The 845110-nt window shown below is 44.6% G+C and overlaps 3 protein-coding genes and 1 long non-coding RNA gene across 24 annotated transcripts; 1 reads left to right on the top strand and 3 right to left on the bottom strand.

Moving 5' to 3' along the window:
- Positions 1-39856: 39856 nt before the first annotated feature.
- Positions 39857-129541, bottom strand: LRRC69 (leucine rich repeat containing 69). Of its 4 annotated transcripts, none has more exons than XM_029591659.1 (6): positions 129360-129541; positions 120720-120846; positions 90737-90809; positions 73749-73780; positions 69808-69879; positions 39857-39932 (listed from the first exon to the last, which is right to left on the bottom strand). In XM_029591659.1, exons 1-6 carry the CDS (start codon positions 129534-129536, stop codon positions 39898-39900), a joined length of 516 nt encoding a protein of 171 aa, XP_029447519.1. In that variant the 5' UTR covers positions 129537-129541; the 3' UTR covers positions 39857-39897. The 4 variants fall into 4 exon arrangements, with proteins under 4 accessions (XP_029447519.1, XP_029447515.1, XP_029447516.1 ...); XM_029591655.1 differs by lacking the exon at positions 39857-39932 and adding an exon at positions 52498-53203 and having other exon boundaries at positions 73585-73780; XM_029591658.1 differs by lacking the exon at positions 39857-39932 and adding an exon at positions 52999-53203.
- A 6262-nt stretch (positions 129542-135803) lies between these two features.
- OTUD6B (OTU domain containing 6B) lies at positions 135804-217325 on the bottom strand. Of its 3 annotated transcripts, none has more exons than XM_029591652.1 (7): positions 217149-217325; positions 195719-195873; positions 182367-182462; positions 172022-172334; positions 145110-145171; positions 142484-142590; positions 135804-137640 (listed from the first exon to the last, which is right to left on the bottom strand). In XM_029591652.1, the coding sequence occupies exons 1-7, from the start codon at positions 217213-217215 to the stop codon at positions 137559-137561; spliced, it is 882 nt and encodes a 293-aa protein (XP_029447512.1). In that variant the 5' UTR covers positions 217216-217325; the 3' UTR covers positions 135804-137558. The 3 variants fall into 3 exon arrangements, with proteins under 3 accessions (XP_029447512.1, XP_029447514.1, XP_029447513.1); XM_029591654.1 differs by having other exon boundaries at positions 217145-217264; XM_029591653.1 differs by lacking the exon at positions 217149-217325 and adding an exon at positions 217030-217057.
- On the bottom strand, positions 173799-176260 carry LOC115085523. The gene is made up of 2 exons (XR_003854874.1): positions 173931-176260; positions 173799-173831 (listed from the first exon to the last, which is right to left on the bottom strand). It is a non-coding gene; the product is annotated as an uncharacterized LOC115085523 (long non-coding RNA).
- A 30899-nt stretch (positions 217326-248224) lies between the features above and the next one.
- PIP4P2 (phosphatidylinositol-4,5-bisphosphate 4-phosphatase 2) lies at positions 248225-818066 on the top strand. Of its 16 annotated transcripts, none has more exons than XM_029591637.1 (13): positions 248225-248452; positions 261403-261551; positions 286262-286368; positions 336020-336143; positions 352616-352668; positions 404196-404286; positions 502126-502228; positions 510484-510537; positions 539283-539362; positions 622873-622957; positions 654760-654866; positions 705200-705241; positions 817561-818066. In XM_029591637.1, exons 1-13 carry the CDS (start codon positions 248347-248349, stop codon positions 817567-817569), a joined length of 1110 nt encoding a protein of 369 aa, XP_029447497.1. In that variant the 5' UTR covers positions 248225-248346; the 3' UTR covers positions 817570-818066. The 16 variants fall into 16 exon arrangements, 15 of the variants coding, with proteins under 15 accessions (XP_029447497.1, XP_029447495.1, XP_029447499.1 ...); XM_029591635.1 differs by lacking the exon at positions 817561-818066 and adding an exon at positions 798997-799540; XM_029591639.1 differs by lacking the exon at positions 817561-818066 and adding an exon at positions 760149-760524 and having other exon boundaries at positions 654760-654862.
- The last annotated feature ends 27044 nt before the right edge of the window (positions 818067-845110 follow it).

Raw genomic sequence — 845110 nt, 5'->3', positions numbered from 1 at the left:
AAGATTTAGTTAGAAGACTATATCATCAATGTGGGGAGAGATATAATAGTAATATTGTGGGTTTACAGCTCCCCCATGTGGGGGATCTGTCCTTCTAGCTTATATTGTCTGACCACCATTTTGCCTTGTAGATTCCCTATTTTTTTTTATAGCGGCAGAATGTATTAGCTGTTCTCTGATTTTTCTATTAATTGAGTAGGTGCCTCCATGGAGCATTTTAGTTGGATGGGAGTTTCTTTCTATCCTCTGAATCCATACTGTATTCTCAAATGGATGTATTTAAGTTTGGAGTGACCAGTAATTTGGGACTTAGTTAATTTAACTTCTGCTCCACCATCAAATGGGAGAGGTTCCCTTCATGCAAGAGGGACCTGAGATCATCAAGATCCAAGGAGAAGGATGACTTTCAGCTATCCTGGTGAAAAGAAGGTTGGAGGAGAGAAAATGAATTGGAATAGACTGACAGAAGGGCCCAGGAATATCTACTAGAGATTTAAAGAAGAGGCGCAAAAGGTATCACCTTGACACTGAAAGGAGATGACAAGAAGGACTTGTGCCATACAGGTACATGTGGACACTAAGGAGTGTGAGAAGACAATGTGGAGAAGGTAGGAGACAAAAGTCTGTTAAAAGCTATTAGTGTAGTTGCATTTAAAAATGGTTTGGACAAGTTGCTGGAGGAAAAGTCCATAAACCATTATTAAGATGGAGTTACATATATCCACTGCTTATTCTTGGGATAAGCAGCTTGGAATCTATCTATCCCTTGGGTCCTGCCAGGTACTTCTGGTCTGGATTGGCCACCGTTGGAAACAGAATACAGGGCTTGATAGCGTGAGGTCCGCCACCTTCGCACCAGGTAGGCATGTTACCAGGCGATCCTCACACCCACCAGCTACCCAGCTAACTACATTCCTAGTAATCAAATCACCAACTATGACTGCCTACCTAACCCTTCCCTCCTGGGCAGTAGGCCTTGGAGACACATCCTTGGTGCGAAAGGACAATGCATCACCTGGAGAGCAGCTCCTTGCTCCAGGATCCTTTCCTGCTGCACCAGGTTGATGCTCTCTGATCATGAGACCTTCTTCCTCCAAGGCAGCACCAGGGCTGCCAGTCTGAAGTTGGGACTTGGCTACTATGTCCCTGAAGGTCTTATCTATATACCTTTCTGTCTGCCTCAGCTCCTCCAGGTCTGCCACTCTAACCTCCAGAGATCAGACTCATTCTCTGAGAGACAAGAGCTCTTTGCATCACGTGCACATGTACAATTTCTCACCAGCGGGTAAAAAAAATCATACATGTGACACTCGATGCAAAAGACTGGGAAGCCCCCCTCTTGCTGCTGGACTGCAGCCTTCATCTCAAATTTGTTCAGTTCCTAGTTAAGTTTTAGGTTGCTATGGGAGTAGGTATGTGTCTAATTAACATCCTTTAAATGTATTAGTGAATTCACTATATGTCTGGTAGTGGCCTACAGGGGAATGATCAAACTCTCAATAAAGTTTTTTTTGTTGTTATTTTTTTTTTTTTTTTGTGAAAGAGGCACCTGCCTATAAATTAAAGGATGAGCTAGAGGTGGGAGGGTTGGGAAATACAAAAGGTCTAACTTCAGTTAGTCAGCCAGAGTGACTCACTGCTCTCTTGATTAACAAATTTTGGTACCTAATCAAACCAAATCACACTACCTTAACACCTTTCCAAAGTGAGTGCTGAACTTTTCAACCTTTTTACTTAGGTATACACTGCTTCTAGCTTATTTCTAGCTTCTGGCTACTTTTTATTTTAATATACAAACACTCTAACTTCTGCTTATTAGCTGCCTTACAGACTATTAAAAATAAACATAATAACTACTGTGTATTAGCTGTCTTACCGACTGACTGTTTAAAAATTCAAACAGTCTAACTTCAGTTTATTCCCTGCCTTACTGACTATTAAAAGCACAAAAGCACAAACACACTAAATAATATTCCCCAATAGTTAACTTCGTCCCAATACTTTTAAAAAAGAAAATTTCCCAAGCAAAAACTTACTGATTCCTTTCAACCACTAGCAAGATGATCCTCTCCTTTGTGTGAGATCATCCTTAGCAACATATATATATAAACCTAAGCCAGTAGAGAGAGGTGGGAGCCAGTCTGCTGAAGTCTGCCTGATCCCAGGCAACAGAGGCCTCATCACTGTCTGCTCTTGGGCAGTGGGAAATCTCTATCCTACACAATTTCCTGACTTCTCCTCAGTGGTCATACAGTAGCTGACACGGTGGTAGAGAAATTTGCAAGTAGATGACATATTGGATGAAGTTTCAGACCTTAAAAGGCTTAGGTTTTGAGTTCCTGTTAAGTGGAGTAAGCACACAAGTTAGGGGCCCAAAGTAATATCTTGTGGTGTGATTAGTGTCACTTCACCTAACACCATACAAGATTTACATGTACACTATGAACTCTCTTGGTCAAGGTCTTGCAGCTGCACATTTTGGCTCCCTAGAGATGACCAACTAGGGTTATATGTACTTTTCAAGTATATTTCTGACTCTAGATTTATGTGATGACAGCATTCAGTCCTAGTTCCAGAGAGAAGTCCCATTGCTTGATCAGAGGTGATATAGCTCACCAAGGAAGAGTCCAATGGTTTGTTATAGCTGCACTATGACAGTCTCATACCTATACAACCTGTTGGGCAGCAACAGTACCTCTAGCCAAGTATTTCTATACCTATTCTACTGGACAGTATATGGAGGTAAACACTAGCTAGATAGTGGCCGTCTCACATTCATGCCTATTTACCCAAGAGTTAGCTAAGAGTATGCTGTCTAGAGAAGGCTAAAGGAGCCACTTGGGATGCTCCACATCCTGTTTAGCTCATATCTTCCTTGGAAACTTTCTTCCTTGAGCTTTCAGTTTCATGGCCTAGGCCATATGGTCTTGCATGTAAGAAATGTGCCTAGTTGGAATAGCCAATGGCACTTTAGCATGCAAGGTCATGTGGGACCCAAACCTTTTACCATTAAGACAAAAAATACACAATGAAAAGACACAAGCAGAAAGTGGAGTTTCAAAACATGTGACCACTTTATTAAACAATTGCAGTAAATATAATCAAAGGACATCAATGTCTTTGATAATCACATTCTGCAAGAACAAAGAGATCAAATAGTACATGACATTGTAACTGAAATAACTTGCACATACATAGTTACAAATGACAACATGACATATATAGTAAAAAAAATCTTATCCAACAGCAAAATCATGATTACAACAAAGAACATAGAAAGTGGTGATGCCAACTGTAATGTTAGAACTGATCTCAGCACATCTATGTAATGGTAAGAGAAGGCCCAGATGGTCTGTGTTGAAAGAGTGACTCAGGGGACAGCCTAAGGGCCAAGCTAGCAGACTTCAAGAAGAGGGCCCAGAAGGTCCACACCAAATGGATATTGGGGCAGAGCTGCACAAGAGAGACACATGAAATCATATGCACATAATGGGTGCTTACCTTTTGGAAGCATTACCTGAGCATCCAAGTAATGTGTATCTAGTATGTGCATCCATTATGCGCATCACGAGTCTGGACATGTATGTACTGTATGTCCAGTATGTGCATCACAGATCCATAGAAACTGGACATCCATATACTATGCATCCAATATGTGTATCCATTATATGCATTGCAGGTTTGTAGAAATTGTACATCCATGTAACGTGCATCCAGTATGTGCATTTGCAGGGCTCTTAGAGACTGGACATCTATATAAGGCAGCCCTGTGATGAGCGTGTGTGGTCCTCTGCTTTCTGTGCACTGAGGAGCGAAGTGGTGGAGGAGATGGGGGTGAAATGAATGCATGCACAACTTTGACAGGGGCTTCTGTATGCTGGATGAGGGGACACACACCTCTGACAGAGGATTGTGATTGGGTGAGGGGACGCACACCTTGGGTGAAGGCATGCATACTTTTGATGGGGGCTGGTGAGGGTGAGGGGATTTATACCTTTAAGAGGGGCTTTTGCAGAGATGAGGGAGTGGACACACACCTTGAGGGAGGGGACATCCACCTTTGCTGGGGGCTTGTGTAGGGATAAGGAGGTGCACACATTTGATGAGGGCTTTTGCGAGGGTGAGAGAACACACACCTTTGACAGAGACTTGTGAGGGGGTGATGGGATGCACACATTGGGTGAAGGGACACATACTTTTGATGAGGGCTTGTAACTGGGTGAAGCGTGAGGGGAAAAACACCTTGGGAGAGGATATGCACATCTTTAATGGGGGCTTGTGCGGGGACACCCACCTTTGATGGGTGCTTGGTCGAGGGTGAGGGGACACCCACCTTTGATGGGGGCTTGGGTAAGGGGGATGCACACCTTGAGTGAGAGGACGCACAACTTTAGGGTCTTGTGCAGGGATGAGGGGGTGAGAGGATGTTCACTTTTGATGGGGACTTGTGAGTGGGTGAGGGGAGGACACCTTGGATGAGGGGACACACACAAAAAAGCAATCACATCATCACATACACTACTCCTGCCCAATCCCTTAGGGTGTGCAACATACAGTGGCATTAAAATACCCCCCCCCTTCCCCTTCCAGGGCATAAACCATGGCGCAATTGACATCCATCATTTTTCCATTGCGTATCTCTCTCCTACCTCCCCAGACACAACCTTGTATGCATGTAACACAAGTGCTACTAGGATCTTGTACTGAGTCACACATCCCTCCCTCCATCCCACCCTGCTCACAAGAGCTTGCCAAAGCAAAGCTATAAGTAGCTGACACTCCCCCTTCCCCTCACATTGCTGATCCTTCCAGTAGAACTTTGAACTTACCTAGCAACTAGCCTTCACAGTATTTTCCCTTGGTAAAATCGCACCTAAGCATGGACTGAAAGAGGATGTACAAATTGTGGCAGCTCCCAGAAAATCTTGAGATGATGCTCAGAATCTTAAGATGTGCATTGCACATGACCTGGACATTCATAGAGTAGAAGTTTTTTCTGTTTTGGAATGCCATATCCCCCAATGATGAAGGGGTGAGAGTAATATGGGTGCAGTGTATAGCACCAATTACATTTGGCATCCCAACAATGTCATAAAACCCACACCTGATCTTATAGAGTTGACTTACTGCTATGGATATTTGATATAGTCCTTCATGCATTTCATCAGTGATTGTAGAACTTGACCAAAGAGCCTCAAGAATGAGGACAGGTGCATCCCACCAACTATGCCAACTGCATTTTGGAAACTTCCAGTGGCAAAAAAAAAAATGTAAAGCATCGAGCAGTTTCACCAACCCAGGTATAACATGATTGCGAGATGAGAAGGGGTCTATGTCATTATGCAAGTGCTCATAAAGGCACAAAATTGCCCTTATGCTTAAATGGTATCTTCGCACCATATCAGTCTCTGGCATTCCAGAGTGTTGCCCATGATTGAAATATACAATGCCTACAGGGTCTCCAGATTATGGCTCTAGCCTGTACTGCATGGTCCTCTCTCATTTTCTCTCTCATTTTCTCTTCACCAGTAGTCCTCCTCTCTCCTTCTTCTCTGGCTGTCCTTATTCTCACTTGCACACACAAGTGATAGCTCAACAGAATAAAGGAGGGCAGATAAACCATCTTGAAAATGCCTAGGAAGCCTTCACTAGCCTTGGCTGCTAGATTGTGAGTAAAGTTTACTCCCACAGACAGAACTGGAGTTAAATTTTGTACATTAAAAAGTGTGCTTTGGAGCCCAGCTAATGTCTTCATTTACATGGAATTTAAATGTGATGGGCGCTACCCAGTATGCATTTGTTTGCACACTCATTATGTACGCGTTAATCTCCTTATTACATTGAATGCTATGAATGAACACCAAAATGCGCATCCAACTACAAGTAGATCTGTGCACTAGGCTGGGTGCACTTTATTGCATTGGCCCAAGAATGCCTTGTTTAGAGTGGATAATGAATCTTCAGATATACATTAAACTTCTCTCATATACTTCTTTACAAGTTTTCTAGGGCCAATTAAAGGAAATCTGGGGAAGTTGAGAATCCACAAATTCAAACTCCTCCATCTGATTTCAAATATTTACACCTTTCTATGAATAGCAAACCTATCCTAAACAAAAACAGCTTTAAACTCTTGAAAAGCTCAAGACTGAGATTCCAACTCCTTGATCTTCCCATCATGGCCAATAGCAGAACTTTCAACAGAAGAGATTTGTCCTTTAACATTTTCCAGAGACCGATCAAAATCAGCCATTCTTTTATTCACGGCTAGTTCAAGCTTTATTATCATGTGCCAAATATCCTTAAGACTAATATCTGAAAATCTCACTAGGGTTGAAGTCCAAGAAACATCCAGGGAACTCCTGGAGACTGGAGATGCAACATTTCCTCCCCAAGTTCTCTTCCTCCACTGACAGTGAAGGCGGTGTCCACCTGCCACAGATCATGGGATCTTGCTGTTCTCTTCCCCTGCCCCTCCAGTGGGAAAACTGCAGCCATCACAAGAGCACCAACAGCTTTTCATGACTCTTTTGCAATGCCAGCAACTAGTCCATCCTCCGCAATTCCAGGTGCTCCAATGACCATACCACCACTACCAGAGCCTGGAGCTGAGGGGAGGTAAGTGGCATTCGAGGCTAAGTGTATTCTCTGCCTCAAGTCAGTCTGGTATCATCTCTCTACCAGCACTGGCAATGAGGAAGCTGCCCAAGCGTCTGGGCTCCCAAACTTCTCCCAAAAGTTGTGGAATGGTTCTCTGGGTAGGGGAAGGGATGATGGGGGAACCCCTCCTTAATTGACCCTTCCATTTTACCATAATAAAGAATTAGAGGGGAAAATACTACCAGAACTTAAGAGAGAACAGAAGCGTTCTTAGATTCTCCCTTTTTGATCTTTCTGAGCTCTGAGATAACTATCCATCTCAGCATTGTCAGATGACATCACCATAATAAAAGAAGAATTGCCATGTTGGGTCAGACCAAGGTCCATCAAGGTCAATATCCTGTCTCTGACAGTGGCAATCCCAGGGATAGCAATAATTTTCTTTAGTCTACTTGACTAATATGTAGCTGATATTTATCAGGCTTTTCTATGGAGAAAGGCCAACTCCATAACTTAATGACCTGCATATTTCACTTATAGTCTTATTTGCAGTCTAGGATTGGTCTAATATCACATCAACAGATACATATATAAATTTAGTCACAGGAAGTTGCTAAAAACTTAGACGTCATCATCAGTGGGTGACTCCATCTTATGTAACATTTTTTTAAATTCAGTTCTATGGGGCATTACCAATAAAATATATAATAGCTGTATATTAGATGAATAGAATATTCTCACTTTTTACCCCTGAGGCAAGGTTTTCCAAGAATTTGTTGTTTATCCTGCTCCTTCCCCCTTTTATCTCACCACATAGTAAAGGTAACTGACAATAAAACTTTTATTTAATACACAAATCATAATACAATCTCTTTATATTTGCATGTGTATTTGATTTAGCAGATGAATAGTAGAGAATAGTAGATGCCTCAGAAACTAGAGATACGGGTAATAACATTTGTCATGTTCATTCTTAATTTTTTTACTTTACCACTTGTAAAAGTGTGAGAATAATAATTTTACATTTAAAATAAATGTCTAAATTTAAAAAATATAGTCACTTTGTAAGTTTTGATATCTTTAATTGGAACAACAATTTTTATACCTAGATGTCAATGGTGCAGCATGGTTGTCATGCCATAAACCTCCTTTTTATCACTTTTCTTCTCCCACTCTCGGGTGTCTCTTTCCTCCAACCAGTTAGCATGACAGTAGTACTTTTAAATACATCCAAATTACTAAGTTTCAGCCTTGAGATACCAGCAGCACCTATGCATTCTCACAGGACCTTATTAAATAGTGCAATTGCTATTAACATTACATGGCTCAAACTAAGCAAAATGAGTCTTGCAGCCCAGGCAAGTCAGTGCATATAAGAGCTTTGATCTTCTGCTAGGTGGGTAGAGATGCAGCTCAAGTGGGGCACAATACTAGCTCCACTTAAGGGTGGGCATGTATTTGATCCCTCAAACTTTATCTCCTCTTTCTAATTTCTGCCTTTCCTCATTTTATAACCTAACTCTTCAAGTTTGTAGATCCCTGTGTATCATCTACACACCTGAAGATATAGCATTGATACTCTTATATGTTATCAATTAGGGCTTTATAGATCCCTTCTTCAGAACAAAGAAAATGGATTTTATACTTTAAAGTATAATTTTCAAAAGTGTGTGCATTGGACATATAAACAGAAATACAGATGTTCAACCAGATCAGATAGACAGAAGTTATTTTCAAGACACTGGTTAAGCATCCATGTAGAATTAAATAGCTTAAGTTACACATCCAAAAATGTGATTGATTTAAAGAAAAGGCCATGTGAATAGATGCACAGAGATAATTTTCAATATGTTAGACGTCTAAATTGAATATAAGTTATTTCAATGGGGATTGCAAACATCCCCATTTAAGTATCTAATTTAATATTCAGATGAAGTTTTGACAGATCTTCTACTAATTGAAAATCAGTTTTCTGTGTGCATAACTTAAAATACCTAAAAGCCCACTCAGGTGCACAACAGATTATCTTAGAAAATATATGCTATGCATACTGTTAATACGCTACAATTTATATATATATTGTTGGGATCCCCGGCCGCGAGGGGTCCGCATTCAGGTCCCCTCACCTCAGCCCTCTCCGTCGCCACTCCTCGCCATTGACATCTCCTCCAGCCTGCTCTCGCAGTGCCCCAAAAGCCGCTGACGCCGGGACCTCTTGGTCGCCTCCCTAGGCACACTCTCACACCGAGTCACAGCATTTAAAGGGCCGGCGGCAGGAAAGTTCCTTGCAGCCCGGAGAAATGACGTCAGACTAGGCGGGTATTTAAACCCTGCCTGGCCGCTTCCACCTTGCCTTAGCAATGGGTCCTGTTCTTCAGAGAGTGTGAGTTGTCTGCGTTCTGATCCCAGCGTTCCTGATTCCTGCCTTGCCTACTGTTCCTGACTCCTGGTTCCAGTGCTCCCATTCCTAGCTTCCGTTACCTTCTCTCCCCTCGGATTGCATTCTCAGATTTGACCCTCTGCCTGATAATTCGACTCTCCTTGACCTCCGCCTGCCTTGACCCTCTGCCTGGTATTCAACTCTGCTGGTTTGCCGCCTGCCCTGACCTCTGGCCTGTCTCTGGTTCCTCTCGTCAGCTACCTACTTCTCTCCATGGTTCGCCCGACACTGCTTCAGCCTCTCATCTTCTGTCGCTCTTGGATGGCAAGGCGCTGTCTTGGGCCTCTCCTCTCTGGAAGCGAGGCAATCCCTTACTCCAGGACCTTCCACGAGTTGTCCAAATCTTCAAGTAGGTTTTTGATGAGCCTAGGTGGCAGTCTATGGCAGCTTCTGAGCTTCTCCACCTTCACCAGGGGTTGTACCCGTTGTCGGATTATGCAGTGGAGTTCCACACCCTAGCCTCTGAACTGGGTTGGTGCAAGGACAGCCTTTGGAGTATTTTTCTAGAAGGGTTGTCCTCCAGAATTAAGTACGAACTGGCTGCCCGGGACCTACTGGACGATTTAGAGGCCCTGATTGACCTTGCTGGCCGGGTGGACTGAAGATTTTTATTTATTTATTTTATTTATTGATTTTTTAAGTTTTTATATACCGCGAATTGGTCAGGGTCTGGCCGTCTAGGCGGTTTACAGTAGAAACATACATAATTTAAAAAACAAACAGTATACATTCCTTTACACACATTTTTACATTCATTTCATTCCTCAATACTCCCGGCTGGTAGCACCCCTCACAGCACTCACCAGGAAGGGGGCCAACCCCAAACAATGGCCACCTGAGGCAATAACAGCCTTCAAAGACTTGAAACATACTTTTCTCCAAGACACATGCCTGCGACATCCTGACCCCTCACGCCCCTTTGTGGTAGAAGTGAATGACTCCAACACAGCTGTGGGAGCAGTCTTGAGCTAGTACTCGGAGAAGGAGGCCCTGTTAACATGTTCTTATTTCTCCAGGAAGTGCACATCTGCCAAGAAGAATTACAGCATTGGAGACAAGGAATCCTGGCCATCAAGATGGCATTCGAGGAATGGCAGCAGTGGCTCGAATGGGCAAAACACCCCATCACAGTCTTCACTAACCACAAGAATCTAGAATACCTGAGCCTCACCCAGCACCTGAACCCCCGCCAAGCCCGTTGGTCACTATTCTTTAGAAGATTCAACTTTTCCCTCTGCTACCAATCAGCCTCCAAAAATACTTGGGCTGATACTCTCTCTAGAGCCTTCGAGACAGAGGATTTACCATCAGCTCCTCAGTATATCATCGACCCGATGAAAGTTGTTCTAGCTGTCATGCAGGGAAGACGGTGGTGCCCCTTTGACTCCAACAGAAAGTCTTGACCTGGGCTCATGACTCCTTCATTGCTGGTCACCCAGGAAGAGCTTGGACGCTGGAGTTGTTGCGACGCTATTACTGGTGGCCCCAAGAAGAACGGGATGTCAGAGTCTACGTTGATTCCTGTCCAACTTGTGCCCAACAGAAACCCCTAGCTGGGGAACCATGGGGCCCTCTCCAATCACTATCTGTCCCTAAAGAACCATGGCCCCATCTCTTCACGGACTTCGTGGTAGACTTTCCACCTTCAAATGGCCACCATATCATCTGGGTGGTCACAGATAGATTTTTGAAGATGACCCACTTCATCTCTCTCCCTAAGCACCAGAGTTGCCCTCAGCACCAGAGTTGGCCCACCTGTTTACCCAGCATATCTTTCTGCTACATGGCCTCCCATTGCACATAGCATTGGACCACTGGGTTCAGTTCACAGCCAACATTTGGCACTCCTTGTGTAAGAAGTTTGAGATCCAGCTTGACTTTGCTACAGCATACCACCTGCAGGGCAACGGCCAAGTTGAACTCAACCAAAATTTAAAAACCTTCCTTCATGCCTTTGTGAATAGCAGAAAGGATGACTGGGCCTCCCTACTTCCCTGGGCCAAGTACTCACACAATTTTCACACCCATTCGGCGATTGGCTCTTCACCTTTTCTGGTGGTCTATGGTAGGCAACCGTCTCCGCCACTTCCCATGCCTCTTTTGGTGCCTTCTCTGGCAGCACAGCTTACCGCTCAACAACTGCTCACCCTTTGGACCCGCACACAGGTCCACCTTCAACGGGTGACTGAGGAAGCAAAAAGTATGGCCAATAAGCATCAGTGTCCATGTCTCTTTTCAACCCTGGAGACCGGGTGTGGCTTAGCACCCGCAACATTCATCTGCGAGTACCTTCAATGAGGCTGGCCACCTGATATATTGGTACCTTTCCCATCACTGAATGAATTGGCCTGGTTACCTAGCACCTGAAGCTGCCTTCTTCTTTAAGGATACACAACACATTTCATGTGTCAGTTCTTAAGCCTCTAGTGTCCTCCTGGCCAGGATGAGAGCCTCCTGAACCCCAAGACTTGTCAGCGGATGACATAGTCTATCAAGTAAAAGAAATACTGGATGTACGATGCCATCACAGAAGGTGGGAATACTTGATTGCTTGGGAGGGGTTTGCCCCGATGAAAACATTTGGCAGACCGCCTCCAACATACTCGATAAGACACTTCTCCATCAGTTTCACACCTAACATTCCTGAGAAACCTGGGCATTATAAGAGGGGTTGTAAAGGGGGGGTACTGTTGGGATCTTGGGACGCGCAGGTCCGCGTCTGGGTCCCCTCACCTCTGCTGGCTGGAGGCGGCTCAGCCCTCTCCGTCACCACTCCCCACTGCCATCTCCTCTGGCCTGCTCTTGTGGCACCCCAAAAGCCGCTGATGCCAGGGACCTCATGGCCACCTCCCTAGGTGCGTGCATGCGAAAGTCACAGCATTTAAAGAGCCAGTGTCGGGAAAGTTCCCAGTGACCCGGAGAGATAACATTAGGCTAGGCAGGTATTTAAACCCTGCCTGGCTGCTTCCACCTTGCTTCAGCATTGGGTTCTGCTCTTCAGAGAGTGTGAGTTGTCTGCATTCTGGATCCCAGCATTCCTGATTCCTGCCTTGCCTTCTGTTCCTGACTCCTGGCTCCAGTGCTCTCATTCCTAGCTTCTGTCACCTGCTTTGCTTCTCTTCCCTCGGATTGGATTCTCAGACTTGACCCTCTGCCTGGTAATTCATCTCTGCTTGACCTCTGCCTGCCTTGACCCTCTGCCAGGTATTTGACTCTGCTGGTTCTCCACCTGCCCTGACCTCTGGCCTTTCTCTGGTTCCTCTCATCAGCTGCCTGCCTCAATCCCTGGTTTGCTCGACGTTGCTTCAGCATCTCGTCTTCTGGCTTCACGCTTGAGAAACCTGCGCTTAAGTCCTGTCGGCCCTGGTACCCAAGGGCTCAACCTGCGGGGAATGAGGGCTGGTATAGGAGAAGGTCCTGTTGGGTCTTCTCTCCCTGAGCTACCTCCTAATGATGAGGACCAATGGGGGCCCTCCCCTGGGGTAGTGACAACTTTGTCTTGACTCAAGGGTCCACTTTCCTAACATATATATATATTTATGAAGACAATCAGCAGAGGGATGTTAATAGGGATGTGCATTCAACAAAATCGTTGAAATTGTCTAATTCATCCTAGACGAATGCACATCCCTATTAACATCCCTCTGCTGATTGTCTTCATAAATATATACATAACTGTGGTAGAGTATATGATAGAAAGCCTCAGACTGCCTTAACGGACCGGCTCCAGCTATCTGGCCCGGTCTACCTTAAGACAGACAGGAAAGAGATCCTCGAATGGGGGTGTTTCCCTGAGGTAAGGGATACAAAGGTGAGGCCCTGAGAAAGGTAGAGAGGCCCCAGGGAGAAGAAGGAAGCTGTAATGGAGTGCTGTGCTCTTTTGGAAAAACTGTTCTTGCATTGTCAGTCTGCTGAGGTAAGCAGCCATTTTGATTCTGTCTTGCTCAACTTTTTGTAATTAAACTGTTGAAAAGCAGAACAGACTCCAGTCTAGTCTGTTCTCCGACTTTCTCCTGTCTTAGACCTCTCCAAGGGCATCACATATGGTGGCAGAAGCGGGATTACCTGTTCTAAGCATCTGCACAGACACTAGGAAAAAAAAATATTTTTTTTTTGAGGCCTGGCTGCAACGGCAGCCACACAGGATTTTTTTGTTGTTGTTTGTTGGTACCGGCTAAGGAGAGAAGTTCCGCCAGAGGGAGAGAACAGAAGAAGTGAGTTACAGCTGGTGAAGCAGGCTTTTCTTTTGTTTGGAAGAAGGGGAAAGGTTTCCGGTCTTGAAGGGGCAAGAGCTCAGAATAGCCTCTGTAGGAACCTCCCTGAAAAATGGAGCAGCTACTGCAAGCCCTGGTGGAGGGACAACAACAGCTCTGGGCAGCCGCTCAGACCCAGTATGCACAGTACCAGCAGCTACTGCAACAATTGCAGCAACACCTGGAAGCCCAAGCACAGCTTAATGGCCAATTACTACGAAGGACACCAGTGCCAGGGACCAATGGGGTACACACCGGAACGGAACAGAGTCCAACCCCACCAACACTGGAAATTCGGCTGACAAAGATGGGGCCCCAAGATGACCCGGAAGCATTCCTGGTCACCTTTGAGAGGATTGCGGAGCCCATGGCCTACCCTAGGTACCAGTGGGCCATGAGAGTGGCCCACTGTTAACCGGTGAGGCCCAGGCCGCATACTGGGCCCTTAACAACCAGCAAGCCCAAGACTATCAGGAGGTCAAGGCTGCCATACTTGATAAGACTCTTTAGACAGTCCCAGTCTATCAGAAAAATTTCTGGGGCTTAACCTTTACATCAGGAGAGAGACCCAGTGTTCTGGCTCAGAATTTAAAGGACGGGTGCTGGCGGTGGCTAAACCTGATAATAAAAGGGGAGTGGAAGTCGCAGAGGCTGTCGTGGCAGAACAGTTTTTGGACGTTCTCCCCTCCCGAGTGCGTGAATGGGTACGGAGACAGACAGCAGTGACCCTGAAGGATGTGGTTTCCCTAGTAGAGCGTTATTTGGAATCTGCAGACACAGGCCATGGGCCTACTCCAGCAGAGAAGAATTCCCGAGTAAAGGGCTTGGAGAAAGGAAGGAGAGAATTGAGGGGCAGAACCCTAAGCCGCTATATCAGCCAAGAAGTGGAGAGTCTCCCTACCTCACAAGACCCCAATAACGCATTAGAAGGGCCTGAGGATGGAAGGAGTAAACATCCAACTGTGGAGAGAGGGGGCATTTTGCTCGGGACTGCTATCGAGTAGAGGATGAATTGATGGACGTCAATTTGGTGGCCCCTCACGCCTGCTCGTTTGTGGACATTCCCCGCTCGGGGTTTTCAACCTTCATGGTTCCGGTGGAGCTAGATGGTGACCCGACCCAAGCCTTAGTAGACTCGGGAAGTGCAAAAACTCTCATTCAGAGGGAACTGGTCAAAAGAACACAGACTGATTATGAACAGACAGTAACCCTCGCTTGCATACATGGAGACCAGAGACAATACCTGACCAGTCAGGTCCTGTTGAAGACTCCAGTGGGACAAACTACAGTAGAAGTGGGCGTGCTCCCCTGGATACCATATCCAGTGATACTGGGACGAGATTATCCAGTTGGGACTCTTTGGGCCCGGCTCATGAGGGGCCCAGATGACTTCAGCTGGACTGACAGCCGACTTCAGCTAGACTGACAGCCAACTTCAGCTGGACTGACAGCCAACCCCAAGAAATTTAAATTAGGGGGTCAAGAAGTACAATATCTGGGATATTCCCTTGGGAAAGGAAAAGTCCACCTGCAGGCGTGGAAAATAGAAGCAATTACCCGAGTCCACATACAAAGAGTAAGGTGAGAGCCTTTTTAGGTCTTATCGGTTACTATCGATGGTTCATACCAAACTTTTCAGAAAAAGCAGAGCCCCTCACATGCCTGTTACAAAAGAAAGCCCCAGAGAAGGTTAGATGATCTGCAGAGGCGGAGGAAGCCTTCCAGGATTTAAAGAAAGACATATGCTCGGAACCTGTTCTGCTAAGTCCAGACTTTACTAAGCCCTTTATAGTACAGACAGACACATCAGAGGTGGGGCTAGGAGCCATCCTCACACAAGAAAAAGAAGACGAAGAGCATCCAATAGCCTTCATTAGCAGGAAGCTACTACCCCGAGAGAGATGCTAATTCAACGATAGAAAAAGAGGCCTTAGCTGTCAAATGAGCCTTGGAGGCTTTTCGTTATTCATGCTGGTAACAGATCACCAACCCCTTGTCTGGGTCTCTCAGAATAAGGAGTCCAATGGACGAGTAATGAGGTGGTTTCTGGCATTCCAACCATTTGACTTCAAAGTTTGACACAGAGCAGTGAAGGCAAATATTAATGCAGACTTCTTTCTAGGGAAGTCTCCCTTGTATAGGCAGGAGCTCAACTAAGGAAGATTGAGCTGAGGGGGAGGGAATGTGAAAAGAAAGCTTCAGACTGCCTAAACGGACCAGCTCCAGCTATCTGGCCGGGTCCACCTTAAGACAGACAGGAAAAGGATCCTCGGGTGGGGGCATTTCCCTGAGGTAAGGGATACAAAGGTGAGGCCCTAAGAGAGTTAGAGGCCCCAGGGAGAAGAAGGAAGCTGTAATGGAGTGCTGTACTCTTTTGGAAAAACTGTTCTTGCATTGTCAGTCTGCTGAGGTAAGCATCCATTTTGATTCTGTCTTGCTGAACTTTTTGTAATTAAACTGTTGAAAAGCAGAACAGACTCCAGTCTGGTCTGTTCTCCAACCTTCTCCTGTCTTAGACCGCTCCAAGGGCATTACAATAACATTGAAATATTAGCACACACTAACCCCGAAATTCGGGGTGGCAGAAAAAAAAAGGCCCGAACCGCAGGAAACCGAAATTTCCCGCGGTGGGCCAATAATGAAGGCGAATGAAAAGGTTCGGCTGAAGCACATCACTAGATGTTAATGAGCTTAGCAGCAAGGAGGACTGGAGAAAAGTCTCTCAGGAGGAACTAGCATATATTGATCCAATAAAAAATAACATAACGTCTAAAATATTCTATCTTCCTGGACAACAAAAAGATTTAGAAAATGATAACTTCAACAATTTGCAATTTACCGAGACATTTCAAATAATTTTACCACTATACTTTCAAAACTCAGCTCTGAAGGCTGATAAAGAACAAAGCAATAGTTAATTAAAATTGAGCACAGCTTGATTATTTCTTTAAAGTTAATTCTTATCTTAATATTTGCTTTAGAATTCAATAACAGACTAGACACTAAATAATTAAACAATCATTGGAAGCAATGAAAATAAAAAAAATACTCTGAATTCCTGGAGTATGTTGATAATGTTTCAAAGCACTGCAATGGCAAAGTATTCCTCTTTCTGCTCTCTATAGCAATTGTATGAGCAAAGGAGAACTTTCACGGGTAAGATGCATACATCCCCATACCACAACAATGTCCTCATTTTCTAAAAATAAATAAATAAATAAAGTGGATGAAAAATGCAATAAAGAAAACATTTCTAATAATTACTGCATCTTTTTATCTTTAAACAAATATGAAACAGTGTAAGTGACACAAGGGTTAGAACATAAGAAGTTGCCATACTGGGTCAGACCAAGGGTCCATCAAGCCCAGCTTCCTGTTTCCAACAGTGGCCAAAACTAGGACACAAGTACCTGGCAAATACCCAAGCAGTAAATAAATCCCATGCTAGTAATACCAGAAATAAGCAGTGGTTATATACTTAATAGTCTGAGCATTTGAAACCTAGCAACAAAGGTATTTCAAAAGAAAAAAATTAATAGCTACTATCTGAGTGATATAGCTTAAATGGCATTCTTCACTACTAAAGAATGCCATTTAAGTAAAAATAAAAATCTTGTTAATCTATATATACGATATGCTTAGGCAGCATCTGTCTGTTGGAGTCTGGCAGGGTGCGTATATGTACCCCACCAATTATGACCAACCTTAGCTACTGCTCAGTACAGCTCAGGCCTTAGTACAGCTGGTGGGGTATATGTGTGCTCTAGTGCTAATGTTCACACCACAGCTGTTCATAAATTTACTGGGCTGCAGTAACAGCAGCGGGAGCATGAGTACTGGCTCCTGATGCTCTCCAGCTCCTCTCTGTCACAGCAGTAGCAGGAGCTCCCTCAACATGTTCATGCTGATCTCTCTGGTCCATCGCAGTGTTAGCTCGATGACCGGTGTGGTGGCAGGCGGTTAACAGCAGCACTCCAGCCACTATCACTCTTCATGTTCCTGCCTCTTCTTTTTGCTGCTACCCTCTCTGTCCCACCAGCCTTGGCGATGGGGCTGCAGCACAAGAAGATTAGTAATGGCAAGTCAAGCTGGAGAGGAAGATTGAGAATGTGCTTGGACTGGAGAAAAGTGATCAGAATGTGCTAGAGTCAGGTTAAGAAGGGTGGATCAGGAGTGTACTGGGGCTGGGGCTGGAGCTGGGGCGGGGGGTCATGGTATGCTCGGGTCATGCTAGAGAAGGTGGTCAGAGTATGCAGGGGATGGGCTAAGGAGGGAGTAAAGAGTGCTGGGGGAAAGAATGTGCTGTGGTGTGGGGACTAGATTGCTGGGATTGGACTGGGGAGTGGACAGTCAAACTGTGTTGGGTATGGAGAGGAGAGGGGGGCACAGAAAGGCTAGGTCGGGCTGGGGAGGAGAGGATCACAGTCTGTTGAGTCCGGGCTGAGGAGGGGAGGGTTAGGAGTGCAATGTGGTTGGGATGGAGAAGGGATGTGTATTGGGAGTGTTCTAGGGTCAGAAGTATGCTGGGATTCGGTTAAGAAGGGAGAGCAGCAGTATGCTGGGGTAGGGCTGAGCAGGAGAAATAGAGGAGTCCTGGGATCGGGCTGGAACAGGGGATTTGGGTATTCTGGGGAGGAGGTGGCAGATTCTTCTGCTGCTGGGCTAGTGATGGGGGACAGGATTGCTAGGGTTGGGCTGATGAGAGCATCAGAGTGTGCTGGGTCAGACTGGGGAGGGTGAAGGGAGTACTGGACTCGTGCTGGGGAGGGGGATCAGAATGTGGTGGAGTCAGGTTGAAAAGAGTGGAATGGAGTGCTGGAGATGGACTGGGGAGGAGGACAGGGAATAGGGGCCGCTGAGGAATTTCTGCAGGTTTCAGCTAGTAAAGTATAACCTAGTTCAAAAACAGGTCAATAAAAACTGTTGCAGTGAGCTATTTACTTCGTAGCATAGTAAATGATGGCAGAAAAAGACACAAGTGGGTCATTCAATCTGCCCAGCAAGTTGCCTAGGGTAATAACTGCCGCTCAAAGCATTTTATCCCAGTGGGAGCACTGAGAGGAGGGGATTACCTTGCTGGTGGCTGAAAGGAATCAGTAAGTTTTTGCTTGGGACATTGTCTTTTTTAAAAGTATTGGGGCAAAGTTAAATATTTGGGAATATAATTTAGTGTGTTTGTACTTTTAATAGTCAGTAAGGCAGCGAATAAATATAGAGGAGGACAGAGATGTGAAAGACCTTTTAGAAATCTGGTTACCAAAGGAACACATGGAACTGGCAGGCCTACAAAAGGATGGTGGTAAGTTACAATTGCACTTAGGTACACTCTAATGGAGTTAGATTTTAAGCCTGAATTTAAAATATGTAGAAGGTATTGTATTAATGTGGGAACTTCACAAAAAATGGCATCTGGCTTAAGAGTGTTTGCGTGTTCTGTACTACTACCGACCGTGTGATTTTTGTAACTTCATTTCACAATTAGCATTGTGTGTTAATAATAAACATACTATTATGCAAAGAATACATGTAAGAAAGTATGACATTAAATGTAAATATAAAGTATGAAACAGTCTTGGAAGATAGAAGGTGGAGATGAAGGTTGGTTTGTTTGGCTTATCCTTCAAGCAAAAACATTTTCCACTACCCCTACCTTTATACAGTATGTAACAGTATTGACTATATAGACCACAGGTAGGCAACTCCAACCCTCAAGTGCCACAAACAGATCTGGTTTTCAGGATATCCACAATGAATATGCAAGAGATATTTGCATACACTGCCTCTGTTGTATGCAAATATATTCAACACATAGATAAGCTAGAAACCCAAATACATGAACAATATACACCATGTATTACAGAATTTTTTGCTCATTAAAAAGCTCATTCAAAAAACATTTTTTGCTCATTCAAAAAGCATGACATACTACTTTGGATGATCACATTAACTTTTATTACACTAAGCATACTAAAATATTATACAAAAGACCTATGATTATACTAACGGTATACAAAAACCTCTGCTAATTAGCATGGACAAGTGTGCCTTTCTATGAGGTCTTTTTGAATGAGCAAAAAATTCTGTAATACACGGTGTATATTGTTCATGTATTTGGGTTTCTAGCTTATCTATGTGTTGAATGTTCATTTGGCTATTACCCTCCTTCAAATATTTTTTGAGAGAACAGTTATACCTTTGTATGCAGATATATCTTAAGCATATTCATTGTGGATATCCTGAAAACCAGACTTGTTTGTGGCACTTGAGAAATGGAGTTCCCTACCCTGATATAAACAATGACGCTAAAAGAATGTGAACTTAGTAGTAAAAATGTTAGATTATATGTTATCTAATATGTTCCTGGATTAATTGGTTTGTATTGTTCTAAGTTCAGGACAATCTCCCCTCAAAAAGAAAAAAAGATTCTCCAGAGAATCAGTCATTCTAGGAGCCCATTAGATCTAATCCCTTCCAGATTCATCTGTAACCTAAAGTACAACCTAGCCCTCTAATACAAAGCTCTCTTCCAAGCTCACTCAAAAAGGCTATCATCAGACATCCTAAAGAAACTTGACACTGATCCTAAAATAACTGAAAAACTATTGTCCAGTCTCCAGCCTTCCCTTCCTGTCCATAGTGACGGAAAAAGTAGTTTACCTCAAACTCTTAGACTTTATAGATGAGTACAATATTCTACACAACCTCCAATCTGGCATTAGGAAAAGTTATGGAACAGAATCTGTCCTGTTAGCGATCACCAACAATATCTGTTACGAGCGCGCGCGGGCGCGGTCGTCTCGGGCGGGTGGTGAGCCCTTGGGCCACGGCAGGACCCCAGGAGGAGCCCAAGGCCACACCGTGGGAGGTGAGCTGAGCAGGCATGGTGAGCCAGGCAGGCAGGAACAGAAACAGGGAGTCCGGCCCTCAGCCGGACCTGCATGCCCATGGTAGCCAACACGGGGAAGTTGACTAGTGAACGGTCCTCCGACTGTTCCCGGCCCTTTCGGACCCGCCGCAGGGAACGGCAATGGGCAGCAGGCCGGACAGAGGCGAGGGCAGACAGAGTCCTTAAACTGAAGACATCAGACGGGGCAGAAGCAGGCTGAAGCAAGACGGAGACATCAGGGCAAGGGCTGAAGCGAGACACAGGAAAGGTCCAGGCGAGCAGGAACTCCGATGCTGGGATACTCACATCCGAAGCCCCCTCGGCTGGCAGAAGCTCAAGAGCCCGTGGGACGAATCCCTCCTGTTGGCCACTCCAGGGCCCAACAGGACAGAAGGCTCAGGAACCAGGTCAAGGCAGAGACAGGAAGACATCCGGGCAAGGGCTGAAGCAGACACTGGAGACAAGGCTGGACGGGAACATTGCACTGTCCATCAGGGCGCCCTACTCAGCCCACCCGTGGGACTGAGTCGCGGACCACCCTGTCCCAGACGCGCCCTACACAGCCCAGGAAGGCTGGTCGCGGACCACGCTGAGAAGGAGGGTGCGGGGAAGACCCAGGCGCACAGGAACTCCGATGCTGGGATACTCACATCCGAAGTCCATACGGCTGGCAGAAACAGGAGCGGACATCAGGCAAAGACACTGGACAAGGAACCAAGGAAGACCTGGATCAGCACGGTTACAGCCAACTGTAAGGCCTGATCGAAGGCCCTGAGGAACTGACAAGCAAGTCCTTAAATACTGGAGGTTACAGGCAACTCCCTGGGAGGAGTTAGTCAGGACCGCCCACCGCTGGTCCTATAAGTCAGGTGGAGAGCTGCGGGCCAGCCCCTAGGAGAAGGGCGTCGCCAAACAGGAAGTCCAAACGCTGAGGCTTGCAAGCCACAGGCATGCCTCAGGAGCAGCTAGGCCTCTCAGGCCCTGGAGCAAGTCCTGGATGATGCGCAGGCGAGGCCCTGGCTTCAGAGCGGCCTCCAGAGGAAGGTAAGAGACCTCCTGCAGCGCAGCAGCAGGGGGGATCGCAACAATATCTACCTTCAAGTGGATCAAGGTTGTGACTCCCTCCTAGTCCTTGATCTCTTAGCTGCCTTCAGTACTGTTGATAATCAGCTCCTGATTCAGTGTTTAAAGGACACTGGTATCAATGGCACTGCTTAAAGTGGTTTGAATCATTCCTTTCTAAGAGAACATAATCAGTTATATGGGCTAATAAACCATCCAAACCTAGAGATCTAATTTGTGGAGTGCCTTACTGCTCAGTCCTCTCTCTCTCTCATCTTTTTCAATGTTTACATGCATCTGATCTGTGACCTAATCCAGTCCTAAAACACTGAATGCCACCTGTTTGCGAACAACATCCAACTCTGCATCAAAATGGAATCTGACCAAAAATCATCGATTATCAATTTCAATAACTGTCTTACAGCGGTAGACAAATGGTTTAGTAAACACAAACGTAAACGAAACTCTTCAAAATCTGAAGTCCTCTGGCTCAGCCTCCAAGGTCAACCACTACAATCACTTCCTTCACTAACAGGAACCTCCATATATCTTAAGGAACAAGTACAAAGCCTAAGGGTTCAACTCAAACAAAACCTTACAATGGAAACTCACATCACTAACATGTAAGGTCCTCTTTCATATATCTGCATCAGGTCCACCAACTCTGCAATTTCTATGATAAAAGCAATCTTACTACAATAACCCATGTGTTAATCACCTGCTAAATCGACTACTGCAATAGTCGATTTCAATACAGTACAAAGCACCTCCAACTTCTACAAAGTACTGCTGCTAGAATTTTGGTAAGTTCCAAAGCATCAACTGCTCTCCTTTGTTTTCAAATGCTTGAACAAACAGGCCCCTGCATAACTCTCCTACAACTCATCTCGTACATGCCCTCAAGAGAATTGCAGTCCTCCCAAATGGCTCTTTTTCTTTGTTTGTCCCCCTCCCCCCCCTACAGTTGCCCCCAGCCTCTGCCACATTGTCCTGCACAAGACATTGAGCATTCAGCTGTTATGCTACAAACATTTCAAACAAAGTACCACTAACCCAGCGCCTTGGGCCATGCTACCTTAAGTTCAGGAAAAAAGTCAAGGCATGATTTCCGGCCAGGCCTTCCCCACAAAGACCCACAATCTCCAGGCCTAACTATCTGAACTCTCAATTAGGGACTTTAAGCTATACACAAATGCGTTTCCATTGCTGGTTCCTAATGATACTCTAATTGTAAATTCTCTTATATAACTTTGTTATAATCTGTCTTGAGACCATTCTTGGAAAAAGGAAGAATATTTATTATTTATAATGGCCCCTCCAGGCACATTACCAGTGAGGCCTAGGTGGCTCATTTATCAGCTAGTGCAAAGTAGGTTAGTAAGCAGGAGAAGGCACCATTCTGTACAGCCCGTCCCTTTAAGAATGCTGGATTGGCCATCCCCTTTGAGAGGAGTTAAAAGCAGCTCTCTCTTGAGAGCTCTGTGGGCAGTGTGGTTGAGTTTTGAGATTTGGAGGAAGTCTGGAGATTTTTTCCCTGATTTGGATTTTTGGCCTTCCTGGGGACTTGGCTCCATCTAGCCTGTGGTCCTTAGGGTGGGTCGGGGACTGCACTCCTATATCCCATTCCTTAGGTGCAGGGTGGTTTGTCCAGGGTTGTTTTGTGGATTTGAAGATTTTTATTTGTAATAAGACTGCGAAACCATAGGGTGTTTGCTCGGGGAGAGGGGTTGGGGAAACCTCTTCTTGAGGGACCCTGGCTAGGGAAGACCTACCCCACTCTGACCTTCCAAGGCAGCAGAGGAATAGTGGTGACCTGCTGCAGCGTCTTCTGATGTTTAGAATCCATTTTGGGGGTAAAATATTTTTTGGTTGATAGATCTGGGAGGAAGTGTTCAGCTGCCCTTCTTCCTGCTCATTGGAAGGAACATCTAGAGTTGCTTGCTCCTGAGAGGATCCCTTCTATCAGGGATGTGATAAAGTGAGAGAAGGATGAAGAACAGACAACTAACTGCGAGTAAAGAGCCATTTGAGACCTGTGAGGACACTCCTCTGGTGTCTTCATCCCTGAGGAGAGAGAGGGGATTTGGACCCTCTGTGCAGAGACAGTATTTTTCACCTTTTACCAGTTCTGGAAGGCGTTATCCTGCCCAGCCAAGAGTATCATGCCCACCTGGAACTCCACTTAGCCAAGCCCTGGAAGGTGAATGTTTCCCTGGCCCTGGTAACTGAGACCCATGCACAGTTTGAGGGGAAAGACTGTATTCTGAGAATTGCTGTGGTGCTGAGGACTTTGTTATTTGTGCCATTATTCTATCTTATTACCTATCAGTAAAGACTTTATTTGTGGACACTAAACCAAAGCTCCTGCATGGTTATTGGCACTTACTGCGCCTACAATGGGAAAATTCAGTGTGCCTCCCCAGGGAATAGAGTACCCCAGCACGCCTGTCACTCTGGGCCTTGAAAGATAAGTCCTTCCCCCACCATCAAAGAATCCTGACTCTGGGGGAAAGAGACTGTGATAGAGCTAGCCAGGACAGGAGTAGTTCCAGCTCTGAAGAGACAATAAATACTTTTATGACCCGATCGGTACCCAGCAGTTACCCAGAGATGGGGGTTACATGTCTATAAATACATAAATAAAATGGCTGAACTGTTAGGTGGAAATGTTAGTTGGATGGTGCAAAGGAGAGTATACAGCAGTGTGAATGCTCAAGAAAGAATTGTTATGTAATACTGTTATAAGTAATCAGTATGGGTGAGTCCTGTTTGCTAGTTTAGCAGTATGCCAATACTTTAGGTGTCTTGTGCTATCCATGTAGCCCAAGGGATCCAAAGCCCTGCGGATACATGTTGTTTGAGGATATTAGACACATAAATAAGGGAAAGAGTTCCATAGATATGGAAATTATGGGGTCCATTTTCTGTTGCTGTGTGGCTTGACTAGTTAACCAGATAAACATATCTGGCTAATTAGCAGGGTATATTCAGTGGCGTGCTTGTGCCGCTGAATATACCCGGCTATCTTAAAGTTAGCCAGTTATGTCTAACTGATTAACTTTAGGACAGCCCTATGGACCAACCAGAGTTAGCCGCAATTTAAGCCACTTAACTCCACTCCTCCTTGGAACGCCACTTACCTACCCATGGAACACCCCCTTTTTATCTGGCTACATTCTAGCCAGGTAAGCCATTTAGACAGATAACTATTATGTTTTCCATCTAAATGGCTTTTGAATATGGACCTCTATGTGAAATGTGACTGAATTAATGTGAAAAGAGCAAAGATACAAATAAAATTAAAATTACATCTAGAACAGCCTAAGAAAGATGGTGTGAATGTTTCAGGCCAGTGGTTCCTAAACCTGACCTGAGGGACCTCATAGCCAGTGAGCTTTCAGGATAGCCATGATGAATGTACATGAGATACATCTGTATAATATTGAGGCAGTACATGCAAATCTATTTCATGCACATTCATCATGGCTACTCTGAAAATCAGACTGGCTAGGGTTTTCTGAAGACTGATTTGGAAACCAATGCTATAGAACAATGAAGGCATTTGGATAGGCCAGGAAATATTTACAAAGTGATTGCTGTGATCTCTGCTGAACAAAGCTGTGCTATTAAAAGTTTCTTGGGCATGTTATAATTCAAAAAAAATAAACGGGTTTGTTCAAGCTGGCTTTCTTATTTTACCAAGTGTACATCTGTTTTAAAAATATAAATGTGAATTCCATAGGAAGTAAGGGGAGTTATGTGGCTGCAGCAGTATTCAGTACTAGAATTACTTCTGCCAGATTTATTCAAGTCTGCAGGCTACTGGAGGTGAATAGATGTGTGTATGTATTTGGGTGAAGATTAGTTTGTAAACAGAATTTAAACCATGACAAATATTTTCTTTTTTTTCCCCAAGAATCTATCAAAATTGTTGCATCACTAAATTTACAATTTGTATATTTTCCACTATTCTCCTTCCAAAGGCCAAAATTAAGTGAATTGAACCCATACTCTATTAGAAGCCTTGTTTACTAGTTTTGTGTACACTCAGACATATAAATAAACCAATTATATATTAACAATATACAGGAAAGCACCTTTTATCTGAAATAGTCAGAATTGAGGCCATTTTGGATAATAGGTATTCCTGGAAAATGGGAGTTCACCCCATGATCCAAATCGATCCTACCCCCAGCTCAAACATACCCAGCCAGTGGCTCAGCTCTTCTCCAACCTGTTCCTTTAATGCCTCTCCCTTCTACATGGTTTACAATCTCATTTGAATTGTTAGAACCGTGCAACGCTCAACAGATGATCTATGGAGCATCATGCAGTTCAAACAGTTTGAGCTGAAACTGTAAATAATGTAGGAGGGAGAAGCAACAAAGAAGCGGGTTTGAGAAGCAGCAAGTGGTGATAAAGGTGAGGGAAGGTTGGGCTGGGCCACGGAAGGGTGGGAGGAGAAAGAGAGGAGCAGGAAGCTCTGGGGAGGTTAGAGGAAAGAGGCAAAGAGGCAAAGAAAGCAGATGCATAATTCCAGATAAGTTTTTCTAGATAAAGGAACATAAACTCCCTTATTCAGAAAAGATTGTAGTTCCTAGGCTGTGTTTCCTTATCTAAAAAAGATTTAAATATATATATATATATAGTAGAATGCTTCTATAATGAACACAATTATACATGAAAACTGGTCCAGTATTGTGGGCACACAATGCATTAGAGCAAAAAGCTACACGCCATTCAAAAAATCCAACTTCCTTCTGCTCTAGACATGAAAGCTGAGTGCACTGAAGAAGCTGTACGAAGCAGTTAGTAGAGTATTAGAAGATGAGTACTGAAATGCAGGCAGAAGGAAAAGCTTATATTAACAGGTGCAAAGGTGTGTCGTCTAAAACCATCAATATGAAATTGCTTTCTGATTTATATAACTCAAGGTTATATTACTACGCAGAGAATCTATATAGGTATGAAGAACTCAGTTACCTTTCTCATATCCATAAACTTCACACATTCCAGCCACCCAGTTAGAAATTCTTGTCCACAAGAAACACACACATTTTTATAAGAAAGAATGCGCCTCACTTCGGGATACTGTCTGATGGCGATGCGTAGAAAGGTCTGCCTCTTTTTCAATTCTTTGAGAATAAATCTTGCAGTCATCTCCTACAATATTTAGAAAAACACAATTAAGGTGATTATCATCATTCTACAATAAAATGTTCAATTAAGTATATTTTTTAATAATTTACTTACTCCCTGGTTTTGAAATATTAATAGTTAAATGTTATGTTCAATTTGGGGCTATATACTATATGGTGTTAATGCACATAAAATGAACATGCTAGCAAAGTTTTAACAGTAACTCAGATATATTCCCACATTTTTGCATTAAAATGTAAATAAGCTGATTAATATACAAAATTATGCTAATAAGTCCATTTAAATTTCACAGATCACATTACTGCACAAATCCACATTAATGTATTCATTAACATGCATTTTTAGAACACATGACAGTAGAGTTGTCACGGAGTGTGAGCCCTTGGGCTCTGGTGTGGTTGACGCAGCCTAGCAGGTGAACCCACTAAGCTCACACCAACAGCAGGCAGACCCGTTCAGTTATGATGGCTTGGCTTCACCTATACCAACCCCCTTTCTCTGTTGGTTGAGCCTTTGGGTGCTGGGGATTGACGGTCCCAAGGTGAGTGGTCAGGTGGCAATGAGAAACAAGCCAAGGTCAGGGCAGGCAGAGATCAAGCAAGGTCAGAATCCAAGAATCAGTTAGACAGGGAAAAGACAGAGAAGACAAGGATGAGGACAGACAAGACAGTCAAGATAATAAGGACAAGGATAGGCAAGACGTGGACTGGAACAGAGCAAGGATAAGCAAGGCAGGGAGGAGAGGAGCTGGAATGAAGACAGGCAGGAAGGCAAGGCAAAATGAGGCAAGGCTGGGCAAGACAAGACGAGGAGCAAGAGGCAGGACAGCAACCGCTACTGAAGGCTAGAAGAAGGCAGGAGACTTGTTGCAAAGGCACTGGCTAGGAACGTGGATTGCAAACTGGCTAAAAGACAGGAAATAGAGAGTAAGAACATAAGAACATAAGAAAATGCCATACTGGGTCAGACCAAGGGTCCATCAAGCCCAGCATCCTGTTTTCAACAGTGGCCAATCCAGGCCATAAGAACCTGGCAAGTACCCAAAAACTAAGTCTATTCCATGTAACCATTGCTAATGGCAGTGGCTATTCTCTAAGTGAACTTAATACCAGGTAATGGACTTCTCCTCCAAGATCTTATCCAATCCTTTTTTAAACACAGCTATACTAACTGCACTAACCACATTCTCTGGCAACAAATTCCAGAGTTTAATTGTGCGTTGAGTAAAAAAGAACTTTCTCCGATTAGTTTTAAATGTGCCTCATGCTAACTTCATGGATTGCCCCCTAGTCTTTCTACTATCCGAAAGAGTAAATAACCGATTCACATCTATCCATTCTAGACCTCTCATGATTTTAAACACCTCTATCATATCCCCCCTCAGTCATCTCTTCTCCAAGCTGAAAAGTCCTAACCTCTTTAATCTTTCCTCATAGGGGAGTTGTTCCATTCCCCTTATCATTTTGGTAGCCCTTCTCTGTACCTTCTCCATCGCAATTATATCTTTTTTGAGATGCGGCGACCAGAATTGTACACAGTATTCAAGGTGCGGTCTCACCATGGAGCGATACAGAGGCATTATGACATTTTCCGTTTTATTCACCATTCCTTTTCTAATAATTCCCAACATTCTGTTTGCTTTTTTGACTGCCGCAGCACACTGCACCGACGATTTCAATGTAGGATTAAATGGACAATTTTCTCAGTGGAAGGGAGTGGACAGTGGAGTGCCTCAGAGATCTGTATTGGAACCCTTACTTTTCAATATATTTATAAATGATCTGGAAAGAAATACGACAAGTGAGGTAATCAAATTTGCAGATGACACAAAATTGTTCAGAGTAGTTAAATCACAAGCAGATTGTGATAAATTGCAGGAAGACCTTGTGAGACTGGAAAATTGGGCATCCAAATGGCAGATGAAATTTAATGTGGATAAGTGCAAGGTGATGCATATAGGGAAAAATAACCCATGCTATAATTACACAATGTTGGGTTCCATATTAGGTGCTACAACCCAAGAAAGAGATCTAGACATCATAGTGGATAACACATTGAAATCGTCGGTTCAGTGTGCTGCGGCAGTCAAAAAAGCAAACAGAATGTTGGGAATTATTAGAAAGGGAATGGTGAATAAAACGAAAAATATCATAATGCCTCTGTATCGCTCCATGGTGAGACCACACCTTGAATACTGTGTATAATTCTGGTTGCCACATCTCAAAAAAGATATAATTGCGATGGTGAAGGTACAGAGAAGGGCTACCAAAATGATAAGGGGAATGGAACAGCTCCCCTATGAGGAATAAAGGGGTTAGGACTTTTCAGCTTGGAGAAGAGACGGCTGAGGGGGGGATATGATAGAGGTGTTTAAAATCATGAGAGGTCTAGAATCGGCTATTTACTCTTTCGGATAGTAGAAAGACTGGGGGCACTCCATGAAGTTAGCATGGGGCACATTTAAAACTAATCGGAGAAAGTTATTTTTTATTCAACACACAATTAAACTCTGGAATTTGTTGCCAGAGGATGTGGTTAGTGCAGTTAGTATAGCTGTGTTTAAAAAAGGATTGGATAAGTTCTTGGAGGAGAAGTCCATAAAGTCAAGAGGCCGTCAATGAAGAGTGGGTGGCTCGCCAGAATGATGGCTACTGCCTGGAGATAATACCCTTATTCAATAAACATACACATGGTTACTGTGACTCCAACATCGCTCTAAGCTTCAACAGCAAGAGGAAATGTGGGAAAAAGGATTTGCACTCACAAAGCGGGGAGTAGCTGGCTTGTTACGGCGGTTACTACCCCAAACCAAATAAGCCTGATACTTCACTTTCAATGCATATCCAGCATAGCTCTCTGCTTCAACGGCAGGGGAGAAGAAAAACTGATACTTCACGCATATCCAGCATAGCTCTCTGCTTCAACGGCAGGGGAGAAGAAAAACTGATACTTCACGCATATCCAGCATAGCTCTCTGCTTCAACGGCATGAGAGAAGAAAAACTGATACTTCACGCATATCCAGCATAGCTCTCTGCTTCAACGGCAGGGAAGAAGAAAAACTGATACTTCACGCATATCCAGCATAGCTCTCTGCTTCAACGGCAGGGGAGAAGAAAAACTGATACTTCACGCATATCCAGCATAGCTCTCTGTTTCAACGGCAGGGGAGAAGAAAAACTGATACTTCACGCATATCCAGCATAGCTCTCTGCTTCAACGGCAGGGGAGAAGAAAAACTGATACTTCACGCATATCCAGCATAGCTCTCTGCTTCAACGGCAGGGGAGAAGAAAAACTGATACTTCACGCATATCCAGCATAGCTCTCTGCTTCAACGGCAGGGGAGAAGAAAAACTGATACTTCACGCATATCCAGCATAGCTCTCTGCTTCAACGGCAGGGGAGAAGAAAAACTGATACTTCACGCATATCCAGCATAGCTCTCTGCTTCAACGGCAGGGGAGAAGAAAAACTGATACTTCACGCATATCCAGCATAGCTCTCTGCTTCAACGGCAGGGGAGAAGTAAAACTAATAGTTCACGCATATCCAGCATAGCTCTCTGCTTCAACGGCAGGGGAGAAGAAAAACAACCAACAAGGGCTGAATAACATAGTCTGGGTAAAACGAATAAGCATGGGTGTATTGCTTATTGTGGCGGTTACTACCCCTGCTACCCCTAACTAATCAAGCTTGATATTTCACTCGGATGCAGCTCCATCACTGCTCTCTACATTAATGGCGGGGGTGGAAGGGAAATAGAACCAAAGAGCTAAGAGAAACAGATAAGTATGAGAAAAAATGTGTGAAGCTTGCTCGGCAGACTGGATGGGCCGTTTGGTCTTCTTCTGCCGTCATTTCCATGTTTCTAGGTTTCTATAAGTCCATTACCTGCTATTAAGTTCACTTAGCCACTGCCATTAGCAATGGTAACATGGAATAGACTTAGTTTTTGGGTATTTGCCAGGTTCTTATGGCCTGGATTGGCCACTGTTGGAAACAGGATGCTGGGCTTGATGGACCCTTGGTCTGACCCAGTATGGTATTTTCTTATGTTCTTATGTTCTTATGATCCACTATCACCCAAATCATCAAACAGCCACTGAAGACAGGAATGACCATGACAATGTCCTGGCCATGTAGGTCCACAGCTTGTCAGGAACTAGCAACAGCTATAACAGCCCCCAAGTGTGGGCATGTGATGGCTTACTGACTGTGAAACTGGGGCAAGACTCAATGTAGTACCGGATATCCTGGAAAACCTGGGCTACCAGTAGTGGCAAGAGAATAATTCTAGGGTCTTCTTGGTACCTATGTGACCAGCTAGGGGGAAGACATGTGCCCATTGAAGAACCTTCTCCCTAAAACTCTGAGGGACCACTGTCTTCCCGAGAGGAGCAGAGATTGCTGCTGCAGCCATAATTCATGCTGGATCAATGATGTGACAGGGTGATTCCGGAATAGCAGAGGCTTCAAAAGTCCAGGAGAGAGCATCTGTGTACCTGTTCTTTTCTTCAAGTTGATACCTGAGTTCAAAGTCAAAGCGGTTAATAAACAAAGACCATCTTGCCTGCTGAGGATTTAACCTCTGTGCTTGCTGAAGGTATTGAAGATTTTTGTGGTCCATGGAAATAATGACTGGGTGAGAGGCTCCTTCTAGAAGATACCACCACTCTTCTAAGGCAAGTTTAATGGCTAGGAGTTCTCTGTTGCCAATGGTGTAGTTCTTCTCTGCTGGTGAGAATTTTTTTGAAAAGAAGAAACAGAGTATAAGTGTCCCATTGTCATTGTGCTGGAAAAGGACAGCCCCCACTCTGATCTGTCTACTACCATGGTAAAGGGTTTTTGGGGATCCAGGTGCTGTAACCATGGTGCTCCAAATAAGGCTGCCTTGAGATGCTCAAAGGCTTGAATCACTGATTCTGGCAAATTCTTGTTGTCCATTCCCTTTTTAGTAAGTGAGGTGAGAGGTGCTGCCAGGGTAGAGAAATGACATATAAACTGCTGGTAGTAGTTTGTGAAGCCCTGGAACCTCTGTAGAGCCTTAAGATCCACTGGTCTGGTCCAGTCCTGTATGGATTTTAGTTTCTCAGGGTCCATGCAGAGGCCATCTTGCAAGATGATAAACCCTAAGAAGGGTAATTCTTTCTGCTCAAATAGACATTTCTCTATCTTAGCATACAGTTGATTTTCGTGGAGTCTCTGAAGCATCATTCTTATGTGCACTCGATGCTGGGGAAGTGACTGAGAGAAAATGAGAATGTCATCCAAATAGACTAGCACACAGGACAGGAGGAGGTCCCTGAAAATCTCATTTACCATGTGATGGAATACAGCAGGAGCATTGCAAAGGCCAAATGGGAAACTTCATTGAGAAAATTTCATAGTGGCAGTCCCATGTATTGAAAGATGTCTTCCATTCATCTCCCGAATGTGGATAAGATTGTTTGCACTCTGGATATCCAGCTTAGTAAAAATCTTTGCTCCCTGCAGATGGTGAAAGAGTTCTGATACGCAGAGCAATTTGTACCAATTTTTATTTGTAATGATGTTTAAGCCTCAGAAATCCATACAAGGGCGGAGAGACCTATCCTTCTTCCTCAACAAGAAAAATCCCACTCCTGCCGGGGAAGAGGAAAGTCGAATTAACACTTGTTGCAGATTCTCCTGGATATATGCTGACATGGCCTCAATTTTTGTCAGTACAAGGTCAATGGCATAGTCGTTTGACCTAGTGGAGGCAATGTTTCCATCTGCTTTTTGCTGAAGACATCTGCAAAGATGGCATACTGTGGAAGAAGTCCTGAGAGAAGTGGCCCAGGAGTTTCTAGCAATGGGCATAGGTGGGGAAATGGTAAGCAGACAGTCCTGTCTACACTGAAGTCCCAACAAAACATTTCCAAAGTCTGCCAGTCAATTATAGGATTGCGCTTGACCAGCCACAGCAGATTCAGGATGACTGGGTTTATTGCCCTCAGAAGAACAAAGAAAAGCCAGTCTTTATGTAGAGCTCCAATATGCAGAGTTAGCAGGATGGTCATTAATATCATGCGACCGGGAAGTAGCTGTCCATAGACTGAGAAAACCCTGATCGGGGCACCAATGGCACCACCGGAAGGTTGTGTTGTCACACTAAGGTTTCCTCAATGAAATAACTGCCAGGTTCTTGTGACTCGGGTAATTGCCAGGGTAATTGCCAGGTTCTTGTGGCTTGGTTTGCCTGGATAATTGCCAGGATCTTGTGGCTTGGTTTGGCCTCTGTTGGAAACAGGATGCTGGGCTTGATGGACCCTTGGTCTGACCCAGCATGGCAATTTCTTATGTTCTTAAGTTTCCCATGACTCCAGAGTTCGGAAAGGCATCCACAATTATTTCTATGGTATCCTGTGTCCGTATAATGGGAAATAACAGCTAGGGAGAAGATGGAGTATGGCCTAGGGTAGCCTCTTCAGTCCACTGTAGGCCCTGAGATTTCCAGATTTTTCAGGGCATCGTGTCACAAAGTGCTTCTGGTTGGCACAATAGTGACATAGGTTGAGATGACGATGTCTCTGCTTCTCTTCATCAGTCAGTTGGGCTCTGCCCAGCAACATGGCATCATCAGCCATCAAGATAGGGGTAGGTTCCTTATTGGAGGGCGCTGGAACCGAGATGCCAATTTTATGTGGCGCCAATAGGCCTCCTTCTTCCTGGTGTAGTTCCCTGCTTCCACCGGCCCTGCTGCTATGTGGATTGGGCGACACACATTCACACTGCAGGTGACACACTAACGTGTCACGACACACAGTTTGGAAAGCTCTGCTCTAGTGCAACTATATCTTTTTTGAGATGCGGTAACCAGAATTGCACACAGTATTCAAGATGTGGTCTCCTCATGGAGCAATACAGAGGCATTATGACATCCATTGTTTTATTTGCCATTCCCTTCTTAATAATTCCTAACATTCTGTTTGCTTTTTTGATCACAACAGCACACTGAGCTGACGATTTCAATGTATTATCCACTATGATGCCTAGATCTCATTCTTGGGTGGTAACTCCTAAGATAGAACCTAACATTGTGTAACTACAGCAAGGGTTATTTTTCCCTATATGCATCACTTTACACTTGTCCATGTTAAATTTCATTTCCCATTTGGAAGCCCAATCTTCCAGTCTCGCAAGGTCCTCCTGCAATTAATCACAATCCGCTTGAGATTTAACTTCTCTGCATAATTTTGTGTCATCCACAAATTTGATCACCTCACTCATTGTACCCCTTTCCAGATCATTTATAAATATATTAAAAAGCACCGGTCCAAGTACAGATCCCTGAGGCACTCCACTGTTTACTTTTTTCCACTGTGAAAACCGACCATTTAATCTTACTCTCTGTTTCCTGTCTTCTAACCAGTTTGCAATCCACAAAAGGACATTGCCTCCTATCCCATGACTTTTTATTTTCTTAGAAACCTCTCATACTGGACTTTGTCAAATGCCTTCTGAAAATCCAAATACACCATATCTACTGGTTCATCTTTATCCACATATTTATTCACCCCTTCAAAAAAATGTAGGAGATTTGTGAGGCAAAACTTCCCCTGGGTAAATCCATGCTGGCTGTGTCCCATTAAACCATGTCTATCTAAATGTTTTGTGATTTTATTCTATATAACAGTTTCCACAATTTTTCCAAGCACTGAAGTCACCGTGATTTGGTTTAGTTGATCTGAATCATCACCCATGAAAGCCTTCTCCTAAACAGGTATCTCTCCAACATCCTCTTCAATAAACACCGAAGGAAAGAAATCGTTTAATCTTTCCACAATGGCTTTATCTTCTCTAGGTGCCCCTTTAACCCCTTGATCATCCAACAGGCCAACCGACTCTCTCACAGGCTTTCTGCTTCAGATATATTTTTTAAAGTTTTTAATGTGAGTTTTTGCCTCTCTGGACAAATTCTTTTCAAATTCTCTCTTAGCCTATTTTATCAATGTCTTACATTTAACTTGCCAATGCTTATGCTTAATCCTATTTTCCTCTGATGGCTCCTTCTTACAATTTTTGAATGAAGATCTTTTGGCTATAGTAGCCTCTTTCACCTCAACTTTTAACCATTCCTTTAATCGTTTTGCCTTCCTTATACCTTTCTTAATGCGTGGAATACTTCTGGACTGTGCTTCTAGGATGATATATATATATATATATATATATATATATATATACATTTTTTCTTTAATTTATGAATTTTCAAGGATACTATTCCAAGAATACACTTGAAAAGGTAATGCATATAACAAAGGAAAATTACATTGGAGAAAAAATAATATAGAAAGAAAAATATGTCCACACCTGTTACACACTTTTTACCTCTATAGATGCACCGTTCAGTTTTTTTCTATTTTTCTCATTTTATTGAAGTTTCCCTTTTGAAAGTTTAGCACTAAACCCATATATTTATTTACTGTCCCCCTTCCAATCATTAATTCAAATTGGATCATATTATGATCAATATTGCCAAGTTTCCCCACCACCAATACCTCTTTCACCAAATCATGTGGTCCACTGAGAATTAGATCTAGAATTGCTCCCTTTCTCATTGGTTTCTGAAACAATTGTTCCATAAAACTGTCATTTATTCCATCCAGTAACTTTATTTCTCTAGCATGCCCTGATGTTTCACTTACCCAATCAATACTGGGGTAATTAAAATCTCCCATTATTACTGCACTACCAGTTTGGTTAGCTTCTGTAATTTCTCTTAGCATTTCACTGTCCGTCTCATCATTTTGGCCAGGGGAATGGTAGTTTACTTCTATCACTACACTCTTCCCCAACATACAAGGGATTTCTATCCATAAAGATTCAATTATGCATTTAGTCTCATGCAGGATGTTTATCCTATCGGACTCTATGTCATCCCAGACATAAAGCGCCATCCTGCCACCAAGATGCTCCTCTCTATCATTATGATGTAATTTATACCCCGGTATAGCACTATCCCATTGGTTATCCTCTTTCCACCTTTGTCTGAGATGCCAATTAAATCTATGTCATCATTCGCTGCTATACACTCTAATTCTCCCATTTTACTTCTTAGACTTCTGGCATTAGCATACAAACATTTCAAAGTGTGGGGGGTTTTTGTATTTACATTCTGGTTTTCAGTTGACAGGGATAAATTGGAATCTTTTAGCTCAGGTGAGTTTTTAATTATAGGAACTTGGACTACTTTTCTTATTATTGAAACCTCTCTGTTGGGATGCCCTAACTCTAATGCTTCATACAGCAATGAGGTTTAAGAAAGCTCTACCCTTGAACTTTAATGGTGTTCTGGGTCCAGGGTCTCCCCTCTTTTCCACTGCCTAATATAAAGGAAATTTTTAAACTTAGGGTAACCCTGTTACTGGTTAAATTGGTTTATTCCAGTAACCTTGTACAAAATGCAATAATGATCTACCCAGGTCTACTAAGCATGCTCCAATAGGAGGCAGTCTAACTGGAGCGAGATTTCTGCTGAGAGCTTAAGAAGTTAGATGGATGCAGCAATTATGATGAAGCCCAGAGAATCCTGCTTCCTGTAGAGTAAACTGAAGTTCTAGAGATTTTAATGACACCTATCTTAAATTGAATTCTCCAGTCTGCAGGTCTCGATTATAGTATCTTGATATGCGAGTACTGAGGACTTTTGAAACACCAATGGGTGCTGAATAACTCGGCATTGACAGCAGATGAACTCAGTGGCAACAGGATAGTAGACATTATTAGAAAAGGAATAGAAAATAAAACAGGATATCATAATGCCTCTGCATCGATCCATACTACGACTGCACCTTGAGTATTGTGTGCAGTTCTTTGCAACAAGTAGGTATGAAATAGCCATAACACATGGGTGACATTATCTCATGGTGCCAACATGGATCTAGTTCTCAGATCTCAATAATGACTTTACTGAGCACTCGCAAGAGAATGCACGCATGCTGCTTCATAATCCCCTTAGTCTTACTTGAACCAAACTACCAGACAGACGCATCCCAGTCTCTTAAATTTTTTCATTTTTGGCCTTGTGAAATCTTTCACTGCCACATTGCTTTTCCAATTTTTTTTGCTGCTGCCTTGGCACCCCCTTTAAGAACTTTTAAGTTATTAAAAAAAAGTTAATTGTAAACAGAAAATCACAAAGAAATGTCGAAGGTGAAGCCGAAGACCAAGAAACCTGTGGCAAATGGGTTTTAAAGCCATCTGTGGGTGCTGGATATCCATCATGGATTCCCATTCCATTTGCTATCAGTGCTTGGGCCCTGGATTATTACTGTTTCACCTGCTACAGGGTGCAGCACTACCATGCCTGGAAAATGAAGGCCCTAAGTATACACAGATACTACAGGTGGTTCAGAGAAAGACGACCCAATGCTGTAGGCTCTAGAGGAGAGTATAGAAAAGGGGATAGGAAAGAGACATCTGAAAGGTATTCATGGTGGCAAAAGAGGCAAAGCTTTATAACAGAAGATAAGTTGTAGAACTAGTTGATTTTGATGTGAACTCCAAGGAGGAAGACTCAGCCTGTATTAGGAAATATTTTTTTATAGAAAGGATGGTGGATGCTTAGAATGCTCTTTCAGAAGAGGTGATAGAGACAAAAATAGTATTAGAATTCAAAAAAGTGGTTTAAACCATTAAAAAAATGGTTTAAACAACAAACTTTGTCATTAGCTGCCATCACCTTCACAGTGTTAACACTATCACTTACCACTCAAATTACATTTAATCGGACTCAATCTTGTAACCTTGTAAATAATTTGCCGTAAGTTATATCCCCCTCTTCTCACCTCTAACTCCCAGTTATTTATTTCCCTGTTTTATTGTAACTGTCACTCTCCTTACAATGCTCTTGTTACAGTTGTTTGAGTTATCTCTTTTCTTGCACACTTTGTTAAATGTAAACCGGTTTGATGTGATCCATGTCATGAAAGCCGGTATAGTAAAAATAATAAATAAATAAACAAATAGATAAATAAATAAATAAAAAAGTATGGAATAAACTTCAAGGATCCATACTGGCAAGAGGATGGAAATAATGCACTTTGGAGTAATCTGCATAGAGCGGCAGTTATACCCCTACACAGCAGTGGTTGATAATATCAGGACTTCAAGAATTGATGGGGGTCACCTTCAAGGAGTGGCATTTACAATTCTAAACATCAGTGGTACGATTACATCAGAGCTACATGAAAGCATGGGGAAGCTAACTCTGTGATGAAATTTGTTCATGCTTGGGACAGATATGAGAGGAAGCTTGATGGAATCCTGACACAGGAATAGAAGGCTCTGGAAAAGGGAAAGACAAGCAAGATGATTAAATTTGCAGATAACACAAAATTATTCAAAGTTGTTAAAACAGCAGCGAATTATGAGGGATTGCAGAGGGATCTTGTGAGACTAGGAGATTAGGAAACTGAATGGCAAATGAAATTTAATGTGAAAAAGTTCAAAGTGATGCACATAGGGAAAAATCATCTAAACTATAAGTACTCAATGCTGAGTTCTGTATTGGGAGCCATCACCCAGGAAAAGGATCTTGAGACCTTGTGGACAAAAAGTTGAAATCCTTGGCGCAGTGTGTAGCAATGGTCAAAAAAAGCAAATAGAATGTTAGAAATGATCTGAAAAAGAATTGAGAATAAAATGGAAAATATCATATTGCCTTTGTATCAAGCCATGCTGCAACCACACCTTGAGTATTCTGTACTGCTCTGGTCACCCCGTCTTAAAAAAAAACCATAGAGGTTCTAGGAAAGGTACAGAGGGTAAGAAAAATGATAAAGGGGATAGAACAGCTCTATTGTGATGAATCTATACAAGCTAGAGTTCTTCAGCTTGAAAAGAGACAGCTGAAAAGGAACATGATAGAAGTTTATAAAATCATGAATTGAATGGAGCGGGTAAATAAAGGGCAATTATTTACCCTTTCAAATAGTAAACAAGGGACACTCCATGAAACAATCAGCAGATTTTAAACAGATTGTAGCAAATATTTTTTCACTAAGGGGTAGATTTTCATACAGGGCGCCCTCGCGTACTTTTGTAAGCGCATCAGGCGCAAACAAAAGTACGCTGGATTTTAGTAGATACGCACGGAGCCGCGCGTATCTGCTAAAATCCTGGATCGGCGCGCGCAAGGCTACCGATTTCATGTAGCCGGCGAGCGCCGAGCCGCGCAGCCTACCTCCGTTCCCTCCGAGGCCTCTCCGAAATCGGAGCGGCCTCGGAGGGAATTCGCTAACGCCCTCCCCTCACCTTCCCCTCCCTTCCTCTACCTAACCCACCCCCCCGGCCCTGTCTAAACCCCCCCCCCCCCACCTTTGTTGGGGGATTTACGCCTCCCAGAGGGAGAAGTAAATCCCTGCGCGCCAGCGGCCCGCTGGCGCGCCTAGACACGACCCGGGGGCGGTTCCGGAGGGCACAGCCACGCCCCCGGACCGCCCCGGGCCGAAACCACGCCCCTGAAACGCCGCCGACACGCCCCGAAAACACCGTGCCAATCGGCCCCGCCCCGACACGCCCCCTCGGAAAACCCCGGGACTTATGCGAGTCCCGGGGCTCTGCGCGCGCCGGCAGGCCTATGTAAAATAGGCGCGCAAGCCCTGCTCGCGTAAATCCGGGCGGATTTACGCGAGCAGGGCTCTTAAAATCCGCCCCTAAGAGCACAATCAAGCTGTTGCCAGTGAACGTGATCAAGGTGATAAGCATAGCAGGGTTAAAAAAAAGGTTTGGACAAATTCTTGGAGGAAAAGTCCATAATACATTATTAGCCAGCTAGACTAAAGAATGTTATTGCTATATCTTAGAGTAAGTAATGGGAAACAGATCTACTTTATGGGATCTGCCAGGTACTGGATTGGCCACTGTTAGAGACAGGATGAAGGACTCAATGCACCTTGGGCTGACTTAGCATGGCATTTCCTGTGTTCAAATGTATTTTTTGATACATTGCCCTTTTTTCACACAGTATTTGTATTTTGTACTGGCACTTTAATGTCTGTTAGGAAACTGTGATAATATAGTGCTTTATTCCTTTTTTTACTGGACCAACGTAAGACTAATCCATTTTTTGAGACTACGTAGTTTTGGAAGCTCATGAATGACATCTTTGGATTATTTTTAGGATGGTACAGTTATAAAAGGTATTACAACCTACCAAGAATCCAGTTTTCTCCAGTACTAATACAATCAGCTACTAGACCTTGTTTGTAAAATTATTTTTAAATAAACATTTTTCAGTGACAATGAACATGACTATAAATAAGATATTGGGTCTTTGGAAAGTAGAGCATACAATACTATCTGTCAGTGTGGTGCCCTTAAAAAAAAAAACAGCACAGGAGCCCATTGATTTCAGTGAGACCTGTATTTTGTGTTACAGAGTTTGTATGTCATAAACTATTTACCATAAGAGATAAAACTTCAGCACTATGGGTAGAAACAGCTGGCATTTTTTTTAAGAGTGGATTTGCTTCATAGTAAAACTCCATTAGTGGAAGATCCTCTATCTTTTTACAGAGAAAACAAACAAAAGCACATTAATACAAGGAGAAGCAATAAAACAATTAAGTCAATCTTGTTGGCTTCACTTGCTAGCACTTTAGTTTTGATCAATAGTTTTGCAATGTATTATTATAAAGGCATAGAAACATGGAAACATGACAGCAGAAAAATGACCTTATGGCTCGTCCAGTCTGCCCTCCATCCAATTAATTTAGCACTATAATTCTTATCACTTCCTTAGAGATCCCCTGTATTTATCCCATGCTTTCTTAAATGCAGATAATGTTTTTGTCTCCATCACTTCCACTGGGAGGCTGCTCTACACATCCACCACCCTCTCTGTAAAGAAATATTTCCTAAGATTACTCCTGAGTCTATCCCCTTTCAACCATCTCATGCCCCATCATGCTAGAGCCTCCTTTCCATTGAAAAAGGCTCACCTCCTGTGCATGGAATGCTTTGAGATATTTGAATGTCTCTATCATATCTCCCCTATCTCATCTTTCTGCCAGGGAATACATGTTTAGATCTTTAAGTCTATTCCTATGTGCTTTAGAACGAAGATCACTGACTATTTTAGTAGCCATCTTCTGGACCGACTTCATCCTATTTATATCCTTTTGAAGGTGCAGTTTCCAGAATTGTACACAGTATTCCAAGAAAGGTCTTATCAAGGACCTATACAGGGGCAAAGTCACCTCCCTTTTCCTGCTGATCATTCCTCTCCCTATTATGAATGAAGTCAGATTTTGACCATTTATTTATTTATTTATTTTATTTAGAAACTTTTATATACCGGTATTAGTGGGGACATCATACCGGTTCACATATTAACAAAAGATTTAGAAGTACATTTCAACAGGGGAGGCGAACTGGGCAGGGGGTTAACCTAGAGCAGTAGGGAAAATAGATTAAACAACAAGAGGTCATAACAAGAAGACAACAATGTACATTGTGATTAGATTCCTTAATATAAGGAAAAGGGCGGTCACCTAGGGGGTATGAGCAATAGAGGGAAGGGAGGGTCTATTCTGTGTAGGCCCTGTTTAATCTGAAGAAGCCAAATAACTCCCTTTATGAAGGTTTTTTGGTTGAACCCTGCTCATTTTCTATTGATTCTGTCATCTTAACATGAACGTCCCAGACCTTGAAAATATGCTGTTGGTGTAGTAAAATGTTTGAAGACATAGGGAAGGTAATTTTCAAAGGCATTTCCATGGTAATACACTGTGGAAATGTCCTTTTATAAAACCGACTGCCTACATATGTGTGTCTTGTATGTGCATGAATTTACTGGCAGTCAGCATAGGTGTTCCCAAGGTAGAGATTTGCACTTATATGCATACTTTTACATTTCCAAAAGTATGTGTGTAAATTTTCCTTGAAAAAATCAGTGCACAATTAGCAGATATAAATTTGTATGGGTAGTTTGGATAGCATAATTTAAAAATTGGTGCAACATGTTTCTAAGAATAATAATAATCTTATGTTTGAAAATGCAACTTGGAAGCCCTGTGTAATCTGAAGAAGCCAAATAACTTCCTTTATGAAGGATTTTAGGTTGAACCCTGATCTCTGGCATATATTATTAGCTTTGATGTAAGCTAAGCCATTAGCTAACATTTGCATTTTAACATGTGTTAGACAAAGGCATTAAAGCTCACACCCATTTGTACATAGACCTCTAAATCTGGCCCAGATGTCATAATATCTCTTTTTGGGACAATGATTTTTCAGGTTCTTTTTGAGAATACTGTACCCAAGCACAAATGTCTGTCAGGCAAATGTGTCTCTTCTAAGCTATGTGGCTGAAAGTGAGCTCAGTAGAGACTGAAATTAATCACTGATATACTCACATTGATGATTAAAATGGAAACATTTTAAATCATTTAGGCCTGGATTTATTTAAATGCACTAAATATCGCATGCAATAGGAAAATGGATGTTTTATGGTAATAGGCTGTTTAGTGCAAACTTGCTTACACTTTGCAATAATTGCCAGAATTGTTGTATTTCCTACCTACAGAGGAGAGAAAGAGAAAGAGAGAGAGAGCACCTAGCCATAATGCCTGCTCCCTAGATAGGTTTTTATATCCCTATGAGAGGCCCACCTAGTAACTCGAGGTGAGGTTTAGGTATTAGTGTAGGGGGTTTGGGGCCACTTTGACATTCAATGTGAGACGTACGAACAGAATAGTGGTCTCTTGTGAAAATTTGATGACCTTCGGAGAGAGGAAACTCACCCAAAGAAGAGTGCAATGTTCTCTCCACCTAGCTTGATGGACTCTCTACCTGGATACCTGTTTTCATGTTACTTGTCAAGCGCATCTTAAGCGTAGTTTCTCATTTATTGTAAACCGATGTGATATCCCTGATGAATGTCGGTATATAAAACCCTTAAATAAAATAAATAAATAAATAAAATAAACCCCCTACACTGATACCTAAACCTCACCTCGACTTACTAAGTGGGCCTCCCATAAGGATACAAATACCTATCTAGGGAGCAGACATTATGGCTAGTCTCTCTCTCTCCTACTGAAATAGGCCTTTCAGGAGACATTACAGAATGGCCTAACACTACTGAAAAAGGTGCAGCTAAAATTGGCATTAAAGCTGTGCAATACAGCAAGCCCCTAACTCCCCCTCTTTTTCAGATTTATATCGCATGCATTAAGCCTTAACACATGCAAAAACACCTTAGCACATTTTGATAAATGACCTCCTAAGTGATGTCCTTTCTGAAGAGATAAAGTAGTGTGGTTGCAATGTGTAAAGGAGTATACAGGAGAAAACGCCTTAAAGGTCCAGATCCAGAGATCTGGCCCAGTCTACCTTAAGCCTAAAACAGCAGGGAATCCTAGTCCAGGCAGAGGTCCCTGGGAAGGCATATGATTAGACAGGCTCAGGAGGAAACAGGAGGCCCAGGGGAGAGAAGGAAGCCTAGAGAAAAAAAAACATACTGAACTGTAAGTTGTAATACTACCTTTGTATTGTGGAACTTGAAGAATAACAGCTGCTTTTGTTTGTTTTATTGTCACTAATAAAGAAGTTTATGCAAGATTTCTGCTAGAGTCCATCCTTAATCTTTCTTCTGGTTATTCTAAGTCCACTCATGGTACCACACAATCGGGCTGATACAGTACAGTGCACTCCGATGGAGCGCACTGTTAACCCGCCATTGGATGCGTGTTTTTGACGCGCTAGAGTTACCCCTTATTCAGTAAGGGGCCGAAAATGCGCTTCCAATCCCCCAAACCTAATAGCGCCCGCAACATGCAAATGCATGTTGATGGCCCTATTAGGTATTCCTGCGCAATTCAGAAAACAAAATGTGCAGCCATGCCGTACATTTTGCTTTCAGAAATTAGTAGGGATGTGCAGACAAAAAGTTTGCGTTCATAAGTTGATAAGTTGAAGGTGAGGGTCGATTTCGTTCAAAATGGACATATGGAGAATCCCATAAGTTGAGGGTCTGTCCATACGTTCACCGGTTCCCTAAATAAAAATTTAAGCCCCTCACCCTCCTTAATCTCCCCCCAAGACTTACCAAAACTCCCTGGTGGTCCAGCAGGGAGTCAGGAAGCCATCGCTGTTTTCCTTTGCGAGGAGCACGTGATGTCGGCGTCATGTCGGAGTGACGCGGACGTCACGTGTTTCTCCGCGCCGGGACCCCAGTTGGACCCAACCGGAACTTTTGGCCAGCTTGGGGGGGCCTCCCCAAGCTGGCCAAAAGTTCCGGTTGGGTCCAACGGGGGTCCAACAGGGGTCCCGGAGCGGAGGCGCGGAGAAACACGTGACGTCGGCGTCACTTGCTCCTCGCAAAGGAAAACAGCGATGGCTTCTTGACTCCCCGCTGGACCACCAGGGAGTTTTGGTAAGTCTTGGGGGGGTCAGGAGGGTGGGGGTTTAAGTGTTTATTTAGGTTCAACGTATTCAACGTAGCTATGTTGAATAAGTTGAAAATGTGATGCGTTGCGCATCATCACTTTTTTTAAGTTAAAAAAAAAAAAAGTTGCGTTTTACATATGCGTTCAAAACGAATGCACACCCCTAGAAATTAGCAATGTTTCTCAGGCTCACAGCAGTCCCACTGGCCAGTTCTCTCCAGCGGGAGGAACTCTCTCCAGGTGCACTCCCCAGGGAATCCTCTCTATGACCCCTGTCATTCACCAGCACTGCTTTTCTGTGCACCCTCCAACTTAATATCATGGCGATATTAAGTCGGAGGTCCCGAAGCGTAAAAAAAGTAAAAGAAAAAAAAAATTTGAAGTCAGCCCACGGCTGTCGGGTCGAAAACCGGACGCTCAATTTTGCCGGCGTCTGGTTTCCGAGCCCATGGCTGTCAGCGGGCTCGAGAACCGACGCAGGCAAAATTGAGCGCCGGCTGTCAAACCCGCTGACAACCGCCGCTCCGGTCCAAAAGGAGGCACTAGGGATGCGCTAGTGTCCCTAGCGCCTCCTTTTGCCTGTTTTTACCGCCGGGCCTCATTTAAATACAGAATCACGCACACAGGAGAGTGGCCTGTGCGTTCGCCCGCTCTCCCGCAGACTTTATTCTATCGGCCCGAATGTTAGTCCAGAAAGAAATGACATACTTTATAAATGGCGGATAACACTTATCTGGCTAAGTTACAAGAATATTCAGTGATACAGCTATGCCACTGAATATCCACAAAGAAAACAATACTTAGCCGGATAAGTGTTATCCGGCTATCTGGCTACATCTAGATATGCTCAATAGCAGGACTAGACTTAGCCGGTTAATTTATCTAAGTATCAGTCAGACTAGTTTACAGTCAGTGAAAATTAGGGATGTGAATCGTTTTTGAACGATTTAAAATTATCGTCAGATAATTTTAAAATCGTCCAAAATCGTTAAAGTGCACGATACAATACAAATGCCCTCGATTTATCGTCAGGGGCATTTGTATTGTATCGTTAAATAGGGCGCGGGAAAACCGGCACACCAAAAAAACCCTAAAACCCACCCCGAACCTTTAAAACAAATCCCCCACCCTCCCGAACCCCCCCAAAATGTTTTAAATTACCTGGGGTCCAGTTGGGGGGGGGGGGGGGGGTTCCCCAACGCGATCTCCAGCTCTCTGGCCACGGCTGCGTTGAGAAATGGCGCCGGTGGCCCTTTGCCCTTATCATGTGACAGGGCAAAGGTAGCACTGGCACCATTTTGAAGATTGGCAATACGGCCTGCGTGCAGGAGGTCGCTCCCGGACCCCTGCTGGACTTTTGGCAAGTCTTGTGGGGGTCAGGAGGCCCCCCCAAGCTGGCCAAAAGTCCCTGGGGGTCCAGCGGATGTCCGGGGGCGATCTCCTGCACGCGTGACGCCGGGAGCCAGGAACCAAAATGGCGCCGGCGCTACCTTTGCCCTGTCACATGATAAGGGCAAAGGGCCACCGGCGCCATTTCTCAATGCAGCCGTGGCCAGAAAGCTGGAGATCGCGTTGGGACCCCCCCACTGGACCCCAGGTAATTTAAAACATTTTGGGGGGGGTTCGGGAGGGTGGGGGATTTGTTTTAAAGGTTCGGGGTGGGTTTTAGGGGTTTTTTGGTGTGCCGGTTTTCCCGCCCTCTCCCGATTTACGATTTTTAACTATTTTTTTAAAAATAAAAAACACGACGATAAGATTTCCCTCCCCCCCCCCCAGCCAAAATCGATCGTTAAGACGATCGATCACACGATTCACACCCCTAGTGAAAATGACAAGAATCAACAGATGAACAGAGGGAGACCTTGAGGTCAGACAGAAGAGTTCCAAATGATAAGAATTCAAACTTGCTAAAGTGGTTTTCCTGTTGTATGAAAGTAAAGGTCTTTTATGTGGTTTAGACAGCACCATTTCTGGTTGCCAAGGATGTCATTGGTGGGATGTTTTCTCATCAGAGCAGTCTTCCATGATGTATGGAGTGTTGTGCTGGTTTGTGTGGTGCTGAAAAATGGATTTTGCAGAGAGACACACTGTTTAGGATGTAAATCTGTACTTTGTATTTAAAACAAATATATTGTATTTTTTAGACTCTTGTGCATGTAATAATAATAAGGATAATTGACTTGATATTGTACTCTGACACAGGAAGAATGAAAGTTTTTGGTGTGACACTGTCCTGCCAAGAAAACAGCATGAAAGGCCAAGTGGCCTTAAGGACAGGCTGCAGAACATGTTAGGGGCACCGGCCACGGAGGCTCGCAGCCGGCTCCCTCCTCTTACCGGCATTATGCCAGCATTCCCCTGGCTACTGGCGTTGTGGTCTCGGCAGGAAGCTGCGGAGGATGCGCTGCCTCTGCGCCACCCGTCCTCCTCAGACGCAGCCCTCCAGCATGGCACGGCCGGCTGCAGCTCCTCCTACCAGCTGCCTTAGACACACGCACGCTTCCTCCCTCCCTTTAAAGGGACAGCAGCAGGCACTGCCCCTAGCTTCCATTTCCGGTCCTGGGCTATATCTAGGCAAGGCCTGCCCTCAGACCTTGCTTTGGCTTCTCCTGGCTCTCCTTCTCTTCAGTTTTCCCTGGACCCCTGTCTTCTCGCTGGATTCACTGGATTTGGATCCCTGCCTGACCTTTTGGACCTTGAATTTCGCCACCTGACCTGACCCTCGCCTGACCACTGAACCACGAGTATTGCTGCCTGACCTGACCCTTGCCTGTCTACTGGACCAAGAGTATCACCTCCTGACCAGATCTTTGCCTGACCACTGGACCATGAGTATCTCCGTCTGTCCTGACCCTCGCCTGACCACTGGATTATGAGCACCGCTGCCAGCACTGACCTCTGCCTGGCTTCTGGACCACAAGACTACCTGTGCCTGAGACCCTACGTAAGTCCAGCCAGCCCCGGCAGCCAAGGGCTCAACCTGCGGCAAACGAGGGCTGGTAGTGGTGAAGGTTCCTCGGGGTCTCAGTCTCAAGACTCACCAGCTGACAGAGGGAACCTGTGGGGCTTCTCCCCATAGGTGGCGTCAACTCCCCCTCGGCCCAAGGATCCACTACCATAACAGAACATTTATAACATTACTGGAGAAGTGTACAAATCAAAAGTTTGTTTGGGTGTAGTAATACTGACACAGAGGATTAATGCTACAATTTACACAAAATGGGAATAAAGGATTAAAATTGCCACTATAGAAGATAATGGAAGCTGCATATCTAGCAACTCCATAGAAATTATATGTGGTAGCTGCATGGCTGCCGCTAGGGACCTTCCAGAATTAAAACAGCTTGGAGTAGCACCAAATATATTTGTAACTGCTAGAAGTATTTCTGGGGGTGAACAGAAGTATGCTGGCAGGTATGTGGAAGAGAAGAGGGTGTGAATGATTTATCAGGCTTGGACTGCTCGCTGAGGTAAACCAAAATTTTAATAGACTAAAATTTGAGGAGGGGATGATGGATCATTGTGGGGCTGAAACAAGGAAATAAGAGCAAAGAGCATAGAGAAAGGTGAACAGCTGAGTCTCCCAGAGCAGCAGCACCTATAGTTTTTATAAGTATCTTTTACAACAGTTGCTACTTGGGAAAATCTAAATATCTCTATCTATTTGCCCTCCAAAAGACACATTTCTTTTTTTTTTTTTTTTTTGGCATCCACTTTTGTTTTATTACTTATACACATTATCCTTGTCAATGCCTATAAGTATACACTGATTAAAATCACATATTTCACACTGCAAAGAGAGTGACAATGTTGAACAGGAAAAAGACGACACATTTCTTGGGGGGTGAATTGCATCCTTGGTAGGGTTAACAGCAAGGATCTACTCCTATTTTCTTAGTTGAATAGGCTCTTCCCTTTCAGTCCTCCATTCCCTCTCTCTTACTCCAACCCCCTTTCAGTTTTCTATCTCCTCCTCCTTTCTCTCTTGTTCTCCTTTCTCTTTGCCTATTCCCCCATCTCCCTGTTTCATGCTCCATTTTCCCCTCCTCAACCTTCAGTCTATTTCTTTTTTTTTTACCTCAGTAAATGGACCAAACCTGAGTCTCCCAGAGTAGCAGAACCCATTGAGGCACAGTGTTGGTGAACAAGCAGCGCTGAAACTGGGAAGAGATGATGAATTTGAAAAGAATAAAAGGTCTGAGGGACCGCCCCTCCTCCGACGTCATCGCTCACGGAACTGATCCGTTAAAAGCGCCAAGCCAGCAGGCGCCGCGTGCCGTGCGACAAAGGGGCATTCCCCTTTGTGCACCCCTTCGTGCATCCCCTAGTTTTAAATATTCCCCTTGTTATCTTTTATCCCTTGTTAACAATTTCTTCTTTATAATTATTTTACATTTCTGACAAAGGTAATGTATGCTTTTTAGTATAATTTGTTGATTGTTCTATGTAACACTCACAGGCGAAGTTATGTTTTATTGTAAACCAGTGTGATTTGTATTTTATACAGGAATGTCGGTATATAAAAGTTAAAAATAAATAAATAAATAAATGTAAATTGCTTTGAAAATTGTTCTCCATATGTGGGTAAAAGGCATTTATCTGCATTAATTGGCATGACAGTCTAAAAATCTGCCCTCTCTCAATGCAGTTAAAGGCAATGCAAGGATTTTCAGCTGCACTAGAGAAGACCTTCATAGGGGCATGTTTAAGGCAGGAGATGAAAAGTGTGTGCAGTAGATGACGTTTTTAAATATTCACACATACTCTTCCAGCAAAAATCTAGCCCCAGAAAAGGCATATGCAAATTCCACATACACTTTGTGCTTGCCACAAGTTTCAAAGCAAAAATACATAGGTACTTTTGCTTTGAAAACTGGTGCAAAGCTTGAAGGTAAAAGAATGTGTGACTTTGTCCCACAATTGAATGAGTTGCTACAATTGGATGTGTTGCTACAGGGACAGCGAACACATATGCTCATTCCTTGTCCCCACAGGATGCTCTGCCTGTTCTTTGCTGCTACTGCTGCTCCAGGAGACCCAACAGTGGATCTGGCAGGCAAACCAGACTGCTCAAATAGACCAGGTGTCCAGAAAACTTGAGCTGTCACCTATACTTGCTCATACCTGACTGTGTAGCACGAGGTATGGAAAACAACTTAGCAAATGGGCAATCATTATGCATTTTCTTTGTATAACTACATATTACAATATGTTTTCAGCTATAGGTTATTTTTAAAATGAAAGCCCATGCAAAGTAATACATTATCTTAGCAAGAAAGCATTTTAGGAAGCAGAATCTACAATATGGTGTTGTTACAGTTCTGCTGAAGCATAAGACATCAGAGGTTCCACAATACAATAAAGCTTTCCAAAAGTCAAATATCATAAACAAAAAATATTTATGATGAAAGAATTTATAATTAATTATCCTCACAAGAATAAAACAGGGCAATTTAACACTGTGATCATATTAATTAAAATACCTTGGGATGTCACATTTTCTTTTAATAATTTATTATGAAAAATCTCTTTGAATACCTTATTTATAGTATGTGAGTATTGTATAACATATATGTCATATTAGTTTGGTTAAATAGCTGAAATCCTTTATTTATATAAAGAAAGAAAAGAAAGGTTAGTTACCTTTAACTGTTGTCCTCTGAAAATAGTATCCTAATAGAGTCACATTAATAAGTCACATGACCTGTTCCATGCCAATTTGTAAGCACTTCTCTCAAGCTTTGGAATTTTCTGAAAGTTTATGTACAACTGTGTATTGTTAGTTATTGGAACTGACTGTCCATTTTACAGTTTGAAAAGAAGGAAAATTGACAACTCTCAAGAGTGAAGGAGAGTGTATTGTGTATGTGATTCTGCTGGGATAGCATCTTCAGAGGACATATGCTTGCAAATAATTATCCTTTCTAAAAAGATAATCATTAATAATAGAATCACATTGATAGGAATAGCTAGTAAGGGCCTTATTTTCTAAGGCTATTTCGCGCCCAATAACTATACTTTCTATGGTGCGATCACTGCCGGCTAGCGCAGGACCGCCCCCCCCCCCCCCCCCCGTTTCGGCCCCCCGCCCCTCATTACCGCATTTTTCTAAAGTATCGCAGGCCTGCGATACTTTAGAAAATGAGGCCCTAAGTGTTGTCTGCTATTGGCAAAAAAAAAGAAAATAGTGCCAATGGACCAAAAACCTAATAGAAACAAAAGGAAAACAAATTTTGTGCATGTTTTATTACTTTTTGTTTACTTTTTTTTACTTATTACCATTGTTGTCTATAGAACAGACAACAATGGTAATAAGCCAGCATAAATGGCCATAATTAGGGATTATTCTAGGAACAACCCTAGTATAACCATCCAGTGAATCTAGAGTCCCAGTGCTTGTTGGTATTTAGATAACAGTGTTTGGAGAATGTATGAACTGAACTCCAGGTTCTAGTCTGATAAATTCCATTAATGGAATTTATGGTTTATCTGACATTTAAACCAGATAAAATAAGGCCCAAGATTATGTAAAGAGAGCAGAATGCCATACTTCTTTTGAGCTGGATAATAATTTTTATTGTAGCAGCATAAAATATATAATAGTTTTACATATGGATATTGTTTTAGGTTTCTGGTTTAACAGAGTAAATCACTCTTGTTACAAAGGTTATGAAACAGATTGTATGGCGAGCCTGAAGTTAACTTGTACTTCTCAAACGCACTGCCAGTAAACTACCCAGCTTAAACTAGTAATTTAGTCATAGGCAAGGATGAGCTCCAGAAGTGCTCCAGAATTAATGGAGCAGGGCTAGAATGAGCAGGGCACCCAGTCTTGAAGATGAGGTTTAAGCTTCATGAAAAGTCTCAGGTACCAAGTTCACGGGTGCAGGGCCGGCGCAAGGGGATTGGGCACCGTAGGCACCTTCAGCCTTGTGCCGCCCCCTGCCGTGCGCCCCCAGCCCCGCCCCTGGTCACAGCCCCGACTCCTCCCCCCCAAAAGAAAACTTACAAAATACCTGGTGGTCCAGGTGGGGGCCCGGGAGCGATCTGCCGCTTCCGGGGCCTCGGCTGCCACTAGGCAAAATGGCGCCGGTGGCCTTTAGCCCTACCATGTGACAGGGGCCAATCAATGGCACCGGTAGCCCCTGTCACATGGTAGGGGTTAAAGGCCACCGGCGCCATTTTGGTTAATGGCAGCCGAGGCCCTGGGAGCAGCAGATCGCTCCCGGGCCCTCCGCTGGACCACAAGGGGGGCGTCGGGAGGGTGGCACAGTGAGCGGAGGCTGGCAGAATTTTGAAAGGGCACTTTTTGCCCTTTCAAAATTCTGTCACCTGCCGCGGCACCCCCTAAATCGTGGCACCCTAGGCACAGGCCTAGCTCGCCTAGTTGTTCTTCCGGCCCTGCACAGGTGTGAAGTTAGTGTGAATGGCAGCAAGCAGTGCTGCACAGAACTGCATCCAGAGGTTTTTTTCTCTTCTCAGGACTTCATACATATGCATGTACATATGATCCAAAACTTAATATTGATTGGCTGTTACCACAATCCACTGGCATAGGATTGGTGGGTTTCCAATATGACTTCATCTTAGTTGGCACTAATATGCATATTCTCACAGTGATGCTGGCATGAGTCAGAAGACGTATGATGAACAATAGTGAGCCTCATAATTAGATATAAAGTTTGTCAAGGCCGAAAACTCAGCAAGTTTGTGCTTGGTAGTACCAGCTAAACTGTAAGATGACAGATTGTTCAAAATGAAGAAATATCTCCTCAGTGTAGTTCTCAAAGGCATTCACATTAAAACTGTAGGGGTCCTCATGTGACTGGACTTCCATCTGCTGTTGCTCAGGCCTGCAGAGTATGTTTCAGTTGCACCTCATTTTTAGAGTGACATCACTACACTTTCCTCCTTTTAATATGGGCTGCACAGCAAAAGACACATCTCTTAAACCTAACTAGCAAGTATAACTGTACAAGTTGAACTAAGAGTAACACAAAGTAAAAATGGTCAAGGAAAATTAAGCATAATAAATAGAAATGTATATTGAAATAATGGATGCTCTAATATAGCATCATAAGACAAAATGTGAACCTATTGATGAATATATTCAAAAATATGTAATAAAAATAATCATGCATGAATAAAAATGAGTAAATATTTCACTTAACATATGACTATATAAAAAATAAAAATAAAAATGTTTAGTGTGAGCTAATGGTCTTCTGATGGTCTTCGGAGTAAGGAAACTCACTCCAAGATGAGATTTGGACAATGTTCTCTCAAACTAGCTTGTTGTTGCCCAGGTAGAGTGTCCATCAAGCTAGTTTGAGAGAACATTGTCCAAATCTCATCTTGGAGTGAGTTTCCTTACTCCGAAGGCCATCAAATCTTCACAAGAGACCACTGTTCTGTTCGTACGTCTCATGTTGAATGTGAAAGCGGCCCACAACCCCCTACACTCATACCTAATCCCCACCTCGAGTTACTAGGTGGGCCTCTCATAGGGATACAAATACCTGTCTAGGGAGTAGACATTATAGCAAGTCTCTCTCTCTCTCTCTCTCTCTCTCTCTCTCTCTCTCTCTCTCTCTCTCTCTCTCCTCTCTCTCTCTCTCTCTCTCTCCTCTCTCTCTCTCCTCTCTCTCTCTCTCTCTCTCTCTCTCTCTCTCTCTCTCTCTCTCTCCTACACTAACACTGTGGCTGTTTCGCTGCACATGATAACTCTTTCCTAGTTTACATATGCTCCACCCCCTGAATACAAAATTAGAAATTCGCAAATTGCATTAACGCGATTTGCAGAATTATCTCCTGTGGTAACTCCTTGGAAAATGACCCCCTAAGAGTACTTAAGACATCAGGTAAATTACAACTCAGTAAGTTTAGCTTCCACTAAATCCTGCATATGCAGAGGGACAGAAGCAGAATATTTCTGCCCAGGGGAAGTCATGGTCCTAAACTTTCTATTCAGAAAGAACAATATAATGTACTATGTAAAAGAAAGAATGCAAAAAGTAGGAAGGGCACATGTCAAAACATAATCAGTCTGTAAAATGTCCACATAATGAGAATCATGGTAGTCTGATCTGCATGAAATCTTGGTCCACAGTCAATTCAATAGTGTAGAAGTCTTTAAAATCCAACAAATAACCTAAATCTCCACTAAATTTGATTGCATGTCTCCAAAATACATCCAGGATTTCTATCTCAGAGGGGACAGGATCTGGCTCCAGATGATACAAGGATATCTGTGACTGAGTTATTAGGAACCCAGGGGTATTGTCCATCACAATTCCTGCAGAAGGACCAGGTTCATTCAGTTTGGCCATCTTGACTCCTGTTAGGAGCAGCATCAGGAAAATGACCTTCATGGTTAGGTTTTCCACCTGTAAAAGAAAAACAAACCAGGCTATGCCTTGGTTAGTATCCATCATTTCCAGAAAATATTATTGGCTAAGAAACCTGCTAGGATGACAGTCAAAGCTGATTAATGTGGACATATTTAAGAACATCTTCACCTTTAGAGTCTCTTAATTTGGATGCAACAGATGAAGCTTTGCCCACAATTGAAAATGGATCTTTCCAGCTAGGTAAATATTTACTTTCATTTTCCTTATCCTTGCCAAAATTGTATTAAAATACTTTATCATCAATTTTGTACTCTTGAGAGGTAATCCTGAGATCACAGTAGGCTTTTCTACCTCTGCAGGACATTTCCTAGTTCTTTTGAGCAAAGGCACTCTGCAGATCTTGCCTTAGGTGAACAACATATTCATGTGCAGTTGTTGCACTTGCTTGATTAATGTCTTGGGTACTGTAAAGAAGATGCATAGTTATTCTTCTCCCTGTCATTTCAAATGGTGACACTCCTATAAAATTATGTGAATTAGCTCACAGACATCAGGATCTGTAGCACTTGGGCCACAAATGTCAGTCAGTTCACAGTCATGAAAATCAGTAGCAAAGAAGCTGTTGTACTAATATAAATTCATTTGTTGAGTTTTCTAGAACATAAGAACATAAGAAATTGCCATAGGGTCCATCAAGCCCAGCATCCTGTTTCCAACAGTGGCTAATCCAGGCTACAAGTACCCACAAACTAATTAGATCCCATGCTACTGATACCAGTGATAGAAAGCCCTTCTCAAAGTCAACTTGATTGATAGCAGTTAATGAACTTCGCCTCCAAGAATTTATCCAAACCCTTTTTAAACCCAGCTACACTGTTCAGTGGACCCCTAGCTGAGACAAGGTTGACGCTACCTCCAGCAGATGGGCCTTGTAGGTCCTCGAAGATGGTTGCGGGAGAGAAGACCCAGCAGGACCTTCACCTATACCAGCCCACGTTCCCCACAGGTTGAACCCTTGGGTACCGGGGTCGGCTGGACTTAGGCACAGGTCTCGCAAAGACGACAATCCCAGAAGACAGGAGGCAGAAGCAACATGAGACGTACTAGAGGTCAGGGCAGGCAGTGGACAAGAGGAACCGGGCACAGTCCAAGAGTCGGGGCAGGCGGCAGACAGGGAGAGCGGGAGAACAGGCAGATGGTCAGGGCAGGCAAGGCAGAATCCAAGAATGAAGCAGGGTCAAAGCCAGGAGAGCAGTCGAGGGGGCAAGGAGCAAGGGCAAGAACCAGGAACAGGAATCAGGAAACGGGAGCAGGAATCAGGAATGCAGGAACCAGGTACAGGATTCAGAAACCGGGAATGGGAATCAGGAACCAGAACAGACAACTCGCACTCTGAAAAGAGTAGGATCCATTGCTGAGGCGAGGACCTAGTGGTCAAGCAAGGGTTAAATAGTCCCCTGTCCTGACGTCATCGATTAGGGCCGCAGGAGGGCTTTTCTGCCGCTGGCCCTTTAAAAGCCTCTAAGGCTCACGCACGTATGCCTGGGGGGGGCTGGTGTAGCGTCAGCAGTGGTGTGGCTGGCTGAGACGGGCAGCAAAAAGGAATGGCCCAATGGGGACCGGGAGCCCCACACAGGCCAGAGGTGTGCCAGAGTGGCTTCCCCAGGGCCTGAGGTGAGGGATGCTGGTCGCAGCCTCCTGCAGCTGGTGAACGCAACATACACTAACTGCACTAACCATGTCCTCTGGCAACAAATTCCAGAGCTTAATTGTGCGTTACGTGAAAAAGAATTTTCTACAATTAGTTTTAAATGTTCTAACTTCATGGAGTGCCCCCTAGTCCTTCTATTATCTGAAACAGTAAATAACCAATTCACATCTATCTGCTCTAGATCTCTCATGATTTTAAAGACCTCTATCATATCTCCCCTCAGTCATCTCTTCTCCAAGCTGAACAGCCCTATCCTCCTTAGCCTTTCCTCATAGGGAAGCAGTTCCATCCCCTTTATCATTTTGGTCGCCCTTCTCTGTACCTTCTCCAGTGCAACTATATATTTTTGAGATGCGGTGACCAGAATTGTACACAGTACTTAAAAGTCTTAAGGTGCAGTCTCACCATGGAGTGATAGAGGCATTATTACATTTTCCATTTTATTCTCAGATTCATCTATCAGCTACACAAACATTAGCTTCTGAAATCTGATTGTTTATCAGTTCCTCAAACCCAGAGAAAGGATGATTCTGAGGAATCTCAATGGCATTTGCTATCTCCTCTGAGATATGTTATGCCTATAGTTTTGACAACTTTGTGGAATCAGCTGTTTCATGAAGTGGAATTTCTGTTTTGTCAAGCTCCCTTAACAATAACAGATAGTCCTTTTCTATTTGGACCTGAGAAGATTTATCTTCATAAGGCCAGATGAATTGTAGTATGATAATGCCTTTAGGAATCTCATCTACAGGAATTTCAGATTTGATAGGGTACAAGTCTATGACTAGTAAATTCAACTCCAGGTTAGGAAATGATTCTCCAAACAAACCCCAAGAGATTTGTCTCTACTTATAGTTACTTCTTCTGAATCACAGAAACAAAAATGATGGAAGAAGAAGACCAAACGGCCCATCCTTTCTGCCCAGCAAGCTTTCACACTTTTTTCTTTTTCTCATACTTATCTGTTACCCTTGGCCCTTATTAGTAACTTTTTGGCTTTAGTTGCCTTCCACCCCCGCCATTGATGTAGAGAGCAGTGCTGGAGCTGCATCTAAGTGAAGTATCAGGCTTAATTGATTCAGGGTTGTAACCGCCATAACAAGCAAGCTACATCCATAATTATTTGTTTACCAAGACTATGTAATTCAGTCCTTGTTGGTTGTTGCCTGAATATAAATCCTCATTTCCTCTTTCCCACCTGCCGTTGAAGCAGAGAGCTATACTGGATATGCATTGAAAGTGAAGTATCAGCCTTTCCCCCCTGCCGTTGAAGCAGAGAGCTATGCTGGATATGCATTGAAAGAGAAGTATCAGACTTATTTGGTTTGGGGTAGTAACCGCCGCAACAAGCAAGCTACTCCCCGTTTTTTTTTTGTGAATGCAAATCTTTTTTACCACATTTCCTCTTGCTGTTGAAGCATAGAGCAATGCTGGAGTCACATTGACAGTGAGTATGTTTATTGAAAAAGGATATTATCTCCAGGTAGTAGCACAGGTGCAAGACTGTGCTAGTTACTTCCACATAGGTTTGTTTGTGTGTGCCATGCCCTAACTCAAAGTGAGAGTTGGGGGGTGATGAAATATAATAGATTCAGTTGCCCTTTTGCTATTTGAACCCCCAAGAGGGTAATCTTGTACTCTTCTGCATACACAAACATCAGCGGGACTCATTATCTTACAAATTTGAGGAATAGTTTGCTCTGATTTTAGAGACTGGTAAACATCAGGGAAGTCCTTGGGGTTACCTTCCATAGGACTCCAAAGGATAAAATTTGCCAAATCTACATAGGCTCCTAGTCTGATAAGGCAATATGAGCCAAGATAAAGTGGTAATTTTAGGTTTCTCAAGAATGAGAAATTGTGTGGAAAACTTTTATCACTCAACTTTAATGTAATCTTGGCATTTTGTCTTGGTATTGGTCTGTTTAACAGATTCCAGTACCATTTGGCTTTTGAGTTGGCAAAAGAAGGACTCACTAATTAGTGAATGATCACTGTTCAATAAGAGATAGGACCTAATCAGGAGATTGTAGCCTATGTGTACACAGAATGTTTCCTCTCTCCCAGTGTATATCAGTGAGTTTCCTGGGGAGTGTTAGATGAGAATCTTTAAGCCTAGGTTTCTTTACCTGGTGAACCTCTGGTGTCCCTTTGCTCTGGTCACACTGGGCAGGTAGCTCCTTCATGAATATCTTCAGTCTGTCAGCACATAGAGCAATGTTACTTAATAGATCTTTTTGATCAAGATAATATTCTCCTTTACCTTTGCTTTTTCTCCAGATCCTTCACAGTGGAGCTCCAGGAGATGAGGATCTGCTGACCTCTGAAAATTAATTCTGATAGAAGTGTCCTTAAGTTCAGCAAAACAAAAACCTTTAACCTTCCACCCCTTGCCAAACTTTGGCATAAAGAATAAGGGGCTTGACCCAAGTCTAAATGATTTTCTGGACATGGTCCCAAGATAAGAAAAAAATTTTTACAAGTTCATTTCCAAGTAAGAATTCTTCTCCTTAACTCTGGGTAATGATTACTGGATGTCGCAGAGTCAATTTTCCGATCTTAATCGTGAGTCGCATCTTCCTGGTGGTTTTAATAGACTGTCCCCCATCTACTGTTAGGGATTGGTTACAGGGAGTTACCCTGCTTGTAACCTTCCCCCCTACAAAAATATTCAGTCTCTAAAAAAGGCTGTGAGTAATCAATGAGACTTCTGAAGCTGAATCCATAAGGTCCTCACAGGGGAATACTCCCTGTAATTTAATGAGAGTAGTATATCTTTGTCCCAGAGGCTTAAATGTACCCCCAAAATATGTGTGCTTCTTGATACGAGTCTAAAGTTGGAACAGTGATCTCACTCAAAAGAGTTTCATTTAGGACTGCTGACAATCATTTCAAGTTTTCTAGACATAAGATAATTTGGTTCACAGGAAGATGATACCTGTGAACAAGATAAAGAATCAATTAGTCACTCCTCATCACTAGAAGATGAAGGGAATTTGACCTTTTCCACTTTCAAGTTGTTTAGCATTGAGCCAGTCCGAGGCTTAGAAGTTCTGGCTTGGCTTTTCTGGGATCCTTTAGCTGTAGTAAAAGAATTTGCAGAACCTTTGGCAGCTAAAAGGGCAGATAGATTATAACCTTAAGTTAGGAGAAAAGGAAATCCAGATCTCTCAGAATTGGCACAAAATCTCATTTTCCCTCAGGATTTTACAGATTTACCACTTGAAAATAAGGTCTCAAAATGGAATCACATATTGAAGGAGTCATATGACCATGTGGCCACTCTGTCTTTTCAAGTGCAAAAATTCTTAGTGGATTTCACATGGTTTCACTCTGGATTAAAAATCCTGAAGCAACAGACCACATTTGGATGAAATGATGAAAATATAAAAACTACACAGAGTGTAGTTCTTTAAAATAGTAGTAATACTTCTTTAAAATAGTATTTAATATTATTTATCAGAAATTAAGCAGGTTAGAAGAGATTTCAAGAAAGCTCTTAGGGCCTCATTTTCCAAGCAGTTTACCGCGTGCGATAAATTCGCAAATCGCGCTAACAGCCGTTAACGCGATTTGCGAATGCAAATTAGTAATTTGGTAGTCAGGGGGCGGAGTTGGGGCGGAGCATATGTAAAACGGGAACCAGTTTATCGTGTGCGGCGAGAGAGAGAGAGAGAGAGAGAGAGAGAGAGAGAGAGAGAGAGAGAGAGAGAGAGAGAGAGAGAGAGAGAGAGAGAGAGAGAGAGAGAGAGACTTGCTATAGTACCTCCTCCTCCCTAGACAGGTATTTGTATCTCTATGGGAGGCCCACCTAGTAACTCGAGGTGGGGATTAGGTATGAGTGTAGGGGGTTGGGGGCCCCTTTGACATTCTACGTGATACCTACGAACAGAACAGTGGTCTCTTGTGAAGATTTGATGGCCTTTGGAGTGAGGAAACTCACTCCAAGATGAGATTTGGGCAATGTTCTCTCCACCTAGCTTGTTGTTGCCCAGGTAGAGAGTCCATCAAGCTAGGTGGAGAGAACATTGCCCAATTCTCATCTTGGAGTGAGTTTTCTCACTCCGAAGGCCATCAAATCTTCACAAGAGACCACTGTTCTGTTCGTAGGTATCACGTAGAATGTCAAAGGGGCCCCCAACCCCCTACACTCATACCTAATCCCCACCTCGAGTTACTAGGTGGGCCTCCCATAGGGATACAAATACCTGTCTAGGGATGTGTGAGAGATTGGGAGCTGGTGTGTGTGAAAAAGGGATTGTATGTGAGGGTGCTTGTTTGTTTGTAAGAGAGCCTGTGTGAGGTTGTGTGTATGTGTAAGAAAGAGCCTGTGTGAAGGGATGTGTGTATGTGAAAGAGAGGGTGTCTAGTGTAGGGGGTGGTGAGTAAGAAAGGGAGCCAGTGTGCAGAATTGTGTGAGAGAGACATAGGTAGCCTGTGTGCAGCTGTATGCGTGAGAGAGAAAGGGAGCCTGTGTAGGGGTGTTTGCAAGAGAGAGGGAGCCTGTATGAAGGGTTATGTGTGTGCATGAGAGAGATGAAGGGAGCCTTATCAGGGAGGGGTATGTGTACTAGAGAGAGGGAACCTGTGTATGTGTGTGAGAGAGAGAAGGGGACAGAGGGAGCCTGTTTGAGAGGAAGTAATAAGAGAAGGGTCAAACTCTGGGAGTGAAGAGAGTGGAAGGGATACAGCCTAGAGAGGGAGGAAAGAGATAGTGGCAGGTGGAGGAGCTGGGGCCTGAGAGGGCAAAGTGAAAGGAGACTGACCAGAGGAGTAGGGAGAGAGGGTGGAAGAAACAATTACAGTGAACTTATTCAATGTATATTACCCATTGACGATACAATTGAGAAAACATTAAACATAGCGAACATGTATCTAGACATTATCAAACAACTATTAAATCAAATGGAGCTAGTAATTAATATAGAGAAGACAGAATTCCTTCATTTAGAAAGAAAAAAAAACATGGAGATCTCACACAACCCAATCACACTCAATAACAACAACCAAATAATACTTGCAGAGAAAGACGGAATCTAGGAGTAATAATAGACACAGAACTAAGCTTAAAACAACATATATCCATAAAAGTAAAGGAAGGATACGCCAAACTCATGGTCCTCAGAAAACTTAAACCACTTCTAACAACCGCCAACTTTCGATCAGTACTACAAGCGCTAATATTTGCAAGCACTGATTATTGCAATACCCTTCTACTAGGTTTACCATACACCTCCATAAGACCACTACAAATATTGCAGAACACGGCTGCAAGAGTATTAACTGGAAAAAGGAAAAGAGACCACATTACGGAAACACTGGCTGAGTTGCACTGGCTTCCCATTGAACAAAGAATACAGTACAAAACACTATGCACCATACACAAATTAATACACAACGAAAACGCAGACTGGCTTAACACAGCCCTTCGCGTACACATCCCCAACAGAAATCTAAGATCAGCCAACAAAGCACTTCTAACTATTCCATCAGTCAAAACAGCAAGACTAACCCAGGTAAGAGAAAGGGCGTTATCCTTAGCGGGACCCATACTATGGAACTCCATGCCATTGGAATTAAGACTACAAAGAGAAAACAAAACATTTAGAAAAAATCTAAAAACTTGGCTATTTAAACAAGCCTTTCAAAAAGAGAAGGGAGAATAGAATCCAGGGAAATGCAAGGTTCAAACCAGGGAAGTGTAAGGTACAAAATACCCAAAAAAACAGTAATCACTAAGGGTGTATGTTTTTTTTAATAGAATTCATCAGTAAAGGATAAGTTACATTTATAGAATGAGTCCTAGACTCAAAACTGCTATAGAATTGACCTGGACATGACAGTGTTCACACTCATTTAACAACTAACATTGATCAAAAACTATGTTACCAAACCTTATGGCACCTGTGTAAACTGATAGATTTTAATAGCATTACTTTTTGTGCCTTACTGTAAACTGTTGTGATGGTACCCACCTTAACGACGGTACTGAAAAAGATTTAAATAAATAAATAAACTTCTAGAGAAATTCTGCTGAAAATATTTAAAATTCTGCATCTTTAAGTAATAACATTTTTCTGAATTACATTTTAAATTAATTACTTAAAGACTGTCATGTATATTGTGTTATTTTGACCAACATAAAATATGCAGAATTTTGCAGAATTTTAAAAATGTTTGTGCAGAATTCCCCCCAGGAGTAATTAACAAAACAAGCTTATTTAAAATGCTTTGAAAATCACATTGAAAATCATCAAAACCCACGCCTGATTTTCCAGGTAACAAAGTTTGGAATAAAATGGAATTGATTTCAAATACCATTTTAAAAATCTAATATAAAAATTGAAATTGGGGGTCTGTTCGTGAAGCTGAGAGGACAACTAGCTGCCCTGGTTCCAGTCATTGGGAGCGAAAACGCTTGCTAATTACCAGCTTAATGCGAGCAGTGAGTAGCAGAGAGGCTAACACCATCAGCTGTGCCCGAGACTGACGTCATCACCAGGAGACCGGGTTTAAAACCCGAGAGACGCCGGCATACCAGTGGGGTCTGGTCGTGAAGCTGAGAGGACAACTAGCTGCCCTGGTTCCAGTCATTGGGAGCGAAAACGCTTGCTAATTACCAGCTTAATGCGAGCAGTGAGTAGCAGAGAGGCTAACACCATCAGCTGTGCCCGAGACTGACGTCATCACCAGGAGACCGGGTTTAAAACCCGAGAGACGCCGGCATACCTGTGGGGTCTGGTCGTGAAGCTGAGAGGACAACTAGCTGCCCTGGTTCCAGTCATTGGGAGCGAAAACGCTTGCTAATTACCAGCTTAATGCGAGCAGTGAGTAGCAGAGAGGCTAACACCATCAGCTGAGCCCGAGACTGACGTCATCACCAGGAGACCGGGTTTAAAACCCGAGAGACGCCGGCATACCAGTGGGGTCTGGTCGTGAAGCTGAGAGGGCAACTAGCTGCCCTGGTTCCAGTCATTGGGAGCGAAAACGCTTGCTAATTACCAGCTTAATGCGAGCAGTGAGTAGCAGAGAGGCTAACACCATCAGCTGTGCCCGAGACTGACGTCATCACCAGGAGACCGGGTTTAAAACCCGAGAGACGCCGGCATACCAGTGGGGTCTGGTCGTGAAGCTGAGAGGACAACTAGCTGCCCTGGTTCCAGTCATTGGGAGCGAAAACGCTTGCTAATTACCAGCTTAATGCGAGCAGTGAGTAGCAGAGAGGCTAACACCATCAGCTGTGCCCGAGACTGACGTCATCACCAGGAGACCGGGTTTAAAACCCGAGAGACGCCGGCATACCAGTGGGGTCTGGTCGTGAAGCTGAGAGGGCAACTAGCTGCCCTGGTTCCAGTCATTGGGAGTGAAAACGCTTGCTAATTACCAGCTTAATGCGAGCAGTGAGTAGCAGAGAGGCTAACACCATCAGCTGTGCCCGAGACTGACGTCATCACCAGGAGACCGGGTTTAAATCCCGAGAGACGCCGGCATACCAGTGGGGTCTGGTCGTGAAGCTGAGAGGACAACTAGCTGCCCTGGTTCCAGTCATTGGGAGTGAAAACGCTTGCTAATTACCAGCTTAATGCGAGCAGTGAGTAGCAGAGAGGCTAACACCATCAGCTGTGCCCGAGACTGACGTCATCACCAGGAGACCGGGTTTAAAACCAGAGAGACGCCGGCGCGTAGCCGACGCCGGCGCGTTGCCTAAGCCGCGCGCGCCTTCGGCACGCACGGCTTAGACCGGCTTTGACTGGACTTTGGCTGGACTGAGGCCGGGTTTTGATTCGGAGTACAGAAGAGGAATTGGACCCCCTTAAGACCTAATGGGTCAGAAAAGGAAGGCTAAGTTTACAACATCATCACCTTCTACGACTAGAAGTGGCCCTATGGATGCCCACGTGAGTCGGCAGGGACTGCCAGCAATGGACAATTTGCGAGACTCGTTTGAAGCCTCGCTTAGTCCAGGCAATCAGCCCACCCCCCTCCAACCACAAACAAGTCCGTTAGAAGTCCAGCAGGACGGGAAGGATTCATCACACGTGAGTGCAACGAATTTGCAGGAAGTGAGAGATGAGCCTGAACCCTCTTTGGGCCTCAAAAGTGTTTCAATTGAGGCACGAGAAGAGAATCTTACTGTGACTCTTGGTAATACTCAGATTAATTCTGTAGATCCTACCAAGGTAACTCTATCGGACTTGTGGAGGGTTCTGGTAAAGCTAGATTTGAATTTGACTCAGGTTAACTCATCTCTCTCATCATTAGTAAATGTTAATAGAGTGTCAATTGTGGAGCAGGGTAAGAAATTGAGCTCAGTAGAAACTACACTTAATGAATTGTCTGAAAAAGTTAATGGTACACAAAACATGGGGAATGCATTGGTTAGGGATAATACCTCTATACATTTTGAATTGGAAAACCTGGAAAATATGTTAAAGGTTAAAAATCTAAGATTGGTTAACTTTCCTATTACAAGGTTATTATCTCCAACAGAGATGTTGGTTAAGTATTTAAAAGAAATTCTTATGTATGAAGATAAAGATATCCCAGGCATCTCCAAGATATTTTATTTTTCATTTCGGAAAAATAATGTAGTAGGTGAAGAAAATAGCTTAGGTATCACCACCTTTTTAGAAGAATCTATAGACATCATTAATAGTAGAGCTACACTCTTTCTATCCTTTATGGCTGAGAGAGATAAGGAGATTATGCTTGAGAAATTTTTCAGGAATAAAGATATACAGTTTTGTGGTCAAAAGATATATATGTTCCCTGACGTTGCTAGGGTAACACAAATCCGCAGGAAGCAATTTTTGATACTGAAAAGTAAGACTCTAGAAATTGGGGCAACTTTTTATTTGAAATACCCATCTAGATGTTTTATTAATTTCAAGGGTAAGAAATTCAGTTTCAATGAGCCTCTGCAGTTAGAACATTTTCTGAAAGATAAATCTAGTCTAGCAAATAACCAAGTATCAAACATGGGTGAGGCTATAGAATTGAATGAATGAAGTTTGTCTTCTCATATCTTGATTGTTATGAGTAAAAGTATTATTACTATACAGACCCCCCTTATTATTAGTTCCTAATTTGAAAACATTTTTTTGGTAAATTTTAGTTAAAGTATATTTGGGAATGTTATGGTTTTCAAAGAAAGGATTGCCTAATTGTGAAGTAACATGTTTTATGTTAAATATTTGTTAAAAATCTCAATAAAGATATAAATTATAAAAAAAATTGAAATTAACATTTCTCCCACTAAAACACCAAACAGTATAGCAGAGTTCCAGATTTAATCAGACAATTCTCTAACTTCTGAGTTTCCCAGAAAAAAAATTTCACTTACAAAGTGAATGGCATATTTACCAAACGATATATGGCTGTGCTCTGTATGGCTTAATCCTGAGCTTGCCTGCTTTTACTTGATCAATCTTTTAAACCAATTCTTTATTCACCTGTCACTGGATAGTGTAATTATGCTTGCTTTTAAAAGTCAAACATTCAAAGTGTAATTAATTCTGATTATTCCTAATATCCTGACAAGCAGACCCAATCTGTAAGGGATTTTAGTCTTACATGGATTATCTGATTGTTAAGATTTTGCCTGCTATGCAGCCTCATCCTACTCTGCTGCAATGATGTTTTCCCACCAGCAGAGGCTTCCAGTGAGCTTAGCTTCCAGCCTTGCCAAGCTCTTTTTCTCAGCTTGTATTGTGCCCAAATCTCAGCCCTATGTAAACCTGCTTTGCTATTGTCTTCGCATGGTATCACTCTTGGTTCCATGTCCTGGCCCCTATTCCTTGTCTTGCACTGGGCATTGGACCTTCCTGCCTTGTGGCCTTCAGGCCTTCTTGCCTTTGGGCCTTCCTGCCTTTTTGCTCTTTGCCTTGCAGGTTTTGGCCTTCTTGCTCTATGCCATGCCTTGTCTTGTGGCCTTCCAGCCTTCTTTCTCCAGATGCCTCTTTGCACTACCTTGAGGCATCTGGGCCTATTCTGCGGTGTGCGAATGTCCTCAGTCATTTCTCTTCCAACTAAGAAGTATCCGTTTTGATTCCGTTTTTGAGATAAACCACATGTACTTTAACTTCCCTGCCTTTCCCTCCCAAGTTCTATAATTTGTAAGACTCTCAGTTTCTTTTGACCTGCTTTAAAATAGCCGATTATTTCTCCGCCGCAGTGCATCTGCCAAACAAAGATACAGACATCCTTATACGCATCATGGGAGACTTAATAAAATTATGATCTGAAGGAAAGCTTCCAGGGTGACACTGGAAAGGTTAACTTAACCTATGAAGTTTGTTCCATTTTGCATACAGTGTAACTACAAACTCTTAATGTACGTATTGCATTCCTATAGGCATTATTGGACACGGTTTTCTGTATTTCTTTTATTTAAAGACCAGAAGCTCTTTGGTTTGAATAAAGTGACTTGCATTGCGCTTAAAGCAGTCCTTTCTAGGAGAAAGTAACAGAGGGAAAGTATTTTTTAGTTTGTTAGCTAAAATCTCTATTACATCCAATTCTGTGTGTACAATTCTGGTCGCCACATCTCAAAAAAGATATAGTTGCGATGGAGAAGGTACAGAGAAGGGCAACCAAAATGATAAAGGGGATGGAACAGTTCCCCTATGAGGAAAGGTTGAAGAGGTTAGGGTTGTTCAGCTTGGAGAAGAGATGGCTGAGGGGGGATATGATAGAGGTCTTTAAGATCATGAGAGGTCTTGAATGAGTAGATGTGACTCTGTTATTTACATTTTCGAATAATAGGACTAGGGGGCATTCCATGAAGTTAGCAAGTAACACATTTAAGACTAATCGGAGAAAATTCTTTTTCACTCAACGCACAATAAAGCTCTGGAATTTGTTGCCAGAGGATGTGGTTAGTGCAATTAGTGTAGTTGGGTTCAAAAAAGGATTGGATACTTTCTTGGAGGAGAAGTCCATTAACGGCTATTAATCAAGTTTACTGAGGGGTAGATTTTAAAAAGCATTTACTCGAGCAAAACTGGTTTTTGCTCGAGTAAATACACTTTACTCAAGTAAGTGGGCTTTTCAAAATTGCTACAATATATGCCATTGAATTGTCCATAGGATTTACTCAAGTAAGTGCACTTTACTCGAGTAAATAGCTTTTGAAAATTGCTAAGATAGTAAGTCACATTTACATGCGTAACTCCTTTGAAAATGACCCCCTTAGGGAATAGCCACTGCTATTAATTGCATCAGTAGCATGGGATCTCCTTAGTGTTTGGGTAATTGCCAGGTTCTTGTAGCCTGGTTTGGCCTCTGTTGGAAACAGGATGCTGGGCTTGATAGACTCTTGGTCTGACCCAGCATGGCAATTTCTAATGTTCTTATGTTGTCTTGTGGCCTTCCAGCCTTCTTTCTACTTGCCCTACCTTGAGGCATCTGGGCCTATTCTGCATTGTATCCTGAGGCCTTCAAGTTTACTCTGTCTCGTATCCTGCCTTAGTAGCCTAAGGGCTTCGTGGCTTGTTGCCTTTGGACTTCTATGTTCTTTATTGAGAGTTATCCCTGTCTACCTTGTCTACCTCCTGCCCTAGTCTGCCTTGTTTGGTCTTGTCCTTGGTTAGTCTTGTCATGCCCTGCTAGTCCTGTCTGTTCCAGTATCCTGTCCAGTCCTTGCCTTACCTCAGTCAGTATATTGTCTAATTCCAGGTCCTGCCCAGTATCCAGTCTTGATGTGTCTTTTCCAGCCTGCCAAGCCCTGCCTGCCTCATCCAAGCCTTGTCTTCAGCCCTGCCTGTACAGCCTTATCTATTTAGCCATGCCTGTTCAGCATTGCCTTGCCTGCCCAGCCATGTCTGTTTAGCTGTGCTGTTCTCCTAGCCTTGCTTGCCTAGCCTTTTCTGTTTAGCTGATCATGTTCAGCACTGCCTTGCCTAGTCTGGTTCCAGCCTGAAGTTTAAGCTGTGTAGATTACTGGCAATGTATTTGAGAAGTGTAAGATAGCTTTGGGCTGAACATAGTCTGTTTCATAAGCATTGTAATAAGAGTGATTTACTCTTTTAAACCAGAAACGTAATACAATAGCTATCATATATAAAACCATTGAATATTTCATGCTGCTACAATATGCAGATAAAAACTAAAATGGAAATGCCAAGAAGCTAGACTACAGTGTTACAATGGAAAAACAGAACCACCATTCCTCATAAAACAATAAAATCAAGAAACATAAGGCATCAATTATAATAGTAGAATCATATTCATAAAAGAATAAATATTTTAAAACTACTGACAAATAGAACATCTATTAAAGTCATATACATTTTTTAAAAATTTCTCAAGTACCATTAAAATATTTCAAAACAGCACACATCAAATAACACCCAATAATTAAACCTAATGAGGATTTTAAAAAGCCCCTGCTGGCAATACATAGGAACTTGATTTCCAGTCACCCTGAAATTGTCAAAGATTAGGGGGCTACCCAAACTTTATCCTCTCTTGCTCATACATGCACTCACATGTTCATTCTCTTTCACACATACATACATGCTCTCATACCCACACACTCTCATACACAAGTTCTAAGTCCCCCCCCCACAAAGAACACAAAAGCTTTTACTCCCCCGGGTTAGCTCAGGTGGTTAGAGCATGGTACTAACAGCACAACAGTCAGGGGTTCAACTCCCATATTGGCCAACTTCTTACATTGAAATTGTTGACACAGTGTGCTGTCACAATTAAAAAAACAAACAGAATATTAGGAATTAAGAAGGGAATGTAAAATAAAACAGAGGACTACACCACTAATACTGTATGCAATTCTGGTCACGGCATCTCAAAAAGGATATAGCTGCACTGGAGAAACTACAGAGAAGGGTGACCAAAATGATAAGAGGCATGGAATGGCTACCCAATGAGGAAAGGCTAAAGAAGTTGGGGCTGTTCAGTTTGGAGATGAGACAACTGAGGGGGGATATGATAGAAGTCTACAAAATCATGAAAGGACTTGAATAAGTTAATGTGGATTGGCTATTTACTCTCTCAGATAATAGAAAGACCAGGGATACTCCATGAAGTTAGCAAGTAGCTCATTTAAAACAAATCAAAGAAAATTCTTTTTCACTCAGCACATAGTTAAGCTCTGAAATTCATTGACAGAGAATGTGGTTACAGCAGTTATTGTAACTGGGTTTAAAAAAAAGTTTGGATAAGTTACTAGAAGATAAATCCATAAACTGCTATGTCGGTAATTAATAAGCAATAGTAGCTTGTGATCTATCTAATGTTTGGGTACTTGCCAGGTACTTATGACTTGGATTGGACATTGTTGGAAACAGGATACTGGGCTTGATGGACACTTAGTCTGACCCAGTATGGCATATCTTATGTTCTCTCACACACAAAGACAGATCCCAGGCAGGCACACATTCTCCCTCACACACACAATCCCCCAAGCAGGCATTCTCTCTCACACACACACACACACACACAGACAGACCCCCAAGCAAGCACTCATTCTCTGACACGTACAGACAGATCCCCAGGCAGGCACCCATTCTCTCATACACACATGCACACAAGCTTCTATTCATACACATATACACTGGAGGCAGGCCCCCTCTCTTTGTTTTGCTAGCAGCTTCAGAGCCTCTCTCGTTCCTGTAGCCGCTGTCACTGCTGCTGGGTGGCAGTTGGGGAGGAGCCAATCGCTCGATGCTGCTTCAGGCACTGAAGCCTGTTCTGCTGCCTTCTCTTCTGTGCAAGCCCCATGATATAAAAAATTGGTGGGACTAGCACTTCCTCCTTGCTGATCTTATGCATCGTGAGATCAGCTAGAGAAAATACTCTCGTGAGTTCTAATTCCACGGGCCTGCAAAGACAGAAGGATGTCCTTCTCTGCTCAGCCAACAATGGGATGAGGTCCACTGGCTAGCTGCATGGTCTCTGTTTTTCTGGCCACAGGTGAGATTGGGTCCTCTGGCAGCCACATGCACCTTCCCCCATGGTACAACATTCACGGCCCCCTGGAAGCTTGTTCTCGGCCCCCCCAGGGGTGCACCCCCCCCCCCCTTGTGCACCCCTGAAATAAATCATGAAATCATTTCAACTTACAGTGTTAACACTGAACATAACAGATTGGTAAACCTGCTGACCAGTATGATTCTACCTCTGGTCATATGGAGCTGATTCATGTGATTCTGAGAATAAACCCACTGACTCCTCATTCTACCAGAAGACTTTCATGAGACTTATGAGCAGTCAAAGGCAGAACTTTCTGCACATTATTTTCTGTTCACCATTTTTTAATCGGTTTGTGCAACATGAAGGTGCTTCTAAAATTGCTTAACAGTTCCTGCTAGCATAGTACAGCTTACAGTCTTTTTCTGCCGTCATATTCTTTATTTCTTTATAAAGCTATTTCAGAACAATATACTGATTTGCACCAAAAGTTTCATCTGTATCAAGTATTTAACAATTACTCTTTGGGACTTGTTAAATCAAAGACTAAATCTACTCAAGGCAAGTAGACAAAGAAATAGTAAATGAAATTTAATAGGACAAGTATATTGTAATGTTATTGGGTAACAGTAATATATAGGAGGAGTATATTTTGAATTGGATAGACATACGCCGGGTTGCGCGAACAAATCTACACCCACTCGTATGTCTGAAAATAGCTTTGAAAATTACCCTCAAAATGAATGATCAAAACTTTCATATTTTGGGTCTCCAGTGATGTCATAGGAAGCAGTTAATTTCACCATCATGAAATATGAACTAGTAAAACACAGAAGGAAATAGGGTCACCCAAAATTGATGTTATGAAGTGAAAAATAATGATAATTCACTCTCTTTCAAATTTTAAGTTTTCTACAGGTACACATTGGTAATGTTAACTACCTTCTCCAAATAAGTATGATGTTCTTCTTAGATAAGGCAAAGCAATGGGCATACTTACTCCAGCCGGGAAAATTTGAATTTGGTTCCCTGCTACGTCTAACAATTTTAAGTTTTTCATTTTGCATAGTTTCTACATGAAATGGAAGAACATCGTTAGCATAAGAAAGCTTTCTAGTAGTGTACATTTTTAGAATGTTACTTATTTAACATATATGCCTCAGACTAACATAATAGAGTCAACGTTTATCTAGGAAAACACTTTCCACACAATACATAACAAGGGCAATGTTCCAACCGCTTGCATTGCTGCAAAGTCCATGGATACACTTTATACCTGTGGACTTTGCACCCATTCTCACAGTGAACCTATGTGCATTTTCACTTTCAAAATTGCCCCAGTGACAAACTATCTGCAGATATTTGTACCTGTTTCTTCTGCAGGTAATTTCCATGTAAAAGTAAAGCAAGCAAATGTGAAAATGTAATCTACATGCGATTTTCCTCCCCCACCCTAAACAAACTCCAGGGAATGTGAATAAAAATACACAAGTTATGGAACCTACGCAAACTTGTAGTCGGATTATGGCTGGGCAATTTTTAGACAGCCTTTTAACCTGAGTAAATTGATATTTGCCTGCCTAAAAGTATTCTTACAATTGCCTTCAACGGGGGCTAAGTTTGGGCAACTGATATAGATGCAAGTCTGTAGGTATGTTTGTATCTGTGTATCTTATAGATGATTTTCAGTGGGAATTTACGAAGGCAATTTCCCTTTGAAAACTAGGCAAAAGATAAGTGGGTTTAAAATAAACTGGACTTTGCATCTACAATATCTATGGGTCAAATGCACATGGGTTAAATGAAAATCAAATCGACATGCAAATTTTTCCTCCTCAACCCATCTGCCCCAACCCTCTAGCATGGTCCATTTTTGACACAGCTACATCTAAGCTGCATATGAGGAATACAATTTTCATCCTGGAGAATCTAAGTAATAACTCCTTCATTTTTCCTCTATATTACATCCCTTTAAGAGGGTCAATAAGATAATGCTAGAATACTTTCTAAATATTCCATAGATTCACAAACTAAGGGGGTATTTTTCAAGCTGCGATAGCCCATTATTGCGATAACGCCCTAACGCACAAGATAATGGGCTTATCGTGGCGGTAAAATTAAAATTAGGGGAAGGGGTGGAGTTTGGGAGGATTTAGGGAGGGGTTTAGGGAAATAGAGTAGCAGCACCGCTGCCGGCGATAATGTTTTGGACATTATCGCTGGCAGTAGCGCGGGAAATAGCACCACCTTTTACGGTGGCGCTATGCCCGCGATAGTGCGTAGCACGGCCGCACCGCGGCAGGCAAAACCGCACCGCTGCGGTGTGGCCGGCTGCAGGCTATTGCCCGACCGCCCCCTTCTTCACTCCCCCACCCCCCTTTACTGCCGTGTTCATCATTCTGCAAGGAATGAGGAATCCTGGCCTAAAGCAGTAACATAATCTAACAGAAGAAAATATTTCAGAGATGTATGATGCTACGGTCTTGCAGCAAGTTCCATAAAATTCAGCATTAGCAGTGTTGAACAATCACTCCAGTGCTAAAAGGCATCCTTGAACATGCGAGACCTGTCTCACAGCACATATTAACTTATGCAAGGGCAATAAAGTCGAGTAGTTCTAACAGTCTAGGTCTAAATGATGTGGGAGAGCTAAACATATTTAAGCGAAAACGTAAATATTTTTTCTGATTATCACAAAACTTAAAGATGGAACTCAATACACTGTCTTATATAACAAATTATGCTATCTTTTCACTGCCACTGACTATTAAGTTTATTAAAATTAATGTACTATTAAGTTTATTCAAATTTAAAAAGTTACTTTACTATCAAGTTTGTTAAAATTACTTATATGCAAGGAAACAGAGGCATTTGACTGGTGAATACCTTTGTTTACACTTAAAGCTATACCTAGCATTTTTAGTACAGTGTCCATTACAATTCCAAAATCATCACAAAGGCAAACTCACAGGGTCATTCATTAAGTCGCATTAGGGCCCTATTGCCCGCGATAAATGCCATAACGCATGCGATAAATAATGCATCACAACATGTGCATGCAAATTTTTAAAATTTAGGCAAAAGGGAGGAGTTTGGGTAGAGTTTATAAAAATGAGGGATGTTTTAATGTTGCATGTGAAAAATTGCAAATCCCATTTTGAGCAGTGAGGGAGGGGGACAGGAGGGAGGAGAGAGAGAGCACCTCTGGGGTGATGCACATATTAGTCAACTATTCATACCACTGTCATCTAGTAACTTGGGGTGAGGTTTCGGTGGTAGTCCAGGGTTTGGGGGGCGGTTTTACATGCACAGAGGTATGAACAGCACAGTACACATCAGTGAAGCTTCGATGTGATTTAGAGTGAGAAAAGGTACATAAAGGGATCGGAGAGCAGAACTTAAGCCTGCACACATGTATGCATAGAAGTGAATTTGCACAGGAATTATGCCTGTATCATAGCAATTTTCAAAAGCTCATTTATGCATGTAAAGTCTTGAAAATGACCTCCATACTTTTTTGAATAAATAATATAAGCCTTTATGTACCTTTTCTCACTCCAAATCACATCAAAGCTTCACTGATGTGTACTCTGCTGTTCATACCTCTGTGCATGTAAAACCGCCCCCAAACCCTAGACCACCACCGAAACCTCACCCCGAGTTACTAGTTGACCCTCCTACAGTGATATAAATACTTGACTAATATGGATGTTCTCTCTCTCTCCCTCCCTCCTGCCTGAAACAAAAGTTGTGCTAAATGTTGCAAATCTTGGTTCAGGCATAATGCGTTATTGCGAGTTTTACAGCCCTAACGAGATTTGATAAATACCCCTGTTAGTGAGCTGAAGATTAATTGGTATATATTGATAACTAGACACCTGTGGTTTTATGGATTTGTTCTTTCTAGTCTATAAGAAAGATTTTATTAAAATATTTTCTTTAAAGACTTTACATTAAAGAGTTTTCAAAGGAGTTATGCATGTAAAAGTAGCATACAGTATATCTGGGCATTTTTAAAAAGTCCATTTTCATGCATAAAATCTTTTCAAAATTCAGTCCTTTCGAGAGAAATTTCAAAGGAGTTATGTGTGTAAAAGTAGCAATTTTCAAAAGCCATTTATGCATGTAAAATGTTTTGAAAATTCAGCCCCAAGATTTTACAAGTAGTTTTGCATCTTTATGTTCTCAGCATATATTATTGTTCTTAGTTTCATACAATGTCAGATTATATTAGAAATTAATTTTACAAGTCTATGTTTTATAACATTTAAATACCATAATATTGACTTTTAGAGTAAGAGGCATTGTGCTAGTTCCATGGGTCAGGCCATAGCACTAAAGGCTTTAGCACAGCAGAATTCTGTTCGAGTCTGCTGTCCAGTGAAACTGCTAGGGTCAGTTGTGCCATGGAGGTTATGCACCTAAGCCTGAAGAGGGAGGGAAGAATTGTTAGAGGGGACGTCCCTTCAGCCCTCAGGCCTCAAAAGGGTATTGGAGCCACTTGGGTATGCCATCTGGGCTAGAAGATTTAAAATGAGATTTTTTTTTTTAAGCGGTATGAAACCACAAAATGACATCTATTTTATTTTGAGGTGATTTAATCTGAACACTTATTTAACTCGTAAGCAAGACAGTGCCACTGACGTCATGATGCCAGAGATTTCAGGATAGCATTATAATAAACGCCCTGTATTGCTGCTTTGAACTTTGTTTTAGCATTTAAAACGCCTGGTTACTGCTAAGGAATCACCATTTGACTTATAAGCATGTCACTTACTTCTGGAAGCATTGGTAGCTGATTTCTGGCCAAGCAGAGTATTTGGAGGTTGGTCATATGTACAATTTCTTCAGGCAAATACATAAGCTGATTGTTAGCTAAATGGAGCTCATATATATTTTTCAGGAGACTAATTTCTTTAGGAATACTTTTTAGCTGATTACCATTTAAAGTCAGATGCTGAAGATTGCTTAACCTGAAATGTTGAAACAAGCAGGTCAATATACATTTCTGCAAAGTTCTAACACAGTTACAGAAAGCCATTTGTACTGATATAGTACAATTTCTCTGTCAAGTTGAAACCTCTTGAACTGAATATATACTCTCAAAGCGTGAATATTTGATGGTTTACTAACAATCTACAATCAACAGCATAAGTTTATAGGGACCTCAAAAACTGGATATTCACAACTAAAGTGCTGATAGCAATGTATGCACATAGAGGCCAATTTTCAAAGGTTTCAGGGCTAGTGTACTAAAGTACATTAAGGCAAATGCACCATTACAGGCATTAAATATGTTTTAAAGTACCATACATTAAATGCAGAATCAGCAAAAACATCAAGTGGAAATGAGACTCACACTGGTGTGTAAAACAACTAAAGAAAGTGTGTGAGAGATATATTATCTATATAGGGTACCATTCAAAATACAGGTGCTTCTAATACCAACTTTTGATATATGGACTCTTTCCAGCACAGTGATGAACTGAAAGATGTTGCCTGTATTAAAGCATCTGATAGATTTATATTGAACTTGAACATTACAACTTACATTCATATTTGAAAGAATTATTGGGATATTAGAAGCACCCGTATTTTGAATGGATACCCTATATTGATAATATATCTCACACTCTCTTTGGTTATAAAGCTCATTAACATGTTTAATGCACATTAATGCTGCATCAGTATTATATAAATGTAGAATTAATCTGGACTAATGTGATGAAAATATGAATGAGCTGTGTTGCATATAAATTCATCCAAAGCAGCACATTAGAGTTAAAATGGGTTTAATGCAAACTATATTAACACAATTTGCATTAAAACACTGCCTCCACCCCTAACCCCCCCCCCCCAAATAAAACAAAAATATCTTCTAACCCCCCCTCCCCCAATAAAACAAAAATGTTACTATATCCCTTTGAGGTACATTTTTGTTATACCCTCCAGGGGGGATAACAAAAGGCCTGATGTGGACTATAATCATCCCTGCGGCTCTTCCTTGCTACACACCCCCTCCCCCCTCCATGAGTCAAGGGTTCCTCTGGGCCTTCCTCCACCACCCCAATGTAAAAGAATGATCCATCTGGGCTTTTCCCCACACTGCCTCCACATGATCAAATGGCCCCTCAGGGACATCACCCCCAACCTTCAGTTTCTATTAAGGTCCCCTTTGGGTGAATGAAGCTCTTTGGGTATGACAAAATTAGATTAATTGGGACAGATGATTAAAATCACATGAGGCTCTCAGGTTCCTAGCCCAAGTTACTTAAACTACACTTCTCTTACTGGATTCAACACCAGATTTATTCTTAAACTACAGGGTTATTTATTTTATTTTATTTTATTTATTTTCTACTTAGAATCCACCCTTCCATAATTTATATATTCAGGGCAGATAGCTGATAAAATGGAAAGTTAAAGCAACAGAATGAAATACTTTCAAATCAATAATCATAAAAGCCTCAAGATTATATTATAATATGCATAGAACAATTCAATAAATTGTATTTCAAACAGAAAATACCTAAAAATAGTTGAACAGAAATAAGCCACAAAGTTACCCTATCATTTCTGCACTAGCCATACAGGCTAATAAGTACTTTAATTAAAATCTGAAGTAAAAAGCTCTGCTTTCACTATTTTAAAAAGCAGTAAACACAGGATTTGCCACATGCTATTAGGTACAGTGTTCCATAGAACTGGTGCCATTACAAATAAGACATCTCTTGGTATTTTCTAGTTTTCTTCCTTTCATTATCTGAACCCAAAGTGTATAGGACCAATTAAATCCCTTACTATCTAAATATGCCAACCACAGTGTGCTACACAGCAGCCAACATCCCCCCCCCCCCCCCCCCCCCCCTACCTCTTTTGATGTATCTTATAGCTCTGTCTAACAGCCCTTGCCAACTCATTCTTTTATAGGTGCAGTGCCCAGGATTTCCTGTGGGTGCACACTGATGACATCATCACCACTCTCCTATAAAAGGAAGCTCACTACTGAATCATTGCCTAGGTAATAGATTTTGGTTTTGTGTGGTCCTCTGCATTGCTGGCTTTATCCAGTGAGGCAACCTGATCACTGCCTTGACCTGTTGTTTGCCTCTTGATTGTGTTTGTACTCTACCTGTCCTGATCTTGGCCTGCCTCCTAATATTGCATGAACTCTGCCTGCCTTGACCCTGCCTGTCTGACCTTACTTCTATCTCCTGATTCTGTTCTGGTGTCTTGGTTCTGCCTGTTGGCTACTGTCAGTTCATCCCCTAGTCTGTGACACTATCTAAACTATCCCTAGCAATACAACCAGCCTAGAATTTAGTAGTTTGCAGACTATACCTGAAGGCAGCTCCACTGAGGCTCCTTTGGATTGGTCAGCAGTGCACTATAAAAGCAGGCTGTGCATGAGGAGCAGTATGGCTTTTGGTTTGGCATTCTGAGTTGAAATTTTGGGTAGTAGTAGACTGTGGATGAGGTCACCAATTTAGGCTCCATGGCTTGTACTATGGGAAGCACATTCTGTGCTTGCCAGTATCTCAATAGGTCTGGAAAGGACTGTCAGAGAGTGAAGAGAAGATCTGAGAGGTTTGCTTGTGTTTTGTGATTTTATTTGATTTTATTTTAGATCCTGAGCCAGCCTAAGGATGATACACCCCCTGCCTTGGAAGGTCAGGAAGGTACTGTGACTCCCTCTGTCCAGCCAAAAAAGGGACAGCAGTGTCCAGTCTGAGAAGAAAAGAGAAGATTTTTGGTAGAGACTTTATTCTAGTATTTTGGCGGGAATTCTTTTTGCTACCAATTCTTGCCCACTTAGAGAAGGAGTAGACTTTTTGAACTTTGACCATCTTTTTGGGAATTTCCTATCTAAAGCCCCAGTTTACCTTTAGAAAAAGAGATATGGAGATCCCAGCCCTACTAGGACTCTACTTTCTAGCACTAAAGAGGGTGAGGTTTTTCCTAGTACTTGCCATCCAAAGGGACACTGACTCAGCTAACTAAAGTAAGAGGCAGTTTGGGACTGTTTTTGTATGAAGATTATCTGGAGAATTTTTGTTGTGAATTGTCCTTTAAGTAACTTTAGTTGCAGTAAATTTGTGTAGAAGACCCAATCAGTGTGTGCAGTGTCTTGCTTCAAAGTCGGAGGAGCCGTAAAGCAAGGACATCCTAAGTGTGAGTACATCTGTGACAGCAACCAAAATGACAGTGTGACCTAGTCCCCACCTCTGAGCCTAGGGTCCTGCAGGTTCTCTTCCTCCCTGCCAGAAGAACCCTAGCACCCAGGTGGCCAAAGGAGAACTGGAAAATAAGAGTGGTCCCAGGGACAACTTTATGTCCCTGCATTCTGTGAGGTCCCTGAAACAGGGGGGTTACATAAGTTGGCACATGAAAATAGATCTGAGGGCATGCACAGGGTAGATTCAGATGACCGTGAGAAGGGTTTTTCATCATTTTTATGGGTTTGGAGATTATGATGAAAAACTGCAAAAATCCCCAAGATGGCGCCACTCGTGCCTTGGGACAGATTGGTGGAAAAAATTGCACCAAAAGATATAGAAAACTTGTGGTGTGCAGGCATGTAAACTAAAATAGTCTGTTAACACTGTTCATCTGTTGTGGGTTAACCAAAATAAACACTTCATATCAGCAGTTTAAGAAAGATCTTTAATTAAAATATGTAATATTCCAAAAAAGTACAAGATTACCAGCAAGACAATTCAGAAGCAGTCTTGGAGAATATTGTTTCACAATAGATTACATTCAATTTACACACCAAAGAGCTGGTTTGTTTGCTTTCATAACATTTTCCTAATTGGTAGACATTAACATAACTTCATTTTAATAGGACAGCATTATAATTTTATCTCATATATATTAATGAGTGAGACTCTTGGAAATCATGTGATTTCTTATAAATTGAGCCCAGAAGGCAGAAATGAAATTTAAGGCTGAATTCGACAAACTAATTGACTTTTGGCCTATATTTGAGCATTCAGTATGTTCTTTCATGTCACAAACCTTATATCAAATAAGCCTGATATCAAATAAGCCTGATATCAAATAAGCCTGATACTTCACTTTCAATGCATATACAGCATAGTTCTCTGATTCAACGGCAGGGGAGAAGAAAAACTGATACTTCACACATCCAGCAGAGCTCTCTGCTTCAACGGCAGGGGAGAAGAAAAGAGGGTTCGCACTCACAAAGCGGGGAGTAGCTGGCTTGTTACGGCGGTTACTACCCCAAACCAAATGGGCCTGATACTTCACTTTCGATGCACATCCAGCATGGCTCTATGCTTCAACGGCATGGGAGAAGACTTATACGTCACGCATATCCAGCATAGCTCCCTGCTTCAACGGCAGGGGAGAAGAAAAACAACCAATAAGGGCTAATAACATAGTCTGGGTAAAACAAATAAGCATGGGTGCAGCTTGCTTATTGCGGCGGCTACTACCCCAAACTAATCAAGCTAGATATTTCACTTGGATGCAGCTCCATCACTGCTCTCTACATTAAAGGTGGGGATGGAAGGGAAATAGAACCAAGAGCTAAGAGAAACAGATAAGTATGAGAGAAAATATGTGTGAAGCTTGCTGGGCAGACTAGATGGGCCATTTGGTCTTCTTCTGCCGTCATTTCTATGTTTCTATTAGTTTTCACAAGTCTCACCAGTATGATTTTCATAGTGCAGTAATGACAGGAAAACCTATTCAAAGCACCCTAACACAGCCATTCAGCAGTAATGTGAGTTAAGGATCCAGAACAATAAGCATGAAAAGAGCAGGCATTGCAGGCATGGACCCTTGGGCTGAGGTGGAGTTGGAGCAACCTGCAGGGAAGAGCTCTGCAGATCCTCACATTGGTTGGTGGAGCTGGCAGTAGTAGAGGCCCAACTGGAGCTTCACCAATACTAGCCCATGTACTCTTAGGTTGAACCCTTGGATGCCAGGGCTAGCTAGGCTTAGGCATGGGCCTCTGCGAAGGTGAAGATCTGATGAGAGAAGAAGTTGCAGGCTAGGGTTGGGCGGAGGAGGTGTACAGGTGGAGATGGTGTTCGAGCAGTCATTGGAGGTAGGTGGATGCAAGCAAGGTCAATATCCAGGCAGTGGTCAGTGACAGGCAGAGGGCAATCACAGTTATTAAGTAGACCAAGGTCAAACCAGGGAGATCTGTCCGAAGAACACAGAAGATTGAAAACCAGATCATAAGGAAGAAAGGAACTGAAGACTAACCACAGATGAAAAACAGGAGCTGAAGACTGACCACGGAAAACGAGACAGGAACTGAAGACCAAGACCATGAACCCAGGAGCAAAGGCTGGAGCACAAGAACAATGGACGGGAACACAGGAACAAGGAGCTGGAAATAGGAATGCTGAGGCAATACACACTTTGGAGAAGTCGAACTATTGCCGAGGCACTGGAGCAAAAGCTGGAATGGCCTTACATACTCTAGGGCTGTGATCTTTTCATCGAGCACCACCGGATAGATTCCTGCCACAGGCCTTTTAAGGGAAATCAGGTTGGGTGTGCATGCGCCCAGGGGGGCCCAGGGAGGCAGCGGCTTCGGAGGCAGAGAGTGAGCACTGGCCTATTGCCAGTCGGGAGCCAGGGCTGCGCCGTCATTGGCCAGAATGCTGGGGTTCGGCGAGACGCAGCATTCAGTTGCGCACCCGTTTGAGGGACTACTCTGCCACCTTCGGAGAACATGCCGGACTTGGGGCTGGAAGTAAGGATGATGCTCTGGGGGCAATACACCCCTCTTAGACTACCTCCCTAAAGGCCTTGGTTTCTTGGAGTGTGCGGCAAGAAATTCCTTCAAGAGATTTGCATCCAGAATATTGGAGTTGGGCTCCCAAGTATTCTCAAGACTGTACCCTTTCCAAGAGATGAGGTAATCCCATTTTTTGCCCCAATGCCTGGAATCCAGGATTTCATTTACCTCATATATGGTGTTAACTTCTGAGGTCACTTCTTGAGGGGCAAGAGAGAATCAGGGGTTTCAGCAGTGATACGTGAAATACGTTGCGAATGCCCAAAGCAGGAGGTAGCCATAGTTGGTAAGTCACAGGTCCAAGTTGGCATAAAACTATGAATGGTCCTATGTACCGAGGAGCAAATCTCATGGAAGACATTCGCAGTCGGATGTGACGAGTACTTAACCACACCTTCTCACCAACTGTGAACTGTGGTGCAGGTCTGTGAAGAATATTAGTAGCTCCCTTGGTCTTTTTGTCCACTTCTTGGAGCATCTTGTTAGTATGGGTCCAGAGGCCCTGGAATTCCTGGGCGAACAGTTGGGCTGCAGGTGTGAGGGAACTATTAAGAGCAGCAGCAGATGAGGCAAGGGTTGGTTCCCATAGACTATCTGGAACGGTGAGGAGCCTGTGGCCATACAGGCATGGGAGCTGAGTGAGAACTTCGCCCAGGGCAGTAGAGGAGCCCAATTCTCCTGGCATTTAGTAGCATGGGATTTGAGGAAGGTCTAAAGAGTGTGATTAATCTGTTCAGATTGGCCATTCCCATGGGGTGGTATACAGTTGTGAAATCCAGGGAAATGCCAAATTTCTTGCACAGTGAGCACCAATATCTGGCCATGAAATGAGCACCTTGGCCTGACACAATGTGTTTAGGTAGCTCACGTAGCCATAAGAACAACTCTGGAGTCGAAGGAAGGCCAAGGAGTGGAATGAAGTGGGCCATTTTGGAGAAGTGGTTGACTACGACCCAAATGATAGTGAAGCCATTACAGAGGAGAAGGTCCACTATGAAGTCAATAGACAAATGGGTCCAGGGTTTCTTGGGGGCTGGCAATGACTGTAACAGCCCCCAGGGTCAATCCGACAAGGGTTTCTGCTCTGCCCAGGTGGGACAGGAATTCACGTAAGCTCAGACATCTCGTTGAATCTGAAGCCACCAATAATACTATTGAAGTAGGGCAAGAGTCTGACCGTGACCAGGGTAACCTGCAACACGGGAGTCATGGGACCATTTCAGTACCTTTTCTCTGAGTTTGCGTGGAACAACCATCTTCCCTGGTGAGATGGTCAAGATGTAGGCTAAGAGGATCTTAGCCAGAACAGTGAAGTGCGTGGGGGGTTCCAGAGTGTCTTAAGTCTGGAAAAAGCATGAAAGTACATCTGCCCGGGCACTTTTGAGTGCAGGTCGGAATCTGAGCTTGAAACCACAACACGTGCAAAAAATAAGGATCAGTGGGCCTGTTGGGCATTTAAGAACATAAGAAATTGCCATACCGGGTCAGACCAAGGATCCATCAAGCCCAGCATCCTGTTTTCAACAGTGGCCAAACCAGGCTACAAGAACCTGGCAAGTACCCAAACACTAAGAAGATCTCATCTTACTGCTGCCAGTAGAAGCAGAGGCTATTCCCGAAGTCAGCTTGTTTGATAGCAGTTAATGGACTTCTCCTCCAAGAACTTATCTAAAAATTTTTAAACCCAGCTACATTAACTGCACTAACCACATCCTCTGGCAATAAATTCCAGAGCTTAATTGTGCGTTGAGTGAAAAAGAATTTTCTCCGATTAGTTTTAAATGTGTTACTTTCTAACTTCATGGGGTGCCCCCTAGTCCTTCTATTATCCGAAAATGTAAATAACCAATTCACATCTACCAGTTCTAGACCTCTCATGATTTTAAAGACCTCTATCATATCCCCCATCTGCCATCTTTTTTCCAAGCTGAACAGCCCTAACTGTTGTGAACCTGCCCGCGAGGAGCGTGGGCAGGTCCCCTACCTTCGCAGCCAGTCGAGCCACTGACTCCGTTCACACCCGCTCAGCTGATCACGGCCAGTCGGGCCGCTGTCGTGGCTTCCTCTATGGCGCAGAGCCCGCGTTCCTCTTCTGCCCTGCGAGGCAAGGCTGCGCCACTGGTCCTCCCTCATGGCTGGGACCGCCGTTGCCGCTCCTGTGTGCTCCGACACGGCTGGAGCTGCTCCTGAGGTCCTCGGACAGCAGGGAGCAACCCTCGCCAATGCCGCAGTCCTTTCCCAGCAGGGAAGCCGTCCCTGCCGGTTCCTGCAGCCTTCCTGCTCTTTCTTCTGCTTCAGTCTTCGCGGCATGGAGCCGCTCCTGCAGCCTGCCTTTCGTCCATCTTCTTTGCAGGGCTGCTCCCGCTGCCTGCCTCGTCCTTCAGGCCTTCCACGTGGCTGAGAAGACGCCACAAATGATCCTGCCCTTCCTGGATTTCCCTAGGCATGGGCCCATGCCTCTCTTCTGTATTGCAAGGGCCAGCCAGATGTGACCCTCTGCTAGCTCCTCCCCGGGCGTTGTCCTCTTCAGCCCTACAAAAGGGCCCAGCTTTCATTCCAGCTTTGCCTTCGCAAGGAGTTAGACACTCCTGGGATCTTCCTGTCCTTTGCTCCAGGAGTCTCGCTGTTCCATCACTTCTTCAAGGTCCTGTGTTTCCTGTTCTTCATTGGAGCTCCTTGTCTTGTCCTGATGACCATGATCCAGTCCAGATGTCCTCCAGATGTTCCTGATGTCCACGGTCAGTCTTGTTGTCTGTCTTACAGTTCCTGAAATCTGTGTTCCAGTCCAGATGTCCGTCTCTTGTTCCTGATATCTGTGATCCAGTCCAGCTGTCCTGAACCCCTGGTTCCTCGTTGCCACCTTTCCTGGTGTGCCATGTCGTGGTCCGTGACCCAGCCCCATGGGCGGGCTGAGTAGGGCACCTCATGCCACTCTGCCTTCCTCATTACTGCAGCTCAAGCCTCCGGGAGACTTCCACTTGAATCCTTGTCTCTGGTCTACGGAGTTCCTTGCGCCTGCTCCGCCCATGCTAAAGACTCTGCCAGAACCTGTGCCGTTCAGCATGGTCCACGACGAGCCACTGGCGGCTGTGTAGGGCGTGCCCCGGTGCAGGCCTCTACAGTTTCTGCAACCTGCCTTTCTCAGTTACTCCACATCTCGTCTAGAAGCTACTTTGAGTCCAGCGTGGTCTGCGACCAGTCCTGCGAGTGGGCTGTGTAGGGCGCACTGCGTCACAGTCTCAACCCAGTACTTTTCTTGACTCTCCTGAATACCTTGAACCTTGCTTGACTCTTCTGAATACCTTGAACCTTGCTTGACCTTTCTGATTACCTTAAATCTTCCAAGTACCTTGTTCCTGAGTCTTTGTCTGTGAATTCAAGTATCGTGCTCCTGAGTCCTCGTCCAAGTAACTACATCTTCGCCTGAGCCCTCGTCCAAGAAGCTACATCTTTGCCTGAGTCTTCGTCTGAATCTTCATGTTCCAGTCTTCATTTGACCCTGGCCTCCATCTGGCCTGCCGCTTCTTGCCGTTACCCAGCGGCAGGTCCGAAAGAGCTTGGAATGATCGGAGGACTGTTCATAAGACCACCATTGCGTTGTTGGTCTTCCCGAAGTGTGCAGGTCTGGTGGAGGGTCAGTTCCTACAGTCATCCTTGTCTTCGCTCCAGCCTTGTGCCTGCTGTGGATTCCATCACCTATCTTCACTCCAGCCTCACTCCTGTCCAGCCCATGCTCGGGCAAGCTTCACCTGCCTCGGTACCTCTTCGAGTTTCTCTGGGGTCGAGCCGTGGCACAAGGACACAGAATCCCCTGGAAAGTGGAACCGCTCTCCCAGCTTATCAACATTCTAAGAGGCTTTGATAGCGGTAAACACTATATTCTAATAATGCTCGACCTATCGGCAGCCTTCGACACAGTTAACCACAAAATATTACTAAATAGTAGAGATGTGAATCGGAACTGATATCGGATCCGATTCTGGTTCCGATTCACATCTATAGAGATGTGAATCGGAACTGAAATCGGATCCGATTCTGGTTCCGATTCACATCTCTACTAAATAGACTAGAAGAAATCGGACTACAAGGCAAAACATTAAATTGGTTCAGCTCATATCTAAAAAACAGGTTTTTCCAAGTTCAGATCACTATTGCCTAGTGGCCTCACCACTGTTACCTCTCTCACAAATCCTGCATTCCACTAGAAACTAGTAAACCAGACATCAGTCTGGCAAGAGTGGCCATTGCTAGTACCAGTCTTTATCTACCAGTGGGTCTGGAAGAATCAATTGCTGAGTCAGAGTGTCTGGTTATTTTACCTCAGAAGTTGGCTGTAGTTAATCTTAGTTGGATGTACTATGATAGGGGCTGCTGAATGTGTAGAATGTCACATGTTTCAGAAGCCACAGCCTATGGCCCTGCAATGTCATTGATGCTGCACCAATATGTTCCTGTAGGCCAATGCGGGTACCATCCTGGCCCCACCAGTGTATCTCTAATCGTACCTAGTGAGTGCCTTAGAGCAGGGTAGAGTGGGAATGCATAGTGGACCCTCCTCCCCAATAAAGCCTGATCTTCACCTGCCTGACTACTCCATCATCTCTCTGGGAGACCTCCAGAGGCCCACCTAAGTCCAGGCGGTCCGGGTACCCAAGGGCTCAACCTGCGGAAACCCCGGACTGTGATTGGTGAAGCTCCAGCTTGCCTCTGTCTCCTTGTGAGCTCCGCCTCCTGGTAGCAGATGCTCTCTGGGTCTGACCAGAGGGTAGTACCAACTCTGCGCCAGGCCAAGGGTCCACCTCCAGTGCAACACTGAGTCTACCCATTTTCACCCTCATCTCATGACCCCTCATTCTACAGCCTATTTTCCATTGAAAAATGTTCTCCTCCTATGCATGGAAACCTTTGAGATATTTGAATGTCTCTATCATATCTCCCCTATCTTGCCTTTCCTCTAAGGTACACATGTTTAGATCTTTAAGTCTATCCCCATATGCTTTAGAATGAAGACCATAGACCATTTTAGTAGCCATCCTCTGGACTGACTCCATCCTGTTTATTTCCTTTTGAAAGTGCGATCTCCAGAATTGTACACAGTATTCCAAGTGAGGTCTCACCGGGGGGTAATATCACCTCCCTTTTCCTGCTGACCATTTTTATCGCTATGCAGCCAAGCATCTATTTGGCTTTTACTGTCACTTTATCCATTTGTTTGGCCACCTTAAGATCATCAGATACAATTACCCCCCAGAACTCGCTCTTCCTTTGTGCTTAGAAGAATTTAATCTCTACTACTGTACCTTTCCCTTGGGTTTTTGCATCCTAAATTCATTACTCTGCATTTTTTAGCATTAAATTTTAGCTGCCAGACTTTAGACCATTCTCAAGCTTCGCTAGATCGCTCCTCATGTTTTCCACTCCTTTCTGTAACAGATTTTGGTATCATCGGCAAAAAGACAAACCTTTCCTGACAACCCTGCCATTATGTTGCTCACAAAAATGTTGAAAAGAATTGATCCAAAGATCGATCCATGAGGCACACTACTAGTAACAACCCCCTCCTCAGAGAAAACTCCATTTACTACTATCCTTTGTCACCTCCCACTCAGCCAGTTTCTAACCCTGCCAGTCACTCTAGGATCCATACTAAGGGCGCAAAATTTATTTATAATTCTTTGTGCAGAACCATGTCAAAGATATTGCTGAAATCCAAGTACACTATGTCTTAGGGATGTGAATCGTGTCCTCGATCGTCTTAACGATCGATTTCGGCTGGGAGGGGGAGGGAATCGTATTGTTGCCGTTTGGGGGGGTAAAATATCGTGAAAAATCGTTAAAAATCGTTTAAAATCGAAAAATCGAAAAACCGGCACATTAAAACCCCCTAAAACCCACCCCCCGACCCTTTAAATTAAATCCCCCACCCAAATAACTTAAATAACCTGCGGGTCCAGCGGCGGTCCGGATCGGCAGCGGTCCGGAACGGGCTCCTGCTCCTGAATCTTGTCGTCTTCAGCCGGCGCCATTTTCCAAAATGGCGCCGAAAAATGGTGGCGGCCATAGATGAAAAAGATTGGACGGCAGGAGGTCCTTCCGGACCCCCGCTGGACTTTTGGCAAGTCTCGTGGGGGTCAGGAGGCCCCCCACAAGCTGGCCAAAAGTTCCTGGAGGTCCAGCGGGGGTCAGGGAGCGATTTCCCGCCGCGAATCGTTTTCGTACGGAAAATGGCGCCGGCAGGAGATCGACTGCAGGAGGTCGTTCAGCGAGGCGCCGGAACCCTCGCTGAACGACCTCCTGCAGTCGATCTCCTGCCGGCGCCATTTTCCGTACGAAAACGATTTGCGGCGGGAAATCGCTCCCTGACCCCCGCTGGACCTCCAGGAACTTTTGGCCAGCTTGTGGGGGGCCTCCTGACCCCCACGAGACTTGCCAAAAGTCCAGCGGGGGTCCGGAAGGACCTCCTGCCGTCCAATCTTTTTCGTCTATGGCCGCCGCCATTTTTCGGCGCCATTTTGGAAAATGGCGCCGGCTGAAGACGACAAGATTCAGGAGCAGGAGCCCGTTCTGGACCGCTGCCGTTCCGGACCGCCGCTGGACCCGCAGGTTATTTAAGTTATTGGGGGGGGGGTTCGGGAGGGTGGGGGATTTAATTTAAAGGGTCGGGGGTGGGTTTTAGGGGGTTTTAGTGTGCCGGCTCACGATTCTAACGATTTATAACGATAAATCGTTAGAATCTGTATTGTATTGTGTTCCATAACGGTTTAAGACGATATTAAAATTATCGGACGATAATTTTAATCGTCCTAAAACGATTCACATCCCTACTATGTCTATTAAAACTTACCTAGCAAACTAAAGGGGAGCAACAAAACCATTGAGCCCCATGACGAACAAACCTGCAAATTTTTGCTGAAACAAAGTACAGCACAAGCAGAAGAGTGAAAAACCATGATCAGTGGACTCCACAGAAAAGAAGAGACTGAAGGGGCCCCCATGTGGTTCAGATGTATGGTATAGTGGCATCCTGGGCATGCCCAGTAAGACATAATCAAAGTTCTAGATACATTAATAAAAAAGTTCCAGACTGGGTTCCATTGCATGATGTCACCTTCATCTGAGGAGTGCCATCCTGCTTATCCTTGAAGCAAGTGAGACACAGAGAATAGTTAGACAAGCAAAAGATAAAAACAGAGGAGAACAAAGAAGTTGTGATCACCTGGAATATTTCCATTTCAACTGATAAAAAGTATGATGCTGGAAAACCAGACAAACTGGTAAAGCTAGTTTGCTTACCATAAACAGTGTTTTCTTTAGAATGAGTTAGTCATTACATATAGGTGATGTTATTCAGCAGCACTGAATGAACTTCTCTCTCCAAGCTAGGAGAGCTTTGAGCTCTCCTGAGCATGTGTGGGAGTTCCTGCAGGGGTGTTGCATCCTGAGTCTCCTCAGATTATACTAGAGCTAATCTAACTATGTAACTGATTCTCCAAGGAGGTAGGTGGGTATTTCATAGCTAATTCATCCTGCTATCTATGGATAACACCATTTACGATAAGCAAACTTGCGTTTTCCTTCGATAAGCAGGCTGGATTAGCCATTATTACATGGGGCGTCCCAAGCTGATGGTTGCAGCAGAGCATTACTTAGTAAGCATCCTGGCCATTACAGTGGAGAGTGGAATACAGCGAGAACAGGTTTTGTAAAACTGCTTGTCCAAATTTATTGTCAGTCTTTGAAAAGTTTTTAAGACAGTAGTGGGATGTAAAGGTGTGAATGGAAGACCAAGTTACATTTTTGCAGATATCTTCAATAGGTGCTTCTCAAAGATAAGCAATGGTAGCAGCCATTGCTTTCACTTGAAGATTTTTCACAGAATCTGTGCCATGCTGTCCTGCCAAGGCATAACAGTGCTGCATGTACTCAGCCAGCCAGTCTTTTGGAGGTCATATCAAATGAACTGCTGAGAGATTTTACAAGTTTGTTTCTTAAAATATGCTAAGGCCCTTTTGCAGTACAGCATATGTAGGACTTTTTCACCTTCATGTGCATGGGTCCTAGGAAAAAAGGGAAGCAATACGATGAAGTGATTATTATGGAAAGCTGAGACTACTTTCAGGAGAAACTTCAGTTGAGTACAGATATCCACCCTGTTGTGGAGAAACTGCATACATGGAGGAAAGTGGATGAGAGCTTGGAATTCACTGACTTTCCTAGCTGAAGTCACTGCAAAGTGGAATACTACCTTCCGTGTTAAGTACTTTAGAGAAGCTCACACCAATGGCTCAAAGGGAGGTTTCAATAGTTGGGAAAGGATCACAATGAGATCCTATGGAACAGGTGGCTTGACATGTCATAGACCTTTCATGAAACAAAATTATTAGTGGATGAGTACAGATTGGTTTGGTGTCCACTTGAGTATGGTAAGCTGCTACTGTTATGTGAAGGGAGGCCTTGAGAGGCCTTTGCAAACTGTTATGTACACGCAGGCTTTGGCTAGATGTAGCAAGAGATGCCATGAGCAGCTGCTGCGCGAGAATAGGAGATGTGTGCCCTTCGACCTCGGTGAACCCAGAGAGGAGCTCTGGGGAACATCAAGGCTGGTGAGACAGATCCGTGTCTGGATCGAAGCCAAGCCCAGGCCCCTGCCAACCTGCATACCTCAGTGAGACCAACTACCCTTGGTTGGTCTCTGAATGGTCCTCCGACTACTCCAAGCCCTTTCAGACCTGCCGCTGGGAACGGCAATGGCAGCAGGCCAGACAGGAGACGAGAGTGGAGGAAGGCTCTGGAACATGAAGACTGAGACAGGAGACTTGGGGCGTGCAGACTCAGATGAGAAGCTTGGGATGTGAAGACTCAGATGAGAACCTTGAGCATGAAGACTCAGGATCAAGGTTCAGGACAAAGTCAAGTACTAGGTTGAGGTAGCGACGCAGTGCGCCCTACACAGCCCACAGCCCATGGGCTGGTCGCAGACCACGCTTGAGTGCAAAGCAGACTCCAGACGAATACGTGGTAGTTGAAGCCGGAACATGGCGAAGATTCAGTAGAAGCCTGTACCAAGACGCGCCCTACACAGCCACCCATGGCTGGTCATGGACCACGCTAGAATAGCACAGGTTCAGTCAGAGTCTTAGGCATGGAAGGAGCAGCCACCAGAACATCCGAGGGCCGAGACAATTTCCAGGGTAAGGGACCAAGATGAGACTTGGCTTCGAGCATAGGGTAGGGGGCCAAGACGAAACTTGGCTTTAGGCATGAAACATGGGACCAAGACGAGACTTGGCTTCAAGTGAAGATGACCATCTGGAAACTAGTGCTGCGAACAAGAAAGCAGGCTCATGCCACGCGGTGACGAGACATGACGTAACTCGCCAGAGAAGGTAGCAATGAGGAACCAAGGATCCAGGAAGCAGAAGCAGAGACAAGGCATCAGGAAGGAACATCAGGAAGACCACAAGACATCAGGAAGACAAAGGATAATCCAGAAGAGACCAGGAACATGAAGAACAATGAGGGATCCCATGAAGAACAGGAAATACCAGCAGGAGCGAAGATGAGAAGTCCTTGAGATGAACTAACTCCTTGCAAAGGCAACTAAGGACTGGAAGCTGGGCCCTTATATAGGGCTGAAGATCAGGAACGCCCTGGGAGGAGTCCAGGTGGGGCCCATGGCATTTCCAGCCATGGCCCTTTAAATCTCTGAAGGAGATGTGGCCCGCGCCTTAGGAAGCAGGAAACAGGAAATGCAGCACCACGGTCAGCGGCCCTGCACAGACGCTGACGATGGAGGAGCAGGGCTGGGCCGAGGAGCAGGCCCCGATGTCAGCAGTGGCTCCTGCTGCTGCAGGAAGGATCAAGGGCAGCTCCAGCCGCCAGGAAAGCCCAGGGACTGCGGCCTCCGGGCCGCAAGGCTGAAGAGAGTGTCGGCGGTGTTCCGGCCGCGAGAGGGGCCCGCTAACAGTGACTCCATGCCGCGCTGAAGGATGCTGAAGTCTGTGGCTCCCTGCCATGGTGAAGAAAGGCTGACTGCGGATCCATGCCGCGGAGGTAGTCGGCAGCTCCGTGTCGCGATGGTAAGCACAGTGTCATAACAGCTATAGAGCTGAGGAGCACTCACACCGAAGAGGTGGCAAGGCCTGAACCAGAAATGTGTCAACAAGTATTTCAGCAGGTGCTTAGGGTTGCAAAAATATATGTCCAGAGAATTTTATTGACACCATTTAGAATACCTATTCCATTTGAAGGCATAGTTTCATCTAGTTGAAAGTTTTCTAGATGATATTAATATGTCCACAGTCTCTGTAGTTAAGTGGAGATCAGCAATCACTGAGCACTCAACGTAATAGAAATATTCAAATATTTTCCATAGAAAAAGAATTTAAAGGAAAATAATTATTACATGAAGCTGGAGGGATGAAGGGTCAAGGAAATATGAGAAATACTTATTTACAGAGGGTGGTTAATGCATGGAATAATCTATCATCAGAGGGAATGAAAACCAATATAATGACAGAATTCAAGCATATTTGATACAGAAAGAAGAATGGTAGGCACAGAGTCAGAATCTTATAGTATTGCAAACAATCCACTCTTTACTCCTTCAAGAGCAGAGACAAGGGGAAAGCTAATAAGATAAAAAGGGACAGATAAAGGAATTATGAACAACACTGCAAGCCACAGGGTGGCTGGATTGGTACCCACAAGATAAAATTCCTCATAAACCAACTGGGTTGATGCCAGCAGGTTGGTAGGGGACGGACATCATCCCACAAAGTAATCGGACCTAGGCTGTAGATGTGCAGGCAACAGCCTCACTAGTTTGGATAGTTGTTTAGATTACTATAAAGCTTAGTGGTAGGATGTAAGCATGAGGGTGCTGGATAAAATATAGGAACTTGTATACTCATCTGTCCAGGATGGTGAAGAACCAAACAGGAAGACAATAAAACTGATCTGGGTAAAAGGGATACCTTACAAGTGGTCAAGTGTCTACAGCTAGCAACTGTATATATCCTTAGCAGTATAAACTGAAATAACTGGGTAGACTAGATGGGCCAATTGGTCTTTATCTACCTCCATATTACTAGATGCAAAAATACTTCACAGTAAAAATGACAGATTAAATAAAATGTGCAAAGAGAGTTACCTGTGAATCTCTGGAGGAATATATTTAATCTTGTTGTTGTTCAGATTGAGGATTATCAAATTTTCTAATCCATCTGTTGAAAGAAAAAAAATTTCCAGTGGAAAAGTATACACGCTTTACACTTCTAATTGTTAAATAGCCCTATATTTGAAATATGTATTATTGATTTTAACACACTTTTAAACCAAACTGCTTACAATATACAATATTGGTGGTGCATAATTGCACAGAAGGCCATTTTCAAAGGGTTTAGGTGACTAACTTTAAGAGTTAGGCTCCTAAATTTGAGCTTTTGAAAATTTATTACAGATGAGTGTCTAAATTTAGGCTCCTAGTTTCACTAGGCTCTGAAATTTAGTATCCTAGAAAATGGGTGCCTATGAGGGAGATAAAGTTAGGTGCTTAATACTGATTCTCAGAATTATGCACCTAATTTATGAGCCTAAATCTAGGCAAATAAATAGCAGGATTAAACTTAGGCTATCAATTCCTAGGTGAGGAAAGGTGAGAAATCTAAAATTTAATTAAATTTAAAATGAAAGATGCATCAGTTAGATACAATGATAGATCATTTCAGTATTATCAGAACTATAAAAAATGTTTCTCTCAGTTTTAAAGTAAAATTAGCCTTAATCAATTGTAACGTATGCCATTTGGAGCTCTCTAGCAGATAAAGATGAGGAGCCATAGACCATGCCCACAAAAGCTAGGATTGGCTGAAGTTCAGAGAAGAAGCTTTGCTGCATTGTTGCCAACCTCGCTTATTTACCGCGAGATTGGGCTTTTTGGAGTCATTCGCGGGTTTTTTTTCCGATTCGCTGGTTGCTTTTAATTGGGCTATTTTTTCTGCCAGTCGCGGTTTTTTTGGGCTTGTTGGGCGGGACTTCTGCTCTGAATCATGTTACAGTGATTGGCTGCTGCTGCTGCGATGAAGCCTGTCCATAGCAGGTGCACCCTATCCCTATATTGCAGCAGTAAGCCAATCAGAGCAGAGCTGCAAGCCTTGTTGATGCACACCACACGAGCACATTTTGTGGGCAGACCCAGCCAGCACAGCATCGCACGTGGGCAGACCTGGAACGGGAAGGCCAGCAGCACAGCATTGGAGCACAGCAGCAAGCAACAGCAAAGGAATCTTCAGACTGTGCAGTTACAGCCAGGTATCAGGAGGGGAGGAATTAGTATGTTGGGAGTGGGGAATGAGAGTGTGGGGGCCAGAGATGTGCTCAGAGGGGGTAGGGAGTGGGGAATGAGAGTGTGGGGGCCAGAGATGTGCTCGGAGGGGGTAGGGAGGGGGAATGAGAGTGTGGGGGCCAGAGATGTGTTCGGAGGGGGGGGGAGTGGGGAATGAGAGTGTGGGGGCCAGAGATGTGCTCGGAGGGGGTAGAGAGGGGGGAATGAGAGTGTGGGGGCCAGAGATGTGCTCGGAGGGGGTAGGGAGGGGGGAATGAGAGTATGGGGGCCAGAGATGTGCTCGGAGGGGGTAGTGAGGGGGGAATGAGAGTATGGGGGCCAGAGATATGTTCGGAGGTGGGGGGGGGAGAAGGGAATGAGTATGTGGAGGCCAGAGATATGCTCGGTGGGGGGAATCAGTGTGTGAGGGGCCAGAGATGTGCTCGGAGGGGTTAGGGAGGGGGGAATGAGAGTGTGGGGGCCAGAGATGTGCTTGGAGAGGGGTGGGGAGTGGGGAATGAGAGTGTGGGGACCAGAGATGTGCTCGGAGGGGGTAGGGAGTGGGGAATGAGAGTGTGGGGACCAGAGATGTGCTCGGAGGGGGTAGGGAGTGGGGAATGAGAGTGTGGGGGCCAGAGATGTGCTCGGAGGGGGTAGGGAGGGGGGAATGAGAGTGTGGGGGCCAGAGATGTGCTCGGAGGGGGTAGTGAGGGGGTAATGAGAGTATGGGGGCCAGAGATGTGTTCGGAGGGGGGGGGGGGAGAAGGGAATGAGTATGTGGGGGCCAGAGATATGCTCGGCGGGGGAAATCAGTGTGTGAGGGGCCAGAGATGTGCTCGGAGGGGTTAGGGAGGGGGAATGAGAGTGTGGGGGCCAGAGATGTGCTTGGAGAGGGGTGGGGAGAGGGGAACAAGTATGTGAGGGCCAGAGATGTGCTCGGAGGGTGTGGGGAGGGAGGAATGAGTGTGAGGGGCCAGGGATGTGCTCGGAGGGTGTGGGGAGGGGGGAATCAGTGTGTGGGGGGCCAGGGATGTGCTCGGAGGGCGTGGGGAGGGGTGAATCAGTATGTGGGGGGGCAGGGATGTGCTCGGAGAGCGTGGGGAGGGGGGAATCAGTATGTGGGGGGTCAGGGATGTGCTCGGAGGGTGTGGGGAGGGGGGAATCAGTGTGTGAGGGGGCCAGGGATGTGCTCGGAGGGCGTGGGGAGGGGGGAATCAGTGTGTGGGGACCAGGGATGTGCTTGGAGGGGAGAATGAGCATGAGGGAATTTGCTGTACCAGCTTCTTGCCAGGTAGTAATATGCTGAAGCGATTCAACGAAAATATGTATCGTGACAATGCTGACAATATAAAGAATGAAGAACTGGCTGTTATCACTAATTGTCAGACCTTGTTTTAGTTAACTGTGAGAGCTACAACAATTTATTACAATAAAGTCAGCTGTTTTGAGTGCATGACAAAAGTATTTCAAGTGTTAAATGCTATAAAAAATAAAAAAAAAGTTTCAATCTCACGTGTTTTGGGCTTTTTTTGGGCATGTTTTTTGGGGAAAAAAAGTGCTTGTTCTTTCATGAAAACCTGGCAACCTTGCTTTGCTGGGAACAAGGAAGTTCCCAGCAACTGAAAGGTTACTGAGACATGCTATAGTACCCAGATCGTGAACTGGACCTGGTTGTGAGTTCTGTGAACTGATTCTGCGTATGTACTACAAACTTGAAAGTAAAATCTCTACACTATTATGAGTCATTTGAAGCACTTGGACTTGTTTCTGAGAAACTGTAAACTATTCATACTTCATGTGCTATGGGAGCTTGCATTAAGTTTTGAATCTCTGTGGTGAAAGGAACCTGTATATCTGTTTGTGATAATCCTGTTGTGTGAATAAAGCCACGGATTGGAACCTGAAAGAAATTGTGGTTTACATACACTCAAGCTCAGAACCTAATAGAAACTCTTCTTTGAGAGCCTTCAAATCACAAGTCATTAAAATGGATGGAAAGGGGGGCAGAGAATACTAGAGAGCTGTAGAGAAAAATGGATGTATGGGGTCAATTTTCAACAAATGATCAATTTCTAAATTAGGAGCTCATTTTCAAAAGAGTTACACATATAAATGTAACATACTATTGTAGCACCTTTTACACACTTAGCTGTAACTTTCAAAAGGGAGTGCAGGCACACATATAAAATGGCCTCGACTCTGGGGACAAACCAACACAGATATGTAAAGCATGCGTGCACATGGCCTGTTAAGTCTGGAGGATCACGGGATGACCCCGCGAACCATTTTACTCACTCCCAATGCTGCTGGACCTGTTGTGCGGCTAAGACGTCGCCTCAGTCCACCAACTCCACTCAGTGTGGCACAGGCTGCTGCCAGCTGCCACTCACCCAACTTCCCTTAGGTGCTTGTGCACCTGACGGTCCCACTCTTAAAGGGATTGCAGCAGGAGCTCAATTGCGGCCCCCTCTGTTGCTTCTTGGGAGGAGCCTTTTGTAGAGAGGACCAGGTGATGTCATCAAACACCTCAGGTATAATTCTCCTGATGTGCCTTGTCCCTCAGTGCGTGTTGCCTTCATTCCTGTTTACCAGCATTCCTGCTCCTGCTCCTGTGTTCCTGTCTTGTTCTTGCCTTCTTTCCCTGCTTTTGATTTCCTGTCCGCCTTGCTCCATCCTTGTCTGATTGCCCAGCTGTGCTTACAGTTGTCTTTGCCTTTGTCTTCATCCTTGTCTTTATCTTGTTTTTCCTTGTCTTCCCTTGGATTAACCTCCCAGATTCTGACCTTTATTTTCGATGTTGACCTCCCTTGATTGCAGCCTGAACCAGATCTTATGCCTTGGATCTGACTTCACCCTTTCTGCTGCCTGCTCTGACCTCTGGTCTGCCTCCGATATCTCCTATCTGCTGCCTGCCCCGACTTCTGGCCTGTCTCTGGTTTCTCCTGACTGCCACCAGCCCTGATCTCAGTCTGTCACTGGACTCTCATCTACCCGACTGCCCTAAGGACCCAGCTACGTTGTGCCAGCACCCAAAGGCTCAGCCTGCCAGGGAGGCAGCTGGTATAGGTGAAGCTCCAGTTGTCTTGTCATAGAGTGTATTCAGCTGTTGGCGTGTGCCAACCACACCACAGCCCTAAGGGCCCACCAATACTGAGCTCACTACATAGCCTAGGCACATGTATTTGTGTGCTTAATTGTAAGACTGTGCGTGCCAGCCGTGTAAGTTGGCTTATGGATACGCAACTGCCTGTATTTTAAAACAGATGCGCATCCAGACGAGGACCAGTTTCACCAGTTCATCCAGTATTCTCATAGGTCCTTCCAACCCCCCTGGGTATACAGCCTTCAGGTCCCCTAGTTATGCCAGATCCCTCACAGATGCCTGTATTTTTTTTAACTTACACTTCCTTGATAGTAGAAGTAAAGTTACGTGGCACTGGACCTGGGCATGCGCCCAGACATGTAGTTACTTGTGTGCACATCTCTTGGCCCCGCCTCAGAATGTCCACGCTCCCCCAACACCACGCCTCTTCTTCTAATGTGAGATGTGCACGCATCTGCCAGCTTTATAAAATAGGGTGGACACTCATTAGTGCTAGATGTGCACCCATCTCCCAATTTCAGCGAACTTCCAGCTTTTAAAATTCACCTCTTAAAGTGCACTTAAGCATGTAAAATTTATTGACAATTCAATGGCATATATTGTAGCAATTTTCAAAAGTCCATTTATAAGGGTAAAGTGCATTTATACAGGTTAAATCCAGTTTTAAGCATGTAATTTTGAAAATTATCCTAAGTTGCTTAAATTTCGGTCCAAATTTTAGCTGGAAATTCACCTAGGCCTCTCAGTTTAGGTGCTCTTCCCTAATCAGTTTTCAAAGGGGCTGATTTAGATGCCTTTTAAAACTGATCCATGTGTGGTCTTCTGCACCAAAGTCGCATTTTGTGCTTTTTTAACATAAGTCTGGTAGTGGTCAGGTGATGAAAGTTTGATACTGACACAGTCATATATGTGAGTACTGAAAAAAAACCCAGGAACATGCTGGCTGAGGTTGGAAGATTTAAAGAGAAGAACATGGATCTGCAGTAGAGAAGTCCAGGACAGTGAGCCTGGAGCAACTGGTGAGAGCAGAAGGCAAATTTATACTGAGAAGGAAAGCAGTGATTGTCTTTATCTAACCTGATCTTGCTTTGTAGGAGAGGCCCAGCAACTGTGTCTGGACCCATTCTGGGAAGTGCTACCTATTATTACTGCCATTTCGGAAGGAAGGGGGAGAACCAGGATTGTTGCCACGTAGCTACATTTCAAGTATTTTTTAACTTTGGGGGAGTGGCAGTCCTGAGTTGAGATGGGGATCATCCCTGACCCCCCATTCAACTTCCCATTTTTGCAGTGCAACTTTTTTTTTCTGGCTACCTTTTAAGGCAATGGTGGTCCCTGGAGGCTAGGGCCGCCATCACAAATCAGAGCCACTAGGTGTGTTCTTTTGCCCCGCGATGTTTGGCCATAAGACAAACGAACACGCCATAGACCTGCAATCTTTTTTCGGGGAGGGGCCCCATTACTGCGGTAACTTTGCCCTGCGATAGTGGGACCCCTCCCATGAAAAAAAAATCGTGGCTCGATGCATCTAGGCCTAAGTTAGCCGAATAACTTTAGACCTGCTTCAGAGCAAGTCTAAAGTTATCTGGTCTTGTGAGGATAACTTCCTACTTAACTGATATCTGGACTCCCCAGCTATAATCCTTGGAAATTTTAATTTATATGTAGACAACTCTACACGCTCAACCAACTGCGAAGCTTTCCTAACTGCCATGTCAGCCTTGGGATTCAAGCAATTAATCAACAAACCCACCCACAAAGCGGGCCATACGCTGGATCTCATCTTTGTGAACTCAGGCATCTCACCTACAGCACAACCAGCGTGCAAACAAGTTCCCTGGTCAGACCACGCACTAATCTCCATCACCATTTCCCTGGCACAACCGAGCAACAAACACTTCCCCCTACCATCATTTCTTTATAGGAAATCCTGCTCCACTGAACTCCTCAGCAAACATTTAGCCCTAGAACTCCCCCTCATTGATGTCTCCACCCCCAACTCTGCCCTCCACTCTTGGTCCAACATAACAGAAACAGCAGCAAACAAACTCTGCCCACTGACTACAAAAAAACTCAAACACAATGCGTCCAAAAGACAACCATGGTTTAACGAGGAACTGCGAAAACTCAAACATCACCTACGACAGAAAGAAAGAAAATGGCATAAAGCTCCATCATCGACCACCCTCTCGGATTATAAATTCGCCCTCCACTTATACATGAGCTCTACATTAAAAACAAAAAGAGACTTCTATGCTCACAAGATTCATAACCTCATCTTTGACTCCAAAGCCCTTTTTGCCTACGTTTCTAATTTAACAAAAATCAATGCTCCCGACATTTCATTCGACCAAGCTCAACCAAAAGCAGATGAGTTGGCCCTCTTCTTCAGCAAAAAAGTCACCAACCTTCTTACACAGCTGACACCTAATACACTCCCACCTTCCAGCACATATTTCCTCCCCAACAAAGACATTTCTCTCCAATTTTTCTAACCCATTACAACTTCAGAGATCCAAACAGTTCTAAAGAAAATAAAACCATCTTCACATCCATTTGACCAAATCCAGACCAAACTGCTTCTGCAAATCCCTGATACAATCTCCAAAGCGCTGGCGGACATTATAAATTGTTCCTTAGCCCAGGGAATCTACCCAGACGACCTTAAAATGGCCTCCATCAAACCTCTCCTAAAGAAACCGAACATGAATCCCAACGATCCAAACAGTTTCCGTCCGATCTCCAACCTCCCATTCATAGCCAAAGTCATGGAAAAACTAGTTAACACACAATTATCGGACTACATTGAAGATCGCCAAATTCTGTTCCCTAATCAATATGGATTCCGTAAAGCATTAAGTACCGAATCTCTACTCATCTCCCTTACAGACTACCTCCTCATCGGCCTCGATAAAGGTAATGCCTTCTTACTGATCCTACTGGACCTCTCGGCTGCATTCAATACTGTTAACCACTCCATCCTACTAAATCAGCTGACGAATATCGGCATAACAGGAACAGCACTGGCTTGGGGAACAGAGGCTACAAAGTCAAAATACACAATAAAGAATCTCACTGTTATCCTTCCTCACTAGGGGTTCCTCAGGGCTCCTTCCTCTCACCCACACTCTTTAACGTCTACCTTCTCCGACTCTCAGCTCGATACTGTAAAGTGCGGCTGGAGATTCCCCGTCTGTAACTTGCTGTGGGCGCACAATTCGGACGCATAAGGCGATCCTGCGATACAGTCTCCAGTTTCACGCGTCCTTAGCGCTTCTTGAAACCGACGCGTAACCCTTTCCACACCTGGCATGTATATGATATGTTAATGAACGAATTAGCTATTTAATGAACGAATTAGCTATTTCCTCCGATACTGTGACGCGCGCTCCGATTATCTCCTTTCTAACCTGCTATTTTGCCGCGTCCTTAACCTGTTAGTTTACCGCCTACCCTCTACCTGGCGTTAGTGTAGTGTTCGAACAGTTACATACCGGACTGCACCATGGACGACCTGCTTGTTTTTGCTCTGGCGCTATTTATCATTCGGTGGAGATGAAGATATGCTCGACTGAGCCGGCGGGCGCGCGTTTATCCAGGCAGTGGCGGTGGGAGCCGGCGGGCGTGCGTTCATCCGGCGAGCTGTCATCGAGGCGGAAGCCGGCGGGCGGGCGTGCTGTCATTGAGGCGGGAGCCGGCGGGCGGGTGGGCGCGCGTACATCCAGGCAGCGGCGGGAGCCGGCGGGCGCGCGTTTATCCAGGCGGCGGCGGTGGGAGCTGGCGGGCGCGCGTTTGTCCAGGCGGCAGCGGTGGGAGCTGGCGGGCGCGCGTTCATCCAGGCGGCAGCGGGAGCCGGCGGGCGGGCGCGCGTTCATCCAGGCTGCGGCGGCGGGAGCCGGCGGGCGTGCGTTCATCCAGGCGGAGGGAGCCGGCGGCGAAAGCGGCCTCCAGCAACCCCTGCCGGCAGTGAATGAATGCACGCCTGTGTACGCCCGTGCAATTTCGGCGCTCAAGGCAGGGCATTAGAGAACGCCGACGTCACGTGCCGTGACGTCAAACGTCGTGACGTCACACCTTGAGCGCCGAAATTGCACGGGCATACACAGGCGTGCATTCATTCACTGCCGGCGGGGGTTGCTGGAGGCCACTTTCGCCACCGGCTCCCTCCACCTGGATGAACGCACGCCCGCCGGCTCCCACCGCCGCCGCTGCTTTCTTGGCTGCAAATGCTAGGCATTATCAGTAAAGAAAACATCCCAGTTCTGCTCCCACTGTTGAATGTGTTGCTGTGGATGCAAAGTGTTTTTTTGTTTTTACAGAATTGGAGGTGCTGGATAACTATTGTCATCCCATCCTATTCTGTAGAATTTTGGGTTAATGATATACCCCATATTTCACTGTCATATAGTAGAATTGGTTGAATGATATGCAATGAAATAACTGTAATAGTAGTTTTACTGGGGTTTGAAACTGATCAGGGGTTTCTTTATTGCACAGAAGATCCTCAGAGCTTTTTCTTGTGGTTATAACAACACTGAGGCTGGTGGCACCTTCTAGACTAAGATTTATTAAGGCATATGTTTTCAAGAGTCCACTTCATCAGATGCATCAGTGGTCTCTAGTCCTTGAAAGCGTACACCTCAATTAATCTATACAGTGCCATCAGCCTCTGTGTTGTTTTTGTTACTACATATTAACAGAGTTACCTCTCTGGAAGTTTTTTTACAGTATCTTTGTGGCCGACTTATAGCTCCCAGATGCATTTATGCATAGTCCAGGGTGTGCTTTATTTATGGCATAGTTAGGTAAAATTTAAAGTGATGTTGGAGATGTTTTGTTGTTTTCTGGTAAATCATCAGTTTTCTCTTTTTAAGATTCACTTTAGGACATACAATTTATAATAGGTTTCTAGGAAACTTAGGATCCTCTGCAGACCTTCTGAAGTAGGGGATAAAGTTATCAGATCTTCTGCATGCATCAAATTTTTGATATCTGATTGATTTAGTTTCGATCCTATTAAGGATCCTTGGACTGAGGTGGTGCTGGCACAACCTGCAAGAAGGAGCCCTGCAGGTCATCACCATCGCCAGGTAGACTCAGACGAGGCAGAGGCCCAGCTGGAGCTTCACCTTTACCAGTCCACGTTCCCCTTAGTTGAGTATTTGGGTGCAGGGACTGGCATGTTTTAGGTGGGGCCTCTGCTGAAGGCAGCAAGATTCATCGTAGGGTAGATGGATTGGGGAAGACGGAGGTCAGGTGTAACCGGCTGAAGTCGATGGCAGGTGGCAGACAAGTATATCCAGAGGAAGACAGTGGTCAGTGGCAGGCAGAGATCAATGTATCTGAGATCAACCAAGGTCAAACCAGGTATCTGTCTGAAGGGAAAAGCGAAACATATAGGCAGGGTAGGAAGGCATGGAGAAGAATAGGCAAGAGATGAGGGAGACACTGAAGAACTGAAGAGATGAAGACAAGGATGCTGGACGAAGAACTGAAGAAAGACGCAGGAACTGAAGACAGATGCAGGAACAACTAGAACTACTTGGAAGTAAGTGAACTGTTGCTGAGGCAAGTTGCTGTTTGGGAGCTGCCCTTTTATAGGCAGCACTGGTGATGTCATCTTCAGGGGCCACGGGGCTTTTCCCGCTGTGTTCCTTTTAAGGACCGAAGGAAGATATGTGCATACACCTAGGGGAAGGCACAGCATGCTACAGTTGGTGGTGGCCTGCTGCATCATAGCCAGTGGCTTTCTGCCCCACCGGGGATTGGCGCCTTGCTGTGTGGTGGCCAAACGGGGCTTCTGCATGCCAAGCGATGGCATGGCTGGCCTGGGGCTGGAGTAAGGATGGCGGTTCGCAGGGTTAGCCTGCGGATCGACAAACACAACAGTACCCTCCCTCTTAAACCCCTTCCTTGAGACTTTGGGTCTCTTGGGGGTACCATTGGTGAAATTCTTTAAGAAGGTTCTTGACCAAGATATTGGAAGCTGGTTCCCAGGAATTTTCTTCTGGTCTGTAGTTCTTCCATGAGAACTCCCTCTGACAGTCCAATACTTCTTCAACTTCGTATATAGTATCTTCCTCGATAGGTACATTCTGAGGTTTGGGTAGTGCCCTAGAGTGCCATGAGAGAACCACAGCTTTGAGGAGTGCTACATGGAAGACATTATGAATTTTTTGTGTCAGTGGTAATTTTAATCGATAGGTGACTGGTCCCAGATGCCGGAATATAGAAAAAGATCTGATGTAGCACAGGGTCAGAAACATGGAAGGAAGTCACAAGCGTAAATGCCGTGTGTTTAATCAGACCTTCTCTCCAATTTTGAACTGAGGGTCTGGTCTCCTATGGGCATCTTTGGTCCTCTTTGGTCAGTCTGTGGCTCTTTCAATCAGGTGATTAATTCATTCCCATAATTCATGCAATTCTTGTGCAGAGAATTGAGTTGCTAGTGACTGTGTTGTCATGGGTAGTGGTAGTGGGGGCAAGGGTTGCTTCCCATAGACCAGCTGAAAAGGAGAAGATCTGGTGGCTGCGTTGATGTGGGAATTGCAAGAAAATTCGGCCTATGGTAGAAGGGTGGTGCAGTTATCCTGGAGCTCATTAACATACAAGTGGAGGAAGGATTTGAGGGTGCAATTGCTACGCTCTGCTTGTCTGTTCCATTGGAGATGGTAGTCTGTGGTGAATTCAAACATAATGCCAAATTTCCTGCAGAGGAAACGCCAAAAGTGAGCAGTGAACTGGAATCCTCTGTCAGACAGTGTGTGTTTGGATAAGCCATGTAGGCAGAAGATGTGGAGCATGAAGAGGCACGTTAGCTTTTCTATCAATGGGAGTCCCAGTAGGGGAAGAGAGTGCACCATATTAGAGAATCAGTCTAGCACCACCGAAATCATGGTGGTGCCATTTGACAGTGGGAGGTCGACAATGAAATCCGTGGCAGGTGGGTGCAGGGTTCCCTGGGGGCTGACAATGGCTGTAACAGCCCTCAGGGTTGGCCATGCAGTGCTATTCACTGTGCATAGGTAAGGCACGAGTCAACATTTGCCTTGATATCCGGCTTTATCTTGGGCTACCAACAGTATCATTGAAACAACTCAATGGTTCATGCCCGCCCAGGATGACCTGCGACACGAGAGTCATGGGCCCATTTTAACACTTTATCATGGAGTCTGGAGGGACAATCACTGTGGTTGCCAATAGTATCCTGGCAGGGTCGATGATGTGTCTTAGATGTTCAGGTTCATCCTCCATCTGGAAAGAGCGAGAGGGCATTTGCCCTCAGATTCTTGAGAGCAGGTTGGTACCTCAGTTCGAAATCAAAGCAGGCAAAGAACAAGGTCCATTGGGCCTGCTTTGCATTGAGCCGCTGAGCTTGTGCAAGTGTTCAAAGCTTTTGTGGTTGGTATATATTGTGATTCGGTGTTGAGCTCCCTGAAGAAGGTGACGCCATTCCTTGAGGGCTAATTTAACCGCCAGAAGCTCTCAGTCTCTGATACTGTAGTTACGCTTTGCTGGGGACAATGTTTTAGAAAAGGAGGAACATGGGTGGAGGACTCCCTCTGGTGAATGCTGGCTAAGAACAGCCCCTATGCCCAGTGACGAGGCATCAACCTATAGAACGAAAGTCATGTAGGGTCCAGTTGGCGCAGGCATGGCTCATTGGTGAAGACATTCTTTAATTTCTAAAAGGCATCTAGAGCTTCAGGTGGCCAGTCTTTGGTGTTGGCACCCTTGCAGATAAGAGCCATGAGTGGTGCTGCCATGGAGGAGTAGTTTGGGATAAACTGACAATAATAATTCACAAATCCCAAGAATCTCTGTAGAGCTCAAAGCCCCTCGGGGTAAGGCGAGTCCCTGATGGCCTTTACTTTGGCGTGCAGAATCCATCTCTAAAACTATGTACCCCAAGAAGGGGAATTCCTCTTGCTCAAAAAGACACTTTTCCAACTTGGCGTAAAGGTTGCTCTTGCGTTGTTATTGGCGGAAGAGGCGGACATTTCGCGGTGGGAGCCCAGCTTGTGAAAAGATTAAGATGTCATCTAACTATATGACCACACAGGAGTAGGGAAGGTCACAAAAAATCTCATTGACCATTTTTTGGAAAACAGCAGGTGCATTGCAGAGCCCAAATGGCATAACTACGTATTCGTAGAGTCCATCCTGGGTGTTAAACACTTTTTTCCACTCGTCTCCAGCCTTGATATATGTGAGGATATATGCCCCCCTGAGGTCCGGCTTGGTGAATATCTTAGCTTCTTGTAGATGATCAAAACGTTCTGTTATTAAGGGTAATGGATACCGGTCATTCTTGGTGATGGTGTTCAGGCCATGATAATAGATGCACGACCTGAGGGAGTCACCATTTTTTCCAACAAAGAAGAATCCAGCGCCTGCTGCGGACAAAGACAAGCTAATAAATCTGCATTCCAGGTTCACTGGATATAGTCTGTCATAGCCTGGGTCTCAGGTTGGACAGTGGGTAAACCTGGCTGTGTTGATTTTTGCTTTCTGGGAGTAGTTCAATGCCACAGTTATATGGATGGGGTGGTGGGAGGATTTTGGCTTTCTACTTTGAACAGACGTCTTGGAAATCTGAGTACTATGGAGGGCACCTAGGACATGCCACTTTCATATTCCAAGAGGGTTTAATATGCTTCAAGCAGGAGTCCAAACAGTTGCAGCCCCAACAGGCAAGTTGCAGGGTAAACCAGTCGAACTGTGGTTGATGCCTCTGGAGCCAAGGTAGGCTCAAAATGATAGCATGAATGGCTCTGGAGATTACATGCAGGCTGAGCTTCTCCAGATGTAGGAAGCCAGTGTGCAAGGTCATTGGTGCTGTTATTAGCGTGACTCAACCAGGAAGAGGGTTCCATAAATGGATGAGATGACTAACGGAGCAGCCATACTGACCATTGGAATCAAGAGTTGTTCGACAAATTCCTTAAGGATGAAATTCTTTATGCTTTAGTGGTGAAGCATATGAAATGTAGCTCTAGGATCATGGGGACCAGTAGTTGGGAAATGGGAATGGTAATGGCCTAGGGTCATTTTTCCCACTAGGTGCAGAAGTTTCTTGACCTCGGGGGACATTGAGCCAACAAGTGCCCTTAGCCCACATAATACAGTCAAAGACCCTGCTGCCTGCGGCAAAGCCTTTCTTCCTGGGATAAGTAATATGGGTTCTTCTATAGTGGATGAAGTGGGTAGTGGAGTGGTCAGAGACAGAAGGGATTCTGAAACCTTGGTGCCAAGGCAACACTCCTTCTCCCAGACTCTTTGTTGTTGCCAGTGATCTATTTTCTTAGTCAGGGATCTAAGTCCCTCCAATGAGATGGGAAAGTCTCGGGCAGCAAGCTCATCCTCAATCCTGGGTGCAATGCCTTCAAAGAAAATAGTGATCAGTGAGTCTTCTCTCCAGTTCAATTCAGATGCTATGGTCCAACATGAGATGGTGTAATCTGCCAGTATTTTAGAGCTTTGGCATAAATAAAGTAAGTTGGAGGCCATTATTTTTGCCTAGCCTGGTTCTTCAAATACAAGCTTGAATTGTTCTAAACATTGTTGCAGATTGAGGAGAAGTGGGTCACCCCTCTCCCAGAGGGAAGATGCCCAAGCCAAGACAGGGCCATCATGCAGAGTTAGTATATGAGTAGTCTTCGCCTGGTCTTTCGGGAATAATGGAGCCTACAACTGGAAGTGCATGTGGCACTGATTCAAGAACCCATGGCAATGCTTGGGGTCTCCAGTGTACCGGGGTGGAACTGGTAACTGGGGAAGTGGCTGATGAATGAATTCTAGAGGTGGCAGTGCAGGTACAAATAGTGAAGGCACTGCCGCATTGGTTAGCGTGATCAGCTAGGTGGCCAGTTGGTGCATGGTCGCATTCAGGAGCCCCAAGGTCTGCTGCTGATCCTGTAGCCAGTGGGCAAAGCCCGGGATGACCTGCAGGGAACTCAAGCCCACTGAGATCATGGCCTCAGCAACCTGTTCCATTCATGGACCGAGACAGAGTTGACACAACCTGCAGGGAGAAGCCCTGCAGATCCCCAGCGTCAGCAGGCGGACCCAAACGAAGCAGAGACTCAATTAGAGCTTTGCCTTTACCAGCCCTCATTCCCCTCGGGTTGAGTCTTTGGGTACAGGGGCCAGCAGGTCTTAAGTGGGGCCTCTGCTGAAGGCAGTGAGATTCACTGTAGGGTAGCTGGATCAGAGAAGACAGAGATCAGGCATATCTGGTGACAGGCTGAGTTCGGTGGAAGGCGGCATACAAGAGTATCCAGAGGCAGGCAGTGGTCAGTGGCAGGCAGAAATCAATGTGTCTGCGATCAGGCAGAAGTCAAACCAGGTATCTGACTGAAGGGAAAGGCAGGATGGATAGGCAGGGCAGGAAGGTGTGGAGAAGAACAAGTGGGAGACAAGGGAGCCACTGAAGAACTGAAGACAAGGATGCTGGATGCAGGAGCAACTCGCAGGAGCAACTTGCAGGAGCAACTCGCACTACTTGGAAGCAGGTGACCTGTTGCTAAAGCGAGTTTCTGTTTGGGAGCTGTCCTTGTATAGGGCAGCATGCATGCACCTAGGGGAAGATGCAGTGCGCTAGAGTCAGTGTTGTCCCACTGTGTCATAGCCAGCGGCCTCCTGCGTGGCAGCCTGACGGCACTTCCCTACACTGATAGCATGGCTGGCTCAGGGCTGAAAGTAAAGACGGTGGTTCATGGGTTTACCCGCAGACCGCCGAACACAATAGATAATACAATGACTGCATCCTTGTCTTGCTACTTGTTTCTGCCTGAAGCTGTCTGCAGGTTGTATACTTTACTTGAAAGCTGATAGATGAATGAATTCATAGATATAGAGCATAATTTCTAAAGATGGGAAAATCTGCGGGTACTTTTTACCTGTATACTTTCTACAAATTTTCACGCATTCATTTGCTTTGAAAATTTTTGGAGACTACATGAAAAAACTCCCCTGTACAATTTTACATCTGCGAATGGCATACCGTAACTTGAGCATGTGGATTTGCACAGATATTTTAAATTTAAATTATACACATAAATACAAATGCTGCCCTCTGAAATGCCTTTTTTTGCAGGTACAATAGTATGTGTAAATCAAATTATGTGCAGATCTTTTGCCTATAGGGACCACCAAATTTTCTAACAAGCTATTCACATGCATAAAATTGCCAATATTTTCCCTCAAAAAAATATTGTTAATCAAGGTCTGCAGCATTAGGATGTGCTCAGTAATGTGGTGCTTGGGGAGCAACCCAATGCCAACTTATTTTTCATTATAAATGGAAGTACTCTTCTATTGAGGATGCTACAGAATAGTTTACTAATATTGCTGCCGATACAAATCTCTTTATAATTATTTGGACTTGTGGTTTTCTCCATATTTGTAGATTGGTGTAATAAACCCTTCTGAGCATATGTCCGGGAAATGTCCAAAATTTCACTGCTGTGTTTGAACATCTTGTTTAGTAATTTATCAGGAATACATACAGTACCTTTCTGCATTTAAGTATCAGGAGGGAAGTCTAATGATGTTTGGCAATCTCTGATTACACTTTACATCAAGTTTAGTTTCTCTTGGATGAGACCTGTAGGTCTGATTGTTGCGCAGGAGATGGACCCTTGGGCCGAGGTGGGGTTGACGCTATCTGTAGGGGAGGCCCTACGGGTCCCCATCGTCAGCAGGCAGAGTGGGCTGACTGACTGAGGTCAGCTGGAGCTTCGCCATTATCAGCCCTCGTTCCCCGCAGGTTGAGCCTTTGGGTACCGGGGCCGGCTGGAGTTAGGTGGGCTTTCATCTGTGGTCGTCGATAAGAAGATGGAGAGGTCAACCCAGGGACAGCAACAGTGGAACTGAAGAGTCTGTACTAGATGAGGTGGAGTCCCAGAGACCTGGGCGCCAATACGAACAAGAGTCAGGCAGGGGGCGCCCGAGCAAGAGCAGGCGAAGCCTGAAAGGCCAAGTCCAGGACTAAGACTGTAGAGGCGTCGTAGAACAGGCTGAAGTCAGGGCAGGTGGCAATCAAGGAGCAGTGGCAAGGCTGAAGTCGTCCAGGAGAGAAGCAATGGCGTGGTCAGACAAAGAGGTCAGGACTAGGAGATGATCGGTAGCATGGTCGGACGAAGCAGAGGTTTGGACTAGGAGATGATCAGTAGCGTGGTCGGACGAAGCAGAGGTCTGGACTAGGAGATGATCAGTAGCGTGGTCGGACGAAGCAGAGGTCTGGACTAGGAGATGATCAGTAGCGTGGTCAGACGAAGCAAAGGTCTGGACTAGGAGAAGATCAGCGCAGTTAGGCAAAGCAGTGGTCGGGTCCAGGAGAAGATCAATGGCGTAGTCAGGCAAAGCAGTGATCGGGTCCAGGAGAAGATCAGTTACGTAGTCGGGCAAAGCAGTGGTCGGGTCCAGGAGATCAGTCCATAGGGATAAGCACGAAGCACAGGAATGGAGAAGACGAAACCAGGAACAGGAACACGAGGGAATCAACAGGAGGTAACTAAGTACACGTCCAGCGTGGAGACCTGTTGCAAAGGCAACTAACAGGAGTTGAGCCCAGCCTTATATACCGGAGCTTCAATGACGTCATCATCCGGGGCCGCGGCTAGGTTTCCGCCGCGGGCCTTCATAAAGAACTGAGATGCGCGTGCGCCTAGGGAGAGGCGCGGCACTGAACGGCGGCGTCTCTCCGCGGACCATGCGGAGAGGCCCGCCACGGAGCACAGGAGTCCGTCTTGGAAACAGGAGCGCCAGGGATGGCCCAAGGACAGAGACGGTGACACACAGCCGCGTGGAAAGTGGAGCCAGACGCTGGAGTAGGCAGCAAAGGATAAGAGGGCCTGGCCGCGGGCGTGCCGTAGCCGGCACACGCAACACTGATAACTTTATAGAGGTGCTGGTATTGTGCTGTCCAGATTTTACTGTTCTAGAGTTAAATTAGATTTCATTTTGCATTTTAGATTCTGGTAAAATTGTTATCTATAGCCGCCTTGATTTAAGATAGTTGTTTTGTTCATACACACTGCCTTTATCTGTCAGAGGGTAGAATTATACTACTATGATGTGTTGGTAGTTGCTGTGTGAATCTTCCCTAAGGAGCTCTATGTGCTTCGGGTTGAAGAATTTACCCACCTAAGGCTTTTATAGTCCCTATCCAACTAGAAGACTACGTTAGATATGTTTTGTTTGGGAGGGTTTCTTATTCTTGATCTAATGATTATCAGTTTTCTTGTTGCTCTGTGAAAAATTGCATTTAAATCTCTTACTGCTGTGAGGTGGATGTAGTTTTTAAATCAGAAAATTAATTTGGTTTTGTATTAATTAGAATTTTAGGGTTCTTTGATATATTTCCATAAAACTGGATCTTAAAACTGGCAATAAAAATAGGGTATCTCAAATTCTTTGTCAAGCTATTCAAGTTTTCCAAGATCTGCAAGATATCACAGAGATTGTGGGGAGTGCAATTCTCTATTGGGTACCCAAAAAAAATGATTTATCAGCAGAAGGCTTTTTAATTTATTTTTTTTTACTCTGATCAAGTTACAGCTATTATTAGTGCTAGGCCATAAAGAAGGCAGTAGAGCCAGTGAAGCAGTATGGAGCTAAAGGATGCACCGTTCCTCTCTTTCTCAGCCCATGCTTGGCCACAGCTCGCTCCTCATTTTCCTCACCTCAGTCTCCACTCCCTCTGCCTAGAAACCCAGCCAGCTAGAAAGGAGCAATAGGGCTTCAAATCTGCTGCTATAGATTCCCCTTCCCATGCAAACCTTCACTTCCTCACCAATAGGCCTATGCAATAATATGCGCACAAAAAACATATGAGTGCCCGTTTACCTAATGCATCTACATCCTCTGTGCACCTGATGCAATATTCTAATGAGAGAAATCGAAGCAGCATAAAAAAAGGGCGCACCAGAGAGAAATGTGTGTTTCTCGCACTGGGCAGACAGACTGCATTGGGCAGATGTCTGTCTGCATTGGGCAGACTGCATTGGGCAGACAGACATCTAAATTGTGCATTCCTAGCAAAAATGCATCGTTTACATGGTTACAGAAATCTGCAATGCCTTTTGTTTATCAAAACAAAATACTCATTCACTTTTTTTAAGGTATCCATTAGCTAATCATCATGCTCTGTGCCATTAATCCCTATATACATTTTTTTTTATTTTTTGTTCTAACCCCAAACAGCTATACTAATCTCTCTAAACAACCCTACTGTACAAAGGGGCATCATTATCGCAATTCAGAGGACCACATTTTGTTTCTCATGAACCCTTGACTGCGAGTAAACTTTACTGCACTTCCAGAGCTGGAGTTAATTTTCCAGCATAAAAAATGGTGTGTTGGGCGCCCAGCCTTTGGCCGTACTTTCCTGCATCAGGCGGTATTAGCTAATGTCTTTGTTTTATGCAGTTTAAATGTGATGGGTGCTATCCGATATGCTGTGGTTAGAGCACACATTTTAGACACGCTAATCTCCTTACTGCATAGGACACTATTATTGTACGTCCGAAACACACACCCAACCCATGAGCTAGGCTGGGCACATCTTATCGCCTCAGCCTGGATGCTGGCCCCACATCTCACTGCCTGCGAAATGCAGAGGAAGCTACAGAGGGTTCTGTCCATACAGGGCCTGGCAGCAACAGTAGCATTTTAACAATATAAATGCCATGCTAGGTCAGATCAATGGTCCACCGAGCCCAGCATCCTGTCTCTGACAGTAGCCAGTTCATATCATCTTGAAATACCTGGCAAATAGCAACAGGAAAATCCCTTCCATATTGCTCACTTTCAGAAGTCAGAGACGGAGACCCTCAAGTCTGTCTGACTAATAATTGTTTATAGTTCTGTCCTCCAGAAACTTATTCAAATCATTTTTAAATTCATCTATAATACTAGCCTTGCAGATATTCTCTGGCAATAAATTCCACAGCTAAATAGTAAGTTGACTGAAAATACTTTCTTAAATTTGTTTTAAATCCTCTACTAGTTAGTTTCATGGAGTTTCCCCAGTCCAAGTACTATTTAATAGAATTAAAAACTAGTTCCTTATTAACCTGTTTCCATGCCAAACATAATTTCATAAACCTCTATCATATCTCCTCTTAGTCGCCTCTTCTCCAAGCTGAAGAAACCTATCCTGTTTGGCCACCCTGTAATCATTTTTGTTTCCCTTCTCTATACTCTTTCTAGTTCTATTTTCTTAGATGTGGTCACACCATGGATCGATTCACAAGCATTTTTATATTCCCAGTTTTGTTTTCTATTCCTTCATGAATAATTCCTAATATTCTACTTGCTTTTCTGGCCGTCAGTAGACACTAAGCTGAGGATTTCAATTTATCAGTTCACAATGCACACAACTCCTAATATGGAACCCAACATATTGTGCACATAAGATTATTTTTCATTTCATTTTTTTTCATTTATTAAAATGTATTTATCGGTTAACACATACAGCCATAGCGATGTACAAAGAAAAAAAAGCATTCATAATAAAACATATAAAAATGTAAAAACTTCACAATATCTCAAGCAGCCACATTACATAAGAACATAAGAATATAAGAAATTGCCATGCTGGGTCAGGCCAAGGGTCCATCAAGCCCAGCATCCTCTTTCCAACAGAGACCAAACCAGGCCACAAGAACCTGGCAAGTATACAAACACGAAGAAGATCCCATGCTACTGATGCCAGTAATAGCAGAGGCCATTCCCTAAGTCAACTTATGGACTACACTAACTGCACTAACCACATCCTCTGGCAACAAATTCCAGAGCTTAATTGTGCGTTGAGTGAAAGAATTTTCTCCGATTAGTCTTAAATGTGCTACTTTCTAACTTCATGGAATGCCCCCTAGTCCTTCTATTATCCGAAAGTGTAAATAACCGATTCACATCTACTCGTTCAAGACCTCTCATGATTTTAAAGACCTCTATCATATCCCCCCTAAGCCGTCTCTTCTCCAAGCTGAACAGCCCTAACCTCTTCAGCCTTTACTCATAGGGGAACTGATGCATCCCCTTTATCGTTTTGGTCACCTTTCTTTGTACCTTCTCCATCGCAACTATATCTTTTTTTAGATGCAGCAACCAGAATTGCACACAGTATTCAAGGTGCAGTCTCACCATGGAGCGATATAGAGGCATTATAACATTTTCCGTTTTATTAACCATTCCCTTCCTAATAATTCCTAACATTCTGTTTGCTTTTTTGACTGCTGCAGCACACTGAGCTGACGATTTCAAAGTATTATCCACTATGATGCCTAGATCTTTTTCCTGGGTGGTAGCTCCTAATATGGAACCTACAGCAAGGGTTATTTTTCCCTATTGCAACACCTTGCACTTGTCCACATTAAACTTCATCTGCCATTGGATGCCCAATCTTCCAGTCTCACAAGGTCCTCCTATAATGTATCACAATTTGCTTGTGATTTAACTACTCTGAATAATTTTGTATCATCCGCAAATTTGATTACCTCCCTCTCTGTATTCCTTTCCAGATCATTTATAAATATATTGAAAAGCACCGGTCCAAGTACAGATCCCTGAGGCACTCCACTGTTTACCCTTTTCCACTGAAAAAATTGACCATTTAATCCTACTCTCTGTTTCCTGTCTTTTAACCAGTTTGCAATCCACAAAAGGACATCTTCTCCTATCTCATGACTTTTTAGTTTTCTTAGACGCCTCTCATGAGGGACTTTGTCAAATGCCTTCTGAAAATCCAAATGCACAACATCTACCGGTTCACCTTTATCCACATGTTTATTAATCCCTTCAAAAAAATGAAGCTGATTTGTTAGGCAATAATTCCCTTGGGTAAATCCATGTTGACTGTCTTCCATTAAACTGTCTTTCTATATGCTCTATGATTTTGAAATTTAGAATAGTTTCCACTATTTTTCCCGGCAATGAAGTCAGGCTCACTGGTCTATAGTTTCCCAGATCACCCCTGGAGCCCTTTTTAAATATTGGGGTCACATTGGCCACCCTCCAGTCTTCAGGTACAATGGATGATTTTAATGATAGGTTACAACTTTTAACCAATACATCAGAAATATCATTTTTTAGTTCTTTCAGTACCCTAGGATGCATACCATCCGGTCCAGGTGATTTGCTACTTTTTAGTTTGTCAATCTGGCCTACTCCATCTTCCAGGTTCACAATGATTTGGTTCAGTTCATCTGTCTCATCACCTTTGAAAACCATCTCCGGAACTGGTATCTCACCAACATCCTCATTAGTAAACACGGAAGCAAAGAATTCATTTAGTCTTTCTGCAATGGCCTTATCTTTCCTAAGAGCCCCTTTAACCCCTCGGTCATCTAACGTTCCAAATGACTCCCTCACAGGTTTCTTGCTTCGGATATATTTTTTAAAGTTCTTTTATTATGAGTTTTTTGCCTTTTCGGCCAACTTAATTTCAAATTCTCTCTTCAACTGTCTTATCAATGTTTTACACTTAACTTGACAATGCTTATGCTTTTTCCTATTTTCTTCAGATGGATCCATCTTCCAATTTTTGAAAGATTTTTTTTGGCTAAAATAGCCTCTTTCACCTCTCCTTTTAACCATGCTGGTAATCATTTTGCCTTCCTTCCACCTTTCTAAATGTGTGGAATACATCTGGATTGCGTGTCTAGGATTGTATTTTCAAACAATGTCCGTGCCTGTTGAACACTTTTAACCTTTGCAGCTACATCTTTCAGTTTTTTTCTAACTATTTTCCTCCTTTTATCAAAGTTTCCCTTTAGAAAATTTAGTGTTAGAGCTGTAGATTTACTTATTGTCCCCCTTCCAGTCATTAGTTGAAATTTGATCATGATATGATCATATTGCCAAGTGGCCCCACCACCATTACCTCTCTCACCAAATCCTGTGTTCCACTAAGAATTAAATCTAAAATAGCTCCCTCTCACTTTATGTCTCTAGCAAGTCCTGATGTTATATTTACCCAATCAATATTGGGGTAATTGAAATCTTCCATTATTTCTGCACTGCCAAAATGGTTAGCTTCCCTGATTTCTCTTAGCATTTCATCATCTGTCTGATCATTTTGTCCAGGTGGACGGTAGTATATTCCTATCACTATACTCTTACCCAACACACATGGGATTTCTACCCATATAGATTCTACTGAGCATTTAGTCTCTTGTATGATCTTTATCCTGTTGGACTCTACACCCTCTCAGACATAAAGTGCCTCACCCCTCCCTATAATTGCAATATAATTTGTAGAGATGTGATTCGGCCGAACCTTTTGGTTCAGCCTTCGTTATCGGCCTGCCGCGGGAAATTTTGTTTCCCGCGGTTCAGGCCGATTTCTTTTTGGCTGTCCCAATCCGGAAAAAAAAAAAACCACCCCAACCCTTCAGATTTAATTAATTACAATCCCCCATCCTCCCAATCCCCCCAAAACTTGTCTAAAGTCCCTGGTGGTCCAGCAGGGGTCCCGGAAGCAATCTCCCGCTCTCGGGCCGTCGGCTGCCAGTAAACAAAATGGCACCGATGGCCCTTTGCGATTACCATGTGACAGGGGCTATCGGTGCCATTGGCCGGCCTCTGTCACATGGTAGAAGCAATGGACGGCCAGCGCCATCTTAAAAAATAGCATGGGCACTAAGTTAGAAAGTTAGAAAAAAATTGACAGATGCAGCTGCAAAGGTTAAAAGTGTTCAACAGGCATGGACATTGTTTAAAAATACAATCCTAGATGCGCAGTCCACATGTATTCCACGCATTAAGAAGCTATTTTAGCCAAAAGATCCTTTCGGAAAAGTCTCCCCCTTCCCCAAAGGTTTCCCCAGTTCCTTACAAAACTGAATCCCTCTTCCCTGCACTGTCGTCTCATCCACTCATTGAAACTCTGGAACTCTGCCTGCCTCTGGGGACCTGCACATGGGAGAGTCAATACTGAAGTTCTTAATCAAATGACTGATTTAACAAAAATCTTTTTAGAAGGAGTCAAAACATTTTTATACATTCCGACATTCTGAGTTACATGGGTAAGGAATTCCAGAATATAGGTTCTGCAACCGAAAAGGCAGACTCCCTTATTCTCATAAGGCAAGCAAGTTTGACCAAAGGCATATCAACCAGTCCTCTTTGAGAAGATCTCAGTTGATGAGGCGGTTCATATATTTTTAGTAAAGCATTTTTCTTTATGTACACCACTTTGCTCTTTATTTATTTACTTATTTATCTATATTTGATTACTTGTGAAATCAGAGTATCCATCACAGTGAAATACATTAAAACAAATTACAATATACATAAAACATAATAAAAAACTAAAAACAGACTATAAAATAAACATTTAAAATAACATTCTAAGTATTACAGTAGAATCCCACTTGTCCACATTAAGGGCCTTATTTTCTAAGGCTATCGCAGGCTTGCGCTAACAGCGCAAGCCTGCGATAGCTAGCGAAGGTAGCGCACACCTGCACTACCTACATCGGGGCAGAGTCAGCCCCGGAAGAGGAGGAGGCGGGGCATCACCGGGGCCGACTCTGCGAGGACGGCGCGGACAGCGAAAAGGTAAGGAGCCTTTTTGCTGCCTATTTCGTGCCCAATAACTACACCTTCTATGGTGTGGTTATTGGGCGCGATGCCGGCAGCGATCACACCGCGGAGGTGCGATCGCTGCCAGCTAGCGCAGGTCCCCCCCCCCCCCCCCCCGTTTTGGCCCTCCTCCCCTCATTACCTCATTTTTCTAAAGTACCGCAGGCCTGCAATACTTTAAAAAATGAGGCCCTAAATTTCATATAGCATTTAGATGCCCAAGTGCCCAGTCTCACAAGGTCCTCCTGCAATTCCTTATAATTTGCTCATCTACAAATTTGATCACCTCACTCACTGCTCTCTTTTCCAGATAATTTATAAATATGGTAACACTAATCCCAGTATAGATCCCTAGGATATTCCTGTCTCTCCATTGTGAAAAATGACCATTTAGACCTACTCTCTGTTTCCTATCTTTTAATCATTACCAATCCATAATAGGACACTGCCTCCTATTGTTACAGATTACCTGTGGAATGCCTGCAGTTTCATATTTGAGCTCTTTCTGAATTCTGGGGTTAAAACCATCAAAAGGGAAACTTTGATAAAATGAGAAAAATAGAAAAAAACTGAAAGGAGCAGCTACAAAGGTAAAAAGTGTGAAATAGGCGTGGTCATTTGTTAAAAAAGGCAAAGAAGGCAAAACGATTACCAGCATGTTTAAAGGGGAGGTGAAAGAAGCTATTTTAGCCAAAAGATCTTCATTCAAAAATTGGAAGAAGGATCCAACAGAAGAAAATAGGATAATGCATAAGCGTTGGCAAGTTAAATGTAAGACATTGATAAGACAGGCTAAGAGAGAATTTGAAAAGAAGTTGGCCATAGAGGCAAAAACTCACAGTAAAGTCTTTTTTAAATATATCAGAAGCAGAAAGCCTGTGAGGGAGTCAGTTGGACCGTTAGATGATCGAGGGGTTAAAGGGACACTTAGAAAAGATAAGGCCATCGCGGAAAGATTAAATTATTTTTTTGCTTCAGTGTTTACTGAAGAGGATGTTGGGGAGGTACCCATACCGGAGAAGTTTTCATGGGTAATGATTCAGATGGACTGAACCAAATCACGGTGAACCTAGAAGATGTGGTAGGCCTGATTGACAAACTGAAGAGTAGTAAATCACCTAGATCAGATGGTATACGCCCCAGAGTTCTGAAGGAACTCAAAAATGAAATTTCAGACCTATTAGTAAAAATTTGTAACCTATCTTTAAAATCATCCATTGTACCTGAAGACTGGAGGATAGCTAATGTAACCCCAATATTTAAAAAGGGCTCTAGGGGCTCACATGATGTGGTGTAGCTGAACAGACGTGCACTGGCTCAGCTCCGGGCACCATCCGTTTACAACACCTACTTGCTGCCTCCCGTAGACGCTGGACAACCCTATAATTGCAGCATAGTAGAGGTACATGTCTATAGATAAATATATGTTAAAATTGCAGACTGCTATACCCTTGAGAGGGGGTAAAAAAGAAAAAGAAAAGAACAGAGAAGCCCCTGACAAAATTGCGCCGGTGAAAGGCCTCACTACACCTTCTACTACTTCGAGTGACCCCTCGAGCTCACCCGTGAGAGAAACCACCAGCGATTTAATAGCACAGGTCACAGCAGCAGTGGTGAACGCGCTTGACTCGAGGTTTTTGGGTTTTTGCCAGGTTCTTATGGCCTAGATTGGCCACTGTTGGAAACAGGATGCTGGGCTTGATGGACCCTTGGTCTGACCCAGTATGGCATTTTCTTATGTTCTTATGTTTACCGACTTAGCCTCACAATTTCAACAGCTGAAACAATCTATTGTTGACCTCCCGCCATGACTAAAACATGCCGAATAACGTATTACTAACCTGGGGGAGGCTTGCTGGAAACTATTGAAGAACCAAACCTAATAACTTTTCTAGAAACATGGCTCCTGGAGGTGCTGTCACTCCCGGATTTGGAAGGGAAACTGCATAGAGAGAGCGCACCGTTTAGGTCGACGGCAGGAGGGAGAACAAAGACCACGGCTGGCCATCACCAGACTGCTAAACTGGACACACAAAAATAAAATAATGCAAGCTTCCTGCTCCGCTAAGGACTTGGCATATGAAGCGAAACTAGTGCGGCTCTTTCAAGATTTTTCAGCCCAGCTTTCCCAGAAGAGAAAACTTTTCAGCCCACTCTGCTCCGACCTGTACTGCCGGAATATTAAATTCCAGCTACAATACCCTGCAAACTTAAAAATTTGGCATGCTGGGTCGGTCCACCTTTTTAAAAATCTATCGGAGGCAAAGTCATTTGCGAACGGACTTACAGGAAACTGAGCAATGGAAACAAAGACAGTAATGGATTCTCTACAGTTTTGTTTTGTTTTTTGACACACAGCGTTTATGATGGCGGTTTCACAATACCAGTTAAATAGTCTTTATTACCAATCATTGGAGTTAGACGTTCACAAACTTAAGAGACTGTTAATCCTTGTTCATTCTAGTTCGGAATTACAAGTTAACTAAGGTCCCAACAGTGATTCAAAATTCCATAAATGCCTGAGTTAAACCGAAGAGATGACGTCAAGATGTTATTTAACTATGCAGAACGCACATTGCCGTCAGCACTGACCACGGAACAACATGGCATACAACAGTATCTGAAGAAAGACCGGAGGACGGGCTGAAGACGGGGAACACCAGACAACCTACCAGGGCAGAAAGACTCTTGACCCTTTCTGGCTGTGGCCACGTCAGCGGCATGATTATGAGACAGATAGAAAGACTTGAGAAATTTCATGCGACGCACGAGGAGTGCCGACTATAATGGATTTGTGGCGTTTTTCTTCATTATCTTTTGTCTTCTCATGGGACATGTTAACAATGTACAGATTTGTTTGCAACTCATATGGGATGGTGCCTGGACACATCCCTTCGTGATCCTTGCCTTTCCTTGTTATTCTAGGAAAGCCCTTTGATTTAGGTTCCCAGGAAATGGGAGGGAATGAAGGGAGGGCGGAAGGGGGGGGGGGGGTAGAGGGAAAGTATCAGTTAGTAATCTAGCTCAATCAGTAAGTTTGGGTGTACAATGCACAGTTATGATTGTCTTTATGGTTTTCAAGGTTTCAACAAGAGACAAGGAAAAATGGGCCAGATCAAGGCTGGGGAGCCTAGGCTGGGGGGCTCTTGAGCTGATAAATATGATACACAATCAAATGTACAATAACTTTTCTATGCCAAACTCATGACACCTAATACATTACGACTAGCAAGCCTGAACATGAATGGGCTAGGTAACCCTGTAAAAAGAGCAACACCTACGCAGAAACAAAATTGATGTTGCATGCTTACAAGAGACACATTTGTCAGCGGCCGAGAGCAAGAAACTTTCATGAGATTGGGTAGGACAAGTTTATTATTCCCAAGCTAAAGGGAAAAAAGCAGGGGTGGCAATATTGCTCCATAAATCCCTAAATTGTAAATTGAATTCAGAGATAGCGGACCCAGAAGGTAGATACTCCATTCTCAGAGGCAGACTAAATGGTAAAGATATAACTCTTTGTAATGTATACAGACCAAACGCTGTGTCAACCACTTTTTTTCACCAACTAGCAGGTCAAATATTGAAATCTTTGCAGGGATGGCTTATTATAGCAGGAGACATCAATATGGTGTTTGACCCAAATTTGGATAGGTCAACCTCCCCTGGTATAAAATGACTAAATACTACTCCAATATGTTTAGCTAAATTTTGTAAAAATCTGCAACTAATGGATTTTTGGAGGAATTTACACCCTGAGGAGAGGGACAAATGGTGACACTTCCCCACTTATATGAAGGATAATGCGGTTTTTCAGAGATTTCTGCTAGACAAGTGGTCTCTTTTCAGTGAAACTAATGCACAACATAAGGATAACCCACTTTTGTTTTGGGAGACCAGTAAAGTGATAATGTGAGGAGAAATAATCTCATTCCTACGGGCTAGAAACAAGAAATTGAATTCTAAAATATTACAATTAGAAACGGCTTTAAGCCAGGCCAAGAAGCAGATGATTCACACACCGTCCACTACCATGAGACACACCTATCATTCAATACTGGGAGAATTACAAGGATATTTGCAACAAAGGGCTATGAAAGGTTTCCAGTTTGCTGAACATAATTTCTTCCGATTTGGGAACCGGACAGGGAAATTGCTAGCAAACATGGTAAGAGCACTACATAGCAGAACTTACATTGAAAAGCTGAGGAACCCACAAGGTTCATGGGCCACATGGGAAGCAGAGATTGGGGAAACTCTGCGCTCCTTTTATGCTACATTATACTCTGAAGACAGGGTGGGGGGGCAAGCAGCGGAGGATCAATTCTTCCAACAGTTGAAACTACCTCAACTCACACCTCAGCAAGTAGAAATTCTCAACAGGCCAATCACCCCTTCTGAAATAATTAGTGTAATCAAAGCAAGTAAAATAGGCAAGGCCCCTGAACCAGACGGGTTCTCATATGACTACTTTAAGATCCTATGCAATAAACTTTCGGAACCTTTATGTACATTCTGCCAGGAAGGCTTAACAACTGGGGTATTCCCATCTGACTTTAACAAAGCATACATCACAGTTTTACCCAAACCTGGCAAAAACAAAACAGAGGCAGCGTCATACAGAAGCACACTGGGATCACAGCAGACAGCAGACTAATGGAGTCAGAGACAGGATAAGGTTGGGGTAGACAGCTAGCATGGGTGTCAGATCCAGGCAAGGGTCAGGTCCAGGCAAGGGTCAAGCCAAGAGTGGACAAAGACATACTGAAGACTCTAGAGAAGATGAATACGATAAGGTGAGGCTGGACAAGGTGAGCTGGATGAGGAAAGCAGGAGAAGACAAGACTGTGCGAGGCAAGACAAGATGAGGTAAGGCTGGATAAGGCAAGGAAGGATGATGCAAGGTACCAGGAACATAGAACAATAGGAACCATGAATGCAGGACACCAAGAACTAGAGCAACATGCATTGCAAGGCAGGAGACCCATTGCTGAGGTGTTGAGGCTTAAGAAGGAGCCTGGATAACATCATCGGAGGGTGCCAGTATCTTTTATCTTTATCTTTATTAACATTTCTATACTGCACTCTGCCATGGCTCAGAGCAGTTCACATCTTAAAAGCTTTCAATGGCAGGGGAATGAAGAAAAGAGGATTTATATTCAAACAACCAACAAGGACTGAATTGCACAGGCTGAGTAAACAAGCATGGGAGTAGCTTGCTTATTACGGTGGTTACTACCCCAAACCAATTAGCTAGATACTACACTTAGATGCAGCTCCAGCACTGCTATCTACATCGATGGCGGGGGTGGAAGGGAAATAGAACCAAAATGTTACTTAAAAGGGACATGAGTAACAGATAAGTATGAAAAAATAAGTGTGAAAGCTTACTGGGCAGACTGGATGGGCCGTTTGGTCTTCTTCTGCCGATTTTTCTATGTTTCTATAAATAGCAAGAATTCCTGCCATGCAACACACACACGCGCGTCTCAGGAGGTTTGCTGCAAGGGCAGCATGACAGCAGCGTTTCAACTGCGAAGATGGGCTCGCTTGTGTCAGCAACTATTACTGATGAGTGCAGAGGTTCATGGGGCTCTCCTGTGAGCCAAGAATCCTAACAAGTTGGAGGGAGAGGATCCAAGATCAAAGCTCGAATTGGGCTAGAAAGCTTATGTTTACTGTGCCCTAAAATTTCTGTTGGCAGCCCTGCTCATATCAATGTTTTTTCTTCTGAGTCCTCGATTCTCACTTCAGAGAATTATTCAGTTGGTTTCTTAGTTATTTTCACTATACGAAATCTAGAGAATGTTGTCAATACTGAGGGTTTATTCTTCAGAATTAATTCTTTAATTGTATTTACGTCTGGGCTTGTATATTGCTTGACTGACTACCAGTTTTGTATTAAGTTATTTTCTCTATTTTGCCTTCTTGTCTCCATCTAGCCTGTGCTCTTACATTTCTATTTTGGAATCTAATTTTATTTTTTGAGCAGACGAAAGATAGATTTTAACTTAATTTATGTTTAATAAATACTTTGTTTACGAATTTAAAAAAAAAACATATATATATATATATATATAAACTAGGAAAATAAAAATAACAAAAAAGACTTACCAAATATTTTGGTTGATATTGTGGTTATCTTATTTCCAAACATGAAAAGCTTCTGCAATGATCTGAAATTTTTCAGCTCTTCTGGAACTTCTTCAAAGACATTGTTTCCCAAATGTAATTCTGTCAACTAAAAAAAAAATGCATACAATAAATATTTATACCCATTAAACTAAAAATTCAAAGGATTTTCTCTTAAGCAGAAATGGTTTTAAAAAATTGATATTTCATTTATTAAGCTGTGAAAAATTAGATAAACTGACTCACTAGACCAACAGGATATTCTCTCAAACAACAGAGTGAAGTGCATAGTGGTAGTTCCCCTTACTAGTATTACTTCTACTGTTACTAGTTATCTTTTCTATAACACTATTAGATATATGCACAGCTGTACAGATGTTTATAAAAGGTGACATCAGCATGCTAGTTGCTCTCTGCTTCCATCTGCTGTTCTGTGGTGTTTACAATCTAGTCAAGACACACAACACAAATATGAGGCTTCAGGAAATGTATTTATTATAGTAAATATGGAGAAGAACTAGGGTCCAAGATTTAAAGGCAACCTTAAAAAGGTGGGATTTTAAGCAGGTATACATCCTAGGGATGTACAGGGGAAAAAATGTATTTTTGGTTTTTTTGTTCGTTTTCAGGAAGTTTTTATACCATTAATTTTGGTTCATGGATTGCTTGATTCATTTCATTCGTGTGAAAAAAAATGAATCAAGCAATTCAAAAAACCCCCCAAAATGGCCATAAAATATGAAAATAAGCCCTCCCTCTCAACTTAATGGAAAAACACCGGGGCCAGGATCCCCCACTGCCCCCACTTAGCTGGTCCAATGGAGATCTGCCATCTTGGACTAGGCCAAAGCCTCGGACTTGCAACCCAACCCGGAGGCCGGGTCCTAATGCAGGGGCCTAAGTCCGAACCCAAACCCAACACCAAGGCCTTGGCACAGGGTCAGGACCATGTCTTGGAGTCCAGGCCTGGGAGCCCCTCTTCAGGCATCCTTTCTTTCTTCAGCCCGCAGCACAATAACACCATCTACTGGGGTTGCACTGTAGTTAATTAACTCCAGCGCATTCACCCCAGCGGACGGCGCCATTTTGATGAACAGCAATTTCCATATATTGCCCTGGCATTGGGACCTGATATCTGGGTCGGGTCATAGCATCGGGCTGGCGTCAAATTCCGTCCTTCAGGTCGAGTTGCAGTCTCAGGCCTGGGTCCGGGCCTAGATCCCAACATCGGGGCCTAGCCTTCATCGGATACCACACGGATCAGGTAAGTTTTTGTTTTTTTAGTTTAATTTTCGGGGGTCATGCTCAGGCCTAGGCTGCGGCCTCTGCTTTGGCCCTCGAACTAGGCCCAAATCATTAGTTTAAATGAAACAAACGAATAAGGTTCATTTCATACAGGGCCCCCCAATTCATTTTGGGGCCCCATGAATGAAATGAATTAGCCTTATTTGTCACATTTTACAGTTTCGTTTTAAACAAATGTACATCCCTAATACATCCCAGAGTACTAAAAGAACTGAAAAATTAAATTGCGGACCTACTGTTGGTAATATGTAAACTATCATTGAAGTCAGCTACAGTATCTGAAGATTGGAGCATGGCCAATGTAATGCCATTTTTTTTAAATCCCAGGGGTGAGCTGGGAAACTACAGAGCAGTGAGCCTGATGTCAGAGCTGGGAAAAAACAAAATTATTGAGCATATAGATAGACATAGTTTAATAGGACAAAGTCAATAAGGATTTAGCCAAGGGAAGTCTTGTTTCACCAATTTACTATATTTTTGAAGGAATGAATAAACATGTGGATAAAGGTGAGCCAGTTGATTATATTGTTTCTGGATTTTCAGAACGTTTTTGACAAAGTACCTCATGAGAAACTCTTGAGGAAATTAAAAAGTCATAGGATAGGAGATTCAATCTTGCAGCATCCCAGAAAAAAACAAACAAAAAAAATCCCCAAGAACACACCCTAGCTAAAAAAAAAAAAAGAACCACAAAACAAAACAAAAGAACCAGACACTACACCAAAAATACATCTGTCCTCTTGGCATATCAGATATCTTCACTGAGAAATCTAGTTAATCAGACTCAGACTAATGTTACAACTACATGAAAGAAGAAAACTAGAACTGCACATTGATGGTGTAGAACTTTCACATATGGTTATTTTACTTCAGTGACTAGTTAAAAGATAGAAAACAGAGAGTGGGGTTATAGGTGAATGAATAGTGGAGTGCTCCAGGGACCTGTACTAGGATTGCTGCTTTTTAACATATTCATAAATGACCTAGATATGGGAACAACGTGTGAGGTAATCAAATTTGCTGATGACACAAAATTATTCAAAGTTGTTAAATCACAAGAGTATTGTGAAAAATTTCAAGAGGACCTTGCAAGACTGAGAGACTGGGCATCCAAATAGCAGATGACATTTAATGTGGACAAGTGCAAAGTGATACATATAGGGAAGAGCAACTCAAGGTTGCATTGTGTAGCAAGGTTCACTAAGTGGAACACAATGCAAGGTTCCACTTAGGGAGTCACCACCCAGGAAAAGGATCGAGGCATCATCGTGGATAATATGTTGAAATCTACTGTTCAGTGTGTGGTGGAATCCAAGAAAGCAAACAGAATGCTAGGAATTATTAAGAAAGGAATGAAGAATAAAACAGAGAATGTCATAATACCTTTGTATTGCTCTATGGTGCGATCACAACTGATTTGCATTTACCCATTCCACTCCACTCGTTATTTTATAGACCTCTATCACATCTCCCCTCTCAGACATCTCTTCTCTAAACTGAAAAGCCCTAACCTCTTTAGCCTTTCTCCATAGGAGAATCGCTCTATGCACTTTATGATTTTTGTTGCCCTTTTCTGTACCTTTTCTAATTTTGCTATGTCTTTTATGAAATGTAGTGAACAGAACTGCACACAACACTCAGGGAGGATAACTTTCAAACAAATGCACATGGTGGCATATATGTGCGTATATGGTCGGGAGCAGATATATGCAAGTATTTTATAACCCGTGCGAATGATATATGTGAGTTTTATAAATTATGCATATCTCTACCCGCAACATATGCAGGCTTATATGTGAATACATGGAATGCATTAAAATCACGTACATCAATGCATTGAATGTATGTACTTTTCCTACCTATTTTAAGAATATATATGCATATATTTGACACATGAAAGTAGGACTTAATCAAACAAGTCCCAATTTACACATTGTAATGAAGCACAACCCGGTCTGAAGCAGGAAAACTGAGTTGGAGTAAGAAAGGGAGAACCAAGACCCGGGTTAGACAGCAGAGGGCCTATTTTCAGACCATACAAAAATTGCCCGGGAGAGGGGCACCAGCCCACTCTCCCAGACAGCAGAGGGCACTTGAAGGTCTGAAGAGAACTGCAACTCCCAGGTTTACAGAGGCACAACTCGACCTCGGGCCAGAGAAGAGGAAGAGCAGGCAGCTGAGCAGAGCTGCAGTGAATCAGACACACCTGAGCCAATGGCCATAGAGGATGAAGGCGTGCCTGGTTCAGGGGCCTGAAAAGCAGAGCTCTTCAGAGCAAGAGGAGGAGATAGACATAGATCCCCTAACAGAGGAGTCCTCAGATTCCAGCATGGAAACAGAGTGAGTGACATTGTTGGGGGAAGGGTGGATTTAAAGTGTTGTGAAGAATGTTTTTCTTTAGTTAAGTTACACTGTGTTTTTCTAATTGTTTGGCTTGAGAAGGCTGCAACCTGAGTTGGGGCGGGTTGTACAACTCCCAGGCAGGGCGGTTATTTTGCTGAGAAAGCCAGACAGTGTAGCCTTGTGGAAAAGGGAGTTTTTCCACAAGGTTTTTCTGACCCACCGGGGTTTATTAGCAAGAACTTTATAAAAGAGACTGATATGTTTTGACCACAAACTGTTGTTTTGTGTTTGTACATGGGAAACTTGGCGGGACTGTGAGCCAGGTTGTTCCCTGGTTTAAGGACAGGCCATACGGAGGCCGGGAGACCCGAGGCGGGGCCTGGCAGAATCCAGGGCTGCTGGGATCAGCAACAGAGAATCCCTGAAAAGGCAAGAATAGAGGACCACACGGTGCTGGACTACCCATTCGGGAGTGACGTTGGAGATGACCCACCACAACATATAAGTGAGCCAATTTTAAAACATTTGCACATAAATTAAATGAATCAGTTTGCCCATTCTTTGTTCATGTCATCAAGGCCTTCCTAGTTCTTCAGCCTGAACTCCCCCCAGCTCACCCAGACCTCCCACCTTGTCAGTACTACACAATAAACGTACTTAATATCATGCCAGTTAACTAGCAGGAGTATAAATATGCAAGTAGGTTGCAAATGTACGTGTGTCTTTTAAAATAGCAACCTAAATGCCTAAGTGTTGGCCTCTCTCTGAAACGCCCCAAGACTGCCCCTTTTTTATAGGCGTATATGTGCTCATGAAAGTGAAAATACATGTGTATTTTTTACTTTTATAAAATACATGAATACATCTTAGTTACGTGTGAATATGCTAATTTTTACATGCATAAAATTTACCCCAAAGTGCTGTTGCACCATGGATCGATACAGAGGACTTACAATATCTTCCATATTAATTTCCATTTCTTTCCTAATAATACCTAACATTCTATTTACGTTTTTGATTGCTTTGCACCTTGAGCTGAGGTTTTCAAAACTTGTCCACAGTGACTCCAAGAGCCTTTTCCTGAATGTTGATGCCTACTGTATAACCCAGCAGGGTACACTTGTCTACATTAAATGTCATCTGCTATTTAGATACCCAATCCTCCAATCTGGCAAGGTCCTCTTGTAAGCCCTCAATTGGCTTGTGATGTAACAATTTTGAATAATTGTGTATCATATGCAGATTTGATCACCTCACACATCATTCCATGTTTTAGATAATCTATAAATACATTAAAAAGCATTGATCCCAGTACAGGTCCCCGGGGCACTCCACAAATTACCTTTCTCCACTGAAAGAAATGACCATTCAGTCCTACTCTGTTTCCTATCTTTTAACCAGCTACCAATCCACAATAGGACATTGCCTCCTATCCTATGACTAATTTCCTGATGAGCCTCTTATTAGGGACTTTGTCAAATGCCTTTTGAAAATCTAGATACATTATATCAACCAACTCACCCTTGTCCACATGTTTATTAACCCCTTCAAAAAAATCTAATAAATTTATAAGACAAGACTTCTCTTTGTTAAACCTTGTTGGCTCTGCTCCATTAATCTGTTGACTATTCAGATAGCAAGCAATTTTGTTCTTCACAACACCTACTATTTTGCCTAGCACCAACATAAAGTTCACCAGTCTGTAATTTTCCAGATTAACCCTGGAACCCGTTTTAAATATGGATGTTTTTTTGGCCAACCTCTAATCCTCAGGTACCATAACTGATTGTAATAATAAGCTAAAGATTATTAGTAAGCATTCTATAATTTCATTTTTTTTCAGAACTCTAGGGTGTATACCATCTGGTCCCAATGACTTGCTATTCTTTAGTTTGTCAGTTTGCTCTATTATATCTTTTCAACACACTGTGATTTGCTTCATTTTCTCTGAATCATCACCCTCCCCGATACTCTTCTCAGTAAAGCCCGAAGCAAAGAATTAATTTACTTGTTCTGCTGGCCTTCTCTTCTCTGAATGTCCCTTTTATCCCCCAGTCATCTAGCAATCCAATCGACTCCCTCACAGGCTTTCTATTTCAAATATACTTGAAAATGTTTCTCTCTGGTAAGCTTTTTTCAAAGTCTCTTTTAGCTTGCTGTTGTGAACGATGTGAGAGTGAGCCCCTCTTGCTGTGGCGCAATTGATGCAACCTCAAGGGCAGGATGAATGAGTCTTGGCATGACAAAGTCCAAAAGGCTGTGACTACGGTCAGATCTGAATAGCTGGACAAGGCTAGAGACCAGACAAGGCTGAAGAACCAAGCTGAAACTGGAAACAGACATGGAACAAGGCTGAGGCTAAGGCTGAAGACAACGCTATGGCTGAACCTGAAGACTTGACAGAGGCAAGGCTGTGGCTGAAGACAAGCTGAAGGCTGAAAACTGGGGCAAGGCTGAAGACTGAGGACTGGAGCAAGGCTGAAGACTGTGGTGGAGCAAGGCTGAAAACTGAAGACAGGAACCAAGCCAAAGACTAGGAACAAAATGATCTTCTTGCTGAGACAAGGCTGGAAGGTCTGAAGAGCCCTTTTATAGGGTGAGAAGCAAAGATGTCATCTGAGGGCGCTGCAAGCTTTTCCTGCTGCGGGCCCTTTAAATGGATCATGTCATGCACGTGCACGCTCAGGAAGGACGGCATCTGCTGTGCCTTGGCAACATCCAGCTGCTTGAGACTACTGGTGGCGTTCGGGTTGAGTGAAGCTGCTCGCAGGGCCATCCCGCGAATGGTAAATGTAACACTTGCCTTATTAATGCTTTACGTATAACTTGCCAGTGCTTATGCTCTCTCCCATTTTCTTCATTTGGATCTGCTTTCCAGTATTTGAAAGATGCCCTTTGACTTTAATAGCGTCTTTCACCTCAACATTTAACCATGTGGGGAGTCATTAGGTCTTCTTTCTACCTTTTATAATTCATAGAATCCATCTAGTTAGGGCCAGATTAAGGCCAACTAATGCCCTAAGTACAGCCCAACATTGGTGCCTCCTCGGCCCTTCCATTGCTTAACTGACAAGACATTAAGACAATAAGTGCTGAAGGTGAAATAAGAGATTAAAAATGTAGTTATCTTCCAGGTCATCCCCCAGGCCAGACTCCACAACTATATTAAATATGAACTTTAAAAAAAATGTTATTTATTTAACACTAAATAACAGTAAGCAATATAAGCAAATTATTTGCTTATATCTATGGGCAACAGAAAAAATAAAAATTTTCAACACTCTGCGGTGCCCCCTTCCCTTGATGCCCTATGCACATGCTTATTTTGCTTCATGGTTAATCCAGGGCTGCATCTAGTCGGGGTTCCAAGATGGTGTTTCCAAATAGCATCAATGTCTAACCTTCCCAACTGCTTCTTTTAGGTTTTTTATAATTTTCTGTCTCCTTGTTTAAAGTTAAATGCTACTGCAGTAGTTTCCTTTAATGTCCTCTCTTCAGTGATTACATTTTGATTTGTTTATTGTCACTATTACCAACCAACTCCATCAACATTACCTCTTGCACATCATCCTACATCACAGTGAGGATTAAATCTAGGGTATTCCCCACCTCTTGTCAGCTCCAGTTCCATCTACTCCATGAAGCAGTCATTTATAGCATTTAAAAATGTTACTTTCCTAGCATGTCCCAACAAGACATTCACCCATTCAATATTGGGGTAATTGAAATCTTCCAGTATTATTGTGTTGGCTAATTTGTAAGCTTTAACTGTGTCTCTTCATCCTGGATGGTGCTATATCCCTACAGCTATACTCTTCCCCATCACACAGAGATTTTCTCTCCATCAAGATTCCAGAGTGCATTTTGTTTCCTGCATGACTTTTATCCTGTTTTGACTCTATGCCATTCTTAACATATAGCCAGGGGCGGATTCCCGCTGACGACTGGCCCTGGGATTCGCCACCCAGGAGATACCACATGGTCTGCTGAGCGCGGCTCTGTCACAGCAGTGCTCGGCAGACCACGTGACTAGAGAGACCGGCCCACCGGGGGATGCCCAATCCCCCTATAGGGCAATCCGCCCCTGCATATAGCACTATCCCTTCACCAATTTGAATTGGCCTATTGTTTCAATATAATAGTATCACAATGTTTCATTATCCTCCTTCCACCATGTCTCTGAGCTACCTATTATGTCTACATCTTGGTTCAGTGCCATACAGTCTAAATCTCCAATCTTATTTTTTAGATTTCTAGCATTTGCAAGCAGACAATTCAAAGTATGATTTTTAATTGTGTTAACAGCCTGCCTAGCAATTGAAATGAGACGGTTTATTTTATTATAAAAGGTGAAAAAATAACAATATGAGCACAAACCCCAGAAAATACAAATCGTGGCAAACTCAGCTAAGCTAACAATTCTCAGGGAAATACATACTTTAAAAAGTCTCTCTTGCCCTGCTAAAAGGCATATCTGTTTGTTTTTTTTTAAGCAGCACAATTGTGTTTCCAAGCAGGAGATCTAATCAACTCCCCTACTCCTGGGGTTAAGATTTATTCTGCATGTCCCTAGAGATAGGCGGGAGAAATCAAAACGTTTTACAGCGATTTTCAGCGATCATGCGGCAAGGAGAAGCTCAGAGAGTAATTATGGGCCCCCAAGAGACTCCCTGCAGCCTTCGGTATTTCCATGGCAGAGATTGGGGAGTGAGCGGAGAGAGGGATCTTTACGATGGGTCTCTGATAAACGCCCTGGGGAAACTCAAACTCTAGAAGACTCGAAGAAAAAGAGAAACAATTATGGGCTCCCTTATTTTGTCAGTTAAAATGCCACCTTGTTCTAGAATGAGAGCGTTTGCTATTTGTTTTACAGTTTATTCAAGATCATGTCCTTCGGCTCTTAGGCCCCCTGATCCCCAGACTGAGCCTGGAGCGGGAAAGGAGGGAGCGAAGGGGGCTCTGCCGGACACTCACGTTGCTCAGTCCCGCCAGCTCTGGCGGCAGCTTGGCGATGCGGTTGTTCTGCAGCCGGAGCGAAGTGAGCAGGTTTAGCTTGGCCACGGATGGCGGCACGCGCTGCAACTTCCTCCCGTCCAGGTTCAAGATGCGGGCCTGGCCCCTGATAGCCGGTAGCACTTGGAGTTCAACCATGCCGAGCGTCGACGTCGGTCTCCATGGAAACAGCAGAACGCCTCCCAGGCAGGAAACAAGCCGGCGGCATAGCAACGGAGACAGCTGCCAGTGGGTGCCTGAGACCCGCATGTACCTGTTTGTTTACAGTATTTATGGAGCGCATGTGTTTTCCCGCCAGCAAGGAGCCCTAGATAAAACTGACAATTGCCCCTTTGCAAACAAAGGGCCTGATTCATCGAGGCATTTCCCATAGACAAAGAATGGGAGAAATGCTTTAGCGAATCAGGCCCAGGGAACGGAACGTAATTCGCCGCAGGCACAGAGCAGAGCTCCTGGCTCTTCTATGTACAGAGCCAAGGAGTTGCGAGGAGCACCAGCTGACACAGGGGAGGGTTTTACCACGCACAGCTCCACCACACAAACCATGACAGATTAAGTGTGCTGACTTTTAAGTGTTGAGTTATTAGTTTACTGTTAATTTAGAGGCAATTAGGTCTGTAGGTGGGGGCTGGGACACTAGAGGAAGGATCCCTGCACCTAATAGAGAGAAAACAGGGCGAGGGACTACTCTAGAAGAGGTTGGGAGGAACAGCCAGTAACAGGACCGTGAGTGGCATCTGTACCCAGGAAGGGCCTGAGCACCGTGACAAGTGAAAGCGTGCGCTATGGTGCAGTCGCTTTCAGCTAGACTGAACCGGCATCCCCAGGGCTGTGAGGAAGTGCAACATTAAGAAACCAAAAAGTATCTTGTGTTTCAAGGCAACACAGAACCCAAGCTCTGAGTAGCAGAGTTCTCTGCAGAGGTCTTGCTCGTTATGAAATTTTGTATACAAAACACAGTTGTTAGACACTTCCTGCATAAACCCTCCTTTGTTACGTTACCACTTAATCCATAGCTTCAGGGATAGGAGGTGGACAAGAACACAAACACATTACTAATTCTGTCTTGTCTATTAGATCCATTAATTTATTTTTAAAATGTTATTTCTGCTAACATCTTTATTAGGGATAATCCATGTTTTGTATTCATAGGATTAACATAGTAACATTTTCTTTAGTAAAAGCAAAGCCGTCTTTAGGCTGGCATAGGGCCTGGCCTGATAATAAAATGCAGAGATGCTCATTTATTTTACTAGGTATGTCTCTTCCTCTAATTCCTTGCTCTCACCTCCTTTCTCCTTTCCTCTCTTACCCCTCTGTCTCCTCAGATTCTGAGAACTATTAGTATGATAATTTGTACAGGTGCTGCCATAGTAATATATGCAGTGGTTAAATGATAAAATTAGAGAAAAAATATGTAGCCTTTTCCTTTATCTTCACAATTGAGCAAAGGTCATGCTGAGGGGGGCTACAGCCCCAGGGTTTGTTAGGAACAGGGGAAGGAAGCAAAGCTTCAGTGCCCTTAAATAGACACACACACGTCACTCCAGGGATTGGTGTTTCAACAAAATAAATCTGGAAAAAAATTGATAAAAAGCACACTTTTTAGGCAATGAATCAGTATCTTCCATATCACTTGCATTAGCCTCACACTTTCAGGATTCCTTGTTCTTGCTGGCAAGGACTCCTTCTGGAATGGGTTATAGGGATTTCTAGACTATTAAGGGCACTTCTTTCTATACCTTATTTCCTTGAATCTGAATTGGTTTCACTTTAAACTGTCTCCTTTTTCTCTCCCATGAGTGCAGCACAGGATGGGTGCTCTCATTTTTACTCTTCTTCAAGGTAGTAGCTTGACACAGGTGCACCAACTGGGTAAGCAAGTGAACCACCACCTGCCACCAAAATGTGCAGTGAGCTGCTGCAGGCTCCCAAAACCCTTTCAAGAGAACAAAAAATCAGCAAAAGTAGGATTTTCTCCACACTGGAGACAAACCCTAGGAGTGCAAGCTATCTTCCCAATCAGTAGGAAAAGTCACCCTTTTACTTGGTCTGTGACCTCCCCAAAATATCCAGGAAGAGCTCATAAGCTGTTTCTTTTCCAACAAGTGGCTGTTTCTAGGACATATGTAGATCAAACAGTGCTACTGTCCCTCCTGCAAATCCTGCTTCCTCTCCTCTGATGCTAGAGGGGTAACCATACTATTTAATGGAATTAAATAGTATGGTTACCCTTCCAGGAGGCGTTTTGGTAAATGGGTCAGGCCCTCTCCATACACAACCCCGACATGCCCTTTATAAAACAGACATGTTGCTTACTAAGTATGAATAGTGGGCCTTTATAAACATGTAACATTTATAGCAAAATAACAGTGCAAAGTACAGAAAGGACAATTCCCAGGTTCTGATGTTAGTTAGTGTTGTCTTTATTCAGATTACATTTTGGGCAAATGCAACATTTTATTGCTATTTCTCCCAGGATTATACAGTTTTTCTGCTTTTCTTTTATGAAAATATATTTTTTGTAAGCTTTTGGAATGTGCATCTCATATCTTTGAATTTTTTTTTTTAAGAGTACAGGAGAAAATGCATTTCTGCTTCCATTCGCATGCCTGGAAACCTTTGAGTGCTCACTCTGAAATTAGGGGGGGGAAGTGTTGGGAGAAAACATTGCCACTGTGTGACAAAACAATAGGTTAGTCAGACACTAGAAATGTGTGGGCAGGGCACACACCCCAGACATGGCTGCACAGATCCTTTTCTCTTCTCCCCTTTTGCTGTAGACCTTTCTTTCCTCTTCCCTATGTAATGCTCCCTTAACTGCTTTCCTGGGTCTGGTATTGAGTGAGCAGGAGCTTAGGGCAGACTCCATCAGGCTTCACATTCTTGGCACCTGGTGCTTCCACTTGGGAAAGATGGTGTTAATGGTTGGGATTTCCTTCTCTTCACCCCAGGAAAACAGATGGAACTGTGAACAAAGCTGGCCATATCTACAAATATATACAGGCTTATTAGACTATATGATTATATACATTTCTAAATGAATATATACATCACTAATAGGATATCAAACAGCACACTTATCTGCTCCTAGTTATTAGTCTCAGGCCATATGCATTTCTGCAAGATAGCAAGAACATTTAATATTTTACTATTTGGGGTTGTTGGTCCCCACAGCATATCACCATATAGAACAGGAGGGACCTTTTGCATTCCTGCTTAATCAAGTATTATTATTCCCCTTTTATCCAGGATCCAACTGGTTTGGTGGGTAGTGCTGGTCAGGGGAAAGGTCCATTGTGTCTAAACATCTCCTCTGCTCCACTTCCATCCTGCTGACAGGTCCTTGTCCCCTTGACTCTACCCTTCTGGGGGACCCAGCTCCGCCTCCTGGTCCACGTCCACCTGGGGGATCCAACTCTGCCTTCTGTTCCGCCACAGGGGACCCAACATCAGTGCCTGAGTTGCTGTTGGAGTCTCCTTCCTCGTGGAGACCCAAGGGCACCTCCCAATCTGCCACTAGGATCCCCGTCCTACGGGGGGAGGGGAACCAAACTTCACCTCCAGATCCATTGCTGTCCTTTCGCACTTCCTCCTAAGTATGAGGATTTTCTCTTGCTTGGGTTTACAGCTCCACTAGGCTCAAGGTTTGCTTATGACTCGGTGATAGAGGCTCTCAGCAGTCTCAGTTTTAGCCCATGGCTAATCATTTGCTGATACCCAGCCTGGAGTGATCACCTCCTCTCAGCCAAAAAGCCAAGACCCAGGTAAGATTTTTTTCTGTTGTCTTGAAAACTAGGTACCCAAGGCTTCTGCCACCCCTTGTTAGTCAGGGTGAGAATCTGTTTGATTCCTAGGACTATTTTTCAGTACAATTCTTTCATAAATCTCTGTCAGAGTTCTGCAATGTAGGGCTTTTTCAAAGTTCTGTAACTTAGGATTTTGCCTTCCTTTGTTTTTAAAGTGATGTTTCACTCTAAGTTACCAGTAGTAGTCAAGGGGACTATGACATGCAAATCCCCTACCTGTGTCTCTGACTCTTCTATACTATGGTCATTTAAGCACTTTGGCAACTTTTTCAATCTCACTCCAGTTTTCCTGGGTTGGCTCATAGGTTTCTGCAGTACTTTTTTTTTCCGCACGCCGATATTGCATTGGCCCCTCCGAGCGCATTCCTCAGCATTCCAGTTGCACTGTGCCGTTTCTGCTGCCTAGAGATTTGGCCCAGATAAGGTGGAGCCCCAGTAAGTTCCTTTAAAACACAGGGTCTGTGGATGAAACCCAGTGAGTTCCCAGGTACATGTATTTGTGCAGTATTGCACAAATAGATCTATTTGTGCAGTATTGCACTGCATGCTTACTACTTACTTTAGTGTGCTTTCATAAACCCCATGTAGGGACTGCTAGTGATCTAGGAATGCTGTATGGAGGTTGTGGGGTTCTGAAAGAGCCTGCTAGCAGATTTCCTGACTCTGTACAGCAGTAGTTTTCAAACTTTTTTCTTGGCATCCAATGGAAGGGGAAACAAAAACATCTCTATGACCCAAACAATGTCATCTTCTAACTTGAGTTTTCACAAAATAAAGACAAAGGGCAACACCTGCTTGCTGTAATCACTTCATGTCAAGCAATAACTAACATTAGAGACTGGCATCACTTGTAAACCATTTTAAAACACACTGTACAGTATGGTAAAAAAAATTCAGGTTTGAGCAGCTTTTGATGTTGTTGACCATGATCTTTTACTCTTGAGGCTAAAAGCCTGAAGCTAGGGGATATGCTCACTGCTGGTTTAATGCTTTCTCTTCGATATAACCAGTTGTAGCACCTGGGAAGGCACAACTTCTAAATCGGTTGGGTTACGTTGTGGGTTGCTGCAGGGTTCCATAGTCACTCCTGTGTTTTAGTCCTTATTTTCTTATCATCCTGCTAGACAAGTCCAGAAAAGTGGATTTTACTCCACCTAACAGCTGATGGAGATGGAGGACACACCTTTTCCATGACATCATCAGTGGCTATAAGGGAGATGCAGACTAGGCATTTGCCAGTAGTCTCTGGCTCCAGCTATTGGTGGACAGCTGTAAGTTGGTGGGCAACCAAGCCAGAACCTATGTTAGACCTTGGCTTTGTTGAGCATATTGTATTTCGCCCTTGTTGACCAGAGCTCCCAGCGACCTTCCTGTTTGAGCAAAGCCTCTGGGTTGATCCCAAGTTCCCTGATGCTCCTGGATGATCCCCTTGCAGGCAGTTCCTAGGCCTCTTGGACCTTAAGGAAACGTCCTTGCTCTGGAGAGACAGGAGAGATATGCTCAGGCATAGCAACCTCCTTTCAATTCTCCTCTCTTGCCTCCAGCCAACTCTGGTTAAAATTGAAAAAAGAAAAATGGGTACAAAAAAGTTGAAGTACATCAATGGCACGATCAGCCACTGGGTGAAAGGAGCCTCTTTTCCTCCAGGGTTATGCTGTACAGTGGCCAGCTGCACTCTATCTCCAGGCTGGCCCCAAAAGCAACCACTTACTGTGGTGGAACAGTGAGCCGGCCTAAGGCCCTCTTATTGTCAGGGCTGACTGAAGAATGTAGTGTGAAAAACCTCTCTGGGAAAGGGCCAAGTCCCTGCCTAACTTTTTATTTTATTTTTTTGTGAATGAAGATTTAAAGCAACAGACAAGCAGAAAGATTTCTTTCCAAAACACAGCACAGCTGGGGGGGAAGGCTGAATTCCAAACCCAACCCCCCTTTTTTTTTTTTTTTGAGAGAAATTCCTCCTTCCTCTCCCCTCCCCCCAACAGATTCTAACAAGCCCCTTTGGGACTGTGAACCTTGCTGGCCTGGCTCCAGCTTACATCAGAAATTCTGGAATCCTGCTGCACCACCAGCGAGTCCTACCATCTGCTGGAGGCACAGTATTCTGGAGTTTCTCTGTGTTGCACCAGCCCGCTATAATGACAATGATGTCAAGGACTAAGTCTTTGAGCTCTGCCTCCTTCTGCTGATAGGAGGGACATAACCAACCTGTATGGACTCTCTGGACTGGTGTAGCAACATGAAATGGAATACACTTTCACCATAAAAGCAAGCAGAAGGCAAAATCAATTCTTTAGTTATATTCCTACATTTTTATCCCTGGAAAATAGCACAAATTAGGAACCAGTTTCCATATAAATAGAAATAAAGGTCAATGACAAGTTTAGGTACTGCTTTTTGGGACTGGTTTTGGAGAGCTCTGCTCCCTTCATTCCAGTCTCTGCAGGGACCTGATGAAGGGAGAGCAGCTTTCCAAATCCACTCACAAATATATAGAATCAGTCCAATAAAATGGTGTCACCTACAATGACTTTTTTGGTCTTTATTTCTACATTTGCAAGTAAACTTACAAGCCAACCATAACACTTTTATAGAAATAGACTATTTTAGAATCCTTTATTTTTTTTGTGCCAAATGTTATACAGTATCTGGAGCAAAAACATGTTCATTATTTTCTTCACTTTTTCTTGCTTTGTACATGTTGCAAAAATCTTAAATTAGAGAGATTGTAAGGCTGAGGAGACATACTGGTGAGAATGTGTCCTTTGCTCCTTCTGAACTAATAGATTGTGGGTCCCAAAGAAACATACACATTCTCTCAGTATTATACAGGGACACTACATGCAAAACCTAACAATCTAGTAACATAGCAGCACAGTGATACGTAGCCAGGCCTCCCAATCTTCTCACTTTACAGCTACTGATTGAAATTCACTTCTGTTTCATTCTTCCCCATTAAGAAATGGTACAAAAGTGCAAGTGACTAAGTGAGAGCATGAAAATAAAGCAGGAACAAAATCAAGTGAGAAAAAATAGAAAAAAGCATAGCTCTCATTTTTAGGAAGTACTTGAGCTGCTTTTCTATACAAGTGTCCACATTAAAGAGCAAAAAAAGTTATAGGTCAGATTATTAGATTGAAAGATTCAAAACTTTGTGCTGAACACAAATAGGAAAAATACAAATGGAAAAGTGACCCCCCCCAAAAAAAATAAATACTATAAAAGGAGGGGCTGGGGTCCTGATTAAGGATCACCTCAGAATCTGACGAAGCACAAAAGGCAAAAACAATTCCCCAATTCATTCCTATCGGTATTCTAATGATTAGCAATGACCTGTTCCCTGCCCACAAAGTGTTACCCAAATGCAATTGCTTTGCAAACTGCTTTACAAAAGTTCATTCTGTTTTAATGGGCGGTAAACCAAACCACCTCACAGTGCCTACCAACACCTGGCACTGCATCAAAGCTTAATGCAGCTTCCACTTTGCTGGCACCTTTTTAATATTCATGATTCACTGACTGAATGCACAGAATGGTAACTTGTCAAGACGCACAAAGCCACTGTGTTGACTCTGGTAGGCCATTGTAGAAATCAGCGTGGCTCATCATGGAATCCAGTAGCAATGCCCCAACACTTGCAGCCTTCCACTGCTATTTCCAAAATTATTAAAACCTACCATATTAGTACATAAAGAGGAGTGGGGGGAAAAAAAAAAAAAGGAGCATTTTTTGTTTTTCAGGCTACAAAATGATTTAGCTGCAGAGGCATGAAGGGACTGTGTTGTCATGACCATTAGGTGGCAATCCTGAAGAAGCAGCACACATTGATACTGCTCAGTCATTTAAATGCTAAATGTCGCCACTGTTTATTATCAGAAAAAGCCTGACAAAACAGAGCTCATCAAAAGTTAGCCCCGGCCATTTTTTTTCTTTTACAAACAGAAAGTCTGCAGGCAAATCAAGAACAAAGTTCTCCTAGGTAAGGAGAATGTTTTCTTCATCACTGCATTTTTCTTCCATTTTGTACTGAAAAGCCTCAGTAATTAAATACTAATTTTAATCATGTCATAATAGATCAATTCCTGGGGTAAGCAGATTGTCTCTGTTGATGATACAATTCCATTTATGTTCTACATTTCACAAAAGTATTTTTTTATGGCATGATTACTAACACATGGTCTAAAAGACACACAAGCCAAAAGGTAATTTTTCTAATTTCCAATATATAGTCAAACCTTTTCAATATTTTTTTCTGAACACAAAAGTCTCTCAATAGTAACTTCCTGTTTCTGATCATCACCGTGACAAAAAACTTCAAAGTGTTTCTCATAAGCTAATCAAATAACATCAACTACTAGCCAATGTCAGTAGCTGTGTCCTCAAGGCATTCCACAGAATTATAATGCTCTCCTAATCCATAAGCATGGCGCATATACCTAAAAAGAAACAAGATAAGAATGAAAACAATGCTTATACATTGATTTTCTAGTGTTTTTCAAGTTTCAGCTTCCTGAAAATTACTTCACCTTTATTAGATAGAGGTCATTTTCAAAAGGATGGGGATCAAGTTCATGCTGTACCTTCTTAGCAAGTTTATAACCATCTGTTATCTTTTGCGAATAGCCCAACAGATTGAACCATTGCTATAATATTTTCAGCTCTGGTTAAGAAGCACTAAAAATATAGAATCTCTCAACCAATAAATAGATTAATTGTATTTCCTAATAATTATTAGACTCTTAAAGCATAAGGGGGTTGTCTTCATTCCTACATATCACCATTTTATTTCCCACAAAGTCAGGCTGACCGGTTTGAGTTTCTGTAGTGCATAATGTCCTGGTATATTTAGAACTCAATTTAAAAAACTTTCATGCATCCATCGATAACTGTCCATAATTAGGTTCTATTTGCAAAAAGGTTTGACAAAGAAAATCTGTAATAATATTCCTTATCTTCACAAGTTCTATGTATCTTAACTCACTCAACACATCTTACATGTAAGGGCATTACAGAAACCTATTGAGAGTTATTGGATGTTTCAGGGCATGAAATTACAGGTCCAGCTACACAAATAAAAAAAAAAATTGCTCTACAGACTTTTCCACAGAGATTAGCAGAGGGGAGGGGGCAAGAAATGCATGCAATATTTCCTAGTAGATGTGATAGTGCCTCAAACTACCTTTAAGCAAAGCCAGAAGAATGCTGGGATGCATAGAGAGGAATATCGAGTAAGAAAAGGGAAGTGATTATCCCCTTGTACAGATCCTTGGTGAGGCCACACCTGGAGTACTGTGTTCAGTTCTGGAGACCGTATCTACAAAGAGACAAGGACAAGATGGAAGCGGTACAGAGAAGGGCGACCAGGAAGGTGGAGGGTCTTCATAGGATGACATACGAGGAGAGATTGAAGAATCTAAATATGTACTCCCTGGAGGAAAGGAGGAGCAGGGGTGATATGATTCAGACTTTCAGATACATGAAAAACTTTAATGATCCAAAGACAACGACAAACCTTTTCCGTCAGAAAAAAAATCAGCAGAACCAGAGGTCACGAGCTGAGGCTCCAGGGAGGAAGACTAAGAACCAATGTCAGGAAGTATTTCTTCACGGAAAGGGTGGTGGATGCCTGGAATGCCCTTCCGGAGGAAGTGGTGAAGTCTAAAACTGTGAACGACTTCAAAGGGGCGTGGGATAAACATTGTGGATCCATCAAGTCTAGAGGGCGTGAATAAAGTGGAGACATTGAAACACTGCACGGAGCGGCAGTAGCCACAGAGGCATTCACGGAGCGGGATGCCAGTGGCCAGTAGTTGGTGTTCCACCTTCACGGAGCGGAAGGATGGAGGGCTGCTATTTCCAAAAAAAAAAAAAATAAAACAAAACAAAAAAATAAAAACAGGGGTGGGTAAGAGTATGGGGCAAGCGGGTGGCCTGCTTGTTACAGCGGTCGCTACCCCTAATTGAGCTGGATGTCACTTGGATGCAGATACAGAGCTGCTCTCTAAATTGGGTGGAGGGGAATTAGGGCTGGAGGGTACTGGAAGCCAATAGTAACAGGTGGGAGAGAGAAAAAGGGAAAAAAAAATGGATAAAGTGCGTAGCTTGCTGGGCAGACTTGATGGGCCGTTTGGTCTTCTGCTGCCGTCATTTCTATGTTTCTATATGTAAGGTGCATTGACGCAAGACGCAATTTGCCAGAAAAATTAATACTCTGCTTCCTTGTTCTCCTAGATTTTCATTCTGTCTTCCTGCTGCTTCCTCTCCAAAGTCCTCTTCCCCTTCATTTCCTCCAATAGATTCTCTGACCGATCTCAGCCTCATTTGTGCTCCTTTTCATTCCTGTTCTACCCTGAACTGGAACATTTCCATTCTGCAGCACTGAAGAGCCCCAGACCCTCCTCCTCCTGAGCCCGAAGTATAATAAGGTGTGTGTTAAAACTGTGTGCTGAAATTCAGTGTACAGTTAACACACACACTAGAAAATAATTGAACTTCTGCTGTAGTAAGCTAATGCATCAGGCATTAAAGAAAAAGGCACATTAACCTAAAAATAAAAAATGCATGCATAAAAATGATTCATGTGGGTCCTGTGCTTGAGATTAATGTGAAGAAACTGATTTGTGCATGTAAACCATAATGCTTTCAGTAGCATCGAATTTCCATGTGAGGGAGGCAATCCAATAGGCACAGGTCTATGCACAAACCTCACTGAATTTGGAGTAAAGCATGTACACCAAAAAAGTACACTCAGTTGGGATAACGCTGTGTGCTCTGCTGAGCGCATCTTATTTCATCGGGTCCTTTTTCTTTGCTTTTACTCCTTGTTCTCTCTCCAACCCAGTTGCAGATTTACTCACTTAGGCCCACCTCTGTTACTTAGAATCCTTCTGTAATTTTTTTTCATCAAAATAAAGTGGTTCCCGTATTTTCTGTGTTTGTCTCTGTCTATGTATGTATGTATGTCTGCACTTGCTCCTTTCAGCAACTTGAAAAGAAACAAAAGGGGGCCTGAGCCACTGGCTACCTGGTGGATACCCTTTACATATTCCATATATATATTATGTTCAAATCCCATTACTATTCCTTGTGATCTTGGCAAGTCACTTTACCCTCCACTGCCTCAGATACAAGTTTAGACCATATCTGGGGATAGGGAGATACTGAAAGTACTTGAATGCAATTTGCTTTGATATGCCAAAAGGCAGAATATAAAAAAAAATCTAAAATACAAATAAATAAAACCAATATTGAAGCTACCATATAGTGTCAAAGGATAGTTAAAGAAAACTTTTGAAAAGCCTTTAAAATTATTTACACATTCACCAGTATGCTAATTCCTTGGATCTGCAAGAATTTAAGCATGAGAACTGGGAGTTCCTCCAGGATCGTTTTGACTTATAAGACATCAGCCATCACACTCAAAGACAAACCCTGCTTCAATTTACAAATGTACTATGGGGCTGGCAACAGGAACTGGAGTTAGTGGCTCTCCCATCTCAATATTTAAAATATTTTTCCAGGATCCGTACCATTACTACTAATGTAGGCCTGCAGGAAATGTACTATAAGTTTCTCATGCAGATCATATGTATCTCGTAAACAAGCATGTGTTTGAAGGCTTTGCCAATCAGAGCGTTACCTGAAGTGTCAGACAGACTAGAGTTAATCAGGACACCAGCTTTGGTCATGCTCCATTGTTAAGAATTTTTGGGGTAAAGTGCAGCAGGAGTGTTTATACCTTTAGAAGGCCAGACTTTCTTTTGGATACTCTACATCAAATAGCCTTTAAAGATAAATTTATGAGGTTGTGGTTTAGAAAAGTGTTGTTGCTGACAAAGCAGGCCATCCTGCAGAAGTGGTTGTCTCCCAAAATTCTTATACAGCTGCGTCTTGCCATCCATCAATATATTATGAAACTACATGTCAAAAAAACCTGATGTGATAATTAAGCAAAAAAGTTTCTTAAAAGCTTGGGACTCTTATTTGCAATCGCTACCTCACTGGGTGAGAAGTCTAAATGTAAATACAGCACAGCGAGAGAGATGAGTCGGTTTTATAATTCTTGCCTGCCTTATGGTTTTACCTGCAAAGTGTTAGAGGGAGGGAGGGTGAGGTTAGGGGTGTTTATATTTCATGTATCACGTGTATCTGATTTGGTTTGTGGAATTGGGAAGGGTCACACCTACATATAATTGTTATAATGCATCAATTCTGTATTAAACAAATAAAAAGATTTGAAGTAAAAAAACTAACACTAAACAAAAATAAGAGGGTAAGTATCATGGGAGTTGGGTAAGACAATAAGTGTAGCTTTAGTCTTTAAAAAGACTATCTGAAGATTTCAGTGCTGCCCTGTATGGGTCCAGTTCTCTGGACTAAGCAAGTTGGCTCAGCTTATGATAGAACTGGCCAGAATTAAAGAGGCTTTTTCAGAATACCCAAACTTTTGCAAGTCTTCTTGTCTTCTCCCACACCCTCAAAGGATCCACAGGACTAGAAAGAAATGGATTACTGTAGGTAATGTCATTACAGAATGCCTTTACAGCATTAGCAGTAGGAAAAATGCTAACAAAGGTATCTGAAGTGAGCATAGAACTGATGGAAGAAAACCAGCAGAGTTAAACATTTGCCACCTAACACTTTCTTCCTTCAGGGTGATAATACATGAAAGCAATTGCATCCTCTTCCTGTCCTGTTGCTTTTAAAGAGCAACTAAAAAGATCAAAGGGAGGAGGTGGCCACAGAATTCCTACACAGAATCTCAATATAAAAATTGTTCTGACATTCCTCACAGAGGCTAAATTGGATGGGCAAACTTCTTAAAGCAACCAAGCAGATACTGGCAAAACTTGGAGATCTGCAGAAATCAACCAATGAGATCACTCAGTGCTCCACAGGTTTTTGCAGATCTTCCAAAATCCATGGCATGATTCGAGTTCAAACTGAATTGTTTCACATACCCCTAACGGCTACTACTATTAGATATGTTCACAATTTGCTCAAGTGCAATGGGCATGTCAAATTGGGTCTCAACAGTCAAAAGGGATCTGTTTTTAAAGCTGTACAATATTCATGAGATATTTGCATACAGAAATTCTAGCTCAAGGCTAGTGAACATATTTCTGCTATCCTAAAACTAGGCCTGATGCGACCCTCAAGAAATGCAGTTTAGCACTTCTACTTAAAAGTTAAAAAAAACAAAATATGAACTCCCTCATTCTCTATGGCAAAGTACCCTCTTAAAAGAAATCTGCATAAAAGAGTAACATTTTTACTTACACAAGTATGATAGGTTTGCTTGAATATTCCTCTCCAACAACAATGGGAGAAGAATCAGCTTGTACTACTTCAATTGGAGTTTGTAAAATGTGCGAGAGCGCTCTCAGCTGTGAGAGAGAAGACATCAGCATTTGAAGAGGCTGAGGTGCATATTGTAGCCTTTCATCAGTCATACTATTGTACATTCTTCCAAGGAATTACTAAGAGGATCCTGCTAGGTATTTGTGATCTGGATTGGCCACTGCTGGAAACAGGATACTGGGCTTGATGGACCTTTGGTCTGAACCAATATGGCTGTTTTTATGATGTGTGTGTAATTTTTACCAAACTCAGCCATATCTCTTCAGACCTTCCACTACTAAAAGAAAAACTGGCACCAGTTCATTCCTCAGCCAAAGCAGACATTTATGCCAGCTACGCAGTGACCTGGCATAAATGTCACCCACATTGCATTACAAAATGCAATACGGGTGGGTATGTGGCTGCAGAGCCAACTGCTATAATCCCTAGGTCTATATAATCTCACTATAACCACCATCAACCTGCATTTTACTCAAACCATAAATTAGATTTGACTTTTATTTTGTCATTTAGAATAGTACACAGAGGTGGTGGGATTATGAGATTTCATGAGTACCCACCCCTCAAGATTAGTGATCTTTATTGTTTTGGTCCAGTTCTCCAATATTACATCCTCAGCAGAATAATACTGCTGCAAGAAAAAACTCTATTCAATTTTATGATGAAATTAATGCCCCTGTAAAATACTATTAGCTATACATTTTAAATTATCTGGCACACACCCACTCAAAAACATACCACCCCTTCCCCTCACTCCCTGCACCAACACCACTTCCCTACTGCTGCCAACCCTGGCTTTAAATGTGGCAAATTTGCTGCCTCTGAGGGAAAAAGCAGCAGCCAAGTCCTGCAGTACCAATCCCAGACTTTTTAAATTTTAAATTTATAGCCAAGTATTTATTCAGCAACACTAAGATGCACAAAAACTTCAGATAAGGCTTCAGATCATTTTATTTTTGAAAAGGAAAAGTTCAACAAGAAGGTGAAATCATTTAGTTAAAAAATGTGTTTCTGAATGCAGCAAATATGCCTGTATAATCCCATTTTCTTCTTCTATATAAGAAAGTAAGTGATTTCACCAAACAAATCTGTTTATATAGCTGTGTTTACTAACACACACAAGGATACAGGTACTAATAGCAGAAAGCAATTTCATGAGATTCTGAGGCTGCACCCATCCTGCTCAGGTAGTAAAATACAGGCCAAAGCTCTCCATGCCATACCAGTTAGACAGTGAAACTTCCATCCTTTAAAAACATATGCACCCCCTGCGAAACACATCATTCTCATTCTGTAGCCAGCTCACTGCTACTGGAGAAATTACTTACCTGATAATTTCATTTTCTTTGGTGTAGACAGATAGTGTCACAACTTGTGGCAAAGGTACATTTCCTAGCACGTAGCCAGATGGACTCAGGACCAATGGATTATATGCTCCCCTGCTAGCAGATGGAGATGGAGTCAGGTTTCAAAGCTGATGTCACCCTGCAGTGACCTCACCCCACTGGGAAGCTCACTTCCCCTTACCCTGACAGGATCGGGAACGACGTCAGTATGGCGCACCGCGCAAGGAGACCGGAGGAAGCCTTACTGAAACCCCTCAGTCTCTGAATCGGAAGGAATCCTCTTCGCTCTCTTTTTTTTTTTTTTTTTTTTTTACACTTACCTGGGCTCAGTGCTTACCGACTGAGTACAGAGACTGTCTCCGGCTGCGAGGGGAGAGGGCTTTCACCATCACTACCTCGTTCGGCTTCCCGCATCCGCTGCCTTTCAGCTGCTTCAGCAGGAATGTCCATGCTGGGAACAGACTACGGGACCAAGGCACACCTCGGAGGGATCTCGGAAATCACCTCAGGAATTCTCAACTGGGGGAGGGATCTTTAGGTATCACCAAAGGAAGGCGGGGCTCAGTCTTTCTCCAATTTAAAAGTAGAATTTCTTCTTCTAAAAAAGGGTACAGCGATCCCAATAGGGAAAGCACGACATCTGCTGGAGATGGAGAGATACTGAAGGGCTGAGGTCACTGCAGGGGTGTATCTAGGTTGATGTCCGTTTTGAAGCCTGACTCAGTCTCCATCTGCTAGCAGGGGAGCATATAACCCATGGGTCCTGAGTCCATCTGGCTACATGCTAGGAAATGTACCTTTGCCACAAGTTGTGACACTATGTACTGGTCAATATGCCACTCTCTCAGTGCAACTAATCAATCTTCAAGTCTGCAAGTTTCCTAAAAGTCTCACAATATCCCTACATCAACCACAGCACACCAACAAGGATGACAACTAGTGGCTACCCTATAGCAAGGAGGGTCAAAGCTTACTGTTGACAAGTGAGGAGGTGGAAGAGGTTTAGAGCTCATTAGGGGCAATTTTAAGCTGCCCATTACAATTACAGGTCCAGGAGGGCACTGGAGAATGTTTAAAGAACAGGTGGCCTAGGGCACAGATCTCCATCTGCTGAATGTCCTCTTCACTTTAAAAGAAAGGGTAAAGCAAGGCAAATTTTACATAACTGACTAAAGATAAAACTCCAACATCTGACTTACCTCTAGCTGACCTCCCCATGCAGGTGTACTCACAATGTCATCACAGTATTTTTCAAATTCCTCTACAAAAAAAAAAAAAAAATCATAATGGATGAGCACACTAGTCAGTAATCTTTCCACCAGTTCAATGTGCTGAGAAGCCAGATATTGGGATTTTCAGGTTTACAGAACAAATAAAAACCTAGGGGTTCATTTTCAGTATTGCCCCTAAAAGCAGAGTAGTACAAGTAATTGGGGGCACACACAAAACCAACTCAATTTCCAAACAGAATACATACACAAATTGACCGACAGGCGGACTGCTATGTGGCTAAATATATGCACATAACTTTACCTGTTGTAAAACAGGGTGCAAAATTCTGAGCATAAATAGCATGCCATCCGCGTACATCACTCTTATTTTAAGTTATGCATGTAAATCTTAATATGTGCCCAAAAAACTTATTTGTGCATGTAATGAAATCATATGCTTACTTCTTGGGCAGCTGAAAATCCACATGGAGTGCATAGGTCCAAGTTATGCATCTAACTCCTTACTTTACGTTCCTAAATCCAGACTATGCTTTTGCACATTTGCTCCCTAATGACTAGAAGTTTTCAACATTAATTGGATCGGAGCTACATCAGGGACCTTTACATCCCCAATTACCCACTTGTACACCTGAGGCCTGGCATTGGACCTAAGAACTGGAACTGAACTAAATTCAAACAGCAAAGCCAAAATCTGACACAGATTAATTGCACACTTACAGGCTGTGTGTTAGCATCTTTCAGAAATGAATTGGGCTAAATAAATCCTCTTTAGTTAGCAAATCTGAAATTTTTGAATGACTAATCAAATTTGAAAAATAACTATAATATCCATTAGTAGGAAGAGTCAACAGTCCAGTAAGTAATATAGCAAGTTTTGAGCTCACCCTCCACCCCTTTTGGTTCTGAATTGAAGACAATTGATTGCAAACTTAACTCTACAATGGTATTTCTTCTAGATGGAAACAATACAGGAAAGGAGATAAGGAGGAGGAAAAGAAAGTCCTCAGTGTGTCAAAATCCAGGAGAACAGAGGTGGTTAGTAGGAGACCACAATGTAAAAACTATTCCTCAATGTAAAAACTATTGAGAATGTCGGTATATATATAAAAAAAAAAAAAGAATGTCGGTATATAAAAATTTCGGTATATAAAAAAAGAGAATGTCTGTATATAAAAAAAAAAAAGACCACAATGTAAAAACTATTCCACAATGTAAAAACTATTGAGAATGTCGGTATATAAAAAAAAAAAAAAAAATCCTAAATAAATAAATATTCATTCATTTAGAAGGTACTTATATTCCACTTTATCCAGGATCCTGTCCAGCATACATTACAATAAAACATATATATTTATAAATAACAAATTAAAAAAAAAAAAGAAGAAAACAAATCCAAACACAAGAACTATATACATCCTAAAACAGAACAGAATAATCCTACCATTATAATCCTTTGATCTTCTTTCTAAAACTCAGTCAGAATGTATGTATATGAATATGTATGTCTGTGTGTAAGGGGGGTCACATTCTCTGCTTCAGGGAGCCTGGGATAATTCTCCCAAAGTGAGGACATTAATCTCAGTTGGGTCATGGGCTGGTGGCAGCTAAACTGCAAGGCCAAACTGAGTGCAGGACAAACACAAGTACTTCAAAAAACCCACTCTCCACATCCAAAATCATGCTCCAAAAAGAAAAGATAGTTTATGAAAGTATCTTCAGTTGTTATGGGGGGGGAGTACAGCTTTCAGCTTCAAGGCAAACCCAGTAAGACTTTTCTCTCAACTTCCCAGACAGTCTCAAACAACTTGTGCTCCAGTCTATATACACCAGAGCACACTGTTTAAAATCTCTTCTCAAACCCAGCAAATCTCAGTGTGAATCGGATTGGCTGCAAGCTACTCACTTCCCCTTGTTGCAGGAGGAAACGGGAGACTTTCAAACCTGTTTCCAGGATTCAACCAGGCACAGGGTTTTCTTTTCTGGTCCCTTCACAGTTCCTTTCCTTTCCAGTACGTTTTAACTCTTAAGTACAATTTCCAGATCCTCCTGTTGGAAGCATCGCTGCCAAACTCTCTTTTTTTCCCCCTTCAACCCCCTGGAGAGGGTTCCAGCTGCTGCCTTCTCCTCACACGGTGACTGGGGGAGCCCCCACCCTTGCTCTGAGCAGGATTATATTTCTTTTTCAAAACCCAGCCCCCTAGGGCCTGAACTAATCTGTGTCAAGAGATTCACAGCCACCTGGTGACTAACAGATAACCTTTTACTAGCTGGCACCTTCCCTCCTCTTCTGCACCAGTGTTGCCAGATGGGCGGTTTTCACACCCAATTGGGCTACTTTTCAATTAGCTTGTGCAGGAAAGTTTTTCATTTTTTCAGCTGCGGGGTTTTGGGCTACCTTTTTTTTTTTTTTTTTTTTTTTTTTTTAACTTGGGAGTTTTTTTTGGCATCTTCCGTCTGGTCTCCGGAAGCGCTTTTGCTGACACATTACCAGCTACTGCCTGGCTTTTTGGCTGGCATCTTTCCTGCCGATACTATTAGTATTTTTTATTTTAGGACTGTGCTGTGCCACACTGACTGAATGCTACTGGGGGAAATGGGACAGTTAATAGGCTGCTGGTGGAACTTGATTCGTACACTCACAATGGCATGAACCGTAACTAATGGTAGTGTGAATGACGAGCGTGCCACTGTGGCTGTAGTCACAGAAACATAGGTGTAACGTGGGGATGCCCCCACCACCAAATGCTCTACAAGCTAGTACTGAATCAGCTCCCCTTTCCATCCCCTCCTAAATGCTCTTCCTACCTGGTGGGCTCCCTTCCCGCAACTGGGCAATCAAACTACACCTATGCATTTAAACTTACTCAGTAAAGTTACTGAATCTCTCAGATCTTGTGCACTATATCAGGGAAGCTGGTTTTAGTTGCTGAAATTCAATACTATTTTAGTTTGTGCAGAATTACAAAAGGTCCATAGGTCACAAGGTTTGGAGATATGCCCATGCTTTTGAAAGGCAGAACAACGGTCCTGGAGATGTGAAGCAAAAAAAAAAAAAAGTTTTTAGTGCAGTTATAGCTTATTGGAAGTATAGAGAAATTGCTTAGTGTATTAAATGACATCTTCACACTAACTTAAAGCTAGTCACAGACGTATTTAATCCATTAAAAAGGTATTGACTTGTTTGCTTATCTTTTTTTCTTATTAACGAAATATAATCTCCTGTACACTATAATTAGGGACCATCGTTTGCACGTGTATGCTGATTTCTGCATTCCCCCCACCCCTCTTGATCTTTAAGAGCAAAAGAGAAAACTCCAGCAGAGAGAAAGGAAGCAGTCCACTATCTTCTCTCAGACAACCTAGATTTCTAGGCGTTTCTAGCCTTGTCTTTAAACTTTTTATATCTATAAGTATTTTTGTCAATTTGTCTGCAAGCAATGCAGGATTTTGAATAGAATCTTATATAATTAATTTTTTTGTTTTTGCAATTTTTTTTGTTTTGTGCTACGTTTGGGCTAGATTTTGTGATTGATTGGGCAATAAAAATGTTTGGCATCTGGCAACATTGTTTTGCACTCTCTAGGACAGTGGTTCTCAACCTTTTTTTGGCCGGGACACACCTGACAGATGGTTCTCACATGCGTGACACTGAACATGTGATCGTCACGGGGCTAAATGTAAACCTGCACTCTGCATCCACAGGAATCCCCTCAACCCCCCAGCAATGAGTGCAGAGCAGATCTAGGGCATTATCCGGTACAACTCACCATACATAAAAAAGATATTCTGGTTCTGATGACATCCCAGTAAAAGCAAAACAAACTCCTTTTACTACCAGCCAAAATAGCCTTCCTTTTGAAAAGACAGTAATTTACCACTAATGCATATCCTATTGAGAAAACACAACAAATAAGATTGATACAAATGCCTATATGCTAGTTAAATATCTCACCTCGGTCACACACCCTTCACCAAGTACAGAAAAAACACAAATTATAAATAAGGAGACAGAAACTGGATTGGAAAACCAAAAAAGCCACTCTGCATGCAGTGGGAACCTGGAGAAATGGAAAGAGAAATATAGCACCCAACAGACTCTCAGGATTAGCAATAATGCACACAAACTAACCCACACAAAGTTACACCTGTATTATGGAACACACTCAACCAGTAACAAACCCTATCTAAGAAATACAACTATTAAACCAGACCCTAAACACTAATACATTTCCTATTGGGAAACAGAATAAGCCAAGCTGCTATAGAGCCCCACACAGAAATAATTGTAAAGCTATACTGAAAATGTTACAAAACAGCTGCTGAACAGAATAATATCCAACAATTAAAAACTCATAAAAAATTATTAAAACATGTCCAAATATCAATAAAATATTTCAAAACAGCAGACATCGCATAATACCCAATAATTAAAATGGCAGTCAATCAAGAAAAATAAATTTAAAAAGCCATCTTTACTTACCCTCTCCAGCAACTCTCCTACTCCTTTCCCTTCCAGGCCAATAGCACTCACCAGAAGCAGCAAGGGCTGCTGAAGCTCTGTCCTCACAGTCCTCTTCCTCAGCACCCATAACCAGTCACAATCACACACACAGTCAGTGTCACACACAGTCAGTGTCACTCACACACACACACCTCAATTAGACCCCATGACCCTTCTCAGTCTCTTTCACACCAGTCATCTTCCTGACTAGTCTTTCTCTCACACAAACACATCACCTCCATGACCAGTCTTCTCTCAGTCAATCAACACATGCTCTCTTATATACAAGCTCTCACCCAGGCACTCACTCACACCCACAAACTCACCAAAAACGTCTTCTTTCTTCACTGCAGGGATAGGCTCCAGTTCCGCAGCAGCTTTACTCCGGCGGGCCTTCTTTTTTCGCCATCACGGGGTTGGGCTCCTGTGATTGCCTCGGTCGGGGTCGGGTTTCCTCTTCGCTGCCACGGGTATGGGCTCCCGTGGCGGCCTTGCTTCGTCGGGGTTCGACACTGCCATTCCTCCCACCCCACCCCCAGGCTATCCGATGCCTGCCTCACCGGTCAATCAAAGGCTTCCTCCCTTCTTCCTACTCCCACTGGCAGGTAGAAGGGAGGAGGCTTCTGATTGGGCAGTGGGGGTAGGAAGAAAGGAAGCTTCCAACTGGCTCGCGGGGGCTGGACAAAGGGAGAGGGAAAGTACAATGGGGCAGTGGGACAGCGGGAGACGCAACACACCTGGAATTGATATAATAGAACCTAGGAATTAATTCTAACTCGGCACTTTAAGGTCTTAACTCTTAACTAAAAGACCTAGTTTAGCTGCAAGATTTTGTTTGTAAACATTTTTTCGCCCTTCCTTTCACTATTAGACAATGAAAGACCTGAGCTAAAATGGGCATGGTTTTAAAAAAAACCCCTCAGAGCAGTGTAATACTGACTTTGTACAGATTTTGTTTACAAAGATTTTTAAGAAGGACGCATGTTGAATTGCATGTCCATTTTTAAAAGGGGCATTTCCCTGGCAATTTAGCTGGGGCAAGAAATGGCATTAAATCTTTACCGTGGACCAGGCAGCAGACAGATCTTAACTGTGCCTGGCCAGCCACATCACCAAAGACTGAGACTCTTCACTTTACCTTGATACCACAGTTAAAACAGGAAGCCCTACACAGAGGTGTGTCATATTCAATGGCTTGCAAAAGTTATTTGTTCCCCTAAAACAGTCAGCAGATTTGTGTGGATTACAAATGGCACACGGATTGTTCCAGATCGTATGTTTAATGCAAACCAGAATGCTCTTAAAGTAAATTTGCAAAGTCACAATTCATAATTTCTCCACATTTTTTGTAACATAAAATTAAAAACTGAAAGATGATGCTTGTATAAGTATTCAATCCCCCCAAACTAGTTCCTGGTAGAACCACCTTTTGCTGCAACAACAGCTTTAAGTCTGTTGGGGTAAGTTTCTACCAGCTTTGTACGCCGTTTGGGAGTGATTTTTGCCCATTCTTCATGGCAGATTTGCTCCGGGTTGCTCTGGTTGGTTGGATGATGCTTATGGACTGCAATTTTCAAATAGTGCCACAGATTCCTGACTGGATTGAGATCTGGACCATGATTTAGCCATTGTAGAACATTCACCTTTTTATTGTTCAACCACTCCTGTGTTGCTTTGGCCTTGTGCTTGGGATCATTGCCCTGCTGAAAGATGAACTTGCTCACAAGTTTTAGTTTTTTAGCAGACTGAAGCAGGTTGTCTTGCAGTATATCTCCCTGTATGTTGCACAATCCACGTGTCCTTCAATTTTAACAAGATGCCCTGTCTTTACTGAGAAAACACAGAGGTAGGCGATCTATGATACCGGCAGGTAAACACAAAAAAAATAGATGCCTGGATCTTTTTCCAACACTTTATTGATGCAGAGACGTGTCAAATAAAAATCGCCCGACTCAGGCCGAGTTTCGCAGCTTTACAGCCGCTGCCTCAGGGGCTACAAATAGAGTAAACAATCATAAATCAATAAATATTGTTATTAAGATCTCATAAATATTTAAAAAGAATTTTATATAAATGAATAAATATCCTTTATAAACATTATAAAGATCTAAAATCAAAAAATAGAAATGTGATAAAAATACATAAACAAGAAAAACATTTCTAAAAAATAAACAGATAAAAGGTGACAGACACGTAAGAGTCATACTTAAACAATTAAAACCAAATGTCATTTACCTCCACTCTTCTAATCAGTTAGCTGTTTCATCCAATCAATTAGTATGCCAGCAGTACAAGATCAACTAGAAAAAATTGTTAAATCTATGCATCATATTAAAATAAAATATAAGCATGTGGCGAAATAATTTTTTTATACATATATTGATTTTAACATTTATGTGGCAAAAAATTTTTTTGTGGCTATAATGATTATACAAATTAATTTTGTGATCAGATGGCTCATACTCATATTAATGCTTGATGGAATAGAGTTATTCAAGCATAATACTTAACCTATCAAACATGGTAATTAAATAACAATCAATGGCAAAATTAAATTTTGGCAGAATAGGATTTTAAAAAGCTGTACCAGTAAAGCACGGACTAAAAATTAACACTAAGATAGTCTTTAATTTGTACATAATTCTTTCTAAGCTGCACCTCATATTCATTCAAATTACTTCTTAAGAGGTAGTGCCTTATATATAACAAAAAATTTATTCGTAAACTAAAAATTGTAGATTTTTTTGCAAATAAAGAAACAGAATATCACTGATATATCACTGATATCTCAGTGATCAAAAAACCAAGTAATTGGATACCACCTGGAAATTCAAATCCTGCAATACAAACCTTTGAAATGCTTATTCTAGAAAAAATTAGAAAGATTGAAGATACAACACATAAAAAAAGATTTTTTAATGTAACTAAGAAAGAAAAAAACGCATGGGGAAAACTAAAAGGATATTTATTCATTTATATAAAATTCTTTTTAAATATTTATGAGATCTTAATAACAATATTTATTGATTTATGATTGTTTACTCTATTTGTAGCCCCTGAGGCAGCGGCTGTAAAGCTGCGAAACTCGGCCTGAGTCGGGCGATTTTATTTGACACGTCTCTGCATCAATAAAGTGTTGGAAAAAGATCCAGGCATCTATTTTTTTGTGTTTACCAGTCTTTACTGAGGAAAAGCATCCCTACAATATAATGCTGCCACCCCCATACTTGATTGTTCGGAATGCTGAGGAATGGGCAGTGTTAGGTTTGCACCACACATAGCATTTCTAATTTTTGCCAAAAAGTTACATTTTTGTCTCATCTCAAAAAACCTTATCCCATATTTTAGCTGGGTCACCGATGCTTTCTGGCAAACTTCAGATGTGCTTTGATGTGGTTTTTCTTCTGTAACACTGGGCAACAATGAAAGTGTTACTGACCTAAAAATGTCCTACTCTGTAGTATCTTGATGTGCTGAACATGAATATGACCATGAAAAGTTTTTATTGGCTCTCGTTTTGAAGATATTTAATATAGTTCACTTTCTATGTTTAGTCATGTAAATTTATCCAGGACTGTAAATAAGCCTAGAATGATGTAATATTGCATCATATTGCATAATACCATCATGCACACATCATCCAGAGTTTATTACATCATTTTCTGCAATGCAGTTCTACTGCCATGCTGCTGCTGAGTAAGCTGACGTCAGCAGTGTACTATATGAAGCCCAGTCAGAAAGGGTGAGCATTTGAAATATTCATGCTGGCTGACTACTGCTGGACACTCCGCAGAGATGCTCCCGAACAGGTGTACAAGAGACAAGCAAAGAAATCTAAGACGTAGTCTATGACTTCATTTTTCAAACAGTATTAACCATAGGTCTCCTACTATTGACATACAATTCAAGATGTAATTATATTATTGCATATTACAAAAAAACTAGAGCCAATTTTGCATTTTCACAGTCACATTCATGTTTAGCACATGGAAATGTATAAGAATTGACTAATTTCATTTCCGTAACATGACTTTTGTGAAAATTTGCTGCCCAGTGTAATGGCTTCTTTCTAGCCGCCCTCCCATGCAGTCCCACTTGTATGCAGAGCTCACAATATGATTGACTGGTGCCACTGAACTCTGTAGCTCCTTCGATTATTGGCCTCTATGTGGCTTCCCTCGCAAGTCTCCTCCTTGCTCAGATGCTGAGTTTTGGGGAAAGGCCTTGTCTAGGCAGCGTCTGGGTGGTATGATGCAGCTTCCATTTCCTCACAATTGATCAAACAGTGCTCACTGGGATATCCAAACACTTGGATATTTTGCAGCCTTTTCCTATCTTGTGCATGTCTATAATTTATCTTTAATTTCCTTAGAATCCTCTTTGGTCTTCATTTTCACAGCTTTCCTTTAGATTCACAGTCTGATCAATGGTACTGGAATTAGGATGTCTTATCCAGAAAAGCTGATTTTTTTTTTTTTTTTAATGATTCACAGGTACAGGCCAATTATAAGCCAATTGTTAGGGCAATATCTTTCATCTGGGTTAATTTGGAGCTTCCACAACCCAGGGGAAGCAGCATTTTTCAGTTTTTAATTTTATTTTACAAAAAAAATGCAGAGAAATAATGAATTGTGACTTTGAAAATTTATTTTAAGAGCATACTGGTTTGCAATAAACATAGTCTGGAACAATCTGTGCAAGTGACATTTGTAATCCACACAAATCTGACTTAGGGGGTTGAATACTTTTGCAAGCCACTGTATATACAGTATATATATTTTTTCTGTCTGCCTGTGCGCAAATCTCCATAAACATTCAACCTTCAGCAACTAAGTTTTTAGTCTAGGTAAATCTATATAAAAGACAGAAACCAGAGTAAGATTTTCCCAGGATCGAACTGAAAACTGGGGGCAAATAAATAAATCACTTTCTGCTGCCAGAAGATGGCAGTATCTTATAAGAGAGGATACCAATACCCTGTGACCACTGTTGAGTATTGCAGTCTGCAGAGGCAGATGGATAAAGTTCAAGAAATCAGTGATGTGAGAAAAAGAGCCTCATAAGAATTGCTCAGTTATTCTTTTTTCTGTGGTTATACTGAATTACCCAAAATTATTTTGCTGGTAGCTCAAATTCCTATGCACTAAAAAGTAGCAGAAGTATAAAAATGAAATGGGGTGAGGGTGGTATGGGAGTACCGGATCTGAGTAGTTATGTGGTGGCGGCAAATTCACGCTTGGTCCGAGATTGGATTTCTGGAGATTCTACCTTTCTTAACCTTGTGGCAGAACAAACGCTGGTGGATCCCATAGATATCCGATTTATACTGATGTGTCCTGGTAAGGAACTGACCACTGCTATTAAACAGAACCCCCTTATAACACCTCTCCGACAAGCCTGGCAACATCTGACAAAATATCTCGGTCTTCCTGTATGTAATGCGTTTCTGATGCCTATTAGGGGTAATCCACATTTTACTCCAGGATCTCAGAATAGAGTGTTTCAGGAATGGCAGCAAAAGGGTATAACCATGTTGGGTCATGTTACGGACGAATCCGGGGTTCTCTTCCCTTTTGAGACCTTCCAAATGTTATATGGTTTGCGGGATAATCATTTATTTGGTTATTTGCAGATCCGTCATTATTTTCACTCACTTCCTGCATCTTGTAAAGTTTTAGGCCACCTTCAGGCTCTTGAGCGGTTTTTTCAATTGGGTAAATCCTATGGCCCCTCACTTTCAGACTATTATAAGGTACTTACTAAAGATTTTGCCCCCGAAGCTTGTATTCGAGCGACGGAACGCTGGAATAGGGATGGGTTGTTTCAGGTGCCTCCTGGAGTTTTTAAGGCGTCGATGCGTACGTCTATAACTATTAATAGTAATATGTATTATAGAGAAATGCAAGTCAAACTGTTATATAGAGCCTATATTACACCACAAATCGCCTTTCATGCGCACCTTGTACAGAATGCATCCTGTCCAAAATGTTCGTGTATTAAGGGGACGCTGTCCCATGTTTTTTGGGAATGCTCGGGAACCCATTCTTATTGGGAGAAGATTGTGCGCTATCTAAGTGGGTTGTTAGATGTAAACTTGCCAGTGTCCCCATATATGATTCTATTTGATTGTATCCCCCGACCCTTGATTAAGGGCCAGGAACTTAAATGGTTTATTCGTAAAGCCTTTGCAGTAGGGAAAAAAATTGTTCTGCTTAATTGGAAAGAAACCACGAATCCCTCTTTCTGGACGTGGCGCATACATCTCCATCACCTAATGCAACTAGAAAGCTTAGCTTCTCAGACGGACCCGCAAAGACGAAGACGCTTTCTCCGTATTTGGAATGGATATATACAGGCATTACCACATCGAGCTCGAAGTTTGATTCTCAACTCTTGAATGGACCAAATAGACAAGGAAGTCATCACTCGTGTGTTCTTACCTGTGATATTTATGGACATGAACTGGGACTTGCATAAGGGGGGTGGGTAAAAGGGAAACCTGTTCAATTTTCTGTTACTGATATTGTGGTTTGGAGTTGGGATATCGAAGAAACTACATATTGCTAACTCCCGATGTATTGTTGAAACATTTCCATAATAAAAATTATTTACAAAAAAAAAAAAAAAGTAGCAGAAGTAACTAGATCACTCCAAATATTATTGTGCTTTGTTTGTAGCTCTCTTGCGTCCTCTGTAGGTCCTATTGCTACACCACTTTTGTTATCGCACCATAGCTCTTACATTACACTTTCTGTAATATACTATGGAAACTCTTAATTTGCCTGAAAACTTTCTTCAGCTGGTCATGTACTGATGGCTGCCAGGGACTGAAGAGACAGAATATAATGACTGATAAGGATCGCAAAGTGCAATACCTAGAGACCCCAGCTGATTCTCAACTTCTTCACTGCTTGGTGTTGGAGCATCCCCTGTTCTTATCCCATGCTTCCACCATGAAGAAATATTTTCTCATGCTTCTCCCAAGTCTACCATCTTTCAGTCTCCTACAGAAAAGAGCAGTGCCATAAGGCCTTTCATAAATGTGGGAGGAGAAGCTTTCCAAACCTCTTAATTTTAAACTATTTCTGCTTAAGAATTCCATTATCTCTGGAGAATATTCATGTTGGTGCCTTTTTCCTCCAGTCTAGCAATATCCTTCCGCTCTTTTGAGTCTCCAGCTCAATCAGAACCAGTCGTTGTTGGTGTTCTATTTTATAACCCTTCCTTTGCAATTACTTGGTTATGGGAGTAGGGAGTTGTCTCTATTTTATCTCTCTTCCCAACTTAATTAGCTCAGCACTTGCCACAAGAAGTCTTTGGCCCTGGATCACAAACCATGCCTCCATTGGAACGCTGATCCTCAATCTGGCCAATAGGTATCACTGTTAGAAGGGATTCTCCCATCCCAAGCTGGCAAGGAAAGCAGAGTTCTAGCCAGGGAGTTGAAGCCCACTCTTTTGCATGACACTGTGCAGCACCTCCAACTGAGCCACTCAGCTGGTCCATGTTGCTGCTTTAAAAATAGTATCACAGCCTGCAAAAAAAGAGGTCTTGTTTTCTACAGGACCAATGTGGCTACTAGAATTCAGGCCCTCAAGAAGAGGAATAAATGAATGATAGTTTTAATTGCTAGTTGAAATATTTTATCTTGCTACACCAGTCCAGGCTTTATAGGTGGATTATTTTCCCCTTCCAGTAGATTGAGGCAGAGCACATTGGCTTTTCATGAGATGATATCGCCACTACATAGAGCTAGTACAGCACAGAAAAATCTAGTATCGTTCAGCAGGATCTAGAAGGGCACTGATGCAGGCTTTGGGCCAGGCTACTGGTATACTCAGGAGTGGAAACCCACACTCCAGGGGTTCCCAGACCCAATGATGAATAGGTCAAACCCCGGGGAGGAGGCAGTGAGGACTTCTCTTTAAAAAAAAAAAAAAAAAAAAAAAGAAAGAAGTGCTTTTGAGTGTTTCTCATGCTGAGGAAAAAAATCTTCCTTTCCTTCTGCCCCAAAGCCTTGGTTTAAAAATAAACATGTATCCAGGGCAGAGGAGAAACAACCTGCTCCCAACTGAATTCATTAAGTGCCTGCAGAGGGAAGGACAAGGGTTGATCACAGCAGTTCTCTCTTTGTGCCACTCAGCTGCTCATTAAGAATGTTGCAGACACTGCAGGGCTTGTGGCTGCCAGCACGCAACTAATGCTGCAGGGCTCTCTGTTCCCAATGCATTAAAGTGGGGGAGGTCCTGCTGTTACTAGATGAACTACTTTCCTTGTGGAGGGCAGTATCGCCCTTAAAGATCCTCAGGATAGAAAGATTGAGCCCCCTTTGAAGCATCTATTTTCTTTCACAGCCGTAGCCGACAATATCCATTGGTGGCAGCTTTTGCACTGGACTCAGAAGCTCCCAGAAGACGAGAATGAGAGTAGTATGGAGTTGGCAGCGGCCTTTGGCCAATGCCTATCTTCTTTGGATTACTTTAAGGTCAGTGGCATCATAATTGGACTCCATATTCTTGGTCTGAATCTCACTTGAGCAAGTGTCTATTTAAGGGGGACACTTCTATTTGGTAAGCATTTAGAGCAGTTAGTTAAGTACCTGGGGGATCCTAAGCAACAGAGAGTTCCTGAGAACCAAACTCATTTGTTCTATAGGCTCCAGAGCTCAGGCTCAGTTTTGAGACTCCAGATGATATAGACTAGGCAGGCAGTCAACTTCTTATTCCTCAGAGAAGCACAAACGTCAAGAGTATGGGATCAGTCCTTTCGTGCCTTTCAAAAGTCCAGACATAACTCAGCGCCTCCTCAAGATCCAGTTCGTCCTCTCAAAGAAGTGTGGTGGATTCACTCCCTAGTTCTTCCAGTATGTGGGCATCTACAGCAGTTTTACCAGGAGTGGGCTCAAATAACTTTAGATAAGTGGGTGTTAGATGTAGTTACACCGTGAAGCTTGTTACGCCTATTCCCAATGCCTTTATGGTCTCTCTCTGGGCTTCACTAACAATCAAAAGGCTATCTGAGAAACTCTAGAGAGGCTTCAGTTGCTGCGGGGGTAGTTCATGTCCCTTTCCTGAGCAGAATTAAGCCAATGCTCATTCTATTTTGTGGTCCCTCAACTCAGATGGAGCCTTCAGGCCTAGTCTCGATCTGAAGGAAGTAAACAGAAGCCTCTGAGTTTCTCATTTCAGGATGGAGACTTCTCTCCATGCTGATGGCAGTCCCAAGGTGGGAGCATTAATCATTAGGGATGTGCAATCGTTTTTCCCGAATTAGGCAATGTCAACGAAATTATCTAATTCAGAATGGTTCGGGAGAACCGAAAAAAGATTGATTTTTTCTGAAATTTCAGAAAAAAATCATTTTTGAGTTAGTGTGCGCTAACTCCTGTTAGCGCACACTAACTCTGCCAGGTTAGCACGCACTAAGTCTCGATAGTGCGCACTAACCTGAAAATTGGGGCCCCTGAAAAAAAAAAACCACAAAACAAACCACGGGAAAAACGAAATTCTCGTGGGGGAGAGGGGGCCGAAACAAAGCCAGACACGAAATTTTTACCCAAAGCACATCTCTATTAATCATCTCTAAACTTTGCAAAAGCATTTTTTCATATTCTAATCAGGCAAGAAGATCAAGAGTACCTTAGTTTTTTGTTCTAAGTAATATTTCCAATTCAGAGTGCTCCCTTTTAGGTTGGCCACAGCTTGTCGAACCTTTACCAAAGTCATTGTAATAGTGTGGCATTCCTGAGACAAGATTGGGGGTCATGGTTCATCCTTATCAGGATGATTGGTTGAGCAAGGCCAAGTCTTTCAAGCAAATAGTTCAAACATCCAAAAGAGTGGTCCAAGTTTTATAAGGCTTAGGTTGAGAGGTGAACTTTGTGAAAAGCATGCTTCACCTGTGTCAGTCAGCCTTTGGATTATCTGAGAGTGCATTTTGATTCTGTTGGGCCATGTGTGTTTCTCTGCAGACACGGTGGTCAAGCTGATCCAGTAGATACAAATATTTCTTGCTCTTACAGCCCTGAGAACTTGGGCTTATCTTCAGCTTCTCAGTTCCGTGGCAGCCACTCTTCTCTATTGCCATTGTCCAGAGCTCATATGTGGCTTCTTCAGTCTTCTTCCTGTCTCGTTGGTTGTCTCAGTCCCAGGATTACAAGATCTGATTTCCTTTCCATTGTTGGTGAAGAACAATCTTCATTGGTGGATGGGTCCCTCAGAACCTTTTATGAGGGGTCAGTCTATCAACTCCCTCCTGAATTTTGGTCACAACAGACGCAATTTCTCAGGCTGGAGGGGCTCATTGTCTGGGTCAAGTGATCCATGGCCTATGGACTCAAGAGGAGACCATTTGGTCCATCAACAGATTGGAAACCAGGGCAATCAGATCGGTCTGGTGACATTTTCTCCCCTTGCTTAGGGGAAAAGCAGTTGGAATGTTTTCAGTCAATAAGCAGGGCTGAATTAGCCATGATCTGTGGATGATGTCATCAGGTGGCACTGAACAGAGCTGTCTATCCAAGATAGTAGAGCTTTGAGCTCTACGCATTGCCTCAATCTCCTCAGTCTGTTTTTGTCCGCAATTCACATGGATGGCTCATCCATCTCTTATTGTGGTTCTCTGAAAAAGACTCTTAAGAGCCAACAGCTGTGGAGAAAAGCTTTTTCTTTTAATTTAAAAGCTATAAAATAATATAAGGCTTTATGGAGAGACTGGCAGAGTGCTATGCAAAGCACCAGTATAAAACTCTCAAATGATTTCACTGATAAGACAATATATAGGACTTTACACTTGTTTCTTTCCACTCCTAAACTAGGTTATATAATTGTCAACATTTCTATGATTGGCTTTCTACCATAAACGATTAATCTGAATTGCCACGTTAATTTGCTCACACTCTCCATGTTGATTAATCCTTGCTTTGAATGCAAATGTTATTTCGGGGCTTGTTACTAGCTACAGTCTCTGCATGACCTTGATGTGATCTAAATATCCTTCTGTAATCCTGTGCTCCAGATTTGTTCTGTTAATACAGTATTCCTATCTAGCCTCTCTCCTTCTGTGGTGTCTGTCTGTGCAGTAAAAACTAAAGTAAGTGTGTCATGCTATTTTTGTTAGTAATTATGAAGTTACTTATGATCAAAAATAAAACACTTAGGAAAACAAGAATAATGACTTCTTTTGTGACATGTTAGAAAGTGTTTCATTGCCTCTTCACCACTTTTCATCACAAGTTATGGGGCTCTGTACACCCACAACACTCTCCCTTAAAATTTCTCCTCCTTAGGCTACATCTCATCTTTGTTTTTTTTGGTGACTCTCCAATAACACTTTTCAGTGCTATTTTACATCTTAAAAAATAAATAAATAAATGGAGAAAAACAAAAGGGAAAAGTTCTCTGAGAAACTTCTGGAGCCTTCCCAATGGCCTCCAAGAAAATAATCAGTGGCTTTAAATCCTGCTCGTGTGACTAAATCACAGATGTTACTTCTGCCTGGGTCCAGACCATGCACAAACTGCTCTGCATGTGGTCTCAAAGATCCCAGCGCTCCGGAGCAGCCAAAATAGTCAGCTTGAGGGCCAGGATCAAGAGCAGGTCAGCTTCCAGAAATCATTACTCTTCCTCTTCTTCAAAAAGCAGCAGAAGTATATCTTCAGGTGTTGCTTCATCACATCATGAAGACCCAGACTGGGGCATATCGACTCCCACCAGGCATAAGTCCATGAAGTTGGTCAAAGTGTCTCCCAAAGCAAAACACACAGACTCCTCAATGCACTTAGCACTAGTGCTGCTTGTGCCATCTCAAAAGAGAAAAATTGACACAGTATACACAAAGAGGTTGCACAGAAGAATGCACTGGGTCCTTCGAAGAAATAGACACGTTATGCTGCATCAAACAAATCAAGGCAAGAATCATCAGTGCATGTAGGCACTTAACACATGGGACATTGGTGCACTCGTTGCAAAGGTGTGAACATTGCATCGATGAAATCGATGCATTCTGCATCGGGAAAATCTACGCACAGTGCACAGAGATATGCACCGAAGTAATCAATGCATCTTGTACCAAAGCAACCCTTGACGCATGTTGAATCAAAGCATTCAACACTTCCTTCATTGAAGTTACCGACAAAATCTACTACAAAGTACTCAACGCAAGCATTAATGCAAGACACTGCTGAATTGATGCATGCATAGCAGGAGACACTCCATATCAGTTCTGATGTGCTAAACCTCTCCCATTTGTTAACTTGCTCTACATCTTCTAGGACAGTGGTCCCCAACCCTGTCCTGGGGGCCCACCAGCCATTCGGGTTTTCAGGATATCCACAATGAATATGCATGAGAGAAAATTTGCATGCACTGCCTCCATAACATGCAAATTTTCTCTCATGCATATTCATTGTAGGTATCCTGAAAACCCGACTGGCTGGTGGGCCCCCAGGACAGGGTTGGGGACCACTGTTCTAGGAGACCCAAAGGAGACCAGTATTTCCCAGTACTTCCAGTCCACCCTGGGGAATGTTGTGTGTAAGACATCTTAAAAGCCGCTTTACCTACCTAATTATATGTGGCATATGAAGCTTCTTTAGCAGAGGCCAGACTACAGCTTCCATCTGCCATCACCAGAGCTTTGTTGATCTCCCACCTTCTGACCCAGGGTCTCCATCTAAAATCTCCAGATACCATATGCTCCATCCCTCCATTGCCTTACAATCCCTCCATGAAACTGTTTTAGTATCAGATGAAGGTGCTCCACCACTAACACCAGTGCAGAGATCTCAACAGGCCATGGGGCAAATAACTGACATGGTAGGAGATTTTTTTTTGCCTCCTTTGTACTGGAACCCAAACAGCCATCATTCCCACTGGCATACCCAATCATTCCTTTCTCGCCTCAGATAGTAATGTCAGGTACCCCACCATTACCAATGTCATCTTCTTCAGGACGTAGGAGATATACCTCCAGCGAACAACCTCCATCTACTTCAGTTCCCTCAAGACTTGTCAGCCCCTCCACAGTACTCCTGGTGAAACGTTTATTCTACAGAGGAGTCCCCTGGCAGCTCCCTTCTGATCTGCCTCCAGGGATGCCAGATCACACTTCTCCAGAGTATATGACATACTCCAAGTTTGTGGAGAAGATGGGAACAATACTAAACGTAGTGGTACGCAAGGACCCAGACTCCAGAGAAGATGTCAGGGGAACATTAAAAATCTTGGCCATTCCGGTAGTCTTCTGCCTTGCCAACTCACACAGTGCTAGAAGTGCTCATGAAAATGTGGGAAAGTCCTTACTCGGGTATTATTGCTACCCATAAGCTGGATCATAAATTCTATTTGCTCTTGTCTTCTTTATGTCCTTTTACTTGTGGTTTATTCATTCTTTCCATTTAGGGACAGGCATCTCGAGGAAGGCGGCTTTCCTCCCCACACTTTTTTAGGGAGATTTTCTTGTTTAAAATTCAGTACTTTGTAATAAGAATACTTGATCTTTTTGTACTGCACCACCTCTTAATAGTGGTGATGATGCCATGTGAAAACCCTCCATCTGCTGGAAGGGGGAAATAACCCACCTGTAAGGACTGGACTGGAGTAGCATGATTCATGGAAAGAATTTCTCCAATTTTTCTATACTAATTATTTTAGTTTTCTTATACTGTATATACCAACATAAAAATAACTTAAGGCCAGCTGATGGCAACAATGCCAAATGGAAGACTTGAGTATGTCTCCCATCCCAGCTTCTGCTCTTTCTGCCAGCTGGGGAAAGTCACAACAGTGAGACCTATTGCTCATACACATTCTGTGGCTTCTGGCTAAGGATGATCAATGAACTAATTGGACTAGACTGGTGAGAACTTAAAATCATGATTTCCTGTTGCATTCTACACCTGTGTAATCAGTATGATCCTCGCAGCAAGCATTGTTACAGGTTCCACCATCATCTGAGATTAAGCACGAGTTTACTTGTCACTCTGCTTTTGTATTTTGCCCCTTTGTGCAAGTTTAACTGGGTTCAGTATGCAATATCGTCTCTACGCTGATGATATTCAGTTTTTTTGGGTTTTTTTGTTTAACCAGTGGTTTCTAAAACTTGGCTGAGATACTTGATTTGGTTTCAATTTGCTTGTCAGGGGTGAAACAATGGCTAATGCACAACAGGTTGACTTTAAATTTAAAGAAAATGAAAATCATGATTCTGCAGAGAGCAAATTGAATGTACCTTTGTATTTTACTTTTTGACAATCAGGCTATTCCGACTGTATCATGTGCCAAGAGCCTTGGTTGATGTTAGATATGAACTTATGTATAGTATGTCTGCTCAACGTAAGGCTATTAGTTACACTTGAGGAATTCTCTAAAACCATTGTTGAATGATTATGAATTCAGGTTGGTTGTACAGGCCATAAAATTTACAATCTTTAGACTACTTTAATGCCCTGTTATTTGAGCTTACAAAAAAATGCTTTATGTGCCCTTCAGATCTTACAGAATCTGGCCACCTGTTTGATATTTGGGTTGAGCAGAAGGGTTCTCATCTCTCCTGTGTTGGAAGAGCTCCACTGGATTCCTATTGAGCAGAGAATACAATTTAAAATTGTTTTACCGATACATAAGATGTTAAATGTGGACTCTCTGCCATGGATTAATCTGATGTTACACATTTATACCCTCACAAATTCCTTATGATCATAGCAGAGAGGTCTTCTCAATATATGATCTATCTGTTCTGTCCATTTGTTGGAAATATGGGAGAGGACTTTCTCAGTTGCTGCCCTGCTCTTTGGAACTTGTGAATCTTTGAATACACAAAAACTTAGGTTATTAAAAACCTCTTTATTCTTGCAAGCTTTAATGGCTGATTTTGTGTGCTTTGCAGTTTTCCTAAGCAGATTCTAGAAATAGCTAAATATGTTTTGATTGGAATGATTAGCTGTTTGATGTTTGTTTTAATTTATGAATGTAAGCTGCTCAGAGCTGTGTATTTTATAGCATACAAATCTCTTAATAAATATAAATAAATAGTAGGTAGAATGTAGACATCCACTCAGGGCTTCTGACCCAGCCTTGAGGAAAAGGTTAAAGGCCTGAATCTTCATGAAGATCTTTCCTGATAAACTTGTTTATTCAGTATATTAGATAAATGTTCTGCTTTTCAAAAATTTTCATTTTACTGTATTTGTATTATTGTAGTACTGTTTCTTTTTGTGTTAAAGAAAAAAATATTTTTTTTGGCCAGGACCTGGTGTTGAAAAGCTGCAGAGTTTCCATTTTAGCTGAGCCAGTAGCAGGCAGGAGTGTCGCAGTAGTTCCATTAAGGTCATCAGCGTGTCCAAACCTCTCCTTTAAGACTCAGTGAGCATACAATGCACAGCCTAATGCATGTGCCAAAGGGGCACAAACCCTTGTGAGCCCCATGGGTGTTCCGAAAGTCTGCTGCACCTGTAATTCTTTACTGGTTTTGGATGAGCAAGTACTGTTTGTGGTTTTTACACCATAATTAGGGATTCCATTGTATCTATTTAAAGCTAGCGAGGGTTCAAAGAGATTCAAATTTGTCATCCTAATTTGCAATCCGTTTTCACTGTGTAAAACTTGTATGATCAGAGGATATACTGAAATTATGTATTGTCATATGCATTTAGTATTATAAAAAGCAGATGTTTAATAATGTGCGTGACCATATGTGTTTAGATTTTTTTTTATTAGAACTATACTGATGCATTTAAATAGTGTTGGAAATGATTTGTGCAAAACCATAAAGATTTTCATACAATTTACGTATGGTAGTGCATAAACTTAAATTTATGTAGAATGAACATTTTAGGTCCATATTTGCTCATTTAAATTTGTTTGAGACTTAATAAAGAATTTTTACTTATCAATATAGCAGAGTTGCTTACCTGTAACAGGTGTTCTTCTAGGACAGCAGGATGTTAGTCCTCACACAAGGGTGACATCATCAGATGGAGCCTGGCACAGAAAACTTCTGTCAAAGTTTCTAGAACTTTGACTAGGCACACTGAGCATGCCCAGCATGCCACTATCCACCCATCCATGCGGGGTCCCCCTTCAGTCTTGTAAGATAGAATTATGAAAAAATAAAATAAACCTAGTAAAAGCCTCAACTCCACGGGGTGGCGGGCGGGTTTCCTGAGGACTAACATCCTGTTGTCCTAGGAGAACACCTGTTACAGGTAAGCAACTCTGCTTCCTCCTAGGACAAGCAGGATGGTGGTCCTCACACATGGGTGAATACCAAGCTGCAGGCTGCTCCCAAACTTATATAGATCCACAAAACCCGAACCTGGCGCTAACAGGCACAACTGAGGTGGTGTGGAAAAACTAGGGAGAAGCCAGCCCCGAAAAAGTGGGCCCTAGGCAGGAAGAGTTAGGTTGTTTCTTACTGAAAGAAGTTCTTCAGGACAGCTTGACTAAAGCTGCTGTCCCTATGGCCATCTCTATCCAAACAGTAATGGGACGCGAATGTGTGGAGGGAATTCCACATTGCAGCCTTGCAGATGTCGGCCACAGGAACTGCATGCAGATAGGCTACCGAAGCCGCCGTGGCATGAACAGAATGAGCCTTCATATGCCCGTCTGCGATTAGCAGAAGGAAATACAATCCGCCAGCCAGTTGGATAACGTGTGCTTGGTGACCTCAACTCCCAATCTATTCTTATCGAAGGAGACGACGACGAGTTGCATGGACCATCGGTGGCCTGCTGTTCTCTTCAGATAAAAAGCCAAGGATCTTTTGCAGTCCAGGTTGTGCAGAGCCCGCTCACCGTGGTGAGAATGCAGCCTGGGCAAAAAGGTAGGCAGGACAATTGACTGGTTGAGATGAAAATCAGTCAGTCACCACCTTAGGCAGGAACTTAGGGTGGGTACGAAGCACCACCCTGTCATGGAAAAATGTTGTGTAAGTTGGATATGCTACCAATGCTGAAGCTCACCGACTCTGCGTGCCGAAGTAATTGTAATCAAGAAGATAACCTTCCATTTCAAGTACTTCAACTCGCAGGAATGCAGTGGCTCGAAGGAATCACGCATGAGATGAGCCAGAACTAGGTTAAAATCCCAGGACACAACAGGAGGCTGCAGAGGAGATTTCAGCTGAAGCAAACCCTGCATGAACCGGCTCACCACAAGATGCATGGAAATAGGCGAACCATCCACCACATGGTGGTAGGCCCCGATAGCTCTGAAGTGCACTCTGACCAAGTTGGCTTTCAGACCAGCATCAGAAAGAGATAATACACAGTCCAACAACTTGGGAGTAGGACAAGAGAATGGATCCAAGCTATGACTCGCACCAAATGGAGAATCTCCTCCACTTCAAAGTGTATGATTCCAGATGGGTGGCTTTCGAGGAGCTACCAGGACCCAAGACACATCCTCAGAGAGGTCAAGGGGCCGCAGGACTAACCTCTCAATATCCAGGCTGTCAGAGACAGTGCCCAGAGATTGGGATGGTGCAACCTGCCTCGATCCTGTGTGATCAGGTCAGGGGAGGCCCCTAGACTGATCAGTTTCCTGTCGGAGAGGTCCTGAAGGACTGGTAACCAAACCTGTCTCAGCCACTGGGGGACCACAAGAATCATGGTCTCCCCGTCCTGCGGAGCTTCAAGAGAGTCTTCAACACCAGCAGAAGTGGAGAATATGCATACAGAAGGTCCTTGTCCCAATGGTGGGCAAAGGCATCTTAGGCTGGTCTCCCGGGTCCCCAGTGAAGGGAGCAGAAATTGCTTACCTTGTGGTTGTAGGGGGAGGCAAAGAGATCTAGGTCTGGTTCCCCTCAGAGGTGGAAAAGGTGATTTGCCACAATCTGGTCCAGGGACCACTCATGGAGGTGGATGCTCAACTCAGGCGATAAGTCACCACATTCTCTGACCCTGCTAGGTACACAGTCCGGAGAAGAATTCCCTTGGACTGGGCCCAGGACCAAAGTTTGGACAGCCTTCTGGCAGAGGAGCAATCCAGTACCTCTCTGCTTATTGATGTACCACATCGCTATCTGGTTGTCCATCTGGACCAGGACTGCTCGACTGGATAGGCAATCTTGGAATGCCCAACGTGCATACTTGATCGTCCAAAGTTCCAGGAAGTTGATCTGGCATGAAACCTCCTGGGACGACCAGCATGTGTGTGTGTGTATGGAGGCTGTCCCCAGCCTAGGGTGGAAGCATCAGTAGTGAGCACAACCTGGCACGGAGGGGTCTGAAAGGGAACCCTCTGCTCCAGGTTGGGGAGAATTTCCCACCAGGACAAGGAGACCTGGAGGGGTGGTGTGATGCGCACCATACACCTAGGTCCAGGGAGGCCTGGCACCACTGTGACCGAAGAGTCCATTGGGCTCTCCACATGTGCAAGCGGGCCAAGGGGGTGACATGGACAGAGCAGCTATGTTACCCAACAAATGAAGCATAAAGCAGGCTGGCAGTGTCTGCTGGAGTGGACCCAAGTTTGCCAGAGACACTAGAGCAAGCACTTGGTCATGGGGTAGGAAAGCCCAGCCTTGGGTCATATCCAGGCGGGCCCCAATGAAGTCCAACTGAGTCGATGGAAAAAGATGGGACTTCGGGTAGTTGTTGACAAACCAGAGGGATTCCAGCACCTATATGGTCAAGCTGAGGAAATGAAGTGCCCCATTTGCGTGTGGCCACCTTGACCAGCCAATTGTCCAAGTAGGAGAAGATGTGCACTCCTAGTCAACCAAGGAGTGCACCCACGACTGCCAAGCGCTTGGTGAAGACACATGGGGCTGTGGCCAGGAAGTGATTGTTGCCTACCAGGAATCGTAGGTACTTCCTTTGACCGGGAGAGATTCTTATGTGGGCAAAGGTGTCCTTTAGTTCAAGGGAGCAGAGCCAGTCCCCTCTTTGCAGGAGGGGGAAATCAGTGTGCCCAAGCGAGATCATCTTGAACTTTTCCCTTCATAGATGTTTGTTCAAGGCCCTCAGGTCTAAGGTGGGGCATAACCCCCCTGTTTTCTTTGGAATCAGGAAGTATTTGGAGTAGAATCCCAGTCCTTGTTGACCTTGCAGAACAGGTTCTACTGCTCACGCCATTAACAGGGCGGACAGCTCCGTCCAAAGAACCTCCTAATGTGGCGTCTGGCCCCACGACGAACAAGGGGGGGCGTCCAACAGGACACTCAAGAAATTTAACAGATACCTTCAACAAATGATGAACAGGACCCATTGCTCCAATGTGATCTGTGGCCATCGGTCCTGGAAGGACTGCAGCTGACATCCGACCAGGACTGGTCCCCTCGGGACCGGTGCAAACCCTGTGGCAGGGCGTTGCTGAGGAGCTGGTTGAGGTCTGGGAGTCTGCTGTTGTCGAGAGCGGCCCTAGAATTCCCTCACAGCACACAAGTACACGGGGCCAGAGGATAATATTTCCTCTAGCGATAAAAGGACCTTCTGCTGCTGACGTGAGGACTTCCGGGCCGAGGATGGAGGGTCCAAAGTGCTGGCAGAGAGATGCTGGAGGGTTTCATGCCACAGTATCCTGGCAACTTGTCCCCAAACAAGTTCTCCCCTGTTTAGGGCAGGTCAGCAAGCTTGTCTTGGACTTCTGGTTGGAGGTCCGATGCTTGGAGCCATGCCAGCCTATGGGCACCAATGCCCACTGCTGCCATCCGAGCTGCAGTCTAGAAAACATCATAGGTGGAACGCACCTCATGTTTGCCCACTTGAAGCCCTGATGGGCAATGGCCAGAAGGGCTTCCTGCTGTTGCTGAGGAAGGCATTCAGCTACCTCCTGGACCTGCTTCCAAAGGTTGAAAGTGTACTGGTTCATATAAAGCTGGTAGTAGGCGATGCGAGCGATCAAAATCAAGCCCTGATAGACCTTCCTACCCAGGGCATCTGCAGCCCAGTGTTCCTGCCCCGGAAGCGCAGAAGCGTGGGTATGGGAGCGTTTAGCTTTTTTGAGGGCAGACTCCACCACCACCGACTGTTGTGGGAGCTGGCACCTCTCAAAACCTAAGGCCAGCTGGACAAGGTAGAGTGTGTCTGCCTTACGGTTCACCGGCGATAAGGAGACCAGGTACTCCCTGAGGAGCAACTCTTTGAAAATATCAAAATGGGGATAGCAAGCGTCTTATTTGGGGCATCTACGAACCGGAGAACCTTCAGCATCTTGTGATGGGCATCGTCCTCCTCCAGAAGCTGGAAGGGCTCAGATTCAGCCATGGCCCACACAAAGCCCACAAAGGTCAGATCCTCTGGCGGGGATCTACGCCTCTTACCTGAAAGAGATGGATGCAAGGGGATGTCACCAGAGTCCTGCGAGGAAGACTTCGATGTATCATTCCCCCCCCCCCCCCAAGAGATCATACGGGGTTTCCTTCTCACTGAAGTCCCCTGGGGCTCCCCAAGGAGGGTCCCTGCCTGAGATCCCCAGCTTCGGAACCAAAGGCACCGATGGAACCAGGAACACAGAGGTCCCTAAGAGACTGGAAACCGGACCGGGCAAGAATGTGCATGGTACCGGCACAGATGGTGCCCCGGACAGGAGGCATCTTCCTCTTCCGAGGAACCCATAATGGGGATGACTCTGGATGGAGGAGGATTCGGCGGTCGCTGAGGCATCAAGAGACCCCCCCAAGTGCCAGTGGCAGCTGCATGGGCAGGACGCCCAAGAGGACGTTGAGTCACTCCAGCAGCAGCCCTAGCATTGCAGGGGCAGGCTCAGACTCCTAGGGCACCAGCAGAGCTGGCAGCTTGATGCCCTGAAGGGCACAGAGCACCACTTGTTGCACCCTGCGGTCCACCTTCTCCTGGAAGTCCGCCGAGGCAAAGACAGAGGGAGGAGGATCAGGACGTCACCGGAGCCTCCCCAGAACCTCAGAGAGGCTCGGTACACAGCACTGATGTTGGTGGGGAACGCCCAGGACTCCTGGGTATGATGGAGGTTGAATCCTCCTCTCCACAGGGTTGCTTTGGGACAGCATGGTGAACCCTGGTGCTGCCCCAAGCATGGCAGCAGGTGATGTCATTGGTGCCAATGCTTCTGAGGTTTCCCATGGAGCTCAGCCCGGTCTTTCCCCGGTGCCAAGGATGGAGATGATCCTGAGGTCCTGGAGTGTAACGACGCTGAAGGTGGCCTATCTCCGGCCCTGTGCTTATGAGAAGTCGCCGGAAGAGGAGTGGGCACAGAGGGAAGCAGCTCCATCAGTTCCCCATGGTCCTTGGGAGTAGAGGCGCCAGATGCTGGAGTCAAAGGGTCAGATTTTCTAGACCAGATGTGTTTTTCCATTTTATCAAGCCAAGCCCGACAACCCTGGGGGGGGGGGGGGGGGTCATTTGGTCGTAAAGGCGACACCCCTGGACATCATGCGATGCCCCCCAGGCAGAGGATGCAGACGTCATGCGGATCCATGACAGACATGGTCCGCGGACACTGGGGGACATTGGCAAAAACCCGATGATGCCATAAAAAAGAGCCAGCGAGAGGTCGATGACTGGCGGATACCAAGAAAAAAGAAAAAATGACCACGCAGCACTGAACTACCGACAGGGGAAGGGGGACCCAGCACAGAAAAGTACTGAGAATAGTACAGAGAAAAGACACTAAGAGCAGAGCTCCAAAAACCTGTGAGGCAAACAGCTCCATGGATAATAAGCGACTGAAGGGGTCCCCCACATGGATGTGTGGCATGCTGTGAATGCTCAGTGTGCCCAGTCAAAGTTCTAGAAACTTTGACAGAAGTTTCTGTGCCGGGCTCAATCTGATGATGTCACCCATGTGTGAGGACTACCATCCTGCTTGTCCTAGGAGAATGAACATTAGTGCTTTCCTTCCTTTGTGTGTTCAAACTGTGACAGAGTCTGGGGATTCTGAATACATCTTACCAACCATCTTGTGGCCCACAGACAGGACAACTATGCTGGAATGCAAACTGCGAGGGATTGTCCACAATGATTACTATCTGTATATCTAGTCACAAATCCAATTACAACGACCCCCACATATCAGCAAGTTTGGAATCTTTCTGCAAGAACATGTCCTTTTTGACAACTCAAAGCTAACACTGCAGAAAGTCCTGCAGTGCTTCATTTAATATGTACGTACAACTGTATACTTTGTTTTTGCACAAGACCAATTTCATGTAAATGCAAAAAACCCCAAAAAAACCCACAGCTCTTCAATTCCTCAAAAAACAGATTTTTTTTTTTTTTTTACGAGTGTGTAGAAATGGTGAAGTCCTCAATAAATTCACAAGATAGAAAGAAGATTTGCTCAGACAGTAGCTATAAGGAGCTGCCTGAAATGACCACTGCAGGTTTACAATGTTACAGACTGCAGCAATAAGCCACAATACCTCTTTAGCTTGTTCGACAACCATCATCAAGCCTCACCTGGTGTGTACATGTTCCCTGTGTTGGGATTGATTAAAAATGGCAGGAAATCCTCAGCATGACCACGCATATACTGTGCAGTTTGACTCCTCAGCTGTGCCAGTGTCAAGATGCTGCCACGCTTCTTCAGCTGGTCCTCAACAGCTCGGTACATGCAGTGTCCATCAGAGGGAACCTGTTTGATCTGTAGCCCCCTGCCAACCAGCATTTGGCCCAGCTTTTGATTTTCTAGGTGCCTGACTCCTGAGAGATTCTCTATTTCGGCCTCCGCTATCCGTTCTTCTCTTTCCTTTTCCAAAGCAGCTTTCTTGTCCTAGAGGTTAGAAACAGAAATAAAATATTAACTGGTTTATCCAAGAGTTTGTGAGGTAAAATAAGCCGTACTACATCACAGGTCACACCTACCCACAAGCCAAGCAAGGTTACCAGGCTTTCATGTATATCATGTGCGCAGACATGCACACAGCTTGTACATCTCATTCCCTTGTCTCATGAATAAAAGTGATCTTTAACTGCAAGCTATTTTACAAATTTGTCTTGTTTTTCTTTTTTTTATCCTGCCATTTTTTAATTGTAATCCATAAGGTCCATATTCAGAAGCACTTAGCCGGATAACTCAGAAGTTATCCAGTTAAATGAATATTTGGAAACGTATGCAGCTAGAATTTAACCGGTTAAGTTAGGAGCATTCCAGGGATGTAACTGGAAGGAGTTGACTTAGCTGTATAACTTATCTGGCTAGCTCTTCGTCACCTGTTGATCTGTCCTAAAGTTAGCCAGATAAACTTATCCAACTAACATTAAGATAGCTGGATATATTCAGCAGCACGGCTGCACCACTGTACATAAGGGCTAAGTTAGCCGGATAAGTAGGGGGGGCTGAAATTATCCAGGTTTTGTTATATTTTTAATGATTTTGTTTTAGATATGAGAATTTGGTACCTTGTTTAAATTGTGATCTTTGCACATCACTTTGGGCAACAGTTTTATCTGTAAAGCGATCAGAAATGCTATTAAGTTTATCCTCCTAACTAGCCGAGCCACACAACGGCTGAACATGGAAATCCAAATGTCTGCCTGTTTTATGGTTTGCTTATACAAGTTCTCTGTCTTTCATATGGCACCCCTGAACCCTCTCAGGACATTGATATGAATATAAATACCCTGCTACTGGATGCACTGAAAGACAGCACTGCTTGTAAAACACATAGACAGTTATCGGTTCTGAATTGCTCCAGGCATATGAAAAGAGTTTCTAGTACATAAAGGATAAATTTGTCAAAAAAACAAACAAACCCCACACCCAAATCATTTTAATTCTGTTTTTTTTTCTTTGCTTCCATTTTCCTTTCTCCCTTTGTCTTAGGACAAAATAACAAAAACCTTATGACTAGATGGAGTAAGGGCAACAAACTCTGGTAGCACCCCTTTCGGGTATCTGTGCTGTCACTCATGATGCAGCTTCTGCCACTTGTGCAGAGAGCTAAGAGTCCAGGATTTCCTCATCTGTAAGCCGACTGTTTTAGTGGGTCATTGTATCTTTTTTTATTCGATTTATATTCCACCTTTCGGCACTTCAAAGCGGATTACGTTCAAGTACTTTAAGTATTTCCCTGTCCCCACTAGACTTACGATCTAAGTTTGTACTCGAGACAATGGAAGGTGAAGTGACTTGCTCAGGGTCATCTTGTCTTACTCTTAGTATTTGGGTAATTGCCAGGTTCTTGTGGCCTGGTTTGGCCTCTGCTGGAAACAGGATGCTGGGCTTGATGGACCCTTGGTCTGACTCAGCATGGCAATTTCTTATATTCTGGAAGTGGAATGTGAATTGTGCATCAGTGTTTCATGACATGAAATGCTTCCAAGACTCCATCATTGGTGGATAACAGACCTGAATAATGAGCCTTACTTTTTTTTTTTTTTGCTTTTTCTGGTTGTGCAGTTTCCACCACATACGCATCCAGGACCTGTGGCAACCTCCAGCCCTGCCATATGCACAGCCAGTGCGCACAAAGAAATGTAAAAATCTTCAGAAACTTTGAAGCCATGTGAAAATCCAGTTTGCTCAGGAAAAAAACATGGACATTTTGGCAAATATATAAACACAATACTTATTTTATTAGATTCATATTTACTTTACTATTTTAAGAATGTAAAATGCATTATGTATAGATTAGCACACAAATTTGCAAGAGTTAGTACAGTCATAGTTGGTGATTAAATTATTAAAACTGTAGATGGCTTGGTGGCTGGTGGCTGTGAGAATCACTTGGTTATTTACTTGCCTGGAGCTTAGGTGGTGGACCTCATGTGTCACCTAGACAGGATTTTAGACAGTGCTAGGGAGAAGCCGGCTGTCGAACATGTTGGCACCAATGACACAGAAAGGTGTGGGAGGGAGGTTCTGGAAGCAAAATTTAGGCTTTTAGGTCAAAAACTGAAATCCAGAACCTCCAGGGTAATATTCTCGGAAATGCTCCAGAACCCCGAGCTAGGCAGAGCTCCGGAGTCTCACTACAAGGAAGACAACTTTAGTTTTGTTAGGAACTAGGCAACATTTTGGGGAACGGGGAGAGCCTTTTTCAAAAGGATGGGTTCTAGCTTAGAGTGGAACCAGGCTGCTGGCACTAACCTTTAAAAATGAGATTAATCATCTTTTAAACTAGAACATGGGGGAAAACCAACAGTCTTAGCAGTGCATGGCTCAGAAGGAGGTATTTCCAAAGGATACTAAAGAAACGGGGGGGGGGGGGGGGGGGGAGGGGAGGGGAGTTAGAGCATCCCAATAAAAACAAAAAGTAGTTCATGTGCCTTTAAGTAAAGAACAGACTGAATTAAAATATTCCAAATTACCCTTGTTAACTGCTAGGAAAGTTGTATAGACAAATAAAAATCTTACCTGAAATGTCAGTACGCTATCAGAAATTTAAAAAGTAAAATGGGAGGATTAGAATATATAGCACTGAATGAAGAGGAAGACATAACTGGCATCTCAGAGACCTCGGGGAAGAAGGATAACCAATGGACAGTGCTATACCAGGGTGCAAATTATATCGCAAGGATAGGGTGGAAAAACCTGGTAAGGGGGTGGCGCTTTATGTCCATCAGGATAAAGGTCCTGCCGGAGAATAAAACGCACAGTAGAATCTTTCCGAGCTGAAATTCCATGTGTGATAAGGAAGAACATAGCAGTGATGAAATGCAAACAAATTAAGGAAGTTATACATTTGGTATCACAGCAATAATGGGAGATTTCAATTACCTCAATATTGGCAGGGTAAATGCTAGGGAGATAAAGTTTCTAGGTGTAATAAATGACTGCTTAATGGAGCAGCTAGTCTGGGAAGTGACGAGAGAGGCAGCCATTTGAGACTTAATTCTTAGTGGAACACAGGATTTGGTGCAAGTAGTAAAACGTAGTGTGGCCGCTCAGCAACAGTGATCATAATGCAATCAAATTTGACTTAATGACTGGAGGGAGGACATTAAGTAAATCTAGTGCTCTAAACATTTAATTTTCAGAACAGACTGATAAAACAATTAGAAAAAGCTAAAAAGGGCAGCTACAAAAGTTAAGAGTTTATATCAGGCAGGGACATTGTTTAAAAATACCATCTTGGAAGCCCAAACCAGATCTATTTCATCCATCAGAAAAGGTGGAAGGAAGGCCAAACGACTGCGAACATGGTTAAAATGGTAAGTTAGAGGCTATTTTATACAAATGAACTTTTTTTAAAAACTGGAAAAAGGACCTAACTGAAGAAAAAAATAGGGAAAAAAATGTATAAGCATTGGCAAGCTAAACATAAAACATTGACAAGACAGGGAAAAAGAAAATTTGAAAAGAAGCTGGTCATGGAGACAAAAACTCTTAATAAAAAAAAGCTTTTTAAAATAAATCTGTAGCAGAACGTCTGATAAAGAGTAGGTTGGACCATTAGCAATTGAGGAGTTAAGCACTTAAGGAAGAAAAGGTCATAGTGGAAAGACTACATGTTCTTTGATTCGGAGTTTACTGAAGATGTTGAGGAGATACCCATGCCAGAAATGGTATTTAATGGTGATGATTCAGAAAAAAACAAACAAATCCTGATGAACCTGGATTATGTAAGAAGGGCAGACTGACTAACTAGAGCAGCAAATCATCTGGATCAGATGGTTTAAACAGAGTTCTGAAAGAACTCAAAAATGAAATTGCAGATCTATTAATAATAATTTGCAATCTATCATTAAAATTGTCTTTTGTAGCTGAAGATTGGAGGGTGGCCAATGTGACACCAATCTTTAAAAAAGGGTTATCCAGGAAACTACAGACTGATGAGCCTCACTTCAGTGCCAGGAAACATCATAGAAACTATTCTAAAGAACAAAATCACAGAGCATATAGAAAGACATGGTTTCATGGGACACAGCCAGCTTGGATTGACATAAAAGACATCCTTCCTCATCAATCTGCTACATTTTTTTTGAAGGGGTTAATAAACATGTGAATAATAGTGAGTCAATGGATATAGTATATTTGGATTTTCAGAAGGCATTTAACAAAGTCCCCTATGAGAGACTCCAGAGAAGAATAAAAAGTCATGGGATAGAATGCAATGTACAATTATGGATTGGAAACTGGTTAAAATATAGGAGAGAGTAGGACTAAATGGCCAAGTTTTTTCAGTGGAGAAAGGTAAACAGTTGAATGTCTCAGGAATATGAACTGGGATCAGTGTTGCAACCGTCGCTGCCCGACGTCTCCACTCCGCCTTCCTTACCTCCTCAGCGACTCCCTCTTACTCAAGTGGAAGGTTGGCTGCCACGGCGTCTTCTGCCAACTCCCTCCGGCATCCCCAGAACGGCTCGACGCTGCACACCGCCATGATCCCAGCAGCCTTAGGGCACGCGTAGCACCAACTGAAGTCCCAGCAATGGCGCGAACCTCAGGGGCGTCCCCCTGAGATGAAGTCATCTTCACCGGATACTTAAGGTCTCCGAAAACGCTAACGTATAGAGTTAGCATGGAGTTGAATACGTACAAGGAGTTCTAGGACGTCGGGTTCTCTCCAAGCTACTCTGCCTCCTCGGACTTACCAGGGGTACCTGCTCCTCGGGGGCCTCGCTTTCTCTTTGCTTTTCAGATCACAGTCTGGAATTGGTATTTGCTCCTCGAGGGCCCTCGTTCCCCGACTCACTTCTGAATACCATCTCTGCCAGGAAGTCATCGCTGCCTACACCACCAGTGAGCTACCATCTCTCTCTCAGAGCTTTCCCTGGAACTCGCTCCTCAAGGGCCTAATCCATTCCAGCTCCTGGGCTGCTTCAAGAGACTATGGTGTGAGTGTTACCATCAAGGCTCTGTTCCTGAACTCTGCATACCCTGCCTACTCACTATATTCAGTTTCTCTACAGCTCAGTTATCCAGGATCGCTGTTCCAGTATCTGAGGGACTACAGCTCAGCCGGGCACTTCAAGCTCACTACTGCCACCTCTGGTAGTTCAATATACTGTTTAATAAAAGTACTAGTGTGTGTCTGTCTCCATACTCTGAGCCTGACCGATGGTCCCTCTCGAGATCTTCCCCCAGGGGCTTGGTCATCTGCCACCAGCCCAAGGATCCACCCACAACTACCACGAACACTAACAATCAGTGATTTTGAATATTTTTATAAATTATCTGGAAACAGGAATGACCACTGAGGTGATCAAATTTGCCGATGACAAAATTATTCTGAGTTGTTAAATCACAAACAGATTGTGAGCAATTGCAGGAGGACCTTGTGAGACTTAGACTGAGCATTCAAATGGCAGATGAAATTTAATGTGGACAAATAGTGATGCACATGGGGAAAAGTAACGCACACTGTAGTTACACGATGTTAGGTTACATGTTAGGAGTTACAACCAAGGAAAAGTATCTGGTGCATCACCGTGGACAATACTTTGAAATCTTTGACTTGGTGTGTATCTGCAATAAAAACAGCAAATATTAGGAGGATAAATCCATAAACTGCTATGTCGGTAATTAATAAGCAATAGTAGCTTGTGATCTATCTAATTTTTGGGTACTTGCCAGGAACTTGACTTGGATTGGCCACTGTTGGAAATAGGATACTGGACTTGATGGACCCTTGGTCTGACCCAGTGTGGCATATCTTATGTTTTTATGTTCTTATATTATATTATATTATGAGTAGCCTAGTGGTTAGAGCAGCAGACTACGAACTGGGGAGACCAGGATTCATGTCCTTGTGACCTTGGGCAAGTCACTTTACCCTCCACTGCCTCAGGTACAAACTTAGATTGTAAGCCCTCTGGGGATAGGTAATTACAGTACCTGAATGTAATCCGCTTTGAAGTACCAAAAAGTGGAATATAAAAATCTACATAAATATTAGAAAAGGAATGGAGAATTTCAAAATACCTTTGTATTGCTCCATGTTGAAACTAAACCTAGAATTCTGACTGCAATTCCGGTCACCACAACTCAAAAGATAGTTGAACTGGAAACAGTACAGAGAAGGGCGACCAAAATGATCAAGGGGATGGAATGGTCCCTTATGAGGAAAGGCTAAAGAGGTTAGGGCTGTTCAGCTTGAAAAAGAGATGGCTGAAAAGGGATATGATAAGAGGTCTATAAAATCATGAGTTGAATAAGAATGGGTAAATATAAATCAGTTATTTATTCTTTCAAAAAATTCAAAAAACTACGGGATACCCTGAAGTTAGTAAGTAGCATATTTAAAACAAACTGGAGAAAATTCATTTTCACTCCTCACACAATTAAACTCTGGAATTCACTGACAGAGAATATTAAAAAGGCAGTTAGCATAGCTGGGTTTAAAAATAGGATTTAGACAAATTCCTGGAGAAGTCCATAAACTGTTATTAACTATATAAACTTGGGGAAAGGACACTACTTATCCCTGGGTATTAGTAACATACAATCTATCTACTGTTTGAGTTCCTGCCAGGTACTTGTAACCTGGACTGGCCACTGTTGGAAACAAGATACTAGGCTTGAGGGTCCCTTGGTCTGACCCAATATGTAAATTATGTTATCTATAATATTTAGTATATTTATTAAATTAAAAAATATAAATGCCTTAGTTCAGTTGCTTAAATTCAATTAAAACATTTACAAATAATGTATAATTCATTTTAGAAATGGAGCTACAAGATGCTGCACTCTAAGATATCTGGGCATATCAATTTTTATCAACATCTGAAATACAAAAAAAAAGTTTAAAAGAGAAACTATGAATATTTTAATGAACATAGGATATGCCATATTGGGTCATAGGATATGCCAATCTGGCTCAGATCAAGGGTCCATCAAGGCTAGCATCCTTTTTCCAACAGTGGCCAATCCGAGTCACAAGTACCTGGCAAGTACCCAAACATTAGATAAATCACAAGCTACTATTGCTTATTAAATACCATAATAGCAGTTTATGGATTTTTCCTCTAGTTACTTATCCAAACCTTTTTTTTAAACCCAGTTACACTAACTGCTGTAACCATATCTGCTGGCAATGAATTCCAGAGCTTAACTATGCACTGAATGAAAAATAATTTTCTTCAATTGTTTGTTTTAAGTGAGCTACTTGCTAACTTCATGGAGTGCCCTCTGCTCCTTCTATTATCTGAGAGTGTAAATAACCGGTTTACATTAACTTGTTCAAGTTCTTCCATGATTTTGTAGACTTCTATCATATCCCCCCCTCAGTTGTCACTTCTCCAAACGGAACAGCCCTAACTTCTTTAGCCTTTCCTCATAGGGCACCGTTCCATGCCCCTTATTTTGGTCACTCTTCTCTGCACTTTCTCCAGTGTAGCTATATCCTTTTTGAGATGTGGGACCAGAATTGCACACAGTATTCAACAGAGGCATGACGACATCCTCCGTTTTATTTGCCATTCCCTTTCTAATATTCTGTTTGCTTTTTTGATCGTCCCAGCACACTGGGCCGATGATTTCAAATGCACTATCCACTATGATATCTAAATTTCGTTCCTGGGTGGTAATTCCTAAGATAAAACCTAACATTGTGTAACTACAGCAAGGGATTTTTTTCCCTATATGCATCACTTTGCACTTGCCCATGTTAAATTTCATCTGCCATTTGGAAGCCCAATTTTCCAGTCTCATAAGGTCCTCCTGCAATTCATCACAAACCGCTTGAGATTTAACTACTCTGCATAATTTTGTGTCATCTGCAAATTTGATCTCCTCACTCGTCGCACCCCTTTCCAGATCATTTATAAATATATTAAAAAGCACCAGTCCAAGTACAGATCCCTGAGGCACTCCACTATTTACCTTTTTTCACTGTGAAAACTGAAGATTTAATCCTACTCTCTGTTTCCTGTCTTTTAATCAGCTTGCAATCCACAAAAAGACATCACCTCCTATCCCATGACTTTTTAGTTCTCTTAGAAGCCTCTCATGCGGGACTTTGTCGAATGCCTTCTGAAAATCCAAATACACCACATCTACTGGTTCACCTTTGTCCATTTTTATTCACCCTTTCAAAAAAAAAAATATAGAAGATTTGTGAGGCAAGACTTCCCTTGGGTAAGTCCATGCTGGCTGTGTCCCATCAAACCATGTCTATCTTAATGTTTAGTGATTTTATTCTTTACAACAGTTTCCACGATTTTTCCTGGCACTGAAGTCAGGCTCACTGGTCTCTAGTTTCCCGGATCACCCCTGGATCCCTTTTTAAATATAGGGGTTACATTGGCCATCTTCCAATCTTCAGGAACATCGGATGATTTTAATGATAGGTTACAAATTAATTGAAACAGGTCTGAAATTTTATTTTTTAGTTCTTTCAGAACCCTGGGGTGTATTCTAACCAGTCCAGGCAATTTACTACTCTTCAGCTGGTCAATTAGGCATTTTCTACAGGATTTCTTTTCTTGCTTGCTCTCTTAGCCACAGGCTGCCTTTGACAAACTGGAATCTTGACCCAGCGGCAAGAAAAGGAGGATGATTGGAGATCATCTTCTGCTCTAGATTTGCCCACTATTATAAATGTTTGTAGGAAGGGTGTAGGGGAAAAGAAATGAAGATAATGAGGACTTGCAGAGTGAATGCATTTATAAGCAAATATTAGAAGCTTGAAGTCTATGTGGAAATGGACAAGAAGTCAATGTAGTAACTTGAAAAGAGGTTGCATAATCATAGCAACACTGAAGGAAGATAAGTTGTGCAGTTAGAATTTGAATAGACTGCTGTAGGGAAAGATGGTTTAATGGAAGGCCCATGAGTAGCAAGTTGTAGTAGTCTAAGCAGGAGGTGATAAGATAGCGGATGAGCTTTTTGATAGCATGTTCAGAAAGGAAGGGATGAATTTTAGTAATGTTAGAAAGGAAGAAAGAAGACACTTTAGCAATGTTTGGATGTGTTTAGAGAAGGAGTCAGAGGCATCAAAAAGTACCTCAAGATTATAAGCAGAGAAACTTGGGAGGATGAGAGCACCATCCACACAGGCAGAAAAAAAAGGAGGGAAGAGAGGACGTGTATTTGGAGAGGAAAATACAAAATTTCAGTCTTGGCCATGTTAAGTTTAAGGTGGCAGCAGGACATCTAGGTAGTAATGTCACACAAGCAGACAGATTTTGAACTGGATTATCAGTAAAATTACTGCCATAGAGGTAGATCTAGGCAAACAGGAAGCAGTGACACCAGCTCCCAACCTATACAGAGAGGATCTTGCTGGAAATACCACCGAAATAGCAACTGATGGACAAAGCAGATGAAAGTATTTTTTCTGATTTGTTTTGCAGGCCTCTGCAGCCAGAACCTGTGGCAACCCCTAGCGTTGCCACACTACTATTACTAAAGATTTATACAAGGTGTTTGCAGCGCTTTACAGACGCACAGAAGAGGCATTCCCTGCTTGATGGAGCTTACAAACTGGTTGACAGATATTGAGGACAAACCATCTGGTTGTAGCTTATGTGATTATACGGATGACAGCCTCTGTGCAGTTGGTTCTACTGCTTCAACTTCCCAGAAGCCTGTCCTGAACAACTCCCCAGAAGGAGTCCTGAACAAAAGCTTCTCAGGCATATAAAAAAGATCGGTGCTTATGTTCAGAAAAATCTGCCATAAGATGTACCAGCACTTTCAAGAAGTGTCATTTTTAAAAGTATAGGTTACACGTTTTTTCTTAAAAAGCACAGATCACTTTTATCCTCTGAGAACCATGACTTGTGTAGCAAAGATTCACTAACATATTCCTGTTAGAGCTCACTGGGACATTGTGTATTCCAGCTTCTCAAAATTATAACAGAGTAAAAAACCAGTGCTCCTTTGAATTGCCAATGAGCATTGAAAATGCTGTCATACCCGCCTCTTTTGAGCTTTTGTTAGCCGGGACTGCTGAACTGGTTTCTCATTATCTTCAAACTCCAATTTCTCAATCCCATTAGCAACAGATTCCACCTAAAAAGAGAACACAAAAGTTAAAGATATGCAGAAACTAAACCTCATATGGCACACACTCAAATGTTTCCCAAAGGTATTTCAGGTTGTGTTTTAAATAGAGGCAAATCAAAAGTTGGTGCTCTCTAGCCCTCCTGATTCTGTAAGCATTTGTTTTTCTGAACCCCTCTCACACCCTGGAAGCAGTCACATCACCTGATCTTCAAGCACAGACAGATCACCAATGCCCTCTGGTGGCTCACAGGGGAACTGTGCACATCTTCCCAGCTTTCTACCCTGCTAACTTACAGGGTCATTCATCAAAACACGTTCGGCATCGTGTTGCGTGACGTGAATGCAAATTTTTAAAATTTAGTCAAAGGGCAGGAGATTAGGTGGGGTTTATGAAAATGAGGGGCATTGATGCTGCATGCGATAGCGTAATACCAGAAATAACAACTACACCTTTTTTCCTGGCATTAAGCTGTGCGATATGCCCGAATCTGCATTCGCGATAAATAACGTGAATACTGTTTCAGGCATTTTCGGGCAGGGAGAGGGGGAGGGAGAGAGACATACAGACTCTGGGGTGGCATGCATAAAATTGTTGTCATTTATTTATACCACTATGGGAAAGTCATCTAGTAATTAGAGGTGAGGTTTGGTGGTGGACTAGGGTTTGGGGGCCAATTTTACATGTACAGTCAGACCTATGAACAGCATAGTACACCTCAGTGAAGACTAGATGTGATTTTGAATGAGGAAAGATATCAAAGATGAGATTTCTAGTCTTCACTGAGGTGTACTGTGATGTTCGTACATCTGACTGTGCATGTAAAACTGGCCCCCAAACCCTAGAACCCCACCAAAACCTTGAGTTACTAGATGAGTTTCTAGATGACCCTCCTATAGTGGTATAAATAGTTAACTAATATGAGAGCCTTAGAAAGTCTCTCTATCTCTGAGCAACCCAAAATAAGAAAATGCCATTACTCATACAAAATTTATAGCATTTTGATGAATCTAGGACTTAATGAATATAACAGGGTCACAAACAAGTACTGAAAGGTCCTCCTGAGCTAGGTAGAGCAAATCTTTATAAACTCAGTCAATTTGTTTTTTAATAGAGTTTGCAAATAAAGTAAAATCAGCACATAATAAAATCATACTGTAATCTTAAAAGCAAAAGAAAAACTCCCTACATGAGAAAACAGTATCATGCTCCAACTTTAAAATAGCAGAACCTCGTAAGTCATATCCCAAAACAAAGGCAAAATGGCTTACTGCACCCTCCAGGACTTTATGGTTCTTTCCTCTGCATTTGAAATTTTAAAGTATTTTTATTTTCTGGTCAGTCCCACAAAAGTCTCAGGCTACAACATTTCTTCTTCTTCTGCCCTGTGCATCAATAACAGTCCAAGTTCTCTGCTGGGATCCTTACTACCTTCCCGACTAAGAACTTCATTTCACAGTGCAGAAGAGGAAGTCGGCTGCAGCCTGGACAACCTGAAAAGTGCTGTAGTAGTTAACTTTAAACGAGAACTGCAAACAATATTCTTAAACATATTCTTCTGCTAATTCTGAGAATTGTGGGCATAAAGTTGCTGGCTGAAGTACTTGACTAGACAGCTACAGGATCACTGCACGTCTTGTTTAAAATCCGACCAAAAGCAGAGGTTTCGGCTGTGTCAAAGAAAAAATTAATTTTTCCACTCAGCATGGAAGAAAAAAACAAAAAAAAGACTAAAGGCATACATCTTTGGGCTCCTTGCAATTCATTTGTTGGTGGTTATCTCCTTTCCATACTCATTAAGTTACAGTATGAATGTAAAAATATATTAAAATGTCATCCATCTCTCAGACTCATGAAAAATGTTATTGTTGATATTTTTAAAGGGCAAAAATAGCCTCTAATTAATGACCTACACTTTTGATACAATATATTTACTAAGAAAATTTTTAGAGAGGGAAGTGAAATGTTTCATAAAACTCTCAATGCATTACTGGCTTGTAATGCTATGATTATTTTTTAATCATGAACTTTCCACCTCCAACCTTAAGAATCTTTTTTATGTGAATGAAATGTGCGCTGTGAATTTTAAGATCATATATGATAATTTGTTAGACTGTGAGATGATCTTATTTATATTCAAAAATACTCTTCTGATTAATGTCCATATCACCAACACAATACCGACTTATAACAAGGCCTTGTTTCTGACCGTGACAGGTCATCTTTACCGGCGTGTTTGCGGAAGATACACGCCGGTAAAGATGATGGAATAATGTGAAGCATAATTGCTCGGATATTTTTAAAAAAAATTTCGACTTGTAATTTAGAGTGTTGGGGAAGAACATCTTCAATGGAAGTTAACATCGGTCCAGAAAGACGCCAACAGTAGCTTTATACAACGCTACATTCTTCGGGAAACCACAGTCTGATGACGGCTCAAAAAGACGCCACAGTAGAAAACCTTAACTCAAGATAAGTAAATTCTGACTATTTATTGATACAGTGGATATCCCCTGAGGAAAGACCTGTCACGGTCAGAAACAAGGCCTTGTCGGGTGGATTACAAATTGTACAGATTATAAGTCGGTATTGTGTTGGTGATAGGGACATTAATCAGAAGAGTATTTTTGAATATAAATAAGATCATCTCACAGTCTAACAAATTATCATATATGATCTTAAAATTCACAGCGCACATTTCATTCACATAAAAAAGATTCTTAAGGTTGGAGGTGGAAAGTTCATGATTAAAAAATAATCATAGCATTACAAGCCAGTAATGCATTGAGAGTTTTATGAAACATTTCACTTCCCTCTCTAAAAATTTTCTTAGTAAATATATTGTATCAAAAGTGTAGGTCATTAATTAGAGGCTATTTTTGCCCTTTAAAAATATCAACAATAACATTGTAGAGAAATTCATTGGCCATTTGTCATGAGTTGGAAGTGATTTGCAGAGAACGTGTCCATTAGAGATTTTTTGGTGCATGGGATATTTTGATCCATCTCTCAGAAGCACTGGTGAAGCCCAGGGAGGATTTCACTATTCCTAGCATCAGGGTGTTTCTACCACGGCAGTGCAGAATCTGGCAGGGAGTGAGAAAAGAAGAGACTCGTGCATTTTTAGTCTATCAATTGTATAGAACTAGCAAAAAACCTTCAGTTAGACTTTTGAAGGAGATTTACAAACACAAAATGGAAAGAACCTTGTAGAAAATGGAAACCCCCCCCCTTCCAATTTTGATTTCCTCGTGCACGCTCTTTGGGCCTTTTTGCTCCTGGCTTCAATAAATACAAATTTGCCCTATCTTCAACCTTCAACCAGAGATCCAAAATGACATACAACAGAATCCTTACATCATGTGACAAGGTATATGCAACTCTACTGCACCTCTACGCCATCCCTATAAGAGACCCCTCAGGTCACCACATACTAGCATTCTGCTTTCACCTTACCATCCATGGACCCTTTCTGCAGTTCTGTCCATACTTCTTGTAATGCATAATCCTTAAATTAAAAAACCCCTATAATTTTTATAATTCTAATAACTGTTCAACCTGAATATTTCTGTGTTACAGAGACATGGCTTTCTGCTCAAGATACCCTTATACTTAAATCAGTGTTGTCCCCCAATTATACCTACATTTTTCAACCTAGGGGTACAAAAAGAGGACATTGTTTTTTGTTTTTTTTTTTTAAAAACACCTCAACTTCTCAAAGACTGATGTTTCAGTTTCACAGCCTTGTAAGGTTCTTTCACTGGCTTCTATTTCCAATGTCTGTCATATATTGTCCACCAGCCCTTCTCTCTCAATTTCTCAGCGATCATGGAGTTGCTTGCTTGTATTAAAGTGGACCTGTCTAAAGCCATTATCCTCCAGGATTTCAATTTACATGTGGATCAGGTTCCACAATCCGGCATGTGAAGCTTTCTTAGAGGCTATGGCCACCTGCAGGTGGGAGCAAATAGTCAACTCTCCCACTTCATAGAGCCAGGCACACTCCTGACCTTATCTTTGTAAACCCCCTGGTATTTCCAAATAAGAGTAAACTTTAAAATCTATGCAGATGATATAGGTTTTTATTCCATACAACCATTCCTGGTCTAATACGCTGACTTTTGTCACCCTTTGTATTAAATCCATTAACTCTTGGCTCTCACATAACCGTCTCAAACTAAATACCTCAAAAACTAAAATTTTCCATCTTTCTATGATTCCTTTGTCCTCATGCCGCTCCCCATCTCACCACTGATAATCATTCCATTGCGATTTCCACCAAGGCATATAACCTAGGTAGGTGTTTTACTCGACTCTGATCTCTCAATGACTCACCATATCTCATCTGTGGTAAACTCTTTTCTATAAAATTCACCTCTTAAAGCATCTAAAACCTCTGCTATTTTACAATGATTTTCACCTAGTTCTCCAAGCACTGATATTTACTGGACTTGACTATTGTAATGCCTTATTTTTAGGCTTACCTGATTTCTTCTCTTCATCCGCTACAGCTAGTACAGAATGCTGCAGCCCGAATTCTCTCCGGCTCAAGAATTAGAGACCACATTACTCCTGTTCTTTACTCCCTACATTGGCTTCTCATTCCCTTACGCATACACTATAAAACTCTTGGCCTCATTCCTAACTTCATTTACAATCCCCTCAGTTATCTGGCAATGTGCCCTCCTCCAGCTTTACCAACCCTCGAGACAGCTACGTTGCACAAACAAGTGTCTTCTTGACGTCCCCACCGTACGTCTAGCCAGACTTGACCTCACTAGACGTCATACTTTTTCTGTTTCCGGCCCTTGCTTGTGGAACTCCCTCCCTAACCAACGCAGACTTCTAACTAACATCAAAGACTTCAAGAAACCGTTAAGACTTAACTATTTATGACTGCCTATAAACAACCTCCATCTATCTTTGTCCCCCCTCCTTTTTTCTCCCACGCCCCTCTCCTTTTCCCTTCTATGTCTCATCAAATTTTTAAGCTTTTTAACCTTTTTTTAACTTATAATTATATTAGTTTGTGATTTATTATGTATGTTAATATGTAAACTGCTTAAAGACTGGACCCTGATGTGTTTCAGGAAAAATTGCTTCCTCAGCTTGAAATTTCTGCAGAATCCTCTCTAGTGTCTTTAATATATCTATAGGACCGATCCCTATCATATTTTCAGGGCTAGCTTCCTCAAACTATGCTGAGACCTTTACAAATGATTCAGAATGCAGCAGCAGGGGTGCTCACAGGAGTCTTATTATACAACCTCTAATCCTTACATTGGCTTCTATTTCAAACCCGCATTTCATACAAACTAGCAGTGACAATTCATAATTTACTACATAATATTAACTCTCCCTAGATCACTGCCATGCTGAAAGTTTACACCCCTTCACACACACACTCCAGTCATCCAACCAAAATCTCAATATCCCATCATCCTTCGTATATTTGGCAGAGAAACACGATAGGGCATTTTCCTCTGCAGGCCCTGTTTTAAAGAATTCCCAGCCTCGTGAAATACGTAATATCCAATATTTGAAGGCCTTTAAGAAAGCCCTCAAAATGTCTCTCTTCAAGAGGGTATCTGAGTGTTTTACTTAGACTGCTTACCTTCTCTGTCCTTTTTTCTCTCGCTTAGAAGCAGATCTCCTTCTTCAGCTCATCCATTGTGATGTGCTTTATGTTTGTTAATTTTATTATACTCTTGTTTTTGTGTTATATCGTGTTTTATGTATGTTCACTTTGTACCTTGCCCCAAACTATTGAAGGCCACGGGCAAAAACTATTTTAAACTAAATATACACATATCTCTAAGAATATAAGAACTGCCATATTGGGTTTCCAAGGGTCCATCAAGCCCTGTATCCCATTTCCTAATAGTGGCCAATCCAGCACCAAGTACCTGGCAGGATCCCAAATAGTAGATAGATTCCATGTTGCTTATACTCAGGGATAAGAAGTGACTTTCCTCAAGTTTACCTGGCTAATAATTTTTAGATTTTTCCTCCAGGAACTTGTCCAAACTTTTTCTAAATTCAGCTATGTTAATTGCCTTTACAATATCCTCAGGTAATGAATTCCAGAGTTTAATTGTGCATTGCATGAAAAAATATTTTCTCCAATTTGTTTTAAATGTGCTTTTTTATAACTTCATGAAGTGTCTCCGAGCAAGTTTGCTTACTGTAAACAGTGTTTTCCACAGATAGCAGGATGAATTAGCCATGCTTTCTGGGTTGATGCCCTCTGGAAGCAACGAACAGACTTCTCTCTCATAGCTAGTAGAGCTTTTTGCTCTACTGAGCATGTGCGGCAGTTCCCTGTAGTCTCTTTTGTCTATACCAAAGCTAAATAGAGTAAGACCAAACTGAACTTCAGGGAGGTTGGTGCGTCACTCATGGCTAAATCATCCTGCTGTCTTCGGAGAACACAGTTTATGGTAAGTGTTAAAGACCAGCTCCCCAAAGGGGAGGAGTTAGTAATCTGTTATGAATCTGGATGCTGGATACCTCCGTTGAAGGAGGAGTTAACAAGCTATAAATGATCACCCCGCCAGTGGGGCAAAGCAGCACTCTGTATGGATCTTACTAAGGAGTAGCAATCTGTTAATGCTCTGCTCTTCCAGAGGGAAGGAGTAGCAACTGTTATGCCTTGTTCCTGTAGAAGATGAACCAGCAACCTGTATGATTCCCACGGGGAGATAGCTATCCGATATGGGTCAGCTTCCTCAGAGAGAGGAGTGATGGTCTGATGTGGGTTGGCTCCCACAGAGTGGTAGATGATGATACTGCTCTTATTAGTATAGGAATAACACTTAGTAGAAATAGTGAATCCCTGGGCCGATGGTAGTTGACAGCGCCCTCAAGTAGAGATCCTGAGAGGGACCACCGGCTAGGCTGGAGTATTGAGACAAACACAGATAGTTCTTTATTAGACTGGAATTAGAACCACCAGAGGTGGCAGTACTGAGTTGATATGCCCGGCAGGGCTGAAGTCCCTCTGATACTGGAATCACGATCTGAGTTGTTGAGCTGTAAGTAGAGACCCTGCTTTGTGTTGAACCAAACACAGAGGTACTCCAGTGACTGCAATGGCTGAAGACTGCTCTTGGCCAAGTTTATCACCCAACCTAGTTCCTGCAACAAATAAATCACTTTGAGTGAGATTCCAAGGCTCTCTTCCAGACTCTTGGCCTGAATCAGTCAGTCAATCATCTAAGTATGGGTGTACCAGAATGCCATCCTCTCTCAGCTCTGGCGCCACTACCACCATAATCTTGGGAAAAAGTTCTAGGTACTGTGGACAACCCAAAAGGTAGTGCTCGAAACTGATAATGATGCCCCCAAACTGCAAAATGCAGAAATTGCTGCTCTAGCCGGATGGGAATATAAAGGTATACCTTGGACAAGTCCAGAGACGTCAGAAACTTCCCCGACTGTACTGCCATTATTACTGAGCACAAGGTTTCCATACAAAAATGAGTCACTCACAAATGACGGTTGACCCCTTTCAGATCTAGGATGGAACGAAAAGAGCCCTCCTTCTTGGGTATAACAAAATAAATGGAATATCAGCCCATATTTTCTTGAGACTTGGGTACTGGAACCACAGCCCGTAGTGAGGAGTCTCGAAAACGTGCACTCCACTGCCTGTCTCTGCTGCAGAGAGAGACACTGTGAGAATGTCTTGAGGAACACTGAGAAACTCCAGCTCATAGCCATCTCTTATCACCTCCAGTACCCACTGATCTAACGTGATCTCGACCTACCTCCGATAAAAAAAGAGACTTCCTATCTCCTGCTCCTGGGGGTGGGTCGGCACACCTTCATTGAGAGGCTCGGGGGCTCCACTACCCCAACCTGCGTCCCATCTGGAATGCCTGGGACGGAAGGACTGAGTTCTCTGAAAAGTCACTCCTCTGTAGGGTCAAAAAACATCTGAACCCCCTATTGAGACCTCCCATGCTGGAGAAGCGTGGCGCCCGTTAGTTATCCTCTGGTAACCAAGGAACCTGAGACTCACCTCATTTATTAGCCATTTTCTCCAGCTCATTCCCAAACAAGAGTGGGCCTTTAAAGGGTAACTTCATAAGGTTAGACTTCGAGGTAGTATCAACCGACCAATTTTTCAGCCATAGCTGACACCCAGCCACTATTACTGAAACCACCCCGCTGGCCAAAATGCAGACCAAATCGCAGTCCACATATGCCAAAAAGGCAACTGCTGGCTCCATCACTGCCCTGGAATTCATACCAGATTCATCGACTGAACGAGAGAGAAGTAAATAAGACCGAGCCACCAGGGAACAACAGGAAGCTACCTGCAAATTCATTGCCATTCCACAGGGATAGTCGTCCACTTGGTAACGGCACACACAAGCACATCCACCATCAGAAAGCGCAATTGCTCTCTCGCAGCTGGATCCAGGGGGTACAGTCCTTGCAAGACTCGTCCCCCTTTAAAATTTGCTTCTGGAGCTCCCCATTCAAGATCAATTAATTCTTGAATGGCCTCCATAATAGGGAAGAAACAAGAGGCTTTACGCAAAGAAATCAAAATGGGATCTTTCTTTGGCTTGGACATGAATTCCATCCTCTGAACTCCCAGCATCATCAAATGTCTGGGAAATCAGAGCTGTTACAGTTCCTAACCCCCAGGATTTGGGAGGCTTAAGATCCAAGAGCATCCTGAAAAAGTGAGGACCAGAGTTGATTAGTGGAAAAGGGAAGTTAGTCCCACAATCCTTCTGTATCGTGAAGATTATTTTGTCTATTCTAAGTAGTGGAGTTTCAGGCTATAGTCAGAAGAAGCTCTGTCAAGCTTGGGATCTGCTTCAGAGTTGCTGCTTAATGAAATTCAGCAGAAGCTCATCTGTATCTTGTTCAGGAGAGTTTTTCAAGATCTCACCTGCTACAACTCAATGATCTGTACACCACTGAATAGGTACCAATTCAAGCAAAGTTCCAGAGGGGACCAACTCAGTATATTTTGAGGGAATTTTGGGGGAAAGGATTCCCTAGTGCAAAGGATTTCTGTGACTATATCTATTGACTGTGTTTAGATTTTGATTTCTGCATAGATTGCACTAGACCCAGTGTACTATCTGCCAAATTGTTCATCTGCATCAAGTACCTTAGTAAACAGATTCATTTTGGAACAACTCAGCCTGGGGTGGTCAAGAAATGTTTATACTGGGAGATGCCAGAAAGATTCCACAAGCCTAAGGGCCTTGAAAGAATTCTCTTTCATTCTTGTTGGGAAAGGACCTAGGGAGTATTAGATGTTTAATTGACTGACTAATCCCCAAAGTGGTTAAGGCAACTAGTGTAGCTGGGTTTAAAGAAAGGTTTGGAGGAGAAATCCATAAACTGCTATTAATCAATAGGGAATTGCCAATGCTTGTTGACAGCATTAGTAGCGTGGAATCTATTTAATGTTTGGGTACTTGCCAGGGTCTTGTGACTTGGATTGGCCACTGCTGGAGACAGGATACTGGGCTTGATGGACCCTTGGTCTGACCCAATATGGCATATCTTATGATCTCTATGAAAGAAACGTAACAAAGTTCTATATGGCTCCAATCCCAGAGGAATTTCCCCATCCTCCAGGGAGTAAGGATCAGCTTCATCATCCGTGCCATCTGCTCCCTATCAGGGAGTCATGCTCGCAGATCTTGGCTTACTCAGACACTTACCTGCAGCACCAGGCATGTGGGCATCCGCAGCTTGTGATCCTGATCTGTCAAGACTGGTCGGGGACTGCACCTGAAGAAAAGACTTGTGCCCACTGAACTACACTCCCCCACTGACGAACCAGTCCCAAAATCAGGCAACACCCCTGGCAACTCTTTTTCCATTCCCACACTATGCTAGGAAGAATCGGGCTTAGCAAAAATCAGACAGAGGTAATTGTCTCTGAGCCTCCAAACAGTGTTGACACAAGTTAGAGGGAATGCCAGGCTTGGATGCCCGAATATAACAAACAACACATAGGGCAAGGCGCTACGGGTGCCATCAGTCTGTCAATATGCCCTAACAGGCATCTGATGATAGTGCGCCCAAAATTTAGACTCCTAAAGATTAGGCACGTAACACTGTGCCTTGATCAGCGCACAAATTGAGCTCCTACCAGCACGCTCAGATAGCGCGCACACGTAAGTGTGTGCGTGTGAGTGCGCTCAGAACTAGGCACCCAGTAGGCACTCCTATGCGCCTAACTAGGCATAGGGGCGCATAGGAGCGCCAACTGGGTGCACAAGCACGAACTGATGGAATTGAAGAAGGCAGTCTTGTGCGCAAAGAAATGTGTAAAATCAGTTCCGCAGCCTACTACACAGTGAAAAAGACAAGCCTGAGAGTGAGGCCTAGCCCAAAAAGGCCGCGCAACCCATCAAGCTGCCCACTTCCCCATAGCAACTCTGGAGGCGGGGACGACTGTTGGATCTGCACGCTGAGCACAGAGACGGGGGGGGGGGGGGGGAAAGGAGGAGGAGGAGGAGGAAACCCTACTTAATGCCCTCTCTCTTTTTTTTTTTTTTTTAAATTACTCTTTACCTGAGCTCAGACCTTCCCGGCTCAGTACAAGGTCAGTCTCCATATGTGGGGGGAGAGGGCAAGGACTTTCACTGCCGCGCTCGGCCTCCTGTACCCGCTTGCCTTTCAGCTGTTTTTATTTTTACAGCTAAATCCACGCTGGTTGAAACACCAGCTACTGGACCAAGGAACTCATCTGAGGGAAGGAGCCAAAGAAATCACCTCAGGAATTCTCAACCGAGGAAGGCACCATAAGGTATCACCACATGAGAGCAGGGCAAATAATTCTTCCCTTCTCCTTTGAAAAATTATTTTTCTTTTAAGCAATTCCCAGAAGGGAGGTGCACGTCCACCATCTTCTGGAGACTGAGAATACTGACGGGCTGATGTCACTGCATGGGTATATATACCGCGATGTCAGCTTTGCCCCATCTCCACCTGCTGGTAGAGGTGCATAACCCACGGGTTCTGGATTCACCTGTCTGAATGCTAAGAAAGTCTATAATTTTATGTTTCCTTAGAATGCTCTTTGAACTTCATTTTCACAATCTGACCAATGGTGCTGGAATTAGGGGATCTTATAACCAGAAAAGCTGACCTTTTTTTAAATGAGTCATAGGTAGAGACCAATTGTTAGCCAATATCTTCATCTGTGTAAACTTTGAGCTTCTACAGCACAGGGATTGAATACTTTGTAAGCAGCATTTTTCAGTTTTTAATTTAATTTTACAAAAAATGCAGAGAAGTAATGAATCATGATTTTTAAAATTTACTTTAAGAACACACTGGTCCACCACAAACATACTGTCTGGAACAATGTGAGTGTCATTTGTAATCCAACAAATCTGCTGACTTTTTAGGGGGTTGAATACTTTTGTAAGCCATTGTATGTTGCCTTAATGTAACCCCGAGATAAGTCTGGCTGCTGAATTTTGGATTAGGTGAAGAGAATGAAGATATTAATTGGAAGACCTAAAAACAGCGCAAAGCAGTAGTCCAATGAAGAAAGAATGAGAGACTCTGTGACCAATTTACCTAGCTGTCTAGGTTTACAGTCTTGAAGGATGATATATCAGTATGAGAAGAGTGCCCAAGAACAGACTATTTATTTATTTAAAATCTTTTCTATACCGTCATTAAGCGGACGCCATCACAACGGTTCACAATAGGCCACATAACTACATGTTGCATAAAATGTCTTAAATTATAACAACTAAACAGGTGCCATCAAAATACTGTAACAGTTTCATAAGCAGCATTACTTGGTGGGTGTTATAAGTCATGTCCAGTTTTCTCTGTCTCAGCTATAGAGGATTGATGATAAACTTGCCAGAGTCTATTCACACCCACACTCCTCTGCTAACTCCACAGCCCTACAGCAATGTGGCTTACAGAATAATAATGGCTAAAGTTTGTCCTCAAATTCCCAAGGAACTATGTGTATTCAATGAGTAAAACAAACTTAACAGCCTCATCCCTGGTCTCTTTCTTTAACTCCTCGTGTACATTTCATTAATAGCAGCTGCCCAACAGAGCCACAGGAATTGTGGTCTGTCACATGCTATAATAAATAAATAAATAAATAAATATAAGCGACATGCCATGTACCCAGAGGCACAGAGATAAAGGATCAGGAGAGTGCTCCGTACAAGTAACATCAATGCTCTGCTGTCCATCTGCTTGGAGTTCTCCACTGCGCAACAAGTCTCTAATGAGGGCTCTGCTCAGCCTCAGCCCTTCTAAGGAAGAGCTCCTATGGTTAGCCAGTGACAACACAGAAAGAACACCAGATCATTAAACAAAGCTTAAAATATGGAAGAAATAGTCTTGAAATACAAATGTCAAATAAATAAGGTTTTAAGAAAGCCTGGAAATCTCAGCACTCTCTCTTTCGACAGATTCATCCCAATCTATTCCAGTTCATCTTGAGGAAAATAAGATTTAAGTATTGCAAATCAATTTACAAAGTCCTAAGTCACTGTGGTTAGATATGAAATAGTTAATACTCGTCAACACAGTGCTGTGAATCTTAGTATCTCAAGTTTATAGATCTGAGCTCATTTCTCCCACTTCCATAGGAGATGTCTCCTCTGCTGACTTAACCCCTCCTCTTGCTTTCCTTAAATCTTTTAAGAATGCCAAAGTTTTAGGGAAGAACATTTCATATGCCTTATCACATGCTAAGTACAGCTCCATGTTACGGCAGTGCCCTGGTTGTATTCAGATTCTGTCTAAAAACTCACTTTTTTTGAGACTGGTTTTAAAACGAAACCCTCAGACTCTAACAGATGCCTTCTCACTTTGAACAAGTTTACTAGAAATGTATGCCTTGTCTCTCTCTCTCAAGTAGACCGTAAGCTCCATAGAGAAGGGACTGACCCATATGTGTACTTGTATAGCGCTGCTTATATTTATTTATTTATTTTTAATTTTTATATACCGATGTTCCTGTAAAGAATACATATCGCACCGGTTTACAAGGAACTGAACAGTCGCCTCCAGGGCGGAAATACATTAAAACAGTCGCCTCAAGGCAGAATACATTGACACAAGTATACAGGAAAACTATTAAAGAGAACTTTCATAAACTCAATTAAATGTAACTGGGAACCATAAATCAGGAACATATGTACAGAGGTAGGTATATCGTCTGTCGCTTCACAAGATTTTAGCTCTAAATAGCACTAAAGATATATTTAGTAGTAATAAAGCACCCAGTCGGGTGTGATACCTCTGTCTCCTGAGATGCTTCTAGCTTCAGCTGTTCCACCTCTTGACTGTGTCTCTCATCCATTTCTGCCTCAAGTCTGGCAACATCTTCTGTAAGCTGCTTTCTCCTCTTCTTGTCGTTCTTTGGTACAGCATTTTTCATTCCCTGAATTTTGGCTAAAAAGACATATCACAAAAGATGAAAATCAAACTAAAATGTGTTTCTTTAACAAGAAACGCATATTGAACAATCAATTAGTTACCACACTATAATTGAATTGATTTAGCTAACTTTCAGGCCGATACAGTACAGTGCGCTTCAGGTTTGGAGCCCAGGTTTGGACGCACGTTTTCGACACACTAGCTTTACCCCTTATACAGTAAGGGGTAATAGCGCGTCGAAAACGCGCGTCCAACCCCCCCCCCCCCCCCCCCCCCGAAACCAATAGCGTCCGCAACATGCAAATGCATGTTGATGGTCCTATTAGTTATTCCCGCGCAATACAGAAAATAAAATGTGCAGCCACGTCGCACATTTTACTTTCAGAAATTAACACCTGCCCAAAGGCCGGCACCGGGGAAGTGTACAGAAAAGCAGAAAAAACTGCTTTTCTGTACACCCTCTGACTTAATATCATAGCGATATTAAGTCGGAGGCCCCAAAAATAAAAAAAAAAAGTAAAAATTAAAAAAAAATAAATTTTTAAATCGGCCTGCGGGTTGGAAGTCGGACGCTCAATTATGCCAGCGTCCATTTTCCAAACCCGTGGCTGTCAGTGGGTTTGAGAACCGACGCCGGCAAAATTGAGCGTCGTCTGTCAAACCCGTTGACAGCCGCCGCTCCTTTTACCACGGGCCTTAATTTACATAGACCACCCTCCTGAATCGCATGCCCAGGAGAGTGGCCTGTGCGCGCCCTGGGAGAGCGGGTGCTTGCCAGCTCTCCCGCGCGTTTTTCTGTATCAGCCTGTTTATAAAGTTCTGTTGCTTTGTAAACGCCATTCTGCCTTTCATTCATTCATTCATTCAAGGCAGTTACCAAAGGAAAGAAGAGGATACTGCTCTTTTTATCTATTACAGCTGAAAAATGAACACTCATGGAAAAATGCCCTGGATGTTAGAAAGGAAGGTGTGGTGGCGCTTTATGTCTGGAGGACATAGAGTCCAACAGAATAAAGATCATACAAGACACTAAACGCACAGTAGAATATATATGGGTAGAAATCCTGTGTGTCTTGGGTAAGAGTATAGTGATACTACCGGCCACTTGGCCAAAATGATGAGACTGATGATGACATGCTAAGAGAAATCAGGGAAGCTAACTAATTTGGCAGTGCAGTAATAATGGGAGATTTCAATTACCCCAATATTGACTGGGTAAATGTAAGATCAGGACATTCTAGAGACAAATTTTCTGGATGGAATAAATGACTGATTCATGGAACAATTGGTTTAGGAATTGATGAGAGAATGCAGGATTTGGTGAGAGCGTTAACTGTGGTGGGGGTCACCTGGCAATAGTGATAATAATGATCAAATTTGAACTAATGACTGGAAGGGGGACAAGATGTAAATCTACAGCTCTAACACTAAGTATTCAAAAAGGTAACTGATAAAATGAGGAAAATAGTTAGAAAAAACTGAAAGGTGCAGCTACAAAGGTTAAACGTGTACAACAGATGCAGACAAATGTTTAAAATAGCATCCAGATGTATTCCACACATTAAGAAAGGTGGAAGGCAGATCAAACGATTACTGGCATGGTTAAAAGGTGAGGTGAAAGACTATTTTAGGTAAGAAAAAATATTCTTAAAAAATTGGAAGAAGGATCCATCTGAAAAAAATAGGAAAAAGCATAAGCATTATTAAATTAAGTGTAAAAAATTGATAAGGCAGGATAAGAGAGAATTTGAAATGAAGTTGGCCGTAGAGGCAAAAACTCATAATGACAAACTGAAGAGTGGTAAATCACCTGGATCAGATGGTATACACCCCAGGATTCTGAAAGAACACAAAAAGAGAAGTTACTACTTACCTGATAATTTTCTTTGCTTTAGTAAGGGCAGATCAACCCCAACAAGTGGATTATGCACCACTTCCAGCAGATAAAGACAGAGCAAAACCTGACATCATGGCTTTATAGTCCCTCCCTGACATCAACCTGCCGGTATTCTGTGGAAAAGCCAAACTGTGGATAAAACCGATTATACTTGAACATCATCATTAACAGCCAACCATTCATGCTTCTCAACCGACAAGAACACTAAGCTCAGCCAAAAGAAGGAACATATCTAGCAAACATAGGACCTAAAGGAGCCACTTACCAGTTTTCAACAACGAACAAGAAACATTCTGCATAGTTCGCCCGAGAAAGGCTAAGCACAATTCAAACAAACATCGGCAGACAAGAGCATTCTGGGATTGACCTGCCCTTACTAAAGTAAAGGAAATTATCAGGAAAGTAGTAACTTTTCCTTCCTTAGTGTTCAGGCAGGTCAATCCCAATGCGTGGCTTGTACCAAAAGGGCGGAAGGCTACCAGAGGTCCAGTCAATACTGCTCGCGCAAAACGCAGGGTCCTCTCAAGCCCTAACATTCAAGCAGTAATGTTTGGAGAAAGTGTGCAAAGATGACCATGTCGCCGCTTGGCAAATTTCAGCAGGTAATAACAAATGAAGTTCCACCCATGATACCGCCTGAGCCCTCGTGGAATGCAGTCTGATCTGTTTCGTTAAGGCAACCTCAGCAGCCACACAGGCTGCCATCATAACTTCCTTAACCCAGTGGGCAATATATAGAAACATAAAAATGATGGCAGAAAAGGACCAAATGGTCCATCTAGTCTGCCCAGCAAGCTTATGGTAGTAACTGCTGGCCATACAAGCCACTTTTATAATTATCAGTTTCCCAGACTGTCAAAGTCAGGGCCCTTGTTGGTTGCTGTCTGAGTCCAATTCCCTGTCACCTCTTGTCATTGAAGCAGAGAGCAATGCTGGAGTTGCATCAACAGCATTAAGGCTTATTGGTTAAGGGTAGTAACTGCCATATTAGCAAGTTACTCGTATACTTGTTTTCCCAGACTGTGCACTTCAATGTCCTTATTGGTTCAACGTCCTTGTTTTTTGCTGCCTGAATCTAAATACCCTTTTCCTCTTTTACTCCTGCCGTTGAAGCAGAGAACAATGATGGAGTTGCATCAACAGCATAAAGGCTTATTGGTTAAGGGTAGTAACCGCCACACCAGCAAGTTACCTCCATGCACTCTTCTTCATTCCAATCTTCTAGCCTTAAGGGATTCACAGCGTTTATCCCATGCCCCTTTGAAACCTTTTATTGCTTTTGTCTTCACCACCTCCTCCGGAAGGGCATGCTAGGCATCCACCACCCTTTCTGTGAAGAAATATTTCCTGACATTGGTTCTGAGTCGTACTCCCTGTAGTTTCATTTCATGACCCCTAGTTCTTCTGACTTCTTTCCAAAGGAAAAGGTTTGTCGATGATTGTGCATCATTCAAACAGTTCAGGTATCTGATGGTTTGTATCATGTCTCCCCTGCACCTCCTCTCCTCCAGGGTATATTTAGGACCTTCAACCTCTCTTCTTAAGTCATTTGATGGAGACCCACCACCATTTTAGTTGCCCTTCTCTGGACTGCCTTCACCCTGTCTTTGTCCCTTTTGAGATATTGTCTCGAGAACTGAAAACAGTACTCCAGGTGAGGCCTCACCAAGGACTGTACAAGGGGATTATCACCTTTTTCTTACAGGTTATTCCTCTCTTAATGTAGACCAGCATTATTCTGGCTTTTGCTATCACCTTGTCTCACTGCTTCTCCATCTTCAGATCACTCAACACTATCACCCCAAGGTTTCTCTCTTGTCCCATCCTTCACACCCCCCATCCCCCAATCACATACAGCTCTTTTGGATTGCCACACCCCAAATGCATGACTCTGCATTTCTTGGCACTGAATCCCAGCTGCCATATCTTCGCCCATCGTTCAAGCTTCCTTAAATCCAAGTAAATCACATCAAGCACTCTTCACTGATCCAATTCTATAGTCACCCAATCAAAAAAAAAAATCAATCAGATTTGTCTAACAGGACCTTCCCCTGGTGAATCCATGCTGTCTAGATCGAACAACCCACTGGATTGTAGATAGTTCAACTATCCTTTCCTTCAGCAGAGTCTCCATTATTTTTCCATCATCAAGGTGAGGCTAACCGGCCTGTAATTTCCAGCCTCCTCTCTGCTCCCACACTTCTGAAGCAGGACCACCATCATTTTTCTCTGTCTCTATCTGCTGGCAGGAGGAGAATGTAACCCATTTGTCTAGACTGGTCTGGCAGGACTAAAAGAAAGGACATTACCAGGTATGTTTAAATGTCACCTCTTTCTGTAAGCACCAAAAAGGGAGAAATTGCTTTATAAATCATGTTCGGCACATCAGGTCTCTGAGCTGCAGGATCTTTCCTGCCATGAGCCTTTTCTCTGTATGACTCTGGGTGCAATTCAACTTTGGACTGTGCCCTCCTTTTTACCCAAAGTGGTTTCAGACTTTCATTTGAGTCTACCTGTGCTTTGTAATACATTTATAAATGATCTGGAAAGGGGTACGACGAGTGAGGTAATCAAATTTGCAGATAACACAAAATGATGCAGAGTATGTAAATCTCAAGCGGATTGTGATCAATTGCAGGACCACCTTGTGAGACTAGAAGACTGGGTTTCCAAATGGCAGATGAAATTTAATGTGGACAAGGGCAAGGTGATGCAAGGGAAAAATAGCCCTTGCTGTAGTTACACGATGTTAGATTCTATCTTAGGAGTTACCACCCAAAGAAAGAGATCTAGGCATCATAGTGGATAATACATTGAAATCTTCAGCTCAGTGTCTGTGGCAGGCAAAAAAAGCAAATAATGTTAGGAATTATTAGAAAGGGATTGGCAAATAAAACAGTGGATGTTATAATGCCTTTATCGCTTCATGAAGAGACCGAACCTTGAATACTGTAATTCTGATCACTGCATCTCAAAAAAAAAAAAAAATAGTTGCACTGCAGAAAATACAGAGAAGGGCGACCAAAATAATAAGGGGCATGGAATGGCTCACCTATGAGGAAAGGCTAAAGAAGTTAGGGGTGTTCAGATTGGAGAAGAGATGGCTGAAGGGGGATGATAGAGGTCTATAAAATCATGAGAGGACTAGAACAGGTACATGTGAATCAGTTATTTATCCTTTCAGATAATACAAGGACTAGGGGGCACTCCATGAAGTTAGCAGGTAGCACATTTAAAACAAATTGGAGAAAATTATTTTACTCAATGCACAATTAACCTCTGGAATTTGTTGCCAGAGAATGTGGTTAGGGCAGTTAGTTTAGCTGGGTTTAAAAAAGGTTTGGATAAGTTCCTGGAAGAGAAGTCCATTAACTGCTATTAATCAAGCTGATTTAGGAAATAGTCACTGCTATTACTGGCATGAGTAGCATGGGATCTACTTAAAATTTGGGTACTTGCCAGGTACTTGTAACCTGGATTGGCCACTGTTGGAAACAGGATGCTGGACTTGATGGACCCTTGGTCTGACCCAGTATGGCAACTTCTTACATTAACAGGATGGCGATGAGGCAGATGGAACAGCAGCACTGCAACATACAAGTGCCAGGGGCTCCCAGATTCAGAGCACCAACTGTACTCTGTGCCTGTGAAGAAATGGTTTATGCATCTGACACATACCTTATTCCCCACAATCTGCAACAGATATTTCAACTGAAAACTGGCATTTCCTGCCCTTTAGAAGCATGCTTCATCAGTGGAAAGTGCTTATTGTGCTATTACCATGTTGATAGATCTGCTGTCCATATGTATGTACTGGAGTCCTCTCTGTGGATGGATTTGGCTGAAATCTGGCAGAAGTCCCTCTGACTCAGGTTCCATCTCTCCTATCAAATTTCATTCACAACAATCCATGGAGATCCATCATGCTTGAATTTATAGGGGCACAAATGTATCTTTTTGCCACGTTGCAAACTTGCATTTTTTATGCTTATTTCATCAGCGTTTATAAAGTAATTTCTCCCTTTTGGTGCTTACAAAAAGAGGTGACATTTAAACATACCTGGTAACTTCCTTTCCTTTAGTCCTGCCAGACCAGTCCAGACAAATGGGTTACATTCTCCTCCTGCCAGCAGATAGAGACAGAGAAAAAAAAAATCTCAAGTTGACATCACTACCCCTATAAAGTTCTGGTGCTGCCTTCAGCTTTTCAGTATCCTATGTCAAAACTAAGACAACCAACGGCAATTGTTTGTTTTGATTTCCAAATCATCACTACAAGCAAAACCCAATAAAACCAAAAAGCTTCACTCCATGGTTAACCTAGGAATAAGAATTCCCATACCAAGCTCACAATTAGGCCAGCTACCTTCAGAGTGGGCAACATACTCGCTGTTAGATTTCTGAACCTATAGTACTGAGAGCCTTGGATCACTGTAGCTTACTTGTGCTGGTTCTCGATTGGTCTGGCAGAACTAAAGAAAAGGAAATTAATAGGTAAGTGTACATTTCCATGGCAGACCAGTTCATACAAGTGGAACATACCAAAGCTCTACCCAGACCAGGCAGGAAGAAGCCACAATAGCTCTCAGGACTCCTGTGTCCAAGACATAGCCTCTCCCAGCCTGCACACCCACACTGAGGTGCTTAGAAGCAGGGATACAAGAGCGCTGCCCTGCCCTTATCTTCTGGAAAGAGATTCTGACTCTGCTGTTGATGGTGACACTGGCCCTCTGAGACCTGCAAACTCTTGCCAGAGCAGGTGAATGTACTCCTCGCCTTGATTATTTATTTTAAAATTTCTTACCTGCACCCGCCATGGTTCAGGGCAGAGAACAAAACATACATACATAATAAAACCTTAAAACAAAAATTATAAACAGTAAATAAAAACAATATACATATACCAACATAAAGTACAATAGGCTGTTAAACTACTTCCTTCAGAAAAATAAACTCAGTCCAGAGTGTCAGAAATTAGACTGAAATCTCAAATGCCTCCATAATTTGAAATGACTTAAGAACTTTCTAGGAAACTTCTGCCTCACTAATGCTCTGAACCTGGGTTGGTAAAGTATTCCAAAATACAAGGTCAGCGATGGAGAATGCCCTCTCATGAATTTCTCTTAAGTGTGCCTCACGAATAGGGGGAATGTGAAGAAAATTTTTACTGAAAGAACAGAGGTCACAACGGAGCATTAATTGGAAAGTGGAATTAATCCATGGGATACTGACCTTTGTTAATAAATTAAATATAACAGCTACTTTATATTGAATGTGCCAATGTACCAGGAGCCAGTGAAGCGACTGCAAGATGGGAGTGACGTGATCTCTGGGGCCTATACCTGTTAAAATCCAAGTAGCGGCATTGTGTATCCACTGAAAAGGGCATAGAGTGTTAGCGGGAAGGCCTAAAAGGAGTGAACTGCAATAATCTACATTAGAGAAAAATCAAATACTGGAGCATAGTCCTAAAGTCAGAGGGTTCAGATGGCATAATAACCAAAGTTTAGCAAAAGACAACTAAATAACAGAATTAATATGTGGTCACATGGAAAACAATGACTCTAAAATCATTCCTAGGCTCCGGATGGTTGAAGAAATTGGAATAGTGTCCATCAAAAGTGAAAACAGATGGATTATCTGTGAGGGGAAATCTGCTAAGAGTCAGAATTTCCTTCTTAACATTAAGAGGCGATTGTGACACAGCCAGCTTTGCACTGAGGACAGAGAAACGGTGGCAAAGCAAAATATAGCTGACCAGGATGCTTTTGATGAAAAGAAGATCTATACATCGTTATCATACAGCTTATATGAACACTCAGTGTAGCAAGCAATCTGCAAAGGGGTGTTATATAGATATTGAGTAAAGCCCCTTGAGGGACCCCTGTGCACATTGCTTGCCAAAAAGATGTTTCAGACAATATACTAACCTGCTGTTTTCTGTCAAAGAAATAGGATTGCAACCAACTGAGAACCCTTCCTCCAATCCCAGCTTTGGCAAGAAAGGAACGTAAAACAAGATTAAATGCAGCCATGATATCCAGTGAAATTAACATGCAACCAGTGCCAGAGAAGAAACCTTGATAAATGGTGTCAAAGCTGGAAAGGAGAAGGGTTTCTGTATTATGATGTTGGCAAAAGCTGAACTGATACTGGTCAAGTATATTATAGTAATCCAAAAAATCAATTTGTGTACAGCACTCTCTCACAGCTTTGCCAAAAATGAAAGAGATGATATATGGTGTAAGCTAGAGAATTTGCTGGAATCAGCAAACACTTTCTTTAAAATGAGATGTACAGATGTGAGTTTGAGACAAAATGTACCTCGCCTGTCGATAAAGATAAATTTACAACTCTAGTTGTGACATCTTCAGTCAGCTTCAGAAACCATTGTGCTTTAAAAGGACATGTTAATTGACCAAAGACTTATCCAAGAAGAAACTGGTCACTCAAGCCACATAGTGCCTTGGATAATGTGGCATAGAAAAGAGTAAATAAATAAAATAAGTTTTAATGGTCACCTACAACAGTTGTGAAGTACCCGTCCCTTTCTCGGCCTACATCTCCTGACTTTCTCACTATCATAAGTGAAAAAAGCCATTTGAAACAGAAGTGAAAACACCACCCTCCAAAAACTGGAGCATATTGAGTACAGAGATATCCTTTCCTTTATAATAACCAAAGGCAGTCTAGGAAAGAGTTTGCTGAAAGCCTTTTTCTCCCCTTTTCTTTTTAGGATCCTGTTATACTAGGGAAAACGGCCCAAAACTGTTGCCCTAGGTGTCCTGTCAGTAGCACCTGCTTTTGGAGCCACTAAGGGAAAAATAATCACTGGGGACCTGGTGCAGCAGGGAAGGTGTCAGTAATCTCTTTGCCCAAGCTGAAGGATACAGATTCCCCTTGAACTCAACAAAATATAATGATTTACAAATCAAACAGAAACAGGAGAGAGTGTAATTTCTGCTCCCCCTACCTGGGCTACCTTTTATTTGTGCCTCTCAAGTGAAACGGGAGCAAAGGAAGAGAATCCGCTACTTACTTTTTTATTCTTTGTTCTCTTTACTTATTTCCATTATATTCCAAACTAACTTTTTTTTGTCCCCCAGTCATTTCTCGGAGTGGGTTCTGGACTGGCCTGTCAGGACTCAAGGGAAGACAATTAGCACAAAGAAAAATTGGTTCTTACCTGCTAATTTTCCTTCCTGTAGTATCACAGATCAGTCCCGACTCCTAGGTTTTGCCTCCCTTCCAGCAGATGGAGACAGAGAAAGTTTTGCTGACACTAGCATATAACCTGGTGTGCTACCTGCAGTCACTCAGTATTGACCTGTACCCAAGCCAAAATACCACTGAACATAAACCATCACATTCCCTATAAATACGTCCCCCTGAACACGCAGTAGGATATGAAACCACACAATGGAAACTATCCCCTTCAACCATAAAAAACTGGAAAATAACAAAACCTGTGCCATTCTTCAGTCTATTTACAGCAACAGACTGAGCGGACTCTCCAATCCTTTTTCACCGTAATGGAGCAGGACTCTGGACTGATCTATGGTACTACAGGAATGAAAATTAGCAGGTAAGCACAGATTTCTTTTCCATGTCCAGACTCCTGGGATGTACCCAAGCTTCCTTAACCAGGGTGGGACTATGAGAGTCCCGCTCAAAGTGCAATTTCACCATAGCCCATGGCATCCAGAGCCTGAACATCCAAATGATAATGCCTACCAAACGTGTGCAAAGAATTCCAAGTAGCTACCCTACAAATCTCTTGTGGTGACACTTGCTGACATTCGGCCCAGGATGCCAACTACAACAGAGTAGAATGAGCTCTCAATCCCTCAGGGAGCATGCAACCCTGACATAAGTACACCAAACAGATAGCTTCCTTCAGCCACTGTGCTATGGTGGACTTTGGCAGCCACTTGGACTCTGAGGGAATTAAAGGCCAACCCCTTTATCAACCCTTGCTGCAAGAAGGACAAAATGTGCATGACTGACACACGAGTAGGGTCAATCCCCTGCTGAACGCACCACGCCTCAAAAACTTTCCAAACCTGCACATAGGCCAGAGAAGTTGAGGACTTTCTAGCTTGCAACAGAGTGGAGATAATATCCTTGAGGTGATATTTGGCCCTTAGACACTGCCTCTTCAAAAGCCAAGTTGCAAGTCAAAAGCGAGCCGCCTGATCTAAAAATGAGTCCTTGGCGCAATAGGTTGGGCAGATGGGTGACCGCAGTGGTCCGTCTACCGTGAGATTGATCAAATCTGCAAACCAGGGACATTGAGGACACTCCAGGACAACTAGAATCACCTCCCCCGGATGAACCTCTATTCGCTGGAGAACCTTGCCCACTAGTGGCCATGGCAGAAAAACGTACAGGAGAATTCCTGTTGGCCATGGGAGTACCAATTCTTTGACCCCTTCAGCTCCACATTCTCTTCTGCGACTGAAGAATTGCAAAGCTTTGGCATCTGCTTGAATTGCAGTTAGATCCATACAGGAGTCGCCTTACTTGTGATGGATAAGCCACATCGTTTCCTCCAACAACTCCCATTCCCTGGGATCTAGCTGACGATGACTGAGAAAATTGGACGACCCTGGCAGAGTGCGCCCGTAATACTCTCTATTTTTACACAGTTTTGGGATATAGCGGGCTTTCGCATTAATTTTTCCAAGTCAGAAGCATTGGCCCTACATTCACGGCTTCCACAGACGTGGCCTGGCTCCTTCCCCTTCAAATGGGCACCTGGGAAACTAAAATATTTAGGAGTATGGATCCCCAGAGAATTGGATAAGCTCTATGAGTGTAACATATGTGAAACCTTGGCATCCTTGGGACGATAGTTGCAGGCCTGGCAGTCTCTTCCCCTCAATTTTTCAGGGCGTTGTGCTCTAGTTAAAATGCTTTGCTAGGCTGAAATCCTGCCCCAGCGGGTGTGGAGGTAGTAGTGGTGGCTGTGGTCTTAAAAAGATGACAGAGTCTTTGCTGAAGACGTGGTTTGCTGACTTTGTGAACCTTGCCCTCTTGGGCGACCTCTCCTTTGTTGTATCTGATGTTGCTGTTGTTGACCACATTGTGGTTGGCTATAATTTTGAGGTCGATACAATTGGTATTGTCACATCGGTCTAAGTTGGTAAGACTGCTTTCGTAGTGGGGTTATAGTATTTCCTTTGTGGAGGGTACATTGGTTGAATCAGGGACTGGACAGCCATTGCTTGTTCTTTTAGACTGACCAAAGTCTCCTGAAACTTATCCCCAAATAGGTTATCAGCTTTGCAGGGCAGATTTATTTATTTTATTTTATTTATTTAGGGCTTTTTTATACCGACATTCATGATACAAATCATATCATATCGGTTTACAAGAAACAATGGTGCAAAAACATTATTATTATTTATTATTATTTATAGATTTTTCTATACCGGGGTACGTAAATAACATCACCTCGGTTTACATTCAAACAGTAATTCAGCATTGCGCTTTACAATATAACAAGGTAACTAAACGAAAAACAATACAGTATATAACTTTATATTAATAGAATATCAGCAATATATGAGAGATTGTGGCAGTTAGGAAGAGTAGTTGAGGATTCAGATCATTGATAGTAGGCTTTTTTAAATAGCCAGGTTTTAAGGTTTTGTTTAAATTTTTTGTGACAGAGTTCCTGGCGTAATTCAGAGGGCATGGTGTTCCATATTGTTGATCCAGCAATTAACAATTAACATTAACATCAACATGAACAATAGGCGAAGAGAGAACAAAGTGAACAAAAGTTACAATAAAACAGGGGCACATGAACTGGGAGGAGGAAGAGCCAGAGTCAAGGCTAACTCAGAAATAAATATCTAGTCATATATTCAGGATTATAATAATAACAACATGTACTCAGGATTGAATAATATCAAATATATAAATAATATCATATACTTAGGGCTGTAATAATATATGTTCCTAACTAAATAGTGTCAGTTCATAAAACTCGGGACTAATTAATGTATAGTCAGAAGCCATGTCAGGGATGGGGTACGTCAACTGGAAGACCATGGCGAGTTATTGTAGTTGGGGCGGTCATAGATCAGGGAAGGCTTGTAGAAATAGCCATGTCTTGAGTTTCTTTCTGAATGTCAGCATGCAAGGTTCTTGTCTAAGGTCTGGGGGCATAGTGTTCCAGATGGTTGGAGCCACTGTCGAGAAGGCTCGATCTTTGGTGGATGAGAGATGTGTGGATTTGGCAGGGGGGGGGGGTGTGTGTGTGTGTGTGTAGCGAGCCCTTGTATGCTTCTCTGATGGGTCTAGAAGAGAAGTGCAGCGTGAGTGGGTAGTGTATATCGATGGGTGTTCTGTTGTAAATGGTTTTATGGATGATGGTGAGACACTTGTGTAGAATTCTAAAGTTTACTGGGAGCCAATGCAGGTTTTTTTAGGATGGGTGTGATGTGGTCTCTTCTGTTGGAGTTTGTTAAAATTCTAGCGACCAAATTTTGTAGCATCTGAAGCTGTTTGGTGGAAGAGGTGGGAAGGCCTAGCAGAATGGAATTGCAGTAACCTAATTTAGAGAATATAATGGCCTGGAGTACCGATCTGAAGTCTTGAAAGTACAGTAGCGGTTTGAGTCTTTTTAGTACCTGAAATTTGAAGAAGCAGTTTTTGGTTGTGTTGGTGATGAACTTTTTTAGATTTAGCTGGTTATCAATTATAACTCAGAGGTCTCTTGCTTGGCTGACCAGGGTGTTTGTGTGACTTGAATGTATGTTATCATTGTGGTTGAGAGATATAAGGAGCATTTCTGTCTTAGACGTGTTAAGAACAAGGTTTAAGGTAGTAAGGAGGTCGTTGATATCTTGGAGGCAGTTGTCCCAGAACTTCAGTGTTTTTGTGAGGGATTTGGTTATTGGGATCAGGATGTGGACATCGTCGGCGTAGAGATAGTGCTTGAGTTTAAGATTCGTAAGCAGCTGGCAAAGGGGAAGAAGGTATAGGTTGAATAGTGTAGGAGACAGAGAGGAGCCCTGTGGAACACCTGTTGTGGTGTTGATGAGCGGAGATTCCTTATTATTAATCTTTACTTTGTAGCCTCTGTTCGTGAGAAAGGAGTCGAACCATTTGAAGGCCGGACCTGTTATCCCAATGTCCGAAAGTCGTTTAAGGAGAGTGGAGTGATTCACCGTGTCGAATGCTGCCGAGATGTCGAGGAGTATTAGAAGGAAGGAGTGACCGGAGTCCATACCCATGATGAGATGACCTGTGAGGGAGATAGGTGCTTAGAGCTTTGCAAAATCCATATTGCGATGAGTGGAGGATGTTGTGATCTTCCAGGTATTCTGATAATTGGCTGTTGACTATTTTTTCTATGATCTTTGCCAGAAAAGGTAGGTTGGAAATGGGGCGGAAGTTGTTGTTGAGTTCTCTAGGATCTAGATTTGCTTTCTTAAGAAGGGGTTTGAGGGTGGCAATTTTTAGGACATCCGGGAAGATTCCTTGAGATAGTGAGCAGTTTATGATGTCGACTAGGTACTTGGAGATGGAGTCTAGCACCGATAGAAGAAGCTTGGTTGGGATTTGGTCGAGAGGGTTTCATTTTCTTTATAAGGGATTCGATTTCCAGAGCAGAGGTGAGCTCAAATGAATCCAGTGAGGGTCTGGAATTTGAGAGGGGGGGGGGGGGGGCCTGGAGATGTGAGTGGAAGTAGAATTGACAGGCAGGAGAGTTAGTAAGTTAGATATTTTGTTGTGGAAAAAAACTGCCAATTCGTTTGCTTTTGCTTGCACTTGTTCGTCTGGGATGCATGGGGTAGCATAGTGAGCTCTGATACATAGGAGAATAGGGCCTTAGGATCAAAGACGAGGTCATGTATTCTGTGACCGTAGAAATCTTTTTTCGCTCGGTGATTGGCGTTTCTGTATATGTGTAAGGTTGATTTGTATGCATTCAGTGTGCTCGGGCACGGGGTCTTGCGCCATTTGTTTTCTCTTTGTCTAAGTTCTCTGAGTTCATCAGAGAACCATGGTTGTTTCCTATTAGGCGTCTGTTTGATTCTTCTGGCTGCCCGAGGGCATACTTTGTTCGCTATTGATTCTGTGATACTAAGCCATGAGCGGAGTGCTGAGTTAGGGTCAGAGACTTCTAGTTTGTGTAGTTCCTTTGTTAGATGCTCGCTGAGGACCTCTGAGGAGCAAGATCTCCTGTAGTGAACTGTAGATTGAGTGGGTTGTGCTTTGGGGTTTTCCTTGCTTGTGAGGGTGATGGTAATCAGCGAGTGGTCAGACCAGGGAACTGGTGTGCATTCCAGGGGGTAGAGGGTGAAAAACTGGAGTTGATAAAGATGAGGTCAAGTATATGCCCTGCTTTATGGGTGGGCTTGTTGATGATTTGTGTGAAGCCCATGGCCTTGAGAGAGGTGAGGAATGCTTCGCAGTTAGTAGAGAGCGGGATTGAATCGACATGGAGGTTGAAGTCCCCTAATATCAAAGCGGGGGCATCTAGGTTGACATGTTTGGCTATGATTTCAACAATGGGGGAGGCGCCTGTGTCCAGGAGACCAGGTGGGGCGTAGATAAGGAGGATTTGTAGATGGTCGGATTTAAACAGGCCTAGTTCTAATTTAGACGCTGACTTAATAGGTTGAAGGGAAAGCCTGAGTTCCTTTTTGGCTGCTAGGAGCAAGCCGCCGCCTCTTTTTTTCTGTCTGGGAAGAGAGAAGATGTCAAATTGATGAGAAGGTAGTTGGTTTGTCAGGGCTGCATCGGTCGGTTTAAGCCAGGTTTCTGTTATGGCACAGATGTCTGGGTTTGCGTCTAGGAGATAATAATTTAGAATGTGTGATTTTTTTTGTGATCGATTGAGCGTTAAAAAGAGATACTGAGAGTAGTGCAAGACCCAGTAGTTGGGTGAGAGGCGAGACCATGATCGGGATAAGGGATCTAGTGGTGTGTGTCCGGAATAATGTGAGAGATTTTTCCCTGGTAAGGGTGCTGTGGTGGAGGATGGGTATCCTTGTGTCATGTTCCACTTGTATTCAGGCTGGACGGGCTTGGATGAGCGTCTGTTTGTTGGAACGAAGGGGTTAGGGTGGGAATCCTGTGGAGTTGAAATAGGGAATGTGAGTAGCTGGGTGTCCTGGTGGACTGGGAGAGGCTATAAGAGGATTGCGTGTCCTTATTCTGAGAGGCTGGATAATTGAGGGGCGTCCTTCTGCTGAGAGGGGAGGATGAATGAATATTGATAGAGCTTCCGACTGCTGAGGGGTGAGCGTCTGTCTGCTGAGTGAGGGAGGTGAGTGATGGGTGGGTGTCCATCTGTAGATGTTATCTGTCAGTCTGTCAAGTGAGTCCGTTGCGTGTCCGTCTGCTGCGTGGGTCCACTGGTTGTCCATCTGTAGAGGGAGTCTGCAGAGTGTCGATCTGCTAAGTGAAGGAGCAAGGATGAGTGAATGCAGACTGTTTGTATGATGAAGAGATCTGGAGTGGCTGAGTCTGTGGGTGCAAGACTGTGCTGACAGTATGGAAGGATGGGTGCCCTGCTGGGTGTTGCTCCGGTGCGCACGAAGGGGCGCACAAAGGGGCAGGCGCAAATAGTGATTTCCGTGATTGCAAGTTCTTTAATTGCGTGTCCTGCTGTCCTGCTTGTTTATGCGTCAGATTTGCGAGCTTTGAGTGGACATCCTCGCGAATGGCACTTGACCGAAGTCATGCAAGCCTTCTCGCCGCTATGGCCGATGCCGAGATTCGGGATGAAGATTCAAACGATTCATAAATCGTGCGTAGAAGGTACCTAATTGCCTTCCTCTAAATCTTGAATCGGGTTGCTGGACTCATTCAAAAGATGTTCTGAGTCAGGTAGAATGGTCTTCATTTTCTGTACACACTCAAAAAGATATTGAACAATATAAAACTGATGTTGCTGAATGCAGGCAGACAGCATTGCCCCCTGAAAAGACTTCCTTGCGAATTCATCGAGAAGTTTTTGTTCTCTACCCAGCGGTACTGATGCGTGTAATTTGGATCTTTTGGCTCTCTGCATCGCTGATTCTACCACCAGCGAGGAGTGAGGAAGTTGCTTGCCAGAGTAAAAAGGAGATTGTCTCATTCTGAATTTCAAGTCTGTTTTCCTGGATACAGGTGGAATCGAGAATGGAGTCTCCCAAGATTTTTCGAGGACTGAGTCTAAGACCTTATGCGAAGGTAGAGACATGGGCTCAGCTGGTACGTCAAATATTTTGAGTAATCCTAAGGTCTCTGCCCTTGGATCAGGCGTCTTTTGAATCTCACGGTGCAACATCAATCCTACCTTCTCTAGGAATTTCGGGTAGGATAAATTTTCCGGTGGAGAGTATGGCTCGGAGGGGTACTCTGGAGGATCATATGGAAATCCAGTGGATGACAATGGGAACGTTTGGGGGGGAATTAGGTTATGTAATGTATAGAGGCTCACGCTCAGGTGGTCATTGGACTGACCGTGGAGGAGTTGGATCTTTTGGAGGCGTTGTCGTCACTTCTCCTGGGGAGGAGAGTGTGGAACAATGTTGTGGTTCACTTCCAGCTGGGGAGGTAGGTAATGCAAACGTCGATTGCATGACCTCAAAGAAGTCAGACAGCGCTGATGAAACTTAACGCTGCCTTCGTTTGTGTCGGTATTTGTGGATTTGAGGCCGTTTTAAAACTTCGAGGTGGTGTTTGTGTACGAGGTGGGATAGCCTCTATCCTCTCAGTATGTTGTGAGTGTAACTCATGGGTAACTCTCTCCCTTTTCTTCTTACGCTGAGGTTCCTGTGAAATGTTGTCACTTACGACATGTCTGGAAGTGGATGAAACATTCGAACCTACTCTTATAAAAGAACATGACGACCTTGAAGAAGAGTGTGACGTGACCCGCACATATTCCTCTTCTGAGTGTAATGGATCACTCGGGGGAGTGGTGTCTCCCTGATGGTGATTTTTCTTGATGCATCCTCGTCGGGTTGCTCGATGTGGTCGACGCAGGAGTTGTTTGTTGTTTCCCTTGGGAAGCAAATAGTGATTTCCGTGATTGCGGGTTCTTTAATTGCATGTCCTGCTTGTTTATGCGTCAGGAAGTTTTCTTTACATGCGTCGAACCCGACACTCTGTGTCGATGTCGACGCTCCATGCATCATTCCTGATGCATTATGCAGCACTCTTGATGTTTCCTGCACCGATCCCGACTCATGCGCCGATGTCGAAGAGACGTGCACCAATTCAGACGCTTCATGCATCGATCTTGAATCAGACTGCGCTGACTCTGACTCTTTAGATGCTGATCCCGGTGCTGCTTGTATTGAGCTACGTTTTAGCTTTGTTGCTTCGTGTGATGTTTTTTGCGATGCTTTTTACCCAGCCATCGACTGTTTTTGTCCCGAGAGGAGCATCTCCGATGCAGTCGACGCTGGTGGGTTGTCGGTATCCCGAGGCATGGATGGGTCCCTATGCCTTTTTGAGGCCTTTGCTTGTTGGCCTTTTTCATGTTTGTGGCTGACATAACCTCCAGTCCTGGATCTTCTGAGCTCGCTGCCGCTGAGCTCTCGGCGACATTCAGCTGCAGTTGTGGGCATGAGGCCTGAACGTATTGAGGCCCCAAGCATCGATAACAGAGATCATGTCCATCGGTGATGGACATGATCTTTCCACACAAACATTTCTTAAAACCCAAAGGCCTAGGACGCGACATTTTTCAATTATGCTGAGGAGAAAACGAAACCCCGCGTGCGATCCCATGCGCGGAAAGAACAGACTGAGGAGAATCTGTTCTTCTGTGCGGGAAGGCACGCGCAGCCGCACAGAGCAAAGCTCTGTATTCTACTAGTGAAGCTCCACCTCCTGGGCCCTGATGGACAGTTCCCATGACAGCATGGCTAATTCAGCCCTGCCATCAACGGGAAACCAAGTTTCACCATATGGTTCCAGGCATCATAGACGGTGAGACCTGGGGTGAAATTTCCAGTTTTTTGCATGAATAGATTGCTAGCCCTGTTCTAAAGAATTAGAAACACATATGGTTACAGGCAACACTACAAAATCTGGCAAGCTGGGGCAAGAACATTGTATGCAGCACAAGTTCAAAGCCTTCTTCTTCAGAATATAGAATTGGCAGCAATTACAAGGCCAGAACTACCCATGCTTCCTACCTACTGCAATACCAGAGTCAGATCATCCTTGACCTCCAGCTTTACCCTTAGTTTCCCACTGAAGATTCTCTCTTCCTCTCCCTTACCACTCTGTATTCCAATACCTTATTTAAATAATTTATAGCATACTGATACATAATTCTCTTATTTACCCCAACTACCTCCAATGGTAGGCTTCTCCATGCACCTACCAGCTTTTCTGACATGAGAGATCCTTTCATTTATAAACATGATATGTTTTACATGTTCAGAAGTTATAGGTTTGTTGCATGAGACACAATGATAATGTCACTGTGTTTATTCCAAAGTGAGTTGTCTCCTAGTCATTGTGCTGCCACCATACAGAATGTTAGTTTGGCCCTACCTACGACATGGGCTTTATACAAGCTACTGAGGAAACCAAGAGGATTCAAAGAAGGGCTAGCAAGCTCTTTAGAGACAGAAAGCATTTATCATACTGTGTGACATGCAGGAATTGTATACTGTGGAAAAGAGAGGAGGAACATAAGCAACACACCATTGACTGAAAGAAGCCAAGGCTGTAGCTCAGAACCTTTTCAAGGTTTCCCACATTCTGAAAACAAGATGTCATTCTTTATGTATAAATTCAGTATCAAATCCCAAAAGACATTTTTCAACTAAGAGCAGCAAAGGGCTGGAACAATCACATTCACAAACAGTTGAGGCATCTCCATGCAAGACATTTCCATAAAAACTATGCCATCAAAACATCAATGAATATACATTTGAACAGAATGCCCTTAAGTAGAATCTCTGTGTATGCATCGCTATCTGCTATCACTTTTGACTAGCCCTAGGCTGTGGCACTGGGATGTTTTACGCAATGCTAGAATTTTCTCCTCTTGACGTCTGCAATTTGGTTTGAAGCTGATTAATTTCATTTGCTTTCAGATTAGAGCTAAAATAATTGAATGCGAATCCACATTAAATAGATCTTCCCCAGTCTGCTTCCTGTGCTGTTGACCACAATATATACCATACAGATGACCAGATTTCAACAGCAGCATCATTACCCACATTTCTACATAATCTTGTTTTATTCTAAAGAATGGAAAACTCCAGCAGGAGCCGATCATTTGCAAGTTCCAGAAAGCTCTGACAATAGAACCCCTTGAACTTGGTAGCTGAAGCAACATCTAAAAATAAGTTGAGAAAACAATTTTGTTTTATGGTGTCAGATGTTTTTGCTGTCAGCTTGAGACATTTGAGGGCCAGATAATGATTATGTGGTTGAACTGGTTATTGTGGGGGTTACCAAGTGTTAAGAAAGTAAGCTTATGAAATGTCTATGTACAGAAGGCACAATCACTCATTGGCCACTGTGCTTAAAAACATGACCATTTTTCCATTTTGTGTCTCCATAAGACTTTTCCCCAACAGTGCTGCTGGAGACAGAGTAAGACTGAGGGACTGTGGGTGGCACCTTGGTATATATGCCAGGCTTGTTTGAAAAAACTTCTCTGTCTCCATCTGCTGGAAGAGAGGCAAAACACAGGTATCTGGACTGATCCGGGTACGTACAGGGAAATACATGTTCCCCTTACTCATCTCAATGCCCACCCAAAACTCTACAAGGAAACAGACTGAGGATGCTACCAAATGTACATCAGCCATCACACAAGAACAACTAGTGGCCAGACTTTGGAGTACATACATACCAGGTTCTGGAAGGATCTGCAGACCAGAACCCCAGCTGAGAGTGCTATGATAACTAGACTACAAAGGAGTCATAGGGTTAAAAACAAATAGGAGCAAACCCCAGATAGGTGAAGCCTTGTATTATTATAGTCTAATAGGGGGTGGTTCTGACTGAACTGAAAACTCAAGCAAACAGAAGGAAACTGCCAAGCCAAAAAAAAATTTTTTTTGCAACATACTATGGACCCAATTCACTGAGGCTTTTCTCCCATTCTGTATCTATAGCAAACAACTTTGATGACTCAGGTCCTATAAAAAGAAAGGCAACAAAGCATCCACAATTTCCATTGCACTCAATGTGAAACTACCGTACTTCAGTCTCAATGCTGAATTTTCATCTGATGCATTGCTTTTACCTAACATGGCCCAGCAGTATTATCCTGCACTTCTACACTTTCAGCTCAATTGAAATAAGCTTCTATCAGGGATATATCACAAGGAACCATCATCTGCAGCTACCTGTAACTTTCCCCTCTTTTCAATCCTCTCCCAACTAGCCCAGGCATCACAGGGCAAGCCCTCTTTTGAGGCACATGTTGCAAATTACTTACGAACCATGCACAAGGGCACTCAGAGCTACTGTGCATTACTACTTAGCCATAGTTGGAAACCCCACACTGCCTTTGCAGCATCCAGAGCCAGATGAGAAGCAGAAGACTGGCCCAGGGTCCAACTCAGGTGTACTAAATAGCAGCACTGTTACACCCTTAGCACACATGGATTTCTATAGGGCAGACTCCACATAGGTTTACCAACTAGTTTTAATTTTAGAACATGCTGAGCCAGTCCTGATTTTATCTCATTACGACTAGCAACTCCAGGCAAGTTTTTAATAACCCTCATGGCTGCTGTGTGTCTCTTCTCCACCAAAACTCCAACCCTCACCTCTTTTAGCTGGTTTAGGAAACTGGGACAACAACAGAAACAATAGTCAGAGCAGATCCTGTGAGATGATACTTGTTTACAGGCCCTGCAGCATTCCTATCCCTTGGCCTTGCACTAAATTTCCTTCCCAATATTGCTGAGTGAGCAACTATATAAAAGCAGGACTTGATCATCCTCTCTGTAAGTCCAGCTTCAGAAGGCTCAGATCTGTTGACCACGGCTCGGGTTTGGCTACTGAAAGCATGGATTTGTAATTATTTTCTTAAGGACATCAATCGGAAAATCAGACTTACAAAGCTAAACATGCAATCGAACAAAGCCAGAACTGAATTGTTTGTTTGGCTGGCCTGGGACGAGAGAGTAACCCTAGGCTCAGAGCACATCAGATGTGGTCTGTCACTCATTACCAAATGCTGGGGAGGTAGCAAAACTATGAAGGAAACGGGAACTAACTTAGGTTTGTCAGTTAGCTTCATTTCGGCTGATCCACGCCTAGTTTCACCCCAATGCACTAACCCTGGTTGGTCATGGGCAACGAGGTAAATCCAGACTCAGATTAACCGAAATAGAATCAGCTGGCAACCCCGCTTGGGCCAATAAGGATGAAACCGAAAAAGCGCTCGCTCCGCACCGACCCTGCAGCTCCTTCCGTTCCCGGCGATGCCGCTTCAGCAGCTTTTCCTCCACCGTATCTTCCTCCATGGCCCAGCGTATAGCTGGGCACTTCCACGTTTACTCCCTCATCTCTTAGCCCGTTTCGCCATTGGCCGCTTTTACGTCTGCCCTCTCAGCTCGCTGCGCCATTGGCCGCTTTCACGTCTGTCACCTCACCTCTCACCTCGCTGCGTCATTGGCCCTGGAGCGGCGCTTCCTTGTGACGTCATGTCACGGCGCCGCTGTCTGCTAGAGTCGCGTGCATTTGTCGTGCAATTCCCAGTTTCCTACTGTGAAATAGGCATTAAAGCAGCGCTTTTCTTGCTTTGGAGCGATGAAAGACAATTATTTCTGGGGGAGCTTTACTGTAGTGATTTTCAATGATGTAGTGAGGAGCTGGTATTCATCACCTGCCCAGACCCATCCGAAAGAGAAAAATGCAATCCTCTTTTTGTCCTATGTGGGGAAGAGTATTCCTTGCATTTTTAAGTAAAGTAATATGGTTGCTGTGCGTTTGTTAAAGTAGTTTGATTAGCATGATAGTCCATTTGGATGCACAAATAAAGGTTAACAAATAAATATATGTATATAAAAAGTGCTAGCTTTTTATTCCACTAACTTAATACGTTTATTTTTAGTGCCACTAGATGTCCCTAGGTCCCTACCATAGGAATGTATTAGCTAGAGAGGAGAGATCACTTAGCAGCACCTCCCCCAGAGGCTGTCTGAGGTAGGTGAACTCTTCCCCTAAAAGTTGGGGCTAGAAGTAGGTTAGGGGTAGTATTTTTGGTTGGCGTTTGAGAAGAGAGGAGCTTTTGGGTTTTGTTTTTATATATATATAGTGAGGCCTGTCCCCTCACTGGGTATACTTTTGAAAGAAAAGTCCTTTCTAGGCACTCCTTGCTTGTTAAAGATAAACCTCAGGTTCAGAACAGAGACTTTATTTAAGAAGATGTTCGCTTTATGAATTTTCTGAAGTGCAACTAGCCATCTCTCTGTATCTGGAGGCCAAGGACCTGCTAGCTCCATTCTAGATCAGAGAAGGACTACAGTGACAGTAGCACCCCAGATGAGTTTTTCAGACAGTTGAGTGAAGTGTTATCTCTTTTTGTTTGAGAGGAGGTTTATATCACTCCTTTCCAGAAACTGGGCTATATAGCCTGCCTCTGGCAATTACAGACCTTTCCCTTGAAAAGGTCTCAGGACTGAACTTGGAGAAGAAAGGGAGAAGACGAAACTTGGAAGCCCATGATGGGATCCCCCCCCCACCCCCAGGTGCAGACTGGGTGAAAGAAAAACAAACTTGGCCTCAGGTAGGCGTTTTCTATGTTCTAAAGAGTAGGAGTTTCCCAAGAGTCTAGGCATCTTATGCAGTCAGTTAGGAGTGGTAAGAAGTGTCCCAAAGAATCTGAGCTCAAACACTTACCCCAAGGAAATTGGACCTTCAGTTGTAAATTCATCCTTTTATTGATGATTGGACATTTATTTAATTTTTCCACAATCAGTAAAGTTTATTTGAACACCCAGCACTGTGTCCAGCTCAGTCTGTCCTTGCTGCACTGTATCATCACACCTTCAGAGTTTATAGAGAGACGAACACACATAGGGAAAAATACACCACTGTCTGGGCCAAGAAGACTGCCTTCACTCCCCCCCCCCCCCTGAAAGAACCCACCTCTTGGAGAATATCAGAAGGTAACAATATAATAAAGACATCCCAGAAAACTTAAATTCTTTGGTCCTGAATTTAAAAAGCATTTACTTGCTTAAAACTGGGTTTTACATGAGTAAATGGGCTTTTGAAAATTGCTACAACATATGCCATTGAATTATCCATAGGATTTGCTCGTGTAAGTGCACTTTGCATGTGCAAATGGCTTTTGAAAATTGCTATGAAAGTAGTTACATGTGTAAATCCTTTTGAAAATTCACCTGGTTAAAACACTACAGTTAAAAGCCTCCCAGGATCATTGACCAGCAGAAATGCTATTCAAATAGTCAATGTGATCAAAAAAGAAAGCAAAGACTCTAAAGTTGATATTATCATCCATCTGGGAACCAACGATCTTGCTAGAAACAGCATCCAAGCGGTACAGAGAGATTTCCAGTCTCTAGCGAAGCAGATTAGTCACATGGCGACAACCATTGCCTTTTCAGAAGATTTACTTGTTCATGGAAAGGAGAAGGAGAGGCTAAGTCATATTAATAACTTCAATGTATGGATCAAATCCTGGTGTAAGGTACAAAATTTTGGATTTATTCGGGGCTGGGGCCGTATATGGAACAGTAAAAAGCTCTTTGTCAAAGATGGCTTACATCTGTCTGTGTAACAGTGACGACAATGGGAATCGGATGATGAAAACAAGCCCTTTATTAAAATGCCCGACTCTGGCCGAGTTTCGCTCCCTTGCACAGAGCTGCCTCAGGGGCAACTAAAAATGGACATACAAATAATTAAAACACATACATATAAAAAAAAAAAATTACATGTATATAAAACTGACAATGATCATACATTCACTCAAAATATGTGTAATAAAACAATCCTGTTTAGAAAAACATAAAACCAAAATAACTACATATGTATGTGTATAAGAATATGTATGTACTTATGGATGCAATAAATTAAATGACAACATAAATATATGGCAGACATAAAATTAATACAAAACTAAATAGCAAGGTTATGCTAAGAGATTGGAGGTGGTGACTTTGGGTCATGGATGTATGAAAATATAAACAGTGGAGTCAATATTAGTTGTGAATTGAATTGTAAAGTAATATGCAATGCTTACTTCATTTATCCAGGACTTGATTTAGTCAATGTGGAAGATATCACATTGATTATGCCTAATTAAATAAACAAAAAAAATTAGAAAGATATTTAAACCAAAAACAAAAAGAACCAAAAATAAAGAAATAATACATCCTAAGGGAATTCGGATATGAAAAATAAAGAAAAATAAAAAATAAACAATGAAAAATTGAGGATGACTGATAAGAATGGCAGATGTATAAAGATAATATATAGAAAACTTAATGGGGTCTACCTTCAGCGCAGATGAATTCTCACTCAAACAAATAGACTTTCTCTTATCACCATAGCATTGCTACGTGATACCAGCGTTGGAGTCAAAAAACGTTCCGTACATAACAACTATATTGAACAAGAAATACAATAATGTTAATTGTGCATGTTCAACGCATTTAGATTGTTTAAATTAATGTCCTGCTATTGAATACGCCAATATGTATAATGTCACTCATAACCTTGCAGTGACTAGCATACTATGGATGATCACAAAGACCGGCTTGTTTCTGTTTTTTAACTGTTGACTGTGGTTGCAGGTAACTCTCAATTTAAAATTACTAACTCGCTATAAACTCAATGGGCCTCATTTTCAAAGGAGTTTACCGCGCGCGATAAATTCGCAAATCGCAATAACGGCTGTTATCGCGATTTGCGAATGCAAATTTGTCAGGGGGCGGAGCATATGCAAAGCTATCGTGTGCGGCGAAACAGCCGCAGTGTTAGCGCGGCTCCTATCGTGGATAATAGCTACAACCCTGAGAATTGCGTTACGGGGCCACTAAAGGGTTATCGCGGTCCACGATGGGGGGGGGGGGGGGAGAGAGAGAGAGAGAGAGAGTTTGAAAATTCCAAACACAGATAGAATCTTCAAGCTTAATCATTTGAGCAATTGTAAAAGCTCAGGCGTTATATACGTGGCCATATGTCCCTGCAACAAATGGTATATAGGCAAAACCATCAGACAGTTTAATCGTAGGATTATTGAACATAAGAGCGCAATCAACAGACTAAAAGAAGGTAAACCGATGGTAGCACATTGCAGCGACACAGGTCACAAATTCACCGATTTTAAGTTTTGTGTGATACAAAAAATGAGTGCCAATTGGAGAGGTGGTGATTTGAATAGTGCACTCCTCAGGAATGAACAGAAATTCATTTATGAATTCAACACGATGACACCATTTGGTCTTAATAGTGAATTAGATTTGGGAGTGTGTCTGTAAAAACTTTGTGTCATTGTTTTTTATCTTTTTTAATGTATTTTTTAGGAGTCAATATGGTTATTAAAATATTATGTACATGTTTATTCATTTTACAAATGATTTTATCTTGATTTTTTATTTCATCATTTTTCAATGTTTTATTTATCTTTTTATTTTTATTTTACAATTTTTTTACAGTTTTGATTCTTTGATTCTTCGGGTCGTCATCATACATTGGTGACCAGTTCATATTTATTTATTTATTTATTTATTTATTTATTTTTTTACATACAGTTATTTTCAAGTTACATATTTTGAGATTATGGTATAAAACACATTGTGATTTAATAGAAGTCTTTAAAGGGTCACCAATACAGGTTCCTTCAGAGTTGTGCAGTTATTTGATCTTATTCTGTATGTTTTGATTGTATCCTTGAACCAAAAATACAGTATATATTATGATTTTGACCAACATTTACAAACACCAGTTAATTTACAGATCGGTGGTATAGCATACATTACCTTTGTGATCAAAATTTAATAGATAACAGTGGTTTGATTTTTATGATTTTGGCGCGAAAATTCGCTCAAATATCGCGAGACTCTGTATAAGTAACGCTATTTGCGGCGTCTTTTTCTCCTGACTAGCTGAAAGACGGCTCGTTTTTTCGAATGTAAGTACAGCTCCTGCACATTACAACCAGTCAGCTCCTAAATATCTTTTTTAAGTATCTATACAGTTGGTTTGCTTTGGCAGTTAGCAAATTAGCCGGCTCTGTTTACAGTATGGATTTTCAAGTTGTTTATATAGCTCTGCAAGTATTGTGTTTATAGTGAGTCAGTAATTTTAAATTAGCCGGCTCTGTTCACAGTATGAATTTTTAAGTTATTTATATAGTTCTGCAAACATTGAGTTTATAGCGAGTTAGTAATTTTAAATTGAGAGTTACATGCAACCACAGTCAACAGTTAAAAAATAGAAACAAGCCGGTCTTTGTGATCATCCATAGTATGCTAGTCACTGCAAGGTTATGAGTGACATTATACATATTGGCGTATTCAATAGCAGGACATTAATTTAAACAATCTAAGTGCGTTGAACATGCACAATTAACATTATTGTATTTCTTGTTCAATATAGTTGTTATGTACGGAACGTTTTTTGACTCCAACGCTGGTATCACGTAGCAATGCTATGGTGATAAGAGAAAGTCTATTTGTTTGAGTGAGAATTCATCTGCGCTGAAGGTAGACCCCATTAAGTTTTCTATATATTATCTTTATACATCTGCCATTCTTATCAGTCATCCTCAATTTTTCATTGTTTATTTTTTATTTTTTATTTTTCTTTATTTTTCATATCCGAATTCCCTTAGGATGTATTATTTTTTTATTTTTGGTTCTTTTTGTTTTTGGTTTAAATATCTTTCTAATTTTTTTCATTTATTTAATTAGGCATAATCAATGTGATATCTTCCACATTGACTAAATCAAGTCCCGGATAAATGAAGTAAGCATTGCATATTACTTTACAATTCAATTCACAACTAATATTGACTCCACTGTTTATATTTTCATACATCCATGACACAAAGTCACCACCTCCAATCTCTTAGCATAACCTTGCTATTTAGTTTTGTATTAATTTTATGTCTGCCATATATTTATGTTGTCATTTAATTTATTGCATCCATAAGTACATACATATTCTTATACACATACATATGTAGTTATTTTGGTTTTATGTTTTTCTAAACAGGATTGTTTTATGACACATTTTGAGTGAATGTATGATCATTGTCAGTTTTATATACATGTAATTTTTTTTTTTATATGTATGTGTTTTAATTATTTGTATGTCCATTTTTAGTTGCCCCTGAGGCAGCTCTGTGCAAGGGAGCGAAACTCGGCCAGAGTCGGGCATTTTAATAAAGGGCTTGTTTTCATCATCCGATTCCCATTGTCGTCACTGTTACACAGCTCACTGGATCGGCTACCGCTTTGTTTTTTGGGTCCGTCCCTATTACATCTGTCTGTGGCAGGAAAAAGGATCCTAAGAGAATTCAAATCCTATGTCATAAGGCATTTATAAATAAAATTTAAACTAGATGCTGGGGGTGGCCGTAAGAAATTAGAATGTCACCCCCCCAAATTCAAATGCAAGGAAAAGGGTGAAGCGAATAACAAAACTCAACTAAATAAGACACAAAAGGAGTCCAGGAAAAGCAGTAACCTGAATGAGAAAAGCTGGAAAGCTATGAGCACAAATGCTCGTAGTTTGGGCAATAAAATCCCAGATCTGCATGCCCTAATGGAGGAGGCGGATTTGGACGTTGTTGCTGTCACGGAATCTCATGATTGGGATATGGCAATACCAGGCTATAACTTGTTAAGGAAGGACAGAGAGGACAGGAAAGGGGGAGGAGTGGCTCTGTAGGTATTGTAGGTATTTCCCTATCCCCTGGGGATAGGGAAATACCTACAATACCTGAATGCAAACCAATGTGATATCTCAGATTGAATGTCAGTATATAATAAATATATATATGTATAAAATTAATGGAATAGGATGAGGCAGGTTTCATACACTTTCTGTAACATGCCTTCTACACAGAATACTGTGGATAAGAACATGCCATACTGGGTCAGACCAAGGGTCCAGCATCCTGTTTCCAACAGTGGCCAATCATAAACCAACCTCCTTCCTACCCTTGAATATTTTTGAAATTTTTATGTGAATCAAAATTGTGTATTGTGCACTTTAATATCGGCTGAACAGCTCAGTCTTCACTTACGTTTTTGAATATTCAACGCTCTCAGCATCTATTTGCAATAAACCACTTTTAACGCTCTCAGCATCTGTTTATCATATGCCATTTATATATATATCTTAAATGTGGTTATTATTTTACATAAAATTCCCGATCAACATAGTTTTGTTAATTGCCTCCCGACATGGCCATGTTTCGATCAAACCAACTTTCTTCGTCAGGGGAGTCTCTATTCATTCTCCTCACCGTCGGGACATCTTGTTTCATTCGAATGGCGTCTTGTGCTGATATCATCCCCGTTTCTCTTTCTCCTTTTAAACTAATCAACTGATCCAAATTGTACCAATGGGGAGAAACGTAACCTATGTCTATGCGTATATGTCCAATGGTTCATCTTGATTCTCAATACCGTGAGAGTAGCTTCGTTGCACTGCTCCTTTAAAACAGCTGGGAGATACTTCCTTCTTTTAAATCAATGATGCCCACTCTATATCTTTGTTTAATCCCCCGGGGGTTATGGGCTTAAGTTTAAAGATCCAGCTTTGGTCGCGGAAATTTAAAACCTTTTTCAAATCACCTCCTTGAATACTTTCTTCAGCTGAATCAATTACTGTCCATCGGAGATCATCAAAAAAAATTTTCTTTTCCATACAGTGTTCTACGATCGGGGCTTCAATCATCTTAGTATTTAATCGCGACTTGTGTTCGATGAACCTAGTTTTCATTGTCCTGGAAGTCCGACCTATATAATTTTTAGGGCAAGGGCACTGTACTATATACACAACGTTTTTAGACAAACAGTTCATCTCACTCCTTCTTTTAACCCTGTACCCTGTTATCGGATCTTCCCATTCTGATCCCTCAATCGTCAATTTGCACATGTCCAAGTCCTGTTCCTGCATCCTAGTACCTGCTCGTCTTGTTCCTGTGTTCGTCTGTACGTTTCCCCAGGTAGTACCTCTGGACTGTCTAACTGGTACTGACCTCAGCTCGTCCCTTGACCTGCCTGCCTGCCTGCCGCCTGCCTCAAGACCTCAGCTCGTCCCTTGACCTGCCTGTCTGCCTGCCGCCTGCCTCAAGACCTCAGCTCATCCCTTGACCTGCCTGCTGCCTGCCTTCCGACTTCGGCCTGCCTGTGACCTCGTCTGACCTCCGGTATCTGACCCCTGCCTTGTTGACCATCCCATGGACTGACCTCTGGACTCTTACCTTTGCTCGCCTGATTTTGTCCCTAGATTCTGGCTCTGTTCCTTGCCTTGTCATCACCTATGCTGTTCCAGTCCTCCTTGCTCCATCGGACCTCTAGTCTCGAACCCGATCACGCTCTCCCTGTGTCTGTGGGCACGCCGGACTTCTACTCTCCCAGGAGACCCTGCGAGGCCCACTTAAGTCCAAGCAGCCCGGGTTCCTACGGGCTCCTACGGCGGGACCTCGGGCTTCCAGTGGTGAAGCTCATCCGAACCTCTGTCTCCTCCAGTGCTCCGCCCCTTGGGGGCAGTTCCCTATCAGGAGGTGTCTCTCCACTGCCCCAGGACAAGGGTCCACCTCCGAGCGTAACATGTGTTAATACAGTTGCAGGAGTTTATGGACAAGCATGAGTTACTGAATCAATTTCAGTTTGACTTTCAACAAGGCTTAATTCAGAAACATTACCTCTTTTAAGCCTTGCTGTCTACCATAGAGATTTGAAAGCGGGAAAAGATATTCATTGGTGTTCCTGGGCATATCAGTTGTGTTTTACGCTTTAAACTAGAATTTACTTTTGAAGCGGTTATTGGACCTAGGAGTGCATAGTACCAGATAAAAATTATTGAAATCTTATTTAACAGATCATGTACAGCAGAATAGGGTCAAAGACTTGTGTTTATTATGGTATCCCTTGAAAATAGGGGTACACCAGAGATCTACATTAATTGCAACTCTATTTCACATAGAGTTGGGTCTACTGTGGTTGCAGAAGCACCAACCCCAGTTTAAGTGGTTCACGATGGAACCTGTCCATTGGGGGCTGGGATGCACGACTTCCTGTCTAAAGTCGGAAGAGCCTCCAAGTTCTCTGCTTGTGGCCACCACCATGCCAAACCTCCACACCCCTGACAAGAGGTCGCAAGAGACCCAAACTGTCTCCTTGGCCCTCCAGAAGGATATTCTACAACTAGTCTTTGCTCAGTTGAAGGATCAGTTGGTCCAAGAGAGATTGGAACATGAGGACCGGAAGAAGGAGCATAACCGAGAGATGGAAAAGATCACATCCCTACTAAGCAACAAAGATGAAGAGATACAAACTCTGAATACCCTTCTGTTACAGGAGAAGGGCAAGAGACAGAGATCCATTTCTGCCTGTCAGGCCCTTGAGGGAATGGAGGATCTTCATCCCACTACAGTAGAGCCCAACCTCCCTTCCTGCTATCGGAAGGGTCTCTCACCCTCGACAGGGAGGGTTCAGTCCCCGGAATTGCATGAACTAGGGGACCAAACCAATCTGTTGGTTGCGGGATCCTCCACTCAAGTCTTCCCTGGAGCTGGTACCCCCACTAACGCGGGGCCTCAAGAGGGGGCCCGTGAGTTACCCCATTGGACCGCTCCATTGGGCCCTGAAGTCCTGGTCCTGCAAGGTGGGCACCCCGTGTCCCGGTACAGGGATTGACGTTCGGCGTGCTGCGCTGCCACGCACGCCGGGGCTGGTGCAGTGCGTGGCTCTTCTCATAAGGGCGTCCCTTATGCGGGCCGCCCTCGGCTCTCTCTACCCTTCCCCCCATTTGGCGTGCACAAGGGACAGCCTGGCCTCTTAAAGGGCCAACAGCAGGGGGATGGGCCCTGAAGTCCATGGCCCTTACTGATGACCTCATCAAGCCTGGGACTATTTAAAGCCAGGTCCTGCCTTCAGTCAGGGCCTTGGCAACAGGTCCTTCTCTCTGAGTATATGTTCCTGCTTGTTCTTGTGTTCCTGCCCGCTCCTGAGTTCCTACCTGCTCCTCGCCCGTGATTCTGCTGTTCCTGGCTCCCTGTTCCTTGGATGGTCTTCTCTGTTTCGACTCTGGCTTGGCTTCTTGGTTTCTCCGTGTCTGCTGCCCGTCCTGACCTTTGGCTTGTTTCCGGATTCTCTGAGTCTGCTGCCTGCCCTGACCCCTGGCCTGGTTCCGCATCCAGCCTGCTCTCCGCTTGCCCTGACTTCTGGACTACCCATGGTGCTTCTGTCCTCAGCCTGCCTCGACCCGGACTTCCTGACACTGTCTCTTCCTCTGGACCACCCTGCACCGGGAGACCCCAGCCTAAGTCCTGCCGGCCCCGGCACCCAAGGGCTCAACCTGAGGGGAACGGGGTTGGTATAGGTGAAGCTCCTGCTGAGTCTTCTGGACCTGTACTGCCTCCCGGCTATGAAGACCTCTAGGAGCCGTCTCTCGGGGATGTTACCAGCGCTCGTGCCGGCTCAAGGGTCCACAGATCTAACACTGAGTAACTGTTCTTTAATATATCAGATCTCATGACTTGTTTCTTGGTCCAGGCAGGCTAAGAAAAATGGCATATTTATTCTCAGAACTTATAGGTCTTATATTAAATAATTACCCCTATCATTCATCAAAATGTTATGGAGTTAACGCAAGTGATAATGCGCTAACATGTGCATTAACGCCATAAGGCATGCGAAAACTATGGTAACGCACAGTGCAAATGCAAATTTTTGGGGTGGGCAGGATCGGGGAGGAGTTTTGGGTGGGAATTAGTTAAATTAGGGGCAATATTGCACGGTTTTAACACCGGAAATAATTACACCTTTTTTCTTGGCGTTAGGCTGCGCAATATGCCCAAAATGGCCATAACGCAATTTGCCATACATTTTTTTAATTGCATTTTGGCCATTTCTGGGCTTGGATGGGGGAGGAAGAGAGAGATAGCCTCTGGGGAGAGCCTCTCTGTGTGCATCTATAGGAGGGCCACCTAATAGGTCGAGGTGAGGTGGTGGTGGTGGTTTAGGGTTTAGGGGCCAGTTTTGCATGTAGAGTGAGACGTACGAACAGCACAGTACACCTTGGTAAAGATTTGATGTCATTTGGAGTGAAGAAAGTCTCAAAAAGATGAAATTTTGTACTATGTTATCTCACCCTAGCTTGATGGTACTCTGTTATAGAGCCCCTAAACCACCACCAAAACCTCACCTCGAGCTATTAGGTGGCCCTTCTATAGAGATATAAAAACTTCCGTACTATGAGGTCCTCTCTTTCTATCTCTCAGCAGTAAGTTCCCACATGATGCAGAAACTCAAAAATTCCCATAAACATGCCCCTTTTCCTTATCATGGGTATTATCAATGCATTAGTAACACTTTTTGATGAATCTAGGGGTACACTAGTAATATTAGTGATAGTAATATTAGTAAATCTCTTCTCCGCTAATTTCTATTGCAGTACAAAGTGTTATGACCGTCGGTTGCAGATGGCTGCGACCGCTCTTACTCACTTCATTGCTGCCGCCCTCTCTTCCCTGGGTAAACTCGTGGCTGTGGCTAGCCACTTCCGACGCACATGGCCCTGTTCCTGGACCCCACAGGGCGGCAGGAACGCCACCGACCGCCATGTCTCCTCCGGGCCTTCCTAAGCACGCGCACGCGCGCTCCTTGGCCCTCCTTTAAGGACGCCAGGGTGGGAACCTCAGGGGCGTCTCCTCCTGATGACATCACTAGCCCTGGACTCTTAAGCACCACCAGGGCCTGGCTCTAATCGACTTGGCAACGAGTTCCTTCATTGCTAAATCGTGCTGATCTCTCTTCGGATGCTGGTTCCTGTATCCTGCACCTCCTGGCATGAGACACTCTCGGGTACCCGCTCCTCGGGGGCTTATTCCTGTCTCTGACTATCCACTCCTCGGAGGGTCCTGCACCTCGAATGCTGCCTGCCAGCTTTCCTGCTCCTTGGGGTCACTTCTGAAACTACTCTACTCGTGGAGACTCAGCGTTGGTGTACCTCGCTCTACGGGCCATTGCCATACTACTCTGCTTCGTGGAGATTCAGCATTGGTGTAGCCCGCTCTGCAGACCATTGTCTCACTGTTCTGCTTCGTGGAGATTCAGCATAGGTGTACCCTGCTCTGCAGACCATTGCCTCACTGTTCTGCTTCGTGGAGATTCAGCATAGGTGTACCCTGCTCTGCGGGCCATTGCCTTACTACTCTGCTCCATGGAGACTCAGCATCGGTGTAACCCGCTCTGCAGGCCATTGCCTTTATGTATATGACTGTGCCATGCTCCCTGCTCCTCGGGGCAGCGCCTCATGTACTTTAGTGACTGTGCTATGCTTCCCCATTCTTCGGGGTAGCGCCTTGTGTACTTCAAGTGACTACGCCACGCTCCCCGTTCCTTGGGGTAGCACCCTGCTCCTACTTCTGAGACTGTGCCCGCACTGCCCTGCTCATCGGGGTAGTGCCCACGTGCATTGCTAGAGACCCCTGGGCTTCCCCGCTCCTCGAGTAAACCTATGTCATTCCTGCTCTGCTGACTCACCCCGTGGCGCTGCCCCCTGGGGTTGATCCCTCAGCACTTCTCCATACCCTGCCATGCATTCCCCGCTCCTCGGGGCCTGCTCTGCACTTCACCACTAGGAGGGCCTACTCTGGCATTCGTATCCACACCCCAGTCTCCTGCTCTCTCCGTACTCCTTGGGCTGTGTCACCTGCTGCTACAGACCTCGCCTCCCAATGGTGAGGCCCAGTGGGGCTCCTCCCTGTGGGTGGTACCACCTCTTACCTCGGGTCAAGGGCCCACAAACTCACGGATCCTAACACAAAGTTCTTCACGTAAACTAAATAACTCTTTCAAATAATTTCCCACATTTACATTGGCTCCCAGTTCTATAGTATATCAGGTTTAAGATACTCATATTAGCCTAGAAGATTTTGAATGCCAAAGTATCAATTAGAATTAGTACTTCATTAAGAATGTGTATTCTATCACATCCAAGATCTCAAGGGAAAAACCTACTGGAGGTACCATGTTTATGATTGATGTGCTTGTGCAAAATTAGGGAGAGGACATTTGTGGCAGCAGATTCTAATATATAGAATGTACTACCTGACGATCATAGAATAGAGCTATGAAGATTTTTAAGAAATGAGTGAAAGTACTAATGTTTGCACAGGCTTTTAGGAGCCAATTATATAATTTTCCATTTTACACAGGCATGACAGTGGAGGATGCCAACTAATGAGCAGGGTATTTAGTTTTGAATGGAAGGTTTTGTCTGATATATATTTTGTTTATGTCTGTACAATTGTGTGAATGTTCATTGTACCTCACCTAGAATATAACATAGCATTGGTAACAAATTATTTCAAATAAATAAATAAAACACAAGTTTCTGGATGATTTTTTTAGGAAGCATCATTAGTCAACAAGAGTGTGGGGGTTACAGTTTAATTCTGTTAGCTCAGGAAAGAATCACTTTGAGTTTCTTGTTTGATTTTACAGTGTAATTAGTAATACATTTGATGAATCAGATGCACTTCACTTAAGAAATCCCAGAAGACTTCCTTGTCAATATCTTTATTCCAGTTCCCAAAATCCACAAAGCACTGGAGTGTGGAGACTATAGGACAGTAAGTTTGATATCACATACATCTAAGATACTTTAGCAGGTCATGAAAAATAGAATCATGCTAATTGCTGAACAGCATCTAGATGAGACATACCCAGAACAGGAACAAGAGATGGTATTTGCTTGTTATGAGTGATTAGTGCTACCAATTTTCTGAGTTCCCAAAAGAAGACACTTTCCAAAAATGAGCTCACACAACACTATGCATACATATTTTTTATTTAACAAGTGCAACTTATGCTTAATTGTTAAGGTTTCATCTACAAAAAGCACATTTTTACATCTAATACCCAACAGGTACAATACAAATATTTATAAATAACCAGTACATAAATTAATCTTAGACAAAGAGCAAGTGGAGCGGAATGGTGGCTGAGAGGTGACGACCAGGCCCATAAAACATTGGATGCTGGGTTTGAGGCTCCCCTGGGGATTATCCCAACCTATCCCATCCATATGTGCGTCTTCCTGTGTCTTGATCCCTAGAAAATTGTCCCAGTGTGTTAAGAAAAAAAAAACCCCAAATATGCTGATAAAGTACATGTATTGAGTCTGTTTTATCCTGGATTGCTTTTTGTGCTTATGCATATTTGTCTTGTGAGCGCATCCCTTGCAGCAGTGCTTGATTGTGAAGTACCCATGAAAATTTTGCAGAAAGTGTCTCTGAAGGTGGACTGCTCTTGCTGAATCATTTTAGTGCATGCACACTCAAGCTGTTTTGTCTGGCTTTGAATCAAACGAAAAAGAGCACACTATATTCTCATTGTGAGAGGGGAACAGCAAAGAACTGTCGGGCCGATTCAGTAAAGTCCGCGGTTTACTGTATTTAAATGAGGCCCGGTGGTAGAAACAGGCAAAAGGAGGCACTAGGGACGCACCTCCTTTTGGCCTGGAGCGGCAGCTGTCAGCAGGTTTGACAGCCGACGCTCAATTTTGCTGGCGTTGGTTCTCGAGCCCGCTGACAGCCACGGGCTCGGAAACCGGATGCCGGCAAAATTGAGGGTCCGGTTTTCAACCCGACAGCCGCAGGCTGACTTCAAATGTTTTTTTTTTACCCTTCAGGATCTCCGACTTAATATCGCCACTTTCCCGGTGCCCGAAGAAATTAGCGCCTACCTTTGGGTAGGCGCTAATTTCTGAAAGCAAAATGTGCGGCTTGGTTGCACATTTTGTTTTCTGAATCGCGCGAGAATACCTAATAGGGCCATCAACATGCATTTGCATGTTGAGGGTGCTATTAGGTTCGGCGGGTTGGACGCGCGTTTTCGGCCAGGGAGGGCTGCGCACAGATAAGTTTTTACTTCATATAATAAAAAAAGAGAAAGGAACTGTTTTAGTCAGGATTCTTTCTACTGGATTTTCCTCCTTGATGTTTGACGTCTATTGCTCATATCTAGGGGGAGTTCTGTGAGGTGTGGAGGCAGCTTAGGCACAGCAGGTTAGGTCTCACTCTCAAGCTTCTCCTTCCTAATGGATGGTAGGCTGCGGCGGTTAATTTGTGTGTTGGCGGGTGCCTGCATGCATCCTTTTACATCTAGATCCACATCTCCTGTTGGGTGCATGTTGCTGAGCAATTTTCTGGACACACATCTTGTGCATCTAGTCTGGGCACACTTGTTCGCGTGTTTCTAGGCGTCCTTTCTAGATGCACATTTTGTGTGTCTAATTGGGCGCTTGTCTATACGTGTGTATTGAGCGCATATCAACCTTGGAGCTAACGACAAAGAACTGTAAGCGCTTAGCTATTTGTGCTACATGCCACATCAGGGCGATCCAGCCAGAGCTTTCTGCAAGCCTATATTAGCGCTGCCTGGATGCTTGTGGGGATTTGCCTCCTACTGATTTTGCCAGCACTGGTCCATCCCCATGGTCTGAGAGGAGTGAGAACGGAGGGGGGTGTCCCCTCCTTCGGTTGATCCACTGGCTGAGATCTTCAAGGGAGACTCGCTCTCAGGATGTCAGGTTTGGGCCATCTTCCTTTTCCTGGATGGAATTTTTCCAGGGAAAACAAACCTTTCTACAGGGGCATCTGACTGAGTTGGCAATACCTGCTCCTTTAGGTTTGCGTGTTTGGTGTTCCCCTGTGTCTGCCACCATAGGCAAAGGCCGTAGCACAGCACATCCTGAAAATGTTCGAATGGCTGTGGATCAAGGTAACACTGATGATGATTGTGGTGGCTCCCCTATTGAGGAAAGGGAGATTCCCCCAGATTTGGAGCCACATAGGACTCTTTTCTGTTTCTTTCACAGAGATGAGTTGCCAAACCTGATCTCTCAGACTTTGAAGACCCTCTGAGTGGCTGGGGGGTGACTCTTCTAGTGTGCAGAAGAAGGACCCCATATTGGTCACTCTATGCAAGGCTTCATGTTTCTTTCCCCTCTTGAATGTGATTCAAGAGTTGATTGACCTTGAATGGAGTGAGCCAGAGGTGAGCTTTAAAAGCGGGCGTGCCTTGAATCCGAAGGCTAGAGAGCAGTTGCGTTTCCTGAAGGTGGATGCTTTGGTGTGTTTGTTACTAAGTGAACCACCATCCCATTGGAAGGAGAAGAGGTTCTTAAGGATGCTCAGGATAAGAGAATTGAGGCTATCCTTAAGCAAGCCTGTGAGGTAGTGACAATGAATTTGCAAATTGCTTCTTGTTGTGCCCTGGTGGCTCAAGCTATCTTGCATCTTTCTCAAGACTCTGGCAGCACCATTTTAGATGGCAGGTCACCATTACCAGTTTCAGGCCTTGCCTTTCGGGCTTGCCACTATGCCCAGGACCTTGTCCAAGGTCATTGTGGTGGTAGTGGCAGCCTTGCACAAAGACGGAATTCTGATTCACTGGTATCTGGATGACTGGTTGATTCGAGCCAAGAGCGTGAGTTTCCGGGATTCTCGCAAGGTAGCTACAGGAGCTAGGCTGGGTGGTAAACCTGGCCAAGAGCAGTTTGCAACTGTCTCAGACTCTGGAGTATCTTGGTGTTTGCTTTGATATGAAGCAGGGCAAATTATTTCTGCCAGAGAATCGAATCCAAAAGTTGATTGCTCGAGTCTGAACCCTGACAAATAGAATGTGCTTGACAGTAGAGATGTGCATCGTTTTTTGTGTTCGTGTCGTTCTTCGTTTTTCGGCCGCCATGGAAAATGTCGTTTTTTTTCGGTTCGGGTCTTTTTTTTCGCGAAAAATCGATTTTTAGTTAGTGCGCGCTAACTCCCCGTTAGCGCGCGCTAACAAAAACCGTTAGATTTTGTTATTTTTTGTTACTTTTTGTCAGTGCGCACTAACGGGAGTTAGCGCGCGCTAACGGGGAGTTAGCGCGCACTAATCGGAAAAATGAATTTTTGCGAAAAAATGGGAAAATCCAGATTTTTTTCGGGCTCCCTGAAACATGCCGAATTGGACAATTTCGTTGCAATTTTCCAATTCGGCAAAAACGAATGGACATCTCTACTTGACAGTGTCGTCTTATATACAGGTCCTGGGATTGATGGCTGCTGCATTGGAAGCAGTTCCCTGGGCAAGATCATATTTGTGACCTCTTCAATGCACGTTACTTTCCAGATGGAACTCCCAGTTGCGGGACTACATCGTGAAGATTCTACTATTGGAGGTAAGGACTCAGTTGCAATGGTGGTTGCAAGTAGATCATCTCAGAAAGGGAGTTTCTTTGGAGATGCCGGATTGGTTGGTGCTCACAACAGAAGCGAGCTTTCTGGGTTGGGGGGCTCACTGTCAGGAGTTGATCGTGCAAGTTTGCTGGAATGTGAGCGGCAGTGGAGCATCAACTGATTGGAAGCATGGGCGGTTCGGCTAGCATGCTTGCTGTTTGCCGAGCATCTAGAGGCTTGGGCAGTCCGGTTAAGTCAGTGAGACGATGGTGATCTACATCATGGTGGAACCAAGAGTCAGCAGGTTTCGGAGACAGATAGATACGCTCATGGTATGGGCAGAGGAACGTCTTCTAGGCATATCCGCCTCTCACATTGCCAGAAAGGACAATATCAGAGCAGACTTCCTCAGGAGGAGAATCTTGGACCCAGGAATATGGTAGCTGGCAGATGAAGTCTTTTAGCTCCTTGTAGTGCACTGGGATTGCCCGTATCTAGATTTTCTGGCGACCTCAGACAACGCAAAAGTTCAACAGTTTTTCAGTCACGGACAGGTCCCAAAAGCACTGGGTGTTGACGCTTTCATTCGCTGTATGCATTCCTGCCCTGGCCTCTGATAGGCAGGATCATTCAGAAGATTGCTAGCCAAACCAACACCACCCTTTTGGTGGCTTCGGATTGAGCCCATTGGCCATAGTATTGTCAATTTGCAGCATCTGCTGGTGGGCAGTCCCCTCAGGCTACTGCCTCGGAAGGATCTGTTGCAGCAGGGACCCATTCTACATGACGATCCAGGTCTGTTTTGTCTTAGGATTTGGCCATTGAAAGGGCTCGGCTGCCATGATTTCCACTTTGCTTCGGGCCAGGAAATTTTCTCTATCTCTGGCCTGTGTTAGAGTTTGGAGAGTTTGAGGCCTGTTGTACTGGGTGAGGTTTTCAGTCTCTCAAGGTGAATATTCCCTTAATTTTGGAATTTTTACAGGATGGATTGCTTAAAGGGACTGGCCCTTATCACCTTGAAGGTTCAAGTGGCAGCCCTCGCTTGTTATAGGGGCGAGTTAATGATGGCCTTTGCTTCCCGTATGGATGTGTTCCAGTTCTTGAAAGGAGTTAAGTATCTTCGTCCTCCCTTCTGGTTACCGGTGCCTCTGTGGGACCTTAAACTGGTCTTCAGTTTCTTGGCGGGTCCTACCTCTCCTTGCGGCTACTTACCTTGAAGACAGTTTTTTTCACGGCAATATGTTCAGCATGTTGGATTTCTGAGCTGCAGGCTCTTTCGTGCCATGAGCTGTTTCTGTGTGTGACTCCAGGAACAGTACAAAATAGACTGTACCTTCCTTTTTGCCAAAAGTGGGTTTGGAGTTTCGTTTGAATCAGTCTATTTCTCTGCCCACCCTCAACAGGGATAGAAATGAGAGTACTGTCTTTTGCGTACCTTGGATGTCAAGCAGCATGATGCGGTACTTGGAGGATACTACATCTGTGAGGAAGTTTGATTGACTGTGTTCCATGGTGGAGGCAAACAGGGTGAGCCACTGAGACAAGCAACTATAGCCTGTTGGGTTAAGGAAGTCATCACAGCTGCCTATGTGGATGCCGAGATTCCTTTGCCTAAGCAAGTAAGAGCTGTTGTGATCAATGGACTAGTGGACCCTTGGGCCGGCCTACAGGAGACTTGGGAAGGACTTCACTGGTCTCGACTGAACAGGCCGGGAGGCAGACCTCTGGTGGACAGGTGGAGATGGTTTCACCGTGGAAGCTGGTACTCCCCCGGGAGGAGCCCTTGGGACTTAGGAGATTCACCCTGGAAGTCGGAGCCCCCCCGGGAGGAGCCCGTAGGGACCCGACCGCTGGAACTTAGGCGAGGCTCGGAGCTGGACCTAGGATAGGTACGACAGCCAATGCAATGGAAGCAGGCGAGTTCCAGGCTTGGACAAGGCAGGCAGGAATCTGGCTTGAGCTGTAGACAGGCAGGAAACCAGCTTGGGCTGTAGACAGGCAGGAACCCAACTTGGGCTGTAGACAGGCAGGATCCTGGCTTGGGCTGTAGACAGGAAGGAAACCAGCTTGGGCTGTAGACAGGCAGGAAACCATACCAGAGAGCAAGGTGAGTACCAGCACGACAGGCAGGCAGATAGGAATGGAGTGGCTAGAACGCTAGCGGACTCCGGGGCTCGAGGCAACGGGGGACCGAGGGAACCCTGTTGCAAGGCCCTGATCAGGTGTCCGCGGTGTCCCTAAATATGCCGCGGCGTCTGATGTCAGACCGGTGGTGGAGCCACCCTCGGGCGGGAAACTGCCTAGAAAAATGTCCATGATGTCAGCTTTATTCTAGTGCCATCTGCTGGTAGATGTGCATAACCCACTTGTGTGGATCGACCTGCCTTTCTTAGAGGAAAGAAAATTCAGATAAATAGTACTTTCTCCTTTGTTGCCGAGTCATCTGTTTGTTTCACTCCCTATTCACATTCCCTGAAATTATTTTTTCTAAAATGAGCATTTATCTTGATATGATTGGGAAGTGCAGGTGAGAAAGATTAACCTTCTTGGTGGAGGATGGTGCTTTGATTTACCAAGGCCTTAGTTTATACTATAAAGAAGCTATACTCAGGGTAGTGAAATTCTGCTTCTGAGACTGTCACTAGGTGAGGTGATTCTCCTCTGAGCAGGATGCAGTGAAGGCTGGATCGATAATTTGCTTGATTGGGCTGATGAGGCAATCAAAGACCTTCCTTTCCTTACCCCAATGCATAGTTTGTGGAAAGCAGCCAAGAAAAAACTGGATGCAGGAAATTATATTTTTGTCTAATAAAACTGAACATTCCTTTCCCTTCTATCATGGAGAATATGTGGGTTGGTATAATAAGTTGAAAGAAAAAGGAATATAGAGAAAACATTTCTTTGGAGGGATCTGTCTCCTATTTTTCCAGTATTTTCAGTTAAGATATGTTGTAATCTATTTAGTTAGGATGGACAATAAAACTATCACAACTTCCCAGAACAAATCACAGAACATTCATAAAAAACATACAATGCAAACTCACAAAACACTAGCATATTAATCCATAACCCCATTTGTGTCTCCCCCTAGATTTAAATGTCCAAGCCTATTCTAAATGGGGGTGTGAGGAAGAGGAGGGGGTGGCATGTTAAAAATATATTAAGGACACTGCAGAAATTGAAGAGGTGCTTATTTGTAATCCAGATGCACAAAGGTTTAATGAAGCCCACATAGGATGGTGTAAGAGATGGGGATGGGGTGGGGCAAGGGGCTGGCCAGTGCCTATTGATGTCAATGTTGGGGCACCCAAAAAATTCAGTTCTGGCTTTACCCCTGGTTGGAGAACTTGTGAAGAGGTTGCTGGGAATGAGGAAGCATCTTCAGCAACAAGATGGCTGCCCACCTTCTTACCACGGAACTTTGGTCCTGCATTCTGTGAACTTGCCTTGCCTGCCTGCGATCTTATTTGCCTTGCACTTGGACTGGGTTTACCAGTCCACATTAACAATGGGTCCGCAACAGTTTTAACCCTGCTTAAGGCTAGCGTGCTGCTGTTCCTGAGTTTTGATGCCCACCCCTCCCCAAAACAACCCAAGCTATAGCCACAGTGAAGAGCAGACCATGGGACACATTATCAGTGAGAACATCCTTATAAGACTAGTTGGAGGACTGAGTGACTTGGCCACTGTAGTGGCAGCATGGCTCGGTCACCAAATATCTGCAAAATCAATAAATATAGGTTCAAAGTTAAAGCTATTCTCTGGAGTTAACTCTTTTCTTACAAGTACTCACTGAGCATATATAAGAGGCACTGTTTTCTGCATAAAAACATAAGAAATTGCCATGCTGGGTCAGACCAAGGGTCCATCAAGTCCAGCATCCTGTTTCCAACAGAGGCCAAACCAGGCCACAAGAACCTGGCAAGTACCCAAATTCCAAGAAGATCCCATGCTACTGCTGCCAGTAATAGCAGAGGCCATTCCCTAAGTCAGCTTGATTAATAGCAGTTAATGGAATTCTCCTCCAAGAACTTATCCAAACCTTTTTCAAACCCAGCTACACTAACTGCACTAACCATATCCTCTGGCAACGAATTCCAGAGCTTAATTGTGCATGGATTTCCAACAATTTGAGTACAGCAATGGACTGGATCATAATATGGCCATGTGGGAAATTATTTTAAGCAGGAATTAGTTTGCGCAAGAGTAGAAAGGAGCGAAGCAGAGGAATCACTGATATTATTAGTGTAAATATTTGATATAAGGCCTATAATTTCTGAGAATAAATATGCCATTTTTTTCTTAGCCTGTTTGTAACAAAATACAAGTCCTGAGATCAGATATATTGAAAGAGCAGTTACTCAGAAAGGCTACCTGTGCAGATATCTGAGGAAAACAGGACATTAGTCTCTAGGCCACACCTAGCTGTGCGTCGCTGATGCAGTAACGGACAGCTGGGGCCCGAGAACACATGGAGTGGTCCAGAGAAAAAACTAGGACAAAGCTCAGCAGAATCAACATAAAAAGACCTACTTCAAATTAACTGTTTGAAATCAGAAAACCAACAGCTCAGAGGAAAAGCATTTTGAACATTACCAGTAGCTAATGAAGTGACCGATGAGTTGTTGCTGATTTTATAACACATTGTGTTTCCAGATTTTCCAAAATATTTCACATCAGGAACTGTGAAGAAAGTATTTTGGGTAGATATTCTTTAATGCAAGCTTGTATGCCTTTATTGCTTATTCTCGGACTTATAAGAAAACTTCTATACTTGTAAATAAGTGTGTTGTGTTTTCTTTGACATATAACCTTCCAATCAGCCACCGCCTTTTACAGGTCAGTAAGGCATGGTTCAAAAGACAGGCGTCCATTACAGCCCAACAGCTCACTCCTGACTGCATAACAAAAATAAATTGCACTAGGAAAGGCTGCCAGTTGTTTTGGGTCATCTGGACCTTCTTTTTGAAGTTAAGAGGATTCTCATAGTCTACACATGCTTCAAACTGGAAGCATATATGGGTCAATACTGAATGATTTGCAGTCCCCTTCACTTACTCAGTCTACTATCTTCCTTAGAATGTAATATTTATGGAAACATTTTACCTAATATAGATGTTTATGAAGGATTATAATTGTTTGTTTAATACCTGCTTTACCTTATATTTGTGAACCTCAATATGGGGCAGATTTTCAAAGCCTTACGTGCGAAGGGGGGGTTACGTGCGCCGGGCCTATTTTATAAAGGCCCGGTGACGCATGTAAAGCCCCAGGACACGTCTAAGTCCTGGGGCTTCAAAAAAGGGGCGGGGCCAGAGGTGCATGTTATAAAATCGGGCGTCCATGTGTGCGCGCTGGGTAGTGCACGCACATGGACGCCCGCTCGTAGCTTTTAAAATTTACCCCTATATTTTTATTGTATTAGAGCTGGTTCACAACCAGAACTGTTTTTTATTTAAGAATCATGCTTTCTCACCCTCCTTTCCAGTTCAGATGTGCCAAGTATAGCCGATCTAAATTCACTTAAATGGCCAGCATTTGGGGCGTGTGACCCACACAGCTGCCTCTGCCCTCTCCTTCCCACTCCCTTCCATCTCATGTCTACAAGCAGGAGACTCAGGAACACTCTGCCGGAGGAAAGAGGTTGCTGTCTGTGCTGATAGTTGAAGGATGAGGGGGGATGCTGGGCCCTGTGGACAGGGGAAAGAGAGCAGGACAGAGGGGATTCTGGTGCTGGACAGAGAGTAAAGGAAATGTTTATGGGAGGGAAGGAGAGATGGATTTACTGTGCTGGAGTCAGTGCTGCTGCTGAAGAAGAGAGTGCTGTACCCGAGCTGCTGCCAAGGGGGGGCAGTGCAAGGGAACCAATTTCAGTTTTCACACAGGTTGCCAATTAGTCTACAGCCCATCCTGTTCACTTATTTATTTATTTAGGATTTTTATATACCGACCTTCTCAATACAAGTATCAAATCAGGTCGGTTTCCATAGAACAAAACTGTCGCGGTTAAGGCGTTACAATAAACAGAGTTTCTGAACATAAGAACATAAATAAATATTACATAGACAACAATAACTCGTCAAAATAACGTGAATAAATATAGGGAATGGCTAAAAAAGGGGTAGTGTAACTTGGGATATACAGTTAACAGAAAACTGTGTTGATGGGCAAAAACATGAGTAATGCATGTTTTACCTATACACTTTCAAGTTTAGTGCACACATTTCTTTTTTATCCTAGCAGCCAATGAATTTTACTTTAATTTTAAATCATTTTAGCCTTGTATTTAATGCTGTTACAAAAACGGGGTTGGGAGCAGCCTAATACTAGGTACTTACATAAAGTAGCATCAACTGAAAAGCTAACTGTTCTAGTTAATTTACTGCAGAACAGAAGAAGCCAAGCACATCAAACAGAAAACCATTAACTAAAGCATGGTAAAAAAAACAAAACAAAACCCCCCCAGAAAAGGCCTTCAGGCCCAACAACAGATTTTTCATCAGGGTTCCCCCCCCCCAAGGTGTCTGCTGACAGTTGCACCACGAATCTTGACCTACTTGACGGTTTCTGTATTATTTTAATAGGTCCTTCAGAACTGCTTTCTAGTACAAATTCAAGAAACTTTATTGGCATGACAAACTGTACATGTATTTATTTATTTATAAATTGCCAAAGTTATATATAAAAGTAGTTAAATTAAAGGAAAAGGAGATAAAACTTGCATACTACTGAAAATAACAGTAAAATAAAATCGCAAACCAAGCATATTGAAAAAATTGTTTATTGAAACATTTTTATATTCTGCTCATATAATAAAATCATGTTGAGCGGATTACAGACAAAAACATTAATCGTTAACATAATCTTAAAACAAAAACATTAAGGGCCGGATTTTAATATCTACGCTCGCGCATGTTATAAAATCTGGGGTCGGCGCGTGCAAGGGGGTGCACACATGTGCACCTTGCGCGCGCTGAGCACTAGGGGAGCCCCGATGGCTTTCCCCATTCCCTCCGAGGCCCGGAGCGGCCTCGGAGGGAACTTTCCTTCCGCCCCCCCCCCCTCCCCTATCTAACCCGCCTCCCAGCCCTACCTTTTTTTCTTATTTATGCCTGCCTCTGGGCAGGCGTAGATTGTGCGCGCCGGCCAAGTGCCGGTGCACGATCCCCAGGCCCAGCAGCAGTGGAGAGGCCTCTGGCCACACCCCGCCCCTGGACCACCCCGCCCATTTTTTCAAGCCCTGGGACTTATATGCGTCCCGGGGCTTGGGCGTGTCGCTGGGCCTATGGAAAATAGGCTCGGCGCACGTAACCCCCCTGCGCGCGTAAATCCGGGCTTTTAAAATCTGCCCCTAAAGCATTAAGAATACTGCAAATACATGGTGCTATCAAAACATTACACATGTCCAAAGGCTTCGCTGAAAAGAACAGCTTTAAGCGCTTTCCTAAAAAAAATTTATATCCTGAATATGCCTCAACTCCTCCGGCCAGGGCCTGACTCCTGGTTTCATGCAACCATGCTACACTTGCTACTGGGTCCTCTAAAAGATGTTGACCTAAAGAGCACAAAGTCCTAGATGCATTATATGAATTAAACATACTTTTTTTTTTCCATTTTTTCTTTATTGAAGAATTTCTCAAAATTTAACAAAGCTCCGGTGGAGCGCACACTTAACCCGCATTTGGACGCGCGTTTTCGACGAGCTAGCTTTAACCCTTATTCAGTAAGGGGTAATAGCGTGTCGAAAACGCGCGTCCAACCCCCCCGAAACTAATAGCGCCCACAACATGCAAATGCATGTTGATGGCCCTATTAGTTATTCCTGCGCGTTACAGAAAGTAAAATGTGCAGCCAAGCCGCACATGTTAATTTCTGCCGGCGCCGGGGAAGTGCACAGAAAAGCAGTAAAAACTGCTTTTCTGTGCACCCTCCGACTTAATATCATGGCGATATTAAGTCAGAGACCCCCAAAATAATAAAAGTGTAAAAATTAAAAAAAAAAAAAAAAATTAAAAATCGGTCCGCAGGTCGGAAGACGGACGCTCAATTATGCCGGCGTCCGTTTTCCGAACCCGTGGCTGTCAGCGGGTTTGAGAACCGACGCCAGCAAAATTGAGCGTCTGCTGTCAAACCCGCTGACAGCCGCCGCTCCTGTCAAAAAGGAGGCGCTAGGGACGCGCTAGTATCCCTAGCGCCTCCTTTTACCGCGGGCCCTAATTTGCATAGGCCACCCTCCTGAATCGCACACCCAGGAGAGTGGCCTGTGCGCGCGCTTGCCCACTCTCCCGCGCATTTTTCTGAATCGGCCTGTATATCAGTAATCACACATGGAACATCCCGGTTTAAATATTTAAGACCCGTCTACATTATTAGCAGGAACTGGTGTTCTAACATTCAAAAATTCACGAAGTTGTTCAGGGGCAAAGAATCTATAGGAATTACTTTGATACTTAATTATACATTTACATGGATAAGGTAAAGTATAACCAGCTCCTAAGTTATTGACTTCTGAGTGCATATTCAGGAAAGCTTTCCTTCGCAATTGCATGGGTCTAGCTAGATCAGGGTATATTCGAACCTTGTCCCCCATGAAAGCTGTTTCTAAATTCCTAAAATAATTTCTCATGACCAAGCTTAAATCTTGTTCAGTAAAAAAAGAAACAAGTAAAACAGATCTATCAAGCAGTTCAACATCAGAACCTTCCAAATATTCAGACAAATTAGTAATATTACCCCTTTCCAATTGTATATCAGATTGTGGCACTCTTTGCCTATGAGTAAGAAAAACAATCTTCCTAATTGAAGGAATAGAATCAGAGGAAATTTTTAACACATCAGACATTTATTTTTTTAAAGTAATCAAAGGTATTTCTCCAAGAACTTTGGGAAAATTAAGTAACCTCAAGTTCAAATGCTTTACAGAATTTTCAAGTGTTTCAAGTCTTCTCGATGTATATGTGCAGTCACGCATTATTGCTGATTTAGAAGAATGTAGATTTTCACATCCTCTCCAATGGTTTCTTTTAAAAAATGTTCCCTATTTGAACTGGTATACCTCATAAGAGGAAGGGTAAAGTGAGGGTCTACCCTACCGAACCCTCCACCCCTTCAGACCAGCGAACTATCTACCAATATGCGGTTTCTACCCCGGAGTTGAGGGCATCCACTCCCACTGGCGATGCAGTGAGAGGAGCGCAACTGTCGCCGGGAGAAGTTTCTCTGACCTGCTCCTGACCTGCGTCAACCGCTGTTGGCTTCTCTCTCTGATAGCGCCAGCGTTGCTGGGACGCCCTGCGAATGCACAGTTTTGCTTTCCCAGCCGGATGGGGTCACCGACAGATTACCGGAGTTGGAGGCAAGCCTGGATGGAACCCCAGTTCGGAGGACCCTTGGAGAGAGAGGAGGTATGGTTGGAAACGCTCCTCTTGTTTCGCCGCTGGAGAGCGCGGGTGCATGTGGATCCGCTCCCCCAGCTTTACTATCTGCGAACCCCAAGTTAGAGATTATAAAACCGACGGTTGTAACTTTGGAGTCCCTCTGGGATCTCATTGCAGGAATGGTGTTGATGTTCAATGATCATTGTCAGTGCCCAGATCAAGTATCAGGAAAATTGGACTTAGTCGCTCAAGACCCCTAGTGTATTCTTCAAGAGCATGCTTTATCTCTTAAACATACACCAAACCTGGCGCATGTCCAAGCGAAGGGACAAGCAAAGGGACACAGCCCTTTGCTGGCAGCCCACCACCAGCAGGCTCGCTTGCAGGTCGCTACCTTTAGCGACCCGAAGGCCCTCTGATGTCGGCATTGTGGGAGCTTGGCGGAGCTACCTGAATGCACTCTCAACAAAGGAAGCAGGTAACTCCAGGACTTTGGGAGAAACTGCTTAGTGCAATAATAGCAGCATGGATAACAGTATTAGCAGCAAAAACAGTTACTGCAGGACTCCCAGCTGACTTCATTTAGTGGTCTGATGGCCCTTTTTCAGATTTTATGGTAGTCCAAGGGCACAAAAAAGAATTTCTCTTGGGGCTATCTCCTTTGCCACTTCCCTAATTTTAACAAGTCCCAAGAAGTGGATTCTTTCTATGGAGGAAAGACTTATCCTTTAAGGCCCAGGCAAAGAACGGGAATCCTCCCTGAGGTGTGTTACTTTCCCCTTTGGTGATGTTAGAAATGTAGAAATAGGACACAATATTGGTATTCAAAAGAAACTTTACTTTGATTTGCAGAAATTAAATGTCCAATCAACATGTTACTTCTCTTATTTCACATCTGTGTTCATTCTGGGTCATACATAGTGAACTCTCTCTTCTTCAGTCTGTGCAGGTCTCTTCAGTACTACTCTCCGGGAACAGCTCATCCCCTTTTCTTGTCTGTGGGGCAAGGGTCCCAGCCAGGAAGGGAAACCTAGTGAGGGGAGTCCCCTCATACCTGCAATCTAACAGAGTCCCAGATGTTTCCAGCTTGTGTCCTGTGTTCCCCGGGGTGGAGATTGAGGTCTCTAATTGATCCTGAACTCTTATCTTCTGGATGCCTTCTGTGTTTTGACCTCTTAGGGAAGTGGTCCCCAACCCTGTCCTGGGGGCCCACCAGCCAGTCAGGTTTTCAGGATATCCACAATGAATATGCATGAGAGAAAATTTGCATGCACTGCCTCCACAACATGCACATTTTCTCTCATACATATTCATTGTGGATATCCTGAAAACCCGACTGGCTGGTGGGCCCCCAGGACAGGGTTGGGGACCACTGTCTTAGAGGCTAAAGGTCTTACCCTCCTCACTAAAACACAACTCTCAAAAATCCAAACTTCACCACCGGGTGAGGAGTCACTGTTGTTCTCTCACTGGCTAGAAAGGAATAACCAGGTCTTCTCCCTCCTGCCCTGTGGTATGGGGGTTGCCTCACCAGCAGGAATAGGATTCACCCAGGCACAAACAAAATCCTGAAACATGTTCTTACTAAAGTCCTTGCTATTCTCAGGAAGGGATAGCTCCTACCAGACAAGGGGTGTACTGGAATTGGGCAGTCTCCCAACCAAACACAGCACAGGAGCGAAAACCAGCTTCTAGCTCAGGGGTCAGGAACCTTTTTGGCTGAGAGAGCCATAAACGCCACATATTTTAAAATGTAATTCCATGAGAGCCATACAATATGTTTAAAACTAAATACAAGTAAATGTGTGCATTTTATGTAAGATCACACTTTTAAAGTACAATAAGTCTCTGAAAATATTACACCAGGCCTTAAGACACCAATACATCTCCTATTAGGAAAACGGACCAAGTCAGGCTGCTATAGAGTCCTACACAGAAACTACACGCCAGCAGAAAACCTCACCTGAATCACGTGCTGTCCCTCACCTAACATAGAATAAAGAGACCAAAACGCATAACAAGAAGCATGCAGAAAAAACTGAATTGGAAACTGCAACAAGCCAGAGTCTCTGTATGCAGTGTAACAAAGGAAAAAAGAAACATCACCCATCCTTATAAAACAAATCAAGAAATATAAAATCATCAGCAGTAAAACTGTACTAACAAAAAGAACATATTTCGAAACAGCTGATGAGTGGAATATCTAATAATTAAAAACTCATATAAAACATTTCCAGATACCAACAAAATATTTCAAAATAGCAGACACAAAGATCCAGTAATGAAAAATAATAAGGATACAAAATTTTTTTTGCTCTGCATACCTGGGAACGTTTGATATCCAGGTGTCCTGAGTTTGTTCTGAATTAGCAGGAGGTGGGGTGGTTTGCTTGGAACTTTCTCCTCTCTCAGTCACATACCAGCGCTCTCTCTCACACTGGCTCTCAATGACACACCTATACACACATGCTCTCAGTACTCACATATACACGTTTTTTCTCTCTCACTTATATAGGCTCTTAATTACACATTTACACACATGCTGTCTATCTTTTCACGCTTACACACACACACAGGCTTTCAATCACATAAATACATGCTGTCTTTTTCTCTCACACACAGACTCTCATTCACATGCTTACAAACATGTCCTCTCTTTCTCTCATTTACACACAGGCTCTCAATCACATACTCACATGCTCCCTCACCTAAATCAGCTCTCAATCACACACAGACACACATGGTCTCTCTCTCTCATTTAAACACAGGCTCTCAATCACATACTCACATGCTCCATCTCCTAAACCAGCTCTCAATCACACACAGACATACATGCTCTCTCTCTTACTTATACACACAGGCTCTTAATCATACATACACATGATTTCTCTCACACACAAAGGATCTCAATCATACACACATACTCTTTCACACAAACAGGTTTTCAATCACAAACTTACACATACAGGTTCTCAATGGTAAACGCACATTCATGCTCTCTCTCTCACAGGCAGGCTCTCAATCACAGACATACTCTCTTTCACATGTACAGGCTCTCAATCATTCACATACATGCAATCTCTCACTCACACACACAGGATCTCAAACACACATGCTTGCTCGCTCATTCACTCTCTCTCTCCCCCACCCCGGGAACTCGTGGCAGCAGCAGCTTCCTCCCAACGCTAACCTCCTTCATTTTCAGCCCTCGCGAAGGCGGAGTCCCATCGGCCGCGGTTGAAACTCTTCATTTTCCTCCGAGCCGCGCTGCAGTCTTCTTCCCGTCGGACACTAGCGTGGCCTTCCCGCGCAGGCACCCGATGACTCCAGCGCAGGCACCCGGCTGACACCCGATAACTCCCGCGCAGGCACCCGATGACTCCAGCGCAGGCACCCGGCTGGCACCCGATAACTCCCGCGCAGGCACCCGATGACTCCAGCGCAGGCACCCGGCTGACACCCGATAACTCCCGCGCAGGCACCCGATGACTCCAGCGCAGGCACCCGGCTGGCACCCGATAACTCCCGCGCAGGCACCCGATGACTCCAGCGCAGGCACCCGGATGACACCCGATGACTCCCGCGCAGGCACCCGGATGACTCCAGTCAGCGGCACCGGCGTGCTCTCTTCCCCTCCCCCCCCGGCCCAGAAGAGGAAGTGGTGTGGTCTCTTCTTCCCGCGCAGGCACCCGATGCTCTCCACTTCCTCTTCCGGGCCGCGTGGGGGGGGGGGGGGGAAGAGAGCACGCCGGTGCCGCGGACTCCAGCTGTCCTGCCGCGTTCCGCCCGGGCTGACAGCATTTTAAGCCCGGGCGGCGGAGGACCGGGGAGCAGCTGGGTCAGCGGGGAACCGCGAAGTGTGGCGACTGTCTGCAAGCCAGATGCAGCCCTCAAAAGAGCCATATCTGGCTCGCGAGCCATGGGTTCCCGACCCCTGTTCTAGCTCAACAAAAACCAAAAACAAACTGACCACGGTCACTAAGGTTCCTACCCCCAATTCTGGACAAGGACTGAACCATTGCAGGCACCCTCAGGGGAAGGTGCTGCAAGGAATGGTCTGCATCTTCTAGCTGTTAACTACCAGGCAGGGATCTAGGGCCACACATGGAAACACCCACCTTGCGCAAAATATTCTGATCTGCAATATAGAAGCCAAGGAAAGTTGAAATATGCTAATAAAATACGATCTTACCCAAGGATAAGTGCAGATGTGGGACTGGGGCACATTTTACCTAGGGTCTCGGCTGCCGATGGACAGCAATTCACTGCAATTAGAAGACAAGATGTTATCGCAACTGATGTTTATATGCTTTCACTGCCTGCGAAAAGCATTTATTGCCCGTGGATTATACACTAAATCAGTTCTTAACCCTAGAGCCACGATCCAATCCCAATGTGTGCGGGTTGCCAGAAAAAAAAAAAAAGGATCTGAAAGTTCTGCTCCAGCAGAGTTTCGGAAGGGCTATGCCCGCAATAAAGGTCTGCTGAGTCCGGCAGGGCGGATCGGTCCTTGGGGGCTGGAAGCTCCGGCGCATTTTATTGGCACAGCAACGGAGACATTCTCTTGTGGAGGGCAGGAAGTCCAGCGCCTTCCTGTCCTTCTCGGGCTGGCCGCAGCTTTCTCCGCACATTTTCTTCTGCCACGCGCGCATAGCAGAAGCCTCACGCCCAGTCCACGAAAGAGAGCGCGGGCGCCGCCTGGCGGGGGGGAGGGGAGGCGGTGGACAGCGGGAGGACGGCCCGTGCTGCGAGAGAGCGCCGCCTGGCGGGGGAGCAGCGGAGGCACAGCCCTCTCCCTCTCGCTCCCCCACCTCTCTCCTGCCGCCGCCGCCGCAGTCATGGCTGCGGATGGAGCGGACGAACGCTCTCCCTTACTCTCGGCATCCGGTTCGGGCAGTGTGACCCCGTCAGCGCCTCCCTACATCACCGAGAGCAACCTCCGAGGTAAGGAAGAGGCGGCGATGGTCGGCCCTTAGGTAGCTAGGTGTGTGTGTGAGTGACCGCTGCACCCCCTCCGCTTTGTATATCTCGGGAAGCGGAGGACGCCCGGCGGCTCCCCGGGCCCCGAGCTGCTGCTGGGCAACAATTCTTCGTTGCCCAGCCCGGCGCTGTGAGGTGACCAGAGGCTTTCTCCCCTCGTTGCTGCTGATCTTGTGTGTGTTCCCTTTCGCACTGAAAAACCTTTCTCTCACCGTTTTCTGCTGAATCAGGGCGTCCCGCTCCTATCCTGAATCAGTGGAGCCGCGGGGGCCCCCATGACCAATGATTTAAAACGAATGAACACGTTTGAAATCCCAATCGTATTGGTCTCAAGAAAAATAAGAGGTTTGAGAGGTGGTGACATGTCTTACTGGAGCCACGGAAAGAAGCTGTACTAGATGTTATTTCAGGGCCTCAGAGGTGCTTTTCTCAGATGTTGTTCCTTCTGAACAAGATCCAGAAAGGTACCACGTAATAACATGTACATCTCATTTCTTTTTTGCTGGGGTAATAAAATATGTGACATTTCTAAAGCAGTCTTTAATTTTCAATAAAACTGATATGAGAACTTACTGGTATGAAAAGAGAAATTTTGCTTGTGCTGCAGTGACTGTGGTGCATAGGTTGCTATATATCAATTCAAAGGGGTCTTTTAAAAATGAAATCCCATGAATAGGCCAATATGAAAAAGTCTTCCGTTTAACAATGAGACAGGAAGTTAATTATTTGAAATTTCCCAAGTTGGTTATGTTATGCTTGTTTCTTGAGGCATTTGCTTGTCCAACTTCTTTGAATTTTACTTTAAATGTATATTCCACCTCTCATGACTGGTCAGCCACTTCAGAGCAGATTATATTCGGATACTGTAGGTATTTTCCTGTTTCCAAAGGACTTGCCTCTTAAGGGGTCATGTACGAGTCTGGGTTAGGGCTTTACCACGTGATAAACATCTTATTGCAGAAAGGTTGGTATTTATTTAAAATATCCTGTATTATCTCCTCTTCCCACCAAAAAAAACCTGGTGCTCTGCTGGTATTGAAAGGAACTGATTTCGAACAAATGAGCTCATTGCAAGTTAAATTAATGGAAATCAAATAACATGGACTGTCTCAAAACTTGTGAGCTGCACTATTTGATTGAAAGTTAGTTGCAGCTCATGAGATGTAGCTAACTCTCGGGCTGATACAGTAAAGTCCGCGGGAGAGCGGGCGACCAGGCAACTCTCCTGTGCGCGCGATTCTGTATTTAAATGAGGCCCGGCGGTAAAAACAGGCAAAAGGAGGCGCTAGGGACATTAGCGCGTCCCTAGCACCTCCTTTTGGACCGGAGCGGCAGCTGTCAGCGGGTTTGACAGCCAACGTTCAATTTTGCCGACGTCTGTTCTCGAGCCTGCTGACAGCCACGGGCTCGGAAACCGGACGCCGGCAAAATTGAGCGTCTGGTTTTCGACCTGACAGCCGCGGGCAGACTTCAAATTTTTTTTTCTTTTTTTACTTTTTTTACTCTTCGGGACCTCCAACTTAATATCGCCATGATATTAAGTCGGAGGGTGCACAGAAAAGCAGTTACAGAGCACCCTCTAGGTTTGTGCGACTTGGTAAAGAGAGTGTAAGAGGGCAACCATAACTCTATATATCTACCACTCAGGCTGATACAGAACGGTGCGCTCAGCCGAGCGCACCGTTTAGCCCCCGTTTGGCTGCGCATTTTCGATGGGCTCTTGTTACCCCCTTATACTGAAAGGGGTAATAGCGCGTGGAAAACGTGCAGCCCCCCCCCGAAACTAATAGCGCTCATCACATCCAAATGCATGTTGATGAGCCTATTAGTTATTCACCCAAAATACAGAAAGTAAATTCAGAAATTAACATTAATTTCAGACAGTACCTGGCAAATGTACAGAAAAGCAGAAAAAAATGATATTAAGTCGGAGGCTGCCCCCCCCCCCAAAAAAAAAACTTCTAAAAAAAAAAAAAATCTGCCCACAGGTTGGAAAACGGACATTCAACTTTGCCGGCGTCCGTTTTCCGAACCCGTGGCTGTCAGCGGGTTCGACAACCGACGCCAATAAAATGAAGCTTCGGCTGTCAGACCCACTGACAGCTGCACCCTTAGAGCCTCCTTATTAGCGCGGGCCCTAATTTAAATAAAGAATCACGCGCCCAGGAGAGCGGGCTCTTGCCTCGGAGCGCCGGCTCTCCCGGGGACTTTATTGAATGGGCCTGACTGTCAGAGGGGCACATTCCACTCAGGGTGGGGTTTGTGGGGAGCGGTGTTAGGTGCCACAAACCCTTGCACTGGCCCTGATCCCAATGCTCCCAGTCTGAGGCTTATGTGACCCTGGAGTCATTCCCTCCCCCACTTCCCAGTGGGCTGTAAACATCGGTGGGAGTCTACTGAGACAAAACCCCCAACAGCCCATCCCTATGGCTGCCTTGGAAGATAAATATCTTCCTGCCCCCCCCCCACCCCTTTGTCCAAAAATACAGCATTTTCTCTTTGGTCCCACAATCTTTCCAGGCCCCTTCAGGAGCCTCCCTCCCCCGTGCACTTAGTTATCTTTGGAGGTCTAGTGTTGAATACTGGAGCTCTCCTTTGCTCTGGGGGTTCTGGCCTTTTGTTGTAAGTGCACCAAGAAAGGGGTGCTGTATTCTTTTGACAAAGGGGATGAGATTAAGTTAAAAGACTTTTTTTTTTTTTTTATTTATACTTTTTGGCTGCCTCAGAGGGTGGCCGAGGAGGGAGGATCGCAATAGACCCCCCCCACTGGTTTTTACCGCTGGGGGGGGGGGATTCCATGACCATATCGACCCCTTTAAAAAAATGGTGGTCCTTGGGCCGCAGTTGCATGGTGCTGAGTTAGATCAGCTAAGCCACAGTATTTTTTCCAACAGCATTTTACTTGGTACCACAGCTTAGCGAATCCAGTTGTATTTTTCCTTCCAGGGAAATTACCATGGTATAGTAAATAGAACCCCCTAAGTTTGTACCTGAGGCAATAGATGGTGAAATGATGTACCCAAGATCACAAAGAGCATTAGTGGGACTGCAGCCTGCTGCTTCAACCATTAGTCTACCTGATTTGAGCAAGCTCTATGGTTGTATGAATTTGATTGGTTAGGGGACAGATGGGAGATTAATGTCTGCTGATAGAAGAATATGGATGGGGTAGGTAATTCTGTGTATATCTGGGGACTATGTTTAAAATGATTTTGTAGTAGTTGCAGGGGATGAGATTTTAATTTGTCATATTTATGTGGGTAAATGTAAGGATATCATTTTAAAATTTAATGTCTAGTGACTAGTTGGAATTAGATGGCATGTCAAGTTCAATTATAAATAAACATCTCCGAGTCAGTATAACTTTCTAATCATTTTTGTATAACTTCCATTTTAAAGGGCGCTTGTATAAAACATGTAGGCACAAGTCACAGATACCAGTGTCACTCAGCTAGAATAATTGGCCCAGAAAGAAAAACAAAATTATTTCCAAACAATGCCAAAGTGCAAAAAGACAGTGAGAGAAAAGACAAATTCCTGAGAGATTCATTAATAAGAATATATATATTTTGTATGTCTTTTCTTTCACTCTGGGCAGACTAGATGGGCCTTACAGTCCTTATCTGCCATCAGATTCTGTGGGGAAAATTAAAATGTGGTTTGAGAAATTATTTTCTTGGGCTCGTACAGGAAATACATGAGTGGAGCTGCTGGTTTAAATTCTGAATGGTCTTGGTGCCTCACAGTTACTGCAGAGGACGAAAGATTAAAGTGGAAAAGGGGCAATCAAATGACAATTTTCCATTCTGTCGAGTAAATATTTATAAAAATAAAGATTACCCAGGTTAATATTTCTGATGTGTGAATAAATTGTCCATTTGAATTTTTTAAAATTGTCACAGGACATCACAAAATTCAGCCTGTGATTTGCTTGTGTGCAATCCTTCCAATGCCTGTTCCCTGTACGTACCCAGATCAGTCCAGACAGCTGGGTTTTGTCTCCCTTCCAGCAGATGGGGTGAATGCTCTGGTCCTCCCTTGGATGTTCTGCTTTACATGTTTCCTTGGTGGCTGCGGATCAGCAAGGTGTTGTGACTTGTGGCGGTACACCGAGGGGACGTAATTCTCATTGCCCCAGAGTGGCCGAGGTGGCCGTGGTTTGTGGACCTGATCAACCTAGCGGTGGATGGTTCCTTACGGTTTCCGATCCTGAAACTCCCCCGGAGGATCCGATGCTAGAGCATGCTTGGGGGTTGAATGCCCTGCTGATGGGGAAAGACCGGACAGGACCACAAACCTTGGATACCCTAGCAATGTCTGGAGCTGTGGACTTATTGGGGACCGGGGGCATAGCCCCTCTAACTGCGGCTGCCTGATCCTCTTAAAAGCCCCGAAGGAGACCTGTTTGAGGCGTCGCTACTTGATTGCCCAGCCTTGAAAACTCTGTGCAAAAAATCGGAGGAAAGAGAGGAGGAGGAGTCAGAGCCCGCTCCAACCTCCCCCCTTCGACGAAAAATCTCCAATGGCTGTGCCATGGCCCCCCCGGGGGTCTCTGTCTGCAGAGATAAGGGGGGGGGGATTGCCCCTTCCCCTCCACAGACCGTGCTGGAGTTTCACGTGCCCAGGAGAAGTTGATGGGAGCGCATTAGGAAAAGGGCTCTTAACATTGAGCGTCCTTTTTCTACACACAAATATTGTATCCTACCCAAGGAGAAGCAGACACCACACCATATCCAGAAGGCACCTCACAGTGACAGCTTTACAAACTCCTTCCACTGTCAGACCTGTTGTAAAAAAGACACTCAAAATTTATACTGCGAATTTATCATAATGTAATAGTCGGAACTCCAAGAAGATGTGGTAGACCTGATTGACAAACTGAAGAGTACTAAATCACCTGGACCGGTATACACCGGTCAGACCTATTAGTAAAAATTTGTAACCTGTCATTAAAATCATCCATTGTAGATGAAGACTGGAGGATAGCTAATGTAACCCCCATATTTAAAAAGGGCTCCAGGGGCAATCCTGGAAACTACAGACAAGTTAGCCTGACTTCAGTGCCAGGAAAAATAGTGGAAAGTATTCTAAACATCAAAATCACAGAACATATAGAAAGACATGGTTTAATGGAACAAAGTCAGCATGGCATTACCCAAGGCAAGTCTTGCCTCACAAATCTGCTTCACGTTTTTGAAGGAGTTAATACACATGTGGATAAAGGTGAACCTGTAGATGTAGTGTACTTGGATTTTCAGAAGGCATTTGACAAAGTTCCTCATGAGAGGCTTCTAGGAAAAATAAAAAGTCATGGGATAGGTGGCGATGTCCTTTCGTGGATTACAAACTGGCTAAAAGACAGGAAACAGAGAGTAGGATTAAATGGACATTTCCTAGCATGTAGCAGTTTGGACTCAGGACCAAAGGGTATAGTGTTGCCATGGTTATAGGCGCGAAAACCCTTATGTGCTCCGACACGTCTGAGATGTGCGTGCGGGTTGTGCGCACAGATGTGCGTCTAAGTCGCAGATATGCGCACAGCCCGATAGGCGCGCGATGCGTATATATCTTATGCGCACGTCCCTTGTGCGTGTACTTTATGCACACATGTATTTTGTGCGCCTAGCTGGCCTTGTGCACCCGGATCGAGAAGGCGGACAGAGCGGTGAATAGGGCCAATATGGCGACGGCGACCACGCGGCGACCATGTGGGAGGACCTTTGAAACTAAGCGGCACAGGTCCCGGCCGGCGACCTGTGCGACTCCTCGAACCTCGGAGACTGGAGTCTATGCTGAAGATTTTTACCTTACCTTGTCTTCGGCGCTTCCCGGTTTCGTCCCGGGCGGTCTCCGGCTGCGGGGGGAGAGGGCAAATACCTTCACCGCCATGCTCGAGGGTGCACCCGCTGCCTCTCAGCTGCACCCGAGATCGGGGGCTAGGTCCTCACTGCGATTCGGCCGCCAGACCGAGGCTCACCTCCGAGGGACCACGGAAATCACCTCGAGAATTCTCAACTGGGGGAGGGACCCGACTGTATCACTGCAGGAGAGCGGGGCTCGTCTTCAGGTAAGTTTTCTTCCGACTTTGGGTTTTCTCCGTTGAATTTTGTTCTAACGCTGTGAGAGCATGCAGATAGTCCCTAACTGCAATGGAGATGGAAAATACTGAAGAGCTGCATTTCCTGCAGGGGTATATGTACTAGGGGCTGACGTCAGATTGAAATCTGATCTGTCTCCAACTGCTATCAGGAGTACCCTATACCCATTGGTCCTGAGTCCATCTGTCTACACGCTAGGAAAACGAAATTATCAGGTAAGTAATTTCTCCAATTTTCTCAGTGGAAAGGTGTGGGCAGTGGAGTGCCTCAGGGATCTGTATTGGGACCCTTACTTTTCAATATATTTATAAATGATCTGGAAAGAAATATGAAAAGTGAGGTAATCAAATTTGCAGATGATACAAAATTGTTCAGAGTAGTTAAATCACAAGCAGATTGTGATAAATTGCAGGAAGGCCTTGTGAGGCTGGAAAATTGGGCATCAAAATGGCAGATGAAATTTAATGTGGACAAGTGCAAGGTGATGCATATAGGGAAAAATAACCCATGCTATAGTTACACAATGTTAGGTTCAATATTAGGTGCTACTACCCAAGAAAGAGATCTAGGCGTCATAGTGGATAACACATTGAAATCGTCGGTTCAGTGTGCTGCGGCAGTCAAAAAAGCAAACAGAATGTTGGGAATTACTAGAAAGGGAATGGTGAATACAACGGAAAATGTCATAATGCCTCTGTATCGCTCCATTGTGAGACTGCACCTTGAGTACTGTGTACAATTCTGGTCGCCACATCTAAAAAAAGATATAATTGCGATGGAGAAGGTACAGAGAAGGGCGACCAAAATGATAAAGGGGAATGGAACAGCTCCCCTATGAGGAAAGACTAAAGAGGTTAGGACTTTTCAGCTTGGAGAAGAGATGGCTAAGGGGGGATATGATAGAGGTGTTTAAAATCATGAAAGGTCTAGAATGGGTAGATGTGAATTGGTTTTTTTACTCTTTCGGATAATAGAAAGACTAGGGGGCACTCCATGAAGTTAGCATGTGGCACATTTAAAATTAATCGGAGAAAGTTCTTTTTTACTCAACGCACAATTAAACTCTGGAATTTGTTGCCAGAGGATGTGGTTAGTGCAGTTAGTATAGCAGTGTTTAAAAAAGGATTGGATACGTTCTTGGAGGAGAAGTCCATTACCTGCTATTAATTAAGTTGTTTTAGATAATAACCACTGCTATTATTAGTAACGGTAACATGGAATAGACTTAGTTTTTGGGTACTTGCCAGGTTCTTATGGCCTGGATTGGCCACTGTTGGAAACAGGATGCTGGGCTTGATGGACCCTTGGTCTGACCCAGTATGGCATGTTCTTAACTCAAACAAGAACTCTTAACTGTTGAAAAGCAGCACTGTAAATATTGCATTGGGTCCCAGATTCTCCAAGGACAAGTAGAATGGTAGTCCTCACACATGGGTGACATCATCAGATGGAGCCCATGCATCCATGTAGAGTCCCTCTTCAGTTTCTTCTTTTCCGCAGAGCTGTGAGCCTTGTGATTGATCGAGCTGTTAAAAAGTTTGGCTTTTTGGCCTAGTGGAAAACTTCTTTTTCACATTTATATGATTTTTTTTCTCTTTTTTTCGAAACCGGGTCCCTCTTGGTGCCTTTCCATAGTGTTCCCAGTTAAGGTTTTTGACGTTTTCAGGTAAATTTACTTTCGTGAGCGATTTCCCCCGTGGTGGCAGTGCCTCGGTGCCCGTTAGTCATTGATGCCCACCGCTACTGTACTGTTCTTCGGCCCTTTGTTTCTCTCTGTCATGGCCACATCCAGTTTCTGTCAATGTCCCCAGTGCTCGCGGACCATGTCTATCACCAATCCGCATGAAGTCTGCATCTTCTGCCTGAGGGTATTGCATGACATCCGAGGTTGCCGCTTGTACAACCAGATGACCCCGAAGGGATGTCGGCTTTGACTTGACAAGACGGAGCACCTCTTCAGGTTGAAGAAGTCTGATCCATCAATGCTGGCATTGGCATAAAAATACTTTCGAGCCACACCGGTGGACACCTCACATTTGTCATTGGTGGAACCATTGGTTCTGTCAAGGTTGCTGGTAGATGAGGCGCGGGAGACTGACTACTGTCAATTTCCTCTGGATCGAGGATGCCAGGTTCATCGTCTTTGACCTCAGCACCAGTAAAAGACAGGGCTGAGCATCGTCACTGGACCCTGTTGATGCACGGTGCTGGGCTCGGGGATGCACCGGCTTGTGCTGTGATGCCCCCGAACCGAACGCGCGGCAAGGAGCGCCAATCCTCCAGTGATGTCAGAAGTCAGCGATGGTCTCCACCAGTCCTGGTGCCAGTTGCCGATCCCCCTCGAGGGTCTGAGGAAGATCTGGCTACCCCTCCTTCCTCCCAGTTAGTGTTGGCATCGGCAATATTCAAGAAGGAACTGGAGCGTCGAGTCCAGCTGGCAGTGGAGCGGCCGAGGCAGGGCCACGGTCCTGTGGCATCGACGGAGCTGGTACCGTTAATTCTCATACTGCTTCTGGAGATGCTCACAGTGTGCTCATCAGTGCCTTACCGACCCAGCGGGTGTTGGTTCCTGGTGGGACACTGGGGCTGCCTCCTACCGATATGGTGGTCGTCGCCGGTTCCTCTGAGGAGGAAGCTCCACAGAGGCCGGCGGAATCACCGAGGCCTATAGCCCCCTATCCAGTTCCATTGGTGCCTGCACCTCTGGACGCTGGCTGAGCACCTAGGCCCCATTCCCTGTGACATACAGTGAGGATGAGGGTCTCTATGACCCTTTGGGGGATGATCAGATGGAGTCTTCCTCCGAGGACTCTGATGGTATCCCGTCAGACTCGTCTCCTCCAGAGGAGCGAAGGACTTAACCTTCACATAACCAAACCTTCGCAGGTTTTGTGAAATTGATGGCAGAGGCCATCCTGTTCCAGCCGTTGACGGAAGAGGATGCCAGGCACAAGATGCTTGAAATCCTTCAAATTATGGAGTCTCCTAAGGAGATTGTGGCGGTCTCAGTACACAAGATCCTTTTGAAGTTGCTGCTGAGGATTTGGGAACACCTCTTCACAGTGTCTCCTGTCAATAAGAAGGCATTCAGGGTTTATCCCATCCAGAAGGCTATCGGATTCGAAAAGCATCAGTTGCCCCACCAGTCGGTGGTTGTCAAATCTGCCCTTAAGAGGGCCAAGCGCTCTCGGACCCATTCCTGCATCGCTGCCTAACAGCTCTTCATTAGCCAATATTTGCAGGACCTCTGGAAGCATGTGAAGGAGGTGGCTGAGCAGCTGCCTCAACAGCAGCAAGACACCCTCATGTCGCTGGTGCATAAGGGTTTGGAGTGCAGAATACATGAGATCCATGCGGCCTACAATGTTTTCAAGATGGCAACGAGAGTCTCTGCAGCGGGAGTCAGCGCCTGCAGAATGGCATGACTGGGCCTCGGATCTCTGACCGGAGGTACAGTAACAACTCGCTGACCTGCTGTGTACAGGAGAGAATATCTTCAGAGATAGGGTGAAGGACGCTGTGGCCCAACTTCGGGACTATCATTAGACCCTCCAACAACGCTCTGCCAGTACTCTGGACCCATCCTCCTCTTCCAGGAGGCCATCAAGGCAGGGGCAAAGGAAATCCTTTCGCCAAAGAAAGTACTGTCCTATTCCTCCTTGATCCCGTCAACATCCGATCTCTCGTGGCCATCCCAGGCAGCAGAAAGCTCCCAGGCTCCAGCCAACCCAGTCAAAACCTAGGGGTGGGGTTTTGACTGGGCCGCAGAGGGCATCAGCCAGTCGCCTGTACTCTGGGTGATGGACCCTCCGGTCAAGGGCAGGCTGCAGTTCTTCACAAACCAGTGGCCCAGTGTAACCTCGTACCAGAGGGTTCTGTCCATCATCCATCAGGAGTACCAATTAAATTTATTGGGTGACCCACCAAATTTCCCTCAATGCCCGTATTGGGGGCCGGTAGTGCATCAGGAAGTGCTGTTAGCAGAGCTCTCCTCCCTTGTAACGGCCAAAGCAGTCGAGCCCGTTCCACCACAGTAAAAGAGGGTGGGGATTTTATTCCAGGTACTTCCTGATTTCAAAGAGAACAGGAGGACTTCGTCCTATCCTAGACCTGAGGGCCTTGAACAAATTTCTAAAAAGAGAAAAGTTCCAGATGGTTTCCCTGGGCACATGTTGAGGTTTTTGGGCCACATGGCTGCGATCATCCATGTTTGTTCCTTGGTATGATTACACATGCACAGAGCACAATGGACCCTGAAGTCTCAGTGGTGCAAGCCACATAGAGCCTCCAAGATCGCATCCAAGTCACTCCATCCCTCTGGCACTCCTTGTCCTGGTGGCAGGTACTTTCCAATCTGGAACAGGGAATCTCCTTTTGGAGTCTTCCCACTCAAATTGTATTAACCATGGATGCATGTACCTTGGGGTGGGGAGCTCACATGGATGGGCTCGACATCCAGGGCTTATGGTCCGCTCAGGAACGTTCATGTTAAATTAACTTCTGGAGCTCTGGGCGATCAGGTAAGTGCTATGGGCTTTCAGAGATCGGCTGTCCAACAAAGTTGACCTGATCCAGTCAGACAACTAAGTAGCAATGTGGTACGCCAACAAGCAGGGGGGGGGGCATGGGATTGTACCTCCTTTGTCAGGAAATAGTCCAGATCTGGTCGTGGGCCCTGTCTCGTGGGATGGTGCTCAGGGCCATGTATCTGGCCGGGGTAGAGAACATGGTAGCAGACAGGCTGTGTTGAGCCTTCCAACCCTACGAGTGGTCACTGGACCAGGAAGTAGTGAATCAGGTTGCCGTCTCTGGGGAAACCCAGACGGAGATCTGTTCACGTCCCCCTGCAACAGGAAGGTGCCTAAGTTCTGCCCCTTGCACAGATCAGATGGCAAGCCAGTGTCGGATGCCTTCGCCCACCATTGGGGCACAGGTCTTCTGTATGCGTATCCTCCTGATTCCATTAGTGGTGAAGACTCTCTTGAAGCTTTGCGCAGACAGAAGGACTATAATTCTCATAGCCCCTCATTGGTCTAGACAGGTCTGGTTTCCAGTCCTTCTGGAGTTGTCCATCTGGAGACTAATCATTTTGGATACTTCCCTAGATCTCATCACGCAGGATCAGAGCAGGCTGCGGCATTCCAAACTTCAGAACTTCAGAACAACCAATAAGGGCTGTATAACATAGTCTGAGTAAAACAAATAAGCATGGGTGTAGCTTGCTTATTGCGGCGGTTACTACCCCTACTATCCCTAACTTATCAAGCTAGATATTTCACTTGGATGCAGCTCCATCACTGCTTTCTACATTAATGGTGGGGGTGGAAGGGGAATAGAACCAAGAGCTAAGAGAAACAGATAAGTATGAGAGAAAAAAGTGTGTGAAGCTTGCTGGGCAGACTGGATGGGCCGTTTGGTCTTCTGCCGTCATTTCTATGTTTCTATATGTTGCACTTAGCCTGGATGTTGAGAGGTTAATTCTGCAGCCGCTCAATTTTTCGGAAGTTATGTCTCTGGTCCTGGTGGCTTCTAGAAAGCCTTCCACTAGAAAACCCTACGGACTGAAGTGGAGGAGGTTTTCTGTGTGGTGTGAGCAGAGGTTCCTAGATATGTTCTCCTGCCCCACACAAAAACTGCTTGATTATCTTCTACACCTATTGGAGGCTGACTTAAAGACCACTTCCGTTAGGGTCCAACTTAGTGCGATTGGCGCTTACCACCACGGTGTAGATTGTATGCCATCTCTATATAGCCTATAATTGGATGTTTTATGCGGGGTCTGCTTCAGTTGTAGGCCTCTCGCTGTGTCTTGGGACCTTAGTATGGATTTAGCTCAGCTGTTGAAAGCTCCTTTTGAACCACTCTGCACCTGTGACCTGAAATACCTGACCCGGAAGGTCATTTTTTTGGTGGCGGTCGCTTCAGTGCGCATGCACTTTAATTGCAGATCTGACCAAAGATGATAAACAGTCACATTTCATTAAAAAGGTCTTTAGCTGGAGAAGATATTGGTGAGTTGCTTGGTTCAAAAGAAATGAGACTGTGTGTGAGTAGTCGGAGACAGGATTTTTTTTTTTTTTAGCTTCCTTCATTCAGTATGTCCCTATCTTAAGAGACCAAAATTCATGTTTGCCCATAGGTGAACAGGATACACTAAATACACAATTGCATACGGAATTAACATTTTTTTCTCTTCGTGGGCATAGAATTGTTCATACCTTCTCTAAAGGGAAACCTTTCATACCTAGTAATCCTCTTGAATGTCCTTTCTTTTCACAGAGTTACATTGAAAGTGGGAGGGGGGGATGCAAGTGTTGGAGCTAGTGTGAACTGTAATGGTTCTGAGACTTGTACAGGGCTTGTTTACTGGTTTGGAGCTGTGAGATTCTCTACTAGCTCTACAGTTGGTGATGCCTGCATTTTCACCTGCAGCCAGCAGCATGCCTAGCAGTTCCTGCATTTGAACTCAGCTCTGGTTCACTAAGCAGCTACTGAGATGCTTCGTTTTCTCTGCATGTGATGCTTTGCAATGATGGCTGAGTCAGTTTGTATACTATCTGTGAATTCGTTCTCATGCTGTTACTTTAGTTTGTAATTATACATTTCTGTTAATATTGTAGTTGGATGCACTATCAGAATATGCTAGGGAATGCATTTATTGTAATATACTTTTTTTTTTTTTTTTTTCCCCAGGAATAGCTGTCAGACTGTGCCAAGAGATTGTTTTTTGGACTGTTTGACTATTGCAGCATTTGTGCATGTAGGTGAAGTATACTGCTCTGTTAGTTTTACTTACATTTAGCATTATCTTCACAGCCGAACTGCCTCCTCCATATACAGCCATTGCCAGTCCTGATGCAAGCGGTGTTCCTGTGATAAACTGCAGGGTGTGTCAGTCTCTTATCAATTTGGATGGCAAGCTTCACCAGCATGTGGTTAAATGTACAGTCTGCAGTGAAGCTACGGTAAGTCCATCCCACATTAAACAAGACTTTGGATATTGCACAGAAAGTCATTCTTACCCAGTCAAGGGACACCAGTAAGAATGCTACTGGTATTGTTAATAAAGCCAGAAGTGTACTGGAATGGAAATGCAGCCAATGGGCTCTGGTGCGCCTTGGGGACCTTCAAGAAAGCTGCTTATTTTCAGTAGTGTGCGTTTGCAGTAAGTTTTCTGTCATTTCTCAAATTTGTGTCCTTGTTACAGTTGAATATGAAGGGCACAGCAATTTCCAGTGAAAAGGGCAAAAGACTGTGAGATATCAAATAATGCCAAATCTTTTTTTTTTTACTGCAACTTTCTTTCATATGGGGCAGACTGCAATTTCATATCAAAGTGGCAGTACCACAGACAGGCTCCAGATCTGGAATTACTTTTATTTTCCTATTAATTACTGATTTATTCCTATTTATTACTAACATATGTCACACACAGTTTCTTTTCTCAAGTAGCTATTGAAAAATTCAGCAAACTAAATCTAGTTTGAAATCAATAACTTGTTTTCCCTCTGTCGACAGGTAGGGCTGAATTAGCAGTGACATGTGGACAATGTAATCCGATGGCACCTTCTCTCCTAGCTCATAGAGCTTTTGCTCTGCTGAGCATGCGCGGACCTCGTGAGCCCCTCAATCTTTTTTTTCTCCAAGCCTTGTATAGACATATCCTCTCTTTCTCTATTGTTTTTGGTACTTTGTAGTTACTTTTTTCATCTTGATTCTTTTTGTTTTCCCAGCAGTACCTCAACAGCACTTTTCAATGCTACCAAACAAAAAAAAGTTATTGCAAGAGCTATCAGGTCTGACCCCAAAAATTGCATATATGGCCGGAAGATATCTGTCACCAATTGTCATGACATTTGCTATAAATACCTGGGATCAGCCCACAATCCAGCTAATATTTATGACTGTGGCTGGATGTCACAGAGGAACAGGGCCTGGAAGATGGAAGAACTTCACAAGTTGGAGAAAAGTTGAAATCATTCCTCCTCTCAGAGCAGGACCTCTTTGGGCTTCTTCCGTGCCAAGTTGCGCAGGAGCGCCTTGAGCAAAGCTCCTCTTTCTGCTGTGCCGGTTTCATGATCCACCACACCAGCAGGGTCGAGGAAAGCATGGAAACGCAGTGAACAAGGGCCTGTAAGACCTTTGCAGGCCACACAGGGCTTGTTGGCGCATAAGAAAAAGAAGTGCCATGTATCAGCCAACAGCACAGTCAATGCTGCCAAAGCTGAGGCCAGGATCAGTACTGTTTGTACTCCCGGTGCCATCGATACACTGGGCCTCAATGACACACCAAGCTCCGGCACCGTTGGAACGCCAGGCCTCGAGCCTTATTTCATCATTGACGTTTCAGGCTTTGATTCAGCCGATTCAGCTGTTCTCTGAGTTCCTGTCCAGGCAGGAGGTCCATGAAATTTGGTCTGACCACTGGGCATTGATGGAGGTCCAAACAGCAAAGGATTCCAGTATTGATTTTCCCCCCCTCACCCCTGTGAGGCGGGGGGCACCAGAGTGTTCCTGTGAGGAGGAGAGCTCATCCTTCCCATGCTACTGGGAACCCCACGAGCCTCCATACCTAGGAACTTTTGATTTCCGATTACCCTGAGATTATTGTGGGGGTACATGGGCTGGTGGGGAAGGAGCGTGTATGTGCACGATCTTTCTTTCATACTCATATTTTCATTCACACACATACATGCTTATTCTCCACACACGCTTTCTGTTAAGTGTTCATTCTCACAAACACTCCCTTACATGCTCACTCATTCACTTCTTTCTCTCTTCTATACACACTTGAATAGTTACTTTTACTTCTGTCTCTCTTTCACACTCACCCAATCATTTTCTTCTCCCCAAACTCACTAACGATAGCTGTCTCATTCTTCCTCCTTCCCTCAAACCCACAATCCAAAACAGCCTCCTCTCTCTTCCCAAAGCCACTAACCATAGCAGCCTCCTCCTTCCTTCCCTGAAGCCACCAACCATAGCCGCCTCTTCCTTCCTCTCCCTGAATTCAACCATGCCTCCTTCCTCACCCTGAGCCCACCAACCATGCCACTTTCCTCTCCCTGAACCACCAACTATAGCAGCTTCTTCCTTCCTCCTCCTGAACCAAATTATAGCAGCCGCCTTCTTCCTCCCTCTCTCAAACCCACCAACTATAGCAGCCTCCTCCTTCCCTGATCCCACCAATCATAGCAGCCGCTTCCTTCCTCCCCCCCGAACCCACCAACTAAAGTAGCCTCCTCCTTCTCTCCACTACCGAAGCTACCAACCATAGCAGCCTCTTCCTTTCTTTACCCCAAACCCACCAACCATGCTTCCTTCTTTTCCCTGAACCTACCAACCATAGAAGCTTCCTCATGCCCCAAACTCATCAATCATAGCAGATTCCTCCTTCCTCTTCTCCCAAACCTACCAACAATAGCAGCTTCCTTCTTTCTCTTCCGCTGAATCCACCAACTACAGCAGCCCCCTTCTTCCTCCCACCTCTCAAACTCACTAACCATAGCAGCCTTCTCCTTTTCCCCGAACCCTCCATCCATAGCAGCCTCCTCCTTCCTTCTCTCCTGGACCCACCAATCATAGTAGCTTCCTTCCTTTACCCTTGCCCAAACCCACCAATTATAGCAGCCTTCTTTTTCCTCCCTTCCCCATTGCCATGGAACAGCACCCTTTTCCATCAGACCCATGCAACCAACTGATTACCTTCTCCTTCAGCTGCTGGGAGTTAATGCTGTTTTGCTTCCTCTTTTACTGTTTGGGCCTGACACTTCTTTTCCTCCTGCCCATGTGACCCAGCTGATTGCTTCTGCAGCAGAACCTGAAGTTTTTTGGTGTTGGCCCGGAGACCCGGCAAGTACTTTAGAATTTCAGAGTCCTGGGGCAAATCTGGAGAGTTTCAGGTATGCTAGTCTCCACGAGCCCAAGTTAATCTTCACCTCTGGTATTCTGAATAACATAACCTCTCCTCCTGCTTGCCAGCATGCTCTGGCAGGGCAGTCTCCAAGAAAGAGAGGGAGAGGTTTAGCATGAGCCTGGGTAGTCAGCACTGCTGATTACCAATGGTGCCATGCCCAGACAGTTGCCAGAGTACCGGTGATCATTGACACTGGGTGTGGAGCCCAGCACAGCCATGCACCATCTCACGCTGAGCTCCAAAGAGTGCAGTTGACGCTAGGGGTGCCACTGATCACCATGGGTTCTGTCGATGCCATGGACTAAAATCATGAGTGCCATCGAGTTCTTTGGATGCTGCTGATAACTGTGGGCACATCAGATGCTGTCGACAATGTCAAGCGCCGTCTGCACCATTGTGGTGTCAGGCCATCAAAGCCAAGCACGATCAGGCACCACTGAGCATCACCAGTCCTGGATGCCATTGAGCGGTGCTGGTAGCCATTGGGTACTGTTCACCAGGGACGCCACTGTGTGCCATCCAGTGACATTGAGTGCTTAGCGCCATTGGGCACAGTAGGGCACTGAGAGCCAATGGGATTAGTGGGGTTGAAATCTGCAGTGTGTGATGGGCACAGTCAGCTCATTCGCAAAGCACTGTCCTAGGCACTAGCAGAGTCTATGATGCTCACATCATAGTATGCACATTAGAGCATGCTGTGGCTTGGGCGTAGATGTCAATGCCAACGCTAAACCAGTGACTGGTGCTGCGATATTGTATGCACCTGTGCAAGATTGAGCACTGCTACACTGGGTTGATGTTCAGCTTTGCTGTGACACTGTTAGTAATTGTTTTTAAACTTTAAAATGGTGATTCTCCATGTTTTCTGAGGAACAGTACTACCTGGTATACTCCTTCTAGAACCTTGTGCTCTGAAGGAATGTGCCAGTTACAGATCCCCTCAGTTCACGTGTATAAGTTTGAGTCAACTAGGTCTAGAGCTTTTTCAAGTTCTGTAGTAACTGCATGGAACAAGTTGCCTGTTAAAGTGAGGGAGATGAAGGATTTAAAGCAATTTAGAAAACAGATTAAAGTGCTATACTTTGAGGAGGCCAGTCGGTGATTGAACTGATTACATAAGAATTGTTTGTCAACATTTTTGTTACACTTATTTTAGCTATATAACTTGGAATTAAGTGATTTTTTTTTTTAGGATTATTTTATAGTGTTTATATATATGATGCAGTATGTGTGATAATTTTATAAATGTAATTATATTATCTGCTCTGGACAAATTGTCTTGGGAAGCAGGGGAATATAAGATGTTTTAAATAAAATAAATAAATGTGCGCTACTTAGTGACAGGTGTATTGAGATGTCTCTGGGGTGGCTAGTAGGCCTTCAGCTGAGCGCCTGATTACAGGTTCCCTATGGGGAGCTAGGAATGGAAAGGAAATGGAAAAGAAAGATTGGCTAGACCACTATCCTGGTCCTGGTGAGCTCCTTTCTGTTGGTAGCAACAAAGGGTTAGTCACCACCTGCTCGCTCTATTGCCAGTAGAGCACTGTGGTGAACAGGGAGCAGGCCCTCCTACCCCTTTTCATTTTTCCACCATCGGGAGCTGTTCCTCACTCTCATACAGGGAGTAACATGTCCACTGGATTAGAGGTTCTTAGCCCTGATCATGCTGTTGCCACAGGATTACCTTCAGGTATTCAGGGTAGGGGAGAGGGGGAATGAGTTTTAACTAAAACCAAAGTATCTGCTGTTCCTAATCATTCTTTGAGATGCAGATTAGCAGCTTCTCAGCATTGCCATGTCAAATAACTTACATCGCAGGTAGCAAAACAGGGTTTGGTTGCATATATGCTGGTGCTTCCCCTGTAAGAGTTGAGAACTTAGTCCTGTCCTGAATGCAAGTGCATGATTTATGGCCTGTTAGAGGAAACCTTAATATATTCTCCCCTTGGCGTACTACTCCTTTATCAGGAGAGGGGGATGTTCCTATCCTCCTTTCTCCTGGTGAATTTGCTTCCGGCTAGTTGCTTTCTATCTGATCCATCTTATTTATTTAGATTTTTATATTCCCTATCCCCAGAGGGTTTACAATCTAAGGTTGTAGAAGAGGCAATGGAGGGTTAAGTGACTTGCCCAAGGAGCAACAGTGGGACTTGAACCCTGGTCTCCTGGGCTACTCCTCCACTCCAGTATTGTGCTGGATTCATGGACTTATCTGGGGAGAAGAACTCACACCGCTACTATAGTGCAGGCACACATTCTGCAGGTCACAAGATATGCAGGGGTCTATTGCAAGATCTGGCAATTCACAGTATTAGCAACAGATTCTCTCTAGCAGGAATCCTGCTTTCAAGAAGTGCATTTCAAATACGTGAAGAACATGAACATATAGCTTTGCAGCCGTTCAAGACGAATTAGTGTCATGTTTGGTTTGTACCCTGACCCTTAAGGGCTGGATGGTTCCACCTGCTCCGCATCTTGAATGACATCTATATATTCAGCCATGAGGTACATACTGTCCTGCTGGCTATTTTGTTCTAAAATAGTCTAGTATGAATAGCTCGATCTGGGGATCCGCTCAAGATGACGCCAGCTGAGCGGATGGCGTGAGTCTGGCTCCGTTTGACTCTACTTTTGTACTACTTTTTCCTGTAGCAATGCCGCGTTCAGCACACAAAAGATGAGCGAAGGAAAGAGCTAACCCCGTGGTTCCTCCGGATTTCATACATTCAGGACCGATGGACGCACATGTACTGCGGATGACAAAATCGGGTGAATTGTCCTTGGAGGTAGGGGCTGAAACGGCTTTAGCTGCCCTCTCTCTGGACTCCCTAACATCTCTTTCCCCGATTGACAGACAACCTCCGGCAAACCCGGCTGTTACCAGAGATTGCAATCATCTTTTTCCTTGGAGAAGGATAAGGATACATTACTGGGAAAATTCTTTAAGAATAAGGATTTGCAATTCTGTGGCCAAAAAATTTATGTGTTTCCGGATGTATCTAGACCTACGCAAATACATAGAAGACACTTCCTTATGTTAAAGAACAAGACCCTGGACATTGGAGCTACTTTTTATTTAAAATTTCCTTCAAAATGTTTTGTCAATTACCAGGGTAAAAAGTTCTCTTTTAATGAGCCATCACACCTGGAGAATTTCTTGAGGGATAAAACCAGTCTAGGAAGGAATCCAAAAGTGTCAGAAGTATCGGTTAAAGAGAATTAAATAGAAATCACTCCTTCTTAAGGTTAGGTTATTATTTTTGTGTTTATTTCCTAGTTATTTAGGATCCCCCACATTATAGATTCACATGAGACATATTGAGTATGTTTAGCTTATTGGATTAATGTATTATGAATGCCTCTCATTGTGATTACTTATATTATGTGAAATATACATTTTTTGTATTATGTTTAAATTTGGAAAATCTGAATAAAGAAATAATTATAAAAAAAAAAATGAAGAGCCACAGCCTGTGCAGGGATTCCACAGTGGACTGATGCGGTGACACCTTACTCCTGAAAATGGGAATCTAGCCACGCGGTGGCAGGTTACCTCGTCAGGCTGGGGACCGCCCTAGTACACTTTGGTCACCAAAAACAATAGGGAATCCAGGCTTCCCTATCTGCCCACACGGGCTTCGCCTAGTACAAGATGCTTCCCTCTTCCCAGAGACGAAAAGACTATCGTATAATTTCCTTGTATCCTGCATACAACGAGGACCACTCAGAGACGAAGCTCGAATGGGATCGGTATTGCACTTAGGGCCTTGATGGAGACCGTGTGACGCTTGCCTGGTTTTTCCACCCATTGGGAAGCTAACGCCTATGGACATACATGAGACCTGCTGTCAGGAAGGGTGATCCTTCTTTCACCCGAAGCGCTCCTGCTAGAATCAAACATTGGGGAGGTTGTAGGTCACATCAACATACCTGAACCTACCGATTCGGAAGTATGGTGTAGGGGGGTCTTCCGGTAAGTACCCTGCCTGGAAGGACTACCTTGGCAATTGCGCCAAGAACACAAGGTGGAGGGAGAACACGGATCGAAACTTCTCTGCTACCCAGGAGGCGTGTAGAAGATTTTCTCCCCCATGCCGAGCAAAAAGGGCAATGGCATCGGACAGGGCGCGTCAGTGCCATCGCAGCCTATCATCTCCTCAGGATGACTCCCTGGTGTCATATCTAGCTTTGAACTCCAGATTACCGAAGGATCCTCCAGCTACGCCAGCCCTCAAGGAGAGTGACTCAACCCAGGTTTCTGCTATATGCATCGTTGGACAGCTGTCACCAGGACATCGTGCCAGAGGGAAGTCCGTCCAGGTTGTCCTCAGTTTAGGAAAGAAGCTCAGTGACCAACGGGCGCTTATCTGCTGCTTCATCGTACCTCGAATCTTGCTGCGACAGGGCAGCGCTATGAACGTGTCCTTGCCCTTCCTGGGGTTTTCTCGGCTCTCCGTCAGGCGGTAACTGTGCTAACTGTCTCCCGGAGCCGCTTAAGGCAGACGCAGAAGGTGACTTTACATGTTGGATCCCAAATCTGCCCAACCTACTGTGACTGCTGCGTACACTCTTGAGTCTAGCACTCCCAGCTGGGGCGTCCTTCAAGGTGAAGTGCCCGGGCTCCAGGCCCTAGTGCATCCTGTCTTGCTCCAGCAAACATAAAGCATTCTGATACTGCGCCTAGACCATCAAGACAGAGCAGTTGCGGCATCCATCGCACTATGAGGGATGCGCTCATCATGGTCATTCACAAGCCGTCATGCGACCATTGTTGCATGCCTTACATATTACATCACTACTGATCTGCTGCAGAGGGCCGCAGAGGGTAGAGAGGATCAACCCATCCTCTGTCAAGGACAAGCGAGAGACTGTCTGCGACCACGGGTCAGGTTGATCGCGTCATTGGAAACTGGAAGAGGCGGTACACTGCCCCCAGGGGGCGCCGATGTTCCAACCTTCCAGCTTGGGACTCCCCAAAGTCATAGCTAATTCACAGGCTGATACAGTACAGTGCGCTCCGGCGGAGCGCACTGTTAACCCGCAATTGGACGCGCGTTTTCGATGCGCTAGCTTTACCCCTTATTCAGTAAGGGGTAATAGCGCGTCGAAAACGCGACGCGCTAGCTTTACCACTTATTCAGTAAGGGGTAATAGCGCGTCGAAAACGCACGTCCAACCCCCCCCCCCCCCCCCCCCCCCGAACCTAATAGCGCCCGCAACATGCAAGTGCATGTTGATGGCCCTATTAGGTATTCCCGCGCGATTCAGAAAGCAAAATGTGCAGCCAAACCGCACATTTTACTTTCAGAAATTAGCGCCTACCCATAGGTAGGCGCTAATTTCTCCGGGCACCGGGAAAATGCACAGATATTAAGTCAGAGGTCCCAAAAGTTAAAAAAAAAGTTAAAAAAAAATTTTTTTAAATTGGCTCTCGGTTTGAAAACCGGACGCTCAATTTTGCTGGTTTCCGAACCCGTGGCTGTCAGCGGGTTTGAGAACCGACGCCGGCAAAATTGAGCATCTGCTGTCAAACCCGCTGACCGCTGCCGATCCTGTCCAAAAAGAGGTGCTAGGGATGCGCTAGTGTCCCTAGCGCCTCTTTTTGCCACTGGCCCTCATTTGAATATAGAATCGCACGCACAGGAGAGTGGCCTGTGTGCGTGCCGGGAGAGCGGGGGTTTGCCAGCTCTCCCGCAACTTTTACTGTATCGGCTCGTCACTCTGCTTATCTGCGGAAAAGAACAAGTTTGCTTACTGTAGATGATGTTTTCCGTGGATAGCAGGACAAATTAGCCATGTAATTCCTGCCTGCCTCCCTAGAAAGTCTCCTATTAGACTCCGTCCAGAGCTTGGAGGGGCAGGATGGGAGTCACATGGGAGATACTCCCACACGGGCACATAGAGCACATCTCTGTGTGCTTTGAGAAAGCTCCGCCACCTAGATGACTGGAGGACGTTCCCGAAAGTCATGGCTAATTCATCCTGCTATCTACGAAAAAAACTGTTTACGGTAAGCAAACTTGCTCTTCTCAGTAGACAGCAGGATGAATTAGTCATGCTTAATATCCACCTGTCTCTCTGGAGAGACAACTAGTTAGCTAAAGTTAAACTCTGCAATCAACTGAGGGGCTCACGAGACAGTGCATACACAGGAACTCCCTCACATGCTCAGTAGAGCAAAAGTTCTGTGACCTAGGAAAGAAGAGTCCATTTGACACTATCAGACATCATGTGCATGTGTCATAGCTAATTTCATCCTGCGCTCTATGGAGAACCCGGTTTATTGTAAGCAGACTTGCTTTGTTTGTTTACTACAGCTATCCCAACTGCTTTCCTGCTGTGCCATCTTGAGTTAAACAGTTTCTGCTTCTTCTCTCTGACCTTTTGTCCTAGCTCCTTGATTTCCATAGTTCTTTTACTTGTTTCCCTACTTGCTGTTCTCCTCAGACAGTCCTTTAACCTATTTCTCCATATGGTCTGATGCTGGTACCTTTACCTTTTGTTCCATGGCTTTGTTTCCAAAACCAGGAGGAACTTTGCTGCCTTTGTGATGTCTTCTGCTGACTGTCTTCCTCTCCTCAGTCCTTTTGATAAATTTTCTCACTCACTTTTTTCCTCTTATTCTGCCTGGTCCCACAGCCATTCCTCCACAGAGTCCATACATGTTTCTTCCTCTTGTGACTGTTCACCCCATTTGGTCCCATTTTTCTGTTTTTCTCATCTTCTTTTATTCTCAGTCCCTTATCCACAAAGTCTCTTGGTTTGTTTCTGCAGTTCATTCTTACACCGCCACTCTGCTGTTCTCCTATATTCTTGCTGAACTTCTCTCTTGCCTGCTTCTTTTGCATTCTTTTCTGTCTTAATGCGTCTTTGTTTTCTTTCTTGTGCTGACTGCACCTTAGCTTTCACTTCATAATGACAAGGTTCTCATTAATGTACATATTTTGCATTTGGATCTGAAAAATATGTCTGGGGATGTAGAACTTAAAATAAATAAAAAAAAAAAAAAGATAAACCAAGAAACCATATGCTTCTCAGAGGACAAGCAAGATGGTAGTCCTCACACATGGGTGACATCAGTAGATGGAGCCCCAGTGCAGAAAACTTATGTCACTGTTTCTAGAACTATGACTAGATACACTGAGCATGTCCAGCATACCCTATACCCTCTTAAGTCTCTTCTTTTCCGCACATTGAGCTCATTTTGGCTGGTTTTAGCCTTGTGGAAAACTATTTAGCTCTTCGTGTTTTTGCAGTTTTTTTCCTTTGATTCTGTCGCCAAGTCCCTCTCTGTGTCTTCCCATAGTGTGTCTAGTAGGTTTTCGGCGATATGGGTAAGTTTTTTTTTTCTTTCGCGTTCGATTTCCCCCTGTAGTGGCAGTGCCTCAGTGCCTGCCGGCAATCGCCACCCGCTGCCATTGCTTTCGACTTTGCGGGCCCTTTTGTTTCGCCCCATCATGGCCACGTCCAGTTTTCACCGATGCCCCCCTGCCTAAGGACCATGTCTCTCACTGATCTTCATGAGGTATGTATCCTCTGCCTGGAAGCATTGCATGGCATCCAGTGTTGCTGCTTATTGCCCCCAGATGACCCCAACTCGACAAGATGAATCAGCTCTTCGGGTCGAGGAAGTCCAAGCCATCGTCTTTGGTGGCATCGTCATTGAGGGACCTTGGAACTGCACCGATGGACACCACGCCATCGACATCAGTGGGACCATCAGTTTGTTGATGCCGCTTGATAGGGTGCCAGAGACTGGCCATTGTCGATCTCTGAGCCAAGGACTCTGGGTTTGTTGTCTTCAATTTTAGCACCGGGGAAAGACCAGGCCAAGCATCAAAGGAAGACTAAGAAGCATAGGCATCATTCTCCATTGATGCATGGTGCTGGGGGCGGGGATGCACTGGCTTTTGCCGCAATGTTCCTGAAGCGACCCCATGGCAAAGAGAGCCTGTTCTCTATTGGGGCTGGGAGTCTGCGACTGTCTCCACCGGTCCTGATGCCAGTTGCTAATTCCTCTCACAGGTCTGAAAAAGATCTGGCCACCCCTCCTTCCTCCCGGTCAGAATTTGCAATGGCAATGTTTGAGGAGGAGCTGAAGTGCTAAGTCCAGCTGGTGGTGGAGTGGGCACTGCAGGGCCTTGGACCTTTTGCACCAATGGTACCAGACCTGGTGCCGCCCGTCTTCATACTGCTTCTGGAGAAGCTCAAAGTGCTCATTGGTGTGTTACTGATCCAGCTGGCGCCTGTTCCCAGGACAGCATCGGTGCCCAGCGGGGCACCAAGGCCTTCCCCTACCAATTCGGTGGTCGTTGCCGGTTCCTCAGAGGAGGAAGCTCCCCTGAGTCCGGCAGAGATGCAGAGTCCTGTAGGCCCCATCCATTTTTACCAGTGCCTGCACCTCTGGATGAAGGCCGAGCACCTAGGGCTCCATCCCCTGTAGCATATAATGAAGATGAGGGTCCCTATGACCCCTGGAGGGATGATCTGATTGAGTCCTTTGAGGACTTGGATGGTCTCCCGTCAGACCCTTCTCCTTCAGATGAATGAAGGAAGTCCCAGCTGAGGACTTGACCTTTGCAGGGTTTGTGAGGGTGATAGTGGAGGCCATCCCATTTCAACTTTTGACAGAGGAGGATACCAGGCACAAAATGCTTGAGATCCTCCAGTTCATGGAGCTTCCTGCGGAGATCATGGCAGCCCCGGTACACGATATCCTTAAGGAGTTGTTTCTGAGAATATGGGAGCACCCCCTCACAGTCCCTCCCATGAACAAGAAGGTGGATGGGGTCTACCTCGTCCAGAAGGCTGCCAGATTCGATAAACATCAGCTGCCTCACCATTCTGAGATGGCTGAATCCGCTCTCAAGAGGGCCAAGCGCTCTCAGACCATCTCCTTTGTGCCCCCGTGGAAGGACCACAGAGTGATAAATGCTCTTGGGAGGAAGGTGTTCCAAAGTGCCATGCTTACTGCTGCATCATTGCCTACCACCTCTATATGAATCAGTACTCGCGGGACATCTGGAAGCAGGTGCTGGAGGTGACTGAGCAGCTACTTCAACAGCAACAGGACACCCTCGTATCACTGGTGCACAAGGGTCTGGAGTGTGGGAAAAATGTGGTCCATGTGACTTACGATGTTTTCAAAATGGCATAGTCTCTGCAGCAGGAATCAGCTCTCGCAGAATGGCATGGCTGTAGACTTCGGATCTCTGAGCAGGACTTGCTGATGTGCCATGCACTGGAGAGAATCTCTTCAGAGATAGGGTGAGGGATGCTGTGGCCCAACTTCGAGACCAACATGAGACCCTCCAACAACTCCCTGCCAGTACTCCAGACCCTTCCTCTTCATCCAGGAGGCCGAGATCAGGGCCAAGGAAGTCTTTCTTTTGCCAGAGGAAGTACTATCCTCCACCTCCTTACTCCTGTCAACACCAATTTCAAAATGATTTCCCTGGGCACTTTGATCCCCCTTTTGCAAAAAGGGGGCTGGCTATGCTCCCTCAGCCTAAAGGACTCATACACTCATATCGAGATCTTCCCAGGACACAGGAAGTATCTCTGATGTGTGGTGGAAGCACAGCCCTTCTAGTACCAAGTGTTGCTGTTCGGGCTCACATTCATCCCAAGGGTCTTCACAAAATGCCTGGCCGTGGTGGCAGGGCACCTCTGCAGACTGGGTGTGCATGTCTTCCTGTATCTGAACGATTGGCTGGTCAAGAGCATATTTCAGGCAGAGGCTGTCAGGTCCATGTCCTTGACCATTTGGGTTCGTTCTCAACTACCGAAAGTCCCATCTCAGCCCGTTACCTTAGTTGGACTTTATAGGAACTCTGCTAGACATGGTTCAGGCCAAGACCTTTCCGCCCTGCCAGAGGGGCGTCGTCTTGGAGACCATTGCAGCAGAGATTTAACAGAACCAGCAGGTGTCATCCTGGCACATGTTGAGGCATTTGGGTTATATGGCCATAACTGTCCATGTTGCTCCCTTGGCACGTTTACACATATGCAGAGCCCAGTGGACCCTGAGGTCACAGTGGCGCCAGGCCACTCAGAGACTATAGGATTGCATACGAGTTACCCCATCTCTCCGGGACTCATTGTCCTAATGGGGGGGGTACTTTCCAATCTGGATCAGGGGATCTTGTTTCAGAATCTCCCCACTCAAATTGTCCTAACCACGGATGCATCTACCCTGGGGGAGCCCAGACGTAGATCTGTTTGTGTCCCCTTGCAACAGGAAGGAGCCTCGGATCTGCTATCTGTACAGCTCCAGGCAATCGGGTATGTGCTATGGGCTTTCAGAGATCAGCTGTCCAAAAAAGTTGTCCTGATCCAGACCGACAACCAGGTAGCCATGTGGTATGTCATCAAGCAGGGAGGCACAGGATTGTACCTCCTGTATCAGGAAGCTGTCCATATCTAGTCATAGGCCGTGTCCCACGGATGGTGCTCAGGGCCATCTACCTGGCCGGGATGGAAAACATGTTAGGGGCAGGCTGAGTCAAGCCTTCAGACTCCACAAGTGGTCCTTGGAACCAGGAGATAGTGAATCGAATATTCTGCCTCTGGGGGAGCCCAGACGTAGGTCTGTTCATGTCCTCTTGCAATAGGAAGGTGCCTTGGTTCTGCTCTCTGTGTAGCTCATTCGCCAAACCAGCCTCAGATGCCCTTGCCCGACATTGGGGCAAGGGTCTTCTGTATGCGTATCCTCCAATTCTCTTAATGGCAAAGACTTTTGAAGCTTCGAGGACAGAGGGACTATGATCCTCAAGGCCCTCAATGACCAATACAGGTCTGGTTTTCACTCCTACGGGTGTTGTCTATCTGGAAATCGATGAGTCTGGGAACTTCTCCAGATCTCATCACTCAAGAACAATGCAGGCTGTGGAAGCCCAACTTCTAGGCCCTGTCACTCCCAGCCTGGATGTTGAGAGGTTGATTCTGCAGCCGCTTCTCAGGTCCTGTTGGCTACTAGAAAGTCCTACAGACTGAAGTAGAGGAAGTTTTCTATGTGGTATAAGCAGAAGGCCTTAGAACCGTTAGTGCCCCACACAAAAACTGCTTGATTACCCTTCTAAACATATCAGATGCTGTATTGAAAACCAAATCCATTAGAGGTCATCTGTGCAATTGGCACATACCATCATGGTGTAGATCAGTGGTTCTCAACCTTTTTCCCATCATGACACACCTGACAGACCATGCTCACATGTGTGACACAATGCTCATTACATTTCATTTCCATTCATGCTCTCTCTCACACACAGGCTCTCAATCACACACACACTCTCTTTCACATATACAGGCTTCAATCATTCACATACATGCTGTCACACACACACAGCACCTGTGATCTGAAGTACCTGACCTGGAATGTCATATTTTTGGGGGCGATTATTTCAGCGTGCAGGGTCAGCAAGCTTTAGGTTTTAGTGACTTATCCACCTTATATTACATTTTATCACGACAGGGTGGTCTTGCGTACGCACCCTAAGTTACTGCCTAAGGTGGTGATAAATTTCCATCTTAACCAGTCAATCATCCTGCCAATATTCTTTCCCAGGCCCCATTTGCATCAAGGCAAATGAGCACTGCATAGTTTGGACTGCAAGCGAGCCTTAGCTTTCTGTCTGGAGCAGACAAAACCCCATAGACAATTCACCCATTTGTTTCTTTTGATAAGAATAGGTTGGCTGTTACCGTTGCCAAACAAACAATATCCAATTTGCTAGCAGATGGCATCTCTTTCTGATATGTCCAGGCAGGACTGCATCTTGTGGGTCAAGTCCAGGCTCATTCTGTCAGAGCCATGGCAGCATCTGTGGCCCACTTGTGAACAGTTCCCGTGGAGATCTGCAAGGCTGCGACATGGAGTTCTCTCCACACATTCACATCACATTAATCTTTGGATAGGGATGGTCAATGCGACAGTAGTTCGACCAATCTATCCTTCATTACCTGTTTGAGGTGTAGAACCCAACTCTTCCAACCTAGGGCCCGTTGTTTGGGTTCAGGCTGTCTCCTCCACCCGTTACCAACAGCTCTGATGATGTGCCAGTTGGCACCTGGTTAGATGTCTGTTGTTCCCCTTTTTTGTTTGGGAGCAGCCTGTAGCTAGGTATTCACCCATATGTGAGGACTACCATCCTGCTTTTCCTCCGAGAAAGCAGAGTTGCTTATTTGTAACAGGTTTTCTCCAAGGACAGCAGGATGTTAGTCCTCATGAAAACCACCCCTTAGATTTGGGTTTCTCCTATTTTTTATTTTCATCGTAATTCTATGTTGAGACTCCCACGTGGACACATGGTATAGGGCAGCTGAGCACGCTCAGTGTGCCTAGTTAAAGTTCTAGAAACTTTGACATAAATTTTCTGCATTGGGGCTCCATCTGATGATGTCACCCTCGGAGAACACCTGTTACAGGTAAGCAACTCTATCTGTAGACTACCAACCAGATGAAAACAAATGTCACATACTGGCCATGTTGCTCAGTTGAGACTAAAGAAGCCCCTTTTGCTCAAAAAGTAAAAAAAAAAAAAAAAATCACTTCCAATGACACAAGACTGATTCCTATCAAAATATGATGAGCGCTTCAGATTCTGCTAATAGGTGTTGGCAGACATGGAAAAAAGGACATTATAGTTTCAAATAAGGACTCCCCAGGCACAGCTCAATGTTAAATAATGATCCTGCAGGTGTACCATTAAGTAATGAACTCCAACCTCCATTTAATGTTAAATTAGTTGTGATGGAGGAATCATTATTTGATATTAGGATGAGATAGAGGAGTTAGTTCATATGACACTATGCTTAGAGAAGGCACAGTGCTCCATAGGTTGTCATTTGACATTAGAATTGTGACTGAGGAGTGATCATTTCACTCTAAACAAAGGTACAGAAACGTGATGAAAAGCATACCAAAACCAGCCAAAATGATAAGAGAATTAAAAACTAACTGAAAGAGGGACAACTTTATAAAACTCCACTCAGACAATGTTCTTAGTGTAAGCACTATAGAAAGTACATATATCAGAGCTATCAAGATCGCATAGCCCAACATAGCCTGCATCCTCATATCAAAGTTATTTCAAGATATGTATTTACTCTTTGTAGCATGCAAGTTTTGTGTATGGACCTAAAATATTTCTGCAGTCCTAAAAGCTTTTGATAGACCCCTAAAGGCTAAGTTAGTACATTTGTAGAATATGCAGCAGTGAAGGCAGTACCGTAAATTCTGAACCTTGGTTGTTATTTCCTAGTGTGTAGCCAGATGGACTCAGGACCAATGGGTTATGTGCTCCTCTGCTAGCAAATGGAGATGGAGTCAAGTTTCAAAGCTGACGTCACCCTAGATATACCCCTGCAGTGACTTCAGCCATTCAGTATCTCTCCATCTCCTAGCAGATGTGGATGTGCTATTCCCACACCAGCAGTGGTGTTTAGTGGGCTTGCATCACTAGTTTGAAGAAGAAATTTAAATTTACAGTACCTCTAAATTGGGAGAAAGATCAAGCCCTGCTCTTCTGTGGTGATACCTAAAGGTCCTTCCACCGGTTGAAAATTCCTGAGGTGATCTCCGAGATCCCTCAGAGGTGTGTCTTGGTCTGGTAGCTGGTTCCTGGTGTGGAATTTGCTGCTGAAGCAGCTGAAAGGCAACGGGTGCAGGAAGCCGAGTGTGGCGGTGACGGCTTAAGCCCTCTCCCCCTGCAGCTGGAGACAGTCTCTGTTCGCAGCTGGTAAGCGCTGAGCTCAGGTAAGTAGAGAAGAACTCCTCCTATTCAGAGATATGGAAGGGCTTCGGTAAGTCTTTCCTCTGGTCTCTTTGCTTGGCGCACCGTACCGATGTCGTTCCCGATCCCATTAGGGCAAGGGAAGGGGGTTTCCGAGTGGGTTGAGTGGTCGCCCCCCCTCCCCCAATGGGGTAGGCCCCGCTTCAGGCTCGGTGGGTACTCCATGTGGCTGGCTGCGGTGGTGCCATCTTGCGCGCAGTTTGGTGCAGCACCATTGTCCCCCCATTCTCTGTCGGTACGCGCAGTGCTGGCTGGCCCTTTGTGCGCGCACAACTATGCACATAACCACGCGCAAAAACAGACATACATTAGCGCACAACCAAACTCTTAGACTTACATGCGTCAAGGCTCGAGAGGCTCTAACCGGCTGAATGCACAAGCTACAGAGTACTATGGCTCCGGCAACAAAGAAGCACAAGTGACACTCCCTTTGTGCTGCCTGCTATATTAGGGCTGCATAGTTTGACCTAGAATTGTGAGGAAGCCCAGGGAGGGCTGGATTCTCAGAACTTTTCCAAGTCCGACCCCTCCCAGTTGGAGGATGGATCAGCCATGACGTTATCTGGTAGCACCCCGGACCTGAGCAGTTCCGGGGCTGTATGCTCCCCGGGAGAGGGCAGTTAAGCGGACCTTACTCTAGTTCCTCCTGGGCTAAGTATGGACCTGGCGACCTTTTTTTGGTTGGAATTCTTTCAGGGCCTTCAAACCTTTGTTCAGGCGCAGTCAGCAACTGCCCCTTCCTGGTCTGTGCCCCAGCTGGGAAGGCCTTGCCCTCCCATCTCTTTCAGCATGCCTTGCCTCACCAAGGGTATACCCGACAGGGACCCAGACACCACGGACAATGAAGGGGATGTGGACTCATTGGAGGACGGGGAAATCCCTCCAGGCCTGGAGCCATACCTGACCATGCTACGGTTTTTCCACAGAGATGAATTACCGGCTCTGGTCTCCCAGACCCTGAAGACACTGGAAGTTCCTGTCGGAACCAAAGAAGAATCCCATCCTGGTGTCTCTACGGAAAGCCTCTTGCTATTTCCTGAAGCTGGAAGCCATCCAGGAGTTAACTGACCTGGAATAGGACGCCCAGAAGCCAGTTTTAAAGGAGGTCAGGTCTTGGAGGCTTTGTACCCTCTGGACTCGGCGGTCAAAGAATGCCTGCGTTTCCTGAAAGTGGACGCCCTAGTCTGCGCCGTCTCGAAGCGAGCAACTATCCCAGTAGAGGGAGGAGCAGCCTTGAAGGATGCTCACAATAGGCAGTTGGAATCCATCCTTAAGCAAGCCTTTGAAGTGACAGCAATAACACTGCAGATCGCTTCCTGTTGTGCCCTGGTGGCTCATTCGTGTTTGCTTCTCTCTCTCGAGAGGCATATAGCTCAGGGGCACATCCCAGAGAGGCGATCGAGCCCGCTGCGGCCTTCCTAGTGGATGCAAGCTCGGACCTAGTGCGTACTTCGGCCAGAGGAGTAGCCTTAGTGGTGGCGGCCAGAAGACAGCTATGGTTGCGAAATTGATCAGTGGACACGATCTCTAAAGCAAACCTCACAAAGATGCCCTTTAAGCAGTGGTCCTCAATCCTGCCCTGGGGGCCCACCAGCCAGTCGGGTTTTCAGGATATCCACAATGAATATGCATGAGAGAAAATTTGCATGTTATGGAGGTAGTGCATGCAAATTTTCTCTCATGCATATTCATTGTGGATATCCTGAAAACCCGACTGGCTGGTGGGCCCTCAGGACAGGGTTTGGGACCACTGCTTTAAGGGATCCCTCCTATTCAGAAGCGAATTGGAAAAACTAGTCAGTAAGTGGGGTGAATCTCCAGTGCCGTGGCTACTGGATGATAAGAAAAAGAGGTTGCAGCACCCCTCACCCAGGGGCTCCTAGTGCTTACGGCCCTCAGAAACTCATCATTTTAGACATCTCGGACCTCGGGAAGGTATCAGTCCTTTCGGAGCAGACAACCAAAAAGAGGAACGGGTTTGGGCTTAGGTTCGATCCGAGCTTCCCAATGAAGTTTGGCTGACCCATCCACAGGACGAGGAGATAGAAGCGGGATAGTTGGCCCCCTAACAGCGGTGGGTTGAGATTACATCGGACAAATGGGTACTGAACATCATACGAGAAGGATATGCTCTGGAAATTTCGCTGCATCCCTCGGGACATGTTCATGATGTCTCCTTGCCACTCCCAGCACAAAAAACTGGCAGTGGAATCCACATTGATAAAGCTCCTCAGTCTGAGGTCTATAACCTCAGTACCTACATCCCAAGTAAATAAGGGGCAATATTCAATTTATTTCATCATACCCAAGGAGGAGGGTTCATTCTGACCCATCCTGGATCTCAAAAGCGTCAATCATCATCTGTGGATAATTCACTTCCGCATGGAAACTCTTTGCTCCGTCATAATGGTTGTACAACCAGGAGGGTTCTTACCTTCCTGGACCTCTCGGAGGCCTACCTTCATATTCCAATCCTCAAGACCACTGGCATTTCCTACGCTTTGCGGTACTGGGCTGCCATTATCAGTTCCGGGCGTTGCCCTTTGGCCTGGCAACTGCCCTCAGAACATTCTCCAAAATCATGGTGGCCACGGCGGCGGCGGCACTCAGGAAAGAAGGGACCCTGGTGCACCCTTACTTAGATGACTGGCTGATTCGGGCGAAGTCATTGGAAGAGTGTCTCCAGGTGACCAGCAGGGTTAGGTCCCTCCTACAGGAACTCTGTTGGGTTGTGAACATGGACAAGAGCAGTTTCAAACCCTCCAAGTCCTTAGAGTACCTGGGAGTAGGGTTCAACACCAAGCAGGACAGGTTTTCCTCCCTTCCTCGAGGATAAGGAAGCTGATGTACCAAGTGCGTCGGTTGACTAACACAATGCACCCCAGGGTGTGGAACTATCTCCAGATCCTTGGCCTGATGGCATCAACCCTGGAAGTAGTACCGTGGGCGAGGGCACACATGTGGCCACTCCAACGATCCCTGCTGTCACATTGGAATCCACTGTCTCAAGACTACTCGATTCGCCTTCACCTACCGATGGAAGTATGTTCTCTGCTCCAGTGGTGGCTACATTCCTGTAGCCACCACTGGAGCCATCTAAGCAAGGGTGTAAGCCTGTCCCCACCAAACTGGATAGTCCTCATGACGGACGCGAGTCTCTGAAGGTGGGGACCTCACTATCAAGAATTGACAACTCAGGGACGATGGACCAAGGAAGAGGCACGCTGGAACATAAACCGCCTGGAAGCACGAGCGATCAGATTAGCATGACTGCAGTTCAGCCACAGGCTCCAGGGGCAGGCAGTCCATGTAATGTCGGACAACGCAACAACGGTAGGCTACATCAACCGCCAGGGAGGAAACAAAAGCCACCAAGTGTCTCTGGAGATAGACCCCCTTATGGAATGGGCGGAGTTAAATCTACAAGGGATTTCGGCCTCCCACATTACGGGAAAGACAACGTCAGAGCAGACTTTCTCAGCAGGGAGAGTCTGGATCCAGGGGAATGGGCATTGTCGACCAGAACCTTCCAGCTCCTAGTAGATCACTGGGGCCTCCCATCCATCGACCTACTGGCTACATCTCACAATGCAAAAGTCCCCCAATTCTTCAGTCGCAGATGAGATCAATGCTCCCAAGGGATTGACACCCTTGTCCAGACCTGGCCAGAGGAGGACTTACTGTACGCCTTCCCTCCGTGGCCTCTGCTGGGCAAGATCATCCGCAAGATCGAACACCATAGAGAATTAGTCCTTCTGGTGGACCCTGATTGGCCCAGACGCCCATGATGCGCAGACATGCGGAGGCTTCTTGTGGAGAGCCTCCCACCACACAGGGACCTTCACCAACAAGGTCAGACTCTTCACAAGGATCCAACTTGATTTTGTCTTACAGTGTGGGCCTTGAGAGGGCTTGCCTGACGAAGCATGGATATTTGGCGACTGTAATCACCACCTTGCTCCTCGCATGGACGTTCTCAACATCCCTGGCATACGTATGGATCTGTAGAATATTTGGGGCCTGAAGCAAGGAACGTGGGGTGCCCCCATGAATGACCAAAATCCCCATGATTCTGGAATTTTTACAGGATGGCCTGAACAAAGGATTGTCCCTCAACCCCTTCAAGGTCCAGGTGGCAGTTCTCTCCTGTTTCAGGGGTGAAGTGAATGGAACCTGCCTGTCGACGCATCAGGACTTGGCCCATTTTCTAAAAGGGGTTAAACACCTCTGACCACCCTTAAAGTGTCCATCCCCCTATGGAACCTCAATCTAGTATTGGACCTTTTAGCAGGACCTTCCTTTCGGCCACTGCACAGTCTGTCTCTACGCCTGTTAACACTGAAGACTGTATTCTTGGTGGCGATATGCATCTCTGAACTATAGGTGCTGTCATGTCGGGAGCCGTTCTTTCAATTTACTCCAGGAACAGTACAGCTTTGTACCGTCCCTTCCTTCTTACCAAAGGTAGTCTCCTCAACCAGTCCCGGACATGAAAGACTACCGCCTCCTACGCCACTTAAATGTCAGTAGGCTTTTAGTACGGTATCTGGAAGGTTCAGAACCTTGTTTAGACAGACCGCTTGTTTATTCTTCACAGGGGAAGAAAACAAGGCGAAGTGGCTGGGTGAGCTACCAAAGCTCACTGGATCAAGGAAGTGATCATGGGAGCTTATGTAAGGACAGGGAAGCCTTTACCCCTTCAGGTTAAAGCTCATTCGACCAGGGCCCAGGCAGTATCCTGGGCGGAAGCTAAGCTACTGTTTCCCATCGACATCTGTCGAGCAGCGACGTGGTCCTCCTTACACACCTTCTCCAGGTTCTATCATCTGGACGTCCAGGCCCGAGAGGACGCAGCCTTTGTGAGGGTGGTGCTAACTGGACTGCGGGCAGCCTCCCACCCTGTTCGGGAGTAGCTTTTGTATGTCCCAGTGGTCCTGAGTTCATCTGGCTACACACTAGGAAATAGAGAAATTACTTACCTGATTATTTTGTTTTCCTTAGTGTAGACAGATGGACTCAGCATCCTGCCCACGGCTGCTCATGAACTGTACCACGGAATCACCCATGAGGTGAATCTCGATTCCATGAGGTTACGGGTAAGCTGTCGCCCTATCCCTAGATCAGGGCATCTATAGTATTGCTGGGATTCAGCGCTTATGTTTGGTTGAGTACAGTTGTGGTCTCCAGTTTTTTAATCAAGTTTTTAATCAATTATTAAGTTGTATCCAAATTCTAATCTAGTTTTTCAATAGTATGTCCACAATGGCTTTTAAAGAGAATACTGAATGGCTGAGGTCACTGCAGGGGTATATCTAGGGTGATGTCAGCTTTTAAACCTGACTCTGTCTCCATCTGCTAGCAGGGGAGCACATAACCCATTGGTCCTGTGTCCATCTGGCTATACTAAGGAAAACTAAGTTATCAGGTAAGTAATTTGTCCATTTTGCACTTGGCGATGAAGGTGGGAGCGACTAAAACAAAAGTCCAGGTTGCATCCCTTAATATAACACATATTTATGGCTTCTGATCATAGGTGTTTATGAATTGCAAATTTAGAGGTTTATAGGTGTTTATCAGGATTTTCACTGCGTGACTTAAAATTTTTGGCACATTTTTAGGTGCATTCAGTTTAATAAGGTGCATATCAATTTATTTTAAAATGTTTACATGCCGTGTTGCATGGTGTATGTATGTGGCTAGGGTGGGAGTGAAAGCAAGTGTGTATCTGGCTGAGGGGAAGGGTGTAACATTTGGCTTGTCACAGGACAACCCTGCAAGTGGCCTCATTCACTCCAGTACATCCCTAGCCTCACCTGTGACAAATCACTGCCATCACAATTCCCCGAAGCCAGCCACCCCACTCTACCATGTGGCCCCTTAGGCGAACATGTGTGCCGCCTGCCGCATTAAGCGGACCCCGCAGCGGGAACTTCAGTGGCAGCACTTTGTGATGACAGTGTGGCTGGGAATTGAAACCTCAGCCACACTCCCAGCTGGTGCCTCAGCAATAGGTCCTCCTGCCATGCTTTGCTGCCTGCATTACATGTTGTCTCTTCATTCCAGTCCTGCCTGCCTTGTTCCAGTCCTGCTCCTTGTCTTGTCCTTGCTCCTGCCCTGCTTCCCTGCCTTGTCTCCCTGTCCTCTCCTGGTCCATTTCTTTGCCTTCCTTTCTTTCTGTCTGCCTCTTGGATCTTGCCCACTGCCTGGATACCAGGATATCAATGTGCATGCTCTCTGCTTGCCCTGACTTTTGCCTGGATACCAACATTGCCTAATCTTCGCCTACCCTGACAATTGCCTGGATATCGATGTTGCCTGATCTCTTTGTGCTCTGACCACTGCCTGGATACAGACATGCCTGCTCTTCACCTGCCCTGACCTTGGCCTGGTTACTGACTCTGCCTGACTGCGCTCTACAGGACTCTCGCCTAATTCCTGCCAACCTCAGAACCCAAGAGCTCAACCTGGGGGGGGAAGAGGCTGGTACAGGTGAAGCTTAGTTCTTGTCCCTGCTTGAGCATGGCTGCCTGTTGTTGGGTACCTAGCTGGTTCACCAGCCGGGCAGTATCAATCTTGCCACAGCCCAAAGGACTCTCACACCATGACAAGGTGTCTGTGTAGAGGAGGTGGGGATGGTAGGAATAGGGGTGGCAGTCTGTGTATCCATTCTCTGTCTCTCACAAGTACACACGTTAATTCTCTCACATACTCCTTTCATACACACACCTATGCTCTCACTCACATACTCTCTCACACATAGGCATTCACTTGCCAACAGGTTCTCACTCTCTCGACCTCCCCCTCTCTTTGGGCCATGGCAGGATGGGTCTGCTGCGGACTCAGCAGACCTCTCTTTGGGCTGCTGCAGGATGGGGTCTATTGCTGATCTGCTGGGCCTCTCTTTGTTCTGTGGCAGGCCCTTCAGGTCTTTAGGCCTTCAGGTCCAATGAGAGACCCCTTCAGGTCTCTCGTTGGACCCACTCTGATGATGTCATCCAGCTGCTGCAAGTTGCTTTTTCTTGATTACAGCGGCCGGTTGACTATGTCAGAGCACCTGCACAATAGGCCTATTTTGTAGATTTTTCTATTTAAAAACAAAAAAACCCCCAGTTTTCCCATCGGGGGTGTTTTATAGGGGTTTTTAGGTTTTGACTGAAAATCAGAAGTCCTAATTATATTCTTATTGTAGCCAACCACCAGCATGCATGACCACCATGCAGTGTGCTGTGGTGGGCTGTGTGGAATAAACTTGGATTGTATATGCCTAAAAGCCAAGTTTTATTACATCACGAAAGTGATCCATGCCCTGCTTTGCAGTCTTCATTTGGAAGAAAGATGTTGGCCATGGTTCAGTGTATAGCATTGGAAGTATCTAACTATAAAGATTGTGCACTGTATACAGTAAGAATTTATAGAGCAAGATAAGATTAAACTAGTAATGAACACAAGCTGTCCAGGCACAAGAGCTAAGGGAGTTCCTTGCCCCAGAGACCTTAAAAGTGCAACATGACCTATTTTAAGTTAAATTGTAAACTAGGAAAAGTGTTTAATATTAGCACCTCTGTATGCTTAAAAGGAATTGATTTTTAACAGTTTGCCAAGGGTGCCACTGTGAAAGACACATTAACTTAACATTGGTAACTTGTTTTTTTTTCCAGAGCTTGAATCTAAATAGACATAAGGCATGCTAATTCTGTCATTAATATTACACCATATGCTCAGTGTGTCTCTTCACTGAAACCATCTGCTACTGCAACTCAGTTGTACCAAATACTTTGTTTTTGAAAGAACAAACATGAAACATGTTTTATCCTTCATATTTTTATCCAAATCATATGGCTTTTGTCCAGCATTTCTTTTAACAGATAAATGGCAAGTTACTTGAAGCTAATATCAGAATGTAAAAGTACTCTGACATTTTTAAGTTTGCTATGCAGCATTTACTGTATTATGTTTTTGTCTTTAGCCAATCAAAAACCCTCCTTCAGGGAAGAAGTATGTTAGATGTCCTTGTAATTGTCTTCTTATCTGTAAGGACACATCACGACGAATAGGATGTCCAAGACCTAACTGGTAGGTACTAAATCTACCTTAATTTTAGTACTTTTACTGTTTTTGTGTGACTTATTAAGCTCACTTACTGAAAGCAGAGTTTCAGGCATCAACCATTTTAACTAAATGTTGCCAGATAAAGATTTACTGACCCATCTAATCTGCCCAGCTATTTGGTCCACGCTTCTAAGGATATGTCCCAATGGCCAGCCGTAGAAGCTTGAACACTTGTAGGTTAGTGCTTTTTATCCAAATCAATTTTTATTGCCTTTGTTTGATTCTTAGCCATCCTGAATAGATTAACATACAGTTTCCAATACTTAATCCAATATCCAGGCCCTCCCCTGCAATCCATATTTTAACGCCAAGCTTTGTAGTAATCTAAACCACTACCAAAAGTAGTGAGGCTATTGACTAAGCATTTGGCTGACTAAGTCCCTGTGGCCTTGCTAAATGGTACTGGGCCACCACCAATCTGCTGGCATTGACCTACTTGGTTTCTGAGGAGTTATAGCCTGCTGCTTTTGACTTATCTACTCATGGTCTGCAGTGTTATTAGGTTGCACTTTCTTTATTTGTTCCTCATCAAATTGTTGGAAGATACCCGCCACCATTAGTGTATTACATTGACCCAGGTGGTTTCTGGGAAGATCTGTCCTGCTGGCTCCAGCCTGACTACCCTATGACTTGTAGTGTGATTAAATTTTGCCTCTTATATTTTTCTTACCTCACCCATTGCCTCTGCTCTCAAGGGTGTGAAGGATGGGTTGTTTGCAATATTGCAACTTCCTAACACTATTCTGACCTCTATATTTGCCTCAGGCATGCTTGAATTCTGTTACAGTACTAATTTTCTCCTGGTAGATTATTCCAGATTTCTATCACCTTCTCAGTAACAAAGCATTTTCTCATGTTTTCTCTGAACCATCCTCTAACTTCATATCATGAACCCATTGTCCTTAAAATGCCTTTTTTCTAGAAAATTTCACCTTCTTGTAATCTGTTGAAACCTATCAAATATTTGAATGTTTCTATCATCTTTACCTTTTTCCTTGCTTTCCTCCAGCATATACATTTTGATTGTGTTAACCCTTTCATTGTAGCGTGTGTGGAAGTTCCTATATTGAGGTGGCCAGCCTTTCACACATCAAGCCACACAATCAGAATTTACAGTAGCAGACTCACCATAACTTTCACGAGGGGGAAGGAGAAGGCCAGCTCTCTCTCTGGCACGCACACACACTCACTCACCCACTCCATCCTCTTTCATACACACACATATTGTTACATATATAGAACACAAAGAGACCCTCACCAATTAGCAGGGGAAGATGAGAGGGATTGTTGTATACAAACTTTTTCCTATCACAAACCCACACATTCTCTGACACACACATGTTCTTATTCTGTCATATGCTGTCACACACATGTATTCTTTCATTCGTTCACACATGCAAATTTAAACACATACACATGCTCTTTTCATTTGTTTCCCCAGCTGAAGGCAAAAGGAGGAGCAGCAGCAACAGCCTCCTCCATCCTCCATGGCTCACCAGACTCTGCCTTTTCTAACAACTAGGCCCCGCTACCCCTCCTGTGCCTCACTGCCAGGGGTCGAAGGCCGTGCTTTTTCTCTGGCCCCTGAGTGCTGGGGGAGGTTGATGCTGCTTCAGTCTGGGCAGGCCATTTTGCTTCTGACTGCAGAGGGAGGTTAAGGACAATACTGCTTCTTCCAGACCCCTCACTGGCCGTGCTGCTCCTCCTGCTCCAGACTGCCAGGAATGGGGTGTGGGAAATCCATGCGGCTTCTGTAACGCAAGCCGTGCTGCTTCTGACTGCAACAGGGGGCACAATGTTCTTTTTTTCTAGCCTGGTTGACTGCGCCATTTTTCCTTCTGAACATGTTGGGGTCTGATGTCTTCTTCAGGCTGCTGTTTTTTCTCCTGCTCTTGATGATAGGAGAAGAGTGGGGAGGAGTTGCTGCTGGCAACCAGAAGGTTAATTTATTTTGTTGGCCCACTCCATTCTGACTCCTGTGAGTGTGGCGATCCTCACCCTTCATAGCAGCTGGTACGGGCTGAAGTTGTAAGTTTACAGCTTCCGCCAGATTCAACTACTGAGAAGCGAAAGGATCGCTGCTTGTAGGAGGCAGACAACACAGCTGCATCGGCAGTTGGGAGCCACAATGTAATCCCAATGAGCTGCATGCAGCTCGCAAAACACCAGTTGGTCACCCCTGTCCTATATCATTTTAGTAGTCCTTCTCTGAACCGCTTCCATCCTTTCAATGCCCTTACAAAAATATGGCCTTCAGGTCTGCAAGGAGAGACTTTCTCTAGTATCCTATTCAAGGACAATATTACATCCCTGTTCCTACTGATGTTTCTTCTGCTTATGTACTGGAGCATGCTGTCTGCTTTCCCGTTTTATTACATTGACTGTTTACCTTCATGTCATCTGAGATGATTAATTCTAGTTCTCTTTTTTAACAGTTTGCAATTATTGTCTTTTTAAATGATATATAGTTGATGGATTTTTTTTCCATCCCATGTGCATAATTTTATATATTATAGCACCAGGGCCGGTGCAAGGGTATTTGGCATCCTAGACAAACCCCACAGCCTGCTGCTCCTCTCCCAGCCTCCCCACACACAATTACAAATTATGCATTTATAATAACAGATTTTATATGAAAAGGACATTTTGAGGTAAAAATATCACTTACATGGATATTATATTTACATGCACTACTGTGATGCCAACCAGAAAACCCTACAATATTAAATCTAGTATAATCCAACATAAGGAGGCATCTATTAATCTATTACTTTTTAATCAAAATCCTACAAAGCTCACATTAAATACAAATAAATACATGTGCAATAAATGTCTTACATTGTAACACATCAATACTTCTTAATTCACCAACATTGTATAATTCCTTTTTCCTAGCATGTAGCAGATGGACTCAGGACCAATGGGTATAGTGTACTCCTGTTAGCAGTTGGAGACGGATCAGATTTCAATCTGATGTCAGCCCCTAGTACATATACCCCTGCAGGAAGTGCAGCTCTTCTGTATTCTCGAAAAGCATTGTGGATATATGTGTGACTGACTGATTGATTAACTTCATAATTTGGTTAACTTGAATAACTTCATAACTTGGTTAAACGTTCAAACTTGATTAACTTGAACTGGTTGATTGACTATAGCTGGAGACCGCCAGTGTACTCAACTGGAAAGCGTCGACATCCGGCAGGGTGGATGCCCTAGGTAAATGAAAACACTAAGGAAAACGAAATTATCAGGTAAGTAATTTCTCCATTACATGTCCGATTTAAAAATACATCAATCACGGGGGGGTGCTGTTGCGCATCGGATGGAAGCGGTTGCCTGAGATTTGAGCTCCGCTCCCCACAAGCTGTTAAACCCCAGTTATCGCTGATTTTTGCCTCTAATTCGACCCCCTTTTCAGTCAGGAGCTGTAGTCAAGCTGACTGCTAGCCGTGCCATGACCTCGAAACGCAAGACCGCAGATTTGCGGCAATTTTCTTATGAAAAGCTATAGACTAATCCGGGCCTAGACGCAGAAGATCAGGTGGCGCTCGAGTTGGACGCGGCAGGCGCAGCCATTGGGGACTCCGACCACGCCGCCGGGCAAGACTTACGCACGAACCCGGAACCGCTTACTAGGGAAGAAATTCGGGACTGGTTTGTAACACTGAGAGCCAACATGCGTCAAAACAAATCGGACATCATGGCGGCGACGATATAGATATTCGGGTCGAAGGCCATGGAGAGGCTATTAATCTACTGAATACCCGGCAGACAAATTTATCTACCGATGTAGCGACTCTAATAGAAAAAATTGAAGACCTCGAGAATAGAGGCAGGTGGTGCAATCTGGTATTCGTGGGGTGCCTGACACCGCGGAGTATGAAGACGCGCTTACCACGGCACAACAAATTTGCTCCTACATCCTCTCTCTTACCAAACAGGCCACCAACGAGCAGGCCCCGCAGCCTTCGGAGATCCGTCTGGAAAGGGCACATCGAGCCTTAAGGCCTCGACGAGACCAGCATCCCAGAGACCTTGTCATCTGCTTTCACAGCTTCCTCCAGAAAATGCAGGTCTCAGAGGCGGCGAGAAGGCTAAAGGAAGTGCGGTGGCACAATCATGAGTTGGCTATATAGCAAGACCTTGCACCCTCCACCTTAAAGAAGCGCTTTGACCGCCGAGAAGTGACCTCCAGCCTCCGGGAGTTGTCCATTCGCTACAGGTGGACATTTCCATTTGGATTACAATTTTAAGCACAGGGAGTCACCTATGGTCTCAAAACCCTCGCAGAAGTGGTGGAGGCATTCAAACAGGCGCAGGTCGTTACCTTCCAGGCCCCGAAGACGGCGGGGCCCTCTTCCAAGATGGATATCGCACCGCGCTGTCAGCGTGCTGCTAAGGGCGGCAGGCGTCTCAGACGTCAGTCAGAAGCTCCTCCATCAACTATAACAGATCAAGGATGAGGACTCTTTGTCCCTATGAAACTGGGTGGAGATTTTCTCTTTTTCCGGTCCCTCATGCGGCTTTCTGATTTTCCTACCAGTTGCGGGTTGATTTTTCTATGCTAACTTGTTATACTGCTTTATTGTACAGTTGCTCAGCTTTTATACCGGGTTAACTGGGGTTTGTTCAATATGCCTTAAGAAATGTTATATATTCTCTTGTGGTGGGGGTGAGCCACAGGGTGTTTGGGCTCCGATGTGTACACCCCGTTGGAGTGTGCTTTTCCGCAGGGAACTGGCGGAATGCTCTTGGTCTAAAGGGGAAGACAACTGGATTTTCTGTCACTCTCATGGAGACATTGTTGGGGTTTTCTTAACTTAGCTAGCAAGGGTCTTTATTTTGACTGCCTAGTTGGATGATGGGCAGGGCTGGAAAGTGAATATAACTTCCTGAAATTTGATGGCTTCTAGAATCGTTTCCCTTAATGTAAAGGGGCTCAATACCCCCCGCAAGCGCCTTTTATTGAAGAGGGAACTGCAGAGTCAGGGGGCCACTATAGCTTATGTACAGGAGACCCATGTGCGCAAGCACCACGAATGCCTCCTTAATTTCCCTTCTTACTCCAACTCCTATTGGGCTGCTAGCACCAAATTGTCTCGCTATGCAGGTGTGGGTATTCTCATTTCCAATCCCCTGGTTCACGAGGTCTTGGACAAATGTTTTGACCCATGTGGCAGATATTCTTCTTAAATTGAGGGTGGGCACCTGTGTACTTACTCTGCTTAATGTGTACTTCCCGAATACCGCCCAACTCCCATTCCTACAGGAAATTGATCAGATATTGTCTAAGCATGGTGAGGGTGAACTAATAGTAGGAGGTGACTTTAATGCGGTGAGGGACCCCTCCCTAGATAGCACGTCTCGGAGTGTTGCCACTTCTGGGATGCGGAAAGAGTGGCATTCTTTTCTGAGCAGGTGGTGCCTAGTGGATGTTTGGCGGCAATGATACTCACACTCCCGCTCTTATACTTTTTTCTCCTCACCGCACGGCCCGTACTCCCGAATTGATTATATATTTATCTCTTCTCATCTCCAGAATGCTGTTTATGAGGCGGGTATAGAGGCTATGACGTGGTCTGACCACGCTCCTGTATGGATAAAGGTATGCCTTGGGGAGCGAGACAAGGGCTTCAAGCCCTGGCGCTTAAACGATAGTCTGTTAAAAGACAAGGCGTTTGCGAACAGTATAACTGTACAACTTCAGGAATACTTTTGTTCCAATGCAAGAGACGATATACACCTCACGACTTTATGGGACTGCTCCAAAGCAGTAGTTAGGGGTGTGTTTATAGCTCGGGCGGCTTATTGTAACAGGGAGCGGGAGAAAGAATGCTCCTTCCTTTTGGCCGAGGTTATCCTCCTGACTCAAAAACATGTGGCTGATAGCTCCAACTCCACTTACCAACGATTACTTAGGGCAAAAGATGCCTTGCGCTCCCTAGACGATACAGCCATTAGTCACCATCTCCTCATGTTGAAGCAACAGTTTTTTGCAGGTGGCAATAAAGCTGGACGGTACTTAGCCCAGAAACTCAAGGCTGCTCGTTCGCAGACCTTGGTAGCTAAAATTCATAACGCACACGGTTCTCTTGTAACAACCTCCGAGGAGATCCGTGAATCTTTCACTGCTTTCTATGCTAAGCTTTATATGGGGGACCAGTGTATTACGGAATCTGCTATTAGTACCTACTTGGATGCCGTCCTCTTGCCAACCATTACTCCAGACCAGCAGGCATTTTTAGATAGGCCTATAGAGACCTCTGAGGTTCTAGAGGCCATTAAAAACCTAAAACCAGGTAAAGCACCAGGGCTCTATGAGTTTACTGGGTCATATTATCGTAGCTTTGCCTCTACCATTGTAGAACCCCTTACTAACATGTTTAAGTCTCTCCGAAACGACGACTGGATCGCTCAAAATAATACTGCAGGGATATCGGTTATAGCTAAGCCGGGGTGTGACTCTACTCAATGTGGGTCTTATAGACCCATTTCTCTGATCAACATAGACCTGAAAATCCTGGCCCGGGTGATGGCTGCCCGTTTAAATGGGGTCCTCCCAAATCTTGTCCACTCTGACCAAGTAGGCTTTGTACCCAGCCGGCTTGTAGCTGACAATGTTAGAAGGATAGTTGATATTATTGATTATGTCCATCATACCCACACACCTGCTGTGCTTCTCTCCCTGGATGCGGAAAAGGCGTTTGACTTAGTTCATTGGCCCTTCCTATTTCAGACGCTACACCGTATGTCCTTTGGTACCTATTTTATTCAGTGGGTGGTGAAATTATACGATCACCACCAGGCACGGGTAAAGGCTAATGGAAACTATGGGGCTCCCTTCGAGATCGGCCGGGGCACATGGCAGGGGTGTCTGCTCTCACCCTTGCTCTTTGCGTATTTCTGGAGCCCTTTACCACCAGGGTTGGGCACACGGAATCCATCGCAGGTATTCGGGCGGGAGGCCATCATTTCAAAATCTCCCTGTTTGCTGATGATGATATGCTCACCCTCATGGACCCTTCAACTTCTCTATCTGGCATAATGCAAGAGCTTAAACAATTTACAGCGGTGTCTGGCCTCAAAGTAAATTATGATAAGTCGGAAATCCTTAACCTTACTCTACCAGAGGCGGATGCACAAACTCTCCGGAGCCAATATCCCTTTAAGTGGGCTAAGGGTGCTTTAAAGTATTTGGGAGTACGTGTCGGGGCCCGATCCGACCAATTATTTCAGCTAAATTACACCCCTCTTATACAGTCCTTAAAGGGGGATTTTGATAGATGGACCCATCACACCCACTCGTGGCTTGGGCATATCGCTATTGTCAAAATGAATATTTTGCCACGTTTTCTTTACTTTTTTACCACCATTCCCATTTATATACATCCCTGTATTCTTAAGCATTGGCAACAAATTAAATTTGGGTTCATTTGGCGCAAACGGCCACCGAGAGTAGCCCGTACCACCCTATACTTGCCAAAAAACAGAGGTGGTTTAAGTGTTCTCAACTTAAGCTGGTATTTTAGCACTGCGCAGCTGCGTGCTTTGGTAGTGCTACATAGAACACAGGAGGTACCTCTATGGGTGCTGTTAGAACAAGCTGTGATTGGCAATATGCCACTCTCGGCCTTGCCCTGGCAACCCCAATCTACTTGGGGGTTCTTCCTGTAATACCCAATAGCACTGCAAACTACACTCAGAGTATGGTCTCATTGGAAACCCATACTGGTCAGTAAGGAGGACCATATGTTACTGACATCTCTTTACTAACTCTGTCCTGCCCTCTACTCCCCATTCCACAGCGGTTCAGGCATGGGTTAAAGCGGGTATTACCGTTTAGAGCAGGTACAAATACAGGGTACTCCTATGTCCAGAGCTGACCTTGGCCGCCATTATGGCATGCCAAATGTTGTTTTCCTAGCGTGTAGCAGATGGACTCAGAACGAATGGGTATAGTGTGCTCGTGCTAGCAGTTGGAGACAGATCTGACGTCAGCACGTAGTACATATACCCCTGCAGGAAGTGCAGAAGCCCAGTAATTTCCGTCTCCAAAGCAGTTTGGAGCTACCTCACGCTCGCTGAGCGTTCTTCCAAATTCTAACGATTAAATTCATAGAAGAATCCTACCTGAAGACGAGCCCCGCACTCCTGCGGTGATACCCTCGGGTCCCTCCCCCAGTGATTTCCGTGGTCCCTCGGTCCGGTGGCCGAATCGCGGCAGGGACCTAGCCCCCGAGTGAGAAGGGCTTGGGCGCGGCATAGAGGCAGCCTCGGTCCCGATCCGTTCGCAGTGAGGACTTGGCCCCCGAGCGAGACGAGTTCGGGCGCGGCTTAGAGGCAGCGGGTGCACTTCCTCGAGCGTGGCGGTGACGGTAATCACCCTCTCCCCCCGCAGCCGGAGACCGCCCGGGTTGCAGCCAGGAAGCGCCGAAGATCAGGTAAGGCGTACATCTTTACTTTGCTGGTCTCCGAAGAGCGAGGATTAGCGGGGTCTGCCTACGTGGAAGCCCGCCATTTTGCCTGCCTGCTCGCTGCCATCTCCCTGGTTTGCCGCCTCGATCTGGTGTTCAGACCAGATTAAGCGCACTGGCAACGGGCGCGTATGTTAGGCGCCCGAAAGTAGATAGGCGCACGATGATGGGCGCATGTTGATAGGCGCACGTTGATAGGCGCACATTACTCGGCGCATACTGTCGGCTGGGAGCGCACCGGCGCATAGAGATAACAGACGCGATGGAGCGTATGAGAGCCCATGCGTCCACAGAGCCGGCACCTCCAGAATCAGGCATAAGAGCTCTAGGCCTCTGCTCAGCATGCCAACTCAGAGCCACACAGAGCGAGGAAGCAGACTCCCTATGTGCCCAATGTGAGGAGGCCCTGGGAGTTCCAGGCCAGGGCCGGTCCCAGCCCAGATTAATTGCCGGTTCCTCAGGGAACACCCCGGACCTAGCAGGCCGAGGTGAGCAGCCGGGGAACCCTAGAGACCTGGTGCCCCTAAGGCTAGACCCTGCTTCGCTCTCCTGGGTGGAATTATTCAAAGGGATTTATGCCTTTGACAAAATGCAGTCTGATCCCCGAACGGACCCATATGTACCGGATGACCCTGCCCCTGGACCCTCTCGACCTAGGCACGGCCACCCGCCACCCGGAAGCCCCTCTTATGGGGATTCAGATTGCTCTGAGGAAGAAGGCGAGCTCCCCGAGCAAGGAGAACTTCCCTCGGGGATAGAGCCGTATCGAACCATGAGACGCTTCTTTCTTAAGGAGGATCTCCCAGACCTGGTCTCTCAATGCCTGTCTGAGCTGGCTATCCCGGGCCAAGGCACCCCAGGGGAACCTAGAATGAACCCCCTGCTAGAGGGCCTTCGTCAAACGGCTCACCATTTTCCCCTCCTTCAAGCAGCACAGCAGCTAATCGATCTGGAGTGGAATGCGCCGGAGGCCTCATTCAAAGGGGGTCGGGCCTTGTCTAGCATGTACCCCTTGGACCCGGCAACCAAGGAGCTGCTGGCATGCCCCAAGGTAAACGCCATAGTTTGCGCAATTGTGAAGCGCACCACCATTCCAGTGGAGGGAGGGGCGGCCCTCAAGGATGCACATGACCGGCGCCTGGACGCCATTCTGAAACAAGCCTTCGAGGTAGCAGCCATGTCCCTACGAATCGCGACCTGCTGCACCGTGGTGACGCGTTCCTGTTTATCACAAGCCAGGAACAACACCCCGGGAGAAGAAATGGAATCAGCTCTCTCATTCGTCACTGACGCTGCCTCCGACTTAGTTCATATGGCAGCCAAGGGAGTGTCATCCTCAGTGGCAGCCAGGAGACAGCTCTGGCTACGAAATTGGTCGGCCGACTCCTCCTCCAAGACACGCCTTACAAGAATGCCCTTTAAGGGATCCCTCCTGTTCGGCAGCGACCTCGAGAAACTGGCTAACAAATGGGGCGCCTCTCCATTACCCCGTCTACCAGAAGACAAGTCAAGGAGGAACCAGCGCCCTTTTCCTAGGCCATCCAGAGGTAGAAGCTCTCAACGCTTCAACCCCTATAGGACTAGCTACCAAGCACCTCGTTCTCAGACCAGGGACCAGGCACAGCAAGAGGGGAACCGGCCGCACCCCACAATGAGAATCAGCCGACCCATCTGGGGGAAGAAGCCATAGGGGGCAGGCTAACCCTATTCTACCACAGATGGGTCGAGATTACTTCGGACCAGTGGGTCCTCGCCATCATCCGAGAAGGGTATTACCTGGACTTCCTTCATCCCCCTCCGGACAAGTTTGTTGAATCTCCTTGTCCGCCCCTCAAGAGGGCGGCACTGGAATCTACCTTGTGGAGGCTCCTGTCCCTAAAAGCCATAATTCCAGTGCCTGCATGGGAGATAAATTCTGGGCATTACTCCATTTATTTCATCGTACCCAAGAAGGGGGGCACCTTCAGACCCATCCTGGACCTCAAGTCAGTCAACCGGCACTTAAGGGTCCCAGGATTTTGCATGGAAACTCTGCGGTCAGTCCGAAGTGCAATACAGCCAGGGGAGTATCTCACATCCCTGGATCTGTCAGAGGCCTACTTGCATATCCCAATCCATCGGGATCACCAGCGCTGCTTACGCTTCAAAGTCCTGAAACAACACTTTCAGTTCCGGGCTTTACCCTTTGGGTTAGCCACCGCGCCGCGGACCTTTACCAAGGTAATAGTAGTGGTGGCGGCGTCCCTCAGGAAGGAAGGAATTCTCGTCCATCCCTACCTAGATGATTGGCTGATCAGGGCAAAGTCACCGGAGGAGAGCCACCGGGCAACCAACAGTTATATCTCTTCTGGAAAGCCGAGGATGGGTAGTCAACACAAACAAGAGTTCCCTACAGCCTTCGCAGTCGCTGGAATACCTAGGAGTCTGATTTAACACCCAGGGAGACAAAGTCAGCCTGACCTCCAAAAGGAGATCAAAACTCCGGAATCGTTTAAACACTCTGCTGAGCACCACCCGGCCCACAGCTTGGGATTACCTACAGGTCCTCGGCCTCATGGCGTCCACTCTGGAAGTGGTACCATGGGCACGGGCTCATATGAGACCGTTACAACGCGCCCTCCTATCTCGGTGGAGCCCACGATTCCAGAACTACACCGTGCATCTACCTCTACTGGCCAGAGTACGGAATCAGTTATGGTGGTGGCTGCAGCCTGGCCACACGAGCCGGGGGGTCAAAAATGTCCTCCCCAACCTGGACCCTGCTCACTACAGATGCCAGCCTGAGCGGCTGGGGAGCACACTGCGAAGAGCTAACCGCCCAAGGGAGGTGGAACAGAGAAGAGTCGGGGTGGAACATCAACCGACTAGAGGCACGGGCAGTCAGGTTAGCCTGCTTGCGATTTGCCCACAGACTTCGAAACAGAGCAGTCAGAGTGATGTCGGACAATGCCACCATGGTGGCATACATCAACCGACAGGGCGGAACCAGAAGCCAACAGGTATCCTTAGAAATAGCCCCCCCTGATGGCTTGGGCGGAAGCGAATCTCCAGGACATCTCCGCCGTCCACATCGCCGGGAAGGACAACACCACGGCAGACTTCCTCAGCAGAGAAAGCCTAAATCCGGGGGAATGGCAGCTGTCATCCACGGCCTTCCAGATGATTGTGGATCAGTGGGGGACGCCAGGCTTGGACCTACTAGCGGACAGGTCCAACGCTCAAGTACCCAGATACTTCAGTCGCAGGCGAGATCCTCTATCCCATGGGATCGACGCCCTGGTGCAGCCATGGCCTCAGGGGATCCTGCTATATGCCTTTCCCCCATGGCCCCTGCTGGGCGCCATTATACACAGGATTCAGCGGCACAGAGGCCTAGTTCTTCTGGTGGCCCCAGACTGGCCAAGAAGACCCTGGTACACAGACATGAGAAGACTACTGGCAGGGGATCCTCTACCCCTGCCCCTTCACAGGAACCTGCTGCGACAAGGTCCCATCCTCCACGAGGATCCAGCTCAATTCTCCCTTACGGTCTGGCCATTGAGAGGGCTCGACTGAGGAAAAGGGGATACTCGGGGTCGGTAATAGATACACTCCTCCGAGCACGCAGGTTCTCCACATAACTAACTTATATAAAGATCTGGAGAGTATTTGAAGCCTGGTGCGAAACTCGCAGCACCAATCCACATGCCGCTAAAATCCCCATCATTTTGGATTTCCTGCAAGATGGGCTTCAGAAGGGTCTGTCCCTCAATTCAATCAAGGTTCAGGTGGCAGCGCTATCCTGCTACGGCCCCAGGTGTGACGGCAACAGCATGGCCACACACCCAGACGTTTCACGTTTCCTGAAAGGAGTCAAACACATTCGCCCGCCACTGAAATGGCCAGTGCCCCTGTGGAACCTCAACCTAGTTTTGGAATTCCTAGCAGGACCCACCTTCAAACCCCTCCGAGGCCTGTCCCTCCATTTGTTAACCTTGAAGATGGTTTTCTTGCTGGCCATATGCTCAGCATGCCGCATCTCAGAGATACAAGCGCTGTCCTGCCGCGATCCATTTCTCAGAATCACTCCAGGGGCTATCCATCTTCGCACTGTTCCTTCCTTCTTACCCAAAGTAGTCTCACACTTCCACCTCAACCAAACCATATCCTTGCCAACCATGGAAGGGTTGAAGAAATCGGAAGCAGTTCGAATACTGCGTCATCTCGACATCGGCAGGCTGCTGTCCAGATACCTGGAAATGTCGGAAACAGTACGAAAGACGGACCACCTGTTCATCCTTCACAGTGGGAAGAGGCAAGGAGAAGCGGCCTCACGGGCGACTATTGCTCGCTGGATCAAAGAAGTTATCAAGGCGGCCTACGTAGAAGCGGGAAAACCACCACCTCTACAGGTCAAGGCTCACTCTACCAGAGCACAAGCGGCCTCCTGGGCAGAAACTAGGATGCTGTCGCCTGCAGAGATATGTAGAGCGGCAACCTGGTCCTCCCTCCATACCTTCTCCAGATTCTACTGTCTGGACGTCCAGGCCAGGGAGGACACAGCATTTGCAAGGGCAATCCTAAACGGACCTCAGGCAGCCTCCGACCTTGTCCGGGAGTAGCTTTTGTACATTCCATTCGTTCTGAGTCCATCTGCTACACCCTAGGAAATGGAGAGATTACTTACCTGATAATCTCGTTTTCCTTAGTGTAGGCAGATGGACTCAGCATCCCGCCCGGCTGCCGATATATATATATATATATATATATATATATATATAGGGATTCACCGTTTTAAGGTAAGCCATGTTTCCTTACATAGTGCATCCACCCTGCCGGGTGTCGACGCCTTCCGGTTGAGAACACTGGCGGTCTCCAGCTACTGTCAATCGGTCAGGTTAATCATGTTCAGTTAATCGGTCAGTCACACATATATCCATAATGCTTTGCAAGGAAGATTACTGGGCTTCTGCACTTCCTGCAGGGGTATATGTACTACGTGCTGACGTCAGCTCCTTCTCCAACTGCTAGCATGAGCACACTATACCCATTCGTTCTGAGTCCATCTGCCTACACTAAGGAAAACGAGATTATCAGGTAAGTAATCTCTCCATTTTTTTCTGTATGCCAAAGTTTATCACTTCCTCAACCGAGCTACTAGGACTGGATCCCTTAAACTCACTGGGTCTCTGTTTGAAAATTGTCTGAATGCTCGCAATATGAGGGGTGTTATTTCTAAGATTTATGCACTTCTTAATGGCAGGTCCCAGAGTCCATTTCACCAACAGCTAGCGTGGGCCTCTGACTTTGAGCGGCATATTACAGACCAGGAATGGGATGATGTATTTACGATTGCTCATAAGTGTTCTATATCAGTTGGCTTACAAGAAAATTGGTATAAGATGTGTTATAGATGGCACTACCTGCCTGTTAGATTGCATCATTTTAAACCGTCCATTCCCAAGCATTGTTGGAGGGGGTGCGGGGAACCTGGTACCTATTACCATATACGGTGGCAATGCCCATGACTCACTTAGTATTGGCTCTTAATTACTACCTGGTTATCGCACGTTCTTGGCGTACCTATGATTGTCAAGCCTTGGCATACTCTTCTGACATTGCCCATAGAAGACTTAAATAAAGACCAACAACGCTTTGCACAACAGGTCTTTATTGCGGCTCGCACAGAAAGCAAATGTTGCTTACCTGATGTAACAGGTGTTCTCACAGGACAGCAGGATGTTAGTCCTCACAAATGGGTGACATCGAGGATGGAGCCCTGTACGGAAAACTTTTCTGTCAAAGTTTCAACAAGCTTTGACTGACACTGGCACACTGGGTGCACTGAGCATGCCCAGCCTGCAATTATCCCTGTGAGCCACAGGTGTCTCCCTCAGTCTCGTCTTATAGCTAAAAAGCGCAAGCGAAACTAAAATAAAAGTATACAGACCCAACTCCGCGGGGTGGCGGGCGGGTTTCGTGAGGACTAACATCCTGCTGTCCTGTGAGAACACCTGTTACATCAGGTAAGCAACATTTGCTTTCTCACAGGACAAGCAGGATGGTAGTCCTCACAAATGGGTGAGTACCGAGCTGAGGATGCCCGGGAATGCACCAGATACACCGCAGATGCGCAAAGGCGTAACAACTGAGGTGGAAATGGGAACGGAGGGCATCCGCAACACCATAATGGGTTCGTGGAAGGATGTTGGGTAGTGAATTGAAAAAAGTAAGAGTAGGCGGACTGGCCAAACATGGAGCATGCCGGCTAGTCAAATGTAAGCAATAATAGGCTGCGAAGGTATGGAGAGGACTCCAGGCTGCAACCTGATAAAAAAATACAAGCAGCAGTAACCAAAGGGAAGCTGTTAAGGCTAAGACGGACACAACAGTATGTGGATACCCACAGTGTTGTAGTGAAATGTCTGCTTGTTGGTAGGAAAGGAAATATAGACCACTTAATCAGAAGGATTAGGTCTGTGTGGCCACTGGAAGTAGCAGCTTGACCCTTGCATGAAGGAAAGAGTCAAGTGGAATTCACATGGAATGCAGTGCAATGTAGATAGAATGTAAGCGCAGCATTACTGTCCATGAATGTGGAAAACCCAGTCTCTCCCTAGGGCGAGAGAGAGAGGTTAGGAAAAATTAATAGAGTATTTCCTGAGGAACGGAGATACAACATCTACCTGAAAAGGATAGAAAGTTGAATGCGTAGAACTACTCAGTGGCAGAGGAACGGAGTCAGGTGAGTATGGAAAGAGTGCATAACTCACGGACCCTGCTGGCAGGAATGACATTAAGAGGGAAAGAAGTTCCCTTGCCAAACTGTGGAAGAGAGGAATGGAAAGGCTCAAACGTAGAATGTATGAGACTTATAAGGAGAATATATATGTTCATTCCGTGATTAGAGAAATAGAGGCGGCTTGATCAGTGGATAATCCATGGTAAGCCGACTCAGAGAGGATTACCGAAAACGGGAACCCAACTCCCAAAACGATACACCTCCTAAGAGAAAGGTGTATCTATGTGGAGGATGTCTGGAGAACAGAATCCGAGGGAGTAAGAAAAAATGGTGGAAAAGTAAAAGGGGTAATACCTCTTTTTTTTTTTTTTTTTTTTTTTAGCGTCAGGAGGTAAAGCCTGCCATATTAAACGGCAAGATTTATGTTTAGAAGGTTTTGTGACGCTACCAGAACCTAAGAACATCAGTAAGTCTATGATTTGGGACTGACTGGTGAGGGAATAAAAGGTTACTGATATGATGGATTGAGAAGTATGGGAAGCATACTGATCTCAGTCAGGGAGTGGGGAAAAGAATACTGAACCCCATCCCAGTTCAACATTAGAAGAATGCTGGCTACGAGAGGCAGCAGAAGAGATATATTGAAGAGGCCTTTGATGGAAGAAAAGGCATCTAAGGGAACGCATAGGAAACATGTGTAGGGAGCAGAACCTGTGCATCGTATGGAATGATGCAGACGCAGAGGAAAGTTTAGTTAAACTCAGCGTTAAAAGATTTGCCCTGTACACATGTAATTGAGACCATTCGAGAGGATAGAACCTACGTGGAGAAGGTCAGATAGAGCGTTCATTAAATCTCTTAGATATGTGGCCCAAAGACGCATGAAGTGAACAAGGGCCAAGGGTAGAGCTGCGCAGCTGTCTAGCAGAGCAGCTAAGAGGTTGTGCGTGCTTATGAGTTGGAAAGCACATTGTCCCTATGCTGTCTGTCTGTATGCACAAAGAATTGTTGCAAAAGCAGTATTGGAAGGCATAAGGGCATAACTCATGGGTGCAACGTCCAGGAAGTTTATGAGAAACTATGCTGGAGTGCAATAGATGCATAATGGGTTGACAGCTTTCAGGAGAAACTTTATAACCCTAAGGAATTGCGAGCATGAGTCGAAGGAGACTAGGTCCTAGTTCGAACTGGGATAAGAATCAGGGACGAAAGCAATGAAACCACTTAGGTCCATTGAGTATAGAATGTCACTGAATATAACCCATAGCAGTTTTGAATTATGAGAAAAAATGCATAGTGGGAAGAAACCCCATAGCCCAACCATGAAAAGTTGAAAGGTTGAGGTTATGGAAAATATGCGCAGGGACATATAACAATGTATCAGAATGTCTGTGCGCATGCTGGACAAGAGGGTCTTAAGACTGTGGTGTCCAGAAGTGTTACAGAAGGGATTTATGGCAGTGACAGTAATCCCAGTTAGTAAATGTATAGTGAGTCCTGAAAAAAGTGAGAGCTTTTTGCATGTACTGAAAGGAAAGTGAATGATGTTACACTCCGCAGAGAAAACAGCATTCACCAACAGTGATGCAAGAGACAGTTCACTTACCGAAGCTGGTGCCGGCGGCAGAGCTTGGGGTTGTAATGTTGACTCACCATAAAGCACATAGAAACATTAAAATAATGTACTTACTGCAGTATGGAGTGATGGTAACCAAAGATACCATTGTACCTGTGACGTCTAAAGAAAGTTGGATTTTCTTAGGTCCAGGATGTGCGGAGAGTAACTATTTTCTGTTAAAAGAAAGAATAGTGCAATTAAAACTCCCCAACCCCCCTCCCTTCTCCCCTCTGCACTTCGTAGCGCCTGGGGGAGTGTACCGGGACTTTGGTACAAGGTGGGGTGGCCGCTCTGATATCTGACCAGATGGGAGACCAAGAGGTGTCCCAATGGAGGATATCATGTAGGCTCCTGCAGGTGTGTGAGCGGTAAGTGGTACCCGCATTTCTGTATGCTGTACAAGGAGACACTGAGACCTGTGGCCAGGCCTCAAGGTGGACTTGTACATGGGGCAATGGTTGCTGAATCTCATGTTTAGCAGATCAGCCAATGCAGCTGGACCTTGGTTGGGAGGGAACCAAGAGTCAGAGCATTGGTCGGCACAGGGACTTGTTACTGACAAGAGAAGAAGCCCTGCTGCAATCCCAAGAAGATAGAGGGGTTCTCCTGATATTGTGGCTAACATAGCTAACATAGTGATATGTGACACTAATACAGTTCTAAAAGGCACATGACCCAGAACTTTTCGAACCACGGTCCGAATGGGAGAACACAACTCTATGGGAATGCCGCCGAAGCGGGTACTTACCATCCGACGTGGATCGCCGCAAGACGAGCCGGTGAAGATTGTTGACCCCGACGGTCTCCGGAGTCCTCGAGGGTAAGGCCGGGGACGTAAACGTCCATCTCGCTCTGAAACCCGGTATGGTGGCACAGGTACAGAGGAGACAGGCCAGGCGTGAGTGGCGTTTAGACTGCTAAGTGTAACAGATGGCCATAGTCCCACACCACTTGACGGTGGGGCACGCCAGGAACAGAGGAGCCCTAACGGAACTCATGTTCCCTCCCTCGTCACAGCGGCTCGATGTGTCGTGACGCCAATGCAGAAGCTGTCGGACCTGGATCCGGAAGTTCTGGATCACCAAGGACTGCCAAAACTGTAGGAACAGTGCTGATGGCAGTGGTGATGTCGCTCTGCCCGAGCGTTGTCCAGCCTGGAGAAGGATGGCACCGATGTGCTGGATGGCGTCAGCGGCGGACGATCACGATGTCGGCGATGATGGGTGCCACGGTGCTCGGCCCGGTCTTTCCCCAGCGCCGAGATGGAAGCCCTCGTCGTCCTGGAAGGCGATCGATGACGAACTGTCAGCACGCCTGCTCTGCTCCTGACACAATGGAGTGTCTTAAGCTAATACGGGGCTTAAAAAAGAACCCAAAGCGTGGAGCAATGTGAGGAGGCGAGGGTATTATGTGGCGGTGCTATGTCGGTATTGACGATATTGAAGGCAACCTAAGGGGCTTCGAGGATATCATCAAAATGGGTATGAAAAATCGTCGATGACTGGCCAGGAGAATGATGACAGTGACGGGCACTGACAGCAGTGGCATAGGTATCTTTGAAACGATGTGGAATCGAATAATCGAAAAACATTGCCGTTATTGAAAAAGATACCGGCATCGACTGAGTCGAATCAATAGGGCGTCAAGGACACCGAAGGAAAACGGAGGTGTCGAGGGCATCGATGCATGGAGGCGGGCATTTATGCCGTTTGTGGCATGGCCACGGGCATCAACTATAGGGCCACAGACGTTGACGGTATCGATTTGGACAGACTCAGATTTCCAAGTGTACATGGCATCGGTGCCCCAGACACGTGTGTCGGTGGCATCGATATGGACACGTATGGAATCGATGGCATGGATCTCCCAGTCGATGAATTCCATCCCGGCATCAACGCCAGTCCTGGAATCGGCATGGGCATCGATGCCAGCCATAAGGCTGGCATTGGCATCAACGCCCATCCACGGAATCGAGCCGGCATGGATATCCACCGATGGGATCCACCTGGGCATCGAATTTCACCGATGGGAGCAGCCTGGCATCGACTGCCCTCGATGGATGCATTCTAACATAGATGCCCATGGATGAAACACCTGGGCATCGGTGTCCATCGATGCAAAAGGACCCGGCACCGATGCCATCGACGGACGGCCATCCGGCACCAATGCCATCGACGGACAAGCCATCCGGCACCGATGTCCATCGATGGGGACCATCCGGCACCGATGTCCACCGATGGGGACCATCCGGCACCGATGCCCACCGACGAATCGATGTGGCACCGATGCCCCCCGATGGAAAGGGCTGGACATCGGTGGGGAGGATGGGGCATCGATGGCATCCCCAAAAGGGGGGGGTGGCATCGATGAAGTGACCCTGGGATCGTTAAAAAGTGTCTCGGGCAGCGGTGGCGGCGACCCGAGTATGCATGGCAGTGACTAACAGCGTGTGCGTCAATGGCATGCATCCGGGTAGGGACGGCACCGAGGAAGCCCAAGGAAAAAAAACAGTGCGTAGGAGGAAAAAGCCTGGTAGCACTGAAAAGCAAAAAACATGGATAAAGGCATCAGGGCACCGTGGGGGGAGGGGCGCTGATGACATATAAAAGCCCAGGGCGGTTTAGGCGGGTCCCGGTGTAGCGATAGGGTATCGACTGCGTGAGGGTACCAGGGAACGAAGGACTTGAAGCTACAGAGGTCCTAAGTTAAGGAAAAAATCCCTACCCCACTAGCATAAGCAAGCAGAGTGTCACAGAGATACTCGCAAGCTGTTTAAAGCTAACTGAAAAATGGGGGAAGGGAAGGCTTCAGTCAGTTAACAGCCTTAAGATAGTGACAGGAACCGACCGAAAAATAAGAATTAGTACTCACCGAGCGTCGTAAAAACGTACGCGGAGGGAGACCTGTGCAGGGAAAAGTGTTTTTTGAAGTGAAAAGTTAAGTGTTTCCATGAGGTAATTAGTTAAAAAATCCTCACAGAGCTCCAACCGCTATGCTGACTGCAGAGCGGAAAAAAGAAGACTGAGGGAGACACCTGTGGCTCACAGGGATAATTGCAGGCTGGGCATGCTCAGTGCACCCAGTGTGCCAGTGTCAGTCAAAGCTTGTTGAAACTTTGACAGAAAAGTTTTCCGTACAGGGCTCCATCCTCGATGTCACCCATTTGTGAGGACTACCATCCTGCTTGTCCTGTGAGAAATTGCTTTACATTGGAAAAGGAGTACTATACCTAGCCTGGCTCAAGTCCACGCCAGACTGCATAATTATTACCAGCTGGAACGGCTCACAGCCGTGCACCATAATCGTTTAGAGGCTTTTCATAAATCGTGGGACCCTTACCAACGGTGGTTAGACACTTACCAGTAGTTGCATAACCAACTACAGTGCATGCTGTATGTGGGATATATCTTACCAACGCAATTCTTTGTGTTCGTTGTCCACGACTCTTGGTCATTCCCGGAGGGGATCCTTTATTTCCACTCCTGCTTGCTACAATCAGGTACGCCTCCCTGCCCTTTAGGATTCCTCCTACCTGTTTTCATGTGGGACTGTTGCCATTAACAGCTCCTATGCCCATATTATCCAACCCATGTTAGTCTCCAATGTCTCATTGTCTGCTTACCAAGCCTATTTTGCATCTCAATTATTCTGTCCCACTTGTGTACTCCTTTGACTCCTATTATTCTATACCAGTTGCATTGGGAGGGGGAGGGGGTGGGCTTACGGAATTGGTTACTTATATCGGAAAAATGGAACAGATGTTGTTCATCTATTGCGCAATTATGCCATGCTTTGAATTTGGTGTGTTTACAGTTCATTGTATACTCATAACCTGTTTTACTTGTGTTCTAATAAAAATCTTTATACAAAAAAAAAAATACATCAATCACACCCCCATACATATCACATTCACTCACCCCATTCAAAATATAAAACCATATTTTTACACTGAAATAATACAAATTACATTCTTTAATACAAATTGAATTCCCTAATACAAACTAAATTCCCAAGTATAAAACAAATTGGCTTCCCTAATTAAATTCCCTAATACACAATGAATTCTTGACATAGGATCCTCGATGTTTCGAGTCTAAACGTGTCAATTAATTTAAATGTATACCCTTTTTGATGAAACTATTCTTAAAGTACGTTAATATTTGCTCAGAAACATTGTATCAGCATCTGTTATGCTCTGTTATAATGTAACTACTTCAGGGGAATATTAAATCTTCAGTTAATGTCCAGTGTATGCCCTTTTTATAGAACTTTGCTTGAAACGCTTCAGTGTTCATGCACAATTAAATGAATTATGCTCAAAATCTTGATAGCCAGAAGTCAAACCATCTTCATAAATATTCAATTGTATAGCTTATGGCAGTATTTGTATTTCAAATCTTCATCATGTTATTTCCATATGGTGACATCACTTTGTCTACCATTGTTCTGACTTCTCAATACTACAACAAACCACCTTACTCTGATAGTCAAAATCCAAACCATCTTCATAAATACTCAATTGTATTACTTATAGTAGTGTCCTATTCAAATCTTTATCACATCGTCTCTCTCGATAATGCAACAAACCGTCTTATACCACTAAATACACCAGCAAAATCTGATTCACAGGACTGTTCCAATTCAACATTGAACATGTCATACAAAACTCACTGCATAACTGTCCACTGTAACACTGCTAATACTAGCTGAATAGACTGAGTTACAGCAGGCTGTCTCACTTGCACTTTCTCCTATATGCACAGGGATACATATTTAGTAGGACGTTTAGTAGACAAGTTATCCGGCTAAAGTTGGCCAGATAGCTTGTCCTGTATATTCAATGGGATAAAGGTCTCACTGAATATCCCTGATTAAAGTTATCTAACTAAGCATAGCCAGATAACTTTAAACATAACCAAATATTCTTTTGAATATCGCCGGTTATTTGGCTATAGTTAGCCATATAACTTTAGACGTAACCAGATATATTCAAAAAAGAATATATCCGGTTAAGTAAGCTTCCATTTAAAAAAAAACAAAACACAAAAAACAAACAAACAAAAAAAAATCACGGCCTGTCCCTTGCTTCCCTACCACCCGAGTTGCAAAGGCCTGAAGGGGCCAAACTTGCCACTCCCAGAAAACGGCGCATGCTTCCATCATACTTGGCTAGCAAGGGCAGAGGTGTCAGCAGAAGCTCCGGACCCGGATTGCGGTAGGATGCTACCTCAGTCCTGGAGACCAACTTCAAATAAAGATACAGGGCAGGGGGAGGAGGGCAGAAGGGAAAGGGTTGATTGGGGGGAATCTGGAGCCTGCGGGATTTAATTTTTTTAAGTATAAGGGGAGGGGAGGTGGGACTCCTGGTCCCAATAATTTTTTTTGTTAACATTAAATGGGGGAGGTCACGTGATGTGGTATAGCTGAACAGACGCGTTTTGATTCAGCTCCGGGCACCATTCATTCCTCATCTGAAAATTACATCTTTTACAACACCTGAACACTGAACAAACGGATCCTGCACAAAGGTAGATGTCCATAGATAAATATATATTAAAATCGAATACTGCTGTGCCCTTGAGGGGGGTGAAAAAGAAAAAAACAGATGTCCAAGCTAAAATGGCACCGACACCCAGTCGACAGACCCCTCCTCCCACAAAGAATGACTCACCGAAATCACCCTCACAAGTACCCCCGAATGAATGGACTGAACAAATAACAGCAGCGGTCATGAGCGCCTTAGACTCCCGTTTCTCAGACCTGACAAACGAGTTTCAGGAACTCAAACAAACAATTGCGGATCTCCCGCCAAGAATCGAGCAGGCTGAATTACGTATCTCAACCTTGGAAGACGAAAAATAGCACTCGAAAAAACAGCGCGAGATAACATGGAAAAATTAGACGACATAGAAAACAGGGCAAGACGTAATAATATTAGACTTACTGCCCTACCTGAGTCTATTAAAGAACAAACACTGTCTCACTTCTTAGAAAAATGGCTGCCCAACGTATTAGAACTCCCTGAGCTTGAAGGGAAGCTGTGCATAGAAAGAGCACACAGGTTGGGGAGACGCAGAGAGAGTGATCAACGGCCACGCCTGGTAATCGCACGCTTCCTGAACTGGGCCCAAAAACAAAGAATAACGCAGGCAGCGAGATCAAAAAAAGAACTCACATACCAAGGAGCGCAAGTCCGAATCTTCCAGGACTTCTCTACACAGCTTTCGCTAAAACGGAAAACTTATAGTTCACACTGCACGGACCTTTACAAACAGAACATAAAATTCCAACTACAGTACCCCGCTACTCTAAAAATTTGGTACGCAGAAAAGGCTCATTTTTTCAAAGATGTTTCAGAGGCAAAAACTTTCGCTGACAGTATAACAGGGGACTGAGTTCCAATTCACAGCAAGCTAAGGATCAGTAAGTTTCTCTCTTTTTCACGGATGTATCAGACTGGTCGGAGGTAACCGATCAGTGGTACCTGGTCAACTCTAATGATTTAATTTTAATTGGTTGTTTGGAGTTTCAGACTTTCATTGATAGTTTGTTTGTTAAACCATGAACCAGAACTAACACAATGAGTGGACTATGGCGGAGCCTTACAGGTGAATAGCGCTGATAGTAACCCACCATGGTAAAGAGGGTGGCCATGTGGTGTCAGCATATATATCTCTGCAAGATGGGAGTTGAAGCATTACCACGCTGGATTAAAGAGTTTTGAATGGCACAGTGGACAGGCTTAGCCAGAACGAAAGTTACATAACTAGTTATTTTTCTTCAGTAAACTGAAGTTATCAAGAGAAGTTTTGCTCCACTAAGAGAACGGTGTCTCTTTTTTTTTTTAGTTTATCGTCTCACTTTCACTATTCCCTTGACTGAGGGTTATGATGTTTGTTTACCGATCAGGGAAAAAATTTAATTGAATGGATGGTGCCCGGTCACATTTCTTTCGTGACACTTTCCTTCCTTTGATTGTAAGGGAGGATAGCTTCGGGGAAATTTTGGGGGGATTGGATGGATTGGGGAGGGGGATGGGAGAGTAAAGGGGGGATTGAAGAACAGATTGAGGAGAATGGGGAATGGGAGGGTGGGCAGGGCAACCAAATAACGGTATGGTATGATCTTAGATGCCTAATACAACAGACTGTAATAATATGGTTCTTCATTACCTCTGTTTTGCAATGTTTTCTCACTGGGCTGGTCCTAACAGAGAGGATGCCAGGCTGGGGGCATTCCTCTTTTATATGGTTTATAATGTTTTCTATAACTTGCTTTACTACTTTGACATGTCTAAACTAATATCATGGAATGTTAATGGCTTGGGAACACCAATAAAAAGGAAAAAGGTGTTATCCCATCTCAAACACTTAAAAGCCGAAATAGCCTGCTTGCAGGAAACCCACCTTACAGACATAGAGAGTCAAAAACTACACAGGGAGTGGGTGAATAATGTGTTTATGCTGCAGCGGTACACAGGAAAGCAGGGGTAGCAATTTTAATCAATAAATCCGCTAATTTTCAAGTTATAAGAAGCATACCAGATCCCGCCGGGCATTATATCTTATTAATAGGAATGTGGAACAATACACTAACTACTATATGTAACATATATGCTCCAAATGACTATTCACATGAATTCTTTGTTCATATGACTAGTCTGTTACATACACACGGACAGGGCATGGTATATGTAGTAGGTGATCTTAACTGTGTTCAAGATCCCTCTATTGATAAGTCTCCCCCTCAAGTAATGAACACAGGAAAGACTAAGAAGGGCATAACTTACCTGTGTCATCACCTAGGCTTAATAGATGTGTGGCGCACGCTACACCCAAGTGAAAAAGATTACACTCATGTTTCAAGGTCTCATGGTACGTTATCACGTATTGATTACATTTTAATCTCTCAAGCCCAATTTTTTTAGCATAGCCGAGGCAAATATTGAACCACAAGCTATCTCAGATCATGCCCCGATCTCGCTTACCTTACTGTCTCACACACATACTCATAAAACACAGCTATGACGATTTCCTAGTTTTTAAAAAAATGATAAATTCCAGGCTGCATCACGAGAAAAATGGAAAGACTATGCAAAGAACAACCACGAACACATAGACAACCCCCAACGTTTTTGGGAAACGAGGAAGGCTGTGCTCCATGGTGAGATTATAGCATATGTCCACTTTCGTAACAAACAACTCAATCAGAATATTCTCCAATTAGAGACTCTACTCCAACAAGCTGATTCGGCATAATACAGATAGTCACCAGAAAGAGTATAATAGTTTACTAGGTCGCTTGAACACTATTAAACACACGAGCGCACCACTACTTACAGAAAGGGGAGCACAACCTATTTCGGTTTGGTAACAAACCTGGGAGACTAATGGCAAATTTAATAAAGACTAGACGACAACGATCGTTTATTGCTTCCCTGAAAGCCCAATCCGGTGAGATCACAAACAAAGAAAAAGAAATCTGTGAAATCTTCCGACAGTATTACAGTACATTATATAAGCCAGGCCTGCCCAGCGAACCAATTGAAAAAGAATCGTCCTTTCATGATAGTTCCATACCGACACTGACGGCCTCCCAACTTGCTTTTCTGAACAGACCCATACAGAATTATGAAGTGCTGCAGACTATTTCAGCCACTAAAACAGGGAAATCTCCAGGCCCAGATGGACTTTCATATGATTTCTATAAAATACTTCAAGTCCATATTAGCATGCCTCTAACTAACTATTACACTGTTGGACTGAAACAGGAACAATTTCCCGTTTCATTCAATGAAGCGCACATCACAGTCCTTCCCAAACCTGGCAAAGACTTACAGCAACCTTCCTCCTATAGGCCAATTTCCTTACTGAATTGCGATTTTAAAATTCTAACAAAAATCCTGGCCGAACGTTTGAATGTTCTACTCCCTGCTCTGGCATCACACCATCAAACTGGGTTTGTTAAAGGGAGGAAACCAACGCGAATATAATTAAACTCATCACAGCTCAACACATATGTCAACATCAGGATATTCCGGCCTTAGCCATAGGGTTTGACTCAGAAAAGGCGTTTGACCAAGTGGCCTGGCCGTATTTATACTCTGTCTTACAACGTTTTGGCATTCGGGGCGATTTTCTCCATTACATATCCTTGCTTTACAATAACCCGACAGCACGTATACTAGCCAATGGTTGCCTCTCGGATGTGGTTCAGATAAAGAGGGGAGTCCGACAAGGTTGTCTGCTGTCACCCCTTTTATATATTCTCTATATTGATCCACTTTTAAGAAAAATAGATGCCTGCCGAGAGGTAAAAGAATTCGGGGGACTCACCGAAATTTTTAAAATAGCCGCTTTTGCAGACTATCTTTTAGTATTTATTACACAACCTTTACGCTCACTCCCAGTAGTATTGGAACTGCTAGAAGATTTTGGCTATTTCTCAGGCCTCAAAATAAACCATGATAAATCCGAGGTCATAGATGTCACCGGGTATGTACATACAGCCTGGTCAGGCACCTTCCCCCTCCGCTGGGTGACGAGTAGTCTCAAATACTTGGGTGTACAAATCCCTTCTAATATAAACCATCTGTATAAAGCTAACATACAACCTTTAGTGGCAAAAACCCTAACCACATTACAGAGATGGATATCACTACCCCTGTCCCTGATGGGCCATATACAGCTATTTAAAATGATACTGCTTCCTCAATGGTTGTATGTACTACAGTTAGCACCACTTTGGATCACAAAACATGACCATATTCAAATTCGCAAAGCTTTTAGATTATTTCTTTGGAGGGGAAAAAAGGCCAGAATACCCTTAACCATACTGTCTCGCCCTAAAGATCAAGGGGGGCTGGACTGCCCGGACTTGGCTATATACAACTTAGCTTGTAGTCTTAGACACGTGCGGGATTGGTTGTTCGCCACATTAACTTTCACCCCATATAAACTCCTCCTTGAATGTACGGGGTATCTTCCCTGAACCCCTTATTACAGCTTGATACATTACAGATTCCCCACTATCTCAGAGCGCAGGAACTTCTCCACACAAGTCGGAAGGCATGGTTTATGTTATGTAAACTTGGGAAGATCCCGAGCTGGATAACGCCTCTTCTCACCATTACTGGACATGTCCTTTTTCCACCTGGCAAGGGGAAGGGGGTCTTATTTTTATATCAGACCTATCAGACAGGGTAACGAGAGATGTTCTCCCTTTTCAAAAGCTTCAACAACGTTTTGTCATACCGACTACAGACTATTACGCCTACCTCCAAGTTCACCACTTTATCCGAACATTGCAACCTAGCTTAGCGGTAACGATAGAAACTCAGAAGCTTAGTGATTTAATACAGACGGGGAAAAATAAAAAACCTACTACATCTTACTATTATAAAGAGCTCATTGGCTTAGAGGATACACGTGTCCTCGGTCAACTCTATGCCAGATGGGCGGAATGGTCCCTATTTTCCTTAACACACACTGAATTTGAACAATGTTTTAAGGATTTGCCACTAGTGTTGGAAAATGCTCTGTTGCGTGAAACCAGTTATAGATTTCTTTGGCAGAGTTACATTACCCCTTTACAAGCGAAGCAAATGCGGATAACACAATCTAAACACTGCACAAAATGCCTAAGCGAAGACAGTAATTTTTATCATTGTTTCTGGGAATGTAGAGTAATATCCCATTTTTGGGTCCTGATTCGTGGTGCCTGTCAAAAATTTTTTTTAAAGTTTTTACCATTAGACCCAACATTATGGTTATTTGGACTGGATCCTGCAGATTACTTACACTTAACCTCACCAGAACGATTGTTTATTTTATTTATTTATTTATTTAAGTGTTTTTATATACCGGGATACGTTGGGAACATCATCTCGGTTCACAGATAACTAAAACTGCAACAGGCTTTACAAAGGCGAGTCTCATGGGGAAAAAAGTTATTCTGGCTAATTGGTTAAATGCAGGAAATCCCAGTTATGAGCATTGGTTTCACCACATGCTGCATCTCTGCTCCTTGGAACATGTTATTTCAAACGATGCCATGCCAAAGAGATCTATAAATACAAAGTTGATATGGTCTGCTTTTATACGCTACCTAGCTCCTCTCACAGGCAACATCCAGGACCCTTGGAGCATAGAATCGACTTCCACGACTGCTGCAGCCATGCAGGATGCACCAGCAGAGCACTGAACACCTTTGATATCAAGGATCATACACTCTGAGACATTTTATAGGGAGGAAGGGAAAGAGGGGAGGGGGGGAAAAATACAGGTGAACTGATGTTAATGTTACTTCAGTTGTTGTAATGTATGCATTTAAACCAATAAAAACAGTTTAAAAACAAAACAAAACACATTAAGTGGACCGTTTTGGGGAGGGTGGGGGTGGCAAGTTGGGCCCCCTTAGGGCCTTTGCAACTCAGGTGGGAGGACAGGCCGCAGTGATTTTTTTTTTTTTTTTTAAATGGAGCCTTACTTAACCTGATGTATTCCTTTTTGATTATATCAGGTTATGTCTAAAGTTATGACCACATGAGGCTGCTGCTTCAAAGCAGATCTAAAGTTATGTGGCTAACTTAGCCAGATATACCCGATATTCGGTTATGTTAGCCGAATAATGGGACCCCTTCCCAGAAGACCCACAAAATGCCCCTTTTATATCTGGCTAAATTATAGCTGGATAACAACATATTGTTGTGTCCGGTGCCCGACGCCCTCTCTCCACCCTCCTTACCTCTCTGGCGCCTCCCGCTCCGTCCGCGGGAAGATTGGCTGCTGCGGCATCCATTTGCCGAGGACCCTTGGGCGTTCCCGGACCGGCTCGACGCTGTAATCGCCATGTTCCCTGGAGGCCTAGGGACGCACGCGCGGCCCCGATTGAAGTACCGGCGATGGCGTGAACCTCGGGGGCGTCCCCCCGAAGATGACGTCACCCGCGACGGATATTTAAGGCCTTGGAATTTGCTAACACATCGAGTTAGCAAGGACATGGATTGACAACGGACTCGCTTTGTCTGTCTAAGCTACTCTGCCTCCTCGGACTTACCAGAGGTACCCGCTCCTCGGGGGCCTCGCTCTCTCCTTGTTTTTTCAGATGACAGTCTGGAACTGGTACTCGCTCCTTGAGGGCCCTCATCCCAGACTTACTTCGTATACTCTTCTGCCTGGAAGTCTTCACTGCCAACTATCTCAGCTACATCAGTGAGTTACCATCATTCTCTCTGAGCTTTCCCTGGAACCAAGTACTCGCTCCTTGAGGCCTATACTTTCCAGCTCCTGGGCTTCATTGGGACATTGTGTGAGTGTTACATCTGCATAACCTGCCTACTCACTATATCTCAGTCTTTCTTCAGCTCAGCCTCCAGGGATCGCTGTTCAGTATCTGAGGGACTACAGCCCAGCCAGGCTTGCCATCTCACTACTGCCATCTCTGGTGGTTCAGTATATTGTCTAATAAAGAACTAGTGTGTGTTTGTCTCCTAACTCTGAGCCTCACCTGTGGTCCCTCTCGGGATCATTCCCCAGGGGCGTGGTCATCTGCCATTGGTCCAAGGATCCACCCTCAACTATCTGATTGCTCCTCCCATCAGGCATCAGATCAATAAGAGATTGCTAACTCCTCACGGAGAATAATAACACATATCTGGCTATAATTTATCTCCCTTTTATATCTGGTTATAATATAGCTGGCTAAGAAGCTCAATATGCCATATAACTCATTTAGTCGGATAACTTGTGAGTTATCCGTCTTAATGGCTTTTAAATATGAACCTCTCAGACCTTCTCTCTTGTTCTCACACTCTTGCTCTGTCTCTCACACACACACACATTTGCTCTCTCATTATGTACATTCACATACACTTATGCATTAGGGATGTGCATTCATCGGTCAATTAATTTCATTTGTTTCGGTGGTATGCGCGTATCATGAATGGAGAGTAGGCATGCAAAATTGATGATATGCACATATTCTCCTTCCTTAGTGTTCAAGTAGGTCAATCCCAACGAGTGGTTATGCACCTCTACCAGCAGATGGAGACAGAGAAAAAACTGATGTCACAGCTTTATAGTCCCGCCCTGACAACCTGCCACTATTCTCCGTCTCCAGCAGATGGTGGACATGATTTCCCTTCAAAGAATTGCCTGTGATTTAAAAAAAAAAAAAAAAGGGAGAAAGAAAAAAAAAGTTGGAAAGGAGATCTCTGTCACACTGCTTGCCTCCTGAGGTGATACCATGTGGTGCCTCCCTCAGTAGAGTGCCTCAGTCCGGTAGTCTTGACTGGCATGGGCCTAAATTTCTATTATCAGTTGCAGGCTGAGAGAGGCTTTGCAATAAAGGCTTTAGCCCTCTCCTCCCACAGCTGGGAGCCGTTCCTGCTCTCAGCCAGGGAAGGCTGAGCTCAGGTAAAAGTTTTTAACTTAAAAAAAAAAAAAAAAAAAGACAGGAAGACATCATGAGAAGGGTCTGTTTCCACTGTGTTTGGCTGCCTCGCTCATGTCTCTGGGGAGTTCTGTGACGTGAGGAGAGAGTGCAGGTATGGCGGGTTGAGCAGCCATTTGGCTAGGCCCCACTTCCAGGCTTCTACCATTTTGGTGGATTGTACTTTCACAAGCTTTTTTCTGCAGACTGTTGGCCTGCACGTTTGTGTCCGGGTGTGCATCCATTCTTGTTTGTGCGTGCAATTAGGTGTTCTTCCTTCTGGTCGCATATCTTGTGAGCTCAGTTTAGGTGTCGGTCCTGGGCATCCAGTTTGGGCATCATTTGGATGAGTGGTCTAGGTGTGTGGGCTTGCACGTGCATTTTTTATGTATCCATATTAGATGCGCTTGTACGCGCAGGAAAGCTAGGTATAAGCTTTTATTGGGCTGTGCGCTTATACCATGGCGCCTGTGGCAAAGAAATCTAAGCACCTATCTATGTATGCTGCTTGCCCCATCAGAGCCATTCAGTAGAGCTTTCTTTAAGCCTGTATCAGCACTGCCTGAATGCTCTGGGAGATTTGCCTCCTTCCAATTTTGCCGATGATGGTCCATCTCTTCGGTCTGAGGGGAGTGGGACAGCGTGAGACACTGCAAGGGTATCTCCTCCTTTGATTGCTCCGCAGGTCAAGTCCTCAGGGGATTCTGGTTCATGGGATGTCAGGTTCAGACCTGTAGGGTCTGGAATGGACCTGGCCTCCTTTTCCTGGGTGGAATTCTTCCAGGGATTGCAGACATTTTTACAGGGCCAGTCTGCTGAAATGGCAGTTCCTACTAAGGTAGGTCCAGGTGCTCAGAGTGCTCCTCTGCCTGTCTCCATGGTCAAGTGCCATAGCCCAGTACGGTCTGACAGAGCTCGAATGCAGGTAGATCAGAATGATACCAATAACGGTGGGCGTGCCCTGTGAGGCAGGAGATATTCCCCCTATATATGGAGCCATATAGAAGTAAAAGCAACATTACCATCGCTGTTGATTCTGAAAGCAGTGATCTCCATTCCCAAACTGCAGCAAAATATGGGCCAATATTCCATTAATTTTGTCGTGTCCAAAAAGGAAGGCTCGTTTTGGCCCATACTGGATCTCAAGGGCGTCAACAGACATCTACGAGTCACGCATTTCAGGATGGAAAAGGTGCACTCTGTCATAATGGTGGTTTAAGCAGGGGAGTACCTCACGTCCCTGGATATGACGAAGGCGTATCTGAATATTCTCATCTGGTAGGATCATCAGGCGGTGCCTCCAATTTGCCATCCTGGATTGTCATTACCAGTTTCAGGCTTTGCCTTTTAGACTAGCCACGGTGCCCAGGACCTTTTCCAATGTCATGGTAGTGGTAGTGGCGGCCCTTCGCAATGAGGGCATCCTAGTTCACCCTTATCCGGATGACTGGTTGATTCATGCCAATACGTTGGAAGAGAGTCTTCGTGTCTCCTGCAGGTTGGTTTCCTTGCTGTAGGAACTAGACTGGGTGGTGAATCTGGCCAAGAGCAACCTACAGCTGTCTCAGACCCTGGAGTATCTCGGGGTTCGATTCGATATAAGGCAGAGCAGAGAGTTTCTGCCAGAATCTCGTGGATGCTGCAAGTCCGATCCCTGAGGAACTCTTATCTATAGGTCCTGGGGTTGATGCCTGCCACATTAGAAGTGGTTCCCTGGGCAAAAGCATATATGTGCCCTCTTCAGCACACCTTGCTCTCCCAATAGATTCTTCAGTCGCAGAGCTGTGCAGTGAGGCTGCATCTTCCGTTAAGAAGTGAAATCCAAGTTGGACTGGTGGTTACAAGTGGACCATCTCAGGAAGGTAATTTCTCTGATGACGCCAGATTGTTGGTGCTCACAACAGATGAGCTTCCGGGCCTGGGGGAATCACTGTCAGGAATTGGTGATGCGAGAGTGCTAGAAAGCAATAGTGCAGCAATGGAACATCAACAAACTGGAGGCATGAGCGGTTCAGTTGACGTGCTCAAGCAGTCAGGATAATGTCCAACAATGAAACAACGGTGGCCTACATCAATCATCAAGGTGGAATCAAGAGTTGACAGGTGTCGCAGTAGATAGATGCACTCATGGTATGGACAGAGCAGCATCTCCTAAGCATATCTACCTTTCACATTGCTGGAAAGGACAATATCAGAGCTGACTTCGTCTGTGGGAGAAGCTTGGACCTAGGAGAATGGGAGGTGGCGGAAGAGGTCTTTCAGCTCCTGGTGGACTACTGGGGCCTACTGGATCTGAACCTGTTGGTGAACTTCAAGAATGCAGAATTTCCACTCTTCTTCAGTTTCAGGTGAGACCCAAAAGCGATGAGCATAGATGCTCTCATTCAGAATTGGCCACATGGCGCCCTGCTGTATATGTTCCCGCCTTGGCCTTTGATAGGCAGGCTGGTAAAGAAGATTGCAAGTCAAACCAACACCTTCCTTTTAGTGGCTCCGGATTGGGCTCGAAGGCCGTGGTACACCGATCTTCAGAGACTTCTGGTGGACAGTCCCCTCTGGCTACCGGCTTGGACGGATCTGTTAAGTCAGGGGTCCATTCTACACAAGTATCTGGGTGCGGTTCTGTCTTATGGTTTGGCCATTAAAAGGGCTTGGCTTTTGAAGCACTGTTATTTGCCTTCTATAATTTCCACTCTTGTTTGGGCCCATAAACGTTCTACTTCTCTAGCCTATGTTAGAGTTTGGAGGGTCTTTGAGGCCTAGTGTACTGGGCGAGGTACTCAACCACTCAAGGTGGATATTCCTTTGATTTTGGAATTTTTACAAGACAGCTTGCTTAAGGGGTCTAGCCCTTAATACTCTGAAGGTTCAAGTTGCAGCTCTGGCTTGTTACAGAGGAAGAGTCAATGTCTTCCCATCCAGTTGTGTCCCATTTCTTGTGTGGGACACAACTGGATGGATCCCACAAAGACACAGAAGAGTGTCTTTGTGGGATCTAAACTTTGTGGTTGAGGTCTTGGCAGGTCCAACCTTTTGACAGCTGCGTACTCTTTCCTGGTGGCTGCTTACTTTGAAGACAGTTTTTCTGATAGCAATCTGTTCAGCTCATCAGCTCTTTCCTGCCGTGAGCCTTTTCTCTGAGTGACTCAGGGTGTGGTTCAGCTTCAGGCTGCCCCTTCCTTTTTGCCCAAAGTGGTTTCGGACTTTCATTTGAATGAATCAGTCCATTTCTCTGCTTGCCTTGAACAAGGACAGAGATGAAACTGCGTACTGCCTTTTGCATTCTTTGGACGTCAAGCATCATTTACTGTGCTATTTGGAAGTAACTAAGACTGGAAGTCTGATCGCCTATTTGTGCTGCATAGTGGAGGTAAACAGGGAGCTCCAGCGACACGGACAACGATTGCCCGCTGGGTTAAGGAAGTCATTACGGCAGCCTACGTGCCTGCTGAAGTTGCCTTACTGAAGCAAAGACCACATTCCAGAAGGGCTCAGGCGGTATCATGAGCAGAGCTTTGTTTATTGTTGCCTGCTGAAATTTGCTAAGTGGTGACAATCATCTTTGCACACCTTCTCCAAGCATTACCGCTTGGATGTTAGGGCTAGGGAGGATGCTGCTTTTGCGTGGGTGGTTGTGTCTGGGCCGCTGGCAGTCTCCTGCTCTTTTTGGGATTAGCTTTTGTGCATCCCATTCATTGGGATTGACCTATCCGAATGTTAAGGAAGGAGAAATTACTACTTACCTGGGATTGAGTTACCCTTGGTGAAGGGTAGCTCAATCCCAGACCCACACTCGGCTGCTGGATTTGTATTTTTTGGTTAGCCTTCTTAGGACGAGGGTTGCAGAGTATGATTCCCGCTCTTCGTTGATAACTGGTAAGTAGCTTCTTTAGCTCTGAGTTTGCTGGATGTGTTCCTGTTGTTGAGAAACACAAATGGTTGCCTGATACTAATAATGTTCAAGTTTAATCAGGTTTGTCCCCAGTTTGGCTTTTCCAGAGAATACTGGTGGGCTGATGTCAGGACAGGACAATATAACCGTGTCGTCAGCTTTTGCTTTATCTCCATCTGCTGGCAGAGGTGTATAACCACTTACTGGGATTGACTTTCCCTTCATTAAAGGAAATTATCAGGTGAAGCAGAGTTGCTTACCTGTAACAGGTGTTCTCCCAGGACAGCAGGATGTTAGTCCTCACATATGGGTGATCTCATGAGATGGAACCCTGTCACGGAACACTTTTGTCAAAGTTTCTAGAACTTTGACTTGCACACTGAGCATGCCACGAACCCTGTAGCCACCAGGGGTCCCCCTTCAGTCTCATTTGTAGCAAAGGTACTAGCGAAAAATAAAATATGAAAAACGGTAACGAACCCAACTCCGCGGGGTGGTGGGTGGGTTTCATGAGGACTAACATCCTGCTGTCCTGGGAGAACACCTGTTACAGGTAAGCAGCTCTTTCTCCCAGGACAAGCAGGATGGTAGTCCTCACTTATGGGTGAATAGCAAGCTATAGGCTGAGTCATATGAATGAGGCCAAGGAGTACACAACATGTGCAACAGGCACAACAACTAGGGTGCTGTTGGCAAGGATGAGGCAGCCTGAAATTCAGTGGGTCGAGGTAGGACGAGTTGTGTTTCTACACTAGGAACAAATTCCTTAGGACAGACTGGCCAAAGCCAGAATCCTGTTGTCCAGCCTTTTTTTAGACAGTAGTGAGCTGCGAAGGTGTGGAGAGAGCTCCATATCACAGCCCTGCAGATGTCGGCAGTCGGTACTGAATGGTAGTGTGCTACTGACGTTGCCATTGCTCTGACGGAGTGTGCCTTCACTCGTCCCTTTAGTGGAAGGCCTGCTTGCTGGTAGCAGAATGCAATGCAGTCTGCTAACCAGTTTGATAGTGTTTGCTTGCCCACCGTATTCCCAAGTTTGTTTTTATCAAAAGATACAAAGAGTTCGGTGGACTTCCTGTGGGCTGTAGTGCAGTTTCAGTAAAATGCAAGAGCACACTTACAGTCCAAAGTGTGCAGGGCTCACTCACCCGGGTGAGCATGAGACCTTGGAAAGAAAGTGGGCAAGACGATGGACTGATTTAAATGGAAATCAGTTACCACCTTAGGCAGGAATTTAGGGTGAGTGCGAAGAACCACCCTGTCATGGAGGAACCTTGTGTAGGGTGAGTACGTCACAAGGGCCTGTAACTCACCCTGCGAGCAGACGTGATGGCTACTAGGAAAAGTACTTTCCATGTAAGGTATCTGAGTTCGCAGGAGTGCAAGGGTTCAAAAGGAGTGTGCATGAGCCATGCCAGGACAACATTGAGGTCCCATGCCACGACCAGTGGCCGCAGAGGAGGCTTAAGCTGTAATAAACCTCTCATGAAGCGACTTACCAGGGGTTGAGCCATTATCGGGGCAACCCTATTCCTTGATGGTAAGCAGACATGGCACTAAGGTGCACTCGGATAGATGACGTCTGGAGGCCAGATTCCGAGAGGTGCCAGAGATAATCTAACAGACTCGATATGGGGCAAGAAAAGGGATGCAAGCCCTTCTGTGTGTACCACAAGGTAAATCTCTTCCATTTAGAGCGGTAGGATTTCCGCGTGGAAGGCTTCCATGAAGCTATGAGGACTTGAGAAACGTTACTTGAAAGGTTGAGTGGTTGTAGTATCAACCTTTCAGCATCCAGGCAGTCAGAGATGCCAGCGTGTCTGGTGGCAGAGGAGTCGGTAAGGCACTGATGAGCGTATCGAGGCGCTCAAGAAGTGGTGCAAACATTGAGGGAGCTGGTTCCGGGACTGTTATGGGGGCTGGCGCCGGTGGCAAAAGGAAGCCTCGTAAGGCTTTCAGCACTACCTTTTGGACCATGCGATCCAATTCCTCCCAGGAATCTGGCATGGGTGGCACGGCTACTGGGGTAGGAGGCAGGCTAGGTGTCACTGGAGCTTCCACGGGGGCCCGTGGAGGCTCTGTGCCCTGCACCAGTAGGGAACACCTAGGGGTCCTGGGTCCAGAGGAGGATGGGGGCTCCTCTCCCCGGGCCCTCTTCGCAGGCGGCTCGATGGAAGCCTATGCCACTGCAGTATCGGTGCTGGTACCAGTTGGGGACGCCCAGTGCCGGTATCTATGTTTCCCTCGGTGCTCGGTCCGGTCTTTCCCCAGCACCGAGGATGATGTCCTCGATGGAGTCAGTGACGGACAGTCACCCTGTCCACGATGCTCCTGACGAATAGTCTCCGAGGTGAATGGACCCTCCACGGTCGGTGGCGCTTGAACTGGCATTGATGGAGCAGTGCGTTTTGAAGCAAACAACTGCTCCATTTTGTCCAGGCAAGCGTGACAGCCTTTGGGGGTCATTTGTGTGCAACTAGGACATCGATGGTCGTCGTGCGAGGGGCCTAAGCACAAAACACAGACTTCATGCGGGTCCGTTATGGACATGGTCCTCTGACACTTGGGGCATTTTCTAAACCCGGTCGCCATGTCAAATTGGCGGGCGTGCCGTCGGTGACCATCGGGCACCGAAGCGGTAAGCTGCCGGGAACAGACCACAAGTACCGGAAAACACACTTAACGAGCGTCGGAGGGAAAGGAGCGCAATAGGGGACCCCAGTGAGAGATTTTTAAGAAGATAAACTTCAAATATTTCCGTGAGGAAAGTTGTGAGAAATTTCTCACAGAGCTCCTAAACCACGAGGCAACTGCTTAGCGGAAAAAAAGAGACTGAAGGGGACCCTTGGTGGCTACAGGGTTAGTGGCATGCTCAGTGTGCCAGTCAAAGTTCTATAAACTTTGACAAAAATGTTCCGTGACAGGGCTCCATCTGGTGATGTCACCCATATATGAGTACTACCATCCTGCTTATCCTGGGAGAAGTAGTAATTTCTCCATTCACAAGATATACCACGTCTGCAGGAACAAATGAAATGAATCGACCAACGAATGCACATTCCTAATATGCACTTGAACATAAGATATGCCATACTGGGTCAGACCAAGGGTCCATCAAGCCCAGTATCCGGTTTCCAATAGTGGCCAATCCAAGTTACAAGTACCTGGCAAGTAGCTAAACATTAGATAAATCACAAGCTACTATTGCTTATTAATTACAGCAATAGCAGTTTATGGATTTTTCCTAGAGGAAGTTATCCACACTTTTTTTAAACCCATTTACCCTAACTGCTATAACCACATCCTCTGCAATGAATTCCAGAGCTTAACTATGCGCTGAGTGAAAAATAATTTTCTTTGATTTGTTTTAAATGAGCTACTTGCTAACTTCATGGAATGCCCCCTGGTCCCTCTATTATCTGAGAGAGTAAATGACCGATTTACATTAACTTGTTCAAGTCCTTTCATGATTTTGTACTCTTCTATCATATCCCCCTCAGTCGTATCTTCTCCAAACTGAACAGCCCTAACTTCTTTAGCCTTTCCTCATAGGGCAGCCATTCCACGCCCCTTATTTTGGTCACCCTTCTCTGCACTTTCTCCAGTGCAGCTATATCCTTTTTGAGATTTGGTGACCAGAACTGCACACAGTATTCAAGGTGCAGTCTTACCATGGAGTGATATAGAGGCATTATGACATCCTCAGTTTTATTTGCCATTGCCTTCCTTATAATTCTTAACATTCTGTTTGCTTTTTTGATCGCCACAGCACACTGAGCAAATGATTTCAATGTATTATCCACTATGACACCTAGATCTCTTTCCTGGGTGGTAACTCCTAAGATCGAACCTAACATTATGTAACTACAGCAAGGGTCATTCCCTCCCACATGCATCACTTTGTACCCGTCGTGCCAAACCCCATCCCCCACCTGGAAGCCCAATCCTCCCGCCCCGCGAGGACCCCCTGCAACCCACCACAATCTGCTTGAAATTTAACTACTCTGCATGTGGATTCTGAAGAATTGCAGGAGGACCTCCTTGCACATGCTCTCGCTCACACATATACACCCATTCTCTTTTTCCCACCATGGAAGGTGCAGGCAGCAGCCGCCTCTTCCTTGGGTCCCCATGGCATCAGGACGCTTCCTCTCTTTCCCTTTTATGGGGTTAGGATGAAAGAAAAGAAATAGATGCCTGTAGTCTTAAAACAATCCTTTATTGCAGTGGAGACACAAGGGTAGCCCGACTCTGGCCGAGTTTCGCCGTTTCAAAACAGCTGCCTCAGGGGCTAAAAACATAAATAAAAGCTTTGAGAATAAGAATAAAATAATATAAATGACATCATCAATAATTGTATAGTTATTTGAATCAATCAATCACATTTTAGTGAATCAGTCATTTAAAAGTTAGATAAAAAAGCCAAGGTGACATATAGAGGATAAATACACTAAAAAGATGGATTTGTAACAAACCAAGTGAATTTGTACATAGCCTCACGGTAGAATAAATTGCATAAAAACAAAATCCAGAATATTGATAAAAACATCAACATTACCTTACAATAATCTTCTTGAATTCATTAGTTATATATCGACTATGAATATAGTGTGATCATATAAAGAGCTGTATGATCTCTTATGTTGCGTCTGTAATGGTGCAGAAAAAAGATGACAATATCACATGATGTATTATACATTAAAGTTGAACATTAATCAAGATATTGTGAACATTAACTGTACATATCAATGTATCTTTGTTAATATAAATAAATATATCACTTAATGTTGTGTGTGGTTAAACTGTACTCTAATAAAATTATTGTTATAATATGTCTTACTGATGTATTTATATAAAATATTGAGCTTAAAAACTATAAAGGTGAAACAAATTAAGAAACTGTGGGAATAAAAATAATTGTTTAGAATCTCTGTGCTATGTGAAGATCTGTGATGTATGTGTATGTGGACATTATAAAATAGTGTATGATAAAAATATTAATTAAGACGAATATGGATGAAAAAAAGCAATACAAACTGGGGAGAACAACTCCTCGTACATGTGTGGATACAACAAATGCACATCCCTATAATATAAAAACTTTTAAGACATGAGTGCTTTGCTGATGGAGTCTGATCATAAAAAAACATATGAAATGAATAATGAAATAAAACCATTACATTCCTTTTTTATAGACCCATAAAGGAAATTGTGATCTTAGTAAACAATGTTCAAACATGCTAAATATAATTGTTTAGAATCTCTGTGCTATGTGAAGATCTGTGATGTATGTGTATGTGGACATTATAAAATAGTGTATGATAAAAATATTAATTAAGACGAATATGGATGCTAAATATAAGTCCTCCTGCTAGTCTCTGGCCCCTGCACAGAATTATGACCACTTCCTTTTCCGGTCCCCATGGGCAGGAAGGAGGAGGCCTAATTCCCACCAGGAACAATTGGTGTATTTCTTTCAAATCTGAGCAGGACCAGTGAAAGCACTAGACTACCGCCCCCAAACTTGTAGTATTCTAGGCAGCCACGTAGTTTGCCTAGTGCTTCCACTGGCCCTGTGCAGCACTCAATCTCATTTTCCTAGCCTTGACCTTTCTTCCAATGTTTTCAAATCCTCTCATTTTTTTTCATTTCTTCCAGTGTGTCTGCTCTATTACAGATTTTTGTAACCTTTGCAAATTAACAGTTTTCCCTGATGTCCCTCTGCAATGTTACTAGTAAAGATATTGAAAAGAACCAATCTGAGCACTGAACCACTGGTGACACCTCCCAGGCATATGGCAGTACTCTTCCTTCCTGATCAGAGGCCTACCACTTTTCCATTCATCCTCGCTTATCAGGGAGAGACAGCTCTGGAAAAATTGATGATTGGGATAACTACCATCCTATATCTAATTTGGCTTTTCTCTCAACAGTACTTGAAAAAGCTGTACTACCTCAATTAGTAAATCATTTGGCAGATCTAAATATTCTCTTTCCAAATCAATTAGGATTTAGGAAATATCATTCTACTGAGACTCTTCTCTCTTTAATGGATTCTGTTTTACGGGGTTTTGATTCTGGTGAATCTTATTTCTTTGTTTTAATTGACTTAACAGCAGCTTTTGATATGGTCTATCATACTTTTACTTCATCAGCTGATTAATATTGGGATTGATGGCAGTGTTCTCAAATGGTTTTCTTCTTTCTTATATAAGAGGTCTTTTCAGGTTAAATTTGGTAATCACATATTTGATACTTTTTATATTGATACTGGTGTTCATCAGGGTTAATCTCTTTCGGCTACCTTAATCAACATTTACATGCTTCCTTGATGTAAATTACTGGCAGGTTTAGGGATTTTCTTTTTGTATGTTGATGATATACAGTTTTATATTTTATTTACTAAATCAATTGAACATACAATTTCACTGATTTCAATTTATATGAAGGCTATTCAGCAAGTTTTGTCTCATCTTAAACTTACATTAAATCCTAACAAGACTGAAATTATTTGGTTAAGTAGAAATCTTTCTATGGCTAAACCACTGGCTTTCGATTTGGGTATGTTTAAAGTTACTCTTTATGATCAAGTACGCAATCTTGGTATGCACAATTAGATGAAGATGTCATCATGAAAAAGCATATTAGTAAACTAGTTAATTTAGGTTATGCTAAATTGCGCATATTTCATCGTTTGAAACCTCGATTGTCCTTTGAGGATTTTCGCATCATATTGCAGACTCTCATTTTTTTCAAACTAACCCCTAGCTTCATCAAAATGCTATAGTATTGCATGCATAATGCCCATGGTGCGTGTTTAGGGTAATTTTTAGAGTTGGTGCGGTAAAGTTTTTACGCCCTCCGATACTTCTATTTCGCAGCTCACGAAGTGCAGAGAGACTGAGAGCGCAAGCCTATTTATAAGACCCTCATAATAGTCAACTATTTATATCTCTATAGGAAGGCCAGCTAATAGCTCGAGGTGAGGTTTTGGTAGTGGTTTAGGGGCCAGTTTTACATACAGAGTGAGACGTAAGAACAGCACAGTACACATCGGTGAAGATTTGAAGTCATTTGGAGTGAGGAAAGTCTCACAAAAATGAGATTTCTACTTTGTTCTCTCGCCCTAGCTTGATGGACTCCAGGGTACCAACAAGCTAGGGTGAGATAACATAGTAGAAATGTCATCTTTGTGAGACTTTCCTCACTCCAAATGACTTCAAATCTTCACTGAAGTGTACTGTGCTGTTCCTACATTTCTGCATGTAAAACTGGCCCCTAAAATCTAAACCAGCATCAACACCTCACCTCGAGCTATTAGCTGGCCCTCCTATAGTCATAAATAGTTGAATTCTGTGAAGGCCTCGCTAGATGCTTGCTGTCTCTCGTCTCTCCTCTCTACTCCACTCCTCCCTCTCAAGCCCAGAAATGCCTGAAATGCAATTTGCAAAATGTATCGCGAATTGCGTTTTGGCCGTTTCGTGCGTATCGCACAGCTTAACGCCAGGAAAAAAGGTGTAGTTATTTCCGGCGTTAAAACCATGTGATAGCATGCGTTATGCTATGGCATGATGTGATATTGCCCCTCATTTTAATTAATCCTGGCCAAACCTCTCCCTAATCCCGCCCCTTCCAAAAATTTGCATTCACACCGTGCAATAGTGCTGTTAATGCACGCAATAACGCATTAATGCATACGATAATGCCATAACTCATTTTGCTGAATGACCCTATAAGACTGTTGTAACTCTTTACTACTTGATCTTCCTGAAAATATATTAAAACCTTTGCAATTATTACAAAATGCCTCAGCTAGACTGTTAGTAGGAACTAAGAAATTTGATCATATCACACCCTCATTTATCTCATTGCAGTGGTTACCAGTGTAATTTAGAATCAACCTAATAAATGAAGGTTGACCGACGTGCCGCAAATGCGCAGTAGAGAGCAGCTCTACTGCGCATGTGCGGGCGAGCACGTAGGTCTTAGGCAGCGTAAGGAAAAAAAAAACATGGTGGCGGCGGGCGGCGGCAGCGGCCAGTAGCGAGGGAGGGAGGAGAGAGGGAGAGGGAGGGACTGAGAGGGAGGGAGGGACTGGGAGGGAGGGACTGAATGAGGGGGAGGGACTGGGAGGGAGGGACTGAGTGAGAGAGGGGGGGGGAGGGACTGGGAGGGAGGGACTGAGTGAGAGAGAGGGAGGGAGGGACTGAGTGAGGGAGGGAGGGAGGTGTGGGTGAGTGTGTGGGAGGGAGGTAGGGGGTGGGGAAGAGTGAGGGGAGAGGGAGAATGAGGGAGAGGTGAGAGACAGGGATGTGAGTAAGTGGAAGGGGGAGAGGGAGAATGAGGGAGAGGTGAGAGACAGGGATGTGAGTAAGTGGAAGGGTAAGAAGTTGTGGAGCAGAGAAAAAGGGAGTGGAGGAGGGCTGAGAGGGTGGGGAGTGACTGAGGGAAGGGGAGAGAGGTGGGAGTGACTGAGGGAAGGGGAGGGAGGTGAGAGTGAGGGGAAGAAGGCAGTGGGAGACAGAGGGTGAGTAAGACTGTGGAGGAAAGGGGAGGAGTGAACGAGGGGAAGGGGGAGAGAGGGAGAAAAAGTGTAGAAGGGTGCTGTGTTAGAAAATGGACTGAAAACAAAATGTAATGTAGCCCGTTTTAACGGGCTTAACGGCTTGTTTACTATAAAGTATTAACTGTAATATTCAAAATTATTCACTTAAGTGATATTGGTTTTCATTGCTTTACATCGATATACTCCTCTATGAGTAATACTGTCTCAAAATAAAGGGCTTTTAGTTGTTCCAACAGTAATGAGTGCATATTTTACGCAAGTAAGAGATCGTGTGTTTTCCATAGCTGGACCTAAGCTCTGGAACTCACTACCTGAAATGTTGCATATGATAACAGTCAGAAAGATTTAAATGTGAGCTAAAAACATGGCTGTTTAAAAATTGCATATGATCCTATTTAAAGGTGAGAGAGTGAGATATGTATTGAACTACGAATGATGAGAGATAATCTTGGATTAGAAGCATGAAGGATAAAATGTAATGATTTTTTAATCATGATGTAGTAGTTGATATTTTTATTGTATTTGCTATATTTTAATAAATTTGTATTTTATGTTTTAATTTTGACTTAATCTAATGTTATTTTGTAAACAGTTGTGATCTTGACATGAATGACGGCATATAAAATATTTAAATAAATAAATAAGACGACTATACTAGTTACTACTCCTTTTGACTTAAATGTTCATTTTGGATCTATTTGCTGGCAACTTCATGGCTTCCATACTCTCTCCTTCAGCATCTGTGGTGATGTGGGGAACATGGGTGGAGTTGGCAGCAGCCATCTAGTGAACAAACTCCTTGTCTTAGGGTGTCGTGGATGGGTTTGGAGATGCCAGTAATTGATCAGCTAGTAACCTTTTCTTCATCATTGCTGCTTCCAGGGAGTCATCTGCTGTTGTGATGGTCATCTTAGTGGTTTCTGTCTCAGTTGTCAGATGGTTTAGAGATTCCTCTTGTATGCCTCCTGATTTCTTGAGTAGATGGTCCTCACTGACATCTGCTTTCCTTTTCTTGATTCTTGGCAGTTCCTCTAGTCACTAGCTGGTCCTTTTGAAATTTCTTGTATATGCTTCTTTGCGGACATATTTAGGTTTGTTACTATGGTGTATTTGCCTTCTTTCCAAGATGTGGGAACAGCTCCATTTCTGAAAGTAAAGGGATGGGCCCATAGGGCAAGGTTCCCACATCCATTATTCTGGTTTGCGATGCAGTATGAACATATCATTTTTCCTTTTATGGACAGGGCCTGTACATTTGTCTACTGCTGCCACAGAAGCTACACATAGTAACTTCTTTGCAGTCCTTTGTTTCATCTAGTTTCTGCAGATCTTTGTTGAACATTCCTTCACCTAGTGTCGGAGGATACCACATCCCCTGTAGGCTTGAGGCTGGCCCAGCGATCTCTCTACAAAAAAGATTCTTGGTAGATGCTGGAATCTATCCTTTCCACTTGGGTCTACTCGCTGATGACTGATTGACTGAGGAAGGTGATCAAATCTTTCCCAGGGATGTCCAGGCCCTGGAGTCTGATAGTGGCACAGATGGGGCAACATCGAAGCTTTCACAAAGTTTGTCTGAATACCGCAGACCCACAGGCATTGCTTATATTATTCCCTTCACCTACAGTATATCAGTTATACCCGAAATATTAGGGACTGTTTTTCATAACGGGGCAGGCACACCTGAAATTCCCATCCCTAATCAATGATGGGTCGTTTACTATATAAGAGGAAGAAGGGTGAGTGGATGGGAGGGACTGTATACTTAGAAAATTTCTGCTGCAGAGCTAGAAACAACAGTATGTACTAAAGAAAAGACTGTAAATGTACAGTGCAAGCAGTTACCCAAACTGTAGGTGATTTCTTTTCAAAAACTGAGCAGAAATTGGAATCCAGAACTCCCAGACAGCAAGAAGGAGAGTAACCTAGTGGCTAGAGAAGTGGGGCTGAGATCCAGGGAAGCCAAGGTTCAAATCCCACTTTTCCTGCTGTTTTTTGTAGTCTGATATATTTATAATCCACTATTCCAAAACAAATTTCCAACATACATTTACTTATACAATTATAGACCATCTATCAACATATTTATGTGGTTTACAATAACAGTAAATTATAAAACAAATTAACAATATCACAAAATATAATTAAAACCAACCTTGAAAAGTATCTTTAATTAGTGAAAACAAGCAAAAATGTAAGGTAATGCTTAGGGGCTATTCCATGAACATAACCAAATGTTCCTGGTCACATAAAGCACATTAGGTAGATAAAAAGAGTTAATGAACATAAAAATGGCATAATACATAAGTAGATAAAATCATGCTATCATTTAACAATAAAAAGCCATGTTTTCAGATGGCATCAGACCAAAAGATAATCCATCTCCTGATTTATAAATTCTGAAAATCGTTTCACAAGTAAAGAGCGATTTCAGAAAATGCTCTATATCTAGTTCTAACTAGCCTCATTCGCGACAGAGGAGTAATTAATCAGTCCTTTTGTGATGGCCTCAGGAAGCTGGCAAGATCATCATCTTAAGTGGTCCCCAGGGCCAAATTTAACAGTATGACACTCTTAAGCAGAAGGTCGGGGGCCAGGGAGTCCCAGTTTTTGGGTGCCTTCAGAATTTGTTGCCCTAGGCAAGTGCCTATTCCTAAATCCAGCCCTGGTGGTCCCTTGAAAATCAGTGAAGGGTTTTAAATTTAGCACAATTAATCATAGGTGGCTAGTGCAGTTGCTTTCATAGTGGGGTTGCTCTTTTTTTTTTTTTTTTAATTTTAGTCTTGGGGGAATTCTGCGCTACTGCGGAGCACAGAATTCCCCCCTGCACAGAATTGCCAAATTCTGCCAGAAAATGGCAGAGGAGACCCCAGCATGCTGCGAACGGAGTGTGCGAAGATGAAGGCCCTGGCGCTCTGCTTGCGGCGAAGATGAAGGCCCCCTCGTGCCACGCTCCGCTTGCAGCGAAGATGAAGGCCCCGGTAAGAGTGAATGTGTGTGTGTGTGAGAGAGAGAGAGCATGGGAGGTGAGAGGGGGAAATTATGCTCAAAATATTTAAAATTCTGCATCTCTATGAAATAATTTTTCTGTATTAATTTAAAATGTAATTACTTAGATTCATGTAAATTGTGTTATTTTGACTAATATAATTTGCAGAATTTTGTATAATTTTAAGTTTTTGTGCGCAGAATTCCCCCAGGAGTAATATTTTTACCAAGTAAAGCCTGCACATTGGCATTTTGTCCTGTTTGTGACCTATACTGTAATGTTTTTGGTAACCCCTAGTATAGGACGTCGCAATAGTTCAAGTTACTCAAAAATTAATACCCACATGAACGGTTTTAGGTCATGTAAATCTAAAAATGACCCAGTAATAGTTTTACATATGCAGCTCTAGAAGTTGCAGTTATTTGAGTTCAAAGCTAAAGGTTAAATCAACTAAAAACTGATCTTAGGTATGTCACTTCATCCTACTTTACCTCAGGTACTAATTTAAGGCCTGATTTACTCAGGCTTTTCTCCCATTCTATAGGGTGATATCTCCTGTTTACCAATGATGCACTGGTTATGAATTTTAATAGCCATGCATAGGATAAATGCTGACAGGTCCAGAATCTGCTATAGGAGAACGACTTTTACCCAGGTGAACTTTAAACTGCCTTGCATCAGTGGAAACTAAAGACTTTGTTCCAAGCAGTATTAGAGGCCTTGTTTCAGGCAGTATTGGAGGTCTTATCAGATGTTCTTATTTGCTGTTCCTGTGCAAATAAAGAAGCCATACAGAGAGACAGTACTACTTAAGATCTTAAGTAGATGTCAGGGACATTCAAAAAAAGAGCAACCTGAGACAATGTTGACACTCTGACACAGCTTGGTATGACCACCTGACAGTTTCTTCCCCAAAGAACTTGGGGGGGGGGGGGGGGAAGGGACCTGCCAATGTGGAAGCACCCTCCCCCCCCATAAAAAATAAAAGGGAGAAAAGACCTGCAATGAGGCAAGAGACCCTCCACCCACCGCGAGGGTATGCATGAGCTTTTGCATATTTATCAGTGGAGAAGTATAAGATGGGGGGAGGGGGGTCAGGAGACTTAAAGGAGTGCAGTTCCAAAAAGAGAAGTTCAGTTCCGGAAAGAAAAGTGGGTTTGGTTCCAGAAAAGAAAAGAACCTCCTGGCAGAGCGACCCGGAAGCCAAAAAAGGGAGCAGTGAGGTCCGGCACGGACCCCCAGAGGAAGAGGAGTCCCAAATCCTGAATGCAAAACCGGGGAGAAAACCCTGAGCGCGAGAACCTATGCCAAGGTTTCCCTGGAAGCAAAAGGAGGGTCTGAAGCCGGCCAGATCTCCCTAGCCCGAAGGGTGAGAACCAGCCCTGCCAGCCAGTCCAGGAAGTAAGCCTCTCCCCTGCCCATGCTCTCCAGCACTCCAGCCAGAACCTGCTTCGGAGGTGAACCGCCTGAACATTGGAATCAAAGGTAAGTAAGTTAGCCACAAGTCTTCATATCAAAGCACGCTAAGGTTTACGGCATGTTTTGTTACCACCCATTGTACAGAATTTTCTTTAGAGAAAACTGGTGCTTAGTAGCCAGGATGTTAAAGATAGGAATTATTATTATTTTCTAAATGCTATGTCTTGCCAAATCTGATAAATAAAAGTCTATTTCAGAGGAGCATACACATTGTCTTTTACCTGACTTATGATCACAAGGAAGCTGGGAGGACAACTGGCAGTGTCCTAACAGACAGATCCCTGCACCCCCCAACCGGCCTACAATTTTGTGTCTTATGGGGAAAAATGCTTAGTAAATGAGGCCCCTAGACTATAAGCCCTCTGAGACAGGGACCTACCTTTTGTACCTGAATTATATCTTGCTTTGCATACTAGTTAGGAAAGGTAAGTAACACAATCCATATTAAGCATTTTAAGAACCATTTTATGAAACTAAACAACACTGCAGAAAAATCTGTCTTCCATCTAAGAACATTTTCAAGTGGGGTAGGTGGGTATATTATACATTCAGAAGGAGAAACAGCAAAAGCACTGTGAGCACCTGTGTATTTTTCAGCTTAGTGAAATAGTTTTTTTTGTTTAGCAAACTTTTTTTTTCTCCTGTTACTTGTCTGTTTGAGGAGAACAGTGGAATACGAACCAGTTATTGCTACAGAATAAACTTTTAAATGCAACACAAGCTCCTTATTAAGCAATCACATCTTAATAGCATTTAGAGAAACACTATTGGAATTGGTACAGTGAAAACCTATACATTGCTGATGATTAGGGTTGAATTTAGACAAGCTTTTTGTAGTTTTTTTATCACTGCCCACCATTGGTGCCTCTTTCTTCCATCTTTTCCCATTGTAACTCTTCTCCCCTGTTTTGTCTCCTTAGCTTTCCTCTGTTCCTCTTTCCCACTCCTCGCTTAATTGCCACTGTCTGGCTCCCTTAGGCTTCCTTCCTGACAGCCTGCAGAAATACCTTAGAACATTCTGGTGATCGACAGGGGAATAGAAATGAATATTACTAATTTTATCTTGCTTCTTGTTAGGGGTAGGCTAATGCCTTCAGCATGCCACCAGTGGGGAAAACCATTGCTTCCTTTGCTGGACCAGTGCTGATCCAATGCAAACCATAGTAGACTCTGCTCTTCACTTTGTTAGACTTGTTTTATTTATAACCTGATGCAGCAGCAAAGATCACAAATGGAATCAGCATAGTTGGTCATCCTGCTTACCCAATTTCTGCTGAGCTGCTAACGACTTGGTGGCTTCTTTGCTACTGCACCACATAGTAACATTTCATAGCAAATGATGGAAGATAAAGACCAAAATGGCAAATCCAGTCTGCCCAGTAAGTTGTTTAGGGTTGTAATTGTCACTCTGTGCAAGTTAATCTCTCACCGCCTTGCATAGGATTGAAGCTGCTGCTCTATACAGGTTACTCCAGTACTTCATTTCCATCCTCTTGTACTAGGGATCCTCTAAGGCCAATACACAGCCGCTCTCTGGCTGAATGAGTTAGCAGGATAAATTTATCTGGCTAAGCTGGTCGATATTTAGCGATACAGCCATGCCAACTGAATATGCTCTGCTATCATTAGCCAGATAAGTTTATACAGCTAGCCATAGGACAGCCAAATAGCTGTCCTATACTTACCCAGCTAATTAAGCTGGATAAGGCTGAATACTGGCATTTAGCCAGCTAAGTAGCTCCGCCACAGAATGTCTCTGTCACACACATCACTTATCCAGCTGTTTAGCCAGATAAACAGTAAGCAGGCTAAGTGGCAACCTCTGATCACAGCCAAATATTCAGAGAGTGCCATTTAGCCAGCTAAGTCAAAACATAACTAAGTGGCGCTGAATATTGATCTCTTTCCATTTATCCCACCACATTTGAATTCCAATATTATTTTTCTGTTCACCACCTCCTGTGGGACAGCAGTCCAGTCATCCACCACCCTTTCTGTGAAAAAAATATTTTCTGACATTCCTGAGTCTTACCCCACTAGAGTTATAAGTCATTGAGAAAATGAATTTGAACTTTCATGCCATGATTTCATCCAGGCTCCTTCAGTGCTCTTCTCTTACAGTGTAATGAAAGGCTGCCAGCTTTTCTTAAGATCTGAGAGGAACCATGGCTTCATTTATACTTAAAATTAAACAAAATATCAGTTGCAGTTTAATTTGTTTCTAAACTGAGGTGCCTTTCCTTTTTTGACTCCTTGCATGAAATTCTTGAGCAAAACTTTCCTATGCATGGAAGCTATAAATTATATTCACAATTTTACGCCATTCCCTTGTGCCCCTGGAATGTACTGGATGCATAGCCACACAAAGTCCTTTTCCCCTCCAAGCCCCTAAATCATCATCTGAGGCGCATAATGGATTAAAATATATTCTCTTACTCCCCATAGTAGACGGATTATTAATCTTGGCCCAGTGATGCTGATTCCAGAAGAACAGCCAGCCCAGCCTGCCCTTCCAGTTCAGGCAGAAGGTACCAGAGTAGTGTGTGGGCACTGTGGAAATACATTTCTGGTAAGTAATCAGTCTGTATTAAAACATTGGCTACCAAAATATTGCCTTAGACTCCAACACTGATACCCCTTGAAATCAACTTATCCCCCCCCCCCCCCCCCCCGCAATCTCACCATGAACCTTTGTACAAAGTTCTCTTTGTTTTCACAAATATTATGCTTATTTTGAACTGTTGTGGCACTCTTTTTCTGAGTAGCCTGTTTCCTATGTACTTCTAATCTGCGTTCTCACAGTTCCTATTTCTCCATCCCCACCACCCTGTTTTATGTAATTTCCAAGCTTTATGTTTTGTTGATGTAAACCGATATGATGTCCCCACTAATATCGGTATAGAAATTCAAATAAATAAAATAAATAAACTGATATAAAGTGGAATCTTTCATGTACATTGATTCTTCCTGTTTATAATAATGCTTTGCAAAACCTCTGAGCTAAGATGGGCCAGGGGAAATAAAATTAATTAATTCCTTGGAAGGCTAAAAATTGAGAAACAGCAAGTGACCAAGGTCCTGATTTGTTAGGGCTTTTCTCCCAATCTTAGTCTATGAAGGAAAAAAAAAGCTTAGTAAACCTGGATCCAAAAGAATCGTGTGAAGCTTTTATCATCCTTGCAAAAGATTTAAAATCCCATGCAAAGGAAATACCATTGACATGCTAAAAGAAGTAGGGAGTCTTGGGGATTAATAGTTGGTGTAGGTGTAATGTATATGTTTTAATCTGCATAAACAAACATGAAATATTTTATTGTATCAGCTCTCTTCCATTTATTTAATACTTTATTTTTCTTAACCTGGCAACTTCCTCCAACTCTTTTGGAACCATGAACCTTAAATTAGTGTAATCTTTGCAGTGACAGGCCTCAGCCAGGGTCTAGGCACCAGCCTTCTTCCGGAACCCTGCAATCATGAGTCCTAAATCTTTGTATCTCAGTGGCTTTATTTTATCCCCAACATTTAAGGCTACTATTCCACATTGCTCCTGTTCTGTCTGAAGAGAGTATATTTTGATATGATCACTTTCCAGCACTGATTTTCACCAATCTGTGACTCAATGACTAGAACCACATTAGTGTCCTTTTCCACCATGGCAGCTTCTAAGTAGATGATTTTGTTAGATACTCTGCCAATGTACATGACTATCTAAGATTTTGTTTTCCTACCAGCACCTCTTTTCTTTCCTATCAGTTCGTTTCTCTGAGAACAAGCAGGATGGCAGCCTTAACAAGTGGATGACATCAGCCGAGAAATCTGGCCCAGAACTTTTGTATCTATTTTCCTAGAGCTTTGTGTTCTATTGGGCATGTGCAGGCTGGCATTATGCTGCACATCCATGCAGAGGCTACTCAGTCCCTTCTTATGAACTTTTTATTCTACTTGTTTTGGAGTTTTTTCTGTGAAAAATCAGACAGGAATAGTTTGTTATGAGGCCCTGTAGTCTTTTTCTCCTTCCTTAATGTCCCTAGATAGGTTTCTCGTTCATTTTTTTTCTAAATTTCCATTACATTGTCGCTCCTGGTCGGTGCATTGCCCACTGGCAGTAATCAAATTTGATTTTGCTTCCTTGTTTTTTTGTCCAGTTTTTGGAAAAACTGTCAATGACTTCAAAAAATGCCCCCTATGACACAGGGTCATGTCTATCATGGACTCCTTGATAGATGTGACCTATGCGAGAGGCATCGCATGGTGCCCTAGGGCAGCGTTGATGTGTTATAATGACACCTAGAGGAAGCCAGAACTGCATAGAGCCCATGGAGAAGCACTTTGGCACCATGAGTCCAACCCATCAACATCAAGGGAACCAGAAGCTGCACTGAATGCAGGTGGTGCATCAAGCTTCTTTGACATTGAGAAGAACTGCAGAGCAGACCATCATCTGGATTTCCTATCCAAAGAAGGCCAAGAGTTCACCATCTTCGGCTCCAAAATGTTCCAATGCCAGGCATCGAGTGACGGTGATGAAGTATTGATATGTCTCCAGTTGTGGACATTGCTTGGAACAGGGGAATTCTGGCTGTGAAGCTCCCAAAGTGTTCCTGCAGAGAGAAGAGCTCATTCTCTAAGCATTCCTGGGAATTGTAACAATATCCAAGGGTCCTGGTACCTCTGGTTTCTCATGAAGACTGGCCTCCCCTCCTGGGTTGGCATTGGCAATCTTTGAGTAGCAGCTGGACAGGAGAATCCAGCAGGCCTTGGACAAGGCCTTTTGGATCACTGGTGCCTCTGCCTCAAGTGCACTGATGTCGATACAGACAGATGTCCAACCGCTGCTGGAATCCATGCAGCTGCCTAACAGCCTGGCACAGACACTGGTGCCGATGCTAGTCCTCAGGGAGAAATTGACAGTTTATCTGTTTATAACAGTTTATAACCCGCCCAATTATTAGACCACTGTTCCAAGTGGTTTATATCATCAACATACACAATAAAACAAAAAACATCATAAAAACAGACAAAGCTCCATGAAAACGTATCCAAAAGCTTCACAAAACAGATGAGCCTTTACCTGCTTATGAAAGATGCTATAATCCTGTAACTGCCTGATTTTCTCGGGAGAGCATTCCACAAACGTGCTATACAAAAAAAAAGCCTGTTTCTTGGAGTCTCACCTTTGCTGCACTTGTGCATATACACCACTGTCTTTAGGTAATCATGGCCCTCACCCCGCAAAGCCCTAAAACTCAATGATAAAACTGTAAATGTAATTCTCTGATTTATTTATTTAAAGCTTTTCTATACCGTCGTTTAGTAATGTACCGTCACAACGGTTTACATCTAGGCACGAAATATGTCTGGTTTTTAAGTTATCCAAAGGGTGCCAATATTATACGGTTACATAGTTCAATAATATACTCTACATGAGAAGTGGGTTGGAGCTACTATTTATCTGATTATTGGGATAATCATGTATGTGTATACTGTTTCAAACTAATATTTAATTATGAGTAAAAATAATAAAATAATCAATGGTGCTTTCTATAGGTGACTTTCAGCTATATGTATTTGTTGATTATTCAGCGACCTCACTGTGAAATGCTTTTTTGTAGAGCCAGGTTTTTAAACTTTTTTTTGAAGAGTTTTAATTCTTTCATTAGCCTTAACTCGAGTGGTAATGTATTCCATAATAATGGTCCTGCCAAAGATAATGCTCTCTCTCTAACTTGTCAACTTTGCTTTTTTGACTGAGGGTATGGTTAGTAGTGCTTTATTGGCAGACCTGAGATTTCTTTGAGGGACATGCAGTCATAGTGCAGTGTTTAGCCAGTCGGCATTTTCGTCATTTATTAGTTTATGAATTGTGCATAGAGTTTTGAATTGCACTCTTTGTTCTATTGGGAGCCAGTGTAAATCCGCAAGTGTTTGGGTGATATGATCTCTTCTGCCTTTTCCAGTAAGTATTCTGGCAGCTGAGTTCTGTAGTATTTGCAGTGGTCTGATAGTAGTATATGGTAATCCTAGGAACAGTGTGTTACAATAGTCCGTGCTAGCAAATATTAGTGCTTGAAGTACTGTACGAAAGTGTTCTTGAGTTGGTTTAAGTCTTCTAAGGACCATTAATTTGGCGTAGCCTTCTCTAACTTTCAGTTATATGTGTTGCTTAAGGCTGAATTCTGTGTCTATAATTACCCCTAGGTTTCTAGCCTTATCAGTTAGCTCCACTGATTTATCGTTTTTAAGTTTGATGGGATTTTGAATTTTTACAATGTTTTTTCATTCAAGGTGGATAAATTCCGTTTTTTCTATGTTAATTACTGGTTCCATTTGGTTTAATAGTTGTTTTATTATGTCTAGGTACAACATTGCAAAATTCAGTGTTTTCTCAATTGATTCTTCAACTGGTAGAATTAGTTGAATGTCGTCAGCATATATGAAGTGTGTGATACCCAGCCCTGGCAGAGTGGGGGCATGTAAATGTTAAATAGAGTCGCTGAGAGTGCTGATCCCTGGGGGACTCCTGTTTTTAGGTCGATTTTGTCTGATATTGTGTTTTTTATCTGTACCTGATAAGATCTATTTGTAAGATAGGATGTGAACCATTCAATTGTTTTCTTTTGTAATCCAATTTCTTCCAGTCTTTTTAATAGTATGTTATGGTTTACTGTGTCGAATGCTGCGGACAGATCTAGTAGTATCAAGATGTAGTGTTTTCCGCTATCAAATCCGCGTAGTACGTTATCAGTTAGAGATATTAGTAATGTTTCGGTGCTATAGTGTTTTCTGAAACCATGTTGTGATGGATAGAGTATGTTACTGTTGTCTAGATGTTCTGCTAGTTGCTTTTGTACTGCCTTTTCAATTAATTTCGCGATCATAGGCAAGTTTGAAACAGGTCTATAGTTACTTAAGATGCTTGGGTCACTGTTTTTCTTTTTTAGAATTGGTTTAATTATTGCATTTTTCAGTGAATCTGGCATTACTCCTTCAGTGAGTGATAGATTAATTATTTTGGCTAAAGTGTAGGAGGTTATATCGGTTAGTTTTTTTATATCTGTTGTGGGAATGGTGTCAATTGTAGGTGGAGCAGGGTTCAACTTTTTTTATCATGGATTCTACTTCGGATTGTGATACCTCATCAAATGTGGAGAATTGTGTCATCTCTTTTTTGCATTTTGATTTCCTGTTTAGTTAGGATCGGAATCTTAGCTCTAAGGTTTGAGATTTTGTCTGAGAAATAGTGTGCTAAGTCGTTGCATTTGTTTTCTTGTGGGGTTTGGGGCATATCTGCTTTATCATTGGTAAGATTATTAACTATGTTGAATAGTGTTCTTGGGTTATTTGAGAATTTTTCAATTTTTGAACTAAAGAATTGTTTTTTTTTGCGTCAAGAATTACTTTTTTGTAATAGGCTAGTTGTTTCCTAAATTTGGTTAAATTCTCTGCTGATTTGTCTTTTCCACCTTTTTTCTTTTTTTCTCAGATTTTGTTTGATTTCCTTTATTTTTTCGTTAAACCAAGGGTTTTTTTGTTTGGGCTCATGTGTTTGCTTAGTTCTTGTGGGGTTAATGTTGTCTGCCAGTTTACTTGTGTTTGTTAGCCATTCTGTTGTTGCGTCTATACAGTTTTTGTGATTAAAGTTTATTAGAATTTCTTCTAATTTGTTTTTTAATATGTCGTGGTTAAAGGGGGGGGGGGGGTGATATTTAAATTCTAGGGGTTCATTGTTCAGTATTTCTTTTGGTTTTCTGAATTTGATATCAGACTGGATTAGAAAGTGATCAGACCAAGGAATTTGATTATAGCTAGAATTGATGTGGTCAAGGAAGTTATTGTTGATGTATGTTAGGTCAAGTGAGTGTCCTGCTTTGTGTGTGGGTTTATCTGTAATTAAAGTGAACCCTAGTGCTTCCATCATATCGTTTAGTGTCTGGCATGTATTTGATAATGGAAACACGTTCATGTGAAGGTTAAAATCTCCCATTATGATGGTTGGTTTTGATGTGTTTAGGTTTATTGTTAAATATTCTATTAATGGGGATATGTTTAGGTCAAGTAGGCTGGGAGGGCAGTAGATAACGCATATTTGAGTGTGTTCGGTGTCAAAGTACAATTTCATGATTTATAGGGGGTGTTGTTGGAATCACTTTACATTTGAATTGTTTTTCAATAATTAGAGCTATGCCGCCTCCATGCTTATTTATCCTTGGAATTGAGAATGTCATAGTTTCTGTGTGCTATATGGTTCTTAATGGTAATGTCCGATTTTTTTTAGCCATGTTTCAGTAATAGCTATGAAATTTGGTTTAATGTTATATAGTAAGTCTGTAATTATTGGGAATTTCTTTGTTATAGATTGAGCATTTACTAGAATGAAAGTTAGTGTTAATAGTTCATTTAGGCTTAGTGTGGTTGGATTTTTGGTTGTCTTTACTTTAATGAGATTATTCCGGTTGATTTTTTTTTATCAATTGATTTGAAGCTTTCTTTTGTTTTATGTAAATAGTTGTGCCTGTTGCTGTACTTACCTTTGTTGGTGCATGTTTCTATGAGTTGAGCTGTTGATTCATCCCATCCTTTTAATGATTCCATCCTGTCTTGATTCTGGTGCGTGTTTCCAAGGGTTTTTCCTTTGATTTTACCTTAGGCGTACGAAGGGGCATGCCCCTTTGTACCCCCTTTGGCGCGCGGCGCCTCTGGTCCAGGCCTCCTTTTAACTCCCCTCCCAACGCAGCTTCCAGCGTCAGCAGCGTCGGTCAGGGGGCGGGGCTTGATGACTCTTCCGGTCCGGATGCGTCGTCTGTGGGAGAAAGAGAGACAGGGAAAAAAGACAAAAAAACCAGGTCACAGAGCGGCGATTTCTTAAGTGGGCCTCTGGGTCTTCATGAGGCAGCAGGTAGTCACCTTGTGCCTCTGGAGAGATATGGCTTCTTAAGGGAACCCCAGCAGCAGTTGTGCATCAGTATTTAATACTAATTGCAACGCCCTAAGATGACAACATGGTAAACCCACATAAAGTGCATTACAATAATTCTAGGTCGAAAAAACAAATTTTTGTATCACCCTAAAATCATTCTTTTAACAGACGCAATTTCCGAAGTTTATAAAAACTAGCATGCACAACTGTCAGCAGCTGTTCTCAAAAGGAGAACACATTGTCTACAAATACTCCCAAATTATTTACCTAGATCTAATGGGAAGGGCCTGATCCTCTAAAACTCTATGGGGGGTACATTATTAACAGTGTTCCAAGAGATGTAGAGGATCTCAGTTTTGGAGACATCCAACATTAAACCGTTCTGGTGCATCCAGTCTTTCACTTTTTTTTCAGTACAATCTGTATTTGGGAAAAGACCTCACTTACATCCCTCTTAATCTTATTTTTCATGGCATCTGCATATGCCATGAAAAATACACTCAAATATTGTAACATACAGCAGAACGGAAGAAGATATAAATTAAAAAGAATAGGCAACAGAGAAGAACCTTGGGGAACAACTGTCACCAGCAAGGTCCATAAAGAACTATTGCTATCAGTGCAAACCTGTTGACAACGGTCCTCCAAAAAAAGAAGAAAACCAACAGGAAACTACACCCCCAATCTCACCTCTTCTAACAGTCTATTTAATATTTTGTGTGACAGAGTCAAAGGCAGAGGATATATCAAGTAGTACAATTATCACATCCTGCCTCTGATATAACATACGTAACACATAGTCCAAGACAGAGACTAACCATCTCAGTTCCCTGACCTTTCCTAATTCCACATTAATCAGATTTTATATAAGATTCAAACTCAATATAATCCACTAATTGAGCCAATACCAGCCTCTCAATTACCTTACCTAAGGGAGGGAGAATTGTAATGGGACAATAACTCGCTGGTTCATTGGGGGGTAAACGGGGACCCTTAAGGATAGGACGCACTATACCTCTCTTGAATTGAGATGTCATCAAACCCTTTTCTAAAGACCGGTTAACTAATGTAGTTAGAAATGATAACATTTCATCCCCTAAACTACTCAGAACCCAAAGAGGGCACAAATCCAAGGGACTAAAAGAGGACCTCAAAGCTGCTGCAGCTTCAGTAGAAGCAACTCTCTCAAAGTTAATCCACCTTTTTTACAACTAACTCCCCCAACAGTAGAGTGCTGATCTAAATCAAATTTCACTTGAATCTTCTTCAATTTTTCATAACAATAGTTTGGAAAGACATTACAAGCTACCAATTCTATACTATCCTTGTCCTCAAAAGGCTCAAATAATCGGGAGTCAATACAAAATATCTGAGGATGGTTTATGGATACTTGGAGCTGCCTAATAAAATAACCCTTCTGGTTATTTTCTAGTTCCTCACCCCAATAGTAACCCAAAATCGTTGGGAGTATAGTGCCCCCCCCATCCCCAAAGGTATGAAAAAAAATCATTGGTAATTCGTGGAACTCCCCCCAATGCCCTGCTACACACCCAAACCTCCAAAAATTGTAGAGGATCCTACGATAGGGCTTGGGGTGCCCTCTAGCCCTAGGCCTGGTCGGTGCCATTTTGGCACAGACCTGACCCTGTCCCAGTCAAATTAGGGCAAGGTCCAGTGATTGGACCTAGGCCCCAGTGGGGAGGGCGTGGGGAGTTCTACTAACTACCACTGATGTTTTTGTTCATACATTTGGGGGTTCATACATTTGGGGGATATAGTGCCCCAAAATCATTGGGGCACTATATCCCCAATGATTTTGGGTTACTATTGGGGCGTAGTGACAGTCTTTATGTATTTGGAAAGGGAGAGTGGGAGCCCAATTTCTTTATTGATGACAGGTTTGGGGGGTGGGGAGCTGTTGGCATATGTGGACTTTAATCTTTTTTTTCACTTCTGGGTGTTGTGCGGCCTTGGGTTGAGCCAGGAGTCAACCTTGACCCCCATTACACTTAATTTTTTGCCATGGCATTTCATTTTTTTAAAGCATGGCCCTTTAAATCTAATGCGGGAGCCTTAGGACCCACATTAAAATCCCGGGGCTCCAATGATAGATTTAACATTTACCTGGGAGATGTTAATTTATTGTGACTGACTACTTTCTTAATCGGCCACAATAAAAAAAGAATAACTTTACGTTTATAATATGTATCCTGTTATATCCTTAATTCACATTTGTTAAGAGAATACCTTTTAAATCTTGTAAACCGTTGTGATGGCTTCACTGAATGACTGTATATAAAACTCAACAAATAAATAAATAAATAAATAATTAACATAGAATTACCTGTTAATTAGTTGCTTTGCATGGATTTGCAAAATTCATGCATGCAAATTGTAATAGGGGAGGGAATCTGGACAGTGCCATACTAAATATCACGTATTAGAGCCCTATTGCAGTTTGATGTATCTCCCACTGAGTTTGTACCTGAGGCCACGGCGGGTAATGTAGAGATTACTTACCTGATAATCTCGTTTTCCTTAGTGTATGCAGATGGACTCAGAACAAATGGGTATAGCGTGCTCGTGCCAGCAGTAGGAGAAGGATCTGACGTCAGCACGGGTACATATACCCCGCAGGAAGTGCAGCAATTCAGTAATATTCCTTGCAAAAGCTTTATGAATATATGTGTGACTGACCGATTGATTAAGGGAACATGATTACTCTGACCGATTGATAGTAGCTGGAGACCGTCAGTGTTCTCAACTGGAAGGCGTCGACACCCGGTAGGGTGGATGCCCTATATAAGAAAACATGGCTTACCGTGAGTCGGTAAATCCCATGTATACCGGCAGCCGGGCGGGATGCTGAGTCCATCTGCATACACTAAGGAAAACGAGATTATCAGGTAAGTAATCTCTACATTTCCTAGCGTGTAGCAGATGGACTCAGAACAAATGGGATGTACAAAAGCTACTCCAGGACTGGGTGGGAGGCTGCCCGAGGTCCGTTTAGGATTGCCCTCGCAAATGCTGTGTCCTCCCTAGCCTGGACGTCCAGACGGTAGAATCTGGAGAAGGTATGGAGGGAGGACCACGTTGCCGCTTTACATATCTCTGCCGGCGACAGCATCCTAGTTTCTGCCCATGAGGCCTCCTGCGCTCTGGTAGAGTGAGCCTTGACCCGTAGAGGTGGTGGTTTTCCCGCTTCTACGTAGGCCGCCTTAATAACTTCTTTGATCCAGCGGGCGATGGTTGCTCGTGAGGCCGCTTCCCCTTGCGTCTTCCCGCTGTGAAGGACGAACAGGTGGTCCATCTTTCGTACTGCTTCTGACATTTCCAGGTATCTGAACAGCAGCCTGCCGATGTCGAGATGGCGCAGTCTTCGACCTTCTTCGGACTTCAAACCTTCCGTGGTTGGCAAGGATATGGTTTGGTTGAGGTGGAAGTGTGAGACTACTTTGGGTAAGAAGGAAAGAACAGTGTGAAGATGGATAGCCCCTGGAGTGATTCTGAGAAACGGATCGCGGCAGGACAGCGCTTGTAGCTCGGAGATGCGGCGTGCTGAGCATACGGCCAGCAAGAACACCATCTTCAAGGTTAACAAACGGAGGGCCAGGCCTTGGAGGGGTCTGAAGGCGAGTCCCGCTAGGAATTCCAAGACTAGATTGAGGTTCCACAGGGGCACCGGCCACTTCAGTGGCGGCGAATGTGTTTGACTCCTTTCAGGAAACGTGAAACTTCTGGGTATGTGGCAATGCTATTGCCGGCACTCCTGGGGCCGTAGCAGGATAGCGCTGCCACCTGAACCTTGATTGAACTGAGGGACAGACCCTTCTGAAGTCCATCTTGCAGGAAATCCAGAATGATGGGGATTTTAGCTGCATGCGGATTGGTGCTGCGAGTTTCGCATCAGGCTTTAAATACTCTCCAGATCCTTATATAAGTTAGTGATGTGGAGAACTTGCGTGCTCGGAGGAGTGTGTCTATTACAGGCCCCGAGTATCCCCTTTTCTTCAGTCGAGCCCTTTCAATTGCCAGACCGTAAGAGAGAATTGAGCTGGATTCTCGTGGAGGATGGGACCTTGTCTCAGCAGGTCCCTGTGTGGAGGCAGGGGTAGTGGATTCCCTGCCAGTAGTTTTCTCATGTCTGCGTACCAGGATCTTCTTGGCCAGTCCGGGGCCACTAGAAGAACTAGGCCTTTGTGCCGCTGAATCTTGTGTATAATGGCGCCCAGCAGGGGCCATGGAGGAAAAGCATATAGCAGGATCCCCTGAGGCCATGGATGTACTAGAGCGTCGATCCCGTGGGAGAGAGGATCTCGTCTGTGACTGAAGTATCTGGGTACTTGAGCATTGGACCTGTCCGTTAGTAGGTCCATGCCCGGAGTCCCCCACTGATTCACAATCATCTGGAAAGCTGTGGGAGACAGCTGCCATTCCCCCGGGTTTAGGCTTTCTCTGCTGAGGAAGTCTGCCGTGGTGTTGTCCTTCCCAGCGATGTGGACGGCGGAGATGTCCTGAAGATTCGCCTCCACCCAAGCCATCAGGGGGGCTATTTCTAAGGATATCTGTCTGCTTCTGGTTCCGCCCTGTCGGTTGATGTATGCCACCGTGGTGGCGTTGTCCGACATCACTCTGACTGCTCTGTTTCGAAGTCTGTGGGCAAATCACAGGCATGCTAACCTGAGTGCCCATGCCTCTAGTCGGTTGATGTTCCACCCCGACTCTTCTGTGTTCCACCGCCCCTGGGCGGTGAGCTCTTCGCAGTGGGCTCCCCGACTCTTCTGTGTTCCACCGCCCCTGGGCGGTGAGCTCTTCGCAGTGGGCTCCCCAGCCGCTGAGGCTGGCATGTGTAGTGAGCAAGGTCCAGGTTGGGGAGGACATCCTTGACCCCCGGCTCATGTGGCCGGGCTGCAGCCACCACCGTAACTGATTCCATACTCTGGCCGGTAGAAGTAGATGCACGGTGTAGTTCTGTAATTGTGGGCGCCACCGAGATAGGACGACGCGCTGTAATGGTCTCATATGGGCCTGTGCCCGTGGTATCACTTCCAGAGTGGAGGCCATTAGGCCGAGGACCTGTAGGTAATCCAAAGCTGTGGGCCGAGCGGTGCTTAGCAGATTCTGCAAGCGATTCCGGAGTTTCGATTTCCTTTTGGAGGTCAAGCTGATCTTGTCTTCCCGGGTGTCGAATCGGACACCTAGGTATTCCAGCGACTGCGAAGGCTGTAAGGAACTCTTGTGTAGGTTGACTACCCATCCCAGGCTTTCCAGAAGAGATATAACTCTGTTGGGTGCCTGGTGGCTCTCCTCCGGCGACTTTGCCCTGATCAGCCTGCCCCCTATGGCCTCTCCCCCCAGATGGGTCGGCTGATTCTCATTGTGGGGTGCGACCGGGACCCGATCCCGAGCCGGTTCCCCTCTTCTTGGTGCCTGGTCCGAAAGGACTGGTTCCTGGTCTGAGAACAAGGTGCTTGGTAGCGAGCCCTGTAAGAATTGAAGCGTTGAGAGCTTCTACCTCTGGATGGTCTAGGAAAAGGGCGCTGGGTCCTCCTTGACCTGTCTTCGGGTAGACGGGGTAACGGAGATACGCCCCATTTATTGGCCAATTTCTCGAGGTCGCTGCCGAACAGGAGGGATCCCTTAAAAGGGCATTCTTGTAAGGCGCGTCTTGGAGGAGGAGTCGGCCGACCAATTTCGTAGCCAGAGGTGTCTTCTGGCTGCCACTGAGGATGACACTCCTTTGGCTGCCGTACGAACTAGGTCGGAGGCCACGTCAGTGAGGAACGAGAGGGCTGATTCCATTTCTTCTCCCTGGGTGTTGTTCCAGGCTTGTGATAAGCAGGAGCGCGTCACCACGGTGCAGCAGGTCGCAATTCTTAGGGACATGACTGCCACCTCAAAGGCTTGTTTCAGAATGGCGTCCATGCGCCGGTCATGTGCATCCTTGAGGGCCGCCCCTCCCTCCACCGGAATGGTGGTGCGCTTCACAATTGCGCTGACTATGGCGTCTACCATCGGGCACGCCAGCAGCTCCTTGGTTGCAGGGTCTAGGGGGTACATGCTAGACAAAGCCCAACTCCCTTGAATGAAGCCTCCGGCGCATTCCACTCCAGATCGATTAACTGTTGTGCCGCTTGTAGAAGGGGAAAATGGGGAGCCGTTTGGCACAGGCTCTCTAGCAGGGGGTTCATCCTAGGTTCCCCTGGGGTGCCCTGGCCCGGGATAGCCAGCTCCGACAGGCATTGAGAGACCAGGTCTGGAAGATCCTCTTTAGGAAAGAAGCGTCTCATGGTTCGATACGGTTCTATCCCCGAGGGAAGTTCTCCCTCCTCGGGGGGTTCGCCATCTTCCTCAGAGTAATCAGAGTCCCCATAAGTGGGGCTTCCGGGTGGTGGGTGGCCGTGCCTAGGTCTTGAGGGTCCCGGGGCAGGGTCATCTGGTACGTATGGGTCCGGTCGGGGATCAGACTGCATCTTGACGAAGGCATGAATCCCCTTAAATAATTCCACCCAGGAAAGTGAAGCAGGTTTTAGTTGCAGGGGCCCCAGGTCCGTGGGGTTCCCTGTCTGCTCACCATGGCCTGCTAGGTTCGGGGTGTTCCCTGAGGAACTGGCAGTCAAACTGGACTGTGACCGGCCCTGGCCTGGAACTCCCAGGGCCTCCTCACATTGGGCACATAGGGAGTCTGCTTCCTCGCTCTGTGTGGCTCTGAGGTGGCATGCTGAGCAGAGGCCTAGAGCTCTTATGCCTGATTCTGGAGGTGCCGGCTCTGCGGCCGCAGGGGCTCTCATACGCTCCATAGCGTCTGATCCCTTATCAACATGCGCTGATCAATGTGCGCCTATAAATGAGCGCCTATGAATCTATCCACGTGCGCCTAGGAATATGCGCCTAGGAATGTGCGCCTATCCACGTGCACCTAGGAACGTGCGCCTATGAACTTGCTTATCAGCGTGCGCCTAGTAACATGCGCCTATAAATATGACGCGCGCCTATAAACTTGCTTATCAGCGTGCGTCTAGTAACGCGCGCCTATAAACTTGCTTATCAGCGTGCGCCTATGACAAGCGCCTATAAACATGCTTATCAGCGTGCGCCTAGCTACGTGCACCTACCAGCATGCGCTTACAATGCGCATAGCAATGTGCGCCTATCATACGCGCCTGTCGCCCCGTGGTGCTCGAGGCGGCGAACCAGAGCGGATGGTGACGGCGAGCAGGCAGGCAAGATGGCTACCTCCTTGGCGGGCTGCCACGTAGGCAGACCCTGCGAATCCTCGCTCTTCGGAGACCAGTAAAGTAAAGATATACGCCTTACCTGATCTTCGGCGCTTCCCGGCTGCGACCCGGGCGGTCTCCGGCTGTGGGGGGAGAGGGTAAGTACCGTCACCGCCACGCTCGAGGAATTGCCCCCGCTGCCTCTATGCCACGCCCGAACTCGTCTCGCTCGGGGGCTAAGTCCTCACCGGGACCGAGGCTGCGTCTAAGCCACGCCCGAGCCCTTCTCACTCGGGGGCTAGGTCCCTGCCGCGCCGAGGCGCTTACCTCCGAGGGACCACGGAAATCACCTCGGGAAACTCAACTGGGGGAGGAACCAGAGGGTATCCCGCAGGAGTGGGGGGCTTGTCTTGAGGTAGGATTTCTGCAAGAATTTAGTTGATAATTTGGAAAAACGCTCAGCGAGCGTAAGGTAGCTCCAAACTGCTTTGGAGACGGAAATTACTGAATTGCTGCACTTCCTGCGGGGTATATGTACCCGTGCTGACGTCAGATCAGTCTCCAACTGCTGGCACGAGCACGCTATACCCATTTGTTCTGAGTCCATCTGCTACACGCTAGGAAAAGTGACTTGCCCAAAGTCACAAAGAGCAACAGTGGGATTTGAATGCTGGTTTCCCTGGTTCATAGCCCACTGCTCTAACCACTAGGCTACTTTTCCTTTCTGGGAGGAGGATGAAACTAGTAACAAAATGGTGGACATTCTCCAATTGAGAGAGCCTCGTAAGAAGACTGGCATTCCTAGTACTTGAGAGATCCTTCAGGAGATGCAGATGGGATGTGGGAGAACTGCCTCTGTGTGGTTCTAGTGAACAAGAATTCATAAGTTTTTTTTTATCTTGTCCAGAAGGCTCCTGGATTTGATAAAGGCAGCTCTCAAGGGGGCCAGGAATTCTATGGACTCATTTGTTGGTGCCCCTGGGGAAGGATTCTAGAATCCTGGGCACTTGTGGGAGAAAGGTTTTCCAGCAAGCAATGCTTGATGCCTTTATAGGCTAGTACATGTGGGACCTGCTGGAGGTGGCTGAATAGTTTCCTCCGAAGCAGCCCAATGACATCCAGTAATTTAGACGATAAGGAAATACAGTGTGAAAAACATGTGATCTGGTTGACCTTTACATAAGATATGCCATACTGGGTCAGTCCAAGGGTCCATCAAGCCCAGAATCCTGTTTCCAGCAGTGGCCAATCCAAGTCACAGATACCTTTGATGTTTTTGAGACAGTATTGAGAGTCTCTGCCATGGGGATTGGTGCCCACAAACTCACCTGGCTGTGGGTCTCCACCTCCGACGTGAGGGCCAGGAAAGACTCGCTGACATGTCATGCATTGGAGAGAATCATTTTCAGAGATAGGGTCAAGGAAGCGGTGGCATAGATTAGAAAACACTGTGCAATGCTTCAGTAGCTCTCCTGTAAGGAGAGCTACTGGTTTTGTATGTTTGTATGAGTCAGAGAGTGTATTTGGGAAAGAATATATGTATCATCATAACTGAGCCTATGTACATGTTCTGTGTGATGGAAGTTGTGAATGTGTGTGTATAAGTGGTGGAGATGAGGACTATGAATTCAAAAGAGCGTGAGGGAATGGTAGGGATTATAGAACTGAGCAATGGTGTAGATGGGCAGACTAGATAGGCCATATGGTCTTTTTCTGCCATCATGTTTCCAAGTGTTTAAGTCTGTATTGGGAATGCTGTGGTTGTGTATGTTGGTCTGAAGTTGTATATGGGAGCTTCTACTTACATGAGCCTGAGGCAGTGATTTGCTTGCAAAAATGTTCTGTTCTAAAAGTATCCATCTGATATGCCAGCAAACGTACGTGTGTGTGTGTATACTGTCCTCTAATTCCTGGAATTTGGGTAGGGGTTTGCACTTATGTGCATATTTTCTGCACTGTGTAAAGCACGGTGGCAAAAAACTGTGCAGAAAAAGTATGTGGTTAATTTTGATGGGATAATTTCCAAAGCTAACTTATGATACATACAGTTCACTTTGAAAATTGATGTAAATTAGGCTCATACTTAATTTTGTAACAGCCCATATACATTTTCCATTATCTTCTAAGAGGGTAATTTTCAAATTGTTTGGATGCTTAAAACTAGGTTTTATGTTCATAAATGGACTTTTGAAAATTGCTATGAGATATGTAAATTATTTTGAAATTACCCTCTGTTTGACTGTGATTTGGCTGTGAAATGTTTGTCTGTAAAGGAGAATAAACAAAAACAGACTTTGAAAGATAAGATGAAACAGTGGTAAAATTGAAAACAAGACACTTAAAGATAAAAACATGATGAAGAGATATAGAAACAAAGTAGGTGATCTCCTTCAGTAGAATGGAAATAAGCCTGATTTTAATAAAACGGCTGAAAAAATGTATAATAAATACCTTTAAGTTTTCAATATATTTTTGTAGCTATTCTATATGCAGTGTGTGTTCTGTGCATTTGTCTTGAATCGCTGCCATAGCCCCTCATATTTTATAGTAGTTTTGCCCTCTTCCCCCCAGTGATAAAAACTGGATATTGTAGTAGTTGTAGTGTTCCAGTCATGCTGCTATTCCTAGGACTGAAAAGTTGCTTTCATTCTGTTACGCAGACAGAACTTGTGTGATGTCAGTCTCCTAACTGTGGAGCAAGTCATGGGAAATTCTCTTCCATGGAAATCCCCATCCAGGGCGTCAAAAGGGCTTCCCATTTACGGAAGCAAGCATGGGTGGATTGGATTGAAGCCTGAGAATCAAAACTGTTTTAGCAGTGATCCCCCTGGTGACATTTAAAATGATGCAAAATAAACATTTTCTCAGGGCAGAATGTTTTCCTCTTTTTCTTTTCTTTTACAGTGGATGGAATTAAGGTTCAACACGCTGGCAAAATGCCCACACTGCAAAAAAATGTAAGTTCCCTTTTAAAATGTATTTGAATGCTTTAAAGTGCTCGAACCCACTAAGCCTGCCTACAGAGATGTAAGGGTTTCTGTTTTATTTCTCCTAATATATATTGCAAAAAACAGAGCAGCGTCTACCTGGCAAGGTTATTTTTAAGTTTAAAATTGCTTGACTTGTTAGCCATATTGATGTGGGTCCACATTTTTATGGGGGGGGGGGGGAAGAGGCAGTCTCTTCAAATGGGTTTATTTTGCATATACCTTGACTGAAATGAACCTCATTCATTAGCCAGAGTATATTAAGAATGATCTTAATCTCTTGTATTTACTGCTAATGTCCTTCTTAGTTCTTGCGTTGTGCCAAAAAGAGCCTCTTTCTAGAGTTCATAGGATATAATCTGTATAGGCAACATATTAAAGTGTGCTTGGAAATTCTTAATCAGACCAGTGGCACCCAATTTAATTTGGGAGTATTTCTGTATCTTTCTGCCACAGTCTCTTGGTCTCTGATTGCATCTCTTGGTATTTAAGGATCTTTGCTTTTTCCATACAATCGAGAGTAGTTGCTGGGTACTGACTGCTCCTTGTGGGACCCTTTGTTTTCAGTTTAAACTGATTTTTACCAAAATGCTCATGGGCTTTGTGAAAACTGTTTTCCGCAGTTAAGCAGGCTGAATTAGCCATGTTTAATGTTTAAAACTTTTTTCTCTCGCTCCTGTGCATCTGCATGGCAGATTCCCGCTCGAGTGAACTCTCTCCCTCAGTCTTATTTCTTCCTGCAACGGTGACTGTAGTGGTTCATTTTCTCTCCACAAACTTTTTAATTTTCTCTCTCTTTTTCTTCACTTCAGTGAGCCCCCAAAGGCACTTTTTAGTGCCAAAATGGCGCCGAAGCGGTCAGGATTAAAATTTTGCCAATGCGGCAAAATAACATCGCTCACTGATGGGCACACATTATGTTACATTTGTTTGGGGCCCGATCACGATCAAAGGGCCTGACAGGAATGTGGACGGATGTCTCCTCGGGCACAGCAGCAGAGAGCCGCAACAATTGCCAGATTAAGAGACCCAGGTGAGGGTACTTCAGGCATGTACACCCCCAGCCAGACTCACTCCTCTCTGGGTAAGCAGCCCCATAAGCCACCATATAGAAGAAGGCAGATTCACTGGAACCCAGTAAAAAACAAAAATTGGGATCAAAAGTGCATAAAAAGCACTCTCGCTCCCATTCATCTACCTATGCGCCGCAGCGTCAGAGACCTCCAGTCTGTGTTTATTGCATTGACTGAAGTGTCAAAGTGACACAGAGATCCTGTGTCAGTTGTGTCAGTCGACACTCAGAAACTGCATCGGAGCCCGGCTGCGCCGAATACAGAAGAGTCATCCAAAGCAGGCGCATCGTTCGATGCTCAGTGCGTTGACTTCTGTGTCGAAGTACGACTCCGCATTCAACCTTGACGCATGGCACCTCAAAGACTACGACACACTCGACGCAAAATGTCAAAGGTCCGATGGATTCATCAGGAGGGAGCCTCCCAGATAGTCCATGGTGCCCATCTTCTTCAAAATGTCTGTCTCCACATACAGGATGTTTAAATTCACCTCCCACTAAAAAAAGGAAGAGAGCGTCTGATTTTACCAGCAAGGCATTGCATGCAGCAGCCTCTCAATCCTTATCTCAAATCACAGGTATTCTTCAAACGTTCGACACTTTAGTGTCTTTCCAGAATTTACTTCCTCTGTCCAGTCCTTCTGGTGAAGAGAGTCTGTGGAATTACTAAAATCACCCTCACCTAATATACAACTTAAGAAGGACAAGCGCAGACTGAGTGCAAGTCCAATCACAGATCCAAGAGAAGGATCATCTCATTCTTCTCCATCTTCTCCAGAATCATCCATAAGCATACCATTGATCCCTCCAGAAGAACAACCAAAGCCATTGTTACCTCCAGAAGATCTTTATCATCCTAAATTTATAGAAAAAGTGGGTACCCACCTTGAATCTGGAAACCAAGAAACTTTCAGATCCAAGGGCAGAGGTCCATGATCTGCTAAAGATCTTTGACATGCCTATGGAGCCAACAGCCTTACCCTCCCATCTGGTTTTGGACGGAGTGATGGAAAAGGTGTGGGAATCCCCCTTCTCAGGCCTGACTACATCCAAAAAGACAGACCTGAAATTTAGGATGCAGAAGTCGAAGTTCTACTCTTCTACCAATTTGCCACATGCATCCATTGTTGTCAAATCAGCAATGAAGAAGGCTAGGAGGTCGAGGTTGTATTCCAATACCCCTCCAACAAAAGATAGCTGTTATCTGGATGACTTTGAGAAAATAGTTTTTCAGGGATCAATGCTTAACACAAAGATCCAATAACATCAATTTTATATTGTGCAGTATTTATATGAATGTCTGCAAAAAGTAAAACATGATTCCCAGCAGCCAGATACTGAATCCCATCAAAAACGGCATTTCGGATATGGAAGAAGTGCTCCACCACCTTCTCCGCACAATCTATGAAGGCTTTAACATCTCTGCTAGAACTTCAGCAGTGGCTATCACAGCCCACAGAATGGCCTGGCTTAGAGCGAGCGCAATACAAGAAGTCCATGACAAATTGGCGGATCTTCCATGTAAGGGTAATACCCTATCCGGGGAAAAACTAAAAGACATAGTTGAAAGACCAAAGTGTAGCAGTGTCCTCATTAACATTACTTCATGATCATTCAACAAGGCATTATCACCCTCCTTTCAGGAAACTTTTATCCTAGACGCCCTTACTAGCCATACGGCTCCTATAAATCTCCACCATACCAGGCAAGATCACAACCGGCTGCATTTGCATCTCGCGGTAGAAACATCTCAAAGTTCAGCAACCAGTAGCCCAAAAAACCCAGCAGTCTTTTTGAGCAAGCCCAGGCCACGGCTAACAATACCTGTAGGGGGCTGGCTCCAGTCATTTTTTTCGCGAATGGAGCCGGATCACATCAGATCTTTGGGTGCTAAACATAATAAAAAATGGTTATCAAGTAAAATTCCGCTCAATGCCAAGTCTTCCACGGCTAATTCCATCCAAGCGGAAAGCAGAGGAGGTTCAAATTTTGCTACAAGAAATTCAATTGCTACGCAAAACATGCGATTCAGATTCTACCACCTCATTTGCAGGGACGAGGGTTCTATTCCAGTATTTCCTCATTCCCAAGAAAAGTGGAGGCCTACATCCAATCCTGGACCTTCAGTCTCTAAATTGATTTATTCAAAGGGAAAAATTCAAGATGTCTTTCCTGAAAACCATTTTGCCTTTTCTGCAACCCAAGGATTGGATGTGCTCTCTCGACCTAGATGCATACACACACATCCAGATACACCCTACTTTCTGGCGTTACCTTTGTTTCCAAGTCAATGCCCAACATTATCAGTACAAAGTCCTTCCATTTATTCTCTCTTCGGCACCCATGGTATTTACCAAATGCTTAGCAGTAGCCATGGCCCATCTTCGAAAATAGGGAATAAAGCTTTTACCTTACCTAGATGACTGGCTGATTGTAGCAAAAACTCCATAACTTCTAAATCTGCACCAAATTCAAACCATTACTTGTCTACAAGAATTGGGGTTTATCGTCAACCAAGAAAAGTCACACCTTGTTCCATCTCAAACCCTGCAATTCACAGGAGCAATATTAAACACACTCCTCTGCAAAGCCTTTCTACCACAGGACAGAATTTGTACTTTAAAGAACTGGCCTCGTCACTAAAAAGTCTCTCTTGGCCCACAACCAGGCAAATCCTAAAGGTGTTGGGACACATGGCGGCAGCCATGTATGTAGTGCCTCATACTAAACTCCATATGCAACTTCTACAGTGGGGCCTGAAGACCCAATGGTCACAGCACTTGCATCCCATGTCAAGATGTCTAACCTTAAATCACGCGATGCTGTGCAATCTAAACTGGTGGCTGCGTCCCGGAACATTACATTTGGGAACTCCATTTTGAAACCAAGATCTCCAAATAGTAATGACCACAGATGCCTCCACAAAAGGTTGGGAGAGGGGGGGGCATGTTTTGAACTTCAAAACGCAAGGCCTTTGGTCTAACAACGAAAGGACTCTACAAATCAATCTGCTGGAGTTACGAGCCATTAGATTGGCGGTTCAAACCTTCTCCCACATTCTTCAAGGCAAGACAGTCATGGTATACACGGACAATAGAGTAGCCATGTTCTACATAAACAAAGGAGGAGGTCAGGTTCCAAGATTCTGTGCAGGGAAGCAGTATTATAGAATGAGCCCTGACTCACAATATACATCTCCAAGCGACATATCTGCCAGGAATAACAAATACAGAGGCAGACTGCCTCAGCAGAGTATTTCACCCCCACGAGTGGGAACTTCACCAAGAAGTAGCTCTATCTCTTTTTTGAAAATGGGAAGTCCCAAAGCTACACCTTTATGAAACCAAACAGAACACAAAACTTCAAAACTTCTGCTCCCTTTACTCAAGCAAACAAGAAACAGCTGAAGACACTTTTCTGCTCAATTGGACAAACGAACTGCTGTATGCCTTTCCGCCGATCCCATTGCTACCTCATGTACTCCAGAAGTGCATAGCAGACGAATCAGATCTCATCCTCATAGCTCCAGCTTGGCCAAGACAGCCATGGTACGCATATCTCATTCATCTCTCCATACATCCACCGATTCTTCTTCCACACAGGCTGGACTTACTAACACACGACACAGGGTCACTCATCCACCCATGCAAGACTCCCTACACTTGACAGCATGGAGATTAAGGAAATTCATATCTCCTGCAGAAAGTTATCCACAAGGAAGAATTATGCAGCTAAATGGAGAAGATATCGCCAATGGTGTACATCAGTGGATCTTAACCCTTTTCACTCCTCACCAGAATAGTTACTTAAATACCTACGTTTTATATGTCTCTGGTTTAGCAGTTTCCTCCATAAGGTTGCATCTTAGCGCCATAGCAGCCTCAATTCAAGGAGCCTCTATATCTACTCACCCCCTTGTGTCTTGCTTCATGAAAGGTGCTCTGAAACTCAGGCAGTCAGTTACAAAACCTGCAATAACTTGGGACTTAAATGTGGTTTTGGAAGTGTTAATGCTCCCACCATTTGAACTAATGAAAACCTCTGCGGTAAAATGTCTTACTTGGAAAGTATTGTTTTTAGTAGAATAACCTCGGCTCGACGAGTAAGTGAACTTCAAGTGCTGCTTCATTATCCACCTTACCTACAATTTTACCATGACAAGGTCACATTACATACTCATCCATCCTTCCTCCCGAAAGTAGTGTCGGCGTTGCACCTGAATCAAACCATCACTTTACCAACCTTTCCAAGGCCACACTCAAATAGTGAGAGGCCCTCCTACACATGCTGGACTGTAAAAGAGCATTAGCTTATTATAAGCAAAAGGACTGACGCTCCACAGACACACTCAACTTTTTCTGTCCTTCAATCCAAATGCCCCAAGACTACTAGTGTCAAAACAAACACTTTCCAACTGGCTTACACAATGCATCAACTTCTGTTATTCGACAAACACTCTACAACTATTTGACAGCCAAAGCTCACCAGATACGAGCAATGTCCTCTTCAATAGCACACCTTAGGGAAGTCCCTATAGAAGAAATTTGTAGAGTAGCAACATGGTCTTCGCTTCATACCTTTACTTCATATTACTGCCGTCAACATCACACAGTCTGACGTGCTGTTGGGACAGAAAATCCTACGTCACGCAACGAACAAAAAAAAAAAACTCCACTTTGTAAGGATACATTTATATACATATACACACACACACATACATTTATATGCATACATTTATATATATACTTTTTTTTTTTTTAATCAGGAAGTATCCTATGCTCAGTCTGCCAACGCTAGGGACTCTCAGGTAGCATGGCTAATTCAGCCTGTTTATGTACAGAAAAAGGCAAGTTTGCTTACTATAAACTGGGTTTTCCATGGATAGCAGGATGAATTAGCCATGCGTTCCCACTCACCTCCCTGGACAGTTTTTTCCTCTTGTATTCCTTATTTAATTCTTATCTCTTGCTCCAGTTTTTCTTGCTATCTTATAGTCAGAGAGAGAGTTCAGTGGTGCGGAAATCCACCGCGCAGGTGCACAGGAGCTAGAGAAGAAAGTTTTAAACATTCTGAGAGAAGTCCCACTCCGGGCCGCCAGGGGGTGCACCCAGACGGCATAACTAATTCATCCTGCTATCCACGGAAAACACAGTTTATGGTAAGCAAACCTGCTTTTCTGTTTGCACAAATGTTCACTCTAATTTTGTCACACTTATCATGCAGAATTTTGTTTTGCTCCTGCGGAATTTGTGACTGGCAAATTCTAGTCCTGATACTAAGTTATCCTCCCACACACTCCATTCTGATTCCCTAGTCCTCATTTCCCATCCCTATCACTTTCACCCCACAGCCAACATATGAGGATTTGCTGAGTGGTGCCTCATGCCAAAATGAGCCCTCATATATATCCCAGAGAAACGAGTCAGTTTTTGCATTGATTTTCTCCTGTTTTTGTCATTGTGATGAATGCTGATGAATTCCCAGGAAAGATAAAACAAAACCTGAAGTGCCTTGCTTGTCAGTTAAAAATCTATATTTAATCCAACCCTTTGTGAAGGAGATAAATGTCTGTGTAATGTAATCCAGGACCCACAATGGGAAGGTAATTGTAAAGTAACAAGGGGATAAATACCAGCTCTCATAATGGTCCACAGAACATGCACAAGTCTAGTCAGAAAAGATACTGTGCTCTCTTTATCTAGATAAAATTACAAGCATAACTGTATCAGAGTATATTTAGACGTGTGTGTGTGTGTGTGTGTGTAATTCCCATTGTGTGCAGGAAAAGTTACACATCTAACTTCCCTCAATTTTTTTTTTAGCCACTCTGAGTATTAACCTCATTGTGAATAGATGTGACTGTCTAACTTCCCTGCACTTTAAGGAGCTGAATTTTCAACGCCATCATGTGCATAAAACATGGATTTATGCATATAAATAATTTGTAAAATTGCCTCTGCTTTGTTTGTAAAAACATGCCACAGAGGGCTGGGCTCAGGTGAACATTTTCCTTATTTTAAAAAAAAAAAATATCATAGGCTAGCCTGCTCAAGTCTCTGGGGAGTTCCGTGAGCTGAGGAGGCAGACCAGGCATGGTGGGTTGAGAGCCTTGTGGCTAGGTACCGCTTGCAGGCTTCTCCCTTTTTGGTATACATGATAGGCTGCAAGGTCTTTGTGTGCATTTTTTGTGCCACTTACGGCACGCGCCTTTGTGTCCGTTTGTGCGACCTGCTTAGGCACTTTGGTTTACTGGGTGCCCAGATTGTGCGGGTATACATGTGCACACACTTTTTAGGCACCCATTTTGGGCGCATATTGCAGGTGTGAGCTTTCACAGTTTTGCTTAATTATAACCATGGCACCCGCGGTGAGGAAGCCTAAGCGCTTATCTATTGTGCTGCATGCCACAGCTTTCTTTAAGCCTATATCAGCACTGTCTGGATGCTCAGGGCGATTTACCCCCTTCTGATTTTGCTTGCGGTGGTTGATCTCATTCTGTGGGAACTGGGACTGAGGGTGATACAACGAGAGTATCCCCTCTGTTGGTTGATCCATGGGCCAAGTCATCATGAGCCACTAGCTCTCAGGATGTCAGGTTTGAGTGTGTGGGTCCTGGAAGGGGCCCATCCTCTCTTCCTGGGTAGAATTCTTCTAGGGTTGGTAGACATTTCTACAGGGGCAGTCTAATGAATCGTCAGTGCCTAGTAAGGTTGGTTCATGTGTTCCAAGTTATCCTCCGCTTGACTCCATGGCCAAGCGCCGTGGCACAATGCAGCCTGAATAAACTCAAATGTAGGTGAATTAAACCTATACCGATGATGTTGATGGTGACTGAGAACTTTTCCTACCTTTGGATCCAAATTGATCTCTACTCTTTCTTTCTTAGAGATGAGTTGCAGAGTTTGGTCTCTCAGGTATTGAAGATCCTCAGAGCAGCTGGGATTGACTCCGTGCGAAAGTAGAATAAAGTTCCTATTTTGGTCACTCTACGCAAGGCTTCTTGTTTCTTTACCCTCTGGCTTGCACTCCAGGAGTGGACTTCAGGAATGAAGTGTGCCAGGGGCGTCTTTTATAGGAGGACATATCTTGGTGGGTTTATACCCCTTGGATCCGCAGTCCAGAGAGTGGTTGCATTTCCCTAGGGTGGATTCCTTGGTATGTTCTCTCTCGAACCATACCACCATCCCGTTAGAGGGAGGTGCAGCACTGAAGGATGCTCAGGATTGGAGGATTGAGACTATCCTAAAGCATTTAAGGCGTTTTCAGCCTTATAGGGGAGGTTCTTCCCAGAGGTCCCATGTCTTCCACAAATCTGTCCTTTTGCCCATGAGGACCTCGAAACAATACAGACTCCAGAGGTGGAGCCCCTCAGTCTTCCAATGAAGGTTGTCAGGTTCACCTCTTGGTTCCCGAATTAGGCGGCATCTATCCCGTTTTTACCACAGATGGATCCAGATTACTTCAGATCAATGTATTCTCAAAGCTTTTTGTAATGGGTATTCTCTAGAATTTCTTCAGATCAATGTATTCTCAAAGCTTTTTGTAATGGGTATTCTGTAGAACTTCTTCATATTCCTTCAGATGCCTTCATGGTCTCTCTATTTAACTCCCCTCAGCAGAGGGTAATCCTTTCCAGTTTCAGGCCTTGCCTTTTTTCCTAGGTCATGGTGGCGGTAGCGGCGACTCTACAAGGAGGACATTCTAGTTCACCCCTATCTGGACAACTGGTTGATTCAAACCAAAACCACGGAAGACAGTCTTCTCACTTCCCACAGGGTGGTTCCTTGCTACAGGAACTAGGCTCAGGGTTGAATCTGGCCTAGAATAATTTGCAGCCATCTCGGACCTTGGAGTATCTTGGGGTTCGGTTTGAGACAAGGTGGGGCAGAGTATTCCTGCAGCAGTCTCAGTTCCACATACTGATGCTACGAGTTCAATCCCTGAAGAACCCTGTTTGTCCGACCTTGGGTCTTATCTACAGTTCCCTGTAGTTGCCGCATGAGAAGTAGTTCCCTGGGAGAGGGCACATATGCGCCCCTTGATCTCCTTTTGGAGTCCGCAGTTAAACTATGCGATGAGGCTGTGTCTTCCGTTAGAGGTGAGATCCTAGTTGGACTGGTGGTTACAGGCGGGTCATGTTAGGAAAGGAATTTCCTGGACCCTGGCGGATTAGATGGTACTCATGATAGATGTGAGCCTTTGGGACTGTGAGGGCTTACTCTCAGGAGTTGATACTGCAGGGGCACTGAAACATCAACAGACTGGAAGCATGAACAGTTTGGTAACGTGCCGGTGATTCGCCGAGCGGCTAGAGCAGCTTCTGCTAAGTATAGCCGCCATCTCATAGCCAGAAAGAACAACTTCAGAGCCGATTCCTCATCAGAAGAACCTTGAACTTAGGAGAATGGGAGCTGGCAGATGAGGCCTTTCTGCTCCTGGTGAACCGCTAGGGCCTATCGGATCTGTGTCTGTCTGTGACCTGTGTGCAAAGGTTCCACACTTTTTCAGTCGCAGGCGGGACCCAAAAGCGATGTGCATCGATGTTCTTTTTCAGGAGTGGCCATGCTATATCCTGTTGTATACGTTTCCTCCTGGCCTCTGATAGGCAGTTTGGTCCAGAAGGTTTACATATCAAACCAACACTGTCCTTTTACTGGTTCCGGACTGGGTTTGAAGGCTGTAGTACACTGATCTTCATAGACTTCTGGTTGACAGTCCCCTCGGGCTATTGTCGCTGATGGACCTTTATGTCAGGGGCTCATTCTGCAAGAGGATCTGGGGTGATTCTGTGTTGAGGCCTGGTGTTCTGAATGAGGTACTTAACTGCTCAAGGTGGATATTCCTTTGATTCTGGAATTTTTACAGGATGGCATGCTTAAGGGTTTGGCCCTTAGCCCCTTGAAGTTTCAAGTCACAGCCCTGGCTTGTTATAGGGGAAGAATCGTTTGAGGACCTCACTCAGAACACCAGGCCTCAGTGAATATGCAGGAGATAATTTGCATGTACTGCCTCCATTGTATGCATATCTGTCTCTTACCTATTCACTGGCAATATCCTCAAAACCCGACTGGCTAGGGGTTACTCCAGGGTAGGGTTAAAATTCCTGGGTTTCTATAGCCTGGGATTGCAAAAAATTAAGAGTCCAATACACTTCTTCATTGATTTTGACTAAGATTTTTTTTTAATTTATAAATTTTATTAGAAAGCAATAAAACATTCCAGAACCAAACATTTTCCATTGAAAAGAAATAGCAACAGGTACAAACCTATTATTGAAAATTGTAACAGTACCACCAAACAATACACTCTGTAATACAATATACATAGTTGTGATTTATAAAATGAATGGCATGAAAATAAACAATTACTGCTATAACTTGTCTGGATATTGCTTCTTTTACACATCAATTTTTCAATATTGATTTCCTTACCCACCCTCCCTCCCAGCTTCTGAAACAAGAAGATAACATGTGGGAAATAGCCTTAGTAGCCCAATGTATCCTTGGGATGATAGTTCATATTTAATCAATGAGGGTGTGCATGAGTGTGAATTAGGTAATCATGGTTGAGCCGTTACGGAAGAAAGCCATCTCTCGTATCCCGACCAAGTTTGAGTGAAACGAGCTATAGTCCTGTGTTTGTATGCTGTGATTTTCCCCAAGGTGTGCATAGTGAGTACTCGTGATTGGATACAGTGCAATGTGGGTTTTTGGGTACTTGCCGGGTTCTTATGGCCTGGATTGGCCACTGTTGGAAACAGGATGCTGGGCTTGATGGACCTTTGGTCTGACCCAGTATGGTATGTTCTTATGAACACACCAGGGTCTTTCCAATATTTTGCTATGGAACATCTGGATGCTGTGACCACATATTTAATGAAACTATTTTGTGCCTTATCACAACCTTGGATCTCTTGATTCAAAAGAGCTTGTGGGGCAGTGAGAGCCCCTGGCACCCTGATGACAGAAGTAAGCCAGTCCGAAACCTGCTGCCATACAAATTGAATTTTGGCACAGGCCCAAAGGTGGAAAAAAATGCCCCTGCCATCACATAATTTCCAGCATAAATTTGGTGTCCCTGGAAACATATGTTGTAATTTTTCTGGGGTGATATACCAGCGAAAAAACAATTTATATCCATTCTCAATATGACTAGCAGAGATCAATCCTTTCCCCAGTTGCGTAAAAATCTGCTTCCAATCCTCCTCAACATGCGCATTGCATATCCCGTTCCCATCATGCTTTGATATGGGCTTGTTCTAACTTAAAGCCACCGTTCAGGAGTAAATAAATCTTAGAAATAGTTTTGATTTTGTCTGCATGTCTACACAGACTTTTAGCCAAAAGATCTTCATTCAAAAATTGGAAGAAGGATCCAACAGAAGAAAATAGGATAAAGCATAAACATTGGCAAGTTAAATGTAAGACATTGATAAGACAGGCTAAGAGAGAATTTGAAAAGAAGTTGGCTGTAGAGGCAAAAACTCACAGTAAAACTTTTTAAAATATATCCGAAGCAGAAAGCCTGTGAGGGAGTCAGTTGGACCGTTAGATGATCGAGGGGTTAAAGGGGCACTTAGAGAAGATAAGGCCATCGCGGAAAGATTAAATGATTTCTTTGCTTCGGTGTTTACTGAAGAGGATGTTGGGGAGGTACCCGTAATGGAGAAGGTTTTCATGGGTAATGATTCAGATGGACTGAATCAAATCACGGTGAACCTAGAAGATGTGGTAGGCCTGATTGACAAACTGAAGAGTAGTAAATCACCTGGACCGGATGGTATACACCCCAGAGTTCTGAAGGAACTAAAAAATGAAATTTCAGACCTATTAGTAAACATTTGTAACTTATCATTAAAATCATCCATTGTACCTGAAGACTGGAGGATAGCAAATGTAACCCCAATATTTAAAAAGGGCTCCAGGGGCGATCCGGGAAACTACAGACCGGTTAGCCTGACTTCAGTGCCAGGAAAAATAGTGGAAAGTGTTCTAAACATCAAAATCACAGAACATATAGAAAGACATGGTTTAATGGAACAAAGTCAGCATGGCTTTACCCAGGGCAAGTCTTGCCTCACAAATCTGCTTCACTTTTTTGAAGGAGTTAATAAACATGTGGATAAAGGTGAACCGGTAGATATAGTATACTTGGATTTTCAGAAGGCGTTTGACAAAGTTCCTCATGAGAGGCTTCTAGGAAAGTAAAAAGTCATGGGATAGGTGGTGATGTCCTTTCGTGGATTGCAAACTGGCTAAAAGACAGGAAACAGAGAGTAGGATTAAATGGGCAATTTTCTCAGTGGAAGGGAGTGGACAGTGGAGTGCCTCAGGGATCTGTATTGGGACCCTTACTGTTCAATATATTTATAAATGATCTGGAAAGAAATACGACGAGTGAGATAATCAAATTTGCAGATGACACAAAATTGTTCAGAGTAGTTAAATCACAAGCAGATTGTGATAAATTGCAGGAAGACCTTGTGAGACTGGAAAATTGGGCATCCAAATGGCAGATGAAATTTAATGTGGATAAGTGCAAGGTGATGCATATAGGGAAAAATAACCCATGCTATAATTACACGATGTTGGGTTCCATATTAGGTGCTACAACCCAAGAAAGAGATCTCAGTGTCATAGTGGATAACACATTGAAATCGTCGGTTCAGTGTGCTGCGGCAGTCAAAAAAGCAAACAGAATGTTGGGAATTATTAGAAAAGGAATGATGAATAAAACGGAAAATGTCATAATGCCTCTGTATCGCTCCATGGTGAGACCGCACCTTGAATACTGTGTACAATTCTGGTCGCCGCATCTCAAAAAAGATATAATTGCGATGGAGAAGGTACAGAGAAGGGCTACCAAAATGATAAGGGGAATGGAACAACTCCCCTATGAGGAAAGACTAAAGAGGTTAGGACTTTTCAGCTTGGAGAAGAGACGACTGAGGGGGGATATGATAGAGGTGTTTAAAATCATGAGAGGTCTAGAACAGGTAGATGTGAATCGGTTATTTACTCTTTCGGATAGTAGAAAGACTAGGGGACACTCCATGAAGTTAGCATGGGGCACATTTAAAACTAATCGGAGAAAGTTCTTTTTTACTCAACGCACAATTAAACTCTGGAATTTGTTGCCAGAGAATGTGGTTCGTGCAGTTAGTATAGCTGTGTTTAAAAAAGGATTGGATAAGTTCTTGGAGGAGAAGTCCATTACCTGCTATTAAGTTCACTTAGAGAATAGCCACTGCCATTAGCAATGGTTACATGGAATAGACTTAGTTTTTGGGTACTTGCCAGGTTCTTATGGCCTGGATTGGCCACTGTTGGAAACAGGATGCTGGGCTTGATGGACCCTTGGTCTGACCCAGTATGGCATTTTCTTATGTTCTTATGTTTTATTTTTAAGATTGGGAGAAAGGGGATATCATCGGCTCTAGGCACAGCTGGCTAGATTTAGATGCCTATCACTGAAAATCAGTGCTAGGCTTCTAAAGTCCCTTCTCTGCTTTATCACCACCCCTCTGTGGCCGCTTACATTTTAGCCACCTAAATTTAGGTGTCTTGTGAAATCTAGAACCACAACCCTAATTTGTAAAGGGGCTAATTGAGGTGCCTAACCGTTTTTGACTTGTAAGCTGTTTACACAGGCTTTGAATTTTGTGATCATATTTTTCCAAGATACATTTATTAAAGAAAGCTTTTTCAGAAAACTAAATGCTTCTGGAAATTATTATATTGTTCAGGAACATGTGCAATGTATTGAAATAGCAGATGGGTTGAGCTATCAGCAGTTTGAAACTTCTAAATGTTAAAGCCATTATCAGAGCTTCAGCTCTTGCCACTGTCCATTAGCTTGCCTTCTGTAAGCACTCTGCAGTGTCAATTCATGGACAAAAGTCACTGAAGAGTCAAAATAGATAGAGGAATGTGCTAAGCAAGGTGGAAAGAGTCAATGTTAAGCTCTTATCTATGCTTCAGCCTTTGCTAAGTATTGTAGCACATCTGCTGTCAGATTATGCTGCTTTTTGCAGAGCTTTGAAAACATGGAAGCCAATATTAAAAAAAAGCTCTGAATGGCTGACCTCTCTGACTAAAGCTAGACAGATAAATTATCCTGAATATTCAGCAGGTTGCTGACAGTGGCGTAGCCAGAATTGATTTTTTGGGTGGGCACAAGGTTAACATGGGTGGGCTGTAGGCATGCAGGTCTACTAGTTGTTTTTTTTACTGATAAATAATGCCAAATTATGCAGCATAGCATTCACATCTACGCCTAAGTATGAGGTTTACTTAATGATACAAACATAATTCACGGTGATTTGTGGTACTTTAGCCTTCTTATTATTACGATTTTATACACGGCTCCTACCTGTCCATAAATTTTGAGAGAGAGGTTGTGTTGCTTATATTTAAATTGCTAACATCTCAAAATATAGATATATATTTTTACCTTTGTTGTCTGATCTTTGTATTTTTCTAATCAGTTGGTCCTGGTCTCTTTTTCCCATTTTTTCCCTTATAGCTCATTTCCTAATTCCTTTTCAGTGTCTTTCTTCTATTACTGTCTTCTTCCCTTCCACACACACACACATACACGCTTTCTCTCACAGACCTCCTCTCACACATATCTCCAAATAAAAGTTATTGGCTACTCCTTGCCTAATTACTTATCACCGAACTGGCCATCTTTTGAATATTGCTGCTTAGGTTGTAGTCAGGTAACTTTAGACTTAACCAAATATATTCAAAAGGAAAGAACTGATTAAGTCGTTTAGTAGAAAGGAAACAAAAAAAAAGTGAGGTGTGGGCTTGTGACCCGATTCCCTTAACCCCATTCAGAGTTTAAAATAGCGGCCCTACCAGGCCAAGCCCCCAACCCTTCCAAAGTTGATTTAAAAAATAAAAATGCAGCATCATTCACCAGCTTCCCCATCCCATCCCTGGCTCTGCAAATTTTGAAAAGAATGCCCCTTCCTCTCCCTCTGTCCCCTCAACCCTAACCCTTTCTGGCACCTTTAAAAACTCTTCTGCTGAGATCATGCTGCTGGTCAAGCAATCCCAAGATGTTTGCAGCATTGTTGTGACAGCAGTGCTGCAAGCATTGCATCACTGAATATCCCAACCAATGGGCCGATACAGTAAAGTCCGCGGGAGAGCGGGCAAATGCCCACTCTCCCGGCGCGCGATTCAGTATTCAAATTAGGGCCGGCGGTAAAAAGAGGCGCTAGGGACACTAGCACATCCCTGGCGCCTCTTTTTGGACAGGAGCAGTGGCTGTCAGTGGGTTTGACAGCCGACACTCAATTTTGCCGGCGTCTGTTCTCAAACCCGCCGGCAAAATTGAGCGTCCAGTTTTCGAGCCATGGGCCGACTTCATTTTTTTTTTTTTTTTTTAACTTTTTGTAACTTTCTGGACCTCCGACTTAATAGCGCCATGATATTAAGTTGGAGGGTGCACAGAAAAGCAGTCTTTACTGCTTTTCTGTGCACTTTCCCGGTGCCCGGAGAAATTAGCGCCTACCTTTGGGTAGGCGCTAATTCTGAAAGTAAAATGTGCGGCTTGGCTGCACATTTTCCTTTCTAAATCGCGCGGGAATACCTAATAGGGCCATCAACATGCATTTGCATGTTTATTTTATTTTATTTTGGGTTTTTTTTTTTTTTTTTGTTGCGGGCGCTATTAGGTTTGTTGCGGGCGCTATTAGGTTTGGGGGGGTTGGACGCGCATTTTCGACCCCTTACTGAATAAGGGGTAAACATTAGCACGTCGAAAACGCGCGTCTAATCGCGGGTTAACAGTGCGCTCCTCTGGAACGCCCTGTACTGTATCGGCCTGTGTTAGCTGGATAGTATCCACGTTTCATGGAGAAAGCAGAAGTTGCTTACCTGTAACAGGTGTTCTCACAGGACAGCAGGATGTTAGTCCTCACATATGGGTGACATCACAGGATGGAGCCCAATCACGGAACACTTTTCTCAAAGTTTCTAGAACTTTGACTGGCACCTACTGGGCATGCCCAGGATGGCACTAACCCTGCAACCAGTCTTGTTTAAAAGCTATAGTAAGTGCCAAAAAATAAAATAAGAAAAATGTAACGAACCCAACACCGCTGGGTGGCTGGCGGGTTTCATGAGGACTAACATCCTGTTGTCCTGTGAGAACACTTACTACAGCTAAGCAACGTCTGCTTTCTCACAGGACAAGCAGGATGGTAGTCCTCACATATGGGTGAGTACAGAGCTGAGGATGTCCGAGAAATGCACCAAATGTACCCAAGATGTGCAATAGGCAAAAGGACTGGGGTGGAATTTGGTAGAGGGCATCCTGAACCCTAACGGGTAGGTGGAAGGGTGTTGGTACATCAAGTTGCAAATAGGTTGCACAAGACAGATTGGCCGAAGATGGAATCTTGTCTTCCAGCCTTGTCTAAACAATAATGGGCTGTAAAGGTATGGAGAGAACTCCAGGTAGCAGCCCTAAAAATATCAGGAAGCGGCACCGAGCGTAGGTGCGCTACTGAAGTTGCTATGGCCCTGACAGAGTGTGCTTTAACACGGTCTTGAAGTGGAATGCCTGCTTGCTGATAGCAAAAGGATATGTAGTCCGCTAACCAGGAGGAGAGAGGTCTGCTTACCCACAGGTTGACCCAGTCTGATGGGATGGAAAGAAAAAGTTGGGTGGATTTTCTGTGGGTAGCTGTACGGTCTAGATAGAATGCTAGAGCCCGTTTACAGTCAAGGGTATGCAGAGCCTGTTCTCCTGGATTGGAATGGGGCCTGGGAAAGAAGGTGGGTAGTATAATGGATTGATTAATGTGAAACTCAGATACTACCTTAGGCAAAAACTTAGGGTGAGTGCGGAGTACTACCCAGTCGTGCAGAAGTTTAGTGTAAGGTGGGTAGGTAACTAGGGCCTGTAACTCACTAACTCTGCGAGCGGATGTGATTGCCAAAAGAAAAATCACTTTTCATGTGAGATAGCGAAGATCACAGGATTGGAGAGGCTCGAATAGTGGTTTCATGAGCCGACCCAAAACCAGGTTGAGGTCCCAAGAAGAGGCCGGAGGGCGCAGTGGAGGTTTGAGGTGGAGCAAGCCCTTCAGAAAATGTGTTACCAGGGGTTGTATTGAAATGGGAACATCCCCAACACATTTATGGAAGGCAGCTACTGCACTGACATGCATCCTGATGGAAGAAGTTTTTAGACCTGATTCTGACAAGTGCCAGAGATAGTCTAGAAATTTCGTGGTGGAACAAGGGAAAGGATCAAGGGACAGGGAAGAACACTATGACTGAAAGCTGTTTCATTTGTAAAAATAAGATTTTCTTGTGGAAGGCTTTCGTGAAGCAATCAAGACACGGAAAACTGGCTCTGAAAGGTTGAGTGGCTGAAGAATTAACCTTTCAACATCCAGGCAGTCAGGGGGACAAGGCCTGAAGATTGGGGTGGCGTAGGCACCCGTCGTTCTGAGTGATCAGAAGTGGGTCCTTCCCCAGGGGAATGTGCCTGCGAATGGAGAGGACCTGAAGAATCAGAAACCACACTTGGCGTGGCCAGTGAGGGGCCATCAGGATCATGCTTCCCTTGTCCTGACGTAACTTCACGAGAGTCTTTGAGAGAAGTGGAGAGAATGCATATAGGAGACCGAATGCCCATGAGAGGGAGAACACATCTCTTGGTAGTGAGTGTTGGCTGCGAGTGAGAGAGCAAAAGTTCTCTACTTTGCGGTTTTGAGGTGACGCAAAGAGGTCTATGTGAGGGTAACCTCAACGTTGTAATATTGAGTCCGCTGCTGTGGGGTTGAGGTACCACTCGTGTGGTTGAAAGGTGCGACTCAGCTTGTCTGCCAACACATTGTCCACTCCCGGCAAGTAGGTGGCCTTGAGGTACATCGAATGGGAAAGGGCCTCCGCCCATATCTGTGCAGCTTCCTGACAGGAGGTAGGAGCCCATTCCTCCTTGTTTGTTGATGTACCACATGGCCACCTGGTTGTCTGTCTGAATCAGGATGACCTGGTTGGAAAGGCGATCCTGAAACACCCTGAGAGCATATCAGATTGCTCGTAGTTCCAGGAAATTTATTTCGTGTTTGGCATCCTCTGGAGACCAGGTGCCTTGAGTTTGCAGATTGGCAAATGTGCTCCGCAGCTGAGGTTGGAGGCATCGGTTATAAGGGTTATTTGAGGATCTGGAGCCTGGAAAGGAAGGCCTTGGAGGAGATTGGACTGATTTTTCCACCAAGCCAGAGACAGGCGAAGCGGGTTGGTGATGTGGACAACGGCTGACAGTGGTTAAGATGATTGAATCCACTGTGACCTTAGAGTCCACTGCATGACTCTCATGGCAAGACGAGCCATTGGAGTGACATGTACCGAGGATGCCATGTGTCCTAGCAAAACTAGGAAGTGATGTGCAGTTGAGCATTGTCGAGACTGCAGTTGATGGGCGAGAGAAGTGAGAGTGAGAGCTCGTTCTCAAGGAAGAAATGCTTTTGCTTTGAAGGTGTCCAAGTCTGCTCCTATGAATGACTGGGTTTGTGATGGGACTAAGCTGGACTTTGGGTAATTGATGAGAAACCCTAGGGAAATCAGAGTATGCAACGTGAGACGTAGGGACAGAGCAGCTTGCTGGGTGGGAGCCCTGATCAACCAGTCGTCGAGGTAGGGGTAGATGTGGACACCTTGAGTCCTGAGGAATGCTGCTACTACTACGAGGCACTTGGTGAAGACTCGTGGTGCAGATGCCAGGCCGAATGGTAGCACTCTGTATTGATAGTGCTTTGGACCTACCAGGAATCGCAGAAATTTGCGATGAGACGGAATTATTGCGATGTATGTGTAAATATCCTGGAGGTCTAGAGAGCAGAGCCAGTCTTCCCTTTGCAGAAGGGGAAGGAGGGAACCCAAGGTTACCATCTTGAACTTTTCTCTTTGTAGGTACTTGTTTAAGGTGCGAAGGTCTAGTATTGGGCGAACACCACCTAACTTTTTTGGGATTAGAAAGTACTGAGGATAGAAGCAGAGGCCCTGTTGGGAGTAGGGCACTGGTTCTATTGATCTGGATCGGAGGAGGAGGGAGACTTCCTGATCCAGGAGTTGTGAGTGATCGGATGCTCCTCTCGTCAGCCGAGGTGGGGAGTCTGGCGGAATGGCAAGAAAGTTGAGATAACCTTGAGTGATTATGGCAAGAACCCATTGGTTTGAGGTGATTGTGTGCCAGATGTTGCTGAAGTGGCACAATCGACCTCCCTCTGGTACATGCAGTAGTGGAGGCTGAATGCTGCTCTCTAGGAAAGAGTCAAAAACCAGATGCTGAGGAGTTTGTCTGTGTTTTTTGCCTGCGAGGTTGCCTGGACTGGCCTTTCTGGTAAGGCTTAGTAGAGCGACCTTTGGAGGGTGGAGGATATGATTTCCTTTGGTGGTAGAAAGACTTTTTGGGATCCTTTCTGAATGTTTGCTTAGCAGGATATTCAGAAGGCAACAAGGAGAGTTGGCGAAGAGCCTCATGGTGAACTTTGAGCTGTGCCACTGCTTGCTGTATCTGTTCACCAAAAAGATTGTCACCAGTGCAAGGCAAGTCGGATAGTCTGTCCTGGACCTCAGGTCGTAGGTCCGAAGACTTTAGCCATGCCTACCTCCTCGCAGAAATAGCTGTTGCTGATACCCTGGAAGCGGTGTCAAAAATGTCATATGCTGATCTTATTTCATGTTTTCCTGCTTCTAATCCTTTTTGAGCCAGGGCATGTAATTGCTCTTGAAACTGCTGAAGTAGGGACTCAGCAAAGTCCTGCATTTGCTTAAAGAGGACCCTGTTGTACTGGGTCATATAGAGTTGGTAAGAGGCAATGCGGGATATAAGACACGCTGTTGTACTGGGTCATATAGAGTTGGTAAGAGGCAATGCGGGATATAAGACACGCTGACCTATGGCATCCAGGAACTTTTGCTTTTTCCCTGGAGGGAAAGAAGAGTCAGGCTTGGAGCGTCGGGCTTTCTTTTGGGCTGACTCAACCATCACTGAATGGTGATCCAATTAGGTTTTTTGGAAACCTGGAGTTGACTGGACTAGGTATGTGGTGTTCGCTTTTCGGTTAATTGGTGCCACCGAACCAGGATGCTCCCAATTCCTCTTTAGAAGATCCAAGAGGACATCATGGATAGGAATAGAGGTGATTTCTTTAGGAGCATCCAGAAATTGCAGAAGTTCCATCGTCTGAAGTTGGAATGGAACCAATTCAGACATTTCCTTAAAAAAATTAATGAAGGACAAGTCCTCTGGGGGAGAACGCTTCCTGCTTTCAGTAGGGAGAGGGTGGTGATGGTAAGTCATCGGTATCCTGGGTCGAGTCATCGGTCCATGTATCATAGGTTTCATCACCAGCATCCCTAGGATTCTTAGAGGGACGGAATGTTGGTATTCCTGAAGGTCTTGGTTGAGGCACTGGAGGCATCGATGGAGGCACCAAGGGCATCGATGGACGGATCGGGGGCACAGATGGTAGCAAAGACGCTATCGGTGACATAGATGACTGAGGCATCGGTAGGACTCCTGATGGAGGAAGGAATAACTGTGTTTCTCCTTCTTCTGTCGATGAGAGAGGAATTGGGGAGGAGGGCACCAGGCCAATCTGTGCTCCCGGATCCATCGGAGGAAAAATGGCAAGCAGCACTTCCATCCTCGTCAGTAGCGGTGCCAGCGCTACAGGAATCGGATCGGTAGCCGGTTCAGGAATCGGCACCAGCATCGGAGGAATCTTGAAGCTTTGCATCGCTCTACTGATGGCCTCTTGAATCATCTGATCCAATTCCTCTCGGAAACCTGGAGCGTGAAGCCCCGATGCCGGAGGCGGAGGCATAGCCGGAGGGACCACTGTTGGAGGTGGAATCGCGGCTCTTATCACCTGTCCAGGTGAAGGTTGCCTCAGTGACCTGGACCCAGATAGGGACGGTGCCTTTTCTGGACGGGCTTTCTTCGGCAGCGGCTCACAGTGGCGACGTCGAGGGCTAGCCTGTGTTGATGGGCTGAGACCTAACAATGTCTATGCTTTTCCCGATCTCCTCGGTCCTTTTCCTGAGGAGGAACAGAGGGGGGGTGGGGTCGATGGCCGCGGAGTCGTCGATGCTGGTCGGACACCGGTCGGTGCATGATACTGGCGCGACGTAGACTGTGTCGGCTCAGACGACGTCGAGGCTATGGACGGCGTCGGGGTTTGTGACCGAAAGAGAAGTTCCATCTTCTCCCTTCTAGCCTTGCGACCTTTTGGTGTCATAAGGGCACATTTGGTGCAAATAAGGACATCATGCTCGCTCCCTAAGCACATTACACAGACCTTGTGAGTGTCGGTAATGGACATTGTGCGAGTGCAGTCGGGGCATCGACGGAACCCCGACACCATAGCCTCTGAAAAAATTTAGCCGCGGTGCGGTAGACGGCCAGTAGGGCCGAACCCAACGGGAATCGACCAGAATCAGGTAAAAACCCTTACCGGACCACCAAAGTAAAAAAATTCAATAGGGGGACCCCTGTGGGGTATTAAATTATGAAGTAATTCCGTGAGGAAAATTCATGTCAGGAATCTCTGTAGAGCTCCTTAACCTGTGTGGCTACTGCTGCGCGGAAAAAAGACGACTGAAGGGGGACCCCTGCTGGTTGCAGGGTTAGTGCCATCCTGGGCATGCCCAGTAGGTGCCAGTCAAAGTTCTAGAAACTTTGACAAAAGTGTTCCGTGATTGGGCTCCATCCTGTGATGTCACCCATATGTGAGGACTACCATCCTGCTTGTCCTGTGAGAAATCTTGTTCCTGAAGAACAAGAGAAAAAGTTTGTGTACTAGAAATTCCTGTATGGCATTAATATATGTCTCTAATCTGTAAAAAAACAAAAACAGCACAGTTTAGGATGTGTCAGATTTTTACATGTAGTAAGTACGTCAGTTTAGTATTTTAAGGTCATACATCCAGCTTTTGATGAATGAATTTTTTAAATCTTTCTTATATGTTATAGATTTGAGTTTAAGGTTCAAGTATGAAAGAGAAATTTGACCATGCAATTGAAACAATATTTAAGGAAGACTGTATAGATATCCTGATAGGCCTGTATTATTGGTACATGTAAGCCATCAGATTGATATTAGTATGTAATGGCTGCTAGAATTACTGCTGTGTATGTTTTGTTTTATGGCTTATTTTGATATATCACTATTATACACCAGGAGTGTTTACAGAAAGGTATGGAAGAAGAAATAAATTATTATATGGAGGATTTAAGTTTGAATGGAATGTCATTGCATTCTTGGTAAGAGAGAAAGCTGATGAAGAAAGTGTTACTAGATATGGAGCAAATATATTTTAGATGGAACAGGTAAGCATAGCTTAAAAATAAAACAAAGCTGGAAAAAGAAATTAAAACATACATAAATATCTTAAATCGGGATATCTGTGCTAAACTCCCATCATTTCCTCTTGTAAATTTGTATTTTAATAGCAGTATAAATCGTGCTACATTAAAAGTTTCTTCTAAAATACAGAACATTGCATACATAATAGCTAACTAGCTGGCTGTGAGCTCTAGTTTTATCTAATGATAAATAAATGTGGTTACCAACTACTTAACATAAAATATGCTCTACTCCTTGGGATCCTGCCAGGTTCTTGTGACTTGGCTTGGCGACTGTTGGAAACAGGATACTGGGCTTTATGGATCTTTGGTCTTGGCTCATTATGTTTTTTTTTTTTAATCAAAATACTTTTTATTAATAATATTAGACAGGTAGGCAGCGGAGGCATCTAACAACAACGTCATAAACAATATAGTCAAAAACAGCAAAATTGTATCACCAAGAAAATGAGATACAGGTACTCCCGACTGCTGCCCCACCCAACATTCCTTTTATTTGTATTATAAGGGTAAAACCCCTAGCTCCCCCATCCCCGTCCCCCCACTCCAAAATGTATCCCAGACACACCACAGACAACCCCCATTCCCACTAACCCCATACTCCCTCCCCCCCATTTAACCAAACCAGTCTGATGTGTAACCATTGAGACGAAGTCCATCTTGTACTGCCTTAGAAAAATTAGAGACACAGGTATCCCAGCACTGACAGTAAGCCTTGTCTGGTTTCTGATGGCCAGCCAAAAAGTCCAAACGCTCCAATTGTACCATGGAAGCCATACGATTAACCCAAGCAGAGAAGGGCGGATGGGACATCGGCTCCAGCCAATCGCCAGGACCGTACGGCATTGCCAGCAGGATAGCAATTCTCTCAAATTTGGCCTTCGATCGGCCGCCAGGCGTGGAGGTAGGTGCGGAGCCACACAAGAGCACCGCCTCTGTAGAGCGTAAGGTAAGTCCTGTACAAGCACCAATCACCGCCAAAACAGCCACCCAAAATGATTGAAGAGATAAACAAGAAAACAGCCGGTGGGGCAGGGTGCCATCCACCATGCCACATTTTATACATAGTGGAGTGGAAGCCAGTCGCATCTGAAACCTGCGAACATCATCACAATATATGCAGTGTAGGATTTTAAAGTGCACTTCTCGAAGACTAATGTCAGGGATCAGCCGGTGTAGAGAAGTAAAAGAAGTGAGGAGCTGAGTCCCAGAAACATGAGAATCCAAAGCCTTAGACCAACGTTTGGCCAGGTGGGGTGTCCGATCCGTAACACGCAGTCGCTGTCCCAACGTTTTCCATCCAGTAATAGTATTGGTAAGATAGGCAGTGCCAAAAAAAGTGTCCGCAAACTTAAGTTCCGCCGTGAGTATATCAGAGGCCCAGGCGAAGGACTGCAAGTAGTGCCGGGCCTGAAGAAAAGCATAAAACTGCTTTGACGAGATCTGGTATAAACGCTGCAACATAGCAAAGTCCAGCAGATGGCCAGAAGCAGGATTGTACAAGTGATATGCAACTAAAATCCCCTTCTTCGCCCAGGATTGAAAAATAGCACCACTGTCCCGTCCTGGTAAAAAGTCCACATTGTGTACAAAAGGAAGCAACAGAGACCGAACCCCCGACAGATGGTTGAACCTATGCCACCACCTCCAAGCCCGTATACATGGATATAGCAACACAGTAGGGTAGGGTATACTGCTGCGCACTCCAGCACACAACTGGATTATACTCAAGGGTGAGTTAGGGGCTGACATGCAGGCTAACATCCCTGCTGCGCATAACTGGAAGGATCCCGTAAGCCATTCCATTGTATAATGTGGCAAGCCACATTATACAAACGAAAATCTGGGTTATTAAGCCCCCCCTCCCCCCGCTCGCTCGGTAGTTCCAGGGTTGGGTAAGCTAGCCTCGCACAGGCCCCCTTCCAAAGAAACTTCTGGATACAAGAGCGCCGAACGTCACTCCCCATCATCCAACAAGGCACCATGTGCAGCAAGTAAAGACGTTTTGGCACCAACACCATTTTAACCAAGGCGCAGCGGCCAAAGAGAGACAATGGGAGGGGGGTCCATGTGATCAACTGTGCCCTCAACTTAGTTAAACAGGACGATATATTCAGAGTATATAGGTGCTTTAAGTTCCGTGGGACCCACACCCCCAAATATTTGATTTTGGCAGGTGCCCAGTCGAATGGAAAGGAGCCCACCCAGGTAGTAGGTAAGTGTACATTCAGAGCTAGGGCCTCCGACTTAGCATAATTAATATGGAGGCCTGCCACGCTTTGGAATTGATCGAACAATTGGACTATAACCGGTACGCTAGTGTGCGGTTTGCCAACAAATAAAATGTCATCGGCAAAAAGCGCCACTTTTATAAGGGGTGACCTCCCACACTGATACCGCTGAAATTTTTCCCCCCCGTAGCCGAATGGCCAGTGGTTCTAAAGCTAAAACAAAAAGCAGGGGGGAGAGAGGGCAACCCTGCCTCACCCCACATTGTATGGAAAAGGCCTCTGTTGGCGTCCCATTGAGCAGTATAGTGGCACTCAGATTGGAATAAAGTGTTTTTATCCATTGTAGATAGGGACCAGAGAGGCCGTATTTTTCTAATGCCCAGAACATATACTCCCAAGCCAACGCGTCGCACGCCTTCTCAGCATCTAAGCTCAAAATCAGTGCTTCCGCCTGGGCTTGATAGCTGAGGGCTGCAATAAGACGGCGTATGTTACGCACCCCTTGACGGCCCATCACAAACTCTGTCTGATCCTCATGAATCAAATTAGATAATAGGGCTTGCAATCGGGCTGCTAGAACCGAGGCCAGGATCTTAATATCCACATTAATCAATGAAATGGGACGATAGGATCCAACCTCCAAAGGATCCCTCCCTGGCTTGTGTAGGACTACAATGACAGATTGGTTGGCAGCCTCTGAAAGAGGAGCATTATCCAGTAAACCAGTAAAATAAGCCTGCAATGGGGCGAGGAGAGGGATCCTCAATATTTTGTAGTATTCAGAATTGAACCCATCCTGCCCCGCTGCTTTACCGAGTTTTAAACCCTGGATCACTGAGTATATTTCCTGGGTAGTAATCGGGCGGTTAAGGACCATCAATTCCTCCGGCGATATGCTCGGCCAGGACAGCCCTTGAAACAATGTCTCAGCCATCGCTGCATCCATAGGTTTATTACCATATAACTGGGTATAATACTCAATAAATCGAGCCGCAATCGCAGTTGGGCCAGTCTGATGAATGCCTTGGCCATCCCTAATACCTGTCACTGATGTTTTCACCCCCCTCGGGCGTATCAAATGCGACATTAAGCGGCTAGCCCGATTCCCGTACTTATAAAGCTGGTAACGGTAATACCGAAGGGATTTGGAAGCTCGTAAATATAATAGACTATTTAAGGTGTCCCTGGCAGTTTCCAGGGAGACCTTTGCTTCCGGCGTCAGAGTCACCATATGAGCACTCTGAGCTGCCTTCAAAATCTCAGTAAGTCTAAGGATTTCGGCATTTCGTTGTCTGTTTTTTTTTTAGCCACATAGGCGATAATGACTCCCCGCCTTCCCAAAACGACCCAGGGTGAACATCTGGGGTACTATTATGCATCACATAGTTCTCCCAACAATCCTGCAGGTATTTATGGAACTCCTTATCTAAGTAAAGATCTGGCCTCATACGCCAGGAGAACGGGGGACGAGGATCTTGTCCCCACTGTAAGGTTACAGTGATCGGAGCATGATCCGATAGGGATATAGTCCCTATAGTAGCCTCAGTAAGCCTGGGGAAGCACTGATCAGAGACCAACAAATAATCCAACCGGGAATATGTACTGTGGGGGCTCGAAAAAAAAAAAAAAAGGTATACCGTATTTTTCGCTCCATAAGACGCACTTTTTTTCCCCCAAAGGTGGGGGGAAAATGTATGTGCGTCTTATGGAGCGAATATAAAAAAAAAACCAAACAAAAATCTAACAAACACCCCCCCCCCCCGACTCCCCCAAGACCTGCCGAATTAATTTCCTGCAACCCCCCACCCTCCTGACCCCCCCAAGACCTGCCAAACGTCCCTGGTGGTCCAGCGGGGGTCCAGGAGCGGTCCGGGAACGATCTCCTGGGCGTGAGCCGTCGGCTGCCAGTAAACAAAATGGCGCCGACGGCCCTATGCCCTCACTATGTCACTGAGACCGACCGCTGCTATTGGTCGGTCTCAGTGACATAGTGAGGGCATAGGGCCGTCGGCGCCATTTTGTTTACTGGCAGCCGACGGCCCTATGCCCTCACTATGTCACTGAGACCGACCAATAGCAGCGGTCGGTCTCAGTGACATAGTGAGGGCATAGGGCCGTCGGCGCCATTTTGTTTACTGGCAGCCGACGGCTCACGCCCAGGAGATCGTTCCCGGACCGCTCCTGGACCCCCGCTGGACCACCAGGGACGTTTGGCAGGTCTTGGGGGGGTCAGGGGGGTGGGGGGTTGCAGGAAATTAATTCGGCAGGTCTTGGGGGGGTCAGGAGGGTGGGGGGTTGCAGGAAATTAATTCGGCAGGTCTTGGGGGGGTCAGGGGGGGTGGAGGTTGTTAATTTAAAGGGTTGGGATGGGGGGGGGTTTGGGGTTTGGGGGTTCCCACAGAAAGAAAAATTTTCTGATCTGGGGAGTGGACCGAAATGGCCCTCCCCAGACCCGAAAACAAAATGGGGAGAAAAAAAAAAACTATGCACTCCCCTAATTTGCTCCATAAGACGCCCAGACGCAGAGCCGGTTTAGCACAATTTTTTTTTTTTTAAATTTTCCCCCTCTGAATCCTAGGTGCGTCTTATGGTCAGGTGCGTCTTATGGAGCGAAAAATACGGTAATTTTTTTCTTGAGGATGAAGGACCCGCCAAACATCTAAAAGGTGTAATTCACTACAAAGGAGGTTGATCCCCATATTCAGGTCAGATGCCGATGTAGATTTGGGGGGACTAATATCTAAATGTTTGGCTCCAATATTAAAATCACCACCCCGTATTAAACTATAGTCAGAGAAATCCAATAATAATCAAAGCAGAGTAGCAAAAAACCCAGGAGAGTAGACATTGGGGGCATACACGTTACAAAAAACAAGTTTTTGCTGATAGAGGGTACCGGCCACAATAACATAGTGCCCCTTCTCATCCTGACAGAGTCGCGTAAGCTGAAAAGGCAGCGCTTTATGAACTAGGATGGCAACTCCCCTCTGACGCCGATTGTATGAGGAGTAGTAGCATTGGCCAACCCAATCCCTCCGTAGTTTAGCATGTTCGCTATCTCCTAAATGGATTTCTTGTAGATATACCACCTGCGCTTTCATGCGCTTAAAAAGCGCATTTAATTTAGTACGCTTTATCGGGGAGTGAATGCCATCTACTTTCAAAGAAAGGATTTTAACCTGTGCCATAGCACATGACAGGAGTCCCAAAGATATGGAGCCCGTTAAGGCCCCGTAGAGCAAAACTTGTACCGACCCCCGGGGCCTCCCAGCCTAAGCCTCGGGGTAGAGAGAACCATCAGTGGTACACAACTGAGTGTCAATTCACCTGAATCGCTAAGTACAAGGCCCCCCCCCCCCCCCGTCTAACACACATATCCCCATACATGCCACAGCCACACAAACACCCACCCCAATATACCCTTAACCAAGTTACCACCTCTGTTCCAAGAGGTCCAGGTGCCCTAGCCGACCGAATGCCTATGCTAGGGACCATCCACCCCCAGCCCTGCTCCCCCCCTCCCTCCCCAGCCAGTGACAAACATTCCTTATCAACAACCCAGTTAAGGCAAAACAGTAAAACAGAACAGGTAAAACAGAACCAAACAGTATGCAAGTGAATCTGGTAGTAATGAGAGAGATAAACCCAAATAAGTCCAAAGGATGCAGGGCACATCATGCAGCGAAATTACAAACTGTGTCTCTAACCCCACACAGCCACTTGGCGATGAATATTGGCAGCCGCCCTGTCCAGAACTGACCCCAGGTGAATATATAGTACACTCTCCTTACAAAACACCACCACCTCTGAAGAAAATGTACTGTAAGGGTCAGGGTCAGGCTGGGCGACAGAAAAGTCAATGAAGAAAACCATCTAGCCGAAAATATCCACGGCTTGCGGCAGGTAAACCACGCGGAGAGATAGCAACCCTTCCCCGTGCACGCACAACTCTTCAATCCGCCCCTGCAGGCGATAGAGATGTAAGAAATCTGTCTGCTTCTTCCTTAGAAGTGATGAATAGAGTTTGATTGCCATGTTGAACTCTGAGCTTTGCGGGATACAATAAGGCAAACCGAATGCCCCTCTTATGGAGCGTCGTGCAGGCAGGGGCCATTAATTTCCGGTGTGCCGCCGTTCCTGCAGAAAAATCATTAAATAATAGCAACCGATGACTGGTGTGCTCCAGGACTTCCTTTCGGCGGTAGGCTCTCAGAAGCTGGATTTTATGATCCCAATTTAGGATCCTGGCCATGACCGGGGAGGTTATCACCGCCATTTTGGCCACATGCGGTCGGCGGTCAGTTTTGCCCCTGGTGCCGGTCTTGCGCATCCCCCGCAGTACTGCGCACAGCCGCGGGTGCAGGGACCTTTCTTGTCACTAGCCAGGAGCACGAGAGGCACGAGCGAGGGACGAAAATCAGATATATTAAAGGTATTGAAGAGCGGGGCCGTGGAGCTCAATCCCCCTGCTTCCGCCTCGTCTACGTCATCGCCGGTAGTCCGACTCATTATGTTCTTATGACCTCTTTATGGACCTTTGGTCTGACTGTTCTTATGATCTCTATTTATTCACTCATGGAGATGCCTGTTATTTGAAAGGGAATCTGTGTTCTGTACTACATTGCCAAAATTGGTTATTAACCAGGGACAATGATCTACTGAGAGGAGGGGCGATGGGGCAATCTGCCCCGGGTGATAGCCAGAAGGGGGTGCCATCAAGAGACCCCGAGCTGAGGTCACCAGCATGCAGTGACCAAAATGTGAAGAACCCTCAACCCCTGATCAGCGGAGAAGAAATAGGATATCTGGCGAGCTGCAAGCAGAGCCTATCCCGCTCATGGCTGAGGAGTGGCGACACCCGGAAGGCCATGAGCATAGCCCATCTTGCTCACATTCAAGGAGTGAGGACATCCGGCGGACCACGAGCAGAGCACATTCCGCTTCCAGCCAAGGTATGGTGACACCCAGAAGTCTATGAGTGGAGCCAATCCCACACGTGGCCGAGGAGTGGCAACAGAAGGAAGTGGGCTGCAGGCATGTAGGAGCAGGAAGCAGAGCATCAGCAGCACTTGCGGCCCATGAGACGTCTTGAGCAGCCAATTGCATGCATAGGGGCCACTTTCCCACGTGCGATGCGTCTGTCTGACAGCTGGAGGCTGGAGCAGGAGCCGCGGTCATCGCCGATGTCCTGAGGGGGGGGGCTGCGGCGTAAGGAGAGGAGGAGAGAAGATGCAACTTACTCCAGCCAGCCCCCACTTCAGCAGCTCCCCTTCGGCAGCCCCCCCTACGGCGGAGACAGCAGTGTAAAGCGAGACAGACCTTCGGCGGAGATGGCACTGTAAAGCGAGACAGACCGCGGCGCAAGGAGAGGAGGAGAGAGAAGACGCAACTTACTCCAGCCAGCCCTCCTCCGGACAGCGGCTCCTCTGCCTCCCAGCTGCCGGCGAAGATAGACGCCCGAACGGGTAGGCCCCTCGTGCAATTTGACCTCAAGGCGTGACGTCGCATGCCGTGACGCCAAACGTTGTGACGTCACGCCTTGAGGTCAAATTGCACGAGGGGCCTACCCATTCAGGCGTCTATCTTCGCCGGCAGCTGGGAGGCAGAGGAGCCGCTGTCCGGAGGAGGGCTGGCTGGAGTAAGTTGCGTCTTCTCTCTCCTCCTCTCCTTGCGCCATGGTCTGTCTCGCTTTACACTGCCGTCTCCGCCAAAGGGGAGCTGCCGAAGTGGGGCCGCATTGGATTTTTTTTTTCGCTTTTTTTTTTGCTTCTGGAGGAGGGAGAGGACTGGGGCTACCCCGGAGACCGGCACCCATGGACGCGACCAGGGCAGGTGAGCGGGGGCTGGGGGAAAGTTTGCTGCTTACCCTTACTCCTGCCTCTATCGCAGGGGTAGGGGTAGGCGGTAAACTAACAGGTTAAACGCACGGCAAATCGGCAGGGAAAAAAAAGCGATAGTCGGCGCGTGCGTCACAGTATCGGAGGGAATAGCTAATTCATTCATTAAATAGCTAATTCGTTCATTTACATATCATTTACATGCTGCGTGCGGGAAAGGTTACGGGTCGGTTTCAAGAAGTGCTAAGGACGCGTGAAACTGGAGACTGTATCGCAGGATCGCCTTACGCGTCCCAATTGTGCGCCCACAGCGAGTTAATCTCCAACCGCACCTTACAGTATCGAGCTGTATGTGAGGTATTCTGCTAGCACGTAGTTTTTGTATAGGGATTGTAGCTGCCTGATTTATTTTGTTTTCCTAATAGGAGGTGTATTGGTATTTTAGGGCCCAGTGTAATATTTCCAGTATTGTTTTTTTTATAAGTAAAGTTGCTGCTGTTTGAGTGCTGGCAATTAGTATCAACCAGCATATCACCTCTCTCCCTCCCCCCCCCCCCCCCCCCCCCGGTTGTGTGTTTTTAAGGAGCCTGCCTGGGTTGTGTGTGAAGAAAGTTTGTGCTGCCCCACTAAACCATGACAAGCTCAACATGACTGGAAATCAAAAGTTTGCAGGTATGAGGAGTATTTCCATCCTTATTAGTTTTAAATTATTCGGTGTCTGTATCTACCATTTTTAAATATTTTATTGATGTTTGGAAAATTTTGTATGAGCTCTTAATTACTGGATATTATTGTATTTGTTAGCTTGTTGGAAATATTCTTATTATTAGTATGATTTTACTAGTTTTGAAGTGAGAACTATGAATGAGGACAACCAGAGATCGCTGGAGGGAGGGGTACAAAATACTTTAGTATGCCATTGACCAGGAGCAAGATTTGCTAAGACTTTTCTCTCATTTTATGTCTGTGGGGAAAAAAAAGTGTTCACAAGTAATGGGACCCCTGGTTCTCAACATAAGAAATTGCCATGCTGTGTCAGACCAAGGGTCCTTCAAGCCCAGCATCCTGTTTCCAACAGAGGCCAAACCAGGCCACAAGAACCTGGCAATTACCCAAACACTAAGAAGATCCCATGCTACTGATGCAATTAATCACTAACCAACCTCTTTCCCTTTTCAACAATTCACCAACTCGAGCGTACAAGGGAATCCTTGTGCGGTGGTAATCTTGTACGGAGGTATTTGATGAGGATAACCGATTTGCAGTTATCCTTTCTTTTACCTCCATCTATTATTCTTTTTATTAAGGTCAAAAATATTTTTTAAGTGCTATTTCGTGCATTTTTTCTTAAAATCCCTTCTCCCCTGCTGCTTTTCCGACCCACTGCTAGTCTTTCGTCATACTTATCAAGGTCATCGCCTTTGTTGATTTCTCATGGGTACGGAGCTGCTTGTCCTCCATGAGAAATCAACAAAGGCGATGACCTTGATAAGTATGACGAAAGACTAGCAGTGGGTCGGAAAAGCAGCAGGGGAGAAGGGATTTTAAGAAAAAATGCACGAAAGAGCACTTAAAAAATATTTTTGACCTTAATAAAAGAATAATAGACGAGGTAAAAGAAAGGATAACTGCAAATCTGTTATCCTCATCAAATACCTCCGTACAAGATTACCACCGCACAAGGATTCCCTTGTACGCTCGAGTTGGTGAACTGATGCAATTAATAGCAGTGGCTATTCCCTAACAGGTCGATACAGTAAGGTCGAGGTAGAAACAGTGAGGTAGTGTCAGGCGCACCCTTCCTCCCCGCACGCACAGTTCTCTTCACTAACTCCCCGATACTCTCCTCTAATCGCATGCAAATGCATGCCGCGGCTTTAAAGCGTTAGGGAAGGGTTATGCCCGCGTAACCCATTTTACTGTATAGGCGCTTAATACAGCGCCTATACAGTAACCTGGGTGCGCTGGTACCTGTCATTTCAAATGACATTTGAAATGACAGGCACCAGGAAGTGTAAAAATCAAAATTTTTAAATACCTGTCGGAGGGCCGCGTGGGTCCAGGCAGCCGGCGGGATCCGGGGGGCCGGTGGTCGCGTGTTAAATCTAGGCCGCGGGCGGGTGGGCGCCTGTTCCAGGCGGCGGCGGGGGGACACGCGTTAGTTCGAGACGGCCGGCGGGTGGTCGCGTGTTAAATCTAGGCCGGGTCCGCACAGGCGCGCATTCATTCAGTGCCGGTGGGGGCTGCCTCCGGCAGCTCCCACCGGCACTGAATGAATGCGCGCCTGTGCGACCCCTGCGATTCGGCGCTCATGGCGTGACGTCACGGCATGTGACTGCCTTGAGCGCCGAATCGCAGGGGTCGCACAGGCGCGCATTCATTCATCCAGGCGGAGGAGCCGGTGGCGAAAGCAGCCGGCTCCTCCGCCTGGATGAATGAATTCATTCACTGCCGGTGGGGGCTGCCTCGGCAGCCCCCACCGGCAGTGAATGAATTCGGCGCTGAAATTCGGCGCTGAAGGCAGTCACATGCCGTGACGTCACGCCTTGAGCGCCGAATCGCAGGGGTCGCACAGGCGCGCATTCATTCACTGCCGGTGGGGGCTGCCTCCAGCCCCCACCGGCAGTGAATGAATGCGCGCCTGTGCGGACCCGGCCTAGATTTAACACGCGGCCGCCCGCCGGCCGTCTCGAACTAACGCGTGTCCCCCCGCCGCTGCTGCCGCCGCCGCCTGGAACAGGCGCCCACCCGCCCGCAGCCTAGATTTAACACGCGACCACCCGGCTCCCGCCGCCGCCAGCCGCCTGCACCCACACGGCCCTCCGACAGGTATTTAAAAATTTTTATTTTTTCTTCTGACAGGTTTTATGTGTCCCACATCATTACATTTTCTCGATCATCTCTGTATCGCTTTTTTTTAAAATTGTGTTTTATTGTTTTTGAGTGTCTTAAGCGGTGTCAATGGATTTGTTACTAGACTCACAGTCCTAACTCCTACTAGGGGGAGGCGGTAAACTAACACGTTACGGCCGCGGCAAAACAGTGCGTTACTAATGAGAGAACCTGAGTGCCCGTTACGGTATCGGAGGGGAATAGCTAATTCCTTCATTATACAGCTAATTCGTTCATTTACATGCCGGGTGCGGGAAGGGTTACGCGTCTGTTTTAAGAAGCGCTACGGACGCGCAAAACTGGAGACTGTATCGCTGGTTTGCCTTACGCGTCCGAATTGTGCGCAGCGAGCTCGTTACAGACGAGAAATCTTCAACTGAACTTTACTGTATCGAGCTGTAAGTAAACTTGATTAATAGCTGTTAATGGACTTCTCCTGCAAGAAATTATCCAAACCTTTTTTGAACCCAGCTACTCTAACTGCACTAACCACATCCTCTGGCAACAAATTACAGAGCTTTATTGTGCGTTGAGTGAAAAATAATTTTCTCTGATTAGTCTTAAATGTGCTACTTGCTACCTTTATGGAATGCCCTCTTGGGATAGTATTAAGATCACAAAATTAACTTTTTCCAAGAACAATGTTAACTGTGGGAATTTTCTCACATACTTAAAACATTTGATAGTAATGCAAATCACAAGCAAAAGATAGCAGCTTAAGCCAGTTGATTTACAATAGAAAGAATGTGCAAGACAGCCTGTCACACACAAAGCATGTGAGAGCTTGTTGTACTGCTTAAACTCCTGCAGCATTCTGTCTTATGACTGCCATTCGTGTATAGTGTTTTTTTTTCCTTTTTACACATATACAGTATTAGAATGAAAGCAAGTTTGCTTACCGTAAACGGTGTTTCCGTAGATAGCAGGATGAATTAGCCATGCTGTCATGGGATCTGTCCGTCAGGCCCAGAAGGCGGAGCTTGATAAAGCAGAGATTAGACTTTTAGTCCCTCTGCGGCTGCGCGTGGTTTCCCGCGCAGGAACAACAGAATCACCTCAGTCTGTAATTAAGCTGTAAAGTCAAAGACGTAGTGACTGCCAGGGAGGAGGGTGGGTCAGCATGGCTAATTCATCCTGCTATCTACGGAAACACCGTTTACGGTAAGCAAACTTGCTTTTCCCGTCGATAGCAGGGCTGAATTAGCCATGCTGTCATGGGAGTCCAAAGCATGAATCACGTTAGTCGTTTGCTATTGCAGTACGTGATTCGGACGATGTGGCAGTCACTGTAAAATCAGGTGATAAAGAGTTCAACACTGCTCGTCCAACCTTAGCATCTTGTGAGGTTTGTTGATCGAGGCAATAGTGCGAAGTAAAGGTATGCAGTGATGTCCATGTGGCCGCTTTGCAAATGTCTGCAGGCTGGACACTACTGAGATGTGCCCAAGAAGTAGACCAAGCTCGTACTTGGTGGGCGGTAGGTGTAGAAGACAAAGGGAATTCATGAGTCTTATAACAATATTGAATACATTGGACAATCCAACTAGAAATGGTTCTTTTGGAAACCGGTAGACCCGGTGCTTTAGGATCGTAGGAGAGGAATAACTGTGAGGGTCTGGAAACAGTCTGAGTTCTAGACAGGTAACACTAACACTCGTTTACAGTCCAAGGTGTGAAGAGGAGGGAAATAATGTAGGAAGTTCAATGGTTTGGTTGATATGAAAAGAGGAAAACACCTTCGGTAAAAAAGATGGGTGTGTTCGGAGAACTACCTTTTGAGGAAAAAACTGCAAGTAGGGAAAATAGTGTACTAGTGCTTGTAATTCACTTACACGTCGTGCGGAAGTAACAGCCACCAGAAAAACCACCTTCCAGGTTAAGTATTTGGGGTGGGCCTCATCCAGCGGTTCAAAGGGAGGTAGCATGAGACGCTCCAAAATAGTGTTGATGTCCCACGGCACTGTTGGCTTAGAGACAGGTGGGCGGAGTCGATACAGTCCTTTAATGAAGCGTGAAAGGAGTGGATGTGTAGAAATAGAGGCATTGTTACATAGTCCATGGTAAGCTGAGATTGCACTTAGGTGGACACGAATTGAGGATGCTGCTAATCCAGCGTCAAAAAGTGTACATAAGTAATCAAGTAATTTCTCTGGAGGACAAGTGATTGGTTGCAAACTGTGCTTAGTACACCAAAGAGAGTAGCGATGCCATTTATAATGATAGTTTCGTCTGGTGGATAATTTTCTGGATTCTAACAAAATCAATTGAGCACGGTTGGAGATGCTGTAATCGATTAAAGTGCTCCGTTCAAGAGCCATGCTGTCAAATGAAGAGAGGCATGCATGGGGTGTAGTAACGTCCCTTGATCTTGAATTAAGAGATCTGGACGTCGTGGAAGTGGAATCGGCGGTTCCTGCGATAGGCGGAGGAGAAAACTGTACCATGGTTGACGAGGCCACGCGGGGGCAATGAGGATTAAGGAGGCTTTGTCCTCCATGCATTTCTGTATTGTTCTTGATATAAGAGGAATTGGAGGAAAGGCATACAGTAGATCCCGCGACCAAGACAGTAGGAAAGCGTCTTGGGCTTCTCTGTGGAGACTGGGTCGTATGGAGCAGAAACGAGGGAGTTGTGTATTGTTCTCCGTCGCGAAGAGATCGATTATTGGGGTTCCCCACTGATTGAATACATGTTGGGCGACTTCCTCCTGGAGTGTCCATTCGTGAGGATGGAAAATGTGGCTTAATCTGTCCGCTCTCACATTGTCCACTCCGGGAAGGTAGGTGGCTTGCAGATGAATGCAGTGAAGATGTGCATGCTGGTATATTAATAGGGTTTCCTTGCACAGGGGCCAGGATCCTGTTCCTCCCTGCTTGTTGACATAAAACACGGCCACTTGGTTGTCCGTATAAATCATCACTCTGCGACCTTTTAAATAAGGTTGAAAGGTGAGAAGCGCTCTCCTGATCGCTCTGAGTTCCAATAAGTTGATCTGTAGTATTTGTTCGGCAGGACTCCAGAGACCTTGTGTCTCGTAGATGTCCAGATGGGCTCCCCAGCCCTTTCTTGAGGCGTCCGTTGTCAGGACTAAGTCGTGATTCGGAGTGCGAAATAGAGCTCCCTTGGAAAGAACAGTGGGTTTCATCCACCACGAGATGTCTTGCTGCATTGCTGCAGTAATTGTGATCATGTGAGTCAATGGTTGAATATGTTGTTTCCATTGACGTTTTAATCCCCATTGAAGTCGTCTCATATGGAGCCTGGTGTTGGATACTGTAAAATTGGCTGCTGCCATGTGTCCCAATACAACTAACAAGTGTCTCGCGGTCGTAGTCTGACTTCTGTGAAGATGTTGAAGAAGAGGTTGCAACAGGAGCTGTCTTTCCTTTGGAAGGTAAGCTCTGCATCGTGTGGTGTCGAGATGGGCTCCTATGAATATTAACTGTTTTGTGGGTTGGAGATGGGATTTTGTGAAATTGATGACCAACCCCAATTCTTGTAGACAGTTGATGATTAGGTGAAGATGGTCCAGCAACATTTCTCTTGATTGAGCTACTATCAACCAATCGTCGAGATACGGAAAAATTGTCATGCCTTGTTTGCGAAGATAAGCCACCACTACTACCATGCATTTGGTAAAGACTCTGGGGGCCGCAGATAGACCGAAGGGAAGAACTCGGTACTGGTAATGAATGTTCTGGTATGTGAAGCATAGGTATTTCCAGGAGTTGGAATGGATTGGAATGTGGGTATAGGCATCTTTGAGATCGATGGAGCACATCCAATCGTTGGGTTGTAGTAGGGGGAGGATGGTCTTCAAAGACACCATCTTGAATTTTTCCCTTACTAGGAATTTGTTGAGCTCTCTCAAGTCTAGTATGGGGCGTTGTCCCCCCGTTTTCTTTGGCACAAGGAAGTAAGGGGAATAAAATCCTTTGTTGACTTGGGTTTGCGATAATTTGTGAATGGCTTTTACTTGAAGAAGGGATGAAATTTCCGATTGTATCTGATTCTGGAAATTTGTGTACTGATGTGGGGGAAAAAAGGGAAGGTTCGGTTTGTGAAGAAACTGTAACTGGTAACCTGTTTGGACTATCTGTAACACCCAGTGGTCGGATGTTATGTTTTGCCATTTTGGGAAGCATGCTTGAATCTTTCCTGGAGGAGCATGGAGAGCAAGTGGTGGCTGTGGACTCAAAAAGACTGAGCTGGTTTAGCAGCAGTCGTTAAGCTTTGTTGTTGCGGCCGTTGGGCACGGGCCCTACCTCGACGTGATGTTTGAGACTGTTGGGGTTGTTGTTGCGGTCTCTGGTAATTAGAATAAGTTGGAGGTCGATATGGTTGATAGGACCGATAAGGTCTTCGACCATAACTCGAACGTCGATTAGTAGGGTAACTACGTCTAGGAAACTGAGACGATGTCGATGATTGCAGTGACTGAACTGCCATAGCCTCGTCTTTGAGTTTTCCCACGGTTTCCTGTAGTTTCGTTCCAAAAAGATTGTCTCCAATACATGGGAGATTAGCCAATTTATGATGGACATCCTCTCGGATCGAACTTGAACGAAGCCACGCCGTACGTCGGGCTGCGATGGAAACTGCGGATGCCCTTGAGGAGTTTTCCATTCCCTCATAAATGGAACGGAGAAGATGTCTTGTACACTCTTCCATATCATGTAATGTTTGTGGGGAATTTGTAGCTGACGATGATAGAAGACCCTTAGTTGCCTGAATACAATCATAAAGGTATTGAACCATATAAAATTGATGGTTCAAAATTCGGGTTGTCAACATAGAATTTTGAAAAATTTTACGTCCGACTTCGTCCAAATATCTGTTATCCTTATTTGGGGGATACGAAGAATGTGACCTCATTTTCTTAAATCGCTGCATAGCGGACTCTACCACAATGGAATCATGTGGAAGCTGTGGTAGGGAATAGGGCGCTTCCTTCTTCATCCTAAATTTTAAGTCAGATTTTCGCGAAACCGCTGTGATAGATTGAGGTGTCTCCCACGACTTTAGAAGTACTTGGTGAAGGAGTTCATGCGGTGGAATAGAAAGTGGTTCACCTGGTGCATCAAAAATACGAAGAAGACCTAGGGTGTCAGCACGTGGGTCTGCTTCTTTTTGTAGTGGCAATTTTAGGATCTGACCCATCTTTTCTAAGAACCGGGGATATGTAAGATCTTCCGGTGGGGAATATGGTTCCGCCGGTTGTTCCATAGGATCCGAAGGAAAACCCGTTGAAGAGGACGGGGAGAGGGATGGTGACGGTGAGTGAGAATCCCGAAAAGTATGCTCGCTTAGTGCAGGCGAGATATGATGCGCTGAATCAGGAGATAGTGGTTGTGTTTGCTTCGTAGAACGTAGCTTTGGTAATGTATCACCCATATCCTGTAGACTGTCTTGAGGAGGCATGGTAAAAGTGGACTCCATAGTCTCGAAGAACCCAGATAGGGATTGAGAAAGCTGGAAAAAAGCTTCCTTCGCCGTTTCCGGCATTTGTGGTCGCTGAACAGTCTGGGTATGAAGTTGCGGTGAAGGAGATTGAGGCGCAGGAGTATGGGATCTACTTTTTGAGTATGAGCGATGAGAAGGTGATCTAGAACTGGATGTCCTTGTAATCGGATTAGACTGGTAAGACGAAACTGATGATGCGTGTTGCACTCGTTTAGATTTATTAGATGTCGGCGGACTGCCGGAAGAACGATGAGTATGTAGACGTTCTCGTTGTCTATGAGCTCGGGTATGTGAATCATGCCGTTTCTGACGTTTGTGAGATGAGGATTCACAAGTAGGATGGGAGCTAGATGAAGCTGTAGAATGTGAGGACTGATGTTTCCTTTTTCGGTGAACCAATACTGATTGAACACCTAGCGTCAACTCCCCCCGATGTGACTTTCCCGAAAGGGAATAATATTCTTTTGGTCGCCGTGTGCTTTCTTGAACCTTTTGTGTAGTAGAAAAAGCTTTTGGCTGTGACCCTGTAGGCTCTAAAATATCCATGGGTACTGTAGATGTGCCTACATTCACTGGCTCGTGGATAGAAGAGCCCTGAAGAAGTTTCTGCGCAGAAGTAGGGTGTTGCGTCTGCTGCGCAGAATCCGAATGCTGCGCCGGTTGCGCAAGCTGCGCAGTAGAAGATATATGTAGCTGCGCCGTGGTTTGTTGAGGCGCCGACTGCGCTGGCGTGGACTGCGCGGCGGTCTGCGCCGCAGACGATCTTTGTGGCGCCACTGGCGCAGATGAAGTCGCCTGCGCAGAAGGCAGTGTTGTCAACAGCGCAACAGAATGATGTGCTGCGCCGGTAAGATCCACCATCGGCGCCAATTGCGCAGAGAAGGGGCGCTCAGATGAGTGCGCAGCAGAATGCCTGCGCGGTTTTATCGCCTTTTTTCGGTGCTGCGCCGAAGTAGAGGGCGGAGTGTGTTCCTGCGCCTTAGTATGGCGCGTATGCTCATGCACAGATTTAGAGGAATGCAAAGTCCGCTGTGCGCCGTGCTTGGCATGCTTAGAGGAGTGCGGTTCTCGAAGAGGAGACCTACCCCTTTTACAGTCAGAGCCCTGACTTTTTTCGGAAAGGTTTCCACAGGACGTTGGTCTCTTTTTCTGATGATGATCTTTTTTCACCGGTCCCGGTGAAGACTGCACTTCAGAAGGATCCGAAGTTGTTAAAAGTTCCTGAATGCGGTAGGCTCTTTGTTTTTGTGCTCTTGGTGACATTTTGGCACAGAACTCGCATTCTTTAATTTTGTGATTAATTCCAAGACAGCGATAACAGCGGTCATGACCGTCTGTTTTCGCCATAACTCTGCCACATCGGCAGCGTTTAAATCCTGATTTGGACATTTTGAAGAGAAAAAAAAAAAAAGCTCCGCGTGCGTTCTTTCGCGCGGAAAAACAGACTGAGGTGATTCTGTTGTTCCTGCGCGGGAAACCACGCGCAGCCGCAGAGGGACTAAAAGTCTAATCTCTGCTTTATCAAGCTCCGCCTTCTGGGCCTGACGGACAGATCCCATGACAGCATGGCTAATTCAGCCCTGCTATCGACGGGAAAAATGCAGCATTAGCCCTCATGCGAACAGGACTCTGAGCCTTTTTCATGTCATAGGAAAGCAGAAAAGATGAAATAGTTTGGTGATTTCTGGCAAGCTATATCCCAAATTGTTTTGCAACTGCAGAAAGACATAGGTAAAAAGCCAGTATCATTTCTGGACTGGAAAAGCTGCAATTTATTTTATGCCTTGGTAGTTTAGGGAGGAGGTAGCTATATAAAAATGTTGAGGCATGGGCTGGTGGCTCAGTGGTACTTGTTCCTGTTGTGATCTGAATCAGGTCTTCTGTGTCCTGGGTTGACCAGAGCTGGGGATGCAGTGTTCACCACCCCAAGAAGGGAGAGTGTCATGGTCATTGCTTAGGGGTGACACTTAGTGGCTGGATTCAGGACCCATGATTGCAGGGTTCTGGAAGGAGCCAGGTTGCTTCTCTCCCACCACTTGACTGTCATTGAAATAGGCAGACTAGGTATCGGGCCGATACAGTAAGGTGCATTAGTGCCCGCCGCACGCACAGTTCGGATCACCTACGCTTGATACTGTATTTAAATGGCATGCAAATGCAAGCCGCGTCCATGAAGCGCAATCCATTTTACTGTATAGGCGTATAGTGCCTATACAGTATCCTGGGTGCGCTGGTACCTGTCATTTCAAATGACATTTGAAATGACAGGTACCAGGAAGTGGATGGTTCTCCTACTGACCCTGCTGCCTTGAGTGCCCGGCACCAGCAAGCCCAGCAGCCGGCGATCGGAGGCAGGGAGCGCAAAGCAGCACCCTCCTTCGGACGGACAAGAGAGACGAAATTTCACAGTCCCAAACCAAACCAACCCAATCCAAGCCAAGCCCCAGCAGAGAGACACGAAATTTAGCCACCTAGTCCCAAACCAATCCAATCCACAGAAAAAAAATGCTTCTCGCACTTAGCCGCCCAGTCCCAAACCAAACCAACCCAATCCAAGCCCCAGCAGAGAGAGACTAAATTTCACAGTCTCAAACTTTCCCCCAGCCCCCGCTCACCTGCCCTGGCCGCGGCCACGCAAGCCCCCAGCAGCAGCAGTAGAAGGGCGGCGAGAGAGAGCGGCTTCAGCAGCCCTGCTGGCTAAAGTGAATACGTGTACGCCTGTACGTCCAATATGGGCGCTCAAGGCAGCGAAGGCGCATGAGGCATGCGCCTTCGCTGCCTTGAGCGCCCATATTGGACGTACAGGCGTACACGTATTCACTTTAGCCAGCAGGGCTGCTGAAGCCGCTCTCTCTCGCCGCCCTTCTACTGCTGCTGCTGGGGGCTTGCGTGGCCGCGGCCAGGGCAGGTGAGCGGGGGCTGGGGGAAAGTTTGGGACTGAAATTTAGTCTCTCTCTGCTGGGGATTGGATTGGGTTGGTTTGGTTTGGGACTGGGCGGGTAAGTGCGAGAAGCATTTTGTTTTCTGTGGATTGGGTTGGTTTGATTTGGGACTGGGCGGGTAAGTGCGAGAAGCATTTGTTTTCTGTGGATTGGGTTGGTTTGGGACTGGGCGGCTAAGTTCACCACACTAACGCAAGGGTCAGGGTAGGCGGTAAATTAATAGGTTAAAGACGCGGCAAGATAGCAGGTTAAAAAGGCGATAGTCGGGGCGCACTTTACTGTATGGGAGGGAATAGTTAATCAGATCGTTTACATACATATACATGCCGCGGGCGGAAAGGGATACGTGTCGAGTTAAAGAAGCGGTAAGGATCGGTAAAAACAGATAGTAAATTGCGGGTTAGACTTACGCGGCGAAATTGTGAGTACACAGCGGGTTAGAAATGGGGTAATTACGGCCGCGCTTTACTGTATCGGCCTTTATGTTGGCAGGAACATTTCCCATGTAGTTATAAATGAAAGCACTTAGCACCAGATCCCTGCCCTAGTTCTGACTGAGCTAGAAATATAAAGGAGCAAGAGGAAATTGCCAGGTCAAAAGAATGTTGAGGAGAAACGTGAGAGAGGTTAAGAATGGGGAAGCTGTGTGCCAAGCCCTATGATAAGCAAATGGTTGTGATATACAAAAGAGAAAAGAGGAACAGTTAAAAACGAAAGTCAGAACAAAACCAGGACCCCATTTTCTAAAGAGAGCTTTGGGATGCAGTATTGATCTAACTAATAAATGTAAGATGATAGAGTAATTTAGGGGTTATTTTAGATATATCCTTTATCCATGCTAGACATGCCAATCCTCCTTTTACCACATTGCATGCAGGGAGTTGTAGTTTTGCTTTTCTAAGGATCTGCACTATAGCAGTCAGAACTACACGTCCCTGCATGCAGTGGAATAAAAGGACTGGATCAACCAGTCCTGAAAATCTGGAGCCAGTTGGCATCCCTAATCTGTCCATGACCGCTTTAAAGCTGTTGTTAAATTCTTCCTACTACGCAGGTTAAAACCTCTATTAGAACAGGATACTTTCCATACTACATCAGACATTGATATTTCCTTCCCTTCATTACTGCAATGCTCTGTTTGTTAGTCTACCAAACAACTCTTCGAGCCTTGCAGTTAACCCAGATGCCACAGCACACATTCTGCCAGGAGTTAGTCTCTATAGTCATATCACACCAATTCTCCAGTCCCTTCACTGGTGTGTGAAATATGATAGCCTACTTAATACTTATGCTTTTGAACAACTCAGAGTTTGTAGATAAATTATCTGCTTTACATTTATTGACCATCTTGCTGCTTAAGGTCAGTCAATAAGGGACTGCTTGAAGCGCCATCTATAGAGCTTGCTCATATCTTGTGGAGACATGGGACCGGGCTTTCTCAGTGGTAGGGCCTTTCTTGTGGAACTTGCACCCAGAAGAAATCAGACTGACAATAGATAAGGCAAGATTCAAGAAATTACTAAAAACTTGCCTTTTTCAGGAAGCATTTAATATTAAGCCTTGATATATCCAGTATACCAGAATTTGGCTGATTTGTAGAAAACTGACAAGCTGTTAATAATCAAATATTTCATAACCAGCCTAACCAAATTCAAAATAATCTTGTTGAAGGCCCACCTCCCATAGTGTCCAAAGGGTTGATAAGATCTCCATGGTTACTTCACTCATAGTCCAATCAGAAGCTTGCAGAAGCCACCCATTCAGTGCAATCACAAGTAGAAGAAAGCAGCTTAAGTGAGTTGATCTACTAATCCTGCATTTACGGTATTAGTTATAATATAGGAGCTAGTTCCAAGTCTAGAAAGCACTGTACCAGGATCCACAAAAATCCCCCTTCTGTAAGCATCTTTACTAGCACCCAGTCTGCATCAAGGAATCTGGCACTCACTGTACCATGACTGCATCTTTCCACATGAAAAAATGGTCCAATGGACCTAGTGAAGCAGTTTGCTTTGGTGTCTACCAATGGAAGCATTCTTGTTCAGTGTTTATGCGTAAACATATCTCATCTTCACTAAAGTAAGTATGGAAGAGCCAACATAACAAGCCAAACAAGTTAGAAATACCAAAAAACAAACAAACAAAAAAAAGAAGATAGACATGAACACTTTAGGCAGCAAGTGCAATCTTGCCCTCTTCTCTCCCCCTTCATATTATATAATTTTAATAGTGAATTGGTGTTTGACAATTGGGAAATACTGAAAGGTGTGGATATTTAATCCAAGAAAGTTGTTTACAGAAGCAAATCAAATGCCAAAGCAAGTTGTTTTTTTTTTTGTAAGACTATGAATCATGTCATGAGCTTTTAATTCTCCCAAGATTTATTTAAACTTTGTTGCATGCTTTGTCATGGTTGAGGTGGTGAATTATTATATTCCCATAGGCTATTTTGAAGAAGGCATGTTTATAAATTTGTTTAAGCTGACTTTTCACTATGGTAAAATTAAAGATTTCTGAATGGGTGTTAAATCTTTTGAGGGAGAGTTGGTTATCAATGAAGATGCCTAGGTTTTTTGCGTGTTGTGTGGTGGGGATTGGGGGGGGATGGCATTGTGTTGGGAGGAAGTGAAGGAGTTGTGTTGGGGTGTAATTATCATGAACTCTGTTTTGGAGGTGTTGGGTGCAAGGCTGAGGTTGGTAAGCAGGTTGTTAATAGCGAAGAGGGAGGTTTCCCAGGTTTTGATAACCTTAGGTAGGGAGTCAGTAATGGGAATAACGATTTGCACGTCATCTGCATATATGAAGTGTGTAAGACCTAGCTCGGAGAGTAGGTGGCAGAGGGGCAGAAGGTAAATGTTGAATAGGGTAGAGGAAGGTTGGTTTGGAGTCGTGGTTGCCTATTCTAACTTTGTATTGTCTATTTTTTAAATAGGATGTGAACCAGTGGAGAGGTGTTCCTGAAATGCCTATTTCAGAGAGACGATCAAGTAGGATATTGTGGCTTATGGTGCCAAAGGCCGAGGATATGTCTAGGAGTGCAAGTATGTATGAGTGGCCTTTATCCAGTCCTTTGAGTAGGTAGTCTGAGTGAGAGGAGGAGGGTTTCGGTATTGAAATACTTTCGGAAACCAAATTGTGATGGGAAAAGGATATTGTTAATTTCTAAATAATCAGTTAGTTGTAGGTCAACTACTTTATCTAGTACTTTTGATAGGAATGGTAGGTTGGAGATTGGGCGGTAGTTAGTAAGTTCTATAGGGTCGAGCTTCGGTTTCTTTAGAATAGGTTTGACCAAAGCTTGTTTTAGTGAGGTGGGAACATGTCCCAGGATGATTGACCGATTGATGATATCAGCTAAGGGTTGTGATATTGTGTCAGGGATGGAGAGAAGGTATTTAGTGGGAATAGTATCAGATGGGTGATGAGGGTTTCATTTTCTTAAGGAGTGATTCGATTTCGGAGGGAGCAGTAGTCTCAAAGGAGTTTAGGGAGGCATGAGGGTTTTTTGGGGGGGCTTTAGTGAGTGATGAGGCTATAGGAAAACAGGTCATGATTTTTGCTATTTTATCGTGGAAAAATTGTGCTAAGTCCTCGCATTTTGTAGTGGCTTCTTCATTGGGCATGGATGAGGGGGAGGTTTTGGTTAGATCAGTGACGAAGTCGAATAGTGCTTTGGGGTTGAAGTGTAAGTTATGGATGCGTTGGGCATGGTAGTCTCGCTTGGTTTTGAGGATGTTTTCACGGTAGATGTGTAGGGTGTATTTGTATTTAGCGAGTTGTGTAGGGGATGGATCTTTGCACCAGTTCCTTTCCTGTTTTCTAAGGTTGCGCTTCAGTGTTTTTAATTCTGGGGTGTACCAGGGTTTCTTGGTGTTACGAGAGCGGTTTATTTTCTTAGATTGTAATGGGCAGAGTTTGTTAGCAATGTTGCTAGTGAGGTGGTTCTAGGTTGAGAGAGCAGAATCTGCGTCAGTTAGGTCCAGTTTATCGAGGTCATTGGTGAAGGCTGTGATAAGGTCGTCTCTGGAACAGGGCTTTCTGAAGTGTATGGTTTTGTATTTGGAGGTTGGTTCAGGGAATGTAGTTTTGTTTATAGTACAATTTTCTTTGATGAGTGAATGGTCAGACCAGGGTACTGGGGTGCAGGAGGGGAGTGTGTGCGTATGAGATTGTTTGTGAAGATGAGATCCAGGGTGTGCCCTGCTCTGGGTGTAGGACAGGTAATTATTTGGGTGAAACCCATCGCCTGGAGTGAGGTTAAGAAGGCATCACATGTGGAAGGGAGGGGGATGGCATCTACATGTAAATTGAAATCCCCAAGAATAATGGCTGGTATGTCCATTGATATGTTTTTGGCTATGCACTCAATGGGGGGGGGGGGGGGGAAGATGAGTTTGTGTCCAGGAGGGGTACAGACTAAGCAAATTTGTATTTGCCGGGATTTGAAAAGCCTGATTTCGAATTTGGGAGCAGATCTGATAGCGTGGGGCATCAGTTTTAGATCTTTTTTTGCGGCGAGTAGGAGACCTCCTCCTTTTTTTTTTGGGTCTTGGTTGGGGAAAATGTCATGTGTGTGCAAAGGGAGTTGGTTCAATAGAACTGTCGGTTTCTTTGAGCCATGTCTCGGTTATGGTACATATATCAGGTTTATCATCCAGTAGTATGTCATTGAGTAAGAGGTTTTTTTTTTTTTTTAACAATAGATTGGGCGTTGAAGAGGATGAGGGTGAAAGCTGTGAGGCCGATGAGTTGTGTGAACGGGGTGAGCATGATTGGTAGCAGATGGCTCTAGTGGGTGTAATGGTGTGAGGTGTATAGCTTTTGGGTTAGTAATAGTGGTGTTTGATAGTAGGTATTGTGTGTATCAGCATATTTGGTTAAGGGGAGGTGTATGGTTATTGCAGGTGAGAGAAATGTATTAAGCGGGAGATTTGCTGGAGCGGGTTAATGTAACAGTGTTTTTGGGGTGGACTGTGAGCAAGGGGTGTTGGAGAGCGTGGACTGGACGTATGTCAGTAAGGAGTGGGAGGGGGGGGAGGTGACATTGAAAATAGGTAATGGTGCTGAGATTTGCGGATGATTGAGATGGAAGGTGTGAGGGTGATGAGAATGGGTCGAAGCTAAGGGGCGCAGCAAGGGGCAGGCTCCTTAGGCGTGCGACGCCAGAGGTCAGCGCCTACTTTTAAAGGGTCCTGTCAGCAGCGGGTGATGATGTTGTCCGGGGGGGCATGTTCTCCAGGCAGACGGTGTTGCAGGCAGCAGGTAGGCCTGAGTCGTTCTCGGGTCAGATGCAGGAAGGGAGGCACCCTGACCCCGGTGGGTCGGCGCCACTCGCGCAGGTGCGGCTGTCTCAGGGGACGGTGCAGCGAAAGGAGCTAGCAGAGATCAGCGCCTACTTTTAAAGGGTCCCGTCGGCCGCGGGTGATGACGTTGTCTGGAGGGCATGTTCTCCGGGCAGGCGGCATTGCAGGCAGCAAGAAGGCCTGAGTCGTTCTCAGGTCGGATGTGGGAAGAACCGCTCACGGGTAAGGCACCCTGATGCTGGTATCTGTTGGACAATAATTGATGAGTCAACTAAGACCCCCCACTTATCACTACATCCTCCTATTAATTCACTGATTCAAACATTTTGTTTTGTCTGCTGTGTTCATTAAAGCCTCTCCTTTGCTATTCTGATTTTTGCACTGTTATGCTATCTTTGATTTTGTCCTCATTTCGCAATGTACTGTTTTTTGGTCTTCCAAATTCCTATTTAAAGGCCTTACAACTGATCCAAACTTTGGCTACTTGATTAATCTCTACTTCTCCACTAGTGAACATCTCTCGCCTGTTTTGGCTGCTTTACATTGGTTACCAGCCACATGGCTGGTGAAATTCAAAATCCTTACCTTGATCTTGCTTCTACCTTGTATAATCTCCACAGTGTGTAAATATCAGCTAATCCACTCAGAATGTTACAGATTCTGTGTCTGAAGTATGTCTGGCTGGTCAAGTCCAGGGAGTGGATTTTTATCCATTTTATGGAACTTGCCTGAGGAAATTGGGGCTGAAAATGACCATTTCACAAAACTCCTTAAATCTCTCTTTACGTTGGCATTCTCCCCTTGATATATGCTCTGTTGCACTGGCATGGGTACTGGTATCTGTTGGACAATAATAGAAAAACATCATAAGCTGCTTATCTTGTTTTAATAGTTTTGTTTTAAGTCTTAGTCAACCCTTTATTATGTATGTTGTAATCTACTGAGGTTTGTGGATCGGCAGAATTTAAATTCTTAAATAAAATAAAATAAAATACATTGGAAGCCTTGTGGAATACTCAGTGTAATAGACTACTTGTCCTCCTTTCTATTGCAGATGTTTGCATCACATTAAAATATATGGTTATTAGTTTGAGTGTGAAACTAGAAATGCAGTTATCCATGTCCGCTCAGATTTTAGTGTTAATGCAAAGGACTATTTTTGTCCTTTAAGCAAATCCATCAGGTTGAATCTTTTTTGGAAAAAAACCAGCAATAATTTTCCCTCATTGGTGATATGTTCCTCCCAGTTGGAGGTTCTGGATTCCATGAATAAGACCATTTGACTCCTACAGTATCTGGGTTTTCTGATAAACTTCACCAAATCGAACCTCACTCCTGTCCAGAGAATTCAATTCATACTTCTGTCCAAAGAATTGAATTCATAGGAGCATAGATTCATGTCGGGTCTGAGCATTCCTCCCAAGCGAAAGGGTGACAGTGCCCGTCCTTGCAGCAGGATCAGGTTCTAGCAAGATCAGTCTTAATCATCCTGGGATACAGGGCAGCAGCAAATTTACTCAACTGCATATGAAAGACATACAATGGGGTCTTTATGTCAATGGGACCAGCTAAGGCAACAGTGGCCCACCACATCAGGGTGTCAGCCAGGATAAAGGCAGCTGTTCAGTGGTGGTTGAAGCTATTGATACTAGGATATGGGATTCTGTCTACTGATGCCTCCACCAGAGGGTGGGAAGCTCATATAGACATGACAAACTCAGAGGGGTCATGGTCCTTAATAGAGAGACATCTTCAGATCAACTTCCTGGAGCTATGTGCCATTGAGTATGTGTTGAAAGCTTTCTCTCACTTTCTTGCAGGAGTGAGAATTGTGGAGATTTTTATCTTTCCTTCTGATTTGCTCCACAATAAAAAGGCAAATCTATAGCAGTACAATATGTTACCACTTTTATTTTAAGCTGTATAATATGTTACATGAAAAAGTTCACATTTCAACCAAACTCTGTGGATGTTCCTAAAATTCAACATATATAATCAGGCTTATATACTGTTTATTTCTACAAAATCATGGTTCAGCAAAATATTTGATTGACTAATCCCAGTTTCACTTCTGCATTTTGCTTCAATAGAACATCTTAGATATCTTAGATCATGACCAGATAACAGGTCAACATGATTCAGGGCCTGACTGCAATTACAAGCACAGCACATTTTTGCTACCATAAAGGATTACACATCATTATATCTATTTTCTACCAATTATTTTTTATCTTTGTTCTAGAGCCAAAAATCTAATAGTATAATCTTAAACAAATTTGTTACATATTTTATTCTTAATATAATCTAAAATAGTGTTCATAGCAAGAATCAGTAAACAATATTATAAGTTGGATTGAACTATATTGAACAGAGATACAATAAAACCTCTGACTTGGTCAGAATCTTGATTCAAGCAGACAATTAGTTGCCATATTCCATGCGAAAAAGCAAGAGGGAACAGGCTCCTTTGCCCTTGTTGAGAAGCTCTCAGGATCTGGATGTGGGCTGTCCACAACAGAGTTAATCTACAAGTGACATACCTTCAGAATCCCAAACCAGTCTGGTAGACCATCTTAGTCTAATCATACTTCCTCATGCGTGGTCACTGGATCAGCAGTTGGAAAGTTTTGCTCTGTGCTTCCAAGCAGGTTAAGCTTAGCTCCTGCCACTTTTCTGCTGCTCTGGGATGCAGTGTATCTATATGCATATCCTAATCCCAAGGACAGTCTAGAAAGTGCTTCAAGACCTTGCAAGAATGATTCTCATTGCTCTGGCATGGCCAAGACAAGTGTGGTTCCCTTATCTAGTGTAGTTGTCCAAGCATACTCCAGTTCACTGGGCATGTACCCATCCCTCATTATTCAGGAGGATATTAGTCTCTGCCTTGTGAATCTGACCTTTCTAGTTCTCATGGAATGAATGTTGAATGCACAGTAATTTCCTCCCTGATCCTTCCTAAAGAAGTGGAAGATATTTTGATCTCAGCAAGAAAGGCTTAGAGTTTCAAATGGAAGAGATTGTCAGCCTGATGCCAATCTGGATTTCTGGACCCATTTGCTTGTAGGCTCAGGGACATAAGAGCATAAGAAATTGCCATGCTGGGTCAGACCAAGGGTCCATCAAGCCCAGCATCCTGTTTCCAACAGAGGCCAAACCAGGCTACAAGAACCTGGCAAGTAGCCAAACACTAAGAAGATCCCATGCTACTGATGCCAGTAATGGAGGCCATTCCCTAAGTCAGCATGATTAATAGCAGTTAATGGACTTCTCTTCCAAGAACTTATCCAAACCTTTTTTACACCCAGCTACACTAACTGCACTAACCACATTCTCTGGCAAAAAATTCCAGAGCTTAATTGTGCGTTGAGTGAAAATGAATTTTCTCCAATTAGTCTTAAATGTGCTACTTGCTAACTTCATGGAGTGCCCCCTCGTCCTGCTGTACTATTTGTTTGCCTTTTTTCATTGGGACTCAGCACATCCTCCACTGCAGCACCACTGCAGTATACCATCAACAGGTGAAAGTTGCTCCAATTTCTACTCATCCTTTGGTATCCAAGTTTATGAAAGGATTGTGGCACACGACTTGCAGTGCGCCTTCAGATCTTAACATTTTCATCCAACTTAGAAAGCTTCCATTTGAATTTTTGGAGTAGGTTCCTTTTAAGGTTTTTCACATGGAAGTTAGTGTTTCTAGTGGCAGACATGTTTGCCTGATAGGTCAGTGAGTTACAAGCATCTGAACACGCCTCTGATTTCCACAGTCTGTGGTCTTTGTCATCCATCAACGTTACTGAATATAAGTTCGTACTGATTAAACAATGGTTGGGAGATTACGACTGATATACTGGACAGAAATAGAGAATACAACTTGGCAGCTCTCTTCCATGCAAGGACATGGACAACTTTTTGGGAGGATTTGACTGATATTATTCATGACATTAATCCTAAGCATTTGATAATACTACAGAACTTCATTTTCAGGGATGATCTCTATGTCACATTAAAAAAAAACCCTTTAATAGCAAAGTAGCACATGCCAATGCTCAATCTTTTAGTCTATTTAAAAAATCTCACATAGTTCTTACCATTTATTAAATGTAGACATGACTAGTCACATGCTGCCATACTTAGTTATGTGTAGTTCAAGGCTTTCAATAAAGATACTTTATTCTGCATGCAAATTAACTTAAAATTTTTAATTTTTCTTGAGGCCCAGATATAAACCTGTTAGCTTTTGTAGTTAGTGTAGAATCAGTTATTGACTTATTACTGTTTTTCTTTGTACTAGACAAGGTATTAGAAAGTCTCAGCCAAAATAGAAATGGTGTGATTGATAACGTATTATTGTTTTGCAGTTCTTCTGTAGGTAGTGCCCTTCCACGTAGACGCTGCTGTGCATACATTACGATTGGAATGATATTTATCTTTGTTGGCGTTGGTCTAACTGTGAGTACTATCATTTTTACATTTTCTTTTGAATGAGGACTTTAGCTATTACACAAACTGGGGCAACAAATAAGTTCCGCCAAGAATCAGTGATTTGAGTTGGATAGTCTGAACTCCCACTTTTTGACTTATTTTCTTTCAGTTAGCAAGAGCAGGCTGGCTGTTGAGTTACACCAGCATCTCTAAACATATGTGAACCAAATAATGGGAGGTACACCTTGATAACTCAGATTAAAGATTCTTCCCTTCTAGTTCCCTGGGGTTAGTGATGCTTCTCAAACATGTGAGATCGTTTCCAATTCAGAGACATACAAAAATTATTACTTGAGTTATTGGTTGGGCATATAAAGCTTTATTATAAAAATAATCAGATTTTTTTAAAAACTGTTATTTATATATTGCAAGCCTACTAAATTATAAGCATGTACTTAAAATACTATACAATTAAATTTCTGACAAAATTGATTTTTTTTTCTATTTGGGCTTAGTTCACATTTTTTTTTGGGGGGGGGGGGGAGATTTTATAACCATGCAAAAGTTACACCTCTTTTTAAAGTGGACTTACCTGCATAAGTGTGCTTTGAAAGTTATGCAATCATTTATATCTACTAAAACATCTGCAAACATTTACCATGAAAAATTTCCATGCATCCTTTGAAAATCCAAAAGTATGCATGCAAGTGCAAACCCCTCTCCAACTCCATGCATCCCCTTCCCCTGGAACGCCCTCTGCTCAGTTCAGGTAACTTACACATGAATAGGACATACGTACTTAAGTTTAGCACATATTGGGTAGGTAATTTTTTGAAACATTTCTGTGTCTGAAACACTTTTTTCTCTGAAGACAAACAGGAAAGCAGTCCTCACACTTGGGTGATATCATCTGATGGAGCTAGGCACAGAGGTACTATGTCAAAGTTTCTAGAAATTTGACTGAGCTTCACTGGGCATGCCCAAGGCATGCTATTATGCCATGTTCGGGGGTCCCTCAGTCTCTTCTCGCTCTCTCTTTTTCAAATCTTTTAGTATCATATTTTTCATGCTTTTTCTTTCAAATTTTAGCTGCATCATGGGGTCCTGAGGTTTCTTCCTTTGTCATTCCCTAGGTCACCGCTTCTCAACCGGTGTGACGCGTGTCACTAAACACGGGCAGGTGTGTTGCATCTCCCGGTGTCCCATTGCCCTGTTGTACTTTCATAAAAACATAAGAAATTGCCATGCTGGGTCAGACCAAGGTCCATCAAGCCTAGCATCCTGTTTCGAACAGAGGCCAAACCAGGCCACAAGAACCTGGCAATTACCCAAACACTAAGAAGATCCCATGCTACTGATGTAATTAATAGCAGTGGCTATTCCCCAAGTAAACTTGATTAATAGCCGTTAATGGACTTCTCCTCCAAGAACTTATCCAAACCTTTTTTGAACCCAGCTACACTAACTGCACTAATCACATCCTCAGACAACAAATTCCAGAGCTTTATTGTGCGTTGAGTGAAAAAGAATTTTCTCCGATTAGTCTTAAATGTGCTACTTGCTAACTTCATGGAATGCCCCCTAGTCCTTCTATTATTCGAAAGTTTAAATAACCGAGTCACATCTACTCATTCAAGACCTCTCATGATCTTAAAGACCTCTATCATATCCCCCTCAGCCGTCTCTTCTCCAAGCTGAACAGCCCTAACCTCTTCAGCCTTTCCTTATAGGGGAGCTGTTCTATCCCCTTTAACCTTTTTGGTTGTCCTTCTCTGTACCTTCTCCCTTCTTCTCTGTACCTTCTCCCTTTTTCCAGCCCCCACGGGCCAATCGGAAGTCTCTTCCCTTCTACCTGCCAGTGGGAGTAGGAAGAAGAGAGGAAGCCTTTGATTGGCCGGTGAGGCAGGCATTGCATAGCCCGGGGGTGGGAGGAATGGCAGTGTCGAACCCCGACGAAGCAAGGCTGCCATGGGAGCCCATCCCCGTGGCAGCGAAGAGGAAAACCCGACCCTGTCGAAGCAAGGCCACCACGGGAGTCCATCCCTGTTGCGGCGAAAAAATAAGGCCTGCCGGAGAAAAGCCGCGGCAGAACTGGAGCCCATCCTTGCAGTGAAGGAAGAAGAGGTTTTTGGTGAGAGCTTGTGTGTGTGTGGATGTGAATGGAAGCCTGGGTGAGAGCTGGTGTGCATAGGTGCAAGAGCATTTGTGTGTGATTGAGAGCTTGCATAGAAGAGAGCATAAGTGTGATTGAGAGAGAGACTGGTCAGGAAGATGAGAGACCGAGACTGGTCGTGGGGTCTAATTGGGAGTGTGTGTGTGTGAGTGTGAGTGTGTGTGTGTGTGTGTGTGGGGGGGGGGGGGGGAGGGAGTGAGTGAGAGAGAGAGACTGGTTGTGGGCGCTAAGGAAGAGGACTGTGAGGACAGAGCTTCAGCAGCCCTTGCTGCTTCTGGTGAGTGCTATTGGCCTGGAAGGGAAACGAGTAGGAGAGTTACTGGAGAGGGTAAGAAAAGGTTGCTTTTAAATTTTATTTTTCTTGACAGACTGCCATTTTAATTATTGGGTATTATACAATGTCTACTGTTTTGAAATATTTTATTGATATTTGGACATGTTTTAATAATTTTTACAAGTTTTTAATTGTTGTATATTATTCTGTTCAGCAGCTGTTTTGTAACATTTTTAGTATAGCTTTACAATTATTTCTGTGTGGGGCTCTATAGCAGCATGGCTTATTCTGTTTTCCCAATAGGAAATGTATTAGTGTTTAGGGTCTGGTTTAATAGTTGTATTTCTTAGATAGGGGTTGTTACTGGTTGAGTGTATTCCATAATACAGGTGTAACTTTGTGCAGGTTAGTTTGTGTGATCCAAATCCTGAGAGTCTGTTAGGTGCTATATTTCTTTTTCCATTTCTCCAGGTTCGCACTGCATGCAGAGTGGCTTTTTTGGTTTTCCATTCCCGTTTGTCTCCATATTTATTATTTGTGGTTTTTCTGTAGTTGGTGAAGGTCAGTTCTGGGTGTGTGACAGAGGTGAGGTATTTTACTAGCATGTAGGCATTTGAATCAATCTTATTTGTTGTGTTTTTTCAATAGGATATGCATTAGTAGTAAATTACTGTCTTTTCATAAGGAAGGCTATTGCGCCTGGTAGTAAAGGAAGTTTGTTTTGCTTTTACTGAGATGTCATCAGAACCAGAATATCTTTTTTATATGGTGAGTTGTACAGGGTAATGCCCTAGATCTGCTCTGCACTCATTGCTGGGGGTTGAGGGGATTCCTGTGGATGCAGAGTGCATGTTTAGATTTAGACCCGTGATGGTCACATGTTCGGTGTCACACATGTGAGAACCATCTATCAGGTGTGTCCTGGCCAAAAAAAGGTTGAGAACCACTGCCCTAGGTAATGATTTTAGATGGTTTTCTAAGTTTCCGTTCGTTGAGTTCCTCAGGGTAGTGGGGCCATCAGTGCCTGCTAACTATTGATTCTCTGCCACCATCAAATTCAATTTTGTGTCCCTTTTTCTTTGTTACATCATGTCTAGTAGATTCTAGTGGTGCCCTCGATGCAGCTGGGCCTTGTCTATTATGGACTGCCATAATAAATGTATCCTGTTTTTAAGGGGCATTGCACAATGTCCATGGGCATCGCAAGTGGAGTGAAATGAGCCCACAAAGATGCCAGTCCTGGTTGGATCTCCTGAAACATCTGTTCGGGCACTGGAAAACTGATGCATTGGCGGATTCAACACCATAAGATCTCAGACCTACACCGCTGGTAGGAGGACCATTGACATCAAGGGAGCCATCAGTTCTCTCAACATATGTGATGTTTGGGCAGTAGCATGCGGTGACATTCTAAACCGGGGATTCAATAAATGTACAGAATCTCCTTTACTCCCCTAGCATAATCATTTTCTTTTCCCATTCCCCCCATACACCCTGGCATAATTGCCTAGTTTTCCCTCCTCCCCAACCTTCCTGATCTAATCTCCTAACTTTCCCCACCGAAGCTTTTGGATTACCTGTTCCACCTCTCTGAATCTGGTCTGCAGACCATGTCGGTGAGGGTTCACCTTAGTGCCATTGGGGCATTACATCAGGGTAGGAATGGTACCTCCATTTCCACCCATAAGCCTGTGGGGCAGTTCATGAAAGACATGTTGCAATTTAAGCCCCCCACTCAACCACTAGCAGTCTCCTGGGACCTCAACATCGTTCTATCTCAACTCATGAAGCCTCTGAGCCATTGCGGTCCTGTGACCTGAAGTACCTATTCTGGAAGGTCATCTTCTTGGACGCAGTTACTTTGGCGCGCAGGGTGAGTGAACTGCAAGCGCTTGCGTTGTACCCTCCCCCTATACAAAATTTTTCATGATAATCTGGTCTTGCGCATGCACCTGAAGTTCCTTCCTAAGGTGGTCATGGAGTTCCATCTCAATTCATTGTGTTGCCTTCCTTTTTGCCAAGACCGCATGCTCACCAGAGTAAAAGGGCTCTCTGCACACTCTGGATTGTAAAAGGGCTCTGGCCTTTTACTTGGAATGGACAGCACCTCACTGCCTAGCCACGCAACTTTTTGTCTCCTTCGACAAAAACAGATTGGGGGTCGCTATGGCTAAGCAGACCTTATCCCACTGGCTTGCGGTTTGTATTACCTTCTGCTATGCTCAAGTAGGCTTACAGTTTGAAGGTCACGTCAAGGCTCATTCTGTCTGAGCCATGTCAGACTCAGTGGCTCACTTGCGTGCAGTCCCCATTCATGAGATTTGCAGAGTGGCTACCTGGATTTCCCTCCACATGTTCGCCTTGCATTATTGCAAAGCGAACATGTGGAGGGACAGTCACTTTGAACAGTCCGTCCTACATAATCTTTCACTTATGAATACCCAACTTTACTTCTGTGGACCCTATCCTTGGGTGCAGGCCTGCTCCCCTAATTATCACAGCTCGAGTTGTTGGGCACGTTGGCACCTGTTCTATGCTGCACCTGTTGGGAGCGGCCTGGTGCTACATAATCACCCATGTGTGAGGACTAACATCCTATTGTCCTTGGAGAACACCTGTTACAGGTAAGCAACTCTGCTTTCGCCTAGGACAAGCAGATGGTAGTCCTCACACATGGGTGAATCCCCAGCTACAGGCTGTTCCTGAACAACAAGCAAGACTAACAGGCACCCAACCAGGTGCCAATAGGCACAACAACACAGGTGCTGTTGGTAACAGCCGGAAACAGTCTGAACCCAAAGGGCCCTAGGCAGGAAGACTTGGGTTCTACGGCTGGAATAGATTCTGGAGGGCAGACTGGTTGAAGCTGCTATTGTGTCAGCCATCCCTGTCCAAACAGTAGTGAGCAGCAAAAGTGTGGAGGGAACTCCACATTGCAGATCTTAGACACAGGGACCGCCCTTAGGTGGGCCACTGAAGCCGCCATGGCTCTGATAGAATGTGCCTTGACATGACCTCCAAGTTGAAGTTCCACTTGCGCATAGCAGAAGGAACATAAGAACATAAGAAAATGCCATACTGGGTCAGACCAAGGGTCCATCAAGCCCAGGATCCTGTTTCCAACAGTGGCCAATCCAGGCCATAAGAACCTGGCAAGTACCCAAAACCTAAGTCTATTCCATGTTACCACTGCTAATGGCAGTGGCTATTCTCTAAGTGAACTTAATAGCAGGTAATGGACTTCTCCTCCAAGAACTTATCCAATCCTTTTTTAAACACAGCTATACTAACTGCACTAACCACATTCTCTGGCAACAAATTCCAGAGCTTAATTGTGCGTTCAGTAAAAAAGAACTTTCTCCGATTAGTTTTAAATGTGCCCCATGCTAACTTCATGGAATGCCCCCTAGTCTTTCTACTATCCGAAAGAATAAATAACCGATTCACATCTACCCGTTCTAGACCTCTCATGATTTTAAACACCTCTATCATATCCCCCCTCAGTCGTCTCTTCTCCAAGCTGAAAAGTCCTAACCTCTTTAGTCTTTCCTCATAGGGGAGTTGTTCCATTCCCCTTATCATTTTGGTAGCCCTTCTCTGTACCTTCTCCATCGCAATTATATCTTTTTTGAGATGCGGCGACCAGAATTGTACACAGTATTCAAGGTGCGGTCTCACCATGGAGCGATACAGAGGCATTATGACATTTTCAGTTTCATTCACCATTCCTTTTCTAATAATTCTCAACATTCTGTTTGCTTTTTTGACTGCCGCAGCACACTGTACCGACGATTTCAATGTGTTATCCACTATGACACCTAGATCTCTTTCATGGGTGGTAGCACCTAATATGGAACCTAACATTGTGTAACTATAGCATGGGTTATTTTTCCCTATATGCATCACCTTGCACTTATCCACATTAAATTTCATCTGCCATTTGGATGCCCAATTTTCCAGTCTCACAAGGTCTTCCTGCAATTTATCACAATCTGCTTGTGATTTAACTACTCTGAACAATTTTGTGTCATCTGCAAATTTGATTATCTCACTCGTCGTATTTCTTTCCAGATCATTTATAAATATATTGAACAGTAAGGGTCCCAATACAGATCCCTGAGGCACCACTGTCCACTCCCTTCCACTGAGAAAATTGCCCATTTAATCCTACTCTGTTTCCTGTCTTTTAGCCAGTTTGCAATCCACGAAAGGACATCGCCACCTATCCCATGACTTTTTACTTTTCCTAAAAGCCTCTCATGAGGAACTTTGTCAAACGCTTTCTGAAAATCCAAGTATACTATATCTACCGGTTCACCTTTATCCACGTTTATTAACTCCTTCAAAAAAGTGAAGCAGATTTGTGAGGCAAGACTTGCCCTGGGTAAAGCCATGCTGATGCAATCTGCCAGCCAATTAGGGTTTGCTTGGCAACCACAGCACCCAATCTGTTCTTATCAAATGAGATGAAGAGTTGTGTGCACTGGCTGTGGCCTGCTGTCCGCTCCAGGTAGAAGGTCAGGGCTCTTTTGTAGTCCAAGCTGTGCAGTGCCCATTTGCCTTGGTGCGAATGAGGCCTAGGAAAATAGGTGGGGAGGACGATCGACTGGTTTAGATGGAAATCAGTCACCACCTTAGGCAGGAATTTAGGTTGTGTACGGGGAACTACACTATCATGAAAGAACATTGTGTATGGTGGGTAAGTCACCAACACCTGAAACTCACTGACCCTGTGCGCCAAAGTCACCTTGACCAAAATCACATGGGTCAGTACTTCAGGTCACAGGTACGCAGTGGCTCAAGCTTTCTTGGCTCAAAAGGACCCTTCATGAGTTGAGCCAACACCACATTAAGGTCCAGGACACAACAGGAGGACGCAGAGGAGGCTTCAATTGATGCAGACCTCGCATAAAGCGCCCCACTGTGGGTTGCGCAGAGATGGGCAAACCATCCACCCCCTGCTGATAGGCACCAATGGCACTCAGGTGTACCCTGATGGAGTTGGTTTTGTGTAATTTGTTAGTGTCATTAAAAGTAGCTTAACTGTGCTGCTTCAATAATACACAGAGGTCCAACTTTAATACAAAACAATTTAAGTTTATTTAATATTAAAAGCCAATCTTATGAGACCTCTGGTAGACAGAGTAAGAAAGCTCTCCTGCGTGTCTGTCTCCCCGTTTGTAAGTCAGTGCTGACTTTCATAGATAAAACATACATTGATCCCTAGTAGAACTGCATAGAGTATCAGGTACCACGTGTGTCCAGATCATACCATCTATGGCTAAGCCTCCCTGGTCCCCCCCTCCCACCTTAAGATCCAATTAGGCCTAGCAGAGACCCATATGTCTGATGATTAGTTTCAGTAGGCCACGTGTCTAATGATGGCTATCAATCATTCTAGTAGTTCTTAGCAGTTTTTTGTTCTGTCACTTCTGTGCACTCCTGTGCAAGTCGTTTGATCAGACTCCTAATCTTATGGGAATATCCAGTTACACTGGCTCGAGACAGTAGAGACAGGGTTCTGTGAGTACATAGCTTGGTCCATATGTTGGTTGTGACCTTATGATCCTTCATCATATCTGGCTAGGTCTGAATTCATTCCAGATGTCTCGCAGTAGCCATTCCAGTTCAGGTCAGTCTGAGTTCCTTCATAACCAGAGTCTGTTTGAGTTAGGCTAAGGCAGCAAAGGATTCTGGGTAAGTGAGCCAAAGGCCTGAGCCAAAGTCTTCATGTTAGGCTGCCCATATATCATTTCCCTCTTGTGCTACTTCAAATGGCAAAAGTGGCACACCAAAGCATCAAAGACGATGACAGCAGACAGTCTAGGGCAAATAGGCCTATAGGTGTGTATTCTAGCCACTAACCTTTGGTTTGTGTTGGGTGTGTCAAGCATGTGTCCCTCTAGATCCCTAAATTAGGTACGTGATACTCACAGTTTCAAGCAGTCTTCAGATAGCAAATGGCAGCAGTAAGGCTGAAGTTACAATAAAAGTCAGTCAGCTCTGTAGTTGAATTGTAAATACAACTAGATTATCATAACATTAATCTCAAGCTTCAGTTTGCATTTACATACATATCAAAAGAACAAGGTAAAAAAAGAAAATTATTCCTTACTTGCTAATTTTCGTTCCTGTAATACCATGGATCATTCCAGACGGTGGGTTATGTCCCCTGTCCAGCAGATGGAGTCAGAACACAAAATTCCCAGGGGAGGACCCATATAACCACGCCTCCCCTGTAACAGCTCTCAGTAACTAGACTAACAAAGTCCAAAAGAGAGAGACCAAAAACAGTGGGATCAAGTAATCAAAGAAGGAATTGAAATAACTGCTGTCCAAATAAACAGCAACTAAATTCTGAACAGTGAACTTGCGAACAGCAGTGCATGAACAAAAAAGATGCACAGTATTCGAAATACAGAGTAAAAGATTGTTAAGACAGGTAAGCACGGATGTCCCACAAGCAAACCCCCAAACCAAGGGAGGGTGTCTGGAATGATCCATGGTATTACAGGAACGAAAATTAGCAGGTAAGGAATAATTTTCTTTTCCCTGTACATACCAGGATCATTCCAGACGGTGGGATGTACCAAAGCTTTCCCATCACGGGTGGGCCGCAGACAGCCCTGCTCGTATTACCTTGTCTCCAAGCTGACCGCCCGACGGAGCACCGACGTCCAGGCGATAATGTCTCGCAAAAGTATGGATCGACTTCCAGGTGGCCGCCCTACAAATCTCCTGAGTGGAGACGGAGGAGCTCTCCGCCCAAGATGTCGCCTGGGCTCGAAGAGAATGAGCCTTGACAACCAGTGGAGGGGACTTACCTAAGCCAAGGTACGCCGCTATGATCGCTCCCTTCAACCACCGCGCTTATAGATTGTTTGGAGGCCATGCAACCCTCCGGGGTCCGGACCAGAGAATAAACAGATGATCGGAGAGCCGAAAATCATTAGTCACCTCCAGATAGCGTATCAGAGACCGCCGTACATCCAGTCTACGCAGGTCTCCAGACTCAGAAGAGGCAAAAGATGGTAATTCCACCGATTGGTTGAGGTGGAATGCCGAAACCACTTTAGGGAGAAAAGAAGGAACCTTCCTCAGCGAAACCCCTTCAGGCGTGAAACGAAGGTATGGTTCACGACAGGATAGGGCCTGCAGCTCGGAAATACGTCTTGCTGAACCGATTGCCATGAGAAAAATGGTCTTGAGAGTGACGTCCTTGATGGTAGCCGAGCTTAGAGGTTCGAACGGCGAACCACAGAGGACTCGGAGCACCAGATTCAGATTCCATGACGGACAAGGTGGGCAAATCGGAGGCTTCAAGTGTTTCACTCCTTTAAGGAAACGGGAGACGTCTGGATGCGAGGACAGAAACTCCTTATTTCCACTGCGAAGAAAAGCCCCCAAGGCCGCCACCTGAACTCGAAGAGAATTGTAAGCAAGACCCAAATCCAAACCTGCCTGCAAGAAGGAAAGGACTTGTGGCACCGAGGCCTGCATGGGAAGAATGTCATTCGCTCCACACCAATACTCAAAGACCTTCCAGACTCGAACATAGGTAACAGAGGTGGACATCTTACGTGCTTTCAGTAGCGTTGAAATAACTGGCTCCTGATAACCGCGCCTCCTCAACTGACGCCTCTCAAAAGCCTGGCCGCAAGACAGAAGCGATCTGCCTCCTTGAAAAATATTGGTCCCTGGCGTAGAAGACATGGCAGCTGACCGAGACGAAGGGAACCCTCCACCGTCAAATTGCGCAGATCCGCGAACCACGGTCGTCTGGGCCACTCTGGCGCCACAAGGATCACCAGCCCTTGGTGTGCCTATATCCTGCAGATGACCTTGCCCACTAGGGGCCACGGTGGGAAAACATATAGGAGACAGTGGTGCGGCCAGGGCATGACTAGCGCGTCCACGCCCTCGGCGCCGCGCTCCTGCCTGCGGCTGAAGAAGCGGGCGGCCTTTGCATTTCCGGCGGTTGCCATTAGGTCTAAGTGCGGTGTCCCCCATCGCCATACTATTATCCGCATCGCCTGCTGCGAGAGTTCCCACTCTCCGGGATCCAAGTTTTGTCGGCTGAGAAGGTCCGCCTGTACGTTGTCCACTCCCGCTATATGCGAGGCCGCTAGTCGGTGGAGGTGAAGCTCTGCCCACTCCATCAATTTGTCGGTTTCCAGAGAGACCAACAGACTTCTCGTGCCTCCCTGGCGATTGATGTACGCCACTGTAGTCGCATTGCCCGATAGCACCCTGACTGCTTGATGGCGTACTATGGGGAAGAAACCCTGTAACGCCAGACGGACCGCCCTGGTCTCCAAGCGGTTGATGGGCCACTTCGACTGTTCCTCTGCCCATCGACCCTGGGTTGAGCTGTCCCGACAGACCGCTCCCCAGCCTGTGAGGCTGGCGTCTGTGGTGATAATCACCCAATTCGGGTCCTCCAGCGACACCCCCTGAGCCAGGTGACGCGGTTCCAGCCACCAATGGAGACTGATGAAGGTTCCTCTCGGAATCGGAAGGATTGCCTGGAAATCTCTCGACACCGGCTGCCACCGGGAGAGTAGGGATCTCTGCAGAGGCCTCAGATGCGCAAATGCCCAAGGAACCAGATCGATGGTCGAGGCCATGGTCCCCAGTACCTGCAGGTAGTCCCAGGCAGTGGGCATCTCGAGTGCCATAAATCCTTGAATCTGCTGACGCAGAGAATGAACTCTGTCCGGATGCAGAAAAACCCTGGCATTCTTGGTGTCTAAGTGAGCTCCCAGAAAATCCAACGACTGGGACGGGACCAGGCTGCTCTTGGTGAAGTTGACAATCCATCCCAGAGATTGGAGAAGTTGTACCACTCTGTCGACTGCGAGGATACACTGCGCTTGTGACTTTGCACGGATGAGCCAATCGTCTAGGTAAGGATGCATAAGGATGCCTTCCTTGCGCAAGGTTGCCGCCACTACCACCATGATCTTCGCGAAAACCCGTGGAGCTGTGGCCAGGACAAAGGGAAGAGCGCGAAATTGGAAGTGTTGACCCAAAATTTTGAAGCATAGGTAACGCTGATGAGCTTGACAAATTGGTATGTGGAGATACACCTCCGTGAGATCCAACGAAGCTAAGAATTCTCCCGGATGAACTGCTGCTAACACCGAACGGAGTGTCTCCATGCGGAAAAGAGGGACCGGTTGACCTGCTTGAGATCCAGGATAGGACGAAAAGTACCTTCCTTCTTGGGAACCACAAAGTAGATTGAATAATGCCTCCGGCCCAGGTCGGCGGCTAGCACCGGCACTATGGCCCCCAATTGAAGGAGACGATCGAGGGTCTGCCGCATGGCTCCCTGTTTGATTAAGGACCCGCAAGGGGAAAACAGGAACCAGTCCCGAGGAGTGCAAACAAAATCCAAAGCGTAACCGCGTCTTAGAATATCCAGAACCCATTGATCCGACGTGATTTGGACCCACTCTTCGTAGAAGAGAGCAAGGCGACCCCCCAGTCAAGGGACCACCTCGCGGGAGCATCTGGCATCATTGGGTAGATTTAGCGGATGTACCAGCACCCTGCGCTTCTTTACCCTGGCGGCACCCACGCAAGGACTGGTTCCAGGAGTGCGAACGAGAAGAGGGAGCCCGAGGTGGCTGTTGCCTCTGAGGACGCGCTCTCCACTGGTTACGATAATGGTTTCTGGAGTAATTATATGATCTTGACGAACGGGGGTCGATCTTCGGGCAACTTGTGCACCACATTCTCATTAAGGGACTTGATGATCTGATCCAAGTCTTCACCAAAAAGATACCTACTCTTAAAAGGAAGGGACCCCAAACGTGTCTTAGAAGAGGCATCAGCCGACCAATTGCGAAGCCAAAGGAGCAGACGCTCTGAGACCGCCGCCACCATGGTTCGGGCTAGGACCCTTAAAAGATCATATAAAGCATCCGCTCCATAGGCAACCACGGCTTCCAGTCTGTCCGCCTGGTGAGCCTCAGCGTCTGGTAAGGACTGGGAGGTGAGAAGCTGCTGCACCCACCAAAGACCTGCTCGCTGTGCGAGGGAACTGCAGATAGCTGCCCGCATCCCTAAGGCCGAGACCTCAAAGATACGCTTGAGGTAAACCTCCAGCTTCCGATCCTGCATATCCTTCAACGCCGTCCCTCCAGTGCCAGGAATAGTGGTATGCTTTGTGACCGCTGATACCGCAGAATCTACGGCGGGAACTTTGAGAATTTCCAAAAAATCGGCCGGCAGAGGATACAATTTTTCCATGGCTCTACCGACCCTAAGATTGGCCTCCGGGGAATCCCATTCCTGAGTGATCAACTGCAAGATCTTGTGATGAGTGGGAAAAGACTTGGCTAGAGGCCGCAGTCCTGCTAGGAGGGGGTCCCCCTTCTTGAGAGCCGGGTCAGGCCCCACCGGTTCCGGAGGGGGATCAATATCCATTTCGTGGAGGATGTAGAGAATGAGGTCATCTAACTCCGCCGCTTGGAAGATGCGGAGGACCCTAGGGTCGTCACCCTCCACCTGGGCCGCCAAGGTGGGGTTGTCCACGTCGGGGTCCTGGGATTGTCCTTCCCCCGACGAAGTCTGTATTATCGATGGTGTCCCGGTAGGTCCACGAGATGTCCCCGCTCCCCTGCCTACTAAAGGGGGGCGAGCCTGAGGGAGGGTCCCACCCAGGAGGGGGGCAGGACATGGTATCTTGGGGGGAGAGGGTCCCGAAGGTCGTGTCTTTGCTCTGAAGAAAAGCCCTGTGCATCAGGACTATGAATTCAGGAGAAAAGGCCTGGCATCCTGAGGGGTCACCCCCCGGGGGATCCCCCCTCTGCGTAAGGGTCCAAAACGGGTCTAGAAGTGGGGAACGGATTATCCGTGTCCTCCTCAGAAAGTGCAGCATCAGAATCTTGCAACAAAATGGCCGCCGTTCCCACGTTGAGAGGGAACGGGGCCTGGCGCTTCCTTCCCACGCGGTCTGCAGCTCGAACGTCCCTGCTAGTAACTGGCGCACATTCCCCCTCGGGGAAACAGCCTGAGCACAGACTCTCTTCAGAAAATAATCCGGCCCTGTCGGAGCCCTCACAAGGTGCCGCAGACTGCATTGCCGCAGGGAGAGAGAGAGAGAGAGGTGGGGGGGAGGCTCTACAGGTGGCTCGCGCCTAAAATGAGCGCCGACCTGGCAACGGACGCTTGCCGCGGTCCCCCACCGACCTAAAGAAGAACTGACGGGGAATTACCCTCCCGACAGCAGGCGGCCCCGGGAATGGTGCTTCGCGGGGCCGCAGGTCAGGACGTCGGTCGCTCCCCAAAAGGGAGGGGGGAAAACCTGGGTCAGGAGGGAGAGGTCGGCGCTACCGACTTTCACCTCAGAGAGCCGAATGGAGTCCAAAAATTGCAGTCTTCTGCTGAAAAAGGAAGATGAAACAAAAATACACTTACCCCAACTGAGTCCTCAGTGAGGAAAATGAGAAAAGAAAGAAAGAAAACAGGCAACAGCCTGTCAGCAAGTCACCAGGCTAGAGAGCGATGAGCCAGCATCAGCGGAGAGCTCTCCCCCTGCTGTAAGAGGAGCCTTAGCAAAGTGACCTAAACTGTAAATATAAAATTTCCTTTTTTTTAAAAAAAAAAAACAAAAAAAAAAAACTTGATCCCCCTGAGGAGGTAGCCCTAAGCTAACAAGCTGGGGACCACAAGTCCCCTGCTTACATCTGCTGGAGTCAGAACGTTACTGAGAGCTGTTACAGGGGAGGCGTGGTTATATGGGTCCTCACCTGGGAATTTTGTGTTCTGACTCCATCTGCTGGACAGGGGACATAACCCACCGTCTGGAATGATCCTGGTATGTACAGGGAACTAAACACTGGCAGAAGGAAGAAATTATTCTTGAAGGGCACAGAGAAAGTAAGAGGTAGTCCATTGTAGTGGGCACAGAAAAAGAAAGAAGACATAGAATAGTAGAATGGGAAAAACGTTTAAATCACATATAGTATGTTGTAGAGCAAAGCACTACATAGTGCTGGAGCCAAGATAAGGATGAAAAGAACAGTGAGCAGTTAGTTATGCAAAAAGATATAGTAATAGACTAGTTGCATAGCACTATGACAGTAGGCCTCATCTCTGCAAGGAAATCAATCTCATAATAAACACAAAGGCCACACTACCAAGAAACATTAGTGAGAGGGTGTAAACAAACTCTAGATAAAACCTAATAGGTAGTGTTACAGGAAGACATGTTCAAAAAGGGTTTCAGGAAAGAAATCAGAGTAAAAAGGGAATAGACTATTGAGATATCAAAGACCAGCAAAGTGATTACCATAGTTGCAGGCTGCAGAAGAATAAAAGACTGCTTGTGCAGAGGCACCAAGGCAAGTGAGAGAATGCTAGAAATAGCTTACAGCAATAGAACGGCATGTGTTTAACATATGCTGGTGTGGTACAAATATATATACATACATATATATATATCCCTCTTGAACCTTGAGTTATCACTAAAACTGCAGAATACACAAATAAGAAAAGGAAGATCCAGAGAAAACATTTGATCCACACTGAAACGTATCACACTCTAAAATGGCAAGCAGTGGGATATGGTATTTGAGTAGTGTGATCAAAACAGCTTTCATAGATAAAGATAAAGGACAACATAGTACATAATCATTTAGCTGATTCAGCAAAGAAATGTATATAAATATCAGAAGTTCTAAAACTGGAAAATGCTATAAAATTTGGGATGTACAAACTAATAAAAATGGCATCACTTCAGATAATGTCATTAACTTAACCTAAGCAGATATTAACTAGGAATATCATAAAGAATAATTTTGTGGCAATCAGTTATGTCAGAAGCCTCAGAAAACAAAAGGAACCAGTTAAAACATAAAGATCAGGTATATATTGTAAGCATGTCAGTCCATATAGTACGTGATGACTTCTGTGGCAAAGGATAATTTCTGCAATCAGTGAGTATACAGTTCTCCTTAGTAGGGTGCCGTGCTGAAATAAAGCAGAGCCTTTTAACTCATTGTTAGGTGAGATACATATGGGACAGATTAAAGCCTAATATAAAAGCAGAAGAAATCAAATCAATCAGTAAGAAAATTCCATCATTTCATGGACTCCCTGCATCTACACCCCTCGATCCCACTAACCACCTCCTTGCGGGGGCTCGCGCGGTCGGCGCAGCCCAGTCGGGGCAGGAGCCCATTCACCAGCCCAAGTGGTGAGCCAGTAGGGAAATGGAGAGAAAAAAGAAAATAAAAGAATCACAACTCTAAAGCAGCAGAAACCACGTGATGAGTCACGCCGCTCCCACTCTAACCCAGCCGGCCTATCCCGAGGCGGCAGAAGGCCCTTTAAATCTCCGGAGCTTCCCGGGGCGTCGCGCACCGGGCATCGCGTGCCCGAAGGAGCGCGACCTAAGGGGCCTGCCCCTTAGTGCGCCCCAGGACAGGGGCCCTCTAAGCCCACTGCAACCTCTACCTAATCCTTCCACTACTATACTGGATCCACGTCCTACATTTCTCCACTCTCTTCTAGCCTCTCTTAGCACCCATCTCCTCCAGCAAGTGTCCAGCAGTCATCTCGTCCAGCAATCATCCAAATTATTCCAAAAAAAAAAAAATCACCATGCTACAAACGTACCCCATCCCTATTATCTCACACTCATTCCTTCACAGAGATAAACAACCCGCGCACAATCTTCAACGCTCAAAGAGATCACTTATTCCCATCCTGATCTCTCCTTTAACCAAATTCCTGGGTCTCTCATTAATCTCCCTAACTCTTCTCAACTCCCAATCCCTCTCAAAAAAAATCACACTTGCTCAACGACCACCTCCTGGACACCCAACCTGATATCTGTGCTATCACCGAAACATGGCTGCAAAACACAGATACAGCTCTAAGCAACCAATTACCAATACAACACGACGACATCTTCTCTCTACCTAGACTAAAAAAGAGGGGGAGGAATATTGTTAGCCGCAAAAAAAAGAACTGAGACTATCCCATCAAGACTTTAAATCGACAACTAAACTAGAAATTGGATTATTCAAATCCAATCAGCTACAAATATGTTTAATATATGCCCCCCCTGGGCTCCTAGAATCTGACCCTTCTCCTCTTATCGAAATCACTGCCAAACACATCAATACGGACTCCCCAGCTATCATTTTAGGAGACTTCAACATCCATGTTGACTCCCCCTCTCCCACCTCCAACTGTGAAGCCCTCCTATCCTCGTTCCAGGCCATGGGATTCAAACAAATTATAAACAAACCCACTCATAAAGCTGGCCACACTTTGGACCTCATATTCATAAATGAATCCATCTCGCCCACAACCCCCCCACCTGCACCCCCATCCCCTGGTCAGATCACTCGCTGATAGCTACGGAATTAGCAATAAGGAAAAAAACGAATCCCATCATCCCCAAATCTACTATCCATTTCAGAAAACCATGTTCCATGGACGCCCTCAGCAGCAGCCTTGCCAAGGACCTAACTAACATGGACCTCTCCAACGCCGACACTGCTATGACCTCCTGGCTAAACATCACGCGCTCAGTAGCAAATAAATTCTGCCCCATGTCATCCAAAGAAATCAATCCAGCCCGTCCGAACAAAAAACCTTGGTTCTCAACAGAATTGAAAAAGCTCAAACAAGACCTTCAACATAAAGAACAACGCTGGTGTAAGGACCCTTCCTCTACCTCCCAGGCTTCTTATAAAACTGCCATGAACCAATACAGGATCACCATTCTACGTACTAAGAGAGACTTTTACGCCAAAAAAATTCATAGCTATCTGTACGACCCAAAAACTTTATTTTCTTATGTCGTAGCCCTCACTACTCCTGTACCTCCAATCATCCCAGAAGAAGCAGGCCAAAATAAGTCCTCGGAATTGGCCTTATTCTTCGATAGCAAAATCAAACACTTACTCGCACCTCTGAGCACATCAAACACCAGGCCTCCACCTGGCCTTAACCCTTCCCCCGTCAACCACAAACCGATACTAGAATCATTTGAACTCACTTCCTCCCTGGAAATCGAATCTATAATTAAGAAAATGAAGCCTTAAAGTCACATCCTACAGACCAAATACCCACCAAACTCTTACTTACCATCCCTAAACACCATAGCCAAACCACTGGCTGACATCATAAATTGCGCTCTCACTCAAGGATCTGTCCCGGACTCATTGAAAACTGCTTCTCTAAAACCCTTACTAAAAAAACCTAACCTGGATCCAGCCAACCCGGTAAACTTCCGCCCCATTGCCAACTTACCATTTATCGCCAAACTAATGGAAAAACTGGTCAACAACCGACTCACAGATTACCTTGACTCCCATAACATTCTCTACCCCTCTTAATTCGGTTTCCGGAAACGCTTAAACACGGAATCACTCTTACTCTCATTAACAGACAACATCCTGATGGGTCTTGACAAAGGCCAATCCTACCTACTGGCTCTTCGACATTTCAGCAGCGTTTGACACAGTTAATCATTCAATCCTCATCAACAGGTTGGCGGAAATCGGCATCACAGGCTCTGCACTCAGCTGGTTCAAATCCTTCCTCCTCAACAGGCACTACAAAGTTAGAATAAACAATAAAGAATCCCACCCCGTCCCTTCCAATCAAGGAGTTCTCCAGGGTTCCTCACTATCCCCTACCCTGTTTAATATCTATCTGCTACCCCTATGCCAGCTACTAGAAAGTCTCAACCTTACACACTTTATATACGCTGATGACGTGCAGATCCTAATCCCCATCTCGGATCCCCCCTCCAGTACCCTAAACTTCTGGAACAATTGCCTGCACTCCATCAACCTCCTATTCTCTAGTCTCAATCTGGTTCTTAATAAGTCCAAAACAGAGCTCCTCGTCATCTCTCCCAACGATAATAACACCCTTGTCTGCAACCCAACCATACCATCAGTAAGCCAGGTGAGAGACATCGGTGCCATTCTGGACACCAGAATGAACGTCAAAAAGTTCATTAACACTACAAAGGAATGCTTCTATAAGCTACATGTTTTAAAACAGCTAAGACCTCTCCTTCACTTTCATGACTACCGTTCAGTTCTCCAAGCCATACTGTTTTCAAAGATTGACTACTGCAATGCGCTACTGCTCGGCCTCCCCTCCTCCACAACTGAACGACTACAGATGCTGCAAAACGCCACAGCCAGGATCCTTACAAATTCTCGTCGTAAGGACCACATCATACTGATACTTAAAAACCTACCCTGGCTTCCCATCCACTACAGAATCCTGTTCAAGACACTGACTCATCAACCACAAAACCATCTATCATCACTCCTCACTCCAACTCTCATTCCTACTCGAATTCCATTCTTTCACAAGACCAATCAGATCCGCATACAAAGGATCTCTCCAGGCGCCCCCAAACAAAGCCTCCATTCACAACTCCATTCAGAAACGAGCACTGTCCACCGCTGGACCACATCAATGGAATTCACTACCCTTGGACCTATGCCAGGAACAATGCCATCTCTCCTTTAGAAAGAAACTGAAAACTTGGCTGTTCTCTCAAGCCTTCCCCTGAAGGGACACTCCCCAACTAGCAATGATCCTGAAGGGACACTCCCCAACTAGCAAAGACCCTCACACCTTTCCCATATCTCCCTTCCCTCTTCGCCTGGATCCTATAACCTTCTCCCCTGCCCCTGCTCCCTTTTCGGCCCCTGTCCTCCCTCGCCCTTTCCTGATGCCTCCGCTGACCCTTATTCTAAGGGAATTGTTATGCTCGAACTGCTTATTCAAATTAGCTGCTAAATCAGCTCCCCACGCTAATCGATTGTTTTTTGCTATTTTGCATTACTTCTTAGTAGCGCTATGTTAAACTAATTCTTTCTCTCTTTATTGTCCTGAATTGTACACCCTGTTTATTGTAACTTTCTTTCTTCTAGTTAATGGTTTTCCCCTGGTTTTGATGTAAACCGGTACGATAAGACTTTGTTTTGAGCATCAGTATATTAAAAGAATTTAAATAAAATAAATAATAAATCTATTAATCCCTACATCTGCATAATAATATTTACACATTATGTCAAAGCAGCATGCAATGGTCCAAACCACAAACAAATTAAATACTCAGGCAATACATAAAAACATTTCAATGAACCGGTTACATAATGCATGCATTCATTCTTCATTCTCAATATCACACAAATGACACATAACAGACAACAGTTAAAATTTTGACAAACATTTAAGCTCAATTAAAATAAAAAATTAGGAAAAAGTACTTAAAAAATTAAAAAATGATTGAAAAATAATTGAATCGATTAAAAAATAAAACAAAAATCCGGATTGAAATTAAAATTAAAATAGATCTATTTAAAAATGCAAAGGAATCAAACTGGAAAAAACTAGAATTGTCTTCTCCCATGGGACAGAGAATGATGTGCTGTGCTTCTTCTTACCCTGGAAAGAAATCTAGCATATGACAATATCATGATTAAAATTAACATTACAGTTTCCTTACAACTCAGCAGTCTGATATACATTGATTCAGCAAAAAAAACAGTCAAAGCCACTTTCCTGTCTCTAGCATTCCACCTCTAGGAGGCGCTGTCCCCTGTGATAAGAGCTACTTCCATTTACAAATCTAAAACCTCTTTTTTTTTTCCTATACTATGAACTCCTAACTCAATTTCTAAAAGGGAAACTTGAAACAGACAACTTTGTACTTGGTTAAAATTTAGTTTATGTCCTTCCTATACTAACATGCTCCATAGAGTTCATACTACCAGATCCTGTAAATATCATAAATAACAGTGGGAGTCTGAAAGTCTGCAAAATAAAAGGACGGTCTTTATGTTATAACAGAGAGCAATTAATTCCCTACTGTGTACAACCCTGGGCACACATTAATATGCATTAGCCAAGATCTGACATATGAGGGATTTCCCTTTTTGTCTCACAATCTATTTCTCCTTTCGAATATTGTTTAAACATTCCACAATACAAACGTTCAATACCTGAATTCCCATCAAAATAAACAACCTAATTCATTCCCTTTCTTCTAGCTCACCATCCCTCTTGCATCTTCAAACTTACCAAAACCATAAAAACAATTTACTGTATCCAAATTAATTTACAGTATCCAAATTCTGACAACAGTAACTCAGCAAGTCATTTTAAAAGCAAACCCACAGTGCAGATTTTCTTTTAAATGCAACTGTCTCACATTTTTTTTCTACTCTGACAAATTTCCCGCCAAACAGCAATCTGCATATTCACTCTTACACTGTAATGCATAGTTAACTTACTGACAAAGCACTTTACACATCCGCATCCAGCATAAGAATAAGTCTCAATTCCCTCTTTAACATTACTATGTCACCACTCATGCCATAATATTCGCTTCCACCTACTGTCCGACAACTTTCAGTAATAACATTTCACTTTCTGCATTCCCGGTACTGACAAGATAAAGATTAAACGAAACTAAATTACTAACTCAAAGCTTAATAGCTGTTAATTCCTTGCCAATCTGTTTTTTCTTTTTCTGCACTCGCTCTCTCTCTGCGCTACACTGAAGAACCCCTACGGCTCTGGTAAAACAAAGGTCCAGATGTTAGATTAGTGCTTTCAGTGTAAAATTATTTAGCAAGAGGCATTTTACACAATATCTTAACATATAGAAATAGATTCTCACAGACAGAGAAGAATGGGATTCATCTGTTAGATGGAATTTGTTTTAACCACATATGTTTGTAATTATTAAGCAAGTAACACAGGAATCCAACGAGCATGTTAGCCTGCTTTAGAACAATAAAGCTGTTTTTACCTTCCTTCAAGAGAGCACAGACAAAAGCAAATTTTTTTTAAGCAAACCACAACCAAAATCCTCTTTCTGTAAACAACACCTTCACTATAGTTAACTCCGCAGCTCCCAGCACCATGTAACTTGAAACTGCTGTGGAGCCACGCTTCTGAGCATGCAGTCTGAGGACAAAAGACAGACTGTTGCTGTCTAACCCTCTGTATACTGAAAGTTTACTGAACACAAAATGAACCTGAAAGACGCTGAATAAGTTACCATGAAGTATACTACAAATAATCTAAACAACCCCACAACAAAAGCAAAATAAACAGGGTACTTTTATTTACAAAGGACCAAAGAAAATCTAGCTTACTAACTAAACAAGTATAATTACAAGGTATAAAATACTTACCCACACCGAACACAGATCTGTCGTTTGCCATCTTCTGGGATTTACTGCTGATGAATCAGCCCTCCACAACTTGTGGGAATTGCCATATTCCCTGGACCAAATGTGGCCAGGTATCTAGGAAAACTTCCTAGGAATTACTGTTGAATAATCAGCCATCCAGAAAATCTTCTGGGAATAACTATATTCGGACTAGAGCCGGGTATCAATTCTGAATAATCAGACATCCAGACCTCTTGATCTGGGAAAACTTTCTTTGGACTGAGCCAATCTGTCCGGAAACGAGGATTGGGTCTGAGCTGCCAGCAGCGCACACACCACCCTCAATAAAATACAATGGCCTCAGCCATGCTTGTCCCATCTGGGGTGCCAAATGTGTAATTTGTTAGTGCCATTAAAAGCAGCTTAACTGTGCTGCTTCAATAATACATAGAGGTCCAACTTTAATACAAAACAATTTAAGTTTATTTAATATTAAAAGCCAATCTTATGAGACCTCTGGTAGACAGAGCGAGAAAGCTCTCCTGCGTGTCTGTCTCCCCGTTTGTAAGTCAGTGCTGACTTTTATAGATAAAACATACAATGATCCCTAACAGAACTGCATAGAGTATCAGGTACCACATGTGTCCAGATCGTATGATCTATGGCTAAGCCTCCCTGGTCCCCCCTCCCACCTTAAGATCCAATTAGGCCTAGCAGAGACCCACATGTCTGATGATTAGTTTCAGTAGGCCACGTGTCTAATGATGGCTATCAATCATTCTAGTAGTTCTTAGCAGTTTTTTGTTCTGTCACTTCTGTGCACTCCTGTGCAAGTCGCTTGATCAGACTCCTAATCTTATGGGAATATCCAGTTACACTGGCTCGAGACAGTAGAGACAGGATTCTGTGAGAATATAGCTTGGTCCATATGTTGGTTGTGACCTTATGACCCTTCATCATATCTGGCTAGGTCTGAATTCATTCCAGATGTCTCACAGTAGCCATTCCAGCTCAGGTCAGTCTGAGTTCCTTCATATCCAGAGTCTGTTTAAGTTAGGCTAAGGCAGCAAAGGATTCTGGGTAAGTGAACCAAAGGCCTGAGCCAAAGTCTTTATGTTAGGCTGCCCATATATCAGTTTTCAAGCCAGCATCTGACAGGTGTGGCAGATAGTCAAGCAGTTTTGGTATACAGCAGAATGGATCCAACACAACACTTTCACCACATGGCAAACCTCCTCCACTTCAGACCATAAGGCTTCCTGGAGGCTACCAGGACCCGTGAAACCTCATCCAACAAGGGGCTGCATAACTAGCCTTTCAACATCCAGGCCGTTAGGGACAACGCCCTTATGTTGGGATGGTGCAGCCTGCCCTGATCCTGCGCGACAAGGTCAGGGGAGGTCCCCAGACCGATCATAAGAACATGCCATACTGGGTCAGATCAAGGGTCCATCAAGTCCAGCATCCTGGTTCCAACAATGGCCAATCCAGGCCATAAGAACCTGGCAAGTACCCAAAAACTAAGTTTATTCATAGAAACATAGAAGTGACAGCAGAAGACGACCATACGGCACATCCAGTCTGCCCAGCAAGCTTTCACAGTTCTTTTTCTCATAAATATCTGTTACTCTGACCGCTGAGGTCAGGGCCCTTATTGGTAACTTTTTGGTTCCAATTTTCCTTCCACCCCTGCCATTGAATTAGAGAGCAGTGCTGGAGCTGCATAAAAGTGGAGTATCAAGCCTAATTGCTTAGGGGTAGTAACTGCCGCAATAAGCAATCTACTCCCACACTTATTTGTTTACCCAGCCTGTGCAATTTAGTCCTTCTTGTTTGTCTTAATATAAATCCTCTTTTCTTCATGCCCCCTTGCCGTTGAAGCAGTGAGCTGTGCTTTATATGTATTCAAAGTGAAGTATTGGTTCGGGGTAATAACCGCCGCAACAAGCAAGCTACTCCCACGCTTATTTGTGAATGCAAATCCTTTGTCCCACATTTCCTCTTGCCGTTGAAGCATAGAGGAATGTTGGAGTCATATTAACCATCTGTATGTTTATTGAATAAGGGTATTAATCACCAGGAAGTCGCCGTCATTCCTGCAAGCCACCCCCATGCCTCTTCTTTTCATTCACATCCTCGAGACTTTATGGATCCACAGTGTTTATCCCACGCCCCTTTGAAATTCTTCACAGTTTTAGTCTTCACCACTCCCTCCGGAAGGGCATTCCAGGCATCTACCACCCTCTCCGTGGTTCTCAGTCTAGCTCCCTCTCTTGTAGGCTCCATTATAATTTGTTTGAACAGAGCCACTTGCAGGGCATCCACTATCTCTCTACTAGTGTTAGATTCCTCAGAAGGGATTCTCCAGTTTACATCCGGTAGATTAAAATCTCCAACAATCACCACTTCTCCCTTCTTACTCATCTTTTGGATGTCTTCAATCAGATCTCTGTCTAGTACTTCCATTTGATTTGGAGGCCTGTAAACCACGCCAATAAAAACGGATGTCCCATAAAGCTTCTTCTTTGCCCCATCTTCGCTGCAGCTTGGATGCTTGGATATTGTTTTTGACATGAAGAGCCACTCCTCCCCCTTTTCTGTCCTTTCTTAACTTATATCCCGGTATGGTAGTATCCCAATAATGTGAATCCATGAACCACGTCTCCATGACAGCAACAATGTCCAAGTCCGCCTCCACTATTAGGGCTTGCAGGTCTGGGATTTTATTGCCCAAACTACAAGCATTTGTGGACATAGCTTTTCAGCTGTTCTGGTACAGGTTAATGCTTTTCTTGGCCTCACTGTGGGACTTATTTAGCTGCCTTTTGTTATCCACTTTGCCTTTTTTTTTTAAATTGTATTTGTATTTGTAATTGGGGGGTGACATTCTAATTTCCTACTGACACTGACTGACTGAATAGCATTTCTGCTGGCCGATGATCCTGGGAGGCTTTTAACTGTAGTGTTTCTCTCGCTGAGAGTTCCCAGATTAGTGCCTCTGATGACAGAGTCACCCAGCATAGTGAGATTTTTCTTTTGGTTACTGATTGTATTATGGAATTTCTGTATGCATTGGGTTTCTTCTCTCTTTTCAGATAAGACTTCAATCTCTTTCTCAAGAACTTCAGTATTTAATACAGAGAAGGCATTTTGTACTGTGTCATTTGATACAGTGTGTGTCTCCGCATCACAGGTCTAATTCTACCAGAGCCCACTGTAATCCCGTTGTTTTTTGAGTTCCTTAATGCCCTGTGTGAGTGGGTGGGTGGACTTGTGGGCTGCACAGCTGTCAAGAACTAGTGTCTGTGGGTCACAGGTCTTATCCTACCTGAGCCCACTGTAAACCTTTTTTCCTTGACTTTTGGTTTTTCTGTAGTAATGGGGAATTAATTCCTGAATAATGAATAATGAAAAGTGGGTGAAACTTTCTTTATTGCATCTAATTCAGCTTTAACTTCAGCCAGCTCCTTTTTCAAGGAAGAGAGTTCTGAGCAAATGGGGCAAGCCCTAAGTTTCCAGATGATTTCCCTCAGAATAAAGGCTTCACAATAGTTACATTGGATAGTCCTCATTTTGGTAAATTTATTTGATGGATAACACCTAAGGAAATACCAATTTACTAATTTATCTTGTTGCCAATTATGTATTTAGGCAGTTAACCCTTGGTCAAGGTTGTTCTCAGGACTCTGTATCTGCAATTGAGTTTGATAAGACCCTCCCCCTGATTGGCTTACTAAGTTAAACGTTTACTTTGTTGGACACAAGAAGCTTTAGCGCTTCCTGTCTCCTGGCTAAGCACAGCCCAAAGTATCAGATTGACTCCTGGGACAAAATAGCACACTTTCAGGTTTCGATAGCAAATCTGCCCTTTACTAACAGTACAAGGCACAAACTTTGGCAAATAGACAGCTCTATTACATTAAAGCACAGGTAAATAAAATTGCACTTAGATTCAGCAGAGGTTCTGGTTACTTAGAATCCCATGTTACTGTTGCTAGTAATAGCAGTGGTAATTTTCTAAGTCAACTTAATTAATAGCAGGATCGGGTCCCTGTTGGAGAGATCCCACTGGAGTGGGAACCAGATCTGCCTTGGCCAATGGGGAGCTTGTTCTATGCTGCACCTGTTGGGAGCGGCCTGGAGCTACATAATTACCCATGTGTTAGGACCACCATCCTGCTTGTCTTTGGAGAAAGCAGAGTTGCTTACCTGTAACAGGTGTTCTCCAAGGACAGCAGGATGTTAGTCCTCCCGAAACCTGCTTGCCACCCCGCAGAGTTGGTTTTTCTCTCGATTTATTTGGACTAACGTCCTACTGTCCTTGGAGAACACCTGTTACAAGTAAGTAACTCTGCTTTGTTCCAGGCCAAGTAGGATGGTAGTCCTCACAGATGGGGGAATACCAAGCTGCAGGCTGCCCCCGGAACACACTGGGCCAACAGTCACCCAATAACGGGAGGCAGTCTGAACCACATATTGGTCCCTAGGCAGGGAGAGTTGTGTTATCACACTTGAAATAGGTTACGGAGGACAGACTGGTCGAAAACGCTGTCATGTCGACCATCCTTGTCCAGACAGTAGTGGGCTGTGAACGTGTGAAGGGAACTCCACATCGCAGCCTTGCAGATTTCAGAAATTGGGACTGCACGGAAGTGGGCCACTGATGCTGCCTTGGTCCTCACTGAGTACGCTATTACTTGGCCTCCAAGCGGAAGGCTGCTTGCTCATAGCAGAAAGCGATACAGTCCACCAACCAATTAGACAGAGTCTGCTTGCCCACCGCAACCCCAAGTCTATTTTTGTCAAAGGAGACGAAGAGTTGGGTGGACTGCCTCTGGGCTGCAGTGCGCTTCAGGTAAAAAGCGAGAGCACGCTTGCAGTCCAGGGTGTGCAGAGCCCGCTCACCTGGTTGGGAGTGTGGCCTCAGAAAGAAGGTGGGCAATACAATGGACAGATTCAGATGGAAGTCAGTCACCACCTTAGGCAGAAACTTGGGGTGAGTGCGCAACACCACCCTGTCGAGGAAGAACCTCATATAAAGGCAGATAGGTCACCAGAGCCTGCAGCTCACTGACCCTGTGAGCGGAAGTAATTTCCACCAGGAAGAGAACCTTCTAGGTGAGGTGTTTGAGCCTATGTGCTCCTGCAAGTTTAAACGGAGACAGCATGAGCTGAGCTAGCACTAGGCTGAGGTCCTAGGCCACAATAGGAGGACGCAGTGGAAGCTTCAATTAAAGTAAGCCTCTCATGAAGTGCCCAATAAGGGCTGCACCAAGATCGGAGTGTCACTCACTCCTCAGTGGTAGGTGCTGATGGCACTCAGGTGGACCTGGACTGAAGTAGTTTGCAACCCCGACTCTGAGAGATGCCATAGATAGTCCAGGAGCTGAGGGTCGAGACCCTGCTCTGCACACCAGACAGAGAACCTCCTCCACTTCAACTGGTAGGACTTCCATATGGAAGGCTTATGAGAAGCTATCAGGACTTGTAAGACATTGTCTGAAAGGTTGAGGGACCGTAACACTAGCCTTTCAACATCCAGGCCGTGAGGCCAACGACCGGAGGTTCAGGTGGCACAGCTTGCCCTGATCCTGTGTAATGAGGTCGGGAGAGGTGCCCAGGTGTATGGGCTCCTGGACCAACAGGTCGTGCAGGATCGGAAACCAGACCTGTCGCGGCCAATGCAGGGCTATCAGGATCATCGAGCCTGTGTCCTGTTGGAGCTTCACAAGGGTCTTGCCTATGAGTGGAATCGAAGGATATGCGTACAGGAGACCTGCACTTCAGGATTGGGCAAAGGCATCCATGGCTGGTTCCCTGTCCTCCCTGCACAGGGTGTAGAAACGACTCACTTTGTGGTTCTGAGGGGATGCGAAGAGATCCATGTCCGGCAGACATCACCTGCAAAACATCTTGTCCGCCATGGAGGGATTGAGGGACCACTCGTGGGGGTGGAATGTCCGACTGAGGCGGTCCGCCACCACATTCTCCGTCCCTGCCAGGTATGCTGCTCGCAGGAGCATGGCCCGTGATAGGTCCCAGGCCCAAATCTATGCTGCTTCCTGGCAGAGGACATAGAAGCCTGTGCTCCCTTTTTTGTTTACGTACCACATGGCCACTTGGTTGTCCGTCTGTATCAAGACAACCTTGTGGGACAGGCAGTGTTGGAACGCATAGAAGGCATACCGTATCGCCCGGAGTTCCAGGAAATTTATTTGGCATCTCGCGTTGAGCTTCGACCACACACCCTGTGTGCGGAGGCCATTGACATGGGCACCCCAGCTGATGTTGAGGCATCTGTGGTAAGGATCACCTGAGCAGGAAAGGGCTAAAATGGAAGTCCCATGCTCAGGTTGGCTTCTTGTGCCCACCAGGCAAGGGAGACCTGGAGTGGCTTGATTATCCAGACCAGTGCAGAGAGTTCCTGAGAGGCTTGGTGCCACTGGGAACCTAAGGTCCACTGCATTATTCTCATGGCCAGACAAGCCATTGGTGTGAAGTGCACCAATGCTTTCATGTGGCCCAGCAGCAGCAAAAGCAGGCAAGCAGAGGCCGTCCGGCAACGAATGGACCAGGCAAGGCTCGCCAGGGTTGCCACCTGATTGCTGGGGAGGAATGCCCTGGCCACCGTGGTGACCAGGTCTGCTCCAATGAAGCTGAGGTGGTGAGACGTCGTCATCTGGGATTTTGGATAATTGATGAGAAACCCCAATGACTAGAGCACTCAGACTGTTCCCTGTAGAGCCTCAGAGGGCTTCCTCCCTCGAGGAACTCCTGGTGAGTCAGTCATCCAGATATGGGAACACATGCACCTTGTGGCGCAGATGTGCTCCCACCATCGCCAAGCACTTGGTGAAGACCCAGGGTACAGAGGCAAGGCCGAAGGGTAGAACCTTGAGTATTGAAAACTCCGCTGGCCTACCACGAGGTACAGGAATTTCCGCTGAGGTGGAAATATGGCAATGTGTGCAAGGGCTTCTTGCAAATCGAGAGCAGAACAGATCCCCCTGATGAAGAAGTGGGATTAAGGTGCCCAATGAGACCATCTTGAACCGCTCTCACTTCAGGAACTTGTTTAAGGCTCGGAGGTCAAGGATGGGAGGGATGCCACCTGTTCTCTTTGAATGAGAAAGTACCTGGAGTAGATCCCCCGGCCTTGTTGGGCGCAGGGAACCAGTTTGACGGCTTTTGACTGCAACAGGGCCAAGAGTTCCAACTCTAGGGTCGTCACATACGCCAGAGGCCTCACCCTGGTGAGGGAGGGGAGTCTGTCAGGATGCTGAGAAGGTTTAGGCAATAGCCCTGTTTCACGATGGTTAACATCCATCGGTCGGTGGTGATGGGGGCCCAGCAGTTTTCAAACAGGCATAGCCGGCCCCCAACCGGTGGATCAGGACCTGTGGGCACTGGGGTTAGACTACTGCTCTCTCTGTGCCAGTCAAAATCCCACCACAGGGCCGGGCTGAGCCAGAGGCACCTGCTATTGGCGTGTGTGGCCCTTTGGGGTAGTCCGAGCCGGATGAGCTTATGATTCCGGAGGACAATATCTCTGTTGCTTATAGAAAGGTTTCCTAGAGTCTTGACGCAGCGCCCAATGGGCCAGAGGTGCTAGCAGACAGCTCCCTCAGGGTTTCGTGGGCCACCACATCCCGAATCTTATCTCTGAACAGGTTTTGCCCTGTGCATGGGAGGTTGGCCAGCTTCTCCTGGACTTCAGGGCAAAGGTCGGAGACTTTAAGCCAGGCCCAGTGACGGGCACTAATAGCGGCCGCCGTTACCCTTGCCAACTTCTCAAATACATCGTAGGCCGCTCGTACTTCATGCTTGCCAGCCTCAAACCCCTTCTGCACAATGGACTCCAAGCTTTCTTGGAACTGCTGCGGGAGACATTCAGCGAGCTTCTCTACCTGCTTCCAGAGGGTTACGGTTGAACTGATTCATGCACAACTGATAAGCTGCTATTCTGGCAGTGAACATTGCCCCCTGGAAGACTTTGCGGCCTAGGGCATCCAAGGCCCTTTGATCCTTCCCTGGAGGAACAGAGGAGTGATTGTGGGCCCTTTTGGCCTTCTTGAGAGCTGACTCCAATAAGATGGACTGGTGTGGGAGCTGGCTCTTCTGGAAAACCAGGGCCTGTTGCACTAAATAAATGGCTGGTCCGTCTTCCAGTTGACTGGAGCGACAGAGCCTGGGTGCTCCCAAAACCAGTAGAGGAGCTCAAGGAGGACCTCATGTACCGGGACAGCCACCACCTCCTTCGGGACGTCAATGAATTGGAGGACTTCCGACATTTTATGGCGGGTGTCCTCTTCGGTCAGAAGCTGAAATGATATAGCCATCGCCCGAAAAAAAACAAACTGGTGAAGGACAAATCATTGGGGGGCAAGCAGCGTTTCTAGTCCAGAGGTGAAGGCTCTGACAGGAGATCAGAGGCCTCTGAGGAAAACTCTGAGGAATCATCGCCTCATGGGTTATAAAGGTGCCTCCTCCTCACCACCAACCCATATGGGTTAAGGAGGAAGGCTGAATCTGGGGTACTGGCATCGATGACCTGTCAGGGGGCCTCTGTGTCTGCTACACAGGCAATGAGGGCACAGAGACCATTGAGGGTCTCTGTGGACCTAGGTGCTCCGGGGCACCCGATGGCCCTGCCTCAGTGGCAGGCGCAGAGCCACATCCTCCTCAGAGGAACCTGGGATCAGGATAGCATTGGAGGGTGGAACCAGTGATGGATGGGGCACAGGAGTACCTCGGGGCATCAGCAAAGTACAGAGCAGCACGTCCAGCCTCTCCAGTAAGGGTGCCAACATTGAGGGTACTGTATGGGGGCTGGTGCCGGTGGTTGCTTGAGGCCTCGGAACACTGCCTGCTGGACCACACGGTCCAACTCTTCCCGAAATTCGGCATAGTGAGTGCCAGTGAGGGAGGAGAAGGCAGATGGCGTAACTGGGGCCTCCACAGGGGTGTGTGGAGGTTCTGTACCAGACACAGATCAGTGGGGAACGCCCTGGGCTCCTGGGCCTGGAGGAGGACAGGGCCTCCTTACCTTGGGGCTGCTACAGAGGGGGTTCGGCTGAAGCCGGTGCCCCTCTGGTATCGGTGCCGGCACCGTGTGGCAATGACCTTTGGTGCCTGTGTTTCTCTCTGTGCTTGGCCCGGTCCTTCTCCGGCGCCGAGGAAGACTATCCTGAGGCCTTGGATTGGCCCAACATCGGTTAGGGGCGATCCCCCGCACCTTTTTCATCACTGCGGGACACAGGGGGCAACATCCCTGAGTCAGAACGATCCCCCGGGCTCAATGTCCCCAGAACTAGAGTCGATGGAGCCAATTGTCGGGAACCGAACAAATGCTCCATCTTATCCAGGCGAGCCCACCGGCCTTTTGGAGTCATCTGGGTGCAACTGGGGCACATCATGGGAAGGCCCCAGGCAGAGGACGCAAACATCATGCAGGTTCATGATGGACATGGACCGCGGACACTGGGGGGCACTTCTGGAAGCCATCGAAAAAAGGACTACGTGTGGCTGGTGCCCATGGGGAGGCAGACACTTGAGCACTGACCACAACAACTCAGAAAATGTACCTACCAAATACGGGAGGAACAGACTTGCGAAGGGGGACCCCGTAGCGGGAATTACTGGTGAAGAACGAAGAATTTCTTCTGTGTAGGAAAAAAGTTGAACTCCAAAAACCTGCAAGGCAACAGCACCGCGGAAAAAAAGGAGACTGAAGGGGGACCCCGCGTGGCTGTGGGGATAGTGGCATGCTCAGTGTGCCAGTCAAAGTTTCTAGAAACTTTGAGAAAAGTATTCCGGGCCAGGCTCCATCTGATGTCACCCATCTGTGAGGACTACCATCCTGCTTGTCCTGGGAGAAAGATTTCAATGTGGGCATATGCATCCTTGAGATTGAGAGAGCAAAGCTAGTCACCCCTCTTTGTAGGAGAGGAATCAGAGTGCCCATTTTGAACTTTTCTCTTTTTAGGAACCGGTGCAAACCTCTCAGGTCCAGAATAGGGCAGAGTCCCCCTGTTCTCCTTGGAATCAGGTCATAGACTGGAGCCCCCTCTCCCTTGTTGCCACAACAGGACGTGTTCAACTGCCCTGGCCTTTACGAGGGCAGAGAATTCCATTAAGACTATTTCCTGATGTGAGGACTGACCCCAAGAGGGGCTTGGGGGAGTGTCCACGGGAACACCCAGAAAGTTGAGTTGATACCCTCAACAAATGATGGACAGGACCCAGCAGTCTGAGGTGACACTGGGCCAGTAGTCCAAGAAGAACCGTAGCCAGCTTCTGACCAGAGGGCCCAGTGACGAGGGTATGGCCGATAGGCTAAACCGCAAAGCAGGGCTGGACTGGAGTGTCGGCTGAGACAGCCCCTAGAGATCCCCCATTAAGCATGGGTATGGGGGGCCAGAGGGTGATATTTCTTTTGGCAGTAAAAAGGGCTCCACGAGCCCTGTCGAGAGGACTTCCTGGCAGAGGACAGTGGGTCCAAAGAACTGGCCGACAGATGCTGGAGGGTCTCAGGGTGATCCTTCAACTGAGTAACATCATCTTTCACCTTGTCACCAAAAAGGTTCTTGCCAGAGCATGGGAGGTCCGCAAGCTTCTCCTGGACCACTGGCCAGACATCAGAGGGTTGGAGCCAGACCATCCTGTGGGCACCAATGCCCACCATTGCCACCTTAGCAGATGATCCGAACACATCGGCAGTGGAGTGCACCTTGTGCTTGCCACATTCCAAACCTTGCTGGACAAGAGCCATAAAAGCATCCTGTTGCTGCTGGGACAGATGCTCTGATAACTCCTGGACTTGTTTCCAGAGGTTCTGAGAGTACTGCGTCATATACAACTGGTAGGAAGCAATGCAGGAGATCAATATGGTGCCCTGGAATACTTTCCTGCCCAGCGCAGCCAGTGCTGTGTGTTCTTGGCCTGGAGGGGTAGAGGCATGGGTACAGGAACTCTTGACCTTCTTGAGCGCACACTCAGACTGATGTGGGAGTTGCCGCCTCTCAACCCCAAGGCTTGCTGTACCAGATAGACAGCATCAGCCTTCCTATTTACCGGAGGCATGGGAATGGGGTGTCCCCAAATTTTAAGGAGTAACTTCTTAAAGGTATCATATATGGAACAGCTGCTACCTCCTTAAGGGCATCAACAAACTGGAGAACCTCCATCATCTTCTGCCTGGCATCCTTTTCCATCAGAAGCTGGAATGGAATGGTTTCTGCCATGGCCCAGACAAACCCCGCGAAGGTCAAGTCCTCAGGCAGGGACCGGAGCCACTTCTCTGAAGACAGTTCCGAGGGAGGATCCTCCAAGTTGTCAGCCAAGAACTCAGAGATAGCCCCCATGGGTCTTATGGGGCATCATCTTCACTGAGCTCACCCAGAGACATCAATGGAGTGCCCCTGCCTAGGCCCCTCCATTTACGCACAGTGGATACCGCAGGCACAGAGGCCCCCAAAGGACCTGGAACTGGACTAGGGAATGCCTGTCTTGAACCAAGGGCCTCGGCAGTGCTGCAGGCAGCGCAGGGCCTGCCTCCTCGGAGGAACCTACAAAGGGAATCACACCGCATGGAGGAGGCAACGGTGGCCACCAGGGCATCAATGGACATCGAGGCGCTCCAGCAGTGGTGCCAATCTAGAACCTTCCTAAGCTGCAAATAGTAAATGTGGGAATTCAGGCTAAGATCATAATACTGAGTAAGTATATTTAAAGTCTGAAATCCAGAATCCCCCCCAAATGCAAATCCCCCCAATGCAAATTTTAAGACAGGAGAAAAAGTTTGTTCTGAGATAGTGGGATTTTCATAAATAGGAGATACAGCCTCATTCTCTCAACTTAAATGTAGGTTGACATGCCTTGTGTATGCAAGGATAGAGTTAGCTCTACACACCCTATGACTATGAAAAGAGTCTGATGGCAAAAAAGAAAGCACTGATAGGTTAACTGCATCCGCTTGCTCTTTGTTCCCCCCAATGTGAACAAGAGACATAATGATCACAAAGCCACACTTTTAGACAGCCCTGTCGTAACTTTGCAACTTGGGCAGAGCCATACCACTCTACCTCTTAGTCAACCAAAGCTGGCTAAACTTAATTCCGGTTTGCTTATGCTGTTAAATTTACCTGTCAATTAAGCTTTGCAAATCAACAAATACCATAGCTGATATAAACAAAGAATGGGTGGAAATAGATCCAAAGCTTTGGTAGCATATTTATTTTTAATCAGGATAATCCGGCCCGCCCAAGAGATAGTTAGATTTCCCCAAGCCAACAAGTCCTACTTGATCTTACCAAGTAAGATGCCATAAATTTTTGAAAAGAGATCCCAAAAATTCCTGATGATAAAAATTCTCTTTATCATTTGCATAAAGAGAGATCTTATGTTCCTGCCCTCCAAGCCAAATTCTTGAATATCAGGATTTGTCTAATGGCTGCTGTTAAAGGTTCACTTGCTAAGTCAGAAATAGTGGAGATAGCAGGTATCCTTGCCTAGTACCATGCATTATATTACTGTATGAAGAGACAAAGCTATTAACTAGCATACATGCCCTGGGTTTTCATAAATAGTTTTGATCCAAGAAACAAACCTGTGAAGTATGCTAGTATGCCCTAAAACTTCAAATAAGAAAGGCCAGGCCAGCAGATCAAAGGCTTTTTCAACATCTAATGCGACCAGAGCTGAAATACCTTTTATCCTAGTCACATGAAATATGTTAAACAATCTTCTAGAATTAGAGTTAGACACCCCATCCTTAACAAATCCTGTTTGATCGCTGTGAATCAAGTCAGACAAAACCAATTTCAAGTGTAGATGCAAGACCTTGGCCAGAATTTTAATAATCGAATTTGAGAGATATAGGCTGGTATGAACTACAGCCTGAGCATCTTTGTCCTTTTTCTGTATAAGAGATAGTGTCATTTGCCATATCTCCAAGAGATTATCTCATCTTCTCTGACACTAAAAAGAGAAATGGAGCGATCTAGGGCAGAAAGTTTTTCAAAAATTCCATATGGTATCCATCTGGCCTGGACATTTCCCACCTTTGAACATTTTAACAGCTGTGTGAATTTCCTGCATTGAAATCAGAGCAAACAGCTGATCTTTCTGAGTGTCTTGCAATTTAGGTAAGCCTAGCCGATTCAGAAATTCCTTTGTCATCTGTTTTGACTACAGCGGAATCTTTGTAGAGATCAGAAAAATATTGGATAAAGGCGCTTTTGATTGCTAATGGATTGGAAGTACTGTTTCCAGATGACTTCCTTATTCGGAATATATTGGATCTACAAACCCTTTTCCTAATAGCACTGGCCAGCAAAATGGGTACAGCCATTGCACGAAGACGTTCCTCAGGTTTTAGCCTTTTTGCAAAGCAGGTTAGCAAAGGGATTGGCCTATAATTCCCTCCGAATTCAGGTGGCAAGCTTAGGTTGTCTTTGAGGTAAGCTTCAGGGAAGTCCGTTGGCATCTCATCTGGATGTCATGCGTTTTCTGAAGGGGGTGACGCATCTGTGTCCTCTGATCCGGAAGATGTGTCCACCCTGAAACCTTAATCCGGTCTTTTGAGTTCTTTGTGGTCCTCCATTTGACCTGATTAGAAGGGCTTTGTTGAAGGATCTTAGCTTGAAGTTTGTTTTCTTGGTTGCCATTTGCTCAGCTAGCAGGATATCAGAGCTTTAAGCGTTATCATATAGACACCGTTTTCTATGCTTTTCAGAAGATGGTGTATCGTTACATACGGTTCCTTCCTTTTTATCCAAGGTTTCCTCATTTCATCTCAACCAGACAGTGGAGCTGCCTGCCTTCCTAAATTTGTCACCCGATACTTCACTTGCGAGGGAACTTCACTTATTGGATGTGCAGCGAATTCTCTTGCGATATCTTAAGTTGACGAATGCCTTTTGAAAGTCAGATAATCTCTTTGTCCTGTTCGGTGGAACAAAGAAGGGAAATGAAGCTTCCAAGAGCACGAGTGCAAGATGGCTGAAGCAGGCAATATGTTCAGCCTATATATATATGTAAGGGTCGGTCTATTCCGGAGGGATTGTGAGCGCATTTTACTAGGGCGCAGGCAACCTCCTGGGCAGAGTATCAACTGATTTCTCCACAGGAAATTGTTGAGCAGTGACATGGTCTTCACTTCATAATTTTATGTTACCGAATGGATGTGTGGGCGCCAGAGGAGTCTGCATTTGGGGAGAGTGTGTTGCGCGTGGGTCTTTCAAGTTCCCAGCCCAGTATAGAGGGGCTTGGGTACATCCCACTTGTCTGGACTGATCAGGGTACGAACAGGAAAGGAAAACTGGTTATCTGCTAATTTTCGTTCCTGGAATACCACAACTCAGTCCAGAGACCCCATCCCTGTTTGGCTTTATTGAAAGACTTCCTCACTTCTGGATGTTGCTAAGGCAGTTAGTAATGATATGCAGATTTACTAAGATTGTATATAGGTTATGCCGTAGAATGCTAATTATAATCCTTGTTTTGAGGCAGGGGTCCTAGTTTAAGGGAGCTCCAACCTTTGAGTTTCTACTCACCCAGAGTTATTTGGGTTTATTGGATTGGACATCCAGGTTTGGCTACAGGTCATACTGAAGGACTGTAGATGGCACACTCTTATGTAGCAATGCCTGAAAAGTTTTTATTCTCTGCCTCCATCTGCTGGTAGGGATGCAAAATCCACTTGTCTGGACTGATCTGTGGTATTCCAGAAATGAAAATTAGTAAGTAAGCCAATTTTCCAGTCCTTCTCGCCAGGGTGATGATACCTCTAAATATCAATAAGACTGAAGGTATCAGTTAAATCTCTGGTACATGAGGAAAGAGTAGGCCTGACTTTGGTCAATGAAATCTTGTCTGTTGAAGGGTTAGGACAGATGTTCCCAGTCACCTCCTACACAGAGAGATTCAAATCCAAAAAGGGCAATTTCCTCAGTTATAGTGTTAAAGAACTCCAGCTGATCAGAATTTGAGCCATATACATTAAACAATGTGAATTTAGCTGAGCATAATGAACATTTGAAAATAACATATCTCCCCTTCAAGTATCCATTTGCAATCTGGGCATCTGTAGAGGCAAGGTTTTGTGAGACCACATACTCTATTCCTAGGGTTGTAGGAGTAGTATTAACCCCCCCCCCACCAGACACACAACCCAACTAGTTTTTAATTCCTCATGCTCTTTATTAGTAAGATAGGTTTCCTGCAGCATCAAAATTTGGACCTTTTTTCTTTGAGCAAACTGCAAAATATATTTCCATTTGATAGGAGATGTCCCTCTGACATTTAAAGATACACGGTTAACAGAAACTCTTACAGAGACAAGTAAAGCAGTGTTAAAAAAATAGAATATTCACATGAAATATACCATATGTGAAACTATCAGTAATCAAAGAATGCCTTTTAGTGAAAGGGACCATAACTTCACCGTGAAAACACATAACCTTCCCATATCACACAAGCACCTCATAGTGTAATCGATTAATTTCATAAGCATGCCTTTTGCTCCAGATATATGGAAGTTTAAACATTAACCTCAAGCCAAACAGACTAACCCACTCAACCCCTTCTACCAACATTCCCTAATGTAATCTGAAACCATACCCTCCCCACCATATTAACAATTATAGTTCCATCTCATACATTTTACAGCACTGCTCACAGGTTTTACATGATCGCACATATACATTTTTCTTCGTGCTGTGTATAGAAATGGAATGCTAATGCTGGCACTCAAAATTTGTTGGATTTAAAAAAAACAAAACTTGCTCACATGAAAAAAAATTTGCACACCCCTAATCATTCCTTGGAGGGAGCAGAACAACCCCAATTAACAGTAACAGCCCATAACATCTCAAGTACGCTTGCTATCGGGACCTCAAGGGTGAGCTAGCCTCAGATAGGAACCCTCAACCCCAAATCAGCCACCCATCCCTCTCCTTCATATCAAACTCCTAGAAAATCCAAACATTTTATACCTAATCCTTGAACTCCCAGATCCTCTCCCCCCCCCCACCCCACCCTTTGTTTCCAAGCCAAAACAGCAACCACTCAGTACAAATCCAGTACAGTGCAGCAAAAACAAAGAAAGATCAATGGAAATTTTTTTTTTAAAAATTAATCAAAAGCCCAACAAATATCAACTGTAGGAATTTGTTTTTGCCATCTGTTGGGAATGAGAGAGTAAGGTACTCTGACACAATATCTATGACATAATTTATTGTGACATCATGGTAATATACGTTATTTACAGAAACGTTGTTTACATACCACGATTGCATATGCCATCCAGCACCCTTCGTGTCATCAGCCTTGTATCGAGGAGTTGTCAGGTCAGCAAAGGCGAGAAGGGTGTTTTCAGTGTCCAGCACTCTATACGTCTATAGAGGCAATATCTCCTACTCCCGCCGGACACTGGAAAGTCCTGCTCTTTTATACCGTGCCGTAAACAAGTGTGCATGCGAGAGACAAATAATTGATCACTATCCCCCCATGTTATGTATCAACAGTTGCTACTACTCAGTCGGCTTCGTCCTGTCCCTGGCATGTAGGGGTTGATCAGACCACCGTATTCCTGACAGGGAGCCAGAAAGCTGAGCTGCACAACCTGTTTAACAAGAACATGTTTATCCTACACCATCCCTCCGACACATATAGTATAGTCCGGATGCTGCAAATAGCTCCCATCTTCAAATGGCAGAAAAAACTCTGCAAAACAACCACAGCTGAGCAGCAGGAACAAGCTGTTGAGATATCCATCCCAGTGAAAAAGATAAACATATCCAAAGTCCCAGCAATTTGCTGATTTCCCCCCCCCCCCACGAGTGACCAATTACAAAAGTGCAATCTAAGAAGCCACAGTAGGCCCAAACTACTTAGTTGGAGTCAGTATAGCACTGCAGAAGCATAATCTGGATCGGTTGGATCTTCTCGAGCACCAAGTGTAGGAGATAAACAGGGTCAGCAAATGTGCAGGCAATGACACAAAAACTAAATATAAGAAAAGAAAAAAGCATCGTGCTGGCAAGCCAGAAGAAAAGAATTCAAGTGCACAGAGTGCGTAAATCCAGACTTCCAGCGAAGTACAGTGTAATGTCCAATTCCATTACTGCCAAGTCAGTGCGATCCTCTGTAACCGCAGGATACTTAAATCTCCAAATTAGGCCTCAGCCATATGTCCTGTCTGCCGCTCATGCAACCATGAACCGGACCCTCCTTGTTTGTTTATGCAAAACATCGCCACTTTGTTGTCCGTGTAGATCATCACTCTGCGACCTTGTAGATGGGACTGGAACGCTTGAAGGGCGTTTCTGATCGCCCGAAGCTCCAATAGGTTGATCTGCAAGTGTTGTTCGGACGGGGACCATAGACCTTGAGTTTCTAGGAGGTCTAGGTGGGCTCCCCAACCCTTGTGAGATGCATCTCTGGTTAGGACTGCATTGTGAGGAGGTGGGTTGAACAATGCTCCCTTGGAGAGGGTAGATTTTATGAGCCACCAACTGATGTCCTGTGCCATCTCGGCAGTGAGTAGTAGGCGGTTGTGCAATGGTTGCGAATATTGATTCCATTTTGTCTTCAGTCCCCACTGTAGACGACGCATATGAAGTCTGGTATTGGGTACCATGAAAATGGTGGCTGCCATATGATCCAATACTGTTAATATTTGACGTGCTGTCGGTTTGTGTGTGTGAAGAAGAATTCGAAGGAGGAGACGCATTTCGGTAGAAATGCTCTGTGAGATATCGTGTCTAGTCGAGCTCCAATGAATTGAAGAATTTGAGTGGGTTCCAAGTTGGATTTTTGATAATTGATTATTAAACCCAGATTGTTCAGACACTCTATCAACTGTTGAAGGTGTTGTATCAACACTTGTGGGGTTGACGCTACTATGAGCCAGTCGTCCAGATATGGAAAGATTGTCATTCTTCTGACGTAAGTGAGCCACCACTACTACCATAAACTTGGTAAAGACTCTGGGCGTCACCGAGAGTCCAAAGGGGAGAACTTTGTATTGGTAATGTTGTTGCTTGTTTTGAAAGCACAGGTAATGCCACGAGGATGGGTGGATGGGAATATATGTATAGGCATCCTTCAAGTCTATTGAGCACATCCAATCGTTTGTTTGTAGCAAAGGAAGAATGGACTTTAGGGACACCATTTTGAACTTCTCCTTGACCAGATACTTGTTTAATCCTGGAGATCCAGGATTGGACGAAGTCCTCCCGATTTCTTTGGAATGAGGAAAATATGGGGAGTAAAATCCTGAGTTCAGGAGTGTGCGTGGTACAACTCGGGATTGCTTGTTGTTTGAGAAGTATAGAGACCTCCTGGCGAGTTGAGGATGATTCTTTCGTAATGACTGGTGTTGTAAATGAGGGAGAAGGGGTTTTGTGGTAAATTGGAGTTGATACCCTTGCTTTATTATTATCTCTAGTACCCACTGGTCTGAAGTGATAGATTCCCACGCCCGCAGACATTGTTGAAGTCTGCCCGGGGGTGCTTGCTGTAGTAGTAGTGGCTGAGGATTCAAAAAGACTGTGGATTTTATAGGGGCCACCGGCTGCTGTGCTTGCTGTCGTTGGGCCCTTGGTTTCCCTCTTCTATTTTGTGTTGGTTATTGAGACGTTTGCTGTCTTTGATATTGAGGATATGATGGTTGCCGATAAGGTTGAAAAGAACGATATGGTAGTCAAGCAAAGGGTTGGCGGCGATTGTTGCCAAAGTATCGGCGTGAAGAGGAAAATGGCGACGGTGTGGTTAACGACTGTACTGCTACGGCCTGCTCCTTCAGTTGGGCGACAGTTGCCTGGAATCTTTCTCCGAAGAGGTTGACCCCTGTACAGGGCACATTTGCAAGCTTGTCGTGAAGGTCTTCCCTAATAACACTAGCTCTAAGCCAGGCTACCCATCGAGCTGACAGTCCTGTAGCAGAAGCTCTCGATGAAGTTTCAAATCCCTCATACACAGCCCGGAGGAGATGTCTGGAACACTCCTCCATGTCTTGTATGGGTTGAGGAATTGGTTGTGCTGTGGGGGGACCCCTGCTGGCTGCAGGGTTAGTGCCATGCTGAATTAGCCATGCTGTCATGGGAACTGTCTATCGGGGCCCGGGAGGTGGAGCTTGTTAAGCAGAGGTCAGAGTTTTGTTTTCTCTGCGGCTGCGCATGTTCCCTTGCAGAAAGTAACAGATTCTCCTCAGTCTGTTTCTTTCCGCGCACGGGATGGCACGCGGAGCTCATATCTCCTCAGGATGAAGAAACAAGGACGTCCCTCTGGCTTCAAACCTTGCCCATGGGGTAGAATCATGTCCGTCATAGACGGACACAATTTATGCTACCGCTGCCTCGGCCCTCAGCACATCCAGGCTGACTGTGAACAATGAGGTCGGATGTCTCCGAGGGCCCGAAGGCAGAGGGCCCAGAGGATTCAGGACCTCCAGCAGGCGGTTGGTGGCTCCTATGGCCCCCCCTTCCGAATCCCATTCCTCGCCGGGGCCAATTAAAATTTCTGCCCCAGTGGCGAGAAGAGTGTACTCCTTGGACGTCAAGCTCTCCAGGCTTTGAGTAGAAAAAAGGAGAGATTTGACCGTATCGTCACATCTGATGGGAAGTGGCTCCCAGGGATCTGGCCCGCTGACACAGGAACACGGCGCCGGAAGAAAACGGCGCCAGAAACATTCGCTGCATCCATCGAAGTCGACGCATGAATCGCACCTCTCGAAGCATCCCAAAGCCGGGGCATGCTTCAGCGACACGGACGCAAGCGCCATCGATGCCGGAGCACATACCGAAGACGACGCAGCATGAATCGAAGCAGAAGCAGTTGGCGTCGACCTCAAAGCAACTTGCTTCGATACCGGAGCAACCTGCTTCGGGAGAAAAGGAATAGAGGCAAAACCAACCGGCGCAGAGAGGAATACAGCCGACATCACCTTCACAGACTTCGAAGCCGAAGCATCGATTGGCGCCTTCGAAGCCAAAATCGAAGCCACAAATGCATAAGTCAACGCATAAGCGTAAGAAGCGTCATTCATTCAGACACTCAACCTCTCTGGAATCAACGCCACAAAGGAAACAACACAAGACGTACCGCCCAAGGGAACATGGCCCCTCTAAACAACATAGGGACCGTAGTCGATCCAAAAGTCAAAGGTCGGGCAGGGATTATTCAGAGTCTTTTTCATGCCTCATGCCAGGACATCCAGACATTCCACTACATCGGGGAGGGATGTAGTCAGTATTTCATCTTCTAGACCATATTCTTCCACGTCTTCACGCTCATCTATACAGAGTAACGTATGTCCAAGGCAGGAGCACGCCAAATCCCTGTCTGGAACCGATAAACCACAGGATAAAGAAGGTCATCACCAATTATGCCTGATATACATGAGACCCCAGCCCCTCCAACGGTGGTCCCACGTCCGAGGATGCCTCCATCGACAAAACAGGCTCTCTCTCATTTATCTGAAGCTTTATCAGGCTTTTTTGACTCGCTTCAATCTTCCTTTAATTTACCAGATGCTTCCTCACCTAGTTCTCCAGAACCACAAGGTCAGGAAGAGAATCAGACACAACCGGAACCTTTACCAAAAACATTGGAACATGGCACGCTTGCTCCCGAACGTCCATGACCGGGAGCTTCTCCTTCGTGCCACTCAACAATCTCTTCAACAGGTTATCCTTCAGATCCCCCGGATCAACCACAGGAGCATTATTCTCCTCCGGAGGATCTATCGTATCCTAAATTCTTAGATAAACTTGGCAACATACTTCATCTAGAAGTGCAAAAGTTACCCGATCCAAAATCAGAAATACTGTCTACTAAAAATCTTTGAAACTCCGGGGGAACCAGCTTCACTACCCCCACAAGAGGTACTGGACACAGTACTTAAGAAGTCTTGGGAAACCCCACACACCTTGTCAGCGGTGTCCTGAAAGACCGATCTTAAATTCAGAATGCCAAAAACCATCTTATTATACAATGCCACAACAAACGATGCGAACCCAACACAGCCGGGTGGCGGGTGGGTTTCGTGAGAACTAATATCCTGCTGTCCTGTGAAAATACCTGTTACAGGTAAGCAACATTTGCTTTCTCACAGGACAAGCAGGATGGTAGTCCTCACATATGGGTGAGTACCAAGCACCAAATGTACCCAAAGGCGTGCAACAGGCACAACTGGGGTGGAATTTGGTAGAGGGCATCCTGAACCCCACCGGGCAGGCGGAAGGGTGTTAGTACATCACGTTGTAAACAGGTTATGAAGGACAGACTGGCCGAAGATGGAATCTGGTCTTCCGGCTTTGTCCAAGCAATAGTGGGCTGCAAAGGTGTGCAGAGAACTCCAGGTGGCAGCCCTGCAAATGTCAGGAAGCGGCACCGATCACAGGTGTGCTATTGAAGTCGCCAAGGCCCTCACAGAGTGTGCTTTAACATGGTCTTGAAATGGAATGCCCGCTTGCTGATAGCAAAAGGATATGCAGTCCACCAACCAGGAGGAGAGAGTCTGCTTACCCAAAGGCTGCCCTAATTTGTTAGGGTGGAAAGAGACGAACAATTGAGTTCTATTCCTGTGGGCAGCTATACGGTCTAGATAGAATGCTAGAGCCCGTTTACAGTCAAGGGTATGCAGAGCCTGCTCTCCTGGATTGAAATGGGGCCTGGGAAAAAAGGTAGGTAGTATGATGGATTGATTTAGGTGAAAATCCGAAACTACCTTAGGTAAGAATTTAGGGTGAATGTGGAGTATTGACCGATCCTGCAGAGGTTTAGTGTAAGCCGGATAGGTAACTAGGGCCTGTAATTCACTAACTCTGCAAGCTGAAGTGATTGCTAAAAGGAAAATTACTTTCTATGTGAGATATCGAAGTTCACAAGAGTGAAGAGGCTCGAATGGTGGTTTCATGAGCCGACCCAAAACCAGATTAGGTCATGAAGGGGCCGGAGGACGCAGTGGAGGCTTGATGTGAAGCAAGCCCTTCAAAAAACGTGTTACAAGGGGTTGTACTGATTTAGGAACTTCCCCGAATCCTTTATGGAAGGCGGCTACCACACTGACATGCATTCTGATGGAAGAAGTCTTTAGACCTGACTCTGATAAATGCCAGAGATAGTCAAAAAACTTCGTGATTTGACAGGAAAAGGGGTCAAAGGACTGAGAAGAGCACCATGACATAAACCTTTTCCATTTGTAAGAGTAAGCTTTTCTCATGGAAGGCTTCCGTGAAGCAATCAAGACACGAGAAACTGGTTCAGAAAGGTTAAGTGGCTGAAGGATTAACCTTTCAACATCCGTGCCATCAGGGATGGATGTTGAAGATTGGGATGGCGGAGACACCCATTGTTTTGAGTGATCAGAAGCGGGTCCGTCCCTAAGGGAATGGCCTGCGAATGGAGAGATCCTGCAGTATTGGAAACCACACTTGGCATGGCCAGTGAGATGCTATCAGGATCATGGTTCCCTTGTCCTGACGTAACTTCACGAGAGTCTTTGAGAGACAAGGGAATGCATAGAGCAGACCGGATGTCCACGAGAGTGAGAATGCGTCTCTGGGCTGAGAGTGTTTGCTGCGAATGAGAGAGCAGAAGTTCTCTACTTTGCGGTTTTGAGGAGACGCAAAGAGATCTATCTGAGGATTTCCCCATTGTTGGAAGATGGAGTGCGCTGCTGAGGAGTTGAGAGACCACTCGTGCAGTTGAAAGATGCGACTCAGCTTGTCTGCCAACACATTGTCTACTCCCGGCAACCAGGTGGCCGTGAGGTACATCGAATGGGAGAGAGCTTCCGCCCATATCTGTGCAGCTTCCTGACACAGAAGGAAGGAGCCCGTGCCTCCCTGTTTGTTGATGTACCATATGGCCACCTGGTTGTTCGCCTGGATCAGGTTAACTTGATTTGAGAGGTGATCCTGAAATGCCCTGAGAGCATATCTTATTGCTCGAAGCTCCAGGAAATTTGGTGTTTGGTTTCCTCTGGAGACCAAGATCCTTGTGCCTGTAGATTGGCCACATGGGCTCCCCAGCCGAGGTAGGAAGCATCGGTGGTGAATGTTATTTGAGGGTCTGGAGCCTGAAAGGGCAAGCCTTGGAGGAGATTGTTCTGATGTCTCCACCAGGCAAGAGACTGACGGAGTGAGGCGGTTACGTGGACCATGGTCGACACGAGCTGAACGCTTTGAGTCCATTGTGACTGTAGAGTCCACTGCATGACTCTCATGGCCAATCGTGCGACTTGCACTGAGGACGCCATGTGTCCCAGGAGGATGAGAAAATGACGTGCAGTCACGGATTGCTGAGACTGCAGCTGGTGTGCAAGAGATAGGAGAGTGAGCGCTCGCTGTCGAGGCAGAAAAGCCTTTGCCTGCAAGGTGTCAAAGTCTGCCCCAATGAACGACAAGGTTTGAGATGGGACTAAAGAGGATTTGTCGTAGTTGACGAGAAATCCTAATTAAATTAGAGTGTGTAAGGTTAGATTGAGGGCAGACAGAGCAGCTTGCTGAGTGGGAGCTCTGACTAACCAATCGTCTAGATAGGGGTAGACCTGAACACCCTGAGTTCTTAGAATGGCTGCAACTACTACGAGGCATTTCGTGAAGACTCATGGCGCAGATACTAGGCCGAATGGAAGCACTCGGTACTGGTAGTGCTTGGGGCCTACTAGAAACCTCATGTATTTGCGATGAGATGGAGTTATTGCAATATGAGTGCATGCGTCCTGGAGGTCTAGAGAGCAGAGCCAGTTTCCTCTTTGTAAAAGAGGAAGAAGCGAGCCCAATGTTACCATCTTGAATTTCTCTCGCTGGAGGTACTTGGTGAGGGCTCGTAGGTCCAGGATTGGACGAACGCCTCCCGATTTTTTGGGGATTAGGAAGTACCGGGAATAGAATCCTAGGTCGTGTTGAGAGAAGGTCACAGGTTCTATTGCCTTGGAGTGGAGGGAGACCTCCTGATTCAGAAGGTTGGAGTGATCGGAAGTTCTCCACGTCGGTAGAGGTGGGGAGTCCGGTGGAATGGAGAGAAAGTTGAGATGATAACCCTGAGCGATTATTGCCAGTACCCACTGGTCTGAGGTGATGGAGTGCCATCTGTTGTTGAAATGGCACAATCGACCTCCCACTGGTATGTGATGGAATGGAATCTGGCTGCTGCTCTCTAGGTGGAAGTCAAAAACCTGAAGCAGGACCTGGTTGAGGAGCTGCTTGCGGTTTTTGTTTCCGTGTCTGACGAGACTGGGCTTTTTGAAAAGGTCTTGTGGAACTAGATCCGGCTGGTGACGGGTAGGACTTCTTTGGGCGGAAGAATGACTTCAAGTCCTTGCGGAAGGGCTGTTTTGAAGAGTAGTCAGAAGGCATCAGAGAGAGTTGTCTTAGGGTCTCATGATGGTCCTTAAGTTCCGCCACCATCCGCTGAATCTGTTCACCAAACAGATTGTCCCCCACACAGGGCAGGTCAGATAGCCTGTCTTGTACTTCAGGGAGAAGGTCGGAAGACTTGAGACAGACCAGTCTTCTTGCCGAAATAGCGGCTGCAGATGCCCTACTGGCAGTGTCAAAGATATCATAAGATAATCTGATCTCATGCTTGCCTGCTTCAAAACCCTTGTTTACTAGGGTTTGAAACTGATCTTGGAATTGTTGAGGCAGGGTATCTGTCAAATCTTGTATCTGCTTAAAAATGACCCTATTATATTGGGTCATATAGAGCTGATAGGCGGCAATCCGGGAGATGAGCATTGAGCCTTGGAATACCCAGCGGGCTAATGGCATCTAAAAACGTCTGTTCTTTGCCTGGGGGAAAAGAGGTATGAGGCTTTGATCTCTTTGCTCTTTTTTGTGCAGATTCAACAACTACAGATTGGTGATCCAATTGAGTTTTCTGAAAGCCTGGAGCTGACTGCACCAAATAGGTAGTGTCAGCCTTTCTGTGCACTGGAGCAATGAAGCCAGGATGTTCCCAGTTCTTCTTGAGGAGATCCAGAAGAACTGGGAAGGATAGGGATGGAGGTTATTTCCTTGGGAGCATCCAGGAATTGGAGCAGCTCCATCATCTGATGTCTGTCATTCTGTTCAGTCTGCAATTGGAAGGGAACCAATTCAGACATTTCCTTCACAAAATTTATAAAGGAGAGGTCCTCTGGAGGAGAACGCTTCCTACTTTCAGTGGGTGAAGGTGGTGAAGGTAAATCATCGGTGTCTGGCGAGGAATCATCAGTCCAGGTATCATAAGGATCAGCACCTGACCCTCTAGGAACTAGAGTGGGATGGGGTGGTGGGATACCTGAAGGTCCTGATCTAGGCTCTGAAGGAATCGGAGGAATTATCGTAGGCACTAATGAAGGCATTGATGGATGGCTCGGTGGCGCCGGACGTATCGGCACCGATGGTTTGATCGGTGGCGAGGGACGTATCAGCATTGATGGCTGAGGCAGGACTCCAGATGGAGGGATGCGGAATGGTATTTCTCCTCCCGATGACAGAGTAAGTGGAGAGGGCACTGGGAGCCATTGGTGGAAAAGCAGCAACGAGCGCTTCCATCCTGGATAGCAGCGGTGCCAACGCTGCTGGAATCAGGTCGGTGCTCGGTTCCACAATTGGTACCTGTGTCAGTGCCGAAGGAACCTGGAGTCGTTGCATCGCCTTGTCGATAGCCTCCCAAACTATCTGGTCCAGTTCTTCTTGGAGACCTGGAGCAAGCAGCCCCAGCTCCGGAACAGAAGAAGGAGGCAGAGGCATAGCCAGAGGGACCACTGTTAAAGGCAGAGTTGCGGCTCCCGATCCCCTGTCCAGTGAGGATTGGCTCGGTGACCCGGTCGCCGAAAAGGTCGGTGCATTTTCTGGATGGGGTTTTTTCGACGGCGGCTTGGACGATGGCGAGGTCGATGATTTTGCTCCCTTGATGGTTCGAGACTTACGATGTTGGTGGCGATGTTTCTCTCTGCGATCCCTTCGGTCCTGAGGGGGAGTAGAAGGTGTCGAAGGCCGAGATGTCGTCGATGCCGGACGGTCACCGACCGGTGGTAGATACTGGCGCAAAGTTGATGGTGCCGGTTCTGACGACATCGATGCAATGGATGGAGTCGGGGTTTGAGCATGGAAGAGAAGTTCCATCTTCTCCATTTTGGCGTCATTAAGGCACATTTGGTGCATGTTAGGACATTGTGCTCTCGTCCAAGACACATTACACAGACTTTATGAGGGTCTGTGATAGACATGGTGCGATTACAGTCCGGGCACTGACGGAACCCCAACGCCATGGAAAAAATTGAGCCGCGGTACGGTCGACGGCCACTAGGCCGTGAGGGCCAAACTCGACGGTAATCGACGGAAAACGGGTAAAAACTTACCGGAGTACTGCAGCTTGAAAAAAGTTAAAGGAGGGACCCCTGTGGGGCAAATAAACTTTTAGTAATTCCGTGAGGAAAATTCCTGTCAGGAATCTCTGCAGAGCTCCTTTACCACGAGGCTACTGCTGCGTGGAAAAAAGAAGACTGAAGGGGGACCCCTGCTGGCTGCAGGGTTAATGCCATGCTGGGCATGCCCAGTAGGGGCCAGTCAAAGTTCTGGAAACTTTGACTGTTCCGTGATTGGGCTCCATCCTGTGATGTCACCCATATGTGAGGTCTACCATCCTGCTTGTCCTGTGAGAAAAGACTGCAGAGAGGAGATACGATAGAGATCTATTAAATTATGAGTGGAATGAACAGGTAAATGTGAATCCGTTGTTTAATCATTCAAAAAATACAGAGAGTAGGAGATCATGAAGTTACTAAATAGCAGATTTAAAACAAATTGGAGAAAATATTGCTGAAGGATATGGTAAATGCAGTTTGTGAGGCTGGGTTTAAAAAAAAGATTTGAGCAAATTAGTGGAGGAAAAGTCCATAAACAGTTATTAAACCAGATAGACTTGGGGAAAGCCACTGCTTATCCCTGGGATAAGCAGCATGGAATCTGTCTTCTATTTGGGATTCTGCCAGGTAATTGCTACCTGAATTGGGCCACTGTGTTCTATTTGTAAAGTGACATTTTATTTTTATTATTTTACTGTGAGGCCTTTTAAGGGGCAGGTTTTCAGTTAGATACATAAATGCAAAGATTTTCAATGCAAGTTACCCATATACCATACATCGAGTTTGAAAATCAGATTATTTGTATAGGTATGTACATGTATGAAAAGTGGGGTGTGTTGAAAATGTAAGGTACCTGCATACATCTAGTACGTGGCCTCCAGAATGCCTTTTTTTTTTTTTTTAAACACGGACATGTTATAAAATCCGGGGGTCGGCGCGTGCAAGGGGATGCACACTTATGCACCTTGCGAGCGCCGAGCCCAAGGGGAGCCCCGATGGCTTTCCCCATTCCCTCCAAGGCCGCTCCGAAATCGGAGAGGCCTTGGAGGGAACACTTTTTTTTAAGCTCCTCCCCACCTTTCCCTTCCTTCCCCTATCTTATTTCGCCGAGTTACGCCTGCCAACTTGCGTGCGCGCTGGCCGCCTGCTGGCGCACGAACCTCCGGCACAGCCGCTGTGCTGGAGGACTCAGGACTGCGCCTGGACCGCGGCCCCACCCCCAGACCGCCCATTTTTGAAAGCCCCGGGAAATACGCGCGTCCCGGAGCTTGTGTGCGCCGCCGAGCCTATGCAAAATAGGCTCAGCATGCGCAGGGGTAGGTTTTCGGGGGTTACGCGCATATATTACACCCTTTGAAAATCTACCCCATATAGTTTAGGTGGCTGACAATTCACTTAACTTTTGTAAGTTAGTTGTATGCAGGTAACTGACGTCATATTCAGAAGCATTTACACAGGACAACTTTTTTATCTAGCTAAAATTTGCAGGGCGTTCTGGAGGCATAACTAGAAGGAGCTGGGTTAGCCAGATAAGTTATCCTGCTAACTCCGATATTCAGTTTTAGCCAGGTAACTTACCTGGCTAATTCTGGTCAGCCTGTACACCTGGCCTAAAGTTAGCCGGATAAATGTATCTGACTAACTCTTAAGATAGCTGGATATATTTAGCTGATACATTTATCCAGCTAACTAGCTGAGCCCCACAGCAGCTTAATATGGACCTCTATATTTTTACACACAACAGGTGACCAAGTCTTGAAAATTTACCTCTGTAAGTATAAAAGGAATAACATCTGTGTAGGATAGGAGAATTTAAATGCTAATAAAAGCTTGTAGTTTTGTTTATTGTGGGATAGAAAATGTAGTTTCATATTTAACAATCTGAAGTTGGTGGTGATAATTTAATTTTTTTTTTTTTCCAGGTGGGTACACAAGATTTTGCTAGACGTTTTCATGCAACATACGTTTCTTGGGCTATTGCATATCTTTTGGGTTTGATCTGCCTTATTCGAGCCTGCTACTGGGGAGCCATAAAAGTCAGTTATCCAGAGTACAGTTTTGCATAGACTTGGTTATAATAGATTATAGCAATTGATAGCATCTAGAATCACTAGATTTTACAAAGTGGACATTTTTAGGTATATTCCTGTCAGGGTTCTGATCTGTTACAACTAGTTGTAAGGGTGGGGGAGACATTCTAATAAGAACAATTACTCATTGCACTACCTTATATGCAAATAGTTTGTTTTGCTGCTAGATTCTGAAGCTCTGACTATGAAAGTATGTTTACATGTTCATACACCTATGTTCTAAATGTAGACTTTAATTATATGTATTGTATTTTGCAGTAACTTTTATTGTTTTAAGATCCATCTGCATCATTACTTTGCCATTCTTTAAACACATGAAAGGGGCAAGAAGTATTTATAAGTGTTTATAGAACAGTAACATGTTTGTACTTAAGTTTTAAGTGAAACAGTATTAAAGCGCTTGCATTAAAAAATCTAAGCAATAAGCTTTTGGCTTGAACTGCTTACTGTATCTTTTACCTAAGACCTCATTCAGGAAGTGGAATTTACAAGTGTACTTTCAAGATTGTAATAATATTGTTGGAAGGTGTCATTTGTAGTCTGTATGGTTTCAGTTATTGGGTAGACAAAAAGATAGAATATCTTGGTAGTAACCTTTGGAAACAGAACAACCAAACATCCATTTTCACGTTTAGAATGGAACTAAATATGACGTTCTTACTAGCGAATCCTAGGATAAATGTTAGGGTTTTTTTGTTTGTTTTTTTTACATACAGAATCTAAAAACCTATTTCTGCAAGTTATTCTATAGGATCTTAGTGGGGGGAGGGAGGGGAATGTTTCATATGACAGATTTTATAATACTGGATTTTTTTTTTTTTTTTTTAAGTTTTAAGGTCAAGAAGTGAAAGTCTGGTGTCTGTCTGATTTTAGCAAATTTCCCTTGTGGGGATAAATATACATTGGTTAATGCCAAGATCTGCTGTTTTACAGTGACTTTTTTAACTTAAGACTTCTATCTTTCCATCAAAATGCAGCCAATTTGTTTAAAATGATACATGTTCTTATTGCAGAGAATGTTCAGACAGAAGTAAATTCAATTTTCAAATAATTCATTAGGACTAAGGGCCCAGTTCTTACACTGCTCATCTTTCATTTGTAAAAGATTTTGCTAAATTTGGAAAATGTCATGAAATGGTTAGAAGACAGTTCTCCTTGGATAGTGCAAAAGGGAGCATTTATTTAGATGCCCCAGGGATAGGTATATATTAAATTATTTGCTGACCTGCTTATCATAATAAAGCATTCAGATAAGGATTCAAGCACAATAATTGTAGCCCACAGCAGTACGTTAAAAGTCTTTGTATGATAAGTGTACAAAAATGATAGCTTGGTCAGGATTCCTATTGTATGTATCTTTTCAAAATACTAATAAAGATTATTATTCAAATGTTACTTTTTTTAGTGTTTTTTTAAAAATAATTTACAATTATTTTCTGACTACCTATCAATCCTAGACTAGTCATTTAACATAGGACTGATTTATTAAGCTGCATTAAAATTTGACTGCTATTGTGTGTGTTATTAACCAGTGTTATTGCTTGATTTTAATGCAACTTACATTATAGTGAATGGGTTTAACTAAAGTGCATTAATGCACAGTAACAGACTTCAGTAAATCAACCCCACAATTTACAGGAGACCCAAAATTGGGAAACTTCTTGGGAACTGTGATCCCATAGACCATGGGAATCAAAAACGTTATGAAAGAGGTTGAGTGAGTCACTTTGTTGTGCACGTGTTCCCTGATGGTTTATTTAGGGGTTTTAAAAAATATATTTGGAAAACTACTTTTTTTTTTTTTTTTTTTACAGCTGTGTGTAAGCGCAGCAGCCAGCAAGTGAGAAAATTTGTTCTTATATGACTGGATATTTTAACTTGTTTGAATAGGAATTTTAATTCTAATTTGCCATTGCTGCTGAGTAAAAAACTGGTGGGAACCGTATAGGTTATTTTGAAAAACAGTACTCAGAAAACCTGATACTAAGTATTTATTTTTAGTAGCATAAGAGAAGGTGTACAATTTTGATTTCGGTACTAAGGGCAAATATTGGGACAGTAACTTTCAAAACGATGCACAGGCACACATTGGCATGTGTGCGTCAGCGTGTGCCCAGGGACGCAGCAATTTTATAGCTTACAAACACATCTTATAAAAATTACCCGAACACATGTTCCTAAGCACGTAAATCCCGTTTCTACTGTGCAAGTCAGGGTATTTTAAAACCAGCGCATGCCCTCGTTATGACCCATTTCACCAGTTCGCCCAGTTGAGCTAGGTCCTCCAAACACCCCCCACTCCAGTTTTAATACCCTGCACTCCCCCCAGTTATCCCAACTCCCCCCAGTTACCCCAACCCCTCCAACTGGCTGTTTTTGTTTTTTTTTTTATATATACAACTTATACCTCCTCCATAGCAGAAGTAAATTTATGCAGCAATGGACCTGGGTACGTGAGTATTTACACGCATATCTTTTGGCCATGCCCCGAAATGCCCTTCCCAGACCTTGCCCACACCATATCCCCTTTTTGGAATCAAGTGAGATGTGCGCATCTGGGTGAGGTGCACCGATTTTTGGTATGCACCGAGCTTTTAAAATCTACCTCTAAATGTATATATATATTTTTTCTCCTGGAGGACCATATGGTTCAAAGGATGGCAGAAGAATATACAGCCTTTTTGCCTATAGACCACAGGTTTAAATCTGGTTCAAATTAGTGCTGACCTAGGCATTAGCATCAGAGAGCTATTTAGTGTTCTAAGTGCAATGAGTTTAGAGGTCTGTGTTCAGTTCCAGAAGGCAAATATTCACATCACATCACAATAAATAATTAGCAGTTGTGATATGGAGACCAAGAACTGAATGGGACTGCAGACTGAATTATTCTCACTCCTAGAGCTGGTCTCTAAAACAGGTAGGCACAACAGAAGAGCAGTGTGGGGGGGAAGTCATTGCTTTTGTTGTGCTTGGTCTGTGAATGCATAGAGGATTTGATTTGCTCTGCTGTAGAACAAGTCCTCCGGTGGTGAGTATGGCTCTGGAGGATCGTCTGGTGCGTCGGAAGGATATCCCGTTGACGTATCTGGGAACGAATAAGGTGAGCCTGGTTGAACAGAAGGAAGTACCGGAACAGGAAGTTTTGGACTGGATGGTTGGGTAATCTGAACGGGCTCTGGGGTTGGCTCCCGTGATGATGGAGTGGAATGTGGTGAACTGCCCGGCGGGGAAGGCGGGAGAGTGAATGTACTCTGCAATGTTTCAAAGAATCCAGATAGTGCTTCTGATAATTGGGAGAAGGCTTGTTGTGTTTTGGGTGGCATTCGAGGCTTTATTACCCCTTGTCCATGTCTTGGGGGAGATCGCCGCACACAAGATGTCTGAGCTATCTCTACCCACTGGATGTTTTTGTGGGCGTAAGTCGACTATCTTTCGTTTTTTAGTTAACGGTTCTTGTAGAACCTGGGCCTTTTCCCAGTGTTTGGAGACGGATGATGAATCAGAGTATACTTGTGATTCCGGGGAGCCCAAGGAGGAATGAGACACAACATCTATCAGTTCATCATCGGATGTTAGTCGATGACCTGGGGTATGTTCCTCCATAGTTGACATAGAAAGCCTGGAAATTTGAGGGCTCTGTGTGGGCGAGCTCTGTTGTCTTGGAATCTTAGTTTTAGACAGATAACCTAGTTCATGTTCTCTTGAACGAGGTCTTTTGCTTTTTTGTGGTAGACTGGTCCCAGTCCCCGATTTTGACTCAAAGTCTTGAGTTTTCGCTTTAAGAGTCAAGTGCTTCGGTTTGATTGAACCGTGCGTCGGGCTGGATGATGAGTGCGTTGATGATGTAGGTGGATGAGTCGACGACGCTTATGTGCCTTCTCGGTGCCGTGTTTTGCGTTTGGCATTGATCCTGCGCCGAGCAGCGAGTGTGGCTTCAGTTTTGCCCCGCACATTGAAAGGTGCTTCGATCCCTCGCTGTGTGCCGGTCCCTCGGCATGCGATGGTGGCATTGATTTTGCGTTGTGCTTTGATGGCGGAATTGATTCGACGCCATGCTTTTTCTTCTGCGTCGGGTGAGTTGGTGCCAACGCAGGTGTTGATTGCTTCCTTATCAACGAACGAGGCTTAGATCCCGGCACATCCGGCGTTTCTGATAGACTGTGGCTCCGTGTCGGCTCATCTGCTCCGGTTCTTTTCCCAGATTGCTGGTAGGAGCTGCGGCTAGACCCCAATCAGACCCGATGGGGTTTAGGTTCAGTTCTATGGTGTTCTTGACCCATGTGAGCCTTCTCTTCGTCTACTCCAGGCCTAGAGAATGGCAAATCCATGGACGAGGAAATTTGGTTTCGACATGTGACCAACCCTCTGAGCTGCCTCCCCAGCCTGATATTTACAAATTTTTATATACCGTCATTCGGTAGGTTCCATTACAATGGTTTACAACATTTGCATAACATTTCTAATCCAGTTTCATTTCCTACATTCACACATAAAATACAATAAAGAAAAAGGAATAAAATATAAGTAAAATTCACTGCAAATAAAAATGTGCTTCAAGTATAATAAATTAAGAACTGTAGTTAATATCAGGAATAACAAAGGTCAAATAAAATTTCTTTATAAAACTACTAAAACAGATCAGTATTGAAATTAACAAAATAATTCAATGATAAAGTGAGTAGCTAATGGAATATGTTGTAAATACCATAGTTTTCGCTCCATAAGATGCCCTTTTTCTTCCCCAAAAGTGGGAGGGGGGAGGGGGGGGGAATGTCTGTGCGTCTTATGGAGCGAATATAAAAAAAAACAAACAAAAAAAAAAACCAACTAACTAACTACAACCCTCCACCCTCCTGATCCCTCCTCCAAGACTTGCCAAGAGTCCCTGGTGGTCCAGCAGGGGTCCTGGGAGCGATCTCCCCCTCTCGGGCATTCGGCTGCCAGTAATCAAAATGGCATCGGTAGCCCTTTGCCCTTACCATGTGACAGGGGCTACCGATGCCATTGGTCGGCCCCTGTCACATGGTAGGAGCAATGGATGGTCCACGTCATTTGAGCTTGCCTTTGATGATGATATCAGGCTGTGAGAGGCAACCCAGAGCAGAAGCAGAACTTTACCAGTAACTGGTGCCAGCAGTCAGAAATGGCTGAAGGCAATCTGTTGGCCCCCTGCTCCCACCAAGATACCCACATGGGATACACTGTCCAAGAGACAGGACCTCACCAACTAATCATGTACAAAAAAATTCAAATTCTGATGTCAACTCAGTAACAGCACATAAACCCCTTCTCCTGCCAAAAACTTTATGAAATATTTGGCCAGAGGGACTGCTGGAACGATTTTAACATTATTTCCCCGACAAGCGTTGGACACGCCCCCCATGACGTCATCTAGCCGGGACATTCACCGGCACAAAACCAGTGTCCTGCGGCACGCAGCCGCCAGCACGCTGCCAAAGGGGCGTGCCCCTTGCTGAGTTCATCTCCCTCAGTCGGGAAGAGCCCAAAACTTCAACATACATGGGCAGAAAAAGGAAAATAAAGGTATTCCCTTCGATTCCATCTACTCTAACGGTAAGGGGTTCTATGGGTACACATATTACACGAACTGTAAATTCTTTAAACCCCAATCCGGAAGTTTCCTTTTCATCAGGTTCCATACGGAGTCCTGGCCAGCATTCATCACCTCAAAACCTAGAACTTGTGTCTAATATTGAAATAGAAAACTCAAATGTGTTATCGGAAACAGAATCTCCTAGTGATAAAATTGATGATTTAGAAGGTGTAGGTGGGAGGTTGGAAACTCCGACACAGACAACTACCGATATGATGGATAATAAAAATGCAGAAATATCTGACTTACGAAATCTAACTTTAATTGATGTATGGAGATCTGTACAAAATATGGAAAAATTATTAGCCCAGGCAATGACTCAATTTGGTTCCTCTACTACTGAGATAAAGAATAAGCTACAGGAACATACTGACCATCTAAATAAGTTAGAAAGCAAAGCAAGATAAACAAGCAACATATTACTAACTTACAATTGGCAAGTACATCGTTTGTTAAAGACAGCCTTATGACACAGAGTTTGAAAGTCTTGAAAATGGGATGAGAGTTAAAAACCTCCGCTTTTTAAATTTCCCTGTCTCAAGGCTGTTATCAGCAACTGAACTGCTTCGAAAATATTTAGCAGAGATTTTGCAAATACCAACTAGCAAAGATATATTGATCTCTAAAATATTCTATATCCCTCGAACCAGAGTAAATAATGGTGTTCAAAAGACGTTTTTGATGTGGTACAAGGAGTTAGCCCTAATTTAATATCTTTTCTGGAAGCATCAATAGATGAAATTCCAATAAGGGCTACACTCCTAGTTGCTTTTGTGTATGAAACAGATAAAAATCTTGTTTTACAAAAATTCTTCAAAAATAAAGATTGGTTTTTTTGTGTATTATTTTTATTGGTTTTTCCATGTTGAAGGCACATGGAACAAATTTATATTCTATGAATTGTCACATTTGGAAACTTTTCTTCTTGACAAAGAATCTAGTAAATCTAGCCAAAATCCATGATTACCGATTCAACCCTAAAGTGCTATTCTCATATGCCTCTGGTCTTACTAAATCTATCCCGCCCATCATACCGGACACTGAAGCCGCTGTCAAATGCGAAGAACTTGCTCTCTATTTCTATAGCAAGATAGCGAATCTCCTTCTCTAGATTCCCTATCTCTCCACTCTCTCCCCCTTCAGGTTCTGCACCCCCCACCCCCTCACTGGTCTCCCTTGACCTTACCTCCTCCAAAGAAGTTGAATCCATCCTCAAAAAACTCAAACCCGCCTCCCACCCTATTGACACCATCCCCCCTAAAGCGCTCCTAGCTGTCCCTAACTCAGTAGCCAGAGCCATAGCAGACATCATCAACTGCTCTCTCTCCACAGGTTCCGTCCCCGACACACTTAAACAGGCAGTGGTTAAACCCCTCCTTAAGAAGCCCTCTTTAGACCTGAGAGACCCTGCCAATTTCCGCCCCATATCTAACCTCCCATTTATCGCCAAGATAATGGAAAGAGTTGTCAACTCACAGACTACCTTGAAAATCACAAGATCATCCACCCCATACAATTCGGTTTCCGGAAACACTTTAATATGGAATCTCTCCTACTTACCCTATCTGACCATCTCCTCAGAGGAATGGGCCAGGGCCACAGCTACCTCCACTGCTTTTGACACCATATGCCATAATCACCTCCTTGCCCGCCTAGAAGGCACTGGCATCTCTGGTCTAGCCCTCTTATGGTTCAAATCCTCTCTCTCCCAACAGAAATTTCTCCGTTAAAATAGGTAATGCCATTTCTGCCCCCTACCCTCTCCAACAAGGAGTCCCACAAGGCTCTTCCCTATCCTCTACTCCTCTTTGCCATCTACTCTCTGAACTCAATCTTAAGTTCTATCTATATGCGGATGATGTCCAAATCATCATACCTATTTATAACTCTATCTCCGACGCCCTGAAGCACTGGGAAACCTGCCTCACAGCAATCAACTCCCTACTCACCAACTTCCACCTCGCATTTAATGCTTACAAAACTGAACTTCTACTCATCTCCCCCCACTCTCCCCCAATTCCCCCCCCTGACCCAGCTATTAAAACCACAACCCTTCGTAAAGGACCTTGGAGTTCTCCTTGATCAACATTTAAGCATGAAGAAACATGTTAGCGCTATACTCAAAAGAAGGTTTCTTCAAACTCAACGTCCTAAAAAGACTCAAACCCTTACTATACACCCAAGACTTCCGCACTGTGATCCAAGCCACCCTTTCTTCTAAATGGAACTACTGCAACTCTCTTCTATTAGGGCTTCCCTACTCCACGATAAAACCGCTTCAAATGCTACAAAATGCAACCGCTAGAGTCATCACAAACACCCGCAAAACAGACCCCCATTCTCAAAGACCTTCACTGGCTCCCCATCCCTTCCCGAAACCTCTACAAAACACTATCGTACATAAATCCACTCACTCCCACAACTCCAACTGGCTTGATATTCCTTTTAGCGTTGCTCAGCCCAATCGGCCCACCAGAACAGCTCACAAAGGAACCTTGACTGTGCCCTCCCTGAAAATAGCACACCTCTCTACCATAAGAGACCATGCCCTTTCAATTGCTGGCCCATCACGCTGGAATTCCTTGCCCTCTAGTCTCCGTCTCGAACCATGCTTCTTCAAATTTAAAAAGAAACTAAAAACTTGGTTGTTTAAACAAGCATATCCAGACTAGTCAACCTCTCCCTTTCCTCCTTTAGCCACTTAGTCTGCCGGTCCCATGTATTTTTGACCATTCAGTTAAATTGTTTCACTTACATGCATTACTACGATGTCATATATATTGACAATTGCAGACATTCACCTTATGTTAACGAGTTTTATACTGTTGTTGCACTGTACTTCTGCTCTGTTCTTGCGTGATCCCCTCCCCCTTTTGTTTTCCCTGTTAATATGTACTTTCAATCCTGTTGTTCAAATGTGAACCGGTATGATGTACCCACTAATACCAGTATAAAAAAAGTCTCTAAATAAATAAATAGTAAAGTTGTGCTAATTATTGCAATTTAAAAGGGTTATGAGACAAGATGAATAATAGATATTTCTCATTAATATTCATGGTGATGTATGTGATAATTTTCCTGTTATAACACTCCCCAAAATGAGGACTAAAAGAATTGTAACAGATTGAGTTTATTTTGATGTATTCTATTATCCTTAATTCTAATATGGTTGTTACTGTTTGCATTTCTTATGTTTTTATTGATGTAAAACATTAATAAATTCAATAAACTATAAATTAAAAAAAAATAAGCTTTATGAAATAAACACAAAGTCCTTCAAAATAGACACTCAAAACTTATAAGAAAACCTGCCAAACTATAAAATCCCAGGCTGAAATAGCAGCAACTGTATTTGGGAAGGAGGTAGCACTGCAAATAATATTATAGGCCCTAAAACATTAATACACCTTCTACTGGAAAAACAGAGTAAGCCACTCACTTCATGCCAGCAAAATCCCTCACCTCAGTCACTCACAGAACACAAACGGACCCTTACCTTATAATAAATAAGGGACTACAAATTAAAAACAGAAAAATGCAGACAAAAATTGAACTGGAAATCACAAGCAGCCCAATTCTGCATGCAGTGCAACACCAGAGAAAACAGAAATCTATTTCCTCCTGAACTGAGCAAAATTCAAAGATAAGAAATGTGCATTGCTAAGCCTGACATATTCACCTGAAAATAAAATATTTTCTACCTCTGGTATCTGGACATTTTATTTTTATGACTGACTTTGTCCTGGTCTCTGTCTTCTCCATTCCTTCTCTCCTCCTGTGTTCTTCCCTTCCTACATCTGTCTCAGACATTGATCCTTTGCTTTCATCTTTTTCTCAATTTCTCTCTTCTTTGCCTTTCTATCCACTCATTAGAATCTCATCCTCCTTCTCCCCTCTCTAACCCTCCATTCCTCAGTCTACATCATCTACCAGTTTTCCATCTCTTACCCCAACCCCATTTCCCATCTCTCACTCCTTTTTCAGCATCCTAGTCCCCTTTGTCTATCACCCATCCTAGTCCTCCATTTCAACCACTCTCTGTACTCACTATTCTCATCCCCTCATCAGCCCCAGCTCCTTCTCTGTCACTCATTCCTTCCCTGGCCTCCAGCCCATTCTTGTGTGTCTTATCCCCTACCAGCTTCCTATTTCACCACCTCCCAGGCCCATTCCCACCTTCTATCACCCCTTCACAGACCCATCCCTTTCCTCTCACATCCCTCTATAGCACCCCAATCCTTTTCCACTGCATTTTACCCCCTCTCTAGTCCTCCAGGCCATTCATACCACCTCTCAATCCTTCCCCACCCTTTAGCCCCTTACTCCCCCCCCCCCCCCAGTCAATCTAACATTCCCCACCAATACCCACCCAATTGCTAAATCCTCACTCCCCCCCAAGTCCCGGTTCAGGTCTACCATTTACAAGTTGCTGCTCTATACCCCAACTGTGGCTGAGTTCCAGCTTTAATAATATCTTGAATACAGAAGTCTCTGCTCTCCCTGAGTCCCTGTTTTTCCCCTGCACTCTTCCTTAGTATCTGCTTTGCCCTAGTCCCCAAATCCCATTCTTCCCATGATCTCCCCCAGGCCACAAATCCCATTCTTCTCATACTCCCTCCCCATATCCCATTTTCCCCTGTAATCCACCTAAGTCTCATTCTTCCCCTTCACTATCACTTTTCTCCCTCTTCCCCAATCGACACCCCCTAAATTGCTCAGGTTGCAGCTTAAATACTGACACTCCTCCCTCCTGGAGCCCCATGGTGAAACATCCCCTGTTTGAACCAAGAGGGTCTGTATCTGAAGCCCTGCATGGTTCAGAACTGTGCAGCCCCATGCAATTCTAACAGATGTTTGAACCATGTATGGCTTTGTAGATTACAGAGCCCAATGATTCAAAGAGAGGATGTTTCACTGTGGGGCTACAGGAGGAAGGAGGAGGAGTCGGAATTTAAGCTGCAGCCCAATGATTTAGAGCAGCCTTTTTTCTGTCAGGACATACCTGACAGATGGTTCTCACATGCGGGACGCACTGAACATCACTTTCACAGGGCTAAATGTAAACATATACCCTACATTCACAGGAAAAGCCCTCCCCCCCAGAATAAAGAAAAGAACTAGGACACTCTGTACAATTTACCATACAAAACAGATATTTCTGGTGTTATAGTAATTGCAACAAACTCTCTCTACTACAGGCACAATAGCCCTACTTTTGAAAAGATGGCAATTAATCACCAGTGCAAATGCCTACATGCTACCGGTAGTACAATACCTCATCTCTGTCACACTCACAGAAAGGACCTTCACCAAGTACAGAAAGACCACAAACTACAACTATGGTGACAAACTGGAATAGAAACTCAAGCTACTCTACATGCAGTATAAAACTGGAGAAATGGAAATAAATATAATAACAGACTCCCAAGATCTGCAATAAATGCACACAACTAATCTGCACAAAGTTATACAGGTATTATGGAACACACTCAAACAGTAACAACCCTACCTATGAAAAGGCAGCATAACAAATATTAAACCAGGCCCTAAACACAGATACCCCTCCTAATAGGAGAACAGAACAAGCCAAGCTGCTATAGATCCCTACACAGAAACTACAAGCTTGCAGGTCACACACACAGAACACAGACAGACTCTCATTAAATACATCTGTTGGACGTACAAGCAACACACGCTATCTACAATATAAATGGGCTCTGACCGATGGCCCGCAAATGCGCAGTATAGAGCAGCTCTACTGCGCATGTGCTGGGTGTCATAGAGGGGAGGAGGAAAGGGCAGACGAGTCGCTGCTCCGAGAAACGGCTCAGCCCGTTCTTCCCCTGCTGGGGAAGGGGGGAGGGAGTAGGGACTGCCGGACAGTTACACACAGGAGGAGGAAAGGGTAGAAGAGTTGCCTAGCCAGTCCGTCCACTGCTGGGGAAGGGGGGGGAGGGAGTTGGGACGCCGGAGCAGAGCAAATGCAGTAGAAAGCGGCTGTGAAGAGATCACAAGCAGCTGCAGCCTGCAGCAGCCAAAGCGCAAAGAGCTGAACAGAGAACAGCTCGCCCTCTTCCCCCGCCCCCTGCGGCCTGCAGATAAGGAGAAGCCAAGTAAATATCCTGCAACTGCAGGGGGGGGGGGGGTCAGTGCTGTCAACCTGCCCGTGGGTCTCAGCCGCCACGGGAAGAGTTTACATGGGCATCACTCCACCCCCACTCCCAGCAAAGCACCGTGACGAAAGTGAAAGCAGAGCCCTGCTCCCTCTCAAGCCCCCGTTCGGATTTCTTAAAGGCACAGGTCTCCCAGAAAGAGCAAAGTAAGCTAGGCAACGTGTCCCAAATCTGTTGCAGTGCCTGCCGCCTGCCCTTTGCGAGGGGGGGGGGGGGGGGGGGGGGGGGAGGCCCGGAGTGTTTTCCTCACGCTCCCAGACACAACTGGTGTGGGAACTTTGCAAGCTCTTGCGAGTACAGAGCAAAGACTTAGGTGGGGAGGGGACAAAAATCCGCCCATTTTAACTGTGTGAGAGAGAAGTGTAGTAATGTGCGCTGAAGGCGAGTGAGAGTGCCAGAGAGAGAGGGAGACTACGTGAGGGATTGTGTATGTGTGTGAGAGGGATTGGGCGTGCGTGTGTGAGGGATAGATGGAGTGTATGGGCAAGAGAGAGAGGAAGCCTATGTAGGGGGCTGTAGGAGAGAGAGATTCTCTACCCCCCCAGCTCTCCACTTATAGGTTACAGTGGAAGGGGTTCAGTGTAGAGGGGAATGGGAGAGCAAAGGAGTTGGGGCCTGTAAGGATAGCGTGAAAGGGGTCTGAGCCTGTCCCTCCGCCACCGGGGAAAGGGGGAGGGAGTTGGGATGGCAGGACCATTACGCCTCACGAGATCCCCCTCGGCCACCGCTGCCGCCTCTGGCCCTTCGTGGTGCTGGGGGGGGGGGGGGGGGGGGGAGGAGCGGAGCAGAGCAAAGATGAAGGAGGAGAGGGGACAAAAATCTCGCCCGTTTTAACAGGCTTAACGGCTTGGACTAAATATTTTACTATTCCATTTCAATGTTTCCGATTGCATTGTTAAATTGAATTTTCATAGATTTCGATTTATTTTCATTTTGATTTAATTATTTCGTGTGACATTGCGTTGGAATTGAGCTATGTCGTTTACCATACCGTTCATTTACTGAGTATAGCTTATGTTTTTTCTTTTTTCATTCCTAGAAATATGCGGTTTACATCTAGACATGGATTGCTTCTCACATGGACAATTATAAGTTGAGTGTTCTAGAGTCGGCAAACCAGACAATCTCTATATCTGCACAGACAATGGAACAACAAAAAATATTGTATACCCACAAGCATTGTGAAATTAACCATATTCGAAACATGCGCTCTTTTCTTTCTTTTCCATTTAACCAGACTGAGCCACAGAAACGCGTGGCTGGGTACAGCTAGTACCCAATAATTAAAATGGCAGTCAATCAAGAAAGATAAACTTAAAAAGCCACTTTTACTTTCGCTCTCCAGCAACTCTTCTACTCTGTTTCTTTGCAAGCCATTAGCAAACACCAGAAACAGCAATGGCTGTTTAAGCTCTGTCCTCATGGTCCACGACCAATCTCACGCGCGCTCCGGCACCCACCCCCGTCACTGCCCTGACCAATCTTTCGCTCCCACACATGCCATCTCTTATTTATACACATAGTGGCAATCACACACATTCTCTCACATATTTACACACAGGCTGGTTCACTCTGTCTCACTTACCACCATCCCCCAGCACATATGGCAGCTGGAGCACGAGGCATGCTGGATCTGCACTGGGTGACTGAGAAGGGCAGCTGGTGTGCTGTGATTAAAGCAACATTATGACAAGCTAGGGACTGCAGCAGGAATGACCTTCTGCAGTTCCTGCGGGACATTTTAAATATGGCTCATGTAGCCAATGTAGCAATCACATCATCCAAAAAGGAAATATCTACTGAAATGTCATTTAAATGAGAATGCCACTCACCTAAATATTAATTTTTTTAAGAATTTTCAAGTTGAAATGTATAGCCGCATCATCAAGCCTGACAGCGTGCTCCCTTTGCATTCAAACCGGGAGCCGCTCGGTCTTCGAATCATTTGCGGTCACAGTCTTTTTTTCCTTTTTTTTTTTAATCTAATTTTCTTTGAAAACAGTTTTTGCATATATTCTTGCATGTCTGGTCAATATCTTCAATTCCACTCGTTTTTTGCATGTATGGTCACTATTTACAATTCTCAATTCAGCTCGACAACCGGCCGATGTTTCGCAGAAAAAACTGCTTTATCAGGAGCTTCAGTTCTTCAAAATCTATTTACTTAGTAATATAAAAATAGCACCACTCCGTGCATTTTCATTCAAATTTCTCTGTCATATCAATTCCTATATAAGAAAAACCACTGTCAAACAACATATCTTGCAACTGTACTTATGTTACTTATCTGGTGTTGGCGCAAGATCAAACCTTCTAACAGGACAGCCATCGTCTTGAAACCTATTTAAACAGAAGGAACAGAGACCATCTTTACGTCAAACGTCAGCTTATAACCAAGCCACATCCAATCACAGTAAAGGCAATGTCATTGTTCACTATGACATAGTCATCATGATTTCTTCAAAGGAATACATTCAATCCAAGCTCCGCATTTGATGAATTACGAGTTTGTGTTTTAGATCAAATTATACCACAGTGGCGAGGAGAAGACATGAACAAAAAATTAATACGGGCTGAACAAAGATGGATACATTTTTTAGGCATATTACATCCTAGAGGTCTGAATGTGGAGCTTGAATTGAATGTATTCCTTTGAAGAAATCATGATGATTACGTCATAGTGAACAATGACGTTGCCTTTACTGTGATTGGATGTGTTTTGGTTATAAGCTGTCGTTTGACGTAAAGATGGTCTCTGTTCCTTCTGTTTGAATAGGTTTCGAGACTATGGCCGTCCTGTTAGATATGCTGTTTGACAGAGTTTTTTCTTATATAGGAATTGATAGGACAGAGAAATTTGAATGAAAATGCACAGAGTGGTGCTATTTTTATATTACTAAGTAAATAGATTTTGAAGAACTGAAGCTCCTGATGAAGCAGTTTTTTCTGCGAAACATCAGCCGGTTGTCGAGCTGAATTGAGAATTGTAAATAGTGACCATACATGCAAAAAACGAGTGGAATTGAGAATTGAAGATATTGACCAGGCATGCAAGAATATATGCAAAAACTGTTTTCAAAGAAAATTAGATAAAAAAAGAAAAATAAAGACTGTGACCGCAGATGATTAGAAGACCGGGCGGCCCCCGGTTTGAATGCAAAGGGAGCATGCTGTCAGGCTTGATGATGCGGCTATACATTTCAACTTGAAAAATCTTTAAAAATTTAATATTTAGGTGAGTGGCATTCTCATTTAAATGGCATTTCAGTAGGTATTTCCTTTTTGGATGATATTTTTCAGTAAGTGGAAATTAAGACAAGTTCTTCTTTTGTGTGTGCCAATGTAGCAATACCATTGAAGGTATTGTTTGGCAAGTTCCCATTGCAGACTACAGAATTAAACGTAGATCCAGGACAGATTGTCTATCTATGAATATTATACACACAATAGTGTGTCCTTGCCCCAAGGTATATGTTGGGTGCACGTCTCGAACCTTTAGACTACAGTTAATTGAGCACAAATCTCATTTGAAAACATCTGCATTAACTGCTCCTATGGCTCAACATTGCAACATAGTTTTGCAACACTTAGGTGGACTGTTATAGAACAAGTAAACATTCTTGATCGGGGAGGCGGCTTATGGTCATGTCTCCTATATAGGAAAGCCTTTTGGATTTATACCTTATACACAGTAACACCATCTGGCATGAATGAGGAATTACATTGGACAGTTTTAGTATAGAATACTCATTCCACATAAGATCTCCTGCAATTTTAACTGTGTCATTCAATTGGCTCTATCAGTTGTTCATGTTAACAGCATCTGTTCTCATTGCTTAGTGTTAAATCACAGGATGGATTTCTAAATCGCAAAATGGACGTTAGTTGCTGCTACATTAATTTTTTCAGTGAGCTTTTCAGGCGAAAGGCATGAGGATAACACTGTTGGATTTGGAGTATTGGTACTATAGAAAAGAATGAAAAATTTCCCTCAATGAAGGATTTGATCTGAAACGTGATCTCATTGGGAGGCCAGTAAGCTATTAACTCTTGATGGCGACTTATTTTGCTTTTTGATGCTGTCTTTTAAGCTTGACAGTAGAACTTTTTTTTTTTTTTTTTTAATTGATATTAGAATATAGGAGTGTTATTTTTGCATAACTCAGTATGAATTGTTTTACATTATTTTCTCAATAAAATGTAGAGATTACTTACCTGATAATCTCGTTTTCCTTAGTGTATGCAGATGGACTCATTACAAATGGGTATAGAGTGCTTGTGCTAGCAGCTGGAGACGGATCTGACGTCAGCACGGGTACATATACCCCCGTAGGAAGTGCAGCAACTCAGTAATCTTCCTTGCAAAAGCTTTTATGGATATGTGTGTGACTGACCAATCGATTCAATGAACATGATTACCCTGATTGATTGATAGTAGCTGGAGACCGCCAGTGTTCTCAATCGGAAGGCGTCGACAGCCGGCAGGGTGGATACCCTATATAAGAAAACATGGCTTACCGTGACCCGGTGAATCCCCATGTATACCGGCAGCTGGGCGGGATGCTGAGTCCATCTACATACACTAAGGAAAACGAGATTATCAGGAAAGTAATCTTTACATTTCCTAGCGTGTAGCAGATGGACTCATTACAAATGGGATGTACAAAAGCTATTCCTGGACTGGGTGGGAGGCTGCACGAGGTCCGTTAAGGATCGCCCTCGCGAATGCTGTGTCCTCCCTAGCCTGGACGTCCAGACGGTAGAATCTGGAAAAGGTATGGAGGGAGGACCACGTTGCCGCCTTACATATCTCTGCAGGAGACAGCATCCTAGTTTCTGTCCAGGAGGCCGCCTGGGCCCTGGTAGAGTGAGCCTTGACCCGTAGAGGTGGTGGTTTTCCCGCTTCTACGTAGGCCGCCTTGATAACTTCCTTGATCCAGCGAGCAATAATCGCCTGTGAGGCCGCTTCTCCTTGCTTCTTCCCACTGTGAAGGACGAACAGGTGGTCCCGTCTTTCGTACTGCTTCCGACATTTCCAGGTATCTGGACAGCAACCTGCCGATGTCGAGATGGCGCAGTCTTCGACCTTCTTCGGACTTCTTCAAACCTTCCGTGGTTGGCAAGGATATGGTTTGGTTGAGGTGGAAGTGTGAGACTACTTTGGGTAAGAAGGAGGGAACTGTGCGAAGATGGATAGCCCCTGGAGTGATTCTGAGAAACGGATTGCGGCAGGACAGCGCTTGTAGCTCAGAGATGTGGCGTGCTGAGCATACGGCCAGCAAGAACACCATCTTCAAGGTTAACAAACGGAGGGACAGGCCTCGGAGGGGTCTGAAGGCGGGTCCCGCTAGGAATTCCAAGACTAGATTGAGGTTCCACAGGGGCACTGGCCACTTCAGTGGCGGGCAAATGTGTTTGACTCCTTTCAGGAAACGTGAAACGTCTGGGTGTGTGGCAATGCTATTGCTGTCACTCCTGGGGCCGTAGCAGGATAGTGCTGCCACCTGAACCTTGATTGAACTGAGGGACAGACCCTTCTGAAGTCCATCTTGCAGGAAATCCAGAATGATGGGGATTTTAGCGGCATGCGAATTGGTGCTGCGAGTTTCGCACCAGGCTTCAAATACTCTCCAGATCCTTATATAAAGTTAGTGATGTGGAGAACTTGCGTGCTCGGAGGAGTGTGCCTATTACCTGCCCCGAGTACCCCGTTTTCTTCAGTCGAGCCCTTTCAATGGCCAGACCGTAAGAGAGAATTGAGCTGGATTCTCGTGGAGGATGGGACCTTGTCTCAGCAGGTCCCTGTGTGGAGGCAGGGATAGTGGATTCCCTGCCAGCAGTCTTTTCATGTCTGCGTACCAGGATCTTCTTGGCCAGTCCGGGGCACTAGAAGAACTAGGCCTCTGTGCCGCTGAATCTTGTGTATAATGGCGCCCAGCAGGGGCCAGGGAGGAAAAGCATATAGCAGGATCCCCTGAGGCCATGGCTGTACTAGAGCGTCGATCCCGTGGGAGAGAGGATCTCGTCTGCGACTGAAGTATCTGGGTACTTGAGCATTGGACCTGTCCGCTAGTAGGTCCATGCCCGGAGTCCCCCACTGATCCACAATCATCTGGAATACTGTGGGCGACAGCTGCCATTCCCCCGGGTTTAGGCTTTCTCTGCTGAGGAAGTCTGCCGTGGTGTTGTCCTTCCCGGCGATGTGGACAGCGGCGATGTCCTGAAGATTCGCCTCCATCCAAGCCATCAGGGGGGCTATTTCTAAGGATACCTGTCGGCTTCTGGTTCCGCCCTGTCGGTTGATGTATGCCACCGTGGTGGCGTTGTCCGACATCACTCTGACTGCTCTGTTTCAAAGTCTGTGGGCAAATCGCAGGCATGATAACCTGAGTGCTCGTGCCTCTAGTCGGTTGATATTCCACCCCGACTCTTCTCTGTTCCACCGCCCCTGGGCGGTTAGCTCTTCGCAGTGGGCTCCCCAGCCGCTCAGGCTGGCATCTGTAGTGAGCAAGGTCCAGGTTGGGGAGGACATCCTTGACCCCCGGCTCATGTGGCCGGGCTCCAGCCACCACCGTAACTGATTCCGTACTCTGGCCGGTAGAGGTAGATGCACGGTGTAGTTCCGTAACCGTGGGCGCCACCGAGATAGGAGGGCACGCTGTAACGGTCTCATATGGGCCTGTGCCCATGGTATCACTTCCAGAGTGGAGGCCATTAGGCCGAGGACCTGTAGGTAATCCCAAGCTGTGGGCTGAGCGGTGCTTAGCAGATTCTGTAAATGATCCCGGAGTTTCGATTTCCTCTTGGAGGTCAGGCTGATCTTGTCTTCCTGGGTGTCGAATTGGACACCTAGGTATTCCAGCGACTGCGAAGGCTGTAAGGAACTCTTGTGTATGTTGACTACCCATCCTAGGCTTTCCAGAAGAGATATAACTCGGTTGGTTGCCCGGTGGCTCTCCTCCGGTGACTTTGCCCTGATCAGCCAATCGTCTAGGTAGGGATGGACGAGAATGCCTTCCTTCCTGAGGGACGCCGCCACCACTACTATTACCTTGGTAAAGGTCCGTGGCGCAGTGGCTAACCCGAAGGGTAGAGCCCGGAACTGAAAGTGCTGATCCAGGACTTTGAAGCGTAAGTAGCGCTAGTGATCCCAATGAATTGGGATATGCAAATAGGCCTCTGAGAGATCCAGGGATGTGAGATACTCCCCTGGCTGTATTGCACTTCAGACTGACCGCAGAGTTTCCATGCGAAATCTTGGGACCCGTAAGTGCTGGTTGACTGACTTGAGGTCCAGGATGGGTCTGAAGGTGCCCCCTTTCTTGGGGACAATGAAATAAATGGAGTAATGCCCAGAATGTATGTCCCATGCAGGCACTGGGATTATAGCTGTTAGGGACAGGAGTCTCTCCAAGGTAGCTGCCAGCGCCGCCCTCTTGAGGGGCGGACAAGGCGATTCCACAAACTTGTCCGGAGGGAGATGAAGGAAGTCCAGGTAATACCCTTCCCGGACAATGGTGAGGACCCACTGGTCCGAAGTAATCTCGACCCACCTGCGGTAAAATAGGGTTAGCCTGCTCCCTATGGCTTCTTTCCCCAGATGGGTCGGCTGATTCTCATTGCGGGGTGCGGCCGGGACCAGACCCCGAGCCGGTTCCCCTCTTGTTGTGCCTGGTCCGAAAGGACTGGTTCCTGGTCTGAGAACAAGGAGCTTGGTAGCGAGCCCTGTAAGGATTGAAGCGTTGAGAGCTTCTACCTCTGGATGGTCTAGGAAAAGGGCGCTGGGTCCTCCTTGACCTGTCTTCGGGTAGACGGGGTAATGGAGATGCGCCCCATTTATTAGCCAGTTTCTCAAGGTCGCTGCCGAACAGGAGGGATCCCTTAACGGGCATTCTTGTAAGGCGAGTCTTGGAGGAGGAGTCGGCCGACCAATTTTGTAGCCAGAGGTGTCTTCTGGCTGCCACTGAGGATGACACTCCCTTGGCTGCTGTTCCTCACTGACGCTGCCTCCGACTAAGTCGGAGGCAGCGTCAGTGAGGAACGAGAGGGCTGATTCCATGTCTTCTCCCGGGGTGTTGTTCCTGGCTTGTGATAAGCAGGAGCGTGTCACCACGGTGCAGCAGGTCGCAATTCGAAGGGACATGGCTGCCACCTCAAATGCTAGTTTCAGAATGGCGTCCATGCGCCGGTCATGTGCATCCTTGAGGGCCGCCCCTCCCTCCACCGGAATGGTGGTGCACTTCACAATTGCGCTAACTATGGCATCTACCATCAGGCACGCCAGCAGCTCCTTGGTTGTCAGGTCTAGGGGGTACATGCTAGACAAAGCCCGACCCCCTTTGAATGAAGCGTCTGGCGCATTCCATTCCAGATCGATTAACTGCTGTGCTGCTTGTAGGAGGGGAAAATGGTGAGCCGTTGGACGCAGGCCCTCTAGCAGGGGGTTCATTCTAGGTTCTCCTGGGGTGCCCTGGCCCGGGATAGCCAGCTCCGACAGGCATTGAGAGACCAGGTCTGGAAGATCCTCCTTAGGAAAGAAGCGTCTCATGGTTCGATATGGGTCTATCCCCGAGGGGAGTTCTCCCTCCTCGGGGGGCTCGCCATCTTCCTCAGAATAATCCGACTCCCCATAAGTGGGGCTTCCGGGTGGCCATGCTTAGGTCTTGAGGGTCCCGGGGCAGGGTCATCCGGTACGTATGGGTCCGGTCGGGGATCAGACTGCATCTTGACGAAGGCATGAATCCCCTTAAATAATTCCACCCAGGAGAGGGAAGCAGGTTCTAGCTGTTGGGGCACCAGGTCTGTGGGGTTCCCTGGCTGCTCATTGCGGCCTGCTAGGTTCGGGGTGTTCCCTGAGGAACTGGCAGTCAAACTGGGCTGAGACCGGCCCTGGCCTGGAACTCCCAAGGCCTCCTCACATTGGGCACATAGGGAGTCTGCGTCCTCGCTCTGTGAGGCTCTGAGGTGGCATGCTGAGCAGAGGCCTAGAGCTCTTATGCCTGAGTCTGGAGGTGCCGGCTCTGCGGCTGCATGGGCTCTCATACGCTTCATCGTGTCTGATCTCCTCTCACTGTGCGCTTATGTGCGTGTATCAGCGTGCGCTTAGCAGCGTGCGCGTATCCGCGTGCGCTTAGCAGCGTACGCGTATCCACGTATCAACCTATCAACGTGCGCGTAAGCATGCGTGCATCTCAAACAATTGGCGCCCAAATCTTTTACGGGCGCCTAACATACGCGCCCGTCGCCCCGCTTAGATCGAGGCGGCGAACCAGGGCTGGCGACGGCGAACAGGCAAAATGGCGACCTCCTTGGCGGGTTGTCCCGTAGGCAGACCCTGCTAATCCTCCCTCTTTGGAGAACAGTAAGTAAAGATGTACACCTTACCTGAACTTCGGCACTTCCCGGCTGCGACCCGGGCGGTCTCCGGCTGCGGGGGGAGAGGGTAATTACCGTCACCGCCGCGCTCGAGGACATGCACCCGCTGCCTCTAAGCCGCGCCCGAACTCGTCTTGCTCGGGGGCCAAGTCCTTACCGGGACCGAGGCTGCCTCTATGCCGCGCCCGAGCCCTTCTCACTCGGGGGCCAGGTCCCTGCCGCGATCCGGCCACCGGACCGAGGCGCTCACCTCCGAGGGACCACGGAAATCACCTCGGGAAACTCAACTGGGGGAGGGACCCGAGGGTATCACCGGAGTGCGGGGCTCGTCTTCAGATAGGATTTCTTCTAAGAATTTAGTCGTTATAATTTGGAAAAACGCTCAGCGAGTGAAAGGGAACTCCAAACTGCTTTGGAGACGGAAATTACTGAGTTTCTGCACTTCCTGCGGGGGTATATGTACTAGGGATGTGAATCGTTTTAGGACGATTAAAATTATCGTCCGATAATTTTAATATCGTCTTAAACCGTTATGGAACACAATACAATACAGATTCTAACGATTTATCGTTATAAATCGTTAGAATCGTGAGCCGGCACACTAAAACCCCCTAAAACCCACCCCCGACCCTTTAAATTAAATCCCCCACCCTCCCGAACCCCCCCCCAAATAACTTAAATAACCTGCGGGTCCAGCGGCGGTCCGGAACGGCAGCGGTCCGGAACGGGCTCCTGCTCTGAATCTTGTCGTCTTCAGCCGGCGCCATTTTCCAAAATGGCGCCGAAAATGGCGGCGGCCATAGACGAAAAAGATTGGACGGCAGGAGGTCCTTCCGGACCCCCGCTGGACTTTTGGCAAGTCTCGTGGGGGTCAGGAGGCCCCCCACAAGCTGGCCAAAAGTTCCTGGAGGTCCAGCGGGGGTCAGGGAGTGATTTCCCGCCGCGAATCGTTTTCGTACGGAAAATGGCGCCGGCAGGAGATCGACTGCAGGAGGTCGTTCAGCGAGGCGCCGGAACCCTCGCTGAACGACCTCCTGCAGTCGATCTCCTGCCGGCGCCATTTTCCGTACGAAAACGATTCGCAGCGGGAAATCGCTCCCTGACCCCCGCTGGACCTCCAGGAACTTTTGGCCAGCTTGTGGGGGGCCTCCTGACCCCCACGAGACTTGCCAAAAGTCCAGCGGGGGTCCGGAAGGACCTCCTGCCGTCCAATCTTTTTCGTCTATGGCCGCCGCCATTTTTCGGCGCCATTTTGGAAAATGGCGCCGGCTGAAGACGACAAGATTCAGAGCAGGAGCCCGTTCCGGACCGCTGCCGTTCCGGACCGCCGCTGGACCCGCAGGTTATTTAAGTTATTTGGTGGGGGATTTAATTTAAAGGGTCGGGGGTGGGTTTTAGGGGGTTTTAATGTGCCGGTTTTTCGATTTTTAACGATTTTTCACGATATTTTACCCCCCCAAACGGCAACAATACGATTCCCTCCCCCTCCCAGCCGAAATCGATCGTTAAGACGATCGAGGACACGATTCACATCCCTAATATGTACCCGTGCTGACGTCAGATCCGTCTCCAACTGCTAGCACTAGCACACTATACCCATTTGTAATGAGTCCATCTGCTACATGCTAGGAAATATAGACTTTATAATTAGGAAGGTGGTTGGTAGTTAAGGATTAGACTAAATAGTGGGGCATTGAGTACCTGGATGGTAATAGTTTCATATAACATGAAGGCTATCAATTTCTTCTATAAAAATGATTTAAACTTGTTTAAAAAATGTTCTTTGTATTTTTTGTTCATGTTGGGAAGTATTGAGGAATGATACCATGATTTGGGCAGACAGCAGATCTTCACTTTAATGCAGTAAATCAGTTACACTTATTTATTTAGAAGTTTTTATATACCGGTATTAGTAGGGAACATCATACCGGTTTACATTCGAACTATTAGGCTGGAAAATACATGTTAACAGGGAATAGGAACTGAGAGGGGGTAACAAAGTGCAGCGTGAAAATATAGATTAACAAAAACAACGAGGTCCTTAACATACCCTGACAGTCAAAACCGTAGCTGTAGTCAGACAAAAGCATAAGACCCAATTCTAAAAACAGTTCCTGACATCTGCCAACCTTCACTGGAAAAGGCAGGTAACAATGTGAGAAATGTCCTTTGGCGCAGTTGTGGTGGAGCAATAAATTGTGCATGACTGGTCCAGCCAGACATGCTATCAGAAACCTGGTCTCCGGGAGTACTGCTAGACTTACACATCATAGCACGTATTTGTTACTTTCTGAATATATTTAACAAACTAGAAAACAACCAACCACTAATACCATTCCCAATAAAGTATTACTATGACATAATATATAGAGAATCTTGTTACGTGAATGCCAGATGTAAAAGGTGTGCTGAGTGGTGTTATATTATGACATAGAACACACAATCTTGTAAAAGCAAAACTCAGTTTACTAAATGTAATTAACATGTGTTATAAAATCAGCAAAGAGAAACAATATCAAAGTGAACATCAGTAATAAGCACACAGCATCACAATATGCATTACACAGATTAATCAAGGCAAATAGTTAATGCAATAAAGCTAGAAGTTAAAAAAAAAAAAAAAAAGCACTTACTTTCCTTATAGGCTTTCCTTTCAATGAGACAGTATCTTCTCAAAAACAAAAGACTTTTATGAGCTTGGGAACTCCACAAACCAGCTGCTCACTCTTTGTCTGTGGGCTATTCAAAGAACACTACCAAATGCAATTCCTTATATTCTCATTTTCTGGTTCTAATCCAGTGTCTGCAAATGTTAAGTGTTCTGATTCACATTCATATCTGACAATAGCCAGCTGTAGCTTGTTAAGCTATGGCCAATTAAAGAATCTGGCGCCACCCGACTCCTAAAAAGGGTTAAACATAGGCCTTCACTAGCCTTATCTCTTGGTAAAACAAATGTAGAAAGAACAGAATATCTTGGGCTTATTTTCGTCTTATTAGTAAGAAAACAATGACAATATACTACAGTTCCAGGCCTTAATGATCCTTTTGCCTAAACAATGGGCAATGTACATATATTGATCCACATGTATCAATTATTGGTGATTGTTTTGATTCACTCTTAACCCCACCTTTGCATACAATCATCTTCCAGGAGTCTAATGAACTGCTTAAAATAATGGCCTGATTTAAAAAAAAAAAAAAAAAAAAAAAAGAGTTACATATCTTTCTAACACAGCAGTTTCCTCTTACTCCAAAATTCCCAGCTCATTTGTATGCAAGACTGTAATCTGGTGCCACAGACCTTCATTCACTACTTGGGGATTGTGTGCCATCACTGCCCCCTGGCACTACTGCCTTTCATATCCCCTGCTTTGAAGTGTCATGAAAGGCAGAATATAAATAAAAAAACTATTATTAATGTACTAAGTCTGGTCATTACAATGGGCCAGGGCTTATTCCTGATCCTTGCAAGCATGAGCCCTGAATCCAGGTATAGCTCACTCTGTGATCACTGTCAATCTGAGTGGTCCTTTCCCATGACAGTGCTATGGCTGAGCTATTGGGGGCAGGCCTGTGTCCGTAAATAAAAAAAAAAAAAGCCCTCTGGAATGCCACTCCATTATGATGGGTCCAAGTGTATCCCTGCCCTGTTTTTGCCGGATTTTAAACACTGGAAGAGAGACTGATGGGGTTTTTCATTGTTTACTAGTTCTTATGGCCATGAGTCCCTTCCATGTCTGCACTGCAGGTATATCATACGTTTTTGTTCACGGAGGGGAAACTCTGGTATGCATTGATCAGAATGCCATACTTTGCATGTAAACACCTTTTTACGTGCATGAAATGCACAGAAAATTGCTGTCTTTTAGCCCATGAGAAAATTATTTTCCTGCATTCCATTAATTATTAAAGGGCACACATTTTGGCTGAATACTGAAAGTACACCCCAAAGACACAAAATGAATTATTAGCCACAAAGGCAGCGTAAATATGCTTTTTGGAACCCGCACGACCACCACACTAATATAGCAAAATATTCAAGGAGAGATAAAGGCTCTTCTATATTGAAAGAAACAAGGCGTCCAAGAAGTTTGTACCAATTGAAAACTCAATCCGCATAGCTACACCACAGGCCAGAGTTGCACCCGGATTGAGTTCCTTGCACCCGCTACCTGGCGGACATTTTCCTACCGCTACGCAAGGTGATGCGCACGGTTCGTTCTTCCTCATAGAGAGTCCCGCGCGCCGCGGCCGTTAAACTGTACCGGGGAGGCCAACAAACATGTGAAAGCCGCAAAGCCCCGCGACGCGCTAACCGTCAGCTCGCTTGCTCCTTCCCCTGCGTTGTGACGTAGCTTGGGGGCGGGTTCTGCGGCCGAAGTGCCCGTCGGACGGTCGGCAGCCGCGAGTTGTGGTGAGTTCCCAATATAGGCTGTGGTTGTAATGTCTGCTGAAGCTTTTTTTTGGGGGGGAGCATGAGAGAAGTTTCGCATTTGGGGAAAAAGATTACTTTTGTGAGTTGATGCAGTGGAGGCGTGGCTCTCGCGCCCTCCCCTGGGTGCAAGGCGAAGGCCCCCTCCCTCGCAGTATGAGCTCAGGTGTTGTACGGAAGTTGGGGAGAATGCTGAGGAATAGTGAAAGCTCTTTGTGAGCGGTTAACTGGAGTAAATGGGATTAGATTTTGCTGATTGATCAGAACAATTGTAACCGTGGGTCTCTTCGATGAAATGTTAACGGGACGGGGCAGTCCTGTGTTTTTTCACTGCTTACTGCGGTCGTGTCTCCTGTGGAGGACGAGAGGACTTGTAGGGTTTTAGGCAGAGCCATATACGCTCAGTGCCATGGCCTATTACCTGGAGCAGATCACACAGCTTCATCTAAACTGAACGGTTTTGTTTTTTTTTCAAGGACTAGTTAGGGTAAAGAGCTTTTGGAGCCTGATTCCTTTCGTTGTAGGCCGCCACCTTAAAGCTAGGAGGTCATATTTGCTTAAGCTGCCTTTTGTCCATTATATTGAAGCTAAGGTAAACGCTTTTGCCCGCGCAGGATACAATACCCCTACCCATAGTCCCTACCACTGAGGCAAGAGATCATGGGAATAACAGCAAAAAGCCCCCCCCCCCCTGCTTGGTGGATGGGAAAGAGAGAAATCCAGCTCTATTAAACAGTTTGGAAGCTGATATGTATCTTTTATCGAGTAACAGTATTATGATTGTTAAAAACAAATAAGATATTGTAAAATTTCCTTTGGTAGTATCCATGTGAGCAGTCACAAATACCTCATACTCCCTGGTTTTAATTGGCTTGTATTGGCTGATGTCACAAATGGCATCCATACAGTTGCTGAATGCATCCCCATCCATTCTATACAAGATATTTGTGGCTCCTGTCAAGTATGGCTGCTCTTAGGGATTCATTGGAATTGCATGGGAGTGGCTTGAAGAAGGATGTAGAGGTAACATTTTTAGTTCATAAGAGATGGATGCTACTGTTTGTTCTGTGTTCTTGTTGAAATGTACCATACACACTACTGTTTTCTTTTAAAGATATCTTGTACTTCTTGTGTTCCATGAGTATTCAACCTTCAGTATAGTGTCAAGAGACACTATATTGAAGGCTGAGTACTCATATATTGGGCTTGATTTACTAAGGCTTTTTTCCTGTTCTGTGTGTATGGGAAAAATGCTTAGTAAATGAGGCTCTTACTATAAAAAGTTTTACACAGTGGCTTGCAAAAGTATTTGACCCCTAAAAAGTCAGCAAATTTGTGTGGATTACAAATGACACACAAATTGTTCCAGACGGTATGTTTATTGTAAACCAGTATGCTCTTATAAGTAAAATTTCAAAGTCACAGTTCATTAGAGCTGGTTTCTTTAAATTATGTATATTAGCTGGACTACATCACCTTTTACATTATCATGATTTTCTCATCATTCATGCGATTATTTTTCCTCATTGACTTTTGCAATAGCCTTTATTTTGGTCTTCCCTCTAATTCTTTATATTCATTACAACTTCTTCTTAATTCTGCTGCTAGATTGATTACTGGTGTTAAACGTTTTGATCATATGATTCCTGTTCTTGAAAAATTGATGTGGCTATCAGCCCAACAAAGAATACATTTAAAATTGGTATGACTATTTTTAAGCTCTTAAGTACCGATTCTTGTTCATGGGCAAATGCTTTATTGAAAATCTACAATCCATCTCAAGAATTGAGATCTTCTCAACGTGGACTTTTGGACATTCCATCTGTACTTCATGCCCGCCATTCAGTAACAAGGGAGTCTGCTGTCTCTGTTGCAGCACCTATTTTTTGTAATTCACTTCCCATGGATCTCCGGCTACAAAACTGTCTTAAGAAATTCAGACTTCTTCTAAAAAGTTTTTTATTGAAGCAGGCATTTCTTTGTAGTTTGCTAGACTTCTTTTATTAGGCATTTGCAGCACTTAATTATTTGTTAGTCTATTGAATGTTTTTTATATGTTTTTATGTTTATATTTTGATATTTGTTTTTATTATGTTTTATTTTTATTGTAAATCGCTTATACCTTTTTGTTAAGCGATTAATACATTTAATAAATGAAAATTAAATTATTTCTCTGCATTTTTTGTAAAATAAAATAAAAAACTGAAAAATGCTGCTTGCATAAGTATTTAAACCTTATGTGTTGGAAGCTCCAAGTTTACACAGATGAAAGATATTACCCTAACAATTGGCTTAGAAATGGCCTCCACCTATGAATCATTAAAAAAGATCAGCTTTTCCGGCTAAAATATGCCCTAATTCCAGTACCATTGATCAGACTGAATCTGAAGGAAAGCTGTGAAAATGAAGACCAAAGAGGATTCTAAGGAAATTAAAGATAAAATTAAAGACATGCATAAGATAGGAAAAGGCTACAAAATAATAACCAAGTGCTTGGATATCCCAGTAACCACTGTTCGATCAAATGTGAAGAAATGGAAGCTGCATCATACCACCCAGACACTGCCTAGGCAACGCCATCCCTCAAAACTCGGCGTCAGAGCAAGACTTGTGAGGGAAGCCATAGAGAAGCCAGGAATCATTTTGAAGGAGCTACAGACTGGAGTGGAGGTTTACAAGTCAGCTATATCAAGAGCTCTGCATACAACTGGCTTGTATGGGAGGGTGGCTAGAAAGAAGTACATCTGGAGTTTGTTAGGAAAGCATCAGAGTGAACCAGCTAAAATGAGGGATAGATGTTTGTGGTGTTATGAGAGAAAAATGGAGCTTTTTGGCCAAAATTCAAAATCTTATGTGTGTTGAAAAACCTAACACTGCCCATTCCTCATCAAACACTATCCCAACAGTAAAGTATGGGGATGGCAGCATCATGTTGTGGAGATGTTTTTCTTCAGTGGGGACTGGGCATCTTGTTAAAATTGAAGGACAGATGGATGGTGCAACATACAACCTGTTTCAGTCTGCTAAAAATGTAAAACTTGGGAGAAAGTTCACCTTTCAGTAGGCCTATGATCCCAAGCACAAAGCCAAAGCAACACCGGGATGGTTGAACAACAAAAAGATGAATGTTCTACAATGGCCAATGCAATCAAGAATCTGTGGCAGTATTTGAAAATTGCAGTCCATAAGCATCATTCAGCCAATCTGAACAACCCGGAGCAAATCTACCAGGAAGAATAGGCAAAAACCCCCACTCCTAAACAGTGTCAAAGCTGCTAGAAACTTACCCTAACAGACTTAAAGCTGTTATTGTGGCAAAAGGTGTTTCTACCAAGTACTAGTCTGAAGGGGTTAAATATTTATGCAAGCAGCATTTTTCAGTTTTTAATTTAATTTTACCAAAATGCAGAGAAATAATTAACTGTGACTTTGAAAATGGACTTTAAAGAGCATACTGGTTTGAAATAAACATATGGTCTGGAACAATCTGTATGTCATTTGTAATCCACACAAATCTGACTTTTTAGGGGGTTAAATACTTTTGCAAGCCACTGTCTATAATTACACAGGATTCTTCTATTAAGAAAAGATGTTACTATATATTTTTGGAAGATATCCATTGTCTTGTAAACCCAACTTGGATCACTGTCTTTATTTAATGTCCCCTATCTGTGTCCTAGGTCAATTGTAATGAAGCAACTTTTTTTCTAAACTGCAAACCAGATGTTTCAAACTCAGCTAATAATTTGCTATTGAATTTCTCTAAAACAGTAGGTTTATGCATTCATCAACCTCATACGGTCCCTCCAAATATGAATACATTTTCTCTATTAATGAATGGAACTGGAATTGAGTTTAAGGGCATTATTAGGAATTTAAGATTCCTTTTTGATAGGCATTTTAGTTTTAAACCACAAATTCAGTCTCTTTAAACTAGAGGCTACTATAAATTGTGGATGCTTCACCATTTTCATTATATTTTAGGACAGTTGTCCAATCATTTGGACACTTTAGATTATTGCAATGCATTGTATATGGGTCTTCCTGGTTCTCATTTCCATGCATTACAAATTCAGCAAAATTCTGCAGCTCACAGGGTAATGTAATGGTGTACCTTGAGAGCATGTTACCTTTTTTTTTTTTTTTTTTTTTTTTTTTGCAGTTCTTATGCTGGCTCCCATTGAAACAATGTATTAAATTTAAGATTGTATTGTTGGTACATAAATCTATACAATTCAGTGGGCCACACTATTTGAATGGTTTGGTGAATTTGTATTCTTCCCCAGGCCACTGCGTTCTCAGGGGAAAACCCTTTTAATATTTCCATCTATAAAAAAGTCACTTACAGCCTACCATGACAAGAGCTTTTTCAGTTATAGGACCAATTCTATGGAATCAGTTACCTGAATCACTACGCTCTATGGATGATTACTGTACTTCTCGTAGATATTTAAAACCACTTTTTTAATGAAGCATTTGGTTCTGATTTTACTTTCAGGATTAATCTCATGTGTTTTGTTAGCTGTATATTTTAAATGCTATCATGTAATTTTATTTTATTTGTTGTACTCTGCTTTAACACAGTGGGTTTGTTTATAGGTGATAAAAAATTATTTTAAATGCATACATTTTGAGCCACTTCTTGTTGATGGATATCCTTCTGATTTCACACTTGGATATGTTGCATTTGTTTTTGCTTATATTTTAAGTCTAAAGCACTGCTTACCAAAATGTAACCCTATATTAATCCTGTCTTAAGATTTGAAAATTCATATCACCCTAGATGCCAACCAAAGCAACAGAACAGACCACTCTGCCCTCCCTTACTTAGCAGGCCTCCATTCCTTCTTCTACCCTTTCCTTCCCACCACTCACTTATAGTGGAGAAACACTGGTGACAGTGTGAGTGAACATGTAATAACAGATTCCAGCTCGCCACATGGATTTCCAGTCTAAGAGGAAGCCAGTGCAAGAGGAGGGGATGGGGCTTATGAGTCCATGCTGACTTTCACAGCTGGTTTACATTTGGGGTGGAGGTCCATACGGAGTGAGCAGCCTTGTCTAATGATTCCCATCCATTGATTTTGTGACTCTCCCCTGCCCCATTTGGTCTAAAGATTCAGTGAATGATCTCAAGTATTAAGTATTATTTTTTTGGAAATAGTGCTAAATAGTAAACTAAATAATTGATATGCTGAATGATAAACTAAACAAATAAAATTCAACCTTTAAGTATTAATACAAATAAGTCTGCAAGCTGTTATTTTTAATTTTTACTGGTTATTGATTATCATATCTAAGGATGTCTGTGTCAGATTTTGTTAAAATTTACTTCAGTTTCCATTCTGTCTTTCCTATAATCAATATTTCCTGTAATTTTGGAAAGCTGCACGTACATAAATGCTCTTTTGTGCAACCTTTTACAAACTAAATTAAAATTTGTGTTATGAGCCAATATAATGCAAATAATATTGGGATTTCTTATGCACACTGTTTTGACCTGAGTGTGTGTGAACAGCTTATAGGGTACGATGCCTAAAATTGTTCAAGGAAGATTGCCTTTTAAAATAGATTATAATCCATAAAAACACCCTTTAAAACATAGTACAGTTCATCACATAAAAACAATACTCAATGAATATTACATAATTTATCGATGCTAAACATAAAACAAAACAGTTAAACTTGTTTTATTTTACAACAATTAAAATAAATAAACTAAAACACTACTCATTAATCCAGCAACAAAAGATTCTTTTTAGCCAACTAGGACTCTTTAGGTGCTCCTAAAACAAAGATACAGTAAATTCTTAGAGCATGCCTACCATACCACGGTTTTCATAATGATAAAATCTAATATTTAAATAATACTCGGCTATATCAAGGCTTTGTTCCTTAGTAATAATTATCTTCCTTTTGTAATTTACCCTGTGATTGCTTGAAATTCTTTGACAGGTTTTCCTCGAAATTTAGTCATAGCTAAATTAAAGTGAGAAATTAGGGACATTTTATCTTTGGTTTTATTTTTCTCCCCAGGAATTTTATCAGTATTTGTTGTTACAACAAGAACAAAAAGTGGGAGAAAATCAGTGGAAAAAATGACATATGTTTATTTTGGTGGACAGAAGCTTGGACATTTTTTTTAAGCAGGTTTTTTTTTTTATGAAGAGGATCACAAATGTCTCAAAATCATTGACAGGACTAGCATCTCTCCTTTTTCTTTTCATCTCTTTCCTAATTTTTCCTTTCAAACCTTCCCCTCTTCCAGCATCTCCCCTCTTCCCAGAATTTCTCCTCTCCTAGTATAGAAATCAACTTTTGAAAATGATTGGGAATGCTGAACTCAACACAAACCTTCCCTCCCTCACCTGATGGCCTGGATGTTGATAAACGAATTGTCCTTAGCCAAGGAAGATGAGGACAAAATAGTGTTTGCCCGAAAACCATCAACTAGAAGAGCTTATGGATTTAAGTGGAAAAGATTTGCCACATGGTGTCAACGCAACTGCTTGGATCCATTTGCAAGTGATCCAAAAGAGTTACTGATTTATCTGCTCTCGCTTTCTGATTCAGTTCTTGCTATCTTATCAGTAAGAGTGCATCTCGGTGCCATATACAAACAGAGGCTAACCCTATCTTTGGATCTTCCACTAGTATCCAAATTCATGAAAGGTTTGTGGCACACTAAAACACCAGTTCTCTAACCTCTCATTCCATGGGATTTGAATGTGGGCCTAGTACAATTGATGAAACTGCCCTTTTAATCATTGTGTTGACTTTTCATATTAATCAAGCCATTGTGCTACCCACGGTCGTCCTGAGGCCGCATGTACATGAAGGTGAGAGAGCCTTTCATAACTTGGACTGTAAAAGAGCTTTGGCGTACTGCAAAAGAAGAACATAGCCTCAGGGGTGTTACGGCTATGGCTGCTGTGCAACCGCCTCACCACCAGGGGTCCCTCTAGAGCTGGATATCCTGACAGGCCCAGTCCATCTCCCTTCTCCTCTCTATGTTCTGGGCTGTCCCTTATAACCCTGCCTGACAGTTCCCTCAGTGCTTCGGCATCGAGCTCGCCTGGGCTCCCTGCTCTAGCCTTCCTTGCTTGCTGTGTATTTGGTCCCTGGACCTTCCCTTGCCTTGCGCGGCCTTCGGGCCTTATTCCTTGCCTTGCCTTGCCTTGCGCGGCCTTCGGGCCTTATTCCTTGCCTTGCCTTGCGCGGCCTTCGGGCCTTATTCCTTGCCTTGCCTTGCCTTGCGCGGCCTTCGGGCCTTATTCCTTGCCTTGCCTTGCCTTGCGCGGCCTTCGGGCCTTATTCCTTGCCTTGCCTTGCCTTGCGCGGCCTTCGGGCCTTATTCCTTGCCTTGCCTTGCCTTGCGCGGCCTTCGGGCCTTATTCCTTGCCTTGTGCGGCCTTCGGGCCTTATTCCTTGCCTTGCCTTGCACGGCCTTCGGGCCTTATTCCTTGCCTTGCCTTGCCTTGCGCGGCCTTCGGGCCTTATTCCTTGCCTTGTTTTGCCTTGCCTTGTGTGGCCTACAGGCCTTCTGTGTGTGTATGTGGCCTACGGGCCTTCTGACCTGCCTTGTCCTGCTTACGGTGTGTGGCCTACAGGCCTTCTGTGTGTGTGTGGCCTACGGGCCTTCTGACCTGCCTTGCCCTGCTTACGGTGTGTGGCCTACGGGCCTTCTGTGTGTGTGTGGCCTACGGGCCTTCTGACCTGCCTTGTCCTGCTTACGGTGTGTGGCCTACGGGCCTTCTGTGTGTGTGTGGCCTACGGGCCTTCTCTGCCTTGCCTTGCTTACGGTGTGTGGCCTACGGGCCTTCTGTGTGTGTGTGGCCTACGGGCCTTCTCTGCCTTGCCTTGCTTACGGTGTGTGGCCTACGGGCCTTCTGTGTGTGTGTGTGGCCTACGGGCCTTCTCTGCCTTGCCCTGCTTACGGTGTGTGGCCTACGGGCCTTCTGTGTGTGTGTGGCCTACGGGCCTTCTGACCTGCCTTGCCCTGCTTACGGTGTGTGTCCTACGGGCCTTCTGTGTGTGTGTGGCCTTCGGGCCTTCTGACCTGCCTTGCCCTGCTTACTGTGTGTGGCCTACGGGCCTTCTGACCTGCCTTGCCCTGACCCAGCCTAGACCCAGACACTGCTACTTGCCGCCTGCCCTGACCCAGCCTGAACCCAGACACTGCTACTTGCTGCCTGCCCTGACCCAGCCTGGAACCAGACACTGTTTCTAGCTTCCTGTCTCTCTCCACCTGGAGCCACCCTGCTGGGTGGTGTTCACAACTCCTGACCGGAGCCCAAGCGTAACAAGGGGCAGCAGAATGCTTTTTAGTTTGGAGGATGCAACCAAGCTCTGCCCTAACTCCACCCCCCCACTCCCACTGGCAATTTCTTATTTTATGTTTACAGGTAGTCATTCTAACATACATTCTTTACATAAATCAGAAAGTATAATTATTAATTCGTAAACCAACCAATAAAATGCTTAATATCAGACAACCAGATACAGTGGTAAAGAAGAAAATGAATAAACAGCATTACTAATAGACGTATGAGTTCGCAACAACTATTCTGTATTACGTTTGGAGAGGGAGAAAATCATCAGGAACCAAGAGATGTAATCAGAATTAAAAAAAAAAAAAAATCTGGTCTAAAGATATAGAAATTGTCCTACTTCTTTGGGTGCCATTTGCCTGATTAAAAAATATAGAAACATGATTTATTTATTTAAATTCTTACATGCTGTAATTCTAATCAAATTAATTGTGAATTACAAACATACATATTAAAATCAAAACATAAAACAGTACACATACAATAAATGTAATAAAACATTAAAATTCTAACAAACATTTAAAAATATTTTGCAAAAGCCTGTGCAAATAAAAAAAGCCTTTACCTTCTTTTGGAAAGTCAGTAATTCCTATTCATTACAAATATCAAAAGATAAAGCATTTCATAAAATGGGACCTTGCATAGAAAATCATTTTGCCCTACTCTTACTAGACTAGAGCATAACCTCTGTGCTGGAGTATATCAAATAACCATTGTTTTGCAGATAAAATTATCAACATAAATGGCTTTATAAATTAATGTTAGCCATTTAAAGACTGCCCTCTTTTCAATGGGCAACTAATGAAGCTGTTTCATATATAGTTGGATGCTTACAGACTATTTAACCCATACGCTAACAGCAGCATGCAGCACTAGTTGAAGCACCTGAATTAGATATTTTGGCAGTCCTACATATAATGCATTATAATAATCCAGATGCTTTAAAATCGAGGATTATACTGCTATTTTAAATTCTGCACTAAGTAAAACACATCTCTAAGGTCTTGACATCCGAAGTTAAAAATATGTAGTCTGTTTTACCTTTTTAACTTGAGCATGCATGGATAACTTAGAGGGTCATTTATTAAACTGCGGTAGGGCGTTATCGTGTGCTTTAGGGCCCTAATGTCCGCAATAATGGCATAACGCATGTGATAAATACTGAATCATGAAATCCATATGGAAATTTAAAATTAGTAGTTGAGTGGGAGGAATTTGGGTGGAGTAAATGGAAATGAGGGCTGGTTAATGTTGCATGCGATTTTATATAACACACACTATCGGGGGATTTAATACCGGAAATTAACTACACCTTTTTTCTGTGTGTTATGCCTGTGGTAGCTGTGCGTTATGGGATTTATTGCAAATCCCGGTTCAGGAGGGGAAGAGAGCGCCTCTGTGGAGGCTCATTTGTATTTAAACTTTTTATACTACTGGAAGAGGGGGCATTATGAATTCGGGGTGAGGTATGGGGGGGGGGGTTTGGGGGGCAGTTTTACATGCACAGTCATACGTATGAACAGAATAGTTACTACTAGAGAAGATGTAATGTGATTTGGAGTGATGAAAGGTAAAAGAAAAGTAGATTTGCACCATCTTCTGACCAGCGACCAGAGGAGCTCAACGATGGCAAAAGGACACTGCCGCCTCTCCAGACACCTCACCTTGAGGCCCCGAGCCCCACCGGAGCACCGAGCCACCGTACCACCCCGAGCTGCAAAGGCCATGCCCACTCTCCGGCGTCGCGCGCAACCCCCTTTGTACGTCCCTTAGTGCGATCCCTAACACACTGTTAGCATCTCCGGACCTCTGGCAGTACACCAACAATCTTGCCAACCCACCACATTCCAACTGACGGAAGAAGCAGAAACGAAACCACTATTATTCACTCAAAAACCACACTCCATGAAGAACGGCGTAAACCTAAGAAAAAAAGTGAGTACAATCTTTCAAACATTACATACAAGAATCTGAAGACTTACACCAAATGCATGCTCCTATCATTCATACTATTTAACGCACAATCCATAGTAAAAAAAAAAAAATGCCTATTCTCACAGACCTACTCTGCGATGCAAAACCAGATTTCATAGCAATCACAGAAACCTAGATAAAAACTCTGACATCGTTTTAATTAATCAAATAGAAGACCCAACATACAAAACGTTCTCAGTCCTCAGACCAAAAAAAAAAAGGCGGAGGACTCGTGTTAATCATCAAAAAAAAGCCTACAGATGAAACTAATCACATCAAAAATGTTCCCCCTTCGAAACTGCACTATTCGACTCTTCAAAATTACAAATCTGTCTAGTATACTGCCCCCCAGGCTCATTAGAACGAAACTGCCCCCCAGTTATAGAATTCACGATCTCTAATCTAACACTCAATAAGCCAATCATCATCCTGGGGGATTTCAACATACACATTGTTGTGACCGTTGCTGCCCGACGTCTCCACTATGCCCACCTTACCTCTTTGGTGACTCCCTCTTTGCCTGTTGGAAGTTTGGCTGCCGCGGCGTCATGCCATTCCTCTCCGACGTCCCCGGACTGGCTAGATGCTGCACTCTGCCATGTTTCCCAGCAGCCTAAGGGCTGCACGCGGCCCCGACTCAAGTACCAGCAGTGGCGCGAACCTCAGGGGCGTCCCCCTGAGGTGACGTCATCCTCACCGGATATTTAAGGTCTCTGAATTCTCTACCTAATCGAGTTAGCAAGGGCTTTCCTCCAGGTATCGGCGGATGGGATTCGCTCTCCGCATACCTTGCTACTCTGCCTCCTCGGACTTACCAGGGGTACCCGCTCCTCGGGGCCTCACTTTCTCTTTTGCTTTTCAGATTGCAGTCTGGAACCGGTACTTGCTCCTCGAGGGCCCACGTTCCCGGACTTGCTACTGAATACCACTTCTGCCAGGAAGTCATCTCTGCCTACAACACCAGTGAGTTACCATCTCTCTCTCAGAGCATTCCCTGGAACCAGGTACTTGCTCCTCGAGGGCCTACTTCATTCCAGCTACTGGGCTGCTTCTAAGAGACTATTGTGTGAGTGTTTTATCAAGGTTCTCTTCCTGAACTCTGCATACCCTGCCTACTCACTATATTCAGTTTCTCTACAGCTCAGTTATCCAGGATCGCTGTTCTAGTATCTGAGGAACAACAGCCCAGCCGGGCACTTCCAGCTCACTACTGCCACCTCTGGTGGTTCATTATACTGTTTAATAAAAGAACTAGTGTGTGTCTGTCTCCATGGTCTGAGCCTGACCGGTGGTCCCTCTCGGGATCTTCCCCTGGGGGCGTGGTCATCTGCCACCGGCTACTTAAACTGCAATGGAATATAAATATATATATATATTTGACCTCCTGTGTTATTCTTTCAAGATCATTATTTCTTTTTTTTCTTTTGAGCTCCGAATAAGTCTTTGATCCCCCCATTATTCTTCTACTGGTCATACATTATTGCTTAAGATTGGTAGATAAATAATAACATTAATATTGATATTATAAGCAATATTGCTTTGTCATTTATTTATTTTATTTATAACTTTTTTTATACCGAAGTTCAATTAACAGAGTTAATTATCATTCCGGTTTACATTACAACAAAACATTGACAGTAACAAAAGTTGTCTTACATAGAACAAGGGAGGAGATAACTTGGGCACAACATAAACAAATTAGTACATAAGGGAAACTTAAACAAATTGATAAATTATAGAGAGGGAGGAATGGCCTGAAAGAAGGGGGTGTGGAAGGAAGAGGAGTGATTACAATTTTAAAGGGGATCAGGAGCGAGATAGCAAAATGGCAAGCTGGGGCGATGAGGCGGATGGGATTAGGAACCTAAGCTTGGGATGATAGGTTCCATGAAAAGTGGTGAACGGCGAGAGATTATGGGAAAGCTTGTCATGTTTAAGTATGTTATATTACCTTGACCATTTAATGACAATTGTAAATATTGTTGTCTATTAATGTAAAATGATAAAAAAAAAAAGATGCAATGCAGATGAATGTTGATATTTTTGCCAAGAAACTTACCTGAGGGGAAAGACACGAGCGTTTGCTGATTTTTGAATCACTATCCTCAGCAATATTTTGCTTCAGCAATTAAGCAAAGTAAATATAGTAGAGTGGGATTCTTTTTGCACAAAATATGGTTGTGGATGTGCTGTCAGTTATCAGTTTTTCTATATCGACATTAGTAGGCACATCATGTCGGTTTACATTAAAACTTCAGATGGAAAAATACAAAGAACAGGGAACGGGTGAAGAGGGACAACAAGTGGAACTTAAGCAACAACGGTGTTGCAGTTAGCGTAGGTTATATATGAAAGCCTGAAAGAATCAACTAGATTGGTAACATGTTAACATAATAACATAATCACAGATAACTTAGTGGGCAGGAATTGGCGGTAAGATGGTGAGGCAGATCGTAGAGGGATATGTTATAACTAAAATAAGAATGAATGAATAAAGAGATATAATATATATGCATCCAGTACAGTGCAAGGAGCATTTTTTGCTTTCTCTTCTAAGATCCTTGAAAGTTGGGCTATGGGACATATAATTGGCAGGAGTTTAATTAAATGAGGTATATACACTTGGATAATTCTGAAGGGGGGTATACCACTTCATGGCTTAATAGGAAAAATTTGAAATTGCCAATTATTGACTGGGGGTTAGCTGATATCTGGAGATTGCTTCCCCTTAGGACCATAATTACACATTGTTTTCTAAGTTCCATAAGGTCTATTTAAGATGTGATTATTTCTTAGTGGATAAAGCATTGGATCCCTAAATGGTAGAGGCAGTGATAGGGCCAATGACTCGGTCAGACCATTCAGCCGTATGAAAACTGCTAAATAAAGAATTTTATGATAAATAGTCCTGCAGATCTGACCTCAGTTTATTAGATTTGCTTAACAGTTATTTATAAACCGCCTTACTGATTTAAACAAATTGTCCAAGGCAATGTACAATAATCAAATAAAAACAAATCAACAAAACATCAATCTATTAGATAATGACAATGGCTAAGTTTCCTCAGTTACTTTATGGGTCTGCCTGAAGGTTTTGGCCAGGGGACTTCTCGGATACATGGGTTGCCCCTTATAGAACTATTTTCTAGATTTTTGATATGATCGCGCAAGTCCTTGTTTGCTGACAGAGTTGTTAACTCCCTGTGTTATGCTCATTCAAACGGCCCTCAACTTCCTTCACACGTGCCTCCAGATCTGTGAAATCTTTTCTTAGATCAGTTGCAATATCCAAGATTTTCTTGATTGTCCATATATCTTGGCACAGATCGTTAAACCAGCTTTGGGAAGTCAGTCGTTTCTCTGCAATTTAAACCTGCTTAGCTATGGAACTAGTCCAGCCTGTCTCATCGGGGCCATCTTCTACACGTTCTTCTCCCAACGGGACCTCTTCCAACAGTGCCACACTGCCAGCATATGAAAAGTGCTTCAAATCAATTGATTTTTTACACATTGCCATCATGACTGTTTTTGCTGCTTAATTCAGGTATCTCCATTAGGAAGTTATCGCAGATCACCGTGATATAAGAGGATTTATTAGGCTGGAGTTGGGAGCGCTGCTTTTAGGCAGCCATCCAGGTACTTGACATCACTTCTTCTGTGTAACAAAAGTTTTACCTCTGTAATATTTTCATTTAACCTTTCAAAACGACTGTCCAAAGCAGACATTGCTGTAGTAAGATCCGAAATCAGCATATCCAGCATTCCTCGGCATACCTCCTCAGTTGCATCTACTATTTTCTTGTTAAAAGCCTTGGGTTCCCTGTACGTACCTGGATCAGTCCAGACAGTGGGTTATATCCCCCGACCAGCAGATGGAGTCAGAACAGAGTTTGAAAGCGTCAGCATATAGAGTAGTGCACCCTCTGCTGGAGCTCAGTATTCTTCTGACTCCAGCAGATGTGAGCAGGGGGATCCACTAGCTCCCCCAGATTGACAGGGTTTCTTCATTTTTGGTTATTTCTTTCTTTTTCTCCACAGTATTTCCCTGTCTTATGTTTCTCTTCATTTTGGATCCTTAAAATTAAAAAAAAAAAAAAAAAAGACTTTTCAATTTTTGAGGAGGCGTTTGTCTGTGGCTCTGCCTTCTCTATTCTGTACTCCTTTCCTCTTCCGTTGGGGTAAGTGGAAGTTTTTTGAGTTTCTTTCTCCACAGGTTTGCTTCTTTTTGGTGGTGCCCCGTGGATGCCGGTGGTTCCGGCCGCTCCACGCGTCGTTTGTGGGTCCCGTGGTTCGCAAGCTCTGCCCGCGGGTGTGTGCTCAACTGAAACGGGGGTTTTCCCCGCAGTTCCTGGACCCCTTCGGCGGGTTGTTAGGGCCATTCCAGGCCCCCCCGCGGCACTAGCTCGTTTTTGGGCCCCCCCCCCCCCAAGGCTTTTTTCCCGGTGCTGACATGCCGCGGTCCTCGAGGTGTGAGGCCTGCGGCGAACCGGGGAATCAATTTCTGAGGGAGGAGCAGTCCTCCGGTGCGATTTCGGACCTGCCTTCTCAGCTCGGGCGGCGCGGGCCGGCCACGACGCCGTCTTTGGCGAGAACGGCGGCCATTTTAGGGGGACAGCGTGAGACGGACTCGCTCCCAGATGCAGACAGAATGGGTTGCACTGGCTCCCAGGACGGTCCCCCCCCCAGGGATTCCAATCAGCTCCCCGTTTTTCTCACCTGATTTTATTCTGGCAATGCACATGGCTTATTTGCAGGGTATGGGAGCGCTGGCGTCGAATCCCCTGGGGGCCCCTCCCCCCAAGGTTCCTAAACTTGCTGTTGGTCTCACCGCCTCGCCCGTTACGCCTGGATCCCTGCCGGGTCCCTCTCCCGTGCCACCCCGGCGTACCACGGGGGCGGCTTCGCCGGTGAGAGACGACTCCCCGGAACCCCCGGAGGCGCATCCGGATGGACATACGGAGGGGGACGACCCTCGAGCCCTACGGATTTTTCAAAAAGAAGAGCTGGATGAACTCATCCACCATATTATTCAGGAGCTGGACCTCGACCCACCTCCAGATCCGCCGATCCCTGTGGCTCCTGCCGTCGCCACCTCTTCTCGCAAAGGGGATCCAGTACTTGCCGCCCTCCGTCCTAGGGCAAGGGCTTTCCCTATCCATGAGTCCTTCCTACAGCTTCTCACCAGGGAGTGGGACACTCCCGAGGCGTCCTTGAAAGTCACACGCGCCATGGAAAAGCTATACCCGCTCCCTGAGGATTTTTTGGATCTTATCAAGGTGCCCAAGGTGGACTCAACAGTGTCGGCAGTGACCAAGAGGACGACCATCCCAGTCACGGGTGGAACGGCCCTGCGGGATACGCAGGACTGTAAACTAGAAACCTTCCTCAAGAGGGTCTTCGAAGTCTCCGCCCTAGGTATGCGGGCCGTGATGTGCAGTTCGCTCGCGCAAAGGGCCAGCTTACTCTGGGTACAGCAGCTTCTCACCTCTCAGGAGTTGCCCCCCGAAGAGGCCGCCCAGGCGGACTGTCTGGAATCTGCCATAGCATACGGGGCGGACGCCTTGTATGATCTCTTTCGCGTAATGGCGCGGTCCATGGTTTCGGTTGTAGCAGCCCGACGGCTCTTGTGGCTTTGCAACTGGGCGGCGGATGCTTCCTCCAAGTCGAGCCTTGGCTCCCTCCCCTTTCGGGGAAAGTTTTTATTTGGAGAGGACCTGGATCCAGATCATCAAGTCACTGGGGGAAAATTCGGTGCATCGGCTGCCGGAGGATAGACAGCGTTCCTTCAGGTCTTTTTCTTCCGGTAGAACCAGGGCCCGGGCACAGCGACCTTATAGGTCTTACCGGCAGTCCGGTTCCCGGACACAGCCGACAAGATTCCAGCCTTGGTCTCGTTCCTTTCGTGGGCGGAGGCCCGCGAGAGAGGGTCCAGGGCAGGGAAATCCGCCCACAAAGTCTTCCCAATGATGACAAAGGAGCCCACTTCTCACCTCCCTGGATCGGAGGACGCCTCATGGACTTCTACGAGGAGTGGGCAGTTATCTCCACGGACCAGTGGGTGCTGGACACCATAAGAGACGGTTATGCCTTGGAGTTTGTCCGCCCCCCGATGGACCAGTTCATCTTCTCCCCCTGCGGTTCGGATCTCAAGAGGATAGCGGTTCAACAAACACTAGACCGACTGCAGGAAATAGGGGCCATCGTTCCCGTCCCCTTCGAGGTGGGCTTGGGCCACTATTCCATTTACTTCATCGTTCCCAAAAAGGACGGTTTCTTTCGGCCCATCCTGGATTTGAAGGAGGTAAACAAGGCCCTCGGGGTCAGCCGGTTCCGCATGGAGACTCTTAAATCAGTGATTGCCGCAGTGCACAAGGGAGAATACCTCGCTTCACTGGATCTCTCGGAAGCATACTTGCACATTCCCATCCTGCCGGCTCACCGGCGGTATCTTCGCTTCAAGATTCTCGGTCAACACTTTCAGTTCAAGGCGCTTCCCTTCGGTTTGGCGACCGCACCTCGGACCTTCACAAAGATCATGGTAGTGGTGGCGGCGGCCCTAGTACAACCGTACCTAGACGACTGGCTGATTCGAGCGAAGTCCTTCTCACATGGTCAGACCTCAGTGGCCAGAGTAGTGCAATTCCTACGCTCTCTGGGCTGGGTGGTGAACCTTCCAAAGAGTTCCCTTGTGCCCTCGCAACACCTGGATTTCTTAGGAGCGAGCTTCGATACCCGGCGGGGTATGGTGTTCCTGCGCCAGGACAAGGCGCAAGCCCTGAGGGAGCACGTGTCTCGGTTTTCGGCTTTGGAAGAACCAACCGCCTGGAATTATCTGCAGCTCCTGGGAGTAATGTCCTCCACCATCGACATGGTACCCTGGGCGTTTGCACACCTGCGTCCACTGCAGGCGTCCCTGCTATCCCGTTGGAAACCAGTCTCCCAGGAGTATCAGGTGATCCTGCCGCTTCAACCATTAGCCAGGAAAAGCCTGGATTGGTGGCTTGTCCCCTCGCATCTGGCTCGGGGAGTCTCGCTCGAGGTTCCCAATTGGGTGGTGGTGACCACCGATGCCAGCCTCGCGGGATGGGGCGCCGTCTGCGAAAGAAGCGCCACGCAGGGGACTTGGACGCCAGAGGAGGCAAAGTGGCCGATCAATCGCCTGGAAACGAGAGCCATGCGTTTCGCTCTCCAGCGTTTTCTTCCCCTGGTGCGACACAGGTGAGGATCCTCTCGGACAACGCCACCACCGTGGCCTACATCAATCGTCAAGGGGGGACAAGAAGCAAGCATGTCTCCCTCGAGTCAACTCCCCTGATGGAGTGGGCGGAGAGCAATCTCGTCCGGATAGTGGCCTCTCACATCGCCGGGGTGGACAACGTTCAGGCGGACTTCCTGAGTCGTCAACAGCTAGACCCCGGCGAGTGGGCTCTCTCCGACTAGGCAATGCATCTCATCGTCCGTCGTTGGGGGACTCCACGCCTCGATCTAATGGCGACCTTTCTCAACGCCAAGGCTCCACGCTTCTTCAGCCGCAGAAGAGAGCGCGGCGCGGAGGGGGTGGATGCCCTCGCCCTTCCGTGGCCGTCGGATCAACTGCTCTATGTGTTTCCTCCTTGGCCTCTGGTCGGCAAGGTTCTCCGCAGGTTGGAACATCATCGAGGGACTGTAATTCTCGTCGCCCCGGAATGGCCCCGTCGGCCATGGTTCGCAGATCTACTTCAGATGACGGTGGACGGCCCAATTCGCCTGTCCCATCTTCCTCATCTTCTGTGTCAGGGGCCGGTATTTTTCGAGCAGGCAGAACTCTTCTGTCTTGCGGCCTGGCTTTTGAACAGCGCCGTCTCCGCCACAGAGGCTACCCGGAGACAGTGATCTCAACGATGCTTCGTTCCCGCAAGCCTTCGACCTCCGTCGCTTACGTTCGAGTTTGGAAGGTCTTCGAAGCCTGGTGCTCCGACCGCGGGGTCCAAACCATGGAGGCGACTGTCCCGCTGATCCTTCATTTCCTACAGGATGGTCTGGATAAGGGTCTCGCCTATAATTCGCTCTGGGGCGGATTTTAAAAGGCGCGCGAATAGCCTACTTTTGTTTGCGCTCCAGGCGCAAACAAAAGTACGCTGGATTTTAGTAGATACGCGCGGAGCCGCGCGTATCTGCTAAAAACCTGGATTGGCGCGCGCAAGGCTATCGATTTTGTATAGCCGGCGCGCGCCGAGCTGCGCAGCCTACCCCCCTTCCCTCCAAGGCCGCTCCGAAATCCTCTAACGCCCTCCCCTCACCTTCCCCTCCCTTCCTCTACCTAACCCACCCCCCCGGCCCTGTCTACACCCCCCCCCTTACCTTTCTCCGGGGATTTACGCCTCCCGGAGGGAGAAGTAAATCCCCGCGCGCGAGCGGGCCTCCTGCGCGCCGGGCCGCGACCTGGGGGCGGGTATGGAGGGCGTGGCCACGCCCCCGGACCGCCCCGGGCCGTAGCCACGCCCCCGTACCCGCCCCCAAAACGCTGCCGACACGCCCCCGAAACGCCGCGACGACCGGGCCCGGCCTATGTAAAATAGGCTTCCCGGCGCGCAGGGCCCTGCTCGCGTAAATCCGCCCAGTTTTGGGCGGATTTACGCGAGCAGGGCTCTGAAAATCCGCCCCTCTGGGTTCAGGTGGCGGCCTTGAATGTTTTGGTACAGAAGGACTGCTCTCTACCCCTTCAGCCGGATATCGCACATTTTCTGAAGGGTGCCAAACACCTACGGCCACCGGTCAGGGATCCTTTCCCTTCTTGGAGCCACAACTTGGTGCTGCGAACGCTGTCGGGCCCTCCTTTTGAACCCCTGAGGGGGTCCTCCCTCAAGGACCTGACCCTCAAGACGGTTTTCCTGGTAGCCATCTCTTCTGCTCGCCGGATCTCAGAGCTCCAAGCCTTGTTCTGCCGGGACCCTTATCTGCATTTCTCCGACTCCGGGGTTTCCCTTCGTATGGTGCCATCCTTCCTACCAAAGGTGGTCTCCGCCTTCCACGTCAATCAAACGGTGGAGCTTCCAGCGTTCGCTCCAGAGGAACCCCGGTCTCTCCGGCTCCTGGACGTCAAGCGTGTGCTGCTCCGTTACCTGGAGGTTACCAATGACTTCCGGGTATCCGATCATTTGTTTGTCCTCTGGTCAGGACCGAGGAGAGGTTCTCAGGCATCCAAGACGACTATTGCGCGCTGGATAAAGGACGCCATCTCATCGGCTTACATTGCGGCGGGGTGGGTGCCGCCTCGCAGCGTGTCGGCTCATTCCACGCGATCCCAAGCGGCGTCCTGGGCGGAATCTCGCTCTGTTTCCTCCCAGGAAATCTGCCGTGCGGCGACGTGGAAGTCGTTGCACACTTTTTCCAGACATTACAGACTACACCTGGCGCCTCAGTACATGGGTTCTTTTGGCGATCAAGTTCTCCGAGCAGGTCTCTCAGGACCCCACCCGGTTTAGGGAAGCTTGGGTACATCCCACTGTCTGGACTGATCCAGGTACGTACAGGGAAAAGAAAATTATTCCTTACCTGCTAATTTTCGTTCCTGTAGTACCATGGATCAGTCCAGACGCCCGCCACTAGGGGTTTCATTAGGTCCTGCTCGGATTATTCCAGGTAACTTTCATTCTGTTTGTCTCTGATTATTGTTACTGTTCACAGCTCCTCACAAGTTGACTGTTGGTGGTCCCGTTGACCGTTTGTTTACTTATATCTTTCTCTGTTCCTTTTTGGGGACTGATCTGGATCCAAAATGTTGTGTTTTGCTTTTGGGCTTTGCTATGTGTAATACTGAGCTCCAGCAGAGGGTGCACTACTCTGTATGCTGACGCTCTCAAACTCTGTTCTGACTCCATCTGCTGGTCGGGGGATATAACCCACTGTCTGGACTGATCCATGGTACTACAAGAACGAAAATTAGCAGGTAAGGAATAATTTTCTTTTTCACTTTATTCTTCAATTTACTTATATGGGTTGACATTTTCCGTGGTTGTGGTACCATGTATTTGGGTCCATATATTCAACAATGAAGCAAAATGTTGACAGGGAAGCCAAAGGAGCAATATACTGTAAAAACCCCAAAATAAAGGGGGGTACCTGGAACTCCTCTACTTAACGTCTTCTGTGCTCACCACATCACGTGGTGGTTTTAAAATGTTTTGTTTTAAGCCTCAGGATAAGAATATTTGTAGTCAGCTTTTCTCTCTGCTAGCACCAGAATGTATTCTAAGGTGTGCCATTGTAACGCCTAAGCACATAAGATATGCCATACTGGGTCAGACTAAGGGTCCATCAAGCCCAGTATCTTGTGTCCAACAGTAGCCAACCAAATCACAAGTACCTGGCAAGTATCCAAACATTAAATGAATAGATTCCAAGCTACTAATCGTTAATTATTATTAGCAGTTTATGAACTTCTCTAGGAACTTATCCACATCTTTTTTTAAACCCAGTTACACTAACTGTTGTAACCACATCCTCTGGCAATGAATTCCAGAGCTTAATTATGCATTGAATAAAAAAGAATTTTCTCTGATTTGTTTTAAGTGAGCTACTTGCTAACTTCATGGAGTGCCCCCTAGTCCTTGTATTATCTGAAAGGGTAAATAACTGATTCACATTTACCCATTCAAGTCCTTTCATGATTTTGTAGACATCTATCATATCCCCCCTCAGCCGTCTCTTCTCTAAGCTGAACAGCCCTAAACTCTTTAGCCTTTCCTCACAGGGGAGCTGTTCCATCCCCTTTATCATTTTGGTTGCCCTTCTCTGTACTTTCTCCAGTACATTTATACCTTTTTGTTTTTGAGATATGGTGACCAGAACTGCACACAGTATTCAATTTGCAGTCTCACCATGGAGCAATACAGAGGCATTATGACATCCACCATTTTATTCGCCATTCCCTTTCTAATAATTTCTAACTTTGCTTGTATGACTGCCACAGCATAATGAGCTAACTATTTCAATGTATAATCCACCACGGCATCTATGTCTCTTTCCTAGGTGGTAACTCTTAATGTGGAACCTAACATCGTGTAACCACAACAAGAGGTTTTTTTCCCTATATGCACCTTGCACTTGTCCACATTAAATTTAATCTGCCATTTGGATGCGCAGTCTTCCAGTCTCACAAGGTCTTCCTGCAATTTATCACAATCCATTTGAGATTTAAGTACTCTTCATAATTTTGTCTCATCTGAAAATTTAGGCACCTCACTCATCGTGTCCCTTTCCAGATCATTTATAAATATATTTCCTTTGTAATATTTTTCTCTGCACAGCATTATGTTGAGCGGAGAGTAGAATTGGGATGTCATTGCTCTTACAGTGGTCTGCTGTTGAAAGTATCTGTTTTAAAACAGGTCCAATAGCCCCTGAGGCAGCTCGTTGAGCGAAACTCGGCCAGAGTCGGGCAAGATTCAATAAAGTCCATTTTATACCAATTCCACCTTTTGTGTTTTGTTGCTGTAGTATATCTGGCTCACAGTGTCTGTGACAGTGGTAATTTTAACAGCATATTTTGGAAAGTGAAGGTAACATGCCAGAATTTATAGACGGTACCAATAGGCTACTGAGCGTTCTGAACATGCCAACATCAATTTTACCCAGAAACATTTTTGTCAGGAAACAAGACTAAAAGGGTGATTCACAAGGAAAACAAAAAATGACTCATGCATTTTTGCTGGCCAGATGTTTGGAAATCAGACATGTGAAAAGGTAACCAAAAAAAATTCCACATAAGGCCAAAGATACTTTTCTTTAAAAATAAATTGGTATGTCATTTTTAATCTACATTTTGAAGGTTTTAAAGAAGTTCAACTTAAAAAATGAGTCTACCAAAAGTACTTAAATGATAAATGTGTTATTTTTCACTTTAGTATGGAACTTCAATGTGGATAACTAGCACAATGGAAACTAAGAAATTGATTCGCAGATCCCTCCAGCCGGCAAGACCTTTGCGCCGTCTTTCTTCTGAGCATGGTAAATGTCTTGGTTGATGGTTTAATATCAGCATGATGCCCTTTGGAATGTCATAGAAAAATATTAGCTATTCTGCATGTTGGTCTGCTAGCTTCTTGTACACTATTTGTATGAGCACACTTACAAATAGTATGAACATTAGTTTAATGCAGTGTAATATGACTTTAGATAATTAATAGGACAGCATTTGAGACAGAGTAGGAAATTCATTGCCATAAACTGGGACCAAGCATGATTTCTTTGTCGTCGTCCCCCCACACACACCTTCCCCCCCCACACCTACACACATTCACACACCCCATCCCACACACACTCCTTCTCACACATACCCCTTCCCACACACACACACAAGCACACCCCTTCACACAAACACACACGTACACACCTTCCCACCCGCATTTTTTTTCTTATGAACTGTGAAAAAAAGCCTTCTATTTTATTTTTTTTAGTACCTGAACACCACTTTGAATTGTTCAGAGAGGTGGTTAACAAATATGTTATAAATTAATAAAATTACAAAATAGCAATGTAGAAAGTAACTTTTTGATTATTGGTCCTAATAATAGGCCCTATTTACTATGCATTTTCCCCATAGACACAAACAGGCCGATGCAATATCATTGCGATAAAAACATGCTTACAAATTGGGCACACATTTTTTTGAACGTGTGCACATTCATGTCTCCTAGGCGTTCAATGCAATAAGACATGAGCTACTGCACTAAAAGGGACTCACAATGGGTAATTTGTGCATCTCTAGCGCTCTGAATTGACCCCCCCCCCAGGCTAGAGCTCCCTCCCCATCCCCAGTAGTGCTGATCCCTATTGGTCCTTTTCACTGAGAATTGTCAGTGAAAAGGACCAATCCTCTTTCAGGACAGCCTTCTGAAAGGATTGGAACCCCTGCCAGCAGTAAGTGAAGGAGTGAATACATTAATAAGTGCCCAACCCTTAATATTGATTTATTTACTGCTTCACTTACTGCTGGCAGGGGTTCCAATTCGGCCAGACCTTAGGGATGCTGCTTTATTTGGTTCTCTCTATGAGGAACCACAGAAAGCAGGATTTTTTTTTTTTGTTGAGCCCTTGAGCGCGGCATGATTTAACGCCAGTTCTCAGGCAGGCATTAAATTTGCCATGTAAAATGGGTTCCTTGGCTGCATGGCAATTTTTGGCATTGTGGGGTAATAGCTATTAGCCTCATCTACATGGAATTTGCATGTGATGAGCGCTATTAGCTATACGCTCAATTGGTCACGTGTTTTGGACCTGCTAATCGCTGATTGCATCAGGGGTTATTTTAGCGCGTCCAATAGAGTGTTGCCTGGTGTGCTAACCTGAGCGCACTATATTGCATCAGCATGAAAATGGGAGAAAACCTTTTAGTAAATGACTCCCTATGGTACTAACCAGTCGGTTTTGATTTTTCTTCAAGGACAAGCAGGATGGTAGTCCTCGCACATAGTTGACATCATCAGATGGCGCCCCAACACAGAAAACTTATGTCAAAGTTGCTAAAACTTTGACTTGGCACACTGAGCATGCCCTGTACTACGTGTTCATGCGGGGTTCCTCTCCAGTCTCTCTTTTTCCACGGAGTTGTAAGCATCACTGTGTAAGTGAGCTCACTTTGGCTTTTTGGCCTTGTGGAAAACTTTTCTTTCTTTTTTTCTTGCATTTTTTGTGGGGTTGTTGACGTTGTTCGTTGGGTCCCTCTCGGTGCTTCCCCGTAGTGTGCCTAGTCAGGGTTTTTGACGCTTTTGATAAGTTTCTTTCACGGTTGATTCTCCCATAGCATCAGTGCTTTGTGCTCGCCGCCGTCAATTTTATCTATCTATCTATCTATCTATTTATTTATTTATTTATTTATTTATTTAAATATTCTTATATACCGCTTAATCAATGGATGGTATGTTTAAGCGATTTAATTGTTAATATGTGTAATGAATTACAAAATAAATAAAACACAAGTTAAAACAAACAAGTTAAATAAACATAAATTATAACAAAGCTTGAAAGTTTGATAAGAAAGGAAAAAAGGGGGGGCAAGGAAAAGAAAGGGAAAAGAAGGTAGGGTAAGGGAATTGTTGCGGGAGCGCTACGGAGCAGTCCCGATTCTGGGGAGGTTAGTGTGCCCTTGGACCACAGCGCGTCTGCAGAGGAGCTCCGTGGAAGCGCTGAGGCAGGCAAGGCGTGTCCAAGCTCGGGCAGACAGGCTGAAAACCAGGAACTCTGACCTCTGCTAAACCTGAGCACATCGGGAAAGACCCAACAACGCAGTCCTGGTCTCTGGGGTAGCCCTCCGGCCACTCGATAGCCCTTTTGGACCTGCTGCCTGGAAACGGCAGATGCGACAGGACAGACAGATGTCGAGGATAAGCTATGGTACTGGAACAAGACGAAGACACTTGGAGACATGGATGAGACGAAGATACTTGGAGACACAGTTAAGCAAAGGTACTTGGAGACACGGTCTGGCAAGGCTGAGGCATCAGGATGAAGAGAGGATCCTGGTGGCTCAAGGTAGGTCCAGCCGGAAGAGGCTTCAGTGACCCGGCGCCCTGGCAGGTCCACTCTCAGCAGGGTCCACTGGATGGGCAGAGGTTGGCCCCCGGAACCTGGAACATCCGCACAAGGAAAGGCTAAGGACACTAGGTGGACGAAGACTCTTGGTGAGTGGATAGACGACAGCAAGGTTAAAACTCAGGATGAAGTGGAGTCCGGGCAACACTCATAGCAGTAGAGGCTTCAGTGACCTGGCGTGGCCGGCGCCCTGGCAGGTCCACTGACAGCATGATTCGCTGAAGGGGAGGCTAGAGTGGACCCGGAACCAAGAGCATCCGAGGACAAGGCTTCCAAAGAAGGAGCCGGAAGGAATGGACGCCTGGAGGCAAAACATCTAAAGACAAAGACATAAGGATCATCTGAAGACAAGGACATCTGAAGATGAGGATGTCAGGGTTTCTGCAAACGAAGACATCAAGGACATTAGAAGACGAGGACATTGGAGACATCTACGGGCAAGGACATCTGAGGGCAGGATCATCAGGAACATCTAGAGACAAGGACATCAGGGGCATCTAAAGGTGAAGACATCAGGGACATCCAAAGACGAAGACACGGGATCCAACGAGAGACCAGGAACACAGAAAAAGACAACGATGAGGGAATTCCCATGAAGAGCGGAGTGCCTTGAAGCTGGAAACGAGAAGTCCAGGAGCATCTTGTGAAGGTGAAGACGGACTGGCGAAGGGCCCTTTTATAGGACTGAAGAGGAAATGCCTGGATGACATCATCAGGAGGAGCTGCGGGGCTACTCCCACCACGGGCCCTTTATGAGGCAGAGAGAGGCGCGGCCGCACGCCTAAGGGGGCGGGACCCTGGAGAGCGGCGTCCCTGCTGCAAAGAAGGAGCAGGAGCGGCACAAGGCTGCGAAGCAGGGCCTAGCATCAGAGGTGACTTCCTGCCGCAGGAAAGGAGGCTAGGGGCGGCTCCATGCCGCACAGGAGAAACTAGAGGCAGTGGCCCTGCTAGCGCAAGAGAGAGGAGAACGTCAGCGGCCTCCGGGCCACATGGAAGGAGAAGAAGAACGGCAGCATCCCAGCCGCGTGGAAGCATGGCGGCATAGCCCACCGTGCAGGAGAAGGACGTGGGCGGCCTCCTGGCTGCGAAGGCAGAATGGTGGCGGCTCTGACTGCCGCGGGACACAGGCAACGGCCTCCAGGCCACAGCAGACGGCGACGGGGCGGCAGGCAGGCAGCGAAAAGGTGAGAGCAGAATCATAACAGGAATTTTATGGGCAATGGAGAATAGGTTTTTAACTGTTTCTTAAAGTCTTTGATGTTAGGTAGTCAGGGAGGGAAGGGCCAGCAACAGAAAAAGCACGGCATCTAGTAAGGTGGAGTCTGGCCAGATGTATAGAGGGGACTTCAAGAAGACATTTGTTTGTAGAGCGTAGCTGTCTCAAAGTGTTGGTAAAGCCGGAGGAGGGCACATTGTCAGATAGCTGAGGGATTGTAAATTAGATTATAAATGAGACAAATTTATATTGTATACGTCAATAAATGGGAAGCCAGTGTAGAAAGTAGATAACGAGAGTGATATTTATTTATTTATTTGAAAACTTTTATATACCGGTATTAGTATGCATACATCATACCGGTTCACATTGTAACTAAAGGCAGATTCTAGATTCTGTGAGAATTTAGCCGCAGAATTCTGGACTAATTGTAGGTGTCAAAGAGAAGAGTCAGGTAAGCCTAAAAATAGGGCATTACAATAGTTAAGACCAGTCAGTATCAGAGCTTGCCGAACCAGGCAAAAGTAGTTATAAAATAGCAGAGGTTTTTGATTTTGCAGTCCTTTTATTTCATCCTGTCATGGCCACATCTGGTTTTCGGCAATGCTCCCAGTACCCGAGAAATATGTCCATTATGTACCCCCCATGAGATATGTGCCCTCTGCCTGGGGGCATCGCATGAAATCCGGAGTTACCGCTTTTTCGCAGAAATGACTCTGAAAGGACATCATCTTCGGCTTGATAAGATGGAACTTCTTCAGGTCGAAGAAGACTGAGGTATCGGCATTGATGGACTTTGGAGCCACACAGATGGATGGACACCGTGCCATCAACATCGGTAGGACAGGTTGATGCTGTCGGCACATATGGGTGTCAGAGACCATTCACCATTCATCTTCTCCAAGCCGAGGATATTGGGTTCCTCATCAGGGAAGGACTGGGCTGACCATCAAAGGAAGTCGAAGAAGCATCAGTGCCAGTTCCCATTGATGCATTGTGCCGGACAGTGGGATGCACCAGCTCATACCACGATGTCCCTGAAGCGACCCTACAGCAAGGAGCACCAGTCCTCCATCGATACCAGGGGTCTGTGACTATCTCCACCTGTCCAGATGCCAGCCAGTCAGTCCACCTCGCGGGTCCGAAGATCTGGCTACCCATCCTTCCTCCCTCTCTCCCAGTTGGTGTTGGCATCGGTAATGTTTGAGGAGGAGCTGGAATGATGAGTCCAGCTGGCAGTGGAATAGATGGCACAAAACAGTACTGGAGACAGTACCATCCGACTTAGAACCACTCCTGAAGAAGCTCACTACGCTCATCAGTGCATTACTGACCCAGCTGACATTAGTTCCCAGGACATCATTGGTGCCCAGCAGGGCACTGATGCCAGCCTCTACCAATACAGTGGTCTTAGCCGGTTTCTTCAAAGAGGAAGCTCCACCTAGGCCAGCAGAAACGCAGAGGCCTGTAGCCCTCTATCCAGTTTTGCCGATGCCTGCAGATATGGACGAAGGCTGAGCGTCTAGGGCCCCATCCCCTCTGGCTTACACTGAGGATGAGGGTACCTGTGACCCCCTGGAGAGATAATACCTTCCACCTCTGAGGGTCTCCCCTCAGACCTTTCTCCTCCAGAAGAGCGAAAGAAGTCTCCGCCTGATGACTTAATTTTCGTAGGGTTTATGAGGGTGATGGCAGGAGCCATCCCATTTCAGTTACTGACGGTGGAGGATGCCAGGCACAAAATGATTGAGAATCTCCAGTTTGTGGCACCTCCTAAGGAGATTGTGACAGTCTCAGTACATGAGATCCTTAAGGAACTGCTGCTGAAGATATGGGAACACCCCCTCACAGTGCCTCCCATTAACAAGAAGGCTGACGGGGTCTACCTTGTCCAGAAGGCTGCTGGATTCACCAGTCAGTGGTGCTCAAATCCACTCTCAAGGGCCAAGCCTTCTTGGACCCTTTCCTCGGCGCCCCTGGGAAAGGACCACAGAGCGATGGATGGTTTTGGGAGGAAAGTGTTTCAGGGGGCCATGCTCCATTGCTTGCATTGCTTGCTACCAGCTCTATATGAACCAGTACTCATAGGACATCTGAAAGCAATTGCAGGAGATAGGTAAGCAGCTGCCTTAACAGCAGCAAGACACCCTCATGTCGCTGGTACATAACAGCCTATGAGGTGCGGGAAACATGAGGTCCGAGTGACCTATGATGCTTTTGAGGCAGCATCGAGGGTCTGTGCAGCAGGAATCAGAGCCTGCAGAATGGCATGGCTGCGGACCTCAGATCTCTGACCGGAGGTACAGGAATGACTCACCAATGTGCCATGTACTGGGGAGAATATCTTCGGAGATAGGGTGAGGGACGTGGTGGCCCAGCTCCGGGATCAACAATAAACTCTCCAGACCTGTCGTCCTCTTTTAGGGACAGAGGAAGTCTTTCTTTTGCCAAAAGAAGTACTTTCCTCTGTTGCCTCGCTCCCGTCAACACCATCAGGACTCCCAGGAAGCTGAGAGCCCCCAAGCCCCAGCTGCCATCTGTCAACTCCAGGGATGGGGTTTTGAGTGCGTTGTAGGGAGCATAAGCCAGTCGCCCGTACCCAGGACATTGGACCCTCTGGTTGGGCGTAGGCTGCGGTTCTTTGCGAACTAGTGGCCCAGTATAACCTCGGACCAGTAGGTTCTTTCCATCGTCCACCAAATTGCCCTCTGTGCCCGTTTTGGGGGCCAGTAATGCTTCAGGTGGTATTGCTAGTGGAGCTCTCCTCCCTCTTAACAACCAGAGTGATCAAGCCTGACCCACCAGGGCGCAGAGGGCTGGGATTCTACTCAAAGTACTTCCTGATTCCAAAGGGAATAGAAGGACTCCATCCCATCCTAGACCTAAGGGCTTTGAACACATTTCTAAAAAAAAGAAAAGTTCAAGATGATTTCCTTGGGCATCTTGATCCTCCTTTTACAAAGAGGGTACTGGCTCTAAGGATGCTGACACTCACATTGAGATCTTCCCTAGTCACAAGAAGTATCTCTGATTTGTGGTGGGAAAACAGCATTTCCGGTACCGGGTGTTGCCGTTCGGGCTAGCATCAGCTTCCTGAGACTTCACAAAATGCCTGGCCATTGTGGTAGTGCACCTTCGCAGGCTGGGGGTGCATGGTTTCCCCTATCTGGATGATTGGCTGGTCAAGAGCACATCTCAAGCAGGGGCCATCAGGTCCATGAGTTTGACCTTCTGGGTGTTGAAGTCGCTAGGGTTTGTCATCAACTACCCAAAGTCCCATCTCAACCCGTCATCTTAATTGGGCTTCATAGGAGCCCTGCTAGACACGGCTCAGGCCAAGGCCTTTCTGCTTCGTCAAAGGGCTGTCGCTTTGACCATCGCGGCAGAGATTCAGCAGAGCCAGCTGATGTCAGCCTGGCACATGTTGAGGCTGGTGGGCCATATGGCCGCAACCATCCATATCACTCCCTTGGCAAGATTACATATGCACAGAGCCCAATGGACCCTGAGGTCGTAGTGGTGCCCAGCCAATCAGAACCTTTTGGACTGCATCCGAGTCACCTCGTCTTTTCGGGACTCGTCCCGGTGGCAGGTACTTTAAAATCGGGAACGGGGGATCTCTTTTTGAAGTCCTCCTACCCCTAATCATGGGTGCGTCCTCCCTGGGCTGGGGAGCTCATGTAGATGGACTCAGCACCCCGGGTCTCTGGTCTGCTCAGGAAAGTTGTTGTCAAATCAACTTCCTGGAGCTTCGGGTGATGCAGTACACGCTATGGGATTTCAGAGATCAGTTGTCCAACAAAGTTGTCCTGATCCAAACTGACTACCAGGTAGCTATGTGGTATGTCAGCAAGCAGGGAGGTGCATGATTGTACCTCCTGTGTCAGGAAACGGTCCAGATCTGGTCATGGGTCCTGTCCGATGGGATGAGGCTTAGGGCCATGTACCTGGCCAGTTCAGAGAAAGTGGTAGCAGACAAACTGAGCATGCCTTCAGATCCCATGAGTGGTCCATGGACCAGTGGGTAGCGAATCGCTATTCCTCCTCTGGGGGAACCTGGAAGTAGATCTGTTTGCTTCCCCTTCAACACGATGGTGCCTCGGTCTGCTCCCTATACCGCTTAAATGGCAAACCAGCCTCAGACGCCCTTACCCATCATTGGGTAAGAGTCTTCTATACGCATATCCTCTGATTCCCTTAGTGGAAAAGACACTCTTGAAGCTTTGCAAGGACATTGGGACTATGAGCCTCATAGCCCCTTATTGCCTGAGACAGATCTGGTTTCCACTCCTAAAGGAATTGTCCACCCGGAGACGTTTGGTTGAGTTCATTAAGGAATCTGATAAATAATTGGTTCTAAAGCTTTTCTTTAATAAAAAAAAAATTTTGTGGTCAAAAGGTTTCTATCTTTCCTGCCATCATGGGGGATACTCAGTGTTGTAAACTTTTTTTTTAGAAAGAAGACAAAAGATTTTGGACATGGGTGGGAATTTCCAACTGAAATGTTCTTGTAAGTGTATACTTAAATATCATGATAACAGTTAAATTTTCTATGCTGTAGCTCAGATAACATTTTGGACAGTAGAATGATACTTTGTGGTATTAATGTAAAGCCCTAGAGATTATAATGTGCCATGAAAGCAGTAATGGCTTATTTTCCTATTAAGTATTCTCTCTCCTTTGTTGACGGCTGTGCCACTTTATTTTTTAATCTTATTATGTTTTTCTTATATTCAATATTATTTTAGGCTCGTGCATGTTATAAAATTGGGGGTTGGCGCGTGCAAGGGAGTGCACAATAATGCATCCCGCGCCGATGCCTGCAGGCTTCACCCGTTCCCTCCCCCCTAATCTGACCTTCCCATCCCTTCCCCTAAGCTATCCCCCGCTAGCCCTATCCTAAACCCCCACCTGAGGCACTCCAGTGTTTCTCCTTTTCCACTGAGAAAATTGACCGTTTAATCCTATTTTCTGTTTCTTGTCTTTTAACCAGTTTGTAATCCATTAAAGGACATCGTCTCCTATCCCATGACTTTTCAGTTTTATTAGAAGCCTCTCACGAGGGACTTTGTCAAACACCTTCTGAAAATCCAAATACATAACATCTACAGGTTCACCTTTATCCACATGTTTATTAACCCCTTCAAAAAAATGAAGCAGATTTGTTAGGCAAGACTTCCCTTTGGTAAATCCATGTTGATTGTGTTCCATTAAACCATGTCTTTCTATATGTTCTACGATTTAATCTTTAGAATAGTTTCCACTGTTTTTCCGGCACTGAAGTTAGGCTCACTGGTCTAGTTTCCCGGATTGCCCCTGGAGCCCTTTTTAAATATTGGGGTTAATTTGGCCACCAGTCTTCAGGTATAATGGATGATTTTAATGATAGGTTACAAATTTTAACTAATAGATCAGAAATTTCATTTTTTAGTTCCTTCAGTAACCTAGGATGCATACCATCTGGTTCAGGTGATTTGCAACTCTTGTTTGTCTTACATCTTCCAGGTTCACAGTGATTTGGTTCAGTTCATCTGACTCATCATCCTTGAAAACCATCTCCAGAACTGGTATCTCCCCAAAATCACCATTAGTAAACACATTTATTCTTTCTGCAATGGCCTTATCTTCCCTAAGAGCCCCTTTAATCCCTCTGTCCTTTAACGGGCCAACCAACTCCCTCACAGGTTTCTTGTTTCGGATATATTTGTAAAAGTTTTTATTATGAGTTTTTGCCTCTACGGCCAATTTCATTTCAAATTCTCTCTTAGCCCACCTTATCAATGTTTTACACTTAACTTGATAAGGCTTATGCTTTTTCCTATTTTCTTCAGGTGGATCATTTTTCCAATTTTTGAAGGATGATTTTTTGGCTAAAATAGCCTCTTCCACCTCACCTTTTAACCACACCGCTAATCGTTTTGCCTTCCTCCCACCATTCTTAATGCCTGGAATACATCTGGACTGCGCTTCTAAGATTGTATTTTTTAAACAATGTCCATGCCTGTTGTATACTTTTAACCTTTGCAGCTGCACCTTTCAGTTTTTTTTCTAACTATTTTCCTCATTTTATCAAAGTTTCCCTTTAGAAAATTTAGTGTTAGAGCTGTAGATTTACATATTGCCTCCCTTCCAGTCATTAGTTCAAATTTGATCATGTTATGATCACTATTGCCAAGTGGTCCCACCACTGTTACCTCTCTCACCAAATCCTGCATTCCACTAAGAATTAAATCTAAAATAGCTCCCTCTCTTGTTGGTTCCTGAACCAATTGCTCCATGAAGCAGACATTTATTATATCTAGGAACTTTGTCTCTAGCAAGTCGTGATATTACATTTACCCAGTCAATATTGGGGTAATTGAAATCTCCCATTATTATTGCACTGCCAAATTGATTAGCTTCCCTGATTTCTCTTAGCTTTTCATTATCTGTCTGACCATTTTGTCCAGGTGGATGGTAGTATACTCCTATTGCTATACTCTTACCCAACAAACATGGGATTTCTACCCATATAGAGTCTACTGAGCATTTAGTCTCTTGTATGATCTTTATCCTGTTGGACTCTATACCTTCCCGGACATAAAGTGCCACACCCCCACCAAGTTGATCCTCCCTATCATTGCAATATAATTTGTACCCTGATATAGCACTGTCCCATTGGCTATCCTCTTTCCACCAATTCTCTGTGATACCAATTATGTCAGTCTCATTTACTGCTATACACTCTTAACTATCCCATCTTACTTCTTAGACTTCTGGCATTGGCAAACAGACATTTGAAAGTGTGTTTTTTGTTTGTATTAACCTGCTTTTCAGTTGTTAGGGATACTTTGGAAATCTTTGCTTTTATTGGAACCTCTCTGTTGGGGTGCCCTAACTCTCCTGTTTCATTAGAATCCTTCAAGGATACATTCCTCCGAACCATGCACCGCTGAGTGACTGTCTGCTTTCCCCCTTGCTCTAGTTTAAAAGCTACTCTATCTCCTTTTTAAAAGTTAGTGCCAGCAGTTTGGTTCCACTCTGGTTAAGGTGGAGCCCGTCTTTTCGGAAAAGTCTCCCCCTTCCCCAGAAGTTTCTCAGTTCCTTACAAAACTGAATCTCTCTTCCCTGCCCCATCATCTCATCCACGCATTGAAACTCTGGAGCTCTGCCTGCCTCTGGGGACACTTGGAACAGGAAGCATTTCAGAGAATGCCACCCTGGAGGTTCTGGATTTCAGCTTCCTACCTAAAATCCTAAATTTGGCTTCCAGAACCTCTCTCCCACGTTTTCCTATGTCGTTGGTGCCCACATGTACCACGACAGCCGGCTCCTCCCCAGAACTGTCTATAATCCTATCTAGGTGACACATGAGGTCTGCCACCTTCGCACCAGGCAACCAAGTTACCAGGCGGTCCTCATGTCCACCAGCCACCCTGCTATCTACATTTCTAATAATTGAATCACCAGCTATGATGGCTGGCCTAACCCTTCCCTCCTGGGTAGTAGCCTTTGGAGACTTGTCCTCAGTGCGAGAGGATATTACATCACCTGGAGAGCAGGTCCTTGCTACAGGATCACTTCCTGCTACACCACGGTGATGCTCTCCTACTGGGAGACCTTTCTGAATCAAGGCAGCACTGGGGCTGCCAGACTGGATTTGGGACTTGGCTACTATTTCCTTGAAGGTCTCATCAATGTACCTCTCTGTCTGCCTCAGCTCCTCCAAGTCTGCTACTCTAGCCTCCAGAGATCAGACTCGTTCCCTGAGAGCCAGGAGCTCTTTGTACTGAGGGCACACATGCAATCTCTGCCCGGTGGGTAAAAAATCATACATGTGACACTCAATGAAAAAAACTGGAAAGCCCCCCTCTTGCTGCTGTTCCTAGTTAAATTTAGGATACTAAGGGAGTTGGAATTAGAATACTTTAACTTTACCAGTGAATTTACTAATTAATCACTTAGTGTCCTACAAGGGGATGATTTAAACTTTCAATAAGGGCTGGTACAATAGTATGATTTAGATAAGAGCCTGATTGATTTTTAATGAGAAAGTGTCTCTTGCTAAAAATCAAGGGTTGAGTGGGTGGGAAAGACAGACAGTAGAATTAACTATCTCTGGCTTGTTTATTACCTCAGACACCCGCAAACTCTAAAGAATATATCCCACTATTTCACCTTTCTCAAACCTTTTATAAGTCCAAAGATTTCCCAAAGCTAAACTTACTAATCCTCTTTAACTACCGTTAAATTGATCTTTCAGTCCTCTTCTACTGCAAAGGGTGCAGGGCTTCTGGAAGCTGGGGCTGTGGAATTCAATCCCTGGATCACTTGCGGTGAACTCTACACTCCTTTCCCGGGGGATGCTGGGAGCAGAATGCAGATGAGCGTTCTGATCTTCTTCTACTGTGCTACTATTGTGCTTCCTACATTCTTTCCAAGACCATGTGCACACAAAGAACAGGCTGTAAAAAAGCCCTGACACATTACCTAAAGAAGACTCAACCTTACTATCAAGCTTCTCAACTCGTCATGTCTTTTGATCCCAATGGATTTGGAAGGGCATTTGCCACTGAACTATCCAGTTGGCTTGTGGACAATACAGCACACTGTTATGTGCTGGCTGGCTAATTACAGGCTCTGTCAAAGCTCTTCATGTGAGAGCCATAGCAACTTCAGTGGTTCATCTCAGTGTCACTTTTATTGGGTACATTTGGAAAGCTGCTACTTGGTCAGCTGTTCACATCTGGATAGCATGTCTCAAGGAGACAGTATCTTTGGACAAGTAGTTCTGCACATCCTATTCACCTAGTAGTCCACTTTCCACCTGGTGGAGCCAGGTTGTCTTTAGTAAGTCCATCTGCTGTACAACCCTCAGGTTGGGACTTCTCTTGTGTAATGGCTAATTCATGACTGCTTGTTGATGGAGAAAACAAGTTTGCTTATCTATAAACAGGGTTCTCTATAAATAGCAGGATTAGTAAGTTTTAATACCTGTCTGTCTCCCTGGAGAGTCAACTACCTTGCTAAAACTTAAGCTGTGGAAGAGAGTGAAGGGCTCTCTCACATGCTTAGTAGTCTTTATTGAGCTCTGAGAGCTGGGTCTTTGTTCGCACCGTCAGATGATGTCACCCATGTGTTATAGCTAATTTATCCTGGTGTCTACGGATAACCTTGTTTATAGGTAAGCAAATTTGTCTTTTGTTCCCTACAGTTTTACTAGAATATCTTCTCCATTTATCCAGGTATAGTTTGAAAACTAATTAATTTGGGGTTTATCTTAGTGCTGTTTGCATTTACCATAATCAAGTGGGAGGAAAATTAATTCCTCCCATCCTCTAGTAATGAGTTTCATGAAGAGCCTACGTCATCTTAAACCTTTTAAACCAACTGTATTGTCCTGGGATTTCAATTTGTGTTCACTCAGTTGATGAGCTCACCTTTTGAAGCCATAAATGCTTGTCATCTTAAGTATTTAACCTAGAAAACAATATTTATTTATTTATTTTTAACTTTTATATACCGATGTTCCTGTATAGGATACATATCGCACCGGTTTACATAGGAACTGAACTGTCGCCTTGGGGCGAGTACAAGGAACATGTAATACAAATAAATTATAATATAGTATAATCAAACATAGGGCTATACATGATATCACTTCAAATACACTTTTGGTGAACGCAATAATTATGGGGAAACTGGAGTAAGCTAATGGGTAGCGGGTGGAACTAACACAAACTAACAGGCAAGTTACAAGGGGACTGGGTGACTTCTAGCTGCGTGATGGGCGGCAGCTACCTTACTGGTTTAATATAATCTCTGGCTCGTGGGTAGTATAGAGCTAGAGGATGTATGGGTTGCAGGGTTAGTTCAATTAAGTTAAAAGGGCTCTCTCATAGAAGAGTCAGCAAACTCCAAGCCCTAGTGACTTATCTGCTATACAAAAATTCTTCCAGAGTCAGAGTAGGCTTGTGTACATGTTCAAAACGTTTCCCAAAAGTCTTTCTATTTCGATGTCTGTTTTCCTTCTGACCTTCTTTCCCAGGCCTTATGGTTATAGAGCTTAATGAGCTCTGCATACCTTAAAGCAGTGGTTCTCAACTTTTTATCTATTGGGACACACATGACAGATTTTCATATGTATAATTCACTGAACATGACTGTCACAGGGCTAAATGTAAACATATACTCTGCATCCACAGGAAACCCCTGACACCCCCCCCCCCCCAACAATGGGTGCAGAACAGAACTAGGACATTCCCTTACAACTCACTGTACAAAAAGAATTCTGGTGTCTTCCTAGTAACAGCAACACAAAGTCTCCCTACTACCATTTTCAATAGCCCTTCTTATGAAAAGACAACAGTTCACTACCAAGGCATATCTTATTGAGAAAACATAACACACAAGACTGATACAAATGCCTACATGCTACTAAAATACCTCACCTCTGTTGTACACACAAAATCAACCTTCACCAAATACAGAAAGACCACAAATTACAAATATGGAGATAAATACTGGAGCGGAAAGCCAAAAAAGCCACTCTGCATACAGTGCAAATCTGGAGAAATTGAAACAGAAATATAGCACCTAACACTCCCAGGGTCTCCAGTAATTCACACAAACTAATCTGTAGAAACGTATGCCTGTATTAAGGAAACGTTCAAAACAGTAGCAACCCAACCTATGAAATGGCAACATTACAAATATTAAACCAGGCCCTAAACACCAATGCACCTCTTATTAGAAAAACAGAACAAGCCAAGCTGCTATAGAACCCTATGTAGAAACTACAAGCTGGGTGACACATGCAGAACACAGACAGACCCTCATCAAATACAGAATAAAGAGACCATAAAGGTAATGCTTTTGTTTCCCGGTGATAGCAGGCTGAATTAGCCATGCTGTCTGGGAGTGTCGTCGCGCGACCGGCAGGCGGAGCTTCTCCTAGAGTGCAGAGTTTTGCACTCTGTGCATCTGCGTGGTGAGGTTCCCGCGCGATTGCTTGGTTTACCTCAATCTCTTTTTTTCCGCGAGCAGGACTGCACGCGGGTGGTTTTTTCTCCTTTCCTTGTCTCTTCATTTTTCGAATTTTTCGACTTTTATCGAGTTAGCGATGGCTCTGAAGCCATCGGGCTTTAAATATTGCCAATGTGGCAAAACTATGTCCATCACCGATGGACATAATTATTGTTACATTTGTTTGAGCCCGGAGCACGACACAGCCTCTTGCAGAGACTGTGGTCGGATGTCTCCCCGGACCCGAAGACAGCGCGCTGAAAAAATTGCGCGCCTACGGTCCCATTCTTCGCCAGGTCCGGCGAAGAAGATAAAAAAGAAGCGAAGAAGATAAAAAAGAAGCCAAGAAGATCGACTTCGTTGGAAGGGGACTCAGCCAGGTTGGTGCCACCACCAGGGCCGCAAAGGGAGATCGGGGCTTCGACTCCCTTGAGAGATAAGTCAGCTGCGTTGGGGACAACAGGGCTCTGTGCCCCCTCGTTCCTGCTCCTTGACGCCGAAGCACTCGGAGCACGAGAAAAGCAAACATAGCCACACGAAGCACGGCGCATCTCACGGCACGGTGCACGGAGCATCTCATGGAGCTTCAGCACACGGCGCATCGACGCCAAGACTAATTCAAGATGCCATTTTGAGACTAGGTGCTTCAGATGGTGCTTTGGGGAGGGCTGCTTCACTATCTGGGTCATCCCAACACAATGTTCAGAAAAGAAAGCATGTTCGCCGTCACCTTCATGGTAATGCAAAGCGTACAAAACATCAGGACCCACCTATAGCTCCACTTCTGACCTCTCCCCAAGATGCACCTCAACGTGAGCACCATGTCAAACAGAAGGCCATGACAAAACATCTCCAAATGGCCGAATCACCTCATACGGATTCTGATGTAGAAATAGTTCACCTACCTACTAATCAGTCGTCAGAGGGGGAGAGTTCTCAATCTGATTGGTCCTCTACTCTGAGATCTCAGTCAAGTCACAATATGGAACTAAGTCGCCCTTCTCAGGATTTCTCTCTAGGGGCACAACCCCCTCCTTCAGAACCATTTCCTACACCTTCACATCATACATTAGCATCAAAGGTGATGTCACAAATTTCTCTTGCTTTGACGTCCTTTTTCCATGATCTCGATGAGATACATCCATGGGTTCCGGATCGTCCAGATTCTCCACATTCACAATGGTCTATGTCGTCCCCTTCGTCATCTAAGGGTTTTCCATCAGACCCTCCCGAGGGCCTTCCCAAACCATATTCTCCTCCGGAGGGTCTATCCTACACTAAATTTATAGAAAAAGTAGGATCTCTATTAAACATCGAAACAGGAAAATTTCCTGACCCTGGGCGGAAGTTCTCAGCATCCTGAAGATATTTGAAATGCTGCCTGAACCAAATGCCTTACCACCACATGCTGTGTTGGATGCGGTTTTACATAAGATGTGGGAAAAACCCTTTTCTACCTCGGCGGCCTCAGGGAAAACAGATTTAAAATACAGGATGCGTAATTCCACAATATATGACTCCACCCAGTTCTCACAGGACAAGCAGGATCGTAGTCCTCACATATGGGTGACATCACAGGATGGAGCCCAATCACGGAACACTTTTGTCAAAGTTTCTAGAACTTTGACTGGCCCCTACTGGGCATGCCCAGCATGGCACTAACCCTGCAGCCAGCAGCGGTCCCTCTTCAGTCTTCTTTTTTTCACGCAGCAGTAGCCACGCGGTTAAGGAGTTCTGTAAGGATTCCTGACAAGAATTTTCCTCACGGAATTATTTAAAGTTAAATTGCCCCACAGGGGTCCCTCCATTAACTTTTTTCAGTCCGCGGTACTCCGGTAAGTTTTTACCCGTTTTCCGTCGATTACCGTTGAGTTTGGCCCTCGCGGCCTACTGGCCGTCGACCGTACCGTGGTTCGATTTTTGCCATGGCATCAGGGTTCCGTCGGTGTACTCGTACCATGTCCATTACAGACCCGCATAAAGTCTTTGTAATGTGTTGACCTGCACCAAATGTCTTCACCTGCACCACATGTGCCCTAATGACACCAAAAGGTCGCAAGGCCAGAATGGAGAAGATGGGACATTTCTTCCGTGCTCAAACCCCGACGCCGTCCATTTCATCGATGTCATTGGAACTGGCGCCGTCAACATCGCTCCAGCATCGACCACTGACCGGTGACTGCCTGGCGTCGATCACTTCTTGGCCTTCGACACCCTCTTCTCCCCCTCAGGACCAAGGGGATCGTAAGGAGAAACATCGCCATCGAAAGTCTCGGACCATCGAGATATCGAAGCCATCGACCTCTAACGGTGGTCCCTCCAGCTATGCCTCTGCTTCCTTCTGTTCCGGAGCCGGGGCTGCTTGCTCCAGGTCTCCGAGAAGAACTGGACCGGATGGTTAAGGAGGCCATTGACAAGGCGATGCATCGGCTCCAGGTTCCCCCGGCACCGATATCTTTACCGATAGTGGAACCGAGCACCGACCCTATTCCAGCAGCATTGGCACCGCTGCTATCGAGGATGGAAGCGCTTATTGCCACTTTTCCTCCGGTGGATCCCGGGTCACCGATGGCTCTGGTTCCCTCCCCATTGATTTTATCATCGGGAGGAGAAACACCGTTCCGCATCCCTCCTTCGGGAGTTCTGCCTCAGCCATCGAGATCGATAATTATACCCCCATCGGTGCCATCGAGCCATCCACAGATGCCATCGATGCCTGCGCCGGGGCCGTTAACACTTTCATCAGTGCCTCCGGTTATTCCTCCAATGCCTCCGGAGCCTAAACCGGGACCTTCAGGTATCCAACTACCCTGTCCCTCTATAGTTCCTAGAGAGACAGGTGCTGATCCTTATGATACCTGGACTGATGATTCCTCACCAGACACCGATGACTTGCCTTCACCACCTTCACCCACCGAAAGTAGAAAACGTTCTCCTCCAGAGGACCTTTCTTTCATAAACTTTGTGAAGGACATGTCTGAATTGGTCCCCTTCCAGTTACTGACAGAACAGGATGACAGACATCAGATGATGGAGTTGCTTCAATTCCTGGATGCGCCCAAGGAAATCACCTCCATCCCCATCCATCAAGTTTTTCTTGACCTTCTCAAAAACAACTGGGAGCACCCTGTCTCCATTGCACCAGTCCACAAGAAAACTGACTCTGCCTACTTGGTGCAGTCAGCCCCAGGTTTTCAAAAGCCTCAATTGGATCACCAATCTGTTGTGGTTGAATCTGTGCAAAAGAAAGCAAAAAGGTCCAAAACTCATACTTCCTTTCCCCGTGGCAAGGAACAGAAGTTTTGGATACCATTGGTCACAGAGTCTTTCAAGGATCAATGCTGATCCTCCACATTGCTGCTTACCAACTATATATGACCCAATATAATAGTCATTTTTAAGCAACTACAAGATTTGGCAACCTCCATGCCTCAATCACTTCCAGAAAAGTTCCACACCCTACTTAATAAGGGTTTGGAAGCAGGCAAACATGAGATTAGGTCATGTTACGATATCTTTGATACTGTAACCAGAGTGTCTGCAGCCGCTATTTCAGCAAGACGATGGGCTTGGCTAAAGTCTTCAGACCTTCGTCCAGAAGTGCAAGAGCGGTTGTCCGACCTCCCCTGCATAGGAGACAATCTCTTTGGCGAGCAGATTCAAAAGACAGTGGCTGAGCTAAAGGACCATCATGAGACTCTCATACAGCTCTCTCTGTTTCCTTTGGATTATCTTTCTAAACAGCCTTTCCGAAAGGACTCTAAAAAGTCTTTTTTTAGGCCACAGAAGTCCTACCCCCCAGCAGCTAGATGCCGCTCTGCGAGACCATTCCTCAAATCACAGTCTCGTCAAACTCGAAAGCAAAAGCCACAGACAGCCCCCAACCGGGCCCTGCTTTTGGTTTTTGACTCTCACATAGAGAGCAGCAGCCAGATTCCATTACCAAATATCCCAGTGGGAGGCCGCTTGTGCCATTTCAACAACATATGGCAATCAATCACCTAGGACCACTGGGTCCTATCAATAATTGCTCAAGGCTATCATCTCAACTTTCTCTCCATCCAGCCGGATTCCCCACCTCTAATGACGTGGAGAACATCTGAACATTCATTGCTCCTGGAACAGGAGGCCTCCCTCCTACTCCAGTCCAGAGCAATAGAACTAGTACAATCGCCTCAGCAAGGCCTCTGGTTCTATTCCCGGTACTTTCTAATCCCCAAAAGATCGGGAGGAGTTTGTCCAATTTTGGATCTATGAGCCCTCAACAAGTACCTCCAAAGAGAAAAGTTCAAGATGGTAACCTTGGGCTCCCTGCGTCCTCTTCTTCAAAGAGGAGATTGGCTCTGCTCTCTCGACCTTCAGGACACATAGACTCATATTGCGATAACTCCATCTCATCGCAAATTCCTGAGGTTTCTCGTAGGCCCCAAGCACTATCAATACTGAGTGCTTCCATTCGGCCTAGCATCTGCACCATGAGTATTTACAGAATGGCTAGTCATAGTTGCAGCCTTCCTCAGGACTCAAGGTGTCCACATCTACCCCTATCTAGACGACTGGTTAATCAGGGCTCCGACTTAGCAATCCGATTTGTCATCTCTACGTCTCACCTTACACACTCTAATTTCACTCGGATTTCTTGTCAATTACGACAAATCCTCCTTAGTCCCATCTCAAAAGTTATCGTTCATTGGGGCAGACTTGGACACCTTACAGGCAAAGACTTTCCTGCCTCGACAACGAGCCCTCACTCTCGTGTCTCTGGCACAACACCTGGAATCTCAACACTCGACAACTGCTCATCGTTTTCTCATCCTTCTAGGACACATGGCATCCTCAGTTCAGGTCACACCAATGACCCGCCTGGCCATGAGAGTCATGCAGTGGACTCTAAGGTCGCAATGGACACAGTCCCTTCAGGGCCTGGACACAGTCCCTGTCGACCATCGTCCACGTCACCGACTCACTCCGTCTGGCTGTCGCCTGGTGGAAGAATCACATCAATCTTCTACAGGGCTTGCCCTTTCAAGCGCCAAACCCTCAAATAATTTTCACCACCGATGCTTCCAACTTCGGGTGGGGAGCCCATGTGGCCGATCTCCAGACACAAGGGTCCTGGTCTCCAGAGGAAGCAAACACCAAATAAATTTCCTGGAGCTTCGAGCAATAAGATACGCTCTGAGTATTTCAGGATCGCCTGTCCAATCAAGTCATTTTGATCCAGACGAACATCCAGGTGGCCATGTGGTACATCAACAAACAGGGAGGGACAGGATCCTACCTTCTGTGTCAGGAAGCTGCACAGATATGGGCAGAGGCCCTCTCCCATTTGATGTATTTCAGGGCCACCTACTTGCCGGGAGTGGTCAATGTGTTGACAGACAAGTTGAGTCGCAACTTCCAACTGCACGACTGGTCTCTAAACCCCTCAGTAGCAAACCATCTTCAAAAAATGGGGTTATCCTCAAATAGACCTCTTTGCGTCTCCCCACAATCGCAAAGTAGGCAATTTCTGCGCTCTCACTCGCAGCCAACATTATCCACCAAGAGACGCGTTCTTCCTTTCATGGTCAACCGCTCTCCTATACGCATTCCCTCCACTTCCGCTTCTCTTGAAGACTCTCGTGAAGTTACATCAGGGCAAGGGAACCATGATCCTGATAGCACTCCACTGGCCGCGCCAAGTGTGGTTTCCAATACTTCAGGATCTCTCCATTCGCAGGCACATTCATCTGGGAACAGACCCGCTTCTAATCACTCAAAACTATGGGTGCCTTCGCCACCCCAATCTTCAGGCCCTGTCCCTGACAGCATGGATGTTGAAAGGTTAATCCTTCAGCCACTTAACCTTTCTGATCCAGTCTTCCGCGTCTTGATTGCTTCACTGAAGCCTTCCACGAGAAAATCGTATTCATACAAATGGAACAGGTTCACGTCATGATGCTCTTCTCATGCCCTTGATCCCTTTACCTGTCCAATCTTGAAGTTTCTAGACTACCTCTGGCACTTGTCAGAGTCAGGTCTTAAAACTTCCTCCATTAGAATGCATGTCAGTGCGGTAGCCGCCTTCCATAAAGGTATCTGGGGTGTCCCTATCTCAGTACAACCCCTTGTTACACGATTTTTGAAAGGCTTGCTTCACCTCAAGCCTCCACTGCATCCTCCGGCCCCTTCTTGGGACCTCAACCTGGTTTTGGGTTGGCTCATGAAACCACCATTTGAGCCTCTCCACACCTGTGAACTTCGCTATCTCACATGGAAAGTGATTTTCCTTCTGGCAATCACTTCAGCTCGCAGGGTTAGTGAATTACAGGCCCTAGTTACCTATCCGCCTTACACTAAACTTCTGCAGGAACGGGCAGTACTTCACACTCACCCTAAATTCTTACCTAAGGTAGTATCAGAGTTTCATCTTAATCAATCCATTGTACTACCTACCTTCTTTCCCAGGCCTCATTCCAATCCAGGAGAGCAAGCTCTGCAAACGAGCTCTAGCATTCTATCTAGACCATACAGCTGCCCACAGGAAAAGCACTCAATTATTTGTGTCTTTCCATCCTAACAAATTGGGGCAGCCTGTGGGTAAGCAGACCCTTTCCTCCTGGTTAGCGGACTGCATATCCTTTTGCTATCAGCAAGCGGGCATTCCACCAAGACCGTGTTAAGGCACACTCTGTGAGGGCCATGGCGACTTCAGTAGCACACCTACGATCGGTGCCGCTTCCTGACATTTGCAGGGCTGCCACTTGGAGTTCTCTCCATACTTTTACAGCCCACTATTGCTTAGACAAAGCCGGAAGACAAGATTCTATCTTCGGCCAGTCTGTCTTGCGTAACCTATTTACGATGTGACATACCAACACCCTTCTGCCTGCCCGGTGGGGTTCAGGATGCCCTCTACCAAATTCCGCCCCAATTGTTGTGCCTGTTGCACGCCTTTGGCTACATTTGGTGCATATTCGGATATCCTCAGCTCAGTACTCACCCATATGTGAGGACTACCATCCTGTTTGACCTGTGAGAAAGTCAATGTTGCTTACCTGTAACAGGTGTTCTCACACGACAGCAGGATGTTAGTCCTCACGAAACCCGCCCGCCAACCTGCGGTGTTGGGTTCGTTTTATTATTTTATTTTTCGGCACTGCCAGTAGCTTTTAAATAAGACTGAAGGGGGACCCCTGCTGGCTGCAGAGTTAGTGCCATGCTGGGCATGCCCAATAGGGGCCAGTCAAAGTTCTAGAAACTTTGACAAAAGTGTTCCGTGATTGGGCTCTATCCTGTGATGTCACCCATATGTGAGGACTAACATCCTGCTGTCCTGTGATAACACCTGTTACAGGTAAGCAACATTTGCTTTATGCCATAACTCGGTAGTGGTGGAATCGGCACTGTTACGGGCCAAAAGATCAAAACTCCATGCAAATTCACCACCAGGATGATTTTGGCCGTAAGGTCTATCACTCCTCCATGCTGGCCACGAAGATACAACACCATCAGTTTTATGTAATACAGTATCTCTTCGAATGTTTACAGAGATTGCGTCCAATATGTGTGGCAACTGATAATTCCTTACTACAACCATTCACAGACATGGAGGAGGGTCTCAGACACTTACTCCGTTCAGTTTATGAGTCATTCAAATCATCGGCTCGTTCCTCAGCGACGGCAATAGCAGCACGTCGCATGGCATGGTTAAGAGCTAGTTCCATAAGGGACGATGTCCATGACAAATTGGTGGATATTCCTTGTTTGGGGGACAATCTTTTTGGTACCAAGTTTGGTGAAACGGTAACCCTTCTCAAAGAGCAGAATACGGCAGTGCAATCCCTGACTTCTTCAGACCCGCATTCTTCTTCTAAAAGATTTTATCCTTCATACCGAAGAAGACCTTATGGAAGGGCACCCTTTAGATCGTATAACACGTATAGATCTCCGTATTATCAATACCAACCACAACCACAGGCGTCTCGTGGGCGACCTCGCCAACCACGTCCACCAAAACCAACTCCAGCAGCACCACCAAAACCAGCACAGTCTTTTTGAGTACCCAGAGCCACTTCCACCCCACTACATAGGGGGCCGCCTTCAGCTCTTTTATTCCAGCTGGGAGGACATCACTTCGGATCGCTGGGTGCTAAACATCATAAAAGAAGGTTACAGATTAAATCTGTTAACTCTTCCCACACTTCCGCAAATTTCCTCTCTCAAGATCATATCAAATTATTCAACAGATCTACAGGAACAGTTAGTCAGTCTGCAGGCACAGAATTCCATCCAAATTCTTCCAATTTCATTACAAAATCAGGGATTTTACTCCCCATATTTTCTCATTCCAAAAAAGTCAGGAGGTCTTCGACCCATCTTAGATTTGAGAAATCTCAACAAACACATTCAAAAAGAGAAATTCAAGATGACATCTCTCAAGAGTATCCAACTCTTCTGCAACCCAACGACTGGCTATGCTCCATAGACCTGAAGGATGCTTATTCCCATATACCCATGCACCCTTCCTCCTGGCAATACCTTTGTTTCCAAGTTCAGAACATCCATTACCAGTTCAAAGTCCTACCTTTTGGCCTTTCCTCAGCCCCGAGGGTGTTCACAAAATGCTTAGCGGTGGTGGTGGCTCATCTCCGGCAGCTCTCGATGCAGATTTTTCTCTATCTCGATGACTGGCTGTTGGTAGCCTCTGATCCGACTACCTTAAAGACTCATGCATTCCAAACAATCCATTGTCTTCAGAAGCTGGGATTCATAATCAATTTCAAAAAATCCCATCTTCACCTTCTCAGGTTCTACAATTCATTGGAGCGCTCATCAGCACGGTACATCAAAGGGGCATACCTACCACATGACAGGATTCAAACTCTGTCCTCTCTGGCTCAACATCTGTTCAATTAATCACAGGCATCTGCACAACAAATTCTTTAACTGTTGGGGCATATGGCAGCAGCCATCCAATTAGTCCCATACACAAGACTCCACATCCGTCATCTACAATGGGGCTCAAGAACCAGTGGTCACAGTTCTGGCAACCACTGTCAACCAGAGTACGCCTCACCAGACAAATGCGAACAGACATTCAGTGGTGGATGAATATCAACCACCTGAACTCAGGAGCACCGTTCCAGCGACCTCCTTATCAAGTCACTCTCACTATGGATGCTTCACGGAAGAGCTGGGGAGCCCATCTAAACAACTTAAAGACTCAGGGCCGTTGGTCTCTACGGGAGTCCGATTTTCAAATCAGTCTCCTCAAACTTCGAGCCATTTGGAAAGCACTTCAAACCTTCTCGACCACTCTTTGGGGAAAACATATCATGGTATACACAGACAACCAAGTAGCCATGTTTTATATAAACAAAAAAGGAGGGTCAGGTTTCTGGATCCTCTGTTGAGAAACGCTTCGCATTCTGAAGTGGGCAGTATCCAACCAAGTCTCGATACAAGACACTTACCTTCCCGGTCTCGACAGTGTAACAGCAGATTGCCTCAGCAGAATCTTCCATCCACACGAATAGACTTTGAACCGGGATGTAGTGGCCAACTTATTCCATCAGTGGGGATTTCCAACAATAGATCTGTTTGCCACAGAGAACAACCGACAAACTCAGACATTTTGCTCCATCTACCACAGCAAACTTCGTTATGCTCCAGATGCTTTCCTCATTTCATGGACGGAAGGCCTATTTTACGTTTACCCTCCCATTCCACTAATTTCCAGAATAATACTAAAATGCATCACAGATGCAGCGGATATGATACTCATAGCCCCATCCTGGCTGAGGCAACCATGGTATCCGTATCTCAAGCGACTATCCATTCACCCACCGAATACCACGCAAGAATTTATTTATTTATTTATTTATTTAATTTCTTTTACTATACCGATGCTCAAGACTAGGTCTTATCGTACCGGTTTACAATGTAACTGAGGGGAAACCAATTAACATCAAGGTAGAAAGTAAAGTTACATTAAACAGGGAGCGTAAAACCTGGGCAATGGAAGACAGTACAGAATTTAAACTAAGAAACAATTAGCGAGAGATAAATATATATATATAATCAACAAAAACTATAAGAATCTGGAGATTAAGGGGTGGTTGGAAATAGGTAGTCCGTTCTGAGTATTGTGAAAAGCTGCAATTGCACTAACTGCTGTGAATAGAGTATGGAGGTATTCTAGAAGATGTGTTATCGTTGTAGAGAAAGGGGTCTAGGTTTTTTGGTTTGCACCATTCTGCGTACCGGCGCCATTTCCCGGCATAGTTATGCCTGGTGGATAATTTCCTGGATTCAATGAGAACATCCTCAAGTTGAGATGATTCCCCAACTTCTAACTCAGGAGGGGGGATCCCTTCTTCACCCAATGCATCAATCCCTCTGACAGCATGGAGATTGAAAGGCACGTACTGGATTACCTGGGACTCTCATCTCAACTTGAGGATGTTCTCATTGAATCCAGGAAATTATCCACCAGGCATAACTATGCCGGGAAATGGCGCCGGTACGCAGAATGGTGCAAACCAAAAAACCTAGACCCCTTTCTCTACAACGATAACACATCTTCTAGAATACCTCCATACTCTATTCACAGCAGGTCTCGCATACACCTCTGTTAGAGTAAATGTTAGTGCAATTGCAGCTTTTCACAATACTCAGAACGGACTACCTATTTCCAACCACCCCTTAATCTCCAGATTCTTGCGTGGTATTCTACATCTGAGTCCACCGGTCACAAAACCACCGGTACCATGGAATCTCAATATCGTACTGGAACAACTAATGTTACCTCCTTTCGAACCTCTAGACGCCTGTCATATCAAATACCTCACTTGGAAAACAGTTTTCTTAGTAGCGGTAACATCAGCAAGGAGAGTAAGCGAATTACAAGCCCTAGTTCACTACTCCCCATATTTATAATTCTTTCATAACAAAGTCACACTTCGTTCTCATCCCACCTTCCTCCCGAAAGTGGTATCAGCATTTCATATCAACTAGACCATTACTCTACCGATTTTCAAGCCAAAACCTCATCAGAACGACAGAGATAAACTTTTCCACACCTCAGACTGTAAAAGAGCATTGGCTTATTACAAACAAAGAACTCATTCGGAATCCAGACCATCTCAGCTATTGCTCTCTTTTAACCCAAACTCTCCTAACCAACCAGTCTCCAAAAGGACTTTGGCTAGTTAGCTGTCCCAATGCATTACCTTTTGCTACAATAAGCGTAATCTACCACTACAAACGACACCAAAGGCACATCAAATAAGAGCAACTGCAACATCAGTCGCCCATTACAGAAACGTTTCACTGATAGACATTTGCAAAGCGGCAACTTGGTCTTCTTTACATGCTTTCACAGTACACTACTGCTTACAACAGCAGAGCGCTTCTGATGCAGCCATGGAACCCATGGCAATCCTGTCAACCATGACACAAAGATAAGACTGTCTACTGTATAAAGACTTAAGTGTGGCGTCCTAACCTACAAACAAACATCTAGACACCACCTGGGAGCTTGGGAGTCCCAGACAGCATGGCTAATTCAGCCTGCTATCACCGGGAAAAAGCAAGTTTGCTTACCGTAAACAGTGTTTCCGTAGATAGCAGGATGAATTAGCCATGCGATCTCTCCCACCTCCCTAGACAGTCTACACAAATACACAAAATACTTTTTACGTTCTATATTCTTCTCGCTTTGAAACAAGAGACTGAGGTAAACCAAACAATTGCGCGGGAACCTCACCGCGCAGACGCACAGAGTGGAAAACTCTGCACTCTAGGAGAAGTTCCGCCTGCCGGCCGCGTGAGGACACTCCCAGACAGCATGGCTAATTCATCCTGCTATCTACGGAAACACCGTTTACGGTAAGCAAAATTGCTTTTTTTCCATTGTTACACTGCATACAGAGTTTGGCTTCTTGCTGTTTCCAGTTCAGTTTTTGTCTGCACATTTCTATTTTATATATTCCTCGAGAAATAAAATAATAATTGTAAAACTGACTAATAAAGAGAATAAATGTTTCAAAACCACTGATTAATAGAATATCCATTAATTGCAAACTCAAAAATTATCCAAACACCAATAAAATATTTCAAAACAGCAGATACATCACATAATAGCCAATAATTAAAATAGCAGTCAGTCAAGAAAAATTAACTTAAAAAGCCACCTTAACTTACCCTGTCCAGCAACTCTTTTACTCCTTTCCCTTGCAGGCCAGTAGCACACACAAGAAGCAGCATGCTCTGTCCTCATGGTCCTCTTCCTTAGGGCCCAAGACCAGTCTCTCTGACACATCCACACAAAATCTTGCACACGCCCGCACACACTCTCACACAAGCGCACTTTCACATGAACACACTCTCACACGCACACAGTCACCTCCCCAATCAGTCTCTCTCTCTCTCTCTCTCTGTCAGCTCCCTCACTAATCTCTCTCTCTCTCTCCTCCCTCTCTCTTTCTTTCATCTCCTTTGCCAATCTTTCTTTCTCTGTCACCTCCCTCACTCTCTCACTTGCACACATACTGGCTCGCTCTCAATTTCACTCATTCATTCCCCCCCGCCCCCCCAAGCACAAATGGGAGCTGCAGCAGCAGCCTCCTTCTCCATCCCCTGCAGTCCAAGAAAAAATCCCATTGGCCGCGGGGACTATAGCTGCTGTCGCCCATTGCGGGTCATCAGCTGCTTTTCTCTGGGCCTGCACTACTCCTGTGGCTGCTGCCACTACTTTTGAATGCAGCATGGCCATTTCTTCTTCCTGAGCATCACTTCCTATTCTGGGCCATGCTGCAGTTGCCAACTCCCACTGACACTGGTGCTGTTCCTTTTTAGGCTTCAGCAAGCTGACAGCCCAGGTGGCAATGGCAGCAGTGCAAGGATGTCTGCAGTCTCTCGCTGAGGTAAAAGGAGGGGATGAGACGAGCAGCTGGGCCAGTGGGAGTTTGTGATCCACCTGCAGGTGCTTGGCGACACACTGGTTGAGTATCGCTGCATTAAAGAGCACTGTCTTTCTACCTAAGAAGTTGCCATACTGGGTCAGACCAAGGGTTCATCAAGCCCAGCATCCTGTTTCCAACAGTGGCCAATCCAGGTCACAAGTACCTGGCTAATACACAAACATTAAATAGATCCCATGCCACTAAAATCAGTAATAAGCAGTGGCTATTTACTAAGTCAACTTGATTAACAGCAGTTTATTCTCCTGGAACTTACTAAAACTTCTTTTTAAACCCAGCTACACTATCTACCTCAACCACATCCCCTGGCAATGAAGTCCAGAGCCCAACTGTGCACAGAGTGAAAAATAAAATTGATTTATTCTAATTGCACCACCTGCCAACCCCCTTGGAGTGCCCCCCAATTCCCACACCATCTGAAAAAGTAAATAACTGCTCCACATCCAACCATTCAAGTCCCCCCATGAACCCACAAATCTCCGCCAGATTCTACCTCAGCCAGGTGGATTTTTCTAACATATTTAGTTCTATCTTTTTGTGTCTAACAGAAATGAATTAGCAGTCACAAAGTGTGCAATTGCAATTTACATAAGAACATAAGCTTTGCCATACTGGGTCAGACCAAAGGTCCATCAAGCCCAGTATCCTGTTTCCAACTGTGGCCAAGCCAGGTCACAAGTACCTGGCAAGATCTCAGGGGGTAGACAGATTCCCAGCTGCTTATCCCTAGAAAATCAAAGGATATCTGCAACTCTACCTTAATATTGATTTATGCACATTTCCTCCAGGAACCTGTCCAAACCATTTTTAAATGCAGGTACACTAATAGCTTTCACCATATCCTCTGGCAATGAATTCCAGAGCTTAATTATGCATTGAGTAACAAAATATTTTCTTTTATTAGTTTTAAATGTATTACCTAGTAACTTCATTGTGTGGCCCTTGGTCTTTGTACTTTTGAAAAGAGTAAACAACTGATTAACGTTTACTTGTTCCATTCCACTCATTATTTTATAGACATCTATCATATTTCCCCTCAGCCATCTCTTCTCCAAGCTGGAGTCCTAACTTCTTTATCCTATCTTCATAGGGGAATTGTTCCATCACCTTTATTTGGATCTTGGGATGTATCTGTTTTTACTATACAAAAGCAGGCTTCTTGTTAAGAGGGTCATGTGAAAGCACACTGAGGCAGATTTTATAAATTTGTGCGAGCGCGTACTTTTGTTCGCGCACCAGGCGCGAACAAAAGTACGCTGGATTTTATAAGATACGCACGTATCTTATAAAATCCAGGGTCGGCGCGCGCTGCCTGTTCCCTCCAAGGCCACTCCGAAATCGGAGCGGCCTTGGAGGGAACAGGTGTAAATCTGTTCCCTCCAAGGAACACCACGCCCCCAGTCCCGCCCCGGGACTTACGCGAGTCCCGGGGCTGTGCGCACGCCGGCGGCCTATGCAAAATAGACGCGCCGGCGTGCGAGGGCCCTGTGCACGTAAATCCGGCCGGATTTACGCGCGCAGAGCATTTAAAATCCGGCCCATAGTATAATAGAATGGTAGCTTCTGTAGCATACTTGGGCTCCATCAAAGACAATTGAAAAGCTGTCACATGGAATTCAGTGCTTATATTTACTTCTCACTACTGATTAGATACTGACATTCATAATGATATTAAATTGGGGCAGTCAATCATAAGACTTTTTTGTTTTGTTTTTTAAGTAGATTCAAAATTGTTCAGACACCCATTTCTGCAGGTTTGCTTCAGGAGAATGTGGATAGGGGGCTTCAAGATAACCCTTAAATTTGGAGTCCCTCTATGTGTGTCTGATTCACCCTGCTTGTTCAAAGAAAAGCAAAGTTGCTTAACTGTAACTTGTGCTCTCCGTGAACAGCAGGATAAATTGGTCTCAGTATCTTCCCACTTCACCTTGGTCTACAACATTTTTCTCATAGCTCCGAAATATGACTGAGCTGCTTGTGAGCAGAAAATCTTTCTAGGTCTAGTTAGTAAATGTTCTGTGTTTGGCATTGTCGAATGTGTTGTCCACATTTGGGACAGATTTATCTTTTTGTCCATGAAGAACACCAGTCAGACTAAGCAACTTTTGCTTTATCTACTCAGGCAAACACTTAACTTATAAAGCAAGCTATTACCCACATTCTACATGGTGTGTTTTCACACTTCCTCCCGGAAAGCAAAAGAGAATTTTGGTATGTGGAATGTAAACATGAAGCACTGTGGAAAAAGCCTGCTCTCCTCACTTAAGGACGTTAATATAGAGGATTTGGCAGTGGGATGGGAGGGATTCTAAATTGCAAAGAAGTAATGAAAACTGAGAGCTAACTGAAATAGTTTTTGTTTTACAAACAAAGCAGTCCCCTCCCCTGAACTCTGTTACCTGGCTTTTAGAGAAGAATCAATGATGTCAGTGCCAGCACTTTCTACAGCACAAGGCTTTCTCAAAAAATGCTAGGCATAGTCCCTGGTTGTATACAGATATGTATTTTCAGATTTATCCTGTTAATTTTAATTCTTGGAGATTGAGGGTGAAATCATTCATTCTAAAAGTTGTTTTTAGATATTATCTATATTACAACTTTTCTTTGGATATAAATGCCAGCCTGAAGGCTTAGCAGTTAGCGACTGAGAGCTCTCTCAACTTTCCTGTTGTCCCCACCAAGGTTGAAGTGGGGGAAGGGGGGTAGAGGCGATGACGGGGAGGTTCAGAGAACTCTCCAGGCACTGGCTCTTAAGTTTTGGGTTTCTCCTGCCAAGGCCTGCTACAGTCCTCTGCAGCCTGATTTATTAAGGCTGTTTTCCTGTTCCTGTGTCTTGAGGGGAAAAATGTCTAAATAAGGCCCTTGATCCATTGTTGCTTTTCCTCCCCTCCAGCCAGTCCTCCCACCCCCTCTCTCTCTATCTTGAAATTATCCAACCACAGTTGCTTTGGACCAGCTCGCCACCCTCCCCCTCACCTTGCTGGCTACCACTGCTTTGGTGCTGCCTGCTGTGAACTTCCAATGCTCCTGAAACCCATCCCCTCTCTGGTACTTATACTGCAGCCTAAATAAATACTGTCATTCCTGTACGTACCCGGATCAGTCCAGACAGTGGGTTGAGCCTCCTTTCCAGCAGGTGGAGACAGACTAAAACTTGCAGGATGCCCTATATCAGGACAGAGCCTATCCTTTCACCCTTCAGTATTTGTCTGTCTCCCAGCAGGTGCAGCATCTCCCCTTCGGTTCTCTGCTGTAGGCTAATCAGCCTCTTTATTCTCTTTAGGTTCAAGCAAGTACTTCTTTTGGTTCTTGTTTTTAAAAAATTATAGAAAGTGAATCTCTGAAGGAATTTTTGCCTTACTTAGTGCCTTTTTGTGTGGGAGACGTCCGTCTCCCAGCTCTTGCGCGGCTCAGGGGGGCTTGTCCCCTTTTGCAGGAGGGGGTTCCCTGCTTAGTCCTGAGTCCATGTACGCTTCCAGGTGTGGGGACCGACGCTCTCTGGGCCTCGTTCCCCCTTTGGCTGCCGAGAGGGTTTTGAACCTGCTGCTGCGCTCAGTAAAAAAAAAAAAAAAAAGGAGTTTCAAAATTTTAACTTTCAATAAGTTGCAGGTACTCACCTACCTCTAACTTATTTGCAGCAGTTGACCAGCTTTTTTAACTTTTTCTGGTCAGTATAGGATTAGAACCGGCAGTCAGAGAAGCAGAAGGCAGCAGGTTCCCGCCTGCTCTCGCCTGCTGTGCAGGCTGTCAATCAAGCTTTGTTTTTTCAGCTTTTTTTTCTTCAGCCGAGGTTGCTATGTGCCGGCTGACAGCCTGTGTTTCTTGTGGGTTGTCCTCCTCGCGTTTTTCGCGGCAGGGCCTCTGCACTGCTTGTCTGCCGGGTGGGGAAGGTCCCTCCTCGGCAGGACAAGCAAATTTAGCCCGGGGCTCCACTCCTCCCAGCATGGCTAGGCCTTTCCCGGGTCGGCAGAGCCCGGGAACGGCCGCCATCTTGGATTTTTCGTCGGGGCCGATTTCAGTGCTCCCTGGGGCTGGGGGGCTGGATTTTTTTCGATTTAACCCCCGATTTGGCCACCGTGGGTTCCCAGGAGGGGAGTCCTGACCTTCCCTCGCCCCCCCCCCCCCCCCCCCCCCCCGGTAAATCCAGGGTCCCTTTTTCCACGGATTTCGTCCTCCTCATGCACAAATCTTATTTAGCTAGCCTGCATGAGATGGATGAAAGCCCCCCCCCCCCCCGTCTAAAATCCCTCACTCAGCGCCGTTGACCTCTGGACCGGCTGCGGAGCCTCAGGGACCAGTTCGGGTGCGGGTGGTCCCGGGGGTGCCCCCCTCCTCCCCTCCCCCGGTGTCTCCTGGGTCCTCAGACCCTGCTGCTTCCTCGGATTCGGCAGATGCCCCCGCCTAGAGGGGGATGACCCCAGAGCCCTTCGTCTTTTTTGTAAGGAGGAGCTAGAGCCCCTCCTCCCTCTTGTTTTGGAGGAGCTGGGTCTGGAAAGTCCCTCCGTGGATAATCTCATGGCCTCACTTCCTAAGGATATGAACCCGGTTTTGGGAGGGCTCCGGCCTCGGCCTTTCCCTTCCACCCCATGCTTAAGCTTCTTATCCTACGGGAATGGGAGGCTCCTGAGGGTTCACTCCGGGTGGGGCGTGCGAGGGATAAGCTCTATCCCCTCCCGGAAGAGGGCTTGGAGCTGTTGCGATATCCATCCATGGATTGTTATGTTTCTGCAGTGGCCAAGCACACCACGATCCTGGTGGAAGGTTCCACGGCCCTAAAGGATTCGCAAGATCGTAAGCTGGAGGCTCACCTGAAGCGCATCTTCGACGTCCTGGCCCTCGGGGTTCGGGCGTCTTGCTGTAGCAGCCTCATGATGTGGGCAGGCCTCCAGTGGGTCCAACAGTTACTCTGCGCCCGGGAGCTTCCGCCAGGTGAGGCAGAACAGGCCGAACGTCTGGAGGCGGTAATCGCTTACGTGTCGGACGCCCTCTACGATTTGGTCCGTGTCCAGGCGAAGGTGATGGTTTCAACAGTGGCTGCCCGGAGGCTCCTTTGGCTTTGCCACTTGGTCGGCTGATCAGTCCTCGAAGACCCGGCTGGGCACGCTTCCCTTCAAAGGTAAGATGCTCTTTGGCGAGGACCTCGACAAGCTTATGGACTCCTTGGCTGACAACAAGGTCCATAAACTGCCAGAGGACCGCCCTAAGGCTTCTCGGTCCTTCGCGGCCTCTCGCTTTCGCTTCAGGGGTCAGCGTCGCTTCGCTTCTCGAGGACGGGGCGGTACTCCTAGGGAGTCTTCTCGTGCACAGTCCTGGTCGCAGTCCTTTCGTGGCAGGCGGCCCTTTCGCGAGGGCCAGCCCGTGCGTACCACCGCTAAACCTGCCACACAATAAAGTTCAGCCGGCCCATCCCTCGGTCCCTTACCTCGGCGGACACCTCTCCCTGTTTTTCGAGGAATGGGTCAAAATCACTTCGGATCAGTGGGTCCTCGACATTATCAGAGACGGATACGCTTTCGACCTCGTCAGGGAACTTCCAGATCTCTTTCTGTTCTCACCTTGTGGCCAGGCCAAGAGGGACGCGGTGGTCCAGACTCTCTCCAAGCTTCTGGATCTAGGGGCGGAGGTCCCAGTCCCAGAAAGGGAAATTGGCGCCGGCCAGTATTCTATTTTACTTCACCGTGCCCAAAAAGGACGGGTCCTTCCGCCCAATCCTGGACCTCAAGAGGGTCAATCGGGCCCTCAAGATCTCCCACTTTTGCATGGAAACCCTGCGGGCGGTCATTGCGGAACTCCATCCAGGAGAGTTCCTTGCTTCCCTCAATCTCGTAGAAGCATATTTTCATATCCCCATCCACCGCGACTACCAGAAGTTTCTCCGATTCCACATTCTCAACCAGGACTTCCAGTTTCGAGCTCTCCCCTTCGGCCTCGCAACCGCTCCTCGCACCTTCACGAAGGTAATGGTAGTAGTGGCTGCGGCCTTGCGCCGGGAAGGGATTCTCGTCCATCCCTATCTGGACGATTGGCTCATCAGGGCCAAGTCGGAGACCTCTTGCCGGCGGGCGGTGGATCGAGTCCTGGAGCTTCTTGCCTCTCTCGGGTGGATAGTGAACTTTTCTAAGAGCAAGCTTCAGCCCTCCCAGGAGTTGGAATTTCTGGGAGCACACTTCGACACCCGAGTAGGCAAGGTTTTCTTACCTCGGGCGCGAGCCCTCAAACTGATCGGTCAGGTTCAGAATTTGATTGCGCTATCTTCACCGACGGCCCGGGATTATCTCCAAGTCCTGGGCTCCATGGCTTCTACCATCGATCTGGTCCCCTGGGCTTTTGCTCATATGCGTCCATTACAGAAAGCTTTGCTGTCTCGTTGGCAACCAGTGTCGGAGCAGTTCCACATAGTCCTTCCCTTCTTGGAGTCTACTGCCGACGAATTACAATGGTGGCTGTCCCTTCGTCATCTCCTACAAGGGATGCCTTTTCAAGCTCCACAGTGGACGATAGTAACCACGGACGCCAGCTTGTTGGGCTGGGGTGCGGTCTGCCTATCTCAGTCCACCCAGGGGACATGGTCCCAGACTCAGTCGCGCTGGCACATCAATCGGCTGGAAACTTTGGCGGTCCGCCTGGCCCTTCAGGAGTTCCTTCCTCTGATCCGCGGCAAGGCGGTACGAGTCCTGTCCGACAACTCCACCACAGTCGCCTACATCAATCGCCAAGGGGGCACTCACAGTCCCCTGGTAGCCTTAGAAGCCAGCCGCCTACTCGCTTGGGTGGAGCGTCACCTACAGTGCCTTGCGGCCTCTCAATTCGCCGGAAAAGACAATGTTCAAGCCGACTTCCTCAGCCGGCAGTCGCTCGATCCGGGAGAATGGGAACTCTCGGACGCGGCCATGGCTCTGATAGTGGACAGGTGGGGTCCTCCTCATCTCGACCTCATGGTGACTCTGCGCAATGCCAAAGCCAATCGGTTCTTCAGCTGCTGGAGGGAACACGGCGCAGAGGGCGTGGATGCTCTGGCTCTCCCTTGGCCGGCGGACGTGCTTCTGTACATGTTCCCCCCGTGGTAGGGAAAGTTCTCAGGAGAATCGAACTCCACCGGGGTCCGGTGATTCTCGTCGCTCCCGAGTGGCCGAGAAGGCCGTGGTTCGCGGATCTCATCAATCTAGCGGTGGCGGGCCCCTGCGCCTCAGTCATCTCCCTCGTCTCCTCTGTCAGGGGCCTGTATTTTACGACCAGGCCGATCGCTTCTGTCTAGCGGCCTGGCTTTTGAACAGCGTCGCCTGAGGCGCAAAGGTTATAGGGAGGAGGTCATCTCCACCCTGCTGCGAGCCCGGAAGCAGTCGACTTCTCTGGCCTATGTGCGCATCTGGAAGGTCTTTGATTCCGCATGTACGGAGGCGGGTGTCCCGGCGCGCTCCGCCTCGATTCCTTTGGTTCTTTCTTTCCTTCAGAAGGGTCTCTCTAAGGGTCTCTCCTTCAATTCCTTACGCGTTCAAGTCTCTGCGCTTGGCTCTCTCCTGGGTCGGGTGGATGGTCATGCCTTGGCTGCTCACCCGGACGTCATTCGTTTCCTGAGGCGTGTTAGACACCTCCGCCCTCCCTCTCGGGCCACGTGTCCATCTTGGAGTCTCAACCTCGTCCTTCGTGCTCTCTGTGCGGCTCCCTTTGATCCTCTTCGCCACTCTACGGTCAAGGATCTTACTCTTAAGACTGTCTTTCTAGTTTCTATCTCCTCTGCTCGTCGTATGTCCGAGCTTCAGGCGCTGTCCTGTCGGGAGCCCTTCTTGTGTTTTTCTGATTCCGGGGTCTCTCTCAGGACGGTTTCTTCCTTCTTGCCTAAGGTTGTCTCCGCTTTTCACGTCAACCAGTTGGTGGAACTCCCCGCGTTCTCTCCGGAGGAGATTATGGGTACGGCTGGGGGCGACCTCCATCGACTGGATGTCAAGCGAGTCTTGCTTCGTTATCTTCAAGTCACCAATGACTTTCACGTTTCGGACCATCTCTTCGTCCTTTGGAGTGGTCCCAACCGGGGTAAACAGCTTCTAAGACCACGATTGTGCAGTGGTTGAAGGAAGCCATTTCCTCGGCATATCTTTGTCAGGGTCGTCCACTTCCTGAGGGTCTGAAAGCCCATTCTCTGCGTTCTCAGGCTACTTCTTGGGAGGAGAGTCAGTCTGTCTCTCCACAGGAGATTTGCAGGGCTGCCACTTGGATGTCTCTGCACACTTTTGCTCGGCACTACTTTCTGGATGTACACGCTCCGGTGTTCGGTTCCTTTGGGCGGCAAGTGCTTCAAGCGGGACTGTCTCGGTCCCACCCAGTTTAGGGAAGCTTTGGTACATCCCACTGTCTGGACTGATCCGGGTACTTACAGGAAAGGAAAATTAGTTCTTGCCTGTTAATTTTCGTTCCTGTAGTACCACGGATCAGTCCAGACGCCCTTCCCTGTCTGTCTTCTGTCCTCTCGAAGCTTGTTTTCTTGCAGGTCTGCAGATTTCATATTTTACTTGGTGCAAGATTACTGAGCATTTACACCGGAAGCCTTGGTGGTTATTTTATACCAAGTTTATGCAAGAGCGTATAGGTATACTATGCTTCTACATTATTCTATGGTTGCTCCGTTGAGCTTTTGGTTACTTGCTTGATCCTATTCTTGGTTTTATTGTTTTCTGCTTTGACATACGTTATACTGAAGGGTGAAAGGATAGGCTCTGTCCTGATATAGGGCATCCTGCAAGTTTTAGTCTGTCTCCACCTGCTGGAAAGGAGGCTCAACCCACTGTCTGGACTGATCCGTGGTACTACAGGAACGAAAATTAACAGGTAACAACTAATTTTCCTTTGTAACTTCCTGCTGCTACCAGTGAACAGATATTTTCTTTGGGCCTACACCATGTGGTTCTCAGTTTGAGCTTGAGCTACATGATGCCTGAAGTCCTGTGCTGGTCTTGCAGTCTAAAGTCTCACAAGACTGAAACCAGCATGGGCATTCAGGCACCGCATGGTTCAAAATCTCTGAGACTGGACTGGTGTAGGCTGAAACAATGATGTTTGGCAGCAATGGCCAGGAAGGACATTTGGGGCAAGAAACTTCCAGGCGCCATGGCCAAATTTCTAGGCACTATGGTATCCAGAATTTCTCTCTATATTGATAGGTAGGTAGATATAGATAAATATAAAATATGCAATTAGTTGCTCCTTGCTTCCCTCCTTTGGAGAAAATTTGACATTGCTTTTTAAGAGTGTGTACACTGATCTTAATAAAGGTTATATTTTATTCCAGCAATCTCAACATTCAGTGTTGATTTTCCCGCTGAATTTCCACCAGGTGATCAAGTATGTTTACATGATAAAGTCAGCTGGGTATGTATGTTTATTGTTTCTGGGCACAAAATATTAAAAGCTGCTGTAGATGATAAAAATTAAGGCTACTTTTTTTTAAAGCTCTGGTGATTATTACATTATCCCAGGACAAGGAGGATGCTAGTCCTCACATATGGGTGACGTCACTGACGGAGCCATATTGCGGGAAAACATTCTGTCAAAGTTTCTAGAAAGTTTTGACTGGCCCTGTGAGGCCACTGAGCATGACGAGCATGCCATGATATTCTCTGCCACAGGGGTCTCTCTTCAGTCTTTGTTTTTCTGCGCTGCTGTAAGTATCGCAGAGCAAGGAGCCTTGTGAGTTTTTCTCACATTGTTGTCTGACTGAAAAAGTCAATTATTTCTTTAGAAATTTTCTCCCATACTCTCAGATTTTCATCGGCCGGTGAATAATCACAGTCTTGTTTTTACTTTTAGTTAAAAACTTTTCTCATTTTCTTTTCCCCCTTTTTTCATCGACGGCTGTCGATAGAAAATGGCTTCGGGTTTTAAAAAATGTTCGGTTTGTAATAGGACAATGTCCATAACATATCCACACCTTGAGTGTGTTCTCTGTTTGGGAGATAAACACGATTTCTCATCCTGCCCTCAGTGGGCAGAGATGACTCCCAAAGGAAGAAAACTTAGACAGGAGAAGATGGAACATCTCTTTCACCTTCAGCTTCTTCCTTCTCCTTCAACATCAACAAAATCGTCTCCGGTAGGGGTGTCAAAGTGAATTAAAAAAAAAAAAACGTTGTCTGGAGGGATCAGGAGATCACCCATCGACATCGATGGCATCGACAAGGTTGGTAGTAGAACATCGACCAAAACATCGCCACTGACATCGCACGCACCGACTCCAGCTACGCCACTCTCTCTGGAGGAACAGACTGCCAAAACCTCAGGAAACTCTGCTACCCTCGGCGCCGGGGCCTATACTTCCATCGATCGAACCTCCACAGGGATCTGCGAAGGTAATAGTGACTTCTACACTGCCACTGCGTTCATCTGCTCTGGCTACACCAGCTGTTTTGCAGGAATTGTCAGAATTTCTTAGACAAGCGGTGCTCCAGGTCCTTAAAGAACAGAGACCTACTCCGGCGACTTCGCCGATGCCGACACCGATGCCGGTTCTTGAACCGATGCCGGTACCTTTGTCAATGCCGGTGATTCCACCGAGACCGGTGACCATACCAATGCTGACGACCCCGTCGATGCCGGTTCCGATACCAATGGTTCCATCGATGCCGGTACCTACGTCGATTCCAACTAAGGAGACTTCGACGCGACCACCGAAGGCACCAACGACATCTTCGATTCCGGCACCATCACCATCGATGCCAATCTCACCTGGGGACCCAGGACATCCAGAATTGGCACTTTACCAACGTTTAATGAAGAAATTTGAGGAGGTGGTTGGTACTCTTCTTTCCAAACCCCAGGAAGAACACCCTGAGGAGTCACCCATTGATGACCCACTACCAGGACCTTCAGGGATTCCTCAACTGCCTAGAACTTCCAAAATTTCTCTGCCTAAGCAAGATCCATATGATACTTGGAGTGATACACACTCAGATACCTCATCTGAAGCTTTCATGTTGGATACTTCCTCATCGGATCCAAGAAAGAAATCTCCATCAGAAGATTTCTCATTCACAACTTTTATCCAGGAAATGGCTGACACTATACCGTTCACCTTGGTCACAGAACATGAAGTACGACAGCAAACATTGGAGGTTCTGCAATTTGTAGACCCTCCGAAGCAAGTGGTAGCTATACCAATCCATGATGTTCTGCTAGAATTGGAACATCCATGCTCAGTGCCAGCTGTCAACAAAAGAATGGACACTACATATTTGGTGCAGTCTACTCCTGGCTACCAAAAATTGCAGCTTCCTCACCAGTCAGTAGTGGTAGAGTCTGCACAAAAGAAGTCCAAAAGGATTAGACCACATTCCTCAAATCCCCCAGGTAAAGATCACAGATTTTTAGATTCCCTGGGACAGAAAGTCTACCAAGGGGCCATGTTAAATTCTAGGATATCTTCATATCAACTATACATGACCCAGTACCAAAGAAATTTGTGGAAGCAAATGCAGGACTTTATTCCATCACTTCCATCACAATATCAGGAAGCAGCCCAAGTGATCATCCATAAAGGGCTAGAGGCAGGCAAACACGAGGTCTGTGCGGCCTATGATGGTTTTGAGACAGCTTCCAGAGTGGCTGCATTGGGTATAAGTGCCAGACTTTGGGCATGGCTTAAAGCCTCGGACTTCAGGCCTAAAGTCCAGGACAAGTTAGTAGACCTCCCATGTCTTGGAGATAACCTCATCGGGTCCAAAGTACAAGATGCAGTTGCTCAATTAAAAGAGAATAAAGAGACCCTGAGACAGCTTTCATCGATCCCACAGGATCCACCTACGCAGCCAACTTGTAAGTCTCAAAGAAAGGATCCCAGAAGACCCTTCTATAGACAGAGGCGATATTACCCCCCTACATCTAGGAGCACATCTAGGAGCCACATCATAGACTTCAGCCCAGACATCCTAGGGCGACTAGGCCTCAACCTCTGCCACAGACTGGACCGGCTGCTGGATTTTGAGGCCATTCCCAGAGAACACACCTTCTCTCCAATCCTCATCCACAGCTTCCGGTAGGAGGTCGGGTATCCTCCTTTTACAACCATTGGGTTCAAATAACAACAGACCAATGGGTGCTTACAATAATATCTCGAGGTTACCAACTCAATTTCCTCTCAATTCCAACAGATTCTCCTCCGTGACCCCTTTCTCTCAGCGACAGTCACATAATCCAATTGCAAGTAGAATTATCCACCCTTCTGAGAGCCAGGGCTGTAGAGCCGGTGCCCCGGACTCAGCAGGGCAAAGGATTCTATTCCCATTATTTTCTCATTCCAAAGAAAACCGAAGGCCTACGTCCCATCCTAGACCTCAGAAATCTCAATAAATTTCTGAAAAAAGAAAAATTCAGGATGGTGTCTCTAGGCACCATGCTTCCACTTCTTCAAGCAGGAGATTGGCTTTGTTCTATGGATCTTCAAGACGTTTACGCTCACATTCCAATATTCCCCCCTCATCACAAGTTTCTGCACTTCATGGTGGGTCATCAACATTTCCAATACAGAGTACTACCGTTCGGACATGCCTCTGCTCCCAGAGTATTCACCAAATGTCTGGCAGTAATAGCAGCATACTTGCACAAGGAAAGTGTCCATGTCTTTCCCTATTTAGATGACTGGCTCATCAGAATTCAATCTCAACAGGGAGCTCTGGCTTCTCTCAGTCGAACAATTACTCTACTTCACTACATGGGCTTTCTCAATTATCAAAAGTCCTATCTCACTCCGTCTCACCTGCTTCAATTTATAGGAGCAGAATTGAACACCATCCTCTCAAAGGCCTTTCTACCCGGGCATCGAGCAGAAACACTTTCCCTATTGGCGAACTCTATTCACTCAAAGAAACAAGCAACAGCTCATCAGTTTCTAACCTTACTAGGCCACATGGCCTCTACAGTTCATGTCACTCCTATGGCGCACGGCTCGCCATGAGAGTAACCCAATGGACATTAAGTTCACAATGGATCCAAGCCATTCAACCACTGTATTCTCCAATTCAAGTAAACCGCCAGCTACGTTTATCCCTACTTTGGTGGGCAAACAAGGACAATTTGTGCAAGGGCCTACCCTTCCAACAACCAGTCCCCAGATAGCTTTAACTACAGATGCATCCACCTTGGGTAGGAGAGCTCACATAAACAATCTCTAAACCCAAGATATTTGGACAAAACTCGAAGCAACATTTCAAATCAATTTCTTGGAACTTCGAGCTATACATTATGCGCTGCATGCATTCAAGGACTGCCTTTCACACAAGACTGTTCTAATCCAAACGGACAATACAATAGCCATGTGGTACATCAACAAACAGGGAGGTATGGGCTCGTATCTCCTTTGTCAAGAAGCTGCACAGATTTGGAACTGGGCCCTGAAACACTCGATGTTCCTCCGGGCCACTTATCTGGCAGGCATTCACAATGTAGTGGCGGATCGACTCAGTCAGCAGTTCCAACCACACGAGTGGTCCCTGGATCCCTCAGTAGCGACCAGGATATTCCAACGTTGGGGGCAACCAATAATAGACCTCTTTGCGTCACACCTGAATCGCAAAGTGGACAAATTATGTTTTTTACACAAACAGAAAAACCAGCCAGCCAAGGACGCATTTGCTCGCCCTTGGAACTCAGGCCTTCTATACGCTCATAACCAAAACTCTAGTGAAGCTACAACAGGACAAGGGGTCCATGATACTAATAGCCCCATATTGGCCTCGACAAGTATGGTTTCCCACACTTCTAGACCTCTCGAACAGGGATCCCATTCACCTGGGTGTAGCTCCCACTCTCATAACTCAGGATCAGGGTCGGTTGCGCCATCCCAATCTTCAATCCCTATCCCTGACAGCATGGATGTTGAAAGCTTAATTTTAGAACCACTCAATCTTTCAACCAATGTATCTCAAGTGCTTATAGCTTCACGTAAACCTTCCACACGGAAGAACTATTCTTCAAAATGGAAAAGATTTACTTTGTGGTGCAGTCAAAAGAGTATTGACCCTTTTTCCTGCCCCACAATTTCTCTACTAGACTACTTATGTCATCTTTCAGACTCTGGTCTCCAGACTTCATCTGTAAGAGTACATTTAAGTGCAATCTCAGCATACCATAACAAGATGGGAGATGCACCAATATCCATACAACCTCTTGTCAGCAGGTTTATGAGAGGTTTAACTCAACTTAAACCACCAATTTGGCCCACAGTCACAGAATGAGACCTGAATCTGGTCTTGTTAAGACTCATGCGTTCTCCTTTTGAACCCATGAAATTCCTGTGATCTTAAATTTCTCACATGGAAGACTATCTTCCTCATAGCCATAACATCGGCTAGAAGGGTCAGTGAGTTACAAGCACTTGTCACGTACTCACCATATACCAAATCACTACATGACAGAGTGGTTCTCCGTACACATCCGAAATTCCTTCCCAAGGTAGTTACGGAATTCCACTTGAACCAATCCATTGTTTTACCCACATTCTTTCCAAGGCCTCATTCTCACCAAGGAGAAACGGGCCTTACATACCTTGGACTGTAAACGTGCGCTAGCATTTTACTTAAACCGCACTGCAATCCACATGAAATCCAATTAACTCTTTGTGTCTTATGATCCAAACAAACCGGGGAAAGCAGTGGGTAAACATACTCTGTCCAACTGGTTAGCAGATTGCATACAGTTTTGCTATGAAAAAGCAGGCCTTCCTCTCAAAGGGCGAATAAAGGCGCATTCAGTAAGAGTGATGTCAACCTCAGTAGCACACTATCGTTCAGTGCCAATCCTTGACATATGTAGAGCAGCAACATGAAGTTCTCTCCACACCTTTGCAGCTCATTACTGTTTGGACAAACAAGGACGACAAGATTGAGCTTACGGACAATCTGTCTTAAAGAACTTGTTTCCAGTTTAATCCCAACTCCTCCTACATCCAACCTGCTGTGATCTTCGGCTGCCTCATTTTCAACAACAATACTTCCGTGTTGCTTCACTACAAAATGACTCAGCCTCTAGCTAGCTAATCACCCATATGTGAGGACTAGCATCCTGCTTGTCCTGGGATAAAGCAGAATTGCTTACTTTGTAATAGGTGTTATCCCAGGACAGCAGGATGTAGTCCTCACGAAACCCACCCGCCACCCCGCGGAGTTGGGTATCTTATATTTTATTTTATTTTTGCTAATGTTTATTGCTACATATGAGACTGAAGAGAGACCCCTGTGGCAGAGAATATCATGGCATGCTGGGCATGCTCAGTGGCCTCACAGGGCCAGTCAAAAGTTTCTAGAAACTTTGACATAACGTTTTCCCGCAATAGGGCTCCGTCAGTGACGTCACCCATATGTGAGGACTACATCCTGCTGTCCTAGGATAACACCTATTACAAGGTAAGCAATTTTGCTATATACCATGTCACAGAAGTAGATCAGTAAATTATGGGTGCTATTTACAGAACATAAATATGGCCTTCTAGGGCAAATATAACAAAAGCAGCTGTCTGTTTTAAAAAAAAAAATATTGCTGTCTAAAAAAAAATTATTTGGGAAGCCCAAAAATGGAGCCACTGTAGATACACAGATAGAAAAAAACTATCATACTCTTCATCTTTTAATTGATCTACAAATTTCCTCCCCTAGTTTTTTCCAAAGAGACTTTCTATTGGATAAGTGCCACTTTTATAAGCTGGAGTAAAAGTGCTTGACTTTTAAAAAGCACTTTTGGCTTACCCAGTGGCCATAGTATCTTCTACAACATTTATACCATCTGTTTCTTAGCATACAGACAGGTGAATCCAAAACCAATGGGTTTTGCACCTCTACCAGCAGATGGAGAAGGAGCAAAGCTGACATCACAGTATATATACCCCTGCAGTAACAGCTCGCCAGTATTTCCATCTCCAGCGGATGGTGGACGTGCATCTCCCTACTTGAGGATTGCTTTAAAGTTCTGAAGGAGAAAAGAAGAGGAAAATTAATTTGCCTCGCTCTCCTGTGGTGATGTGATATATGGTCCCTCTCTCAGTGGAGAATTCCTGAGGTGATTTCTGTGGTCCCTCAAGTGAGTGCCTTGGTCCGGTAGCTGGTTTTTCAACTGGTGTGGACTTAGTTGTGAAAAACCCCCCAAAAAAACCCGAAAGGCCAAGTGGGTGCAGGAAACTGAGTGCAGTGGTGCAGGTCTATTCCCTCTCCCCCTCACAGCTGGAGACCGACCTTGTTCTCAGCTGGGATGGGCTGAGCTCAGGTAAAGGGTATTGTAAAAAAAAAAAAAAAAAAAAAAAAAGGACTTAGAGAAGGGGAGTTGAGTAGAGATTACACCCCCCCCCCCCCCCCGGTCTCAATGCTCGATGCATGAATTGACGGTGGTTCCCGCCTCTGGTGGAGTTCAGGGGACAGGGGCAGCCAAATAGGTTGAGCAGTCCTTGTGGCTAGGCCCCACTACAAAGCTGTGTTGGTTCACCGTGTGGTAGGCTGTGGGGGCGTTTTGATGCGTTTTTTGAGCACCGTGGACTGCTTCTTCAGTTCTGTCGGATCGTTCTAGTGTGTCCCACTGTGTTGCTCGTTGTGCGTTTGGTTGAGCACCTACTTAGGTACATAGGAGCGCCTACCAGAGCAGTTATTTGTGCACACACACATGCACTTTTTTATGCGCATTGTCTGAGCTCAGATTGGGCACTTATATAGGCACAGTGTTGTCAGGCGCCTGTTAGGCATATTGGCCAACTATGGCCCCTATAGGGAAGAAAACTAAGCGCCTTGCCGTATGTGTTGCTTGTCATATTTGGGCATCTCAACCTGGCATTCCCTTGAATTTGTGTCAGTGCTGTTTAGAGTCGCAGGGAGAATTACCTCCTTTTGATTTTGCTAAGCCTGGTTCTTCCCACCCTAATTCAGGAATGGAAAAAAAGCTGACAGAAGGGTCACCTAATTTTGGAGCTCCCCTAACTGGTTCTTCAGCGGGTGAAGTAGCTCAGTGGGTGCAGATCAGTTGGCCCCTGTTTTTGGCATGGATCCTTCTGCCTTTTCTTGGGTAGAATTTTTCTAGGACTGCACTCCTTCAGGCGCAATCCCCGGCTCCGGCCAATCTTAATAACTCAGGATTGTAAGCGGTGAAATCCCACATGGCTGATGTTCTGGGTAAGCACTGGGTATGCCTGGATCCAGCCTTCCCAATAGGGACCAGATGACACACATGATGAGACCTATCTACTTCTTGGAGGATGGGGAAATTCCTCCGGGATTGGAGCCGTATAGAACTATGTTGAGGTTCTTTCATAGAGATGAGTTATGAGCTCTGATCTCCCAGACATTGAAGATGCTGGGAGTACCTGGGTCTGTCTCCAAGTCTGAGCCAAAGAAGGATCCTGTTTTGATTTCCTTGCATAAAGTCTCATGCTGCTTTCCTATTATGGAAGACATTCAAGAATTAATTGATCTTGAATGGGGCGCCCCAGAAGCTAATTTTAAAGGGGGATGAGTCTTGAAAGGACTGTACCCCCTGGATCCAGCCTTGAGAGAGCTCTTATGTTTTCCGAAAGTGGATACGCTTGTGTGTGCTGTTACCAAGCGGACAATTACTCCCGTAGAAAGGTGAGCGGCCTTGAAGGATGCACAGGATAGGAGAATAGAGGCAATCCTTAAGCAGGCCTTTGAAGCAATAGCAACAAATTTGCAGATAGCTTCCTGTGGTTCCCTGGTGGTTCGCTCTTTCAGGAGTTTGATGAATCTGGCATGAACTCCAAGGCAGTGATGGAACCATCAGCTGCCTTTTTGGCAGATGTAGGCTGCGAATTGGTCCAGACTTCAGCCAGAGGGGTGGATTTGGTAATAGCGGCTAGGAATCAGCTATGGCTGAGAATTTGGTCTGTTGATACAACCTCGAAGTCTAACTTTATGAAGTTGCCCTTTAAAGGCTCACTCTTATTTCGGAGTGAGCTGGAGAAAATGGCCAATAAGTGGGGCGAGTTCCCATTTCCTTGTTTACCAGATGATAAGAGACAGACACCGTGAACCTTCAGTACAAGGGGTCGTACTAGGGGGTTTAGATGTTTTTGACCCTACAGAGGAGCGACCTTGCAGAGGATTCAACCTTTGGGTAGATCTCAGGTCTTTTGTCCCAGGCCGCCCAGATGGGGCACAAGCTCAGGTAGTGGAGCACCCTGAGCCTCCCAATGAAGGTGTGCCGACTCCTCCGGGATATGGAAATAGGAGGTCATCTATCTTATTTATTGGTGGTGGGTGCTGGAGGTGATGCTTATGTGCTGAAGTTTCGCAGTGTTCCTTGGGATGTGTTCATGGTGTCTCCCTGCAACTCTTCCCAGGAAGGACAGGCCATGGAGGTTACATTGTCAAGACTCCTCAGCCTGCAGGCTGTGGTTCCAGTGCCCATATCTCAAGTAAATATGGACCGATATTCCATTTATTTTGTGGCACTCAAGAAGGAGGGCTCTTTTCGTCCCATCCTGGATCTCAAAGGAGTCAACCATTATTTGTGTGATTAATTTTCGCATGTAAACCTAGCACTCAGTGATAATGGCGGTGCAGTCGGGGGATTTCCTGACATGTCTGGATCTGTCCAAGGCATACCTGCATTTTCCCATCTGACTAGAGCATCAACGATGTCTGTGTTTTGTGGTTTTGGGACATCATCAGTTTTGAGTGCTACCTTTTGGTTTGGCTGTCACACCCAGAACTTTTTCCAAGGTTATGGTGATGGTGGCAGTGGAGTTGAGAAAAGATGGTATCCTGGTGCTCCTTACTTGGATGACTGGCTGATTCGGGCCAAGAAAGAGAAAAGAGCTTCTGTGTCTCGCACAAGGTGATCTCCTTGTTGCAGGAGCTAGGTTGGATCGTGAACCTGGCCAAGAGCAATCTTCAGCCATCACAGTCGCTTGAGTTTCTAGGTGTTCAGTTCGACATAAAACAGGGCGGAGTGTTCCTGCTGAAGGGCCGGGTCCAGAAGCTGATGACACAGTGTATCTGTTGTCAAACATGAGATGCCCAACAGTTGTTCAGATTGATGGCGGAAAACCTGGAGGTGGTGCCATGGATGAAGACACATATGCGCCACTCTAGTATTCTTTGCTGTCTCTATGGAGCCTACAGTCTCAAGATTCGATTCGGCTTCACCTGCCAATGGAGGTCTGCTGTCTACTACAGTGGTGGTTAAAAGAGGATCATCTCAAAAAAGGGATTTCCCTAAGATCACTGGACTGGCTAGTACTCGCAATAGATGTGAGCCTCAAGGGTTGGGGGGGCTCACTGTCAGGAGCTGACAGCGCAAGAGCACTCGCGTGCAGAAGAGTCTCTCTGAAACATCAATCGGCTGGAAGCCTGTGCGGTCCAGTTGGCATGCTTGCAGTTTGGTGAAGACTGCAGGATTGAGTGGTCCGGATAATGTCGGACAATGCAATAACAGTGGCTTACATTAATCTGCAGGGAGGAACCAAGAGTCAGCAAATGTTGCAGGAAATAGCCCAACTTATGAAATAGGCGGAAGTGCATCTTCAGGAGATCTCAGCCTTGTATTACAGGAAAAGATAATGTAAGAGCAGACTTTCTCAGCAGACAGAGTCTGGATCCAGGAGAATGGGAATTGGCAAACGAGTTGTTTCAGCTAATAGTGGATCGCTGAAGCCTTCCATTTCGGGACCTGTTGGCGACTTCTTGCAATGCGAAGATTCCTCGATTCTTCAGTCACAGGGGAGATCCAAAGTCATTGGGCATCAATACTCTAATGCAGGAGTGGCTGGAAGGCAAGCTGCTGTATGCTTTTCCCCTTGGCCCATGTTGGACAGAATGGTTCAGAGGATCGAGAGACATGGGGGGATGGTGCTTCTGGTGGCAACAGATTAGCTCAGGACACCATGGTATGCAGAGCTGCGAAGGCTTCTGGTGGACTCTCCCCTCCAGTTTCCGGCACACAGGAATATCTGCTATGGCAAGGACCTATTCTTCATAAAGATCTGAATTGATTTTTTCTTACAGTATAGCCCTTGAGAGGGCTCGATTACTAAAGTATGGATATTCTTCTGTGGAGATTGCCACCTTGCTGCAAGCGAGAAAGTTATCCACTTCCTTAGCCTATGTGCGGATTTGGCAAGAGTTTGAGATTTGGTGTGAAGATCGAGGTGTTCTTCCTCGTCCGGTTAAGATCCTGCTTAGTTTGGAATATTTGCAGGATGGCTTGAGTAAAGGATTGGCCCTTAATTCCTTGAAGATTCAGGTGGTGGCTCTTACCTGTTTCCAAAGTCAGGTGAATGGTGGACCCTTGTTGGCTCATCCAGATGTGGCCCATTTCTTGAAAGGAGTGAAGCATCTCCATCCTCCCTTGCAGTTACGGGTGCCATTGTGGAGTCTTAATCTAGTTTTGGATTTTTTAGTGGGCCCTACCTTTCGACTTATGTGTACCCTTTCTCTGAGGTTACTGACCTTGAAAACGGTGTTTCTTGTGACAAATTGTTCTGTGTATCAAGAATATGAAATACAGGCCTTGTCTTGCCGGGAGCCATTTTCTATGTGTGACTTCAGGAGCGATACATCTGCGTACTGTTCTTTCCTTTTTGTCAAAAGTGGTTTTGGATTTTCACTTGAATCAGTGTATTTCCCTGCTTTCTCTGGACAGGGTAAAAGATATGAAGGAATATCGCATGTATGGTCTTTGGATGTCAAAGGCATATCTTGAAGTATTTAGAGGTTTCTGAACCTCTCAGAAAAATGGACCGGCTGTTTATTCTCCATGGAGGGAGTAAACAAGATGAGCCAGCGTTACGGGCTACAGTAGCCTGCAGGATTAAGGAGGTAGTCATGGCTGTGTATGGGGATGCCGAGAAGCTGTTGCCTAATCAGGTTAGGGCTCATTCCACTAGGGCTCAGGCAGTGTCATGGATAATGGTCCTTCTTACACACCTGTTCCAGGAATTATTGCCTGGATGTTGAGGCCCAGGAGGAAGCAGCCTTTGCACATTCGGTATTGACTGGACCTTGGGCAGCCTCCCGCCCTGTTTCGGAGTAGCTTTGGTACATCCCACTGGTTTTGGATTCACCCGTCTGTACGCTAATAAAGGAGAAATTACTACTTACCTGATAATTTCCTTTTCCTTAATACAGACAGGTAAATCCAACTTCCCACCCTTGGCTGCTGAATGTTGTATTATGGTCTTCCTGTTTTCCAGGGATTACTGGTAAGTGTCAGCCAGTCCCTAGGTTAGTGTTCTTACACTCCTTATCTAAGCTCAGTATTTTCCTGTTTGCTGAGTGCTGGAATGGTTATCTGTTAATCAAGTTTTTTTTTAATATCTTTAATTTTGCAATTTTTACATACCGTATTTGAAAATTAATCAAAATTTGACTGGGAATGGTACATAGAGATCACAATTAAATAGGAAATACCCTTAAAGAAAATTTAAAATCTCTTAATAATTTGTTAGACCACGAATGTGGGAAATTCAACACAGAAATAAAGAGAAGAAATATTTATACTAAGTTTTGCTAGTTTGCCCTCAGTTGGCTTTTGCAGAGAATACTGGTGGGCTGATGTCACTGCAGGGGTCTATATACTGTGATCTCAGCTTTGCTCAGTCTCCATCTGCTAGTAGAGGTGCATAACCCACTGGTTTTTGATTCACCTGTCTGTACTAAGGAAAAGGAAATTATCAGGTAAGTAGTAATTTTTCCTTATATCCTAACTTAAGCAGACATTCTTTTTTCACAGATTTATTCCTCCCCTGTCTGTCATATATCACACATCTATCCTTGTACTTTATATGTTTCCTTCATGGATACCATCCCTTGTTCACATAGCCAGTGCTATATACATATCACAGGACATATAGATAACTGTAATGGTACATAGCTATATCATAAACATTGGTTGCCCAAGTTTAATATTCATAGCAGAAGATAGTACTAGTCAGTACATTTATATCTTTGTTACACAAACTAATGCAAACATTTCACTCACACTACACACACTCCATCAGTCATATTGACTGAGACATTTCGTTCTGAATAACTTAGACCAAGGGAAGACAACTCCGGTCCTGGAGTGCCACAAATAAGTCTGGTTTTCCAGACATTCTTATTGAGAGATACCATATTTGCATACAATGGAGGCAGTGCATGTCGATATATGTCATGCATATTAGCCATGGATATCCTGAAAACCAGACTTTGTTTGTGACACTCCAGGATCAGAGTTGCCTATCCTTGGCTTAGCCCATGGATATTTCCTCCGACAGCAGATCGAATGGGAATAAAGTCCTAGATAGAAGAGACCTCGCATAAAGAATATCTGAGACAATTTTCTTCCTCAAATTTTTTTTCTTTTCTAAGAGAGAAAATTTAAAACCTTGGATTGTTCTTCTGCCTTCTAACTTTGACCCTATTGAAAATGATATTAACATAGAAACATAGAAATGATGGCAGAAAAGGACCAAATGATCCACCCAATCTGTCCAGCAAGCTTATGCCAGTATCTGCTGCACTGTGCAGGTTACCCTCATGCTTTTGATGTTCCCAGACCATAAAAGTCAGGGCCCTCGGATGCTATTTGAATCCAGTTTCCCTTAACCCTTGCCTTGGAAGTAGAGAGCAATGATGGAGCTGCATCAAAAGTATCAGGCTTAGTGATTAAGGGTAGTAAAAGCTGCATCAGCAAGTTACCCCCTTGTTTGTTTGTTCCCCAAACCATAAAGTTGGGGCCCTTGTTGGTTGCTGTCTGAATCCAGTTCCCCTTTTCCCACTGCCGTTGAAGGAAAGTGCAATGATGGAGTTGCAGTAACAGTTTGAAGGATTATTTGTTAAGAGTAGCAACTGTTCACCAGCAAGTTACCCCATGTTATCCCCATGCACTCTTTTCTTTATTTCCATCTTCTAGCCTCTAGGGATCCACAGTGTTTATCCCATGATATTCTTCCCTGTGTTCCTCTTTTTGGGATCCTTTATATTTCTTGAACCTATTTGTTTGTGTTTTTTTTTTCCTTTATGTTATCAGCCACGTCCTTTGAAGGGCATCAACTATCTTTCTACTTCTGGTAGATTCCACAAAAGGGATTCTTCTGTCTACGTCCGGCAGAATAAAATCTTCAACAATCAACACTTCTCCCTTCTTTCCTTTCTTTTGGATGTCTTCGACCAGTTCTCTGTTTAGTTCTTCTGTTTGAGTTGGAGGCCTGTAACCCACTCCAGTAAAAATGGATGCATCATCATCTTTTTTTAGGATGGCCCATAATGCTTATTCTCTACCCCACATTCCTTGCAGTTCAGTTACTTAAGAACATAAGAACATGCCATACTGGGTAAGACCAAGGGTCCATCAAGCCCAGCATCCTGTTTCCAACAGTGGCCAATCCAGGCCATAAGAACCTGGCAAGTACCCAAAAACTAAGTCTATTCCATGTAACCATTGCTAATGGCAGTGGCTATTCTCTAAGGGGCGGATTTTCATACTCTGCGAATAGGCCTACTTTTGTTTGCGCTCCAGGCGCAAACAAAAGTACGCTGGATTTTAGTAGATACGCGCGGAGCCGCGCGCGCAAGGCTATCGATTTTGTATAGCCGGCGCGCGCCGAGCCGCGCAGCCTACCCCCGTTCCCTCCGAGGCCGCTCCGAAATCGGAGCGGCCTCGGAGGGAACTTCCTTTTGCCCTCCCCTCCCTTCCCCTACCTAACCCACCCACCCGGCCCTGTCTAAGCCCCCCCCCTTACCTTTGTCGGGGGATTTACGCCTCCCAGAGGGAGGCGTAAATCCCCGCGTGTCAGCGGGCCTCCTGCGCGCTGGGACGCGTCTTGGGGGCGGGTCCGGAGGGCGCGACCACGCCCCCGGGCCGCCCCGGGCCGTAACCACGCCTCCGGGTCCGCCCCCGAAATGCTCCCGGCACGCCCCCTAAATGCCGCGCGGTTCGGGCCCGCCCCCCGACACGCCCCCGACATGCCCCCCTCGGAGAACCCCGGGACTTACGCGAGTCCCGGGGCTCTGCGCGCACCGGTGAGCCTATGTAAAATAGGCTCACCGGCGCGCAGGGCCCTGCTCGCCTAAATCCGCCCGGTTTTGGGCGGATTTAGGCGAGCAGGGCTCTGAAAATCCGCCCCTAAGTGAACTTAATAGCAGGTAATGGACTTCTCCTCCAAGAACTTATCCAATCCTTTTTTAAACACAGCTATACAAACTGAACAAACCAAGTCTGGCAACAAATTCCAGAGTTTAATTGTGCCACTTGCTAACTTCATGGAGTGCCTCCTAGTCTTTCTATTATCTGAAAGACTAAACAACCGATTCACATCCACCCGTTCCAGACCTCTCATGATTTTAAACACCTCTATCATATCCCCCCTCAGTTGTCTCTTCTCCAAGCTGAAAAGTCCTAACCTCTTTAGGCTTTCCTCATAGGGGAGCTATTCCATTCCCCTTATCATTTTGGTCACCCTTCTCTGTACCTTCTCCATCGCAATTATATCTTTTTTGAGATGCGGCGACCAGAATTGTACACAGTATTCAAGGTGGGGTCTCATCATTGAGCGATACGGAGGCATTATGACATTTTCCGTTTTATTCACCATTCCCTTCCTAATAATTCCCAACATTCTGTATGCTTTTTTGACTGCCGCAGCACACTGAACTGACGATTTCAATGTGTTATGCACTAAGATGCCTAGATCTCTTTCTTGGGTGGTAGCACCTAATATGGAACCTAACATTGTGTAACTATAGCATGGGTTATTATTTCCTTTATGCATCACCTTGCCCTTATCCACATTAAATTTCATCTGCCATTTGGATGCCCAATTTTCCAGTCTCACAAGGTCTTCCTGCAATTTATCACAATCTGCTTGTGATTTAACTACTCTGAACAATTTTGTATTATCTGCAAATTTGATTACCTCACTCGTATTTCTTTCCAGATCATTTATAAATATATTGAAAAGTAAGGGTCCCAATACACATCCCTGAGGCACTCCACTGCCCACTCCCTTCCACTGAGAAAATTGTCCATTTAATCCTACTCTCTGTTTCCTGTCTTTTAGCCAGTTTGTAATCCACGAAAGGACATCGCCACCTATACCATGACATTTTACTTTTCCTAGAAGCCTCTCATGAGGAACTCTATCAAACGCCCCCTGAAAATCCAAGTACACTACATCTACCGGTTCACCTCTATCCACATGTTTATTAACTCCTTCAAAAAAGTGAAACAGATTTATGAGGCAAGACTTGCCTTGGGTAAAGCCATGCTGACTTTGTTCCATTAAACCATGTCTTTCTATATGTTCTGTGATTTTTATTTATTTATTTATTTATTTATTTATTTAATAATTTGTATATACTGACTTTTCATGGAAGCATATCAAATCGGTTTACAGTAGTTAGCAATTAATCATTTAAAATTATTTGCATTTCCAAAGAAGAAAGAAGTAAATACATTATTTCATAATATAATTAACATAGCAAACTAAATAGTATGCTAAATAATCAAAATTTGATGCTTAGAACACTTTCCACTATTTTTCCTGGCACTGAAGTCAGGCTAGCCGGTCTCTAGTTTCCCAGATCGCCCCTGGAGCCCTTTTTAAATATTGGGGTTACATTAGTTATCCTCCAGTCTTCAGGTACAATAGATGATTTTAATGATAGGTTACAAATTTTTACTAATAGGTCTGAAATTTCATTTTTTAGTTCCTTCAGAACCCTGGGGTGTATACCATCCGGTCCAGGTGATTTACCACTCTTCAGTTTATCAATCAGGCCTACCACATCTTCTAGGTTCACCGTGATTTGGTTCAGTCCATCTGATTCATTACCCATGAAAACCTTCTCCTGAACAGGTATCTCCCCAACATAGTAAACACCGAAGCAAAGAAATCATTTAATCTTTCTGCGATGGCCTTATCTTCTCTAAGTGCCTCTTTAACCCCTCGATCATCTAACGGTCCAACTGATTCCCTCACAGGTTTTCTGCTTCGGATATATTTTAAAAAGTTTTTACTGTGAGTTTTTGCCTCTACGGCTATTGTTTTTGACATAAAGAGCTGCTACTCCCCTTTTTCTGCCCTTTGTGTCCTTACTTAACAAATTATAGTGTGGTATGGCTGCATCCTGATCATGAGACTCAAACAACTGCTGAAGATACCAGCCTTTTTTAAAAATTAACGAACACAGCAACTTAATACAGACTAGCAATATCAATACTTAGAAAAATAGAGATTTCAAAGCATGCAATACAGAAATGCAGAAGAATGTCACCAAGAAAGCATTCTATAATATGGCAAACTTTAAATTTTTCAACTTAACTGGCCACAAGAACAGATAGCAGTAGGTCTCCTTGCATTCAAGTCTGACTAAGGAAGTTCTTGATGACCCCCTGCAATGCACTATGAGTCACCTGCCCCAAAGGAGAAAAGCTCAATACTTTTTGGATTTTTTTTTTTTTTTAATGAACACAGCTACTTAATACAAACTAGCAATATCAATACTTGGAAAAACGGAGAGAGATTTCAAAGTATGCAATACAGAAAAATATGTCACCAAGAAAGAAATCTATAATATTTATTTATTTACTTATTTTTTATTTTTATATACCGATGTTCCTGTATAGAATACATATCGCACCGGTTTACAGAGAACTGAACTGTCGCCCCCGGAGGCGGATACATGGAACAGGGTTGATACTATCTTATGTTAAAACTAGACTAACAGTGAACAAATGAGAAGCAATTTAAAACAAACTTTTGATTTGGTTATGGTTTTGATTTGATATGGCAAACTTTAAATTTTTCAATGTAACTGACCACAAGAACAGGTAGCAGTATGTGTCTCCTTGCAATCAACCTTTTCTGAGTGAGGTCATTTTCAGTAGGGTAGTTGCTAGGCCAGTGCTCACTTTCCTAATCACCCCGCTTACATTTGCAAAGATTACTGGAAATTATTGTGCCTCTAGACAGAAAGATGGATAGATTAATCCAGCCACTAAAAGCTTTTTTACATATTTTGAAAAATGCTAAAAACATATCAGAAAAAGAGCATAGTGAAATTCATATGGTGGAATGTAAAGTTCTTAGACATAATGGTAGATTAGCCAGCCATTGTACTCCCTATTCCAGCTCTCTTAGAACTTTTGGTGTTAATACAAATCATATGTTTTCAATGGAAAGACTTGTTCACATGTGTTGAGAGATATATGGATTATAAACCACGGGTTTGGTTTTTTTTTGGGGGGGGGAGGTCATCTATTTTTTATAGAGGAAAAATAAGTTTCTTATGTAGGCAGGCTAATATGTTCTATTTCAGGTATTAATCATTTTAAAGAGAGAGGAAGTTGTTGGGGAAAAAGTAAATAGTTAAATCAAACACTTAGACTGTAACTTGCTGTTATGTTTTTATACATTGATTTTATTATTGTACAATGTTTTGTGATCATATATTCAGTACTAGTTAACCAGTAGAAAGACATGAAAGGTTTTAATGATGCACAAATTTCTAAACTTTTTCTTTGGAAAGTTACAGTAGAACTAGTGGTCAAGAAATGAAACTCCAAGGGGGACAACTCAGAACCAATATCAGGAAATATTTCTTCATGGAGAGGGTGGTAGAAGCGAGGAATGTCCTTCTGGAAGAGTTGGTGAGGACGAAAATAATAGACAAATTTAGAAGGGCATGAGAATAAACCCTGTGGATCCCTAGAGGCTACAGGTTGGAAATGAAGAAAAGGTGCATGGGGTATTTTCCGTAGATAAGCAGGGCATTTAGCCATGCATACTGGGTGACGTCATCCGTGATGTCACGAAGGTGGAGCTACTCTCATAGCTCGAAGAGCTTTGAAGTGCGCATGATCTCGGGACCCTGCGCTCCTCGAGCTTCCCTTCAGTTTTAGTTTTTCGCGGTTCTACACGGATGTGTGGCTACTCTCTCCCTGACAGGAAAATAAAATTTTTTCAAAACCTTCAAGAAAAGAAGAAAGAAGATGCCGAAGAGCCCGGGATTTAAGTACTCCTCCTGCGGTAAGATCATGTCGGTGACCGATGGGCATAATTACTGTTATTTATGCCTCGGTCCCGACCATGATCAGGCCGCCTGCAGGGACTGTGGGAGGATGTCCCCACGAGCAGGAAGACAGAGGGCTGAGAAGATGGAGAGGCTGAGGCACTCATATGCCCCCACTCCAGTAGATAAAAGATCGACTAAGTCTTCACCCGGCATTCAGAAGCCTTGGTCCGAGACTGTACAATGAGCACATTCTGCTTCAGACGGTCGTGCATTAAAAAATTGAGTCGACGACCACGCAACATGCATCAAGAGTTGCGCCGGATACGACGCTCATGATGCATACGTCGTTAAAACCTGCGTCTATCCCAGTTCCAGGACATCGTACAACACAATCGACGCATGCGTCGCCAGTACCGAAGGCGCCGTTATCCACGAAGCATATTGACGCATCTTAAAAATCTACGACACATCTCATACAGCTATGAAGTAAGTGCCTCATAAACATAAGATTCCTCCTAATCAACAAAGGAAGACAACTACAAAATCTACACCACTAGACAAACCTCTTAAGTCGATCTCAAAGACAGAACATCTTGTACTACCCTCTACAGCACCTCCTGTATCGGACTCTTCTCTGAGGCACTCACCGTCTTCTCCAAGGGGATCCCAATCCCCTTCATCAGTATTCTCTGATCTCATTGTAGACTACCAAGCAGGACGCTGGGAGTCATCTCCAGAAATAGATTCTCTTCCTGCAAAACCTCATAAGAGACCAAGATCGCCTCACTTACCAATGCCAACTACACCGGTTAAAAGATCCAAACAATCTACTAAGAAACCGGACCAACCTCAACGCCTGACAGCGCATGAGACAATGTCTCAGATTGTCACTCTTTTGCATTCCTTCATGCAGGGATTACCTCCAGATCCTACTCCATTACCATTGGGTTCAAAAAGTCCTGCATCACCACAATTTTCCCCGTCTCCACGAGACATACCATCTCCATGTCACTCTAAATCCCCTGCATCTTCCGTTCACATGATCTCTCCAGATCCTTCTCCATGATCAACTCTGGGCAGTTCAACGGGCATTCCATATGATCCTCCACAGGATCTTCCCCAGCCTACTTCACTGCCGGAAGATCTCACTTATGCTAAGTTCCTGGAAAAGTTAGGTTTAGCACTTAACATCGAAACAAAGAAACTTCCAGACCCGAGATCTGAAGTCATGGGACTTCTACAAATATTAGATGTTCTGGCTGAGCCTACTGCTCTACCCCCACATCAAATTTTGGAAGGTCTCATGGACAAAGCTTGGGAAACTCCATTCCTTCTTCCACCAATATCAAGAAAGTTGGACTTAAAATACAGAATGCAGAAAACATCATACTATTCAAATGTTCAAATTCCTCATAACTCAATAGTTGTGGATTCGGCTATGAAAAGATCAAAAAAGAGCAGGCTGTTTTCTAATACGCCTCCTGGAAAAGAAAACAAGATCTTGGATGACTTTGCAAAGAAGATCTATCAGAATTCTATGCTAAATTCTCGTATTAACCACTATCAATTTTATATTATTCAGTATTTGTTTAATTGTACACAACATTTACAACCTCTGCTATCCGCTGCACAAAGTGATATGCCACTGCCTCAGCCATTTCTAGACCTCCAAGAAGGATTGAGTCATTTGCTCCAAACATTGTATGAAACCTTTGATACTTCTGCAAAGTTATCAGCAATTTCATTATCAGCTCGTCGGCTGGCATGGCTACGAGCCAGCAGAATCAGAGAAGACGTACATGATAGACTGGCCAACTTACCATGCAAGCCGGGCAGTCTTTTTGGAGAAAAGCTTAGAGAGACAGTTTCTTTAATTAAGGAACAAAATATTGCTGTCCAATCTTTAACACCACCTCTGGACATGCCTTCCACTTCTCATTGTTACGTAAATCAGTATAAAAGGGGATATTACTATCGAAGCCAATACAGGTACTATCAACCCTATCAGTCCAATTATAGACAACAGTCATTCCAACTACAACGGCCTATGTCCCAGTCTCAAGGCCAAAGACCACGGCAGAGAAACCAAAGACCTCAGAAGCTTCAGCCTTCTCAACATACCCAAAAGCAATCTTTTTAAGTCAGAATGCCACAACAACAACTCACGTGGGGGGGGAGACTATCTTCCTTTTCTTCCTAATGGGCCAAAATCACCAAGGACAATGGGTATTAAGCATCATTTCACAAGGATACCGTCTTCGTTTCAGTTCCTTCCCATTACTTCCGCATTTCATTGCGGCCAAAACACCCAATTCGCAAATTCCATCTCTCAAGACGGAAGTGTCACTTCTCCTTCAACAGAAAGCGATACAACCGATACCTCCCTTCAAGGAGAGAACAAATTCTATTCCAAATACTTCTTCATTCCCAAGAAATCAGGAGGCCTACGCCCCATCCTAGATCTCCGAGCACTAAACAAACATCTAGTAAAGGACAGATTCAAGATGACTTCTCTCAAGACAGTTCTCCCCTTTCTACAACCAAACGACTGGATGTGCTCACTAGATCTGAAAGATGCTTACACTCACATTCCCATTCACAAGAACTTTTGGCGTTACCTCTGTTTCCAAGTAGCGAATCACCACTATCAATACAAGGTACTTCCCTTTGGTCTCTCATCGGCCCCGGGTCTTCACAAAATGTCTAGCTGTTGTTGTGGCACATCTCCGCAAACAAGGGATAACTATATTCCCTTATTTGGACGACTGGCTCATTGTGTCTTCCAATGCTCAGCTCCTATTGCAACAGGTGGAAACCACTCTTCTTTGCCTAGAGAATTTGAGTTGGATAGTCAATTACGAGAAGTCACAACTCCAACCATCCCAGACAATTCAATTCATAGGAGCGGTTATTCGAACCCCACTTTCCAGAGCCTTTCTACCTCTAGACCGAACCAAAACTTTACAAGACTTTTCTCATGCGCTTCTACGTCGCAAGAGAGTTCCAGCACGACATATAATGGTGCTCTTGGGCCACATGGCGGCAGCAATACATGTTGTCCAAAACACTCGACTCCACATTTGATGTCTCCAATAGCGTCTCAAATCTCAATGGAATCAACTAACACAACCAATGTCGCCCAAGGTTCAAGTAACGAATTCCATGAAAAAAGACATAAAATGGTGGCTTTGCCCATCAGTACTGACCGAAGGGAACCCATTCCACCAATCCCCTCATCAGCTAATCCTCACAACGGATGCATCTACGAAAGGGTGGGGGGCCCATCTCTTACATTTACAAACACAAGGACTCTGGTCAAACACAGAGAAAGTTCTCCAGATAAATCTATTAGAACTCAGAGCAATAATCAATTCTCTAAAAGTATTCCAGTTATGGGTATAAGGCAAATCAGTTATGATACACACTGACAATCAAGTTTTGTATAAACAAACAAGGGGGATCCGGTTCATTGCCCCTTTGCAAGGAGGCAGTTCAGATATGGGAATGGGCAGAACACAACAAAATCTTTCTTCAAGCATCATACCTTCCAGATCTTGCGAAATCAAGGGCGGACAGACTCGGCCGCCTTTTTCACCCACACGAATGGTCTCTAAATCAAAAAGAAGCGAACAAAATCTTCGCACAATGGGGTACGCCAGAGATAGACCTCTTTGCGTCAGAAGAGAATCGCAAAATTAACAAGTTTTGCTCTCTTCTTCCCAGTATACACAGAATATCCCAGGATGCTTTCCTGATTCCGTGGAGCAATGCCCTTCTGTACGCTTTTCCTCCCATACTGCTAATTTCACGCACGATCCAAAAATGTATTGCGGACAAAGCAGACCTAATACTAGTAGCTCCAGCATGGCCGAGACAGCCATGGTATGCTTATCTTCTGCGACTCTCGATCAACCCTCCAATACCATTACTTACAGTCCCCTTTCTCCTTTCACAAGACAAGGGAACTCTGATTCACCCCATGCAGTCCTCCCTTCACCTGACGTCATGGAGGTTGAACGGCATGTACTAAGTTCTCTGCAACTTCCACCGCACATAACGGACGTTCTTATAACATCTCGGAAACCTTCCACTAGGAGAAATTATGCCTTCAAATGGAGAAGGTACTCTACATGGTGCTCTGGTCAAAGACTTGACGCCCTTTCTTATCCAGCAACATTGCTTTTAAATTATTTACATAGTTTGTCTCTTTCAGGACTAGCAGTATCGTCCATAAGAGTACACCTTAGGCAATTGCAGCTTATCACAATAAAGACAATAACGGCCCTATCTCTACCCATCCTTTGATTTCCAAATTCATGAGAGGCTTACTTTGTCTTCACCCGCCTTTTCGGAAACCAGTAGTTCCTTGGGATATTAATATTGTTCTAGAAGCGTTGATGAATCCTCCTTTCGAGCCGCTTCCAACCTCCTCACTAAAATTCTTAACCTGGAAGGTTCTTTTCCTTGTCGCCATCACTTCTGCAAGACGAATAAGTGAACTTCAAGCATTGGTGCTGAATGCTCAATATCTGCAATTTCATCATGACAAAGTTCTTTTATGAACTCACCCTTCTTTCCTGTCAAAGGTAGTATCCGCCTTTCACATAAACGAAACTATATCTCTACCAGTTTTTTACCCAAAATCTCATTCGGATGAACGACAACGACTACTGCATACCTTGGATTGTAAAAGGGCTTGGGCGTATTACAAAAATAGAACTGACTCAGTCAGACATTCCTCTCAGCTATTTGTCTCATTCAACCCAAATAATCCAGGTCAACCTGTTTCAAAACGAAAACTGTTTAACTGGTTAACTGCCTGTATTCATTTCCGCTATACTACAAAGGACATACCTCTCGCAGGTCCAGTTAAAGCTCATCAAATTAGAGCGACTGCAGCCTCTATAGCACATATCCGGGGTGTACCTGTCCAGGACATTTGCAAAGCAGCAACCTGGTCATCTATCCATACTTTTACATCACACTATTGCCTTGATCAGCAGTCTGCATCTGATTCCTCATTGGGATCTGCAATTCTACACACTATGTCACGGCCTTAATGGCTGTCCACCTACCATAGGTTGCAAAAAAGGAATATATATTACAATCATACTGTAACCTATGAGCTTGGGACTCCCAGTATGCATGGCTAAATGCCCTGCTTATCGACGGGAAAAATGCAAGTTTGCTTACCGTAAACGGTGTTTTCCGTAGATAGCAGGGAATTTAGCCATGCATTCCCACCCACCTCCCTGGACAGCCATCCATCTAAACAACGCCTACACCGGCACTCAGCTTGGAAAACTAACTGAAGGGAAGCTCAAGGAGCGCGGGAACCCGAGGTCATGCACACTTCAAAGCTCTTCGAGCTATGAGAGTAGCTCCGCCTTCGTGACATCACTGATGATGTCGCCCAGTATGCATGGCTAAATTCCCTGCTATCTACGGAAAACACTGTTTACGGTAAGCAAACTTGCTTAACTGCACAGAGTGGCAGTTACTACCTTTAACAGAATCATGGGGATTACTACGCTTAACCAATTAGCCTTGATGCTTTGGACGCTTTGCTGGTGGGAGGGAAAGGAGAATTGGGTTCAGGCAGCCAACTCTGGGCCCTGATACTTGCAGTCTGGGATACTAATACATAGACATAAGCACAGGAATGCTTCTACGGCTACGTCCAAAATCAAAGTACGTTAAAGCAGCATTGTCTGAATTATGAAGAAGGCTGCTCATCCTGTAAACATGTTCCTTGCAGTAAGTTCATGGGTTTGACAGTTGCTTAGTTTTGATTGTAAATATTACTATCCTTAACATAAGGGCTTGGGGTAACCAATATGGAGTAGCAGTTATTACCATAAGAAACTTGCTGGACAGACTGGATGAGCTATTTGATCTTCTGTCTTCATTACTGTATTGCTATGACCCATGCTAAAATTATATTCCATATGTCAGTCTCTGTAAAGTTTTGTGAGCTTATGATGATTTTTGTATTGAACTTGAAAAAAGTAGATCTTTTTGTAAACACTTCACTATGAGAACTATTGTTTGCTTTGCAATTTATTGTAAAGCTTTGAAGTTGTAAAAATAGTAATGGGAAAAAAAACCCTCAAGAGAATGTTTCACATGGGGGCAGTGTCTCCAGAGTTATTTATAAATGTATTTATAGGTTTATTATACACATACTACAACAAGAATGAATCTGATTTATAAATCAGCATATATTGGGAATGATCTCAATCTCTCAAATTTACTTCTAATGCCCTTCCTAATACTTGCATTGTGCCATTGATAACCATCTCCTGACATTCATAGGATGTAGTATCCAAAAGTAACATATCAAGCTTCACTTGGAAATTTTTCTTAATTGGACCCATGGCACCCAATACAATTCGGACTATTTCTTATCTTTCTTCCACATTTTCTTATTCTATGATTGCATTTCTTGATACTTCAGGATTTTTTCTTTCTCTATACAATCCATAGAATAGTCGCTGGCTACTGACACCTCTACCCACAGTGCCATTCTCATGGTTTTCTCCTTTACTACAATATCTGGTTTTCTAGCATCGATCTTCCTATTTGTTGGAATACGAATGTCCCAGGTGATCACAACTTTTGTTGACTTCAAACAATATTGCAATTGTGGCAAAGTGGCTAATATCTTGGGTGTCACGTGGAAAATGCTTAAAACAGTGGTCAGCAACCTGTGGCACAACAGCAGTGGCACAGTACTGAATAGCAGTTGAGTGGAGATACCTGCCGCCATTACCAATACTACTGACATAGGCTAGCAGCTCTAAGCCAGTAGGCATGGCTCTTGCGGTGCTGTTACTCATGGGAGAATTCTGCTCTACTGCAGAATGCAGAATTTTCACAGATTTCCCCCCTTGCGCAGATTTGTACCTTCCCCGCGCAGAATCCAGGCCCCACCACCGCTCTGAGCACAATCACTGGTGGGATTGTGGCAATAATGGAATCAGGATTTTTTGCGAAGGCCCCAAGTCTTCTGGCAGGCTAGCAGAGCTTTACTACTGCGCTCCCTCGAGCATACCCCGTGCTACTTCTGGCTCGTGATCGCGAACCGGAAGAGCTACAGCCACAGCACAGGGCAGGCTTACAGGAGCGGAGCAGTGATGCTCCACGAGCCTGCCAGAAGACTTGGGGCCTTCGCACAAGCTCTTGACTCTTTGCTGATGGAAGGGACACAGCTGAAAGGAAACCACCAAAGAGGAAGTGACATTGGATAGCTCTAGCCCTAATCTTTACTGAGGTCCCTTATCCATGCAGGCAGATTCCAGATGTACCAGGGTTGTGGGGGAAGGAAGAACTTGTTATACTTCAGGAATTTAGTTTGGGTTTTGGGAGGGGGGGAGAGAAATTCCTGTGAGCATGTATAAGTTGGGGGATGAAAACTATGAGCATGCTTGGGATTCTCAAATGTATGCTTGCTATTTTATGACTGCTCACCTAAATAGCAACATATATGGGCACTTTTAGTGTGTGCACTTAACGGTTTCTCATTGTCAAAGGGGCACAGCATAGTTTCCCTTTTGAAAACTGGCTGCAGTATATGTGGGCTAATAGACAGTACCTCTATACCCTGCAAACTTGGTGGGCTATTCAAAATTGCTCCCCCTGAGTGCCATCTTCATCAAGTTTTGCAAATTTTGAGCACTATTTACTAAGGTGGGGAGTCATTTTTTTTTTCCCTTACCTATCATTTCTAGAGCGCTGCTAGCTGTAAGCAGCTATAAACAGATACATTTAGAGACATATCTGTGAACACCTCTTTGGCAGATGTTTTAGCTCAAGGTTGAACAACTCCAGGAAGTGATGAAGTTGTGCAAATGTTTGCATAATTTACAGAATGTGTGGGCAGAATTTTTAATTTTTTGGCACAGAATTCCCCCTGGAGTAGTGCTATGATAAATAGGAAGGTTGTTTTTATGATATAAGAATGGATGTTCCCCTGAAGGCAACCTCTTGTATAAGGCAAAACATGGACCCCTGCTGGGATATCAGGATATCATTTTGAGTTTAGAAGCCTCTGAACATCACTTAATATCGGCATTTCTATGACTTTAAGCTTAGGACGTTGTTAGAATATTGTCTGAAGTGGTTTAAGGTTGGGATAGGGATATCTTTCTATCCCTGAAGCGCTGAGATATCAGATATGTTGGCTTTTTAGATTATGGTGGGTTAAATGTATGTGATGTATGTGTGGGATGGCTTGAGCCTTTATGTGAGTATAAGTCTGTTTAGGAGAATGTTGATTTTAATGTTTTAATGATGGGATTGTTAATTGATTTACAATGATACTGGATTTTTTTGGTAGCCTTTGTAAACAAGAATATTTTTATGTATTTGATGGTAATAAAATATTCAAATGATTTTTCTAAGCTCTGTATCAAATGCCTTTGATGTGGAATATTAAATAGTTGATTATATTTATACTTACCTCTTAGTTGTTTTTTTAATTATTAATTTATTTATTGAATTTTCAATGTGTTCAGATATTGCATCATTCAAAATAAATAAATAAATCTTGTATGAGCCAACAGAAATATTCCAAAAAAGGGGAAGAAGAAAAAAAGACAACATCAATACGTTAGTGGAATACATGGTTAATATTACAACTGAAACGGAGGCATAACACTCTGAGGAGAAAATCATAAAAGAAACATGCTTATCCCAGGACAAGCAGGATGCTAGTCCTCACATATGGGTGACATCGATAATGGAGCCCTATACAGAAAAACTTCTGTCAAAGTTTCTATTAAACTTTTGACTGGCACAGAGAGTGCCCACTGAGCATGCCCAGCATGCCATTATATTCTCTGCCACAGGGGTCTCCCTTCAGTCTTCTTTTTTCTGCGGAGCCGTTAGCCTCGCGGTTAATTTGGAGTCCTGTGGTGATTTTCACCATACTTAAAAGTTTAACAAAACTGTAGGAAAACTTCTTTCTGCAAGGGTCTCCCGATATATATAACATCGCGGTAAGTTTTCTGATTTTTCCGTCTGTTCTGTACGGGTTTTTTCTTCTTAGCCTAAGTCGTCGACGGCTGTCCGACTAACTATGGCTTCGGGCTTCAAAAAATGCCCTAATTGTGGAAGAACCATGTCTGTCACAGACCCACGCTTAGAGTGTGTGCTCTGTCTCGGCACGGAACATGACGACCAGTCCTGCCCACAGTGCGCCGAGATGACAACAAAAGGATGACGACTCCGGATGGAAAAAATGGAGCAACTTTTCCACCTACAGTTGCTCCCTTTACCATCGACGTCCGCAAAATAGTCTCCGGCTGGAGCGATTCGTAAAGTAATACTTAAAAAACGAGTTCCGGGTGAGGCGGGAGATACATCCTTACCTTCCCCCTCTCCTTCTTCGAGGGCATCGACATCGGGCAGTGAAAAACACAAAGAAAAGCATCCGCATCGATCCGGTATCCGGTATGTCATCGAAGGATTCCGGATCTCCATCTAAGAAACCTCGGACGGATGAGGCTTCTCCGAGGCCTTCGACTCCACGGCGATCCCCACTGATACCGGTGATGGGAACCGTACCTCCCCAGGGCATTGCGGAGGTACCGGAATCGCCGTCACTGCCTCCCCCCATAGCTGCTCTGGTTTCACCAGCTATGCGGGTGGAACTGGACGGATATATCCGCCAGGCGGTAAGGAATGTGCTTCTCGATACCCTGCCGGCACTGGCACAACCCTCGAGACCAACGCCATTGACACCAAGCCTTCCATCGACGCCGATATCGACACCGTTCCCGGCTCCATCGGAGACTCCATCGATGCCATTACCGAGAACATCGCCGATCGCGTCACCGATGCCATCCGGACCGATTCCGATACCAATATCGGTTCCATCAGGGATTCCACCGATGCCGGTCCCTGACTTATCCATTTTCACACCCATTTTGGAGAAATTGGACACTCTTATTGGTGCTCTTCCTATAAAACCTCCAGAAACACCATTTCCACCGAGGACACCACCTATTATTGAGGAAGCACCGATTCCTGAACCCATACCGGGTCCTTCAGGGATTCCCAGACTGATGCCTCCAACGTCTCCATTGTTACCATCGATGCCTAAGAACCATCCATCGATGCCTTCAAAGCCCAAGCTTATAACTCATACACCTGATACATGGATGGACACAGATACTGATGTCTCCACAGATGAAGAAGTCCTCTCGGAGCCTTCTCCACCGGAGGAACGCAGGAAATCTCCTCCAGAGGACTTATCATTCTCTAATTTCGTTAAGGAAATGGCGGAGACCATTCCATTCCAGATACAGTCAGAGGCAGAAGTCAGACAAAAAACCCTAGAGGTTCTACAGTTCGTCGACCCACCAAGGGAGATCTTAGCTATACCAGTCCATGAGATCCTTCAAGAACTGATGTATAGGCTATGGGAACACCCTTGCTCCATTCCTCCGGTCAACAAAAGGACTGATGCAACATACCTGGTCCAGCACATCCCAGGTTTCCAGAAGGCTCAACTGCCTCACCAATCAATGGTAGTTGAGTCCATACCAAAAGACTAAAAACACACTCGTCAACTCCACCAGGGAAGGATAACAGATTCCTAGACAATCTAGGAAGGAAAATGTTTCAAGGATCTATGCTGGTCTCCAGGATTGCTGCCTATCAGCTATTCATGACCCAATACCAGCGTCATCTCTGGAAATAAGTACAAGAGATTACGCAATCACTCCCTGATCACTTCCAGGAATAATATCATACATAAAGGCCTAGAAGCTGGTAAACACGAGGGCCGTGCAGTGTACGATAGTTTTGAAACAGCATCTCGACTATCGGCCACAGCTATCAGCCTCAGATTTAAGACCGGAGGTACAGGAGAAACTGGCCGATCTCCCTTGTCTCGGAGACAATCTCTTCGGAGATAAGGTAAAGGAAGCGGTGGCCTTATTAAAGGAACACTCGGAAACTCTCAGACAATTGTCTTTGATTCCTCAAGAATCTCAACCTTCCTCAAGGAGAATACCACGGAAGGATGCAAAACGCCCATATTATAGACAGAGGCGTTACTATCCACCTCCAGCCCGTGGATGATCATCTAGGCCAGTGCAACGTTCACAGTGTAGGCAACAAAGACCAACCAGATCTCAACCCCCTCCTCAGACTGCATCCACTTCGGGATTTTGAGACACTACCAGAGAACAGCAGCCTATCTATCAATCCGATCCCAAACTTACCGGTAGGAGGTCAGATTGTTTTCTTTAATCAAAACTGGAATTCCATTACCACAGACCAATGGGTACTCTCCATCACATCTCAAGGGAACCGATTGGACTTTCTCACTGTACCAAACGACACTCCACCCATCTCTTCTTGGACAGTAAACAACCAATCCACACTCTTGCAAACAGAATTATCCACCCTTCTGAGAGTCAGGGCCATAGAACCAGTTCCCCGGCCTCAGCAGGGCAGAGGATTCTACTCCTGATATTTCCTCATTCCAAAGAAAACAGGAGGCCTACGGCCCATCCTAGACCTCAGAAATCTCAACAAGTTTCTCAAAAAGGAAAAATTCAGGATGGTATCATTAGGCACCATGTTACCTCTACTTCAAAAAGATTGGCTCTGTTCTCTGGATCTTCAAGACGCTTACGCTCACATTCCCATTTTCCCTCTTCATCGCAAGTATCTACGATTCCTGGTAGGAGATCAACATATCCAATACAGGGTGCTTCCATTCGGCCTTGCCTCAGCACCTCTAGTGTTCACAAAGTGCCTAGCAGTGGCGGCGGCCCACCTACACAAGCTGTGGGTGCACGTGTTTCCTTATCTCGACGATTGGCTCATCAAGAGCCAAATGAAAGAAGGAGCTCTCTCATCTCTCTCAAGCTCACAATCAATCTACTCCATTCCTTGGGATTCCTCATCAATTACCAGAAATCCCACTTCACACCATCTCGCCTGATACAATTCATAGGAGCAGAATTAAACAGCATAACAGCAAAAGCTTTCCTTCCAAGAGACTGCACACAGACACTTATTACCCTAGCGAACTGTTTACATGCTCAGTCACACGGGACAGCTCACCAGTGCCTCATACTTCTGGGTCACATGGCCTCTACAGTTCATGTCACTCCTATGGCCAGATTGGCCATGCGGCTTATGCAATGGTCTCTCAAAACACAATGGATCCAGGCCATCCAGCCACTGTCTTCTCAAATTCAAATCACTCAGAAACTACGTTCGTTGCTCCTGTGGTGGGCAACTGTGAACAACTTGCTCAAAGGCCTACCTTTCCAGCAACCGATTCCACAAGTAACATTAACTACAGATGCATCCACCTTAGGTTGGGGAGCACACATTGGTCATCTGCGGACTCAAGGTACTTGGACAAAGCTCAAAGCAACATTTCAGATAAACTTCCTAGAGCTTCGAGCCATACGTTATGCACTGCATGCATTCAAGGACTGCCTTTCACAGAAGACTGTCCTAATACAAACAGACAACACGGTTGCAATGTGGTACATCAACAAACAGGGAGGTACGGGCTCGTATCTCCCTTGCCAAGAAGCAGCGCAGATTTGGGACTGGGCCCTAGCACACTCAATACTCCTAAGGGCCACTTATCTAGCAGGAATTCACAATGTGGTAGCCGATCGCCTCAGTCGTCAGTTCCAACCACACGAATGGTCTCTGGATCCAGAAGTGGCAACCAAAATCTTTCAACGTTGGGGCCAACCAACAGTAGACCTCTTTGCATCACAACTGAATTACAAAGTGAACAATTACTGCTCCCTCTTCAAACAGACAAACCGCTTACCCAGGGATGCCTTTACTCGCCACTGGAACTCAGGCCTTCTATACGCGTATCCCCCGATACCGCTAATAACCAAAACTCTAGTGAAACAACAACAGGACAAGGGATCCATGATACTCATAGCCCCGTATTGGCCTCGACAAGTATGGTTTCCCACACTTCTAGACCTCTCAGTCAGGGATCCCATTCATCTGGGAGTAGCTCCCACTCTCATAACTCAGGATCAGGGTCGATTGCGCCATCCCAACCTCCAATCCCTAGCCCTGTCAGCATGGATGTTGAAAGCTTAATCTTACAACCACTCAATCTTTCAACCCATATCTCTCAAGTGCTTATAGCTTCACGTAAGCCCTCCACACGAAAGAACTACTCTTCCAAATGGAAAAGATGTACCTTGTGGTGCAAGCAAAACAATACTGATCCTTTCACTTGCTCCACTTCTTCTCTACTAGATTATTTATACTACCTTTCAGAATCTGGTCTCCAGACTTCATCTGTAAGAGTACACTTAAGTGCAATCTCAGCTTACCATAAGAAACTGGGAGATGCACCTATCTCTACACAACCTCTTGTTACTAGGTTTATGAGAGGCTTAACTCAACTTAAACCACCAGTTCGACCACCAGTCACACAATAGGACCTGAACGTGGTATTAACCAGACTCATGCGTTCTCCATTCGAACCCATAGATACCTGTGATCTTAAATTTCTCACATGAAAGACTATCTTCCTCATAGCCATTACCTCGGCTAGGAGGGTTAGTGAGTTACAAGCACTTGTCACATATGAACCTTATACAAAATTTCTACATGACAGAGTGGTTCTCCGTACACATCCAAAATTCCTCCCCAAGGTAGTTACAGAATTCCACTTGAACCAATCCATAGTGTTACCCACATTTTTTCCAAGGCCGCATTCTCACCAAAGAGAAAGGGCCTTACATACCTTGGACTGTAAGCGTACACTACCCTTTTATTTGAACCGCACTGCAGTCCACAGAAAATCAAGTCAACTTTTTGTTTCTTATGACCCAAACAAACCGGGAAAAGCAGTGGGTAAACATACTCTATCCAATTGGCTAGCAGATTGCATACAGTTTTGCTATGAAAAAGCAGGCCTTCCTCTCCAAGGGCGAGTAAAGGCACATTCAGTAAGAGCTATGTCAACCTCAGTAGCACACTATCGTTCAGTGCCAATCATTGACATTTTATTTATTTATTTATTTATTTATTTTGTGTTTTTCTATACCGGCATTCGCGATGGGAGTCACATCATGCCGGTTAACAATTAACATAGGGGTGCGAAGGAAGAAACAATAAGAACATTAACAGGTGCTGAACGAAAGGTTGCAGTTACAATAAAACAGGGAATTACATAACTTGGAGCAGTGAAGAGGCGATAGGAATTTAACAAAGAGAACAAAATTACCAATTAATGGTATTTACTAAGTTATGGAATTTTGCAAAGTTATTATTTACCAGGTTAAAGGTAAGGTCTGCGCGTCGGTTAATGGTGCATTAAGTTTTTGTTGGGGTCTGGAAAGGCTTTCTTAAATAACCACGTTTTGAGTCTTTTCCTAAATGTTGGGAGGCAGGGTTCCTGTCGTAAGTCCGGTGGAATGGAGTTCCATAGAGGCGGTCCTGCTGTGGAGAATGCCCTGTCTCTGAAGGTTATATGCTGAGAGGTTTTGGAGTGTGGCACCTGTAGAGATTCTCTGAAGGGCTCTCTGATGGGTCTGGAGGATGTATATTTTCTGAATGGGATTTGTAGGTTAAGCGGAGAGAGTTGATGGATGGCCTTGTAGATAGTGGTGATGGACTTATATATGATTCTATAGTGAATTGGCAACCAATGTAGGTCTTTGAGGATTGGAGATATGTGGTCTCTTCTCCGTGTGTTTGTCAATATTCTGGCTGCCGTGTTTTGAACCATCTGAAGGGGTTTAGTGTGAGATGCCGGGAGACCTAATAATATAGAGTTGCAATAATCTAACTTTGAGAAGATTATTGCTTGCAGGACTATTCTGTAGTCGTGATAGTGGAAAAGTGGTCTTATTCTTTTTAAGACATGAAGTTTGTGAAAGCAGTCCTTGGTAGTTTGATTAATAAATGATTTTAGGTTTAGCCGGTTATCAATGATAGCTCCTAGGTCTCTTACTTATGATGTTTGTAAGTTGGCTGGAGGAGTTGTAGAGATGTTATTGTTTTCTGGGGATATGAGGAGGAGTTCACTTTTTGAGGAGTTTAGTATTAGGTTTAGACTGGAGAGAAGGCTGTCTATTTCTAGAAGGCAATTTTCCCAGAATTGTAGAGTTTTTATGAAGGATTCTTTGAGGGGGATGACGATCTGGACATCATCCGCGTATAAAAAATATTTAAGGTTCAGTTTGGTTAAAAGTTGGCAGAGCGGGAGAAGGTAAATGTTAAAGAACGTGGGTGAGAGGGAGGAGCCCTGCGGAACTCCTAGAGAGGAAGGATAATGCTTAGATTCTTTGTTGTGATATCTGACCTTGTAGCCTCTGTTCCCAAGGAATGTTTTGAACCAGGCCAGTGCTGTGCCTGTTATTCCGATGTTCACTAACTGATTTAGGAGGATGGCGTGGTTAACAGTATCAAAAGCGGCTGAGAGGTCCAGGAGGATCAGTAAGTAGGCATGACCTTTGTCGAGACCCATGATGAGGTAATCTGTCAGGCATATGAGTAGTGATTCAGTACTTAATGATTTTCGGAAGCCATATTGGGTAGGGAACAGTATTTTATGGTCTTCGAGATATATGTAAAGGTATATGTATATGTAAAGACATATGTATTTACATATGTAAATATGTAGCTTCTGCCGCCGCTTCTGAAGGGAGGCCTGCAAGATCGGCGCCCAGACCCGTCGGGGTAAGGCTTTTTGATCCCTTCCCCCCGGCGAGCCTGAAACGCGATCGCACAGGCTAGATCGCTGACGCTGCACCCGAAGTCACTCCCACCAGCTGTAACAACCAATCGGGGAGAGGAGAGGAACTTTAAATTTTCACTCTCTCCGGCGCCGCTTTTAACATCACCTGAGCCCCTGCCTGTGCTGCCGCTGCCGCTGTAGCTTCTGCCGCCGCTTCTGAAGGGAGGCCTGCGCAATCGGCGCCCAGACCCTTCGGGGTAAGGCTTTTTGATCCCTTCCCCCCGGCGAGCCTGAAACGCGATCGCACAGGCTAGATCGCTGACGCTGCACCCGAAGTCACTCCCACCAGCTGTAACAACCAATCGGGGAGAGGAGCTTTAAATTTTCACTCTCTCAGGCGCCGCGCGCCGACGCCGCGCGCCGAAGGAGCGCAACAAAGGGGCTTGCCCCTTTGTCTCGCCCCTTCGGCTCAGCCCCGAGGGTGCCCCGAGTCTACCCCAGGATCTTCGGTTCCACCTCAGCCGACTATCTATTTCAATCTCTATCAGCACAACAGTCTCTTCAGCAAATTTACGAAGCCTCAGACCTCATACATCAAAATACAGCCACCATCATACACCAATTTCTAGCCACCCAATTCTTACTCTACACCTGCGCTAACCACGCCAGCTTCTCCTGAGCTCCAGCTCAGCTCCAGCCAATTAGCACTGCAGTGAAATACTCTATTCGCTCTATATCGACCACCTATGTTCTAACCTAATACCTCCTTATACTACAACTTTTCTATTGAAAAGCGGACCCTTCCACCATTCCCTAGGGGAACTAAAATCCTCTATTACATTCCTTTGCTAGACCTGCATTCTTCTATTGATAGTCTACCCTATAGGAAATCAACTTTCCCTTTCCCTCACACATACAAAGATTAAAGAATAAACTTATTTACCAACATTTGACGACGTTAATCTCATTCTGCCTATAATGCAAAGATACACAATACCCATCCTATACCACAGTCCCTCTTCTAAGATGAAATTTCCATTGCAACACCAATTCAAACCATATAGAAACCTCATTCCAGTCATGATCTCCCCACTTACCCAATTCCTTGGGCTAGCCTTATTCTCTCTAACTCTATTCAATGCGCAATCAATTACCAAAAAAACCCATATCCTACATGACTACCTGCTTGATTCCAAACCAGACATCTGTGCGATCACAGAGACGTGGCTGAAGCCGACAGACACAGTCTTAATAAATCAACTTCCCACCCAGATATATGACGTCTTTTCAATACCTCGACAAAAGAAAAAAGGAGGAGGACTTCTCTTAGCAGCCAAAAAAGATCTTAATCTCACCCAACAACCCATCAATTCATCATCTAAACTGGAGGCAGGCCTGTTCAAATCAAAAACTCTCCAGATCCTCCTCATTTACGCCCCTCCTGGGTTGTTAAACCTTGATGTATCGCCTTTAGTGGAAATTATAGCTAAATACTTGACCTTGGATACTCCTTCCATCATCCTTGGGGACCTTAATCTACACATTGACGTCAGGCCTCAATCATCTAATTGTGAAGCTCTCCTTTCCTCACTCTCAGCTATGGGCTTTACCCAAATTATCACCCAACCCACTCATAAAGGGGGTCACACCCTTGATCTTATCTTCACAAATAATAACCTCATACAACTCTCATCCCCTTCCTACCTTCCAGTACCATGGTCAGACCACTTTATGATCACCTCCACTTTTAAAATGACGACAGGATCTCTTGCACCCCTGCCACCAACAACACTGCACTATAGGAAATCTTGTCCTTCAGAAGCCCTTGACAATTCTCTATGCAAAGAACTACCCAACTTGGATCTTTCGAACCCTAATGCAGCTATACTTTCTTGGCAAAATATCACTGAAACCATAGCAAATAATCTATGCCCTCTATCATCAAAGAATTTCAATCCATCTCAGAAACACAAACAACCATGGTTCTCTTTGGAGCTTCGCACATTAAAACAAAGCCTAAGACAGAAGGAAAAGAAATGGCGGAACTCCCCCAATCCTCAATCTCTAGCCATCTACAAAGCAGCTCTCCATCATTACAGAACCATGACACTGCGAACCAAAAAAGACTTTTACGCCCACCATATCCATGATATGTTCTTCGATGCAAAGGCCCTTTTCGCTTATGTTTCAGACCTCACTAAGATTACTTCAGCACCAATTTCTGATGATATAGCCCAATCAAAGGCCAATGAACTGGCCATCTTCTTCCAGAGTAAAATTGCTAATACCTTGGCTAAATTACCCTCCAATCCTATCACACCTTCTTTAGATCCCCTCTACCGCCCTAACTCATTCACAACATTGGAAACATTCGAACCCACCTATTCTACAGAGGTGGAAACTATCCTCAAAAGAATGAAACCCTCCTCACATCCACAAGATTATATCCCATCTAAATTACTGCTTCTAATACCAGACTCCATCTCCAAATACCTAGCATACATTATTAACTGCTCATTTTCACAAGGTATCTTCCCAGACACTCTCAAACTAGCAACTCTCAAACCTATCCTTAAAAAACCAAACTTGGACCCAGATGATCTAAAAAATTATCGACCAATATCTAATTTGCCTTTTATAGCCAAAATCATGGAGAAAGTAGTAAATAATCAACTATCAAATTACTTGGAGGAAAATAATATCCTTCATCCTTCACAATATGGATTTCGGAAAGAACATAGTACGGAATCACTCCTCATATCACTCCTTGATCAAGTATACCTGGGATTTGACAAAGGATGCTCCTTCCTGCTTGCACTCCTTGATATCTCCGCAGCTTTCGATACAGTCAACCATGCTATATTATTAAACCGGCTATCCGACATAGGAATCTCAGGATCTGTCTTCAGATGGTTCGACTCATTCCTCAGTAATCGAGGTTATAAGGTTAAAATCAATAATATGGAATCTCCTTATACTAATTCCCCACATGGAGTCCCCCAGGGCTCCTCTCTATCTCCCACTCTATTTAATATTTATCTCCTCCCTCTTTGCCATTTCCTCTCGTCACTAAATTTGAAATTCTACGTATACGCAGACGATGTCCAAGTTTTGATTCCTATAACAGGCTCTTTGGACTCAGCAATCAAATTATGGGAATCTCACCTTCAAACTATTAACCATCTCCTTACTAGCCTCAACCTGGTGTTAAATACTGCTAAGACTGAAATCCTGCTTATCACCCCTGAAAATAGTCTACACTTACAACAATTGCACACTATCTCCCACATCACTCATGCTAGAGATCTTGGAGTTATTATTGACAACCATCTGAGCTTAAAGAAATTTATAAATTATACTATAAAAGAATGCTTCTACAAGTTACAGGTGCTTAAAAAACTCAAGCCTCTCCTATATCACCATGACTTCAGGACTGTACTCCAAGCAATCCTGTTCTCTAAGGTCGATTATTGTAACTCGATCCTACAAGGTCTACCAGCTGTTACATTAAAACCTCTGCAACTACTCCAAAACGCAGCTGCAAGGATTTTGACCAACACTAAGCGCAGAGATCACATCACGCCCATTTTAAAAGACCTACATTGGCTTCCAGTTAATTTTAGAATTGTTCACAAATTCCTCACCATTATTCATAAAAACATCCACCACCAGACTCCACTAGACCTACTACACCCTCTCAAATTACACACTTCAGCTAGACCTTTGAGAGATGCCTATAAGGGATCCCTTCATGTTCCCCCAATCAAATTGGTACAAAGATTATCTATCAGGGACCGGGCCTTTTCAACAGCAGGCCCCACTATTTGGAATACACTACCCCCAGACCTCCGACAGGAAACCTGCCTCATAAATTTTAAAAAGAAACTGAAGACTTGGCTTTTCGGTAGAGCCTTTCCTGTCTCCTAGACTATATCCTACTAAGATATTTTTCAATCAGCTGTACTTCAATAACTAGCAAAATGTCATATAATCATGTTATAATGCTAGAGTTATTCTCCTGAGGTTGGCTTCAAGCCCCTTCTCTCTGTTATATCTCTCTACTTTGATTATCTGTCTCTTCATTTCCAATTCCTAGTTACTCACCCTTGTTATAATAACTTGTAAAAATAACTTTTTACCTTCTGCTCACAATCTGTCTCCTCTTTTGAGGTTTGACTAGTTACTGTTAATGTACTATCGTTCTATGTAAACCGAGTTGATTTGATCTGTATCAAGAAAATCGGTATATAAAATCCCTAAATAAATGTAAAGCAGCAACATGGACTTCTCTTCACACATTTGCAGCTCATTACTGTTTGGACAAAGAAGGACGACAGGATTCAGCCTATGGACAATCTGTCTTAAAGAACTTGTTTCCAGTTTAAACCCAACTCCTTCTGCAACCAATCTGCTGTGATCTTCGGCTGACTCATTTCCAACAACAATACTTCCCTGTTGCTTCACTACAAAATGACTCCGCCTCTAGCTTGCTAATCACCCATATGTGAGGACTAATATCCTGCTTGTCCTGGGATAAAGCAAAATTGCTTACCTTGTAATAGGTGATATCCCAGGACAGCAGGATGTAGTCCTTACGAAACCCACCCGCCACCCCGCGGAGTTGGGTCCGATACATTTTATTATTTTATTTTTGGCTAACGTCAACTGCTACAAAAGCGACTGAAGGGAGACCCCTGTGACAGAGAATATCATGGCATGCTGGGCATGCTCAGTGGGCACTCTCTGTGCCAGTCAAAAGTTTAATAGAAACTTTGACAGAACGTTTTCCGTATAGGTCTCCATTATCGATATCACCCATATGTGAGGACTACATCCTGCTGTCCTGGGATAACACCTATTACAAGGTAAGCAATTTTGCTTTACCTCTTGTTTTATGTTATGTTATATTTTTTGGCGGTGGTGGTGATTATTATAGCCAGATTACTTGTTTTCCATATTGGGTCTGTGGTTTTGCCAAAAGTAAAGTAAAGTAGCAAAGGTGTGCTGCGAAACAAATTTACAGGAGATCTGGTAAGCAGAGGAGAGATTACAAATTCAAATAGAAAATATTTTCAACTTGGTGTCATGCAAGCTGCCTTGATCCCTTTGCCTGTGTACCTAGATAGCTGCTTGAGTATTTATTTTCCCTTTCATTCTGTGGTCTCAGTATCTCAGTGTTCAAGGTGCATCTCAGTGCTATTGCATCTTACCAAGCCCAGGTGGATAGCAAACTGATATCCATACTTTCTTTAGTATTCAAATTTATGAAAGATCTGTGGTATACAAGAACAGCAGTCTATTGTCCACTGGTACCATGGGATCTTAATGTGGTGTAAACTCAGCTCATGAAGTCACCGTTTGAACTATTGGAGTCCACCTCCTTGATTTCCTTACCTGAAAAGTGGTGTTCCTAGATGCGATTATGTTGGCTAGAAGAGTTGGTGAGCTTACTGTGCCTTCAGTTTTTTCACAATGGAATGGTACTCCACACTCATTCAAAATTCCTGCCAAAAGTGGTTTTGGCTTTTCATCTGAATCGAGCCACCTACGTACTTTCCAAGGCTGCATGCACACAAGGGTAAGAAGGCCCTACATTCGTTAGTCTGTAAAAGGGTCTTGACTTATTACTTGAAGAGAACTCTGCCACATCATCAGGCTTCACAATTTTTCACCTCTTATGATCCTAATAGACTGGGAATAACTATTGCCAAATGCATGTTGTTCAACTGGCTAGCAGAATGTATTGCATGTTGCTATGCTTTGGTTGGCCTCTAGATTAGACTCTGTCAAAGATCATCCAGTGAGATCCATGCCTATCTCAGTGGCTTATTTGCGAGCCGTGCCTATCAGACGTTTGCAAAGCTGCAACTTAGTCATCAGTTCACATCTTCACATCTATTATTGTCTGGGAAATCTATCAAGAAGTGACAGTAAATTTGGACAATCAGTTTTGTGCAGCTTGCTCACCCAGTAGTCTTCTCTCCATGGTCTGTTTTGCTTTATTTAGTAAGGGCTGAATTTTAAAAGGAGCGCGTGTTTCCTGGCACGCACACATGGACGTGCCAATTTTATAACATGCATGTGCCGGCATGCGCATGTTATAAAATTTGTTGGCTATGCGCACATGCACAAGTGCGCAGCGCGTGCAGAGGGGCGAATTTTAGTAAATTACATGCAGCAACACAATCGGGCCTTCCCCAGTTCACTCTCCCCCACCTAACCTTCCTTCCCTTTCCTCTCTCCACTCCAACCCCTAACCCCTATCTAGTTACCTGAACATTTTTTATTTTTCTACTTACGGCTCCTCTCAAGCAGAAGTAGTTTCCGCGTGCTGGTCTGCTGTCGGCGCGCACTTCCCCAGGACAGTGGCTAATGGCCGCTGTCTCTGCGGGCCTCTGCCCCGCCCTGGCCACCCCTTTTTCAGAGCCTGGCACTTGTGCGTGTATTGGGACTTATGCGCGTGGCCGGGCCTTTTTGAAAATGTGCGTGACACATGCAGGGCTCCGCCACGCGCATAAGTCCTGATTTTTATGTGCACGGCCCTTTGAAAATTTGCCCTTAAGTGCTCTGCTGCAACTTTCATCTTGGTACCCCTCAGTCTGATTGTTGACTGAGAAAGCAAGTTTGCTTAATCTAAACGGGTTCTTTGTAGACAGCAAAATGACTTGGCCATGCTTAATGCCCATGTGCCTCCCTGGAGAGTTGACTACAAAGCTAAAGTTAAGCTCTACAATCAACTGAGGTGCTCACGAGGCAGCGCCTGTGCAGGAACTCCCACACATATTCAGTAGAGCAAATGAACATGTCATGACTAATTCTGCTGTTTTCGATAAGCAGACATGCCATTCTTTCCACTTTTCCTCACTTTTCTTATATCATCTTCCTCTCCATCTCATTCCTTCATTATTTGATTTATTTAAATTTATATTCCCTATCCCTCTATCTCCTTTCACTATCTCTCTACCTTTCACCATGTCTCAGCCCACCAGATTCTATTTTCAAGACTTAATATCTTTCTGTTTTCCCATCCCAGTTTTCACCTTACTCTCCCTTCCTGCTGTCTCTCCATCTGTCTTTGACCCATCCAGTTCTCAGTCTGCTCCATTCAGTTCTCCATATCCCCTTTTCACCCCTACACTTCTTTCCTTTCACTTTAATTATCCTCCACTTCATCCCAGCTTGTTTTTCTGTCAATAAGCAGTGCCAAATTAGCCATAATCTGTGGGTTAAGTTATCTGGTGGCACTGAATGGAATATTCTCTCGAAGCTAATAGAGCTTTGAACTCTTCTGAGCATGGTTGGGAGTTGCCCTGGACTCTTCTCAGTCTGTTTTCATCCAATCTTTGCAAGGGCAGATTTTTCAGTCTCTCTTCGCCTTAGTAAAAAAAAAAAAAGAATAAAAACTCAATTCCATGTGATTATTGCGTCTCACAACAGCACTTTGCAGTGCTACGTTAAAAAAAAACAAAAAACTTTTCTTCAGAAGATGTCCAAGGCAGGTAGTTGCTTCAAGGCCTGCCCCTGCAGGTGAATAATGTCAAAGACGGACAGTCACAACTCCTGATATTGATGCTTATGCCCAGATCATGATCAGCCTAACTGCTGAGCATGTGATTGGATGTCCCCCCCTCTCACAAAGGTCCAGTCTAGCCAAAATTACTTACTCAAGAACAAAGAGGAAGAGCTATTCTCTTGTGGAGCCACAAATCCACCTTGTCATAGAAAAGCAGTGATTCTAGAGCACGGTCCTCAGGTATGGATGACCCAGACTAGACAATCCATCATGCATAGTCCCCACCGACCAAGGTCATCAGACTTTGAAGGTAGGCCAATCAAAGCCAAAGCATCGGCATTCGATGCACTGGTACAATAGAAAAAACAAAGACAGTCAATGCTGCATCAGCAAAAGAGAGAGCTGCTCGGGGGACATTGAAGCTTTCCAAACCTGATGCACTGAAAACCCAAAAAGAACCTGCTGTGTCAACAAAACGTGCACCACAGAGTACATCAATGCAACCTATAGGAGTCCCCTCGATGCATCCTTTGATTCATAATCAACTGATGCATCAGTTGATGCATGACAAATTGACGCACCACTCGATGCAGGAGGCATCAACGCAGCTCACGTTGAAACACTCGACACACAGACCAAAAAAGACCTTGAAAATAGAAGAATTCAAATCACTGATGCAATCTATGACAAAAGGTTTTACATCGAAGTCCAAAAACAAGAGATCATCAGATCAGTTGATGGAAGTAGCTGCAGAAGCTTTCACTGATGCACTTCCCAGTGGAAGCAGATTCAGATGAAGGACCTAACCCTTCTCAGATGTCACCAGTATCTCTTCCTGTAAAAGATCTAGGGAGCAGGATCTTCGCCTACCGCTATTATCAGTTCTACTGGCAGAGAGGAATGCACATGAGATCCTAAGGGCAGCTTTGCAATGCAGCTATATACCGCTTATGGAGCAACACTGATGGAGGCCCAAATATATTTGCTGCCTCCCATCACAGCAGCCCTACTGATTGCCCAACTGCTTTCCCAGGGATTGAATGCATTAAAGGAGTTTACCACAGCAAGTGACATTCTCTCAAGTGGGAGAGTTTTGGAAATGTTTCATGTTGCTGTGCTGTATGAGTTATTTAATACAGACCTCTTTTGAGCTATGAGGGCTTCAATACTATTGTATGTTTATTGCTTTCTGTTTGTTTATTTATTTATTTATTTATTTAGCATTTTTTTATATACCGAGGTATAGCAGAGTTGCCTTCACTCCGGTTTACATACAAAAACAACATGTTACATTGAACGATGTTTGAAATTTAAAAATTTCAAAAATTAGCAATGACATAGCAAGGAGAATGAATATAACAGGATAACACAGGGTAGAAAACCCTGAATAGGTGAACAGAGATATCTGGGAACATTGAAAAAGAGGACATCTGTATCATGAAACAGGGAGATTGATTAAGGGGGATATTGAAAGATAGCAGGCTATGTTAATATACTTTAAAGTCATTGAGTGCTGTCTTTAAAAGATTGGCTGAGTAGCCAGGATTTTAGGTCTTTTTTGAAGGGTTTTAAGTTTTCTTGATTGGTGAGGAAATGAGGTAACGAATTCCAAAGTTTTGGGCCAATAATGGAAAGGGCTCTGTTTCTGGTGGAGGATAATTTGGCCTGTGGAAGTGAGGGAATCACTAGTTGAATTTTACTAGTAGTTCTTGTTGTTCGTTGAGAGCAATGTAAATGAATGATGTCATCAAAGGCGGAGTAATCGGTTTTGTATATTGCTTTGTGGAGTATAGAGAGAACTTTGAATTCTACTCTATTTTCAATAGGGAGCCACTGTAATTGGTTGAGAACAGGTGTAATGTGATCAGCTTTTCTTTTACCTGTTAGTACTCTGGCTGCAGCGTTCTGAAGGAGCTGCAAGGGTCTCAAAGAAGATTTTGGAAGGCCAATCAAAAGGGAGTTGCAGTAATCCAAACTGTTTGTGTGTTAACATGCTGGCTGCTCTGAGCTCCATTTTACCTTGTTAATAAAGCAGTGCTGTTTACCTGCTCTTATGAAAAAGAAAGCTCTTGCTTCATTTATTTTCATGTAGAAGACGTTCTCTTATCTGAACAAAAGTTCTGTTATCCCAGGACAAGCAGGATGCTAGTCCTCACATATGGGTGACATTGGTAATGGAGCCCTATATGGAAAAACTTTTATCAAAGTTTCTATGAAACTTTTGACTGGCACCAGAGTGCCTACTGAGCATGCCCAGCATGCCATGATATTCCCTGCCACAAGGGTCTCCCCCCAGTCTTCTTTTTTCCGCGGAGCCGTTAGCCTCGCGGTTAATCTGGAGTCCTGTGGTGATTTTTCACTACACGCAAAACTTTAGAAAAAAGTTAGGAAAAACTTTCCACTGCAAGGGTCTCCCTTCCAAACCATCGCGGTAAGTTTTTCTCCCTTTATTTTCGTCGGTTCCACACCGGTTTTTCAAGCCATAGTCGTCGACGGCTGTCCGACTAAAATGGCCTTGGGTTTTAAAAAATGCCCGAATTGTGCGAGAAATATGTCCATAATGGACCCGCACCAGGAATGTGTGCTTTGCCTCGGCGAAAAACACGACGTCAGATCCTGTAATTTATGCGCCGAGATGACATTGAAAGGACGTTGGCTCCAGATGGAGAAAATGGAGCATCTCTTCAAAATTCAACTGCTCCCAACAGCATCGACGTCAGCCCAGTCATTGCCTTCTGGATCGATACAGCAAGTAGTTCTGAAAAGACGACTTCCAGGTGAGGCCGGAGATGCTTCTACTCCCTCTCCCTCACCATCGTCAAAGGCGTCCACCTCGGGCAATGAAAAGCAAAAGGAAAAGCATCGGCATAGACGCCAGCACGCCATCGAACCTGTGCCCGCGGAGTCTCCGAGGCCTACGGTACCAGGGTGATCCCCACCGATACTGGTGCAGGGCACCATACCTCCTCAGAGCCCTGAGGAGGTATCGGTATCGCCATCACCGCCTCCCCCCATGGCTGTTCTGATACCATCAGCTATGCGGGCGGAACTTGATGGATATATTCGTCAAGCGGTTCGACAAGCGCTCCTTGATACGGTGCCGTCCAGCCATCGACACTGATGTCGCCATCGACACCAGCTCCGATGCCATCGGATCCATCACCATCGATGTTGATACCTCCATCGATTCCGCCACCGATGCCATCGGTACCGCGTCCGATTCCAGCATTGATTCCACCGATGACTCCATCAGTGCCACCCTCAGAGTTTTCTATTTTTCAACCTCTGATGAATAAATTGGACACGTTAATCGATGCCATATCGACACAACCACAAGACATCGATGAAGAACCTATTCCAGGACCCTCAGGAGTACCTAGGCCTCATCAGCCACGGTCTTTACTTCCACCAATACCAAAGGTGACACTGTTGATACCTACTAGGCCACAACCAGTGAGGTCCCCAAGAGATACAGGCACAGATACCGATACAGATTTCTCTTCAGAAGAGGACATGCTGTCTGAACCATCACCTCCTGAGGACCATAGGAAATCTCCTCCGGAAGACTTATCCTTTTCCAACTTTGTAAAGGAAATGGCGGAAACTATTCCTTTCCAGTTGCTGTCAGAGATGGATTCCAGGCAAAAAACACTGGAAGTTCTACAATTTGTAGATCCTCCAAAAGAGATTTTGGCGGTGCCAGTGCATGAGGTACTACAAGAACTCATGTACCGAATATGGGAACATCCTGGATCACTTGCATCGGTAAACAAAAGGTAAGATGCAACCTACTTAGTCCAACCAATTCCTGGATTCCAAAAGACCCAACTACCTCACCAATCTGTGGTAGTGGAGTCGGCCCAGAAAAAGGCAAAAAGGTTAAAAACTCATTCCTCAACACCGCCAGGAAAGGACAACAGATTCCTGGATAATTTAGGACGTAAAGTTTTCCAGGGATCTATGTTGGTATCTCGGATTGCAGCTTATCAACTTTTCATGAACCAGTACATATGAAATCTTTGGAAACAAGTCCAAGAGCTCGTTCACACACTTCCTGATCAATATCGGGAACCCTTTCATCAAGTGGTACATAAAGGCCTAGAAGCAGGCAAGCATGAGGTTAGGGCGACCGACAGTTTTGAAACTGCATCTCGTCTCTCGGCTTCAGGAATAACTGCTCGTAGATGGGCCTGGCTTAAAGCATCTGATCTACGACCAGAGGTACAGGAGAGACTGGCCGACCTTCCTTGTTTGGGAGATAACCTGTTTAGAGACAAGGTTAAGGAAGCAGTTGCCACGATAAAAGACCACACTGAGACTCTCAAACAACTCTCATTACTACCTCAAGAGTCACAACCCCCTGCCAGGAGACTTCCTAGAAGGGATACAAGGCGTCCTTACTACTACCAACGACGCTACTATCCCCCAACCAGCCGTGCAAGACCATCGCGCCCAGCTCAGAGTCCCCAGTCTAGGCTAAGGCCTGCCAGGCCTCAACCTCCTCCTCAGACTGCATCAACGTCAGGGTTTTGAAAGACAATCAGAGAGCAGCAGCCCATCCAACAATGCACTCCCACACCTGCCAGTAGGAGGTCGTATAGCCTTTTTCCATCACACCTGGACCTCCATAACCACAGACCAATGGGTACTTTCCATTACAGCTCACAGGTACCGATTGTATTTTCTCACTGTACCAAAAGAAACTCCACCAATCTCCTCTTGGACAGTGAACCACCATTCCAAGCTTCTAAAAACAGAATTATCCACCCTTCTGAGAGCCAGGGCCATAGAACCAGTTCCCACGCCTCAGCAGGGCAGAGGATTCTACTCCCGCTATTTCCTCATTCCAAAGAAAACCGGAGGCCTACGTCCTATCCTAGACCTCAGAAATCTCAACAAATTTCTCAAAAAAGAAAAATTCAGGATGGTATCATTAGGCACAATGCTACCTCTTCTTCAAAAAGGGGATTGGCTCTGCTCTCTGGATCTTCAAGACGCCTACGCTCATATTCCCATCTTTCCTCCTCATCGCCAGTACCTGCGATTTCTGGTCGAAGGACAACATTTTCAATACCAAGTGCTCCCATTCGGCCTAGCCTCAGCACCTCGAGTGTTCACAAAGTGTCTGGCAGTGGCGGTGGCACACCTCCACAAACAAAAGGTGCATGTATTCCCTTATCTAGATGATTGGCTCATCAGGAGTCAGACGCAAGAAGGAGCTCTCAATTCCCTCAAGCTCACAGTCAACTTGCTTCACTCCTTGGGGTTTTTCATCAATTACCAGAAATCCCATTTCACACCATCTCACCTACTACAATTCATATGTGCAGATTTAAACACCATCATAGCAAAAGCTTTTCTTCCAAGAGACCGTGCACAAACACTCGCTCTCCTGGCACACTCTCTCCGAAATCAATCTCAAGTTACAGCTCATCAGTGCCTCACCCTACTCGGTCACATGGCCTCCACAGTTCATGTCACTCCCATGGCCAGATTGACCATGCGACTAATGCAATGGACACTCAGAACACAGTGGATTCAAGCCATTCAACCATTGTCCACTCACGTTCAGATAACACAGGAACTGCGTTCCTCCCTCCTCTGGTGGACATCAGTGAACAATTTGCTCAAAGGTCTGCCTTTCCAGCATCCAGTTCCACAAGTGACATTAACTACAGATGCATCCACTTTAGGTTGGGGAGCACACATTGGTCATCTGAAGACCCAAGGGACGTGGACAAAAACCGAATCCTCTTTTCAGATAAACTTCCTAGAGCTTCGAGCTATACGTTATGCGCTACATGCGTTCAAGGACTGCCTTTCACACAAGACTGTTCTGATCCAAACAGACAACACAGTAGCCATGTGGTACATCAACAAACAAGGGGGAACAGGTTCCTACCTCCTTTGCCAAGAAGCAGCACAGATTTGGGACTGGGCCCTAGCACATTCAGTTCTTCTACGGGCCACTTACCTAGCAGGCATCCACAACATAATAGCCGATTGCCTCAGTCGTCAGTTCCAACCACACGAGTTGTCCTTGGATCCAGCGATAGCAACCAAGATCTTTCAACGTTGGGGTCAACCTACAATAGATCTCTTTGCGTCCCATTTGAATTACAAGGTGAACAATTATTGCTCCCTACTACAACAGGAGGACAGCCTGCCGAAGGACGCCTTTGCTCGCCATTGGAAATCAGGCCTGTTATACGTGTATCCACCGATACCACTCATAACCAAAACTCTAGTGAAGCTGCAACAGGACAAAGGGACCATGATACTCATAGCCCCATACTGGCCTCGGCAATTATGGTTTCCCACACTGCTAGACCTCTCAGTCAGGGATCCCATTCGCCTGAGAGTAGCTCCCAGTCTCATAACTCAGGAACAGGGTCGGTTGCGACATCCCAACCTTCAATCCCTATCCATGACAGCATGGATGTTGAAAGCTTGATCTTACAACCACTCAATCTTCCAACCACTATATCTCAAGTGCTGATAGCTTCACGTAAACCTTCCACTAGAAAGAATTATTCCTACAAATGGAAACGGTTTACTTTGTGGTGCACTCAGAAATCTATAGATCCTTTCACTTGCCCCTAGATTACCTATACCATCTTTCAGACTCTGGTCTTCAGACTTCATCTGTAAGAGTATATTTGAGTGCAATCTCAGCTTACCATAACAAGCTGGGAGACGCACCTATCTCTACACAACCTCTCGTTAGTAGATTTATGAAAGGTTTAACGCACCTTAAACCTCCATTTCATCCCCCATGCATACGATGGGACCTAAACGTAGTATTAACCAGGCTCATGCGTTCCCCATTCGAACCCATAGACACCTGTGACCTTAAATTTATTACATGGAAAACTGTCTTCCTCATAGCCATTACATCAGCTAGAAGAGTCAGTGAACTACAAGCACTTGTCACATACGAACCTTTTACAAAGTTCCTACATGACAGGGTGGTCCTCCGTACTCATCCCAAATTCCTTCCAAAAGTAGTCACGGAATTCCACTTGAACCAATCTATAGTTTTACCAACATTCTTTCCAAGGCCTCACTCTCACCAGGGAGAAAGAGCCTTACATACCTTGGACTGTAAACGTGTGCTATCCTTCTACTTAAACCGCACTACAGTCCAAAGAAAGTCCAGTCAACTATTTGTATCTTATGATCCAAACAAACCAGGTAAAGCAGTGGGCAAACATACTTTGTCAAACTGGCTAGCAGGTTGCATACAGTTTTGTTATGAGAAAGCAGGCCTTACTCTTCAAGGGCGAGTAAAAGCACATTCAGTCAGAGCAATGTCAACCTCGGTAGCACACCTTCGCTCTGTACCTATTCTGGACATTTGTAAAGCAGCAACATGGAGTTCTCTTCACACCTTTGCAGCTCACTATTGTTTAGACAAAGAAGGAAAACAATATTCAGTCTATGGACAATCTGTCTTAAAGAACTTCTTCTACATCCAACCTGCTGTGATCTTCGGCTGATTCATTTCAACAACAATACTTCACTGTTGCCTCAATCCCAAATGACTCAGCCTCTAGCTTGCTAATCACCCATATGTGAGGACTAGCATCCTGCTTGTCCTGGGATAAAGCAAAATTGCTTACCTTGTAATAGGTGTTATCCCAGGACAGCAGGATGTAGTCCTCACGAAACCCACCCGCCCGTTTTATTATTTTATTTTTGGCTAACGCTAATTGCTACAAAACAGACTGAAGGGAGACCCCTGTGGCAGGGAATATCATGGCATGCTGGGCATGCTCAGTAGGCACTCTGGTGCCAGTCAAAAGTTTCATAGAAACTTTGATAAAAGTTTTTCCGTATAGGGCTCCATTACCGATGTTACCCATATGTGAGGACTACATCCTGCTGTCCTGGAATAACACCTATTACAAGGTAAGCAATTTTGCTTTCTCCTGAATCTCTGATTTGGACCATGATCCTTATAACCTCCTTTGGCCAAAACAGATTTAGTTTCTGCTCTTTCCAGAAGTTATTCATTGGAAAATCAATCAGGTTGGGTAATTCCAAGCTCTCTTCAAGGAAAGAATCAAAGAGAACTGCCATCACAACATCAGGTTCCTAGCCCATTTCGCCTGAATGTTAAAAAGGTAGCATTGACTTCCTTTAACCTGTCTGAGAATGTCTCTCATATTCTTCTGGACTATTAGAAAGCATGGACCCAGAAAACAAACCGGAAAATGGTCTATCAGAGCCAGGAGGCAAACAAAGAATAATAGACCCATCACCTTAGAGAAGGGCTGCTTTATTAGTTGAACAAATTAAAAAACTAGTAGGCCAAGCTCTGTCTGAGTTTCACCCTAACTGGGCTGCATCAGGGCTAAATGGCATTGAGGCAAAAACAGAAGTAAATAGAGGTAAACACTTACAATCATAGAACAACGAATATAGAAAAAAATAAAATAACATTAAATTGAATATAATTAAATGATTAAAAAACTTAATTGAACGAGCACATACGCACTAGATTAATATAAATAGAAATAAATACATAAATTAAAAGAAAATTATTACAGGCAAATACACAGATAAGTGTCAAGACATATAATACATATAAACATGAAAAGAAAAGAGCATGAGGAGAGGGGTGAAAAATAATCAAATCATTCAAGCATAAGAAATTATGTAAAAGCATATACATGTTAAAATGCCAGTAGTATATAGTCAAAAAAAATAAAAAGTATACCTTGGTGTTGAAAAATAGAAAGCACTATTGCAACTGCTGATCAGTACTGCTGTCACAGTAAAGGAATAGCTGTGGAAAATATTACCAATAAATTTAATTAAAAGATGTCCAAGATATGATATTTTGAATGCTAGGGCTGCCTGTAAACATGGATGCTCCGGAAAAAAAGGGATCTATATGACTTGAGGAGGCTAAAGGGGCAACAGGATGATAGTGAAGGAAATAAACAAGAAGAACATATATTTTAGCTGTGAGTACAAAAAAGTGCTTAACCAGTGCATTCACTTAATGACCAATTAAATCAAAAGTTGTTTACCTGCTCAAACAAAATATTATATATTAGAGTACCTGTGTGGGTTAAATAACAGCAAGTGTGGTTGCATCATTAAAAGAGGTGCAAGGAAGATGTGAAAAGGAACCTACCATAATTATAATCTAGTGTGATTACACCATGAGTCATGATGTTAGACAGACCAGTAGAACTGAAATGATAATTGGAGCGGCTTACCTATTAATAGTATTGAATAGTGAATTGAACAAATGGTATGTAATCTGGAGCTTCATACTGTACCTGAAATTTTGTGTACTTGTTGTGTCCCAAGTATATTATTATAAAGACATAATGTAGAGAATGTAGAAGCTAAAACAGAGTCACATATTGGAGCACATATTTATTTCCAGTATTCCCATAGGATTTTATATGCCCTTATATATCCTATTTTTATATTTTTACTTTTTTTATTATTTATTTTTTTCTCAAACATTTTTTGAAAGTTGGATCTACCTTGAAGTTAATTTTTTATGGCCAATACAATTTATTTAATTTTAATAATGTATTTATTACTGCATTTAATAATAAAGATATGATTGTCTTGCTTTTGACTGTTTTTTTTATAGAATAATTTTACACCAGCCATTCCTTATTTAATCTCCCGGCATGCTACCAATGCTCTTTTAAAGTGGTACAGTGTTATTTGCTGGGTACGCTGTCCTGTATTGCAAGGAAGTAAGCAGGTCTTTGGATCACATCAGCTTGACTTTTGCGTTTCTATTTCACTCTTAATTTGATTTATCACTATCTTCTGATGGTACTTTTGTTCTCATCTATTAATTTTTTAATGTTGTCTTGTTGATGGTGTGCTCCAATTGTCAGTATTACAATGTTGGTGCCATTTCTCCTATTTAACTTCCGGTATTTGATCACAGGTTTTTCAGTAAGAAAAGACAATCCATTGTTGCACACTCTGTCCTGTATCGTAAGAATGTAAGTTCACTCTAATTTTTATGGCTGGTTTATCCACTATATTTTTTCATGTTTCTTTCATCTAGTGGAAGATATTTTTGCGCTGTGTGACTGGCACATTTATTATTTATATTTGTAATTGTTTCTTGCCAATTCTCGCTTTCATTAAGATAGTTATACAAGTTTATACGGACTTCATAGAGGCATTTTCCCACTGAGTAAGAGTCGTATTGTACCTGAAATTTCTTGTTTTTATTGCGTGTTTTATTGCGTATATTATTATATAAAGAACATAATGTGTAGAATGTAGAAGCGATAACAGAGAGAGAAATAAGACGCATGCTTGATGTTAAATTATACACAACTCGAAGCAAGCATTTCAGATCAACTTCCTAGAGCTTCGAGCTATACGTTATGCTCGCTATGCGTTCAAGGACTGCCTTTCACACAAGACTGGTCTCAAACAAATGGACAACACAGTTGCAATGTGGTTTCCCATGCTTCTCCGACCTCTCGATCAGAGAACCCATTCGCCTGGGCACAGCGCCCACTCTCATAACTCAAACCAAGGCATGTTACGCCATCCGAACCTTCAGACCCTATCCACTCACAAGCCTGGATATTGAAAGCTTGATCCTCAACCGCTCAATCTTTCAGCTGATGTCTCTCAAGTGCTGGTAGCCTCATAAAGCCTCCACACGAAAATCCGAATCGTTCTAAGTGGAAAAGTTTCACCACGTGTTGCACGCAAAAAGGTATCGATCCCTTTTCTCCCCCCGCCATCTCTATAGACTTTCTCTGGCACCTTCAGAATCTGGTCTCCAGACTTCTTCGGTGAGGTTACACCTGAGTCCATCTCAGCTTACCACAAAAGGGTTGGGGGATGCCCCGGTAACAGCGCATGAGGGGCTTATTACAACTTAAGCCCTCTCTACCCCACCAGTCACCGAGTGGGACCTGAATGTAGTACTTAAAAGGCTCATGCACTCTCTGTTTGAGCCTTTGCACTCCTGTGATGTAAAGTTTTCTTACATGGAAAGCCTCTTCCTAGTAGCCATTACATCTGCACGAAGGTTAGTGAGTTACAAGCACTGTCACATACTCACCCTATACCAGGTTTCTACATAGCCGAGTGGCCCTCCATACTCACCCTAATTCCTTCCCAAGGTGGGTTACTGACTTCCACTTGAAGGGCCCACCTTTTTCCCAAGGCCTCACTCTCACCAGGGCAGAGAATTTTACACACCTTGGACTTAAAACCGTTCACTTGCATTTACCCTACACCAAACTGCAGGCCATAGGAAATCCACCCAACTCTTTGTTTCTTTTGACAAAAACAGACTAGGAGTTGCAGTGGGCAAACAAACTCTCTCCAACTGGCTAGCAGACTTATCGAATTTTGCTATGAAAAAGCAGGCCTTCCTCTCCAGGGATGAGTGAATGCGCACTAAGTAGAGCCATGGCAACCTCAATAACACACTGTCGTTCAGTACCGATTGCTGACATCTGCAAAGCTGTAGGTATGTGAATCGGGCTTTGGACGATTGAAAATATCGTACGATATTGAAAATATCATACGATATTGTTCGTGGGGGTTCTCTTATCATTTGGGGGGAGGGCGGGAAAAACGGCACACAAAAATAACCCCTAAACCCACCCCGACCCTTTAAAACTAATCCCTTAGCTTCCCCCACCCTAATGTTACCGGTCAGAAAAGAGGCCCCAGACAACTGGTCCAAAAAGAAAGACTTTTATTGCATGCAAGACACAGCTGAGAACAATGGCTCAGAAATCTGCGTGCCCCTCCCCTTCAGGAGCTGGCTTTTATACATTCCACATTTCTTATCTTTTACACATTGTGTTCTACGCCTTGCTGAGTAAGCATAGTCCCCGGCTGAGGGGCTACTGACCCCCTCCCTAGACACCCTGGAACTTTGTGAAACTTCTCCCAAGTTCTGCAGGAGAGGCTGCCGGGACTTGCAGTTCTGGAAAGGAATTCACGAGTCTATAGTAATACTGTCCTGCAGCATAATACATTCATTGTTCTAATCTAGGGTTACAGCAGTGAAAGGCTTATCAGAGAATAAGAACAACGAAGCTAAAAATGAAAATGTGCCGACAGAGAGTTTCTCAATGTCCTAGATTACAGCTGTATTGCAGACTGTAAGTAAAACCCGTCATGAAGCAGGGAATTCTGGTACATGAAGTCCTGTTTGGCAGGAGTTTCAGGTTGTCCTCTGTCAGTGTGGAAGCCTTCAGCCCACTACATTCCCGACCCCCCCCCCCCAAAAAAAACTTTTTAAGATGGCGCTGGCCATCCAGTGCTCCCTCCATGTGACAGGGGCCGGCCAATGGCACGGATACCCTGTCACATGTAAGGGCAAAGGCCATCGGCGCCATTTTATTAGTAGCAGCCGACGGCAACGAGAGCGGGAGAATCGCTCCTGGGACCCCCACTGGACCACCAGGTACCTGTAAAATGTTTTGGGGGGGGTCGGGAGGGTGGGGGAAGCTAAGGGATTAGTTTTAAAAGGGTCGGGGGTGGGTTTTTTGTTTATTACGGTTTTGGGAGCAGCTGATAAACAAAACCGCGATACGGGCCAGACGAAAAAAAAAACATGATGTGAATCGGAACCGGAATCCGAACCGATTCGTGTTCCAATTCACATCTCTACAAAGCTGCAATATGGGAGCTCTCTTCACACTTTGACATGCACGTTACTGCCTGGACAAGGAAGGACGCCAAGACTCTGCCTTTGGCCAATCCGTCTTGAAGAACTTATTTCCAGTAGAATCTCAACTCCTTCCACATCCAATCTGCTGTGATTTCAGGCTGCCTATTTTTCCTAATAGTACGCCAGTTGTTGTGCCTGTTGCATAAGTTGTATGCTGTTTGGTTCAAAAACAAATATGAGTCAGCCTGTAGTTTGCTAATTAGCCCCATGTGAGGACGTCCATCCTGCTTGTCCTGGAGAAAGCATAGTTGCTTACCTGTAACAGGTGTTCTCCCAGGACCGGAGGATGTAGTCCTCAGGAAACCCACCTGCCACCACCGCGGAGTTGGGTCTGAAACGTTTTATTATTTTATTTTTCGCTTGCACCTTTGTTACAAACGAGACTGAAGGGAGACCCCTGTGGCTCGAGGGATCATGGCATGCAGGGCATGCTCAGTGGTGCCAGTCAAAAGTTCTAGAAACTTTGACAGAAAAGTTTTCTGTTATAGGGCTCCATCCAGTGACATCACCCACCTGTGAGGATTACAGTCCTGCTGTCCTGAGAGAACACCTGTTACAGGTAAGCAACTCTGCTTTTTAGGCCAAATAGAAATTAAATGGAAAGAGGACTAAAATGATAAAGGAGATGAACGACGACCCTATGAGGAAAGGCTAAAGAGCTGTTCAGCTTGGAGAAGAGATGGCTGAGGAGGGATATGATAGGAGGTCTATAAAATCATGAGAAAACTAGAACAGGTAAATGTGAATCAATGATTTACTCTTTCAGATAATATAAGTGACTAGTGGGTACTCCATGAGCTAGTAAGTAGCGCATTTAAAACAAATCGGAGAAAATTATTTTTCACTCAAATGCACAGTTAAGCTCTGGAATTCATTGCCAGAGAATGTAGTTAAGGCAGTAGCATACATAAGAACATGCCATACTGGGTCAGACCAAGGATCCATCAAGCCCAGCATCCTGTTTCCAACAGTGGCCAATCCAGGCCATAAGAACCTGGCAAGTACCCAAAAACTAAGTCTCTTCCATGTTACCGTTGCTAGTAATAGCATTGGCTATTTTCTAAGTCAACTTAATTAATAGCAGTTAATGGACTTCTCTTCCAAGAACTTATCCAATCCTTTTTTAAACACAGCTATACTAACTGCACTAACCACATCCTCTGGCAACAAATTCCAGAGTTTAATTGTGCGTTGAGTAAAAAATAACTTTCTCTGATTAGTTTTAAATGTGCCACAGGCTAACTTCATGGAGTGCCCCCTAGTCTTTCTATTATCCGAAAGAGTAAATAACCGATTCACATCTACCCGTTCTAGAACTCTCATGATTTTAAACACCTCTATCATATCCCCCCTCAGCCGTTTCTTCTCCAAGCTGAAAAGTCCTAACCTCTTTAGTCTTTCCTCATAGGGGAGCTATTCCATTTCCCTTATTTTGGTAGCCCTTCTCTGTAGCAATAGGTGGGGGCCGACCCCACCTATTGGCAGTGGCAGAGGCGGGTTTCTTCAATACTCTCTGCGGGTCCTCATCGCTAAGGCAGCAGGGAGCCAGCAGCTTGGCAGGGGCAGCCTTAGCCCCAATCTGACACAGATGCTTGGCTCCTCCCCCCACTTATAGGAGCAGCAACAGGAAGTAGTTCCAGGCTCCCAAGAACCACTTCCTCACCCAGGACTATATAAGGAGGCTTCTGAAGGATTGCTAGTGCCTCGCAATAGGTCTAACTTGGTGTGTCTCCTGCCTTGTTTGATTTGCGTTGATGTCTGCTTGGATACTGGAATTCTGCCTTGCCTGCCGCCTGCCTCTGATCCTGCTTTGGATACGGACTTTGCCTTGCCTGCCGCCTGCCTCTGACCCTACTTTGGATACTGGACTTTGCTTTGCCTGCCTCCTGCCTCTGACCCTGCTTTGGATACTGGACTTTGTCTCTTTGCTGCCTGCCTCGACTCCGGAATGTCTATACCACTGCCCTGCTGGTAACTCCGGCTGCTGGCCCTGAGGTTCATCTCCCGCCAACAAGGAACCACAGTAAGACTTTTTACCTTGTCATTGCGGCCCAAGGGTTCACAGATTCATTGAATCTTAACAGGTTTGGACAAGTTCTTGAAGGAGAAGCCCATAAACTTTTATTAATCAAGTTGACTTAAGGAATATCCACTGCTTATTACTTCACTTAAAGTAGAGCTCATCCTTTCGGAATAGACTCCCCTTTCCCCAAAAATGTTGTCAGTTCCTAACAAAACTAAAGCCCTCTTCCCTGCACCATCATTTCATCCATGCATTGAGACTGGAGCTCTGCCTCCCTCTGGGAGTCCTGTGCATGACTTCTAGAACCTCCCTCCAAAGAAACATTTAGAGTTTAGAGCCATACTCAGGAGTTCTGCTCGTCTTCCAGAAGTAGCTGACGGGAACAGTAGTTCAAATACAGATGAACAATCAAGTAGCCATATATTAAGTAAATAGTGAAGCTTGGGAAATGCAATCATTTGCAAAGAAATATGTGAGATGTGGAATTGGGAAACATAAAGCAAGATATATAGCTTTCAAATGTATCTCCCAAGAACTCTGAATACCCTGGTAGGGTTCTTGAGCTGTCGACTACAGCCTCATAAATAGTCTTTCCATCCAGCACAGTCTTTCCAACACTGGGAGAAGACCTAAGGTGATCTTTTCACAGCTCCATCAAGCCACAAACTTCCCCCATTACTCAGAAAGGTCACCTCTAAATGGTCTAGCTCCAGACGCTGTTCTCATTCCATGGAACTTATACCTGCCTCTATGCTTTCCTCTTCATACTGTTATAATCAGACTATGTTCAGATTAAGGAAGGACAAGGAAAGATGATATCTCATTGCACCTTTTTTGCTGTGTCACATTTGTTTCCATGACTGTGAAGGCTAGTTATTGCTGCACCAATATATCTTCAAAATATTGCCAGTGTTGTTAACACAAAACAGTGGGGTTACTTTCTTTTCCCTGACCTTCAATTTCTAGTACTAACTGCATGAATATGTGAAAGCCTATTAGTATAATCAATGCTTTTTCCAGTGGAGATAAGAAAAATAATTTAGAAACAAGAAACATTCAACCAGGCCTTATATAACTTTAAATGGAAATGTTTTTCAATTTGGTGCGCTAATCAAAGCTCAGGATCCATTTAGCTGTTCCACTTGTACTTCATTATCTTTTCAGTCTTTCATATTTTGTATTGAAAGGAACAAGGGCCCTCGTGAAGCGATTACCGATTCCTGTCTGTAATAGCACTCACTGTGTTCACGTCTGCGATCGCCTCCAGGCAATAGGAGTCTTCTGAGTCTTCGGGAACGTAGGCCCTCGAGGAGCGAGTACCAGATTCCGTCCAACAATCTGAAATCAAGAAGAGAGAGAGCGGAGCCCCCAAGGAGCGGGTACTCCTGGTAAGTTTGAAAAGGCCGAGCAGTGGAGAAAGATTTCCCCTTGCTGACACGGATTGTTGTTGCAAGTAGCGTGGACTGCCGAAGCAAGTCCCGTTGGAGTTCCTTGCTAACTCTTTTGTAGTTAGCAAACAAAAGACCTTTTAAATTGAAAAAGGATGACGTCACTACGGGGGGACGCCCCCGAGATTTGCGCCCTTGCTGGTACAAAGTCTGGAGCGCGCGCCCTTACATTATCAGGAACATGGCGGATCCGTAGCGTCAAGCCAGCCCGGGGATTCTGGGACCAAGAGGCGGGGAGAAGCCACGGCTGCATCTGTCCGTCTGAGCCGAAGGGAGTCGCCACAAAGGTAGAGAGGGTGGAGCGAGGGTGAAAATAGGCACGAATGCAACAGTTCTCCACCTTTATTAATTTTATAAAGGAAATGTCTGCAGCCATACCATTCCAACTTCAGACAGAAGAGGACTCCAGACACAAAATGCTGGAAGTGCTCCAATTTGTAGATGCACCCAAGAAGATCATGTCCATACTTGTTCATGAAGTTCTCCTGGACTTGCTGAAGAGGAATTGGGAGCATCCAGGCTCTGTACCACCGGTAAATCGGGAAACAGATGCCATCTGGTACAGAGAGCCTCTGGTTTCCAAAAACCACAGCTGGATCACCATTCTGTGGTTGTGGAGTCAGCCCAGAAAAAAGCATGACGTTCTAAACCTCATTCTTCCATTCCTCCAGGGAAAGAACAGAGGTCCCTCGATGCATTTGGCTCTCGTGTTTTCCATGGATCAGTGCTTATTTCTTGTATTGCTTCCTATCAGTTATACATGACCCAGTATAACAGAGACCTATTCAAGAAGATCCAGGATTTCTCTGAATCTTTACCCAACCAGCTTCAGGGTCAACTTAATGCTTTGGCTCAGAAGGGTCTAGATGCTGGCAAACACGAGGTCTGCGCTGCCTATGATATTTTAACACTGCCTCTAGGGTGTCCGCAGCGGGAAATAGTGCACGAAGGTGGGCCTGACTGAAGTCCTCTCACTTAAGACCAGAAGTACAGGCCCGATTGGCTGACCTGCCCTGCGCTGGAGACAATCTCTTCAGGGACAAAATCCAGGAGACTGTAGCACAGCTCAAAGACCACCATGAGACGTTACGCCAGCTTTCGTCCGTGCCTTCTGATTTCCCGTCTACCTCTAAAAGGATATTCCGAAGAGACTCTAAGCAGCTGTCCTTCAAGCCACGGAGATGATATCCTCCTGCTACTCGAGGGTCGCCCCTCCAGACCTTACCAGAAAGGTCAGGCCAGACAATCCCGGCCCCCACTGGACCCAGCTACTGGATTTTGACTCCTCGCTGGAGAGCAGAAACCAACTTCCTCTACATCTGTACCCGTCGGCGGTTGGTTGTGCCACTTCTCCAACATATGGCACATGATCATTTCAAATCAGTGGTACTTGCTGTACTGACTCAAGGTTACCACCTCAACCTTCTGTCTGTACCAGCAGACTCCCTACCTCGGCCGATGTGGGGATCATCTGACCACTCCTCTCTCTTCTGGTGGAGGATGTTTCAACCCTCCCGAAAAATGGGTTGCTGGTAGGATGTTGGGTAGTTAAGCTGAGAATAAGTTTCGTAGGATAGACTGGCCAAAAATGGAATTTTGCTGGCCAGTCTTATCCAAGCAATAATGGGCTGCGAAGGTATGGCGAGAGCTCCAGGTCGCAGCCTTACATATATCAATAAGTGGCACCGAAAGAAGGTGTGCCACTGAGGTTGCCACTGCTCTAACAGAGTGTGCTTTCACATAGTCTTGTAGCGGAATGCCTGCTTGCTAGTAGGAAAAGGAGATACAGACTGCCAACCAGGAGGAAAGGGTCTGTTTTCCCACTGGATTTCCCAATTTGATGTTATCGAAAGAAACAAATAATTGAGTGGACTTCCTGTGGGCTGACGTGCGCTCTAGATAAAAGGTTAGGGCATGTTTGCAGTCCAGGAAATGTAGAGCCTTTTCTCCTGGGTTTGAATGGGGCCTTGGAAAGAAAGTAGGTAAGATGATGGATTGATTAAGTTGAAATTCCGACACTACCTTTGGTAAAAACTTAGGGTGTGTATGGAGGACCACTCTGTCATGTAGAATTTTGGTGTAACGCGGGTAGGGGACTAATGCCTGTAAACTCACTAACTCTGCGAGCCCAACGGTTAAATCCTCGTCAAGCCCGCTGGGCACTCTTCTTTAGCAGATTCAATTTCGTTCTCCATTTCCGCCCTGCTCAAAAAAATCTGCGAGCGGATGCTCTTTCAAGGAGCTTTGATCGCGAAGATATACCTGAACCATCTCGCTACATAATTGACCCTGCGCAAATACAGCTGGCTGCCACAATCACGGTTCCTATGGGGAAGACAGTGGTTCCTAGACGATTATGATTGAAAGTTCTCCGGTGGGCACATGACGCTCAATTGGCGGGCCATGCGGGAATTTCAAGTACCAAGGATTTGGTTTCCAGACACTATTGGTGGCCCCAGTGGGAGAAAGACATTAAGGCCTATGTAGAATCATGCTCCATATGCGCTGCCCAGAAGACTCCGCGACGAAAACCTTTTGGTCTTTTACAACCACTACCTGTGCCCATGAAACTCTGGACACACATTGCCACTGATTTTATCACCGATCTCCCACTCTCTGATAACAAGACGGTTATCTGGGTGGTGGTAGACCGATTCTCCAGAATGGCTCACTTATTCCGCTGCCCGGCTTACCTTCTGCTTCAGAGTTGGCTCACCTATTTCTTCAGCATATCTTCCGTCTTCATGGATTGCCTCTCAGCATTGTTTCGGATAGGGGAGTGCAATTTACAGCTCGATTCTGGAAAGAGTTGTGCAAACTCCTCAAAATCAAGCTTGAATTTTCTTCTGCCTATCACCCCCAAACCAATGGACTCTTGGAACGAACGAATCAGTCTCTGAAGGCCTTTCTTCGATCCTATGTCAATCAGCGACAGGACAACTGGGCTTCCTTGTTGGTCTGGGCAGAAATCTGCCACAATAATCATTTGCACCAGGCCACAGGGAGGTCTCCTTTTTTTTTTTAGTTTTTGGCAGACATCCACGACTTCCGTTACCGGTTACTACCCCCTCTGATTGTCCGGCGGTCAACACAGCCATCGCCTCTATGATTAAATTATGGAGGGAAACTCGAACTTTACTTTTGCAAAATGCAGCCAGAATAAAGAATCAGGCAGATAAGAGGAGATCTCCTGCCCCTCGACTCAAGGCTGGAGATCTCGTATGGTTGAGCACACGCAATCTTCGCTTACGTATGCCTTCATTAAAATTTGCCCCTCGTTTTATTGTGCCCTTTCCTATTGAAAAACAAATCAATGCTGTCACCTATAGATTATCGTTACCATCCTCCTTGCGGATTCACAACACCTTCCATGTGTCCTTACTTAAACCCGCAATTATGTCCTGGCCTTCCAGACAGAGGAGACCTTAAGATACCTTTAATTCAGACTGATAACCAATTTGAAGTAGAGGACATACTGGATTCTAGAAGGTGTAGAGGACAACTTCAATATTTAATTGCCTGGAAGAACTTTGGACCTGAGGAGAACTTGTGGGAACCTGCTCAGAAAGTACAGGCACCACGCTTGCTTCGGAAGTTCCATCAACGATTTCCTCATAAACCCGGTCCTTGGGAGAGGAGAGGAGGGCCTTGCAGGGGGGATACTGTTACCTGTCGACGCCATCAGCAACGCTGATCCTTCCCGTGCGACTCGGGGTTTGGCCACGCCCCCCTTTTGACGTCAGACGCCGATGGCAGACTCTGGCAGCGCGGGAGATTTGATCTGTTTAAAGGACGCAGTTCCTATTCTCTCTTGCTTCAGCCTCAAGTGCGTTTGGGAGTGTTCGGTCTGTGTTCCTACTGCTTGCTGCCTGCTTGACCCGGTCTGTCTTGAGATTCTGTCTGCCACCTGCCCTTCAGATTGTTGCCTTGGTTCCTGTTTGCTAGCTGTCTGCCCTGACCCGGACTGTACTGGATATTCTGCCTGCCACCTGCCCTTCGGATTGTTGCCTTGGTTCCTGTTTGCTAGCTGCCTGCCCTGACTCAGTCTGTACTGGATATTCTGCCTGCCGCCTGCCCTTCGGATTGTTGCCTTGGTTCCTGCTTGCTGCTGCCAGTTCTGACCCGGGCGGTCTCCGGACCTCTCGGTTCCTCTGCTGAGCTATCTGGACTTCTGGAGCTTCACATTCCAATCCTAGAAGATCTACTTCCCAAGGTAAGCGGCCATCGGCCCTGGTTCCACACCTACCGCATAACAGTAGGCTGAGGCCATGGATCCAGTCGATTTGACCGCTCTGCAGGCCATTCCCGGCTTGGCCTCCCGGCTTCAACAGCAACAAGGGGTCCTCGATCAAGTAACAGGAGTACTCGATTGACTAGTGGCTCGCATGGATGCTTTGGGTCACACTCCTGCAGTTCCAGTAACCACCACCATTCTTCACCAGGTGCTTCTCGTCATCTCCAGTGATGCACTATCTCGCATTGAGCTGCTAATAATATGACACAATCTTTCAAGTGGTCTTGGATATTCATATAACAACACATTGAATAAAAATGTCTCTAGTATCACTTCTATTTCACATTGTGTGATCTGTATTAATTTCGATACCCATTTCCAAAAAGAATAGTGGCCAGAGGCTGCCACTAAATGTGAGCCATCATACCTATGCCCCCACATTCCCTCCAGCACACATCCAGTATAGTACTTAATCTTTCCCTTTTATCTTTCTTCATTTTTCTCTCCTCTGCCTCTCAATCAAGTCATAGTCAGATTTTTCCCCATTCTTTCCTTCTCTCATTTTTTAATCTATAGTCTCCCTCTTTTCATGTCTTCCCTGTCTGCCATCTTTACATCTCCCACTCTCTCTCCTTCCTTAGCCTGCTATTTTCCTTCTGTCTTTCACCCATTTTCTAAGCTCCCGATATGTTGAAATATTCTACTCAGTGGGTGGCGGTGGCCAAGAAAGCAAATAGAATGTTAGGAACTATTAGGAAAGGAATGGAGAGAATATCATAATGCCTTTATATCCCATGCTTGAGTACTGTGTGCAGTTCTGGTAACCAAATCTGAAAAAGATACAGAGAAGGTAGAAAAGGTACAGAGAAGGGTGGCCAAAATGATAAAGGAGGTTGATCAATTCCCCTATAAGGAAAGGCTAAAGAGGTTTGGGCACTTCATCTTGGAGAAGAGATGGCTGAGGGGAGTTAGAGGTCTATAAAATATTGCATTTACCCATTCCACTGCAATCAGTTGTTTATACTTTCATAAAGTACAGACTAGGGTACACACAATGAAGTTATTAGGTAATACATTTAAGATAAATAGGAGAAAATATTTTATTACTCCGTGCATAATTAAACTCTGAAATTTGTTGCTGGAGAATGTAGTACAGCTATTAATGTAGCTGGGTTTAAAAAAGGTTTGAACAAGTTCCTGGAAGAAAAGTCCATAAACCATTATTAAGGTGAGCTTGAGTAAAACCACTGCTTATCTCTGGGATACAAATTAGTCGCAAACCCAATAAGTGAAAGAATGAAACATGCAAAGTCCAATTTAGATCTCACTAATCCAGCAAGTATTTTGAGAAAAAGAACAACACTCCAGTGATGCAAAATTAATTAAAGTGACCATCATATAGTACTAGGAGTGCATTTAAGCAATTTTACAATGAGAACCTCTGTGTCTGTAACATCCCACCCCCCCAACCCACCTCCCGAAAACCCACCCCAATTCATAGAACCCCTCTACAGTGGTACTGATATATAGAGTACCAGGGGGAAAGCAGACAGTCACTCAGCAGTGCATGATTCGGAACAATGTATCATTGAAGGATTCTAATGAAACAGGAGAGTTAGGGCATCCCAACAGTGAGGTTCCAATAAAAGAAAACATAGCCCACGTGCCTATAGGTAAAAAAACACCGAAGCTAATGATTTCCAAATTATCCATAACAACTGAAAAGCAGGTTATTAATATAAACAAAAAAACATACTTTGAAATGTCTATATGCCAATGCCAGAAGTTCAAGAAATAAGATGGGAGAGTTAGAGTGTGTAGCAGTAAATGATGAGATTGATATAATTGGCATCTCAGAGACTTGGTGGAAGGAGGATAACCAATGGGACAGTACTATATCAGGGTACAAATTATATCGCAATGATAGGGAGGATCAACTTGGCAGGGGTGTGGCATTTTATGTTCGGGAGGGTGTAGAGTCCAACAGGATAAAGATCATACAAGAGACTAAATGCTCAGTAGAATCTATATGGATAGAAATCCCATGTGTGTTGGGTAAGAGTATAGTGATAGTATACTACCATCCACCTGGACAAAATGGTCAGACAGATGATGAAATGCTAAGAGAAATCAGGGAAGTTAACCAATTTGGCAGTGCAATAAAAATAGGAGATTTCAATTACCCCAATATTGACTGGGTAAATGTAACATCAGGACTTGCTAGAGACATACAGTTCCTGGATGTAATAAATGTCTGCTTCATGGAGCAATTGGTTCAGGAACCAACAAGAGAGGGAGCTATTTTAGATTTAATTCTTAGTGGAAGCAGGATTTCGTGAGAGAGGTAACGGTAGTGGGGCCACTTGGCAATAGTGATCATAACATGATCAAATTTAAACTAATAACTGGAAGGGGGATAATAAGTAAATCTACAGCTCTAACACTAAACGTTCAAAAGGGAAACTTTGATAAAATGAGGAAAATAGAAAAAAACTGAAAGGTGCAGCTGCAAAGGTTAAAAGCGTTAGCATGGACATTGTTTAAAAACACAATACCAGAGACGCAGTCCATATGTATTCCGCGCATATAGAAAGGTGGAAGGAAGGCAAAACGATTACTGTCAAGGTTAAAAGGTGAGGTGAAAGGGGCTATTTTAGCCAAAAAACATCTTCAAAAATTGGAAGAAGGATCCATCTGAAGAAAACAGAATAAAACATAAGCATTGTCAAGTTAAGTGTAAAACATTGATAAGACAGGCGAAGAGAGAATTTGAAATGAAGTTGACCATAGAGGCAAAAACTCATAATAAAAACGTTTTAAAATATATCTGAAGCAAGAAACCTGTGAGGGAGTTGGTTGGACTGTTAGATGACTGAGGGGTTAAAGGGGCAATTAAGGAAGATAATGCCATTGCAGAAAGACTAAATGAATTCTGTGCTTCTGTGTTTACCAATGAGGATGTTGGGGAGATACCAGTTCCGGAGATGGGTTTCAAGGGTGATGAGTCAGACGAACTAAACCAAATCACTGTGAAACTGGAAGATGTAGTAGGCCAGATTGACAAATTAAAGAGTAGCAAATCACCTGGACCGGATGGTATGCATTCTAGGGTACTAAAGGAACTAAAAAATGAAATTTCTGATCTATTAGTTAAAATGTGTAAGTTATCATTAAAATAATCTATTGTACCTGAAGACTGGAGGGTGGCCAATGTAACCCCAATATTTAAAAAGGGCTCCAGGGGTGATCCGGGTAACTATAGACCAATGAGCCTGACATCAGTGCCGGGAAAAATAGTGGAAACCATTCTAAAGATCAAAATCGTAGATTATATAGAAAGACATGATTTAATGGAACATAGTCAACATGGATTTACCCATGGGAAGTCTTGCCCCTAACAAATCTGCTCCATTTTTTTGAAGGGGTTAATAAACATGTGGATAAAGGTGAACCAGTAGATGTAGTGTATTTGGATTTTCAGAAGGTGTTTGACAAATTCCCTCATGAGAGGCTTCTAAGAAAACTAAAACATCATGGGATAGGGGGCGATGTCTTTTTGTGGATTATAAACTGGTTAAAAGACAGGAAACAGAGAGTAGGATTAAATGGTCAATTTCTCAGTGGAAAAGAGTAAACAGTGGAGTGCCTCAGGGATCTGTACTTGGACTGCTGCTTTTCAATATATATATATATAAATAATCTGGAAAGGAATACGACGAGTGAGGTTATCAAATCTGCGGACAATACAAAATTATTCAGAGTAGTTAAATTACAAGCGGATTGTGATACATTACAGGAGGACCTTGCAAGACTGGAAGATTGGGCATCCAAATGGCAGATGAAATGTAATGTGGACAAGTGCAAGATGTTGCACATAGGGAAAAATAACCTTTGCTGTAGTTACATGATGTTAGATTCCATATTAGGAACTACCACCCAGGAAAAAGATCTAGGCATCATAGTGGATAATACTTTAAAATCATCGGCTCAGTGTGCTGCAGCAGTCAAAAAAGCAAACAGAATGTTCGGAATTATTAGGAAGGGAATGGTTAATAAAACAGAAAATGTCATAATGCCTCTGTATTGCTCCATGGTGAGACCGCACCTTGAATACTGTGTACAATTCTGGTCGCCGCATCTCAAAAAAGATATAGTTGCGATGGAGAAGGTACAGAGAAGAGCAACCAAAATGATAAAGGGGATGGAACAGCTCCCCTGTGAGGAAAGGCTGAAGAGGTTAGGGCTGTTCAGCTTGGAGAAGAGACGGCTGAGGGGTGATATGATAGAGGTCTTTAAGATCATGAGAGGTCTTGAACGAGTAGATGTGAATCAGTTATTTCCATCATCGGCCCAAAATTATGGAACTCACTACCTCAGCACCTCGCTGGTCAAGAAAACCCTAAATCTTTTAAAAAAGAATTAAAATCTTGGCTACTAAGCCAATCTCTTACTGACAACTCGGACTTTTGATCTCATAATCTATCAGTTTACTGATTGGACAATTTATCCTGCTTCTAACTACAGATATCTCCTATTATCTATGAACCCTGTTTTTCAGTATACCTAACTTTTAGTATATCTTGTTTTTGTTTAGACTAATTTTATATGTCAGTTTCTCAGTCGGTTTAATGTAATTTATCAAATTTCAATGTAACAGGTTGTTATAATGTAAACCGGAGTGAAGGCAACTCTGCTATACCTCGGTATATAAAAAATGCTAAATAAAATAAAAAATAAGTTATTTACACTTTCAGATAATAGAAGGACTAGGGGGCATTCCATGAAGTTAGCAAGTAGCACATTGAAAACTAATCGGAGAAAATTCTTTTTCGCTCAACGGTCAGTTAAGCTCTGGAATTTGGTGCCAGAGGATGTGGTTAATGCAGTTAGTGTATCTGGGTTCAAAAAAGATTTGGATAAGTTTGGAGGAGAAGTCCCATTAACTGCTATTAATCAAGTTTCCTTATGGAATAGCCACTGCTAATAATTGCATCAGTAGCAAGGGATCTTCTTGGTATATGGGTAATTGCCAGGTTCTTGTGGCCTGGTTTGGCCTCTGTTGGAAACAGGATGCTGGGCTTTATGGACCCTTGGTCTGACCCAGTGTTTAGAGAATGAGCTTGCGTCTATTCAGTCACCACCCCCGTTCACTGTTGTAAGTGACCCACAATTTACTGAAAGCAAAATATAGAAAAATTTGCTTTCAGTAAATTGTGGGTCACTTACAACAGTGAACGGGGGCGGTGACTGAATAGACTCAAGCTCATTCTCTAAACATACTCCAGCCATAACAAACCAGAGGCAAAGTAACTGCTCATCTGGCTTGTGCATCAGGCCGGTGGTGCACCAGCATGGCAATTTCTTATGTTCTTATGTTCTTAAGGGCTTGGTGTATATGATCAGCCTCTTTTTTATTCCCGGCGATGTGGACCCTTACAAATTTGGCCTGTGCGGTTTTCAGCTCTGTAGTTAGACGCAAAATTTCTGCATTTCATTGTTTATTCCGTGTAGCCACATAAACTATGATTTTCCCCCTCATTACTGCTTTCCCAGCTAGCTAGAGCATGTTGGGGGCAATTTCAGGAGTACTGTTGAATATACTCCTCCCATCCCTCTTTTTAATGTAAGTCTGGAATTTCACCTCTGAACCCAAATCAGGAGGCATTCTCCACAAAAAAGCCTGAGGTTGTGACTTCCCTATTTGTAAGGTTACAGATATGGGAGCATGGTCTCAAACTGAGATTGTCCCTATAGTAGTGTCTGTGACGCATGGGAAAAATGTATCAGGTACTAGTATGTAATAAAGCCTCGAATGGGAAAGGTGGGGATGTGAGAAAAAAGTAAAATCTTGTTCCCCTGAGTGTAACAGTCGCCAATTATCCAGTAAATTTAATTCATTACACAGATAATTTACTCCCTGGTGGTGATCATGGTTCCCCTTGGCCCTGGGGACTTACAATCAAATTGTTTGTCCATAACAGTATTGAAGTCCCCTCCCACTATTAAGGCACAGTCTGGCAGTTTAGCTAAAATACCCACCAAGTTAGCAAAATATGCGTGAGAATATGTGTTTGGGGCATATGCATTGCAGAAAGCGATTCTCTGTTGGTAAAGCGTCCCACCCACCACAGCATACCGACCCTCCACATCTTGCAAGACTCTATCCAACTAAAATCGCAACTCCCCTCTGCCGTGAAGTGAAAGATGAATAATAGCAACTTCCCACCCACTCTCTTTTTAGTTTACTATGCTCCACATCTGTCAAGTGAGTCTCCTGCATAAATACCACCTGGGCTATGGACCGTTGGAATAAGGATAAAAGCTTTTTCCTTTTAATCGGAGAGTGAATGCCATCCACATTCAGGGACATTATCATAACAGAGACCATTTCAGTCGGCTAGAGGGACAGAACTGTGAACTGTAACACAAAAAACATGTTTCGATGTAGTGTCAGGACCGGACACCCCCCAGCCTGGGCGTCCCGCCCCACACCACGTGTCAAAATCACAAACATTGCATGCATGTATTGACAACTCCAAAACCTTTGGGCATATTGCTGGTCTCCCCCCTCCCCCCCCCCCCCCCCCCCACCTTGCTGTTCCGTACATAGACATACATACTGCATCCATACTCTCTCATATCTCAAGCACATTATACTCATCCATATCCAGAACTCTTTGCTCCTTAAGAGGCACAAAGTACCCATCTTCCCCAATCCAGTCGACGGGCTTCCTTCTGCCCTCTCACCCCATTTCTCCCCCCTCTTCCGCCTCCAGTGGGTAAATTGTGAAACAGCTTCAACTGATACTGAACTGGACATAACATGGTAATTTTAACCAACATCCTAGCCTCCCCTTAATCGATAAATGCTAACATTAGCAACATCTAGGACGAGGCAAGGGATAAACCCACTTGCGTCTCCATGACCAGGCTTTAATGGCTATATTTTAGGAAAGGTAGAGCCATAGATTTATTCGCATCAGTAGTAACTGTTCAATTCAGGTGACGATGTCGTGTTTCAGTGAGGCTATAAAAGAATTAGCTTCTTCATTTTGTAGAAGAAGAGGACTGTGCCATTATGCTGACCTCTCAACTTCGCAGGAAAAATTAGAGCAAATGGTATCCCCCTTTTATGGAGCTCAGTGCAAGCTGGTGACAGCGCTTTACGTTGTGCTGATACTGCTGCAGAGAAATCCTGGAACAGTAAAATCCGATGGCCCCGATATTCCACACCAGAATGCTGCCTAAAAGCTTTCATCAGTTGAGTTTTGTGTGACCAGTTTAAGATTCTGGCCATCACTGGCCACGGCTTGTTCGTAGCTTCCCTGGGCGGACCCATTCTATGTGCCTGTTCACAGCACAGGTGACCAGAAGTGATATTTAGGCCCAGCTGCCTCGGTAGCCAGGTTTTATTAGATGCATACAGTTCCTGCTCTGACACTGATTCCGGCAAGCCTATTATTTTAATAATATTACGGCGGTTCCTATTTTCCTGATCTTCTAAGCACTCCATCAGAGAGGTATTTTGCGAGGTGAGAGTTTGTACTTGTCTTTCCGCAGTTTGTAGCCTGTCCTCCTGATCTGACATTCGCTGTTCTACTTCATCAATCCTTTTAGCCTGCCCCTCAACAGCATGCTTAATGCCCTCCATGGATGTCTGGATTTTAAGGAGCCGGGCATCCAGTGCCTCTGCAACCCTCGCCGAGATTTTAATCAGGGCCGCCTCTGAGACCTCGGCAACGTGGTTTGCTCCATCTCCTGCAGCCTCCATCTTGGCCATGTTGTGCTGTGAATGCTGCGATTTTGTGCCGATCTCTGGCGCATATCTGTTGCGTTCATGCCTGCTCTTGCCCTCGCTCCACCCTCTCTACCTCTGAGGCGACTCCCTTCGGGTCTGATGGACATTTGCTGCCGCGGCTTCTCCTCGCCGTTTCTTCCCGGAGTCCCCGGGCTGGCCTGACACTGCGGATCCGCCATGTCCTGATGACGTAGGGGGCCCACGCGCTCCGAAGTTTGTACCAGCAAGGGCGCGAACCTCGGGGGCGTCCCCCCTTAGTGACATCATCCGCTTCCAACACAAAAGGTCTTTGCTTACGCTTACGAGTTGTTAGCAAGGGATTGATTGCGGGGATCATCTCGACCCGATTCATTCTCCGCTGCTCTGCCTCCTCGAACTTACTAGGGGTTACCCGCTCCTCAGGGACCTCGCTCTCTCCTCTTGTTTTCAGATTGCTAAGACGGGATCCGGTACTCGCTCCTCGAGGGCCTATGTCCCTGAACGTTCAGAAGACTCCCTATTGCCTGGAAGCGATCGAAGACGTGAACATTGTGAGTTTCTGTTCCAGTTGCATATAGGAACCGGTACTCACTCCTTGAGGGCCCATGTTCCTAGAACCCTGAAGATTCTCTTCTGTCTAAGATGCTATCGCAGGTATGGAGATTGTGAGTTATTATTACAGATTGCAGATAGGAACCGGTACTCGCTCCTCGAGGGCCCCGAAGATTCTCTTCTATTTCAGAAGCTATTTCATATACAGATATTGTGAGTTCTTATTTCAGTTTGCATATAGGAACCAGTACTCGCCTAGAGGCTCCTGTTCCTGAATATACTAACTATTCTCTATTGCCTAGAAACCATTACAGAGATAGATAACTGTTGAGTTAACATCGCTCTCTCAGAGCTGTCCCTGGAACCAGGTACTCGCTCCTCGAGGGCCTAACTCTCTCCAGCTACTGAGCCTTCTTATTAATCTATGTGAGTGTATCATCTACTTCTGGTTATGTATCCAGCATACAGTGTCTACTCACTATCTATGAGTCTCTCTCTACAGCTCAGCAAACCCAGAGATAGCAGTTCCAGGATCTGAGGGACTTCAGTCCTGCTGGGCACATCAGCTCACTACTGCCACCTCTGGTGGTTCTACTACCTGTAATAAAGAACTATCTGTGTCTGTCTCCATACTCCAGTCTAGTTGGTGGTCCCTCTCATGATATCCTCCTGAGGGCACTGTCATCTGCCATCGGACCAATGATTCACCATTCTACATTAGAGTGCTCATCTCTCACACTTCAATAGCTGAGTACAACAAACTGCTACCTTGCAGTCTAACCCTCAACAGTCTGCCAACAGATTGCTAGTCCTAGCAGCTCCTACAACAGATTGCTGCTTCACAGTCTAACCTATAGCAGATTGTCTCCTAGCAGAATCGCTAACAGATTGCTAGCTCCTCCCCTCTGGGGGAGCAAGCTCAACAGGATTGCTAGCTCCTCTCCTTGGGAGGAGCAAACCCTGACCCAGCTTTAACTCAGAGCTTTCCTAACAGATTGCTAACTCCTATCTGATGTCTCCGCCCATCCGGCATCAGATCTACATCAGATTTCTAACTCCTCCTCTCTGTAGGAGTAGATCGACAACAATATCGGGCCCCGGAGTGCTTGTTTTTGCGGCTAACTCCGGCAATTTTTTTTTTTAATTCTTTATCAATTTTTAATTTACAAAACCTTCAATTTTGCAAATACAGAAACTCAGGATGAGAAAAAGAAAAAAGAAAATATAACACTTATATGTGCATTCAAATAAGAAACATAATTCAAATACATCCATCCTTCTTAAACTATAAATCAATATATAAATAGCCATTAGCTAAAGTTTAGGATCCGAAAATTATTGAGAATGACTGTAACATGAAAATTTTCAACCAAGTAAAGGCAAGCACATACATAGTGTGGGCGATGATGTAATAGGGGTTTTCAATAAAAGAAAACTTTTCAATTGCTCGGGAGTGAAGAATATATTGACTTCAGCTCCTTTCTTTAAGAAACACTTGCAAGGAAATTTTACTTTTAAGGTGTAACCCAATGCAATAACCTGTTGGCATAGGGCTAAAAACTCCCTGCGCCTACCCTGGGTGATCGGAGACAAGTTAGGAAAAGTTTTAACATTTTCATTAAGGAAAACAGTTGGAAACTTGTTGAAATAATTTTTCATAATGACTGAACATCCATAATCGATATAAATGATACCAGTAAAGTAGCTCTATCTAGCACTTCTATTGCGAAGTCTTCTAAAAATTGAGTTAAATTTTCCTGGATATTAACTGTATTTGATGTTGAAATTGCTTTAGGCAAAAAATAACATTTGTTAGCTGCAGGTAAATTTCCTTCATCAAAACACAGGACCTCTATCATAAATCTTTTTAAGGAAATATAAGGGTTTTCACACAATACCCGAGGAAAATTTAAGATCCTTATGTTTAAATATCTGGAAGCATTTTCTAAAGTTTCCACTCTCCTGGCAATAAATTGGTTATCTTTAACCACTGCTGCTTTAAATTTTAAATTTTCTTGTTCCTTCTCCAGTGTCACAATTTTCCTAGAAACTTGAACAAGTTTCTTTTGAAATTCGGTTGAATTTTGGGAGCTTTGAGAAGCCAATATCTCCACTTTCTCGCTTAGATGATTTACGGCTAACGCTACTCCCATCATCAGGTCCCATAGCGCAGTCATAGTCACAATTTCAGGGCGGTCTGGGATTTTCAGGTGCTTAAACGATGGGGTAAGTTCTTGCGGTATTGGCAGGCTTAAACTCACTGGGCTTACACCAACTGTTCCTTCTCCCTGTCCAAATTCTGTAATTCCCACGCTGGGTCTCGTTTCATCCGGGACGACCGAGCTTGTTAATGTTGCCTGTAGGGCTGCGGTCAGCGCTGGCGTCTCTGCCTGTAACCCGGAAGAGATCCCCACATCCAGCACGTCGGGTTGAAACACCAGCCCTGTTCCTTGTGTCGGAGCTGCTCTTTGCTCTGGACTCAGGGTAGTCTCCTCCGGAACGGAAAGCTCCCTTCCAGTTCCCCGCTTCAAGGAATCCTCGACTCCTGGATCGATGGTTGAAGAGGTAAGGAACCGTGTGATCTCCTGCTGCAGAATTGATATCGGAGGGGGTGTCAAGGGATAGACCCTGACCTTCCCCTTCTTTTTAGGTGGCATTTCTAAAGTTTAGCAATTTTTCAGAGGAAAAAGCAGGACGCCACTCAGCTCCAACTCTTAACGTGCCGCCATCTTGGATCCTCACCTGACTTTGATAATTCTGAGGGTGACTCCGATTTTAATGCTATAGCCATCCCCTGCTGCCTGCAATCGGCAGGGAACCTGGGGAGCGCGGATGATGAACGATATAGGGGGGAAAGTGCCCGGAACTAGTGCGCTACCCTGCCGACCCCGGTGACGTCATCCCAGAAGTCAGGTTCTCCTTTTCTTTCTTTTTAAGCCTTTCTCATAATAGCCGACAATAACAAAAGCTTAGGAATACTGCCAAATTGAGGAAGCATTACCTTGCCAAATTGGGTGTAATATTTAACGAAAGTTAAGAGAAAATCGCTGTGTGTTTGGGGTGGCACCCGGAGCCACTCCAAGTGACTGAGCAGTTCACTTCTTCATGTGATCTCCCCCATCACCTTTTTAATACTGATCATTCTTCTCACTATGCAGCTAAGCATCCTTCTGGATTTTACTGTCGTCTTATCCACCTTTAAGATCATCCAATATATGGCCACTTTAAGATCATCCAATATAATTGCCTCTAGATCCTTCTCTTCTTTCCTGCTTAGAAGAATTTCATCCAGTATACTGTACCACTCCCTTGGGATTTTGCATCCTTAATGCTTGACTCTGCATTTGGGCTGCAAAACCCATTCTTCAAGCTTCATTAGATTTTGTCTCATATTTTCCACAACTTTAGATTGTGAGCCCTCTGGGGACAGAGAAACGCTTACAGTACCTGAATGTAATCTGCTTTGAAGCACTGAAAAGCAGAATATATAAATCAAATAAATCAAACCTTCCTGGGTGTCTACCCTGTTACAGATTTTGGTATCATTGGCAAAAATACAAACTTTTCCCGACAATCCTTCTGCTATGTCACTCACAAAAATGTTGAAAAGATCCAGTCCAAGGACTAATTCCTAAGGCACACTATTGGTAACACTCCTCTCCTCAGAAAATTCTGTTCTGAACGTGGTCCCTTGGGCCGGCTAGAGTGTGAGGTGGAACCACTGAAGGAAGGCCTACAGTGGTACTGGTAGCCAAGAGGCGGATCAGGACCAGGAGACCAGACAGAACCTTCACTTATACCAGCCCTCGTTCCCCGCAGGTTGAGCCCTTGGGTGCCAGGGCCGGCAGGACTTAGGAGAAGGTCTCTTGGTGAAGAGGAGTACGGTGAACAGTCCGAGTCAAGGCAGGCTGCAGACGTGGGGAGTCGATGCCTCGAACCCCTGGACCGTCAGGCAGCAGAGGAGCCAGATGAGACGAGCCAGAGATCAGGGCCGGTAGAAGACAGACGGAACCAAAGAGCAAGCCAAGGGTCAGGACGGGCAGTAGACAGACAAAACCAGGTACCAAACCAAAGAAGCAAGCAGGTGGGAACTGGAACTCAGGAGCAGGAGAGGAGCTGGAGCAAGCAGGGAGGCAGGAGCGGAGTCAGGAACAAGCAGGATACTGGAACAGAGTCAGGAACAAGCAACTAGATTCTCCCAGAAGGCGACCTATTGCCAAGGCAAGGCAATGGGGTCTGAGGCAGCCTATTTATAGTCCTCCAGCGCTGACAAGGAATTTGGGGCCGGTCCGAGATTTCCCGCCGTGGCCCCCTTTAAATCCCGGGCAGTCGGGCGCGCGCACGCCTAGTGGGTGGAGCCGCTCGAAGATGCCGATGACATCTCCCTTGTGGGGAGAACGCCGTGAGAAGGCCCCGACGCAGTCCGAGCAGGGCCGGGCGGGGCAGCCCACAGAGCAGGAAGCGAGCTTGGTGGTAAGGGGGAACCCAACTGCGGACGGCCGCGGCTGGGATACCCAACAGTACCCTCCCTCTTATGCCCCCTCCCTGGGGGTCTTGGTTTGCTGGGGTTATTTCGATGGAACTGGAGAAGGAGAGATTTGTCAAGAATGTTGGAGGCAGGCTCCCATGTGTTCTCCTCCGGGCCGAAGCCTTCCCATGAGCGCAAGTACTCCCACCATCGGTGATAGAAGCGGACATCAGAACCTCTCGTACTTGGTAGACAAGGTCGGTATCCGCGACTGCATTCACAGGCTTTGGTGGTTTTCGGTGGAATGTTGAGTGTACCAATGGCTTCAGTAGCGAGACATGGAACACGTGTATTCATGGACTCGAAGGTAAGCGTTGGTGATAGGATACTGCACCCACTCGTTCCGAGACCACAGAGGGCCCAGTGTATCTGGGTGCTAGTCGCATAGAAGGCACTCGGAGACGAATATGACGAGTTCTCAACCAGAACCGGTCTCCTGGGTGAAAGATGGGAGCTTTGCGACGATGTCTATCCGCATCTCTCTTGGTGGAGTTAGCCGCACGCCGCAAGTTGTCCTGAGTGGAATCCCATAGAGATTGGAGCTGTTGGGCCATGAGTTGAGCGGCCGGTGAAGACATCGTTACCGGGAGCGGTAAGGGTGGTTTAGGCTGTTTCCTGAAGTTGGAAAGGCGAGGATCCTGTTGCGGAGTGGACATGGTGATTGTAGGAGAACTCCGCCCAAGGTAGCAAGGCCACCCAATTGTCCTGTTTATCTCCTATGAAGGAGCAGAGGAAGCTCTTCAGGGGACGATTGGTTCGTTCAGCCTGCCTGTTTCCTTGTAGGTGGAAGGCTGTCGTGAAGTCTAGCTGGATCCCAAATTTTCTGCACATTGCCTTCCAGAATTTTGTAGTGAATTGTGATCCACGATCGGAGGAGATGTGTTGTGGTAATCCGTGTAAGCAAAAGATATGCTTGTTGAAGAGTTGTGCGAGTTCAGGCGCAGTAGTGAGTTTCGAGAGAGCTACGAAATGAGCCATCTTGGAGAATCTGTCTACTGTGACCCAGATGACCTGTTTCCCTTCAGATGATGATAGATCAACTATGAAGTCCATGGCGATGTGAGTCCACAGTTCTATGGGATTGGGGAGTGACTGTTTCAACCCCCATGGACGTCCAGGGTAGGGGCTTTTGGCTGGCGCAAGTTGGGCAGGAGTCTACGTATACTCGGACATCTTGATTCATGTGTGGCCACCAGTAGTAACGAGACAAGAGCTCTTGGGTCCGAACCCAGCCTGGGTGTCCTGCTGTAAGAGAATCGTGGGCCCAGGAGAGGACCTTCTTGCGTAGGCGGAGAGGTACTACCATCTTACCCGCGGGAGCCACATCAGTGGCTGCAAGGAGGACTTTAGCCGGGTCGAGAATGTATTGTGGCAAGGTGGGAAAGTCTTCGGGTTCCATGGTGCGGGAGAGAGCATCCGCTCGGATGTTCTTGGATGCTGGTCTGTAGCGTAGGGAGAAATTAAAGCGGCTGAAAAACAAGGGCCAGCGAGTTTGTTGCGGGTTTAGTCATTATGCTTGACACAAATATTCTAGATTTTTATGATCGGTGTACACCACCACTGGATGCTGGGCCCCCTCCAGCCACTGGCACCATTCTTCAAACTCCACCTTAATGGCTAGGAGCTCTTTATCTCCTATACCGTAATTTTTTTCAGCGGAGGTAAATTTTTGAGAAAAGTAAGAGCAAGGAAGTAGCGATCCCTTGTCAGAGAGTTGGCAGAGGACGGCCCCCAAAGTGATGTCTGAGGTGTCTACCTCTACCACGAAGAGTCGTGTGGGATCCGGGTGGTGTAGACAAGAGTTGAGCAGGAAAGCTTGTTTTAGCTCTTCGAAAGCCAGGAGTGCTTCCATGGGCCACTCTCTGGCGTTGGCTCCCTTCCTGGTTAGGGCAGTACCTTCTGTGAGTAGTGCGGAATGAAATGCCAGTAGAAGTTAGCAAATTCAAGAAAGCGTTGAAGGGCTTTTACTCCTACCGGCCGAGGCCAGTCTTTAATGGTGGAAACTTTTTCTGGATCCATATGAAATCCCGAGACTGAGATAATGTAACCTAAGAATGGCAAGGACTGTTGTTCAAATATACACTTTTCCAGTTTAGCGAACAGGTGGTTTTCGCTGAGTTGCTGCAGCACTTGTACCTGCTGTCGATGAATGGTGAGGTCTTTAGAGTATATGAGTATATCGTCGAGGTATACAATCACTGAAGAGTGAAGCATGTCTTGGAAGACCTCATTCATTAGGTTTTGAAAAACAGCTGGTGCATTACATAGTCGAAAGGGCATGACTAAATACTCGTAATGCCCATCACGACTGTTAAAAGCGGTTTTCCACTCATTACCTGGTTTAATTCGAATTAGATTATATGCGCCTCGGAGGTCCAACTTAGTAAAGATTCTAGCTCCTTGAAGACGGTCCAAGAGCTCTGGGATGAGTGGGAGAGGATATCGATCCCGGCGTGTAATATCGTTGAGCCCCCAATAATCTATGCAGGGCCTGTGAGAACCGTCTTTTTTGGCGACAAAAAAGTATCCGGCCCCTGCTGGAGAAGTAGAAGGCCGGATAAATCCCTTATCCAGATTTTCTTGGATGTACTGGTGCTATACCCCTCGCCCCCGAGGGGGTATAGCACCAGGCAGTAAATCAATGGCACAATCGAAGGCCCAATGTTCTGGCAAGAGCTCAACCTTTTCCTTGGAGAAGACATCTGCGGCGGCAGCAACAGAGTGGTGGCTGACGAAGGAATGCTAGGCTGAGACAGAGTAGGCAAGCAGGCCATAAAGCAGGTTGGACTCCAGGCCGTGATTTGCAAGGAATCCCAATCCATGAGGAAGAGTGCTTCTGAAGCCAGGGTAGACCCAGGACTATGGGATGGATAGATTTGTTCAGGATGTAGAAGGAGATCTCTTACACACGTAGAATCCTGGTGCGGAGGATCACTGGAGCTGGTGTGGACGAGATGCAGCCAGGCAAAGGGGTGCCCTGAATGGTGGATACTCGTCGTGGCGATGTATGAACAACCATGGGAAGTTGCAGCTGTTGGACCAGATCAGCTAGGATGAAGTTGCCTCTAGCCCCAGAGTCGATAAAGGCCAATGTAGAAAAGGACCCACCGGGGTACTCCAAAGAAACAGGAACAGTAAATTGGGGAGTGGGGTTCACACAGCCTAGGATTAGCTCCCCAGTAACGCCTAGGCTTGGGAGTTTTCCGGTCGCTCCCGGCATTGTGCCAACATGTGGCCCTTCCCACCGCAGTAAAGGCACAAGCCTAAGGAACGGCAGTGCTTCCTCTCCTCCGGAGTAAGAGGGCTGCAACAGAGTTGCATGGGTTCCTCACCTCGACTAGGCTGGTGTTCAGGAGGCGGAGCCATTGGTCTGGAGAAGGACGGAGCTAATGCAACTGGTCTCCGGGTGGGCTTAATCACCTGGGCCTGTTGCTGAAGCCTGCAATCAATCTTCCCTGAGAGATCGATCAGGCCCTCGAGATCATCTGGGAGATCCCTAGCTGCGAGTTCATCCTTAATGTGAGAAGATAGTCCCTCCAGGTAGATACTGCGTAAGATGTCCTCCCGCCAACCCAACTCTGACGCCAAGGTGCAGAATTCGACAGCGTAGTTGACCAGCGGCCGGGAGCCTCGGTGCAGATGGAGGAGTTCAGCAGCTGCGGTGGACTGCCGAGCCAGCTCATCAAATACCTGCTTAAAGGTGTGTACAAATTGTTGTAGATTTACAAGTAGCGAATCATCTCGTTCCCACAGCAGGGAAGCCCATGCCAGGGCTTTGCCATCCAATAGAGACAGTATGTAGGTTGTTTTAACCTGATCGGATGGGAACTGTGTTGGTTGGAGGGTGAACCGCACAAAACAGTGGTTGAGGAACCCCCGACACTGCTTAGGATTTCCAGCATAGCGGGATGGCCCTGGTAGATGCAGAGATGAGACCAGTCCGGCGGCTGGGGCAGGAGCCGAAGGCGGGGCTGCCACCGGAGGCGTCAAATCCAGGTGGTTAGCCAGTCTCTTGACGATAGCTGCCAAGACATCTAATTAGTGTTGCTGCTGCTGCAGCCGTTGACTCAAGAACAGACAGGATACTGGAACAGAGTCAGGAACAAGCAACTAGATTCTCCCAGGAGGCGACCTGTTGCCAAGGCAAGGCAATGGGGTCTGAAGCAGCCTATTTATAGTCCTACAGCAATGATGTGGAATTTGGGGCCGGGCCGAGGTTTCCCGCCACGGCCCCTTTAAATCCCGGGCAGTTGGGCGTGCTCGCGCCTAGTGGGCGGAGCCACCCGAAGATGCCGATAGCGTCTCCCTTGTGGGGAGAACGCCACGAGAAGGCCCTGACGCGGCCCGAGCAGGGCCGGGGCAGCTCGCAGAGCAGGAAGCGAGCTTGGTGGTAAGGGGGGACCCGACCGCGGACGGGATTCCCAACAAATTCCATTTGCCACTATATTTTGTTGCCTCCCACTCAGCTACTTTCTAACCCAGTCAGTCAGTTTAGGGCCCATACAGTGGACGCTCTATTTATAAGTTGCTTATGTGGAGCTGTTTCAAAGGCCTTACTGATAATCTTAAGTATACTACATCTAGCACTCTCCTCCGATCAACTCTGTGGTCATCCAATCAAAGAAATTGATTAGATTCTGACTCATCCTGCTGTTCACAGAGAACACCAGATAAAGATAAGTAACTTTATTTTCTCCATGGATAAGTAGAATTAATCAGTGCCAAGCTAGGTGGTGTTTTGCAGTCCTAAAAGTAAAACACTTCATGTTTTGGACTGACAAAACTAAAGATATAAGATGATCCACTCAACTATTTCTTTTTTGTTCATAAAACACCAGGATTAGTTGTCATTAAAGTATAATTGCAAATTGCATTTGACTGTCTTCTTTTGCTATGACAAGGCTGGCTTATCTTTACTTGGCCATGTAAAGCAGAAAGAGACCAATTTTCAAAAGATCCAAGCTCCTAAAGTAAGGAGTTAGATGCCTATTTGATTGAATTATACTCCACTTTTCAGGCACTTCAGCACAGATTACATTCACATACTGTAGGTATTTTTCAGTCCTTAGAGAATTTACAATCTAAGGGCCTGATTTACTATTTATTTATTTAGTATTTATTTACCAATACTGAAGTCCAAAATGGTGAACAATAAAAATATACATAATTAAAACAAAAGAGGAAACAACAACAAAAAACCCCCAAATTTCAACTATTAAAACTTTTCTCCCATTCTGTGTCTGTGGGGAAAATGCTTAGTAAATGTTACCGAGGAGCGCTCGGAGAGCAGTCCCCACTAGAGAAAGTGTGCCCTTGGGCCCCTGGCACGATCCCGCACCAAGGGTATGTGTAGCGTGGGCCTGACCCCCAGCCGGACCTGCATGCCTTTGGAACCAACATGTGGAGTGTTGGTGATGAACAGTCCTCCGACCGTTCCCGGCCCTTTCGGACCTGCCGCTGGGGTGGCAAGAGGCAGCAGGCTGGACTCAGGGCATGGGCAGACAAAGGTTCTGAAACAGACGACGAAGACTCGGGAACCACAGACTGTAGGCATAGACTCTAAAGCAAGATACTGTAGACGTAGACTCTAAAGCAAGCAGGGAGGTTCAGACGTTAGCACTGTCCCTCAGGGCGCCCTACACAGCCAGTACGACTGGTCTGGTCACGGACCACCCTGTCCCACATCCGCGGGAGCAGAACCAGCGCAGGAAAGGAATTATCCTGCACAAAGCAGTCCAGGGTAATGTACTGCACACCGGCAGTCTGAAGCCAGGTTAAAACATCAGGGTCAGGAACAAACATCAAGGAACATCAGGATGTGCAAGACACCTAGCTGAAACAAATAACGAAGGCCTGACAGAGCACTGAAAGAGGAGACATCCAGAGACGTGTAACTCCAATGCAAGGCGAAGCATGAGTGCTGGAGCAAGGCTTTTATAGCCCAGAAGCAGGCAACTCCCTGGGAGGAGTCCAGATGGTCCGCCCCTCGCTGGCTCTATAAGAATGGAGAGGAGCCGCGGGCCCGCCCCTTAGGAGAAGGGCGTGGTCCACACCAGAGCATCCAGGCTGCAGTGGAGCAGGCTTCGAGTAGGCCCCGAACAACACCGAAGGCCTCCCAGGCCATGGAGCAGGATCCGGGCAATTGCTCAGGCGAGGCCCTGGCTTCGGAGTGGCCTCCAGAAAAGGTGAGATGCCTCCTGTGGTGCAGCTACAGGAGGAATCGTAACAGTAAATGAAGCCCTAAGTTTGTACCTAGATCTGCCTACATCTTCCTAAGTGAAAATTTAATTTCACTGACTTCCTAAATTTAGGCAGGGCCAGGTTCGGAGAAGCCTGTAGCTCATTTTGGCTCTATCTCTATGAAAGAAATCTGTAAAGCAACTGCACAGAATACTCTCCCTACTTTTGCCAATCACCACTTAGATAAAAACACAAGAACATAAGATATGCCATACTGGTTCAGATCAAGGGTACATAAAGCCCAGTGCCCTGTTTTCAACAGTGGCCAATCCAAGTCACAAGTTCCTGGCAAGTACCCAAACGTAAAATAGATCCCATGCTACTCGTGCCGGCAAAAAGCAGTGGCAATTCCCTATCGATTAATAGATTTATTTATTTATTTATTTTAAAACTTTTCTATACTGTCATTAAGTTAGGTACCATCATAACGGTTTACAATAAGGCACAAATAATAATATTGGAAACTATAATAAATCTATCATTAATTAGGTGCCAAGACTTTACGGTAACATAGCTCGTTTTTAATTACTCATAATTGGAAGTGTTATATCATAATATATCATGTCCATTCTGTATTATAACAGATTTTAAAATTCTAAAATCAAGAGCAAACATGTTTAAAATAAAATAGAATATATATACCCGTGTAGATTGCGGTAGCATGCTTGAGTGTTCTGCGATCGCTTTTCTTATTCTCTGTGTTCTACTCTCCTTTCTCTTTGTTGTACGCCTGTTTGAATAACCATGTTTTTAAGTGTTTTCTGAAGGTTTTGATGTCTCTTTGCAAGCAGATCTCGACGGGCATGGAGTTCCATAGTATAGGACCTGCTAAGGAGAGTGCTCTATCCCTTACCTGGGTTAGTTTGGCTGTTTTGATTGAGGGGATGGACAGTAAAGCTTTATTAGCTGATCTCAGGTTTCTGTTAGGGACGTGTACGTGGAGGGCTGTATTCAGCCAATCAGCATTTTCATTATGTATTAGCTTATGTATTGTACACAGGGTTTTATACTGTATTCTTTGCTCGATGTGTAATTTGCCAGTGTAATTCCATCAGAGTTTCAGTGATGTGGTCTCTTTTACTTTTACCAGTCAGAATTCTGGCGGCCATGTTCTGCATTATTTGGAGTGGTCTGATTGTTGTGTATGGTAACCCAATTAGGAGGGTATTACAGTAATCAGTGCTAGCAAAAATAAGAGCTTGTAACACTGAACGGAAATTACTCGCTGTAAGTAGCGGTTTTAGTCTTCTGAGGGTCATGAGTTTAGCATAACCTTCCCTTACTTTTAATGATATGTGTTGTTTTAAGTTAAGTTCTGTGTCAATTATCACTCCGAGGTTTCTCACTTTCTCTGAAAGTTTAATTGTTTGGTTGTTTTTAAGTATGATAGGGTTTTGGATGATTTCAATGTTTTTACGTTCCAATAGTAGGAATTCAGTTTTTTCTATGTTGATCACTAATTCCATCTGGTTTAGTAATTGTTTAATGATAGCCAGATACATATTGGCTATGTTCAGAGTCTTTTCAATTGTCTCATCAATGGGTAAGATTATTTGGATGTCGTCAGCGTAAATGTAGTGTGAGATGTTTAGACCAACTAGTAGGTGACAGAGTGGTAGTAGGTATATGTTGAATAGACAAGATGGTAAGTCAGTACTAAGAAATTGTTTAATATTTTATTATTTTTTGTTCAAATTTAGCTCACCAAAGCCCTATTTGTGCAGGTTGTCTCAAGGAGGGTGTGAATATAGGATTGCAATCAACCCTTAGTTTATGAGTACCACATGTAGGACCAATTAATCCTGTTTGACTATGGAGAAAACAAAGTTACTTATCTGTTTCTGGTGTTCTCTGTGGACAGCAGGATAATCAGACACATCCTTCCATCTCTCTTTAGAGTAAAAAATGTTTTTCCTTTTAAGTTCTGAAATGACAGATGGAGCCTCGTGATACATGGTTATGTGGTACAGACCACGGATTAGCAGAAAGGCTTTCCAAGCTTTTTATCTCAAAGGTTTGGTACTCGGTGCTTTATGATGTTGCCCATATTATCCAGCTGTCCTATAGATTCTTTTTTCCAATTTGCAATTTGTACCAGAGGAATCATCTCTGAATATGCAATAAGAATTTTCTTTCCAAAACATTGCTTGCAAAACTTCAAATACATTTTTCTCTTGTTTCTCTGTTTAGTGGCCTACAGATAAGAAATTACAGGTTTTAGCAGAAACCGAAATTTCTAGCCAACCAGCAGAGCTGCAGTCCCACGACAACAAAGGTAAATAGCTATACTTTGATACCATATTGTAGATGAGAAGTATGAAATATGAAATACTAGGAATATGTTCAGAGAACAGGTTCAGTCATTCTGTACATGCAGATAGGAAAAAAAAACAAACTGGCTGACGAGATTAAGCTGCTTTTGTTGGCTTTTTTAAAGTCAACTTTGTTGACATTGAAACATAGCATATGATGGCAGATGTTAGGGAAGTGCTAGGAGAGTGGTTCCACTTTCCAGGGGTTTGTGTGTTCTTGGACCACGGCTCGACCCCAGAGGAATTCCGAAGAAGTGCCAAGGCAGGTGAGACATGCCCGAGCATGGGCTGGACAGGAGCAAGGCTGGACTGAAGACAGATGATGACCGAAGGTACTGACCCTCCACCGGACCTGCACGCTTCGGGAAGACCAACAATGCAATGGTGGTCTTATGAACAGTCCACCAACCGTTCCAAGCCCTTTCGGACCTGCCACTGGGTAATGGCAGAAAATGGCAGGCCGGATGGAGGCCAGGGCAGCGAAGACCGGAACATGGAGGTTCAGAAGAAGACTCAGGAGCAAGGTACTTGGATGCATAGACGAAGACTCAGGAGCAAGGTACTTGGATGAAGTTTCAAGGTAATCAGAAGACTCAAGCAAGGTTCAAGGTATTCAGAAGACTCAAGCAAGGTACTGGGTTGAGACTGTGACGCAGCGCGCCCTTCACAGCCCACCCGCGGGACTGGTCGCGGACCACACTGGACTCGAAGTAGCCTTTAGATGAAATGTGGAGTAGTGAAAGGAACATGTCTCAGAAGCTGTAGAGGCCTGCACCGGGGCGTGCCCTACATAGCTGCCAGTGGCTGGTCACGGACCACGCTGGAACGGCACAGGTTCTGGCAGAGTCTTTGGCATGGACGGAGCAAGCACAAGGAACTCCGTAGACCAGGGACAAGGACTCAAGTGGAAGTCTCCCAGAGGCTTGTGCTGCAGAAGTGAGGGAGGCAATGTGCCATGAGGTGCCCTACTCAACCCGCCCATGGGGCTGGTTGCGGACCATGACATGGCACGCCAGGAAAGGTGGCGACGAGGAACCAGAGGTTCAGGACAACTGGACTGGATCACGGACATCAGTATCAGGAGATGGACATCAGAACTGGATCACAGACATCAGGAACGGAGGATGGACGTCAGGACTGGATCACGGACATCAGGAACTGGAAGACAGACAGCAAGACTGACCGTGGACATCAGGAACAGCAGGCGGACATCTGGACTGGAACAGGGACATCAGGACAAAACGAGGAGCTCCAACGAAGAACAGGAAACACAGGACCTTGAAGAAGCGATGGATCAGCGAGACTCCTGGAGCGAAGGACAGGAAGGTCCCAGGAGCATCTAACTCCTTGCGAAAGCAAAGCTGGAATGAACGCTGGGCCCTTTTGTAGGGCTGAAGAGGACAACGCCCAGGGAGGAGCTAGCAGGGGGCCACACCTGTGGTCCTTGAAAAGGAGAAGAGAGGCATGCGCCCGCGCCTTAGGAGATCTGGAAGAGAAGAGCAGGATCATTGGTGGCGTCTTCCCAGCCCAAAGAAGGCCCAAAGAAGCAAGGCAGGCTGCAGAAGTGAGAAGAGAGAAGACATCAGCAGGCACCGGCAGGGACGGCTTCCCTGCCGGCTGAAGACCCTGGCACAGCAAGAACGGCTTCCCACCGTCCTAGGACCTTGGGAGCGGCAGCGGCGATCCAGCCGCGTTGGAGAGAGGCTCCCGACACTCAGACCTGCCACGCAGGTTAGAAGAGGAGCGTGGCTTCCGTGCCGCGTCAAGTAGTGGCAACGGCCGCGAGAGAAGGCTCCTGCCGCGCAGGCAGGAGCAGAATGTGGCCTCCGTGCCATAGAGGACGGCGGCGGTGGCAGTGCCTCGAACAGCTGAGCAGAAAGAAAGGCATCAGCGGCCCGACTGGCTGCAAAGATAGGGGACCTGCCTGCGCTCCTCGCGGGCAGGTTCACAACAGCAGATAAAGACCACAGAGTCACAGCAAATATTGTTAGACTTGATTAAAATTCAATTGGGACTCGACTGTGAACATCAGTTTTCTGCTTCATCACATGTCCCCCAGACCAGTGAAGATTTAGTTAACCAACATTTTTTTGTTTGACAGTAAATTCTAATTGAATATTGTGGAATAGAAGTGTAATGCAGAGTTCTCTGAGGCTAAGCAGAATACTGGAGTTCTCACACAAGGGTGGCATCAGTCAATGAAGGTGAGCTTGGAACTTTATTCAAGGAGAAGTAGCCTAGTGGTTAGAGCAGCAGGTTCCAATGAAAGAAACCACAGTTCAAATTCAACTGCTGCTTTTTGTGATTTCGGGCAAGTCACTTCATCCTCCTTTGCCTCAGGAACAAAACTTGTGAGCCTTCTGTGACAAGGAAATACCAGAATATAGATCTAAATAAAAAAAATAAAAATGCACACATGGCTCTTTTCCGTTTATTTGGGGGGTTTTTTTATGGAGAAAACTGACATCTTATCTACTCAATGGAGGAAAACAAGATTTTATTCTGGTTGTGGGGTTTTTTTGTCATAAATTGCCTTTTTCATTTACAGGTTCCTCTCTTGTCTCTCTTCCTGTTAATACTTAATTTGATCTTTGTGGTGTGTTGTTAAATTTGCTTTTTTTTTTTTGCATCAGCTCTGCTTGAGGCCTAGTGGCCCAAAAAGCTTAGTATGCCTTTTTGATTTTTACCACCATTGATTAATTTAATTTTGCTGTGGCTATTTTTCACCCATTGTTAGAAAAGGAACTGAAGGTCAATAGTTTCAGAAAGTGCCGCCCCCTCCAGTACAGCCATACAGTGTTGATCACAGATCCTTATGATGTCTGCATGGTTTATGTGGAGGGAGGGTACATAAGAACATGCCATTCTGGGTCAGACCAAGGGTCCATCAAGCCCAGCATCCTGTTTCCAACAGTGGCCAATCCAGGCCATAAGGCAAGTACCCAAAAACTAAGTCTATTTCATGTTACCATTGCTAGTAATAGCAGTGGCTATTTTCTAAGTCAACTTAATTAATAGCAGGTAATGGACTTCTCCTCCAAAAACTTATCCAATCCTTTTTTAAACACAGCTATACTAACTGCACTAACCACATCCTCTGGCAACAAATTCCAGAGTTTAATTGAGCATTGAGTGAAGAAGAACTTTCTCCGATTAGTTTTAAATGTGCTACATGCTAACTTCATGGAGTGCCCCCTAAATAACCGATTCACATCTACCCATTCTAGACTCTCATGATTTTAAACACCTCTATCATATCCCCCCTCAGCCGTCTCTTCTCCAAGCTGAAAAGTCCTAACCTCTTTACTCTTTCCTCATAGGGGAGCTGTTCCATTCCCCTTATCATTTTGGTCACCCTTCTCTGTACCTTCTCCATCGCAATTATATCTTTTTTGAGATGCGGCGACCAGAATTGTACACAGTATTCAAGGTGCGGTCTCACCATGGAGCGATACAGAGGCATTATGACATTTTCCGTTTTATTCACCATTCCCTTTCTAATAATTCCCAACATTCTGTTTGCTTTTTTGACTGCCGCAGCACACTGAACCGACGATTTCAATGTGTTATCCACGATGACACCTAGATCTCTTTCTTGGGTTGTAGCACCTAATATGGAACCCAATATTGTGTAATTATAGCATGGGTTATTTTCCCTATATGCATCACCTTGCACTTATCCACATTAAATTTCATCTGCCATTTGGATGCCCAATTTTCCAGTCTCCCAAGGTCTTCCTGCAATTTATCACAATCTGCTTGTGATTTAACTACTCTGAACAATTTTGTATCATCTGCAAATTTGATTATCTCACTTGTCGTATTTCTTTCCAGATCATTTATAAATATATTGAAAAGTAAGGGTCCCAATACAGATCCCTGAGGCACTCCACTGTCCACTCCCTTCCACTGAGAAAATTGTCCATTTAATCCTGCTCTCTGTTTCCTGTATTTTAGCCAGTTTGCAATCCATGAAAGGACATCGCCACCTATCCCATGACTTTTTACTTTTCCTAGAAGCCTCTCATGAGGTGTCGGGGATGTTCCTATATCAGTACAACCCCTTGTAACACGCTTTTTGAAGGGCTTACTCCATATCAAGCCTCCACTACGTCCTCCGGCCCCTTCTTGGGACCTTAATCTGGTTCGGGGTCGGCTCATGAAACCACCATTCGAGCTTCTTCACTCTTGTGAACTTTGACATCTCACATGAAAAGTGATTTTCCTTTTGGTAATCACTTCAGCTCGCAGAGTTAGTGAATTGCAGGCTCTAGTTATCTATCCGCCTTACACTAAACTTCTGCAGGACTAGGCGGTACTCCGCACTCACCCGAAATTCTTACCTAAGGTAGTTTCGGATTTTCATCTCAATCAATCCATCATACTACCTACCGTTTTTCCCAGGCCCCATGCCAACCTAGGAGAACAGGCTCTGCATACCCTTGTCTGTAAGCACCAAAGCCGGTCCGGGGACACCGGAGAGAACGGCAAGCAGATGCCGCGGCTGCCATCAGTCCAAGGTGAGCGGGAGGAGCCGAGAGTAATGAGAGGTAGGCGGGGCGAAGCCGTCAAAAACCGACGGACGCAACAATCAGGCAATATTAATAATTAACTGTCTTTTTTTATCTATAACACATCAAGACACTCTACACAGAGTGAAATACAGACACTATTGATCATTTATGAACCATATATCATTTTTTAACAGTTTACGTTTTGTAATAAAAATAATTTTTTAAATAATTAAACGTTATTTATCTACTCTATTAATTTATTTATTTTTTTTAATTTTTTTTTATGCTGATTTTGACAATCTTACGTAGAAGAAAACAAACAAATAAATGCAGATTTTCCCATAATATTTTAACAATAATAACTTAAGTATATATCTCTGGTCTGCACAAAGAAATGTAAGAGGTAATGCTCCAGGATTGAGAGAGAAATTTGAGCGGTCTAAGGAAAACAGGTAAACCTTTTACAATTGAAAAGAGAAGACAAACCTAGATAGATATATTTTACTGCTTCGTTCCTGATGCTAATTTTCACGGGGGAGAAGATTCAAGAAACTTTTTTAACTGTGTTATCTCAAAATAAACATATTTTTGACCATTTCTCCAAACTTTGCACTTACATGGATATTTTACAATCATTTTCCCACCTTTACTTTCCACGTCTGATCTTAATTCTAGGAATTTTTTTCTCCTTAATTGGGTTGTTCTGGAAAGATCTGGGTAGACCCAGATCTTTCCACCGTGGAAAAGTTCTGTTCTCTTCTTCATAAACAATCTGAATATAGCATCCCTATCTGTTGCAAAAACAAAACTAACATGTAAGGTAGTTCTATCCTCAATTTTTGATTCTAATGTCATTTCTAACACTTCTGATAAATTTAATGACAATCCCTCCTCTTTCTTTCCCTCAGCTATGTTACTCTTAATATCCACATAGTATATTTTAGATATAGTAGGCATTGATTTCTCAGGCCATTTCAATATACATGTTAAATATTCCTTAAACATGTCCAAGGGTGAGACTAGTTTGAGCTTGGGGAAGTTAAGTACTCTTAAATTTAAGTACTTTTGTTAATTCTCGATCATCTCTAATCTCTTGTTATGTAATATCTCCGTTTTTGTAAACCTTTGATGACAGGTTTCAAGCACATTCAATCTTAGTTCCACTCCTTGTTTTTCCTCCTTCATTTTTTCTAATGAAGATTCCAAATTTTTTGTTTGCAGATTCGCATCTGTAGTTTGCTGTATTAGTTTTATTATTGCAGTTTCGAGAGATACAATAGCAGACCATAGGGAATCAAGTGTTATTTCGTTTGGTTTAGGTGGTAAAACTTTCAAATCTGTTCCTGTTCCTGATTCTTCATTCCCTTTATTAGCCAGGACCTCTCCACTGCCTTCACTTAAGGATGAGGAAATTTTTGATACTTCCAAAGAATTTGCTTGTGGCGGTGGAGGGGTACACGGAGCTCCGGGGCTCAATGATGTTTCGGTCGGTAGATTAAGCACCTGCTCAGTGCTTTTATCTACAATGACCACCTCCTCCGGCTCTATTCTAGGAGTGGACGAAAAGAAAGCTGGTATCTGAGATTGATATGGCTCAGATAGAGAGGGTGTTGTTACCTCTCTTATCTTTGCCTTTCTTTTTGTATGCGGCATTTTATTGAGGAATTATGTAATGATACCAGATATTACTTTTCTCCAAGTCTTCTACAATTTAACATTCAAACCTGGGCGGGTTGGGAGCAGAGAGAAAATATAAGAGTGATTACTCACTTTACTTATGTCCAGTCAAGTCCAGATATTCCCTGGTAGCGACACGCGCCGGGACGGCGACAAGTGCCGAGAGAGACTGGCTTTTAAGCTCCAGCCCCCAGCTGTAAACGTCACATTGCTGTTCAGTGGGCGTCACCCCAGGAACCAGGAAGCAAACAGTCTTTACCTTCTCCAGGCAAAGTATTCAGCCTCGAACGGCAGGAAATTGTTACAATGAAATCTTTTTTCCCCTGCTCCTTCTCCCTACTCTATTAATTTTAAATATATTGCACTGTACATTTACACTTGATCCACATGCCAAATATCATTAACACATATCTCTACTTCACCTTTATATAACATCCCTCCCCATAATCATACATCTATAACCATACATACTCATTCATACTAACACATACATAAAAAATCCCTCACAGCTCTGTTCATTGATTACACACAACAATATCTCTAGAACTAATTACATGTCACCCATATAATTAAACCCCTATAGATTGTTCAAGATATTTGTTATTCTATAGTGTATTTACTCCAGTTGATCTGTTCCTTCAAAATTACAACATATTCTCTCAAATCACTTTATCCCAAAATATGTTCTTTCAATTCAATCTTGCCCAACAAGGCCCTTGTTTCACCACCATTCGGCTTCTTCAGGGGAAATATACTACTAAAGGAGAACCTTGTTCGTTGTCAGCCATCAATCCATTGCTCTCCGTACTTGAACACATCTTAAATTTTGAACGGACCTTTACATACAACCCATTGTGTTCTCTTTCAATTTTGTGAATCTTTTCAACACTTAACACTCAGCCAAGAATCATTTAATCTCCACCTCATTATATGCCAGATGGCTCACTGTTCACCCACACTACCACTCCTTTGTCGCTAATCTCAATGCAGGGTTGAAACATTCCAACCTCTCGGTTCTTGTATTAACCGTTCCCGTGCTCCTTGATTCATCTATCAATATTTTAAAAGATTTGAAAGATGTTGCAAGCTTTATTACACAGTGTTGCAAGCTTTATTACACAGTGTGAAAGAATATCAAATCTATTCAAAAGATAAAATTGGCACAATAACACACACACACACACACACACACACACTCTTATCACCTGCTTGAATCAGTCATTCCTCATTCCCACCACTTCTAAACTCTCTTTAGTGTTATGCATTTATAGCATGTATAAATATCCATATAAAATATTGTCTAAATATATACAGAGTGCTTGTAATGAAACAATAAAACACTTGCAATAGAGCTGGACTTCAAGAAAGATACTTTGTGATTTGCAAATGAGTCACATTTATTTATTTATTTATTTGAAGTTTTTATATACCAACATTTGTTTAGAAACATCACATCGGTTCTCAATCAACAAAATTTTGCAGCAGTGCTAAATAAAAAAGCGATTAGCGACTGTGCTTTACAAATAATGACTTAACAAAAGGGAAATAGGGAAAAGAGGAACAGAGGAGAAGAAGAATAAAGAAGTAAATAAAAGAAGTAAATAGTGGTACAAATAGTGACACCTTCATTTAAAAAGGGGATACAGATGAACCACAATCCACAAGAAGGATACTTTGTAATTGTTTCACAGGAATGTTGTCCTAATGTTTCTGTATTCTGTGTAGTCTCTGTTATACTTCTGCTATAGTCTACAGGATATATATATATATATATATATATATTATAGTATAGTATAATATTACTGGCACTTATGTTAGTATTTACAAAGTAGGGGACAATAAATATAGATAAAAATCCACAAAACCAGTGATTGAGGCACCAGTATAAATTATCACACAATTTTTCCTTTATTGAAAAATTTCTTAAATATAATTCCAAAAGCAGGACTATAACCTAATTAAAATGAAAGAAACCATGCATTTCTTAGCATCCAGACAGATGAATCCAGAACCAATCAGTAATGCACCTCGACCAGCAGATGAAAACAGAGCAAAGCTGACATCACAGTATATATACCCCTGCAGTGACATCAGCCCACCAGTATGCTTCGCGTCCAGCAGGTGGTGGACTTGCAACTCCCTACTGGGAAGAAAGAAGAAGGAGATTTAATTTGCCCCGCTCTCCTGCAGTGATACCAAATGGTCCCTCCCCCAGTTGAGAATTCCTGAGGTGATTTCCGTGGTCCCTCAGATGTGTGCCTTGGTCTGGTAGTTGGTTTTTCAGCTGGCATGGACTTAGCTGTTGAAACAGCTGAAAGCCAGCAGGTGCAGGAAGCTGAGTGTGGCGGTGACGGTATATGTCCTCTCCCCTCGCAGCCAGAGACTCACTCTGTACTCAGCAGGATCAGACTGAGCTCAGGTAAAGCTTTAAAAAAAAAAAAAAAAAGGAGGAGGGCTTTTTGTAGGGCTTCTTCCGGTCTCCATGCTCAGCATGCAGATCCGACATTCATGTCCACTTCTGAGGGAGTTTAAGGGATGTGGGCAGCCTGGTGGGTTGAGCAGCCCATTTGGGCTAGGCCCCGCTCTTAGGCTTTTTTCTGTGCGCTGTGTTGTCGGCCTTGGTGGCATTTTTGCGCATGTTAGGCTGCCCTATTCAGGACTGTTAGTTCATGCGAGTGCATCCGGCTGTGTGTCCAGTTGTGTGCCCAGTTTTTGGATGCTTCGTTGGACTCCTGCTTGGGCATCCAGTTGGTAGCAGTGTCTAATTTATGCACGTGCTTTCCTGTACGCACAAGCTGGGCATCCTTGAGAGCATTCAGTTTTTGGGTGCTCATCAAGGCACAGAGTTGTACGCTTAAATTTTGGACACATTTTTTTTTACAGTTCAAATTCAGCTGCATGCACACCTTTCAGTTGCCTGTTAAGCATACTGGTAAACTGATGGCCCCTATAGCTAAGAAACCTAAGTGCTTTACCCTCTGTGCTGCTTGTCATATTTGGGCATCTCAGCCTGGCATTCCCTCTAATATGTGCCAGTGTTGCCTAGAGGCTCAGTGAGAATTTCCTTCATCTGATTTTGCTAAGCCTGGTTCTTCCCAGCCTGAGGAGGGCCTGGGTAAAGACATGTCAGAAGGGAAGGCGCCTGACCTTGGAACTTCCTTAACTGATTCGTCAGCGGGGGACGGTAATTTAGTGGGCACAGGACAGATGCCTCCTAATTTTGGCATGCTTCCTTCTGCCTTTTCTTGGGTAGAATTTTTTCAAGGATTACAATCCTTTCTTCAGGCGCAGTCCTTGGCCCCGACCAGTCTTGCTAGGTCAGAGACGCAGGTAGTGACCGCCTGCACACCTGGTGCTGTGGTTAAATGTTGAAGTACACCTAGAATGGCAGCCAGTGTTCCTGATAGGGACCCGGATGGCATGGATAATGAAGCTGATGCTTACTCCCTGGAGGAAGGTGTTGCGTTCGTGCCTATTCTTGCCCTCGCTCCACCCTTTCTACCTTTGTGGCGACTCCCTTCGGCTCAGACGGACAGATGCAGCCGCGGCTTCTCCCCGCCTCTTGGTCCCGGAATCCCCGGGCTGGCTTGATGCTACGGATCTGCCATGTTCCTGATGACGTAAGGGTGCGCGCGCACGCGCTCCAGACTTTGTACCAGCAAGGGCGCGAACCTCGGGGGCGTCCCCCCGTAGTGACGTCATCTGTTTTCAATTTAAAAGGTCTTTGTTTGCTAACTAAAAACGAGTTAGCAAGGATCTCCAATGGGACTTGCTTCGGCAGTCCACGCTACTTGCAACAACGATCCAAGTCAGCAAGGGGAAATCTTTCTCCACTGCTCGGCCTTTTCAAACTTACCAGGAGTACCTGCTCCTCGGGGGCTCTGCTCTCTCTTTCCTTGATTTCAGATTGTTGATAGGGATCCGGTACTCGCTCTTCGAGGACCTACGTTCCCGAAGACTCAGAAGACTCCTATTGCCTGGAGGCGATCGCAGACATGAACACAGTGAGTCCTATTACAGACAGGAACCGGTACTCGCTCCATGAGGGCCCTTGTTCCTAATCTCTAAGACTCCCTTCAGTCTAAGACATTATCGCAGGTACGGAGATCGTGAGTTACCATTGCAGATTGCAGATAGGAACCGGTACTCACTGCACGAGGGCCTATGTTCCTAATACCTTTCTCAGACTCTCTTCTTCCTCAGAAGATATCGCATACCTATATCTTATGGATTACTATTACAGATTAACAGATAGGAACTGGTTCTCGCTCCACAAGGGCCTATGTTCCTAAATTTCTCCTACCCTCTCTTCTATTCCAGAAGCCTTCCCATACACAGCTATTGTGAGTTCTATTTCAGACTGCCTATAGGAACCAGTACTCGCGTGCGGCTCCTGTTCCTGAATACTGAAGACTCTCTGTTGCATAAGAAGACATTACAGATATCTACAATTGTGAGTGTATCATCTACCACTGGTTATGCCCAGCATACCCTGTCTACTCACTACCTATAGTCCCTCCTTACAGCTCAGCAACTCAGAGATCGTAGTTCCAGTATCAGAGGGACTTCAACACTGCCGGGCACATCAACTCACTACTGCCACCTCTGGTGGTTCTACTTCGAGTCTAATAAAGAACTATCTGTCAGGTCAATCCAGTAAAGTGCGGCCGCGTTTACCCCGCTCCTAACCCGCTTTCTACTCACTTTCCGGCCGCGTTAGCCCTTCCTGCGATCCACAATCCCCTTTAACCTACTCTTACCGCGTCCTTAAATCCCCAGGAAACCCCTTCCGCACGCGGCATGTATACTACATGTAAACGATCGAATTAGCTATTCCCTACCATTCAGTAACGCGCGCCCCGACTATCGCTTTTTTACCCTGCCGTTTTGCCGCGCGTTTAACCTGCTAACATACCGCCTACCCTTACTCCTGCGTTAGAGACAGGGGTAAGGGTAGGCGGCAAACTTTCCCCCAGCCCCCGCTCACCTGCCGTGGCCGCGTCCATGGGTGCTGGTCTCCGGGGCAGCCCCAGTCCTCTCCCCTCCTCCCGAAGCAACAAAAGCGAAAAAAATCGAAAAAGCGAAAAAAAAAAGTTGAAAGAGAGGACAGGCAATCCTACGCTCGGGATTGCCAGCCCTCTCTCCCCTCCTCCCGAAGCAAGGCACGAAAAGCAGCCTTGCTCCAGGAAGAGGGGAGAGAAGACTGGCAGTGTAAAGCGAAGAAGCGACTTACGTTTTTTTGCAGCCCCCCTCCGGAGACGGACATCGGCGACGACGGACGTGGCTTCCCTGCCTCCAGCTGCCCGCGAAGATGACGCCTGCACGGGCGAAAGCGGCCCCTGTTCGTGCAATTGGGCCGCTCAAGGCGTGACGTCACGACGTTTGGCGTCACGGCATGTGACGTCACGTCTTGAGCGGCCCAATTGCACGCACATGGGCCACTTTCGCCCGTGCGATGCGTCTATCTTCGCAGGCAGCTGGAGGCAGGGAAGCCGCGTCCGTCGTCGCCGATGTCCATCTCCGGAGGGGGGCTGCAAAAAAACGTAAGTCGCTTCTTCGCTTTACACTGCCAGTCCTCTCTCCCCTCCTCCCGGAGCAAGGCTGCTTTTCGCGCCTTGCTTCGGGAGGAGGGGAGAGAGGGCTGACAATCCCAAGCGTCGGAGAACCGTCCACTTCCTTGCACCTGTCATTTCAAATGTCATTTGAAATGACAGATACCAGCGTGTCCGTGAAGCGTTAGGCCCGCGCACCCAGGTTACTGTTTAGGCGCTGTATAGCGCTCTATTCAGTAAAATGGGTTGCGCGGGCCTAACGCTTCACGGACGCTTCTTAGACGCAGCTTGCATTTGCAAGCTATTTACATACAGGATCGAGCGGTAGGTGAGCTGGACTGTGCGTGCGGCAACCGTGGGTGCGCCGGGCACTAACGCAGCTCTTCCTACCACTCGTTACTGGATTGACCTGTGTGTTTGTCTCAATACTCCAGCCTAGCCGGTGGTCCCTCTCAGGATCTCCACTTGAGGGCGCTGTCATCTGCCATCGGCCCAGGGATTCACTAATTCTACTAAGTGTTACTCCTTACACTAATAGAGCGGTATTATCATCTGCCACTCTGTGGGAACCAACCCATATCAGACCATTACTCCTTTTTCTGCGGAAGCTGATCCATATCAGATAGCTATCTCTCTGTGGGGATCATATAGGTTGCTGGCTCATCTTTCTACAGGAATAAAGCATAACAGTTGCTACTCCTTCCCTTTGGGGAAGCAGAGCACTAACAGATTGCTAAACTCCTTCTCCTATTTATTTATTTATTTAAACGTTTTTATATACCGGCATTAGTTGTGGACATCATGCCGGTTTACATCAAAAACTGGTTAAGTTTGGAAATTACATTTTAACAGGGGAATCAAAACTGGGAGGAGGGTAACAAGAAATAGAATAGAAGAGAAGTAACAGTAACATTAACTTTAACGTGGATCCTCGGAGTGAAGAGGAGAGAGGATAACAAAATATGGTTCCTCAGTATGAGGAAGAGGATAACAAAATATGATTCCTCAGTATGAGGAAGAGAGAGTAGACGCAAGGTGGTCTATTTTTATTGGAAACGGTGTAAGCTTTTTATTCTGGGTAGGCTTGTTTGAACAACCATGTTTTCAATTTCTTTTTGAAGTTGTTCATACATGGTTCAAGGCGTATATCAGGTGGCAGTGTGTTACAATGAATAGGACCTGCTATGGAGAGTGCGCGGTCACGTGTAGAGGAGAGATGGGCTGTTTTCAGGGAGGGCACAACAAGGGTGCCTTTTTTGGTTGTTCTAGTCGGTCGATTGGACTGTGTGGCTGTGAAAGGGAGGTCTAGCCAGTTGGAGTTGTGGGTGTAAATTGCTTTATGCATTATAGTGAGGGTTTTGTAGACAATACGAAAGGCTATGGGGAGCCAGTGTAGGTCTCTAAGGATGGGAGTGATGTGGTCGTATTTACGAGAGTTTGCAATGAGTCTCACTGTAGCATGTTGTAACATTTGTAATGGTTTGATGGAAGAGTGAGGGAGCCCTAGGAGTAGAGCATTACAGTAGTCTAATTTGGATGATATGGTGGCCTGGATAACTGTACGGAAGTCTTGGGTGTGTAGAAGGGGTCTGAGTGTTTTAAGTACGTTAAGTTTGAAAAAACAGTCTTTGAGAATGGAATTTATGTAGTTCTTCATGCTTAGCTGGTGGTCAAGGATGGAATTTATGTAGTTCTTCACGCTTAGCTGGTGGTCAAGGAGAACTCCAAGGTCCCTCACAAATGGTTGTGTTGAGAGGAGGTGGTATTTGGTGTTATCAGATGGCAGAGGGGAGGGGGAAGAGTGAGGGGAGATGAGTAGAAGTTCAGTTTTGTTCATATTGAGGGCGAGGTGGAGGTTAGTGAGCAGGGAGTTGATAGCTGTGAGGCATTTCTCCCAATGTTCTAGTGCGTCGGAGATGGAGTTCTGGATGGGGATGATGATCTGAACATCATCGGTGTAAAGGTAGAGCTTGAGATTGAGATCAGAGAGGAGTTGGCAGAGGGGGGTGATGTAAATGTTGAAGAGGGTGGACGAGAGAGATGAGCCTTGGGGGACTCCCTGCTGGAGGGGTTGTGGAGTGGATGTGGAGTTCCCGATTTTAACGGAGAACTTTCTGTTTGAGAGGAAGGATTTAAACCAGGAGAGGGCTAGGTCAGAGATGCCAATGTGCTCAAGGCGTGTTAGTAGATGGTGGTGGCTAATAGTGTCGAAGGCTGATGAAATGTCGAGGAGGGCAAGGAGGTAGCTGTGTCCTTGACCCATGCCCCGGAGGAGGTGGTCTGAGGGAGAGCAGAAGGGATTCAGTGTTGAAGTGTTTCCTGAAACCAAATTGTGATGGGTGGAGGATCAGGTGGTCTTCTAGATAGTTCATGAGTTGGGAGTTAACAACTCTTTCCAATAGCTTGGCAATGAAGGAGAGGTTGGAGATTGGATGGAAATTAGCAGGATCTCCTACAGGAGCCAAAGCTATCAGATTGCTATCTCCTCCCCTTGGGAGGAGTTGATCGATACCAGATCGCTCACTCCGCCCTCCTGGTGGGGTAAGCACTAGCAGATTGCTAACTCCTTGGCAGATTCCTAACAGATTGCTAACTCCTTAGCAAGATCTGTAACAGATTGTTAACTCCTCCTTCAACGGGAGTATCCAGCAGCCAGATTATAATAGATTGCTAACTCCATGAATCCGGCTATATAGTATTGAGAAGATTTGGAGAATTCAACTTCAGTGATGCTGGCAAATAAGGATTGGAGAAGATTTGGAGAGATTAACTTCTTTGAATTCGGCCTTCAAGAAAAGAATTTGGAGAAGCCTAAATTTCAGTGACTTCAGCGTCTAAGAGAAGCATTAGAAAAGCAGTACTCCTGGGGATTCAGCTAAAGGTATTTGAAGTATGTGGCCCATGGACCCGGCTCATCTTTCTGCCTTGCAAGCTATTCCAGGCTTAGCTCAACGCCTTTCAGAACAGCAAGAAACCCTGGAGAAACTTACTGCAGCTTTTCACCAGCTTCATACGCAGAAGACTCAAAGCACAGCTTCTATACAAGAAGTCCAGTTACCAGAGTAACTTTAAAGTCAGCTGTACCACTGGCGGCGCCTGTTCGATTCTCTGGAGAACTCCAGAAGACTCGAGGCTTCTTGAACCAGTGCAGCTTATATTTCACTTTACAACCTTCATTGTTTCCCACAGGCCTCTCTAAGACTAATAACATTTTGTCTTACTTGGATGGGAGAGCCTTGTCATGGGCTTCTACCTTGTGGGAACGCAAGGACCCAGTCTTGCAGGACATAGTGCGAAGGTGGCGGACCTCACGCTTCACCTAGATAGGATTTTAGACATGCTGGGGAGGAGCCGGCTGTCGTGGTACATGTGGGCACCAGCGACATAGGAAAATGTGGGAGGGAGGTTCTGGAAGCCAAATTTAGGCTCTTAGGTAGAAAGCTTAAATCCAGAACCTCCGGGGTAGCATTCTCTGAAATGCTCCCTGTTCCACACGCAGGTCACCAGAGGCAGGCAGAGCTCCAGAGTCTCAATGCGTGGATGAGACGATGGTGCAAGGAAGAGGGATTCAGTTTTGTTAGGAACTGGGGAACCTTTTGGGGAAGGGGGAGTCTCTTCCGAAGGGATGGGCTCCACCTTAACCAGGGTGGAACCAGACTGCTGGCACTAACCTTTAAAAAGGAGATAGAGCAGCTTTTAAACTAGAACAAAGGGGAAAGCCGACAGTCGCTCAGCAGCGCATGGTTCGGAGACAGGTATCTTCAAAGGATACTAATGATGCATTAGAATTAAGGCATCCCAACAGTGAGGTTCCAATAATAAGAAAAGTAGTCCAAGTGCCTGTAACTAAAAACTCACCTGATTTAAAAAATTCTAACTTATCCCTATCAATTAAAAAGCAGAATGAAAATACAAAAAAAAAAAATAGACTTTGAAATGTTTGTATGCTAATTTCAGTTAGTCAGCCAGAGTGACTCACTGCTCTCTTGATTAACAAATGTTGGTCCCTATTCAAACCCAATCACACTACCTCAACACCTTTCCAAGGTGAGTAACTGAGCTGAACTGTTCAACTTTTTTACTTAGGTATACACTGCTCCTAGCTTATTTCTAGCTTCTGGCTACTTTTGGGGGTTTTTTTTTTTTTGTGGGTTTTTTTTTTTCAATACAAACTCTCAGTTTGTATTAAATACAAACACTCAGTTCTTTAAAAGTCTGCAGAACACTCAGTTCTGCAGACTTTTAAAAATAAACACACTACCTACCTACTGCTTACTAGCTACCTTATTGACTGACTATTTAAAAATACAGTCTAACTTGTTTATTCACTTCCTTTCTGACTATTAATGGCACAAACACACTAAATAATATTCCCAGATAGTTAACTTTGCCCCAATACTTTTAAAAAAGACAATGTCCCAAGCAAAAACTTACTGATTCCTTTCAGCCACCAGCAAGGTGATCCTCTCCTCTTATGTTCTTATAGAAGAATTTATGGACTTGTTTAAATCCGTTTTTGATTACCCTGCTCGTATGTCTTTTGCTGGATTTGCTTTGGTGGACTTGAAGCAAGGCAACAGATCTCTGGCTGAATTCGCCATTGAATTTAAAACTCTAGCAGCAGAGCTTCGCTGGGACCCTAGATGCCTGAAGATACTCTTTTGCAGAGGCCTGGATACCCGTATAAAGGACAAGCTGGCTGCTCGTCAGACACCTGACTCGCTGGAAGAATTAATAACCTTAGCCACTCAGATTGACTGGCAGCTCCAAGACAAGGTAAAGGAACTCCGGCCTAAGGTGTTACCTGGGTTGAAGCAAACCAGTGCTCCTGCACTATGAGGGGGTACAGCACCTCCTGCTGTAGAGAAAAAGGAACCGAAGGAACCTGGTCACGGACACTTGACTTCTAAAGAGAGAAGATATAGGAGGAAGACCGGCCTGTGCATGTACTGCGGTCAGCCAGGCCATGATGTTTCTGCTTGCCCTATTCGTCCGGGAAACGGACAAGCCTGAGTCCTGCGGGAGGACTGTTCTTGGGCTAATCAGCAATATCTCCTCCATTCTCTCGTCTATCCTTAGTGAACCCTGAACCAGTGACGATTCGAATCTCTGCCCTGAAGGACTCAGGGGCAGGAGACAACTCTAATCTCAGATGTTTTGTGGAATACCTGAGGAGCCCATTTGGTAAATTTGAAGATCGACTATTGTATCACAATTTGAAGTGGGCCTTGGACTATTCTTTTCACCACCAGTTCTTTTGAGGATCTTACCAACATCACCAGCAGTTTTTCAATTTCCTGCTGTTTTACATAGCGGTTGCTTTGTGCGCCATGGCTAGGTGGCGCTCTACATGCTTAATGTCTTCCTGGACTACAAAATTGAGATATTCACCACGTTCTATCCACTCGGAAGTCGTGTTGAAGAACTTCAGCACTGTTGATTCCAAAGAGGAAAAGGATATCTTTCATTTCCAGCCTGACTTGCTGCTGGTGCCATCATCATTTCTAAAGAAGAAAACATCTTTAGCTACCAGCGTTCGCATTTGGTTTATTCGGAAGTCGTGCCTGCAAGCTTATGGCACTGTTGATTCCGAAGAAGAAGATTTCTCTCATTATCAACTTCATTGGTTCACTCGGAAGTCGTGCCGCAAGTTTATGGCACTGTTGATTCCGAAGAAGAAGGTATCTCATTATCAACTTACGTTGGTTCACTCGAAAGTCATGCCGTAAGCCTATCACACTGTTTGATTCCAAAGTAGAAGATATCTCTGTCTATCAACTCAACGTTTGGTTGCTCGGAGGTCGTGCTGGAGGTTTACAGCACTGCTGATTCTGAAGTTGAAGATATCCCCATCCATCAGCCTATTTGCTTTGCTGGTATTGCCATCATCTCTCTTCCAGCATCCTGCAGAAGAGCGACTTAGAAGTGGATTATGGACCAGTGTCTACATCACCACTTCCACTGAAACCTCAGTGATGTCCACAGCAGCCCATCTCATTGCTGCTGACTTCATTATTCATTCTGCGAGATTCTTCAGATCTCATCATCTACCTGTCATCGTGTTTATACGAACTTGAACTCAAGAATTTGGAGATTCTGGATGTTGTACAGAGACTGAGTTTTGTTTGCCTGAAAAGGCTTTGGCCCCGAAACCATCTTTGGGAGCCTCAGACCTATTGGATAAGAGATGCTCATCAGTTCCACCTCGCGCATCTCTGGTACTTAACCTGGTACCCGAAGAGGAGACCGCCCTTTGAAGGGGGGTACTGTTGCGTTCGTGCCTATTCTCGCCCTCGCTCCACCCTCTCTAACTTTGTGGCGACTCCCTTCGGCTCAAACGGACAGATGCAGCCACGTCTTCTCCCCGCCTCTTGGTCCCGGAATCCCCGGGCTGGCTTGACGCTACAGATCTGCCATGTTCCTGATGATGTAAGGGTGCGCGCGCGCACGCTCCAGACTTTGTACCAGCAAGGGCGTGAACCTCGGGGGCTTCCTCCCCATAGTGACGTCATCTGTTTTCAATTTAAAAGGTCTTTGTTTGCTAACTACAAACGAGTTAGCAAGGAACTCCAACGGGACCTGCTTCGGCAGTCCCCGCTACTTGCAACAATGATCCGAGTCAGCAAGGGGAAATCTTTCTCCACTGCTCGGCCTTTTCAAACTTACCAGGAGTACCTGCTCCTCGGGGGCTCCGCTCTCTCCTTGATTTCAGATTGTTGGACGGGATCCGGTACTCGCTCTTCGAGGGCCTACGTTCCCGAAGACTCAGAAGACTCCTATTGCCTGGAGGTGATCGCAGACGTGAACACAGTGAGTCCTATTACAGAAGGAACCAGTACTCGCTCCACGAGGGCCCTTGTTCCTAATCTCTAAGACTCCCTTCAGTCTAAGACGTTATCGCAGGTATGGAGATCGTGAGTTACCATTGCAGATTGCAGATAGGAACCAGTACTCACTCCACGAGGGCCTATGTTCCTAATACCTTTCTCAGACTCTCTTATTCCTCAGAACATATCACATACCTATATCTTATGGATTACTATTACACATTAACAGATAGGAACCGGTTCTCGCTCCATGAGGGCCTATGTTCCTAAATCTCTCCTACCCTCTCTTCTATTCCAGAAGCCTTCCCATACACAGTTATTGTGAATTCTATTTCAGACTGCCTATAGGAACCAGTACTCGCGTGCGGCTCCTGTTCCTGAATACTGAAGACTCTCTGTTGCATAAGAAGACATTACAGATATCTACAATTGTGAGTGTATCATCTACCACTGGTTATGCCCAGCATACCCTGTCTACTCACTACCTATAGTCTCGCCTTACAGCTCAGCAACTCAGAGATCGTAGTTCCAGTATCAGAGGGACTTCAACACTGCCGGGCACATCAACTCACTACTGCCACCTCTGGTGGTTCTACTTCGAGTCTAATAAAGAACTATCTGTGTTTGTCTCAATACTCCAGCCTAGCCGGTGGTCCCTCTCAGGATCTCCACTTGAGGGCGCTGTCATCTGCCATCGGCCCAGGGATTCACTAATTCTACTAAGTGTTACTCCTTACACTAATAGAGCGGTATTATCATCTGCCACTCTGTGGGAGCCATCCCACCTCAGACCATTACTCCTCTTTCTGCGAAAGCTGATCCATATCAGATAGCTATCTTCCTGTGGGGATCATACAGGTTGCTGGCTCATCTTTCTACAGGAGTAACGCATAACAGTTGCTACTCCTTCCCTTTGGGGAAGCAGAGCACTAACAGATTGCTAAACGCCTCCTCCTACAGGAGCCAAGGTAATCAGATTGCTATCTCCTCTCCTTGGGAGGAGTTGATCGATACCAGATCACTCACTCCGCCCTCCTGGCGGGGTAAGCGCTAGCAGATTGCTAACTCCTTGGCAGATTCCTAACAGATTGCTAACTCCTTAGCAAGATTCATAACAGATTGCTAACTCCTCCTTCAACCGGAGTATCCAGCAGCCAGATTATAACAGATGGAGAAAGTCCTCCAGGATTGGAACCATATCGGACTATGTTGTGATTCTTTCATAGAGATGAGTTATCAGCTCTGATTTCTCAGACATTAAAGATGTTGGGAGTCCCTGGGGCTGAATACATGTCTGAACCAAAGAAAAAAATCCCATTTTGATTTCTTTGCGTAAAGCCTCTTGTTTTTTTCCCTTACATGGTAGCCATTGAAGAATTGCTTGATCTTGAGAGGACTCCCTGGAGACTGATTTCAAAAGTGGATGAATCTTAGAAGGCCTGTACCTCCTGGATCCAGTGGCGAGAGCACAGTTGCATTTTCTGAAAGTGATGCGCTTGTATGTGCTGTCACCAAGTGGACAACTTTCTCCATGGAGGCAGGAGCGGCCTTGAAGGATGTGCACAATAGAAGGATTGAAGCCATCTTTAAGCAAGCATTTGAAGCAGTGATAATGATTTTGCAGATAGCTTTCTGTTGTTCCCTAGTGGCTCACTCCTGTTTACTTCTTTCTCAGGAGCTGGATGAATCTGGTGTAAATTCCAGGGCAGTAATAAAGCCAGCAGAAGCCAGCTCCGCTGCGTGACCTGTTCAATAGATCCCTGGAAACGGGAGTGGTGCCGAGTGATTGGAGAAGAGCGGCGATGGTCCCTCATCACAAGAATGGGAGCAGAGAGGAGGCTGGAAACTACAGGCCGGTTAACCTCACCTCTGTGGTGGGAAAAGTATTGGAGTCACTGCTGAAGGAAAGAATAGTGAACTATCTACAAACAGCAGAATTGCTGGACCAGAGGCAGCATGGTTTCACCAAGGGAAGGTCCTGACAGATTAATCTCATCGACTTTTTTGATTGGGTGACTAAGGAATTGGATCGAGGAAGAGCACTCAATGCCATCTACTTGGATTTTAGCAAAGCTTTGATACGGTTCTGCACAGGAGGCTTGTGAATAAAATGAGAAGCTTGGGAGTGAGTGCCAAGGTGGTGGCCTGGATAGAAAATTGGTTGAAGGACAGAAGACAATGTGTGATGGTAAATGGAACTTACTTGGAAGAGAGAGCGGTGATGAGCGGAGTGCCACAAGGGTTGGTGTTGGGACCGGTCATGTTCAGTATCTTTGTGAGCGACATCGCGGACAGGATAGGAGGTAAGGTTTGTCTATTTGCGGATGATACTAAGATCTGCAACAGAGTGGACACGCCGGAAGGAATGGAGAGAATGAGATGGGATTTAAGGAAGCTGGAAGACTGGTTGAAGATATGGCAGCTGAGATTCAATGGCAAGAAGTGCAGAGTCATGCATATGGGGTGTAGAAATCCAAAAGAAATGTATTCTATCGGGGGGGGGAGGGGGGGCGGTGAAGAGCTGATGTGCAGAGAGCAGGAGAGAGACCTTGGGGTGATATTGTCTAACGATCTGAAGTCGGCGAGACAATGTGACAAGGCGATAGCTAAAGCCAGAAAATGCTGGGCTGCATAGAGAGAGGAATATCGAGTAAGAAAAGGGAAGTGGTTATGCCCTTGTAGAAGTCCTTGGTGAGGCCTCACCTGGATTACTGTGCTCAGTTCTGGAGTCCGTATCTCTGAAGGGACAGAGACAGGATGGAGGCGGTCCAGAGAAGGGCGACCAAAAAGGTGGATGGTCTTCATCGAATGACTTATGAGGAGAGATTGAAGAATCTAAATATGTATACCCTGGAGGAAAGGAGGAGCAGAGGTGATATGATGCAGACTTTCAGATACTTGAAAGGTTTTAATGATCCAAAGTCAATGACAAACCTTTTCCGTTGGAAAAAAATCAGCAGAACCAGGGGTCACGATTTAAAACTCCAGGGAGGAAGACTCAGAACCAATGTCAGGAAGTATTTCTTCACGGAGAGGGTGGTGGATGCCTGGAATGCCCTTCTGGAAGAAGTGGTGAAGACCAAAACTGTGAAGGATTTCAAAGGGGTGTGGGATAAACACTATGGATCCATAAAGTCTAGAGGATGTGAATGAAGAGAAGAGGCATGGGGGTGGCTTGCGGGAATGACAGCTACTACCTGGTGATTAATACCCTTATTCAATAAACATACACACGGTTAATGCGACTCCAACATTGCTCTATGCTTTAACGGAAAGAGGAAATGTGGAAAAAAGTATTTGCATTGAGAAAAAAGCGGGGGAGTAGCTTGCTTGCTTGTGGCGGTTACTACCCCAAACCAAGTAAGCCTGATACTTCACTTTCAATGCATATTCAGCGTAGCTCTCTGCTTCAACAGCAGGTTGAAGCAGAGAGCTACGAATGAAGATAAGAGGGTTTAAATTCAGACAACAATCAACAAGGACTGAATTGCATAGTCTGGGTAAACAAATAAGCATGGTTGTAGCTTGTTTACTGCGGCGGTTACTACCCCTAACCAATTAAGCTTGATACTTCACTTTGATGCAGCTCCAGCACTGCTCTCTACATCAGTGGCTGAGGTGGAAGGTAACTAGAACCAAAACGTTACCAATAAGGGCCAAGAGTAACAGATAAGCATGAGAAAAAAATGTGTGAAAGCTTGCTGGGCAGACTGGATGGGCCGTTTGGTCTTCTTCTGCCATCATTTCTATATTTCTATGTCTCTGTGTTTCTGTCTTTTTGACAGATGCGGGTTGTGCTTTGGTCAGCATCACAGCCAGAAGGGTGACTTTGGTAATAGCGACAAGGTGTCAGTTATGGCTAAGAAATTGGTTGGCCAGTGCGGCCTCCAAGGCTAACCTTACGAAGTTGCCATTTAAAGGTTCATTCTTGTTTGAGAGCGAGTTGAAGAAGCTGGCCAATAAGTGGGATGAGTCCCTGGTTCCTCGATTGTCAGAGGATAAGAAGCAGATGCCGCACATCTTTAGCACAGAGTTTAATTATGTGTTGAGTGAAAAATAATTTTATCAGATTTGTTTTAAATGTGCTACTTGCTAACTTCATGGAGTGCCCCCTAGTTCTTCTCTTATTCGAAAGAGTAAATAACCGATTCACATTTACCCGTTCTAGACCTATCATGATTATAAAGACCTCTATCATATCCCCTCTCAGCTGTCTCTTTCTCCAACCTGAACAGCCCTAACCTCTTTAGCCTTTCCTCATAGAGGAGAAGCTCCATCCCTTTTACCATTTTGGTCACTCTTCTCTGTACCTTTTCCATCTCAACTATATTTTTTTTGAGATGTGGCGATCAGACTTGTACACAGTACTCAAGATGTGATCTCACCATGGAACAATACAGAGGCATTATGACATTTTCCATTTTATTCACCATTCCCTTCCTAATAACATTCTGTTTGCTTTTTTGACTGCCATAGCACACTGAGCCGACGATTTTAATGTATTCTCTACTGTGACGCCTAGATCTTTTTCCTGAGTGGTAGCTCCTAATATGGAGCCTAACATCATGTAACTGTAGCATGGATTATTTTTCCCTATAAGCATCATCCTGCACTTGTCCACATTAAATATCACCTTCCATTTGGATGCCCAGTCTTCCAGTCTTGCAAGGTCCTCCTGCAATTTATCACAATTCACTTGTGATTTAACTACTCTGAATAATTTTGTATCATCTGCAGATTTGTTTATCTCACTCATCATATTCCTTTCCAGATCATTTATAAATATAGTGAAAAGCATCGGTCCAAGTATAAATCCCTGAGGCGCTCCACTGTTTAACCTTTTCCACTGAGAAAATTGACCATTTAATCCTACTCTCTGTTTCCTGTCTTTTAACCAGTTTGTAATACACGAAAGGACGCCGCCTCCTATCCCATGACTTTTTAGTTTCCTTAGAAGCCTCTCATGAGGGACTTTGTCAAACGCCTTTTGAAAATACAAATACATATCTACTGGCTCACCATTATCCACATGTTTATTAATCCCTTCAAATAAAGACGCATATTTGTGAGACAAGACTTGCCTTGGGTAAATCCATGCTGACTTTGTTCCATTAAACCATATCTTTCTATATGTTCTGTGATTTTGATATTTAGAACAGTTTCTACTATTTTTCCTGGCACTGAAGTCAGGCTAACTGGTCTGTAGTTTCCCAGATCTCCCCTGGAGCCCTGTTTAAATATTGGGGTTACATTAGCCACACTCCAGTCTTCAGGTACAATGGATGGTTTTAATGATAGGATACAAATTTTAACTAATAGAACTGACATTTCATTTCTGAGTTCCTTCAGAACCCTGGTGTGCATACCCTCCGGTCCTGGTGATTTGCTATTCTTTTAGTTTGTCAATGTGGCCTACTACATCTTCCATGTTCACAGTGATTTGGTTAAGTTCATCTGAAACATCACCCTTGAAAACATCTCTGAAACCGGTATCTCTCCAATATCCTCATTAGTAAGCACAGAACAACAAATTAATTTAGTCTTTCTGCAATTGCCTTATCTTCCCTAAAAATCCTTTTAACCCCTTGGTCATGAAATGGTCCACCCGACTCCCTCACAGATTTCTTGTTTCGGATATAGTTTTTAAAGTTTTTATTATGAGTTTTTGCCTCTACAGCCAACTTCATTTCTAATTCTCTCTTTGCCCGCCTTATCAATGTTTTACACTTAACTTGACAAGGCTTATGCTTTTTCCTATTTTCTTCAGATGGATCCTTCTTCCAATTTTTGAAGGATGATTTTTTGGCTAAAATAGCCTCTTCCACCTCACCTTTTAACCACGCTGGTAAACGTTTTGCCTTCCTCCCACCATTCTTAATGCCTGGAATACATCTGGACTGCACTTCTAAGATTGTATTTGTTTAAACAATGTCCATGCCTGTTGTATACTTTTAACCTTTGCAGCTGCGCCTTTCAGTTTTTTTCTATTTTCCTCATTTTATCAAAGTTTCCCTTTTGAAAATTTAGTGTTAGAGCTGTAGATTTACATATTGCCCCCCCGCCTCCAGTCATTAGTTCAAATTTGATCATGTTATGATCACTATTGCCAAGTGGCCCCACCGCTGTTACCTCTCTCACCAAATCCTGCATTCCACTAAGAATTAAATCTAAAATAGCTCCCTCTCTCCTGAACCAATTGCTCCTGAACCAATTGCTCCATGAAGCAGTCATTTATTACATCCAGGAACTTTATGTCTCTAGCATGTCCTGATGTTATATTTACCCATCAGTACTGAGATAATTGAAATCTCCCATTATTACTGCATTGCCAAATTGATTAGCTTCCCTGATTTGTCTTAGCATTTCATCATCTGTTTGATCATTTTGGCCAGGTGGACAATAGTATACTCCTATCACTATACTCTTACCCACACACGTGGGATTTCTACTCGTATAGATTCTATTGAGCATTTAGTCTCTTGTATGATCTTTATCCTGTTGGACTCTGTACCCTCCCGGACATAAAGTGGTACACCCCCACCAAGTTGATCCTCCCTATCATTGCAGTATAATTTATATCCTGATATAGCACTGTCCAATTGGTTATCCTTCTTTCACCAGGTCTCTGAGATGCCAATTATGTCTATGTCATCATTCACTGCTATAATTATATGAAAAAAATCTCCGCTTCAGGTAAGACAAAAATAACAAGTATATCCCAAAACATCCCACCCTGTAGTGTAATCAATAATTCTTATGTGAAAACAATGAAAAAAAAAACTTTATGGGATGAGGTAAGTTTCATACGTGTTCTGATGCATGCCTCCATGGCCTTGCTTCAGTTTTCATGTAAATATAATCATAAACTTACCACCCTCCCACACACACTTTTATGTTTTTATTCAATTAATCCTTCTGGTTTTTTTTATTTTATTAAAAAAAAATTTTTGTAAAAATTAATTGACTCACAAACCTCTTCGCAATATCCAATAGATTATTTACTATATCTCTATTCGATGTTCCCTTTAAACAGCAATATCTCTGTCTGAATTGTTGGTCAAATCGATTGAACTCCTGAACGGTTAAACACTCCAGAGAAACTTTCTCAAAGTAATTAAAGTTCCTTTCAGTTTCCCTTGATCTTTAATCAATGGTATGTTTAATATTACCCATCAATCCCAATCAAGATTTTCCTCATATCATATTCCTAAATTCCCAATCTCAGTCGGATCTCTTGTCATTTTTTTTGATTCCATATGCGCTGAAGTATCTTGTGCCCTTTATCAGAAAAATCTCTTTCTTTATTTATTCATTTGTTTCAACTGGATTGTCACATACAGTCTTTTAGCTTATGTTAACTAATTCAAAACCGTCCATTGTCCCTTTAACTTCAACCGGTTATATTCTCTACTAAATTTATCTATTGCTTGTAATATATCTCCGTCTTTGTTATTCAAATTAAATGGATCTTCACCGAAGTATCAAACTCCCAGACATTTTAAATAGAAGGATTACGATTTTAAAGTCTACTAAATGCTTGTCTTATGTTTTAAATAACGCCAAATAATTTTCCATAAAATCGAGTTCAAGTATGAACTTTAAATATCCCGAAAACACTTATCTTTCATGTTCTCCCAACATGGCCATGTTTCGAAAAGACAACCTTTTCTTCATCAGGGGAGTCCACGTCCAGTCTTTACTCCTTACTGTCATGTATTTCCTCTCTGAATGAATGGCGTTTCTTTTCTAACTTACTCCCAAACTATTCTTTTTAAATTGGTTAGCAGATCAAAAATCCACCAATGGAAAGTCTTACGTCATCCACTCTCTTACGTTCCCTTTAAACCTACGTTAGTCATTCAACAATGTTATATCAGTGACGTCCACTTGATTTCCTCATTCAACCCCGCCGGTGCCACCGTATTGAGTTTGAAAATCCAATGTTGTTCACAATAGTTCAGACTTCTCTTCTGGTCCCCACCCTGCGGATTTACTTCCACGGTATCTATGATTGTCCATCTCAATTGATCAAACTGGTGGTTATGATTGACACAATGATCTACTTTCGGAGCCCCCTGTGTTTTAGTCTTGAGCTTTGACCTGTGTTCAATCAATCTAGTTTTAATGGTTCTTGATGTTCTGCCGACGTAATTTTTTGGACAAGGACATTGTATAAGGTATACCACGTTTCTAGTGGTACAATTGGAATCCCTCTTGCTCTTAATTCGATGTCAGCATGAACCACCATATCTCTAATGTTTGGACCCCTAGTCGTGGCAATAAGGGGTAATTCCTCAAATTCATTATATATTGACAAAATGTGCCAATGTCTGCGTATTGAGGCAATGATCGACGCTGTACCTGTGCTCTGAGGTAATATACAGGTCAATCTTCCCTGTTCTTTTTTGTTCTGATACCGTAAAAGTTGATCCCGATCGGTATATTTGGCCCTTTTGTAGGCTCTATTGATTATTTTTTTCGGATATCCCCTTCTTTTGAATTTCTTTTTCAGCAATTCAGCTTGCTTCTCAAATTCCACTTTGCTGGAACATATTCTCTTGTACCGGAAAAATTGACTTACTGGTAATCCCTGTTTCAAGGATAAGGCATAATGACTATGATATTTCAAAAGTGTATTTCTCTCGATATTTTTATGATATACTGTCGTTTCCAACTTAAGCCCTATCTTCTGTATTTCTACATCCAAGTAAGCAATTTTCCTTTGGTCACTGACTGAAGTGAACTGTAAAATTGGTGTCTATGATATTAATCCATTGTAAAAAGATTTTTAACTCCTTTACTGATGATTTCCATACCGTAAAGATGTCAATAATGTATAAATGCCAATACATGATTTTTGACCACCATTGTGAAGTGTAAATATGTTGTTGTTCAAACTCAGCCACATAAATATTAGCTACAGATGGGGCCAAAGATGATCCCATAGCTATGCCATGTATTTGATGATAAAACTTCTCACCAAAGTGAAAGTAATTGTTGGTCAATACCAATTCAAGCAATTGTTGCAAAAAATATATTGGTATCTGATGTTTACCTCTTTCTTTAACCAACTGATCAGTGACCACTTGAATAGCTTTATCCTGTGGTATCTGCATATATAAAGATTGAATGTCCATACTCACTAACCAAAATTCATTATAATCCAAACGGAAGTCTTTGGATTTTCGATCTGCTGACCAATTTAAAAAGAATAGTTTGGGAGTAAGTTAGAAAAGAAATGCCATTCATTCAGAGAGGAAATACCCGACAGCGAGGAGTAAAGACTGGACGTGGACTCCCCTGATGAAGAAAAGGTTGTCTTTTCGAAACATGGCCATGTTGGGAGAACATGAAAGATAAGTGTTTTCGGGATATTTAAAGTTCATTCTTGAACTCGATTTTAAGGAAAATTATTTGGCGTTATTTAAAACATAAGACATAAGTTTGATACTTCGGTGAAGATCCATTTAATTTGAATAACAAAGACGGAGATATATTGCAAGCAATAGATATATTTAGTAGAGAATATAACCGGTTGAAGTTAAAGGGACAATGGATGGTTTTGAATTAGTTAACATAAGCTAAAAGACTGTATGCGACAATCCAGTTGAAACAATTGAATAAATAAAGAAAGAGATTTTTCTGATAAAGGGTGCAAGATACTTCAGCACATATCGGATCAAAAAAAATGGCAAGAGATCTGACTGAGATTGGGAATTTAGGAATATATGAGGAAAATCTTGATTGGGATTGATGTGTAATATTAAACATACCATCGATTAAAGATCAAGGGAAACTGAAAGGAACTTTAATTACTTTGAGAAAGTTTCTCTGGAATGTTTAACCGTTCAGGAGTTCAATCGATTTGACCAACAATTCAAACAGAGATATTGCTGTTTAAAGGGAACATCGAATAGAAATATAGTAAATAATCTATTGGATATTGCAAAGAGGTTTGCGAGTCAATTGATTTTTACAAATTTTTTTTAACATAAAATAAAAAAACACAGAAGGATTAATTGAATAAAAACATAAAAGTATGTGTGGGAGGGTGGTAAGTTTATGATTACATTTACATGAAAACTGAAGCAAGGCCGTGGAAGCATGCATCAGAACACGTATGAAACTTACCTCATCCCATAAAAAATTTTTTTCATTGTTTTCACACAAGAATTATTGATTACACTACAGGGTGGGATTTTTTGGGATATACTTATCATTCACTGCTAAACATTCTAACTCTCCCATTTTACTTCTCAGACTTCTGGCATTGGCATACAGACATTTCAAAGTGTGTTTATTGTTTGTAAAAACAACCTTCTTTTCAATTGTTATGGATAATTTGGAATTCTTTAGCTTAGGTGATTCTTTAATTATAGGCACATGGGCTACTTTTGCATTTATTTCAATCTCTCTGTTAGGATGCCCTAACTCTCCTGTTTCATTAGTATCCTTCAAAGATACATTCCTGTGAGCCATGCACTGCTGAGTAACTGTCTGCTTTCCCCCCATGTTCTAGTTTTGTCTTATGGTTTGGCCCTTGAGAGGGCTCAGTTGCTGAAGCACAGTTATTATTCTGCAATGATTTCCACTTTGCTCTGGGCCAGTAAATTTTCTACTTCTCTAGCTTATGTTAGGGTTTGGAAAGTGTTCGAGAGCTGGTGTGATGAGTGAGGTTCTAACCCTCTTAAAGTTGAAATTCCACTGATATTGGAAATTTTGCAGGAAGGTTTGGTTAAAGGCTTGGCCTTAAATATTCTGAAGGTGCAGGAAGCAGCTCTCGCTTATTGTAGGGGGCAGGTCAATGGTGGACCCTTGTCTTCCCATTTAGATGTGGCCAGGTTTTTAAAGGGAGTTAAGCATTTATGTTCTCCCTTGCGGCTACTGGTATCTTTTTGGGACTTTAATCTGGTATTGCATTTTTTGGCGGGTCCTACATTTCGGCCACTGCATGGTCCCTGAGGTTGCTCACCTTGAAAACAGTTTTTTTTGTTAGCGATCTATTTGGCACTGTGGGTCTCTGAGATGTAAGCTTTTCTTGTTGTGAGCTATTTCTATGAATGAATCCAGGGGCAGAACAGCTTAGGACTGTGCCTTCCTTTTTGCCGAAAGTGGTTTCAAAGTTTCATTTGAATCAGTTTCTCTGCCCACACTTGACAGGGTTAGAGACGAGCGTGATTACAGTCTGTTGTATTCCTTGGATGTTAAGCAGCATCTGGTGCTGTACTTGAACATTACTCGCTCTTTCAGGATGTCTGACTGTGCTCCATGGTGGAGGTAAACAAGGAGAATCCGTGATGTGGGCTGCTATAGCCTGTTTGGTGAAAGAAGTCATCACAGCCACCTATATGGATGCAGATGTCCTATTACCTAGACAGATCAGGGCACATTCCACTAGAGCTCAGGCAGTTTCATGGGCTGAGCTTCAGTTGTCTCCCATCAAGAGTTGCCAGGCAGTGACGTGATCCTCCTTACATACTTTCTCCAAGCATTACTGCTTGGATGTTAGAGCTTAGGAGGATGCAGGTTTTGCGTGTGCGATGTTGACGGGACCATGGACAACCTCCCGTCCTTTTCGGGAGTAGCTTTGGTACATCCACTGGTGTGGATTGTCCTGCCTGAGTGCAGAGGAAGGAGAAATTACTACTGACCTGATAATTTCCTTTCCTCTAAGAAAGGAAGGCCAATCCACAACCCTTTATATACCCTTTCGTCCTTTATATGTGGATGATGAAGAGTGTTATTTTTGTTAATTCGTTTGAATGACTGGTGACATAACCAGCTCCTATGATTAGTTGTTAACTTTTTTGCTGATCTCAGTGTTTCCCAGTTGGTTGGAAGAATGAGTGGTTGACTGTTTAATAGTCATGTTCAAGTATAATCAGTTTGTCCACAGTTTGGCTTTTCTAGAGATACCAGGCGGCCTGATGTCAGGGCAGGGTTATGTGTCAGTGATGTCAGCAAGTCAGCTTTACTTCTTCTCCTTCTGCTGGTAGGAGTGCACAACCCACTAGTGTGGCTTGGCCTGCCTTCCTTAGAGGAAAGTAAGTTATCAGGTAAGTAGTAATTTCTCCATTTAATATATAAAATAATTGAAATGTATGCAAACCTGCTGCAGAATTTCAGAATCTTTGTCACAGAATTTTCTAACTATTGCTGCAGAATCCACCTCTGATCTGCTGCAGAAAACTGGGGTTCTGATATACAGTATTTATAACACCAGTATTTGAATTATCACTACAAATAATATTTCTGTAGAGGTAAAAAAGACGAGCAAGCACATCACAGAGATAATTTCAGAGTTGGCGCAATTTTTAGCCGTAAAACTATTCAGATAAATTGGATTAGCATCACATGAGATGATGCAGCTGGAATATATGTAGAATTGGGCTTTTTTTTTTTTTTTTAACCATCATAGCCAACTAGATAATTTGCAAGCACATATATGCATGGTATGTGTTCTTTATTGTTGTAAAATATTTTTTTTGTTCTACTAAACTTTACAAATGTGCTTCACATTCACTTTATAAGTACTATCACACTTACCAGAATGTGTATAAAAGAATATCAGTTAATTTTATAGACACTTTGCTGCATATCCTGTGTGCATGGTTTTTTATTGCCTATTTTACAGGTGCTCCAGACTCTGTTTCTGGCTGATATACCTTTAGTTGACAGTAAGTGCACCAAATAACCTCATGTTCTCTCTGAATTGTGTTATCACACTTATAAAATTTCATGGTGTGAGAAGAACTCACTGATTTTGGATTTAACATTTTATGAAATATAACATTTTTAAAAATTGTGTACTTACGGGTTAATATTTCAATAAAGTTATTGCATGTTGAGATGACATACAACATGATTGTTATCCTGACAATAGTTTGTTTCTTGACAGCAGTCATTCAACATTAAATGATTTTGATGCATTTGTCTAATACTGTTGGACAAATCTCAATGTTTGATTTTCCTCAGCTGTTTTATGCAGAAAAATTAAATGTTTCCTCTCCATGCAACACATTTCCAGAAGGGGACAAATTGAAGATATTTGATTCCTTAACAGATATTTTTTTGTGTGTATTTGGTAAAGAGTTTTCAATGCTACAGTATAACTGTAATATTAAAGATACATAAAATTTCTGAATTGCATTCATTATTAAGTTTGCATTTACAAACATATTTTTAACATACGCAGAAAGAATTAGATACAGCAGAGATTTCCTTATGGAACTTTCAAGTCTATCCATATCGAAACAGAAACCAGAATATCTTCCTGATCATCCTGTTGTGCTGCAAAAGTCAGTAAGTAATTTTGCTTGAACTATTAATTGCACAAGTAGTTATAGTTCAAATGTTGAATAACTGATCATACATTTTATACAGAATAATTGGTCATATTACTGCTGTAGTGTTAAATGTTCTAAATATAATGTCTGATGTAAATTCATTTAACATGTATTAATATACAGAAAGCATTTGGAAAAATACCAGTTGTCTGTTAGGGGATCTTTCACATTCCCAAAGTAGACAAGAAACAATCAATTACTGTAATCTGTGTGACTGGCTTATTTCAACATTGTCTGTAGGAGCATTACATTGTTTGAATAGAAAAGAGGTTAACTTTCGTTAAATATTTTTCTCACAGGACAAGCAGGGTGGTAGTCCTCACATATGGGTGACGACATCAGGATGGAGCCCAATCACGGAAAACTTCTGTCAAAGTTTCCAGAACTTTGACTGGCCCCTACTGGGCATGCCCAGCATGGCACCAACCCTGCAGCCAGCAGGGGTCCCCCTTCAGTCTTCTTTTTTCCGCGCAGCAGTAGCCTCGTGGTTTAGGAGCTCTGAACACATTCCTGAAAGGAATTTTTCCTTACGGACTTATTTAAAATATCTTTGCCCCACAGGGGTCCCTCCTCTAACTTTCTCTGGCCGCGGTACTCCGGTAAGTTTTTTCACCGTTTTTCGTCGATTACCGTCGAGTTTGGCCCTCGCGGCCTACTGGCCGTCGACTGTACCGCGGCTCGAGTTTTTCTATGGCCATGGCGTCGGGTTTTCGTCGATGCCCGGACTGTACTCGCACCATGTCGATCACAGACCCTCATAGAGTCTGTGTAATGTGCTTAGGCCGTGAGCATGATGTCCTGACTTGCACCAAATGTGCCCTCATGACACCAAAAGGTCGCAAAGCCAGAATGGAGAAGATGGGACTCCTCTTCCGTGCTCACACCCCAACGCCGTCCATCACATCGACGTCATTGGAACCGGCACCGTCGAAGTCGCACCAACATCGACAACCGTCCGGTGACCACCCGCCATCGACGTCTTCACGGCCATCGACTCCCGTTTCTCCCCCTCAAGATCGAGGGGATCGAAGGGAGAAACATCGGCATCGTAAGTCTCGGACCGTCGAGGGAGCAAAATCATCGACTGAGCCACCGTCCGAGCCACCATCGAAGAAGCCCCGTCCAGGAACGGCACCGACCACTCCTGCGCCCGGGACATCGAGGCAACCCTCACCTGATCGGGGTTTGGGAGTCGCGATTCCGCCTGTAAAAGTGGTCCCTCCGACTGTGCCTCAGCCTCCCTCTTCCGTCATGGAGCCGGAGCTGATTGCCCCAGGTCTCCGGGAAGAACTGGACCGGCTGGTCCAGGAGGCCATCAACAAGGCGATGCAACGACTCCAGGTCTCTCCGGCACCAACATCGGTACCGAGAGTGGAACCGGTCACCGGCCCGATTCCGGCAGCGCTGGCACCGCTGCTATCCCGGATGGAGGCACTCATGAATGTGATTCCCGGGTCTCCGATGGCTCCGGTGCGCTCCCCGATGACAGCCTCATCGGGAGGAGAAACACCGTTTCGCATCCCTCCTTCGGGAGTTCTGCCTCAGCCATCGATGCCATGTCGTCCCTCGCCACCAATTCATTCATCGGGAGCGATACGCACATCGGCGCCATCGATGTCTTCGATACCGGCACCGATGCCTTCCAAGCCGTCCACGGTGCCCCCGGCGATTCCTTTGATTTTCTCGGAGCCTCAGCCGGGGCCTTCGGGTATCCAACCCCCTTCTCGTCCTACAGGTCAGCCTACTGATCCTTATGACACCTGGGGTGATGATACTTCCTCAGACATCGATGACTTATCTTCACCTCCCTCTCCTACTGAAAGTAGAAAGCGTTCTCCTCCAAAGGACCTCTCTTTCATTAATTTTGTGAAGGAAATGTCAGAATTGGTCCCTTTCCAACTTCAGACGGAGCAAGATGATAGGCACCAAATGATGGAGCTTCTCCAATTCCTGGATGCCCCTAAGGTGATCACTTCTATTCCCATTCATCAAGTTCTTCTTGACCTCCTCGAAAAGAACTGGGAAAATCCTGGATCCATTGCCCAAGTACACAGAAAGGCTGACACTTCTTATTTGGTACAGTCAGCCACTGGCTTTCAAAAATCTCAGCTTGACCACCACTCAGTTGTGGTGGAATCGGCTCAAAAGAAAGCAAGAAGGACAAAACCACACTCTTTTACCCCTCCTGTCAAAGAACACAAGTTCCTCGACAATGTTGGTCGTTGAGTGTTCCAAGGAGCCATGCTTATCTCCAGGATTGCTTCTTACCAGCTGTATATGACCCAATACAACAGGGTCATTTTCAAGCAAATACAGGACTTCTCTGTAACCCTGCCTGACCAATTCCAAGAACATCTTCAAACCCTTGTTCACAAGGGGTTTGAAGCAGGAAAGCATGAGATAAGAACAATTTACGATATCTCCGACACCTCCACTAGAGTGTCTGCAGCTGCCATCTCGGCAAGACGCTGGGTCTGGCTCAAGTCTTCTGACCTTCGCCCAGAAGTACAACAGACTCTCTGACCTGCCCTGTATAGGAGATAATCTGTTCAGTGAACAGATTCAGCAAATAGTGGCTGAATTAAAGGACCATCTTGAGACCCTCAAACAGCTCTCATCGATACCTTCCGACTTCCCTTCTAGGCAGCCCTTCAAGAAGGTCTCTAAGAAGTCATTCTTCCGTCCAAGGAAGTACTATCCTCCACCAACAAGGTCCCGAGATACGAGGCCTTATCAGAAATCTCAGCCCTGCCAGCCCCGGAAGCAAAAGCCACAAGCAGCTCCCCAGCCGGGGACTGCTTCAGGTTTTTGACGTTCCCTTGAAGAGCAGCAGCCTGATCCCTCTGCCAGCCATACCAGTGGGAGGTTGATTGTGCCATTTTCACAGCATGTGGTAATCAATCACAATCGACCAATGGGTGCTAGCAATCATTGCTCAGGGTTACCACCTGAACTTTCTTGCGCTTCCACCGGATTCACCACCTCTACAAGCGTGGAGAGTAAACGACCACTCTCTCCCTCTGGAGCAGGAGGTTTCCCTTCTTCTCCATTTAAGAGCAATAGAACCCGTCCCTCTTTCACAACAAGGCCTAGGGTTCTATTCCCGGTACTTTTTGATCCCCAAAAAATCCGGGGGGCTTCATCCAATTCTGGACCTACGTGCCCTCAACAAGTACCTCCAGCGGGAAAAGTTCAAGATGGTAACCTTGGGCTCGCTTCTACCTCTTCTACAAAGAGGAGACTGGCTCTGCTCTCTGGACCTCCAGGACGCGTACACCCACATTGCGATAGCTTCAGCTCATCGCAAGTATCTCAGGTTTTTAGTAGGCCCAAAGCACTATCAATACCAAGTGCTTCCATTCGGCCTAGCATCAGCACCACGAGTCTTTACCAAATGTCTCGTGGTTGTCGCAGCCTTTCTCAGGAAAGAAGGTGTTCACGTCTACCCCTATCTAGACGACTGGTTAATCAGGGCCCCAACCCAGCAAGCCACTCGATCGTCCCTGGATTTGACCCTACACACTCTAATTTCTCTAGGATTTCTTGTCAATTTCGAGAAATCCTATTTAGTCCCATCTCAAACCTTGTTGTTCATTGGGGCAGACTTGGACACCTTACAGGCAAAAGCCTTTCTACCTCATAGAAACATAGAAACATAGAAACATAGAAATGACGGCAGAAGAAGACCAAACGGCCCATCCAGTCTGCCCAGCAAGCTTCACATTTTTTTCTCATACTTATCTGTTTCTCTTAGCTCTTTGGTTCTATTTCTCTTCCACCCCCACCATTAATGTAGAGAGCAGTGATGGAGCTGCAACCAAGTGAAATATCAAGCTTGATTAGTTAGGGGTAGTAGGGGTAGTAACTGCCGCAATAAGCAAGCTACACCCATGTTTATTTGTTTTACCCAGACTGTGTTATTCAGCCCTTATTGGTTGTTTTTCTTCTCCCCTGCCGTTGAAGCAGGGAGCTATGCTGGATATGCGTGTAGTATCAGTTTTTCTTCTCCCCTGCCGTTGAAGCAGAGAGCTATGCTGGATATGCGTGAAGTATCAGTTTTTCTTCTCCCCTGCGGTTGAAGCAGGATATGCATTGAAAGTGAAGTATCAGGCTTATTTGGTTTGGGGTAGTAACCGCCGTAACAAGCCAGCTACTCCCCGCTTTGTGAGTGCGAATCCTTTTTTCTTCTCCCCTGCTGTTGAAGCAGAGAGCTATGCTGGATATGCGTGAAGTATCAGTTTTTCTTCTCCCCTGCCGTTGAAGCAGAGAGCTATGCTGGATATGCGTGAAGTATCAGTTTTTCTTCTCCCCTACCGTTGAAGCAGAGAGCTATGCTGGATATGCATTGAAAGTGAAGTATCAGCTTCACTTTCAAACCCTTGTTTCTCTCGCTCACCAGTTGCAGTCTCAACATACAGCAACAGCTCGACAATTCCTTGTCCTTCTCGGACACATGGCATCCTCAGTCCATCTCACACCAATGGCCTGCCTGGCCATGAGAGTCATGCATTGGACTCTGAGGTCACAATGGATTCAAGCGACTCAGCCTCTGTCAACCATTGTTCACATCACCGACGCACTCCGTCTGTCTCTCACCTGGTGGAAAGATCAGAACCATCTCCTCCAGGGACTGCCTTTTCATCTGCCAGATCCTCAACTCATTCTCACCACCGATGCTTCCAACCTCCGCTGGGGAGCTCATGTGAACAATCTGCAGTCACAAGGATTTTGGTCTCCAGAGGAAGCCAAACACCAGATAAATTTCCTGGAACTTCGAGCGATGCAATATGCTCTCAGAGTTTTTCAGGATTCTCTATCAAATCACGTTATCCTGATTCAGACGGACAACCAGGTGGCCATGTGGTACATCAACAAGCAGGGTGGCACAGGCTCCTTCCTTCTGTGTCAGGAAGCTGCGCAGATTTGGGCGGAAGCACTCTTCCGCTCGATGTATCTCAGGGCCACCTACTTGCCGGGAGTACACAAGGTCTTGGCAGACAAACGGAGTCGTGTCTTCCAACCACACGAGTGGTCGCTCAACCCCTCGGTAGCGACCTCTCTTTTCCAACAATGGGGTTATCCCCAAATAGACCTCTTTGCGTCCCCTCAGAACCACAAAGTGGACAATTACTGCTCCCTCATTCGGAGCGAGCGCTCTCATCCCAGAGATGCATTCTCCCTCTCGTGGGCAGCCGGTCTGCTTTATGCATTCCCTCCACTTCCTCTTCTCTTGAAGACTCTCGTGAAGCTCCGTCAGGACAAGGGAACCATGATCCTGATAGAACCTCGCTGGCCACGCCAAGTGTGGTTTTCCATACTCCAGGATCTCTCCATCCGCAGGCACATTCCCTTGGGAACGCACCCGCTTCTGATCACTCAGAACAACGGATGTCTACGCCATCCCAATCTTCAGGCCTTGTCCCTGACAGCATGGATGTTGAAAGGTTAATCCTTCAACCACTTAACCTTTCAGATTCGGTTTCTCGTGTCCTGATTGCTTCACGGAAGCCTTCCACAAGAAAGTCTTATTCCTATAAATGGAAAAGGTATACATCATGGTGTTCTTCGCAATCCCTTGATCCCTTTTCCTGTCCAATACCAAGATTTTTGGACTATCTCTGGCATTTATCGGAATCAGGTCTAAAGACCTCTTCCATCAGAATGCATGTCAGTGCGGTAGCCGCCTTCCATAAAGGTGTTGGGAATGTCCCTATATCAGTACAACCCCTCGTGACTCATTTTCTTAAAGGCTTACTCCATATCAAGCCACCTTTACGTCCTCCGGCCCCTTCTTGGCACCTTAATCTGGTTCTCGGGCGGCTCATGAAACCATCCTTCGAACCTCTTCACTCCTGTGACCTAAAATATCTCACATGGAAAGTGATTTTCCTTTTAGCTATCACTTCAGCCCGCAGGGTTAGTGAGTTACAGGCTCTAGTTACCTATCCGCCTTACACTAAACTCCTGCAGGACCGGGCGGTACTCCGCACTCACCCTAAATTTTTGCCTAAGGTAGTTTCGGACTTTCACATTAATCAATCCATCATTCTACCTATCTTCTTTCCCAGGCCCCACTCCAACCCAGGGAAACAGGCTCTGCGTACCCTTGACTGTAAACGGGCTCTAGCCTTCTACCTAGACCATACAGTTGCCCACAGGAAGAGTACTCAGTTATTCGTCTCTTTCCATCCCAACAAACTAGGGCAACCTGTAGGTAAGCAGACTCTCTCCTCCTGATTGGCGGACTGCATATCTTTTTGCTATCAGCAAGCAGGCATTCCTTTCGAAGACCGTGTTAAAGCACACTCTGTGAGGGCCATGGCGACTTCAGTAGCACACCTACGATCGGTACCGCTTCCTGACATTTGTAGGGCTGCCACCTGGAGTTCTCTACACACTTTCACAGCCCACTATTGCTTGGACAAAGCCGGAAGACAAGATTCCATCTTCGGCCAGTCTGTCCTGCGTAACCTATTTCCAACGTGACGTACCAACACCCTTCCGCCTGCCCGGTGGGGTTCAGGATGTCCTCTACCAAATTTCACCCCAGTTGTTGTGCCTGATGCACGCCGTTGGGTACATTTGGTGCATGTTCGGACATCCTCAGCTCGGTACTCACCCATATGTGAGGACTACCATCCTGCTTGTCCTGTGAGAAAGCAAATGTTGCTTACCTGTAACAGGTGTTCTCACAGGACAGCAGGATGTTAGTCCTCACGAAACCCGCCTGCCGCCCTGCGGTGTTGGGTTCGTAACATTTTGTTGTTTTATTTTTTCGGCACTGCCTGTAGCTATTAAATAAGACTGAAGGGGGACCCCTGCTGGCTGCAGGGTTGCTGCCATGCGGGGCATGCCCAGTAGGGGCCAGTCAAAGTTCTGGAAACTTTGACAGAAGTTTTCCGTGATTGGGCTCCATCCTGATGATGTCACCCATATGTGAGGACTAACATCCTGCTGTCCTGTGAGAACACCTGTTACAGGTAAGCAACATTTGCTATCTACCTTGGAATACTGGGGGTGGACAAAAATCCTGCCTCTGGTTCAGAAGATCATGTTCAAGGCAATAATGCAATCTTTAGCCCAGTCTTTAGTCTGCCAAAGGATGAATACATTTGTATTTAATACCTAGTCAATTTGTTTTCAAACCTGTATTTTCTGGCCACATTATTCTTTAATTTGTAGAATATATGATACTCTACAAAGTATGAATAAGATCTTTATGATGTAATGTGCTTAGATATTTTTGATAAAGCGGGATGTAAATATTTTAAATAAATAATGATTCCAGAATTAGATGGTCATAATATAGAAAGACATGGGAATATCTGTTTTCACTGTTTAATTCATTTAATTCATTTCTCTTTTACTCTCCTTAAGAGTTTATCATTTAACCACCTGTCTCAAGTTGAATTAATTGTTATAATGTTTATATATTCTAATTTATTGTAAAGCTAAATAATGTCTCTGTTTTCTATCCTAAATCATTGTAAAGCCTGTTGCTATATTACGTTACATTGTGAACCGGGGTGATGTTTTTAACGTGCCCCGGTATATAAAAAACTATTAAATAAATAAATAATAAATAAATTTGGTGGATTTAAGTCTAATCTTTTGTAATGGATTTAATTCTTCATGGCAGAAATGGTCTTTTTAAGAATCTTACAGTAACTACCATTTAACATAGTGGATTTAACACCACATTTTTTCTAAAACTAATATCTATTTTAGATGGTTAATGGTTAAAAAGAGCCCTAATCACAACAGTGTATGCAGTCATATCATTAGCAAAAATATACTTGTATGAACAATTTTCTGTTTTTGAGAACCAGGCATTTACTATGTTACTTTGTCTTGCAGTATTTCTACCGCTTTACCAGTCATCCATAATCATCTGTCTAAATGGTGATTCCCTTTTTTTTTTTTACTTTATTTTCCTTAGCTTTTGGGTAGGTCAGTCCTAACAAGTGGGTTATGCACCTCTGCCAACAGATGGAGGTGGAGGAAAAGCTGATGTCACGGCTATTTAGTTCCACCCTGACATCAGCCCGCCAGTGTTCTATCTCCAGCAGTTGGTGGATATGCATTTCCCTTTGGGGGATTGCCTGTGAGTAAAAAAAAAAAAAGAAAGAAAAGAAAAGTTGTAAAGGAGATATCAGGAAGACGAGCTGTCTATGTAGCACCGCGTACCTCCTAAGGTGATACTGTACAGTCCTTCCCTCAGTAGAGTACCTTCAATCCAGTAGCCTTTACTGGTATGGACCTAAATTACAATTAGCGGTTGCAGGCCGAGAGAGGCTCAGTGGTGTGTGAAGGCTTTAGCCCTCTACCCCCATAGCCGGGACACGTTTCTGCTCTCAGCCAGGGTTGGCTGAGCTCAGGTAAAAGTTTTTTTTACTGTAAAAAAAAAAAAAAAAGCGAAAGGAAGACAGCAGGATAAGAGTCTGTTTCCGTGGCGTTCGGCTGTCCCGCTCATGTCTCTGGGGAGTTCTGTGAGGAGAGGAGAGAGTGCAGGCTTGGTGGGTTGAGCATTTGGTTGGCTAGGCCCCGCCCCAGGCTTCTCATATTTTGGCAGGTGGTAGTTTCGCACGTTTTTTGCTGCAGGCCGTTGGCGTGTGCTTGTGCATCTGTGTGAGCATCCATTCTTGTCTGTGTGTCCAGTTTGGGTGGTGTTCCTTCTGGACACACACCTTGCGCATCCAGTTTAGGTGTTTGTACTGGGCATCTAGTTTGGGTGTCCAGTTGGACGAGCGGCCTAGGCACATGGGCTTGAACACACATGTTTTGAGCATGCTTATATTCATGGTTAAGCTAGGCGCGAGCCTTCATTGATCTGCACACTTACAACATGGTGCCTGCGACAAAGAAGCCTAAATGCCTGTCTATATGTGGTGCACGTCACATCAGGGCCATTTAGCTGGAGCTTTCTTTAAGCCTGTGTCAACTTGCCTGGATGCTCGGGGATTTTGCCACTGATGGTCTATCTCTTCTGTCTGAGGGGAGTGGGACCGAGGTAGACACTGCAGGGGTGTTCCCTCCCTCGATTAATCCATGGGTCAAGTCATCAGGGTACACTGGCTCACAGGACATCAGGCTCGGGCCTATGGGGCCTGGAATGGACCTGTCCTCCTTCTCCTGGATAGGAGTCTTCCAGGGTTTGCAAGCATTTCTACTGGGCCAGTCTTCTGTAGCGGCAGTGCCTATTAAGGTAGCTCCATGTGTTTTGAGTCTCCTCCACTTGTTTCCATGGGCAAGCGCCGTGGAACAGTGCATTCTGACAGAGCCCGAATGCAGGTGGATCAGGATGAAACCGATGATAATGAGGGTGGCTTTCCTGGTGAGGAAGGGGAGGGGAGATTTCCTCAGATTTGGAGCTATATAGAACTCTTCTCTGCTTCTTTCAGAGAAATGAGTTGCCGAGTTTGATATCTCAGACCCTGAGGACCCTCAGAGTGGCTGGGCCTGACTCTTTGAGGGAACATAGAAAAAGGATCCTATTTTGGTAACCCTGCATAAGGCTTCTTGTTTCTTTCCCCTCTTGGATGCTATTCAGGAGTTGATTGATCTGGAATGGAGTGCGCCAGAGGCATCTTTTAAAGGGGGGCTCTTCTTGGCAGGTTTGTACCTCTTGGATCCGCAGGCCAGAGAGCAATTGAGTTTCCCTAGGGTGGATGCTTTAGTGTGTTCTGTCAGGAAACCATCCCGGTAGAGGGAGGTGTGGCATTGAAGGATGCTCAGAATAGGAGGATTGAGGCTATTCTGAAGCCTTTGAGGCACTGACAATGAACTTGCAAATTGTTTCTTGTTGCGCCGTGGTAGATCGGGTGACTTTGTGTCTTTGTCAAGAATCTGGTGGTGCTGAATCCGATCTTGGACCTATAGTAGAATCGGTACCCACCTTCTTTGCTGATGTGGGCTGTGACTTGGTACACACAGCCACTAGAGGAGCGGCTTCAGTTGTTATGGCCAGGCGGCAGCTGTGGCTGTGCAACTGGTCTGCAGATACCATTTCAAAGTCCAATCTTACTAAGCTGCTCTTCAAACGCTCGCTTTTATTTGGTAGTGAATTGGAAAAAATGGCAAGTAAATGGGGAGAGACCCAGGTCCCTCATTTGCCAGAGGACAAGAAACCCGTTGCCCTGTCTTTTCAGGTGACTGGCCTCTCCCAAAATTACAGACATTCTCTGCCTTATAGAGGAGGTTCTTCCCATAGATCCTGTCCCTTCCGAAGGGAAATAGAACCAAAAGGTTACTAAGAGCCAAGAGTAACAGATAAGTATGAGAAAAAAAAAAAGTGTGAAACTTGCTGGGCAGACTGGATGGGCCGTTTGGTCTTCTTCTGCTGTCATTTCTATGTTTTTATGGATGTCTTCATGGTCTCGCCATGCAACTCCCCTCAGAAGAGAGTAGACTTGGAAGTGATGTTATTAGAAAGGCTGTTGAATCAGAAAGCGGTGATTCCCATATCACAGCAAATTACGGGCCGATACTTTATTTATTTTCTCATGCCCGAGAAGGAAGGGTTGTTTCAGCCCATACTGGATCTCAAGGGCATCAACTGTCATCTGTGACTACTAGAGGAAAAGCCTTGGACCGGTGCTTTTCAATATATATATAAATGATATGGAAAGGAATGCGATGAGTGAGGTTGTCAAATTTGCAGATGATACAAAATTATTCAGAGTAGTTAAATCACAAGCAGACTGTGATATATTACAGGAGGACCTTGCAAGACTGGAAGATTGGGCATCCAAATGGAAGATGAAATTTAATGTGGACAAGTGCAAGGTGTTGCAGGGAGTTAAGTATCTTTGCCCCCTATTGCAGCTTATGGGACTGGGCCCTAACGCACTCCATATTTCTCACAGGACAAGCAGGATGGTAGTCCTCACATATGGGTGACATCATCAGGATGGAGCCCAATCACGGAACACTTTTGTCAAAGTTTCTAGAACTTTGGCACCTGCTGGGCAATGCACTGACCCTGCATCCAGCAGGGGTTCGCCTTCAGTCTTCTTTTTTCCGTGCAGCAGTAGCCACGCGGGTTAAGGAGCTCTCTGGAGATTCCTGACAGGAATTTTCCTCATGGAACTTCATTCAAAAATTTTCAAAAAATTCTAACCCATAGGGGTCCCCCTATCGATATCCATACTCCGCGGTCGAAAGGTAAGGTTTTACCCTTGTTGCACTTGATTCCCGTCGCGTTATCCCTTCTGGGGCCTACTGGCCATCGACGGCACCGCGCCTAAATTTTTGTCGGAGTTATGGCGTTGGGTTTTCGTTGGTGCCCCGACTGTACTCAAACAATGTCCATCACTGACCTGTATGGGGTCTGTGTTATGTGTTTGGGGTCCAGCCACGATGTCCTTACTTGCACCAAATGTGCCCAAATGACACCTAAGGGACATAAGGCTCGTTTAGAGAAGATGGACTTTCTCTTTCAGTTAAAAACCTCGACTCTATCGATAGCTTCGACGTTGTCCGAGCCGGTGCCATCAACTTCTCGCCAGCACTGGGACACCGCTGCTGTTCGACCGGTGTTGATTCCAGAGGTGTTGATTGCCTCCTTGCCTCCTCAAGAAAAGGACCGAGGAGAATATCATGAAAAGCATCGACACCGGCATCGGAAGGCTCAGTCCGTCGATCCAGGCGCTTCCTCGGTATTGACGTCGACAGAACCACCGACAAAAAAGCCACGTCCAGAAAAGGTTCCATCCGCTTCTGTGACCGGGTCACCAAGGCGTTCCCCACCTTCAGTGGTGTCGTGATTCAACCTTCACCGGTGGACCCTCCGGCTTCGCCAGTATTGCCTCCTACTCCGGTGCCGGGGTTCCATGCCCCAGGCTTCCATGAGGAATTGGATCGGATGATCCAAGAGGCCATCGGAAAAGCACTTCAGGGCTTCCAACCTCCATCGATGCCAGTACCGGTCCCCGAGCCGGTCACCGATCCAATTCCCATAGCGCTCGCACCGCTACTGGGTAGATTGGATGCGTTGATCGGTGCCCCGCCTCCGATGGAACCAAGAGCACCGTTGGGTCCAGTACCTTCCACACCAATTCCATTATCATCGGATGATGAAACACCGTTACCCATTCCACCGTCTGGAATTTTACCACCGACTCGTCCATCGATGTCACCTGTCCCTTCGGTACCTCCGTCGATGCCATCGGTTCCTCCATCGATGCCGTCTGTCCCTCCCCCGATGCCTTCGATGCCTCGGCCTGGTCCTTCAGGATTAGCACCATTTCTTCCTGCTGGAGACCCTCTAGGTGCTGGAGATCAGCCCTACAATCCGTGGACCGATGATTTGTCCCAGTATTCAGATGATCTCCCATCAGAGCCCTCTCCACCAGAAGATCTGTCTTTCATTAATTTCATCAAGGAAATGTCTGAAACCATTCCTTCTCAGCTTCAGACGGAAGAGGACTCTAGGCACAAGATGCTGGAGGTACTCCAGTTTCTTGATGCTCCTAAGGAGATCATGTCTATCCCTATTAATGAAATCCTGCTTGATCTTCTGAAGAGAAACTGGGAACACCCATGTTCCATCCCACCTGTTAACCGCAAGACAGACACCACCTATCTCGTGCAGTCAGCTCCTGGGTTCCAGAACCACAGTCTGTGGTTGTTGAATCAGCCCAGAAGAAGGCACGATGTTCAAAACCTCATTCCTCCATACCTCAAGGAACAGAAATCCCTGGATGCTTTTGGCAGGCGTGTCTTCCATGGCTCCATGCTCATATCTCGCATCGCATCTTACCAGTTATACATGACACAGTATAACAGAGACCTTTTTAAAAGGATCTAGGACTTCTCTGATTCTTTACCAGAGCAACTCCAGACTCAACTTCATGCTCTGACTCAGAACGGTCTAGATGCGGGAAAGCACGAGGTCCGCGCTGCTTATGATATCTTCGACACGGCCTCTAGAGTGTCTGCAGCAGGAATTAGTGCCAGAAGATGGGCCTGGCTCAAATTATCGAACTTAAGACCAGAAGTCCAAGACAGGTTAGCAGATCTACCCTGTGTGGGCGATAATCTCTTCGGGGAAAAGATCCGAGAGTCTGTGGCGCAGGTGAAGGATCACCATGAAACTCTGCGCCAGCTTCCTTCTGTTCCGTCTGAGTTCCTGTCTGCCCCTAAGAGAACTTTCAGACGTGACTCTAAGCGGCCGGCCTACAAGCCAAGGAAGTTTTATCCTCTGGCTTCTAGAGGGGACGCCCTTCTAGACCTTACCAAAAAGGTCAATCCAGGCAGACTCAGCCTCAAAAGTCTCAGCCAGTTTCTCAGCCTGGACCAGCGTCAGGGATTTGATTCCTTCCTAGAAAGGGTAAACCAACCTCCTCTTCCATTCATACCGGTCGGCGGTCGGCTCTGCCATTTCAACAACGCTTGGCTTACAGTAACCACAGACCAGTGGGTACTGGCAGTAGTCACTCAGGGTTACCACCTAAATTTCCTGACTGTTCCAATGGACTCTCCGCCTCGGCTGACGTGGGGAACATCTGACCACTCTCCCTCGCTCGAACAGGAGATCTCACTCCTCAAGTCCCAAGCAATAGAACCAGTGCCCTTCTCTCAGCAGGGGCAAGGTTTCTATTCCCGGTATTTTCTAATACCAAAAAAGTCAGGTGGTGTATGCCCAATACTGGACCTCCGCGCCCTAAACAAATTTTTGCAGAAAGAAAAATTCAAAATGGTAACCTTGGGCTCTCTGCTTCCTCTTCTACAAAGAGGATATTGGCTATGCTCTCTAGATCTCCAAGACGCTTACACACACATCTCAATTACTCCATCTCATCGCAAGTATCTGCGATTCCTGGTCTGCCCCCGTCATTTCCAGTACCATGTATTACCATTTGGCCTGACGTCCACTACTCAAGTATTTACCAAGTGCCTGGTGGTGGTCGCAGCCTTCCTCAGGAATCAGGGTGTCCATATCTACCCTTAACTCGACAACTGGTTGATAAGGGCTCCGACTCAGCAGGGTGTACTAACCTCCCTGCGTCTCACTATCAGCACCCTGATTTCCTTAGGGTTTCTAATCAACTATCCCAAATCCAGGATAGTTCCATCCCAAACCCTATCCTTTATAGGGGCTGACCTAAACACTGTACAGGCGAAAGCCTTCCTTCCCCAGGATCGCGCTTTCGCCATCACATCTCTGGCTCATCAACTGCAGACTCTAGTGTCTTCAACTGCTTGTCATTTCCTCATACTGCTGGGCCACATGGCGTCCTCGGTGCATGTCACTCCGATGGCTCACCTCGCCATGAGAGTAATGCAGTGGACCTTAAAAGGCCAGTGGATTCAAGCTTGTCAGTCAATGTCCAGCATTGTCCAGGTGATCAAACAGCTCCATCTGTCACTAGCTTGGTGGATGCACCACTCCAATCTCATTCAAGGCCTTCCATTTCAGGCTCCAGATCCTCAAATTATCTTAACAACAGACGCATCCAAACTCAGGTGGGGTGCACATGTGGGCGACCTGCAGACTCAGGGAACCTGGTCTCCAGAGGAAGCCAAACACCAAATAAATTTCCTGGAGCTATGGGTGATCAGATATGCCCTCAAGGCCTTTCAGGACTGCCTATCAAACAAAGCCATCCTGATTCAAACCGACAATCAGGTTACGATGTGATACATCAAAAAACAAGGGGGAACGGGCTCCTACCTTCTGTGTCAGGAAGCTGCACAGATATGGGCATGGGCCCTTTCCCGCTCGATGTCCCTCAAAGCAACCTACTTGCCGGGAGTGGACAATGTGTTGGCAGACAAGCTGAATTGCAATTTCCATCCGCACGAGTGGTCTCTCAACCCCGCGGTAGCGGACACGATATCCCAGCGTTGGGGTTACCCTCGCATAGACCTCTTTGCGTCGGTCCACAACCACAAGGTAGACAACTTCTGCTCTCTCATTCGCAATCACCACTCGCAATCAAGAGATGCCTTCGCCCTCTCCTGGGCCAGCGGTATCCTTTATGCATACCCTCCACTTTCCCTCATTTCAAAGACTCTCGTGAAGCTCCGGCAGGACAAGGGATTAATGATTCTGATAGCTCCCCACTGGCCATGCCAGGTGTGGTTTCCAATCCTCCAGGACCTGTCAGTACGCCAACACTTTCCTCTTGGGAAGGATCCCCTTCTAATCACTCAGAACAAAGGGCATCTGCGACACCCCAACCTCCAAGCTCTGTCTCTGATGGCCTGGATATTGAAAGGTTAATACTCCAACCTTTTAACCTTTCAGAGTCGGTATCCCGAGTCCTGGTGGCTTCACGAAAGCCTTCAATGAGAAGTCTTATCGCTCTAAATGGAAGAGGTTTATGGTCTGGTGCTCTTCCATGTCCATAGATCCCCTCACTTGTTCCACTGCGAGGTTCCTGGATTATCTCTGGCACCTATCAGTTAGGCCTAAAAACCTCCTCTATCAGAGTGCATGTTAGTGCAGTGTCTGAGTACCATAAGGGTATAGGAAATGTCTCCATTTCAACACAATCCTTAGTATCACGTTTCATGAGAGGCTTGCTCCATTTAAAACCTCCACTGTGCCCTCCTGCCCCTGCTTGGGACCTTAATGTGCTTTTGGGACGGCTCATGAAACCTCCGTTTGAGCCTCTCCACTCCTGTGATCTCCGCTATCTCACCTGGAAGGTAGTTTTTCTTCTTTATTTAGTTATTTATTTAAAAAATTTTCTATACCGTCGTTAAGTTAAATAACCATCACAATAGTTTACAGAAGGGCATGATAAAGAGAAATATGGGTGGTATAGATTACAAATTACTCATGTGCCATCATAGTACGGTAACAATTTAAAATAATAAACTAAGTATGTAAGTTAAACCTTATTGTTAGGAACAAATTAGGCAGTTTGATTTTAACATTAATATGCTTATGTAGGTTACTAATAACTTCTAGCTTGGGGCATCCTTATCTATCAACTATTTTTCTCCTTTTCTTTATCTTTATAAAATGCTTGTTTAAAAAGCCAGGTTTTCAGACTTAGTTTTGAATAATTTCAGATTTCTCTGTAGTCTTATTTCGAGTGGAATGGTGTTCCAGAGTACTGGACCAGCCAGTGACAGTGCTCTTTCCCTTACTTGCGTGAAATGTGCTGATTCGACAGAGGGGACAGTTAGTAGAGCTTTATTTGCAGATCTCAGGTTTCTTTGTGGTATGTGCACGCGCAGTGCCGTGTTAAGCCAGTCGGCTTTTTCATCGTGGATTAGTTTATGGATTATACAACGTGCTTTATATTGTATTCTTTGTTCAATTGGAAGCCAGTGGAGTTCAGCAAGTGTTCCTGTAATATGGTCACTCTTTTTTTTTTTGCCTGTCAAAACTCTGGCAGCGGAGTTTTGCAATATTTGCAGAGGCCGAATTGTAGATTGAGGTAGTCCTAAAAGCAGGGAGTTACAATAATCTGTGCTAGCGAATATCATTGCTTGTAGAACTATGTGAAAATTGTTAATTGTTAGTAGAGGTTTTAGTCTTCTCAGGTTCATTAGTTTTGCGTATCCTTCTTTTATTTTCTGTGAGATGTGTTGTTTCATGTTTAGCTCAGGGTCAATTATTACTCCTAGATTCCTAACTTTTATTGCTAACTCGGCGGTTTGAATATTTTTGATTGTGAATGTTGGTTGTGTGTGGTGTGTGTTTTTACGTTCTAGGTGTAAGAATTCAGTTTTGTCTATGTTTATTACCAGTTCCATCTGGTTTAGGAGCTGTTTGATTATTTCTAGGTACATATTGGCTAGTTTCATTGTTTCTTCGATGGTGTTTGGAATGGGTAACAGTAATTGTATATCATCTGCGTAAATGTAATGTACATGCGTAAATGTAATGTTACATTTATGCAACACTCTTTAACATTTACCTCCTGGGAGGAGGTAAATGTTAAAGAGTGTTGCAGATAGGGATGATCCCTGTGGGACACCAGTTAGCAGTGTGACTTTGTCTGAAAGTGCATTTTTTATTTGTACCTGGAAACATCTATTGTTTAAGTATGACTCAAACCATTTTATTGTTTTATTAGTGAGTCCTATTTATTTCAGTCTATTGATTAGTATTCTGTGGTTTACAGTGTCAAATGCTGCAGAGAGATCTAATAGAACTAGAATGTAGTGCGTTCCTGTATCGAATCCTCTTAAGATATTGTCTGATAGAGCTAATAGCAACGTTTCTGTACTGTAGTGTTTGTGGAATCCATGTTGTGCTGGGTATAGTATGTTGTTATTTTCAAGGTGGTTTGATAGTTGTTTTTGAACTGATTTTTCGATTAGTTTGGCTATTAGGGGTAAGTTGGAGACTGGTCTGTAGTTGCTAAGATTTAAGGGGTCAAGGTTCTTTTTCTTAATAATTGGCTTGATTACGGCTCCTTTCAGGGTATCCGGCATTACTCCTTTATCTAGTGAGAGGTTGATGATTTTAGTTAAGGTTGGGGTTATTGTATCGGCTATTTTTTTAAGTTCTGTAATGGGTATGGTGTCGCTTATGTGGGTAGCAGGGTTTAATTGCTTAATCATTTTTTCTACTTCAGGGTGTGATACCTCCTCAAATTCTGACCAGATACTGACATCTCTCGTGGGCATCATAATCTCTTGTTTTGTAGTTACAGGGTTTTTTTTTCCTTAGATTCTCAATTTTGTCTTTAAAGAATTGGGCTACATCATTGCATTGATTTTCTTGTAGGGTTAGATGATTGTGTTGTCGCATGTTAGGTTGTTTACTATATTAAATAGGGTTCTGGCGTTGTTTGCAAATTTTTCTATTTTTGAGCTGTAGTATTTCTTGCGATCACGTCTGCTCGCAGAGTTAGTGAATTACAGGCATTAGTTACCTACCCACCTTACACTAAGATTCTGCATGACAGGGTAATGCTCCGCACTCACCCTAAATTTTTGCCGAAGGTAGTGTCGGAGTTTCATATTAACCAATCTATTATCCTATCTATCTTTTTTCCCAGGCCCCATTCCAACCCAGGAGAACAGGCTCTGCATTCCCTGGACTGCAAACGTGCTCTAGCTTTCTATCTGGATCGCACGTCCGCCCACAGGAAATCCACTCAATTGTTTCTTTTGATACCATCAAAATTTGGAAATCCTGTGGGTAAGCAGACCCTCTCCTCCTGGTTAGCGAACTGCATTTCTTTTTGCTTTCAGCAAGCAGGCATTCCGCTACAAGACCGTGTAAAAGCACACTCGGTCAGGGCCATGGCAACATCAGTAGCACACCTCCATTCGGTGCCACTTGCTGATATTTGTAATGCTGCTACCTGGAGTTCTCTCCATACATTCGCAGCACATTATTGCTTAGATAAGGCTGGCAGGCAAGATTCCATCTTTGGCCAGTCTGTTCTACGCAACTTGTTTTCGGTTTAACTACCCAACATCCTTCCACCGACCCGTTCAGGATGCCCTCCTAACCAAATTTCCACCCCTGTTGTTGTGCCTGTTGCACGTCTTTGGGTGCATTTGGTGCTTTACTCGGGCATCTTCAGCTTGGTACTCATCCATAAGTGAGGACTACCATCCTGCTTGTCCTGTGAGAAAGCGGATTTGCTTACCTGTAACAGGTGTTCTCACAGGACAGCAGGATGTTAGTCCTCACGAAACCCATCCGCCACCCCGCAGAGTTGGGTTCGTTTACGTTTTCTTATTTTATTTTTCGCATGTACTTTTTACTATAAGACGAGACTGAAGGGAGACCGCTGCTGGATGCAGGGGCATGCCCAGTAGGTGCCAGCCAAAGTTCTAGAAACTTTGACAAAAGTGTTCCGTGATTGGGCTCCATCCTGATGATGTAACCCATATGTGAGGACTAACATGCTGCTGTCCTGTGAGAACACCCTGTTACAGGTAAGCAACTCTGCTTTCTTCAGGCCACTTACCTGGCAGGTGTACAGAACGTGGTAGCAGATCATCTCAGCCGACAGTTCCATCCCCACGAGTGATCCCTGGATCCTGTGGTAATGACCAGAATCTTCCAACGCTGGGATCAACCAACAATAGACCTCTTTCCGTCCGAACAGATTCTGTTTCCTGCACCAGCAGCGAAACCAGTTAGCCATGGACGTCTTTGCTCGACCCTGGAACTCAGGCTTCCTATATGCGTATCCCCTGATACCGTTCATAGCCAAAACTCTCATGAAGCTTCAACAGGACAAAGGGTCAATGATATTCATAGCCCCGTACTGGCCTCGACAAGTGTGGTTTCACATACTTCTCGACCTCTCGATCAGAGAACCAATTCGCCTGGGCACATCGCCCACTCTCATAACTCAGAACCAAGGCAAGTTACGCCATCCAATCTTCAGACCCAATCCATCACAGCTTGGGTGTTGAAAGCTTGATCCTCCAACCACTCAACCTTTCAACTGATGTCTCTCAGGTGCTTGTAGCTTCATGAAAGACTTCCACACGAAAATCCTATCGTTCTAAGTGGAATAGATTTACCATATGGTGCTCACAAAATGGTATAGACCCTTTTTCCTGCCCCACACCATCATTATTAGACTATCTCTGGCACCTTTCATACTCTGGTCTCCAGACCTCATCGGTGAGGGTATACCTGAGTGCCATCTCAGCGAACCACAAAGGAGTAGGGGATGCCCCAGTAACAGCGCAACCTCTTGTGAGTAGATTTATGAGGGGCCTACTGCAACTCAAGCCCCCGCTACAGCCCCCAGTCACTGATTGGGACCTAAATGTAGTACTTACAAGGCTCATGCGCTCCCCGTTTGAGCCTATAGATTCCACTCACTGTAAATTTCTTATATGGAAAGTTCTCTTCCTAGTAGCCATTACATCTGCTCGAAGGGTTAGTGAGTTACAAGCACTTGTAACATACTCATCCTATACCATATTCCTACATGACCGAGTCGTACTCAGTACTCACCCTAAATTCCTTTCTAAGGTAGTTACTGACTTCCACTTGAATCAATCTATAGTCTTGCCCACATTTTTTCCAAGACCTCACTCTCACCAAGGCGAGAAGGTTTTACATACTTTGGACTGTAAACGTGCACTTGCCTTTTACCTAGACCGCATGGCAGCCCATAGAAAATCCATCCAACTCTTTGTTTCTTTTAATAAAAACAAACCAGGAGTTGCAGTGGGCAAATAAACTCTTTCCAGTTGGCTAGCAGACTGTATTGAATTCTGCTATGACAAAGCAGGCCTTCATCTCCAGGGACGAGTGAAGGTGCACTCAGTGAGAGCCATGGCAACCTCAGTAGCACACAATCGTTCAGTACTGATTGCTGTCATCTGTAAAGCTGCAACATGGAGCTCTCTTCACACATTTGCAGCGCATTATTGCTTGGACAAGGAAGGACGCCAAGATTCAGCCTTTGGCCAATCTGCCTTAAAGAACTTATTTCCAGTATAATCCCAACTTCTTCCGTATCCAAATTGCTATGATTTTCAGGCTGCCTCATTTTTCCCAACAGTACGCCAGTTGTGCCTGTTGCGCAAGTTGTATGCTGTTGGTCCAAACAAATATCAGTCAGCCTGTAGCTTGTTAATCACCCATATCTGAGGACTACCATCCTGCATGTCCTGGGAGAAAGCAGAGTTGCTTACCTGTAACAGGTGTTCTCCCAGGACAGCAGGATGATGTCCTCACGACATCATCCTGCTGTCCTGGGAGAACACCTGCTACAGGTAAGCAACTCTGCTTTCTCCCAGGACAAGCAGGATGGTAGTCCTCACATTTGGGTGATTAGCAAGCTACAGGCTGATTCATTTGTTTGGACCAACAGCATACAACTTAACCTGTTACAGGTAAGCAACTCTGCTTTCTTGCCAGATGTTCAAATTCAGAAATTGATGTCACAGGTGCGTCAGTTGGTGAGCGCTATACTCCCAACAGTGTGGTCCTATCAATAGGTGCTCGGTTTGATGGCAGCAACACTGGAAGTGGTGCCATGGGCGAGGGCACATATGTGTCCACTCACTGCTGTCACATTGGAACCCTCAGTCTCAGGATTATTTGGTCCAGCTCCACTTGCTGTTGGAAATCTGCTCTTGCCTCCAGTGGTAGTTGCAGGAGGCTCATCTGAGAAGGGGTGTTTCCCTGACCTCCCTGAACTGGTTTATACTCATGACAGATATGAGTCTCCAGGGTTGGGAAGATCATTGTTAGGAGCTGACTACCCAAGGGCATTGGAATGCCGAAGAGTCCCTCTGGAACATCAATTGACTGGAAGCCCAGGCAGTCCGGTTGGCATGTTTACAGTTTAAGTATACATACATCAAGGGTTACAAACACAGGTAAATACCAAAGTGAACAACACAAACACAAACTTGTGTATATAATATTTATAAAGATTTATTTTAACAATGAAAATTTTATCAAGAACTCATTAAAATTGTTATTAAACACTATACAAGACAATATACATTATCCACGTAAATCATTCATTCTTCACATCCGTACCCAATATAAGACATTACATAACAAATATCTCACATATAAATGTTAAATACATATTCAAAGAAGTATATCAAAAACAGTTGATTAAACACACACACCAAATATTTTTATTTCAAATTTTATCAAGGTGGTATGATCCTTCCATATCTTTTGTTCAATTTACATCTTCAATTATTCTTATAATGTATTCCTCTTCCCGACAAGAGTCTCCTGTTTCACCCAAGGTTTCATCAGGGGATGTAACCCTCACTTCACAACGGATCACTACTAATATCTCAGGGAGCCACACGTTACAAATCTTCACATCTATAAAATTCTTCATCATACCAAAAATAGAAAACTCATATTATAAAATCTTAAATAAATCCAAGATCATTTCTAAGATGTAGTTTCCTCAAATATTGCATCAACATATTTTTACCTGGTCACAAAATATCAAACAAACAATTACTCCCACAAAAAATCACCAAACTCCTTACCTGAAGAAACAGCTTCAACCTTTCTTACCACCTGCATTCAACAGCATCTGATCAAAATCTGTCCACAGTACAAATACTAAAAAAAGAAAGAAAGAAACTAACAAATAACCACATCTACCACACATATATCCACTATTCCTTTATTATTAATAGCCCAACTTACCCGGCACATTTCCCAGTCATATTTCAGAATTTCCTCAGCAAGACAGCCTTCAAAGGTTTTTTAACATGTTCTATTTTAACATGTTCTTCCCATACTGCTATCAAAATATCAAAAAGACCAAGATTTAACAATGATCCAACCCCAATAGTAATCTACTAACCTCACCCCCTCAGTAACAGGAACTAATGCGAACAATTATCCAAAATATTATCAAACTTACCAAACTCTCATCGTCATTATTATAACAGACCCAAAACGCTGCAGCTGCGCACATGCACCGACCCCATCCTATATATACCTGTATTTGAACAGCGTCAAAGACATTTCAAAATGATGTCACATACTCCTCAACATTGACACGCCCATCAAACTGATCAGCCATCCATATCTCAAATATAGTCATTGGATTCCGATGTCCTGTCAACAACAAATTGTCGCGGTTTGCGTATAGCGCCCGCTTGTATGCTTTTCTAATAATCTTCCATCTATATCCTCGTGCCACAAAACGAACAGTTAGTTCCTGTGCCTTGATCCTAAAATCCTCCATAATGGTACATAACCTACGTAGCCTTAGGAATTGACTAATCGGAATATTTTCTTTTAATCTCTTCGGATGAAAACTTGAAAAATCTTAAGGTAGTGTTCTTTTCTGTAGATAGTCGTAAACAACTTACCCCCACACTTATAAACCCACATATCTAGGAAAGAAATTTGTTTTTGATCAATATGGAGCTCAAATTTTAAATTTGAATCTAACGTGTTGATCCAGCCAATAAACTCTTCTAACCTGTCCTTAGACCCCACAAATACACAAAACACATCATCAATAAATCTTTTCCATATTTTAATTTCTCTCCAAAAGTCAGATGAATAAATGAATCTTTTCTCAAAATCTGCCACATATAGGCAGGCCACCGATGGGGCCATAGAAGACCCCATCAGTATGCCTTTCACCTGATGGAAAAACTTCCGTCTGATTTTTGTTTAATCAACTGTTTTTGATATACTTCTTTGTATATGTATTTAACATTTATATGAGAGATTTATGTTATGTAATATCTTATGTATGGATGTGAAGAGTGAATGATTTACATGGATAATGAATATTATCTTGTCTAGTGTTTAATAACAATTTTAATGAGTTTTTGATAAAATTTTCATTGTTAAAATAAATCTTTATAAATATTATATACACAGGGTTGTGTTTATATTGCTCACCATGTTTGCAGTTTAGCCACAGACTGCAGGGCCAAACGGTCCGAGTGATGTCGAACAGCGCAACGACAGTGGCCTACATCAGTCGACAGGGAGGAACCAAGAGCCAGCAAGTGTCGCAGGAAATAGACCAAATTATGGAATGGACGGAAGGACATATACAGATGATGTCCGCCTCTCTCATTGCAGGAAAAGACAACAAGAGCAGACCTTCTCAGCATAGAGAGGCTGGACCAAGGAGAATGGGTGTTGTTGGACAAGGCATTTCAGCTGATAGTGGATTGCTGGGGTCTTCTGTTCTTGGACCTGCTGGCAACCTCTCACAATGCAAAGGTTCCTCCATTCTCTAGTCGCAGGAGAGATCCATGGTCCCTGGGCATAGATGCTCTCATACAGGTCTGGCCGGAAGGCAAGTTGCTTTATGCCTTTCCTCCGTGGCCCTTGTTGGGCAAGGTAATTCGTAGGATCGAAGGCTACAGGAGGATGATACTCCTGGTGGCACCGAATTGGCTCTGACAACCGTGGTATGCAGATCTAGGAAGACTCTGATGGAGACCTCCCTTCGTCTTCTGCCATGCACAAATCTGTTGCAGTAGGGACCTGTCCTTCATGAAGTTCCGACTCGGTTTTGTCTTATGGTTTGACCCTTGAGAGGACTCGCTTGTTGAAGTGTGGATATTCTTCTGCGATGATTGCTACCTTGCGCCGCATTCGAAAGTTTTCTACTTCCTTGGCCTATGTGCAGGTTTGGAGAGTGTTTGAGACCTGGTGTGAGGATTGAGTTGTTCTTAATTGTTCGGGAAAGATCCCACTCATTCTGGAATTTTTGCAGAATGGGTTAAATAAAGGATTGGCTCTTAATTCCTTGAAGGTTCAGGATGCGGCTCTTGCCTGTTTCAGGTGCCCAGTGAAAGATGATTCCTTATTGTCTCATCCTGATGTGGCCCGTTTTTAGAAGAGAGTGAAGTATCTTCTGCTTCCCTTGAGTTACTGGTTCCATTGTGGAGTTTTAATTTGGTGTTGGATTTCTTGGCAGGCCCTACGTTCCAACTGCTATGTAGCCTTTCCTTGCGGTTATTGACCTTGAAGACAGTGTTCCTGGTGGCTGTCTGTTCTGTGTGTCGAATTTCCGAGCTGCAGGCCTTGTTTTGCTGGGACCCATTCCTTCAGGTGACTCCAGGGGCATTACAGCTGCGTACTGTTCTATCCTTCTTGCCCAAAGTGGTCTCAGAATTTCATTTGAATCAATCCATTTCCTTGCTGTCCCTTGATAAGGTCAGGGAAGCGGAGGAGTATCGCCTTCTGTGTTCCTTGTATGTCAAGAGACTTGTTGTGCGGGATCTGGAGGTTTCTGAACCTTTCCGAAAGACAGATTGTCTATTTGTCCTTCATGGTGGAAGGAAGCAGGCCGAATCAGCTTCACGGGCTACTATAGCTCACTGGATTAAGGAGGTAGTCATGGCCGTATATATGGATGCTGAAAAGCCGTTGCTTACTCAGGTTAAGGCTCATTCCACTAGAGCTCAGGCAGTGTCATGGGCGAAGGTTAGGTTGTTGTCTCCCGTTGATATTTGCTGAGCTGCGACGTGGTCCTCCATGCATACTTCTTTCAGGTTTTATCGTCTGGATGTGCAGGCCCAGGAGAATGCAGCCTTTGTACGTATGGTGTTGATTGGACCATGGGCAGCCTCGCACCCTGTTTGGGTGTAGCTTTGGGACATCCCACTGGTCTTGAGTCCATCTGTCTACACGCTAGGAAATGGAGAAATTACTACTTACCTAATAATTTCATTTTCCTTAAGTGTAGACAGATTGACTCAGCTTCCCACCCTCAGCTGCCAAATGATTGTGTCAATGATCTTCCTCTGTGGCTCCAGTCCGAGGGGATTACTGTTAAGTTTTCATCCAGTCTCCAGATTGGGATATCTGCACATTCTTACTTGAGTTCAGTGTTTCTTGTTGGTTGAGTACAGTTATGGTTGACTGTTTTTAATCACGTTTTGCTAGTCTGTCCACAGTTGCTTTTGAAGAAAATACTGGCAGACTGGTATTACTGCAGGAGTATATGTACTGTGATGTCGGCTTGCTCCGCCTCCATCTGCTGGCAGGAGAGCATAATCCATTGGTCTGGAATCCATCTGTCTACACTATGGAAAATGAAATTATCAGGTAAGTAATTATTTCTCCATTGCTTCGTACTTGGACATGACTAACACTGTGCGGAAGTCTGATCACCTGTTTGTGCTCCATGGCGAGGTAAGCAGGTAACACCGCTGACACGGGCAACGATTGCCCGCTGGGTTAAGGAAGTCATTACGGCAGTCTCTGTGGCTGCTAAAGTTGCCTTACCTAAACAGATTAGAATGCATTCCACAAGGGTTTAGGAGGTATTTTGGGCAGGTAAGCAAGAGGAGGCATGTGTGCAAAGACTAGGGGACACACAATGAAGTTACTAGGTGAGACATTTAAGACAAATAGGAGAAAATATTATTTTACTTATTGCATAATTAAACTCTGGAACTTGATGCCAGATGATGTGGTAAAAGCTGTTACTGTAGTTGGGTTTAAAAAAGGGTTTGGAAAAGTTCTTGGAAGAAAAGCCCAATAAACAATTATTACGGTGGACTTGGGGAAATCCATTGCTTCTCCCTAGGATTAGCAGCATAGATCTGTCAGCCTTTTAGAATCTTGCCAGGTACTTGTGGCCTGGATTGTCCACTGTTGAAAACAGGATACTGCGCTTGTTGAACCTTTGGTCTGATCCAGTATGGGAAAAGAAATGTTTCCTTCTTAATTTGTAAAGTTAGGATGTTCCCAGAAGTTTCCAGGTCTACCAAAAACGTATGCATTTTTTTGTTGCTGCATCCCCGGTATTGCGGCAAGGTTACCTATTTTTCCTTTGGTACCCTTGCAAATTTATAGATAAATTTCAGTGTTTTAAATATGTTTTCTTTGATCCTCCCCAGCTTACTGCTTTTCTCAATGCTAAGAAAGAACTGAGATACCCATTGAAAGAATCATCCACCATAGAGTTATTTAATTTAATAATACCCTATGTAATGTCCTAGATGGTTGAACCTTTTTATCATTCCTCTTTTTTTCCTCGGTTGCCTTTGTTTTGATTTTTTTTCTTGATAGCATTGGTAATTGGAATCTGTGTATTGAGGACTGGAGGAACAGAATTATTCTAGTATGTTCTAATTGAATTTTTCCTGTATATTTGTTTTTGCATTTTTCTGTTATATTGCTTCTAGTTTTGCTTGGTATTGTATTGTAAATTCATAAATAAAAATAAACAAAAAACCCCTACCTATTTAGCTGGGCATATGACTAGTAACGTACATAAATACTCACAAGAGTTGAATTGTATCTTATTCTGCTCACATGGAATTTCTACAGTGTATTTTGTTTCCTGCAGAACTTTCATCCTGTTTGACTCTATGCCCTCATGAACATATAGCACTACCCTTTCACCAGTTTGTTCCATCCTATCATTACAATATACTTTGTATCCTGGTATCAGTGTCCCATTGGTTATCTTCTTTTCACCAGGTCTCTGAGATGTCACTTATATTTTATTTATTCAGTACTTTTTTATACCGATATTCATGATACAGATCATATCATATCGGTTTACAAGGAACCGGGGGTAATAACATTAATAACAGTAACCTTAACATAAAAGAAGAGGCAGAAAAGAGGCAAAAAGTTACAATAAAACAAGGGTAGTGGAACTGGGAAAATGAAGAAGCCAGAAGAAGAAGGTAACTCAGAAAACTATAACAAATCAATTATAATGTCTAAGATGGCATACGCTGGGCAGCAGGCCTTAGTGAATGGTCTGTGGCATAGCAGGTGCAGGCCTGGGTTAGGGGAAGGCTTGTTGAAACAGCCAGATCTTAAGTTTTTTTCTGAATGTCAACAAGCAGGGTTCCTGTCTGAGATCAGGGGGGGATAGCATTCCAGGTGGCTGATCCTGCTGTCGAGAAGGCTCGTTCTCTAGTGGTTGATGGGTGAATTTGGTAGAGGGGGCGTGCAGGGATCCTTTATAAGCTTCCCTGATGGATCTTGAAGAGGTGTGGAGTCTGAGTGGAAGTTGCAGGTCGATGAGGACCTGATTGTGAATGGTTTTGTGAATGATGGTAAGGGATTTGTGAAGGATTCTAAAGCCAATTGGTAGCCAATGCAGCTCTCTGAGGATGGGCATAATGTGATCTCTTCTGTTAGTGTTAGGATTCTAGCGGCTGCGTTTTGGAGCATCTGGAGGGGTTTGGTGCAGGAGGCGGGGAGACCTAGTAGAATGGAATTGCAATAGTCTAACTTGGAGAATATGATGGCCTGGAGGATAGATCTGAAGTCGTGGAAGTGTAAAAGTGGTTTGAGTCTTTTTAGCAACTGTAGTTTGAAGAAGCAGTCCTTGGTTGTGTGGTTGATGAACTTCTTTAAGTTCAGATGATTATCAATTATAACTCCAAGGTCTCTTGTTTGTGTGATTAAAGTGTTAGGGTGAGTCGGCTGAGGGGTATTACTGTGTTCAGGAGATATGAGGAGGAGTTCCGTTTTGGCAGAGTTAAGTACCAGGTTTAGGCTGGTGAGGAGGTCGATGGCTTGGAGGCAGTTGTCCCAGAAAAGTGTTTTTGTAAGGGATTCCGTTATAGGGATCAGGATTTGCACGTCATCAGCATAGAGGTAGTGTTTTAGTTTTAAGCTTGTTAGCAGCTGGCAGAGGGGAAGGAGGTAGATATTGAAGAGGGTGGGAGACAGGGAGGAGCCCTGGGGTACTCCTAGTGAAGAATTGATGCATGTGGACTCTGTTGATTTTGACTCTATATCCTCTACTACTGAGAAAGGAGTCGAACCATCTAAAGGCAGTTCCAGTTATCCCAATGTCGGTTAGACGATTTAGGAGGATGGAGTGGTTCACCGTGTCGAAAGCCACCGATATGTCGAGGAGTACTAGCAAGAAGGAGTGTCCTTTGTCCAATCCCATGATGAGGTGGTCTGTGAGGGAGATGAGAAGGGTTTCGGTGCTTAGCGATTTGCGGAATCCGTATTGAGTTGGGTGGAGTATTTTATGGTCTTCGAGATAGTCGGTGAGTTGAGTATTGACTATTGACTACTTCTTTTGACTATGTCTACTACTTCTTTTGACTATATCTACTACTTCTTTCAATGCTATACATTCTAATTCTTCCATTTTATTTTTTAAACTTCTAGCAGTGTATGCAGACATTTCAAACTATGTATTAGCAATCTGCCTATCAGTTGACAGGATAATTTGGAATCTTTCTACTCTGTTTGCACTTTATTTAAAGGCACTTGTGCTACGTTAGCATTTATTTGTTTATAAATAGTCATGGACACCTGGAGACACATTCTTGGTGCAAGAGGATAAAGCATCATCTGAAGGGAAGGTCCTATAGCTACAGGATCACCTCCTGCCATACCAAGGTGATAGTCTTCTGCCTGGGGACCTTGCTCCTTCTCCAAAGCAGCACAAGGGCTGTGAGACTGGAGTTGGGACCGCACTACCAGGTTCCTGAAATTCTCCTCTATAGATCTCTCTGTTTGCCTCAGCTTCTCTACGTTTCCTGGGTCTGGGCCTTTGCTTGGGTCTTGGCCAATGCCCCGGTTTTGGGCCTTGGCCTAGACCAAGACTCCAACATCGTACTTGGCAGTAAGCCGTGGCCCCTGCATCGGGCCACGACCTATGCCTAGGCCTTGGCTGAGGTGCCGGCGTCTTGCTTGGGTTGGGCTGAGGCTTGTTCCCTAGGCAAGGCCCTGGCCTTGGGCCTGCACCTAGGCCCAATGGATGACTTTTTTTTTCTTTGTTTTAAAAAAAAAAAATGTGAAAACTGACAAAATTTCATTGAATTTTCAATTTTCTTTTTTAGAATGAAAGGAAATAAAATAGGAAATGTCATTGTCATTTCCTATTTAGTTTCTAAATAATGCCCATCTCTAGTGCATATTGCTTAGAACCCTCGCATACTGATGAAAGCATTAGCTATTATCCTCAAATGCAGACAGGTGTGCTGGCTGAACTCAGGTTTTCTTAATGCTGGAAATTTTCCGCCTGGTGAATTAAAGTTTCCAGCGCTAGCGTTAGTCTAAAGGCAAAAGCTGGAGTTCCAGTGCCAGGCCTGTAGCCAGGATTTTATGTGCAGAAAACATGCTGTGTGTACAAAATGCAGATTTTCTGCGCATAACATATGATTTATGCATATAAATCATATTTTTCTTTGTGCAAGCCTTTTCTTTATGCACATTTTCCTGTTGTGCGCTTTCCACTAGCTTACTGCATTGGGAGTTTAAAAAAAAATTGTAGCTCGTACGTAAAACTGTGTACTGAAATTTATTTATTCACATAAATTCAAAAGTATATAAATGGAAACATAAGAACATAAGAAAATGCCATACTAGGTCAGACCAAGGGTCCATCAAGCCCAGCATCCTGTTTCCAACAGAGGCCAAACCAGGCCACAAGAACCTGGCAATTACCCAAAAACTAAGTCTATTCCATGTTACCATTGCTAATGGCAGTGGCTATTCTCTAACAGATCGATACTCTAAAACCGCGGCAGAAAGAGTGCGGCATTGCCAGGCGCACCCTTCCTCCCCGCATGCACAGTTCTCTTGACCTAGCGCCTGATACTCTCTTCTAATTGCATGCAAATGCATGCCGCGGCTGTGAAGCGTTAGGGAAGGGTTAGGCCCGCGCAACCCATTTTACTGTATAGGCGCTTAATACAGCGCCTATACAGTAACCTGGGTGCGCTGGTACCTGTCATTTCAAATGTCATTTCAAATGACATTTGAAATGACAGGCACCAGGAAGTGTAAAAAACAAAAAAACAAAAATATGTAAAAACCTGAATGTTATAAAAAAAAATAAAAATTTTTAAATACCTGTCACTTTCCGAATCGTGCGGTCATCCAGGCAGCGGCGGGAGCCGGAGGGCCGCGTGGGTCCAGGCGGCCGGCGGCGGCGGGAGCCGGGTGTTCGATCGAGGCCGCAGGCGGGTGGGCGCGTGTTCAATCGAGGCCGCGGGCGGGTGGGCGCCTGTTCATCCAGGCGGCGGGGGCGGGTGGGCGCGCGTTGGTTTCAGGTGGGCAGCGGCGGCGGGATCCGGGGGGCGGGTGGGCGCGTGTTCAATCGAGGCCGCGGGTGGGCGCCTGTTCATCCAGGCAGCGGGGGCGGGTGGGCGCACGTTGGTTTCAGGCGGGCGGCGGCAGCGGCGGCGGGATCCGGGGGGCGGGTGGGCGCGTGTTCAATCTAGGCCGCGGGCCGGGTCGCACAGGCGCGCATTCATTCAGGCGGAGGGAGCCGGCGGCGAAAGCGGCCTCCGGCAGCCCCCACCGGCAGTGAATGAATGCGCGCCTGTGCGACCCGTGCGATTCGATGCTCAAGGCAGTCACATGCCGTGACGTCACGCCTTGAGCGCCGAATCGCACGGGTCGCACAGGCGCGCATTCATTCACTGCCGGTGGGGGCTGCCGGAGGCCGCTTTCGCCGCCGGCTCCTCCGCCTGGATGAATGCGCGCCTGTGCGACCCGGCCCGCGGCCTAGATTGAACACGCGCCCCCCCGGATCCCGCTGCCGCCGCCCGCCTGAAACCAACGCTCGCCCACCTGCCCCCGCCGCCTGGATAAACAGGCGCCCACCCGCCCGCGGCCTCGATTGAACACGCGCCCACCCGCCCCCCGGATCCCGCCGCCGCTGCCGCCGACCGCCTGAAAGCAACCGCGCCCACCCGCCCCCGCCGCCTGGATGAACAGGCGCCCACCCGCCCGTGGCCTCGATTGAACACGCGCCCACCCGCCCGCGGCCTCAATCGAACACGCGCCCACTCGCCCGCGGCCTCGATCGAACACCCGGCTCCCGCCGCCGGCCGCCTGGACCCACGCGGCCCTCCGGCTCCTGCCACTGCCTGGATGACCGCACGATTCGGAAAGTGACAGGTATTTACATTTTTTTTTTTTCTGACAGGTTTTTATGTGTCCCACAGCATTACATTTTCTCGATCATCTCTGTATCGCTTTTTTTTTTATTGTTTTTTATTGTGTTTGAGTATCTTAAGTGGTGTCGATGGATTTGTTACAATACTCACAGTCCTAACACCTACTAGGGGGAGGCGGTAAACTAACACGTTAAGGCCGCGGCAAAACAGCGGGTTACTAAGGAGATAATATCAGCGCCTGTTACAGTATCGGAGGGGAATAGCTAATTCCTTCATTATACAGCTAATTCGTTCATTTACACATCATATACATGCTGCGTGCGGAAAGGGTTATGTGTCTATTTTAAGAAGCGCTACGGACGCGTGAAACTGGAGACTGTATCGCTGGATCGCCTTACTCGTCTGTATTGTGCGCTCCCAGCACGTTACAGACGGGAAATCTTCAACCGCACGTTACTGTATCGACCTGTAAGTGAACTTAATAGCTGGTAATGGACTTCTCCTCCAAGAACTTATCCAATCCTTTTTTAAACACCGCTATACTAACTGCACTAACCACATCCTCTGGCAACAAATTCCAGAGTTTAATTGTGCGTTGAGTAAAAAAGAACTTTCTCCGATTAGTTTTAAATGTGCCCCATGCTAACTTCATGGCGTGTCCCTAATTTCTCTTAGCATTTCACTGTCCGTCTCACCATCTTGACCAGGTGGACGGTAGTATACCCCTATCACTATAGTCTTCCCCGACACACAAGGGATTTCTACCCATAAAGATTCAATTTTGTATTTAGTCTCATGCAGGATGTTTATCCTGTTGGAATCTATGCCATCCCGGACATAAAGTGCCACACTAATTGGTTATAAACTTATTGTAAATACCTTAAAATTGAATCATTTTGTAACTCTCAAGGACTATTTAACATTATACATTTATTTCTATCTTTTTTTTTTTTTTTTATTTATGCTTTTTCAATAATTGACAATGAGTCACAATATTTCAATATGTACATAACATTATCCAATCTTCTGTAAATAAGGCAATATCCCATAAGTATATCATTATCTAATACAAATTAAATACATCCTGACTAGGACTCTTACATTTATTTGTATAATATAAATCAGGAATATAATGGGATCCAAGATGTTAATGGGAGCATTAATCAAACAATTACCAAATTATAAGAAATCTTTAAGGAGAGGAAAAAATTTTTAAACTTGCCCGAACTACTGAGATGCCACTGTCTCAGTTTGATAGTTATCCAAAAAAGAACGTAAATGTAATGGGTCATAATATATATACTTATTATTATTTATAAACATTAAACATTTGCAGGGATATCTTATTAAAAAGGATAAGACCACTCTTCCATGCCAAAGACTTCAGAACCATCCTCCAAGCCCTCATTTTCTCAAAATTGGACTACTGCTGCTCCACTTTACTTGGCCTCCCCTCCTCATACACAAAACCGCTCCAAATGGTCCAAAACGCAGCAGCCCGTCTACTGACAAACACTAAGAAAAGAGACCATATCTCCCCAGTGCTACAAGACCTCCACTGGTTACCAATTCATTTCAGAGTCATTTATAAATCCATCACCTTGATATACAAAATCATTCACCAACATACCACAATCGATCTACAAATTCCTCCCCGCTTCCACAAATCCACAAGACCGACCAGGGAAGCCTACAGAGGATGCCTCATTGTTCCACCCACGAAAACCACTAATCACAGCACCTTAAGAGACCGAGCCCTTTCCACCGCAGGCCCACAGTCATGGAACTCCATCCCTCCAGAACTCAGAAACGAACCATGTCTCCTAACCTTTAGGAAAAGACTCAAGACATGGCTTTTCAGGCAAGCCTTCTCGAACTCTACCTAATATGCACCATAAACAAACTCTCTACTCAGAGACTGTACATATGAGACACCATATTTATATTGAACTTTTGTATATAATTATTCTCCTCTATCTCTTTCTATTTCTTACATTCCCAGTTCATTAGCCCTTGTTAATTGTAACTGCTTCTCTTCATCACGTTATTTATGTTTTTTGGTTGTATTATCCGCACCCCTGTTTTCTGTAAACCGACATGATGTGAACGAGTTCATGAATGCCGGTATAAAAAAACCTTAAATAAATAAATAAATAAAATATTGTGATTTTTGCGCCCAGCCGCCTTGCTTCTTGGCACATCTCCAACATCTGTTTTCTGCGTAGTTGAGTATTTCTTGAAAGATCGGGATATATTCTTATTTTCTCGCCATAGAAAAGCTTTTCTCTATTACGTAAAAAACTTTTCAATATTGAATCTCGATCTGATGGAAAAACAAAGGTACACAATACTGTTCCCCGATATTCAATTTGATCTGATGTAGATGTTTCAAGAAAACCAGTCAGATCTGCCCCTAAATCTAAGGGAGCTTTTTGATCTACTTGTGTAGATTCTGTTACTCTTGATACAAAATAAATCTTAGAAATTGGTGGAACAGCTTCAATCGGAATTTGTAGGACTTCCAACATATATTTCTTAAATTGATCAATTAGTGGCATTAATTTTATAGAGGGAAAATTTAATATCCTCAAATTTAAATATTTTTGAGAATTTTCCAACAATTCCAGCTTATTAGAGGTATTTATTTCATTTTGTATCATTTTCACTTGGGTTTCTTTAATTTTTGTCACATTCAGTTCAATCTCTTTAATTTTCTTTTCTTGAGCTTCCATCATAGGTTTAACTTCCTTATCTTTTTGTTGGATATTAGTCACTGCCACAGTCAAAGTGGAGATAGCTTTCTCCAAGGCTACTAGTGCGTTCCAAACCACATCCAAAGTTATTTCTTGTGGTCTTGTTAAATTGAAACTGAGGTCTGGGCTTACCTCTTTAGGCCGGCAGACCTCCGAGATTTTTTGCATTTCGTCTGCCGGTTCCTCTCCCCCACCATAAACACTCGTGGGCATGTTCTCATCCACCGGATTCTGCCCACTGGCTCTCCGGTGTTCTCCCCGCTCCTCCCGAGCGTCGGCACTCGCCTTCTCACCGACGGGTCCTAACCCGGAAACAGCCGCTGCCGCCTGTGCTCCTGCCAACCCCTCCGGTTGCCGAGCCAAGGCCTGTTCTAGGTTCCCGTCGTGAACTGGGGGAGAGGGAGTATCGGGCCCCCCAGGGCTCAATGATGTTGATGCGTCCAACGGCGCCAGGGCGTGCTCCCCACCCGGCGCCAAAGACCTCCTCTCTGGGGTGGAAGTTATGGCTGCGTTGAAGAAGCCCTCGATCTTTGGCTGAAGGGGATCTGGCGAAGCGGCGACTGTGGAATCCAGCCTCACACGCCCCTTCCTCTTGGTATGAGGCATTCTATTTCTTGAAGGTAAGAAAAGACGATCGAGACCGAGGAGCTACTTACAACGCGTCCTCTCCTCAAAACGCCATCTTGGATCGTCTATTTCTATCTTTTAATATGAGATTGTTATGGGAAGTTTCTTGATGGAAGGGTTGGGCACGTATCCTGTTATATGATCAGTGTACCCTTGTGGTAGAAGACCAGTTGGAGAGTAGCATAGCAGGCAAGGTGTATCTACAACTATGCAGCATACATTCACTCTGACACTTTACGCACATTGGCACAAATTCAAAGTAATTTATTGCTGATTTGTATAGGTAAATATATATTTTATATTTATTCATTTCCCCATACCTTATGATATATATAAAACAAATGTTTTCTAACTGTCCAGTTTCCCTCTTATTGTACCCGAAGTAAAGAATCTTGTAACATGGCCAGGGATCCATGATGCCTCTGCATGGTCTGGTCTGTCTCCTCCTGGTCACATCTGCGGCTGGGCTATTTGGATACCCATATGCCAAAAGTCTGGTCACATCTGCTTTGAGCTGGAGCTGGCTGTCTGGTCATACACCGAAGGTCTGGTCATATGCCATTATAGAATGGCAGATCATAATAGCCAGTAATAACCCTAACATCCCAAACTTCCCACCCTAATAAACGTTTATACGGCTTTTATACAACTTTTTCTCACGCAACCAGATGACGAGATTGCATGTGTTAGTTCATTAGTTGGCTCTGAATGTGAGTCCCCACTTCTTGAAATGTCATGGTGTCCAGTTTCTTTAGGTCAGAAGAGATAACAGTGGTCCTTGCAGCATCGCATGCTTGTTTACATCTTCCATGTTGTAAAAGGGGTGATAGAAAAGCTCTGGATATTAGACCTTTCCTGATTGGATACTCCTCATCTAGGATACATATATGATGCTTTTATTAAAACACAGTTTTATTGGTTTGTTGTTCATCATGGTTGTATTTCTCTGTTTGGGTGTTCCTAATAAAAGATAATTAAAAAAAAAAAAACAAAAAACACAGTTTTGCAGTTTTCATCAGCCAATCAATATCTGGCAATTACTGCAACTCTAGGCTATTTTCCAATCGTGTCCTCAGTCTATAGGTGATTACCAAGTTCCACAAAATTTGTCACTAACAGAGTCCACCTTCTGCAAACCTTGCTTTCGCAGTTTAACAATTGCAAAATATTATTTCCAGCAGAAGGCCCCCAAATCCTGAACAGTCTCTAGGCCTTTCTTAAGCAGTTTGGTTAATGTATATATTTAAATGTCCATCATTCTTTTAAATGTCCATTTTATCCATCAACCAGATATCAAAATTATTCACCAGAGCCTACTCAAACTCACTCAAACAACCAGACCAGCAATTAACCACGCAACTCAACACCAAGGAACACACTCCGTCCCTCCATCAATTAAATAACCCCCACCATGTGAACACTTAAGATATCAACATTAATATATGTAGTAACTCTGCTGCTATATAAGACTGACAAATATGTATTTGCTGCTATATAAGATTGATAAAATGTAATAATTTTATTTGTAATTAACCAACCTTCATACCCCAAACTTTCATTCAATATGACAGTTTACGGCTATGATGTTTGTAGCCAATATATTATTTCTTGACTACTGTAAACCGTTCTGATGGCGAAACCGAATGACGGTATACAAAACATGTTAAATAAATAAATATGAGAAGTTCATTGCAGAAACCTAATCTGTTTTGAGTTTTAAATGTCCTTTTATTTTTCGTCGATAAACAGGCTGAATTAGCCATGCTCCATGGTTGACATCATCAGGCAGCATGTTGAGGAGTTGTTTCTCAAGTAAGTTAAACTTTTTGGTTACTGAGCATGCGTGGGACTTCCGTTTGAATGACCATTCCAGAACTTTCTTCAATCTTATTTTCATGTGCGGCCAGATTCTAAGAAAAGCCGTGTGGAGAGCAAATGGCCTTCCTCTGAAAAATCAGCACAAAAAGCATGATTGGTGTCTTTCCACAAGCCCTGGAAACCATAAAAAGCAAGTGCCAAAGAAAAAATCACACGATGCATTAGCGCTTAGTGCGTCATCGATGCACAGTGCATCAAAAAAGCATGACCAGCACACAGCTCATCCAGGCACTGTGTATCATCAGCGCAATGAATTCCATCTGCACACATCGCACAAGAAACCATGGCTCAGGGTGCCAAGAAAATACCCAGAGCAAGACCTCATCAAAACCCCTGACATTGGAGCAGAGAGGGATCAGAGCCTTACTCCCTAAGGCCTCCATCCCAAGCACGTTCCTGTCACTCAGAAAGGATTTGTTGCAGGACATTTTAAGGGCAGCCTTTCCACCATCAGGATTACCTGTCTATTTTATTTTATTTATTTATTTATTTAAAAATTCTTGTATACCGCCTATACAATTTGTGGTGGATCTAAGAGGTTTACAAACAGATTAAAACATACCTAATTTAAAACATCATAGTTGGCAAAATAACAGTAAATAAAACATCACATAGGACAACTTAGCAATACATGGGAACAAACAGAGCAGTAAGTTGAAGTAATAAATAATAAGTAAGAGTTGTTTAGCTAACTGTATGCAGTGGTGCATAGATGAGTTTTGAGTGCTTTTTTGAAGTCTTTGGAATTTGCAATAAGATGGATATGATCTGGGAGAGAATTCCATAAAATTGGACTGGCCACTAAAAAGGCGCATCTGCAGATCAGGTCTAATCTGGCTGTTTTTATGGTGGGGACCTCGAGTATACATTTATCTAACGATCTTAATTGGCGAGGTGGATGTTATAATCTTAGTATAGAATATTATCAGATGGAGGAAGGGTTGTATATTAAATTGTGAATTATGGGGAGAGCCTTGTATTATATTCGGTATTGTAAAGGGAGCCAATGGAGAGACTGAAGGGCTGGAGTGATATGTTCTCTGTGTGGGATATTAGTAATTATACATGCCACTGTGTCAAGACCTATGTTGGCATCCACCATGTGGCAACAAGGCTTCCGTCTGCAAACTCCAGACCTGATCACATCTGTCATACCAATTTTACTCCCATATTTGGATCCAGACTTAAGTTTTAGTTCCACTGCCATCACCCGAGAAACGTTCACATCAGGCAGAGGAACAAATCTACAGAGATAGTGAGGAGGTTTTACACTAATTTATTTTCTTAAATACCATCACCATGTTTTCCACCGGCCTACTCGATTCTCCCGCCCAAAGAGAAGGTAATCCCAGGAGTACCACCACTTCCTCCTCTGTCTAGGTCTTCTTCAGACAGCAGCTTACAAGAGGAGCGTTCACCTCCTCCAAGTCCAGGGGAGCATTCACCAACTGCCTCCCTGCTGCCTTTTCTGGCTTTGGACATCTCCCCAAGGGAGTCTCCCCCAACAGTTCCACAGGGCTACCATCAGATCCCTCTGAAGAACCACCAGAACATACTTCACCTCCAGAGGATCTAACCTATTCCAGGTTATTTATTTATTTATTTATTTAACAACTTTTAATATACCGACGTTCGTATGGCACATCACGCCGGTTTACAAGTAACTCAATTAAAGGAGGAAATTACAATGAACAGGGGGCAGGGGATGGGAGCAGGCCAGAAAAAAAGGAGGGGGGTAAGGGAGACAGGAGAAGAGAGAGAAAGAATAGGTAGCGTGAAAGAGAGTAAGGAACAACTGTCAAAAATAAGAAAAAGGAGGAACTTATTTACAGAAGGGACTATTTACAGCAGTTACAACTAGCAATAGATTAATTACATCGGATACAATGAGCAATTTTGTAAAATAGTAGAACGAGGGCGGGCAAAGGGGAGGCGGTAAGGAGGTGCCTTAAAGGGCTGGCAGGGTGTGAGGGATTAAGGCTGGGGGCTGTAAGGTTCCTGCAGAAGGGCTGGGGGCTGTAAGGTTCCTGCAGAAGGGCTCTACAATGAAATTGGAGATCAGAAAGGAGCTGTATCCTCGAGCAGAGGTGATGGGTCTACTTAAGATCTTGGATATCCCTGCAGAACCTTCAACTTTACCATCACATGAGGTATTGGATGATCTCTTCCTGAAAAAATGGGCCTTATTCGGGATCCACAATATCTAGAAAGGTGGACTTAAAGTTTAAATTGAAAAACATCCCAGTAAGTGGGCAGGTATAACTCCCTCAAACTCTGTGGTAGTTGAATCAGCAATGAAGAAAGCAAAGAAGACAAGACTGCACTCAAATACACCACCTGAGAGAGACCACAAACTTCTCGATTTTGGTGGGAAAGTCTTCTAGGGAACCATGCTGGCAGCAGATAGAGCAACATCAGTTTTATGTAATGCAATATCTCTACAATTGCGTGTAAAACCTAGAGCTATCCATAGGCTCAGAAGCAGATGAACCTATCACATCTCAACCTCTTAACGATTTAGGGGAAGGTCTTCGATGACATCTTCGCTCTGTACACAAGATATCTGATACCACAGCTAGACCTCTGCAGCATAAATTGGTGCTAGAAGGATGGTTTGGTTAAATCAAGGAAGATGTTAAAAAAAAAAAAAAAGCTTGCAGATCTTCCATGCTCAAGTGATCATCTTTTCGGGGACAAGTTAAAAGACACGGTGACGCAGCTTAAAGAACATAACTCAGCAGTTAAATCCCTATTGTCACAGAGTGAGCAGGCAACTGCTAGCTGCCAATTTTACCAGCAACATAAACATCCATACTACTCCCGGAAATAATTCTGCACCTACCGATCTTCCCCTGCAGAAATCGCAAACATAGAAGCAGATCACCTCAGCAGAATTTTCCAGCCTCACGAATGGTCCCTGTCGCAGTCAGTGGCAAATGTACTTTTCTAGCATTGGGGTCACCCCTGGATAAACCTTTTCGCAACAGAGCAAAACAGGAAGATGCACAAATTCTGCTCCTTACTGAGAAGCTCTGGATGCATTCCTATGTCATGGAGCAAGGGCCTACTGTATGCATTTCCCCCAATACCATTGATCCACAGATCAGGCCAGGATGATTCTAATAGCCCTGGCATAGCCCAGACAGCCATGATATGCGTAACTCATGCGGGACTCACCTTCTCTCCACAGAAACTTGGGAACGACCCAGATCTGCTAACATAGGAAGAAGGATGTCTTCTTCATACCTTACACTCCACTCTAAATCTGACTACATAGATGTTGAGCATATGACTTTAGCGCACTAGCATCTTCCTGAACAGATTCAGTATGTCCTGTCAGCAAGAAAACTATCCACCAGATGGAACTATGGCTTTAAATGGCTTCGCTACTCCAATAGTTGTGCACAGCATGCTGGGCCCCTTTACATGCGAGCCCTGACACATGCGAGCCCTGACACAATGTTAGGTTCCATATTAGAAGCTACCACCCAAGAAAGAGATCTAGATGTCATAGTGGATAACACATTGAAATCGTTGGTTCAGTGTGCTGCGGCAGTCAAAAAAGCAAACAGAATGTTGGGAATTATTAGAAAGGGATTGGTGAATAAAATGAAAATGTCATAATGCCTCTGTATAGCTCCATGGTGAGACCGCACCTTGAATACTGTGTACAATTCTGGTCGCCGCATCTCAAAAAAGATATAGTTGTGATGGAGAAGGTTCAGAGAAGGGCGACCAAAATGATAAAGGGGATGGAACAGCTCCCCTATGAGGAAAGACAAAAAAGAGGTTAGGATTTTTCAGCTTGGAGAAGAGATGGCTGAGGGGGGTAAATGTGAATCTGTTATTTACTCGTTCAGATAATAGAAGGACTAGGGGCACTCAATGAAGTTAGCATGTGGCACATTTAAAACTAATCGGAGAAAGTTCTTTTTCACTCAATGCACAATTAAACTCTGGAATTTGTTCCTGGGGGATGTGGTTAGTGCAGTTAGTGTAGCTGGGTTTAAAAAAGGATTGGATAAGTTCTTGGAGAAGTCCATTACCTGCTATTAATTAACTTGACTTAGAAAATAGCCACTGCTATTACTAGCAACAGTAACATGGGATAGACTTAGTTTTTGGGAGCTTGCCAGGTTCTTATGGCCTGGATTGGGCACTGTGGGAGACAGGATACTGGGCTTGATGGACCCTTGGTCTGACCCAGTATGGCATGTTCTTATGCTCTCATATCTGAACCACCTCTCAAACACGGGACACACTACCACATTGGTTAGAGTGCTTCGCAGTACCATAGCGGTATACCATCATGATGATGATAGAGCATTAATCTCCACACACCCATTAATATCCCGTTTCATGCAAGAACTTCTTCACCTGCAGCCTCCACTAAAGCGGCCCCCTGTTCCATGGGACTTAAACATAGTCCTGATGTCTCTAATGACAGCTCCTTTTGAACCGTTGGATTAGCATCGTTGAAATTTCTCATCTGGAAAGTCCTGTTCTTAGTAGTGGTGACATCAGCTCAGAGGATAAGTGAAATTCAGGCTCTAGTACATTTTCCACCTTATCTCCAGTTCTTCCATGACAAAGGTTCCCTCCATCCACATTCAAAGTTCTTACCGAAAATAATATCACCATTCCATTTCAACCAAAATACCTCGCTCCCAACTGTGTACCTGAAACCACACAGGCATGAAGGAGAAAAACTGCTGCATACCTTAGACTGTAAAAGAGCTCTAGCATATTGCAAAAGATGTAATCAGACTCATAGGAAGAGTTCGTAACTATTCATTTCCTACGATCCAAATAGACTGGGTACACCTGTAACTAAGCAAACGCTCTCTAATTGGATCACGGTTTGAATAAAGCATTGTTATGCTGCACAATCACTCACTCTTACAGACCCAGTAAGAGCACATCAAATTCTAGCGGCATCCTGATCCTCGATACATACATTCATGTCCCACTATTTCAGAGCTTTCCAAAGTGTGTGTCACGACACTTTAGTGTGTGCCAGTGTGTCGCGCAAGCCCGATGCACGTGATGGGGCGGAGCAAGTGGTATAACGAGGAGAGGTCAGGGGGAGCCAATGTGGCCGCCGGTGGACCTCATCCTACTGGCGGATGAGTAGTGAAGTATCGCTGTGCTGTGCCGGAGACACACAGCAGGAAGATCGGCAGGGCCGTGGTGGAGCTCACGTCACCACGGCCCAAAGAAAAAGGTCACGTCTAAACGTGCAGGTGCTCCTCCTCCTTCCTGTCCACGCGGCCCCGGAAGAAAAATGTTGCCGGAGCCGCAAGGGCAGGAAGGAGGAGGAGCATCAGCCGTGTGCAGAAGAGGAGCAGCGTTGTTGCAGCGGGCTGAGAAGAGGAGGCGGCCTGGTAGCAGGGCTGCCACCGCGGATTGGCCCAAGAAGATCAGGACTGATGAAACAGCAAGGGAGGTTATCTAACTAAGCCATGGAGGCAACAATACAGAATTAAAAGCCAAATGTCCGATCTGGATTCTTTATTGGACAGAGACAAATATCTTTCAGCTATAAAGAATCCAGATCGCACATTTGGCTTCTAATTCTGTACCGAGAAGATCAGGCCCGCCGCTGCCGTGGATCGGCCCGAGAAGATCGGCCGCCGCCGTCGTGGATCGGCCCGAGAAGATCAGGGCCGCTGCAGAGCCCATCCTTCAGTGACCCATGAAGAGGAGGCCCAGAGGTAAGAGAGAGAGGCTGAGGGCCCGTAGAGTGTGTGTATGAGATGACTTGAGAGATTGTGTGCGTGTATGAGATGAGTTGAGAGATTGTGTGTCTGTGTGTGAGAGTGAGTTGAGAGACTGTGTGTGGGAGTGAGGACCTGAATGTTTGCAGAGACAGCATGTGAGAGCCTGTGTGTGTGTGAGAGAGAGCATGTGACAGTGAGAGCCTGTGCTTGAGCAAGACAGCATGTGGGAGTGAGAAAGAGCCTGGGTGTGTGAGAGTCAGACAGCATGTGCAAGAGAGAGACTGTGTATGAATGATTGTATGAGAGAAAGCATGTGAGAATGAGAACCTGACTGTGTGTTTGAGGGAAGAAGATAGATGGAGAGAAAAGAAATAGACAAAAAGACAATATGAAAGTAATTGGCAAAAAAATAAGAAAGGGAAGGTGGAACAAAAAAGCCTGTGACCAACCGATTAGAAAACTAAGATCAGAGAGCAAAGGTAAAAAAAAAAAAAAAATTACTTTTACCTGATTGGCACATGTAATCTTTGGTAATGTGCAAGAGTAGCACTTTCTCTATGCGGATCCCACAATGTACGAGATCAACATGGAGGAAGTGAAAACCCACGGGGCCTGCACAGAGGAGGCAACAGAATGGGCTTCAATGCCAGTAGCAGCAATCAGCGCCTCCCCAATAGCCATGCAGCATCAGTGACAGTGGCAGCAGAGGAAAGAGAGAGGCTCCGAGGTTGCTGGCAAAAGAAAGAGATGGGTCTGCCTTTAGTGTGTGCATGTGTATGAATGGGAGTCTGCCTGGGGGTGTATGTGTGTGAATGCATAGGTGCCTGCCTGAGGGTGTGTCTGGGTATGAGAATGAATGGGTGTCTTCCTGGGGTTTGTATGTGTGAGAATAGGTGCCTGCCTGTGTGTGGTGTATGTGTGTTTGAGAATGAATTGGTGCCTGCCTGGGGGTCTATATGTGTGAGAATGAATGTGGTCATGCCTGGGGGATGGTGAGGGAGTGGTGTGAAAATGAACGGGAGCCTGCCTGGGGGTCAGTTTCAGTGTGTGAGAATGACTGGGAGCTTGCCTGGGTGTGTGTGTTTGTGTGAGAATGATTGGGAGCTTGCCTGGGAGTGTGTGTTTGTGTGTATGTGAGGGAGCCAGAGAGTGTGAGAGCATGAGTGTGTATGAGAAAATCCAGGGGAGTAAGTGTTTATGTGGGGAGTGTGTGGAGGGGGAGAGAGTGTCTTAGAGCCTGAGAGTGTGTCAGTGTCTGTGAGAGCGAAAGGTTATGGTGGGTATAAGAGCATGAATGTGTATGTATGTGACAGTGTATCTGTGAGAGAGAATGGACATGTGAGTATGTGTGAGAGAGAGAGGATAACCTCCTAATCCTTGACAATATCAGGATGACTGGAAATCAAGAGCTCCCACATATGGACAGCAGGGGCTTTTTAAAATCCTTATTAGTTTTAATTATTGGGTGTTATTTGATATATGTGCTGTTTTGAAATATTTTATTGGTGTTTGGGAAATTGTAAAAAAGTATATGATTTTAATTAATAAAAATTCTATTTCCTAGCGTGTAGCAGATGGACTCAAAACAAATGGGTATAGTGTGCTCGTGCTAGCAGTTGGAGACGGATCTGACGTCAGCACGGGTACATATTACCCCCACAGGAAGTGTAGCAAATCAGTAATTTCCGTCTCCAAAGCAGTTTGGAGCTACCTCACGCTCGCTGAGCGTGTTTCCAAATTCTAACGACTAAATTCATGGAAGTAACCTAGAAGACGAGCCCCGCACTCCTGTGGTGATACCAGGCGGTCACTCACCCAGTCGAGTTTCCTGAGCTGACTTCCGTGGTCCCTCGGAGGTAGGAGCCTCGGTCCGGTGGCCGGTTCGCGGCAGGGACCTAGCCCCCGAGCGAGAAGGGCTCGGGCGCGGCTTGGCCCCCGAGCGAGACGAGTTCGAGTGCGGCCTAGAGGCAGCCTCGGTCCCGGCGTGGACTTGGCCCCCGAGCGAGACGAGTTCTGGCGTGGCCTAGAGGCAGCGGGTGCACTTCCTTATGCGCGGCGGTGAAGGTACTCACCCTCTCCCCCCGCAGCCGGAGACCGCCCGGGTTGCAGCCGGGAAGCGCCGAAGACAAGGTAAGGCGTACATCTTTACTGGGTCTCCGAGGAAGTGTGGACTAACTGAGCCTGCCTACGAGGCAGCCCGCCAAGGAGGTCGCCGTTTTGCCTGCCAACTAAGCGCACGTTGCTAAGGCACACGCGATAGGCGCACGTTGTTAGCGCACACGATAGGCGCACGTTGACTACGCGCATATTTATAAGACGCCCGTTCATAGGCGCACTTGGTAAGGCACCCGTTTATAGGCGCACTTGGTAAGGCGCCTGTTTATAGGCGCACATTGTAAGACGCCCATTTATAGGTGCACATTGTAAGACGCCCGTTCTAGGCACTTGCTGTTAAGCGCACTTGTTAGGCGCACATCATTGGGCGACACCGCATTTCAGGCAAATGGAACATAAGAGAGCCCAGGCGTCCGCAGAGCCGGTACCTCCAGAATCAGGCATGAAAGCTCTAAGCCTCTGCTCAGCATGCAACATCAGAGCCACACAGAGCGAGGAAGCAGACTCACTGTGTGCCCAATGTGAGGAGGCCATGGGAGTTCCAGGACAGGACCGGTCCCAGCCCAGCGGTTCCTCAGGGAACACTCCGGACTTAGCAGGCCGCGGTGAGCAGCCAGGGAACCCGAGAGACCTGGTGCCCCTACGGCCAGATCCGGCTTCGCTTTCCTGGGTGGAATTATTCAAGGGGATTCACGCCTTTGTCCAGATGCAGTCTGCTCCTCGAATGGGTCTTTCCGTCCCGGTTGATCCGGCTCCTGGACCCTCGAGACCTAGGCGCGGCCACTCGCCACCGACAGCCCCGATTATGGGGATTCGGATTGCTCCAAGGAAAATGAGGAGCCCTCTGAGGAGGGTGAACTTCCCTCGGAGATGGAGCCATATCGGACCATGAGGCGCTTCTTTCGGAAAGAGGATCTTTCAGGCCTGGTCTCACAATGCCTATCGGAACTGGCCATTCCGGGCCAGGACACCCCAGGGGACCCTAAAATGAACCCCCTGTTAGAGGGCCTGCGCCAAACGACTCACCATTTACCCCTCCTACATGCAGCGCAGCAGCTAATCGATCTGGAATGGAAGGCACCGGAGGCCTCATTCAAAGGGGGTCGGGCCTTGGCAGGCATGTACCCTCTGGATCCAGCGTCCAGGGAGCTGCTGGCGTGCCCCAAGGTAGACGCCATAATTAACGCAATTGTGAAGCGCACCACCATTCCGGTTGACGGGGGAGCGGCCCTCAAGGACGCACATGACCGGCGCATGGACACCATTCTGAAACAAGCCTTTGAGGTAGCAGCCATGTCCCTACGAATCGCGACCTGCTGCACCATGGTGACGCGTTCCTGTTTATCGCAAGCTAGAAACAACACCCCGGGAGAAGGCATGGAATCAGCTCTTGCATTCCTCACTGACGCAGCCTCCTTCCTCATCTGTACGGTAGCCAAGGGAGTGTCATCCTCAGTGGCAGCCAGGAGACAGCTCTGGCTACGTAATTGGGCGGCCGACTCTTCCTCCAAGACACGACTCACAAGAATGCCCTTTAAGGGTTCCCTACTGTTCGGCAGCGATCTCGAGAACTGGGCTACTAAATGGGGTGCCTCTCCATTACCCCGTCTACCAGAAGACAGGTCAAGGAGGAGCCAGCGTTCTTTTTTCTAGACCATCCAGAGGTAGAAACTCTCAGCGCTTCAACCCTTACAGGGCTCGCTACCAAGCACCTCGTTCTCAGGCCAGGAACCAGCCCTTTCGAGCTAAGCACAGCAAGAGGAGAAGCAAATCTCCAGGACATCTCCGCCATCCACATCGCCGGGAAGGACAACACCACGGCAGACTTACTCAGCAGAGAAAGCCTAAACCCGGGGGAATGGCAGCTGTCGCCCACAGCTTTTCAGATAATTGTGGATCAATGGGGGACGCCAGCCATGGACCTATTAGCGGACAGGTCCAACGCTCAAGTTCCCAGATATTTCAGCCGCAGGCGGGATCCTCGAGCCCAGGGGATCGATGCCCTGGTACAGCCGTGGCCTCAGGGGATCCTGCTATACGCCTTTCCTCCATGGCGCCTGCTGGGCGCCATTGTACACAAGATTCAGCGGCACCGAGGCCTGGTTCTTCTAGTGGCCCCGGACTGGCCAAGAAGACCCTGGTTCGCAGACATGAGAAGACTACTGGCAGGGAACCCTCTACCTCTGCCTCCATACAGGGACCTGCTACGGCAAGGCCCCATCCTCCACGAGGATCCGGCTCAATTCTCTCTTACGGTCTGGCCATTGAGAGGGCTAGACTGAAGAAAAGAGGATACTCGGAGCCGGTAATAGATACACTTCTCCGAGCACGTAAGTTCTCCACATCACTGACATATATCAGGATCTGGAGAGTTTTTGAAGCCTGGTGCGATTCTCACAGCACCAATTCACATGCCGCTAAGATTCCTATCATTTTGGACTTCCTACAAGATGGACTTCAGAAGGGTCTGTCCCTCAGCTCCATCAAGGTTCAGGTAGCAGCGCTGCTTGCTATGGCCCCAGGAGTGACGGCAACACCATTGCCAAACACCCAGACGTTTCACGTTTCGTGAAAGGAGTCAAACACATTCGCCCGCCACTGAAGTGGCCAGTGCCCCTGTGGAACCTCAACCTAGTATTGGAATTTCTAGCGGGATCCGCCTTCAGGCCCCTTCGAGGCCTGTCTCTCCATTTGTTAACCTTGAAGATGGTATTCTTGCTGGCTGTGTGTTCAGCACGCCGCATCTCAGAGCTACAAGCACTATCCTGCCGTTATCCATTTCTCAGAATCACTCCAGAGGCTATCCATCTTCGCACAGTTCCATCCTTTTTACCCAAAGTGGTCTCACACTTTCACCTCAACCAAACCATATCCTTGCCTACCACGAAAGGTTTGAAGAAGTCGGAAGAAGGTCGAATGCTACGCCTTCTCGACATCGGCAGACTGCTGTCCAGATACCTGGAAATGTCAGAAGCAGTACGAAAGACGGACCACCTGTTCGTCCTGCACAGCGGGAAGAAGCAAGGGGAAGCGGCCTCACGGCCAACCATCACCCGCTGGATTAAAGAAGTTATCAAGGCAGCCTACGTAGAGGCAGGAAAACCACCGCCTCTACAGGTCAAGGCTCATTCTACCAGAGCACAATCAGCCTCTTGGGCAGAAACTAAGCTGCTGTCGCCTGCGGAGATATGTAAAGCGGCGACGTGGTCCTCCCTCCATACCTTCTCCAGATTCTACCGTCTGGACGTCCAGGCCCGGGAGGAGACAGCATTTGTGAGGGCAATCCTAAACGGTCCTCGGGCAGCCTCCCGCCCAGTCCGGGAGTAGCTTTTGTACATCCCATTTGTTTTGAGTCCATCTGCTACACGCTAGGAAATGTTGCGATTACTTAACTGATAATCTCCTTTTCCTTAGTGTCGGCAGATGGACTCAGCATCCCGCCCGGCTGCCGGTATACATGGGGATTCGGCAACTCACGGTAAGCCGTGTTTTCTTATAGAGGGCATCCACCCTGCCGGGTGTCGACGCCTTCCGGCTGAGTACACTGGCGGTCTCCAGCTGCCATCAATTGGTCAGGGTAATCCTGTTGATTAATCGATCGGTCAGTCACACAAATATCCATAAAAGCTTTGCAAGAAAGATTACTGATTTGCTACACTTCCTGTGGGGGTATATGTACCCGTGCTGACGTCAGATCCGTCTCCAACTGCTAGCACGAGCACACTATACCCATTTGTTTTGAGTCCATCTGCATACACTAAAGAAAAGGAGATTATCAGGTAAGTAATCTCAACATTTATCAGTAGTTTTAAAATATTCTTTTATTAGTATGGTTTTACTATTATAATTGATGCTTTATGTTTCTTGATTTTATTTGTTTTATGAGGAATGGTGGTTATGTTTTTCCATTGTTAATACACAGAGTCTGGCTTCTTTGGGATTTCCATTTCAGTTTTTGTCTAATTTGTGCTCCCTTATTTTGTATTTGGTGAGGGTCTGTCTCTGCTCCGTGTGTGTGACCATGATGAGAGATTCTGCTAGCATAGGGATCTATAGCAATCTTGTTTGTTTTGTTTCCTCAGTAGGTGGTGTATTGGTATTCTAGGACCCAGTGTAATATTTACCCTTGCTTTTTCACAGGTAGGGTTATTGTTGTTTGAGTCCTTGGTGTTATTACTGTTATGTTACAATGGGATTGCAGTATAGATTTTGAGTGTCTTTTTTTGTGGGGTTTTGTGTTAGTTCACAATGTGCCTGGCAGTGGAAGGTGTTTGTGCTGCTGTTACTGTGAGGTGACACCAGAATTTGAAAATATCTTTTAGTATGATGAGCTGTAAAGGAAACATCCAAGCTCCATTGTTTGGGGGAATTTCAGTGGATGCACAGAGCCATATAGAATTAGTTGAATGAGGCTATCAAATAATTTTATAGTGTGAAACTGGCCAACTTTTTAAAATTACGCAGAAGACCCTTTGGACTTTTTTATTAACACCAAATATTCAAAAGCTGAGTTCATCCCATCAAGCTCATATATCTCATTAAAGAGGTAAATTGAATAACACAATAACTTTGTTTTATTATTGTTACTCATAAATTATAACAACATTAATCTTGGAATATTATATATTTTTAATATAAATGAAAGGTTTTCACAAGATAGGTTGTGTCGTGAAACATTTTATTATGTATATATTTAAGGAAACATACATAAATTGTCGAAAACATTTTGTTCGTTTATCCTTTAACCTCTGGTTTGCTAGTAGACTGAATTACTGTGTCACAAAATTATGTTGTCTACAAAGTGTGTCAGCAACCTGAAAAGTTTGGAAAGCTCTGCACTTCCTTGATGTTGCTGCGTCTGGGACAGTGTGGTGGGAAGCACAGTCCTGAAACAAGCTGTATTATTATAGTTGCCCATCCACGGGGGAGCCTGGGTTGTGAAACATTACCAAAACAAAATTTTTTAAAAAAGCAACAAGAGCTCATGCAAATATAACTTTTACAGCAACCCTCAGCTTGGGACTCCTCATGGAGCATGGCTAATTCAGCTTGCTTATCAATGAACAAAAGCAAGTTTTGCCTACTGTAAACAGTGTTTTCTGTAGATAGCTGGATGAATTAGCCATACGAAAACTGCCCTCCTTCCTGGACAGCAACTTAGACTAAGAATTCAGCCAGCTTTGTTATGGACTGAAGAGAGTTCTGGACCAGTCTTTTGCACTGGAAGTCCCGAGCATGCTCAGTACACAAAAAATGTTAACTGGTTTGAGACACAAAGCCACAATGTGCTGCCTGATGACATCACCCATGGAGCATGGTTAATTCATCCTGCTATCTACGGAAAACACCATTTATGGTAAGCAAAACTTGCTTTTCCATGCATTCTAAGAGGCTTATGTGGTAGGCCAAAATAGAAATGTCCATATGAGAAATCTGATAGCCATGACATTCTTCAGGAGTTTATCCTAACTTCCTATCTACTTATTCTATATGTAACTCCTTCACTCTCAGCACTAATTAAATCAAGATAAAGAACAAAGCATGGGTGTAAATTTGTTAGATTTGCACTTCATGAATATGCACGTTTTTTAGCAAGTGGATTCTGGGATTGCATTATGGTAATACTAGTTTTAATAGTTTTTTCTGGGGTGATAACAGATTTTCTTGTACATCAATGTTTCTCCATTGGCTAGGAGTACCCACTAGCCAATCTGGTTTTCAGAAAGAATATGCGTGAGATAGATTTATATGCACTGCCTCCACTTTATGCAAATCTGTGTTGTGTATTTATTGTAGATATTCTGAAAAATAGAGTAGCTAGGGAATAGTTACAAGACTGACTTAGGCTACTGAGAACAGTGTTTCTTTACTTTTTAAATATATACAGCTAAAGCTAAGAAACTTAAAATGAATAACTAATATTATTGTTCATTCTTTTCCAGATGAATTCCTTCAGACCTTGGCTATCAAAGGAAGATGAGAAGGTGTGTATTACTATTCTTTTATAAAGCAAAGAAACTGAGTTTTGGATTTTATTGATGCCTATACTGACGCTTCTTACTTACGGGCCGATACAGTAAAAGTTGCGGGAGAGCGGGCGAACAGGCCACTCTCCTATGCGTGCGATTCTGTATTCAAATGAGGGCCCGCGGCAAAAAGAGGCGCTAGGGACACTAGCGCGTCCCTAGCGCCTCTTTTTGGACAGGAGCGGCGGCTGTCAGCAGGTTTGACAGCCGACACTCAATTTTGCCGGCGTCGGTTCTCAAACCCACTGACAGCCATGGGTTTGGAAACTGGACGCTGGCAAAATTGAGTGTCCGGTTTTCAAGCCACGGGCCGATTTCAAATTTTTTTTTTTAACTTTTGGGACCTCCGACTTAATATCGCCATGATATTAAGTCGGAGGGTGCATAGAAAAGCAGTTTTTACTGCTTTTCTGTGCCCTTTCCTGGTGCCCGGAGAAATTAATGCCTACCTTTGGGTAGGCGCTAATTTCTGAAAGTAAAATGTGCGGCTTGGCTGCACATTTTGCTTTCTGAATCGCGCGGGAATACCTAATAGGGCCATCAACATGCATTTGCATGTTACGGGTGCTATTAGGTTTGGGGGGGTTGGACGCGCGTTTTCGACGCGCTATTACCCCTTACTGAATAAGGGGTAAAGCTAGTGCGTCGAAAACGCGCATCCAATCGCGGGTTAACAGTGCACTTCGCCGGATCGGCCTGTATCTTCCTGCTTTTTGTAGTAAGCTTGTATTGAAGCAATGGATTTTATAGAATAAGACTTATGCCACCAAATGCCCATTTGTTTTCCAGTACCTCTTACATAATCTAAATGGAAAAAGAATTATCAATCTCAGATTGTATGTGCATTGTAGTTTATTATTTGTAGATTAATGCGTTTTGGGGCCAATGTAATAAAATGGCATAATGTGCATTGATGGCAACTTTAAAACGAGAACGTGTGCACCCACATATACATGAAAGTGGGTGTGAGCCACATATGCTGGAATTTTAATTTGTCTGTTCAAGTGTGCGCATATAATTTAAGATACATCTAACTCACATATGTGTGCTCCTAATTTTAAGTGATTACGCGAGGAAATGGTATTCATGTATCTTTTCTTAGGACTTGTCGGCTTTTACACGTGCAACACATTTTAAAACATGCGTGCATGAAGGAAATATCCAGTTTGACAATTTAGTCTACCAGTTTGCTCTGTCTACCGCTACATCATCGAGGCCCCTCTCGTTCTTCAGCTTGCTTACCCAGAACCCTCAACCAGTCAATTCTGGCTATAAAATGTTTTATTTCCGACTTACACTTGAACAAGGGCAGAAGTAAATCTTGCGTAGAAAGCAGCTCGACATGCTCTGCTTTCGACAGTTTTAAAATCGGCGAACACCCCTGACACCCCTCCAATCTGCTCCTTTTTATTGCGCATTCTGTTTTGTGCACACACATATACACGCATAATTTGCTGGTTTTAAAATATGAGTTGATCGTGCTTGGCTCATACTCTTGTATACATGAGCCTTTTAATGTGAACAACTCTTTTCAAATCCACCCCTTTATTTGTAGTACGCATTTTTTAAACTATTGCTAAAATTTTACTTTATTTTCAGTGTAGTAAGGTAACGTATAGCATACAGAAATAAAGTGAGCTAATTGGCAGAAGTGCACTAAAACGGTAGTAAAGTTAACTTGTGCACTACAATTGGAACAAACATTTTTTAAAAAGCATAAAAAGTTCCCTATGATGTGCTGCCTTCTATTGGCTGGAAAAGTTGAGGAACAACATGTTGTGTTGCATGTGTTTGTTCTCTTTCATTCTTGCTTTCTGGACACCCCATCTCAGAACAGTATGAATACCAACTACCTGCTGGAACAGTTTCAGTGCTGTGTAATGAAGAGGCACTATGGACTAAACACTGGAGTTTATTGTGTTTTTTGTAAGAAGACGCTTGATTTTTGGTTTGTGATTTCCTCATGGTGTGTCCTTTCTAATAGTTTTAACCCTTTTGTTTCTCAATCTTTTGTCTTCTATTTGTGTTTTGGAATGAATCTGTAGATAAAAGTGCTTGGTTTGTGATTGTCGGCATTTTTTGCCTTGCATAAGTTTTATGTTTAGATTCCTAAAAGAGGAGAGGTTGTGTGGGCCTAGTATGGGAATGAAGTGTGGAAGAGGAGGTATGAGTTGAGGAGCAAATGGGCATTGGCAGGAGGGTGAAAGAGCTAGAGAAGTTAGGAGTATGGAGCTTGAAAGGGAAGAGAGTATCCGGGGGTAAGGTGGGGAGGGAGGGAAGGGAGAATAAGATGGTGTGGGAAGTAGAGGTATGAGTTGGCAATAGGAGATCAGGGAAGGAAGAGAAGCAGGTGGAAGGCAGAGTAAACAATGAGAAGTTAGAAGGGGGAAAAGAAGGTGAGTGGAAGTGGCAAAACAGAAAGAAGGGCAGGGAGACAGGAAGCTGGGAGTGGGTGATGTGATCAGGCAGGGAGGTACCCACAACAGCAGACTGAGGTAGGCAGTGATGAGCAGCCAGGGGTCCCGACAGCAGTCAGTTTGTGGAGGAGAAGCAGATCTGTGATATGCCCTTCACAGCTAAAGAAAAGGATCTACTGATCAGGAGAATCTGTAAGTAGTACCACTGTTTATATGGCAAGAAGATTTCATCTGAGACCAAGAACAAGATCTAAGAGAGTATCCAGTTGGTTGTCAGCAATTTGGAAATTTGCAAGGGTTTCCTTAGATTCAGAATCACTTCAGAGATGACTGCCTGAAGGTGAAGGCTTAGATGATGGAAACTGAGAGATCTCAGCAACAGACTGGTGGAGGGAGTAGGGTGGTCACAGGGCTCATAAATACATGTATATGAGAGAAACCATTGTCTGTTAAAGATGTCGAAATTCTCTTTGACTTAGGAATACAGAGAAGAATTTAATGACTTACATAAGGATTTTGACATAACTGTTTAATTAGTGCATTACATTATTAAAATATTGGCCAAGGGAAACAAAAATAGGATATACCACTTGTGTCCTAAATGCATTACCAATAAAAAAGATAGAATTTTTAATAAAAATTATGTAAGCCAAAGGAAAAAAAGAATGAATAGTACACTAAATATATTCAACAGTTTGAAAATTTAACAAAATAAGATCCACAATCTTACAGCCGCCGGCTGCGGCAGTTCGCGACCGGGACCGGCCACTCACCTGCGGCGTCGGGCCCTTCCTGGGACGGCTGCAGGAGCCGGCAGCCGTCGTTTAGATTTCTTCGTGGCATGCCGAATCCAAGATGGCCGCCGTTCAGCTGACTCCACCCCCGCCGGGCCGCTGATGTGATTTAAAGGAGCCATGACAGGAAATGGTCATGGTTCCTCTTCCGGACTGTTTCCTGGTGCCCTGTATTTAAGGCAAGGTCTGCTTCTCAGACCTTTCCTTGGTATCTTGACTCTTGGTCCTGTGCCTTGAGTTCTCGGTCCGTAGCCTGTTCGTCTGGTTCCTGTTCGTCTTGGTCCTTGTTCCTGGTTTCTCCTCGTTGGACAGATTTCTTCTGGCTTCGACTCCTGGACCGGCTTCTGACCATTCTCTGGCTCTGACCCCTGGACCGGCTTCTGACCATTCTCTGGCTCTGACCCCTGGACCGGCTTCTGACCATTCTCTGGCTCCGACCCCTGGACCGGCTTCCGACCAGTCTTCTGGCTTAGTCCCTCGGACCGACTTCGGACCCTTCTCCAAAGAGCTACACTTGAATCTACTTCGACCTGCTGGAGGCGCCAGCCATCTGGACTACACGACCTGCAGGAGGTGCCTGCATCCAGATCTTCTTTGGTCTCCCGGGAGTCTCCTAAGTCCCAGCGGCCGGGTTCCTATGGGCTCCTCCTGGAGGAATCACGAGCTTCCAGGGTGAAGTCTTCATTTCCACGTCTACATCACCAGGCCTCACCTTCCGACGGTCGGGACCTAGAGAGTTTACTCTCCTAGGTAGCGCTGACTCTACCTCGGACCTAGGGTTCACTGCCAGATCCATAACACAATCCTCCAAAATCATGATGACTCCTGTTTGAGGCAGCCCCAGAAAGATGCTTTTTTACAAAGGAAAAAAAAATTGTTTGCTAGGGTACCAAATAAATTAAAGTTAATGTTTTATTGAGCTTTGGATAAAGTGAATAGATTGTGCACTGGAAAATTAGCCTATTGTAAGCCTTCTGACAGTAGCATCAGCAGTTTCAGCAGGGGGGCATGGAAAATCTTCTTCCACATCAGCTGATATATTCTTCAAGGACAGCATACATTGTTCAGCTACAACACAACAGTGTCTGCTACCATCTCTGATGCATACATCAAGGCACTACCAGTATGATCTAAGTGCCAGAACCAACTTTTCAACAATCAAATATTTATTTGAACACTGTGTCAGTTTGTGAATCTTGTTGAATCTGCTTCATTTTTTTAAAGGGGTTAATAAACATGTGGATAAAGGTGAACCATTAGATGTAGTGTATTTGGATTTTCAGAAGGCGTTTGTCAAAGTCCCTCGAGAGGCTTCTAAGAAAACTAAAAAGTCATGAGATAGGAGGTGATGTGCTTTCATAGATTACAAACTGGTTAAAAGATAGGAAACATAGAGTAGGATTAAATGGTCAATTTTCTCAGTGGAAAAGGATAAACAGTGGAGTACTTCAGAGATCTGTACTTGGACCGGTGCTTTTCAATATATTTATAAATCATCTGGAAAGGAATACGACGAGTGAAGTAATCAGATTTGCAGTTGATACAAAATTATTCAGAGTCATTAAATCACAAACAGATTGTGATAAATTGCAGGAGGACCTTGCGATGTTGGAAGATTGGGCATCCAAATAGATGAAATTTAATGTGGACAAGTGCAGGTATTGCATATAGGAAAAATAACCCATGCTCTAGTTACACGATGATAAGTTCCATATTAGGAGTTACCACCCAGGAAAAAAATCTAGGCATCATAGTATATAATACATTGAAATTTTTAGGTCAGTATGCTGCAGCAGTCAAAAAAGCGAACCGAATGTTAGGAATTATTAGGAAGGGAATGGTGAATAAAACAGAAAATGTCATAATGCCTCTGTATTGCTCCATGGTGAGACTGCACCTTGAGTACTGTGTACAGTTCTGGTCACCACATCTCAAAAAAGATATAGTTGCACTGGAGAAGGTACAGAGAAGGGCGACCAAAATGATAAAGGGGTTGGATCAGCTCCCTTATGAGGAAAGTCTAAAGAGGTTAGGGCTGTTCAGCTTGGAGAAGAGCAGCTGAGGGAGGATATGATAGATGTCTTTAAAGTCATGAGAGGTTTAGAATGGGTAGATGCAAATCAGTTATTTATACTTTCGGATAATAGAAGAACTAGGAGGAATTCCATGAAGTTAGCAAGTAGTACATTTAAAACTAATTGGAGAAAATTATTTTTCATTTAATGCACTATTAAGTTCTGGAATTTGTTGCCAGAGAATGTGATTAGTGTAGTTAGTGTAGCTGGGTTTAAATACGGTTTAGATAAGTTCTTGGAGGAGAAGTCCATTAACTGCTATTAATCAAATTGACTTAGGGAATGTCCTCTGTTACTGGCATCAGTAACCTGGGATGATCTTAGTATTTGGGTACTTACCAGGTTCTTATAACCTGGTTTGGCCACTGTTGGAAACAGGATGCTGAGCTTGATGGACCCTTGGTATGACCCAGTATGGCAATTTCTTATGTTCTTATGTCCTTTCTGGTGTTGATTGTGGTGCCACTATTCGGATCAAAATTCATGGCATACAGCCATAGCCTGCATCTCCTAAAATAGTAAAGCCTACCCCTTTATACAGTTTTCAATGGATGCTGTGTCATAGGCTGCAGGAGAAAAATTCTTCTGATTGCAAGCCTCACAGAACGTTTATAGTCTGATAACTTGCTACTTATAGCACTTTGAAATTAAAAAAAAAAAAAAAAGTGAAGGGGTTTATGGCTCGCTTTCCTCCAACCACCCCATGAGTTATCTGTCTAAATAGCTTTTGAATATTGACCTCTTAGCTTTTGACAGCTAGAAATCATAAATCAATTCCATATAAGGTGGGAGAGCTAAGCACTCCCCTATTTTTTTTTATTAATGATGTACCAGAAGTTTGTGTTATACTTTATTCTCACAGGACAAGCAGGATGGTAGTCTTCACATATGGGTGACATCACAAGATGGAGACCAATCACGGAACACTTCTGTCAAAGTTTCCAGAACTTTGACTGGCCCCTACTGGGCATGCCCAGCATGGCACTAACCCTGCAGCCAGCAGGGGTCTCCCTTCAGTCTTCTTTTTTCTGTGCAGCAGTAGCCACGCTGTTAAGGAGCTCTGCAGAGATTCCGGACAGGAATTTTCCTCATGGAATTACTAAAATTTAATTTACCCCACAGGGGCCCCTCCTTCAACTTTTTCAAGCCGCGGTACTCCGGTAAGTTTTTTTACCCTTTTTCAGTTGATTGCCGTCGAGTTTGGCCCTCGCGGCCTACTGGCTGTTGACAGTACCGCGGCTCAATTTTTTCATGGCCATGGCGTCGGGGTTCCGCTGGTGCCTGGACTGTAATCGCACCATGTCCATCACAGACCCTCACAAAGTCTGTGTAATGTGTCTCGGATGTGAGCACGATGTCCTAACCTGCATCAAATGTGCCCTCATGACACCAAAAGGTCCCAAGGCTAGAATGGAGAAGATGGAACTTCTCTTCCGTGCTCAAACCCTGACGCCGTCTATTGCATCGACGTCATCAGACCCGGCACCGTCAACTTTGCGCCAGCATCGACCTCCGGCCGGTGTCCGTCCGGCATCGACGAATTCTCGGCCTTTGACACCCTCTACTCCCCTTCAGGATCGAGGGGATCGTAGAGATACACATCGCCACCGGCATTGAAAGTCTTGGACCATCGAGGGAGCGAAATCATCGACCTCGCCATCGTCCAAGCCACTGTCGAAGAAACCCCGTCCAGAAAAGGCACAGACCTTTTCGGCGACCGGGTCACCGAGGCAACCCTCATCCAACAGGGTATCGGGAGCCGCGACTCCTCCTTTAACGTTGATCCCTCCGGCTATGCCTCTGCTTCCTCCTTCTGTTCCGGAGCCGGGGCTGCTTGCTCCAGGTCTCCAAGAAGAACTGGACTGGATGGTTCAGGAGGCCATCGACAAGGCGATGCATTGACTCCAGGTTCCTCCGGCACCAAAACCAGTACCAATTGCGGAACCGACCACCGACCCGATTCCAGCAGCGTTGGCACCGCTGCTCTCGAGGATGGAAGCACTCATGGCCGCTTTTCCACCGATGAACCCTGGGTCACCGAAGATTTCGGTACCCTCCCCGCTTGCTTTGTCATCGGGAGGAGAAACACTGTTCCACATCCCTCCATCGGGAGTTCTGCCGATGCCTCAACCATCGATGCCGATACATCTATCGGCACCACCGAGCCATCCCTCAATGCCTGCGCCGGTGCCTTTGATGCCTTCATTGGTGCCTCCAGTTATTCCTTCGAGTCCTTCGGAGCCTCGACCAGGACCTTCAAGGATCCTACTGCCCCGTCCTCCTTTAGCCCCTAGAGGAGCAGGTGCTGATCCCTACGACACCTGGACTGTTGATTCTTCACCAGACACCGATGATTTGCCTTCACCACCTTCACCTACTGAAAGCAGAAAGTGTTCTCCTCCAGAGGACCTTTCCTTTATAAATTATGTGAAGGATATGTCTGAATTGGTTCCCTTCCAATTGCAGACTGAACAAGATGACAGGCACCACGAGTCTTCACAAAATGCCTTGTCGTAGTTGCAGCCTTCCTCAGGACTCAAGGTATTCACGTCTACCCCATCTAGACGATTGGTTAATCAGGGCTCCCACTCAGCAAGCTGCTGTGTCGTCCCTGCATCTTACTTTACAAACTCTAATTTCACTCAGATTTCTCGTCATCTACGACAAATCCTACTTATTCCCATCTCAAACCTTATTGTTCATTGGGGTAGACTTGGACACCTTGCAGGCAAAGGTTTTTCTGCCTCAACAGCGAGCTCTCACTCTCGTGTCTCTTGCACACCAGCTGCAGTCTCAGCACTCCACAACTGCACACAGCTTTCTCATCCTCCTAGGACACATAGCGTCCTCAGTTCAGGTCACCCCAATGGCCTGCATGGCCATGAGAGTCATGCAGTGGACTCTAAGGTCACAGTGAACTCAATCCATTCAGCCCCTGTTGACCATTGTCCACGTAACCGACTCACTCCGTCAGTCTCTCACCTGGTGGAGAAATCAGGTCAACTTCCTCCAAGACTTGCCCTTCCAGGCTCCAAACCCTCAAATAACTCTCACCACCGATGCTTCCAACCTCGGCTGGGGAACCCACGTGGCCGATCGGCAGACACAAGGATCTTGGTCTCCAGAGGAAGCCAAACACCAAATAAATTTCCTGGAGCTGCGAGCAATCAGATATGCTCTCAGGGTATTTCAGGATCGCCTCTCCAATCGAGTCATCTGATCCAGAAGGTCAGCCAGGTGGCCATGTGGTACATAAGAAACAGGTAGGGACGGGCTCCTACCTTCTGTGTCAGGAAGCTGCACAGATATGGGTGGAGGCCCTCTCCCACTCGATGTCCCTCAGGGCCACCTACTTGCCGGGAGTGAACAATGTGTTGGCAGACAACTCAGTCGCACCTTTCAACCGCACGAGTGGTCTCTCAACCCCTCAGTAGCGAACTCGATCTTCCACCAATGGGATTATCCTAAAATAGACCTCTTTGCGCCACCTCAAAATCGCAAAGTAGACAAATTCTGCTCTCTCACTCGTCAGCCAAGAGGTGCGTTCTCCCTATCATGGGCAACCGGTCTCCTATATGCAATCCCTTCACTTCCACTTCTCTCGAAGACTCTCGTAAAATTACGTCAGGACAAGGGAACCACGATCTTGATAGCACCCCACTGGCCGCGCCAAGTGTGGTTTCCAATACTTCAGGATCTCTCTATTCGCTGGCACATTCCCTTGGGAAAGGACCCGCTTCTAATCACTCAAAACGACGGATGCCTCCGCCACCCCAATCTTCAAGTCTTGTCCCTGACGGCATGGATGTTGTAAGGTTAATCCTTCAGCCACTTAACCTTTCTGAACCAATTTCCCGTGTCCTGATTGCTTCACAGAAGCACAATGACAAGAAAAGGCGTATGGTCAATCTACAATCCCTACAACTCTCTCAGAAATCCCTTGTGTATGTCCCATGCTGGCCTGTTTGTGGCACTCAAGGACTTGAGTTGGCCACCACTGCCCTAGGATGTGAGTGCTACCATTATGCACTTGGATTATAAATTACAAGCTTGAACAGGAAAAGGGCTGACAACAAGGTTTTGTTTGACTGTAGGCCCTGTCTGCCTTTTAGACCAAAAATCTGCAAATATGTATAGTTAGAAACTTTATAATAGATATCTTATATTCCTTTCTTACAATGCCTAGGTGTAAGGCATTGTCGCTCACCTTGTCGCTCTTGAGAGTGTGAGGGGTGTAGCTCACGAACCCCTTTCATTGCAGCCTCTGATATAGTGCTCAAGACCATCTGATCTGGTTGGGTGAAGGTTATCTGGCTGATGGGCCCCTCTGCCTTCATTCTTGCCTGTTTTTCTTGATGTCTCTAAGGTCTCGCCACATATGACTGTGGTCTTGCACACTTCTGTTAGCTTTCAGTTTTTAGTGGATTTTCTCCCAGGTCTGCTTTTTTAGGATCTCATTTTCTGGACCCCTTACCATATAGGATGTACTGGACTTTCATGACCTCCCTATCAAAAAAGTCCACCTCCTGTGGCTGGAAGTTAGGCTTCCTAAACAGGAGTCCCTTTCCTGCAGGCATGGTACAGTTAGAAAGATAGACTATAAGACCAGCCCTTATATACCCGCATTTGCAGACAAAGGTGATGTAAATATACAGCTGGGGGGGGGGGGAGCAGTTTTTACATACATAAAACATATGCATGTACTTTTATAAAATAGATGGCATTATTTGGCATGGAACCTGTAAACACATACATTTATATAGTGTACTTGCAGACAGTTCCTTTTCAGAAGTGGTATACACATATTATTTTTGTATATGTGTGTTTGTATAAAGGCAGTCAGTATGCAAAATATTAGGTGTAAGGAATCCAGGGTATGTGTGGATGATTATCTGAAATGTTTTCCTATCTTGTATAGGCTTTAGATTTATACCTCTATAGCTGATAATTAATCATAGACTGTTATGTCCTTCAGTCACCACAAGATACTCTTCTTTGTTACTACATGTATGGACCCCATGTATTAGAAGACATCTGGATGTTTGTTTCTATATGGTCTCCTTTGCTGTATCTACCCAGGAGTTTGTGACCGTGTCATCTGTTTGCTCTGTTGCTGCAGAACATATATCTTGCCTGTGTCACCTGGCCCTTCAACTTCATAGCGGTCCAATGCTCTCGATAACTCCACCCACCTAGTGACATCATTGATGGGCATCCAGTCAAAGTGCTGGATAGAAGCCAAAGAACAGCAGAAGCTGTTCCAGGAGTTTGTGACTGTGTCATATGTTTGCTTTGTTGCTATGGAACATCTGTCTAGACTGTGTCATCTGATCCTTCAGCTTCATAGCAGTCTGACGCTCTCAGTCGATAAGTCCACCCACCTGGTGACATAATTGATGGGCATTGTATGAAAGCAACAGATGGGCATCAAGGGCATACGCACTAGACATTCATGCACTTTGTTGCATACACAAAGGAGCTCCATCTTCCGTGATTTGTGAGATTCACGGGTTTTCTATTTTCTCCTAGGACAAGCAGGATGGTAGTCCTCACATGTGGGTGACCTCATCCAATGGAGCCCGGCACGGAAAACTTCTGACAAAGTTTCTAGAAACTTTGACTGGCAGACTGAGCTTGCTCAGCCTGCCGCTATCCGTGCGTCCACGCAAGGTCCCCCTTCAGTCTCTTCTGCGGTGCAGTAGCCTTGCGGATGTGGAGCTCCAAACTCCCTTGAAATCACTCAAAATGTTTTTCTTCGGTTCTCGAGTGTCTTTCTTCGTCTGGTCCCCCTTCTCAGCCTGTGTCCTTCCGTTTCAGTAGGTACCCTTTTTTTCGGCATTTTTTCATACTTCGCAATCGATTCATGACCCTTTGCACCGTGGTGCTCATCAGCCATTGACCACATGCTGGCTCTTTTCAATGGCATCATCCGGTTTTTGATGGTGCCCCCAGTGCCGGCAGACCATGTCCATCACGGATCCGCACGAGGGCTGTATCCTCTGCCTGGGGGCCTCGCACAACGTCTGTGGGTGCTGTTTGTGTGATCAAATGACACCCAAAGGGCGTCAGGCGTGTTCTGACTCAGAAGGTGAACCCTTGGTCCGGCGAGGGATGAAAGTCCTCTCGTCGGAAGGCGAGGCCAACCACGAAGGTCGCTGGAGGTAATTGAAGAAAATCTGGATGCAGGCGCCTCCAGCAGGTCGGGAGAACAGAGGTTGGCACCTCCAGCAGGTCATGGAAACAGAAGCTGGCGCCTCCAGCAGGTCATGGAACCGAAGAGGTAACAGAAGGCAGTCCAGAGAACAAGAACCAGCGCACTCCGCAGCCAATCCAGGAATCAAGAGCCAGAATACCCCGCAGTCAGTCTAGGGGTCGAGAGCCAGAAGAATCCGCAGCCAGTCCAAGGGTCAAGAATCAGAGGAATCCGCAGCCAATCCAGGAGTCAGGAGCCAAACAGGAACGAAAGCCAATCCAGGGATCAAACAGGAGCAAATCAGGAACCAACAGCAAAACACCACTAGAGCCAAGAAGCCAAGGCAAGGTCTGAAGGCACAGACCTTGCCTTAAATAGTTGATTGCAGATGGAGTTGAGCAGGAAGGAACCCCCTACTTCCTGTAGGGGTTCCTTTAAGACCAGGCATTAGTCGCCTGCGCGGCCCTAGAGAACTTCAGGGGGTGTGGCCAACAGAGCCGGAGGAACGCCACGGCCATTTTGGGAGCAGCAGTACTGCCGCTGAGGCGGGCGGCAGACGCCGACCCCGAAGCCCGAGCCTGGCCCTGCCGTGCGGGTGAGTGTCCGGACCCCGGTCGCGGACCGCCGCGGCCGGTGGTCATAACAGTACCCCCTCCTTTAGGCCTCCCCCTAGAAGGCTTGGGCTTCCCTGGATGACTGATATGAAAAATTTTTAGAAGATCTTTGTCCAAGATGTTCGTAGCAGGCTCCCATGAATTCTCCTCCAGGAGGCGTAATCGATAAGCCACTGGGCCTAATTGTTTGATTACCGGGAAGGGCCCGATGTACCGAGGGGCTAGGCACATCGAGGGAACCCGTAGACGAATATACCTAGTACTGAGCCAGACCCTATCTCCAGGGCGAAAACATGGTCCAGGTCTTCGATGTCGGTCATCGAATTTCTTAGCGGTCAGTGCCGCTCTCTGTAACATTCGATGCGTACGTGTCCACAGTTGTTTAAAGTGGATGGCGGTGAGCTGGGCCGCCGGAGAGAAAACAGGCAGAGGTAGAGGTGTTGGTGACCGAAGACAATTTGAAAAGGAGAGGACCCAGTTGAAGTACAGAAATGGAAGTTGTGAGAAAATTCTGCCCACGGTAGCAAAGCCGCCCAGTCATCCTGTCAGGTGTTAATGTAAGAGCGCAAGAATTGTTTCAGAGCTCGGTTAGTTCTTTCTGCCTGTCCGTTGGGCTGGGGGTGGAAAGCCGTTGTGAAATCCAGTGTGATCTGGAACTTAGTACAAAGACTTCGCCAATAACGAGCCGTGAATTGAGACCCCCGATCAGATGCGATGTGCTGGGGTATTCTGTGGAAACGAAAGATATGTGCCATAAAGAGCTGTGCCAATTGGGGGGCAGAGGGAAGGGCGGGCAATGGTGTAAAATGTGCCATTTTTGAGAATCTATCAACTACCACCCATATCACCGTATGACCTTCGGAAGCTGGAATGTCGACGATAAAGTCAGTAGAGATGTGAGTCCACGGTCTTGTGGGTGTAGCTAGTGGTTGCAACTGTCCCCAGGGTTTCCCTGTAGGGTTCTTGTGCTGCGCACAAACAGGGCAGGAGTCAACATACGCTTGAATGTCCTTGCGCAGCCCCGGCCACCAGTAATGTTGTTGAAGCAGCTCTAGAGTACGTCCGGCCACCTGAGAGTCATGTCCCCACTTTAAAACTTTATTACGGAGCCTCTTGGGTACCACGGTCTTACCAACGGGAACCGTGAAGGTTGCTGAGAGAATGACACGGGCTGGGTCAATGATGTACTGTAAAGGCTCTTCAACTTCTTCAGAAATAAATGATCGAAATAAAGCGTCGGCCTTGATATTCTTGCTTGCTGGCCGGTATCGTAATTCAAAGTCAAATCGTGTGAAAAATAACGCCCAGCGGGCTTGACGCAGGTTCAGGCGATGGGCTTGTTGTAAATATGTCAAGTTTTTATGGTCCGTAAAAACTGTAATCCGATGTTGAGCTCCCTCTAACCACTGACGCCACTCTTCAAAGGCAAGTTTGATGGCCAACAGTTCTTTATCACCAATGGAATAATTGTGTTCCACCGGTGGAAAATTTCTTCAAAAAGTATGAACAAGGATGGAATTTCCCGCCAGCATCGTTTTGACTCAGAACTGCTCCAACCCCTTCAGCAGAAGTGTCTACCTCTACCGTGAACGGGCGTCTGGGATCCGGGTGGTGAAGACAGGGCTGTCGCAGGAAAGTGTTCTTGAGAGTTTGGAATGTTTCAATCGCTTCTATTGGCCAGTTTTTGATGTTGACCCTCTTACGTGTAAGTGCATATAATGGTGCGGTCAGTTTAGAAAAATTCTTGATAAAATGACGATAATAGTTGGCGAAACCAAGAAAACGTTGGAGTGCTCGTAGACCATTTGGTTGGGGCCATTCTTTAATACATTTCACTTTGGATGGATCTATCTCGAACCCTTGTTTTGAAACGATATATCCTAAAAAAGGTAAGGATTCTGCTTCAAAGATGCACTTCTCCAGTTTAGCGTATAATCGGTGTTCCCTTAAACGTTGTAGAACTTGCGTCACATGTTCGCGATGCAACTGTAGGTCCCTGGAAAAGATCAGAATGTCATCGAGATAAACAATCACACAGATATATAATAAGTCCCGAAAAATCTCATTGATAAAGTGTTGAAAGACAGCAGGGGCATTAGTTAAACCAAAAGGCATGACTAGATATTCATAGTGTCCATCTATGGTATTGAATGCTGTTTTCCACTCGTCTCCCTCCCGAATCCGAACTAGATTATACGCCCCCTGAAGGTCCAATTTGGAGAATATTTGAGCTCCTTGCAGGCGATCAAACAGTTCAGCAATTAGAGGCAGGGGATAACGATCCTTGATGGTGATAGCTTTGAGACCACGAAAGTCAATGCAAGGTCGTAAAGTCCCATCTTTCTTTTCAACAAAAAAAAATCCAGCCCCCGCAGGAGAGGAGGATGGACGGATGAACCCCTTCTGTAGATTTTCCTGGATGTATTCAGACATTGCCCGTGTCTCCATGATCGATAAAGGATAAACCCTACCCCGCGGTGGAGTGGATCCTGGGACCAATCGAATAGCGCAGTCGAATTCTCGATGTGGGGGTAAGATGTCCACGGCCTCTTTGGAAAAAAGTCTGTGAATTGTGTGTATTGCGGGTGTAGCTCCCGTAGTACAGAAGTGCAGATGAACTTAGAGTCTGACGTAGGTCTCAGTAAGCAAGTCTCATGGCATCTGGATCCCCATTGAGTAAGTCTTAAAGATGTCCAGTCAAATTGTGGATTGTGGCGTTGAAGCCAAGGAATCCCGAGAACTACTGGGTGGATGGCTTTACTAAGAACAAAGAAAGTGATTTGTTCAGTATGGTCGGGTGCAATGTAGCAGTTTATAGGTACTGTGTGATGCGTTATTCTCCCAGGTAATGGTTCCCCGTGGATAGAAGAGATGATCAACGGTGTGGAGCAGAGTTGAGTGGGAATCTGGAGTTGGTCCACCAGTTCTTGTAGTATGAATTCTCCCCCTGCACCAGAGTCTGTGAAAGCCAACGTGTTAAATTCATGTCCCCTGATGTCCAGGGTGACTTGTACCGTGAGTGGGGGAGATGGGGAGACGAGACCTAGAGTGACTCCCCCTGAGCACCCTAGGCTTTGGAGTTTCCCGGCCGAATAGGGCAATTGGCAATACGGTGACCAGATCCTCCACAGTAAAGACAAAGGCCTGCTCTACGACGTCTCAGACATTCCTTGGGTGTTAGAGGTCTTCGGCCTAATTGCATGGGTTCGGCCACAGGTCCCTCCGGAACGGAAGATTCTCGTGAAGTAGTGGAGAAAGAAGGTGGGACATAAGGAGCAGCCGGGCGTCTCCGTGATCCTAGCGTCCCCGGGCCCTTTCTTGTAGTCGTCTGTCAATCCGTGTGGCTATTTCAATTACTGCATCTAAGGAGGATGGCAGTTCACGAGCGGCTAGCTTGTCCTTGATTCTGGCAGATAGTCCCTCTAAATAAATTGATCGTAGAACCAGTTCCTCCCAATGAAGTTCCATCGCCAATGTCCGAAATTCAATGTTGTAATCAGAAATAGATCGTCCTCCTTGTCGAAGATGCAACAGATCCGTACTGGCAGCAGCTTGCTTCCCTGCTTCCTCAAACGCAATTCAGAACAGTTCAAGAAATCATGGTAGATCCTGTAATACTGGATCCGAGCGCTGCCAGAGAAGAGAAGCCCAGGTCAGAGCTTTACCTTCAAGTAATGAGAGAATATAGGTGGTTTTCGTTATATCATCAGGAAACAGAGTTCGTTGAAGGTGGAAATGCATGCTGCACTGATCCAGGAATCCCAAGCATAGACGAGGATCCCCGCCATATCGAGGTGGCGTGGGTAGAGGAAGAACAGGCGGATGGTAGCTCTGAGTAACAGGCGGAGCTGGTACTGGCAGAGGAATGGGAGCCGGAGGACTGGAATGTGTTGCAACTATAGTGTCCAGCCGAGCGTTGAGTCGTTCTATTGAAGCAGCCATGGATTCTAACATACTTTGTTGCTCCATGATCCACTGGGCCAAACCAGGCACTGCTCTTAGGGTGGAGGCCTCAGCCGGGTCCATGGCCTTGGGTTACTGTTCTGACTCGGAAGGTGAACCCTTGGTCCAGTGAGGGATCAAAGTCCTCTCGTCAGAAGGCGAGGCCAACCACGAAGGTCACTGGAGGTAATTGAAGAAAATCTGGATGCAGGCACCTCCTGCAGGTCGTTTAATACAGATAGCTGGCGCCTCCAGCAGGTCGGGAGAACAGAGGTTGGCACCTCCAGCGGGTCGTGGAAACAGAAGCTGGCGCCTCCAGCAGGTCGTGGAACCGAAGAGGTAACAGAAGGCAATCCGGAGAACAAGAACCAGCACAATCCGCAGCCAATCCAGGAATCAAGAGCCAGAATACCCCGCAGTCAGTCTAGGGGTTGAGAGCCAGAAGAATCCGCAGCCAGTCCAGGTGTCGAGAGCCAGAAGAATCCGCAGCCAGTCCAGGGGTCAAGAATCAGAGGAATCCGCAGCCAATCCAGGAGTCAGGAGCCAAACAGGAACGAAAGCCAATCCAGGGATCAAACAGGAGCAAATCAGGAACCAACAGCAAAACACCATTAGAGCCAAGAAGCCAAGGCAATGTCTGAAGGCACAGACCTTGCCTTAAATAGTTGATTGCAGATGGAGTCGAGCAGGAAGGAACCCCCTACTTCCTGTAGGGGTTCCTTTAAGACCAGGCATTAGTCGCCCGCGCGGCCCTAGAGAACTTCAGGGGGCGTGGCCAACAGAGCCGGAGGAACGCCGCGGCCATTTTGGGAGCAGCAGTACTGCCGCTGAGGCGGGTGGCAGACGCCAACCCTGAAGCCCGAGCCTGGCCCTGCCGTGTGGGTGAGTGTCCGGACCCCGGTCGCGGACCGCCGCGGCCGGCGGTCATAACAGGCGTGCCTAGATAAAATGGAGAAGCTCTTTGGTACCCCAAAGTCATCCACTCCGGGCCACTTATCTGGCGGGTATACACAACATAATTGCAGACCACCTCAGTCATTAGTTCTAACCCCACGCGTGGTCCCTGGATCCTTTAGTAGCAACCAAGGTATCCAATGTTGGGGGTCAGCCAACAATGGACCTCCAAGCTGAATCACAAAGTGGACAGATTCTGCACCTTGCACAAACAGAGAAACCAGTTAGCCAAGGATGCCTTTGCTCACCCCTGGACCTCAGGTCTTCTATATGCGTATCCCCCGATACCGCTAATAACCAAAACTCTAGTGAAGCTACAAGACAAGGGGTCAATGATACTCATAGCCCCGAATTGGCCTCGGCAAGTATGGTTTCCCATACTCCTCGACCGCTCGATCAGGGAAAAAATTCGCCTGGGCACACATTTTTTCTCATGTACCAGGAGGACACTACTTTCATGAACAGTTGGGAGGCGATTTTAAACAAGTGTTCCCTAGATCTAATGATTCTCATCAACAAGACAGCGAAAAAGAGAGAAGAAAAACTGCAAGCCGAATTGGATCTACAACTCCAATATCTTAAAGAAAAAGACCTTTGTTTTGATGTAATTTATCAGGACTATAAGACCAATTTAGACAAGTTTATCAAAGAATTAAAGAATGATAAATATGATAAATTCAAAAGGGACGAATACGATTATAAGAACAATAGTGTTTTACTCATGGCACAGACAGAACAAGTTTAAGAATTACATATACATGTATAAGCCTAGAAATGAGTTTCCATCACTAGGACCAAAGAATAAATTTCAACAAGATGATCATAATGAACCCATAAGCCCTAATGTAGATAGAGGCTCCAAACGTATTCGGAGTGATAATGGTGAATATGTAGATCCATCGGCATCATTATCCAATACTACACAAGATGTAGCACCACAAAAACCTGTATACCAGGTTTTTCAGTTAGGGAAACTCTGGAAGAAAGATGCGAACAAGACCACAATACAAGAGAAAAAATGGGAGACACCGCATGAGAGAGGGAGAGGGAGGGGCAGGGGCCGATCTTTTTACAATCAAAATCAGAAACCCCTATTCTAATTGACAATATATGTGTGGTCAATATTTCTCAGAGAGCACTTAATTCAAATGAAATTTCGGTTTTAAACAAAGGTTTATCATTCGTCCCAACAGGCAATTATAATGCTTTTAAAACCAGAATTGATTTGTTTAAATGTATTAGAAAATTGAAGATTATGGATATATTCTCAACCAAACCTATTAGCTCGGATATCTCTATTGTGAAACCTAATAGTAAATGGATGCCCAGTGGACCAACAAATCCGATCATACATACTTTTGAGACTTTGATACTACAAGACATTGATGAAAAAGAGAAAAAGTTTAAATACAAGCAAAAATCACTAAAAGTGAAAGGCAAGCATTAGAATCTCTAAGTCGTGATAGTAAGTGATAAAACCAGCCGACAAAGGCGGTGCCATAGTTATTATGCATAAAGAGAAGAATGTATCTGAAATTGAAAGACAGCTTTCTGACACCAATTTTTATAAAAAATTGTCGTATGATCCTACGAGTATCATTAAGAAAGATTTAGATAATATTTTGTCAATAGCCGAGAAGTCGAATTATTTGACAAAAAAAAGAGATTTCATTCCTTAAAGTAGAATATCCGATTGCACCAGTCATTTATACATTACCGAAAATACACAAATCTGTGTCCAACCCACCTGGAAAACCTATAATTTCCGCTAATGGTTCCCTACTTGAACCGATTTCTATTTTTATTAGGGGTGTGCATTCGTTTTGACCGCATATGTAAAACGCAACTTTTTTTTTTTTTTAACTTAAAAAAGTGATGAGGCGAAAACGATCGCGATTTCCAACTTATTCAACATAGCTATGTTGAATAAGTTGGAAATCGCGATCGTTGATCCTAAATAAAAATTTAAACCCCTCACCCTCCTTAATCCCCCCCAAGACTTACCAAAACTCCCCAAGCTGGCCAAAAGTTCCGTTTGGGTCCAACGAGGGGTCCGGGAGCGGAACCGCGGTGGACCACGTGACGTCGGCGTCACGTCGGAGTGACGCGGACATCGCGTGATTCACCGTGCCTCCTGATCCCCCCCCCCCAAGCTGGCCAAAAGTTCCGTTTGGGTCCCACGAGGGTCTGGGAGAGGACGCGCGGTGAATCACGTGACGTCCGCGTCAGGAGGCCCCCCCAAGCTGGCCAAAAGTTCCGGTTGGGTCCAACGAGGGGTCCGGGAGCGGAACCGCGGTGGACCACGTGACGTCTGTGTCACTTCGGAGTGACGCGGATGTCACGTGCTCCTCGCAAATGAATACAGGAATGGCTTCCTGACTCCCCGCTGGACTACCAGGGAGTTTTGGTAAGTCTTGGGGGGGGATTAAGGAGGGTGAGGGGTTTAAATTTTTATTTAGGGAACCGGTGCACGTATGGACATAGCCTCAACTTATGGAATTCTCCATATGTCCATATTGACCGAAATTGACCCCCCCTTTCGACTTATGGACTTATGAACATAAACTTTTTGTCTGCACATCCCTAATTTTTATTGATAATTTTTTACGCCCCCAGGTACCTAAAATACCGTCGTATGTGAGAGATTCCACTCATATTATCAACATGCTCATTGATTCCTCATTCAACCATGACAAACTAATTATGGCAACACTTGATGTGGAATCACTGTATACAAACATACCACAAGACAGGGCTGTAGAAATTATTGAAGAAGCCGTTTATGGTAGGGATACTCTCACTAGAGTACCCACCCAATTGATTCTGGAATTAGCCACAATAGCTCTGACGAAGAATTTTTTTGTGTTTGAACAACAATTCTATATCCAAACCAAGGGAGTAGCGATGGGGTCTGCCATGGCCCCATCGATTGCTAATCTTTATGTAGCAGAGTTTGAAGAGATGTTTTTGAAGAATTGTCATTTTGGTACAAGCATCAAATTATGGAGACGCTACATAGCTGATGTCTTTTTAATTTGGGAGGGTATTGAATTGGCACTGTTGGAGTTTAAGGATTGGCTGAATAGTCTAGATATCAACCTGAAGTTTAAAATGGAGTATGATAGAAATAAGGTGTCCTTTCTAGATATACTTATTACTAATACACCCACTGGCTTTATGACAGACATCTACCGCAAACCTACCGACAGGAACAAACCTTTAGCGTATGATAGTTGTCATAACAAATCATTAATACGTAACCTCCCCTACAGTCAATTTCTCCGTTTAAGAAGACTATATACAGAAGAGGATACATTTAGACAGCGATCATTTGAAATGAAGAATAGATTCATAGAAAGAGGGTACCCGTCGACTTGTGTAAATGACTGCTTCTCCAGAGCAGCGAAGCAGAAACGCACACTATTATTAAAATCAAATAAGAAACCAGCAAAAATTGAAAAAGTTATTTGTCCTCTTACTTTTACTGGTTTGTCTCATGACATCACAAAAGTCATTAAGAAACATTGGCACATAATACAGACTCTTCCTGCCTTCAAATCTAAGGGGTAGATTTACAAAAAGGACGCCCTCGCGTACTTTTGTAGGCGCATCAGGCGCAAAAAAAGTACGCGGGATTTTAGTAGATACGTGCGTAGCCGCGCAAATCCTGGATCGGCGCGCGCAAGGCTACCGATTTCGTGTAGCCGGCGCGCGCCGAGCCGCACAGCCTACCTCCATTCCCTCCAAGGCCACTCCGAAATCGGAGCGGCTTCGGAGGGAATTCGCTAACGCCCTCCCCTCACCTTCCCCTCCCTTCCTCTACCTAACCCACCCCCCGGCCCTGTCTAAACCCCCCCCTACCTTTGTTGGGGGATTTACGCCTCCCAGAGGGAGAAGTAAATCCCCGCGCACCAGCGGGCCGCTGGCGTGCCTAGACGCAACCCGGGGGCAGTTCCAGAGGGCGCGGCCATGCCCCCGGACCGCCCCGGGCCGAAACCACGCCCCCGGGCCCACCCCCGAAATGCCGCGTCCCGCCCCGAAAACAGCGCACCGCTCGGCCCCGCCTCCGACATGCCCCCCTTGGAAAACCCCGGGACTTACGCGAGTCCCAGGGCTCTGCGCGCGCCGGTAGGCCTATTGAACATAGGCGCACCGGCGCGCAGGGCCCTGCTCGCGTAAATCCGGGCGGATTTACGCGAGCACGGCTCTTAAAATCTGCCCCTAAGGACATAATGATAACCAACAAAAGAGAAAAAAACCTTAAGGAATATCTATCACCCTCAGCTCTACCCATTGTCAAATCCATCAACAATAATCTGATTGGACATAGTCCTTGTAGAAATTGTTGCGTTTGTTCAGGTAACCTAAAAGTCCCTGACTATTCCCACTACTGGTAAGATCTTCAGACTTAAGAATTTAACCAATTGCAAGAGTGTTGGTGTTATCTACATGGCCATTTGCCCCTGCAATAAATTTTATGTAGGGAAAACCATTAGACAGTTTAACACAAGGATTATGGAGTATAAAAGTGCTATTAACAGGAAAGCAGAAGGCAAACCGTTAGTTGTGCACTCTGTACACATGCATCATAATTTTAATGATTACAGATTTTGTGCCATCAATAAACCATCTAAAAATTGGAGAGGAGGTAACTTTGACAATTATTTGCTACGGTTGGAACAACAATACATTTTTTATTTTAAAACCCTTTCTCCCCTTGGTTTGAATGGAGATACTGATTTAAGTGTGTATCTATAGACAATTTAGGTTATTCTCTACAGGACCCCGTATATAATTATTAATCTATAATAATTACTATATTTTCTTAATTAAATTTTTTTTGAATCCACATTTTTTGAATCCATTTTTGTTCTTATTTTTCCTATTTGATTTTTTTCATATATGTTTAATGTTTTGTTTTTCATTCAGTGAGTTTGATAGAATTATGTGGTGGATGGGTACAGATAAGTTCATATTTACAATTATGTGACACATATTCATATTGGTTCGTATCGATAGCCACACAAGCAGGTTTGGACTCCTTGACATCTAAATAGACGCATTTTTAGGTATGATTCCGTGGTTTTGATAAAAAAGATCGGGTTATACAACATTTTTTTTATATATAAAACAACCATTCAGGTTTGACTACAAATATTTTTAATTATTTTTAATTGTGATAATTATTTCACATATAGTAGTCAATTGTATATTCAATACATATGACTTGCAGTGTAGCACTTTATATCATCTAATATATATGTATATCATATAGTCTCGCGAGACAGGCAGTCTAACCACTTGTTAGACTGCCTGTTTCACCTTTGCGTTTATCCATGCTGAGCGTTCATTTGGTGAGTTTCTTCTATGATTTTATTCTTAAGTGGTTTGGTATAGACAGTTGTTATTGTATCTTCACCACCCCGTGATGTGTTTTTTATACTGTGATTCATCAGGATGCCGATTTTTGGTGCCATATTTGTAATGTCTACAACTGAGTGCAGTTATAGTAGTTTCCAAGTACATCCGTTTAGTAAACTCATAAAAGTATTTATGGGTCTACACTAGTTACAAACTCATTAAAGTGTGTATTAAATTTATGTTATGATTGTTAGACTTTCTGTTTCACTCTTTACATTAATTCATGCTGAGCTACCACTCGGTGAGTTTTTTGTTTTTGTATTTTTCAATAAATACAGGCAGTCACAGCCTTTTTTAAGTGAAATCGGTATTTATGGTTAGAATTGCGCTTTCACCATCCTGCGATGTGTTCTTTGTATTATTAAATTTGTGTTGCTGGTAACCGAGCACAATTACGCTAGTTCCCAAACCCACCCGATTTGAAAAATACATCAAAGTACCTATGGGTTTACATTCTTTGTAGATAGACTTCGAGTTTAAGGGCTGACACCGATCATGTTTGATTGATTACAATTTTTAAATGAACCAACATAGCTTAATTCATGCTTCAATCCAACTGCTATGAGTCTATTGTTACTCGGTTTCCATTAGACACCGATATTTGGTGCCAAATTTGTGTAGTTGGTGATCGTGAGTAACAATCAACACGCCAGCTCACTAGACCACTGGATTAAACAGATTTGTATTCACGATTCTTGAGTCCATTCAAGTGTTTTTCCTTTTTAAAAATATATATACAATACACCAATTCAGAAGTTAAAATGTATTTAAATACATTTATTAAAAAGATTTTTTTCAGGCAATCATTCAGTATATGGTTTTACATTATTTATTATTTATTATTTTTTTAATGCATCTAATACTGATACTCTTAAACATTTATTTTAAATAAGGACCTGATTTGAACATTATTTCAAAGAAATCCTCTTTGACTTCATTACGTGTTAACTTTGTGATGTTTTAAGCCAAATCGAGTGGCTTGCAAGGTATCTATTTTATTCTTCATTCCCACACATTTTAAACCTAAGATTTCAGTACCATCCACACATCTTTTATCTAAACCCTAATACATGCTATTATTTATTTTTTTGTATTCATATTTATTTTTATTTATTATTTATTTTATATTTTTCTATTATTTTATTTTTTTTTTTTGTTTGTTTCTTTTTCAATTAACCTTTTACATTTTTTTAAATTAACCTTGTCTATACGTGCACACCTTGTGTTCATATCTCCAATTCAAGTGTATGCCTATGTTATTAGTACACACATACATCTATGACGCTCATGCAATTGTGATACACTGTACTGAGTAAACAGTTGTCAAGCTGATTTCTGTAATCAAGTATTTCTATATTGATACTAAGATCCATTTTATTTGATCAGATTTATTATGTTTTTCGATGTGTTTTTATATGATTTATTATTATTATTGGTTTTTATTTACATAATTTATATAAGCTTGATATACATTTTATTTGTTCTCTCAATTTTATTTGTTGTCTCAATTTTATATGTATGTGTGTTATTTTATTTATTTATTTATTTAAGACTTTTATATACCAGCATTAGTATGCAAACATCATACCAGTTTACATTGCAACTAAAAGACTGAAAATACAATCAACAGGGAGGGGAAGGGGGAGAGAGTAATTACAAAGTGCAGAAAGTATTGAATTAAAAAACATTAACTTTAAACGGTAACAGATAGGCTAATTACAAAAGTCTATATACAATTTAAGTACCACTTATATGAGGACTGTTCATGAAGTTAAAGGTCAGGAGGGAGTTCCATTGTTTGAGGCCTGCAATCGAGAGTGCGCGATCCCTTGTGGCGGAGAGGTGGGCTTTTTTGATAGGAGGTATTGATAGGGTACCTTTGTTGACAGACCGAATGGGTCGGTCAGAGCGTATGGGGCAAAAGTGTTCATCAAGCCAGTTAGAGTTGTAGGAGTAGATGGATTTGTGAATTATGGTTAAAGTTTTAAAGATAATGCGGGATGCTATGGGGAGCCAGTGGAGGTCTTTGAGTATGGGAGTGATATGGTCAGCTTTCCGTGAGTTTGCAATAACCCTGGCGACAGCATTTTGGAACATTTGTAAGGGTTTCATGGTGGAGGAGGGTAGTCCGAGGAGGAGGGCATTACAGTAGTCTAGCTTTGAGGAAAGAGTAGCTTGAATGACAGTGCGGAAGTCATGATAGTGGAGGAGGGGTCTAAGTTTCTTTAGAACACTGAGCTTGAAAAAACCTTCTTTGAGGATGGAATTGATCTGTTTTTTTAGATTGAGTTGTTGGTCTAGAATTACCCCAAGGTCTCTTACACAGGGTTGGGACGATATGGTGTTGAAGGCTGGGTCGTTGGAGATCAGGGGTTTAGGGGGTTGGTGTTGAGAAAGAAGGAGCAGCTTCGTTTTGGAAGAGTTTAAGGCGAGGTGGATGTTAGTGAGGAAGTCATTTATAGAGGCAAGACATGTGTTTCAAAATGCAAGGGCATCAGTGAGAGAGTTGTGAATGGGGATGAGGATTTGAACATCGTCTGCTTAGAGGTAGAATTTGAGGCCAAGGTCTGTCAGAAGCTGACAGAGGTGGGTGAGGTAAATATTTGTTTATATTAGCCCCTGAGGCAGCTCTTTGAGCGAAACTCGACATACTCACCCTATACCAGGTTCCTACATGACCGAGTGGTCCTCCGTACTCACTCTAAATTCCTTCCCAAGGTGGTTACAGATTTCCACTTGAATCAGTCTATAAATTTGCTCACATTCTTTCCAAGACCTCACTCTCACCAAGGCGAAAGGGTTTTACTCACCTTAGACTGAAAACGTGCGCTAGCGTATTATCTAGACCACACTAGAGTCCATAGGAAATCCACCCAACTCTTTGTTTCTTTTGACAAAAACAAACCGGGTATGGCAGTGGGCAAACAAACTCTCTCCCAACTGGCTAGCAGATTGTATAGACGTCTGCTATGAGAAAGCAGGCCTTTCTCTCCAGGGACGAGTAAAGGCACACTCAGTTAGAGCAATAGCAACCTCTATCATTCAGTACCAATTGCTGACATCTGCAAAGCTGCAACATGGAGCTCTCTTCACACATTTGCAGCTCATTACTGCCTGGACAAGGAAGGACGACAAGATTCAGCCTTTGGACAATCTGTCTTAAAGAATTTATTTCCAGTATAATTCCAACTCCTTCCACATCCAACCTGCTGTGATTTCAGGCTGCCTCATTTTTTTCCAGCAGTACACCAGTTGTTGTGCCTGTTGCACAAGTTGTACGCTGTTGTTTCAAAACAAAGATGACTCAGCCTGTAGCTTGCTAATCACCCATATGTGAGGACTATCATCCTGCTTGTCCTGGGATAAAGCAAAATTGCTTATCTGTAATAGGTGTTATCCCAGGACAGCAGGATGTAGTCCTCACAAAACCCACCCGCCATCCCGCGGATTTGGGTCCGAAACGTTTTATTTTATTTTTTCGCTTACACTTATTGCTACAAACGAGACTGAAGGGAGACCCCTGTGGCTCACTGAGCCCATTGAGCATGCTGGGCATGCTCAATGGGCTCAGTGAAACTTTGACAGAAAGTTTTCAGTGATAGGGCTCCGTCCAGTGACGTCACCCGTACATGAGGACTACATCCTGCTGCCTGGGATAACACCTATTACAGGTAAGCAATTTTGCTTTACGCAGACAACATTCAATTCTTTGTATTGTTATTCTTTATTGCTTACATTTAATTTATTAGAAATTTAACTGTAATTCAAAAAAGGTTGTTTAATAATAGCCTCTCAGTGAATACTACAAAGACCAAAATTATCATGCTTAGCAGATTACCGATACCGGGTGACTTCAACTTTGGAGGTTGCACAATTACATTTTTAAGCATGTATTTAGAATCATGGGGTACTTTTAGACCCAACTTATCAGGGAAAGCACATATAAATAAATTAATTAGAGTAGGGTATTTCAAACTACGGATGTTACAGTGATTGGAGTCCCTGTTAGGCTATGAGGATTTTCATATAGTTCTGTAAACATTGCTCTTTTCAGGAATTGATTATTGCAGTTCTCTTTGTTTTGAACGTTCAGTGAATACTGAACAAGCTTTACAATTATTGCAGAATTCTGCTGTCCCTGTTTTAACCATTTGAAGCATATATGATCACATTAAGCCTATTTTGGCATCTTTCCTTTGGTTGCCTATTCATTGGAAAATAAGATTTAAGGTGTTAATGTTCTTTAAATTAATTAATTAATGGCAGGGGTCTCATGGTTAGGATCATTATAACGTATTTACACACCACCTTGTCCACTGCAGGGACTTCTTGAAATCCCAAACATCCATTTACCACATTTGGGCATAATAATAGATGCATTTTCAGTTGCCAGGCCATTCTCTGGAACTGCATGCCTGAGCAGCTCAGGACTATGTCAAACTTAGGTATGTTTAGAAAGAAATTTAAGACATAGTTATTTCAGAAAGCCTTTGTTGCAAACAGTTATATGGGATATTTGGATGCATAGATGAAGTTAACTAATCTACTATTGCAGCAACTAATTAAATGGGACTCTGAACATGCGTACATATTGTTTAATTGAATTCTGTGGCAGCAGTATATTCTGGGGTAGTGAAAAATGATTATTTACAAACTTAATTACAATCATGAGAATGCTGAGTTAATTTAGGTTTTGTTGTTTGATTTGTTTATATATTTTTATGCAATATTTTGTATGTTTTTATTGTAAATCACTGCAATTTTTGGAGTATGTGATTAAAAATGTTAAATGAATAAGCATACTCCATTTAATGTAACTAATGTCTGGATGGGAAGCATCTGAAGGAACTGACAGTTTCACACCTTGATTCAGGTGATTTCACTCGAACACTAAAGTTTTGCTTTGGGTGGGTCCTTCTCCATTATAAGTATTGCAGATAGGTGAGTGGATGAGATAATGGTAACTTCTAGGAGTTCCTGATAGCTCACAGCTGGGAGCTTTAATGAGAAATCCTTCAAATTCTCCTTTAACTTACATGTCTGATATAAGATAGTTATCTGATATAAGATAGTTATCTGCTTTGTTACTGTGTTACATATTGTTCTTTGTAAAGGCCTCGCCTATATATTCCTTGTTATAAGTTACTTGTAAACCGGCACGATGTGCAAACGGTTGCCGGTATATAAAATAAAATAAATAAAAAAAAAAAAATAAAAAAAAATAAGACAGGAGCCCAGGGGGAACCTCTGTACTTACATGGTACCTCCATTGTCATGTGGGGCTTCCAGTGATGTTAGTGTTGAAAAAGCAATGAAGGAGTTTCCAGTTGGAAGCTAAAATCCTTGTGGAGGTTAGTTTCCTATCTAAAAATAGAGCTGGTGTAAGCAGAGAGAAGGTGAAGATAGCGTTTGCAGTTACTTTAGGCATCTGTTGAATGTCAAGTTGATCTTCATCACCATAGGGTAAGATTTTGTGTCCTATTATTTTCATTATCTATATATTTAACCAACCTAATCATTACATTTATTGTGGATAGAAACCACTTTAAATATTGAAAATTGAACATTTTTAAAAGTAAATGGTGATTGTTTCATATAAATACTATTTAACATACTATCCGGGTTACCCAATAGTAAAGATGATATAATCACTAACACACCATCAACACCTTAAATTCTTTGTGTATTAATTTTGTGAATGTTATTTTTTTAATATAAATCCTTTCATCCATTCATAAAATAACAAAGCACTCCAGATGTACTTGTATGAAATATGCTCATTTCAAATTAGCAAATATACTTAGCTACTGATCAATGTTCTGTTAGCTGCTAGTCAGTATTCCCTCAATATTCACATAGCTGCTATTCGATGTTCACTTACGGGCCGATACAGTAAAAATCGCGGGAGAGCGGGCGAGCGCCTGTGCGTGTGATACAGTAAATTAGTTTATTTAAATTAGGGTCCGCGGCAAAAAGAGGCACTAGGGACACTAGCGTGTCCCTCGCACCTCTTTTTGGACAGGAGCGGCGGCTGTCAGCGGGTTTGACAGCTGACACTCAATTTTGCCGGCGTCGGTTCTCGAGCCCACTGACAGCCACGGGTTCAGAAACCGGACGCCAGCAAAATTGAGCGTCCGGTTTTCAACCCGCGAGCCACGGGCCCATTTTAAATTTTTATTTTTTTTTTACTTTTTTTAACTTTTGGGGCCTCCGACTTAATATTGCCATGATTTTAAGTCGGAGGGCGCCGTCAGAAATTAACGCCTACCTTTGTGTAGGCGCTAATTTCTTAAAGTAAAATGTGGGAATACCTAATAGGGCCATCAACATGCATTTGCATGTTGCGGGCGCTATTAGGTTCGGGGGGGTTGGACACGCGTTTTCGACGCGCTATTACCCCTTACTGAATAAAGGGTAAAGCTAGCGTATCGAAAACGCGCGTCTAATCGCGGCTTAACAGTGTACTCCGCTGGAGCGCACTGTACTGTATCGGCCTGTTATTCTCTTGGAGTTCACATATTCTCTCGGTGTTCATTTGACTGCTGCTCGATGTTCCCAACATGGCCAAGTTTCAGAAAACTCCTTCTTCAGAGCCTGTAGTATGATCCCGAAGATAACACTTTTTAAATAATTTATTTAAGCCATCAATGGCAGCTTTCTTCCCTTTTTTTGGAACTGTGTTTCAACAGCATACTTCCATCATGGCGGGTATCTTACCATTCAAACCTGCTCCTTAATATACACTACCATGGAACTTTGAACCAGCCAATCAACTGATGGCTTAAACTAAAGACATCCACAAAGCACGCCAAGGTTTAAAGCTTTGAATACCGCCGAAAATTACTGTCCCTCCCGACGCAGCCGCGTTTGGCGAAACACGGGTCCGTGTCGGGGGACCCCTTGTGTCTGAGGAATTGTGCATTTATAAGCAATGGAGTATGCCGTGATCAATGCATTAAAGATTTGTTCTTATGAAATTTAAAAGTATGGGACTGTCTTCAATTTTCTGCATTCCCTCGTTATGTGCTTACACTAAAGACAACCAATCCAGTTCATTGAGGCGTTTGGGCAGTTCAGTATGTAACATATAAATCCAGAATTGTTCTTGATAGTTTAAATGTGTTGACCAATCACCTCCTTTGTTTATGTCTACAATCTGATCAATCACCATCCACTGAAGTTGATCAAAAGAATGATGATCAATACAGTGAGCTACCATAGGTTCCGATATATTAGCAGTATTCAATCTCAAACGATGTTCAGTTAATCTGAGTTTCACAGCACGGCTTGTACATCCCACGTACACCACGTACACCTTGGGACAGGGACATACCACAATGTATACCACTCGTTCTGAAGTGCAATTGGACTGACTCTGCCTCTTGACTATCCACAAAATCCCTTCTATAGTGTTATAGCAAAAAGTACAATGTCCGCACTTTTGATGTCTCCCTTCTAATTTTGTTGACTGGTCATCTAAATATGAATGAACTAAACGATCTCTGATATTAGATCCTCTCATAGTGGCTATTAATGGAAGCTCATTAAAAATTTCATGTAACGCCAACACGTGCCAATGTTTTTTGATAGAAGAAATAATAGCCTCCATAGCAGTGCTGTGTTGTAATACACAAACCAAACGATCATGTTCTTTACTAGGTTTGTATTTAAGCAAGTATTTGCAATCACTATATTTAGCACATTTGTATGCTCACATTATAACTTTCTTAGGATAACCACGTGTCTTATCATATTCTTCAACTGAAGAAGAAATCCGTCATATGCAGAAAAATTGTGAAACTAGCATTGTCCCAGCCAGGACATGCAGGATGATAGTCCTCACATATGGGTGATATCATCAGTTGGAGCCCTGGTACGGAAAACTTCTGTCAAAAGTTTCTAGAAACTTTTGGCTGGCACTCTGAGCCTACTGAGCATGCCCAGCATGCCATGATATTCTCAGCCACAGGGGTCTCCCTTCAGTCTCTTTTTTTCCGCCTTACGGTAAGCAAAGTAGATCAGGAGCTCTGGGAAATTTTCCCTCATTTTTCCTTAAGGGAAGAAAACTTTTTTCAGTCACATTTCTTCATAATTGGGTCTCCCTTCGACATAGTCTTGGTGAGTACATTTTTTGTTAGCTTTCGGTTGATTCCGGTCACCTCACTATCGATTCCCGCCGGTCATCGACCGTTATTAGGCCACAACGTTTATCATGACCTCCGGCTTCAAAAAATGTCCAGATTGTAACCAGACTATGTCCATTACTGTCCCACATTATGTCTGCGTTCTGTGCCTGGGATCAGGCCACGATGTCCGGGCTTGTTCAACCTGTGCCCAGATGACACCGAAGGGCAGGCGTGCCCTTTTGGACAAGATGGAAGAATTGTTTTAAAAAATCCCATAGTCATCATCGACATCGTCCCCATGAGTAACACCTCCCTCGGTTGCTAAGCATCGAGGAGAAAAAAGAACCGATGACCGTCCGTCACTGGCACCATTGATATCCTCGATAGCGTCGTCTTCAGCATCGAAGGATCATCAAGAAAAGAAACGACATCGCCATCGATCCATCGACCCATCGGATGGTAAAGCATCGACATCGAAAACCATCGAACTGATGCCAAAGAAAGTCCGTGTACTGGAGCCAACTCCACCGGCTGTACACCAGGAACCGCGGTGCTCTCCACCGGGCTCGGTGTCAGAGGAAGTGCCAATAGCGCCAGCAGTACCTTCCCCAGTGACAGTGGACACAGTCCCAGTTTCCAGGGAAGACGTGACTACTATAGTCCAACAAGCTGTCATCGAGGCTTTACGGAATTTACAGTCTCCGACAGTACCATCGGTACCGGCACCGACATCGGCATCCACATTGGACCAGTCAATATTTCAGCCTGTGCTGAATAGACTCGATGCCTTGATAGGAGCCTTTTCTCCGACACCGACAGCACTGATTCCACCAATGCAACCATCGACGCCATCAATGCCGATGCACCCACCAGTGGCTCCGGTCATCCCGATTCCCGGATCATCGGAGGAGGACGATAGGGACTCTGATTCCATCCCAGGGCCATCGGGCCTTCACCGGCATCGAGTCCCGAAGAAATCCTCGATGCCATTCAAAGATCCATCGATGCCAATACATCCAGGTCCATCGGTGGATACTCGGAATCGATTTCCACCGATACCATTGAGGCCCATTGATTCCCCATCGATGCCCTCATTACCAATGATGCCAAAACACATTCAAGCAAAATCTGCGTTTAAATCAAAGCATCATATACAGCTAGAGGACCCTGACTCCCCTTATCATCCTCAATATACTCCCTGGAAGGATATTGACACAGATACAGAGTCAGAGGAATTGCAATCAGAGCCCTCTCCACCAGAGGAGAGAAAGAAATCCCCTCCTGAATATTTGTCATTTACAAATTTTATTAAAGAAATGGCAGACACAATTCCTTTTGAGTTGATCACAGAGGAGGATGCCAGACATAAGGCCCTAGAAGTCCTTCAATTCGTGAACGCACCAAAAGAAATAATGGCAATCCCAATCCATGAAGTCCGTTTAGAACTACAACAACCGATGTGGGAACATCCCTGCTCAGTCCCAGCAGTAAATCGGAGAACAGATGCCACTTAGTGCAGTATGCTCCAGGGTACAAGAAGCCCCAACTGCCTCATCATTCGGCAGTTGTAGAATCGGCTCAGAAAAAAGCCCAAAAACAAAAACCTCACTCATCTGTTCCACCAGGAAAAGAGCAACGCTTCTTAGATAGCTTAGGAATGAAAGTCTATCAAGGCTCCATGCTGGTAGCATGCATTGCAGCATACCAGCACACAATACCAAAGAAACTTGTGGAAGCAAGTACAGGGTATTGTGGATAACCTTCCTCAGCAACAACAGCTAGCTTTGACTACACTAGTTGAAAAAGGATTGGAATCTGGCAAACACGAGGTGAGTACAGCTTATGACGTGTTTGAAACATCAACTCGTCTCTCAGCCTCAGCAATAAATGCAAGAAGATGGGCCTGGCTCAAGGCCTCGGACCTCAGGCAGGAAGTCCAGGAAAGGCTGGTAGATCTCCCTTGTGTTGGAGACAATCTTTTCGGGGAAAAGATTCAAGCTACAGTATCTCAGTTGAAAGACCATCATGAGACACTCTGACAGCTCTCCAAACTGCCAGCAGACCAGCCATCCTCCCTAAGATGGCCAACTCGAAGAGACACAAGGCGTCCCTTCTATAGACCTAGAAGGTATTACCCACCTGCCTCTTCAGCACGTCAGTACCGTCCATCATAAAGAGGACGTCCACGTCAGCCAAAACAACAAAAAACCCAGCCACCACCCCAAACTGGACCAGCAGCGGGCTTTTGAACTGAATCAAGAGAACAGAAGCCTTTTTCTCAACCCTATACCCTCCCTACCAGTAGGAGGTCAACTTCATTATTTCAAACACCAATGGAGTCTCATCACAAAAGACCAATGGGTATTAGCTATACTAAATCGGGGATATCGCCTAAAATTCAAAATAATACCCCCGCATTCTCCACCCATTCCAATTTGGACAAACATGGTCATCACACCTCAACTCCAAGTAGAACTCTCTACTTTGCTGACTGCCAGGGCCATCGAACCAGTGCCCTGGTCTCAACAAGGCATGGGGTTCTATTCCCGATATTTCCTAATTCCAAAGAAAACGGACGGCCTTCGCCCTATCTTAGACCTCCGAAATCTCAACAGATTTCTACACAAAGAAAAGTTTTGAATGATATCTCTGGGAACCATCCTTCCTTTGCTTCAACGGGAAGATTGGCTCTGTTCTCTGGATCTTCAAGATGCTTATGCACACATACCAATTTCTACAGAACATCGCAAGAACCTACGATTCGTCGTGGGAAAGAATCATTACCAGTATCGAGTCCTACCATTCGGACTGGCCTCTGCTCCTCGAGTATTCACAAAATGCCTAGCAGTGGTTGCCACATATCTAAGAAAAAACAGCATTCATGTTTTTCCATACCTAGACGATTGGCTGATCAGAAGTCCATCCAGGCAGGGAGCTCTCTCTGCCTTGAAAACCACAATAACACTATTGCACTCCCTGGGATTTCTCATCAATTATCCAAAATCCCACATCGAGCCGTCTCAACTCCTTACATTCATCGGAGCAGACCTCGACACCACAGTGGCTAAAGCTTCTCTTCCAAGCGACCGCGCCGACAACCTGGCACGCTTGATGAACATCATAATTCACCACCAGTTCGCAGCCGCTCATCAAATTCTGGTGCTCCTAGGACACATCGCCTCGACAGTACATGTTACACCTATGGCAAAGCTAGCCATGAGAAGAACTCAATGGACTTTGAAATCTCAATGGCTACAAGCTCTCCAACCACTGTCGTACACAGTTCAAATCATCGACCAGTTACCTCTATCGCTCCACTGGTGGACAAATCAATCAGCACTACAAGCTGGCCTCCCATTCCAACAGGCAAATCCGCAAGTCATCCTGACCACAGATGCCTCCAACCTTGGATGGGGAGCTCACGTCAACAACCTTCAAACACAAGGGACGTGGATGACGCTCGAAAAGCAGTGTCAGATAAACTTCTTGAAACTTCGAGCGATACGATATGCCCTTTATGCCTTCAAAGACTGCCTCTCAAACAAGACTGTGCTGATACAAACAGACAACACAGTAGCAATGTGGTACATAAACAAACAAGGAGACACAGGCTCTTATCTGCTATGCCAGGAAGCAGTACAGATTTGGGCTTGGGCTCTATAGAATTCCATACATGAACAACTTATCTGGCGGGCATAAAAAACATCCTAGCGGACGATCTTAGTCGACATTTCAATCCCCACGAATGGTCGCTGAACCCACGTGTAGCGAGCAAAATCTTTCAACGCTGGGGTCGCCCAACCATAGACCTCTTTGCATCCAAACTGAACTACAAAGTAGAAAGGTTCTGCTCCCTCCACAGACGTCGACAAACAATCCCCAGGGACGCCTTTGCTCGCCCCTGGAATACAGGTCTTCTATATGCGTATCCTCCAATCCCGCTCATAGCGAAAACACTCGTGAAGCTACAACAGGACAGAGGGACAATGATCCTCATAGCCCCGTACTGGCCTCGACAAGTATGGTTTCCCATACTCCTTGACCTCTCGATCTCACAACCAATCCGTCTGGGCACAGAGCCCACTCTTATAACTCAGAATCAGGGCAAGTTGCGTCATCCCAACTTGACAACCTTGCCCTAACAGCTTGGATGTTGAAAGCTTAGTTCTGCAACCACTTAATCTTTCAACACAAGTCTCTCAAGTTCTAGTAGCTTCACGAAAGCCTTCCACACGTAAATCCTACCACTTTAAGTGGACTAGATTTACAAAATGGTGCACACAAAAAGGTATAAACCCTTTCTCCTGCCCCACTTCTTCTTTACTAGATTACCTATACCACCTGTCGGATTCTGGTCTCCAAACATCCTCTGTAAGGGTACACTTAAGTGCCATAGCGGCATACCACAAGGGAATAGGGGATGCGCCAATAACAGTACAACCCCTAGTAAGTCGGTTCATGAGAGGCTTACTTCATCTTAAACCTCCCATTCGACCACCGGTCACTGAATGGGACCTGAATTTAGTACTAACAAGGCTCAAGCGCTCACCGTTCGAGCCTCTACATTCCTGTGATGAAAAATTCCTTACATGGAAAGTGCTTTTCTTAGTGGCCATTACGTCGGCTAGAAGGGTCAGTGAGTTGCAAGCTCTAGTCACATACTCTCACCCTACACAAGGTTCCTGCATGACAGAGTAGTCCTTCACACTCACCCCAAATTCCTACCAAAAGTGGTAACAGACTTTCATATCAATCAGTCAATAGTTTGCCAACTTTCTTTCCAAGACCTCACTCTCACCAGGGAGAGAGAGTCTTACACACCTTAGACTGTAAACGTGCACTAGCTTTTTACCTGAACCGCACGGTGGTCCATAGGAAATCCACCCAACTCTTTGTTTCTTTCGACAAAAATAAACCAGGAGTTGCAGTAGGAAAACAGACTCTCTCCAACTGGCTAGCAGACTGTATCGAATTCTGTTATGACAAAGCAAAAATTCCTCGCCAGGGGCGAGTAAAAGCACACTCAGTAAGGGCTATGTCTACATCAGTAGCACACTATCGTTCAGTGCCTTTTCTTGACATATGCAAAGCTGCAACATGGAGTTCCTTTCACACCTTTGCAACTCATTATTGTTTGGACAAAGAAGGTCGACAAGATTCAGCCTTTGGACAATCTGTCTTAAAGAACTTATTTCCAGTATAACACCAACTCCTCCTACATCCATCCTGCTGTGATTTCAGGCTGCCTCATTTTTTCCAGAAGTACACCAGTTGTTGTGCTTGTTGCACAAGTTGTATGCTGTTGGTATCATGCAAGAATGACTCAGCCTGTAGCTTGCTAATCACCCATATGTGAGGACTATCATCCTGCTTGTCCTGGGATAAATCAAAATTGCTTACCTTGTAATAGGTGTTATCCCAGGACAGCAGGATGTAGTCCTCGCAGAACCCACCCACCACCCTGCGGAGTTGGGACCCGATACGTTTTATTATTTTATTTTTTTTAGCTCACGCATATTGCTACAAATGAGACTGAAGGGAGACCCCTGTGGCTGAGCATATCATGGCATAATGGGCATGCTCAGTAGGCTTAGAGGGCCAGCCAAAAGTTTCTAGAAACTTTTGACAGAAGTTTTCCGTACCAGGGCTCCATCTGATGATGTCACCCATATGTGAGGACTACATCCTGCTGTCCTAGGATAACACCTATTACCAGGTAAGCAATTTTGCTATCCTTGTTTGAAAGCTTTGACATGATGGCTATGGTACCTCAACAAGTTATTTTTATCTGTAGATCTCTTAACTGTAGAAATGATGTCACATTCCTGAACCATTATCCGGACATCTAAATATAATATGCTTTCAATTCCATATTGATATGTAAACTGTAAATGTTTATCCAGGGAATTAATCCAATCAAATATTTATGAAGTTCAGTCGCAGACCATAACAAAAAAACATCGTCGATATATCAGTACCACTGAACAATGTGCCTTCACCAATCAGAAGGGTATATATATTTTTGTTCGAAATCTGCTACATATAAATTAGCCACTGATGAAGCAAGAGAGGAGCCCATCAGAATCCTATGATCCTGATGATAAAAACAATCCTTAAACATAAAATAATTGTTGAACAAGATCAACTCTGTCAGTGCTATCAAAAATGACCCCGCTATTTGACTCGGACCTCTGATTTCTGAATTTATTAGACACTATATCCAAAGCTGCTTGTTGTGGAATTATGAGCAAATTGCAAAATGCGTTTTCGCTTGGTAGGTGATGAGATCCCACTAACATTTAAAGAAATACAATTATAATATCAGTCATGAGAAACAACCATCACAAGGCAAAGTACACCAGGAGAAACAAGATTATAGATAATGGAAAATAGCTGTCTATTAGTCAAGGCCCTGCTATGAAGCAGGACATCCCAGCTAATATAAATGAATTATCAACAGTGTCAAAAAGGAGAAATATGCTGCAGTGTGAACCAGGAATTAATATGCCATTTTTAAACCCCACAGAGCATCCCCCAAGTAGCCCAATAATCACCTTAGAAACCCAGTACAAACCCCCACCCCAACTAACCTTAAACAGTTGGTCAGTTAAATCCAATTCCCTTTGCAGCACTAAATGAGTCTGCAAGAAAACCGGCCCAAGACCCCTCAGATGGGACTACCATCGGGACCCAAGGGGAGGACCAGAACCTCCCAATTCCTAAAACAAATCCTATTATATATTACAACCCCTAAACCGCTCAAGAAATCCCACCCTATGTGGAAACAGAGTTGAGAAGACGAGCCCCCCAAATTGAAATTTCATATCTTCTCCCTCTCTCACCCTGCTGAAAACCAAACAGCTTCTCCCCAAAGACTTCCACCAGAATGACACCAAAATAAAAAAAGATAATGCACTTCCAGATGCCAAAACAAAACCCAGCCCCGAGCAAATTTAACTAGGTCACTCAGCCTAGATTTGCACAGCCATACTGCATTTTTCATATCTTGGCCCTCTGCCCCTGCCACAGTATAGCAAAAAAGAGCATGTGGAAAAGGCATTTATTTAACACATAGTGAGCAACAGATCTAAGGATACATAAGCCAAAGAAAAGAATAAGAGAAAGATGCCCAGTTGTGGAGAAAATGTAAAATGAAGAGTCATGCTCCAGATCACAACTTCAAGGAGTACAGGCACCAGAAAGAGAGTATTCATGGCATTAGCAAAAAGAGATAGTAAAAATAAATAACCACAGCCAACACTTGGCCAAAAGAAGGCAAAGAAACTGAGATGCAAAATCAAAGTGCTTGATAGTGGAGTGACCATGATAATGAGTTTAATCACGAGGATCCAGCACCAAACCAAAAATCAAAAAAAGGACAAAAAGAAAACACTGTATCTAACATGCTCGGGTAGAAAAAAGGATGTCTGTACCGAATGAGTTAATCCTGGCCCTTGCAGTGTCTGTAATTAGTCTTCAGCTTTTCAGCCATGAGACCCACAACGAAACCTGTAGGCCCAAAGGAATCTTCAGCGCGTTGTTGCTGGCCTGCCATTTTTGCAGCTGTATGTCCATGTCTTTAACCTTATCAAAAATGACAGCTTTACCTTGTGCCATAACATGCAGTCGAGCCGGGTAAAGCATAGAATATCGGAGATCGCATTTTTGCAGTTCTCTCTTAACAGCCAAGAAATTCTGCTGCTTTTTCTGCAAGTCAGCAGAAAAATCAAGAAAAATCATGACTCGATTGCCCTGAAAGGTAAAGTCTTGCATCACTTGAGCAGCATTAAGGATTTTTTCTTATCTGGGTAATGATACAATTTTATGATTACTGCTCTCGGGTGGCCACCCTGTGACAGCATGGGCACAAGTGCTCTGTGGGCTCTGTCTATTTTAATATGCCCCTTATCACATGGTAAGTTCATCATATCTGGGAGCCATTTTGAAAATAATTGCTCGGTATCAGCGCCCTCCGCTCTTTCAGGGATCCCCAGTAGGCAAATGTTACATCTCTGCGATCTATTCTCGAGATCATCAAGCTTATCTTGCATACCAGTAACACTTTGTTCTAATTTTTCAATTTTTGCACTAACCGACGTGGAAGCCATCTCAAGATCTGCTGCTTTGCTCTCCATGTACTTAATGCGGTTTATTGTCTTGTAAAGTCTGCACAAGATTAACAACTTTTTCAACAATGATGCCCAATCTCTTATCTAACTTTTGTGAGATTTTTTCCACAAACATTTGCAACAGTTGTTGCAGATCGGGCAACAACCAACATCAACATCCACCGCCTCCTTGGAAGCAGAGTCATTACCTGGGCAGATTTACTCACAGGTTTATTTTTCCATTTTTTTATTGTGGTCAGCCCCCATGGAGAGCAAAGTTCATCTACCAGATTCCTTCATCTGCACCATATCAAAAATAAAGATGCTGAAGAGAGCTCAGCCAGTCAGCAGCTCCCTAGGCTAGAACATAACCTGGTCTCTCACCTCACATCTATTTCATATTTCTTATCTGCTGAAAGGTTCCTGTTGGTAAAAGGGTCACTAAATGTTAGCTCCTTGTCTCCCCAATGTGTGATGTTGGCAATGGTGAAGCAGACAAAATGTTTCCCTCTGTAGAAGCCACACACATCTCTGACACTTGAAGGAGATAAGACCTAAGTGATAACTTACAGTTGTGATGTATTTTGCCTATTACAGCAAGGACCTTCAAAGGAGCTAGCTATAGAATGGTGACCCAATTAAACAGGAGCTTAACTGAGGCAGCTGTAAGAGTAGAGGTGTGGAAGATAGAGGTTAGAGGAAATGGCTGCCTGCCTACCTATATGCAACTCAGTATGAGAGTGAGTGCAGTAGGCTATGCTGAAAGGGACTTAGGTATAAATTGGTACATAGAATGCAAAAGAAAAAGCCATACACAAAAGTTAAATAACATTTTTTTAAGAAAAATAAAATCTTTTTAAAGTGTTGAACATTTTTTTTTAAAGTGGGTAGTGATGGTAACAACTATAGGGAGATAAAAAAAACCCCAGGAACCTCAGGAGGACATATCCTAATAGGCCTGGGGGCTGTGGTTGTCATCTTATGCCTACCAGCTCAAGAACCACTGTGTAGCCCTTGTAAGCCTGTCTGAGTTGCACCACTACATCCATCAGTGTCATGATGTCTGCACACACCTCGCAGACATCTTCCTCCATCACCTGGGCAGTTGCCACCACAGCCACAAGATACTGGGCCTCTGGCTCGGAGCCACAGCTCCAGCTGCAGAGCTAACCTCATTAGCCATGGGGAGCTGGCCAGATTCAAGGTGAGGCTGCCCAGTGAGGAGCTCATCTCCCTCTTACAGCAATGGCTGGCCACCATCAGGACTTGTGTCCTAAGGTCCCTGAGGAAAAAGGAGTGGGAGAGGGAGGCTGTTCAGAATACAGCTCAGGGCTGCCAGCTGGGGGCAAGGAGGGTTAGAGTATCTGGCTGCTGTGCCACTGCAGGGTGTGGTGGTACTGGCTGCTGTCCACCTGCACTGAGTGCCACATCTATGATTATCTTCCAGTTGGTGAGAAGTTGTATATATATGCTTGATGAAAGAGCTTCTGGCTCTGAGTCTGATCTCTAGAAGCTAAAGTGTCAGACCAGGAGGAACTGAGACAGACAGGAGGCCTTCAGAGACAAAGTAGTCAAGTTCCCAACTCCATTCTGGCAACCCCTGTGCTGCCTTGGAGGAGCAAGGTTACCTGGAAGAAGAGCATCACCTTGATGTATCAGTAAGTGATGCTGTAGCTAGGACCTGCTATTCAAGTAATGCATTATCCTCTCACACCGAGGATGTGTCTCCAAGAACTTGTACCCAGGAGGGAAGCGTTAAGACCGCTATCATAGTTGATGATTCAGTCATTGGGAATGTATGTAGCTGGTTGATTGGTGGATATGAGAATTGTTTGGTAATTTGCCTGCCTGGAGCAAAGGTGACAGATCTCATGCAACATTTATTTTTATTTTTTTTATTTATTTATACATTTTCCAAAAACATTTCAAGAAAATCACTTGAATTGCAAACAAAGAGACAAAAAGGGAAATACATACTCATTAAAGAAAAAACAAGGAGAAATGAAAATAATAATATTGTCTCTTATAATCCAAGTCCTCTATAGCAGGATCCAAGTCCACAACCTCAGGAAACTTTCTTTCCAATCATTACAGGAAAAGAACTAGCAATAATATAGGGACCATAACCATATAAACAGACTCATTGCTAGAATCTTACACTCTATCAGGAGCAATAGGAGAAGAGCTTAAGACAGATGGCACTTTGTCACTCAAAAAGAGGAAATTTGTGAAGATACAAAACAGATATGAAACATTCTGGTTTTTAATAATACATTTGCAGGGGAACTTGAGAAGAAAAAACACACCCAGCTCTAATACTCTGGGCATTAACAATAAGAACTGCCTCCTCTTCCTTTGAGTCTGTCCAGCCAAATCCGGATAAATACAAACTTTGAGATTCAGAAAAGTGTCTGTATGATGATGAAAGAACATCTTTAATATCAATTCTCTGTCAGACTCCAAGAGAAAAGAAACAATAAGTATAGCTGGCGTAATCAAATCCTTCTGGGTAGTTTCCAATATGTTGGTAAGATCCAACTGAGTTGACTCAATGGTAGTGAGAACCTGGATCCTCTTTTTGATCAGGAGGACCCTTTTAAAACAGTGGAATATAGTATACTCTTGAAACAAGAGGAAAAGCTTGCTCAAGAATTTTAAGGACTTCAATCAAATATTTCTTCCACATATCTTTGGGAGTAATTAAGGGGTCTTTGGGGAAATTGATTTTCCAGTTGTTCCAGTCTGTTGGAAATAAACTGGTTTTCCTTAAGCATAGTTGATTTCTGATAAATTCCTAATATCCTTTTTAAGAGTCTCAAAGAAGTTTTTATTCATGGTAACTCCATTTTCAACAGATTTCAAACTATTGTCCAAAATACCCAGAGAGCTACCTACAGGTTTTATTTGGTTAGATATGCTATTATTAAAGGTTTGTATCGCATTTCACATAACATCTAAAGTGATTGAGTCAGGTCTTACCAGTTCCATCATCTCTATAGAAAGTAGATCAAATGCTTTTCCTACCATTTGCCGAGAAGCAATGCTCCCAGCAATGTCTCCAGTTTCCCCAAAGGTTTCAAGCAGCACAGAGGCATTCCCTGGAGAGCTCCCAGTTTCAAAATGCAGGCCGACGCCCTCCTCAGCTTCAAGTGACTCCGTTCCATGGAGCGGGTCCAATGATCTTACTTTGGCGGGATTAGCCAGGGCGGTCCGTTCTTCCAGGGAAAGAGATGTTTAGAGCTCTGGGACAATGTTGGGTTCATCTTCCTCCTGATCATTCTCCAGCAAACTGACTGCCGGAATCAAGGCAACTCGCTGCACATGAGCGACCATCGGGCCCGAAACTTGAGTCGTTGGGTAAATAAGCAAAGCCTCTCACTCTCTGGCCCACTGCGTCCTACCAGAGTAAGGCATTTCCAGGTAAATTCAGAAACCTGATGGAAGCAGACTCAAGCATGTCCTGCTAGGTCCGCCATCTTGGATTCCCGCTCATGCATCATTTAGATAAGATTTTAGATAGTGTTGGAGAAGAGCCGACTGTATTAGTATATGTGGGTACCAGCAACATAAGGTGTGGGAGGGAGGTTCTGGAAGCCAAATTTAGGATCTTAGGTAGAACGTTAAAATTTCAGGGTAGCATTCTCAGAAATGCTTTCTGTTTCATGCACAGGACCACAAAAGCAGGCTGAGCTCTGGAGTCTCAATGTACGATGGTGCAGGGAAGAGGGCTTTAGATATGTTAGAAACTGGGGAACAGTCTGGGAAAGGGGGAGCTTATTGTGAAAGGATGGATTCCACCTTAACCAGGATGGAACCAGGCTGCTGGTGTTAATGTTTAAAGGGAGATAGAGCATCTTTTAAACTAGAACATGGAGAAAATGGACAATTGCTCAGCAGTGCATGATTTGTATCTTCAAAAGATATTAAGAAAACAGAGAAGTTAGAGCATCCTGACAGAGAGATTCCAGTAAAGGCCTGAGTAGTCCAGATGTTTAAAAAAAAAGAGCAGGTTGAGTAAAAAAGATTCAAAATAATCACCATTAATTGCAAGCAAGTTTATATATACTAACAATAAACATACCTTGAAATATCTGTAATCAAATGCCAGAAGTCTAAAACATAAAATGGGAGAGTTAGAATGTACAGCACTGCAATGAGTGGTAGAAACCTCAGAGACTTGGTGGCAGAAGGGTAACTAATGGGACAATGTGATACCGGAGTACAAATGGTATCACAATGATAAGTGGATCAAACTGGGGGGAGAGGGGTGGTGGCTATATATTAGGGATGGAATAGAATCAATCAGGGTGAAGATAGAATTTTTATGAATAGGAATTCCATTTATGATGGGGAAGAATATAGTGGTGGGGGTATATTACCATCTGCCTGCCCAGAAAGAACAGATGGACAATGAAATGTTAACAGAAAATAGGGACACTAACAAATTTGGCAGCACAGTAATAGGAGATTTCATTTACTTCAGTATTGATTGGGTAAATGTCAAATCAGGACAAGCTAGGGAGATCATGTTTCTACATAAAATAAATGACTGCTTCATGGAGCAGCTGGTCCAGGAGCTGATGAGAGGAGGAGTTATTTTAGACCTGATTCTTAGTGGAATGCAGATTTGATGTGGGAGGTAACAATAGTGGGGCCACTTGGCAACAACAATCATAATGTGATCAAATATGACTTAATAACTATTAACTATTCCTGATGCCTTTCAACTAGCTTGATCACTCCATTCTTATACTTCACTTTCAATGCATATCCAGCATAGTTCTCTGCTTCAACAGCAGGGGAAAAGAAAAACTGTTACTTCACACATCCAGCAGAGCTCTCTGCTTAAACGGCAGGGGAGAAGAAAAAAGGGTTCGCACTCACAAAGCGGGGAGTAGCTGGCTTGTTATGGCGGTTACTACCCCAAACCAAATGTACCTGATACTTCACTCTCGACGCATATCCAGCATGGCTCTCTACTTCAACGGCATGGGAGAAAGACTGATACATCACGAATTTCCAGCATAGCTCTCTGCTTCAAACGGCAGGGGGAAAAGAAAAACTGATACTTCACGCATATCCAGCATAACTTCAACGGCAGGGGAGAAGAAAAAAGGATTCACACTCACAAAGCGGGGAGTAGCTGGCTTGTCACGGCGGTTACTACCCCAAACCAAATGTGCCTGATACTTCACTTTCGATGCATATCCAGCATAGCTCTCTGCTTCAACGGCAGGGGAGAAGAAAAAAACTGATACCTCACGCATATCCAGCATAGCTCCCTGCTTCAACGGCAGGGGAGAAGATAAACAACCAATAAGGGCTGTATAACATAATCTGGGTAAAAACAAATAAGCATGGGTGTAGCTTGCTTATTGCGGCGGTTACTACTCCTACTACCTCTAACTAATCAAGCTAGATATTTCACTTGGATGCAGCTCCTCCACCGCTCTCTACATTAATGGCGGGGGTGGAAGGGAATTAGAACCAAGAGCTAAGAGAAACAGATAAGTATGGGAGAAGAAATGAGGGAAGCTTGCTGGGCAGACTGGATGGGCCATTTGGTCTTCTTCTGCCGTCATTTCTATGTTTCTATATTAAGGAAAACTACTGCTCTAACATTTAACTTTCAAAAGGGAGATTTTGATAAAATGAGGAAAACAGAAAAACCAAAAAGAGCAACTGCAAAGGTTAAGAGATTACTTCAGGTGTGGACATTGTTTAAAAATCCATTTTAGATGCCTAGATCAGTTACATTCCATTCATTAATAAAGGTGGGAGGAAGGCCAAATGACCCCTGACATGGTTGAAAGGTGAGGTGAAAGAAGCAATTATAGCCAAAAGAATTTCTTTCAAAAAATGGATAAAAGATCCAAATGAAGATGCTAGGAAAAAGCATAAACACTGGCAAGTTAGAAACAAAACATGAATAAGACAGACATAAAAAAATTTGAAAATAAGATTACCGTAGAGGCAAAAACTCTTCATAAAAGTTTTTCAAATACATCCAAAGAAGGAAGCCTGTGCAGGATTAAAGTTGAACCACTAGGTGGCCTGAGGTAAAAGGGGTACATAGAGAAGAGAAGGCCATAGCGGCAAGACTAAATTAATATTCAGCTTGGTATTTACAAAGAAGAATGTTGGAGTGTTACCCAGGCTGGAAATGGCATTTAATGTGGATAATTTAGAGGAACTGAAACAAATCATGGTGAACCTGGAAGATATATAAGGACATTCATTTTCAGTTTTTGTTTTAGTTTTCCTTGGAATTTCTATGTTACAACAAAAAATCAGTGGAAAAAATTCCTTTCTACTGATTTATCTCCTTTTGTTAAAAGTCATTTTTCCACCAATTTGTTTGTTACAGTGTTGAAATTCCCAGGAAAAATAAAATAAAAACTCAAAATGAAGGTCCCTAAAGATATAATAGGGCAAATTGACAAAAAAGAGTAGCAGATCACCTGGACCAGGTGGTATGTACCCCAGTTTCTGAAAGCACTCAAAAATGAAATTGTAGACCTATTATTAATAATTTGTAACTTATTAAAATCATATATTATATGTGAACATTGGATGGTGGCCAATGTAATCCTAATCTTTATAAAGGACTCTGGGGCGATCTGGGAAACTATTGGTGGTGCCGAGAAAAATCATAGAGACTATTCTAAAGAAAAAAATTGCAAAACATATAGATAGACATGGTTTATTGGGACACAGCCAACGTGGATTTACCCAAGGGAAGTTCTGCCTCACCAATCTGCTATATTGAGGGGTATTGTTTTGAAGGGATTAATAAACATCTGGATAATGGTGAACCGGTAGATGTATTTGGGTTTTATTTTATTTATTGGGATTTCTGACAAAATCTCTAAGGAAAGACAGTTGAGAAATTAAAAAGTTATGGGATAGGAGGCAATGTCTTATTATGGATTGCAAACTGGTTAAAAGACAGGAAATAGAGAGTTGGACTAAGTAGTCAGTTTTCTCAGTGAAGGAAGGTAAATATTAGACTAGTTTATTTTTAAAATTTGTATAAATAATCTGAAAAAGGGAGCAACTACTCTAAGGTGATCCCCTTTCCAACCTCCTTTCTACATCGTCAACATCAGAATCTTCATTTCCTTTTCTTTGAATCCTAGTACACTCTTTGCTAATTTATGCAACCGAAGAATTTGCTGTATTTAACAGCCTCACATGTATATAATCCTTTCCTCCCTGACCCTCCCTCTATTTCTCCATCTAATTAAGTTTATTCCTCCCCTCTACTCTCGTCCTACAGTTTTCCCTCGTTCCTATATTAAGTTGTACTTTTATAGCTATTCCCTGTTTTTATTATCTATATAATCTTTTCTGTTACTGCATTTAACTGTTTTATGTATCCTTTTTTCTATTGTTAACATACTGTTTTATGTTCAACGCATTTGCGTATTTTTCGTTCTCTGTACACCGACGTGATATCTCTGATGAGCAGCGGTATATAAATACCAATAAATAAATAAATAAATTTGCAGATGGCACAAAATTATTCTAAGCTGTTAAATCACAAGTGGATTGTGAGAAATTGCAGTAGAACCTTAACGAGACTGGGAAACTGGGCATCCAAGTTTCAGATGAAATTTAATGTGGACAAGTGCAAAGTGATGTACATAGGGAAAAGTAGTTCAAACTGTGGTTACATAATGGAGTCACCATCTAGAAAAAGGATCTAGGTGTTCTCCCAGGACAAGCAGGATGGTAGTCCTCACATGTGGGTGACGTCACTGGACGGAGCCCTATCACGGAAAACTATTCTGTCAAAGTTTCTAGAACTTTTGACTGGCACACTGAGCATGTCCAGCATGCCATAATCCCTGTAGCCACAGGGGTCTCCCTTCAATCTCTTTTTTTCTACGCTGCAGTTTGCCTCGCGGTTAGGAGCTCTGTGAGAGCTCTCACAAACATTTTCCTCACAGAAAAAAACTTGAAGATTACTTCTTTAAAAAAGTTCCCTCATAGGGGTCTCCCATTGTGATACTGTTTTCATTGCTCGGTGAGTAAAGAATCACCGTCTCCGGTCGGTTCCTGCCCACCTCTTTTTTCGGTATCCACAGGCCATCAACCATTTTTGGGCCTCATCCTCTGCCATCATGGCAACAGGTTTCTGAAAATGTCCGGAGTGCTCTCATACCATGTCCATTACTGTCCCACATGATGTCTGTGTGCTGTGCCTCGGCTCATCACACAACGTTTCTCACTGCCCAAGTTGTACCTGTTATGGTTAAGCGGTGTTTAGGTGGATTCTTGGGTACTGTGGCAGATGACCATGCCCACGGGGAGGAGCCCCATGAGGCGCCACAGTACTGGGTTAAATGCAGGCGCACAAACACAGAGTTTAATTCTTTTATTAAACAGCTTGTGGTGTACCTCCAGAGGTGGCAGTAATGTGGTAGTCTGGAAGTAGAAGTCTCAGGACCCTCGGCAGAGGGGACTGTTCTCACCCCATTTGTATAGAGGAATTCCGGTGTAGGATTTCCAGCAAGGCAGTACTGTGGATGAGATAGACTGAGAGTTAGATTACTCACTAGATGGTCGCTGTTGGTATGCGATTCTACCATGTTGAAGAAGTTGGTAGCGGCACCGAGGCAGGGAGAGCAGACCCTCGAAGAGCGAGTACCTGATCCCTGTAAGGCACCTGAAATAAAGCAGAGGGCCCCCGAGGAGTGGATACCCAGGTTAGCAATACTCCGAAACGCAGAGGGAGAGCTTCCAGCGGCAGCACGGAAGTGGCAGAGTAGCTTAGACAGGACGGATCCAGGTCTTTGCTAACTCAGCGAGCTAGCAATTGAATACAGGCTACATACCCGGATGGCGTGACATCAGTAGAGGGGAACGCCCCCGAGGTTCACGCCAGTGCTTGAATAAAGACATGGGTGGTGTACGCACCCTAGTAGGCCCTTGAGAGGAGCATGGCGGGAGGCAGCACCATAGCCGTTCCAGGGACGCCGGAGAGGTCGGCTTGAAGATGGGGTGGCAGCCATTTTCCCTAGGGGTGCTGGAGTAGCCGTGAACAAGGTGAGGCAAACGGGGCGAAGCCGTCTAGCACCGATGGACGCAACAGTATCCAGTTGACTCCGAAGGGTAGGCGGCTTGCCTTGACAAGATGGAGACCCTGTTTAAATTGGAATTCGCTTCCCCCAGATATACGCCAGGAACAATGCCATCTCTCCTTCAGAAAGAAACTGAAAACCTGGCTGTTCACACAAGCTTACCGTTGAAGGAACCTTTATCAACCAACATTGACTCTCACCCTCCGACCTCTTCCCTAACTCCTCCCCCCCTCCCCGTCTCAATCCCTGCCCTGCCACCACCACCCCTCCCCCCCCCCCCCGCTTACCTCTCCATGTTTCCTCCTTCCACAAGATATATTATGTTAATAATCGCCTAAGATAAATCTACAGCCGAGCTCAATCAATCTGTTTATGTCTCGCTACTCTAAGAACATAAGAAAATGCCATACTGGATCAGACCAAGGGTCCATCAAGCCCAGCATCCTGTTTCCAACAGTGGCCAATCCAGGCCACAAGAACCTGGCAAGTACCCAAAAACTAAGTCTATTCCATGTAACCATTGACTATTTTATCACTCTCCAGTTATCGTTTAAAATTCTTTCCTGTCTTCCAGCTCCCATGTTTCCGCTCCCTGTTTAATGTAACTTTACCTTCTATATAGTTGTTAATTGGTTTCCCCCTGTTCTATTGTAAACCGATACGATAAGACCTCGTCTTGAGTATCGGTATAAAAGAATTTAAATAAATAATTAAAATCAAGCTGTCTCCATCGACGTCCACTCAATTGTCACCGGCAGGAGCATGGAAGAAACTGGTCATCAAACCTCGCCGGGAGCACCAGGGCAGCGATGACCGCCCGTCACAGACTCCATCTAGGGCATCTGTACCATCTTCCTTGGTGCTGGAGAAAGACCAGACAGCACCGAGGGAAACACCAACACCGGCACCAACGCGAGTCTACTCCTGGTGCCTGCACTGACACCACATCGGCCTCTATGGCTATCGAGCAAATTGCAAAGAGGACATGGGTAGAGGAGCCTTTAACCCCCTCTCTACCCAAGAAACCAAGGCGATCTCCACTGATATCGGTGCCAGGTACTGAGTCCCCACAAGTTCCTGTGGAGGTGCCAGTAGCACTTAGCCTGCTTCCCCATGTAGCTGTGATATCTACACCAGCTTTCAGGGAGGAACTGGACGGTTTCATCCGCCAGGCAGTGCTCGATGCTCTCCGAGACTTACAGCCATAGATGCCGGCTCTCATACCGACACCAGAGCCATCGATATTTACACCGTTGCTAACACAATTGGATACCCTTATCGATGCCCTTCCGACACAACCCAGGCCATCGATGCCAAAGCAACCGGTAAAGTCTCTGAAACACCCGATTCCCATTCCGGGGTCCTCAGAAGATGAAGGCATGGACTTCAGTCCCCTTTCAACACCAATTCCACCGATGCCGGAACCGATGCTTAGTCCATCAGGGCTCTCGGGACCGAGAGGCCCCCATTTCCCCTTGTTGCCTTCAGTGCCACCGAAATCCAAGTCGGTGCCACTGCATCTTCCATCGAGGCCATCGAAGGATCCATCGGCGCCAAAACATCCTACAGTACCAACCTTCTTCCCTCCCTCAGGATCTCGACTAGAGACACTTTCTAACACATGGGAAGATGTTGACACCGACATCTCCATGGAGGACATCTTATCAGAACCATCTCCTCCAGAAGAAAGGAAAAAATCTCCCCCAGAAGACCTCTCCTTTGCTAATTTTGTAAAGGAGATGTCAGATACAATCCCCTTTGACCTAATTACAGAGGAGGACACATGCCATAAACATTGGAAGTTCTCCAATGTGTTGGTGCTCCGAAAGAAGTTATGGCTATCCCTGTCCACGAAGTGCTAGTGAATCTCCAGCATCGTCTCTGGAAGCATCCTTGTACTGTCCAGCCAGTGAATAAGAGGACAGATGCAACTTATCTGGTCCAACATATTCCTGGATTCCAAAAGTCACAACTCCCCCCATCACTCAGTGGTAGTTGAGTCCACACAGAAGAAGGTGAGAAGACTGCACCCTCACTCTTCACCACCTCCTAGCAAAGACCAAACGTTCCTTGATATTTTGGGTCACAAGATGTTTCAAGGCTCTATGCTAGTGTCATGCATAGCTGCATACCAACTTTACATGACACAGTGCCAAAGGAATCTCTGGAATAGCCAACTCTCTTCCCCAACAACAGCAAGATAGTCTCAACGCCATACTACAGAAAGGCCTTGAGGCTGGGAAACGTGAGGTTCGTGCTGCTTACGACTCCTTTGAAACAGCTTCTTGCTTGTCGGCGACGGGCATCAGCACCAGGAGATGGGCCTGGCTGAAAGCATCTGACTTGAGACCTGAAGTTCAAGACAAACTTGGTGATTTGCCATGTACCGATGAAAACCTATTCAGAGACAAGATGCAGTGGCTCAACTAAAAGACCATAATGAGAGCCTGCGGCAATTATCCACAGTTACTACCGAGGCCCCTTCCTCTGCAAGAAGATCCATGAGAAGGGACCCTAGAAAACCATGTTATCGCCCACGCAGATACTACCCACCTACATCTCGCGTGAGGCCAACCAGGCCGTCTCAGAGAGCACATCCTAGACAGCCCAAGACATCCAGGCCTCAGCCACCACCTCAAAAGGCCAAGCCTCTGAATTTTGAAACCTATCCAGAGAACAGCAGCCGATCCACAAATCCAGACCCAGATTTGCCAGTAGGAGGTCGAATTCACCACTTCATAACCAATTGGCTCAACATTACCACAGACCTATAGGTTATATCCATCATAACCCAGGGATACCATCTAAACTTCCTCATGGTACCCCCGGATTCACCACCCAATCCACTGTGGATGCAAAAAGATCACACGACCCTTCTAGAGTCAGAACTCTCCATCATTCTGGACGCCAAGGCTGTGGAAGCCGTTCCCTGGCAACAGCAAGGCAGAGGATTCTACTTCTGCTATTTTCTCATTCCAAAGAAATCAAGCGGCCTCTGCCCCATCCTAGACCTCCACAATCTCAACAAATTTCTACAAAAAGAAAAATTCAGGATGGTGTCCCTGAGCACCATGCTACCTCTTCTGCAAAAAGGAAATTGGCTCTGTTCTCTGGATCTTCAGGACACTTACGCTCACATTTCAATATCCCCCACATCACTGCAAATACCTGCGTTTCCTAGTGGGGCATCAACATTATCAGTACCGGGTTCTGCCTTTCGGACTTGCCTCGGCACCTCGTGTATTTACAGAGTGCCTAGGAGTGGCTGCTGCCCATCTACGCAAGAAAAGCATACACGTGTTTCCTTACCTGGATGGCTGGCTGATCAAAAGCCGTTCCAAGCAAGGAGCTCTCAACGCTCTCAATCTCACTATCAATCTGCTACGCTCATTGGGATGTCTCATCAACTACCAAAAATTTCACCAGGCTCCATCTCACCTCCTGACTTTCATCGGAGCAGATTTGGACACCACAGAAGCCAGAGCCTTCCTGCCCAATGGCCGCACAGACACGCACTCCAAACTAGCTGTATCTCTGCGCACAAAGAACACAGCCTCAGCCCATCAATTCCTAACATTGCTAGGGCACATGGCTTCTACGGTTTACATCACTCCTTTGGCCAGGCTGGCCATGAGAATAACTCAATGGACTTTGAAATCTCAATGGCTCCAAGCCAATCAACCGCTTTCATCTCAGATTCAAATAACCCACCAGTTACGTTTATCTCTTCTATGGTGGCTGAACAAGAACAACTTGCTTAACAGGTCTACCCTTCCGGCAACCAATTCCACAAGTGACTTTAACCACAGATGCATCCAACTTGGGTTGGGGAGCTCGTGAACAATCTTCAAACCTAAGGTACTTGGACACAGCTCGAAGCAACATTTCAGATCAACTTCCTAGAGCTTCGAGCTATACGTTATGCTCTCTATGCGTTCAAGGACTGCCTTTCACACAAGACTGTTCTCAAACAAACGGACAACACAGTTGCAATGTGGTACTTGAGCAAGCAGGGCGGCACAGGCTCTTATCTCCTCTGCCAAGAAGCCGCGCAGATCTGGGCTTGGGCCCTTGCACATGCCATGTATCTCCGGGCCACTTATCTTGCAGGCATACAAAATGTCATAGCAGATCGCCTCAGTCGACAGTTCCATCCCCACGAGTGGTCTCTGGATCCTGTAGTAACGACCAGAATCTTCCAACGCTGGGGCCAACCAGCACTAGACCTCTTTGCAAATGAACTGAATCACAAAGTGGACAGATTCTGCTCCTTGCACAGGCAACAAAACAAGCTAGCCATGGACGCCTTGCTTGCCCCTGGAACACAGGCCTCCTTTACACATATCCCCCGATACCTCTGATAGCCAAAACTCTCATGAAGCTACAACAGGACAAAGGGTCAATGATACTCATAGCCCCTTACTGGCCTCGACAATTGTAGTTTCCCATGCTTCTCGACCTCTCGATCAGAGAACCCATTCGCCTGGGCACAGTGCCCACTCTCATAACTTAGAACCAAGGCATGTTAACGCCATCCGAACCTTCAGACCCTATCCCTCACAGCCTGGATGTTGAAAGCTTGATTCTCCAACCGCTCAACCTTTCAATTGATGTCTCTCAAGTGCTTGTAGCCTCAGGAAAGCCTTCCACACAAAAATCCAATCATTCTAAGTGGAATAGATTTACCATATGGTGCATGCAAAAAGGTATCGACCCTTTTTCCTGCCCCATGCCATCTCTATTAGACTATCTCTGGCACCTTTCAGACTCTGGTCTCCAGACTTCTTCGGTGAGGGTATACCTGAGTGCCATCTCAGCATACCACAAAGGAGTTGGGGATGCCCCGGTAACAGCCTTGTCATTGGGGTTTATGAGGTCCTTTTACAACATAAGCCCCCCTCTATGGCCACCAGTTACCGAATGGGACTTAAACATAGTGCTTACAAGACTCATACACTCCCCGTTTGAGCCTTTGCACTCCTGCGATGTTAAATTTCTTACATGGAAAGTTCTTTTCCTATTAGCCATTACATCTGCTCGAAGGGTTAGTGAGTTACAAACACTTGTCACATACTCACCCTATACCAGGTTCCTACATAACCGAGTGGTCCTACGGACTCACCCTAAATTCCTTCCCAAGGTGGTTACTGACTTCCACTTAAATCAGTCTGTAGTCTTGCCCACCTTTTTCCCAAGGCCCCACTCTCACCAGGGCGAGAGGGTTTTACATACCTTGGACTGTAAACGTGCACTTGCATTTTACCTACACCGCACTGCAGTCCATAGGAAATCCACCCAACTCTTTATTTCCTTTGATAAAAATAAACTAAGAGTTGCAGTGGGCAAACAAACTCTCTCCAATTTGCTAGCGGACTATATTGAATTCTGCTTTAACAAAGCAGGCCTTCCTCTCCAGGGACGAGTGAAGGCACACTCAGTAAGAGCCATGGCAACCTCAGTAGCACACTATCGTTCAGTACCAATTGCTGAGATTTGTAAAGCTGCAACATGGAGCTCTTTTCACACATTTGCAGGACATTACTGCCTGGACAAGGAAGGACGCCAAGACTCTGCCTTTGGCCAATCTGTCTTGAAGAACTTATTTCCAGTATAATCCCAACTCCTTTCTCATCCAATCTACTGTGGTTTTCAGGCTGCCTCATTTTTCCCAACAGCACGCCAGTTGTTGTGCCTGTTGCACAAGTTGTACGCTGTTGGTCCAAACAAACATGAGTCAGCCTGTAGCTTTCTAATCACTCACTTGTGAGGACTACCATCCTGCTTGTCCTGGGAGAAAGCAGAGTTGCTTACCTGTAACAGGTGTTCTCCCAGGACAGCAGGATGTAGTCCTCATGAAACCCACCTGCCACCCTGCGGAATTAGGTCCGAAACGTTTTATTATTTTATTTTTCGCTCGCACCTTTTGCTACAAACGAGACTGAAGGGAGACCCCTGTGGCTACAGGGATTATGGCTTGCTGGGCATGCTCAATGTGCCAGTCAAAAGTTCTAGAAGCTTTGACAGAAAAGTTTACAGTGATAGGGCTCCATCCAGTGACATCACCCACATGTGAGGACTACATCCTGCTGTTCTGGGAGAACACCTGTTACAGGTAAGCAACTCTGCTTTATTGTCAACAATGCATTAAAATCCTCTGCTCGTGTTTCGTGGCAGTCAAAAAAGCAAAACACAATGTTCACAATTATTAGGAAAGAAATAGAGAATAAAACAGAATATCATAATACTTCTGTATCTTTCAATGGTGTGACTACATGTGGAGTACTGTGTACAGTTCTGGTTTCCACATTTCAAAAAAGGTACAGTGGAACTGGAAAAGATTCAGAGAAGGGCAACCAAAATGATAAAAGGAATGGAACAGTTCCATTATGAGGAATGGCTAAAGAGAATAAGGCTCTTCATCTTGGAGAAAAGACGGCTGAGAGTAAATATGATAGAGGTCCATAAAATCATGAATTGAGTGGAATGGGTAAATGTGAATAAGTTGTTGTCTCTTTCAAAAAATAAAGACTAGGATATACTCCTTCACTCAGTGCACAATTAAGCTCTGAAATGCATTGCTGGAGGATACAGTAAAAGCTGTTAATGTAGCTGACTTTAAGAAAAGATTTTAAGTTCCTGGAGGAAAAGTCCATAAATCATCATTTACCAGGTAGAGTTTAGGAAAACTATTGCTTATTCCTGGGTCTAAGCAACATGGAATCTTCCTGTTATTTGGGATCCTGCTAGTTACTTGTGACCTGGATTGTCCACTGTTGGTTAAAGGATACAGGTCTTGATAGACCCTTTGTCTAACCTAGTATTGCAGTTCTTAAGTGTAATATGAAGTATTTAAATACAGATAAGGTGATGGATACATAGAAGAACCTCCTAATGCAAGTGGTGGAAACAAAATTGTATTCAGTATTCAAGAAAGCATAGCATGAGTGCTAACGCTGGTTGTAGGGATGAGATAAAATAACCATCTACCTCATTGTACTAGTTGGAGAAAACAGCTAGATAGCATGAATGTTATCTGGCATGTCTATCTTTCTGTAATTTAAATGGTACTAACTTACTTCAGGTTTCTGGGTTTTTTTACTTAACATGTTTACACTTAAGTTTTTTTGTTTTGCAGGAAAGTGTCTAATATATCTTACAGTACAATATCAAAGAAATGGTGCATGTTCTTACGGATAAAGGATCATTCACTTAGTAAAATGGAAAGCTCCCACATGAAGCCTGCAGTTTGCTTGTAATCTGATTTTTGTTGCTTGTTACAGACAAGTGTGATTACCACTTTATCAAGAAAGTGAAAGACTGTCAAACATATGTAACGAGAAATATATAGGTGTATATATATATTTATAAAAAATTATGTAAAGGATAGAAAAATTGTTTTAGGGAAGAATTATAAAGTTGATAATTTTTTGAACAAAATACTTTTTAATGTATGCAAGTATAATTTACAAGTTTTGATTAGTATTCAGTATAACTAAAATGTTATACTGATTTGAAGGTTGGCAGTCTTTTGTGTATTCAAACATTTGTATTAAATCTATCAACTAATTCTTTTAGTCCTCAAAGTAATTTTTATACATTGAACTACGTATACTGCTGAAGACATGACCTTCATCTGAATAGCACATGTAATGCTAGAATGCTATAGATACAAGGCAAAAAAATTTAAAAAAATGAATAAATAAGATATCACATCCTACAACAAGACATATACAAATTTCAAAATGGGAAAATCTTATTAGTGTGTCTGAAGTAATACATTGTTAACAGGGATGCTAGAATCCTTGATAAAGACAAGTTTCTAAAAGAACCTGAGGAGCAGAATTTTCTATATTTTTTCAAACTGGGATAATTATAGTTAGTTTTGGTTGATACTTGTAGAGGTAGGTCAAATATTTATAAAACATTACTTCAGTTACTGGAATTGTGGTTTTACAATTATACTGGCAGGTCTAGAATTGGACACTAACAAAAAGATGTAAAAATCCAAAACTGCTGTGGCAGGGAGAATAAAATCCTTAACATATGTTTTGCTGATACTTCATGAGGAAGATATCTAACTTTTACAGTATTTTGTAATCCATTTCAAGAGTTACAATTAAGTATTTGGTTTAAGAGGTTGAGTCATCCACAAACATATGCAGTTAGAAAATATATGGTTAAGGAGATATATGTCTTAGGAAATCTAGCCTTCTGAACTGAACAATGCCCTTGGTGCTTCCAAAATTCAGTCCTAAAAGGGGGGACGGGGAGTGGAGGTGTTGATGGACGATGGTGAGTCTCTGTTTAGAGAGAGGGCAGAGAATCTGAATGTGTGTAGGTCAAACAGACAGTTGATCAGGATAACGGGGAGCTGTGTGTTGGAGAAAGATCTGACTTCACAGATCTTTAAATATGTACAGCAGGCCTAGTCTCCTAGATCCAGGCTGTTCATCTTCAGGATTTCCTGCCCCAGAGCAGAGTCAGCGTTGCAGAGGAAGAAAAAACGTTAGAACCAAAAACCTTGGAACAAAAAGAGGAACAGCACATACCAAGCAATTGTGATAATGTGTGTTTTGTCTCTGTGATTGACCACCTCCTTTTCCTGCAGTACCACATTACAGAGAGAGAGATGGAGGAAGTATTGGTTGGTGAACAGCATGCAGTGGTAGTATTTACCCCAGATATGTGGCTGCTGTTGCTGAGACTGCTGCCTTAGATATGTAAGGTATTTGAAAAAGGCTAGAGAAAAGTGTGGAAGCTGAGAGGGAAAGTTAAAAGGATGAGAGATGCAGGGTTGTGAGCTAGAAGAGAGGGGACATTTAGAAGGCTGAAAGAGGGAAATGGGTGACTGAGAAGAACATTACTGGAGGAGGAAAGCTGAAATGCAGAGGAGGAGCTGGGATACAGAAGGGACTATTGCAGGCAGGGTTGAGAGATGGATGTGAGAGGAGAAGCTGAGCTTGAGAGACATTTATGTGAAAGTCACTGAGATGCTAGGGGCTAAGGAACATTGAGAGAGTGCTGAAAGGGTCAGCTGTAGGAGGTGTGAAAAGTTGAAATGTATAATGGGGAAGTAAAAATATGATTGACATGGAGAGAGCTGTAGAAAATTGAAAGAAAGATTGGTGATGAAAGGGAAGAGGGAGTTGGAGAGAAATGAGATGGAGAAAAGAGACAAAGAAGGAAATTTAAAATGCAAAGGAGTCAGGAAAAGCAAATTAGATAAGAGGAAAAAACCTTGAAACAATGGACAAATTATTTTTGTTTTGAAATTTATTTATGTGTTATATACAATGCCTTGCAAAAGTCTCACTCTATTGTACATTTTTTTTACATACAGCTGTCTTAAAATACATTAAAGTAGGAGTTTATTTCATTGATCTATACACATATTCTACAGTTTTATTCTGAAAGAATAATTGATGAAAATTCCAAAAGTAATTAAAAATGAAAATTAAAAATCTAAAACATCTTGATTGCATAGGTCTTACAACCCTTGACTCAATACTTGGTGGAAGCCCCTTTTGCAGCAATAACAGCCATGAATAGTTTAGGATAGATTTTCTACCAGTTTTGCACAGTAGGTAGCTTTTGCCCAGTTTTTTTGGCAGATGAACTCAAGCTCTTTCAAGTTGGCTGGGGATCATCTTTGGACTTCAGTTTTGAAGACTTCTCATAGATTTTCTATGGATTCAGGTCTGGGCTTTACTGGCTTACTTGACGACATTCACTTTTTTCCTTGGTGAGCCACTCAATTGTTGCTTTTGCTTTGCCCTCCTGAAAGGTGAATCTTCTCCCCAGTCTCAGGTTTTTTGGCAGATTGGAACAGGTTTCCACCCTGGATCTTCCTATACTTGCATCATCCATCTTTCCCTCAATCTTCACAAGCTTCCCTATCCCCACTGCTGCAAATCATGCCCAAAACATAATGCTGCCAACTATCATGCTTTACTGTAGGGATGGTGTTAACAGAAGTATGGGCAGTTTGTTTTATGCCTCACATATTGCTTAGCATTCAGACCAAAAAGTTCCATTTTTGGTCTCATCAAAATACAAAACCTTCTCCCACATTTTGTCCCCTAATGTTTCATTGCAGATATTATGCGGCACATCATATGACTTTTCTTCAGCAGTGGCTTCCCTCTTGACAACTTCCCATATAGCCCATGTTTGTGGAGTAATCCTGAAATTGTTGAACAATTCACTCTTAAGTAAAGATCTTGCTATTTCTTTTAAAGCAATCTTAGGCCTCACAGTGACCTTTCACATCATAGAAACATAGAAATGACGGCAGAAGAAGACCAAACGGCCCATCCAGTCTGCCCAGCAAGCTTCACACATTTTTTCTCTCATACTTATCTGTTTCTCTTAGCTCTTGGTTCTATTTCCCTTCCTCCCCCACCATTAATGTAGAGAGCAGTGATGGAGCTGCATCCAAGTGAAATATCTAGCTTGATTAGTTAGGGGTAGTAGGGGTAGTAACCGCCGCAATAAGCAAGCTACACCCATGCTTATTTGTTTTACCCAGACTATGTTATACAGCCCTTATTGGTTGTTTTTCTTCTCCCCTGCCGTTGAAGCAGGGAGCTATGCTGGATATGCTTGAAGTATCAGTTTTTTCTTCTCCCATGCTGTTGAAGCAGAGAGCCATGCTGGATATGCATCGAAAGTGAAGTATCAGGCACATTTGGTTTGGGGTAGTAACCGCCGTAACAAGCCAGCTACTCCCCGCTTTGTGAGTGCGAACCCTTTTTTCTTCTCCCCTGCCGTTGAAGCAGAGAGCTCTGCTGGATGTGTGTAGTATCAGTTTTTCTTCTCCCCTGCCGTTGAAGCAGAGAACTATGCTGAATATGCATTGAAATTGAAGTATCAGGCTTATTTGGTTTGGGGTAGTAACCGCCGTAACAAGCCAGCTACTCCCCTCTTTGTGAGTGCAAATCCTTTATTCCACATTTCCTCTTGCTGTTGAAGCTAGAACGATGTTGGAGTCACAGTAAGCATGTGTACGTTTATTGAATAAGGGTATTGTCTCCAGGCAGTAGCCATCATTCTGGCGAGTTAACCACTCTTCATTGGCAGCCTCTTGACTTTATGGATCCACAGTGTTTATCCCACGCCCCTTTGAAGTCCTTCACAGTTCTGGTCTTCACCACATCCTCCGGAAGGGCATTCCAGGCATCCACCACCCTCTCCGTGAAGAAATACTTCCTGACATTGGTTCTGAATCTTCCTCCCTGGAGCTTCAAATCGTGACCCCTGGTTCTGCTGATTTTTTTCCTACGGAAAAGGTTTGTCGTTGTCTTTGGATCATTAAAACCTTTCAAGTATCTGAAAGTCTGTATCATATCGCCTCTGCTCCTCCTTTCCTCCAGGGTGTTCATATTTAGATTCTTCAATCTCTCCTCGTACGTCATCCGATGAAGATCCTCCACCTTCCTGGTCGCCCTTCTCTGTACCACTTCCATCTTGTCTTTGTTTTTTTGTAGATACGGTCTCCAGAACTGAACACAGTAGTCCAGGTGAGGCCTCACCAAGGACCTGTACAAGGGAATAATCACTTCCCTTTTCTTACTCGATATTCCTCTCTCTATGCAGCCCAGCATTCTTCTGGCTTTTGCTATAGCCTTGTCGCATTGTTTCGCAGACTTCATATCATTAGACACTATCACCCCAAGGTCCCTCTCCTGCTCCGTGCACGTCAGCCTTTCCCCCCCCATCGAATACAGTTCATTCGGATTTCCACTCCCCATATGCATGACTTTGCACTTCTTGGCATTGAATCTCAGCTGCCATATCTTCGACCACTCTTCCAGTTTCCTTAGATCCCGTCTCATTCTCTCCACTCCTTCCGGCGTGTCCACTCTGTTGCAGATCTTAGTGTCATCTGCAAAAAGACAAACCTTGCCTTCTATCCCGTCCGCAATGTCGCTCACAAAGATATTGAACAGGACCGGTCCCAACACCGATCCTTGCGGTACACCACTTAAAACCGCTCTCTCTTCAGAGAAGGTTCCATTTACCATCACACATTGTCTTCTGTCCGTCAACCAATTTGCAATCCTGGTCACCACCTCGGCACTCACTCCTAAGCTGCTCGTTTTATTCACCAGTCTCCTGTGCGGAACCGTGTCAAAAGCTTTGCTGAAATCCAAGTATATGATATCGAGCGCTCTTCCTTGATCCAATTCCTTGGTTACCCAGTCAAAGTCAATCAGATTTGTCTGACAGGATCTTCCCCTGGTGAATCCATGTTGCCTCTGGTCCATCAATTCTCCGTACTGTAGATAGTTCACTATTCTCTCTTTCAGCAGTGACTCCATTACTTTTCCCACCACCGAAGTGAGGCTAACCGGTCTGTAGTTGCCAGCCTCCTCCCTGTTCCCACTCTTGTGAAGCGGGACCACCACTGCTCTTCTCCAATCACTCGGCACCACTCCCTTTTCTAGGGATCTATTGAACAGGTCACACAGCGGAGTTGCCAGAACATCTCTGATCTTCCTCAATATCCTTGGATGAATCCCATCAGGCCCCATGGCTTTGTCCACTTTCAGGTTCTTTAGCTCTTCCCACACATTTTCTACTGTAACCACTGCTCTAACCACTGCTCTAACCAGAGCAGTGGACTATGAACCAGGAGACCAGGGTTCGAGTCCAGCTGTCGCTCCTTGTGACCTTGGGCAAGTCACTTTACCCTCCATTGCCTCAGGTACAAAAACTTAGATTGTAAGCCCTCTGGGGATAGAGAAATACCTACAGTACCTGAATGTAAACCGGTGTGATATCTCAATTGAGATCGAATGTTGGTATATAAAAATAATAAATAAATAAATAAATAAAAATAAATAAAAGGATTTTCATCTATTCCACTTCCCTCCAGTTTCTTGTTGTGTAGAGATGGTCCTTCTCCAGGGTCTTCTTTAGTGAACACAGAGCTGAAGTATTCGTTTAATATTTCTGCCATTTCTTCGTCTCCCTCCACACATTGATCATTACCACCTTTCAATTTCACTATACCACTTTGGACCTTTCTCTTTTCGCTGATGTATCTGAAAAATGTTTTGTCACCATTTTTTATCTCCTTGGCAATCCTCTCTTCCGCTTGACTTTTTGCCAACTTGATTAATTTCTTTGTCTCCCTCAGTTGATACAAATATTCTTCTTTGTGTTCCTCCCTTTGGGATCTTTTATATGTCTTGAATGCTGTTCTTTTAGCTTTAATTTTGTCAGCCACCTCCTTTGAGAACCAGATAGGTTTCAATTTTCTTTTGCTTTTCTTTACATTTCTAACATATAGAGCAGTTGCCTTGGTGATTGCTCCTTTTAGATTGGTCCACTGCTGATCCACATCTCTCTCGTTCTCCCATCCTTTAAGTTCTTCCTCCAGGTACTTCCCCATTTCCTCAAAGTCTGTGTTTTTGAACTGTAAAACTCGGGTCTTTGTGGTTCTTTTCCCTATTCTTTTAGTGATATTAAACCATACCGTTTGATGATCCCTGCTGCTGAGGTGGGCGCCCACCTGGACATCTGAGACATTATCTGCATTAGTGAGCACTAAGTCGAGTATAGCACCTTCTCTGGTGGGTTCCAACACCATTTGTTTGAACAAAGATACTTGCATGGCATCCACTATCGCTCTGCTATTTTTAGTTTCTGCAGATGGGATTTTCCAGTCTACATCAGTTTCCTTAACCCATGGCTACTGACTTTGGAAGGATAGCCTGAATACTGTAGTGTCTTGGTATTAGTACCAAACTGTTTCCTCTGTACAATGATGGACCTGATAGTGCCCTTCCCCGCCCCCCCCCCCCCCCCCCCCCCACACACACACACACAAACACACATTGAAATGTTCTTATATCCTTTAATCTATACCTTTGAATAACATTATCCCAAAGTTGTTTTGGCAGCTCCTTGTTCGGCATGTTTTGACCTTTGCTTCAAATTCACTTCATGCAACAAAAACAGCTTGTTTCTTCATCAAAGAATATTCAGATCTGTTCAACTACTGTGATAGGGCACAAGTGGGCTGTAACTTAGTTTGGGCCTTGTTATGCATTTTTTTTTAATTGGAGCTAATTTGGTTTTGCTATGACAAAGGATTTGAAGAGTTATGCAATCAAGACTTTGGGGGTTTTATTCTTAAGTACTTTTGGAATGTGTACATAATTGGTCTTTCACAATTAAAGTATAGAGTATGTTGTGTAGATCAGTGAAAAGTATTCCTAGTTTAATGCATTTTGATTTGTATTTTTTTGACAGCAGGATGTGAAAAATATATAAGGGTGTGAAGATTTTTGCAAGGCACTGTTTATACAGTTTCTTTTTAATGTGAATAATGTATGTAATAATCACCGGTGGCTTGCTATACTTCTGGTGGTACTATATTATGCACTTATCTTTTGTTATTTTTGAAAGGAGATGGGTGCACTTGTAATTTTTGTTCTGCTTCTCCCCACTTTCCACTCTCTCCCTGAAGTCAATAATGTGCATAAAATGTAGGGATGTGAATCGTTTTCCATATCGTCTTAACGATAGAAATCGTGTGGCAGGGCAAGAAAATCGTCTTAGGCACGATTTTTTAGTTAAAAAATCGTTAAAAATCGTTTTTTCCGATTAGTGCGCACTAACTCGAGTTAGTGCGCACTAACGGGAGTTAGTGCGCACTAACTGGGAGTTAGTGCGCACTAACTGAAAATGATACAATTTGACACTTTTCAGGTCAGTTAAGGTCAGTTTAGGAATGAATATGTATTCCTATTGGCTGCCCTCTTATTTATTCATGTTACCAAGTTTCCTACTGACAGTATATGGGGGATGGGAAATGGAAACAGTTGGTAGCTTGACAAAACAAGTAATGTGATCAGTCAATGTGACTAGAACTTGTGCCCTAACCCTGATACCAGGGGTATTGTGATCTTCCTGCACACAGTGCCCTATCCCTATTAATACCAGGAGTGTTGTGATCTTCCTGCACGCAGTGCCCTATCCCTAATACCAGGGGTGTTGTGATCTTCCTGCACACAGTGCCCTATTCCTGATACTGGGGGTGTTGTGATCTTCCTGCACACAGTGCCCTATTCCTGATACCGGGGGTGTTGTGATCTTCTTGCACACATCCCGATATCAGGGATAGGGCACTGCGTGCAGGAAGATCACAACACTCCTGGTATTAATAGGGATAGGGCACTGCATGCAGGAAGATCACAACACTCCTGGTATTAATAGGGATAGGGCACTGCATGCAGGAAGATCACAACACCCCTGGTATCAGGGATAGGGCACTGTGTGCAGGAAGATCACAATACCCCGGAGGAGTGAGGGTCAGGCAGCTCCCCCCTGTCTGTGAAGCCAGCCTCTCACTAGTAATGCAGGGAGGGAGCTGTCTCAGACTTCACCATCCTCCCCCCCCCCCTCACCCACACACCATTCACTAGCTGGGACATGGGGGAAGTCAGGAGTGAGGGTCAGGCAGCTCCCCCCTGTCTGTGAAGCCAGCCTCTCACTAGTAATGCAGGGAGGGAGCTGTCTCAGACTTCACCATCCTCCCCCCCCCCCCCTCACCCACACACCATTCACTAGCTGGGACATGGGGGAAGTCAGGAGTGAGGGTCAGGCAGCTCCCCCCTGTCTGCGAAGCCAGCCTCTCACTAGTAATGCAGGGAGGGAGCTGTCTCAGACTTCACCATCCTCCCCCCCCCCCCCTCACCCACACACCATTCACTAGCTGGGACATGGGGGAAGTCAGGAGTGAGGGTCAGGCAGCTCCCCCCTGTCTGTGAAGCCAGCCTCTCACTAGTAATGCAGGGAGGGAGCTGTCTCAGACTTCACCATCCTCCCCCCCCCCCCCTCACCCACACACCATTCACTAGCTGGGACATGGGGGAAGTCAGGAGTGAGGGTCAGGCAGCTCCCCCCTGTCTGTGAAGCCAGCCTCTCACTAGTAATGCAGGGAGGGAGCTGTCTCAGACTTCACCATTCACCCCCCCCCCCCTCACCCACACACCATTCACTAGCTGGGACATGGGGGAAGTCAGGAGTGAGGGTCAGGCAGCTCCCCCCTGTCTGTGAAGCCAGCCTCTCACTAGTAATGCAGGGAGGGAGCTGTCTCAGACTTCACCATCCTCCCCCCCCCCCCTCACCCACACACCATTCACTAGCTGGGACATGGGGGAAGTCAGGAGTGAGGGTCAGGCAGCTCCCCCCTGTCTGTGAAGCCAGCCTCTCACTAGTAATGCAGGGAGGGAGCTGTCTCAGACTTCACCATCCTCCCCCCCCCCCCTCACCCACACACCATTCACTAGCTGGGACATGGGGGAAGTCAGGAGTGAGGGTCAGGCAGCTCCCCCCTGTCTGTGAAGCCAGCCTCTCACTAGTAATGCAGGGAGGGAGCTGTCTCAGACTTCACCATCCTCCCCCCCCCCCCTCACCCACACACCATTCACTAGCTGGGACATGGGGGAAGTCAGGAGTGAGGGTCAGGCAGCTCCCCCCTGTCTGTGAAGCCAGCCTCTCACTAGTAATGCTGGGAGGGAGCTGTCTCAGACTTCACCATCCTCCCCCCCCCCCCCTCACCCCCCCACCATTCACTAGCTGGGACATGGGGGAAGTCAGGAGTGAGGGGCAGGCAGCTCCCCCCTGTCTGTGAAGCCAGCCTCTCACTAGTAATGCAGGGAGGGAGCTGTCTCAGACTTCACCATCCTCCCCCCCCCCCCCTCACCCACACACCATTCACTAGCTGGGACATGGGGGAAGTCAGGAGTGAGGGTCAGGCAGCTCCCCCCTGTCTGTGAAGCCAGCCTCTCACTAGTAATGCAGGGAGGGAGCTGTCTCAGACTTCACCATCCTCCCCCCCCCCCCCTCACCCACACACCATTCACTAGCTGGGACATGGGGGAAGTCAGGAGTGAGGGTCAGGCAGCTCCCCCCTGTCTGTGAAGCCAGCCTCTCACTAGTAATGCTGGGAGGGAGCTGTCTCAGACTTCACCATCCTCCCCCCCCCCTCACCCACACACCATTCACTAGCTGGGACATGGGGGAAGTCAGGAGTGAGGGTCAGGCAGCTCCCCCCTGTCTGTGAAGCCAGCCTCTCACTAGTAATGCAGGGAGGGAGCTGTCTCAGACTGATATCAGGGTTAGGGCACTGTGTGCAGGAAGATCACAACACTCCTGGTATTAATAGGGATAGGGCACTGTAAGAGATGACTGTAGTAGATTGAATAAAGATCTGATGTTTCTGCTCTCCTCACACCAAACAAAAACAACACACAAGCAGAGAAGCCCTTCTTACAAAGCTGAGCTAGTGAGTTAAGTAGGAGGAAAAGTAAACATACTGGTGCCAGTGTGGCTACTTAAAAAATACACTTACCAACAATCAATTACATATATTTGAACTGTGTACAGTTCCAGCCAGGACCACCTTTCTAAAATGCACAGTGATTGGCAAATTCAACATGCACTAGCATTTCAGGTGCCTGCTAACAAAAATAATAAACAAACAAGTTCTAGTCACGTGAGTGCTGATCATTACATTACTTTTTTTGTCAAGCTTCCAACTGTTTCCATTTCACATCCCCCCAACCATATTGGTAACATCAATAGATAAGAGCACAGCCAGCCAATAGGAATACATACATACATATTCATTCCTAAGTGACCTTTACTGACCTGGGAAGTGTGAACACTTTGTTTCATTTTCTGTTGGTGTTCGTTAGTTTCCAGTTCCATTTCCCATCCCCCCAACCATCACCTCAGTGGTAACCTTGGTAACATCAATAGATAAGAGGGCAGCCAGCCAATAGGAACACATATTCATTCCTAACTGACCTTCAGTGACCTGGAAAGTGTTTATTTGTATCATTTTCAGTTAGTGCGCACTAAATCGAGTTAGTGCGCACTAACGGGGAGTTAGTGCGCACTAACTCGAGTTAGTGCGCACTAACACGATTTAACGATTTTTAACGATAAATCGTTAGAATTTCTATTGTATCGTGTTCTATAACGATTTAAGACGATATAAACATTATCGGACGATAATTTTAATCGTTGAAAAACGATTCACATCCCTAATAAAATGTATCTCTCTGAGACTGGCATGTATGTCTATAGTATACTAAAGTGACTTGGGTGCGTGATTATATGATGTCATGTACAATGTATCTTGCTGAGATTTTGGTTACTGTGTCTTTTATTTCTTATAGCTATATATAATTAATGCCAAAAGCCATAACATGGAACTTAAACACTGGCTGTGAACTATGCTCAGACAACTCTAGTGATATTCTATTCTGTTAATAAAACTTAAGATTTTACTGTTTATGTGCACTCTGCTCTGACATGATATTTCCTGGAGCAAGCACATTTCCTGGAGCAAGCACATTCTATGTTAGTGTTTCTGTTTTCCCTAGCAAAGCTGTATTACCATCTTGGATTATTTGTTTTATTTTGTCCAAATATTGTATTTTGCTTTGTACGTACATTCTGCTTTTTCTAAAAGCTGTATTTGGAATTATTCACTGCTCCGAACATGGGCTCTAGAAGAGAATTCTGCTAATTTCTTTGTAGAAAATTGGAAATAATAACGTGAAAAAGCTGCATTTTGAGCATCACTGCCCTGTTTAGACTTTAAAATAAGATTACTTTGACTTTTGTAGTCTGTACATATTCATTTTACACTCAGAGTAACAGTTGAGTAGTACTCACATGTAGCTAATGTGAAGATAAGATTATTTCATTAAATTTTGGTAATGGAATATAAATGAAAGCAATAATGGCAAAACATTGACACTAAAATTCCATGCCACATATAAATTATTCTAATATTTGGTATATTCAATTGCCTGATAACTTGATTGGTCACGTAATCAAAAGCACATATATATATATATATATATGCGCCTAGTATTTTTACAGTGGGAATGCCCAATGTTTAAGTATACTTCTCTTGCAATCGCGACCAAGAGCATATGCCATATATTACTATTTAAAACAATTAATTTGTAGTTTTCATTTTTTCATCTTGTGTTATGTATATAATAAATAGCTTGATGGATACCTGTGTTTTTGTGTGTGGTTGATTGAGTAGTAGAATTTTTCTTTTTATGATTTTATACTTGTATAAAACAGTAATGTATTCAAAGTAGATACAAACTATGGAGTCTTAAAAAATGCATATTGTATCTTGGAACTGTATTGAGACTTAGAAAGCTCCCTCAGTTTTCTTATTTTATAAATCTTTTTAAATTTTGGGGTATATGACCATCCTGAATATACATTAACATTTATTGCATTTATAAACTGCCTAACACTAAGAAGGCCTAGGCGGTGAACATGAAAACATACTCAAATTAAATCAAGAATAATAGAAAACAGACCTTCAGATACCTGAAAAGTTTTAATGATGCGCAATCAACAAACCTTTTCCATTGGAAAGAAATTAGTAGAACAAGGGGTCATGTAATGAAATTCCAGGGAGGATGACTCAGAGCCAACATCAGAAAATATTTCTTCATGGAGAGGGTGGTGGATGCCTGGAATGCCCTTCCGGAGGAGCTGATGAAGACTAAATCAGTGAAAGATTTCAAGGGGGAATGGGATAAACACTGTGGATCCCTGAAGGTTAGGATGGAAATGAAGAAAAGAGTGCATGGAGGTAACTTGCTGGTGTGGCGGTTACTACCCTTAACCAATAAGCCTGATGGTTCTGATGCAACTCCAACATTGCTCTCTGCTTCAGCGCTAAGAGGTAACAGGAAATTGGACTCAGACAGCAACCAAGAGCCCTGACTTTGATGGTTTGGGAATCTAAATATGGGAGTGACCTGTCTGGCGTGGCAGATGCTAACATAAGCTTGCTGGGCAGACTGGATGGACTGATCTGTCCTTTACTGCCGTAATTGTCTATGTTTCTATGTGCCTTCCTCTCTCTGTTTTCTTATCAGTCCTGGTGCCACAGTTCAGCACATCAGATCCTAATACTCTTTGATGCGTATCTTTATGCTTGAGCACTGTAGTTGTGACAGTTCTAATCAACAGCATCTGCATAGAGATTCACCTCCCTTCTGCTGTAGACATTAGCAAAAAGGCCTGTTAAACTCTAAAGCAATTTGTTTGGAGGATGTGCAAACAGTAAGTAATTATGCAAATAGTGAGATATATTAAAGCAGTAATTATGTGAGGGGATTAGATATCAGGAACAGTTCTGTGTTCCTGCATATATAAATTAACTGGTTCTGACTTGGCCAGGTTCAGAATCTGTTTTCTATATGCCTAAGTACATTCTGTCTGTGTGTGGCTCGGAGTTCATTAATAGTCAGAAATAATTGCATATCAGAGTTGTGCAAAAAAGAGGAGGCAAAAAAAGTGTATATGCCCTACCTTTTTCCAAAAAAGGACCAGGAGCACCTAACAACAAAAACAGCTTAGTGCTACCCTTGGTAAGAGTAAATATATTTTGGAACTATGGATTACAAATAAAAGTCTCATAAGTAGGTAAATAATCCCCTATAGTCTAGTTGGGGAGGGGGGGGGGAGAGCAGAGGATGTTAATGGACTATTTGGTGTAGCTATGCCTTCATTAAACAACAGGTGCAGTAAATACAATTACACCTTCTAGGGGCCATCTTTTCCCATTCATAGAAAAGCCCCAGAAAATGCTTGAATACATCCACTAAAGCAGAGGGGGGAAAATGTTTTGTGCTGGGGCCATATTACAAGTTATCAAGCACAACAAGGATCATAGGGTGGGCTGTGGTGGGTCCTTGGCACAACAATCAAATCTCCATAGTTGCTGCAGGCATTTCAGTATCCAGCAAGTTTAAGCACCATCATTTTTAGCACCCAAGGAGCCCCTTCAATCATGGATCCCAGCCTCTATAAAAATCAGAATAACCTTCAATTCAACAGGTATGAGGTGTTTTCCCAGCTGTCAGATTATCCACCTCAGTCATGAATGCAGGTCATAAAGTATAAATAGTAAGGTGCAGACAAAAAAAGTGGACTGGAAACCCTAACAGTAAGACTCATATGCAATGCAATAATCCAAAAACAGAAATATCAACATTCCTCATTAAACAAAATCAAGAAATATAAATCATTACAGTGAGAAAACCATACTACATACAGTTGTGCCCATAAGTTTACATACCCCTGGCAGAATTTGTATCGTGTAGCATTTTAAGAAAACATGAGTGATCAGACAAAATACATCTGTTATTTTTAATGTGTTTAAAAGTAAACTATTTTACGCATCACAGAATACCACAATCATTAAACAAACCAAAGCAATAAAAGAAATAATAAAATGGTCCTATTCAAAAGTTAGCATACTCTTGAATGTTTGGGCTGATAATATACAGTCAATTGACACACACAGGTTTAGATGGCAATGAATGGTAGGTATCCACACCTGTGCCTTGTTTGATTGTAATTAGTGTCTGTGTATAAATAGTCAATGAGTTTCTTAGCTCTTGAAAAGGCTTTGTGCATTTCAACCAGAGCTGCTCTGACTTTGGTGATTACTGAATCATGTGGAAAGCACTAGAACTGTCAAGGAATCTGCAAGCAAAAGTACTTCAATTTTATAAATCAGGAAAAGGATATAAAGTGATTTCCAAAGATTAGAAAATGCCAATCGGAACTGTTCAAACTCTGATCAAGAAGTGGAAAATTATGGGTTTGGTTAATTCCAAACCAGACCAAAAAAGATTTCAGATACAACTGCCAGGAAAATGTGTTGGAATGCAAAGAAAAACCCACAAGCAACTTTTACTGAAATACAGGCTTCTCTGAAACAAAGTGCTGTGGGTATTTCAGCATGCACTATAAGGAGATACTTGAACAAAAATGAGCTGCATGGTAGAATTGCCAGAAAAAAAGCCATTGCTGTACCAATATGCCAAACATATATATATATATATATATATATATATATATATATATATATATAACATTTATATATATAACATTTATATATATGGATAACTCAACATAACCTTCTTTTCCAAAATTATTTTATTTATCAAATGAACTTCACATTATTAAAAGCACATCATACTATGTCCCTAGTACATAATATCCAACTTTCAAATTTTAATCCTGTCACCAAATTTTACTAAAACCTTCCCAAAAAGATTGCTTTTACCCCACTATTCAACAAAAATGTCCATGTTCTCCCATCCTGCTGTGTTCTTCAAAGGAAAAACACCTTCTTCTTTATAAGAGAACCCCTATGTTAAACTATGAAGATTAGGACACAGCGAGGAGTTCACCCATGAAAAATCTAGGACACAGCTGTGAAAGTGTGGTTCTTGTAGATTCCACAGAAAGGATGCTGCAATACATATCTGGCAGATTAAAATCTCCAGTGAGCAACACTTCTCCTTTATTTCTCATTTTTTGGATGTCCTCAATCAGATTTCTGTCCAGTTCTTCCATTTGAGCTGGGGGCCTGTAGATCACATCAGTAAAAATGGAAGCACTATCTTCTTTTTTTTTAGGACAGTCATAATGCTTCTTTACCCCAGGCCCTTGCAATTCAGTTGCTTGGATATTGTTTTTGACATAAAGAGCTATTCCTCTCCCCTTTCTATCCTCCATGACCTTTCTTAACAAGTTATAGCCCGGGATGGCTGTATCCTAGTCATGAGAATCATGATAGCAACAATGTCAAATTCCACCTCTACCATTAGGGCCTGCAGGTCTGGGATTTTATTGCTCAGACTATGAGCATTTGTGGTCATAGCTTTCCAACTGCTATTCCTAGTCACCTTTTCTGTTTTTTTAAACTGATTGAATATGTTACTTTCTCTTCCCATTTCTCGTATTGCTTGGGGTGACATGCCAATATCACTGGCTACCTCCTGCCACCCCCGCTTCCTAGTTTAAATGCATTAGAATGTATGATATGAATTTTTCACTTAGCATCCTCTTCCTGCCACAGACAAATGTAGCAAACCAAAATTCAAAAAAATTCTCCACTATAGTGAGAGTAGCTATAAAGTAAACAAAAACCAACATCCACTAAATCACAAAACTTATGTGAGGCAACTGCGCAATTGAAAATACATAAAAAATGTAGAGATGGATGGTGATGGTTTCATACAAATATCATTTAAAGGTACCTCCTCAGGTTACCCGATATGTGATTCAATATAATCATTAACCAACCACCATAATTTGTATAACATATGCAGTGACAAAAAAAATGTGATCTAATTCATCAGAAATTAAATTTGTTTCATGAAAAAATTCAAGCCATGAATCAATGTGCTTAAATGCTACTAAATAATAATAAAAACAGACTACTTAGCTCAAATAATGTGCTCCTTTAGCTCAAATGATGTGCTCCTGACGTGGCCAAGTTTCAGAAAAAATCTTTCAACAGGAGACCTGACATGTCCAGGTTTCCCAAAAAATCCATTCAGGCTGATTCAGTAAAAGTCGAGGGAGAGCGGGCAAGCGCCTGCTCAGGCCACTCTCCTTTGCACGCGATTCAGGGGGGAAGAAGATGCAAATGAGGGCCCGCGGTAAAACGAGGCGCTGGGGACACTAGCGCGTCCCTAGCACCTCCTTTATGACAGGAGCTGTGGCTGTCAGCGGGTTTGCCAGCCGACGCTCAATTTTTCCGGCGTCGGTTTTCAAGCCCGCTGACAACTACAGGTTCATAAAACGGATGCCGGCATAAATAAGCATCTGTCTTCCGACCCGCAGGCTGCGGGCACATTTAAACACTTTTTTTTTTTAATTTTTAATTTTTTTTTATTTTGGGGGCCTCCAACTTAATATCACTATGATATTAAGTCGGAGGGTGTACAGAAAATCAGTTTTTTCTGCTTTTCTGTACACTTCCCTAGTGCTGGCCAAAATTAGCGCCTGCCTTTGGCAGGCATTAATTTCTGAAAGTAAAATGTGCGGCTTCGCTGCACATTTTGCTTTCTGTATCGCGCGGGAATATCTAATATGCCCATCAACATGCATTTGCATGTTGTGGGCGCTATTAGTTTTGGGGGGGTTAGCTTCGGGTTTTCGACGCACTATCACCCCTTACTGTATAAGGGGTAAAGCTAGCGCGTCCAAACACACTCCACTGGAGCGCACTGTACTGTATTGGCCCGTTTGTTAGGGAACCCAGTATCAAACTTCAGAATTGATAAAAAGAAGAAGAAAACATCTTGTCTGATTCATAAAACAGCCAAATTCACATCAAAGCAAAAGGAAATCAACTTCTCATCAGATTCGTACGTGAACAATGTAAAAAATGGCTGAAATAACATGCTGCTATGAATGTCATTTAAAGAAACACCCATCGGATGCAGAATGAGGAAACTATACGTCATATCAATGATAACCAGTGACAATCCTCATTCAAACCTTTGGGAGATGTCGTTTGCAGAGTAAATATCCAAAACTGTTCCCGGTGGTTTAATTGCATTGAAAGATCACCACCGTGTGCAGTAAGAGTAATTTGTTCAATAACTGTCTATTGCAGTTGTTCAAAATAATGCTGTCTGTCAACACAATGAGCTACGATAGGTGCTGCAAATTAGATGTATTGAGATGAGACCGATGTTCCACATCCTGATTTTAACAGGGCGACTGGTCCGACCCACATATATCTTTGGGCAAGGATAAGCAATAATATAAATCATATTCGCTGATTCACAATTGGTAATGGATTTATGCTTAACATAATAGCCAGTGACAGGATCTTTTAATACCGCTCCTTCAATAGTATTGATACAAACACTGCAATGTTGACATTTAGCATGATTTAACCCCTGTGCCAGTAAAATAAGATTGCACTATACGATCACGTATATTAGAGCCAGGCAAAGTGGCAATCAAAGGAGGCACTTTAAAAATGTCATGCAATGCCAAAACATGCCAGTGCCTCCTAATGAACGCAGCTATAGCAGAGGAGGTAGTACTATGTTGTAATACACAAACTAAACGATTGGTGTCTTTTTTAGGTTTATATTTTAAGAATGCACTCCTGTCAGAATATTTTGTTTGTTTATATGCCCGTTTGATGTCACTATAGGGATAACCTCTGCTGATGTATCTGGCAACTAGTATTTTCACCTGTTCCTCAAATTCTTCCTAAGTCAAACAAATACGGCAAGTGCTAAAAAACTGACTTACTGGGAGTCCTCTTTTAAAAGATACAGCATGATGACTGTGATAACTTAAAAGATTATTTTTATCAGTTAGTTTGTGATCAACTGTAGTTGTAATAATTTGTCCCTGTATTTGGACCAACATGTCCAAATAAGGAATACACTTCCTATCAAATTGATAAGTGAATTGCAGATGCTCATCGAAAGAATTAATCCATGTGATAAAAGATGATAATTCCATTTCAGATGAGGTCCAAATCATGAAAACGTCTATATATCGATAGCTTTTGAGGCTCTTCTGCCTCCAATGTGAAGGATAAATGTAATGCTGCTCAAAGCTGGCCATGTATAAATTGGCCACTGACGGCGCCAAGGATGACCCCGTGGGAATACCATGAATTTGTTGGTAAAATTGGTTGCCGAAAATGAAAAAATTAAACAGAACCAATTGAGACAATTGTACCAGGAACGCTGATGGTATAAGATCAGTCTCCAACTGCTGTGTTAGAAGTGATTCAATAATATTTAATGCCACATTTTGAGGTATCTGGTCATATAAAGATTGTATGTCCATAGTCATTAACAAAACTGAACAAGCATCTAACTGACTTCTTGATAATTTATTCAAAAATTGTAACTTGTTCTTAAGAGAAGAAGGGCTGCAAGTTACTATAGGTTGAAGAAAATTGTCAACAAAAAATAGCCAGAGATTCCAACACCGACCCACATAAAGAAACTATGGGTCGAATTAGTGGTGACTGAAGATTCTTATGAATTTTTGGAACCAAATAAAAGGTAGGCGTCCTTGGATGTTGTAGCAACCAAAATCTCTTTTCTTTAGCCATAAGAAAATTGGCTGAATCAATCAATGTCTTAGTTTTGATTTGTAAATTAATAGTAGGATCATGATCAATGCTGGCATGATGCTTTGCATCACTTAAATGCTCCAACATAGCCTGTTGATACTTATTCCGATCCTGGACCACTATAGCACCCCCCCCCCCCCCCCCCCCTTATCGACAGGTTTTATAACCAGTTCTGAGGACTCTGATAGCACAGTCAAAGCTGTTCTTTGTAATTTGGTCAAATTATGATGATAAGATCTCTTTTATGCTTCAATCACCTCAAGATCTTTCAATACTCATTTTTTGAACGTAGAAATGTGAGCATCTATAGGGCCTGGCGAATTCCAAAAAGATCATGAATGTACAATAGAAAAATCTTGAGTCAAAACAGGATTTAAAGAAAAATGTAATCTCAAGTGTAATTTTCTCACAAATCTATAGAGAGAAATTCTGCTGTCAAAAGGTCTATAAAAATTAGTAAGAACAAATGACATCCATTGCTTAATACTGGCAACTACAGACAAATGTAGGCCATCCTTACCATATAATCTTTTATTGCTCCATCCATGGCCCTAGCCTCCAATATATCCAAACCCACTTTCATTACACCAGGTTGTGAGCGAAGAATTGAAATTATCTAGATGGCATAGGCTTTCCTTTCTGTTTCCATGAATAGGTAATACTTCAGAAATGGTAATAGTCTTGGCCATGTGTATAATCCTCTTTCCTAAGTTTTGGAAATCTTTCTGTATCTCAAGGATACCATTTCTAGTAAGGTCATTGGTCCCCAGCCTCAAAACTTCTGGAACAAAATAATTTGGAGTGATGAGACCAAAATTGAACTTTATGGGGTAGATCTTAAAAAAGTACGCGCACCCAGCGCAAACAAAAGTACGCCGGATTTTATAAGATATGCGCGTATCTTATAAAATCCGGGGTCGGCGCACGCAAGGCTGCGCAAAATCGGCAGCCTGCGCGCGCCGAGCCGTGCAGCCTGTCTCCGTTCCTTCCACGTCCCCCCACCTTCCTCTCCCTTCCCCTATCTAACCCACCCCCCAGCCCTACCTAAACCCCCCACTACATTTGTTGTGCAAGTTATGCCTGCTTGAGGACCCGCCTCGGACTGCCCCCTGACCCTGGACATGCCCCCGGACACGCCCCCGGACTGCTGACCCGCTCCCCGGACACACCCCCGGACTGCTGCCCCACCCCCGGACACGCCCCCTCTCACCCCTTTTACGAAGCCCCGGGACTTATGCGCGTCCAGGGGCTTTGCGCGCGCCAGCGGCCTATGCAAAATAGGTGCGCTGGCGCGCAAGTGCCCTGCGCGCGTAAATCCGGCAGAATTTACGCTCACAGGGCTTTTAAAATCTACCCCTATGGTCACAACTTATAAATGCTATGTTTAGAGAGGAGTCAACTACATCCCTACTAAGAAGCATGGAGGTGAATTTCTGCTCTTTTGCGAAGGTGTGAGCTACAGCAACACAAGGAATTTTGTCAAAATTGATGGCAGGAATAATGCAGCATCTTATCAGAAAATATTGGAGGAGAATATGTATTCAGCACCAGGAAGCTACGTATGGGGCATACTTGGACTTTCCAACATGATAATGATCTGAAATATAAGGTCAAGTCGACCCTTCAGTGGCTGCAGCAGAAGAAAATGCAGGTTCTAGAGTGGCCAGCACAATCTCCTGACCGCAATATAATTAAGCCACTTTGGGGAAAACTCAAACATGCAATTCAAGCTAGACAAAATAATTCACAGGATCTGGTGGCATTTTATCAAGAGGAATGGGCAGCTTTACTGCATGAGAAAATAAAGGGCCTCATTCACAAATATTACAAAAGACTGCTAACTGTCATTGATACAAAAGGGGGAAATACATGATATTAAGATCTAAGTGTATGTAAACTTTTGAACAGGACCATTTTATTAATTCTTTTATTGCTATGGTTTGTTTAATGATTGTGGTATTCTGTGATGCATAAAATAGTTTAATTCGAAACACATTAAAAATAACAGACGTGTTTTGTCTGATCACTAATGTTTCCTAAAATGCTACACATCTTACAAATTCTGCCTGGATTTTATGAGAACAACTGTTTTTCAAAACATATGTAAAATAGAACACCTAATAAGAAGAATAAGGATTAAAAAAAACTTTAAACTTTTCACCAAAATCAATCAATATTTCAAAACAGCAGACTTATCAAACATACAATAATTAAAACTAATGAGGATTTTAAAAAAATCCACCACTCTTCATACCTGGAAACTTCATTTCCAGTCACCTTGAGATTGTAGATTTGGATTAGTAGGGGGAAGGGGAGGGAGGGTACACAAAAACTTTCTCCTTTCTCTCTCATATACACACAAATTTATTCACATACACAGACACACTCATGCACCCTTCTACCCTCTCTTCTTCTCCCCACTTCTGCTTCCTCCCTCCCTTGTTAGGATTTGTAGGTATGTGGGCCCTGGGCCGAGGTGAGATATGGTACCGCCTACAGGAGGAGCCCTATGAGCCTCACCGTCGGGAGGCGAGGTCTCATGTGACGTCAGACACAGTTTAGATGACTATAGTCTTTATTAAAGAAGTAGTGGCACTGCCTGCGGAGCGGGGAGTGTAGGAGGAAGTCACACAGACACAGAGGTGCCACAGAGTCTGAGAAGTAGGGTATACCCAAGGAGGATAACTCAGTAGAGAAGATACAGCAATGGTCCGCAAAGCGGGGTACACCGATGAGGCTCCTCAGTAGAGATGAGACGTAGTGGTCCGTGGAGCGGGGTACACCGATGAGGGTTCCTCAGTAAAGATGATACGGTAGTGGTTCACGGAGCAGGGTACACCGATGAGGGTTCTTCACTAGAGATGGCACGGTAGTGGTCCGCAGAGCAGGGTACACCGATGAGGATCCTCACTAGAGATGATATGGTAGTGGTCTGTGGAGCGGGGTACACCGATGAGGGTTCCTCACTAGAGATGATGCAGCAGGTCTGCAGAGCGGAGTACTCACAGAAGCGATGGTTCCAGGCAAAGCCCCGGGGAACAGGACAGGCAGCAGTCCAAGGCGCAAGGCCCTCCGAGGAACGGATAGCCAGAGACGAGGAAAGGGCCCCCGAGCAGCAGGTACCCGGGACGTCTCACGCTGTTGAAGCAGGAGCTGGAATGGGAAGTCCGTAGTGAGCGAAGCAGACTCAGCAATGAGGGAACTCGTTGCCAAGCCGTGGGCAGACAGGGCCAGCCGGCTTAAGAGTCCAGGAAGAATGACGTTATCCGGGGGGGATGTCCCTGAGGTTTCCGCCATAACGTGCTTAAGACTGGCCTGAGAGCGTGCGTACCTATGGACCTCCGAGGGCAAGATGGTGGTCGGCAGCATCCATGCCAACCAGGGAAACCCGGGAACAGGGGAGTGCATGCTGGCGATAGCTGGTGGAGGCCGCCAGTCCACCCAACGAAGTCAAAGAGAAGCAAGAGGTGAGCAACAGCGCTCGCAGCCATCTGCGACCGACGGGCATAACTGTACCCTCCTTCTTAGGGCCCCTTCCCGGGGGTTTGGGCTTTCTCGGATGAGAAGCATGAAACTGCTTGATCAGTTGTTTGTCAAGGATATTGACTGCAGGCTCCCAGCTGTTCTCTTCAGGACCAAATCCTTCCCACGAGATCAGATATTCCCATCGCTTCCCACGCTACCTCACGTCCAGAATGTCCTGTACCTGATATGTAATGTCCTCCTCTGATGCCAGAGGTTAGGGCTCTGGTGGTTTCTTGGAGAACTTGGACAAGATGAGAGGCTTCAGTAGTGAGATGTGGAAGGCATTATGAATCTTGAGTGATGTGGGTAGGCGGAGACTGTAAGTGACCGAACCCAGCCAGCGAAGTATGGGGAAAGGCCCGAAGTATCTGAGAGCGAAGCGGGCTGAGGGCAGTTTCAAGCGAATAAAGCGAGTGCTGAGCCACACCTTGTCTCCAGGGTTAAACTGTGGAGCTGCCCGATGATGGGCATCGTAGAATTTCTTTGCCTTCTGAGCAGCTTGCTGTAGAAGTTGTTTGGTGTGTTCCCAAAGTTGGTGTAACTCTTGTGCAGATGCCTGTGCTGCCGGAGACGACACAGACAGAGGTAATGGAAGAGGAGGCAGAGGCTGGCATCCGTATACTATTTGGAAGGGTTATGACCCGGTAAATGCAGACTGGTGGGATTTTAAGGCATACTTGGCCCAGGGTAGTAAGTCGGACCAGTCATTCTGCTGAGAGTTCACATACACCCAAAGAAACTGTTTCAGGGTACAGTTCGTCCTCTCTATCTGACCATTGGCCTGCGGGTGATAGGCTGATCCGAGAGACGTTCTGAGGTCGGGGCAGGCAGCAGACAAGCAGGATCCGAGGGACGTTCCGAGGTTAGGAGCCAGAAGACAAACCAAGTGGGAGATAGGTGCAGGGACCAGGACGCGGTGGCAGGAACACAGGAGCAGAACACAGGAGCAGGAACATGCAGCAAGCAGCAGCTCATGAGGAGAAAGACCCATTGCAGAGGCAATCCAGACTGCCAGGGTTCAGGTTAAATAGAGCCCTCGCCCTGACATCATCTCCCCAAGCCGCGGGCACTCCCTTGCCACTGGCCCTTTAAGAGGCGGGGAAGCAGCGCGCCTAGGAGGCCTGTCGACCGCAGTTCCCGGGCACATTGTTGGAGGTATTGGTCAATTTGCCCTGCAAGATAAATCAAGGCGTTCAGGGACTCTAGTAACTCCCTCGCCACCAGCTCATCCTTGATGAGTGATGACAGGCCCTCGAGGAAGATTGCCTGCAAACTGTCCTCCCGCCAATTCAAGTCTGAGGCCAGGGTGTGGAACTCAGTGGTATAGTCAAACAATGGCCAGGCACCCTGGCGGAGGTGGAGCAAATCAGAGCTCAAGGTGGCCGAACGCCCAGGATCCTCAAACACCTGCCTAAAAGCCAGTAGGAACTGTTGGATATCCTGAAGCATAGGGTACGCTCGATCCCACAGGGGCGATGTCCAGTCCAGAGTCTTGCCATCCAAAAGCGATATAATAAATGAGGTCTTGACTGCACTAGTGGGGAACTGAGCTGGTTGCAGGGAAAATTGCATCAGGCACTGATTCAGGAATCCCTGGTAAAGTTTCGGGTCCCCTGTGTACCTGGGCGGGACCAGTAACCACAGAGGAGCGGAGGCTGCCAGTGGAATGGTTGGTGCAGGGTCGGGTTGGGGTGCTGCCGTCGTCAGGGTGTCGAGAAGTGCACTGAGGCGGTCCATGGTGGCTGCTACCATCTCAAGGAACTGCTGCTGTGCTGGAGCTTCTGTGCCAACCCAGGAACGGCCTGGAGTCCGGAGAGGTCCACCAAGTCCATGGCCTCTGCAAACTGATAGCTGTTGCCAGCCGGGGTGTGGACCCTTAGCCAAGGCGGGGCTGTTGCTACCTGTAGGGGAGGCCCCCGCAGGTCCCAGCCATCAACAGGTGGAACTGGTTATAGCAGGAACCCAAACTGGACCTTCACATATACCAGCCCTCGTTTCCTGTGACTTGAGCCCTTGGGTGCCGAGGCCAGCAAGACTTAGGCAAGGGTTCCTGGTGAAGAAGATCCCACGACGTGAGGCGATGGAGAGGTCAGACAGGCCAGGGTCAGGACGGGCGGCAAACAGGCAGAATCTGAGAGACGTTCCGAAGTCAGGGCAGGCAGCAGACAAGCAGAATCCAAGAGACGTTCCAAGGTCGGGGCAGGCGGCAGACAAGTAGGATCCGAGGGATGTTCCGAGGTCAGGAGCCAGAAGACAAATCAAACGGAGACAGGCACAGGGACCAGGACGCGGAGGCAGGAACACAGGAGCAGGAGCATGCAGCAAGCCGCAGCTCATGAGGAGAAGGACCCATTGCAGAGGCAAGCCAGACTTTCAGGGTTCCGGTTAAATAGAGCACTGGCCCTGACATCATCTCTCCAAGCCGCGGGCACTCCCTTGCCGCTGGCCCTTTAAGAGGCGGGGAAGCGCGCATGCCTAGGAGGCCTGCCGACGCGCGGGTTGACCAGCGTTCGCGCCAGCACCCCGAGCGGGAAGGGCCCGTGGAGAATGGCGACAGGGATTCCCCATAGCGAAGATGGAGCTGGCGGAGGGCCCTGTTATGCCGGTAAGCGGGGTTGGCTGTGGGGCCGGCCAATACAACAAGCGGTGATTATTAAATTGCATAATGTATATGATAAGAGGAAGATCCTGGATGTGGCTAGAACTTTGCGGGCGATCAAGTTCCAGGACTCCCGCATTATGATTTTTCAAGACTTTTCGGCCGAGCTCCAGAGATGAAGGCAAGCTTTTGGCGAGGTCAAGCACGAGTTGCAGTGACTGAACTATAAATATGCTATGTTATACCCTGCTCAACTTTGAGTTGTCCAGAATGGCCAGCCTATCATCCTACATACTGGGGAAGCAGCAAAACAATGGCTATAGAACAATGGTCACGACTCCGATTTGCCGGACTGAAATGTTGGGTATTTATTATTTATTTATTTATTTATAACTTTTTTTATACCGAAGTTCAGGTAACAGAATTACTTATCACTCCGGTTTACATTATAACAAGTAGAAAACAATGACAACATATGTCTTACAATGAACAAGTGAGTGAACAACTTGGATAATATAACATAACATAACTAGGAACAGTAGCAGTATGCACTATTAGAGCGAAACTAGCGCATGGGGAGGGAGGTTTGCTAATGGGGGGGAGGGGGAAGGAAGGTTGTTCGTGGAGGGGGGGAGGAGGGAGAAATTTCTTATTGATGAGTAAAAACATGAGCATAGGTTCTGGACATCAACAGTATGAAAACAGTCTATGGGAGCTGTGGAAGACTAAGTAAGTTAAGGGAATGCTTGACCGAATAGCCATGTCTTGAGTCTTTTTTTGAATGTGTTGGGGCAATGTATCAGCCTTAGCTCCGGAGGAAGCAGATTCCACTGTTTGGGGCCTGCTGTGGATAGAGCTCTTTTACTTAAAGATGTTTTCATGGGAGGAGCATGTAGAGTTCCTCTTTGTGCTAATCTTAGCGGTCGGGAAGAGGTGTGAAGCTGAAGAGGGATTCTGAGGTCCAGTGGAGTGTTGTTGAATATGGCTTTGTGGGTGATTGATAGAAGTTTAAACAGGATTCGAGATTTGACTGGGAGCCAGTGGAGCTTCTTTAGAATTGGTGTTATATGATCTCTTTTGTTGGATTTAGTGAGACACCTTGCTGTAGCGTTCTGTAACAGTTGAAGAGGCTTTAGGGTGTAGACTGGGAGACCGTGAAGCAGTGAATTACAGTAGTCCATTTTCGAGAAGATGATGGATTGTAACACTGACCTGAAATCGTGAAAATGAAGGAGGGGTCGAAGCCTTTTTAGAACTTGGAGTTTGTAGTAGCACTCTTTAACCGTAGTGTTGATGAAATCAGAAAAGCTCAGATGGTTATCCATGACCACCCCAAGGTTTCTGACCCATGGGGAGAGAACTGGGAGCGGCGTAAGGTGAGAGCTATTCAATGGAAGGTGAGAGCTATTCAATGGAAGGGTGCCATCTTGAGTGATCAGGAGGAATTCTGTCTTAGTGTTGAGTATCAGGTTAAGGTTAGACAGGAGTTTGTTAATGGAGAGGAGGCAGGAGTTCCAAAAAAGTACAGTCTTTTGAAGTGATTCGGTGATAGGAATAAGGATTTGGACGTCATCTGCATATAAGTAATGGGTTAACTTTAGATTGGAAAGGAGATGACAAAGCGGGAGAAGATAGATATTGAATAACGTAGGGGATAGCGAAGAGCCTTGAGGGACCCCTAATGTGGAACTGAACGGTGGTGACTCTTTGCTATTGATCTTAACTTTGTAGTATCTGTTCTGGAGGAAAGATTTGAACCAGTTTAGAGCTTTGTTTTTGATGCCGATCTCGGATAGTCTTTCGATGAGATAATCATGGTTGACCGTGTCAAAGGCGGCCGAAAGATCAAGGAGGATGAGCAAGCAGGGATGTTTGTTTTCTAGATTCATGAGAATGTTGTCTGACAGAGATAAAAGAAGAGTTTCGGTACTGCGGGATTTGCGAAAGCCTAATTGAGCCGGGGAGAGGATGTTGTTATTTTCAAGAAATTCAGAGAGCTGTTTGTTGACTATTCTTTCCAGGATTTTGGCAATGATCGGAAGATTAGCAATCGGGCGGAAATTTGCTGGGTTATCTGTAGAGAGATTTGGTTTTTTTTAATAAGGGTTTTAAGATGGCAAGTTTGAGGGGGTCAGGGACCAGGCCCTGTGATAGAGAGGCGTTGATGATCTGGGTGATAGGCTTAGCGACGTCTTTAGCGCAGGTTATGAGAAGGTTAGCTGGAATTGCATCAAGAGGGTGTGAGGATGGCTTGAGTTTCTTTAAAAGGTTTTCAATCTCTAAAGAAGATGTAAGCTTGAAATCCTTTAAGCGGGCCGTTTGTGGCGAGGAGGCTGAGGAAAGTTGAGGATATATTGGGCTGAGTAGTAGATTAGGAGAGCATGAATGATGTTGGGTAGGAACTTTATTGCTTGTACGGGAGGCGAGTAGGTTTGTTATTTTATTTTTGAAGTATGTGGCAAGTTCGGAAGCTTTAGTGGCAGCTTTGTCATCTGGGATCGTTGAAGAAGGTGGTTTGGTGAGCGATGAGACCAGGGAAAAGAGGGCTTTTGGGTCGTGGATGAAGTGATTGATTTTTTGAGAGTAGAAGTCTCTTTTTGTCTGAAGAATGTCGATCCTGTATTTGTGCATGAGTGATTTAAAGGCCGATAAGTTAGATGAGGAGGGGTTTTTTCGCCAATTCTGCTCCTTTTTTCTAAGTTCACGTTTCAAAGTTGTTAATTGTGGCGTGAACCATGGTTTTTTTTTGTCATTGTTGTCACTGATGATTTTGGTTGTAAGCGGGCAGGTTGCATCGGCCACTTTGTTAGTGATTTTTATCCAAGAGGTCAGCGCAGTGTCAGCATCCAAAGGGTCGATGTGGAATAACTCGGAGGATAGGTGAGAGCTGAGGGTTTCCTGGTTGCATAGCTTTCTGAATTGGACTGTGGATTTCTGTGTTACCGAGGGAGTTGAATGTAGGTATCGGAGGGAAGTAGAGATAAGCTTGTGGTCCGACCAAGGAATTGGCAGACAATCGATATGTGACGCTAGAGTAAAGCTCTGGTTGATGAAGATGAGATCTAGCGTGTGACCTGCTTTATGGGTGGGTTCGTTGATTAGCTGTTTGAAACCCATGCAGCTGAGGGAGCTGAGGAAGGATTCGCAATTGGAGGAGCGAGGAGTGGCGTCCACGTGGAGATTGAAGTCTCCTAACAGAATGGTCGGTGAGTCAATGTTAATGTGTTTTACAATGTATTCTATTAAAGGTGAAGGGTCCGCATCAAGACATCCAGGGGGGGGCGTAAATAAGGCCTATTTGTAACTGAGAGGATTTGAAAATTGAGAATTCTAAGGAAAGTGAGGAGATAGTTGAGTGTAATGACAAACCAAGTTTTTATTGGCAGCGAGTAGCAGGCCGCCTCCTCTTCTTTTCAATCTGGGGACGGAGAAAATGTCGTAGGTTTGTATGGGGAGTTGATTGATGAGGACCGTATGATGAGTATTGATGAGGGTATGATGAGTGCTAATCATGAATGGGCTCTTAGCTATTGGCAGGAGTCTCGGATGGGACTTATATGATGTGGTTCTCCCTTCTTTTGATTTTTCTATTTTTTTCTTTATCCTGAGGGTACTTATGCTCACGGGGCTATCTATAGAGTGAGTGGTTGCTGGTCTGCCCTGGTTTGCAGAGGGGTGTTTTTGTTTTTATTATACATAATGGTTTTTACCTTTAATTTCATCTCTATGCTCACTTTATTTTTTGGCATATTTTCCCGTAGATAAGCAGCATGAATTAGCCATGCTCTCTGGGATGTCCTCCGGTCCTGTAGGTGGCAGAGCTCTCAAAGTAAAGATCTGAGTCTTGCTGTAGTGTGTGCATGCTTGGCACTTCCCCCGCTCCCCTCAGTCTCCTCAGTCCGTTTTTTTCCGCGAGCTGAAGTCTTCGGTCTCCTCAAACTGAGGGGAATGATGTTGGAGCCAAGGTAGCCCTAGGACTACCTGGTGAATCGATTTTTCTAAGACCAGAAGTTCAATTTCTTCAACATGGAGGATGCCAGTGAGGAGTTGAACTGGCTCAGTAGTTAAGGAGATTTGCCAGGTAATGTTTTGCCATAAATCGAAGCAATGCACAAGGAAGTTTCCAAAGGATGGGTATTTATACCCAAAATTGAACTAGATCCTTAAGAATAAAATTTCCTCCTAATCCGGAATCCACCAGCGCGAGGACTGGAAAGGACCGGAAGTCCCAAGTCAGGGTGATTGGTAAGGACAGCTGAGGGGCAGGTGATGTTGCGCCCAAGTTCAGGACCCCTACTGAACTTAGGCCGGGTAGTTTCCCAGACAGACTGGCAGGTCTGTAGGTGATGGCCTGGTGCTCCACAATACAGACACAGGCCTGATTGTCTCCGCCGGAGGCGCTCTTCCAGGGACAGCCGCCCACGGCCCAACTGCATGGGTTCCATTTTGGCCACGAGGGGAGCCCTACCGGCGGCAGGGCTGGTGGCCGGTGGAGAGCGGGAGTGAACCCGAGAGGGCCTTCTGGGTATCTGATTCTCCCGGTGGTGCTCTTGGAGACGATGATCAATTCAGCCAGTCAGATCGATTAGATCCTTGAGCGAGGGAGGGAGCTCCCGAGATGCCAATTCATCCTTAAGCTGCGGGGATAGTCCACCCAAGTAGATAGCGTGCAGGCAGTCTTCCTGCCAGGAGAGTTCAGTGGCTAAGGTCCAAATTTCAATCGTATAATCAAATAGGCTTCTTTGGCCTTGTCGAAGGTGTAGCAGATTAGCATTTGCCACGGCATGCCACCCAGAATCGTCAAAGGTCCGCCGAAACATGGCCACAAATCAAGATAGTTCTTGCAGGAGCGAATCTGATCACTCCTATAGGGGCCAGGCCCAAGCCAACACCTTCCCCTCCAGATGAGACAAGATAAAGGTGACTTTCGTAAGATCATCTTAGAAGATGGAGGGCTGCAGAGCAAACTGCATGTAGCATTGGTTGATGAACGCTCTGCAGAGCTTGGAGTCACCATTGAAGCAAGGCGGAACTGGTAGAGCCAACAAGGCTCCAGGAGTGGAGGGAGATGGCTGTTGGTGGGAGGAACTCGGTGCTGGAACTGAATTACCGGTAGGGCATCAAGCTGGGTGTGCAGAAGCTCAATGGAGGAGGCCAGTGCCTCAAGAAATTGTTGCTGTTCTTGTACTTTTGATGCCAGGCCAGGCATCAGAGGTGGACCCTTGGGCTGAGGTGGAGTTGACGCTACCCGTAGGAAGGATCCTATGGGTCCCCACCGTCGGCAGGCAGAGTGGGCTGATGGATGGAGGCCGGCCAGCACTTCACCAATACCAGCCTTCATTCCCCGCAGGTTGAGCCTTTGGGTACCGGGGCCAGCTGGCTTAGGTGGGCCTGCGAATGTCGTCATCGATGGAAGGATATAGAGGTCAGCCCAGAGGAGGCAGCAACAGCAAAGCTGGGAAGTCTGTACTGGACGAGGCGGAGTCCCGGAGACCCGGGCGCCAATAGAACCAAAGTCAGACGGGGCACCTGAGCAAGAGCAGGCCAAAGCCTGAATAGGCCACGTCCAGGAAGTAGACTGAAGAGGCGTCGTAGAGCAAGCTGGAGTCAGGGCCGGCAGCAATCAAGGAGCAGTGGCAAGGCTAAGGTCTGAGCGAGGAGATGATCAGTAGCGTAGTCAGGCAAAGCAGAGGTCTGGGCTTGGAGAAGATCAGTAGCGTGGTCAGGCAAAGCAGAGGTCTTGGTTTGGAGAAGATCCGTAGCGTAGTCAAGCAAAGCGGAGGTCATGTCCGAGAAGTCAGTCCAAAGAAGGGCAAGGAATCGGGAATGCAGGAACGAAGGAAAACAGGAACTGAAACTTGCAGGGATCAGGAACCAGGAATGCAGGAGAATCACCAAGAGGCAACGAAGTACATGACCAGTGTGGAGACCTGTTGCAAAGGCAACTATCAGGAGCTGAGCCCGGCCTTAAGTACCAGAGCTTCGGTGACGTCATCATCCGGGGCCACAGCCAAGTTCCCACCCCGGGCCCTTCATAAGCAGCAGTGATGCACACGGCGCTGAATGGCAGTATCTCTCCGCGGGCCATGCGGAGAGGCCTGTCGCAGAGCACAGAGTCCTGTAGCTGGAGCAGAGGGGGTGGCCCAGCGCCACCAGAGATGTGGAACTAGACCCTGGATTTGGCAAAAGAAGGTGAGAGGGCTGGACCGCGGACCTGCCACGGCGGGCACACGCAACAGCCTGGCTAGACTTAGCCAGCTAAGTCATCCAGCTAAATCTGAATATTGGAGTTATCAGGTTAACTGAGCTGGCTAATTCAACTCCTCCCATTTGGGCTCCAGAACACCCCTATTGTAGCTGCCTAACATATTAGACAACTAGAATTTAGTTGGATATGTGCCCAAATATTCATTTAGCTGGCTAATTTCTGACATAGCCGGCTAAATGCTTTTGAATAAGGACCCCTTAGTGTTTCTGTATGGAAAATAACAGACAACGAATGCCAGTAAGCATTGAGATAATGCTTCTAATGCAATGGTTTGTTTCAGAAACTCGATGTTGCTATGCTTTTGCTGTGCACATTAACGCTAATAATTAGTTTCTCTCTCCATAGTTCTAGCATATTGCTATGAATATCTACATAATATAACCAACATATTAACCAAAAAGGGCCAAAGTTTAGCTAGCCCTGTCCTACCCTAGTGAAACACAGACATTTATCATGCTCCCCTGCTAATACACTATTGATATACATTCATATTGTTGTACAAACTATGGGGCAGATTCTAAAAGCCCTCCACATGTAAATCCAACTGGATTTACGTGCACAGGGGGGTTACGCATGCCGAGCCTATTTTGCATAGGCCCAGCGACGCGTGCAAGCCCCAGGACGCGCTTATGTCCTGGGGCTTGGAAAAAGGGGTGTGGCGGGGCTGTCTGGGGTGGGGCAGGGGCGTGGCCAGAGGCCTCCTTAGGGCCTCTAGGCCAGGGGATCGCACGCCAGCACTCATCCAGCGCACGCAATCTACGCCTGCCCAGAGGCAGGCACAACTTGAAAAATAAAGGTTGGGGGGGGTTTAGGTAGAGCTGGGGGGTGGGTTAGGTAGGGGAAGGTGCATGTTATAAAATCGGGCGTAGATTTGTGCGCGCAGGGTTGCACGCACAAATTTACGCCGCGCGTAGGTATTAAAATCCAGTCCTATGTGAGTGAATCTCTATGATAGCATGCCTTGAATACCGGTCTCCATAGAAATACATGCCTGCTTTGCTGAACATGCTCATACATATGAACATTTTCTTTATTTGTACAAAATTTCTCAAAACTATAATCTAGAAACTGACAAATATGAAAATACTCTCCTTTCAGAAGTTTTCCAAGGAGGCATGAAATTTGTTTTAAATTCAAAAGTGCTTTTAGAACCAGGTTTATCCAAACTATATTTAAGCTGAACATTTTTACAGTATTAGCCTTTATTAGGGAAGTTTATTAACATGAGTTTTTGGATATATGGAATATCCACAGGAATTTGCCCAGACACATTGGAGGTAATTTTCAAAAGGATTTATGCATTCAAAATTGGGTTTTACTTGCATAATTTGGCTTTTGAAAATTGCTATTTTTATTGGCATAATTCCTTTGAAAATTTGTTCCTTAGGGCAGAATTTTCAAAATGTTTTACATGTGTAAATGAGATTTTGAAAATTGCTACAATATATGCTACTTTTACACACGTAACCCCTTTGAAAATTCACTTCTGTATATTCTAGTTACCAGGAGAAACTGATTTTTCTCTGTGCATGTATATTGCTATTTAATATAAAAGTGACCTAACAATGACAGTATTTCTACTGTGCCACTGTGGTAGAATATAAAAAACAGTGTTGGAGATTTGTAATCTAAAGGGCTTTCATCTTGTATTTGCAGAATAGGGACATAATACAATACTGCGAGTAACAACTTCTGCGAGAAACACTGTATATCTAATTTCCTATACAGGTGTTTGAAAATTCTACAGTCAGCAATAAACTAAGTATTAAGAAAGTTTTCCTACTCGCGGTATTGCGGCTTAGAGTGCTGTCACAGACTTAAGCAAGAAACCTGTGAGGGAGTCGGTTAGAATATTATTTATTTTATTTATTTATTTAAAGTTTCTTTTATACCGATGACCGTTTACACATCGCATCGGTTTACAGTTAAAAAGGAACAAATGGGCAGAACCCTTACATATAACATTGAAAAAACAGGTTAACTTTTGGGCAGGGCCCTTACATGTAACTGAGAACAAGGTGGTTAAAAGTGGGATAGGGTATAGAGCTGACTATGCCGCTAGCGTCCGTGATATCAATAAATAGATACAGCAAAATCAGTAAAATCACAACTATTTACAAAAGCTAATTACATAAGTAGCCGAGTCAAAGTACATAATCGATGGGCATGAGACGTATTCCGAGAAATAGATTCCTAGTCATGTAGCAAATTCTTAGTTACTCAATTTTTAGTTAAGCAGTGGGGGTTTATGTAATGGCAGGTGATGTGTGGTAAGCTTGCTGGAAGAGCCATGTTTTCAGTTTTTTCTTGAAAGTGGGTGTGTATGTTTCCAGGCGTATATCGGGAGGCAGGGAGTTCCATATGGAGGGACCAGCGAGAGAGAAAGCTCTGCTTATGGTAGATGATAATTTGAAAGATTTGATGGGTTGGGCACGTAGGGTTCCTTGGAGGGCTGTACGTGTGGGTCTATTCGAGGTACGGGGGAGGAGTGGGGGGTTAATCCAATTGAGGTTAGAGTTCAACAGACTTTTGTGGATGATGGAAAGGGCTTTATAGAGAATTCGGGAGTGTATAGGGAGCCAATGAAGTTCGATAAGTGTGGGGGTGATGTGATCTCTTTTTTTTGAATTTGATAGTATCCTAGCGGCAGCGTTTTGTAGTAGTTGTAAGGGTTTGGTATAGGTGGCGGGAATGCCTAGAAAGAGTGCATTACAATAGTCTACCTTGGATAAAATGATAGACTGGAGTACAGTGCGGAAATCAGAAAAGTGTAGCAGTGGTCTGAGTTTTTTTATGGTTTGGAGCTTGAAATAGCATTCCTTGATGATAGATTTGATGAAGGGTTTGAAAGTAAGATGGTTATCAATAAGGACACCAAGGTTGCGAACGTGTGATGGGAAAGATGTGGATGAGTATGCAGGTGGGATGTCTGGGAGCGGTGGCCTATTAGATATGATTAAGAGTTCAGTCTTGCTGGGATTTAGAGCTAGTTGCATGTCATTTAGTAATTTGTTGATAGAGGAAAGACAGGCTTCCCAGTTAAGCAGAGCAGTATGGAGAGAGTCAGAGAATGGGAAGATGAGTTGCACATCGTCGGCATAAATGAAATGCTTGATGTGGAGGTTAGTGAGGAGGGTAGTGAGGGGAAGCATGTAAATATTAAATAGGGTAGAGGAGAGGGAGGAACCTTGGGGAACACCTTGGGGAAGATTGATGGGGTCAGATTCATTGTTATCTACTAATACAGTGAAAAGGCGATCCTGGAGATATGATCGTATCCAGGATAGGGCATTGCCAGTGATCCCGATACTCCTGAGTATGTTGAGGAGGACATCGTGATTGACTGTGTCGAATGCCGCCGAGATGTCAAGCATGGCAATAAGATAAGAGGTACCTGAGTCGGTTCCTTTAATGAGGGTATCGTGTAGGGAGAGCAGCAGGGTTTCAGTACTTAAGTGCTTTCTGAAACCGTGTTGTGTAGATGGGAGAATGTTGTTTTGTTCCAGGTGATCGGAGAGACGGGAGTTGACAACTTTTTCAATAACTTTAGCTAGGAGGGGTAGGTTAGAGACAGGTCTGTAATTGGATAAGGTGTCTGGGTCAAGATTGGGTTTTTTGAGTAGGGGTTTTACTACTGCTTGTTTAAGAACTTTAGGGACTGTGCCATGCTCTAGGGAACAGTTAAGGATATTTGAGAGGGGTTTGGCAATCACCTCGGGGATAGCTAGCAGGAGTTTTGTGGGGATGGTTTCGGAGGGATGAGATGATGGTTTTAATTTTTTAAGGATGACCGAGGGGTTAAAGGGGCTCTTAGGGAAGATGAGGCCATTGCAGAAAGACTTTGGGGCAGATTTTCAAAGGCTACGTGCGTAACCTGAGAAAATCTGCCACTGCGCATGCCGAGCCTATTTTGCATAGGCTTGGTGGCGCGTGCAAGCCCTGGGGTGCGCATATGTCCCAGGGCTTCGAAAAAGGGGTGGTAAGGGGGCGGGTCAGGGGGCATGGCGGTGGCCAGGGGCGGGTCTGGGGGGGGTCATGGGGCGGGTCCAGGGGCATGGTGGCAGTTCAGGGGCGGTCCAGGGTGGGGCCTGTGCTTGGGGATGGCGGGCAGGTGTAACTTGAAATAAAGGTAGGACGATTTAGTTAGGGCTGGGAGGTGGGTTAGATAGGGGAAGGGAGGGGAAGGTGGGGGGGGGTGGCCGAAAAAAAGTTCCCTCCGAGGCCGCTCCAATTTCGGAGCGGCCTCGGAAGGAATGGGAAAAGCCATCGGGGCTCCCCCCAGGCTTGGATTTTATAATGAGGATATTAGGGAGATACCAGTTCTGGAGATGGTTTTCAAGAGTGATAAGTCAGACGAACTGAACCAAATCACTGTGAACCGGGAAGATGTAGTAGGCCAGATTGACAAACTAAAGAGTAGGAAATCACCTGGACCATCCTAAGGTACTGAAGGAACTAAAAAATGAAATTTCTGATCTATTAGTTAAAATTTGTAACCTAACATTAAAATCATCCATTGTACCTGAAGATTGGAGGGTGGCCAATGTAACCCCAATATTTAAAAAGGGCTCCAGGGACAATCCGAGTAATTATAGACTAGTGAGTCTGACTTCAGTGCCAGGAAAAATAGTGGAAATTATTCTAAAGATCAAAATCGTAGAGCATATAGAAAGTCATGGTTTAATGGAACACAGTCAACATGGATTTACCCAAGGGAAGTCTTGCTTAATAAATCTTCATTTTTTTGAAGGGGTTAATAAACATGTGGATAAAGGTAAACCAGTAGATATAGTGTATTTGGATTTTCAGAAGGCGTTTGACAAAGTCCCTCATGAGAGGCTTCTAAGAAAACTAAAATGTCATGGGATAGGAGGCGATGTCCTTTCATGGATTACAAACTGGTTAAAAGACAGAAACAGAGAGTAGGATTAAATGGTCAATTTTCTCAGTGGAAAAGGGTAAACAGTGGAGTGACTTGGACCAGTGCTTTTCAATATATATATATATAAGTGATCTGGAAAGGAATACGACGAGTGAGGTTATCAAATTTGCGGACAATACAAAATTATTCAGAGTAGTTAAATCACAAGCGGATTGTGATACAATACAGGAGGACCTTGGAAGACTGGAAGATTGGCATCCAAATAGCAGATGAAATTTAATGTGGATAAGTGCAAGGTGTTTCATATAGGGAAAAATAACCCTTGCTATAGTTACACGATGTTAGGTTCCATATTAGGAACTACCACCCAGGAAAAAGATCTAGGCATAGTGGATAATACTTTAAATCGTCGGCTCAGTGTGCTGCAACAGTCAAAAAAGCAAACAAAGTGTTCGGAATAATTAGGAAGTGAATGGTTAATAAAACGGAAAATGTCATAATTCCTCTGTATCGCTCCATGATGAGACCGCACCTTGAATACTATGTACAATTCTGATCACCGCATCTAAAAAAAGATATGGTTGTGATGGAGAAGGTACAGAGAAGGGCAACCAAAATGATAAAGGGGATGGAACAGCTCCCCTATGAGGAAAGGCTGAAGAGGTTAGGGCTGTTCAGCTTGGAGAAGAGACGGCTGAGGGGAATATGACAGAAGTCTTTAAGATCATGAGAGGTCTTGAATGAGTAGATGTGAATCAGTTATTTACACTTTCGGATATTAGAAGGACTAGGGGGCATTCCATGAATTAGTAAGTAGCACATTTAAGACTAATTGGAGAAAATTCTTTTTCACTCAACGCACATTTAAGCTCTGGAATTTGTTGCCAGAGGATGTGGTTAGTGCAATTAGTGTAGCTGGGAGTCAAAAAAGATTTCGATAAGTTCTTGGAAGAGAAGTCCATTAACTGCTATTAATCAAGTTTACTTAGGGAATAGCCACTGCTATTAATTGCATCAATTCACCAACTCGAGCGTACAAGGGAATCCTTGTGCGGTGGTAATCTTGTACGGAGGTATTTGATGAGGATAACCGATTTGCAGTTATCCTTTCTTTTACCTCCGTCTATTATTCTTTTTATTAAGGTCAAAAATATTTTTTAAGTGCTCTTTCGTGCAATTTTTCTTAAAATCCCTTCTCCCCTGCTGCTTTTCCGACCCATTGCTAGTCTTTCGTCATACTTATCAAGGTCATCGCCTTTGTTGATTTCTCATGCGACGCCTTCTGTGTGCAAACACAGAAGGCGTCGCACGAGAGACAGCAGAAACTTTTGACAAGACTTTAGAATGCTGTGAACCCCACATAGGACACAGCACACTCTCCCACAGTCCCTGAAGCAGGCACCTGTGCCGAAACATGGCCCGTGTCGGACAAGCAGCTCCGTACCCATGAGAAATCAACAAAGGCGATGACCTTGATAAGTATGACGAAAGACTAGCAGTGGGTCGGAAAAGCAGCAGGGGAGAAGGGATTTTAAGAAAAATTGCACGAAAGAGCACTTAAAAAATATTTTTGACCTTAATAAAAAGAATAATAGACGGAGGTAAAAGAAAGGATAACTGCAAATCGGTTATCCTCATCAAATACCTCCGTGCAAGATTACCACCGCACAAGGATTCCCTTGTACGCTCGAGTTGGTGAATTGTTGAAAAGGGAAAGAGGTTGGTTAGTGATTAATTAATTGCATCAATAGCATGGAATCTTCTTGATGTTTGGATAATTGCCAGGTTCTTGTGGCCTGGTTTGGTCTCTGTTGAAAACAGGATGCTGGGCTTGATGGACCCTTGGTCTGACCCAGCATGGCAATTTCTTATGTTCTTATAAAAAAAAGTAAAGTTTTCCATATTACTGTATCGACCACTATTCCAGCTTCACCTCTATTTGCATGAATGAATTATTTCGTTGGTTCCTCTCTATGCAGCCCCTTGGCAAAACACGTTCATACTAAGGGATTGTAAGATGTGTATACACCTCCTCTTGTGACTAAGCTTTGGAAAGAAAACAGTGGTATTGTGAATGCAAAAGACCTTTTTTGTGAATGAATAGAATAAACTGAACTTTTATTACATATTTTTTCCTTGTGGTCCTATTTGCAAAATACCATAAATAGTAAAAGTTGTCATTAAAATGGCTCAAATGAGAATATACAAGAAATAATTCTAGAAGGATAGAAATATATAGTGAATTTTAAAATCTTGGCGCGCACTAAAGTCGAGAGATACGCATGTTGCTTGCATATCTCCTGTCACGTGCTCAAATCGAAAAACAAAAAAAGGGGTGGGGCGTGGGCATGGTCTGGGCAGAGCATGAGCAGGACATGGGCATTCCGGGATGTAAACTTGAAATGTGCGCATATTGACGCACACAAGCACGTGCTGGGGTCCCCTATTGCATAACTTCTGCTATGGATGGCGTGTTAAGTATGTTATAAAATGGCCGTGTCCATTAGCACGAGTCAGCATACGCACGAACATGTGCCTTTTTTTTGGCTGTTTAAAAGTTACCATCTTACAGTATGGTTGCTAAAACAGGGTTGAATTAATTTGCCTTCTCAGTTTTCATGTTTTGCTTAGTAGCAGGCTTGGAAACCAATACTCTGCAGTTATTTATGCTTTGTATACAAATAGATACATTAGAACTTTACATTTCTAATATTTCAAAATTTTTTTCAAGGTCACAAAGAACTGGAGTCCATACACACCTCATCCATTAGACTGAGAATGCAACAAGGCATGATAAAATTTAAATCTTCATCAACGTGTCTCTGTAGGAGAAAGTGGTAATATGCAACATCAAGAAACAGACCATATATTTAACAGTATTATGTAAAATAGCTTAAAGGACAATCACAATCTTTTATGAAGAGGCATATTAAAAATGAAAGATCACAATTATTGACCATTGTTCCGTCATTTTTAAGATGCAGAAAGGATCATTAGGATTTTGATTATCTGAATTATTTGGACAAACATGACTAGTGAAGCACAGCAAAGCAAAATGTAAAACAAATAATCATGACAATACTGTGTTTGCAATAGCATGTTGCATCTTCAATAGAGAAAGAATAAATAAAGTAATAAATTGCACATGCATTTATAACTATATTATGTTTTCAGGTATGTTTTTAAAGTTTATTGAGGTTACTTTGACTTCAAGAACTTAGTAGTAGGATGCTGGTGCAACAATATAATTTTCTCTCTGACATTTTTTATTTAGTAAATAAAGTAACATTAATTGAGCAGTCACAAGTTTACTGTTGTATTTTTTTTAAATAAATGGGAGATTAACCTTCTAACTTGGCAAAGTTATAAACTGTTTTGTTTCCCCAGTGAGGTCAGATGGGAGGGTGTTGATCTTTCCTCTGCCTATTTTGTACAGGTTCTCAATCTCAACTATAAGACCATGACTCAGGCCTTACATTTGATCTTAGCCAATATGGAATACATTTACTAGTACTGAAAGAATTGTAGGTAGACTGTAAACGTTTCTGTTAACCCTGAATGAGTATGACCTGGGCTACCTCCTCTCTACCATTGAAGCACATGTGCTAAAGTGCAAAATTGTTTTGCAAAAGGGGCCAAAACATGAAAAAACATGCAGAATGGCCCAAAATGTGCAAAAATGCCAAAATATCAGAATTTTGGACGTTCATTCACACATTGACCCATTTTCATAATATCCCCTTCACAAGATGTAAACTTTTGCACATTGTCTATGTGTGAAAGTTTACTAAACTTCTGAATCAGTGAGTTGTGATGCAATGTCATGCAAAGCAATTCTAATTTAGAATCAAGCAAATGCTAGCATGCAAAGATTTTTTTGCACGTCAGTTTTTACAAAAAAAACCTACCTTACCTCAATGAGATGTAGTTATCTTTTTCTGCTGGCTACATAGCAGTTTCTCACACACGTTTTCTACAGAGCTCATTTTCATCTATGGCAAACCGATACTGGAAAGAGATCATTAACCATCAGTACTGTTGTCATTTCACTCAAGAGTTGCAAGACAACAGCTGAAACAAAGTGTTAGGTTCTAGTGAGCTCTGAGGAGACTATCTTCCAGCTAAGCATACTTTTGTCTGTTAATATATTTGTGTTCAGTCCTGCGAAATGCTCCCTGATTGGTCCATTATTAGCCAGTCTGGAGTGGTTGAGATATTTCTTCCCCTCCCCTGACTGCACTTGTGGTTGGTCATTGTTTGTGCTTGTCCTAGGAAATACCACACCAGCCTCTGTATAACCTCTGTGTTCCTTCTTGTATCCTGATCTGTTGGATTCTCTGGTTGCTGACTTCGGCCTGGCTTTGATCCTACTTCTATATAATAGACTTATGAGTTGTCGCTAATGTAACTCCAGCCCTATGGAAAGAGTGTGTGGGGTCGGGAGGGGGGGTGGGGTATCACACTTCGATGCTGTTTAGTACACTGAACCTCTTTGTAAACTTTAAAATACTTATATCCCATGCTCTCCATAGTTCAGAGTGGGTTACAATTTAAACACTTAGAAGCAGGGTTGGGGAAATGGATTCTGTCAGTTGGGGATAGGATTTCATCTGTAGGGCCTGTAAGAGGATCACTCTCAAAGTCTACCAAAAATAAAATCAGTCCACATCAGAAGATTGTGTTCCAAACAGAAAAAAAGAGTTTACTGAAAAAAATCAAAGTTCTTCAAGGATAAGCAGATTGGCAGTCGTCACAAGTGACATTATCAGATGGAGCCTAGCATGGAACTTATATCTCAAATTTTCTAAAACTTTGAGCATGCCCACTGGACATGTGCAGAATGACATACTGCCACACGTTCATGTGGAGGTCCCATCAGGCTCATCTGTCCGCAGAGCCCACCAATCATTCATCTTCGCTGTCCTGCTTACATGGAAATTTTTATTTTCCCAGTATGGCAGGAATCACTTTGTCATGTGGCACCACAGTCTAGTTTTCAATTTTTAGGTATCCTTAGGTAGGTTTTTGGGTCAGCTCTTAATTTTCTTTTTGTTTTATGGTGCTCATGCAGTTCATGGACTCTGGTGCACCGAGAGGCATTGCCCATGCACAGTCATCGAGTACTTTTATTTTGCTATGTTTGGTCTAGATTCATAAAAGTGATACAAATTTAGCAGAAATAGTGCCCGCAATAAAAAAAGAGGGATGGTTAGGCTAATTTCCCTGCTCCCACATTGTATAGGTAATTTCTTTTCTTTTTTATTTTTATTTATAGAATTTTACCATAATTACAGGCAATTTTTAAGTAAGATACAACAGGATGCAGTTTAACATTAAGACAATTTTCCCACTTACAAAGAGAGATAATTAATCTATATCGATTTACCTTAACTGCAAATATATTCCTTATGTAATATTAATGTAACAAAGGCAATTTCCGAAATCTGGCGGAATTGATAAAGAAATGAATTTTAAATTATTGAAACTAGAGGATTCTAATGTTACTTTCCATATTACATACCGTCATCAAATTACCTTGAATTCACATTGGACCCTGAGTCTAAAAATTTACGCAATTGTTCGGGTTCAAAGTATACATTTTTAACACCCTGTTTATTCACTATACATTGGCATGGGAATCTAAGATTAAACCTAGCTCCCTTACTCTCTACTTTAGCTCGCATGGATAAGAGTTTTTTCCTTCGTTCTTGAGTAGAACGTGTAATGTCGGGAAATACCCATACTAATTGGACAAAGAACTGTACTTTTCTATTACGGAAAAAAGCTTTCATTATCATTTCCCTATCTTGTGAAAATACACACTGTATAAACAATGTCCCTCTCTTAGTTATATTCAATTCCGATTCCATTGAAGTTTCAAGAAATTGTGTTAGGTCTAGCTCAGATTCAGATGTTTGTTCAGAAGTTACTATGGAAGTTGGTTTAGTCATATACACTTTTGCTAAAGTAGGCATTAACTCTTTAGGAATTTTTAAAACTTCTAGTATATACTTTTTAAACATTTCTAAAGGAGGTATCATCTTTAATATAGGAAAATTTAATATACGTAAGTTTTGGTATCTGATAGAATTCTCTATATTTTCTAATTTCCTTTGCTGTATCGTATCTGATTTAATTAATTGTTCTTGATTTTTTTTGCATGGTATTAACCTTCAGATCTAAAGTGTTTATGTTTTGAGTGTTTAAATTTATATTAGACTCCATAGGTTGAATTTTCCCAGCTAGTCCAAAAGTAACATCTACTAAGGAGGATACTGATTTTTCCAAAACCATTATTGCAGTCCATAAAGAATCCATGGTGACTTCAGTAGGTTTAGGAATAGCAGGGCACAATAAATTAAACTCAGTTCCTTGGTTTTCAAGGTGAACATTTGATTCCCCCGATGTTTCTTTGTTCCCTCTGGGTGTAGAAGCATTTACCACATAGGGAGTTATTACTTTAACTCCCACATCTGAGCTCTCTGGAAAACCCGTTGGGTCTATCCTGGGTGCCAGGATAGACCCAGCTGTGACAGGCAAAATCACTCTGTCACCTGATAGTCCTTTCGTTGTCAAAAAACCCTCTGAGGGAATCGGGGGGCGGGGGGGGGGGGGGTAGACGGAGCTCCGGGACTTAAGGTGATCTGAATGTCCGGCGAACTGTCCACCCGCTCATCTGGACACGAAGCCAAGGACTGCCGCGGAGTTATAGTATCCATTACCGGAAGCATAAACCTCTCAATGGAAGGTTGCAGGGTATCGGAAACCGGGGTGGTTGCCCCAAGTTCTCTAATCCTAGCTTTATACTTGGAATGTGGCATAAGTACAATATAATAATCAAAAGGTTCTGCTTCCTTTACCTCTAGGTCTATATAGACTAATAAACACTGGAATTGCCTAATGGGGGTAATTGGAGAGCGAAAGAGTATACAAGAAAAGTAATACTCACTGGAAACTGTAGTACTATTAATTTTCTGGAGCTTCAGATGTTACAAAAAACAAAAAAGCAAAGCCACGCACCCCTTTGGTGCGCGCAGCGGTGGCTGCGCGCCGCAGGAGGGACAGTTTTAAATCCTTCCGTCTCCTCCTGATGACGTCAGCAGAAAACGCCTCTCTTTGTCGGGCCGGGTTAAGTCCTCACCCTCCTCCGAGAGTATGATGAAATCAGCTGGTAAGTGGAAAAACCGCTCCTCTCCGGGTCCTCCTCTCCTTTCCCCCGAGAGAAGCAGCAGGAGGGACGGTTTTAAATCCTTCCGTCTCCTCCTGATGACGTCAGCAGAAAACGCCTCTCTTTGTCGGGCTGGGTTAAGTCCTCACCCTCCTCCGAGAGTATGATGAAATCAGCTGGTAAGTGGAAAAACCTCTCCTCTCCGGGTCCTCCTCGTCTCTCCTTCCCCCCCTGTATAGGTAATTTCTGCAGCGCATGGATACATTTATTGCACCCATGCTATTTTTCGCATTGTATGCTGATTAATCCACCACAGGCGCATTACTGACCAAAAAGGTTTTAATCACAAATGCCGTTCAGGCAAGGAGAGAGAGAGAGAAGTTAGGTAGAGAGTGCATCAAGCTAGGTAGAGAGTACATTGTGCAAATCAACTCATCTTTTACCTTTCATCGCTCCAAATGACAGAAAATCTTCAGTGATATCAACTTTGATGTTCAAACCTCTTACTGTGTATGTAAAACTGTCCCCCAAACCTCACCCTGAGTTAAAAGTGCCCCCTCTTACAGTGGTATAAACAGGTCTCTGCAGAAGCTCTTTCTTTCTCTCTCTCTCACACACACACACACGGTTGGACCGATGCTAGTCTTCTGCCTACCTTGCCCCCTCCCCTACAGGTTGAGCCCTTGGATTCTGGGAGCTAGTAAGACTTGTCTCTTGCTGAACATCATGGTACTGGCTGGAGTCAGAGGCCCGGCGAGGACTAGAGGCTTGCTGGCACTGGAACAGGTACCAAGTAAGTTGGACTGAAATTCTGCAGGGCAGACTAAACTGGCACTGGTGCAGGACTGGCTGGACTGAAACTAGTGCAAAGCAAGCTGGGCTGAGGACAGGGGCATGACTTGGGAAACACAGACAATGAGTGAACTGGGCTGAGCAGGAACCTGACAGAGGCAGAGCAGGACAGGGTTGGACAATACAAGAAAAGGACAAAATACAGACGTGGCATGGACAAGACAACACAAAGAACATGGCAAGGTAAGGCAGAAGGCCTGGAGACTGCAAGGTAATACCTGGATAGGCCGCAAGGCAAGGCTGGCCAGGTCAGAGAGCCGAGGTGACCCTATGAAGAGGCACTGGAGTTTTGGACAGTCTGTGTTAAATAGGACTGAGGATGAGACATCAGACAAAGAGGAGGTAACAATCAAAGCAGTAAGCAGGGCCTGTTAAGGACCCCTGGTTTAGGAAGACTGCACAACAGGTGAAACTGTGATAGTTTGACAGGGTCACACCTATCACGGATCCCCATGATGGACATGGCCTGTGTCTGGGGACTAGTCACAACATCCAGCGGTGTCATCTGTTTGCAACTATGATCTCTAGGAGTATAGGTCCCAGTCTTATGGAAAAGCATTTTGGGCACCCTAAGTCCACTCTATCAGAACCAGCATTGGAGGCATCAACATCAATGAACCCAGGAGCTGCATCAGACAGTGGTGATGCATCGACATTGAGCAAGTACCACTACTGTCTGATGCAGTGATGGTGCTCTCTCAAGTCCATAGAAACCTAAAGAGACAGGCCTTCCTCTGTCTCCTTCCAGTTGAAGAAGGCCAAGGGTTCAGCTTCTTGGCTCCAGGCATGCAGAACTCCGATACCAAACCTTGAGCAAAGGCCAAGAAACATTGGCCTCTGTAGATATACAGTGTTGGGAGTGGAGACATTCTGGCTACGACTATGAAATCCCTAAAGCATTCCCATGAGAGGAGAGATCATTCCCAATGTATTCCCAGAAATCCCGACTGACTTCAGCGTTCCAGGTGTCTGCCATCAATATACCTCTAGTTATCCATGAAGATTTGGCCTTCCTTACTGCCTCCCAATTAATGTTGGCATTGGAAATCTTTGAGGAGGAGCTGTACCATAAGATCCATCAGGCCTTGGACAAAATACTGTGAAGCATCATGCTCCTGCATCGAGAAAATCTGTGATGATGCAGATCAATGTTGAGCCAGTATTGGAGGCCCTACCTCTGCCCAGCAGCTTAGTACCAAAGTCAGTAACTAGGCTTGACATTGATGTCAACTACTTAGATGGTGATTTCCAGGCCATCAGGAGGGGATAGGTAAGCTTCCTCAAGGCACCAGAATTCCTCATGGTCCATGCCCCAACAGACAAGGGCTCCCCTCTCTGAGACCTTCTCTGCCAGCTGGGCAAAATCTGGGTCCTTGTCCCCAGCATATCAGTTAAGCTTGGATTTAGAGTATTCCTGGGGTTATGGCTACAGATCTGGAGATTTCTTTGAAAGAGAAGAATCAACATTTCTCCTCTTAGACCCCTCTCCTTCACAGGAAAAGATACATACCCCTCTAAAACTTGTTTTAAATTGATCGATGTAGCTAGGAATTTAGGTTTACTTATAGATTTTGAGATGAACCTAAAGGCTTATATAAAAAAGAAAGTTAATGAAGGCTTCGGTAAATTGAGGATGCTTAAACGTTTGAAACCGTTACTTTCTAGAGACAATTTTAGATATGTACTTCAGGTGATGTTATTTACAGGTATTGATTACTGCAATTCTACTATGTTAGGCCTACCTAAATCATCTATTCATCCACTACAGATATTACAGAACGCTGCGGCGCAGGTATTGACTAATACCAAACGGAGAGAACATATTTCTCCTGTCCTTCAAAGTCTGCATTGGTTGCCAGTTGAATTTAGAATAAAGTATAAAATGTTGTGCATTATTCATAAAATCTTATACGGAGAAAAAACTGATTGGCTAAATTCAACTATAAGATTACATATCCACCAACGTGAACTAAGATCAGCCAACAAAGGTCTTCTTACCGTTCCTATGGTAAGATCAGCACATCCCAGCGAGGTTAGAGACCGTGCGATATCTATCGCCGGTCCAAAACTATGGAAAACCTTACCACCAGATTTAAGACTGCAGTCAAATTTGAAAACTTTCAAAAAGGATCTAAAAACCTGGTGCTTCAGGCTAGCTTTTTGTGAGTAACACAGAGGATGCAGCATGACTTCAAGATGGAGAGTTACTAACTTGATCTCATTAACTTGATTTTATTTTCTTTTATAGTTTCTTTCTTTTCTCTTTATAATTTTTTAATGAAAATTTTATTTACTTCTAAGTTTTTATTTGTATTAGTTGATTTATTGTAATTTTTATTCTACACTATGAGATTTTAGTAATTTATTGTTTTTTTAATATGTTGTAAACTGTAGAGATAGAGACATTGTCTCTCAACAACGGTATAAAAAAGCTGTACAAATAAATAAATAAATAAACATTCTCCACTGGAGGACCTTTTCTTCTAAGTTTATTCAGGGAATGCAGAAGTCATTCATTTCCTTTACAGAAGGAAGATGAGACAGGAACAAGATGCTAGACATCCTTAAATTTGTGGAGCCTCCTAAGGAAATGATGTCAGTCCCAGTGCACTAGATTTTTCAGGAGGTGCAGAAGAGTTTGTGGGAAAATCCTTTCTCTGTGATTCTCATTAATAAGAAAGGAGATGCAATATATCTTGTCCATAAAGTTCCTGGATTTGATAAAAGGTAGCTGCGTATGGGTGTGACAAACACACAAAAAAACAAAGGGGCCCAAATCCTGCAGCTTTCCTCTCTGACAACTTTGGGGCACTTCATACCATACATTGCACACTAGTTCACACACACACACACACACCACAAGCCACAACAGTAAGTGATCCCAGGGCAATTAATATCAATATTTATTATTTGGTAATATTAATATATATATGTGCTCAATTATGACAGTAATGCAATGATATTAATATATTAAATAATAGGATTAATAATAACAATATTAGTAATATGATGTGAAACATTGCTTACATAAATAGTCCAGTGTAGAAGAGCATAGGATGGTAGCATCTCTATCTGTCAGTCTTCTTTTTCTTCTTCTCTTTGACTCATTCTTTTAAGCTGTGTTGTTCAACTGCCACATAGTAAGGGATACCTTCAAAGTGGATTGTGTCAGAAGTGACCTTATTTTTGTGCCAGCAGAAAGCAACTGTGTGGGGATATACAAGCAGTGGGAAATATGTAAGCAGAACATTATGCAGTCAGTGAGGGATATGTAAGCAGAAAGCAATTATGTCAGAAACATTAGTCTCTGCATATTCTGTGTGTGACTCTATGTTTCTCATTAGTCAGACTGAGGCTAAATAATCTTGTAACATATTCCACCCCTTGGACATAGAGGGCACATACTGACATCTGCTGGTTGAAAGGTTTCCTAATAATGGTTATATTAGTGTCAGCACTATTAAAACAATATGAATATATATTAAACACTGGCCTCTTAAAACTTAGCAAACACAGAAGACCAGGGCTACTATCATAGTTGCAAGAAATCTTAGTTTCATTAGATTATTGCTCACTCTGGGTAGCTGGTCATATAACTGCAAACAGGAATTTAAACCCCTATCTGAGCTTTCTTAAGTTTAGCTGCCCCAGAAGTCTGGCCAAATTGAAATCTTTAGCAGGACATACCTCCATGCTGCCAGGTCTGTATGGCAGCTCTCAGCATCTCCTGCCTTTCATTGCAATCTCCCTTCATGCTGATCGTGCATAGTTGGCTAATCTGACTTTTAAGTATCACCCTGGTTGTCAGTTCGTAGTCGAGCTCTTAGTGGCTGTGCAGTAGCAGGCCCACTTTCCTCATCATGGCTTGTTTAGCAAAAGCTAACAGTTCTGTCTTAAGTTGTACATTTCTTTGGGTGTCTTTCCAAACTGCTGAATTCTGGTCTCTTCTCCCACTGGCCATTCACTCCCTGCTTTATAAAATTTTGTATATATCTGGAACAGTTAAACTCAGGTGTACCACCTATCTACCTCCCCTAAAATTTCCCTCTTGATAACAATCAGATGTCAAGATCTCTTTTGGCATAACCAACAACACAAAGAAGGCAATGATGTACAAGAAGAAAATGTATGTAAGACACCAAAATGTACCATCATGGACGGTACCGACCACCGGATATAGAATTGCATGGAAGACGGAAACAACATGTAACTCAGATAATGTGGTAAAAGCTTTCGTTTGACCCTGTTCCAAATTATATATAGGTAGAACTACCCGCAAAATTACAATTAGACTCAATGAACACAGGTCAAAGCTTCATACAGAAATGGTTGCTGCACCGATTGTTTCACATTGCATACAGTACAAACATTTGTTTTCTCAAATACGTTGGACTATTATTGAACAGATTGCATTGTCATCATGAGGAGGCAATCGTATTGTTACATTGAATCGGCGAGAAGCTTACTGGATATTTACATTACAGACTCAGGCACCAGAGGGTTTAAATGAAGAATTAGATTGGGGTTCGTTGATTTGAAATAACGTATGATGCAATAGATGCGTAGTCCTGGATTGGTTGGTTTTGAGAGACATTGAACAGTATATAAGACCTGTCAGCAATGGAGTCAAGTAATGAAACGCTGAGAATTGTATGCAGCCTCGGTGAGGATCTGATTTGTGAATGTTTGAATTTTGGAGAAAGCTGACAGTCGGATGAAAATTTTGGAAAAAGCTGACAGCCGTATGAAAATTTTGTGGATTGAGAATGGATGCTGAAATACTGACATTGTGAAGGAGCGAATATCCCCTGAGGAAAGATCTTTTGGGATCTGAAATGCGGCCATGTTGGGCTACCATTGGAATCAGATAAGTCTGTTGATTAATTATTGATTTTTTTGTCGAAACCGGGACATTCATAGCTGCTTGCGGCAGCGTGATATTTTGGAAACATTAGAGTGTATCAGCCTTGCAGCATCAGCTTTGCAGGTAATCACAATTGGTGAAAATTGGGACATTTACAGCTGTCTTGGAGTTATTTTTAGAACACAATTTTGTATTGGCTCTGCTGACAATTATATTTAATTGTCAGCAGATAGTCCGCAGATAGTAGAAAGACTAGGGGGCACTCCATGAAGTTAGCATGGGGCACATTTAAAACTAATCGGAGAAAGTTCTTTTTTGCTCAACGCACAATTAAACTCTGGAATTTGTTGCCAGAGGATGTGGTTAGTGCAGTTAGTATAGCTGTGTTTAAAAAAGGATTGGATAAGTTCTTGGAGGAGAAGTCCATTACCTGCTATTAAGTTCACTTAGGGGCAGATTTTAAAAAGTTGCGCGAGCGCATACTTTTGTTTGCGCAGCACGCGTGAACAAAAGTACGCCTGATTTTATAAGATACGCGCGTAGCCGCGCGTATCTTATAAAATCTGGGGTTGGCGCGCGCAAGGCTGCGCAAAATCGGCAGCCTGCGCGTGCCGAGCCGCGCAGCCTGCCTCCTTTCCCTCCAAGGCCGCTCCGATTTCGGAGCGGCCTCGGAGGGAACTTTCCTTCGCCCTCCCCGCACCTTCCCCTCCCTTCCCCTACCTAACCCACCGCCCCGGCCCTATCTAACCCCCCCCCCCCTTAACTTTGCGCGCGTCGGCTGGCAGCCCCGCTCCGTCCTCCGGTCTCAGGGGCTGGTCCGGAGGCCTCGACCACACCCCCGGGCCGGCGCCACGCCCCCGGACCCGCCCCCGAAATGCCGTGTCAGTAGGCCCTGCCCCAACACGCCCCCTTACAAAAGCCCTGGGACTTACGCGCGTCCCGGGGCTTTACGCGCGCCGGCGGCCTATGCAAAATAGGCGCGCCGGCGCGCGTAAATCCGGAAGGAAGGCCTTTGAAAATCCGCCCCTTAGAGAATAGCCACTGCCATTAGCAATGGTAACATGGAATAGACTTAGTTTTTGGGTACTTGCCAGGTTCTTATGGCCTGGATTGGCCACTATTGGAAACAGGATGCTGGGCTTGATGGACCCTTGGTCTGACCCAGTATGGCATTTTCTTATGTTCTTACACAATATAAAAATATTTTTAAAAATGGTTGGAGGCAGATTGTTAATGATTACACTATAGTGGATCACCCAGTGTTGGGGATAAAAGATCATAAGTATGAAACTTTCCCTTCCTTCCTTAAAAACATTTTTGTGTTCTGATGTTTTTCTAAATTATTGATACAAAGTTACTAAATGAATGGTTAATTCAGTATTGGATATTACAACATTGGAGTGATACATTTAGAAATGAGACTGAGAGTAATTATTCAAGAGGTGATAGTTTTTGGATTTGATGTTGTTTAACAAGAAGAAAATGTGTCATTATAAAGCATATTTCAGAAATACAAAATAAGGTAAAACAATATTATACTAAATGACCAGCGAACTGTTGTCCAATTCACTTTTATCTATGATGTGAAAGCCTTTCTAGTGTTCTGCAAGGAGTGATATGGGAATCAAATATAGTTATTCACATAGAAGCTTCTCCATTAGCAAATTTTTATGTGCTGTGCAGCTGTACAATATGTATACCCTTTCTTATTTATTTCTCCCCAACTGACCCAAATGTCTGTGATTAATATCCCCATGGGTTAAAGAAAACCCAAAGTCCAGTGTATTCATGCCTCCCTCCTCAATCCATAACTCACCTTGATTTCCCCCTTCCCCCCTCACAAACATCAGTCTACAGGACACTAGACAACACATATAGGACTTTACATACAACACCACATAAGGCCTAAAATTTTTGAAAAGGAAGGGAACAAACTTAAAAAAAAATTCAAAGAAGAAAATGGCAAGGGCAAAAGTAAATAGTTATGTTCAGAACAGCAAAAAAAGGGTGCAGAGCTTAATTCTTTAAACAAGAAAGGGGAATCTTCTTCATTTTTGCTTCTTTCATAGAAGTGTGATCTTTATTTTCTGTAAACATAAAGGGGTAGATTTTAAAAGGAGTGCATGCGGCTTATATCTGCGCGCGCTACCCAGCGCACGCACATATACGTCCGATTTTATAACATGCGCGCACAGGCGTGCGCATGCTTTAAAATCCAGGGTTGGCGCGCGCTGGCTTCCTCCATTCCCTTCCCCCTAGCCTGACCTTCCCACCCCTTCCCCTAACCTTTCCCCCCCCCGACATCCCTACTCTAACCCCCCCGATCTTTATTTTACCTTTTGCGCCTGCCTCCAGGCAGGCGCAAGTTGTGCGAGCCAGCCGATTGCCGGCACATGATCTCTGACACAGCGGCAAATGGCCGCAGTGCCAGGAGCCACTGACCCTGCTCTGGACCACCCCAGACAGCCCTCGCCCCACCCCTTTTTTCAAGCCCTGGGAGTTACACGCATCCCGGGGCTTTATGCGCACCACCGAGCTTTTTAAAAATAGGCCCGGTGCGCATAACCCCCCTACATGCGTAAGACTTTGAAAATCTGCCCCAAAGTCTCACAAGAGAAAGAAAGGTTAATTCAATCTTAAATCAATTAAGCATGGCTAAATTTTTACAGGGCTAGTCTGATAAGACTAAGACCATTTAAGATAAAATAATGGGTCAAATCTAATAGCACATATTTTCCTTATTGCCTCATCTTATCCATTCAAGCAATGTTAATCTCAAAAAGAAAAAAGTCAGTGTAAAGAAATAAAGTCAAAAGAACCGAGTTCACTGATTGTCTGTTTAGCTCTGTTAAATCTATAGATTGGTAAAACATCCTTTTATTGTATACCATATACTTGTGGATAAAATCTCTTGAATGACTACCTGATATAGGAAAAAGAAAGCCCAAGTTTAGTGTAAAGAAAGAGATTTTGTTGTAAACTTCACTAACTTCCCGTATCTGCATGTAGTATAAAAATAGAAGACAGCAGACAACATGCAAGATTGCAACACATGAGATCTGACATAGATGGAATGCAGAATAAATTCAACAAAGGAAAACAGAAAAAACCCCCACAAGACTTTGAGGTTCCAGTCTTAGTTCTTGCAACTTTCAATGAAAGAAAAGACGGCAAGGTTTTATTTCCTTCTGTGGCACAACATATAAGCGGTCAAGGTTTTTCTCATTGCTTTTTAGTTATAGTGCTTCAGATCTTCAACATTTCACATAGCCTTTCATAACCTCAAACATTTAACACGCTTACTTTCCAGGGCTGCCACCCTTCTCTACTCATGGTTACTGTCCTTCCAAGTTCCTGTGCCTCTCCCCTGCTCCCCTCTGAGCCTACATTATATCCAGCTCTGGGAGCCACCTGGAAACCATAATGCTCTGTCTTAAGGTGGACTGGAACCAGACAGCTGGGACTGATTCTTTACATAGTTCTGAGGGCTTTTTATGTATGCTCCTTCATAGTGTCACTTAACAACTAATATAATTTGCATCAGATCACAATATAAAACAGCTATAAACTTTGACAATGTTGTTGTACACAACCATTCTCTGTGCTAGCTACATAACTTTCATGGGTAAATAAAGTGTTAGTACATACAAAGAGAATATACATCTGCTTTATTAGCAGCCCTCGTAAACACAAATAAGAGATAGCAAGAGAGATTAAGACCAATTAAAAAAAACACAGACCAAGGTAAGGCTGAAAGATAGTGTATCTTATCTCCTCATACTTACAAATCTAATCTCATCAAAGGAAAGAAAAAATCAGTATAGTTGTGCATGAAAAGAAAAAATTCATATAAACATTTCATCTTTTAACATAAGGGTTTCTAGCCCTGTATACTGCAACTGCACAGTATTGCAAAATTTTACAAAAATCAATGCCTCACAACCATAAGAGAAACAGCAAGTGAAGCTAACAACTCTTTTTTACACAACCTTTAGGTTTACCCTCAACAGTAGATATTACCATCTATATAGCTGAGGCCAGATACCCCAATGTTTAAGCTGGTACTGAGTTTGCCAAAAAGCAGATGCAAGAAGTGAAGTCTGCCAATCCTAACTTCTGTAAAAGTAAGATAATAATTTCCAGACTTGCGGAAGAGGAGAATTAGGTAATGAATGTAACCTCTGAGGAACTTTTGCTCTGCCTTGTAACACTTTCTGGCTATGTGTTCTACATTTCTACATTGAAAATAAATACCACAAAATGTATTTTTCACTGAGTTTTAGGGATTAGTTCAGGTTTCTGATCAAGAATAGGCTACTGGCTAACATCCTGTCACAGATGTCTATGGTGACTATGACTGTACTCCCTCCCTCTACTGCATTGTTTTCTTTCCTCTTCCCGGTTGTTCATGTTTCCTCTATTACCTTCCACTTCGTCCTCAGAGAGCACTGATGTTGGAGATTCAGCTAGAAGGTTTGCAGGTTAGTAATGGTCCCATAGAAATCTCTAATTCCTCATCTTTGTTGCATAACTAACTGTTTAGGAATAGAATATCAGATTTCAAAGCCTTTAATGGGTGTTAACAATTTTTAGTTTCTGAGTCAAATTAGTCTCTTGGTCCCATTATCTGTCTAATTCTTCCTCATACTACTGACTGTCTTCTGCAAACTGAGCTGTGAACAACTTTTCCTGCATTAGTTTATCTGTCAATGTACTGAAATGGGACCATGATTTCGTAATGTCCAGCAATAGCCACACTGCAGCTGTCCTCAGTTTTTTCCAATCCTTGGGGACTGTGGAGTTTATATATTTAGTAATCCTAACTTCCACATCAGCAAATGAATTTAAGTCAGCTGTGAAATTAGGACCCCATGGATTTTCCCCACATGTTTCTGCAATCTCCAGAAGGTAATTTACCTTGGTTTCTATTTTTAATTCTGCCATAAGGGCTTCCTTACTGTCTTTTTGATGCTCAACATATGACACCTCTCAAGACCACATAATGCCTGAGTTAAATACACAATATTTTGTACCCAATATATTTTCTTATATGCTATCCTATGTTTTGCAAACTACAAGAAAAAAAAATTAATGCAAAACTACATTATACCAAAATAAACATATCTGCCCTTCACACTAAAAGATCAAGACATGCACAAAGTGCAAGCTCATATAAACTTCAACCCTGGGAACCCAACCTCATCAGTGGCATACTAAGGGAGGGTGAGGGGGGCATTCCCCCACAGGTGACAACAGGGAGAAGGGTGCCATTGCTTCCAGGAGGAAGGTCGAGAGGCGACATGGAGAAGTGATATGCTGGTGAGGTTCCCACTCCCCGCCAGCAAACGTAACATCCAGTGTCAGAAGAAGAGGCCCTGTGGTGCCGCCAGTGTTTCTTTCGAGCTGGCGTCAGATGAAGAAACCCTGCGGTGTTGCCATCATTTCTCCAGAGCTGGTGGTAGATGAAGAGGCCCTGTGATTCTGCCGGCATTTCCCCAGACCTAATGGCAGATGAAGGGACCCTGCAGTGCCACCAGCGTTTCCATGGAGCCAGTATCAGAAGAGGCCCTGCTGTGCAGCAAGCAGCCAAAAAAGATGTCCAAAATGTGTGTGAGAGAGCGAGAGACTTGCCCTGTGAGAGTAAGTGCCTGTGTGTATGTGACTGTGAGAGTGTGTGTGTATGAGCGGTGCCTGTGTGTGTGTGTATGAGAGGGTGCCTGTGTGTGCCTGCGTGGGTGTCTGTGAGAGAGAGTGCCTGTGCCTTGAAGAAAGACTAAAAGCATTGCAATCGATTATCGTTGAGAGCAGGTAATGTGCCTGGACGGTTACAGATGTTGCAGACCAGGTCCCCATCCCTTCCACCCTATGTCGCAATTGTGGCTGGATCTTGCTGCTGGCATCTGTCTGAAAAAGACTGTTCTTGATCATTATTCCTGTTCAGCTCAGATGATACATCAAATCTTACTGTCTTGACATTATCCTTTTACTAGTGGGTTCCTCATCCGAGGACTCATGCGAAGAGTTATCAAAACTTCCCTCCGGGACCACCAGACCCATTAATATCCTCATTTGAAATGATGGTAATGAGAGATTTGGAGCATATGGAACGATCTTATCATTTTTGTCATAACAAGCTTAATAGACGAGAACCCTACTATAGTTATCCAGTCAGCAGATAAAGGAGAAGGGTGGTAATTTTAGATGTAGATAAATACAATGCAGAAGCACTTAGTCAAATCAATGACATTGAATTCTATGAAAAGTTGGAATATGATCCCACTGTTTTGCTGTCAGAAGAAATCCGTGACATATTAGATGAGGTGAAAAAGTAAGGCTTGATCACTTCTAAAGAATATTTTTTCCTTTTGGAAAAAAATCCAGTCATGCCGAATTTCTATTTAATTCCAAAAATTCATAAATCTGTAAACAATCCACCGGAACGACCTATAGTATCTGGCATAGGCTCACTTCTTGAGTCCTTGTCAAAATATATAGATTCATTTTTAAAACCAGTTGTCCCATTGAATAGATCTTATATTTGGGATTCTATTCATCTACTTCAGATTCTTAAAACAGTCACTGGGGTTCAAGAATCATGGATACTTGTGACAGCAGACATTGCTTCACTGTACACAAACATACCTCAGGCAGCAGCAGTGTCTATCATTCAAGAAACTTTAGGAACCACATCATTATAGAGAGGCAACAGAAATTTATTACTGAATTAGCCCACATAGCATTGACAAAAAATTGTTTTGAATTCCAACATGATATCTTCCATCAAATTAAGGGCACAGCCAAGGGAGCCACCATGGCCCCTTCAGTGGTATGCCTCTATGTGGCTTCATTTGAAGAACAATTTGTTTATCCCTCGGAGTTCTAGAGTAACATCAAATTGTGGGTAAGATTTGTTCACAACACCTTTTTTGTGTTAATGTTGTTAGAAGCTGAGTTACAATGTGAACCGGTATGATGTATGCTTACTAATGCCGGTATATAAAAAGTTTCAAATAAATAATTTGAGAGTTGATTAAATACTAGAAACAAGAATCTGCAGTTCACATTTCATAGCAGTTCTGTACAAATTTCATTTTTGGATACAGTTATTTTTAAAGACGCGCAATGTCTATGCCCTTCTATTTTTTATAAGAAAACTGACAGAAACAATTTACTCTTTTTTGCTAGTCATCATCCTAGGTAATTAAAGAACAACATTTCTAAGTTTAAGACGCCAGTGTGAGTCTTTAAACAACAAGCTCCTTACATGTGTATCCAGATTGGTCAGCGTGGTTAACCTAGATGGGCTATTAAGCAAGCCTATAAGAGAGCAATGTATACAAATAGGGAGTAACTTCTTCAACCAACTACAAAGAACCCTTTGGACAAAATGTTCTGTGTGTTACCTTATTCAACCCATTCAAGGGAGGTCTAGGACATTATTATAAGACTTGGCATATGTTATCTATTTATGATGTGGTTAAGGAGAGACCTTTTTGCAAACTGGAGAGGCAAAAATGTAAGAGATTCGCTAGTGAGAATGGGTTCACTCATTGACAGGGAGGATTTGTTAACCTGGAACCAGTACCCATGTGGCAATTGTGTAGTCTGCAGGAATGTTTTACAGATTAAATCTTTTCACCATTCTGATTTGCCAATTATTCATCAACTCAGAAGGCATTTCAATTGTAATTCTACACAGGGCATTTATGCCATTATTTATCTGTGTAGTAGGACAGACTAAAATAGCTATAAAAACATGGATTATACAGCATAAAAACTGTATTAGAACTAAAAAGATTGAGGCTTCAATGGTTCAGCAATGGTTAAATAAGGACATAACAGAGGATGAGCTGCATTTTTTTATTATCCAACAAATGCAGTTTAAAAGGAGTGTTAATATGTCCTTGAGCCTCCATCGTCAGGAATGCTATATATATATATATATATATATATATATATATATATATACTTGGCATACACTGGTCCCTAGGGGGCTAAATCTGGCGATAGAGGGGGAAGCTTTTTTCTGAACTAGGTTGGTTGGTTGCAGCCTGGATCCGGTACTAATATGCCACCTTTTGAGTGCTCTCTTTAGCACATAATAGGGAATCGTGTATTAGACAGCGTAGTGGGTCAATAAAGTTTTATGAATTCAAGCATGTGAGGTTAAAGTCCCGGATGTTTGGTGGAGGAGGGAAGCTTATACTGAGCATAGTTGCTGCCAAGAATGTGAATTACACCATGCATTGGCTCCTTTGTGAGTGCGGATGTCTCTTAACTTGATTGTGAAACTGAAATGTGGTCTGAATAAAGGTTGGATGCATCTAAAACTGGGGTCAAATTTTACAATAAAATTGTTCAAGAACTTTGGTAACAATGAATAATAAGGAGGCATTGATTATGTTTTATAGAGGCATTAACCACCCCATGTTGGAAGAAAGTGAATGGAATTTGCTGGCGTGATTTTGCAACATTCTCCAACGCATGGCTTGTTACAGCAGTTATCACTGGGATTAAAAAAAAGAAGCAAATCGGATTGTTACATGAAAAACAAGCATAAAGTAAAAATGGAATTCATGCACCAGGATTAAGTGGAAGAGAGACATATAATTTTTATGAATGGACATTCATTACAGTAGAGCTGTTTGTCAATGTATAGAGCAACGCTGTTTTTTCTTCGTATAATATACCCCTGATGAAACCTTTTATTAGGTGAAACTTAGGCCTTGGTAAGGTGCAATAATACATTTATCCAGAGTATTATTGTTTAAGGTTTAGGTTGAAGGAAGATTGTAGTTTTTTTTAGGTATGAGTGTGGTGCAATCTGCATATTGCCAAGTGAAGCGTGATTGGTGTGAGTGAGTTTTGTATGGTGGTTTTAACTAGGGGGGTGGCATTGAAGAACGTGCAATGTATATTTAAGGAATTAATAAAAGCAATCTGTCTAAAAATGTTTTTCAGTATTCTGTTTTTTTGAGTGAAGGGTATAATTCAAATAAGTGGTTGTATATTGTACATTTTGTATACCCTGAAAAAAATTAAGAGAGTGCTGGCAGGGGGCGTGTTGGTTATATATATATATATTAGTAGCAGGAACAATAATTACAATAACAATAATGCAATAAAACACAACCCTTACATGACATAGTCCTTTCTGCAAAAGAACTCCAGCAGCATATCTCTCTGTTCTATCTTCTTTCTTCTCCTTGTCTTTGTTTCAATCAGGCTTTTATTCTGTTGTTCAACTGCCAGGTAGTAAGGGACTTCGGGAAAACAAATTGTACCAGAGGTAACATTATCTTTCAGCCAGCAAGAAGCAATTGTGTGGGGATATGCAAGCAGAATGCAATTATGTAAGCAGAAATAAATTACATGTGTGGGGGTAGATGTCAGGACAGTTATCTGTGGCCCTGCACATTTGCCTCTGTATATTCTGTCTGTGTGGCTCTGAGTTAATCAATAGATTCCTGCTAAATAATCCCATAACATTGCACCATCTGTGGTGGTTGAATTTGCTTTCAAGAGGGCTAAGAGAACTAGAACCCATTCCTCTTGTGCCCCTAGGGAAGGATTCTAGGACTTTGGGAAGAAAGATTTTCAGGGAGCCATGCTCAATGCCTGCATAGCCTCTTACCAGCTCTTTATGGGCCAGTACTTGCAGGACTTGCTGAAACAGATGTGAGCCGCAGTATAGCAGCTTCCTCCAAAGTAGCTTGATGACTTCCAGTCACTAATGGACATGGGTATGGAATGCTGAAAACATATGGTCTGATCCATCTTTGATGTTTTTGAGCAGCATCGAGAGTCTTTGCCATGGGGACTGGCATCTGCAGTCTTGCCTGGCTGTAGGCCTGATTCCTCTGGCCTGAAGTCCAGGAATGACTTGCTGACATGCCATACACTGGAGAGAATCTCTTTGAAGATAGGATTAGGGGAGAAAGGAAAGGAGAAAGGAGGAGGTCCACTCTCCCTGCTTTTGTCTTTGCCGGGCTTTGGAACACCTGGATGCATGAGTAGCTGCTGTCGCAGCAACGTGACATCAGTTTGGACGTCCCCCCCTACTGATGATAAAAGCTGCGGAGGGGCGGCATTGAAGTGGGGAGAAAGGAAAGGAGAAGGGAAGAGGTCCACTCTCCCTGCTTTTTTCTTTGCCGGGCTTTGGAACATCTGGAGGCATGAGTAGCTGCTGACGCAGCGACGTGATGTCAGCTTGGACGTCCCCCCCTACTGATGATAAAAGCTGTGGAGGGGTGGCGCCTCACTGCCACCGGCGCCACGCCGAAGGGGCGAGCGGCTTGGTCCGGCTTAGGCCAGAGAAGGCCGTTGGCGGGAAGGTAATTCCTGTTTTCTTTTATATACTGTTAATTCTAATGGGCAAAAAAAGGAAAGCAAGGATCTTTACATCTTCTCCTATGCAACAACATCATATTGGACCTATGGATCACCACATAGTGAGAATGGTGGAAACGCCCAGAGAGAACAATTTGGGATCTTCTTCGTTTGTCTCCCTAAGTCCCTGCGATGGACCAAAGTCTCCCCTACAGCCAATCGGAATAAAATCATGCGATGCGGCAGGAAACCCGGTGGGATTAGCCCAAAGGGACTCTGACCTGTTGAATCAGGCTGATTCTCGATGGACTGAGAATGTAGTTACTTCAATAATTGAAGATTTACATCCACCTGGTAAAGAAGGTAGCTTTAGCCCTGTGGTTTTACAGGACAAAGTTACATTGGATGATCTAGGGAAAATGATATTAAAGCTTGATAGCAATATTATCAAGATGAATGGATCATTATTAACAGTGATTAAAGCTAATAGAAATATAATTGAAGAACAAGGAAAGAAAATTGATAAATGTGAGAAAGTTCTGATTTCTGTAACAAACAAAATGCAATTGGTACAAAACTCTGAGAATGCTTATATTCGAGATAGTTTGGCCATTCACAAAGATTTAGAATATATGGAAAATTTATTTAGGAGCAAAGAACTTAAGAATTAGAGATGTGAATCGGAACCGGTTTTTTTCGTCCGGCCCGATCGCGGTTTTGTTTATTGGCTGCGCCTGAGCCGATAAACAAAAAACCCACCCCGACTCTTTAAAACTAATCCCTTAGAGGTCACGTGATGTGGTGAGCCGGGGCGGACGGAAAACCCTGAGCTCCGAGTGCCTAGCTCTACCAGCGCGTACTTACTCAGCGATTAAGGCTCCACAAAACGCCAAACCTGCGAAATTGTAAGTTCTTATGTCAATCGCCAGATATATGAACAAGACGCCACCCCCCCCCCCCCGATGACCTCTAAATCTACAAAAAAAGATAAAGAAAAATCGCGGGGTCCCGAAGCCAAAATGGCCGCCGCCGCAGGAGAAACCGCTGGGGATTCAACCCAAGCAGTGCTCACGTTGCCTGCTATTGAGCAGGTTATTAAAGCTGCCTTGGATGAAAAATTAGCGGGGCTGAAGGAGCAGATGGGGGAGCTTCAAACAGCCATCGCTGAACTATCCCCTTGTATAGATCATGCAGAAGGCAGGATTTCGGGCCTGGAGGATGATGCACACAGAGCAGAATCCAAAGCTGAAAATCAAGGGAAGCTACTAGCCCAGCTCCTGGACAAAGTGGACGATCTGGAGAACAGGGAGCGCAGAGTCAATCTGCGTTTCCTGGGTTTCCCTGAGGAGCTGGAAGAGAAAACTATGGTAGAACTCTTAGAACAATGGCTCCCGGATGTTTTAAACTTGTCAGAGCTTAAAGACTCCATGAAAATTGAGAGAGCACATAGACTGGGAGCTAAAAAGACAGAGCCCACCCGACCAAGGCTAGTCATAGCAAAATTCTTAAGCTTTACTCATAAGAATGAAGTCTGAAAAGCCTATAGGCGCAAACAAACCATCTGTTATGGGAAACATAATATCCGGATCTTTCAGGATTACTCTGCTAGAGTACCTGATCTGCGTAGGGGATTTTCACCAATATGTTCACAGCTCTATCAGCAGAAAATTAAATTTGCTCTCCAATATCCAGCGAAACTGCGGATCTGGCATGCTGACAAGCAGCATACTTTTCAATCACCTGACACAGCTGCTGAATTTTTGAAATCTATCTCTGCAAGTTAAATGGCACAGGAATAGGGTCATGCAACTACCAACACTGCTTAGGCCTTCTCTTAACATCAACGGTTATTACTACAGACAGCTCTTACGGGGGCCTGGCTTCGCTTTGCCTATCCTTACCTAAAAAGGAAGGGTTTTCCTTCTTATGCGAAATCACATTTAAGCTCCGACCTGATTTTGAAAGGATCCGATATCTTTCTTAACTGGGTCGAACCGCTTCACTAAACCTTCCCTATGTACTTAAAACATCTGTTGGCTTACATCACCCTTTTGGGCCTACTGGCCACAACATGGAGCTACAGCATTCGTACACTAATCAAATGACCTCCATGCCTCCAGGATTGAGGCGGTCTATTACTTGGACTCGAAGGGAAGGGAAACTAGGTGGGGGAGGGGGGGAGTACTTCAGTTAGAATTAGTTCCAACCTTAATCTGATTCTCATCACATCTCAACAATTCCCCATTCGCACAACACAAGCTCGCTTGCAGAGACGCAGGGAACAGATGTCACAAACTGCGTTTAATGCTCAACGCTATATAGCGAGAGAGGAGGGGAGGTCTAGGCTGGGGGCCCTCACCTCGAATGTAAATTCGATATTTTCACCCTTGTATCAGCGATTGCCTATTTTGAACCATGAATAACATCATATCTTGGAATGTTAATGGGCTGGGCTCACCCATAAAACGCAAGAAAGATTTATCTCATCTCAAGCGCTTACATACAGACATTGCAGGAATACAGGAGACCCACCTTACTGCTGCAAAGAGCCAAAAATTGCAAAAAGACTGGGTGGGCTCATGCATCTATTCTGCAGCAGACAACAGAAAGGCAGGATTTGCAATCTTAATCAACAAAACAGCGAACTTCCAAACTGTCAACAGCATCGCAGATCCCAATGGACTATTTATTCTACTTGTTGGCCACTGGAATACTACACTGGTCACAATCTGCAATGTGTATGCTCCTAACAAGTATTCTCATTCTTTCTTTATGTCGTTATGCAATCTGATCCATACTCATTCACAAGGTCAACTAATTCTCTTAGGAGATTTTAATTGTGTCCACGATGCTACCATAGACAGAAGCCCCCCGCAACGGCACACATCCGCCAAGACTAAGAAAGGCATTGCGTTCCTCTGCCATCAACTTCACCTCTTAGACATATGGCGTACACTTCACCCCGGGGAAAAAGACTTCACCCATGTCTCCAGATCCCATCTGTCCTTATCACGCATTGACTATATTCTCATTTCACAGACCCTCTTTTTCCGGATACAAAAAACCAACATCGAACCACAGATGATATCAGACCATGCTCCAATATCTGTTTGCCTGGCCTCTCCACAGTTTCCCCAAGGGGACCGTATATGGAGATTCCCGAGCTATCTCAAAGATGACCTCCATTTTAAGGAGTACTTACAGACCAAATGGAAGGAGTACATGGAACACAATCAACATCATATGTCTGACCCCCAACTCTTTTAGGAGGCGGGGAAGGCGGTTCTGAGAGGAGATATAATTTCGTACGCCCACTCTCGCAATAAACGACTTCACCAAAACATACTGTGTTACGAACAGCAGCTCGCACAAAGCAAGCGTAATTTAATACAGTCTCCGTCCCCTACCCACAGGAAAGAATATTATAGCATCCTTTGGAACCTATAACGGCCTCCTACACATGAGAGCTCAAGCATCACTTCAGAAGGGAGAACAAAATCTATTTCGGTTTGGAAACAAACCGGGCAAACTGATGGCGAACCTAGTCCGGGCTGCTAGAAAAAAAAACCTTCATTTCTAGCCTGAACAGGCCTGATGGGTCTCTTACCACGGACCCACGGGAAATCTGTGAATCCCTATGCAAATTCTATGAACAGCTTTATACGCCTGACCACGGGAGAGGAGAAGTCGAGGAGAGCGATTTTTTTCAAGATTTGACGCTCCCGCGGCTCACAGTCCCTCAACAGGAATTCCTAAATCAGCCTCTCCAGCCTTATGAAATCTCTCAAGCAATCTCCAATACTCAGGCTGGAAAATCCCCGGGTCCAGACAGCCTCTCATACGATTTCTACAAAATGCTCCAGACACAGCTGGCCGTTCCTCTTTCTAGTTTTTACTTAGCTGGACTCTCCGCGGGACAATTTCCTCCCTCTTTCAATATAGCCCACATTACTGTTTTACCCAAGCCCGGTAAAGACCCACTGAAACCTGCTTCTTATCGCCCAATATCTCTGCTAAACTGCGACTTAAAACTATTAGCGAAGGTGTTGGCGGAGAGGTTGAATATCCTCCTACCCTCCCTCATCTCACATCATCAAGTGGGCTTTGTAAAGGGGAGATCCCCACATGCAAACATTTTAAAGCTGCTGTCAGCCATGGAAATCTGTCAATCTCAATCCACCCCTGCTTTCGTCATTGGCTTTGACTCTGAAAAAGCGTTTGACAGAGTGGCATGGTCCTACCTCTTCTCAACCCTCCAATGCTTTGGAATATCTGGGGAATTTTTGCAATATCTCCAGCTGCTGTACAGATTTCCCATCTCCCGCATTCTGGCAAATGGCTACCTTTCCAACGATGTTCGTTTAGTGCGTGGAGTGCGACAAGGCTGTCCTCTGTCCCCCCTCCTTTATATTCTAGCTATTGATCCACTACTACGTAAACTGGACCAAAGCTCAACCATCGAAGGTTTCGGAGGACCTCAACACATCTTTAAAATAGCAGCCTTCGCGGACGACGTCTTGGTCTTTCTTACCCGACCAACACAATCGTTACCCGAAGTTCTACGATTGCAACATCAATATGGACAATTTGCAGGTCTAAAAATAAACCTTGACAAGTCTGAGGTCATAGATGTCACGGGCACAGTCCGCAACATCTGGGCTGGAGATTTCCCCCTACGTTGGGTATCCAAAGAACTTAAATATTTGGGAATTCGAATACCCACAGATATATCCCTGCTATAAAAGGCCAACATTCAGCCTTTGCTAGACCAATCTGCTACAAAGTTACGACACTGGTTGGCCTTGCCTCTTTCGCTCACAGGACGGATTCAACTGGTCAAAATGATCCTGCTCCCTAAATGGCTTTATGTGCTGCAAATGACCCCTTGTGGTTCACCAAACAAGACTATAAGAGATTTACCAAAGATCTACAGTTATTTCTTTGGCGAGGTAAAAAAGCGCAACTATCCATGGCTGTATTGACCACACCAGTGGAGGAGGGCGGTATGGGATGTCCGGATTTACTTACCTACAATTTAGCATGCACACTTCGCTATCTAAGTGACTGGCTCTTTTCGACTTCCAGGTTCGTCCCTTATAAACACCTGCTAGAATGGTATGGCATTCCGTCCCTGAACCAATTAGTGCATCTGCCACCTACATCGATATCAGTACTCTTCAAAAAATCTACGATTCTACGTACCTGCCGGAAAGCATGGAACACATTATGCATCAAATGCCAACAATCCACACGCATGACCCCACTACTGCAAATAACCGGGAACCCACTGTTTGAACCCGGACTTCATAAGGGACCCTTCCACAAGTGGCAAACCGTCAGTCTTACTTACGTTTATCAGCTCTTCGAGGTATCTAATGGCTGCCCACTAACTTTCCCACAATTACAAACTGCTTACCAACTAACAAACTTGGACCACTTTGCCTATCGACAAATAAGCCACTTCATCCGAAGACTAGGATTCACCACACAGTCTTTTCAGCTAATGCAGACGATTCTGGACCTAATTCAGCCAGGCTCAACTAAGAAATCTTCCATATCCAAGTTGGCCAAGTCCTTACTAGCCATCACAAATAAGCCTTACCTCGATATACTTTTCATCAAATGGAAACAATGGCCTCAATGCACGATTACCCTAGATGAGCTCAAACAAAGCATGGCAGCCACATATGAAATTTCCGATAATGTACTGCTTCGGGAAGCTCATTACAAATTCCTGTGGCAACTCTACATAACGCCCTCCCGGGCTTACCGCATGCGTATCATCTCAACCAACACATGTCTCAAATGCATGGCCGATGAGGGAGGTTTTTATCATTGTTTTTGGGATTGCAAGATCATTCTGCATTTTTGGGACCAGCTTTGCAATTTCTGCTCCCAACTATTACATAAAGCTCTGCCTCTTACACCTATCCTCTGGCTCTTTGGAATTCTACCAAACACACTCCAGTCTCTAGGTGACACTGAATGAAAATTCTTACAAAAAGCGGCTCTTCTGGGAAAAAAATCTATTCTGCAAGGCTGGACTGGTAATCTCCCGCCAAACTACGAACTATGGTTTAAACGACTGGTACATCTATGTACGACCGAGCTGCCTGTGGCACAGACATCGTCCGCAAAGACCTCCGCTTTAATGTCATCCATATGGTCCCCTTTAACGGATTATTTATCACCTACAACTCCTTTCCACACCAATCTAATCTAACAATAAGAAAACGACTCTGCATAGGACAACAAGAGTCTGGTGAATGATACAAGGACGACTTCCGTGTTTCGACTTCACCCCAACTAACTGTGGGCCAGCTGACGGTCAACAATATTCACCTTTTACATGTTTTACATATATCCTGTGCCTTTTGTTGTATTCTTGAAATTACATGCTTGTTGAGTCTGTTATGCACACTTGCTGCCACCCTTAGCGGATACAGTTGTCATTAGTTATTGATGGGATTTCCTCATAATTTGTTATACTTCTGTGTCCTGGATGGAACTGACGAGGGGGTGGGGGGGAAGGAATTAAAGAGCGAAGAAATGTTTGACCTCACCATTTTCCTCTTTTATTTAGCTGACATTCTGGTACAGTAGTTATGCTAAAAGGTTAGTAATAATATAATATTGTAGTCTCTATCATTTACCAAGGACTTACTTATTCAATTATGTACCATAAGCTGTTTGTCTTATTTGTAATTCTTACTATTCGCAATGTTTTGGCAAACGTTTCTAAAAAATCAATAAAATATAATTTAAAAAAAAAAAATAAAAAAAAAGCTAATCCCTTAGCTTCCCCCACCCTCCCGACCCCCCCCAAAAAACATTTTACAGGTACCTGGTGGTCCAGGGGGGTCCCGGGAGCGATCTCCCGCTCTCGGGCCATCGGCTGCCACTAATAAAAATGGCGCCGATGGCCTTTGCCCTTACCATGTGACAGGGTATCCGTGCCATTGGCCGGCCCCTGTCACATGGAGGGAGCACTGGATGGCCCGCGCCATCTTTAAAAATGGCGCGGGCCATCCAGTGCTCCTACCATGTGACAGGGGCCGACCAATGGCACGGATACCCTGTCACATGGTAAGGGCAAAGGGCCATCGGTGCCATTTTGATTAATGGCAGCCAATGGCCCAGGAACGGGAGATTGCTCCCAGGACCCCCACTGGACCACCAGGTACCTGTAAAAAGTTTTTTGGGGGGTCAGGAGGGTGGGGGAAGCTAAGGAATTAGTTTTAAAGGGTCGGGGTGGGTTTAGGGGTTATTTTTGTGTGCCGTTTTTCCCACCCTCCCCAAAACGATAAGAGAACCCCCACGAACAATATCATGGGGTTTTCCTATCATTTTGGGGGAGCCCCCGATTTCTGACGATTTTGAAAATATCGTCCGATATTTTCAATCGTCCGAAGCCCGATTCACATCCCTATTAAGAATTATTAATTTTCCTTTGACTCGCCTCCTCTCCCCTTGGGAGTTGTTTAAAAAATTTCTAAAAGAGAATCTATTATACGATGATGAAGATATCCCCAAACTTTCTAAAATGTATTATTTACCTAAAAAGCCCTTCAGAGAATCTGAAGGACAAATAGAGGGAGAAGCTTCAACATCACCAGATATTTCGACCTTCTTAGAAGAGTCGATAGACCTGATCAATAATAGAGCTACTTTAATTATTTCATGTGTGGCAGAGCAAGATAAAGAGAAATTGTTTAAAACATTTTTTGCTGTTAAAGATGTATTATTTTGTGGACTTAAAGTCCAAATCTTTCCTGATATGGCCAGGACCACTCAGGTAAGAAGGAGGAGTTTTTTGACCTTAAAAAGCTGGGTGTTAGCACTAGGTGCTACATTCTTTTTGAAATTACCATGTTTATGTTTAGTCAACTATAAAGGAAAAAAATTTGGTTTTGTTGATCCAATGCATTTAGAAACATTTCTAGTAAACTCCTAACTCCTAATTATTTTTGCTTAATTCTAGCAAAATAATCCAGAATTATTTACTTGGATTCTCCTCCTATTATAGGGCATATGTGACATGTAATGAATAATTAATGACATGTAATGAATAATTATTGATGTTTTGTTGCTTTATGGAATATATGGTCATATTACAATGTATTTCATATTTAAATTAAAAAAAAGTTAGGATTAAGGAAGGGCTGGCCCAAATCAAAGGAAACTGTGCGATGCTTCAACAACTCTTCACATCCACTTCATATCCAACCTCCTCAGCTAGGAGGTATCGAAATATGGGGCCGAAGTGACACTTCTATCAGCCAAGGAGGTGTTTTCCTCCATCCCCTCAGTCCTGTCAACAACAGGCCCCTCATGCCTTCCTGAAGCAAGAGAGGGCCCCTAAGCTACAACAAGTATCAGTCAAAACCTTGGACGAGATTTAACTGGATCGCAGAGATCATAGCCTACATCCTGGTACCTGTGCAAGAGGACATCTTGTTGGGGGAATGCTGAGGTTTTATGTAAACTGTTGGCCCAGTGTAACCCTAGAAACATAAGTCTTTAACATAATAAAAAATGGTACAGATGAAACCTGTTGGATGCCCTCCAAATTGACCATCAAATCCTGCTTAAGATTTATCCTAGCATCAGGACTTACAAGTTAAGAGCACATTTCAGGCAAGTGCCACAGAATTAATTTGCAGACCCATCTGAGTGCTGGAGTTACTGGGGTTCAGCATCAACTACCTAAAGTCTCATTTGAGCCTGTCATTTCAGTTGGAATTTATAGAAGCACTGCTAGCTATGACTGAAGGGAGAACCTTCCTCCTGCATTAGAGGGCTATCACAATGATGTCTGCATTGGAGAGAATTCAGGAGAGTCAGCAGGTATCAGCATGAGACATGTTGAGGTTGTTGGGCTCATGGTATCAGCAGTGCATGTTGTTACCTTGGCACATCTCTACATGAGAAGAGCCCAACAAATCCTCAGATCAATTGGGCTCTTCTCATGTATCTGCATCACTCAGCCATTCAGGACTACCTTCCAAATTCCTTCAGTTCCAAATGTCCTAACCATGGATAGATATGGGTTCTGTATCCAAGGACTTTGGTCTGCTCAGGAAAAGTTTCATCACAAAAACCTCCTGGAGCTATGGAGAGCTTTTAAAGATCAATTGACCAACAAAATAATTCTTGTCCACATGAACAATCAGGTTGCCATGTCTACATCAATAAGTAGGAACATGTCCTCAGAGTTACATATGGCAGGTGAGGAGAATGTCCTAGCAGACAGATTGAGTCAGATCCTGGAACCGAATGAATAGTCCCTGGACTGGTGGATAGCAAAGCAGATATTCCACGAGTGAGGCACACCAATGGTAGATCTGTTTCTGTCTCTTCACATCACATTATTGTTTGGGCAGGGACTCCCACACAATAGTAGATTTGACCTGTCCTGAGGAATCTGTTTGAGGTGTAGAACTCAATTCCATTTCTCCTAGGGCCCACTAGTTTTGTTCCAGGCTGCCACTATAGAGAAAATTATAATAAAAATAAAAGGGCTCATTGCTTCCAAAAGCATTTGCTGTGCCTGCTGGCACTGTTTTGTTTTCCCCTATTTTTGTTTGAGACAGTATGTAGCAAGGAAGCACCCACTTGTTAGGACTATCATCCTGCTTGTCCCCAGAGAAAGCAGTTACTTACCTGTAATACGTGTTCTCTGAGGGCAGCATGAAACTACATGAAATCTGTCCATCTCCCTTTGGAGTTGGCTTCTCCAAGTATAAACTAAGAAAGTAGACTGAAGGGGCCCGCACTTGGAGGCATGGCAGAATAGCATCCTACACAAGCTTAATGGAGCATACTCAAAGTTGTAGAAACTTAGGGATAAAAGTTTTGTACTGGGCTCCATCTAATGATATCACCCTCTTGTGATGACTGACATCCAGCTGTCGTTGGAGATTACCTTTAGAGGTAAACAATTTTGCTTTCAGCAGATATACAGAAAGAAGATGTAGTCCATACATAAAAATCAAAACAGTAGAAATAATTCTTTGGATTACAAAATTTTACTGAAAAGGCAAAATAGGGAGGGGATCTGGTCCTGGTATAAAACTGTATGTGCTACGCTATTTCCTCGAGTTTTGATGCCTCATAAGCGGAAAGGCAAGATTCGAGTCTTCCCACCCGACCCTGATAATGCTGCCGGTCAGCGATTAATAACCGAATTCTCCCTCCAAACGCCGCAAATGAGGGTTGCAATCCCCGTTGGAGAGCAGGCGGGAGGAGAGCCGTACTCACCAGGGGAGCTATCATTGAGCCCTCCAGACCTCAGGACGCCGGTTAGAGCCTTGCCCCCGCCCGTCGGCAGAGGAGCTGAGTCGCAGGCTGATGAAGTCATCGGGCATGCTCAGCTGGGTGGTTCAGACGCCGACCGAACGGCTGGAGAGGCAGGAGAAATCCTGGAACCCCGAGGAACCGAGCAGGGGAGTGGAGGAGGCTGCGGAAGGACCCAGGACAACGGGAGAAGTGAGCGGTCTCGATAGAACCGGGGTAAGAACCCTCTCCCAGCAATTGAATAAACCGGCGGTTATTACCCTGGATAACATCTGGGAACTAATTTATTTATTTATTTATTTATTTTTAATTTTTATATACCGAGGTTCTTATAGAGGCTACAAATCACTCCGGTTTACATTTAACAATAAACTGCCCAACAGAGATAAGGGGCTTTACATAGAACAGTGGCACATATGTAACAATATAACTGGATGACAATATAACATAATGATAATAAATATTATAGATTAACATTGTAATTAATAAAATTATGTAATATAATCTGTATAATTTAACTATTTAACTTGGATATAGTGACATATTAACCATGCCAGATGTAAATAATAAGATAAAATGAGTTTTTGAATTTTTGAACTTAGATATTGTAGTCCAGTTGCAGAGGAAAATATAAATAAAAAATAAGACAAATTATTATTTATTTATTTTTTTAGAACTCAAAGATTGTTGTCTAATGGTGAAAATGTCTTCTAAACTAGATAATCAAACCCTGAAACTGGACGAGATAGCAGTTAAGGTTGGTGTACTTGAACAGGACACTAATCAAAAGTTTTTGATGCAAGATAATTCTATAAAGAAAATAAATGAAGATATAAAAAACCTCCAAAGTATCAATGTTACAATGGTCTCAGAAAGGATTTCATCTTTAAGAAGAATTGAATCGATAGAGAACTATGTGAGACACCTAAATTTGAGACTGTTGAATTTTCCTATAATTGCAGGGGAAATACCCTTGTTAACTTTCAAAAAATTTGTAATGGAGGTTCTGAAGATTCCTCAGAGTGAGATACCAACTACAAAAAAGCTCTACTTTCTTCCAAAGAGAAGTAGCACGCCGATCACTTTTCCCCCTCAAGAGTCAGAATTTCATAATCTGACTGATTACTTAGAAAACTCTAATGTTGAAATCATTGACCGTGCAGTGCTCTTTGTGACATTTTTTGAAGAAACAGCTGTATCCTTGATAATGAAGAATTATTTTAAAAATATAAATGTTTCTTTCTGTGGAGGCCTTGTTCGAGTATATCCTGACTTAGCTAAGTCTACGCAGCAGCATAGAAAAGAATTTCTACTTATGAGATCTGAGACCATAGCAGCTGGGGGTAGTTTTAAACTACGCTACCCCTGTAAATGCATAATACAACTGGCCAGTAACACATATGTTTTCTTTTTACCGGCCCAACTGAAGGATTTTTTATCTGGTAGGAGACCACCTGAGGAGTTGTAATGAGGTCTATATGTAAAGGTGGTAGTTACAGGGCTAGTAATTTGTAATTGTTTCTTTTTGTTACTCCTCGTATAGTTTCCTTTCCCCCCTGTATTTCCTATGTAACAAGAAAACGATGTTTGCAAATAAGAAATCTTTGATTTTGTTTCTAATGTTAAGGGCAGGAATGGCCCACTACTAACTTTATAATTTCTGTATTTCCGATAACAATGATTTATTGTATATTTTTTGTAAAAGCTGAGAAATAAAAAATTTAAAAAAAAAACAAAAAAAAAACTGTATGTGCTGTGGGGACAGCATTTGTTGCAACAACTGGACGAACTTGAGGAGGAGGGGAGGACTCCCTCCTTCTCCATCATCACTATAGAACTCCACTTCCTACAAAATCATAAGCCAATGGTATTCAATCCAAAGGATCTGGTACTAATAAGAGGCTGTGTGTGCTATAGGAAGAGCATTTGCGGCATAGGCTGAAGGAACAGGAGGAGGAGGAGAAGTCTACCTCAGTTGGTATCATCATCCCAGGATTCTACTTCCTACAATACCAGAAGCTTACAGCATGCAGCTGTCGGCATACAGTCTAAGGGGTGAGCAATAGAGGCATGTCCATTGGGAGCTGCTTGGGGAATATGGACATCTAGCTGCCTTGAGTATTATATACAAGAATGGACTTGAGGATTTAGTGAACAAGAATCTTCTCTATCCTTGATAGGCAAGGAAAGGAAAGAGAAGCCTATGACATCATTGGAGCCCCAGGTTTTCAGTATAGGACTTTTGGATACCTTGGTGGCTTTTCCTACTAGCCATGCTTGTAAGTCTCCTGAAGTTGACAGGTCATCTCCAAGTTCAACCTTTGCAGGTCATTTACTAAGCCATGATATTTTATCACTGAAGGGGAAAAATATTATGGGGAGGTGTTCCTGCAATATTTTGCTCTTCCCAACAAAATACCATGAAGGTCTTGCCATGTAAGTTTTTTACCATGAGAGAAACATGTCACAAAAAATCACACCATGAAAAAGGGCCTACTCATCTGATGGTGGTCCACCTCAGTGGGGGCCGCATTTCATTAAAGGGCCTGGGGCCCAAAATTCCCCTCCCCTGCAAAGTAGCTAAATCCAGACATTGGGGGCTTGGTAGACTCCGCCCACTGCAGGGCTGCCTGTTGAGGTTGCTGTGAAATACAGAAGTATTACTTAGTAGGGGCAAAGGCCATTCAGCGCTATTTTGGGAGATGGGGTTTACTGGGCTAGGGGGTACTATGGGTCAATTCTGTACCACCAATGCTTCTCTTTTAGTTATGGGGGATCCAGAGGGTCCTATACCAAAAGAGAGTTATCTTGAAGGGGTGTTGTGTTACCCTTGACTGCCAGGGAGGCTTTTTTTTTTCAGGGGGGCCTGGGGGTGGGGGCTTCTGGAGGCATACTACTTTGAAGGGATTCATTGCTTGGAGCAGGGGGTTTGTGTTGCGACCCTCGGTCTATTACGGCTTTGCCCTGCCTACCTCTCACTACTTGTGGCTCCTCCCGCTCACCTCGGACTACTGGCTGCCGCGGCGTCTGTTTGCTGTCCTCTCCGGCGTCCCTGGATCGGCTTTGGTGCTGCCTCCCTCCATGCTCCTCCAAGGTACCTTAGGGCGCGCGCTCGCATGCCGCCCTCATCTTTATTTCCACGTTGACGTGAACCTCAGAGGCGTCCCCCTGATATGACGTCACACTGCCCGGATATTTAAGCCTACAGTATTTGCTAGCTCATTAACAGGCCGATACAGCTAGCTCATTAACAGGCCGATACTGTTAACCTGCCCTTGGAAGCGTGTTTTCCCTTACCCCTTATTCAGTAAGGGGCAGAAAACGCGCGGCCAACCCGCAGCATCAACATGCAAATGCATGTTGATGGCCCTATTAGGTATGCCCGCGCGATACAGAAAGCAAAATATGCAGCCAAGCCGCACATTTTACTTTCAGAAATTAGCACCTACCCAAAGGTAGGCGCTAGTTTCTGCCAGCACTGGGAAAGTGCACCCTCCGACTTAATATCATGGCGATATTAAGTCGGAGGTCCCGAAGAGTAAAAAAAGTAAAAAAAAAAAGAAAAAAAATGTTTTAATGGGCCGGCAGCTGTCGGGCCGAAAACCGGACGCTCAATTTTGCCGGCGTCCGCTTTCCGAGCCCGTGGCTGTCAGCGGGCTCGAGAACCGACACCGGCAAAATTGAGCGTCGGCTGTGAAACCCGCTGACAACCGCCGCTCTGGGTCAAAAGGAGGCGCTAGGGACTCGCTACTGTCCCTAGCGCCTCCTTTTGCCCGTTTCTACCGCACCACCTAATTTAAATACAGAATGGCCTGTGCGCGAGCCAGGAGAGCGAGCGTTTGTCCGCTCTCCCAAGGACTTTACTGAATCGGCCCGTTGGCAACGGTAACTCTACGGATGGGATTCGCTCTCCGTACCGAAGCTGCTCTGCCACTCCAGCGCTATCTGGAACTCTTACACCCTTCGGGGTTGCTAACGGGGTACCCACTTCTCGGGGGCCTCTTCTGCTTTTTTCAGGTGCTATCAGGAAACTGGTACTCATTCCTCGAGGGCCCATGTTTCCTGAGTCGCTGCCTGCATCTTCAAACCTTTCTACTTGGAAGACTTCACTAACAGTTTCCATCTGTGAGTACAACTACCATCTATTCCACAGTACTACTTCACTGGAACCAGATACTCGCTCCTTGAGGACCTGCCCTCTGTTCCGATGCCAGACCTCTTGTCTAGTGGAATCTCTGTTACTGCTACGTGAGTACAATACAACTGAGTCTCTCTGCTCTAAGGGAAGACTTCACTAACAGTTTCCATCTGCTCTAAGGGAAGACTTCACTAACAGTTTCCATCAGTGAGTACAACTACCATCTATTCCACAGTACTGCTTCACTGGAACCAGGTACTCTCTCCTCGAGGGCCTGCTCTCCCTGTCTCGGAGCTTCTCCTAATTCTACCTGGGACTCTGAATGCTTCTCATTGTGTACTAATAACTCTCAGTCTCTTTCCACTACAGCACAGCCTAGCAGAGGATTTGCTGTTCCAGCATTCTGTGGGCTGGGCTCAACATCCACTACTCACTACTGCCACCTCTGGTGGTTTCCAAAACTGTTTAATAAAAGATTCAAATCTGTGTTTGTGTATCCAAGGATCCACCCAAACAACAATAACCATAACAGTTTGTAATGCAAAGGGGAGGGGTTAGAGTAGGCGATGGAGCATCCCGCAATTTTAAAATCTTTTTTTTACTTTTGTGTTCTTGGGCCACCTCGATACGTGGCCCCAGGATGGGCAGAGTTCTACCAAGATCCCCAATGTACATTTAGGCACTTGTAGGGGTATAGTTATTTTGAGGCCTGTACTTTTAATAGGCCTCTCGAGGACTTTGGATGTGCATTAACCCCCAGGAAAAAATAACTACACCTCCCTGAAATGCAGTAAAATAATGGGGTTGACATTTTTCTAAATCAGCTACTTTATTTTATTCGCATTGAATTGCTTCTGCATTAGCTGCTTTGCATGTGTAACCTTTTGTCTGGGGGGGGGGGGGTTTGGTTCCCCTAGGGCCGTAAAAGTATTAGTCGGGGCTGCTCTTGCCATCCTTCCCCTTCTTTCTGCACTTCCCAGTGAGTGAGCTCTTTTTGTGTGTGTGGGGGGGGGGGGAGGGGAGGAAATCTTTGCAACCCAGGTGATGGAGTGTCTCTTCTGTAGTGTGTGTATTTCTTTATAGTTGTATCCTTCTCAAGGATAAACAAGCGGTTCTCAGACTGGGTGTACATTGGAATTTACTGATCATTTACAAAAAGTCAATCATTGTCCCAAAAACATTCAACAAATGAAATGATATGTTGAACTATTTGCATTTTTTCTTTGCAGGGGTGATTGCCACTGTCTACACATCAGTACAAACAGCCCAGTTTTCTCTTTTCCAAAGCACAAGGTGTTCCCCAGAATAAGAAAACTTATCAAAAACCCAACCAAAATCTACAAAAACCTTCACTCTCTACAAAACGGAGGCAGATGCTCTCAAACAGGGATTATACTGAGAAAGGATCTTCCTCTGAATGCAGGAAAACACCAAGCTGGGTTAATGGGCCCAACTCAGCAGGAAGAAATGAAAAGAAACAGCTCCTTTCTCCTCAAAACCTAAATCAAACTGATCTCCACTCTCTACCTCTAGCTCCGCCTTATGCCCCCTGGGATAGCTAATCACAGTCAGCTCAGTGGAGAGACAAAGAGAGAATGGACATCCCATGCTTTACTAGTCCAGATGGTGAGGGACCTAGGGCCATCTAGTGACAAACCAAAGGGTTGGCCATACTCTCCCCCCACCCACCACAAAAAAATTGTGTAAGAGAGAATGTTTCCATATTTCTGTACACAAAACATTAAACATATACATGACATGGTAGATGTCGCAATACATGGCCTCACCACAAGGAAGTACCATCCCAAGTGGGAGCTACATCCAGTATAGGCAAAAGGCTGAGTGCTTTTATCTAGAAACATCACAATTACAATACAAGACATTACACATATACCTTCCTCTTCATCCTCCTGGAGGGAGAATCCTATGCTCCATCATCTACTGCTGTTCTCCTGTGGGAAGAACACTTTATTAAAGATGTTACTACCTGCTCCCCAGAGAGGGGAACCATACCAAGTGGGTCATACGAATGTGCCATACAGGTTCAGACCAAGGGTCCATCAAGCCCAGCATCCTGTACTGGATGCAGGCCAATGCAGGCCATAAGAACCTGGCAAGTACCCAAAAACTAAGTCTATTCCATGTTACTGTTGCTAATAATAGCAGTGGCTATTTTCTAAGTCAACTTAATTAATAGCAGGTAATGGACTTCTCCTCCAAGAACTTATCCAAACCTTTTTTAAACCCAGCTACACTAACTGCACTAACCACATCCTCTAGCAACAAATTCCAGAGTTTAATTGTGCATTGAGTGAAAAAGAACTTCCTCCGATTAGCTTTAAATGTGCCACATGCTAACTTCATGGAGTGCCCCCTAGTCTTTCTGTTATCTGAAAGAGTACATAACCAATTCACTTCTACCTGTTCTAGACCTCTCATGATTTTAAACACCTCTATCATATCCCCCCTCAGCCGTCTCTTCTCCAAGCTGAAAAGTCCTAACCTCTTTAGTCTTTCCTCATAGGGGAGCTGTTCCATTCCCCTTATCATTTTGGTCGCCCTTCTCTGTACCTTCTCCATCGCAATTATATCTTTTTTTAGATGTGGCAACCAGAATTGTACACAGTATTCAAGGTGGGGTCTCACCATGGAGCGATACCGAGGCATTATGACATTTTCTGTTTCATTCACCATTTCCTTTCTAATAATTCCCAACATTCTGTTTGCTTTTTTGACTGCCGCAGCACACTGAACCGACAATTACAATGTGTTATCCACTATGATGCCTAGATCTCTTTCTTGGGTAGTAGCACCTAATATGGAACCTAACATTGTGTAACTATAGCATGGGTTATTTTTCCCTATATGCATCACCTTGTACTTATCCACATTAAATTTCATCTGCCATTTGGATGCCCAATTTTCCAGTCTCACAAGGTCTTCCTGCAATTTATCACAATCTGCTGTGATTTAACTACTCTGAACAATTTTGTATCATCTGCAAATTTGATAATCTCACTCGTCGTATTTCTTTCCAGATCATTTATAAATATATTGAAAAGTAAGGGTCCCAGTACAGATCCTTGAGTCACTCCACTGCCCACGCCCTTCCACTGAGAAAATTGTCCATTTAATCCTACTCTCTGTTTCCTGTCTTTTAGCCAGTTTGTAATCCACGAAAGGACATCACCACCTATCCCATGACTTTTTACTTTACCTAGAAGCCTCTCATGAGGAACTTAGTCAAACGCCTTCTGAAAATCCAAGTACACTACATCTACCGGTTTACCTTTATCCACATGTTTATTAACTCCTTCAAAAAAGTGAAGCAGATCTGTGAGGCAAGACTTGCCTTGCGTAAAGCCATGCTGACTTTGTTCCATTAAACTATGTCTTTCTATATGTTCTGTGATTTTGATGTTTAGAACACTTTCCACTATTTTTCCTGGCACTGAAGTCAGGCTAACCAGTTTGTAGTTTCCCAGATCACCCCTGGAGCCCTTTAAATATTGGGGTTACATTAGCTATCCTCCAGTCTTCAGGTACAATGAATGATTTTAATGATAGGTTACAAATTTTTACTAATAGGTTTGAAATTTCATTTTTTAGTTCCTTCAGAACTCTGGGATGTATACCATCTGGTCCAGGTGATTTACTACTCTTCAGTTTGTCAATCAGGTCTACCACATCTTCTAGGTTCACCTTGATTTGGTTCAGTCCATCTGAATCATTACCCATGAAAACCTTCTCCAGTACAGTACCTCCCCAACATCCTCTTTAGTACACCAAAGAAAAGAAATAATTTAATCTTTCTGCGATGGCCTTATCTTTTGTAATGCCTCTTTAATCCCTTGATCATCACCCATACAGCTTAGGCTCTCACTTAACCTCTACCACATATCCTTGGGGGGGGGGCTAGTTAACTACTTTATACCTTCTCTGATCTTCAGGGAGAAGATCTCTCCAACTCCTTCCACTCTCTTCTTTCACATATTCTGTGAAAGGAAGACCATTAGATGCAAAGGAACCAGCTCATAGGATCACTTCCAATGATGTTAGCAGCTACAAAAGAAAATAAGTTAGAAGGTATAATACAACATTAAGTGGGAAAGACTATCCACACTATATAGGCAATAAATAAATCAAGACCATCACTTTTATATATTTTTTTAACATTTTATAGATTTTTATGGGGTTTGTTTTTTTTTAATTCTTATGTTTCAGCCAAAACAGTGTAAATACAAATTCTGTTATTCACATTTATAAATGGAATTTGCTGTCTCAATCAAGAAAATCAAAATGTTAATTTCTTCCTTTCAGGGTAAAACTGAATGTCTATTTTTATGCCAGTAGGCTTTTCTGATCTTCTCAGTCTTTGGTCCAGGCCAGGTCATCATGTTGATGGAAGAGTCCTCACAAGGAAATCAAAGTCCACTTGCTAAAAGAGGGAAATTTAACAGTTCTTTGTCATTGGCAACTTGAGACTCAACAGGCTAATCGGAACATTCTGCAATAAAGCACACACAGACAACATATAGAGAAATTTAGTCCCTTCTGGGATGACAGAGAAGGATGTATTCTTTACTTCTACCCCACAAGGAAATCAGTTCTTCCAGTTCTTCTTCCTTTGTCTTGATCTTCTTAGCAGGATCATAGTGGTCAGGGCTGGCCTTCTATACTGTAACCCCGTTGGGCAACAAACAGTTGATAAAGTGGGTTCTGTGGGCTCCTGACCTCAATCAGCATGCTTATAGATGTTTCTCCTAAACCTCATTTCAGCCATTTTGCGATCAAGGACCCATTCGATTTCTGGGTGCTCCCTCACTCCTTGTGGGTTAGTTGAATCTTTGATGATGGTCCGGTCAGCATGTTCAGCAAGCCACGAATCTCTATTTTCCTCAAAAGAAATTCTTAACATGAACCAGTACATAGAGGTACTGCAACCCGAAAATCCCCTGTACTTTTCCATCTACAATTCTCTGTCCATAGAAAATTCTGTGCAGTGAGTTAAAATCACCCAAGTGACTGGGAACCACTCAGGATTGGTCTCTCACTTCATCAGATAAAGTCTGGTCCAGCATATCTTCTTCAATGAAGTCAGTGTCCCTTGATTTTTCACTGGACACAGAGCATGGTATTTCTCCCTCCTGTTGTGCAGGATCATATGTGCTGATCCTGCTCCAGATGAGATGCCAGAACTGAAGGCTAGTGTTGGTAACTCCATGGCCATCCAACATAATTCTCAAAGGGGCGGATTTTAAGAGCCCTGCTCGCGTAAATCCGCCCGGATTTACGCGAGCAGGGCCTTGCGCGCCAGTGCGCCTATGTTCCATAGGCCTACCGGCGCGCGCAGAGCCCCGGGACTCGCGTACGTCCCGGGGTTTTTTGAGGGGGGCGTGTCGGGGGCGTGTCAGGGGGCGTGTCGGATCGGCACGGCATTTTGGGGGCGGGACGCGGCGTTTCGGGGGCGTGCCCGGGGGCGTGGTTTCGGCATGGGGCGGTCCGGGGGCGTGGCCGCGCCCTCCGGAACCGCCCCCAGGTCCCGTCTCGGCGCGCTAGAGGCCCGCTGGCACGCGGGGATTTACTTCTCCCTCCAGGAGGCGTAAATCCCCCGACAAAGGTAGGGGGGGTCTAGATAGGGCAGGGGGGGTGGGTTAGATAGAGGAAGGGAGGGGAAGGTGACGGGAGGGCGAAAGCGAATTCCCTCCGAGGCCGCTCCGATTTCGGAGTGGACTTGGAGGAAACGGCGGCAGGCTGCATGGCTCGGCGCGCGCCGGCTACACGAAATAGGCAGCCTTGCGCGCGCCGATCCAGGATTTTAGCGGATACGCGCGGCTACGCACGTATCTACTAAAATCCAGCGTACTTTTGTTTGCGCCTGATGCGCCAACAAAAGTACGCTAAGGTGCGCTTTTTGAAAATCTACCCCAAAATGTTTTAGGTCCCCTACCCATCAGGTTCAACTTTGGTTTTACAGCAGTAAAATACAATCCTAGAGGCGCAGTCCATATGTACTCCACACATTAAGAAAGGTGTAAGGAAGGCAAAACGATTTCCGTCATGGTTAAAAGGTGAGGTGAAAGAGGCTATTTTAGCAAAAAGAAATCCTTTAAAAATTGGAAGAAGGATCCATCTGAAGATAATAGGATAAAACATAAGCATTGTCAAGTTAAGTGTAAAACACTGATAAGACAGGCGAAGGGAGAATTTGAAGTGCAGTTGGTCATAGAAGCAAAAATTAATAATAAAAACTTTTTAAAATATATCTGAAGCAAGAAACCTGTGAGTGAGTCGGTTGGACTATTGATGACCGAGGGGTTAAAGGGGCTCTTAGGGAAAATAAGGTCATTGCAGAAATACTAAATGAATTCTTTGCTTCTGTGTTTACTAATGAGGATGTTGGGGAGATACCAGTTCCAGAGATGGTTTACAGGAGTGATGAGTCAGACGAACTGAATGAAATCACTGAGAACCTGGAAGATGTAGTAGGCCAGATTGACAAACTAAAGAGTAGCAAATCACCAGGACCGGATGGTATGCATCCTAGGGTACTGAAGGAACTAAAAAATGAAATTTCTAATCTATTAGTTAAAATTTGTAACCTATCATTAAAATCATCCATTGTACCTGAAGACTGGAGGGTGGCCAATGTAACCCCAATATTTAAAAAAGGCTCCAGAGGCGATTTGTGTAACTATAGACCAATGAGCCTGATTTCAGTGCCGGGAAAAATAATGGAAACTATTCTCAAGATCAAAATCGTAGAGCATCTAGAAAGTCATGGTTTAATGAATACAGTCAACATGGGTTTACCCAAGGGAAGTCTTGCCTAACAAATCTGCTTCATTTTTTTGAAGGGGTTAATAAACATGTGGATAAAGGTGAACCAGTAGATGTAGTGTATTTGGATTTTCAGAAGGCGTTTGACAAAGTCCCTCATGAGAGGCTTCTAAGAAATATAAAAAGTCATGGGATAGGAGGTGATGTCTTTTCATGGATTACAAACTGGTTAAAAGACAGGAAACAGAGAGTAGGATTAAATGGTCAATTTTCTCAGTGGAAAAGGGTAAACAGTGGAGTGCCTCAGGGATCTGTACTTGGACTGGTGCTTTTCAATATATATATATAAATGTATAAATGATCTGGAAAGGAATTCAATGAGTGAGTAGTTAAATCACAAGCGGATTGTGAAACATTACAGGAGGACCTTACAAGACTGGAAGATTGGGCATCCAAATGGCAGATGAAATTTAATGTGAACAAGTGCAAGGTGTTGCATATAGGGAAAATTAATCCTTGCTATAGTTACACGATGTTAGGTTCCATATTAGGAGCTACCACCCAGGAAAAAGATCTAGGCATCATAGCAGATAATACTATAAAATCGTCAGCTCAGTGTGCTGCAGCGGTCAAAAAAGCAAACAGAATGTTCGGAATTATTAGGAAGGGAATGGTTAATAAAACAGAAAATGTCATAATGCCTCTATATCACTCCATGGTGAGACCGCACCTTGAATACTGTGTACAATTCTGGTCGCCGCATCTCAAAAAAGATATAGTTGCAATGGAGAAGGTACAGAGAAGGGCAACCAAAATGATAAAGGAGATGGAACAGCTCCCCTATGAGGAAAAGCTGAAGAGGTTAGGACTGTTCAGCTTGGAGAAGAGATGGCTGAGTGGGGATATGATAGAGGTCTTTAAGATCATGTGAGGTCTTGAACGAGTAGATGTGAATCGGTTATTTAAACTTTCAAATAATAGAAGGACTAGGGGGCATTCCATGAAATTAGCAAGTAGCACATTTAAGACTAATCGGAGAAAATTATTTTTCATTCAACGCACAATAAAGCTCTGGAATTTGTTGCAAGAGGATGTGGTTAGTGCAGTTAGTGTAGCTGGGTTCAAAAAAGGTTTGGAGAAGTTCTTGGAGGAGAATTCCATTAACGGCTATTAATCAAGTTTACTTAGGGAATAGCCACTGCTATTAATTGTATCAGTAACATGGGATCTTCTTAGTGTTTGGGTAATTGCCAGATTCTTGTGGCCTGGTTTGGCCTCTGTTGGAAACAGAATGCTTGGCTTGATGGACCCTTGGTCTGACCCAGCATGGCAATTTCTTATCTTATGTTCTTATGTTTCTTGCTTTTCTGGGGTGTTGGCCATGCACCACTCCCTTCTGGCTTGTCTCCGGGATATCTGTATGGGCCTGGAGTGCCCTGTAGAAGTTGAACAGGTTGACTGCTCATCAGGAAATTTTCCTCGCCCTCTTCCCAGGCAAAGAGCCGCAGCTGCAGTTATCCATTCTTATTGACCATCCATCAAATGCCCACAGTGTTTGCAAGAATGGGGTTGCTATGAAAAATGGTCCCTGCCTTGTGCGGATGTAAAAGGCAGCTGCGTGCGATAGCTAAAAAGGGGTGGAGTCGGGGTGGCATCTGCCCCGGAAGAAGAGGAGTCGGGGCAGGCGCCACAAAGAAAGCCAGGATGGCGAAACGGTAAGCTTCAGTTTCGCCCGGCGGTATTAGTAAATCCAGGCCTAAGTTTTTCAATTTGATTAATGTTGGTGTAATTGCCAGCTTTGTTGTTTGGATGAGAAATCATCCTGCTTGGAACAGCAGGGCACCTCAAGAAAGGTGATGCCTGTTCCTTATTCAACTTGGAGAGCAGTGACTAATCAATTAAAAACTACAAAATACTTAGAATCTGACCAGGCCAATCAGAACTGTATTAATTGGGCTACAAAATCTTATCTATCACTGCACTTGCTGAGAGAAAAAGGGCACTTTGTTGTGGCTGTCCCAGAGCAGCAGACCACAAATCATGAAAATGTGAGGATGCGAAAAGGAGAGCACATAACTACTATAAAGCTGTGCTCTGAGTCTGGCTGTTTTTAAATCCCCCACATGCACCAAAGCCAGGAGATACACGCATGACTCAGCACGGCGTGTGCCGCGTGGCTTTTAAAAACCGTGTGAGTATCCGCATAACTCCCAGGATGAGCAAAAACAATTTTTTCACAAAAAGGGGCGGAGCATGGGCATGGTCTAGGAGGGGAATGGGCGGGACATGGGCAAGTCGGGACTGCACTATGAAGCCTGCACGTATTTACGCACAAAAGCAGGCACCAGGGTCCCCTACTTCTGCTTTTGACAGCGTGTAAGTCATGTAACAAAAAAAGTGGGCTAGTCAACAGGGTTGTAAGTGTTGGGAATAATAGGGTAAAAGAGAGGTAAGTTAGGGGTTTAGGAAGTCCTGTCCTTTACTGAGGCGACCTGGGAAAGAACTTGGGAAAGTGGTAATTGCATCGGCACGTGTATCCATTAAAATTCCCCCCACTTACATGTTTTAGTTGCCATTTTTGTCCAGATGTGCATGTCAATATAAAATTGCGCTCACATGTACGCGCATATAGCCAATTTTATAACATGCATGTGTATACCCGCATATATGCACATATGTTATAAAATCGTTGCATCCATGTGCGCGCGCTGGCAAATGCACGCACGTGCACCTGCTTGCAGATCTTAAAATTGACTTCATTGTGTTCAGTGAAATTTTCATTTTGATGTTTCTTGTTATTTAATACTTTCTATCTGAGTCACTGAAAAAAAATGTTTATTGCTGACAAACAGGCCGATACAGTACAGTGCGCTCCGTTGGAGCGCACTGTTAGCCTGCTCTTGGACGCGCGTTTTCCCTTACCCCTTATTCAGTAAGGGGCGGATTTTAAGAGCCCTGCTCGCCTAAATCCGCCCAAATCTGGGCGGATTTAGGCGAGCAGGGCCCTGCGCGCCGGTGAGCCTATTTTACATAGGCCTACCGGCGCGCGCAGAGCCCCGGGACTCACGTAAGTCCCGGGGCTCTGCGCGCGTGTCGAGGGCATGTCGGGGGCGGGCCCGAACGCGTGGCGTTTTTGGGGCGTGTCGGGAGCGTTCCGGGGGTGGGCCCGGGGGCGTGGCTACGGCCCGGGGTGGTCCGGGAGCGAGGCCACGCCCTCCGGACCCGCCCCCAGGTCGCGTCCCGGCCCGCTGGCGCGCGGGGATTTACGTCTCCCTCCGGGAGGCTTAAATCCCCCGACAAAGGTAAGGGGGGGGTTTAGACAGGGCCGGGCGGGTGGGTTAGGTAGGGGAAGGGAGGGGAAGGTGAGGGGAGGGAATGGGGGTAGGCTGCGCGGCTCGGCGCGCGCCGGCTCTACGGAATTGATAGCCTTGCGCGTGCCGATCCAGGATTTTAGCGGATACGCGCGGCTACACGCGTATCTACTAAAATCCCGCGTACTTTTGCTGGCGCCTGATGCGCCAGCAAAAGTACGCCAAATCGCGCGGTTTGAAAATCTACCCCTGTGGGGAGGAAATCGCGCATCCAACCCGCGGCACCTAATAGCACCCTCAACATGCAAATGCATGTTGATGGCCCTATTAGGTATGGGCGCACGATTCAGAAAGAAAAATGTGCAGCCAAGCCGCACATTTTTTTTTTAAATTTAAACTTTATTGATGTTCTTAACATTTTAACAATGCATGAAATAGGACAGTTTGATTTACATCACAATTTTAAACGAATATTTTTAAGATTACTATAATTGTAAACACAAACACTCCAGGCCACTTATTTGGGGAACCATCAAAGGGAAAAAAAAGAAGAAATAATTCCAACCTCTACAAGTTAATTTAGGAGATGAGCCTTACTTTACATACCAGTTAATTATTCCCAACTGGAGGAGTTGCTACAATGTCCTGTCCTCCCATATCCAGAAGAAAATTTTCAAGGTGGCTCGGTTCTAGAAAAATAAATTTATTTCTTTGATAAGTAATTAAACACTTGTAAGGAAATTTAAGATAGAAAGTTGCCCCTAGAGCCAAGACCTTCTGCCTTAATAACAGGAACTGTTTCCGCCTTGATTGAGTATCCTTCGACATATCTGGAAACACTTGGACCCTTTGTCCACAGAAACTGAATTCTTTATTTCTGAAGTACTAAATTTTTATCCTGTTCCAGGCTAAATTCTACTATTAAAGTAGATCTAGACTGTATATCATCCACTGATGCCTCTAGAAATGCCGTTAAATTTATACTATCAGTTTTTAAAATATCTATTTCCCCCTCATTAGCCAATACCTCTCTTCTCTTAACATTTTAGATATAATCAAATCTTTAGTAATACCCAAAATTTCCCTAGAGTATTTATTAAATAATTC

This window comes from Rhinatrema bivittatum, chromosome 2, assembly GCF_901001135.1.
Source record: "Rhinatrema bivittatum chromosome 2, aRhiBiv1.1, whole genome shotgun sequence".
Lineage (NCBI taxonomy): Eukaryota > Metazoa > Chordata > Amphibia > Gymnophiona > Rhinatrematidae > Rhinatrema > Rhinatrema bivittatum.
The sequence above is the reverse complement of the archived record's forward strand: the minus strand, read 5'-3'. Positions and strand labels throughout refer to the sequence as shown.

Bases quoted from the DNA above. Each gene is read 5' to 3' on its own strand.
- LRRC69 (XM_029591655.1), bottom strand. From the start codon at position 129,536: ATGGTTGAACTCCAAGTGCTACCGGCTATCAGGGGCCAGGCCCGCATC. The intron at 69,880-73,584 runs GTAAGTGACATG...CATTTCATGTAG, and splicing joins AGCTACCAATGCTTCCAGAA to AAACTATGCAAAATGAAAAA. The intron at 53,204-69,807 runs GTAAGTATGCCC...TTTCTTTTACAG, and splicing joins TTCAAATTTTCCCGGCTGGA to GTGGAAAACCTAACCATGAA.
- OTUD6B (XM_029591652.1), bottom strand. From the start codon at position 217,215: ATGGAGGAAGATACGGTGGAGGAAAAGCTGCTGAAGCGGCATCGCCGG. The intron at 195,874-217,148 runs GTCGGTGCGGAG...ATGTCTTTTTAG, and splicing joins GGAACGGAAGGAGCTGCAGG to CCAAAATTCAGGGAATGAAA. The intron at 182,463-195,718 runs GTATCACACCCG...TTCTCTTTTTAG, and splicing joins AAGCATCTCAGGAGACAGAG to GTGGAATCTGTTGCTAATGG.
- PIP4P2 (XM_029591635.1), top strand. From the start codon at position 248,347: ATGGCTGCGGATGGAGCGGACGAACGCTCTCCCTTACTCTCGGCATCC. The intron at 261,552-286,261 runs GTAAGTCCATCC...TTTTGTCTTTAG, and splicing joins CAGTCTGCAGTGAAGCTACG to CCAATCAAAAACCCTCCTTC. The intron at 539,363-622,872 runs GTATGTATGTTT...TTCTCTGTTTAG, and splicing joins TACATGATAAAGTCAGCTGG to TGGCCTACAGATAAGAAATT.